The sequence below is a fragment of the Panthera pardus genome, unplaced genomic scaffold, assembly GCF_024362965.1.
Source record: "Panthera pardus isolate Hobbes unplaced genomic scaffold, ASM2436296v1 HiC_scaffold_6, whole genome shotgun sequence".
NCBI classification, from domain to species: domain Eukaryota; kingdom Metazoa; phylum Chordata; class Mammalia; order Carnivora; family Felidae; genus Panthera; species Panthera pardus.
The window spans coordinates 127,802,727-128,830,256 of NW_026526991.1; the positions used below are offsets into that span (position 1 = coordinate 127,802,727).

Consider the following 1,027,530-nt stretch of genomic DNA (forward strand, 5'->3'; position numbering starts at 1 on the left):
GTGTGTGTCAGTGTGAATGTGTATTTACACATTTGTATTGATTTTATTTTTGTATCTATGGTGATCAAAAATTATGAGTTCACATTGATAGTCTCAAATGTAACCCAGTAGTACATGCTGGCTTTTCCATTTCCGTACTTGTTGCTTCTTTCTCTAGCAGTGAAAGCCTTCTCCATGTACCTACTTATTTTCATAGCCCCCCCATATGTCACCCACCTCCTGCCTTCGCTCGGCCACCATCCCCACGCTGGCCCTGCTTAGTGGCTTTGTGACTCGATTTTTTTTTTTTAACTTTTCATTTGTTTATTTATTTTAAGAGAGAGCATTATTTTGGGAGGGGCAGAGAAAGGGGGGAGAGAGAGAACCCCAAGCAGGTTCCATGCTGTCAGTGCAGAGCCTGACTCGGGGCTTGATCACCCGAGTGATTGGGGCTTGGGCCACCCAGGCACCCCATTGGACATTTAAGTATGTATTGTAAATATAAACTAATTAAATTGTCTAAAACCTCTTAAAGTGTGATTACAGGTTTAGTATGCCTAATTATTTTGAAACCTTCAAGCTCTTGAAACAGGATGTGAACCATGCTTGATGTATCAAGGGTTTTTGGAGAAACAGAGCCAAGAGGAAATACCAAAGATTTAGTGCAAGATCTGATTGGTTGACTGATTGGCAGACAGGCAGGCAGACAGACTTATGAGGAATTAGCTCACGCAGTTGTGGAAGCTGAGAAGTTCCCCTGTCTGCTGTCTGCAACCTGGAGACCCAGGAGAGCCAATGGTGTGAGAAAGTTGGGTTTTGAAGGCCTGATGACCAGGGGGAGCTGATGGATGATGTGACTCCTAGTCTGAGAGCAGGAGAAGACTGATGTCCCAGCTCAGAAGTCAGGCAGAGAGAGAAAGGGAGTGAAACCTCCCTTCCTCTTTTCTTCTGTTCTGCCAGGACCTCAGTGCCCTCCGCGGATTGGACGAGGTCCCCCACCCTGGGGAGGCTAGCCTGCTGAGCCCACTGACCCAAATGCCACTCTCTTCTGGAAACACTCTCATGGACAAACCCAGAAATAATGTTCAATCTGGGTGCCCTGTGGCCCAGTCGAGTTGACACGCAAAATTGACCATCACACTTGAGTATAGTGATTAACACATTATTAAAAATAACTCCCATATTTCACAAATTAATTTGTGAGCTTTATGTCAAAAACCATTTACTTTGGAAATACTTTCCTACTATTAGGGCTGTATTTAGTTTCATATCCTCCTAGGGAATTCAGTCCTATCTCACTATGTTTCCTGGGGTTTTAATAATCTTACACACAGCCTAGGAGAACAGGAATTCCTCAGACTGACTGAGAGCGCCATCTAAGGACATGGAGCCTGGCTGCATAGTCCAAGCCAATTAAACCACGAGCCCCAGGCCTTGCGTTAAGTCTTTTTATAATTCTTACTTCCTTTGTCATGGGATTTTTAAATATCTTACCATGTATGTTACTTTAATTTTTTGGAACTTGATGTCTTTCCCAGAATTGAAGTTTGTTTATTGATGGATTGATTGATTGCACGAGTAGGGGAGAGGGACAGAGGGGGAGAGAGAGAATCGCAAGCCGGCTTCACACCCATCATAGAGCCCAACGTGGAGCTCCATCCCACAACCGTGAGATCATGACCTGAGCCGAAATCAAGAGTCGGATGCATAACCGACTGAGCCACCCAGGTGTCCCACCAGAAACAAAGTATTCTTTAATTTTGCATGGCCAGCATTGCCTAATTCATCCTGCTTGTATGAGACATTGATCTTGTCCATTAACATTATTGAAATTCAGATATGTCTTATCAATATCATGTAGGATCCGTGGGATATATTGAGGTTAATTAGTAGGATCATGTTGAGATTTTGTCTATAAAGAATCATCAAGTCTGTGATGAATTCTTTGAGACATCTGACTATTATCTTGGGCGTACTGTTATATCCATGTAAGTTTGTGACTATCTGATCAGTGACTCCTTTTCTTCTTGGTTATTATATGTGACATATGACCACTGATGATGATCAGTCTTAACTTCTTGTACTGCTTTTTCTAGTTTCTTAATCTTTCAGATTTCCTATATTTATTCTTTACTGTATGCATAGCTAGAAATAAGCACATGCCCATGCTTTATGAAAATATATATTCTTAAAACAAAATACTCTCATTGGGGATGTGGAGAAATAGTTACTGTTATATAGACACCTTTGGTGGGAGTGCAAATTGGTAAAGCCAGCTCTAAAACACACATGTCTTCACATCCTCTAGAAGATAGTCAAAAAGACAGGTGTTGACTAGGATACTGGTGAGAATATAACATGGTGCAGCCACTTTAGAAAAGTCCAGGAGTTTCATACAATGTCAAACATAGATCTATCATGACTCCACAGTTCTGCTCCTAAGTATATCCCCAGGGAAACAAAAACATACATCTGTGGGTGCAAAGTCTTGCACACAGATGTTCACGGCAATGTGATTCATAGTGGCTAAAAAGTGGAAACGTCCAAAATGTCTATCAGCCGGTGAGTGGATAGGCAAATTGGTATATCCCAATGGTGGGATATTATTGAGCAATGAAAAGGAATGAAGTATTGATACATGGATAAAGTACCACATGGATAAACCTCAAAAAAAGCAAGCTAAGTGAAAAAAGGCAAACACCAAGGACCACACAGTGTGTGGTTACATGTATGTGCCATGTCCAGAGTAGATACAGGAAGTGCTGTAGTGGTTGCCTAGGGCGGGGGATGAGCACGATGGGAATGGGGCTGCAAATGGGCATAAGGTTTCTTTTTGGGGGTGAAGGAAATGATTTAAAATAAAATTGTGATGGTCGTGTAACTCTTTAAATATACTAATAATCATATTAACATAAATATTCTAATACCCACCCCGAACTTTTAGGGTATGTGAGTAATCCATCAATAAAGCTTTTAAAAACACACATATCCTGTGACACACAATTACATTTCTAGGAATTTGGCCTTCAGGAATATTCATGTGCACAAGGGTGGTTGGCCATCTGCAGCAATTCTCAGGAAAACAACCCAACTATATAGTTGTAGCTTACTAGATTAAGTATAATACTTCCCTATTTGTGTCTATGGACTATTATTATATTATTGTACATATATGGAAATAAGACTTTGAAGCTATCTTGTTATATAAAAAAAAGCAAGCTGTAGAACAACACATAGTATAATTTCATTTACATGAAAATAATATATATTTAATATATATGTATATATAGCAATATGCCCATATATATATATATATATATATATATATATATATATGAATGCTTACAACTAGGACTGGAAGTCTATCGATCATGTCAACAATGGGACAGGGAAGGCAACTGGAATCAGAAGTAAAAGGGGGCATCCATGTTTCACCTGTATATTTTTATATTCAAAAAGTTTTATACAATAAGAATGTGTTCTTGAATCGCTAGTATTTAAAAGGGCATAAGAAGCAAAGAGTTGGAAAATATGTCTACTTCATACAAAATTATCTCTTAAAATTTAAATGCGATTCATTTCATGATTATTTGCATGGAGAGCGTATGTATGGTGAGAGATTACAACAGAATGATTTCAGTGTTCCAAAATAGCAGAGTAAAAGTGAATCCGTTTTAAGAAACTGTCAAGAATCCAATTATTTTAAGCACACAGGCCTATAATTGATGTAGAGGCAAAGAGAAAAGGAGTCCAGTGAAGGAAGAAAGAGAAGCGTAGGCTCCAGAATGGCAGTGACGAAGCTTTCAGCTCTATGTCGACCCCCAGTGATGGAACAGAGACCTGAGCCATGGCTCCTTGTAAGGGATCCACCTGCAGGCTTCACCATGAAAACAACTTTGCCCTTTAAAATATTTGCCCTGCCACTGGAGTTTTAAGGTACTGTGGTCATAGGATTAACTACATTTTTCCTCCTGTTATTTTTATTGGCCAAGGCCAAGGTGCTTGGGAACGTGAGGAAACGCAGTTCACTAATGAACTTTTAAGGCGCCCTGTGCGCACAGGACCTTCCTGGCCCCTATTCTCTCTTGGATGATGGCGAAACTTCTGTTCACCTCCTCCCTTGACTCCAAATGGGGCCTCCGTCATATTGCTAAGAATACTTCCATGTCTCTTTCTGCTCCTGAGTAATGCTCAAGATTTAAGCTTGGAAGAGGAGCTAGCCAAGGACTGAGGAATGGTGACTCTTGGCCTTTGATGGAGGCCTGGTAGAAGCTGGGCTAGAGGTGGGCTGAGGATGGAAGGCACCACAGAGAACACAGGTGGCAGCTGTTGCGACTTCGCCATCGAAACTGGAGGTGCACTCCCCTGGGTACCTCCTTGGGCATTTGCAGATGGTTATGTATTCATTCTAGAGATTCCAGGGGAATGACTGCACCTGTGTCAGGCAGGTGCCAACAAGGAGGGAAGAAGCATGATTAAACCATCACATAACCAGGCGGCCAGAACGTTACACAAGGAACCGGGAACCAGAATCAGGCTTCATAGGGAGCCTCTCTGGAGCTAACAGCCACACCAGGACGTTAACACAGAGAATATTCACTGTGTAACCTCAAATGAGCAAAGACTATTTTCTGACTACTATAAATTGGCTTCAGGGTGATGAGTTGGTGCCTTTGTTATCCAGAGATGGTTGTTTTCGGTGTGTGCTCGTTCTTTACATTCCCCTTTCCTTCCTTAATGATTTCAGTGTTTCCTAAAGATAAGCAGCCAGATCAACCAACTAAAATTACTTACCGGATATGTTTAGGAAATATCTTGCTGGGAGGTGATCCCAGCTCTTGAGGGGTTTATAATCTTGTTCAGAGATAAGGCATTGCATAAGACGTAATAAATAATAACAAGCATTAAATAAAATGCCACATCAACACCTACAAGGTAAGAACCATAGGAGCAAATTAAGAAAATATATACATTAAGTCAGATGGTTTTATTGCTGTGTAGATGATCACATAAATGTTCTCTGGAGGGAGGCAGTGGAAATGATCAGTTCAGATAATTTTTTTTTTTAATTTTTAGTTTTTTAAAATTTATTTTTGAGATAGAGAGTGTGAGTCGGGGAGAGGCAGAGAGTGAAGGAGACACAGAATCTGAAGCAGATCCCAGGCTCTGAGCTGTCAGCACAGAGCCCGACTTGCTCCAACCCACAAACCACAAGATCATGACCTGAACTGAAGCTGGAGGCTTAACCGACTGTGCCACCCAGGTGCCCCAGTTCAGATAATGTTTTAAATTAAATGTGAATCTTCTTTATCCTTGATCTTCCCTTCTGCTTCACAGACATTTCTTCCAAAAATAAGACCAGTTTGAAACCTCTGTTTCTTGTGAGTACCAGCAGCGGGAGGGAGATTGTGGAGGGGGGTGATGGCGATCAGCCCACAGTCTCCCCAGTGACAGTAGTATTGCCAGGTAACATCTTTCCTTGTTTCTTTCATTCTTTTTTAAAATTTAATTTATTTAATTAATTTACTTTTTTAAAATTTACATCCAAGTTAGCATATAGTGCGACAATGATTTCAGGAGTAGATTCCTTACCCATTTAGCCCCTCCTCCCTCCCACAACCCCTCCAGTAACCCTCTGTTCTCCAATTTAAGGGTCTCTTATGTTTTGTCTCTCTCCCTGTTTTTATATTATTTTTGTTTCCCTTCCCTTGTGTTCATCTGTTCTGTGTCTTAAAGTTCTCATATGAGTGTGAAGCCATATGTTATTTGTCTTTCTCTAATTTCACTTAGCATGGTAGCCTCCAGTTCCATCCATGTAGTTGCAAATGGCAAGATTTCATTCTTTTTGATTGATGAGTAATACTCCATTGTATGTATGTACACACACACACACACACACACACACACACACACACACACCACATATTCTTTATCCATTCATCTGTTGATGGACATTTGGGCTCTTTCCATACTTTGGCTATTGTTGATAGTGCTGCTGTAAACACTGGGGTGCATGTGCCCCTTTGAAACAGCATTGGATATTCATTCCTGCTTTGTCAAAGATTAGTTGGTCATACGTTCTGTGGGTCCGTTTCTGGGTTCTCTATTCTGTTCCATTGATCTGAGTGTCTGTTTCTGTGCCAGTGCCATACTGTCTTGATGATTACAGCTTTGTAATACAGCTTGAAGTCCGGGATTGTGATGCCTCCTGCCTTGTTTTTCTTTTTGAAGATTGCTTTGCTTTGGCTATTCGGGGTCTTTTATGGTTCCATACACATTTTAGGATTGTTTGTTCTAGCTATGTGAAGAATGCTGGTGTGATTTTGATAGGGATGGCATTGAATATGTAGATTGCTTTGGGTAGTATTGACATTTTAACAATATTTGTTCTTCTTACTCAGGAGCATGGAATATTTTTCCATTTTTTCGTGTCTTCCATTTCTTTCATAAACTTTCTATAGTTTTCAGTGTATAGATTTTTCACCTCTTTGGTTAGATTTATTCCTAGGTATTTTATGGGTTTTGGTGCAATTATAAATGGGATTGATTCCTTGATTTCTATTTCTGTTGCTTCATTGTTGGTGTATAGGAATGCAACGGATGTCTTTGCATTGATTTCATATCCTGCAACTTTGCTGAATTAATGAATCAGTTTTAGAAGTTTTTTGGTGGAATCCTTTGGGTTTTCCATATTGAATATCATGTCATCTGCAAAGAGTGAAACTTTGACCTCCTCCTGGCCGATTTGGATGCCTTTTATTTCTTCGTGTTGTTTGATTGCTGAGGCTAAGACTTCCAATACTGTGTTGAATAACAGTGGCAAGAGTGGACATCCTTGTCTTCTTCCTGGCCTTAGGGGGAATGTTCTCAGTTTTTCCCCATTGAGGATGATATTAGCGTTGGGTCGTTCATATATGGCTTTTATGATCTTGAGGTATGATCCTTCCATCCCTACTCTCTTGAGGGTTTTTGTCAAGAAAGGATGCTGTATTTTGTCAAATGCTTTCTCTGCATCTATTGAGAGGATCATGTGGTTCTTGTCCTTTCTTTTATTAATGTGACGAATCACCTTGATTGTTTTGTAGATATTGAACCAGCCCTGCATCCCAGGTATAAACCCCACTTGGTCGTGGTGAATAATTTTTTTAATGTATTGTTGAATCTGGTTTGCTAGTATTTTGTTGAGGATTTTTGCATCTTTGTTCATCAGGGAAAGTGGTGTGTAGTTCTCCTTTTTAGTAGGGTCTTTGTCTGGTTTTGGCATCAAGGTAATGCTGGCCTCATAGAAAGAGTTTGGAAGTTTTCCTTCCATTTCTATTTTTTGGAACAGCTTCAAGACAATAGGTGTTAACTCTTCTTGAAATGTTTGGTAGAATTCCCCTGGAAAGCCATCTGGCCCTGGACTCTTGTTTTTTGGGAGATTTTTGATTACTAATTCGATTTCTTTACTGGTTTTGGGTCTGTTCAAATTTTCTATTTGTTCCTGTTTCACTTTTGGTAGTTTATATGTTTCTAGGAATGTGTCCATTTCTTCCAGATTGCCCATTTTATTGGCGTATAATTGCTCATAATATTCTCTTATTATTGTTTGCATTTCTGCAGTGCTGGTTGTGATCTCTCCTCTTTCATTCTTGATTTTATTTATTTGGGTCCTTTTCTTTTTCTTTTTGATCAAACTGGCTATGGTTTATCAATTTTGTTAATTCTTTCAAAGAACCAGCTTCTGGTTTCATTGATCTGTTCTACTGTTTTTTGTGGGGGTTTGTTTGTTTGTTTGTTTTTGGTTTCTACAGCATTAATTTCTGCTCTAATCTATATTATTTCCTGTCTTCTGCTGGTTTTAGGTTATATTTGCTGTTCTTTTTCCAGCTCTTTAAGGTATAAGGTTAGGTTGTGTATCAGAGACCTTTTTTCCTTCTTTAGGAAGGCCTGGATTGCTATATACTTTCCTCTTATGACCACCTTTGCTGTGTCCCAGAGGTTTTGGGTTGTGGTGTTATCATTTTCATTGACTTCCATGTACTTTCAAATTTCCTCTTTAACTTCTTGGTTAGCCCATTCATTCTTTTTTTTTTTTTTTTTTTTTTTTTTTTAAATTTTTTTTTTCAACGTTTTTTATTTATTTTTGGGACAGAGAGAGACAGAGCATGAACGGGGGAGGGTCAGAGAGAGAGGGAGACACAGAATCGGAAACAGGCTCCAGGCTCCGAGCCATCAGCCCAGAGCCTGACGCGGGGCTTGAACTCATGGACCGCGAGATCGTCGCGGGGCTCGAACTCACGGACCGCGAGATCGTGACCTGGCTGAAGTCGGACGCTTAACCGACTGCGCCACCCAGGCGCCCCGCCCATTCATTCTTTACTAGGATGTTCTTTAGTCTCCAAGTATTTGTTACTTTTCCCAATTTTTTCTTGTGGTTGATTTCGAGTTTCATAGCGTTGTGGTCTGAAAATATGCTCAGTATGATATTGATCTTTTTGTACTTATTGAGGGCTGATTTGTGTCCTAGTATGTCGTCTATTCTGGAGAACGTTCCATGTGCACTGGAGAAGAATGTATATTCTGCTGCTTTAGGATGAAATGTTCATCCGGTCCAGTGTGTCATTCAAAGGCATTGTTTCCTAGTTGATTTTCTGATTAGATGATCTGTCCATTGTTGTAAGTGGGGTGTTGAAGTACCCTACTATTATGGTATTATTATCAGTGGGTCTCTTTATGTTTGTGATTGATTTATATACTTGGGTGCTGCCACATTTGGCACATAAATGTTTACAATTGTTAGGTCTTCTTGGTGGATAGACCCCTTAATTATGATATAATGCCCTTCTTCATCTCTTGTTACAGTCTTTATCTTAAAGTCTAGATTGTCTGATATAAGTATGGCTACTCTGGTTTTCTTTTGTCAACAATTAGCATGATAGATGGTTCTCCATCCCCTTACTTTGAATCTGAAGGTGTCTTTAGGTCTAAAGTGGGTCTCCTGCAAACAACATATAGATGGATCTTGTTTTCTTATCCATTCTCTTACCCTGTGTCTTTTGATTGGAGCATTTAGTCCATTGACATTTAGAGTGAGTACTGAAAGATATGTATTGCCATTATGTTGCTTGTAGAGTGAGCGTTTCTGGTGGTGTTCTCTGGTCCTTTCTAGTCTTTGTTGCTTTTGGCATCTATCTATCTATCTATCTATCTATGTATCTATTCATTTATTTATTCATCTTTTCTTCCCTCAAAGAGTACCCCTTAAAATTTCTTGCAGGGCTGGTTTAGTGGTTAAGAACTCCTTTAATTTTTGTTTGCCTGGGAAACTTCTAATCTCTCCTTCTATTTTGAATGACAGCTTTGCTGGATAAAGCATTCTTGGCTGCATATTTTTCTGATTCAGCACACTGAATATATCCCGCCACTCCTTTCTGGCCTGTCAAGTTTCTGTGGATAGGTCTGCTATGAACCTGATCTGTCTTCTCTTGTAGGTTAAGGACTTTTTTCTCCCTTGCTGCTTTCATGATTCTTTCCTTGCCTGAGTATTTTGTGAATTTGACTATGATATGCCTTGTTGATGGTCGGTTTTTGTTGAATCTAATGGGGGTCCTCTGTGCTTCCTGGATTTTGATGCCTGTGTCTTTCCCCAGGTTAGGAAAGTTTTCTGCTATGATTTGCTTACACAACCCTTCTACCCCTATTTCTCTCTCTTTCTCTTCTGGGACCCCTATGATTCTGATGTTGTTCCTTTTAATGAGTCACTGATTTCTCTAATTCTTAAATAATGCTCTTTTGCCTTAGACTCCCTCTTTTTTTCTGCTTCATTATTCTCTATAAGTCTGTCCTCTATATCGCTGATTCTCTGTTATGCCTCATCCATCCTTGCCACCACAGGATCCATCCGTGATTATAGCTCAGTTACAGCATTTTTTATTTCATCCTGACTACCTTTTACTTCTTTTATCTCCTCAGAAAGGTATTCTAATCTATTTTCGACTCCAGCTAGTATTCTTATTGTGATTCTAAATTCTGGTTCAGACATCTTGCTTGTATCTGTGTCGGTTAAGTCCCTGGCTGTCGTTTCTTCCTGCTTTTTCTTTTGGGGTAAATTCCTTTGTTTCATCATTTTGAGGGGAGAAGAAGAATCAATGAGGTAAAAAAAATTAAAATTAAAAAAGTCAAAATGAAAAAATTAAAATTAAAAAATTAAAAACAACACACACACACATACATACACAAATCAAATAAATGATGCTAGATCCTAGGTGTGTTTTGGTGGTGCTGAAAGGGGCTTGTTAGATTAGAGAAAAAAGGGGGGGGGAGGAAATCGTTTGAAAATTTGAAAAAATGAATACACTGAAATACAATAAGATGAAATGATGGAAGTAAAATAGAACTTGAAAATTTTACAAAAATAAAAAATATAGTAGAAAAATATTAACGAAAAATATTTTTAACAAAAATTGAAAATAAAAATAAATTTTTTTTCTGTATTCAAGAAAAAGAAAACAGAAAAGAAAAAAAAAGAAAGTTGAATAGATGGACCAGCGAACAGACTGAAATACGATTGAAATTACTTCGTTTTCCCCTAGAAGTCAAACTACGAAGCACTTTATAGTCCACAAACTAAGTAGGAGGAAAGACTTGTGTTCCTGAAGCGCGAGGTTGGCCTAGTCTGGCGGGGCTTAGTGTAATGGCTCCTTTCTCCACTAGATGGCGCTGCGAGCCTACTGGGGTGGATTGCTGTGGCGCTTGTTGGTGCGTATGCGCATGCGCGGAATTGGTGAAAATGGCTTCACCCAGCCAACCGGTCTGTAGTGTTGGAATCCTGTTCTCCCAGATCAGCAATCGCGCACCTGTCCTTTGTCTCCGGCTTCCATCCACTCCCCACTTTTACACCGTCCGTGACCAAGCCCCAGGCGGCACCTCCCTCTTGACTTTTCTCTCAGATGCGGCTGTTTTTCCCGACCCCTTATCTCTGAGGGACTGTGGCTTTGACCCTCTGTGGGAGGGTCTCACCGAGCCATGGCTGGTCCGGCTGCACCCAGGGATGTCCGCGGGACCGTGCTTCTGCCCACGCCCAGAGACTGGTGCCAGCCCGCCCCAGAAAAGGTTCACGCTATTGTGAGCAGCGGTGTTTCAGGGATTGGGGCAAATCACAACACACATCTGGCACCAGGCTTCACCCTTAAGGACCTTGCCCCAGAACCAGCGAATGTGGTTGTTCTCCCGGGTCCACTGGAGCCTTTGCCTTTGAGGGAGCTACACAGCCTCTTCCAGATGTCCTCCCAGCAGGGGAGCCACCTCTCCCCGGGTGGCCCGAAGCCTGGACGTCACGCTGCTCCTGGGGATTCGCCCTTCCCACCAGAGCACCGCCAGGTATCAGCTGCGGAGTTTCCGACTCTGCGCTCCCCCTGTTAATAGAGCCTTAATGGGATTTAAACCCTCTCCTTTCTCCCTTTTTAGTTCAGCCCCTGCGGCTGTTTCCACTCTTCTACTTTCTCTCCAGTTGCTTTGGGCGGGGGTGCTTTTCCCGTATTCTCCCCTCCTCCCCAGTCTCCGTCCTCTCTCCGCTTGCAAAAGCTGCTCCCTGCCTTCCGTGGCTTCTCTCTCCCCCAGTTCACGTCTCCGTGCTGCGTACCTGCTGGGTTCTGTGGTTCAGGTTGTGCAGGCTGTTGTGTTAATCCTCAGATCGGTTTTCTAGGTGTGCAGGATGGTTCGTTATTGATGTGGCTGTATTTCACGGACGCGAGACACACACAGAAAGTTCCATGCTGTTCTGCCATCTTGCCTCGTCCTCCTTATTTATTTCCGAAGACCTTCCCGGAGTGCTCGGGGTTAGGCTGTGGGTGCGTTTAGGTCTTCTTTCTTCATGAAATCTGAAGCACCGTGTGGGTCGCTGAGGCATGCTTAATACCCACCACCTGGCAGGCTGGGCCCCCCACCCACACCCCCCGTACCTGAAGTGGGTCCACAGCATCGAGTGGAGCTCGGGTGACAGGTGCATTTCCTGTCGGAGCTGTTGGTCCCTTTTATCACGAGGTTCTGTGTGGGGGATACAATGCTGAGCAAAATCATGTCCGGTCCCTGCCTTTCTGACAGCCGGGGTGAGTGCTCCGAAGGTCCAGCAGGGCTGCAGGAGCCCAGAAAGCGTGAGTGGGTCCACAGGGTGTGTCCAGCCAACAGATCTAGCCAACCGGAAGCTACCGGACAGTCAGGAAGGCCCGGAGGAGTCTGACTGGTGCGAGTGGGAGTGCAGTGATTGCCCTCGGGCTTCCACATATGTTTCGGAACAAGGGGGCTGAATCTATAATCAGGGCTTAGATAAACCCAAATGTAAGCTATTTATTTACACTTGTCGATAAGCTATTATTAGTCTTCAAAAATAAGTCTCTGTCCTCATCCCCAATACAACTCATTGTGTCTCCGCCCCCTCCTCCTCACTCTCCCTGCAATCTGTCCCTGCTTACTGCAAAGCAAGGCACAAGAGATATCTTGACTGCTGCTCATAAATTATTTAGCCAGGTGAAGTCTTTTTTTGCGAACCTGGAACCTTGAGGCTCTAATGAATCAACTTTCTGTGGTGACTACTTTCTTTACCTTATTTTCTATAATGGCCCACGTTTCTAATGTTTATTTATTTTTTGAGACAGAGAGAAAGAGCATGAACAGAGGAGGGTCAGAGAGAGAGGGAGACACAGAATCTGAAACAGGCTCCAGGCTCCGAGCTGTCAGCACAGAGCCCGATGCGGGGCTCGAACCCATGGACCTCGAGATCACGACCTGGGCCGAAGTCAGATGCTCAACCGGCTGAGCCACCCAGGCGCCCCTAATGGCCCACGTTTCTTATGCAGGATCTGGAGGCCTCTTGCCAATGTTGTATTTAGCCAAGCTGTGCTGGCCTTTTCTGCAGTGTTTAGTTTTCCTCCTATCTTACTCTGCACGTGGTAGCTTTTGCCAACATGTGTGTTCCAGAGAAGACTCATTCCTTCCCGAGGCCACTGTCTCCTCTCCCTAGTGTGTTCTCACACTTCATTTTGTGTCGACTCACATTTATTGAGCACCCACTGTGTGTGCCAGTCAGGATGAAGATCATACGGGACCAGAACACAGTCCCCATTCTTGAGCTTATATTCTTGGGAAGAAGACTCTACCAGTAAACAAGAGAGTCCCCCACATGCAAGGAGACTCCCCTGTGTTGACCTTGATGAGAGTGGCTATGGAAAGTGTAGGAGCCATGAAAATGCACATACATTTTTCTAAGTGTGAAGCAAGTTCAAATTCAGGTGTCACAAGGTAGTACCATGGCCTTGTCTGGGTCCCCATAGGAACACAATTATCTGCTTATGTAAGAGCAAAATGCCATGAGCCAAAAGCAACAGCCAACTCCCGGTTCTCTGTGACTTCCTTTCCCCAGCTTGCCACTAATTGTTGGACTAATTCTCACTGGCTGACAGCATGAACCAGGAGGTATTTGGGGCTGGCCGCCTTCACTAGAAGGGCTGTGTGTGTGTGTGTGTGTGTGTGTGTGTGTGTGCGCGTGCGCGTCCGTCCCAGGGGAGGGGCTGCTCTCCATAACCAGTGTTTGATGGAGTTTATATTGGGTGTTGCTTTGAAGTTTCGGAAAAATTGAATGGACTATAGAGTAAGGTTAGGTGTGCAGGCTCTGGTTTAAGTTTTAGCCCCACCACCTTCTAGCTCTGTGATCCTGGGAAAATTAATTCTCTGGCGTAGCACCTCATCTGAAAAATGGGGTAATGAATGTACTTGAGTCCGTGAGTTTCTGTAGCAGTTAAAGGAGATCATCCATGCAAAGTTAACATTAGCGATTGTTACTGTTGCCCTTCTTTGTTTATGTTTGTTATCTGTGTGTTGTGTTGCTGAGGTTTGAGTAAGTGGAGGCTCAGTCATCAGAGACCTATGTGGGGTAGAATTGCTGTGGGGCTGTGTTGCCTACAGAATCAAGATCTGCGGCCAAGGCGACGTTCCTTACAAGACCCTCCTAGGCATAGTAGGATTTCTAGCCATACCTACCTGTCCCGAGTTCCTCCTCTAAAAGCCTCTAGCATTAACCTTTAAAATGCCAAACAGTTTAGATCTGCAAAGTTCCAACATGTCAGTACCTGGGGAGACACAACACATTTAACTACTGCAGAGCAGAGGCCTCTTGGTGCATTCTCAAGCACGGGGAACAGTCAGGACAACCCCTCTTGGCCAGGCCATGAGCAGTCAGGCCTGGGGAGGCTGAGCAGGAGCCCTGAGGCGCCAGGAACAGGAGTGTGAACGGAAGTGGGTGGTGTGGATGTAAAGGCACTTGAGGGTTGGAGGCTGGTGTTTGGGGCATAATGCTTGGTGTAGAGTAGGTGCTCAATAAATACTCGCCATCAAACAACAGGACCTGGAGAGAGGCAGCTTGGGTACTGGCTGGCATCGGCTGTCTCTCGTGTGCCCTAGGTCAGCCCGGCTCAGCAGATGTCAGGGGCCAGGAAGGAAGGCGGCTAGTAGAATTGCTCGCAGCCACACCTTCTTAACTCAGATGAACCTCTAATTTAAAGGCTTGTAGGAGTTAAGGCTTCCTCTGAGGGGCTGCTTTAGTGATGAGGCAAGACAGCCAAATGAAACCTCTTTCCAGTAGGAAGGTCGGTGACGTCAGGCTTCTGCAACTCGGATTAACTCCTTTTTGCTAGTATATTTTAATGTACAGTATTGAGTGGTTGAGAGGCTTAAATAAAATAAATTCAAGCCCTTGCCTCTGTCTATACAGCCCCTCCAAATAGCAGTCAAGTTGCTCTTACTGTCCTGAAAACAATGCAAGATGCTGCCACCTAGTGTGCGTCAGCAGAACTTTAAAAAATTTTAAATTAGCATTGTACTTCATGAATTCCTTTGTTATTTTTATTATCATTTGCCCTGTTGGGCTCAGATTTTTTTTTTTTTTTTTCGGAACCTTAATCTGTTCTTGGTCTCAGATGAACCAAATGTAAACCACTCCCCCCCAGTTCGATATGCCGGGTTTTCCAGCTCCAGTGCTGGAGAGGCAGGGGGCGGGTCACGGAGCCTCCTGATGTTCAGTTTTCCTCATCCGGGAAATGGGCTGACCAGATGTGGCCCGTATTATGAGGCTCGCAGCTTCACCCCCTCGCTCCTCCCAGCCGGGGATCAGCCGTGCAAAAGGCTGCCTTCAGCACTGGATCCCCCGGTGGGCAAGGAAGGGAGGCGCTGCCCGCTGGGAGCTGGCGATGCGGGGAGGAAGTCGACGCGCACGGGAAGTGAGCAGCCACACCTTTCCCCACGTGGACTCATCCAAGGCTCTCTTACTCCATTCTCTGCTCACGTCTTCACCCTTTCATAGTAAGAGTTCTCTCCGGAAACCCGAACCTGAGCATATTACTGCCTTGCTCAGAAATCTCTCTGGCACTAAGAGCGGTCACCCCTTATCTGCGGGGACACGTTCCAGGATCCCCGGTGGGAGTCTGAGACCGCAGACCGTGCAGAGCCCAGTATAAATAGCCTCAGACAGTACCCGGCCTATATATAGGGCTCGGCACTGTCTGAGGCTGGTTCTGTTTTCTATTTCTATTTATGTTCAATGTTTTTTCCTACACACACCTACCTACGATAATGTTTAATTTATAAATTAAGCACAGGAAGAGATGAACAGCAATAATCAGTGATAAAATAGAACAATCATAACAACACGCGGTAATAACACTTCTGTGAATGGGTCTCTCTCCGAATATCGCATGGTGCCGTACTCCCCCTTCTTGTGACGATGGGAGATGGCTAAATGCCCACGTGATGAGATGAAGGCTGGAGAGCTGGGGGAGGGACGTAGGCACTGTGACAGCCCGAGGCTCCGCTCGGCCTTCCGACGATTCCGAAGGGAGGCGATCTGCTTTCGGACCTGGTTGACCTGGGGTAACTGAAGCTGCAGAAAGCGAAACCAGAGGTAAGGCGGGGCTGCCGTGCGATCAAAGTGCAATTTCCCTGTCGCGGAAGCTAGCGCTGCAGTCGCACCGGCGGGCTTCCTCCAGCTAGCGGCGGCCTTCTGAAGTAACGGCAGCTGATCTTCACCGTGTGTCCGCTCTTCTGCCTGGTGTGGCATCTGCTAACTTTCGCCGCAGCCCTGTTATTACCCTCCCGTTCGTCTATGGGGAAACTGAGGCAGAGAGAGGCGAAAGAACATGCCTGAGGTCATGCGGTCACGAAACAGCAGCCCCGCCAACTGAAACCCAGGTCCACCTGCCTGGAGAGCCCATGCCCTTAAGTCACTCCTATGTCACACACGCCGCCACATTACTTCCTGCCTCTGCAGGAATGGAAAGGTGCTTGCTTTTCCATTGCCACCTGGTTGAGTCTCACTCATTGCTCATGACCCGGCTCACATATCCTGGCCACCAGGCTGCTTCTAACATCTGTACTCTGCTCCTGCTCTGCCACCCCCAGCCCTGGAGGGGTCACTGCATGCGTCCTGCCCTCTCCTGCCAGGCAGAGGTCGTGCCTATATCTGCTTCCCTTGATGCAGTGCAAGTATCTTTTTTTTTTTAATTATTTATTTACTTATTTTGAGAGAGAGGCAGAGAGCGTGAGTGGAGGAGGGGCAGAGAGAGACACACACACACACACACACAGAATCCAAAGCAGGCTCCAGGATCTGAGCTGTCCGCACAGAGCTGGACGTGGGGATCGAACCCGTGAACTGTGAGATCGTGACCTCAACTGAAGTTGGATGCTTCACCCACTAAGCCACCCAGGCACCGTGGAGGTTTTGCTAAATTGGAGTAAAGGAACAAACAGCACAGGAGAAAGTGCTCTGAAAATGTAAAATGCCACAAGTCAGCACACACTTTGAAAATTTCTTTATAACATATAAACAGATTTAGAATATAAAATGTTCATTTGTTTCTGAGCACGTTCTTTTTGATTTTAGTCCATATTCTACACCAACTAAGGATTACTTCTACCCTTCTAACCAGGGGTCACTACATGGGGAATTATTCCCATTACTTACTGAGAAAGAGATTTGAAACTGTCCCTATGAAGACCTGGCAGAAAAGCAAGCCTGATCTTCCCTGCAGAGCTTCAAGAAACTTCAGTGAAGTGACTCCTTGGGGGGAAAACCTTGCCAGGAAATGGAAGGGACCTGGCTTGGAGTCAGGTACTTGGTTCTGGCTGGAGCCCTGCCTCTCACTGAGGCAGAATTTCATTAACCTTCTCAGCAGAACGAAGGAGTCTCAACATTATTTCTGAACTCTCTTGCAGTCCTCTGGTTCTTATGTTCAGGTCTTGGCTGTGCAGCCTCATTACTGAGAGTTACTTAATTGATTTTGAAAATCAATTTCCTTGCCTATAAATTAGAGCTGGTCTAACTTATAGTAAAATTGGAGGCATTGCAGAGAAATATGAATGTTAATTGCTCATGCAGTTTAAAATCTGATAAATGTAGAGAAGAATGGAGGAGCACAGTGTTGCCAGAGTTAAGTTAAAAGGGATGGCTCCCTAACCGTGGCCAGTTTGCTCTTTTTGGGAAGACGAATTAGGTAGATGAAACCTGAAATCTTCTTTCTTTAGGGTGACAAACAGATTTATATCCTCTGTGACATCAGAAACTATGTCTCTCATTCTCTAAAAAAGACTGTCTTCCTCTTCCTTTGGTAGCCACCCCCCTCATTTCTGGGCACATCTGTCTCATGGCTCTTCTGACCTTCCTGTGCAACAATTCCAGACTCAAAGTCTAGCAAGCCCAAGGTTTTCTTTTGCCTGTTCATTTGGTTGCTAATAAAAATTGCTTTATATGAAATAATTTGTAATTATAGGGGAAATATCACCTTAAAAAACCAAAATACTCTTCAATAATATGTGCTTTAAAATTTGTTGTTAAGGGGCGCCTGGGTGGCGCAGTCGGTTAAGCGTCCGACTTCAGCCAGGTCACGATCTCGCGGTCCGTGAGTTCGAGCCCCGCGTCAGGCTCTGGGCTGATGGCTCGGAGCCTGGAGCCTGTTTCCGATTCTGTGTCTCCCTCTCTCTCTGCCCCTCCCCCGTTCATGCTCTGTCTCTCTCTGTCCCAAAAATAAATAAAAAACGTTGAAAAAAAAATTAAAAAAAAAATAAATAAAATTTGTTGTTAAGTTTATTTATTTATTTTGAATGCCTTGCAGGCTCCACACTGTCAGCATGGAGCCCAATGTGGGGCTTGATCCCATGAACTCTGAGATGATGTGAGCCGAAATCAAGAGTCAGATGCCTAACTGATTCTCAACAAAGATCACTGTTGATCTTTGATCACTTTGATCACTGTTGAGTGATCTTTGATTCTCAAAGTAATCTCAATAGGTGTGTGTGTGTGTGTGTGTGTACACGCACGTGCACGTGTGTGTTTGTATAATTCAATAAGTAGACTCAATATTTATATGTAAGAATAAAGAGCCAACTGTAACCAAGGCGAAGAGGTCATCCTAGGATGGCTCTTACCAAGGCAGATACCGAGACAAAGTGTAAACTAGACAGCTGACCCCTGAACAACGCAGGTTTGAACTGCAGAGGTCCACTTATACATGGATTTTTTTGGATACAGTACAGAACTGTAAATGTATTTTCTCTTCCTTAAGATGTTCTTAATGACATTTTCTTTACTCTGGCTTGCTTTATTATAAGAATACAGTATATGATAGATATATCATGTAAAATATTAATCGACTGTTGATGTGACCGGTGAGGCTTCTAGCCAACAGTAGGTTATTAATCATTAAGTTTTTTGGGGAAAAAAAGTTATGCATGGATTTTCAATGATGCCCCTAATCCCTACATTGTTCAAAAGTCAAATGTAATAACTAAGATTGTGTGATTATGTGGTATGGATGTAGAAATTAAAAAAAAAAATAGAACAACGGAACAGAATGGGTTCCAAAAAACATATCTGCAACAGATATTGTCATTGGTCATACAAGATAGCTGATTTACAAACCTGGAGGGGGAAGGATTGACATTTTAATAAATGTTGCCGAAACAATTATTTATCCAGGTGGGAAAAATAAAATTGGATTCTACATCATACCATACACAAAAATCAATTCCTGGTGGATTAAAGAACCACAATATGAAAGCAAAAGTTTAAAGCATTTTTAAAAGAATATTTTCAGGACTCTAGAATGGTGACATGTTCCTTAAGACAAAAATTGTAAAAAACATATTTGGGAAATAATAATTGACCAAGGGCTCGCATTCAGAATATATAAGGCAATCTTATGAATCAATAAGAAGACATGTGGCGCCTAGGTGGCTCAGTCGGTTAAGCATCTGACTGGCTCAGGTCGTGATCTCATGGTTCGTGGGTTCGGGCCCCACGCTGGGCTCTGTGCTGACGGCTCAAAGACTGCTTCGGATTCTTTGTCTCCCTCTCTCTCTGCCCTTCCTCCACTTGCTCTTTGTCTCTCAAAAATATAAACGTTAAAAATAATTTTTTTTAAAAAAAGAAAAGACAAAGAACTCAGAAGAAAATTGCATTAAGGCTGTGAACAAATATTGCACAAATCAAGGAAAATTCAGCTGCCAGAAAACATGAAGGACAGCCAGCCTCCTTAGTAATTATAAATGCAGTTAAAACCATAGTGTAATGCCATTGCACGCATGCTAGGTTTGGAATTTTAAATGACTGACAACATCATGTTTGGCGAGACTGTGGAGCAACCAGAAAACTACTGTATACCAGAGTGGGAGTGAGTTTTGCTGCTGCAGTTTGGAAAACAGAGGCTATTGCTTTGTAACACCGTGCAGGTGCCCACTCTAGGACCTAAGAACTTCACTGGTGTGGACGTGTATTAGTTTTGCAGTGCTGCATAACAAAAACCACCACAAATAGATAGCAGCTTAAAATATCACACACTTAGTAGCTCACCGCTCTGTAGGTCAGGAGTCTGATGGGCCGGGCTGGTTTCTCTGCTTAAAGCTCTCGAGAGGCCAAAGCGAAGGTGTCAGCTGGGCTGGGCTGTTGTCTGGAGTCTCGGGGAAGAATCCACTTCCACGCTCATCGAGGTTGTTGGCAGGATTCAGTTCTCTGTGGTTGTAGCCCTGAGATCTCATTTCCTGTTTGCCGTCAGCGGTGGGAGGGTCCACTCGCAGGTTTTAGAGCCCTCTTAGAGCACACCATGTCCTGCTTTGAATTTCTCGGACTTTTCCTTCAGCAAGCAGCTGGAGAAAACTCTGCTTTAAACACTTGAAAGGTCCATTTGGTTAGGTTAGTCACCCTGGGGTGACTGCCTTTTGATTAATGCAGAGACAAGTCCTTAGGAACCTTAACTACATATGCAGAATCTCTTTTGTCATGTAACTTAACATAATCACGGGCGTACTATCTCCTGACAGTCCCAGTCTCAGGGAATAGGGTGGGAAATCTTGGGAGGGATTTTTTTTTTTTAATGTTTTATTTATTTATTTTGAGACAGATAGGCAGAGTGAGAGGGAGAGAGAGAGACAATCCCAAGCAGGCTGTGGGCTGCCAGCACAGAGCCCGAGCTGGGGCTCGATCTCACCAACCGCGAGATCATGACCTGAGCTGAGATCCAGAGTCTGGACGCTCAACCAACTGAGCGATGCAGGTGTGCCAAGAGGTATTTTAGACTTTTGCCGGCCCCATATGTATCTATGAGAAACTTTCCTGTACATGGGTACCAGGAGCCAAATACAAAAATGTTCATAATAGCCCCCAAATGAATACGTGCCCAATGTGTATTGCCATTGGATGAATAAATTGTGATACAATCATGGGGTGAAATTCTATACAGCAGTAAAAATAAGTGAACTACAAGTACATTCATCAACAGGGATGAGCCTCACCAACAATACTAGGCAAAAGAATTTTTCACAAAAGAATGCATACAGTGTGGCTCTTTTCATACAAAGTACAGGGGGAGGCAAAACGAGACTATTGTGTGGCAAAAGCTAGTGAATGGTGACGTGCTAAAAGGGAATAAAGGACTCTTAACAAAAATCAGGAAGCAGTCACTTCACATACCTCTCTGGTGGGGAAAAAGGATGCCTCAGGGAGAGGATGCTGGGAGTTTGTAAGTGTTTCTGATGTTCTGATTCGACTTCATAACCTGGGTCATGGTTGTATGAGTGTTTGCTTTATCATTATTTATTGCGTAGGCATGGGTTTTATACACTCTTCCATAGGAGGAAGTATTTCACATTGAATTTCTTTTAAAGGGTGAATTTTCAGTGAAGCCTTATGATTGGTGTTATAAGAAGAGCCTCAGCGATCTAGGAAGTGGACACTAACATGTCTGGGAAGGAGAAGGAGACCAGGGTAGCGCAAAGGAGCCAACCAGGAGGCTTTCCCCAAACGATGGCCTCAAAGGCAAGGATCTCGTTTCATCTCTGAGCAGGGCGTTGTCCGCTGCTCTGTAATCATGTCTCGCCTGTCACCCAGGACTCCCAGTGGGTTCTAGCCACTGCCCGCACACAGTGGCAGAAATGCAATTTTACTGTTCCAAGGAGAGAGGGGAGACAGTGTGGGCACACCAGTATTGCAGCAAAGGGATTCAGATTAGATTTGCTTCACCTTTTAGTTTTTAAAAATCGATAGCACTGGCAACGCTTGTAATAAATCTGTAGCAAATATACTGGCCTTTGATGTTTGTCATTGCAAACCTAAGACCCCTCATCCCCCTTTCACTGGCCCCCTGTTGTGAGGCTGAGAGAGCAGTGCAAGCACTTCCTTCTAGGAAAGTTCACTTGGAATTTTCTGGAAACACCAGATCCCTATAAAAATGAAACAAACAGAAGTGAAGGGGAGGAAGGCCATGCCTAACAATTGCTTATTACCCTCTCTTTATCCATTGTAATTTCTTTTCGCCCTAACATCTATTTCCATGTCTCAGTTAAGTGTTCAAGAGACTTTTCTGCCTACAAGAGCAATGAGGCACTGGACCATGTGGCCATTCAAAGTTGGAGCCTCCTTTGTTCTTTGAGGGTGAACTTTGGATGTTCCCAGTAGAAATGTGGCAAAGGGCCCTCAGTGTACATCATTTGGGGAGATAAAATCCATGTGGCAACGTCTTAATTCAGTCAGTTCCATGCATAAAGGAACTCAGGTCATGATCTCCAGGTTCATGGGATCGAGCCCCACGTTGGGTTCCATGCTGACAGTGCAGAGCCTGCTTGGGATTCTTTCTCTCTCTCTCTCTTTCTCTGTCTCTCCCCTGCTTACACTCTTTCTCTCTCAAAATAAGTAAATAAACCTTTTGTTTTTTTAAAAGAGAGACTTGTTTTCCAGCTTGCCATTCTGTGAATTTTGAATGAAAAAGAAAAAAAAAAGTAACAATTTTCTATTGCACCAAGCACGAAGGTTGTAAAAACCCTTCGCTTGAGTTTATGGTATTAAGATCTTCAGGGCTCAGGATTCTGAGTCATTTCTGTATCAGAAATGAAAAGTGGAGTTATGCTAGTTAATGCGGAGCAGCACAGCACATATCTTTTCCCCTAAAATGGGTTTATTAAATGAAATGCAAATATAATGGGTGAGTGGGGATGGCCTATGAAGGTAATGTAAAGACATATCCTGTACTGTTAGGCTCCAAAACCTTGCGTTAGGTCCGAAGAGTATTAAACCTCGAAACTTCCCCTTGATGGTTGTAAAAGCAGATTCCCGTGTCGTGAGGAAAAAACAAGCAAGCAAGCAAGCAAACAAACAAGCGCCTGCCTATAGAGGTCACTCATCACATTTCAACTATAGATTTCCTTAATAAACTCAGGAAAATCAGAATTTAAGCCAATGAATAGTCAGTGTGAAATATATATGTATTTCCTGCCTGGCTCCTGCCTCCCGCTGAGGGCTGTGGCTCCTCTTGGGCTGCCTGAGCACCTCTTTGGCCTCTCAAACATCCAAGTGCCCAGGAATCAATACCTGTGCTGCTCCACAGAGCCCACGGGACCAAGGTCCAATTGCATCAGTAAGTAAACTTCCTAGAATATATGGCAGGTGAGCCTTATCCCCTGCCCCCTCCCTCCCTCCTTTCCTTCCTTTCCTTCATTTCCTTCCTTCTCTCATGCTCTTGCTTTTTATTTTTTAATTTTTTTTAATGTTTATTTCTAAGAGAGAGATAGTACAAGCAGGGAAGGGGCAGAGAGAGAGGGAGACACAGAATCCAAAACAGGCTCCAGGTTCTGAGCTGCCAGCATGAAGCCCTATGAGGGGCTTGAACTCGTGCACTGCGAGATCATGACCTGATCCCAATTCAGACGCCCAACCGACTGAGCCACCCAGGCGTCCCATTTCATGCTCCTGTTTTGATTCATAAAGACAAGAGTGTTGTGGCCAAATCTTCTGAATCTTGATTCTACAAGCATTTGATAAAAACGCCACCTCAGCCTAGAAAATCACCTGTCATCTTTTGCATGACATGTGCCAGTCACAGCTTCCCCTTTTATTGGAAAATGGCTTCAAGCCAGCTAGCGGTTCAGGGAGCACGCCGCAGTGAATGTGACCATGCGAGGGCATTTCACGCCTGAGTGAAGTGCTGGGCAGCCCGGAGGCTGTGGGAGGTCATAGTTTTCCAAGTACGAAGATCTAGACTCAAATCCTGCTTCATTTCTGCATTCACTTCACAAACATTTGAGTGTCTGCTCTGGGCCAGGTTCTGATCAGAGAGGGAGGGAAGAAGGCTCACTGGCTGCATACTCTAGGAACTTTACTCACTGATGCAGTTGGATCTTGGTCCCATGGGCTCTGTGGAGCAGCACAGGTATTGACATATCGGTAGACAGACAAATTCTTTGTCTTTATGGAGCTTGCAAACTAGCAGAGGGAGCGTGTAATAGACAAAGCGAGTAAATTCCTGTACTTTGTTATTGTTGATTCTGGGAAATACAGAGTTTCCCTTAAGCAGTTCTGAAGTTGAGATGCCTTCTACAATCACTGGTACGCTGGAATTTCTGTTGGCCAGGCAGCTCTCCCTTTACGTATTTGTCATTGCCTGTGAATGTGCAAGCCCGTGGATAGCTGTTCATATGGTTGCTACTTCAGTTCAGGTGTGCATGTTGTTTGTATGTGTAGGACTTAATGCACCATTTAAAATGTCTTCAGGGGGTCACCTGGGTGGCTCAGTTGGTTAAGCATCAGACTTCAGCTCAGGTCATGATTTCACCATTCATGGGTTCGAGCCCCACGTCGGGCTCTGTGCTGACAGCTCAGAGCCTGGAGCCTGCTTCGGATTCTGTGTCTTTGTCTCTCTCTCCTCCTCCCACACTTGTACTCTGTCTCTCTCTCTCAATAAACAAACAAACAAACAAACAAACAAAGACATTAAAATGTCTTCAGGGGCACCTGGGTGGCCCGGTCAGAGTTAAGCGTCTGACTTCAGCTCAGGTCATGATCTCACGGTTTGTGGGTTCGAGCCCCATGTCGGGCTCGCTGCTGTCAGCCTGTCAGCATGGAGCCTACTTTGGATCTCCCCTCTTTTTCTGCCCCTCCCTTGCTTGCGCTCTCTCTCAAAAAATAAAACATTATAAAGATAAAATAAAAGTATAAAATAAATAAAGTAACATAAAATGTCTTCAAAAAAGATTCTATGATAATTGTGCATTAAAACAAAATGTTATCATGCACCCAGAGAGGTGTGAACACCAAGAAGCAAATACTCACTCTTGGAGAATGATCACAATTCCATATTTTCTTTTTTTTTTTTTTAAATTTTTTTTTTTCAACGTTTTTTATTTATTTTTGGGACAGAGAGAGACAGAGCATGAACGGGGGAGGGGCAGAGAGAGGGAGACACAGAATCGGAAACAGGCTCCAGGCTCCGAGCCATCAGCCCAGAGCCTGACGCGGGGCTCGAACTCACGGACCGCGAGATCGTGACCTGGCTGAAGTCGGACGCTTAACCGACTGCGCCACCCAGGCGCCCCACAATTCCATATTTTCTAATAAACAACCAGCAGTGTTTTGACACAATAAGAAAGTGGGGGGTACCCCCAAGTGGAAGAAGCTGTGTCCCATCTTATTAGTGAGCTATATTTGCAGAAGGATGGACTGTCACATGCCAAGGAATTCAACCAAAGGCAGGAAAAGTCTCGTAAAACCTCTAAATTGCTAAAGGAAACTTGAGAGTTTCGACCTCACGTTAAGGCCATGACTCACTGGCAAGTCTTAATGGCACACAACATATAGTGTGCCCTGAAATTCATGCTGCCTCAGCTGAAATAAGATATTTTGTGTGTCAGATGCGTCGTGCAGGAGAGGACAACAGGGGGTGATGCAGGGAGTGGTGTGCAGGTTTCAGTGGTGTGGATGTGCTCGCTGAGAAGGTGGCCTTTGAACCAAGACCTGGAGCTCAAAAGAGCCTTGCTTCCTTCCAGCGGAGGACTGTGCCGGGAAGAACAACTGAAAAAGCACACGTACTTAAGGCTATACTCCAGCCAAACTCGAAATAATTTAAGGCTCTCGGTGGCATGTAAGCTCTACGAAAGACAGAGACATTGTCCCCTTGTTATCACTAGATCTCCGTGTAGCGTGTGTCTGAGGCATTCAGTGTTTGTGGATTAAGTGAATAAACTCACCAAAGGGAAAGAAATGCTACCGTGACCAGTGAAACTATTAATACTTGACGTTACATTTAAATAATAGCTGTTAATGTAGTTGTGAGGTTTAACACTGTTGTAGTCTGAATATTTGTGTCTCCCCAGATTCATATATGGGAACCCCAATGCCCAAGGGGGATGGGATCAGCAGGTGGGGCCACGGGGAGCACTCATGGATGGGATTAGTGCCCTTGTAAGGAAACCCCACTCAGCTTTCTATGTTTTTCTGCCACGTGAGGCAGACAAAAGTGTGCAACCCAGAGGAGGGCCCTCACGTGGCTGTGCACACACTCTCCTCGGACTTTCAGTAGGTGAACGGGTAAATAAACTGTGGTGCATCCACACAGTGTAATATTATGCAGTGCTAAAGAGAAATGACCTATCGAGCCATGAGAAGACACAGAAGAAACTGAACATGCATGTTCCCAAGTGAAGGAAGCCATCTGAAAAGTCTACCTACCTTATCATTCCCACTATATCACATTCTGGGAAAGGCAGACTATGGAGAGAGTGAAGGATCGGTAGTTGCCGGAGGTTGGCACGGTGTCGGAAGGGATGAACAGGCAGAGCACAGAGGATATTTAGGCAGCGAAACTACTCGAAGGACACTGCAATGGTGGATTCATGTCATTTTACATTTGTCCAGACCCACAGAGCACAATATACCACGGGTGACCTTGAGGTAAACTAATAATGCGTCAATGTGGGTCCATCCGTTGTCACAAATGCCCCCACTCTGGTGGGTTACGCTGATGATGGGGGAGGCTGCGTATGTGTGGGGGCAGGGGGCATATGGGAACTCTCTGAACGTAACCCTCAATTTTCCTGTGACACTGAAACTGCTCTAAAAAAATAAAGTCTATTTGGGGCACCTGGGTGCCTCAGTCAGTTTGAGTGTGTGACTCTTGATCTCAGTTCAGGTCACGATCTCACAGTTCATGAGATTGAGCCCCACGTCGGGCTCCACACTAACAGCATGGAGCCTGCTTGGGATTCTCTCTCTCTCTCTCTCTCTCTGCCCCTCTCCTGCTCACGTGCGCTCTCTCTCTCAAAATAAAATAAACTTGAAAAAAAAGTCTATTAGAAATAAAGGAAAAAACAGTACAGAAAAGGCCTACCAATAATATTTATAATATTAAAACTAAAAGTCCACATGATTTCAACAAAGCTTAAGGGCCAGGGGCCAGTAAGACCAGGAGGATGTAGGGGTGCCCCAGTGGCTCAGTCGGTTGAGCTTCTGACTCTTGATTTGGGTTCCCCTCACGATCTCATGGTTCATGAGTTTGAACCAGGCCTTGGGCTCTGTGCTGACAGTGTGGAGCTTGCTTCTCTCTCCCTCTCTCTCTCTCCCCCTCCCCCATTTTCTTTTCTCTCAAAATAAATAAATAAACTTTAAAAAGAAGATGAGGGAGTATAAGCAGTTGTGAACATCTCATCTTGTTTGAGTAGAAGAGAGAGGTTATAAATACTATTCAATTATTGATGTTGCTAGAAAAATGCGTGTTGAGTTAGTTAAAAATTAAAGTAAAGCTAGTGGAATAGAAACAGAATGTAGAACTTCAAAGAAAAGTACAGAAAAGAATAAAGGAAAACTTAATGAATCCAGTGTATGTTAGGAAAGTAAAAGGAAAATACTGGGAAAATATAAATTGAAAACACAACCGGCAGGCAAGAATAGCATGACCCCTCCTAGCAGGGCAAAGGCGAATTCCCCCCTTAAGGGAGAGGGACAGGCCAGTCCTGGGTGTGGTGAGGGAAGAGGAGGGGACTGCAGGGGACATCCCTTAGGTCTCTTCCTCGGGAGTGGGTGCTGGCAGGGGGATGCTCTGGGGGCGAGACCCCTTCATCTGAGAAAGCTTGCAGGTAGCAAAGGAAGGGAGTTTGCAAAACCTGGTTCATCCCTTCCCAGCACCCGCCCCCCTCCCCCACTTCCCAACACCCACCTTGGGAGGTGTCCGGATGTTTCTAGTGGTGGGAAATCCGGAAGGCCTTAACTCACAGAAGCAAAGACATCATCACCTTTCCCTCCTGTGCACGTTGTAACGCACACGGCTCCCCCTTGGGGACCGCATACTCTGGCTCGCTGGTCCCCCATCGATGTTGGTATTCTGTCCAGCAAATCCTCCCTCGCCCGGCGAGCTGTGGGCCCTGCGTGAAGCTGACGGTGTGGACCCAGCACCCGTGCAATCACAGCAGTGTTTCTGTCTATCCCCCGCCAAATGTCCCTTTGGCACCGTCTTGTCCCAGGCAGCTCTGAGCTGGAGGACTTTGCGGGGCTGTGTTGGGGAAGGGCTTCTGCTTCTCAACCAGGCTTCGCTCTGCAGGTGCTGACTCACGGTCCCTCAGCCCGGATTTGTTTTTCCGTCGGTCCTGCCCCGTCTGCCCCACACCTCTCTACAGTGCTCCCAAAGTTTCTGGCCTGCTGATGGTCCGCTTGGCTATTTCCCAGCACTCTGTTCTTTGCTAATTTTTATGCCCTCTGGTCATTTCAGTGGGAGTTTGAGAGGAAGGGGATGTGAATGGCCGTCTGAAGATGTAAGTTACAGTTGCAAAACGGCAACCTTGTTATATGGAGTGTATTCTGCTTACTTTGAGGGTGGCAGCACTCAGTGGGGAGTACCAAGTCTGGTACAATATGTTTGTTAAGAAACAAAGCCCAGTCTTGTGAGCACACCAACCGTGCTTCCCCAGGGCCTTTGCATAACTCTTCCCTCTGCTGGGCTGACCTTTCCACCACGTGCTTGCATAGCTTATTTCCTCTTCATTCACTTCTCTGCTCAGATATGCCCTCCTTGGAGAGACAGTTTCTGAGTACTTTTATCCTCTCTCTCCTTCCTTGCTTTATTTTTACCCTCTGTCTCATTCCTTGCTTTATTTTTATTTCTTAGCACTTATCGCTCCTTGACATAGTATATATTTATCTGTTTGCTTTTGCCTTTCCTGTCAATAGGTATAAACTCCAAAAGGGCAGGGGCTTTGTTTACCAACTTCTCTATCCCTAGCATCCAGAACAGTACCTGGCACACGGACGTACTCCATCCACATTTGTGAATATAAGGATCTGTGATCGTGGAGGAGGGCGACTAGTCCATCTGGGTTGGCTGGACCGCAGTCCCCACTTCCCTTTCTGTAATATCACATTCACACAACAGCTTGCCTTATAGTTTTAGTAGTTTTTCATTTCTGGATAAAAAAAGTATCTTGCATTTCACTGCATAATAATACATCGACATTGTGGTTAACAAATCAGCCCTCTGTGACACTGAGTTACAGAGCCCAGAGATGTCACCATGTCAGAGGTCTAAACCCTGCCGCCAGTCTTCCTGGTGTCTGTGGTGTCCCTCTGAGTATAACCTTTTGTCTGTGAGCACGTAGCTCGGATCTGCCAGCTGGACAATCAGTCAGAGATAATAAGGCGATATAGCAGTTCCCAATGGCTATGTTTGGCTGGTTCTGTCCTCGGCCGACATGATTTTATTAATACCAGCCATCACTCTTTACCATTCTATTATTTTCCAGTGTGATTAATGGTGAGACTATGGATGAAAGGAGCTTTACAATAGTAAATGATTATTTAAGTTATGCTTTGACTACCTCCAGCTGCCTGTTCAAGTGGAAACCGACTGTTCAAGGTGGAAGGTAATTGCTAGATGTAGAATTTAAGTACCAAGAAGTGTTCAAGTAGGAAGGAAGGTCCTAAAGAGGGCTGTGCATTGCGGCACACGGCAGGCTGGCCTTCCAGGACAGCAGTCAGCCATCCTGCCAGCAACCTGCAGGCACCACAGTCCTCCAGGAGAGAGACATAAGCCAGGAACAATAATCGTTGTGAAGGAGGAAGGAGGGAGCAGAAGAGGCAGAGAGGAGGAATAAAGAAGAAATTGTTTTGGTTGGGAAGTAATAGAATATCATCACAGAATTTTGCTCTCTGACCTCAGTATAAGCACTTCTATCCAGAACGCTTATCGAGTAGGGCAAGAATCGGTCCTCACTTTTCTATTGACTTCTGGAGGTAATACAGAAATCAGTGGAAGTGCTCAGATGTTGTCAGAATTGCTCTGGACATCTTCAGCCTGGAAGCAGCATTTCAGGACACAGATAGCAGACATCGAGAGGCTTCCAGTTGTGACGGGAAGCTGGTACTGAGGGAGAGAAGTGATAAACATGCTGATGGCTTCTCCCAGAATTCCTCCTTTTTCCATTAGTAATTCAGAGTCTTGGGTTAATGTCAAGAAGCCAGAGTCTGCCCTGGCTCTCAGAATGACTTCCAGGATATGTTATTGATCTCTAATGATGCCATATTGGAGCCAAATAGGGCTATAGGTTAAGACTAGCTTAGGGGCAACTGGGTGGCTCAGTTGGTTAAGCATCTGACTTTGGCTCAGGTCATGGTCTCACAGTTTGTGTGCTGACAGCTCAGAGCCTGGAGCCTGCTTCAGATTCTGTGTCTCCCTCTCTCTCTGCCCCTCCTCCACTTGCACTTTGTTTCTCTCTCTCTTTCTCAAAAATAAATAAACATTAAAAAAAAAAAAAAGACTAGCTTAAAGGGTAGTTTTAATGAAAGCTCTGTTACAGGAAAATCCCACCTCTCATTGGAACAGTCCATAATTCCCTCTTGGTTGATCGCCCCCTGTTGGCACCAAAACCAGATGTGACGTTAACAGATGGGCTATCATCAGGGAGGATGGAAAGATTCCCACAATACAAGTTTTGCCTGCAGTTCAGCCTTAACGTTGCCTTCTTACATTCTTCTGGTTTGTGCTCAGCCTATTCAGACGGGTAACACTCCACCCCCAGCCCTTAACGCTTTCCAGACTCTGTTTAACATGTTGGCAACAAAGATACTGCTTGAATCCTCCCCCACCGTGTCTAGTGGCAATATCTGAGGAAAATAACACAATTACATAGATTTTAGCAAAAGGGGTACATCATCAACAAGGGGCCTTGATTAATGACTAAAAAAGGGGAAGACTGTATATGGTTAAAAACATGGACTTGGGAATCCCAAAAATCCAAGAGCTCCTACCTACTTGGTGGCATTGTGAATTTTAGCTAATTACCTGGTTTCAGCAAACTTCAGTTTCTTTATCTGTGAAATGGGAGCCTCTGTCATGTGGGTTCTCAGATAAAGGTTCTCAGTGCCAGGCCTTGCATATTCTAAATGCACAATAAATAATTGCATTTACAATCACTGCCATTGCCATTAATTCCAGAGAATAATGGGAAGAAATTTTAGCCTAAACAAAGTTGACTGGAAATCTTCTCTGGCCAGATTCCCCAAAATCGAATTGAAGAATCCCTGAACAGGTTGTAATTGTGATCAATGCAAACTGGGCGATCTTGTGTCCCCCCAATCCGTCTTTCATACAGTCTCCAGTTTTTATTTAAACAGTGAAAATCTTACCACGGAGACCTCTGGAAAAAGGTCTCCAGATCTCTCCATGGGGCCCTCTGTATTGGTCCCCCTGTAATTCTGTAGTTCTCACTTGCCTTTAAGAGAGACCGCAGACTCCTGAGCGGATTCTGATCACACGGAGCCATTTGTAGTGGTGCTTGTAGATGCCGGGCTTCCCCCAGAGTGGCCCCCTCTTCCTCCCTCCCTGCCTTTGTCCACTTCCGGCACCACCATTCATCATTCAGGTACAACCCATAGGTGACCCCCTCTGAATCCTTGGCTCAGACCCGGCCATTCGTTCCCTCCATTGTGCTGGAGCCCTGGGCGTAGCTCTCTGGTGGCATGTATTTCACGGGTTAGTGGGTGGTGGCCTTCCTGTCTCCTTCCCCCACAAGACTATGAGTTTCTGAGGCGTTCAGGCCATGTCTTGCTTGCCTTGGAGGCCTCTGTGCAGGACCTAGTGCCCAATAACAGAAGATGCTCAGCAAGGTAGTGGAGTGAAACAACGAATGACAACCAGTGGCAAGCGGGATGGGCTTCCCGTCCATCTTGACGCGCTAGCTAGAAACGCTGCCATTTTTTAATACGGTTCAGTCCTAGGTGCCATGTGCCCCCTTGCCCTGATTATCTGTTGGTCCCTGAGAACAGAGACTATATCTTCCCTCTCTGTAGTTTGGAGCCCGATCGAGTGCCTGGAACATGGGATTTATTCCATAAATGTTTTTTGAGCATATAAGTGAAAGATATGCACTTAATATTCATTTGGGACTTACTTGCTATTGGTATTTTTGTTGACTTCTTAGGTCTTAGACTTCTCGAAATCACTTTTAGTTTCAATCCCAGGCATGAAGATTTAATAGGCCCTTAATAAATAGCGTTTGGTTGCTTAAGGCTTTCCTTAATATTGTATGTTACCACTTATATTCTGTCACTATTACATTTCTTAAAATTATCCCGGAAGTGAAAGACAAACGCTTCTATTAAACCTTTAAAGCCAGGCTTGCTCCGAGAAACAGTATTGTGATAATCCTAGATAAATGGATAAATCCGCAAGTAGTCCTGCTGGGTAGCAGAAAAGTAGCTCAACACTAGAGGTCCCTCTCTGCATATGATCCAGTGGCCCTTCCCAGGATCCTTGCCAACTTCGGTGGCTTCTGGCTTGGAACAAAAAGTGAGGAGCAGAGGAAATTTGAACCAGTAAATTCTTTGTGGCATCGCAAATTAGATCTTACACATCAGGCCTGCGTTGCCGAGGCTCTGGCGGACCCACAAGAAAAGTACTATTTTCTGCCCCCAAATCCTAGGCCCAGTTTAATTTTATTCTATTTATATCTGGCTCTTGAATTAGCCATGTGACTTTATTCAGCTCTTTTTATCTCATCCCCATCTGGGAGGCAATCTGGGTTTGGTTGCTAGTTTTACACTGAATTATCACGGTGGCATATAAGGAAGGAACGGTGTTCCCCCGTCCCTCATAGTGGCAAATGACAAAACTAGGACAGTGTGATAACGACTTGGGCATCCTTACTCAAGGGAAAACATGGATGGAGGAGAATGGAACCTCACAAGCGGTAGCACACTCTTCCCGGTAACCGTATCCATTCTCCCCTTTGAGAGTATTGATCTTCCCGAGGGATTGTGGACAAGAGCAAGTTTTAGAGTCTTAGAAGAGGCAATGTGGAAACAGGGCATGATAGACTAGGAGGTCAGGGATTTCCTCTTAAGGCTCGCAGAAGGTGGCCAGCAGAAGGTGAGCTAGCTAAAGCTATGATAGAGGATTGTGATTGGTGTGCATCAGCTGTCCTTGACAGCTGTTTTCTGTAAGCCAGGCTCACTTGGGTTTAGATTTGCCATGTGGGCCAGGCCACTGGGGTGGCCTCCATTTTGTGGGGTCCAGTATATGAAATGAACTGTATCAATTCCCCCCTTTGAGAGTCTTGGTCAAAATTTAAGATATTAGTGCCGCTCTGAGCTATCACTTTTTGTTGATGTTGGAGTCGGGTTGGATCCCCAACTGGAAATCATGGGTTCGGATATCAAGGTCTCTGTCCTTTAAGTGACCATTTTCTTCATCTTGTTTTTGGCATTCTAGGTGAAGGGAGATCATTTGTCTGGTCACCAGTGGCTGCACATACGCATATAAAACTTTTGAGAGAACACAGCGTATCAGGGAGACTATTCGAATGACCATAAACAGGATAATAGCCAATGTTTGGAGGGTATTCTGAAGCCACAGTGCCTGTGACCCAAACTAACTTAGATCAAAGAAAGGCTCCTGTTGAAGGAGTCGCTTTTGGGTTTTTTGTTTTTTTTTTAAATTTTTTTTTTTTTTTAACATTTATTTATTTTTGAGACAGAGAGACAGAGAGAGACAGAGCATGAATGTGGAGGGTCAGAGAGAGGGAGACACAGAATCCGAAACAGGCTCCAGGCTCTGAGCTGTCAGCACAGAGCCCGACGCGGGGCTCGCACTCACGGACCACGAGATCATGACCCGAGCCGAAGTCGGCCGCTCAACCGACTGAGCCACCCAGGCGCCCCCGAAGGAGTCGCTTTTGTAAGCCAAACGGCCTGTCCAGTGATCTCATTTAGTGGACTCTCAACCTCCCCAGATGTGTCACTCCAAGTGCAGTCAGACGTGTTGGCCACAGCACAGACACCCCTTTGCTCAGCTACAAGACAGTCAAAGGCTATCCTATTGTCAAAGACAACTCTGGCCAGAGAGTTGAGGGATTTTTGTTGGACACCTATTACTGCAGCAAGAGATTCCACAAGACCTTCAAGAGTTAAGGAGAGGTTCCTACTCATAGCTTCATAGATACTTACTCTGAGCCAGGGTAGTAGGGATCTGCCAAAGGAAGTGATTTTGGAACCATGAATGCCTCCGGGCAGTTCCCATTTGAGTCTGTGAAATGGGTTGAGAAGTGTAAGCCCATCACGAAGGTTTGGTTGTGGACCAACCTTCCAACCATTTCCATCTATTTAAACATCGAGCTGCCCATCAATGGGAGGTAGGGGGGAGATAGTCCTCCACAGATAAAGGTAAGCCCAGGAGGAGCACAGTGCCTAAAAGTGTCCCATGGTGGAGGCTGTTGAAACAGCGGAGTGCATGGCAACCAGCCGACGCTCTGAACTGGAAAGATTACAGGCCCTGGAGGCAAGTCCGATCGAAGGGTCTATAGGCCACAAGACGGCATTGTACCAGTTTCTCTTTCTGTTACAGAGACGGGATGGGAAGTTTCTCAAGTTCGGAGTTTTTAACTGGAAGCAGGGGCATTCACTTACAGGGGACAGGGTTGGGGGGTCTGACACTATAGAGAGTGGGCTTGGTGTGGACCGGGAAAACAGCCATTGGAAATCAGGCAAAAGTGTGTAACAGGCAGAACAACAGGATCACCAGCATTATGGACTGACCGGGGTGTTTGGTGGCAAACCCATCAAACAGATAGGTTTCCCCCTCTCTGTGAGCTCCAGAAATGTGGATGACAGCATTAATTTTCCAGGTGGTAGAAGGAGAAAGAACAGCAGAGCAGATACCAAAAGGAGAAGGGGTTTTGTGATGAGAGGGGAAGGGACCAGGATTCTTGTTCTAATGTCTTGGGTGGAAGGAGGCTACTTTGTGATTCCAGTGGATTCTCATCCTAGTGAGCCTGATTTTGAGGTCCCCTCCAGTGTTTGCACCAGACCCGGTGTCACGTGGGGCTTCTTCAGCTGCGAAATATGTACCTAAGTTTCAACGTCTTGTAATTTGGCAGGGAGTCAGGGCTCAGGAGCTCTTGGTAGCGTTCTTTCCATGAATGTCACTTTTGCAAAAGCATTACAGTGAAACAGTAACTGTCTGTAAATGACAAATGACTTAAAAATGCCCATGGTTAAAAATCTGAGGGAGATGGGGCACATGGGTGTCTCGGTCGGTTAAGTGGCCAACTCTTGATTTAGGCTCAGGTCATGATCTCATGATTCATGAGATTGAGTCCTGCATCAGGCTCTAGGCTGACAGCATGGAGCCTGCTTGGGATTCTCTCTCTTCCTGTCTCTCTGCCCTTCCTACACACACACTCTCTCTCAAAAGAAATAAATACGCTTAAAAAAAGGTAAACTTTATTAAAAAAAAATCTGAGGGAATTCATTTGATAAGGAAGTGTAGTTATTTCTGTGGCATAAAATAATTTAGGGTAATAGTTGGACAGTAAGAATATTGACAAATTTCTAGACTTTAACCAATTTTTGGAATACCCATATTAGGAACATATATCCAAACGCATGTAACCTAAAGTTTATCATCACTTCTTATTTGGCAATGCTACCAATGAAATTTAACATACCAAATAAATTTAATTAGTTTGACATCTCTCCTTTACAAGGTGAGAGGCAAATCCTTTGACATTTTCCAGGGACTCTCTGGGATATCTCAAAGTTACTTTGAGGTCGAAAGACTCCATTCAGAATTTGGTTTGGCGAAGCTATCAAATGGCAGAAGGTTTGAACATTTGACTAAATAGGATCACAGATCATTAGAAAGTAATACTTAATTGCCTATTTAATCAAAGTGACAGTAGAAGATGTTAGAGGCAAATGCAGAAGGTTACGTAGTGATGAACAAAACTCAGCTCCTTTAATATTGAGAAGATTGGATTTTGTTAAGTAATCCCACCTAAGAAAGACAATATGAAGCCCAGTCAATTATTTTGCTAAGACACAAAATCTTTGTTGTCCAAGTAGATTACTCAAAAGGTTAAAAAAAAAAAAAAAACTTTCACAATCTCTTATGCAGAACAGACTAATAGTTCAATAGTTCAATAATTCAAGAACTTTGTCCTTTTAACAGAGAGAAAACCAAATTCTAATTTTGTTCCAGTGTACTTTTTATATTAAACTCGTTTTTAAAAACTTAAATAAATCCATTCCAACCTTAGCCAGCTTAGCCACACCTAGCATTCCTTTCCCAAGATTCCTTTCTCGTAAATACTTTACAGTTTATTTTTAATATCCATTCAAGTTTGTCTTCATTTTCCCCTCTTTTTCTCATTCTGGATCAGTAATTTTACTTTAGCACAAAATTACTCTCTTTTCCCCTTAACAAAAAACACACACCCATACCTCAGACATTTTCTTACCAAAAACACATCTTACTTTCCTTGCATAAAGTTGCTAACTTTATTTTTTCTAGTAGTTTTAATTACATATATTGATGAGAATTCTTAACCCTTAGAATCATTAATTTCTAGTGAAAACCAGAAAGTAAGCACTTATAGACTGTCAAACTACAATTCTGTTTATTGGCAAATTGATATATATATAATTTCTAGAAGTACATTCTTGTAGTAAATTTTTCAATGTGGCATAAAACATGTTTATGAATAGACTCAAATATCTTTAGTTCCTCTGTAAAAGGAAACCAAAAAGTGGATAAACCTATGTTTTGTAATTAATGTTTCAGTATTTTATCTTATGTGGAAATCATCTAGATATTCAATGAATATTCATTATTTAACTTATTTCAGTATAGAGGTGCCCGGGTGGCTCAGTCGGTTAAGCGTCCAACTTCAGCTCAGGTCACGATCTTGGTGTTCGTGAGTTTGAACCCCACATTGGGCTCTGTGCTGACAGCTCAGAGCCTGGAGCCTGCTTCAGATTCTGTGTCTCCCTCTCTTTCTGCCCCATCCCTGCTCAGGCTCTGTCTCTCTCTGTCTCTCTCAAAAATAAACAAACATTAAAAAAAATTTTTTAATGAATTCATTTCAGTATAACTTTAAGGTTTCAAGTTACCATATTTTTAAAGTAGACATCCCAAGAGCGTAATTATTGCTGAAAAGTTTATAAACTTTGTATCTTACTTATATCTATTTGATTTACTTGTTCTTAACAGTTATGTTTAGATTACTCATGAAAGACTCATGAGACATTAAACAGCTAAACACTTTAACTCATCTTTCTTGCTGACAAATTTTGTAACAGAGATAACATGAACTTATTTGATTGTTAGTTAACCTACAATAAAAGTATCATGCAGGATTATATTTAATATTGATAGCTCTAAAGACATGCCTGTTTTAATTAAACTAACAAACTAGCTCTTATTTACTGAAGATTATACTAGACCATGTGAACTTGAACATTGGCATTAGTTTCTACATTTCTAAGAGTATACTTGATTTTTTTTTTTTAAGTAGGCTTCATGCCCACCGTGGAGCCCAACGTGGGGCTTGAACTCATGACTCTGAGACCAAGACCTGAGCTTAACTGACTAAGCCACCCTGGTGCCCTGAGTGTATACTTAATTTATATAAATGTTTAATTTCTTTAAGCTAATCAAATAGAATTCTTTGCAAATTAACTTTGACGATAGCGGGTAGAAGAAAAATCACATGTTTATAACATACATACATAGACATACATAAGTAGGCAAATGAAAATAGATCTGATAGCCTTGTTTTAAATTTTTAACCCTGAGACAGGTACGATAATGTAAAACTCACTAATTTATAAAACAACGGTTGGATCCAAATTGTGTTCCTAGCAAATAGAATAAATTAAGCTTATTTGCTCAGATGGCTTCAACTTTATAAGGATTTTTCATTTGCCAAGTTTCCAAATTGCCTTTTCCTTTTCTTCTCTTTTTTCCTTCCCATAAGAATTACCTCCCTGAAGTTTGCATTTCAAAAAGATGGTCCTCAGTTCCTGAAGAAAACTGGGTAGAAGATTTACATCTCAAAGACACAGGGAAATAACACTAGCCCCTCCAAGAAGGATTTTGTTTCCTAAACTCAGAATTTTATAACATCTCCAAGCCTTTAGAGATGAATTGGGGAGGTTTTGGGATTGGTAAAAAGCATAGGTGGGCTTTGAATGAGCTGAATTTTAATCTTAAGGTGATGCAGTAAGATAAGGACAGTTATTTTTAATTTCTCAGGATTGAGTTGTCATCTGAGTGACATCACAGGTGGACCCACCGACTCCACATTTAATCTTTAGTTTGCTTCTTTATATCAGAGAGAAGATCTTCAAGTAAGATGGAGATCAAAACATTACTATGTTCTCGATTTAGAGCTGTTTGTCTTTGGAATGTTGTTTTCGTTTTGTTTTGTTTTTTGTTTTTTCTTTTTTTTTCCTTCTGGGTGAGTACATAGCTTAATTTAGCTTAGGGGAAGAAGATGTAAAAAAAGTTCCTATTAGGCTCTGATTATCAGCTTTCAATCTGGCCAATTTCTGACCATAGAGCTATTTAAAAATCCTTTCAAATATCTTGTCAGGTTTCACCCAAAACAAATGTCAATATTTCTGGCAGTATTGAACAACCCCTTGGATGCAAGAGGCATCCTCAGAGAGGGTGCACAAGTTCGTACCTTCTCGAGATCCAGAGACGCTGCCCAAGATCACCTGAAGAAAGAAAGATTTAGACAATTCCCCCAAGAACCAGAAAGAGTTGAGAGGACGCCAGCCACAAATGGAGAAAAATCCACATTTCTGTTTGGCCAAATCTAGCCGCAGGCGGGCTGTGACCCACATTTTTGTCTGGTCTTATATTTGGAGCCCCCAACGTGATGTTTGCCAAGCCAAGTTCTCAGGACACAACACGAGACAAACCAGAAGGCAACAGTGTTCCTGGGAGAGAAAGGATCAATAGCCAGTGGGTCTGAATTTGGAAGGGAAGGGATGTGAAATTTTACCTTCCTCTTCACTGGGTACAGCAGAGGTTTGAGAGAGCTGGCTCTCGTAAGCATTCTCACCCTTTGCCCACTTCTGCCAGTTTTCCCAGGATCTCGCCTATAGGGTCTGGAGCAAGTGGGGGATAGAGCGGAGAGTGTGGCCCTGGTATCTACCAGAATTTGGCAAGGTTTTCCATTAATTTTAATTTGAGTTTCCCCTTGGCTGTGTAAGGGAATAACTGGTAGCAGTTAAAAGAGAATCCCTTGGAGTCCTCTCAGTCTGAGAAGGGCTCTTATGGGGCCCCTCCATTGAGTGTAGATATGGGGTGCCTGTAAGACCACTAACTGGGCGGACTTCTAACTACAGTCATGTATCTCTGCAGAGTAGAAAGACAGTTGAGATAGAGGATTAGTAGTCTGTAAGTACTCAGGCAAAGGAGGATAAAGGGGGGTTGGGAGTCACATCGGCCCTATGGTCTTTGGTTTTAGATACCTCTTGTGTCTTTGATTTTTCATTAGCTTTTTGCAATGAGTTTTTCCATGAAGCTATTTTGGAATTTTGAAGCCTTTTGGAAACTTCTTCATGCCAATTAAAATAGGTACCCCATTCTGTTGTTGATTTGGGAACAATTTGTAATTTTTCCCCAGTACTTAAGGGGCCACTTCCCCCCATACAAAACTAATCACAGCAAAATTTTACATTCTTCCATCAAATTAAAAAGGTAATCAAGGTCATGTTTCAGGCCATGAAAAATAATGTAAAGACCTAATTTAGGATTTGACAACCTGAGAGGATTTTACTCTGTATCCAATGTCTCCTTTTATAGATAGGGAAATTGAGCCCCAGGGTGGTTCAACGGATTCTCTAAGTCCATATAGTCAACTGGGTTAGAAGGCTTCAAAGGATAGAACTAAGATCAAAATTAAGAACTAGGTCTCCTGATCTCTAGGAAATTGCTCTACACTGAGAAAGAATGACTTGACAGCTATTTGTGTGGATTCTTTTATAGATTCAGATTCTTTCTGAACCAAGTTTCTTTCTACTATTTTCAGCAAAAGATAAAGTTTTTTATTTTATTTTTTAATGTTTGTTTATTTATTTATTTATTTATAATGTTTATTTTTGGGAGATAGAGCAACAGAATGGGGGAGGGGCAGAGGGAAGGGAGACACAGAACCTGAAACAGGCTCCAGGCTCTGAGCCCATCAGCACGGAGCCCCACATGGGGCTCGAACCCACAAAGCGCAGGCTTATGACCCGGGCCGAAGTCGGATCCTCAATGGATAAGTTTTTTAAATCACTGGCCACTCTCTGATTCATTCTCTCTGTCTCAGCATCACTATTAAGAAAATTTTTATTTTAATTTGAAAACATCCCTAAGCTAAGTAGAATTATTTAAGAGAATAAGTTACATTAATTTCATTGGTATTCTTGAAAAAAGGTAGAAAACCTTTTTAGTGAATAAAGTGACGATGTAAACCGATGAGGCACTGGACAATGTCAGTGTCAAAATAAAAGACAAATATACAGATGGAAAGAGAAGAAAAGAGAGAAAAAAGAAAGCAGAATAGAAATCTCACAGAATATTTTATTTCTCATTTTTGAAAAATGTTTGGAGGAAAATTTTAAGAAAGTAGAGTGAAATGAATCAATCTATAAAGCAGGAAACAACCAAAAACCGAGCAGTATTTTGACTTCAACCCACTCAGACCAGCGGGGCCAGAATGTCTTTATTGCCAAAAAGCAGCTGGTGTCTGAGTATAACCACCACTGCCCTTTTTAAAAAATTGGGGTATAATTGACATATAATATTGTATTAATTTCGGGTGTACAACATAGTTATTCAGTATTTGGATACACAGCAAAATTATCACCACAATACATCTACTTAGCATCTGTCATCATACATAGTTACAAAAAATTTTTTTTCTAGTGGGAACTTTTAAGATCTCTTTTAGGAACTTTCGAACATGCGATACAGTATTATTAACTATAGTTGCCATGCTGTACATTACATGCCCATCACTTACTTATTTTATAACTGGGAAGTTTGTACCCTTCACCCATTCCATCCCTGATTCCTGCCTCTGGCAGCCAGTGATCTGTTCTCTGTGTTTATGAACTTGTTTTTTCTTTTTCTTTTTTTTAAGATTCTACTTATAAGGGAGATCATATGGTATTTGTCTGACTTATTTCATTTAGCATAATACCTTCAAGGTCCATTCATGTTGTTGCAAATGGCAAAATCTCATTCTCTTTTTATGGCTAAATAATATTCAATATATATTGAATAATATTTATATATTATGTAATATTCAAAATACTGTGTAAATATACCGCATTTTCTTTATCCACTTATCCACTGATGGACACTTAAGTTATTTCCATGTTTGGCTATCATAAATAATGCTGCAGTGAACATGGGGGTGCATATATCTTTTTGACTTGGTGTTTTTGTTTTCTTTGCATAAATACCCAGAAGTGAAATTGCTGGGTCGTATGGTAATTCTATTTTTAATTTGTTGAGGCACCTCCATACTGTTTCCATAGTGGCTGCACCAATTTACATCCCCACCAGCAGTGCATAAGGGTTTACCCTTCTCTACATCCTTGCCAACACTTATTTCTTGTCTTTTTGAGAACAGCCATTCTAACAGGTGTGAGGTGATACCTCATTGTGGTTTTGATTTGCATTTCCTTGATGGTCATCTTTTCAAATGCCTGATGGCCATCTGGATGTTTTGTTTTTGTTTCATTTTGTTCTTTTGAATAACATCTATTCAGATCTTCTCATTTAAAAAAATTTTTTTTAGTATTCGTTTGAGAGAGAGAGAAAGACAGAGTGCGACTGGGGGAGGTGCAGAGAGAGAGGGAGACACAGAATCCGAAGCAGGCTCCAGGCTCTGAGCTGTCAGCACAGAGCCCAATGTGGGGCTTGAACCCACGGACCATGAGATCATGACCTGAGCTGAAGTCAGATGCTTAACCAACTGAGCTTCCCAGGTGCCCCTCTTCTGCCCATTTTTATTGGGATTATTTATTTTTTTAATATTGAGTTGTATGGTTTCTTTATATATTTTAGATATTAACCCTTATCAGATGTATGATTTGCAAATATTTCCTCCCATTCAGTAGGTTTTAAATGTACTTCTGAAATGAACGTGTCTAATTAGAACATTCCCCATAATAGCCATTATAATTCTGCTAAGATTTTGCATTTTGTAGATCTGTACAACTTCCAGGACCACAGTTCTTAGACATAAAATAAGCAGTTGTGCTCAAAGGTGACACATTTAATTCTTTGAAACTTGGGGACCTCATTTCTTTAGCCAAGCCTTGGGTCTGTTGGAGCCAAATTAATACATAAGGGGATGTGCCCTTGAGTTAGGGATTTTGTGGTGTTTTAGAGTGTACCCTGTTGCACAAAGACTTTCTTGAGATTGGCGGGTAACCTACTGTCAATGTAACCCATTTCATGAGCAATTTATTCTAGCACAGAGACCTTAAAGTTAGGTGGCAAACACTCTAACAGCTTTTAAGTTGTTGACCCATGCCCACCAATTCTGCAGCTGTGGCTGTCAGACTCCCATGAGCAATAGATCTATTATTTCTTTCACAAGAAGATTTCTTTATAGTGGTGGATGCCCTCGTGGCTATTAATAGTCCTGACTTAGGCCTACTTAGATTTTGACATGGTCAAAAATGTCCAGATTTCTCCTCTAAATTTATTTCTCCAAGTCCCCCAACAGTTTATGCTGTGATCTTAGCCTCAAGTCTCTGTGAGTCCTCTGATGGCTGCCATCTTGTTTTCTTAGACCGAGGGGTATCCATGATTTTCCGTGTTGAAAGAATCCTCTCTAATTCAACTAGATTTACTGTTTGTGGCTGCCTGCGCACAGTTTCTGAGATCTGTGAGGACCTCTTGAAGGCATTTACCTGGTAGATGAGATTCAACACAAACCCAATGTTGTGAGTTCACTACATCTCACCTGGAAAATCTGGAGTTGGAAGGATTAAGACAAACTCAAGGAGCTCAGAATACAAATTAAACAGAGCTCGATCTGAGAGAAGCTTTTGGGAGATCCTGGAAAGCAGCCTAAAAGGCAGAGAATCAAAAGGGCTTTGTAGGTACCTTCACCTGTATCTAAGAGCGGTCCCTGGGAACTTCAGCAGCCGTTTCTGAGTCCCATCTTGTCACCAAAACTGTCCAGTGACAAGACTAAGACAATTAGTAATGAGTTTGATGTCCTTTATTCAAGGCAAAACAGTCCATGGATGGGGGAGTACAGTGCCTCACGAACAACAGAACATGCTTGCTGAGGGATTCGGGGCAAGAACAAGTCGTATGAAGTGTTAGGAAAGGGCGTGACAGGCTAGCAGGTCCTATCTTCTACAGCAAGGTGAGCTAGCCAAAAGCTGAGTCACAGGAGTGAGACTGGTGTATGTTAGCTTTCCTTGACAGGTGTTTCCCATAAGTGAAAGCTGACTTAGGTTTAGGTTTGTGATGTGAGCCAGCCCACTTGGGTGGCGGGTGAGGGAAGGAAAGCTCCATTTTGTGGGTCCCGACATACAAGTTAACTTTCTTAGACAGGAAGGATATAGGAATAAACTCAAGGGTTGCCAGGGTCTCATAGCTCAGGCTGTGCCTTATCCAGGGCTGGTTTCACACCTTAAGAGTCAGGGCTCCTCACAGCCATGGAACACTTCATTATTAAAAAAAAAAATGTTGTTTGAAATGTTTATTCATTTTTGAGAAGGGGGGGGATGGGTAGGGGCAGAGAGAGAGGGAGACACAGATTCTGAAGGAGGCTCCAGGCTCCGAGTTGTCAGCACAGAACCTGACAAGGGGCTCGAACCTACGAACCGTGAGATCGGGGCCTGAGCCGAAGTCAGACGCTTAACTGACTGAGCCACCCAACTGCCCCTGCACCTTCCTTACTGACATACAACTGTATGTGCTGCAGAGGAGAATCAAGGAAAGAATCCTTATTCTTTCCACCAAGGATCAATGACTCATAACAAGAAACCCGTAGAGGAGCACACGAAAAGGATAAACACTGCTTTGAAACGACGGACACGTTGGAACTTACGTTATAAAGACTAGAAAGACGACTTTCAAGGAAAGAAGAAAATTAAGTTTCAGGTTTTTGCCTCAGTGCTGATGGAGTCAGTAAGGAAGAGAAGGCAAAGGTGAAGAAGGAAGGGTTCCCTGGAGCCTCCTTGTTGCTAAAGCAAACACAGCTTTTTCGGGACTGACTTTGTATGATCTCCCAGTTGCACCACTGCAGGCCTGGGAAAGAGGCCGCCCCCTTCTCTATCTGTACCACAAGGGGCCTTCACCCCCCTTTCCCTGTGTGCACCTGCCCCTTGGCACTGTGTCCCCGGTGATGCACACGGGCAGCGCGGGCTACCCTGCAGAGCCCAGAACTGGGGAAGAAGTTAGTGGCAGCCCTTCATGTGGGCTCTGGGCAATCTGATCATGGAATTCTGGGGCCTAGAAGTTGCGAGGAGCTATGGTCGCTGATGGGGTGATATCCTCTCAGCCTTGTGGTCCCCTGTCTCAGGGCCTGGACCCTGACTGTCCAGGTCTAAAGGTGATCTCAAGGTCTCCATTCTTTTCTGGTTCTACGTTCAGTGCTCCCTGACCTCAAGCCTTCCCAACTCAGGGCCAGGGAATATCCCATGACTGATCTAACCACATCCGGTGGCTGAGTTCTTAAAGATTTTTGCCAAATCCGGTGGCTTTGGGCTTGGCATGATATGTGTCACTAACGAAATACAAACCAGCAAATATTTGGTCAAGGCGAGCTTTCTTCTGATGGAGAGTTGAGAAGGGGTGGGAAGTGTTAGAAAATTATACAACTTTTCAATGCAATTCTGTATCCAGGCAAAACTCATTTTACTGCACTTTGCAGATGTAGCGGCAAGGGAGGGTCACCCCAAGATGAGCCACTTTGGCATGAAGGTTATTTTGAGTTAAAAAGCAATCAAAACCCAACAGAGTCAGGAAAAACTCTTCCCCTCTTCCCCCACAACTGCCTAAAAACAATTTAGAGGACCTGCTCCGGGAAGAGAGCGATCACCATAGATAGCGACATTTTGATAGAAACCAGGTATGCTGGACAGGGAGAAGCCTAGCATGGCCGCTGATCTAAGTTCTCTCTTTGTCCCATGGGTTGTGAGTGGCCCAGCAAACATTCGTTTGCCAAACACTTGCTCTTTTTCAACTACCTATGAATTGCATTTCTTCCCTTTAAAGTCCCAGGCCCCTATTTCCTTCCCCTTAGATCAGAATAGCTTATATATCTCGTTTTACCTGTCTTTGAAATTTCCAGGTCTGTGTGGATTGTGGATTCCCTGAATGTATACTATTTTTTTTAAGTTTATTTATTTATTTTGAGGAGGGAGTGAAGGGCAGAGAAAGAGAGAGAGAGAGAGAGAGAGACAGACGGAGAAAGACAAGGGGACAGAGGATCCAGAAGGGGTTCTACATTGACAACAGCAAGCCCAATGCAGAATCCCAAGCAGGTTCCGTGCTGTCAGCGTGGATCCTGACACGGGGCTTGAACCCACCAATGGTGAGATCTGAGCCAAAATCAAGAGTTGGATGTTTCACCGACTGAGCCACCCAGGAGCTACCCACCCCACCCCCCAGCCCCGCACTCCTTTGTGCCTTATGTATGCTATTAAATTTGATTTTCTTCTGTTAATCTGTGCCAATTTGATTCTTAGTCCAGCTAGAAGGACCTTGAAGGGGGACAGGAATTTTTGCTCCCTGACACAGATTCTGTGTTCTTTCACAAACGGAAGTTTTGTGGCATTGTGCAACCCTGCATTGTGCAATTTTATTGGTGCCATTTTCCCAACAGTATTTGCTCTATTTGTGTCTCTGTGTCACATTTTAGTAATTCTCACAACATTTCAAACTTTTTCATGATTACACTTGTTATGGTGATCTGTGATTAGTGATTACTAATCCTTCACTGAAAGCTTGGATGATGGCTAACATTTTTTTAACAATATTTTGGACATTAAGGTACGTGCATTCTTTTTTTAGACACAGTGCTATCGCACAATTAATAAACTACAGTATAGTGTAAACATAAATTTTTTTATGCACTGGAAAAGCAAAAACTTCATTTGACTTTCTTTATTGCGACACTTGCTTTACTGGGGTGGTCTGGAACCGAACCCGCGGCGTCTCTGAGGTGTGCCAGTATATCACCAGTGCCCTGGCTTGTTCCAGAGGGATTCTTGACACTTTCAAACCAGGCTACATCAAGAGAATGCTGAGGGTCTGCAAGTGGAATTTAGAACCCCCTTGAAGCCAAACCCCTTTGCCTGGAGTGTGGCCAACCAAATTACAAATGGTCAGGGTGGGGGTGACGCCACAGACACAGCCTCTCATTGGGAATGACGTTACATTTCTGACGCCTTAGTTTCAAAGGCTGTGTGTCAGATTATAGACGTGTTAGTTTGCCACCCTGGAATTCTGCTTGGGGTCTTGGCAGAGTCTCTTAGCTGGCTGTGACCTGGCCACAAACTGGGAGGAAGTTAATGTGTTTCACATGTTATTGGCAACCCTGGGCCCTCCTACAGTAGTGAAATAACTCAGGAAATTCTTTTGCTGACTCCTTACTGTTTTTTTTTCCCTACAGAGACACAACTCAGGGGCCTCTGTGATTTCCAAATCAATGAGCAAGAACACCTGTGAATTGCTAATGGCTTGAAACTTTGGGGAAAGAAAGCTCCAAATGTGACAGTGGCATTCTGATTAATTTAGGGAGGGGAAAGGTGCAACCTTGGATCCAGAATGAGCTGGATTTTCCCAGCATCTTGTACCTTGTTTGGTTATGAACACGTACAACCTCCTATGAGGTGCGCAGATTCTGAAATGGAATCCAATTAACCTTTTGCAGAGTTTCAGCTAGGAGGCTGTAAAGCACATTTGTTTCCCCTAATTCTGCTGTTGTCATGATGCTAATCGATGATAGCACATTGAGGGACCTAACAGTCATTGCGTTTTTATAGTCTGGCAATTAACTTCTCCATTTTCCTGCAGGCTGGAAGGCTGGAATCCCAAGGCAGGGTTCTCCCTCACAGCTTCCCTTGCTTCTGAGCTGTGTGTTTGGCAGGTGCTGGAAAAGCCCACCATACTCTCCCCTCACTGGGATTATAGCAGAGCAACAATTAAGCCTCAGTAAGAAGAATGTTGGCTTCAAAACATTACAAACTCTTTTTATATGGAATGCTTATATTTTGGAATCATAGAGCCTCTACTGTGCCGGTAATTTGAAAATTAGTATTTCTAGGGCTCCTGGGTGGCTCAGTTGGTTGAGTGTCCGACTTTTGATTTTGGCTCACGTCATGATCTCAGAGTGGTAGGATCGAGCCCCACGTCTGGCTCAAGGTTGAACATGAAGGCTGCTTCGGGTTCTCTGTTTCCCTTTGCCCCTCCCCCACTCGTGCACACACTGTCTCTCTCTCTCTCTCTCTCTCTCTCTCTTTCTCTTTCTAAAATTAAAAAAAAAATCATTTCTGAGAGATTAGGGTATTCTGGTTATAAATTGCTATGTTGCAAATTACGCCAAAAACTTTAGTAGCTTAAAACAAAAATATTCATGTATCACCACTGTACTGGTGTGCTGGGCGGCCATAACAAAGTACTGCAGACTGGTGGGTGAAACGAAGACATTTTTTTTATGTGTGTGGTTCTTGAGGCTGGAAGTCAGAGATCAAGGCGTAGGCAGGGTTGGTTTCTTCTGAGGCTCCTCTCCCTGGCTCTTCAGTGGCCATCTTCTCCCTGTATCCTCACATGGCCAGTCTCCTCTCCACTTGTCAATGTCTTAATCTCCTCTCCTTATAAGGACACTAGTCATACTGGATTAGGGTCCACCACAATGGCCTCATGTTAACTTAATTACCTCTTTAAAGGCCCTGTCTCCAAATACAGGCATATTCTTTTTTTTTTTTTTAATGTTTATTTTTGAGAGGGAAAGAGAGAGAGAGAGAGAGAGACAGCATGAGCCGGGGAGAGGCAGAGAGAGAGGGAGACATAGAATCTGAAGCAGGCTTCAGGCTCTGAGCTGTCAGCACAGAGCCTGACATGGGGCTCAAACTCATGAACCGCAAGACCATGACCTGAGCCAAAGTTGGACACAACTGGCTGAGGCACCAGATGCCCCAAAATACAGGCATATTTTCAGGTACTGGGATTTGGGGATTCCACCTGTGAATTTGGGGAGAACACAATTTAGCCTGTAACAGTCATGCGTCTACCATTTGGACATAAGTCAGTAGAGACGACTCATTTGTGCTCCACAACATCTGGGGCATCAGCAGGGATGACTAGAACAGCTGAGGCCGTCCAGGATCTCTCTCTTCATTGGCTCTCTCCCTATGTGCCTTTCCATTACTGGCTGCTTCAGGATGGCTGACTCCTTACTTACTTGCTGGGTCTGGGATTCAAGAAATTGAGGGAGAAGATGCTGCGAGACCTTTTACAACCCGGTCTTAGAGGTCATTGTTAGTACTCCTTTAGTCAAGGGGGTCACACAGGGCCAGCTCCAATTCAGCATGAGAAGGGTTTGGTAAGCATGTGAATACTGGGAGGTCTGAATCATTGGGATGCCGTCTTGGAGGCTGGCTCCCACGGGAAAGAATATGGGTCTAACACACAGAGCTGAAAGGAGGGTAGACTCTTGGGACAGACAAGATGATCATGAGTCCGGTCATGGCAAAGGGAGAAGGGAGAGATTTGAGGAATGTTTTAGAATTAAAATTGAGGGGCGCCTGGGTGGCTCAGTTGGTTAAGTGTCCAACTCTTGATTTGGGGTCAGGTCATGATCTCAGGGTCATGAGATTGAGCCCTGTGTGCTTGGGATTCTTTCTCTCCTTCTCTCTCTGCCCCTCCCTTCCCCTCCCCTCCCTTGCTCTCTCTCTCTCTCAAAACAAATGACTAAACTTAAAAAAAAAAAGCATTTTTCAAAAAAAAATGTACAGGGCTTTGCCACTGGCTTGAGTATGAGTGTGTGTGTGTGTGTGTGTGTGTGTGTGTGTGTGTGTGTTGGGGGACATCATATCAACAAAATCTCCATGGAACACTTGGGGCCAGATTGGTCTCAATCTTTAAATTACCCTAGGACCCCAGAGATCTCTAGCTATGGAGAAAAGAACCTTAGTGCTGTGACAATGACCCCTTGGTAGGGTTTTCAGGAGGATTAAATGAGGCTTATTTCATTCCTATGAAGGGCCTGATAGCTGGTAAGTGATAAACTGAAGTTCATTTCTTTCCCTTTATGGTCTTATGATAATTTATGGTCTTAAAAATTTTTCTTAAAAAAATAAGGTTTTAAAAATAGTAATTCCACTTCCCTAGTAATTTCAGAAAGTTTATTTCTGGCTTAGGCAGTTTCTAACTCTGTGTAATAGATGAACCAAGGCACTATAGTTTAGCAGGGTGTCAAGCCAACAGTCACCCCAAAGGTATTTGAAAACCAACTTGTGAAAAATCTTTCCATGATTATAGCAACTGTATTTTTTTTTTTTTTTTTAGTTGGCTGGGAAACAAGTCCCAAGAAAGTGCATAAAATGGTTCCCAGAGAAACGATAAAATCCATAGGGAAAGACGTCAAGAGGCTATTCTTCCGACTTGCCCACAAAAAAGAATAAACACTATGGTCTGCCCTGAATCCAAAGCACAGCTTTTGGAAAATAAAGATTTATGATCTGGGTATAAATGGTGATGAATCACTTGGCGATACATGTTTTCTGGCACAACCTGTCAAAAGTAACGAGCCGTAGTCTGTTCCAGAGTTCATCTGTTTGTAAGTGTTCCCTGTAAAATATGGAAGAGAGTGGAACACAATTTGTCTGAGTCTTTGTGCGACTCTCGTCCAATTACTGCACTTCTGTCCCTGTCACCAGTGAAAATAAATGGGCTGATAATTACAGCCTCAGATAGTCTCATAGCCTGCATTTCCCTGAGCTTCGCCAGCCTGTGTGTCTAATGGGGTCACATTATAAGGCATAACTCAGATTTTATTATCTCCTACCGATGCCCCCTTGCCCCTCTGCTCCCCCTGCCCACACTGACCTCCATTTCAGTGCAAGGTTCTCCCCTTCTCCCTGGGGTGTGCCATACTTGCCCTTGGATTAAGTCTGCTCCTTGGATACCGTCTCTGTTCTGGGCATGCAGTGTCCTCCTGCGTGCATCTGAGGTCCTACTATTTTTGCTGGGCATTATGGTCTTCCTTTGTTACCATCACATCTTTTCCTGGGTACTGCCCCTAATTCCTGGGACCCTCCTGGTGCCAAAGCTGTGTGGTGGTCTGTGGCAAGACAGGCTAGAACCAACACCTCTCTCTTTGTTATTGTGTGGGGTGTATGTTTGTGTGTGTGTGTGTCTTTAATCTATAATGCTTGCAACATAAAGGTTTACAAAGATATTGATGAAAAAGGCTATCTGGTTTGACTTGTAGCCTTCTTTCTCCCTCAGACCCAAGTAAGAGCCAGTGTGCCCCTCCTAGAACCCTTGCTTTCCATGCCTGGCTCCTTCTCCCCCCCACCCCCCACTCCAGAATGAATTCTCTCCCGGGAAACGCTTCAGTACCCAGTGCAAATAGTGAGTCTGTCTTGCCAGGTCACCATATAGGTTCAACAAATATAAACCCCAGATCAAGCTGGGACCTGCATACATTTTCTTTTTAATGAAATATTTGTAGTTCTTTTGTGAAGGTTTTCATGGTTACCCATGAATCCCTTCTTGGGAGGTGGAGGAAGGAGCCATGTGAAAAGTGGGGCACTATAGCACTTCTCCAGGCTGGCTCCCAGGGCGTGCTTGACCATTTTGTTAGACCTTGACCCTGGCTACGTTGCTCTGTCTGTCCAATAGGTAGTGGACACCACTCGTTCTCTTTGATCTCTAACTGGCTCTGTTAGGAATGCTGTGTCCTAGGAAAGCCACTGTGAGCAATCACAGGTATGACATTCCTGCTGGCTGTTCGGAGGAACAATGAGGACAGAAGCATGCCTGTTTGGCATATTCTGATTTTTATTGCTTCTATTTTTTAAAGAATATTAGTGTTTATTACTTATTTTTGAGAGAGAGAGAGAGAGAGAGAGAGAGAGAGAGAGAGAGAACAAGCATGTGGCGCGAGTAGAGGAGGGGCAGGGAGCAAGGGAGACACAGAATCCGAAGCAGGCTCCAAGCTGTCAGCACAGAGCCTGACATGGGGCTTGAACTCAGGAACTGCAAGATCATGACCTGAGCCAAAGTTGGAGGCTTAACTGACTGAGCCACCCAGGCGCCCCTGATTGTTAATGCTTTTAAATCAATTTTGTTTACGTATCTAACTTCAGATAATGGTCTTTTTTTTTTTTTTTTTTTTTTTTAAATTATGGATAGGGAAATTGAGAAAAAAAAATCCAGGAAGTTAAGAAAAACCTCTGAGCCCTTCCAGGGCGTCTTTCTCCTAATCTTCAGTGACCTGCCCTGGAAATGAACTTGCAGCAGGGCTTGAAAATGGAGAAGACGTTAGTACCAAAGCAGACCGATGCTCCCTTCTAAAGTTTGGGCCCCATTCCAGGGTTTCAGCACACATGGTCTGTCTTCTTCCAGGATGACTTCATGACATACTGTTGATTTTCACGAGCCATGAAGGACACCAGTCCAGGTCACAGATGGCTGGTCCTAGTGAGTCACACTTGCAGTTCCAAAGATCTCTCTCTGAGAGCATGATTGATGGGAGCTTAGGGAAGACGGCACTTAACCTTTCCAGAGGTGACCATGGAGCCACTCAACTGAGCTGAGATTAAAAAAAAAAAATCTCATGAACCATGTTACAATAGCAGTAACAGGGATTTGAAAAAATAAGCACCCAGAATCCCAATATACCAATAAATAGCTATTTTATTTTTTCTGTGTTTACCTAAAGTATAAGAAGCAAAAAAAAAAAAAAAAGTATTAAAAAGAAGGGGGAGGCTTTGAGTGAATGTACAAAATTGACTAAATATACATGTAAAGAGAGCTACTTGGGTAAAAGCTATAGTTGCTATTGGATACCCCTAATTTATTAAAAAGGCTTTAAAAAGCCAAAATGGGAGAAAGCTGTATTATTTTCACATATCCTGCCTGAGTTCCCTTTTGTCTAAGAGGAAGAGGTATCTGAATGCCTTTTATTTTTAAAAGAAACCAATCAGTTTATTGCTTGTTAAGAACTTTTTACTAATGATAAAAGTAATATACACTATGGCAGAAAATCAGTAAAAATAATAAGAAAGTAAAAATCACTAGTGATTTCACCACTAGGGACAATAGCTGTATTTTGTTTATTATTTTTTTAATAGTGTCTTCTCTGTGCATGTATGTGTACTTTAGAAACTGAATTTGGTTGGTCATGCTCTCCTGACAATGTTTATTTCTGCTATTTTTACTTACTGTTATATGTACAGCGTCTTCAGTGCCATTAAATATTACTTGAGGGCATCATGTTAAATGGCTGTATCAGCATCCATCCCAGAGACTTCTATCACTGAACATTTGATCCAACGTTTTTCATAATCACTTCAGTGAACAAGTTTGTACATTGACCTTTGCTTGGATTTCAGGAAAATTCCTTAGGGAAGATGCTTAGAAAACATCCTGCCATTAGCATGAACAGTGACATTCTTTGTTTCATACTTTTTATTATCGTTTTGGTGGTTATTTTAGGTTTTACAACATAATCTTTGACTTCTCAAAGCCTAATTAATATTTGGTGATTTTACCTTTCTTTGGGTAAGACAAGGTCCTTATAACACTTTCCAGCTTATAGGTGATCATGGTATCCTAATTGAATTCTCTATTTTCTATCCCACAAAACTTTTTTTGGGTTTATAACTTGTCAAAAGTTACTCATATTTACTCACAGATTTACCCTTCTCTTAAAAAAAACTTTTTTTAATGTCTATTTTTGAAGGAGAGAGATACAGAGTGTGGCGGGGGGTTGGGGGGTGGTGGTTGGCAGAGAGAGAAGGAGACATAGAATCTGAAGCAGGCTCTGGGCTCCAAGCTGTCAGCACAGAACCCGATGCAGGGTTTGAACTCACAAACCATGAGATCATGACCTAAGCTGAAATCAGACGCTTAACCGACCAAGCCACCCAGGCGTCCCAGATTTACCCTTTTCAACCTGCCTCATTTCTTCCTACAACAGTGAACTTTATCTGGGATAACTTTTCTTCTGCCTGGAGAACACTCTCGGTGTCTCTCATAGTGCATGCCTGCTCGGGGTGAGTTCTCTGCTTTTTTTTGCAGGGAAATGTCTTTCTTCCCCTTATCAATGGATGCTTCCACTGGAAAGAGTCAGGAGCTCTTTCAGTTCTTTATTTTCTACCTTACTTTTCTTTTTCTTTCCCGTCTAATTATTGCTCCTTTAAAGATAATTTGCTCTTCTTTTCAGACTGATTTTAAGATTTTAATTTTTATATAGTGTTTTAAAGTAGTTTTACTAATATGTACCCAGGCAAGTGTTCCTTCCTTCCTTCCATCCTCTTGTTTGGAATTTGCAGGGCTTGAAATTTGTGGCCCCATATCTTTTATTCGTTTGAGACAGTTTTACCCAAGTATTTCTTCTCTCCATTTTCTTTCCAATCTCATTCTGAGACTCCACTTACATGGCTATAGACCATTACCCAGCAACCTGTATGTTTCCTACCTTTGTTTTTTTTTCTTCCTGTATTTTTTGTCCTTCTCTGTGTTTCATTCTGGAACTTTTGTTGTCAGCTACGTGTAATTTGTTAATTCTTGCTTCACCTACCCCATCTGCTGTTACATTCTTTGAGTTTTCAATTTAAGTTATTGCAGGTTTTAATTCTTTAATTTTAATTTTTTCCTTTTACATTTCAAACAGTTTTGCCTTCTCTGTTGAAATTCTCAGTCTTGTTTCTCCCCTTGAAAGGTTTTATCCTAAAGTCTGTGTCTGGTAACTCCAGTGTCTAGACTCCTGTAGGTCTGCTTCTCTTGTTTGTTGTTTCTGCTCATTTTTATTCATGTTGCCTCATCATTATCTGTGCTGGGTTATTTCTGATTGTGAATTTAGACTTGTTCGCAGAAATACTGTGAGGCCAAGAGGGATTGTATCTTTCTTTGCCACTAGGATGGGTGACATGAACCATCTGAGAGTTTCTCCATATGATTTCAGGGATTGGGATCATTCAGATGACTCAAAGGGCCTCCTGTGTCTCCACATTATTTTGCTCTGAAGCTGGAGCCTTTTACAGCCCTGACCCAAGAGAGGGCATTCACCAGGACATCCCTGTTGTCAGACTCTGGATCCCAGCCCTTTTTCTCCGTCAAAAGCAATGCTCAGTCTTTCAGCGATGGCCATAGAAGTTGGCAAATACTTCTAGGGGAAATCAGCCCTAAATACCAGCTGATGTCCCTGGACCTCTACCCTCTCCCAGGTCCTGTCCCAGTAATTCCTCACTCTCTTGTCACCTCCCTTTTCTCCCACAAGGCCAAGAGCAGAGTTGGGAGGGCCCCGATGGGTCCCTCTGCCTCCTTTGAAACCCAGAACAGCAGCTGGGGAGGACATTGCAGACAAATCGGTGACACCACCATCACCCCAGCGCCAAGACAGAAAATCCATTTCATTACCTACCTGAAATAACTTCCCTTCTTTCATTTTGAATTTCAAGTGTTATTGTTGGGGTTTTGTTTTCTGCCTTAAAATTAAACCCAGTGAAATGCCATTCTTGATGACAGTATCTTGATGCTTATGTCTTTGGCAGATCTGCTTTAAGTGGGAAGGGAAATTTCTGGTAGGGCTTGGGTCCTTTTTCATCCTCGTATTTCTTGAAGAAGGTGTATCAGATAACAACCCAGGATAGCAAAAACGGAAAGCGTGAGGCCAAAGCCAGCCATCTCCCTGGCTGATCCCAGTTCTGATGCATTCCAGATCCTCAAAATACCATGGCTTTATTTTCCCCCATGCCTATCAGCCAAGTCTGACCTTCAGATTGACAGAGAAAATAAGCATACTCTCAGGAAGGGAATGATGTCAGCTCGGTCTTTGTTGCTTTTCATCCCTGGGGGGCGGGATGCACAGCACATTTCCCAGGAAACCACCCTGGTGCTATCTTAGCCACAGTCTCACAAGCTTTACAAATGTTAGGGCCCGAGAGTGCAGGATTGCTCACGACTTCAGGGTAGGCACGACCTGACTTCTCTCACTCGTGCTTGACAAAATCTCAGGCTGTCAATGGGAATGAAAAGAAGAAAGTAAAAGTTAGAGCGACCGCATTTTGTACTCTGCTTCCTTTTCTTTAACGACATTTATCCAGCTAGAAATGACCAAGGGGGAGCGGGGAGCTTGCGGAGCTGGGCGGAGAGGCCTGGCCACACTGGGGGAGGCCTGTGTGATGACGTCTGAGGAGCCCCATTGCTCTGCTCAGAACTTTGCTTCCCATGCCACCTGGCACATTGGTTCCTGGCCTGTGGCGAGTGCCTGACAGGAGGGGAGTTGGCAGCGTGGGGTGCCCTGTGCAGGGTGGATTTTGTCCTCATCCTTTGGGGATGGAGACAGAGGGTCACAGCGGAGCTTTTCCAATGGTGCTCTTCATTCCTCTGCTTCTAGACCCAGGAGCCTTTCCCATGTTCTGGTTTCTATCTTGTTCTCCATTAGTCCCTAACTAATAGTTAGCTGACTTAAGTGTAATCCCAGATATACTATAAGCGTCATCTCCGTCCAGCCCCCAGCCTCTGGGATTTGCCCGCAGGAAGGTGCAGCCATGCGGCCTCTACGATGTGGCAGACACGTGCTATATGCTGGGGGTACGTGAGTGAGCAAGACGCTCCCTACTTGTACGTTCTAGTGGGAGAGATGGACGAGTGAGGGATATATGAAGGCTACAGGAAGTACTCTTAGGACACATAGTGTTCTCACGGGAGACGGAGTCATGGAAGACTGGCACTTTCTACAGGGAGCTCAGGCGGGGCTCTCTGACAAGGCCACGTGTGAGCAGAGACCTGAGGGGAATGGGGGAGCAGAGACCGTGGGCATATCTGCAGGGAGGGTGTTCTCAGTGAGGACCCGATGCCAGACCTTGCCTGGGGACCGGAGGCCCTACGGGGAAGCAGGTGGGGCTGGAGCAGGATGGGTGTGGTCGTGTGGGAGCCAGGCTTATGGGGGTCAGATGGCGCCGGGCCCTGAGGGCCTCGGTAAGGAATCTGAATTTTACCCTGCCAGATGGAGAGCCTTGGGAGGGCCTTCGGTAGGGCAGTGACAGGATCCAGGGTGTTAAGCCCGCTCACCACGTCTGATAGCTGGAGAAGGCACCAGTGGGCAAGAGGAGCAGCAGGGACACCGGTTGGGAGATTATCCCAGCAGTTCGGTGGCTCCAGCATTCTGGGGATCAGCATCCAGTGATCTGCCCTGCTAGTCCCCATGACTGTAATTTTTTCTTGTTCGAATCCTGCCTCTCTTTGATTCTCTGGGGACTGGCCCCTCCAGGTCTCTGTGCCTGGACACTGATTTCATACGTTACCTGGAGCCACAGGGCTTCCTTTTCTTACTGATCCCTCCTCCCCACCCCAGGGAGGGGGCCTGTCCTTGGAGCCCTGGCCTGTGGCATCAGGTTCTTCCTGCTTCTCTGTGCCAAGAACTGTGCAAGAACCTGGCGATTCCGAGCTGGACAGGACAGACATGAAGCCCGTCCACAGAGGGTTATAGTCTCACAGGGGAGACACAACATCAAAACATCAAGGAAACTAACAAATACACAGCTGAAACCAATGAACACCTTAATTATATGTTTATGAATATTTAAGTCCTGTGAAAAACCAAAGAGACATGAGAGGGTGAGTATATTAGTCAAGGTTCGCCCAAGAACATATATATATAATGTATTTCTGTAGTATAATATACTGTATTATTATCATAATATTATATCATATAAATATATTATATGAATGCCTTATATTATATAAACAATATATAATATATTATGTATAATATATAAATATTATATTATATATGATATTCTATTTAAAATTTTTTTTAATGTTTATTTACTTTTGAGAGACATAGAGAGACAGAGTGCCAGCAGGGGAGGGGCAGGGAGAGAGGGAGACACAGAATCCAAAGCAGGCTCCAGGCTCTGAGCTGTCAGCACAGAGCCCGATGCAGGGCTCGAATCCATAGACTGTGAGATCTTGACCTGAGCCACCCAGGTGCCCCTATGTATAATATTCTATATATATGTTATATATGAAGGGAAGGAGGAGAGAGGGAGAGAGAGAACGTATTTATGCCTTTCATATATATGTTAGATATAGATGTATAATATATACACTATTGAGAGAGAGATTGTCAGGAATTGGGTCATGGGATTATAGAGGCTAGCAAATCCAGAATCCACAGAGCAGGTCAGCATGCTGGAAACTCAGGCAGGATTCCTATGTTACAGTCTTGTGTCAGAATTCTTTCTTTTCTGGAGATCCTCAGTCTTTGCTCTTAAGGGCTTCAACTGATTAGATGAGGCTCACCACACCAGGGAGAGTAATTTGCTTTACTTAAAGTTAATTGATTGCTAATGTTACTCGTATCTAAAAAAAATACCGTCACAGCAACATCTAGACAGGCGATGGACCAAATAGCTAGGCACCATACCCTAGCCAAGCTGACACATAAAATGGACTTATGTGGGGGCTGACTTTAGTAAAGGAGACTTAATTTAGACAAGGTGAGTGTGGAAGCTTTCTGTGAGGAGAGGACATTTATATGTGGATTAAAAGAATGAGGAGGATGTAACCATGTGAAGGAACGGGAGAAAGTCCCCAGGGAGGGGAAGTCATGTGCACGGGTCTTGAGGCAGAGAACCTGGTGTGTGCAGAGCAGTGGAAGCAAATCTGGACAGTGATGAGAGGACGGAAGCAGAGTTGGAGAGAGAGATGGGGGCCAGGGGCTCACTTGTGCAGGCTCTTGTAGTCCTGGGTAAGGGGTCTAGATTTCATTCCAAGTACATAGGGAACCTAGTGTGAGGTTTTAAGCATAGGAATACTGTGCTCTTACTTAATTTTGAGAGATTCCATCTTTCTGCTCTTTGGAGAGTGGCGTGGGTGGGGAGGGCTGTGATTTGGGTGAGGTGAGTGAGGGGCCTGCCTCAGGTGCAAAACGTAAGGAGGTACAAAAAGCTCAGTCATCAGGATAAATGATATTTTGATCCAATAATTTCAAAACTCAAAATTAATGCCCCCCAAAACCCAGGATGTGCAATGTATACAAATTGTAATTTTTTTAATGTTTATTTTTGAAGAGAGAGAGTGCAAGCAGGGAAGGAGCAGACAGGGAGACAGAGGATCCAAAGCAGGTTCTGTGCTGACCGCAGAGAGCCTGATGTGGGGCTCATACTCACAAACCGTGAGATCGTGACCTAAGTCGGATGCTTAACCGACTGAGCCACCCAGGCGCCCCACAAATTTTAAGTAAAGATAGGATCCAACGGTGCCACCCTGAGCCATACTGAGGCCTGAGGCAAAAGGGAAAACGTTGCTCTGATATACATGTTTATATATATATTTTTTTTTTTTAATTTTTTAATATATTTTTTAATGATTAGGTTTTCAGGACATTATAGCAGTTGCAAAATGTTGAGAAGTGGGCAAGTGGGTGTGCTAAAACTCACATGATTATTTTAGATAGAAATATTTGGAAAATTTATTGATATCTTTTCTAAAATTTAACATTCACGGAACACTCTTTAAAAGTCACTTTCTCCCATTTGGTGTCGCTTACAACTCCCGACAGAAAAGAAAATGAACAAAGAAGTAGATTTGGAAAATACTACAGATGTGTTCACTTCCAATATATCTAGAAAGCTAAAACGATAATAAATTCTGTTTGGGACAGAAGTAAAATAGTTAAACTTTAAATAGCATTGCAAGTTTTAATTCCTCTAACTTTCCAGTGTTTCAATATTTTCAACTACATTAATGTTCTGATAAACATTACTATTGACACTTTTCCATAAAAACCTGTGGATAGAGGTGAACATTTTTCCTTCTGCCCTGACTTCCAGTATAACTTCGTGTGGCACTGTTATGTTATGTCTTTATTTATAATTCTTGTATTTTGTTCCTCATGAATACATGTGATTTTTAAAAAATGTTTATTTATTTTGAGAGAGAGAGAGAGAGAGCACGGGGGAGGGGCAGAGAGAGATAGAGGGAGAGAGAGAATCCCAAGTAGGCTTTACATTGTCAGCACACAGGCCGACACGGGGCTCGATCCCACGAACTGTGATCATGACCTAAGCCAAAATCAAGAGTCAGACTCTCAACTGACTAAGCCACCAGATTTTTAAAAACTGTTGCACTGAAATAGAATTTATCCTGATCCCTGCATTTTTCAGTATGTTTTGCATCCAAGGTGAGCACCTGCCTCACCTAATTTGGACCCTTATGGGGAGTGGGGTGGTCAGTGAGAGCCTCCTGTACAGCCCAGGTGAGGGGGGTGGTGGCTTGGGCCTGGTGGTGGAGGTGGAATTGGAGAACAATCTGAAAAGTGTAAATGAGTATAACCACGTGGACAGCAGGGTTATGGTTCCTTGTTGCTCTAAGGATAATCATTTGCTGGTTCTTACTCTGCCTTCCTTGGCCATGTGGAGTCAGGATGTAATTTTCCTCTAGCGGTATAGTTTTCCAAAGCCGTATTTCAACATCACATACTCCTAGGCCAACGTTTTACATCAGCAATTTTCTTTTAACACTTTGGACATTGGAGTAAGAAGGAAATATATTCTATAGGCAGTTCTGTTTCACAGTCAGGCTCTGCAGACTGAATAAATGTGGCACCAAAAGCAGCTGACCATAATCACATGAAGGAAATAGTACCTTCCCTTCAAGAGACCCGTGCGATGAATAAACCAATGTGGCCTCTGCGGCCTTACGGGACCGTCTCCCATCTGAGACTCACAGATGTGGATGGAAACTCAGCCCATGGTGACTGCTATGAGCATCTGATGAGTGATTTTTATTAAGTCTTCTAAATTTTAAATAGTGACAGGTGTAGGGGGTATAATAATGATACTCTGGGCATAGTTCCTATGGATATGATGATTCTGGCATGGATGGGGGAATCTTCCAGTGATGGTTTTTTTTTTTTCTGAATGTCTCATTAATTTTCTTTCTTTCATTTCCTTTTTAATTTTTTTTAAGGAAGCTTATTCTAGTTTAAACGATATTCTCCCAAGGAAAGAGCATGTGCAAATTATCTTTTGTTAGAAGTAAAAGGGCATGTCATGAATGCTTTTCCACTGTAGGGTTTCGAAGAATACATTCACTCTTCTGGACAGAGAAATAAGTGACTCTGAATTAATTATGCAATGAAGATTAAAATGTAATTTTCATAGCCGGGGTCCTCTGGGTACTTTACCTTTCCATCACAGGTGAGGCAAAACTGCTGGGTTTTCCTTCTCTCTGAGGTACCATGTATCGATATGGGCCATGTGTCAAATCTAAGAGGGGATCCCATTTGGGGGGCACAATGGCAGTCATCAAAGTGACAGTGACCGTATTTTTTTTATTTTTCTACACTCACTTGGGATCTAGTTTTGGAGCTAATGACCATAAACACCCCAACTGTTGTGTCTTAGGAGAACTGGTGACGTTAAACGCCTCTCTTTATTGCATTCATTCAATATGTGTCGTGTGCCCACATGTGCCCTCTGTGGTGCTAGAGCTGAAGGTGTAACACTGAAAGGAATGTTTTGTTAAACACCTGTGGATTTAAAGCCTTAAGGTGTATGTTTTGAGTGGTCAGTCAGACTGTGCCTTGTAGGGAGAATCCTTGGTTTCCAGATGGCAGAGAGGTCCCTGTCTTAGCTCAGGCTATTATAACAAAATACCACAGATTGGGAGGCTTCAGAAACAGACAGTTTTTCCTCATGGCTCTGGAGGCTAGACATCCAAGGTCAGTGTGTGGGCAGATGTAGTTGGCGAAGGCCTGCTTCTTGGCCTGTAGATGGTCGCCATCTTGTATGCCGCATGCTCACATGACCTCTTCTTTGTGTGTGAGGAGAGAGGGAAATCCTCTTCTCATAGGGACATTTACCCCATCATGGGGGCCTCACCCTTGTGACCACATCTAAACGTATTTTCTCCCAAAGACCCCAGTTCCAAATACCGCCACCCTGGGAGTTAGGGCTTCTACCTATGAATTTGATGGGACACAAGCATTCAGTTCACAACATTTCCCTTGAAGAAGGAACCAGCCCAGGAAGTGCTGCTCGAAGGGAGGTATGTCTGATCCCTGCCTGATCTCAGAGGAACCTGAGGAACGAATGGGGAATTGTGTGGGCAAACCCCTTCCTCCTTCTGTCCCTCAGATTCTCCACCCTGAGCAGGCCTGTTGACAATTCTCTCCACAAAGTGAGGAGATTTAGTCGCGGGCATGCTCCCCAGGCCCAGGCTTGCTGGTGGCTAGAGTTTTCTCCGCCCTCATTTAGTTGGGGTGCATTGGGCCACTCTGTGATCTGAGGTGCCCTGTCAGCTACTCACTAATTTCCCCCATACTTCCTTTCAATTCCAGCTTACCATGTCTTTGCTCATAAAGCCTTTTACTTTTTTAAGTTTATTTATTTTTTAAGTTTATTTATTTATTTTGAGAGACAGAGAGAGAGAGAGAGAGAGAGAGAGAGAGAGAGAAAGCAGGGGAGGGGCAGAGAGAGAGGGAGGGAGAATCCCAAGGGGGCTCCGCACTGTCAGTGAAGAAGCCAATGTGGGGCTTGAACCCACAAACTGCGAGATCACGACCTGAGCTGAAATCAAGAGTCAGACACTTAACTGACTGAGTCACCCAGGCTCCCCATGCCTCTCAGCCTCTTTCCTTAGTCTTCCTAAAACGGAAAGAGGCCATGCCATAGCCCACGTGACCAGCACCCTTTAGAAGAAGAGTGGGATCCTTGCTTTCTCTCAGGAGCCGTCCTGCTTGCTCCATCACCAGAGGCTTCCAAAGAGCATCTCAAGGCACCTGGGTGGCTCATTTGGTTAAGTGTTCAACTCTTGGTTTCAGCTCTGGTCATGATCTCATGGTTCATGACTTCGAGCCCTGAGTCAGGCTCCACTCTGACATCATGGAACCTACTTGGGATTCTCTTTCTCCCTCTCTCTCTCTGCCCCTCACCTGCTCACTCTCAAAATAAATCAATAAACGTTAAAAATAGCAACAGAAAACCAAAGAGTGTCTCTATTGTGAATGAGGAATGCCCGAAGGAGGAGTTTCAGATGTTGGAACTCCCGTGGATAGAATTCAAATCCCAGCTAATGGGATGGCCTCAGGCAAGTCATTTAACACTCTGAACCTCATTTTTCTCTTTTTGTAAAGCAGAGAAAATAGAATCTACCAGGATGAATTGTTTTTAGGATGTAAGATTATAATCTCTGTGAGATGTAGGTATAGACACACACATACTTCCCCTAGAGGCAATGAATTAGTATTCACTAATTCAGAGGTCAGGTGACTTTCTAGAGCATACCCACTCTGAATAACCAGTATTGACTGTAAACCAAAATGCTGAGCTGGCCTGGAGATTGGTTAGCTGACCTCTCTCAACCTGGAAGGGTGTGCCTTCCAGGCAAGGAAGCTAAGGCCACAAGTCCTCGACATGTGACTTTAAAAAGCTCCTTTGTCCTTGTCCTGCTGGGTGGGCTGGGCCCTCCATGTCTGAGGGGGAGACTCTGCTGGACGAGCCAGGCAGGACTGGTCCACTTGGAGGCTCACAAAGACTTGTTCCTTCCTGAAACAGATTTCCCACACAGCTCTTCCAGGGAGGTCTCAGCTGAATCAAAAGGACCCATTTCTATTCATGTGGTTGGGATATCAGATCCAGAAACTCCTCTGCATTTGGCTTTCTCTTCTGTTTCCTTTACTGGAACGAAGTGTGATTGAGCATTAAATATCACAGTATGTGCGTATGCACCTATTTGTGTATCTCTTTGTGTGTGTGTGTGTGTGTGTGTGTTCACGTATGTGGGTACGTGTATGTGCTTGAGGGATTATGTGTTTGTACATGCATGTACACATATTATGTGTATGTGCGTGTGCATGCATTAATGTGTGACCCACGTATGCATGTGTTTTCTCGCACTTATGCACGCATGTGTATTTGTGTGTTTATGTGTTTTTGTATGTCTCGTGTATGTGTGCATGTGTGAGTATGCGTGTGCCTGTGTGTACGTGTGTGCGCGTATGTGTACTGGAGGTAGAGTGTTAAGATTCAAGGCAGGGGAAGGCAACCAGCGCAAGTAGTGAATTTAAAGGTGGCAGAGAGACAAGTGACATGAATTTCTGCAGCGAGGCAGCTTCCGGGGCTGGAATGAACTTAAAAGATGTCAACATCCTTTCCTAGCTCAGCGTTTGAACCACAGCCCAGGTGGCGTCTTCAGCATGATCAAAGGGAGACAGACACCCCCCTCCCTTTTATCGTTCCTCTTCTCTCCTCCTCCTGAGCCTCTCCCTGTCCTGCCTGCTTCCTCCCCTGTCGTCCCCTCTCTCACCCAGCCCGTGACTAGATCTCTCTGTCAATTACTATGGCTTTAAAGCCAGCTCCTGTCACACGTCCCTGCACCCGTGCCCAGCCTCACTGACCTATTCCAGTTGAGAGCAGAACCTTCACTCACCCCCCGCAAGCTGGTGGGGGTCGTGGGCCAGCAGCACCAGCCTCCCTCGTCCCTCCCAAGGCTCTGGGAGCCGTCACTCAAAGCTCCGACACGGGAGGAGGTGGCGGCCATAAGGTACCACGAGCGAACGAACACATTCAGCATCCGTGAAGGAAAGCATCCTCCAATGCGGGGACACCTGCTTCCACACCCCAGTGTGAAAAGACATATGGGGCGTCCTGCTTTCACGTTCATTCACCCGGTGTAAACACTGCAGACTGGCTATGAGAGGGTCCAGGGCTTAGGTGCCACGTGGGGGAGGGGGGAAGGTAGCTCTGCTCCCTCAATACTCATTCATTCGCTGGTTTGTTTGTTCACGGTGGATAATCACGGAGTGCCCACTCTGCCAGGCACCGCCCCAGGTGGTCAGACCCTGGACTCTGCCCTGACTCAGCCACCCAGCCTTGAAGATAGTGACTGCGTGTTTGGGAACAACAGAACATCATAACATTTGGGACCCGATTGCCAGGAGATCCCCCGACTTAGGCCTCCCCCTCACTTTCAGCAACCTTCAAGGTCAGGAGGAGTCTCCAGGTGTGGCCATCGGTCCCCCTTTGTCAGGGCAGGGACGGAGCTAACAGTCCCCAAATCCTCTACATTCCAGCCAGGGTCGCTCAACTTCTATTGGACTTGTTAACACTTTGCAAGACTTTAATGCACAAAGAGTTCTGGGGCTTGCTTTATTTTGTTTTTAAAGATTACTTTTTCAGCTTCAGATCTGGAAGGAGACTTGTACATACGTTTCTAACCCTGAAGCAATGTCTAACCTATGGCAACTCACTTGCCTTGGTTTGGCCTCACTGTTTTACCCGGGGGATAGGGGGAACAATAATTGGGAATAGCTTACATAGCTATCCCTTTATATATTCAAAATAATTTATATACAGTATGCCATTACATATACATTTCCTTTTTCTCGTGGTTGTAGAAACAACGGACAAAATAGTTATTGCTGTTTCTGGAAGAAAGAGTTCAGAGCACGTCTAAATGGATGGTTTCTGTGTAATGACAGAGTAGGCTACAAGGATATATTTTTTTTTTCCATAGCACACATTATTGAAAAAGAAGTCTGTATACATTTGGGTCTTCAGCATATCAATAATTAAAGAGGATCATCAAATAAATATTGCAGCCATCTCCCCTTTCCCCTCTTTCTTTCCACATGGGCACCCTGACATTTGTGCTATAGGAATGGCTGAAAAATCTGTTTGCTGTTGAGAAATAAACTGCTTTTCCAACCCAAAGGGGCGCCCACACAGGGTCTGCTCTTATAAGGAGACGTAAAATATATATTTTGATTAAAAGAAAATGTCAACGAGGGGAAATATTGGGCTTTTCTCCTGCCTGCAGCCAAGAGCCCTAAAGCCAAGGTTGAGACTATGAGAAATTAAAAGTTGTCTACAGAAAAAGCCCCAAGCCCCATAGCACTTTGTAACAAAATGTTCTCAAGGTAGGCTTGGTACAGAAGTGAAACTTTTCTGATCCATCTAAATTCCATGGCTATTCATTTCCTCCTTCATTTCAAAAAATACTTTTGTTTGCTAATTTAAAAGTTATTGTGATGGGGCACCTGGGTGGCTCAGTCAGTTGAGTGTCCAACTTCAGCTCAGGTCATGATCTCATGGTTCACAAATTCGAGTCCCTCATCAGGCTCTGTGCTGACAACTCAGAGTCTGGAGCCTGCTTTGGATTCTGTCTTCCACTCTCTCCCCCTCCCTGCTGGTGCTCTGTCTCTCTTTCTCCCAAAAATAAATAAACGTTAAAAAAATAAAATAAAAAGTGTGATATAGTTTAAACATAAAAAAGATTTTCTGTATCCATGTTTAAGATATGAAGGATGATTAATAACTATATACCCATCGTCCGGTTTGAGAATATTATGAGAACTCGGGGTGCCTGGGTGGCTCAGTCAGTTAAGCATCTGATTTCAGCTCAGATCATGATCTCGTGCTTTGTGGGTTTGAACCCCACATCAGGCTCTGTGGTGACAGCTCAGAGTGTGGAGCCTGCTTTGGATTCTGTGTCTCCCTCTTTATGCCCCTCCCCTGATCACACTCTGTGCATCTCTCTCTCTTTCTGAAAAATATATAAACATAAAAAAAAATTTTTTTAAAGGAGCATTATGAGAACTCTATGATCATATTCCTCTGTGTTAGCCCCTAGCAATAAATACTATTTTAATGTTTGTGTTCACCATTCCCTTGCTTTTGATTACAGTTTTACTAAGTATGAATCCCTAGACTAAATGGCTTCATTTTTGTATTTTTGACCGTTTTATGAATAGTATCCTACTGCTTTCATTCTTTGGTGACTGCCTTTTTTGCATTTCATGTTTCATAGATGCATTCTTTAAAAAAACTTATTTATGTATGTAATTGTAATTAGTTAATTTTAACTGGTCTATATTCCATAGAATGAAGGGGCCACTATTTATTTACCCATTTTCCTTTGGAAGGACATTGATTCTAGTTTCTTTGTTTTGTTGTGTGCATTTGAATTACAAATAGCGCTATTAGGAGCATTCTTGACCAGGCTCCCTGGTGCTCCCGTGCCAGAGTTTCTCTAGAGTAGATTGTCTAGGAGTAGAATTAATCACAGGAGCATACAGCGTGTGCCTCTCCAGCTTTAGCGAATAATGTCAAATTGCCTCCCAAAATATAACAATTTACACCCTAGCAGGGTATAAAAGTTTCCATTGCTCTCCAAACCTGCCAACACTTGATATTCTGTAACTTTAAAAATGTTTGGTTGGGGTGTGTGTGTGTGTGTGTAATACATTGGTATTCATGTTGTTTCTATTTATATTTCCTAGGTTACTATTTAAGTTGAGTACTTTTGCATGCTCAAGCATTGATCGTTTCTGTTTTCATTACTGGGAAAATGTTCGTAATTTTGTCCATGTTTCTGTCCTCTCTTTGTTAATATTGTGTCACTTCTTTATAGATGCTGTTATATAGTTTACATAGTTCTTTTTTAAAATTTTTTTAATGTTTATTTTTGAGAGAGAGAGAGAGCGCGCGCGCAAGTGTGAGTGGGGGAGGGCAGAGAAAGAGAGGGAAACACAGAATCCAAAGCAGGCTCCAGGCTCTGAGCTGTCAGCACAGAGCCCGACGTGGGGCTCAAACCCGCCAGACATGAGATCATGACCTGAGTTGAAGTAGGACCCTTAACTGACTGAGCCACCCAGGTGCCCCTATATAGTTCTTTTATAGATGCTGAGCACTAATTGTCAGTTATACTGCATATCCTCTGGCTTGTGGTTTGATGTTTAATATCTTTAGACTGTTGTTTGATAAAGAGATCATCTTAATTAGAATGTCAGCATTGTCAGTGTTCATTTTATGGTTTGTCCTTTTTGCATATTGAGCCAGAATGCCTTCCCTGCCTAAAGCTATGGAACTGTGTTCATTACAGTTAATTCTCTATTCTACCTGGGATTAATTTTTGTGTATATTGTGAAGAATAGGTCAAATGTTATTCCCTAAATGGATAACAGATGTTCTACCACCATTTTTGAATAATCCGTTTTGTTTCCATGATCTGCAATAGCACGTCTAGGCTTTTATATATATGTACATACATATATATATATATATATATATATATATGTGTGTGTGTGTGTGTGTGTGTGTATGTGTACACACACATATATACACATATATATAATTTTTATATATTTAATTAATATATAATTAAATGATATATAATTATTACATATAATATAAATTAATATTTAATTAATAATATATATTATTGGTTCATGCAAACTCTTCTATTATCTACCTCTCTTCCCGCCACCCTTTCTGTTTTTCTGTTATTTTTACTTCTATTTCCCCACTCCCATTTGCCTCATTTTCTCATAGGCAACCTTTCTAAACAACATAATGTGTGTTCTTTTGCTTTTGTTTTGCACATGTACTTATCACATTGCGTGTGTGCACCATGGGCTTTATTGAGCTGTGATTTATATATAATAAAAATTCACCCATTTTAAGTGTATACTTAGATGAGTCTTCGCAAATGTATATAAGCATGAACTACCACCACATTCAAGATACAAAATGTTTCTAGCACTCCAAAAAGTTCCTCCATGGGTCTTTGTACTCAATTCCTCCCCTCCTCCCCAGCCTCTGGCAGCTGCTGATCTGCTGTCTCTATATTTTTTTCTAGAACTAAATATAAATGGAGTAATATTATAGTCTTGAGTATCTGAGCTTTTTGTACTTTGCATGATGCTCTCAGGATTTCCCCATGTTGTTGTATGGCTCAGTAGTTCATGCCTTTTCACTGCTGAGTAGGATTTCATTGCATGGATACATCACTATTTGTTCCTTAACACCATGACGGATGTCTGAGTTGTCTCCAATCTGGGAGGCTATTGTGAATGAAATAGCTATCAACATTGTATACGAGACTTTGTGTGGAATGCATTGTCATGTTTTAGGTGAATAGCTAGAAGGAGGTTTTCTAGGTTGTATGACAGGTGTATATTTACCTTAATTAAACCCTGTCAACCGTGTTTTCCAAAGTGGGTATGTAAAGTGATTTCTCAACAGCAAAGAATGAGAATTTCAGGTTGTCTGCATCCTCACCAGTAAAAATATTGTCAGTTTTTAAAGATTTTTGCCATTCTAATGGCCATGTTGTGGTACCTTCTTGTGTTTTAATTTGCATTTCCTCAATGACTTGAGATGTAGAACATTTTTCCCCCTCTTTGGGCTGTTGGCCATTCTTAAGGCTGTGAAGTATTTGTTCTCATCTTTTGCCTATATTGTTTTTTACTAGTTGATTTTTCTCATTGCATTGTAAAAGTTCATTATATATTCCATTAAAAGTCCTTTATCGGATATATTTTTTGCATATATTTATTTTCTCCAGGATATGACTTGCCTTTTTATTTTCTAATAGTGTCTTTTAAAGAGTAAAAATATTAAATTTTGATTTATTGGGGGACCTGGCTGGCTCAGTCAGTAGAATATGTGACTCTTGATCTCAGGGTTGTGAGTTTGAACCCAACACTGGGTGGGTTGGGGAACACTGGGGAAACCTACTTAAAATTAAAAAAAAAATTAACTTATTAAATCAAATTATCCTGTAGTTCTTTGATGGTTTATGTTTCTGTGCCCTACCTGAGAAATCTTTTCATTTTTTTTGACCAAAGTTCACAAATAGGTTTTTCCTATGTTTTCTTCAGTAAGTTTTATACTTGAGATTTTACATTTTGGTCTTTGATTCATTTTGAGTTGTTTTTTTAATGGTATGAAGTTGAGTTTTAGATTCAGCCTACTGGGATTTTGAGTAAGGTATGCTGAAGAATCTCCTGCAGGAGACTGGTACATGATTTTTGTGTTAATTGTAATCTAAATTCCCTCTTGCAGGGGAGACATTTCCTAGATCATTTTGCTTTTTCATTAAGGAGCTGATATTTCACTTCAACTTTCCAATCCTTAAAGTTCAAACAGTGCAAGTAATTTTCACTTTTGAAATGAAAATTTTTTATACTGTAAAGTGCATGGTGAAAGGCTATATAACGATCTTGCATTTTAAGACAAATATTCTTTTATTTCTGTTAAAGCAAATATATAATTATTGTTCCCTCGGCAACTAACTTTAATTTAATTTCACGTTAACCAAACACAGACAGTGAGAAGACAACTCTGTGAAGATCTAATTATAATAATAAATAAAATAATTTATGCAAGGAAAAAAAGAGGATACTTACATTTATTTATTTAGTTAGTTATTTAAATTGTTGTCAATATTTTTTTTTAGCTTTATTGAGGTATAGTTTACAAAATTGTAAGATTTTTTAGGTTAAGCCAGCTCTAGTTGGTTTCTCTCTTTACTCACTGAAAGTGTCCTAGAAATGGTCAAGGGAACATTAGTACTTTGTGGAAGGGTAAGGTTGATATTATGTTTCCAGGTAAGTCCAGATAATCGAAAAGGTCCAGGAGTCTGAGGATGATGGAAAAATATAGTAGAAGGCAGAAGCCAAGTGTTATGGGTTGAACGTGTCCCTCCCAATTTCATGCGTTGAAGCCTTAACCCCCAATGTAATGGTATTGGGAGGTGGGGCCTTTGGCAATAATTAAGGTTAGATGAGGTCATGAGGATGGGCACCCATGGTGGGTCAGCACTGAGAGAAGGCCACGTGCAGACAGGAGAAAGTTGCTGTCTGTAAGCCCAGATGAGAGCCCTCCCCAGGAACTGAATCAACTTGCACCTGACCTTGGACTTAACAGCCTCCAGAACTGTGAGAAATAAATGTGTATTTTTTAAGCCACCCCATCTGTGGGATTTGTTATGACAGCCTAACCCGACTAAGACGGCAAGTCATATGCTTTCTGCTCCATTCACTCTACTCAAGCCTGATCAGGGCAGACTCCACCCTGGGGGTTAAGCAAGGCCAGAGGAAGGATGTAGGAGAGACACTGAGCACGAAGGAATAGAACTAAACAGTCTGCACACTCACTTCCTTTCGACTTTGCCATCTTCTTAGCTTCCCTCTGTAGGTCTAGGCATCACTGCCCTCTCTCTCTCTCTCTCTGCCTACTTTTCTCCCTCCTTTCCCCAAGACACAGGTGTACCCCTCCACTCCCCCCACACCACCTACACACACCCATGTGCCCACACTCCCTACACCCCCACAGGCCCCCCCCATTGCCCTCGTCCCTCCTCCTACATCCCTCCTGCCTCCAACTTTGCCAACATGCCTTCAAATGCAGTAGATTCTGTGGTGATGAAGAAAGTCTCTATTTATGTCCCCTAACTTTATTAAAATATAAAGCAATGAAGATTAGCTCAGACACAGTGTTTACTTCCAACTTAAGTTTTTCTTTGTAGCAACTGATAGACATCCTCAACTTCCCTGACTCGGCTCTCACTTCGAACTTAGAGGGTTTAATGGGACGGTTTAAGTCTAAGGAAGATGTCCCCATGGTGCTCCCGGCCAAATTTGCCTAATTCATTGCCGTTGCTCTGAGGTCAGCCACCAGCTACCAAATCTTGCAAATTTGCAAAGAATTGAAAAAATCTCTGGAGAAGAAAGTCAAGGAAAATAAACATGTCCTCCCATGGCCCTTGCTCACTCGATCTGACAAGTGTAGATGATGTTGTTTGAAATACTTTCCAGTCTGCCAAGAAGTGTCCCCTAGTGGAGTCTATGGAGGGAATAAAGTCCTTGAATTGTTACACACTGCTTTGCTATTTATGAAATGGCATAGATTTGAAATGAAAGACTTATTAAGTCATTGGGTCCGCTATGGCAGCACAGGCCTCTTTCTTTCTAGTATTTCATTCAGCCTGCAGTGTTTGGCTATTTTATGTCTATAATTTAAAAAAAATTTTTTTTAATGTTTATTTATTTTTGAGAGAGACAGAGACAGAATGCAAGTGGGTTAGGGGCAGAGAGAGAGGGAGACACAGAATCCGAAGCAGGCTCCAGGCTCTGAGCTGTCAGCACAGAGCCTGACACGGGGCTCGAACTCACGAGCTGAGATCATGACCTGAGCCGAAGTCGGATGCTCAACCGACAGCCACCCAGGAGCCCCTATTTTATGCCTATAATTATAGCAAAGTAGCACAAGGCCTAGGTCAAATCAAATTCATCTTCGGATCTGCGGTACCTATGTTGGTAAAGGCAGCTCATAGGTATTTAATGAATGTTTGTTGAATAGAATTAAATCGACATTTTATTTAAAGCCCAGCCTTTGGCATATTGAATTTTTCTAGTTTGCTTATTGAATGAACATTTGTTATCTGAGATACCTGAAGCACTGGTTACTTATTTCTTGATAATTCTTTGATATACGCACAAAAACAGATTCATCCATCTTCACAAATAAATACAATGAAACACATGGTACAATGGAATTCTTAACAACCAACCTCATGCTGCCTAGCTAAAAAAAAAAATAGCATCAACTCTCTTTTAAAAATGAGCGAGAACTGTGTGTAAAGAATGTAAAACAGATTCTGTTTTGTTTCTTTTTTCGTTTGAAAGCAAGTCTTAATAGACACCACAGGCAAACAAAAAAGACTAATGAGAAACTGAAAACTACAGAACTTATAAAATGTTCTTTGTGATATGACCAATCTTACAGAAAAACAGGAAAGATATAAACGGCTCCTATAAATGGGGAGAGTGAAATAACTAAGGGGCTTACCTTTCGTGCTGTACATTACTGCTCAATTTTTCATCGACAGGATAAAAAAAATTTGTTTTTCAAAAACAAATACATAAACTTATGCTGTGTGCAGACTATTTTTAAAGACATGCTTATGGGTAATGCCTGCATTTACCTTCTATGATTCTCCAAAACCGTTCTTACAAGGGATTGTTATAAGGTGACTTCTCTGTGCCCAAGTTGTTACTTTGTGTATTTGTTGCTCTCTGGAAATGATGAGGGAAGAATAGAGAATAAGGAGTATGATAAAATTAAACATTGCAGAAGCAGGGCACCTGGGTGGTTCAGTCGGTTGAGTGTCCAACTCTTGATTTCAGCTCAGGTCATGATCCCACGGTCATGGGACTGAGCCCCATGTTATTGGGCTCTACTGAACGTGAAGCCTGCTTAAGATTCTCTTTCTCTCTCTCTCTGTCCCTCACCCCCACTCACACTCTCTCTCTCTCTAAAATTAAAGAAAACATTTTAAGAAATTGCAGAAGCAGAGATTTTCCCACATGTTAAGCATCCCAGAGCTATTTGGCATTCCTTGCTGTTGTCATAAAACGGTGCTATCAGTTTTAAAGAGAATTCCTTTCCTTGCGTCAATGGCTTTCCTCAGAGCCCCTGAAGGAAAAGCACAAGGTCCTGAAGAACCGTAAGCTTTCCCAGAACTGCTTTCCTTTTTGCTAATTCGAACCCGGTTGGTTTCACCTGCAACTTCAGTTCTTTTCACTCTTGCTATGCCGCCATTTGAAATCCTTGGTGATACCTGGTCCCATCACTTGATTATAGTTAACAGTGCTTGGGAAATTCAAATCCTTAAATCATCAGCTCATGTCATGCTTCATTATCAATCTGAGTTTGCACTGAATATTCTTCCGTCTTATTTTCATTTGCAATAAGAAATGTGAAGGGAGAAAACATCTCAGTGCATCACCACCCTGCAGGGCTGGCTTCACGGCCACGCTCCCCATAGTTCTTTTAATGCTCTCTTTCACCATCTTGAAACTCTTCATGCTTATTGAACAAGGGACTCGGGTGTTTATTTTACTCTGAGCTCCTCAAATGATGGAGCTGATCCTGTCACCAGCTGCCCTGATCTGTTTCTCAGAGAAGCAGAAAGCTGGAATTAAGTGAAACACTCTAAAATGCACTCCCTCAATGAGGCTGAGAACACAGTGGATTTTGCTCTGTTTGTTCATGTTTGCTGAACACAGCATCTTGGCGGGAATCCCAATTCTTCCAGGGAAATGGAAGTAGGGGTCCTCCAAGCCGTTGGCTATTATTCCTTAAAATGTACTTGAAGTCTAGCATGTGTTGCCAGCAGCATGAAAGGCAAAAACAGAGTTGCATATGAACACAGGGTGGTACAGGAGGAGACCGGTGTTGTTCATGCTGCCATACTTTTGCCAGACATTTGGCTACTCTAGAGCACAGAGTACGGCCAACTATTTTAATGCACTTTGTGTTAAACTGTGATATTAAAGTCAAGTCAATCCGTGTTTCTGAGTCATTTATTCCTAACTCATTGAAATATTATTCTTAAGGCCCTTTGAAGTCTAGAAAAACCTCAGAAGTTCACAGATGCATTCTCAACTCCTTTTTGCTAACATTAAAAATAGAAAATTGAGATTAGAGAAAAAGGCACACTTGGGTGCTGTTGGTGGAAATGCAAACCAGTGCAGCCACTGTGGAAAACAGTATGGAGGTTCTTCAAAAAGTTGAAAATAGAACTATCTTATGATGCAAGTATCACACTACTGGGCATTTATCCAAAGAATACAGGAGCCCTATTTCAAAGGGATGCATGCACCCCGATGTTCATATCAGCATTATTTACGAGAGCCAAGATATGGAAGCAGCCCAAGTGTCCATCGATCAATAAACAGATAACAAAGATGTGGTATACATACATATACAATGGAATATTATTCAGCCATAAAAAAATGAAATCTTGCCATTTGCAACAACATGGATGGAACTAGAGGGTATAACGCTAAGCAAAATCAGTCAGTCAAAGACAAATACCATATGATTTCACTCATATGTGGAATTTAAGAAACAAAACAAATGGAAAAAATAAAAGACAGAGAGAGAGAAAGAGAGGAGAGAGGACAGAGAGAGAGGGAGAGAGAAATCAAGAAACAGACTCCTAATTGGAGAGAACAAACTGAAGGTTACCAGAGGGGAGGGGAGGTGGGGGGGGGGAATGGGTGAAGTAGGTGATGGGGATTGGCGCACTTGTGATGAGCGCCAGGTAATGTGTGGAAGTGCTGAGTTATTATATTGTACATCTGAAGCGAATATAACACTGTATGTTAATAGACTGGAATTAAAACTTAGAAGAAATACAAAAATAAAAAATTGAAGATTATGCCATATAACTGAAAATAAGAAGTTGTGGAATGTGGTTTGGGACTCAAAAAGTGGCCAAGTGTTTTCAGTTAACCAGGGTATCTGACTTCATGCTCTCCTGCTTTCACCTCCAGCACAAACTCTGTCACTTCCTGCAAAAACATGGCCACTCTCTTTAGCTCTGGCTGATTTGCACTGCATGTAAACCAAGATAACCCAGTCACCTCCTCCAGGACTGCCTTTTGTCATAGAGCATAGTTCTCAATGATGGATCTAAATAGAATTATATCTGGTCTCAGATGATCAGATGCCACAGGAAGTATGCATTTCATTTCTGTCTCTGGATTTTTGGTGACCTTGGGTGGGTCTTCACTCTTGTAGGACCTTGAGTCTCAAGAGTAGACTTAAATGTTCCTCCATCCAAACTGCCACCAAGATTGCCATCTGCTCTTTGATTCCCATTTTGGTTCCCATCGTGCACACATCTGAACCACAAGCACCACTCTCTGCAATTCAGTGGAGGTGCTGTTGATGGTATGACGTGGCCCAGCTATTGTAACATAGAGATGACAATATTTTCCTTTGAAACCATGGTGTGGGTGTAAACGCCAAAGGGTACGTTTGCAGATGTCTTATACATGTTTATATCCCCTCACGCTTCTTAGCATAGTTCCTTACCACAGAAAACTCTCTCATTTTACATTTCTGGTACGAATACAATGCTTTTAATATCGTGAGTAGAAACTCAGATGAACTTCTAGTGGTGATTTCTAAGTACGTGCCAGAAAAAATTTGAAAACCCTTTTGCGATCCTCAACACTATGGCAAAATTTTCTGCTAAACAGAAGTAGGTCGAATAATCAAAAGGAGTCTAAAATAAAACTTTATAATTTCCTCCAGAATGGAAGCCCCCGGAGAACAGGGCTATTTGTCTGTTTTGATCGCTGATGTGATCTATCAGCTTGATGGGTACTCGAGAAAAATTTGTTGAATGACTGTCATTAGGAATGGATGGGGGACACTTAGAGAAGCCGTGACTTCTCCCCAAGGATGAAAGCTACGCTTCACTACCTACCTTAATCCCTTTTTGCCCTCATCCCAGTTAAAAAAAAGAAATCCTCAAAGGAAAAAATCTCCCTCTGCTGCAGATGACTAGAAGCAGGTCAAAGTGGTCTCTGGACCAAGCACATAATAGCTTTGGAAAATGTTACAATTATTAATGAAACATAACTATTTGAATCATAATTATTTATAGGAAAGTGCAGTAAAGAAGGGATTGAGGCTTTGGAAATATATTTTGTTTTTCACCAGGGCCCAGTTATGTTTTTCTGATACATGTCCACTCATGTCTGAATTAGCCTACTTCATACTTTGTACCAAGATGGACGCTGGTTCCTGAAGCAACATACAAACACTATCATGTAATTGACGTGGCTTTGGGAATGAGATTTCTTTCAATCTTTTGGTTGCAGCTCCATTCTCAGCCTTTTCATTTATTTTCCCAAATAGGAGGTTTTAAAATCCAGAAAAAATTACAGGACTGTTAAGAGCTTAACTGGAGCATAACTGGAAGCCTGGGTGACTCATTTGGTTAAGCATGAGCCTCTCGATCTCTGCTTAGGTCATGATTTCATGTTTTTGTGTTCAAGCTCTGCATCAAGCTCTGCACTGACAGTGCAGAGCCTGCTTGGGATTCTCTCTCCATCTCCCCCTCCCCTCTGCTCATGCTCACATTCTCTCTCTAAAAAAATTAAGGAAAAGGCTCTTCCCATTCATTTTCTCTTTTAATGGGTCTCTATGATGTAGTGATAATGAGCCAAGCCCAAGTACTTGTGGCCACCGCTTACTAATTACTTCATTATTCCTGTATGTTTCTTAGAACAGTTTGCAGTTAGGCTGGGCCGTATGACTAGTTCTGGCCAATGGACTGTGTCAGGGCTAGGACAGTCAGGATGATCCCTTTCTTTCCCTAGTACAGTGACCTTGTCCACTGTTGAGATGGCAGCACCATAAAATAGCAGAATCCTTAATCCCTGAGTCACCAGGTGAAAAAGAGTCCCTGGCAACCTGCAGTGGTCCTTTATTCTGTTAAATCGCCAAGGCTCTGGGCCTCATCTGTTAATGCAGCCAACATTTAAAAAAAGCTTTTTTTTTAATGATAAGTTAGATTTTATTAAAGTGTAAAACTGCTTTTGAAAAGACAATGTCAAAAGAATGAGAAGACAAAACACAGATTGGGAGAAAATATTTGCAAAAGGCTTATCTGATGAAGGAATGTTGCCCAAAATATGCAAAGAACTCAACAATAAGAAAACAAAACAAAACAAAAAGACAGTTAAAACATGGGTCAAAGACCTTAACAGACACCTCACCAAAGAAGATACACAGACAGCAAATAGGCATAGGAAAAGATGCTCCACATCACATGTCAGCAGGGAAATGCAAACATTTTTTTCTTATTTATTTATTTATTTATTTATTTATTGTTTAATTTCCATCTGAGTTAGTTAGCATATGGTGCAACAATGATTTCAGGAGTAGATTCCGTAATGCCCCTTACCCATTTAGCCCATCCCCCGTCCCCCAATCCCTCCAGTAACCCTCGTTTGTTCTCCATATTTAAGAGTCTCTTGTGTTTTGTCCCCCTCCCTGTTATATTATTTTTGCTTCCCTTCCCTTATGTTCATCTGTTTTGTCTCTTAAAGTCCTCCTATGAGTGAAGTCGTATGATATTTGTCTTTCTCTGACTAATTTCACTTAGCATAATAGCCTCCAGTTCCATCCACATAGTGGCAAATGGCAAGATTTCATTCTTTTTAATTGCCAAATAATACTCCATTGTATATATACCACATCTTCTTTATCCATTCATCCATTGATGAGTGGCCCCTTACATACTTTGGCTATTGTTGATCGTGCTGCTATAAACATGGGGGTGCATGTGTCCCTTCGAAACAGCACACATGTATCCCTTGGATATGCCTAGTAGTGCAATTGCTGGGTCGTAGGGTAGTTCTATTTTTAGTTTTTTTGAGGAACCTCCATACTGTTTTCCAGAGTGGCATCACCAGTTTGAATTCCCACCAACAATGCAAAAGAGATCCTCTTTCTCTGCATCCTCACCAACATCTCTTGTTGCCTGAGTTGTTAATGTTAGCTGTTGTGACAGGTATGAGGTGGTATCTCATTGTGGTTTTGATTTGTATTTGCCTGATGATGAGTGATGTGAGGCATTTTTTCATGTGTCGGTTGGCCATCTGGATGTCTTTGGAGAAATGTCTATTCATGTCTTTTGCACATTTCTTCACTATATTATTTGTTTTTTGGGTGTTGAGTTTGATAAGTTTTTATAGATTTTGGATACTAACCCTTTATCTGATATGTCATTTGCAAATGTCTTCTCCCATTCCGTTGGTTGCCTTTTAGTTTTGCTGATTGTTTCCTTCACTGTGCAGAAGCTTTTTATTTTGATGAGGTCCCAATAGTTCATTTTTGCTTTGGTTTCCCTTGCCTCCAGAGACGTGTTGAGTAAGAAGTTGCTGCAGCTGAGGTCAAAGAGGTTTTTGCCTGCTTTCTTCTCGAGGGTTTTGATGACCTTACATTTAGGTCTTTCATGCATTTTGAGTTTATTTTTGTGTATGGTGTAAGAAAGTGGTCCAGATTCATCATTCTGCAAGTCGTTGTCCAGTTTTCCCAACATCATTTGCTGAAGAGACTGTCTTTATTCCATTGGATATTCTTTCTTGCTTTGTCAAAGATTAGTTGGCCACACGTTTGTGGGTCCATTTCTGGATTCTCTATTCTGTTACATTGATCTGAGTGTCTGTTTTTGTGCCAGTACCATACTGTCTTGATGGTTACAGCTTTGTAATACATCTTGAAGTCTGTGAGTGTGATGCCTCCAACTTCAGTTTTCTTTTTCAAGATTGCTTTGGCTATTCTGGGTCTTTTCTGGTTCCATACAAATTTTAGGATTGTTTGTTCTGGCTCTGTGAAGAATGCTGGTGTGATTTTGATAGCTATTACATTGAATATGTAGATTGCTTTGGGTAATATCGACATTTTAACCATGTTTGTTCTTCCAGTCCAGGAACATGGAATATTTTCCCATTTTTTTGTCTCTTCAATTTCTTTCACTAGCCTTCTATAGTTTTCAGTGTATAGATTTTTCACCTCTTTGGTTATCCTAGGTGTTTTATGGTTTTTGGTGCAATTATAAATGGGATTGATTCCTTGATTTCTATTTCTGTTGCTTCATTGTTGGTGTATAGGAATGCAACAGATGTATTTGCATTGATTTTATATCCTGCAACTTTGCTGAATTAATGAGTCAGTTCTAGAAGTTTTTTGGTGGAATCTTTTGGGTTTTCCATATTGAGTGTCATGTCATCTGCAAAGAGTGAAAGTTTGACCTCCTTCTGGTCGATTTGGATGCCTTTTATTTCTTCGTGTTGTTTGATTGCTGAGGCTAAGACTTCCAATACTATGTTGAATAACAGTGGCGAGACTGGACATCCCTGTCTTCTTCCTGGCCTTAGGGGGAAAGCTCTCAGTTTTTCCCCATTGAGGATGATATTAGCGTTGGGTCATTCATATATGGCTTTTATGATCTTGAGGTATGATCCTTCCATCCCTACTCTCTTGAGGGTTTTTATCAAGAAAGGATGCTATATTTTGTCAAATGCTTTCTCTGCATCTATTGAGAGGATCATGTGGTTCTTGTCCTTTCTTTTATTAATGTGACAAATCACATTGATTATTTTGCAGATATTGAACCAGCCCTGCATCCCAGGTATCAACCCCACTTGGTCGTGGTGAATAACTTTTTTAATGTATTGTTGAATCTGGTTTGCTAGTATTTTGTTGAGGATTTTTGCATCCTTGTTCATCAGGGAAAGTGGTCTGTAGTTCTCCTTTTTAGTAGGGTCTTTGTCTGGTTTTGGCATCAAGGTAATGCTGGCCTCATAGAAAGAGTTTGGAAGTTTTCCTTCCATTTCTATTTTTTGGAACAGCTTCAAGACAATAGGTGTTAACTCTTCTTGAAATGTTTGGTAGAATTCCCCTGGAAAGCCATCTGGCCCTGGACTCTTGTTTTTTGGGAGATTTTTGATTACTAATTCGATTTCTTTACTGGTTTTGGGTCTGTTCAAATTTTCTATTTGTTCCTGTTTCACTTTTGGTAGTTTATATGTTTCTAGGAATGTGTCCATTTCTTCCAGATTGCCCATTTTATTGGCATATAATTGCTCATAATATTCTCTTATTGTTTGTATTTCTGCAGTGCTGGTTATGATCTCTCCTCTTTCATTCTTGATTTTATTTGTTTGGGTCCTTTCCTTTTTCCTTTTGATCAAACTGGCTATGGTTTATCAATTTTGTTAATTCTTTCAAAGAACCAGCTTCTGGTTTCATTGATCTGTTCTACTGGTTTTTGTTTTGTTTGTTTTGTTTTGTTTTGTTTTGGTTTGGTTTCGATAGCATTAATTTCTGTTCTAATGTTTATTATTTCCTGTCTTCTGCTGGTTTTAGGTTTTATTTGCTGTTCTTTTTCCAGTTCTTTAAGGTGTAAGGTTAGGTTGTGTATCGGAGAACTTCCTTCCTTCTTTAGGAAGGCCTGATTGCTATATACTTCACTCTTATTACCACCTTTGCTGCCTCTGAGAGTTTTTGGGTCGTGGTGTTATCATTTTCATTGGCTTCCATGTATTTTTCAATTTCCTCTTTAACTTCTTACTTGGCCCATTCATTCATTATAGGATGTTCTTTAGTCTCCAAGTATTTGTTATCTTTCCAAATTTTTTTCTTGTGGTTTATTTTGAGTTTCATAGTGTTGTAGTCTGAAAATATGCATGGTATGATCTCGATCTGTTTGTACTAGTTGAGGGCTGATTTGTGTCTTAGTATGTTATCTATTCTGGAGAATATTTCATGTGCACTCAAGAAGAATGTGTATTCTGCTGCTTTAGGATGAAATGTTTTGAATATATCTCTTATGTCCATCCAGTCCAGTGTGTCATTCAAAGGCATTGTTTCCTAGTTGATTTTCTGTTTAGATGATCCATCCATTGTTGTAAGTGGGGTGTTGAAGTTCCCTACTATTATGGTATCATTATCAATGAGTTTCTTTATGTTTGTGATTAATTGATTTATATACTTGGGTACTGCCACATTTGGATCATAAATGTTTACAACTGTTCGGTCTTCTTTGCTGATAGACCCCTTAATTATGATATAATGCCCTCTTTGTCTCTTGTTAGAGTCTTTATTGTAAACTCTAGATTGTCTGATATAAGTATGGTTACTCTGGCTTTCTTTTGGCGACCACTAGCATAATAGATGGTTCTCCATCCCCTTATTTTCAGTCTGAAGGTATCTTTAGGTCTAAAATGGGTCTCTTGTAAATAGTATATAGATGGATCTTGTTTTCTTATCCATTCTGTTACCCTGTGTCTTTTGATTGAAGTGTTTAGACCATTGATGTTTAGAGTGAGTACCAAAAGATATGAATTTATTACCATGATGTTGCCGGTGGAGTTGGAGTTTTCTGGTTCTTTCTGTTCTCTGGTCCTTTCTAGTCTTTGTTGTTTTTGGTATTTTTTTTCTTTTTTCTTTTCTCCCCTCAGAAGAGACCCCCATAAAATTTCTTGCAGGGCTGGTTTAGTGGTCATGAACGCCTTTAATTTTTGTTTGTGAAACTTTTTATCTCTCCTATTTTAATGACAGCCTTGCTGGATATGGCATTCTTGGCTGCATATTTTTCTGATTCAGCACATTGAATATATCCTGCCACTCCTTTCTGTCCTGCCAAGTTTCTGTGGGTAGGTCTGCTGTGAACCTGATCTGTCTTCCCTTGTAGGTTAAGGACTTTTTTCTCCCTTGCTGCTTTCACGATTCTTTCCTTGCCTGAGTATTTTGTGAATTTGACTATGATATGCCTCGTTGATGGCCAGGTTTTTTTTAATCTAATGGGAGTCCTCTGTGCTTCCTGGATTTTGATGCCTGTGTCTTTCCCCAGGTTAGGAAAGTTTTCTGCTGTGATTTGCTCACATAAATTTTTGTGCTCCTTTTCTCTCTCTTCATCTTCTGGGACCCCTATGATTCAGATGTTTTTTCCTTTTTAATGAGTCACTGAGTTCTTTAATTCTTAAATTGGTGCTCTTTTGCCTTAGTCTCCCTCTTTTTTTCTGCTTGATTATTCTCCATAATTTTGTCCTCAATATTGCTGAATCGTGCTCTGCCTCATCCATCCTTGCCACCGTGGCATCCATTTGAGATTGCAGCTCAGTTATAGCATTCTTTATTTCATCCTGACTACCTTTTACTTCTTACATCCACAAAAAGGGATTCTAATCTATTTTCAATTCTTATTTCAATTCTTATTATTGTGATTCTAAATTCTGGTTCAGACATCTTGCTTGTATCTGTGTTGATTAAGTCCCTAGCTGTCACTTCTTCTTGTTCTTTCTTTTGGGGTGAATTCCTTCATTTTATCATTTTGGAGGAAGAAAAGGAATTACTAAACTAAAAAAAAAATTAAAAAATTAAAAACAACACAAAGAAATAAAATAAAGGATGTTAGATCCTAGGTGTGTTTTGGTCTGGTTGTTGAAAAAAGCTGATAGATTAGAGATAAATGGAAAGATAAGAAAATTAAAAAAAAGAAAAAAGGAAAAAAGGAAACTGTTCGAAAAGTTAAAAAAATTAATACAATAAAATAGAATAAAATTAAATGATGAAAGTAAAATAGAATTTAAAAATTTACAAAAAAGGAAAAAATATAGTAGAAAAAAATTAAAGAAAAAGCTTTTTAATAAAAATGGAAAACAATAATAGTCTTTCTCTTTCTGTATTCAAGAGTAAGAAAAGAAATGAAAAAGAAAAAAAAGTTGAATAAAAGGAGCAGCAAACAGAATGAAGTACGATTGAAATTACATCTGGTTTTCTGGAGAAGTCAAACTATGAAGCACTTTATAATCTGTAAACTAAGTAGGAAGAGAGACTTGTATTTGTCAAGAGTGTTGTTGGCACAGTTGGGTGGGGCTTAGTGTAATGGCTCCGTTCTCCACTAGATGGCACTGCTCAGCTTACTGGGGTGGATTGCTGTGGTGCTTGTAGGCGTGTACACCTATGTGCGGGTGGGGTGAAAATGGTGTCACCCAGCTACCCAGTCTCTAGTATTGGAACTGTGTGCTCTCCACGACTGGCAGTTGAGTACCCTTACTTTGTCTCTGGCTTCTTCTCACTCTCTTCTTCTACACTGTCTGTGACCAAGCCATCAGGCTACCAGGTGACACCTCCCTCCAGAGTTTTATCTCAAACGCGGCTGTGTTTCCCGACCCCTCACTTCTGAGTGATTGTGGCTTTGACCCACTCAGACCTTCTGGGGGAGGGTCTTACCGAGCAATGGCCTGGTGCTTGCCTGCCCCCAGGAACATTCACAGGACCACGCTGCTGCCAATGCCAGAGACTGCAGCTGGGTGCTGGCCCAGCCCAGAAAAAGTGTAGCCATCTTGTAGCAGCAGTGTTTCAGGGTTTATGGAAAATCACAGCACATATCTGGTGCCAGGCTTCCCCCTTAAGGACCTTGTTCCAGTGCCAGAGAATGTGGTTGTTCTCCCAGGTCCGCTGAGAACTTTGCCTGTGGGGTGGCTGCACAGCCTCTACCAGATGTCCTCCCAACAGGGGAGCCTCCTCTCCCCGTGTGCCTTTCCCCATGTCCGGGCCCACCCGGACTTCACTCTGGTCCTGGGGATTCACCCTTCCCACCAGAGCACCACCGGGTATGGAACTGTGGAGTTGCAGACCCTGTGCTCCCCTGTTTATAGAGTCTTAATGGAATTTAAACCCTCTCCTTTCTCCTTTCTCCCTTTTTTATTCAGTCCCTGTGGCTGTTTCCACTTTTCCACTTTCTCTCGAGCTGCTTTTCCCGTACTCTCCCCCCATCTCCATCCTCTCTCCACAAGCAAAAACAGCTCCCTGCCCTCTGTGGCTTCTCTCTCCCCCAGTTCACCTCCCCGGGCCACGTACCTGCCGAGTTCTGTGGTTCAGGTTTTTCAGATTGTTGTGTTAATGCTCAAATTAGTTTTCTAGATGCGCAGGATGGTTTAGTGTGGATCTGGCTGCATTTAAAGGACAAGAGACGTAAAAACAACTTCCCTACTGTTCCGCCATCTTGGCCCCTCAAAAAGGATTTTTTTTAATGTTTATTTTTTTGAGAGAGAGAGACAGAGTGTGAGTGGGAGAGGGGCAATGCGAGAGGGAGACTGAATCTGAAGCAGGTTTCAGGCTCTGAGCTGTCAGCACAGAGCCTGATGTGGGGCTTGAACCCATGAACCGTGAGATCATAACTTGCGCTGGTCAGACACTCAACTGACTGAGCCACCCAGGCACTCTGATGCAGCCATTAACTCCCTACATGAGTGAAACATCACTACCATGTGAAAGGGGAAGGATTAACCGTAGGTTCAAAGTCTGATTGATCTTTTCCTGCCGGTAGAATTCATCACAAGTCTTGAATGTGAACCTATAGGCTTTAAAAACAAAAAACAGAGGGTAAATACCAAAAGAAGTTACAAATATTTGTTTACTCATGTTCACAGCAGCATTATGACAATAGCCAAAAGGTAGAAGCATCCAGGTGTCCACAGATGAATAGATAAACAAAATGTGGTGAATACATACAATCGAATATTATTCAGCCTGCAAAAGTGGTGGACTTGTGATACAGGCTGTGGTACAGATGAACCTTGTAGACCTTGTGAGACGTGAAATAAGCCAGTCCCAAAAGGAAAAATAGTGAGTCCACGTGTATGAAGTACCTAGAGTGGTCAGATTCACAGAGACAGAATGTAGAATGGGGGTGGCCAGTGGTTGAAGGAAGGAGTTGTTTAACGAGTACAGGGTTACACTTGGGAAGATTAAAAAAACGCTCTGGAGATGAATGGTGGTCATGGTTGTACAACCATTCGGATATGCCTAATGCCACTGACATGTACACCTAAAAAGGTGAAAATAGCACATTTCATGTTAGGTGTATTTACCACAGTTAAGAAAAAATTGAGAGAGGGAAAAAAGAAGAAAGGAGAAGATTATTTAACTTCTGTTCAGGGGAGAGGTCTCTGATTCTTTAACATCTCTGGGCCAGAAAATTCTCACATTTTCTCAACTCCCCTTCCTAGTTTCTCCATGCACTCTTCTCTTGTAATCCTCCTCTCCAAGCCGTCATCTCTGTGACTGAGAGGTTTAGGGCTAGCTCGTATCCCCAAGTCCCTGCCTCTCCCACTTGCTTCCATGTGGGAGTCACCCAGCTAGTCGCTGGGTTATTTTTCCGAGAAAATTGTTCTGCAGGCAGTTGTAGATTTGGTGTGTCTGTGAAACGAAGTGAGTTTGGGACCCTCCTAGTCACCACGTTGAAGGGCAGTTAAGTTCTGAGTGAAGGTGCCATTTTATTTTATTTTTAAGTAGTCTCTACACCCGATGTGGGGCTTGAACTCATGACCCCGAGGTCAAGAGTCCACAGTGTGCTACTGAGCCAGCCAGGTGCCACCTGAAGGTGCCATTTTAAATGGGCTGATCTGAGGGACCTCCAGAGAAGTGGAGTTTCCACACAGCATGATGAAGGTGAGTGAACCCCTGGTGCTCACCTGGGAGGAGAGCATCCTAGGTGGAAGCGGGAAGGACAAGTGCACAATTCTTTGTTTCTAAACTATATTTCTATTGGGACCACAGTTTTTATGGACATCGTGTTATGAAGCAGTACTTGCTTTTACTTGTCTATCATCTTCTTTTTTTTTTTTTAATTTATTTTTGAGAGAGAGAGAGACAGACAGACAGACAGACAGACAGGGAGGGGCAGAGAGAAAGGGAGACACATGATCTGAAGCAGGCTCCAGGCTCTGAGCTGTTAGCACAGAGTCCGATGAGGGGCTCGAACTCATGAACCGTGAGATCATGACCTGAGCTGAAGTCGGATCCTTAACTGACTGAGTCACCCAGGCATCCCTTGTATAACATCTTCTAACTAGAGCCTGGACCAGCCAGTGCTCACAGTGTCAGCTTTCAGTGATGCTCTGAGCCTTGGTATTCCAGGATGGGCTACAAAGCTTCATTCACCCTATGTTTCTGAGGTCATGAGCTTCCAGGACTGCTGTTCCTATCCCCCATCCTTAGGCCAAGGCCTGTTTTCTTCTTAGTGTCTCTTACTGTGCCCTTTATCAAAGGCTAACTTTACCACCTGCCTGTTGATTTCAGTTGTCATCACCCACGTTCAGTGCAGGATTTTGTACAAGACTAGGAGGATAATATCTTAGATTTCATTTCCAATCATCATGCCCGATGAAGCAAAGAGCATCAGGTTTGCTTTCTGAGATAGATAACTCATATTATTGAGTTGAGTGCTTTGGGGAGGAATTAAAATGATTCTGCTCTTCTTATATTTATTAGCCACCATCTTTATCAGGAATTGTTTCATTGCAATGAATGGGAGCCAATTTATCAAAGGTCAAGATCCATGGGCAGCCTTCTCCTGCCACCCTGGGGTCATTTGGAAATATGTAGAAGACATTTTTTGTTTGTTTGTTTTTAAAGTAGGCTCCACACCCAGTGTGGAGCCCAACAGGGAGCTTGAACTCACGACCCTGAGGTCAAGACCTGAGCTGAAATCAAGAGTTGGACATTTAATCTACTGAGCCACCCAGGCACCCTGGGGGCACTTTTAATCATCTAATCTCTGTATCTCCTATGGTCCCTGCTTTGTTAACCTTCTTTCTCAGCCAGCCTCCTAGTTTATGCCCTCCATAGCTGCAATAGACTGAATGGGTCCCCACAATATTCATGTGTTGAGACCTAACCTCCAATGCGATGGTATTAGGAGATGAGGTCTTGAGAGGTGATGATTAGGTATTGGGAGATGATGAGGTCATGTGGATGATACCCTTGCATGGAATTAGTGCCCTTGGAAAACAGATAGTAGAGAGCTCCCCTACCCCTTCCAGCACGTGATGTGAGAAGGCTGTCTATGAACCAGTGGCTCTCACCAGACACCGAATCTGCCAGCATCCCTGTCTTAGACTGCCAGCCTCCAGAACTGTGCGAAATGAGTTTCTGTTGTTTGTAAGCTACACAGCCTATAATGTTCTGTGGTAGAAGCCCAAGGCAACTAAGACAGTAACTTTGGTGGGTCTAACTTGACATGAATGTTAGTTCCAACACCATGTGACTGATTCAAGCTCTGTTTGTCAGTTGCACATGCCTTTGTGGTGTGGGAGGAGCTGATGGCCATAGATCAGGTTCTGCCTTTCCCAGTCCAAATGGTGGTGGTGAGTGGAGTGGCATCTTCCAAGCTGCAGTGAGGTAGATTCTTTAAGAAGGGGCTATTGATGGGGAATGAATGGTGGGTGTCTTTGGCTCAGCAACATAAGTCCATGTAGTTCATGGGGACACTTAGTCAATATTAGTAAATTCCAGCTTCAGGTTAAGACATTATCTTGAGCTCATTATTCTTCTAAAGCAACTAAACTAATCCTGCCAGCAGATTAGCATAGAAGTAGAGAAGCTTAACCTGATGTGCTTCCTTTATTTCTGGCCCTTTATGATCATAAAGCAGGTTCAAAGCTGAGTTTTAGTCTTCATTTTGAGTTTTTCTGGGTTTTCACCTAGCTTGGTCAGAATATTAATATTTAACTTATAATGTCAAAGGTAGTCAAATCGTAAACTTTAAGAAAATTTTAGAGATAGTGCAGAGTTTTAAAATGGAGATAAGCCACTTACTTTGTAGTGATGCATAAACTCTGGGGCACTGGAGATGTTAATTAATTTTAATAGCTCCAAGGACATTAATTAATATTTATTGAGATCCAGCGAGGTTTATTCAATTTGGTGCAATTTAAAAAACAGTAAAGTTCTTTGCCTCTAATATTTGTTGAATGTTAATCACATGAGACAACTATCATTGCCATCACTGAATTAGGAATAAAAGTAAAACCATTTTTACATAGACAAAAAGTTTTAAATGTCTGTTTTTCTAGTTATTATTCCCTTAAATCAAATTGAAGACTTCAGAAGTGCTTCTAATACAATTAAAATTCTTCTTTCATTGAAATATAGAAAGATAGAGTCAATTGTCACCTTATAGACTTAATGGTAGTCCCTGGTTGTTTTAAGAGAAAAATGAAACCTAATGAAGGGGCTAAGTGACGAGTTTTAAGTCACATGGCTAATGGGATATCTTTCCTGATTAGTTTATTCCCTTAATAACTATGCTGTGAGCTTGTTGGATGCTCTCTAGGAAGAGGGGAAAGTTGCTTGGAAAAAGGGCCCATCAGTATTGCAAACTGGAGACAAACAAACTGGTGTTTCCTTAATGAGATGTTTTATGATTCCAAAAACACTGAATGATGATCAACTTTATATATATATATATATATATATATATATATATATATATATATATATATATCTTGACGGGGAGGGGGCGAAGAGGCAGAGAGAGATGGAAAGAGAAAAGAGAGAGAAATCCCAAGCAGGCTCTAAGGAGCCTGACTTGGGGCTTGAACTCATGAACCTGTGAAATCATGACCTGAGCCAAAGTCAAGAGTTGGACATTTGACCGACTGAGCCATTCAGTTGACCCCAACTTTATACTGTTTTTAAGAAATCTGTTGTAACATATCTAAATGTGCTTGAAAATTTATGTACTGATGTTCTTTTAGGTTTTTATTTTGAATCTTCAAACTGTTTCCCCCCCTCCCCAGAAAAACAAAACAAATTCAGTTATCAGGGAATTATCAATCATGTTACGGAGGAACTAGTGGGAAATAGGACCAATATGTAAAAACTAATCAAATCGATAAATAGGTTCAAGAATAAAGGATCCCCCTGAAACAGTAGCAAAGAGTCTTCTGAATGGAGAACAAAGCAGATTTTCACAGAGATCAGAAGCATAATGCTGTAATCATTTACTTTTTTTTTTTTAAACTGAGGCTATTATAGATATACATAAAATGTAATACTAATCTGAAGCATTCATCTGGATGAATTTTCGTACATATAGTGTGTGTATTTCCATGTAACTACTACCCAGATCAATACCTCCAGCATCAACCAAGATGCCTGTTCCCAGTCTATACTTTATCCCTGCTAAGGAAACTACCATCTGACTGCCAGCATCATTGGAGCATTATATTTCTTAAAGTTTGAAACTAGGAAATTATCATAATTTATTTGCCATTCATTAATTTAATAAATATTTAACGACTATAATAAACTTTACACAGGCATTGGACATCACTGGTGAAAATGACAGACACCATTTCTCATTAGTGTAAATAATGCTGTGATCATTTTTACTGCATTTTGAAAGTCTTTTTTCCCTTAAATTTCATTCCAATTGTGTATCTTTAGGAAAGATATTACATATATCATTTTATATTATCTCTTATAGTTTTAATATGTGATTTGAACTTTTTAAAAAATTTTTTTGAGAGAGATAACTAGAATGAATGGGGAAGAGAGGGCAAGAGGATAAGAGAGAGAGAGTGAGAGAGAATCTTAAGCAGGCTCCAAGCTCAGTGTGGAGTCCGATGTGGGGCTTGATCCCACAATCTTGTGATCATGATCTGAGCCGAAATCAAGAGTCAGATTCTCAACCAACTGAACCACGAAGCACCCTTAAAACTTTTTTTTTTTTGAAGTGTAAAGAAGAGAATTATGAGAACAAGAGGATATAACTTTCTTAGTTGACCCACTGGGAACACTGGCTCTCAGGACCAAGCAGCTATAGCACTTTTACCAACTTGGGGCAGCACCTCTTAGTGAAGGTAAAGCGCCCAAACAGAATAAAATGCACGGACCTGTGCATTATGCCCTAAGTTGCTGTGATGCAGGAGAGGGGCCAAGGCCAGCTGTAGGAAGAGGAAGACAGAATGTCCCAGGGGAAATGCATGGGCTCCCGCTGTCTGTAGGTGGAACTAGGTCTCCACAGCTGATTTCACTTTTGAAATATATTAGTTGTACTCAAAGGGCAAAATGGGCAGGTGAAACTCTTTTTTAAAATTGAGTATAATTAACATGCAGTGTAATATTAGTTTTAGGTGTACAATAGAGTGATTCAACAATTCTATACATTATGCATCTAGTTAAGTGTGCTCTTTAATACCCTTTATCTATTTCACCTGTTCCCTGTCTACCTCTCCTCTGGCAACCGCCAGTTTGTTCTCTGTGTTTAAGAGTCTGTTTTTTTTCCCTTTTTTTATTTGTTCTGTTTCTTAAATTCCACATATGAGTGAAATTATATGGTATTTGTCTTTCTCTGACTGACTTACTTCACTTAGCGTTGTACACTCTAGGTCCATCCATGTTATTGCAAATGGCAATATCTCATTTTTTATAGTTGAGTAATATTCCATTGTGTATATATGCCACATCTTCTTTATTATACATCTATGGATGGACACTTGAGTTGTTTCCATATCTTGGCTGATGTAAATAATGCAGAAAGACATAGGGGTGCATATATCTTTTCAAATTAGTGCGTTCATTTTCTTTGGGTAAATACCCAACAGTGGAGTTACTTGTACACTGTTCGGAATGCTAATTAGTGAGTCTTGACTGTTCTATCAGAAGTCTCCCTGCAATCCCTATATCTAAATGATGACTAAAAGCTTGCTGAGTGTATTTCCCAGAAAGAAACACACTCCAAAGTTTACTTAATTATGTGTACTATTCTGTGCCAGTATTCTTGGATATTTCAGCCCTATCATAGGGAGTCAACTTATGACTTTCATACGTGAGAACTGAAGTTAGACACAGTTGTTTTTGGAAAGGGGAAACACACCTTTCAGTTTTTTAAAAACAATTTTGAAAGAGATGTCCACTTTCACTCTTTCTAATAAACAATTGGCACCAGTGAAAGCTAACCAATCTATCTCCATAGGAAATGGCTTGTAGAGAGTGGGGCTTGATCTATATAGATTTATGGGGTCTCCAAAGCAATCAACAGACAGCCATTTACCATTTACCAAAAAGGCTTGGGAAGGAAATAGTAGACAAGTTCACAGACTAATGTCCCAAAGAGCTGTTGAGTTTGCTCTTTTTTCCTTCCTGGAGGGAATGGGAGACTTCCCAGATGAACATTTATTTCAGACAATTAAATAGAAGGTCATGATTGACATGTTTTCATGTTTTCTTTCTTGGCTTGACATAGAAAATCTACTGGAATCAGGCTAATTTACAAATGAAGGGGTTGATTTTCCCTTTGGTTTGTGGGCATAATTGTCTCCATTAACTTTAATGGGAGTTTCGGGGCCTGGTCTGAAGGGAGAATGGATGGTTTATAGTGAGTGCCGGCTCTGTGCTATTAAATCCATGGGGAAGAAATGCAGTGTATGTTTCGACACCCAACTTCTATACCGTGAAGAAAATAGAAGCTGTTTGAAAGCATTCACATTTTTCTCTATCAATGCCTTACAAAGAAATGAAATGAAAGCCCAGCGTGCACAAGAGCGATTTTATGTGGCCATTGAAAAGATTAAGGATCATCTTAAAAACATTGCAAACATTTCGTCTGGAGTAATGGGGTTGTGTGCAGCAAATAAATGCACAGCAACAGAAAAGCCCAGCTTCTGCATCTTCTAACCAATGCAAGTTCAGGTTGGCCAATAGAAACTTCCATAAAATTCAGAGATTGGCAATCTAATCCTCTGAGAAATGAATGTAAGATATTATCAGGGAGGTATTTCACAAAGAGGGTCTCTGTTTCACTCTTTTAAGATTGTGTATCAAGAGTCCTCTAGGCATCTGGACAAGACACTGAATTCACAATTATGACGCCATTAGATTAATGGTATAACCATCACATGGCATTGTGTACTATGTGGAAATGACAAAAGGGCTCTGGGTGAGTGGAACTCTACTCTGGATTTAATTTATTTTCTGAAATGTTAATTGTCTTCTTCAGTGCCTGGCACATAATTGGCACCCAGTAGTATTTTTTGAATGAAGAATGAGTGATGGAGTGTTTACAATGCAGAATACAGTGTCTTAATCAAGAGAATCAGATATGGTCCTTGCTGTCAAGAAACCACTGTCTAATAGTTTCACATACACAACTAGCGTGTCCTTTTTTCAGCTCTTATGTGTAATCCAAACACAAGGCTTATTATCTTGACTGCAGTATTTTTTAAAAAGTATAATCCAGGTGTAATGGGAGAAAACAGAAGGAGTGGTGAATTTTGCCTGGGAAGTTTTCATGAAGGAAATACCAGTTGACTTAGGCTCCTGTGATAGGAAAAGGGATGAGCAGAGAATCAGAGATGTGAAGATGCACATCCTTTACAGGGAATAACAAACAATCTAGTATGGACAAAGCTAACTTGGTCTGTGTGGGAGGACAATGGATGGTAGAGGTGCAATTGTAAAGAATCTTGAATATTATAGGAAGGACTTTGGGTATTTGTCTTTTATTAAATGCTGGAATCGCTGGCTCATTTTTAAAATTTTGCTTTGTTTTTTCAGAGAGAGAGTGCATGTGATCGGGGGAAAGGGAAAGAGAGGAGAGGGGGAGAGAGAGGGAGAGAGAGAGAGAGAGAGAGAGGCAGGCAGAGAATTCCAAGCAGGCTCCATATTTAGCATGGAGTCTGATGGAGGGCTCGATCCCATGACCCCAGGATCAGGACCTGAGCCAACATCAAGAGTTGGACACTCAACTAACTGAGCCACCCAGGTGCCCCGGACTCATTTTTAAAAGAAAATTAGGGTGATGTCATGATTAAATCTGAATTTTAGAAGGACGACTCTGACGTCAATATAGAGAATATATTGAGAGGGAGAAAAAAAGATTGTAGACAGTGATGTTCATTACAGCGATCATTGTAATTTGATGATAATGAGCAAGAGTAGGGTCAAAGGCAATGGGGCTGGGTCTGCCTAACCATTCATTCACCCTTACACTCCCCCACCTGTCTACCCGCTCATCCTTTGAATCATTTACTCAATCAATAAGTATTTATGAAGGGCTGGAGTCAACACGGGTGCTTCCTTCACAGGCACTTTGTCTCCTTCACTCTCTTAACAAACCTTGATTTCTTTCTGATACTGAGTGGCCATGTGCTTTTGGAGAGACTGAGCTCTTCCTCAGTCCCACGCTATTGATCTTAATTAGTATAAATTATTCATTAATTTATTCAGTATTTATGGAGTACCTTCTAGGTTATAGGTACTGTTTTCAGAACTGGGCATATAACAGTGAGATGAAGAATTATGATTTCTCCAGTTAAGATGCTCACACTCTGTTGCTGGAGACATTTACCATGACTGGAGTACATAAAAATTAACGTTAGTCAGACTTGTTTTTTAAAATTATCTTTTAAATGTTTATTTATCTTTGAGAGACAGAGAGAGACAGCATGAGCAGGGGAGGGGCAGAGAGAGAGGGAGACATAGAACATGAAGCAGGCTCCAGTCCCCTAGCTGTCAGCACAGAGCCTGACGCAGGGCTCAAACTCACAAGCCATGAGATCATGACCTGAGCCGAAGTCGGACACTTAACCGGCTGAGCCACCCAGGCGCCCTACTCCAGTCAGACTTGTAATGCTTATCCATATCTTTTCCTGGGCATACCCACTCTCTTACAGTTAGGCAGGACCAAAGTGACTCATCATTTCTTAGCCAGGATCTCTGAGTTTGTGTGGTGGACCAGTATCCTGCTATTACCTGAGTAGGCTTTGCTTGAACGGTAGATAAGTTTCTGCTTCTACAATAACCAAGATTTTCAGAGTTCATTGTTAGTGTAGCATAACCTAGCCTAACCCCACTGATACAATGATTAATGCTAATATTCAGGTCTGAGTTAAGTGCTGTGGAAGCCCAGAGAAAGGAGAAAATGATTGGGAGTTAGCTGAGCAGGTAGGCAAGCAAGAGGCTTCAATGTAGCAGAACCGTCCTGGGCAAGGCTTCGGGGCTGAAATGGCCTGACAAGTGGGGAGATTACTTTGGCTGGAGGTAGAGTGTGTGGCCTAGAGAACGGCTTTTGTCAGTCCAGGAGTTCAGCTCATTACTGCAGAGTGCCTTCCCAGCATGCTGATTGTGAATGGTGGAAGACAGCAAGAGTCCCCAGTATACAGAGAAAATCAAATGTCAGAGCTTTTACTGAATCATAATAATTAGGGATAGAATTAAGGGTTTCCTTTCCACTTCAGACTTTCAGCTTTTGCTGCCACTAAATAGCATTGAATGAAGTGATACAACCTATTAGGGTCTTTCACACAGCTCCCTTTGGGCCCATGGAGATCCCTTTAGAGAGATTAAACTTTGGAACCAATGGTGTAAACAGGAATTATTCAGGCAGAATTAATAAGAGTGGGCGGATGCCATTTGAGTTGTACATATTTATAGTTTAAAAAAAAAAGGAGACCTAAAAATACCCTTAGAGCAGTGACATGTTTTGTGGCAGATGTAGTTTGATAGTGAGCGACAATTACACCATTCACCAGGCGTAATTATTTTTTAAATGTCTCCTCTATGGCTCATAAACTAATAAAGAAGTACATGCTGTCAGAGAACTTGTTAGACATCTCAAGAAAACGCATAGGCTAGAAAATACTCTTTAGTTACTTTGCAAAACTAAAGAGAATTTTGCTTTTCCCTCCGTAGTTCTTGACGTTAAAAAAAAAAAAAACAACCCGGTAAGTAATCAGTGATTTCTTAACACTCAAGACTATAAAGTCTTCTACTTGAAAGCAGGAACGTGCGAGTTGTTTTTATATTTCTCCCAAAGTGTAATGCAAGCCAATACAATAAGTGAGTTTATTCAGTTGCACAACAAATATTTGCCAAGTGCCTACTCAGAGTCGGGCAGTACCCTAAGTGCTAGAGGTACAGCGGTCAACAAGCTGGACTCATTGCTGCCTGAAGAAACTTGCATTTGAGTGGAGGAAGAGATTAGAAGCCAATAAATGAATAACTGTAAATGATGTCAGGTGGTGGTCAGGCTACAGAGAAAATAAAGAAGGGGTAGGACATATTGAGGGTTGTTTGCTATATCATGTAGAGTGGTCAGGGAGGGCCTCACCTTGGTAAAGTGACATTTGTTCAGAGACCTGGAGGAAATAAAGACCATGTGGATATCTGGGGAAAGATAGATCCTGGCAGGAGGGGCAGCCACGCAAAGACCTTGAGGTGGGGTGTGCTTGGCATGTCGTAGGAGCAACGAGAAGGCCGGTGTGGCAGGAGGGCAGTGAGCAAGGGGGAGACTGAGTTCAAAGGGATCTTGGGTCATATCCCATAGGACTTGTAGGTCGTGCTAGGGACTTTGGCTTTTGTGCCGAGTGGTCAGGGAAGCCACTGAAGACTCCAGAGGAGTGTGTAGTCTGGCTCTTAAGGGCTGAGTTGTGTCCTCCTGAAATTCATTTGTTAAAGTTCCTAGCCCTCCAGTCACAGAATGTGGCTGTATTTGGAGCTAGGGCCTTTAAAGAGTTAATTTACGTAAAATCACGTTATATGCATGGACCCCGGTTCAAGATGAGTGGTATCCTTACAAGAAGAAGAGATTAGGACACAGATACACACAGAGGAAAGGCGATGTGAAGACACAGGGAGGAGACGGCCATATGCAAGCCAAGGAGAGAGGCCTCAGGGGAAACCAATCCAGCCTGCACCTTGATCTTGGATGTTCTGCCTCCCGAACTTTGAGAAATAAATTCCTGTTGTTTAAGCTCTGTAGATGGTGGTACTTTGTTATGGCAGCCCTGGAAGACTAAAGCACTGACCTTCTTTTTAAAACAGATTATTCTGGGGGTGCCTGGGTGGCTCAGTCAGTAAAGTGTCCGACTTCTGCTCAGGTCATGATCTTGCAGTTTGTGAATTTGAACCTCGCATGGGGCTCTGTGCTGGCAGCTCAGAGCCTGGAGCCTGCTTCAGATTCTATGTCTCCCTCTCTCTCTACCCCTCCCCTGCTCTCTCATTCTCTCTCTCTCAAAAATAAATAAACATTAAAAAAAATAAAAATAAAACAGATCGTCCTGTCCTCTGTGTGAGTACAGAATGTGGGGGGCAAGGGTAAAATCTGGAAGAACAGGTAGATGTTATTTTAATAATCCAGGTGGGATTTGCTGGTGCTCAGTTCTGAGAGGTAGAAATGGAGGAGGTGTGAAATGGTTAGATTTGAAATATATTTTCAAGGCAGAAAGGAGGGAATTTGTTCTTGGCTTAAGTGCTGGGTGTGAGAAGAAGAGAGGAGTCAAGGCTGTGTCCTAGGTTTTGGCCTGAACAACTAGAAAAATGACATTGCTGTTTACTGAGATGGGAAAGACAGAAGAGGAGCAGTTTGGGAGGGCGGTGGGGTGATCAGGGAGTATGACTGGGGTGTGTGAGTCTGACAAGTCTATCAGAGAGCCGGTAAATGCATCTTCAGCCAGGTAATGGGAAAGAGAGTTTCAAGAGCCTTTGTCTACTGACCACTCGCTAGGTGATTATACAAGCTCATTGACTAAATGAGTGAATGAATTTGAAGATGAAGATTTTAGCTGTGCTTTTTCTGACTTTGGGAAAAGCATGTTACAACTCGGCATTTGAACAAAATGTCAATGCTACTGCAGAGACGTTTTGTTGTAAGCTATATTTTTACAAGTTATGTGAAGGCAGCTTAGGGATTCACATTGTAAAGATACGGGCTACATTATTGTCTTGAGGGTATTTTCCAAATGTATTTAAACGAGACATTTAATTTGAATAACAAGACGTTTGATATTCTATAACCTCTCTGGAACAGTTCTTTGTGCTTTCGTCTAGTAGGTGTTTAGTCCATCCTGTCCCCTTAGGTCTGTCCACATCGTGGCCTCTAGGAGAAGCCTGGAGAAGTGTTACCCTACACGGACATGGCTAAGAGTGCCCACTTAGTGATTCTACACATCTTTCAGATGATGTGTAGTGTCCTCTAAAGGAGATAGAGCACATTAGGGAAAATTTAAAATTTCATCCAGTGGGCATACTGTGACACCTATAAATATTTGTGGATGTAATTGGCTTTTAGCTGTGACTTCTTCCTTGACACTATTTTCATAACATTTCAAACTTAGAGATAAGTTTCAAGAATAGTGCATGGAGTTTCTGAATACCCTTTGCCTGAAATCACTAATTATTTCCAGTTTACCTATTCCCTCTTTGACTCTTTCTCTCTCCATGCATGCACATGTGCACATTTATTTATTTATATTATTTATTTTCTTTATTTAGTATTTATTTATTTTTTTAACTATATGAAATTTATTGTCAAGTTGGTTTCCATACAACACCCAGTGCTCATCCCAAAAGGTGCCCTCCTCAATACCCATCACCCACCCTCTCCTCCCTCCCACCCCCCATCAACCCTCAGTTTGTTCTCAGTTTTTAAGAGTCTCTTATGCTTTGGCTCTCTCCCACTCTAACCTCTTTTTTTCCTTCCCCTCCCCCATGGGTTTCTGTTAAGTTTCTCAGGATCCACATAAGAGTGAAAACATATGGTATCTGTCTTTCTCTGTATGGCTTATTTCACTTAGCATCACACTCTCCAGTTCCATCCATGTTGCTACAAAGGGCCATATTTCATTCTTTCTCATTGCCACGTAGTACTCCATTGTGTATACAAACCACAATTTCTTTATCCATTCATCAGTTGATGGACATTTAGGCTCTTTCCATAATTTGGCTATTGTTGAGAGTGCTGCTATAGACATTGGGGTACAAGTGCCCCTATGCCTCAGTACTCCTGTATCCCTTGGGTAAATTCCTAGCAGTGTGCACATTTTTTTAATTACACGAGAAAAAGTTGGAAACACCATCCTCTTTTATCCCTAAATACTTCAGTCTGCATTTCCTTAAAATGTGAATATTCTGTTACATAATCATACATTATCAATATCAGGAAATTTACCATTTATATAATGTTATTTAGTCCATAGTCCAAACATACTCAAATTTTTCATTAGTGGCAATAATGTCCTTTATAACCATTTTCTCCCCCTGGCATGGGATCTGACGATCCAAGGACAAAGATGGCCTTTATTTGTGCTAGCTTCTTTTTCTATAATCTAATAGTTTCTCAGCCTGTCTTTATCTTCTTGATTATGACATTTTTGAAAAATAGAGGTCATTTATTTGATAGAATGTCTATTTGGCTTGTTTCTATCTCTTCATGACTAGATTTGCGTTCTGCATTTTGGCAGGAATAGCACAGAAGTGATGTTGAGACCCTCTTGGTGCATTGTATCAGAAGGCACATGCCTTTTTGTCCCAATTTTGGTGATGGTCATTTTGCTCGCTTGTTAAGGTGAGGTTGCTCCCTTGAATGTTACTTTTGCTCCCTCTGTGGTGAATAAATAATTTCTGGGAGATACCATGAGACTTCTATAAATGTCATGTTTCTCATTAAGCTTTTGCCTACCACTTTTAGTATCTGATGATGAGTTTCTGTCTCCAGGTTGATTAAGCTATAGGACATCTATTGAACTAGACATTTACAGGGTTATTACTTTTTAGATCTGCCTGTGGAGTTCAGTGGATCATCACTGAGCATACATGTACTCATGGCTTTCTTTGGTCATAAAGGTCATGATTAATTAAAATGCTCTGGCAAGGTGTCACATCCTGGGAAGTCAAAGGGATCTGTTCTAGCACTCATTTAATGTTTGAAGACCGACCATCTTACAGAGTTGACAGTTCTGGATATGTGGAATGTGTATGACGTACATGTACTTCTGGGTAGTACAGAATAAATGTTATAAAGTAAGTCCCTGATATGAGCTTTGTTTTCATTTACCCTTCCATTCAGAAGTGGAATGAACAACATTCCGTTACTTGAAGGTTTCATTGATGTTTCAGTAAATTAAAGTATTGCATAGCTAAATGTAAAAAGACCATCTTCCAAGCACTTTCAGGAATCTGTATTTCTTATGACAACATGGGAAGTTTATAGATGTCATCACCCACACATGTCTGATACCGTCCTCCTCCTCTTCCTGTTATGTAAGTTTTGTGTTATAGGTCACATGCATTGCAATTTTTTCCTCAGTTTTTTCATGATTAGCAACCATGTAATACCTCAAAACCCAAATTAGGGTACAAATTATGTGTTTAACTGATAATCCATACAAAACAGTGAATATCATTGCCCCAAGAGTATTGGATCAATTCACAAACAATGTCACAAATAATAAAATTTGTAAATATTCAGCAAAAGGAAACAAAATACTCAGAGATTCTCAGTTTCCTGTGTATGTCAATGGCTTTCAGGTTACCAGGTTTTCTCAGGTGGCTGTGATACTTATATGTTAATTCTGCCTTGGCATGGAGCCCATCTTACTGGAGTGGTCCTGGCCTAGCCAGGATGTTCACCAAGATCTGGCCCCTTCCCAGCCTCTTTCTAGCCCTCCTAGGTACCCATACAGACTCAGGGGCTTGTGGGAGACATGTGAATAAAAAAAGAACAGAACAAGGATTTGCCACCACGAGTAGTGAGTGCAGTGTGACTGGACACTCTCACCCCGCCATTTGCTAGCGGCTTTCTTCAGGACCCTGTGCTGAGTGAGGCAGAACCGAGTTTCTGTTTGCGCGCTGTCGTGGGTTTCATAAACAAGTCTCAGGCATCACTTCCAGTGAAGAATGTTTTAGATTTTTTTAGAATTTTAGATGTGAATTTTTAGAATTTTAGAATTAGAAATTTAGAAACTTAGAATTTTTAATGTGCTCTTATATTGCAAGACCGAACTCGCAGTCTGTTCAGAGGCAGCAAGCGACAAGTTATTAAACTCTGATTTTTGTTGTATGTGCTTAAAGTGAGGACTCCTAGGTTTCAGTTTGATTTTAGTGGAAGGAATGGGAGTATAGAAACCTAACAGAGCAGGGGAGACTTTCATTATGATGATGGCCCAGAGTTACATCTTTTTGTAGGATGTGAGCCCAGTAAACTTTCAAAGGGAGAAAATACACGGACCTTGAGCTCATGCCGAGATGATCACTTAAGGAACCCCTAATCTCCTTCGTGGGGACTGAATACTCTTGCATCCCCAGCGGCTTTCTTTTCCTTGTGTCCTGTATTTACCATGCTTTATTTACAGGAGCAGGAAATCTAGCACCGCGTGAGTAGATTACTTCTATTGTAGTATTTGGCTTGGTGCTGGGACATTGAGTAGCTCATGAGATGAATATACTCTTTTTACATATGTGTATATAAACCTGGTAACATTTTCAGCAGTGTTCTTGAAGCTTTCAAATGTTCGCTGCTATTTAGAGGAACTAAGAGTTCAATCACACAGTCATTTCTTTATGTAAATTCAGATGAGGCACCTATAGATCCACAGTGAAATCTTCACCCTTTTGGGGAGATAGCTCATGCGGCCAGGGTAGTCTGGCTGCCTCATGTTAGTTGTGCCCACAGATACTGCTCCCCTTCAATGCTTGTTTATTGAACTAGAGCGGGCTAATAGCCCACTGTTTTATTAAGTGGAAGGGTTTATGGGCAGTTAGACGGTCAATAACATTGACCATTCATAAATCAAATAATTAAGTCAAATGAAGCCCACACAAGGTAAGCTGACACTTAGATAGAAAGTAACTTCCCAAGGGCACTTCACCTGGTACAATTTATTTTGCTAGACTTCAGGTTATTCTGGGTGTAGCTGGGAGTGGTAGTTTTGGTTTGGGGAATGCGTAGTAATACACAGAGCGCAGCCTGAACCTGGGTAGTTGTTTTGATTCTCCCACTACTGTGCAATGGCACTGTCGCATTTAGCGAGCTGTTCATTCCCCAAGGGTACTCTACAAGGCTCTTGTGAACCTGCCAGGACTCAGACCGGGAAACTAAAGTCACCACACACACCTCACCTTCCTACAGAGCTTTATCTGTTCCAAAGAGGAGTTCTCACTGGCTGCTTCCTCTAAGGAAGAGCAGAAAAGTTCTTAGAGCCTTCTCTCAAATGCCCTCCGTGCAAGATCAAGGGGAGGAAATCAGGGAAACAAAAGAACTCCCGTTAAACTAAGTGCCATCTTTAGCTTTAGAAATCGTAATGATAATAATGCTATCATTTGCCATTTACAAAGCACCTGTGAGATGCCAAGCATTGCACCGTAATCTTCGCACACATTGACTCACAAGCTCGAAACAGCCTTATGGGGCAGGTCCTGTCCTCCTTTAACAGATGAACTGGGCTCCGAATATGGAGCAAGAAGGCCGAAATTTAAACCCAGATCAGACTGCCTTCAATAAGCATTTAGTTGGAAGAATAAGCCAAGGCCAGATGACCCTGGGGGTGGAGTAAACCAACTTCTCTGTAATACAGATTTCTAGGGCTTATGCCTGAGCTGGGAGTGTGAGTAGGGGATACTGAGCTGTGGAGCTTTGTGGTTCCAACAAGACAATAACGACTACTCATGCAGTGCTTAGTAGGTGCTGGTCGTTATTCTGAGCTCTTGTGTGTATAATTACACAGTGATTGCTCCCCCGATCCTATGAGATAGGTACTGTTGTGATCCCTGATGCACTTCCATAGGTAACCAGCAGGCTCCTGAGTGCTCTGAATCTTTTTTTTTTTTAATGTTTATTTTATTTTTGAGAGAGAGAGAGAGACCGCATGAGCAAGCACGAGCAGGGGAGGGCAGAGAGAGAGAGAGAGACAGAGAACCCAAAGCAGCCTCTGTGCTGACAGCAGACAGCCTGATGTGGGGCTCGAACTTGCGAACCATGAGATCACGACCTGAGCCAAAGTCAGATGCTTAACTGACTGAGCAACCCCGGCGCCCCAGTGCTCTGAGTCTTAATGGCACAGTAGACACACACTGAGATCTGACAGGAGTAAAGACAACAGCTTTTTCTGTTAACAGTCCCTATAAATTCCATTTGTTGTAATATTTTGGGGTCAATGTGTGCATTGTCTGAGAAAATCTGAGACAACTGTCTGGTATATACATTTTGAGTTTAACATTTTTCTGTTTTGATTATAAGCACAGTTTTTTATTTTATTTTATTATTTTTTAATTTTTTTTAATGTTAATTTATTTTTGAGAGAGAGAGAAAAAAAGAGAGAAACAGAGCGCAAGTAGGAGAGGGGCAGAGAGAGAGGGAGACACAGAATCGGAAGCAGGCTCCAGTCTCTGAGCTGTCAGCACAGAGCCCAACACGAGACCCGAACTCACGAATCGCAAGATCGTGACTTGAGCCAAAGTTGGACGCTTAGCCAACTGAGCCACCCAGGTGCCCTCAAGCACAATTTTTAAAAAAATAAAGTAATTAAAAAAATTTCTAATCATAAGCTTTTCAACGGGAGGGCACAGAATCTGAGAAAATCCTCACTCTTTGAGTAAGTCAGGTCATTTGGGAGAAATCCGAAGGAAGACATGGCATCTCAAATGTCTGCTCAGCCCTGAAATTACCTGAACAGGGGGAATAATTGCTGTCAGTGGGGATTGTTCCCAGACCTTTAACTGTAGCAAAGGGAACAGATAGGCACTCCAAATGCTCTTGATTAAAAACTGTGTTTCTGGGGCACCTGGGTGGCTCAGTCGGTTAAGCGTCCGACTTCAGCTCAGGTCACAATCTCGCGGTCCGTGAGTTCGAGCCCCGCGTCGGGCTCTGGACTGATGGCTCAGAGCCTGGAGCCTGCTTCCGATTTTGTGTCTCTCTCTGTCTCTGCCCCTCCCCCGTTCATGCTCTGTCTCTCTCTGTCTCAAAAATAAATAAACGTTGAAAAAAATTAAAAAAAACAAACAAAAAAAACTGTGTTTCTGAGTTCTGCCGTAATCAGAACACACCCACAGGATGTCTGAGGGAGACTCAGAGGCCAGTAGCAGTTCACCTGTCATAGGTGTAATAACCAGGTTATTTATTTACTTAAAATGATGTATAGTTTAGAATAGAACTGTGATGACAAAAAAAAATCACAAACCTCCATTATCCGAAAACTTCAGATATTCTGAAATCTGTCATAAAATTATTTACAGTTTGTTTTGAATTAGAAAATTCAAATCCACAAGGAGAATACATATTTTTTCATGGTCCATCATCCCCTGACTGAAAAAACAAATCTCTGGTTGTTGTTTCGCCATGGTTTTATTTCCAAGGACATCTGTGTTTTTCGGACACAGGCTGGCACCTGTGTGATGGTGTGGCTGATGGCTCTTGCTGGTAAGGAGCCGTCCCGATTTGCTACTCACTCCCGGCGATCTCCCTGCTGAAGGTGGCTCAGCCGAAGGTAGGGTGGGATGGTTGTACCATTTTTGCCCGATGGCCGAAGGGAAACGGAGCGAGAATAACAAATGTGTTGGTACTAAAGATGATTTAATTCCGCGAGATAAGCTGCTGCCTGGACAAGTGACACTGCTTCAAGGACAAAGCTAGGACAAACCAGAGCCTGACACTCCACATCCTTCATGGCTGGTTCTCCACCCTCTTGGCTGACACCGGGAATTCTGGCAGTGACAAATTCTTCACCTTGGCTTAACCTCTTTTTGTCTTCATCTCAACTCAAAGCAGTAACTTTCTCGCTTTGTAGCGCAGAGAAGTGGGTTTTCTGGCTAGGAGCGTCTCCACTTAAAGTTTTAGTGTTTTTAGCAAAGAATTTTAGGTGAAAATGTAGCTACGGTTTATATTTTTGTTTTTAGTATCTGTTTATCTTAAATCTCGTGGGAATATGCTAGGGACATAGGGGTCACCAGAGGGGACGAGACCAAAGGGGCAGACAGAGAGAAGAGAGAGATAGTCACCCACAGGAAGTCAGATGGGTTGAAGACCTTGGATGGGGTGAAGGACAGGGAGGTGAGAAGCATTCACAAGAGTGGTGTAAAGGTAGAAATCAAGGAAATAAGCAACATATGGGAACAACGCGCAGCAAGAAGCCAAATGAGAGGGTCTGGGCTCCAGAAAATTTAGGTCAAGACATTTCTTCCATTTAGTTTTAGAATTTAAAAATAGCAGTAGGTTATTGGTTTTTATTGAAAAAAAAAACTGGGGGGGGGGGGTACTGTTTACACACACCTGTGACTATTGTCATCATCTCCCTTGCCAATTAACATAATGAACAAATCTAAATTTTCTGTGATATTTTTAGTCTACAAGCTTGTTCCCTGTGGTGTTGGCATGTTGAGTAACAAATATTTTTGTTTTATAAAGTTCAGCACGGCTATATGAAGAGTGGAAAATATGTTTCCAGTTAAGATGGAAAAGGAGTCCTTGGTCAAATGACTGTTAAAATATAAATAAGAATTGGAATGAAAAAAATCCAGAGAGTGTTGTAAAATGCACTGTGTTGGCTGTGACACTAGTTATGATTTTGATGGCCAGGAAAAAATTACAGTGTTTCCCATGCCATCGAAGGGCTAATATCACAATTTATGGACCATATAACATGTTTTATATAAACTCCTGGGAAATTTAAAAACTATATATAATACCAGGATGATACTTGAGAAAATAAAGCATCTTGTTTTAATTTTCTAAGATGGTTTAAATGTTATTAATGTGTGGGAGTTCACAACTCCCTGACCTTTTCCAACCCTGCTTTTCCGAGGAAGAAAAGGACACAAGCCACATGCAGAGGTTCCTGTGAAAATATTTCTTGGAGGTGGTGGGAATAGAGGCAATTTTTATGGAGGAACAAGGGAACTGGGGGCAGAAAAGGGAGCAGGAGGGGTGAATTCGGTCAGTGTGAAAGAAGAGTGAATCTTGGGAGATTTGGTAGCCTATTAAGAGTTGATGGACTAATTTTTTGACCTGCCTTAAATGTTTGAGAGAAAAACAAGGATAGAAATTCCTATCTGGTTATTCTTCTTTCATTGTGACCCTGATCCAAAGTTATACAGTGAGGGACAGGACTATGTAAGAATTGTTAAATCAAAGTGACAGGAGACTAGCTCTGCTGTAAGCTAGATCCATGTTGGAGGACAAAAGCCCATCGGTTCCATCCTTAATGTATTCAATCTTTATAACAACTGTCTAGTGATGATGCCATTTAATCTCATTTGCAGGCAAGGTACTCAAAACTTAGCAAGGCTGCTTAAGTTAACCAAGTGCTGACAGCTCGTATCCCATACCCCATGTCCAGTGGGCTGACCCCCAGACCTGACACCTTTCCTCCCATCCTAAACAGCCTTTGGGTTCAGGATCGCTTCTCAATTCCTTCCATCTGGGGCCCGATCACAAGTCTCTCCCATGAGATGTTCAGCAGAAAAGGTGAGGGACAAAATGCCAATTTAGGTGTAGCTTTGCTGCGACTGGCTTGTTTGAACTCAAGGGGCTTAAAAATCTCTTGGATCTCCCTAAGCAAAAAAAACCAGACATAAGAATGTTATTATTCTAAGTCTTGCAGGGAGTTTGTGAAGATTCAGAAGTCAAGGCCTGCTATAAAACTGCTCAGGAGAAAAGGACTTAGTAGAGTCACCCAGAATCAGAGTCCTTTCCGTGATCATCCTGAGGTCTTTCTCAGGACCTCAGTAAATGAGTGCCATGGCAAGTCTAGAGTTTACTGGGACCTGGGTTACACTGCTGAGATAGAACTCAAAATCTGAGCTGCACTTCTGCTGTGTGAGAATTGGAGGTGAGAAGCGATAGGGCCAGAAATGCTTTCCCAGGTGTCTACTTAGCAGGTAAGGTTCTTTGAGTTCGCATGATGATTTGTGGACTGGTGTATCAGACTCTGTAGAAGGCACCCTCTCTGAACACAGGTGCATGACTAGATGGAGGCTGGCCACGGACACCTTTGCTAACCTCCTTTCCCTGGGATAAGTGTCATTGGCAATAATATGGAATTAAATTCTAGACCTTTCGTCAAATACATTCAGAACGCACTCACTTGCCCATATTGATTTCAGAATAATTACACCTCCAGCAGAGGGTGAGCCTCCCAGTGATTCATGTATTGCTTGGAAGGTAGCGATTCTTTTGATGCCAGGAATTACTCAAAACACATCTTAAAATAAGGGAATTCAAAATACTGGACAGTGGGAAGGCCACTGGATCTTGTGTCTTTGTGCTCAGGCAGCTGTGTGGGGGGTAGATGGCCTGTCCTCCCCACAGCCATCTGAGCCTGAGAAACTGGGAAAGTAAAGCCATTCCATCAAGAGAATAATAACAATTTGAAAGAAGCTTCTTTGCTTTTTGTTAGATCCGAGCCATGGCAGATTGGATCCAAAAGAAGGGATGTATCGATTCGAGATTTTCTTCCGCAGTGCGGTGACACGACGAGGGTGACCTCATCTGCTAGACCAGATCCCGGTATCCTAGCAAAAGACAACAAGGCATAACAATAGAACAGCATCCAGGTTGACCCCAGGCCATCAGTGGGTAGTCCTGGGCATTCTGTCCAGGTGAGGGAAAGAGCTCATTTCAGACATAGCGTCCTTTCTTTAAGGCTCTAGAAACTCTCTAAAGGGATACTTCCTCTCCTAGCCCAGAACCTCTAATTCTCCTGCAGGCCGACTTTGTGCCAGATCCTAAGAAGAGAACGTTTGACAGGAAATTCAGTGTCTCCTTACATTACCCCTTTATTTAAACATTTAAATGTGTTTCATTTGTTATTGTTGTTGAGTAGTTATTTTTAAGCCAGAATGCGTCTCCATCCTTCCACCATCTATTTTGGGCACCCATGAGACAAGGAGCGCTGTTAGAAATCAGTGCTGTCTGTGGCTTTCTAAATTAGCTTAAGGGATCCAAGAATCCTTATGTGCCCTAAGCGTTGTGAGTTGCCTGGATAATAATGACTTACGTACATATGTGAGATTCATGGATTTTGTTGTAAGAAATCAGATACAAACTTGTTTATAAACATTATTAAATTTATCGTAGCTTTTTGCCTTATTCACTGTGTACTAAGAATATAGTGGTGACCATGTATTTTTTGGAGAACCACAAAGGGATTCTAACGTTGAAAAGGCTGGAAGTTAGTGGAGTAGCAGAGTGAGATTCAGAAGAGCACCCACCTCTCCAGACTTTCTACCACTTTGGTTTCTGAGACTAGAAGCTGTTTCCCTTACAGGAACCATCCAGGAAGGACCATGCCTGGAGTCAAATGACCTGTGTTTGAATTCCGGTTCTACTCTTCTATGCCTAGCTATGCAACCCTGGCAAAGTCTCACCTGTAATATGGGGACAATTATAGGGCTACTTAAAGTATTTATTATAAGGCTTGGAATATAGTTAATATTCAATAAACAATAGCTATTGCTTTTCTTTTTCTTTTGAATATAACAGCTGCAACTTTAAGAAACCAAGGCTGTGTAGTTTCTTTTTTTAAATGTTTGTTTTATTTTTCAGAGAGACAGAGAGAGCCAGACGCAGGGCTTGATCTCATGAACCGTGCAATCATGACCCAAGTCTAAATCAAGAGGTGGAATCTCAACCGACTGAGCCACCCAAGTGCCCCAAGAATGTGCAATTTCAATTTGATCAGACAGAACCCCTGTAGGTGGTCAAGTGCTCTCATGAGGAGGCTTTGATGAGCTCTGTAGTGGGGAGTTCCTTCTGTGGAAGAGGCTGCTTTCCTACAGAGGATAAGATACTAACATGATCCCCAGGAAACAAAGCTGATGGAAATGTTTAGTTTTGTTCTAATTGAACCAACTCAGCCCATATTTATGAGTTTCTTTATTTTTAGGGGCACCTGGGTGGCTCAGTCTGTTGACCATCCAACTTCAGCTCATGTCACGATCTCATGGTTTGTGGGTTCGAGCCCTGCGTCGGGCTCTGTGCTGACAGCTCAGAGCCTGGAGCCTGCTTTGGATTCTGTGTCTCCCTCTCTCTCTGCTCCTCCCCCACTCGCACTCTGTCTCTCTCTCAAAAATAAATAAACATTAAACATTTTTTGAAAAATTACAAAAAAGGGTTCTTTTGTTTTTCAAATAAAAAGAAGCCAAACTCTTCCGGATAGACATGCCTGACAGAGTGGGATGACCAAGCAAGGGTAGCATCCAGGCTCCCGTTGGGCTGTCTGCCTGTGTCCTTCGACATTGACGGCAGGTTCTGGAAGACAACCTGGCAGCCCTCGCAGTCCATTAAGACAGCAGATGCAAACACACTCAGAAGCCAACTGCTGCAATCAGGTTAATTTCAGCCTCATCCTGCGGCTGTCCCCTCACAGCCGATGCCAGCTCAACCCAGAACTGTGCAAGGTTAGGTCACGGTAAAGCTCCCGCTAATGGGCATTTCTCAGTAGGGTGTGTGCTAAATAAATGAAAAACTGGGTGTCTGTGTGGCTTCTGCTGGGAATCGAGCTTGCCAGCCCATCAGCAGGAGATGAAAGCAGGGTAGAGCACACATAATGGGAGACAAACGCACAGAAGTGGAGTCGGGTGACAGAAGTCTTCGGACTTGATCTGTGTTCATTTCCTAGAAGATCAGATTGTTTCAGGAACAGCGGACTTAATTGGGTTCTGTGACTGAACTTTTTATGAAGCAATAAGGTTTATTTGTATTTTGCCATGGTGACAGCAGTGTGGCCATGTGGAGAAACAGGCAGACAGAATCAAGTGATTCAGCGACCCAGTAACAACTCAAGTTGGAGTTTAGATCATCTGTCCTTACCTTTGCTCTCTGTACTCTCTTTTGCCTACTTGTGGACCCAAGTGTGTACTTAAGATTGAGAAAATTTGCTGTTAGCCATGCTGTGTGTGTGTGTGTGTGTGTGTGTGTGTGTGATTCAGAGTAAAAAATAAACTTTGGGAAAATGAAAGAATTGAAGGCTGCCATCGTTCTGGTAATAGCTTTTCTACTACTGGAAATGTGCTTTTTCTCTCTCACCATTAAATTTCTGATGATTGTGGTCCTCTGATAGGCAGGTCCTCCTGTTTACCGTGGTGGTGCCCCTCCTTCTCTTCCTTCTTTTCCTGGTGCCCAAGTCAGGGTAGCCCAACACTTAGCTGTGTGCACCTGCTCTTTGCCGGGCATGTGGCAGAGCTTTGGGCACGGGAGACAAATGTCTGGTCCTTGCCCATAAAGACTCCAAAGTCTAGGAGTGTAGGCTTGCCACCCCCAGAGGGAAATGGCACAGCAAACAGAGCGGGAGAATCTCAAGCCCATGTTCTTTGCTCTGCGGTTCTTACCTAGCCTGTACCCTAAGCTCATCTGGGCTCATGGATGGGTACGAAAGGTGAACAGAAGCTTGTTTAACTGCACATTTTTAGGAATGATGATTTAAATAGCAGTGCTGCCCGTGATGAAGAGCCTGGGCACTGAAATTAGCATAGACAGAACTGGAATGCTGATGTTGCCATTAAGCGCTGTGTGACCTTGCAGAATGCACCTTACGCTCTCTGAGCATCAATTTTTATATATGTCCAAACAAGTGAATAATACCTACTTTGTCGTGCTGTTGAATGACAAAGTGACTAGCACATAGTAGGCACTTAATAAATGGTAGCTGCTGTTATTTTCTAGTTATGTGTGCTTGTGGCCGAGTTCGTTAATGTCTGTGAAGGGTAGGACTGCAGTACTGGGGGGAGAGGATAGCACGGACAGGTGACACAGGAGCCATGGATGGCTGCCCAGGAATCACGGTGGGTGTGAGGAGGTGGGGGACACTGACAACATCTTTGCTTTGGCAGCAGCTGAGTTTTCTCCTATGGGAAGGAAATGGCATGTTCAGCCAGCCAGACAACCAAGCTGCTACCATCAGAGAGCCTTTGAAACAGAGCTTTGCAAATGTGTTCCATGCAGCCTGAAGTAATGAGATTCATGCTTCTTCAGTGGTAATCCTCTACTAGACAGCATTTTAAATCTTTTCCTATTTGGTGCATAGAACCGAGGCCCAGGATATACATATTTCCAAGTGTCATTTTTAATTTAATGCATGATTGAATGTATTACCACTGGCACAGCTAAATGGTTAAACTAGAATCCATCAATTTGTCCTGAACTGTTGACATGCAGGGTAATGCTACGGTTAAATTAAATTTAAATATAAGAATGAGAGGCAGCTTGGTTTCCTGGCAATCCTAGGGCTTTGTCAGTGAGGCCTGGCTGCAGCGGAAGAAGGACATTTTAAAATATGAGGTACATTTCTCCCCTCCCCTCCGTATGGCTTGGAAAATTGCTGATTCTTTTGCATTTCTGGTTATTTTCCCTGAGTGGCAAAGCAGACCAGGTGTCCAGATTCTGGCAGGAGGGCATTGTGCAAATGTAAAAGCAAATCACTGTTAATAGGAAAAACCTGGTTTGCAAATCATAACATTTCAGAACTAGAACAGATTTGGGAGACCCCTGAATGTCAGAATCAGGGAGATGGGCCAGAGTTTCAGCCTAGCTCAGAGAGGCTGGGAAGCCTGCCCAAGGACATCTGAGATGAGAACCAGGCCCTCCAACTCAGAGAGAATGTTCTCTCCCTGGCATTTCTTTATACTTGATGCAAAGATGTGGCCGAGTGTCCTCTGTTGCTCACTTCTGTGAGAACTTGGGCAAGTGAGTGAACCACTCTGAGCTCAGTTTGCTTGTCTGTATAATGGAGACAATATCACCAGCTACCTCATAGGATTGTCGAGAAGACTAAATGAATTCTAGGTGTGAAATGGTTCAATCAGTGACTGGTACTTGATAAGAGCTCAATAAATATAAACTATTCTGTTCTGTTGTACTAATAAAAATAACTTTTATTATTGACTCAACATTTTCTCTAATTGTTTTTCCAGGATTGGGGACTCCCTAGCCACCAAGGGTAGCCCGAAGTTCTGTAGCCTGGGTTCTCCCATGTTCTCTTTGAAATATTTAAGATAGCCTGTGCTATCTTTTTTTTTTTTAATTTTTAATGTTTATTTAATTTTGAAAGAGAGAGAGAGAGACAGAGACAGAGTGTGAGTGGGAGAGGGGCAGAGAAAGAGAGGGAGACGCGGAATTGGAAGCAGGCTCCAGGCTCTGAGCTGGCAGCACAGAGCCTGACACAGGTTAAAACCCACAGACTGCAAGATCATGATCTGAGCCGAAGTTGGACACTTAATCGACTGAGCCACCCAGGCGCCCCGGCCTGTGCCATCTTAAATTAGTCTCTTAGGGCTGTCCTAAGAAATTACAGCAAAGTTGGTGGGTTAAAACAACAGACATTTATTCACTGATAGTTCTGGAAGCTAGGAGTCCATAGTAATGGGGACAGTTGGGCTGTGCTCCCTCTGAAGGCTCCTTCCTTGCCTCTTCCATTTTCTGGTGGTTCCAAAATTCCTTGGTTTCTTCCCACATCACTCCAAACTCTCTTTCCATCTTCTCATGGCCTTCTGTTCTCCATGTGACTGTCCTGTGTATATCTCTTATAAAGACATTTGTCATTGGATTTAGGACCTACCTGGATAACCCAGGACTTATTTCCTCTGTGATTTTATTGTGACATGCTCAGCTTAATTATGTCTGCACAAACCCTTTTTCCCAAATAAGGTCATATTCACGTTCACAATTCTAGAACATGGACATAACCTTTTGGGGGCCACCATTCAACAGGTTGGGGTGATATCTGGGCACTGGAAATGGAACAAAGCTGGAAGAGATTCAACCCATAGACTTGACTTTGATTGAACTTTGTACTAACCCACCATAGTCTCTGGTACTTAAAGGGATGGAAAATGGTAGAAAGAGAGAGATGATGTGATTGGAAAAACTTCACTTGACTGATCAAAATGAAACATGTATTGTGACTGGTAAATAAGTTGGGCCCTCATTCATTCATTTATTCATTCAGCAAACATGAATTGATGACATACCTAGTCCCCAGCTTTATTGTGTGCCATATGCCAGAGATAGAGAGTTGAAAAAAGACAATGTTTCTGTCCTTGTGGAGACATTAGTCTGGAGAGGAATAGACATAAAATTTAAAAATTATAAAACAACATAATGAGTCCAAAGCTTGAGCTGTTTTCAAAGTATTATAAGTTTAGAGAGGGGTGGGGTGGGGGTAGAGAAAAGAGAAGGGTTGAGTGGTTATGTCCTTTCAGGCTTCCTGAGGGAAGTGACAGTGAGTCAAATCTCAATGAAGGAATCAAGTTGAACACAAAAGGTTCATGAGCAACCAACTGCATGAGCAAAGGCACAGGGGCAAGTCAACAAATATAGGGACCTAGAGTCAATACAGGCTCCTTGCAGTACAGAGAGGGAGACAGGGAGAGTTCACGGAGTCCCCAGAAGTAAGGAGGGCAGATTATGAAGAGCCTTGCTCTGCTAATTATAGAGCATGATGCTTATCCTATAGGATATCCTTAAGGGTTCTTGACTATTATAAGCAATGTAGAGTCAGACTTACTTTGTACAGGACGCTCTTGACTATTGCAGAAGAGACTGAATGGAGGGAGCAAGAATGGGGGCAGGAGATCAGACAAGGGGGATTTTGTAGAAACTCAGTCAAAAGATAATGAAGACCTGAATTTATCTACTAAATACTGTGAGGAAAAAGTATATTTAAAAATTGCCTTCCATATCTCCAGCCTGGGTGACAGGAATAATGGTGGTGGCACTGAATGGATGAGGGGTAGAGAGAAGAGCAGATTTTGACAGGAAGATCCTGATTTCTGCTGGGGATGTCCACATATAGACATTCAGGTTGAAGGAGCCAGGTGAAAACAAACATGAGTTGGAAACATGAGTTTGGGGCGTGGGGAGAGAACTAAGGTGGTGATAATAGCTTTGTGAGTTACTAACATCTATATTCCTTTCTGAGAACAGCTGTAACAAAGAACCATAACCTGGGTGACTTAAAACAACTCAAATTTATTCTTTCATGGTTCTGGAGGCTAGGACCCCCAAATCATCAGGATTGGTTCCTACCAAAAGCTCTAGAGAGAACTTGTTCTATGCTTCTATGCTAGCTTCTGGTGTTTACCTACAATCTGTGGTGTCCCCTGGCTTGTAGAATCATCCCTTCAATCTCCCTCTCATGGCCTTCTCCTCTACATCTGTATCTGTTTCTTATCCTTCCGTTATAAGGACACCAGTCATATAGGATTTAAGCCTCTCCCACCCCAACTCCCTATGATCTCATCTTAACTAATCACCGCTGCAAAGATGCTATTTCCAAATAAGCTCACACAATGGGAGTAGATTAAATCATTTGAAGATAAGAGCAAGTTGAAGACAAAACACCTACTTTTGTCATTGAAGTATAAAATATTATGTTAGTTTCAGGTATACAGCATATTGTTTTGACCTTTGTAGATGCTGCAAAATGATCAGACCAGTAAGTCTAGTTACCATCTGTCACCATACAAAGTCAATACAATATTATTGACTATTTTCTCTATTGTATACATTACATTCCCATGACGTCTTCATTTTATACCTGGAAATTTCTACTTCTTGATCCCCTTCACCCATTTCACACTTTACCTCCCACAACCTTTCTCCCTTCTGACAGCCACAATCTGTTTCCTGTACATCTGGGTTTTATTTTGTTTTGCTTGTTTTGTTTTTTAGGTCACGAGCATAACGAAAAACATGTGGTATGTGTCTTTCTGTCTGACTTATTTCAACTAGCATGGTACCCACAAGATCCATCCATATTGTCACAAATGGCAAGATTGCATTCTTTTTTATGGCTGAGTAGAATTCCATTGCATGTGAGTGTGTGTGTGTGTGTGTGTGTGTGTGTGTGTATTGCATCTTTTTATCCATTCATCTACTGATAGACACAGGTTGTGTCCATATTTTGGCTATTGCAAATAATGTAGCAGTGAACATGAGGGTGCATACATCTTGTCCAATAAGGGTTTTCATTTCCTTGGGGTAGATACCCAGAAGTGGAATAGCTGGATTATATGGTAGTTCTATTTTTAACTTGCTGAGAAATCTCCATACTGTTTTTCCCAGTGGCTGCACCAATTTACATTCCCACCAACAGTGACAACTGTTGAGTATGGAATATCTTTCAACTTATTTGTATTGTGTTCAATTTCTTTCATCAATATCTTGATAGTTTTCAGGGTACAGGTTTTTACCTTCTTGGCTAAATTTATTCCTAAGTATTTTATTCTTTTTGATGCAAATGTAGATGGCATTGTTTTCTTAATTTCTCTTTCTGATAATTCATTGTTAGCATATAGAAATGAAACAGATTTGTGTATATTAATTTTGTATCCTGAAACTTTACTGAATTCACTTATTCTAACAGTTTTGTGTGTGTGTGTAGAGTCTTTAGGGTTTTCTATATATAGTATCATACCATCTGCAAATAGTGAAAAGTTTTATCTCTTCCTTTCTAATTTGGATAGCTTTTATTTTTTTGTCTTGCTTAATTTCTGTGGCTAGGACTTCTAATAGTATACTGAATAAAAGTGGGGAGAGTGGGCATCGTTTTCTTATCTGATCTTAGAGAAAATACTTTTAGCTTTTCACCACTGAGTATGATATTAGCTATGTGTTATATATGGCCTTTATTATGTTGAGGTACATTCCTTCTCTATCCACTTTGTTAAGGGTTTTTTTTTTTTAAATCAAAAATCGATGTTGATTTTTGGCAAATGCTTTTTTTTCATGCATTGAGATAATTATATGACTTTCGTCTTTTATTTATTAATGTGGTATATCATGTTGATTGATTTGTGGCCATTGAACCATCATTGCATCCCTGGAATGAATCCCACTTAATCCTGGTGTATGATCTTTTTAAAGTACTGTTGAATTAAATTTGCTAATATTTGGTTGAGGATTTTTACATCTATGTTAATCAAGGACATTAACCTGTAATTTTCTTTTTCTGTAATATCTGTGTTTAGTTCTGGTGTTGGGTTAATTCTATCCTTGTAAAATTAGGTTAGAAGCAAGATCTCCCATCAGTTTTCGTTTTGTTGTTGTTGTTGTTTTTTTTTTTTTTGCAAGAGTTTGAGAAGAATAGGTATTAAATCTTTTTTGAATGTTTGGTAGAATTCACCAGTGAAGCCATCTGGTCCTTGACTTTTATTTGTTGGGAGTTTTTGATGACTGATTCAATCTCCTTACTAGTAATCGGTCCATTCAGATTTTCTACATTGTCTCCCTTAATCCATGGTTTTGCTGTCCACAGTTTTAGTTCCTGCAGTCAACCACATTCCAGAAGCAGATGATCCTCCCTCTGATGTCAAAAGGTCAGTAGTAGCTTAATGCTATGTCACAATGCCTGTGTCTTTCACCTCACTTCATCTCATCACATAGGCATTTTGTCTTCTCACATCATTACAAAAAGAAGAGTGAGTACAGTAAATAAGGTATTTTCAGACAGAGATCACATTCACATAACTTTTATAATCGTATGTTGTTATAATTGTCCTATTTTATTATTATTGTTGTTAATCTCTTACTGTGCCTAATATATCAGTTAAACTTTATCATAGGTTTGTATGTATAGGAAAAAAAATAGTACAGATAGGGTTCGGTACTACCTGTGGTTTTAGGCATCCACTGGGGGTCTTGGAACATATATTCCTGTTGTGCGGGCAGAGGAGCCTGCGAATGACAGAAATAGAGTCAGAGGACTGAACTGGGAGAAGATGTACAGTAAGAGTCAAAATGGAGAGTTCTGGAGGAGGAGGATGTGAGTGGGTATTGACAAGCTTCTTAGTGAACAGGGCTGTCCTTTGGAACTGTTAACTGAGGGGAAAGGAAGTGAGCCAACAAGTAAAGGACTGATTGGCTGAGCTAAGGACCTTCTTCAGGTGTAGATCATGAGAAGGTAGACACACTGTCCAATCTTCATTCTTCCTAACTGTTACCCTTTGTGCTTAGAAGCAGAGAAGGTAGAACATGGTACCTATGCAAGGATGAGGGTTTGGCGGGGAAGTAGGCAAGAGGCGCTGGGTGAAGAAGAACTGAGTGAAAGAGAGAAGAGCTCAGGTAACCAACCATAGAGTTGAGACCAGTAGAGAGGAAGTGAGACTCGGAGGCACTGATAGACTGGGGAGAGAAAGGCAGCAGTTGATTAGATTATGCAAGGTAGCACACAGTGCCTAAATATGGGTGCTAAATAGCTATTAACAGTAACTTTAATTTTCTCATTTCAACCAAGGTAACAGCATTTCACAAGTTCTCCATCAACCCCATGTTGATGAAAGCGAAACATGTAAGCTGAGTGAAGGTGTTGTGGGTCAAGAATTGTGGCTAAACGGAAATTTAGTGGGATAGGAAAATGCATGAGTCCACAGGATTATTGATGGCTCATAAAACCTTTCTTGACCTTATCCAAAGTCACACTGATAATCAGCGGTGGAGCAGGGGCTAGAACCAGGGCAACATTGATGTCAGTCACTTTGACTCCCATATGTAATCCATTACCAAAACCTGATGACTCTCACTTCTCAGTGCACCTTGTCACCCATCTTGTCTTTTCCTTTCTACCACCTCTACCTTACCTCACAACCTCATCATCTTGTGCTAGACTTGAGTGGGAAATGTCTAGGTGCTGTCCACAGCTCAGTCCCCTCTGTCCCTGATTTTGTTTCATAAGCCATAGAATCAAGGAGTTTCCAGACAATAATATGGGACTTCCAATGGGTCAGAATGTCTCTATAGACTCTATACCTTTCCCCTGTTGAAAATGCTTTGTGACTCCCCATTTTCTACAAGGCCTTTGCTATCTGACCCTCCTCACTTTATTCTCCTACAAATTGTTCTTTATGACTGGACTGGCCAAGTGGTTCCTTACCAGCTTGAAATCGCTCTCATTGCCTCCTTGCACACCAGAATTCTCTACTTGTCTCCAGCTCTACTTATTCTACACATTTTCAAGTCCCAACTTATGTTCTGTGTCCTTCGTGAATTCTTCTTGTGTGATTTCAGCCTTCCACTGGCTTTGTTTCTGCTGATGTCCTTTGACTTCTATTAACTGTGCTGTTCATGAGGCATATTTCAAAGATTTGTCTTATTATTATTATTATTATTATTATTATTATTGTTTTGCATTTCTTTTACATTCTGCCAGATTGAAAAATTCTTGGGGAAGCAGCTTGGTGTGGTGGATGGTTCTGGAGAGAGAGTGAGATAACCTGTGTTATAAATCTAGTTTTGTTAAGTTGGTAAGTTGGTAACTGTGATTTTGAGGTAACCATAGAGCATTTGTTGTTGTTTCTGTGTATTGTAGGACTTAAACTCATCTCTCCTGCCTTCATCACAAGCTTTCTGAGATCAGATGAGGTAGTGCGTGGGAATGTGCTGCCCTGGTAAAGTCCCTTCACTTGTTAGGACTGAATAAGTGACTGGAACTTCATTCAGAAATTCCCCTTTTGGTAATTATCCAGTAAGTGAGAGCCGGGGGTGGGAGGCCATTATTTCTGATGTGGCTCATAACACAATAGTTGGCCAAGTGAAGTTAAGCCCAGAATACATCCACAAGGATGGTCTGTTTTAAAGTTTTAAAAGAAAATGGACTCAGATGTGTTTATTACTAACTTTCTTTCACGTGTTTGCCTGGTACCAGCTGCTACAAACAAAGTAACCCCCACTTACATATCTTACATAAAGAAAGGAAGCTTCATGTTTTCATGAAAATGAACCAAACGTTTTTCATCGAACCTCCTTCAGGACTCTCCTACGAGAAAGTCCCCTCATTGCATGGGGCAAGACGTGGTGCTAAATCCTCTCGTTTTTGTACTGTTTGAATTTGTATCTTCATTTCTTTTGAAGCCCAGACTCGATGGGTGGAGGCAAAAGAAAGGTGGGCTCCATCCACAGCAGCGACATCAGATACAGCCGGCTGGCCGGCCTTGCCAGCCTCGCTCAGCCTGCTGTAGGCAGTGTTCCACAGCAGGGGAGGTGGCTGTCCAGCTCCTGGCATGACATCATCAGCTGTGCAGCTGTGAGCCTGGCACATCATCGCGTGAGCTTGGTGGTAGACCGCCAGCCACTGAATTAGAACAGCTGCTGATTGGGATGGAGAGCCCAGCAGATGGGTCAGTTAAGCCTGCTGCTTGTGGTCATAGCGTCATTTTTATCACTGTCTTGTTGATGCAGATTTAAGTACTCAAGTGATTCCTTCCTTCCTTCCTTCCTTCCTGACCCCTGGCCTTGAAGATGACAACCACATTTTGTAAGACCTCAACACTTTTCTTTTTACAGTCACTTTCCCCAGGCCCGTGCTTTCTTTCCACTCTTCTCCAGAAAGGGAGGGAACCATTGACGTCATCAGTTCTGCGACTGATTATGCCATGATTAGAATCCAGGAAACTTAGGAAGCTGATTTTTCTTGCTGTCCTTCTTCTATGATGCCAGAACTTGGAGTCTTCGGGATCTTAGAGGGAACTTCAAAGCTGATGTAACTAATAACACTGTGAGTTTGGCTGGTGAGGGAAATGGATACCAGACAAGTCAACATGAGGATGATAGAGTATGGGGCCTCCTGAAGTGTGGTGCCAGAGTCACCAGGATGTCCATTCCTGGCCACCATATATCAAGGACTCCTGAAATTTGACCAGCAGAGGATCATTCTTTTAACCTAAACCTGTTCTTTTATCAAAGAGCAAGGGTACCTGGTGGGGGGTGACCAGTTCATCTGCTTTCAGGCATGTCTACCTAAACGTGCATGAGTTTATCCGATCACTTCCTGAGATTAGATTTTGTTGGAAGGATGAAAGAGGGAAAACGATAGCATGAGACATCTGAGTCGTGTGAGGAATGAGGAGAAGGGACATCGATAAGAGAGGGTAAAGAGAAGGAGGCTAAGTTCATATACATTGCTAGGCTTGGCACTGTGAATGAACAGAATGATGGAAAATCAGGACATTTTGATGGAAAATGATCATCAGAATACTGCTCTCCTGGAGAGAGACAGGAAGCCATCCAGCCAACACAGCAGTATATTGATTGGGTTCCAGGGATCCTTTCTTACACAATTTTCTTCTGAGTGTAAAACGCAGCTTGATACTTTTCAATATATTTTCCTTTTCCCTACTATCCCTGCACTGCCCAACAAAGCATTCCCTAGATCATTGCTGGACACTTAGCCTCCTTCCTCAGCTCTCCTGATGCCACATGAAAGTCAAGCAAGACTTTTCCAGAAAGTCATGCTATGCAGGTTAATTAGTGGAAAATACAATGTTGCAGCTCTTTTTAAAATAGCAGGTACAAACTGTTCTAGAGCCCTTAGGGTGTAAATATCATGTCTCCATTGTTTCCTCAAATTAAATTAAAACTAGCCTGTGGAAAAAAAAGATCAACTTAAAATTGCATTATTTCAGTCTTGGTTAAAACTAGAAGATATAGAAATAAAGTTGTAAGAATAAGAAATAAGGTTGTGATGGCTTTGATGGGGTCAAAACTTGAAATGGAATGAACTTTATTGATAAAACTGGTTCAAGAATTCAGAGTGCAGGGCTAAGCAATTCCATTTCTCAGCAAGATAAGAAAGATTGAATCAAGCAATGCTTATATTTGGTGGTTCTTAAAATACAATGGACCAATGACCCTCAGTCAAGGGAAGAAATCTTGTCTTTTAGTTTAAATTTTCACATGCTCTGACTTTTGTAGATATAAAGATGATTCTTCCTAAATTTTGATGAATGAAGGGCATAGACTCCTTTAGGTGAGATCTGGCTTTTCCTTCAGAGATTATTTTTTTTTTGGATCATTATTATCCAAGGTTGAAACCTAAAATCATCAGCCTGCATAAACTTCAAAGTTGAAAGATAATTGTTAAAGGAAACTTGGTTTGTTCCTTTAAACTTATAAACTCTGTCATAGGAAATTTCACTTAATCACTAGTAACTAAACTTCTCTGGTTTTACCGGTCACAATAATATAAACTACGTAAGTTCTCTTGCTGGTCAGAAAAACATTTCAGGGGCTCCTGGGTGTCTCAGTTGGTTGGGTGTCTGACTTTGGCTCAGGTCATGATCTCACGGTTGGTGAGTTCGAGCCCCACATCGGGCTCTGTGCTGACAGCTCAGAGCCTGGAGCCTGCCTTGGATGTTGTGTCTCCCTATCTCTCTGTTCCTACTCCACTTGCACTCTGTCTTCCTCTCTCTCAAAAATAAATAAAGATTAAAAAAAAAAGGAAAACATTTCAGAATCGACCTCCTTGAATCCAGAATTTCCTCCTTGAGAGGCAACTGTATAAGTAAAATAATATCTTGTTTACGTCCACAATCATAAATGCTCATTATTTCACAGGTAGCCTGTCACCCCAAGACAGGTGGGAAGTCTAGACTTTCTTGGGGGTACTCCTCTCTCCTGGATGATAGGAGGATATAGGAGAGTTTACATGGTTTAAGATGAGGACTGTCAAACTTTGCTCTTAAGCTTACATGAGAGTACTGTATTTATAGGATGCATTCTACCAATCAGAACCCAGGACACTGATACCTGGTTTTATGACTGCCATAGAGCAGACGTGGGTGACTAAGGAGATGCATATACTTCCTGTTAAATCAGACACAACAGCCTCACTGAAACCCAGTGAGTTTAATATTTGCGGGTAGGTCAATTGTCTGTCTACATCCAACTGGAACTCTGATTGATTTTACCCAGAATACAGCAGGAAGTCAAGGTTACATGATGAATATAGGGCATTTGCTATAATCAGCTAACATCTTTAGGACTACCATGTTCTAGACCTTTTAGCATAAATATAGCCTAGTAAATAGTGTGTATGTGTGCTGGTGTGGAATGAATTCCTTCGAGGACTCCTGTGGTCCTCGGGACTCAATGTCATTTATACAGTGCGGTGTGCATCCTGAATTCTTGACCAATACCCATCAGGCTTACTAAACCCAAAAGTGATCATTGCTAGAAGCTGATATCTTAATTTCCCTGATGAATCCAGTTCAGCAAAACATATCAAGATAGCCTTTGCTTACCCTGAGCTGCGGAAGATACACTAAATTGGAGAAGTATGCATTTGACAAACATTGAAGTTGAGTTTTTGACTCACCACCTTCACCCGAGGCTTCTTATTGAAACATGTCAAGGTCAGTGACCTGAACCAACCAGCCCACCAAATTCTGTTAACATTTTTTGGATCCCATGGTCTAGGACTAGGGGTTTGTGCTCTATCTTTTCACACAAAGTGCTTCCCTATTTGAAGAAACCTCGTAAATCATCCCCCCTTTAATGAAATGCTATTGATTTATTCATTTATTCATTCAGTTCTTTATTTAAGAAATAATGCCTACACTATTCTTGGCTGTTAGTACAGAGTTGGTTGACATATATTTTTTAAGCTCTAGGGATACAGGATGAGAAAAATAGACATGTTTTACAGTCTCACGGAACTCACAGTCTAGTAGGAAGGACAGACATTAAGTACATAATGGCAGCTAATTAAATGCATGATTACTGGTAGGTAAAATGCCCTAAGGAAGAACCGGGGTGCTCTGGGATCATCTAGCAGGGAGACTGGAGTCAGGGAAAGTTTCCTTGAGGAAGTTTAACCTGAAATAGGATGGAACCCTCTGTATATCAGTATGTAGCCTGGATGCTGGTTTTACTGGGTGTAAAAGCAGACGTGCCTGGAACGCTGACTCTTGTTACTATGCCCTCGTGGCCTCACAGTCGGCCATAACACTGTTTCGCTTGGCATTTCGGGAGACAGTCATTCCAAGGGACATATGTGAAACTATGAGGCTAGAAGGAAATCTTACAGGCTTTCTTCAACTTTGAATCATGACCATTATGGATTTTTTTTATCCCCAAGTATCCTGAGTTTCCGAACAGGTCAATGAATTAACGAGGAACCTTCCTTTCTACCCTAAGGCAATTCAGGTTTCTGCTCCTATAGCCGTCTGAGGGGGGACATGAAACAAGAATGGGTTTTATTAACAACAGCTTCTGCTCAACAGCTCCCTCTGTGAACACAGTCCACACATCCTTCCTGTGCCAGCCAGGGATCCCTGGGGTCTCCTCCATCTACTTCTGAGTGCCTACCAGGGCTCTTTTCTGATGATCTTGGAGTGATCCCCTCGCTTTGCTTGCTGGGTGGTCTCTTAACTGTTAGAAGGTGGAGGAAGGTCAGTAATGTATCTCCCAGACTGAGAGGGCACTTTAATACTGAAAAACAAAACAAGCTACTCCATGCCATGTACATGGTTTTATTCAGGTTAACTTATTGACAGATATGGGCAGACAGACGATCCAGACTGTACTACACAGCTATTCTCTGCCCAGTCTGGACCTTAATCCCCAGCTTTTATGGAGTGAGGGGCATGGTTGGTGGGGCCACAGGATAGTTATCTAAAGTAACACCATCTATATGCTAGAGGGGAGAACACGATGGTGGACCAGAGATGGAGTCAGTGTTGCCAGCACTCCTACATTTAACCGTGTTGATGCTTTTGCTAGGTATAGTGCTAGGTGGTGCCTCAATATTTTGATGTCAACTTGGGTCTTTGTTTTCCTGTTTTGTTGAAATACAGCAACCATGTGCTTTGGGCTCCTGACGGCACCCATGCTTGTAGTATTCATTCCTTTGAGTCAGGTTCCAGTGTACCCCAATCAACCCGCCACGCCTCCAGAAATCGGATGACTCTCCTGGAAGAGAAAGAACAAAGAAGGAGAGTAAATGATGCCACCTGGTGCTGCCCACGGTGGGTCCCTTTCCCACCATTGTGCTCCTAACGTGTACTTCATGAGTGGCAACGTGAATTCTTTAGCTTGGAGAAAGGGGATCAACCCAAGTGAGGGAACATCATGTCTCTGAATTCAATGCAGACAATTTGGGGGAGGAGGGGCCCAGTCTATTACACCCAAGTTTAAAATTTCCAAAGCTCTGTGTGGGAGCTGCTGTTATAAATCCTGCTATCTGTTAATGGGATTTGAGCCTGAAACGCCCACATGCTGCTTTGAAATTTTCCTCCATCTGTTCATTTCTGCAAAGCTTATTTATTTATTTAGGACAAGAGAAGTGGCCTACTAATGCCGCCAGCAGAACAATTGGGATTGTAGATCTGAGGAGAAAATAAGCTGTTTGCTGAGGGTTTTTTGACATGTATCTTCTTATGCCCACTCCTCTGGTGTCTTTGGGCGAGAAGGTTCTGGTAGAAGTGGAGTAGATGAGTGGTAGACATCACTGTTGGTGCCTTGTCTGTCCTCAACGTGGCAATTCCTGGAGATTAGCTGTGTGGTGTCAACATGGTCACTGGGAAGTGTGGTAAATGGGTTTTAGATCACAACACTGCGTGGATTGAGAAGTTATGGGCAAGAGCTGTCCAAGCGGCCTTGGAAAAGAAGATCAAAGAAATACCTGAGAGTCTCATTTATGAATTGACCCAACTTAGACCTGGTGCGGGAAGGACTTTGTTTTTTAATTTGCCTTTGGGAAATTTCACCATCAGTGTTGGCTTTTCTTTTAAATTCAACTCCTGGAGTTTTTCTCTCCTCTCTTTTTTAGTTATGACTGCACCTAGGGTGCTTCCCTTCCCTTTCATGCCAGGTGGGATTTTGGCCCTGATTTCCACTCACAGCCTTTTTGGCCCACCTCTCAAGCTATTGCAGACAAAATGAGGCCAAAACTTCCATGATCTTGGCCCTTTCTCTCAGTTGTCTGCTCCTCTTGGCTGTCACACTTCTATAGACCCAGTGTTCTTTTCAGAAACAAGTGGATAACTAAGTCTTGTACCTATTTCATAATTATAACAATCTTCTTGGATGTGTTTTTCCTTTAGCAGATGTTTACTGAGTGCCCAATATGAACCAGGCACCTTGGGGATACAGAAGCAAAAATATGGACAAGGTTTTTGCTCCCAAAGAGCTATGGTTGGATAGGAGAAACCTATATTAAACAAGGAAATAGACAAACACACATAATTTACTATTGTGGACAGTATTGTTAAAAAAAGTGAAGAGAAGGATTAAGAGTAGGGGGCCTGATTGAAAGGGGCGGACTTCCCTGAAGAGGTGACTTTCTCTCATGGAAGGACTTCATTTCTCCGTTCGTGTTACATTGGGACTGCACTTCCATTCAGGACAGGATTGAGGATTAAAACAGGCCTCGTCTCTATTAAAACCCAATTTGGGCGGGTATTGCTTTCCATCCACATCACCTTTGGTGCTTGATTGCTGAGATCAGGATACTACAAAACATCCAGAGGAAATTTTTTTTTTTAACATCATGTTTTCAGTGTCCGAGCAACTCATTCGGAAAGCGTCAGATTCAGTTTTACGTGTCAGCGTTTGTGCGAAGGTAACAAGGTCCTGGGGGAGGCAGTAGGGTAGGTAGAAAGATGGGAGGAAGACATTGCTGGCAGTTAAGGCCCCAAGCAGCCAGCAGAGAATCTTCCTCCTCCATTTCTTCAGGAAATCCCAGCGGCCCCGTGGGGAGGTTGGGGAGGAGGACTGATGTAGAGGAGAACGTGTGGTAGTAACCGGCTGGCAGGTCTACCATGGAAAGCTTTGAGATCCACTCCTCAGAAACCCCGGGCTTAGATGAGCATTTCCCCAAGACTCTGCAAAGAGGGACAAGTGTCCATTAGGAGATAAAGTGCTGCCATATTGACCACTTGTATTTCCCTCAAGTTCCCAGGCGATGCTGATGCTGGTGATCCTGCGAGCCACCCCCATCTCTCTCCTTGTTTCTCTCCCTGGTCCCTGTCTGCTTCCCTCAAATTTCTCATTTCTCATATGAACACTTATTTTCACCCACACTTCTTATCACTGTTTCCTCTTTTCTGTAATTCTCCCTGGTCCCAGGCTTCAGCTCCGCTCAGACTTTGGTCCTTGCTGAAATCAGTGAAACACAAGGTCAATATTGTCCTCGCTTTCCCCTAACACAGATATGCCATCTGGGACTTGGGAGAGCAAGTAGGGCTACCCCCTATCTAGAAAAGGTATCCTTTTTTCTGGGATCATTCACGGTCCACATCAGGATTGTGTCAGCCTTACAGTTTTTCCATTGCTTAAGGTGTTTTCCTTTTCACTAATAGTTTTGACTTAGACTGGTTATGAAACAGAACTGGGTACTGTCTACATGGGCACACATTTCTAATGGAGTCCCATTACAGATACCTATACTTTGGTACACCTCTTTTGGATTTGTTTGACAATGAATCTGGGAAACTCAAGAAAGGATGTAGAAACAATGATCTATGCATTTAATTTGGATTGTGTAGCTGGATTACAGTATAAACGGTGGCACAGAATGGTGCGGTCTGCAACGCAAGTCGCATGTGTGATTCAAAAATTTCTAGTAATGACATTTACAGAAGTACAGGGGCACCTGGGTAGCTCAGTTGGTTAAGCATCTGACTTCGGCTCAGGTCATGATCCCACGGTTTGTGGGTTCAAGCCCCACATTGGGCTCTGTGCTGGCAGCTCGGAGCCTTGAGCCTGCTTCGGATTCTGTGTCTCCCTCTCTCTCTCTCTCTCTCTCTCTCTGCTCCTCCGCTCATGCTCTCTCTCCCTCTCTCTCAAAAATGAGTAAACATTAAAAAAAATTTAAAAAAACGAAGTACAAAGAAGTGTGTACAATTAGTCTTAAAGATATATTAAATTTACATCTAAAATATTATCATTTCTACCTGTAATCAATATAAAAATTATTGAGATATTTACTTTTTTTCCCCCTATACTAAATCTTTGAAATCCAGTGTGCATTTCATACTTACCACATATTTCATTCTGGACCAACCCCATTTCAAGCACCCCATCACCGCATGTGGTTAGTGGCTTCTGACTTTGCACAGAGCACTGTTCTCGATTTCTTCTTTGGCTTCCTGGATTTAAATAATGTCATTTTAAAATTAAAAGTCTTTCAATGCTGTTTAGCCCAAATCCCCCCTCCCCCTTTTTTTTCTTTTTTTTACAGATAAGAGATTGAGTCTGGGAGAGATAAGGTGAGTTGCCAGAGGGTGTACAGTGAGCTAGAGACTAAGTGGGCTCTGAGCCCATGTCTCCTGCTCCCCCCGCCGGGGCTCTTTCCAGACTACGCTCCATCCCTGGGGTGCGGTGACTCATGAAACTCGTCTAGACGAGGAATAGGCCAAACTTTGCAAATGCTGCATTCTGTGCTCTGCCTCTGCCATGAGATTAAATCAGTCTCACATCCTTTTGTTGACTGCCTCCTACATGCTAGGCACTGGGAATGCAGATACACGCGTGGACAAATTCAGTGTGAGGGGGACAGACAGCTGGGCCACGAGCTGCAGCATTATGAAACAGCGTGTTAAACGGTTTGCCGTTAAGGGATGACCATCAAGGAGAGGACTGGTGAAGACACGTTCTGTAAAATGGCATGAGTGCAGAGGAGAGTCTGACAGAAGGGACAAGTGCCACTGACATCTAGGCTGGAATTGAGACCTTTGTCCATTCGTGCAGGTTGTGCTATTGTGTCCTGCTGTATGAGGCAGCGGCAACTAGGGTAACAATCCAGACGCACAGTTTGCATATCTAGTGGGAGAGACATGCCAACATCACTGTGTTAAAATGAATAAATAAATTACAAAATGCAAAAAGAGGATGAGAAACAACACAGTGATCCAGAGAATGGTGGAGGGGTAAAGCTTTCTGTCGTTGGGACAGAGAATACCCCTGAGAATAAAGATTAGTGTTTTAACCATAAGAGGAATACTCCAGATTATGTAATGGCTCAGAGACTTTTTTTTTAATTCATTCACATAAAATCCAAATGATTTAATCGGCAGGTGACTCTTCCCTGCAGTGATTCAGGGACCCTGGCCCCTTCCATCTTGTGGCTCCTCAGTTTTCAACACACCTGTCAGAGGTCACCGTGCTCCTCTGCAGTGTGGTTTCCTCAGAGGGGCTGGTAAGCCCGTAAATGATGGCTGCTTTTTGTGCCCTCCATCATCTGACACATCTAACTGCAAGGGAGGCTGGGAGGTAAAGTCTCCCTCTGCCCCCCAGAGGAAGGTGAAGCAGCTTGCTGAACCTCTAGCAAGTTTCCACCATGGATTCAAAGGAATAGAAGAACTTATAGCTGCAAAGAATTGTGGGAAGAACATTCTTGACAGAAGAAAAGACACGTGCAAAGACTCTGAGGCGAGAAAGAGCTCGGTATGTTTGAGGAGCTGAAATAAGAATGGAGTGGCTGAAGCAAGGGAGAGAGTGGTGTGAGAGAGTGGTGAAGAAATGGGCAGAGGTCCAATTAGGAGAGGATGTCAGGTTTAAAACTTTTTATTGTGGTGAAATATTCATGATGTCAAATTTATCATTTTTACCATTTTTAAGTATACAGTTTGGTGGCATGAAGTACATTCACATTGTTGTGCAACCATCACCACCATCTATCTCTGGAACTTTCTCATCTTCCCACACCGAGACTATCCATTAAGCACTAGCTCCCCATTCCTCCTCCCAAGTTCTGGTAACCACTGGTTTACCTTCTTTATTTATGAATGTGACTACTTTAGGAAACTTGCATAAGAGGAATCATGCGGTATTTGTCCTTTTGTGTCTGGCTTGTTACACTCAGCATGATGTCTTCAGGGTTAATCTGTGTTGTACTGTGTATCAGGATTTCATTCCTTTTTACAAATGAGTAATATTCCATTACATGCATATACCACATTTTGTTTATCCATTTCTCATCTGTCAACGGATATTTGAGTTGTTTCCACCTTTTTGTTTGATGCTGCTTTGAACAGTGGTGTTACCAATATGTGTTTGCATCCCTGCTTTCAATTATTGTGGGTGTATATTATGAATAATTGGTGGGTCATATTGTAATCCCATGTGTAATTTTTTGAGGAACCACCATACTGTTTTCCATAATGGCTGGTACCATTTGATATTCTCACCAGCAATGTACAAACGGTCCAATTTCTCGCCAACATTTACAATGTGTTTTTTTTTTAAATAATAGTAACCATAGTAATGGGTGTGGAGTGGTATCGTACCATGGTTCTGATTTGCATTTCTCTAATGATTAGTGACATTGAGTATCTTTTCACATGCTTATTGACCATTTGTGTATATTCTCTGGAGAAATGTCTATTTATCTCCCTGGCTGATTTCTTTTTCTTTTTTAATGTTTATTTGTTTTTGAGAGACAGAGAGAGACTGAGCATGAGCAGGGCAGGGGCAAAGGGGGAGGGAGACACAGAATCTGAAGCAGGCTCCAGGCTCCGAGCCGTCAGCACAGAGCCCGACGCAGGGCTCGAACTCACGAACCGTGAGATCATGACCTGAGCCGGAGTCAGATGCTTAACCCACTGAGCCACCCAGGCGCCCCCTCCCCCCTTGCTGATTTTTGAACTGGGTTTTTTGTTATTGTTGAGGATTTGAGGATTTTATTCTAAGTGCAGTAGGAAGGCATTGTGGGTATCGAGCAAGGAGTGACATTTTAGGAAGAACCTACGCCTTACTCAGGGCGATCGTGTGACATTCTTCAGCAACATTGGCTCCTGGGTCCAGAAGCGGTGTGGGTGGATGCTGATGACATCATTAACCACAAAAGTCCCTGTTCACTATGAGCTAAAAATGTAGTGTGACTAGAGCAGAAGGCCTGGGTTCTGTCTTTCCTCCCACAAACTTCGGCAGTGGCCTATATTTTCATGCCGCTCCCGTGGTGTCCCATATTTCCCATATGCTGAGGCTGGAATGGGGTGGGGGTGGGTCTGAGACAGCTCTGAGCTTGTGAAAGGCGATTTAATTTCCAGGGCCCCTTTGGTCCCTGTGATTCTTAAAGGACCCGACAAGGGCAGGCCAATTAGTACAGGCAGTGATAAGTGGTTGCTGTGATATGGCAGAAATGCCGGTTCCTTGGGAAGCTGGTGACACTGTGAATTCATTGCACACCAGCCCGACAGGAACAGCTGGGTGGGGGTAAGAGATCAGTGAGGGGGAAGCAATAGGGTTTCTGCTCTCCTGAGAGCCAGTTCCCCTCACCTCCCGATGCTACTGCACTTTCATACAGCCTGATACATTCAAGTCAGAACGCGACATTAGACTTAACATGGCACTTGACAATTTTACATGCTTTTTACACGTTTTGGTCTTCTCATATGCTCCTGTTTACCCACTAAGGCAGCGGTTCTCAAACTTCAGTGCGTCAGAAGCACCTGGAGGGCCTGGTAAAATCTAGAGGGCCCGGCCCAATCCCCCAAAACTTCCGAGGCAGCGGGACCGAAGCGGGTGCAAGAATTCACATTTCCAGCAAGTTCCCAGGAGACGCGGCTCCTGCTGCTCATCTGGGCCTGTTCTTTGAGAGTCTCTGCACGAAGACACTAAGCGCAGCTCTTCAGGGTCATGGAGCAAGCTGATACAGAGTTCTTAAAATAGCATTAATTGTAGCTGCTGCTGGCTGTGGCCTGGGAATAGACTGCCTACCCCCTTTTGCGAGCTTTTTGCCTACAGACTATGGTATGGCAGGGTGTGTGTGCGTGTGAACCCAGACATGTGAGCCCATGACCTCTGGGGATTCGTTAAAGGCCACTGCTGTTTTGTGCAGAAGCAGCAGCTGAAAAGTCCCTGGTCCTGATGTGGCTGGGAGACAAATCATTCTTTCTATTGTTTTATGTGATCACAAAGAAAAAGAATATTGTCTCTGTTACTCAGGAGCACATGGCAATTCAATAACGCCCATAAACACCTTGATTTCCTGCATACAACTCATTAAAAGTATTAATTGAATGTCTATTTTATGTTCACTTTGTTTTATGTGCTGGAGATACAGCAGTGAACAAAACAAAGCCCCTGATGACGTGGGACCTTTTTTTCTAGTGGCAGGGATAAGAAATAAACAAAAAGAAAGTTAAATATGGTGTATGTCCAATGGCAATAGAGGCTATGAAGGAAAGAAGTAGACTGGAGATAGGGTGTAGTGGGGGTGGGAGAACTTGCCATTTGTGTGTGTGTGTGTGTGTGTGTGTGTGTGTGCACACTATGGTCAGGGAGACATCTCTGAGAAGGTGGCATTTGGGCATAGATTTGAAGGAAGTAAGGGAGTGAGCCATGTGGAAATCTGGAGGAAGAAGGAACAGCATGTGCAAAGGCCCTGAGGTAGAGCACCCATGGTATTTCAAAGAAGAGCTAAGAAGCCAGTGTGGCCGGTGTGAAGAGAGAGAAATTCAGAGAGGTAACCAGGGTCAGATTGTGTAGGACCGTGTAAGCCGTCATAAAGATTGTGGTGAGGGGCGTGTCATCGGAGGGTTTTGAGCAGACGAGGGGCGCAGTAGGATCTATACATTAAAAGGCTCTTCATGTCTGCTGAATGGAGCGTGCTCAGTAGTGGAATGGTGGGGGAAGCAGGAAGGCCAGTCAGGGTGCAGTTTCAGTAACTAAGGCAAGGGTGATGGTCAACTGCATCAGAATGCAGAGGTGAAGGTGGCGACGAATAGTGGTGTTCTGACGGAAGAGCCAACAGGATTTACTCATTTAGATGTGAGGCGGGAGAGACAGGACCACGCCTGACCGCAGGTGTTTTGGCTGGAGCCACACGGTTGCGTTCACTGTGACGGGACATCTGCAGAAGCAGCAGGCCTGTGGTTTAGCGGTGTGCCCAGGAGAAAGAGGAAACGGCAGAAGAAAAGGAAAACAAGATGGAATACGAAAGAAAACCACCCAAATCCTACGACCTAAGCAGAGCTGCTATTTTTATTTTTTCATGATTTTTTTTTTTCCATTTCACAGTCCATATCCATGTCTAGTTTACAAATAGGAATAGCTAACATTATCGGGTGGTTAATATAGGACAGGCACCGTAAGAGGCATTTCTGTGGCATTATCTCATTGAATCCCCACAACACCCCAGAATCAAGGTAACAGACACCTGACAACTTGAGCAACACCCTGCTTACTAGTAAGCCGGGGAACTGGACTTCCACGCAGACTCCAACCCCCCCGGTATATTACAATAAAATATTGTATATAATAAGTCTTGCATCCTGTCTCTTGTACCGAGGGAATGCTTCACCTTCTGCGATATTCCTGTGTACTTTCAGGGATTGCTTTCCCTGGAATGTCGGAAATAATTAAGCTAAAGATCACCAGGGAAAAATGTGTAGCTCACAGTGAGATTTGCTGACGATGAGGCCGGGGGGGGTTGCTCCGGGGGGGGGGGGGGGTCCAAGGAGGACCTCATCACACAAATGAAGTGGGGAGGCTATAATAAGACTTGGGGAAATGGTAGGATTCAGCTAAAATTCAAGCAACACGGGGTTTTGATGGGCTCAAAGCAAAGTAGAACTGTGGGTAAAGAAACTCACATCAGCCTGGGCTGAGGTGCAGACTCAGGCCTGTTTCCTCGGAAACTACAGGGTTAAGAGAACCGTAGAATGTTGTTGTATCCAAAAACCCCCATCAGAAGCTTGAGGGGAGCTCGAGGCTGTCTTCGGTGCGCTCATGGGGGAGTCCCCCTCCCCTAATGCCAGTCCTGCCACAGTGAGGGTCTCCCAGGATGCACACATGGGTGGAGCAGGTTTCTAGGGAACACACATGTTTTTCTTGCAGTTAAATAGCATCACGTTGGAAAGGTTCACCTGCTGTAGAATTGATGAGCCCAGCATGGGGATCCGGTGCCTTTCATCACTGAAGGCAGGCTTCCGAGTAGTGATTTGGAGAGCTTGAGCAGTGGTGTTTTCGACCCAAGCAGGGAGCGGGGGAGCTCTCCAGATGGGGCACATGCTTTAAGTAACTGAGGGGCTCCAGCCAGAGCTACGGGGCCGACCTAATAACCAAGGGGAGGAATCCCGTCCTCCTGCGCTCCGTAGTCCTGTGGCTCATTTACTGAGTACGCTTCTTACTGAGGCTTTCCTCCTGCCAGACCCTGTGGAAGCCCCCCGGGGAGACAGGGGATTCAAATACAGACTTGCCCTCCAGACCCATCACGGAGTGGGGCAGACAGGTAAGAAAACACACGATTTAAATAAAATGCACAATGGAAGCAACCAGAAAACACCTTCAGCAGCATTATGTTGAGGAACCACCGGACATCAGAGAAGGAAGGGGACTTAGCCCAGATTGAAAGGTTGGTACACCGGGGCGCCTGGGTGGCTGGGTCGGTTAAACGTCCGACTCTTGGTTTCGGCTCAGGTCATGAGCTTGCGGTTCGTGGGTTCGAGCCCCACATTGGGCTCTGTGCTGATGGCGCAGAACCTGCTTGGGATTCTCTCCCTCTCTGATGCTCCCCTGCTTGTGCCATGTCTCACTCAAATAAGTACACTTGCAAAAAAAAAAAAAAGGTTGGTAACAGTCACAAGATGGGGTTTGGATGGAGGCTTTAGGGACACAGGGAGTGAGGGGCAGAGCAAATGGAGTGGCTCAGGTGGGTTGTGTGGCCAGAAACCAGGCTGGATAATTGAGCAGGGGCTGCCTGAGAAAGACTGGGGCAGCCAGTAGCACTCGTCACACTGTCGTCCTTGAAGACAGGGCCGTCTCTGATTCCTCCTTGACATCCACTGCACCTCGCTCGACACATATTAAACTGACCGAGGTGAGGGAAGAGGTGTCCTTTGTCCTTTAGGAAGGTAATTCTGGATGCACATGGATGAGGTACGAGAGGCAGGGTGGACAGCCAGGTGAGGGCTAGGGAGAGCCTGCATCAGGGACGGGGCAGAAATGAGCGCGTCAGAAAGCACAGGTGAGGGGGGGAGAGGGCCGCTGGGAACCTTGTGAGGTAGGAGCCCCAAACCATAAGAGGGCAGCACATGCCGCGTCCCCGGGGAGCCACAAGGAGACGCTCCAGTCTGCCCAGGTCAAGGCCGGTTCAGGGAGATAGAGCCCATTTTAGGGGTGTTTTCTGTTTTGTGGGGCTTGTCCCTGTGACTTGGTAGGAGAGCTCATTTCACGTTGCCACTTTGGCTGTAAGTGGGGATGCCCATCTGGGGTGTGACGGATGCTCTCCTGGGGCCTCCCGGGGCCATGAAGGGGGGCCAAGTGGTATATAATTAATAACTGTTAATGGCTCTGTTATAATGTACCCTCAATAGTAAACTGTCCCATTTATCTTCACTGCGTGAATAAAACACCATTTAATGAGATACTAGGAGAATTTATTGAAAGAAATGCCCACCATGTAGTGTGAGGAGGAAGAACAAAAGACCTGGGTGGGTTTTTGTTTGTTTGTTTGTTTGTTTGTTTTAGGTGCCTGACATCACTCACTCAACAAATAATTATCGAGCACCTACTGTGAGCCAGGCACCGTGCTAGGCATGGATAGAGCAGTAAAGGAGGGAAACAGGACTCCCTCTGATGGAGTAGACACTGGGTACAGGAGGCAGGCCACCAATAAGTCACAAACAAGCCAGGTAATCCGTGAAGAGCACGGATTAACAGGGCAAAGTGACATAGCATGTCACCCGGGGTGGCCGGGACAGGCCTTTCTGATAAGGTGATGCTGTGCCCCAAACGGTGAGCCGTGGTCCATTGGCAAAGAACCAGTGGAAGAGGCGCTCAGAAAGAAGACACTGGAAATCTAGAGAGCCTGGGAGGATATGGGTTTGTGCTGGAGCAGGGCAGAAAGCGGGGACATCGGACAGGAGGCAGGCTCGGATCGCAGAGCCCTCAACACGCTCGTGAATGTTAGCTTTATTCTTGCAGCGCCTGGGGGCCACCGAAGGGGGAAAGCAGAAGAGAGAGCTGGTTTGCACTGTTAGAACATTGCTGTCTCACTGAGGGGAGAATGCACTTAAGGAAGGTGGGAATCAGAACAGGGGGCTCAGTGGGGAGGAAGAGGCCGTTGTTCAGAGCAGACGGGTTGGTGGCTTGCATTAGGCTGGTAGTCACGATGCCGGGGGGAATGGATGAGGCTGGGACATGTTCTCGAGGCAGAGTTGACCGGGCTTGTTGCTGAATTCAGTGTGCAGTTTGGGGTAAAGAGAGGCCCGGGAATAACCCCCCCACCCCACCCTGAGGTTGAGCTTAAGTAGGTTTGAGTGGAGGGTATGGCATTTCCTACAACGGGACATCTGGGTAAGGCTCAGATACTCATTGTGCCATGTAGAACGACTGAAGTCTGAGAGGCCCCTGGGCTGTCCAGGTGGAGACATCCAAGGGGCAAAGCTGGGCTGTGAGCCTGTTGCCCAGAAGCGAGGTGTGGGGTAGGAATTGGAGGGCCCCTGTCTGTAGATGGTTTCATTCAGACTATAGGACTGAACAGGAATGCGTCACGGGGAGAGGCTCGGAGAGGAGGATCCCTCCAAAGGACCACTCAGGTAGGAGGGGAATCCTGGGCAGACAGCACTCAAAAGGGCCTGAAAAGAAAGGACTTCCGGAAGGAGAGGATCGAACGTGCTGACACAGCCAGTCAGAGTGGGTGCTGAGACTGAGCCGGGGATTTGCAACCTGATGGTTGGGGACCCGGACTTAAGTGTGCAGAACTTTAGCTCTGGCATCCCTTGCTTGGAGAATGCAGGAAATGGCTGACCTTGGAGAACTTTTATTGCATTTCACATGGATAGTGGCACTTCAAGCTTCTCGGGGCCACGGATCAGATGAATGTAAATAGTTCGGTAACCATGACTGTGGTAGGAGCTGGGGAGTGGCTGGCTATCTATATTGTGAAACAGACCTAGGCTTTTACCATCAATTCCGTCCTTTCTCTAAACTTGGGTCAGAGCAGACAGCAAAATCTGAACTCAGACTGGGTTCCAGAGATCTAGTCCAAATAACCATTCAGATCGGACTATTAATTTGGCTCGTATCCCGGAACCTTCAGAGGAAGACAGTTGGGAAGTTCCCTGGTGTTCTAGGCTTCAGGCAACTTTGATCTGGAATATCATCAGAGCCCATAGAATCATCATCTTTTTATTTTAGTGTTTATTTTTGAGAGACAGTGAGTGGGGGCGGGTGTGGAGAGAGGGAGACAGAATCCCAAGGAGGCTCTGAGCTGTCAGCCCAGAGCCTGATGCAGGACTCGAGATCGTGAACCGTGAGATCACAACCTGAGCTGAAATCAACAGTCGGACGCTGAACCGACTGAGCCACCCAGGTGCCCCACATTTATTTATTTTTGAGACAGAGAGCATGAACAGGGGAGGGTCAGAGAAAGAGGGAGACACAGAATCTGAAACAGGCTCCAGGCTCTGAGCTGTCAGCACAGAGCCCAACGCAGGGCTCGAACCCACAGACGGTCCGCAAGATCATGACCTGAGCCAAAGTCGGACGCTTAACCGACTGAGCCACCCAGGTGCCCCCAGCCTTGCACTTTCTAGAAAAACCATGCAGTGATCAGCATCGAAGGCACACAAAATAATATATGTATGCATATTTTACATGAGCATGAGCGCATAGACCGTATGTATCTCTACCCCTGTGTGTGTATATAGAAGTATATTTATATATCTAAATGTATTTCATTATATAACGTGTATTGTTTGTGACAGTATCAGCAGTTAGGTCACCATGGAAATGAAATGTTTCATAAGTGACTGTCATCTGGGCCTTGATGCACATTACAAGCCAAGTAGGACAGAATGGTACAAGTAGCCGGAGAGGAAAATGTCCCCTGTGTTTGCTCACTAAGGCCACAGCACTCAAGTTTACGGGTTTAAGGCTTATTTGTGGCAGAGTTGGAGGCACTGACTCTCTTGACATCTTTTTTTTTTTTTTAATGTTTATTTTTGAGATAGTATGAGCAGGGGAGGGGCAGAGAGAGAGGGAGACATGGAATCCAAAGCAGGCTCCAGGCTCTGAGCTGTCAGCACAGAGCCCGACACGGAGCTCGAACTCACAGACAATGAGATCATGACTTGAGCCGAGGTTGGACACTCAACTGACTGAGCCACCCAGGCGCCCCTCTTCTTAGGTCCTTCTAGACCTCAAACACATGTTTGTCTTTGGTCTTTTTATGACCTTGGACACGCTACTAAATATATATATGCTCCCTGACGACCAGCTTTTGTCAGGAGGGTGTTTGAGCTGGGGTGTCTGTGCTCGTTCGAATGGGAGATGGGGGCTCTGGGCTCACAGATGGTATATGTTGGGCAAATGCTGGTGGACGTGGGCCACAGCCTCGCCCCAGCACATTTGCTGAGGTCCAGAGAGGCAGCTCCCGTCCCTTCGCACCCAGGGACCCCAATCCACGGATGGCCCAGCAATGTGACGTGCTGAGATGTGTTCAGAGCTCCCGGAGTGGCATGTGTGGCTGCATTGAACGTTTCTACAAAAGTGCCTCCAGTGTGGGGACTTTGTCATTTTGTCTGTAGCTCTGCTAAAAAGCTTTGTACTGGTACGAACCCCAGGCAGAAATGGCCTTTTTTTGTAAATGCCAAGAAAATCACTGGGTTCAGATGCACTGTGTTTGTAAAAAGAGCAAAGTCAGAGTGAGTTTTCACACCTGGTGCTTCCTGTGGTCCACTGTGAGTGTGACATATCATTCCACTGACAGTGATCTCATCTGCCCCGGCTGTCTTGATGGTCTGTTTCCTTAGAAAAGATGATTTTTCTCAGTGCACAGAAGATAACCTTCTTTAGGCTTGGCTTTCTTTCCTTTCTTTCTTTTCTTTCTTTCCTTTCTTTCCTTTCTTTCTTTCTTTCTTTCTTTCCTTTCCTTTCTTTCTTTTCTTTCTTTCTTTCCTTTCTTTCTTTCTTTCTTTCCTTCCTTTCTTTCCTTTCCTTTCCTTTCCTTTCTTTTCTTTCTTTTCTTTCCTTTCTTTCTTTCTTTCTTCCTTTCTTTCCTTTCTTTCTCTCTCTTTCCTTTCTTTCTTTCTTTTCTTTCTTTCTTTTCTTTCTTTTCTTTTCTTTTCTTTTTCTTTCTTTCTTTCTCTTTCTTTCTTTCTTTCTTTCTTCCTTTTCTTCCTTTTCTTCCTTTTCTTTCTTTTCTTTCTTTTCTTTCTCTTCTTTCTTTGACAGGCTTCCGACAATGGCCTTGGGAGGTGCAAAGAACACCAGTCTGTGGCTGTCAGGGGCTGGGACGGGGGGCTCCAGAGGGAGAGATGATCGGAGAGCTGCCCGGAAGTGTGTGTGCCTAGCGGAGGGGGCGGGTGAATGAACAGCTGGTGACAACACATTGTACTTGTAGCCACAGGAGGGGAAAGTACCGGATGTGTGGCGCTCAGAGGAGCGGCTGCTAGTTGTTGACGTGGGGTTGGTGGGATGTCAAAGACAGGAGAGGAGTGACCCGCGCTTAAAGGCCCTGATTGGTCATTCTGTGACAGACGGTGCTTAGCGTGCTACCAAAGTCTTTCTTCCTTTCTCCCGTCTCCCATCTTTGCTTAGCACATGGCCTCTTGGAATAAATGATATTACCCCTCCTCCTCTGAGAATGAATCCGTGTGAGTGAGTACTGGCTGATGGGATATAAGTGGAAGTGATGTGTGAAACTTCCAGGAAGTTTCCCTCCTTCAAGGGAGGGAGTGTGCCTTTTTCTTCCTTTCCTTCTTCCTGATGGCTGGGATGCAAATACAATGGCTAGACTCTGGCATCCATCTTGGACCCGATGGAAAACACATGTGTAAGTGAGCAGAGCAGTGAGACTTAAGTGCCTATGTTTATGTAAGGGAGAAATAAATTTATGACATAGTATAAGTCACAACAAGAGTTTTTGTTCTGGGGCCCCTGAGTGGCTCAATCGGTTAAGCATCTGACTCTCGGTTTCGGCTCAGGTCATGATCTCACCGTTGGTAAGTTTGAGCCCCGTTTCAGGCTCTGTACTGACAGTGCAGAGCCTGCTTGGGATTCTCTCTCTCTGCCCCCCTCCTGCTTATGTGCATTCCCTCTCTCTCTCTCTCTCTCAAAAATAAATAAATACTAGAAAAAAAAGAGGGTGTTTTGTTTTGTTGTTGTTGCTGTTCCACACAGGCAAATCCAATACCAGTTAATTTGGATTTTACGTTTTCACTGTGTGTTATCCTCAGTGGTTTGGGACTGTGTTTCTCAATATCTAACTTCTCTTGACCAGCCCTATCTCAAGCTAGGAATCCCGAGGTTAGCCTGTGAATATTTCCAGTCTGTGCAATGGTTTTGAGTGGATATCTCTGTATCCTTCCTGTCTGTTTGGTACAAGGTTTTGGTTTTGGAATCATCAAAAACCCACTCGTTCAGCCTTGGTATCATGTGTTTCAATCAAGCCCATATTACAGAATGGCTGAAAGTGACCAGCTCTGTGACATCAGATAAGCTATTGGTTCTCAGTAAGTCCCACTTTCCCATCTTTAAGATGAGGAAACTCGTAGTCCCTTCTTCACAGCCTGTTGAGAGGATCGCCCGACAAAATGTAGGAAGAGCAAATAGCATCCTTCTTGGCAGTTGTAACTGCCCACTAAGTATTGACTGCTCTTGTGTGTCTGGTCTTTCGTTCTTGAGAGTCTCCCAGCACATGTGAAACATCGGCTCATCAGTATGCACATCCTCCCCTCCAAAAGTCATGTGAGTGAATTATGTTTACCTTCTCTATTTATAGGTATGGAGAAGTAAAATTGTATTTGCCGCAGAGCACAGACAGAAGCAGAAATCAGATCTAGTTTTGTCCCCAGATTAAAGATAACACATGTGAAACGATTTTGCTAGTTGTGCAGAGATTTGTGAGGGAAAGACTTTGGTATGATTTCCTTTTCCTTGTTTGCCCTGAAGGCCAACAGGCCAGCGTCAAAGCACTTGCCTCTTACCTCTTATGTTAATGCTACTGCCTATCTTTTCCCCATCCTCGGATGATGGAAGCATTGTTCCCTCCCACCCCCCCTCCCACCACCTGGCTACTGTCACCTCCAGACACTGGGCTCCCATCCGGTGCCTCTCCTTACCTGCCGCCCCCAGAATTGGTGCCTCAAAAGGGGATTTGGCATTTACTCTCATCGGCAGGAAGAGTGAGATGAGTTTAAAGTATTCGTTATGTGATGACAGGGCGGCTCCTGGATGCACGTGTCTCACAGCTGACAGGCAGGCTACCAGAATGGCCTTGGAAGGTGCATGTGGGATTTTGCGTGCCTTGCCCTTGAATTTAGGGCAACTATGGATGCAGACTTTGGGTCCTGGAGTGAGGCTGCCTGGGGTTAAACTCTGACTCTGCGCTTTCCTCCTGTGCGAATTTGGGCGTTGCTTAACCTCATCTGCAAACGGGGGTGACAGCGCTGCCCTGACCTAGAAGATGTGGTGGCAGGACAGGGCTCCACACCACCTCAGGGCAGTGCCTGACCCTGTAAAACACACGGGCAATGTCGGCTGGGTTGACAAAGTGGCGAATCTTGAGGACAATTCAAGTTTCCCCTTCGCTGAGAGCTGCACCCTCGTTTGACTCTCGGCTGTAATCCAGTGTGCCTCTTGACCTGCACAGATCTTAACTCCCCAGCTGGATTACGGGCTCTGGAATTTCTTCTTTCTCTCATTTGTCCCAGGAGGTCCTCTGCAGAACCCACCATGTACCTGTCTCAGCTTTTGCTGCCTAACAAGCTACCCTAAAGCTTGTTGACTTAAAACAATAACTGCTTATTGAGTTCATCACTTTGCAGGCGGGCAACTCACGCTCAGCGAGTCGGGTGATTCTGGTCCAGGCTGGGCTGTGCTGAGCTCATTGGGGTTCACACAGAGCAGGTGCCTAAAGGCAGGGGGACAGGGAGGTTGCAACAGTCTATCACAGTCCCTCAGAGTAGAGTTTTCATAGTTGTTCACTAACTGGGTAGTTACAATGTGGCCCTTGCCTAGCTGAGTAGCTATCTGAAGCCACTCAATCTCTACTTTGTTTTTGGAGGCCAGCGTGTGAGTCAGCTCTCTGCAGCATCACACCTGGCTGCCAGTGTGAAGTATCTCTCCCTCTTGTTGGCTCTACCTAAGAAGAGAAGGTGTATCCCTCTCCTCTTGGAAAATTCTGGGGATCCATGGATCAAAATTCCAGAGGTACTATTCACCCAGAGATACTATTCACATAGTTTTTTGTATGAATGCCCTTCCTTAATTGTGCAGTGGACAGCCTGTGCAACCATATGTGGCAGACCTCAAGCAGAATCTTTCTGGTGGATGTGAAGGTTTCCAACTATAGTGGAGGAGCTAGGTCACCCTATAGTCAAGAGGGAGGGGGAGAGTTTGCATGGGCACAAATTCTTATGTTTTAGGAGGCGGTTGGTGTCTAGGCCTCATCTACATCACCGATTAACTAAGCAGCATGCACCAAGAGACTCAGTTTGAGTAAGAGTCTGACCCTTTCAGTCATATGTTAATGATACCAGTTAATGCCACTGTAGTTGAAGGGAAGGACTCCTGGAAAGGGAGATTTATCTAAGGCCTATTATGTGCCGGGCACTTTATATATAGGGCATCTCATTTCATCTTTATACCAAAAAGGCTGTGAGATGGATAGAGTTAGGTCAGTTTTTGCTGAAACGGAAACTGGAATTCAGAGAGGATTGCGTAGATTGCCTGAGGTCACACAGGTGGTCAACAACAGGCCTAGGATTTGAACTCTGGTCTGTCTGGCACCAAAGCCCGTTCCTCTCCGCGGTGCTGTAGCCGAAGCCTGGCAAGTAGCAGTCCGCCTGTCTATGACACCGTCCCTGCGTATTCCCCCCGGCACCTGCAGGGTGCCCACGGGGAACAGCAGTCGTGAACACCAAAACCGGCCAGCCGTGGGGGCCTCCACCATTGGCCAGGGGCTCCGACAGCGTTTCGTAGAAGGAGGAAGGAGCAGAGCTGACCAGCCAGGCTGGAGGGCAGACCACTGACTGGAAACGGATTCTGTTCAGAGGACACCGGCTGTTTCCTGGACGTGGTAAAACAGGAAATATTTCAACACTAAGGTGTAGGAGTTTGGGCAGGGAAAGATTTGATGACTTCAGAACGGCACTGGAGACTAATCTGAAAACAGCAGATACCTCCATCTGTCCCTAAAATAGTGGACTGAGCTGCATTAAAACGGACTGTGCCGACCGGCCTGGAGGCGGCATTATGTAGATCGGATGAGACCGAGAGTGCTCGGCACCAGATGATGGCTTTTATTTCTATTTATGACTGATGACGAGGGGCTTGGCCTGTTCAGCTCGGTGGCCTGGCTGTGTGGGTGCCACCTCCTGAGGGCTCAGTTGACGGGAAGCCGCTGTCAGTCCTGCCGGAAGGGTCCTCCCCCTTCAGGAAGGGAGGGGAGGAGCCGGAGCGATGAGCCGCCCCATGTGACCTCCGGACACCTGCAGGCCCCCTTTCCTAGTCTGCCCTGGGCTCCAGGAGCCAACTCCCAGCTCCCTACACGGAGGAGGAGAGCGTGGGCAGTCCACAGAGCTCAGGTTTTGACCAGTGCTGCTGAGGCACCAGGACGGCCTCAGGGCTGGGTTTGCAGATGGATTAAACCCCTTCCTGCAGTGTGGTTACAGGGACCTTAGGGGGTCGTACCTGGAGTCCTGAGGACATCTGGTTGCCTGTGTGCAAGAATTGTCACGAGGGCGGTCCCCTCCTTCACCACTCTCCAGCTAAGGAGCGTCGTGGGGAGAGGGAGCTTGGGGCGGCGAGGAGGGGGTACTTGGTGGGGCAGCAGCCCTTTACCAAGCAGACAACGTAGACACGTGTGATCTTTCCACTGTGTTTGAGCCTGGGCCTTCAGGGTCAGTGCCACACAGGAAGAGCACCCAGGGCACTGGGGAGAGAGAACACACACGGGAAAGGTGAGCTGAGCATTCTAAGAAGAGAGATTCATTACGAGAGCCATAGGGTCGGGTGGGGACTGTGATTGTGGCAGACGCAGACAGTGACGAGGCTGAGGACACAGGTGGGGCAGGCCTTGAATGCCATCCCAGGGAGCTCCAGGTACTTTCTGTTGGGATGGCCTGCTCTTGCAGGGTTTTAAGTAGCCAGTAATAATGATGGCCTTTTTTTTGAGTACTTAACTATGTGCTCTATAATGTACCATTTCTAGATTTAATTCTGGAAGTCACCTTGTGAGTTAGGAGTTACTCTTCGGTTTTATAACAGAGGAAACCAAAGTACTGGTGTGTTAGCTTTCTATGGTTTCTACAGTCAGTGACCAGAACGGGGATTTGTCTTTAAAACCCATCCACATAACCAGTTTCCTCTACTACCTCAGGCCAAAAAGGGCTTAGACTAGACCACGATGGATGTGACGTGAAAGAGGACAAGGGTGTAGGCTTTTGTTCCCTGAGCCTGTGCCTGTTCCTTCACAAGGACCTCGTTAAATAAGGACGTGATTGGAGGCAAGGGGCCGGTTAGAAGTCTACTGTGATGGTTCATGTGAGTGAGGAAGTCTTGAATTAGAAGATCATCCGGCCCTCTGGCCAGATTTGAAAGCTGTTGAAAAGGTAAAATTCTTTACCCCTTGATAACTGAGTGTTTAATGAGAGACGTGTTTTGGTCACAAGTAGGTGTGTGGAAGAACGGAGGAAAAATGTGCAGGTATTCTGCGGTCATGTGTCCAAAGCTCATGGGGCATTTGAGACTACAGATGGAGACTTGGGGTCATCAGACATATGGTTGAAATTCCATGGGTTTCCACGAAGAGGACTAGAAAGGAAAGATCAGCAAGGGAGACCAGGAGAGAGAGTGATGAAGACTGAAGGGGAGAACGTACCGTGAGGACAGGAGAAGCCACCCATGGCTGCCAGAGAGGCGAAGGTTTCCCTTGTGTGATGCTCTCCCGGCCCTGCAGGCTCAGTGGGGCTCTTGGTCGCTCCTTGGGCAACTACCAGGGGTTGAAGGAGAAGAAAATAAGTAGAGACCATGCGTAACTTATTTTAAGTATCTCATTTGGAAGCCATGCTTGGGGAAATCTGACGTAAGCAGCAGTTTCCATGGGTTTCCGCTGACTCATCTGTTTCATCAGGGGGTGGTGTTACATCAAAGATCTTCTAGTTTGAGCTTCGTAAGATTGATGTGTGATACCAGCCTTTGTGGGGAAGCACGTCTTCAGACTCATATTAATCCATTTGTCACTTAGTTACATTAGATAAGGTGCTAGCAATTCACCCTTCTCCGGGGTCCTTCTTTTGAAGAACATCCTCCCTCAGCTCCATTCTCTTGCCTTCACATTGGCATCTGATGGTGGGGGAAAAGAGCAGGGATGGAAAACACCTAGAACGCCCTGGAGTTAAGGCTTGGATTCAAATTCTGACGAAATTAGTTTGATACTTGCATTATGACCTACTTTCTATCATTATGACCCTTAGCAAACTGTTCAACCTCTCTGTCTCAGTTTCTTTATCTAGAAAACAGACATAATGATAATAACTAGCATTACTATGTAGAAGTCATGTTACACTAATTAGCTGGTGAGTCTTGGCAACAATCCAAGAATTTTTAGTATACGTCCTCTGGAAAAACTATTCTTTTTTTTTTTTTTTTTTTAAGACTTGTTAATTTTTGAGAGAGAGAGAGAGAGACAGAGCGCAAGCAGGGTAGGGCAGAGAAACAGGGAGACACAGAATCCGAAGCAGGCTCCAGCCTCCGAGCTGTCAGCACGGAGCCCGACGCGGGGCTCGGACTCACAAACTGTGAGATCACGACCTGAGCTGAAGTCAGACGCTTAACTGGACTGAGCCACCCAGGTGCCCCTATAGAAAACTATTCTTTACAGTGATACTAGGACATATTTGCCTTTTTCAGTATCTTTCTCTCATGAGTATATGGTGAAGTTTTCCAGAAAAGCTCCATGATGTGTGGTATGGCAACTGCCAGAATGCAGAAGCGGGTAGGAGAATTTAGCTGTCTCCTTTTAAGGCAGACATTTAAGAGGTTTTGTAAAAAATGTAAAGCTGTACCACTGTTCTCACTGAAATATATTTGCATTGAAAAATAGAGTCATTGGGATAATAGAAAATTTTCATTATTTTAAATAAATTAATAAGTAGCTATTTTTTAAAAACCGGTCTTAGTTTGAAGTTCTACTATGGAAAATATTATGGAAACTCAGTAGCCATTTAAAAAAATTTCTCTGTTTTCAGTTCTATTATGGAAACTCCACATAAACAAAAGCTCTCTGGGGCCCTCAGTTATTTTGAAGGTGTGCAGAGGGGTCCTGCCCTGAAATGAAATGAAAATGTTGGGGAACGTGGGTTGATAGCATAGAATTTGAATGGATGTGTTTGCAGAGTGCTCGGACATTGTCTGGGATATGGCAGCTCTCCAGCCATAGTAGTAACAGCAGTAATAGTAACAGTAGCAATAGTAGTAATAGTAGTAACAGTAGTAGTAACAGCAGTAACAGTAGCAATGGTAGTAACAGTAGTAATAGTAGCAGTAGTAACACTGGCAACAGTAGTAACACTAGTAACACTACCAACACTAGTAATAGTAGTAACAGTAGGAACACAAGCAACAGTAGTAACAGCAGTAACAGCAACAGCAGCAATGGTAGTAACAGTAGTAATAGTAGCAGTAGTAACACTAGCAACAGTAGTAACAGTAACACAAGCAACAGTAGTAACAGCAGTAACAGCAACAGCGGTAACAGTAGTGACAGTAGTAACACAAGCAACAGTAGTAACATCAGTAACAGTAGTAACAGTAGTAACACTAACAACAGCAGTAACAGCAATAACAGTAGCAATGGTAGTAACAGTAGCAATAGCAGTAACAACAGTAATAGTAACAGTAGCAATAGTAGTAATAGCAGTAACAGTAGTAATAGCAGTAGTAACAGTAGTAACACTAGCAACACGAGTAATGGTAGTGACAGTAGTAGCACAAGCAACAGTAGTAACAGCAGTAACACTAGCAACAGCAGTAACAGTAGTAACAGTAGCAATGGTAGTGATAGTAGTAATAGTAGCAGTAGTAACACTAGCAACAGTAGTAACACAAGTAACAGCAGTAACAATAGTAACACTAGCAACAGCAGTAACAGTAGTAACACTAGCAATGGTAGTAACAGTAGTAATAGTAGCAGTAGTAACACTAGTAACAGTAGTAACACAAGCAACACAAGCAACAGCAGTAACAGTAGCAACAGTAGCAACGGTAGTAACAGTAGTGGTAGTAGCAATAGTAGTAATCGTCGTTGTGGAACCAGGAGCCGCAGCTCTGTGACAGTCACTGTGGTGGGGACTGCTGTTGTGCCGCCATGCTTGTGGTCCGTCACAGCCTGGGTGGGTCCCGACAAAAGAGCAGCAGAGACCCAGCCGTTGCTGAAAGCAGAGCCTCCGACGCGCAATACTTGGGGCTGCCTGGGTCATTCGGGCTCTCCAGAGAAAGAACCGGGACAATATATAGAGATTTGTGCAGAGACACGTCTTATGGGAGCTCGCTCTCATGATTATGGAGGCTGGGCAGTCCCCCAGTCCGCATCTGCAAGCTGGAGGACAAAACATTTGGACAGTAGGAGAGAGTCACGATGTGTTGTACCAGATGGGGATGCTAGTGAACGTTATTTCTTTAAGAAAATGCAACAGGGGCACCTGGGCGGCTCAGTCAGTGAAGCAACAGACTTCGGTTCAGGTCACGGTCTCGCCGTTCCTGAGTTGGAGCCCCCATCGGGCTCTGTGCCGACAGCTCAGAGCCTGGAGCCTATTTCAAGTTCTGTGTCTCCCTCTTTCTCTGCCCCGCCCCTGCTCATGCTCTGTCTCTCTCTCTCTCTCTCTCTCAAAAATAAATAATAAAACATTTTAAAAAAATGAAAAAGAAAATGCAACACAGGACGATGGAGTCTGCAGAGTTCAGGCTTCGCTGGCAGTGATGAGCCCCTGTGAGCTCCAGATGGCTTTGAACCCAGCCTACAGGTGGGGAGGCCAGTCCTGAGGCTCACCTCTGCTGGAGGAAAAGGCTACTCTCCTGGTAGAGTAAACATGCTGTTTGCAAACTGAGTTACAACTTAACTTCTAGAGGGAAGCTCAGTGCCCACGACCTGACTGTGGCGAACCCCATTTTAAAGCAAACAATCCTTTCGGACAAGTGCCTGTTTCAGGTTTCACGCCCTGTCACGTCACTTGCTGCGAACCCATGGAGAGAAAGGCTTCGTTCTTGGAGGCCTGACAGGGGCATGAATTTCAGAGTTGGTTTGTAAAACACTGCTGTAAGTTGCGGGTGGAAGTTGCAAATCAGAACGTGTTGATTTATTCGGTTTCCAGGGACCTCTTGGTAATAACCGCAATAAAGACAAATCCAATTAGTCGGGTGTGGAAAGGTGGCCACGCGTAGTAAGTTGTGAGAGGGACGATTCAAGAGGAGGTCAGGCCAGTAAGAAGGAGCTGATAAGACGGGAGAGGGGTAATGTCCGTTGCTATGAATGAGGGAGAAATTTCGGTCCTAGATGAATGCAAGCTTCGCTGAGACAAACTCTCCCGAATCGGGGGCTGTTTCTCCCTCTGCGCTAGACTGAGAGGCTCCTGAAGGACAGTGGCCAGAACTTTGTCACACTTGTATTCCCCAGACATGGAGTGGAGAAAGTTCTCTGTGACGGTCTGTTTCCTAAACTCAAGTAGGGCTTAACCCATCTCTGAGTTGGTAATAATTTTGAACTTACACAGTAGATGCAAAAAAAAAAAAAAGTCCAGAAAACACCCGTATGTTCTGGACTCTGATTCACCTATTGGTTGGCACTTGCTTTGTCTGTGCCTCTCTCTGCCCCTCCCCTCCTCTCTGTGTTCATAATATTATTTTTTCCTGAATCATCTGAGAATAGGCTGTTTATGTCACTGCCATGGACCCTTAAATACTTGAGTATGTGTTTGCTAAGAATAAAAATCGTCTCCACAAAACTGTACAGTTGACCTCAGTAGATTTGACATTGATACAATCTTCGCATCTATCCTACCATCTGTATTCCAGTTTTCTCAATTATCCCAATATTGGCCTTTATAGTTCATGCCCCTTCCAATATAGGATCCTGTCTATGATCAAGTGTTGTGTTTATTGTCATGCCTCTTTAGTCTGTTGCATCTAGAACATTTCCACAGCCTTTTTTTTTTTTATCCTTTATAACACAGATATATTTTTCTAGAATACAGTCATCACTTCTTCTGGGTTGCTGTGGACATATATTCTAGATATGTGTTTGCCTTTTCTGCCTGTGGTGCCTCACACATTACATTTCTCCAAGGGCTTCCTCAGTGTCTGGTGAACTGTCTTGGGATCTCAAGTAACCTTAGAATGAAGGACCGATTTTATTGCAAAGGAAGTGACCCAGGATCCACTGGTCCTGCTGTCCTGAATCTGCCAGAGACTGCCAACCTGAATTTTGGTGTGGTCCTTTGAAGTGGCAGCTAAGGTACCAGCCTGGAGATCGCACCCTGCGGGTTTGGGGAGATTTCTTTCAAGATGTAATAAGTACTTTGAACCAATGGTTATTATATGATGCTCTGTCCTTGGAAGATAGAATCAGGACTGGATGTAGAATTAGCCCCTCTCTGTCAATCTCCGTGACCTACTGGGGAATTTCCTTCCTAGTCCCACAACTTCAGGCTCTTTTGAGGGTAAGGAGATTCTTCTAGAGCACGCCTGGAAAGGCTACCACTAAAACTAAAGGTATGGCTCCCTCCTGGTCATTTGGGGCTCCTCCTGCCAATTGTCCCGCAGGCAAAGGAGTTACTGTACGAGTGACCTTGACCCTGATTATCAAGAGGAGATAGGGTTGTTCTGACATAAGGGGGCAGGGAAGGGTGTGTCTGGAACCCAGGGGGTTCACCAGGTATCTCTCGGTGCCTCATAATTGGTGATTACTATAAACAGACAATTGTGACAAGCACAGCCTGACAAAGGCACTGTGCCCAGGGGCTCAGATCCCTGTAGGAATGAAGGCCGGGGCTTCCCCCCCCTCCCCACGCAAGCAGACTCGAGCAGCTGAAATGCTGCCCAAGGATGAGAGGAATCTAGAACAGGTGGTGGAACAGGGAGAAGATGAAAATTAATTTGCTTTGACACCAACTGCGATGATGTTGCCTCTTGTCCCGCTGACCCTCACGTCGAAACCCTCTTTTGTTGTTTTTAATTGTAGGTGGCCACCATCTTAAGGACACCGGCAACTTAACTTGTGGTTTGAGTGGATCTGAATGATGTAAATGCTAGACTGAAGCAGACACTCCTAGTGAAGCCCCCATATCCCTTGGCATTCCTTCATACAGCAAAGGCTGCCTACACGTTCTGTCTGAACTTCTTCCTGGTCTTGGGCACACACTCAGCCTCCTTTCAGGCCAAGGCAGAAATGTCCAAGAATTACTGGGCTGGGGGGGGGGGTGGGTATCTCTGAACCCATGACAAATGGGAGTTGGTGAGAAAACGCTGGCTCTCTTGCCCCTCACTGTCTCTCTTGAGTATTCTCTGGAACGAGCTTTGGTTGATCTTAGTGAGAACTTGTTTGATACTGGGTCCTTTATAGCCTTCCTTCCCTTCTCTGTCTCACTTCCCTATTCCTTTATCAGTGTTCCCTGAGCCCACTTGCTAAATATCCCTGACACAGGATCTGCTTCTTGGGACACCCAAATTGGGACACCTGGGATAATGTCTCTAGGCTCTGAAGTCCTCGTGACCATCCAGTTAGGTCCTTCAAGTTTAGGGGCTTTTGCTTGGCAGCATCCGAGAGGGCTATTGAGGGGAAAAAAAAAAACTTTTCGGAGGGAATATTTGTAAAGGAAAGTACACGTAGCAAAGTTATTCAGCTCATGAATTGTCCTGAAGTCGACACCTAGATCAAGGTCTAGAGTTATTACTAGCCTCCCAGGAGTGTTTGTTGTGTGTTCAACTTAGTAGATACTCTGAAATGGTTTTCCATATGGCTGTTTGAATTTACATCGTCTTCAGCAGGGTGCAAGGGATTCACTTGCTCAGAGTTGTTGTCACTTCTTAATATTGCCCGTTTTTCTTGCTTTAGCCATTTTGGTGGGTGTGTAATGACAGCACAATGTAGCTTTCATTTGCATTTCCTGGACATCTAGTGATAGTGAACACTTTCAGTACATTTCTAGCCATTTGGAATTTCTCTTTTGTGAAGCATTGGTATCTAGTCTTTGCCAGCTTTTCTACAAGGTCATCTTTTTCTTTTTTATTTATTTTTCAGAAAGAGAGAGATTGAGAGACAGAGACAGAGAGAGACAGACAGAGAATCCCATTCAGGCTCTGCACCACCAGCCAGAGCCCAATGCAGGGCTTGATCTCACAAACCACAAGGTCATGACCTAAGCCAAAAGAATTGGATGCTCAACCAACTGAGCCACCCAGGTGCTCCTTATCTGTCGTTTTCTTACTGATTAGTAAGAATCCTTTATATGTTCTGGAATGAATCATTTGACACAGACATGTATGGGAAATAACTTCTCTCTGTGAATTGTCTTTTACCTCTTTACAAAAACATTTTTTTAAAATTTTTTTTAATGTTTATTTATTTTTGAGACAGAGAGAGACAGAGCATGAATGGGGGAGGGTCAGAGAGAGAGGGAGGCACAGAATCTGAAGCAGGCTCCAGGCTCTGAGCTGTCAGCACAGAGCCCGACGCGGGGCTTGAACTCACGGACCGTGAGATCATGACCTGAGCCGAAGTCGGACACTTAACCGACTGAGCCACCCAGGCGCCCCTTTACAAAAATTTTTAAAATGTTTATTGTTGAGAGAGAGAGAGTGCGAGCGAGGGAGGGTCAGAGAGAGAGGGAGACACAGAATCCGAAGCAGGCTCCAGGCTCTGAGCTGTCAGCACAGAGCCAGACACGGGACTCGAACCCGTGAACTGTGAGATCATGACCTGAACCAAAGTCAGATGCTTAACCACCTGAGCCACCCAGGTGTTCTGTCTTTTTACTCTCTAGACAGTAAATTTGATGAGCAGAATTTCTTAATTTTACTACAGTCCAATTTATCAATTCTTCCTTTAGTTTCAGTTTCTTTTGTGTCTTATTTAAGAAATCTTTGCCTGTTCCAGGTCATGAGAATGTTTTCATGGGGCTGTCTATATAAGGCTCTGTCTCGACCTTCTGCCCCATTGGTTGGTTTTTCTATTCTTGGATTTCTTCTATTCTTATGTTATCTTCATTACCATAGCTTTAAATAGGTCTTAATGTCCAGGGGTGGAAGTTGTGAAGCTTTATCTACCTTCTTCAAGATGGCTTTTGCTCTTTTTGGCCTTTTGTATTTACATTAATAATTTTAGGATCAGCTTGTCAGATTCTGAAACAGAAAAGAAAATTCTGGGCTTTTGTTTGGAATTGCATTAAATCTATAGACTCGTTAGGGGAAAAAATGATGTTTATAATATCACATCCTATAGTTCAAGAACATAGCATGCTCCCTGATTCATTTTTCTTTATATTCTCTCAGTATTGTAGTTTTTAGTTTTGAGTGTAGAGTTCTTGCATACCATAGGGGCTTGGGAACGTCTGAGTTGTTTCAAAGGCAACAAAAGGATAAATTGAGACGCTGGACACATTCTACTGAGTGAAAGTTGAAATGTTTTTCAACTCAATTAACTCAGCGGCCACAGACTACACAGCCATTCCAGTAAAGCTTTGGAGTGGACCGTAATCCTCCCTTAAAAAGGAAAAAGGACCGACGTGGATTAAATTGTGTCCTCTAAAAAGATACGTTGAGGGTGCAGACCTCCTTTACCTGGATGCGGGAGGGTCTGAGAAATGCAGTTTTTGACATTTGAGTCTCTGTGATGCAGGAAGGCGCGAAAGGAAGCAGGACTGAGTGTCGAGCGAGCCAGCTTGTGGCATCTGCTGGGGGGAGGGCGCTTCTTGCCTGCCTCGGCTGGTGTCAGGAAGAGAAAACCTCCCAGGTCAATTGGGAGAGACCGCATCTCAGCACTTCTCTGGAGTTTCTTGTTTGGCCTATGGTTGAATCCTGCCTACCTCTTACTCCTCGCCCTCTGGTAGTCCTGGGTTTTGAGATTTAACTCTTTCATGCCCTTTGTGAAGGTGGCATTCGTACTCTGGTTTCAAAAGCTCTGAGCATGTAGAGTAGCTATTTTCCCGTCCACAGGGGAAACCACCAGACAGCCGCTTTGTCTGTCTTCCCAACACGTTAGAGGCAGACGGCGGCTCTCGGAACCTCCGGGCACCACTTCTCTTTGCCCTCGCTTTTGTTCTCCCGGTTCTGTTCCTGGGACTGGCTGCAGCTCTCAGGATAGCACCACACGCATGGCATTCTGCCTCTACATGTACCTCTGACGGGCGATACGTGTTCCGCTCCCCTGGTGCAGCCGACTGTCGGGCGCTTGTGAAATAGGATCAACAACACATGCTGCTAATTGGCACTGGTACGCACTCACACATCCGTCGTGTGTGTGGTCTGGCCACTCCCTCCCAGTATGGCGATCGGGGCCCACGCCTTCCAAGATTATCAGCACAGCCGCTGCCGCCAATGCTGTGTGCATGGCCTCTGGCAATGGGCATCCGTGTGATCTGGTGAGGACCAGGAGAAGGTGGTGGTAGGGCCCAGACCCCGCTGCCGTCTTTCCCCGGCTCTTCAGGTGGGAAAATGGCAGAGAAGCTGACCCTGTACTTGGGTTGCTTTGGTGTGAGGTACAGAGGTGGGTTTTCTCGGGCTCTTGTGACTCTTGGCCCCATGCTGTCCTGAAGAACAACGTGCTTCACCGAAAGCTTGCTCCGATCTTTTCTAAGCTCTCCGCGGGATATAAATTTGCTGCTGCAGCTGCTCAGACCATATTTAATCTTGGGAGAAGGAGGCCCTGGCCTTTGCATCGGACAACAGGGTATGATGGACTGAGTCACACTGGCTATTGCTTTCCTGATTCCTCAACCTGAATCGAGGTTACTGTTTGTATCAGTCAGGGTCCTGCAGGAAATAGATGGAATATTCCAGTGGAAAAATTGTAGAGAGTTAATTAAAGGGACTTTTTATCTTATTCAAATTTTTTTAAGTTTATTTATTTCTTTTAAGAGAGAGAGAGCGAGAGCAAGCGAGAGGGAGGCAGAGACAGTGAGAGAGAGAGGCAGAGAGAGAGAATCCCAAGCCGATTCTGCACGGTCAGCTCATGGAGCCCAGTGCAGGGCATGAACTCATGAACCGTGATGTTGTGAGCTGAGCTGAAATCAAGAGTCTGACGCTCAACCGACTGAGCCACCCGGGCGCCCCTTTTTATAAAGTGTATGTGGTACAGGGGTCACAAGAGATGGTGAAGCCCCCTTGGGTGAGTTGGAGCTATTTTGGCCTCTGAAGGGACAAGGGGAGGGAACCATCTGAGATCCTGGGAAGAACAGTCGTAAGGGGAGGGGTTGGTGCAGAGACGCGACCTTCAATTTGGAGACACAGCCGCTCCATGGCCACTGAGCAGGGAGGGACTGGGGAGCCATACCTTGACCTCATTCTTCCTGCCTTGCAACCTTTAACCGCTCATTGACCTAATGCAGCCAGAAACCAGAAGGCAAGGGAATCCATATGCAGCCCACATAGGTTAGCTTTCTGGGATGTCAGTGAAGGGTGCCAAGTGGAGGTGGAGAAATGGAAAGTCACCAGCAGCTATAGTGGAAGTGAATATAGCCCACTCTCTTGGATCTGAGAAATGTCTCATTGCTTTATTTTTCTAAATCAAGAGAAAACTGGCTCAGTATGCCGTTATTACAGTAGGTCACAAAGCAAACATCAGCCATTAGGAGGATCTCCATATGACAGTGGGTCATAGAAAAATCCTGGCTCTGGGATGCCTCGGTGGCTCATTCTGTTAAACATCCAGCTTCGGCTCGGGTCATGATCTTGGAGTTTGTAGGTTTGAGCCCCACGTAGGGCTCTGTGCTGACAGCTCACAGCCTGGAGCCTGCTTCGGATTCTGTGTCTCCCTCTCTGTCTGCCCCTCCCCCACTCATGCTCTGTCTCTCTCCATCACTCAAAAAGAAAGAAATGTTATTAATATATTTTTTTAAATCCTGGCTCTCTGTGACTATGGCAAAAACCGGAAGGGGCCTTTTCCTTGGATCACAGGGCCCCATCCGTAGTGGACACCTGTGGTTTTGCCAGCATGCCGCCTTGTTTTAGCAAATAGTCTATTGTGTTTATTTGGGAAATGACTCTCCATCAGAGAGATGGGTGGGATTGTCAACGAACTGTCCTGCTTTTCCTTGGCCAAAGAGCATAGGCATTGAACCCACTGAGCCAATCACGCTCCATGTTCTGGGAGTTTGAATGGGAGGTAAACACTCAACATCTGAACAGAAAATAGGTAGAACGAAAGAGTCCCAATAGCGGAGTCCCATGGAGAATGGATGTTGCTGGTTATCTGCGTACCCCGAACTGCCTTGATTTCTATCCTTCGAGAGACCTGGCTTTTCAGTTTTCTCTTTGATTGTGTGAGACACCCTTCATCTTTTTTTAAATCACCAGCGTTGCTTTTGTGGCTCGTGACCAAAGCACCCTGATAGCGACACCATTGTTGCCATGGTTATGTGTGCTACCCGGTGCCTTTGCTGCCCTTGTCTCCAGCCAGCGGCCCTGGGAGAGCTGCAGGGAGCTCCTCCCAGAGGTCTCCCCAGCCACCGCTGGCTTGTCCGTAGCTGCAGCTGGTAATGCTGTGGCTTTGACGTCCAGCCTCCCCGCCACCCTGTCTCCAGGGCGCTGCCTGGGGACACAGGGCACATTCCCATCACTTACGCAAGGTGACGTCTTTTGTGCTTTCTCTTCCCCGCCTTCCTTTCTTGGGAAATCAAGACTGAGTTGGGGACAGTTCCCTCTCTTCCAGTCTTTAGAGCTCTTTTCTTTCTGGACAAGTCTCCTCTATTACCTAGGCAACCTTACCCTACATTCTAAATGTACCTTAACCTACATTTAAAAACAAAACAAGTCTGCAGGGTGCCTGGGTGGCTCAGTCGGTCATGATCTTGTGGGTCGTGAGTTCGAGCCCTGCATTGGGCTCATTGCTGTCAACACAGAGTCTGCTTCTCTCTCTGCCCCTCCCCTGCTTGTGCCCACTCTCTCAATAATAAATAAACATTTTTTTTAATTAAAAAAAATAGGGGCACCTGGGTGTCTCAGTTGGCTAGGCATGTGACTTTGGCTCAAGTCATGATCTCACAGTTAGGGAATTTAAGCCCCGCTTCAGGCTCTGTGCTGACAGCTGGGAGCCTGAAGCCTGCTTCAGATTTGTGTCTTCCTTGCTCTCTGCCCCTCCCCCACTTGTGCTCTGTCTCTCTCTCTGTCTCTCAAAAATAAATGAACAATAAAAAAATTTTTTTTTTCAAAATTAAAAAAAAAATAAACAAGTTTGTTAACTCTTCCCAAATGATAAATCTTGATTTCTAGGGTTCAAACACCTTGGGACTGTGTTCCTAAATGATGGAGTGGTGAGAAAATTCATTATTTTATTGTGGGAAATTGTCAGTACAAAACCAAAAGAATATAAAAAATAGTTCATTTCTCTTTCCTGTAATATTTCTTTCTATATCTTCTGACAGAACGGATCTAAACCTACAGTGCATGTCTATGGGATCTCCTCCCTACCCTTACCCTTTCTTTCTCTCTCCCTCCCTCCCTCCCTCTCCATATTTAATTGTCATGAATATAATTTACTAAGCTATCAGGGGTTTCTCTGTATGCAAATGAACGATATTCATAATTGAGTACGTCGTTGTATATAAACTGTATTTCTCTTGAAACTGCTAGAAAAATGAATGACATAATATCTACAATAAATGGATTCCTACTAATTCACTGGCACTGAACTTTAATGATTTTAGTCAGCATAATTAAGACTACTACTCACTGTTTTTCTCTGACTTCCCTCTTAGTGCCTGTTTGTCATTACTCGTCATCTTACTACAGGGCTTATTACAGTTCCCTCCCCAACCCTTTTTTTTTAATGTTTTTATTATTATTACTATTATTATTGATTGAGAGAGTGAGAGAGAGACAGAGCACGAGCGGGGGAGGAGCAGAGCAAGAGAGGGGCACAGAATTGGAAGCAGGCTCCAGGCTCTGAGTTGTCAGCACAGAGCCCGACGTGGGGCTTGAACTCACAAGCATGAGATCATGACCTGAGCCGAAGTCAGATGCTTTGCCTACTGAGCCACCCAGATGCCCCACCCTCCCCAAATCTCTCTCTCTCTGACTAGGTAATCTCTCTGTAGTAAATGTGTGTTTCTTCTATTCTTTTTCATCCCTAAGTCCTATCTCACCACTTGTAAGAACATTTCCAAGCTTGATTGGAATTTTTTCCTTATGTAATATACAGTATACAATTTAATATATACAATATGATATATACAATATACAGTAATATATATATACTCTATAAAAATTTAAATACATGTGCACCCTCTCTTCCAATCATGTGTATTTGTTTGTCTATAATCTGTCAATCTCTGTTATGTCCGTGCTTAAGTAGAGAATATGTCCATATGTTAAAACTTCATTGTGAATAAGAACCCATTTATATGTAATCAGCAGAAGAAAATGGAAGACAAAACTTTTCTTTGCATTGATTATGCCAATTTGCATTTATTAAACTTCAGACAAATAGCAATAATTTTCTCTGATATGTTTTTTGAAGAAAAGGAATTGAAACCACCATCTATAATAACTTAATGGTAACAGGTTAGGACTCGACATTGACACAAGAATCATGAGAGTACAAAAGGGCGCAATGGCAGAGTAAGCAAAGTTGAGCTAAGAAGAGCTTATTGTCATAAGGAATTAGTAATAATTCTGGTAATCGGGAGACAGAATTGAGAAATTTCTTGAATTGCTGAAAGTTCAAGTTTGTATTGGGAGGAGACAAAGAATACTGTTTTGTGACTTATGGCTATGAATCATAAAATGTCAAATTTTAGTGTAAAAGAGAGAAAATTAGTTGCGTTTATGTTTTGTGTCCCAGGAAGCAAAGACTAACTAACGTAAGTTCCTTTGGGGTGTGTGTCCCTCGAGTACCTTTCAAAGGATGCTTATAAATTTATGCATGTCTGCAGAAGTTGATGAGGCCCCCCAGGAGAAGAATTCTAGGTTCAAAAAGTTCTTTTTCATTACACTCAGGCATCACAGAGATTGAAATTCTCTTAGAGGCGATTCTTCCGAATTTCGTGTTGCCCAGTTTTTCATGTGTTTATAAATTTTGCAAGCCTTTGTTGAGTATGAACGTCTTCAGGGAACGGCCGGGGAGCAAACGATGCAGAAGCCTTGGTTCTGCTAAAGATAAACAGCTTGGTGGGCTCCATAGGCCTGATAACAAATAACTATGGCAAAAGAGGACATGTGCTTCAAGAGGATATAAATGCAGTTGTGATGGAGGGCGGTCAGGGAAGGAGTGAGGAGTGCCCAGGGAGAGAACATCCTCAGGGGTCCTGTGGAGGGATCGCCTGTGGAGGGTTATGGCCAACGATGGAATATCGAAGGGTCAGAGGGTCACCAGAGCTCAGGGGACACAGTGTGCTCAGCAGACTTGGCTTAGGATTGATTTTACAGTCACAAATGGAATATAAACTTGTGAACACGCGCCTTGACATTTGAAAGCTGGCCTTCTTGGATGGAGTTTTGTGCGACCTCGCTGTGTTTTCTGGGCCTCTGAGTCCAGGCACAGAGGTGTCATTAGGCAGTCGGACATGTTGAGTTCTCAGCTTGACCCACTGCTTCCCTTTTGCTCTAGGGGCCCCGTCTCTTCCTTTCAGAACTTTTGTGAATTCCGTGTGAGGGTTCCTTCTTGCTGCCCTTGCCTCTTAAACTTGTCCTCATCCTAAAATGTCAGTGCACTGACCACCTAAGACCCTGGGGAAGTCATGCAGCCTTACAGATAGCTTTCATTTCAGGTCATTGGTTCTAATCCCATTAAAGACACTTCAGTCCCTTTTATTTCTGCCCACTGTATGTGCCCTTAGAACTTCCCTGTCACTACAGGAATCCATACCAACAAAAAGGGGTGAATCAAAAAAGAAAAATCAGTTATATTATTCCTTAGAAGCCCCTTGCCAAAAGTCCACCAGGCCATCAGTAGTTCTGGGCCTTCAGGCCAGTATTTCTTTTTATGTTTGGGTTAAGGAGTTGCATTTGGACCGTGGGAATAAGAAGGGGTCTGCAGCTCAGCACTGGTTACTGCAGCAGCAAAAAGAATGCTGTTTAAATGACCCCAGTACCACCAGGATTGATGACTCAGCAGTCCTGGCTCCTGCCTCCTGTTCAAAGCTGTGACAAGGGACTCCTCCCCGGGCAGTGAGCCAGGACCCCACCTGACTGACAGATGCCCCTTGCCCAGACCTCTCCGCTCCTCTCCCCAGGCAGAGGGGCTGCGGTGTTCCCAGGAAGAAGAAGTTGCACGACCCAGTATGTAAATGAAATTCTTGGAACAGATTTTGGAGACTTGGCAGTCCTGTCTCTTTGCTAAAAGAAACGCTCCTCTTCTTTAGAAAGTGTGTGAACCTGGGAGTGACCGTATAGGGCCCTGATGAGCAGATAATTGGGACATAATGAGACTTAACCTGGTCACTTTGATGGAAAATGAGAGAGGTGGATAGATACTATAAAAAATTCATCCAGGGGCGCCTGGGTGGCTTGTCGGTTAAGCGTCTGACTTCGGCTCAGGTCATGATCTCACGGTCTGTGAGTTCGAGCCCCGCGTCAGGCTCTGTGCTGACAGCTCAGAGCCTGGAGCCTGTTTCAGATTCTGTGTCTCCCTCTCTCTCTGCCCCTCCCCTGCTCATGCTCTGTCTCTCTGTCTCAAAAATAAATAAAAACGTTAAAAAAAAAAATTCATCCGTCTTCATCACATTCCATTCACATCCTCAACACCTACCCCCAACAGCTAACTAAATGGACAAAATTCTGGTAACTAAAGTGGAGCTCTCAACATTGATGTATTTTCTCTCATTCTGTGTGAACAAATGGTGTATAGGACCGTTAATATTTAACCTAACTGCATGATGAAGATCGTTTCACCATAATTGGCTGTAGGGGTCTGATATTTACTATCTAGATACTGACCTTTTGGGCATCTGGTAGTTAATGATTTCATGTTGGACATTCTCTGCATTTTTTAAGGGTCTAATTAGGTTGCATGCATGTTTCCATTTGGGAAACCTAACGGAGGAAGGGGGCATTTACTGGACATTGTTTAATTCATTCTCTTAAAGCTCTTCTTCTCGCAAAAGTAGGGTGTGAACCTACTTCCATCGCCTTCCTGTTGTCTCCTCAGCTGTCTTTTGTTCTGGCCTTGGGGCAGGTTCAAGGTCCCTGAGCCCCTTCTTGTGAACAACCGAGAGGAGGTGCTCAGCAGCTGGTTTCACTACTTCTCAACCAGAAACACAGTATTTAAATTCTATATTAATACTGGACCTGCCCATATGCAGCCATGGGAGAAATCACCAAGACAGGACTTAATGTGGGGAAAAGCAAGTGAGAATACACAGAAGTAATACACATAAAGGTAACCATTTCCTAAGACACTGTGACACTTTAGGAGAAAAGGAGGAGAGCTGCTTTGTACTCTTTCCCCTTGGATTATTTATATTTTTCGGTTAATTTCTGTATTACTTGAATGGTTTTGTTTAAAAAAATATTCTGCAATAGAAAATTTCCCTATATTGCACACAGTAATTTATTAACTAGTTCCCCCCCTAAGATTTTCAGTCTTCTTTTTTAAACACTTGTAAGTGTTTATTTATTTTGAGAGAGACCTAGAGAGCGGGGAGTGGGGGGGCAGAGACAGAGGGAGAGAGCGAATCCCAAGCAGGCTCCACACTGTCAGCACAGAGCCTGATGTGGGGCTTGAACTCAAAAGCTGTGAGATCGTGACATGAGCCGAAATCAAGAGTCGGATGCTTAACTGACTGAGCCACCCAGGCGCCCCAATATTTTCACTATTCTTAAGTAAACTTCTTCCTGAGAACTTTCATAGAAATATCATATTTAGTATATTCCTATGAAAATGTAATGTTGCTGTCTTTTTACATCGGTGAATATTCAAAATATGAAAACATTTAAAGAACAAGTCAGTGGTGGTTTGCTCATGGTCATGGAAGCTAGACCTTTGGAAATAACTCCCGAGACTCATTCCCAAACCCCCTTTGCTCCCTCTTTTATGTTAAAACACGTTGCTGGGGAATGTTTGGTTTCAGTTCTCCTGTGGAAAATCAGAAGTCGATCCTGAAAGATACAGACACAGAGAATTGCAGGTTAGGGTTTGTCTTAACTTCGTAGTAACGCTCACTTTATAAACTCAAAATTGTCTCTGCTTGCAGCTCTTGGCTTGACTTCTCTGTCTTGACATTAGCTCAGGGAGAAGGGACAGAGTGCCAAGTGCCTGCTGTGGTTCTGTTCTCAGCTTGTTGACCCGATAGGGCCCAGCCCTGTTAGTTCCCACGGGAAGGTGATGGATTGATCATTTGTTGTCAAGTCGCAGGGATTTTTCCTACTGGCTGATGCCCTGTTTGCAACTGTGCACTTAGGGCCAGAGCTCTGTGACCTTTGCAGTTATTACTAGCCTGGCTGACACCTGTTCCCGGTCATATATCTTACAAAGAGATCCTCACTTGTGAAAAAATATTTTTCATTCTGTTTTTTTTTTAAGTGGGATACATATCTGTTATTTATTTACCATCCCACTTACCAGTGAGAACCAGTGTTGCTATCTTCTTTGTTTGGATTTTTATGAAGGGAGGCTCCTTTCACAAATATAGCCATCGTGGAGTAGGAAGATCATCGTCTAAGTTATTCAAGCCAAAGATTACTTAGATATTTTCACAGAATACAGGAGGAAAAGAATACCTCAATCCACATTACCACGTATCTGTAAAATATCTTACTTGAATTTGAATTTTTACAGACAGGTTTGGAACTCTTTTCAGCATCAATTATGAAAACACATCACAATAATAATTAATATATTTGCCTATATTTTAGCCATGTTCACAAATCTCTTTTTTAAAATAAACCTTTTAGGGGAGCCTGGGTGGCTTAGCCGGTTGAGCTTCCGACTTCAGCTCAGGTCATGATCTCACGGTCCGTGAGTTCAAGCCCCGCATTGGGCTCTTTGCTGACAGCTCAGAGCCTGGAGCCTGCTTCGCATTCTGTGTCTCCTTCTCTCTCTGCCCCTCCCCTGCTCATGCTCTGTCTCTGTCTCTCTCAAAAATAAATAAAGATTAAAAAAAAAATCTTAAAATAAATAAATAAATAAAATAAAATTACAAGCCTGTAGGGGCACTGGGGTGGCTCAGTCGGTTAAGTGTCTGACTTTGGTTCAGGTCATGATCTCACGGTCCATGAGTTCAGGCTCCGTGATGGGCTCTTTGCTGACAGCTCAGAGCCTGGAGCCTGTTTCAGATTCTGTGTCTCTCTCTCTGACCCTCCCCCATTCATGCTCTGTCTCTCTGTCTCAAAAATAAATAAACATTTAAAAAAGATTAAAAAAAATGAACCTCTTATTTTTAGGAAAGTTTTAGATTTACAGACAAATGGAGAAGATAGTGCAGAGAATTCTCTTACTGTCCCACATGCAGTTTACCTGTATTATTAATGTCTTATGTTAGTATAGTGCAGTTGCCAAAGTCAATATTGATACATAGTTTTCTTTTTTTAAAAATTTTAACGTTTATTTTTGAGAGAGACAGAGCGAGAGAGCAAGCGAACGAGAGCACAAGCTGGAGAGGGGCAGAGAGAGAAGAAGACCCAGAATCCGAAGCAGGCTCCAGGCTCTGAGCTGTCAGCACAGAGCCCGATGCGGGGCTGGAACTCACAAACCCCGAGATCATGACCTGAGCAGACGTTGGACGCCACTCGGGTGCTTCGATATTGATACATAGTTTTAACTGAGATCCATACTTCATTCAGAGTCCCTCCATTTTTACCTAATGACCCTTTTCTGCTGCAGGCTCTCATTCAGGGAACCACATTACATTTGATTGTCACGTCTTAGGCTCCTTTTGGCTATGAAAAGAAATTTTTTTGGAGACTTCCCTTGTTTTCAATGACTTTAACAGTTTTGTTTTAAAGAGAGAGAGTATGCAAAGAGGGGAGAGGGGCAGAGGGAGAGAGGAACAATCTCTCAAGCAGGCTCCATGCTCAGTGTGGAGCCAGATGTGGGGCTCGATCCCACAACCCTGGGTTCAGAACCTGAGCCAAAATCCAGAGTTGGACGCTGAAGCGACTGAGCCACCCAGGTGCCCCGACTTGAGCAGTTTTAAGGAACACTGGTCAGGTGTTCTTTAGAATGTCCCTCGTGTGGGATTTGTGTAGTGCTTTTCTCATGAGTAGCCTTGAGTTATATAGGTTTTGGGGAGGAAGACCCTTTATTTCAAGCGTCATTTTCATCACATGGTATGAAGGGTGCATTGTATCAGTCTGACTTATCACTGTTGATATTAACCTTGCTCACATGGCTGAGATAGTGTTGGTTAGGCATAGAACTTTTTAAAAATTAATTAATTACTTAAAATCAATGTTATCTTGGTTTTAGGTGCACAACAATATAACGATTCAACAATTCTATACATTACTCAGTGCTCATACAGATAAATGTACTCTTAATCCCCTTCAGCTATTTCACACACCTCCCCCCGACCTCCCCTCTGGCAACCACCAGTTTGTTCTCTGTACTTATGAGTCTGTTTTTTTTTTTTTTTTTTTTGTCTTGTTTTTAATCTGTTCACTTATTTTGTTTCTTAAATTCTACATATGAGTGAACTCGTGGTATTTGTGTTTCTTTGACTTATTTTGCTTAGTATTATACTCTCCAAGTCCATCCATGTTGTTGCAAATGGCAAGATTTCATTCTTTTTTGTGGCTCAGTAATAGTCTTGTGTGTGTGTGTGTGTGTGTGTGTGTGTGTACATTTTCTTTATCCATTGATCTATGGATGGACCCTTGGGTTGCTTCTCTATCTTGGCTATTGTAAACAATGCTGCAATAAATATAGGGTGCTTGTATATTTTTGAATTTCTATTTTCATTTTCTTTGGGTTAATACCCAGTAATCAAACTACTGGGTCTTATGGTACTTTTATTTTTAATTTCTGAGGAACCCCCATACTGTTTTCCATAGTGGCTGCACCAGTTTGCATTTCTATCAACATTGCCCAAGAGCTGCTTTTTCGTTACATCCTTGCCAACACTTAATGTTTTATGTTTTTTCTTTTACCCATTTTGACAGCTGTAAGGTGATTGTAGTTTTGACTTGCATTTCCCTGATGAGGAGGGATGTTGAACATCTTTTCATGTGTCTGTTGGCCATATGCATTTCTTCTTTGGAGAAACATCTATTCAGGTCTTCTGCCCATTTTCAGTTGGACTACTTGGTTTTATTTGGTGTTGAGGGTTTTTTTTTTTTTTAACATATTTTAGATATTACCCCCTTACCAGATACATCATTTACAAATATCTTTTCCCATTCTGTGAGTTGCCTTTTTGTTTTGTTGATAGTTTCCTTTGCTGGGTAGAGTACTCTTTTAAATGGCAAATTTCCATTGCATATTTGAAAGATGATAAAGAAATTTATTTCTGTGTCCCATGTCAGGAACACTGCTTTTACCTGAAACAAATTATGGCCACCATATTAATCTTGTATAGTGAGAGATTGAATGGACATGGAATGAACCAAAACTACCTAAATTGATATAATATTTGAATTTCTAACCAGGTTAAGATTTCACTGAATTTTTTAATATTTGCAAGTATAAAAACAGCTCAAAAATATTTCTAAGTATTCTGAGTTCTATAGTATTTTATTCTGCAGTGAATGCCAGATTTTTACCAGTGAAAGACAAAGTTTAATGTAATTTATTCATTAAAATAGTTGAACACTTCTCTGTGCTGTCATTACAGATACATATGTTAGAATTGGAAGTTACATTCTGCTTCTTACTTGCGGGGCTATTTGTGGGAAATAGTGGGGAATAAGGAAACTGCCAGATGTTGATAAAAGAGTCAGGTAATCAAGGAGGTTAAACGAAATGATAACTCATGGGCTATGTAATATGACTGAACTAAACTGCATAAAACTAGTTGTTGATAACTGCAACTCCCATCAAGTAACCCAGACACATTCATTAATCAATGTTACGTACACAGACAATAAGACATATTCACAGGGGTCAATTTGAAATATGTCAGCAAAGCACTTTGTCCTCATCTTGGTTATTTTTCATGCTGGCTGAATCATTAGAATTTCCTGTTGCTCTCTGGTGGATGAACCATTGGTCTGCATCCATGAAAAGGCAATGAGTTCAGTTGAACAATATATTCGTTATTTTTAGGAATATCCCTAGAGATTAATTTCATTTAATCCTTCAAAGGAGAAATATTTACCAAAATGCATTAACCCTGTGTGGGATGGCATGCTATATAAAATTACACCTGTCTGATGAAGTCTTTAGTAAAATTCAGTACCGATTCCTAATCAAAGCTCTGAAAACAAAGGAATAAAATTATTCATCCAAACTGTGATTAAAAAAAAACTTCCACTTATTATCATAGGTAAAAATCATACTGAATTTAGATATTTTCGGAGTGATTTATCTTCAAATTGATGCAAAACATAGGTGTGCTTTCATTCAGTACAATTTTTTTTATTGAGCATCTCCTTCCTAATACTGGGGATACAGTAATGGGTAAAACATATAGGAATCTTTGCACTGTGAATCTTATATTTTAGTTTGGTGCTAAGCAGGGTGGAGTGGGAAGGATATGGGTAGGGAGATGAAAAATCAGCACACATAGGTAATGTCAGCTGGTGAAAAGTGCAATGGAGATAAATAAAGCAGGAAAAGTTTAGGGAGCACAGGAGAGGAGGATATGTTTTTAAATGAGGGAGTCAGGAGAGGCCTCCCTCAGGATCTGAAATTTAAGCAAACACCTGGAGGATATGAGGGGGTGAGAGGTGCAAATACCCAGGGAAGAGATTTCTAGGTATCCACAGCAGCAAGTGCAAAGGCCCTGAGGCAGAAGCATATCCGATATATTTAATGAATAGTAGAGTCTACTATAGCTGGGGAAAAGTTAATGAGCAGAGTAGGTTAGATGGGTAGAAGGGACAGACCATACAGGGCTTTGTGAGAAATACTGGGCCCTGGTAGAGTTTTGAGCAGAGGTGTTAGAATTTCTAACCTAAGTTCTGAGATCACTCTGGCTGCTCTTTGGGGTTGTGATTAGGAGGCCACTGTAATAACAATCCATGTGAGAGAGGATGGTGGAGCAGAGATGTTGAGAAGCAGTGGGATTCTGGAAGTATCTTGAAGGTAGAGTCAGCAGGTTGTGTTGACTGACCAGATGTGGTGTGAATTTCTTTTCATCATCAGCAGCAGGAAGGATGGAGTGGCTGTCACAAGGAGTATTTTGTAGAGATTTATATTGTCTTGTCCATGTAATAAAGTACAAAAAAGAAATGAGCTTTAAAGGGAACTCCATTAGGAAACTATGATTATACACCTAGAAGAGCTAAAATAATCAACCAGAAGCTATTAGAGATAATAGAACAGTGGAGAAAAACTGCTGGTCAAAAGATAGAATAACACAAATCAATCCCCTTCTCAAATGCCTTTATTATCTAGCTAAAAATATAATAGTCAAAAGCCTTTTAATTTATGACAGCCACAACATTGAATTATATGTTAATTAAACTTGTGTAAGGGCGTATAGCACCAATCAAAAAAAAAAAAAAAAACTACAAAATTTTAATGGTGGAAAAAGGCTTGAATATATAGAAAATCTGTCCTACTCCTGGGTAGGAACAATAAATGTAAGTGGAAATTGTTTCTGGTTTAATTTGCAGTTTTAACACAACTTCAGTTAAGATACCAGTGAGGTCATTGGCATTATACAGAATTCAAAATAATTGATTCTACAGAATACTTGGAAAGAAGACAATAATATTAAAGTGTTAACGAAGGAATAATAACTATCTTGCAAAACAGACTGTTTGAAAAAACAAACTGAGCCAGCGTAACATTGGATTAGAAGGAGATATGTAGACCATTGAAATAAAATAGAGCATGCATAAATAATTTTAAGTACACCTGAAAACATAATATATGGCAAATGAGTATAATAGAATTATAGAGAACCTAATTATTTTAGACAGGCTGCTAGAGTAATTTCATTTCAATGCAGCAAAAACCAAATTTACCTCAAAAAATCAAAACAGAAAATGAAACTATATACAAAGAGATAGTTTATTTATTTAACTGAAGAGGGAAACCATTTTAGATTTTTAAAGAAGTTATGAAGATGGGCAAAGGTATTTAAATAAAATTCAAGCATCTGTACAACTAAAATAAATTACAAATAAAATAGCAAAATAAAGAAAACATTTTTAAGTATTGGCAGAAATGTTCTTTAGAGTTACTGATATTTTTATTAATTAATTAATTAATTAATTTATTTATTTATTTTAAACATGTATTTATTTGAGAGAGCTCGAGCATGAGCAGTGGGAGAGGCAGAGAGACAGGGAGAGAATCCCATGGGGCTTGAACCCACAAGCCCTGATCCATGACGTGAGCCAAAATGAAGGGTGAGATGCTTAACTGAGTCACCCAGGCACCCCTTTTACTTATTTATTTAAATTCAAGTTAGTTAACATACAGTGTAGTCTTGGTTTCAGGAGTAGAACCCAGTGATTCGTCACTTACAACACCCAGTGCTCATCCCAACAAGTGCCTCCTTAATGCCCGTCACCCATTTAGCCGATCCCCCCACCCACCTCCCCTCCGGCAACCCCCAGTTTGTTCTCTCTATTTAAGAGTCTCTTAGGGTTTACCTCCTTTTCTGATTTTATCTTATTTTTCCTTCTCCTCCCCTATGTTCATCTGTTTTGTTTCTTAAACTCCACGTATGAGTGAAATCAGATATCTGTCTTTCTCTGACTGACTTATTGCACTTAGCATAATAACACTCTAGTTCCATCCACGTTGCTGCAAATGATAAGATTTCATTGTTTTTTCATCGCCGAGTTGTATTCCATTACGTATATAAACCACATCTTTACCCATTCATCAGTTGATGGACGTTTGAGCTCTTTCCATAATTTGGCTATTGTTGATAACACTACTATAAACATTGGGGTGCATGTGCCCCTTTGAATCAGCATTTTTGTATCCTTCGAATAAATACCTAGTAGTGCAGTTTCTGTGTCGTAGGGTAGTTCTATTGTTAATTTTTTGAGGCACCTCCATACTGTTTTCCAGAGTCGCTACACCAGTTTGCATTCCCACCAACAGTGCAAAAGGGTTCTCTTTTCTCTGTGACTGATAACTTACAACAACAGATAGAACTTTAATATAGACAATATATAAAGAGCTCGTAAAACAATATTTTTAAAAGTTTTTATTTATTTTTGAGAGAGGTGCGAGAGAGCTGGGGATGGGCAGAGAGAGAGGAAGAGAGAGAATCCCAAGCAGGCTCTGCACCATCAGCATGGAGCTTGATGCAGGGCTTGATCTCACAAACTGCAAGATCATGACCTGAGCTGAAATCCAGAGTCAGACACTTAACCGAATGAGCCACCCAGGCACCTAATAAAACAATATTTCACTGCAACAGATAGAAATTCAGTATGTGTAATATCTAAAGAGCTTCTACAATCTCTAAAATTAGCACCAAATCTCAAATAGGCATAGATTGTGTGTGTGTGTGTGTGTGTGTGTGTATCTATCTATATATATATATAAATATATATATATATATTTATATATAAATTAAATTAGTTCCAAAGTAAATTACACACACATTAAATGATCCCATATCAGAGGGACATGCCAATAAATCTTAAAGTGAAGGTACCTCATGCAGTAGATAAGACCCTGTCGATGGGTTCATTTCCTCATTGGGCAGTATTTTAGGCAGCATTCAAGTAAGCTTAATTCTAAGAATCTCATGATGAGGATGCTTTTGCATGAAAATAATCTAAGTATTATTATATTTAGTATAGTAGTATGGTAGTTATAGTGTATTACCTGTGATAATAACTGGAAACCAAATAAATGTTCGACACTTGGAGAGTGATGATGTAACCTATAGTTTAGTAATCTTCCGCGAGACTGTGGATTGAGTCTGAGATGGGAAATTAGAAACATATTATCAGAAAAAAAGATCATAGGGAAAAAGAGCCAGAACACAAAATTTTGACCCTGATCCAAATACTAGAAAGCATTTACCTGTGGTTAAAAGTGGAAGAGGCTATCGAGAAAGGTAGTTAAGCTAGGTGAAGGAATTTGGGATTTAATTTACGTAAAAGAAGAATGAGTATAAACACCTACATATATTAATGGATTAATTGGGAGTATTAGGAGGTTCCAGGAAATGTACCCATTGGCCCGTTTCCTGTGGTTTGACTTCCTTAAGCATGTTGCATGTTTCATTTGGGAACTGGGGTGGGCGGAATCACCTTTATTTTGAGGGTCCTTGGAGTAAAGGAATCCTGGGCATGGGTGAGGCTGGGAAAGGTGACCTAGGCTGCTCTTCTGCATGTGGTAGCATGTGACCTAGAGTTTGGGACAGGATTGGAATGTTGTGGAACTGGACTGCTCAGCAGAAGACAGAGAAACTAGCCAGTTCTATGGATTCAGCTACCCCAGCAAGGATGTGTCAGAGGAAGGCTGTGGGGACCAGGTCCCCTAGGGACAACACAGGATTGCAGTGGACTCAGCGCCCTGCTTTATAGCTGAGGGCAGTGTGTCTGCTAGTGAGAGACATCTGTAACCCTGGGCGGGGGGCCCCAGGGGAGGCAGCGGTGGATCTACTGTCCACAGGTCTGCTGTCGACGACCCAGCAGCTTCCAGGGCTTTGTGTTGTGTGGAGAAACACGGGAGAGGGACGGGAACATGAAGAGCATCTACTGAGATCAAGACCCTTGAAAGAAGGTGCTTTGCGCCCTCCTGAGCAGATTATAGTATCTGTTTCCGCTGCTCCACACTTGCGTGACATTTCTCTGCATTTTCCCCTTTCCTTCCTTCTCATCTCAAGGGAATAAGCTCCCCGCTTCCCTGTGAAAAATAACCCCTCCGCCTGGACCCCCTTCCCCACTCCTTTGGTGTTTGTAGAATCCTTCTGTCTTTTCATCTCCTTGCTGGTGTCTTGTTTTGTGCCTTAAGGTACACCCAGGCTCTTCTGCCCTCGCCAGCAACAAAAAAACAACATCTTCTCCCGACCCTAATGGCTCCTCAGGCTGTGCTTTCCTTCTTTAGGTAATAAAGGATTTCTACAAACATTGCTCTTTTAGTTATTGAAAATAGAATAGAAGGGGAAGTCAAAAATTTGAAATGGGGAAAAATCACTCAATTCCACCCGCTAATGGAATTTACTTTTTTGGTAAGTATCCTACCATCTGTGAGCCTTAAAAACCAGCTTTTTTGACACAAAGTTAACATAGAATAACCTGCACATATTTAAAGCACACCGTGTGATAAGTTTTGGCACATGTGCACATCCATGAAACCACGACCATAAGGAAGATGACGGATGTAGTCATCACCCCCAGGTCTCCTCGTGCCCCATGGTAAGCCCTTCTTTCTGACTCTTTGACTCACTTTAATGATTTTGAGATTCATCCATGTTGTTGCCTGTGTCGCTAGTTCATGCCTTCTCTTTCAAAAACCCCAGGTTTTTTTTTTTTCCATGCAGTAAGGTATAACTTACATACAATAAAATTCACCTATTTTTAGGTATACAGTTCAGTTAGTTTTAGTAATTACATTTATAGAATAGTGCACCTCATCATCATCACCATCCAGTTCTAGAATACGCTTTGTGCCCATTTGCAGCCACTGTCACACAGGCAGTCACTGATGTACGTTCTGTCTCTAGAGGTTTGCCCTTTTCGGATGTTTCTTATAAATGGAATACAAAATATATGGTCCTCGCATCTGCCCCCCCTCCCCCGCCACTTAGCGTAATGTCCCTGAGCTCATCCATGTTGTAATATGTGTCACCAATTCCTTCATTTTAATTGCTGAATAGGATTTCATCATAGGGCTCTACAATTTGTTCAGACATTCGCCCACTGATGGACATTTAAGTTTCCAGGTTTTGACTTATTACAAATAAATCTGCCGTGAACATCACGTTCAAGTCTTTATATGAACCTAGGCTTTCATTTCTCCTAGGACGGCTGGCTCAGGAGGTAGATGTGTGTTTAACTTTATAAGAAACTGCCAAACTGTTTTCCAAAGCACGTGTTCTATTTTATGTTACCGCCAGATCACCACATGCTGCCTAAAACTTGGTGGGGCCAGTCTTTTTAATTGTAGCCGTGTAATAGGTGTGTTGTCTCATTATGATGTTAACTTGAATCTTCCTAATGACTGATGCCAGGCACCTTTTCATATTATTTGCCATACATATATATTCTGTGAAGTGCTTATTCAAATCATTTGCACAGTTTTCATTGGGTTGTGTCCTTAGTATTAAGGATTAAGAAGCTTTTTTTTAAAAAAAGTTTTTAATGTTTATTTTTGAGAGAGAGAGGAAGACAGAGAATGAGTGGGGGAGGGACGAGAGAGAGGGAGACGCAGAATCCGAAGCAGGCTCCAGGCTCTGAGCTGTCAGCACAGAGCCTGACACAGGGCTCGAACTCCCAAACTGTGAGATCATGACCTGAGCTGAAGTTGGGTGCTTAACCGACAGAGCCACCCAGGTGCCCCTAAGAAGCTTTTTATATGTCCTGGCTATAGCACCTATACCGAACATGCTTTGCCAATATTTGCTGCTATTTAATGTTTTGCTTTTTTTTTTTTAACATTTATTCATTTTTGAGAGAGAGAGAGACAGAGTGCAAACAGGGGAAGGGGCAGAGAGAGAGGGGGACACAGAATCCAAAACAAGCTCCAGGCTCTAGGCTGTCAGCACAGAGCCCCACTCCGGGCTCAAACCCATGGACCATGAGATCATGACCTGAGTCGAAGTGGTATGTTCAACCAACTGAGCCACCCAGTCACCTCCAGTGGGTTGTGTTTTTACTCTCTTAATGGTATCTTCCAAATAGCAGAAGTTTTAATGAAGCCCAGTTTATTGATCTATTCTTCTATCAGTTGTGATGTGGGTGCCACATCTAAGACATTTTTGCTCTACCATAAGTCACAAGGATTTTTCTCTCCCATGTTTTCATCTACTGATCTTAGAGTTTTAGGTCTTGTGATTAGGTCTGTGATATATTTTGAGTTAAATATTGTGTATGTTGCAAGGAATGCACTGAAGTTAATTCTTTTGCGTGTGCATATTCTCTTATCCCACCATCATTTCTTAAAAAGACTATCCTCTCTCCAGCGAATTGCCTTTGCACCTTTGTCAAAAATTAGTTGTCCATCTATGTATGGCTCTCTTTCTGGATTCTCTGTTGGTTTTGTTGAACCACTTGCCTTTCTACTACACTGTTTTTACTACTGTAAGTTGCTAGTAAATCTCTAAGTTAGGCAGAGTTAGTTCTCCAAAGCTGTTTTTCTTTTTCAAAATTATTTTGGCTCTTCTGTGTCCTTTGCATTTCCATATCACTTTAGAATTAGCTTGCTGATTTCTGCAATAAAAGCCAGAAGGGACACGGGTTGGAATTCTGTTGAATCTATGAATCAGTTTGGTGAGAATGGACATCTGTCTTTTTTGTTTTTTTTTTTTTTTAAGTTTATTTGTTTTGGAGAGAGAGAACGCACACAGGAGGGGCAGAGAAGGAGGAAGAGAGAGTCTCAAGCAGGCTTTGCACTGTCAACATGGAGCCCAACGTGGGGCTTGAACCCGCGAACCATGAGATCATGACCTGAGTTGAAACCAAGAGTTGTACGCTTAACCGACTGAGCCATGCAGGTGCCACCCAGGCGCCCTGAGAATGGGTGTCTTAAGAACACTGAGTTTTCTGACCCATAAGCCCCATCTGTCTCTCCATTTAAGTCTTTCTCCTGGCAGTGCTTTGTCCTTTTCAGCATACAGTTCTTTTGCATCTTGGTCAGATTTTTCTCTAAGAATTTCATATGGTCTGATGCTATTGTTAGTTCAACTTTTAATTTAAATGTCTTACTGTTGTTGACATATAGGAATACCGTAGATTTTTGAATATTGGCCTTGTATCCTTCAACTTGACTCAACTTTCTTATCCTAGTAGCTTGTTCGTAGATTCCGTCAGATTTTCTACACGAAAAATCATGTTGGATGTGAAAAAACCACTTTTTCTTTTCCCATATGAGTAGACTTCCCCCCCCGCCTTGTCCTATTGGACTGTCTAGAATCTCCCTTACCATGTTGAAGAGAGGTCCTTAGAGTAGATAACTTTGTCTTGTTCCTGATCTTAGGGGGAAAGTGGTCAGTCTTCCACATTAAATATGGTAATAGCTGTAATTTGTTGTAGGTGATCTTTTTCAAAAATTAAAAAAAAAAAAATATATATATATATATGTATGTATTTTTTTTTTTTTTTTGAGAGAGAGAGAGCCCGAGCACAAGTGGGGGAGGGGCAGAGGGAGATGGAGACATAGAATCAGAAGCAGGCTCCAGGCTTTGGGCTGTCAGCACAGAGGCCGACAAGGGGCTTGAACTTAGGAACCGTGAGATCATGACATGAGCCAAAGTTGGACACTCAACCAACTGAGCCACCCAGGTGCCCCTGTAGATGCTCTTTATTAGACTGAGAAAGTTTTCTTCTATTCCTAGTTGCTTGAAAGTTTCTAAAAATCAGGAAGAGATGTTGAATTTTGACAACTGCTTTTTATGCGCCTTTTATGTTGATGGTGTGGTTTTTCTTTTTTTAGTTTGTTAATATGGTGAATTCCACTGGTTGTTTTTAGAATATTAAACCAACCATATATTCCTAAGGCCTGGCTGGTCATAGTGCATTACTTTTTTAATATATTGTTGGATTTTATTTTCTATAATTTTTTTGTTTAGAATTTTTGTATTTTCATTCATGGGGGATGATGATCTATAGTTTTCTTTTTTTAATATTCTCTTTGATATTTATGCTGGCTTCATGAAATGAGTTCAGAGACATTTCTTCCTCTTCAGTTTCTCAAAGAATTTATGGAGAATTGGTATGATTTCTTCCTTGAATATTTACTAGGACTCATCACTGAAGCCTCCTGGGGCTGGAGTTTTCTTCATGGGAAGTTTTTCTCCCTTTCCGATCTGTTTTCATTTTATTTACTTTGTATGTCCAAAAAAGTATTTATCTTGCTTTTATTTTTAGAAGATATTTTTGTTGAATGTGGAATCCGAAATGGATGATAGTTTTTCCTTTAAAATTTTGATTAAAAAAATTTTTTTAATGTTTATTTTTGAGAGAGAAAGCGATAGTGTGCACATGGGAGAGGGGCAGAGAGAGAGGGAGACACAGAATCTGAAGCAGGCTCCAGGCTCTGAGCTGTCAGCACAGGTCCCAACGCAGGGCTTGAACTCATGAACTGCGAGATCATGACCTGAGCTGAAGTCAGACGCTTAACCGACTGAGTCAACCAGATGCCCCATCCTTTAAGTTTTTTAAAGGATGTCGCTCCACTGTCTTCTGGCTTTCATTCATCCCAGCCAGAAATCTGTTGTCATCCTTATCTTTGTCCCTCTGTGCATGATAGATACATCTGTCTGCCTCTGATTGTTTTCAAATTATTCTCTTTATCACTGATACTGAGCAATTTGTATTTGACGTCCCTTGGTGTAGCTTTCTTCATGCTTAGAATTTGTTCACTATATTATTTGAGGAAATTTTGGTCTTTAATTCTTCCCATATATTTGTGTCTCTCTTCAGGGATACAAGTTACATGGACATTTGGAATAGTTTTTATGTTTTCAAGTTCACTAAGTTTTTCTTCTATAATGTCTAACCTCCATTAATTCCAACAAATGTGGCTTTTCTTTTTCTTTTCAATATTGTAATTTTTAATCTCTGGAAGCTCAGATTAGTTCCTTTTTATATCTTTCCTATCTCTACCTGACTTTTTGAATAATGTATAAAATTATAATAACTTTTAAATTTTTTTAAAAAGTTTTATTTATTTATTTTGAGAGAGAGCATGAGCAGGGGAGGGGTAGGGACAGGGAGAGAGAGAATCCCAAGGAGGCTCTGTACTTCTAGCTCAGAATTCATGAACCACAAGGTCGTGACCTGAGCCGAAATTAACAATTGGACACTTAACCAATTGAGCCACCTAGGTGCCCCTATAATAACTGTTTTAATGTGGTTTTTTCCCCCTGACTCTAAAATCTGTGTTAGTCCTGGGTGATTTTGATTGTTTTGTCACCGTCTTCTTCTTCTTTTCATGGAGCACAACACAGGGCTTGAACTCATGACCTTGAGATCAAGACCTGAGCTGAGATCGAGTCGGACACTCAAATGACTGAGCCACCCAGGCGCCCTGAGTGACTTGTCTTCTACTTAGTGGTCATATTTTCCTACTTCTTTCCATACCCAATAATATTTTTTAGGTGCCAGACATTGTAAATTTTACTGTCTTGCATTTTTGTGTTTTGATAAATGTTTTTTTAACATTGTTTTGGAACACAGTTAAGTTACTTGGAAACAGTTTGATCCTTTCGGGTCTTGATTTTCAAATTTGTTAGGCAGACTTATGGGAGTGATCAATCTAGGGCTAATTATTTCTCACTCCCAAGGCAAGAACCTTCTGAGCATCCCATCCGATGCACCGTGAATCTGTGAGGCTTTCCTGTCTGGCTGGTGTGATCAGGTGCTATTTCTAGCCTTGTGTGAGCCCCAATCACCAACCTTTCTAATTATTTTAGATGGTTCTTTCCCCAACTTTGGACAGTTTCCTCCTGTGCATATGGTGATTAGACCCAACAAAATGCTCAGAGGGGACCTTTTTACAGAGCTCTGATACTCTCTCTCTCTCTCTCTGTACCACTGTCCTCTCTGGTGTTCTGCCCTGTGAATTCTATCCATCTTTGTCTTCCCCTGACTCTCAGTTCTTCTTAATTTAGAGAATACACTTTTAAAAATGCTTTTAAATTAATTAACGAATTATTTTGAGAGAAAGAGCGAGCGAGCAGGGGAGGGGCAGAGAGAGAGGTAGAGAGAATCCCTAGCAGGCTCCAAGCTGTCAGTGCAGAGCCTGATGTGGGGCTCGAACCTACAACCTGCAAGATCCTGACCTAAAGTAAAACCAAGAGTCAGACACTTAACCTGCTGAGCCGCCCGGGCACCTCTGGGAATCTGCTTGATTCTACCTGGGTTTCCTTCTCTGTTCTGTGGCCTGGAAACACTCTGAATTCAATAACCTGGGATTATTGTAAGTCTTATCTTTGTCCTTTGTTGTCCTATGTCCTGTGTCTTGAAAAGTATTGGTTCAGATATTTTGCCCATTTTTTTGTTGTTGTTGTTGTTTTTTTCAGGGTAAACTTTACCCAGTTACTCCATCTTGGTGGAAAGCAAAAGTTCCTTCCTGTTCTCTTAAATACAAATATTTACATGGGTGCCATTAAAGTATATGTATCATTTTATGGTCAAACAAACATTGTAGCTCAGAAAGTTTCCATATTTCCTAAATGGTTTTCCTAATTGCCACTTTAGTAGCTGCGAAATATTTCACAGTGTGCCAAATTTATTTGAGAGCAGTTTATGCATTAAAGAATGATTTATGTTCTACCTCTTTCCAAAAAAGAATTTCAGATGGCTTACTGACAAAAAGGCCTACTAAATAAGACTAATACATTATGAATTAGAAGGGAAAACAAGGTTGAGAAAAACCAAGGAAGTAATAATGCCAACTATGATAATGTGCTGTGGGTATTCTGGCAGCCAAATGTGACAACTGTGATTAGTTCTGTTATTTTCATTATCAGAATGAAAAAGAGACTTCTAGGGAATAACAGTTACAGAATGCCTACTGTGTGCAACTTAACAGAAGGCGAGTTTGATTTTTACCTCACCCTCATGGTATTTGCAGAGTAAATCAATGACATAGTAGACATTCTGGTTCCTAAGAGTCAAATGCCTCAGCAGGGAGCCCGAGGATAACACCAGCCATCACACAGGCCACCTCAGGAGGGACAGACACTTTTCTTGTACTGAGTTCTGGTGGAAATTTTGAGTCATCTGGTGATCGTGTCTTCACAACAGCTTCATAGTAAATACAGAGGAAGTTTAATTTTCTTTCATTCATTCATTCATTCATTCGTTCATTCAGGTAATGGTTTTTGATAGCTGTGACACTGCACTGCCCCTTGGTTGAGCAAGGGATTACGTGTCTTGAGAGGTAACACCAGCCAAGGATGGAATTTCCTTCCTTGGAGGAAAGGACTGCTTGCTGTCCTGCATGCCTCCTTCTATGATCTGGATTGCTTTTGAACAAGGTTTTGAAAAGACCTAGGGAACTCCTATCTCACTTTTTTTTTTTTTTAATTAAGGTACGAGTCTATTTTATGCTAATTAACTCCTTTTCCTCACATGCTGCTCCGTAATCCTTTGCACTTGGACTTCCTTGTCTCTAACTCTACTGAAGGCTCCAGGCATCTTTGTGGAGACACCCTCGTCCCTGGAATCCTGGGGCTCCCTCGTTCTCTGTCAGACGCTTACTTCTCACCAACTCCCTGTGTTCTAGCTGCCTGCCCCCATCCCCGGGTTGCTGTCCTGGCCCCCTTGCTCTGTGTCCTTCACATTTCAGCACCTCCCCTCATGCCCATTGATAGGACTGAGTACCCACTGCTGTCTGAGCTCCGTGCTCAGAGCTGCACGGGTGCACAGAGGCAGCTGACAGTAGGTCTGATGTCGGGTTTCTCACTCTCTAGGACGGGGATAATAGAGCAAAGTGAATAGCTGTTATATATATATAAAAAAAAAGCAGCAACTTAGAAGTTGTCCAAACAAAACAAATAGAGTACTCAAGTGGAAAATCCAGGGAATATTTCATGGAGGGTATAACTTCAGACATTGGAAAGTGTGTAAGCCTACACACTTTGACCACACTCACTTCATCCACCCCCCAGATTCTCCTGTCCCCCCCCCCCCCACTCCTCCCCCGGATTTAGCTATTTGCTCGGTGGGGCCTACGGGCCGCCACTGAGTTTTCAGCTCCTAGCGCTGCCCGCCCCTGCAGACCTCTCCAGGGTGTGGGCTGGCTTTGGGACAGTCTCTAGAACAGCCGCCGAGGATGGAGCCTCAGAAGCTCCCGTGCCAGCGCCCTGTCTGACTGACCCACCGAGTCTGTGGTGCCTCCTTCCATTTCTGGTCCAGACCCCAGGCCTTTCTGAACTTCCCACGCTTCCGCGTAGTACCAGGCGTTTCTCTGAAGCGCGAGGGACTTCATGCCCGACGGGGTCAATCTGACCAACAAGACGGAGACAGGAACAGGCTAGCGAGGCCCTCTGTCCCTGACGGACTGTGCCAAGGCATGCAGCTCCGTGCCCGTCCGAAGCCTTTCCCCCTGACTGCGCAGCTCAGTGGGCAGCACTGTACCTCTGCTCGCCCCTCCGGGCCCTGCCTTCCCTGCTCCTTCTCTCGCCGCCCTGATAGAGCACCTCCCAGTCATGTCTAACTGAGGTTGGCTGCAGACTCTTTTTTCCTAAAGAAGCTGGGCAAAGGTTCAGCATGACGTTTTTTGTTTTTTTTTTCTTTTTAAATATAATTTATTGTCAAACTGGCTTCCCTACAACACCCAGTGCTCATCCCAACAAGTGCCCGCCTCCCTGCGCATCACCCACTTCCCCACCCCCCCATCCACCGTCAGTTTGGTCTCTGTATTCAGGAGTCTCTTGTGGTTTGCCTCCCCCACCCCTCTGTTTGTAACTGTTTTTCCCCCTTCCCTTCCCCCAGGGTCTTCTGTTCAGTTTCTCAAGATCCACATGAGCGAAAACATAGGATATCTGTCCTTCTCTGACTGACTTATTTCACTTAGCATAATACCTTCCAGTTCCATCCACGTTGCTTCATGTGGCAGGATTATATTCTTTCCAGCATGAGGTTTTCCAAGCAAAGTAGGGAGAAAGAAAGGCAGTTATGCTGACGCCTGGCACCAGCAGATGAGGTCAAGTCTCCCAGGCCTGCCTGTGCAACCCGGGCGAGTCCTGTACCCCTGGGCCTGCAAAGGCTCCTGCTGGGCCCTCGATGGGCACACCTTCCCCTTCCCACCACACCCACCAGCTGCAGTAGCACAGTATTAATTTCTCCCTGTGCTTTCTGTGTTTTACAAGCTCATGGTCCGTGTAGAATTATAAAACACAGGTCATAAGAAAGACATTCTGCTTATTCCTCAAGTTCCAGCTTAAAAACTGCCATGTTCTTGAAGCCAAAAGTAAACGCTCCCTACTCAGCATGGCCCAAACTATTTTTAAAACATTTTTAAAATTATTTTTTAAATGTTTTATTTCTTTTTGGAAAGAAATGGGGGAGGAGCAGAGAGAGAGAGAGAGAGAGAGAGAGGATCTGAAGCAGGCTCTGCACCGTCAGCAGTGAAGCCAGATGTCAGGCTCGAACTCATGAACTGTGAGATCATGACCTGAGCTGAAGTCAGATGCTCACCGACTGAGCCATCCAGGTGCCCCCCAAACTAATTGTTTTTAAGTCACTTTCCAGCATTTATCACATATTGTCATGTATCATAGATGATTGTTGGATATCATTGTATCTGTCAGATAAAAAGCTCCTTGAGGGCAGGGGCCATGACTTAGCTTTGCATCTTCTACAAAACTTATCATAGAGTACTGTATACAGTAGGCACTCAGCAGTCATCATTTGAATACATTTAGAAACATACCTGCAAGGTTAAGGGAATGCTATAGATATGTTCTTTAAATTATTGTAATCAAATAACGAATTATTGTAAAAATCAAAAATTCTTTTGTGAAACCCACCAGCAACTCTAGAATATTCCCACAGCTCAGTGCAAGGTCACGTTCACATGACTCCGGTCATGCTGTGAATCTCCAAGCACCTGACAGTACACAGATTCTCAGAGGTTCCTGAGGTCAAGGGCATTAGAATCCAATCAGACACCATGGAATAAAGCTTTAACCACATTGGGCCACAGGATAAACGATTAGAGAGGGATCTTCTAATTCATTCAATGAATATTGTTGAGCATTTTGTGATAATGAAATAAATGCTTTTAAAATATGAACGATATAGGGACCACAGATATAGTTGTCCATAGGAACATGTAAAGGTGATGAATTTCCTCCCCCCCCCCCCCCCCCCGGTTTCTTATTTACAAAGTTGGTTTCTCTTACATTTCACAGCGTCCAGTTAATTGCAAGGAATTTTTGGAGTCGTTACAGCAGGTGAGTGAAGGAAGAAATTGAAAGAGAACGTGAAAACTGTTACTAGAAGTATTAGTAATTGCCATGTGTAGATGAATAATTAGACTCCATAAGACATAGAAGCTTGACGTTGCTCATAAAAAAAAAGTGTTTTAATTTTCTCAAATCTTTGACTCTGAGAAGCCTTTTCAGCCTCTCATTATATAACAAGACTGGGCAGGCTTCCTTTTTTTTTTTTTTTTTTTTTTTTTTGCCATTGACATCTTCCAAGGAAAATGCTGCATGATATGATTTTCAAGGCTAATTTGCCTTATTGTCTTAAGCAGTGTCTCTTACTACAAATTAGCCTCCTGTACCTCTGTGAGCTAGAGAGGCTCCTTCAAAATTCCTAACAGGCAGCCTGGTGGAGAGATGGGAGGGAAAGGAAGGGAGGGAGGAAGGGCGGGAGGAAGGGAGGGAGAGAGGTAGAGGGTGCCTGTCTGCTTCGTACATGTGGTACAGCCTGGGAGATCAGAACGCTAACAGAACAGGCAGTGTAATTACATGTTCCTTGTAAGTATGTTAGCCCCACGGGGAACTAAGCTGGCCAGTCCACTTGGAGAGGGAAAGTAGATTTAAGGATGATGGAGGGGTCATTGCATAACTGACTTATTACTCGGTGGTGATGAGGGCATTTGCTGATCTCCAGTAACTGCCTGGTGCTTTTGGTCAGGCTCGGCTCTCTCACTCCCAGATACTTGATTTTTGCAAAAGGGACACACCTTTCTGCAGGAAGAGAAGATACTGACCAGATTGTAAGCGGTAGGTAGTGACATTCAGCATGTTTATGCAGCAGAATTGCTGAGAGATTGTGGGGTGGGAGTTTGGGGGGGGGGGGCTGGTGGTAGTGGTGGTGATCGGGTTGGTTGATTTATCTGCAATAGGGAATATGTTTTATTTTAATTATGAGTTAAGAGTTGCTGCTGCCTAGGCTAAGGTATCAGTTAAAAATTCTGTGTTCCCAGCTTTCATATTTGTGTTTGATGTGGTTTCTGTGCTCATGCAGCTTGGTGAAGCTAGGGAGGGCTCACCTTTAAATAACCTGCAGCTTCCTATTTTCGTTCTTGTTTTTTCTTTTTTTTAAATCCTTAAGCACTGTTCCCACCCTTTCTTCCCAATATCCGCCTGACCGCCCCCCCGCCCTCCGCCCCATATGAAATGTGGCCTGTCTTCATTCTGAGCCTTTTGCGCCCTGAGTCTGGATTTCTGGCTGGTTTGCTGTAGGTATTTGTGGATGCTTCGCAGTCACCCAGGGCCCAGGCAAACTGACTGTGCATGGGAATCGGAGACCATGGCTGTGCAGCTGGTGCCCGACTCTGCTCTCAGCCTGCTGATGGTGAGTGCTCCGGGAGGAGGTGGGGCCCGGGCAGCGCCCAGCTCCAGCCTTACCCTCCCGCACCGTGGGCTGCCGCTGCAGTGCTGCAGACATGCTAAAAATCGCTCCGCTTTATCCCGCAGGCTTGTTGCAAATGATTTCTTGGGTGAGAGCATCAGCCATGACAAAGCACTCTCAGGGAAGAGAAGCCCTAGATTTGCCATTTTAGAAACTTGTTGCTTAATGCTATTTTGAGAGAGATGCTTGCAAACAGGTGCTAAGAGCCCCTGGAAATAGATTCCCACCGACGCCTCCCCCTGGCTCCTCAGCATCCTTCCCCCTCCCTCCCCTCCCCTCCCCTCCCCCGCTGCCTTTTGCATCTAAGTTGAGGTGATCCTGTTTGTTGATTTGTTTTTCTGTCATCTCATAGCAACTGTGGAATTTTTTTTTGCCCGCGGAACAATTGAATAGGATCTTCTTTCTAGGTGCCCACGTGTTTACTCCGATTTCCCCGGGGAAGTGGCCAAGGAGGTTGTCTGTGGCCTTTTTAACATTGGGACTGCAGAGCCACCTCCCAACTGTGACTGCGGGGGAGACTCTGGCAGGCCTTGTCCAGGCCCTTGCCCGCGTGTAGACCACTGACCTCCTTTAAGCCTCTCTGTGATTTCCATCATGTTAAGAAGGCCTCCGCTCTTAGCCTGTCTAAGCAATACAGGGACAGTGGCGTCACCTTGTTTTAACCTGATTGACTTCGGGCTAGCTCTAGATTCAAGTTTGCTTTCGCTGTGTGTTGCCCCCCTTCTCCTCGCTGACTAGCTCACATGCCAGGGTAATGCTGACGGAAATAGCCCGCATCAGGCTCCGCGTGTGAATGTTTCTAATAGTTACACAGGAGATTTTTACGGACAAAGCATAAGTGCTTCTGCTGAGTATATTGATCTGTGTTTTCTGACTGAGAGGGGGAAATACAGCTTTGTGAGGCCTGATGAGTTTGTTAAGAGCACTTGGAAGAGGAGCCAGTGGGGAGCCTGCCTCTTGAGCAATGAGCTGGGTCAAGTTAAGAGGGACGGAGATCATGGTTCTTTTTCGCCTCAAATGTCGTATCGGCCCCAGAGCCATTTGAAACGCCTGGGATCTTCTGCTGACTTCCAATGCCACTGCAAGAGAAGTAGTCAAAAGAATTAAAGTTGTTTTCTGGAGAAATTACCCTGGTCTCCTCTCCCTTCCTTATACTTATATTGTCCAATGATGCTGTATCCAATGATACTGACCATTGATATGTCCAGTGGTCACATACGTGGATGGTTAGGGTCTGAGGATTTCTGACTGTGGCAGGTGACACAGTGGCAGTGTCTCTGAGGACCAAGAGACTCTGGGAAACCGGGGTCTGAGTCATGTGCAAAAAAATAAGGGCACATAGGCTCCTGTTCAGGTAGGCGTGTGCGTATAATCTTGTATTGCTTGACAGAAATAAATCTTGCATTATGTTAAAATAGGGAAGAAATGTGTTCTTAACAATCAGCTGTAGGGAGAGCTGGGCCTGTTTGCCTCCACATTTCTGTCCTGATTTCTTCTCCATGTTTCTGAGCGTACGGGAGTGCACCTGTTTTACTGGGAGCCCTAAGGAAAAATCCCCTCGGCATGCTGGTCCAGCTGCTTCTGAGACATACGCACTGAGGTTCCGTTCCTGGTGCTCCCAAATATTACGGTTGCTGTCCGGGAGGTCTCCGTGGCTCAGACTTTATCCTCTGTGTCAGCGGCCTCTGCCCTCAGATCTCTCCCTAGTGCTCACCTCCTGCCCAGATTAAAGGATTACATGTGTGTCTCCCTCAGAAGCCGGGGGAAGTGGCTCTTGACATCACAATGGGGCATTAGATTAGAGAACCTTGGAGCACCATGTGTAACCATAGTCAGGGTGTGTTTTCCTGTTCACAACCGGTTCAGGGGGAATTTTCCCCTATGGACTTTGTTCCTTTTTTCATTGTTAAGAAGAAACCTCAACATAATTGCTTCCCAACTATTGCAGGATGAGTCTCAAAATGTATATAAGCAAGTCACTGAGGAAGAGAGGAGGAAAGGAGGCCATTTAGCAGAGTTGCTTTGGCTGTGAGTTCTGGAAGGAAGCTGTAAACATTATTATTTGTTAGCTACTCAAGCAGCCAATCAATTCTCAGTATTTATGGAGTGCCTCTGCTAACTGAGGAGGGTAGCATAGTATAAAGGCCAGAGCTCATAAGCACCCCGTCTGGGGGGAGGTCAATATCAGATGGCTTGATGGGAGTTCTGCCCTTTCGTGGTATCGAGTCATTGGGCTGCAGGGAACCAGCGGGGAGGGGGGGGAGCGACTGGCCACACCCCTTGGTTTTGGATAAGGACACAGTCAGAGGTTATACTCGGTGTAGACTCGACATGATTCAGGGCAGAATACATTTATTTGGTTCTGCAAAGTGGCACCAGATCTGGAATTGGAGAGCCCTACGTTCTGTTCCCAGCTGTTCCCCACTCCCTGGGCGGTCCTGGATATGTCGCTTCCTTTTTCTGTGCCTTAGTTGCGTCATTTGCTTTCTGAGGGGGTCATGGTCCTCTGTAGGGTCCCTTTAAGCTCTGTTAAACATAACATAAGACCTCTAGGAATAGCGTCTAGAATAGAGGTCCTTGACGGGCAACTGTAACGCTTTATTCAGCATTATGTCTTAGTTGTACCCTAGGATATGGGCAGTGCTGCTTTTAGATGGTAGAATTTGTTCCCAACCATATGGCTTTTATGCCAGAAGTGTTTTGTGTTATTTACTGGAAGGGGTGATCATTTGCATTTGTTCACACTCTGTTGTCTGGAGACCTACCCCCCACGGGAGCCTGATTTATTCTGCCGGACTAGAGCAGGTGACCTTTGAAAAGTACCAAAGGTGACTTGTCCAAGCTGGTGCTGGGCTTAGAGCCTCTGGAAGGGGTCCTGGGTTGTAAGCATGTGCTGACTGCCTTGAGGTGAGTGCATTTCACTGATTCTTTCAATGAAGAGTTAGTATTGGGGGGGGGGGGTGGTGATGATCATCTATGCCACACGGAGGTCCTCAAACAACGAAGGGTGGACTCAGACAGAGGACAGATACTGGTGGTGAAGACACATGCCATTGAAAAGCCCACCTCCTTCATTTTTGCAGAAATTTTGGGAAGCAAGAAAAGACACTGTTGGGAGCCTCCAGCAGGATGTCACTAATTATAGAGCAGGAAGCTCTTGGCTATGTGTCATTTGCTGAAATCACATGAGTTTGGGGAACCCTTTAAAGGCTGGAATGCGCTAGGGCCAAAGATTTGTTGATCATTTCTCTAATGACAGCGTAGAGACGGATAGCCATGGGGCTACAGAGGTGGTATTAGGATATTTTGGCTCTTAGATTCTGAAAGCTCAGATTACAATATTTTAATGTAAGTTAGCTAGCGAGGCTATAGTGCAAATTACGATTTTCTGCAAAGCATCTTCACCTGTATTATCTCACTTAATCCCTTCAACAATCCTAGTTTTAAGACAAACTTATTTGGTAATCAGAATTTGAGAAACTGTCAATGGTCCCACGACTGAAAGTGATGGGGCAAAGTCTCACGATCAGGGTCCTCTGACTCTCAAGCCAGGGCTGACTTGGATGTCATGTCAAAGGTCGAGAACTTCACCACCAGGATCTTCTAACGCTTTGGATTTAGCCCATCAAGGGCACCTCGTATCTGAGCCATTCTGCGTTTTTCACATTTTAAGGCGAGTAGTTCTATCGTCTTGTTTATCTGCATTCTTTTCCATATTGCAATTTAAAATAAAAGGTGATACCATACATCTGGCTCAAGACATCTGCTTTGACTCTAGCACAAAAAAATATTTTTATATCCATAAGAGATTTTCCACGTTTTTGAGGTTCCATTTTCTTGCACATTGTTTGTAAGAAAATTGCCAAAAGTCAAGTTTTTGTAATAGGAAAATTAAATATGCAAAAACTTCAATTCGTAAGTCAGAGAAATTAGTGGGTGACTATTCTCAGTGAATGAAAGATGTGAATTAGATTATCTTGAAGAGTCTTTGTATTTCTAAAAATTTGATTTCAGATTTCTGGGATTCTCTTGAACAGACTAGCTCTCTGGTCTGTTTGAATAGATTCTAGCTGATAACCTGCTCTTGTAAAACTTCATCTCTCTAGTTCATTTCATTTTATTATGGATTCGTCTTTCCTCAGATAGTTTCCTCCTTTGGAAATTTTCTTTTTTAATTACCCAACCAATATTTGCTGAGTATCTACTCTGTACAGGGAGAATACAAGCCAGTCCGTGGCTTTAGTGAACTTAAAAATTAATTGAAAAGATGTACCACTGACTATTAGAACGGGAAAACTGGTTTAAGTTTAAGTAACATGTTGAAGAATAGAGGAGGGTAAATCTGAGGTGAGAAGACTGAATGAATTAGGGTAGAGTCCAGGCTGTTGGGAGATAGAAAGTAGACTGGTTAGGACAGAGTTCCTAGAGGTGACAAAGGCTTTGGTGGCCAGAAAGGCAGGTTAGGGGTATGACCAAGGTCCTAGTTCTATAACTATAACATAATTTTCCTCTGAATTTGACCTGTGACAAGTCTCTATTTGGAATCTCTAATAGACCATGGATTTTCTGGGGCACCTGGGTGGCTCAGTCGATTAAGTGTCAACTCTTGGTTTCGGCTCAGGTCAGGATCTCATGGTTTGTGAGAGTGAGCGCCGCATTGGGTTCTGTGTGGATAGCATGGAGCCTGCTGGGATTCCCACTCTCCCTCTCTCTCTCTCTGCACCTTCCCTGCTAGTGCCCCCTCTCTCAAAATAAATAAGTAAACTTAAAAAACAAAAAAAAGACCGTGGATTTTCTCCAGATTGCGAAAGGCAAAAAGCATAGGATAAAATTAAAGCCTGTCCTAAGAAATCTTGCTCTTGAGTAATAATAATAATCCTTTTAATTTTCTTTCTTTTTTTTTTTAATTTTTTTTAACCTTTATTTATTTTTGAGACAGAGAGAGACAGAGCATGAACAGGGGAGGGGCAGAGAGAGAGGGAGACACAGAATCTGAAACAGGCTCCAGGCTCTGAGCTGTCAGCACAGAGCCCGACGCGGGGCTCGAACTCACGGACTGTGAGATCCTGACCTGAGCCGAAGTTGGACGCTTAACCGACCAAGCCACCCGGCGCCCCTCCTGTTAATTTTCAAAGTGCTTTTGTGCCTGTTGTCAGGACAGGTACTGTATCTTTCTATTATATGGTAAAACTAAGATCCAGAGACGCTAAACAGCTTGCCCAAGAAGACTTGGCTAATTGTGATGGTTTCCATAACGTTTAACCAATACATTTGAAAAGGTAATTTGACCCCTTTATAGAAATTTAAAGAATAATAGTTACGTGGTAAGAGAGCATAGTCACCTGAAGCACTGTGCACAGAGTGGGGCCATGTAAGCTTGGGGCCCAGGGCAGGGGTCCTAGATATTCAGGTCTATAGTGGGTAGTGTTCTTAGTGTCATTTATCTTTCTGGTTTATTTAAAGTAGGCTGATTGTGGGGGAGCCTGGGTCGCTCAGTCAGTTAAGCGTCCGACGTCACCTCAGGTCATGATCTCACGGTTCGTGGGTTTGAACCCTGTGTCGGGCTTTGTCGAGCTGACAGCTCAGAGCCTGGAGCCTGCTTCAGATTCTGTGTCTCCCTCTCTCTGACCCTCCTCTGCTCACTCTGTCTCTCTCTGTCAAAAATAAATAAGCATTTAAAAAATGAAAATAAAATAGGATGATTATCAAAATATCCCTAGAAAATGTTTCTGTAACATTATATCTAAGTCAGTAGCTAAAATCCTTCTTAAACCCAATTATCCACCTTCTAAAATGGAATTTCCTAATGGGTATGTTTGAAATCTTGACACTAATAATTTTTGTAGTTAGTGTTTAGTGTACAGATTTCTCTCTCTCAGAGGGTGAAATTTAAAATCAATGAGTCATACTGCCTCTCTCAGATAAGTTTTTGCTGACCATATTTTTTATTTCATTTTATGTCTTTCTGGTTGTAAGGGACAGAGTTCACTCACACCAGCATTAAGAAAGAAGGGAAACGTATTGACTGATGAAACGTACTGACTCGTTCCAAGGAGTGAAGTGGTTCCAGGAAAAGCTGGACTGAGGACTTTGGGTGACAGAGTCCAGACCCTGTTTCTCTGTTTCTCTCTATGTCTTTCTAATCTAGCAAAGATTCTACTTTGCTCTGTGTTAACTTTAGGCTCTAGCAGATTCTTTCTCTCAGCAGCTCCGGGATAACTTGTTCACAGAGCTGGTGGGCCCAGATAAATAAGTGGGACTTTCCTTATGAGGTCATTTCTCAACATCCATTAGGCCCTGTTGGGTAATAGGTTTTGCCCCTGGCCAATCACTGGTTCTCTGACCAAGCGTGTTGGCGTCTGTGTCTAGACCTGTGGGGAGAAAGGAGTTGGGTCACTTGACTGATAAGTTCACCTGAATCACATGGAGTGAGAATGGCAGGTTCCAGAAGGAGAAGAGCTCTTTTACTAGGAAGGAGGAAGGGGTACTACCAAGGTAAAAACAATACGTACTCATTACAGTGGTCTTTGCAACGTGTGTATCATTATAAGACTCCTATAAAACCAGTCGGGGGTCGGGGAGGGCGTGGGTAAAGCATCAGTGAACCCTAAATCATTGGTTCAGTTTTCCTCAAAAATGAATATAAGTAGAAAAGCCCAATTGTCTAAATAGTTTATGCTTGTTTGAAAAGGTCTCACCATCTGTAAAATGGGATAATAGTAGCTACCATGTAATACTTGGGATAATTCAATGAGATATACAGGTAAAGTACTTAGCATTGTTCCTGGATCAAAGTAAATACACAGTAAGTATTAGCAGTTGTTTCTTTACATTAAAATGATATGGAACTACCATCCCCCCAAACTCATCTCACTGGACTCCTGCATGAGCCAGAGTCCATCTAAAAGAAGTTGCCCAAGCCTGTCTGCATTCCAGTTTCTGAAATCAGGGACCACGTTGGACAACCAGCCAGTTGTTTTGGAAAACAGATGGACCTAGGATCAGGTGAACTGCTCCTGTCATGAGCAAATTTAAATTTGCATTCCTGTCTTGAATAACTAACAAAATTTTCTTACCCTCTAAGGGAAGATGACTAAAATATGGGCTGCAATATGTTCTCTCTGGCAAATGCAAAATGCATGCCATCCAGGCTTGCTATACATGATTGGGTGGCTATTAGTGGATCTCTGCTAAAAATTAATTGTGTGGCTGCTTTGCAAAGTTTAATAGTCATTTGGAGACCATATGTTACTGGTGCAGGTAGCAGTATTTCACTGAATTCCATGCCAAAATGTGAAGTCACATGGAACATATGGTATTTTGGCCTGGTCATAATCAAAGGTCCTGGAAACGTGATTGACTGAAACCATGGGGTACATACAGAGTTAGAAGACTAAATTCCAGTGTCAAGGTAACATTGGCCTATAGTAATGAGTGCTTTTTATAACCCTGGATATTGAAATTTTAATCTCACTTTCCAGACCTGGAGAAGCACTTTCCTGAGCCATAGATCCAGTCCCACTCCCCAAGCAATGTCATGCATGCCCATGGTTTTAACTCTTGTCTGTACATTCATGACCTTCTAATCATGGCTTTGGCTCAGGCCTTGCTCCCAAGTTTCTCATGACTGCCAATCCAGATGCTTATCAGATTGACCCTCCTGTTTGTCCCATGGGTGCCTCAAATTCACTTCACCCTAAAGAGGAACGGTGACCTTCCTCCTGGTCTACATGTCTTACTTCCATTGGTGGTAGGACCATTTTGCCTGTCATCCCAGAATTCATTGTTGACTCCTCCTTCTCCCTCATCTACCTTGTTCAGTTATCTCCAGGTTCTTTTGCCTCTGCTCCCTCATTTCTCTGTGATCTGGCCCCTCCTCCCTTATCCCTCCCACTGACTGTCAAGTTTATAATCTCACCCACCTGGGTCTCTGTTTCTACTCTCTTTTCACTATGTCTAATCTTCTGTACATACATTTTCCGGAGTGATATTTATAAAATGATTCTGATTTCTCTAGTAATTAGACCTAGGATTTTCTTCTAAAATGAAGGTCTAAAATCCTCTGATTATACTTGATTATACCTGGAATAAAGCTCAAGCTTTTTATTTTTTAATTGAGGTAAAATTGGTATATAACAATATAGAAGTTTCAGATATACAACAATACAACTTGATGTCCGTATGCACTACAAAGTGGTCAAGCTTTATAACAAACCACATTAGTTACTTCAAGCTCCAACCTCTGCCTCCCTGTCCAATCTCACTCCCACTGTTCCCGCCACCACCCCTCAGAATTGGTGCCCTGGCCGTGTTGGGCTCTTCCTGCTCCCCATAAATAACATGCTGGCTCAAGCCTGTGCACCTGTGAGTGTGCTCTTTCCACTACTTGGACTATGGCTCTTTCTACCTTCCTCACTTTTTCTTGTACTTCATTTATATTTATATTTTCTATCATTTCACTTATTGATAACACTGCCATATGATATTTGACTTTTGTATCTGTTTTCCTTAACAGAGTAAGAGTACAATTTCTCATCCATTCATCCAACAAATATTTATTGAGTGCCTACTGTCTTTTGGACACTATTTTAACATGAGGGATACGGTGAAGTGAACAAGACAGACAAGGTTTTTGTTGTCCTTGAGCTTACCCAGGGAGAGGTTAAAAAAATAAATACATTGAAAATACATAGAAATATCAGGGAGTGATAATTGCTCTAGAGCACATTGAAAGTGATGGTGGGGAAACCGTGGTTGGGGGATAGCTTTAGAGTGGGTTATCAAGGGAGCCTTCTGAGGAAGCTAAAAGGTGATTGGCAAGAAGAAGGCAGTGGTGGAAAGTTGTGGGCAAGGCATTCCAATCAAGGTAAAAGCCATAGAACCTGAAGGAATTTATCTGGTCCCAACACCTTGCACTGTTCTCCATATATTCAGTGAATTAAAGTATTGATCCATCACTTCTGGCAGTTTAGCACAGGACCAGGCTTTGGGGAGGAAGTTGAGGTGAGGAAAACACACGAGTCTTGTTCCAGAGCTTCTATATCACAAAGAAATACAATTACAGAATACGTTGAGGTAACACCTCACAACCTCGTGAGAGGAAATGGTCCCACCTTATGGGCCACAGTACCAACAGTGCGTGGGAAGGAATTCAGAGAAGTGGTCTGGGAGGGGTAGGGGAGGGCGACCTAGAGATCTAGTTATGACAGGGTCTGTGGAGGAAGAGGACATCAGGCCATTTTGAAGGATGCAGTTTTTTTCCCCCTTTATTGAGATATGATTGACATATACATCGTGTAAATTTAAGGTGTACAGCATATTGATGTGTTACACTGATATATTGCATTATGATTACCACTTAGCATTAGCTAACACCTCCATCAAGCACATACTTATCATTTTTTTTGTTGTGCTAAGAAAATCTAAAATCTCTCTCAGCAACTTTCAAGTGTATAATACAGCGTCATTAGCTATAGTCACCATGCTGTATATTAGATCTCCAGAACTTACTCATCTTCCAACTATAAGTTTGTACTTTTACCAGTAATCTCCATTTACCCCACCCCCAGCCCCTGATAACTGATACTGTACTATTTTCTGTAGGTTTAGCTTTTAAGACTCCACATTTAAGTGATGCCATACTGTATTTGTCTTTCTCTGTCTGGCTTACTTCACTTAGGGTAATGCTCTCAAGATTCATCCCAGTTGTCATAAATGGCAGAAATTCCTTCTTCCTTGTGGCTGAATAATATTCCAGTGTGCGTGTGTGTGTGTGTGTGTGTGTGTGTATCACATCTGCTTTATCCATTCATCCATACACGGAAAGTTAGATTGCCTCGGTCAACCAATGTCTTAGGTAGGTTGTTGTGGTTAGCCAATGTCTTGGTTATTGTGACTAATGCAGCAACGAACATGAGGATATAGATACCTCTTAGAGATCCTGTTTTCATTTGCTTCAGATAAATTCTTAGAGGTGAGATTGGGGCGTGTTTCTTTTTGATGAGGGAGAGAAGGGACGGAGTATCTTTCTGGGAAAAGAAAAAAGGGATCAGGGAGATTCAGGAGGAGAGGATTATGAACCACTGTGGTAGATGATAGAGATCCCATGAGGGCTGAGGTAGGGGTGGGGAGGAGGGACTGGTAGGAGAGGATTTGCCTTGTGGAGGCGGAGGAGGAAAGCTTTTGGAGCACGTTGGGACCAGATGGGCGAAGACACTGCAGATGCTCCCATGAGCACCTGTATTGGAGCCACAGGCATTTAGGGGCCTGTCTGTGTTCTCGCATGGGGACTGACTTAGCCGGTGTAAGGGTTGGGAAGTTTAATTTGGTGGTGGTATGTAGGGGAGACAGGGGGGAGAACACCTATTTAGAATCACATGCTTGGGGGCGCCTGGGTGGCTCAGCTGGTTAAGCGTCCAACTTCAGCTCAAGTCATGATCTCACAGTTCATGAGTTTGAGTCCTGCATTGGGCTCTCTGCTCTCAGCACAGAGCCCACTTTGGATCCTCTGTCTCTCTCTCTCTCTCTCTCTCTCTCTCTCTCTCTCTCTCTCTCTCTCAAAAATAAATAAACATTAAAAATATCAAATGCATGAACTCTGGTGGAGAGTGAAGAGGCAGCATGGTGGTGGCTATGGGAAAAGTGGAACATGGATGAGTTCAAGGGACATTCTGAAGGCAGCATCATCAGGACCATAGGATAGATGGATGGTGGGACCCACGCACAGGGAGCAGTCAGCCAGGACTACAGAGTGTTGGATCTGGAGCTTCACGGAGTGGTGCCAGGAACAACTTCAGAGCCAGAAATACATTTGCAGAAGAAAAGGGCTGCACTTAGCTTAGGACCACCCAGTTGAAGGTGTGGAGGAAATAATGGGATTTCCCAGCAGAGATGGCTGATGGGCAGTTGGATATCGTAGGCACTTAGGTCAGTGATTCGATTCAGAGAGGCAGATCTGGGAATGAGACTAGAAGCACAGGAATCCAGAAGAAAGATCGTAGAGGGAAAAGATCAGAAAGCCACAGTTGGGCAGGGGGAGATTTAGAAGCCATGATCAGAAAAAGTTCATATTATCTTGTGATACAGGCCACATTTGTACCAGGTCAGTGTTACCTTGACTTTGGCATTAATTTTCCTCACATTAAATGTACCACGTGGTCTAATTGAAGCAACCTCAGAACTTTTTTAAGTTTGTGTATTTTGAGAGAAAGAGAGAAAGTATTAGCACCAGAGGGGCAGAGCGAGAATCCCAAGCAAGCCCCTCACTGCCAGTACAAAACCCGATGCAGGGCTTGAACTCACAAACCACGAGATTATGACCTGAGCCGAAATCAAGAGTCGGATGCTTAACTGACTGAGCCACCCAAGCGAAGCAGCCTCAGAATATACTAGATGCGGGTTAAATGCAGTACCATTAGATGACTGCTTCTCCCAGATTGCTGTAGGGCACAGGTGAGCTGAGATTGTGCACATGCCCACTGTCACCACCCCTATGATGCAACTAGACGTATCGCGCGTGTGTGTGTTCTGCTCACTACTTACTGCTACGTAGCAACTACTCCACATTCTGTGACTTAAAACAACCATTCTGTTATGCTCACCAATTCTGTGGGTCACGAGTTCCAACAGGTGGCCGTGGTAATGGCTTATTTTTGCTCTATAATGTCTGGAGCCTCACCTGGGATGAGTGAAAGTCTGGGGTGACTCAACAGCTAAAGTCTGAAATCTCCCGGAGGCATCTCCATTCACTTGTCTGGCACTGGGTGTTGCCATCCGCTGGACCGCAGCTGGTTTTTTGACCACAGCATTCTTGTAGGAAAACTCCACATGACCTGAGTTTCCTCACAACATGGCTGCTTCAAGGTCGCTGGACTGTTTATGTGTAGCTCAGGGCCTCAAATTGAGCATCTGAGCTCACAAGGCGGAAATGTATCACGTTTTGTGAGCTAGCCTCGGAAGTCACATGGACTCACTTCCGCTGCATTTTTTTGGTTACAAACAAGTCACTGAGGCTGCATTGGAAGGGAGAGGATATAGACTCCACCTCTTGGTGAAAGGGAGTTAACATGGTTTGTGACATGTTTAAAACGACCACAACGAGCATTCATTCTATGCAATTTAATTTCACGGTCTTTGAGGGTCTTAATTACTCACAACTTGGCTATGGAATTTTGCTCAGAGGGAGCATTCCATAACTATTGATGGAATATTACGTTGGTATCAGAAGTCCATTAAAAATTTTTTTTTCCTACTGGCAGAAAGTTACCTTTGAGTTTTTAGATGTTTATCCAAACTCTAAGCATTTAGAGAGTAACACACGTTTAGCATTTCTCTGTTATGCCTTCAAAGAATTCCCAGAGAAGGTATGAATCAGGAACATCTTCATCTGCCTTCTCTATGACCTCCAAAGTTCTCTGATTTTGTCCCCACTGATGATTGGGACTAATCATAGTAGTAGTTCCCATAGTGTTGCCTCTTTTCCATGCTTAGTGTTTGAACTCATAATTTGTTTTGTATCTTTATTGCCCATGTGTCAAAGCAAAAGGAGGGACATAGCTTGGTATTAGGACTGAAGTGCTTTCTTTTCTCATGAGGAGTGTGAACATAATTGAGCTGTAATGAACATAGCTGAGGCCATTTTATAGGGATTAATGACAAGGAGAATGTGTTCATGGCCCGAGGCTTAGTCTTCGGTCATTAACCTAGTTGGTCATTAATATTGTCTGGGAATGCTTTATGTTAGGCCATTACAACTACGCCATATGCTGCTGGAATTGGGAACATGAACATTACCTGTATCAAGTGTTATTTGTTTCCTCTCCATTCCCCACGATTACTGAACAAGGCAGCCTTTTTAATACACACTCTAAAGGCATGAAGTACCAAGGACAGAACAAATTTGAAGCTTCCCTTCCCTCCTCTCCCCTCTTCTTCTTTTTAAAAAAAAATCATTAACGGAGGACTACAATCAGAGAGACATTATGGTGAGCACTGAGGATCTGTGGGCATATGTGGAAATACCACCTGGTCATTGATCTCAAGAACTTTAGAGTGTAATTGGAAAGTCCATTAGAAAAACAATTCCAATGTAGTGAGATAAATGTTATGACAAAGAAATCATCAATGTGCTGTGGAGTTGAAGAGCATAGAACAAGAACCACCACGCGGCACTGATGTTTCAGGTGAGTTTTGAAGGATTAGAGGTGGATAGGTGGATGATGGTGGTGGGGAGTCCCAGGTCCGGGAAAGAGCCTACACAAAGGCAAATGGAAGAGTTGCATGTTCCAACAACTATGTAACATTTTTGAATGAGGAAGGCAAAAGGGAATGGAGGAGAAGAGGCAAAAATCCTGGCTAGGGGTAGACACAAACTATTTTCTGAATAAATGATAAGGAGTTTGGACTTGACCATAAATTTTACTAATAGGCATCGATGATTTGAAGCAAAAAATGACACATTCGGAGTTGAGATGTGGAAATACCACTCTAGAGGTAATACGGAGAATGGATTCAAAGAAGGGATGACCTGAGGAGAGGAAACCGGGTAGGAAGATACGGAGGTCGGCCAGGCCAGCAGTAACGTGGGCTTGAAGTAGTGGTGAGCCAATGGGAGTAGAGAAAAAGGCAGGGATGAGCAGTTCAAGTGGGAGACAGAGGTGGGTGGTTTGTAATGACTCCCATAATAAGTAAAATGCCTGCTCAAACAGGCTTTATTTAAGATAGGGAAATTCTTTAGTTCATACTGAGTCCAGAGAGGAAGCCAATTCTAGGATCTGCCTCTGGTCCCACATTCACCCTCAGTCCCCTTAAGTCTTTTGGCTCTGTTCTTATCTGTGGGCTATGTCTTCAGGATGGCTTCCCTCACGTGGTCACAAGTTCACTGCCATTGGCAACTTCCTTGTTCAAGCCTGGGGGGGAGAGAAGAGTCTTTCCTTAAAACAGGAACCATGATTTCTTCCTTTATTTTTGAATGGGTCAACTCAGGTCATCTCCATAGGAAAGTCAAGCACTTACTGGCTTAAGCATGAGATCTTGAACTAGTCATTAGCCAAGAGGCATGGAATCACCGTGCTTCGCTTGATGTATCTGCATCTACCACTGAAGCTTGAAATTGGGTCAATTCTTACTACCCCACATAAGAAGGAAGGAAGAAGGGAGTGTGGTTGCTGCACAGACAACCTACATTATCTACAACTGGAGCACAGAAGAGGGCACTCAACCCACTCAGGACAATGGGAAGATGAGGGAGGTCGTTATGTAGATGATAGGTTTCTTTAGAGCGGCAACTGTGTCTCATTCACCATTGATTCTTTAGCTCTTAGCTCAGTGCCTGGCACATAGCAAGTGCTCAGTAAGCATTTGTTGAATGAGTAAAGCCTCCAAGAAGTGGTATCTGAGCTTGAAGATGCAGATCAGGTGACAAAGTAGAGAAAGGGTTTCAGGCAGAGGTCAAAGTATCAGCAAACGTAAAGGACCATGCAATTGCATGATACATTTCAGAAAAGTCAACGAGTTGAGATGCAATAGCAACTAAAATCCAAGACAGGGACAGGCAGAGGCCAAGGTTGGAGAGGTTAGGAAGGACTATACTCTTGCTGAGGAGCTTGAGCCATATCCTATAGATACTGGAAGGTATCTGAACAGTTTTGGGCAAGAGAATGAAATAATCATGCTGTGTTTGTATAGATCACTCTGCCAATGATGTGTAGAAAATGGCTGTAGGAATATGAGTAAGAAATGATGAGGTGAGATCATCAGCTGATGAGATTTTAATTTGGCAGGTGACGCAGGGCAGGAGTCAAGGATGACCTCAGATCTTTATGTTGGGAAAGGAAGCAGGTGGCAGTCACAGGGGAAAAACAGATTTAAAAGCAATAATGATAACTTCATTTTGGACAGTTTCATCTCAGGGGCCTGTGAAAACTTCTAGTAGAGGTGTTTAGCCATGGTTGGATGTATGTATGTGAAGTTGGGGGAGATTTCTGGACTGGACATACATATTCAGAGTCATTAGTATGCAGACAACAGAATAAGGGTGAAGGCCACCAGGGGGAGTGTAGACCAGGTGAGGCCATGAGTCATGGATGAGGCAATGGAAGGATAGGGAATGGAAAGAAAGCCCATGAACGAGGCAAAGAAAGTCAGAGAGGTGGAAGGAGGTCCAGGAATGTATACTATCTTGAATGACAAGAGAGCAGAGAATTTCAAGAAAGAGGAACGATGATCCTGACTCCCAGAAAAATTAAAGGAGTGAAAAGCTGAAAAATCCTCATTAGATTTGCCAGTCAGGGGGGCAGCAGTGACCTTCTGGTGAGATGCCTCATAAATGTGGTAAAATCAGGAGCCAGGTTGCAGTGAACGAAGGCAGAATAGGAGGTGAGCAAGTAAAACAGAGAGGAGAACATAGGAAAGCAGGAAAGCAGACATCGGGTAGTAGCCGGAGGAGGGGTAGGGAGCAAGGAAGATGTCTGGGAGATGGGGAAAGCAGGAGCATTGTTAGAGACTCAAGGAAACACGCTCAGAGAGATCGGAAGGTGAGCACTAGGAGGGGGTGGGAGGGAATGTTGGCCATGCTTCCCCTGCTGGTTCCAAGATGGCTGCCCCAATTCTAAGCTTCACGTCCTTCACTCCTGTGTCCAAAAGCAGAAAGAAACGGAGCAGTAAAGAAAGCTCTCCTTTGTCTCTGTGTTTCTATCAAGGAGGAAAATTTCTCCCAGAAGCTCCCCAGAACACATCCCATTATTTTTAACTGGCCAGAACAGAGTGACTTACATGACATGTTACTGATAGGTTTACTCGGCACCCGCCCGCCCCCCCCCCCCCCCCCCCCCCGACAACCCCTCTCTAGAAAGTCTCCTAAACTGTAGAGGCGGGGGGGTCTCAGGACTGCGTTTCCCAACCTCGCTGCATGTGACTCAGCTCCTACCAAGCAAGCTCACCAGCACCAGATCGGGGAAGGAGAGGCGACTGATGTGAAGTGGCAGTTGTAGATCAAACGTGCTTGCAAGCAAGGTGACACAGTGTTGAGGTTCTCGGGGATGAGCTTTGGCGGAGCTGCTGGCGTTCAGGCTCCAGGGTCAGAGGCGGCGGCTCAGTGACGCCATAGGTTTCGGCTGTAATGGCCTCTGGGTGCACTTCAACATTCACCTTGGTCTGTGGGGAATGGAACCCCTTTCTACTTAGGCTGTATTCGGGTGGGTTTTGTTGTCTGCAACAAAGAACCCTGAAAAACACACGAGATCACCCCGGCTGTAAGGGAGGCTAGGGAAGAGAGCGGCTGTCGTTTTTAGGCTCTTGCAGTAGAGAAGGTGGCTCAGGGTTAATGGCTGCTGTGTAGTGACCCGAAAGAAATGTGCTAACAGTAAGCGTGGATGTAGATGAGTTTGTAAGGAATTCGATAGACTAGCTGAATGTTTGGTTTGGTACATGAGGTTTTTAGGGGCATACCAAAATATTTAAAATATAACTGTCATTCTCTCAAAGTGACCTATGTGAACGAGACATTAGTACAAAGGCTAAACCTTTTCACCCTCCTGTCGTTGCTGACAATAGCCTCTGAAACCCCAGTCAGGCTACCAGTCCAAATCCAACGATGACAGCTGGGACACAGAATCCGCGGAACAACAGGGAAGGGAGGAGGGAAGGAATAACCATTGTGTCTTTTTAATAAATACCAGAATCTCAATCATGGGTAATTTTTTTTAAGTTTATTTATTTTGAGAGACAGAGAATGCAGGAGGCGGGGAGAGAGAGACAGAGAGAGACAGAGAGAGAGAGAGAGAGGGAGAGAGAATCCCAGGCTGGCTCTGCATTGTAAATGCGGAGCCCAATGAGGGGCTTGAACTCACGGGCCATGGGAGAGTGACCTGAGCCAAAACCGAGAATCAGATGCTTAACTGACTGAGCCACCCAGGTGCCTCCCCAATCATGGTTGTTTGAACAAACCGGCAATATGGCGAAGATGTTTTTGAAGCTCTTGGTAGATACCTAGCCGTGCGATTTTTCATTCCCAATCCTTCCGACCACTAACACCATTTTATTTGCAAATTAATTTTTGTGGCTGGTTTTTAAAAATAGAGATACTTTTACATGTTATAAATGTATGTGCTACCCTAGTTCCTTACTCCTTCAGACTCTCGTGTATCCTTCCAGAAATTCTGTATGTATCTGCACCATCCTTCCTTGTCAATCCCTGTAGTGCTACCTCATCCTTTTTAAAGGTTGTACAATATTATATTGTCTGAACGACTCATAATTGGTTAATCAATCTTGCACTGATGAACATGAGGCTATTTTCAGTGTTCTGTATTTACAAACAGCCCTGCAGTGATCATCCACGTGCCTCCATCGTTTTGTAGATGGCTTGAGTATACCGTACATAGGATCTATCCCTAGGTAGAGAGTGCTCTATCAAGAGGATGCCATTTACGATTTTTACAGATACTGTTGTATTACTGTCTCCAAAAAGCCATGTTGTAAATTTGCTTTTAAAAATTCTTCTTCCTTTGGGGTGCCTGGGTGGCTCAGTCAGTTAAGCGTCCGACTTGGTCTCATGTCATGATCTCGCAGTTCGTGGGTTTGAGCCCCGCGTCGGGCTCTGTGCTGACGGCTCAGATCCTGGAGCCTGCTTCGGATTCTGTGTCTCCCTCTCTCTCTGCCCCTCCCCTGCTCATGCTCTGTCTCTCTCTGTCTCAAAAATACATAAAACATTAAAAAAAAATCTACTTCCGAAGCTCTAGGAATATAAGAACCAATTCTTATCTGCTGGTAGGGAATAGAAGGATTGGAGGCAAAGTAAACTATTCTCTAAAGGGTATTTAGAGTCTTACTGTATAAACAATTGCAGCATTAAATGTCTGCAAAATTCAAGTGGCAAATGAGCAGTGAATATCAATTACGCATCTGCTGCATTTCAAAGGCAGATGGCCTTTTAATTTTATATTCCAAGAATTATACCCAAATTTCATTCCCTTCTTCAGATTGCTCCCCCCTCTTTTATTTACTTGCAGTGAGAAAATGGTTTATTGCGCTTCTCACATATTACATTACTTTTGACGTAAAGCACAAAGAAACCAACTTGTGCGTTTACTAAGTAGACATCTGAGGTTGGGATTTAAACCCAGTTTGTATATATTGAGTCCTCATAATTGTCTAACGCTAAGGAGTGCCGTCTAAGAAAACCGTCCCTACTTTCAACGACCTTACAGTCAGATGGAGAAATCAACCTATAAAACTTGAATGGTTAAAGGCCAAATAAAAAAGGAGTATCTAAGTGCTCCGCTGTATAATTGACCTATTCTTTTATGGCAATACAAAACCCCCAGCATGAGAGCTGTCAGGGATTCTAAGAAACGTGGGTGTTGGCTTGGTTTTGAGGGGCAGGAGGGAGAAATAGAAAAGCAGGGGGCAGTTTAAGGTGCCACCATGAACAAATGGAAGTAGGTAAGAACTGGCAGAGGGAGAGCCTGTGGGGGAGACACCTGAAGCAAGGTTGGGTGGAGGGGGTGGGGCCACGTGACAAAGGGCCATGCCTGGTGGGAAGAGTATAGGAAATAGTGGAAAATGAGCGTGATGTACAGGAAGGAACATTTGCGGGGAGGAAGACAGGTAGTGAGTATACGCCGAAGAGCTCTGTAGAATTAAAAGGGCTCATGCTCCATGGGCTCTCACATTGGAGGTGAACCCTTCTCAGTGTCCCACATGTAAAACGCCATCTTTCTTATGTTCCCAAGTTTTGGGAATTTATTTAAGTTTGCCCAGTCTTGTGAGCATAAGACAGCTATTTTCCAGGACCTGGACAGATACTCAAGAAACATTTCTTCATGGGCAGTGATAGGAGGAAGGGATTGGAGTTGGAGCGTAGGTGGGGAGCCCAGACAGTATTTCAGGTGCCATTGTAGCAATGCACTGACGGGGACGGAGCTCAGAAATTTCAAAGCCAGTAAGCACCAGTCTTGGTGATCATGAAGAGGGTGAGGGATGAGTCTGTTAAACAGTGCAATAAATATTAGTGGGGGGTCTGCCGTGTTCACACCCCATGCTGGGTGCTATAGGGGAGGAAAAAGCTGATAAGAGATCTCCTTCATTCAGTACAGGGTGGGCAAGTTGAGTGCAAGAAAGGATGAGGCCACATAAGGTGAGAGGCCAGGACAGGTATGAACAAAATGCTGCAGAGGTTCAAAAAGGAAGCATCCTGGCTTGTCGGGGGACTCAGGTTGACATCCGAGGACATGTTGGAGTTCAGCTTGCAGGCTGGAGGAAGAGGGGCTGGGGAGGGGGTGTCCCACCGAGAGATGAGCCAGAGCAAAAGGAAGGATGTGGTCACATCACTGGCAAGAGGAATCTATCATTCGGGGACGCTAGATACATGGAGTACAGGGAAAGGTAGGAAATCAGGCCAGAAATCAGTCTTTGAATTCTGGGCTGGAGAGTTTGTTTCAGTAAGACATGAACATTTGAATTTGAGTGTCTGAATTTGTAACACATCACAATCTACTACAGATTCGTGAGCAAGGGAGTTTTACCAGGGTGAGAAGATGGTAGTGAGCCAGTCAGTGGGGAAATGATCACGACGGTTCTGAAAGATAGAAGTAACCTGCGTAGTGAAAGCAGGGTAACCTCTGTTGGGTATGGAACTGGAAAGAAAGGCCAGGGTGGTTGGACTTTTGAATGCCCACCCAGCAATACTCTAAGGACAGTAGATTGTACCCTGCTTTGGAGGTTCTCAGACCTTGAGACGACCTGAGAACCCCGTTGGGTGTTTGTTTAAAATTCAATTTTCAGGGCCTTAACCTCTGAGATTCTAATTCTCTGGATCTGGTGTGGCTCCAGAAATGTGAGATTTTTAGAAACCACTCCAGATGATTGTGTTTTGGGTAGCCCAAGAATCACATACATTGAGAAATTCTCTGTACCCTAACGTGCTTATCTGTGAACTGGCTGTGGTTTGAATATAGGTTGGCTAAAGCACTTTTTTTTTTAAGGAAGAAGGGAATGGAAGAAAAGGCAGGTGTCAGGGGGGAATAATACTGAGTCCTTGAATAGCTCCTCAGGTACATAAAAAGTGCGCATCGGCTGAATGCGTTTTTGCCATTCTTCCAGATGTTAGCTGTGAGAGGACGTCTTCTAGGATAATTGATCTAAGGTCATATTTTCAGTTTATGTGAAAACAATTTATCTGGTTTCTTGAATCCCACACTGATCTTGTCAGTATCCTCTAATTAAGGGGTGGTGGTCTCTTGTCCCTATCTACTGGAATGGCACCGATATTTCGTAACAGTGGTGGCAGTGGTCATGAACACACTTCCCATCAGCACTTGAACGTTTTCAAAGAGTCTGCTCGTTGTTCAACCTGAAAATCAACTTAAAAGAAGAACAGTCACTCCTCAAACATGAAAGATACGTGCAGAGAGAGAGAACCTTTGAATTTAAAAAAAGAGGTAGCAATTTCATATAAAAGCTGAGCTACATTTCCTCCTCAATCTGCTCCTGCATAATTTTATCCTACTTCCTAATTATGGTAACAGAACAAGAAACATCCAGACTGCTGTTCACATTCTCACTACTTTCCTCAAGGAAAAAAAAAAACAAAAAACAAAAAAAACCCACAGTATCTATGCCAGAGAAAGGGAAACAAAGACAGGATGTAAATTTTCTTTGTGTGAGTTATCCTTGGCACATTTCTCTCCTTTCTCTTCCTAAAGTCATTTAAAAGACTGACACTCACGTCCAATTAAAGGGATTTGGATGAGAAACTTGGAGTTTACAGTCGGTTCCAATCAATAGTTCAATTTGTCCATCAATAGACTTTGAAATGCTCTTCAAAAATAGTTGCATTTAACCGTGGCTGAATGATTAGAAAACGAAATTTCATTGAGCAAGATCTCTTTTGTTTGAAAGACTGAGCTTCAGAGCCCTGAAAAATCATTTTTTTCCCTTTATTATTTGTGTCCAAGTCTGTCGATTGGCCAAGGAGAAATTGTCGGATGCATCTTAGATACTCTCTAACACAGGTTTTGCCACTGACTTTCAGCATGTGTTTTGTAAAGAATCCTGTATAGAGAAGTGAGGAATAGGAGTCAGGACTCCCATGAAGAGCTAGGAACCAGAATTAGAGTTAGTTGTAAGATGCAGTTGTGGGCCAATATGTCTTTCTTACCCAGACAGTATGCTCCTAAGTTAAGGCTCCATGAGGACTAATTCTTTATGTTCTCTGGAGTTTGGGAAGGCAAATAAAAGTTGCTAAACAAAAAATGTCCGTGGGATTTCTCCCATATGATCTCCTCATTTTTGAAAGAACCTCTGTAAAGTCACTGGTCCCTGCCACACAAGTTGTCACTCTGGGAAGGGATCACTTTTGTTTGTTCCCTTTGGGTTTTCTTCTCAAGTTATCAATGTAGATGGAACAGGGCAGAGAGGTGTTTTCTCACCTCCACAGGAAGGACAAAGGGTGGGGTGTTTAGTTCTGGCTCTGGAAGGTATGGAGTTAGAAGGAGAAGAAACAGAGGATTAGCATTTGTTCTTGAAGGTAGATCTCAAAAGCACTGTGTAAATGACCCTAGTGACCACCTCAAGCCAGAACAAATGGAAGGTGTCTTATACTCATGTTCTTTTACTTTCCATGGCTCATTTTTGGGGAGAATGATTTCTCATTGGGGGCCATTTTCCTCGATGGGTATATTAGTTCAGGCTGTCATCATAAAGTATCACAGACTTTGGGGGCTTGGCCGACAGAAATTTATCATTCACACTTCTGGAAGCTCAAAGTCCAAGATCAAAGTGCCAGGCAGTTGGGTTTCTGGTGAGAACTTTGTTCCTGGCTTGCAGATGGTGACTTCTCACTGTGTTGTCCTCACATGGCCGGGAGAGAGTAAGAAGGCTCTTGGAGTCTCCTCTTCTTATACTAATCCCATCAGATTAGGGGCCCACCCTTCCAACCTCATTTCACCTTAATAACTTCCATGGAAGCCCCATCTTCAGAGATAGTCGCTTTGGGGGTTAGGGTCTTGACATATAAATTGGGGAGACATAAGCATTCCCTCCCTAACAACTGGTTAACATAGCCATGCAAGGCCCAACCCCTTTCTGATGTGTTGATTTTTCATCTTTGTAGAATTGTCTCTGATTCATTGTTGGATTCAAATTTGTAGTTTTTTTTTTTAAAGGACATTTTGTTTCTACTGACAAATGGATGCAACTGTGGTCTTTTTTTTTTTTTTTAATTTTTAATGTTTGTGTGTTTTTGAGAGACAGAGTATGAGTGGGGGAGGGGCAGAGAGAGAGGAAGACACAGAATCTGAAGCAGGCTCCAGGCTCCGAGCTGTCAGCACAGAGCCTGACGCGGAGCTCAAACTCACAAACCGTGAGATCATGTCCTGAGCTGAAGTCAGACAGTTAACTCACGGAGCCACCCAGGTGCTCTGCAAATGTGTTTTTTAAATGTTTATTTATTTATTTTTGAGAGACACTGTGTGTGAACGGGGGAGGGGCAGAGAGAGAGAGAGAGAGAGGGAGAGGGAGAGAAAGAGAGAATCCCAAGCAGGCTCTGTGATGTCAGCTCACAGCCCAACATGGGACTCAATCCCACAAACCTCGAGATGGTTGACCTGAGCTAAAATCAAGAGTCAGATGCTCAACAGACTGAGCCATCCAGGGACCTTATGGATGCACATATTTTATCAAAGTGAAATGTTAGAAGTCAGAAACTAACAAAGAAAATCAATAAACCATGTTAATGGCTAATAAGTGTTAATGAGTTTGTACCTAATAAAACCATTTTACCTCTTACCAACACAATCACATTTAAGCTGTTTTGTTTTTTCCTGGCTCCTGCCTTAGTCATAGGAGTAGGGTCTTATTAGAAGTTAAAAATGTTTTCTTCAAAGGGTTATGATTTTGCTAAATGTTGGCCACTCTCCCTGGTTCCCCTACCCTTCTCCATCCTATGCCCCCACCTACACACCCTGAAATTGCTTTGGGTTCAGAGTTTCACATGTATAATGTACATGACTTTTGAATTATGGATAAATCATTTTGCCTTTTCAAGAGCTGGAGAAATTGAAAATAAAAATTTTAACCAGTGGACCTTAAGCCAGGCAAGACTATTGAATGTTTACCGAGTTGTTACCTCTATATTGCTTGTTTTTTGTAACCTGTGCATTCCCCTGTAGGGGCTTAGGTTCAAGTTAGGGATTTATATTAAAAATACTAGAACAGACTCCCTTAACTCTTTTCCATGGAGAAAACGAGCAGATGCCTCTGATCCTGTGTACCCCCATTTTGAAATTCGGAATTGGTTGGGTATTAGCATTGCCTGCTATTATAATGGCCATAACCTTGAAAGGTAATGTTGGATCTTTCTGATTTCGTCTCCATTTACTCAACTGTTTGCTACATTAGAAGCATTAACTGATTACTATTTCTGTCTCCCAGTTAGAGCAGCCACTGGGTTTCACTTGGGTAAACGTTTGCTTTTTTCCCACAAGGATAGCTCAGTGTCGGGAGCAGATATTTTCCGCCTTCTTTCCCTCTTTTTCATTTTGAACTTGGCTCATTTTAATTTTCACTCTCCTGCTTTAAAACGTGCATTTAATTCCCATCAGGAAAAACCTTTATGTGTCTCATGTAACAGTTAACTTTCCACAGTCTCATTCTCTGTGTAACGGTTACAAACCAGATATTTATGAAGGTATAGCTAAGCACCAAAGGGAACCCAGCAGAGAGAACATCTGGCATTCAAGATTCCATGATTACTAAATGTATTACCTTATTACTAGGATTAAACTCTATGAAGACGTTTCCTTGGCATGAGGTGTATGTGAATTCTGATACATGCTACATTGTTATACTCGGGCCATAAATAGTTGTAATAGGTCAAGGTACAAACTTTATTACTTAAATATGCAAACTGCTTTGCTATTTTGCAGCAATTTCCAGGGTGCAGTGTGCTACCTTGGAGTATTTTACTATTAGAGGTAAGTGGGACATATGAATCTCCTTCAGACACATGCATATTTTGGGGAAATGTAAACAATGGAACCTGGTTGATTGATGAAAGAAAAAGAATAGACTCTTCTTCGCTTTTTTTCACACCAACCAAGACTAGCCAGGTGCTGTGTTTAAGTATTTGTAGCTGAAGGAGATACAATATTGCCTTCATTGATTTGAGTTCTCCCAGAAACAGCCCCTGAGGCAAGGTCGGGAGGGCAGGTTGTTTATTTAGGAGGCAATTTGAGGAAATGACTTGCAGGGAAGCTGGGAAAGAAGGCAGGGAAGGAAAGGCAGCCGGAAAGGGAGGCATCCTCAAACCAGTTTCCACAATAGGCATCTGCCACTCAGTGGGGAAACTCTTGGAGGCAGTGTGGAGGGCACTTTAGAATTATCCCAAGGCTGGGAGAGGCAGCTGGGGGTATTGATCTCCTAGCTCTCCATTTGTCAGTGGTGGGGGGCCGTTCTGGGGTCATTCATTCTTCTGCACTTGTAATATCCTCTGTGGGGAAAGAGCATTCTCCCGCTGCCGGGCACAAAATCCTTAGGCAGAGGTTTTAAGCAGGTAGCAGTGATGGAGGAGAGGACCTGGTGGGACACAGAGAGTGACTACCACAGTACCCACGAACAGAGCAGGCACTCTGGTAGCTGGACTCGACACGTTCTGAGGCCACAGGAGAAAAATGCCACGTCTCCTTCCTTGATGGCAGTCTTCGCCCAGCTGGAAGCTAGGATTCCCCCCCGTGAGTGGTAAATAATGAGAGGCTGCCTATAAATGCTGAGAGTGAGATTATCCATTTTTATTAAAGCCACTGCTGTCAACATCACTAATCGTTAAAGAAATGCAGGTCAAAACCACAAGGAGATAAGACCTCGCATTCATTGGAATGGCTACTATTAAAAAAGAAAGACAGAAAATAACAAGTGTTGGAAAGAAAGGAATAATCGGAAGCCTTGCGGGTGGGGGGTAAAATGGTGCACCTGCTGTGGGAAACAGTGTGGCGGTTCCCCTAAACACTGAAAACAGAATGACATGTAATCCAGCAATTCCGTTTGTGGGAATATGCCCCGAAGAGTTGAAAGCAGGGTCTCGAGGAGATGCTCTCACACTCACGTTCACAACAGCTTATTCACAACAGCCAGAAGGCGGGCGTAACATAAGTGTTACTGACGGAAGAATGGGCAAACGGAACGCGGTCTGAGCATACAGGGGGACACTAGTCCATTCCCTAAGGAAATTCTAGCATTTGCTCTGACACGGATAAGCCTTGAGGACATTGTGCTATGTGAAATGAGACGAGTATTGTAGTTTGCCACCTCTGTGCAAGGACCTCGAAGAGTCACATTCGTAGAATGATGGCTGCCAGGGGAGGGGGAGGGAAAATGGCTTCTGTTGGCCGCACACCTAGTCCCTCTACCTTTTTACTTTTAAGTCTTAGACCTTCGCATTCTGACTATAAACGCTGCCTGTGTCAGCCCCACACAGCTGAATTCGCTAACTGCCCACGTGTGCAACCTCAGACCTACCCCAGAGTCCTGACCATCCTGAGAAGCGCCTGACGGGTTTCAGTGCTTCTTCCTTCTTGCCCAGGAGGGCTTGGGATCGAGGCACCCTTCCCAGCCCAAGGACCCAGTAGTCAAGTCGCCGTTACTGTGCGCCCGCGTCGGGTTTCTCTCCGAGCGCTCCCCGTGTTGCCAGGCCCAAGCATCCACAGTCCACTGACCAACAGCAGCATCAGCACCTGCGAGCTTCCGAGAAATGCAGAATCTTGGGTCTCACCCTGACCTACCGCGTAGGAATCTGCGTTTCAACAAGAACCCCGGTGATTCCTGTGCCCGCTAACATGTGAGAAGCAGTTGGGTAGACTCTGAGAGCAGTGGTTCTCAACCCCGGTTTTGCGTGAGAATCACAGGGTTGGAGGAAGATTTTAAAACATTGCCGGTACCCTGAGATTCTAATTGTGTTGCCGCGGGGTATTGCGTAATCACGGCTTGACCATTTATTGACTAGTGAATATGTGCTAAGCGCTGTTCTAAGTAGACGTCCGTACGTGTTAAATAATTCAGGCCTCACGAAACCCTATTGTTTATCCGGTACATGCTGGAGGCACGAAGTAATGCAGTAATTTGTTCAAGGTGCCTGGTACAGTTGGGCCTAGAGTCTGACTCCAGAGCCCGTGTTCTTAACCATTATGCTGTTTTTGAATAAAGTCAAAATACAGAGAGGATCTCAGGGAATACATTACATACAGTCAGGTTTTACTCTGTGGCCCCTTTGCTCAATCCAGGTTGACTCTGCATAACATAGAAGTTTGGTTTTTTGATGGTTAAGACGTCCCCACCCCCACCCCCTAAGCCAGCTAGTTTGGCCTCTGGTGGCCAAGCCAGAGTAGGCTTCCAGCAAGAAGAAAAATTGGGAGACGATGAGAACCCATGAAGGGGCCTAAGAAGGATCATCAGAAGCCCTTGTTTGAAAGTCAAAGCTTTACCTCCTAGGCGAGCTCTCTTCTGTAGCCGCCTGGCCTCTGAAGCAGCCACCTGGCGGTCTTGTTTCCCTACTTTTGTTTGGAAAACACTCCTGCAAATTACTTTTCTCTCACAAGCCTTTCCTTACAGGCCTCCCTGGATCAGTTGATGCCCTGCTTTTGCTACTTGGTGAATTCTGCCAGCCGATACCCAATCATTCAGGGTTCTACCTCCTACCTCTGCAGGCAATTTCTAGTTGCCATTTTTAAATCATTGGCTCAGTTCCTCCCCCTTTTGAATTACCTCATTGATTTTACTGCCCATAAATCTTTTCTGATCCACTGTGAATTTAGCATTTCTAAAGCCCACCCTGATGTTGGAACACATGAAAATGATTTCTTACGGGAAAATAAGAACTATGCATTGAGCGTGGTTGTATCAATTAGTCTTAAGATTGTAGGAAGAAGAAGATATTTTCAAAAGATGATAGGATGCACTAGGCACTGGGTGTTTTTTATAGTAGTCAATATAGTTGAGTGAGAGTGAGGCCTGGGGGTATACACAGAAAACAATTACGGCTACTAAGAGGAGACCTCTGTCTCAAACTCTGCCCTCTGCCTAGGGGACTTTGCCTCTTTGGGCACTTGGGAGAGGGACAGTCCCCACCACAGGCCATCCCAATTCTGACAGGAATTGCAAGTTCAAAGTGTTCCCCAAACGGCACTCGGTTTTGAGAATTCTATAGTAGGACTTAGAGAACTCACTGCAAACTCTTACTTATAGTTCGGGTTTATTTCAGTGAGAGGATAAAGCTGAAGACCAGCCCAGAGAAGACACTCGTAGGGCAGAGGCCAGGAAAGGTACCAGAAGTGGAGCTTCCATTGTGGTCTCCCCTCCCCCCAGCCCCCAACTTTATTGAGCTTTAAAAAATTTTTTTTCACATTTATTTATTTTTGAGAGAGAGAGAGAGAGAGAGAGAGAGAGAGAGAGCAGGGGCAGGGGAGGGGCAGAGAGAGAGGGAGACACAGAATCTGAAGCAGGCTCCAGGCTCTGTGCTGTCAGCACAGAACTTGACACAGGGCTTGAACTCATGGACTGCGAGATCAAGACCAGAGCCCAAGGCAGACGCTTAACTGACTGAGCCACTCAGGTGCCCCACTTTATTGAGATTTAGTCGACAGGTAACATAGCGTAAGTTCAAGGTGTCGATTTGATACCTTTGTATTCATTGCAAAATGATTACCACCATAAAGTTTGCAAACACTAGGGGTGCCTGGGTGGCTCAGTCGGTTAAGCGTCCGACTTCGGCTCAGGTCACAATCTCGCGGTATGTGAGTTCGAGCCCCGCGTCGGGCTCTGTGCTGACTGCTCAGAGCCTGGAGCCTGTTTCAGATTCTGTGTCTCCCTCTCTCTCTGACCCTCCCCCATTCGTGCTCTGTCTCTCTCTGTCTCAAATAAACGTTAAAAAAAAAAAATTAAAAAAAAAAAAGTTTGCAAACACTTGCATCCTTTTGCACCATTACATTTCTTTTTTGTGAGGAGAACATTTAAGATCTAGTCTCTTAGCAACTTTCAAGTGTGTAATACAGTTTTATTAGCTATAAACCCCATGCTGTACATCAGCTCCCCAAAACTTGTTCATCTTGGGACTGGAAGTTTGTACCATTTAACCAACATCCCCCCATTTCTCCCACCTCCCAGCCCCTGGTAACCACCACTCAATTCTGTTTTTCTGAGGATGGTTTTTGTTGATTCCACAAAGTGTAAGTAATATCTTTGTCTGAGTTATCTCACTTAGCGTAATGCCCTCGAGGTTCATCCCCCTTGTCTTAAATGGCAAAATTTCCTTCTTTCTCATGGCTGAATAATATTCCTGTGGGTGTGCGTATGAAATATATCTCACACATTCTTTATCCATACGTTCATTAATGGACGTTTAGGTTGTTTTCATATCTTGGCCATTGTGATTAACGCTGCCATAAACACAGGAGTGCCAGTATCGCTGGGAGATCCTGACTTCAATTCTTTTGGCTGTATGTCCAGAAGTGTGATTGCTGGATCATGTTCTTTCGTCCTTTCCGTGGAGTTAGGACGGTGTTACTCTCTTGGTGTTGATGTTTGGTAATATGCACTGAGTATTGCCAGCTAGGGAAGATCACCTGAGCCGTTGGTCTTGAGAGGTTTTACTGGAGGAGTGCGGTCACATGCTTCCATTGGTTGACCTTTAGTCTCCAATGCTTCCAGAGGTAGAACTAAGAAAGGGTGGCCCATGGCTCCCATCATAATCATACTGCTGGACTGTCCATTGGTCAAAGCCCCCAGGCAAACAAAGGCACTTGTACCAAGCGTGACAGTCCAGGACCTGGAGATGACTTCCCAGGAGCCGAGGGCAAAGGCAAGACCGCTCTTTCGGTAAGGGTAATTCTTCACTACACGGCACCTCACCTCCTACCTAACATCCAGGCCTTAGTTTCCCCATCTTTTCTTCAGGGAAGACTTTCCTTCCCCTCAGATTGAGGTATCCTTTTGTTTGATGATCTCATAAACACCTTTTCCTTTATAGTATTTCACACCATGCTTGACGTGAGCAAGTGTCACGTGAGTACCTGTCTTTCTAATCAGATTATACATCCCATGAGGGCAGGAATCAAGCTTGCCTTGGTCCCCAGTACAGGGCCAGCCTTTAGCACAGTGCTGGGCTCTTAAAATGACATGAGAAACAATTAAGTATCGTTTGAGCCTGAGTTAAAAAGAAATGCTTTCAGACTGGCTAAGCACATAATGTGACATAAAGTAATTAAAGGGCTGAAGTTTTATGCAGTGCTTGGCATCGGGCCTGGCAAAGTGGGTGCTGATGTTAGCCCTCCATGCCCCCAAGCCTGCTTTCTCATGAGGAATTGAGAATTGATGGTAGATGGAATAAAGCCGTTCTATTCCAGTTGGGAAAGGCCCGGGAAGATCAGGAGGCTGGAGAGACACAGGAAAGACCTTGAATATAACTTGGCTAAGGAAATGCTTTCCATTTGGAAAGTCATACTTTCACTGACTCTGGTCAAGGAGGTCTTTCTGGACTAGATATGCAACATGGGTACTAGACCAGTTTCCTCTCTGGATTCTGGGGCAAAATTTGTTCCTCCGAAGATCACTCTAGAACCTTCCCCTTGGGCTTCCTGTTTCTCATGGCTTCCTCTCAGCTCTGCTTTCTAGGGCCGTCGAGTAGGAAGCCCATCTATTCTGTAATGACTTTGCTTTCTTGCTCCGCCCGCCCCCCAGCCTCTCCCTCCCTCAGTCTCCGCCAAACTATGCATATCGAATTCTTCTAATCTTTCCTGACAGATCAATCCTTCTCAGCCCTTAATTATTCATGTGGCTCTCCTCTTCATTCCCTTCAGGCCACTGGCTCTTTTCTGGTGGTTGACAATTCTCGTCTGAGATAGCTCATTTCATTCCCAGGGGGTGGGCATTATTGCTTATGGCCAGGACCCCCCTCAAAGGACAGAGGAGGTGACGACTAGGGTGTGGGAGGTAAGGCGTGCTGCAGGAGTAGGGGTTAGGATGACCCTCGACTTAAACTCTGGCTCCCACACTTAGTAGCTGTGTGACTTCAGGCAAGTCAGCTATTTGGCTTCCTCAGTTGCAAGGTGGGGTGAAAATAATACTTAGTTTGTGTGGGTTGTTATAAATATTAAGTGAAGTACTGAGCCACAGCAAATGCTTTCTCAGTGGGAGCCTTTATTATTAGCAACAGTGCAAATTTCCCTCCTCTTCCTTACAGGCCCCTGCCCAGTAGCTCCTCCGTTGGCCAGCCATCTGCCCACATTCCTGCCACTAAGTGGGTGTAGTCCTTCAGGATTAGAATTTCCTGCCAGAAGGTCCTGGTGAGAATGTACCCGGAACCAGGCATATGCAGAAAAGAGGAGGCCATTCCTTTCCATGGAAGCTGCCAAGAAGTCGTCTCTCACTATGTAACGGATTGAAGATTTCTTAGTTTAGGAGTCTGGTCACCTTGTGTTGGGACTACAGGCATAGCCTCCAGACAGGTCTCCTTACCTCTTCAAGACTGAGATGTCCATTTCCCCATTTCCCCTGTCCTAGTTTAACCACCGAAAGTCCTGTGACCCAGGAACTCCTTAGTCCTCAGCAAATGGAAACAGCAGGTTATCCCAGAGAGAACCCCCCTTTTCCCAAATACCTTTGATGATGCCACCATAGTATCGATCTCAGAACACCATTCGTCCTTTGAATAACTCAGAGGCTCCGCCTTGGTTAGTCTTGGAATTGCACACTTCCCAGTACAGTCCCACCTTGCCGCCATGCCTCGGCTGAATGTCCTCCCCTCCCACACTTTGCTCCCGACCATGGCTCCTCCATCCATATGCCTTTGTTGGGCGGGTCCTCCCGAATTTCTGAAGTGCTTTTCTCTATAAGGCTCACTAACACAAATCCAAGCGTTTGCAGTGATTTTCCTTAAATTTGGTGCATTTCACTGTTTATGTGATTTGTCTCATTCATGTAGGCATCTGAGCTTGGGTGTTATGATCTAGTACGGGGTTGGCCTGTATTCCCTTAACCTATCGGTCCCTGTCCACTGTCACCTGCAGGCAAGAGACACACAACAAGATGAAATCAGGAAAATGAGGCCTGAAATAAAACGTGAAGTTTAATGAAGAAATAGAAACCATAAAAATGAGCCGAACAGAAATACTACATCCCATGAAGCCTAAAGTGTTTATGGCTTTGTGGAACATCAATTTACTCTTGCAGCCGTTTCACTCTGTCCTGGGGGCGTGAAAACAATCAGATAATATTGTAAGCGACTGAACATGGCGCGTTCTGATAAAGCTTTACAAAAACAGGTGCTGGGCTGGATTTGGTCGTTGGGCTACCTCAGTTCCTGATCCTGTTTATTTCCCTTAGTTCACAGATGAGGAAACCAGACAGATAATGTCACTTGCTGGTTTATACAGCACTGATGCCAAGATCTTACCCTTTCAACTCTTAAGGGCCTGATACAAATACCTCCATTCCATGCTGGCGTTGGCCCCCTCCTGGGGCTGCCTCCCTCCCGGGCTTTAATCCTGTCCTGCTGGATGGAGTGATCTGATTAGAGCTTTAGGAATATGGATGGAAGATAGAGGTGATACGCTTTAGTACAGTGTATGGTAGAGGGATCTTTCTCCCCTGGGTACCCTGTAACACCCGACACCTCTTAGCGCCTTATTTTTTAAGTGTTTTTTTTTTTTTAAATAAATCTTTATTTATTTTTGAGAGAGAGACAGAGTGCAAGCAGGGAAGGATCACAGAAGGCACGGAATCTGAAGCAGGCTCCAGGCTCTGAGCTGCCAGCACAGAGCCTGATGTGGGGCTCGAACTCAAGGACTGCGAGATCACGACCCGAGCCGAAGTCACATGCCCAACCGACCGAGCCACCCAGGCGCCCCATGAGTATGATTTCTTAAAATGGAGGCCTGGGTGATATGCAGATTCTTTATGTCTTCTTTACCTTTCTAAAAAGAATTTAGAGAAAGAGCATCTGAAAAGCATATGGGGAGCTGGGGTTCTCTGTGTCTGGCAGAACTGTCGTTGGTGGAGTTAAGGGGGAGATGATAAGTAGGTTTTATCTTGTGGGCTGTTTCTGTTCACTGGTTCCTGGATGCCTGCAGCACTGTGATGGGAAGTGCTATGAAGTTGTCTAAGCAAGGAAAGAGGGAGCGAGGGAGGGAGGGGGAGAAGGAGAGAGGGAACTCTGTGATCGACCAGCGATGTCTGCCATGGCGCACAGAATGGAAGAAGGGGGTATGCGGGCTCCATGTGTCCACCACTAATTCGGGACAAGAAGATAAGTGGGGAGTGAGAAGTTTCATTAGCCATCTTCCCCCTTGCTGCTCCTCTCTGGGGCAGGAATGAAGACAACGCTGTAAGGAAGGAAGATGCCATGATGGAGAGATGTCCAACAGGGGGCCGAGGCAGGGACGAGAGTGCGTGTAATTAACGGTAACGCCTCTCCAGAAAGTAAACGAGAAAGTAAACAGAATTCATCATTCATCCTCTTTGGGCAGGAGGCACATGGTCTCCTTCTCATTTGGTTTCCACATGAGCATTTTGTATCAATAAGCCACCAGAGGTACCAACCCATTTCGTTGGTGTGCATCTGAGTGGTACAGACATGGCGGGGAGATGATCTTGCTGAAACCCGAGGGCAGATGGGGGCTGATGACGAAGGTGTGGGGATGAGAACCATGATCTCTGGGAGGACAGCGCCGTAGGCCTAACGAGGCAGGGACAGGAAAGCCTTTCTGAGCCGTTGGCAAGTGGGATGCAGGGGAGCAGTGAGTTCCTATTGTGGGTCACAGGGCACGTTGCACACCCCCTGCCCCCATCTTGGAGCAGGGGGTCAAGCATTAGCTCTTTCTCCCGAACACTGGCCCCTGTTTTTGCATCTGCGTGTTCCTGCCTGTGAGCAACCTTGTCAGGTGAGGGCAGGATTTTATTGCTTTGGCTCCAGGTCTCTATAGGAAATATTCTCATCTGCCAAGTGTTCATGACGTTGTATATTCATCACCCACTACTCCCTCTCGGCACCATTTTCCTGGCGGGAGCGGGAGGTGAGGTGTGACTGCAGCAGGTCCGCTGCCGTGCCAGGCGACTCAGTTTTGCATCTTCCCTTAGAAAGAGACTTCTTGTCAAGTACTTAAAAGTAGAAATAGTAATGGAAAAAAAAATTTTTAATGAAGTGCTTGGGCAAAGAGAACTGTTACCATGCCACCGCACTTCCAAAAGGATCATTTCCTTTTGTTTATATTTTGACCTAATTTAGACTGTTGTATCCCATTTTTTTCTACGTTTTAAGAAATGTTTATTTATTTTCAGAGAGAGAAAGAGAGAATGTGTGAGCAGAGGAGGGGCAGAGAGAGATGGAGAGAGAGAGAGAATCCCAAGCAGGCCCTGCGTTGTCAGCACAGAGCCCATTGTGGAGCTTGAACTCAGGACCGTGATATCATGACCTGAGCCGAAATCAAGAGTCAGATGTTTGAGCCACCTAGACACCCCAAAATTATTTTATCTCATTTTCCGAAATTATTTTTGAGATAGCTTTTTGAAAGCTATTGAATTTTTGTACATTTTAATATATGCAGAGGCTTTTCATACTGAGCAGTAAATTTTATTCTTTAAAACATGGGGGCGCCTGGGTGGCTCAGTCAGTGACGCGTCCGACTTCGGCTCAGGTCACGATCTCACAGTCCGTGAATTCGAGCCCCGCGTCGGGCTCTGTGCTGACAGCTCAGAGCCTGGAACCTGCTTCACATTCTGTGTCTCCCTCTCTTTCTGCCCCTTCCCTGCTCATGCTCTGTCTCTCTCTGTCTCAAAAATAAATAAACATTAAAAAAATAAAAAATAAAAAAAGAATAAAACATGAATTAAACTAGGGGTGCCTGGGTGGCTCAGTGGGTTAAGTGTCATGATTTCAGCTCAGGTCATGATCTTAAGGTTGGTGGGTTCAAGCCCTGTGTCGGGCTCTGTGCTGGCAGCACAGAGCCTGCTTGGGATTCTCTGTCCTTTCTCTGCTCGTCGCCACTCAAGCACGCACTCTCTCTCTCAAAATAAATAAATAAACGTAAAAAAACCCCAGGAATTAAATGAAGATGTCTGTATCCCTGCCCACCACCTTCCTCTCCCAGACTCCTAAGCGAGAGCTGTCCATTCGTGGCCTCTGTCGCAGCCACATTTTATATGCCCTTCCCGCTCCTCTCTCCCTGGCCCCACTGACAGGGGGAGCCGAGAGTCCAGACACTGCCCGTGACATGTGACTCTGATTGGTCCGCCACAAAAGGTGAGCTGGGTGCAGCACATTCCCTGGTCTGGGATTGGGAAGCACGAAGAGGCTGAGGCAGCAGGAGCCGAAACGGAAAGTTCGAGTAATATATGGGGTCAGAGGCACCACGAGGAGCCTCTTCTTTGCACCCAAAAAGCAAAGCAGAAACAAAATCAGCTTATACTTTCTTCTTCTGTTTTTTTTTTTTTAATCCCTGACTTTCTAGAAAAATCAGAGCTTCCCAGTGAGTGTGTGTGTGAGAGAGAGAGAGAGAGAGAGAGAGAGAGAGAGAGAGAGACAGCGCCTCAGTGGAAGTGAGGTGTTTCAGCAACGAGAATGAATCTTCCTCCTGGTAAACCAGGGCGTCGCTCGGAGGCAGGTGTGAAATCCCAGGGCAGATTTCGCACACCTCCTGCTCAGGGCTCGGTCCCTGGGGTATGTGGATGGGGCACGCCATGTTGATGCTGCCCTTTCTTCAACTGTTCCACCCATGTCATTTTGTCCCAGAGCCCGAGTTTATAGAGCCCGACCCTCGTTGGAATTACTGTCTTCAAGAGAGAGAGAATAATTTCATGACCAAAAGTACTTTGCGTGGGACTCTATTTCCCCATTTGCCAAAAGCAGGGAACCCGGCTCCCCCCACCCCCATGTTGCCAGGGTAGACAGAAGATGAATGTGACGCCCTGAATGATTCAGAGGGCAGATGCGATGCAAATGAAGGACACAATAATAGCCGGGCGCGGCACACCTGCGCCCACAGTAACCTTTAGATGGCCTTTTTGGAAATAAGATGAGAGCTGATATTTAATAAGGCTTATGTTTTTGAGAAGATTGTGGGGAGAATCTCGCCTGGCAGATTTAGGCTTTGGTGACCTTTCTATGCCATTACAAATCGTGTCAGCAGGTTAACGCAATGCAGAATGTGTTCACTGTTGTAGAGAAAAAGCCTTTACGTCTTTATTAGGCTTTCTTCTTCTTCTTTGAAAGATACTAAAGGCCTCAATTTCACTGGGTTTGTCCTTTTGAATCTGACTGAGTTTGGGGCCAGTGTGTGTTACGCATGAGGGAAGCATGGTAATCAGGCCTGTATCAAGGGTCAGTGAACTATGGATTGCAGTACTTTGCAGAGATATTGCATTTACCGCAGAACCAGCGGCACGGCCTTATTATTTTATCTAGCCGATGTAGAGGACACCTAATACATTTTTTTTTTTTTTATTAGTCCCCACCAGGCCATTTGGACATCTGGTTTTCAAAGCCCTGATTTTTAGCATGGCTGATGGCTTAAACCAAAGCATGCCTATTCCTTTTATTAAAAAGTAGAGGGGCGCCTGGGTGGTGCAGTCGGTTAAGCGTCCGACTTCAGCCAGGTCACGATCTCGCGGTCCGTGAGTTCGAGCCCCGCGTCAGGCTCTGGGCTGATGGCTCGGAGCCTGGAGCCTGTTTCCGATTCTGTGTCTCCCTCTCTCTCTGCCCCTCCCCCGTTCATGCTCTGTCTCTCTCTGTCCCAAAAATAAATTAAAAAAAAAACGTTGAAAAAAAAAAATTAAAAAAAAAAAAAAAAAAAAGTAGAAAGTAGGTATTAGATCATACATGTAAAAGACTACATAAAACACACGTCTAGAGGTGCCTGGGTGGCTCGGTTGGGTGTCTGACTTCGGCTCAGGTCATGATCTCATGGTCTGTGGGTTTGAGTCCCGCGTCGGGCTCTGTGCTGACAGCTCAGAGCCTGGAGCCTGCTTCAGATTCTGTGTCTCCCTCTCTCTCTGCCTCTCCCCAGTTTGTGTTCTCTCTCTCTCAATAATAAATAAATAAAAACGTAAAAAAACGTTTAAAAAACACGTGTCTAGCTTAAAGAAGAAGAATAAAATAAACATCAATGTGTCTACCAGTGCGAGTGGGAAACAAAATGGCAGCATTTAGAAGTCCTGGGTGCCTGTCCTTGACTGTCCTTGACTGGACCCTCTCCTGCCCCACCTGGAGGTATGAACCCGCCTGTACTTTTATGTTATTCACTCCATGGCTTTCCTTGGTAGTTGTTCTGTGTAGCTATTCCCAAGTATACGTTCATTTTTGCTTACGTTTGAATTTTCTTTAGATGGAATAATCCTGCATGTATTCCTCTCTGACTTTCCTCCTTTTATTAATGTTTGTTTATTTTTGAGGGCGAGAAGGGGCAGAGAGCAAGGGGGACAGAAGATCCAGAGCAGGCTTCGGGCTGACAGCAGAGAGCCCGACGCGGGGCTCGAACTCACAAACCACAAGATCGTGGCCTGAGCCAAAGTCGGAAACTTAACGGACTGGGTGACCCAGGTGCCCCTCTGACTTTCTTCTTTAATTTGAGTTTCCTTCACATTGATACAATGTTCAATTCCAAACCGGCCACAGTTGATTCATTGGACTGTTGCAGAACACCTCTGGGCCATTTCTGGACTTCAGCCTGTATGACACTGCTGGATGAATATTCTTGAGTATGTTTCCCGGTGCATGCTTGCAAGAGTTTCTGCAGGGAATATATCAAGGAATGGAATTGCTGGGGCTTGGGATAAACACAACATATGTAATGCAAAATGCTTCCCATGAGGTTACAGTAATTTAACCTCTAACCAGCAGTAGATAAGCATTACCTGGTTTTTTTTTTTTTGTTTTTGTTTGTTTGTTTGGTTGTTTTCTGTATCTTCCTCAACTCTTAGAATTACCAACCTGGTAGTGTGACATGATTTTTATTATTATGCCTTATTGTCAGTGAAATAGGGCATTTTTGTTCGTTGGCTTTTTGCATTTCCTCTTCTGTAAAATGCCTATTGTCTTTTGCACATTTTCTGTCGATTGGCTTTTGCTTCTTACCTTTTGTCAGTTTGTTACATACTCCTAATACTTATCCTTTGTCAGGGCTAAGTGTGATATCTCTTTGGCGGCTGATATTTTCCCTCTTCTTTAGATAATAGCTTTTAGTGAACAGAGATTCTTGATTCTAACGTACTCAAATTTATAAATCTGTTACGTATTCCCCATTGGTGTGCTATTTAAGAACCTAGATGTGCTGTTTCTTCTAAAGGTTTTATCATTTTTCCCTATGGAGTTTAATAAAATCTGTCCGGGGCTTATTTTTGTGTAGCGTGTGAGGAAGGTTTGCAGTTTACTTTCTTTTCATGTGGAATGATGATGTTCCTGCATCATTTATTGAATTGTGTATCCTTTCTCCACCTGTCCTTCAATGCCATTCTGTGATAAATCTCCATATATGCTCAGACATACTTCTGTGCATTCTGTTCCATTCTCTTGGCCTGTTTCACACCAGTGCCAATATCTTACTGTCTAATTACTATATCTTCATGGCAAGTATGATATCTGCAAGACCCGTCCTCCTTCCAAGTTGTTCTTCTGGAACATCCTGGTTGTTCCTGGCCCTTGATGTTTCCACATAACTTGCGGAATCGGCTCCTCTGGTTCCATAAAATATGCCTTTTGGTATTTTCAATAGTTCAATTACATTTTCAATATTCAATTACATTGAACACTTGGGTCAATTTGGGGAAGATTAACATTTTTACTACTCCAGTCTTCTTATCCATGAATTATTTAGAGCTCCATTTATTTAAGTCTCTGAAGTCTTTCATTAAAAATGTCTCATTTTCGGATGGACCCAGAGGGTATAATGCTAAGTGAGATAATCCAGACAGACAAAGACAAATACCATATGATTTCATTCATATATGGAATTTAGGAAAGAAAATAAAATGAACAAAGAAAAAGACAAATGTGAAGAACACTCTTAAATACAGAGAACAGGCTAGTGGTTGCCAAAGGAAAGGTACGTGGGAAGATGGTTGAAATAAAGAGGAAAAAAGTAAAAAGGAAAAAAAATCTAATTTTCTTTATAAAGCAGCCATACATATTTAGTTAGATTTATTCCTGAGAAATGTGTACATGTGTGTAACTTCTGAGATGGTAGCTTTAACAAATAGCATTTTAAAATTATTAAATTTAATACATTAAGTTCATCTTTTATTAATCTTTATTAGTCATCGATTAATCATTTATCTGTGGATTCTTTTGAGTTTTATATCAGTGGTAAATGATAGGTTTTTTAAAATTCCAACCTATGTGTGTGTGGGGGGGGCGTGTATAGTATATATATATGTGTGTGTGTGTGTATTTTTTATTCTTACTGTGTTAATTAACAATTCCAGTAGGAGTAGTTATAGTGGGAATTCGTAGTTTGTTCCTGCTCTTAACAGTGTAACAGAGTACTTTTAACAGTTCACCTTTAAATATATTATTTCCTAAAGATTTTTGTGTAGGTAAACTTTATTAGGGAAATGAAATTCTTTTTTATTCCAAATTTGCTAATATTATTCTTATCATGAATACATGTCAAATTTTGTAGAATTATTATTATTTTGCATCTATAGAGATGATCAGATAGTATTTATTCTTTAAGTTGTTAATGGTGTGAATTGCATTAGTCCTTCAAGCCAACCTTGCATTCCTGACATGCAACCAAGAAAACATGATGGGTATCCTTTTCAATGCATTGCAGGGTAGTAGAAAGATCTGAACCTTGAGTCAGGAAACTTACATTGAAGTCTCCATCTTGCTTGCTTTTTTTTTTTTTTTTTTTAATAATGAAGCCCAGGTCTCAATGTTGTTGGTGGCCACCAGATTTTAATTGAATAAACACTAGTTTCCTTCTCATTTTCAGTTTCCTCATTTGTAAAACACTAGAGACTTCATTAAAAATTGTAGATGGTATTACAAATACGTATAATTTGGGGGCGCCTGGGTGGCTCAGTCAGTTAAGCCTCCAACTTCGGCTCAGGTCATGAGCTCGCAGCTGTGAGTTTGAGCCCCACATTGGGCTCTGTGCTGATAGCTCAGAGCCTGGATCCTGCTTAAGATTCTGTGTCTGCCTTTCTCTCTGCCCCACCACTGCTCACAGTCTGTCTCTGTCTCTCTCAAAAATAAATAAACATTAAAAAAAATTAAAAAACCCAAATATGTGTAATTTGTATATCTTATGATTTGTTATATTTTTATTATTCTGAATATTATAATTGCAATATATAATTTATTATTATTATTATTATTATTATTATTATGAATCTATGTCCAGGAGAAAAGCATCTGTGTTCTTCATTCTTACTATCTTGATACAAGTTGAAAATAGCAAGAAACTCCGTGATTTAACTTGCATCTTCCTTTTCTTTAAGTCTCAGAGGAAGTAACAGTTGAGTGTAAAAGATCTCAATCTGGGTTTTCTCATTTATTTTTCTTCCCAACTTGCTGTGGATAAATCTCACATTCCTAAAGCATCAATTAATTGTTATGGAGTCAAAACTCAATTTCACTAGTAGTAATAGATACCTTTTATTGTGTTCCTGTGTGCCAGGCACCGCACTAGGAATTTTTCATGTATTTTACACGTTTGGAACCCAAGACCCCAGGGGTTATCATCATTCCCATTTTAAAGATGAGTAAATGAGTTTCAAAGAAGTTGAGTAACTTGCCCAAGATGCTACAAGATGGAACCATGCAAGACTATCCTCCTTCCACACCAACCCGCTATTTTTCTCCATTTATTGGGGTATAATTAAGACAAGGTGATGGCTTGCTTAGACTGTGGAAAGTCCAAGTTCCCAGTATAAAACTGTATTTATTCCTTCTTGTATGCAAAATTGCAATTTAGATAGAGCAAACCTATCCCCCACTCCTCCCTTCTCCCCCAAACTCTAGGAAAACCATACCAGTATATTCCAAGATGGCTGGAGTTTGACTTTAAGATAAAATTCTGTAATTTCTTTTTGGGAGTAATGGGATATCCTACTACTTCACTATTGGGGAGTTGGACTTTGAGCTTTGCTATGAATACCTCTGTACTTACGTACTTGTTTAAACACTTCAGGGCATACATTTCTTGAAAAAAGTAATAGTGAGTATGAAAAGTTTGATGAAGGGTGTGGTTTGGCATAAGTCTTCCTTCTTGGGAACAGCCTTATCATCCCGACTTCTTCACTGGTGAAAGTCATTTCATCTCGAGAATCAGCTACCTCTGAAAATGGAAGATAAACACTTGGCTTCTCCGTGGGAGTATAGGGAGAATTCCTGTGGTTAATTTTTATGGCACTTGGATAAGAGTTATTCTGTCATTTCTGACATTAAGCAATTATCACCTTACCCTGTTTCTCTCAAACCTGAAATTTACCATTCTTCCCAGTTGCCAGGTCTTTGCAAAGGAAACCCCAAGAACTGGCAGCATGGAAAGCCTTAAGAAGGTCGAGAACACTGCTTCATCAGGGTGGGCAGTATGTAGCAAGAGAGGGATAAGGGCATGTATGAAGAGGGACCTTGTTTCCTCATTAATGAAAGGACAAATACTTTGATGACAGTGACTGTCTTATTTATAAAAGTTGTTGGGATCTACCAATAGAATTGGGTCTAAGAAGGGTTCAGTGGGGGTATCCTGCCCCCGCTGACCAACAGCTCACTCTTGCGATCCCCGAGGTTGTGAACATTTTTAGTCTCTTTAAACATGCTTATATGTCTAAGAGGAAATATAGTGAAGGGGTTATCAACTAGTATCTTACCAGTTTATTCAATTGTTTTTAAAAGATACGTTCAGTAACTACTAAGTGCCATAACCAATGCTAAGATCAGGGGATATAAAAAGGAAGGAATCAGAGCCTTCCCCTTTTAAGACCTTGTAGGCTCGAGCAATACATATAAGAAAGCTGTAATTGTAGCAGTGGGATCACTGTCGATACAAACACACGCACTTTGCATAGAATCACAGAAGAGGGACATCATAATGACCAGGCTATCCCTCGGCAGGGGTGACCTGATGGCCATCTGGGGGCATGAATGGGTGGCAAAGGAGTCATGTCACAGAATAAGATGACAGCAAGAAGAAAGACTGGGATACTGGTAGGTGAAACTGGAAGATAAACTTTGCCTGCTTTGCAATTTTATCACGGAAGAGAACCCTACAGGCAACTTGAAATACAGTTTGTGAGACTGAAAACGTGCTGTTCCTATTGCTGTAACAGCAACAGTGGGACCTCCACCATTTCAATTCTTTCACTGTCCCCACCAGTGCCAGCAACCAGCTGTTTGTCCCTTTACGGCCCTTGGCAAACTTCCCATGTGGACTGGGTCACTCCCTCCACCTCCTTTGGCCTCGTCCCCACTTCCAAACCCAGCTGGGGTCTTGATGGGTTCATTTGTACTCTGAGCAGATTGAACGCTATCCGTGTTCTCTGTGCTGGGGATAGATTGTGGCCTCCATACAGCTCATTTGCAACAATGCAAGTGACTTGGTGGCGTTGAGGCAGGCATGCTCCTGATCTTGTGCTGGAAGATGCAGCTGCTTGACTTCCGGGTGCTGTTAGATGCACAGCGTCACTGGGGAGTGGAGAGTTGGGTTTCTCTTTGTGTAGCTCTTTCCCCATCATAAAAATTTTGGTTTTCCTGGCACCTTTTTTTCTCAAGCTGTTACTTAAGAGAGAGCATCATGAATATGAATAATGCAGTTTGAGCACGAATCCTATAATGGCAAGAATCTGAGTTTCTGTGGCTCGTTCAGCCTGGAGATTGGACGATATTGTTCAAGAGCATAGGGCTCCAGCCCGTGATTTCATTTAAGGGATAGTTAGGAAATAGTTGAATGAGGATAAGCCAAGGCTATGATATCCTTTCTTTCTCTTTTTGACTGTTTCACAATGCCGAGAGGAGGAGGGGAGAACTGAGCGTTTGCAATTCCTTTTCTCAGCCAGCCGCGTACAAGTCCATGTATCGAGTCCAGGGAGAGCCGGGGCTTTGAGGACAATGCCAACGCTTTGAAAAGCAAACTACGGAAGGGCAATTTCTGATCTTAAATTAGCACCCTCATGTGCGAGGAGAATTCTAATGATCCCCTTGCTGGGCTGCACGGTTTTATTTTAGGAACTCTGGAGTCCTTTCACGGATCCACCATTTTGCAGTTTTGATTAGATTTGTAGGAAACTGGTATTTCCAAACCCACACTATCCAGACCAAAACATCATCATCATTTGATTAGTTTACTGGTTCCTGAGGCAAATGGGGACTGTTTGACTGATTGCCAATCAGCTGGCACTGATCCGTGATCTTAAGCCACGAGATGAGAGTTAGATGACTTTAGAGGAGAAGTTGGTGTTGGAGACACAGAAAGGGAACTTGACTATTTATTGAGCGCACTCAGTGCTGTGACCTATAGTAGGTGCTTGATGTGAAGTGCTTTCTATTATAATCCTGACAGCCTGAAGGTGTATTATTACCCCATTTTACAGATGGCCAAAAAAGTTGAGTAAGTTGGTTAGCGTGTGGTAGAACTAGGGGACAGACCAGTGTCACTCTGTAACTACCCTTTTTCCACTATACCAAGGCAGAAATGGGACCAACGATATAACCTGGGATCCGCTTCCCATGTGCCACCATGCGTGGGCAGTGTTTCCCTAGTGAAACCTTGTAAAACTACCTTCAGGGTAAAGGGAGAGCCCACCTCAAGGCCTCCCATGTTCTCTGGAGGTGCCCCAGTTGGACCTGGCTGTTCAAACTAATGTTTACCACCCACGTCCTTTCTCACGTCTAGAAATGTGGCAGCAGCAAAAGTGCGGTGCTTGGAGCCCCAGTGCAACTCTGAACCCAGAAAGGGCTTTGGAAAGACAAGAACGGGGCTCAGGCCCAACAATGTGAATGTAGAAACTAGGCAGGTGAGGGGCGCCTGGGTGGTTCAGCCGGTTGAGCGTCCAACTTCAGCTCAGGTAATGATCTCCTGGCTTGTGAGTTCCAGCCCCACGTCGGACTCTGTGCTGACAGCTCAGAGCCTGGAGCCTGCTTCGGCCTCTGTGTCTCCCTCTCTCTCTGCCCCTCTCCTGCTCGTGCTCTGTCTCGCTCAAAATAATTAAACCTTTAAAAAATTTTAAAAAACATAAAGAAACTAGGCAGGTGAGGCGGGGAAGCCCCGGTGGGTGGATTCTCTCTGAGGGTCTGCAGTTTGCTTTGTTAACTACTCCAAGTCTGACCCTTGGCTGTAGATATCCTGTGAAATGGCATCTATTGTTCTAATGTGGAAAGTCTAATGAATACTAGATTTTGAAATACTTACATTTAAACCCCATTTTACACTACCTTAGATATTCAGGTTATTAGGAATTTAAAATCAGTACAACATGTTCCTTCAGCAAATAATTATTGTGCACCTTCTGTATATCAATCAGGTCCCGTGTTGGACCTTGGTAGCAAGATTTCCCAAGGTGTAGTCCCTGCTCTAGAGTACCATCTAGTGGGGTTCTGTAGTAGTACAGAGGAGAGATCCGTTCCCTCCTGTGGGTGGAAGAGAAGACTCCAGAAGAAAAAGCATTTGAGATGGGCTTTCAAGGATGAGTAGGAGTTTTCCAGGAAGAGAAGGGAGGAATGAGGACTGGAGATAAAGTACCATCACACAAGTACATAGAGTAAGTACCAAACAGGTACCTATAGCACCATACAAGTTTTGCAGTCACTACACATATTTTATTGCTGAGAGATCCTAACATATTTAACTCTGCAACAGTCTTTTATCATTGGTTTTTTGTTGCTATCTATCCAGTTACCACCATCACTATCTAAAAGTGTTATTTGGGGGATACCTGGGTAGCTCAGTCAGTTAAGCATCTGACTCTTGATTTTGGCTCGGGTCACGATCTCATGGTTCGTGAGATTGAGGCTGGTGTGAGGCTCCATGCTGACAGCACAGAGCCTGCTTGAGATTTTCCCTCTCTCTCTCTCTCTCTCTCTCTCTCTCTCAAAATAAACAAACAAAATTTTTTTAGAAATGGAATTGTTATTTGGCATGCCTACATTAGGTTCAAGTAAGTCGAAAGGTGTACAATATTAGCAACTTCATATTTATTGGGTACCTAATTTGTGCCAGCCTCTGTGGTATGGGTTATGTATACAATCTCTTTCAAAGTTTACAACAATTCTATGAGCTGAGTGATTTTTCTCGTATTTCACAGTTGAGATAGCTAAGATTCAGAGAGGTCAAGGAATATAGTTGGACTTTTCAGGTTTAGACGGGAGCTCCTCACTAGCTACTTGACCACGTGCAAGTTACTTAACCCCGCCAAGTATCAGTGTCGTCATCAGAGAATTGGGAGTAATAATTGTATACTTACCAAGGGTTGTGGAGGGATTAATTGACCTTGGCACAATGCTCAATGAAGTATAGCTATTTTGGGTTATTACTACAGAGGTTAAAAAATTTGCCCAGAACTGCTCACTCTTCTGATTCCAAAGCCTATACCTGCCTGTTTTAAAATTAGAGCTCAGATTCAGACCTATGAGGAAGATTCACAAAATAAAGTTGTTGAAACAACACACATCATAAATAAGTGCATGAAGGTCAACATTACATACAGCCAAAAGAATCCCAGTAGTAATGAGGTGGTGAGTAAATGAATGTGAACACAAGCGAAAAGAAATACTTAAGGTTTTGAATACCCATACAGGGGGCCAATCCAAAAAGTTTCTCTTCTTGGATGTTTTTTCTAGTCTATGTGTTTGGTTTTTAAAAAAAATTCAGTCCTTTTCATCTTTACCATGGTTACTATGGATATGTAGGCTAAAGCAATACCGTAAGTCTGTAATTAGGTGTACTATATAATTTCTTTTATATCTAGTCTTCCTTTCAACAATCAACTTTTTGGCTGTTATCAATTTGAGCTCTGCTGCTTTAACAGTCGCAGACTTTGGCAGAAGTCATCCCGATTTGAAGCCATTCGAATTATGAAATCTTTCTAAGTTAAAGTCAGCTCCTACTTGGAATCCAGATCTGAGGTTGGGAGATGAATCTGAGAACTTTAGTTGGAGGAGAAGCTTGTGAATGACGTTTAGCATGTTCTGCTCTTTGCTGATGATGCTGTTTGATAATCCCTTCAAATTTGTGAGTTTGGGCTGAAGGCTCCCAACTGAAACTCACAAGAGACAATAACATCTTTTGAAAACACAGCTGTAAGTGTCCAGTGGCGATGTTACTTGGACATGAACTTCCACATCGCCTTCTGAAGAGATGTGCTTTGATGTTAGCTCAAACCCCAAGAAACTGCTCTATCCGGTTGTGGCTAAGGCAAGCTGTGTCTCCTAAGGAAGGGAAGGAGGACCCACCAGTCTGTGTAACAGTTGCTCTTAGAGAGCAGTGGATGGAAGGGAGGAGACCACGTATACAAATTTTTGCTCTGAGGACCCTGATTCTCAGCACCACTGAGTGATCGATCAAAGGGTGAACCAACTTGTACATATCCCTTTTCAGATGTGTTCTCATCATGTACCTTTCCAGTTATAAATCTGTAAGTGACCTCCCATCGGAGCCCTTCAATTTCTCTATTTCTTTATATCGTTTATTTCTACACTTTGTTCTGGAAACTCCCCATACTTACTTGGATTCTGGTTGCTTCCATTCAACTCCATCTAACATTGGGAGTAACCAAAGAGGATTTGCCTGGAAGCCCATGACAGGGCTGTATTAGAATGCATTAGTTTCCCTGTCTCCCCTACCTTTATTTAATCTGCTGAGTTGTGCTTCCTTATGGCTAAAGCAAAGACGATTACTCATTTTATTAGAGTACTTGTCTGCAGACTACTGAGCCTTCTGGAAGGATAGATGAGTCACAATTGCTAGTTTATCTTGTCTGCAAGCAGGAGAGTTGACTGGGAAGGCCATGAGCTACTTGGGATCAGTGTCTGGATCAAGCCCCAATACCTTTCCAAAGGGCACTCGCCTGCTTCTGATAAATATCCTCACATATATTGCCTTTAATTTATTGACTAACCTGTCCCTACATGTCCCCATGTGAGTTTCCCATTGTAGGCGTGGGAAGAGGTTGTGCTGGCTTGGAACAGGCAGACGGTCGCATTGCATAAGGTTAAAAACGGATCAGAAAAGGAAGTTAGTGCTTCATGGATACAGAATTTCAGTTGGAAAGACGAAAAAGTTCTGGAGATGTCTACACAACAATGTGAATGCACTTAATGCCACTGAACTGTACACTTAAAAATGATTAAAATGACTGGGCACCTGGGTGGCTCAGTTGGCTGAGCATCCAACTCTTGATTTCAGCTCAGCTCCCCATCTCAGGGTCATGGGATGGAGCCCTGCTTTGGGCACCATGGTGAGCGTGGAGCCTGCTTGAGATTCTCTCTCTCTTCCTCTGTTCCCTCCCCTACTTGCGTGTGTGCTCTCTCTCTCTCAAAACTTTTTTTTTTAATGATTAAAATGGTAAATTTTTTGTTGTATTTTGCCATAGTTATATTTGGGCTCCCATAATAAGGTACCACAGACTGAGTGGTGCTTAAAGAACAGAAATTCCTTTTGTCACTGAACTGGAAGCTGGTGATCCAAGACCAAAGTGTGGCACGGTTGTTTCTCCTCAGGACTCTCTCCTTGGCATATAGATGACTCTCTCCCCCCTTGTTCCTTCTCCAGGTCTTCCCTCTATGTCTTAATCTCCTCTTCTTAAAAGGATGTCAGCCATACTGAAATAGGGCCCATCCTAATGATGTCGTTGCAATATAATTACCTCCTTAAAGACCTTATCTCCAAATACGGTCCCATTCTGAGGAAATGGAGAGTGGGTTAGGACAACATACGAATTTGAAGGGACGCAGGTGAGCCCATAAGAAAAATAAAATTTTTAAAAAGTAAATTGAACTTGGTTATTAGAAGGAATGCACGGGGTGGGTGGGGAAAGGGGGGGGGGGGGAGACAGTGGATCCAAAGCCGGTTCTACACTGACAGCACAGAGCCCAATGCGGTTTCAAACCCACAAACTGGGAGATCGTGACCTGAACCAAAGTCAGACGCTCAAGTGACTGAGCCAACCAGGTGCCCCAGGGAGTCCACAACTTTTAATTACTTACTCAGTGGTTCCCAAATGACACATGATTGCCTTTAATCTTTTTTCAAAATTCACATACCTGGGGACTTTCAGAAGCTTGACACATGGGCCTAGATATTTTTGAAATACCTCCCTGGGAGCAAAATCTGGCACGACAGAAAGGAAGGATGGATCTAGTTGCTTACTTTAATAGCTAAAACTAGAGCTCTTTGTCACTGGAGTCTGTTTAGGAATGATTATTGTATTTAATTTAAAAAAATTGATTTATGTAAATTTGGATCATGTTGTTATATGTGTAAATCACGTAGTGACCTTGGTAGGTCTGAGACACAAGGAATTTCATAATGTGTATGACCAAGTTCAGGGAGGAAAAAAACCGGCCCACCGGCAAGGGGTCTCCATGATCCTTCCCACCAAACGGAGGTGATAGGGAAGGTGGACAGCTCCCTCCTTACCCCTCCTTACCCCTCCCTACCCCTGTCCGCTTTGCCCCACCACCATGTTGCATTCTCAACTCCTGGCAGTATTGTCCTTAAAATATAAATGACCAATTATGTCCTGCATGGGTCAGATTCTACTCAAGATAGGCAAAGAATTGTCAGGAGCCCTGAGGTGGCATAGTCACTCTACCACTACTTAACATGGTGGTATGGAAAAATGGCACCTCTCTGGGCCTCACTGTCTTCATTTGTGAAGTGTGGGACGTGCACTAGATAGCAAGGGCATGTAGCGGTTATGAGTGTGGGCTTCAGTCAGGCAGACCTGGGTTGGAAGATGATGTCAACTTGAACAAATTACTTTGTTTTTTTACCCTCAATTTCTTCACAATGGGGAAAACAACAGACTTTCTATCTTGGTGGTGTTGTGAGACAAGGCATGTAAACTCTAGCATATCGTAAGCAGGCGCCCATTATTATCATCCACATCTGAGCTCCTGCTCCGAGTTTGGAATGTCCTGGTCTTGTGATTCTAACTCATGTTGGAGGGAATTCTGTCTGATCAGATGTGTAACTGTCCCTCTTGGAAGAAGTACGAGGAAATAACATTATAAGCAGTAAATTCAGATCCTTTGCCTAAGTTTTTTGAAAGTTGAAAAATCCCACTTCCTCAAGGGAATGGTTAACTTGGATGGTGAGTTTGGGTTGAACCTTCCCCCCACTTTCTAAATGCCCACAGACACATGCTGTGATGGGGCCCAGGTCAGGTGGTCAGCACACCCTGTAATGGCTCCAACCCTGCCAGGTGCCCCTGCCTCTGCCCCCCCCCCCCCCCCCCCCCCCCGCTGATGAACAAAGGAAACCAAAGACTATAGGGAAAAGGGAGAGTTATGGCAGCACAGCTGTGATTAGCTGGGGAAAAGAAACCCATACAATTCATCCCGAGAACACAAAATCAAATACAAAAGCAGAAAATAAAGATTCCCGCACCCCCCCCCCCCCAACTCCATCCCTCTAGCTATCAATGTCCTGTAACATCTATCAGACAGGATGGAATCAATGGCTTTATTTGGCCAACCACAAAGCTCCTTGAACAATAATGACTACACGGCCTCTTCCACATGGTCAGTCGGGAGAACCCCGAGGCCGGGGAGGGCAGGATTCTTTTCCCCTCTTATCCGGAGAAGCTCTTGATGTGTGCCACCACTTTGGGGTTTCATTTCTATTTCTAAGAAAATGGAGTCTGGCCCTACTTATTTCTTTCAAAAAAAGGTTGTAAGAATAAATGTTTTCGAAGCTGTTTGGAGGAATGGCTAACATTCTGTGTGTTCTCGAGTGTTCTGTGAATGTAGGGAGACTGTTGGGTTTTCATGTTGGATTATGGTGACCTTAGACAAGTGTTTTCAAAATATTTGCGGGGGTGGGGGTGGGGAATTACTTTGTGCGCTTGAAGCTGTATTCAGAGCTGAGCCTTAGCCGCCCACTGGGGATTATGGAGTCTCTTTGGGCGTTGGGGGGAGTAGTGTGGTGGAGAAATTAAATCTTGATTTGGGAGACTATTGGTAAGTTAGAGGAACAGGGGAAAGGGGAAAAGGAAATCTATAAATAAGTTAGTTTGGCCTTCTTTGGTTAAGTCCCTATAAAGAGCGCTTTTAATCTTCATCCCTTGAACTCAGTAACTAATGTGACCCGAGAATGGGGATCCAGCAGGGTAGACCTCTGCTCAGGGGATCCCCAATTTCAAACTCTGAGAGCCTCATGACTCATTTGAAATGTAGGGCCGCAGCCTGTCAAAGAGGTCTCTGCCGTGAGACTATCACAAAAGATGATTGGCATTATGGCAGAGGGCCCTGTTGGTGGAGGCCAGGTGGGCCGACGGGCCAGGTATTTGCTGAGGAACGTGCACTGGGGTGATTGGGTGCCATTGGGAAACTGGCAAGTCATGATATGCTCCCTTGGTGTTGAATTTAAACTGCCAAGTTTGCTACCAAATGGCAGTGTTCATAGAGTGGAACTCAGGCCGCTGTGAAGAAATGACCTTGACAAGTCAGAGAAAGCTTGAGCTTTCCTGTGCCTGGGCCCTGCTGGGCTGGAGCTCCCTTCCCCGCAGGCAGAGAATTTAAGACTCAGCCCAGAGTGTCCTCAGTAGGCAGTTTGGCGTGTGGGGAGGGGAGACCAGAAGGGGAACCAAATTGAGAAGATGGTAAGGGCATGCGGGTAGGACTTTCTTCCTCATCTGCCTCTTTTCTTTCTTCTTCCCGGCTCTCAGATTAGAGTCTGACCTTCATTCCTGACGACTGCCACGCCTTCTGAGGCCCTCAGCTGGTCCGGGCAGGCAGGGCATGGTGCCCCAGTGCAGATGAGGGAACTGTGGCAGGAAGAACGAAGGCGGCAGGCACCCTGCTGACTGCGTCGGAAGGGAAGGTTGAAGCTTAAAACCAGAGAGAAGCATACACACAAACAGAAAAAAAAAAAATAAAGCTCTCTCTGGCTCTGGGGATGTGCACATTCTCGCCTCGTCCTCCTGCCCAAGGGAGCCTGTGACGTGGGGGCCAGCATTCTTCACACGATTTTACACAACTTCAAACTTCGCTGGGCAGGAATGGGAGCCAGAGGCAGGGGGCCAAAGTGGCAAACTAGACCTTGAAAATGGGGCACAGAGTTCCTGAGCTGAAAGGCCAGAAGGCTGGGGCCTTCTCATTGAGCGGTTCTAAAGGGAGCTCTCCTTGAATGGGTTTCCCAAGGGATGGGGAGGAAAGCAAAAGAGGAGGTGAGGTTTGCGCCAAGTGGCTCTTTGTGGGGGTCTTGGGAAGGCTCCTCAGAGGAAGTGTCCAAGTTGAGTCCAACTGGGCCGGATTATAAAGCTGGTCACATTTTACTTCTGTCTCACTATTCTCCAGCTCTCAGGGTGCACAGCATCCTTGGATGGCCGCTGTTTCAGGCACCGTTGGAATACTCATGACACCGAGGCACGAACAGTAGAGCTCCAAGGGTCCTTGCAGGTTAACTAATATAAAATACTGGTTTCTGCTGGGGAAAAACTATCCCCTAGAGGTTATGTGACTTGGCTACATACGAGCCAGGGCCAAGGCCAGAGCCAGGGTCTCTTGATATACTCTGCCATTTTGTATTTTTGGAGACCAAGGATGGACTCCTGGTGGGAAAGACAACATTTTACTTAAATACTGAGGTATTAGCATTTAACCATTTATCAATTTATCATTGAATGGCAGTGTGCTTGTCTATAAGAAAAGGCAAAAGCTTCAGAATCCACTGAACCAATTTAAGAAATATCACCTGAGGAGCCCCTGGGTAGCTCAGTCAGTTAAGTGTCTTGACTCTTGATTTCGGCTTGGGTCATGATCTCCCACTTTGTGAGACTGAGCCCTGTGTTGGGCTCTGTAGTGACTGCATGGAGCTTGCTTGGGATTCTCTCTCCCTACCTCTCTCTCTGCCCCTCCCCTGCTCTTGCACGTGCATGTACACAGTCTCTCTCAAAATAGATAAATAAACATTAAAAAAAAAAATACCACCTGAAAAGATAAATTGGCTTGATTCTCAGCTCTTGGACATTTTCCTTTTTTCGTTTTGTCCTTTCTATATTCCTCATCTTTGCATCGCCTAACATCTTTGCATAGGCTCAGCATATTCAAATAGCCAACAACCATGTGGTTGCTTATGAAAATACAAGTTGTGTTTGCATATTTTGGCTAAAAAGAAAGGCAATATTGCTGTACACGCTTCCAATAAATTTTGTCCATTGATGCCATATAACATTGTGCATTTTGATACTTCCCTTGTTAAATTTAAGTGGATTTTATTATCCTTCAGTGGTCTTGAGATAGTCTCTCCTATTGGGAGAGACTGAGATTTTAGAATTAGTATTAACTAGTTTTCAGTCAGTCTGGTTGTCACGACCTGATGGTAAGTCTGGGAGGTCCATGATCCTCAAGAGGTTTCCTTGATAGTCTCCATGTGCCTGGGATGGGGCAGAGAGCCTGGCACCTGGGAAGTCAGACCCACCCTTCCTGGAGACAGGGTAGAATGACTTGGCATCACTTGCTTATCTGTGAAATGAATTCACCCATGTGAAGTGCTTAGAGCTGAGGTCAGTCCTCAAGAATAGTGGTGTTCATAATCTGAAAAGAGATGGGGCAGAAAGGTGGTCCTCAAGTTCCGTCATCCCCTCTAGAAGACTGCTCACCCTTGTGTCTGCTGTGGTCTGAGATGGTGGGCCAGCTGACACTTCCCCTGGCTCTGAATCTAGAGCAGGACACCAGCCCTCCGTCCATGCTATCTTCAGGGGCTGCTCCTCATTTATGCACAGGACTCCCCTCTGGTATTTTCTGCATTCGTACCCTGTTTCCTTTCTCTACGGCAATCAGAAGTATCCACAGTTATTTTATAGGAGTTTGTTTCTTCTTCATTTCCCTCACCTTTCTGTTCACTAGACCCTCATGCTGAAAAGCCAGGATGATGTCTTTCTTGTCCATTTTTGTATAACATATTTCAGTACAATGCAAGGGCAATAGTAAGGGCTCTACAACCTTTATTGGATAAGTGAATAAATCTCAGATTTTATAGGAGAGTCTGAATCTTGAATCTAGAGATTTTATCAAGGTACCTAGAGTCCCCATTCCCATTCATCCAGAGTACATGGCACCCTTTCTGGAGTTGACTCTCACCACCCTGAGACAAAGGTATATGGAGATTAGGTCACTCCATGACTCTTACCGTTTCTGTGTCTCGTGTTGGCATTTGGAAGAGACAATGAAAAGGCAGGAATTCCCTTTTGCCTTTCATGTAGGCTCTGTTTTAATTTAAAAGTGTGAGCAGGGAGGACCACTCAGTTCACTCACTCAAAGTCACAAGCTTATATGAGCTGATAAATTTTATATCACCTATTTTACGTTTTCATTTGCAAAAATAATTTTGTTCAATTTTCTGGGAAGCAAGTTTTATAACTAATAGGCCAAGATTGAAAACTTGAACATGGATCAAAAGGATAATAACAGGGAATGCTTAACCTGGAGAACTGGCATTTCTTCATCTGGCTGTGGAATGTCAAATCGTGGTTCTCTACTGTGGCAAAATTGGTGAGTCCATTGCCTGGGAGTCCACTGCCTGCTCTGAAAAAGCAATGGACGGGTGTCTCGGAGCCCAAGATGTCTTTTTGAGTAAAATATTTGCAAGTCACATCGATTAAAATATTAACTTCAAACACCTGGGAAAGTGGCATTCAGGCCCCTTTGTGATGTGTGAGCTTTGAGTGAGTCAACATTATTGACCATCCTAAAGGTAAATCATTCAGGGAAAGACAAATGTAGTGGATTTGAAGTGTCAGTCACTGCAGTTGCCATGACTTTAATAGAAATTAGTCGTAGTAGACAACCTTGAGGGACCCTGTCTTAGACGTACCTTCAAAAAACTCCAGAACTGCAAAATGGCAGAAGACTAGTAGAGGCGTTAGAACAGAGGGTGGCTTGGTTGTTCAACCACAGATCACATTCTCTTCTATTTCCAGCCTCCTCTGAGGTCCAGTCAGAGTCATATGACTCTTTCTGGCCAGTGGCTTAGGAGAGGAAGTGACATGTGTCGCTTTCTAGCTGAGATACTTGAGAGCAGGGATGCCTTATTCATGTCTTTCCTCCTGCCTATACCAACCTTGGCAACACTTTCCTGATGGCATAGCTACATGATGCGGTAAGGTTAACTGAGCTACACTGGGCTCTGCATGACAAAAAGATAAATCTTTATTTTATTCGTTGTGGGTTTGTTTTTGAGATACCAAGATTTATTAGTTGCCATAGCATAGCTCATCCTAACCTCATCATTATAATAGGACTCTTTATGACTTTTCTGCCAAGCAGGTTGGGTAAAATAACAAATAAAACATTTTAATTATTAATTACATTTCATTATTATTAAAATTAATTGTAAATGTACTAATTAAACGAATTACTACGTAATAACCATAAGAGTTCCACTGGTTAGTAATGCCATGATGTTGGCCACTCTGCAGTTTCCAGAGCATAACAGTTGAATTTTAGCCTAGTTAACCACTTATAAAGAACATTTTAAAGAATGCAGATCGTGTCAGAGAAAATCAGGAAAATGCCTCACTGCCCTCTCAGCTAAAAATTTTTACAGATGTTGATCATTAAATGAAACAATGCGTAAAGCAAAAATATCCCAAATCCATTATTGTAAGATGATGTGACTTTTAAGAATAAAGATGGGAGGCCTGTGTGGCTCAGTTGGTTAAGCGCCAACTTCAGCTCGGTTCATGATCTCGCAGTTTGTGAGTTTGAGCCCCGCATTGGGCTTTGTGTTGACAGCTTACATGGCAAAAAGGACTTTTCAAATATGATGCAGGTTAAGGACCTTGAGATGGAGAGAGTATTCTATATTATCTCCATGGACTCCATCTAACCTCTAATCCTTAGAAGTGGAAAACTTTTCCTGGGTCTGAAAAAGAGATGTGACAACAGAATTGGGTCAGAAAGATGCCTCTTTGCTGGCTGTGAAGGTGGAGGAAAGAAACAGGAGCCAAGAAACTGAAAGCCTCTAGAAACTGGAAAAATCAAGGAAACAGATTCTCACCTAGAGCCCCCAAAAAGGAACACAGCCCTGCCAACAGCTTGATTTTAGCCCCTTGAGACCCATGTCAGACTTCTGATCTATGGAACCATAAGGTAATAAACTTGGGCTTTTGAAGTTACTAAGTCTGTAATAATTTATTACAGCAGCAGTAGGAAAGTAATAAAACTGTGGAAGACTTTATTTAAAATAATTTTTTTAATGTTCATTTTTTTGAGAGAGAGAGAGGGAGGGGCAGAGAGCGAGGGAGACACAGAATCGGAAGCAGGCTCCAGGCTCTGAGCTGTCAGCACAAAGCCCGATGCGGGGCTTGAACCCATGAACTGTGAGATCATGACCTGAGCCAAAGTCAGCTGCTTAACCGACTGAGCCACCCAGGTGTCCCAACCATGAAAGACTTTAAATCTCATAAAGCAGCCAGTCTCTAGTCCCACCGAACTATGGTGCGGTTGGCTGCTTCAAACGTGTTCTTTGGTGAGCTTACAATTAATGTGGCGTTAGTGACACTGCCCACCCATTCTTCGGTCCTTCACGAAGAGCCATCACCCTGCCTCAGCCTGGCCCCACTAATGGCATCCACAGAGCCATCGTAGCTTGACTTCACAGCTCAGCATATAACCATCTAAACACAAAGAGAAAGGAGTTTATTTGACATTTCCCCTCTCTTGCTCCCTAATTCTTTTACTCAAACCTTAGTTTTGTTACTGACTACTTGTCCCTTTCTCGCAAGGGACACACTTAGTGGACAACTGTTTCCTCACGGTTGCTTCAAGGATGGGGCTATTTTTAAAGGCAATTGCTATTTCGTTTGGAACTTTTATAAACTGAGGATAAGCACACACTGTGTAGAAACTAAAAAATTAGCCTTGGCTCCCTGGGTGGTTTGACATCACAGGAAATGCTGACTGGCTTTTGTTGGCTGTTGGCTTAGCTTGGGCAGAAATTTCCTCTATCTTGTGCCTGCACATGAATTGCAAATGAAGAGCCACCAAGCTTTGCATTTCCATAGGGATGTCGTGTAGATTCCATAATGCATCAAGTATTTCAGACTTTAAGTGGTTTTCTCCAAATATTAGTTAATCTTCACTAGTTTGTTGAAGCCGTTGGCAGGTAGGTAGCGCATGAAGAACTATAGCAATTTCATCGCTGTATTTTTTTTTTATGAAGATGAATGAAAAAGTAAATGAATCGAGGGAGTCTTACAGTATATTACATTTGCAACGTTTTAGGCCTATTTGCAGAAAATAAATGGATCTAGGGCTGAAGCATTATGGATGAAGAGAGTCCAAAGGTGTCCGCTGATTAGATGAAGACTTCTGCAAAAAGAAATCATGTTCAGTGATCTGTTGTGTGTGGTATTGTGGGCAGTACAGGTGACCTATAACGTCACGAGCAACTGCCCTTTGCTGCGTGCCGTTTTGATTGACAAGTGTCATGTTTTCTTAATTTCCTGCTATGCCATAAATTGATAGTTATATTTTAGACTTAAAGCACAAAGCCAAACAAATCAAAACACATAGGTAACACAGTAATTATTTTTTCTGTTTTTAGCTGAAAACACACAAGCACATTTAAGCAACAACAATGGTAAAAATGGCACCTTTCTGATCATTTTCTGAAGCACTTTGACACGTGCTATCCCATTTGATGTTCCTTTCAGAATCGTGATAACGTAGGTGGAGTAGGTATCATTGTACAAATTACGAAACCCGGACATTATGCCACTGATGAATGGCTAGATATGAGTTGGATACTTAAAACACACACAAACACAAGGATCCTCTACTTCATGTGAGGTTGCATTCTAACATTTGTAAATCTGTTTTTTAGAATCCAGAAGGCATTATTTAGTATAAAATGATCCAATGTAGTGATTAGGTGTCTAGGCTAGGCCACAAATGACTATTATGTCATGAAGCATTTGAATCTCCATGAGGCTAAGTGACATTCGCCAAGATACACAGCTAATAAGCTGACGAGCCAGGATTAAATGTAAATTCTAAAAATGTGTTCATCGGCTCCTATTTATTTATGCCAACGCATACATGATTTATAAACATTGAACCTAAATTATTTGGAGTTTTAAAAGAGGTTATTTGTTAACTTAAATAAACTCCTCATTGGTGGAATTGCCAGACATTGAAAGAAAATGGAGAGAGTAGTCCATTCCCAAAATGAAAAGAGATATTTTGGCCAGAGAGGTTACTTTAAATTTTTTTTTTAACGTTTATTTATTTTTGAGACAGAGAGAGACAGAACATGAACGGGGGAGGGTCAGAGAGAGGGAGACACAGAATCTGAAACAGGCTCCAGCCTCTGAGCTGTCAGCACAGACCCCGACGCGGGGCTCAAACTCATGAACTGTGAGATCGTGACCTGAGCCGAAGTCGGCCGCTTAACCAACTGAGCCACCCAGGCGCCCCCAGAGAGGTTACTTTAAGCGGCTTATGAGGAAGAGGAGGACCTTAAAACTCGAAGGAGCTGAGCTTGGGCTATGGCATCTTTGTTTTGTCACTTGACATTGGACAAGTTACTTACTGAGCCTCTGTTTTCCTCATCTTGAAAATGGGCCAATAACATACACTTCCCAGGGATATTATAGGGATGAAATGAGACAATATATGAAGATATAACTTTGAGCTGTGTTTTTCCTTCTTCTCTTCCTTCTTTTGAACCTCCAAACATATTCACGAGAACCACAGTGCACACAGAGCTCCATTTGTGTGGAAGAGACATGTGTTACATAAAATAATAATTTAAAAAATCTTAAGGTCTTGACTTCTTACCTTTTTTAACCTCTCTTTCTCTCTTCAGCCGTAGACTTGCTTTGTAGAATTCTAGCCAATTATGTCTTCTCTGTGTGCTTTTGTTCTGACTCTGTTCACTACATCTATCTGCCTGCCCCAGGCATCGAGTGTCTCAAATAAAACTTGTTTTGTCAATGCACAGTGCTAGCAACACTAAAACTTAAAAGCTTCTTAGGAATTCCAAAGGAGAAGTAGTTCCGTTCTTGATTACTTCCATGGCACAGTGTGGGAATTCATTATATTTAATACTAGCCAGATGATATAAATTGTATATTGGCTACAACATGAACATTTATACACATCTATTCACCCTAAAATTCTTAGTGTTCCCCAGAGAGTAGTAAAAGGATATAATTTATAATAGTGTAATTAGCTTTTGACAATATTTGCAATTATATTTCTTGGAGTCTCTTCACGATAAGAAAGAAAATAAAGGCAGTTCAACTAATGTGTACCTTCAAGTACAGAAATGATTTTTTTCCTTCCCCATTTTTTCTCTTGTGTGAATGTATTCTATTTATGTCGTTAATCTTTTGAGGAACATAGCCTTAAACGCGTGTGCGCACGCACACACACACACACACACACATACACACACACACGGAGTTCTTCGCTTCAGATGAAGCCAAAATGGGATCGTTTCATTCAGTAGTCCAATGGCATTGTACCAGAAAATATTATTAATTCTCTTAAGGCCCCTCCCCAGTCTATCTGACTACAAGAGAAACTACTTTTGGGACATGATAAGCAGTGGTTTTCCATTTGGGGCTATTTTGTCCCCTACCGATCCCACCCCCCTGACCCCAACAGAGGACATTTGGCAATGTCTGGAGAGACTTTTGCTTGTCACAACTTGGGGGGAGTTGCTGCTGACATCCTCCCAGGAGACAAGGATGCTGCTAAAAATGCAATAATGCAGAGCTGCCCCTTTAGTGCAAAGAATCAACCTCCAATGTCAATAGTGCCAAGAACCCTGCTCAAAGCCTGCAGCTAATTCAAGTCCCTGGTTCCAGTGACCCAGCGGTATTTTTATCGGCCATCTGAAGTTTATCTTCTTTGCTTGCAAGTCTTAAGACTTTTGTTGCAGTAGACATGGGGTGAGATGTCCAGACACACTTGGGTTCTTCTGTATTTTCAGAGCATATCATAACCTCCCGTCCATGTCTCCCTCCCACAAACTGCGGCTGTCTTCCCATTGACATCTTGATCATTCATTCAATTACTGTATGTTATAAGGTCTGTTATTCATCATGGTTCACCTTTCTTGGGGGGTGAATGAATAACTTCTGTTGAGATAATAGGAGAAATAGACATAGGTCAACTCAACAAACTGTCATTATAATGGCTTTGGGGCCGTTAGAGACGACTTTGCCTCAACATGGGTAGAGGGTGCGGGGGGTGGGGGCAGCTTCAGGTGGGATTTATGATGAATGATTCTCTTTTTCTTCTTGGCTGCTCTGGCACACACATGTAAAGTGACATTCAGAATCTATCTGGCGGGGACTGTTTTGGGGTTTTGATAGGTAGATGTGAAATAAGCCTGCTTCTTAGAATTCCATAGCCATATCCTATCACTTAGAACGGTCACCAAATCCTTAGTGTCTTGCTAATGGGCACTCAGGGATTATCAGAAATCACTATCAGATAATCAGCTTTGCTTTTCTACCCCTAGACTGCACTGAGTGTTCAAAAAAATTTATATTCATATTTATTCTTTCTGGCTTCTCCTTTTCACATATTTGGGTCCTTGTTCCAAAGTTTGTATGATTTATTTAAAAATTTTTCAATGTAATAAGTGATGGGTTTTTCTGAATATAGCATAAATCCAAACCCCCCCGGAACCTTATCGTTAACAAAAGTTTGCCCTTGGAAACTTTAAAAAAAAGATTACTGTGGTCCTACAGCTACACCTAAGGATGAAATATCATCTGATCAGTCAGGCATAACCTTAAACTAAGGACACTGAACGAGAAATCTTTTTAAAGGAAAGTAACAATGAAGATTAATATATCTTGTTATAATTTTTAGCTCACTTTAAAGTTTAGAAATCATAATGGTTTATGGTTATTTTAGGAATATTAGGGATCAGGCGCACCGAACATTTTGTGTGGAGTATGTCATTTACTCCTCACCACCAGCCCATGAAATGTCATAGGGATGAAGAAACTGAAAGGCTGGGGATGTTAAGTGGTTAAGAGGTGATGGAGGGGGGACTGGAACCCAGACCCACCTGCCCAGAATCTGGATTCCTAGCCACATGCTTTCAGAAGCACCATCACACTGGATTACGGAAGGCCTGGCATCAGGAGCACCACCCCCGGCCCCCCAAGATGTATCTAGGTGGCCTCCCTCCTGTTTTCTTCCTGACGTATATCCAACTTATCTCTGCTACCCAGAGCCTTGACATCCATGGTTGAGGCCACGGGCAGTGATGTCTACACTAAGTGGCACCTTTGATCAATGGGCCTCTAACTGTAACCCTGAGCCTTCCCAAGATTCCCTCTAGTGCTGGCTCAGATCTCCTCACAGTTGGACATAGATGCGATGTGGTCCTTAGACCCACAGGGCACCCCTACCACTGTATCTCCCAAGCATCTCAAGGCACTGAGCCAGCTGAAGGTGGGCCACGAGCTTGATATTTGTTTAAGGTCTTGTGTTTGAGTGTACTCCATTATATGGCCTTGCTTATTTTATTAGAAAATCAATATTTTAAATTACTTACCAGGTAATTTACTTAGCTTCCACCTCCGAATCCTTGACAAGAATGGACACCCTGGGAAGTTGCACAGTGGTTCATCAGAGGTTTCCTACCACTTTAAGTTTTCCTACCCACTAAGGGATGCCTGCTATGCTCTGGGAATCAGGGGGCAGAACGCCCGTTTTCTCCAACAGAAGAATCGGCTACAGAGTAAGTTCAGAGCCATTAATGGGCAAAAGGCTCCTTTCTTTTCCAGGACTCAGGATAATGTTGGTGGATTACAGTATTAAGGGGTTAGTTCTTTCTTTGTGCCAATGAAGTTTAGAGGATGCAAAAGTTGGAGGTGGGGGAAATACGGAGCAACAGGTATTTCAATTTTACAGGAATTGCCTAAATTCAGGTTAAGTAATGTTACAACAAAATGGAAGGGGCATCCACGTTATTTTTTTAAAACTAAGTTAGCAATGAGTGCAGTGTGTGCTGTAATGTTTGAAATATAGAAGCATTCATCTGCTGATTCGATTAATAATTCATTGTTTTGAATGTGCATCGGTCATTTGCAAGAGTCTAGCAATATGTCAGCTATAAGAGAGTAACTTTTTTCTCCCTGGTAATGACTATTTTACGGGGAATTGATCAGTAATTGCATGATACGAAGATCCAGCTCATGTGTTTTCCACCCCGATTCAGGGAGCCTCCTGTCGGTGAGAGGCTGGGCTGAAAGGAAAGACAGGGACAATGCAGCTCGAAGACCTGTGCTCTGCTGTGCATAACAGGAACGACTGCGCTGTGCCCAGGGGCTCCAGGCAGTAGCTTCCTCTCTGCTCAGTTACCCCATCTCTGAACTGGGCATAATAATAATTACCAGCTTCACAGGAGGGCGATGTGGATTAATGAGCTCATCTTGTAAAGTGCTTGGCAGGTGAAAAGTTCCTGAGAGGTGCTGTGATTGTGCTCATTAGTTTCCGTAGATATTCCGGGAGTGAATCTTTAGCAAGGAGACCTGTAATTAATACAGCAGCTCTTTGTGGCTAGCATGATGCTCACTCAGGAGAGAAGAGCTTGGCGCTGTTTTGACCAGTTTCTTCCTGTTGACGTCTGCTGCCTGCTTTTTCCCCGGCTCCGGTCCACCTCCGTGTACCTTCTCTGGGTTGTCTTTCCTGACAGCCGACCTTGCTGCTGGAGTGTCTTAATTAGATTTGAGATTTGCTTATTGTCTCAGTCCGTACAGGCTGCTGTATAACAAAGTACCATAGAGCGGGTGGCTTATAAACAACACAGTTATTTCGCACAGTTCAGGAGGCCAGGAGGCCCAACATCAAGACACTGACAGGTTTGTCTGGTAAAGAAAGGTCTTCTAGATTCATAGACGATGTCTTCTCACGTGTCCTTACGTGGCAGAAGTGGTGAGGGAGCTGTCTGGGGTCTCTTTTATAAAGGCGCTGGTCCCATTCATGAAGGCGCCATCCACCTTCATTTCTCAAGCAGCTCCCCAAAGGCCACACCTCCTAATACCATCACTTTGGGGGTTAGGTCTCAAGCTGTGAGTTTTGCGGGGACCAAAAGGTTCAGTCTGTAGCCCTTTTCAAGGGTAGGCGTGAGTCACGGTGGACATTAAGTGTCATATAGATCTGCTGATGACCCTACGGGCCTCCTTGAACATTATCCCCATCCTGCCTACACACAACATAGGAACTCAGCCGCCTCTGGCATCCAAAGGTCCTACCATTGACATTGGTGCTTTCACGTCGGACCCAGCAGCCTCCTCCAGGGCAGTGGGCAGATGGCGTGTGGTACAAGAACAGATTCAGGAGACTCAGAAACCATTGAGGGCAGGGATGACGTTCTGGTGAAGGGTAAGGGGGATTTGCAGTGAACAACCTGGATATTTTGAGGTTCCAAAGCACGTGGAATGGATCCACTTATTTAATTTTTTGTTTGTTTGTGAAACAAAGGAAGAAGGTGGACATGTTGGGTGATTCTTAGCCAGCCTGTCCAGTGGCTTCATGAGTGATTTATGCGGCCTGCCCTCACCTCCTCCCGAACTGGCTAAGGTCAAGGCCGTGTGCTCTGTTTTTGTGCAGGGGCCTTAAATCTGCCAAGGAGCAGCTTTGCTCGGATGGGGCCAGAGTTGGGGTGGGGGAACCAAGCTGGGCCGTGGGGCTGTCAAGCCAACTCCTAAGAGTGGTATCATTGTTCTGCTTTCTCAGATCAAGTCGGCCCAAACTTTATGGCTCTCTGTCCTTTAACACTGCCATTAGAAATGAGCACACGGTCCCCTCCAGGCCATTTGTCCTGCAAGGAACTTTCTGAGCAAGGGTGAGACGGGGCTCCAGGCCAGAGGAACACTGTGCTGATTTATTTACCCCTCTCGCTGGCTCTGACTGACAGAATGAGCACAGCGTGGACTGGATTTGCAGCTTCCTTCTTCTATGGCTCGCCCTCTGGTTTTCCTGATGAATTGGAAAGCTATTCAGTATGCCGACTTGTTTAATTAACTAGTGAAGGAAAATGTTCTTTAGGGTAGGGGCTTCCTCACCACAGTGCTTATTAGCACACCTGAGATCCTTATTAAATAACACAGTGGTCTGTGGCCCCTCACGACCACCCCTGGGTTTGTGACGTTCTGTCTGTAATTTTTTCCCTGTCACTGGAGCATTACCGTTTGTCTCTCAACCCCTCAAAGAAAGAGAAAGGCTCGTTCCAAATTCTCTCTGCTGCTCACCACCCAGGAGCCTTTTGTGTAGTTTTAAATCCTGAGCTCTGGCGAGGGTCTGAGCAGAACGAGGTGAGGGCACTTTAGCTCTCTGAGGAAAAGCACTCTGCTCCCGCCCCTTTGTGCCTGTCTGGCCCTGCCGACAGCCCCCTACATACTGGCCTTCCAGAGCCTTCTGGATAAGCCTCATTATACTAAATATCATTACTAATATTTATACATAATAATTATTGAGAACTTACGCTGTGCCGGGCACTGAAATTTTAACACAACGATTGAATACAGTAGGTATTATTTTAATCCCATTTTACAGAACCAGAACTTGAAGAATGACACAATTTGCCCAGGGTTGCTTAGTGGTGGGGGCCAGGAGAAGAGATCAGCACAGTAGGTAGGGAGCAGAAAGCAATTTCCCAACCTACCTTTTCATAGTGAAGTTTGGAGAAAGCCACGGACTAAGATATGACATGTGTTTTGTGGCTCTGCCGTATAAAGGTAGATTTTCCCCCAAAGTCTTTCCACGTAGGAATCAAAGACTACTCTTGAAGTTTTGGAAGTGTGGGGAGATAGAGGAAGTATGCTGAGGAACGATAGAAAGAGGTGGCCAGAGAGAGAGAGAAGTAGAGTGGGAACGGCAGGTTGAGGGGGGAATGAAGGTGACGAGGGGAAGAGTGCGAGGGGCTGCCTTTCCCCAGCTGGATTGGAGCCTTTCGGTTACTTTGCTTTGGATACAAGTGGGCAAAAAGAACCCAGCAAACTGAGTTTTAAAAGTTCCTTAGTAACTACATGGATGTTGGGAACAAAGCTCCTTCCTGGCTCTTTCCCTCAGGTTAGAGATGGGAGGGACTAATGTGCAGAGGCGTTAAATGATTTACCCAAGGCCACACACCCAATGGTCAGCGGAGCTGGGACGAGAGATCAGGCCTCCCCTCACTGCACAGGGTGGCATTGCGATGGCATGCTCCTTGGAAGGGAAACCATCTAGAAAAGGCAGCTGGCAGGAGGCTGCTTCTCTGACAGCTGTTTCAATGATGGAAGTTGGCAGCTTCAATTTGAGCCCTCGAAAGGGAAGAGGTGAGCATCCCTTGCCCAGGAGGTCATTTTTTTTTCAGTTCAGGACTACCTGGATGGGGAGAGAAGAGGGACGCAGTGTGACAGTCAACTTTGCAGCAAAATCCACTCTGGGCACCTACCATAGCATTGTCTAATCACTCTCCAGGCCAGTGACTGGGGGATACGTAATCACCAGAAAAGGATTTGCTCTTAAGTGACTGGAATGTCAGACAGGCACTTCGTGGTGCCTTGGGGATGTCTGTTCCCTTCGAGCTTCCAGCCTGTTTTGTTTCTTTTTATTCTTCTACCAAATCTGGAGCTGCTAGATGGAGAATAATATTTACAAAGAAATACCTCCTCTCCATCCCCTGAGATGGGGAAGTCCATGGAGGCAGGGGCTAAGGATGTGGACTTGGAAGTCAGACTCTCTGGGTTTGAACCCTTGCTCTGTCTCTTACCCTGTATCTACTTAACTTCTTTACCTCACTTTTCCAGTCTATAAAAAGGGCATTGGAACAGTAGCACCCCCTGCGATTGTTTGTAAAGATTAAACAAGTCGACATTTCTAAAACATTTCAAATCACGTGACACACAGTCGGTGCTACACAGACACACGTATTTGTTAAGTAAACAAAAGTAATTAAGAACCACACTCCAAACAGAAATGCAGAGGTGGGGTCAGGAATCAAATATAGGTGACGACTTCATGTGGTTATGACATGGTCTCAGTTCCCTTAGAGAAACTGAGTGTGGCCTGTGTGTTGGTGCCTTAGCCATCAAGATAAATCCATGCTTTTTGACAGTTGGGGTGAGCGATGCAGATAGCGGGGCATATACCCGCCTCAGATTAGTGTGTACCAGTCACCCCTTTTTGATACCCACAGTATGAAGGCACGGGTTTCTACCAGCTTTGCACCTGGAGTTAGCTTCCCTTGATCATGCCTCTAAGACAGGCTGGGAGTTTCTCCAGGGAAGCGTCTCCCATGATCTTACAAACCTATCAGTCCCTCCCTGCTCCCACGTGCCCAAGGCTACTGACCTCAGAGCTGCTTGGAGCAGCCTCATCCCTGCCCCTGCCCCTCAAGGGAAAGTGAGTCTCCATGCTAAAATAAGTCAGTCCACATAACTCACATCAGTCCTGACAGGCAACAAGTGCTCAGAAACTGCATGCTATTATTAATAATACTAAGACTATGATTTCTGGATGCCTCCCAGGCTTCCACTTTTCAAGGTGCTGTAGCATGGTCAGTTTCTCTGCAGATCTGGAGACAATGGATGCCTCCTGCACAGAAACCATTTATCTTCTGGGCTTGCTATACCTAGCATTTTATGAAGTTTTTCTTGACTACTTGGGTCTGTTTCTGGCTCAACCCCTCACCCAGACTCTCATTAAGTCTCTGCTGAAAACCTCTATCTCTCTTTTTCCTGACCATATGGGTTCAGACTCAATCCAAGAGGCTGGCCATTGTAACAGCCCCCATTTACTGAGCTCTTACCCTACACCAGGCACTTAAAAAATTTTTTTTTAATGTTTATCCATTTACTTTTGAGACAGAGCACAAGCAGGGGAGGGACACAGAGAGAGAGGGAGACACAGAATCCGAAGCAGGCTCCAGGCTCTGAGATGTCAGCACAGAGCCCGACGTGGGGCTTGAACTCACAAACTATGAGATCATGCCCTGAGCTTAAGTCGGACACTTAACTGACTGAGCCACCCAGGTTCCCCTACATCAGGCAATTTTAAGTGCCTGGCAACTTGATATCATTTAATCTGTGCAGTAACCCTATAAGGTTGGATTATTAGCACCTGTTTTACATATGATGAAGCTGAAGCCCAGACAGCATCACTTTCCCATGGTTACCCAACTAACAGATGATGCGGTAAGAATTCAAACCAGCAATCTCCTTCCGGATCCTAGCTCCTCACTAGGACACACACTGATGGGCAACAGATGTCATGCTACCTTCATCAAACTCTGGCCCTCCTTTACCAAAAATCCTTTTTCGCTTTTTGGTTCCAAAATGAATCTTTCCCTGTATCTCAAATTGACATAAACATTTACTGGGTTGGGTTCTGTTGGAGGAGTTGGTTACACATTTGGAGCCCCAGCTAGCTATCAAAACTATCTGTTAATAGGGGCCAGTGTCATGAAACATAAACAGTTGATTCAAATGGCAGGGGTCTTTATCCCAGGATTGTGCGAATATCTCTTATATGTTAGCTTTAAAGACTCTGTCACTTGTTCCATATGTATCACTATGTTCTTTTAAGAATGGTCTGGTAATGCTCACTGGTAGTTACTACATGTCTATTAGTAAGGCTTACTAAAGATCTGTTGTTCACTTTTCAATATCTGTTCTCTCGTTTGTTTTCTGCTGATGCCCACATAGGCAAGAGCAATAAAGTTAGCTAAAAGGTGGTCCACAGAATTCTCGTTTCATATGTTCATTCATTAAGTCACTCACTAAATATGCATTTAGCCTGTCACATGTAAGGAATCCATAAACAAGCTTATGAGCAAAGGTAATTAGGATAATGTTTCCAAGTATTTAACCAATATGTTTTATGCCCCCTTAAATCATGATTCTGTGTAGCCTCTACTTCCAAGGCTGGGTCATAAGGTGCATTGCCCTAAGGAAGGAAAGGCTGTGGACACTATCTAGAACAAAGAGACCATGGACCACTTTTATGGCTCAAGACTAAGCTCTAGTCTTTCAGTGCCAGGTTTCTACTGACGAGCTGCCATCTTGTATGAGGATTCTCAGCAGATGGTTAAGCATAATGCTTTTAGAGGTCATCTACTTCAACACACTTCTTTTACCAGTGTGAAAACTGAGGCATAGAGAGATGAACGAGATGCCCTGAAAACTTAATGGCAGAACCAAACTTTATCCTACAGCTCTACTTGGAATCCAACATTCTGACTGATTTTCTTTGTTACTTGGGGAGATGTCTAGGTTTTCACCCATACTCATTTAAAAAAAAAAAATTGTAATGTATTTTTATGGTCCAGAAACGAGTTTGCTTTGACAAAATCCACGTTTCACTATTGCTGTGTATGTCTCTCAAGAACAAAGGGGAAGTTTGTGAGCATTGCTGCGAATGTTTTCATCGGTTCCACCAATTGATTGGAGGTAGCCTGGGGTGGCCAATTTGAAGCGGTTAAGACCAGCCTGCGCCTTGAATGGTAATCATTCTGGCTTTAGTGTTCTAATCTTAAAAAAATGATTCAACACGGTCATTAAGATGTCAGGCCATGAAAGAAAACCCTCCTTACTTATGATTTAATGAGTATTTAGGACAACCGATAATCCTCTGATTGGATCAGCGTGTGAACCGTGAGCCCAAGAGTACATTTCATGCCTTGTCTATGTTGTTGCAGCTGTTCTGCAGCTTGACCCCTTGACACAGTCACTGTTTGGTGTCAGTATTTGCAGACTGGACAGTCTCCTTCTGCTAGATGGTCTGCTTTGTGGGGACTTAAACTCCTTTATTAGTTTACTCAAAGATACATAGATCTCCATTCAACACTTGGATTGCTCTGAAAGCAAGTGGGAGTCCACATAGTATAGAAAGGAGAGAGAGCAGTAGTTGGAAGTTGGATCATGGCAGGCTGGAATTTAGGGCCTTCCGTGATCTGCTGAGGTCTGCTACATCTTAGACCCCCTTCATTCAGTCCCCTATGTTCCTCTTTCTGCGTGATGTCAGTGACAATCTGCCCTTTAAGTCTGGCTTAGCTGCCAAGAGGAAAAAGCATGGCTGCTTTTTTTTTCCCCCCATCCATGGACATAAAGATCCTTAGAGATTAATTTTTTCTTGAGAAGCTAGTATTAATTTCCTCAGAGATTTAAGACTGCAAAGAGGTTGATGCATATAGGAAGGAATAAGCTGAAGCCATGGGGCTGGGGCACCATGGTTGTCATTGTGGTGTCCATTTTATGAGCCATGTGAAAGAGGGATCCCGTGGTGACAGTGATCCCCTGGTGACAATGACCATGGGAAATAAGCAGTCAATAGGGAGTCAGTAGCTGGTCTTAACCGCTTCAAAAGGAAGGTACAATCTACCCTTTGTGCATGTGCATTCGCGCAATGAAGTTAATTCACATATTTTCCATCTTGTGAATATTTTCTCTGATTAAAAAAAATTGTGGTTTCTGTTAAAAATGTAAACAGAGGAAATTATAAAGGAAAAAATTAAAATGACTTCAGGTTGCAACACCCAGAGATATGAAGATTTTAATGATATTGGCAAATGGCTTCTCTGAAAAGTTTTTCCAATTATATTTCCATTGATTGCTGGAATATGAATGCTTATCTTAGTTTATCAATACCAGCATTAATCTTTAAATTAAAAAAATGCCATTTTATAAATGAGAATTGGCAGGTAAATTATTGTTTTAAACATTATTATTAATTATCAAAAAATTATATATTTTTCAGTTGTGAATGGTTTGTTTACACTTTTGACTTTTTAATTCATTTATCTGTTCTTATTTATTTGTAAGGCCGCTTTATACATTTGGTACATTAACAATTATATATCACTGTTATTGAAAATATTCCACCTTATTCTTTGCCTTTTACTTTTTTTTATGGTTCTGTTCTTTTCCAAAGGGTTACTGAAGTAAAATGAATGTACAGTAAGCTGCACATATTTAAAGTATACATCACCACAGTCAAGATCATGGACATATCCATCATTCCTAGCAGTTTCCTTGTGCCCCTCACAATTCCTCTCTCAATTCCCTCTCCCTGTCCCCAGTAACATCTGCTCTTCTCTCTATCACTACATCTCCATTTACACTGTCTAGAATTTTCTATAAATGGATTCATACAATATGTCTTTTTTCATACAGCTTCTTGGGCTCAACATAATTATTTGAAATTCATCTATGCTGTTGCATGTATCAATATTTCATCTCCTTTTATTGCTGAGTAGTATTTCACTGTATGATCGGTTATACCACAGTTTACTTGTTTTTTCACCCATGGATGGACCTGTGGGTTGTTTCATGTATTACCTGTATTACAAATATCTACAAAAGCTGCTGGGAACACTTCTGTTCAAGTCTTTGTGTGAACGTATGCTTTCATTTCTCTTAAGTAAATACCTTGGTACAGAATGACTGGGTCACATGCTGGGTGTAGGTGTAACTTTTTAAGAAACTGCCAAGCTTTTCCAAAGTGATTGCAACATTTTACATTGCCATCAGCAATGTAGGAGGGTTCCGGTTGTTCCTTACCACCAGCAGCACTTGGTATGGGCAACCTTTTAAATTTTAGCAATTCTAGTGGATGTGTGGTGATATTTCATTGGGATTTAATTTGACTTTTCCTAGTAAGTAAGGATACTGAACACCTTTTCATGTGTTTGTTGCCGTTCTTTTCTCTTCCTTGGTGAAATGTCGGTTACGATTATTTGTGGATTTTTTTGTTTGTTCTATTATTGAATTTTGAGAGTCCTTATGTATTTTAGATAAAATCTCTTTGTCATATGTGTTTTGAAAATATTTTCTCTCCAGCCTGTGGCTTGCTTTTTATTTTGTAACATGTTTTTTGAAGAGTATAACTTTTAAATTTTGGTGAAATCAAATTGATTGACTTCTTTTTTAACAATCTGTGCTTTTTGTGTCCTACTTTAGAAACCTTTTACAAACCCATGGTGACTACTATTTTCATCTTTGTTAAGTGGATTTTGAGTTAATTTTCATATATAGTTTAAAGTAAGGGTCAAGTTTTATTTCTTTTTCCACTTGGATATCCAGTATTTCTGGTACCATTTGTTGAAATGGTTTCCTTTTACCCACTGAAAAAGATTTCTTTTTTACCAACATATTAGGGCCCTAAGGCTGCCATTAACAAATTACCACAAAACGGTGGCTTAAAACAACACATTTTTTCCTTATGGTTCTAGAAGTTAGAAGTTCAAAATCAAGGTGTTGACAGTGCTATGCTCTCTCTGGAGACTCCAGGGGTGGATCCTTCATTCCTCTTCCTGGCCTCTTCTGGTTGCTGGAAACCCTTAGAGTTCCTTGGCTTGTGGTGGTCAATTTCTTTATCCATATTCACATGGCTGTCTTTCCTGTGTGTGTGTGTGTGTGTGTGTGTGTGTGTGTGTGTGTGTGTGTGTGTTTTCTCTTCTTATAAGGACACCAGTCATATTGGAGGAGCCACCTTATTCTATACGAACTCATCTTAACATAACTAATTGTGTCTTCAAAGGCCCTATTTCCAAATAAGGTTACTTTCTGAGGTTTTTGCTAGACTTGACTTTAACTCAGTACCAAATTACTTTGGTATTTTTGCTGAAAATCCATTGACCGTTTTTGTGATTGCACTATACTTTAAAACCCTTGCTCATCTTGAGATCAGTTTAAACATTAACCTCTGTTTTATTCCAGTTTGTTAAATCATTGAACCTTAAAATCTGGAGTAAATTTTCAAATATGGTAGTTGATTGCACTGTAAGTTTCCACCCCCCCCCCCCATAACCAGTTTCCTTCCTTCCCCTCTTAGTATTTATTTTGTGTTTTAAATTCTAAAGATACATACATAATGTCATGTAAATGCATATATATGATCACATATACTTAAAAATAGCCATTTTCCACTTGTGAGATAATTCATCTCATACCCTCTTTGATACTTCCTCTAAGTTTTTGTAAACATATATATGGGGCCACTTTGCTCTATTACTTTTTTTGAGATTTGGGCTAGGCTAATCGTAATGTTACAATTTGCTTTAGTGATTATTAAGGAAGGTCTCTCATTGCTTTAATTTTTCCTGCTTATTCTTCATGATAAACTTCAAAATAATTTGTTCAAAAAGTTTGAAGTCCATTGCAGTTTCTAGTGGCCTAGCATTGTACCAAAACATAATTTTGAGGCGAACTGTCACTTTTTCAATTTTGGTCATCTCATGGAGAAATATGCCTTCTTTTACCTAAGTCTTTGCTATCTTTCATTAAAGCTTTATAGTTTTCCTCATGTGGGTTTCTAGTACATGTTCTTATTAGCATCATTCCTAGATATTTTCCACTTACTGCTTCTTATTATTTGCAGAGCCTTTATTTTTCTTGTTTTATTTTCCTAACCAGTTTCTGCTGATATATAGGCACATAAATACTTTTGGTAAATTTATATTCAATATGGTTGCTTACGAAAACTACTTGTATTAATTCGGTAAATTAAAAAATTACTTTTATCCCCTTTTGGCATCCAAAATTTAAACCCTGTAGGTTTGTTTTTTTTATTTTTCCCTTTTGGCTCCTTCGATGATTGTTTTCTGATGGCTGGACTGAGCTCCTTTTCAGATCTGCAATTTGAGGACAGGTTTGTGTCTTCCGCTCATAACTAGATTCCTATTGTCGGGGGAGTGTTATTCTGCTAGTCTGATTGTCTCCTGCCTTTGCTGCTTTGCTCCCTGAAATTTTCAACATGGTGGTGCATTGAAATGTACAACTTCCTGTAAGCGATAGTACCTGGGCTCTTGTGTCCTCACCTGCATCTCCTTTTGGACATCCTACTTTGATGCAGTGTCCCAATACCAGTTTCGATGCCTGATTTGTTTTGCTGAGGATTGCTCTGGCCAGTCATGTGGAAGAGATCTGGTACAAGCACAATTATGCCTACTTTAGGAAGTAGCAATTAGGCAATAGAGAAGACTGCTCAGCTTTCAGCTTATCTCAGAATTATAAATAGAGGAAGCAGACAATGGGAGAAGCAGGAAGAGTCATCCTCCCAACTTTAGGAGGACGGCTTGGTTCGTTGGCTAACATTTTCATACTCTCTGCAGATAATGGAAATATTTCCTAGATTTTAGCACCAAATCAATGGCCACTTCTAATTTTGAAATGGTCGTAAGCTCTTTTTTTCTTTTCCTATACATAGGTTTCTCAGTAGAAAGCCAGGGAAGCTTGCTTCTTGGGCTCCAAGCCAGATGCCATTTTTAAAAAATTGTTTAATGTTATTTATTTTTCAGAGAGAGAGAGAGAGAGAGAGACAGAGCGTGAGTGGGGGAGGGGCAGAGAGAGAGGGAGACACAGAATCTGAAGCAGGATGCAGGCCCTGAGCTGTCAGCACAGACCCCAACGTGGGGCTCAAACCCACAAACCGTGAGATCATGACCTGAGCCGAAGTCAGACGCTCAACCCACTGAGCCACCCAGGTGCCCCCAGCTGCCATTCTTAATAGAAAGTTAAGAAGTTTGGAGGCAAATGAAGTGAGTCTTTGGAAACTAGTGTTCTATAGATTGGGATCCTCCATCAAGAGGCCTTCATAGAAAAAGGAAAGTTTCTTAAACATTTGTACAAGCCCTTCCTCACCCACCTGCCCTTCCTCCTTGAAACTTAGGCTCTACCATTCTTATAAAATGTATTTGGCACTGTGGAAAAACACAGTTCACAAAGCATTTATTTTATAGCATGTATCAGACAAATAAGGTGACAAGAGCCCTCATATCCTAAAAAAAGGTGCTTACTAAAACTGCTTGTATTCTGTAATCTTAAAAATTACGTTTATCCCCTTTTGGCATCCAGAATTTAAACTCTGTTTTTTGTTTGTTTATTTGTTTGTTTGTTTGTTTTGTTTTGTTTTCCTTTTGGCCCCTTTGATGATATTTACAGGAAAACAAGGGCCTGAAACTGGTCCTTCTACCCTAGCCAGATCCCACTTCAAGCCTGTATATGAGAAAGCAGGATTCAGATGGTAAAGGAGTCAGCATTTCTTTGAAGAGAGTTGTCAGGTTGTCCAGTGTTTTCCCTCCTGAGAGGGATGTCCTTCTTCCACCCCAGACCAAGTGAAGGGCACTTCCAAAGACTCATTTGTAGAGGGTGGGGTTATCTTCTGGGAGAAGAAGCTGACATATCATCCTCATTAAATGCATTCTGAACTGGAAACACCTGTAGGTGCACCCCAGGTCGTGTATGATGAGTTTCTGGAAGAAATTGACTTTGGTTCCCTGGAGTCAAGGTAGCAGAAAGGTACCATGTTGTTGCATGGATGTTCCTGGAAGAAGGTCTAATGGTGAAATTATGATTAGAGCTCAAAGAAGGGCTGACTGGTGGAAAGTGGTTTCACCAGCACTTAGGGGCAGAAACACTGAATCTTTTCTTGAGTCATTGTGTGCTACAGAAGTCAACAGAGGAGCCTCATCATGAGGGGTTAATGAGAAATTGCATTACCTGAGAAGGGAAACTGTAAGCTGGAGGTGCCTGAAATGGGCCCTCTCAAATGGACCCACAGAAGCATCTGGTGAGAGAGGGAGAAAAACAAAGAGCTGCCCCACTGAGGACACATAGCTAAATTACATTACCAGTCGAGTAAGATTTGGCTTACTTAATCCAGCTCCCCACTCTACCTCCCATCCCATCCTTGGTCCTGTGTGGGTTGAGGGAACAATGAGCAGAGTGATAAGGAAAAGACCACCATTCTCTCTCACCTCCTGCAGGTCAGGGATGTTCATGTGTTTATTCTGAGCTGGGAAGAAGCTTTTTTTTTAAGAGGCAGAGAGAGAGTGTGTGCGTGAGTGTGTGATTTGAGAAGGAGCAAAGGGAGAGGGACAGAGAGAATCTTAAGCAGGCTCCGCAGGGTATAGCTCGACCCCAACTTGGGGCTTGTCTCACAACCATGAGATCATGACCTAAGCCAAAATCAAGAGTCAGATGCTTAACAGACTGAGCCACCCAGGCGCCCTATGAAAGAAGCGTTAAATTGAATGAGAGATTCAAGTGCTTAATGAGGTTCTTCGGACACCAGAAAGAATGCGCAAAGCTTCAGATCTGTTCAGGGCTGGGAAAGAGAAATTAGAATTTTTTAAAGGTGGTAGTTTAAAAAATTACTTTCCCATTTTGCACCCTATAAATTCAGTCCATTCTCAATGTTGATTATACTTGTACAAAAATCTATATGAAAAGGTAAAGTTGCGTTGAGATTCTTTGCCTAATTGCTGAAAAAATATTGGGGTTGAACCTGGTTTCTTAAGTTCTTAGAAGAGATGCCCACTATTTATCTTGAATGTTCCTTGCTTTCATGTTTTGCAGGAATGATTAATAACAATGCCAACCCAGTTTCTCAGTCTTCAGTAGTAATAACGTTGACCAGAGCATAGGCAAAGACAATGAAAAAATTTTAACATGAGCTGAATCTCTGCTCTAATAAGAGAAAACATACCTGTGTCTTTTTTTTTTTAATTTTTTTTTAACGTTTATTTATTTTTGAGACAGAGAGAGACAGAGCATGAACAGGGGAGGGGCAGAGAGAGAGGGAGACACAGAATCTGAAACAGGCTCCAGGCTCTGAGCGGTCAGCACAGAGCCCGACGCGGGGCTCGAACTCACGGACCGCGAGATCATGACCTGAGCCAAAGTTGGACGCTTAACCGACCAAGCCACCCAGGCGCCCCTACCTGTGTCTTTTAGAGATGAGCATATCTTTTCCTGGCCCATAAGTGTTGTCATAGGAGTCTATTTGACTTAGAGCTCTTCAGATTTATATTTGGTTTTAATAAAAATTATGGATAGTAAAAGATTAATAAGGTAAGAACCCATGAGTCAACACAGATATAAATAAAGGAATAAACAAGTAAGTGAGGAAGCAGGGAATGGGTTTTCCTTATAGTAGGATGTTAACTAATAAATGTAAAATAAGTTAAGGAATTAGAAAAACGCCATCTGCCAACCAGGATAGTATTCATTGGTTTTAGCATCGTGGATCAAAGTTTGAGTAATGAAGGGATATTCATGTAGTCTCAGACTGTACTTTTTGTTACAAACAGTAAAATAGTAACATTAGAGTTACCTGGCAGGCATCGTATTAACCAATGATCAAAGCTAACATTGCCAGAAATGGCACTGGTCAACAGTAGGTCTGCCTGATATCATGCCCTGACATCTCAGCATCACTTATGGAATATTCTTGCCAGACGGTGTAACTTGAATCTCATTTTGAGGAAACAGTGGACAAACTCAAACTGAGGAATATTCTCTAAAATAACTAGCCTTTATTCTTCAAAAATATCAGTGTCATAAAATACAACAACAAAAAAAGAGTCAGAAACTGTTATAGATTATAGAGACTAAAGAGACATGACAACTGAATTCAGCACATGATCTGGGATCTTCTTTTGGTATAAAGGACGTTATTGGAACAATAGACAAAAGGGAAACGTCAAGATCTGTGGAGTAGATGATAATGTCGCTTCAATGTTCATTGCTCCATTTTGATGATTTCCTGTGGTTATGTAAGAAAATTCCTTGTTTCTTGAAGACACACTGGAGTATTTAGGGATGCATTTTTCTTTAAGTCAGTCTGAAAAAAATATGAAAGAGAAGGCTAAAGCAAATAGAACAAAATGCTAACATCTGAGGAATCTAGAAGAGTTTCTGATCATTCTTTTTTCCTATTCTTGACGCTTTTGTGTAAATCTGAAGTTTTGTCAAAATAAAATATAAAAGAAATAAAAATTAAAAATTACAGGGTATGATACTGATGTCTCATTTTTTTATTATATGTTTTAATAGTCATAATAATAAGCATGTATATATCACTTACTCTTTGCCAGTCACCATTGTAAGTGCCCCCCCCCCCCACACACAGTCACTTGATCTTTATCCTATGAACTAGGTGGTATTATTATTCCCATTTCACCAGGAAATTGAGGGACAGTGAGGTTAAATAATCTGCCTATAGTTACATGCCAGTAAATGGTGGAACTGGGGTATGAACTCCCAGGAATATTGATCCAGAGTCCACATAAGAACTCAGTGAATCATATTTCAAAGATCATTAATATCACCTGGAAGCTCTTTTTGGAAGTTCTATTTGGAGTCTGTATTAGTTATGTAGATAACTAATCCATGTAACACATTACCCCAGAATTGAATGGCTTAAAACACCAGACACTTAATATCTCTCAGTATCTGTTGGTTAGAGGTCTGGGAGAAGCTCACCTGGATGCCTGTGGTTCAGGATCTCTCAAGAGACTGTAGCTGTTGACTGGGGCTGTGCTCTCATCTGAAGGCTCGACTGGGGGGATGTTTGCTTTCAAGCTCCCTCACTTGGTTTTGGCAGGCCTGGATCCCTCACCACATGGCCTCAACAGATTTTCCTTGTGACATGACAGTTGGATTTCCCCAGAGTAAGGAAAGAGAGAGAGAGAGAGAGAGAGAGAGAGAGAGAGAGAGAAGATGCTTAAGATAGAAGCCACAATCTTAGAATTGAATCTCAGTTGTGATGTGCCATCACTTCCTCTGGATCCTATGTATTAGAAATAAATCAGTAAGTCCACCCCACTCTTACAGAGAGGGAATTATCCTAGGGAGTAAATACCAAGAGCTGAGAATCATTCAGGGCCATCTTAGATGCTGCCCACCACAGAGTTTACATATGAGTTGTGTACATGTTGTTTTTGTTGTTGTTGTTTGTTCTCGTTGGGAATTATGATCTCTTGAAAGAGGCCAGTTTTTAAACATGGCCAGAAATCATGTGGCAGGGGTGTAGAATGGTAACTTTCTAAAAGGCAGTCTTGTTTCTACCTGGCAATGAATACAAATTGGACCTCTATTACCTTTTTCAGTCATTACTCCATTAGCTCTCCAGGTACTGGACATTACTCCCAGATACCAGCAAGTGACCGGCTGTGACTTTTGGGCCTTCCCCAAAGAGTGCTCATTCCTGTTCTGCTCACTGTGTCCATGTCTTCATCAACATGTCTTTTGCTGGATTAGTGGACTCCCCAAGGCTAGAGAATGTGCCATTTTTGCTAAATCTGTTACTTCCCACCTAGTACATGCCTGAGCCAGGGGCTGAGTTAAAAGAGCACTGGCTAATTCTCTAGGAGAGCTCGCTTGATTTTTGGCCATGGCCGAGGGTCTGACATATGGCCAAGTCATTTGTACACTTAGTTGATTCTGTAAGACAGGCTTTTATACCTGTGCAGTTGTAATAGAGAGACCAAACAGATTTTGGACTTGATAACTTCCCAGGATTACAACCTTAATCTTTTCCCCTTAATTGGAAAATCCTTTGGCAGGGCAACACCTTTGTGAAAGTGGTGTAGGCAACAGTTTATGAACTAAGACACCATTTTCACCCGGGTTTTTCTCTTGTCATTCCATGTGGACACATTTCCTCTCTCTTTGCTGCCTAATTCTCACTGTTGGACTTCTTCTTTTGGAGGAGGCATAATGTTTTGGAGGAGAGGGTATAAAACAGAAAAATAGAAATAAAATAGCCATGAAAAAAAAAGAAATAAAATCGCCATCTCATTTGATTCCATCACCCACTAATTAACCAAGTTAACATGTTGTTCTTCCTTTCAGTCCTCTTTGATGTATATATACTGTTTAAAAAGATGAAACTAGAATCCTATTATACAACTTCTTATTTTTTCCACTATTTCATGAACAGTAAACAAGGCTGCTTAGCATTTCACTGTGAGCATCTAGTTAGACACATTGCTCATTGTGGATGTTCAGTGTGTTTCCAAGTTTTTTTCCCTTAAAAGTAATGCTATCACAATTTCCTTAGGCTGAATCATTGTGAATCTTTCTGATTATTTCCTTCAGATGATTTCCTGTAAGTGAAATGATGGGATCAGAGAAAGAAGTGAGAATTGGCATGGATTCTGAAAGCCGCTGGGAATTTCTGGAAGGGGAATTAGCTGCAGAAAGTGGACAGGAGGTCAGGGGCCATACTGGGGAGACCATGGGCAGTGTAGTCGGTGGTTCAACAGATGGCCCCCTAGCCTGCAGTCCCAGCTACATGTTATTCAGACACTAAGTCTTTGATCTTAGCAAAGTTACTTTCACTTCCGAACCTGTTTCCTGATCTATAAAATGGGATTAATGATGTTCTATAAAATGGACCAAAGGTACAGGGGCTTTTACCAAAATCACCCCTTAGAAAAGAAAGCATATCTGGGGTGCCTGGGTGTCTCAGTCGGTTGGGCATCCGAATTCAGCTCAGGTTATGATCTCCCGGTTTATGAGTTTGAGTTCTGCATCGGGCTCTGTGCTGACAGCTCAGAGCCTAGAGCCTGCTTCAGATTCTGTGTCTCCCTCCCTCTCTCTGCCCTTCCCCTGCTCACGCTCTGTCCCTCTCTCTCTCAAAAATAAATAAACATTAAAAAAAGAAAAAGAAAAGAAAGCATATGCACATATTGTAATCCTTACAGAGTGTCTCACATTTTGGGATACTGTCTTGTTTACTTTAACTGAAAAAAGCACGGTGTTGTCTAAAGAAAATACATTGGCCTGACATGAGTTCAGTCAGTGCTGGTTTAGGATGCTTACAGAAGCTTCACGACAGAATCAAGAACCAGAAAGAAGGCAAGTGAATCGAACACAGATTCAGCAATCGTTTCTGGGAAAATGACCTCCTGAATGCAAATACTGGATCCATTGTAAGCAAACCTTCTGAGGATTCCTGTAAAAGGCACGGAGGTGAATGACTACATTGCAGAGCTCGTGAATAGACACCTAAGGTTTGAATAACTGGAACAACTGTCCTAATGTTATATTAATGGGTATTTGTGGCTTGGGATAAAATTTCCAGTGACAGTGTGCTACATCTCATACAACTGAGATGGAAATGAAAGTGACCAGTCGGGAGAAAGATGAACTGAAGGACTCCAAATGTGGCTGTAGAGAAAAAGAACACGTTGGTGAATAAATTATGTAATGATTCGTAAGACCAGAAAAAAGCAATATTTCTACAGTAATGTATAATTCAAATAGGATGTGATTTTAAATAGGTATGCGCGACTGAATTAATAAATTAAATTTTATAAGTCATATTTATTTTAGCTCCTGTCCTAAGAGTTTATGTAGTTAACTGGATAACAAGTGGTATTCAGAGGGTCTTTTCGTTGGGTAAGATGGGTCTCCTTACATCTGGCCGGTCTTAATTGGTTATCTAACTCGTAACGTTGCGTGAGAATACAAACGTGACCTTGATGAGGTGCTCGGCCCTCTGCCTGGCCCATAGCGCATGCTCATTTAACACCAGCTCACGTTATGGGGGGGGGGGGGGGTCAGATAGCAGATGCCAACTCTGCACGAGCACCCATAGAGGGGGTGGGGGAGGGGAGACCAGGAAGCAAACTTGACTTACTTTTATCATTTGGTTTAGGGTAAGGTTTCACCATGTACCGTTGCCTGTTTCCAAAAGTAATTTTTTTTTTAAACTCATGAAAATGATGTTTCGTATGGGGACCCAAGAGAGCTTTCTGACTCCAGTGCCTAAGGTGTTGTCCCTGGGCTGATCAGCCTCCATACCTCAGCCCCCCACCCTCCTCCAACACCACTACTCCTGACCCTATGAGCCTAAGAAAGGCTCATGACTTAACTTCCTCCTCAGGACACAACCTAAGCTCTTGTGCATCGTCTTTGACAAACTTGTCATGAGAATGAGCACAGGGGTTATCATCGTCTTCATGTTACACCTTGGGTGCTACGATGCTGAACCTTTTGTGCAAGATCCTGTAAAAGGGTATAAGAGCTAGGAAGGTCTCTGCGTACCAAAGACTGTTCTTCTGGAAAGATAGTATGTATTTAGATGTTAATAAAGTGAGGCAGAGAAATCGTTTCTTTAATCTTTTTTTTTTTTCCTGAGAGAGAGAGAGAGACAGAGACAGAGACAGAGTGTGAGCGGGAGAGAGACAGACAGAGAGGGAGGCACAGAATCCGAAGGAGGCTCCAGGCTCTGAGCTGTCAGCACCGACTGAGCCACTCAGGCGTCCCTTGTTTCTTTAATCTTTTTTTTTTTTAAACGTTTATTTATTTTTGGGACAGAGAGAGACAGAGCATGAATGGGGGAGGGGCAGAGAGAAAGGGAGACACAGAATCGGAAGCAGGCTCCAGGCTCTGAGCCATCAGCCCAGAGCCTGACGTGGGGCTCGAACTCACGGACCGCGAGATCGTGACCTGGCTGAAGTCGGACGCTTAACCGACTGCGCCACCCAGGCGCCCCTCTTGTTTCTTTAATCTTAAGGAGAAAGAACATTAGAGCCGCTGAGGGGTTCCAGAAAATGACTCATAATGGTTCTTATTGGTCAAATGAGGCATGAATATTAAAGGAACATTATATTACAGTGAAAGAGAATCATAAGTCTGTGGTGTTTTAGCCTTAACTGCTTCACCTGAAAAATGGAGGCATAATATCTCCTTGCAGGGTCATTGTAGGATTAGAGATTATATATGTAAGGTGCTCAGTTCAGCATCAGGTTGTTTATTTGTTTTTATAGCAAAAATAGCCTAGGCTAAATAAACCACAGTAACAGTTTACTTTCCCTTTTAACGGTTTATGACTGCAAATATTTACACCTCATATAGTATGTCTGCCCATACTTCTCACTTTACGCGTGCGTGGAATTTTGTCAGTGTTTGTGTGTCGCGGGAATGGAGGTGAAGTTCAGAGATGGTCATTTTTTTATTTGAGATTTTACTTGAGATGGATGTTTGATGCTACTTTCGTCACTGACCTGATTATACTTAGATTGCAGTCTCAGTACCAACTTTTCCCTTTCCCCCATTAAAAAAGAAAAAACTGTGGTAAAGTGCTCAAAACATGAAATTTACCATCATAACCATTTTTAAGTAATTAGTTCAGTCACATTAATTACATTCACACTGCTGTGCAACCATCACCACCATCCATCTTGTAGGGAAGGAGAATTTTTCCCTTCTTCCATTCTAGGTTCTTTGGCTAGTCTAATAATCAAATTGACATAAGACAGATTAACAGTAGAAAAATACGTTTTTATACCTATGGGAGCCCAGTAAAAATACGAGAGCCAAAGGGCAGATAGGTGATTGAGGCTCATATAACACTCTGAGCCAAGGAAACAGATAGGGGGTCTGGGGATATAAAGAGGAGGAAGGCCATTCACAGGAAGCCAGAGGATATGCAGACACGGTTCTTAGGTAAAGCTATCTCTGCTAATAACTTTCTTCCCGGTACAGGACACCTTTCTAATGTAAATTTAGACATGTTAGGGGTAGGAAAAGAGCCTTTCCTGAATCTGCTGGGGTTTGATCGCCTTCAGCTCACAGTAATCCTCATGCCGAAGACGCACATTTCTAGGGCGACAAATTCTTCTCCCCTGCAGTCCCATTTCAGGAAGCAGTGTCTCATTTCAAGAAGCGGTGATGCAGCAGGACTCCCAAAGTTAGGCCTATATTGTGCAAGCGACCAAGTAATTAATAAGAGATGTTTCTATAGGAACAAAAGAAAAACAAAGTTTTGAGTCCCAGGAGCTGCCGGTCGAGATTTCTAGATGTCAGGCTCGAGGCATCTTTAGATGGCGTGGGGTCAGGCAGTGGCAATCTGACGGGTTTTCCTGGTTTGCAGTTTGAACGTCTCTGGTGATATTTTTGGGTACACCAGTAAAGTTCATGAGTAGCCCATCCAGGAGCAGGTGTGCAGAAGATTGGCTCAAGTGAGCGATTGTGGCTTCAGATTTTCTTTGAGGTTTGTATCACGTCATCTAGCTTCAGTTTACAGGGCTTCAGGAAAAAAAGGTAGTTTTAGTTGTCAGTGATTCCAAGTCAAAGGATTCCTAATCAAATTGGAAATAGTTTGGAGATTTGTAGCTAGATGAGGAAACCAAAAGAATTGAGGATCCAGTCCAGTCTATAGGTAAACAGTAAAGCCCCAAACACAATTAAGAGAACTTGAATCTAATATCCATACGTGGGTATTGTAGTTGCTGTTGAAACATTTTTTTCTCTCTATAATCGCCCTCATTCCTACCAGAGACAGCAGACTTAAAACTAATATGTTTACAAAGTAAGCCTAGTTTCTGTAAGTTTGGCCGGATTATTTCTAGAATAATAGAATAGTGATTGCAGCAAGAATAGTGATTGATCATATAGGCTCTTTTAAATCTGCTTTGCTGGAACTTTTCAGAAGGAATCACAAATTGAACTTTTAAAAATCTGTTGAGGGGTGCCTGGGTGGCTTAGTTGGTTAAACGTCTGACTCTTGATTTCTGCTCAGGTCGTGATCTCACGGTTTGTGAGATGAAGTCCTGCATTGAGCTCTGTGCTGGCAGCATGGAGAGAGGTTCTCTCTCTCTCTCTCTCTCTCTCTCTCTGCCCCCTCCCCTCAAAATTAACAAATGAACTTAAAAAGTCTCTCAAGTCTAGGAAGCCAAGCCAGGGAAAGTTGCAGACTTTCCCTGCAACACCTATAGATTTTGGTGAATTCCTCTTTTTTCCGAGACCCACAATATTCTGAGGTTCTTGCACCTGCCAGGAAGTCACCATTCTTACTCACCTTATTCACCTGGTTAGGCTGATAGGAATCCTATAAGCAAGTACTAGGATTTATTTTTTCTAAGAGGCTTTATTGGCTGTAAAAAGTCCATCTTAGTTCCTTAAGGTTGTCTGGCATATCTGATTTTATGTACATTACTGTCAGATATAACATACCAGTCATATTATATCAGTGGCAGTGTAACCAATCTTTCCAGTTGTGTCTTGTTACAAGGAGAACAGATTCTTCCTGAACTTATGCAAATAAATATATTGAACTAAGATTACACACTCACTAAGAGTTTCCAAATTCTGTAGGGATCAGGTAGGGAGAAAAATTATTTCATCTTTGTTCACATAAGTACACTTTAACAAATGGCTGTAAGTCATAATTAGCTTCAGAAAAAAAGAGAAAAGTGTTCTTTACATCTGGAAAAACAAAACATTAAAGAACCAGCAACGTTTTAAACAAAAAGTCATAAAAACTATAATCATCATAGTTCATTTGGTCCCATTTAATTAATTCTTGTTGATCTTTCGTTAACAGCTTTATGAATCCAGTTTTTTCATAGGAGCTTCATAAGTTTTTACAGAGTGCAATGGTATGATCTTAAAGTGATCAGAAACCTGTACTTGGAATTCTTTCTTTGAGTCTCACTAAAGATCAAACACTTTTGCAAAAACATCAGAGTAAAGCAATAACTAAATGCTAAAAGACTTAACAATGGCCATGATTAACGATCTGATGAGAATTCATTATAATATGGCTGACAAGGAAATTTGGTTATTTCTGTAATGTACAACATTTCAAGATAGTAACTAGAATTACAGGGGATAACATTCCAGGACATATCAGGTTTCTAGGCACTTTATACAATTTCTGGAACACTTTTATTAATAACGCTTACCCATACAATATAACCTAAGAATGTTTATCATCATTTATTTGACATTGCTTGCCACATGATTTAACATATCAAATAAGTCCAATTATTGTGTTGTTAGAAGGAGAAAGAACAAATATTTTGCAGTGTTCTAGGGACCCATCTGGCAAATCTCAAAGTTAGTTCCAGGTCAAACAGACTTCATTTAGAATTTGATTTGGGGATGTTTGTCGAATGTCAAAAGGCTTGGATACTTGGCTAAATAAGGATCACAGATGATTATGAGACAATCCTCAGTTATCTATTTAATCAAAGTGGCAATAAAATATTTCAAAGGCAAATACAAAAGGTTACATAGTCATAAGTAAAATCTAGCCCTTTTAATATTGAGAAGACTCAGTTCTTTTAAATAATCAAAGATCAGATGATGTCAACATGAAGCCCAGGAAATTACTTTGGTAAAACACAAAAGTTTTGTTTTCTAGACAGATTACTTAAGAAGTAAAGAAAAATATTTTATAATATATTATTATCAAGGGCAGACCAGTGGTACAAGGAAACTTTGTTCTTTTTGCAGGTGAAAGAAAATTATTATAGTTTTATGTAAGTACGCTACTGATTTTAAAGCCTAATTTTATAACCCTTGTAATACACTCAGTTTTAGCCAACTTGACCACACAGGGTAAGATGCTCTTTTTTCCCAACTTATTTGATTTTTTGCTTTATTTCTACCTTTCCCATTTTGAAATAACAAATTTTACTTTAGGACACATGTGCTTTCTTTTCTCTTAACAAAAATACATTTCCTTATTTCATATCTTTTCTTTGTCTAGAAACATACTTCTATCCCCTTTACATACACAATTCTTTCCCTTACTATTTTTGGTAGCTCTAATCACATATATTAATTGGAATACTTACCCCTTAGAACTGTTACACCAGCATTCTGTAGATTGAAGGTTTATGAATATATCTCATAATTTCTGGAAACACGTTTCTTCATAGCTCCATCCTTTAATGGATGCTTATGCATGCAAGACATGCTTACGAATAGACCCAAATTTATCTTTAGTTTTCTGCAATAAGAAGGCCCAAATCCATAAGGCTATGTTCAGTAATTAATGTTTCAGTGTCTTATTTGGAAATGATCTAGATATTCAATGAATTTTGATGGGGTTTGGGGGTGATGGTGAGGGGATTCGGAGCTGACAGCCAAGAAAGAAGTCTTGAAGATGTCTTTGGTGCAAAAAGGTGTTTTTATTAAAGCACTGGGACAGGACCCCCATGGGCAGAAAGAGCTTCACTGGGGTCATGACGGGTAACTGTTCATATATCTTCAGGTTGGGAGGGGGTTAGGGATAGAGTAAATTTCTAAGAAATTTTGGAAGCAAGGTTTCCAGGACCTTGAGGGGCTAGCTGCTGTTAGGAAAATGTCACTTATTACTGTTTAGTAAAACCTCAGTCATGAGACCCTTCACATGTACATCAGGGGCCCATAAGCTTGGGGCATGATTGCCAGCATATATCTTGGGGGAGTTGAGATAAAGGAAGTCTCCAAAGGAATTTTTATATGTTAAAGTAGACTTACAGGATCCTGGGGGGTGAGGATAATGTTAAGCCAAGATTCCCTTTTGCCCCTAGACAAGTGTCATCATCCAGGCCGCTGAGCTCCTAGAGGGAGGTCACTCTGCCGGTCTCAAGGATTTGCCCGTGGGCTGTAGGCAGTAAGGGAATTTAATGTTTCATTTGCCTTAGTTTCCCATATTACCGTGGCAAGCACTTAAACCCCTTTCCTTTGTTCTTGGGTGGCCAGGAGTGTCCAAGGAATATCACACATATTCCACCTCCTTCATCAAATTTTCTATCACTTTATTTAACTTAGCGAAACTTTAAGGTTTCAAGTTACCAAAAAGATTTGAGAAACTATTTTAAGTACACATTTCATAAAAACATAATTTGCTAAAAAAGTTTACCTAAAAATTCTTGTCCCACTTACATCTAAATCATGTGCTTGGAACAGTTATATTTCGATTACCCATGAAACTTCATGAGACACGAGACAAAGTCAGCCATCATCCCATTTTGCTGACGGATCCGTAAGAGAGATAACATGAAGTTTATTAGCAAACCCAGGTGCTTATGTATCTGAATTATAATCAGTGTTGATAACCCTGAAGGCATACCTATTTTAATTAAACTAACAAACTTCCACCAGCTTTTATGTACCAAAGATTATCCCAGATTGTGTGGATTTGAAAAACATTTGGGTTTATATTTCTGGAAATTTTGGAATATCCAATTCTTATATAAGTACTTATTTGTTTTTAAGCCAATTAAATAGAGCCCTTTTACAAATTAATTTTGGCAAACCGAGACCCCCATAGCCACTGCCTTAACATTTTAGCCATGAGTCAGACGCAACAACACAAAACTCACCAGTTTACAAGAGAATAGTCATATCCAAATTTTATCTTGGCAGTTGGAATAAGTTAAGTTTACCTGTTGAGATGGCTGAAACCCCATTTCCAAATACTACCCTCCCTCCTTGCTTTTCCCCCTGAAGGAAATAATGTCTCCAAAGTTTGCATTTCAATATTTGTTTTTTAATGTTCTACTTATTTTTGGGAGAGAAAGAGACAGAATACAGGTGGGGGAGGGGCAGAGAGAGAGAGGGAGACACAGAGTCCAAAGCAGGCTCCAGGCTCTGAGCTGTCAGCACAGAGCTCAATGCAGGGTTCAAACACGTGAACCATGAAATCATGACCTGAGCCGAAGTCAGGTGCTTAACCAACTGAGCCACCCGGGTGCCCCTCCAAAGTTTGTATTTCAAAGAATGGCTCCTTGGTCCTAGAAAAGGGGAGTTTGAAAATCTACATTAAAAAGGCACAGAGAAAGTATCCAAGTTTTCTCCAAGATGTTTTTATAAAGGGACTATTTTCCTTTTATCAGAGGTCTAGAGTGGTTTAAATGTTAGCTTTTTTCTTAGCTTCAGGACAATTCTGTTTTTAATATCCCAGTATCAACAAGCATGTTTAGATGCATACGTGAAGTTAAGGGGACTGGTAAGGATGGACGAGATCGAATTGCCTCTAGAGTCACATTTCTGGTTTTGTAGAAATTGGTTATTTCCAGTTCCCCCCCACACAAAATTGAGTTGTAGCCCGAATGATATCCAAAGGCTGACCGGCCCATCCAACTACATTTCCTTTAATTTGCTTCTGTATCCCAGGAAGATTTCCAACAAGTATGGAAATTAAAAGATGTGTGTGTGTGTGTGTTCTAGAACTGTGGGATTTAATGCATTATGTCTTTTTTTTTAAGTTTATTTATTTTTGAGAGAGACAGCAAGAGCATGACAGAGGAGGGGGCAGAGAGAGCGAAGCAGAGGATCTGAAGCAGAGCCCGACACGGGACTCAAACCCATAGACCATGAGATCATGGCCTGGGCCGAAGTCGGACACCTAACCGACTGAGCTACCCAGGCACCCCTAATGCGTATGTCTTTAAAGTATGTATAAAGTGTTTACCAAAAGTCTTCTGTTTGAATGTACATTCCAACCTTGGACTAGTTCAGCTTAGGGGGGAACCTCTGCCATGGCTTCTGTTTGCCCCTGAACATGAGCCTCCAGCTTAGAGATCTTTCCTGGTCATTTGTATGAGGGCCTGGGAGAGATTACGGCTCTCTGTTTTCTCTGTGAGAAAATAGGGTTTTTTCAAGGGGGCCGGCTGGCTTACCCGATAACTACCATATACTCATGGATGGGAACAATACCCCTTGATAGCCAATCTAGGTCCCTCTGAGTGGGGTTGTGAATGGCCACTAATCCTTTTAGCTCCTAACTTCGGTAGGATCTTCTGAAAGTGGAAGTAAAAAGACTTTATAATTTATAAGATGTGCTGCTGTCCAGGAGGCCTGAGTTCTTTGCAGTGGGGAATCTAAGTAAGATACATCTGCCAGGGACATTGTATAAGAAGGCCTGAAGCTGCCCGAGCCTGATTAGAGAGCCCTGGAAAGTTGGGAGAGTTACACAGAACAGCAAAATGAGCCCTACCCCCTGTCTGGGGTGTTTCTGCTAAATTCACTTCCCGACTTACAACATTTACATGAGCACACTGTATACTGTGACACTGGAGATTAGGCTGGAGTGTTCTGTGTAAATCTCACAGGGAAAGGGAAGTTGAAACAGGCAGATGGGGCCAGATTTTGAGAAGAGGAGTTTATCTTGGATTTTAATTTTTTGTTATAAGTCTGATTTCCGTCCTTTCATTTTGCTATCCCTAAGGCTAGCCATTATATTTCTTTGTGTCCACTTTTTAACTTGGTGTTTCCATAGGTACCAATAGGACAATTGTTCAGGATGGGACTGTCTGTTATTTTTTTTAAGTATAGCCAATTCAAAGGATCCATCATCTGGCCATTGATGAGTAACATATTAATCTCAATAGCAACTCAGTCCAATAAGCCTTTTACAGCTTAGCCACAGACATAAGAGTGTCCCAAAAGAAGGTGCAAAAGACACAGTCCCCGTAGGAACCAGAAAGTTGGCTCCCAAAGATAGTCTAAGAAAGTAAAGCCCTCCTTCTGCCTCCAGTCAGAGTTGCTAATCTGTGACCCTGGGAAGGCATGACTGGGATGGGGCTTTTCTCGTACTAATAAAACAACAAAGATCGAGATGACATAAGCCCCTTATGGACCAGGACCCCCTATGACAAGTTCCCCCGAGAGCTGGCATGGTGAACCAGAGAGAATTGTGCTTGGAACTTCATGTAGTTGAAGCCCAGGTGTACAAATACCTGATCGGGTCCTTGCTTTCGATTCTTTTGGGTGTATATATCCTTAAGGAGAATTGCTGGAGCCTATGGTCTATTTTTAATTTTTTGAGGAGGTGAAGTATTGTTTGCAATATTGCGTGCCACTTCACCTTCCCACCGACAATGTCCCTTTTACTCTTTGCTCCCTGGCTGGCCTCTCCATGAAGGGCTTGGGAACATTAGTTGCTTTTCTCACATTATCGTACAAAGGACAGGGTCCCCTCTTGCATCCCGTCTATCACGACTTAATTTGGCATTTATTGCCTCTTTATCTTTGTTTTACTTGGTAATTTTGTTCAGAGGTCATGGGCTAGAGGCTTAGGTGTAAATCCTTAAAAAGGACACGTGAACATGCAAGTTATCCTTTGTACATCTTTACTGGACTTTTGTCATTTTTTTATTACCGTTAATATACTACCTGTACCTATGGGCTATCTATCACTGAATTTCTCCAACATCCTTAGCAAGGACATGTCATAAATATTTGCAAAGCTAATATAGACATGCAGCCCCTTAGAGATTTGTGGGAGTAAAATTAATCTGGGGAATGTATTTGATGTTTGGTTAGTGTCTGATTCTCAGGTGTACTAGATGTGTCTGACTACATGCTGTTATACTGGAATAAAAACGCTTGGGCAGTATAGTGAAATCTACAGATGGTCTCCTCCACCCGGTCCGCTCCCCATGACTCCGAATGATAATAAATATCACCAGTGGAGTTCCTCCCCCGTTTTCTCAGTATGATCTGTCCCTTTTGCTTTTGAAACGGTGGCGGTTTTCTCCACATCTCTTAGGTCCCCAAACCTGAGGGGGTTTTAATTTCCTAAGATTGTGTGTTTAGCCTGTGAGGAGAGGTACAGATGCCTTAAGGAGTAAGAGAACAGATAAAGCAACAAGTTCTCCAGGGTTCTTTCTGATCGTCCCTTCTAGAGTCAGGCTCTTCTCCACCAGCATTGTCTTGGCATGTGGCAGCCCCCTCCTACCTGTGTGCTTACTAGCATTCCAAGACAAGCAGCGTGGTGTTGAAGCAAGCTTAGGGAGCCAAAGACTTTCCACCTATGGCCTTGCTTCCTAAGTCAGCCAGAATCCTACATGGGTGCTCCCGGAGTCCTCAGGAAGCCGTCTTCCCATCGAAACGGGCAGAGATGCACCTACAAGTGGCAGTAGCTCTGTGATTTTATTTTATTTTTACAATTTCTGTTCCTCATACCACCCCTGTTTAATTCTCCATTGATTTTTTTTTTTTTTGAAAGGAGAAACAAATCCCCTCCAGTACTCTGTAGAAGGCGATTACGATCACTGCTGAGGAATAAAGTAATTTTAATGTAAATCATATAAACTCTGAATGTAAGTATCTGAACTGATAGGGTCCTTCAAACCATTGCAATTTTTTTGTATTTCCACTCTTGGGAATGGAAGACTTTTTAAAAACCGAGACTTAAACTCATCATTGCAATCTCTCTTATGCTAAGTAGGAATCTTAATTATCGTTGAATAATCAGCCTCGCCTAAATCTAAAGGTTATCCTAAAACCGCTGACAGTAGCAGAAAGCCTAGTAGTTCTTTCGAATGACAGGTTCAGATAGTTCCAACTGAGTCGCTATGGAGTTGTTCAGTCCAAAGAGCTCAGGTCAAAGGAGAGTTTTGTTTGATATATTCTTTTTTCTCTGAATGGGGACTGACTGCCTATTTTATAAATATGGTGACATGGAATTAAAGTTTATATTATCTGGCCGTTTTATTATAGGCTGCTTTTAATATAGGCTCTTTTTTAGGGCTCTTTTATCATATACTTTGAAAGCACATCTTTTGGTGGGAGATATTCTGTGCTAATTAAACCAGCAGAAATCTATGTAGACTGAATTAATAGCCAATGAAACTGGGGTAACTGCTTCTTCGTTTGCAAAATGCTGAGCCATTAGGAGGATCAATCAGTAGGGGGTGGTGTAATCCACAAACACAGACATGCATCTGACTGCAGAGTTGTTCCTTTTTTTTTTTTTTTCCGTTTTGAAATGCATTAAGAGAAAAAAGCATCCCAGTGGGGGCTTAATAAAGGACTTTTTTCTTCTTTTTTTACCTTTTATTTTTATACCAGGCTTCACAGTTTGGACACCACTGTGAAGTCAACATTGTGAATATTAAGCAGGAAAGGGAATGAGGCCAAGCTGTTACCTGGTTGTAAGAATCAGATACGAACCTTTTTTCCATTGCCTGTGTGGAAGGTGTGATATGCTCAGAATGACCATTTTGATCTTGTTCAATCGGCAAATTTAGTAATAATGGTTAAGTCTTATGCAAGCACGAGGGGGGTTATAACTGGTATGGATTTATGATGGGGTTCTAATCTCCAGGGCATAAACTTGAACCTCCCTCAGGAGACCAAAGCTGTCCTGTTGCCCGGCATTAAACTAAACACGCTGGTGTTGCCCCTAACAACAGTTGCTAGGAGACCTTTGCCAGCATGTGGAGGGGAGGGAATCACTGCTGATCATGGCACTATTTATCATCATACACCAGCAGTCTTGTTTAGGGAAAGGCCTGACACACACTGACTGTGCCACATGATAGAAATATCATACACACGCTGGGAACGGAAAGCATCTGGAAAAGGTCTGAGAAATCAGACATAGTTGTCGTGCGACTGGTATCTCATCCTGTGTGGTTTCTGACTGTGACTGCCAACACGGCATCAGTTGTATGACAGTATTAGATTTACTGTGTGACCATCCCGCCTCTGCTGGGGGAGGCTTGGAAGGGATGGGGAGGGGGAGTGGGCAAGAAATCATGACGATATTGTTGCTCTGTCCGTATTAGGATTGTAACTCTGGTAAAAATCAACACCTACCCTATATTATCAGTGGACAGCCCAAGTAAGGATATATTTGGAGCCTTCTCTAAATCATGACATGATTTGATTTATAGATCGTCAAATATCTCATGATGTAACTCACTTTCTGAGGCGCAAAGGTCCCCTCCTCCAGACTAGTTCCTCGTGTGAAGGTATTACATGCATTCTAGCACGGCACCACTGTTCCTGGAACGGATGAGCTCGACCCAATCAGAGCCCGAGCGGGTGTTCCCAGGAAAGCACGCCACCGTTTGAGTTGAGCGACTGCTTGGAACATCATCTTTGTTTTCTGTTCTCTATCCCTGTGGCCAGTCTGTGCAATCACAGCTTGGGCTGGGATTCATGTGGTTGGAGTAGTTACACTGCAGACCAAGAGAAACCTGCCTGACCCCACCCACCCTACTTTTATCAGCTTTAAAGGAGCAATTCTCAACAAGACTTTTCCTTTTCCTTTTTTCCAATTAAAAAGCCATTTTTAATGATAGCACATTAAGGTGGTGCATACATTTATTAATGCCTGTAGTGTTCCACTACCAAATAGCATCCCTGCTCTCGAGGCTTCAACTCTTAAATGATCCAGCGATGTTACCACCAACGAAAAGAAAAAAAAGCATCTCCCGGAGATTTTTCTATGAATGTGCCAGATAATTAAAATGACAGTAGCTTCAGGGTGAAATGTTGTACCTGCCTTCCTGTGTTCTCAGTGTTAGAATCGCATTTTTGAAGACATTTTTATAGGTCACCAGCAGAGAAGAGTAGAAATAAATCAGTGAATAAAAAAAGTACATTTTGCTCAGAAAAGAAGAGGGGAAAAGCTATAGATATATAAAAGGTCCTTTGGCAAAGTGATGGGTGAGAGTATGTTATTATTTCCCCATGGAAGAAATAAAGTGGGTGATGATCTGACTTTGGGACAGACTATCACATAGTGTTCCAAGCCTCCGGCTCTCGCTCCAGGATCAGACCTGAATTCATTTACTGTCGCTCCTTCTTGTTGCTGAACCACTTTGGGCAAGTTGTATGTATGTATGTATGTATGTAAAAAAATTTTTTTGAAGCTTATTCATTTTTGAGAGAGAGAGAGAGATACAGAGTGTGAGTGGGGTAGGGGCAGAGAGAGAGGGAGGCACAGAATTCCAAGCGGGCTCCAGGCTCTGAGTGGTTAGCACAGAGCCTGACACAGGGCTTGACTTCACAAATTGCAAGATCGTGACCTGAGCCCAAGTCGGACACTTAACCGACTGAGCCACCCAGGCACCCTGGGCAAGTGTTTAAATTTAGATGAGCTCTCTTTTCTCCCATAAATTTAGGATAATAGTTATGTATTACATGCATACAATATACAAACACGATTAGATGGCACAAGGTATGTAAGGCCTTCAGTACAATGCCTGATGCATGGCAAATTTGCAATAGATGACAGCCTTATTTTCTGCTGTAAATTCCTGGGAAAGAAGATCTTAAGGCAGAACTCTAGAAGGAAGAATTGAGTGTTATTTGCATGCGGGGAGTGGTGATTCCTGCTCACCTGTCCCATTAAAGACACTCGGCTGAAAGGCAGGTGTCCACGGCACAGACCTACCCCAGGATGCTGGAACGACACGGCCGGAGAATGGAATGAATGCTCCTAAAGCAGATGAAACCAAGGCCACATCTGCCCCACTGCTAGGAGAAGCTCAGAGGGACCCTCACCAGTAACCTTAGCAGAGCCTCGTGGTGTCCGATGCTCACAGACCCAGAGCAGATAATGGATTCCCAGAAGGGACCGGCAGTGGTCAACATAATGAATAGCATTTGCCCAACACGGTATCCTTTTTGATCCCAGCAACAGCCCTCTGTCACACAGAGGGCTGAGACTCTTTCCTTCCTCTTTCTCTCCAGAGAGAAATTGATCCTCAAAATCTGTGACTTGTCCCTGATTAAATGGGTCAACCTAAAAACTATAAGGCACAGGGCCTCATGTGTGTCTTCTGCCCTCAAATCCCACATCCTAGAGTAGAGTCTTGACTTACTGGGGCAATGCTTGTGCCCATATCCCTGTGTCTCATCGGCCTTCAGTGCAGCTGTGGGGACAGTGCCTATATATGCCCATCAACTCACTTTAAGCACAAAACTTTGTTTTCTCTCTGTTTCAACCTGTAGGATTTCCCCCAGAAGCCTCCTGACCTTGACCTGAACTTGAAGTAGGAAAAGTAACACCCTTGGAGGCCACCCTCAAGGAATGGAGGTGGGAGTCAGTGGATAGATGCCCCAGGTTCTGGTCTCTAAGAGGACAGTTTTGGGAGACACTCTACTAGGCTCCTCAGAGGGTCCCCCATGAGCCTGAGCTGTTCTGTCCATAGTGGTAATCAGCTTAATCATAAACATTGGGGTTTTTTGTTGTTGTTGGTTTGTTTTGTTGCTTTTGTTTTTTGGTTGTTGTTTGGGTTTTTTTTTTTTTTGTTTTTTGCTTTTTACTTTCCTTCCTTCTGTTTCACTTGCCTGCCCTCTCACTGCTAATTCTTAAGATTTCCTCTCAGATAAATTGCTCATACCTTGTATTCAGGGAAAACCCAAGCTAAGAAAGCTTTGTAGTCCTATAACAAAAGAAGCTCTCACACCAACAGAAAGCTTTAAAAAATTGTTTTTAACTTAATTTATTCATTAAAAATAAATATTTTTGAGAGATAGAGTGTAAACAGGGGTGGGGGGGGGAGGGAGGGCAGAGAGAGAGGGAGACACAGAATCCCAAGCAGGCTCCAGGCTCTGAGCTGTCAGCACAGAGCCCAACGTGGGACTCGAACCCATGGACCATGAGATCATGACCTGAGCTGAAGTTGGACACTAAACTGACTGAGCCACCCAGGTGCCCCTCACCATAGAGCTTTTGTAACCAGGAAGGACAAAAGTCATATCCTTAGGAAGGTGCCAGTTTAACATTCAAAGCTGCTCATTTTGTAAATTTGAGGAAAATGAAAAAAATCTTATTAGAATTCAAAATTCCACTGGGCAAAAGGAAGACTGGTTTTTGCTGTGGTTGTTAAATGGGTTTGTCTTCCGTGGAACCAAGTGGCCTGGGTCCTCTTGGATTTGTTGTCCCCTAACTGCGGGCCTGTCCAAATGCAGGATGTCCTGGAACACTGCTCAGGGCCCTTTTGGCTTCCATACAGTCCATTCCTTTTCCTGGGTTCACGCAGAATGGAAAAGATCTTCACCCACCCACCCTACCCCACCCCTGAAATCCCACCACTGAACTCTGTGTGGAAGGCCAACAAGGGCCAGTGGAGGATCAGGGAAGGCTGAGCCCCCAGATCTGGGCACCTCCCCCTGGCTGGGCTCTCCATCATGACTCATATGGGATGTACATGGGATGTAGGCTTGGAACTTCCAGGTTTGAGGGGCACCTGGGTGGCTCAGTCGGCTGGGCGTCTGACGTCGGCTCAGGTCATGATCTCACGGTTCGTGAGTTCGAGCCCCACGCTGGGCTCTGCACTGACAGCTCAGAGCCTGGAGCCTGCTTCGGATTCTGTGTCTCCCTCTCTCTCTGCCCCTCCCCTGCTCACTCTGTCTCTCAAAAATAAATAAACATTAAAAACATTTAAAAAAAAAGAACTTCTGGGTTTGAGTTCAGGCTCTTTTTCCCATCTGCTGTGTGGATGTGAGCAAGCCTCTTATGTTCTCCGGGCCTCGGGTCCTCATTTGTGAAAAAGGAGCTATGGTCATAAAGATGGGTGTGTATACCCTCTGGGATTGTTGTAGGCGCAAAGCTGGATACGTACGTAGGAACGTGCACAGAAAACCAAAGGGAATGAAACAAGTGTTAGTTATTAATTTTTAGGAGGTGGGGAGGATGGATGGGAGAAACAGGGAAGAAAGGTACAAGAGTCCTGCTCGCTAAGTAACTTCCACCCCCTCAGGCTGCTGCTCCTTCCACCTGACCAATCCCATCCCCCCTCTGCCTCCAGCCCGCTTCTGCCTGGCACACTCTTTTCCTTCAGGTCTTGGCTTAAAGGTCACTTCCTCCAGGAAGCCTGCGCTGACTTCTCCTCCCCTAAGACTCAGACGGGTGCCTCTGTGCCCTTGTGCTGCCCTGCACTTGACCTGTCACAGCCCTTCCTTGAGTGTGGTTTGTCTGCGTTCTCTACAGAGTGCCATGACGACAGTGTCTCCAACCACAGCATCTCGGTACCTGCCCCAGTGCTCAGCACGCAGCATGCTCAAAACCGGGGATACACGACTAGCTTGAGAGTGGACGTGTTCTTTTCATCACACCCTAGCTGAGGTTTCGGAGACCCAAAATAGCTGGTCTGAGTCACCGTAACCTTGTTAGTAATTAAATACTACAGTTACCAAATTACCAGAAAGCAAAAACCACTGGGTGGAATATTTTTCTAGTAGAGGAACATGTCACTTATTTATGTGTGAGCATTAGAGTTCTTAACTAGTTAAGTTCAGGATGAGGAGCTCCAGCCTTTCTCAAAAGCTGAGGAAGCCCTAAATTGTGCATTCCTGGAGGTTTGACGTGCGGTGTAAACACTGCCTATCAAAAACATGTCAATATACGAAACAAATGCCATCAACAATTTATCAATGTGCTAAGTAGTAAACTTTAAAAAGTAAGTTCCCGCTCCCTCTAATTCACTAGGCGGAAGGAATATTTTTTCTTTATTTAGTGCAAAAGGCACAATTAGCATTATGAAAGTGAATGATGGAATCTTGAGGAATTTTGGTGGCTATGTCCTATGCATCTTCTAAAAATATCTGAAAATTTAAATTTGGAAATATTATGACTCTCTACTTAGCATCTCAATCTTTTCACGGATTCTCTTCAGGGCAAACCACACTGAGCGCAGTTATAGCACAGTAGCCAAGCTCTGCGGTGACTTAACACACACGGATGGTCTCTTGTCACTTTCACCGTAGCTCCTTTCACTGTGTGCATTTGATATGCACTGCTCCTAATGACGGAAGGACACCTCGTGGTCTTTGCCGCCCAGTGAAGTAACACGGAGTAAGAAAGGTGTGAGGTGAGTCATTGAGGCAGTTGATGTCACATTATGATCGGTAGGTATCGCTAAAGCCTGTGAAGGCTCCAAGTTTTAAATGGGTTAGGGCTCCACTCCTATGCTCATTGCAACACTGTTCACAATGGCGGAGATGTAGAAACAATCCAAATGTCCATTGACAGAAGACTGGATGAAGAAAATGTAGTATGTGTGTGTACATATGTACATGTGTACATACACACACACACACACACACACACACACACACAGTGGAGTATTATTCAGCCATAAAAAGGAAGGAAGTTCTGCAAGGTGCAACAACGTGGATGAGCTTTGAGGACATTATGCTAAGTGAAATAAGCCGGTCACAGAAAGACAAATACTGCATGATTCCACTTAAATAAGGTGTCTAACGTAGTCGAATCCATAGCCTCAGTGGTGGAATTGTGTTCCCCATTGCTGGGGGGATGGAGAAATGAGTTGCCAATCAACCAGTATGGTTTCAGTCAAGCAAGATAAAAAAAGCTCTAGAAATCTGTACAGGATTGTACCTGTTGTCAGCAATTATGTATCATACATTAAAAAGTTTGATTAGTGGGTAAATCTCATAGTAAGTGTTGTTCCAACAATAAAATAGAGTTTAAAAACAAACAATCCTACCTCATGGTAGGCTCCAGATACGAAGCATTGTAGTAATACTTGGGATTTGCAATTCCCTGTGGTCCTTCTTTATTTTCCTTACTAAGACAGAGAAGCAGGTTTAGAAGAGTAAGGAGGGTATCCGATCAAGAGCTCTGTGTTGGTTTAAGATGCCTGTTAGACTTCCAAGTGGCAATTATGCACGTAGTCAGATGTATGAGCCCAGCTTAGGAGAAAGGTCTGAAGTGGATAAAAATATTTGGGTGATCATCAGCACATCCATGCCATCCAGAGCATAGCCTGGGGGCAGTAATCTAGGGAAGGTAGCTCGTGAAGAAAGGAGGCTCAGCCAGGCACTCCAGCATTCAGCGTTAGCTAGGTATTTCTGGTGTGTCTGCCCCCTGAAACAACTCTGCGTATCAGGAGAGCCCCCCTCAGAACTCAGGGTTCCTCTTCAGTGTGGGAAGAGGCCAAGGTGTTCCCAAGCACAGTAACCTCAGTACCTAAAGGTTAGTCACCCACCACGAACCAGACACAATAATTCTGCTGCCGCGGGACACTTTGCTACAAAGATCACTCCCAGGCCCAGCAGGCATGGTGTTTCCTCAGTCCTCTCCTGAGTTTGCTCCTGGAAAGAGGAGCCTCTGAAGGATTGCTTCTACTTCACCTCTGTCAGAATACCGTGGCCACTGCAGGAGGTGGCCGGTGGCTGTCCTCTGCCTCTATCCCAGCCCCTGCCACTGCCTATTTGCTCTGCTTCCGCTTGGAATTTCCCTCAGAGATCCATGACAGCCGGGTGACCCCCTCATCCCAATTTGCCTGGAAATTCCCACCTTATAGGGAACCCCTTCAGTCCAGGACAAACTGGGACTGTTGGTCACCCTAACTGGAAGGAAACCCGGGAAATAATTACCATCCTCTAAGCAATTCTTAGGTAGCTACATCCCTGGCTAGGACCTAAGCCGTGGACTTCAGGGTTCCTCCCTGCTTTCCAGCCTCTCTTTGTAAGAGGTCTCTCCCCTCTGCCCCCAACCCCACTCACTCTCCCACCCCTCAGGACTCTGGAGCTCTCGCCTTGTCTGTCTCTTCGACAGCAGGCTGGCCCAGGGTGGGGAAGGTAGCTGAAGAAGTCTATCCTGGACCCCACTAGCTACTCCCTTATTCTTCTGCAGACTTTCCGATTGTTAAGTATCATCTGTTCTGAATGTCTGCCTCTTGGATTGTTCATCTCTTGGTTGGTTGGCTATCATCTGAGCTCCTGGCCCATTTAGTGGAATGTCCCACCTGGTGTGTAAGACAGGGTCCCACTGCCCAGGATGGAAGCAAAGTAGGGACCGATGTTTCCTCTCCTTGCTCTTTGGCAGCTAGGGGCAGGCGTGTGACCCAGACCTGGCCACCCGCTGTCCCTGCCTGCTTCTTTGCATCTGCAGAGTCAAGGCACCAACACAGGGACAGTCAGAGGTTGTCGGGGGTGCTTCGGGCTTTGGAGGCGGCATCAGGCATGCGGGGGTATGGGGCCGGCTGTCCTAACCGACTGTGGGAGACCTTGGCTGCCTCCTCTGCTACACCCGTAGCTCTTGCGCGTTCTCTGACTCTGGTCCTCCACGCCCCCCTCTCAGTTCAGCGCACTCCCCATATCTTTCCAATAATGCTTTTTTTTTTGGCTAGAATCACCCAGAATTGCTTCCTTGGGTGACAACCATGACCTCTCACTGATGCTTCTGAGAAACTGAGGCCACGTTTTACCGATGGGTGTTCTGCCCAGGAGAAAAAAAATGTTCTCCTGAAGATCTATCAACAGAGGGGGGAGGCTCAGAGTGGAATGGGACTAAAGAAAAGGGTTCTCCTTTGCTCCTCTCTACCATCAGATCGAAGGCAAGTAGAGCAGGAAGACCTTTCCTTTTAGAAAATCTAAAGAATATGAAAGAAAGATTCAGGGAGACCTTGTGGAAGATAGGCACACACGAGACTAGGTGGCCTTCTTTCTGTTTTACCTCCTTTCAGGCTCTACGGGATTCTGGGTGAGACTCACATACTCTCTCTTTTGTCCTGAGCTGTTGTGTCTTTAAGGGTGAAAGGTTAGCTTTGCAGCCTGATTCTCGGAAGAGACAGGGGTGACTATAGTTTGGAACAAGGACTACAATCTGTGCTCATGCTATAGAGTGCTTGCACATTCACCCAGAATCATTTCTTTTCCTACCAGATGGCAAACCCAGCACATGGTCCCAAGGGCAGAATATATCCTGCCGCACTCTGGGATTCCCCGTTCACTTCTGTGATCTTTGCCACAACACGGCAGTCCCAGGCAGACCAGACGGTGGTTGGGAGGAAGCTTCCCTATGGCACAGTGGCTGAGCCCATCACACACGTGTTTACAGGCGTAGGAAACATTCAGTAACAAAATCCCACGGAAGAAACAAACGTGCAGGTGTTGACGTTGGTGTGGAAGACGTGTTACGGTGTGGGACAGGAAGTAGCTGTAAAGTAAAGCACTTCCTAGCAATGCAGAGATGGGCGTGTATGGGAAGATGGGGTTGGTGCCAAAAGACAGCTTCTGCTGCCCAGAAATCCCTCCCACGGAAGCCGTGTAGACCCAGAAAATGGTACTGCGGCGAGCACGCCCTCAGGTGGACGGACTGCTGAGGGGAATACACCTCCCACTCCTGCGTGTGTTTCTACAGTAGCGAAGGGAGAAAGAGAAAACAGAGCTGCAAAAGGACAGTGGATGAAGGTAAATGCTTTAAAGCCTGAGCTTGGAGCTGGTTTGGCGAGATGCTGAATATTCCCTAAAATCCATGGGCTCTGCATGAAACACAGAAATTAAACCTAACGTGGAGCCGTGAGGGCCGTTAGCAAATGTGGGACCATGGAGGCTGCAAAATTTGATCGTGAAAGAAGATATGGGGCACCTGGGTGGCTCAGTCGGTTAAGCGTCCACCTTCGGCTCAGGTCATGATCTCACAGTTTGTGAGTCTGAGCCCTGCATCAGACTGTCTGCTGTCACCACAGAGCACATTTCAGATCCTCTGTCTCCCTCTCAGCCCTTCCCCCTCTCTCAAGCCCTCTCTCGTTCTCTCTCTCTCTCTCTCTCTCTCTCTCAAACATAAACATTAAAAAAAACAAAAAAGATGATGTAAATGCCCAGCGTGGAGACATTTCCCTGGCTGCTCTTGGCTGACAGTTCCAGCTGTCTTAATAAGAAAGTAGTAGTCTTAAGGGTGCCTGGGTGGCTCAGTCAGTTAAGTGTCAGACTTCAGCTCAGGTCATGATCTCCCCGCTGTGAGTTCGAGCCCCACTTTGGGCTCTGAGCTGTCAGCACAGAGCCTGGAGCCTGCTTCAGATCCTGTATCTCCCTCTCTCTCTCTGTCCCTCCCTCACTCGCACTCTGTCCCTCTCTCAAAAAAAAAATTTTTTTTTTAATTTCTTAAAAAATTAAAAAAACAAAGCAGTGGTCTTTAGCATCAAGGTTCAGTTACTGAGTTCTGTTTCTAGAACAAGATGAGGGCCCTTTTGACTGTGGTGCACATCCTACGCTCACAGTCTGTAGCCACACAGACCTGCCTTGGCATCAAAGGTGCCTCCAGAATGCCCGAGCCCAGCCCCCGGGGGCTCCTTTCCAGGCCAGTAGGTCTGAGACAGGCTCAGACACGGGCTCGTTGCCGCCTACGAGGGATTCCCTCGTGTCTAATTCGCATTAGCCCTGAGCTTGCTCCGAAAGCTCCAGAGGACCAGGCGACAGGAGGAAATCGCTGATAAGAATTTTATGTGAACACAGGTAAAACACAACCAGTCTCTGATGTTTTGATCAGGGGGACGAGCTGCCTCAGAACTTACAGACGTTTTACCAGGGACAGACACAAACCCACCCAGAAACCTAGGATTGCGGTGGTTTGCTCCAACCAGTGCTGAATTTTCCCCCCTCTCTGAAGTCCTAGCAAACAGGCAATCAATATACTAGACGCGTATCTTCAGAGATGCTGTGTCAAGGGCTCAGATGAGAAAGATGCATTTCATTTATCCGCTTGTCTGTTTCTGAGCACAGCGAGGGCACCAAGTGCTCCGTGCTTAGTCTCAGGAGGGAATCCTGTAGATTTCGCTGCCATGAGCTTGGGATTTCTTTCTCAAGACTTACTTTCAACAACATCTTTCCAGCCTTTAAATGTTGAACTAAAACCTGAAATGGGTTCTGATTCTGACTTGAGCTCTTCAAATTGCAAAACCAATCAACTGCCCGAGTGTGCGGCGATTTGCGGCTCCCTCTGCCTCTGCCTGTGTCAAGCTCCCTCTTTTGTAAGGAAAGCAAAGCCAGTGGGTCTCCTCCAGCTGTTTTCATTCCCCTCTAGTCTGTTCTTGTGAATTTGCAAAGCTCTTGCCTCCTGCCCTGAACTGACTAGGGTCACAAAAGTGCCCATGACAATCATGTGTTATGTGAGGGGAATGCCGTGAAATCAGATGGTTTTGAGGACGGATATTTTGAGGCTTTGTTGGACGTAGAAGACTCATACTAGCAGTAACAACCATTTCCTGAGTGCTTGCTCTCATTGTCCCAATCACCTTTCTTTAGATTACCTTTAATTCACAATTATCCTGTGAGGTAGGTATTATCCCCGTTTTACAGAGAAGGAAACTGAGTCTCAGAGAGGTTAAGAAAATGGCAGAGGATTGCCTGACTAGTACGTGTCAGAACTGGGTTGGATTGCCGATGTGGCTTATCACGAAGCCTGTATTTTTTTTTCCTCCTCTTCCAATCTATCCATACAACTCAAAATTATGACCTGGGTTTAGGAGTGCCAGTACTCACTCTTATAAATAGAAATAATAGTAGCCACAACAGAAACAACAGTAATAATAACTAATATTTATTGAGCACCAATGGATGCCAGGACCTTTGTGATTTATATCCAGGGTTTATTCCTGATTTATGAACAGGGAGACTAAGTCCTAGAACAGCTAAGGAAATTTGCTTGGGGACAGATTATCGTTGGTGGAACTGAGTGTTAGACCCCGGTCTACAGAACGCAGATTTGAAGTTCTTAACCATTTCTCGGCGAGGACAGCAGGCAAAAGAGTCCCTACATTCGGTGTTTGTGTCCCATGATGCCTGGAAGAAGAGGGCCCCGCGTTTCTAGTTTATCAAATGAGCAATGGTAATGGACTTTCTGTGGATTATACAGATCTCCTTGTCTTTGCTTGTGCTTATTCAGGGTTGGGTACACCCTGCTGCCATCAGAAAGTCGGACAGTGACTGTATTTACAAGAAACTCCCTGAGCACGTGGGATCTGAAACCTGTCTGACAATGAGATCAGCCTGTCTCTGTAGACGGCGGTAGAATGAAGCAAATTGGATTTTCCACCAATTCTCAAAGGGCACGAACTCAACTTTTATAGTTCATAGGACAATTCAAGTCTTGATAGGGGGCAGAATGACCCCATGTAGGGAGGACAGGCGAGCCAGATGGTAAGAGAGTTCAGTTCTGTTTCGACGTGGGAGCTCTGGGGAGTTGGAATCTTAGTTTTGTGCTTTAGATAGAACCCGCTGACATTCAGTCACTTGGTTTTTTGAAATAACAATGTGTGTGTTTGTGTATGTGTGTATTTAGCATTTACTAGGACAGCCCTATGTTGTTGGCCTGAGAAAAACAAGATATTTGAATTCAGTTTATAAGAATATATCAGTTTCTCTGGTTGCCATATTTCCATACCTGATTTTAATTTTGAAAATAGTACCACTTAGGGGCGCCTGGGTGGCTCAGTTGGTTAAGCATCCAACTCAGGTCCTGATCTAATGGTTCGTGGGATCGAGCCCCACGTCAGGCTTTGTGCTGACAACAGGGAGCCTGCTCGGGATTTTGTCTCTCCCTTTCTCTCTGCCGCTCCCACATGCATACTTTCTGTCTCTCTCTCTCAAAATATATAAATAAACTGTTTAAAAAATGGTAGCACCTAAAGAAGTGCAGTATTTCTAAAATTTTTTTAATGTTTATTTATTTTTGAGAGAGAGAGATACAGAGCATGAGCAGGGGATGGGCAGAGAGAGAGGGAGACAGAATCTGAAGCAGGCTCCAGGCTCCGAGCTGCCAGCACAGAGCCCGACATGGGGCTTGAACCCATGGACCGTGAGATCATGACCTGAGCCAAAGTCAGCTGCTTAACCCCTCAACAGATGGAGCCACCCAGGTTCCCCTACAGAAGTGCAATATTTCAAATAGCACAAGTTTAAACGGTGGTGTAGACACGTGCATGCAACCCCTCACCCCCACATCCACTGATGTAACCAACTTGGCTTTAATATGTTTAAAACCTGTGTTGATCCTTCTGCAGTGAGTCTTTATTACCTCTATTAGAACTCACCTTTCTGAATATGCACTTAAATTTGAGTCGTGTTCATCAAAAGATGACGAAGTAATTTTATCCTGGAAGTAAATCTAGTCTACCCTCCCCTCATTAAAAAGGTTCATTTTTATCATTAAGACATTTCCCCAACGTTGCTAATATGCAGGAGAACAAAGACAAGGAAAATCCACGTGAATAGTGCCTGTATCGGGCTGTGGGGTGTATTTTCATGCTTCTATTACATGCTTATGTTAAACTGTTGCTGTGGCATACTCAGCACTTGAAACTGAATCATAAAGCAATCTCAGGCAATCTGATAAGGGAGTTCTAGAAACCAGACCTGCGTTCCTCTCCAGATTTCTGCTTTTGAACCGTGAGGATTTGAGCATAATGTATCTTAATATAAGCAATTATTTGGATATATTTCTCAATGACTAAAACAACAACAACCCCCCCAAACTCAGACATTAGTGTTTCGTATTAATTAATCTAAGACCTAACCTGCTTTAACTTCATTACTCCCAACACCTGAAGTCCCTGTCAGCTTGATCACAGGTTGACTCAAACGTGTCTCATTGTTTGCTTTATGGCAAAAGTCTGTGTCTTACGAATCTGAGTGACTATCATCCCTTTGTTTTTAAACCCCATTTTCTCAAACAAATCTCATTCGTATTTTGGACCATAGCTGTTTATTTTCCCCTAAGAAAGCAGAGTTAGGAACACACTGTTTGTCATCTATAAAATGAAACGTTTGTAAACTGGTTTATGAGTAGGTGACCATATAATTAATCATCGGAAGCAGTGTGCTTGTAAGAATGACCAGGAATGTCAATAATAATTATGCTTGGAACAATAGGCTTAAACTGGGCAGTCCCAATCAAATGGGGACACATGGTCACTGCACCCATGTGAGCATATTGTCACGTATACTGTCTGTGAGGATATAAATGGGATTTGAATTACTAGGCCTGGAGTTTTGCAACTGAAACCACAGAAGTCTTCCAACCTTATTGTCTACTTTGAATCTAAATTGATTCAATTAAAATCTGATCTGACTAAAATTTTTGGTCAGAAAGCTTTGTTAGAAAAAAAGAGTTGTTATTTTCTTTTTAAAATATTTTTTAATCTTTGTTTTTGAGGGGGGGGTGGGGCAGAGAGAGAGGGAGACACAGAACCCGAAGCAGGCTCCAGGCTCTGAGCTGTCAGCACAGAGCCCGACGTGGGGCAAGTTAAAAGGGTGGAAGAGAGGAGCCAAGTGTTCTAGGCTGGGGGGAGAGCGTGTTCAAAGGCCAGGAGATGAGAGAAAAATAGAGGCAGAGATGGACCACTCTTGCTGGGTGCGCAGCCCCGGGTAGGGAGCAGTCTGGCAGTGAGGCTGGGTAAGAGGTCCCAGACCTTAAAAGTCCTTAAAAACTCCGATAGGGAATTTTAACTTTATACCGAGGGCAAGGGCAGCACCACTGAAGAGCCTTAAAGGCAATAATAGCGAGTGCTTTAGAGAAAGACCTCTCAGTCTAGGGGTGAGGAGTAGATTAGGGGTCTGGGTTGGGGGAGCAGGAGGGCAGGAAAGCAAACCGGGGGGCCTAGAAGAGAGCAGTGGCAGTGATGGAGAGTTGCTTAGGGTCCGCAGGACTGGGCAACAGCTTAGAGGTGGGGGCAGGGAATTAGGATTTTCTTATGGGTTGAATTATCTTCCCCTTAAATTCATATGTGAAATCCTAACCCATGATGTTCTTATACAGGGGGGAAGTTTGGACACAGGCATAGAGGAGGGACAGTGAAGACACAGGGAAAAGACTGTCCTTACGAGCCAGGGAGAGAGGCCTGAGACACACGCTTCCCTAGAAGCCCTCAGAAGGAGCCAACCCTGCCCACACCTTGGTCGTGGACTTAGAGCCTCCAGAACTTTGACACAATACGTTTCTGTTGTTTAAGCCACCTGGTTTGGGCTACTTTCTGTGTCGCAGCTGCCCTAGGCAGCCCATACAGATGGCTACTCGGGTTTTAAGCTTGAATACGTGGGTACTTCTCTCTAAGTGGTTTTAAGCAAGAACAAAGAGGCAGAAGCCCACCGTGGCGGATGGTAGTGACTCAGTGTTGACATGTTGGCTTTGGGGCAATTGTCAGATCTCCGTGCCGAGAGCTCCAGCTGGCCACTGAACGATCAAGGCTCAGGAGAGACAGCAGAAATGGAGTTCTAGGTTCAAGAGTCATTGCGTGTAGGCAGGAACTGGCACCTTGGGGGTGTATGTCAGGGAAAACCTGGGGGGGGGGGTGAACTGAAAGTAAGCCCTACCGTCACCTTGGTTCTGGACACTTCCCCACACATCAAGTAGATGAGAAAGGCTCTGTTATGTGTTGCTTTAAAATATTTGCTTGCAGGAGGGTGCCTGGGTAGCTCAGTCGGTTGAGCGTCTGACTTCGGCTCAGGTCATGATCTCACAGTTGGTGAGTTCGAGCCCCATGTTGGGCTCTGTGCTGACAGCTCAGATTCTGTGTCCCCCCACCCCGTCTCTGCCCCACCCCCACTCATGTTTTGTCTCTCTGTTTCTCAAAAAATGAATAAACATTAAAAAATTTACAATATTTGCTTGTGGGAATTACCACACATAGAGTTTGTAGCAAGATTGGGATATCAAGTAGGCTAGCCTTGGCTACCCCTCAGGTTAAGGAATTACCCCCTTTAGGACTGTCCCAGAACAGACCAGAAATTCTGACTCAAACTCACAAAGCTTAGAGAGACCACAGCTAGCCCTCAAATACCCAATGATTAACTTATAATAAATAGAATTGGCAGATGGAACAGATATGCCCTCTGCCTAACCAGTCTCTTCTATCATTTACAAAACCGCTACAGTGGGAAACAAATTCTCAGAAGGTTGTTTGGTAGCACGGACTCAGAACAAGGGGGTTAGTTTAATGATTTTAATTAATAATGAGGTCAGGTTCCAGTCGCCTGATGTGGGGCTCCCCATAATCAAGAAGGGATGGTCGGCTGGTCTGCAGCCCATGCACCCCCAGCCACATCCGCTGGCTGCCCTCCACCCTGGACAGTGCTTGGGGGGCCAACTTTCATTTCTACAACTTCCCCGGCTTCCATACATGATCCACCCCATTTTCATGAACACACGATTTGTCTTTGGAATATGAATATCTCCGATCAGATTAAACACCCTAGGACCGACTCACTTTCTTTGAAATAACCGTGCATCTCTTTGCTTTCATCCATCACATGTTAATTTTAAAGTTTCTTTCCCCTTGTTTCTACATGCTTGGCCATGGGGGGTGGGAGTAGGGGTTGGAGATGAGAACTTGCTGTGGCTCTCATTTAAAATTTGTTTAGGGACACCTGGGTGGCTCGGTTAAGCGTCCAACTTGAGCTCGGGTCATGATCTCATGGTTCGTGGGTTCCAGACCCGCATCCAGTCCCACGTCTGGCTCAGGCTGATAGCTGGAAGCTTGAAACCTGCTTCGGATTCTATGTCTCCCTCTCTCTCTCTGCCTCTCCCCTGCTTACGCTCTTTTTCTGTCTCTCAAAAATAAACATTGAAAACAAATTTTTTAAAAATTTTCTAACGGTTATTTATTTTTGAGAGAGAGAGAGAGAGAGAGAGAGAGAGAGAGAGAGAGAAATGTCCCACGCAGGCTCCACACTGTCAGCACAGAGCCCCATGTGAGGCCTGAACCCATGAACCATGAAATCATGACCTGAGCAGAAATCAAAAGTCGGACGCTTAACTGACTGGGCCCCCTGGGTGCCCCTCTCATTTAAATTTTTTAAGTAGGTATGGACATAATAGTTTCAGAACAATGATTTTGGTAATGATTATTTCAGGATAAATGTTTTTCAGCAAATTTTTGTAGGAGTCAATTTGTGAAGTATTATTAACTGTTTTGTATGTAATGGTTCACTCTTCTCTCTAATTCTAACAAGAAAGCCAAGCTTCTCTGGAGTCAGCTGACTCTCTTACTATGGGGGCACCTCTGCTTTTAGGATTTTTTATAATTCAGATGATATGGTATCATGATGGGGAGGGCAGCGCACATTTATTTGAGGTTTGTTGTTTGATTTCTTTGAGACCTTTTGAATACTTTCCCTTCACTTAAATATTTTTTTACATTTATTTATTTTTGAGAGACAGAGAGAGAGCACAGCTGTGGGAGGAGCAGAGTGAGAATGAGACACAGAATCTGAAGCAGGCTCCAGGCTCTGAGCTGTCGGCACAGAGCCTGATGTGGGGCTTGAACCCATGAACCGTGAGATCATGACCTGAGCCGAAGTCGGGTGCTAAACCGACTGAGCCACCCAGGCACCCCTCTGGTGTTCTTTTTAAATGTTTATTTATGTTTGAGAGAGAGAGAGAGAGATTAATCGGTTCTCTCCTGTTAACACAGTCTGTCATCCAAAGTCGTATGTTCTACAGAGATAAACACGAATCTCTTTTACGCATCCTCTCTTTCGTCTTTAGCTGCTTCTCGATGGTGATCTGGGTGGGGCCCTGGATGGGCGAACCTGAGAGTTGGGATTTATCCAGGCAGGTTTGCTTGCACGATGCAGCTCTTCGCAGGAAAAAAAGATTTCAAAATGTAGTCAGGGTGCAATTTTCAGTCAAAAATGTTTCCTCTGACATATATGAACCGGCATTTGCATTGGCTACACCCCCAAATCCTCCTTATTGGTCTGAGTAGGGGTGGAGGTGAGGGGAGAAAGACCAAGTGAAATGAAACACAGTCCTGTTCCCAAAGGGCCCCCGATCTGCTGGGGAGGCGGACACGTATGCAGCAGTCGCACGGTGGCGGGTGTTCTCAGAGAGCCGTAAGATGTTGCAGAAGAATGAGGGTGTGTTGAGAAGCCCATTGGATGATGGGGCAGTAGGCGTGGGCCACACATTCGGAAACCAGGACCTTGATTTCATAAGACATTGCTCTTTCTGTGGAGTTGGCTTTCTGCACACTTTGGGGGAGCCATGGATTCGAAAGAGAAGGGCGATCCCTTTCCATCAGAGGGACCAGAGCAGGAATGCGATGGCGACACTTCTTCTTGAGCAGAACAATGGATAGTGGATGTCACCTGAGTACAGTGCCAGCTTTCCACAGGGAGCAACCTGAGGGGGTGCGGGACCAAGCCCCCTGCTGTATGTGATCAGTCTTAGAGAAGAATCACCTAAAATCTTTTCAGCGAGCCCCTTAGCAGGAATGAGTTAATGGCGGGGAGGGAGTCCATGGCACAGGTGCCTGGGGGGTTGAAGAGGAGAGTTCAACAACGGGGAGTTAGACGGTTGCCACGGTGTCCCCTCCTGGCCACACCTGCCTCTGTCCATAGCTCACATTTGTCTCTTTTCAACATTTTTCCAAGAATCCCAAAGAAAATGCATTGGAACCAATGGCAGTGGAGTCTTGTCTTCCAGAGAGCAACTCCTCCCAGAGGCGAGCATGGATGTGGGCTCCAGCCTCAGTTTACAGGAAAGACAAAAGGGTCTCCTCACGCCTCACAGTGGGGGCCCAAGTATCTCTTCTACCCATGGAGAAAAGGAGGTGTTTAGGACAGGGTGTTATGCTGACCTTACTGAGCAGGTGGCTGGATCCCCTGGGAAATGTGAGGCATCACTTCATCTCAGAGGAAGTGAAAATCCCCAGACCAATGGTTCCCGCTAGTTTATTAACTTTGAAGCCCCATTGCAGTCCCCAACAGCCAGCGGTGCCACCTGGAAGCAATGCTGTTTATCTTCTCAAAATGCTTTCACCCCAGTGATGAACCTCTTCTACTCCCAGACGTACCTATTTCAATATCACGGTCTAATTCTGCAGTGGGGGCTGGAGGGTGGGTGGGGCATAGCACAAGCTGAATGGGAAGGGGTCACTTGTGATGAGCATCACATTTTGATGTCACTGTAAGAAAGCTCTTCTAATTTTCAAGTATCTGTTCTCTTTATTTAAAAAAATTTTTTGATGTTTATTTATTTTGGGGGGGGGGAGGGGCAGCAAGAAGGAGACACAGAATCCAAAGGAGGTTCCAGGCTCTGAGCTGTCAGCACAGAGTCCGACACGGAGCTCGAAGTCATGAACCGTGGGATCGTGACCTGAGCCGAAGTCGGATGCTTAACCGACTGAGCCACCCAGGCGCCCCTCTGTTCCCACTCTTGATTCAGAATATCTGCTGTTGCAGATGACTTAGTTTCTCTCTTCTCCCTCTACTCAAATCAGATTCTCCTATCTTCTCTCCAGAGATATTCCTGATTATTTGGCAACCGGACAACCATTGCATACCTTTTTAGGTGTGTAAGCTGAAGTAGGTATTTTGCATGCCAGGGAGCACCCAGCAAAGCTGTGCTCACGCTGAATAATGAGACCTTTGCTAAGTGCAGCTTACTGAGATTTGTTGATAATTATTCTACGCTGCTAGAAAAGAACCCAAACACACAGGAGTTTCGAATGATTTCACAGCTGATTTATATGCACAAAGAATAATTAGCATCATGTAATTTTCCTTGCCAGATTGATTCTCGTTTGAATATCGAAAGATACGTCATTTAAAAATAATTTCATACTTCACTGATGAACTAAAATTGAGACATTGGGCACACATGGTTTGGTATGTGTTAGGGGGCAAGGCAACAATCGTTCTCTCTCTCAGGAAGCAGGGACAGCAAAACCCACAAAAAGTAATTACCTACCTTGGAGAGAAACAGCCATCGTTTCCAAGCCTGTTGTCTTGCAACATAAGCCTGGGCCTCACTACTCAGGGGCTAACTGGGTCGCCTCCAGTATTACAGAGGAGTTCGGAAATAACACCATGACATCAAGACTCCACAAATTAAGGAAGACAGATACGGTGAGGGTTTTCCACTCATCTTTTTCAGGGTGAACAATTTTATTTTTAATTTTTTACGTTTATTTATTTTGAGAGAGAGGAAGAGAGAGAATCCCAAGCAGGATCCATGCTGTCTGTGCAGAGCCCCGTGCAGGGCTCCAACTCACCAACCTGGGGGTCATGACCTGAGCCAAAATCAGGAGTCGGATGCTTAACCGACTGAGCCACCCAGGTGCCCCAGGGGTGAATGACTTTAGGGCCACAGCCAACTGACTTGGTTTTGAAGAAAGGAGGGTGTTGGGAGTCAGGTGCACGGATCATGCTGTCCAGGGCCTGCCCTGTGCCCACACGGCGCTTTCTCTGTGGCATTCCGTTGAATTCCCCAGGCCTTCTCGTCCACAGTTCTCCAGACTTTGAAAGGCCTCCACTGCCACCAAAATACCCCACTTGGGTCCCGCTGGTGAGTTCCCCAATCCTATGCTTAAGCAGTTAGCCCTGACTGCCCAGGCCAGGCCCTGAGCCAAGCCCCCACAGCGGTGACGGTCTAGTCAAGAGTATAGAAGGCCCCACGGGTCGGCAGGGCCTCACCAGAACCACGGTCTGGGACCAGCTTCGCTTCGGCTCTGTTCCATCCGGGAACCTGGTCAGTACCTTGCTTCCACACTGCCTGAGTCTTGCCACCATTGGCTGCACGATCCCTTGTCTTTCAGGATGGCTGTCCTCAGCTTTCCTGCCCCTCGCTCCAGTCCGTGTCCAGGATTTTCAGGACCAGGTGGTCATCAAGGACAGCAGCTATGCCGGCTAGAAAAGCTGTCTCTTGCTTCACAGATGGTCTCTGTGGTGAGGTTCGTAACAGATCACATAAAAATTTATTCCAAGAATTCCTACATTTCACCTCCTGTCTTGAAATAAAGGGAAAAGTACTTTTATTGCTCTCAACTGCAGGCGCTTGCATATTAGGAAGGACCGCTGTGACTAATCTAAAAAATTCGGGCTCTGGCCCAAACTGGATTTCCTCCTCCTGCACTCAGGGGTTGCTCCTGAAAAGAGTGCTTGCCCACTTTCTGTCAGCACTTCAGAAGTTCTCAGAGCCCCTGTCCGAATATTCCATTTGGCTTAGCAGCTTGCTCCTTGGGTCTTAAAACACAAAACAGAATGGTTAGTGGAGGCAGTCAGGATTCCATGGGGTGGCACAAATCAGTAGAAGGAGCAAAAATTTGTAGCATGAGACTTGACAGAACCCTGGGTTGGCCATGACCTACTCCTGTGGTCTCAGATAGATGTCTTACCATCTTTGGGCCACAATTTCCTCAGTGACTAAGAAGAGTGATATCCAAATACAAATAGGACTAGTAATACCTACTTTGCAGATTTAGTGGAAGGATTAGAATGTGCCGGTGTGTAATATGTGCTCGGTAAATATTTGTAAAATATGGTGGATTAGCAAATTTCACACACATCCTTGGGGATATATGTTCCAGGACGTGCAGGGCCTCATCACAAGCATTGGGCAGAGAGGACAGAGAGGTGTCCTTGAACAGTGAAGAATGGTTCCTCCCACAAAGGGCATCCCCACCCTGTCCCAGCCCAAGGTGCCCCCGGTCACTAAGAGAACACACCTTAGTACCCAGACAATGCCAAACGGCCTTTGGGATGTCTTTATTATTCTGTTTCTCATTCTCTCTCTCTTTTAGAAGTAGTGTCTATGTGCATCATGGGACTTGAATTTATAACTCAGATCACGAGTCACATGCTCTACCAACTGAGCCAGCCAAGCACCCCTGTTTCTAGCTCTCTTGGTCACATGGTCTGAGCCCTATACGTCTGGCTTTCTCTTGCTTTCTCTTCCACTCCTTCTCACCTTCTATTTTCCTGCCCCCCTTTCTTATTCTCCTTTCCATCATGAGCAACTCCATAGCTAAGATTCATCTTAATCCAGCCCTATGACCTATCACAACTCAGGTCGATTGTGTGAGATGGTGTGAGATTCTGTATACAAAAGAAGTCTAAAATCTTATACAAATGTAAAGAATTATGATCTTGGTGGTGGGGATAATGCCTGTAATGATGACCAAAACCCAGGGGGTTAATCCTGAGGATGGTGACTCCGCAGTTTTGAGTTCTAATCTGGGACAGTTAATGAACTCTGAAAGCGACTCTGCCTACTGGGTGAAAGAAAAAATTAGCTCAATAATCAATTAAATTCTCTGTTGGTGTGAAAGAGCATGTGGAGAAAAAGAGGACCAGTGTACGTAATGTTTAGGAAAGTCTCCAATTGTATTTCACACCAGTTCAACAAGCGGAATCATCTTGGAGTTGGGAAATGATTGGATGTAGATTGCAGAAGAAAGAGAGACAGTAGGGATAAATGATCCTGATTTTGGAGGACTCCCTGTGTGTCCACAAAGCACCTTTTCGAGAATTTTCAAAAGGTGGTCCTTCCTGCAGGTGGAGGGAGTCTGTCCCAGGAGAGGGGGCCTGGCCCGCAGAGAGCAGTTGGAGTTCAGCCCCAAGGCCACTGGGACCAGGCACTCTCCTGCAGACCACCACCCGGCCGTCCTGCTGGGGGCTCCAGAGTGGGAGTCACGGGGTCCTCTACTGAGGGGCATTTGAGACGATTTTGTTTTAAATCTATTAAAATAATCTGAGCTCCTGTTGAAGGCCTGTTTCCTAGGCTACAGATGGGGGACTTGGGGCGCCTGGGTGGCTCACTCGGTTAAGCATCTGACTCTTGGTTTTGGCTCAGGTCATAATCTCACTCCCTGCATCAGGCTCTGCACTAACAGCACAGAGCCTCCTTGGGATTCTCTCTCTCCCTCTCTTTCTCTGCCCCTCCTGTGTGTTCTCTCTCTCTCTCTCTCAAAATAAATAAATAAACGTAAAAAAAAAATAAAATCGTCTGTTAAAGAGAGTGTATATTCCTTTTGAAAACTTATCCTGTATAGCAAAATGTTGAATCAGAAAAGAAGCATACACCCAGCATGATGACAGAAAAGTGAGGCAGTGAAGGAAACACTCGAGTAAATCATGTGGACCACATCTCAGGAAGAGATGAGCACACTCCGTGATCCTGGCAGCCAGTCATGTCTCAGACACACTACAGTCACCTAGGAAATTTATGGGAAAGAACTAAAGGGAGGATGGGAAGTTGGAAAAAGGGGAAAATTGGAGAATGGGGGTCACGACTAATTGTGAATGCCACTTCCTTGAAAGCCACACTCACCTTGTCCTCCCCATAGTGAAGTTAAGAGTTCATGTTGGCAACTGATTTTATTTTTTGGAGGTTCGGGTGTCAGCTGTTTAAGGATCTGATCCCTGTCTCCGGGATATCATAATCTCACCATAGAGTGGGACTTGTGGGCGAAGAGGTGACTGGTGCAAGACTGACAGTTTGCATCTTCTTTGAAAAACTTGAAGCATCCTCTTCCTATGACCAAAGATATTTATTTTTTTTATTAAATTTTTTTCAATGTTTATTTATCTTTGAAAGAGAGAGAGAGAGAGTGCTAGTGGAGGAGGGGCAGAGAGAGAGGGAGACACAGAATCCAAAGCAGACTCCAGGCTCCGAGCTGTCAGCACAGACCCCGACACGGGGCTCGAACCCACGAGCCATGAGATCATGACCTGAGCTGAAGTTGGACGTTTAACCACCTGAGCTGCCCAAACACCCCTGACCAAAGATACTTAAAAAGAAAAAAAAAAAAAAAAAGCCCATTCGACTTTTGAGCAAACCCAGGCAATATCCCTACTTGGAATTGGGAGTGAGATTCCTGTGGCATTGATCTTGAGAAGATTAAAGAAACAAGGAAAGAGCCCTAAAATGTTGGGGTGTTTAGGAAGAGAGGAGAGAAAATCGAACTGCATTTGATTATGTTTGGAATTGATTCCATCGCAAATGGTAGTAAGGACGGGATGAGTGCTTTTTCAGCAAATCTCACCATCCCGGAAGGAATTTTGAATAACCACATTGTATGGGAAGCTGGTGGGCTTTCCTAAACCCAAACCTAAGAGTTCAAGTCCAAAAGCGGCAAACATGGTCTCAGATGTTCACCGTCAGAAAGCATGGTTGAACTTCTTTTCCTGATGGGGATTGCAATGTTAGCAAAACAGGATTTTAAAAAGGAAAACAAATCAAAGCATTTTTTTTTTCTTCCAAGAAGAAAATGGAATGGCCTGCTCAGGAGCGTAAGGCTTTCTAGCAGAGGATACAAGGCAGCTGGGAGGCATGGAAAGTAGCAGCGAGGCTCCCATGACTAACTTCTTAAAAAAGTGTGAAATGGTTCATTTCACAGTAGGCTTTCCTCGTTCTTTGGTAAAACTTGGTGGATTTCCCGACTGATTTGTTAATACAGACTTTCACTCACATGTTTGTACTATTCTTTCAAGCTTTCCACCCCAGCTCTTCAAATAGAACCTCTAAGAAAAGCTTTCAACCTGAGTGGGAGAAACAGCTGAATACCTTGCCGTAGTATCCTGTGGGGAATTGTATTATTATACTCAATTTTATTAAATCTTCTTTTCTTTCCATGTAATGCTCATTTTCTCCAAAAGAGGGAAAGCAAAAGGAGAAACACTGACTGAAAGTCACTTTTGTACTTTTGGTTTACGAAGTTAAAAAAATTACCATAAAAAAAAGAGAATCGTTCTTTAATGCAGGGGCTAAGATTAGGCATTCTATAGTCTGAATAATTATATTCTGCTGTTAAATTAACTTTTGAACGATGCTCTGCAATTCAAGCAACAGAAGGCCAAGAAACCAAATTGCACATTATTTCATTTTTTATGAGTAAGAAATATAGGTCCCTTTCAAACCTGAGTAGCTCATATTGATGGCTTTAATTATTTTAGGGCCTGGCTTGTTTTTCCCTTAAGTGTACACATGGAATTTAAAATAACTTTTGAGTCCCCGAAGGTTATTTATTTTCCACGAATTTTTCCATTAACATTAAGACATTGGCTTTAGAGTTGATGGCATCTACCTTTTTCCAACCTGACTGGCTGCTATCATGACATGTCAACTGTCCAACTGTTGGCATTTTTAAACTTCACACAGTTTTGTCTTTAATCTAATTAAATGGCCCAGTTCACCATGCTTGCCCTAATTCAGCCACAATAACAAACTGCAAAAAATCGGGATAGTGTGCTTTTCATTACATGCCTGTTAACGTTACTGGTGTGATTCAATCGTACAAATTATGATATTAATGTGTAAATTAGCAAGGGGCTATTACTTAGGTAATTCTTTGTTTACACTTAGGCACAGTACAAGGAAGATTTTTAAAAATCACAGTTGGTTTCCTTCCTTTCTGTTTCTCCCAGAATGCTACAGTTTTGGTTCTATCCGGCTGGTACGATGACAATGGACTTGCAGACCAGGGGAAAGACGTCAAGTAGAAGGTTATCTGTGGGCCGTGGAACTCTGAACATCAAAAATCAATGAAATAGTGATTGAGAGTCTAGGGAGACCCTACCTCTAAGAAATGCACACTCTTTAGAGAAATATGATAGAAATGGGGATGTTGGAAATAATTGGAATAAATTATTAGTTGGAATAAATAAATATAAATAAATAGGAGATGGAGACATTAGAAATATGATAGAAATGGAGATAATGGAAATAATAATGCTGTATGAGATAATGTATATTAAGCACTAAGTTACAAATATTTTGAGTTCAAAAGTGACAAGTTATAAAATTTTGGAGCTAGCGGGAAATTTAGGCCTTCTGAGTCCCGCTCCCTTATTTTGCAGAGAAAAAACCGAGGTCCAGAAAGGGCAAATGATTTGTCTAGGGTCACTCAGCTTACACGTAGCAGAGTGGAAGCTAGATTCAGTGTCCACTAACTTCCCGCCCAGCCCCTTAGGTACCATCACTGCCCCCCCCGTCATCTCCAAAGGGCAATCAGGGAACACTTCATAGCAGACATGGGTTTGAATCACACTTTAAAAACCCCAATTCAGGGCCTCTCAGTAGGGTTGTGCAGGTTGGGCACTGCACATCTCTAGCAGGTGCCAGCCATTCCCATAGGCTCTGATGACCACCTCCCGGAGAGGAAGACATAAGGCAGGATTTATAGAGGCAGAGAACATGAAGTGGTGGTGGGTTGGGGTGCTTTGACTCCTTCTGGCTCTCCTGTTCCCTGGGTGTGTTTCTGTTTGAGTCGACCAGCTTAGCCCCAGGACACCCCTCAGGGAGGTCAGGCTGGATCTGTAAGGCATCACTTCAAGGATGGGCACTTCAGGAATCCTTGGCATCACTAAAACCTCCACTAGGGCTTGAGTACTGGTTCTATTGTCTGTGTGATCTTAGGGAAGTTACTTAACCTCTCTGAGCTCAAAGATAATGGTAGCACCTACCTAATAGGATTCTTGTGAACCTTAAATGAGAGCATGTTTATAAAGCAATTATCAGAGCACTTGGTCTGTAGAAAGTGACTTGGTTCATTCCAGCTGCCATAACAGAAATACCACTGGCTGGGGGGCGTAAACAGCAGTCACTTTTCACTAGTTCTGAAGGCTGGCGAGACCAAGATCAAGGCACCCGTAGATTCAGCTTCTGGTCCATGAACAGATGTCTTCTCCTGAGTCCTGATATAGCTGAAGGGAAGGGGGCGCTCTGTGCAGTCTCTTTTATAAGAGCACTAATCCCATCACTGAGGGCTCTATCTTCTTCACCTCCCAAAAGTTTCATCTCCTAACACCATCACCTTGGGGATGAGGTTTCAATGTGAATTTGGGGTGGAGGGTTGGGGTATACAAACACTGAGTCTGTAGCAGTGAGTATGAAATAACCGTTCACTATTTTAAACACTAGGGTTCTAATCCACCCTGAGATTGTACATCCAGCCCTTGTTTTGCCCTGAGCAATCCCTCTGAGGACGCTGAGGCTGTGGGGGAAATCAACTCCACTTTCTTCCTCGAGGCAACAAAGTCAAAGGCATGTATCTGGGCCATCTTGAAAAACACACTCATGAGCAAAGCCTTCTGGCATCTCTCCCTCGGTGACCATAAAGCACTGTGCCATTGATTCAAGGAGCATTAAGACCATTCCAGTTTTCAAATTTTGAAACACCTTCTCTAAAAACAGCTCACCGTGTTGCCCATGACAAGCGTCTGTCACAAAATTCCCAAGAATCATTCTGCTCTCCTACTCTGGTTTCAAAGCACCTGCATGTGCTGTAAGGGCACACAGATATATTTCTCTTCCTGGTCTCCAGCGTCCAGAGTAGAAGATCTGGCTGAGCTGGCAGCTTGGCATCACAGGGACTAAATGATTTTCAGTATCAGGAGTGCAGATCTGTGCTTCCATTAAGGGGGAAATACAATCGCTGGATGCTGGGATCTCAGAGCAGACATCTGATACAGCCCCGTCTTCTCTGATAAGGTGGCATTGTGGGTGTGGGGGGCATTTAGGCGAAGCTACAAGGACAGCTGGGGCCAGCCCATCTCTCACTAGAAGCAGGAGGGTCTAGAGACACTAAAGGGTAACAACGCACTGTCGCTTATAATTAATATTCTCCCAAAGGCGTTCTTTCCTGGGCTGCTAATTCAAAGACCTCTGCGCCTCTGAATTTTGGTGTGGGCACTGCTGAGCGCTCCTTGTTAGTGGGGGTCCCCTAGGGAAGGCGAGGGGGTGATATACTTCAGAGAAGGGCCCACCCCCTTTCTCCTCCTGCAGGAGAAGGGCCAATTTGGAGCTGTCCTGGGGCACTTCTTCAGCCCAGACAAAGACTTACTGTCTGGAAGCTTTCAAAGGGGATGTCTATTTATATCCTAGGTGTCATTTTGGAGCTTGATTCTGCTTACTTATACCACATGGGTTTCCACTAGAGATGAGGAAAATCCCACAGTCTGTTTCTCCGTGCTAAGGCATCACTGAGATACAGAAGTGAGGCTTTTAGGCACTTTAAATTTAAATCTCTCCCATGGCAGTCTGTCTACAACTTCCATTAGGAAATTGGATTATAATATGTCCTAATGTCTGACAGTTTTTCATTCACTTAATCTGACTCATTCTTGTGGTTCTTACTTAAGTGTTAAATCCCAGCTCTAAACACTTTGTGGTTTGGGGAACACCAAAATTCATTATGATCCAGCCTGGCCCATCCAGACACTAAGTTGTCATTTGCTCTCTCTAGGGGACAGTTGGTAAATCTTCAGGGGGACCCAAGATAAGTAAAATACAATCTTTGCCTCCACAGAACTTATCGTGGCAGGGGAGAGAAGGGGGATTTAAGAGAAAAAGTCAGTAATCCTTTATAAGTAATCTGCATAATTTGGTCTGGTTATTTCTGGAGCACTGTAGAAATATCTATGAACCTTGGTTTCCTTGTCTGTGAAATGGAGACTGATGACTTACGGGGCTATTGTAATAACACAGTAACTAAGAACATAGTGATTAAGAGGGGTAGCCCCCAACCAGACTGTGTCAGTTTGAATCCCAGATTTGCCACGTGGATCTAGCTGGTCTGAATACTAGTTCTCGAACTCCGAGTGAGTTATCTTACTTCTCCAAGCTTCTTTGTTCCCTCCCCTGTCCAGTAGGGTTTATGACAGTACCTGCCTCTGGGTTGTTTAAACAAAGGATTAAACGACCGAAGTACTCAGAGTAGATTTGGCACAATGTAAGCTGCTGCTGAAAATTAGCTATTGATATTATTCATGTTCTCACACATTACAAATTAATTTATTTCACGAGGACTGATGAGCCAGGGAAGTGTGGCTGGAATAGGAACCCAGTTGTTCTTTTTTTAAAAAAATAATTATTTATTTTTGAGAGAGAGAAAGAGAGAGAGAGAGAGAGTGTGTGTGTGTGTGTGTGTGTGTGTGTGTGTGTGTGTGTGTGCGCGCGCGCATGAGCAGGGCAGGGGCAGAGAGAGGGAGAGGGAGACACAGAATCTGAAGCAGGCTCCAGTCTCTGAGCTGTCAGTGCTGTGGGGCTCGAACCCACGCACTATGGCTCGAACCCCAGGCCAAAGTTGGATGCTTAAACAACTGAGCCACCAAGGCACCCCAGGAACCCAGTTCTTCCAAGATAAAATTCCCATTTTTCTCTCCCCTGTATAATAACACTTCCCTAGAATACGAATAACAATACTTCAAGACCCAACGTAAGTGCTCTCCATGCTGTTGGAGATCTACAGACTTGCTGAGGAGCTGGGACCCTGACTTCACCATCCGCATTTCTCTCGCACTTAAGTCAGCACGTGGTGAATGCTCAGTAAATGGTAGTTAAGGACACTGCTGCTGAATATGAGCACATAATAAGGAGGCAGGACATCCCCTGGCACGTTCAGGGGTGAAAATTCAGCATGTCTGGAGTTTAGGGGCTGTATTTGCTAAGACGAAAACAGATTTTCACAAGCTTGGTGTCTTAAATTTATTCTCTCATGGGTCTGGAGGCCAGAGTATGAAACTGTAGGGGAGGAAAAAGTTTTTACTCCACCCTGTTAGGTTTCCTCCACCCTGTAAATTAAAGTAGCAAAAGTCACATTAACATAACAATTTTATTCGATATTAACATTTTAACATTTATGTGTATGCCGGGGTCTCATAGAAAAGGAAATGAAAACCCATAGAAGGGGGTTAGGCCTGAAAGCTTGTATACTACTTTAACAAAGAATGATAAATTTGTGAAGAAATGACAGGACGAAGGAGAAGTGTTTAGGATCTTAAGGGGCAGTAATTGTGAGAAAGTAAATATATGGAGAGAAACTAATGGAAGATAAGGATTATTTATTTATAAGGTGTGTGTGAAGATTCAAGTTGGTGCTATCTTCAGTGATAAGAGTTGTCTCCTATTCCTGGTACAGGGGAGAGGAAGGAGGACACCTCCACAAAGGGAAATTTATACTCTACTCTTATGCAGAAGGAGGGGAAGAGTAGAGAGCTTTTCCTGCATTGCAATTTCTTGATTGCCTCCAGCTCAAAATAGTCTGTATGCCAAAGTGGTATATTTTGGAGGAACATAGTTTGATCCCATTCAGAACCAAGTTGTGTGCAAGCTTGGTTCCTCTTGGATGTTCAAGGGACACATCCTTCCTTGACTTTTCCAGCTTTTGGTGGCTCCGTGTTCTCCTTGGCCTGGGACCACATCAGTCCAGTCTCTGACTCTGTCTTCACATGGCTTCCTCCTCTGTGCGTCTTCTCCCTCACTCTTCTCTTACAAGGACACTTGTCATTGGATTCAGGGTCCACTCTAAGCCAGGATCATCTCCTCTGAAAATGTTGAACTTCATTATATCTGCAAAGACTCTTTTTCCAAATAAGGACACATTCACAGTTTCCAGGTAGACATACCTTTTGAGGGACCACCATTCAACCCACTGCAAGAGTGTTAAAAGGCACCAAGGAATCGGGGCACCTGGGTGGCTCAGTTGGTTAAGTGTCTGACTTCAGCTCAGGTCATAACCTCATGGTTTGTGGGTTCAAGCCCCATGTTGGGCTCTGTGCTGACAGCTCAGAGCATGGAGCCCGTTTTGGATTCTGTGTCTCCCTTTGTCTCTGCCCCTCCTTGGCTCACTCTCTCTCTCTTAAAAATGAATAAACATTAAAAAAATTTTTTAAACGCACCAAGGGATCAAATTATTATGGAAAATAATTTGCTTTCTTTTTTTATTGAAGTATAATTGACATACAATGTTATATTAGTTTCAGGTGTATGACATAGTGATTAAATGATTCTATACATCATTCTATACTCACCATGATAAGGGTAGTTACCATTTGTCAGTAAACAATGTTATTACAACATTATTGATTATATTCTCTATGCTGTACTTTTCATCCTTGTGATTTATTTATTTTATAACTGGAAGTTTGTACCTCTTAATTCCCTTCGCCTATGTCAGCCCCCCATCCCTCTGCCCCCACTGCTCTGGCAACCACCAGTTCTCTGTATTTATGATTCGGTTTCTGTTTTGTATTTGTTTTGTTTTTTAGATTCCACTTATAAGTGAAATCATATGGCATTTGTCTTTTTCTTTCTGACTTATTTTACTTAGTATAATACCCTCTACATCCATCATATTGTCACAAATGGCAAGATCTCACTCTTTTTTATGGCTGGGTAATATTCCATTGTGTATGTATGTATTATGTATGTATGTACACACACACACACACACACACACACACACACACTCCACATCTTTGTCCATTCATCTATCCATGGACATGGGTTGTTTCCATATAGTGGCTATCGTAAATAATGCTGCAATAAACATAGGGGTGTATACATATTTTTGATTTAGTGTTTTCATTTTCTTTGGGTAAATACCCAGTAGTAGAATAACTGGATTATATAGTATTTCTATTTTTAATTTTTTGAGGAATCTCCATACTGTTTTCCACAGTGACTGCACCAATTTACATTCCCACCAACAGTCCACGAGAGTTCCTTTTCCTCACCAAAGCTTTTTATTTCTTGTCTTTTTGATACTTGCCATTCTGACAGGTGTGGGGTGATTGTTAAGGTTTTGATTTGCATTTCCTTGATGAGTGATGTTGAGCATTTTTTCATGTATGTGTTGACCATCTGTATGTCTTCCTAAGAAAAATGTCTATTTAGGCCCTCTGGTTATTTTTTTAATTGGCTTATATTGTTGTTTTCTGTTGAATTGCAAAGTCCTTATATATTTTGGATATTAACTTCGTAGCAGATATATCATTTGCAAGTATCTTCTCCCATTCACTAGGCTGTCTTTTTGTTTTGTTGATAGTTTCCTTCGCTGTCCAAAGCTTTTTATTTTGGTGTAGTCCCAATTGTTTATTGTTGCTTTTGTTTCACTTGTCTAAGGAGACATATCTAGAAAAATATCACTAAGGCTGATGTCCATGAGGTTACTGCCTATGTTTTCAGTTAAGAGTCTTAGGATTTCAGGTCTCACATTTAGGTCCTTAATCCATTTTGAGTTTAATATTGTGTATGGTGTACAAAAGTGGTCCAGTTTCATTTTTTTACATGTAGCTGCCCAGTTTTCCCAGCACCATTTATTGAAGAGACTGTCTGTTCCCTGTTAAGCATTCTTGTCTTTGTTGTAGATTAATGGACTATAGAAGTGTGGGTTTATTTCTGGGTTCTCTATCCTGTTCCATTGATCTATGTTGTCTATTTTTGGACCAGTACTGTCCTGTTTGGATTACTATAGCTTTGTAGTATGTCTTGAGATATGAGATTGTGATACCTCCAGCTTTGTTCTTTCTCAAGATTGCTTTGGCTATTCAAAGTCATTTGAGCTTCTATACAAATTTTTGGATTATTTGTTCCAGTTTTGTAAAAAATAGTGCTGGTATTTTGGTAGAGATCATGATGAATCTGTAGATTGCTTTGAGTAGTATGGACATTTTAATAATTTTCGTTTTTCCAATCCATGAGCATGATATATTTTTCCATTTGTTGGTATTATCTTCAATTTCTCTTATCACTATTTTATAGTTTTCAGAGTACATGTCTTTCATCTCCTTGGTTAAATGTATTCCTAGGTAGTTTATTCTTTTTGATGCAATTATAAATGAGATAAATTTCTTAATTTCTCCTTCTGTTATTTTGTTATTACTATATATAAATACAACAAAGTTTTGTACATTAATTTTGTATCCTGAAGCTTTACTGAACTTTTTATTCTAATAGCTTTTAGGTGGAGTCTTTAGAGTTTTCTATATACTGTATCATGTCATCTGCAAATAGTGTCAGTTTTACTTTTTCCTTACCCATTTGCATGCCCTTTCTTTCTTCCTTTCCTTCCTTCCCCTCCCTCCATTGCCCCTTCCTTCCTTCTTTCCTTCCTTCCTTCCTTCCTTCCTTCCTTGTCTGAATGCAGTCGCTATGATTTCCATTATTATGTTGAATAAAAGTGGCAAGTGTAGACATCCTTGTCTTGTTCCTGATTGAGGATGATGTTAGGTGTGGGTTTGTCATATATACCCTTATGATGTTGAGGTACATTCCCTCTAAACCCATTTTGTTGAAAGTTTTTAAAATGAATGTATGTTGAATCTTGTCAAATGCTTTTTCTGCATCTGTTGAGATGATCATATGGTTTTTACCCTTCATTTTATTAATGTGATATATCACATTGATTGATTTGCAGATATTGACCTATCATTCTATCTCTGGAATAAATCCCACTTGGTCATGGTAAATGATCCCTTTAATGTAATGTCAAATTTTATTTACTAATATGTTGTTGAGGATTTTTGCATCTGTGTTTATCAGGGATATTAGCCTATAGTTTGCTTTGCTTGTAGTTTCTTTATCTGGTTTTGCTACCAGGCTAAAGCTGGCCTTGTAGAATGAAGTTCAAAAGATTTCCTTCATCTTATATTTTTTGGAATAATTTGAGGAGAATAGGTATTAAATCTTTAAATATTTGGTAGAATTTACTCGTGAATCCACCTGGTCCTGGTCTTCTGTTCATTGGGAGTTTTTTGATTACCAGTTCAATTTTGTTACTAGTAATTTGTCTGTACACATTTCTATTTCTTCCCAATTCAGTTTTGGAAGATTTTGTGTTTCTAGAAATGTATCCAGTTTTTCTAGGTTGTCCAGTTAGTTTGCATGTATTTTTAATAGTATTCTCTTACAATCTTTTGTATTTCTGTGGTGTCAGTTGTTACTTCTTTTCTTTCATTTCTGGTTGTATTTATTTGAGTCCTCTTTTTTCCTTGATGAGTCTGGCTAAAGGCTTATCAATTTTGGCTACCTTTCCAAATAACTATCTATTGGTTTCATTGATTTTTTTCTATTGTCTTTTTAGGCTCTGTTTTATTTATTTCTGCTCTGATCTTTATTATTTCCTTCCTTCTACTAACCTTGGGCTTTATTTCTTCTTCTTTTGTTAGTTACTTTAGGCAGGATATGAGATTGTTTATTTGAGACTTTTCTTGTTTCTGGAGGTGGGCCTATATTGCTATAATCTCCCTGTTTAGAACTGCTTTTGCTGTGTCCCAAAGATTTTGGACCACTATGTTTTCATTTTCATTTGTCTCCATATTTTTTTTTTTAATTTCTTCTTTGATTTCTTTATTGGCCCATTGTCTGTTTAGGACCATGTTATTTAGCATCCACATAGTTGTGATTTTCCAGCTTCCTTTTTGTATTTCTGTATTCTCTGTATATCATATCTAATAATAATTATATTAATGTATATTAATAAAACATGTATTATATAATATATATTACACACATATGTAATCCAACTCTTGTTGGATTGTTCTCTTTACCATTATGTAATGCCCTTCTTTGATTCATGTTACCTTCTTTGTCTTAACATCTGTTTTGTCTGATACAAGTACTGCCACCCCAGCTTTCTTTCTCTCTCTCTCTCTCTCTCTCTCTCTCTCTCTCTTTCTTTTTTGCTTCCTTTTGCATGGAATATCTTTTCCATCCTTCACCTTCAGTCTAAATGTGTCTTTAGGTCTGAAGTGAGTCTCTTGTAAGCAGCATATAGATGAGTCTTGTTTTTTAATCCATTCAGTCACCTGTGTATTTTGATTGGCACATGTAAACCATTTACATTTAAAGTAATTACTGAGGGAAGCCTAGGTGGCTCACGTTGGTTAAGCATCCAGCTCTTGACTTCAATTCCGGCCATGATCTCACAGTTGATGAGTTCAAGCCCCACACTGGGCTTTACATTGGCACTGTGGGACCTTCTTGGGATTCTCTCTCTCTCCCTCTCTCTCTCTGTCCCTCCCCTGCTCATGTGCTATCTTTCTCTCTCTCTCAAAATAAATAAACTTAAAAAAAATAATTACTGATAGGTTTTTGTATTCTTCTCTCTTCCTTTTTTCTTCTCTCTCTTTCCTTGTGATTGATGACTTTTAGTGTTATGCTTGGATCAAATAATTTGCCTTTAATGTAATTACCTGTGAGGTTAGCAAGTGACTACTTTGTACATGTACAAGAAGTGCCTCCTGCCTACCTTCTTCTCCCACCCACCCCTCACAGAACTTCCATGAGGGAATCCCCCACTCCAGAGTGTCAAGAATATTGAACATTGAACATTCTAAATATTGAAAACCTCAGGATGGGGAAGGTGGGAGAAATGCAACTTGTTGGTACACATTACCCTTTACTATCTCACTAACACGGATCTTCCAAAGATCTAGGAACAGGGGACAGGACAGAAGAATGTGAACAGAAAGAGGCCAGCGTCCCAATCTGTGCCTTTTCTGAGTAGGACATTTCACTGAATCAGAGATGAGCATTGTTACAGGAAAACATACGTTAATAATATTAAACATAGAAAATTTATCAGGTCCTTACTATGCCTGGGATTTCTTTTGAGCATTTAATCCTTTTCACAATCCTTTGATGTAGGTATTATTATTATCCCCGTTTTATACATAAAGAAATAGACCCAGAAATGTTAAGTCACTATACAAGGTCACACAGTCACAACTAGTAAAGGCAGAATCGAAGTCCAGAAGGTCTGGGTTCAGAGTCTGTGCTCTTACCCAAAATAACAAGTAATAACTTTAATAAAAGGTACACAATAGCCCCTTCTCCACCACCACCTGCAAACACAACCTTTAAGCCTGGGATCTGGGCATTGAGTCCATTTTTCCTATATTCACTCACTCAGGTCTTAATCCTGCATTCCGTGAAGTCCTACTATGGAAGTATCAACACAAAAGGTACAAGTGGGTCATTTGTAATCCTTTCTCGCATACTGGAGGATGACCAATGGAGATAAATAGCTTTGCTTTCTGTGGGCTCGCTAGGTAGGGACTGAATAAGAACTGCAACTTTAGTCTGACGTTTCACGCAGTTTTTTCAGCTAAAGAGATATTCATGTGGCCTCATATATTAAGTCATTTGTTTTTGCATCCTTTTTTTTTTTCCTTTAAGAAGATCTTAAATTTTTACCGTTGAGAGCTGGGAGGTCATAGGGCGGTGTCCCTATTTCTAAAGGGAGAGCCTGGGGCCACAAGTGGCAGCTGACCACAGTCACAGTACCGTTCCCTGCAGATGGCCCGGAATCTCCTGCCCCCATGATGGGGGAGAGAGGGCGAGGGTTCGGCCACCAGCACAGGCACTGGCTCGCAGAGCAATTGCTGCTGTTCATGGTGCTGATACAGGGTCCTGAGGTCTTCTCCTCAGCTTCCTAGTTCTTTGATTTAGGGGGATCTGGGGCTGCTGGGGAAGGTGCTGCAGCAGAGGGTGGGGCAGTCAAGCCACTAACTCTTTTTCCATCCACCCTGGGAGAACTTAGTATTTTAACCCCAATTTGGCAGATTCTCTATGTGCTGGCTGAATGTCAGCCCTACCCTGGGCCTCAGTTTTCTACTTGTAAGAGGAACATTCTGGATTCAGGGATGACCAGGGTTGTTCTGGCCCCTATATTCCAGCCTGTAGGCCTGATGGGCCCACTGGGAAAACAGAGGCTGGGGTAGGAGAAGGGGGAGAGGCAAGCGAGTATCACAGAGGCACCCCTTCTCCAGCCCCCCGGTAGGATGTATCAGAACGAGCTGTAGGCTGTCAGGCTGTTGGGATTAACTAGCATCCGTGCAGCAGGTAAAGTGACAGTGAACAAGCGTGAACACGAATGGGTGTGTGTGCGGGTCCGTGAGCATGTTAATGAAATTCTCTGGTATGGGGGTGACATCCCTGATCAGAGACCCAAGGTAGGCCAAGAGCCATGGGCAGCCTGATCAGATTTTCTTCCTTCAGCAGCTATGGCCAGAACCCTCACCTGTGACCTCCCCAATATAGCATGTGGTATTTCAACAAGTATTTTATTATATTACAGTGAGGTTCATACTATCTTCTTCAGACTACGAATGTAATATATGCTCATTTTGTAACCCTGGAAATGCAAACAGTTTAAAGAAGGAAATAAGAAAGGAAGGAAATAAAAATCACTAGTAATCTCATTGTCTACTGATACTCTATGTATTGCTAACTAGATTCTCGCTCGTGTGTGTGTGTGTGTGTGTGTGTTGTGTGTGAATGTGTGTTTTGTCACATATAATGACGATAGCTAACATACATGGCTCTCCTGCCTGTGTTAAACACTGTGCTAAGAATTTACAGGGTTGTTTCATTGAACCCTTATAGAAAACCTAAGGTGAAAAGGTACCATAATTAATAGCGGTTTACAGGTAAGGAGACTGGGGCCTCCAGTGATTTCACATTTCATATGCAGGTTTATATTATATTATATATTATACATGTTATTATGTTAATATAACATGTATATAATATATATTCTTTTCTATCCTGTTATGTTACCTACTATAATGTATATTCCATTATGTAACATAGTAACATGAGCAGCTTTCATGATATTAAGTTTTCTTTAAAAGCCTGATCTTTAATGGTTTCATAACATTCCAGAGTGTACATATATGGTTCATGTCACCAAATCTCTCTTGAACATTTTTGGTCCCCTCTCTAGCTTTCAGCATCAAAAGTAACACCGTCATGAACATCCCGGCACATAACTTTTGGTGGGATGTCTGACTGGTTCTTTAGTTCCCCCAGAATAAAACATAATAGGTCAAAGGTTGGGAGCCATTTTAAAACCACTGATTGGTCTGGGTGAAATTGCCTCCTAGAAATATTGGACCATTTTGCATTCCCATCAGTGGAACATGAATCTGTTGATCTTACCTCCAGTGTTTTATGCAATTTAAAGATTTTTATTTCTCCTTTTAATGATTGGGTTTCAAACTGAGGGTTGATGGGGGGTGGGGGCCCAGGGGTGGCAGGGAAAATGGGTGATGGGCACTGAGGAGGGCACTTGTTGGGATGAGCACTGGGTGTTGTATGTGAGCGATGAATCATGGGAATCTACTCCCAAAGCCAAGACTACACTGTATACACTGTATGTTAGCTAACTTGACAATAAATTATATTTAAAAAAATAATAAAATTAAAAACATTGATTTTTAAGAAAAAAAATAAAGATTGGGTCTTGAAATAGCGCTTTAATAAGAAACATTTGGGCTTACAAATAAGAGACAGAAAAAAGAAACAGGGATTAAGGGGGGGGGGCAACCAAGCATGCAGTTGTTGAAAATCTATTAAAATTCAAACCACAGGTCTCTAGTATGGAGGAAACAGCTGCAATCTTTTTCATTTTAAACATACATGGTGGGTTCTCCTTTTAATTCCTTTTTCCCCCAATTTAAATGCTGGATGGTTGTCAGTATGTTGCTGGGAGGGAAGAAAAAATGTGAACTTCCCTGTTGAGAAGGTTATGAGAACGTGTGTGTGTGTGTGTGTGTGTGTGCGCGCGCACAAGTCTGTTAGATTGTTCTGAATATTTCGCCTCGAGAATAGTTAAACAACCACTCAATTGCTGGGCTTCTGTTAGCAGTAGCTAGACATGCTGTACCTCAAATAGAGAAGCAGACTGATCACTGTCACAAGGGCTGCTCTCTGGGAAAACCAGCCGAGAGCCAGCTTTTATCTGTCTGAACCCACTCCCTCCAGATTACAGTATAAATCGTGGCAAGGGGCAGCTGGGTGGCTCAGTTGGTTAAGCTTCTGACTCTTGATTTTGGCTCAGGTCATGATCTCACGGTGCATTGAGTTTGAGCCCCGCATCGGGCTCTGCACTGACAGCACGGAGGCTGCTTGGGATTCTCTCTCTCTCTGCCCCTCCCCTGCTCACATGCACACACGCTCTCTCTCTCTCAAAAAAAAAAAAAATTGTGGCAAGAAATAAGATTCTGAAGGAGTGACAAGTTCTGGGGTTAGTCATTTGCATCGTTAATAATCTCAGAGTAGATCCAAGCCATGCAGACCAGACCAGATGTGACACACGGCTGTCTCCCAGGGAAGGGTGCTGGAGGCTCGGTGGCCCCCAGTACTCGCTCATTACTCTTACCCCGTGTATCCTTGGCATTATCTTTGTTGCACTTCCAAGACTGGAAGTGTGAACCCTCCAACCACTAAGCGTTAGCTGGTGCTTGTGCCTGGAGCCTGGGCCCTTTCCCGGAGGAGCGGTCTGCCTGTGTTTCATGTCTGGGGGGGTTGGAACTAGCTCACGTGATTAAGGAGTCTGCACACTCCCATGATCCGCGTCTGGATACCCAGGAAAGCCGGTGGTGCGATTCAGGTCGAGTCTAAGGGCCTGATGGGAGCTGATGGTGTAACTCCCTCTTCAAGGGCAGAAGGTGAGATGAGATGCCCCAGCTCATGCAGGGAGGCAGGGAAAAGAGGAGTGAATGCTTCCTTCTTCCACCTTCGGTTCTCTTCAGGCCCCGGATGGATTGGATGAAGCCCACTCACACTGGGGAGGGTCACCTGCTTGCCTGACTTCACCCATTCAAAGGCCAGTCTCATTTGCAGACGCCTTCACGGACACATCCCGCAGCAACGTGTAGTCAGGGCACCCCAAGACCTAGTCAGGTTGACGCACACTAGTAGCCATCACGGTGACTGTGGGAAGCCGCTACAAAGATCAGGAAGAGAGGTTTCCCTTTTGTGTCCCACAAAACAGAGGCCTCATAGCCTGCAGGACTGAACAGTTTCTACGTAACCTGAGTCACCTAAGCCCCGAGGCTCTTCTGGCATCTGAGCCCACATCGGTAGGAATATCAGGAACTCTACCAGGAAGCAGGTAGAGCCAATCCTCGGAGGGTCAGAAAGCTCATAGGAATCGAATAAATTGCATTCTGGAAGGGGAGCCCCATTTCCTGGAGGACTTTCTGCGGTGATGGGCACGTTGTCTCCACACTGGCTAGTCTGGTAGCCGCTCGTCACGTGTGGCTGTTGAGTACCTAAAATGTGGCTGGTGCATCTGAGCAGCTGAATCCTTGATTTTATTTCATCTTGACTAATTTTAATAGAAACGTTCACCCGTGGCTGTTGGCTGCCACGTTGGGTAGCACAGAGGTTGCAAACAATGAAAAAAGCTTTTTAGTTTTATGGCTAACCACGTTGAAAGCCCGAATCCTGTATTCAGAAAACTTTTGACTTATACAGTCGCAAGGAAGTAGGTGTTGCCATCTATTCAAAAAAGAAGAACCAGGGGAGCAGGACTGAAATAGAACGGCTGAGTCTGAGACACATCACAGGGGTGGAGAGACGGTCATGAGTTTGTTTGAAATGCAGCCGGGTCTGCGTCACTGTCTGTGCTTTGCTGGGGCATTTATTCCCTTCCTTCCTGGTTTTAAAGCAGTTATTTTGGTGGTTCAGTGCTTTCGTGTTCAATAGACTTGATTTTTCACACAGCTGGGTTATCTCGGGCATGAAAGCTCTCTGCTTAATCTTCTCGATTTCTCCCTGTTCATCCCAGCTGCACAGATGTGAGCGTGACGTTTTCATCTTTCTCTCCAGGCGCTGATCAAGTATGACAGTTTCTGTGATGTGCCCACACAAATATAAAAATGCAACTTTATGAAGGAAAAAGAAGGCTCCGTAAAAGGAACCCAAAGGCCCCGGATGTGGTTTATCTTCCCTGTTCCTTGGCCAAGTGAGGCCTCGTTGACTCATTTTACAGTTGGGGGGAAAAGGTTGAACCCTGACTCTGGCAGCTCGTCTTGATGTAAGATCATTTAGCATTTCCACTCTTACCTGAAGCCTCAGTTTCCTAATGAACCGTTATTTCTGGATGGACTTAGTGATGTCTTCCCAGGAACCTCCGTTTCCTCTTTCCAGTAATTTTTCAAAGCAAAGGCACCTGGTTACACGAGAGAGTTGACTATCTAAAGTGTAACACTCGTTTCCCCGTTGCCAACAAGAGATTTTCCATCCACTTCTCCTCCCGGTAAATGCAAACACAGAAGAAAGGGGAAAATTGCAAAGGTTTCTAACGATGGTGGAACAGAGCCAAATGGCAAGTTGATAGACGAGGCATGTGATGCCTGTGGGAAGCCCTTACTGGTTCACAATCCAAATGATCAAGACTGTAAGGAAATAGAAGTAAATGAGCTGAGTTAATATCTGTTCTTTATGTGACTGAAGAGTGGAAGGGACCACTTGGTGTTGTTACTGTTGATTCACTAATACCATCGCTTCTAGGGTCTAGATTCTTTCCAGAATCTGGTGTTATCTTGAGTCAGATGTTTATTGGGTGCCCCCTGTTGTGCGTGTGATATTGCAAAAACATTCTGTGCCAACCGCAGGAACACAGGCCTGTGTACTATAATTAGGCTCATTTTAGGAGAGCCCATCCCTACCAGATTTTGAGACAGAAAATGAGAAAATAGTGATGTCACTTGCCAGCTTCTTTTACATGACGTCACATATTCAAACCCCTGGTTGTTCGATTCGTTTTAAAAATGTTTACGTGCCGCAGCACAAACTTAAATTTTTAAAAAGGGAGGAAATGGCGTTAAAAGGAAAGCAAGGGATGTGACGCCTGGTGGTTCAGTCAGTTCAGCGTCTGACTCTTGTTTTCAGCTCAGGTCATGATCTCATGGAGATCTTGAGTTGGAGCCCTGCCTTCAGCATGGAGCCTGCTTGGGATTCTCTCTCTCCCTCTCTCTCTCTCTCTCTCTCTGCCCCTCCCCTGCTCACTCTCTCTCAAATAAATAAACTTTAAAAAATTAAAAAAAAAAAAAAAAAAGGAAAGCAAGGGAGATGACATGTGAATGTTTAGCATGCCACGACCCTTCCACAGGCTTGGAAGTGTCAGGCCCAGATTTGGCTCTAAACTATCCAGTGGCCACTGCAAAGTGAGACATACCCGGTCATAAGCTGCACAGTGAGTGTATGGTCAGAACCCACCGGGTGCTTGGGATGAGGACAGCTGTCATCACACAGACACGTCAGAGCACATTCCTCTGCCTTCGAGCGTCCGAGGGGCACCGCCGCCCTCTGCTTCCTCACCAAAGTCGGGCCCTGGACCGCCACGAAGTCCACTCCCGGCTGTCCGCTCCCGCCCACCACTGCCTTGTGTCCAGCCACTGACCTGGTTTCCAAAGTCCAGTGGCTCCCCCTGGATTTCAAAAACAGCAGGTCCCCCTATGCGGAGCAGTTAGGGTGAGGTGTCTGGAAACAAGCCTGTTGCAGTAATGCCCTGTGACACCCGTGTGGAGAGAATCGCAGCTCTGGGGGCGGGTGGGTCTTGATCAGGGGCCCCCTCGTTTCTCAGCGTGGTTTCAGGAGCAGCTGAAGAGAAAAACGGCAGCTTCCTCGCTTTGGTGAGAAGCTTCCCTCCTCTAGGACCACATTTTTTGCTGGACATTATGATAAATAAAAAAAACTTTTTTAAGGCTTATTCATTTTTCAGAGACAGAGAGAGACAGAGCAATAGCAGGGGAGGGGTAAAGGGAGGCAGACACAGGATCCGAAGCAGGCTCCAGGCTCTGAGCTGTCAGCACAGAGCCCCATGCGGGGCTTGGACCCCTGACCCGTGAGATCATGACAGAGTCAGATGCTTAACCGAATGGGCCATCCAGGCACCCCAAAAAATAAATTTTAAGGGAGTGGAAATGAAAGGTAATCGAAGGGGTGGGCACGATGAGGATAACTCAAACTGTCAGCCTCTGAGATGCCTGTACGATTTCCTCCCCCAAGCCCGATCCCAAAGCCTTCCCTCCAGAAGAAAATGTGCTTTTCATATGCTAAGAAATATATCAGTCCTGGTCCACTCAGAGGACAGAACCCAGGCCACTTATTCTACCAGTGAGAATTTGATATAAAGAATTAACTGGGTAGCTCAGAGGGCAAAGAGGGGAAATCAAGAGATCGAAGAGGACGCAGTTACCTCTCCCTGGGCAGGGGGCCAAGAGAGGAGCTGGGATCACTGAGTCTGAGAAGGTTGGAGGCAGAGCCCTATGGAGCTGAAACTTAGACCTCTAAGCGGGGGGGCCCTGTGGTGCCAGGACATCTGGGCGCCAGGACCTCCATCCCTGTGGAGTGGGCACTGGTGTCTCTGAGCTTGTCATCACAAGGCTCCTTCCGCCGGTGCTGGAAAGCCTGGAAAGCAGATTCAGCTACTCCTGTTGTTAGACCCAAACGCTGTGGCAGGTGGACCCAGCCGGGCTGCAGTGATGTAGACAGGACAAGAGGCAGACAGTAAGAAATGAGTCCTTCTCCCCCTCCCCCTTTGCAGGCTTTCTCTGGTGGCTGCTGCACTCAGAGCCCCACAGAGAAGTGGAGGGCCAGGCTGGACTGGGAACTAGCCCAAGCATCAGGAAGAAGTGTCTGGAAGGGTGGGTTTGAAACTGAGAAACAAGAGGTTAATTACTGGCCTGGTGAATCGTACAGATTTTTATTGAGGGGTCGGTCTGTGGTTCTGAGAGGGGACTTAGATTGTAGACTGGTCAGCACTGAGTGATTCCTTTCCACCAGGATCAATCCCCTGGAAATCTCTCTGTCCTTCCACCAGTCCTTCTCCCTGACCCCTTCTACAGCTGCCTCTTCTTTTTAGAGCGAGCCGCACCGAGTTACCTGCTCTCAGATCTTACCTCCCCCTCACCATTGCTCTGTAGATAAAAATGATCATTGGGGCGCCTGGGTGGCTCAGTCGGTTGAGCGTCCAACTTCAGCTCAGGTCATGATCTTGCGGTTTGTGAGTTTGAGCCCCGGGTCGGGCTCTGTGCTGACAGCTCAGAGCCTGGAGCCTGCTTCCGATTCTGTGTCTCCCTCTCTGTTCCTCCCCCGCTCATGCTCGCTCGCTCGCTCTCTCAGAAATAAATAAACATTATCCCCTAGAAGGTGGAAGAAGTTTACACAATATATTTTTTCTGTCAAAAATAGTGTCTTTTCTTCACATCATTGAAAGATAATAAAGAGTGAAAAGTTAAGGTTAAAATTTAAAAAAATTGGAATGAGATAAGAGTAAATTAAAAGAAACAAGACTACAAGAATAGAGAATTGTCTGAAATAAGAAAATTAGTGAAATAAGCCAGACAAGCGCAAATACTGGGTGGTCTCATTTACATGTGGGAGTAAAAAAAAGAAAAACACATAGGAGTCAAACTCAGAGAAACAGAGTAGAAAAGTGGTTGCCAGGGGGTGGGGGAGATAGAAGGAGTAAAAGGGGACACAGCCTTTCTGCTGTAAGATGAATTAGGTCTTGAGGAGCCCGTGTAAAGCAGGGTGACTGTCATTGGTAAGACTAGGTTAGGGGCCTCCGGGTGGTTCAGTCGGTAGCATCTTGATTTCAGGTCAGGTAATGATCTCATTGTTCGTGAGTTCGAGCCTCTCATCAGGCTCTCTGCTGTCAGCATGGAGCCCACTTCGGATCTGCTGTCCCCCTCTCTCTCTGTTCCTTCCTCATTCATATTCTCTCTCTGTCTCTCTCAAAAATAAGCTAAAAAAATAGTTTGGGACTATTTGTTTCTCAAAGCTTGTGTACCCGATATGCTCATTGTCTAGGATTAGTAAACTATAGACACTCAGGCATCAGCATGAAGTCGGCATTTTAGTTTACATGTATTACAAATACCTTTAAAGCAGGACCATGGCCCTAGACAGGTATGGGCCCTGGGGGGCACCCCTACTTTCTCTGTTCTACTCAGCATCACTTGCTGCTTCTCTCACTGCAAAATACTAAAAATATAAAAATAAAGCAATGTAATGCTATAAACTAATAATAATATAAACCTTGCCATAACTAGGCTGTGTATCCTACTTGCCCTGAATAGTGTTGGTTTATCTTTTGCTCCATTATTATAGTGTCTCCTTTCACCCTTAAAAATTATCATAACACAATAGCCATAACACAACAAATGGGGTCCCAATTTGTCCATTGTATAAAATACGAGGTTCCTTAGTTGTGAGGTTAACGAATCGAACAAGGGAGCGGCCAGACGGCAGGGAGCTTCTGAGTTGGGCTCTTGGGCCCAGTCTTGTTGTGGCGCCACCTGGTGGCAGATTTCTGAATTGACTTAAATGTCCATGGGGACCATTCTGGGTCTTGCTGAGACCATTAATGGCTGAGACCATTAATGACAGTAGCAGCCATGCTAGGATCCTCCCATTAGTTGGTTTCCAAGTCATGGCGACTGGGCTGGCAAACTGCTGAGATCGCATCAACTCACCCTCCACAGGATTGCCTGCCTTTGCTGTCTGGCCTTGTTGTCCCTCGACATCATGCCTCCCCTAGACAAGAACGTCGCCCACCCCATTTAGGCAATTAGAGCTGGACACGGAGGATGGGGGCGAATTGTCTCCCACTTGGTATTTGAGTTCAAGTTATCATAGTTAGTATTGCTAATCACAATAATAGTTCACATGTGTTGAGGGATTTCTCTGGGTCAGCAATTTACATTAAGAAAGGCATTTCTAATCAAACACCAAATAAAGACAGGCAGAAGTCACTGTAGGCTCTACTGTGCCACATATCTGCCAACTCCACTGAGGTCAATGTCTCTACGTATCTATGATGTATTTTATGAGATATTATTTTGGTTTGCACATGATTTCCTTTTGTTCTTTTATAAAAATAGAGCCTTCAGATTTTGGTTTAAATTGAATTTTAGCTTTTGATTCAAAACTTCCACGTTTGTCATGTGCCCCAGAGCACAAAATAGGCGCATTTTAGTGTTTGACAACTTATCTAGAACTCTGAAAGTTTGGGCTATTGGGTCCATGGCTGAAGGCCAGTCCGGTAGGTGACTCTGGGATCAGTCCTTGGAGGGTAGGTCATATTTGAATAGGTCAAGTCTGAGCTGATGTTAATTTCTGGTTGACCCCAGAATCTCAGTTGACCCCAGTTATCCCCGGTTTCTACTAATGAGACCCCTGCCATATTTCCCTTAGGTTTGTGCATGTGCCTCGTGTGTGTGTGTGTGTGTGTGTGTGTGTGTGTGTGTGTGTGTGTGTACCCACATGCGGGTGCATATGCTCGCTCGTTGGCATGCTGGAAGGGTTTTAACATTAGAGTCAGAACATGTTTTTGCAGTTTCTGCCATTTTGATTGACTTGTATTCCTTGGGAAAGTCTTCATTGAATCTCTGCCTCTCCACTGATCTTTCACACAAAGCTAATAAAGAAACAAAGTAGCTGCTCCCTGATTATGCTGAATGAAAAATTTTGGTGTTGCAAAGTGGAAAATAACAACTTGGTTCCGATTCTTGGTTTGTATGTGTTGAATGTGGGCACCAGAACCTATGACAGTGTAGACGATGGCTGCCTTCCTCTGGGTCACTTGTCCTGGGCTATACATGTGTTAGAGGGTGTACCTAATCCCAGGAGCTGCTACTTTATTTTTATAATTGGATACACCCTCAGAAAATACTACCAGCTCCCTCCCTGGCAGTTGTGTAAGGAATTGACTGGCCCCAGCTTGAATCTGCCTGCAACAGAGGAACCCCTGGAGATCACGCGGCCGGAAGAGTCAGATTCCATGTTTAAAACTGAGCAAGTTTATTTATTACCTGAGGAGAGAACAGAATAAATGGGGAACCTTAGGGAAATAATTTTTACAGGTAGTTTTCGGTCTGTAACTGCAGCCCTGAGCCCCTCTGCTATTTACTGATGGTAACTGATTTTTTATGCAAGGGAGCACAGGGGAGACGTTTTACTTTTGTGAGAAAGATTTACTATCTCACAAAGAGAGGCTTCTCTCCTAGGTATGTTTTTCTTTTCAAATCTCACTGAAATGCTGGGCCAGATTTTGAAGATTTGGTTTCCTGGTCTTGCTCTGTTTCTAATTTACTGGATTATAATAGGCAATATCCTTAACCCCTCTGGGTTTTTCCACTCAGGCAAAAATAAAAATTAGGACATCTAGCCTACATAAAAAGGGATGTCAAGGGAATATGGTAGATTATTTTTGATGTTTGGAAGAAATAAATAACAGATACTACTAATAATTCTCATCGCTCTATTTAAACCTGCCCTGAGAATAAGAATTGCTATTTCACTCTTAGGGAATGAAGGAAAAATAAAACTAGGCAGAGAGACGGCTGTTTAATGCTTTGGAAGCATCTAAAGAAGAGATGGGATACTCCTCTTCAAAACCAGATATGGTTGGGGCACCTGGGTGTCGTCTTAGTTGTTGAAGTGTCAGACTCTTGATTTTGGCTCAGGCCATGATCTCATGGCTGTGAGATCGAGCCTCATGTTGGGTTCTGTGCTCACAGTGTGGAGGCTGCTTGAGATTCTCTATCTCCCCCCCCCCCCGCCCCTCCCCAGTTTGCCCACCTGTGCACTCTCACTCAAAAAATAAAAATTAAAAAATAAGGGAAATAAAAAGTTCCTAAAAGTAAGAACCCTCCTTGTTTTTTTTCCACCATCCCTCCCACATTGCTCAGCCCAACTCTGTGGGGAGAAAAAGAGCTCAATATGTGGTCGATGAATGAATGAAGAAGGGTGGAGATGGATGAAACACTGAAGAAACAAGTGGATGTTAGGGAATCATCTCCGTGCTTTGTTGTTTGTTTGTTTTGTCATAGCATTTTGCATGGTAGGAAATCTGGAAAATGGAGATAAACATGAAAATGACAATCGTAATCACAGAGGATCCCATTGTAAATATTTTGGCACATTTCCTTCTGTTTTTCAGACACATATGGAGAGAGACACATACACTCATACACAGACACACACAAACACACACATATGTGTATATAAATCTATAGCATCATTTTTATAACTTGACATCATATTATGCAGTTGTGATTAACTGTTTCTTCAGTGAATAGCCTATCGTGAACACTTTCTCAGATAAAATGTTGTTTAAAAGTTGATTGCGTGTACCTTGATAGAATTACATTTTCTTACAGATTGGACCTTTAAATTTTCGCTATGAAAATAATTTCGTAATAATTTCTTTGAATATAAATATGCTATCTTGGGCGACTTTCTCAGGGTAATTTCTATACATCAAAGGGAAGGTCATTCTTGAAGCTTTGGTTGAGTTTGCCACACATTCATTGACCTCTTGTATTTCTCTTTTTACCTACTCGTGGCCTCTGCTTACAGGTGCCTGTGTTCCTGGAGGAGATGAAACCTGTCACTCTTGGGGCGCCTGGGTGGCGCAGTCGGTTAAGCGTCCGACTGCAGCCAGGTCACGATCTCACGGTCCGTGAGTTCGAGCCCCGCATCAGGCTCTGGGCTGATGGCTCAGAGCCTGGAGCCTGTTTCAGATTCTGTGTCTCCCTCTCTCTCTGCCCCTCCCCCGTTCATGCTCTGTCTCTCTCTGTCCCAAAAATAAATAAACGTTGAAAAAAAAAATTTTTTAAAAAAAAGGAACCTGTCACTCTTTTTTTTTAAATTTTTTTTAATGTTTATTTATTTTTGACACAGAGAGAGAGAGAGAGAGAGAGAGAGAGAGAGAGAGCGAGCATGACAGGGAGGGGCAGAGAGAGAGGGAGACACAGGATCCAAAGCAGGCTCCAGGCTCTGAGCTGTCAGCACAGAGCCCGACGCGGGGCTTGAACCCATGAACCGCGAGATCATGACCTGAGCCCAAGTCAGACACTCAGCTGACTGAGCCACCCAGGCGCCCCAAAACCTGTCACTCTTGTCAGGAAGCACACATAGCCAGTTCTGTCCCCCGGATACCTGCTAGGGGATAGGATGGGTCAGAGAGCAGCTTGAGAAATCTACGTAAGATTTTCCGGGGTTCTCAATATTTTCCAGCTTAAATGTGGCTGTTGGTTCAGTCTTGTTGAGAATAATTGGGGGGTTCCTCAAAAAGTGAAGCGTAGAATTACCCTAGCACCCTGCAATTCCACGCTCCAATATATACCCCCCAAAACTGAAAACAGGTATTCCAACAAATATATACACATGCATATTTATAGCAGCACTGTTTACCGTAGTCAAAAGCCAGAAACAACTCACATGTCAACTGCTGATTGGATAAACAAATTATGGTATATACATATCATGGATACCATTCATAAAAAGGAATAGAGTGCCAATGCATGCTGCAATGTGGATGAACATCAAAAACATTTTGTGGGGCGTCTGGGTGGCTCAGTCGGTTAAGCAACTGGCTCTTGATTTCAGCTCAGGTCATGATCTCACAGTTTTTGAGACTGAGCCCTGCATTGGGCTCTGGACTGACAGTGCAGAGCCTGCTTAGGATTCTTTCTCTCTCTTTCTCTCTCTGCCTCTCCCTTATTCATGCACATGCTCGCTCACTTGCTCTCTCTCTCTCTCTTTCAAAATAAATAAGCCTAAAAAAATAAAGATTGCTTTAAAAAATTTTTGTTATGACAAAGAAGCTAGATGGAAAAGGGTCACATGTCACATGGTCCCATTTATATGAAATGCCAGGGTGAGTGACCTTTTCGAGACAGAACGTAGAATGGTACTTGCCGGGGGCTAGAGGTATAGGGGAGCAGCTGCTTACTGGGTACAACATTTCCTTTTTTTTATTTTAATGGTTAGGAATCCCCTTTTTCTTTATGTCTAGGCTTAAAGGAAAAGAAATTAATAAGCGCTGATGAGGTCACAACTGTTATGCTGTGTTTTCCCATGACTGTAATTTTTCAATATAGGACTTGTTTTTTTATTGAGATATAATTGACGTATAACATTATGTTAGTTTCGGGTATGCAACGTAACGATTCGGTATTTTTATGTATTGCGAAATGATCACAATCAGTTCAGTTAACATTCCTCCCATGTAGTTACAACCTTTTTTCTCTTGGGATGAGAACTTTGAAGAGCTACTCTCTTGGCCACTTTCGAATATGCAGTGCGGTTTTATTGACCATGGTCACCATGCTGTACATGACATCCTCGTGACTTACTTATTTTATAGCTGGAAGTTAGTGCCTTTGACCCTTTTCATCCATTTCACTCACCTCTCCCCCCTCCCCCACCCCCCAACTCTAGCAGCCACCCATCTGTTGTCTGTATCTGTGAGTTTGGCTTTGTTTATTTGTTTGTGTAGAAGTAAGATCCTGCGGTATTTATCTTTCTCTGTCTGACTTATTTCACTTAGCATAATGCCCTCTAGGTCCATCCGTGTTGTCGCAAATAGCAAGATACCATGTTTTCTGTACCCCTTCATCCACCGATGGACACTTAGCTTGTTCCCATGGTGTCTCGGCTATTAGAAATGACGCTGCAGTGAATACGGGAGGGCAGATCCCTTTTCAAGTTAGTGTTTTCATTTTCCTTGGATACATATCCATAAGTGGAATTGCTACAGCACGTGGTGTTTCTATTTTTAATTTGGTGAGGAACCTCCGTACTGTTTTCCACGGTTAGTCGCCCTCATTTACATTCCCACAAGTGCACGAGGGTTTCTCTTTTTCCCAATTCTTGCCTTGCTATTTCTTGTCTTTTTAATAACAGCCATTCTAGTAGGTAGGAGGTGACATCTTGTTGTGGCTTTGATTTGCATTTTTGTGATGATTAGTGATGTTGAGCACCTTTTCACGTTATGTGTTGGCCATTTGTGTGTCTTCCTTGGGAAAAATGTCTACTTCGATCCTCTGCCCATTTCTTAATCAATTTTGGTTATTGAGTTGCACCATTTTCTTTTATGGTGACGACAGTTTTGGAACTAGAGAACAGTGGTGACTGCACAACATTATGAATGTACGAAACGTCACTGAACTGTTCCCTTTAAAATGGTTCATTTTATGTTATGTGAATTTCACCTCAATAAGAAGAAGAAAATCTAAATGGCGAGATGTGGCATTATGCACATACCTAAATGATCCTGGATCAGTCTAACAGCAAACTGTGAGGTTGGGGCACGTGGCAGGGGTGGAGGTGAGGGTTGAGCAGGAGGATGGACTCGTGTGTGAAATGGGAATAATCGTTCCTTTGTGAATAATGGGAAAGGATGTTTGTAAAGGTCCATATCCTGAAAGTAATTTTCTTCCTATAAAAATTCAGGGTCTTCAGTGTTTCCCCTTACCCACCCAACACACACACACACACACACACACACACACACACACACACACACCGTACCACACACGCACACACGCACACGTGTCTTTGCATGACCAGAGAGGGCAGGAGCCTTCCCTGGGCATCAGCAGATGATTTTACAGAGTGCGTGATGGAGGGCATGAACTTCCCCGGGGTCTGTTCATGTTTGTGCTTTACCAACGTGTATAGCTAGTCATATAAATCTAACTCATAAAAATTCTATTTCTTAGAGTGTCATCTTCAAGGCGTAGAGGAAGAGTGGGAATTTCCATAGCGTGTGCATATCCACCTTTACATGGGGGAAATTTCAGATAAGTATGGGACATGGGCAGGGGACATTCCACGTGTTCAACATCCACAACAGAAAAATTGGGGAACAGAACAAAGAGGCCCCGGAAAGCAGCAATACATTTCCCTCAGTCTCACCAAACTGAGAAATGTGCCAGTGGCTTCGTAAGAGGAGTCTGGGGTTGACAGCACAACTTCATAGCAATATTTCTAAGCATACATGTTTGTTCAAAAAACTATGCGGGGCGCCTGGGTGGCTCATTTGGTTGAGCGCTGGACTTCGGCTCAGGTCATGATCTCACAGTTCGTGAGTTCAAGACCACGTCCGGCTCTGTGCTGATAGCTCAGAGCCTGGAGCCGGCTTCAGATTCTGTGTCTCCCTCTCTCTCTGCCTCTCTCCTGCTCGTGCTCTCTCTCTCTCTCTCAAATAAATAAATAAACATTAAAAAAAACATGAATAGCAATCTAACTATGACTACATCAGTATGTCATTTCACATATGTCTATAGTATATATACATGTATGTGTACTTTTTAGTTTATTGCTTATGTGCTATACTTAAGAAAATTGATTAACAAGGTTTCTATTGTTCATTCCGTGGTATTCAGAGTTTTTTCCCCCATGAATCCTTATGCCTTTATAAAGCCTCAGGTTTAAAGAAGCTCTTGAATTATTGCTGACCAGGCAAACTAGATACACAGAGATCTAGGTGACAATTTCTGACGAGCAGTACCCATGCGCAATGGTATCTAAGCAAGAACTATCTTCTATCACTCTTGCCCTGCATAAATTACCCTGTGAGGTCACCCACTCTGTCTTTCACTGTTTGGTCTCTGCCCCTGTCTCTGATTCTGCCTATTTGGAAAATCCCAAGCCACATCTCTGGGGAGCCATAAGGTTTCCCCCCACGCATTCTCCTCTTTAACTTATGTGTCTCTGCATTCTTATAGCACTGCTGGTGTCTGCTACATCTTGTCCCATGTCATAGGCCATCTTCTACTTATTATGACTTCTCGTTTCTTCCCTGCCCAACAAATTTGTATGCTTTTTGAAGACTCACCTGGGTCTGGTTCTGCATGCATCCCTATGCATTCACTCCCTCAGTGGTTATGTCAAAGTTGGAACATGATAAGAGACCTATGCAAGTTAAATGGCAAGGCATGGTGCCATTTTTGTTTCTTGGGAGTTTGGTGTCTCATTGATAACAGAAGGTCTGCAGACCTGGAACAGTTAAGTAAAAGTACCAGTAAGGGCTCTCTCATTGCCCCACAGCATAGTTATCGATGCAAGGCACATCCCTTGGTGCATTATTCTTGATTGGCTGGTTGATTGACTGAGAGCCAACCTTTCAGGAAAAACCAAGGTAGAGTACAGTCCATTGGTTTGTAGACAATAGAAACATGTTTAAAAATCACCTGAAGCAAGAGCGTGTTCTTCACCAGGTAACGATTGCCAGAAATTGTATTCAAACGCCAAACAAAATTAGCCATGGTTGCCCCAGAGTAGAATTTCTGAACACAGTATTTAACTTGACCTAGATATTGACAAGGGCACAGTGCAGTCCGTGAAGTAGGAATCAACAAATCATGCTGTTACTCTTTCTCTCTTTTTGTGGCATTGCTCTCTGTGCAAGTATGTTTAGCTCACATTGCTCCATACAGCCCTGGCAAGTGCAGTGTTTTTTTTTTTGGGGGGGGGGGGGGGGACAGATTATAGATGTAGTAGTGAATAAATAAATCATCCTCTGGAAGAGTCTGGTGACCCCTGGAAGAAAAAGGTGACTCAAAAATGCTGAAACGCTCTTTCTAGGAATTCATTATGCTTTTAAATTCAGTAACACGATGGCAGAGACGTCAGTTCCTGGAAATTCACAGATGAAAGTCACACCTTGGTAGTGCCACGCTCACCAACGTGCTGGAGCTTATCTAATACTGTGGAGAAAACAAGAAGGCATTTCTATGGAGAGGTTTAAAGAAGGGAAGAAAATAAATAAGTCTAAGAGAGCCTGAAACTCTCTTAAGCAAAGGGGTTCAAAGGAGAAGGCTCTTAACAGAAACCCGAAGGTGTGAAGAGGCTGGTGCTGGGTGAACAAAATAGATGTGGAGGACACTTGTCACACAACAGTGTACTAACTTAACAGCTTTCCTTGAGCAGAATTTGTATTTCCCGACTCTATATTCACAATTTCCCTTTTTCTTTCTTCTAAGCTAACTAGGTTATAAGAGTCGTCTTTCACGGCCGATTAAGCTCTTTTAACCTCTTTAAACAAGATAAACAATGTATTAGTGAGCATGTGTGTGCGTGTAGACACATATATCCAAAATGTGGAGTATACAGAGTTAAACCAAATACTGTTAGCAATTCTCCTAGGGGAAAGTGGAAATGACATACCTACGATTCCAGATCCGGAAAAAGATTTTACACAAAGCCTGGAAAAGTCAGTAAATGGGGATCACCTTGAATGATAAGGGGATGGCAACCTGAGAGATAATCACCAGGGAAGCAGCCGTGCCCCTCTGGCTGGGACTCAGAACAGTTCATTATTAGCAGCTAAGGCTTAAAGTGTGATCGGTTAAAACCAGTGGGGATTAAGACCTAGATGACGTTTCCACTAGGGAAATGAAACATACAACTAGGGAGAGTCTGGTGGAAGAGGAGATAGGCAGCCAATGAGAATATAATTTTAATTATAGAGTCAAGAGAAAATAAGATACACGACTGAAGCGACATCTAGGAAATAATGTGTATAAAGAGCTGCACTCTCTCTTAAGGAGACGGCACATTTCCTAGAAGAAAAAAAAAATTCCCGTCAGTTGAACTGAAAAATCCCATCTAAATATGAAAGCGGGGAATGTATTCTGAAGCTGGAAATACTCATCAGTGTGTTAAATGTCACACATTCTAAAAATATGAGGTAGATTTCAACAGCCCTGTGGTTAAAGGCTGATGATTGGAATTTTGCTTTTATGATGCCATAGCAATTCAGATGGTCCTTAGGTTTCCATAGCAACAGCCTGATGCTACTTTTTGTTCTGTGTAGTCACATGATGCCTCATGTACTGCTGCATAGGAAGCATAGAGAAGCAGTTGGTTGTATTTTCTAATTAGTGACACAGAGACCAGGGGCCACGATGAAGGACTTCCATTCCCATTGGTTCTGAGCCTTACAAACAAGAGCCATCTTGTGACTGTTTTTTTCCTGCCAGTTGGCCCTTCTACTTGCCTTGAGGAGCCACAGCTCTATGTCAACAGTATTATTGTTTCAGGAATTGCATATCCATCTGGATAAAAGTCCCTTCTCCTACGTGTGATGCCCAATTGTCTTAGAAGTTGCCACCAATATATGAGTGGTGGTCATTAGCCATGAAAAGTGTACCATTTTCACCCTAGGTGAGTGGCAGCCTAGCCCACGAGAGCCAGGCCATAATAGTGTGTCATGAAAGGCTGTCACTGTAGTGATCTGTACCTCATTTTTACCATCTGTGAAAGCGGAGTGATGACCAAAGTGATGACCCTTTTCTTACTCAAAAGGTACTATCTATAAAACATTTAGACAAGTTTTGGGGCACTTGAGTGGATCAGTTGGTTGAGTTTCCGACTCTTGATTTTGGCTCAGGTCATGATCCCAGTGTTGTGGGATTGAGCCCCGCAATGGGCTCCATGCTAAGCATGAAGTCTGCTTAGGATATTCTCTCTCTCTCTCTCTCTCTCTCTCTCTCTCTCTCTCTCTCTCTCTCTCTCTTTCTTCTTCTTCTTCTCCTCCTTCTTCTTCTTCTTCTTCTTCTTCTTCTTCTTCTTCTTCTTCTTCTTCTTCTTTTCCCTCTCTCTCTCTCTCTCCATCCCTTCCCCCTAAAATAAAATTTTAAAAATTTAGACAAGTTTTTTCAAACCTGTTTGGAAGGTGTTGTCATGTCAAGAGAACCCCAGCTGCCCTGGGTTTATGTATGAGAAGTATCAAGGTGCTACGTGGCCTCACTTAGAATCAGAGAGAACACCACGAAGCTTGCAAGCATTAAGTAATACAGATAGAAATCTCTCCAGAGCTCTCATTAAACTTATAAGTGTTTTCTTACTGAGGCCGACTTAAGTTCCCAACATTTGTACTACCGTTCTCAGTACTGAGCATCAGGTTAAGATCCATCTAAACTAACCTTGATGTTGGCTGTTTTTCAGTGGGCATTGGAAATTTATGGGTTCTAGGCCTAAGTGATGACAGCAACATTTGTTATCCTGGCAGAATCAATTCATTCCTTTATATTATTTTTTCTTTATATGGGGGGACATTCATAAAAGAACCAAAAAAAATGGTACCTTGTATAAGAAGGTAGCCAATAAATACATGTTCACCTTCCTCCTCTTATCCCTTTCTTCATCTAAAATTCTTGCATTTCTGGAATTTTGCTACGTGGTGGTTAAAAGGTGAGCCAGTGATGTAAGCATGTTTGGAGCTAAGGACCACATTCTGGTGATGCCACAGTATCATCAATGTGAGGGATTAAGCTCTTACTATCTATGGGACAGGATGCTATACATACTGATGGAAACACAGAGCTCTGATAGCCTGTGTTTGAGGGTTACAATGAGGTGAAGGTTACAAGATAACAATAAAAGATAACCTAAACTAGATGTCCAATAGCCATTACAGAAGAGAAGCGGATTGGATTGAGGAGGAGAAGCTTCTTGTAGGAAGAGGAGTAGATGTGGACTTTGAAAGGAGCATTTAATATTTATGGAGTACTTACAAAGTTGTGGGTATTGGGCTCTTTATCACTTGATATCATTGATTAAAGGGGAAATTCTTGATATGGGAGTAAATGTGGGAAGGTGGGGGGCACCCGGGTGGCTCAGTCCATTAAGTGTCTGACTCTTGATTTAGGCTCAGGTCATGATCTCATGGTTTGTGAGATTGAGCCCTGCATTGGGCTCTGTGCTGACAGTGTAGAGCCTGCTTAGGATTCTCTCTCTCCCTCTCCCTCAACATAAATAAACATTTATAACAATGTGGGAAGGTGGGAATGGTAGCTTCCAAGTGGGAATAATTGAACAATGTGTTTGGCAGGAGGGGAGGTAAGTAGGAAAACGGGTGGTGGATGCCTCTGAAAGCCAAATTAAGGAGTTTGGACTTCACTGTCATGTAGTGGGGAGCCATCGTACATTTCTTAGTAGGGACTGGTATGCACGCAATTGTACAGTTTAAGAAAGAAACACTGGCCAAAGCAACCAAGAGACCACTGACACAGCCCAGGCATCAGGCGGTGGGAACTTGGCACATGAGGAGAGGCAGCAGACAAGGATGTGGATAACATTGGCCGTAAGAATTAGTACTGTTGATGACAGTGTTTGGAAAGTCTGGAGAGGGATCTCATTTGGGAGAAAGAAGGTGCTGGGATGTATAATATTTGAGGGAACTACAAGCATATGGGGGTATCTTTCCTGGAAGGTATTAGACATGAAAACTCGCATTATGGGATACATATCCCCTCACCTTCCTTGTGGGCAAATGGGGAGCCCGTGACCATACAGCCCATGAGGCCAATGGCACACATCATCCTCCCTCTTCAAGCAGTGAGAGATTGGCCACCACCAGAAACTACTTTCTGCCTCCTTACTGGACAGAATCATACCTGGCTTTCATTTTCCAGCCAGCGCCCTAGGGGAATGCATCATATGTTTCGATTTAGCTCCCTTTCTCTTTGTTTTATCTTTCTTTTTTCCTAGCAAATTATGGACTCAAATAAAAACCAAGTTGTCTATTGCTAACCCCCAAATAGGTCATTCAGCAAGTGTTCTTGACTACTTCCTAGTAATGGGCCCAAGTCCCCTCCAACTCTTCTGCCCACCACACTTGGCTGGTCTTTTCCCCACATACACTGAGGGTGAGCAGAGAAATGGTTGGATGCAGGTCAAAGCAGATGTCTACGGAGAGTTTCCAGGTCATTCTATCAGCATTTGTTAGCCTGGTCTAAACAAAATACCTTTATTTACAAAGGGCATATAATAGACAGTATGTTGGAGTAAGAGGAGTATCGGATTTTTTCTAAGGACTTGTGTAATCTAAAGAGATTCACTGAGCTCCCTGGGACTCAATACCCATCTGTGAAATGAGTGGATAAAACACTTGATATAGAATTCCATTCCAGTATCCTTTGCTTTTATATCATGGAGTTAGGCTTACCATGCCTTTGAGAAGTAGCATCATTGTATTAATAGAATATAAGCTGTTTCTTTTTTGTAAATTAGTCTTTGAGGGTAAAACTTTCATCCAGGGCCACCTTGACCAGGTGAAGGCCACAGCTCCCTTTCTGCATCCTCTGGTCAAAACTCCTGGACTCAACCCAACAGCTGCAGCCTCAGGCTGAATAACCCTTTCCTCTCTTAGGAGGCTATGAATATCATTAAGAGGAAAGAAGATGCACGGTCTATTCCTGTGGGTCACACGTGGGTGACGTTGAATAAAAGAGCAGCAGGGTTTTCAGACCATCGTGTTTCCTTACATGATCACGTGGGCCCAGCGCACACTCCTACCTACTCCACTGCTCCATTGACCATGGATTCTGTGCAGCCAGTGCTCTGACTGACCTCCTATCCTTACCATTGACCCAGGTAACTCTGCTCTGGCTTTACTTTTGCCCGTTGCTGTTTTGGAGCCACTGCTGAGGCTATCTGTGCCTCACTGCTGTTCCTATCCTGTCCCACTCCACACAGAACCTGGCCAGTCCTGCTGCTGCTGTGTCTAGCCCAGCTCAGCCCGTGACTTCCAAGACTAGGCTGGATTTCACCTCCCTGTTGTTTTGACTGGTACCAGCGTTCTCTCCTGTCAGCCACCACCACATCCCTCTAGAACTGCCTTGCTGTCATGTGGCCACTGGAGATACTCCATGTGGCTGCCAAGTCCTGGTTCTGCTGCCAGTCATACGCACGTCCAACTCTGGTTCCAGGGCCACCCTATCACTCTTCTGGCAAGCGTATTACGGATATGTGCTGCAACATCAATGCCATAGCTATGTGGCTATGATTACCTTCACCTATAATGCTGTTACCCTTGTACCTTCTTACGCATGAGGTACATTCCCTCTGCATACATGGAGCCTTTTTTTTTTTTTTTTTTTGTCCTGCCACAGTAGGTCCTTGAGGTTTTAGTGTTCTAGTTCTGTTTTGGTAGACTTAACCCTAAGTCCTCAGGAGGGTCAGGAAGGCTGCACATAGTGCTGGGGCTTGCCAGGGTTTTGGATTTTTGCTTTCGTTGTGGGGTTCTGATCTTTAGTACCTCTCCTTCTGGTGAGGTTGATCCCTCTTTCCCCAAGAACACCCTACAGATGTTGAGGTTAAGTCACAAGTCACAAGTCACATCTTTTTTTCTGCAGCTGTGTTTCATACCTCATCATTTCTCTTGGTTCGTGTGATTAATTGCCATTATGTTTAAAGTCAATACTGTTCGCATTCAGAATTTGGTTTGTCAGGTGCAGGCAGAGGTTCTGAATCAGAAAAATCATGTTTTATTAGAATTGAGGCAGAAATATTCCTCACGTCTGATTGATCCAAAAGTCAATGACTTTGTGACCTCGGGCACTGGTGCCTCTTTTTCCATTTGTGAGAAAAAAACAGTTCTGCTTCTAAGGCACATACTTGGATATCAAGGTTAAGATATCGTTTGCAAAACAGAGCATGCTTCCAGGTTTTTGGATAAAAGAGGCCCATCAGTATCTACCATTAACTTCATGATTTTAACACAGAAAGAAATTGAGGTGAGCAATTATTTTCCTTTGTGCCTCAGGTCAAAACTGGCCAATGAAATTTAAGATGCAGAATTGATCTGAAAAACCCCTCAGAGCTATGAAAATAATGCACGTGGAGGCACATTTATTGTTTGAAAGGTCACATTCTCAACATAATTCCACTATTAAGTAATCCCACTACTGTCAATTAAAGAGACAAGCAAGTACGGTTCAGGTAGGCGCACTTCAACTTGCGATATCAGATAACTTAAAAGAATGAGGCTTCGTAATAGAAAAGAACTTCCCGTGGAATTTTAATAAATTAACATGCAACTTTTCATAAGAACACTGACAGTATAAAGTGAATTATGCCTATTACTTGTGCATGTTGTGTAGATTTTTTTCAAAGGAGGAAAGGTATAAATTAAGTTTTAAATTAAGAAAAATAGCGTCAGAGATCATACAACCTGGAGATTGTTATCAGCACTCTGCACACCTCAGAGTTCTTACCTCTGCCCTCACATATCATGCTACTTTCAGCCCCCAGATTTCCTTGGCATGTGTTTCTTTCTTGGCCCGAAATCCACTCTTCAATCCCATACTTCAGCACGCCCATCCCGCCATCTTAATGGCCCCAACATAGTGATCTTCTCTAGATAGCCATGAAGCCACAAGAGTAGCCCCCTCTAGGAAGCCTTAATCCAGAATGCCGGGTGAATTGTACTTCCTCCCACCTTTGGTTCCACTTTGTGGTCCAGCCCTCTGTGCTAGTTCTCCCTCCCCAAATTGGGATTTTCATCTCCAATCCTTGGAATTTTTCAAGAGCCATCACCCACATTCATTACCTTTGTAACAACCTCAGGGCAGAGCCTCTGACTGGGCCTGACATCCAGTGGGTTCTTTCTATAGACTGAATGTTTGTGTCCCCCTAAATTCATATATTGAAACCTAATCCTCAGTGTGATAGTATTGGGAGGTGGGTCTTTGGAAGGTGATTAGGTCATGAGAGTGGAGTCTTCATGATGGGATTAGTGTCCTTAAAAAGGCCCCAAAGAGCTTCCTTTCCCTTTCTGCCATGTGAGGAGACCGGGAGAAGGTGGCTGTCTGTGGACCTGGAAACAGGTCTTCACCAGACACTGAATCTGTTGATGCCTTGATCTTGGACTTCCCGGCCTCCAGAACTGTAAGAAATAAATGTCTGTTGTTTATAAGCCCCCCAGCCTATGGCATTTCTGTTATAGCAGACTGAATGGACTGAGACATTTCTTAACACATATGTGTGGCTTGAAAGAACCCCACAGCACCCCAGTGCCAAGCCTAGATGAGCTCAGTGGTTAATGATGTGCTTTTAGGATATAAGATGGAGAGGGTTATACAAGATGGCCACAATCACACCCCCAGCTTGCAGGATTGGCCCTTTAGAGAAAAAAGTTCTCCTTCTGTTTACACAGCTTCAGGATTCCAGCAAGTCTCAGAAGCAGAAACTGCTTGGATTCCCATCTCTTTGGATCGCTGTCATTCTTATCCCATCCAAACGCACGCTTCGATAAACAATTGCAAGCCAGTTTTTGAAAGGGACTTGTCTGAGGCCTGACCTTCCTGAACATTTTGAGGGAGATCTCAAGAAAAAAATGTTCCCCGTTCATGACACCCTTTAGCGCCGTACTGCCTTATTTCCAGCAGAAACAGGAGACCTTATAAAATGCTAACTGAATGCCCTCTTTGAGGGAAGGTGGGTGGAGAGGATTAGAGGAGCATCCGAGTGATTCCGGCTCTACAGGGATGGGAAGGAAGGAAAGTGCCAGCAGCTTCCTCAGCGCTTCCGCCTGCATGCTCCTCTCAGCTTTTTCCTTATCTCTGCTCCCAGAGGTCTCCTAAGCAAACACTGGAGTAATGATCTGAGGCCAGGGCAGCTGTTGGTTGCCTCCCTCTTCACAAAAGCGCTTAAACCAGAAACCCTGAAAGCAAGCAAGCAATGGAAATACCTCTTTCCAAACCCTTTGCAGAGTAATGTCACTCTGTTCCTCATACTTCTTCATAAAACACAGGGGTAGGTAGAGACCCATTTCCAGCTCAAGCGTGCACAATAATGCAAAAAAAGAGGCAGGTTTGTCCTTCCCACCGTACAGCACTTTTTCAGAAAGACAAGAGCTGCTAAGGAAGTCTCCCAGGGCTAGAATCCAATTAACTGCTGTACTGATTGCTGATAACTTTAGGCAATCACTTGTGCTTTAGAAAATGGGACAGAGAATCTGAAAGATCATAAAGACAAGATGACTGATCAACCAAGACATAGAACCTAACACCACTCTTTCCCTTAGTCGTCCACCATTTTCGAATGAAAATAAGGGAAGAAGAAACATGGGGAATGAAATGCCGTAGGTCTTATACTTGGTGTTTTGTAACATGAAAGTGCCAGTCTGTATGTCTGGAAGCTCAGATTCTGATGTGGAGCTCTGGGAAATACTTGAATAACCATTAAGTATTTCCATCACTCTACATGACTTGCTCTCAGAGCTGCAGTAGAGTAGGAAATCTTGACATATGTGGAGTTCTAAGTCTTCCTGTGTCAGGTTCTGTTTCCTGTGTGACCACTTAGGAACTCTGGTCTTGGATTAGTTATGATATCCATTAGTTGCATAACAAACATACCGCCGGGTGCCACACAGTGGTAGATGTTGGGTGTTCAAAAGTTTGCAGTTTTACTGATCTATCCTGGGCTCAGCTGATGTTGGCTGAGCTTGCTCCCAAGTCTGTAGGTTGGATTTCTTTCATCCTCCTCCAGGAATCAGCAGGACATAATTCCTATGTCCTACCCAGGAACATCTTTAAGCTTCTGTTTGTACCATATTTGTTAACATCCACTCCATCAGTCAAGGGAAGTCACATAGCCATACCCAGAGAAAAGTGAGAAAAAGAGTGCATGACCAAGTCTGAATGGCAAGTGGACAGATGACAAAATGCATGAATAACTGAGGCTACATGATGCAACCTACCACAACACTAATTCTCTCAATCTCAGTTCTTGCATCTGTTAGATGGGAATAATAATATTATTATAATAACATATCATAACATACCTTTGAAAATGAAATGAGATGGTGCTTTAAAGGTCAAGGCTGGAACAAAGCTGGTGCTCAGCAAACATTATTTTATTCCTATTCATCTCCCTACTCTTGCAAAATGGAAATTAATACCTGCCACACACACCTAACAGAATTATTGTGAAGTTTTAAAAAGATAACACATGTGAGCGCCCTTTCAAAAATGCCAGTCACTGTAAAATCTCTGTTTTACAATAACGTATAGAATGCTTATCCTTACACAGGTAAAACATAAATTCAAGCGCTTAGAAATTAAATCACAACTTTCATTGAACACTTTAGTTTAGCGTGTAGTAAGCGAAAATTTTCTCCGTGATCTGTTTTGGCAGTTACAGTATGAAGCAAAACCAATACATGTGGCTCAAGGTGAGGGGCAGAGGCCAGGGGGGGTTGAAAGCAGGAGGAGATTTATAGCCTCAGCTAAATAACTCCCTTAGTGCTGCCCAAGATACCTGGAACCAATCCAGGAATAAGGTCTTTTCTATCCTTTATCACCCCAAAGCTTAAGTCTTAATGAAGATGTTTCCCAGTAGGAACTCAAGAGTGATGAGTCACAGAGGAAAAGACCTAAGTGGTTGTCAGGTCACAATCCTCTTACCTTAATGAATCGAAAACCATTTATGAAGCAAGGCAACCCAATCCTCAGATAATGAACCTTAATTGTGCAACTGGCTGTGGTCCCCAGAGACTACAAGGGGCCTAAAGAAATTAACCTTGAAGATGGTGAAGATGTGAGGAAGAAAGGGTCACTGTTTTCATGCAGGAGAGATGGGAAATCTGAGCCTCTGACCACGTCCTATCTAATGGCCTTTGTGACATTTCCAAGTGCTCCTGGTCTAGAGAGGTTTATTATAAAGGTCATCCATCCATCCATCCATTTCTCCTCTCCTTTTTTTGAACATCAGAATGGGGAAGAAGAATGGCTCAAATGCAAGGAGATTTGCTAAAAGAGGTTGCTTGGAACAGGGACACTCCCTCTGTAAGTCAGAAGCCCTCACCACCCAGTGGGAATTTGCTGAGTTGGATTGCAGCTAAGACTCCCTTTCCCTGTGGTACACACTTAATTGATATTTCACCAGTTTCTATATATTTGATATTCATTGACTTTTTCTTCCAAGGCTGAGTTAATCCCAGATTGTAAATTCTGCCCTTTTTGAAGCTGAAGGAACTCTCTTAAAACGTGAAGTTGCAAGCAGAGAGCACCCCTACATAAGGGAACCTGGGATGTAGAGCGGTGAATGGGGTTTCCTGTTTCTGACTGTTTTGGCAACAGTGATCATTCTCCATGGTGTTAGGACACCTAATGATCCGATGATTATTTTCATTGACACGGTACATCTGTTGCCTAAATTAGAGTATTTCATAAGCCCTCCTGCAACTACCACCTCTCCTCCTGCCCCCTCCCATCGCTAAATAAGTCTAACTACTTTAGGTGTAAGACATGGAGTGCTCAGTAGGTAAAGGACTTGGAGATGCTAGTAACAAATTGACTGGCACATTCCACTTTACAAATAGCTTTAATAAATACAAGACTTGTGCTTGATAAGTGTCTTCCATGGTACCTGGCTTGAGACGGGTGGCCAATGAATATTGGTTCTGTGAACAAGTCAATGAATGAGATACAGAAAGTTAACACGATGGCCTAAAATAATACACTTTCAAATGCTTAATTTGAAGCCCCTGACTAATAAAGAATAGATGATGAAATATGCATTTAAGTCTTTGTATGTTGGTGGAGATGAGAAGGAAATAGCATTCTCACTATGTGTGGCCTCATGGAGCTAAATACAGGTCCATTGTGTGCAAATTAACCAAAGCTTCTGCAAAATAGCCAGAAGAATGGTACCTCCTTCATAGGAGGAGCTAATCCATGAAAATCTCTGAGTGCAGTGCCTGGGACAAGGCACCTGTTGCCACCTTCATCTTGATCATCACCATCAGCATCATTTCAAGATCCTAATATGATTCTGAATCCTGTTGATTCCCAGGGGGTTCCTTTAGTCAGGGACCTTGCAGACCACTATAAAAACACGATGAACAAACCCAGACTCCAGGGGCTGGGGGACTGGAATGTAAACAACCAGAAAAGCTAAACCTTCCTTATATGGTGTGATGATATAGGATATTCGCAATTCCTTGCTCAAGGCCCTTCCCCTAGCTTCGGAAGGTAGTTTTGGTTCCGGAAGCTATGTTTAGAGTTTGTCAGAAAACAACCAGTCTTACACATGTAATTAGTCTGATTTTTTTTTTTAACCTTGACACCATCCCAGTCTGTTCTACCCCTATAACTAAACTTTAGGGTCAGACTGACAAGCAGCAGGGGGTGATCCGTTGTGCCACAGACAAAAAAGGTCAAGGAGAAAACTCTAGAGGAGTGATTCTGATTGATAATTCTGGTGAGAGGGTCTCTGGGACTAGGAAGGGACAAAGACCAGAATAGAATGGCTCAGGAAAGAGTTGCCAAAAGTAAAAAGCAAGTAACAGATATATCTTGTTCAAATCAGGACCAATCAAACAGGATGAAACCTGAACACGGTACGTGGGATCAGTGATGTCTCTACAACGGCCAGGGTAAAAAGCCTGTCCGAATATCTGGGGCTAGTAAGTCAGGCAGAGGAGGAATGATACCTTGAACATACAAAGAGTGATTTCCTCCCCCAACCCCAAAATAAAGCCTTTGAGAAGATGGAGGGAGGGCTGAGGAAGAGGAAAGGAAATAAAATTAAAGATGGCAGTGAAGGAATGTAATTCTTGTGAATAAATTAGTTTTTAGTCGCCTCAAAGAAAGTTGATAATGGGTACCCAGTTAGGAAGAGGGCCAAAAGAAAGCAAAGCTCTAGGGGAAGGGACAGTCTCCTAGTAGGGTTTGCAATCCTCTAGAGAAACACAATATCATGGGTAGAGGTCGAAGTAAAAAATGAGATGACAGATGAAAGGGCTTGGTGAGTTGGTTGAGTTTTGTAGCAAACAGAATATAAGGGCATGGGGGTAAGAGCTTTCTCTACCTTACTCTCCACTCTATAACCTGAAACTAAAACCTCCTGGCACACAGTAGGTGCATTATATCTCCTTATTGAATGATTGAATGAATAAAACAAAAGACTAAGGGACCCCACACGCTAGGATACTGTGTAAGAAAACGTCATGGTTAAGCCAATAGCAAGAGATAACGAGGTCCAGAGGCCCCCAGAAATGGCAAAGATATTTTATATAAAGACAGAGTATCACTTTCAGTAGGTTGGAGCCATTGAGGATTTGTCAGGACGTTAAGACTCTGGTCAGAGGAGGTAAGCGCCTGGTTAAGTGTGAATGAGGCTGTAGACATGCACCTAAGATAATAGGGGGAAAACGTTAAGAATAGAGAACTGGGGACTAACCAAGGAAATGAATCAGTGCAATGTAGTTGGTGTAGAAGCTGAAGTTCCTTAGATACAGATGAATGAACTGGAAAAAAACTTGAGGTAATCGAGGATTAAGAACTGGAGTCATGGACCATCCTAGGACACCATGTGGAGAACCAGCATAGATGGCCCCATCTTCAAGACGTCTTGGGAGTCGTGGCAGATAGAGAGAGGGACAAGTGCCATCCAAGGAACAAAGGACACAGGATGTCAGCCTTAAATATCATCGGTGAGTTCACGTATGGTCTGTGTGTGTCACATTATATAATGTGAAATCCCTTATAATGGTATAGATGTTCTTAGCTACAATTAAGGAGTCACCTGCTGAAGTAGAGATGTTGAATTATTTTCATATAGAAAACTCCTTAAACATAAGAAAGTTCAAAAAAAAATCTGTTTTCAACTTCATTATGCCCTGACCCAAGTCTTTGCAGTATTTTCTCACTGGCTACTTTTTACAAGTGACTGGCAATGCCGAATGAGAGAGTCAATCCTGGTTTATCTGGAGTCCTGGAGAGCTACACGTGCTTATTATTTTATGTTCCGCTGTTAGGCACTGAGTCTATAAATCAGTGTTGAAACTTTTCCTAAGAAGAGGCTTTGCTTATATGCTCTTAAACATCTGGTCAGACGGGAAAAAAAAATCCAGTTAACTATCCAGATGCTGTGTCAACAACTGGGCTAAACAAATGAGCATTTGGAAATATCCGAGAGGTGAGATTTCTTTTTCAGCTTTCAGAAAAACAGCTGAGTAATGGTGACACCTGGATCCACTGCTCTCAGGGTCCTGTTCCTTAAAAGAGAAATGAATGGAGAACCAAAGCAGTGCCTTCAGCTGTCCGCTCTAGAGAGAGCGACTGCACAGCTGAGCTCGGGAGCCCAGGATGCCCGGGCAGAGCTCAGCCCCCCTCGCCTCCTTTCCTGGGTGAGCCGCCCCTGTGGTTTGGTTCAGATCACTTTTCTTGGCTCAAATGCGGTACCTAAGACAGGGATCATTTGTCAAGTGAGCACGGTACACAGAGAGCTCTAGGCAGATTATGGAAAGAGAGGGAGGAAAGGGAGGGAGGAGAGAGCTCGGGAGAGAGAGAAGCAAGAGAGGGAAGAGGGCGAGGAAGCGAGTGGGCTGCTCTAGGAACAGCGCTTTCCAGGCACTGGAGATTCAAGTTAGACAGGGTGACGGTGCAGAGGCACCGCCCGGGAGAGGGGAGAGACCAGGACTCCCCGCATGGCTCTTTTCGTGTGGGATGCTTAAGGACAGCACACACACAGAGTAACTTGGAGAGGACAGCAACTGGCATGAGAATTCCGCCAAAATGGAAGGGCTCCTGTCTCCGATGAGGACCAAGGTAAGGAGAGTGAATCTCGATTTCTTTTGATTCTGCTTGGATGTTGGAAAAAAAAAAAAAAAAAAAAAGGCAGCTGAGGTGCCCGGAGCCTCTGTGAATGGGAGGCTCACTGAGCTTTTGTCTTCTTTCACAACTAGGCTGGATCTCTGAAAGAATAGGCTAGCCTCAAAGGCAGTGGGAAGGGGAAAGCAGGGGGGAGAGAACCATCTGTCAGTGCGGACAATGGGAATCCTGGTAAATGAGTTCCCCTCTCGCTTGATTAGACAGCCATATTTTAGCAGGATTTCCAATCACTCTTCTTGGAGGCTGTGCAGCCCCGGGAGCTGTTCGTTGCAGGAAGTACCAATTTCTCTGGCGGCATTGCTGTGTGTAGCAGGAGGAGTAACACGTTTAAAGCAGAGCGTGCCCAGCTCTTACTGGAAATACCCTCTTTCCTCCTCCTCTTCTTCAGAGCAAGAGGGTCAGGGAATCCTCTGTGGAAAGTAGGTTAATGCATTCTGGAAGCCAGTGTGTTCTCGGAGAGCTCCCAGACCTGCAGAAAAGAGCCCAGAGCACCGGACTCGCCTGACATCTTGGTCAGAACTTGGTACTGTAACATTTAAGGGTGCACCCAGGGAGCTGCTTACAATCTCCTGGAGGCTCTGGGAACTTGTTCTCCTTGGCTGGAGTTTGCTTTTTCAGTCGAGATGCCTTGGAGCTGGGGCTTTCCATTAAAAGCTCAGATGATGGGGAGTCTGTGTGGTATTTGCTGCATCCACAGAGAACTCTACATGGGTGGGCCAAAAGTTCTAAATAACGCTAAAAATAGTACTTTCTTTATTCAGAAATTTCCAAAAATATCAGGGGGAAATTGGCTATATAACCACACAGAATAGTTACAGCCAATAGAGTAAGGCTTTGATTTACCTCATCTCTTTGATGCGCCGTTCAGTGGTTCCAACACAAATAGACTCTTTTGTTGAGCAGGTTTTTTTTCCTGCTAGTTAATGAGCACGACCACGATGTCATAAGGGAATGTTAAAACTAGGGTCTCAAGCATGAAAGCATCCCATCCTTTGGGAGAATTCGTGATCTCCCAGTTGTCTGATAGTCACTCATTAGAAGGATCACCCCAAGAGAGTTTGTTACCAGAGGTTCTAATTCCAGCCCTCCGGCTGGCTGGCTGGCTGTCTGATCTCTGGTGAGATCCCCTCAGTGACCTGTTTGCACTCCCTGAGCATGTAGCCGAGTCGTGATGGGTGCAGGCAGCATGTCTCAATCCAAGGGGCCGTGGAAACGGCGGGTACCAGTTCATTTATCTTCTACCGCTGCAAAGAGAATGGCAAATGGCGCCCTTTATTGACAGGGTAGGGTATGGGTGCCTTAGGGGATGGCGTGATAATCTGTTTATTCGGCTAGCTTTTGAAATTGCTGCCTCAGACCTTCTGTCCTGGTATCGTGCAGTTTCATGCTCCCATCAGATCAGTGGATCTGAGCTCATAACCTTAGGTGAGTACAACTCTGCTAGACTTGGAAGGCAGTTCCCTATGCAAATGAATCAGGACCCAGACGCTGTATAAATCACACTGTGGGCCCATGAAAATGGCATGCTGTGATAGCGGAAAAATAGATATCAGGGGTCAGACTGCTCGTATGTTATATTTATCATTTAATTCACATCGCAGCTTGTTCCTTAACCGTCACGTCACCCAATGAACAATGAAACTATGGGGGTTTGGGTCCCACCAAACTTCAAACATAAAATCTCTCCATAGCAAACTGAGTCTCATTCAAACCCTTTAATTTTTAGACTTCAAGCTGTGTGTGTGTGTGTGTGTGTGTTAAATTGTTTCTGTGGATTCTTCTTTAATCTCCTTATTTCTGACGCTGGAAATTTATATTTCCATATTGAAGATTCAAGTTACACTTGAATTTGGTCACCTACAGAATCATCATACTTAGGAAACAAGACCTGACTGTGAAATAAGATCCCTCGGTGAGACTCGGCTTTAGTTTCTAAATTGTTATGTCCTGTGTTGTTGAAGTTACCCAACGTTTCTCAAAAATTTACCCAAAGACTTATATCAGTGGCAATGTGTTGTCATTTTTAAACCTTATCCCACATTATGCCTCATTAAGCCTATTCTGGAATATTCTCCCCCTTTCGTAAGGCTTCAGCTTGAAGTTTCTGATTTCAGGGTATCATGATGGGCTGGACAAAGAAAGCCTCCCAGAGCTAAATTTTGCCGTGTTGTGGGGACTTAATAACTTACTGACAGTTTAAAGCAAGTGTTGAGGTAAATTGGACATCATGCAGTAATTTCATTATGCCATGTAATAGACTTAACCAGTCTAAATCATGGGTGCTTAATGCATTTTTATCTGGGGATTTGCATAATTGGTACATAAATATGCATGAGATTAACTGGAAGTGGCAAAACGGGGTGGAAAAATGTTCACGAGTGTGAAAATTAAGGCAGTTGCAGAGGGGGCACCTGGGCACACGCCGTCTCCTGGGTGGTGGCCACACTTGACGTACCTAGAGACAGACAGGACAGCAGCTGGCCTCCGCGTGGCCCAGGCCGTGTGTTGTCAGTGATACACGGGCTGAGCGTAGCTTTTGGCTCTCGGCTGGATTCGCTTGGGCACACTACTTATTCTTTCTTTTATATAGAATGCAATGTAGAGAGTCTCTAGGCTGATGGATATACTTCTGACTGGCCTCCTGGCAGGCCGTGACACAGGCCTCAGGATTCTAACCATAACAAATGATGTTTGCAGAGGCAGGGGGAAAGAAAAAGAAAAAAAGAGAGAGAGAGAGAGAGAGAGAGTCGCTGATTGAGTCATTTCTCCTAGGAGGGTAAAGGAAAGAATTTGATAATTGATCATTCTTTGGGCACGTTTTAAAACGTGTCCTTTTCTGATTCGAGTTTTAATCCTCCAACCTTCATGATTCTCTTTAATCCTCCGTGCATTGCCTCCAAGTGCACGAGGCCGCCAAAAACCATTGCCCTCATTTTCGGCCCCTCGCGAATCCTGCTTGCCAGTGCCTGCTGGGGCATCGGCAGTGAGCGCCCAGCTTGGGCCACGTGCGGTCAAGACGAGTCTGTACTTTGCACGGAGTAGGTTCTGGGTCAGCCGCAGCATCAGGTGCGAATTTATCCTTCTCCACCACACTGCAAGAAGAGAGGGAGGGGGGGGGGGGCTGAGGACGTCTCGGTTGGACGTCCATCTTTTTATCTTTCCGTTTTCTTGAGATATGATTGACATGCACCACTGTACCAGGTTAAGGTATACAACGCCACATGAGTTTATTTAACATCCATCTCCTCCTGTAGTTACCAAAAAAAAAAAAAAAAAAGTCTCTTTCCTTGTGGTGAGAACTTTTAGGATTTACGCTCTTAGCAGCTTTCAAATATGCCACATGGGAGAGTTAGCTGCGGTCACCACGCATACCTTCCGTCGTAGGACCACCTGATGTTACAGCCGGAAGTTTGCACCTTTTGACCACCTGTCTCCAGTTCCCTCACCCTCGCCCCCATCCTCGCCTCTGGCAACCGCAAACGTGATCCCTTTCATTAGGAGTGTGGTTTTTTGGTTCGTTTTTAACTTTTTAGACTCTGCGTGTAAATGAGATCATGCAGGATTTGTCTTTCTCTTTCTGACTTCTTTTCACTTAGCATAATGCCCTCCAAGTCCATCCATGTTGTTGTAAATGCTAGGATCTTCTTGGTTTTTAATCAAATGCTTCCACAAGAAATGGGGAGTGGACCTGAAGTAACCTCTCTAGCAAGACTGCAGTGTTAAATTTACCAAGTTTAACTTGACAACTCAGTAACCATTGTGTGTGCTGACTAGGCTTTTTAGTATACTGTGATACTATTGTCTTTAATATCTGCTGTCCATTTACGATTAGCTAACTCTCCAGAGAAGATGCTTTTCTTTAAATTGTTAAAAAAATTTTTTTTGCTGTTTATTTTTATTTTTGAGAGAGAGAGAGAGAGACGGCGAGCATGAATAGGGGAGGGGCAGAGAGAATCCAAAGCAGGCTCCAGGCTCTGAGCTGTCAGCACAGAGCCAGATGCGGGGCTTGAACTCACGAACCGCGAGATTATGACCTGATCTCGGCAAAGTTGAATGTCCAACTGACTGAGCCACCCAGGCGCCCCCGGATAAGATGCTTTTTATCTGTCCAAGCTTCCCTTATTTCTGCTGCAAAGACATTGTGTCATTAATTGCATGGCAGTGACCTTTTCTGAAGGAATGACTTCAGATTTGTGGCATAAAGTAGTTTTTCTAAAGGAAGTCTTTCTAAAAGGATCATCCCTTAAAAAAAATTTTTTTTTAATGTTTATTTTTGAAAGAGAGAGAGACAGAGACTGTGCATGAGAGGAGGAGGGGCAGAGAGCGAGGGAGACACAGACTCTGAAGCAGCTTCTAGGCTCTGGGCCGTGAGCACAGAGCCCGATGTGGGGCTCGAACCCATGAAACGTGAAACCATGACTGGAGCCAAAGTCGGATGCTTAACCAACTGAGCCATCCAGGCACCCCAGGATCATCCTTTGTTCATGAAAGGGACATTTTCAGGGAAATGAAAGCCGAGAGAATAAAGGATGAGCATTTGGCATGAACATCAGAATAGTGTCCTGTGGGTCCAGCTCTCATGTACTCACAGTAAGTGCCACACGTAGCTACAATCAGTTTGAGATTTATCCTTCTTCACCCTACTGCAATTTTGGAAGTACATTCGATATAGATGTAAGAAGTAAAAATTCTAAAATTACAGGCAATATAGATAGCAAAAGAAAGAATCAAAAGAGTATAATCATTGGTTCTCTGGTTCCTTAAGCCAATTATCAGACAGTACCTGAAACCCTTAAAGTCGCTTAGAATTATGCTAAATCTGCTTGAAATTTTGCCAGGACTCCATGGAGAGTACTGCCTGAAATGATCCACTGGGTTCTATCTACTTGATACGTGGATTCTGATAAAATATTGGACTCTCCCTTTCACAGAGCTCTGTGAACTAGAAATCATTAAGGCCTCCAGAATGGTAGCACCTGAGCAGGGAAGACTAAGGAGGGCTTGACAATTACTTTCAAACACATTAAATATCCACAAGATTATTCACGGGCTAATGACAGGCTATCCTTTATCTTAATGGAGGCTTAAATAAGAGGAAACCTTCAGGAGCTGGTGCATGACAGGTTTAGATTAAATTCAATGCACCGTTTCTTGACATCAAAATGTTTTCCTGAGGAAGGTTGATATGGTTTCTAATCTGGAGACCTCTGAGACGGCTAAGGATGATCCAACTTCAGAAGCCAGAAGCCTTTAAGACATCCCATGTTTTTATGGCGCCATGAATTTTTACCATAAAGCCAATAACCAGAAATAGGTTTATGAGACACGCATCAGATTACTTTACAAAGAGCTACTGTAATGCATTTATTGAACCACTGACTTCAGTTGCATACAAACAGGAAACAACTTGATTCATTTTCAAACAACCCCTTGCAAGGCATCTGTGAACCGTGCCAAGGAAGGTAGGGACTATAGGACCATTTGTTTGGTGAGTCTGGAAAAGGAGATGTGCGAGGCACCATAGCCTTGTTTGAATCAGACTACAGACTGCGCAGGTTCAAACCCTAGCTCTGTCACTTCCTAGGGTATAACTTTTCTGGGCCTCAGTTTCTTCATGTGTAAAATGGCATACAATAATAGGATTTCTATTAAGTGTTGTTGCAAGAAGTAAGTGTGTTAATGCCTGTGAGGTCTTGGCACACCACAATAAAAGTTAGCTATTACTAGTATGAATGTATGAGCAAATACATAAATGGATATATGCAGAAATATAAGTTGAATGACAAATGTTTGGAATGAATTGTCATAGTCATGAGTCCAAGTAGGGAAGGCAGGCCATCTGTCTTCAAGATGATGCTGTTAGCTGAGACACAGAGAGAGAGCTCCTCCTCCTGCAAGACCCCTGTGAAGTTGGGTCCTCACCTGTCCAGGTGCAGACTCAGCTCAGAATAAAACAGATGCCTCTGTAGCATGAATCAGCTCTCATTATAATAAAGCCTTTCATGACAAATAATTATGGTAGGTAGAAGGTTTAGAAGAAAGGATTATAGACTCAGCCTAAGCCAAAGATTTCCTCTCCAGGACCTTAAGAAAATTACTTTTCTCTTTTGGTCCTTGGTTTGGCCATCTCTTAACTGACATCTTAGTAAAAGAACAATCTTCCTTTGGTGCTTTGGGTCTTGCAAAGTTGAATATACATCATCTCATGTGATCTTCACTATCATAGTTATAATCTACCTGGGAGAAGAGGACCTGGAAAAGGCACAGGCACCAGGGTGCCTCTTCTTGGCTTCTCCAGATGGAACAGCTCATACATTGTCCAACAATGAAAGTTTGGGCCTCTAAGACTAGGCCTGGGTAAATTCAGGATGCAAGGCTTGTTCCACACCCCAGCAAATAGATAAAAGAACCGGGAACAGACCACAAGTGCCAGCCTGGCCACTGTTGGGCTTTCAAAGCCATGGTTGGTTCAAAGCCCTTTCTGTCATGTGTCAAGAAAAAATTCTGTTGACCTAGAAGATTTTATGAAGTCATGTTGAAAGCCGTCTGGATGGCCCTGTGGAATGAGAAGATACATGGGCCACTGGCTTCATCAAAGGGACCCCAGGTGGCCACTCCCAGGGGCTGGGAGGCCAAGCTGTACTTACAGGGGGAGATACTCAGTTAGTGAAAAGAAGATGGATGAGAGTCCCTAAGCCACCGACCTCATGTTGTATAATTAAAAAGGGATAGGAGTGTGGTGAGTGAAGCATAACATGACTGAGGGAGGGGAGGGAAGGACGTGAGGATTTTCGAGGATTTCCGATGGCTAAAAAAATTGAGTTGATTAATTCGTGGTAATTCCCTTCATGCTCTGGTCAGATCTGTTTGCTACATCCCAAGCAGGGGAGGAAGAGAACTCTGAGCAGCCAAGCTGTTGGGAAGGGAAAAGTCATCACAGCAGTTCTTCTATCTCATTTACTTTTTCATCCAGTGGGGATTTATTAACTGCTCATATCGAGTGTCAGGCAATAAATGCTTCCTTCTGTCACCGTTGTACAAACACAAGGAAAAGTGTTGAAGGGTCCACAAATAAGACAAAGCAACCCAATCACTTTCTCTTGAAAACAAGGTGGGAGTGCACACTCTAGAAGCTACAAGCAGGAGAAAATGATTTTTCCAAAGGCCACATTCCTTTTCACTAAATGTGATGCTTTTAATACAGGAAGATGATAGCAATTGGGTAAATTAACTCTGCATTGATATTCAGAGGGAATTACCTTAATGGTAATAACTGAGTGTCTTCAAAGGGATAAAAATGCCTGAAGGAGGACCCTATTTAGTCTTGGAAGGTCTACTTTATCTTAAACAAAGAGCATGAACTTGGACATATTTCCTAAATGGGAAACCAAAGTGTAGTCATTTCTCCTCAGATTTCAAAATAAAACACTGTACTTAAGACTAGGGAAGCCAGTTTAGGAAACTATAGGAAACTATGAAATTATATAAAGACCAAAGTCCTTATTCCGACAATTAACTTTGAGAACTAAAATAACCCCAAGGACTTTCTACGATTCTGTAGTCTCTACAAATTTTTGGTGAAAGATTCGTATTTAGTGCACATGCATGTGCACACTCACACATGGAGTGTGTGTGTGTGTGTGTGTGTGTGTGTGTGTGTGTGCATGTTTGTGTAGCTGTCATTCACTTCCAAAATCGATGCTTCTGAAGTTGATTCCAATACGAGTGTATGTGATAGGAACAGCACAGGATTTAGATATTACCCTACAACCTATAAAGCAAGTCTTTACTTTATAGGTTGAGTAAAGCATGAATACTTCTCAGACAGAGCTCTTGGGCAGGTTTCTCATTGGTAGATTGGAAAGAGATGAACATTTACTCTGAATTGCTTTGTTTTCAATTTGGGGAATAAGTAAAACAATGAAGCCTGGTATGTGCCTACGACATGCCTAGAATATGCTAAGGAGTGAAGGTTATTTAGGTTCTAGAACTCAGTGTTGGCCAGTCGAAATAGAATTCAAATCACAATGGGAGCCACATGTGTAATTTTACTTTTTCTAGTAGCCACATTGAAAAAGTTAAAAGACACTGGCATATGTAATTTTAATAATATATTTTATGTAGCCAAATGTATCCATTATTATCATCTCCTCACGCAATCAATATAAAAAATGTGAGATATTCTATGTTCTTTTTTTTTTCAGACTGTCTTCAAAGTCTGGTGTGCATGTTGCCCTTACAGCATGTCTCAATTCAGACTGGCCACATTTCAAGTGCTCAGTAGAAACACATGGTTAAAAAATTAAAAAAATAAAAAATAAAAAAATAAAGGGGTGCCTGGGTGGCTCAGTTGGTTAGGCATCCGGCTTCGGCTCAGGTCATGATCTCAAGGTCCGTGAGTTCGAGCCCCGCGTCGGGCTCTGTGCTGACAGCTCAGAGCCTGGAGCCTGTTTCAGATTCTGTGTCTCCCTCTCTCTCTGCCCCTCCCCTGTTCATGCTCTGTCTCTCTCTGTCTCAAAAATAAATAAAGGTTAAAAAAAATTAAAAAAAAAAAAAAGAAACACATGGTTAGTTGGCTGCCATGTTAGATAGGCCAGCTCTACCTGACTTATTGGTACAACCAAAGAAGCCATAAAGCTGGGATTTGTCTAATACTGGTAAATTGCCATCACTCTCCTAATAGCTTATTTTGACCATGTAGTCTCTCCCCAGTGCTATTTTGTAGTTGGATTTTGGCACAGCCCGGGACCTCTGGTACAAGCACATTTGGTCAGATGAATACCCCGAGCGCTTTGACCTCTGCAGTGAAAGCTGATGATCACACACAAAGAATGAATTAGCTCAGTGCTTCCATTGTGCAGGAGAGACACAAGGTCAGGTCAGAGGGCACATGTGGATACAGGGGAACGGAGCAGTTCTAAGCAGTTAACTTGGTTGTTTTCCACACTTTCTTCCCAGTCAATTTAACACTGGTTTTGAGTGTTTCTCAATCTCTCTCTCTCTTCCATTCCACGTATTGTTTCAGAGCTTTTTCTCCTTTAGTTGCATTCCCGTAGGGATTTTCTGAACCAGTTGCTGCAGATACCAAGGCGCTCTGTGTAAAGGTATTGTGAGCTGAGGGAGCATTTCCTTCCACTCTCCTCGGGTAACAAGGTCCAAGTTCTTGGCCTTGCTGACCACTGTTATGTGAGGCCTCCACACTCTCCACCCCTGGCCTACACCTCTCTCAAGTTTCATGGCTACACACCCGAGTCCCTGTTGGCTTTTGTTGTTGTGTTCAACAGCCCCTGTTATAAGAGGAGATATATCCCTCTGGGATATATCCCAGAGACGTATTTAACTTACTCTAAGCCTGGACTCCTTGTTATGCCCCAGAAGCTACTCCTCTTTCTGGATCCATTAACTCACTGAGTGACAGACCCCTCTCTCCAGGCCCACGTCAGACACCTGGGTCTCTGCACCCCTCCCCTTGTCCCTGACTCTTCATATGTCTTCAGTTTCCATGTCATGTTATTTCCTCTCTTCACCCTATCTTGTGCCTTCCCCTTCCCCTTCCCCTTCCCCTTCCCCTTCCCCTTCATCCGCATGATCACAGTGTTGGTGCAAGTGGCCATCTTCTGACTGGATTCTTCCCATAATCTCCTGGCTGGGCCTCTGGTCTCCCAGCAAGACTCACCCCCTCCAATCCATCAACTCATGGCTGATAGAGCCCCTGTTCCAAAACACAAACCTAGTCATGTAATTTTGCTTTGCAGAATTCTCCCCTAGCTGCTCCCATTGCCAGAGAAGAAAGTTCTACCCTTAGTATGACGCTCAGGTCCTTCTTGATTGGTCCCTGCCTCCCAATTCCATCTCTGCTGCTACCACCACCTTCTGGGATGTTATGCTCTAGCGTTACTGATGCTTCATCAACAACCCATGGCTTGCCTGGCCTCTGTGCCTTTGGATGTCCTGCGTATTGCGTCTGGATTCTGCTCTCCTCCTTCTCTGCCTGGAAATTCCATAGTCTCTAAGAGCTGATTGTCTCTTCTTCCATGAATCCTTCCCTGACCTGAGGGGCAGACTCATGTCTCTTTTTCCTGTGTCTCCACTGCCACGTCCATTACCTCCTGTACACACGTTGCACCTGCTACAACAGATCATTCACACAGCGTTCACTGGATGACTGTTCAAAAGGCAAAACCATCATCTAAGGATTAAGCCCTTAGGCTTGTCCCATGTAAATGACAAGTTTGGCTTAATGCAGAGTTAACATTTCATTCATTAAATATTGGCCTCATGTCCTGTGCGTGCCACGCCATAGAAGACTAATATTCATCTACAGATGTGTGGGTTCCGGTTGCATAGGATCAAGTGGCCTTCACCTCAGCCAGAGCACCAGGGCTCACCTGTAGCAGGAGTTGTGTGTAGATGCTGGTGTTGGCTGGGCTTCAGAATGATGGGGACGATGATGTCATCTGCTGAGTTCCAGCCACTGTGATTAGTGCACTGATTAAGTGTTTTCATCTCCATTGTAATGCTGAGAAAACTGAGGGTCAAAAAAAGTCAGGTAACTTTCCCAAGGAAGATCCGCGGCCACAAAGGGGATAAAGGCAGGGTCTGAACCCTTGTTTGGCCAAATATCTCACACTCCCTCCTTTTACTACACCAAATGCCTCCCAAATTTATCTTGTGGTTTTGGTATTGTGATTATGATATACAGATGCCAAAGTTCCTCTGGAAGAGGAATGAAGGATGGGCCAGATGGCAGTAGGTTTTAGGTTCCACTGGGATGCAGAGGTAGACAAGGAGCCATGGAGAAGGCCCAAAGACTCTACGCAAGACCCATGTCCCACAGTGTTGGAACAGTTGTCATATGCTCCCTTATGACATGAGTGTGATGTATGGAAACTCTTTCAAGAACCCCAGGGGAGTTTTTTTTTCCAACTTGGTTTTAGATTCAGTTTAGACTTTGCTATAGCTTTCAGACCTGAACCCCAAGGCTCCCAAAGGGTGGTAAGTTCTGTCAGATGAAAATATACATGTTCCTTCGCTCTGCTCCTGGGAGCCTTTTCTCTATCAAACAAATGAACCGCCGAGAACAATCAAAGCAACTCCTTTAACATGGGCACATTTGCTTCAAGAAAAACACTTATCCAGATTGCTGCAAAGTTTCTTTTACTTTCCAGACTAATGTTTTCACATAGAGAGCCTTGATAGAATAACAAGAGGGTAAATAAGCCTTTTTGATGGAGAAAGCCAATGAGGTCATCAGGCAAGGCTTGAGCTCAGGTTTACAAGCTTTGTTCCAGGCATGTCTAGGAGTCTATGGAAGCTTCAAAGTTTCCATTAAAGTTTTTTCCAAGCAGAGTTGTGTTTTATGTGAGATGACTGATTCATTAAGATGTTTTCTTTATCATGACTTATTTCACGTACACAAAAACACATAAAGAATACAGACCGATATATATATATGTGTGTGTGTATATATATATGTGTGTATATATATATGTGTGTGTGTGTGTGTGTGTGTGTGTGTGTGTATATGTGTGTGTATATATGTGTGTGTGGGTATATATGTATATATGTTATATGTGTTTGTGTGTGTATATATATATGTATATATGTTTTATGTGTGTATATATGTATATATGTATATGTGTGTATATATATGTATATGTGTATATACATATATATATATATATATATATATACACACATCAGTCAGTGTAAGAAATAAAACTGCTGATGGAGTTGAAGCCCCTGTGTACCTTCCACAATCACACCCCCCACTTCCCTCCCAGAGGTAGTATCTATCCTGAATTTATCATCTCATACTCTTCTTTATATTTTTATTACAAATATTTTGTGCCTGTGTGTTTGTATTCTAAGTGTATGAATCTTCTGCAACTAGTTCTTCTCACTCATCAGTTTGTGTGGGGTGGGGGAGGGGGGAGCATCACCAGCATGAATGTACATAGTTGTAGTTCATGCATTTTCCTCCCAGGGGAATTGCTTGAGCACAACAGAGCATTAATATACTGTCAGTCATATATCTGTCCTCTTGTGGGTAAACATCTCTCTCTCTCTCTCTCTCTTCAATCATTACAAACAATATTGCCGTGTCCATTCTTATACGTGTCTCCTCTTAGACGTGTTTCCCCAGAGTCTCCACCTGGGAGGGGGACAGCTGGACTGTGAGGTGTGAGCCTCCTGACATTGACCAAATTGCCCTCCAGGGACCATGACTATTAAAACTTGTCTTACTTCCCTGTGCTACAATTCTGTTTTCTGTGGTATATGTATCTGTGCACAATTAAGGATGCCAGAAAATGAGCAGTGTGAGTGTCCTGTCTACACACAGAGCATTTATTACACTTGTATCGCATCCTGAGAATGAAAGTAAGAGTGAATTTGGTCACTTCCTTCCAAAACCTCTATTCACTATCGTTCCACTCAAACGTGTACTTACTTTTTTTTTTTCAGTTTATTTTGAGAGAGGGCACCCAAGTGGAGGAAGGGCAGAGAGAGAGAGAGAGAGAGAGAGAGAGAGAGAAAGGGAGAGAGAGAATCCCAAGCTGGCTCCGTGCTGTAAGCACAGAGTCCAATACAGAACTTGATCTCACAACCATGAGATCATGCCCTGAGCTGAGACCAAGAGTCTGACGTTTAACCGACTAGGCCACCCAGGTGCCACAAACACATACTTTCAGTATCATTCCAATGTCTCAGCGTCTTCCCTGATGCTCACTGCATTATCGAGATGCTCATGACATCGATATATGTCATTAATTGATGTATTAATTAATGGATGGCATCCATCAATATGGCTGGATCAGGGATCACCTGATTTTATTTTCCTCATGCAAACTTCATAAAACCATAAGAAAGCCTCTTAGACTATTACGAAAACCAAGCCCACATCTTTTAAGACTGTCACACAAAGGAGAATATCCACGTGGAAAGGGACGGCAGCTAATTCCTCGAGCTTCCCTTCCCTTCCCTTCCCTTGTGGTCTTTCTTCCGTGGGATCATTCATGATTATTGCTACCACTACTAGGCTGGCCTCAGGGACAATATTCCTAGTACTGTTTCTCAGGGGGCCTTTATAAGAATTTTTATTTTGTGGTTTTAACACAATAATCTTCAAAACACAAAGGGTAGGAGAGAAGTGTGCAGCATCTGATGACCACCTCACAGCTGGGCACTGGCCCCTGATTGTACTGTCCACCATATTTCTTTCAGGCTAATGAGGGAAGAGCAGAGATTTACTTTGTAATAAATGATGTGGTTCTGACAAATGTAGGCCAAGGGCATCACCCTGGATTATTAAAGTTTGTGCAGAGGTTTGAGCCGGAAGAAAACGATAGGAGAATTGACTCCTTATCCAGCACGTGATAATAAAGGCATGCCACACTCAAAAGAACCTACTGTATGGGAGTCAGAAACATATTCAGTTTAGTGTCAGTAAAAAAAAAAGAGAAGACGTATATATCTATATATACACGTACATACATATCATCAGATTACACACACACACACACACATCAGGTTAAATCAATTGTGTTCATTTTGATTTTTCACATATGTATATATTTAATTTACAAATTTGATTTAATAGTTATGTAACAACTTGAGCACAAATGGATTTTTTTTTTCTGGCTGTACACATTTAAGTAAGTAAAATTACAGTAAAAATAAGTTAAGCCAGCACTCGAAGCCTGGGAGTAGGCTGCCCTCGAAAGAGGTCCACACATTTCTGAAGTGAAATCAAGCCTCGCGGTACAGCTGAGACCCAGCTGGCATCGTCCCATCTGACTTTCTGAAGTCTCAGTGACGGCAAAGGGAGGCAGACAGAATTGCAATGGTGATCTCTATTAGGAGGGGTGATTTTTCCATCTCCAGCTTCCGGCCCTCCTGCGGTCTACTCTTTGCCCCTCTCTTTCTCAGAGGCCCTCCTTCTTCACCGCCCTGCCCTTCTTCCAGAGCTGATAGAAGCTCTTGACATCCGTACCCTAGTGCTTGAAGTCAAGAGAGAACGTGTCGGCCCTGCCTATCTGGGGTCATTTCCTGTTTCAGTCAGGCTCCAGTCAAGAATTTCAAACACAGATCATTTCAGACAGGGAATCGGTGACCCAGGTGCTGGGAGAGCTAAGAGACCCAGCAGGGGGGTTGGTGAAGTGACAGCAGGAACTCACTGTCCCCCAGAAGGCTGTAGGGACACAGGAGGGAGTGGGGGTTACCTGCCATCTGTCAGGAGTCAGCCTCACAGCAGGGACTTCCTGGCAGGGGCTGAGCTCCTGGAGGAAGTGACAGCCCCCAAGGGAGGCAGCACTACAGGAAGCAGAGAGAAAGGTGTCTTCCTCCAGCCTTTCCTCACCACTTCCCACTGGGAAAGCAAACAAGCCTGGGAATGTACTTCCCTATGACACGGAGCTAGTGGAAGGGGAGAGAAACTCGAACGTGAAGTCATGCCCCCCAAACTCTGTTTTCATGTCTAATGACCCTCCACTCCTCTCAGATGACTAACGCTGGGAACCACCTTTATGAATGACCACCTTCTACACGCTGACGTGGCCTCACCCTGTGGAAGGAAAGGCAAATGGGATTCCTGTTCTGTATCAGTTCCGAGTGGTTGCTGTGGCTGCCTGAAGCCCTGTGTTGAAGTTCCCGTGACTCCATCTGTGTGTGTGTAAGGTTAATTTTATTGAATGTGTGTGTGTGTGTGTGTGTGTGTACTTAATTTACAATGAAAAGTATGATGATTTGATTAAGAATGTCTGCCATGAGTGCAGAAGGTGAGGACCAACACTCACATGTGGTCCATACCATCCCTGTCTTCTGGCTTCATCAGAAAAGTCTTTCAGGAGACACATACAAGGGGCACCTGGGTGGCTCAGTCAGCTAGGCATCCGACTTCGGCTCAGGTCATGATCTCGCGGTTCGTGGGTTCAAGTCCCACGTCAGGCTCTGTGCTGACAGCTCAGAGCCTGAAGCCTGCTTCGGATTCTGTGTCTCCCTCTCTCTCTCTCTGCTCCTCCCCCACTTGTACTCTGTCTCTTTCTTTCTCTCTCTCTCTCTCTCAAAAATAAACATTTTAAAAAAAGGACACGCATACAAACATTAGCATCTTTGTAGCACATGCAAATCTCAGTCTATCTACAAACAGGTGTGAGAGAATGTCTATTTCTCTATTCCTTAAATGGAGTTAATTTGAGCCTAAGTCTTCACCCCTCTGGATGGGTGGGGATTTCAGTCTCGATCTCATTACTCTTCTCATGCAGTGCCTGGAAAATGGGTACAGACCTTGCCATTCCCATCCATCGTGACACCACTGACTGCTCACTGTCAAGCCTGCATGGGAGAAGTGGAATCTGTCTGCTTTCCTTCCTTCCTGTCAAGCCTGCATGGGAGAAGTGGAATCTATCTGATTTCCTTCCAGAAATCTTTGCCATGGTCTGGACCCTTAGTGCTCAAGGTCCAGCATTCCCAGCAGGCCCTTGCTAACATTTTTCCCTTGGATCACGTCTCCTTCCTGGGGCTCTGCCAGAGAGTAGGGTAAAGATCTCTATTGCTCATGGAGCATGGAACCACCTGACCTTTACCCCTTCCCAGACTGGATTCCCTCTTCTCTCCATTCTCAAATGCAGATGATGCTTAATAAAGGGGGTCCAGAAGGAGAACCTTTGTCCTCAGGTGTCCCCTTGATAGACACAACCCAGATGCTAGCCAGATACTATCTTTAGACTTCTCTAATGAGAGTACATGAATATATCCTGGTTTAGCTACATATTGATTTATTTTCTGGCAAGTCCTAGTGCATTGAGAGACAGCATAAATGATTGAAGGTTCTGTTCCTTCAATCAGATATTGGTTCTCCTGCAGTGGACACAAGATGTATGCTACCAAATAAACTACCAGAGCCACCCCTGGAGCTTAGGACTGGGAAGCCAAGGTATTTCAGTAACCTCAGTCTTAGTGCTCTGAGCAGCCTGTAAAATCCCCACGCCTGTGACAAATCCTATACTTAGGATACTAGGTATGATTCTACACTGAGACTTGTCTAAAAAAAGCCCATAGTCTGCAATTACATTTTTTTCCCCCATGAATGAGTATGAAATCAGTGGAGTAATTTGTAGAGTAATTTTTAAAAGTGCTGATGTAGTTTCACCTTGTTTCACTAGCTCAAGCTTATTAGGAGAGGAGGTGGGGAGGAAAATGGAAATGCGTAGTGTGGGGTCCTGGCTGTGAGCACATCTCCTAGGAAACCACCTGTGATAGAGTGCCATAGCTCTCCGAGGCATGAGATGTAAGAGGGTGAATATGTGCGGGGAAAGGAAAAAAGAAATCGTTGGCTGAGCCCCCCAGTCTTTAATTAATAAAGAAAATGTTCTTGGCGAAAGCTTTTGGAGCTGTCGATGAGGCCAAAGCAGGGGTAGGGTGGAAGGAGTAAAAACAGGTCTGCTGGCTGGACATGAATACAGTCTTGCCCCATTCACATGCAATAAATTAAGCAAGTATACAAATGAACTAGGAATGTGTCTACTTCAGCTTTGCAGTGTAAATGAAAATCCCAGCCTAGTTATCCTCTGACAATAAAGCTGATACTACTCTCTGTCATTAGGTCACAGGTGTTGGTTTTTACCAGTGGAGGCCATGTATTAAATGTTTTGGGAGCCTCTGCTCCTTCATCTACTTCTTTTTATGGTCAACGGTATGGACCTAGGACCTCAATGAAAGAGAGCTGGCTAGGATAGGATGTCGCTTGGGGACTGGAAGCATGTAAGCTAACCATCTGCACATGCCTTCTTCTTCTGCCATTCCTGAGGGTAGGAAACGGAGCTGACTCCATATTTAAGGTGATGAGGGGGAATATTTAAAAGACACGTAGATTAAACCCACTGGATATTTTTGTGCCTCTGGCATAATTAATATTGAAATACTACGCATCTTATGGGAGGCATCCAGTTGCCTGATGAATATTCTGCCTTATTTTTCAATTAAAATTCTTCTGGGATGTGAGTTTTCTGTGAAAGCAATGGTCTGTGAAAGAGCACATTTAAGCTATAAACACGTGCAGCTTGGTAAGTTTTAAGAACTTAGCTTTTGACCTGCTCATGATGTTTATGGGTTTCTAGAATCATCCTTATCCATATTTTGTCTTTCTGTGCTTTGGTGTGTGATTTAGGTTTATTTTCAGTGATATGTATGTAATCCCATATTATAGCTTGGTTGTAATTACAAGCATGTGAGCATTTGCGTATGTCTGGCTATGTATGTGAGAAGTAAACTCTTAGTGTAAAACTCTAATAATGTAGGAAACACATTAACACTGTAAGATCTTGACCCAGATCTTAGTCAAACATTCCCGGATCTATAAGTCCTCACAGAAACAGGGGAGCGCAGGGTTATTTTCCTTATTTCTTAAATTTTTTTTCTTTTTTTTCCCCCCTTACTTCTTAAAAAAAAAAAAAGAAAAAGGTTTCCTCTTGATTCTTAACCTCTCTGAGCATGTCTCCTTTGTCCATTCATTGTTTGTAAAGGAAAATTCCCGGTTGAGGCCATGGTTAACTCTTGACCGTGAGCTTTGGTCAACTATGTTGAAAGATGGTAATTTCTATAAAACAATCATGACGTGTAAACTTGCGGAGCTCATTGAGGAAGGGAAGTTACAATATTTTATTTTCTTCAATTATCTGACTACATCTCCCGGACTCCAGAATGGTAAACATTGCATGTATGCTCATCAAATGCATGGTGGTCTGAGTTTCTTCAACACCTTCTCTATAACATTGTGCCACTAGCATAATACACATTTATATAAGGTGTACTTCTTAAGGGAATGATAATACCCAATGTGATTGAGAGCATGCACTGTTCCAGATAGGGTTTCTGAGAACTTATTAGAATTAAATTTTATATAAACACCTTGAGGAAGGAATTATTTAGGCCATCAGCTCCTTTACAGACCAGAAAACAGACACAGAAAAATTAAGTAACTGTCCCAAGATTACATGGGAGGAGCCAGAATGTGAACCCAGACAATGTGTGTAAAGAGCCCACAATGTTAGCACTGAGCTCTGGCTCTCTGGTCTGGACATGTGGTTTGGCCCCAACATCTCCAAATGGCCAAATGACTTACTTCTGGAACACAATGACACCCCCACCCCCCATCCCCCACTCCAGAAGTTGGCCCTAGACTGTCTCACCCCCTACCTGTCCTATAGACTCTCACCTACCCTGGCTCATAAGTCATCCTTCAGCCACAGGTTGGCATGAGGAAAGACAAATTTGTATCTTTTCCAAAGATAGTAAGTCCCAGGGCTCCCGAATGTGCAAAATCCAGGCCATCTTTCAATGAAATGGCCTATTTGGCATTTTGTTTATTTATTTATAATTTATACCTGTGTCCAAAAAGGTGTTGAAGCCACTTACAATAAAGACGTGCACACGTGCTTATGAAATAAAAACAGAAATTGCAAACCTGAAAAGGTTCTGAAGCAAATAAGTGATTATATTTACTGTGATTTAGCATTACCTTTAGCTCTTACCCTCTGATTTGCCCTAACGGATCACCGAACCACATATTTATTTTCAACTCATCAATCTACTCATTTTTTCCTGGCCATGTGCCTGGCCAGTGTGAGGTGTTCCAGGTGATTCAAAAATGTTTAAGACATGGCCGGATGCTGACGTTCAGCCTCAGGGAAAGTCGGGCACGCAGGCAGGTAGCTGGCGACTGGATTACATCTAACAGTGTCTTACTGTGTCATAAATGGTATCAGTAAGCGTTCTGCGAGGTTAAGGACCAGTCAATGTGGGCCAGCTACTCCCTAGATTTTTAGGATTCTCAGGTATAGTGACCCCATCATCATATGTGGATAATGGCCATGATAGGAGTCAACAGCGGTACTGAATAGGGCGCTGATCATATGTAAGACATTGTTTTGCTGTGTGTTGCATTGAATTGCAATGTATCCTGAGGTTACTGGACTCACAGATCTTAAGAAGAAATGCGCACCCTGACTCCTTTCCACACTTTGTAGGAATCTTTCTCTCCCTGTATCATTGCTGTCACGTGATTGTCTAGCCGCCACAGTCAACATAGTACCTTTACACCCTCCTTATTATCAACTCGGTCCTTACAACAGCTCTCAGACATAGGTCCCACGCCTAGCCACATTCCTGAGAGGAGGCAACTGAGGCACAAAAGCTGAGGGGCTAGGTCACGCCACCAGATAGCAGAGCTCTTAACCACCACACCTGTTGAGATGATTGTCTTGTTTCTACATCTTATTGTTGGGAAAATATTCTCAGTTTTGTCTGAAATCTGCTTTCAAGTGCCCCAAAGCCACTGATCCTATTTTATTAGACTCCGTACAGAATAAGCCCACTCTTATTCCAAAATGAAAATGCTACTAATCCCGTGTCAGAGACCTTAAGTCCTTGCCTCTACGGAAGGTGAACACAATCCCCAGTGTTTTGGATCAGTTTTTGTCTCTCAGGGCAGCATAGTGACAGACGGAGAGCCTGTGTTCTGGGCCCAGGCAGCAGAAGTTCAAATCCCAGTTCTGCCAACCATCAGCTTTGTGACCCTGGGTATGTTACCTGACCTCTCTGTGCTTCAGTTTCCACACATGGTAGGAGTAAAGACACATTTTGCAGATACAATTGCTAAACTAATAAACTACTAAACTAGTAACTGGATCTGAAAAATAGCCTTGTCATAACGTACTAATCACTTGTGTACGTAAAAGAGGGCCTAACACAAGACAAGTGGGTGTCATTATTGCTGGCACCCTCCCCCTGAACCTGGGGGACAATGTCTCAGAGCAGTGCTCAGAACTGGACACAGTCCCTCCGTGACCTGTAAATAGAATTCATTTTTTAACTCCAGGAACATTAGTTAATTGTATACATTATCTTGATCTAAAGAAGAGAATGATGAGTTGGATCTGGGGGAGGTTAATTAAGTGACTCTTCCGAAGCAACTCAGTAAATCAGTGATAGAATTAGATTCGAATCCTAGTTCCCCATGGCTTTCTTGCTTACTGAGAATTTCGGTTCTATGGTTGCCGTCCTCTTCCAAAGCATGATCTTTATGCTTCTTCCTGTTGTTTTTGGACACACGTATTTGCTGTCTTTCTGTTTCAGTGTAAGCTTATATCTGTCCACGGTGAACACCATTCCCCAAGTCACCCCAGAAATGAACCTTGCGGGGACCTTGGGTTCCCTCCCCTTCTCTGCCACCAAAATCCAACCAACCACCAGCAGTTTCTCCAGGACTCAGTAAAATGAAGGAACAACCCTGCATGGTTCAAAGAAACTTTTAGGGTCAGACGGTAGTTAAAACAGTAAATACATGTTTTTATTAAGACCTAAGGCAATAGGGGAAAAGAGACTCAGGGAAAATGGAACTGGGCTCCATTCTGAATATGGTGGGGGCAAGTGAGGATCGAGAGCCAAGGGGCAGGGTGGGGGTCAGTGGGTGGGAAATTACTAAGAGAAGGTACAGGCATGGGAGGCCAGGGTTATCAGACATCACCTGGGGGTGGAGAGGGATGAGAAATTTGATCAGATATGGAGGGTGGGGATTCTGTCTAAACCAGCTTGACCGGATTCTTGCTCCCTCCAACTGGGCGATGCAGACACCATGCAGGGTGATGTCCTCCACAGAGGGCATGAAGACCCACCCTGGATGTCAAGGCCTAGAGGAGGGTGACTGCAGTTTAGTCAAGTACAACGTCTATGTTAGTTTCCATGTCTGAGTCTTCATCCGGCCATTCCTGCCTCTTGTACCCGTCTCCTCTGCCATTTCACCAGCTCATTCTGTGTTCTTCACTACTTAGCCCCGGAGCCAAACACAAGAGGAAACAGTCTGCAGGTTTTTCTCTTTCTGAAGCCACAACCTGTTCCACCCATGGCTTGGGAAACCGACCTCCCTTTTTCAGGCTCATAGGTGGCCATTCTATCCACTGGAACAAATTCCCACATGGCACCCCAGCATGATGATACCCTTTGAGTGACACACATGCACTGATGATATTACCAAACTTATGATAATGCCGCCGACAGCAGAGAGAAAAAATGCTGTAAAGACACATTTATTGCCACTGGGGTGGTTTAGAGCAGAAACCCATCAGGGTTTTGTGCTTTTCAATTTGGAGAATGTAAATTGTGTATGATGCGGAGCAAAGATAATTGTCTGTGCTGTTTAAAAGATTCACCTGAACACACAATAAATTTAAAAAAAAAAACACAGACAGGAACAAGAGAAATAAGAAAGAATTCATGGGGTTATTAGACACCTGCTTCCCCTCTTCCCTCCTCCCCTCCCTGCCTCAGAACCAGCTCACAGGGGAGACCCCGACCCTTCTCTCCAAAGGAAGTCACTGGTGACCATGACTGATTGTGCTGTAGCTCCCAGGAGCAGTGCTGGTTTGCATCTTAACACAACCTCAAGTCAAATGAATGAACTTCCAAGGAGGAAGTTTTGAGTATCAGCCAGCACATGGGGAGGACTAGATGGGGGGCGGGAGGACTTGAGTCCTCCCCAGGGGCATGTAGGGACCTCCTCTTCCACTCAGTTATGTTGTTCCACACTTCAGCATCTTTTTAATGTGGGGCCTTTTATTCCAGCTCTTTTAAACCCTCACTCTTTGTCCTCATTTACCAAAAGTGATACATATGTTCCATCTTCGTGCACCATTTCTATTACACCAACAACAAGACCTTGGCAGTTAGATACAGCAGGCAGACCCATGGTCAGATATCTATAATGCTTGGGCTGTTATTCTACCCACTGAAATACTCTCTGGCTTGAAGAGCTTCTGACCCTGTTCTCAGTTTCCCTCATCTGTAAAGGTGGCTGTTGGATTACATCATCTCTCAAAGTCTCTGGCAGGTTTGGAAAGTCCCGGATGCTAGTTACGATTCAAACATTAGTTTGGGGGAGGGGAACATATTGTATGCAAACTCTTCAAACCCGTATCCTAGAATCAGATTTCCAGTGAAGGATGCATTTTCTCCTTTTGCTTCTTTCAATTCTCTTAGGGTATATGATGGGTTTTTGACAGTATTTGTACTCTGAGAAGCAGTCACCATGAGATGACAGCTTCTGAAGGGTCAGCATTTTACGAGGTCACATTTTCTGCTTAAATTGCCTGACAGTTTCCCTTAATAGCAGAGAGTATACTCCACTTAGGAAACCTGTGCTCAACAATTTAGAGAATGTCACCAGAACATGTATATAAATGATGCACACACTTGAATAACCAGTATTGCATGACAGAGAGGAAGCCTCCTCCAGGGGTTAAAGATGAGAAAGTTGGAAGTTTCTGACAAAAAAAAAAAATCTTTTCTGTTAGTTGCACCTTTGTTTAAAAAAATATTTTTTCGGTTTCTAGTACTCTCTTCATCTATAATAGGGCTTTTATCACATATTAGCGATGCTAGTAAAAGCATTCACTTGAACCCTGCTTTAAAAAAAAGTTTATTTATTTTGACAGAGAGAGAGCACGAGGGGAGGGGAGGGGCAGAGAGAGAGGGAGAGAGAAGATCCCAAGCAGGCTCTGTGCTGTCAGCATGGAGCCTGATGTAGAGATCGAATGCACGAACCCTGAGATCATGACCTGAGCTGAGATCAAGAGTCAGAGGCTTAACCATCTGAGTCACCCAGGCGCCCCTCGAACCCTGCTTTTTGCCTGGACCTTCCTTTGTGACGATAGAGCCTATTACTGCCAATACGTATTTTGTGATGTTTCAAGGGAAGTGAGATTTTTCACTCAACCAATCTTTATTCAATTCAGTCACTATGTCAGGCATCAGAGGGTCCAGAGACACAAGAAGCTGGAAATATTGTGGGTCCACACACCCACCAAACTCTAAAGCACAAAGACCACATGGTGAGAAAAAGGTAGAGAGAGAAGAAAGTAGAAGCAAGCAAACTCAGTGTGAAAGTGGAGAGGAGGGAAGGAATTAATCTTGCCTGTGGGTGAGAGGAGTAGGAGGAGGGCTGGGAGGATCACAGGTGAGGCTTCACAGGAAAGGTAACCTCAGAGGTGTTCCTTCATGGAGAAAGGGCATTTCACTAAGTAGATGGGACAAGGATAGAGGTGTGGAGGAAAGGATTATGAGTAAGAGGAGCAGCTCACGTGTTAGGGTTCTCCAAGGAAACAGAACCAGTAGGATGTGTGTGTGTATGTGTGTGTGTGTGTGTGTGTGTGTGTGTGTGTGTGTGTGTACTATATATATGCATATATATATATACTTTTATACATATATATACTTTTTTATACACATATATACTTTTATAGATAGATAGATAGATAGATAGATAGATAGATAGATAGATAGATAGATAAAGGGATTTATTATAAGGAATTGGCTTGTCCAATTATGGAGGCTGACAAGTCCCAAGATCTGTAAGGCGAGTCAGCAAGCTGGAGACCCAGGAGAGCCAATGGTGTAGTTCTAGCTCAAGTCTGAAGGTCTGAGAACCAGGAGAATCAGTGCTGTAAGTTCTAGGCCAAAGGCTGGCAGGCTTGGGACTCAGGAATTGCCACTGTTCCAGTTGCAGGGGAAAAAGCTGATGTCCCAATCGTAAGGGAGTCAACCAGGAAGAATTTCCTCTCCTTCCAGGGAATGTCAGCCCTTTGTTCTAGTCAGGTTTTCAACTGATTGGATAAGGCCCACCCACATTCAGGAGAGCAATCTGCCTTACTCAGTCTACCAATTTTAATGTTCATTTCATCCAAAAACACTCTCGCAGACACACTCAGGATAATATTTGACCAAATATCTGGGCACCCCATGGACCAGTCAAGTTGACACATAAAATTAACCATCACAGACTGGGCAAAGGCAGAGCAGTGAGTAAATGTTCAGCATGTTTCGGGATGAGTCCCTCGAGGGAGAACACTGGGTGATGGTTGGTTTTACAGGAAGAAATGGGAGATAAAGTTGATAGCACAGGGTCCTATGGTAAAAGGGCTTGGGTGCCCTGCCCTCTGGGCCTCTTTTTCTTACTTATAACATGATGATAAAAATGCTTACCTCACAGCCGCGGTGAGAATGCATGCGTTACCTGAAGTGGTTTGTGCGACAGTTGGCACCTACTTGGTGGTCACTAGATATTCATACCTTCCCTTGTGTCTTCTAAGGGAGACTGTTAAAGGCTCCTCTTCTGCCCATCCCTAGGCCTCCAGGCTCCTGATCAAATATCAGATGACCACTGCCTCTTAAGCTCAGAAAACATGTCCAGACTCCGTCTCTTTGACATTTTCCATCTCCCTGGAGCATGTCTTCTTGCCAGTGCCCGCTCCCTTTCGGACGGATGCTTCTTTGGGACAGTCACGGCTTCTCCCATTGCCCTTTGTAAGTTGTGGCTCTGTTGTCATTGGGCAAGTGCCGGCCAGTGTCATTTTGCCCGATCCTGGCCCCAGGAAAACCACACCCCAAGCCAGACCTACCACTGGGCCTCTGCTCTCTCTGAGAGGGATCGTGACGAACTACCTACCTCACTGAGGAGCTCAGGCCTTCCTCTATGGAAAATGGGAGAACTGAAGGATGATGAGTAGCTCCATGGCATGATTATATATTTATATTTAATGAGGGTGAGGTTTCCCATAAATGTTTGAGGAATGGGAGAGAGATGAACCCACAGCAAGGTAAGGTCTAAGGAGAAAACTCTGGGGCCACCGGCACTTTTTCCTTCAGAAAAGGAACCCAGAATAAATGCACAGAGAGAAGAGGAACCAGGGGTGGTACTGAAGAAGGAAGGGAAGAAAGAGTTTTAAGGCGAGGGGGGTGATGCCCGGCTTCAGAGGTCAAGTATAAAGGAGACATAAAATTTTCATCTCTCAGGTCCCCCTAAAAGATAATGGGGAAGTTAATGCCCATCTCAGCAGGTTGTGGTGGGTATTAAATAACATTTACAAAGCACTCCGAACACACCCTGACACAGGGTAGCTTCTTATATCCTTGTTGAAAAGTTCTTGATGCTATTCTGGAGCTTTGGATGTAGGTATCCTTCAAAATATAGAGGCATACAATTTAATATGAATAATAAGGAAAATAAATAATATATTTGTAAAAAGCTATCTTTCCATCATAGGGTGTCATAGTTTTTTCAGCAGTGTGTGAGCACATACAAGGAGTGAAGCACATACAGCCTGTGTAGGAAAGTCACAGAGATTAGTATTTGAGGGGTTTCCGGAAGGGCTGAATCAACACCGATGGCCAAGAACAAGAATGACAATGTGCCTTGTGAGAAACATATGTTTGATAGAATTTATTAACTTTCTTGGTCAGTAGAGGTAAGAGTAATGCCTAGTCCATAGCTTCAGCGACCTTTAATATGTACCATTTAAGAAACAGAATGATAGTTGACTTGGACACATACTCTGGGGAGCAAGTGATGCTTTTACGGTGCTGCTTATTTCATGACCATGTATCTCCAACTTCCTAGTATTGTTACCTTTGCACTTTGCCAATTTTCAAACAACCATTGTCTTTATTTGACGTAACTATCTATTCCTGTTTCTGCTATTTGTGTATAATAATATATAAACAGGGTGATTATAAAAATGTCTAACAACCAATAGGATATAGGTATTTGCTACTCAGAATGATTGCTGGTTTTCTTTTAAATGTTTAACTCTTTATTTGAGAGAAAGAGAGAGAGAGAGAGCTGGGGAGGGGCAGAGAGAGAGGGGAGAGAGAGAATACCAAGCAGGCTCCACACTGCTGGTGCAGAGCCTGATGTGGGCCTCGAACTCATGAACCGTGAGATCATGACCTGAGCTGAAATGAAGAGTCGGATGCTTACCAACTGAGCCACTCAGGTGCCCCAGAATGATTGCTGTTCATAGCATTGGAGCAGATCCCAGAGGCCCCAGGCATCTGGATCACAGGAAGGTTCAGAGGTCCCAGAGCAGAGGCAGAGTGGTTCCACAGTCCAGGCTAAGAACACAAGGACACTATGGCAGTTCAGGCTCTGGGGCTCAAGGTCATGGCTTGGGAAGTGTGTCAGTATTTTAACAACCAGTATAGCCGTGGTGGTTGTACTAGCTGAATATCATGGATGCTAGTAGGTATGTTGAAATTACTAGGTCTCCAATTTTCTACTGGTTGATCCTCTCAGTAGCATTGGGAATTTAGGAAAGCAAGCTGAATTTATTTATTTTGCTAGTATTGCCATCAAACATTGACTGCATTACTGGAAATAGACCATTACGTTAGGGAGAAGATGAGCCCCTTAAAAAACTATAGAGATTCTTTTCTACTGGACATAGTTGTATTCAGCTGCTTTGTCCTACCCGCCATATTATGAAATCTTGGAGATCAAAGGCGCATACATCTTGGTCACCTCAGTGTTTTAAACATCTAACATGCAGCTAGGCACATAGACAGTGATCAACAAAAGTTTGGGAATGAATGAACAAGCTTGGTTTTGATTCCTTCAGGCTCCAGAGCTAGTTGAAAACTTGATGAGCCGTTTTCCATTCCCTTCAAGTAAGTATGTTTGACCCCTTTTAGTCTTTTGGCTTCCCTGCCAGGATGCTGAGGTGGCCTTTGTGCATAACAACTAGCTTCTTCTTGGGAAGAGCTTGCCCACACTTGCTTACCAGTGCAGAGTGCAGAGTGGCTTTCTTCAAAGTATTTTGGAGTGTGCCCAGCCCCAAAGTGCGTCCCAGAGAAAAAGCACTTGGGGCTTAAATAATTCCATCTCATAAGAGAAGGAAAAGAGACAGGTATGCAAATGTGATCAGACAGAATTAAAATTAAATTAAAGAATGGAGAGAGGGGCAGCAGGGCATCCTTGCATATTCAGAGGTGAGAAAAAAATACATAAGCAGTTGGCAGCTAATGAGAAGAGAGATGATCAAGGCTAGGCAAGGAAGCCGGGGGTAAGGAGGTGCAGGGAACAGGGAACCGCATCTCAGAGGTGTTTATCTTCAGTGGAAGCAGATTTTCCTGGGCTACGCAGCATGAATTTTTATCACGCCTCTCTACTCATCTCTCCTCAACTTCAATCAGTTCACTCCTATTAGGCAAACAACTTCTTGATGTCGAAATCAGCGTGCGCTGCTAGCTCTCCAGTCGCGAGGCAAAATTCAAAGGGTGGCAGTTTCACTGGGAGAGGAAGAAAGAGAGAAAGACACCAGACCAACTCAAAGCTTCCGTTCAGCCAAACCCAACATCTTTTTGTCACTTTTCATCGCTTTAAAACCCACACATTCCCAGACAGAATCAAAAACCCGGCTCGAACGGCTCACCGTTCCTGCATGTAGACTGTGAATCTCATTTCAGAGTTGGAATGCATCCTTCCACCGGGGAGGGGGAGATGTTCCTGCAGCAGAAGATGATTGATTTTTAATGACTTAGGGTCCAAATTATACCTGTTCTCTTCCCGTGAAAGGGAAACAAAACTGAAGTAGTGAGACCCTCCCTGTAGGAGGCACCTGATGAAAATTCGCCCATGTCTGCTGGCTTTCGGGAGCTCAGGATAGCAAGGCCCTCCGTGACTTCACCTGATGACGCAGCTCTTGTTGCGCTGCCATAATGGGCAAGTGCGGATAGTTGAGGGGGCAGGAGAGTGACACCAATCACGACCTATTGCCTGGCAGGGAGGTGGACGAGACATGCGTCCCCCTGGAATTTTGCTGTGATTCAGCATTGTTTCACTTAGCGGTGCCTCATTGTCTCTCAATCTCACGCTCCTGCAAAATGCCTGGTGCTAATTATGAATGCTAGAAACCCACCATTTCCTAGGGATTAATTAACAATGAGATGATAGGGAAGTCTTGAGTAGCCTGGCTAGAGAGGGCAGCGAGAGGGTCAGGGCCGACCTTGATAACTAAGGAATCAGAGTTGAGGGAAGGGGTGCAGGGACCCAGGGTATAGTCATAATGACTTACCATTTGGAATTTATCCCTTGGCCCCATACCTCTGAGAACTTGAAAAGGTGAATCTGAAAGCCAAATTTTCAGTTTAATACTGATATACAGAGTGCTTGTTTTCTTATTTTGCAAAAACAAATTTCCATGGAAATAGAGTGGCAGATTACCTTTATAGCCTCTAGTTAAAAAAAAAAAAAAAAAAAAAAAAGCCCCTCCTGTGCTGACAGCATAGAGCCTGCTTGGGATTCTCTCTCTCCCTCCCTCTCTGGCCCTCCCCCGCTCCCTCCCTCTCTCTCTCTCTCCCTCTCTTTCAAAATAAATAATAATTTTAAATAATAGCACCTCAAATCTTCTCTATTTCCTTTTTACACAATTGTCAAAGGTAACGTGTTCTGGGCGTTGCCACCACAGGGTTTGTGACCGTTTTCTCTACCCTTAGTTGAGTCCTCAGCCTCAGTTGGCCTCCTAGTTTTTCTTTGATCTCCCTCGTCAGCAGCCAGACAGCGTGCACTCTTTCCCTCGCCGCCTAAATCTCCAGCATTATCTCCAACCCGTTCATCTTTCCATCCATGTGATGGTCCATCCGCCCATCTCTTCATGCTTTCCAAGTGTCATCCCAAAGACATGTCAAGACATCTTATGAAACACGTGTCTTATAACAGAAAAGGAACAAAGAAAGACAAAGAGAAAATGCCAAAAGGAAGCCCAACATGAAGTGGCCCAGCCATGGCCATCAGACTCTCCCTACGTGACCCATGGTCCTATTTCTTGTTGAGATGGCCGAGCATCTAGAGACTGCTGCCCCGATGTGAGAGGCACAAATGCTTTGAAAACATATGGCCAGATGCCCTCGCCCTTTGTACATTCTCAAACATTGCTTTGTCACCTAGAATTAAACTGTTCCATTATTGACTTATTTTCATACACTGGCTTTATACTTAAAAGCCTATGGACTCTCAGAAAGTGGCATTTGCTTGGCCCCAAATAACATCGTCCCCAGGACCCCTTGGCAAGACCTCCTCTTTTCCTGCTAACTTGACATCGGTTGACTCTGCAGTAGGTATACTGAATCGAAATCACTTATATCAGCAGCGCCGTTCCTTCCACGGCCAGAATCTTGAACCACATCTTCTCAAGTTTGGTAAGAATGAACTTACTCAAATTTCAGTGACTTTTTCACCCATTTACTCTGTTCTCACCGATCAAGGCATGAGGATTAAAGAGGCTCTTTATAAATTAGCTAACCAGGGTGGTTGCCCTGTCTTTAGAGGTCTAATGGTACAAGAAAATACTTGTACATTGTTGAATCTTCTTGAGACGAGGATCAGAGCTCAACTCCTGTTCAGTAGGTCACATCAGGGCGAGACTGTGCCTGGGGCAGAATAAAGCCAGTTTCCCTCCATCCATAAGGAAGACTCACAGAGAGCAGGACCGGGCTGGTGGTCGGTGCGCCTCACTTGGGGCTTCCCACAATGGGGCACCATGCGACTGAGCCCCACGACGGCTGTGACGGCTCTGGTGTGTCCTTCTCGGCTCACCAGGCAGCCACTGCCCGCCTACCTGCCAGGTGCAGAGAAAATTCCCCACATCAAATGGAAGGTTTTAGAAGAGAGGAATGGCGGGTGGTGGGAAAGACTCAAAACCCGGCTGCCTGCGATCAGGCTGCTACGACACAATGATCACAGAAGGGGAAGTTTGAACAACACACATTTATTTCTCACAGTTCTTGACACTGGGAGGACTCCAGTCAAGGTGCGGGCAGAGTCAGTGTCATGGTGAGTCAACTGCCTTCTCATGTCCTCGCATGGCCTCTCCTTAGCTCCTGCATGCAAAGGAGGAAGGAGGGAGGAAGGCAGAGGAATGAGGTGGAATTTTGTGTCTCTTCCTCTTTTTATAAGGACATCGATTCCCGTCACAGGGGTCCTAGCCTCGTGACCTCACCTCACCTTACCCTAACTATCTCCCCAAAGGCCCATCTCCAAATACCATTCAACATAGGAATTTGAGGGAGATGCAAACATTCAGCCCAGCGCACCAGCTTTGTCCTCCCTCCTTTCTGTGACGAGAGCCTCAGAAACTTCCCGAGCGCCCGTGGGGAGGCTCGTAGCAAACAGGGTCCAGAGTGGCCGGCCACAACCACAGCACGGTCAAAGACATTATGAGGGGAACGCTGCCTGCTGGCAGTTCCCGTGAACCCTTGACAACCTCCGCTAGCCACAGCACACTTGCTCCGTCCTCCTTTTCCCTCAATATTTCTCGGTCTATTTGGTTGACAACTTGAAATGCGTGGCTCTCTGGGAGCCCTCCCCCGCCCCGACTGTGTGTTTGAGTTTTATGCCCCATTGGTCAGGGATACGAAATTGGAAATTGCCTGTGTGCCTGCAGACCAGAGGGTCACTGCCAGAGAAGCGGGGGGGTCTTCCGCCGGGAGAATGGAGGCGGGGTGTTTTGATCGAGAGTGAAGGGGTCATTTCAGGGGAGAAAGTGATAGGACAGAGGTCTGTGGTTTCAATGGCCCTGCTCCCAGCCCTCACGGCATTTTGCAGACCTTGCTGAGGAGGAAGAATGAGCCCTCCTGGCTCAGTAAAGTGCAGAAAAGGATCCCATCCATCTCGTGGTGCTGCGTCTTGTTTGCCTCTATCTCCTGAGCCAAGATTTTCCAGTGCATTCTTATCGGCGCCCAGATTTCTTGTAATGGACTGACAATGGATCAGGAACTTCAGATGAAAGTCTTAGACATCTGTTACGGGAGCCAAAGCAGCCACACAGCTGAGCCACAGACACTTAACTAAGTGACACTGTCTGTTCACTTGATGCTTTGGATCCGTGTCCTTTCAAACAGTCACACTTAACTGGATTGCATCCCCAAGGCCGAGTTGTGAGCCAGCGTGACCCAGGAAAGACACCAGACAGAGGAGGCAGCGGGGCGTCTGGGGGACGGTACTTTGGGCTAATTGGCCCAACAGCCAGAGGTCAGCTCTCCTTCTCGGCTTTCAACTTCGACCGGCTCTGGAAGTCCCTCGGTGCCTCCACGTCACCTGAGCCTCTCGTCTCTCTGGTGGTTTTGTCAGTTCTGGTGTTCCGGGTGTGGCACAATTAGAGGAGAAATTTGTGAACTCTGCAATTCACTGTTTCCTTTGTTCTAGCAAAAGTGTAATTTGGGGATGTGCGTGGGCAACTTGCACAGTACAGCCGCGGGTAGGTGCTTATGGTGTAACAGGGCCAATTAGAGGAGAGCCGTGGACCTGGTACGCAAGAATTTAAGGCTCCCTGGCACGGGTGACCTTTTCTAAAGGAGCCAGTGCTGCCCTTTCATCAGGTGCCAGGCGTACAGACCGAGGCGAGATTCCAGCACGGTGAATCACACCTGGATGGGAGCTGCAGCCCCAGCCTGGGTCACAAGTTGAATGGCCCACTGGGGAATTTAGAAATCAGAATTTAAAATTTAGAATTAATCCCAGGCCACACAGGCTTCAGGACCTAGCAGGAGCTGGAAGTTAGGGGTTTCGAGATAAATGTATAGAAAGCCTTATTTCCGATGTCAAATAAATACACACATATTAACAAACGTGTGTGTGCGGATAGGTAGCAATGCCTCTGTCTAAGCTGTGCAGCTCATATTCAATATTCAGATGTGTGATCGTCGCACCGCTTTTCCAGTGTGAATGAGAAACAAGAGTCGTGTGTTAGTCGTGCATCTGATAGTATCACCTGCAAGCGTTCACAGACCAAACATTGCAGCAAACCCCAAGGAGGAAACGTGGAACTATTGACTGTGGCACGTGTCACAGAGAGAGGACTCAGGTTTAATGGAGCAAAGAAGGCCTCTGAATATAGCAAAGACACAAATGGGAGGTATCTGGGGGGGGCAGGGCAGAAAGAAATGTTAGCGACAGCAAAACGTCATGTGCATCTGTGGCCGTCGCCCGGGGCACGGGGGAGAAGACGACTAAGGCTTGAGAGCAAGCAGGGCAGGTCCACGAGCCCCGAAGCAGCCTGAATGCAGTGGTTGGAGCCCAGCCCAGGGAGGTTGGCAGTGAGGACAAAGCACACCCCCCCCCCAACCCCGGGAGCCACGAGAACCGAGAAGGCGAGCTGCAACATGGAAGGAGCTAGACGGAAAGTCTCTCCAAAGCTTCAGCCACAGAAAAGCCAGCTTCCAGGTGCCCGCAAGATGGAAAATCTGGCAGCATTGTTGCAAAGACGTTTGCCAACTTCAAATATCAACCACTGACTTCCTGTTGTTTAATGTTAATTAAAGCTGTTAATATCACCCACCGGTAGAGACTTCCTGTCTTCTATTTCAGATATTTGCCAGGAGGGCTGACAGAAGAGGTAACAGGAAGAGGGCAGTCGGGCAGCACTACACAGGGTCGACTATACAGGGAGATCCACACGTGGCTCCACCCGCAGACGTGTTAGAAGTGGCCCCCCCTCCCAGGCTGGTAGTGTGCCGATGCCTCTGTTTCCAGGGGCCTGGCCTCCTGCCCAGCAGATGGGTCGCCTGGGAACCTCCTTCCTAGCAGGGCGCTGTCTACAGTCAGCCTTTTGTCCTGAGTGCTGATTCCACTCTGGTATTGACCCTCTCTGTGCCCTCAAGCTAGCTTTTAAATTTCTGGTTCTAAATTGTGTTCTACAGTTCACACACATGGAGGAATAATAATGGCATTGTCGGAAACCAGCCGTGATTTTTAATCAGGGAGCAACCCAGAGGTTCTCGGAGGAACTGTTTTCGTTTGTTGGTTTTCTCCCGATTGAAATCAAATGATCAAAGAAAAAAAATATGCCTCTATACTTTGGTTTCCTTTGAGTCATTAACTGGATATACCATGATAAGATGCTTCACCAACCATTCGCAGTGGTGGCAAAAGAGAGAGTGGGATGGGGCTGCTATCGGTGGAAAGTCCAGCCCCATCAGGCACGGCCCGGGTTTGCAGAGGCCAGGCCAAGGGGGGAGGGAGCTTGGTGTCGTGGGGGGTGGGGAGCAGGGGGCGCGGTGCACCTTCGGACGAAGCTTACTTTTCTCAGCTAGAAAATGAGCAGTGTAGCTTCCATTCATGTACCACTTTTCACATCTGATCTTTATCCACTGCTCACGGTCCAGTGACGAGGAATGCAGGGCAGGTGAGAAATGAGGCCAAGAGGGCGTTGGGTCACACTGGAGATGGGGTCAGGCCAGGAGTGGTGGAGACCGTGCCAGCCACGGACGCAGGGATGATGATGATGATGACGGTAGTAATTAACATGCATGTAGTCCTTGACCGTCCCCAGAGCCACTGCCTGCCTTTTTCTCATCACAAACTGGGGGAATCATCTGCAGTAATGTTTGGGACACTGAGTTGGGGGGCAGAATACCTTAGGGGCTGGATTGGCTCAGCTACGATATGCAGAGCCGGGTACAAACCAGCAAATTTATTTTATTTTCACAGGGAAAACATACCACAATTGGCATCAGATTCGAGCGCCTGGGATCTGGGGGGAGACGATGATGATGCACATGGCCCTTGCCTTCCATAACATCACATTTAAGCAGAGGGAAGAATCACACATGCCTATAACCCCCAAGAAAGCGAGAGATGAGAAATGACAGGAAACCTGACCCAGTGCATAGTAGGGAGGCCGGAGGGAGCAGATATGGCTAGGGGTAATTGAGGAAGGCTTTCGGAGGTGGAATTTGAATCAGTTTGGGGATGGATGGGTTGGATTTCAATAGGAAGTGGACGACAGTTATTCTGGGGAGAGAAAATGCCTTGAGCAAAGGCAGAGAAGAGAAAAACATGAGCCAGTGGAGGGAATCATGGGTGACCCAGGTAGGAGCTGGCAGAGGGCACGGGAAAGTGGGTTCGGAGTAAAGGCTGAAAAGGGAGGCAGTTGGTCCAATTGCGAAGGGTCTTGGAGACGGAGGCAGATGCTATTATTATCCTATTTTACAGATGAGAAAACTGAGGCAGAGAGAGGACACCGTCCCAAAGCCAGGAAATGAATCTGCGTGGCCTGGCTGTGGAAGCCATCCTCAAACGCACATGCTAGGGCTCTTATCCGGGTGCTGGAAAACCCTTCCTTGTCGTTAGCTTCCCCAGAGCGTGGTGAGGTCTCCTCTTTACCTCACAGGGTGGTGAGCTCAGTATCTGCTTTTGGCTGCAGCAGACCCCAACCCAAGTGGGCTTAAACAAAGAGGAAAGTATAACCTCACAAAACAAGAAGCCCAAAAGTTAGACAAGAGCCGTCACTGGTAAATGCAGCAGCTCAACAGTAATTTGGAGACCTAGGGTTTCCCTTCACTCCACTCATGGGCCACCCTCTCGGGCCAGCTTTACCCCCTGCCTTGTTACCTTCTCAGTCTCAGCTCAAGTGCCCCCTATTCAGGGCAGCCTTTCTGACGCTCTCCCTGCCGAGGCAACCCTGCTTCCCTAGGCTCCTCCTATGTGTGCACATGGGTCTCCTCCCGGTCGCCCAGCTGCCCTTTCCCTTATTATCGGATCCTTTCAGCCCTCCTGGTTCAACCCCAGGCTCTGTGAGGGAAGGAGCTCTGTGGATTTTTGTTCACTCTTGTGTCCCTAGTGCCCGCCACTTAAATACTTGTCAGGTGAACAAATGATAGCTTTGTGTAGTGCTTCGGAACTCACGAACTACAGTAAATATATAATATGGCAAATGACGAATTACGAGTTATTCTCCTATGGTGCCTTTTCCCTGAGGCAAATTGCTATTGGTTTCTTCCCCAAGAAAGCTTTCTCCTTGGGGCGCCTGGGTGGCTCAGTCAGATAAGCGCCTGACTCCAGATTTTGGTTCAGGTTACGATCTCATGTTTCGTGAGTTCGGGCCTCGCGTAAGGCTCTGTGCTCCCAGTGCAGAGCCCACTTGGGATCTTCTGTCTCCCTCTCTCTCTGCCCCTCCCCGGCTGTCTCCCTCTCTCTCTCAAAAATAAATAAACATAAAAAAAAGAAGAAAGCTTTCTCCTCTTTCCCCTTCCTGTAAAACCCACATTTTGTTCAGACATCTGAGCAACCCCCCGTTCTAGAGAGAGATTGTGATTATTCCACCACCGTGTGGCAATTGCTGTTGGCCCAGGGGTGGCCCATGGCCTCAGCTGCCCAAGCAGACCAAAGGAGAGGATATATTCTCATAGGTGAACAAGGCTATTGGTTGCCCCAGCAGCTGGTGACCATCTTGTAGCCAATGTCGTGCTAGCAGGTTTGGAAAAAATAGGGAGATATTTTGTGGATAAAAGTGAACAGGATTCATTGATGTTTAGGGACATCGGATGAGGAAGAAGACAGTCTTAGGGAAGAATTCTCACTTCCCAGCTCGGACCTCTGGCTGGCGGCCCCAGTCATCGTGATGGAAAACGTTGGACAAACCGAGAACCGTTCAGACCAGACTTTCACGCAATGCATGAAAGTGTGCCTGGTTGTGCGTGTGTGAGATTGCATTCCCCGTGGCAAGTGATTGTTGTGTCCCTAATAAGTGGTGGATAAATAATTCGGTGGATTTAACTGGCCTGCAGCATTTGTGAAGATCAGATAGTCTCACTTTGGTGGGAAAGTTGCCTTCTACCCTCGGAGCCCACAAAGCCTGCCTCGCCAGTAACCCTTGCTCCTGATCATGCCTCCGGTGGCTGCCTGTTTAAAGAGTTCATCCAGCAAGCTTCTTCAAAATGCATTTGAATCTTTGCAAGCCTCGGGCTGTTGGGCAGGGTGATGGCATCTCTGAGTGTCCTGGAAGGAGGGGACTTGTTACCCTTTTGTCTTTGAAAGGTAGGGGCATCTGCTCCCGCCATCCTGGTTAATAGGTTTCCAATTATTTGGGCAGATCTAAAATAATATTCCAGAGGCAGTGAAGAAGCAGCTGGGCGACATTACTTGTAATTGTTTAATATTGTTATCACATGTGCTTACAAGAAAAGCGAGGCAACCGGCCATCAATCAAGGGAGGGAATATTCATAGATGGTGATCACGGTGCCCGCGTTGGAATGTCATGGCAACCGTCCCGCGGTCCCGGGCTTGATTACTTCCTGCTGCAGCCCTGGTCGGAGCTGCGTTGCTTCATTAACTTTACTTTCTTCAACCTCATTTGTAAAAGGAAAGCTGGAAACAGCCCCACATCGGGCTTCATGCTCCCCTGCCCTGAAAAATCTGATGTTACAAAACAAGCCGCGTTTCTTCTCTTCCTCTCTCTCCTTCTAATATGGTCTCTAATTGTATTCAGAGTCTCACAGGTCCTACTGTGACCACCAGGGAAGGACTCACCCAGAGGCGACAGAGAATTATACCCTCTCCACACCTGCCGTTTCACGGGTGGGGAAAAAGGGAGCCAGGACAGGAACATGCTGGTACTGGATAGAGTCCTGTTGGTGATCAGGTACCCCTGGGTTCAATCCTGCTCAGGTTGCTTACTGCCTCTTAGGACGTTTCACTCCACCTGAGACTCCGTGTTCTCCTCTGCGAAATGGGGATGTTACCGCCCACCTTGCTGGGCTGTGGTGGGACCATAGATCAAGCGACCGTCACGGTACCTGGCACAGAGCAGGTGTTCAGCACCTATACATTGTAATAATTACCATATCTAAAGTCACAAAAGGAGTTTTCAGAGAAGTTGGAACTTAGATTCTGTCTCTCCGGAGTCTGATCTGACTAGACCACACTGCTCTGCTTGAGTAAAGAGGCCTTGGAGTCTCTTGGGTGAGGGCATTTGTAATATCTGCTCAGGACACAGTTTTACCATGAAACTCCAGAGACTGGCTTTTTCCGGGTCGCTGGGGGATACTGGTGTGGGTTGGTGGTCTTTGGGTCAAATATTTGCCCGATACCCCGCCCCCGCCGTGGCATTTGATAAAACCTCCATGCCCTCCTAAGGCACACTGGCAGAGTAAATGGGTTGTATGGCAAGTTGCAAATCAAATGGCCAGTCTGAAAGTCAACAGGGCCACCTAACACAAGCAAACGTCAGTGAGCGCTGAGCATGAGGAGGAGAAAACATGCCACACGAGGTGTAGGAACAACAACAGATACTTAAACTTCAGCTCCCAACAGCCTAGTGGCCTCTTCTGGAGCAGAGCTGGGGGCCCGGGGCAAGCCTACGCTCGTGGCGGCGCCCACGAACAGGGTGCCACAAACCCACCGCTGCTCTGCAGACCAGAGACGCTGCAGCCCCAGCTGCCTGCCTGCTGCGGGGGACAGGGCAAGAGCAATGCTGAAATCTGCCCCAGGTCAAAGGTGCTTTTACTCGATTTTAGCATTAGCTACCGTTGAATCGTGCAATGCTTTCTCTGCATTTTCTCATTGAATGCCGCGGCCTCCCTATGAAGCAGGAATGGTTATTTCCATTCGGCAAATGGAGACCACGAAGGTTAGAGACTAGGTCAAGTAATCTGCCCAGGAACAGAGCTGGTAGGTAGATGAGTGAGGATCGGAACCCGGTCTCTCTCCCTCTGAAGTCCATACGCGCACGTGCTAATCATGTAACAGCAGCAGCTACCCCTGACAGAGACCCATCCTGTGCCAGGAACACACTTTGCACGCATTAACGTAGTGCTTATGACCACCTTATAAGGCAGATACCATTACGAGCATCGGCTCCATTTAGCGGATGAGGAAACGGAGGCACCAGGAAGTCAATTTGCTCAAGTTTGGGCAGCGAATGAACGGCAGAGCCAGGCTTCAAAGTCGGCGGAAATGGCTCCCAAGTGCACAGTTAGCCGTGGAGCTAGTGGCTGTCACCACGTGGTCCCTGGAACTGCGGCATGAACCTCCCCTCGGAACTTGTTGGAAATGCCGAGTCCCGTCGTCCCCCCAGAATACCCGGAATGAAGGCACCGAGCGGGCTAGCCTTGCCCTGTCACATCTGCAGGTGGTATTCTCTCTGGGGAGCGTGAGACGGTAGCTGAACCAAATTCTTGCTCTTCAGAGTGTGGTCTGTGAACAGACCCCTTGCGGGCTTGTTAGAGCTGCAGACTCTCCCAGACCTCCTGAGTCTGAATCCATGCTTTCCTCAGATCCCCACATGATGTGTGGGATGTCATCATGGGGATGTCCCACGGCTTCCAAGATAGGGGGAGGGAGGAAAGTGACCTTCCCCAGTGTCAGATGAAGGGGCATCAGCCAGGAGACACAGTCCTGGGAGAAGAGGTGTGGATCCACTAAGGTACCAGTAGCTGCTGTGACAGATAAACTAAGTTTCCATGACATGACGTCCTGGGCACTTACTTCTGGTTCGTGTAAAATCAGATGAGTGGGGAGGGCTCTGCGCCCCCGGCGAACCAGAAGTGATGTCTGTTACTTCCCCCTCACCCTCCACGGCCACCTCTACCTGCAAGGGAAGGTGGAAAACGTGGCCTCGCTGTGGGCTCAGGAAAACCGTTCGGTGACTCCACCACCTCTCGCCGGACACTTTTAGCTCTCAGCCGTTCGTTTATCCACTCAACATAATACTGAATAACGAATTAGAGTCATGTATTCACCCATTCATTCTTTTCTTCACTCAACAAGCATTTGTTAATGCCTGATATGTGGAGGAACTTGGAACAAAAGGGGGAGTAAAATTGTTCCTCTTCACAAAGGAGCCCCATGTCCAGAGGGGAGGATGAGCAGGGTGGTGACTAGAGACTGTGGGTTATTAATATGCAGCAGGGCTCTGAGAACGTAGGAGAGGGAATGAGCATCAGGTAGGGACATCAGGGAAGGCTTCCTGGAGGAAGTAACCCTGACCTGAGCTTAGACAGACAGGAGGAATAAAGCAGGCAGAGTGCAGTTGGAAACCTCGAGCCTGCAGAGCAAGCCTTTGCGTGAGGTGGCAGGGGTGTTCGTTCGGGAGGTGAAGATATCATCCGGCTGAGGGCTGGGATCAGAGCACGATAAGGGATAGGCAGGAATACAATTCAAAGTGGCTCAGTGGCCCGTCTCCTGGGACATGGGGGAAAAGTGGACCCATGGTCTGGCCCGTGCTTGGAAAGAAAGGATGCAGATAGTTCTGTCCACACACGTGCATGGTGCCCAGGCGCCTAGAAGACAATACACACCTTCCCGTGAGTTCCTCACTGAGATGCCCGTCATAACCCTGCAAGAATGGAGGCGCAAGCTGCTTTAAATTACCCCGCATTTTATATTCCTGGAACAGCTGTCACCTGCCTTGCCCCGGGGACCTCATTACCTAAAGAGGGATATGCAGATTTCACGCTTCCTCCGAACCTTGGGTAGTGCTGGGCTTTCTGAAAAGCCGGAAGCTATACCCTCCACCAAACTGTCAGCCCAAAATATGTCCCTTAGAAGGGCCGTGGGACAGGGGACAAAGTTCTGTCCTTCATAATTAAGGCGTGATTAATAACTTAATCAGAACAGAGAGCGGCCCACGCGATGTCGCCTCCCCTCATTTGTTGGGCGACGAACCCCCATTAATCACAGGACGTGCCGAATGTAAAAGAGACAGGTTGATTTGAAGCCTAGCGTTGGGGTAACCTCGCCACCGCTCCCTGATCTGCTTCAGAAGCGCTGCCGATATATCGCAACAAGCATCACTGTCACTGGCCCAGCCTCTTCCTGAAGAGCATTTTGGGCAAGGGAATGCAAAATCTGCGTGTCAGGGAAGCGTGCTCCGCCCCACCTCCTCCCCCTGTGGGTCCTGAAAACTGCTTCACAGCAAATGCACCAGCGAGGAAGTTCCCCGGGGTGTAGTCCCACCCAAGGGACCCGGAGCCCTGCCCTCGCTGACAAGTGTCCCCCGCAGAGTGCAGGTGCTACCACTGCAGGATCAAGTCTTGTTGCAAAGGATCTTCCCTTCCTCTCCGAAAGACGGTCCTGCAGAGAAGCCTGTAACCCTGGTGTCAGCGGGGGTGAGAATGAGCCCTCCTCTGCCACGTCTGTCACAGCCCTCACGGCCTTGCCCTGGCTGCTGGCAGTCAGCACCTGTGTCCCTGAGCCCTCTCACGGCCACCTCCCTGAGCAGCACGCCCAACTGGAAACCAAGACCTCCTGCAACAAAAGACCACTCAGTCGGCTGGGGTACTTAGTTCCTTGCTACAGAAACACATCCGCAAGAAGGAAGTTTGTTAAAAGCGAGGTCACTCAGGAGGTTGGAGAATTTCCAGAGAACCCAGCCAGAGGATCGCTGGGTTTCAGGGTTACGGGAAAGAAGCCCCAAATCCCACCACCAGACGAGTCCCTTGAGGAGACCGCTGCCTTCGCACCAAGCCCGGATCCTGCAGCTTGCACCCCAGAGGTGCTAACCCTGGGTACCACACATCCTCCCTAGGTTTCCCCAGGGCCACACGCTCTGCCACTGTGGTGCCCCTAGGGATGCCTCTTGGTGCCCAGGACTCCTCGACCCCAGCGCCTGACTCCAGGTCGGAGGTCCCTGCACATGCCCAGGTCCGGGGCCCACACCCGACAACAGGAGGCTGGGAAGGCCAGTGAGTGCCATGGATTTTCAGCTTTTGTAGTGGGAAATTACCTCTGGCCCACCAAGACTCATCTGGTGGGCTTGCCCCAAACAGGAAGGAAGTTAGTTGTTGGGCTTTTTCTCTTTCATGCTTCTGTGGGGTGAAATGAGGCTTAAACATATCAACGCTGGGGTGGCTTATAACATTATCCACAACAGGCAGTTAACGCTGTCAGATTCTGACAATGGGCCCATTGTCCAACCCTCCAGCCACCTCCCCAAAGTCTTAGCTTGTACACATCTGCGGTCCTTCCTCCTGCCTCCCTGCTAACAGGCGCTGGTGGCCTCCAACGCTCTGGGCGTTCCGAGGAAGAAGGACCTAGGAGTTTTGATTCTATTTGACTCACGGTGCAAGTTCTTTTGGTTCCTTTTCTCTTTGCAGTCTCTCTACTTTTTTGGTTTGCTGCCCCAAAGGGGCCTTATCTCTCTCAAGATCACCACCTATAGCATCACGTAGGCTATATCGAGGGCCAATAATTTCTTGGATGCGTGTTAAAATTCACGTTCCTGGGTCCTAGATCCAGAGATTGTGGTGTAGCAGGTGCTCAAAGTTTAAGTGCTTAGAGAATTCGCTAGCTCTCCTTATGCTGTCATCTCACAAGGAACTGCACTCACCACTAACTGCTTGAGTATTTGGGGCACCTGTCCTCACCCCAGATTCTAGACAGATCACACATCCGCAGCCAAGGAAACGCATCGCAGCTGTCCTAGACTTCCGGGTTACCCTCATGTGCTCCCGTGAGTCACAAGGATGTTGGGGATGAGTCAAGGTCTCCACGGCATCCATAGGTGTTCACACGATTCTCAGATAGCCGCTACCTCCTCAAACTCTCCCGTATTTCCTTCCATCCTCCCCTTCTCCAGGATGACCAGCGTGTCTTGCTTTCCATTAAGTTCAGCCTTTAGTTGGCAATGCTGGCTTCTTGACTGGATCTCCTTTCTCTGGCCCCACTGGGTAGAAGGGAGGTGCTCATTGCCTGATGCCCTGAGAACATAGAGCTCAACCAAGTAGGCTGCTTAAATTCTAAGTTAGAGTCTCAGACACCCAGAGTCACTGCAGCCCCCATGGGCATGAGAAGAAGCTCCCATCACCTTCAGAAAATGGGACTTCTGCTTCCTCAGGTGTGGGGGCAGTGGCCCCCACGATAAGGAAGCCAGCAGACTGTCACTGGGACAATGTCATAAAAAGATTCATCTTCATAGCTAGGGCTACCTCCTTTGAGCGTAAGCGTCTTTCATTCATTCGTTCAGCCAATATGGCTTACGGGCCTTCTGTGTGCAAGGCCCTGTTCAGGCCCTGCCTTATAATGGACTCATGACTTCTCTTGGGGTGCCGGAAAGGAGCCCACGTGAGTCTAGGCCTTGTAAGAAGCAGATACCAAGACCGGGTTACACGGCAAGGATTTTATTAGGGGAATTACCCGCATGAAAGGAGATAGGGAGAAACTGCGAGAGACTGAGAGAGCCCTTCTCCAAAGGCCAAGTAAGTCTGACCTTGAGTGAAGGGGAGGGCACGCGGTGGTCTGAATGTTTGTGTCCCCCCTCCTCCTGTTCAAAACTCATATGCTAAAATTCCCTGTGTAAGGATAGTAGAAGGTGGAGCCTTTGGGAGGTAATTGAGTCAAGAGGGTAGAGCCCTCATGTATGGGATTAGTACCTTATAAATGAGGCTCCTGAGTGACCCCCAGCCCCGTCCACCATGTGGGACTACAAGGAGAAGTCCGTGACCCAGAAGAGGCTCCTCACCCGGCCAGGCTGGCATCCTGATCTCAGGCTTTCAGCCCCCAAAACCGTGAGACGAAAACGTCTGCCGTTCAGTTTGGGTGGAAGCATCCTGAACTGTTTTGCAGACATGCAGTGCCTAAGCCACGGTGAGCACTGGCGCCCAGACTGGCCGTAAGAGAGTACAGCGTCACCCAGCAACGGGTCCCTGTTACTGTCTGCACTGCACTCGGTCACTGGCGGGGAACAGCCTGCACGAGGTGAGGCCTCAGCGCATGCGCAGCAAGGGACTTCGACGGCCCAGCAGACGGCCCCCCATCATCTGTGCTCTTGGCTGTAGGGGGTCTGCCGGGCGCACTCTCCTGACGGCCCCAGGGCCATGCTTTTAACCAAAACCAGAATGAGGAAGGGAGCCCGAGGAAACTTTGGCATGAAGTCAGATCTAATGTGAGAGCAATTGCATCCACGTTCCTGAGGTGGCTTAGGTCGGCTTGGCCAATAGCCACTACCTACCTTCTAAAGACCGGGAATAATTTACGGCAGGTGGCTATAAATCGTGCCAGGCGCTGGTCTGAGTTCACCCTCATATTTATGGGGGAAGGGTGAGCTGGACGAATGTTTTTAGGAGATGGCCTTTGTTTACTGCTTGTTTACAAGGCTGCAGCAAATGGGGCTTTTGCACGGTGAGGAAGCTGGGTTCGAGGACCCCCAGGCTTCCTTCTGTCTCAGGATCCCGCCATCTGAGGCTCCCTTTTACCCATCTGCCACTGGGGCTTCTCACAGCATCACAGCGGTGTGGATCCCGTTGTTGGGGTAATTCTCAACACGAGCTTTCAGCGGAGATAGAACACACAGGGGGTGTGACTCCTGATGAAGTGTGTTCAGCCCGCCGGTTCCAGCGGGTCCAATTTGCTCTTGACAGAGACACGGACATGCAAAAACCACCCACGATGTGCATCCTTACCTTGAATCTGAGGCGAAAAGCAAGCTGTCGCGGCAGTGTTTTGGGTCTTCCTAATGGATGCCGCACACGTTTCTGGGGTGAAACATGTCCCTGCTTTCCTGTGTCGGCTCTGCTTCCTAATAGGACAGAGCAATGAGGCAGGGCATGAAATTTTCATAACCAACCCCTGCATTTACATGCACGAAAGCGGTGCTCGCCTGGGGAGACAAACAGCCAAGTCTCCGAGATCTAAAGTGATTCTGAATACTGGTGCCGTTTTCCTGGTGCTTTGAAATCAATAAGTGCGGATAACATTCACAAAATAATTTCTTCAGTCTTTCATTCGAAGATATTTATTGAGTGTCTGTTGTGGGCAAGGTATTTCCTTTTTTTTTTTTTTTTTTTTTAAGAGACTATGGTATAGCCAGAGATGCCGATAGACAGTGGGCTGGGGTTCGGGGGAATTTTATATCGATTTCTGTGGGTGTGGTAGAGGAGAGAAAAGTCATAGAAGCAACACCTTAGTCTGCGGTAGGAGGACTGGAAGGTTCATCACAGTACATCTAACTAAGTAAAATAGTAATTATTTGTGATTTTTCCTACGTAGTTTGTGGCTTTATGAGGGCTGCGAGGTAAGCTACAAACAGACCAATCAAAAACGGGTTGGGACCTTTGTATATGCAGCGATCAAGGCGCAGCCAGCTACGCCCAGGCCTGCGTGTGCCGTTCGGCACAGCGGCCACTCACACGCGCGGCTGAGGTACACTGCAAAGTGCTTCATCTGAACTAAGGGGCTTTAAGTAAAAACTGCACCCTGGATTTCCAGACGGAGCTGCTGTAGACTATAAGCCTCCCGGAGACAGGTTCTCATACTGTAGCCCCAGAACCCAGCACGATTCCTGGGACGTACAAGGTGGTCTAAGATGTTTGCCGGGTGGGTGAGTGCATGAGTCAAGTACACGTCAAGACTGTCACAGGCAGGTAGGTAGGTGATTATTTATCATCTCCCTCTGCACCCACTCGTTCTCCTTCCGTAGTTCCTTCGTGCCTTCTGACCAGTGCTCTCAGAGGTCTTCCTAAGGCATCAGTGTGCAGATGACATCACGGGTCCTGTGCTAATCGTGGCAGCTTCCAGGGGGCGCTGGTAAGCCCAGACGGCGGCCAGTGGATCTGTGGCATTCAGAGACTCTCTGAAGGGGGCTTGACTCTGTACATTCAGATTTCCCTCCCCACTTTCTTACCTCTTATATTTCTCAAAAATTTTAGTCGACGCAAAGAAGTATGTGGTTATCCTTTCTTCCAGCTGATAGTTCTATGACCGTTGTTCCCGCTTGGAAACATTCCTCTGGCTGCTCCCTCGTTGTCCGTGGTCATTCCTTCTGCTCTTTGTGGGTCTGTTTCCCTAAATAACAGGTTATAAATAGATAAGGACTAAGGAAACAAAAATGGGCTGTTTAGAATTGCATCTAAAAATAAGAATAAACCAGTTCCAAGCGAGGGCTTGAGGAGTCCCCCTGTAGACACAGTCTTTGGAGCACGGATTTAGGCTACTTCTGTTGGTTCTTATCACTAGTCCCCGGCTGTGTTTGAGGTGTGTGTGTTTCCAGAGAAGTGAGCTCTGAAAAGTGAGGTTAAGGAGTATCTAGGATAATGCCATATGTGGAAAGTTACAAGCAACTGGGGCAAGGTCAAGATAGTACTTGGCCGGGGAGCTCAGATTTACCCAACCACACCTCCAAATGAGCATCTCTAGGAAAAGATATGCACAGAGAGCCAAGGACAAAGAAGGAATATGTCACTGCCAGTGGGGCTGTGCTCTCCTGTCCCACTGCAGAGCTCTAGTAAGCCGAGTCACCTGCCTCAGAGGACTCTTGTACTCAAGCCAGGCTGCTGTGAGTGGTGTCGGACGGAAGCCAGTCCGGAAAATGCTCTCAAAATCTGACCTCCATCTCGGAGAGCGGGACCCGCCTTGTGGCAGCCCAGAGCTCACGCACAGAGAGAAGAGCCGAAGCAAAGAAAGAGGGAGAAAGGGGAGCAAATCTCCCCAAGGCTGAGGGGAGCTGAATCTTTGTTAGGACACACAGTAGGCAATGGGCAGGGGTTAACTTTCAGAGAAGCCACGGGGACAAGACAACATGTCCCAAGGACACCATGCCCAAGCATGCTGTACCTTTGAAGGCACCACCTGCTGAGACTGTAGCCCAGTCCACACTCTGGAGTCTGGCTAACCCATAGTAGCCTTCAGCATCCTTGGAGATAGGATGAGTTGGGGGCTATGTGGGATACAGAAGAACAGACCTTCTTGACCCCAGAGGTCAAGGACGTCTGACTCCCAGACTATTCAGCTAAGAAAGAAGGGTGATTTCTTCAATTATAGAAACCTGCTGAAAAAGAAGAAAAACTAGCATATATATATTTATATATATTTATATATATTATATATATATTTATATATATTATATATATATTTATATATATTTATATATATTATATATATATTAGAAATATATATTAGAATATATATTCAAATAATATATATTAGAATATATATTAGAAATTAGAATTTCTAATGAGGGCTTTACTAATTAGTCTTTGATTTGGATCATTTGAAGGAAAGGCAACAAATGATTTCTGAAAATGGGTTTCTTATGTATAGTTGTATTTTTTTTTAAAAAGGCACATATTTTTAAAGAAACATTTTATTCAATAATGATGGCAAATGGGATGAAAATCAATGCACCTCCCTCACAGCACCCTTTGAGCTGGTTTTCCCTGAACGTATCGCCGAACATAAGTGTCATTAAAAGGGCTAAGTACAAATCTATACGGATATGCGAGCTCCTCTCCCCCTCCGCCTCCCCTCCGCCACGACAGGCCATCCATGGCCGCCCTCTTGGTGTGTATTTCACAATTAGCACGCACTTACACAGACCCACTACTTAATAACCCCTTTGTATGTCTCCCTAGTTACAATAATTACACCCATTGAATGAAGGTGGAGAAAGAAGGTGCAAAATAGGATGTCCTTTTGGATTTGGAAAGAAGTAAAGTTTAATCATTTCCTTCCTGTAAGCCTAACCCAAAGTATAGCGATGGTGCAGTCCCAGGACAGTCACAGTTATCTCTTCAAGGCCATCTCATTCGTTTGACGTTGACTGAGAAGAAACGCAGACATGGCCACAACTAGACCACGGCAAAGGTTCTTAACGTCCCTGTCTTCCACCCTTTTCCCTGCACTAATCCATCACAAACACCTGACAGATTAATTCTGCTAAAATGCCACATTAATCATGTTATTCCTGTTCGCCGATCTTCCTAGCTCCTAATTACTTAGATAATTAAATTCAAGAACAGATTTGGCTTGCCCCAAGCCCTCCCCCACAGGGCCCACATCCTCCTATCCGGCCTTGGTCTCAGGCACCTCCATGGCTGTCCCCTTCCTTCTGACAAAACCCGTCTGCTTAGCGTTTCTCAGATAATTCATGAGCTTTCCCACACAGAGCATTTGCTCACGCCGGTCCCCAGGCCACAAACCTCTTACATCATTCTCTCTGCCTTTTCAAATCCTAACCTTCCTTCCTGCCTTCAGTAATCGTTGAACACCTACAGTGTGTCAGGGGCTTCGTGGCAGCCCTGGTCTCAGCTCTGCCTGCCTGCAGGACGTCCTCCTTCCCCAGAGCACAGAGCGATTCATTTTTAGCCATCAACCTGCCAATTAGCTGTAGAACCCTGAGACAATCTCTTATGCCACTACTATAAACCGTCCGTGTCCATTTAGGCTGTGTAACAGAACACAAGCACCTGGGCAGCTTATAAACAACAGAAAGTTACTCCTCACAGTCCTGGAGGCTGGGAGTCCAAGATCAAAATGCAGGCAGATTTGGTATCTGGTGAGGACCCTCTTCCTGGCTCATACACAGCCGTCTTTCTGCTGTGTCCCCAAGTGGCCGGAGTGCGGGCAGGGGAGCTCTCAGGGGTCTCTTTTACAAGGTCACTCATCTCATTCATGAGGGTTCCACCTGTATGACTTAATCACCTCCAGAGGCCCACCTCCGCGTGCCATCACCGTAAGGTTAGGATCTAATGTGTGAATTTGGGGGGGAAGCAAATATTCACTCTACAACATACACCTGATTTTTTTTATTGTGTTTACCTCTCTCTCAATGAGATTTCCATTTTCTCAGTGCAAGGATCATGCCTTATTCTTTTTGGTACCTGACGTAATGGCTTTGCCTGTGGTAGATACCTACCATGCTCAGTAAAGATGTCTTCTACGGATGACCTAATTAATTAATAGATCGATTTTATTAGTGATCTCTATACTCTGATATTTCCTATAGTAGACCCAAACATAGCCTTTCAAGCTTAGGGATCCATTCAGGGAAGGGGCAGCCATGCTTTGTAAGTAACCCTTGTCTTGGAGGAAAGGCTATGTAAACCAGAGCAGTCCCTGAGCTGGACATCGGACATGTGTGCATTTCCTAACTATCCCGTGGCAACAACAAAATCACGAGCCAGATCACGGCATGGTATATCCTATCATCATTCTCAATGGATCCACGCCTCAGGGAACCCCACAGCCTAGAGGCCTGTGATCTTGTTAAAACAGAAGTAAATAAGAGTTAAAATATTGCTTCTGCACCTGGAGGATATTATGCTCAGTGAAATAACGCAGTCGCCAAAAGACAAATACTATACGATTTCTCGTACCTGAGGTTTCCAGAATAGTCAAACTCAGAGACAGAAAGTAGAATGGTGGCTGCCAGGGAGGCCGTGGGACAGAGAAATGGGGAGTTGGTGTTTAACGTGTATGGAGTTTCAGGTTTGCAAGATAAAAATAGTTCTAGGGATTGGTTGCACAACAATGTGAATGTACTTAACACTACTGAACTGTATATTTAAAAACAGGATGGCAAATTTTATGGTATGTGTATTTTACCACAATTTTTTTTTTAATTAACCATCAAACAGAAAAAAGTAACTGCTTATGAGAATTCTAAGATGTATGTTTGGCAGATTAAAATCATTGCAACAATGGCAAAAAAAATTTTTTTCCTATGTATTGATTTTCAGAATAACAGAGATTCATAGGTGTTTTTCAAAATAACTGAGAAATCTGCTTCGGTGTAGTTCAGGTAACTGATGAGCCCTTCCTTGGAAGGTCTTCCAACCTTGCCTTAAAAAAAAAATAGATGCACATTTCAGTTGTCCAGAATGTATATTTCTGTTTTCTCTTCTTGAATAATAAAAAAGAGGGGAACCTTACAGATCACTTTACAGTTTATAAAATCTCTCACATTTGCTGTTCTCAAAGATAAGAATGTCACTGACATCTTCACCACCTCGTTTCCATGTTTGATCATGGGCAAAGGACATTTTTCTCTTCCTTTCAAGTGAATTACTTCCATTCTTTTTATAAAGCCATTTCTTCTTATTTGGCCTTTTAAGCTAGATTGAAAAATCTTAGCAGCCTTCTCATAAAATCCTTCTTATACATTTGAAAGCAATGTTTGTGCATAGTTGTTTTTATTTTTCTTTACCACGTCTACTTTCTTTTTAATGTTTATTTATTTATTTTGAGACAGAGTGGGGGGGCGGGGGGAGGGGCGGGGAGGAGGGGCAGAGAGAGAGGAGAGAGAGAGAATCCCAACCAGGCTCCATGCTGACAGCCCCACCACATCTACCTTTGATGAGACTTTCAGTGGCTCATGGGTTGAACACTTAAGCATAGAAGAGAGGCCATTTGTAAGAATTTACAATAGTGAAGGGGCACCCGGGTGGCTCAGTCGTTGAGCATCCAACTCTCGATTTCAGCTCGGGTCATGATCTCGCGGTTTGTGGGTTCAAGCCTTGCCTTGGACTCTGTGCCGTCAGTGTGGAGCCTGCCTGAGATTCTCCCTCTCCCTCTCTTTCTGCTCCTCCCCTGCTCAAGCTGTCTCTCTCTCTCTCCTTCTGAAAATGAGTGAATAAACACTGAAAACTTTTAAAGAGAAAGAATTAAAAACAGTGAAGACCTCTATGTACCTCCATGAGCAATTTACACCACTTGTCGAGGAATCTTGCTACAAGTTTTTCTGGCGGCTTAGACACAAGAGGAAACACACTTGGTTATGTGTTCTGTTTTCCAGCAACAGAACGTGTTCAATTTTAAGTGAACTTGAAAACAGTAACGGGACACCTCCTGGTTTTACTTTCTCTAGAAGAGTCGAGTATAATTCCATTTGCCTTTCCTTATAAATACTAATTTCCCATCCTTTTGTTAAGTCCTTCTCCTCATTTACAGATCTTCCACTTTGTTTGCAACTTCCATAACACAGTGAGCCAAACTAGACATTATGCCCTTATGCCCTGCTAATGAGTTGACTGGATAAAAGAATCAATGAATGAATCCTTCCCGGCCTGTGCAGGGTGTAATATCTTACCCATTGTTATGGCCTCCAAGGTGTTTTCTAAGATGCTTTTACTGAGCCAGCGTTTTCTCAGCCCGTATTTCCTATTCAATTCAGAAAGGACATGAATACCTACTAGTCTGGAGGCTGTGAAGCTTGAAGCATCTTGCACTTGGTAGAAATATAAATTGGTGCCACCACTATAGAAACGGTATGGAATTCCTTCAAAAAATAAACATAGAACTACCTACCTTTGACCCAGCAATCCCCCTTCTGGGTACGCATCCGAAAAAGATGAATTCACTTTCTCGAGAAGTTATCTGCACCCCCCATGTTCATTGCATTAATCACAGTAGCCAAGACGCGGAAACAACCTAGTGTCCACTGAGGGGCGAATGGATAAAGAAGTCGTGGTGTAGACACACGACGGAATACTATTCAGCAGTGACAAAAAGGAGAGCCTGCCATTTGTAACAACACGAACGGAACTTCAGGGAGCTATGCCAAGTGAAATAAGCCGGAGAAAGGCAAATCCTGTATGATTTCCCTCTTACGTAGATTCTAAAAATGTCGAATTCATAGCAACAGAGAAGAATGGCGGTTCCCAGAGGCTTGGGGTGGGGTAAGGGGATGTTACAGGGAACAAATTTCCAGTTATAAGATGACTAAGTCCTGGGGATTCCATGTATAGCATGGTGACTATGGTTAACAATATATATTATATACTTGACACTTGCAATGAGAGTAGGGCATCCATGTTGTTACCATAACTACAAAACAGGAACTACATGATGTAAAGGGTAGGCTATATATATGTGTGTGTGTGTGTGTGTATTTAGTGGTAAACATTTTGCAGTACATAAGTGTATCAAATCATCCCACTGTACATCTTAAACTTACATGATGTTATATGTCAGCTATATCTCAATAGAGCTGGAAAAAAAATTGTTTTAAAAGACCCAAGGTGGGGCACCTGGGTGGCTCAGTCAGTTAAGCGTCTGACTCTCGATTTCGGCTCAGGTCATGATGTTGCAGTTTGTGAGATCGAGCCCCACATCAGGCTCTGCACTGGCAGCACAGAACCTGCTTGGGATTCTCTCTCTGCCCCTCCCCTGCTTGCATGCATGAGCTCGCTCTCTCTCTCTCTCTCTCTCAAAAATAAATACACATTTTTAAAAAGGAGGCCCAAGGAAAAGAGGTAACTGTAAAAACGCTCTTAAGAACACTCTTAGCTCTTAGTATGCCCCATTTCTCACGGGCCAGGCTCAGTGGGGGGTAAGTGGGACATTCAAGCTGAGACTGTGAAGATGAGAGGGAGTGAGCCATGTGAAGATCCGGAACGATGGGAGGAACACCCCACGGGGAGGGCGCCAGAAGTTATGGGGAAGGGCTTGGTATCACCGAGGTCAGGTCCGTTAAACCCTAAGAATGCTTGGTCGTCCTCCCTCGAGATGTAATCTAAGGACACCTTTCTCAGCCCTGCTCCTACAGCATATGCAACTTGGAGAATTTTTAAAGATCGCTGTTCTGATAGGATGGTGTGAGATTATTTTGTTTTACTGTTCACAGGAGAGAAGCAGACAGTGAGAGCCAGAGTAGTAAGCTGAACCACATGGAGTTGCCAGCTTCATGGGTCAGCAGAGGTTGGCTAAAGGCAGTTTCAAATGCTCCGACCTCATCATTCTCAGTATTGAGACCGGCCCGTGGCCCAAGAGTGGTCAGAGAAAGTCTCTTGGCTTTATATCTCCTTTCACTCTTCTGCACATGCCAGATTGGGGTACCTGCACAGACTTGGGCCCTGGGCCGGGAGAAGAAGGAAAGGAAGAAGGAAGAAAGGAAGGATGGGAGGGAGGAAGGAAGGAAGGAAAATAAATAGCTGTTTACCTGTTAACCATTCCAATGAAAATCCTGGCCCAAAGAGTGGTCAGACATGGTAAGCCTCCCCCCTCCCCACCCCTGCCCAGAGGTGATGCCTTAATTTATCAATTGTGTACTAACTGGAACCTGACATTGGAAAGACACTAATTATAGCAGTTAGGTTGGCATTCAGCTGCCTATAATAGAAAAGTAAGGTCTGCCAGGGCTACTAATAGTGGCTTAAACGGGACAGATCTTTATTTCTCTTTCGTGAAACATCCATCTGCACATGGGCAATCCAGGACTGGCTCGCAAGCTCCGTGGTCAGCAGGGACCCAGGCCTCTTGTATTTCACTGTCCCATCATCCTCACCGCATCACACTAATGACCCAAAAAGCGTCCTTGAGATTGAAGCATCCCCTCTGTATTCCCAACTGCTGTAAGGGAGAAGAGGGAGAAGGCCGTCGGAGAAGACTGTCCTTGGCATCCCACTAGGTGGCAAAGCATAGTCACAGAACATACCTGCATGAGAATGCCTTTGCCTGCCCTTTTGGATGGGCTCCTTTGCTGGTCTGACTAAAATGCACCTTTGTCAGAAAGGCAGAAAGCATGTTGGGGTCAACACTGCATTTTCCAACCCTTCTGGGGTGGATCCCGCTGTTGGCCAAATCACCTGCATAAAGGAGAAGCGGATGTTATAAATGCAGATATACAAGACACCTGAAGAGAACAAAGAGTAAATCCTAGCATGCCCCACACCCTAACTTTTTTTAAAAAGCTCTTGATTTTCTCAAGGCTGGGTTTGGAATTTTAGAAAATAAGGCTTCAGGAAAATAAGGACAAGTTGCCCTGTGTGAAACCTCCGTGCACATAATCATTGTACCGGCTATAATTGGGAGCTAATTTCATATTTCCCGCATATCATATTGGAAAATTGAGCTGTCAGATCTATTTAAGGGCTACATGCTGAATGGGAACACCCAAGCCCCGCTCTCTCCAAGAATTCAATTCTGCAAAACCTTTTCTGTCTCTTTCTAAGACTTAACAATATTGTACTAGAAGCCAAATCCAATTGAGTAAGCTTTTGAAGTTCAGGTATCTGGTGTGTATAAAATTTAGAAAACTTACAGAAGACAGTGTAGCTGAGGGAAATCTTCTCTGAGGCATCCTTTTCCATGTAAGTCTCTTAATTTCCAAGGTTTTTAAAGCTGTGGATTGTAATACGGTAGGCTGATGTCTTAAGCATTATGTGAGGTTCAACTGGGTCTTGATAATCCTTGGTCAGGGTGCCCTGACATACCCATGGAATCAAAAGCTTGGTTAATAAGAAATGAGTAGGGAATGATTCAGCCTTTCTCTCGAGAGAGATTAAACAACATGCTGTGAATGTTTATTACTGAAGCCTAGTGCAGGACCTTCGGTCTGTCACTCATCAAAGCATCTTCCACTTGGTGGACTGCCCCACCTGTGTTCTTTCCCCATTGCTTTTTCTGAGCTCTTTTGCATTTTTCCCCCCCCAAATATGCTTAACTGGGGGAAACCTGCATCTTCTGTTCCCTAAAAACGTGTGAGTAGATGGATTGGTCCATCCAGTAAAAGCAGCTTGATTTTCTCATTCATTCTAGAAATAGTTGAGAGATGATGGTCATCCAGTATCTGGTGGGAGATATGCTTTAAATGAGATAAAATGACCTTGATGAAGAAGGGAAGAGGAAGAGAACATACTTCTGTGATTTGCTCTGTGAATAGTTTGTGGGCATTATTCTCAGGGAGAGTGTGCTGTGCTGTGTTCGCCTTAGAGGTCAGGCTTAAGTCTTGCAAGTAGAAATTCTCAAGCAAGGGGATTGCAGCCATGCTGAGCAGGTGCAGATATGAATAGGACATCAAGTGGGAAAAATGCCTCCCTGGTGTCCCCTGACCCCTTCACCTGAAGTCCTTTCCCTTTCAATCCCTGGTCACTATTTCCTGTCTTAACCTGTCTCAAAATGATCTGCTGAAACCAATTCACACCTCACTTGGAATCAAGTGTGAATGGATTTCATTGGAGTTTCAGTCACCGGTAAGGATCTGAGGAAGGATCTTTTGAGTAGCTGATTGCATAGGCCTTTATTTTTACCTTCTCATAAGACTAACTGTGTGGCAAGTGACTTTGAAGAAAAAAACCTGGGAAGCGTTTCAGCAAGATTAATGATTGCGGGCCCATTCCCCTGATTTCATTGCCCCCAAGAAGTATCAAGGTGGGAAGTTCTGGGCGAGCCTATAGCCTGCCAGAGATCTCGCGCGGCCAACAGGATTATAAAATCCTGAGTGAGAAGCAATCTAGCTTCCCCAAGCTGTCACCTAGCCCAGAGGTTTTCGAACATTTTGGCTTTTAAGTGGAATATTTTTTAACAGTAACGTTACGGGGATTCTTACTATGTGAAACATTAAGCAGATCTGGCAGAGCGGTGTTTAAATTTTTTTAATGTATATTTATTTTTGAGAGAGAGAGAGAAAGAGAGAGAGGGCATGAGTGGGGGAGGGGAAGAGAGAGAGACCAATATGTAAAATCTGAAGCAGCCTCCAGGCTGTAAGTTGTCAGCACAGAGCCTGGCGCTGGGCTCGAACTCAAAAACCATAAGATCGTGAACTGAGCCGAAGTCGGAAGCTTGACCGACTAAGCCACCCCAGCAACCCTAGCAGAGCTGTTTTAGTAGAAACCTGGGTGGATATCAGGGGGGTGGGGGAGGGAGAAGGAAAGTCAGAAGCTCTTGCAGGAACCCCTAGAATTTGGGGTCAAGAGTCTAAACCCCACTGCCCTGTCCAGATCACATAATGAAGATCCAGAAACTTGAGCTCTGAGATGCTTAAAGACTTGCCCAAAGTTACACGGCCCACAGGGTATCTAGGTGGCTCAGTCGGTCCAACATCCAACTCTTAATTTCGGCTCAAGTCATGGTCCCAGGGTCAGGGGACTGAGACCTGTGTGGGGGCGCCATGCTGATTATGGAGCCTGCTTAAGATTTTCTCTGTCCCTCTGCCCCTTCCCCGCTATCGCATGCACATTTCATCTGTCTCTCTCTCTCTCTCTCTCTCTAAAATAAAAAAAATTAATTAAAAAATAAAAGTTATATAGCCCAGAGTTAAAAAACCAGATCCAACACCCACACTTGTACTTCAGAGTTCTATAATAATGTACAAATGACTGATTCTCCCTTAGAAATGTATTTTTTTCTGATTTTTAGAAAGTCTGTAAAGTGTAGGACCAATCAAAGAAAAAAAAATATGCTCTATTTCCAGCAAAAGAAAAATCTTCAATAATTTCAACTTCAAAATCTTAGAGAGATTTAGATTTTTCTCATGTTGATTCAAAACTGTGGCAGATCATGAGACCCAGTAAGTATTTGAAATCAAACATCCCAGATCTTAGGTGGTCACTGCATATAGAAAAAGTGAGTTATTTCATTTATTCTGATTTTTAGGGAGGCAAAATATATGGTAGGGCAGTCTTCTTAAAATATCTTGTCCTGAAACCTCCCCATCTCAGGTTCCCCAAACCCAGACCCAGCCTGTCCTTGCAGATAATGACAGAACGATCTGGAAATACGTGCAGCAGGGAATTTTGGTCAGCATTTCTCCCCAAGTGTCCAGCATTTCTCACAAGCTCTGGCCACACCTGAAGGTTTCTAATGAATTTTCGGAAGCTCCAATACGGATGTTACTTCAAAGAAAAAAGTGATGGCAAATGAAGTGTTTCCCTTGCCACATGCATTAAGTGGTTTTAAATTCATGAGGTCAGATGAAAGGCTGAGCTGACTGTAAAACAAGGACCCAAGGCTGGCACCTGTGGGGTGATAACCTGAGAGTCTGCGTAAATGGCAGCGATGGGGAATTGAAGGGAGAGCCAGACAATGGATGGAGGAGAAGCCGGGTTGCCTTGGCTCAAATCAGGCTCTGTCACTTAAAAGTTACATACTTTCTCTGACCTTGACCATGCCCTATCTACAAAAGAGGGCTAATAAAAAGTATACCAATCTTTTGAAGATTTTTGAAGTACATACATCTACATCACCTAAAGCAGGGCCTGACGCATCGTGTAATATTAGCTATTTTGATCATAATTGTTATGCAACTTTCTGATTTTTACCCTCTTTTGCCTCTGACGTCTCTACTGGCCCTGCCCTGTAAATTTAGACTATACAGACTGTTTTACTGGATGCCATTTGGAAGACCAAGGGAAAGCTGAACCATCGATGTGGGTTTGGGGCTTAAGCCAAAAGTCAGGTCACGAATCTGACATGAATGGAGCATGACACTTCATGGAGCCAGAGCGAGGTACCCCCTGAAACACGGATCTAAGTAAGAAAGGGCAGAGAACTTCCCAAGGAGGAAAAAATGGCTTCCATCTACCAGATAGAGTGTGCTGGATACTGGGTATTTAACTCTGCTGAGTACAATGCATCTGTTCTTTCATGTGATGCTTCAACAATGCAGGTTTTCAGATGAAGGAAGCAAGGTTTAGAGATGTTACACAACTAGTCCGAGGTCACACAGCTGGTGGGAGGCAGAGTTCAACTCCAGGGCTCGTATTCATGCCCACTGTGCCCTACTGCCCAGCAGAAGACAAGCCACACTGGGGGCCAGAACATGCGCAGAAGTCTTAGACGTTTTGTACATTGAACAAAAGTGTTCAGGTGGATATGAGAGATGCAAATAGGGCGTGGGGCTGGATCAGGGAGATCAAATTCAGAAGCTTCAGATTCTTGAAGACCAAATTCAGAAGTTTTTACTTTATTAGTCAAGCGAAGGGAGCCATGGAGATCTTTTGGATATTGGAGAGAGTGATATGATTTGCATTTTTAAGAACATTACTAGTGGCAGCTTTGGGCGATAGATTTATTGGAGCAGAGATAGAAGTCAGGAGCCAAAGGTAACCAGTTTAAAGACTATCCATTGTGGGTTTCCTGCACTAGGAAAATGGGAATAGAAAAGAAATTTTATATACGTAATGAAATATCTAAAATGTAATATATCCATAGCTTTTTCAATCAAGGGCACTGACTTTGAGATTGTATAGTTCAAAGTTGGAATCTCTGTTCTGTTGTGTATTAATTGGTTAGCCTTGGACATTAACCTTCTTCCTTTGTAAAGCAGAGATAATGATTGCCTTAGCTAGTTCGAGCTGCTGTAACAAAATACCATAGACTGAGTGGCTTATAAACAACAGAGATTTCCCCCAGTTCTGGAGCCTGGAGGTCTAAGATCAGAATGTCAGCACAGTTGGGTTCTAGTGAGAAGCCCCCTCCATGATACAGACTGCCAACTTCTCGTTCATCCTTTCATGGCAGAGAGAGGGCGTGCGAGCTCTCTGGGATCCCTTCGATAACATCACAAATCCCACTCATAAAGATTCTACCCTTGTGATCTAATTACTTCCCAAAGGTCCCACCTCCTATTACCATCTGTTTGGGGGTTAGGATTTCAAATACATGAATTTGGGGGGAATACAAACATTCAATTCATTGCAGTGGTATTATCTTAAAGGATATTATAAAAATGAGGACTAATTATAGAGATGAATCACAAAGAGATGAATCACAAAGGAATTATAATAGAGTTGCCTAGCCCATAGTTAGTGCTCAATAAATAGTAGCTGCTTCATTGTCTTTATAATAATTAATGTTCCTTACTGCCTTAGTCCTTCCTGTCAACCAGAGAACAGAAGACTGCAGAGAATCAGAATGGAGGAGTTTTTGAAATTTCATTAGGCTCTCTTTTAAACAATTAAGATTTTTCCAAAGTTGCATTCCTAACATTTCTTCTAACCCATAAAGAATCTGTGGTAGGTACCATGATATGTTGCTAATGACCTCCACTGGATGAGTGGTAAATTGTGTGTTGCTGTTATGTTTCTGTTTCACTACCTATTTGGCTCAGACCAATGTGTCCCCCCTGGGTCCCCAATCCCTGGGCAGCAGAATCCAGACCTGCCTCTTTTCATGGGCAGAGTGAGTCCCACACAAAATGAGTTGCTTAAAACTTATTCTCTTTAAGTGAATTATCTTTTGTTACTTTGGAGGGAAATGCCTACTATTTAAGAGCTTATTTGAAAAGTTGGGTTAAAAAGTAATTTTTCCCAAAGTGCCCAGAAGATTTCTAAGTCAACTCCCTACATACATCTAGTGGGATTTGGAGATCACAGAGGCCCTCTACGTAATTGCTGCTAGGAAAAGAACTAATTAAGGATTGGCACTATTTTTTCCCCAAGAACAGGATGGTGTGGCTTATTTTTACAGCGACTCTCAATTGGACACAGATGATCCAAATTCACGGCAGTGCTAGAGTGTTCTAGTTTGTCATTTTTACTCCTCAAATCTTCCTGTTCTCTTGGTTTTATTGATCCATGGAGAACCGGTGCTCTGGCCATTGCATGCGTGTACTTTGATCTTGCCCTGCGATGGGACCACCAACCTCTGGAAGAGGTCCAGTGTCATTAAGCTCTAGAAAAGTTGGTTATTGTTTGGAAAGCAGGTTAGCTATGCTTAATTATGTGCCACACCATGTATGGGCTAACACCTACAGATGTGGTCTTCGTTTCATTCCTTCGTATTAAATAAGGATTTGATCCACCAGGTGGGATAGGACCGATGAAATGGAGAAATGGATCCAGTGAACAACACTGGCCCATAGACTGCAAAGTACTAACATTGAGATTATGTTTACAAGGGCATATGTAAGATAACTCAACCTGAGTGCCTCCTGCAATACATTTAGGCTCTTTAGACATCGCTCTGTTAATAGCTTATGTCCCCACGGACAGTGTAAGCATTCCATTTCAATTGACCGTTGTAATTACAATACAAATATCATCAAATCAGTGAATGGCCCCATGCCAAATGATCTCGCCATTTTTTTCAGTGGGGCAAATCCCTTTAAGTGTGAAGTGGTGGCTGCCAGGAAGCACTCAGTTACAGGTGGAATCTTTAAAATGTGAACCAGTTCCTAGGGAGACAAGATTTTTTCTGGAGGACGCCTGGGGAACGGATGTCATGAGCTGCATGGTCAACGATCACCTAAGTGAACACATAAATCTGGAAGTTTCATGTTGGTCTCATTTAATTCTTAAACCCATTGGGTTCTTTTTCTTAGTTTCTGAGCCAAACAGCCTTACTCTCTTGTCAACTATCATAGTCATTAAAACTCACCCTTCAGGGGCACCTGAGTGGCTCCGTTGGTTAAGCATCCGGCTCTTGGTTTCAGCTCAGGTCATGATCTCACAGTTTGTGGGTTTGAGCCCTGCTCCGGGCTCTGTGCTGACAGTGACAATGTGTAGCCTGCTTGAGATTCTCTCTCTCTCTCTCTCTCTCTCTCTCTGCCCCTCCCCTGCTCATTCTCTCTCTCTGTCTCAAAATAAACATTTTTTAATAAAAAAATAAAACTCGCCCTTGTACAAGACAATAAATGACTCAGTGTCATTATCCCATTAGTGTTCACATACATACATGCATGCACATGCACGCACAAGCACACATATACAACCATGCACACCCACGTGCACGTACACACACACACACACACGCACGCGCGCACACACACACACACTCCAATGGCAGTATCCACTGCAGTTCTTTAGTGTTTCTTTCCAGGGACCAGCACAGGTGTTACTCCCTGAACCTGAGCAACCCACTTCTCCTGCGTGTACGCAGACACTGGGCAGGGCTGAAGGCTCCCACATAGAGAGCAACCAGGTAGATTCAGGAAGAGGAGGCATATTTCCAGGATGGCCAGATGGGGCCATGCGGCGCTCAGTACGTCAGCCCCGTGCCCGCCTCTCTCCTGCCGTCTTGTGTGTGGAGTGATGGAGGAAGAAGCGCCGACTGAGTCTGGGTTTGGGGCGTAGGAGGTTACCCTGGCCTGCTCTCGATTCACGAGATCACAGCCTCCGTGTTCCCAGTGAGGGAAGGCTGGCCGAAGACAGAGTTGAGGATGGGGGGAAGCTGCACATGATGACATTTCCATTCTCATTACATCTCCTTCACTTCTGTGATCGTCCCCCCAGGGGGCCTCGTTCACATAGTTTCAATGCCTCATTTGCCCACTGGAGCTTCTGCACAGACGTCCAAAACCCCTTTTCCTACACCCAGCACCTAACATCTGCACGGGGTGGGCAGCGCCACATGCCCTGCATTTGGGGTCAACCAAGGGGCAATCGAAGGAACAGATTGATTCTGTCCGAGCCAGACTGTCCTGATCAGAAGCCCTGTGTTGTCATGGCTTGCTGACTTCAACCCGCACTTTTCAGAAGCCTCCGCCGGACCGTTCATTTATGTGTTCTCCTCTGGTGGGTTGACTTCATTACCTCAGCCGTGGCCACTTGGCAAGAGCCTTCACCTTCGTACTCCAATACGCATTAAAACCTGCACTAGAAGGCCCCCCATAAAGCCGTTTCCTTTCCAGCCTTGGTTTCTTTCCCTTGTAAATTCACTAGGTGGCAGTGAGCAGGAGGGAAAAGAGGACAGCTCTTGAAAGGCATTCAGAGGCAAGTGCAGTTGAACATTCCAGGATATCGAACAGCGAATTAATCCCTCCTCGATCTGTGGGCTCAGATGCGCCTTCCTAATAACTAACTGCAGCTTAAGGAAACATCTTGTTTTCACTAAATGATGAAATGCAAGATTTATTGTCATACCTCCTCCGAACGCTCTGCCGATCACTTCTATCCTGGTTGTATTCGTCATATTGTCGAAACCAGAGACATTTTATTATTGCCTATAAACATATTTCCTCTGCAGAAAATAGTGGTTACAACCAGGTCCTACTCATTCAGACCCAACTTTGTGTGTGTGTGTGTGTGTGTGTGTGTGTGTGTGTAAGTGTGAGTGGGTGCATGAGTGGATCCGTCTCATGATGACTTCAAAGAGTAACTGTCATTGTTTTTGATTAATTTCTCTCTATAAATGTCATCTCCCTTTCTCAATCAAGAAGGACCCTCCTTCCACCCTTTTAAACCCAGGGTCACTTTTCTAAGCAGGTAAAGCCTGGGGTCTACACGGCCTCTGCTTTGGGAAGACTCTAAAACTTCAAATTTATGAAAGGACACTAAAATCTGAGTGCCTATGCTGTCAATTAGTTTATTTATATGCTGCCTGGTTTTTAACCTAAATGCACTTTGTTCAGAGGGGAGGAAAACAGTTGTAGTAGTCAAGTGAAAAAGGTAAATCAAGTTCTATAAACTGCTGAGTCTTGCCTGCAGCTGAGAGTTGACCTCGCGGGGATCAGGAGTGCAGACGCTGTCACATCGTCAGGTTGCCCGCCCCCCTTCCCCACTTCTCCCCGTCCACGGCGCGTCCCGGGCCCCGGCCCCAGGACCTTAATGGACGTGGTGCCAGGAGCTCTGTTTCCAGCAAACACTCTTGGACACAGCGACAACGTGTCCGTCACGTTGCGCTTCGAACGCTGATCTCATACTCCAGCTCTCAGGGCTGGAGTCTCTCAGAGCTGGAAGGCTCCAGCTCTCAGTCTCTCCTGACTTCTGGCTTCCTCTCCAAACAGGGGTCTCTGCCATTCCCTAGACCTGAGCCCCCGTCCTGGTAACCGGTTGACACCCTCTGGTCCCACCTTGCTCTTGCCAGATACCCTCCAAGGTAAAGTGCTGCCGTTGTAGCCCAGCTGGTCCCAGGACCCCACTGTCTGATAACAGACTCCCTCCCCCATGCCAGCTGCACACCTCTGATTGCTCAATATTGTTCGTGGACCCCAGTAGCGTCCTCCACTGAGCTGTTGAGGAACCACACGATTCCACATTGAACTAGGAACAGTGAGGGTCATCATTAAAAACTCCAGCTTTGCTGAGGTTTGCACTCAACGACACATACCGTGAGCTAGGCTCCAAGCTGGGTGGAAGAGAGACAGTGGACGTAAGACACGGTCCCTGTCATCGGAGAGCTAGAGCCGGCCTGCCGAGTCTGTTCCCATCCTGCCCATGTTTGCAGGAAGATGCTTTCCTGGGCCTCAGTCCCTCCCAGTCCCGTTGGAGAAAACTGGACTGTGACTGGCTGTGCCTGAGGTCATCAAACTGTCCTGTGTCACCTGCAGGTAAAACTCTCTCAGCAGCTGTCCACGGGCAGGTTGGAGCCACCTTGATTCAACGCGATCAAGAATCACAGTGCTGAATATTCAGCTAGCCTCTGTCTTCCTGGGTCTGCACAGACTACTGCCCCAATAGCAAATACAACACGGAACACACATGAGGGACCTGTGTGTCTTGGGGTGTGAAACTGTGGGCCAAGTTCTGCCTGATTAACTTGCTGTAAGACAGATGAATGTGTCAGTATAAAATCACCCTGCCTTAGCTTTTAATTGTGGAGGAGATCAAGAGATCCCGACGTGGTGGCGAGCAGAAGACAGGCTCTCCCCTGCTAGAAAAGGAAATCGTCTGAGGGTGAGTTTACTGGTGCAGGGGACAGCTGTCCCTCCTAGAAGAGCTGTGCTCCCGATCCTGTGTTAATTATCTTGTAAGTGAGTGTGAATAACAATGGCGATTCCAGATGGGGACTTAAAGACACGCCTTGAATATCTTAGCGATACGGTAGCTGGAAAGCAAATAAGTAGAGGCCAAGTTCCTCTTCAGCTACTGAGAGAGTTTGATCTGAAACCGAGACGGGACACTTTGATGACCTCATTGGAATGAGGTAGACATAGAAAAATCTCCCAATAGGGGAACTACGGCTGGAAAAATCAGCTCAGGAAAAGATGCTCTTCAGAAAAAAAAAAAAAAAAAAAGAAAAAATCTTAACATGCACAGTGCGATGTTTTCATGCAGCTGTTTTCTCTTTCAAGTTATGGTAGCATTTTTTTTGAACGCCATATGCAAGATACCTTTTCTAGTGGATACTATGTATGTACATACATACACATCAGCTGATTGGTTTTTTTTTTAATTTTTTTTAATATTTATTTTTGAGAGAGAGACAGACCGAATGTGAGCAGGGGAGGGGCAGAGAGAGAGGGAGACACAGAATCTGAAGCAGGCTCCAGGCTCTGAGCTGTCAGCACAGAGCCCGACCCGGGACTCGAACTCATGAACCGGAAGACCATGACCTGAGCCAAACTCGGATGCTTAACCGACTGAGCCCCTCGGGAGCCCCTGACTGCTTTTGAATGCATTTTTAAAAGATGAAATTACTTAAGAAATTAAGTATGTAAGGATATCCTTTTAAGAAGACTTTTAGGAGTCCAAACTTCTTCCCTCATTTTCTGGAAGTCTCATGCCTCGAAATTCTGATACATTTGGTGTCATTTCATGTTTTGCTAATCTATGGGGTCAGAACCCAAGGGTGGTGATTTCCTTGTTACTTAATTTGGGTACTTCTCTTTAGTAAAACCGGGAACTCAAGGATTTAAAACAATGACAAAATGATTTATTGCAAAGGTACCGAACCCATGCTATAAAGAAGCACTTGGCATAGTTCATAAAGTTACAAATACAGAAAAAAACAAAAAACCCAATACCCAAGCCTGATTGAAGTATGACTCCGGCATTAACTAATAACCTACTTTCTGGGCAGTTGGTGAAGACTTTAGCACAGAGTGGCTGGGTTGGCGCATCCTGATTTGGGCCCTGACCCCCTCTCCTTGGCCTGATTCTACATTTCCTGCCCAGGTCTTGCTCCTCGCAAAGTAGCCCCTTGCTGATGCCCGTTATCATGCTGATTGTGGCGTCCTCAGGCTCTCTCTCTGCAAGTCTGCAGTGCCCAGCACAAAATTCCCTAATTAGGCTCCTGATAATCTCACCACTTCCTTTGCTGTTTCCACTTCCTGTCATATCTGTGCGGCACAGAGTACCCGAGGTATGAATTTTGTGCGCTCTGTGAACATAGCGCATTTTCTCTCCTGGGTGACGGTGGGCCCTCAGGCCTCCGGGACTTCAGACAGGAGCAAGAATACCTCCTCGATGGCGTGCCCCCTGGAAGAGCTGTCTGTTACTACTCGAGAGGCTTCTCCTTTATAGTTATTTCTGGGCCCCTGCTATAAACACGCCCCCAGCAGCCATCTGTGCCCGCAGCCGAGTTTTACTATTTATGCTCGCTGTTTGGGTTTTACAATCACAGTTCTGCCATCCATTCTAGAGCCATTTCGACTGTTCCCCTCTCGCCTAGAGAATGGCAGCCCTCCTCTGTCAGGACAGAGCAAGATTTATTCCAGTTCCATGAAAAATCTGTGCAATTTATACCAAGCAGTCAGGAGCTTGTTGGCTCATGAGGTTTAATCCTGGGCTCCTAAAGAGGACGGATGGAACAAAACAAGGTCTGGAAATTACCTGAACATCTGCGCCGTCTGTGAGCTCCGGACCCGTGGAGCTGGGCCAGTCCCCTCCCAGAAATCCAAACTGTGCGCGATGGCACCTCTCAAGAGGCCAAGTAGATATTTTCCCACAAGTGAAAAATTTCCAGTAAAACTATCGCCTGGTTTTTCTTTGTTTTGTTTTTTACTTTTTAAAGCTGCAGAGGATAAACTCTTTTCAATCCATCATAAAAAAAGTGTTGTGAGGCCAAGACCCTAATGAGATAATCACCACAAAAGCTGCTGCCGAAATGAACGTGTTTGGAAACTTATGGAAAACATAAAATGGGGCTGGCCCTGTTCCCAGCTTACCGGCTGGAAGGTTGGGGGGAGAGGGTCTTTGTTTTCTCTGTAAGAGGTGACAGTTCAGCGTTGGAGCAGCCATGCTTTCCGGGAACCGGGCTGATACGTGCGCGCATGGGGCTGTCCGGCCGGTCCGATGGGGAGAAAAACGAGTAACAGGTGGGGAGTCGGCCCGTGGCAGTCACACCGCTCCTCTTCTCTCCCCGTGGACACAGAGCCTCCAGAGAGCCATTGCCAAGGGCCTGTGGGAAAAATAGGTAGAGTTGGGAACAACCTTTGTGACAGTAAAACCAGCTGGGGAAGTAAATGGACTTCAAATGCTGGGGACTTTCCAAGAAAGAGGCTTTGAAGTTGCTGGTCGAGAGCCACCGGCTCCCTCATAAATGAGCTTTATCTTATAGGCTTTTCCCAACACCTCCCAGCTTCACCCCTGCCCTCCCTTTTTGCCCTTTCCAGACAAGCGAGGAGACTCATCATCAGAGCCCGGCCCCCCCTCCTCACTCCTGGACCCACGTCCCCTGCTTTCCCGCATCCCCGCTGTGCGAACCGGCACTGTGACCCACCCTCCCTCTGCCTCCATTTCCTCGTGTACAAAACTGAGTTCCCGGTTGGGCTTCCCAGAAGCAGACCCTGAACCAAGGATCCTAGTGAGAGTGATTAATTAAGGAAGTGCTCCCAGGAAAACCTAGCAAGGAGTAGGTAAGCAGGATGGGTAGGCGTAGAAGACGATTGAGGGTTAGACTTCACGTGGAGTCCCCGCTTCAGCCTGACCCTCCGGGGAGCTCTGGAGTATAAATTGCATCTCTGAGCTCACCCTCTCTTGAGGAAAGGGATCCAGGCCTGCGTACCCTGGCAGCATTCGGATCATTGCAACGGTGGCAGGGTGGACTTAAATTTCTGCACACCTCTGGCTCTCTCTCTCTTTGGCAAAACAACTCTGGCAGCCCGAGGGCAACCCTCTGAAGCAGACAGCGGGTGCCAGCTGTTAGCAGCAAAGCCCACAGACGCTGGGTGTGGGCACCAGCAGAGGGGTCTGCTACGCTGGGGACGATAGTACCTATTTCATAGCGTTGATGTGAGGATTGAGTGAGTGGATTCCTATAAAGTGCCGACCTGGAACTTTCCACATAGCAAATGCTCGGTAACTGTTTCCTTTTTGGCCAATGAGCATCATGTCTGTTATTCCTCGGCTTCCCACCCAGCGTGTTGGGAACGGGGTCACTCCTCTCTGTGGTTTTACACGTGCTGGTTTCAGTGGCAGCTTTCACAGTGATTAGCTCACACGCTCATAGGACCACTCCTCAGTGGGGCAATACCAGTGGGTAGATGAGTCAAAGCCTGGACAATGGGGAATCTCTTGATGACAGAATGAGCAACCAGAAGGACCAGAGGAGCTGGAGCAGTGGGTGAGCCCAAGAGAGAAAAGCTAACCACCCGGGTGTGTAGGAAACTGGGGAAAAGGCACAGAGACTTAGCCAAAAATACACTCCCCTTGAGCCAACACACAGCTCAAACTATCAAGAACATGATACAGACTTTAGCTCCCCTCCTGGAACTATAATTTTTTGAACTCTATAAGCAGCAGTGCTGTCTGAGTCCAAGCTCACTCAGCCATCTCTGGAGTCATGAGCAGTTCCTGTCACTGGCCTCCAGGAGAAGCATGGGCAATCTGGAATGTGTACTTAGATCAGAGGGCATTGAAGGGACCAGCAGTGGTTAGCCAGGCAAGAAAAGTCGAGGCAGGAAAACATCTTCAAATATTCAGAAAACCGTCGTATGAAAGAAGACGTAAAGCTAAGAAGAGAAGGGCTAATGAGAGGAAATTACGTGGACATTCTTTGTGAACTTTCCTTCCGTCACTGTGTTCCAAAGACCACCTGAACTCCTGGAGGGCTTGTCAGGACAGGGCTCTTCCCATCACACAGGATACTGGTGCCAATGCAAATGATCGATAGAGGGGACTCCAATGTGCAAGGCAGACCCCATCCTTCCCCTGACTTTCAAGAGCCATCATGCTTATCAAGGGTCAACAAGGAATAGATATATAGATGATAGGTAGTCAGACTGATACGTATATGGATAAACATATAGATAGGCAGGCAGATAGATGATGATAGATACATACATATGTACATAGATAATAAAGAGACAGATGGATAGATGCACAGACAGAAAGATGGATGGATGGATGGATGGATGGACGGATGGATGGATGTAGGACACAGGGTCCAATACATGGAAATAAATACCAAAAAAAGTTCTACTGGAATTAGCCTTGCTTTGGGAAGACAAATGAGTGGAAACTTAGCTATACGTTTCATAAGCTTTAGAGCTAGTCATGGCATGCTTCCTTGAGGCAGAATAGATGGGTCTGAGCTCTGGGCTTAGAGAGATGTATGAGCAGGTGGGAGGCAATGTCCTGAATGTCAAGGCCATGTTTGGTTTACACATGTTTGTTTTGGGTTCTACTTTACAATTATCCTTCCAGATACCATGAAAGTAAAGGAATCCACTTCTGTCTCTTGTGAGTGACAGGCAGCCCCTACCAGCATTTACTGTTTACCATCCAACAGAAGCCACTGTATCACGAGCCTTCGATGGGAATTTGCTTAGTCTCCTTTCTGTTTCCTCTTCTGTTTAACAACGTAGCACACACAGCACTGTGGTTTAGATTAATTATCGATTGCGAATTACTTTGAAATCTATGCTGCATATAGGCTGTTTAAATCACAGTCATCTTCCAAGTTAGAAGGTTTGCTTCAACTCAGAAGGTTTGCTTTTCTCTCTGGATTCCACCAGGACCTACAGCACCGACAAAGTCATTACGCCTTCTCGAGTCGAAGAGCTTCTGCCTCACACACAGAATTGCTGTGAAAATGAGAAAGAAATTGTGGAAATGCTTGAGAAAGATAGTGATAATGAGTAACGTCACATGACAGGTCATATGCTGACACTTTACCCGTATCTCTTTTCTTCCGCACCTCAGCCCCCCAAGTCAAAGGCCATCAATAGCACATTGTATAAATCAGTGCCTGTGCTCTCACACAGCACATGCCACACACCCACTCCCCACTAAGTGGCCACCTTGTCCCAGTTGGGATGAGAACTTTCCCAACGGTCCCACTAAAAGTCCCAAGTCCTGGGAATGCTTCGCAGTTCTGGGCAAACCGGGATGTTTGGTCATCGCCCGTGCACGTGTATGCACACACATACACACATCCTACTAGCATAATGTGCCATGCAATTCCAGCATTCTGTAGTTGGGGGGACCTCAAGATGACCCAAGAAAGCAGGAAGCCGGGGTGGAGGGCCGTGGAATCGTTTCTCCTGCTGGGTAGTGCTGGATGCAGGCCCAGGGAGCTTCTAAAGTCAGAAGACCAAGAATCAGTCCACTCAGGGGTGTTTCTTTACACCATGGTGACCACTCATAATTCTAAGAAAATATACATCATATAAATAAACTCATAGGGGTTTTACACATAAAAGATTGTCAAGATAGGCTTTCGCTGCAACTGTTGGCTGGTTATGGAGGGCCACAAACTGTGCCCACAATAGGACCTGAAAAAATGGCAAATCCGTTAGGTCAGGGTTGGAAGCAGCCATTTCCCCTTCGGCTGAAGGGGAAGGGGAGGCAGTTTATGATAAAATACTTTTTAGCCCAAACAGATTCTCGCAAATTTCCATCAGTGGGAAATAGCCCTATTTTCCATTTGTAGAAAGTATGATGAAAATCATTAAAAAGTAAACTATGAAGAGGGACGCCTGGGTGGCTCAGTAGGTTGAGCAGCCAATTCTTGGTTTCTGCTCAGGTCATGATCTCACGGTTCGAAAGTTTGAGCCCCGTGTCAGGCTCCGTCCTGACAATGCTGAGCATGCTTGGGATTCTGTCTCTCCCTCTCTCTGCCCCTCCACTGCTCGCTCTGTCTCTCCCTCAAAAATAAATAAACCAATTTTTTAAAAAAAAGGTAAATTATGAAGAATTTTTTAAAATAATTTTTTCTAAACTTTGTTTAGAATACATAAAAATTGATTTAAATATTTTGTACTGGCAAAGTTGAGGTTTATATTAGTGAATCTGAAGCACCATCAGAAGCTGAATTATCAAAGATTCATCAAATGTTCAGTCCACCAAGGCAGGAAAAGCAGCCTGGCACATTTGAAAGATTTTTTTTTTTTTTTTTTCTAGCATGGTGGAAACGAAAATGAGCCTTCTGTCTAACCTTCAGTTAAACAGATAATTAAATTAACCAGTATACTATAATCCCCAAGCTACCTAATTAGTTTTATATCTAAGGAGTTAAATAGAAACGTGTATCACTTTCATTTATTTTATATGTATACTGAATTATACATTTACTAGAGAAATATATATCTAGAGTGAAAATACATGCCTTTAAATATGACAGAGGTTTCTTAAAAGACATAGATATGCAAGGATTATTGCCAATCACATTAAAGTTGAAAGCAGAGGATTTTGAAAAAAAAAAAAAAAAAAAAAAAAAAAAGGTTTCAATGCTAATCCAAAAAAAAAAAAAAAAAAAAAAGCCAGAGTCCACGCATGCCTGCTACAGTATGAAAAAGATTCAGATCCTCACAGCTGTGAATTGAATTGATAATTCCTCCTGCTGAAAGAAACGGTTAATGCAAATCCCTCCAAGTTCATGAATCACGTTGGGGACCAGGCAGATGGTCCATCCCCAAAATCACGACCGCACCAATCTCACCGAGAGGAGGTTTTCACAGGACAGGGAGCGCAAACGAACAGATGGGAAGATAGCCACCCCCAAGTTCCCACCCTGTTCTGCAGGCTGAGCTCTCTGGCTGGCGAGGGGCGGTGCCCAATGTGTGAGATGGTCTTCCTTTCCCAGCATACCCGTGGGCATTGGGTTGCAAGGCAAGCTCACCAAATATGAGCTGCTGAGACGTCTGTGATCTTCCGCGGCAGAAAGAATTTATGATAAGGGAGCATATATTCCCTGTGGCGTCAGAGCCTCACCCAGGGGAGGTCAGGAAATTGTACCAGGACCATTGGTTGGAGAAAAGAAGAACTGTTAAAAGCCACGCTTCATATAGAACTAACTGGAATCCAAAGAGCCTCCTGGGTTGTCCGTATACCCCATCTCTGGTAACCCCACCCCCTACGAGACGGAGGTTCACACCAGAATTTACGGTGAGAAGACAGAGACTTAGAGGTAATAACTCGCACAAAGTTGCACAGCTAATAAGTAGTTTGAATTCAACCACTTTTCCATCTCCATACACTTAACCACTGTCCTATAATGGCGTGAGGTAACCTATGATGTGAGGAGGTTTTCGGAGCACGCGACCAATGCTTTTGTACAAACAGATGGGGGAGTGATTCCCTTAAGACAAAGGAGGAGGATTGATTCTGCTTTTTAGTTTAAGGAGGCATTTCGAAATGTACCTGGGATCTTGTTTTCATTCAGGTTCAGGGAGGCCAACTTTGGGAGATCATTGCCATTGAAAAGGAACTTTGTGACTCACAGTTCCCCAGAGGAGGGGGCATTGGGCACCATGCAGGGCCACCCAGGGCACCATGCAGGGCCACCCAAGGTTGGCCAGGAGGCAGAAGGAGCCAGGAGAAAGCATGAGCCAAAGCCTTTATTGTGGTTTTTCACAGAAAACAACAGACAAGTCAGGGTTAGCAGCTGAACAGGTTTAGGATTGAACACTAACTAATTTGGGGCGGATTCTGGGCAATGGAGGTGACCCCCAGTTGTCCTCTGCCTGGCCCTGGGCTGATTTAGGGTAGGGGGAGAGTGTGCTCACCAACAAGGACCTGATAAAAGGAGGCGGCTAGGGGTGTGGACTCTGAACTGATCTGTTTACCTACCGAGGTGTACCCGCAGGCCAATCGCTTGCTATCTCTAGGAATTAGCTCATCCTGGGAGAAGCAGTCTGTCCTCATAGCCACAAGGCACCAAGACGTCAAAACTTCATCAGAGGGGCGCCTGAGTGGCTCAGTTAGTTGAGCGTCCAACTCTTGGTTTCAGCTCAGGTCACGATCGCACAGTTCATGAGCTCAAGCCCCATGTCGGGCTCTGTGCTGACAGCACGGAGCCTGCTTGGGATTCTCTCTCTGTCTCTGTGTCTCTCAAATTAAATATTAAAAAATCGTAAGACGTACGAAATAAAAAATACGACTATTACGAGGGAACACCTAAAAAACCTTCTGTGCCTGTACCTTTTTTCTTTTCCCGCATGACAGCAGAAGCAGCAGTTATGGCTACAGACATTTTACGGGACAGTTTTAACGTTGTCAACGCACACTGTGTATGCACTGTCTATCAGTCCATGAGGTCTGAAACATGGGCCCCCGGACTGCTTTTCTCTGGGCGTAACCTCTCGTAAATGAGGCTTTATTAGCTCCAAGGCTTGACTCATGGAAATATTTCTTTAGCAACATGGTGATCTGCTTCTTTACCGGTAAAGTTTTCTTTACCTTCCATTTCAGCTGGGCAAAGTGGGGGGGGGGGGGGGGGGAGGAGATACTTAACACAGTTATTGATGTCATAGTGTGGGCTTATACTGAGTTTTCGTTTTATTGATGTCTTTTGCAATTACCTGCCTGCTTTGCTGCCTCAAGCAAAGAAATTGTGGCTAAGAAAGGAATCTCCTCGAAATGTCTCCTCGTCCACTGGTGAGCACAAAATGGTAGCAGTAATGCGGGCAATCAGAGACACTGTGCTACTCCTCTGTGACTTCCTAGCTTAGCTCTCCCCGCCTGGTTTGTCCCCAGACGGAAGCCATGTCTGGAGGGGCCGCTTTGTCGGCCTTCTCCTCATGTGGAGGTGCCCGGGGACCCAGTTCCTTTTATGCAAAGACAGAACCCCATGGACGCCATCGCAGCCCGTCACACTCCACTCTCGCTCCTTATTCGCCCTTTTGTAGAGGCTGATGGCTGAACACAAGCGCTCTGTAGCATAACAGTTGGCTCCATACCTTACCAACTCAGGGACCAGAGCTGGTCACCTAATCTCTCTGTGCTTCCAAGAGATTTTTTCCTCATCTCTGGAATGCAATGACCTACTAGATAAGTTGGTAAGAGGAAAGAATTAAATAACTATTCCAGGGACAGAGTAAGGGCTCAAAATGTCAGCTGCTATTAACGATCTTTCAAACAGCCTTGTGTATATAGTGGGCTGTATATTCAGCCCACTAATGTGTGAGAGCCCCACCCTAGAATGTAGGGTTGCACGGTGGTTGGGATAGGGACTTTGCAGACAGACACATGTAACTTCAAATTTTCGCCTTATGTCTTAGACAGATATGATGCAGAACAAGTTACTGGCTTTAGCTTCTGAGAACCAAGTAAATTGAAATATTAATATCTCTCTTGTTCAACAAATATTTATCAGTCATGCTATATGCAAGATATCCTGCTAGGCTCTGGGATATAATAGTGAATATTCTTGACAAATCTATTTGTTTCCATCTTTGTCAGAACTTTGCAGGTGGCTGTAGTAAATTCACAACCAAACCGACGCAAATTAGTGACTACCTGTCATGATCATTGGTAGGTCTGAAAATGCCCTGGGAGAGAAGACTTGAAGAGTTAGCTTTTGGGCTGCTAAGCTACTCCATCTGTATTTTAACAGTGCCCATAAAGACCAAGTCAAATGCACTTGAGTTGCAGATGCCTCTGCCTCACCCAGCCTTAGCCCCACCTCTCTGCAGCTTGGGTCACAGTGAAATAAATGCCAGAGCAGTGAGCCATAGGCTGTACCTCTTAGCCCAAGAGATAGTGCGGCATGGAGGAAGGAGCATTGTGGGTTAGAGTAACTAACCCAGCTCTGCCACCAACTAGTCAATAACAGTGGACATGGTACTCAAACTCCTTAAGCTATAGAACCCCATTCTGTACGGTAAGGATGTTGGATTCAAAGGACTCTATAATCTTTTCCAATTTGAGTGGCTCATGAGAAATCTATTCCAAATGCCATTAGGAGTTCTAGTCCCTCCTTGAACAAGCAGTTTCCAGGATCCCCCACTGCCTCCCCACCCTTTATCTCCCACCCTCCAAGTCTATAGGGCTTCTATAATCACTCTTGGGAAAGAAAGGCTAACTTCTGTAGGAAACCTCTTAAACACTGGCTATCAGTAGAGATTGCACATCTTTTGGATGTGCCTGGAAGATTAATAAAAATATGCTGGATTGCATCTGTGTTTTTAACAATTAGTAGAAAATCTTTCCAACGTGTGGTCGGAAATAAGACGGATATGCCTTAGTGAAAATTACGTGTTGAATGGTCTAGGGCAGTTGCACCAACATGAGCGGAGCCAGGTGACCAGCCCTGGAAGTCTGAGCCTGCCACACTAAGCTAGTTGTGTCACCCCAAACAAGTTACCCGTCCTCTCTAAGCCCGAGGAGAATGATGTTTGCCTCCTAAGAGTACGGTAGGGATTGAAATCAATAAAGAATGTCTAGCATGTGGCACACTGCCTTGCATGGTAGAAAACACCCTTTATACAGTAGTCACTTACTGTGATTATTATCGCATTATTGCATTTATAGTCTCCATGACATAGAGCTTGCTATTGAACGTTTGCTCCTTTTATCCTCAGTCAGCCCCCATAGGGTCTGCAGAGCTGGTATTAGCATTTTTAGATGAGAAATCACTTGCTGGTCAGCCATGGTTCCCACCCAATTCTGCTTCAGAGGCCCTCAAAAGCTTTGCTGTCTGTTCTTCACCCGAGCTATCCAGCTGGGCGAGCACCCGGGCCCCAGGGGAGGCACATCGGCCTTCATCCAGGTGCCTACCACAGTAAGCTGGCAAATGTCTCGTGGCCTAATTTCTGTCTTGTTATTGGCCCTTTCACCTTCCGCGAACACACACGTACAGAAGGAAGTCGATATCAGAAATGGCCCTTCAGGGGCACCTGGGTGGCCCAGTCCGTTAAGCATCTGACTTTGGCTCAGGTCATGATCTCATGGTTCGTGGCTTCGAGCCCCGCATCAGGCTCTGTGCTGAGCGCTCAGAGCCTGGAGCCTGCTTCTGCTTCTGTGTCTCCCTCTTTCTGCCCCTCTCCCACTCACCCTTGTCTCTCTCTATCGCTCAGAAATAAACATTAAAAAAAAAATTTAATAAAAAAAAAAAAAGGAATGGCAGTTCAGCACAGACCAAAAATTGACTACTGTGGTTTTACGAGTCATGGAGAGTTTATTAAAAATTTAATTGACAGCTAAAAAGAACTCTGACTAGGAGAAGCCCATAAACTTAATGGCATTTATTAATTTATGGGCTATTATTATAAAATGAGTGATCATGCTATAAAAGCAGCGAAGTGCTGTGATTTTGTTAGGATGACGCTGCCTGTCTCCCCTTCCAGAGATAACGACTCACCCTCACCCGCGTCTGAGCCTTAGGCTCCACACTTCAGATGAAGTGCCTCTTTCTCCAAGCCTCTCTTTGACTCGTCGCATCTATCTCCTTGAGATCAGCCCCTCATGCTGATGACTAAGCCTGGCAAATGATCAGAAAGACCACATAAGGGGCTGAAGGGGTCCCGACTAAGGATCCTCAGGTCCTTTTCCAAACTCAGCCTCTTGACGACAGGACGTGCCCTCTCCAGGCTTCGGTTTCTTCACTTGCAAAATGAGGGCCTTGCACACGTTGCTTCCTGTGGCCTTTAATCATCGCAAGCCATGCCCCCCGGTCCAAAAGGTCTCTGGTCCAGCAGAGCGTTGGCTAACAACCCGCAGCCCAGGGGGGGGACTCATCGCCTTGGCCCTGGTGCCAACATGGCGGGAGGAAAGGGCGAGGCACTAACACAGGACACCCCCTGCTTGTCCAATTTCTGTTCCCATGAGGCCCAAGAGGCTGTGAACTATTGGAGGGCTTAGAACATTGTCGGCGGGGGGGGGGGGGGGGGGGGGGTGCCTTTCTAGACTACTCCATGCATAGGAACTAGTTCCCGTGTCCACAGGCTGGGAAAATATGGAGGAAAAGAGAGGGGAACGCAGAACATCATAAAAGCCTCAGTTGGTATGTAAGGACCAAATTAAAGAATGTGAAAGTGGCAACAAAAGGGGATTATTTGGAAATAAATGTCTCTCCCTGGGACGGTGCAGGGGAAGGAGGCAATATTCAAGTTGCAACACGAATATCACAGAGTATCACACCATCTCGCTGAGTGTCATAGGTGTTCAAGGGACCAAAGGATGCACAGAAGCAAGCTTGTTGCTCTCTGGCCAGTAAATATGTTGTCTCAAGGCTCTGTGTATTTCACCCACTTCATTACATAGCATTACTATTTCGCCTTGGTTACCTGAAAAGTAGTGCCGGATGTTAAAAAAAAAAAAAAAAAAAAAGGTGATGGAACCGGGAACCATAATTTTCATTAATGGAAATACTAGAAACCACTTTCATTTTTACCTCATTTACTTTCCTTGCATTTTTGAATTATAAATATGCCTCACGCGGTCGGAATGCTTCCTGGACTCTGACCCCCATTTTAAGTGCTTCCGAGGCACTGGGTGTGCAGTCTTCATGTTGACCTCATAGGGTGTTTGCTCTCATCATCACCAGTGTGCAGACGGGGCAGGTGAAACACAGGAAGTTTACCTCCATAGGTGGCGAGGGGCAGAGTTGGAACTTGAACCACCTATGAGGATCCACCCTTAACCTCTGTGCCACATGAGGGCTGTAGTGCTTGATTGCTGGGGTCAATGAGAAGGAAACTGAGGGGTCTTTTCCTGGCCCTCCAGGATGACGAAATTCTTCAAGACCTAGAGGCAGTCTTCCTTCCTCGTTCCTGGGAAGCCTTCTTAGGACTCAGCCAGAATACGGAGCTTTAAGAAGCAGCCAGCCGGAAGAGGCTGAATGCCGACCCGCCCATCTCCACGGAGGGGGATGACAGCTCAGAGTCGCAAGAGGTTGATGTGGTGGAACAGGAGACGCGGGTTGGGAGGCAGAAGACCTGAGTTTGACTTCTACTGTCTTTGGACTTTGAGTAACTCACGTAACTTGTTCGAGCATCAGTTTCTTCATCCATCAGTTAGGGGTCACAACCCCCACCGCGCCCTAACACAGAACGTGGCTGTGAGGGTCCTGTGAGAAAACACGTCAAACACCGTAAAATGCAGCATGTCTCAAAGAGCACTTTGCGCATAATAGGTGCTCAATGAATGATGAGTGAGGCAGTTTCCACTCAGGCCTTAGGTCACCCAAGGCATTGCCTGTATGTCCTCTGCAGGGGGAGAAAAGGCAGCTTTCTAAAGTGTGCCACTGTAAATGAGCCCCATTGCCCCTGACTAAATGTAAGACACATGTAAGATTCCACATACAGTAGGAAGACTTCTCAGAGCCCGGGTTTTAAAGCCTTGAACTTGTTCTCACAGCCTATCAAGGTCATTCCCACACCATTTGGTTTGGTTTGGGGGCTGTCTTGCCTGAAGACAAGGGACAAAGCAGAGTGACCCTCTGGCTCCTTTCTATCCTCGGGATTCCAAAAAAAGACCCCGAGAATGCTACAAACAGGGCTGTTATTTCCTCAGGGTCCTGCGAAGCAAACAAGATGAACCTCTGGCTCCTGTTTATTGGAATTATTCACTCAAGGAAGTGGTCCCCTGCAATGAGAATGCTGTCTGCCTCTGAAATCTAATGACAAGGGTCATTAATCCTCGAAGCCAGAGTGATTGTCAGGTAGATTGGGGCTGTCACCATCGTGTTATATTTTGCACAACTGGGTTCATTCTATACGCCCTTCCACCCCTTCCCCCTTCCCTACCCTACTCCCTGATCACACGTGGGCGAGGGCACAGGTGCACACTCAGCCACGTGACACGTGTATCGCCTCCAACCAGCGACAGGACTATGTGAGATATTGTCCCTCGATGAGAACGGACTATTTCTGGGCACTTCAGGAGATAAAATCTATTATGTAATTTTAAAATCCTCTGACCAGTAGACGTAAACCTCAACTCAAACAGGTCTGCTTCGCCTTGTGTTTGCTTCTAAAACTTCAGGCGCTCATCAAACCTTCAGAAGCGCTTGCTCCAAATGGATCGCTCCCCGCGAGGTGCGCACCAAACTCCCGTGTTGCAAAGAACCTCTCCGAATTGACCTGCGTGACCTCCTAATAGCAGGGAGAGGAAAAGGCTCCCCATTCAGGTGGAAGGGGTTGCAGAAATTGACATTTTGCCAATACGAATCATCATCACTGCAAATCCTTCGGGCGCGGCTTGGAGTTTACAAAGCACCTTCACATGCATTATCCCCTCCGAGCCTCATAACAACCGGGAGAGGTCAGTGGACGAGGCATGAATATCACGATTACGGTTACTATCCTCACGTGACAAATGAGGAAGTCAAAGCTCAGAGGTCACAGCCATCCAGAGGCGGAGGAAAAGCCTGCCTTCCAGCCGACCAGGGTCACGTCTTCTGCCCCAGTAAGTGAGAAGAGTCTGGAATAGGAACAACAGTTTGGGGCCCGGAGTACAGCTCGTGCAGCAAATGTTTCAAGTCTCATGGACCGTCCTCGGGCGCAGCACAATTTTCGGTCCGTTGCAGTGCCGACCTAAGCGCATGGCAGAACCTGGGATTCCCGGCGTCTCCTCGCTTCTCTCCGTGTTTGAGTGACACTGGGCGGGCCCTCGTGGGAGCTGCGAAGTGCTCCTAGACCCAGGCTGCCCGGTAAGAGGGTCGAACGTGGAACTGCCTTTTCCGCAAGCCCGGGGTTGCTTCCCGCCCCCTGCGCAGGGCATACCTCCTCGCTCAGCCCCTGCATCTCGCCGTCACTCTTGGTGCCCCCTCTGCTCCCTTACCTGAGCGCACAGGGAGGACAGGGCCCGCATGGTCTTCAGCTGTGCATTCCAGGGCGAGTTGTCACGTTCCGGGAATGTGTGTGGAATGGACGCGCGGAGAAATGAATGAAGTGATTAATTCTGAAGGGGAAAGTACAGACAAGTGTGGGCAAAGGCAAGCTGGTGGATTTTAGCCATGTTGATGCTTTATCTCCCCCCGGACAAACAGTGATGTGTTTCCAGCCCTCCACCTTTTGGCTTAAGAAGCCTGGCGATAACAAAGCAAACCCCAGCACGTTTCTTTCCTTGGCCGTGCTCAAGACGTCCCAGGTCCTTAGTAAGCATGCGGGTAGACTGGGAGGGAGTGGCAGGGATTCATAGGCAGCTTTCCATGACACAGCTGCTGGGTTAGACCCACACTGGGTGGATGGCTGTGCCTGGTGGGCTGGCCTCACAGTCATCGGCTCAGCAGTGGCAGATGGTCTCAAGACCAGGGAGCCGCGCAGCTAAAGTCAGATTCTTCTAATAAGTATTAGTGCCCTCCTGTGGTTAGAGATAGGTGGTGTATGAAAAGGAAAACAAGTCTGAGGCCAAATCCTGCCCAACGTGCATTTATCAGCAAACAGACACAAACACACAGACACACAGCCTTTCCCTGTAAGTTGGGGGAGTCCCACTCTCTGTCTTTATGACAATACAAGAGCATCGCTAATGCAGGGCTTGTTATCTAATAAAATATAAATATATATCTAACGGCATCTGTGTGTATTAATTTATTTACCGGAATATATATATCCGATATATATTCCATTAAACATTAATATATATGTGCACACATACTACCTACACGCACATGCACACACACAAATGTATATAGACGATATTTAAGAATTCGCATCACACAGGGGCGCCTGGGTGGCTCCGTCGGTCGAACGTCCGACTTCGGCTCAGGTCATGATCTCACAGTTCGTGGGTTCGAGCCCCGCATGGGGCTCTGTGCTGACAGCTCGGAGCCCGGAGCCTGTTTCAGAGTCTGCGTCTCCCTCTCTCTCTGCCCCTCCCCCGCTCACGCTCTCTGTTTCAAAGATAAATAAACATTAAAAAAAAAATTTTTTTAATTAGAAAAATAAAAAAAAGAATTTGCATCATACATACCCGGTGAAGCTTCACTCATTCCTAGAGAAAATATTTCAGCCCACGTTGGGCTAAAATCTACTTTTTCACTGTTGGTTTAGAGAAGCAACGCGCTGTACCAGGAGGAGCGATGGCATTGGAAGCAGTAGACACGGGTTCCGATTCTGTCTCTGTTCTTTGTTTTTGTTTTTTGTGTGTGTGTGTGGTGGGGGGGGGTTGTTTGTTGGTTTCTCTGTGGTTTTTGTTTCTTGGGTGTTTTTGTTTTTGAGAGGGGGGAGGGGCAGAGAGAGAGGGAGAGAGAGACTCCCAAGCAGGCTCTGCACCCAGCAGGGAGCCGGACACCGGATTCCATCTCACAACCATGAGATGGTGACCTGGGCTGAAGTCAAGAGATGGTGGCCTGACTGAGCCACCCAGGCCCTCCCCTCCACCCCCATCTCTGTGCTTAGTGGCTCGGGAAAACTACATAAACTCTTTAGGCCTTTCTTAACTTGAAAAATAGAATTAATAATAAGTAACGCATGGTGTTGTTCAATCTGATAATGGACGTAAAAGTATTTAATATGTGCCTCGATTGATTAGGTGCAAGGGAAATAACGTTTCTTCCCCTTCTTGCCTCCCCTCTTCCCAGTATGGTAAAATAATCACACGAGCAAGATTTCATGAGGACATAAAGTACTTACTGGAGAGGAGAAAACATTTTTGAGAGTTGTAGACCATTTATTGTTTGCTTGCAAATGCGAGCGTGGTTTAAATAAGCCACATCTAGTCCCTGCTGATGACCTTGCAGAACCTTTTCTTGGCCGTGTTATAGTAGCTAGAAGTCGGCTCTGGTTACTGTAGCTTTTTTGCCTTTTATTAAGGGCACCTTTCTCTGACTATCTTCTATGGAATATGCAGACTGTCACCTAATTCTGGAGACTCTCCTCTACCTGTCTGCAGGATTTGTTATAGTATAAGCTTCTATAGGATCCAGAGTAAGCCAGCTAAGTCCCTAGAAGTCAAGACCTGCAAGCTTTTCTCTTACACAGCCTTCCATTCCCTGTCCCAGGTGGTTACCCAGAGCCTACCAGTGTTTCCTCCATAAAACCCCCTCCTGCCTGCCCTGGGTGGGTCTCCTCCGCTCCCCCGATGCGGTCCCTCCAAACCAGCTGTGTGTAACTGCATGTAAGCGGATGGACTCATTCTCGGGTGCTTCCCCAGAATCTGTAGGGACTGAATACATTTCTAAGGGGAAGGAACTGGTTTTATAACCAAACATGTATGCAGATCAATCCAACCCCTTGCTGGCTGAGCATTTCCTCTCCTGTGTGTTCATTAGGCATGGACTCAGAAAGCATTACTTTCCAGGGGCAGTGTATCGGGACACAGAAATGCTGTCTCTCCACACAGCACTTTATAGCTCTTGCAATGGCTGTGATGTCTTCTCAGCTATTGGTTTTGGTTGCCTTTGCTTTTTCTCATCTGTTTATATCTAACATTCCAGCCATGAGACAGCTGATGATTCGTTTTGTTGAAGACCCAGGTCTTACACATTTGCGCTGCCTGGATCTGATCCTCAGTTCCTGGACAAATGGAAGATTGGAGCACAGAAACTAGGTCAAAGGGCAGTTGGCACACCCTTGAGACATACGCCCTCCCTACCCCCTTTCACTGCTCCCTGTTTTGCTCTTTCCACTGAGGCCCTGTTCTGTGACCTGTACCCTCGTGATTCACCTTGACCGCATTCTGCTAATCACCTAAGTATGATGATGCCATGGTACTAACTACCCAAAATGTAAAAGGGACTTTTTCATGACCCAACTTGTACAGGGCAGCTTTCAGTCTTCCAGAATCTGAGTTTTCCGGGACTGCAACTTGCCCAGTTGGGTGGTTCTAACAGCATCATGAAGCACCCAAGAAGATGGCTTACTCCTTTCCCTGAACTTCCCCTTGCTCCACCTCCTCCTCCAATGGCCCTTGGGCAAGCCAAGACACCACCAACCTCATTCGCCTTCATGCAAGATCTTTCCCATCATGGATACCAGCCATGGAATATCTGACCTCAGGCCCCAGTTATATACTGACTTGGAGAGAATACTCAAGGTCCTTTGTGTTTAGTTTGAGTCACACAACCTCAAAACCAACCATGCAAAGATGGTGGGCAAGTCAAGTGAATCGCCCGGGAACTTGAAGAATGTTACATTTCTTGCAAAGAACCCAATGGGTTTAGTTTCTTCGTTCTTAGAACACCTCCTTTTATACCAAGATGCTTTCAGACTTTATCCCATCAATCTTCTGACAGCCCTTCCCTCAGTTCCAGTAGGCATATCACCCCCATTCCCAGTCTATTAAATGAAATGTAAGAAGTATACCAATCAGCAAGATCCCCAAGCAAGGCAAATAAATAGAAGGTACTGCCTAGTACCAACATCTGAGCCAAGAAATGGGGGCACCCTTGAGTGGCCTGGGCAGCTGGTGTGGGTGCAGATAACAGAGTGTCCTCAAAGAGCAGGCATCGTCCTTGTTTCTTTTCTCTTTGTCTAATACTATGCTATTTTTCTTTAGTCGTTTTTCCCTTTGGCGCTTTCTTTCTTTCCCTTCACATAAATTATAAACATATGTATATATTTTCCTAGTAATCCGTATCCCTAGCTATACTTTCCCAAGACTTGCACTGAAGAAACAACTCTCATAAGTGGGAGGTGCAGGGTTGGGGAAGGGTGGAAAAGCTATTTTCCAGAAGCATGTTTTATTACTTTCATGACTCAAATATCTCCATCTCACCTCATTTTCCTTTAAGGGTAAATATGTAACAAACTGAGACACACTGATACGGGGTCTCAGTGAGGAATGAGTACAGACAAAAAGCTTATTAGCATAGTTTCCTCTCTTCTAAAAAAAAAATAAAATAAAATCCTCCCCTTTCCCAAAATAACTGATAAGTGATCCTTTGTGATGATGGCTGTGGGGTTGCTTCTCGTGCTGTCGAACGCCTACTTCTTGCCGAAAATTAGAGCTTCGCAGATCTGGGACAGCAAATGTGGATGATTGCAGGATGGGGTAACAGTACTGAGGCTCAGAGTATACTCGGCTTTAGAAAGCCAGAGGTGACTTCAACTCACAGAATTTAAATCTTAAAAATATTTGAGAGTTTTCATTTTCCAAAGAATGCTTACAACTTAGAAGAGTTAGGGTTATGTGAATTCTACAAGATGCCAAAAATTACATAGCCACAGTTATTATATTTGGCTCGTTCTTCCTAGTGCCTCCCTCACTGGGCACTCTGTGGACATTACCCTGTACGTCTGACTTCCCAAGGCCCAGTATCTCCTTAACCCAAATTGCCTTGCCTCTTCTTATCTACTTGACCATCATACTCTTGTTGTTCAGCTGATCTCAACTAGATATCCCAAAGAAATTTGTCTTATTAAACATTCATTGTAGAGAATGAATGGTCAGTTGACTCAGAACTTCCCAAGAGAATTTTCATTTTGTGGAGGAAGTTGTTGGCATAAGCCAGTGTCTGATGGGTAGAATTTCAGGTGTAAACATCCGCTTTTATTTAGAAGTTATTAGATGTTGGTCACAGTCTTTTGTGCTTTGTGGCAAAGCCACAAAACTAAGAGAAGCAGCCTTGCTTGGGAGAGGAGTTCTTCCCGGCACCCTTTTTCCCCCTTCTTCCTCTCACCCCAGCCACCAGCTCCCAGTGGACCCATCCAGTGTCCACCCCAGTGTCCATCATCTCCTGGTACTCTCCCTGGACCTGGTACCCCAGTGTCCCCATCTCTCGGTGCTCTCACCCAGTCTTACCCTCCTTCACTCAGTGCTTGAAGAAGTGCTAATCTCCCCACACATGTGTTTGGTCATCTTCTCCGCCCCATTACCACCCATATCCTAAGGCACCAAGGGCACCCAAGTTCCAGTCATCTTACCCCCTAACAACAGAGTTTAGGGGCAGTAATAACTTGGGTGTTACATTTTGTTTCCTCTGATAATAGAAAACTACTGGATCATTTACAAAGAAAATTTTTCCACTGAAATATGTTTCATGTAATTTGTCCTAAACCAAAGTTTTCTTCTGTGTTTTGGTAACACGGGCGTGATGTATGAAGGGTGAACTTAACTTTCAGCTAAAAAAGCAGGATTTACACAGTGGCCAGTGTTAATATGAGCTTTGTTTAAAGGTCATCTGCATTAAATAGACTTCCTCCCCAGCCAACTCAGATGTCAGCTTGATGTAATTTTGGTCTCTTAGAGAGTTGGTTTCCTTTCTGAATGTGGCATGGAGTACACATGTTTCAGGGGGCACTAAATCAGCCCTGGATTTATATTTGCCCTTGACTGGCTTCTGAGAACCTGAGGTCTAAATGTTCTCACCTGTGGAATGGCCACAGGGAGCAGCAGAAAGGCACATCAAGAAACTGAGGAAGACACAAATGTCCGGGGATCCTTTCCTTAGAAAGGAGTATTTGCTCTCGTATATCGGTGACCTTAGCCTATGCCTTTTTTTCTAGAGAATAATTACTAAAGATTCGCTGGTATGGATCTTGTCTTGCAACTCTTCAGTTGCCTTTGATTAGATGCATCACTCTTGGTCTGGAATCCTGGCGCTTCCTTTTAAGAAGTGGAGGAAACTTCCTTGGGCAGCGCATCTAACTCATTGATCTTAAAGCGTACCCTGCTCCCTAATCCTGCGGATTCAGTATCAGTACGAGCTGCCCGTGTTTGCAGAAACCATATCTGCATTTGTTCATTGTGGCATCCTCAGTGCCTCGCAGTGTCTAGTACACAGCAGGCATTCAATAGACAGTTGTTGAATAAGTGAATGAACCCAGATCCAGCACTACAACAGGGATAGCAGTTCAAAGGCACTTCAGAGCCCTGGGGTAGACGAGTCATCCGGTGCCTCGGAAGCCTCACGTGAATAGCACTCTGTTACCAGGTCCATTCTTGCTTATACTGAAGACCGGATCTTCACTTCTCTGCCTCTCTTCAAGACGTTCCCTCTTTGACCACATGTTGTACTTCCATCCCATTCTTCTCCAATGAGCCGCTCTTCTATAATGCTAACAAAATGTTGGCAGAAGATAGAGACTGGAGGTGGGGGGGGGGGCAGGGAACAAATAAAATGAGAGATTAAGAATGAGGAATGTAGTTTATAGCTGTCATTTTCAAGTCTCACTTCTTTGAACTGGAACTTCTGTTGCAAGATGGATTTTATCTTCCAAAATTCCAGAAAGGTTGCTTGGGGGAGGAGGTGATGGAAAGGAGGTGGATGCTGGCTCGCCCATCCTGGGGGTCTGGCCAAGGTGGAGGGTCCCCAGGGAGAAGCAAGGCGTGGGACACGTCCCATGCTCAGAAGCAGGTGGGGAATGCCGAGGGGAGTTCCCAGAGCTGAGGGAAAGAAACTGAGCAGTTCAGCTCGACATGAGAAGTGAGGGGAAGAAAAGTCCAGATGAACTGTGTTGTGCGTGAGAGTCACCCTTCAATAACACCTAAGATGAAGACCTGTTTGTCCCGCAAGGCTGATGACTGTCGATTGGTATTGAACAGTCTCGCCCTAGAGGCAGTCCTGTGATACTTGATTAAGATTATTCTCAAAGGAGCCAAAGATAGACAGCAAAAGTTAGAAGGGAAAACAAAGGGCCAGGACAATCCTCTCTAAAATCTGTAATTCCTAAATATTCGGTTTCATGGGCCATGAAAATATTAAAAAGTTTTTTGAAGCTAACTTAAATTTTGCCAAGGGAAGTCACTGGGGCACAGGTGGCGGTGGGGGCGGGGGGGGGGGGCTACCCTACATTAACACGACCATAACAATAGTGTTAAACACCAACAAATTAGAAAATACATGTCTTTAAGATGAAAGGCAATTTTTAACATCGAATACATTTTTAGCTATGTGGAAACTCCCTTACACCTGTTCTTATTTTTCACATTTCATCACGGGCCAATGAAAATTCTTCATGGCTCCCAAGACCAGTGTTTTTGAACAGCTGCCCCAAGGTTCCAAGGCATACAGGCTCTCCTGAACCCTGAGGAAATTTAAGAACTCTCTCCCAAGAAAACACATATATGCACACGAGCTTTTGCAGAGAACTTCAGGGAGTCGTCTCTAAACTAAGCACTTGTGCCCCAGAGAACCCATTACACTAATAGAGATCAGTCATTTGAATTACACATACCACGGCCAATGGTTTTTGCAATCTTATCTTAATTTCATAGCAGCACATACCAAGGCATGGCAGTTCAATAACTTACAGTCTCTTACCGTGTGAATTAGTAGCAGACCAAGGAATAAAACTCACATGACCTCAGTTCAACATTGACTTAGCCAAACTACCTCACACTCTGAGAATACAACAGAGTGAGCAAATGACATTTCCCCAACAGTACTGAAAAGCAAATCAGCAAATCTACTTCCCTACTACCCTGGAGGCAGGAATAGGGAGTGGGAGTAGAGGTTGGGGGGGAAGAAGGTAATTGGAAACAGCGACAATAGAGAGAACAAAAGCCTAGCGCATTGACATGAGAGACTAATATACCCACAGATCATTCGGGATATTTTTAAGAGGGAGAACAGAGTAAATAAGACAGCTTCCTTCGTCTCGCTTAGCCTGGGAGGGGGGGCGGAATCCAGGAAATAATTTCAATTAGCCCTAATAAAATTAACATTCTAATATGTAAAAATCCTGAGTTCAGCTGCTACCCAGCAGGCTATGATAATGTGTGCGTGAGAATTTTGAACTCACACATATGGAAGTGATATCAAATGTAAGGTATTTTTGTTTCTGTACCATGTAATTCTTTTCAGTTTTCAATGGTAAAGAAAGGACAAGCCCCCTCCCACCCTCCGTAACCATTTTTAGATCCCAAGATTAAGAACTCCAAGTACAGCTACTTAGCACAGCTCAAAGTCAGCTCTCAATATATACATAATGAATAAGATACAGTAATACAGAAATGTACTAGATTATATATAAATGTATGGATATGTAAAACTATAAACGTACTCGAATTAACCAAATTTTTGCCGAACTACATTTTTCTGTATCACACTTGAATGATAAAGTCACAGGAAAACAAATAAATATTGGAGATCTGATATGTATTATTTGTTCTTGATCATAACCGGTTCGCTCTCTCAAACATTTCGCTCAGATAGTTGGCCTACAATCAACCGGGAAAAACCATCAGGGAAATGACACGCGGTTCCTTCCACTGACACCAGCAGAAACTTCACTCCTCCCTGGGGCCCGAACGTGGAAAAAGTACACTTTATAATACCTGAAACTCCTGCTGGGGTGTTCATGACTACATTCAGTACCTCCTCTCTGAAAGACGATCCTAGAAAGCACATTGCTTAATGTATTAGAGTGAGTTTCTAATGGTAGAATTTCAGATGACATGACACCTGGTCGGGGCATATTTGTAGTGGAAGGAAACTGTCCCAGTACAAGTTAAATCTTGCTTTGTTAGTTATGAGTTTTGATACCTAGAATTGGCCCCAGCCCCGCTACCACTATGACTAGTAGTGAGTTGACTCTGTGTCTATACACGTGGGCGTGTGTTCATGCCGATGTTACTAATAAGGCAGCGGGCCAGGGAGCTGATACATTTGTGTTACTTCCTATTTCTGCTTTCGTAAACAGGCTGATTTTCCCATGGTTAGCTTTTGTTCTTTCTGTCTTGTTTTATAGAGTTTTAGTTTCTCTTTTTCTACCCTCTCCTGGTGATTATTGTTTAAAAATGTACGAACTTCCATGAGAGATGTACTGAGATTTTCTATGTGATTTACTATATCACACGTTTTTGTATGGGCTCCTGAAAAGAATTAATCCCCTGGTTGATTAATTAATTAGTTAATTCCCAGGTTAATTCCCTGAAGGATAGGAGGTTAGATGTACATCTGTTTGTACCGCTCTATGATCGTCAACATCCTTCCATGGTATTATTTGGTTTTGCCTATTTGATCATAGGCTGAAAGATGTACATTTAAGTGTCTTATAACAACAACAATCCTGTTTCTCCCAATTTCTCTTCGTATTTTCAATGGTTTTTGCTTTATGTATTTTTATGCTGGGTTATTTACTACATAAACTTTCTTCACACTAGTTGTCATTATGGATTCTGTGTCATTCGCCAATATACTTTGTTCTTCTTAGTCTTTTGTGAGCTTTTTTGCCATGACTTCAGCGTGCAGCACACAGACACCGGCTGTACCTCTGAATCCCTCAGATGGTGGTTGCTCCCTATTGTACTTCTGTGCGCTTTTCGTATCGTTCTTTCTACACTTCTGACACACATACGTGTCATTTTTATCCTCTTTACTCATCCTCTATCTCCAGATCCAGAGCCTTCTCCTGTTTCTTTACCAGATACCAAGTGCCTACCTGAGCTGCAATCAGCCAGTTTCCTGATCTTAAGGCGCTCAGGAAATAGACACGCACTTACCCATACCCTGAGCACACAGGTGGGTTCCCCAGTTGCCTTCAGTGGAGGAGGTATGTGGCTTTGGCTCAACTGTCCTTGCAGGGAGGCCAGTCCCCCATTCTGATCTCCAATAAGAGCAACAGTTTGAGGTGCAAGAAATCCCACCCAATTCCTAATGGAGCTCTCCTGTACCAAGTTGGGTCTCCTCCTCAGTTGCCCGGGTCTCTGCAACTCTGAATCGGTACGGTATTTCTGAACATTCTCTTCTTATGTATGTCTACCAGTCTCCACCCATCATGCTTCGTGTCCAAAGGCGACACCTCCCAGAAGGCACTGAACCGTCACCAGTCTCTGTCCCAGTCCCAACCTCCCTCAACACGTACACACGTGTCCCACATTCCTTCCACTTCACATTTCTGCCTTTGTTATTTCCTAGAAGTCCTAGGATGCTTATGCCAGTATAATTATGTTAGGGACAATTAAGGGCTAGGACTCTGGTCACCTTTAAATTATTCCATGTAGAAGAGAGTACTCTAGTCCTTTTCATGCTCTATCCAGGCCCTGAGTCTGAGCCAGGCGGACATACAAATAAGGAGGAATGATGTGTTCCTATCTTTTTTTCATGGGGGTAGGGCCTCTTCGTTTCATAAAAGTAAGCGTGGCTAGGCTACTGTTTAGTTTTTCTTAATTCCAACAGCCTTTCTGATAGTGGAAATTTCTTCCAGATTCTGTTTCTTCATGTTTCTGCTTGGGGTACTTGAGGGCGTTCTTATTTTCTGTGACTTACATATTTCAGTGGGAAATGGAGATAGAGGCTGCACAGAGGTCTCCACTCAGACAGTACTTCAAATGTGAACTAGAAAAATGAAGTTCAACTGAATGAGGCAAGGCCACTATTCTCCATGTGCCTCCTTCTGTTATTGGTAGAACATCAATAAAAAAAATAAACAATGAATCAGTGATGCATGTGAACAAGGACCCTATGAGCCAAAATCATGGGTCTAGGGCTGAGCACACTCTCTCTACCACTGAAATTAGGCAGTGCTATGAAAATGCTTAGAAATGGTGTGGCTAAGCATCTGACTCTTGGTTTCGGCTCATGATCTCACGGTTTGGTGGGTTCGAGTCCCGCCGAGGGATTCTCTCTCTTTCTTTCTCCCTCTCTCTACACCCCTCCCCCACATGCATTGTCTTTGTCTCTCTCAAAATAAATAAACAAACCTAAAAAAAAAAAACGGTATGGTATCAGGCAAATGTTGGTGGCTTCATTACCATATGTTATTATCAACACAGTTTTGCCATCTAAAATTGCCTCAGCCGCTCCGTCCATGAATGATCCATTTCTTTGGTGTGCAAAAAAAAAGCGTAATATCCTGATCCCCGAAGTTCATCAGAGCACCACAGTGACGGGCACCAGGAAAGTGCCTTTAAAAGTTCATGCAGAAGCAATCATAGTTTCCCCGAGAAGAAGCATTTATTGTTTTCCAAAGGCTAAAAGCAAAGCCTTCCCCTCCGGTGGCCATGGCAATGTCGGGTGCAGGAATCAGGCACTCAGAAGGCAGCCTTCACAGGACGCTGTTTTACAATAAGGATTTCTGGGAAGGCTGGAAGTGGCCGACACGGCATGTAATTTACAAGCACTATGAAAGGGAAAGTGGAACTGTGAACACTTGCATTCTTTCCTGGAGGCTGTAGTGAGGGAAAACACCAATATAAAAATAAGCTATTTTTAGGGCCTCAATATCTCAGCTCTGTGAATGCTTCTGAGTCATATTTTATGAGGAAGACACACTCAGTACTGTTGGGCCACCGCTCCCATCCAGCTGGAGGGATTAAGTGGCATTCCATTGTTGAACACTTCCCAGCAAAATTGCCAGTGAGCCTCTGATTGCAAAATCTTTACCCCTCGTATTGACTTAAGCAGCGGAAAGAACATGACTTGATTTTTTCAAATCCCTGGTTGATACACTGCTGATCTTAAGCTTTTGAATCAGTCGTTTCCCCCCAAAGTCCTGTGGAAGCTGTACAATTTCTATTTCTGATTCTTAATGATTCTTAATTGTTTTAGTGAGCTAAAAACCTGTGGGGCAATTTTTCAATGACACATATATAGCAAGTAGACTTACTTCTCGTGTTTTGACTATAGTGTCTTTTGTACTGAGACAGATAGGAAATTCTAAGTCGTTTGGAATGCACCGGCAGGAGAATGCATCCCAGCTGGGAGTCAGCTCAATTCACACACAAGATTGTATGGTTTAAAGCGGTGATCCCCTGTTTACCCTAGTTCGATTGGATAATGGCCAGGTAATTATTAAGATATAACTACCTGCTCAGCATTTGGTTGAAGCCTGGTAAGTTTCAAAAGAACAGTTAAGGAGTTTACTGCTAAATTAAGGATATGCAATTAAAGCATATAACATAAGCCTTTTTTTTTTTTTTTTTAGAGAAAAAGGAGCCTAGCGGAAAGAATTTTGGCTTTTGTTATCTTTAATTTTGGATATGTTACTAGAACTTTCTGAGCCTCAGTTGCCATATCTATAAAATCTCCCAAGATAATGTAATCAACCTAACAGTGTCATTGAAAGAATAACTTTATAAATTACATAGTGAATCTCTGACTCAGTTTTATGAGGCAAATCAGGACTAAAGCCAGAAGAAGCATCTGGATCTTGCCTCTGCTTTGAAGAGCCAGAGATTGACTTTTGTCAATTCCCAGAGTAAATGAGGCTGGAGACATAAGCACACGATAATCACAGCACCCAGGAGACTGAGGTGGGCACCAAGGTGCTGTTAATTTTAATGCATTTTTATAATTTTATTTATTTTAATTTTTTTAACATTCATTTTTGAGAGAGAGACAGACAGAGCATGAGTGGGGGGAGGGGCAGAGAGAGGGAGACACAGAATCCGAAACAGGCTCCAGGCTCTGAGCTGCCAGCCCAGTGCCTGTTGCCGGGCTCGAGCTCATGAACTGCAAGCTCATGCATGACCTGAGCCGAGGTCAGATGCTTAACCGACTGAGCCACCCAGACGCCCCTGCATTTTTATAATTTTAGATTGATTACTTGGAATGGAAAAATAAGTTCAAAAACAAGTACATCTGCCAAATAAGTGTACGTTGTCTCCTTCGTATGTGTGAAGCTCTTAAAATCGTGTCTGGCATGTGGTAAGTGCTTCGTTAAATAATAACTAAGACGTAAGTTATCAAAAGAAGTTATATGTAATTAATTAAAGTTATCATAAGAAGCACTTTATAATTAAAGTTATCGTAAGAAGCACTTTCCAAGAAACAGGAAACATACGATGCCTGAAAGATCAGCACATTATGCCCCTGTAGACAAAACCACTGGGGATTAAAACAAGGAAGCTGGAGTAAGAAACTAAGGACCACGGCAGTGAGTTAGTGGACACTGTAGAGTGCCCACCCATAACCCAAATACCTGCCCTACATTTTTCTTAACATCCTGTTCAGGTACCCGCCACCCAGGAAAAGCCAAACCAGCCTCAGTTCTGATGGAAGATGTAGTTGGGCTAGAGCAACATTACCCTTATCGTAAGCAGCTTAGTCCCAGTGCAGCGGAGGGAATGTGGCTAATGGGATAAGAGGGGACTCTACTGGGATGCTGGAGGAGGACTTGCCTCCCTTCTTCCTCTGGATGGTGTCTTTCTTGCCTCCACGCTGAGCAGGAAGCCCGCACTGCGGACAGCAGAGAAGAAAGATGAAGAACGCTGGGTCTCTGATGAGTCAGTCACACCGCAAGTCCACTCTGACGCAGGACTTGAGTTAGGCGAGATAATCATTGCCTCACTACTTAGAGATGAGGATTCTGTAACTTGCGGCTGAAGGCACCCGCACAGAAACAGAGGACACCTGCTTTGATGGACGCACCATCTCACAAGAGGAAGCCTTGCCAGTGAGACCAGAAGTATTTGAAGTTCCTTGGCCGCAATTACAATGCCTTATCCTTATCCCCCGCCCCCCGCCGCGCCCCCCATCTTAGGGACAGCCTTGCCATTGGTAAAAAATACTTGAAGTCCAAGGGCTGACACTCACTTTCCCAGCAGCATTGGTCTATCAGACTCTGCCTGTGTTTGCTCTGGGAGAGTCATTTTCTATGCCTCCATGGCTTAACAACCCTACCCTCACCCTCAGTTTGGTGAATATCCTTCTACACATCTCCTTAATCAGACACACATTACCTTAAATCAATGATATCTTCCCTATATATGCTCTTTCGTAACCTGATTTTCCCCCTGAATAATATGTCTCGAATAACATTTTTTGTATGTAAATATAGATCCGCATCATCTCTTTTTGGCTGTGTAAAAGTGAGCTATTTAATTGTGTATTTAACTAGCTTCTCTTTGAAGGGCATTTAAGTGGTTTCTGAGTTTCTCATTGCTTATAGAATGTTGTATGTACATCTCTTTGTACTTGTCTAGTGATGCTTTGGGATGAAGATCTAGAAATTACAGTTTGGGTTCAAAGCATATAGACAGGATTCATTTTATCAGGATTCTTTCAGTTACAAAATGTAGGAGAGCCAATTAAAGAAGTAAAAACATAAGGAATTGAGTAAGTTACCTGACACCAAGTTTGGCAGTTGGGACATTCTAGGGGTAAGAGAATAACTCGGCAATGTCACCACAATACGAATTTTTCCGTCTTGTTCATCTGGTACCTTCAATGTATTGGCCCAGTTCTCAAGCTTATCCCTCATGGTTACAAAATGGCATCAGGGTTCCAGGCATCACACGACAATACCGGTACGAAAAAGCGGGGTATTTCCTCCCGTACATCCCTTTTTATCACAAGGACACTGTTTCCCAGCAGCTCCGAGCAAATCCCCTCTTGTATCCCATAGCCAGAATTGGCTGGACACCTAATGTGTTAGCTAAGAAAAGTCTAGGGATAAGGAGGATACTGACAACATAGTCTCTGGAAAGATTGTATCCACTATATTGTCACCAACAGTGCCTGTTTTCCGCCTTTTGTCAATCTGATAATACATAAAAAAAAGATACTTTGTTTTTATATTAACTTATCTGCTTATTGAACGTCTCCTCGTATATTTACTGGCTGTTTTGGGCTCTTTTATGAAACTGCCTGATTATATCCTCTGCCTTTTGTTCAGATGTTTTTTCCTATTGGTTTGTAGTGCTCTGGGTACATTAGGAAAAGTAAGTCCTGTGCATTAGAATCTTCGATGCTCCTAATTGTTCTACTAATTGGCTATCTGCCTATTAACATTATTTCCAGTGAATTTGGCCATACAGAATTTTTAATTTTTACGTAGTCAAATTTATCGAGTTTTCCTTTATGGTTTCTGGCTTTGTTATTAAGCTTGGAAGTCCATGCCGACTCAAAGATCAAAACACATTCACCTGTGTTTTCTTTTACTATTTCTTCTTTTAAGTGGCTAGCCATCTGTCCCAGCAAACACTGAGTAAGTAATTCATCTTCTCCCCGCTAACTGGAGAATGCCATCTTTATAACATGCTAATTCTCACACGAAAACTATTTGTATACACCAGTATTTAAAATGAAGCATTCGGGGACGCCTGGGTGGCTCAGTCCCTTGAGCGTCCGACTTCGGCTCAGCTCATGATCTCATGGTTCATGAGTTCGAGCCCCGCGTCGTACTGTGCTCACAGCTCAGAGCCAGGAGCCTGCTTCCGATTCTGTGTCGCCCTCTCTCTCTGTTCCTACCCCGCTCGCACTCTGTCTCTCGCTCTCAAAAATAAAGATTAAAAAAAAATTTTTAATGAAGCATTCAACCAACATTTACTGGTTTTTTTCACAACCAGTAAAAGCACCTTGCTTGTGGTTGAAAGTAGAAACAGATGAATTAGACCCAGTGTTTGTCTATAATCATGCACATGCCTATTACTGAAAAGTACAGGTACTAGACCAAGAGTGATTGGTTTGATTCCCAAGTTGTCCACTTATAAAAAGCTGTGACCTCATAGGACCTTGAGCACAAGACTTGGGTAAGCCCCATTGCCTCAGTTTTCTCTTGTGCAAAATAGGATAATAATAATAGTACCTATTCTCATAGAATTGATGTCATAGTTGAGTGAATTCATGTAAAATGCTCGGAGTCTGGCACAGAGGGAGGGCATAATAATGCTTAAACTTGGAGGGAGGGTATCATAGGGTTAAAGGTATAGACTTTGGAACCACACTGCATAGGTTAGAATCCTTCTCCCAACACTTACCAACTGGGTAAACTTGGGCTACTAACTTAACCTCGCCATGCCTAGAGTTGCTGTAACTATTAAACAGATTGATACATATAAAGTCTTTAGGGTGGTGCCTGACTCATAGTAAGTGCAAAATATGTTAAAGCTATTTTTAGCATCCATGGGATATCCTCACTGGATCTCAGACCGTTTCAGATCCTGACAATAGACAAAGGACAGAAAACAATTTTGGGGTGCTCGCGGGGACCTTCCATTCTTGACCCACCCAACTGAATAAAGAGAGGGATAGCTTCCAAGAAATTCCGCCTCTAGCTTCTCCATTGTTGTTTTGGAGCAGTGCATTGGAACTCTAGACGAAACAATAGCCACATGGTTTCATCTACACACAAACATTAGACTCTGCAATGACTTTCAGAAAACATAATTATATTTCGACCAGGTTTGCTCTTTCTGTCCTGATATGATTTGAAATAAGCTCTTCGCTTTTTCATTGTTTTTTTAACCATAATGATCGGAAAGTTGATATGCATTGCATTTTGGTTTTTGCTTCCTCCTCAATTATATCCAAATCCATCATTATTGCCTTGACTACAAGAAATATTTTTAGTTTGACCGGGGCATTTTTTCCGCTGCTCCCACCCACCTTCTAAAGCAAGGGTAGGCATTATACATGATGATGGCAATCTCAAACTCCACATGTGGCCTCTGAGTGCTGCACGTTGCGTTTGGATCTGTGGCTTAGCTGGTGGGCGGGTATAAATGTGCGCCGCCAGGCCGGTCCCTGGAGACTCTGCATTTGCAGAGAGCTCTGTGGCATGTGGCTTCACCAAAAGGCTGCATGCTGTCCTTGAAGACCGTCATGCTGAGAGGTCTGCCGTTTTCCAGCCAGACTGTACCCTTCTGGTCATGTGGGGTGTAGAGAAAGGACCAAGAGAATCTATGCGATGCTCACCTAGATTGGGTTCTCAGTCAACACTGGATGTCTATATTTATCCTTTTGAGGAAATGTAATCATTTTTTCCCTCCAGTTTCAACTATGCTATAGGAAATGGAAAGTCCTGGATACGAATAGCAACATAGAATGTCAAAAAAAAATTACTGTTCGCATGTTTTCTCACTCAGACTCTTCTTTTTCTGCCAATGTTTTATCGATCCAGTTCGACAATGGAACGTAAATGATAAATGGGGAAAAGATTCTTAAGATGAGAAATGAAGATTTCAAAGTGTGCATTTCAAACTGCATTCATCTATGTGCAATTTGTCCTTTAAAAAAGAGCAAAATGTATGTTAAGTTCACACTTCAGATTGACCCTAAGCCAGTGAATTCTATGTGATGGGTGAATTCAGTATGAACATAGCCAAATCTGTCTTTCTCATCCCTGGGGCTTGAGAAAAGAAGAAGAAGCAGCTAGCATTTGGGGACAGGGTGTGTTTGGAAAGAGGAACCTACCCTACCTCTCCCTTCAACCAAGCTCATTTGTCTTCTCTTCCATCCATCAATGGAACCAGAAAATACACCCATTTACGCTGAGCTTAACTTAAGACCTAAACAAAGGTGAACGGATAGTTTCATTTGTAACTAGATAGTACTTCCGTGATCAAATACTCTTTTATTTCTGGGTGAGTTTATTTTTTTAATAAACTATCAAGCAAACCGACACAGTCAAGGGAACTTGACTTTAATTCTAAAAACTTTAATGCGTCAAATGAGAGCAAGAGTATAAATAAACACAGTGGGAAAGGGGTCCTTTGGTTTCAAACTTGCCTTGTTTCAGACAAGACCACATACCTTGTCTTTTGTCTTGTTAGATTCATGCCTCCCTTTCCTTGAAATTTCTCAAATTAAAGAAATCGTACCAAACAGCCCCAGAGCCTGACATTTATTATTTTCTCGTGCTTGTCAACATGACATAGTCTCATAAATCCAGCTTGAAGGTGGAGATGACATGTGAGGGAGATACTATATTCAGATGATGCCGAGGACGAAAAAAACAAAAGCAAAAACCAAACTCTCTTTCATTGCTTTCATTTAATTAAGAACTTCACTGTACTCCTTGGAATCTGAAAAGTAAAGCACCAGTATGTTTTCTGCTTATGTTGCCTCATGTGAGAAGCAAATACCCTAAGAGTCTAGGGTCCGTATGGATAATAGTACATTGTGTAACTTCCATGGACTCCAAAGCAAAATGCATTAATTGCCAAGAGCTTTGAGGCCTCTTCCCCTAAGCCTGACTGAAGAAGATTCTTAGGTTTCTATTGTCTGCTGCTTCTCCAATATGGCAAGCCCAAAGAGAGGCAGAACGTGTCAGTCTACCTATGGCTTCCAGGTTTTGTGACGAAACGTCAACTGCCAGACCTGGCAGGGCTACGTAGAACCATAAAAAACTCACTTGCTACTGGGGGAAAGGTTGGGAACTGTTGACTGTTTTCCCAAATATCCCCTACACGACACCTTTTCTTTCTCTGTTGAGTGCATGAGGGGCAGAAAGCAAGGGCTCAGGAAGGCAAGAACACAAGTTCTTTTCTCTCCCTAGAGGAGACAAAGAAGCAGCAGCAAAGAGCTTAGCTTGCATGTGAAATGCATGAGTATTTGTGGCTGAATGAACGGGGCGCAGATGGTGGGGAGGTCTCCCACGGAATGTGGGTTTGGATAGGGTGTATGATGTGTGAGTAGCAGCTTAGAAAGCCAATCCTGAATTAGTGACGCCATGCACACGGCGGGGGGTGGGGGGGCTGGGGGGGGGAGGTCTGGGGAATTGGTAATTGGGACAGAGACTGGTACTGCAGAAATGCTGGGATAAAATATTTTTGATTTTTATTTTTTCCATTTAAAAGAAACTAATGAGTTTGGTATGTAAAAGCTGAAAGGAACAAGTCTCTTCAGAATGAAAGCAGGCATTATTTACAGTCTTTTTAATCCTTCAGTTGTTGTATCAGAAGCTTTGTGACAAAGCGAATAATCTGGGGATCATTGAGTGCCTGCTGTGTATACACAATTCAGGATTTTAGGTCTTTGGTGTGGGTGTGGGTGTGGCTGGAACAGCATAGGGATGGAGGGGGTAGGAAAGTCAGGAGAAAGGGAATACAGCCCTTTCTCTCTATTAGAGAATCTCTAAGATCCTTAGAAAATCTTATTGTCTAGATGGGAACACAGATCATACAGACCTCAAGATAAACGTTGCGTCTGCCAAGAACAGGGCCACTAATGCCTATTCATGATGCAACCTGATAACTTGAGTTTCTCGCATCTTCCTTGGAAGGAAATGGAGCACTGATGTATTAATTCATTTATTAGCAAAGTGAGCGTGGTTGACTTGCTGGGGACAGAGGATCAGATGGTACTTTTGTGGCCGGAGGTGAGTTTTTCTCCGGAGTCAATCAGTCCTCTTGTTCCTTACCTTCCTGGGAAGAGGCAGAAATTGAAGACGCAGCCAAGTGGACTTTGAGATGACGGTTAGAGGGAAATACTCCCTCTCATGGGATCCAAGAAGGTTGTTTTTCCGGACAATGAAGGCTGGAGAGAACTGGGCAGCCTCCCTCACGCGTTGAAGACTATCCAGACACTGGGTGGGATGCTGGCTGTGTAGCCGACTCCAGGATGGGTCTACACTTGTAGAGCAATTTTAAGTCTTTCTTTGGGCTGTTGCTGAATCTTCAACAAGACCTTACAGGAGTTTAAGCTTTGCCTCAGTTGTGGTTTGGGAAATTAGGGCAAAGTGTGTCTCCGTTCTTAGGACAGAGTTATATGGGCAAGAGAGAGCAGCGTCCCCTGTCTCAAAGCTAGAATTAGGGTAGCAGTGGCTAGACCAGGAGAGACCATTTCTCCACGGCCACCAGGAACAGAGGAGATGGCAGGAGCATAGCAGTTGATAGAAGGGCCAAAGCCTAGGGACCAGAGCCGTTTGCCCCAGAGCGAACTGAAGACCTGTGCTTCAGGAAGTGCTCACAAACAGCAGCGGTCTTTTTGATGGAGGCAGGCTGATTGCATAATAATTTGGGTATCAAAAGCAAATGTAACCTTGCTTAGAATTCAAAGGTGGTGAATCCTAGGCTGTGGGGGTGGAAAACCAACAACTTAAAAGTAAGCACTCAAAGACTGAATGCTATGTCCCCCCCACCCCCCCGAATTCATATGCTGAAACTCTACCCCCCAATATGATGGGATTAGGAGGTAGGGCCTTTGGGAGGGAATTGGGGCTAAATGAGGTTATGAGGGTATCTCCCTTATGAAGGGGATTGGTGCCCTCATGAGTCACAAGAGCACTGGCTTCCCCCGTCTTCTCTCTGCCATGCAAAGATCTAAGGAGAAGGCTGCATCTGGATGAGAGCCCTCGCTGGAACTGTCATCCTGGCACCCTGATCTCAGACTTCCCTGCCTCCAGAGCTGTGCAATAATTTTCTCTTGTTTTAAGCCACCCAGTCTATTGTATTTGTGTTATAACAACCGAAAGAGACTAAGACTAAGACTGGAAGAGACTAAGACACTAAGACTAACTAGAAGAAAGGAGTTGCCTGTGTTGGATGAGGATAGTAAGCTGAGGATCATGGGAAAGGTACACTTGAAGTAGAATTTTAGGGACATAAGGGACATGGAAAAGAAGAGCATTCCAATTTCCAGCCAGGGGGAGATTTTCAGGGCTGAGCTCTGCTGATAACAAAGCCATATGATTTACATGATTTCCAGGCTGTGCAAGGTGCTTCCTGCATAGTCTTGGCCCCAAGATCCTCACATTTCACAGGGTGTCACTCAGGCAGGTCCAGAATTACTCACAGTGATCTGGTCCTCCTTGAATACAGCTCCTCAGCCGTACTCTGCTATCAGTGGCCGTGGGTCTCTGTTTGCCACCGTGGAGAGAGATAGAGTTCCGTGACCTCCTTTCCCTCATAGCTGTTATTAGCCTGAGAGAGAAACCAAAAAGCAAAGAATCCAAAAACAGTCTTCATGTGGTTCCTGCTCCACAGTCTCTACAGGAATCCTTCAAAACGTTTCCCCCATGTACTTTGGGAGTGGCCAAGGGAGAGGTTTAAGTTGCGCGTATTAGTTTCCGAAAGCTGTCGTGACAAATCCCCACGGGGTGGGTGGCTTAAAACAGCAGAACTGTCTCTCTCATGGTTCTGAAGCCTGGAAGTCCAAACCCAAGGTGTCATCAGGGTTCTTTCCGGTGGCTCTGAGGGAGAGTCTGTCCCGTGCCTCCCTCCCTCCGAGCCCCTGATGGTGACCAGAAATGCTCGGTGCTCCTTGGTTTGTAGATCTCTCCAGTCTCAACCGCCATCATCACGTGGCCTGTTCCCCTCTGCGTGTCTGTCTCTGAGCCTTTCTTCTCTTCTTACAGGGACACCAGCCATGTTGGATTAAGGGCTCACCCTAGCGTGACCTCATCTTAACTAAATACATCTGTAACAACTCTATTTCCAAATAAGCTCTTATTCTGAAGTCCCAAGGACATGACTCGGGTGGGAGGCACTAGTCAATGTGCAAGTGAAATGTTTCTCTCGGCAACTACCTGGTGACTCTTTCCTTCCTGCCCTGCTCTGGGCCCTCTCCCTGGAGAAATTGGATTGCCAAGGCCGCCGAGGCTTCACCAAGCTGCCGCTGCCCTGTGCCAACCCACACCCCCCCGTGCCTCCACTGAAAGTTTTGGTGCCACTCCCCTCCCACAGTGCCAAGCCCCGCTGTGAGAAAGCCTCTCTGGCTGATTCCCAGGCTGGTGTCAACCAAGGAAGTTTGAGGAAAACTGCCTTTTGAGTTCTGACTCCCTTTCATTCCCAGCTTCCCACTCTGGGACCCAAGCAGGAGTCTTTGGGATAGAGGCACCAGGGCAGGCTGAGCAGCAGACTTGCTATCCTCACTCTTGGCCCACCCTCCCAATGCTAGACCTCAATCTTGTGTAGCACTTGACTCTCTCCTTCTCTAGAGCTGGTGGCAAGAGGTACCCACTCAGGGACACCGGGCAGGGCTACGCTGTGGATCCTCCCAAACGTGTTCAGATAGGGCTGAGTCCTCACAGGGACACACAAGACACAGTTGAGATAATACGGCCACCGAGTAGGCACATATGACCTCGTCATGGGACTGCAGAGATAAGGATGGGTGTGTGATGTTCAGCAAGGAGAATCCTTCCAGAGTGGGACAGATGAAGGTTCAGGTCAAAAAGAGAACAAGAGGGGCGCCTGGGTGGCTCAGTCGGTTGAGCATCCGACTTCGGCTCAGGCCACGATCTCGCAGTCTGTGAGTTCGAGCCCCGCGTCGGGCTCTGTGCTGACGGCTCAGAGTCTAGAGCCTGCTTCAGATGGATTCTGTGTCTCCTTCTCTCTCTACCCCTCCCCGGCTTGTGCTCTCTCTCTCTCTCTCAAAAATAAATAAACAGTAAAAAAAATAAATAAAAAGAGAGAAAGAGAGGACACCTGGACACAAGAGCTTTGAGTCAGACCAATACTTCTCAACTCTTGATTCTCAAACACCAGCTAGGTGTCCAAAAACTCAATTCAATTCTGCCACTAACTACCTGGAGTTAGTGTCAGATCCCACAAGTTAAAGTCCTCAGTCCCATAGACGGCCCTCACCGCAGGTACCAGTCACGGGCCCCAAGCCTTCCATATTTCTGCCCAACTGGCTATAAACCAAGGGGTCATATGATGCCCTCCTCAAGTTCGATAATTTGCTACAACAACTCATAGAACTCAGAAAAACACTTTGCCATGTCTACTGGTTTACTACAAAGGATGTAACTCAAGAACAGCCAAATGGAAGAGGTGCATAGTGTAAGGCTTGGGAGAGAGAGAATACAGGTCGGTACCCACCCAGCACCTGGAGGTGTTGGCCAGCCCAGAAGCTCACTGAACCCCACTGTTGAACTGTTTAGCAAGGTTTCATTATGTAGCCATGATTGCAACTAAATCACTCGCCTTTGTGACTGAACTCAATCTTCAGCCCGTCTCCCCTCCCCAGAGGTCAGGGTGCGGGGCTTAAAGTTCCATCCCTTCTAGTGGGGCTTGAACTTTTGGGAGATCAGCCCCTTCCTTTAGCTGCAGGGTCCTCAGACCCTCCTCCCCAGTGAATCATTTCGTCTGCATACAAAATAGTACAAAGGTCGTAGAAGCTCTGTGTCAGGAAGCAAGGACTAAAACCAAATATTTATCTTTTTATTATACCACAATACTAATTTATATTTTCTTATGTCCCTGACGATACTTCGATCATTTCTGTTAGTGTGTCAAACGTCTGAGCCTTAGTTTCATCATCCATAAAAGAGTAGGATAGTACCCGCCTCACAGGGCTCTTGGAGGAATTAAATAAGTTAATTCATAACTTATGAATAAGTTAAGTGCTCAGGACAGCAGCGCCTGGCACAAGGGCACATCAGTCCATGACAGCACTTTCTGCTGAATGTGCCTTTCATACATGTTCTGAGTGTTTTACGTGCATTAATTCATCTCATCTTCACCGCAACTCGGTGGGATGCATACCCTTAATTCCACTTTACGGGTGAGAAAACTGAGGCAGAGAGGAGTTGTAAAGTGGTTCCTGACACTAGGCAGTTTGTAAGTGGTGAAGACAAAGCCTGTGCTCAAAACCAGGACTCTTTGGTGGCACCTGCATGGCTCAGTTGGTTAAGCCTCAGACTTTGGCTCAGGTCATGATCTCAGGGCTCATGAGTTCAAGCCCCATATCAGGCTCTGTGCTGACAGCTCAGAGCCTGGAGCCTGCTTCGGATTCTGTGTCTCCCTCTCTGTCTGCCCCTTCTCTGCTCATTCTCTCTCTCTCTCTGAAAAAATAAATAGACATTAATAAATAGACATTAAAAAAAATAAAACCAGGACTCTTTTGTCTCCATATAGTAGGTGCTCAGTAAACCCTTGTTGGCATGAGAGTCTGGGCTACACAGAGGTGTGCTGAGCATATGGAAGGACAACTGTGAAACCGTGGCCAACGCACAAGAGCAAAATACGTCCTTGTGTTTGACAAAATCGTTGGCCCAACTTAATTTATTTTTTTAAGTTTATTTTATTTTTTTGAGAGAGTGCATGTGTGCACACATGCAGATTGGGGAGGAGCAGAGAGAGAGAGAGAGAGAGAGAGAGAGAGAGAATCACAAGCAGGCTCCATGCTATCAGCACCCAGCTGGATGCAGGACTCTATCCCATGAACCGTGAGACCATGACCTGAGCCAAAATCAAGAGTTGGATGCCTAGCCGACAGAGCCATACAGATGCTCCAACAAGGCCCAACTTAAAAAAAAAAAAAAAAAAAAAGGAAAAAGATAAATCCAACAACCTCGAAGGAAACCTGAGAGGAAAAAAGATTTAGACCACTACGAATTATGAGGAGTGGAAGGAAATAGTTTGACCTCTTTCGGAATGCTCCAACAACCGCACTGGGGGATCTAGTTGTAAAAAGTCCACCTTTGGTTCTTAAAGTTCTAGAATGCTTGCCAGCATGTTTCTTCCACTTCCTGTCCTCAACTTAGTTTGAAGACTCTGTCCCGTGTGAAACTACACACTTCACCATAAACTGCTTACTTATAAGGACAGTTATCTCCTCACCCCAAACTCTCCAGTGCACATCTGTGATTCTAAACAGCTTAACTGCTCCATTTACTATCTTTGAACTTCTGTACTTGAAAGAAGTACGAGAAAGGTCTCAGGTACAAATTAAACCAGCACATCAGTCCATCAGGAATGCAGCCCTGGGCAAGACAAACACTTCTTTCTCAGAGAGACCAGCTTCTTTTCACAGGATTCTGTGAGCCCCAGGTCGTTCCCCCCATGTAAACCCTAGGAGCCATGGTCGTCTGCCTTTTGAAGCAGAAGGGGGGTTTCCACATTCTTGGAGGAAAGGATTTTGTTGTTCAGGTCAGCTCCTGTCACCTGTCTGGAGTAGTTGAAAAAGTGGAGGTACACTGAATGGAAATATGCAGGTGTAACCGAACTAATGTGAGTTTGCTCCTTTAGTGAATCAAAGATAGAAACTCTACGAGGTGAGTTGTGACACAAAGGAAACTTTATTTGCAGCAAATATGGAAATCACGGGGAATAACTTCCAAAGCTGTGACTCCTTGAGCAAGGGTGAATGGATTCCTTCTCTTCAGAGTCAGGAGGACTATTCAAATAGGGAAGATTTGCATCGTATGTACAGGCAGGTCTAAGATCATGCGTGTGCCTTGTGGAAACATGCCTATACATACGTTGTATGTTATGTAAATGAGGTTTGTGCTCTTCCTTGGGTGGAGATTTTAGTGTCTAATGAGGTAAAGGTAATTGTCAGTCATTCCAGAGGTCACTCCATGGTCCATCATGCAGGTGTGAGTCAGGGGGTTAGCTCAAGCTGGTCTGGGGTGGTCTGGGCCATGAGAGTTGGGCAGTTTTTATTGCTCGAGGGGTAGTTTCAATTTCCATCATGGGATATTATACCCATAGGGTCCTTTGCCCGAGTTAGGAGACAAGCTGGAAAAGAGAGCTTAAGGGAGATTGTGGGACAAAGGTTGGTGGGTCCAAGCAGGTGAGCAGTAAAACTCAGGTCTTGGGGTCTAGCTGGTGACACAGGGCCAGAAGGAGAGAAATATTTTTGTCTTCATAACAACCAGAGAGTCCCATTCTGTTAACAAAAATTACTCTTGTTTTTATCACTGTAAAACTCTGCCATAATGTAATAAGTGGGGAGTTCCCCAAAAAGCCAGTCATGCAAAATGAGAGGATTGTGCTATTAAGAGGCAAACGCCAGGAATAAGGCGGTCTCAAAACTCACCAGCCACACTGTCCCAAGTTCGTGCTTCACCATCCAAATCCATTCCAGTCCCAGCCATGCTGACTCTGGCTTGAATGTCTACAGGGAGCTTTCCAGTCCTGTAGCTGGCTGGGACTTTCAGGAAAGCGGCAGCCATCCTAGTCATATCTTGGTAGGCAGGTTCATTCTTTATGCTGATCCAAGGCCATGGGCTACTGACTCGTGTCCAGCCATACCCTCTTCCTCAGTTTCCCCTAACTTCCTCCTCTTCTGTGAAATCTCTACTTCCCTCCTTCCCATTATCTCAGGATCTTAGTGAGAAAGAAAACAGAAATAATGTCTATCGTTTATAGAGTGACTATGTGGTAAACTGTGTGCTAAATGCCTTATACATTTTTCATTAAGTGGTCAACACAGCTCTATGTGGTGTCTACTGTTGTCCCCACTGGTGGAGAAGGAAGCTGAGGGTTGACTTCAGGGGTCTGTCACGGGCCCCACAGTGGGGAGGCAGCAATGCCCCATTTCTAACTGTTTTGCATCACTCTAGAGCCTCTTTCAAGTTCATGCAGCTACCTTGCCACTCACTGGTATTAAAAGCCCAGAACCACATTCCCCTGTACTTCTTGGACTTGGAAATTCCTCAAAGGGGACATTTCTAAGACGGAAAGTACTTTTCATCCCTAAAGTTTCACGTTTCATGTTATAGTCAGTTTTGCTTTCTGTGTTGTTGGGCACTAACACAGCAGGGTTCTTCTTTAGGTTTTCAGGGCACAGCCAGGAGAGGAGTAGACAAGAGTGTTTAAATTCACTTCCCCACTGGGGCACCTGGGTGGCTCAGTTGGTTGAACATCCGACTTTGGCTCAGGTCATGCTCTCCCAGTTCGGGAGTTCAAGCCCCACATCAGGCTCTGAGCTATCAGCTCAGAGCCTGGAGCCTGCTTCAGATTCTCTGTCTCCCTCTCTCTCTCTGCCCCTCTCCCACTCGTGCTCTGTATCTCTATCTCTCTCAAAATTAAATAAACATTAAAAAATTTAAAAAAATTCGCTTCCCCATGAACTGATAATCAGCTGATTAAAGACTGAGTCTGAAAGATGATGCAGAGTTCACATCAACCCCCTTGACTGTCTGGCGTCTGAAATGACTGAAGCTGACCACACTCCAGTTTGAAAGGCTGAAATTCAAACTCTTTCTTTCCTGTACATATATTGACCCACATTTTATTTACAGTCTTTGAGGCTTCCCAGTCCTCTTGAAGCCAAGGCTTCTCAAGGGAAAGATCCCTGAAAGATGACCAACATTGAATCAACAACCTTTAAAGGGAGATGCTCCAAAAGCCTTCAAGTGGTCAATCTTAGACCCAGGCAGTGGTTACAGTGTGACTCTAGCTTTAAGATCCTCTTTCCTTCCCAACCATTTGCGAAGCCAGTGCCATGTGAGTCACCTCGGGCTTGGGCTCCAGAAGACAACTTGCCCCTTTGTCCTAGATGGATGGGATGTCTAGCTGTGGACCAACTTCTGGTGTGGTCTGCAGTGTGCCAAGTCTGGACCTTTTGCATCCTGCAGACCCATTTAGCTGCCACTCCAGAAATCTCCACAAAGGCCAATTCTTATGGAGCTCCTTGAGGGTAAACGTTACATCCCCATCAAACGACAAGAAAAATAGCCAGTAGATGAGCATATAAAGAACTTCTTTTACCTCCAAGACAGTGATACCGCTTGGGGACTTGGCTGTGAGATGCTGGTCTACCACAGCCAAAGCGCATCAGCATCTGTGGGCAACCTGCCCTCCCAAGGAACTAAGGAGCTCTTCTTCCCATTGTTTCCACGAGGCAAGGGCAACAATAAAAACAAGATTGCAAAGGATGAAGAAGCCGAAACAAAACAATTTGCGATGACACAGTTCCACCATGAAGAATCTATTCCCTACTCAATGGATCCTATTTAATGGAATTAAAATGTTAATGTAAGTCATCAAAATTCTGTTCATATCAAGACATCACTATGCCTCACAGATGGTTGTCCCACAATATTCTGAGAGTGACGTTGGAGATGGAAGTCCAACCACTACATCTCTTGACAAATTGGAAGGAATATGGATAGCCTAGTCCCAGGATGTAACTCCACAGTCTATGAAGACATCGCTCTTTCCCTTCTCCAGATAATCTCCAGCAGGCAACCCTGATGAACGTGCTTCACGACAGTGGCAGTTACCACTTTGTGGGATTTCCCTCATTAGGGCAGCCACAAAATCACCCCCTTCCCCAGTGTTCAGGCTGCTCTGGGGCAAAAGCAGGCAGGATACTGAAATTCCGTTCATTAAAGCATTCTAGCTGTGAGCACGAAGGTCAGGGCCTGATCGTGGCCCTGAGCAAAGGGAAATGATTACCTCTCTCAAGTCAGGAATCAGAAAGGCCGGGGGGGCCAGGAATAAGATCACCAGAGAAACCAGTAAGGCTGAAAATGACCTCCACCTTGGCATTAACGAGTAGTAGAATAGTTCTGCCTTGTGTTTTCTTAAAAATTAAGCCCTATGGACTCCATTGATGTGGGAAAACACTTTTTTCAAAAAAAGTTACAAAACAGCTCTGTATGTTGCCCTGTGTCTTTTCATTTTTATTTTTTGTTGTTACTTTTATTTTATTTTTTTTAATATGAAATTTATTGTCAAATTGGTTTCCATACAACACTCAACGCTCATCCCAACAGGTGCCCTGTGTCTTTTTAATAGTATGTTAAGGAGCGCCTGGGTGGCACAGTTGGTTAAGAGTCTGACTTTGGCTCAGGTCATGATCTCACTGTCTGTGAGTTCAAGCCCCACATTGGGCTCTGTGCTGACAGCTCAGAGCCTGGAGCCCGCTTCGGATTCTGGGTCTCCCTGTCTCTCTGCCCCTCCCCTACTCATGCTCTGTCTCTCTCTCAAAAATAAAGAGACATTAAAAAAAAATAATAGGCTCAAAACATTCCTTTAGCCAAACAGAGAAGAAGAAACTAGTGCCTCTGTAGTCCATTCACAAGCTTTCACCCCACAGTTTTATGCGGAGGAAAGTGTTACAACTCCCAATCAGTGCAATGACTATAGAGCAGTAGAGATCGTAAAGTCTGATTGTGTCTTAAGCAAATATTGTAATTATTTCAACAAATGTGTCAAGGAAAGTGAATCATAATTTGTGTGCATGCCAGGATATGTCAGAGCTAGTGATCCAAAAGATGTACAGTATTCGGTTAGTGAACTTGAAAGTATGCTTCAGCGATCCAATTAGCTAAATAGCATTTTTTTATATTTATGCCATAAACATTTCATAATACATTTGTTTGAAATACAGGAATCACCATAAGACAAGAAAAATGCAATCTGTATATAACAGAGGTGCTAACTGTGGATGTTAACAAAGGGAACAGGGGCCCCTGGGTGGCTCAGTCGGTTAAGTGTCTGACTCTTGGTTTCAGCTCAGGTTATGATCTCATGGTTTGTGGGATCGAGCCCCATATCGGGCTCTGCACTGATAGCATGGAGCCTGCTTGGGATTCTCTCTCTCCCTCTCTCTCTGCCTCGCCCCTGCTCACACTCATGCATATTCTCTCTCTCTCTCTCTCAAAATAAATAAAATTTTTAAAAAGAGGGAATACACACACCTCGCTGAGCAATGCTTTATGAAGATAGTGGCATTTGAACGCCTTGAAAAAGTAGCACAATTTCTACAGGAGGAAGTCAAAGGGAGAAGTCCCATCAGATGTTGTGCACATGGCTTGGAAAAGGCAGGTGGATGCTGGGAAGAGAGGAAGCTACCAGATTCTGTAGCAGAACTCACATGAAGTTATAACGGCAGGACTGACTGGTAAAGGCATCACTTAAATTAACCTAGATTAATCACTTAAATTAACCTAGTACACACGAGGGAGGCATTGAAAATCTGGGAACAGAGATGTATCGTGGTTAAAAGCAGTATTTTATGAAGGCTGCGGTGGCGGCTTTATTTCTTTACTAAGACCGTCATAACAAAGTACATAACTGGGTGGCTTCAGACAACACAAATTTATCCTCCGACACTTGTGGAGGCTGGAGGTCTCTGAAATCCGGGTGTCGGCAAGGCCGTGCTCCCTCTGAAGGCTCTTGGGGGAAATCTGTCGTGTGGCTCTCTTGTGGCTGCTGTTTGTTGGCAAATGTTCAGTATTCCTGAGCTTGGACACACCACTCCAATCTCTGTCTCTGCCTTCTCAAGTGTGACAATGTCTCCCTGTCAAATTTGCTTCTTCTAATAAGGACACCAATGGTATTGGATTTAGGTCTCGCCCTACTACGGGATGATTTTGACTTGACTCACGTCTGTAATGACTCTGTCTCCAAATGAGGTCACATTCACGGGAACCTGGTGGACATGAACTTGAGGGGGGACATGACTCGACACAGTCAAGTAGCCAAAAGTAGGAAGAATTAGCATGGGAAGAGACTTGTGATAGTGAGATCAGTGAGGAGCCCAACGCAGCCGATGAAACCACGAAGGCCCAAGATGGTAACAACACTGGAGACGGAGACTGGAGATGGTTTGGTTGGGTGACCTATTGGAAACGGGGGGGAGGGAAGTTCGAGGCGACCCAGAGATGGGGGACTGGGGACCTGAGTGAGTGGTGGTACCATCAACCCAAATAACCAGGCAGAAAGCCGCAGGCAGTTGAGTGAGAAATTAGTTAGATGTTATGTTTTATTGGGTAATTCTGGCAAAAGATGTAGCCATCTGTGGCTGTCCAGGCAGCTGGGTGTTCGAGGCTGGAGGGCTGGACAGGAGTTCGAGTGAGGAGTGGGGATTTAGGAACGAAGCAGCAGAAAGAGGTAGAGAAACTGTCATCAGAGTGGGTAAAATCCCAGGTGGTGAGGGGACGTGTAGGGAAGGCAGATGACGGAACTGGGAGAACAGCTCGACTGCACCTCAGACAGGAAGACAGGGATGCAGGAGACAATGGGAGACTTCAGGAAGCCAGTGGGCAGGAACTGAGGTGGAAGAGGGAAGGAAAAAATAGTTGTGTGGATAAAGCTCATGATTTAAGCCTTTGCTAAAATATAAACGTATGTTCTAGAGCAATTCCTTTGAATATTAACTTTTATCCCCACAGCAGAGCAAATTTTAGAATTTCTTCGCAAAATAACATGGAATGGGGTGCCTGGATGGCTCAGTTGGTTGGGCGTCTGACTCTTGACTTTGGCTCAGGTTATGATCTCACCTTGAGTTTGAGCCCCGCATCAGGCTCTGTGATGACAGCTCAGAGCCTGGAGCCCGCTTGGGATTCTGTCTCCCTCTCTCTCTGCCCCTCCCCTCTGCGCACACTCTCTCTCTCTCTCTCAAAAATAAGTAAACATTAAAAAAAATTTTTTTAAGAAAACATTCTTTTTAATACATAGATAACATGGTAACACGTTCAAGTAGAAGTATCCTTTTTCAAAAACTTTTCTGGGGCACCTGGGTGGCTCGTCAGCCAAGCCTCTGACACTTGATTTCAGCTCAGGTTGTGAGCTCACAGTTCATGGGGTTGAGCCTCACATGGGGCTCTGCACCAACAGTGTGGAGACTGCTTAGGATTCTCTCTCTCCTTCTCTCTCTCTCTCTGCCCCTCTGCTCTCTCAAAATAAATAAATAAACTTTTAAAAAATAAATAAAAAGGGGTGCCTGGGTGGTTCATTCAGTTGAGCATCCGACTCTTGGTTTCGGCTCAGATCATGATCTCGGTCTCATGAGCCAAAGCCCCACATTGGGCTCTGTGTTAACAGTGCAGATCCTACCTGGAATTCTCTCTCTCTCCCCCTCTCTCTCTACCTCATGCTCACACTGTCTCTGTGTGTCTCTCTCAAAATTAATAAATAAACATAATAATAAATAAATACATATATAAATACAAAAATCAATCAATCAATCAATCAATAAAGGTTTTCCGAGTCTTATCCTGTCTCTATACATTTAAGATTTTCAGTGCTTTCGAACTCTATGTAAATATAACCACACTATGCGTACCATTTTGTGTCTAGCTTCCGTCACTCAAAAATAAAAGATTTACCCATGTTCTTAAATGCAACGGAGGTTAATTCATTTTTATTGATATATTTTATTCCAGTATACGATTCTTCGACGTGAATAAACTATGTATTTTTCTCTTCGGCCTCTGATGGGCATCTGGATTGTTTTCACTCTGGAGCGATTATGGATAACACTGTTGTGAAAATCCCCGGGCATATCTTTTGGTGCCCACGTGGACATGTTTCTTTTGCGTGCATGCCTAGATATGGAACTTATTTGCAAATGTTCCTAATTTTACGTCTTGTTTAACAAAATAACTCAGGTGTGAACACTATGCTGTGTTTCCCTTGGGGTGCAGAAAACTAATTGATAAACGGACAGAAGGACTTTGAATTAGTCCAAATTGTAAGGATGCAACTTTGATCTGTAAATAAAATGTTGGAATTTTGGAAGTGCTACAACACAGCAGGGCTTCTCGAAGAATGTCATAAGAAGAAAGGCTTTTTGGAAACCGTCGTAAGGAAGCTGTTAGGCTCTGAAGAATTTGAAGGACAGAAAGAGCTCTGTTTCATTTGGAGAAAGAAGAAGTGTTCTAATTGCCCAATTTCAGCATGAAAACAAAACAAAACAAAAAAAGGAATCGAGTGTAACTCCACAGACGCCATGACTTTTTCAAAGCACTGCAAGTTGCTGTTCGAAAAGCTTAATTATGATAAAATAAGTCATTTTGCTTCTTCGCAAGGGAGTCATATAATTCTTTTAATTAAGAGGAAGCAAAACAGTGATTCCACTCTGAATGCCTGGTGCATGCTTCTTCGAAGCCCAGAGAAGTGTGTTTCTACCGGCTTGTTGGTAAGACACCTTGCCATTCCCGCCCCCTCAACTCTGGGCATTTCTGTGTCAGCCACCTTCCCGTCAGCACCTCGTTACAGGAAACACCTGCGCGAGGAAGATGGAATGCTGTGGCCACCGCAGGGCTGAACTCCGTCTCCCGCTGACCTCAGTCAGTGCCTGGGAAGACGCACATTTGCGGAGAGCGAAAGGTGATGCCTGAGTTCATGTGTGGTGTCTGAGGAGTCCGCAGTCCTCTTAACCAAGGATGAAAGCAAGATCAGGGACCTGGAGATAGAATTTCTGGACCCGGGGCCACTGGATCTGCGCTGGCCTTAGGCAGACAGGCCAACAGAGGCCAAGGCCCGGAGGCTGTTCCCTTGACCCCAGTCTCACATGAATGTTACACTCCTCCCCCAACTTCAAGAATTACATCACTGTATGTTCTTTGCTGCAACACTCACTTCAACTAAATTCCTTTGGTACCATTATTGAATCTCTCCATGACACAATGGAGAAGCTCTTAAGAGCATCTTGTAAATGGGAACCAGATATTTTCCAGTAAACCCGCCCCCCACCACACACACTTTTTAACCAGCTCTGCTTCCTCACGAGAGCTCTCTCTGTTTCGTTCAATAGAAGAATGATTTTCCCTCAGTGACAGGGGACACGTGATTGCTCACAAATCTAGAATATCGTACACACACAGGCCCAGTGTCTGGTCGTATCATGGATTCTGGGGCCAGGAGACTTGAGCTCGCGTCCAGACTGCACCACTGAACTGCTGTGTGACTGTGACTGAGTGACTTAACCGCTCTGTTCCTGATTTTCCCCATCTGTGAAATGGGACGGAAAAATGATAGCTACCTGGTGAGGCTACTGTAGGAATTAAATAAGTTCATATCTGTAAGGCGTTTGAAATAGTGCCTGGTGCAGAGACTAGATGAGTGATAGGGAGGGAAAGAGATAATAGAGATAATAGGAGATAATAGATAATAGATAATAGATAATAGATGATAGATAAGCAAGGGAGCAAGCAGTAACATCTTCCTTAGAAATTAGAAATGCGGGGGCGCCTGGGTGGCTCAGTCAGTTAAGCATCCAACTTCAGCTCAGGTCATGATCTTGCGGTTTGTGAGTTCAAGCCCTGCGTCGGGCTCTGTGCTCATGGCTCAGAGCCTGAAGCCTGCTTCGGATTCTGTGTCACCTTTTCTCTCTGCCCCTCCCCTGTTCACGCTCTGTCTCTCAACAGACATTTAAAAAAACTTAAAAAAAAAAAAAAAGAAATTAGAAATGCAAATTCTTAATTGTGAAAGACCTGCTTCACCTGTCATATATACAATCTCGACCCCCTTGTGAGAAAAAGGATATTATTAAACAACAAGAGCAGTAAGTGGTCTAAATGCAGGTCATATTCTATAAACGAGCCTCACGATTCACGAGTCTACACATTTCCAGCCACAGGATTAACAGCTCAGTGCTTGCAGTATTATGACAAAAATCACAACAGCCTCAATGCGAATTCAATAGAAAACAAGGTTGGTAGATATTGAATGTGCTTAAATGAAGTTAAATGAATTAAATTAACCATTTTGTTTGTTGGCCTCTATTCTCAAATGATTTCTTTCATATCCAAGAAATCAGCGGTGTCGACACTGCCCCTTTCAAAAATGCTCAAGAAATGGTATCCTGAAGGTCAGTATTATTATCGTTTTGTCCAAACACAGCTCATAACCTTGAGAGTAGGTGGAAACCTAAGCAGAGATTAGTGACGGAGTAAAATAGAGGCCCATCATAAATTTAGTGAGGCAGTAGGATGAGCCTTGCCAATAAAAGTCACGGGTAACAAGTCTGCGCAACAAAGTCACGGGCAACCTGCAGCCGTGCTTCGAGGTGTTGACGCTCGTATATCTTGGCACACAGTGGAAATTCTGAGGACCTTTATTGCCTACACTGCTGATCCTCTATGAGATTAGCTTCAGAGTTTGGTAGATTTGAAATTGAGTGGCTGACAACTGATATCAATTTTGAACAGTCCACATCTGATCAGGTGTCATGGTCCAAAGTCTGTCAAGATTCAACCTTTCCACTGCTTTGATATCCCTTCTCAAGGCCGAAGAGGACTATTTGGATGAATTACCCTTTGTTCTTGCTTAGTGTGGTTTTAATTTTCATTCATCCTAACAGGTGTGTTTTGGCGTATGTAATCCAGAGATGCATAAGGGAACCATTAATAGAGATTCTCTTAAATTGCCTTTGAATGTGGACTTCAGTGGGTAGATGGGTCGAACATCTTGTTGGTAATCATTAGTGTATGCCCATTACTGGAATGTTTATGAGACACAGCTGGACCCATTTGGATCAATGAAGCCTGGGTTTAAAACAGGGAATTAGTATTAGGGCATTGGTGTGAACAATATTTTCACTTACTAACAGAGATTTTAAGTTGAAATAAAATGTGATGCCGTTTTTCACATTATAAGATTCACGTCACCCCTGTGGCTGAGGGTGTCAGGAATCAGGCACTCTCTATTTTGTGGGAATATAAATTGGTACAAACTCTATAGAGAATAAAATTTACGGTATCGGTTTTATAAAAAATGTATATGACCTTCGAGCCAGCAATTCCACTTCTAGGAGTCTATCTTACAAATATGTTGGCATGTGGGCAAACTGCATGTTCGCGTTGCCTTAGCAACCATTCAAATACCCATCAATAGGGAATAGGTTAAATGAAACTTTCCAGACAATGAAGTACTATTTACAGTTGTGAATATTTGTGGGTATTTATTACATATATACATATCACTTACCCCAATGGTAATATTTTGTGCCTGAATCTGATTGGAACATCTGCAGAAATAATAAAGGTGGTTGCCTCTAGTAGGAACTGAGTGGCCATAAGTCAGAGGTATAAAAGAGACTATTTATCGGTACTCTCCTGTTAGTTTGTAATGTTGTATCATCTGCGTATACTACCTATTCAAAACCACTAACAAAACGAGTTTCCAAAAAGAGGGTCTCGTTCTGTAGACAGAAACCAGGGTGCTCCTTCTCAGGCGCTTGCTTAGAGAAAAGTCTTCATCAAGGTGAGGCTTGTAGCTCCCAGAGAACCTTGCTGGTTCCAGAATAAGCCTGCAAGGATGTGTGTTGATCAAGAAGTGAAATAAGCATTACTCTCCTCTCCCTTGGTCTGGCTTCATCCCTTCTCCACGCCTCTCAGAGTGAAGGCAGAGTGTTCATTTAGGCTTTCCCGTCTGCCTCCCCGGTGTTATTTTCAATGGTAAGAGAGTTGGGGAGGGGTAAGTCACATGGTTCTGCCTTCCATGATTCGCCATCAGCTCACTCCTGAGTGTCTTCGGTCTGTTTTAGTGGCAAGTATTAGTGAGAATACCCTGAAAACTAGGGATAAAATGACAGGCATAGAGCTGAATTGCAGCTGAGGACCCTCCCCTTCTGTGGTTCCAGGCTCCAGTCCCTGATCTGCACAGGCCTGAAATAAAGTCCCTGTGGCACAGCAGAAAATACACACAGACAACAGACATCCAGCTGACTTCCATTTTAAAATTTGAGATGATATCTCTTCCGTTTTTGCTGTGTGTTGAAATGTCTTTTCTTTAATATAATCATGTTGACAGCAGATGATAATTGGCTTGGGATTTTTTTAACATTTATTTATTTTGAGAGAGAGAAAGAGAGCCTGTGCACGTGCACATGCGGGCATGTGCACGAGTGGGGGGAGGGGCAGAGAGAGTGGGAGAGAGAGAATCCCAAGCAGGCTCCGCATTGACAACGCAGAGCCCGGTGTGGGGCTCAAACTCATGATCCATGAGATCATGACCTGAGCCGAAATCAAGAGTCAACACTTAACCCACTAAGTTAATTGGCTTGTTTTTGTTACTTTTTTTATTTTTTAATGCCCCAACTTAGTATATTGACAACCCTAGCTTGGTCCTCCCAATATTTAACTTGATGTGCAAATTGTACTGTTCCATAATGCCCAACATCTAGAAACCTTTGTCTAGTCTCTGCCTGGAATTGGACCCATGTGGAAACTGAGCCAAAGAGGCTGAGATCTTAAAGTATAGAGACTGGGGACCCCAGTGTCACTCCTGCCTCAGCTGTGCTGGGACAGCCTCCCTGTGCAGGAAGAAGTATAGACTTGACATTGAGAATACCTCCCTGTCCTCACTGTGCCTCTTACTTCCAGTTCCAACCAGCCAGCCCGCTGGTCGCCACATGGAAACCTAGTTACAGCAAATCCTGGCTTATCCAATGGGATAAGCTCTTAGGTCATTCACTCTCCATCTTAAGCCAAAGGTCCTCATGTAAAAAGTGAGAGAAGCAATATTAATTATGGAGGCAGCCCTACTAACTTGGGATAAGTCGTGTAGCAAGTGGAAATTTTCATATTTATGTATCATAGTTAATACACAGTTTACTCAACAGAGCAACTGCTACTCAAGTTTCCATACTTTAATGCCTTGTTGTCTTGATGTGACCCGTGGGCTTTTCCCCATACCATTTTTAGGAAAAGAGTTCACTCCACTCTTATCAGTGCACAGTGTAGCATGAAATGGGATTCAGAAGAGAAGTAGACTCTAAGACACCTGGATGTTTTGGACTCCTTTCTGAGGCTCAGGAAGAACGGTGAAGAGTTCCTCCATCCACCTGCCTTAGCCAGCTCATCTCCCTATTACGAAATCACCCCAGGAACTTTAGTTTTTGCAGAAATGTCAGAGAACCCGTGAAGAAACAAACCCTCTTCTCTTCAAGGGTGTCTGAGTGAGGATGTCAGAGCCTGGTCTCTGGAGCGGTCCTGCCACTGAGAGATAAATTCAGGTCATTTTACCTCCTTCTCTTGTCTGGGTCAGCACTCTAGCTAACCTTGATTAGAGCTGTGAGGTGTGGGTAGAGGCCACCCAAAGCCCAGCATACATCCCCTTCCGAGTACCTCTAACAAAAATATATGTCTTGTTTTGTGGAAGCTTCGTTTTTCTCCATGATGGGACTATATTAATCGCATGAGAGTACAAGGTCAACGGCCATCCTGTCATTGCCATTCCTTGGCCAGCTGTACCAGGAACGCTCTTCCAAGTTCTGGAGATGATGTGTGGAAAACACAGCATCCTGCCAAAGGACGGATGGAGTCCAGCCAGGAGCCAGCCTCTCCGGATTCTGATGACCTATGAACTCCCAGAGAGCCTCACTTGCGTGATGCTAGCCTGCCACAGCTGGCTGAGTGCCCATTTCCTCTGTGGCTTGAGTAAGGCCAGGACATGCACAATACAGCAGGTGGATTCTGATGAGCACCTGGGAAAAGTAAAAATGCAAAGTCAAGCCCAAGTGCCATAGACCCCTGGCCTGTCCGCAGTGGAGAGCCCTAGGGTCCAAATGGAAAAATGTTCAAGTTACACTAGATAGCTCCTGCTAATCAGGGACATAATATCTCAAGAATATGCTGGAGATGAGGAGACATGCAGTTCCATCCCAGGCCTGTCTGGTAGCAATTACAGCCGCTCAAATCACTCTTGAGTTGGTCTGGAACGAGAGGCTGCTAAGTTACTAAGACTGATCAGAATGTGCATGAATCCCAGACACTATTCTCTTCTGCTCAAACACACACAGCTGCGTTTCCTTACTTCCAGATTTCTCCTCTCTCCTGTTATCACTGTCAAGCCCAGGGAGGCTGTCCTCCAACAACAGACGAGGGCAGGGAGGTGGTGGGAGGCAGACCACCACACCGACATCTTGGGGAGCAGGCTGATGTCAGTTTGGGTTTGGTCTGTTGAATCTCCAGTGAGTACGTTCACCACGTTTCCTGGAGTAGTGGCATCATACAAAGACATTTACGTGTAGTGCTCTGTGTTATTTCTTTATCGATTACTTTCATCCTATTGCTTGTTTACATAGCAGAGTTGCGTTGGTATTTTTTAAATAACGTGTAGGTAGGTTATAGTATCCATGATTTCACTCGAGGGCAGTAAGGGACATTATACAAGAGTCATAACAAAAGACCATTGACTGAAAGCATTAAGAGTCATTCATCATTCTAGGGCAACACAAGAAAGGCTTTTGGGGAGAGAAAACCCAGTCCAAGTCAGAGTTACTTAAAATGGACAGTGGTTCTCCCTGGGATATTCTCTTACCACCAGCAGACTCACTTGTTTGGGCAATGACATAACCGAGTCAACTTCTCATTCATGTAATATCTGTAACGGTAGTGTCTTCGTGTGTTCAGGCGGCTTTAACAATATACCACAGACTGGTAGCTTCTGAGCAACAGAAATTTACTTCTCATGGTTCTAGAGGCTTCTAGAGGATGTCCGAGGTCAAGGCGCTGGCCAGTTCAGCCTCTAGTGAGGACCCATTTCCTGCTTCATAGTCTTCTCCCTTCTTGGTTTATAGACAACCTTCTTCTAGCTCTGACCTCATATGGCGGAAGGAACGGGCGAGGGAGCTCTCTGGGGAGAGAGCTGTGAGTTTGGGGAGGACATAAACACTCAGTCCCTAGCAACTAGTATCTCATGGTCCCTGTGCTCACAGCTTCTCATTCCAGACAAGGAATGCATGGCAGGCATGGAAGTCTTTAAATCCTGTGCAACTTTCACAGAGGAGAAAGGGTCATTGAAAACATCCATAAAAGATTTGGGAGAATGTGGTAAAGATCTGTGTCTCCAAAACTGCCTCTGAACTCCAGAAAGTGAGGTGGCTGAGAGAACACAGATGGAGGAGCTGAGGGGGTTGCTTTGGCGTCTCCCCGATGTGCCCCACTGGTGCTGATTTCCGAACCTCCTCAAGCTTCTGTTACTCCAAGTTGTAGAGCAAGAGCAAGTGACAGGTGGCAAGACTGAGCGATCAAGCGAGTCATTATGTGTTTCTCTGCATCATAAACCCAAGGCACTCCTGCATGTGCCTGACACGAATTTCACTGCCTGTTCGTTTTGAAAGTCTTCAAATTCATCGTTGTGACCAGGCAGGGGATGCGGGTGGGGGGAGACGGGCAGATTGGGGTTGGGGGGGGGAGGGGGAGACAGATGTAGAGGAATAGAGCCTTTGTACTTGTCAGGCTGTCAAAATCGAAAATGCATTGTGAACGGGGAAGACAAGGTTGGTTGTGTTAACCGTCTGGCGCCAACACGGGAAGGATGAACAGACCCTGAGAGCGTGGTCTGCTGATACCATTGCCCTGAGCCACTGCTGTGCCAGCCTGCCAGGGGCCCTATAGAGACAAACCTTTAAATTAACACGTCTGTCCTCCGAGAGACAGCTCGAGGAGACAGGCGAGCCTTTATAACTAGACCCAGACAGGCAGCTGTCTGTAGGGCCATCAAGAGAGTCTCGTTTACTTAAACAAGCACAATCTCTTTAAAAATCCTCTTTTTCTGGTTTTAAGGTGAGGCAGAAGCTTGACAGAGAAGTACATCGATAAAGACATTGATATGAGTCACATTTACACATATTGTCGGGGGTTTTTTGCCCTAGAAACTGGGTGTGTGGGACATAATTGAGTGATCAAAATAAAAGCCCGTGATTTTGCTTTTAAGAAAATCTTAGTAATTAATTCATTGTTGGACCAAATTTCTGCTTAGATTCACCAGTCGAGGCACTAAAATAGTGTCTAGGTTGTCTCAGTGACCAATTCTGATCAACCGGATGGGGGTCTGATCTACTCCTTTGTGCCTGACCTTTAAATGAAATGGTTTTACTGAATAGAAAATCATTGCTCTAGGGTGGAGAGAGGGACCTTCCCGGAAAAACATTTTTGCCTATTCAATTACCTATTGCCTTGGGCTTGCTCGTCATTGTATGTAATAGATTGTTTGATATGAATTGGACTGTGATCTGGTTGAACCACAGCGCTCGCCTCCATAGACTCATGCTTTTGAAGTAGACAATTTGTTTTCAGGGCTGCAGAAAACACGGTACTCTCTAGAAAGATGGTTTGCCCACAGCTCCCCTGGGGAGTCTGAGGGGTGCCTATCTACATGACTGTACAAGGAATTCGGCCAAATTCCCACTTTCCAAAAACGTTCCCTTTATTGACTTCTATCACCAAAATGTTGAGCCCTGCTGGGGGGGGGTTTTCATAGACAGGGGGGAAGGAGATGGTCACTGAAGATTCAAACTGAAAGAAACTCGAAATTTACAACCCTGTGCACCAATGTTTTTATTCAAGTGGCAGAACAAATTCTAGCATTTGCCTCCCATATCAGGTGTATTGCTGACTCCTTGTTCTTACTTGGGGAGCCCCAGGACAGTGGTGCATGTCAGGTCCTTCTCAGGTGGCCAAGAAGCTTTGATCAACTGCTCAAGGTATTTTTTTTTTCCAAATGAGATTTGTACCATCCAAGGCAAGTCTGTGGGATGGTGTCATAATCCTGTGTTGAGAATCTTGAGATCTTGGTTGCCACCTTGTCAAATGCAATTCGGTCTTTGGGCTCAGACCCCTAGCATCCATCACTGCCCCTGGCCGTGCCCCTGCCACTTATTGCTATAAATCCATCTGAAGGGGTACTCTATACCTCACTTATTCTTGCCCTTGCCTTTCCCATAGGGTGGGGGTGACACTCTTTTTTCTCCCTTTATCACCGAGCTTTCCTGCACATTCAAGTCCCAGAATAAGTGCACCTGACAAGGAAGTATACTCTTCTCTCATAGCCTCAGAAAAGAATAGTATAGAATTACGCCAGCACATCTCGCCGTGTCTTCTCAAGACTCTAAGGTCTTGAAGAGAGAACTGTGTCTTTATCTTCCTACCAGCACTAACACTCATCACCCCACTCTCTGGCCCTGGTGCTGATTAAGTGTTCGTAGAAAGGATGCATGAATAAATGAACACATAAATGTTCAGAGTTGATATTAGCATCAGTAAAACTCCATCATTAACAAAAATACATCTTATATAGAGAGACTATAGTTGCTTCAAAAAATCTCCCCTTCAGGTACCAAAGCCATCCTTCACCAGCTTCTCATAAGCATTGACACTAGTGAACTTGCCTTATAAGCACCGTATGAACAGTCCCCCGGCCCACCCACCTGAAGAGTGGTGTGGTCCTCTGTGTCTAGAGTACCCACCTACCCCACATGGCTGATATCATCCACTAACGCTGGAACTCATAATAATTGTCTCTTACGGGTGATATCCACAACCCGATACCGATTTCCTTATTCCCTTCATGCTAACTCCCTTTTGGTCAATTTCTCCTCTTTGAAACTGTGAAAGTGATTTGTTCCTAAAATCAGGGTATTCTCAACAAATCCTCCTCAGAGCTCTCGTTCAAGAATACTAACCACTCACATGGCTCAAATTAAGTACAGCTTCTTGTCCCTGAAGTCTGCTGTTTATATTCTTGAGAAGCCACTGCCTGCTCCTTAAAAAACATGTAAACTCATCACTGGGGCTGGGAGACTGCCTGCCTTGAGTGAAAAACATTAACTGCTCTCCATTGGTAGATCCCTTGTCCATGTCAGGAAGAAAATTAATGAAAGAAGCAAGTATACCTTTTACAAAATTCCAGATATTCGAAACACTTTGCCCAAATTCCATTCATAAAGAGGGGGGCTACAGAAAACCTGACCTTGAAAGCTCTCCTGTGATTGCTGGGAGACCAGACCGTACTGCATGTATGTCTACACCTGTCTTCCCCAATGGTCTCCTGGTCATATAGCTGATTGTTTGCCCAGTGCTCTCACCTGGTGAGAGAAGGCACCTAGCCTTTTTTAGTATTTTCTGGACGGCCATAGTTTTAACAAAAGATGGCAGCTCCATGGCAAGAAGTCAGCTTGTGCTGAGTCTTTGTTGCTGACATTGGTTGCTCTACTCACTGTACCAGTTGCAAACATGGTAAACACATTAGCTGATAGGAAGTTCTGTGAATACGAGTTCACCCATCCGGGAAATATATTTTCTGTACATTCTTGGCTATTGGAGCCATTCATCACAGCATTGCCTCCCCCTCCCTGGTGCTGTTGCCTAAACAGAGATGCCGGTCATGAAGTCACTCGAATTCCTCCATGAAAGACCCCAAAACAGAATTGAAACCATAACTCAGAGAACATTTACGTACAATTTATGACCAACTGTCAAGCTAAACTACTGACAGATTCCAAATCCGCTTTAGAAATAGTATGATGCTTTTTATCAACTTTTTTCCTTTGTCCTTTACTTTGTGGTTGCTTTGTTTAAATGTTAAATGCTGACTCAAGGGGGTCTGCATCTCCTTTGGGAAAATGGAAATTCATGGAAAGATACTAAATTGGAGAGTTTCGGTTGTTCCCACTTGAGACCAGAGCTCTGCCAACAGAAAGTGGGGAAAGTTTTATTGTAGAGCAGAGACTTCTTGTAATTCCTCAACTTCACCCGGGGCACCCTCTTCTCTGCCGTCGGTATTGACTGCTAAGTGGTCACATTCTGTGTGGAGTCAGAGACTAGACTCGCCATGGATCATTCGGCTTGTTTAGGGAACAGGACAGAACTCACTCGCAGACCAAGGCTGTCTGGGTTAGGACGTCACAGCAGGAATGGCCACTAAAGAGTTGACAGCCAAGTGTTCCTGAGAGATTTTCCCAGGCCTGAAAAATTGTCCAAACCAGGAGTCTTTCTTAGGATATAAGATTTCAGCCTTATAAGGGAAAGAAATTCTTACATAGGCTACAACATAGATGAACCTTGAAGACATGCTAAGTGAAAGAAGCCAGACAAAAAGGACTGGGTACAAACTACGTACTGTATAATCTCACTTATATGAGGTACTGAGAGTAGTCAAATCCATAGAGACGGAAAATGGAATGGTGGGTGCCAGGGGCTGGGAAGAAGGGGGGTGACGGCGATTTGTCTAATGGGCACAGAGTTTCAGTTTTGTAAGATGAGATCGGAGATTGGTCCTACAGCAATGTGAATGCACTTAACTGTACTAAACTTTACACACGAATGCAGTGAAGATGGTGAATTTTACGTTATGTGTGTTTTACCACAATGTTAAAATCTTTTAGGCAAGAAAAAAAAAAATGTCAGACTTTGAAGGCCAAAATGGAGAAATGACATTTGCAAGATATAGTGGATGTTCTTTACTGGCAGAAGCTTGAGGAGTTGACACAAGAGATTAAATTTTTTTCCTTGATGTTTATCTACTCTTGCAAGAGAGGGGGTGGGGAGGACAGAGGACGGGGGAGAGTGTAAGGATCTAATAATATTCTGAGGAAAAATTTAGTACCCCCACAACTTTCGTTTCCTTGTTTTTCACAAGACTATGTGCTTTTCTGTCGTCGTGTACAGAACAAGGTCTGATGGGTTTTTCACAAAGAACTATTGATGGCGTGTCTGTGTGAATTGCCCCAGCATTGGTCACAGCCAACTTCTGTGGGACCCACTGCCCCCGCTCTACAATACACTCCAGTGTGCTTGGCCATTTATGAAAGGTCAGAAATGAACTGAGAAATGGGCTAGAGTCAAAAACATGTGGCCCTATAAATATCAGAGTCAGACGGCTTCCTCCATTCTCCCGCTGCTGCCTGGCATCATCCCCCCGGCGGCTTCTCTTTCACCCATTTTTGGGGTTTCACGCAGCACCTCAGACCAGGAAGCTTGCGAAGAGCAGGCGGTGGCTGGATTCTTTACCTGGTGACATCACTTTGCACCCAGGGTGGTCCCCTCGTGCCATTAGTGCAGCCTTTTTCTTTTTAACCCTTAAAGATCTCTGGCTACGGAGCTCCATCGGCGCGGTCTGCGATGCTCTGTTCCGCGTCCCACTAGTGCCCATTCCGCCTGTGCCTAAATTTGACACCGGCCGTGTTTTCTGAGCTGAGGAGTGTGCAGGTTGGGGCCACCCCCGAGGCCTGAGCGCAAATCGGAGCGTTCGTTATGACTCTAGCCGCCAAACTGGAAGACTTTGAAGTGACGCTGGAGCACCTGCTCATGGATGTGTTTGTAAGTAAAGGCTTCCATTTATTCCGCACAATGGGTCCTCCTCTGCCACCCCCAGCGTCTTTACGACTCTGTCCCTGCTGCTGAATAGGATTCTATTCCACAGTTGTCCAGTTCTCACACAGCGTCTTTATTTCTCGCTCGTGTGCCTCGGGGGAAGAAAACCATAAAGTGGCTAAATGCCTGAGTGGCGCGGAATGGTCTGTATGGATGACATAGCGGAGAAATGGCTTCTCAGGACAAGTAATGTCCAGACGTCTGAATGAATGGGTTGAAGGAATAGAAAACACCTGCCCAAAGACACAGAAGCAGCCACAGTGGGTACTCCCGGGGAGACTTAGATGTGTTTGTGAAGTGAAGTGATCATTCCCGAAAACAAAGGAGAGGGTGGGCTCAACATACTGTATTTTTCCCATGGAGCGTGCAGAGGGTGGGAGAGAGAGAAAACATCACTCTGTACAGAGCACCGGTGTCTCAATCTTGTCCACTCTCCTAGGGATTAGGTTACTAAGACTTCCTCAGGAATTGATTTTATGGGATAAGGCTGTTTGAGTGACTGGTTTTTTTAAAGCAGCAGCAGCTGACAAGGATACTTCTATTCCTGTGATGGTTTTAGAAACACAATCTTTGAAAGCCCCCATCATCCGTAGCAACCTAAACATCATTTCTACCCCAAACCAACCACGGTCATTCTTACTCTTTTCTCGGGGTTTTCTGTTGGTGATAGGTCTGTTTTGTATTACTGATGGGGGCGTAGGGAGCTACAGACTGTGTGAAGCATGCAGGGGGTAATACAGCTGAAAGAAAAGTGTTCTCCTTCCAAGAACAACACTGGCGCTCCCCTGGGAAAGGCGGTGGTGGTACATTTTGAGGACCAGCCAGTCTGTGTCTCGAATCTGGAAAAGGCTGTGGGGGGTTGGCCCTTTCACTATACATCACTAAGTCCCTTTCAGGAACCTCACAGGGAATGGTGTGTTTTGGCAGACGTGAGAGTCTGGGGTTTCTTTTCTTTATTAATTTATAATCTGTCATCTAATTGAGGCAACATTATACTGGCAGGATTCCCGAAGGGAATCACCCTTTGCAGGCTGGATACTGGGGTCCCAATACCTCGCATTCATTCTGACTAGAGGATCAGGAAGTTATGCCTTCAGGAGGAATGGGTCAAGAAATGAGAGCGACCTTCTGGATTTCCAGTGACGGGAGGTTCATGGCCAGCATCGCTATTTTCTGAAGTATACATAGAGACTGAGCCGCAGGATGGGAAGTTTCTTTGACAGCTGATACCCTCTGCCCAACCACCATGGTCTGCCATGGTCAGGTGGCTGTAGGGTCTTGTCTGGGGGGTGGTCTGTGTGTGGCGTACCAAAGGGTGAGTGTGAGCTTGGTCACCTCAGGGAAAAATTAAGCAAGAAGTTGTTTTATTTAAATACCACCAAGTCGTTAATGTAGTCCCTTTCTGTCCTTAGCTGCCCCTCCCCCCAACACACACACACTTTTCCAATTACTTCCAATAATCTTGTTTGCGCGTTCCTAGATATACTCTCCCCTAGAAGGGAACGGGATCACATACTCCACCCTTTTCTGTAAATACAACCCTTAATTTCATGGGCCCAGTTTAGGTCCTTAGTACCTCTCGCTTGGACTAACCATCTAATTGTTCTCCTATATCTATTATTTCCCTCCAGTTCATCCTATCACTATCATCTCCAGATCAGCCTCTGTATACTCTATTTTATTAATTGCTGAAAAATATTGTTCAGACTAATTTGAGGTTCACAGCAAAATTGAGCAGAAGGTAAAGAGATTTCCCCTGTACTCCGGTTCCCGAACATTCACGACATCCCACACTACAGCGATATGTTTATCACCATCAAGGAACCTATACTGACACATCATTGTCACTCAGTAGGTTACATTGTGGTTCACTATTGGTGCTATACATTCTATGGGTTGACTATGGGTGACTAACATATGACATGTATCCACCATTGCAGAATCAGGTAAGATGGCTTCACTGCCCTAGAAATCCACTTTGCTCCATCGATCCCTCCCCCCTCCCTCCTGCCTGGCAACCACTGATCTCTTTACTGTCTCCTTTCCTATTTTGCCTTTTCCAGAATTCCATATAATTAGGCTCATACAGTATGTGGCCTTTTCAGATTGGTTTCTTTCATTTAACGATACGCATGTAAGTTTCCTCCGAGCCTTCTCGTGGCTTGATAGCTCACTTCTTTTTAGTGCTTAATAATAGGCTGTTGTTTGGATGTGCCAACATTTATTTATTCAGTAACCTACTGAAGATATCTTGGTTGCTTCCAAGTTTTAGCAATTAGGAATAAATGGCTATAAACATCTGTGTGTAGGTTTTTGTGTGGACATAGGTTTCAATTCATTTGAGTAAACACCAAGGAGTTCAATTCCTGGATTGTATGGTAAGTGTTTAGTTTTGCAAGAAATGACCAAAGTATCTTCCAAAGTGGTTATGCTATTTTGCCTTCCCATCGGCAATTAACAAGCGCTCCCGTTGCTCCGTATCCTTGCCAACATTTGGTGTCATCAGTGTTTTGGATTTGGGCCATTCTAATAGATGTGTAGTGGTATTTCATTGTTGTCTTAACTTGCCATCACTCAATGACATATCACATGAACATCTTTTTCATACGCTTACTTTCCATCTGTATATCTTCTTTGGTGATGTGTGTTAAGGTCTTTGGTCCACTTTTTAAACCGGTTGTTTGTTTCCTCATAGCTGAGTTTTAAGAGTTCTTTGTCTCTCTGGGATATCAGTCACCTGTCAGATACATCTTTTAAAAATATTTTCTCCCAGTCTATGGCTCTTCTCATTCTCCTGGCAGTTCTTTGCAGAGTAGTTTTTCATTTTCATGAAGTCCAGCTCATCAATTATGTCTTTCATGGATCTTGCCTTGGTGTTATGTCTAAAAAGGTATCACCACGTCCAAGGTCATCTAGATCTTGTAGGAGTTTTATTGTTTTGTGTTTTACATTTAAGTCTGAAATCCATTTTGAGTTAATTTTTGTAAACGCTATCAAGTCTGATGTCTAGATTCTTTTTTTTTTTTTTTTGGCATGTGAATGTTCAGTTGTTCCAGAACTGATTGTTTGAAAGATTGTTTTTCTCCATTGTACTACCTTTTCTCCTTTGCCAAAGATCAGTTTATTTTATTTATGTAGGTTTGTTTCTGGGCTCTCTATTCTGTTTCATTGATCTATTTATCTATTCTTGCACCAGTACCATACTGTCTTAATTAAAGTAGCTTTATAGTAAGTCTTGGAAGTTGAGTGGTATCAGCTTTCTCCAACTTTTTTACCATCAATATTGAATTAATTAATCTGGATCTTTTGCCTCTCCATATAAGCTTCAGAATCAGTTTGTTCATATCTACAAAATAACTTGCTGGGATTTTGACTGAGATTGTGTTAATCTATAGACAAATTTGAGAAAAACTGACATTTAGATAATATCAAGTCTTCCCATCCATGGACGTGGAATTTTTCTCCAATTATTTAGATCTTTTTTGATATCTTTCATCAAAGTTTTCTCATGTTCCTCATATAGATTTTGTGCATATTTTGTTAGAACTTTCTATACCTAAATAGTTCACTTTGGGAGTGCTAATGTAAATGGTAACATATTTTTAATTTCAAATTGCACTTGTTCATTGCCGTATATAGGAAAGCAACTGACTTTTGTATATTAACCTTGTATTATATAACCTTTCTATAATCACTTATTAGTTCCAGGAGTATTTTTGTTAATTTTTTCAGATTTTCTATATTAACAATCATGTCATCTGTGAACCAAGACAGCTTTATATGTTGTATGTTCTTTCTCAATCTGTATACATTTTATTTCTTTTTCTTGTCTTATTGCACTAACTAGGATCCCAATATGGTATCGGAAAGCAATGATGAGAAAGACATCGTTGCCTTGTTCCTGATCTTAATGGGGAAACTCCCAAGTTTCTCACCATTAAGTATGGTGTTTAGCTGAAGGCTTTTTGAGGATATCCTTAAGTTGGGAAAGTTCTCTATTTCCTAGATTATTGAGAGCTTTTATCATGAAGGGGTGTTGGATTTTGTCAAATATTTTCTCTACATCTATTGATATGATTGTGTGAGTTTTCTTCTTTAGGATTTTTTTCATTGCATTTTTGTTTCATTAGTTGATTTTTAATGTTGAAACAACCTTGTATACCTGGAACAAATCTCACTTTTTATCCTTTTTATACATTGTTGTACTCAATTTGCTAATATTTTGTTGAGAATTTTTGCATCTGTGTTCATGACATATATCAGTCTGTAGTTTTCTAGTAATGTGTTTGTCTGGTTTTGATATTAGAGCAATGCTGACCTCATAAAATGAATTAGGAAGTATTTACTTCTGTCTTCTGGAAAATATTGTGGAAGATTAGTATAATTTCTTCCATAAATGTTTCACAGAGTTTAGCATTGTACCTATCTGGGCCTAGGGCTTTCTGTTTTGCAAAGTTACTGATTATTGGTTCTGTTTCTTCTTATGTGAGTTTTGGCAGATTGTCTTTCAAGGAATGGATCCGTTTCATTTGGGTTATCAAATTTGTGGGCACAGAGTTGTTCATAGTGTTCATTTATTATCTTTTTAATGTCCAAAGGATGTCGCCTCTCTCACATCTGATAGTAGTAATTTGTGTCTTCTCTCTTTTTTTAAATTATCCTAGCTAAACATTTATTGCTTTTATTGGTCTTTTCAAAGGATCAGCTTTTGATTTTATTGACTTTTGCTATTAATATCCTGTTTTTACTTTCATTGATTTTTTGCTCTAATTTTTATTTTTTTTCCTTCTGCTTACTTTAGATTCAATTTGCTCTTCTTTTTCCTACATTCCTTAATGGGAAGCTTGTATTACTGATTTTTAGATTTCTCTTCTAATTTATGCATTTAATGCTATAAATTTCCCACTGAGAACTTCTTTCACTGCACTCCACAAATTTTGATAAGCTGTGTTTTCAGTTTCATTTAGTTCAAAAAACTTTTAAAAATTTCTTTCTAGATTTCTTATGCGATCCATGTGTTATTTAGAACTATGGTGTTTAATATTCAAGTATAATCTATCTTTTTTGTTATTGATTTCTAGTTTAATTCCATTGTGGTCGGAGAGAAGACATCATATGACTTTTAATCTTTTAAATTTGTTAAGATGTGTTTTATGTCCCAGGAAATGGTTTATCTTGGTGAAAGGTCCATGTGAGCTTGAGAAGAATATGTATTCTGCTTTTGTTGGATGAAATAGTCTATAGATGTCCATCATATTCAGTTGTTTGATGGTGTTGTTGAGTTCAACTTTGTCCTTACTGAATTTGGGCCTGCCGGATCTGTCCATTTCTGACAGGACAATATTGACATGTCCAACTATACTAATAGCTTTATCTTTTTCTTCTTGCAGTTCTATCAGTTTTTGTCTCACATATTGTGACACTCTGTTATTAGGAGCATATATGTTAAGAATTGTTATGTCTTCTTGGAGAATTGACCCATTTATCATTATGTAATACCCCCTTTATTCCTGATAGTTTTACTTGAAGTCTGCTGAGTCTGAAATTAATATAGCTATTCCTACTTTCTTTTGATTAGTATTGGCATAGTATACCTTTCTCCATCCCTTTGCTTTCTATCTATATGTGTCTTTGGGTTTCTATATGTGTCTTTGGGAAAACATATAGTTTGGTCCTGTGTTTTGATCCACTCTGATAATATCTGTCTTTTAAGCTGTATATTTGGACTATTGACATTTAAAGTGATCATTGATATTGTTAGATTAACATTTAATTCTATTCATTACTATGTTCTTATCATCAAGCTCAGAGATTCTTTCTTCATCTGTGTCCAGTATACTAGTAAACCTATCAAGTCACTCTTCTTTTCTCTCACAGTTCCTGATCTCTAGAATTTCTTTTGAATCCTTAGAATTCCCATCTCTCTGTTTTCATTTCCATCTGTTCTTCCATATTGCCAACTTTTTCCATTAAAGCCCTTAGGATATAAATTTTAGTTGATTTTTTTTTAATTTTTTTTTTTAATGTTTATTTATTTTTGAGACAGAGAGAGACAGAGCATGAACGGGGGAGGGTCAGAGAGAGGGAGACACAGAATCTGAAGCAGGCTCCAGGCTCTGAGCTGTCAGCACAGAGCCTGACGCGGGGCTCGAACTCACGGACCGTGAGATCATGACCTGAGCCGAAGTCGGATGCTTAACCGACTGAGCCACCCAGGCGCCCCTAGTTGATTTTTTTTTTTTAGTTCCTGGTCTAATAATTCAAATTCCTGCCATATCTCACTCTGTTTTTCATGCCTGTTCAGTCTCTTCAAATTGTTTTTTTTTTTTTTTGCCTTTTAGTATGCCTTGTAATTTCAAGGTGGACATGATGTATTGTATGAAAGGAACTATGGGAAATAGGCCTTTAGTAATGTGGTGGTAAGGTATGGGAGGAGAGGCATTGTATAGTCCTTTGCTGGTTCTCAGTCTTTTAGTGAGCCTTTGGGACTTCATCTTCACCATTGTTTTTCAAGTTTTTTTTCCTCCCCTAGGTGAGACAGGATAGGTGGCGGGGCTAAAGTTGGGCTTTTTCCTTCCCTCACTTGGAAACCTAGCGCCAGCTGCAGTTGTGTATTTCCCTTCCCCATTGTTTAGGCTTTCATAAAAAAGTTTCTCCTGAGGGCAAGCCTTGTTAAGAAGGACAGGATCCTCTGATGTATTTCCATTTATACATCCCTAGAGAATACTGAAAATGAGCTTTAAAGTTGCATGAGCTTGGGTCTCAGTCCCAGCTCAGCGCCACTTCCTACTTGTGTGACTGTCAGCAGGCCGGCAAGCATTTAATCTTTCTGAGCTTTGATTTCCTTATCAATAAAATGTAGCTAATTCTACCCAGCTTACAGGATCGTAGTGAAGGTCTCAAAGAGGTAATTTAGAGCAAGTGCCCAGGGCCATGCCTGATGCAAAGGAGGTGCTCATGGGTTAATCCGCATCTTCCCTTTGCCTTCCCCTATAAAGGCATCTGTTTCAATCCCCAAAGTGCAATAAGTCATTTTCTGTTTCTTTACTCCTATGTTCACTCTTACCACTCCCACCCAACACTCTCCCTGGAATTATCAGGGGTTTTGGTTCTGTGGAAGCACAGCATTTACTCCTGGCCTTGACTTCATCAATCTGTGGCCATTTCTCCTGACGTCTCCCAAAATGGCAAGAGGTACCCGGTCCTGAGCTCTGCAGCCAACAGGGGCGTGGAGCCCTGGGGACAGGCTTCTTCTGCTTTCCAGCAGGGTTTTCCTGGGTAGGGCCTCTGAGCAAGGTGACTCTGGGCTGCCTTTCCAGAACCACCTCCCAGGAGAGAACCAGAGAAATGTGTCCAGCATCCCATAGGGCTTGAGGACTTGTCATTCATAGGTCACTGACTCTCCTCTCAGCACTGCTAAGGAATATAGGCTTTCTCATGTGAGTCTAATTGTCTAGAAAAAATATTTGCATCACAGTCCCATCAGCCTTAGGTTTCCTCTGTTGCTCATAGTATGCTCATCAGGATGTCATCCCACTATCTGAAGAACAGCTGTTTCCAGATTGACACTTCCTTTCCAGGATTACAAAGGGCCACTAGGGGATTTTGTGGGAATGCAAGACTTCTGCAAGATACGATAAAAGGGACATATCAGACCTGGTGTTTCATAATTAGTTGTCACCACTCTGGGGCTCCTGTAGCCGCTACAGTGCTGTTGGGTTCACGAGAGGAAATAACATACATGAGTGTGTACAGGAGTGTATTCATGCAAACACACACACACAATATCACAGCAAAGTGAAGAACACAGAAGGTCCAGTCAAAGTGCATGAATGCCTCTCCAGGAGAATCTCCAGAATTGGTGGCAATGCCCTTACTGATGTATTTGTCTTCCTTCCTTTCGTCCATGTGTCCTCATCTTGTTTCAAAGGATTTAAGGTTCTTTTCAAGGTGGTTTGGAGGCTTCTCATTCAGTAGCCATTTCCATAGCAGATCCATAGACCAAGAGCTCTGAAACGTACACCGAAGGAAAGGAAAACGGAGGAAATCAAGCAGGTCTCCTGAAACATTACTTGTCAGATCGAATAACCCAGTATCAAGACTCGAATCTGTCCATCCAGAAGGAGGCCAGGCGGCTCCAGCTCTCCCTTCTGCTGCCAGAGAGCTGCACACACTTTCTCAAGGCCATCAGTGACCCCATAATGCCACCCACTGCTCCCAGTCCTTATCTGTTCACACTGCCCGGAACGTTGCTCCTCTGTTTACAATTCAGTTCTCATTTTTATCAAAATGATGCATGTGCAGGGCAATGTTCATAACATTTTAAAGGTGAAGAGGGACTAGAAGGCTTATAAAGAAAAACACCAGGCTTCAGACCCTTTCTCCCCATCTCCGGGTCCTCTCCCCAGGGACATCCTTTGTAAGATGAGGCTTCCTCCACATCCCTACAAATACTTATCTCTCTCCGTCCACCTTTACCAATATATCTATACCACGGTTTAAATCAAAATTCAGTTTTATTACGATGGCTAATGTATTGTTTTCACTGGAGAAATGGTGTGTATTATGATCACATCTCCTGGATTTTACAACTTTCTGTTTTTCCAGGTGGCAGTAATTGCCTTGTTTCATTGTTTGCTTGATTTTCTGTGCACCTATTAGTCACTTTTCTCTAAGATCTTTAATCTTTAAGGAGCTTTGTATCTGCTCTCAATTTGGTGCACTCATCAGATACTCAATCCATGCGTTGTTTTTTGTTTTTTTTTTTGAGACCTCCTTCCGGGGCTCCTCCGTGCTCCTGCACCTCTTGGGCGAGCTCCTCTCTGAGTCCCTAGCACGACTGTGTTCTTGGGGCTCCTCTTTTCATTATTCTGAGAAACCCCTCTGTCAGCTCTCCTAGGATTCATTCTCCTTTACTTGGAATTCAAATCCCACCCCCCCGCCTTGTAGGCTTAACTTTCTTTTACTGGAGACTATCTTCCAGTAAACTCTTGAGAAGAGGTGTGTGAGAAGAAGTAAATTTTGTGTTCTTGAATGCCTGCCCTCACACTTAACTAATAACTTGACTAGTGGTTACTTGTCTGCAGTTGAAATCCGAAGCAACATTTCTAGGTTCGACTCCCCTCTTACGTTCCAGGTCAAAATGTTCGGTCACCAGGAGCTCTGTGTGTCCAGAACTACTCATTATCATCTCCCCAAACCTGGTCCTCCTTCTGGGTACTTGGCTAATAGGACCATCCTTCCTCTACTCCATCATGATAGAGGATCACTGTATGCCTCCCTCTACCATTTATTTTTCCCCAGTATCTTGTATTCAGCCTCGCACTGCTGTCCTGGTTCTGGGCTCCATCCCCTCTCACTTGGATGATGGCAATAACCTTGCAACTGTTCTCTTGGCTTCTGATACACCTGGGCTCTCCATCCTACCACTCAGCCTTTACCACTCAAGCTCAAGAAGTTCAGGCTAGATGGTGTCACTTCCTTGCAAGAAGTAGCTTGTAATGACTCCTGTTGCTCATGGATAAGTTCTAAAATATATTTTTCTATAATCTGCATGTCAAAATCCGGCTCTACTGTCATTTCTTACCACCTTTATTCCCACACGTGATTCCACTATGTCACTTAATTTTCACACGTCTATTATCTGCATTCGTGCTATCAAGGTTTAGAATTCAAAGAGAATGGAGTACGCCAAGTACAGTAACAGTGAGAGTCCCCTATGCATCTTCGTTCACATCTTAGCACGTGTCCGTGGTAGGTATTTTGCCCATTCTGGCCTTGATCGTCTACTGTGTATCCCTTTTGCATTTTGACCTATGGGATGTTAGGAACCATCTAGGACACACTCAAGATAAACCCTATGCTTATGATGGGAGGTTTCTCAGCACCCATCTTTAAACAGATCAAGTGCTTTCCTTTCCCACGTTGGTAAAATACAGACCAGGTGGGTTATCCCAGAGAACCATGGGCAATTGGGCACCTGCCCTTGGGAGTGACACTGTCCTGGGCACAGGACAGAAAGCAATCTGACGGCCCCAAAGAAAGCCACCGTCCTTTGCAACACCAGAGGGATTACTTAAAACAAGGTAACCATTCTCCTATTAAAGAAAATCATGTTAAACTTCTCCTGGAAAAAAAGGTAGCATGGAAATTAGTAGCAGATTTAAAAGTTGATCATTTGCCACCCAATGCTTATCTAAGACACCTGAAATTTGAGAGCTGCGCCTCATAAAAGTCAAAAGCCAACATCCATTGACTCTGTTTAGAGGTGTACTATATATATTCAGCTAATCCTGGGTCGTCAATACCATAGATAAGAACATTATTTATTTTGCCATTCTGGGTGCAATTACACAGTTTACCCTGTGCAAACGGCACTTCATAAAAATGGCAAATCAATGCTAGTTATCAAAATCCATCCACATGGATGGATAGCCCATGAAAAAGAGCTTTGCAAGACGGTCTCACAAGCCAATCCACACAGCCAGCCCCACACGGGTCAGCTTATTACCCGATTAATCACACAGGCATCCTGGCAATCTTATCGATTCTTCAGGACCTGGACATGACATCACTTCGAATAGCACATGCAATAAGCCATTACCACCATGCAGAATAGCCATTATCCCAGGCTACAGCCATTGATTGCCTGACTTAGCCTCATGCTGGGAAGGGCAAGTGGAGCTCTGATGGGGGCAAATCATATCCAGGGCAGATGTGAAGGACTTTTATGTGGAGGAATGAAATTCGTCTGCTGCTTGCAAGCTGGATCTCTGCCTGCTCCCTCCTTCTCTGGGTGAAGAGTTGAATAATCCCGCCAGCAGGCTGATGAGCTGGCATTTGGTGCCCATGAAGCAAAGGGCGCTAAGACAGAATCTAGACTAATCCTCCGCACAGGCCGTTCGTATTTTCTACTTGACATTCCCTACAGCTTGATCGTTGCCATCAAGATTGAGTGAGATTCTCGGATCCCTGATTAGCACATGAAGTTTCCAAGCAGCAAATGCTGTATTTTCTCCCCTACCCTGGAAGAATGTAAGGTCTGGGTTCCTTTGTGACCAGATGTGTATTTTTGAGTTGATGGGGAATGGGGTTGGAGGGGGGTCTTCTTCTGGGCAAATTAATTCTCTACTCCTAGTTACCCCAATGAAACCTACCGAACAGGGCATTCTCAAAGGAGCCTCTTTACCACCCAGTGTATGTGGCTAAACTGTGTGACCTTTAAGGAATTCAGATGGATGAAACATGTATGTCCTAGGAAAATATGTATGAAGAGGCAGAGAGGTAGATGGTGAGATCCAGGGAGGCTGTTATGTTGAAGCAACAGGAAACAGTGTACCAAAGTGAGAGTGGAAATTGTGTGTGTGTGTGTGTGTGTGTGTGTGTGTGTGTGTGTATGTGTGTACCATTTCCAAAGAACTTGGACAGATCGCATTTTATCCTATTGGGTAGCTCTTCAGCAAACTTCCAGGTTTCACTATGAATACCTCATCACAGGGGGGAACTAAGCATGAGGAACAAAAACAAATGCTTCCAGAAAGCAGAAGTTCCCTTGTGTCCTCCCTTCTTGGAGCAGCACCTGATCCATAGCAGGCATCTAGCAGAGTCCAGCAGTTAACGAACCCCGAAGCCTCTTTCGGTGTGACCTGGGCCAGGTGACTTCATGTCTCTGGGCCTCAGTGTCCTCATCTTCATGTAGGGAAAAGGCAAAGTGCCCATTTGACAAGACGTTACGAGAATTAAAGAATGAATACATCTAAAAGCTTTTAGAATGGTGCCTGCGGCAGACTGTGCCTTGAAACGGGGTTGCCATTATTCTATTCGACCCTCAGTAAAATAAGTGCTAAATGAATGATGCAGTGTAAGCAATAGAAGGATGTTTTAAAAATTGGTTTAGACGGGGGCAAAGCCAATATCGTAGAGCTTGGCGTGGAATACAAGGAGAGCACAGACAATGTCATATCAGAAGCAATTAGTAGACTCGTCCCGGCCCACCAGACCTCTACCAGCAACAGTAATTAGGAGCCAAACTGAACAATTCGGTTCAAATTCCTTTTATTTTCTTTGCCTGGCTGGTCATGGAGGCAGACTATTCAATAAAGCCCAGAATGTAGCCTAAATAGGCAAGGGAAGTTAGAGACAGACAGAGGGGAAGGAAGGAGGGAGGGAAGGAAAGAAGGAAGGAGGGAGGGAGGGAGGAAGGAAGGAAGGGAGGGAGGGAGGGAGGGAGGGAGGTGGGAAGGAAGGAAGGAAGGAAGAGAGAGGGAGGAAGGAAGGAAGGAAGGAAGGAAGGAAGGAAGGAAGGAAGAGAGAGAGGGAGGAAGGAAGAGAGGAAGGAAGAGAGAGGGAGGAAGGAAGGAAGGAAGGAAGGAAGGAAGGAAGGAAGGAAGGGAGAGAGAGAGGGAGGAAGGAAGGAAGAGAGGAAGGAAGAGAGAGGGAGGAAGGAAGGAAGGAAGGAAGGAAGGAAGGAAGGAAGGAAGGAAGGAAGGGGGAAGGAAGGAAGAAGGGAGGGAAGGAGGGAAAGGCAAGAAGCAAAGAAAATTTTATCTGCCCACCCCCCTGGCTACAATTGTCCCTACAGTTTCCTCCAGATGCCACACGAGGAAGAAGAGACCGTCCAAAAATGGACACTGCCAATAGTGTCCTGCATCAGGCCAAACCTGCATTAAAACCAAGAGGCCCCTCAACCATCCTCCCTGTGTGACCTGTGAATAGTCTCACCGGCCTTGGCCCTTTGAGGTCTGGTGATAACTGTGTTGCTTGATATCTTCCTCCTGCTCTTGGGGTATTAGGTTTCATATTTGGCCTAAATTCCGGCCTCTTTTCAAACAGAAAATTATGGATGTGGGTAGCACTTCTGTTCGCGTCACCTCAGCCATAGCTTATTCTAATAAGACGTGACATGAATGACCCAGGTTGGCTGAGTCAGGAGCTAACGGGAATGGTGACGGAACATTGAAGAAAGACAGGGCTTCCCTCCCAAACTCCTCTCACCCCGGCTCCAGGAATGTTCCAGATTGCTGAGGAATTCTTCGTGTGTGTCTTTGGCTCAGTCTCATCCCGGTTATCCTCCCACCTGGTTTGCATGACAGCAATTAACCCCAAACTTCGTTCAAAGCCAGTGTTCCCTCTCCCGGCTCAGGGCTACCGTGGGTTCCTCGTCCCTGTCCCTCCGCACGAGCCCTGCTCACCGAGCTGCCTCTACTGCATCCGTAGTCTCTCTGTGGGACTGGCCTGGCCTCTAAACCCAGCTCTTGTCCTGTGGACGGAGTCCCTGGTGGGGTCTTTGAAGACCCTGCCTCCTTCACGCTGCGGTTCCCTGGTGTAAGTGACGTGTTTCTTCCACTTAGTCGTTTAAGATCTCCTCTTTCCCTGGCCTCCCTCTTGTTCTCTGCCCCTCCCCCATGGCCGCTGGGCTGATCCGTGAGTGGCCATGGCGCCCACACGCACACCCAGCCGGTGGAGTCTCCCCCTCTTCCACGGCTGCCTCCCACTATCTCCGTGTTGTCGAATGCTTTCTCTCCGACAGGCCGTTATCCCCAAGTCCCCCACCCCCCGTTCACCCCCCTGCTATCGGTGACCAAGAACACCCATTTGATCTGATACATCTTACGTTGGTATGTCAAGACCATTGATTTTCCGGAAATATGGTCCAATCGATCCCCATGCATTTTCATTCCAAAGTTTGAATGTAAACAATTCTCACTGAGATGAGGAGGAAGTGTTCAAAATAAACAAACAAAACCCCACTCCACCCGCCTTCAGTGCTCTGCTCCAAGAGGCATCCAAAGCAGGGGCTTCAGAGGCTCTGGAACAGAAGTGTGTCTTCTCCACCCCACGTCCCCGGGGTCACTGACACCGCACCCCCATGGCATCCTCCCCATCTGTCCCGTGGGCCATCACCCTGAGCCCCGGATGTGCGGGGAATCTCCGTGCCCGCCATCCTGGCAAAAACGTGCTTTCTCCAAGTCGTGTGCTATTCGAAACGTTCTCCCCTTGCTTTTCTGTTTTCTTTTAGTTACTCCTTATTCACCATGTCCCAGTCCTTTGGTCCTCCGTCTCTGGTCTCAGTGCCGATCCTGGTTTACCCTCAGATCTCTTCCTTCTCTTTCCGTCCCCCACCCCCATGGCTGTTTCCAAGGCTCCCTGTCAACTGTCATCAGCGCATGGAGGCTGGGGAGGGTAGGCTGGAACGGAGGAGGGAAGGACCAGGGCCTTCCCTACTCCACCTTGGCCCGTGGCTCCAGCAGTGATCAGGTCTCACCCAGTGGGTCCACAGGGTTCCAGCCTCCGCAAGGTGACCCTGGCCCTGGTGCTGGTAATCTGGCTCGTCCCTTTACCCCCAGGCCGGGGACTGTGTTGGCTCCCACTGGGCTACCTGCACAGCCCCTGTGAGCTTCTGTGCTGCTCCTTGCTGCTCACCAAGGGACCAGAGACTCGAGAACTGTTCCTTCAAATGCCATTTCCTGTACTTAAATTCTCTCTCTTTCTTTTTTTAATGTTTATTTACTTTTGAGGGAGAGGGAGAGAGAGCATGCATGCATGGGAGGGGCAGAGAGGGGAACAGAGGATCTGAAGCAGGTTCTGCTCTAACTACAGCGAGCCCAATGCGGGGCTCGAACCCACGAACCGCGAGATCATGACCTGAGCCGAAGTCAGAGGCTTCACCAACTGATCCACCCAGGTGCCCCTAAGTTCTCTCTTTTTCAAAGACAGGGAATTTTCCCTTATCTCTCTTGGGTCCCGTGGATATATCTCCTTTTTGAATTTCTAATCTGCTATAATCTAATAGAGTCCTCGTGTTATGTGAGAGTGTAATGGATCAAGTCAGGCCCTGATACGAAACAGCTTGACTCTGGTTTCATCTTCGGTCTGACAGTTCTAGCTGTGTTACGTTGGTTAAGTTATCAAACCTCTCTGAGCCCCAGTTTCATCACCTGTGAAATATGGACCGTGAAACTCATTTCTGCCATCGAGATAGCCTTGGGTAACCTAGGCTAGGCACTCAGTAAATGTGAGTTCCCCTCACCCCTCCTAAAGTGGTCCTATCTGCAAAGGTACGAGTGCACATCCCTTCCTGGGAAACATATTTGTGTTTTAACAATGGCTTTCTGAAATTAAATGCTTTCGTCTCAGCAGTTAGTTCTAAATGTATAAATCTTAACTCCCCACAGCAAAACTATCAGCTTGTATTTTTGGACAAGCTGATCTTTGAGAGCCTTCAGATCTGTCTGTGAAGGTGGCTAGTTACTCTGTGGGGGCTGGGGAAAGCTCCAGAGACACCTCCTCGTCCCCATTAGCTGGGAGAAGGCCCTGGGGCTGATATGGGAAAGGATCCTGCACCTCGCCCCCCTGGGGGGTAGAGCGTATGGGGCTCAAATGTGTGGGAGTCTGGCTCAGGGTTATTTTTGTTTCCATTAACATTCTCTTCTATATGTATTTTAACCTTAATCAAAGGCATATGTTTTTGTTTTATTTGCACTTAGCTCATCAAAGTGTCCTTTATGATCTGAACTATGCCATGAGGCCTTAACTCGTCAGCGAAACACTCATTAATACCCCTGGGAAACAGGAAGTTGCATTTAGTCAAATATAAATAAATTCAGCTCCCAGGGGCTTCACCCGGCCTGGGTCAGGAGAGAGACTGACTTCTCTCTCAGCTGTTCTGATCCAGCGCCCCCCCCCTTCCCTGGCCCCCCACTCAAACTGTGCTGGAAGGAAGACATCCCAGGACTCTGGACAGATAAGTGTTTTTGAAAATGTGCCTGTCCTTCATTCAAAACCCTTACGTCGTCCAGTGTGGTTTTATCAAGGAAACCGATGCCTTTGGCCAAATAATTGGATACCATTCCGGATTTATTTCCATCCCCAGATAGTTTGAAGCCAGGTTTGAAACCAGGCAGTGCAGGAAGGAGGTGAGAAAGAGGGAAAAAGGTAAATCTAAACCACCTCCTTGCAGGAGCCGCTCCGCAAGCCGGGCTGAGTAACTTCCTTCCCGTCTCTCCTCCTCGCTCGCCTTCTCTCTCACCCTTTCCCTGGCTCTCCGATGCACATATGGAACCCATTACGAACAAAGCCCGATTGTTGTATATTTGGAATTTCCCACATCAACTTGATGCTTTCTTTAACTGCCTCTTAATGCGTGTCTGCGCTGGGTGACCAGGCCCTGCTTCCGTCGGTCCCACCCCGCCCCCACCAGCACCCACCTCGGAGAGGCTTTCCTGGTTCATTTTCCAGCCGTGTAAACCTTTGCTCCTTCGCCTTGCACCCCACCCTACTTCCTATTAGAGTCTTTGAATAAACAGAACTTTCTTTTCCATGGTTTGCAATAAACTGGCCCGCAGAGAATAAATAAAAGCCAGATCCCAAAGCACGTAAGTGATATCAGGCTAACACCAAAAAGCATGGATTACTACAAAGGAAATGGCATCCCTTTCTGAAAACCCAGCACAGAGAGGACCAGTGGATGTAGAAATACATTAACAACAAGAAAACAAAAAGACCTCCAATTCAGGAAGCCCCTGACTTGTTTTTATTTATCGTTAATTTTTCTGCTGGAGAAATAAGCAGATTTGGGGGGGGGGGGGCAGGGAGCAGAGAGAGGTAGCCATAGATGAAGAATATATCAATTACAAAATATTACAGAAAAGTTAACATTTTAGATCACGTGTACCGTCCTTCATAGGGTTGTCTGATCTGGAATCATATGCTGTTATCAGAAAAGAATAGGAAATATGAGGGATGAATCTGAATCTAGTCCTTTTCAGAGCCTTGTAAAATCGAACCTAACTGCTTCATGTTAACTGGCATGCGTAAAAATAAATGTCCTCTGACACAAACATTTAAACGAAGACGTGCCAAATGCGAGTCTGTCTGGTGTATTTGATTTGATTCATCAGAACCATATGATACCAACATTTTTTCCTTCACTCACACTCTATCTTTGCGGACTACATCCACATATATAATTAATTGCACTCCCACGTTTATTTTCTATGCATTGGAAAGCGAGAGAGAAAAACCAGATATGCACATCTGATGCTCAGGGTCATATGTGTAATTTATGACTGTGAAGAGGGATTCCCCAAGTCCCCAGTGCGTTATGTCACTGGTCTGCAAACATTTTTTCTGTGCTCGGAAAAGAGTGAAATCAGAATGCAGGATTTCACATTAATCTCCGCACCAGATGGTGATATTCCAAATAGTCTTTTTAAGGGGAGCATGTGACCTACTGTACGGCCGAGGGGCTTTGGAGTCACGTGATGGAATGAATACTACGTCTGATGGAGCTTTGATTAGACCACTGACCTGGTTACCGTCCGTAGCCACGAGAAGCAAAGTTGACATTTCTGGATCACTCTCCCCAGAGGCATCGCTTGCCAACTTCTGGGACATGCAGTCTCACCGAGGGGACTGACAGGCAGGGACAGACAAGAGGCAGCTAAATCCGCGCTGCTGAAGTCAGGCTGAAGTTACAGAACTTGGGCTATTTTTCTGCTCCCCCATCCCCCCGCCTCCCTACGAACCACATCTTGACTCATACAGTCAAAAGAAAAAGCTCTTTTGGTTATTTGATATTTGGGAAACCTCCAGGAGACCATAACTTAGTTTTGAGGAAGCCTTGTCTCTCACTTTGCTGGGAGCACACACACTCACACACACACACACACACACACACACACACACACACACACACACTTGCTCACACGGCTCCAACACCATGGTGGTTCAGGCTGCAGTGGCTCCGAATAGATCTCAAAGACTTTTACTGAAAATTCCGTATGGATCTCTGAGAAGACGCAGCGTGGAGAGGGTAAGCAACGTGGCGGGCGGCTTGTTTTGCATCGAGCAATTGCTCCAAAGAAAGGGAGATGTTTGTTTGCATTGTACACAACATCCCTTCTGGTAGCCCTGTTTTCCTGAAAATTCTGAATTCCTGGGAAGGTAGAACACTCTATGATGTGTAAATTTTTTTCTTAACAGGTAACTGATGAGAAATTTGCAGTAAATCTGTGCTGTGCATGGGGGGAGGTGCTGTCAGAGATGAGATAGGAGGGAAAGAGATGGGGTGGGGACTGACTGCCCTTTGGGATGGGGAGAGAAGAAGTGAGCTCCTGGGGAGAAGAGCAGGGGCTACAAACAGATCCATTAGTCGCACAGCTGCAAATTTCCTCTGTGGGGTGACGGAGTCTTCAAAGGAGGCGCTGATGATGTTAAGGAGCTTTGATGCCTGGAGGGTTTGAATTATGCCCCCCACCCCCATTGATGCAAACCGTCCTCTGTCGTGTTGTTGTTGTTTCAAATACCTCGCCATCATTTTGGATTTTTTTTTAATACTACAGATTTCGGCTCAAAACTACTCTGTTAATTTTCTGAAGCATGCTTACTTTATGGTAGCCCCTGGCAGAGATGATCCTGTAAAATAATAAGGATTTGTCCTTCTTTGGAGTGACTAATGCAGTGTGGGGGATGACTAAGGTTAACGCAAAGCTAGCTGTCCTCGGGATGTTGGGCTCGGTGCAGGGACAAAATGCCTACATCCCTGCAGAGGGTGGAATGCTTTGTGGGTTTTGGAAACCCAGAAGTTCCTGTTGGAATCATGGCATTCCTCTCCATGAGCTGTGGAGTCTATTTAGATGTCCTAGACTAAAGTGCAGTGGAAAAGCCATAAGGCAAATAGCATCACAAAAGCTCTCTTGAGAGATAAGCAACCTGCTGTATCTTACGAAGAGGAACAGGGTTGAATTCGAGGAACTTGTTCTGGCTGGAATGCTTACAACTCAGTGATTTTCTTTTTTCGTTTAAGGGAAACGCAGTTGAAGCGTTAAAAAAATATATGAGGGTCTATCTAGACTTTCAGGTGGACTTGATTTCCTGACTCGTGATGAGTTGCATTCTTTCTGCCATTTGAGTACTGATGAAAAAAACCCTTCACTTCCTATTCTGGTTGTGTGTAGGTCTTTATTTTGAGACATATCTCTTGTGTCACTCTTGTGTCAATAACAGAGTCACCAGCTAATATACAGTCAGTGCCTCCTGTATGCTCCCTTCTATCCCAATAGCTCTAGAACCTAAGATTAATAGTTACGGCTTATACTGAATATGATTTTAGGTTCTGTGGAAAATATTTTGACTTTTACGATAAGTCGATGTAAGATGTTCTGTTCACAACCAATCATTTAGAAATGCGAATTGTGCACCCTGGAGTTGTAGAACCTGGTCACAGTAAGGAGAGAGTTATCTGGGCATGGGCACAAAAAAAAAATCCATAGTAACCTGGAAACTTCTATTTAACCGTTTAACCATTAGAATCTCCAGATGGATGCTTGATAGATCATGGGTGGTTAATAAATCCGAACGTATGTAGTTACCACTTCTGTTATTCACTGTTTACCAATTTAAGAAAAACCGACAGACTATGAACATAGCATCATACATAAAACATGGTCGTATGTGTCGGTACGTACTTACATTCAAAACACACAGACCTATTTTCCACTTGTGGGCCCATACCAGTGACGCGATCTTAGATCTGCAAGCTGCTGGGCCTGCAGGAGAAGCAGACACCTCACCGGACCATCAGGTAGCCTATTCGTCTTGGTTGCTAGATGTGAAGAAACGGGGCCGTCACCATGGCTCACAGGAAGAGAGCCCTTGCACTCCTTATGAGCCCCCCCCGTGTCACCCTCCCCTGTAAGGGAGAATGACACCGATTGCAACGTAGGGCGAATGTGTGAATTCCAACCGGACGTTTTACCCTGTTGTCGACTTTACGACCGTTTTCAGAATCGGAGTCAAACATTTATGTAAAAGGAGGGCGGGAAGAGTGAGAAATGGCATCTGCTGTTAAGGGCAGACACTGGGGACCAGCACTCTTTTCAGGGGACGCCTTGACTTAAAAGCAACAGCACCTTTCCCAGGTCTACCAGCCGCCTAGAGGGTGACAGGCATTCAGGTGGGTTTCCATTGCCTTGTGATGCGCAATGATCTTAAGGCCTCGCAAGCCTGTTCCGTCTTTACTCCAGTGCATTTTTATATTCTTTACTTCGTAGTGTGATCCTGAGTTGCTGGGGAGGCACAGAGAATGGGGGTCATTGCCCTTGTCCTGTAGGAGCAGGGAAGCCGTGACGTAGAGAGGTTTAATCTTCTGCCCAGGAACATACAGTCAACCACAGAGTAGGTCCCATGTCTAGGGACGCAGTATCTTCTTTCCCTGCCATTGGGTTCTCGTCCCTTTACCTTTGCTCTCTGGGGGAGCCTCAACATTGCAGCCTGGCCCTGAGCAAAGGGTGATCACCAACCTGTCACCAGTACTTTGCATGAAAGGGAATATAGTAGACTCATAGGCAGGGAGAATAGTTCGTGATCCCCGGGGCCGGCTGTATGCACAATTACACAGTTGCTTCTGTTTTCCAACAGGAAGCATTTTTTTGGAAAACAAAATGCACCTTTGAACTGTGCTATCTAGACATGCATCAAATCCTGATTTCCAAAGCACTCACTCGGGCCAGGAGCCCATCACCGTGCTAGGCAGGGCAGGAAAAACATCAGAAATATAAGATGCTTTGCTTGGTAAGACAGGGGAGATTTGGGATCCGGGTTTATATAAACAAAAGAGTTACAAGCTTTGACGTCACAGGGCACTCATTTAGCTACAAAACAAGATATGAAGACAAATTAGGTGCTACAGGAAGCAGCCAGGTGGGGTGAAAGGGCAGGGCTGGCAGTCACACGGTCCCCAAAACTGAGAGCCTCATCTGTTGCTAATTGTGTGACCTTGGCCGTGTGACCAGGCTTTCTCCACATTCTTAGTTTCTACATCCGCAGTATCCACCCTTGAGGGCAGTTATTAAGGATTACAGATAATTGCCTTATGTAAGGACCTAACACAATAACCTCACATATAGAAATCCATCATTAATGATAGGGTATTTTTTGTTAAGTTTATTTATTTTGAGAGCGAGCGAACCAGAGGGGGAGGGGCAGAGAGAGAGGGAGACAGAGGATCCCAAGCAGGCTCTAAGCTGACAGCAGATGGGGCGCCTGGGTGGCTCAGTCGGTTAAGTGTCCGACTTCAGCTCAGGTCATGATCTCATAGTCCGTGAGTTCGAGCCCCTCGTCGGGCTCTGTGCAGACAGCTCAGAGCCTGGAGCCTGCTTCGGATTCTGTGTCTCCCCCTCTCTCTGACCCTCCCCCGTTCATGCTCTGTCTCTCTCTGTCTCAAAAATAAACAAACATTAAAAAAAAAATTTTAAGCTGACAGCAGAGAACCCGATGTGGGGCTCCAACTCACAAACCATGAAGTCATGACCTGAGCCAAAGTCAGACGCTTAACCGACTGAGCCGCCCAGACACCCCAATGATAGGGTATTTTTAAAGTTTGCTTATCTTTGAGTGGAGGAACAGTGGCTTGTATTTTTAATAACTGGTGGCCTTTACACACACACACAGTCTTGGGCACACCTCGCTATTATCTGGAGAAGTCCTTTAATAGTCCTTTTATAGTCACTCAATAAAGCCAAGACAGACAGTATTTCCTGGTGATAACTTGCCCTGGACTCCCAATTTTATGCAAGACACATAGAAAACAGAATGTTTCCAATTCGCTGCATGCAAACACCAAGTACCTAAACTTGTACAAGCCCGTATCCCTCTATAGGGTCTCTTCCTTCCAGGGCCGGATGTTGTGACTCCAGAGGTAAAAATGATCTTCATGGAAAATTCTAATGAGTGTTAAGAGTGTCGCATGTAAATGAGTGAAGGGAACAGCAGATGTGGACCTTTCTCCTGGGAGTTTGCCTTGGAGAGGGGACAATGTTTTTATGAACCTACTATGACCCTACACTATGAGAAAATGGTTTCATGTCAGAGATTACCTTTCCTTCTAGTTCCAAACCCCAAGAATAAGTTGGCTAAAGCTTTCTGTGGCCGGGCCCGAGCTGTCTCAGGGTGTGCATTTATTACGGATGCTCACCTTCCCATTGATTTATCTTCTCTACCGCTCAGCCCCACATATCCTGAGAAGGAGGGACACCTCTGTTCTCCTGGGTGTCTCAACACCTCAAATTCAACATGTCCAAAATGCAATTGGTCATCTTACAATCCTGCTCCCCCTCCAGTCCACCGGCTACCAAGACACCCGGAGCAGAATCCAGGCACCCTCCCTGCCACTTCCCTTCCCTGGGCTCAGGCCACTGTCATCTTTCACTTTCAAACAGTTGCCGTTCTTATGCCCCCCAAGTCCGCGTTCTGTGTTACAGCAGTGTGATCTTTCTAAAACATAGGCTTGGTCAAGTCACTGGTTTACTTAAAACCCTTAAGTGGTTCCCTACTTCAAGATAAGTACTTAGATAAATGCCTCAATGTAATGACAAGGCTTTCATGGTTAGGACCCCACCGCCCTCCCCAGCCTCAGCTCTTCCCCTAATTGACCCTGAGCAAGTTAGACTCCAACCACACTGAACATATCTGTGGTCCCCCCAACTACCATGAGCTCCCTTGCCTCAGGGCCTTTGCACATGCTTTGGTCTGCCTGACACACACTGCCTCCTCCCTCTACCTCCTTAACTTCCAAGTCATATCCTTCGGTCTAAAAGTAACACACTTAGGAAGGCTTTTCAGAAACCCTGCCCCTTCCCCAAGTCTGAATAAGTACTCTTGGCTTTGGGCTCCCCCAGCCCTCTGCATTTTCCTCATAGCACCCCAGATCACACTGCATTGGATGCCCCTGTTTCCATCTTATTTCCATGATGTCAAATCTCCACACGATGATGAGCTCCCTGACGCAGGGAGCACATCTTGGCCTCTGGTTCACAAAACAAGTGTGATATTCACTAGATGAGCAAATAAATGAAATCTGAAAGCTCTTACAAACTTCCCTCAGTGAGAGAATTTGGGAGGAAGAGAAGAATTAAGATGTAAACAGAAACAGCCTCCTTTTTCACATGACGTTACCCCAAGCCCAATCATTGCTGATGGGAAGTGTGTTCACTCTTACACATTGACAGAAACTAAGGAGACAAATGCTCTAAACTCTAAGAGTAGAACAAAGCGTGTGTGTAAACAACTGACCAGACTCATCTCGCATGTCTCTTCGCAGAGTAATGTAAATTTGACATTTTTATTGGTGAGGGGGGAAAAAAAAGAAACAAGAAAGCATTCTCTTCTACCACAATTATTTGAATATTTAAGTAAAAGGATTTTTTTTTTTTTTTTTTTTGGCTCGGAAAGACTGAAATGGTGTGATATTTCTGGAGCAGGATTTTTAACACGGTATAAATTAAACCTCTTCGCACCCACATTATTCATTATTTGATGTGTTATTTCAGGTTGACGTATTGCCAGTCTATTATTTTGCAAACCATTACATTATCGCAGCTGCTAAGCTGCATAACTTAAGAATTCAGAATACAACAGAGTGTCTATAGTCCAGCGTGTGGTGCTTACGTTCTGAATGTATTCATGCAGGGAAGTGCGAGACTCTACCAGAAACACATATAGCAGACGGCTTTTAGTGGATATTTATTACCATTGAAAGCAGACAGCCAAGAAACTGTTCAGACACATCAGTGTATTCACACATATTATTATCCAACCCCTTATCCTGCATAAAGGTTTTGTTCTTTCTATAAATATACGCCTCTTTGGAGAAGAACACGGCCTCTGGGGGACTCCAATGCCCTGGTTCACAGGTGGCGTTAAAGGCCATTTTCCCCATATTGGCTAGTCCCGTGCCATTTTAAGTGACCCCCAACTTGGTGAACTGACGTGTGTTTTATTTCTTACAGTAGCTTATGTCCAGTTAAACCCATGACTTCACGTCTTGGCCAGGATGAGCTCGCACCGTGGAAAGGCTGTCCTTCCTGGTACCAATCTGGAGGTTTTATTCCTTGGGCTAGTGTGGAAAACAGGACAGGAAACCTCGATACAAATGGTCGGGACCCCCTGGAGCTTCATCTTACACCAAATGGCATTATCCAGCTGAACGTGAAACCAAGCGATGGTATCTCTCTCTAGACCGCGTGCCTCCAAGTCCTGACTCTTTCTCAGGACTCTCTCTCCCCGACGTCGTGGGTCAAATGCCATGACTCATCCTAAAACGGCACTTTTCAACCTTGGTTTCACATGGGAAGCTTCCGAGGAGCTTTAAAAAGTCCCAGTGCCCAGGCTGTCCCCCAGATCAGCGCTTATCAGAATCTCTAGAGAGGGGTCCCGGCATCGGTATTTAAGCCCCAGGAAATTCTAATGTACAGCCACATTGAAGTAAGATTATGGACAACATGGGTCGTCCGAGTAAGGTGGAGCTTAAGGAAGTTAGCTAGTTTCTATGCTCTCTGGTGTCTTCATGTGAAAAAAATAATAGAGTTGATTGTGTTGGACTTTTACTCAAAAGTGCTATTCTCAACGGGGAAAAAAAATCATTTAAACCCTTTGCGAGTTGGGTCCATATTGCTGGGACATCTTGGGCAGCGCTCAGCACTTTGAGGCCGCTTTCTGGGTAATTAAACACAACCTTCTGAAGTCACAGTGGCTAGTTTCATGCAGGACTTCCAGACAATTTAGAGATCAGAAACACCCCATCCAGCTAGCCCTGCAGAACTCCCCCCTCCACCGGAGCACAGACAAAGCCCCCTCCGAGTTTTCCAACCTGCTGTATTGCAGCTATGTCCACAAAATCAGTCATGTAATCTCAGAACACTTTCTGTAGGTGTTTTGAAAACAGATCTCTTACAAATTGCACTAGCAAAGCGAATACTATCCACCTGTGTGACAGAAGAGCTTCTTGGAACACACAGTTACAAACAGTGAGCTTTTATTTGTATTGATTCATCAATGCACCTCTGAGAACACTGTTATCTTATGTGTATAAAACAATGTGGAAGACGTTATGGCCCTGGGTCTTTGTTTTCTTACCTGGGAGTGGAGAAGCCACATCAGTGGATTTTTCTTTCTTTCTTTCTTTCTTTCTTTCTTTTTTTTCTTTTCCTTTCTGGTGGCTCAATAGCTAACTGCTTCAAAGGACTTGGTCAGTTTTTCTACTAAGCTCCAGAACCTAGAACGGTGCCTGGCGTGTATATTGGACAAATAAACATTAATTGAATGCCTGTGACATAAAAAGAATGTCTTCATGGTCAGACACTCAGACCTTGAATCAAATAGAATTGTCACCCAAAGGATAGGGTTGCAAAGTGCCTGCCTTTGTTATGCAGATGAACATTTGTGTCATTGTTAGCCCTAATAGGTGACTTATTTTAGGATGCTAGTTCTTCTTGGGAGAGAACTTGCTCAGGAAAAACTTACTGAAATTCTACTACATGATTAACCCTTTTGAGTGTGTGGGCAGGCCCTTTCCCTTCCCAATCAGAATCTGTAGATGAGTATTTTGAGATAGTCCATAAATACGCCTCCGATCATTTTCCTCTAGTGCTTGCTGACTTTTCTAAAAAATGCCAAGGTCACATTTCCACATGGATAATGCTTCCAAAGGGTCCCTCTCTATTACCTCTATTGGAACATGAATCAGGAAAACCAATAAGTCTTAAAAGTATATTGATTGTTTCTGGAAAATTCGGTCCGAGGTCAATCAAATCAGTCTCAAAATCCAAACACCCCAAGGAATGAATGCCTAGGATCTGACCCACTGTTTATTAATTCCACAGATTTTTATTTAGTACCTACTACGTGCCAGGCAGAGGTCTAGACCCAGGGGATATAGCAAAGTCTCGTAAGTGATGTGAAGTCTTCTAAGAGAAAATAGAGCAGTATAAAAAGTGAGGGGAGATGGGGGTGCTGCATTTTTATGGCTGTGGCTCTCGGTAAAGATGTTTGAGAAGAGACATGCGGGAGAGAGAGGGGAGCCATAGAGCCCTCTGGGGAAGGAATGTGCCTGGTGAGAGAAACCACCAGTAACACAAGACGTGCAATGCCAGGACATCCTTGATGGGCTGGGAAACTGGTAAGGCTGGGGGTCAGGGGACAGCAGGAGCCGGAGCAGAGTGAGGGGAGAGGGTACCTGGAACAGAGCCGTGGTCAGGAAGTGTTAGGAGCCCCCGTGACAGAGGGCCGTGTGGGCCATGATAAGGACTTGGGGGTTTTACTCTGAGTGTAGCAGAAGAAGACCAGTGGTTTGGGGACCAAAGAATGACACTAGCTGGTATGTTTTGAAGGAATAGTAGGCTGATAGAGAACTGGGTGGCTCATTAGGGCAGTAGTGCAATAATCCTGACAAGAGATGGTGATGGTTTGGACCAGAAGATACTCTGCCGGTGATGAGCAATAAGAGATGAACGGATTCTGGATTTACCTGGAAGATAGGGCTGTCAGGATTGGCTGATGGATCAGGGAGAGAGTGAGGAAGGAAGACAGGGGTCAAGACTGACCCCTGAGCAGCTGTAGCCTGGAGTTGACCCTAATGTTGGAGACATTGCCAGGGGGCTGAATGGGAGTGACAGCGGAGGTGAGGGAGACCCGAGAGCTCCCTTTGGATGAGGTGAACTTGAGATGATTCACATTCAAATGGAAGACATTAAGAATATAAGTTTCGTGGGCAAGTGAGAGCTCCGGGCTACAGAGGTAAACCAGGCGCCCTGAGGCTGGCTTGTCCAGGCTCGTGAGTGCTGGTTGTGCACACGTCTCTTCCCACCTCTCCAGGCAGTGGTGACATGTGGCAGCTTGAGAGGAGTCCCTAGTGGGAGAACTGCACCAGGAAAATCAGCAAACGCTACACATCTGGGCTTCTTTTTCTTCTAGAAAAACATCCACTGGTGGATGGTGTCTCAAGTCACAGAACCAGTAGCTAAAACCTGGGAAACGTCCAAGGACTGGACCCGTGGCCACTCTGAAGTTTAGAAGTCAGTTCCAAGCAAAGAAGACTAGGAAGGAGCAGCCAGTGAGGTAGAAAGAGAATTGAAGAGAAATTCTCAGAGGGGAAAGTGGGGCTGCCCACTGCTGCTGATAGCCAAGGAAGATAAGGGCTAGGACGTCATCTGACTGCCCTGTTATCAAAAATCTTGGGTGCAAATAGCCCGCATCAGAATTGCTGGGTGTTCTCTAAATCACAGATGCGCGGTCTCCACCCCAGACATACTGAATCTGAACCTCTGGGGCACATAATTACGGACTACAGTGTGAGAAACTGCAGATCGTTTTCCAGAAATATAGGCGCCAGTGAGGAAGACAGGAGAACGCAGCCTAGGAAAGGGGAAAATAATGCAGACAGGAAAAAGAGAGATTCTTAGGACAATTTTTGCTCAACCAAAGGTCAATCCTGGACACAGCAGGTAGAGACCATGATGGGGAAATAATGAGGTGAAAATTATGACAGCCAAGGCCAGTAGTGAATCTTCCTCCTGGTGGCACCCTAGAAACACAGTGTTCCTACTTGACGTCCCCTCCCCCCGCTTAAACCACTATATCAGGAAAGGGGAGCTGTGCTTGTCCCTTACAACTTGTCCCGCCAAAAAAAAAAAAAAAGAAGGTGAAAAATTTCAATTTCTTTTGTTGGTCACCTGTGTCAAAAGCTTGCCCCTCTACCTCAAAGCTTTAGCTTCCCTGGGATCTAGCCGAAGAAAACTTCTTTTCTGTTGTTTTGCTTTGCCTCGGAAATTTTTTTTTTTTACAAGCCATGGATTGATGTAATCATGTGTCAGGGCCTCATAACACAGCCAAGTCCCAGAATATATTTAGAAAGTATAGTTTAGGGTCGAGCCAGCCACCAAATGGCCGGAATGAGCAAGTTCTCATATGAACTCTGAATTTAGGGCCTCCGACCTGGTCTGTATAAAGCAGATGGATCTGAACTGAACTGGCAGAAATCATGTCTCTGACACCAGGGTTCTATTTCACTGAGTTTTCGCGGTGTCCTCGTAGAAGAAAATCGTACTCTTATCTCCCGGTTGGCTCGAAGGAAAGTAACAGCCACTAGCCATCTGCACATAGTCCTTCATGCAGATCCCACGAGTGTTCACCCGGTCCCCACATAGAGTCCCCTTCCCCATCCCTCCCATTCTCCCCTTCTAGGAGGCACATCCAATTTGAACGAGTGAAAGAACGGTTTTTACAGCAGACGTGTGGTGGGTCCCTCCCACTGTTCTCGGCTGACGGTGGTGAATAAGGCTGTTTTGTTTCTGGAGCGGAACTGGTGGGCCTGGGTGTGGATAAACTCAGTTGCCAGGGGCCCTGAGCATGCTTTCCCCGGACACGTGCAGTAACACCCCTGCTTTCACAGGGCTGCATTGCGTGGCCAAGTCCCTCCATGTAGGCAGCAATGTGGGTACCAGGTCCTAGTACCCCTGTTGTTAAGATGTCAACCTAGTACTGAAGGAGAGCGAGCCCTTCATCCTGCTGGGCCCCAGCTCTGAGTTTTCAAATAGCGGAGCGTTCGGGGAGAGGAGCTACAAAGGAAAAAAAAAAAATCTCCTGAAAACACTCAGTGATTGGAACCCAGCAGCACAGAGCGATATACTCACACGATTGCCTTCAACAGCAGCTGTGCAATCTCTTCCAGGGACCAGTGCCCACAGGGCAGAAGCCAGGCTCCCCAGGCCATGTGCAATCCCATTCAACTTCACCTCCAGGGGACGATACCAATGTCCTGTGGCATTTGGTTCAATCACAGAGTCCATTCTCAGAGCATCTTAACTGCCCTTTACTTCTAAAACCGTCCTTTTAGATGCGTGTTCTGCGGTCCCCTCTGGACAGTACTGAACCAACATGCCGAACAGCAAATGGAAGTATCTTTGAGACCTTGTGGCTTCCTTTTTTTCCTTCAATGAAATGGCCTTAAGGTGGCATGAGAGAAACATGTGTAATGCACAGGCCAAGACTTTTCCTGTCCATTCTGAGACTCACCAATCAGAGAGTGGTTATTTTCAACAGCCAGTGTCTATTTCTGATGGTACCCTTGGGACGTAATCCTTCCGTTAATCCTGGAATGCCTCTTTCACATCCACTGTCCTCTAAAATAAGGCCCCATCCAGGCAACTGCAGATACAAGCCGGGCAGGCGAATAAATGTAGCACAACGAGGAAAGTTGTGCCCTAGCAAATGGGGCCAGTATTACGTAGCTCTGCTCGGGGAGACTGGGGTTGCTGGTCCTGTATTTTCTGACCTTTCCATAAAAATCTTTGTGCAGTTTTCTTCTAAGCAAGGGAGAGTGTGTGTGTGTGTGAGTGAGAGAGAGAGAGAGAGAGAGAGATAAAATATCTCAATTTTTAAAGAAAGTTTATTTATTTATTTTGAGACAGAGAGGGAGAACAGGGGAAGGGCAGAGAGAGAGAGAGAGAGAGAGAGAGAGAGAGAGAGAGAGAGAGAGAGAATCCCAAGCAGGCTCCACACTGTCAGTGCAGAACGGACATGGGGCTGAGTTTCATGAACGGAAAGATCATGACCTGAGCCGAGATCAAGAGTCAGAGGCTTAACCAACTGAGCCACCCACACGCCCCTGAAATATCTCAATTTTTATATGCTGGCAACGAAGCCAAGCTTAAAGAAAAACAATGCATGCCAAACGAAGCACATTTGTGGCCTACATTTGGCCCACAAGATGCCAGTTTTCGATTTCTCCAATAAGATGAGTGCCACCCCAACCTACATATCTATGCATTCTCTCTCCCCAGTCTTCAATTTCATAAAAAGGAGACATCTCAATACAAAAAAAAAAAAAAATTAATCTTGGAATAGATCGTCAGGCCTTCCAGCTGGCATCATAGTCCTACTGCTAAATCGGAATTCCTTTAAAAAAGAAAAAAGAAAAAAGAAAAGAAACTCTTGACAGGTTAAATGCAAATTCTAAAAAGCATTTTAATAAACCGAATGCCTGTCTCCAGCTACAGGAAGTAGGAAGACAGCCTCCTCTTTGCTGAGAGCAATAATTTTAGTACCCGGCACGGGGAACAGAACTTGAAAACAACGGAAGCTATAGTTCAGTTATTGCCTGAGAGGCCAGCTGAGCATCAGCCACGTTCTTCTGCTTTTGGCAGATGTTCCCCCACGTTAAAGTGAACCAGGTCGAACAATTTCATCCAACGAAGCAATCACTCCACCACCGAGAGGCACAGTTTGCTGCTAACTCCTATTTACAGACCAGCGGTCTATGGTCCCGCTCAGAACCAGCCACATGAGAACCAAAGTGAGCTTCTTTTATGATCAAGGTGGTTGACTGGGAACAGCCCAACTCAAACCTTTTCGTTCTAAATCACCTCTTTCATGCTCGATGGAAGGGAATTCTGGGGTCTCGGCCAAGTCCTCGAGCAAGAGCCTGAACGGAGTCACAGCCCCTTTCCTGATGAAAGCATTGGCTCTTTCCATTGGAAGCCTTGATCTTCCCAGGTGGAAGAGGGCTCCAGCTGGGGGAGGATACAGGTCACACCTTGTCCCTGTCCCTTCTGAAGAGCGCCCTCCCTTGTCCTGTTTGCAGCAGAGATGTGTCTCTTTCATTTTAATCTCAGAATATCTGTATTTCTGCCTCTTCCCTGAAATGGCAAGGGAACTGACTGCCTTCTAGCACCAGGCCAAAGGCTTCCCAGGGACATCCGATGCGCAGGAGACACAGATCAATGTACATGTTAGCTATTCATTACTTGAATTCCTTTATGCTATATCTTTAGGAAGTTAAGTAATCAAAGATCAATATACCCAGACCACATTGTCTCAACTGCCTGCAGAGAGTATTTTTTGAGAGACAGAGAATGTGTACGTGTGAGAGTGAGTTAGGGAGGGTCAGAGGGAGAGAGAGAGAATCCCAAGCAGGCTCCACATTCAGCACAGAGCCCGACACGGGGGCTCGATCCCACGACCCTGGGATCATGGCCTCAGCTGAAATCAAGAGTTGGACGTTCAACCGACTGAGCCACCAGGTATCCCTGCAGAGAATATTTTGAGTTCAGATTTAATTCCTCTTTACTGAGGACTGATGTTTGCATCCTCTTTTTTAGATCAGCAGCAACCCATTCTGGGCCTGAACCCGGGCCAAGCGATGACGTGGGTCTCAGGCAGGAGATGGAGTAGAGTGGCCAGGAGTTACAGAATATACAGTCAGAGCCAGATAATAGAGTTTGCTGGTGGCCGTGGTCTCTGAAACGAGCCCCACAGACAGGTTAATGGGGCACGCGTCTGAAAGTGTTTGAGCTGGGAAATGTTGGAATGAAGCCGTCAGATGGAGACCAGAGAAATTAGAGATGTAGATTGAAAGCAGAAGCTAGCTAAGCAGGAGCTGCAGGTAGCCCTTCTATAGCTGTGGTGTGCCTGGGCCCAGGGCGATGGGGCCAAGGGACCACCTCGATCAGAAAGCCAACAGCGTGCCTGGGCCCAGGGCGATGGGGCCAAGAGACCACCTCGATCAGAAAGCCAACAGCGTGCCTGGGCCCAGGGCGACGGGGCCAAGGGACCACCTCGATCAGAAAGCCAACATCACGCCTGGGCACAGGGCAACGGGGCCAAGGAACCACCCTGATCAGAAAGCCAACAAAAGAAACATGGGGGATAATGCTTCTAAGCCTTTTTCAAAATGACAGTTAAAGATACTGTTCCTGGGGCACCTGGGTGGCTCAGTCAGTGGGGCGGCTGACTTTGGCTCAGGTCGTGATCTCACAGCTCATGAGTTCGAGCCCCACGTCGGGCTCGGAGCCTGGAGCCTGCTTCAGATCCTGTGTCTCCCTCTCTGCACCTCCCTCTCTCTCTCTCAAAAATAAGTAAACATTAAAAAAATTTTGTTTTAAATGAAGATACCGTTCCTTATGTTTTTCAGGATCCCCCATATAAATTCTACCCTATTCATTCCTCTTAGGAGATGACAAGTATTATGTGTATGATTCACTGTGCTTACCTTTTTCACTTTTGCTGCCAGGTAACCCAATGGGGTAGCTCATTCCAGATGCCTTCTCCCCTTGACCGCATCCTTTTAAGCAGTTCTTTGGGGTCTTTTTCCTATTCTATATTATTCTTCATTTCCTAGTTTACCCCTACGTTCCGTGTCTTTATTTACATGCCTCTATTGTTCGCCCCCGCCAAGCAGCATAGAATCCTGGAAGTTTCCCTCCTGTTTGTGTTCCTTTCTCAAAGGGAAACCAACACAATGGAAACACAGTCCACTGAGAGTGAAAAAATAGAACAAAGTCTGCTACTCCCCTTCCCTTGGCAAAACTAATGATCCCGACAGGTGTATGAGAAATGCTTTAAAGGTAAGCTGAGACATGGGAACATCGTGCTCTGAACAAGGCAGCTCTTTTTCCCAGAAGGGAGCGAATTCACTCGGAACGTTCAGCCCTGACAAAACAGAGCTGATCCATTTCACCCCATTGTGTGTTGTGTGTACACGGTGACTTCACGCACCCCCTTGGTGGCAGTTGAAGGGGTGTTCTTGGGGAGAACAGAGAATACGCTATAGATGGCTATCCCCCGTGGAGGGTCAGAAGGTGCGAGTTCCCACTGGGAATCTCCGTGTCTGATGCCCACCCTTCCCTACGAGCCACGACTGCGCCTGACAATGACTTTTCTCTGGAGTGCTAACTCCCTGCGCGAAGGGCCAAAAAAGAGGCAGTTTCTGCTTTGCCGTTCCCACCAGGATGTTGGAAGCCTCTGTGTTTGTCCTTTTCACCCTACACCTCTTTTTTCTTTCTCTTTCTAAATTTTGCTGTCAGTGCACTCCACTGTAAACTATCAGATGCACAAATAACAATAGCTTCCTGGGAAAGATTCGTTGCTACAGGCGATGGGTCGGTGCCAGGAAGAATAGTAAAGCCAAGAACGCTGCTTTAGGGAAACCACAGCATTCGGATAGCAGTTTCGGGATAATTGTTCGATTCCATTAGGGATTCAGAGTCCTAATCTACCGCAGAACCTGGCTCCAGGATCTCCTCCGGGGGAATGTTGAGCCCCATGCATTTCCACGTACCTTGGCTTTCTTGTTTTGTTTCACGTTTAAGGACAGTTAATTACCAGAACCTAGTCTCGGATCTTGCAGTTCATGGGAAGAAAGATGGTAATAAAAGCTGAGAGACAACCAGGTTTCACTGGTGGGTCAGGTTCACTCTGAGAGGAAGAAAGAACACATGCCCAAATGCTGGGATCCTGAGAATCTCTGCCCTTGAGATAGAAGATGTCCCTGCTCTGGGGGTTGTCCGCTTTGCCAGGCTGCCGGATCTCCTGTTGCTCAGCTAAGTGTCGAGGAAGAAAGGTCTCGCTCCCTGATTGCTCAGATTTAAGGCCAAGTGTCCTTCCTTCCATTCTGCAGTGAATTAAGCGGGTCAGCCGGGGTCAAGGAGCAAATATCAAGTGACACATTCTCCTCCCTCCTTCCCCAGCACATCCCCAGACACGGCCCTCTGGGAACCAGAGGAAGGAAATGCACTGACCAGATAGACGCACCGGCCAGGCCCCTGGGGAAGGAGGGGAGAGCGCCTCCTTCTATGGGTTTCCAGGCACTACGTACATGATCCTCACCCTCACCCACCTCTCCACCTCGATCTCAGGTCTCCAAGAAAATGACTAGGAGCAAAGTCAGACAGAAAGTTGCTGAGACCCAGGAGACTTTGACCTCATAGACAACGATGTAAAGGGTATTTCTGCAATGAGCAGGTGTTCATGTGAACCCCCATTTCACAGAAGAGGAGAACAGAACAGAGACATGAAAACATTGGCCCAGGGTCACACAGCCAGCAGTAGCAGATCCGGGATTCGAATCCAGAAATCTCTGATGAGGAAATCCGACTGGGGGGGCCTAAACTAGATGGAGACTCTTGGGGACCAAGCCGCTGAGAAAAGAGCCCTTGAGGGAGGAACCAGGATTACCAGATTTCGGCAAATGAAAATACAGGATGCTCTGTTCAGTCTGAATTTCAACCCATTGTTCTTTAAGTATGTCTCATGTTGTTTGCCTGAAATTCAAATGTAACTGGGTGTCCTGTATTTTCATGTGGCAGTCCTAACTATAGAAGACACTTCCATTTTTCTGTCCTTTTCTTTCTTGTCTCCCTCTCATATTAGATTTGTTCATCCCCCTGCTTTCCTTGATTTCTCCTCCTGGGTCCTTCTGTGGAATTTTTGGAGCTCAACTTCTGCACATAATCTTGCTTTAAAATCAGTTGTTGGGGCGCCTGGGTGGCTTAGTCGGTTGAGCGTCCAACTTTGGCTCAGGTCATGATCTCGGGGTTCATGAGTTCGAGCCCCGCATCGGGCTCTGTGCTTGACAGCTCGGAGCCTGGAGCCTACTTCGGATTCTGCATCTCCCTCTCTCTCTCTCTCTCTGCCCCTCCCCTGCTCACACTCTATCAATCTCTCTCTCTAAAAAGTAAATAAACATTTAAAAACATTTTAAATCAGTTGTCTATGATCCTCTGATATGGCTTAAGCACCCATAATATGCCAGGGCTCACATGTCCAGAAGACTCCAAGTGGGGGTCTGTGCTCTCTAAGCCAGTAGGGGTTAGGGTAACCACCCTGGGAGTCTTTGCCGCCCCCAGAGAGGCAGAAGCAGCCTCCGCCCAGAGGTGGGGTGGGGGGAGGTGCCACCAGGGCACGGGGGGAGACTTAGATCCCTCACCCCTGCCTCACCAGAGCAATGTTAACCTATTTCCGACGTTTCTACCCACTGTGCTCAGTTCTAGGCTCTTGTGTTCTAAGGCAGGGCTTCTCACACTTCAGCGTATGAGGGATTACCTGGGAATCTTGCCACACGCAGAGTCCCATCCTGCAGGTCTGGGGCAGGGCCTGAGAATCTGCATTTCTAACACACTCCATGCAGGACACTTTGAGTAACAAGATTCTCAAGTGTCTTGATGCGCACGGACATAGATTATTCTCCTTTCTCTTCTTTATTTCAGGTGTCATCTATCACCTATCTGTCTCCTTAACTGTTCCCATGCCTATCTATTACCTTTGCCGTGACCATTTGGTACAAACACGTGGGCAAGACCAGCGAGTGTCCAGCCTGCTCAACAGGAAATGAAATTCTCCCGGTGCAGGAGGTTGTAAGAGACAAAGGAAGGAACATAGCGCGTTGAGATGTCCCTTGCCAAAAAGCATTCCTTCCTCGTACATGGTGGACACTTAAAACACAATCCCCTCTGAAATAGTCTCTCCTTCCTTAACATCCTCCCAAGGTCAAAGAGTCCGCAATGAGAATCTCACATTTGCCAAATTTGGAAGCCCTACAGACCTGAGACGGTCTTAGGTCTTAAAAAATCTGTAACCCTCGCATGACCAAAAGGGAACGTTTCTGGGTTGTGCGTGATCCCAAAAAAGCCCTCTGCACAGATGGAAGGCAGATCATGGCCTTTAGGTCGGAAAGAGAGTAATTCACTCCCCTCTCTGTTTTGTACAAGTAGTAAATAAAAGTAAGTAGGCCTGAGACACCAGCCTTTATCTATTGTCTGATTGGATATTTTTCATTTTCTATCATATCTCAATGTTTGCTTTCTATTAAATTTAGAGCTCCTTAAAAAAAAAATCAAGTGTTTCTTTTTCAGCCACAGATGATATCGAGTGTTCCTGCCTTGGAGTGATTTAATTATTTTCCCTCTTCCTTTACAGCTGTAGCCTCGTTAATTGTAGGTGGGAAGCAAACTCTGAAATCGTTTGACTTTCTGCTTTGCTTAGAAATCTTGCTCGATTAAATTGTAGGATATCCTCCTTCACAGGAAGTCGGGTTCCGAGATCAGCAACATTTGTGTTGTTTGTGCTTTGAGATAGAGAAGATCAGGCATGTCGCCTGCGGTTTCCTCGCGGGCAGGGGAGGGTGGAGAGAGAGGGCAGATGGACAAGAAATAGACAAGAAAATGACCCGAATATGACTCACTCATTTCTAAAACAAGAGTCGAAATGCTCTTTGTTGACTGCAGATCGTAACCTCTGAACGTTCTGGCCTCCCAGCCACAAGGACAAAGGAGCGAGTGATTCAGGGTCTCAGTATGGCTGCTTCATCCCTGCCTTTGGGGAACCCAAGTACTGAAAAGATCACATCGCTAAGAAATCCTTTTAATTTAGAAACAAACACGCGTTCCTAATACCCCGGCTTTTCGAGTCAGTACGCGGTCCTCGGGATGGGAGGAAAAATTCTTTTACCAAAACATTTCTTTTAACTATTTCATTATTCTTTCAGGGAAGGATGGGAGAGGAGTAGTTGGGTGGACGGTCCTTAAGTGTTGATTTTCCATCGTGTGTGGGGAAAAGGTCATTTATGAGCCCCTGCCAGGGACCGGCTGCTCCACGGGAATGTTCCTTCCCGCGAGGGTCGGAGGCGAGTACAGGGCTTTTGAAGAGGCTGTGGGAGAATGCAGACGTAAACAGTCGACACAGTGACTTGCACACCTACCCTCCGTTTCGCTCAAGCACCGTAAATGTGAGAATTGAGGGCCGTGGCGGGCCTAGATGAGTGGCTCTCAAAGTGTGGCCGCAGCCTTACCAGCGACTCTGTTAGAAATGCAGGCGCCCAGGGGAACCTGGGGGGCTTCGTCGGTTAAGCGTCCGACTTCGGGTCAGGGCATGATCTCCCGGTTCAGGGGTTCAAGCCCCCCGTGGGGCCCTGGGCTGACAGCTCAGAGCCTGAAGCCTGCTTTCCATTCTGTGTCTCCCTCTCTCTGCCCCTCCCCTGCTCATGCTCTGTCTCTCAAAAATAAACAAACATTTAAAAAGTTAAAAAAAGAAAAGAAGGAAAGAAACAAAGAAACAAACAGAGATGCCCAGGCCTTAACCCCATCTACTGAAGTCAAAAACTGGGGTGAGGCCCTGAGATCTGTGTTTTAACAAACCCTCCGGGTCATTCTGATGCGGGCTAACATGTGAGAGCCAGTAACTGCATGACAAAGGCACTCGTGTCTGCAGGACAGAGACCTCAGAGCCGCGCTGGGAGTTAGAACCCCTGGCATGCTTTTTTAAAAATAGCAATACCAAGTCCCTCCCCCAGACCGCTAAAAATGGAATCCTTAAGGGTGGGGCCCCAGTAAAAAACATTGCCTAAAAGCTTCCCTGGTGACTCTTAATGAGCATCCAGGGTTGACCACCGTTGTTAGCTAGTGGGAAAGGAGGGACCGGGTAGGAGAGGACGCTAACTCAGCTGAAATGCTGATTCCCCGGGAAGGGGTGCCTGCAGTCTATAGGATCTCCAAAGTCGCCATGCCAGGCAACGGAGATGTCCAAAGCCCCCGGTGGCTTCGCTGTCATCCATGGGCACCATGGGGCTGGGGAGGGGCTTCACTGAGAGCCGGTGGGCAGCATCCCGTCACATGCCTCCTCTCAAACCCCCCACCCCAGCTACAGGTGTGAAAACTGCCACCCTTCGCTCCTCAAGCGGCACTGATGGTGACTGGCGGAGTGCCAGGAGCCGACCTGCCCCGGGGGCAGAGTCTACTGGCTCTGAAGCCTGGCTCCCGAGGGCTTAGGGGGTGCCAGGGACCCACACGTACCCGGGTCGGGGTTATTTCTTCCTAACCCCCGGGGCCAAACCCGTGGGTTCATGCCCTTGACCCTGACTTGCGTCTGCTTTCCCACAAACGCTGGAAGCTGCTAGCGCTGGGGTCCTAACGCCCTGCCTTGCCCGTCCTAACCCTGCTCCCAGTTGGGGGCCCTTCTTCAACTCAGGAAGGGCCCCGATGGCTCACTATCTGGTAGCTTTCCACGCCCTAACGCCTGACCCTACCTCACACCCACTAACCTAGGTTCAGGGTAATTTATATGTGGCCACAGCCTCAAGCAGCCTGTAGCCACTCACCCCCAAACACCCGAGACCAGTGTGGTTTGCTCAGCACGTACCAGCCATTCCTGATCTCCTTCCCTGCCCCCAGCCGTCAGCAGAGGAACCTGCCTGCCTGTCCACGTAAGGCCCCATGGGCCACGACAGGAAGAGTGGCCAGAGCTGTGTGTCCAGGAGGGGAGAACTGTGAGGGCCATGCAAGGTGCCTTAGCACCAAATGACACGGGCTAGACTTCAGAGCTGGGCCCTAGGTCCAGCCCAGGAATGAGGATACAAGCCCAGCGGACGCTGTAAATGTCAGGGCTAGGCGAGGCTCCCGCGTGCAGAGAAGCGTAGGTTTACCGCAGGGCTACCTAACGAGCAGGATTCACCGGGACAAACAAACCCTACATGTCAGCAGCTGGGCGTCTGTCTGTGGGCAAACTCCTGGCCTGCCTCAGGAAAGTTCCTGCCTAGGAACTGGACAGGGCAGAAGCAGTAAGTGGAAAAGATTAAATAGGGGGGCGGCACCCGGGTGGCCCGGTCGGTTAAGCATCCGACTCTTGATTTCCACCCAGGTCATGGTCTTGCGGTCGTGAGATCGAGCCCCACGTCAGGCTCTGCGCTGAGCGTGGAGCCTGCTTGGGATTCTCTCTCTCCCTCTGCCCGTCTCCCCTACTCGCACTCGCTCGCTCGCTCTCTCTCAAATTAAAAAAAGGAGAGAAAAAGAAAAAGGAAAAAGGGTAACAGCATGGAATGGAATGACAGTTCCTCAAAAAATGAAACATAGAATCACCACATGACCCAGCCATTCCACTTCTGGGTAAACACCCAAAAGAAACGAAAGCAGAAACTCAGTCACGGGTTTGCACACCCGTGTTCACAGAAGCACTATTTCAGAACAACCAAAAGGTGGAAACAGCCATCATGTCCATTGACGGATGAACGGATAAACAAAACGTGGCGTGTCCATACAGTGAAATATTATTCAGCCTTAAAAAGGAGGCAAATTCTGGGGCACGTGGGTGGCTCAGGGCGTTCAGCATCCAACTCTTAATCTCTGCTCAGGTCTTGATCCCACAGTTTGTGAGTTGGAGCCCCACAGGGTGGGGTGGGGTGGGTGGTGCTGACAGTGTAGAGCCTGCTTGGGATACTCTCTCTCCTTCTCTCTCTGCCCCTCCCCTGCTCACTGTCTCTCTCTCTCTCTCTCTCTCAAAATAAATAAACTTTAAAAAAAAGAAAAAGGAAGCAAGTTCTGACACTTGCTACAACAGGAGTGAACCTTGAAGACACTAGGCTAAGCGAAATCAGCCCAACATGAAAAGGCAAATACTGTGTCTCTGCTCATACGAGGCACCCAGAGCAAATTCAGGGAGAGCAAATAGAATGGTGGGTGCCAGGAGCTGGGGGTGGGAAGAAGGGAGAGTCGGCATTTAAAGGGTTCAGGGGGTTAGTTTTGCAAAATGGAAGGAGCCCCGTTTGACCATAATAATACGATACCATAATAAAACGACCAATAAATGTCTGAGATGTGGAGGCTGGGCGGTGTGCAACCCCACAGGTAAATGCTTCCATGCATCACACCGGAAGTGAGGAGGGGGTTATCAGCCGGGGCCTGCGCTCTGAACACATGTTCAGTTTCACAAAACCTCTGCCCCGCCGGCTGCTCTGGTCTTGGCGTTTTGAGCTCCGTGCTGAGTTCTGGTGGAGGACGCGGAGTGCTCCCCAGAGAGAGTGCCTCAGGCCCCTTAATTGTGGTCAGACTCACCAAGGAGAGCTCAGCCCTGCCTGTTACCGGTGCTTAATTAACGAGAAGCCCGGTCCCAGCTGCCGTACAATGAGGCTGTTGTCTTGGGTTTATTAAGAGACACTAACAGAAGGCGCTGAGCTCTCGCACGTCCCCTCCCAGCTGAATCTTAAATGATCACCTCTGTTTTATGCATTGGGGGGGGGGGGGGGGGGAATAACCAATACCCGGATCCAATTCCCTTCTTCTCTAGTGGAAATTTACCCCAAATTCTAACGCACCAAGAGTTTTTCTTTTTGAAAAGGAGGAAAAAAAAAATTCATCGTGTTATGGTGTTCATGACAAACCAAACAATGAAGTCTACGCTAGTTTTCCTTACAGATTTTCAGATGCTTTCATGGCCTGCGTGGGTGTAGTTACAGTTCTTCTCTTGAATCGTTAAAAGGCGTTACGTTTCTTTTCGCCGGCGGCTTCCCTGGTTCACCAATTGGAGGCTTGCTGAGGGAGGAAAAGGAACTCTTACGCAAAATTCAGGGTCACCCCGAGCTCTGGGTTCAGTAAATATTGCCCTTAGACGGTCCAAGGTTGCGGGACGTCAAAGAGATCCAAACAGAGCATTTTAAATGGTTGATACAAGTACCTGGCAGCCTCTCCCTCCTTCCTCACCTGTACACCTGCACTTTGGGTCCGGCCTGCTTTGCTCTCCTTCAGTGTTCCATTCAGCCATGAGCCATGCCCCCCCCCCCCCCACCCGCCGGCTTGCCTTGCTGCGTATCTTTTGGTTTGCTCTCTCTCCGTGTAGTTTCTGGCCTCCTGGTCCCCTCCAACTCTGGATTCATTATTCACAGACATTTTGATTAAATCCTGGATGACTCTATCTGTGACCACTGTCCTGATTTCCTAGCCATGATTAGACTAGACCTCAAACATCCCCAGTGTAGCTCTTAGTTTTTCCCAAGCTCTGTTGCTAATTCCTAACCCACCTCTACTCTCCTTGGTCAGCCACGGGGGCAGAAAAGATCGTGCTACCTATAGTCAGGCTGCTTTAAATGGTTCCAGAAAGTAGCCCTCCATGTGAACACTTTTATCTCTAAGAGATCTTAACGAGAAAAGTAGACTATTAAATTCTTCCATGGTAGTGGAGGCAACTTACCACGTCGATAAGTTTATTATCCTAAAACAGACCTAACTTTGAATATATATCAAAGGATTTGCCTTTTGGCTCCCTTGGAATGTGTAATACCAAAGTCGAATGGATGGATTAATCCAGTCCCCACTGACCAACTCAAGTAAAGAACTCATGGTTGCTTTTTGCTTTGTTTTACGCATTTTGGGATTTTCTGTCATTGTTATGGATGCTTTTCCGTGAGAGAACTTTTCTTAACTGTAGCAAATGGGATGGACTGGTATAAAAGGGATTTTCTGCCACCGTCGTGTTAGAATATGGTCTCTAGAATCAGGCGTAGCTCTAGGCTTGTTGAAGTCCTGACCTCCGGACTCAGTGATACTGATGACACAGAGCACTGGGGTTGGGACAATGTGGTGGTCAGCAGACAGTCTCCCAGCTGGGTTCTTGGCATTGCCAGACATCTTTTGCATCTCTGCTTTCTTGTCCCCACTCCCCTCCCCGCCCCCCACCGGAGAAAAGCATTCTAAGGAAGTGAGAGAAAAATGTAGCTTTCAAAATGGCTTCCCAAAGTCGTTAGCTCACCAAAATTGCCTCTGACCCACAAGAGCTGCATTGACCCCACCTACATTAGGAAGACCATTTCATTCCCATTCATCAAGCCTCCCGCATTGTCTTTGTCATAGTGTGTCATGTCTTCATTACTGAGTAAGAAAGGGGACGGAGGCGTGCCCCTATATGCCTGCTCCTTGAGAAGCCACGACAAGCATAACAGAACTTCCTGTCAGGGAAATTCATCTACCGGGTAGACTTTAGGAAGGCATGTCACCCAAGAGCAGCAGGAAAAGCCACAAGCCCACGCTTTTCTCTAAAATACACGTTTTCATTCATTCCATAGTCATTACATTTGTATTAAGTTCAAGTGCTAAGGACTTTCTAAAAAGATTGCCAAATGAGAAGGAATTTTAGAGAGGAAATGGACTTTACTGGAAATGAACAACACATTTTCTTAAAAAGCTCCTAATATAAGTAACGCAGTATTATAAACAATGCAATAGCCACAATTGTGTCAAGGGCTAGGATGAATGTAAGCCCTAGGTAAAAACTAAGTGTTCTTACCCCGGTTTACCTCTTAATTGGTTTTACTTGCCTTCCTTTGTGTCTAGTTAACTTCCTCCCTGCTCGCTCATCCTCCAACCTCTTCACACCTCTAGACACAAGTTTTCTAGTGTCTTCCCTGTTCCCACGTGGAGGGATAGTGTTGATGATCTGTCAACAAATGTCCTATGAGAATTAACATGTCTTCCTCTGTGAGAGGACACAGAAGTGGTTCTCAAGCAGGCACACCCTCCTTTTGGTGGGACCAGGATCCCCAACCTTATAACTTCACCCCCGACCGGCCCCAAACCTGTGTTCTTCCGAGTGGTTCTTGACTCCTAAGCAAAGCAAAGCATCTGTTGTCTCGTTTGGTTTTGTTTTGTTCCCAGAAAGCCATGATCTCATAAACACATGCTTGCAAAATATATGCTCAAAAATCATCCTTGGCCACTAAGTTCATGGAAACCAAATAATAAGAGATCAAGAAAAGAGGAGCTGAGAGCATTTCATTTCTCATTCAGGGCCTGGACTGATGGAATTCAGACGGCCCTGATTGTATTTCTGTTGGGGGCCTGGCATGTACATGAGAACTTGCTTTCGTGACCACAGTAATTGATGGGATGACATCACTTTTCGAGCCTCAGGACCACTTGTAGAATGGTTGGTGGAGCGTGAAGGGGAGTATTCTAAACATAGCTCTTGGCATACTGCTCTGGAAGTGCCTGAGCCAGAGGGCAGCTCCTGTCTCTCGTCTACTTTCCCAGGGACGCAAAATATTTTTATACACACGGCCAAGAGTTTTTTTAAAAAAATTATTCTCCCAAATGAACGGGGTGAGCTCCCTCGCTTTTATATAAATGGGCCTCTTGGGTTCTCAGGTTGAGGAATGATGCAGCGATGACTCTTTGTCAGAGCTGGGACATCTTCCAGACCCAAATATGGGATCAAATATGTTAGCGAGCGGCCCTGAAACGCCCCTCGATTTCAAAACACTGTTTGGGTTTGGGTTTAGCACATCACCCACTCGCTTAACCATACAAGTGCTATTTCTAAATATCCTTTTCCCAAAGAGCTGGCGCTGGGATGAGAGAGAGACAAATGGGAACATCCAATAGGGCTTGGACTTTTGCCCCGATGGTGGGCGTGAGAGGGTCAGGATCGGAAGGAAGGCAAGGTGGAGGGAGCGGTCTCAGGAGGAGGAGGGAATTCTGGGCTTTCTGGTGCCTTCCGCCCCCGTTTCCCCAGAGTCTCTCTGCGGGCTCGGTCAGGGGGGCTGGCAGCCAGCCCCTGAGAGACACCCTTCCCACGTGCTCCTGCCCTACCTGCACTCAAAGTCATGTCACAGAATGTGATTAGGAAAGCAAGAGCATGACCACCTCATACCCACTAGGTTGGATCTAGTCACAAAGACAGGCAGCAAGATGGCTGGTGAGGATGTGGAAAAACTAGAGCCTTCCAGCACCGCTGGAGGGAACGCAAGACGGTGGGGCCACTGTTGAAAACAGCTTGGCGGTTCCTCGGAAGGTTACGCACAGAGTTGCCATATGATCCCGCAATTCCACGCCTAGGGTGTCTGCCCGAGAGAACCGAAAAACATACATCTCCACGGACACATGTGCGTGAGTGTCCACGGTGCTCTGTGTGCCCAATAGCACACAAGTGGGAACGACCGAAATGCCCCCCCCACCGCCGTGGGTGAATGGACGAATAATATGTGTGTGAGCTGTCTGTACAATGGAACTGTATTCACCAAGAGAAAGAAGGGAACTGTGGAACGTGCTTCAGCGTGAATGAACCTTGAATGCATTATGCTAAGTGAAAGAAGCCGGTCGTAGAGATCGCGCTTCTAGAACATTTTCGGGAAGAGGCTGGGGATGGGAGGGAGGAGTGAGGAGTGGTAGTGCTAGCTCATGGGTACCGGCTTTCGTTTTGGGGTGATGAGAAATTTCTAAAATTCGAGGGTGGCAATGGTTGCACGGCCCTGGGAATACACTAAAAAAAACCATTGAGTTGTACAGCTTACATGGGTGGCGAGTGTGGACATACATTATATCTTAACGAAGTGTCGTGTTTTTTAAGAATACCAACAAAGAAGTAGGGGCCGCCTTCGTTTACAGAATAAAGCTCTGCCCCAGACCAGTTTTTCGGTTCACGCATGGGGATTTAATAACAAAAGCATTCGGTGGAAGGAAAGAACAAAATGTGCAACAAATTTAAGCCTAAGTTTGAGTGCCGTGTTGGAAGCCAGGAGGCGAACGGAGAATTAAAATGCCAGCTAGTAGCGGAGAACTGAAATGGCCCACACATGGCACAGAGATGTTAATTGCAAAACCCAAAAGAAAATCGGCTTTCTGTGCAACCTGGAAGTATGGTGGATGAGTGTGTCTGAACATCCCCCAGCTTCCCCCTCACTGTTGCAGACTCGTTTATTTTCCAACACCTCCTGGGGCACCTGGGTGGCTCTGTCGGTCAAGCGTCTGACTCACGGTTCTGGCTCAGGTCGTGATCTCGCGGCTTCCTGGGTCCAAGCCCCACGGCAGGCTCCACGCTCTCTCTCTCTCCCTCCCTCTCTGCCCCTCCCCCAGTCACGCCGTCTCTGTCTCTTTCAAAATAAATAAAGAAACTTAAGAATAAATTAAATTACAAAAAACCTTATTTTCTAGCACCTTCTCAGGTTCACTTTGGAGTCCGTTGTCCATTGATCCTTGCTCTTCCAAGAGAACGGATCTGCTCAGAGTAAGGCCTTAATTCTGGTTGAAATGTCTTGGTATTGGAGCTCCACTGGACCGGGCTTTGATGTGGGAGAAACTACCCTTGACCTTCAAATTCTGTCAGTAAGATACAACAAAACGCTTCCAAGATAATCTTTTTAAAAAGCGGTGTCTGGGGGCGCCTGGGTGGCTCAGTCGGTTGAGTGTCCGACTTCGGCTCAGGTCACGATCTTGCGGTCCATGAGTTCGAGCCCCGCGTCAGGCTCTGGGCTGATGGCCCAGAGCCTGGAGCCTTCTTCCGATTCTGTGTCTCCCTCTCTCTCTGCCCCTCCCCCGTTCATGCTCTGTCTCTCTCTGTCTCAAAAATAAAATTAAAAAATGTTAAAAAAAAATTTAAAAAAAAAAAAAGCGGTGTCTGTGCCTCCCAGCAGCTGACTTTGACCTGACACAGAGCGTTGGACTTCTCCGGTCAATCCGACGGGTGACATTTTCTAAAATAGGTGGCAGCAAATAATCACTGAATAATTAAGACGGGTTCCATTGGAATTCATTTCTGAATACATTTCTTGGGCTGCTATAGATATGTTTCTTCGTGTGCACGCAAGTTCCCGTATCTCTAATGTGTTTGCGGATTTTGTTCCTAATTGTGCCGCGTATTACTTTCAACTTAGAGTTTTTGCGAGTTCTTCTCAAGGCGGTAATTGTGTCCGAAAATATCTCTAGAGTCAGGCAAAGGCATTTATGGCTTTGCAAAGAATTCCTCTGTCTTTGCGAATACAGCGAACGAGAGTCTGAAAGCAGGGACGGAAACTCCTGGACGCAGGGATGGTGATGAACGGCTGAACCAGGTGGGAGCAGCTGGGAGGGATGGGGGAGACATCGAGGTCAGTGCCCTGCGGTGGCCCCGTGTGTGGTGCAAGGGCCCCACCTGCCCCTCCTGCCTTCGCCCTGGACGGGAACTCCCGGCTTCGCCACGCCCGCCTCCTTCCCACGGTCAGCACCTGATTTAGAGCTTCCAGCCTCGGTCCCTTCCCAAATATGGAACCACAGGACCAAGGCTTTGGCTTTCGCTTGTGATGTCCCCCAAGGGCGTACAAGAGGCCAACGCTCAGCAGCTAACCCAATCCTGCCAACTGACTCAATCCTCAGACTCTCTCCACCCCAAACATTAGCAAAAAGTCTCCTGAAAGGAGGGGTGATTCTGTAGTCGCTCTTAATGACATCTTCCTGGGATCTCAGATGCTGTTCCTCACCCCGTAGACACACACCCACGACGACACTGACCGATCATTCTTTAAAGTTCTGTGAGTAACTGTCTAAGTGGTAAACTGCCCAGGAAACCCCCACTTTCTATTATTTTCAAAGAAAGAATAAAGAACGTGGTTAAAAAGAGGTGGAGTCAGCAGAACAAACGCAGTTTCCTCTTTTGACTGGTGAGCCCTGAGGTCAGGTCCCTGGCCGGTCATGATATTCACGTGGTCTGGGCAGGTGACTGCCACCCTCTGCACTATAATTTTCTGCTACAGATGCACACGCAGACACACAAACAGAAGGACACACAGATATACATACACACGTGGACACACAGACATGCACACAGAGGCAGACACATTTGTATCTAATTGCTCTGAGCATTCGTTCGAGATCCTTTTAAAAGCACTGGGCTCCGCGGTCAATGGCAACGGTGCTATTTGCCCGCGCAGCCTCTCAGAGGCCGTTGGGGAAGCTGCCTGGCAAAGTCTGAATTATCGACCTCAAATCTAGGGCAGAAGCAGAAACAGCTGAAGACACCAGGCCAGCGACAGGGGTCAGCGTCCCCCACCAGCACATCTGCTGAAATTACCAGGCTCCACAGAGGACATCTCCGTCCTCTGAGTGAGAAAGATTTCAGGCCAGTTTAAGTCTCGCCGTTCTCAGGCATTAATATGTTTTTATCCAGGCATGTTTTTAAAAGCTCATTATGGCACCTTTGTACTTCAAAGATTCCCAGACCATAAGCTAAATATATATTTAACTTGAAAAAAATGTTTAAAGTCGCATTGTTTAATCACAGAGCAAAACAGTGCCTTTAAAACTGTCCCTATCTATTCCATAATTACATGCTTTGGATAAGAGCCTGGTTCACAGCCAAAACCCCCAGAGGATGGAGAGTATGAGCTTAGGGACAGGCAAACGCTAACTATGATGTCGTTTGCCTTTGTTTTTTCTTGAGAATTCCAAGGTGGTTAACTAATGTTAATGGAGCAATCATTTTCCACATACTATTTGATTTTTAGTTTTGCTTTTTTCTCTTTCTTTTTCTTTCCTCCTCCCTTTCTCTCTCTCTCCCTCTCTCTCTCAATAAAACAATCTCTGCTGATGGACTGTTGGTAGAAAAACAAGATTCCTTAGTCAGTATCCCCTCACCTTTGACGACGGGGTACGTGAAAATGAAGGAATAATACACAGGAATGAGGGGCGCCTGGGTGGCTCAGTCGGTTAAGCGTCTGACTTCAGGTCAGGTCATGATCTCACAGTCCGCGAGTTCGAGCCCCACATCGGGCTCTGTGCTGACAGCTCGGAGCCTGGAGCCTGCTTCGGATACTGGGTCTCCCTCTCTCTCTCTGCCCCTCCCCCACTCATGCTCTGTTTCTCCCTGTCTCAACAATAGATAGGCCTAAAAAATTTTCTTAAAAATACAGGAATCAAATCATGCATAATGTTTTACCCTAGAACCATTACTCATAGGAAGATGATGAAACTCATCAAAGAAGAGTTTAAATGAAAATGCTCTTCACGTATTAATTAAACGAATGAATGCATCTATCCCCAACCAAAGGAAAAGGGATTAAGAGAAGATGATTTAGACAAACACCAACTTTGCAATGATCACAAGAGGTTCGTATGATCAGGGCTAGGTGTGTCCTTGATTTACGTGATCATGGTAAGTGCTAAAAAAAAAAAAAAATTAAAACCAGCTTCATGACACAGCCTGTGTTATCCACTCTAAGTATATCATCTCATTTAATCCTCACAACAACCCCGTGGGCTCAGTATGATGCTCATCTTACAGATAAAGAAATAAGTCAGAGAAGTTAATTAACTTGTCTAAGGTCACACAGTAAGCAGTAGGGCCAAATTCAAACTCAAGTACATCCGACTCCAGGATGGTCCAGTAGGTTAGTGAGCTGAGCTTGACTACTTTTCTGATGACATTTAAGTTTTGAATTAAAGAGACAAGATAATCAATCAGTTAATCAATGGAAAGAATGTACAGGAGGAAAATGTGCCTTGGTGGCCACCACGGTTCTTCGGGGCCATGCAATCAAAATTGTGTCAAGACTAAACATGCCTCTTTTCTTGTGTTGTGACTCAGTCTTCCCCTACACCTTGTCTGCCCTCCCCACTTTGGATCTCACCTTTTGGCCTATAACCTATTGAATTAGGGTACAGATGCCCTTCTGAAACAAGGCTAAAAATGATCCAAACTCAAAAAACTTAATCAACATGGCAAGTAGCTGTACCCTGTTTAAGTGGATGCCTTTCCTCCGGCTAAGGTCTTCGTAGGGCTTATCTAACGCGTGGTAGTGTCGCAGGAACGTTGGCAGAAAATGACCCGTTACGGGGAGAAATGAGATATGTTGACTTTGCCTCCTTTATCTACTTTCCTCCAAAATCACAGATGTTGATATTAAATCTGATAGATAAGTTTTCTTACAGCCCTTTTAATCCTAATGTAAACTTGGGAAATTGCCAAAGAAAATGCCTGGGTTTTTGCCAAGTGCCCACAGAAGGCGCAATCTCTCCAGTGTTGATGTAAAACTGGACATTTTGCTTCGCCAACGCAGACGCTCTTTGGTTCTCTGAGTTTTAAAGAGTTAAGAGAATAGATGGAATGCCTTGGGAATGTTGGCAGGGGAGACCCGAGCTCTTTCTCCTTTGCTTCTCTGCTTCTCACCCTGGACGGAATCTCGAAACCACGAGAGCACGGGGATGACTCTGGGCTTACGCCGTTCCCTACTTTCTGGTTCGACCTGCCCCCAAACCTGGCTCTACGTCCCCAGCGGCCCACGGACAGGGAGGGATGGCGTGCGATTATCTGCAGGGTGAGGCCTATTTTTACCTTGTCCCTGGTGAGTTCCCAGAGCCAGGGAGAAAACGTTTCGATTTATGAGCCATTTGCTAATCCTTGAGGGAAAACAGTCCCTGCAGATTAGTGAGAGTAGAGGGAAGGTAGGAGGAGAGGAGATTGGGGCAGAGGAAGCAAGAGTTATTTTGACTGCATTTTTCCCTTGCCTGATTAAATCTCGGTGACATTTGAACTTTGCTTCGCTAAAAGAACACAGCCCTGGATGTGGGGGCCTGGGACCAGAGGGGTAAAGGCGGGGCCTGGGGCTGGCATGGCTGGAGGGCCGCTTGGCTCAGAGGACCTGCTATGTAGCCGGGGCCGTCTGGTTCGGGGCCTGACTTCTCAAGCGCTGAGGACGTGTCGAGGGGGACACCTTCGGGTCCTGCAGCTGATGCTGAAGCCATGGTGCATCTCCAGGGCCGTCTACCAGGTGGGACCGGAAGCTCCTCTCACGTTTCTTTGCAGCCGAAGAAATCAGTGGGGGATGGTGGGGAAGGGGTATAAGCTGCTGTCACGTTTTTAGGACCGTAAAGTGTGTTGTAATAATGGGGGCTCGGCTAACATTAATGGAACACTGTCTTCCAGAAGCCAGGCACCGTGAGGTGCTTTGTAAGCGGTTCAGTTTTCCAAACAGCCTGATGTAGTAGGTACTTCGGTCACCATTTTGAGATGAGGTTATTGAAATTCAGAGGTTACTGTTAGTAGATGACAGAGTCCTGTGATTTTTTTTAAGTTTATTTTAAAGTTTATTGATGTATTTCTTTTGAGAGAGAGAGAGAGAGAGAGAGAGCAAGAGAGAGAGAGAAAGGAAGGGGCAGAGAGAATCCCAAGCAGGCCCTGCACGGTCAGCACAGAGCCCGACCTGGGGCTCAATCTCATGATCCGTGAGACAACGATCTGAGCCGAAACCAAGAGTCGGATGTTTAACCAACTGAGCCGCCCAGGCACCCCCAGAATCCTGTGATTTAAAGCAAGGTTTTTCCGGCTGTAAAGACAAGAATGCCCTTTCTATGAGTTCATGTTCCTCTTACCCAAGAGATGCTGTTTTTTTCAAAAGATGTGTATCTCTGTGTGTGTGTCTGTGTGTATGTCTGTGTGTGTGTGTGTATGTGTGTGCATCTGGGTGTTGGGGGTGGTGACCAGCTGGTAGGGAGCATGTGGCCGTGGGACAGGAGGCAAGGAGGGAAGAACACCGAGGAACGGTACTGAGTCTCTCTCCTCACCTCCCCGCCCTGTGGTGGCTTCCCCGGTGGCTTCCCCAGCAGCTTCCAAAGCCAGACATCCATAAACAGCCTCTTTTTCTCAAGACAGAGTGTCTTCTGCAGGAGGGTGGCCCTCTGAGTCCACTGGCCAGAGATGCAGAGCCCTTCACAGGGAGATGACAGGGTCTGCTTTCCTCATCTGTCCAACCAGACTGGTGCCATTAAGCCAAAGTCCCCACTTGCTACGGGGACTTCCTCAGCCCAGACTGGGAGGAAGGACGCAGACCCACTGGCGGGGGGGGGGGGGGGGGCGCAAAGGCAGAGTGGCAAGGGGGAGCTTTTCCCCTGACTGTTTCTCGAAAAGGCAATGATACACGAGCTTTTCCTCCGTTGACGGTTTTCACAACCTAGTTTCCCTCACTGAGCCGACTTGAGTGGTTTTGCCGTCTCCGTCAGCTGGCTCATCACACCCCTCGGCACCAAGGACACACAGCTGGCCTTTGTATTTTTAGGTGTCACTTGGTGGCATATAATCCCTTAATGAGCTGCAATGGCCAAGCAGTGCAGGGCCGGGTGGCCACCCCTCCCCTCCCCCTCATGGAATGTCTGGACCCACTGAAGGGACGACTCCTTGCAAGACGTGCCCAGGAGCCCTGTGTTGACTTCACAGAGGGGACACAGCCCTCCAGGATTCTCACCCTTGGTTCTTCGTCACCCCATTGGCCAACGGTCTGAAGACGGTTCAGGCGGAAATGAGGTCTCTTTCCAGAATGCTAGTGTTTGAAGGGCCCATACCCGGAGTTTTACTACAGGCGGCAAATCTATCTGTATAGATCATGAAAGAAACTTGAGAGCGAATCTGCGAATCTGACAGCAATCTGAGAAATGTACGCGGCATTTCCAAATGATGAGTTGTGAATCTGAAAGAAGGCTGGGAAAAGGACGCAGTCACGTGGGTGGTTTGTCCGTTTGAAGCTTTTCCTGAACCCCCGGTTGGCGTTTGGTAGAATTCCCGAGTCAGGAAAGTTCCGTCTTCTTAGTTGTTGCTCTGATTGCACGTGAGTTTGGGGGTCCTGGTTCCCCACCTCCATCTCCCACTTTACCTCTTGTCTGTCTTCTCTTGTGTCTCATCGAGTTACATAAAAACTAAGACTCTCGGGGCGCCTGGGTGGCTCAGTCAGTAAAGCGTCCAACTTCGGCTCAGGTCGTGATCTCGTAGTTTGTGGGTTCGAGCCCCACCTCGAGCTCTGTGCTGACAGCTCAGAGCCCGGAGCCTGCTTCGGCTTCTCTGTCTCCCTCTCTCTCTGGCCCTCCCCTGCTCGCGCTCTGTCTCTCTCTGTCTCTCGATAAGAAATAAACGTTAAAAAAACATTTTTTTAAAAAACCAAGACTCTAAATCAAGTAAGTAAGCTAGCTCCCCTTCAGGGGGCTTCTCCAGGACTTGCCTTAACATTGTAAGTGGCCTGAAGGGAACATTGCATTATTGGCCACCAGGCCCGGAAAAGCAAATTGCCCCCCGCTCCACCTCAGTTCCGTTCACCAGATACTTCGTGTTTATGTGCCCGCCCCCTGTCTCTGGCTGAGCCGGGCTGGTCGGCCCAGGGGCAGACGCCTGTAGCCCACACGGCCTTGTCCACGGCCGGCAGGTAGTGCCCACAGGTGCAGCCGGGAAGCCGCCGCTGAGGGGAGAGCCAGGAATGCCGGCCTAAATCAGTTCACTGACCCCAGGGGCCAAGTTGGCCAGTTCGCAGCCTGCGGGGCCAAGGTGAGGGGGAGGGCTGCCCAAAGCCAAAAGCGGCTGGCCGGACCAGGGATGGTCTGAGTAGTTCCAGAGCGGACTTGCCGTCCCCTGGCGGCTTTACCTGCTCCCAACCCCCACTCACGCTGGCAAGCAGGATTGGCTTGAAGGGACATTTAACACCAAAGACTGGCATGTCCTCGAGAGCTCACAGTCTCCTGGGGAAGAGTTGAGAAAGCAAATAATTGCATTTCGACTAGTAGAGTCTTCAAGGGAAGAGAAGGGAGAAACTAACTTTGGTCAGGGAAGACGTTACCAGAAAACCTTGTCTCTGTCCTAGCCTTTGCTTCCCACCGTATAGAGAGGGGGTGGCAGTTCAAAGCGGTGCCCGGATTGAGTGAGAGCACGTTTGCGGAAGGGAGGGGTACACACGAAAGCATGTACGAGGGGGACAGACTGTTTTTCAATATACTGTATTCCTTCTGGTCTTTATCTTGGGAAAAATTCATCACGAGTGCCTTTATGTATTAGGGATAAGGGGTGACTAATGGCCATTCCTGTATGTTTTGTTTAGTTAACCGGGGAAAACTACGTGTTCTCCTCTATTCACACACTGCTTCCACACTCAGGGCACTTCAGGCATCAGGTGTGGGGTTTTCCACACCAAGCAACTGGGGTGCAGACTGGAGCACAGGTGCCCCAGGTTAGGAGCTCAGACCCACAAGAGCTCCCCCCCATGAGACACCAGTCGCAAGTAGTAGGTCCCCCGTTACCCACGACTTCTGTCCCACTCGGCTACAAATCAGAGGTTCCCCTGACCCCATTCTTGGACGCCATCATTGCTAGAACAGCTCACAGAACTCAGAGAAACACTTCTTACATTTACCAGTTTATTATATGAGAAAAGACGTGACAAAGGATATAGATGGACAGCCAGATGAAGAGATAACGCAGGGCGGGATCTGGGAGGATCCTGGGCTCCTGTCCCCTTGGAGTTTGGGTTGTACCACCTTCCCGGCAGCTAGCTGTGTTCGCCAGCCTGGAAGCTCTCTGAACCCAGTACTTTGGGGACGTTTATGGAGGCTTCATCATGAAGGCATGATCAAGTATCAACGCCATTTCCAGCCCCTCTCCCCTTCCTGGAGGACGGAGGGTGGGGCCGAAAATTCCAAGCTTCTATTTATGGCTTGGTCTTTCTGGTGACCAGCCCCCATCCGGGAGCCCACCCAGAGGCGCCTCATTAAAACAAAAGACGGCCGCTACCACCCAGGAAATTCCAACGGATTTAGGAGCTCTGTGTCAGGAACCAGGGTCAAAGACCAACTATTAGATCAGAAGATGTTCCTTGCACTCTAATCACTTAGGAAAATTACAAGGGTTTTAGGAGGTCTGTGGCAGGAACCGGGCGCGGAGACCAATATATATATATATATTTTTCTATTGTTTCATGGCCATGGTTTCATGGCTCACAGTCTCCCCATTGGCTAAAGTGATGGCTTTCAATCTCTGAGTGACCTTTAGATTCAACTGGGAAGATTTTCGTTTCTTTTCTTTTCTTTTTTACTAAAAAAAATTTTTTTTAAGTTTATTCATTTTGAGAGAGACAGAGAGAGTGAGCGGGGAAGGGGCAGAGAGCGAGGGAGAGAGAGCTCCCAAGCAGGCTCCACACTGTCAGCGGCGAGCCAGATGTGAGGCTTGAACCCACACACCGTGAGAGGGTGACCCGAGCCAAAGAAAGGAAAATCACAGCACATGACAAATGTCGGAGAGCTGGCAAATACTGTCAGCATCACGAAATCCAGAGAAATGGCACGTCCACTAACGAACTGCCTGATACCTCTCTGTCTTCCTTCTTTGCCCTGCACCTTCGGACTGCCCAGTCTTTGCTCTCTTTTTCACAAGGCAGTAAGTCTGTCTTCCTCCAGCACGGCTGATCACAATGGGTCCCTTCATCACTGCTGGGTTACAAAGGTTTCTTTCTGGGCCATAACTCATTGTTGGAAAGAGTGTGCAAGTTTTTCGGACGGCCGTCAAATTTGGAAAGCCTTCTGCCAAGCTTCCTTTCCATAGGATCTGTTACCAAACATACTTGTTGCTTATAGTAAAAGCACACGCGTGTGCCCTCGAAACACAGGAATGGTGGGAAAATTCGATTATCTTCTACTTCTTCTGATAAGGAAAAAAAATTATAGGATGCTTTTGTAATCGTGTATATTGTATAGTATGGACATACTCCTGCCGGGGGGGACATCTTCCACTTTTATTAGGGGTTATGAGAAACTAACTCTTCACTTATAATATTACCGGTCTGAGGGTCGGAAGGTTTCTCCACAGACTAGCTTCTGTCTCCTAGCATTTTTTGTTTGTGTGCTGTTGTTTTGTTTTTTGAGAAAGAGAGCACCCATGGGGAGAGGGAGAGACACAATCTTAAGCAGGCTCCACACTCAGTGAGGAGCCCCGCACGGGGCTTCATCTCATGACCCTAGGATCATGACTTGAGAGGAAATCAAGCGTTGGACGCTCAACCGACTGAGCCACCCAGCCACTCCTGACTTCTAGCATTTTAAATATTATTTCTCCCGTGTGGACGGAGTTCACGTACCTCATAGCCAAGTGCTGTAACATGTAGTAACATCCACATAAGGTCTCTCTCTGGACTGATGTGGACAACGCAAGGCGTCGACACCCAGGGGTCAGGAACCTGGCCGGAATCCTTTTCTACACCGGTACCTCTCACCTCTATCTTTTCATAGCTAGAAATGAGTGTGGAAAGAGCCATGAGTCATAGCTGATGACGATGAAAATAGCTTGCTTGTGCAAAGACGGGTGTGTGCACATATTGCTAGGAATAGTCCTGGTGACCTGGGAGAGACCCCAGGAAGTGAAGAGCCCTGGAGTCTAAGCTTCACGACGAATGCCCTTCTGTGCCCTCCCAGCCACCTCCCATTCCCCCCTGGTCATGCAGTATGAATTATAGGAAAAATAAAATAAATAAGACCAACAACCTGAATTATTACCATGCCATAAATTGCTTCTGGCCCCAGAGATGTGGATCACATATGCAAGGCATATGTGAGCCTGTTTCAGATTGTGATTTGATTTTTCTAAGTTGGATGTCATCGGTTTTTAGAAATGTTTTTATCTTTTTATTTTTGGTCTATTTGCAGAAACTGCACCCTTCATGACGGCTGTCAGCTCTGTTTCTGCTTTTTATTTTCTAAGGCCCGCTGAACAAAGCACAAAAGCAGCAACATACCTGGTCCTCCTGATTTGGGGATAGAAGCTGCGTCAGAGAAAGCAGGACTAGGAAAATGGCCCAGGGCACATTCCCACCTTCCTGCGAGAAGTGTGGTCTGTTCCATGGTTTTCACATCATCCGTGTTCACCCATCACCACTGCTTCTGGGAGGAAATAGGGACCAGTGGCCCTAGTGACCACCCAAGTGCCAGGAATCGGGGAAGAGTCCTTTTTAAATTACGTGTTCCAGTTCCATCTCCCCACCCCCCACCGCCCCCCAGCTCTTTGTGGCTGAGAGCCGGGGCCACGAGGCTCCGGACACACACACACACACACACACACACACACACCCTGGTTAGCGAGCTAATCCATGCGAGGGCCCTACCATCCTGGGATAGCACTAGTGGTCAGAGAGAGAGGTTCCTGTGTTTTCTTCCCGGTACAGATTGTGTTTCTGAAGCTGAGAGGTTCTAGAAATTGAACAGTTTGAAGGTTCTACTTTGTCATCTGTCTGCATGATTAGTTATGGTGATGTCAGTGCTACATTCTCCTAATGACGAGCAAGTCCTCCAAAATGAGATTGGGGTTCCAGTGATTCATTCGTATCTTCTGAAACAACTAATACAACCAATCTGGGGCCAGTGGATCTTGCCATGATTCCGGCAAACGTTTCCACATGTGGAAAGTGAGGCTTTGATTCTCAATTTGCTATTTTTGCTTTTCCCCTTTCATCATTGTGTTATGGCAATGTATGTTTTCAAAGGGCTGTGCCCTTTGTATTATTTAATGCCTACATATGGCGTGGGGCTTAGCCTTTCCTCCAGTGATCTATAACATGTGTTATGGGTAAAGGAGGAAAAAAAAAAAAGGCTCGCACCAAGAAGAACAATTAGCTAATTTATCATATGCCTTTCTAACTTCTGTCAGATCTGCACATTTGTGTGTTTTAACCTTTTCTGCCACTCTTTGGCTGGTGTCTTGTCAGTAAAGGATGACGTGTTTGCATTTCCACCGGTGCCTGAATGTCACGCACCCCGTCTTTTGCAACGGTTCGTTCTTATATGGACACGGAAGCACGTCTTCGCAATCAGACCAGGAGCAAAACTCCCTTTCTTGCGTTTTCCAATGCTTCTTTGATGTGGACAGTGTTTGCAAAGAATGTAAGAGCTCAGTTTTCACTTTGTTCTTAAAATATTTTTTGAGTCTGACACGGGGTGTGTTTTCATCGTCCTGGAAGGCATTTTCTTTGGTTCCAGTAAGAAAGTATTACTTTGGAGGTTTAAAAAGCTGTCGGTTACAACATCAAGCATGTCTCCCTTTGGGTCAGTTCCTTCTAACACATGCGAACCTACTTTCAAAGCTCTGTGGAAATCAACTCAGAATTTCAGCTTTGGACCAATCTCAGACTCCCTTTGGAGGAGCTCCTAAATCCTACTTAGGTAAGGCCTGCAGATAGTAATCCCACTGAATGGGGAATAGCCTGTTTTCCCTTGAATCGTACATTTGTTTGGGTGTCTCTTGCGTTTGGGGCTGATGGGGTCCATGGGGGATCCAATTTCTCTGCCATTGCCATGAAAAAAAAATGACATTGAACTATATGGAGAGTTTTTGCCTAACATCCTCACAATGTCCTATTCTTCCCAAACTGGTATCTTTGCAAGATCTCATCAATTGAGAGAGAATTGCTCACACTTCTTAACTTCAAGAAAACTACACATGCTTATCTTTTTATAGTTTACCCAGTACTTTCAAAAAAAATTGTTTTAATGTTTTTATTTATTTTTGAAGGAGAGGGAGAGAGACAGAGCATGAGCAGAGGAGGAGCAGAGAGAGAGGGAGACATAGAATTTGAAGCAGGCTCCAGGCTCTGAGCTGTCCGATGCGGGGCTCGAACTCACGAACCATGAGATCATGACCTGAGCCGAAGTCGGACGCTTAACCGACTGAGCCACCTGGGTGCCCCTTACCCAGTATTTTCAAATGCTCTCCCTTCTTTTTGATTCTCCACACCACTGGGAGGTGTCATAAGTAAGGCTTATAAGTAAGGCCCAGGGAAGCTTGTGGCTGGCCTCCTGTAGGGAAGGATCTCAGAAGCGATGCTAGATGTTTGCTCTGGGGCGATGCCCCGCTATACAAATTTGGGTTGATTCTGAATAGTCTCTTCAACAGAGTCGGTTGGTATTCCGAGTTACATTTCTAGCTTTTACAGCGATTCTGGGTATGGCGTATGTCTGCCTCAGCTTCCCTAATAATTAAGTACAGATTCGCTCATTCACTGATGTGTCTGCTCATTCCTCTAACAAATAATGAGCGAGCACCTACTATGCGTTAAGCATTGGCTGTGTTCTGGAGACGGGACGGTGAAAAAAACCAAACATGACTCCATATTCTTATAAAGGTTACGTTCCAACGGTGGAGATCTGACATTCGCTCCTCCACTAGTGCTAATACAATAATTATACAAACTCACGTGAATTTGCAATCGTGGGTCAACGCTGTGAGGACAAGGTACCTGGTGGTCTAAGAGGGTACACCACAGGGGAACTTGGCTGTTCTCAGTTGTTCAGGAAGTGTTCTTGAAGAGGCAACACGGGAGCAGAGATCTTAGAGACAAGTGGGGTTAACAAGGCAAAGGGGTAAGAGGGGGAAATCACACTAGGCATGTGCAGGAATCACATTACCTACTGACCCAGAGTTGCTGCAGCAGACAGGAGGGCAAGGATACTGGATTCGTGATGCTTAACGATCACGTGCCCTTATTTAATAAGTGCAACGTGTTCTGTTATCATTTGCAATCGGGGTGACTGTGCTGCTGGACCAGTGTGGTCACTGGATGCTTTTCACTAAGCGTTGTCCTACCCCACCCCTGGACCTTCTGAAAACCAGCTGGCCTATTTGGGGAGCCTCACCAACCAGCCTCAGCTGGAAATTTGCTTCTGTCTCAAGGGTATGAGCTCATTCCCACACCAGATGGGTTCCCAGTAAATGATTGTGCAATCTGATCATTTTCATGTCATGCCGACTCCCTTTGGAAGATGGAAACAGGGTACGTGGTCCCTATCATGTAAGTTAGAGGAGAATTTCCTCGATACGATAGCACACCCTGCAGATTGAGAGAAAACATACCCTTTAGAACTATGTGGCCGTTCTTCCATTAATAATAACTTATAACTGTGAACAACCGATTCGTTTTTATCATAGGGCACATCAGTGAAAGTAACTTGGGCTTCTGCAACAGATGCCTTGGAAATCTAAGGGACTTAACATGACAGAAATTTATTTCTCCCTCACAGTTAAGTCCGACAATGTTCCGGTTGGTAGACAGCCTTCCATGGGATCACTCAGGGTCATCTTGTGACTTTGACCTCCTCTAGCAGCCCAGTGGTCTATTCATTTGCCAGAAGAAGACGGAGAAGGGAAACTCCCATCACGCTTTTTTGTACGTCAGATGTGGCAATGGTGGTCCTCCCTTGTGTTCGCATCCCGTTGGCCGGAACAGTCACATGACCTCCCAACAGGGATACTGGCAAGAACAGGTGGGTGGGCAGCTGGCCCACCTATCACAGAGGGTCAGCTTAGCCTGGGTGAAGGCCGTGTCCCCTGGAGTCAGTGAATTAGGCTTTAAGTCCCAATTTTCAGACCAAGTCCCCTCTATAAAACAGAAATAAAAACTCCTGAATGAGACATTATATATAAAATACTTAGACCCTGCCTGCTACATTGTAAGAGCTCAATAAATATTCAACCATTATTATCAGTGCATTCGTCTCCTACACAATAAAAGCAAAATTAAAGATATCCCATCATTTCGTATCATCTCGTCTGAGAAGCGAGTAGGGATGTAAAACAATCTTTCTTAATTTTTCGAAGAAGGAAAACAAAATCCTCGATTTCCGAAGTATGTTTAGGATAGTTGTTCGTGAGTTTCCTTTAAGTTTCTAGGGGAAGTTAAAGGAAGTCTTTTGACAGACAGTTCTGTTAGGAAATAAGCTGATGCAACCCAAGCTTATAAGGAGGCAGTTTGGTGTTTTAGGTTAGCAGATGCTGCTGGGAACTCGGAGCTGAATGGAAGTCACAGGGTAGTGGTTCCTAGGAATCTGAAGGGGCCTCTGTTCTCTCCTCCCTGGGGAGCCTGGATCGAAGCTCAGGGGCTGCCGTCTCCCACCCCACTCGGCTTTGTTTGTGTTTCCCTAAGGGAGCATTATGGTTGTGATTTCCCTGTTCTGGGGCAGCCGCTGTGGCTTTTCCACAGCGTCTACTGGTCTGGGCCAAATAACCTGCTGTTTGTTTTCTCTCTTGGCCAAGAGCTCAGGGCACCCCCAAGCATTTTCTGAGCAAGAGGAAATGCTTGTTGTATTCCACCCAGGGGGAAAATTGTAGCTAATACCTCTTTTGAGGGCTCTGATCCAGGCATGCCAGCACACAGGGCACAAAATGCCAGCTCTCGCTGTGTGCCGGGAGGGGGGGGGGGGTGGGTTCGGAATGGGGACGTGGATGAGGTTGGTGTGGCCTCCTTGAAGCAACTGATGTTATATTTGGTTGGCCTCCCACGCCCATGAAGCCTTAGGTAAAGCCTTGGAAAAATGGGCTCAGCTATTGCCACGCAAGCCGGCCTTCCTCTAAAATGTCTCTCTCTGCAGGATGTTCAGAGCATATCACCTGGTCACATCAGATCTTAAAAGAAAAAAAAAAGTCACAGCTTCTGAATTTTGATAGACCTCATTAGACCATTGCAGGGAGGAAGTTGCCGAGAGGGGATTCTGAGAATTCCAGCCAAAGCTGTCTAATAAAATTCCCATATTTAATCCACTCTAGGGAGTAAAATACCTGGAATGCTAGGGAATCTTGTTAAGGTAGTCTAGAGCAAGCCCTTCGGCTCTGCCAAGGCTATATCTTAACCACCCGAGGGAACTACTTGTCTAGACTGGTTACAACTATAAAAAGTAAACTAAATTAAAGGCGTTTCTTTGGTTCTAAGTCCTTTATGTACACATTAATTCTCCCAAGAATCCCGTGAGGTGGCCACTCTGATGACCGCATTTCACAGATAAGAAATGGAGCTTAGGTCACCCAGTGCAAGGTCACCTAGCTCGTGACCAGATTTGCACCGGCTCTCTCTCCATCACTGGGTTTAGTAATTACAAAATACACCAGTTCACATACACAGTGTCAACCACGTTCCAGCAGGAGGTCCTTCCTCGTGCCCACCTTTGTCCCTCGCCGCCGTTTCAGTGTCGACTCTGACCTCCGTCGTGACGAATTTCTGGTCGGCATGGCAGCGGCATATTTGGTAATCCTTAAGACCCAGTTTTTTGGAGTTGCCTTTCTCTCTCTTCTAAAAGTACCTGTCTGCAGTTTCTTTGTGGTGTTAGGGGTTGAAGGATAAAAACAGTTCTTTCCCACCACCCCCGCCCCCAAAAATCCCTGTGAAATACCCAACTTCCACCTTTACGCTTAGATTCTATTGCTTGGTCTAAGAGGTTCTTGGTGATGATAGTTGACATTGATTTAGAGCTGCACGTCTCACGTATCTATGTCGAATCCTCAAGGCAACCAAGCGAGGGAGGTACCATTATTGTCCAATGAGATGCACGAGGAAGCTTCAAGCCAGGATCAAGATCAAGCAGCTGGGGAGTTGTGGGGCCAAGATTTAAACCCAGGCAGTTTGAGTTCAGAGCTCGGGGTGTGAAGCACTCGGCAGTGTGGTCTACACGTGGATCCGGTATGAGAGTCTGCTGCCTGTAGCGCTCTTTGCAGGGAACCTCACATTGTCTCTTTCTTCCTTCTGTTTTAGTTGCGGGCTTACTATTTCCAGGGCCCTGTGAATCACAGATTCACATTGTATCATTGTTTCAGTCAATCAAGTATTTCTTGTCGGGGCTGGCGGCAAGGTAGTGGACCGCTAATGGGACCCTACAGCTCCAGGGCTGAATCTCAGTTCAGCCACCAGTTAGTTCTGTGGTCATTAACTAGTTAATGAACTTCAGTTCCCTCCCCTGTAAAGTAAGCATACACAAGACCCCAAAAATGTTGTAATGAGGGACAATTGCATCGGACAGCTCTTAGCCTTGTTCTGGTGGACAATTAAGCATTCAATAAAAGGTGCTGTTAACATTGCTGTTTTACGTTTCAATCCACAAACGTGCATTGAGTCCCATGCCCTCGGTGTGCTGAGATTGAGGGAGAGACACAAAAGAGTAGGAGAAGATATTTGCTGCAACTTGCAACTGGGTAAATCGGTTGGGCAAGCGGGGAAGAGGTAACTGGCAATGCGTGGCAGGAGGCGAAAGAGGCCACGAGAAGGTCAGAGGGCACACATTGTTGGATTTCAGAGGGGCTCAGAGCAGGATTCAAGGAGGAAGGTGAAGAAAAGACAGGATGTATCTGGCTGCAGTTTAGGGGAGGGTTTCCAAACAGGAAAACGGTGCAAGCAGAGGGAAGGAAATATACAATGTATCCACAGTTACCATATATGATCAACCTTCTCAGTGGCTTGTAGTAGGGGTGGGGGTGGGAAGGGGGGCAAATAGGAATGAATGGAATGTGGAACTGAAAGCAGAGAAAAGCTCATGCTTTTCTCAACCCTATGAATTAATGTTGCAGCCAGAAATAACACCAGGGTTTCCCAATTCTCAGCTAGATTCTCCAAAGGAGACACTGTGCGTTCCCAGCAAAGGAGGGCTTGCACAACCTCCTTTTTCTTTGGACTCTGCTTGTGAGAAAGTAGAAACCGAAAAGCAGCGGTGGGATCCATAACCATCAATAGTGGGGCAGTAGAGCCTGTCACAGTTACCTGCTTCTTTGTTTGATCTTTCAGCTTCAAGACAGACTGGCCTTTGCACACACACACCTGCACAGAGTCAGAGCCCTCCGCTCAAGAGGGCTGGTCTTGTCGTTTACAAACTGTCTGGGTTACCCTCTGGTTCAGGGTCTGCTGACTCTTTTCACAACTTTCCAAGCCAGCGATTGAACAAGAATGTTCTGGACACGAACTCAGTTCTCAGGCCCAGAGGAGGTGCCCAGTGTGGAGGCGGGAGGGAGGATCACAACCGAATGTAGAACTCTTGGTGAATCTCAGTTTCCAAAAATGCTCAAGATCTCCTGTTTTCTGCCCCTCCCAGGCATGTGCCGAGGGCCAAGACTCGGGAGGAGTTCGCTTGTTTTTTTTTTTTGTCATCCGACCCTGTGCTGTTCTCCAAGTTGCTCAGACTCGTCACAAATTCATGTCCATTCATTTGCGTCTTAAAACTCACTGCCAAATCAGTTCACAATTTTCTGCACCGCTGGGAAAAGTACAGAGTCGTACATTCACAATTATTTTCTTTTTCCTAGCCAGTAATTTTATTTTTTCCCCGTTTTATTGAGATATAATTAACATACAGCACTATATCAGTTGAAGATGTATACCATCGTGATTTGACTTCTATATATTGTGAGAGGATTCCCACAGTAAGTTTGGTTAATAGCCATCATCTCACAGATACGAAAGAAGGAAGGAAGCACAAAGCAGGCAGGCAGGCAGGAAGGAAGGAAGGAAGGAAGGAAAAAGAAGGAGAAGAAAGGGAGAGGAGAGGGGAGGGCAAGGGAGGGGAGGAGAGATGAGGTGAGGCGAGGCGAGGTGAGAGAAGGGAGGAAGGAAGGGAAGAGAGGGGAAGGAAGGAAAAAAATGTTTTTTTCCTTCTTGGGATTTATTCTCTTAACCACTTTTCTATATACCATATAGCAGTGTTAGCTGTAGTCCCCAGGTTGTACACTAAATCTCCAGGACTGATTCATCTTATAACTGGAAGTTTGTACCTTTTGACCATCTTCCTCCAATTCCCCCGCCCCCTACCCGCTGCCTCTGGTAACCGCAAGTCTGAACTGTTTTTCTATGAGTTTGCTTTTTGTGTGGTTTGGTTTTGATTCCTCATATAAGCGAGATCATAAAGCACGTGTCTTTCTCTGTCTGACCTATGTCACTTAGCATGATGCTCTCGGCGTCCATCCGCGTTGTCAAAAGAGGCAAGATTTCCTTCTTTTTTATGGTTGCATAATATTCCATTGTGTGTGTATGCTAGGACTTCTTTATTCGTTTATCCATTGATGGCCAATCAGATTGTTTTCATGCCTTGACTGTTGTAAATAACACTGCAAGGAACATGGGGCGTGCGGCTGGTAATTTTTTTTTTTAATTTTTTTTTTTAACGTTTATTTATTTTTGAGACAGAGAGAGACAGAGCATGAACAGGGGAGGGGCAGAGAGAGAGGGAGACACAGAATCTGAAACAGGCCCCAGGCTCTGATCTGTCAGCACAGAGCCCGACGCGGGGCTCGAACTCACGGACCATGAGATCATGACCTGAGCCGAAGTCGGACGCTTAACTGACCAAGCCACCCAGGCGCCCTGCGGCTGGTAATTTTAGATCAGCATCACGGCGCATCTGAGATGAGCAGGGACTTTGGGATCAGACTGATCCAGGGTCACATTACCTGTCTCCACCAAATACAGGTGCACCATGCACCTGTTGCATGAATCTGGCAAGCTATTTAGTCGTCCTGAGCCTCAGTTTCCTCTCCTATAAAATGGAAGCAGGTTGAAAATCACTGTCTGATACGATTGTTTTGAGAATAAGATAGCCTACCCAAAGCACTCGGCACAGTGCAGAGGACATACAAGGTGCTCAGTAAACGGTAGCAGGTTCATCACCAGTTCTTCCTTCATCATTTAAGCACGCCCGAAAATGTGGCCTTGCTTGGAAGGCCCTGTGCAGCAGCTTTGGACAGAAATTTGAAAGCAATTAACTACAAACCACCTTGATATGTTTCACACGCATTACCAATTTCAAACCAAGAGTGGGGGGAGCCTGGCAAAGAGAGAAACGTTCTGCGCGCATGTGTGAGAACAATGTCCTTCTCCCCCACCTGGCACTGACTACTGGCCAATCCACGACCACACCGCCATCCCCTGAGCTGCCGTCGTGACCCAACCCCCTCCTTCCCCTCCCCTGCGTTTTTCCAGAGGGCTGGGTATCTCCACATATGGAACCCAGTTTCTCTATGGACCCTTTAATACGCTAGAAATTCCAGAACAACGTAGACCCCGGCAGGGCACGGGCTCCACGTTGGCAAATCGGGCACCACCTCTGGCACTGCAATGTGTTTCGAACCAAGGAAGGAGCTGCAACCCCAGATTTCAAGGGTTAGCTCCTCGCCCTGCGCAAACACCCGCGGGCTGGTAACAGCACTCCTCTGCAGAACGCAGAGAAGTTGAGCCGGAGAGAACCTTCTCCACCCCGGCTGTAATGTCAGCCTCACCAGCCTCCAGATCCTTCTCTGTGCATTTATACCTCCGTAACTTGGGTTAAGAGTACGATGGATCGATCCCCCGTTAAATGGCATTTAAGAGCAGAATTATTAAAACAGGGTTGGAGGACTACCTCACACGATTGAATATGATGTACGCTTTGTTACGATCCTGTGGCACTTGATAAATGGGGTCTGTCCAAGAAAGAAAATTGTGTCCGTGGCTCAAAGAATTAAAGTCCATGTCCTTTATTAGAAGAACATTCAAATCGCTTTCAAAGACAATTGGCTGATTCTTTCTAGCCTACCAATGGCCCGAAGGATCGCGAATTAAAAGGGGTACGACGGGGTCAGGTTTGTATGCAGACCCTGCATTTCACGCAGGCACTCTGAGAGGGGTCAGCGCAGGGTTTAGACGGAAGCCTGCAGGTCTGTGATGTATCCTCCAGGTGCTACCGTGGAGGGGCTTTGCTGGTGACCCCAACAGTCCCGTCGGCTGCCAGCAGGTGGGGCTGAGGAAATGTCGCCCTGAGACGGCGAAGCCAGCGTCCCGAAGGGCTGCGGTAGTTCTGGGGCCATATCGCTCGTGCCACGTCCCTTCCCCGTGACTTGAACCGCCAACACCACTGAGCCCTGTCGGAAACTCGGATTAGAAAGGGGACTCTCCTTTTATTGTTTGCTGTGCAAACACAGCCCAAAGCAAAAAAGAAGCGGCAGACCTGGGTGGAGAACTGTACACGGGGCACAACTGGGGCTGTCTCTTCCATGACATCCTGGCACGGTGCCGGGTCATTCGTTCTGCTTCTCTTTTGTTTATGTGTAGAAAGCATGAGGGCTGGCCGCTGCCCTGTGATGATTCTCTGTAAAGTGAGCCTGTGTGATCATGATGGGCAGAGTTCTTCAATTTTACAAAGGGTGGAAACAGTTGATACGGCCAGGTCATGAGAGCAAGCAGGTCTTTAGATCCCGGGGGGGCATCGTGCCGTGGGTCCCCTTAGGATAACAGAGGAAATGTTGGAAATGTTACGGGAGGGTGTTCACGAGGTAACGGCATGCGGGAACAAAAGCAGGATACGTAAGTACTCAGATAAAGCAACCCCCCTCCACGAGGGACAGAACATCTGCATGTTCAAAGAGTCAGGTGGAAGGTGCCATTATCACCCACGTGGACACTTTGGAGGTACAAATGTCTCCACTTTGTTCTGGAGACATTATATATAATCTTCACAAGAGCCCTACTGGGCAGGGACTGTTACCACCATTTCTATCTTCTGCGGGAAGGCACTGAAGCTTTACAGTTCATGTAATTTGCAACTGTCCCTCAGCAGAAAGTGATAGAGCCAGATTTGAGCCATGCGTGGCAGGTGCTTCTGGAACTCATGCCCTTCGCCACCACGCTGTATTAGAGCAGTTATTTCTGGGCAGTAGAAATACAGGTACATTTTTTTTAATGTTTATTTACTTTTGAGAGAGAGTGACAGAGCACGAGTGGGGGAGGAGCGGAGAAAGGGGGAGACACAGAACCCAAAGCAGGCTCCAGGCTCCGAGCTGTCAGCACAGAGCCCGACGCGGGGCTCGAACTCACGAACCGTGAGATCGTGACCTGAGCCGAAGTTGGACGCTCAACCGACTGAGCCCCCCAGGTGCCCCAAAACACAGATACATTTTAAGATCCTTTCACTTTTATGTGTTTTCCAATTTTGCTCTTTTTTTTGAGAGAGAGAGAGAGAGAGAGTGCAGGTGGGCACATACATGCCAGCAGGGGAGGGGGAGCGGGAGAGACAGAGAGAGAGAGAGAGAGAGAGAGAGAGAGAGACAGAGAATCCGAAGCAGATTCCATGCCCGACCCAGAGCCGGATGCGGGGCTTGATCCCACAACCCTGTGATCATGACCTGAGCTGAAGTCAAGAGTCAGGCGCTCAACCAACTGAGCCACCCAAGTGCCCTCCAATTTTACGTTTGACAATGAGCATATGATACCTGCAAAATAAAAGAAATAAAAAATAAAAAGAAAGAGGGGGTGAAAAGCCATATATGTTGTGGGGGAAAATCATGTTTCCTTCATCTTGGAGATGTCCATTAAACCAGATTTAATTGGCCCTGAAACAAGGCACTTCTAATTCAAGGTGAAAAATCTTAAAGAACATCTTAAGAAAAGAATTCCCACACTTGGAAACTCAAAGGGAACAGTCTCACCTACCACTTCTCTGCAAGATTTTAGGTCACAATTCCTGGCCATCTTCAGCGTTCTTGTTGACCAGTCCCCCCCCCCCCCCCAGCCTGGCCCTGACCCTTCCTCCGGGCCCTCCGCCCCTCCTTCTCCCACATCTCCCGGCAGTTTTCTCTGTAAAAACTCCCGCTGCTCTCTTCGTTGTGTTTCCCCTCTGAGGTTTCCTCTGGGCCTGCCCTCAAGCTCCAACCTTCCCATCTATCCCCAAAGCAAGCTGTCACAAGCTGCTGCGGCCCCGAGGTGGTACACTAACTCTCTCCCTCCTTGCCCACCAATGGGCGGGTGTAATGTCTATCCCTGGAGCATCCGCACCGCCCCCTTCCGTAAGTCCTCGCGATCTTGGCCTCTGCCCTTACTGCCCCGCTTCCCTCAGAAGCCACCAGTGGCCACTCACCTGTCACAGCCGATCCCGGTTTCCCAACCTCCTCCATGTCTCTCTAGCTTTGATCAGCCTCCCACTCAGAGGCGCCCAGCACCCTTGGCCTCTCTCTCCCTGTGCTGTCCTACTCTTCTCCCTTCTCAGCTTCCCTTGCTGGTTTCTTTTGCTCCTCATTCCACCCTAAATGGATAAACCCCAAGTTCCACTCTCAGTCTTGTTCTCTTCTCTCTGTATCCAGTTAACCCTTGAATAACATGAATTTGAACTGCAGGTGTCAGTTTACGTGTGGATTTTTCTTTTTCAAGGAATACAGTACTCTCAATGTATTTTCTCTGTCTTATGATTTTCTTAACATTTTCTTTTCTGTAGCTTTATTTCATTGTAAGAATACAGTAGATAATACAAATTCCTACATCCTTCGGCAATTCTCTTATCGTTATTATTCTGTCTTGGAATGGCATTATTTACATAATGTCTTATAGCTCCTACTGTAGCCCTCTCAAGTGGAAAGATCAGATCTTACCTGTTCTCCTATCCCCCCCGGCACTAGGTAAACCCAGCACTGAATTAGCTGAATTGTAGCGAAGGAGGTAAGAGAAGACAGAAATGCAATGTGTTAAGCAACAGTCTCTCCCCAAGTTAAAAACCAGTCTTTGAGTCACTAATCAAAATGATGCCAGAAATAACATCACACTGAAACATCAGTCAAAGTTAGCCAGAACCACGACGGCAAGTGTCCCTTTCTCTTCTGTCTCCGCCTGCCTGGGAATTCAGCATTCCCCCAAAGCCGCTCATTGGGGACAAGATTTTAGGGCGTGTGCATGTTTTCCACCTCCACAGGACCAGCTGTGGGTGGAGGAGAATTCCTCACACAGGATAAGGTCACACGGCGTCCACCCCGAAGATTTTCCTGGGGAAATGGTCTGCACGTTGCAAAGTCAACACCACCACTCATTAAAGGAACGTTGTCTGAGAGGCCGCGATCTATCACGGGGAGGGTTGACTCTTGATCTTATTTCACACATGCCACCGAGAAAAACACCCAGATGTGGATGTCAGCGCTCTGTAGCCGTCGCTTCTGAAACAAAACGCCAAGAAACCTCAGTGGTTTAGAGGGTGCAGCCTGGACTCGGAAAATCTGGTGTGAAAGGAAAGCTCTCGGGTTTCTCCTCTGCCCTCAGTGGGTCCACACTGCTGCCCTTCCGATACCAGGTGTGTGACACGCGAAGCAAATCTGTGCCACCAGCTGAGTGACAGTTTAGCTGGTTCTGAGTTGTCTGCCTGGAGATAGTGTCAGATCCCACAGGTTGAAGGCTCAGTCCTACGAGACCACCCCTCACCCCTGCTTCAGAAGTCAGCTTCCAGTCGCGGCAGTCACCTCTGCTTCTGACCAACCGGCTGCAGATCAGAGGTTCCCGGCAGCCCCTCCTCAGGTTCCATTAATCTGCTAGAGCAGCTCACAGAACTCAGAGAAACGTTTCACTTCGTAGATCACTGGCTTTCTATAAACGGATGTGACTCAGGGCGCCTGGGTGGCTCAGTCGGTTGAGCGTCCAGCTTCGGCTCAGGTCATGATCTCACCATTCCCAAGTTTGAGCCCCGCGTCGGGCTCTGTGCTGACAGCTCGGGGCCTGGAGCCTGCTTTGGATTCTGTGTCTCCCTCTCTGTCTCTGCCCCTCCCCCACTCGTGCTCTGTCTCTTTCTCTCCCAAAAATAAATAAACATTAAAAAAAAATTTTTTTTATAAAAGGATATAACTCAGGGACGACAGCTGGATAGAAGAGATGCATAGGGCGAGGCGTGGGGAAAGGGGAGAGGGTGTCCCTACTCTCTGGGTACACCATTCTCCCCGAATCCCCACGTGTTCACCAACCCGAAGCTCTCAAAACCTTTTGGGTGTTTTCAGGGAGGTTTCATTACGGAGGCGTGTTGATTAAATCACTGGCCATCGGAGACTGATTTCAACCTCCAGCTTCTCTTCTGGCCCTGGAGGGATGGGGGCGAGCCTGGGAAGTTTCTCCCCCGTAATCACATGGTTGGTGCTCTTGGCTACTGCCCCCAACCTTAGGGACTTTCCAAAAGTCACTCCATTAACGTAAAGTCAGATGTGATTGGAAAAGGTTTGTTATGAAGAACGAGAGACACCTTTTCCCACTTTTTCCACTTAGGAAATGCCTACGGTTTTAGGAGCCCTGTGCCAGGAACAGGGACGAAAGCCAAATATACATTTCTTATTATAAATCACAGTATCGCACCTCGGTTTAGTTATCAGCTTGGTAACATTTGTTAGCTGTCACTTACCCAACGCTGGGCCTCAGCGTCCTTATCTACAAAATAGAGATTTGTGCAATCTATCTAATAGGGTTGGTGTGAGAATCGCAAGTTTGTGAAATTGCTTTGTATATCCTAAAAGGCCTTAGAAAATTGAAGTATGTTTGAAGTTTTGAGAAATCTTGGCAGCATCGATTCTGGTCCTCATTTTGCAAAGCAGCAACCACAAAATATTCCCAGAGTTCCTTTTGATTGAGTCTAGCCCCTAGATGTGAGCTCCTAGGACCCATGCTGCATTTTCCAAACCAGACGGATGAGCACACAAAGAAAACTCAACTTGAGGTCATATGCTAATTCCCATGTGAGCAGAATTGCTGCGTAAGTAAGCAAACCCGCACCTAAAAAAATTAAGTTTTAGAAAATACAAGCAGAAAGCCTCTCATTTAGAGCATATAATAGCTCTTCTCATAACCTGCCCCGTACCAGGGCCAACAGCTTTTACCCTGGGCCCCGTGGCAGACCTGCCTTTCCTGAGTTAATCGATCTGGAACTCGAAAGGCCTTTGAGAGTGGCTACATAGTGATGAGAGATCATTTGATTCCAGGTTTGGGATTGTATTTCTTCAATGTAAGATTGAACTAGTCCTAAAAATGAGCAAATTCCAGTTCCCAATGCCCAGCAAATAGCCATACTTAAGGGTATGCATCTATGGCAAATGTCCTAAGGTGTTTGATCAAATAAATTCTTTGTATTTCAACTTTTTTTTTTAAGTTTGTTTATTTTGGAAGAGAGAGTAAGAGCACGAGCAGGGAAGGGGCAGAGAGAGGGGGAGAGAGAGAGAGAATCTCAAGCAGGCTCCTCTCTGTCAGTACAGAGCCCCACGTGGGGCTCAAACCCATGAACCATGAGACCATGATCTGAGCCAAAACCAGGAGTTGGACGCTTAACCAACCGAGCCACCAGATGCCCTGTGTTTTAACTTTTAAAAATCGTCTCTTTCCATAGGCTTATCAATTCTGCTGGTACCTTCTCCCCATCTCCACCGCCTGCCATCTTGTTCAGACCTTTTTCCCTCAGCCTGTACCTTTGAACTACCTGCTCATTTTGCCCCAAACTCCTTCTCCCACATTCATCCTACTGCTCTCACCTTCAGTTTGTCTCACCCATCACTGGTTATGGCCCTTGTCTGCTCAAGTATTAGTACCTTTAGTGATTCCTGTCTGCCTATTTCAGGGCCAAGCATTTTAGCAGCCAAACACTCTTATTTTTTTTTTTTTAATGTGGAATCATATGCTAAACTCCCAATGTATAAAACAGGTTTGAAGAATGACATTTCAACTGCATCACCAGACAGCGTTGGTCTGTGACAAGGCCATTCAATGGGAATGATATTTGGTTGCACGCTAACGAGAAAGCCCCGGAACATTCTCATAAGTACCTTGCACCTGAGTGCATGTGCACAGGCCTGACTACTTGAAAAGGCCAGTCCAGAGTTACCCTTGTTGACCCTCGATGGCATGAAGAATAATCTACCCAGGGAGGCGTTTCTGAAAATCCTGAACAGACCCAAAGTGCCAAGATGGACACAATGACTGACTAAACACACCGCTCATTTGGCAGATCATCTACTTGGCCGGTCCTTCCATATGCAATTTTTGGAAGGCTTTATCTTTTTAGAGCACTTTTGGGTTTACCAGAAAATTGAGAGGAAGCTACAGAGATAGCCCATATACCTCTGCCCTTCTCGTCATTGACATCCCCACCAGATGGTACATCTGTTCCCAAAGGTCAAGGCACGCGGCACATCACGATCCCCCAAAGTCCACAGTTCACCTTAGGGTTCCCCCTCGGCGTTGTACGTTGTGTTTATTATCTCCAGAGTCTTGCTTGCCGTAGCCCTTTACCTATGACCACGACAGGCTGTCCCTGCTGATTTTTAACCCACTGATTACTTTTACTGCCTGACTGGGAGGAGGGTATAAGAGAAGAGAAGTGGAAGTTGGAGGGTGTGAAAGAAAAGACGAGAAAAAAGAAAGGTCGGATCCAATTCCCGCAGTAAAGCGCCACTCAGAAGTGAATCATCGGCCGCTAGAGTTTGTAGACTGACACGACAGACCTGAAAATGCGTTCGGTGAGTGACAGACACATCTAGACACATCTGTGTGATTAGGACAATTGCATGAGGTACATAAACAAGTGACCATTACACAGGAGCACCCTGAAATCTTTGCTGTGGTTAGAAAACCACTTTCCTCTCCTGAGAACCACCCCAACCCCTGACTCCTGACAAGAGAGAGCAGGGGATTCTGGGTAACCAGCACATGTCAGCTGCCCGGTTCCAGGCTCAGACCTTCAGCGCATCAGATACGGTCTTCTGCGTTCAGGGAAGGGCCCACCTAGAAAGTTTGTTCTTATACCTCTGAGGTTCAGGAAGGATTTGTGGGCCTGTGATTTCCCTGGCTGCCCCTCCTCCATTCTCCCCACCCTGCCCCCCCCCCCCCCCCACCTCCATGGTCAGGCATGCTGGCTTAGGCAGGGTTAGAAGCAAACAGAGTTAGGAGTACATCGGATCCTTTCTCTGGCCCTGTTCCGTCCCAACTCACAGTTGTGGGGCCCAAAATGATCTGCACCCAGCAGTCCTACTTTTCACCCCCTTTAATCACTTAGCACTGTTGCTCTGAGAGAGGAGAAGGTAAATCCTAGAGGCTGTGTGATTTATGGCTTTGGTTTCAGCCAGATAAAGGGGAACCTGGAATGTCTGACCCTGGCCTGGTCTGGCTTCTTTCTCAAAACCTGGAGTAATGAGCAAGGAAATAATGAGCAAAGAAATAATGAGCAAGGAAAGATCTAGTTACTGATGATAGAACTGGATAAGGGGGGGTGGGGTGGGAAACGACAGCCAAATGCACAGTTCCCCTCCCTGTTTAAATGTTGGGGGGAGGGGCGAGACTTCCAGGGGCGACCCTGGCTATGGAGTCGGGAGACCTTCATGAAATGACGTGTCACACGAGGCACGTCGAGTCTCCCGGCTCAGTGTATATAACGCACTGTCGGAGAGGCGGAAACCGGTTCAAATTTGAACCTCCGCAGAGCCCTGCCTGGAAGATTTGCAGACAGCGGTGCCCGTGAGACAGCTCAAACTTTACGACTACATATTTAAGCATTTATGAGACTTGAACTGGGTTCCATTAAAATGAAAGGGGAGGGGCAATGAAAAAAAAAAAAATCCTGAGACTTCCAGCAAGGGTAATTAGCCCCAAATGTTTCGTAAAGGATTTGATAGCATTCTGGTTTTAAGCGCCTTTCCCAGGTCTGCTGTAGGAGGGAAAGGGAAGAAAGAAACCTATTAAAAATTCACCAGTGCTTTTAAAAAACAAACAAAACAATGGCCTGACCAAATCAAGCAGCCGGATCTACGTTTGAGAGGAAACTAACCACACAGACCTCATCATCCCAAGGCAACAGATAAACATTTTACTGAAGAGAAAGTATTTAAGAGATGGGCTTGTCAGTTTTCACCAGACCCACCTGAGAAGTGGCTTTCTTTTACTCCCTTATCTACCTCACTCCGCACCTTGCCTGTTGGTTCTAAGTTTGGTGTTAGCACACACAGCCTGGGGCCTCCCCAGCCCCCCTCACGAGGCATATGGGGATACCCATATCTCAGTAGGGGTTTTCTGTCTAATGCTGGGGAAAACACCTTGAACATTAAGCAGACCAAATAGCGTCACGCTCTGTCAGACCCTAAGGGGTGTGTGGTCCCATCCCATAAAAGATCCCCAAGAATAAACAGACCACCCTGGTGGTTTCAACGCTCACCTGACTGAAGGGAGGTCCTGGACGGATGGCCTCTTCTGGTCTCTCCAGCCCTTTAGTCCTCTTTCGTTTTATTGTCTTTAGGTGAGTTCTCACGTATGGCCCAAGTCATTTATGACCAGACCCCCTCACTGCCAGAGGGAATGTGCTTTCTTCCCACCTTAGCAGGACCCCCTGCTCCAGCCCATTCTGAGGCAGACTTCCAATGGTGGTTTAACCCAGAAATGCCAACCTCCTTCCGTATCAGGCATTTTTAAACACAGATGGTCGGCTTTTGTATTCTCCAAAAAGAATGCAAATAATTGGATTTATGGTTATGCATAAAACATTACTTTTGACGTAGGTCCATTTCCCACCAAATGAACTATATTGATCAAGAGCGATGGTTGGCTTTTGTGCCCTTCTTCCGTACGTTTTGCCATGTGAAAAAAAGCGCAGTTATTAACAAGTATTAGAGAAAGTTTCCATATGAAACATATAACCCATAGTTTTAGAATGACTGAACAGCCTTTTACAATTCATGAAATTCACCACCCCCCCTCCCGGTATGATCAGATATTTTATGACATAAACCACAACACATCTTGTTTCTTTCAAGGAAGAGAAGAGCAGGAGACATAGCTTTCTTAACCACTTCTTTGCCATCTGGGAAGAAGGTAGTTTTTGCACAAAATTTAGAGATCTTCGTAAAATTGGTGTGAAACTATTCATTCACACCTTTTCTAGGCATCTTGGTCAGAAACATTCAAACCATATGTCTTGGTCCGTTTGAGCTGCTATAACCAAATACCATAGCCTAAGTAGCTTACTAACAACAGAAATTTACTTCTCACACTTCTGGAGGCCGGGAAGTCCAAGATCAAGATGTCTGCGGATTTGATTTAGTGTCTGGTGAGAGCCACCTTCCTGGCTCATAGAACACTTCTGTCCTGTTCTGTTCCGTAGAACACTGTGTCCTCACACAGTGGAAGGCCCAAGGAGGCTCTCTGGGATCTCTTCCAGAACAGTCCTAATCCCATTCTGGAGGATTCCACCCTCATGACCTAATCAGCCCCCAAAGGCCCCACCTCCAACACCATGATCACCTTAGGGATTAGGTTTTAATGTATGAATTTGGGGGACGGGGGACACAGGCACTGTCCACTGTCCACTCTTCTAATAACAGAAATCCAGGCCAGCTTTCAGCCATCCCTGCGAAGTCTCGGTAGCCTTAGCTACAAGATCTTTTTTCAGGTGCCTTTGGGATGGACTTGCCCTTCAGACTAGAAGGCTACCTTTGTTCACAGAGTTCGTAGAATGAGTCTGCTTTCCCGCGAGGAGCGCAGGGCTCCAGCTTTGCAACAACGGTGTCAGAGGAGTCAAGAGAGCCCCGGGAACGAAAGGGACAACTCATTAGTGCCTTTAATGAGCCTTCCCCAGTTTCATTTGTGGCCACATCAGAAACTTTCTGAATCATTTCCCCTGTCACGGAGCAGTTTTCAAAGAGGGCCACACACACACATCAGAAAGGATAGGGTTCCTCCATCACAGAGATGTCATGATGAAAATTTACCACCACCCAGAACGGAGGTCACACTGTTGGCCTGGAGATCCCAGGCCCCTGCCTTTTGCTCTGCAGGCTCCACGGACAGCTCACCTGAGCAGCGAGCTAAGGGTGCGTACTGGGCAAGCTGGGCCCCCACCTGGCCTTCCTGTGACCTCTCTGGTCTCTATCTTGAGTACAGGGTTTCTGGTGGGCCTGAAACAGGGTCTGGTGTCTACAGGGGACCCCCTTGAGCGGCAAGCTAGAGTCATGGCTCTGGAAGACTTCAACCCTTTATTGGCATCACCATTGGTCTGCCTCATGTGGGAACCTCTCAGAAACAGGGAGATTCCAGGCCAGGGAAAAACTGATCCTACCAGTATATTAGAAGAGGGCGCACTCTATTCCGGAAGCCATGAGGAGGTTGTGGACACCTTCCCTCAAAGGACAAATCTTTGCTACAGTTCTACCAACTTGAGCTTCTAGGTAACAGAGAAGCTCCTCTAGGTAACCTGTCAAGAGTCCATCACCTGAAATTCTTCCCTCATCCTATAGTTTAATTTTGTTTTGGTTTTTGAGCCTTCATATTCTTAATATGCCATTTTTTTTTTTTGAGAAAGCAAGGCTATATGTTTCCTTTTCCACCCATACTCTGTATTCAATAAAATTGGGCTCCTTCGAATCCCACGGTTCTTGGACACTGGAATTTCAAGTCTTTGGTCTCCTTCCCCATCGTACCCGTGGGTCCATCTTGCTCCCTCATTTTGTAGTCAGTGGCGGTGTAGAATAGAGGACCGGTCACAACTTGGCCACTGGCTGGCTGTGTAATCATTGACACACTTAACCACTGTGGCCCACAGCTGCCCTGAGCTATAACCTTCCATGAGTCTGTGGATAAGGTACCCAGGTCAGGCTCTTGGGGAGGCAAAATGGATAGTCCCCCTCAGGACTCTCTTCTCCCATGGCACCTGTCGGACCCTTCCCCTGTCTGCATTCTGTTCCCATCACTGCTCACGTCACCCTCCATCCCTCAGTCCCTCTTATCCACCGGATCAGAGAGTTAATACGGTGTGAAGAGGCAGAGATTGAGCCCTTCCTCCTCCAGACCCACGGCATCAAGACTGAGAAAGAGAAATGTTCCCAGGCCAATAAATGGACGTTTCACAGAAATCTAATTTTAACACAAGGACATAATTTTTTTTAAGGAACAAGACATGATGACATATATGGCACCATATTAAATTTAAAGACTCCTATCTTTTGACTGTGAAATCAATGTTACCCTGAAGGACGCCCTTTCTTGGAAATGGACCAGTAGGAGCGATCCCACATTCTTCCCCCTTCCAACTACAGCAGTTTGCAATATTCTTAAATGGACATCTAGGGAAGGCTGGGAGGGCTGGCTTTGGTCACAGGACTTGAAGAAGCTGGCTGCCCATGGGAAGAGTCCACCCATGACCTTGGCCTCAATTGACACAGCTCTGAGTGAAACAGTGTCAGACTCTCCAGGGAAGGAAGGCTATTGCACAAACTCCTTTAGTTTCATCAAGCAAACAGGAGTGGTAGTAACATCTCTCTCTTTCTAACTCATCGGGCCGAATGGCTTGCAGTGGACAGGACTTCAGCAGGGATCAGGTTGCTTTCCCATATTTATTTCAGTCAAAGAGCTGCCTTGTTTGCTTTTTATTTAACGCTTTGGAAATTAACACGTTGATGAATCGCAACAAGCGTGTCACCCTCTACAATTTACAAAGTACTTCAACTCACTGTCAGGGACATTGGACCTTCTTTCCCAACCAAGATGATGAGACGGCAGAAGCTTTTTGCTGCCCAGATGGGAAATCTGATTGAACATGGGCTCTATATCAGCTTCCCTCGTGGCCATCCTGTTGCAAAGACATGTGCACATTTGGAAGTTGTCAGGCAAGACAGTCACTTTGCAGCCCCCATAGATTATTCTTGTTGTTCTTGACTCCACAAAGCCCTCGGAGTTGTGTTCCATTCTGTATTTAGTCATGCCTGCTATGAAATTAGGAATACTTTTATACTGTTGGCATTTGACACATAGGCATTTTTCTGGAGAGGAAAAAAAAACGTTCACGCTCTCCCACATTCATGTTGGGAAAGTACAACTCGCCCCAAATGTGGCCATTTCTAAAGTCAGAGCCAGGGACTAACCAGCCAGAAGTTTGTATTAGAGATAAATCACACTCATTATGCCGGGGAAACCTATCAAAAGGCTGACAGTTAAGCTGGCCAAGCCAAAATGGTTCCCGAAAAATTCGAATTCCCAGATAATGAATTACAGCTTTTACCTGATGAAAAATAGAGACGAATCAGGTTGGTAATCTCATGATAAAATAGAAAATAAGTCCAAAATGTAACTCAAATCATGTGGTTAATAATTGTCAAAACCTCCAGTGATCTCCAGGGCGGTTGCTCTCCCTAATCTCACTCTACGTTGATTAATCCCACGAGACTCTGAACAATTGGAACCATACAGTCCACACTGGGGTTGAATTCCCCACAGCTGTTCCAGGGGGCTTGCCTTCTCGCACGGGCGACCACCTACTCCTAATCCGCGGTTTCTCAATCCTGGCACTATGGGCATTTTGGTCCGGATCATTCCTTGTGGCAGAGGCTGTTAGGAGCAAACAGGGCCTCTGGCCCTTACCCGCCAGATGCCATAGCCCCTGTCAAGTTGTAGAAATTAGAAATGTCTCCAGAGGGGCGCCTGGGTGGCTCAGTCAGTTGAGCTTCCGACCTCGGCTCGGGTCGTGATCTCACGGTTCGCGGGTTCGAGCCCCACGTTGGGCTCTGTGCTGACAGCTCAGAGCCTGGAGCCTGCTTCGGATTCTGTGTGTGTGTCTCTCTCTCTCTCTGTCTCTCTCCAAAATAAGTAAATATTTAAAAAAGTGTTTTTAAGTCTCTAGATTTTGCCAGATGTCCCCTGGAGGGGAAGGGCAATATCTTGCCCCTCCCCCCACATACTCCCTGTTGAGAGTCACTGTTAACTCCTCTGCAGCCAGTACAAAACTTGGCCAAGACTTAACCTAAACTCGTGCCGTCTGAATATGTTATCATGATTTATTGAGACTTTCTTTTTTTTGTTAGTTTTTCTTAAAGTTTATTTATTTTGAGAGACAGCGCGCACGAGCAGGGGAGGAACAGCTAGAAAGGGAGAGAGAGAGAGAGAGAGAGAGAAAATCCCAAGAAGCTCTGTATTGTCAGCACAATGCCCAATAAGGGGCTTGACTTGAGATCATGGCTTGAGCTGAAATCATGAGTCAGATGCTTCACCAACTGAGCCACCCAGGCGCCCCTCATTTGTTGAGACTTTCTAAGAACAGAGCAAAAAGTGGTACCTTAAAACCACAACAGGGGTGATTTTTGAACACAAGGAAAACTTGCTAATACGGAGGGTAGTTGCTAACGACATATATTCAGTGCTGCTCTGAAAATCTTTAAAAATTAGATTAGAAGGCCTTCTGAAGTGGGTGGCTGAGGCAGGGACAGGTAAACAGAATGGAATTTCCTTAAAAGCCTGTTTTCAAACTTTTTGTTCGGTTTCTTTCTCATTTAATAGAAACTCGTGTGAGTAGACAAGACTATGAAGGAAAAGGAAATTAGTTCACAAGAGGCTTTTTTTCCCTTCTTTAACTGACAAACGAGGCATACAAGGGGAAAAAAAGAATGTGCTTCAATGGACAACAGTGGAGAATAAAATTGAGAGATTAGTGGATTGTTCATAACATAATATAATGGTTACAATTAAGAGATTTGCCTACTGATAAATGTTCCAGAACACGCGTGGCCCTAACTGTTTGCGCAAGAAGCAGTTCCTTAGACTCTCCTTTGTTCAAGCCTTCCCTTTCACTGGAAATGGATTCACAGATTGAAGAGCTTTTTAAATTTTAATTTTGAGTCCCCTTTTTTCCCATCCCGTTTTATTAATCTTCATCATAAATATTAATTTACGAACACCGATGCCCACAGGGCCTTGGGATATGGCTCACACGAGATAATGAATATCGCTACCACACTTAACCAAAAAGCAGCATTGAGTGTAAAAGAGCCTGACAGTTTGCTGGTCAACTCCAAGCAGGTCTAAACCTCAAAGCCACCGCCTTGTCCGTGACCACAAGTAAAGGAACAACACCCTAAATACAAGCAGGACATTGAAAGGCTCGGCACTGGATTGTGGGGGAGGGGTCGTAGTGTTGGCTTTCGTTGTTGAAAGCGTGAACGTGACGTTGTCCTTCAGTGTATCGGCCAACTATTGTTTTACCTCTTCCCTTTCTGCTTCACTTCGTGCATTCTCCACGGGGTCAATTATTTCAGATCTTGCTGGAAGCTCCTCTGTGATCAGAGGAGGAACTCCTTTACAACCCGCCTGAGGTCTGCTGTTAGCAAAATGAGTGTTATTCTTTCCTCTCTCCAAAGACCGTGTCGCTTCTGGGAATGGCAGGCATTTGATGCTTTCCAAAGAGTGAGGGGGGGTTAGTCGCCAAAAGGTTTGCAAACGTATCACCCCTGGAGGGCTTTCTCAGCTTCTCTTTTGCTGGCAGGAGTCTTCCCCTCTCACTGAGAACCAAGGCCTCTTTCAGCTGGTCCCGCCAAAAATGCTGTCGGTGGCTGTCTCGTCACTGGCGACAGGGACCTCGGCAGTGTTTATTAAACGGATCAGATACAGCACAAAGCAACGTCAAAACAATTCATTTCAGCGAAAAAGCTTCGTTAACACGCGAGCGTGCTGCTTAAGTGATGAAAGCATAGCAACATGAGAAAGGTTCTTTTTTGTTATTCAAAGTAGAACGTAGACTCTTAGATCTTTGGGACTCAAAGCAACTTGTGTGTCTTGGGCTCATCCCCTCACTTGCAAGGGAGAGCCAGCCCAGTCTACCCAATGAACCCCAGTGGGGCCTCAGACTCTAGCTCTGGGCCCTTCTTGCCATCCCACCACCCCTTGGTGATTTCAAACGGTGACTACCGTCCTGCCTGAACTAAGGAATCCCGAAACTCTTGACTTTCCACTAGGCTCGTACGCTGATCCCTCCATGACGCTTTCCTGGATGGATGTGTGCACCTGCCTTATGGTTACTTGTGTGTAGCACCTTCAGGAAAGGAATTACAGCCATCTCCTTATGTTTTGTTCACAACGTCTGACCCAGTGGCTTGAACAAAGGAGAATCTAAGGAACTACTTCTTGTGCGAACACATTTCCCCTCATTCGCACAAATCTTCCATGGTGGGTCACAGGGGCAGAGAAGAGGGAAACGTTTTTGTCAGAACAACCTGGTGCCAGGGGAAGCACGTGGATCCCAGCGGCAGACAGACTTGGGCTCGAGTCATGTTTTTTCCACTGAAAAGATGCATACCTTTAGGGACTTCGTGGTCCTTCCTGAGCCTCGGTTTCTGGTCTGTAAGAAGGACAGCAGTAGCTAAGCAGCTGTGGCTGGTGTGAGAATCACCAACCAGGAGATCCGTGGCAGGATGGCAATATAGCTCCTGGCGGGACAGGGAGCTGCCGGAAGGGTAGCTGGGAGGGCTCCCAGTCACTCGTGTCCACTGACTGGACCATGCTCTGCCTCAGCACTGGAAAATAAATATCAGAGATGATAAACGGCTTCTACCCATTCTGTACAAAATATGGCACCCTTTTTTTTTTTTTAATGTTTATTTTGTTTATTTTTGAGAGAGAGAGTGCAAGCAGGGGAGGGGCAGAGGCAGAGGGAGACAGAGAATCCAAAGCAGGCCCCACACTGCGAGGGCAGACCCCCACACAGGACTCGAACTCACTAACCGTGAGATCGTGAGCGAAGCCTAACCAACTGAGCCACCCAGGCGACCCCAAAATATGGCACACTTTATATAAAACTATTCTACTTAGCACCCTGTTTGTGGATCGCCCTGGGATTTTCTTGAATATCATCAATTGCCAGGCATCCCTCCTGGTCTTCAATTTCCTCAGAATCTGATAGTAAATTTCTTACAAGTTAACTGTCCCGTGGTCCACTTTTGGTTTACCCGGAAGGAAACAGAACTACTATTTAACATTCTAAGCTGATGTGATGTAAAAATGTTCTGTAAGTATAGAGGCACCTGGGTGGCTCAGTCGGGTAAGCGTCTTAACTTCGGCTCAGGTCATGATCTCACGGTTTGTGGGTTCAAGCCCCGCGTCGGCTCAGGTCATGATCTCACGGTCTGTGAGTTCGAGCCCCACGTCAGGCTCTGTGCTGACGGCTCAGAGCCTGGAGCCTGCTTCAGATTCTCTGCGTCTCCCTCTCTCTCTGCTCCTCCCCCACTCACGCTCTGTCTCTCTCTCTCTGTTCTCCAAGTGGTGACAGCAAAGCGGCTGACCATTTTATTTCAGCAAGAGTGTAGTGGGAAGCATTTACTCCAAGGAAGCATCAGTATTTACTGACACAGATGCAAGTGGGATTGCCCACAAAGTGTGTTTCCCTCTGTCATTGGTCAATGCACATTAAAGAACAGTCAATGTCTCCAATTAAAAAAAAAAAGTTTTAAAGCGGCTGGCAGGGACACTTTTAAAACCCTGTTCTTCCAGCTTTAAAATCAATCCTGATTATCCAGCAATTAAATGAATAAAGTGGCCCCCTGCATCTTTGTGGAGGGAAAGAATGCAGACTTTTCTCCAAATTCTGATGTCCTCATGTTGAAACAAATAAGTTCTCTCTGTTCTTTCTGCTGGCTAACACGATTAGAAACTAGATCGCTACACCCTGCTAGAATCTGTTCCTTGTTGTAGCAGTCATTAGATTTAGATATACTAAAATAAAATAAATGCATCCCTCAAACTAAGCTCTTCCCAGCCTTCCTCGGGCCCCCTTTGACATTTCTCACCTCCCTCGATTTTGTCATCGTCAATGGTTTTCAGGCATAAAACTCCTATATTTTTTCCAAAGTGTGAAAATTTAATTAACCTCACATACAGGTGCTTGCCAAATCCTGTAGTGCTTTTTTTGATCACGTCTTTTTAGATCTTCATTCATAACGGTTTTTAATGTCTCTTTACAACCCTGGATGATTCTGGCTGTTGCTATTTTCTGCATAATAGTTATCGAGCTGTCAAGGATGCAGTATTTCCCCACACAGTTGCACTGGTGATGTTTCTAGATTTTGCTCAGTTACTCCCAGGGTTGGGCTTGCCTGATGGTCCACAGAAATGAGCTTCTCCTCCCCATCTGCTTCTCCACCTGCCTCTGCCTCCTTCACCACCTCATCTGTTGCCCAGGTCCTTGGGGATGCCAGATCCTTTCTACCCGGGCCCCAAGTGCCACCAGGGAAACAGACACAGGAGACGGGCAACACACATTGGCCGTGATAAATGAAAATATCAGCCAACAACAAAACTTCTCCTTACATTGAAAACCTGGAAGGGTTTAAAAATTTAAATGTGGACCAATCAGACTTTCAGAAATAATCTGACTTTAAAAAATAGGGGAACATCTGGTTCCTGTGCTCTGCATTAGTGCCTCCCAGTTATGTCTGGAGTATGACTTGTAGGATGTGTATAATTTAGAAGCCCCTCGCTCTTCTAAATGTAGTCAAAATGGTTTTTTAATTACAGCAAATAAAATCAATTACTTTTTTTTTGAGTATTGCAATCTGTATGCCACTACCATTTTATGTGTGGTTCTTACTTTCTTCAGATAGGCTGTAAGTTCTTTAGAGCAGTCCTTTCTAAAAATACATGGTGGGCTTGGATGAATATATGTTCAGATGAGCCAAAAGTGATACCCAACAGTTAAGGGAGCCAATGCAATCTTAAGCCTTGTTCCTAGAAACACGGGGACCAACCAGCTCACAGGAGGGATGAATCAGACAGAGCCACCAGTTCAGCAAAGCTTTAAGAACCTGTAGTTTGCCTGGAAGAGGCTTTCAGGTGATGAAGTTTCTGGAAACCACGAGAATCAGAAAAAACAGAGATGTTTAACTTGAAGAAGAGAAGATATAAGGAGGACGGGATCGATTCTTATTAGTTGCAATGAATGTCTTCATTCAACTTGCAGTGAACAAACATGTATTAAGCACCTTCTGTGTGCCCAGGAAAAGAACCAAAGGCAACAGGAGAGGGACCAGGTTGGTGCTTTTACCAAACTCAGAGTTTGTTGGGGGAAACCCACCAAAAAGGTTTTCCAAAGGGGCAATCTAGTTTGAGTTAGGGACCACATGTCTACAGTTCTACGGGGAGAAGAGGCCATTTGCCTCATTTTTTAAGCCGAGATAGAATTGACATACAGCATGTCAGTTTCAGGTATACAGCGTAATGATTCCAATCTGTATATATCGCAGAATAACCACCACAATGAGTCTGGCGAACACCCCTCACCACATATACCACATTTTCTTTATCCTTTCATATGTCAGTGGACATTCAAGTAGTTTCCATATCTTGGCTGTTGCAAATAACGCTTCGGTGAATCAGGGGGGTGCGGACACCTATTTTAGTCAGCGTTTTCCTTTTCTTTGAATAAATACCTAGAAGTGGAATCGCCGGATCTACAAATAGGTCTATTTATAATTTTTTGAAGACTCTCCATACCGTTTTCCACAGTGGCTGTGCCAATTTGCATCCCTACCAACGGTGCACAAGGGTTTGCCTCGTGGTTTCTTGACTCTGGGTCTTTATGTTTCTGTGTCACTGCTTTTTTTTTTTTTTTTTTTCTCCCTCAAGCACAGGCAGTTATATCAGGTGAGAGATGTGTGGTGATGGAGGCATGATGGGGGCTTTAGAAGCACAGGAAAAGGAGCGTCCCCACCAACACCCCCAGGGAACCATGTGGCAAAGTCTAGGCTCTGAAATGTGAGGGGGGGGGCGGAGGAATTAATCAGTAAGCAAGGTCATCGTCAAGGATCCTAAGGGTGCAACGATGCACAGAAGTGGGGAGGGAGAATGGATTTGGTCAGTCCTGGGATGAGGCTCGCAGTTGGCTGGAGCCATCCTGGTCCTGAAGGGCCACGTGGAGACAAGAGGTTGTATGAAAGTCCCGGAGTGTGAGGTCAAGTGCTCCGGATTCTGGTCCTGCCTTGGCTGTGATTGAGCTGTGGGGCCGGAGCCACTCCCCAGCCTGCCCAGAGTCAGCCCCCTTTGCTGGCAACACGTCGATGAACTGAATTCTCTCCAACCCCCTCTCCCCGCTGACCTCTGCAAGGCCCCATCACACCTTGGGTCCAAGGTAAAAATTTTAGAAGGGTTTCCCAGGACAGTATTATTCAGGTGAGGACTACAGCTCTGGGGTTCTGTGGCAATCAAAGGGCCCATTTTCCTTATTATTAACTCTGCACTGTGACGTCTCTAGTTAAGTGTTCTTTCGCTCAAACAGCATTATCCCCTAAAGCTGCAGTCCCCTTAGCTGCCTCTTTCCCCCCCCCCCCCCAGCCCTTTTGGAAATGTCTGGCAGTGCATCTCTTTGCTCGTGACTGGATTGTAGAGTAGATTAGGGAGAATCGTCTTGTACCCCGTAGGAACACACCATCCCTCGCTGAAAAACAGTCCACAGGCAGCTTCACCAGCCTCCACAGGCACCAGCTGGCTTCCTCTTCTCATTCTTTGGAAGGCTCACATCGGACAAGTGACCCCTGTGGCTTATCTAGCAGAGACCAGCATTATCCGACACTTAACGGAACAGTCGGATCGTGGCAGAAGCCTACGCTCTTGTCACTCAGCACCTCTTTATTACGGTTCTCAGCCAGCGCTGCCCAAGCCTCCAGATCCGGCGGCCTGTCTTTGATTGAGGCAGGCTAGAACGAGTACCGGAGGTGGCCCCTTGGCCACCCGACTTAGCCTCCTGGAATTTCAGCTGGAAGGCCTCCATCAACACGTAGTTCTGTGCCTGATGTCTCAAGTCCTCCCCGTCTTCTTACTAGGTCTGAGATACTTCACTGTCTTCCGAAACTCTTCTTCCCAGGTATTCAAAATGTTCGTCTTGGGGTAAAAGAAAACCAAAACGGATTAATTCCCCCTGTACGTCCTGGCGTGGAATAGTAGTAATTATAGTCATTATGGCTAATATGCATTGCAGGCTTATTAGGTACCAGGCCCTGGTCTGTGTGGTTTTCATGGAATATCTCATGGAATCCTCACGACAGCCTCATGAGGTAGATGTTGTCCCCATTTAATAGATGAGAAAACCAAGGCACAGAGTATTTAACTTAATTTGCCCCATCATACAGCCAGTATGTAGCATGGCCAAGACTCAAACCCGCAAAGGCTGACCCCGGATCTTGCCACTGTCCTAAACCTTACTGCCAATTTATTTATTTAAAAAAAATTTTTCTTTATTGTTTCTTTATTTTTGAGAGAGACAGAGAGACAGAGCACGAGCAGGGGAGGGGCGGGGAGAGAGGGAGACACAGAATCCGAAGCAGGCTCCAGGCTCCGAGCCGTCCGCACAGAGCCCGACTCGGGGCTGGAACCCACGAACCGTGAAATCGTGACCTGAGTCGAAGTCGGACGCTTAACCGCCTGAGTCACCCAGGCGCCCGAACCTTACAGCCAATTTAAATATTAAAGGTTTGTGTAAATTCCCACTTGGGAGTGAACGCCGTAGTGCCCATATCCTCCAGCTTGGGGGAGCTCTGCTCTTCTCCCCTCTCTTTGTTGAGGCGACAGAAGCAGGCTAAGTGCCAGCTGTTATGTCACCTGTCCCAGGCCCCCTTTCCAAAGGAGACTGCAGTTTTCACGTTCCTCAAGTGCTCTTCACTCTGGAAGTGGCACTTCTTCCCTCCAGACTTGGCCTCTGCAAACCTTGAAGGGGCATCGCTCCTGTGACCCGGGCGACTGCAGACGTGGGCGGGCTCCCCCCGAGGGCCTCCAGGGTGGACGCCTGTCCCCGGAGCTAGGGATGGTCTTCGGCAAGCGCCCGTCATGGAGAACGCGTGAGGAAGTCCGTCAGACCGGCTGCTGATCCTTCCAAATGGAAGAGAACAAAACTGGACAAACCGTAAAGCGTGGGCTGTCACTGTCACTGTCTGATCACGGCCAATCTACATGTTGTACGTCAAGCAGCAAAAGGAAGAGAAGGAGCCCAGGCAGGGCCAGCTGCTCTCGGACCAATCTCTAACCTGCCACCGAGTGCTCGATCACGTTTGGAACAAACCAGAGGCTCGATTAAAACTTCCGTGCGCCGTTCCTGCGAGTGGCCCTCCGGCCTCTCGTCATTTTGTGGCACGTGTCTGAAGAGGCAGGAGGAAGGGAAAGTGGACAAAGTCCTTCATGACTTGTACCCCCTCGGTGCCGGCTGAGTGTCCAGTTGGCTCTTCATGCCTGGGTGGACTGAACGGTGATGGTGCGTCCTCCCCAGAAGTCCCCCCTCTGAGGACTCCAACATGGCCTCAGGGTGGCCTTGGCCAGCCTCAGCGCTGGGGAAATCACAGAACAGCCTATTCAGGGGAATATACAATCCCCATTTATCACTGAACGTAAAAACAAATGAATTGGAGCCACTAAAAAAAAAACAAAAACAAAAGCAAAACCAAAAAACAAAAAACAAACAAAAACACTGCTAATGTTCTAGGAACAGTCTTCATTTTTTTAATTCCACGAGTTAAAAAATAAAAGGGGGGGGGCATCTAGATCATCTGCCTCGACCCAAGATAGAAACGCCAATTCCAATACATGGACAAATAGTTTGATTTTCATTGATTAGAATTCACAGTTCAAGATTTTTTTTCCCCTCTAAGTAGAAGAGAAAAACTCAGTTGTGAAAGCAGCTTACTTGTGAAAGCCGTACTTGTATATGTTAAGTATAACCCTCCTTCTCCTTCCAGCTGAACTTCTACTTTTTAAAATAGATCACTGAGCGATAATTTTAAATCCCGAATAAAATTCAGTCGAATTCTTAAAATGGACTCTAAAAACGATGCCAGGCAAAAAAAAAAAAAAAAAGAATTTCATCTCTTAGGATCTCCGCCTTAACGCACATGTTCCCAAAGGACTTAAGTTTCTTGAATTTCAAGCACTGCCAACTACTTTAAAATTTAAAGATCAAATGGTGTTCACTTTCCATATGTTGTTATGAAATTACAGGCTTCTTTTTTGTACTGACAATCTGGCCACATGGATAGAATTTATAGTCTCTGCATTATGATCGTGTTACCTTCACTTTTAAAAGAAGACCGCCAAATGGAAATAACTACACTCTCTCTTCCTGATCCTTTCCTGCTGCGGAGGACATTTCTTGGCTGTGTTTAAATTATGTCGCTGCTCCCCGTAGAGGAGATAAAAAGAAGAACCCAACTGAACCCCACCGAAATTCAAAGTTTTTACTTTTTGAGTGATAGGAGAAAACTCAGATACCAGCATATGATTCGGTATGCTGTAAAAATTCAAGCGGAAAGTCACGGGCAGACACAAATTTAGGGTAAGGTTAGTGTTATGGTCTGAATGTTCGAGTTTCCCTCAAAATTCTTTCATGGAAACCTAGGTTCCCAGAGTGATGGTACTAGAACGCGGGGTTTGGGGGAGGTGTTAGGTCATCAGGGGGGAAACCCTTGTGAACAGGATTAGTGCCCTCATCAAAGGGACCCCAGGAAGTTCCCAGCCCCTTCTGCCATGTGAGGGCGCAGCGAGAAGTTGGCTGCCCGCAGCCCGGAAGATGGGTCTCACCAGGACCCAACTATGTGGGCAGCCTGATCTTGGACTTCTGGTCTCCAGAACTGTGAGAAGTAAGTTTCTGTTGTTTGTAAGCCACTCAGTCTGTGATATCCTGTTATTATCCTGTGTTAGTCCTGAATGGGCTAAGATGTCCAAGTTCTAGGAAAATTTTCCACTTGGTCTTTCTGAGTAGACGGTTTTTATACGCTGGGAGGAAAACATTGACATTGGGCTTAAATCTAAATAGAAATCTTCGAGATGTATGTTGCACTCTGGACTTGGGATAATTTTACCAAGTTACCTTCTTTGGAAAGGCGGAAGACCCAGTAAGTGGGAATCAAGATAGAAATTCCCGGAGTGACCCTGGGGCAGCTATTTATTTCTCTGCTCCAAAAGCATCAGTGGTGGTGCCTCTGGGCGTCTTTATTCCCTTCATTCTGTGTGTCCTTGTACATTCTGACACTGAGCACATTTTTCCCATTTGCCCATGTAAGGAAACTGCCCAAGTAGATGAGGACACTCATTGGGCTCTGAGCGAGATAGTCCTCCCCTCTTCCTGCTGCAGTCAAAACTGTGTCAACAGCGATCGGTGGGCCACAGAGGAAATACCGTGCTTTATGATGGTGTTTGGAAGAGATACACTAAGAAACCTACAAATATTCAGGCTTCTGATCTTTACCTTTCACTTCGGGATTGCTGGCTGATTTTTGCCACTGCCATTGTGTTGTCTTTTTTTGTTTTTTTAATTTCCTGTGGACTAAAAGTGCTTTGGGTATTGCCTTGGCATTAATGAAGACCCATCACGAAAAGGAGCCGCCTATTAGATCACATTCACCCCACCCTTTCCCTGCGTCCTAAGCGGTCCACACAGCATTATTCCCTACAGTAAAATCTCAAGTATCTGGACCAGTCTGGCTGCACGTGACCTCAAGAAGGGGGTTTTCCCTGGCTCCCTGGGGATCTGTGTTCACAATGTGCCCGTGCAGGTTCAACATTTCCCAATATACAGCCTCACTTTCTCCTCTGGTCTTTTCTTCGCATAATTCACAGTTAATGTCCAATACCAAAAGCAGAAACAGATCAAAACTGAATATATTCCATTACCATGGTTTTCAGATCTCTGTAGCATGAGGTAAAGGAAACCTTTCTATGAACAAACAAACACGCACACACAAACGTTTCATGACAATGGACCATTTCATTATACCGCACTGAAAATGTGTTTGAATAAAGACAGAGAAGCTATAAGCTAAAAAAAAAAAAAACAAAAAAAAACAAAACATTGACATTCTTCCTCTTGTTCAAATTAAATTTCCAGGAAAATGGTCTGAATAAACAAGAGTGGGAAGCGATCAGATCAATGAGATTGAGTTATGAACAAAAATAAACATATAACTGCTTCTGACTGACTGTAAAAATTGCCATTAGAAGAAATTCTTCATGTGGTGTCTGTACTTCTCTCTCTCTCTCTTAGCCCAGTGGTCCCATCCAAGCCCCATCACTGGCTCAGTGGCTGACTCTAAATCCTGACCAGTGATGAGGTCGGTCCCAGCCACCCCAGCCATCTCTCCAAGTGGCCACAGAGCCTTGCCAGTTGCTCACCAGGCAGCCCGTGTCCCATGAAGAAATACTCCCACTGCGTTCCCTATTAAGTCATTCTCATTCTCTTAATAAATGGCTCTTGACAACCCAGTCTGTTCTGGATGCTCCTCGAACACTGGGGATAAAGCAGCGAACAAAACATGCCTGTACTCTCTCCTGAAGTTCCATTTGGAAAGGGCCCCAGGTAGATAGAAAATAAATCAATATTGTGTCAGATGATGGGTAATGCCATAAAGAAAACGAAGGCAGTCTAGGGGGATAGAGAGTAAAGGCTGGGGAAGGAATTTTATTTACACTGGGTCATCAAGAATCTCTCCTCTGAGAGAAGTCCTATGTTACCCAAGAGCTATGTTTGGGGAAGAGAGTTCCAGGCAGAGGTAATGGAAGGCGATGGCCTGGAGATGGGAGCATAGCTAGTCCAGTGCCTGCAAGGAAGGGACGGAGAGAGAGGAAAGTGGGGAGAGAGGCACCAGAGCCCAGAGAAGGTATTCCGAATGCTGGTATTTGTATTTAGGCTGGTGTATGCACTTCGGATTTCCCTCTTCATTAGCTGGGAAGTCAAGGAGGGATTTGAACTGTGGCATAATATGATCTGATTATGGTTTTAATGTTTATTTATTTTTATTCATTTATTTGATTTTTTTTAATGTTTATTTATTTTTGAGAGAGAGAGAGAGAGAGAGAGAAAGCATGAGTGGGGAGGGGCAGAGAGAGAGGGAGACACAAAATCTGAAGCAGTCTCCAGGCTCCTAGCTGTCAGCACAGAGCCCAAAGTGGGGGTCAAACTCACGGACCGCGAGATCATGACCTGAGCCAAAGTCAGATGCTTAACCGACTGAGCCACCCAGGCGCCCCTGATCTGGTCATGATTTTATAGGGTTGCTGTGATGGCTGCCTGGACGAGAATCCCAAGTTGTTTTCAGTCATTTCCTGACTGGCCCAAACAGAAAGCATGTTCCTTAGATTTGCGAAGAATACAAAGCAGGGAAAATAATAGAATCCAGATCTAAAAGCATTTCTTCTTGGGGCGCCTGGGTGGCTCAGTCAGTTGAGCGTCCGACTTCGGCTCAGGTCATGATCTCATGGTTCATGGGTTCGAGCCCCGCATCGGGCTCTGTGCTGACAGCTCAGAGCCTGGAGCCTGCTTCAGATTCTGTGTCTGTCTCTCTTTGCCCCTCCCCTGCTCGTGCACCATCTCTCTTAAATATAAACAAACATTTTTAAAAAATAAATGAATAAAAACATTTCTTCTCTCTGACAGCCCAGCTAAATGGCAGTGCCCACTGCAAAGCCTTCCTTGTGAATACAATTTCTTTAAAATCAATGAATTCTGGAGAACTCTTTCAGGACCAATTAGTGCCCATAAGATGAAACAAATTCAAAATCAGCTGCTTATGCATAAGATGGACAAGATCTACCTGTACAGCAGTTCAGATGGCAAAAAAAAATCTGATTTTTAGCAGACCTTGAACTCAGTATGAGGTGTGATATACTTGCTTTAGCGAAAAAAAAATACATTCTTACAGTCTAAGCAGGTTGGGACGTTGGCTGATGAGATCCAAAGCACGCCATGGGGTGTGTGATGTGGAAGTAACACACCTGGTCTGGATTTGCATGCATGTGTGTGTGTCTGCGTTTGTGTGTGTGCATGAGTGTGCGCGTGCGAGCATCTTCTCTTTCCTCAGAATTAGGGCCTGGCCAGCCCGCAGAGCCCAAATCTGTAGCCATGGCGCCGATAGTTTGGAAGCAGAACGTCCACATTCAGGAACACCTGTCTGGCGGCTGGGTGCATTGAGTTCCTTCAGATTTTAACTTGGCCTTGGGCTTTGCTAATGCCCGAGGAAGAAAGCCATGTATTTACATGTGCACCGTATTTATGTCTATTTCCATCTGTTAACATGTACATCTCGTCTCCCCCGAGGTGAAAGCAAAGCCCTGATTTGGTTAAATATCACCTTCAAGGAAACGTGTGTGGATGCTTCCGAAATTCAAACAGGTGGACATTTTTCATAAAACTGCCCCTGGAAATCTTCACTCCAGTTGACCTCCCACTCTAGGGCCTTACACCAGGCTATTTATTTTGTGCCCAAGGCATTTATTCCCTGTTATTTCTCTCGAGAAAATACGTGGTTACCCTAGGTCGCCATTATAGATGGAGTGCATTTCTTTCCTCCCATTTTCTCACTTTTTACGAGCATAATTTAACCAAAGAATGAACTACTCACAGTTGGTTCTAATACTGAATAGCAAATCAGTCCTGCTGTTTGAATACAGTCTATTTATTGCTGACAAATACTGTAGTTTGAAGAAGTCATAAATAGACAGACATGGCAGAAATAGTCAACGTTTCTGTCACATGTCTCATTGTAATGATTCAGGTTGACTATGTCCCAGAGAGAGGAGAAAAAAATTACAAAGCACTGACCTTGTTGGTTTCTAAATAATTTTTACCTGGCCTCGTGTGATTCTAATTGTATCTCATACTTTGGCGATTTGGTGGGAACTTGTCATTAGAGTAATAAAACAGGAATCGTCCTCACTTCTTTGAGTCTATGTAGGAGGAAAATGAGGGCTTTCTATTTTCCAAGCAGAGCATTCTTACCTTATGGATAGAAAGTGATCTTCTCTCATCCCACAAAATAGGCAACCGTCTCCATACCCCTTGTACTAACTTGTGTGTGACACAATGCAAGTCACTTACACTCTCTGGGATTTATTTTCTTCTATTAAATAAAAGGGTTAGACCACATAGACACAAACACATTTTCTGGCTTTGTAAGATTCTTTAATATTCGTTATAATACACGGGTGACATCGATCTTTTTTGTTGTTGTTTTAAGTTTATTTATTTTTGAGAGACATAGAGCCAGCTCAGGTCGGGGAGGGACAGAGATAGAGAGAGGGAGACAGAGAATCCCAAGCAGGCTCCACACCGTCAGCACAGAGCCTGATGCGGGGCTCGAACTCACGAAACTGTGAGATCACGACCTGAGCAGAAACCAACAGACACGTAACTGACTGAGCCACACCCAGGAGCCCCTGTACTGACCTTGATCTTAAAGACCCACCTGCTTGCTTTCGTGGTACCTTAGTTGTGTGTTCTATGCATACCACCAGCATCAGAGGTAGACAGATGAATTGCCACTGTCTCATCAGTGGTAGACAGATGAATTGTCACTGTCTTACGCAGTGGGAGCCTACTACAACAAAATGCCACAGAATCGGTGGATTAAACACTGGACATTTATTCTCACAGGTCTGGAGGTGGGGAAGTCAGAGATCAAGGTGCTGGCAGATTTTGTTGGTCTCCTGGCTTACAGGTGGCTGATAAGGCAGAGACAGCTCTGGTGTCTCATCTTATAAGGACGCTAATCCCATCATGGGGGTCCTGCCTTCATGACCTCACCTAAACCTAATCTCCTCCCAAAGGCGCCACCTCCTGAAACTGACACCTTGAGGGCTCGAGCTTCAGTACACGAATGGGGTGAGGGGCGGAGGGAGGGGGGATACACAGTTCAGCCCATATAAGAACTTATCAAACGTTCTTTACTGCTCTGCTATTAAAGCACCTGTACTTACCTGGTCCCATTCTCAAAGCTCCAGGGGGATTAAAAAGATAAGAAGAGAGCTATGCATTGAATATAAAAGTGGGCTCCCAGGCCCCAGCAAAAAAAAAAAAAAATGTGCAAAAAAAAAAACCAGACCAAAACAAAACAAAACAAAACTTTGGAATAATAATGAAGGGCACTTGGCTGAAACAGATGCTCTCATGGGAGAACCCAAGGTTGAATTTCTGACTTCCCCCCCGAATGTGAGGGAAATACTTAGGTATGGTGGTTTTTTCACTACACATCTACGCTATTAAAATTCATGTTCTGAGAATGTGTTCAAATGTGATGCAACCAGAGGATATATCGTATTGTAGATTCCTCTGTCCTGTAAAGAAATCCTATAATCACCTTGAAGGTCTGCATTCTGGATGAAAGAGTTCAATGCTCTCTAAAGAGTCAGGCAGGAGTGGGTTGGGGGGGGCGGGCAGGGTATGAGGGAGGTTTTGCAGGCGTGAAACCTCACCTTAGCCTTGAGGACAAGCATTGCAGGGATTGTCCTAACAATGCCTGAACGTTTGGACGGAAAGGATCGCATTCTGGCAATGGCTACAGTTTTGCTTCTGTCACAAAAATCCCTGAGTGTTAGAGAAATGCTAACAGGCCTGATTGTCTTTTGTCTCCATCTAAGTGGTTTCATAAAGATTTGGTAAAATTGTGTAGTTGCTTTAAGTCTTGAAGGCTTTCTTCAGTTGGTGCGGACTCTTTACTGCTTCACAAGTCCTGCTCCCTCTCAGAGAGAGAGAGGACAGAGGTGGGACAGTGGTGGGAAGTTTCTAGAGTCTTCATTGGCTTCTTTCATGGTCCCTATCGTGTTTTATAAGTCAGGCCGGATGTTCATGTAGGAGCAGAGTTTCGATCCAAAGTTTTAAAAAATTACTTGGGATTTCAAAACAGGTATTCTTCCGCTGAATTGTGACTTTTTTTTAACGTCTTTGGCGCTTTTTTTCGTGCGTCTATGGGTCGTTGTGAGCATTTTCCATACTCTAAATCCAGTGGTAATGTGTTATTCTTTGAAATATGTGTACCACAAACATGTTTCTAAAAGTTCTGAGCTGTTTCTAAGTTTTCTTTCCGTCTTGGACCCTGCCTTTCAAACCGTTCGTTCCGTCACTGCCCAGAAATAAAATGGGGCATACAGTTGGAAAATACAGGCGTCTAGTTACTTATTAAGTCATTAGTACAATGATGAATGAACATCTTCCCACACCCAGCTGCAGGATACACAAAGTCACAGACAACTGGTCCACTTAAAAGGCAGCACATTAGGGGCGCCTGGGTGGCTCAGTTGGTTAAGTGTCCGACTTCTATTGGGCTCAGGTCATGATCTCACCGTGTGTGAGATGGAACCCCATGTCCGGCTCTTGCAGACAGCACGGAACCTGCTTGGGATTCTCTCTCTGCCCCTCCCCTTCGTGCATGCATGCACACGCTCTCTGTCTTGAAATAAATAAACAAAAAAAAAGTCATCACATTAGACCAGGGATTTTCTTTTTAACGCTTTCTGCTGAGGGTCTTTCTTGCACCTCAACCACACTCACTAGGGTTATCTTTTAAACCATATAGCTACAGTAATTGCCCTATTTTAGAAGCGAGTACAGAAAAGACCAGAGAATATAGTATCTTCCCCTCAGCATCCAACCAGCTGTCACTCTGGGAATTAAAACCTCTCAAATCTACAAAGAAGCCACTAAATGCAAAGATGTCTGTAAATGGGCTGTAAAGACATCATATAGAATGATCCCTGGGAATTAGGGGGAAAATGTCATCTCAACATGTATTTGAAATCTTTTTTTTTTTTTCTACAAAACCCATTTTGCTTTCTTTTACAGTATTCTTGATTATTATTCATGACCCGCACTTAGCATGGTTCCTTCATTGTCTACCCCCAGATCAGTTAAGTAGGGGCACCTGGCTGACTCAATCAGACTCTTGATCTCAGGGTTGTCGGTCTGAGCCCCACGTTGGGTATAGAGATTACTTAAAAAACTAATAAAATATTTTTTTAAAGCGATTAAGTGAGTAAAAAAAGAGATGACTAAACCACTCTTTTTTTTTTTTTAACGTTTATTTATTTTTGAGACAGAGAGAGACAGAGCATGAACGGGGTAGGGTCAGAGAGAGAGGGAGACACAGAATCGAAAGCAGGCTCCAGGCTCTGAGCCATCAGCCCAGAGCCCGACGCGGGGCTCGAACCCACGGACCGCGAGATCGTGACCTGAGCCGAAGTCGGACGCTTAACCGACTGAGCCACCCAGGCGCCCCTAACCACTCTTAAATCCTACTTCCAAAGCTCAAGTTCCTAAAACTATCATCTTGTGACAGCTTATTCATGATATCAGAGCTGGGGGATGGCGTAGGGGTTATTTAGACTAGAAATATAATCTGACCTTCATTCATTCAACAAGAATGTATTGAGCCTCATACGTGCCAGGCATTGTTCAAGGCTCTGGGTTACAACAGAGAACAAAGCAGACGAAAACCATGTCTTCGTGGAAATCACCTAATGTGGGGAAACAGCCAATGGGCGAATAAGGAAAATACACGTCGTGTTAGGAAGTGAGAAGTACAAAGGAGAGAAACCCGTGATGGGTAAAAGAACATGTTGTGGGCAATTTTACACAAGAGATCTCCTTTTTAAGAGCATGGCAGTTGAATTCCTCCCCATTTGAAAGGCTCTGTTGACTAGAGTCATAGGAACCACTTTTTGCGATGTGTTAGAGTTCACTATGGACTCCCACACACAGACCTGATTTGAACGTGTCTGCAGCCCTGTGAGATCTCCCGAGTGCCCACTTCATTGATGATAAAACTGAGGGATGGAAGAACTTAACCGTCTGCGCAGTGAGCAGCGTTGTCTGGCACTGGCTGGGATCGCTCGTCCTCTCCGCCCGGCCATGTGGACAGAGTGTCTGTCCCCGTTACTCCTGGACGGGAGAGGGATAAGGAAGTTTGCGACGGGGTGTTTGTGTACTCCTCAGAGATGCTGTTTCACAGAATTTGACATTTACAGTTTCTGGGTTCGGTTTGTTTTCTCCCTAGGGGGAATATCATTAAAGGAAATCTGTAAAGAGTATTAATATACAACAAGAGAACAGAGTTGGGTAAAACTGAAAACTCTCCCCACAATCTGGGCATAACCCTCCTCCCCCGTCCTGTACTTATAAATCTTCAGGGGCACCTGGGTGGCTCAGATGGCTGAGCCTCCGACTCTTACTTGCAACTTGGGTCATGATCCCAGGGTCATGGGATCGAGCCCCGTGTTGGGTTCCATGCTGAGCACTGAGCCTACTTGGGATTCTCTCCCTCTCCCTCTGCCACCCTCCCTTGCTTGTGCGCTCTCTCTCTCTCTCTCTGAAATAAAACATTCGATTAAATTTTAAAATAGAATAAAATCAATAAATCTCGCACGACACACTAGCTGGGAGCTGCTGTCCCTGCCGTGTCTGGTGCTGTATACGCTTGTCAACTGGGCCATCGCCCGACGTGTTAGTCGTCACGCTGAAGCTGCATCCTGACGATCCAAGTCCGCGTCAGGAAGTACGAGCCACCCCTGCTAATCCCAGAAACTTTTTTAGTTTCGTTCATAAATTAAGTTCTGAGAGCCAAAATGCCAGTAAGCCCACAGAGACCTTTTTTTTTTCCCCCTACCTAGAGTTTATCCAAGTATAAAACCTCCGAGTAAATCTGTCAAGCACAGAGCTTTCAGGTTAAACGTGCTCATCCACTGTTTACGTAAAAGCCGTGAGATCACGGCCTGGTTTTTGTTGTTGTTGTTGTTACCGTTGTTTGAAAATGAGGGGAATAGGTTTTTCTTCGTCTCCTAAAGACAAGCAAGTGGACAGAAAAGAAAGAATAGTCAACAAACATTTACTGAAAATCTGGTATCGTTTTCGTAAGGTGCTGACTCAAAACTGGAGAAAAGTGGGGATTTGGGAGGCAGATGGAGGATAGGATTCTAGTCCTCTGCTCATGGAAGGAGTGAGCAAGTTACTTAGCCTTTGAACCTCAGGTTCCTCTTCTGTAAAATGGGCATAAGACCTGCTCAGAAATGTCATTATCGGGACTAAATGAGCTATAAACCGTTTTATGTCTGGCACTTAGTGTCCATAGATGACACTATTATGGGGCTAGTAGGGGCCAAATGCACCTCCGCTGGCCCTTCCCTCGGGGGCATAAAGGCCTTGACTTGGGCCACGAGCCACAAAACCCAGAGTGGGGTGGGCAGAGCTGCCCCCCAGGAGCCCGTGTGAAGCCACAGGAGCAGTGAGGCAGAGGGGCTGGATGGAGGCAGTGAGGCACCGTCCGGAAACCCAAGAGAGAAGGCAGAAAAGAAAACCAGAGCGAACGGTCACCGGCGGTGACCAGGCAGATTGGAGTAGGCAGTTCAGAGGGCAGAGCGGGGACGGGCTTCCCGAAAGAGTCCACAGGAGGAGGGGGACGGGATAAAGCTTCATCAGGGAGCCCGGGGCTCACGTATGAATGGGTCAAGCCGGTCAGGCAGCCACAGAGGGTGGGCACACGCTTCTGTTTTGGAGAGATTTGCGTTTCTAGTTTACTTGCAGCCCGCACCATTCCAGATACGGGTTACCTCTTAAAGTCCATGCTTCAGCGGTGCTCAGGTTCGGACAATGTTGAATACAAATTCCTAGTGCTGGGAACCCCCAGTGTCCGAGCCAGCCGCCTAACTGGAGCTCTTGGTTGCTGGGGTCTTACTCCCAGACTCCGAGGTCCAGAGGGATGGCAGGAGTCCAGCGACCCCCGTCCAGGGGCAGGGGGTCCTACCACTCCTGTTCACAGAGGGTGCCCAGCCTCTGCAGGGACCCTTCTGGTAACGGGACACTGGCCCACCACTCATGAGGAAGCCATCCCCTGGATTAGCAACGCTGAGTCGTCCCTAGGGTCACTGTAAAGTCTGTCCCCTCCTCAGCCCTCAACACACAGGACCTCCCCGAGAACTGCCCTCCAGGAAGCTGCCTCCCACCCACCTTCCTTCTCCTGGAGCTGTCCCTTCTGGGACCAAACGTCACCACCCCTTCAACCAGTGAAGTTGACCCTGAGGGCTTCTCCGTCCTGATGGCTCTCCTCTTGACATGGTGAAATTTGCAAACATTCATCTTAAAACGTAGCCCGTGGAACTGAACACAGCAATTCATTTATGTTCTGAATGTATCAGTCCCGTGAACACCCTTGTCAAGAACACTGTGATTTATTTTGAATGCTAATATCGCACAGCTTTGGGGTCTACCACATGACATTTTAGGCTCCCGCTAAGCCTGTTGTCAAAATTCAGGTGCACGCATACAGAGAATTTGGGGGGATCTGTTTTGTTCACTAACTCTATCCATAGTCCTAAAAATAGTGTCTGTCCCCTGGTGGCTCAGTCGGTTGAGCATCGGACTTCGGCTCAGGTCATGATCTCGTGGTTTGTGGGTTCGAGCCCCGTGTCGGGCTCCGGGCTGACGGCTCAGAGCCTGGAGCCTGCTTCGGGTTCTGTGTCTCCCTCTCTCTCTGCCCCTCTCCCGCTCATGCCCTGTCTCTCCCTCTTTCAGAAATAAACATTAAAGAAATTAAAATTAAATTAAAATAAAAATAGTGTCTGACTGGTAAGATCTCAGTAAATGTTTGTTAGGTGAAGCAACGGGGATCGTGTACTTGAGAAGATTGTATCCAGACTTTTTGTTAGGATAATAGAATCCTCCAGTACCAATGATCCTAAAGGCAGAAAAGACCAAAGACGTGAACCAGAGCCTGGGAACAGTCGGGATGTTTTGGGGTTGTTGTTTTTTTAAAGTTTATTTATTTATTTTTGAGAGGGGGCAGGGGATGAGCTGGGGAGGTACAGACAGAGAGAGGGAAATACAGAATCAAAAGCAGGCTCCAGGCTCTGAGCTGTCAGCACAGAGCCCAACGTGGGGCTCGAACTCGCAAACCATGAGATCATGACCTGAGCCGAAGTTGGGCACTGAACCAACTGAGCCACTCAGGAGCCCCCAGAATGCTTATTATTCACACACCTTGTGATTCACCCACGAAGGTGTGCAATTCAGTGATTTTTAGTATACTCAAGGAATAATGCAACTCTTACCATCATCAGTTTTAGAACATTTTTGTCGTTCCCAAAAAGAAACCCTGTAGCCTTTAAGTATCACCCTCCCCACCCCACGATAGCCCCATCACCTTAACCCTCAGCGACCACTAGCTTATTTTCTTTATAGGTAGATTTATCTATTTCAGACATTTCGCATAAATGGAATCCTACAATATGTCATCTTTTGTAACCAATTTCTTTCATTCAGCATAATGTGTTCAAGGCTCATCCGTGCTGTATCATAGATCAGTCCTTAATTCCTTTTTTTTTTTTTTTGCCCTTTTGTCCTTACTTTATTTTTTTATTGAAATAAAATTAACATACAATGTTATATTAGTTTCAGGTGTACAACGCGCTGATTCGACAATTTTTTATATTATTCAGTGATCGCCGTTAAGTGTAGTCGCTCTCACCATATGATGTTATTACAATAGTGTTGACTCTGCCCATTGCTGTACTTTTCATCTCTGTCACTTATTTTATAACTGAAAGTATGTACTCCTTAATCCTTTTATCTATTTTGGCCATCCTCCCTACCCACTTCCCCTCTGGCAACTACCAGGTTTTTTCTCTGTATTTAAGAGTATGCTTAGTTTTGGGGAAAAAAGTTTAGAAAAAAAATGGGGGGCTCCTGGGAGGCTCAGTTAGTTAAGTGTCTGACTCTTGGTTTCAGTTCAGGTCATGATCTTATGGTTTGTGGTACCGAGTTCCACATCAGGCCTTGTGATGATAGCATAGAGCCTGCTTGGGATTCTCTCCCTCCCTCTCTCTGTCCCCTTCCCTGTTGACCCACATGCTCTCTCTTTCTCTCTCTTTCCAAATAAACTTAAACAAAAATTTAAGAGTCTGCTTATTTTGGGGGGTGTGTATCTGTCTATTTGTTCACTTGCTTTTTAGATTCAACATATAAGTGAAATCAGATGGTATTTATCTTTCTCTGACTGGCCTATTTCATTTAGCATAATACCCTCTAGGTCCATCCATGTTGTTGCAAATAGCAAGATTTCATTCTCTTTTGTGGCTAATATTCCAGTGTGTGTGTGTGTGTGTGTGTGTGCGCGCGTGCCACATCTTCGGTAGCCATTCGTCAATTGACCGACACTTGGGCTGCTTCTGCATCTTGGCTCTTGTAAATAATGCTGCCATAAACACAAGGAGGTATGTATCTTTTTGAATTAGTGCTTTCCTTTTCTTTGGATAAACACCCAGTATTGGAATTACTAGATACTATTGTATCTCTCTTTTTAGTTTTTTAAGTAACCTGTTTCCTGAAGTGGCTACACCAATCTACAATGGTGGACAGAGTTTCCATATTCGCCACATCCTTGCCAACCCTAGTTATTTCTTGTCTTTCTTATAGGAGCCATTCTGACAGGTGTGAGGTGACATCTCATTGTGGTTTTGATTTGCATTTCCCTGATAATTTAGTGATGTCGGGCATTGTTTCCTGTGTCTGTTGGCCATCTTTATGTCTTCGAAAAAACATCGATTCAGATAGTCTGCCCATCTTATAATCAGATTTTTTTTTTGGTGTTGAGTTGTGTCAGTTTATATACATACATACGCACATGCATATGCTAACCCCTTATCAGATCTATCATTTGCAAATGTCTTTTCCCATTCGGTAGGTTGCCTTTTTGTTTTGCTGATTGTTTCCTTCATTGTGCAACAACTTTCATTTCCCTTGTCTGAGGCCATAGATCTGTAAATATGTTGCAAAGGCTGATGTCCGAGAGATTACTGCCTATGTTTTCTTTTAGGAGTTTTATGGTTTCAGGTGTCACATTGGGTCTTTAAACCATTTTGAGTTATTTTGTGTACGGTGTGAGAAGGTGGTCCAGTTTTCATTCTTTCACGTGTAGCTGTCCAGTCCTTAATTCCTTCCAATGGCTGAATAATATTCCACAGTATGGGTGGACCACATTTTGTTTATCCATCCATTCACCAGTTGAGGGACATTTAGGTTATTTCCACTTTTGCCTATTATGACTAATGTTGCTGTGAACGTTCACAGGCAAGTTTTTGTGTGATGTATGTTTTCATTTCTCTTGGATATACACCTAAGAGTGAGTCATATGGTCACTCTTTGATTCACACTGGGGATATATCAGACTGTTTTCCAAAGTAGCCACACCATTTTACGTTCCCATCAGCAACGTGCGAGGGTTCCAATTTCTCCCCGTTCTCAACAACACTGGTTGTTGAAGGATGCTTCTTTCTAGTCTCATTGCTTGTCTCACATTCCTTAAAAATGTTGCATTCCTTTCCAGGATATAAAGCCTCTATTTGCTGAATTTAAATTATTTACCATCAGGAAAAAAATACAGGAAAATCGAAAATGGAAAGTATTTAAATTGTGCCTATCCATCTTGGAAAAATGAACTGTGTTAAAGAAAAGTGAAGAAAACTAAAGCTGTCAGTTTCCGGGTCCAGAGAGTTTCCCTTCTTTGTTTTGGTGCCTTAGCATTTTGAGGACACAGATGTGCATACATATGCGGGTATAGAAAGAGCAACAATTTCTCACCTGCTTTACGTGCTACGCCAGCATAATCCCTAACGATTCCCTGGGATGCTACCAAACTATGGAGCGATTTTTAGCCTTCGGCATATGGAGGTGTCAAAAAAAATGCATCTTCTTGCAGATGGGAGTGTCTCTGGTCCAGTAGTCAATCTCTTAAATTCTTGGCTACTTAAGGCTTTCAGTGAAGATGAGTGTATTCTTCTTTATTTTACCCTCATCTTGATGGCTTTCATAACAGGAAACGAATTTAGGATTACAAAAGGCTTATTGTTCCCCATCAACTCTTTGCATTCATTTGTAGAACTTCCTTTTTGTAGAAGGAATCTTACCATGTGCAGGAAAAAACATTCATAGCTTTGCTTAGTACTGGCCAAGACTTCCTCCTTTTTAGTTGAAAAATAATAACCTTAAGGTGGTTTTCCTTCAAAATTTGTATGATGGCCTTTTCAATGTCACTGCAGTAGTGATGGGTTTGTGCAATTTTTGTTTTCCTTACACGAGAGATACCAGGGTTTAGGAGTGTTTTCACATCCACAATAAGTAACCCATCTTGAAAAAAATTTTTTAAATGTTTATTTATTTTCGAAGGAGAGAGACACAGAGTAAGAGTGGGAGAGGGGCAGAGAGAGAGGGAGACACAGAATCCAAAGCAGGCTCCAGGCTCTGAGCTGTCAGGACAGAGCCCTACGCAGGGCTCAAACCCACAAACCATGAGATCATGACCTGAGTTGAAGTCAGACACCCAACCGACCGGGCCATTCAGCCGCCCCGCAACTAACCCATCTTTTAAATAAGGACATCTGACACCTTTCAGATGAACGATTACTGTTATGAACTCAACTAGCTATAATTCACTGGTGGGTATTTTATGTTTCCACACTGGTTTTTAATTATTGCTACAAAATTAAAAATACTGGGTTTTCAAAGAGAAAGGGAGAGGGAGAGAGAGGTAGCAAGCAAGAGAACACAGGGGAAATGGGGATTTTGATACATTGGTGACGGGAATGAAAATTAGTTCCATCGTTTTGAAGAGAAGTTTGGCAATACCTGGTAAAGACCCCTCCCCTACAAAAGCAATACCATTCCCAAGTGTTTACCCTAAAGAAGTTCTCAGACAGGTGCTAAGGTGATGTACGTGATCTTTAGATTCTTTCATTTATCCATCATCCAGCAGATATTCACTGAGCATATACTGGGTCCTATGTACTATTCTAGGGATGACAGATACAACAGAGGACAAAACAAACAAAAATTCTACCTTCAGGGGGGCTTCTGTTCTAGAGGAGGAGGATGTGAAATAAGCCAAGTAAGTGAGGAAAACACATGGCAGGAAAATTGGTGATAAGTGCTATGGGGAAAAATAAAACAAAGAGATTAGGAAGCACTGGGAGGGGATTAAAAACATTAATGGGACGGACAGAGACAGCCTCATGACAATTGGGGCTGCTTGATTCAGCAAATAAAAATACAAGACACACACACACACACACCCCCTCCTTAAACTTGAATTTCAGATAATGAGTGAATTTTCTTTAAGAATAATAAGCATGTCCCACACAATATTCGGGACATTTCTTATATCACACACACTTACTCACTGTTTACCTGAAGTTCAAATTTAACTGGATGTCCCGTATTTTCTCTGGCAATCCCAGTGACCGTTGGATAAAACTCTGAAGGAATGAGGGAGTTAATTGTGAGGATGTTGTTGAATGAGTAACTGGGAAGCAACCGTGTGAGGCAGAAGAAACAGCAAGAGTGAAGGTCCTGGCCCACTGTAACAGTGAGCTCTTAGTAGTTTGCTCCTCAGGAAGAGAGAGAGAAGTAATTTGGGGTCTATATTTGTACAATAGAGTCAAATGGATGCACTAAATCTAAATGTGTCAATGTTGATAAATCTCAACAACATTATGTTGCATGGAAAATAAGCTGTGAAAGAATAAATCTGTTTGGTTGCATTTCTGTAAGGTTTGAAGACACACAGACTAGTATATACTGTTCATGGCTGCATTCATTTCACCATCAAAGGACAAACCAATCGCGGAATGATATACGGCAGCTTTAGGAGAGCCTCAGCCTCTGGGGAGGGAAAGAGAAAAATTGAGAGGTGTGGCTTTCTGTCTCTCTCTCTCCTTCCCTTCCTCCCTCCCCCCTTCTCTCCTTCCCTCTCTTTCAGTAGGAAAGTCAGTCTGCATTTGGAACAACGTGGGTGGACCTTGAGGGCATTATGCTAAGTGAGATAAATCGGATAAGGACAAATACTGTATGATATCTCTTATACCTGGAATCTAAAGAACCCAAACTCATAAAAACCGAGTGGACGGGTGATTATCAGAGTCTGGAAGGTAGGAGAAGAGGGCACCAACTTGCAATTCGTAAGCAAGTAAGTTCTGGAGATCTAAGACACGGCGTAGTGATTACAGTCAACAATATCGTATTATAAATTTCAAAGTTGCTAAGAGACTAGATCTCAACTATTTTCACCACAAAAAAGAATAATAATAATTATGTGACACGATAGAGGAGTTACGGTGGTAATCCAATTGCAAAAATATAAAAATATATAAATACAAATATAAAAAAATACAAAAATATATAAAATGATTTGTTGTATCAAATCAACACATTGTACACCCCCAACCTACACAATGTTACACATCAATTATATCTCAATAAAAAAATAGAAAGGCTAAAGCACAGAGGGCCAAATGTTCAGTCTTACTGGTAGTTATTCAGTACTCTGATACATTTTCTGTACTTTCCTGAATGCTCCTGTGTTTTATTAGTTAACATACTTTCTGAAGAAGGGCAGCAAAATCCAAAGAAAAAGAATTCCAGGTACCTTTGTATTATGAGGAACCCAGTAGAGTAGGAAGTAACTTATGAGCGTTTCAATATATGATCTAGCAACAACCTTGTGCAGGTGCCGGTAGGTGAGAAATACTGATGTGCTGTGCTCATTATCTAGTGTGAGAAGCTAGATGTCCCACAAATTCATTGGGAGCCCTGAGGCTGGCCAGGAGCTCCTGAGCACCTGTTTCCTCACCCGTGCAGCCAAAGTGCTTCCAGAAGCCTAGGACCCTCAGAGCGTTACTGTGAATAACGAGTAAGACCACAGCCAGACAGGCACGGAAAGTGTTCCAGGAGGGACCGGGCAGGGCATTTTGTTTCGGTCTAATCTGGAACCCCCACCGGACTTGCCATTGAAGTGGAGATCGAACAAGCTTACGAAATTCTTCTTATATAAAATCAAATTGAATTTAGATTCCTAAGACGCAAATAAAATTGGGGAGGCTCTGTGTCACTTCAGCGTTGCTGGGTGACCTGGGGCTTCAAGGGTCTGAGCAGGCAGAAGGAGCCAGAAGTTCACATGTGGGTGTTGATATGCTATTCCCCACATCTGAGGACGAAATGGAGGGACGCTCCAGGAGTAAATGCTGTGACCGGTCATCATTCCTACGGGCATCCATTTAAAGCAAACCATACACCCTCAGTAGGTGACCAAAGTTGCGGGCCACTGAAATGAACTTGAATCCTTCTTAGGTTAGTCACAGATGAGCAAGGTGAACATTCTACCAGGAGAGGGCACGCAGGGTACCCAGAGGAAAGGAATGGAATTCAGGACACAGTTATTTAGGGCAAGAACATTTCCTCTGATTTATTTACAGGGCTTAGCTCACCTGGGATCTCATTAAAGCTCACCACACTTAGGTAGAGGGCTCAAACCAAGAATCAACATCTAATGTGGTGGGCAAAGGGGCGTTATACAGACACGAAAGCTGCCAGATTTCATGCTCTTAGATGACGCAGAGAAAGCAAGTAAGAATACTAATAGCATATGTTTTATTAAACACATGCTCTGTGCCGAAAATTTCACATACATTATGCAGTGCGACCTTCGTAGCAGACCTATGAGGGGGAACCTGAGAGTTTAGAACTCGTTAGCCTAAGGCCACACAACTAGTAAGTTGTCGATTTGCGGTTCAAATCCACGCCGTGTAGTGCCACCGTCTACACTCCTAACCCCAACCCTGATGCTCTCAGCATCTTTGGGTGGGAAAGTGGATCATAACTCCAGTCCCAACTTGCTAGGTGGACAGATAAGGAAGCCCCTGCCCAAAGACTCAGACTGACCTGTTCCAAGCCCTACCGGGATGGGGAGCAGAATCGGAGACCTGATTGTATGAACCGCAAGGATCATGGTGAAAATAGATTCCTTACGTAGCTGTTGTAAAAGTACATACCAAGAGTCATGTCGGGTTGGCAAACTGGGAGCCGACAGTGACTCAGTTATGCCCCATCATTGGACTTGGTCCCACTGGAGAACGAATACCTCCATGCGTCTGCAGAGCTCTGCTTGGGTGCGGACGATTTTGATGGCCAGGGTCAGTGCGGCGTGGCGATCAGCAAAATGTCACATTGCTGAATGTTGTCGTCGGTGCTTCCTGCTTCCCTTTCCTTCCTCCCCTCCATCCATCCACCCCTCCAGAAAGCAGTCCCGAGACGCTTCTTCCTGGGAGCCCTTCAATGAGCAATTTCTGCTTTTGCTCGAAATTAAGCCTCAGTGGACAGAATACACTGGAGGCCTTGGAGACAGACTCAGATTCACATCTGCCTCTTTCTGGGTGTGGACTTCTGGCAAGTTACTCAATGTATCCGAGCCTCGAGTTCTGGCTCTGTACAATGGGATTTAACAATACCCACTGTGCCGTGTTACTGCAAGGACTGTAGAGGATGTGTGTGACGTGCCCGGCACCACTCAGTAAACGAGAGCGGTGATGACAGTAATGGCGAGGATGGGCACCTGGTCCCAGGTGAGGTGATAACCGTGTGCGAGGGAATTTTCTTTTTTTTTTTTTTTTTAATTTTTTATGTTTATTTTTGAGAGAGAGAGAGCACAAGTGGGGGGGGGGGGGAGTAGAGAGAGAGGGAGACACAGGATCCGAAGCAGGCTCCAGGCTCTGAGCGGTCAGCACAGAGCCCGACGCGGGGCTCGAACCCGCGCATCGTGAGATCATGACCTGAGCCGAAGTCGGACGCTTAACCCACTGAGCCACCCAGGCGCCACAAGGGAATTTTCTGGGTAAAGGGTCCAGGGGGGCATTCTCTGAAGATCCGAACGATACTTTCCTTTCTCTCCACCGTGTCTCCTCGCTTGTACCCCCCTTAAGACCAAAATCGTCCTTAGACATCCTGGCTCCTCCTCAGGATCAGCTGTTCAGACCATAATGTTTATTTGCTTTGTTTTGGAATTTTGAGTGGCAGAAAGCAGTAGGAATGGGGCAAAGACCTGGGAGATCTTCTGAAGAACACAGCCCCCCACCTCCCCCCCCCCCACCCCCCAGAGGGTCAAAGAGTATGAAGGAAGAGCGTTGGGCTTCCACCAGCCAAAACCAGAGCAATTTAGACCGAGTGGACACTCAAAGGAGAGATGGAAGGACAACCATCGTAAGAGAGAAATGACATGTGCTGGGTTAGTGTTTTTATTAGGCCTCCACAGACACAGGGATCTTTAGAACATACCACAGGTGTTCCACAAAAGCTGGGCTTGGGTGTTGGCCCCGGGCTCACGTGTGGGAGGCCGAGCCTACTTACGGTTTCAGACTGGCCATCATTTAGGCCGCCTTGAGGAAGACAACGGTATGGAATCGCTGATCCACACCGGTCAAACGCTGTTTTCTACCATCACAGGCTCTTCTCCTGTTTTTTAGATTAGCAGGGTGGATTTAATTATAAAAACCTATTGGGCAATTATCACAATGCTTGGCCAAAGGAAAGCGATAAAGCAAAATTAAACACACCCTGTTCAGATTAATACATGTAGGCAACCCGGAGTGAAATACAGTTCGTGAAACAAAAACAGAGACAGCATTGCCGTGATGTCTGCCTGTGAAGAATCCCCAGCAGGGTGACAAACACAGGCATGTGCGGAAATGTAGATGATAAAGTGTTATGTACGCGCAGATACAAGTAGGCTCTCCTGGGGCAAGGGAGCGGGGCCTCGGCGAAGGCTCCCTGCAAAGCGAGTGTGGAAGACTGAGGGGTGGCAGGTGAAGGGAGGGGAGGGAGGCCTTCTGTGCACAGGTGCAGCAGGACCAAAACGGGGACCTGAGCAAGTGCTTCTCAGGGGTGGGACGTGGCGAGCAGGGGAGAGTGAGTGGGGGGGCTGCACAGGCAGGAGGGGGTGGTCAGCGAAAGGAAGACAGGGAGGTGGCCTCCCGCGTCCCAGCCCCAACCGGTGCCTACGATGAAGACATACCAAGTCAGGAGCTGTACCCCTGGTGTTTTACCCCTGGTGGGAAAGCAGATTTTTTCACAATGGAACAATTCCAGTTTGATTAGGGAGGTAACCAGTTAGGAAGGGTATCCGTCAGAACTAAATTCTTACATCCACAATTCCACGTCTGACAATGTTCATTCATTCATTTTATTCGTTCCTTCAATGAATGTTTATTGAGCATTTAATACGGGCCAGGGACTGTTCTGGGCTCAGAAGAGTCAGCAATAAACAAAACAGATGTAAATCCCTGGTCTCCTGGGAGGGTCAGGTAATAAACAAAGCATGTAGGTGAATAAGTTGTATATAGTCTTGTTAGAAGGTGATAAGGACAATAGAGAAAAATATAACAGGGAAGGGATCAGGGGGAGGGGCAGGAGCAGGAGAGCCAATGGGAGGAGTGGTTGTTTTTAAGGAAGATGGGCATACATCACCGTCATTTGGAGCATTTAAAGAATTGAGTGAGGGGCTCCTGGGTGGCTCCGTCAGGTAACCGTCAGACTTCGGCTCAGGTCATGATCTCATGGTTCGTGGGTTCCAGACCCACACCAGACTCCGTGCTGACAGCTCAGAGCCTGGAGCCGCCTTCAGATTCTGTGTCTCCCTCTCTCTGCCCTCCCCTGCTCATGCTTTATCTCTCTTTCTCCAAAATAAATAAACATTAAAATATAAATTAGAAAATAAAGAAGTGAGTGACACAGTTATAAAAAACAAAAACTTCTATTCCTCTCTACTGAAAAGAAAAGATGGTCAGGAAAGATCTCACTAATAAGGTAACATTTGAGCAAGGATCTGAAAAAGATGCTGGTTTAATTCCTCCTGATATCTGGGGAAGTGCATTCCAGGCAGAGGGAAGTGCAAAGACCCTGGGGCTAGAGAGCCTGAAGAGTAGGGACTACAGCCTGGAGGCTAGGATGCCTGGAGCAAAGTCAAGGCCCAAATGGAATAGTGGTATCCATTCAGTTTACCAGCAGAATTAACAACCCGGGAATTCATTAGAAATGCAAATACTTACATCCCCCCCCCCCCCCCCCCCACAGGCGTATAAATCCGAAACTCTGGGGGGAAACTGAGACCAAGCATCCAGGTGATCCTGATGCCGGTGTAAGTCTGAGAACCACTATCTCAGAGCTGGGTCCAGAGCCCTCTTCTTTCCCCACTTTCCTGGACAATCTTCCTAGATGATCCCATCAATTTCCATAGCTTTCAATGCTCTCTATGTATAGGCATTGTCAGCTTTCTTTGTTTTCCAGACGCATTTCTCTCTTTATGTGTATCAAATCTAGTTGCGTGTGTCCAATCCTCATTTCAACAAATAGCCTAACCAGCTTCTACTTGGTTTCTATTTGGTGAGCCAGAACTCTAGAAACTTGCTACACTGAACTCCCCAAATTCATAACGTGAATTCTGACGATTCTCTGCCCTGCTAATGTGGGGGCAGGTCAGATTTGGTTTCGGTGGCAGAAGAAATCATCATATCACCAGCATGACCGCCTCCAGCCCCATCCCAACTCTAAGAAACCGACTTGCCTTCTTCTCCCTGGGACACGGGGGCCTGTGTTCTCATAAATCCCGGGCCTCTTCCTCCCACACCAACTCATCATTTCAATACGTTCTTATTGCTTGCCTGAGAGATTGATTGATTGATGTCACCCGCACAGAAGCCGCCACACTATTAGAAGTTACGGCTGAACACACAACGCGTGCTGAACTTTTTTCCCATTCAATCTCACAAATATTTCTGTCCAGACTACCTTTTGTGATGAGGCAATGGGCCTCGTTATTATGACAATAGATTACAAGGATTGAGTTCCTGCTGATGGACACTGGCTTCGGGCACCATAAGGAATCCTATGTCTCCAAGGACCTGACCATTAGCAGGTTAAGATGGGTGAGCGTTAAATACGCCAACTGTGAAGTCAGGAGACTGTGTCCTACTTGTCAGGTGCGGGACCTGAGGTGGGTTTCACAATTACAATTAGCTTGTGATGTTTTGATTGATTCTCATCCGTGTTTCAGAGAGAATTGCCCTGGGTTTTTGTTGCCGTGAGTTAAGGTAGTCAAAACCGTGTTTCCCAACCAGGAAAAAAAATAATAAGCAATAATCTAATGTAACGAGAACATAACAAGATTATAAAACATAGCTATTAAAAATGATATCGCTATTTAAAAAAAAATAACGAAATAAAACACAGCCAGTAAATGATGTCTTCGTGTCCCCCAGGGAAACATGGTTTTCAGTACTTGTTGTCAAAGCCATGAGAGGAGATGGAATTCCTTTGGGTTGAAGTGGTTCAGAATTGGCCTTTAATTGACCTGGGATGGAGGAGAAAAGAGGATTGGGTATAAAAATAAAACAGGGTTCCCTTAAAATCAGTCAAGCATTTTGGGGTGCCTGGGTGGCTCAGTTGGTTAAGTGTCCAACTTCGGCTCAGGTCATGATCTCATGGTTCACGGGTTCGAGCCCAGCGTCGGGCTCTGTGCTGACAGCTCGGAGCCCGGAGCCTGCTTCAGATTCTGTCTGCCTCTCTCTCTCTGTCCCTCCCCCATTTTTACTCTGTCTCTCTCAAAAATAAGTAAGCAGTAAAAAAATTTTTTTAATCAGTCAAGCACTTTAACCTGCCCCAGAGGGGTCTTGCTCTATCCTTAAAGTCTGGTTGGAGTATGAAAGGAAAAGACACCAGTGCTATTCTCTGGAAATATACAAATGAAATGTAAGTCTTTGTCCATATGGGGCAGGTTAGGAACTAATGTAGAGGTACATACTACCCTCATTTCCAGGTGCCATCCAGCTCTGACTGTGATTCAATCCATAATTAATAGTGTATGTAAAGTAAGCTGGCTGCCTTGTTCATTGCGATCTCCAATATATAGGTGGGAGTTAAACATGAAAGATAAGGGCTCTGAGCCACAAAAGAGTGACTTTGGGTTCAAATCTGATTAACAGAGCTGCTTCAGCAAGTTACTCAACCTTTTTAACCCCCCAGGTGCCTCATCTGTAGAAGGGGAATAAAAATAACTTTCACCTCATAGGAATCTTGGGATGATCAAATTTATGAATGCTTGGAAAGTTCATGGCACTGTGCCTGGCACAGAGTACGTATTTGTAATAATGTAAGATATCGTTATCAGTTGTATGGTTTTGAAAATCCTCAGCATGTGTCGAACCCATACTCTTCATAAGGCTGGAGATAGATATCGTGAGGCCTGTTGTAAAGGTGAAGAAATGGGCACCAAAGAGTTAAGAGACTCATTCAAGGTCCCAATGGGCCTTTGAAGCTGGAGCCCAGGGCTATCCATGTTCCTGGAAGGGATTACGTAACCCAGGCTGAGACCCACTCTCGGACTCAGACACTTGGTATTTGTCCCCAGCGAGGCAGTTACACAAAGGTAGGGGTGGGGGCCATCTTTCTTCGCCAGCAGTGGTACTCCGGCCAAGATGCTAGCTGAAGAACCTTCTGCTAATGGCCTGCATACTGCCCAGAACTTGTTTAGGAAAGCTGTGACTTCAGATCCCAGAGTTAAGAACCTGGTACTTTTCACTCATGTAGCAGCTTTAATTTTTGCTCTGCAACGTTGGGCATAAAAAACATCACATTAATTTACTTCTCTAAACCCGATGAAATCTGACTACATCCCCCACTCACGTCGGTGGCAGGAATTCACTCCTTTCCTCTCCCCAGCTCACGTTGTACCTTAAACCAGGAAAGGGTCTCTTGTTTATCAATCCAACATAGTTGCCACAGATCCATTTTAAAGGTCCATTTTAAAACCAAAGGCTCCATCCCTCCGGCGGGGCAAACCCCAAGACCCTTTACTGTGCCAAAGATTCACCTCTTAGAACTTAGTACCCCCACCCATTGTCCACATGCTGCCCCGTCAGATGTCTGGCGCCCTCTTGAGGCACTACATAGACATTGCACGGGCCTCTCCATACATACAGATGTCACTCCTTTCCCTCTTCTGGGGGTAATACCACCCATCTCCACCCCCCATTTCCAAGCCTCGGAGCACCTCTCCGCTCTTTGAGAAGTTGGCTCTTTTCAAAATGAGCCTCCCTAACTCTGTTTAAGAGGCAAGGGGAACCCCAGATATTCAAGTCGCAAAATCCTGTTTGCCCTCCGGAGGGACAAAAGGAAATGTATTTCTCCTTCTTTCTGAATCTTCTCCAGCAGTGAAAGGAAACACAAAAGCAAATGTCCAGAAACCAGCCAGCCACGTTTCTTTTTCTTCTTTTCAAATTAGACTCTTCAAAAAGTATTAAACTCAGGCTGAAAATGGAAACACTGTATTCTTTCATCAAGACTGCATGTTAGGGCTGGCTGATGCCTCAACACTTTGCAAAGATCCTTTGATTCTTTATGCCTTTGCAAGTAACTGCCTGAATTCTTGGTGGCGGCATCAGCTGTGCTTTGGAAAACAAACCATTACGGAATTCTGACTGGCAAAGCTGGTCATCCATCAACTCCAAGGATCACCACTGGTGAAACAGAGGATACATTACCTTCACATTGCCATTAACTTCCAGATGATTTAAGTTTGAATTTTATCTCATTCATCAAGTTTTACCATGGCCTGTTTCTCTCGGGACTTAAATTCTTCAAATAAAAGTTTTCTTCCTTAAATGTGTATCCATTCTTAGTCTGGACCCCAAACATATAAGGCATGGTGGGTAAAGAGATCCAGAGTGAGAATAAAACACACCAAGACCGTCCCGGGACTTATGCTTAAACAGACCCTGTCCTAGGTGTTTTACAGACATTGATTCATTTGGTGCTCAGAACAACCTTTATTATCCTCATTTCATAGATGAGAAAATAGGCACAGAGAGGTTATGAAACTTGCCTGAGGCTACACAGCTAGCAGGTGGCCAAGGCAAGATCCAAGCCCAGGCAGTCTGAGCTCTTAACACAGGGCTCTCTCTCTACACATTGTGGTTAAGTGCTAAGAAGAAAATAAACAGAATAATGATACAAAGGCTACCTGGTGGGTCCGGTGCGGGCGGACGGGGCGGTGGGGTGGGTGGTGATCAGAAAAGGTTATCTAGGAGGCAGCAGCGTTTGAACTAAAACCTAAAGGATGGCAAGGAGCCAGCTATGCAAAGAGTGGGGCTGGGAGAGTGGATGAGTATTTCCAGCAGAAGGAACAAGAAATGCAAAAGCCAAGGGAAGAAAGAATCTTCCAGGAGTAGGGGCACTTGAGTGCGCTTGTTTGGTTAAGCATCCCACTCTTGGTTTCGGCTCAGGCCGTGATCTCCCGGTTCATGGGTTCAAGCCCCATGTCCAGATCCACGCTAACAGCATAGAGCCTGCTTGGGATTCTCTCTTCCCCCTCTCTCTGGCCCTCCCCCACTCGCACACTCTCTCTCTTTCAAAATAAATAAATAAACTTAAAAGAGGAGAATCTTTCAAGGGCAGAAATGTGGCCGTGTGGCAAAGCACAGGGTGGGGCGGGGGCAGGAGAATAACGTGATAACGTGATGGTTTCAGTAGCAATGAGAAGCCACCGACATGCTTATTCACAGAGATTATGACCTGATCTGAGATGTTTTGGAGGTCACTGGTTGCCAGGTAACAAAGGGAGAATCTGAAACAGAGGGTATGTGCAGGAGGGTTATATAGCTGAGGGTAGAGGGTGAGATGGCCCCTGGTGGGGTCTGGTGGTGAGAGATACGGCCGGATGGATCAGGAGGGCCCGGTGCTCGCGACATTCTGGCCATGTGAAGAAGTGTAGACTCTATCCCTAAGAACCAGGGAAGCCCTGAACGGGCTGAAGCAAAGAAGTCCTGTGATCAGATCCGAGTTCTAGGGGGAGTTGAGCTGGTGTGGAGAACCCATTTGAGGGACAAGAGGGCAGGCCAGTCAGGAGGCTGCAGAGACCTCCCAGTGAAAGGCGACGGGGACCGATGAGGCTGGGCCCGGGGTTATTCATTTGGCAAAGATTAACATCACCAGGCATTGTTGGAACAAGTCAGACAAGGGCTGCTCTCAAGGACCTTTCCAGAGCCATTTATGAGGGCAGGCTTAGTGATAACTTGAAGGTAAGGAAGGAGAGAAAGAAAGGAGTTAAAGACCCCTCTCTCCCTGTTTCTGGCTTGTGCTGGGAGGAGGGAAGCTCTGTAGTTAAGACGGGGAATTCGGAAAGAGGATTTGCCAGAGACGAGTGCAGTTCAGGATATATTAACAACTCCCCTGGCCAAGGTGGAAAAGCATCAGGTAGATAGTAGAAACAATCCAACGACTCTTTCTAAGTATGGGAACTAAATACCCCAAGAGAAGGGTCTGAACACCTCCTCTGTCATCCGTTCACTAGCCGGTGCAGTCAAAACAGATCAGCACTGGAAATACTCTTCCAAAGAAATAGCTTTCCCTCTGAGAGTGCCAACTGCATTATGAAAGAATTGGGCTTTGCATTAAAACCGTCTTCAAGGACTCCCAAAGTACAGAAACATCCCATTCAAATATGGCCTCCCCTGACTCAGATTCAGAAAATCAAGTCAAGTCCCGCGGTCAGGAGATGTGACCACAACAGGCTGAAACAAGTTAGGTATTCTTTATCACCGGCTCACCTTTTTCTCCAATGCTACCTGTATACAGAGATTCCCTTCTGTTGACCGAAGCCAACACCTCCCAAACTGCCAGAAATTTTCGCCTGAGATCTTTAGAGAATCTATAACTGTGTCTGGAAAGACTTAACTTTCAATTATTGGGATGATGGAATATGCAATGTTTCTTTTTATTTCGAATGTTTAAGTCTTTGCTCCTGCTGCTATCATGGAAATAATGGTGCCAGATCTAATAGGTCCTTCAGTGATGGTGGAAAGGGAAGCAATCTCTCCCTTGAAGGAGGGAGGGATGGATGGATAGAGGCTGGGGGTGGATGGATGGAGGGAAGGAGGGAGGGAGGGAGGGATGGAGGGAGGGAAGGAGGGATGGATGGAAGGATGGATGGAGGGAGGGAGGCAGGGAGAGATGTTGGGATTTCAAGCGATGACTGAGTTCTAGAGAAAGATTTTACCCCTGAGACAAGCGGGCTTTCCCACCCACAATAAGCGGGTGCTCTTGTCTGCCTCTCCCTTTATTTTATAATCAAACCATGTTTTGACAATTCGTGAAAAAAATGTGTCTAGGGCAAATTGAGCTGCTGAAGCGGTAAACATTTAGACATATAATGTGAATTGAGTTATTGTTCTCGGTAGGGATATTCCCTGAGTTTGTTTCTCTTTTTTTGGAAAGACAACGCGCCAGCCCGTTGCCCTCCCCCAGGTCTCTTGAAATGCAGGTCTCCCTTTCCCTGGTAATTGTTGCGAATCCTTGACAATAGCCCCCAAGACGAGGTTATCTCGCAGCAACTTCCATTTCCAAAGAGTTGAGGGAGATAACAATTGGACGACGCGGAGGGCTAAGCGCCGCACCTTCAGCCCAGTGCGGCCCAGGTGGCCTCCGCCGGCGGCTCCCAGGGTAGGAGGGGGCTTCCCGCGGTGGATCTGCTGGGGTTTGTCGGCGAGGCGGGGGGCCCTCCGTTTCGGCATCCCTGCGCTGCCTCTCGCACGCCTGGCTCCGCACGGCCTCTCCCGGGTTGCGGCCGCATTCGGGACCTAACTTCGTCCCGGCCGCGCGCGCAGCGGCGAGGGGACGCGGGGCTCGGCCAGCTCCCGGGGCGAGCGCAGGGGCGCGGGCGCTCATTGTTGTCCGGACGCGGGCGGCGCGGGACTCGCCCGGGCCCGCCCTCCGCACCTCCCCGCGGCCCGCCTGCCCTCGCCGGCCGCGCCGGGGCGGGGGGCCGGGGTGGGGGTGGGGGGTGCAGCGCGCAGGGGTGGGGGTGGGGGCCGTGGGGGGCGTGGCGCGGGGCGTGGAGGCGGGCAGGGCGCCCCGCAGCATGCGGCGGGCCGGGCGCGGGCGGGGGGCGGGCCGGCGGCGGTGCGCCCTGGCGCGCGGCCAGGCTCGGCGCGAGAGGCGCGAGCGGGCGATGGGCTGACGGCGGACCCGCGGCGGGGGCGGGGCGGCGGGGGCCGGGGCGGAGGCGGCGGCGGCGGCGGGGGCGGCGGGGGCGCGCCGGGACCCGGCGGGGCGGCTGCGGGCGCCGCGGAGGAGGCGGAGGCGCCGGGCGCGGATGCCGCCGGCTAGGCCACGGGCCTGCGCACCCGGGGCGAATGGGACGCCGGTTCCGGTGGATCCGCCGCTGCAAACCTCGAGTTCCTGGGCTCCGGGCGAAGCGCAGCAAATAAAAGGTAACGTGTCTTTGTTTCCCAGCCGCGACTGCCGGGAGGGATTCTGCAGCGCCTCGGTGTCCGTTTTTAAATGCTGGGGCCGGTGAAAGGGACATGACACTTCTTCCCTGGGAGCGTGGAGTCTCTGAGGTCGCGGATGTGACATTTTTTTCAATGCACACCCCACGTGCGGCACCTACCACACTCCCTTCTGCTGCCGGCCCCCTCCCCCCATACACTTTCTCCGGCATCTCCACCTTACGCTGTCTGAATTTACCCGGGGAGAAAGGAAAGGACGTTGCTGTAAGCAGACCTGGGTGGGATTTTTTTTTTTTTTTTTTTTTTAAAGAAAACCCGTTTTCATGGAAGTGACAGGGGAGTCCTGTGCTTGGGGTGCCCGAGGGTGGCAGGAGGCGGGCAGATGAGCGTGCTGAAATTGACTGCCCTTTTCCATTCCAAATGGCTGCAGCAAGTTTGATGCATAGAGAAAGGGGGAGGAGAACTGGAGGAAACCTTCTTTAGGACGCGGTCGTTTATAAACGACCAAACGGCATTGCCTCGGTAGTGCAGACAGATGCCCGGACGTCGGTCCCTGTCGCGTTTGGGAGAGGTGAACCAGTCCTGCGCTTTGAAAGCGGTGTGGGCAGGAACTCGGTGCCTTTCTCCAGTAGCTCGTTAGCAGAGTAACCGCTCAGCAGATTCAAGCAAATTCTGCAAAATTTCCGAGGGATGGCCCTTCTAATAATAGCTCTGGCGGTGGTTTCCTAATAGACACTCATTCTGAATGATGCGGCCATGCCAGGCTGCCGGAAGCTCAGCTTGCTGAGAACGGCGACCCGACGCCGGTGAAGGACTCCCTGACCCCACCATGAATGGATGAGGCGCTTTCTCCCCTATGAATGGAACATCCCAACAGAGGCCACTACCGCTGCTCTGGCTTCTTTCCCTTTGAGTCCTCGCAGCTTCTCATGAAAGGGATTCTCAGAGCACCTCAGACAGGCACGTTTCTAAACCTGAGCTCTTCCGTGGTGACGGCCTCTTCGGTGTTGGAGGGTCACCGAGGTATTTTTAGACACCTGGTCAGGCCGACTTGATCTGCGTTCACCTGATTGGGCTTTAGGCAGCCGCTTGCACAGCCCTGCCTGCTCAGCATCCAAGTCTTGTGCTTTCCCAGCCGGAGAGCCAGGAGCGAACTTCTGACTTCATCCAGGGAAGCCACGGCCGGCCCCGGGGAAGTACCTCGGGGATGGGATGCAAAAAAATACCTCATATTCACTGGCACTTAGCTCTGTGTGCCATCTTGAAAACGTGCGACAAAGTGGGCGTTAGGGAGACAGGGAGGACCCACGCGTCACTGTTTTGTTTCTGGTCTTTGCATCACTTCGTGTTCCTTCGTAGCATTTGACCCCATTTCTGTGGAGTCTGATTTGGCCCCGGCCAGTAGCCCAAACCTTCGGATCAGCAGAAATCCGATTTTGAGTCTCCAGGTGCCGCGCATCTCCTGCAACCCAGAGTGATCAGGGGATGAGCCACTTCTGTTGGCCGATGGAACCATTCCGCCGCAAATGAAATCTGGATTTATTTAAGGCACAACGGAAATGAGGGTCATGCAACAAATAGATTGGAATCCATTTGGTCCTGAGAGGTTAAAGCGCTACAGTCAATTTAATTGGAAGCGATATTTGGACATGCTTTGAAATCAATAGTATACTGTCCTGCCCGTGAACAGAATGTTGCACCCTGAGAACTTGGAAAGAAGTTTCACCTGACGGGCAAAAAGTTGTGTGGGCGGGAGTAACCCTTTAGAAAAGAAAGAGAAAGACGGTTTCAGTTCCTCTTGTGTCAAAGGGAAGCACAAAAGGAAGTTTGTAGAAGTGAGGATCAGAAAATCCCTGCACCCTCTTTTGTTCTGGCCAAGCGTGTGTTATCAGCCGCTGCTGTTGCCGTCTTCTCTTTGGCGCTCGTCTTGAACTAATTTTATTAATAAGGCTTGTTATTTATGGTGCGGGGCCTCTCTGTCATGTGTAGGTGCTATTGCCGAGTCCCCCGATGGCCTGGCAGGTGGCTGGTGCCATTAGCATTATCCTGTGGTTGGGGAAACTGAGACCCCTTGAGGTTCAGGGAGTCGCTGATTTCATAACCCGCGAGGCATGCATGGCAGGCATGTACAGTGCTCGGTGTGGGGGGAACAGCAAGGTTACAGCCTCAGGTCGAAGAAAAAGCCAAAAGGAATGAGTCCTTGCCTGGGTTCTGGAACTTGGGAAAAGGCTGGATAGACTAGTGGGTGTGCCTGCGTTTGTGCGGGAAGGGGCTCTCTCGGCAGCCTGGCTGAGTGGAGGGAAAGGTGTGGCTGGTCTGTGATGAGATAGATGAAGGGTCCAGGAAACCTTGCACTTGAGGGGACCTGTCGGGGACCCGTGGCTTTAGTAAGTGTGGGGCGGGTGAGACCTCCTTCACGGGAGATCACTCTGGACTTCCCTGCATCTGCGTTCCAACTTGGGTTCTCGTTCTTGACGCACGCGTGTGGGTGAGTAGATAGAACACTTACTTACACTTCTGCTCACGTGCTGTGTGCTTATCTGTTCTAAGGGTTGCGTTTAGCCTGACACACGGAATGACTGAAAAAGCGAGGGGGCACTTTCCAGCCTAAAGCTTTGTTCTTAGATAATTTTGCGTACGTAAATACTTACCATTTATTTTAAAAGAAGGATCAGTACAGGGGCGCCTGGGGTGGCTCAGTCAGTGGAGCATCCGACTCTCGATTTCGGCTCAGGTCATGATCTCACAGTTTGTGGGTTCGAGCCCTGCGTTGGGCTCTGCTCGGACAGTGTGGAGCCTGCTTGGGGTTGTCTCTCTCCCTTTCTCTCTGCCCCTCCCCTGCTCGTGCTCTCTATAAACAAATAAATCAGAAGGAACAGTGCGGCTTCTGGAGCATTTCTAGTTTAATAGGTCAAAATGAGAAATAGACCTGATCGTAGTTAAATAGCTCTTGAAGTTATTTTAATTCACTCTGTGTACAGTATCAGAATGGATAAGTCTGGATTCAGGGATGGCTTTCATTTCCATCTTTTATCTCTTAGAGGTCACCCAATGTGTCAATAAAAGTTGTGGCAGAAATTCTCTCTTTAGGTTTATGCATAGCGAAAGATCCCAGCACCTCGATGAGCAGTGGTTTCTGAGACCTTACGGGGACATAAGCCCTTGGGATAAAGATCTTCCAATGGTTATTCAGCCTGACTTCCAAAAACTGGATTCCCCTTGAGCCAGAGATGCTGCAGGCTCCCATTCCCTCGCGACCTCCCCGGGACGCTGTGGGTATCTGTTTACTCCACCCTCCTGCTTCGATTCTTTGCCGCCCATTTCCATTTCCCTCTGAAATGTGACGAATGGAACAAAAGAGGACATTGGAGTTGAAGGGAGAAAAAGTCACCGCATCATTCCACTGCTTGCACAGGATACAGAGGTACTTGAACTTGTCCTACAATAAGCACAAGCAGAGACTTGAATCGGGGAAACCTGGCCACTGTCGGGGAATGGTGGGATTTGAGTCTTTTACCTGGTGGTGTTCTCTTGAGCCCTAATCAGACCCCAGTACCCTGCTGGTATTTTCTGTTTTTGTTTTTCCCAAGACCTCTGATCTCAGAGGCTGGTTCAGTAGCTGTTGGAGCTCTGGGCTTCAGGCTCCCCTGCTGCACATGCAGACTTGCTGGTTTCAGTACTCTGTCCTGCAAGAAGTTTTTGAATCAGCATAAATCCGGCTTATCAAACATTCTCTCCCCAGCAGTTTCCTTCTGGTTCCCTAAATCCATCATTTCCCACCCTTTCCTCTGTCCCGAGAGATCAGCGTGTCTTTCTCTTATAAGGAGTGATTCAACCACACCCTTACATTTATGGCAGTCGGTTCCACCACTAAAAGCACCATCTTAAAAATACCCATCATTATGCCTCTCGTCCTCTCACATGAGCAGAGCGGTGGCCTCTTTGAATGAACTGCACTAATGCCTATTTGGGGTGCTAGAGAGGGAGTATGTCTGTGTGTGTGTGTGTGTGTGTGTGTCTGTGTGTGTGTTCAGTTCTTAATTGTATCAGTGGAAATTAGGTATTTTCCCCCAAAGAGAAATGCTCTTCTCTTTGAAGATGGAAATGACTACCAAGAATAAAGACCATGGTTATTGGAAAGAATGTGAAGAATATAAAGGAATAGGGGATCTGGTTCAGCTCAGTGGCCTCGTTAACTACCAAATAATAATCAAGGAAAATAACCAAATAAAAATCAAGGTGGTAGCCCCGTTGGGAACTGCGTGAGTACATACAGGCAGAGCTAAGTCTCATTTGGACGTGCGTTATCTAGGATCTAGCATGTTAGGCAGGCAGGTCTCTATCTGTGGTGGTTTCTGGTTTTTTGTTTTAAACTCTGGCCATTCCATGATGCAGTACAAGAAGAAACTAGTCCGCGGTCGAGATTATCTGTCCATGCACACTCGTCCCCCTGAACTCTGACGACATTCACACGTGTTTTCCGGTTTCCCTCTTATTAGCAGTCATTTGCCTGTCCATGGTTACTGTATACTTTATGTTCACGTATGCTCATGGTGTTTAAGTCCCTGATCATCATGGGCACTCAGTGGGTCCTCCTGGAGTAAGTAAATCACTGAGGGAATTTATCATACTGTGCTCCCACACGGAGACAGTTAGGCATCCTTAGAAACCTAGAAAGCCTGCTGGTCTAAAGTGAAATGTACCCTGTTGGGTCATCCTGTGTCTAACCGTGTCTTAGTCTGCACCGTGGTGTGGCCCCTCTTTCACAGTTGGTAATGCCTTGCCAACCTTAGGGCTAGAAGTCTTGGTACTGATGCAAAACCCTAAACTTTTTAATGATAATTTTCACTTCAAATGAGCCAGAAGCTCTCCCCCTCAAACCTCAGGCTATAACTCCCTAGTTTCCATCAAAACTAGCCTGTTCTGGTGACTCAGTCTCCTTTACACGGCTTTCGCCTTTCTTTGTCCTTGCTGTATGAGGAATGCATGAAAAAAAAAAGCGTGTAATGGGGAATTAGATTGATAATGCATGACAGCGAATGGAAATGATGGTCGGAGCCTTGCCAGGCTGTGCCATTCATAACCATAAAATGCACAATTATGCTCTCACCACATGCCTGTGAACAAGTATATAGATGCAACAAACCCAAACTAGGAAACCAAATAGTGTGGAACCATCTGGAGCTGGGCAGTCTACCTACAGACCGAGCTGGGGAATGCAGTGCTCACTTACCCATCTCTCCGCTCCCACTGGATGCCCCCTCCCCCCCAAGTATCAGATACTCATTTCTCTGTGGCTCAGAGACAGAGAGAGCACGCATGCGCAGAAGAGAGGGGAGGGTAAGGACAAGAACCAGAGTGGAACTGAACACAGTGGAGAGCAGTGTTCTGCATTCTCAATCCCCTTTTATTGGGATGGTTGAGTGTTTTGTAACAGAGTAACTACAGAGTGACCAGTACCACAGATGTAGCCTGGAGGTCCCGGCCTGAGGGCAGAGGCCTCGAACCTTGCAACCCAGCAGGGGCTGACGTCACCCTGAATGTGCAGGGCAGGCTGTGAACCAGGCACGTGTGAGATTTGGGGCTTATCAGTCAGGTCAAAGATTTCAGAGAGATGGAGTTCTAGGAATGAGAAGGGGCATATCGATTCCTTGAACAGATGAGGAGATGTTTCCAGATACTCAGGGACCCTGCGAAGGCCTCAGTTACAGTGCTAAGACTAGAGGCCCCGTCGCCTGACAAGGATTTAGACGATGCACGATGCACGGAGGCATGGTGGCCAGAGAGAGGAACCGTGGCGTTATCCAGCGTGGCTGTGACTTCTGGTTCTGCCACCTGCTAGCCATGAGGCCTTGGGTGAATGACTGAATCTCTCTGAGCTGCAGTTTTCTTACTGACGAGAAAAGTTACATTCAGAGGAACCCGTGAAACAGTATCTATGAAACGACCAGCACAAAAATATGACTCTCTTAAGAGAAGTGATTTTGTCTTTGTATCCTTCCCCCTGCTCGCCCCGCCCCCGCCCCAGTTTGACTTGCTTGTATCACTGGAAGGTCCTAGAACAGTTAATATGGTGAGGGTTGGTTGGGGGAGGGGAAGGAAGAGAAGAGGGATGATTCTTCCTTTACACCAAAAAGCAGAAAGCGGATTTGAATTCTTCAGTTTTCAAAAATGATCGGAAAGGGCTTTTATCTTGAGAAAGAAAACTAGGAGAATCAAAACAAGAATTACAAAGGTTATGTCAGTCGGTGGTACTGCCTTCTTTTTCTACACAACAAAGGCAAAAATCCGGATCACTGTGTGACGTTCTTTGATTACTTCCCATTCATTGCCATTAATTAGGAAGATTTTCAGCTGCTGTTTACTTATTGATGTAGCACTCAGGTAATTAATGCAGGGCGTTAATGGCAGAAAGAAGCCTAGAACCTGAGGTGTACTAGATGCTGGTGGGAGTTTTTCTCTCGGCACCCACAACCCCAGGACTCTGCAAATACGGGGAGTTCCTCCGTAGCCTGAGAAATCAACATACCGATTTGCATAATACCCATCAGAAATTATTTAAGCACTTAATAACCTTCTTGGTGTTACATAAAATAAATCAGAATGAGAGATGGTCCATCTTCTGGAGACAGATTAAACAGGCAGCAGAATAAGAGCATTAAATAAATATAGAAACAAGGGAGGTATTATTTATAGAACATTATAGCCAGATCCAGGACAAGGATATATTTTAGGTGAACCCTCAGGGGCAGCTTATGGGAATAGTTTGCCTGGACAAGGTGGAGTGAGCCAGAAAACAGGCTGGCATTTGTTTGTGGTTCCTTCTTTCTTTGTGGTGGAAAATAGGGATTCTGTAACCCACCACAATTTAGTGTGTCGCCATCCTGTTCCTAAGGTTGTAACTTAGTCGATAGAGGTTTTGTGCCTCTTTAGACACAGAGATCTAGAACTTCAAACTTGGGAGAGATATGCAAATACTCAAAGAACAATATCCAAAACCATAGTGTTTTGTTTTGTTTCTTCTACAGCTAGACTCTTCTTTTCTTCTTGCCACCATAACTGACCACATTCTTAGGGAACTGACAAAACCCGACTGAAAAATCCTGTAAGCTGTAAGGTTTTTTTAAAAAATTGTTTTTAATGTTTGTTTAATTTTCAGAGGGAGAGAGAGAGAGGTAGCAAGTAGGGGAGGGCCAGAGAGAGAGGGAGACAGAGAATCCGAAGCAGGCTCCAGGCTCCGAGCTGTCGGCACAGAGCCTGACATGGGGCTTGAACTCATGAACCGCGAGATCATGACCTGAGCCGAAGTTGGATGCTTAACCGACTGAGCCACCCAGGCGCCCCTAAACTGTCAGTTTTATACTATTGTTTTCATTTGTTGAACGGAGATAGAGAAAAGTCGGTGTTTGAGCCCACGTGCTTATTTGCATGTAGCACAGGTGGACGCGAGCGAGGACACTTATGTCCCTGCCGTTTCCCTGCTGATGAGTAAGCGAGGAGGCAGACAGCACACGGCACTTGCTCCTGCCCTTGTCCTGAGACCCTCACTGAGACGCTGATTCTCCCTTTGGCTGTTGATCAATTTCCCCTAAATCTGACTCCTTAAAGGAGCTTCCAGAGTTCACAAAGGCCTTCTTGCTCAGTTTCCCCTCTTACCGGTGGTTGTTGGACCACCAGTCTCTGCCTCCTCCTCCGAGGCTCGGCAACCATTGTCCTGTGATAGATGAGTCACTAGTCTGCCTCACTCTTCCTCTTTGATGCATTACTAGTATTAAGCTCTTCAAGCCTTTACAGTAAATTTGTCCAGCGCCTTGCTCAGCTGTTTCCTCCCCAGATTCTTTTGGGGTGAGGTGCCCACTTGTAGTTCAGCGTCTCCCCTTTTGTTCCTGGGTTATCACAAGATCGTCACAGCATACCCCTTCCCCACCTTCCTAGCTTGGTGCATGTGTGCCTGTGTCTGCAGCACCCACACATCACCTCCCCACCCTTGTTGCCCCCTCCCGCCTGCATTTCCTTTAAACCACAGGGCTTCGCATGGACCAGAAGGACCCGCCACAGCCTGGAAGCTCCTTGTTTCTTAAACTTCTGTTCTTTTTTTTTTTTTAATGCGTATTTTTTTTTAATTTTTTTTTTCTTAATGTTTTTATTTATTTTTGAGACAGAGAGAGACAGAGCATGAGCAGGGAAGGGGCAGAGAGAGAGGGAGACACAGAATCGGAAGCAGGCTCCAGGCTCTGAGCCATCAGCACAGAGCCCGACGCGGGGCTCGAACTCACGAACCGTGAGATCATGACCTGAGCCGAAGTCAGACGCTCAACCGACTGAGCCACCCGGGTGCCCCAATGCGTATTTATTTTTGAGAAAGAGAGCGTGAGCTGAGGAGGGGCAGAGAGAGAGGGAGACACAGAATCCGAAGCAGGCTCCAGGCTCCGAGCTGTCAGCACAGAGCCCGACGCGGGGCTCGAACTCACGAACCGTGAGATCACGACCTGAGCCGAAGCCGAATGCTCAACCGACTGGGCCACCCAGGCACCCCTCTTAAACTTCTGTTCTTACGCTAACTCTCACGCACTGTGTCAGTCTGGTTGGGCTGCCAGAAAAATACCGTAGACTGGGTGGCTTATAAACTACAGACATTTATTTCCTATAGTTCTGGAGCCACAGGAGTGTCTGAGGGAGGCATTCTAGGCAGGTGTGGGAGCTCGTCAAAGGCCCCGGGAGGAAAGAGTGACATGGAGGGAACAGTAAGGAGATGACTGTTGAAGAGCAGACTGAGTGAAGGAGACACAGAGTCGGAATCACGTGGGGCCTCGAAAGCTTGCGACCAGGGGCGGGGGGCATCGGAGAGTGCAGATCTGGGGAGCACCACGGCCCCACCTGGGCTGCACAGGGATAGTTTTATGGTGCTGTGTGGGGACCAGACTGCGAGGCCAAGCAGAGGTGACACAGGAGGTGCCAGATGAGTGGCAGTTACAAGAATCAGGCAGGTGATAAATGATGATGAAGTGTTCAGTGTCTGGGTATTTTAGAGAGAACCAACGACATTTTCTGGTGGGTTGGGGGTAGGATGTGGGATGCAAGACAGAAGTCCACTACTGGGGCCCAAGGAGCAGAGCTTGGTGCTGGAGTTGCTGGTACATGACAGGGGAAAGCCGTGGATGGGGGTGGGTTGGGGAGGAGGATAGGTTAGCAGTCCTGTTTGGCACACGCGGAGTTTGAGGTGCCTTCCAGATCGCCACACGGCGACGTTGAGTGGGCAGGTTTATACAGAATCCTAGATAAGCCTGCGGAAGGAGGAAGCCCGGTGACTTGGGGCTCAGCCACCTAGAGATGAGGTGAGATGATGCCAGGCCTCAGTCCTGAATAAGACGAGATCTGAGGAAAAACCATAAGCACCAAACTTCAAAAGAAAAGAATATAAGTTCTAAAAAATGAAGTAATTCCTTAAGGTGTGAAGAACTCTGTTATGGTGTGTTGCTTCAGCTGGAATTCTCCACATCCTCCTGAGGGTCTGTCTCTTTTTTGATGTGTGAGAGGAGTATCTCTAACCCTCACACTATAATCACATTTATTGATGGGCCACGGGCATGCAATAAACACACATTTAAAGGGTCCTATTGGATAAGGTTTTGTTTTTGTTTTTTGTTTTTGTTCTGTTTTTTAACTTTTTTAATGTTTATTTACTTTTGGAAGAGAGAGACAGAGACAGAGCATGAGCAAGGGAGAGGCAGAGAGCGAGGGAGACACAGAATCCGAAGCAGGCTCCAGGCTCCGAGCGGTCAGCACAGAGCCCGACGCGGGGCTCGAACTCACGAACCGCGGTATCATGACCTGAGCCGAAGTCAGATGCTTAACCGACTGAGCCACGCAGGTGCCCCATCTTTTTTAACTTTTTAAATTTATTTTGACAGAGAGAGAGTGTGTGTATGCACAAGCGGAGAAGGGGCAGAGAGAGAGAGAATCCCAAGCAGGCTCTGTGCTGTCAGCTTGGAGCCCAATGTGGGGCTGGATCCCATGATCCATGAGATCCTGGTCTGAACCGAAATCAAGAGTCGGGTGCTTAACCGACTGTACCCCCCCTTGTTTGATAAGTTTTGTCATATGAAGCCATCACCATGATCCAGAATTGTAATTCCCTGCTTCCAGTCAGTCACGTTTACTGAGACTCTTGTGTGTTTAAAGCTCCATGCTAGGAAGTGTGAAGGATCTAAGATGTAATCGCTCCCCCTGCCTCCTGTATTTGTTCTGTTGTAGCATCCAGACTCCCTACACAGTTCTCCAATCACAAACTCATTTCAAGGCCTTTTCTAAAGTGTTTGCTGAAAGTACACTCAAGTTTGGTGTCCAGAGGGTTTGAAATGACGTATGTAGGCCACTTGACCTACCGGGACTGCTGGTTAAATCAGGAAAGAGGAACGATCAGGAGCCCTGCATCTTTTAATCCGTTGTGATACAGGCAAAAAACATGTCCCTCGTTCCTTCTTTCGTGGAAGCCGCCCAAACAGCAGGCTCGGCTCCATCCTTATTTTCTGTGCGTAGTCAACACAATAATTACCTCCTGCCGAAAGCCTTGAGAAATTGTTTCTGTGTCCAATTAGAACTTTTGATTTGACTAGCAGATACACATAACGTCTTTACTTCTGTAACTACTCACTAATGATATGCACCCTGGATATTTTTAGATCTACCATTTGCCAAACGGCCATTGCATTTTAAGGCATTGCATTTCCTGTGACAGCTTTTCCACTGAGAGACTTGTGGGACCGTGGGTGAAAAGGAAGGGGGGGGTGCGGAATTCCTCTTTGGTTTTGGAATCCTCTCCCTCCCTCCCCCGCCCCCCCTTCCCTTCCTTTCCCGGCCTTACGCCCACCCCCAGTTTTAAATGGGGAAGAAGTGCAGTGGTTCTGGAAACTTGTCCTGTGCATGGTGCTGGGGCAGCAGAATGAGGAGCCCCACGAGCAGGTCTCCAGCGGGGTCTGGGGTGGTTCGTGGGGCAGCCAGGCAGTGTTGAAACCTCTGACAAGATGAACAGAGGAAGGGAGCCGCCAGTGCAGCTGGAGCGAGTGCGAGGAGTCTCTGCCAGGCGTCTCCAGCACAGTCCTTTCCAGACAAGTCCGTTATGTAAATATCCAGGCCGCAGCCTCCAGCCCGGATCGCCTGCCCGGTCGAGATGTCAAAGGTAGCTGCAAAAACTTCCCTGAATGCAAGCAGAGCTCCTCAGCTCTCCCCTCATTCAGCTCTTTATTGGGGCATCTGGGCAGGCAGGGGGGTGTGGGGGGGGGGGGTGGTGGTGGTGAAGGCTTGCTGTTATCTCCGGGAGCTGGGACCCTCCCCCCCCCCCCCCGCCTGCGGGACTGTGGCTTTCCAGACGGGGTCATCCACGGCCTTTCAATGTGCTCTGCTGTGATGCTCCTGCAATTTTGGTCTGATCTAAGCATGAATCTCAAAAGGGCCGGCTGTTGGGCTGGAATGCTTCCTTCCAAGCCCGGAGGACTTGACGTCTGAGCCCTGGGCCCCTGGACTCAAGCACGACAGGCGCTCAAGTGGCTGCTTCGTGTCCCCTGCAGGTTCTGTGAAAGCAGGTGGCCATGTCCCTTTCTTAGGTGGCCTTCTCCCCCTGTGCTGCAAGAGTCCCCTAAGAGGGGAATTCCAAAGACCTAAGAATAGAATTGCAGTGTCTTACAGGTGGTCTCCAAATCGTGCTTCCGTCCCCTACATCCCCGGGGATAACGGAGAGCTTGCGTGTCTTTAACAAAGGGCATTGTTTAAGCGAAGGAAAACCCGCCTCCAAATTGTGTGGCAAGACGCCCCAGCTACCGGTGATGGCCACGGTCATTTGACACGTGGCCCTATAGCTCATACGTGCTACAAAGAGTGCGTGTATTCCGCAGCCTGGGTTCTGGGCTATGTGTCTACAGAACAGGCAAATCAAAACTGGTCTCACTGAAGGCAGATAGTACCTGTATTTGGGGGTTGCCCTTGAAATACGTAAGGATATATGTTGTGTGAATATATGTTTAGGAATTCGTGTAAAAATAGGTGCTGAGCGCCTGTTCGGACAGTCTTGTCATTCTGTGTCAGTCACACGGGTAATATCATTTTAATGTCAACAGAATGCGTACGGTAAAAATGTGATTCGTAAGACCCATAGTCGTAAATCGTGTTGTCTCATCCCGCTAATCACAGTATAATCACAATAAGGAAAAATTGGGGAAAAAAAAATCTGTAATTTAAAATGACAGATTGAATTAGACGTTAGAGCATGTAGGCAAATTCATCATGTTACCAAGAAAACGTCGTTGAAGTTCTTGGTCACCAAGTGCATGGATACAAAACCAGGCGTGTAGCCCCTGCACACAGCCTTGTATTTTAAACACAGGACATTGGCCTGCACGTTTGCACGAAGGAAATGGGTAGGAAAAAAAGCAGAGTGTGTTTGTGCCTGCCAGTCGGTAGCGTGGTTTTTCAGAAAACTCGTGAAGCAGGGAGTAGATGTTGCCAATATTTGGTTCATCGAATGTAATATTGTGGCAGGAAGTGTTATAATACATGAGTTATCGGAACAAATTTTCTTTTTAAATTCTTGTCTGTAGGTGTGCACAGATACTCATGACATACCTTAGGGTGTTTCTGTCCCACCTCCCCCCCCCCCCCCCCCCCCCAGGTCAGTAATCCTTTCTACAACGTCCCTGGCTAAAGGTCTTCTGGCCCCTTCCTGATCACATGCGGTGATGACGGGGCCACCCATTCCATTTTGAGCAATGACGGTCTGTTTGAAAGTTCTCCTTCTGTTGAATTCACATGTGTCTTCTGGAACTTTTCTGCTCATTGATTCCATTTCTGGCCACCCAAGCAAAGTTCTTCAGCCTCCTCACTAAATCATTAAATTGAATCATCATATTAGCATGAAATCATTAATTAGCAAGTCCCTACATCCAGGCATGCCCCGTTGAATTTATACCTGGTTTTGTGTGTGTGTGTTTTTTTTTAGGGTTTGTTCATTTTTCAGAGAGAGAGAGAGAGAGAGAGAGAGAGACAAAGCGTGAGTGGGGGAGGGGCAGAGAGAGCGGGAGACAGAATCTGAAGCAGGCTCCAGGCTCTGAGCTGTCTGCACAGGGCCCAGTGTGGGGCTCAAACTTATGAACCAGGAGATCATGACCTGAGCCGAAGTCGGACACTTAACCGACGGAGCCCCCCAGGCGCCCCGAATTTATACCTGTTGTCTCCATGGAATCGACACCCTCCCTCTTCCCTCACTACCATGTCTTGGCCTGGACCATAGATTATAGTGCAGCCTTTCCACTAGAATCTTTGTCGTGTAGGCTGGCATTTAGTTTTCCTGAGAAGACCTCATTTCCAGATCTTTACCCAATCTGGTTACTATTCTTTGCCTTGCTCTGCTTTCCTTCGTTTCCCATGTAAAATATGGCGCCCACAATGAACGTAGGTTCCCAGAAATGGCTTAACCGTGGTGGCGTGTGGGAGGGTCTAATTCCATTACTCGGGATGCTGTGCTTCTAGCATGTGAACTGAGAAATCAGACCCCCAAGCTGTGAATGATGCGATCCCAGCTGTTTTAGATCTTGAAGGTACCATCTACACCTCCCTGTCAGCTGTAAATTTGGTCAGCACACTTTCTTTGTCCGGTTGTAAGTCATGGGGGGGTGATGCAGATATTGAGAAAGACAGCCGATACCTAGGATTTGCTTACCGTTTTCCAAGCGCATGTGTATCTTCTGCGGCACTGAGCCTCAACACTGCAGATTCCCTCATTTCTGCGTCAGTTAGGGTTAAATCGATTTGAACACGATGTTCAGTGGCTCCTTACTATTTCATCAGTGATGGAGCCACCCTCAGGCCATTGAGGATATGGTTGCTCCTCCCTTTTGTCAGCATAAATAAATGGCTTTCTCCTCTCTCCCTGTGCACCCACCACTCTCTGCTTTCACCTCTTCTGCACGGTCCACGTTTCCAGAATGCACCCCCTTCTCTCCCATTCCGGGCCTCCTGACATCAGGCTGCCTCTGCCAGACGTCCCGTTGCTCACATGTTACTTGCTCACCTGAGTATTGCCCAGTCCCCCCCCCCCAGATGGGAGTGACGGTCCCTCCCAACCTGTGCCCAGAACATCTGACGCCCACCCCTGTTTGTCACACAGATTACACCGTACTCACCGGTGAACTGTGGTATTTCCTCGTGGGACAGAGAAGCTCAGTAAACATAGGAACAAAATCGTGTGCATCGTCATATATCTAATAAGATGCCCTGCACATAATTCTGTACCATAAACACTGGCTGAATGAACACAAGCTGTGGTAGACATTATCCCACATCACCCTTTAACCCTGCCTCTCTTATCTCATGAGCATGGGTCACTAGATTACTCTCCAGCTTCCTGGAGAAGGAGACACATCCCTTCTCTAGAAGAGAAATTACCCAGCCATAGCATATGAACTCTTTAGCCGTGGGCAGCTTAATTTTCTTTCCCATAGGGGTACTAGTAACCTTCCCGTTACGTTGTAATTATCTACTAATGAAATAATTTTATCTTTAATATATTAACCCCTCATTATAGTTGCCATCACCCTCTCCCCAAAGTTTGCAGTTGCTTTTTCTTTCTTTCTCTCTCTCTCTCTTTCTTTCTTGCTTTCTTTTACATTTATTTATTAAAAAAAAATTTTTTTTAACGTTTATTTATTTTTGAGACAGAGAGAGACAGAGCATGAACGGGGGAGGGGCAGAGAGAGAGGGAGACACAGAATCGGAAGCAGGCTCCAGGCTCTGAGCCATCAGCCCAGAGCCCGAAGCGGGGCTCGAACCCACGGACTGCGAGATTGTGACCCGAGCTGAAGTCGGACGCTCAACCGACTGAGCCACCCAGGCGCCCCTACATTTATTTATTTTTGAGAGACAGAGAGAGACAGCGTGAGCAGGGTTGGGGCAGAGAGAGGGGCAGACACAGAATCCGAAGCAGGCTCCAGGCTCTGAGCTGTCAGCACAGAGCCCGACGTGGGGCTCGAACCCACGAACTGTGAGATCATGACCTGAGCCGAAGTCGGACACTTAACCAACTGAGTCACCCAGGTGCCCCATTGCGGTTGCTTTTTCTTTTGCTCAGGGTGTTTGCGAAGTAAAATTACTTCTCTTTTTTTAAATGACGTGTTTTAGTCTAATATATACATTTTTCCCTTGGAGCTCACGCATTGCTTTCATGCTCAGAAAGCCCTCGTAAATAAATCACCTATTTTTAACATTACCTTTATGAACCACGTAGAATTTATTTCAGGGCCAGAGGTGCAGTTAGTTTATGTTGTATTAGCTAGCCCCACCATTTCCCTCCTTGCTTGAGAAGGTTGAAACGAACCCAGAACTGGGTAGTAAGTCGTTGAGCGGCTCGTCTTGGCACAAAAATCCATTGGCTGCAGACCATGAAAACACTACTTTCCCCCCCTCGTCTTGCTTTCAACGTATCTTTGAAGGCTCTTGATTGTTCTTAGGCTTTCCTTCTTTCGCATGTCAACTTGGGTTCCCCACCTCTGTCCGTTTGTGACACACTGAAAATATTCCTCCTGTTTGTACAGGATATAAAGTCGCCCTGCGCCCCCCTTGACACATTGTATATGTTGTACCCAAATCTCGGGAGTTCTCTTTGTGGATACGTTGTGTTCTTTGGATGTCTCCATCTTCACGCTTTCCTCCAATTTCATTTTTATGTCATGAAAATTGTTACTTGTTAAGTCTCCATTCTACATCCTTTTAGCTCCACAGAGTCAACCTTTTCGTTGTTGTTTTTCTGAACTTTCAAAAACTGTTTTCCCTCGTGTCCCGGGGTCCCTGTCTGATTCCTTGGCCCTCCTTTTCTACTGTAAAGATTCTAAGTACAGTCATCCAAGTGAAAGAAGTATAGTTATTTGACTCTTGCTTTGGGAGAAGCATCTCCATTCTACCCCAAGACTCCACCACTAAGATACAAGAGCCAAATGCAACACGATACAGAACACCTGTGATTTTCTTGGCGTCTGTCCTTAACTTACGGTGGGATGTTAGCTGGGTAGGTAGGTTCTTACTGCTTCTTTGCATCTTTTGTTTCTTCGGGGTTAATACCTTGCTCGGCCGCATAGAGAGGACGTCTGCATGGACACCTGTGCTGGGGAATGGTGCGTAAGAGTAACACCCCACACCTGCCCAGAGAACAGGTGCAAGAACCTTCGTCTCCTCCGTGAACGCTGCAGACTGCGGCCTGGCGGTGTGTGTTGTCCAGCCAGTATTGAAGCACGTGTCGTGGGCTGACTTTCCCAGCCAGTATGAAGCACGTGTCGTGGGCTGACTTTCCCGAACGTCCTTTTTTAGGCCAACTCCAGAGTTCCTCATGTCAGCTCTCCCGTTGGCGATTGTCAGCTAGCCCAGGATGGCTGTGGGAGACGCTTCCGCTGGGGAGAAGGACTGGCCATCCAGGGCCCCTGTCTGGATGAAGTGCCCCCTCCACATATAGCCAGGGCCGCCACAGAGCTCTGCTCAGCTCGGGACAGCTGTCCACGCCAGTATCCTAACCCACCCTGCCGAGTATCAAACTTCTTAATGTGAGTGGACAGAAAGCCTCAGCCTCACCTGGGCCATCCTGGAGTTGGGTGGGGAGGTTCACTGTGTCCTGCTCAGAGAGGCCTCGCATTTCCCTACTGGAAACTTCTAAAGGCCATACTGATGGAGAGTCTCCTACGCCCCAAGCGTTAGGAATGACCTGCATTAACTTAGTTATTCCTCACAGCAGCCCCTCGGGGTGGCCTCATGACTGTCTCGGTCACGTCGAGGGAATGAGACACGGCTGGTTCAGTGACACGCAGCGGGTTGCCCCCGACTCGCCTGTGGTGAAGCCGGCATAAAACACAAACCCACTCAGTCAGGCTCCGAGCCAGCCTCCCGTCCTCCGTGAGCCCCGGGGAGCAGACCGGGCAGGGCGACGGGGGGGGGGGGGGGGGGGGGGGGGGGGGGACACGGTGCCTCAGGCTTGGGGCAGTGGCCAGACGGGGCGGGCAAGGGGAAAGCACGAGCGTCCGCAGAGCTGGGTCTGGAAGAATGAGCAAAAGCCAATGTCCGTCTCTCCCTCCAGCCAGGGGTCACTGGTAAGAAGTGTGACCGTGGCTCTTTGTCATCGCGGTGTCTTGGCAGCTGGCTCAGCCCGGGACCCCCAGCTCCTTTCCTCTGTCGGGAGTAGGCTCTGGACCCTTCCCGCCCCCTCTGCAAATACTAACAGGAATGGCAGTAATCTCACAGCCCAGGGCGGGTAGGATCAAGTCTCCGTGTGTGCGCGGGGCGTCCGGGACCCTGGGTCTGGCAGAAAGCACCAGCCTGCAGACAGTCCGCTTACCGCTCTCGAGGCATCGGTGGGAGGGGAACGCAGAAAGGCCTGCTGCCCTCTGGGACGCCGGACGCCTCCCCTGCGCCGAAGGTAACCGAAGCCAGCTTTCCGCCCTGCTCGCCAGCTGGGGACCTGCAGTGCAGGGCCTAACCGTGGGGCCCGTGCATTCCGGGCTCCCGGTGTCCGTCTCCTCCTGACCGTCTATCAGAGGGGTTGGCCTCAGACAGACGAGGGGGGTGGTCTGTCCCGCTCTGGCCCGTCGGTCGTGCCTATGGGACCTTGTCTTTCCAAGTCTGCGACGTACCGGCCTCCACGTCAGTAGCTTGTCCTCCAATTGCAGTGTTTTGTTGGAAGGTGGAAAGAGTACCCTTCCCTCTTCCCTTGCTTCCCTCCTCCCTCCCTCCCCCTTCCCTCCTCCCTCTTTTCCTCCTCCCCCTTCCCTCCCTCCTCCCCTCCCCCCTCCTTCCCTCCCCCTTCCCTCCTCCCTCCTTCCCTCCTCTCTTTCCCTCCCCCCTCCTTCCCTCCCTCCTTCCCTCCTTCCTCTTTCCCTCCCTCCTCCCCTCCTCCCCTTTCCCTCCCTCCTTCCCTCCTCCCTCTTTCCCTCCCCCCTCCTTCCCTCCCTCCTCCCCTCCTCCCTCTTTCCCTCCCTTCTTCCTTCCTCCCTCTCTCCCTCCCCCCTCCTTTCCTCCCCCTTCCCTCCTCCCTCCTTCCCTCCTCTCTCCTTCCCTCCCCCCTCCTTCCCTCCCTCCTTCCCTCCTTCCTCTTTCCTCCCTCCTTTCCTCCTCCCTCTCTCCCTCCCCCCTCCTTCCCTCCCCTTCCCTCCTCCATCTTTCTCTCCTCCCTCCTTCCCTCCCCCCTCCTTCCCTCCCTCCTTCCCTCCTCCTTCTTCCTTCCCTCCTTCCCTCCTCCCTCCCTCCTTCTCCACAGCCCACAGCTTCACTCTGGGTCAGAGTTCCTCTTCACCGGGATCACCAAGCCCAGCAGTGGAGCTTCCTGGCTGCCCTCACTGCTTAACTCTCTGGGTCCACTTCCTCGTCTTCTAAACGTCAGACCCAGAGAACATTAGTGCTTCCTGAGCCTCTGCCCTGCAGCACCACCTGGGGAGAATGGGGATGGCTTGTCCTGTAGGACTTGTGGCTCCATCACACGCGACGCTGGTCCTCTGGGTGGCAGAGTCCGGGTTAGGACTGTCTACGCCAGAGCAGCGAGCAGTTAGCACCGTCTACCCCAGAGCAGCGAGCGGCTGCCCTCAAGCCCTAAGCGCACCCACAGCACTATGACTTGTTTTCCCGCGGAGAAAACCCCATTCCTTTTGCTGAAGGCAGAAGCAGGATCTGAGCAACTGTGGCCTTAAAACAGGCTTTACAGGGACGCCTGGGGGCTCAGTCGGTTAAGTGTCTGACTTCAGCTCAGGTCATGATCTCACGGTTCATGAGTTCGAGCCCCACGTCAGGCTCTGTGCTGTCAACTTAGAGCCTGCTTCAGACCCTCTCTGCTCTCCCTCTGCCCCTGCCCCACTCGTGCTTGCTCTCTCTCTCAAAATAAATAAACATTAAAAAAAAAAAAGACTCTTAAAAAACATGCTTTACAGATGACCTCTGGTAAAGCATTGGACCAGCTTGTGCCCTCATCAAATGCAAACGTGTGGGAGGTTGAGCTTTGAAGAATGCAAGGCTAGTGCAGCTTTCATAATCTGTCGCATTGCCATGTGAATTTGTTTGTAATAGAGCCCCTCGCTAATCACTTTCATCTGGGTTTTAGAGGTTACAACTGGATTCTGCAGCCAAGAGTCTCAAGGACACGCCTGTGTGTGTCTTTCTCTTCAGTCCACCTTGTGGTCAAGGCGGAGGGGAAACAGTTTGCCAGAGGACAGGGGGCAAAACAGGGACGAGGTCATTCTCTCTGAATCAGACTTCTGGTGTTTGTCACCTTGTGTCTCCTTCCACTGCTGTGTTATTTTAATATGATGTCACTTAAAGACACAAAAGGTAGGTTTGAGATGGGGGAGAGGAGATTATGGATGATAAAACTGGGCAAAATACCCTTAATCTTTAAAGATTATGGGCAGAGGCTCCCCAGGCCTGTTATATTATAATATTACATTATAATGATTAATTGTCTCTGGCATTTCCATGCTACAGGTTAAGTGTGAGCATCAGCAAATGTATGCATATTTTCCACAAATTTTAGTTTGCCTGAAGTCCTTTCTGTCTGCGTGTTCGCGGTGAGCTGCGTTTCTTGAGGCCGCCGTGAAAGTATCGCCTTCGTTCGTCTCTTGGAGGTGACAGTGTTGGGATCGTTGAGATTTTGTGATCCTGTGACTTTCTGGCACCTGAGCCGGGTCGCTGGGGCTCCGTCAGTCCGAGAGGAAGCTCTCAGAGGAACGAGGGAGGGATGTGACGTGTGGAGCTGACCCCAAGAGCAGACGCTCCAACAGTGAGTTGTGCTGGGACATTGTAGTCATGTCTCTGGAATTTCCTTCTGAGCCACAGACGGGCCCAGGTCAAAGGGCGGATTGTGAGGTGTTGGGTAGCACACCCCGCCATGTGGCAGCCTTGGGATGCTCTGTGGTCTAACGGACCAGGCTAGGACAGGAGGCTTGTCTCTGTGTTGGGGCCTTGGCTTGCATGCTTTTGAAATCCGAATTTTCTACATGATGATAAAAATTTAAAGGATAGGATTTCAGGATTTTGGAGGGGGGAGGAGTATTGATAACTTTCCTAAATGAAGATGTTTTGGAAATGTGAATTCTTCACTTTATACAATCCTAGTCTTTAATATTTCTTTTTTTTTTTAAATGTTTATTCATTTTGAGAAAGAGCGAGAGAGAGCATGAGCAGGGGAGGACCAGAGAGCGAGGGAGACACAGAATCCGAAGCAGGCTCCAACCTCTGAGCTGTCAGTACAGAGCCCAACATGGGGCTCGAACCCACGGACCGTGAGATCATGACCTGAGCCGAAGTCGGAGGCTTAACTGACTGAGCCACCCAGGCGCCCTGAGTCTTTAATATTTCTCATTTTATTGTCTGAGAAAGTCACTGTCTCTAAAACGAATAGGAGTCGCAACACGATAACTTACTGGGCCCAGAGACCAACCAAGTGGGCGTGTGGAAGCAAGATTCAAAGGTATTTTTGCTGGCTGTGAATGCTGCCTCCCCTCCCCTGTGCCCACCCACCCCTCACCCCGGGTGCCTCAGGATCAGTCTCGCTATAAATGTGCCTCAGGAAATGTAAAGGTCACACGTGCTAATGAAATGCTTTTTAGTTTTTATTTTTGAAAGCCACGTGCGTTTCCAAGCTCAGAATCAGTGACCCCTGTAACCATTTGTACACCTGCATTAGGTTTCTATGAAAATGTCATAAACAGTGGAACTCGGGTTATTTCTTTAATTTTTTTTTTAATGTTTATTTTTGAGACATTAAGAGAGCATGAGCGGGGGAGAGGTAGAGAGAGAGGGAGACACAGAATCGGAAACAGGCTCCAGGCTCCGAGCGCTCAGCACAGAGCCCGACGCGGGGCTCGAACTCAAAGACCGCGAGATCATGACCTGAGCCCAAGTCCGACGCTCAACCGACCGAGCCACCCAGGCGCCCCGAACTCGGGTTATTTCTTCAGAGCGCTTCCTCCATTCGTGTGTACCATAGTGCGTAAATTATTTGGCAAGGGACAAAAACAGGAGAGGGAGGAGGGAGAGCAGGAGGGAGTGAGAGGGAAAGGTGATGTGTAGAGAAAAGAGTCATAATGCGAAGCCTAGTAACTTCTGGTCCGCCATTTTTTTTTAATTCCACCTGCAGAGAGAGGATGTATTGGGTTGTTCGTCTTCAGTATTCCGACCCACCCGTGTGACAATTACAATTCTCATTTGTAAACTCATGGATCTGATTCGATACGTTAAAAAACACAGGCAATCTAAAACCGATTCGTTGAGAAAGAAGCTTCTCAGGATCCATTTCCTCTGGCTGACCTCAAACACCGTGATTTTGTTTTTCTAGATAAAGTTTCTTGTTTTTACATTTGTTTTAACTGAAAAAAAAAATGTCAGTCATATTTGGATGGTTTGGGAGGGAACTTCCCATAAGCCTGTTACCCTAGCACACCAACTATTTTTATCTTGGCCTCCCGATTCCTGTCCACATGCGCGATGATTTTATAGGCTGCCTTTAAACTACACATATTGTTTCATTTTCGGCTCTGCTCACCTAAGCTGGCGTCGTAAATGCACGTCTCTGTTTATGCACAGTCTTCCTGATTCCGTGTGTGTCTTAACCGCAGAGTTGGATCAACCGCGTGGACACCGGCTTCCAAAGTAACGCTTTTCTATATATCCTTGAGCATCACGGTGCATTTGGCAGGCCTCTGCTTGGTGTAGAATTGTATTGTGGCAAGACGATTTATGTTGGGGTAACGGCCCGCTGACATCTACAAGAAGCCGTGTTCTCCGAAAGGATTTCCTCGGAGAGGGACGCCAAGGCTCCCAATTGTGTCTGAGCAGCTGAAAATGAAAACAAGCAAAGCACTATTATTTTACAATTGTTCGGTTTCAAAAGAAAACTTGAGTAGGCCTGGCAAGGCAGACAAAGCTGCAGATGTCCACTCTTTCCCGCACACGCCCAGGATGGTGAACCTTTTCTGAACTGATGAGAGCAGGACGGGCCCGTCTTCCTTCAGTCCGGAACAACAAACCGTCCCCCTTTTGAGGGGAAAAAAAAAAAAAAAAAAAGCCCCATCAGTGCCATCAAAAGGCAGGCATACTTTCAAAACCATGATGATTCAAAGTTGGGTTTCTGTTTGGACTCAGTTCTCTGGGCTGCATTCCCCACCTGCCCCTACCGCCCAGGGACATTTTGCCTTCCCAAAGGGAGGCAGCGTGTAAATTCCCTGGTAACACAGGGTGCGTGGTCATAAATTCCGCAGGCCTGAAAATGGAGGCTCTTTGGAAGAGAAGAATGAATTTGGAAAAATTCAGTAGAGCGTCACCTCTTCAGGGGTAGTTAATGCCTTCAACTGCTGAGCCGATAAGGTGAGATTCTTTAACGGAATGAGGATTTTATCTTTCAGATGAAAATGAGAGCCGCACAGTAAAACTTTTATGTGTGGGTGTGAGCTCAGTGTCGCGTCACATTTTGCGTGCTTCGAAATAATTATGAGAAAATGATATATGGCCTCTTTGGTGTTGCAATTAAACCTTCATTTGAGGGGAGCCTGGGTGGCTCAGTCAGTTGAGCATCTGAGTCTTGATTTCTTTTCAGGTCATGATCCCAGGGTTGTGGGATCGAGCCCCTCGTGGGGCTCCGTGCTGTGCGTGGAGCCCAGTGAAGATTCTCTCCCTCCCTTTCCCTTTGCACCTCTCCCATGCTTGTGCTTTCTCTCTCTCTCTAAAAAACAAGAAAGAAAACAAACAAAAAAAACACCTTTATTTGATATCTTGGCAATTCCAATTTCCCTCTGTTTGTATCAGTTTTGTTGAAATGTGGATAAGTAAGTCAAGAACGTGTTTATGTCCTTAGCTTTTATGATAAAACAAAGCTCCAAACGTTGTGTTTTAGGGACACCTGGCTAGCTCAGTTGGCTGAGCATCTGACTGACTCTTGGTTTCAGCTCAAGTCATGATCTCACAGTTTATGAGTTCGAGCCCCCACATCGGGCTCGGTGTTGACAGCAAGGGGCCTGCTTGGGATTCTCTGTCTCCCTATCCCTCTGCCCCTCCCCTGCTCTCTTTCTCTCTCTGAAAAATAAATAACCATTAAAAAAACACTTTGTGTTCTGAAGGTTCTATAGGGACAGGCAGGTTTCCTTTATAAAAATTCTCCTGTGTCCCCCACCCTTCAGAGAATTTTCTGAAACCTATAATGTCTTTAAAGGAATTTCAAAATAATGTGCTGGATGGTTGTGCACTTTTTCTTCCTTGAACTTCCTCTGTGCTAACCTTGGGTTCTTTCTATTAAGAACTGAATTGCTGGGACTTTGTACCTTTTGACATTTGGACCCACTTCACCAATTCCCCCCAACCTCCTGACACCCCTCCCCCCCAGCTCTACAACTACCAGTAGGTTCTCTGTGTTCATGAATTTGGTTTTTTCTTTCTTTTTTGTTTGTTTGTGTAAATTCCATATATAAGTGAGGTCATTTGTCTTTCTCCGACTTATTTCACTTAGCCTGATGCCCTCAATGTCCATGCGTATTGTCACAAATGGCAAGATTTCCTTCTTTCTTCTAGCTGAACGATACTCCGCTGAATATACGTACCACATGTTCTTTATCCATTTATCCACCAGTGGACACATAGGTTGCTTCTGTGTCTTCTCTGCTGTAAATAATGATGCAGGGAGCAGGGGGATACATTTATCTTCTCAAATTCGTGTTCTCATCTTCTCTGGATAAATACCCAGAAGTGGAATGACTGTATCGTGGGGTAGCTCTATTTTTAATTTTTTGAGGAACCTCCATACCGTTTTCCACAGGGGCTGCACCAGCCTGCGTTCCCACCAGCCATCCACGAAGGTTCCCTCTTCTCTACATCGTCATCAACCCTTGTTGTTCCTTGTCTTTTTGATACTAGTCACTCTAACAGGTGTGAAGGGTATCTCACTGTGGTTGTGATTTGTATTTCCCTGACGATGAGTGATGTTGGGCATCTTACCATGTGTCTGCTGGCCATGTGTAGGTCTTCTTTGGAAAAATGCCCCTTCAGACCCTCTGCCCATTTTATAATAGGATTGTTTGCAGTTTTGCTGCTGAGTCCTAAGAGTTCTTTATATATTAACACCTTGCCAGATATGTAACTGGCAAGTAATTGTCTTCCATTCAGCAGGTTGACTTTTCATTTGGTTGATGGTTTCCTTTGCTGGGCAGAGGCTTTTTATTACGATGTAGTCCCATTTGTCTATTTTTTGAAGCTAATGGGTTTTTAAAAATGAAGTCAGCCAGCTGGGATGCCTACTGTGTGCAGTTAGTGGTTTCTAATGGGATTGGAGCCCATCCTCCTTTTAAGGCGATTCACACCTAACGTTAAGAGTTCCAAGAACGAATAAGGACTTTTCACAGAGCCACCTCATGCCCATAGCTGCCTGCTTTGGCTTTTATGTGCAAAATGGCAAACCTCCGGACTGAAGTTCTCCTCCGTTTGTACCGTCCTTTAACCTCTGTTGGAGTGCTTATGGGCGTGTGAAATTTCTCATGATGATTTTTCTAAGAGCTGGGGACTGCTGAGGCATTACTGTAACTCCCATTCAAGAGACTTTATTTGGGCCCCATGCAGGCAGAGCCTGTTGTTTTGGTTAAGATCCCATAACTAAGGAAATCTGACTTGATGGTAGCTTGGTGGGTGAGGAAGTCACCCTCCTTCTGGCGAAGGAGACTTTTCTCATGGGAGTACAAACCAGTTTGGGACATGCTGATGGTTAGAGAATAATCCCTGTTGAGCCAGAAGATGCTATCTCTCCCATCTTTCCTGGAGAAAGCACTCTTGAGAAGGGACCACGATAGCTGTGCAGGGAGATAAGGCCAGGCCTGCCCTTGGGTCTGCATGAAACGGCTGCTCACTGGGCAAAAAGAAGGTGGCTTCAGCGGGGGCTGCAGAGTCCTATACAAATACGAGGGCTTGGAAGGACCCTGCTGGGTCTTCTGGTCCAGACAATGGTGTTGGAACTTGCTCTTACCCATTGTAACAGCCAGTAGGTATGTTTCCGGGAATTCTGCGTGCCAGGGCCATTATTGACATTAAATTATATAAATTTAGAGTCAAGTATGTTATATTAAAAACAAAGGTAATAAATACTCAAAACCCGTCACTAATGGATGGGAAATTTCCTGTTATTTGACCAGACTTCACTACCATCCGTGCTCCTGGAATTATTTAAGTCTACTGTGGGTGTGGGAAATACCATCCGTGTTGTGTGGACAGTAACTGGAGATCAAACACCGTGAAGATATCTGGAGTGCAGAGAGATAAGTTTTGGTTAGAGCGGTGGCCCGCTGACATCTAGAAGGAGCCTCATTCTTCAAAGGATTTCCTTTGAGAGGGATGCCAGGGCTCTAGCAGATGCTACAAATTAAGGCTTCTTCCTTCCAGAAAGCCAGTTATTAAAGCTCTGGTGGCACTCCATTGGTATCAGCCCAGTCGCTTTTGTATAGGAGACGGGCTGCAGAGACGAATGGACCCGGGGGGCCAGGACCCGGCGTGGGTCTCCTCTTGCTTGCCTGGATGCTCTTTCTGTTACAGGGCCGGTGGTGATAGTTGTGAAAGGCACAAGGGTCGGGGGTCAGGCTTAGCTGTGAGCATTTAGCCTCCCACGTTCTTCTATCACAGGTGAAAGCAGTGTAGGGACTAGGATACTAAATGATTATCCTGTGGAGAAAGGAGCTTCACAGACATCAAAGCCAGTTGCGTGTGGGGTGGTCGTCTGCTCCCGTGTGCTCGGTAAGGGGGACTGTCAGGGGGACAGGAGAGGTGGCAGAGACGGGATACTGAAATCTGCCCCTGATGCGTGGTGATACGATTACTGAACGGAAGAATGATTAAAGCGCGGAACACTTCTCACCACCTGGTATCAGGTTGTGAATGTATTTGCTAATTTATTTTATATCTCCCCCGTAAGAACGTAAGCTCCATGAGGGCAGGGACCTTGTCTTGGGTGCTCTTGGACACCCAGCTCCCAGGATAGTGCCTGGCACATAGAAAGTGCTCCCTGAGTGGTTTTAAAGGAAGGAAGGAACCCCTCCTGCCACTTCTGCAAGATTTGCCCAGAGCGCTGTGCCTGGTGTGGTCCAGCATAGGGCGCCTATTAACCATCTGTCAGGCTGTTAGACTCTCAGTGACCATCGTTTGTCTTTCTTCGTAGATGACGGAGGGCCGTCGATGTCAAGTACATCTTCTGGATGACAGGAAGCTGGAACTCTTAGTACAGGTAAGTGGCTCTTGGCCAACGTTCTGAACTTCTTCCGGGGCTGATGTGGTTCAGTCTCCGATTCAGCCGATGGGTGGGGGAATATGTAAACGGGTTTTATTTTAGTTTTTAACACAATTTATTGTCACGTTAGCTAACACACAGCATGTACAGTGTGCTCTTGGCTTCGGGACGAGATTCCTGTGGTTCGTCCCTTATATGCGACACCCAGTGCTCATCCTAACGAGTGCCCTCCTCGATGCTCGTCACCCATTTGTTTTTTTAAAAAAAAATTTTTTTAACGTTTATTTATTTTTGAGACAGAGAGAGACAGAGCATGAACGGGGGAGGGTCAGAGAGAGGGAGACACAGAATCGGAAACAGGCTCCAGGCTCTGAGCCATCAGCCCAGAGCCCGACGCGGGGCTTGAACTCACGAACCGCGAGATCATGACCTGAGCCGAAGTCGGACGCTCAACCGACTGAGCCACCCAGGCGCCCCAGATGCCCGTCATCCATTTATAAACGGGTTTTAAATCGGTATCTCAGAGCGTCTGAGAGAGGGATGGCGCACCGTGGTATTTTTGTGTGTGAGTGCTATTTTCGTTCGTTCTATTTCTTTGTACACCACGCCTCAGGCATTCAAGGCCAGATGTATATCTGACCTCCTGTTGCACGTCTCTAGAAAAGGAAATTCCACAACTGCCATTAGCTGTTTGTACTTGAAGGAGTTCGCTGTAATATAACACAAATAAGTCTCGCGGCTGCTAAAACAGATTTGGTCGTCTTCCCGGCTCAGAGAGGGATAGGGAACCATTGGCTGTTTTCAAGTTAAGCTTTTGTAGGTGTGGGGGAAGAGAAGCATTCTCCTGGCTCTGTCTTCCCTCCAAGGGCCAAGTCACCTCCCTCCCGTGGGTCAACATCACATCACCCTGGAACATCTATGTGTCCCTTGACCCGCAGGAAATCAATCACTCCATCTCCAAACTGAGCACACATCAGGGTCCGAGAAGTCAGAGCAGTATTAGAATCAGAGACCCCGGTCTTGTTAAGCTTACTGTTGAAAAAAAAAAAAATCACTGTTTCACTGAGAACCCTAAAGACTCGTGAAGCTGCCCAACTTGATTTAAAGAACTTACATCTGTTGTTCGACTCCCAACTTTTGTCACTGTATGCACTCGACATTCTCAGATGTCTGTCAGACTCTCAGGGCAGCGCTCCTCATTACCCAGAACGTTTTGCCAAATAAGCTGTAGTTCGTCAGTACGTTGAAATGGTACCTGCATGCCCATCCACTGTGGAAACTGGTTCTGTTGCAATGGAAGATTCACGTACAAATACCCTTACCTCATGCTCCCCCGTACGTCCCGCTTGGATTTGGAAATGTTCCAGTTGCTAACTTAAAGGAATTAATGCTTTAAAAAAATTTTTTTTTTTTATATTTATTTATTTTTGAGAGAAAGAGAGAGACAGAATGTGAACAGGGGAGGGGCAGAGAGAGAGGGAGACACAGAATCCGAAGCAGGCTCCAGGCTCTGAGCTGGCAGCACAGAGCCCCATGCGGGGCTGGAACCCGTGAACTATGAGATCATGACCTGAGCTGAAGTCGGACACTTAACCGACTGAGCCACTCGGGTGCCCCTAATACTGTTTTTTTTTTTTAATGTTTATTCAATTTTGAGAGACTGAGACAGAGCGCGACTGGGGGAGGGGCAGAGAGAGGGAGACAGAATCTGAAGCAGGCTCCAGGCTCTGAGCTGTCAGCACAGAGCCCGATGTGGGGCTCGAACCCACAAGCTGTGAGATCATGACCTGAGCCGAAGTAGGACACTCAACCAACTGAGCCACTCTGACGCCCCAAGGAACTAATACTTTTAATTAGATTTAAATTATAAAGGCATTACAAACGCAATGTAGGAAACATAGAAAATAGGAAAAAGCTCATAATCACTGCACACTAATTCCCCTATTAAGTCTCATTTCAGCAAATTCCTTTCCAGCATTTTTTGTAGTTCTATTTCTTGCAAAGTTGTCATCATAGTGTGTGTAGTTCTGTATATTTTATTTTTCCACCTAACGTCTTTCACTGGCATTTTCCAGGTTGCTATAAGTTTTCATCTTTGTTAATATTAACAGAAATTCCAGAAATGGATATACCATCATTACCTAACCGTTCACTCATTTGGGTACGTTTAAGGTTTTCTGTTTGTTTGTTTTATGGTTTTTCCGCTGTTACCGGCAAATGCCGTCATTAATTTACCCGTGCGTATAGAGCTGTCCCGTGTTTGGGATTATGTCCTAGGCTAGATTCCAAGATTTATGGCCTTATTAAGAGTCAGACTTGTGGTTTGGATGTGGGGGGTGAGGTGAGCCAGCATACGGGAAGTGTAAAGTGAGTTAGATCTCCTCCGTTAGCAAAATCACTAACAAAGTATTTGGAGCTTTCAACTATTAAGAATCAGCAGGAAGAATTTGTAGGGGAGTGGCCTTGTGTTTTTTAGATGCTTTTTTTTTTTTTAAATCAGCGTTTAGAGGTGTGGAAAACAGCCACTGTCTGAAACAGGAAATGAGGCCTCAAGTGGCAGTGAAGTTATGATCTGTTGGCCAGCCTGCCCTGGGAGGATGTAAACCAGGGCACTGGAAGTGAACTTGAGTCACAGAAAAGGTATTTAGTTACTGCTGTGCACAGTTTAGGATGGGCCATCCTGAGCCCTTCACAATCCAGATGGTGAGAAGTTACACTCTGCCCGTCCCCTTGGGAGCACAACGTCACATGTTACTTCCTCTGGCTAGAACTCTCCCTCCCACGCCCGCACCCCTGTGCCCTGCTGGTTTCTGTTAAGCCTCCAGTTCACGGCTTAGAAGATACTTTTCCCCCAACCTCTTGGCCCTACCCCCTGCCCCCCTCCAAGTCTTGTTCTTGGCTGTGCCTCCTCCCCTGTGGGTCCCCTCTTCGAGCACTGCCACAATTCATTGTTACAGCTCGCGGTCATGGCCTGTTTACTCTGTTGCCCAGAGCCGCCCACAGTTTGAGGGCTGAGTCCGTGTCAAGATCGCTGTGTATCCCCAGCACCCAGCAGAAATGCCACCGAACAGATCCTTGTGGAATGAAAGAATGGGCTAATCCTAAAATGCCCTGGTATTATTTCTCCAAGGGACTTTTTGGCATGGAACCAATGGCTTGGCAGAGGATTTAGTTTAGCACACACACAAAAAAACTATACATAAAAAAAAAAAAAAAAAAAAGGAAGTGGGCAAACACCAAGTTAAATATGACTTTTCTTTCTCTTCCACAAAGTTCTCTTGCTCAGGGTTATGTTCTTTTGACAAAATCCTTTCTAAAGGGAATCCTGTATTGTTGAGTTCGTTTGGACCCACGCTAAGTTTTTGGTAGAATAAAACGCTTGGATCCCATAATTCTCTTTTTGATATTGCTAACTCCACAGAGTGATGCCCTTGCAGACTCCTTTATACTTCAGTCACCCAAGTACATTGAGGGCCGAAGGGTTTGGTGTTGTTGGTTTGAAGACCAGTTTCAGAGTGTTTGTGACAAGGCTCAGATGAGGAAATGGCCCTTCTCAGTCTTGTGACCTGGAGTTGCGGGGCTGGGGAGGGGCGAGTGTTGCCGACGATGTGTACCCTCCAGGGTCTGTTAGATGGAGAGGAGGTGTGGGGGAAATGTTTATCCCCCACGGGGAAGCATGTGCAGGTTTACACAAGAGCGGCTGGTCGAATAAAATCAGTAGGTAGCGGCAGAGATGGGAGGTCTGGTTTTTCAGCCGCTGTTAGAGTTAGAGACGCACGAAGGCTACATCTCACAGAACTTCGACGGCACGAGAGAAGCGTTAAACGACGTGGAACCAACAACGAACAAGACCTGCGTCCGACCAGAAGGATTCTGATAATCGGGCACCCTCACAGATCATTTCCTGCAGCGCTGAGGACCTGGCCCCTGTGACGATAGCATTTCCCTTCTTTGGGTTATAACAAAATGGCCATAATCCCAACATTTAATGCTTCTTCTAAAGCCCTTTTGGGGGGCGCCTGTGTGGCTCAGTCGGTTGAGCGTCCAACTTTGGCTCAGGTCATGATCTCACAGTCTGTGAGTTTGAGCCCCGCATCGGGCTCTGTGCTGATGGCTCAGAGCCTGGAGCCTGCTTCCGATTCTGTGTCTTCCTCTCTCTCTGCCCCTCCCCCATTCATGCTCTGTCTCTCTCTGTCTCAAAAATAAATAAAACGTTTAAAAAAAAAAATAAAGCCCTTTTGGGATTACTGAGCAGAATCTGTGCTGCCAAATCCCTGATTGCCCTGAGTAAATCCCTCAGTACCCGTACAGGCGAAAGGGCAAAGGTCCAGAGTGCACACGCTCGGATTTAATGTTTGAAAGGTGCATCTTGAAATCCACAGCCAGCGGCCCCCACAGCATTACCGTGTGACTCCATAAGTCCTTAAATTCCACTTAAGGACAGCCGGAACGATGATGTGGGCTTTCAAGAGACAAAGCCAAGCCTCCAACCTTGGTCGTCGTTGTGTGACAGGTTTCCAGCCAGATCACTCTCCCGTCCAACCTGGAGACCCTGTCCTTTGCTCTGTCAGCCAAAATTGTTTCAACCAGTTAGAAATGTAGTCGGAAAAGCCTGCGTCAGAATGAGGGAGGCCGCCCTCAAATATGTCTCTCTATCAGCCTCTTCCTGATCCTTCTGTAGCCAGATAAGAGGGTGTCACGAGTGTTTTGTATTAAAGTAACATTCTCAAATCCTATCTCCAGGTGATTATTCCTTTAAAACTACTTTCTTCATTTTTTTATTCTGCCTAGGTAGGGGAGCATTTTGAAAGCAAAGAAAGGGAACTGTGCTTTAGCCTTAGCGAGAATCATTTAAATAAGACCCAGGAGAATTTCCTGACAGTGAGGGTCAATAGATGGGGGACTGGAAGCGGTTAATAAGGAAGATTCCGGATTCTTTCTCTTGCGTTTCTTAAAAATAGAATAGATTTTCACTAGATTGGAATGGCTGAGGTGTGGCCGTGCCTTATTAGGTTCTCCTGAGGCTTAGGACATGATGCGGCCGCCTGTCCTACAGGAAGGCAGGCCGGGACAAGAACAACAGACACGTGCCTCGTACTTGTCTCTGGGCTGTGCCCGGCGCTGTAGATGAGTCGAAGTTATGCTCTGTTGGCTGCAATTCTTCCCTCGGATGGTAGAGCTTTACGAATCGGATTCCTCTCCAGCCCCACGACCCTGCCGCCGTGAACCCCTCTTTGTGTTCTGTTCAGGAAGCTGCCCCGGGATGTCAGGCGACATTCCAGGATTGCCGTGTCTCTCCCTCTGACCCAGTCTCTCGGGAGCCTTGGGCGGCACTTTGCTGACCATCCACTTCTGTTAAAATAGAGGAACAGAGTGTCCTGTGACTCTGAGAAGTGGAGCCCGTTGTTGTTTTTCTTTTTTTTTTTCCAGGAGAATGAAAGATAGTAGCTGGGTTCTGGTTGTACATTACACGGTGTCCCCAGTTCTGAGAAAGCTGGTGGGACAGAAACATCAGGAAGGATCTAAAGCTGTGCTGTGTAGTGAAATGCAGTGTTCAAAATGTGGGCGGCCCAAACCGAGATGTGGTGTAAAATACACACCAGATTTGGAAGGCTTCGTGTGGAAACCAAAGGAGAAAAGTGAAAAAATCTTATTAATGGTTTTTATATTGATGATTCCATGTTGAAAATGAACTATTTGGGGGGCGCCTGGGTGGCTCATTCGGTTAAGCATCAGACTTCAGCTCAGGTCACGATCTCACGGTTCACGGGTTTGAGCCCTGGGTCAGGCTCTGTGCTGACAGCTCGGAGCCTGGAGTCTGCTTCCGATTCTGTGTCTCCCTCTCTCTCTGCCCCTCCCCCACTTGCTCTTTCTCTCTCTCTCTCAAAAATAAATAAACATTAAAAAAAAATGAACTACTTGGGGGTATCTTAATTAGGTTAGAGAAAATATGTAATTAAAGTTAATCAAACCTTGTTTAATAGGACTCCTAAAAAAATCTTATTTCATACTGGCTTCACATTTGTGGCTGACATGGTATTTCTGTTGGACAGGGTACCGCTAAAGGATAGAGAGAAGATCATTAGAGAGAAGATTGTGGGCACAATCAAATTGTTTAGGGCTGCCCAGATTTCATACTGGATGTCCTCCCCAGGAATGAGCACATTTTACAGTTCCTTTTGGGGTATCACTGGGGCACATCTCATTTAATTTTTATATTGACTGTGTATTGATTTTTTTAATGTTTATTTTCGAGAGAGAGAGATAGAGTGTCAGTGGGGGAGAGGCAGAGAGAGAGGGAGACATCGGGCTCGAACTCACGAACGGCGAGATCGTGACCTGAGCTGAAGTCAGACGCTTAACCGACCAAGCCACCCAGGGGCCCCTATGCTGACTGTGTGAAGCCGGCACTAACTCAGCTAATAAGGAAACAGAAATTCAGGAAGGTTAATTAATTCACTTGAGGTCATGTAGTCATGCATACAGCTTGAGCACAGCTCTTCTGATGCTACATCCTGTTTTCGTTTCATTGCGCTGTGAGAAGTCTACATAATACAGACCTGGGACACGGTATAGTTCACCTGTAACGTGGCCGCTATGCTGGCCCCCAGCACCAGCATCAGAAACAACTGGAATTATCGCTTCTCGGCCTTTTGCCTAAGATCAAGTGTAGAAACAACTGGAATTAAAGGCTTCAGCCCCCATCCCAAGTCTAGAACCGAAGATGGGCTTCCCCGGGTCGTTTCATTTCTGTGAGCTAAGTTCCTAATCTGTCTGGTGGAGATCTGAGCATGTGACACATGTAGTCCAGGATTTCCACATCAGGCATCAGCCTCGGGGTATCAGGTGTGGAAGGGACAAGCAGCAGTGGATTAAACCTTCTCATCATTTTTCTCCTGACAAGTCACGCTCGTGATATTCCCGCTTAGAAGTTGAGTAAGTTAATATGGGCCCTGAGTAAATTAACAGCACAGAGGGTAAAGGAAATATCCCGGCCGATAATAAGCTTAAAAAAAAAACCATACAACGTCTGGTACCCTACTAGTGCTGCAAAGAACAGACAAACAGACTTGGGTTCTCTATGTGTGTGCACACCCCCACGTACACACCCTCACACTGCATTCTCAGCCCCGTCTGTGGTTAAGGATGTTCTTCTGTTAAAAAAAAAAAAAATGCAAGGGACAGTTTTCTACCAAGCAAACCAGGAATTCCCCCAAAGCACGTGTTGCCAAGAGAAGGGAGAAAAAAATAGAGAGTTGAATCCATATCTGCTCAGCTGAGAAGGGTGGTCCGATTTGCTTGCTGGCCCGTGCACTGAAGCTTGAAGCGGCATGCCATCTGCTCCTGTCTGGGCCGAATTCACCAGGAGGTATGGTCTCAGCCAGGAGTGGGAAGCCATGTGCAGGAGCTGCAAGCCGACTGAGGGCCTCAGTGTTAGAAACCTTCTGTCCGGGACCTCCCAGACCACCAGGCCACCTCAAAAAAAAAAAAAAAAAAAAAAAAAAAAAGAGCCAGAAGGGTGTCGATCAGCACAGCTTCGGCTGACCTCACACTTCACCACGATTGCCATCCTCATTTATTAGTCTCGTCTTTGCAGAACCGGGTACTCTACCAAATGAGCCAAACAGATGTGTTTCCAGCCCCCGGGGGGTGGCTGGTAATAGGTAACATTTTAAAGGCACATGATGAAGCAAATTGATGTTAAGGTATAGACGAGAGGCAGAGACCGCAAGGCTGAGTCTGCATGTAATCAGAAGTTCATTTCATTGCACGGAGGAAGAAATAGCCCGTAAAACATACCCTTGGGGGACACACCCAGCTAAGAGTCTCCCTCTGGGCAATAACTGAGAAACTGGTGAGCTGGGCTCCGGTTGAGAACAAAAGAGACTCTCCCGTCTCCCTGAGGGGCAGTGATGGAGGGAGGAGTGTCAGGATCGGGCAGATTGATGCAATCATCCGGGGACCCCGCCCCCAACACACAGGCGCACGCGGCTCCTGGACCAGACAGCTCAGCCAGGCACAGGGTAAGAAGAGGTCGTCTGGGGCTGTCGGGGTCCAGGCTCTGGTTGCCAGGCAACAACCCCTTTGCTCCCCTCCCCCACTTCCTCCAACACCCCCACCCCCATTCTCCCTTGATGCTAATTTCAAACAGTTTTAAAAAGTGTTCGAGGGAACCCTTTGAAATGGCCGATTTGGGGCCGACTTTGTTCTACACAAAGGACAGTTTCCTGTGGTTCACCCCAAATGGGATGGAGAATAAGGAAAGGGACAGGAAGGCAGTGCTTCTCCATGCCTTCCAGGAATGACCCTCCAGAAAGTTGATTTTATGTTTTTGCTTTGGTGTCACTGCCGAGGTATTTTCTTTGTTTTCCTCAATCCCTTTACAAAATCATTTTCCACGTATTCTCCAAAGTAGCCCAGTTGGAGTGTAGGCAGATAAGGAACCTCAGGAGATAGCTTGTCCACCCTGGGCTCCTACTTTCGCCTCTCTGCTCCCGAGGGATAAGAAGGGTGGGGCTGAGGTTGGGGGGGATTGAAACTTACCACACAACCCAGCTCAGCAAAATGGGAGTGGTTTTGTTTGCAGGGGGTGGGGAAGACACGCATAAAAACACGCATATGTGCACACACCCCTCAGAACAGTGTGGCCAACGAGAAAACCAGCCATCTGGAAGCGATGGTGTCACAGGAATCTGGGAATTAGCAAATCTGGGTGTTTTTTGTTTTTCATCCATAACTCACAGATTGGTGTTTGGCACATTGCTCAGTTCAAATACTTGCTCATTTGGTAAACCTCAGTTGTTCATCTGCTACTGTGCTGTGGAGATCCGAGCGCCTCCCTTTGGGGCACGAGGTCAAGTCTAGAGGCAAGACATTATTCAGGCCGTAGGACTTTTTACAAACCCGGGGTTGGGGGTTCCTCTTCCCGAAAGGGGCTACCTCCTGTACTGGGGACAGCCGCCTCCTGGTGCACCTGTACCAGCCGCACCCTGTCCTCCCTCGTTGAGGAGCCCAGATCTGCTCTTTCTGGTGGCTCAAAAAGCCATCCGTTCATTCTGTTTGAATTCCTCTTTTGTCGCCTGCCAGCCTTCTGTAATCAGACGTGTCCTTCCTACAAGGGCAGTATATTAAAGTCGTGGAGAGTGTGGTTCTGCCCCTCGCTGCCCCCTCTCTGGGTGTGCCCGAGGGGGTCATAGTTGCGAGTCTCCGCCCAGCAGAACGGGCGTCCTGAATTTTACAGTTGTGTGGAATTAGAACTATGGACGTAGACAGAACCAACCACATGACCCCACAGTAGTCCTTAAAACCGGTGGTTCGCAAACATCTCTTACTTGCAGAATCCTCGTCTAGTCCGTATAGGTGGAAAAGGTCTGGATCCCACCTGCTGTCCATCATCTCTTATAGTTAGACTGACCCAAGGGGTGTCCATAGACCCTTCAGGGCTTGGAAATCACTCTTCTAGGTAGAAAGCAGATGACGGAAAATAGAACTCTTCTTTGGGCTTTATGCAAATGAATGCATTCCTGAACAGTTAAGTGTAAATCAAATTTTAATTACATAAACATCTTTCGAATGCTAGGAGAAACTTCATAGCTTAGTGATTAATCATCACATTAGCTAGTTGAGTACTTTCTTTCTATACCAGACTCTGTTCTCAGTGCTTTATGTATGCTGAGTCATCAGCTCGTAGTCCCCTTCACGACTCAAGGAGGTGGGTGACTGTCACCGTTCTCATTTTGCAGATGAAGAAATGTAGGCACAGAGAAGTTAAGTAACTTGTTCAAAGTGGCACAGCTAGTGAACAGTAGAGATCTGACTCAAAGTCAGGCCCTGTGACTCCAAGGAAGAGCCGGTTCAGTGCTTTGGGAGCACAGGCTTTGGAGCCGGACGGCCTGGCTTCACATCCTGACCAAAATTCAAACTCGGCCCAGGCCGTGAGGTTCCTGACTCCACATCTCAGGAGCTCCATAACCTTGGCCAATTGCACAACCTCTGTGAACTTCGGTTTCTTCATCTGTGACCTGGGAAGGATAATGGCCTTCAGTCTTCCTGCTGTAAATTGATCCTGTTGGTATCATAGCGTTGTGGTTGGGAATCAAAGATTAGAACATGGAAAATGCTTAGAAGACTTCCTGGCACCTCATAGGCACTGTGTGAGCCTGGCAACAGGTGCCCAGGCTAGACCACTTAGTCGCTATGGTCACCTGGACAAGCCACGTGCCTCTGCTAGCTCATCGGTAAAATGGGAACATTGACCACCTCAGCCTTTTGGGGAAATCGCTGCAGAATTTCCTGTGTTGTTATTCCTAATACTTTGGTGTTCATTACGACGCTGTGCAGGGCTCTGCGGTGTATTTGTAGAGTTCAGTGCAAGTTTATGTGACCGCGATGGGCTGACTGTCTATCAGATGTCTTAGCTGCTCCATCTTCCAGGCTCCCCTGCACATCATCCCCTGATGTTTTTCATAAACACTGGTTAGCAGTGTTGATCCTTCCAATGTCACACGTAACTCACGACAAGGTCAGATGAGGGCAGGCAGGATGTAAATGGACGTGCATTCATGCAGAGTACAGATAACCATCTAGCTCCGTGAATGCGGTTTGGACCTCCGATTATGTCAAAGCATGCTCATCACTTACCGTTCTTGGACAGAAGATAGAAAAAAATGTTTTTGATGGTTGCAGCCCAGTATCGTAGAAGTGACCCTATCCTTAGAGCTTTACGTTAAAATGACACTGAAGCACAATTATATACGGATGGATCATATTGGCCGTGATATGTGGGAAGGTAAAACCAGAGGGCAAATTCTTTCCTTTGTAAACAAGTTAGTGATTGGTTTCCCAGCGCATTACTCACAAACTCAGCTACTCACAAGTTCACATATTAATTCTTGCTTCCCCGTTAGGGGTTGTATCCTTTACAGAGATTGTGGCCTGCTAGCCAGATTTTGGAGTGCACAGTGAGACGGATGCTTTGGGACATTTAGATGTATTCGGGGCGACTCTGTGAGGCTCAGAAGAACACGTCCCCTCCCCATTGCTGGATCCGAGCAGTCTTTGATGATACTTGGGCGAACCTTATGGCTCCGGAAATGCCTGACTCAGTTCAAAATGGGTCAGCATTTTCTTCTATAAGGGAAGAAGATTTCAAAATCCCAGGCAGAGTCCTTTGAGGGAGGCAATAGATCAGGACAATGATTCTTTCAATTTTAAATTGTTGATAGAGCCTAAGATATATTACAACATTAAAGTGAGCCATGTGTCGGTATTATAAAAATCTTTTGTTAGCCTTCTTTTACTGTAGCCTTCCTTCCTTACAATAGCGTTTGTGATTTATAAAATAACAGAAAATATCATTGCACTTACACAAAGGTATGTTAGAACTGCCCGGATCCTGCAGATTACCTCGATTTTCCATATCATTTCACCACATGTCTGCAAGAGCCAGAGAGATATGGGGAAACCACTGCCTTCTCACCTGCCTTTTTTTTTAACGTTTATTTATTTTGAGAGAGAGAGAGGGAGAGAGAGAGAAGAGGCACAAGCGGGGAAGAGGCAGGGAGAGAGGGTGAGAGAATCCCAAGCAAGCTCCACACTGTCAGCACAGAGTCCAATGCAGGGTCTGGACTCACACTCACGAACCCTGAGATCACGACCTGAGCCAAAACCAAGAATCTGATGCTCAACCCAATGAGCCACCCAGGCGCCCCATCATCCCCCTTTTGATGATTAATAAAACGGTTTCTGTACTAGTGAACACTGTCATCAGAATGCCTTCAGCATTTGGTTGGCTCTGTCAGATACATATGCACCTACACACTTGCGTGTGCACACACACAGTGTGTAAATATTAGGGAATAGCACTGCCATGTAACCCTGGGTCAGCAGCAGTGTCCTCTCCAAATTGTACCCCTAAGCATGAAGAGGGGCGCCTGGATGGCTCAGTCAATTAAGGGTTCGACTTTGGCTCAGGTCATGATCTCGCGGTCTGTGAGTTCGAGCCCCGCGTTGGGCTCTGTGCTGACAGCTCAGAGCCTGGAGCCTGCTTCCGATTCTGTGTCTCCCTCTCTCTCTGCCCCTCCCCTGCTCATGCTCTGGCTCTCAAAAATAAATAAACATTAAAAAAAAAAGCATGAAGAAAAATCCTAATCATCCCATTCATCTTCACTTTGGGTGAGTGCAGTAAAGTTACATGCAGTCACTTCTGGGGAAAATCTGCAGGCTCCTTGATTTGCGTCCCGCCCAGCCATGGTTACACGGGTCACAGACTGGCTGCCGCATCTTTAGACAACAGTGTTGGAAAGCAGGAAAGGGTGTTGCTCTTCTCATTAACTCTTTTTCTCATGGGCGAAGAACCTTCCCAGATGGCCTTCCCTGTCCCTCACTTCTGTGTTTCACCCCAGACCACAGTTGGTTCATTCTGCTGCCTGGACCAGTCACTGATGGCAGGGGTAGGATTCATGTGATTGGCTTAATTAACTCAGTGACTCTCCCAGTGTGGTCCCAGATTGGCAGCATCAGCGTCCGTCAAGAACATGTTAGAAAGACAACTTCTCAGGCTCCACCGCGAACAGAGCCAGAATCTGATCCACTGTGGTCAGCCCCTGGAGCTTTCCCAGCACACTGTATTTTGAGGCAGTATTTTTTTCTTTTTTAGCTTTTTTTTTTTAACATTTATTCATTTTGGAGAGACAGAGACAGAGCACAAGGTGGGGAGGGGCACAGGCAGAAAGGGAGACACAGGATCTGAACCCAAGTTCCAGGCTCTGAGCCGTCAGCACAGAGCCTGACACGGGGCTTGAACTCACGAACCGCGGGATCGTGACCTGAGCCGAAGTCAGATGCTCAACCAACTGAGCCACTCAGGTGCCCCTGAGGCAGTAATATTGAGACTCATTTTTCTGGAGCTTTCCTCTGTGGCTCACAGCTAGGGCCCCTGTGATGCAGTAGTTCCCTGACTTTGGCATTTAAGGGATCAGAAACTTTAAAGATAAAGGAAAAGTAGGGCTGGAAGGTTGTTTTTTTTTTGCCAAATAAGGGTATTAAAAAATATCACACACTGCTTTTACCTTCACTGGTATAGATTAAAACACACACACACACACACACACACACACACACACACACACACCAAAAAGAATGGGAGGGGCACCTGGGTGGCTCAGTCGGTTAAGCGTCCGACTTCGGCTCAAGTCATGATCTCATGGTCCGTGAGTTCGAGCCCCGCATCGGGCTCTGTGCTGACAGCTCAGAGCCTGAAACCTGTTTCAGATTCTGTGTCTCCCTCTCTCTGACCCTCCCCGTTCATGCTCTATCTCTCTCTCTCTCAAAAATAAATAAATGTTTAAAAAAAAAAAAAAAAGAATGGGAAAGCAGAATTTAAAAAAACAGTCTTTTAGATAGGATACATTTAAATTTATGAAAAGTTTACATGTATGAATCTTATGTTTTGTGTTGTGCCACTGACTTATGGACAGGATGTGCAGGGGCTTAGGAGGCAGCGATGTGATAAAGCTCATACTTTGGATAAAATCAGATCCAGGTTGAAATCCTGGCTCTCTTTTCTCATATGGATGGTATGTGGCTTGGAAAATATTTACCTGTATCAATTTCAGCTTTCTCATTGCTAAAATGGGAATTATAATAACTACCTAGCAGGACTGTAATGAGAAATGTGGATAATAGCAAGTACCCTCGTCATGGGTGCTCCATAAGTGGTAGCTGCTTTCGTCGGAAAGTTGACCAACGTTGAACAGAGGAACAAATGAATGAATAGCTATCAAATTAAAACTTCTTTCTTCCATTTACAGCCTCTGTCCTCACTTACTTGTGACCGAAGGAACAACCAAATTATTTTTCAGTGAATCCAATGGTATTCAACTAGCTGATACTCAGAAAAAGAGGAGGAGGAACATAGGAATGAGGCATAGGCTCACTGAGGATTCTTCTTGGAGTAGTTATTTGAATTCCTGAAATTCAGCCGACCTTTGGGTTCGTTGCCCATTGGCCTCCAAACACCCCTGTCTACATATGTTCAACTGCACAATGATAGCCAAAGCCTTTGGTTGTGAAATCGCAAGGCGACATAGCACCACATGCCAAGGGAATGGATATGAGTGGATGGGGTGCAGCTTTAGCACAGACCGCACATTCCCAACGAGATGCCCTCTCTCCAGGGGCCAGCTGCAAGTTCAAGGATCCCCACACTCCCTGCACTTCTGACCAGCTGGCTGCAAGTTTGGGAGTTCTCGTGACCCCCCCCCCCATTTTGATAATTCACTAGACTGACTCACAAAACTCAGGAAAGCATGATCGTCATGGTTATGCAGTTTTGGCATAAAGAGTACAAACCCAGACCCACCACTGAAGAGACACGAAGGGTGAGTGAGGTCTGGAAGGGTCCCAAATGCACAGCATCCGTGCTCTCTCCCCATGGATGCACCACCCTCCTGGCACATCGATGTGCTTACCAACCAGGAAGCTCCACTGAGCCTCAATATACAGAGTTTTAAATTAGTGTTTCATTACTAGACATTTTTTTTTTTACTGAAATATACTTGGCATACAATACTGTGTAAGTCTAAGGTATACAAGGTATTGATTTGATAGACTTACATAATTGCAGTACGATGACCACTGTAGTGTTACCTAACACCTCTGTCACATCACAGACTTACCATGTCCTTTTTGTGTGTCTGATGAGAATATTTAGGGTCCCTGCACTTAGCAGTAGATTTTTGAAGTATATAATACAATATTATTTATTCTAGTCATCATGCTGTATATTAGATGCCCGGAACTTACTCATCTTCTGGTTGTAAGTTGTTATCTTTTAACAACGTCTTCCCCAGGACCCCTACTCTGCAGCTTCTGTTAACCACTGTTTTGTCTGTTTCTATGAATTTGGCTTCTTTTAGACTCTCCATGAAAGTGAGAACATACAATATTTGTCTTTGTCTGGCTTTTCTTACTTAGCATAATGCCCTCAAGATCTACCCACACTATTGCAAATGGCCGGATTTCCTACTTATTCACAACTGAGTCCTATTTTATTGCATATATAAACATCTTCTTTATCCGTTCATCCATTGACCAACACTTAGGTTGTTTCCATGTCTTAGTTATTGTGAATACTGCTGTCATAAACATGGTAGTGCAGATACTTCTTTAATACCCTGTTTTCATTTCCTTTGGATATGTACTCAGGAATGGGATTGCTGGATCAGACAGGAGTTCAATTTTTAATTTTTGGAGGCACCTCCATGCTGTTTTCCACAGTGGCTTTACGGTCCCACCAACAGTTACATAAACATAGTTGGCTGAATCATTGGCCATGTGATTGAACCCAGTGTCTAGGGGGTGACTAGCCCCAGTCTGAGTCATCTCACTAGCATAGTCAGGTGTGATCCAGGGGCTTGTGAGTATCAAAGACACTCCCAGTACTCGGGGAAATTCCAAGGATATAGAGTCTACCTCCCAGGAATCAGGAATAAAATAGTTAACACAGCTGGCATCCACAATCTGAAGGCTTGTTCTGAGACCGTCGAAACAAGACAAAGTTAAGGTATGAAGTCTCTACTGCCCCCACCCATGAACTTTGGCATCAGAACACTTTTTCACTGTGTAACTCTGTTAGTTGCTGAGGCTGCCATAATGAAATACCCATAGGTTGGGTGCCTTAAATGATAGGAATTTATTTTTTCCCAGCTCTGGAGGCAGGATTGGTTTTTCCGAAGATCTCTCTCCTTGGCTTGCAGATGGCCATCTTTGTTTTTCCTCACATGGCGTTTTCTCTGTGTGAGTGCCTCCTTGCTGTCTCTTCCTCTTCTTTTTTTAATGTTTATTTATTTTTGAGAGAGAAAGACAGTCAGACAGTCTGTGAGCAGGGGCGGGACAGAGAGAGAGAGAGAGAGAGAGAGAGAGAGAGAGAGACACAGAATGTGAAGCAGGCTCCAGGCTCTGAGCTGTCAGGGCAGAGCCTGACGCAGGGCTCAAACCCATGAACCGTAAGATCATGACCTGAGCCGAAGTCGGACTCTGAACCCACTGAGCAACCCAGGCGTCCCATGTTACTTCCTCTTCTTATAAGGACCCCATTCCTGCTGGATTAGGGCCCCACCCTTACGATTTCATTTAAATGTAATTCACCTCTTTAAAGACAATCAACGTTGAGGATGAGGGCTTCAACATAGAAATCTGGGAGACAGAATTCAGTTCAAAACGGTGATTTTTACCTCTTTAAGCCTTGGAATCCAAAATTTTTTTTTTAGGGAAATAAGTGAAAAGAAAATAGAAGGTGATGATTCTTTCTTCGAAGGGCAGTTGTGAGGCATGAACGCCGTGGAGTGTGGACAGCTGCCCACCACAGCCGTCCTGAGGGGCTACAGCAGGCCTGATGTCATCGTTCCTACAGGGACACCCTGGTGTGGTGCCTGGGACGAAACCCTGGTTTGTCCCCTGCGAAGGGAATGTTTCATGAGGCTGGTTCTCTCTTGCTGGTTCTTGTTCTCAGGCTGGGCGTTTCCCAGAGGGAGTCGGAGCTGGCTCAGCCCATGCCAGCTGGGACCTGACCCATTGCTCTGGTGACTGTGTCTGCTACTTCCTGATCTCAGTCACTGTAAAACATGTGCGATTGCTCCTGCACCTCCCTTCCGGTCCTTCCCCTTGCGGGCCGGGGCACCGTATGCCGGGAGCCGTGATGGCCTGGGTTTGATGAACGTTGAGCCAGCTGCTTTGACACTGCCATCTGGGAAAGCACACGTACCTTAATCTTGACCCCCGTGTTCTATTCGCTTAAAGGACAAAGAAAAGAGAAGACTGCTAACCGTGCCCAAAGCCAGATTATCTGGGACCTCACTGCAAACCTTAGAGCTTTTCGCCTACATCTACAGACTTCCTCAGATTCATCTCAGTGGGCATTTTAGGACAGGAAGCCTGGTGGCTGAGATTACCATGGAGGAGGGTCATTTAAAAGGTATTTCCTCAGAACTATAATTTCCTTAGTCTCCTGTCCAGATGGATAACTATATAACGTGGTGACCTCTCCTCAAAATGCCTTTAGGACTGTTTTCTTGCAGTCGGGCCCTAAAGTTACCTACGTTAATCGTTGTTTATGTGTTACGTCGGTAGATGGCTTCATTCGGTGTCATGGGCAGGGTCAGTATTTTGGATGGTGTGGTAAGGAAAATAGACACTGTCTCCATCCCCCGGGAGACATGAAGACTATAACGTAGAGAATATCATCCCAGTACCATCAGATATGCAGAAAACAATTCAGAGAGGAAACAGCACGACAAACCAGGAAGCGAAGCAGGAAGAGAGGGGTTTAGGAGAGCAGACCACAATGGTACCCTGCAGTTCAGAGAGGTTTCCCCTGATGGTTTCAAGAGTGGGGTGAGCAGACAGGTCCTGCCCTGTCTTTCACAGAAAGGATGAGTTCCGGCGGCCTGCAGCCTGCTTTCCTCGTCCACCCCTCTTTAAAGGTGCTCCCTCAGTGGGTTATTGTGGAGGCTGGAGACAAATTCGTGACCGCTCCGGTGTTGTCATACCATGAGGCAGAGTGGAGAGTGAGGAAGCGGACGGAAGACGCCCGGCGGCTCTGTGACCAGAGTCCCATCGAGTGCCGCGGACACCTTGCGGAAGAGGGTAGGGTGCGGATTTGAAGGGAAGACGGCAGGAAGTCACGGTCGCGCCACACTCATCGCGTCTTACTGGCAAACGCAGGGTTACAGTGTCGGAGCGGGAGCACCAGGTAGGTAAACGTGTATGTTATGCCATCGTCGGGGGTGACGCTGAAGAACATTGCCCAAGAAGATAAAAAATCAGAAGCTGCCCGTTTTGACCTACTGTTGGACAAAGCCCTGTGGCTGAAAACGTGACCCTCTGATCCTTTGTAACTGTCCACATTCCCCACTGCTGGCATTCTGATCTGTGGAAATCTCTGAACAGTGTCATTACACAAGGTCAAGAATCTTGGCTGGGATTCTTGGATTCTTGGTGTGAGACATGGGGAAGCAGTGATTCAGAGCCCAGTCGGGACTCCAGAATCCGAGCGTCAGGGCCCTTGGTCCCTGCTGGGCTCAACCCAGTGTGCTTCCAGAGAAGTTTCTTTCTAGCTCAGTGGCCATATTAAGGGAGAGAGAAAGGAGGCAGGTTGGTTGGTCTAAACTTGTATTTCTGACTTTGGATGGCCCTTTCAAAAGCCCACCCTCATGAGGAAACCATTCCCTGAACTGGCATTCCCAAAGATGGGCTCCATGGAACACGAGGCCCAGAAGTTCTGTGAGGAGAGGGTTCTGTGTCTGTAAGTATGAGAAATGCCTTACAGTGCCTTCCCGTCTGAGATATGGGCACATTTGCCTGTGGAGGCTGGTGGTTAGCTGGTCTTCCCAGGACTTTGTGTCTAACGTGCTGGGAAATGCTACATCTGTCCTGTCTCAGCGTCAGCAGGTGCTGATGTGATGCTCTGAACAAGACCCTTGGGGGGCGCCTGGGTGGCTCAGTCGGTTGAGCGTCCAACTTCGGCTCAGGTCATGATCTCACGGTCTGTGAGTTCAAGCCCCGCATCGGGCTCTGTGCTGATGGCTCAGAGCCTGGAGCCTGCTTCCGATTCTGTGTCTCCCTCTCTCTCTGCCCCTTCCCTGCTCATGCTCTGTCTCTCTCTGTCTCAAAAATAAATAAAAAAACATTAAGAAAAAAAAAAATTTGAACAAGACCCTTGGCCTTTCCCTGCCTCAGTTTTCCCCACCAAAAAAAAAAAAAAAAAAAAAAAAAAAAAAATGTTGACTTCTCTACTACCTTTTTTCCCTTCCCCAGAAGCTATCAAGATCAAGGAAATAACAAAAAGCTGTTTTGAACCCTTTAGGAAGACAGGGCCACGAAAATGTCAGGTGAATGTCATAAGCGTTTCCCTCCAAGAAATATAAAATATAAGGCCTTATATATAAGAAATACAAGACCCGTTCCTTAAAGAAAAATTCTTAATTTTCCACTGAGCTGTGTAGTGCCAGCCCGTCGTTGAATCAATAAATAAAAATAATGACAATACATAGAGTATGTAACTGTATATAACATTGTGCGTATTTATATGCCAGGCACACTACTAGATACACTTGCGTGTTTTTAATGATTCTTTATGACAACTCTGGGAACAACTGTTCTTTTTTTTTTCTTTCTTTAAGTTTTTACTTGTTTATTTGAGAGAGAGAGAACGAGCAGGGGAGGGGCAGAGAGAGTGAGAGGGGGGGAACAGAGGATCCAAAGCGGGCTCCACCCTGACAGCAGAGAGCCCGATGTGGGGCTCAGACTCACGAACCGTGAGATCATGACCGGAGCCAAGGTCGGACGCTCAACCGACCGCGCCACCCAGGCGCCCCGGGGACAGCTGTTCTGATCTCTGTTCCAGTGTTGGGGAAACTGAGTCACAAAGAGTTAAGCAAATTGCTGAAAGTCACACAGCTTCAGGAAGGGAGGAACGGCTTGTCTGGCACCAGAGCCCTGCTCTCACTCATTATATTTGCTGCCGTGCCGAGCGAGTGCCTTTGGACAAGAGAGAGACCGTGTGTTTCTTTTGAGTGCGTTCCGATGACCTCCACCTCAGGCCTCCTTGCAGCCTGACTCTTTGGTCTGAGACAGACCATGCTGTGACTGTCGGTGCTCTGTGCACACGGCCATCACAGAAAAAGATCTGATTGCCTGTGGGTCCCTTTGCCAAAGCGGGACTAAGGAAAAAAGCTGAGCAGACAAGAATTTGAGAGGTAAGAGTGAGGTCTGTGTAGTCGAGAGGAGAAATGTTAACCCTGTCGGTTTAAAAAGCCATTTGGCTCTCCCTGGAGCTCATTTAAACCCCCCCTCCTCCCCTTAATAGCCTTCCTGCAAGTATGTCGTGCGTTAACTTGGGCCCGTCTCTAGTCCCCGTTCACCTCCTGTGGCCCCGTTCCTTTCTCTGGTGATGTTCTTTGTAACCCTGAAGACTGTTCTCCGGACCAGAAATTTCAGGCCCATCAATTCAGTCTTCTGTATGCCCTGGGGGATGAAGTCCGTCTTTTCAGAAGTTTTCTTTTCCATGTCGAGCTTTCAAATTCTGGTACCCTCTGACTCCTCAAAACTGAATGCTTGGAGGAGCTGAAAGGAGCCTCAGGGGCAAGGGGTTTGATGGCTCCCCATTTTTCTTGCTGGAGACGAGAACGAGATTGAGCTCACGTCTGCAGGCAGAGTTATATTTTAAGGAAGACTAAACTAATTTGCGTCCGGAGACTGGTTTCTTCAGACAGTTGGCTCTGTGACCTCAACGCTTGGTGTTTTTCAGTCCAGCTTCCACATCCTCAGTGAGGAGAACTTCCTCCTGATGTGCGTCCACTTTGGGTTTGACGTGTAAGCACCCAGGGCCCGTGTTTGGGTCCGAGCATCTGGCCAAAAAATCCCCGGAACCGGGGGCCTGGAGGTTGGGGCTGGGGGAGGGACTGTTCACCGTGGTTAACTTTTGCCATGAATCGTGTACCATCTTTCTGTTTAAAAGTGAGGTCTGTAAGTATCTTTAACGGCTTTATTGAGGCATAAGGGAACATGTATCAAAATGCACATACATAAAGTGCATAATCTGATTATTTTGACATACGTATACATTCTTGGAACCACAGCCAACAGTATGTCTCCCTTGGGCCCACCCAACACCCACAGGCACTCAGTAGCCCTTCTTTTTTTTTTTTTAATTTTTTTTCATGTTCATTTATTTTTGAGAGAGAGAGAGAGAGAGAGAATGGGAGCAGGAGAGGGGCAGAGAGAGAGGGAGACACAGAATTCGAGGCAGGCTCCAGGCTCTGAGCTGGCAGTCCAGAGCCCGACGTGGGGCTCGAACTCACCGTGAGATCATGACCCAAGCCGAAGCCGGCTGCTTAACCGCTGAGCCCCCCCGGGTGGCCCAGTAGCCCTTCCTGATGTAGCTGTTGGCCCCCAGCCCCCACAGTGCAGTCCCTGGATGGCTGGGCCAGCAGTCTGTCACAGGCTGCTTGTGAGCTCTTTGGAAACCACGTTAGGAATTTTTAGGGGCTCTGTGAAGGAAAGGGAAACCTTTTTTTTTTTTTTTTTCTTTTCGTTCACACCTTTACCCGCAGACTCTGAGCCAGGGTGTTCTGGGTCATGAATGCGACACGGGGCACTGGCTTGGTCTTGAGAAGTGTGTGGGGACTCGGAGGTGAGGAGTGAACCATTGCTCACTTGGAATCTGGGTTCTAGAACACACTCAGCACAGGGGAGGGTTTCACTTCTTCCTTGGCGCTGAGCCAGGAAGACGGGCAGGAAGAGTCCTAGGATTGGGGCATTTCAGCAGGAACCAAACCTAAAATAAAGGCTGAAGGAGAGCACAGACAGTGAGGGGCGGGGGTGGGGGGTAGGGGGGTGTTGGGGGGTGGACATGAGAGCAAATGTCAGTGTAAGAATCTGAGCTGCTGTTTACTGGATCCCTCCACCTGTCCCCACTCGTGCCGTCCAGGTGTACAGACAAGAAAAAAAATAAAAATTACCAAGGTTCTGTTAGTTGGGGTTTTTTTTGAGGAGGGGGGAGGGGCAGAGCGAGAGGGAGAGAATCCCAAGCAGGCCCCACATTCAGCACAGAGCCGAACGCAGGGCTCAATCCCAGAAGCCTGAGATGATGACCTGAGCAGAAATCAAGAGTTGGACGCGTGACCGACTGAGCCACCCAGGCACCCCACCAAGGTTCTGTTACTTTTAAAATGTTGAGTTATGAAACTTTTATTCCAGACAGACCCACCTTATTCGTGCCTCTGACACACAAAGGCCGTTGTCTGAAATCCAATCCTAAAAGGTTATGCCCCGCGTTGGAGAGCTTGAACATCCTTCTTCATGAATTGAGTGCGATGCACGAAAAGTCCTTAGAGCTTTGTTCACGTTCTGTGGTTTTGTTGACAGACGTCAGCCAAGTCATGTATATAACCTTAGCCTCGTGCCACGTACCCTTTCTGTTACGGGCCCTGGCATCTCACTCTGTGCAGATTCTCTAAATTTGCTCCTGTGGCTTGCCGTTCGATTGTCAGGGTTGTGATCTATTCACAGAGAAATGGGTAAAAAGTAAACTGAGAGTCAGATCTTCTGCCCAGGTCTGTGTCAATTAAAATTGAAAGACAGGGGCACCTGGGTGGCTCAGTCTGTCAAGTGTCCAACTCTTGGTTTTGACTCAGGTCATGACCTCATGGTTCATGAGTTCAAGCCCCACATCAGGCTCTGTGCTGACAGCTCAGAGCCTGGAGCCTGCTTCAGATTTTGTGTCTCCCTCTCTCTCTGCCCCTCCCGTGCTCATGCTCTGTCTCTCTCTGTCTCAAAAATAAACATTAAAAAAAAAAATTAAAATTGAAAGACAAACAGGGCCCGTGGGTGGCTCAGTTGGTTGAGTGTCCGACTTCGGCTCAGGTCATGATCTCGTGGTTCATGAGTTCAAGCCCCACATCGGGCTCTGTGCTGACAGCTCAGAGCCTGGAGCCTGCTTCAGATTCTGTGTCTCCCTCTCTCTCTCTGCCCCTCCCGTGCTCATGCTCTGTCTCTCTCTGTCTCAAAAATAAACATTAAAAAAAAAATTAAAATTGAAAGACAAATAGGGCCCGTGGGTGGCTCAGTTGGTTGAGTGCCCGACTTCAGCTCAGGTCATGATCTCGCGGTTCATGAGTTCAAGCCCCACATCGAGCTCTCAGCTGTCAGCGCAGAGCCCGCTTCAGATCCTCCGTCCCCCCCCCCCTCTGCCCCTCCCCCACTTGCACTCTCTCAAAAATAAATTTTAAAAAACATTGAAAGAGTCTGGTATGCACAAAGAACTAGCAAGGTATGCTTCTTCGAGTGACACCAGTTCAGGCCAGGAGGAAATGGGATTTTCATTTTCAGATTCAGTTTCAACAGCATAAGATAAGGGAATCCGTTGTTCTTAACGTATCACGGGCTACAAAGAAAGTCAGACCCTGAAGGTCAGATTCTTGGTGGGAATTAGTGTGTTTTCTGCACAACTGGACTTTCATGTTTATTGAGAATCTTTCTTTCTTACGTTTTTACTACGTTGTGGCTGTGAAATGTTGGCGTGAAGGATGAGGCAGTAGAAAAGGAATAACTGATAGAATTCTGAATTAACGGTATGGAAAACGACCTCCGGGTGTGCCTGCTTCACCCCCCCTTCTTTAGACCTTACCACCACCACCCCCCCCCAGTTTTAAAACAACGCAGGTTTAATTTTCCTTCCAATATACTTGACCGCTTGTCTAACACGTACAGAGTTTCGTTGTCACTGAATGAAAAGAGTTCTGGAGATCGGGTGCATGACATTGTGAATGTACCCGACACTTAAAAACGGGCGAGATTGTAGATTTTGTGGTGTGTGTTACCGCAGTAAAAACGGAAAGAGTTCACGGGCTTCTTGGAAAGCATTTGGGTAGTCCCAGCCTTCCCGGTGAGGGAATTCTTAGGGCGTGTGTTAATTCTCTCCGCAGAATTTCATATCACCGCCTCTTCAGGGGAAAGAAGAAAGAAAGAGGAGCTTAATACCACCTGTGAAACACGCTTTCCTAAGCACTAATAATAGGCTTAAAGAGCGACCCCGAGTCACATTCTCTGGCCCTCTTGATACTCAAAAACAGAACAGGAGGTGGTGGTTCCCCAGAGGCTCTGAGGCCCTATGGTTGGTGTTCGGACCATCTTTCCTCCAGACCTGCCCCCTGAGAGTGGCCAGATCAGCCGACTGCCCTGAGGGTGCTCCCTGGAGAAAGACCGGAGATCCACAGGAGAGCTCTGCCTCTCCTGTGGTTGAACCAACTCCCAGGAAAGCAGAGTGGCCAGGAGGAGCTTCTAGAACAGGGGAGGTCAGGAAAGTTGGGGTCAGAAGCTTCTCCCTTCTCTGCTTCCTCTGTTCATGCTTCCTCTCCCTCCAGAAAGCACAACGGATTCTTCGTGGGTTCTGCTTAGGGTAGTGCCCTCTGGCTTTCTGGAATGTTCTACCAGCCGGAACCTCAGACCTTGGCCATGGCATACCACCCGGCCTACTGGTCACCGAGATAGATTGCTAGGGCATTTAGGGTACCCCCCAGGGCATTAAATTACAGCTTCTCATTGGAATGGAAGTAAAGATGTCTTAAACATTCCCCACCGACAGGAAGCGGTATCATACTGTGCTTGAGACGGCTCAGCAGTATTTCTGCCGGGTTTGAACTTGGACTCTGCCCTTTGCTGGCTCTGTGATCTGGGGTGATCCGTCTAGCTGTGGTGCCTCAGTCTCTGGGACAGTTCTGTTTTTCTTCAGTTCCTCATAATTGTAGTGATCACATCTGATCGTGTCGTGCCCCTAAACCTGTAGAATCAAATCCCAACCTGTGATAGGGCTCAGGGGTCCATTTTCTTCCCTTGTAGGCCCCTCCTGTGTGGGCCCTACACACCTACAGTACATTATCGTTCACCCAACCAGCCTTTGTGGAATTATGTCAGGCCTGCCTCTGCGATAGCCCTAACACATTGTGTTACGCGTAGTGGGTGGTTCTTCGGGTTTTGCTTAATTACGTCTTCCCCACAAACAGCACCAGAAGTGCAGAGCTCTGGCCTCATGGTTAGATGTGTGAGATCTAGACTTTGCCTGCCTGGGTTTGAAGCCCCAGGTACCACGTGATGGCCATGTGACCTTTGCTATAGGAATAACAGTAACCATAGCGCTTGTCTCTTGGGGTTGTTGAGATTAACTGCAATAATGTGTTTATCACCGAGCACTTCTGATGACCGTATTAGATGCCAGATGCCCTTCTAAGGCTTTACCCGTTATCAGGCTCTTGACCGTCATGACAGGAGGATGAATAGTGCTGTTATTTATCAGTGAGGTTCATTGAACTTGCCCGAGGCCCCAAAGCTCCGGAATCGGGGCTCTCAATCACGCAGCCTGTGGCGGGGGCCCCACAAGTGTTGGGAGCTGGGTTCTGCTTGCCTGTGAGCTCCTGTCGCAAACTGCCCAGCACACAGCAGGTGCTCCATGGACACTACCACCGCATCAGGGGAGCATATATGTGAAGGCAGCCTATAACCTGAAAGGTGTCAGAATTCGGATAACACCACAGATCAGCTCCCGCCCCCGACTCAGTGTTTCTGCCCTGAGAATCACAATCCCAGTTGCACATAAGAATCAGCTGGTTCCTGGGCTCCTCCTAGACCCAGTCAGCCTGCCTCTCGGGTGGGGCTCAGGTGGCTCTGGCTTTTCAGGCTTCCCCGGAGGGCCTCATGTGCAGCCGGGGCTGGAAATGTCTAATTTAGAACAACATCCCAGGTGACATTTCTGCCCACACCTCCTGCTTCCCGTTCTGGAGCCTCCAACTGTGAACAAAGCACCAGGTTCTGTTGGGGGGACAGATTTGGGGAGTACGATGGAGAGCCCTTGAGGGCATTTTAATCAAGTAGTTTGAAAGGCCTGCCTGGGATGTATCCCCAAAGGGAGCCGTCGAAAGTGTGCAGGGAGGGAGTGCAGGCAGCCGAGTGGGAGAACTGGTTCCCCTCACCTGCACTAGATGTAAATCAGGGCAAGGCTTTGTTTTTGCTTTTGCTCTGTTTTATTTTTCCTTCCACTCTCCGAGGAAGTGAAAGTCTTGAAGATTATGAACCAAGAGGAGACTTCTCTCGGGCTCAGCCAGGAAGGTCCTGATAGCGGGCTTGGTGAATTCTGTGCATCCATGCAGACGCGGGGACCCTCCCGTGTACCTCAGCCCCGGTGAACACCCGTGTGTTTCCTGGGCATGACAGCTCCTACCCAAAGGAGGCTAACCTGAGATGAGATGTTGACAGAAGTTGGGGTGTGGCAGGAGAACTGCAGAGAGAAGTTAGCAGGCATTCTGTCATAACCACGTGTCGAGGACTGACTGACCTTTGGCACATACTGTCTTCTTCTAACTTTACAACATTCATAAGACCAGTGGTGTTAAACCCATTCTACAGAAAGGAAGCTAAAAGCTCTGAGAAATTAAGCCACTTGGCCGCGATCCCACAACCGTTCACAAGCCACAATTCCAATCCAGGTGTCTGACCCCAGTCCCCTCCTGTGTATTAACCTGGGTGATCCTGGGTCCGTAAGGCGCCGGTTGATGCCCAGGACTCCAGCTGGCAGCTCGTGGGGCCAGTGTCGTCCAGGGGGGCTCTACTGAGGGGCAGAGAAATCATGTCTGTCTAAAAACCCGGCAGAGACTGAACACGATGGTCTCACCTTTCTCCTGCGTTTGTGTCCAGCTGAGACATGTCATGTGAAAGGATGTAGGTCTGGATTAATTTTTAAAAATGAAAAGTCATGATACCGAGGTCAAGTGTGCATGCACATGTGCGCATACGCACACACTCATACTCCGTACGACCCTGAACATGAACTCACGGGGTGAGACGCTCCTTCTGGTCTCTTATAAGGCGTTAGATGGAACAGCTGGGGTTGTGTTCATGCAGAGCCTCATGCTGGTCCTGCGGGGACAGGAATAGGTGAAATGCAGAAGTGGGAAGCCACCTGCATATCCCAAACCCTCTGCTCTTCGAACCACGGAATTACGTGGCCAGCAGAGTCGGGACAAGCTCCTGAAACCCTGCTCTCAACCCAGGACTCATTCTACTACAGCATAACTTTAGAGAGGCTCTGGGAGGAAGATATGTTATATTTGCATTCTCTTTTTTTCCACCTCCTACTGCTGCCAAGTTGAATCCTTGATTTCTTCGGTGGAGACTTTCAGGGAGGCTTTGAAAGGCAGCAGCACAGACAACAAAACCTCCTTTGTGCTGGTGACCTGGGCTGTCGTCTGACCCTTCCCTCCTACAAGTGAAGGAAAGGGGGTCCAGGAGTGACAGCTCCCTGCCCAGAGGGCACCCTGCCTAGCAACCAGTGACACTTGTCGCTACGGGGTCACAGCCCGTGATGATTTCTCTCTCTCCGGACTGACAAGCTATTATGAACGTAAAGCGTATTGACTGTGCTCTGGGAAGGAGAACGTGAGGACGAGCTGGAGGGGCGCACGGGCAGAACCCCAGATGAGCCAGTGCTGGGCCCAGACACCAGCGATGGGAGGGGTCGGAGGGTCCCCCGCCCCACACGTGCATTATCTCACAGCAGTCTTCAAGTGAGACGTTGCAGATGGCCCTGCCAGGCCGCTGATTTACTTTGATGAAACGATTTTGACATGACGAGACAGGCAGGTGACAAAATCAGGCTGGGATGTGCGCCTTCGTCCTGGCTTTCTTCATTCCCTCTGCCAGACCTCCCCCATTTGCTGAGCTCTACTTAGAAAGGGTGCTTGGTGCTGACAGGTCCCTAAGCTGGACCTTCTCTGGAAGAGCCCTCATGAACTAGTAGAGACCCCAGCAATTGTTGGTGCCCCTGACTTTGGCATGCACTTGAATTTGGTGGGCATTAGAACCAGGAGAAGAGATGAGCTCACCCAAGCCCCTGTGGCGATTGAGGGGGCGTTGACCTGGGAATAGAGCCCAAGGGAATGCTGGTTTTTTATCAGTCTGAAGACTTCTGTCGTTGGAACCCTGTATCCCTGCCTCACTGTTCACTCATTCATGGGTTCTTTTTTCTTTTTGAAAAAAAAAAATTTTTAACGTTTATTTTTGAGACAGAGAGAGACAGAGCATGAACAGGGGAGGGGCAGAGAGAGAGGGAGACACAGAATCTGAAGCAGGCTCCAGGCTCTGAGCTGTCAGCACAGAGCCTGACGCGGGGCTTGAACTCATGGACCACGAGATCATGACCTGAGCCGAAGTCGGACGCTTAACCGATCAAGCCACCCAGGCGCCCCAATGGATTCTTGAATCCATCCATGGATGGATGAACCACATGAACTCCGTCCACTGCCCACTTGGGCCAAACGTAATAGAAATGAACATATGACACCGTTCTTGCTCCCAAGGTGTGGTCATTCTTGGAAAGAAAGAGACTGTGAACAACAATAAGAATGTCGTGGGGCAAGTGCGTCACGAGAGGCGTGTGTACCTCCGCGAGTTGCACCAGCCATGGAGATGCCAGGGCACCAGACAGGCACCAGACAGGGGGGTGAGCTGATGGCAGCTGTCTGCACAGGGGTCACTGCACAGGGTCCCGAATGAGAAGCGGTTTGGGTCGTGGAGAAGGCACAAGAGGCATGGAGGCTGTGGGAGCAGATGTGCAGGGGTGAGCCCGGACGTAAAGAGCAGAAAGCTGCTGGGGGCAAAGAGACCCCCTTCTCCCTCCCGCTCTCCCACCTACCCTTCCGGTGGTGGGGCCTCCCCTGGGCCATCTCCTCGGGGCGTGCCTATAGACCTGCCCAAGAGGAAGGGTGGACCCAGGCCATTCCCTGCCTCCTGGCCGACTGCCAGCCCCTCCAGTCCATCCCGCTCAGATCCAAGGGCACTTGGCTCTGTTCACCTGCTTTCACTTTTTTGAATGTGATTTTTTGAACATGATTCCTTCCTCTCGTCTTATCGGTCTGCAGGAGGCTGTTTTGCTTTGCCTGAATTGGGACTGACTTCACCGTTCTTATGTGGCTTGGCTGTAGAACCGAGACAGAATGTCCATGCCAGACTGCTCACGTCTGACATAAGCGTGGGTTTAAAACCTAATAAAATATGGCCTCCAAAATTTCTGGCCACGTTCTCTTAGGAAAATGCCTAAGACCGCTCCCCAGAATATACCATCCGGTTTCGAGAAACGGTCTTAACGTCTGCTCCAAGCAGCAAAAATGGTGCCTAGCGTCTGCGTCCTGGGCTTTGTCAGGGGCTAGCGTATGAAACATCTCACATGAGCTACGTCTCTTTCGTTCCTGGAAACTAGGTAGAGGACACGTTATCTCCTGGCCCTCATGCATGGAATCGTACGACAGGTTCCTTCTCTGATGCACCTTCCAGGAAAGGGAGTGTGCGTGCACTTAGCCTGTCCCCTCAGCCTGCTAACGAACTTACCTGTGTAGCCTGGTACGTACAGTCTGTGATGGTGGCAGGAATTAGTTTATCTCCCGTGTCCGACCCTCCCGTGGCCTCTGTCTTACAATATGTTCTTAATCCCCCTATTTTAGGCCATTTAAAATGTTATAAGCCTCCTCCAAATCTGGAAGTGGTCGGGGGCGGGAATGGCAAATCATAAGATAATATTTTTGATCCGAGAAGGAGGATATTACGAACGCACACTTTTTCTCTGGACCCTGCGGCACATCATCTGTTCTCATCCGCTTAATTAGCATGATGAGGGGAGGGGGGGCGGGGCCTTTGGCATCGTTGCCGTCCGACTTTAATGAAACCGCTCTTCGGGAATAAATATTTTTCAGCAAAGTTGATCTTCCCTCCTTCGCCTCCCGGGACACCGGTACCTGCATGTCTCCGTCACTCCTACCCCACCCAGGGAGAGTGCCTTTCTAATCATACTGGAAATGACGTCCCCAGCAGAGCGCGGTGTATCTCCCCAGCATGTACCTGCCAGCAGTTTGCAGGAGAAACGGGGGAAGGATCCACAGGGAAGAGGCTCGGGGAACTTCCAAATTAAAATGCTGACAAACATTGGCAGGCCAGTGACATGTCTCCGGGCATCTCCCTGGAGCCGGAGCGAGGCTCCTGTCTCTTGTAGCTGGTAACTGAAGGGGCGGGAGGCAGGGACAGGTGTGAACAGGTAAGGTCCTCCAGGACATGGAGGCGGGGGCTGTTACTGAGCAGACCCCCCTGAGTGGAGAAGGCATGCTGTTGAGGGCAAGTCTGCCCAAACAAGTTGAATTCCAAGGGAGGTCGTCTGCTTTCTGTTCTACTCACTGCGTAGTGATGATGGTCCAGTCATGGCTCCTGAGATAGAGGATATGACGGCTCAATCCAGAGAGGGTTGAGATTCTGATCAGAGTGGGTCCTTGGCAAAGCAGTGAGAGGCTCTGTGATTTTTATGGGGACTCAGTTACTGATCAAAGGAGAAAAGGGGAGCCTACTTGTATCGAGCACCTTCCACGCACCAGGCACTGTATGAGTGATCCGGTATTGATTCTCACAACAACTCCAAGCCTCGATATTGTTGTCCCAGGGTCTCAAAGCAACAGTAAAGGTTGAGCAGCATACACACCGGGTAGAATTGTCTTTCCGAGCCCTGTGGCCTGACTCTAAGTCCACGGCTCAGATTTCACAAAGGAACACGTGAACCTTACATCCTCACGAACTCCCCACTCCCACCACTGTCACACTAGAAGGCAGGCCACATCGTTTGAACACCACCCACGCTCCAAGCAGAGGACGCCTCTTCTCTGCATTACACTGGAAAGGTTAGCAGATCAACCTACCGATCCGTGCAAATGGCTCCACCTTTACTACTGCTCTCTGCTCTGTGGCCACACGGTGCCTTCGCAAGGATGCTCCTAAGAGCTCCTAGCTGCCGCTGACCATAAAATTGACGGAGGGAATGACTGAGGCTGGCCTGAAGCATCGTGGCCCCCGTACGTTCCACACAGAGCCCGTTTCAAAGATGCAGTTTCAAGATGCTCTTGAACAGTGTTCTTCTCCACTCTTCCCTGAGCACCAAGCAAAGAGAATGGGTCAGCGTGCCATGCCTCGAAGACCTCCAGTTTGAGTGGGTCCTGGGGCCATTTCACCGACTGGAAAAGGAACTAATCTTCCGGTTTGATCCTGGAGAACACACTTCAGCTCCCAGTGAGTGTATGAGCAGTTCACATCCGAAATCGTGATGTATTACTCACTGGAGGACGAGACAGGGTTATAATGGGGTTGCAGAGCAGGGTTTTTTTTGTTTGTTTGTTTTTTTGGGTTTTTTTTACAGGAGCAAATTAGAAGTGGTAGACGTGATGCCTGTGGAAGGGGAAGCTTGAATCCCGGGAACCTCAGCGTCCCCATCTTTGCTAGAAATATCTCAGAATTGACTTGGCAGCCTTATCCGATGGAACCACGTTGACTGTTGTGTGTCTGTGCTTTCGCCTCAGCGAAACAGTTATTATTTCATTAATGCAAAGAGGCTGCCGAGGAGAGCCACCCTGCAAGGGTGGCAGTGTCCTTGTGACATTGCCGTGAGCGGGCTAGCGTCTGGGGGCTACTGTGTTAATCAGCAGGCTCTCCCTAATGAACACCTGCCCGCCCGCCCAGGGTCCCGGGGGGGCAGATCCTGAATAAAGCAGGCTCCCCAGCCGGCTGGCGAAAGCACTTTGCATTTCTGGAGGAGCAGTAATTATGTACGCCTGTCAAAGCCTTCCCATTGGGCATCATTCAAATGCACGGATGAGAAAACCTCTGCGTCCCAGGCTGATACCAACCCCAACTTTTCTGAACCTGAGATCAAGCTGTATCTTAGCAAAATGTGGGAAGAAGCCATGTGGAAATAAGAGGAAGAGAACAAGGGGCTCCAATAGCATAGTAGAAAGAATAGTCTTCAGGAATTGCACAGGAACCCAGAAGGGCTGTCCCCGGGAGTCCCCGTCTCTAGGCTAAATGGCAAAGTCTGTCTGTCGGCAGGAGAGAGGACGGGGAGGAGGGGGAGGGAAGCCATTCAAGGAGCCGGTTGTGAGATTGTGACCGTAGCTGGTGTCAGGGAGTAAGTCCGTAGGAGGAAGAGGTGCACTGAAATAGGGGTGAGGAGTACAGACACGACACATCTCTTCTTGGGCTTACGAGTCACGTTGCCAAAGTACGCATCGTGGCATCCTGTCGAAACCGGGCGACTCTGTCGCATCCGAGCACGTGGCATCTGGCCCCACGTCACCCAGCACAGCCACACACAGTCTCTGCCCGGCAGTCCTGTGCTTGAGAGAGCTGGTGGGTGTCATCCTGTCCTGTGGTCTGCTTCCCTGCGAGGCTGCCGTAACACTCAACTACGGGACCCTTTTGTGTATCCCAGTCTGCCGGTGAGAAACCTTTATTAGGCACCTGCTGAGTGTCAGGCACTGTGCTAGGTTGCAGGGCTGTGATATTTCCTAAAACCTGATCCCTGCCCTCCAGGAACTTACGGTCAGGCAAAATCCTATTGCATCTAGAAAAAGCAGCTTCAGGCCCCTCCTGATTGCACTGTTTATGTTACTTGCTGGATCTGTACCCAGTCTTTAAAGCCAAAGCTTTGGAGTCACTCCCAGACTCACGCCTTTCCTATGCCCTGTCGCCCTTGGGGGGGTTATGACCTTGGGCATGCTAACACTCATAAGCCCCCCGTGTCCTCATTCAGAAACCACTGCAGGATTGTTTTGCAGATTGAATTGGACGATATAAGTGCAGCTTGCAGCCCAGAACCCAGCAGGAGGAGGCCTGCAGAAAATGATGGTGCTGACGAACAGGGTAGGGGGTGGGGAGCAGCAGGAGGGAGAGCCGGGGAGAGGCCAGGAAACCTGGACCTTAGCAGAATGCTTGCAAATGACCGCCTTCTGCCTGCCGGGACAGCCCTTGTCACTTTTGTGCTTCCTGCTCCAGAACTTTGTGGCCCTTTCTCAAACAACCCGCATGGTCCCTGCTTACACAGAACCAGAGAAGGGCCCAGGGGCTGCGGTGGGTGCTCGGACCCCAGCCCTACCTGCGCTGGCAGTTAAGGGACCTCCCTCGTCCTTGCAGGTCCGCACCCGCTGCGCCTTCGTTTCCTCCCCTGGAAGTTAAGTGGGTGCTTGGTCTGCCCGGCTCTTTATAGGATCGAGCATTCCAGGGTGATCTTGCTGTTCGGCTAAGATCTGCCAGTCACTAGTGTGTGTTTGCCAGTTACTTCTGCAACCCCCTCCCCCCCCCCCAGCTCCCTCCTGCATCAGGCATGCTCTCCCCAGGCTTCTGGTGAGAGTTGACCCATCAGTTTGTGTAAAGCACCTAGTACAGCTGTGGGACAGGGGCCACACCCGTAAACAGAAGCGCCTCATGGTGGCCGTGGCCGCTGTCGGCCATCCCTCAGCTGCAAATGCAGCGGTTTGTCTCGGGTCCTCTGGCCGGATGGGGACCTCTCCATAGAGATGCTCTCTCTGGCAGGACCGACTTAACTTCGGGACCCCTGCTACCTATCCCATGGGCCTGGAAAGCCCCAGAACCCATGCTTCTTCACATCAGCCTGCAGAGAGGAGGTGGCCTCCATTTGCCCCCGTCACAGACCCCAGGGCCATGCTCAGAGGGCAGGAAGGAAGCCGGCCTCCCCAGCTAATCAGCCGGAGCATCTAGAGGGTGGCCGGGAAGGGGAGGGCCGCCAGACCCTTGTCCCCGTGCAGAATGACCTCATTCTTTCTCTCCATCACCGGTGCCCCCTCCCCAGGAATAATGGGCAGCCGATGAGCACTGGCCCTGCTTATTACAGAGCCCCCAGGGGCAGGGGGAGGGCAAGAGACAGGCTCCCAGCTGCTGGGGAAACACAGTAACAGGCAGGGCTTCAAAGAGGCTGCAGACTCAGACGTCTGTGTTTGGAGCTGCCCTTCTGCACCCCTCCCTCCCTCTAGGTTTCCAGAGAACTTGGAAAGAAAGGGCAGAGTGACTGCATTTCTTCCCGCACCTTCTGCCGCCTGCCCAGCCATGGCCACTGCCGGGCAGGGAATCGCTGTTTCATGGGGGCCCGGCCAGCAATGCTGCCGGCCACCCAGTGGTCCCTGTGCACACAGCACGAGAAGCGGATTGTCCTAAATGGCCTTGGGGAGGAAAGCAAGGGAGGGGTCAGTCTTGGGGCCCTACAGCCTTGGTTGCCCCCCAAGCACAGATGGGAGCCGTGTGATGTTTTCATTCTTCTTAATGCAATTAATTCAGAAGTGGCAATTCCCTTGATTTAGGATCTATGCGATGCCCCCATGACAGGCAAGGGCTTGAGGGGAGAGTCCCCTGAGTTGAAACCCACTGTGCCATTGACTGACCCAGGGGCGGCTCTGAGACAGAGGCTTCCCCACCTGGACTTGTGGGTATGGCTTCCTTGCCTGGAAAGTCAACACTATTATAAAGAGAGAACTCAGATACTAATCAAAGATCCCTTTTACTCAAGCCTCAACCAGCCACCCGGGGTAGAGTTTCCTGCTGTCGCGAACTGTATGTCAGGCACTATGGGGGATACCAGATTTTTGGGGTTTCAGTCTGAGCATGTGTGTTAGTTTCTTAAGGCTGCCATCACAAACCACCCACAGACTCGGTGGCTTAAAATCGGAGAAGCAGGCATCTGGGTGGCTCGGTCGGTTGAGAGTCCAACTCCTGATTTTGCCTCAGGTCATGATCTCACTGTTCTGGAGTTCGAGCCCTGTGCTGGGCTCGACAGCACAGTGCCTGCTTGGGATTCTCCCTCTCAAAATAAACAAACTCGAAAACAAATTACGGAAACACACTCTCCCTCCCTCTCTGCGTGTCCCTCCCCCACCCGTGCGCGCTTGCTCAAAATAAACAAACCGCAGGGAAGAAATTACAGGGACATGTTCTCTTGCAGTTCTGGAAGGCAGAGCTGAAGTCAGTCTGTTGGCCAGGCTGTGCCTTCCTTCAGAGGCTTGAGGGGAAAACCCGTTCCTTGCGTCTCCAACCTGCTGGTGGTTTCCAGCCTTCCTTGACACGTGGCTTTGTCACTCCAGTCTTGCCTTCTCCACGTGACCGTCTATGGTGTGTGTGTCCCTGTGTCAAAACTCCCTCTGCCTCTGCCCTAGAAGGATCCATGTCATTCATTCAGGGTCACCTGGATAATCCAGGATAAACTTTCCCTCTCGGGAGTCTTACATCTTTTGGGATGTAGGGTAATACGTGTTCCCAGAGATTAGGGGGCGGGCGTACCTTTTGCGGGCCACCCTTCTGCCCGTTGTAGGGTGCAACAAATCCCGTCACACAAAATCCACTGCGTTCACACGGGGTTATTGACAACAGCCAAAACATGGAGGCAGCCCAAGTGTCCATCAACACGTGAATGGACAAGCAAAACGTGGCCTCTCCGTACAGTGGAATGTTACTTCGCCTTGAGAAGGAAGGATATTCTGCCACCTGCTATAACAGGGATGAACCTTGAGGATATTATGCTAAGGAAGAAAAGCCAGGCACAAAAGGATAAATACCGTATAATCACCCCTATATGAGGAACCTAGAGGAGTCAGACGGGAGCGATGGAAAACAGAATGGTGGTTGCAAGGGGCTAGGGGAGGAGGGGTGGGGAGTTGTTGTTTAATGGGAACAGAGTTTCTGTTTGCTAGAGGAAGATGTTGTGGAGATGGGTTGTGTAACAGTATGCCTGATATATTGTACGTGTCCGATACGTTCACCTACTCATTATGCTTCACAGTGTTGAACTGGATACCTACAAGCTGTGAAGATGGTCGGTTTTATGAGTATTCTCCCACAATTGGAAAGTTTTCAAATTACATTAAATTCACCGCAGCACGAGAGCCTGCGTGCCAAGGGTGATTGAGGTACGCCTGGCAAATGTTACAGAAATCCGGAGGGAAAAGAGACCGTTTGGCGGTGGTGTGGTCAGGGAGGGCCTCCTGGAAGAAGCGGGCCTTGAACAGGATAAATTTACATGGGGAGGGGGAGGAGAGAGGATGGTGTGGGCAAAAGTTTAGGAAGTCAAAATGAGCTTGGCGTTTCCCTTACACCAATACAAAAAGATTGAACAGAAGTGAGTTCTTTTGTAGGGAACTGGGTAGAGTGAGTTTGCATAGATAAATTGGATCTAGAGTCAAAGGGTGGCCTGAAATACCAGGCTGGCATTCAGCAACTGACACCATTTAGAAGGTTATTATAATAATTCACAGGTGAGGTAATGAGGGTCTGAAATAATAATGAACATATAGGACACTCACTTGGTGCCAGGCACTGCCTACGCATGTTGTGTAGATCGAAGTGAACTCATTTAATCCTCAGAACAGTCCTGGGACGTGGGTACAGTCACCATCCCCATTTTGCAGCTGAGGAAACTGAGGCACAGAGAGGTTAGGTAACTTAGAGACTGACTGGATTTGAGAGATCAAGGTGGGGGTACAGAATGGCTGTAAAGCTTTGCAGAATAGGTGGATAGACCTTGAGAAGGTTGGGTGGTTTTTTTAGAGAAGAAAGAAACTACTTTTAATAATGACATCAAGGTGAATGTTTTGGGGCAGGAATTCAGTTCCTGGATCTTGCTGGTGATTTTATTTTATTTTTTTTTATTTTTTTATTTTTTTATTTAAAAAAAATTTTTTTTATGTTTTATTTATTTTTGAGACAGAGAGAGACAGAGCATGAACAGGGGAGGGTCAAAGAGAGAGGGAGACACAGAATCTGAAGCAGGCTCCAGGCTCTGAGCTGTCAGCATAGAGCCGGACGCGGGGCTCGAACTCACGGACCGTGAGATCATGACCTGAGCCCAAGTCGGACGCTCAACCGACTGAGCCACCCAGGCGCCCCTTGCTGGTGATTTTAGAGATGAAGATACGCTCAGAGAGATTGTAGTTTGTCCGCGAGCATCTGTCTGGGATGTAGTCGAGCATCTGTCTGGGATGTAGTCGTGTTGAGTTTAAAGAGACAGTATGATATGTGAGCGATGGTGAAATATTGTGGGGAAAATCGGAGAGGAGACAGGGTACCACCGATCATCCACTTCCTCTCTCTGGGTTGTGCCAGGGTGGCTCACAGAGGTCACCTGGAAGGATCATCGTCTTGGGGACATGCCTACAGCACTTCAGAGCCCTGCGTCCGCAGGAAGTGTTCTTTGATCGTGTCCCACGTTGGAAGGCGGACCAGTCATTAGGCAGGGCTCGTTCTGGAAGCCCCCGTGTGCCGGGTCTGAGCACATTTGCCACCGGAATAGTCCAGAGCCCTGCGGAACTCAGATCGGGGTGGCAGAGTGAGACCACAATGCCAAAGAGCTACCCTGCCCTTTCCCCTGAAGAATGTGACCGAAACCCAGGCTTCTAAGCCCCAGAAAGGAAGGCCATCTTGCTAACATCATGAGCAGCTCCATCAGGCAGCACATTTTGAGAGGGACATTTACAAAGAGGTTCCATTTGTCATGCATAAGGAGGAATAAAAACGTAGAAGGACAAATGAAAAAAGAACCTGAGGAAAAAAAGAAAATGCAAAGGGGGAAGCTCTCGAGTGAGCATAGTTAATTACAGACTGGGAGGAAGCCAGACTTAAATGCACTGACCTCATCAGGCCAGGACAGCCCAGTGACCCAGAGCGGCCGGCTTCTGACCTGACATGCGCACAGCTTGCCTGGTATGTCCTGTAGGGCTCGACTGGGCCACCGGCTGTCTTTCTGTCTTTGCTCCCCGCCTGGCCCCTGCAAAGCCCCACGAATGTTTACAGCGCAAGTAACCAGCAAAGTGCAATCAGCAAGGCTTCTGTAAACATCCCTTCCAAGTACATCATGGCCCAAAGCTTTGTGCTTACCCAGCAACTTTCTCTAAACGAGTTTAAGAAATGTTCGGAACCATGTAGCACATTAATCATCATGGTGTCGAGGTGGGATATTGTCTCAGGTTGCAAGATCAGGAAATCACAGAGCTGAAGCCTTAAGTGGTTTTTAAACCAACCATACAGAGAATTAGAGAGTAATTGATACGCTGCCTGAATCAATCAGGGTAGGCCGGGTTATGCTGGGATGACACACAGCCCCAGACGTCACAGGGGCTTAACGGTGCGGTTTGTTTCCCGCTCACACTACACATCCATCAGGCCCGTGGGGCCGGAGTCTTCCTTCTCACCGATGCGGCACCTTCCCTCGGCCGTGTCGCCGGTCACCGTGACAGCGGAGGAAGAGAGTGTGGCTTCCACAGGAGCCTCAGATTCAGGAGCTGTCCCCTCCGCATCTTCTGGGATCTGTTATCCTCCCCTTCAGTGCCTTTATTTCCCTCTTCGTAAACTGCGGCTAATAAATTTAGGCTTTTCACGGAGCATGGCACATAGGACCTCTGATAGCCTTTGTATGAAAGTAACGGGACTCACCCTTTTCACTTTTTAAACAAGATACGCATACGGTTCTTTAAAAGAGGTAGTTGGAGGCAATAGAGGTTATCCTGGTGGTGCGGCTAGAGCTCAGAGCCTTGTGGTTGCCTTCAGTTTACGACTCGCCGAGAAAATTCGCTTTCTTACTGCGGACAGGGTTGTGGTTACAGGGTAAATCACAGGGCTGTGTCACCACAGAGCAGCCACAAGTCCGTCACGAGGCTCCTAGGATGGCATCCATTACTCTGGTGATTTCTTCAGCATGTCAAGTCCGTTCTTAAGCTCTGCCGACTCAGAAACATGATGGTTCATCCTCGGGGGAAGATTCCCATTACCCGAGTTCAAAGTACCGACGTGTAAATCCATAGTGTGAGTGTACTGGCTTCAGGTGAGTGATATCACCCTCACCCACACAGGGCCCTCAGGGCACAGGGGCCTTCGACTTCTCACCCAAGAACTGAGTCAGCAGAGGCAAGATGGCAGAGACGTGATGCACGTGGCCCTTGGGTCTGGCCCGACTTTGTCTGGAATCCTGGCTTTGCTGTGAGACGCAGGACGGCCTGCCTGATCTCTCCAAGTCTCAGGATCTCCATTGGCAAAAGGAACGATAGACTCTTATGCTAGATGGTTAGGCGGTCATATGGGAGAGTTACTCAGCACCATATCTAGGACTCAGCATTGCCTCAGTGAATTCTTCAGAAGGAGTGGCGTTAGAAGGAGAGTTACATGGATGAGCATTTCATATGGTCAGCTAGAGTTCCAGGCCTCCACGTCCGCCGTGTAAACGGCCTTACTTCCGGGGCCTCAATATTCAAGGCCTGTTGGCTAAGACCACGTTTCCTTCCCCCTGCATTCCCCTCCCCACGCACACCTTCCACTCACCCCGCCCCTACCATAGAACGATTACTATGCTTAATCACGTTCTAGAAAAAACTATACCAGCCCTGAGAGTAATTCTTTCGCTTCCTGGGTAAGTTTCCGTGTCTCTGATCAGTTCCGTTGAGATGTTGGCTTTAACGTTTAACTCTCAAAGGGAAGGAACTACTACTCCTGTCATTTCCAAGTTTGGGCCAGAAACCTCCCCATAACCCCCAAGAACCCACAGTAATCACCCCATATTGTAAGACCAGTGTGACCCAGCGTGCTCACCTCCCCCACCTCTGTCCCACTCACAACACTTGACTTTAAGTGACTTTTGCCACTTAGAAAAAACTCGGATCCATTCTGAGTGCAAAGAGATTTCTCACCAGTCAGGATGCTTTTCCATATGTGACACGGGCTTCACAGGCATCCCGAAAGATTATCAAAAATGTTGTGAGCATTAGCAGGCGTCATAGAAATCCCGTGACTGCTTTGAAAGGAATGGCAGTCATTTGGACAGATAAAGTATGGCGCCCAGCAATTTAAAAATCTGCCGTAGTATCTTCCAAATTCAGGCATGGCCTGTGCATCACATGCTCCGTATCTGGGTGGCCGGGGACCCCCTGGTGCTGGCAACGGCCTGTACCTTCACGAGCCCTGTCATTCCCAGGCGCTTTCGTCGGTAAATTGATGGTCACTGAGGCCCAGAGGCTGCCACCCTGTGAGCCCAGGAGGGAGACAGCAAAGGGAAACCATCTGCTTTGGCTCTTTGAAATGCACAGCAGCTCATACTCTGTGCCCCTGATAAGCACCCCTTATCGGCAGGTGCTGCGTGCTACTCATTTCTCTGTGCCCTGCAGGATTGGTTAGTGCCCGGCTCATGTGAGATGGTCAGTACGTTTGCCGAATTAAAGGAAGTGTACCTGTATTAGTCAGTTTGGGCTGCCGTAACAAAACACCACAGACTGGGGGAGCTTGAACAACAGAAATTTATTTTCTCACACTCTGGAGGCTGGAAGTTCGAGACCAGGGTGCCAACCTGGTTGAGTTCTCATGAGGGCTCTCTTTGTGGCTTGTAGACAGCCGCCTTGGCCGCCTTGGCCCTGTGTCCTCACGTGGTGGGGAGGGAGAGCGAGAGCAGTCTCTCTGATGTCTCTTCTCATGAGGTCTCTGATCCCATTCATGACCGTCCCACCCTCATGACTTCATCTAACCCTAGTTACCCTCCCAGAGGGGCCACCCCCAAATACCACCACAGTGGGAATTAGAACTTCCACATATGAATTCGGTACAGTTCATAGCAACACTCAAAAAGTGAAACAAGAAGGCGCTTGGGTGGCTCAGTCGGTTAGGTGTCCGACTCTTGATTTTGGCTCAGGTCATGATCTCGCTGTTTGTGGGATTAGGGTCCATGTCAGGCTGTGCACTGATGCAGCCTGCTTGGGATTCTCTCTGTCATTCTCTCTCTGCCCCACCCTCCCCCTTCCCCCTCTCTCTTTCAAAATAAACTTTCTTTAAAAAGTGAAATAAGAGCTGAAACTGTCATGTGACTCTTGATTGACACGTCCCTTGTGCACTCTCCTAACAGAGAAACTCAGCCGAGTAACCAGTAGAGTGGGAAATACACTCGGGAAGCTGTATCGATGGGCATAAATGCCCACACGTGTATACACACAAAGAAAAAAACACAAGGTTTTCTCTTCTGGAATCTTTGGTTTCACTCTGATTGGAGACCCAGCCTGTATGGTTGGAGTGCAGTAATTGTCAGAAGGACCATGGCTTTGCAGATACCTGATCTGGAAGCTGATTTAGAAGTAACTACTCCCATTAGCCACGTGTCTCCTTCAGACGGCCTTTCCCTCCTCTGCCCCCACCTCACAGCCTGGCGCTCTGAGGTCATCTCGACCCCAGTTGACCAAGGGGAACGATGTATTGACCATACGGCGTCTACAGTATTTTCATGCCGAAAGTTCTGGCATGCTCTTTTGGATTGGCAGAGATGTTTATTTATTTGAGAGAGAGGTACAAAGCAGGGGAAGGGGCAGAGATGGGGGGAGAGAGAACCCCAAGCAGGCTCCGTGCTGTCAGCGCAGAGCCGGATGCAAAGCTCGAACTCAGAAACTGTGAGGTCATGACCTGAACTGAAACCAAGAGTCGGTGCTTAATCGACTGAATCACCCAGGAGCCCCAGTTGACAGAGATGTTTAAAAAAGAGTTTATGATAAATAACACTCTCATCTAAAGACTTCTCCTTTGGAAAGGCAGCTGGAGGGTGAGTTTGTAATTTTTCTTCAATTCTACTCCCCAGGTTCTTTGACCTTAATTTTAACATTCCTGGAGGGAGGGTACTTTTATTGTTCGGATTTAAAATTGTGGAGCATAGGAGCGCCTGGGTGGCTCAGTCGGTTGAGCGTCCGACTTCGGCTCAGGTCATGATCTCGCAGTCCATGAGTTCGAGCCCCACGTTGGGCTCTGTGCAGACAGCTCAGAGCCTGGAGCCTGCTTCGGATTCTGGGTCTCCCTCTCTCTCTCTGCCCCTTCCCCGCTCATGCTCTGTCTCTCTCTGTCTCTCAAAAATGAATAAACATTTAAAAATTTTTTTAAATAAAAAATAAATAAAATCGTGGAGCATAGGGGCGCCTGGATGGCTCAGTCAGTTGAGCGTCCGACTTCAGCTCAGGTCATGATCTCACGGTCTGTGAGTTTGAGCCCTGCATCCAGCTCTGTGCTGACAGCTTGGAGCCTGGAGCCTGCTTCAGGTTCAGTCTCCTTCTCCCCCTGCCCCTTCCCATGCTCTGTCTCTCTCTTTCTCTCTCTCAAAAATAAATAAAACCTTTAAAAAATCACTTGCATTGATGTCCTTGAGCTTTGAGACATTCCATTTAAAAAATTACGTCAACCTGAGATTGTGTGTCTGAGGATGAGTCACCTCTACTCACTCGTCCCTTTTCCGTTTCATTCTCCCTCCAGCCCAAGCTTTTGGCCAAGGAGCTCCTGGACCTCGTGGCATCGCACTTCAACCTGAAGGAAAAGGAATACTTCGGAATAGCCTTCACAGATGAGACGTAAGTGCTACCCCAAGCCCTCGGATCCTACAGGGAAAGTCCCAGCTGTCAACAGTGGAATCTGCTTGCAGGCCGCTTGGGTCCCGCGGTATGGGGTCAGTCCAAGTTCATCATCCAAATTTCAAAGACCTTGTGATCATGCCTGGAACGGCCAAAGGATATAATTAGGGTGATGCTAATATAAAATTATTAGGTAAACTAGTTCTCACAGTCAAGCAGGTTCGTGTTCAGAACTGAATTGTGTATTTTTCCTAAAGTGGATTCGAATGGGTTTGTTTCCTATTAAAGTTAAATGAAAACTTCTGGAAATTAAATATTTTCTCTCCAGTGTTAGAGTAACAATAACAGGAAATGAATTTGATGATAAATTCAAATGAAAAGTATCTGTGCGTTTCACTGTCTCAGCTGAAGTCGAATATAAAAATCGAAAATTCGTATCATCCCTCTGGTGAAAAGTACATTTGTTTTCAGTGGTTTTCAATTTGGCTCTGTAAAGTGGCATTTTGCAACACAAGTAAGAAATATCTTTACTAAAATTTCAATTTCCTTCTTTTTTTTTTTTTAATTTTTTTTTTAACGTTTATTTATTTTTGGGACAGAGAGAGACAGAGCATGAATGGGGGAGGGTCACAGAGAGAGGGAGACACAGAATCTGAAACAGGCTCCAGGCTCTGAGCTGTCAGCACAGAGCCCGACGCGGGGCTCGAACTCACGGACCGCGAGATCATGACCTGAGCCGAAGTCGGACGCTTAACCGACCGAGCCACCCAGGCGCCCCTCAATTTCCTTCTTAATGTACTCTTTGCAAAAGAGAGTACCGGCACAGATTCCTAGAGAAGATGCAAAAAAGGAAATGGTTCATGATCTTCTTCCCCTTTGTGTACACACACACACACACACACACACACACTCTCTCTCCTCCGAATATTTGGAATTACAGAGATGATTTCCTAGAATACTGGCAGATAAGGGTTAGGTGAGTCACTGGACAAGACAGTACAGGGAAGGCCAGGCCCCACCAATCAAGATGGTGCCATCAAGGCCAGACAAGTTCAGAAGCCGGGACAGGAGGCGCCCGCATTGGGATGAGCATAGGTCGTCAGCTGTATCTGCACATGGGTACATTTAGCCTCAGGAGCTGGCCATCTGATCTATTACCTGAATCGGACAGCGTGAGTCAAAGGGCACATAAACTAGGACCATCTTGGACTGAACTGGAACATTTGCCTTCCACACTGGCAGCATTTCAGGCAGAGGTGTGAGCAGGTTGCAGGCGTGGGGAGCAGAGCCACACGGTCCTCAGGAAAGCCGGGCGGAGCCAGGTCAGCCTGTCTCCTGGAGCCCGTAGGGAACTGAGCAGGAAGGAAAGCCGGAGTGTTAGTCCTGGTCTAGAATGATCACTGGGCCTGGAAGTAGGACCAGTAAGCACGGCTGGGAGCTGGAGGGTTCTGGTGGGAAGGAGCCAGCCCGGTAAGAAAACAAATCCTTTAAAACAAATACACACCGAGAGCGCCCACTTTCACATATGCAGATGTTTTCTGCCCCTTTTCCTGAGAATCACTGTGAAACCCTCTAAATTGCTTTTCACGCATTTCACTAATTAGAAGGAAACCAGAAGTTCCAATTAATCATATCCCATTGTTCACGTTGCCCGAGTATGTTTACTCTTGTTAAAACATCCGTGAACTCTCCATGAGTCCCAATTAGACTTCCCTTTTGAATAAACAAGAATCATAGAATGAGCATGTCGTGCCAGGCCAACGAGGAGGAAATACTCCTGTTGAATGTTGCACATCACTGCCTGAACAGCCCGGGCTGGAAGGAAGGTAGAAAGTCACCCTCCTCCCGAGAGAGAGGACAGCACGAAGCCGCGCGGTGCCGAAAGGACAGTGGGATCAAACAGGGCAGTGCACTTGGCCTATCAAACGGCCCGTCTGTTGTGGGACTTCGCGTTCCTGGTTCTCTGGGCTGCCCAGGAAAGCGTGAGTGTGCCCCTGCGTGTGTAAGTGTGAGGCCAGGCTGGCAGAAAGCGTCCTGCTCCCCTTGAGTGATGGGATCGGAGGCAGTCCTGGGGAGGATGTGAGCCATCCTCTGGCATGGGCAAGGGAGAGCGTAGCTGTCACCATCCCCTTCACCCGAGGCCGGGTAGGAGGGCCCATCCAGCGAGTGTAGGAGTGGGAGGCAGCTGGCAGGAGCTCGGTGGGCGAGGACCGCGGCTGCCAGGTGGGCCTGACTCACTGGGAGTCGGCCAGTGCCAGGGGCCCCATGAAAATCAAGAACAGGGGCCCCCAAGGGACCGGGACAAGGAGACAGAAACAAAAGAATAGCCATGACTCAGGGCATAGTCAGCTGTGGCCTGGCAACACCTGGGGCCAACAGATGGCAGCTGATGTCCTCATTCATTATCGGAACTTTTGTCCTTTTTCCTGGTAGGAAAGAGGTCAGCTACCACCAGAACGTAGTGCCTGTGGCTGAGACCCGGCCTCGTTGGTGGTCATATGAGGTCATATGCCTCACTCTGGGTGCTTCCAGACTAACACAGGCTCTTTAATAAAGTGTGTGTCTGAATTGTGGGTGTGTACTCTGATGTGGAGTGTGTGTGTGTGCGCACACGCGCGCGTGTGTGTGTGTGTGTATGTGTGTGTGTGTGTGAGAGAGAGAAAGATTTATGCAGGTGCACACTGTGTCTCTTATAACAAAATGAAATTGAAGTTTTATCTTTTATTACAGCCCATGGTATACTCCGTGGGTTTGCATATTTCCTAATGCAAACCCAGCAAGACTAACATTTGGAAAGCGCTTATGAGCCATAAAGTTCTGTACCCAGTGCAAGGTACCACGGGCCCTATCATGATTCCTTACGGTAGAATATATGACTTGTAGGTCGTATGTTGCCCCTGAGCCCTTTAAATTTTTTTTTTAACGTTTTTTATTTATTTTTGAGACAGAGAGAGACAGAGCATGAAGGGGGGAGGGGCAGAGAGAGAAGGAGACACAGAATCGGAAGCAGGTTCCAGGCTCTGAGCCATCAGCCCAGAGCCCGACGCGGGGCTCGAACTCATGGACCGCGAGATCGTGACCTGAGCTGAATTCGGACGCTTAACCAACTGAGCCACCCAGGCGCCCCAAGCCCTTTAATATTAACTGCCGTTGATGACATTTTGTAGGATCTGGATGGGGCTGGAGAAGAGCTACATAAAAGCAAAATGAAGACAGGAGATTGGAAGTTTCTCTAAGCTTTTCTCACACCATAAGTTGTATCCTTTAATAAGGTGCCTAAGTCCACAGGGCACGACTTTGTGCCAACAGATATTTAATATTGTCAGCTAATCCGCACTTGTGCAGTGTTAGCACTAGCTTCGCCTTGTCCTCTTCTAATCCAACTCCAACTTTTTTATTTTGAAAGAATTAGGCTCACAAGAGTTGGCAAAGTTAGCACCGAGTTCCCGTATGCCCCTCACCCAGCTTCCCCAAATGTTAATAGCTTACCAACTGTGTTACATTTCTCAAAACAAAGAGATTACCATTGGTGCTAGTTTACTATTGTTATTGGTACTAAACTATAGACTTCATTTAAATTTTACCAGTTTGCACCAATGCCCTTTTTTCTTTCTGTTCCAGGACCCAGTCGCATTTAGTCCCCTTTTATTTTATTTTACTATTTGTTTGTTTGTACCTAGGCACCTAGGATGGAGCCTAATGTGGGGCTTGAACTCACGACCCCGAGATCAAGACCTGAGATCAAGAGTCAGATGCTTAACCGACTGAGCCACCCAGGCGCGCCTCCCCCGCCCCCAACACACCTTTTATTTTTTAATGACTATCACAAAGAGTTATCCATGGTCACCTGTAAATGGCCTGAATGCTGGTGATCCAAACAATGACATTTTGGCAGCCTTTAAAACATTCTGAAACAACCTAAGAGCCCAGCCTCAATTTGGTCTTAAAATAATTATGTTTTGCTAGAGTCACAGTTCTCAGCTTTAACTGCACACTGGCGCCTAACAGGACATTTTATAAAATCCCGGTGCCTGGCCCCCACCCCACCCCCATATTCTGATTTAATTGGTCCGGCCGAGGCCTAAGCATCAAGATCTTTCAAAGCTCTGCCATTGATTATTTAAAGTTGCCAAGTTTGAAAACCCCTGTTCTAGAAAGACAGGAAAGTTGGTGTGAATTTTCTCTGCTTCCTCCTATTATCCAAGAAGAGAAGCCAAGTTCACTCACGCTTTGAATATCTGGGGCCACATATGACCAATTATGTCATGAAACACGCCAGGGACCTACACAATTACAGGCTCCCTCCGTCCCGGGGAGACTCGGGAAACCTAACGTTTAAGAATAAACTCATTCAGATGTAGTGTTTCCATGAGCACGTATGGTATAACTGAAATGTTCATTTATCAGTCATTGGCGCCATCATTTCAGGAATGTTCTTTATACATTTTATTTTTGACTTATTTCCTTGCTGTTTTAACACCCCAGTTTTGTTTGGTGTTTTGTTTTTGCTTTCAGAGCCCGTGGTTCTGGGTTACATAATTTAAATCAGTAAAGCCGTGTTTTTTAGTTATCTGATCTGTTTTCCATCAGCATTTTGTTTCCTCTGTTTGGGTTCCTTTTTATAGAAAAATAGTCTTGTATAATTGGTATACAAAGAACTATACATATTTCACGCGTGCAATTCTGTGATTTTGGACTTATGCCAACATCCTTACCACCCAAGTGTTTAATTTTTTTGGTTAACTTTTACATTGTAAATTGGTGACAGAGGATCCCATCATCAAAAGCTCCAAATAACTTTTATCCTAGGGATGCCTGGCTGGCTCGGTAGTTAGAGCCTGTGACTCATGATCTCGGGTTCGTGAGTTCAAGCCCCACAGTGAGCACAGTGCATACTTACAAAAACAATGATACTATATTTTAAAAAACAACTTTTAGCCTCTTTCACAGAAATGGTCAAGCATACCCCAAGCTGAAGGAATGATTTTCAGAGTATATTTAAATTTTAATTTGAATCTCCTCTGATAAATATTAAGAATGGTGTGTCAGATGCAGTAAATGAGTGTTCGTGTCCTGAAAACCTTGAGGTAGTATTTAGGAAGCTGAGGGGGAAGGAAACGTGTTTTTAGTCATCATTGCACATTTTAAGAGCCAGGTACGGCTAGAACGTATTTTCACATACCAATTAAGAAAATGACTAGTTCTCAGCCTCTTATTTAATCACAGACCCCCTTTGAAATTTGTTAACAAGTTACATTCCATTGCCTCCACCAAAGTTTATACACATAATAATTTATGCTTAAATTTTAGAGGGTTCACAGACACCATGAAGCCAGAATCCTAGCATAAGAACCAATTAAGGATTTTTTTTAACAACATGCTGTGTTTCAATTGATCACATCATTGATTGGTACTGTTTGCAGAGTCTGATTTGCCCAAATAATTTAGGTCTAAAGCGTCCGACTGGAAATGCATCGGTGGTCTCAGTGCTGGGACAGTGGGGAGACTCCTGTGCTCTGCGGTGTCCTTGAGTTCTTACTGTTGTTACTGACATTGGCGGAGGCATCTGAGAAGGGTCTAGCTGATGAGCATTCGCTCTCAAGCTTATCTACAATTTTAAAATAGAGGGGACGCCTGGGTGGCTCAGTCGGTTAGGCGTCCAACTTCAGCTCGGGTCATGATCTCGCGGTTCACGAGTTCGAGCCCCACGTCAGGGTCTGTGCTGATAGCCCAGAGCCTGGAGCCTGCTTCGGATTCTGTGTCTCCCTCTCTTACTCTCTCTCTCTCTCTCTGCCCCTCCCCAACTTGTTCTCTGTCTCTGTCTCTCTCTTTCTAAGTAAAATAATCATAAAAATAAAGCAGGAAAGCAGCTTTCCAATTGCAGGAAGATACAGCTCTGGGAAAGTAATTTTAGAAATCGGTTTGCAAATTCCCATTCATTAAATGCTCTGTCCCAGGAGACTGGGGAGAAAAATCAGTGCCAGGACTTCTGGGCTTGGGTCGTAACTGCTCCTCCTGGGAACCTGCATTCAGCGCTCATCACTACCTTGGCGATAGCCCGTGTAGATATCAGACATATGGCAAACCACACTACCTTCTATTTAGTGACCAGAGAAGGGCTTTAGGACTCTTGCTGTGTGCAGCTGAGTTAAATAAAAAAGAATGGGGCGATCTGAGGAGGACTTAGGGATCCATGCTTCCTCCTGACCTTTTCATTCCCAGTGTGAGCTCTATGGTGGAGCTCAGATCCTGGAGGTAGGCGAACAGTAAATTCAACTGTGGAGACTGTTTAGGGCAGGAGCAATAGTCTATACGTGGATGACAGTCTCACACCGACAACCATATTGATCGATGGGGCATATGTGACGCTGACGTAGTCGTTCTTTAACCGGTGTTTGTTTAGCATCCACTGTTAAGCACTGGAAATACAGAAATGACTAGCCTTGACCTCTTGTAGGGCTTGTATTTTTAGTTTAGGAGGTAAATAATCACATATAACGTAGGAGGTGTTATAAAAGAAAATTTGGAACAGACTTAAGAGAACATATTCCTCCGTAAAATAAAAAAAAAAAATCGAAGCCATAAAGTCAGGGACTGAACAGCTCATTATTTACTCATCTGTTTTTCTTGATGTGCATCTTAATTTCCCTCTCTCTCTCTCTCTCTCTCTCTCTCACACACACACACACACACACACACTCACTCACACACTTGAAGGCCACTGCTTGAGAGTTTCTAGCTAAACCACTCGCCCTGAGCTGTCCTCAATGAGAACACATATTTCCGACAAAGGATACGAACTAGCTCAACATTCTTCCGTTTGAAGAGAGCTCTGCCCACTCCCCCCCATCCAGTGAGGTCTGTAAGAATTTCATGCTCTTGCCGTTGGCCTTCTTTGGAAGCTCATCCCATGGGAGATGACCTGTCTACAATAAAGACCTCCCAAAGGCACAGCATATTGTTCTTCCTGGGGGTCCAAAAAGCCATCAGCTCAGAGGGACTTTTCACACACCTCCACCCTCCGGTAGCACTGTATAAACAAAGCCCTCCTTAGGGCCTTCTCTGTTGAAGGTGTCAACCCTCCTACCAAAAATCCATTTGTATTATATGTAGAAGCTAAGAGCAGTGTGTTAAATGAATGCGCCCAATTTCCGTTGCCTGGAAGCCGTTGCATATTTATTACTGACCCAACGTTTGACCTTCTGCCACCGTAAACCAAATGAGTGTCATCTTGCTCAGCTTTAAAGATAGTTATCAGCCAAGCAGTAACATAAATACTCTGAGTGTCTGCTGGGCATTTTATTTTTTTATTTTTTTGCTTTGTTATTGGTAAATGCTCTGATGCGCATTCCCAAATGAAAAATCAATGGGAATAATGAAAACCAAGCTATCAGACATCTCTTAATTAAACTGAATAGAGAAAATGGTCCTGTGACCTATTTGTTCCCCATCCCACCCTGACTTCAAGAGAAAAGAAATATTTGAGGAAGGGACTTGGTGCCGAGACGGTGGGGTGTCACCTAGGCAGTGAAACGTCCTGCACGGTGAGGAGTCCTCGGTACTGGTGGCTGTAGCAGATGTGACTTTGAACCAAATACGAGAGCAGAAGATATGTTCACAAACCCAAAATGGCGGCCTGGAGTTTCCAGTTTACGTTTTAATCCGTCTTTTAGCTTCTGCCCAGATATCAGGCAGTTATCATAAGGGACCTTGGATGAGTCACCTGTCCCTTTAGTCTTGCCTTTGTAAGCAGCTTGCAGCGAGGAGATTTTTGCAGGCCCTTAGAATGGAGTGGGCCGGCTTTCTTCCACCTAGGGTCCCAGGGCTCCGGGTGCGGGGACCTCCACCTGTCCGTGGTTATCAGAACTCCGCATGTGTGTGCGTCAGGCCACACATCCCTCAGTTGTGGGCTGAGGAGTTCAAGTAGAAGAAGTGGAGAAAAGGAGTTCGTTTTTCCTCAGAGGCTGGCTATTCAATTTGGGTGGATTCTGGCCTTCTTGTTCTCTCTGCTTCCTGACCGTTTTCTTACTTTCTAGCTATTCAGTTGCTTGGTAACTGCGAAATCAATATATGGCTGCAAAGAAAGGAATTTCCAATTAAATAAACCGCCATTCTTTAAAAAAATATTTAAGGGGCGCCTGGGTGGCTCAGTCGGTTAAGCGTCCGACTTCAGCTCAGGTCACGATCTCGCGGTCCGTGAGTTCGAGCCCCGCGTCGGGCTCTGGGCTGATGGCTCAGAGCCTGGAGCCTGCTTCCGATTCTGTGTCTCCCTCTCTCTGCCCCTCCCCCGTTCATGCTCTGTCTCTCTCTGTCTCAAAAATAAAACGTTAAAAAAAAAAATTAAAAAAAATATTTAATGTGAGGCCACCTGGGTGGCTCAGTCAGTTAAGTGTCTTGACTCTTGGTTTGGGCTCAGGTCATGATCTCATGGTTTGTGGGTTCAAGCCCCCTATCGGGGGCCCCATGCTCTCAGCACAGAGCCTGCTTGGGATTCTCTCTCTCTCCCTCTCCCCCCTGCCCCCCGCCTTGTGCACTTGCTCTCTTGTTCAAAATAAATAAACTTAAAAAAATGTAATGGGAGGAATGAAATTAGAGAGGGAATCTCTTCCTCGGTTGTCTTCTCTTAACACAGATGAAGAAGGGCAGGTAGCAGCCTCAAGAGTCGTGTCCAAGTAACACCCGCGTCTGTGTCTCCTCGTGGACGGCGTCCCCACTTGGGGGCTCTTCACCGGGTGAATCCCTCATTCCCCCTGAGACCCGAGTCGAATCCCCGGCAGCCCGTGTGGTCAGTAATGTTAAGCCATTGGGCTGGACTGTGGATTGGTCTTGTGAGGGTCCTTGTTTAAAAAGATGGCTCCTGGGGCGCCTGGGTGGCGCAGTCGGTTAAGCGTCCGACTTCAGCCAGGTCACGATCTCGCGGTCCGTGAGTTCGAACCCTGCGTCGGGCTCTGGGCTGATGGCTCGGAGCCTGGAGCCTGTTTCCGATTCTGTGTCTCCCTCTCTCTCTGCCCCTTCCCCGTTCATGCTCTGTCTCTCTCTGTCCCAGAAATAAATAAAAAACGTTGAAAAAATTTTTTAAAAAGATGGCTCCTGCCAGACTCTCGATCACAGATTGTTGTCAGGCAAGAGATTAAAATTTAACTCTGCCTGGGCGGCGGGTGGATCGCTCTTCTCATTTTTCTCAGATTCTCTGGTAGTTTGGCATCCATACGTTCCAGAGCCAAACAGCCAAAGCTGTTGGCACCTCCCCTGTGACCCAGAGCCCAGCCCTGTGAACCAGCTTCTTTATAGAACTCTCGCACGCCGAGCCAGGACTGCCCCTGCCCTTAATTAGTTCAGGGCCCGGGACCAGACGGCTGGGGACAGCCCCGATGCCTCAGAGCCTGCCAGGATCATTGAAACCAGCCAACCCGAAGCCATTCCCCCTGCCCTGTCTTGCCTTTCCCATGGAAACCCCACTAAGGCTCTGAGTTCTCCTTATTCCTTGTCTGCCTCGTAACCAACACGGGGGCCTTCCCCACCGTGGGCCTGCGTGGCCTGGTGTGCCTCTCATTGCCAGGGGAGCTCTGGATAACATTCAGCTTGGTTTTCAGCGGCGTTGACCTCTGCGTTGCCTCTAGGTCACCTTCGTAAACTGAGTTGCAGGCACAAACCCATTTCGGTGGCAGTCATCCCATCGGGGAGCACCTGCCTTTGAGCACCTAATACTTGTCAGACACTGTGCTAGGTGGTGGGGATGACTTTTTTTTTTAAGGGTTGAAAACTTACCCCTTAGAGGTAAGGTTTATATATTTTACATGATTGCATAAGAGTGTGCTGAATGCTTTGTAGATGACATGAACAGAACCCTGGAGAAGTTTGAAAGAAACCCCAGATTGAAGCAACGAAGGGAGACTTCTCTGAAAGACTGGAACTCAGCCTTGAACAGTGGCTAGTGTTTGGATAATGAGGATGGAGAGACTATTCCATTGAGGAGAAACAGCATGATGAGAGTCATAGTATAGAGCATGCATATAGCATGTGTTTGCAGGAGACTGAGCCTAAAGAGAAGATTCTGGGAGATTTTAGACACTTTCAGAGGCAGGAAGAGAGTGGCTGGAACTTATGAACCAATTATTAGGGGTAATATTTGTGTTAATACCTTCTACTGATCACACACACGCTTCTACCTTATGAGGTAGGTCTCTGTTTTTCAGATTTAAAAGGCCTATTGGGAGACAGTATACTCAGAGAAAGTTCCATGGGGTGAGGAAAATACAGCAGCTTGTATGCCCGGGATGGGTGCTCCAGAGGGGAGCTCAGCTCAGGCTGGTGTGTGGTGTGGGAAGGTGGGTCAAGGAAGGTTTTCGGGGGGAGGACACAGGAAGGCTGGGTCTTGAAGGGTGGGTCAGCCTTCACTTGGTGAGGAAGGAGGGGAAGGACATTCTACAGAGGAAGCAATATGAGCTAAGGCACAGAGGTTTGAAACAACATGACCCCGTGGGGCATTGTCTGCATCTCAGGTATGACCTCGGCACCCAGGCCCTCTGTTTCCAGATCCCATGTTCTAGTCGGATGGGAATTTATTCCACCTTTCTGGAAGAAGTCGATCCAGTCATTTGGTTTCGGAAACTTCCCCCCCGCCCCCGTTATTTTCTGTCCTTACTCAGAGAAGAGTAACCAAAACCGAAAGGTAAAGGTAATGGGAAAAAAAGAAAATGTTTTTCTAGGTGGAGATCCTTAGGAGGGAAAAGAGCCAGAGTTCCCCAGGTGGACGCTCTTCAGAAGCAGATTCCAATGCCCTCTCTCGAGCCACGGCCATGGGCTTCATTGAGAGAGGGATTTTGTGCAAAAGGTGCAGCCTGAATGAAGTCTTCAAATGGAGGTGGAAACCTCTGGCGTGTTGCCCGCCTTGCATTTGTTGGAAGCAAGCAGAAGCTTGGAAGAGCGAGCCTTTTAATACCCTGAGTCAGGCAACGTTTGTCTCACTTTATGCACGTAGTGAGTCCAGCCTTTCACACATGGGCGTGTATCATAAACGTGTTCCACAGCATCAGGCACCTTGAGGAGGTTTTGTGTATCAGTTGGGTCTATTCAACACGAGCTTCCTGAGTAACTGTGATTATAGGGCGCTGTCCTGCAGGCTGGTACACTGAGATTGGGTCATGAGAGGGGAGGAGAAGGTGGACCCCTCTGCTCATACGTGCTCTGTGGCTTTGCCTCACTCTGCAAAGCCCACTGTCCTCAGCGGGGCCTCCCAGGCCCTTCCCTCATCCCTTTCGACTCACAGGACCCCAACACGTCAGATTTCCTCCCACCTCAGGGCCTTTGCACGTGCTGGCCGCACTGCTTGGAACATGATTCCTCTTCTCTTCACTAAGTTGAGTCTTACTGTTTTTCAAATCTCACTGAAACGCCAGGCAGTGCTTCTAAGATCCCAGACTCCATCAGGTCCTTACATGTTCTCATTACTCATGATCCTTGTACCGTAGGTGTTGGGTCCTAATACCATCCCGATTAGTAATTCTGCAATTAATCGGAACAGCGGTTGTCTGTCTCCCTACGAGAATATAATCGTGAGGGGAATAGGGATCATGTCTATTTGGTTCACTGCTGCATCTGCAGTCCCTTTTTCAGAGAAGGTGATTAATTAATATTTACAAAAAGGAAGAAGAAAGGGAGAGAGAGAGAGAAGGAAGAAGCGCACAAGCGACTCCATTTGTGTGTCATCAGATGTCTCTGTGGTTCGCTGTTTAAAATGGCTTTAACGAGGTATAATTGACATGCAATAAACACACGTTAAAGAGTACAGTTTGATAAGTTTTGACATGTGGCTGCGCCCATGAAACCATCACATCAAGATAGTGAACATGTCCGTCATTCCCAAAAGTTTCCTCTTGCCCCCCTAAGAGCCCTCCCTCCCACCTCCCGGGCAACCAGCGATGTACCGTCTGTCACTGGAGATCGGTTTGCACCTCCTGGAGTTTTATAAAGACATAAAATCCTTTTATGTGGCTTCTTCCACCCAGCGTCATTATTTTGAGATTCATCCATGCTGCTGTATGTCAATAGCTCACTGTCTTTTTTGGGGCAGAGTATTCCGTTCTGTAACTATGTGATGCTCATTCCCCTGTTGGTTTACATTTGGGTTATTCCCAGTTTTGAGCTGTTGCACGTAAAGTGTCTGTGCATCTGTCTGTGAAGGTCTTGGCGTGGGTATAGCTTTCCTTTTTCTCAGGTAAATACCTAGGATCAGAATGTCATATGGTGGGTGTAAGTTTCATTTCTTTTTAAAGCTTATTTAATAATTTTTGGAGAGACAGAGACAGCGTGAGCAGGGGAGAGGCAGAGAGAGAGGGAAAGAGAATCCCAAGCAGGCTCCGTGCTGTCAGCACAGAGCCCGACGTGGGGCTTGAACGTGAAACCACTAGATCATGACCTGCACCGAAACCGAGAGTCAGAGGCTTAACTCACTGAGCCACCCAGGCGCGCCCTCATTTTTAAAGAAATGGTCTGTGATTCACTTCTCACCCCGTTCTACTTCTAGCAAGATATTGTGAAGTTTGCTCACGTTTTCTAAAGTGGGTTTTGAGTCCTTCGGGAAAGGAAGCACTGAGGAGTGTGGTGGTGTTACATAAGGGAATTCAGAATGAAAGAGGGAGAGACAGAGAGAGAGAGAGAATGATTACATCTTCATTTCAGCACGAGCGAGGAAATGGATAGCCGGTCGCGAACCCCGACTTTCTGATTGCCATTCCCCTCCTTCATGTCACACAGTATCTGCCGCTGACTCAGTACTTCCCAGATAATTCCTGAAGGTTCTCCAAATATTGAAAACTTGGGAGGGAGGTGAAGGTCTGCATTGATCTGTGATCCGGCCATTCTAAGGCACACACACCTGTGTCACAAGAAGTTTCTGCAGACTCCAAAGTCCTAACCAATTTGTCTCTCTCCTCCTCAGGGGACACTTAAACTGGCTTCAACTAGATCGAAGAGTATTGGAACACGACTTCCCCAAAAAGTCGGGACCAGTGGTTTTGTACTTCTGTGTCAGGTAGGTGTTCATCCCCAACCTTTTGCTTCTTTTTTTCTTTGTCCAGAAAAGTCTGGGAGGGCAACATGGTTGCAAGAAAGGGGAATCAAGTCCTGGTCCATTGCCAACGACAGAGGTCCCAGTATAGCTGCATTCCCAGGAGACGTGACCACAGGGCATGAGTGTCCAAGGCATGTCAGTGTCTGTGCACGAACACACATGTTTGTGCTCTTGTGCTAAGATGCTTGTGTGGAATGAAGATAAGAGCCTTTTTTTTTTTTTTGCTTTTTTTTGTGGGGGAGGGGGCATATATCTTAAAACTGAGCCTCCTATAAGAACACACCCTTAGATTATTATTGTTTTTGGCGGTAGTCATTTGGAGCGACATCACAAATGTCTGTCTTTTCTTTCCTTTTATCACATGTGGCACCTGGCCTCTTAAAACTTGCCTAGTTTATCCCAAGTAGGAATAGTTGAAATGCAGCTGCTCAGTGCCTTCCCCGGGAAGGGAAGATATGGCCTGATAAATTACCAGAAACAATGGGCATTTTCTGTTCGCTAATCTATTGTAAGTTTTATTTGGGGACTGCAGAGAATATAATTTGCTTCTCATGGTTAACATTTGCAAACATCTTTTTTTGAGACAGACAGAGAAGGCACAAGTGAGCAAGGCCGAAGAGAGAGAGGGAAAGAGAATCCCACGAGGGGCAGAGAGAGCAGAGAGAGAGAGAGAGAGAGAGAGAGAGAGAGAGAGAGAAGCAGGGCTCATGCTCCCCCGAAGTGGGACTTGAGCTCACCTGATGCGGACTTGAACCCACGAACAGTGAGATCATGACCTGAGCTGAAGTAGGACGCTTAACTGACCAAGCCTTCTGGGCACCCCAACGTTTGCAAATGTCTTAGGAGGTCAGCTGGACTTCTCACCTTCATTTGCAGAAGGTTTTGGCAAGTCAGAGAGGGGGCCTTGTCACAGGTTCAAGGGCAGAGCCGGGATCTAAGCGTCCAAATCCAGCAGGAGCACCCAGTCCTTGGAGCCACCAGGCAGTTTCTGTGCAGAACCTTCATTGCGTATAACTGCAGAGGCATTTGATCTCGAATGTCTCCATCTTCCAGTGAATACTTAACCGTACTGCCCAGTACATCTACCCCGTTCTTGTAAGATACGTTCACAGAAGTTCAAGAGCAGGACACAAACGGTTCGCGGTTCAGTTCTTCCTCAAGAGCATGGTCAGGGATGCCCTTTCAGACATAGGTCTCCCGATACTGCAGAAGACATCGGAGAGCCTAAAGAAGAGTTAAAGGGCCCGTTTAACAGGCGGTATTATGTATCTTTACCTCAGCGGGGGGAGCACGTTTAAACTTGGGTTTAATGCCCTTTTCATTCGCTTAATAGCTGCAAACATACCACAGCTGATCTTGGCCGTTTCCATTACTGATGGGCGTGCTCTTGATGTCACAGTCTATTTGATGGTGGCCCACATTTTCTCAGATAAATGGAAGAGTAACAGTAACAGTGCCACCAAAAGGGGAGGCAGCATCAGGCAAAGCTCAGTTGAATTTAAGCGTTTCATTCACCTGTAATCGAAGGTGGGTGAGTACCCTGGCCATATATCAGGATCTCTCCTCCTTTCCGCCGCTTTTCCCCAACATTAACCAGGAAGAGAGAATCCTGGGCTGGTTGCATATAGCTCTTTTTTGGAAGGGTCTGTCATGAGCTGAGTTATCGGTGGGTTTGGGGAACTGATCCTTGGAGGAGAGCTTGGGGCGCCATGAGATTGCCCAGGTGACACGTTTGTCACTGAGGATACCTGGGCTCTCCAGGCTGACTTCTGTCTGTGAAACCAGCTGCACACAGGAGAGCCACGGAGGTAGATTCCGTGCTAACCCTACGGAGAACCAAGAATGGACCCATCTTCCTACTTGACCGCAGCAGGCACCTCGCAGAACACTCCCAGGAAAAAGCTCTCCAAGTCCCCATTTAGGGACAGACCCCCAGCAGGATGCTGCCCACAAGCTGAGCTCCTTCTACGGCTCATCACAAAAGCTTCTCTTTGTGGAGAGCCTCCACTGTCTATGTCCAGGTACTTCTTGGCCACCCGAGGGCTTCAAACTCAGCAGGTCCAAAGCCAAACTCCTCATCTTGATCTCCCCAGGCCTTCCGTGGTGCCTCGCAGCTGTGACATCATCTTCCATTCAGTTAAAGCCTATAGGCTTTAACCTTGAAGTCTTTCCTGTTCCTCAAATTCTTCGGTGCGTTAATCCCCCACTGCTGCTTCTGTCCCCCATCCTGTCCTCTCCTCTTTATTACCCGAACTCAGGCCCCCATTGCCTGTCGCTCAAACTATTGCAGCCACCTCCCGGGGTGGCTGTCACCTTGGCACCAGTCCCAGAAGATCCTGGCTCCCCGACCCCGCCATCCGGAGGCCCCACTTTTCCGCTAGCTCAGCAACATAGCAGCAAAACACCAACAGTCTGTTTCCTCCAAGAGAGGAGGCGGGGTTCCCTCCTGCAGGTGAATTGCGCATTTATACTTGGATGCCTGGGAAGAATTCCCAGCTTAGGACTCGGTGCCTTTCCAGGGGTGCCCACAGGCTATCTTCTCCAAAGGAGTGATATGAAAAATTATCCTCATAAAAGACTCAGACCTTGGACTATGCCGGAGTCCATAAAGGGGCTCATGTCCAGCTGGGCGATTTCCCTGTGTGCTCGCACTGACCTTTCTCAACAAGAGTGCGCCCGCCGGAGCCCCAACCGTCAGTACACGTCAGTACGCGTGCATGCCTGCGAGCGATCTCTCCAGCCACTCCTGGCCTTTCTCCTTTTGTTTAAACATCTATTGATTACATCTCTAGAATACGTCTTCCGTCAGCCTTCATGGAAAAGAATAAAAGCACCCAATAAAAGACCACGGAAAAGTAAGCCAAGATTTAGGAATTCATCCAGTGGAAATATTAACCCTGCACCACTGGGGATCTCAGTTTGGGCCGCCATCCCAGCATGGCTTATTATTTGGCAATTATATGTTCTTTTGCTGTAATGCATATTTAAAACATCTGTGAGAGAAAGGGCGGAATTACCACCTCCGTTCAACCGATTGTGAAAACTGAGACCCAAATGGATTAAATAACGTGAATTTGAACTCCAAGGATTCTGCTTCATCCTCTGAGCATGTCCTCCTGGCAGGGCCTGAAGCTGGTGTCCTGCTGCTATAGGGTCTCAGAATGGCAGGACAGAGGACTAAGAATCCGCCTTCATTGACCCGCGATTTAGCCTAGAAAGGACCTCGACCCTTGTCCTCCTCCGTCAGATCGCCGGGAGTGCTGATCACCGGGGCTTCTGAGCCTTAATAATTACCTAAGAAGGAAAAAGGTCAGAGGGAGGGGAAGTGTCCATTATTAAACACCCATGCGTTATTCCGGACGACGGTACATCTTCACAGCCCATGAGTGTTATTACTCCTAAAGACGGGGAGGTAGGGTTCAACGTGCTGATTCTCCCTCCCAACATGGCTGGTCAGTTATCAGCTCTGTGCACTTAGGTCTGACTCCAAACCTGGGCCCCTCCCCCCCACGCCACGCTGCCTCTCTCTCCACACGGGAGAAGCAACTCCGTGATTGCTTATCAGAGAGTCTATCAGGGCCACAGGCCCCGGGGTCAGGATCAATGACCTTGGTCCACCTCGCGTTCCACACTTGGCTGGGGCTTCAGAACCAGGGTCCATCTGCACAGATGGCGTCCGAGCTGGACGCACCCCCACGGGGTGAGAGGGCGCAGGGAGCAGCCCTGACATTGCGGATCTAGCCCTGCTGAACTCCCGAGTGTCCGTGGCAAGGTGACGGGAGGACGTCGGCCAGTAGCGGGTCGGTGGTGGGCTGGAATCTCCACATTGACGGAGGAAGGGGCATCGTAGACGGTAAAACAGGAGTTTGCCGAAGCTGAGATGTGTACCCTTTGTCCCGCTTGAGAAACTCCTGCCATTTGCTCACCAGGGCGAGCCCCCCGGGGGAAGGCATTCTGTCCTGCACTGTGCTCTTTCCTTCCCTGTAAAGAGGACGCCACAGTCCCAGTGGCACCCTGAGCCGCATCGCTATGGGGCCAGGAGGGCCAAAACCCACTCTCATTCCAGCTGCGGGGAGGGAGTGAGCTTCCCCCCTTGGGGACGCCGTGCCGCACGCCGACCGTTGGCAGTGGGTTCAGTTACTGGGGCACGGATGCCCACCCGGCACTTAACTCTGTCGTGGGCGCTGTCTTAGGAGCTGAGGGTAGAGTGATGAGCGAAGCAGACAAGCCCCTCCCCTCGTGCACCTGCACGGCGATTTCCCCACATGCCCAGGCCCTCGCCGCCCTGCCTGTCCTCATCCCTGCCAGTTCAGCCCAAACCCTGTTATGCACCACTGCAACCTCTCCTTCGCCCGGGACCTCCCTTTGCTGCTGGTCACGTGCGCGCACACACACACACACACACACGCACGCACGCACGCCCTCGTGTGCACACGCACATACACACGCACGGAGCGGGGGGATCGGTTCAGTCCCGTATGTCTTTTATCTCTACCCCTGAGCTGCTGAGTGTGGTCTGGGGAGGGGGACCACACACCTGCAAGTTGGTGCAAGATTGCTTGTGACCAGCCTCACACAGACCGGCGCTGTTTCTGTCACTTGTGCCTGCGCAGGGCCCTCTACGTTGCCCTCTATGGCTTTTCCTCTTGCCACAGACTCCAACCCAGAAGCTCGCCCCTTGGCTCCAAGAAGGCGACTTGGCCTGTGATTTTGTGGAGGAAACGAAAGCCGGCCCAAGGGAGCTTCGTCGGCTTCCTGCCCCTTACTTGTACCCGCCATCTTTGCGGCCTCCTTCCTCACCCACTGCGGACGTGCTCCCGCACGTGCACCCCCTCGGAGGAAGACGGACCCTTATCCCAGCATCCGAGGCCGGCAGGTCCGCATGTGCTCCAGTTCTGGCCCCTTCCCATGACCTTGACTCTCGCCCTTGACAAAATACCCTCCCCGACTTGCATCCTCCGTCAGCGACGGCCCCCTTACTTCCACTCCTGTCCACAGCAGAGGTCTGGAAGGATAGGTCTGCCCTTGTCTGCTGTGTCCACGTCCACTGGCTTCTCGGCTGGTGGCTCCCACCGCCATGGTCACTGGGAGGTGTCTAGGCCCCCAGATTCCATGGGTGCTCCTCTGCCTGAATCGATGACGTCTTCATCTGTGTGACCCCAAACTCACTCCTCTTTCCGTGGCACCTCCTCATCTGCGTAATGGGCTTCACTGACACCTGGCGGGAAACTCCTCACTCTCACCGGCGTCCTTGCCTTCCTTTATTCACAAATTCCTCTCACTTCTGTGTCTTAAATAGGTCTCATACCCACCACTAAACCTCTCCTGGTGGCAGCCCCTTCCAGTCTCCTATGCATTACCACTGAATATCTTTCCAGAATTCTCATCTGACTCCCTACTCAGAATTTTCCTGGCCTCCCGTTATCATGCTGCTGTCATTCACCAATGTCAACAATGTCATATTCAACATTCAACTACAGACCAGTGGTTAGGACCGTGAGACAAGCTCCGCAGATTTGAGAACAATGAGCCTCTGACCGTATTCACCAGGCAAGCTTAAGAAATAGGCCAAGAAAGGTTATAGGAAAAATATCCCTACACATCCAGGGAAATCTCCCTGTATTTTTGTGGGAACACGTTTGTGCTCAGAATGATTACTCCGTGTTTGGGCTGTTTTTTTTTAATTGTGTATTCTTCACCCGAGCGTCCCTGCAACTCCGATCATCCACGCTGTTTGTAGGAAAATAAACCGAGGTTAGGTTTGTCTCCTCAAACCGAGTTTCACAAACAATAAACTGAACTGAGCACAAAAAGAGAGAGAGAGAGAGAGAGAGAGAGATGATCCCAGGAAGCTTGAATCTGGGAGAGGGGATTTTACAGCCAAGTTTATGGCCTGATGGTTGGTGTCTTTCCTGGCTGGTTGAGGCAAGCAACTCCTGTTTCTTGTCACCATAGTAACAATGACGGTATGGATCTAAAATGAGGTGCCTGCTAAGCAGAACTTGCTAGATCAGGTCTTTAAGGAAGCGCCCCCCTCCCTCCCCGCCCCAGTTGAGATTTTAGACCTGTTCAGATCCTAAATATCAGAGATATTTGGCCCCAGAAACTCACAACAGTATCAATTATCCTTTTCATTATGATCGCTCCTTTTTGCCACTAAAAGTCAGCATTCCAAATGTGACATTTGTGTGTGCGTTAGGAAGTGAAATGAGTGGTCCATTTAACTAACACTTGCTGTAAATGTTCGGTGATTCCCAAGTGCCAAAGGGAGGATGTGAGAGGGAAGAGGAGGAGCTGGGGGTGGGGGGGCAGGCAGAGGAGGAAACCTGACTGAGATCCTGTGGTTGGACCCCATTCAAGCCGCCACGGTCTGAGGCGTCCACACGTTACAGGGGACAAGACTCCCCAAGGCTTCAGAACCTCTTGATTATTGTGTATGCCCAAACACAGAATAGCATAGCACACATTTATCCTAGTTCAGACCCTCTGATGAAACAGCTCAGGTCGGCATCTTCTGGGCCAGGTTGGGTGTGATGTTGCTTATGGAATTCGGGGAACAGACTCATCAAAGGTTGGCCCTTTGACTCAAAAAAAAAAGACCTAAGATTCAGTACTGCTAAATGTGCTGAAGAACATGTTTTCATGTGTAAGTTTTATTATTACTCAGATACAGTGAGGCCAGCACATCAGGGGTAGAGGAAGGAAGACGGCCATTGGAAAGATAGTTTGCTGTTCACAGTTCCCAAGAGGGGGGAGCAGGCCACACCAGACAGGGCTGCAGGGCCGCACAGGGAGACCTAGCGCTGGTCAGGAGGCAGATGGAGTGGGGGGGGGGGGGGGTGTGGGCAAGAGCCTTTGTTTTGTGGTTTCTCCAGGAAGGAATGGGTGAGGCAGGGTAGGCAGGTTTAGCACTGGCTACTTGGAATAATTTCAGTGGGCTTTGGGGCCTGAGGGCTGTCCAGAGTTGTCTGGCCCTGGCCCTGGGGTGATTAGGGCAGGAACTTAGTGCCCTGGGGTGTGAGCACCCCACAGAGGAGCAGGAAGGGTGTGTGAGCTCGGATTGGTCTGAAAGGTGAGCTCACATCTCTAGGAACCGGTCAACCCCGGGAGGGGCTGTCCCTCCAGAGCCACCAAGGTCCCAGAAGTCTGAGCACCAAAAACCCATGGTTAATACAGAGCCAGGCTTGGAATTGTCTGCGGAGACCCTGTCAAATCTACAAGAAAGCCTTCAGTTCCCTGGGTTTACCCAGAGACCCGGAATTTTCTTTGTGAACCAGGTCTTGAAGGAAGCACCCCCCCACCCCCAACTTCCCGCACTGGTAGTTAAAGAAATGCAACATCGCCACCTACTGCCAGAAAGGAGGCTCTCTCCTGAAAATCAAAAGGAACAGAACTGGTTTAAAAAAAAAAAAAAATCCCTACTTTGTACCCAAACCATCAGTGTTTCCTGCTTCCCCAGAAGTTTCTTCTCCCTGTGCTCCCGCAGTTTGCCCTGAGCCTGGATTAAGATGTCCGAGGTCTGTTTTTCTCTGGGCATTTTGACTCGCAAGGCTTCCCTAGCACAGATGGCAAGTTCAGGATGAGTCAAATATCCAGGGTTACGGAATAATAATATGACAGGCCCGGGGCTCACAGTGCTTTCCAGGCTGTTTCTCGGTGATAAAGGTTAACAGGAAGCTGCTTTCCAGTTTCTGTCAAGAGGAGGTGGTTTATTTTCCTCATCTCAGAGTATATCGTTATTTCCTCTGCCTTCCTGCCCCTTGTACAGCCAGACAGCGGAGAACTCCGCGCAAACGAATGCTGTCGCAGAGAACAGGATTGGCCCTCTCTCCACTTTCCGTTGCTAGAGAGAGCGGGGTGGGGGGGAGCATTGTGTTTTTCTCATACACTCTTGAGAAAATTGTCGGAGTTGGGGGGGGCAGTTAGTGAATGTCTTCACTCCTTAGTTCTCAAGAATTAAAACAAAAGCAATAAAGACATAAGGCATTTTGTCGGAAATTACGTTCTTTCAGACCCCATAGATTTAGAGTCACAATTGTTACGGCCGGTCTAAGGTCACTCACTGTCAGACTCAAGACACCTCTGCTATTGTTCTGACTTTAAGATTCAAGGTGATCAGCAGCTTGCTTGTACAACTTCCCATGTTGTCAGTGAGCAAAGGGCAGAGGGGCAAGGCCTGGGGTGGAATGTCAGTGCCCCCCGGGGGCGGGGGGTGGATTTCCGGACGCCCAGGAATTGGTTATTTCTGAGGGCCTTCATTGTTCATTGCCCAGCTCACTGTCCCGTCCTGGAAACTCCACTCATCTGCGAGTGGGGAGAAGTGAACTTGAAGGCAGGGTCTTTGGCCCACACTTACTTACTAAGCCCCTGTGTGTGTGCCAGGCGCTGTATTAGTGCTGGAGATGCAAAAAAGCTCTCCAGGAGGCAGTAGTAGCCTAGAAAGAAGACGCCCCAGGGAACAGAAAAGTATGGCCTGCGGCAGCACCACGAGCAGAGGTGGAGCCCTTCCCCGAGGGCGTCTGCGGAGTCCCTGAAAACAAGGTGTTCTGGAGTGAGGGCAGAAGGGAGCAGGGGTGGTTGGGGTGTGGAGGGCGGTGCTTTCTGGGGTGAGAGCGGGTAGCTTGAACAAAACAAGATTCTTCTGTAACGTGCCATGCCTGCAAATTGGCCTCCCTCCCTTCCTCCCCTCTCCCTTTCCTTCCTTCCTTCCTTCCTTTCTTCTAATTTTGCTGTTGACCCTTCACAACAAATGTAGATTTTTTTTTTTTTATTAAATCAAATTTAACTTATTTTGCTTTAAGACTTAGAGTTTGTGGGACGCCTGAGTGGCTCAATCAGTTGAACGCCCAGACTCTTGATGTTGGCTCCGGTCATGATCCGGGGGTCGTGGGATTGAGCCCCCACATCGGGCTCTGTGCTCAGTGTGGAGCCTGCTTGGGATTCTATCTGTCTCTCCCTCTGCCCCTCTCCCCTGCTTGCACGCATGTGCTCTCTCTCTGAAATAAAAATAAAATAAAATAAAATAAAATAAAATAAAATAAAATAAAATAAATAAAATTTAAGAAAGACTTAGAGTTTGCTGCTTCAAGTCTCTGCTAGTGGAGAAGCAAAAGTTTTCCTTCCTCCCAGGCCGCAGCAGACCCTTTGCCGAGACCTCCATGACCTCAAATACCTGCTCCAAAAGCAGGAGGCAAGGTGCTTTCTCTTTTTTTTTTTCTTTTTTTCCCTCTTCTTCTTTTTTTTTTCTTTCAGGGAGAGAGCAGGTGGTAGAGACCCACCAGCCTCCTCATTCCCAGGCTTTGCAAGAATGGGGGCCATACTGTCATCTCCAAACATTTTATAGACTCTCACTTGGTGGTCATCGTGTTAATACTGATTGAACGTATCCGCTAATATCAGGAGTTACTCTGGAATCACTCACAAACCAAAGCGATCGGCCTGGTGTTAATCATGGCAGCCTCTGCACGTGTTGGAAAAACGGTAGAAGGCATTATTAGTCTACAGACAAGAGGGTTGCCAACTGGTGGGCTGTGAGCTCGTCCTTGCCTAGGGATGGGTTTTGTTTGCCTCGTACGGTGTTGGTTTGTTCTTTTGGCTGTTGTGGGAATCTGGAGGAGTTTCCAGCATCTGACCGCGGTAGACTTCTTGGGTGGAGAACCACTGACTGGGCCCTGCTATCTTCCATCACAGTCTGGAACACAGAAGCCCGGAGAGATTATGGGATCTGCCCTAAATCCTACAGTGCTGGGCCCAGGCCACTGGTCTCTTGATTTCCTCCCCAGGTTTCTTTCCATCACATTGTAACGCTGTTCTCGAACGTAGCACTTGTCTCCTCCTTTTGCCTTCTGCCATCTCGGGGTAGCCCCTGTTTCCAGGAGGCAAGGATCCAGTGCCCCACAGGAGTGGTCACCCCCACGCGGGTCACCCCCACGCGGGGCCTGTGCCCCTGCAAGGCTCTGCATTTTGTCCCCCGCCTCCGTGACCACAACAGCTATTCCCTGCACGCAGCTGGTCCTGAGACAGATACAAGTGCCTTATCTAATTAAGTAATTTAATGCACTCCAAAGTCGATGTGTAAAGGTGTAGTAAATGTATAAATAATTTCAGCATGTTTCATCGTGAAAAAAATCTATAAGCTTCATCTGGATAAAAATTCAATCTCATTTGGCTTAATGTGCATTAATATCAGAGCGTTCCCAACCCTTGCCTCAGCTCTCGGGATACGCAGAAATCAAAACACACCTCACCGCCTTTGGGGAGACATAGTGTAACCATTTCAAAGAGAAGTAGGGCCCCCCTTCTTCAACTGAGCAGAAGAAATTATCTTTAATAAATCCAACTCAACAATGATTGGCACAAAAAAAATAATATATTGAAAACAAATAATATTTTTTAATTGATTTTTAAAAATTAGAGAGAGAGAGAGATCGCATGGAGGGGAGAGGGGCAGGCGGGTAGAGGGAGAGAGAGAGAATTGTAAGCAGATTCTGCGCTCAGTGTGGAGCCCGATGCAGAGCTCAGTCCCATGACCCTGGGATCGTGACCCGAACCGAAATCAAGAGTCAGATGCTCAACCGACTGAGCCACCCAGGTGCCCTGAAAACAAACAATATTATTTAAAAAATTGGAAAGCAGGTCAGGAAAAAGAAAGTAGATGGTCAGATTTAATCTGTACTCTCGGAAGCTGATGGCTGTCCCAGGTCCTTGAACCATGGTGAAGGTTGGCAGACATAGCTGTCCTAATGTGCCAGAAGGGGGCTTGAAACACTCTGCTTTCTTTCAGAAAGGAACCATGGGAAAACTGATCACACCTTTTTCTTTTCCATAGGGATTGGGAGTTTTGGTCCTCACATCCAATCCTGTAGCTCAGAAAACAGTCGATCTCAGTTGCTGCTTCTGTGGTTCACTTGCAGTCTTGTCTTTCAGGTTCTACATAGAAAGCATCTCGTACCTAAAGGATAATGCCACCATTGAGCTCTTCTTCCTGAATGCTAAGTCCTGTATCTACAAGGTAAGAACTTTTTCTTCCCGTTCAGCTTCCCCCTGAAATCCGAGAGTAGCATTTGGAGCTGGCAATCCCAAGTTGCTGCCCCGATGTGATTGTATTGATTAGTAGATGTAATTTATAAGTGACTTAGTGTAAATAAATGAGAACGTCATGGAAGTAATACTGTCTGTTTAATAACGGGACTCCTCCGGATCCTGTCACTCTTTGGCTCCTTGGAGGTGTGCCTTCGTCCCTCAACCTGGCAACTGAGACAAAGGGGAGACGTGGACGGGGAGGGCAGATGTACAGGGTCCATGCGGATCGGTCTCCGAAGGATGAGTGGGCTGCTTATAACCAAATGCATGCGTATTGACCGTTTTTAGATGTTCTGGCAACATCTCTCAGTGATGCAATTTGCATCAATCGGCACTTTAGGCTGCACAGATTTTCTTTTAAGGATGCTAAAATACACATAAAATTCATCGTTGTAATTACTGGTAAGTATACAGTTCAGTGCTATTAAGTCCACTTACAGTGCCGTGCAACCATCGCCTCCATCCGTCTCCAGAACTCTTTGCATCTTGCAAAACTGAAACGCCGTCCCCACTAAACGCTCACTCCCCGATCTACCCATCCCCCCAGCCCCTGGCCATCACCATACTACTTTCTGCCTCTATGAATTGGACTACTCTAGGGACGTCACGTAAGAGGATCCTATAGAGTTTGTTCTTCTGTGACTGGTGCATTTCACTCAGCAGTAGGACCTCAAGGTTTATCCACGTTATAGTACAGGTCAGAATTCCCTTTCTTTCTAAGGCTGAATGATATTCCGTTGTACGTATAGACCACATATTGTTTATCCATTCATCCGTCAATGGACACTTGGGTCGCTTACACACCTTTGGGCTATTGTGTTTAATGCTGCTGTGAACGTGGGCCTGTAAATATCTCTTCAAGTCCCTGCTTTTAGTTTTTTCGGGTGTGTACCCAAAAGTGGAACTGCCGGATCACATGGTCTTTGTACGTTTCATTTTTTGAGGAGCTGCCATATTGTTTTCCACAGTGACGGCACCATTTGTACTCCCACCGACAGTGCATAAAGGTCCCAGTATCTCCACATCCTCACCAACACTTGTTATTTTGTGGGGGGGGTTTAATAATAGCCACCCTGCTGGGTGTTAGCCAGTATCTCATTGCGATTTTGATTTGCATTTCCCTAATGATTCCCTAAAGATGCTGAGCATCTTTTCAGATGCTTGTTGGCCATTTGTACATCTTCTTTAGAAACATGGCTATTCAAGGGACAATTCTTTCTTTGTAATATTGTTTTCTAATTTTTTTTTAAGTTTATTTGTTCTTGAGAGAGACAGAGCATGAGCGGGGGAGGGGCAGAGAGAGAGGGGGAGACACAGAATCCGAAGCGGGCTCCGAGCTGTCAGCACGGAGCCCAATGCAGGTGAGATCATGACTTGAGCCGAAGTCGGATGCTTAACCAACTGAGCCACCCAGGCGCCAGTCAGGAGACAGTTCTTAACTGGGTAGGACAGTCCCTCGCCCTGCATCAAGTTCACATGCTTGTAGTGTTTCCTTTCATTGGATAACCCAAAATGCCCACACACATTTCTAGCTCACACCCCCTCCCTCGGGAAGGAGGCTTGCAGAACACCTTGAGAGCCTCTCCTGGGAGAACGTATTTGAACACCCACACTGGTGCTCATGAAGGAAGCCTTCAGGGCACCACCTCAGGCCAGCTCATTAACCACCACAGAGAAAGCTGATATTTAAGAATATCACACCGTGGCATGCTGGGTGCTGAGGGCTTTCTGTAAGTTGTGCGGCTGAACCTTCACAACACTTTGAGGTGAATACTACTTTCTATCCAGGTTTTCCCTGTGAGGAAGGTGAGGCACAGGGAAGTTAGGAGATTCGCCCGAGGTCGCGTATCTGCCAAATGGCAACATTGGCTGGGGGGCCCGAAGCTGGCAGCCTGACTCCAGATCGTGGGGCTCAACCGCTGGGCTGCCCTGAGCCCCAGAGGGCAGGCTCTCCCGAGAGTGGAGAATGCCCTGGAAGCCACAGAGAACTTCAAAGCTAAGTGCACTCATCGTAAAGTGCTCAGTGGCCGTCCTCAGAGAAGTCTGAGGAGATCCCACCGCCTGTGTTTTCATGTCTAACCAAACCCTATCTGGGGGGATTGCAACAACTCGCTGAACATTAAAACACACACACACAGACACACACACACACACACAAGTTGGATTGGTATATCAGCCATCCGTTTTTCTTCTAGAAATACGTCAGCATGTTCATTGCACAGAATAGTCCCTCTAAATGCAGGTGTCCACAGTGATGGAGGGCCTGGTAAGGATCAAATTCAGTCGTGTGAAAGGACCTCACTTGGTGACAGTTGCTGAGCCAGGACTTAAACTGGCTCAAGCCCAGACCGCTCGGACTACAGTATTTGGGGGTTTCGCTGAATGGAGGAAAAAGACACTAACCGCAGGTCCAGGAACTTGCAAATTCCTTCCTTTCTCTAAGCCCGTTTTCTCATTAAAGCGTGGAAATAATAATACCGGCCTCAGGTAGCTTACAGACTGAGAGAGTCTCTGAGGGTTTTTGTTGAAAGAACGGGAAGGCCCTTGGAGAAAGTTCAGGAATACAAAGTTGAGCATTGTCCACCAGGTGGCACCCTGGGGCAGTGAATGTCTGGACGCGCCAGTCCCCCGAACTGATTTCCTCAGTTCAACCCGGCGGGAAAATTGGCCCCAGACCGTGCTTGTACAGACACCTGGGTAAAGGTGAGAAAGTTTCTCTCTCGCAGGTGTTCGATTCAGTCCAGATACAGATGCTTAGCTGGAACGGAAGGCTGCATTGCTTATGAATACCATGCTGCTCAAAGACTCTGGGATCAATGGAAAAATAGAACAGGAAACCAAATCCCCAGTTTCTCCAGGTGGGGGTTAACAGTGCAGCCACGTTTGGGGCCAAGGCACCCACAGCGTCCCCCAGCCTATCACCTGGGCGGCTCTCTGCCATCCAGAACCCCAGCTGTCTCTTCTCAGGATCCGGACTGGAGCCTGGCTTCCCTGAAGTTTCTATCAGAGACCAAGTAGGGTCACAAGACCGCCTGTCTCCCTCCCGTCCATCAGAAATAACATTTTCGTTTGCAGAAATTGGCACTTCGGGCTTATTTATTTGATCTTTTTTAAATGTTTATTTATTCTTGAGACAGAGACAGAGCGTGAACAGGGGAGGGGCAGAGAGAGAGGGAGACACAGAATCCGAGGCAGGTTCCAGGCTCCAAGCTGTCAGCACAGCGCCCGTCACGGGGCTCGAACCCACGAACCGTGAGATCATGACCTGAGCCGAAGTCAGACGCTCAACCGACTGAACCACCCAGGCACCCCCCACTTGGGGCTTATTTGAAATGTTCACACGTATCATCTTACATGATGATCTCGCCTCCTGGGTGAGATAGACCCAGAATCTTTAGCTTTCCGGAGAAAGAAACTGATGTCCGGGAGGTTAAGCGACTTACTCAAGGACCAAGGACCGGAAGTGGTGGAACAGACAGGGCGGCCAGTTTTGCACACTTGTAACTATGCAAACGCGGGGGGAAGGCCCCGCACAGAGTGTCATTGGGAGTTGCGATCTGGAGCCCCGCACGCCTGGGTTCCCGTCCTAGCTGCGCCCCGCAGTGAATGCAGTGAACGTGCGCGCCTTCTGTGGCGTCCCCAGGCTGAATTCTCCTCTCTGGTTGAACAAGGACATTAAAGGCCCCGACCCACCCCCTTGTTGGGAAGCCGAAGCGAGACGAAGCGGGAGTGTAGTTGGTTAGCACTGGGCCAGGCACGTGATGAGCTAGCTAGCTCCCGCTGTGGTAGCACTGTTCGCTTGAACCCAGACGCGGGTTGTTCATCTTGGCTGAGAGTTTCTGTGTGCCCCTCGACACCGCCCCTGGCACTTTGGAGGCCTGGAGGAGCCCGGAGGGCAGTGCCAGATGCTGATAGACATAGTGCGGTGCTGATAGACGGGGGCTTCGGTTTACCCAGCGCAAGATTGGTATTACCTCCCTCCCTGTTTCTTAGGGAATGATCCCTGCAGGGTACCAGAAATCTCAGTTGTTCAGATAAATAAACCTGGAGCCTGCCTTGGATTCTGTCCTCTCTCTCTCTCTCTCTCTGCCCCTCCCCGACTCGCATTCTGTCTCTGTCTCTCAAGAAATAAAAAATGTTAAAAAAAAATTTAAAGTCAAGTGGCTTTAAATTTTTTTTTAACGTTTATTTATTTTTGAGAGACAGAGACAGATAGAGCACGAGCAGGGGAGGGGCAGAGAGAGAGAGGGAGACACAGAATCTGAAACAGGCTCCAGGCTCTGAGCTGTCAGCACAGAGCCCCGACGTGGGGCTCGAACCCACAAACCATGAGATCATGACCTGAGCTGAAGTCGGACGCCCAACCGACTGGCTTTGAATGGCTTTAAATAAGAGACTTATTATGAAAAAAAGCCCACCACCTTCAACAATTTTAGCCGTTCCTTCTGTTTTTGTGCCTATGTCTAAGTAAGTTGGCACGAGGCATTATTCCTTGATTTATCCATTTTGGATTTATTGAATTCCAATTGGGACAGGTGAAGATTAAGGTGTCGTATACAACCACCCACACTTTCCCATTCCCCATTTTCCCAAAATGGCGGTAAGCACAGTTCTGGGTAAAAGCTACAGCCGTTAGCATTACATTATTATGACTAATCCAGGTAGCGTTCTATGGTTGTGATTCCCTTTTTTAGACAACCACTTGTCTTACCTAAAGGTAATAACTGCCTTGCTATTACTTGTTTAGTTTCTATGTACCCATCATTTTTTTTCCCAAGAGCTCCTCCGGATTCCCGATGCATGCCCACATTAATTTCCAAGCGCTTCGGGTGATTCATCCATTCCTCTCTTGAGTTGGGTTTTTGCTGTTGCTTCCTGGGACCTCCCTGTCACCTTCCATCCTCTGACTCCAGTCTGGACCTGGCCTCATCCACAGCCCCCAGCACAGGACCCCCTTACTCATCCTGTCTGTTCGCCACTCAGCTCTGGAGTGGGTCCTCTGTTTCCTGGATCCCAAGTCTTCTGTGTTTTCTTTTATGCCACTGTTTCACTGGAGAACATCCTCCAGTAAATCCAGGGAAAGTGCATATAGGAAGTACAATGTTTGGGTCCTTGCGTATCTGGGAAAGTCTCTCTTCTAATGTTATATCTGACTGATAGTTTGAGTGGATATGGAAATGAACACATCTCTCAGAATATCAAAGGTGTTGCTTCAGAGTTTGCTCTGGGGAAGTCTGCTGTGCTATACGTTGTATGTGGACCCTCTCCCTCTCCCACCATCACCAATGGTATCTTTTAGGATTGCCTCTTTATTCCTCTTCTTCCGAAATTTTAGGATGTCATGCCCTGAAATGGGTCCTTGTAAATCCACGATGCTGTGTATTCGATGGGCACTTTTAGTCTGGAGACTGGCATTCTTTAATTCTGGGAGATTTTTCTGTGTTATTTTTTTGATGGTGTCTCCTCTTTTCTCTGTGCTCTCCTTGTGGAACTCTTGCTCATTAGATGCTGGGCAAAGCCTCCTGCTTTGATACCTTGCAGCTCTCATTTTCCATCTCTGTCTTTTTATTCTACTTTCTAGAAGATTTGATCAGTATTATCTTGAACCTCTATTGGCTTTTCAACTTTTGATACTATGTTTCTAATTTTTAAGACTTCATATTATCTGATCTTTATGTATATATATATTTTAATTATATTATCCTTTACTATTTTTGAACTCCTTTTGTTTCAACGTCAATTATGCATATTCTGTGACGTTTCTGTTTCTTTTTAGTTCTTCCCCCACCCCCACCCCCCCATGTATTTATTTTGGTCTCTGTCTTTCATATTGGAGACTTTTTTCAGTTGACTGTTGGTCGTGGTCCGTCCATCTGTAGGTAAGAGTGAGGCACCCAGGTGGAAGTGGTCCGCTGGTGGATGTCCCTGTGGAGTGATCCAGTGGCAGACTGGTTCTTTGAGTAGGAAGCCTGAATGGCAGCGTTTGGATGACCTTTCTCGTGGCTCCTTATTCTCTCCAGGGGAGAATCTTCCCACTTCCTGTCTGAGTGCTCATCCTCTACTTCCTGTCTGGTCTCTACTTCCTGTCTCATCCTCTACTTCCTGTCTGGTCCTCCACTTCCTGCCTGGGTGGGTCCCCCACCTCCAGGATCGGGGAGAAAACACCTCCAGTTGGGGTACAGATTCCCTTCTGATCCTGGCACTTTGGGTGGACCTCATTCCAGCTTCCTGTGCATCTTCTCCAGAGAACAAACCTCTGATCTCTTTAATAGCAGAAAAGTGAGGAAAGGTGTTTTGTTTTGTTTTGTTCTGTTTGTCATTTTCCCCAAATTAGGAGCCCCACCTTCCTGCCTTCCACTCTTTCTTCACCGGGAGGCCGACGGCCTGACCCTGTGGGTTTCTCTCTCACTTCCTTTTGCTTTGCACTTTACGGTCCCCCTATTTTCTACAAAAATAGCAGGAAAATACAGTCAGAATCAATCCAAGTAGCAGAGGATTAAAATATGGTCATGAGAGAGCAGGGTTCTAATTGTGAACTTTAAGGGGAACAGGAGGAGGTACAGAGCGGGGGTCCCTGACACCCCACATAGCCACATGCTTCAACAGCATTTCTCATGTGTTTTAAGTCGCCACGATTACAGGTGGATGATGGAAAGGAAATTTATGACCAGGGGATAGATAAAACTCACTTACAAATGTGTGCCTTTTTTTGTGGAAAACTCCCATGGGAAGTCTACCCTTGATGTTGTGTGGAAAATCACACAGGAAAGCAGAGCTCTCCTGCCAAGCTTTCTTTCCAGTCTTCTCTCTCTTTGGATGTGGCTTCCTCTGCCGAACCGAAGAGGCCCATCGACCAGCCCCACGGGAGACAGTGGACTTGTCATACCCAATGGGAGTGATGGGGTAGATGTGGATTCTGATCTCAGCTTTTGCCCCGCCTTCGGGCTGCAGGATAGAATCCTGCCTTCTCTCCACTGCTGAAGGGAAATTGCTGTCAAGAGGTCATCACCACAATAATTTTTGAAAGTCTTGCTGGCCACAAGTGCTAGGACACAAAACGTCAGCGTCTTTTTTAATTTTTAAAAAAGGATTCCGATTGATAATACGGGATTGACTACCCACTCTTAAATATGATTGTCACAACAAAGTGCTTGTTCTCAACCCTTATCTTGTCCGCCAGTGATCGCTAAAGAAGCAACCCATCGTCTGTATCTAAAGGTGGGCTGCAGTGGGACTCTTTGGGCTGGAGGACAAATTGGCACGAGCATTCTTCAGAGTGAATTTTTATGGTCACCTTCCATGACTGTCACTAAACTAGGCACATACACAATGCTCAGTAAATTGTTTTTCATCAGTTACGTTCCAATCCCAGGGAGCAAGGATTTGCATAGCTCCTGTGAAATGGTCAAGTCTGGTGCCTACGTGTACCCACTGAGAGCGGATCATGTCTAAAGAAACTTAAAATTCCTGCTCTATGTGGGCTGCCGGTCTTGCCCCGCCTTCTTCCCTGAGCTGTCCACATAGGTTTGGGAGGTTCACAAGTTATTAAAATTTAAATAATCATCCTTGGGGTGCCTTTGCTATGTAGGGCTAAACACCATCACTCTTGTTGAAATTGAAGTAAGTGGTCTTTATCCAAGATCTTCAAAGAGCTTTGCTAATGAACAGATCGTATCATCTTGTCTGAAGATGAGAGAAACAAAGCCCGCAGTCAGGCCCCACAGGACAAAGGAAGCAACATAAATATTAGTCTCAGACTTACAGAATCCCAGCCCCTCCTTGTCTTTTCACTTGATGATTGTAGGTTTAGTGTGTATATTCCTATGACAGGGGGTGGAAGGAAAGAAGGACAGAGAGGGACTTTTCGTTTTCAATTCTAGTGACAAATTTCACTCTGGCTCACCATCTTGGTGGTTCTCATGACCTCTAAGAGAGAGACTCCCCGGGGTCACGATACGGGCCAGAAGCAGAAGGAATCACTGTGCCACAGAGTCAGAGCACGGTGGCCCAGCATGAATGGCCCATACGCCAGTGGGTCATTAGCCAAACAGGAGGGAACTTGACTGATGAAAAACTGGCAAAGGGCTAAGGAAGACGGTTGTGCAAGACCACGTCAGTCCCTTCCTGCACCCCAGCCCCTGTTTGCCTGGGGCGTCATCATGCAGCCATTATGAGTTGTGCAATGAGCCGGGGTGCTTACACAGGCACAGGGAGGCCGGATGTGGCATCGGGTCGGGACCACTTGGGTGATAGACACACACATGGAGACACATTTGCATAATGTTCTCTCCTCGTTAGAAAAATACGTCTTACTAAAGATTCCCGTGAATGCCGAACAACGCTGAAGGACAGAGGCAGCGTTGTGGGGGTCAGATTGTAAGCACCAGTGAGCCCCAATAAATCCTACAGACAGGATATTTGTAGTGTGTCTAAATCACCCTCCATTTCCTCACCAAACTCAGTAAAATAATTGGAAAAGAAGTCATTAGCCCCCTTCTACGGAGGAAAACGAAACGGGAGGAGACCCAGTGATTTATTCAGTGTCCCGGAGCTGATGGGGGTGGGGGGTTGGAACTAGAACCTGGAACTTTCTAGTGAGAGTAGAAGTGATCTTAAGGAGGGTGGCAAGAACCAAAATCCCCAGCCATTTTGTGGTGAGGAGAGAGGTGTGCAGATTGTTCTGGATGGACCTGGCATGGATCGTCCTCCCTGAAATCTTATCAGCCTCCCATATGGTTGTTAGCCACGTTTTCTGTTATATTGAGCGTATTAATCTCACGCGAAAGTTGGAATTTCTGTCATTGCCGACGACGGAGGAATGCTTTTCGTTAAGATCCGGGTTGTGTAAAGACCGCCACCAAGTCCCTTGGAGCACGGGGGTCGTGAAGAGGTCCTCCAGTTCTCGGCACTTTTGGAGAACCTCACACCTGCCGCCCGGGGTTCTCGTGGGGCTATTTACTTGGAACTCTTGGAGACCCACAGATGGAAATCTTTCTGAGAATATTGTTAACCGTGACGCTGCTGATACATGACCCCGGGCCTCTTCCTTGAGCTCCTGAGTCACCTGGGGTAAAACAATGCGGAGTGGGAGGAAGCGGGCCATCCTCCCCAACCCTGCTCTGAGCACACACGCGCACACCTGCGGGCGGTCACGTTTTGTCTTTCCGGGGCATTCTTCAAAAGATCAGAGAAAGCCGAACACGTTATTCAGTAGTAGGTGAAGCAGGTGCCCTCCTCCTTTCCCCTGTCATCCTCTTCTAGGGAAAACCCTGCACCCCAGGAGAGTGTGTGGTTTTCGCCTGCCCTCTCTGTGGTCTCATTCAGTTTATTTTCTCTGCCTGAGCAGAAAGATCCCACCTCTGGAGTGCCAAAGAAAGACCTTCCTCTGCCTTCTCTACCCTTCTTCCCTCTACAGGTACATTTTCATTTAGCGGATGAGTCACATCATGAACTAAAAGCTTGTGTTCACACTTAAAAGGGCTGTTCCTGATGGCTGGTTTTGAGTCGCACGCTAGACAAGCCTCTCCTCGAATGTTAACGATTAGCCCACCATCGACCATTAGCTGCAACACGGGTGTAAATGTTTGACAGGAGAGCACACAGAGCGTGCGGGGGCCAGCGCCCGTGAGCGTGCAGGAAGTCAGTCGGTGGGAATGGAAAGGAACGTAGCGCATGTGGAAGCGGTCCACTGTGGAAACCCTGGACAGTGTTTCTGTTAAATCATTTGTACATTGTTAAATGATTTACATTCTGATGGGATCTGGTAATCCCAGAACGGCAATTCCACACATTCCTCTGTATCCCGACCCTGACAGTCTATATCAATTACAGCGGCCGTAAAGCTCTCTCAGCTGGTTAAGCATAAAGAATTATTGTGCCCGATCCTTCCATATGGTCTCCTTGGTTCTCTTAGCCCACACTTGTAAGGTCGTTCGGTGGCAAATATTATTATCCGTCTTTGAAATCACTAAGCCTTTTGAAAGAGCCCAAATGAAATCCCTCCCTCGAAAGATACAGGCTTGCTTGAGCGCATTGTTTTGAATTCCAGGGTCCAGTTGTGGACCACAAAAGAAACTCATTAGAAAATCCATGAATCAGAGTTCGGTTTATAATTCAAGTGAAAAATAAGTCTAGTTTTGGCTAACTTCAGTGATAGATATGGTTCCAAGAATATGTTGGCTGACACCAAGTCCTTACTTTTTTTCAGTCGAAATGTAATTGACACATAATATTGTATTAGTTTCACGTGTACAACATAATGGCCCGATATTTGTACATTACCATCCGTCCACATAGACATTTATTTCCTTGTGTTGAGAGGTTCCAAGATCTGCTTCTCTTAGCAACCTTCAAATATACAGTAACTATACCTCTTAGCAACCTTCAAATCTACAATGACTATAGTCACAATGCTGTACATTATATCCTCAGGACTTATTCTATAAACTGAAAGCTTTTACTTTTTGGCCCCTTTCACCCTTCCCCCCCCCCCCCCCCGCCCCCACCGCCCGCAACAACCAGTCTGTTCTCTGTATCTATGAATTTGAATTTTCTTTCTTTCTTTTACATTCTGTGTATCAGCACTATCATTCCGTACTTGTCTTTCTCTGTCTGACTTACCTCACTTAGCATAATGCCCTCAAGATCTATCTATATTGTGACAAATGGCAAGATTTCATTCTTTTTTATAGCTGAGTAATATTCCATTACACACACACACACACACACACACACACACACACACATATACATACCACACTTTTTTTTTTCCAAATTTTATTTAAATTCTAGTTAGTAAATAAATAAAATAAATTTCTAGTTAGTTAACATATAGTGTAACACTGGTTTCAAGGGCAGAACTGAGTGATTCGTCACTTACATACAATGCCCAGTGCTTATACAACGTTTTCTTTATCCATTCACCCATTGATGGACACAGGCTGTGTCCATGTTTACAACTGGCTGGTGTAAATAGCACGGCAGCGAACAAGGCGTGCAGACATCTTTTTGCCTTGGTTTCATTTCCCTTGGACCAGTCGCCAGAAGTGGAATTTCTGGATCACATGATCTGCGATAGTTCTATTTTTAAATTTTTGAGGAACCTTCATTCTGTTTTCCACAGTGGCTGTACCAGTTTATGCTCACCCCCCCCCCCCCCCCCAGTGCACGAGGGTTCCCTCTTCTCCACCTGCTCTCCAACACGTGCTATTTCTTGTCTTTTTAATGGTAGCCATTCTGACAAGCACCAGCTGATACCTCCCAAGTCCCTGTTGACTCGGGGGCACTCACGCACTCAGGGAGGTCCCTTGCCGGACAAGAGGTTGGGGGATTGTTTCTGGTCTCTTCACGGCCACTAAGGCCTTGTGACTTGGGGAGAGTCCCTTGACATTTCTGGATTTCTGTTCTCAGTGAAAGCAGAGGACTGGGCTTGGAGACGACGGATGTTTATTACCTTGACCGTAGTGATGGGGTCACAATGTTTGCATACGTCCAACGTCATCAAATTGTGTGCATTAAATGTGCAATTTTTTCTGTGTATCAGTTACACCTCAAAAAGCTGCTTAGAAAATGGATATGAACTATATGCATATTGAAAAATACATATATGAGATTTTTTTCAAAAACCAAGGACAGGTTTATACGCTTTTAAGACCATATCCTTAGATCATGATTAAATATTTAGGGGAAGAAGTAATAGGAAAGAAGCGTTTTTAAACTTACACTCTGTGGCAGTGCTGACCAGTAGAACTTTCTACAAGGAGAAAAGTGGTCCGTACCTGCTCTGACCCCATGGTAGCCAGCCGCTGCATCGAACTGTTGAGTGCATAAAAGCAATGAAGGCATTGCAATGAGAAACTGTATTTTTAATTTTTATTTAACTTTAATTTAAAGAGTCACAATCCCATTATGACTTTTTTCTTTTCCATAAAGCCTTACTCCTGGTCCCAAAGTCAAGTTCACCAAGAAATCACCATTGGTTATCAAGTAACCTTACGCCACTGATGAATCAGATTCACAGATTTGTAACATTTCCCTAATTTCTCATCAAGATGTAAAGCTTTAAGGTGACTGGGGAGATCCAGGACCACTGGGGTCTGCCTCTGGCTAAAAGCTGCGAATAGAATGTCGGGAATCATTTAGGGCCAAGTAATTCGGCACAGAGATATTCTCTGAGCGTTTGAGATTCTGGGAAACAGCTGAGAAAAAGGAGAGTGGGTCTTTTTTTAGGAGATGTCCTAAAGAAATCCTGTTAAAGGACCAAACTTACCTTTCTTTTTGGTTTGTCCCTCTAGGAGCTGATCGATGTTGACAGTGAAGTGGTGTTTGAATTAGCCTCCTATATTTTACAGGTGAGTTGTCCTGTCCTCATCTGGCTGTCCCAGAGCCATACGCAGTAGAGACGGGAGTAAGATTGAGCACACCCAGCAGGCTGCCATATTCACTACCTATTTGTCATCTTAATTATTTATGACACTAATAGGAAGGAGCTACACCATGGCAGTCAATAGAGGCTTCTGGCATTCCAGAATTTTAAGACAGGGTCTCTCTGCAAAGGAAAATTGTGTGTATCACTTGAGCCTGGGGGAAACAAGGATCGTTCAGTAACTCCCTTTTCTTCAGGGTTAGTGCCCTCCCCCACTCTGGAGAAAGCCCAGTAAATAGCAAGATTTAACTGCCAAGAGAATCATTGCACATCCTATGGAAAGACAAGGAAAGGACAGGCCTTTCACTTATGGGTGAAAGAGGTATTAATGAAAATCGGCAGCAATGACAGTTTTAGTAACGCTGGCAAGATGAATTAGAAGAACGGCACTCATTTATTTCCTCCACAAAGATTTCTTAAACAACTGTTATATTCAAGATTCCATGAAGGTTCCATGGCCCCTCCTTAGGATGACCGGGAAAGAGCCCACAATACAAAACAAGTAACATAAGACACTAAGCAGTTCTACCCAGACACATGTTCAGATCCGGAATCCTTAATCCAGAAAAAGGTAGACCAGGGTTCAGAGGTAGAAACTTGCATTTTGTTGTTATGAATCACTTTCTTTGTGTATAACTCTCTAAAGTTTAATTTTGTGTCTCATATTCATGTGGCAAATGCATGGTCCTTTCCCCATTGTCTTCCTATAGCAGATAGGATAGCAGCAGTAGTAAGCTGAGCTTACTCAGTAGAGGAGTGGTCATGACTGTGGAATGTATTTAAAAGTCTGGAACACTGTACAGGAATGTTTCATTGACGTTGAATTTTTTCTTCTACAGGAGGCAAAGGGAGATTTTTCTAGGTGAGTTTACAAAAGGGTTTGTTTTCTTAATGTGCTCTGTTAATCTTTATTAAAAGAAACTATTCTTTCTATACTTTGTAGGAGGGCAGTGCTTTAATGTTAGATATTAACGAGGAGTGCCTGGATGGCTAAGTCGGTTGAGTGTCCGACTTCGGCTCAGGTCATGATTTTGCGGTTCGTGAGTTCGAGCCCGGTGTCGGGCTCTGTGCTGACAGCTCAGAGCCTGGAGCCTGCTTCGGATTCTGTGTCTCCCTCTCTCTCTGCCCCTCCCCTGCTCACGCTCTGTCTCTCTCTCAAAAGTAAATAAATGTTAAACAAAATTATTTAAAAAATTAAAATATATATATATATATATATATATATATATATATATATATATTAATGATGAGAGCCACCTCTCAACTTGTCAATTGAAACAGACATATTGGGCAGAGGAAACATAGTAACAGCAAGGAGGATATTCTGTACTAAATGAAAAGCCTAGAGATCACTAAAGCAGAGATCAGCACCCACTGTCACACATGGCCACTAGTGAGGTCTGTCTGCTGGAACGTAGAGCCTGAAGTCACCACTCTGGTGTGAACAGGGCTTTAGATTATCCCGCAATGTGGACATTTTTTTTCTGTCTCCGTTTTAGTCTCCTGCTCCTCCAAAGGACGAGATGCTATCCCATAGGGAGATTTCCTTCATGAAAGTATCTCGGTTCCCCACTTCTACTTTTCTTCCCTCTCTAGATATTCCATTGGAGAGAATGTAAACACTTAACCACCGGGGACACTGTGCACTGGTTATTAACTTGTGGAACTGCCAGCTTCTCAGTGCCGTTCATTTCCTGAAGCTTTGCGCATTGACCAGCGTGGTTGAATCGCCTCTCATTTTCTCATGATCGTTAGTGGAGCCCTCAGAGTAGGGAGGTGTGGACATCCACCAACGGGACTGTCTGCTCAAAGACAGACATTATTCCAGGCAGTCTGCTTTCTTGAACTCCCCGAGAGACGTCTGGGATAGCCCATATTTTAGAATCAAGGTCTAAATGTACAAGAAAACAGAGTGTCTGGGCATAGCATTCTGACTCATCAATAGGAAATAAGCAAAATTGGTATTAAAATTAAGAAACACTGGGGCGCCTGGGTGGCTCAGTCAGTTGAGCGTCCGACTTCGGCTCAGGTCATGATCTCACAGTTTGTGAGTTCGAGCTCCACGTCGGGCTCTATGCTGACAGCTCAGAGCCTGGAGCCTGCTTTGGATTCTGTATCTCCCCCTCTGTTTGCCCCTCCCCTGCTTGCACTCTCTCTCTCTCTCTCTTTCAAAAATAAATAAACATTAAATTTTTTTTTGTTTTTAAATCTTTATTGGAAGATTTTAACATCTGGGTTGTCTGAGTGGCTCAGTTGGTTGAGTATCCATCCACCTTCGGCTCAGGTCATGATTTCACGGTCCGTGAGTTCGAGCCCCACGCTGGGCTCTGTGCTGACAGCTCAGAGCCTGAGCCTGCTTCACATTCCGTGTCTCCCTCTCTATGCCCCTCCCCTGCTCCCCCCTGCCTCTCTCTCTCAAATATAGATAAACATTTAAAAAATTTTTTTAAAGAAACACAAATCCTGACTCTACTCCATGATGGGACTCGTATGTTTTCTCATGCTTTGGCGGATTTGATCTAAACTACTTCAGTTGGTGGCTTACCTGTACTTGTCTAGATTTGTCAAGTTCATGCGGCCTGGTTTGTGAAGCCTTCGCTGTTTTCTCTTTGGTCTCCATGTGCATCTCTAAAGCTTTCTAACAAAGCCTGAGGTGTATGTTCTCGTTCCGATATCTCAGCAAAAGCAAAAAACCTAGTTTATGATTTAAAACAAGGGTCAGTTTGGGGTGCCTGGGTGGCTCAGTCAGTTAAGCGTCTGACTTCAGCTCAGGTCACGATCTCGCAGTCCGTGGGTTCAAGCCCCACGTCGGGCTCTGTGCTGGCAGCTCAGAGCCTGGAGCCTGCTTCTGATTCTGTGTCTCCCTCTCTCTCTGCCCCTCCCCTGTTCGTGCTTTTTCTCTCTCTGTCTCTTAAAAATAAGTAAATGTTAAAAAAAAGGTGGGGGGCGGTAAGCCAACATTTCTGTAAAGGGCCAGATGGTAACTAATCTTGGGTTTTGCAGGCCATAGAGTATCTGCTATAATTACTCAGCTCTCCCTTTGTAAGTGCAAAAGAAGCCGTAGACAGCAGGTAAATAAAGGAGTATAGCAGTGTTCCAATAAAACTTTATTTATAGACTTAGAAATTTGAATTTTGTATACATTTTCTTGTATCCTGAAATACTGTTCTTTTGAATTGTTTGTTTTCTAACCATTTAAAGAATATAAAAGCCATTCTTAGCTCATGGGCCATACAAAAACCAGCAGAGGGCTGGTGGGTTGCAGTGTGCTTACCCCTGATTCTAAAATTAGTCCCTTCAGCCCAGTTTGAATATTTGCATAAGGAGACTTCCAGGCCCCTTGTGTTTAGGCTTCCCAAGTTCTTGCTATAAAGCAGAGGTAGTCAATTTTTTTTTTTTTTTAACTAAGGCTTTTTTACAGCCTTAGCAGGAGACCTTAAACATTATAGGTGGCCAGTAACCATTCAGTGAATTTGTTGAATGAAACATTTTGAGGATATAGAAACTATGTTTGGTGGTTTTTTTGTTGTTGTTGTTGTTTTGGGGGTTTTTTGGTTTGTTGTTTTTTTTTTTTTGTTTTTTTTTTTGTTTTTTTTTTTTGCAGTTATTACTTTTTTATGCCCTTCATTTGGTATTGGAATTTGGGGGTTTTGATAAATGCAGCTTTATATCTTACAAAGACTTCTGATCCCTTGAAAAATAGTTTAACAACCCCAGGTGCAATCGATTCTCCAAAGATACTCTTCCCCCCTTTTCTTTGACCAGCCCCGAACTCCGCTGTAGATATTATTTATTTTTGAGAGTACCCTGACAGGATGGAACGTGAACTGTGAAGTCGTCTGACCCCACAGATCCTGGGAACGTTTGGCCTCAGGGATTGCCAGGGAGGAGGAAGTTGTAGGCCTGGCCTCCCAGTAATTCATGGTCCCTTAATGAGCCTGTGGAATGCTACCTCGTGGGGCTCAGAGAAACAAAGGATCCTGGTTTAGCTTCATTTGTCAAAGTGCTGCCTCTTGGTTTGTTTGTCCCCAGCTGTCTGGGGAGAGAAACAGCCTTCACGGGAGGGAGAGGTCAGACACCTTATCCCAAAGGTCACTCTATGTGCCAGGGTAGACCTCCCGTCGCGGAAGGTGGAGGTGATCTGTTCCGTGCGGTGCCCTAATCAACACCTGTCATCTGCAGCAGGCCCACGGTCTGTGTGCAAGAGTGACCTGGCGTTTTGGAATAAGAGAAGGTCATTCTAAATTCCTTGTTGGTGCCTTTTCCCATCTATACCCAGGGAAATCCCCAAAGCATTAACGTTGAGCACATTTAGTTTGGTGGCTGAACATTAGGCGTTTTAGGTGTCCTAGTCTGAGAAGTTTAGTATTGTAGAGTTACGTTCGGCCTATTAATAATAATTCATGCAGGACTGTGCATTAAGTTCTGTGCATTATATTTAACTGAAAGGCTTTGACTTGTATACATACCCGTCAATAGAATCTGTTTTCCTGAACAGCATCAATAAAATGAGAGGTCTGCTTCGATCGCACAGAACACTGCGGCATGGTCCAGGGCTTAAGTCTAGGATATTCTAGAATCTAGAGGATTAAAGAACCTTTTTAACTAACGGTCGCCCACAAAAGACAAAGTAACCTTTTCATAGTCAGAGGGTACCGAATCGAACTTCCTGAAAGGCTGTTTTGCTCCAGATGTGACTATTCTGTAGATTTACATGTCAGGGAACATACACAACTACATTTGAGTGGAATGAATATTACACATCTAAAAATTATGGGAGCAGTTTCCTTGAAGTATAAGGACAAGGGAGAAGTCAAAAGTACTAAGGTACTTTACCAGAAGGAGAACTATATACGGACAACAGGGAATCATAATTCTTCTTCCTCCTGCCCCTCCCAGGCTCTTCTGTTTCTGCTTTTGGACTCAGTCTTGCCCAGCAGACCCCTGAAGGCTTATTCTTCCCAAGCTCCCTTTTCTTTCCCGCGAATGGAAATGCTCACTTTATCTTCTTGGACTTTACCATGAGATGTCGGGTTGAGCGTTGCTGAGAAGAAATGGCTGGGGTACATAGAGATCGATAAGAAGTATTGTCCGGGGCAGGAAGAAATCTATGTCATAGTCTAACATATTGTGGACAGATTTGTGAGCCCTCATTAAAGGTTTGGGAAATAGCCTTATCGAAAAATAATATTTTCTCACTTGTATTATTTTCCTTAGCACAGCACGATAATCATTCTTCACTTCCTGGTATCTGTGTGTGTACAAAAATGGATGTCCTTCCACAATCAGGAAATGTAGAGTTGGCATTTCTGCTTAAAAACAATCGAATAGCCTAAGACCTGCTATCCTTGCCAGCTCTAGAGGCAAATATTAGGTTGAAAAGGATCAACACAGTTTAAAAACAAAAAGTTCTCATTTGATCGTCCCTCCTGGACACTCGTCAGCTAACACGCATTTTCCGTGATTTATCCATACTTTATGCATCAGAAACACTGCAGGGGCTTGAGTGCTGAACACTGACATTTCCTATTTTAAAAATTTAAAGGGAAAAGCCTTGGGTTATTATAGAAAAAAATAATATTCTCTTCCTCGAAAAGGTCAGTGCAGGAACACCTCGTTTAATCAACTGAACAGGATATCCAAATTGTATGGTTACATTGTAATTCAATTTTTTTTAATGTGTTATTTAGTTTTGAGAGAGAGAGAGAGACAGAGTACACGTGGGGGAGGGGCAGAGAGAGAGGGAGACGCAGAATCCGAAGCAGGCTCTGGGCTCGGAGCTGTCGGCACAGAGCCCGACGCGGGACTCGAACTCACAAGCTGTTGAGATCATGACCTGAGTCAAAGTTGGACGCTTCGCCGACTGAGCCTCCCAGGCGCCCCAGTTACATATTAATGTCACAGAAGACTTATTGCTACATTGCACACAAGAACTTGATTTTTCGTGTTTTTCGCTAAGGGGACCTTAACTGAAAACCCTCATAGCCAGTCTCTCTTCCTGATGTTGAGAATCACTTCACACTTTACTTTCTGTCAACCCTTTTGATACTCTCAAGAAGGGTGCCACCAAAAGAGGGGGAAAAAATCATTTTAAACTTTTTGCCAAATCAGTGAACTGATTTAAAAAAAAAATGTTTTATGCCAAACAGCACACATAAATGCCTGAGTCACACTACCTTTGGTATAAAGAACCACCCAAACATTAACAGGGACCAGTAAAAAACATCTGTTCTATAGAATTTTTTCGTTAACAGGATTTAATTGAAACCAGATCAGTAAAGCTCTGTTACTCTGGGCCGTCCCTTGGGCCCTGGAAATATCTTTGTTATAGAGGACCGGATGCACTGACGCTAATCATTAAAACAGGATTCTACCAGCAAAACATTCTCAGGACCAGTAAGCAAACAGCACCTGAAAAAGACTGATGTTAAGAGCATTTCATGTAAAGGTCCATGGGCCACGTGGTGCTTACCTATTCAGAGACTGTCATGTGCCTGAGAGGCAGGGGAAGGAAAACCTACATCTGCAGGCTCTGTCTGTTCCAAAATAAACACAGCGGCCACGGAAAAAGAAGTGACGCTGTGATTGAGTACTTAGGGTTCAGTTTATATGACATCTGCACAAACTTAAACACAGGTCCAAGTGAGAGACTATTAGCCCAGCGGAGTTCAGTGGTATGTAAGAAATTTTGCTGTGTCCTGATTTATCAACCTGCAGGTTTCTAATTCTATCTCTTAAAATAATAATAATTATTATTATTTAATGCTTTTTGAAATGGAGTGAGGGAGGGAGGGGCAGAGAGTGAGGGGGAGAGAGAGAATCTCAAGCAGGCTCCGTACTGCCCAGTGCAGAGCCCGATGTGGGGCTCGAACTCATGAAACTGTGAGATCATGACCTGAGCCGAAACCAAGAGTCAGACACTTAACCGACTGAGCCACCCAGGGTGCCCCGTTTCCTACAACTTTTTAATTGGTGTCTTGAAAGAAACTAGTTGGCAGTGATCGTATAGTAAGCAAAATAGATTTGCTGAGAGTTTTAGGTAGACTAAGAAATACTCAGACAGTGGGGTTTGGAATAGTGAACATTTAGAATAGAACTGATATCTTTACCAGTTTGAATTGTATCTTTAATACCCCAAATTGCGAATGTCCCTGTTGGAAACTTAGTAGAAAAGTTCTCTGTTAAGCTTAAAACACATCTGTCAGCCCAAAGGAGAGTTTTTGTGGGAATAATTTAAATGTATGTAATTCTCGTATGTTATTTCACACACAAAAAGAGAGAGGGAGAGAGAGAGAGAGAGAAGGGGTATGTGATGGTTTTCCCATGATTTAAGAAAGGACTTTGAGCGAGAAGCAGCTGGAATATTTCACGCCCGCAAGACCTTTTGAAAAGGAACAAAATCTGTGAAAATTTGAAACAAAATGTTCAAGTGGAAAAGTTATAAATTGTTACATAAATCGTTGTTTTATGCACAAAATTCCATTTTCCTGAGCTTTTCAAGTGTGTAAATCACATTTTCTGAGCATAGGAAAATATTCAGACGGGGGATTTTGTAGGACGATATCCTTCAAGTCCTATGGGAATCGTTTAGCTATAAAGTAAGGAGGAGATTTTGTATTATGACAGCTGCCTCTCTTGTGAAGCATTTATTTAATAGCAATATGGTATTTCGAGTTGACCTTGTGAATAGCGGAAAGGCTCGTGGCTATAACACTATGTCAGTTTTTCAAAATTAAGATTCCCAGTCTAAGGGAGATGTAGAAAGTTAATCAGTTGCTGCTGCTTGTTTCATTTGCGTGTAATTACTGTCTCGATTGTAGACTTCTAAAATGTTTAAAAACTTGTTTCGAATTTTGCAAGTTCCCAACTATGTTAGAAACTCACAAAACGTTTTGCATCACCCTAGGAAGCCAAACTCACTCGTCAAGGAAGAAGTCTGTACTCAGATAAATTGGTAGTTAGCATCAGAAAATAAAGGCACCCAATTCATAAATGTTGGCAATTTTCCCCCTCCATGGAGGGTAGCCAGTTTATCCATGATCCAAACCCAGAATCCAGAATCCCATGCTGGAGAAGTCTCAGCGGGTCCTCAGGTTGCCAGTGTCTGCGAATGTTCACACAACGATAGGAGAAGCGTTACAGGCAACATCCCAGCTACTAGCTTTTCCAGCCCTCCCTACGCACTTTAAAAAAAAGCATGTGATTGGGAGAAAATAGGCAAGCACCTCATTTTCTTTGTTGTAACCAGAACTTGAACTTGGTTCAAACAAACAAACAAACAAACAAACGGGAGGAAGGAAAAGGAAAGAAATTGTTTCCTGCGTGGTTTTTAAAGATCAGCAAAGAAGAAAAAAATATACAACTTGCCTTATTAATCTTAGAGTTTTCTAGATTCATTGTACCATTGAATAAAGTCGTACAGATCCACAGGGTAGGTCTGAAGCTTTAGGGTGTCGGTGATGTTTCTGAATTCTGAAATTTGTAGATTTTAGACAGGGGCAATTCAGGGTGTTCCTGAACACCGTGATAGTGTCTGGGGCACTATCCTGGAACCTAACCTCTTACTGTGCCTGCACCAGAACATGGATATTTGCACCAAGTGGGGCAGAGAAAGGTCCAATGTTGCCTCCTATAAAAAGGTTAGGATTGCCACCAAGGGTGTTACAGAGATGTCTGTTTCTTAGAGCTTTTTGGATTTGGGAATTACGGATAATGAGGACCTGTAGGGCTCTTTTACTTAGGAAATCCCTCTCCCTGGGGAACTTGACCTTCACGATAGCCTTATAAAACACGGAGGCATTAGTGTTAGTGAAAAGGCATCACGTTGCCTCGCCTGAATTGCAGGACAATGCTCCTTGCTGGTTTGACTTTCTGGGCTTAGCGCTCTTTTGTGTTTTAGTGCCGTGTGCATCGAAACCACTGGGTTCAGGAAGAATTCTGCCGCACTAAGCATTTTCTCTGTGTCCCAGATTTGTCCTGCAAATTATGGACATCTCATTGAACCTAAGGAGAATCTTCTGAAAAAGTATTTCCTCGTTTTTTTAAAGGGAAACAAACCCATGTGGATTTTGCTAATCCTCTGATCAGATTTGATTTTTGCTTCCTTCGCTTTATGGTGTCTTGGTTAAATCTGTTGTTGCTGTTATTTGCAGCAAATTCCTTGTTTGATATATTGCTAGAAATCTTAGAATGTGTTCTTAGTAGATCATTTGAACGTCCCAGATATAAGCAGTGTAGGTGGTAGGAAAGAAACACATCATCTCAAAAATCCCCCTAAATCAAAGACCAGAGCAACACTGAGAGTCCACTTCCCAAAAGTTTGGAATAAAATCTGGTGAATGTTAAAAATGAGAAGACTTCGGGTTGATTCGCAGTGTAGCAAATGACTCTCCAAGGGGCCTTTTTTCTTTTTCTAAAAATGGAACATGAACCATTTTAGGCTGTCTTATACATCGGCATTTATCAAGTGCACTGAAGTCTGGGGGGAAAATGTCTGAGTCGATGACCCTGAAAGAGGAAACTGGGGACTTCTAGGACGTTCATTAGGTCGTAGCTTCCCACGCCTCTGGAGATGCAGCGACCGGGTCTGCCATCAGGGCAGCCGTCCGATACGTGGCCACAGAGTGGGGCCAGATCATTTCACTGGGCTGACCACCTCTAAGTTAGCACAGATGTTTACAGACAGCAGAAAGGCAAATAAAACATTTCTACATAGCTGTCCTGTGGGAAGGATTAAGAGCCATGGATCCCTTCCAGAATGTAATGGATTTGGATGGGCTTCACGCCTTCGTGATTTCTTGTTGTATTTGTCCGTGTGACCTTGCCCTGGGGGAGAGCTGGAGAAGCCACGGCAGGCTCCCGCCAGGAAATCGAGCCTGCGATGGTCATCGGGGAAACTTGTTTGCCAACAAACTAGTGTTTGGTGCTTAAGACGATCCCTTCCTCCTTTACCTTCCTCCTTCCCCAAATATACTCTAAATGTGATGAGTGTGAGAAAACCCAAACTCCAGCTTCAGCTGAATTTGCTCCCCCCGCGGCTTCGGCCAGCACAAGTTCATCCCACAAGAGTGAGTAGCTTTTGATAGGTAAGGTGCCGCTGATGATCAGTGAATCGAAGCCCTGTTCTCAGGGTGCCTGTGGTGAAACAGGGGAGGCGAGATCCAGAAATTCATCCCCGCGGGCTCTCAGGTGTTCGGTGAACTGAGTATTTGCTTGAACGATGCCTTAATAGGATGCGAGTAAAAATTCCAAACCCTGCTTGGGAACTGAATTTTCCCAAACACAGGGGGCTCACCCATTTGAAAACCCCCAGTGGCTGGCCGTTGCCTACTGGGTACGTGTGAACTCCATGAAAATGATACTCCTATTTTTTTTCTCCACCCAGGCCCTGCCCCAAAGCTGCTGCTTCCACCAGAGCTCACAGGGGCTCTCTTTCCTCTGAGCTATCGAATGCGTTGTTTGAATCAACGTGATCGACTACTGCCCTTAATCAGTAATCTTTCTGTTTGTGCTCATGCCGCCCTGCTAACTCGCGAGCACCTTTTGGATAAAGACTGTGCCTTATCTTTTTTGGAGCCCCCTACACTGTTTTCTCATCTAGCAGGGGCTCCCCAAATACCTTAAACTTTTTAACGATTAATTGATAAATCCTTGCCTTACCACGTAGGTGACATCAGCTGTAGTGCTTGGTTTTGTTGAATCATATGGTAACACGTTGAGCTGTTCTTCTGGTCGGCTGTTCAGAAACACCACTGACACCATTTCTCAGACCACTTGGAAAGCACCCTGAGAGCAGCTGTGTCCCCACCCAGTCCCCCCCCCCCCCCAGTGTGTTTCTCTGTCACCACATAAATGAACCGAGCTGAAAGTCCTGGAATGGTTTGCCCACTGGCACTTGGTATGCAAAGGGTAGCCGCTGTGATCCGTTGCCCGGGGCAGCATTTCTGGGAGGGTGGGTTCTCCCAAAGGGCACATCCTCCAGTCTGCAGCGTGGATGTCAGGGTGTCTGCTGTCCAGCTGCCTCAGGAGCTCCCCATCTGTGACTGTGCTGCCCTTCTGTCCTTCCTTCACATGTACTTCCTGAGCTCCTGTCTCCTTGCTGTCTTGGTGTTATCGCTCAGCCTCCCAGGGGCCAGCATCTGCCTTGCTCTGTGCGAGGAGCACAGAAGCTGCTACTGTGGCCTTGGTTAGAACTGTGGACCAAGGCAGGCTCCACGGGGTGAGCCCTTGCCAGCGGGGCAGGGGCCGTGAGCCGCTCTAAAGGCCAAAGCCATCCCAAGGAGGAGGCCAGTAATTGCCTCTGGAGGTGAAGAGTGCGTGCGGACCCCAGTGCCCTGGCCCAGCGGGGATGCAGGTCTGTTGAGGGTGCAGAGAGGAGTCAAGCCTCTGAAGAAGCCTGGTTACAACTAGGGGAGTTTTAAGTGTCCTTCTAACCTGACAGCATGGGAGCTGGGGGGGGGGGGGGGGGGGGACAGAATTTCTGGTGCCGGAACCTGCGTCTAGGATCAGATAATCCACTTCCCACTCTTGGAGTCATTTCCAGGTTTTGTCAAAAGCAAGACCTTCTTTTCTTTCTTTCTTTCTTTCTTTCTTTCTTTCTTTCTTTCTTTCTTTCTTTCTTTCTTTCTTTTATCTTTATTTATTTTGGAGAGAGGGAGAGAGAAACGAGCAGGGGAGGGGCACAGAGAGAGGGAGACAGGGGATCTGAAGCCGACTCCACACTGACAGCAGCGAGCCGATGCTGGGGCTCGAACTCAAGAACTGTGCAATCGTGACCCGAGCCAAAGCCTGATGCTTAACCAACTGAGCCACCCAGGTGGCCCAAAAGCAGAAGGTTTTTTCTTTTTCTCATATTTTGGACAACAGTCTCCAGTGTGCAGACGATCCGAGCAGAGAAAACCAGCATTGTGTGTTCTTGAGGGAAACAGCTCTCAAGGAGAAGCAGTCAGGTTGCCCGTTGGGGCCCCCAGAGCCCGTGATGGGACCCCAGGAGCTTCCCCCACGGACACTGGCGACCCTTCTCTTCCCAGATTCGTGCTGCTCAGGGGTCCTGGGCGTGTGCCCCGCTCCACGTACGGGCCATCTGTGAGCACGATGCCCTGTCCTGTTCTGTGCCCCAGAGGAGAGGCCTGCTGGGCTCTGCACCTCGTGTGTTCTCTTTCCTCTATATTAAACCAATTAAAAGGGAGCACCCCTTCCTACCCCCCTCCCCCGTCCAGTTTTCATTAAAAGGGAACAGATGTGGGGTCTCGGCTGAGGCCCCCGGGGCGGGGCGGGGTGGATCACACAGTGCGGTGGTTTTCTCGGAGGGTGAACCATTCCTTGGCATTGCCTGTGTGCCCTCCTTGTCTTCCAGCAATGAGGTGGTGAGGAGTGACTTAAAGAAGCTGCCGGCGCTCCCCACTCAAGCCCTGAAGGAGCACCCCTCCCTGGCCTACTGGTAAGCTGCACCCCCTCGGCGCACCCATCAGGAGCGAGCCCTCCCGGGGCACTAGGGGCCGGGGCACCAGGACCCCAGCCGGCCCCACTCCAACTTGTAGAAGCGGCTTAGGTCTTGGCCAGACCATTTTCAGCATGTATTTAAGTGGCATGGTTTGCCATTTTCTATTTTCTTTCTCTTAAAAAAAAAACCGTCTAAAATTTCACTTTGGATGCTTTGCCTCCTTGGAGACCCTTTCATGTGCTGCTCGAGTTTCATTCTGGAATCCCTGTCATTTGATGACAGGATGTGTGAGGTTTGGAGATGTGGGAGAACTGCGGGTTTTTTTGTTTTTTTTTTTTTTCATTTGCAGAAGAGAGAGATTGATTCTTTGATTTTCCCACAATGTTTCTTATCTCCTGATTTGGCCGCCGTGGAACATTACACCCTAGTTCATCCGTCAGGCCCCGGATCACTGATTCCGAACAAAACAGGGGCGCGAAAGGGTCCTGGATTGTGGTTCTGGTCACGATCGGGTGGGGCCTGTGTCCCCGGGTGGCCCTCACCACCGACCCAGGAGGAGTGCACTGCCATGGCCCTCGTGTTCCTTCTGAGTCCTTTTCAACAAGCAATGAGTGCTTTTATTAACAACAACAACAAAAGCAGTAATAATAAAACAAAAGTCGCAGGTCAGTCCTGATAAACTGTAACATGCGACGCTTGTAAACACCTCTTGAATCTGCTTTGTGCGACGTCTGGATTGCTAACATTTTGTCTCGTCTGGACCCTTTTGCAGGCAGCACAGTAGTGGCTCAGTTATTCAGGTGGCTCCCAGAGATTCCAATGGCTGGGTTAGGGCGGGTGGTGATGCACACGGCATTAGCGGGTTCCACTCTGGGCCACAGGTCGTTTCTCCTCAAGAGACCAAGTGATGGGGCAGCGGGAGCAGAAATGAGACGCTGAGTCCCAGGGGCAGAGAGTCCCCCTGCCCCCCGGGGCGCTGGCACGCCCCGTCCCCCACCATCTCGTCTCTCTGAGCTGGTTTTTTGCCGCTCGTCCTGCACAAACATAGAGGTGGATACATAGTGGCTTTATAGAATCCTAACCTGCCCCCCCAGGGACAGAATCTGTCACACCTGCAGACTCACCCGTTCGCGTGTCCGCTCCCACGCTGCCAGCTTGGTGGCCTGCACCTGTGCACACCAACAGACGACGCTCCTGTCCCCTCGCTCATGGAGCCGTGCCACCCTCTCCCCGGTCCCCTGTGTCCCCTGGGCCTCATCGTCCGTGTCCCCCTCCCCCACCAGCTGTTCATATTGGGGAAACCAATGGTGAAAGAGTTAGAGACACGAGAATATAGTTCTGGAGATCAGTAGTTCCTGCACGAAGGGGATGAATTTGCCAGGTGGGGGCTGGGTTTTCTGGGGTCAGAGTTGCTTTTAATCTAAACCGTCCCTCAGCGACCTCCTCATTCATTTGTTTCCCGGCATGTCCACCCTATGCTTACCAGCTCCTTCTCAGTCTCTGTGTGTGTGTCTCTCTCTCGTGATCTCCACAGTCTGTTCCACGCCCACATGTTACTTCCAATACAGAAATGTCTTCCTTCATGTCGCGCTCGTCTTTTGTGTTCATATGAACAGCTTCGTCTTTACCGACACCCCTCCAATCTCTGGGGCCCGGCCAGCGCTTTCCCTGGGCCTCACTTGGACCCAGTGGCACCCGTGCCCCTGTGTGTACTCACGGGGAAGGCACGGAACGGAGGAAGTGAGATTTTTGAAACAGGTGCCCTCAGGGAGCACAGCCCAGCCTATGCACAGACACGCCAGCCGCATGGCCCATCTTGTTGCATTGCCGAAAAAATGTCTTATTCACTGCAGTTGGCTGGTTGAAGTCGGTCTCTATATTCCAACCTACTCATTTGGATTTCTAAAAAGCAAAGACTTCAGGAAGGGATAAATGCTATTCGTGCTTCGTAGACCAGAGACAGACTTGCGTGTCCATAGACTTTCCTCGGCCACAGCATCATCACGCGTCCCTACGATTAACCATGACCCCTTGTCGGTGGAAGAGACTTTCACTCGCTCTGACACCACAGTCTGTCGGGTCGCCCACAGCCTCACGTTGCCCTGATCGTCCCTGAAGGGCGACGGATATTTGCCCTTCTTCCAGGCTCTCCCGCTCTCGCTAGACTTCACGGATGCGGCAGACAACCCTTAGGCTGGACTAAGCCATAGGGAGCCCGTCCACACTAGTCAGGAAAGGCATCACAGCTTAGAGAGCAAAGCCGTGGGGTTTAGAATCCCAGCCATGTCTCTGAATAGCACGGGAAGCTTCAGTTACTTCTCTGCCGCCTCAATTTCCCACCCATAAAGCAGAATTAACCATACCTACTGGATCCAGACTGTAAGCAAGAGCAGAAGTAAGAAGTCACATAATGCAATTAGCATGTAGTGAAAGGTACATCATAATGCTGAGTAATCGTGCAGTAATGCTTTCTGCTAATTTTCCCCAAGCGTGTAACCGGCTTGGACTTCTATTCCATGGAATTTCCCTATCGGGGGACAGGTGACGCAGACGGTTAGAATTACGCGCCCAGGGCCATAGAACAGAGCAGTAGCAGGGCCCTGACCTGGATTCTCTCAAGGGCCTGGCTTGCAAATGCTGGACAACACCCCCCCGGCCGAACCACCCCTACAGGGTATGCAGGGGCATCTATCTTTACTCCAAAATCACTGACCAGTGCAGGCGATGGCTCCTGCAAGACAGGGAACCATATCTCCATCCCCGTGGGTTTTCTGGGCTGCTGCCTGCAGAGAGATGATCTCCCAGAATGACGTGGCTAGGCACAGTCGGCCGGAATCATCTGTCTTCCTCCTCTATGTAACACAGTGTCCTCCAAATAGTGTTTTGGGATTCTGTGGCTGGTGCCTTTTTTACGGTTATCCCACTGATAACTCCATACCAGAGATCCAGGGTAGCTGGGAAACTGTCCACAGAGCCAGTGCACTTGGGCTATCTGTAAATTCCAGAGGAAGGAGGAGGGGGGCAGGGAGCTGAGTGGGTTCTCAGTCAGCATGGCGCGTGCTGGGTCCATGGTGTTTCAGAGCGGGGAGAGCTGGGGAAGGAGAAGCTGCATACCGTGGTCTCACAGATGGCCTGGGTCATCAGGAGGTACAGAGAAACGAGGGGTGGCAGATTCCTGCAGCTGTCAAGCCCCGAGAAGCCATTTAGTTGGCAAACAGCTGAACAGCTGCCTGACGGCGTTTCTGACTTTAACCAGTGTTTGTCTAAGCCTCAACTGTGTTCGCAGCTACAGCCCTACGTTGATTTTTATCTCGCCTTCGCCGCCCGGGGACCTTCTCTCCCCAAACTGGGAAGGAAATTGGCTCCTGTCGCCCCTGAGTTGCTTACCCCTGGATCCACAGGTTGACCTCACAGAATTCGAAACCCTGTGCTAGGAAACACGCCCAACCCAGCCGCTGATTGAGGGGGTGGGCAGGGAGAGAGAAGAGCAGACCCTGAAGGTCTCGCTCTGAAGGTCTGGTGAGGTGGGGGGGCCAGCCCGAACACGACGCTGCTGGAGACTTCGCTCAGGAGAAGGGCTCTGTCACACTCAAAGAGGAGGGGTTGTCTGGGAGCCAAGGAGAAAGGGGCATCTGCCCCTCTCTGAACAGGTGTCCCGGAACCACCGAAACGACTCTCCAGCCAAAGGAAGCCTCCTTGGAGCTAGCCAGTTCCTATTTGGGGTGTTTAGAAAAGTGCTTTCTTGTCAAGTCAGGTAATCTTCACGTACACCAGATTTCGGAATACTAAAATGAAGAGAGACCCGTTGAAGATTCAGAGAGCGATCAGAAAGTCAATAAATTACCCCCACTTGGTAGTTAGTGAACATACAGAACACATGGCCCTCAGAAATGGCCTTTCTTTTTTTCCTAAAGAAAAAAAAACCAAAAAGTTGGCAAATAAGGCTTTAGATCAACTCTGGAATACCAAATTCATAATAAATAATGAAGGCCAACCAAGGAGGTCTTGAGGGTTCATCCCTCCTTCATTGCCTCCTGTCATGAAGCCCATGGGCCTGAGGTGAGAAAGGGGTGGGGAGAAGCAGGAGGAATGAGGCTCCTGGCAGTGTGGCCAGGTCACAGAGGCCGGGTCTTTTGGACTTGACTCCTGCAGGTGGGATGTGCTTTCCCTGTGACTCCCCAGGTTGGCTCTGTGCTTCAGCCGCCATGGCTGTCTGGGCACCAGAGTCCCTTCTCAGAGAGTCCCTTCGTGCCCCCCACCCTGTCAAAGAGGGGTTTGGCTAGAGGGTGTCTCCCAAGGCACAAGCCAGTCTCTTGCTGTTTTAGAGCTGAGATTTCAGGACATCGTGGCATTCCCATCTCACTTCTGGTAGCTGCCTCATTGTTTCCCAGGGCTTCTCTGGGCCTTGGATTGCCTCATGGATTGTGTTAGCCAGGCCCAAATTCCAGAACTTTCCATCCTCCTTGGGAGCCCTCAACGCTGACCACTAATTCATGATAGGGAAGACGTGGGCATTCTATTGAGGTCAGCGCCTGCCCTCCCCTGTGAGGCCGTGTGCAGACAGGATCCAGGGGATGCAGAGGACAAGGAAGATGTGGGCATTCTGCCACAGCGTCCCCCCTGATCCCCAGCCAGCCGGCCTCTTCTTGTCCCCGGCTCTGTGTCCCTCTCCAGGGAGACACATGCTCACTGCTTCTTCCTCATGTGCCATGGTAGCATTTCTTGCAGGGAGCTGACCCCAAGTAAAGCTGTAGCCCAAAACACCTCACTTAGGCTGAGTTCAGAAATGCCACTTCAGGACAAATCCTTTCTCCAGGAGCTGTTGGCTCCTTGGAACTTCTCAGGACGTTGCTCAGGTTCGGAAGAAGGTTCTCCGTCAGCAGGGTGCTGACCGTTGACCTAGGGACCGTATGTAACACCGTCTTTGTGTTGCAATTCTAGTGAGGACCGAGTCATTGAGCACTACAAGAAACTGAACGGCCAGACCAGAGGTCAAGCAATTGTAAAGTAAGTGGCCTCTCCCAGTGCCCACGAGGCTGTGTTTGTGTGTGTTCATACAGCATGTGGCAGGGTTGTTCAGTTCTGTTCGCAAAGACACATAACTCCCGGGGGGGCGACGAGGGTTCAGTTTCAATTTTCAGGTAAATAATCACTCTGAGAGCTTTGTCACGCGCACACATAAATATGTCTCTGATTCCAGACCTGCCGAATAACCACCTGTGTGTGTGTGTGTGTGTGTGTGTGTGTGTGTGTGTGTTCTCTCTTCCCAGCTACATGAGCATCGTGGAGTCTCTCCCAACCTACGGGGTTCACTATTATGCAGTGAAAGTAAGTACCAAGCCTGCCCTAAAAAAAACCAGAAACACTTCTCAGTTTTCCCTTTTTAATCTTACTGAAGATTTTGGGGGGTGGGGACGGATAGGCATGATAGAGGACTTGCTCGAGATGATTGTGTGCTGAGGAGGGTTGGGGCGCTGGAACATTCACCCCACGTCGGAAGACTTGATGCAGTCACTTTCCAAAACTCACGTTCTCTTAGGTAAAGTGGGTATAATGAATCCCTTCTTCCTTTGATTCTCAGAAGAATCCTGGGACGTCAGGGCCGCAGAGCCTCTCAGTAGGACGATTCCCTCTGAAGGCAGTGAACTGTGGAGAACAAAAACCTAAAGCAGAATCAGCAATGTTTTTCTTGGTGGTCAAATGCCACACAGGCAATTTTGGAGGAGGAGGGCCGGCATTAGAGGCTGACAAATTAAGCTCATGGCTGTTTAAGAAGACAAGATGTGTCTTCTTAAATGTTGTGATGGCAAGTCCCATGGAACATGAACCCTGTGCTCAATTTTTCTTGATTTTACCGTAATGCTCCAGACTGGGATCCCTTCCTTGAAATAATAGATAGTGACATGCCCGTGTGCCCTTATCTGTGATGAGACAGGATAATTTCCCTTCTTTAATTGACCCCAACATGGAAAGATTAAGTCCTTGCCCAAAGTCCAGCTGAAATGAAAACATTTCTGAATGCTAGACAGTTCAACCAGCCAACCTGAGATTCGCTTGCCCGTTTACCAGTTTCTCTCCCCGTGTTTCCATCCAGCTGTATTTTTAATTCCCTTGGACTAGAACGTACTCTCTGCTACATTTATCTTTGTGTCACTCATTGCGGCTCGCACAGCACTTTGTATGTTTCGTTGCCTGTATCTTCCGCTAAAGTGCAGCCTTCCAATGGCCAGGACAGTGTGTTGCATTCCTTTTTTCATTCCTGGAGCCCTGTAAGTGCCTGGCACATAGTAGATACTCGGTAAATATTGACTAAATAAGTGTTTATTGAGAATTGAATTGGGTAGTCGCATGTCCCCCTTCCGTGATGGGAATGAATGTTGGAACTGTATTTGTGGAGCCCGGTTATGAGGCACACGCGGGAACCCCAGTCCTACCCAGCAGCTCAGCTGAGGTCTTTTTTTTAATGTTTATTTATGTTTAAGAGACACAGAGAGAGCACGGGGGAGGAGCAGAGAGAGAGGGGGACACAGAATCCGAAGCAGGCTCCAGGCTCCGAGCTGTCAGCACAGAGCCCGACGCGGGGCTCCCACTCACGAACTGTGAGATTATGATGTGGGCCCAAGTCAGATGCTTCACCGACTGTCAGCTCAGGATCTTTTAAAGCCTGAAATGGTTAAATTCTTCCTGATGTCCTACCAAAGCTCTCCCCACCGAGGGAAGCCTTAATCCCTCTTCTCCATCATTCATGGAACTCTTAGAACTGTCCCAGCCATTCCTGCCCAGAAGTTCTCAAGCCTGAGCTGTAAGTCTGTCATGAGGAGTATCCCCTGGCCTTTTTAGCGTCTCCTGTCCCACTCGAGGAAGGTGAATCCACTGTGGAGACCAGCTCTCTATGAGGTGGCACCTTGAGATGTGCCCATTGAAGTCAGCGGGCAGTCGGCTCCCCCAAGGGAAATTGGACACTTTATGATATGACCTGAGGCTCAAAATTCCCCGCGCTGGCTGCCAGCGTTCCACACACAGCCAGTGAGGGTTGTAGAGTCTTCATCCCCTTCACCATCTGGTTACCATAAAGGAAATCTTGGGATCCAACAATAGTTGTTACAAGACGCATTTCATAGAAACTCCTCTCCGTTGTGGGAATATTCTGTGGGGACGTGCAGCAAAGGGGGCTGTGCCCAAGAATAGGGATAAGAAATCCCCTGGACTAGGCTCTCTCATCTGCTGTGTGTTCATAATTTGAGCTCACCTCCATCGCTCATACTGAAAATAGAGATTCTGAAATTCACCCCTCCGGCCCCCCCCGACGAAAGTCTGTTGGAAGACTGTCTGTTGGACAGACAGACATCTGTTGGAAGACAGATGTTAGACTGCCGAGAGAGATTGTCATGGATAGAGTGGATGTCTCTGCGCAGGGACGTCATCCAGTCTTTTACTTGCGTAAACACGTGTCCCATCTCTTCGTCAGCCCTGGAGTTTGACAGTAAGGGAGCCCGTGATACATATATGCTTTCTGCCTTACAATAAAACTTCGGGAACGTGCTTTTCTGCAGTTTGCGAGAGACCAGAAACAGACCTTGTGATTTCCAGAGTGCCGGAAGTGCTTGTGTGTTGGCCTCTTGGGACCTCCAGGCTGAAGCCAGGGCTCTCCTCCTCAGGTGGAGACAGAGCACACGTATCCACGCAAGCCCAAACGACTGTATCGAGCCCCACCAGTCGGTGGCCTCCCGATTTCACAGCTGCCGTATTCTCTGGTGTGGTGACACCCAAAGCTGTGGTGGCACTGAGTCCCCTCCTGTGTCGCTCTCAGAGACTGATGTAGGACACAGAGACACTTTCCAGGGACAGAGCTTTTTTTTATACCTTTAAAGGACTATCTTAGGAAATTACATACCTTGAAACTTCTAAAAATTCAAAACATGTTTCTCTGCCCTTTTATCTTTGTGCTTACCTTCAAATAACTCATGAGGATTTAAAAACCATGAAGCCAATTTCGAGTTGTCGAGACAATGGGGTCCGCGGTTATTCGCAGGTGCAGCAGTTAGGACAAATCTAGGGGAAGGCTGCTGGGGATGCCCTGTGTCAGCTCCTAGCTTTCAGGACCTTTAGTTAACAGCTCAGACCCCTCCTCCTTGGATGTAGGATCACACTTTACAATCCGGTGGCAAGGGATCTCTATTAAAGGAGTGAGCAGAGGGGCTTGGTGTTTCTGATTCGGTTCCCAGAAGGTCTGGGCCTTGATTTTGCTACTTTGTCCAAGATGGCACGAGTCACACAATCCAGCTGATCTCTTAAGGGGAGCAGGACTGCAGGGTGGCCCCCGCCCACCCTTCACTGCCATTGGTCTGCTGGAGGGCTGGGGGGTGGGCCCTGAGTAGAGCAGGACCAACCGTTTGCTTTGATTTCTTGGTCGTTAAAATTGGAGGAATCTTGGGGTGCCTGGATGGCTCAGTCGGTTGAGCATCCGACTTCGGCTCAGGTCATGATCTCACGGTCCGTGGGTTTGAGCCCCATTTCAGGCTCTGTGCTGACAGCTCAGAGCCTGGAGCCCCCTTCGGATTCTGTGTCTCCTTCTCTCTCTGCCCCCACTCCCCACTGTCTCTCTCTTTCACTCTCTCTCTCTCTCAAAAATAAACATTAATTTTTTTTTTTTTTAATTGGAGGAATCTTAAATGCGTGCTACTGAGTGCAAGAAACCAAGTCGAAGGCTGCATACTGTATGATTCCAACTAGATGACATTCTGGAAGAGGCAAAACTGGCTTCCAGAACCTGGGAGGGGGGAGAAGAAGGGGTGAAGAGGCAGTACAGAGGATTTTGGGGGCAGTGAGGCTACCACTCTGTATATTATCATCATGGTAGATACACATCATTATGCATTCGTCCAAACTCACAGAGTTCACCACCAAGAATGAACTCTAATGTAAACTCTGGACTTTGGGTAACCATGATGTATCCGTGTAGGTTCGTCAAGGTGTAATGAATGTTCCCCTCCGGTGGGGGAGGTTGATAGTGGGGGAGGTTCTGCATGTGGGGGGGTGGGAGGGTATGGGGAACCTCTGTACTTACCTCTCCATTTTGCTGTGAACCTCAAATTTCTCTAAAAACAATTAAATCTTAAAAAAAAAAAAAAGTTTTTTAGAGGAGTCCCCTTCTGTGGTGTTCATGGTCCCTTCTAGCTGTGACAGTCCATGACCGTTTCTCTGCTCAGAAGGTCGTTTTATGAGAATGCTCAGCATCTCTCGGATTCTCTTGAAACCCAAAGCCTTACAAGAAGGACGAAGAACAAGCCTTCGCTACCTACTCATAAAGGGGGAAGCACCTCAGCATGCTGCTGGCTGGGAACAGAGCTGGGTCCCCACCCCAGGGCATTCTCCAGGGCACTGGTTCACATAACTGAGCACAGTCTGATGAGGGGGCACATCTGTTAAGTGAAAAGTAGGAGGTGGGCTCCATCCATCTCAAGGGATTTACGTTTTCCTTTGTCATCGGACGAGCCCGGAGGCCTTCTCTCCATCCCTGTGTGTGTTCTCTGGCCCTGTATTTACCCATACTCCTTTCGATGTCCTAGGACAAGCAGGGGATACCGTGGTGGCTGGGACTGAGCTACAAAGGAATCTTCCAGTATGACTACCACGATAAAGTGAAGCCGAGGAAGGTAAGCATGGTCTCCTCTGTGGGTGTCCGGCTCTCAGAGAGAAGTGAGTAAAAATATTACACGATGCAGCCTCAGGGCCTCCAGGTTTACCAATCCCCAGCTAATTGGAGTGTATAAAATTACTCCACAGTAATCCAATCTGAGTTCCCGGGTAAATATTTTTTTTCCCGGTCACTAGGGAAACCTGAACTGTTATAATTATTTAAGGTAAGGAGACTGGCCCAGCTCTCCCAAAGCAGATTGGCAAAAGGGCTTTGAAGGACTGTCCTATTTGTTAATTTCCTAGTTGGGAGGGGGCGGGGGCTTCATGTACTTGGGAAAGGGAGAGAACATCTCTCTTTAATCTTGAGGCCAATTGGAGCTTTTACAAAGCTGCTTTATGTGTTTCTTTGTGTTTTTTGTTTTGTTTTGTTTGTTTTAAACATTTTAATGTTTATTTTTGAGAAAGAAAGAGCATGAGCAGGGGAGGGGCAGAGAGAGAGGGAGACACAGAATGTGAAGCAGGCTCCAGGCTCTGAGCTGTCAGCACAGAGCCTGACACAGGGCTCAAGCTCACGAACCGTGGGATCATGACCTGAGCCGAAGTCGGACACTTAACCGACTGAGCTACCCAGACGCCCCTTGTTTTGTTTTGTTTTGTTTTGTTTTGTTTTGTTTTGTTTTGTTTTGTTTTGGATGCTGGGGAGCTAAAAGAAGAAATTGTAAGTCAAAACAGGGTGAAAAATAAAGAAGAGTTAGAGGCATTCCTGCAAATCCAGTAAATATTTTATGGCATATTAGAAGTGATCAGAATCTGGAAAAAATAAGGTCATCTGCCAAAAAACAAGGGAAGCAGGACAGGGTCTGCAGAGTCATTGTAAATACAAAACAGAGTGTTTGAAAGGGGCACAGTGCTTGAATTTTCTCTGTTTTCATTTACACACATTTTTCAGACCAGAACAAATTGAAAAATTATAATGGAAAAATATCTCTGGGCCAGAGCTGTCATTCAGATCCTCTGGCAGAGGATAATGGAGAGACGGTTTGCAGTTCAAACCCCGAAATACATATTAAAAGTCTATCAAAACCACACTTGCTTTAGGAGGGAGAAAGCAGTATTCGTCCATTATGTCATTCCAGATTGCTTTCCAAGCTTCTTTATCCACGAATAGGACTGAAATCCATACTGTGTATCCAAGCTTATCATAGACTATCCGCTGAACATCTGCCCTTAGCCAGCTTCTTTATTAAAATGATAGGGAAAAAAAAAAAATGGCCCCATGGTGGGGAGGATTTTCACTCAATTGATCAGTAAGTCAGTCAAGTTCAAAGAAAAGATCGAGAGCCAGTGAGGGGGGACTTCTCCCTCGGGGACAATTCAGTAGGAACCTGCCTGTCCAGGGGCACACTGTTTCGTGGCTAAATCCAAAACCTCTTGGGTTTCTCCTTAAACCCTGCAAGGCATGAATTAGACCCCGAGTTATTTTTACTCTGTGTTTTCCTCGGTCACGGGGTCTATGCTTCTTCCACACTGTCTGTTTCTTCCTGTTTTCCCTCTGCCCCTTTTCCACATGGCCTTTTGTAAGCTTCTTTGTTTTTTTTTCTTCTTGCATTCACTTTTCCCTCCCTCTCTCTTTTGACATCCCTCGTCCTCTCCTTTCAACCTGCCTGGCCTTTTTTTCCTGCTCACAAGAGCCATGAACCCTCCTAGATCCTTGGACAAAACCCTGGTCACGATCCCTCGGGCCTTTGATCACCCACACTGGTGGAAGATCCAAGCCAATGTGCACCGCAGAGAGTGACCAGGGTTTGTCAAAATGCAGCAGTTGAATTCTGCTTTCCCTGTGCGCATCGGAAAGACAGGCTCACAAGCATTCATCGGCGTTCAGGTTTTAATTTATTAATATGCTTACGCCTGCTTTATTTCTCTAATTGAGATACTCATGAAGATTGCGGAATTAATGGGATAGCACTTGACAGATCGGGGCACCGTGTCCCTGGTGCACCCACCATGTCCCAGACGCTCCATAAATTGTAACTATCCCTGTCGGACTGTGCAGCAGGCTTCAGGATCAGGAGAAGTACATGCCACGGGGGCGGGGGGGTGGGGTTGGGGGAGGGTGGGTGGTGATCAGCCATTGAATGAGAGAATTTACTCTCATGTGTTATGCAGGTCAGCCAAAGAAAAATGTTAAAGGGTCGGTAAATTTATTCAGGGTATTGGCTGTACTCAGACTGAGTTGTTTTGGGAAACGACTGATGCTTCCGTGGCCTCTGAGGACAGAGTTGGGATTCTTGAGTCTCCTGCTAATTGAAGGGCAAGCCGAGCCATCGGAATCCCCGTGCACCATTCATTCGCTCAGAAAAACGTTTGTTGCGTACTTGCTCTGTGCCCAGCAGAGGGGACGGTGCTGAGGTTTGTCATGCGTCCAAGTCCTGGCCGGGCCCCTCGGGGAGCAAGGCGGGTGATAATTGCGCCGTTGGTGTTCCCAAGTGCTCGAAGAGAGGGTCGGTGAGGGCATTAAAGGAGTCAGGCCGTATAGGAGTCTCGCTGTCTTAGAATCATCGCTCTGGTAGCGTGTGCACGAGGGGCTGGAGAAAATCAGGACCGGAGTCGCAAACCTGGGGTATCCTCACAGGAGCCTGGGCCAGAGCTGGCGGGGGGGCTCAGGCTTGGCTTCAGTCATAGGGGTGGAGAGGGGGACACAGAAGAGATGGTGAGAAGGTAGGTGGGACTGACCAGTTGTAGGAGGCGCGAGGGTGGCGGTCGGAACAGGGGAATCCGAGATGTGTCCCAGCCAGAGTGGGGCGTGTGAGAGGACGTAAGGAGGGCAGTGTGGGACGTGCAGAGTTGGAGGCGTGATGGCACATCTGGGGTGCTGCTGGGGGCTCGGTTGGAGCTCCAGAGTGTCAGGAATTTCCCAAGCATAACTGACCCAGAAACCGAACGGGCAGAGGAAAGGGACAGACCCTTGGCACGCTGTGAGCAGACCTCCGTTCCCCAACCATGCGTGACCTTCCCTGTGAGACGGAGGTGGGACCCGAACCTTACGTGATTTGGGGAGCCCTCTCTAAGATGTTAATGTGCAGTCTGAACGTGAAATAAGAACGGGCCTCTGCAAGGCCCGTTGACAGGAAGAGAGGCCCGCGTTTCGTTAGCCTGACGAGCGTCCGTATCTGCAAAGACGTGGGGTGAGGTCTGCAGGGAAACCTGACCCAAGCCGGAGCCGTGGTTGGGGCCCGGCAGCAGGGGCAGGCATCAAGTGCCCAGAGTCTGTCTCCAGGGCTCCAGGCCCGTGATTCTTGGTCTCAGTCGAATACTGGAAACTGACACGAAACTGTCTGAACATGCATGGGCCACAGTCACCCTGTTGCACTGCCCCCCGCCTCTGACCCTCCCGTTGCCCATCTAGAAGGCCTCGCAGACCGGTCCTACATGCAGCTGGAGTTGAGGACCAGCACGGCCATCTGGGCTTCCTTTCCGAGCTTGGGGACGGTCGGCCCGGCCCCGCAGGTGTATCTGGCAGTGAGGCAGTGAGCTGCGGTGCCCCGAGGCACAGGTGCCAGGCTGGGCCAGCTCCCCGCGAGGGCGGCCCTCCAGCAGCACCGCTACTCTTGTTCAGGGGCCAGGCGCAGCACCGCCGCGGTGGGCCCCCAACACCACTCAGGAACCCCTCCTTCTCACCTGGAGGCCCTTCTGCAACACCGGCTGTAGCTTCAGCCCAGGCAGGGGCCCTGCCTGACACTCTGACCCAGTTCCAGCAGCCGTGTCACATGGAACCAGCGTTCTGGAAGCCAACATTCAAGTAGAGGCAGTGACGGGGTGAGCCTGCTGCCTTTCCCCTGGAGGGCCTGGAGGCATCCTGGGCTCTGCATCAGCACAGCCAGCGGCGCTCAGCAGCCGTCCTGCGAGAATCCACTCAAGCGTTTCCGTATGATCCACCAAAAAAAAAAAAAATTAAAAGGCCGGGAGCCCTAGCTGATTGCTGCCCAGAAATGGGCAGGACCCTAGCTTGTTCCAGGGTGTGCCTGGTTGGGTGCACTTTGCCATTCTGGTTGGCACTCTGAAGCCCCAGTGGCTTTGGGGGATGTGAAGCACGGGTTACCTCCCAGGTGGAGTAGAGAGAACGTTTTGGTCCTTGCCTAGTCACACGCTCCTACCTGCTCCCCGCACTTTCTAAACAGATGGGCTCCAGCTTGCAGAAAAAGCTGCTGCTGTTTGTCAGAAGAAAACCAGCTTCTTTGTCCTCTGGGCACACGTGTCGGGAAGAGGTAGACACATGGGGACACCCGAAAACCGTGTTTTGGCTTTTGTCTACGTTCAGAAGCTCAAGGCCAACTTCAGAAATGTTTTAGAACTACATGTGCAGAAAAATAGCGCGCACTCCCCCAAAAAAGCTCAAAAAAATCAAAATGGAACTAAATCAAAATAGAAATTTATAATTCATTCATGTGCCCCAGAACATGGACCCTTGCTTGCATATATGAGTTTGGTTTTTTTTAATTTTTTTTTTAAAGTTTATTTATTTTTGAGACAGAGAGAGACAAAGCATGAACGGGGGAGGGGCAGAGAGAGAGGGAGACACAGAATCGGAAGCAGGCTCCAGGCTCTGAGCCATCAGCCCAGAGCCCGACACGGGGCTCGAACTCACAGACCGCGAGATCGTGACCTGAGCTGAAGTCGGACGCTTCACCGACTGAGCCACCCAGGCGCCCCATTTTTTTAATGTTTATTTTTGAAAAAGAGAGCATGAGTAGGGAAGGCAGAGAGAGAGAGGGAGGCTCTGCGGTGTCAGCACGAGCCCAGTGCAGGGCTTGAACCCACAAACCTTGAGATCGTGACCTGAGCCAAAATCATGAGTCGGACATTTAACAGTCTGAGCCACTCAGGCGCCCCTGTTATAAGCTCTTAAATATCCTGCCACCAGCTCTCATCAAATCCTTCCGTTCCTCCCGTTCACCCATGGACGAGTTCCCTCTCACCCTGGGTCTGCCTCCCCACTCCTGAACCCCGAGATGTTTTTACTAAAATACCGTGTCACACTTTGCAACCTCCCTCTCGGCTCCCTCAGCTCACCTGTCTTGCTTCCACCGCTGTGGTTGGACAGCTTGTGCGCACAGTTGAGAACGTAGCCCGCGAGTTCGGGAGCAGCAGCGTCCACGCGTCTGACTTTGTGGGTTTGGCACTGGTGAGAAGAGGGGAAGGAGGGTCACGGCAGTCGGAAAATAAAATCTTGCAGCTGCCGAGATGATGCTATCCCATTTTCTCCTAGCTACCACATCCCATGGTAGCGTGCGTGTGCTTGTGTGCGAGGGGAGACCTGCCTGGCCTAAGTAAGAGGTTCTCGATTTCCGAAGTGGCCGTCCTGCCGGCCTCAGGGAATAATGCAACCTTGTCGGCTCGGCACTGGGGCACCCGGGGTGAATCTCGAGCTTCATCTTAGTTTGCGTTTATGGCCAAAGAGACGTGAGCTGAGTTCCAGCGGCGCAAAGGAACTGTGGGTGGTGATGTGCCACGCCGCGGATCAGCTGCCCCGTGGCTTTTAGACACCTGCACCGGCACAGGCAAGAGGTTTTCCTCTTTCCTCCTTGGGAACGTTGGAATGAAAATTAAACGACAGATTTGAGGAGGCATTGGTTATGAACACTGGCAGAAGCAGCATCACGCCGGGCAGAGATGCTCAGGCTGGATGAAACCTGTCACGTAGGCTTCTCTCTTTTAGAGGAGGACCTTGCATTCCTTAGAGCAAAGCCGAGAAAGTCCGAAAGCTGGAGCTCTGGGACAACGTGTCCCTTCCCTGAAGCGTGAGGACCAGAGGTGTTGGGACGTGATCCCACGCTCAGGACTCTGCTCCCACCAGGGCCACACTGAGCCACTCAGGAACTGCCACACCGCTGCAGTTTGCACTCTGAAGACCTGTGGACGCTCTGGCCCCGTGGAAGCATCAGAAGCCATCGTAAATTACAGGAGAAAAGGCTTTCCGAATGGGGCACCAAGAAGGTGCAAGTGATCCCTCTTGAGGGCTGAGGCTGTAAGCGTTAGGGGACAAAGAGTACGAAACACGTGACTCCAAAAACCTCCCTAGAGAGAGTCTGCAATATCTGTTAATCGTCCTGTATGGCTGCAGCCCACTGGCCAGCCCCCATCTACTGAAATCCACCCCCCGGGGAGGAATGCCAGTGAGCTCCTTATTACATACTCAGCAGACAGCATTTACTTATTTATTTGATATGCAATTAGGGGCGCCTTTATGTACACTTAGGCGCACAATTAGGAGCACTGCAGGGTCCCCTCTGAGACATTAGGAGAAGGAACCAGAGTCAGTGGTCTGCCCCCTGTCCCCCTGGGCAGGCGTGTAGCTTCCTGTGGTTCCCGAGAGCATTTCGGAAGCAGGGGCTTTAGCTCAGGGAATTGATGCATTACTGTCACCTTCCCAGATTAGTAAAGATTTTTGATGATGAGACAGGAAGAGAAAATAATATTTACAGGAAATATTCCATTAACTATGAACTGCGTCCCAGCGGAGTCAGCCGGCTTCAATTATTCAGTACTAAGCACTCCATTAAGTGCCCTGCCGACTTACTGTTCCGCTTCTGTTTGGACGCACTTGACTCGTTGTCGGGCTGCTGAGCCCTCTGCCTTGGCAGGCCCTGGGTGGGCACCTCCCTCATTCCACTGTCAGGATCCCTCTTGGAAACCACACCCTGTGCACCGCCCCCGGGGCAGGGCGGGTGGAGGGAGAACCCCACTTGATGCACTGAGCGTTCTTAGCATTTTGCCGCCTTTGCTCTTTCACACCGTTGGGTCAGAGGGCCCCCGCCGGTTGCCCCTCTCCAGTCCACAGATCTCCCTCCATGCAGACCCAGAAGGGTGCAGGGGCTGTGGGTGACAGACGCCGGCCACGGGTCAGCAAGAGGGGCCTGCGAGGGGAAATGGGGGTGGGGGTGAGTTAGCATCTTTAAGTCCCCAAGAAAAAGGGGGAAAGAAAGCAATTACAGTGTAAGAAAGTTGAGATGCCCTTCCCAGAACATCCGTACGAGACGTCCTGTTCCCAAAGCACCATTACTGGGTGTGGCTGAATTCTCTGTCTGGAATGGGAATCCCAGGCTCTCCTCCTGTACAAGAATTGCAGTCACCAGAAAGCACCGCGCTTTAGAACGTCAGTAGAGGGTGTGAAGTCTGAAATCCTCCCCCAAAAATGGTCCCCCCTTGAGAAGTGCCTCTTGCGGGCCTGGCACTGCTCTGGGCCCTACACATGTCACAGCGAACCAAAGAGGCCTTGCTCTCACGGAGCTTACAGCCCAGCGGGGAAGAGGGTGAGGAGATGGTGTTAAGTCCATCTACAATATACGGCATCAGAGTATTCAGTTCTAGGAAGACAAGAAGTCAGAGCAAGGAAGAGTGGAGGAATGGATGGTCAGGAGTGGTCTCTCCAAGGAGGCGACGTTCCCTGTAGGAGGTGGCACATCAAACCCCTGGGAAGCAGGGGAGAATCCGCAGGAAGTACTTCCAGGATTAAGGCCAGTGGGGAAGGGGAAGGAGCACGCAGAGAGGGGAGCTGAGCTAGGAGGCAGTGGGAGGAAGCTCTGTAGCTTGGGGAGGAGCCCTCAGAGGCCTCACCAGGGGACCGGGGGCGGAGGCTAAGCCCCAGCATCCACCAATCACTAGATGTAAGTGACCCACAGAGAAGGGGTCCTGGACTTGGGCGAGGTGGCTCCCCACAGCGGAGGGCGATTCCGGGAGAGGGGGTAAGTTCTACAGTCCCAGAGGGAGAGGCCGCTCCGTATGGCACTGTGGCTTTTTTTGTTTTTAATATTTATTTTTGAGAGAGAGTGTGTATGAACGGGAGAGGGGCAGAGAGAGAGGAGAGAGCCAGAATCCCAAGCAGGCTCTGCACGGTCAGCACAGAGCCCGACAAGGGGCTCGAACTCATGAACTGCGAGATCATGACCTGAGCCGAAGTCGGACGCTTAACCCACTGAGCTCCAGGCACCCCAGCCCTGTAGCTTTTACGGCATGGTTCTCAGAGCGTGGCCGTGGACCAGCAGCATCCACATCACCTGGGGACATGATCAAAATGCACACTCCACGTCTCCACTGGAGACGTGGGGACTCAGACCCTCAGAGGCTGGGACTCGCGTTGTTTTCACAAGCCCTCAAGAGGTTCGGATGCCGCACGTGGTTTGCAGACCACTGCTCTACAGACAGGTCACAGGGAACTTTCTTTGTGATTCTACCTCGTGGTTAGTTGTGAAGATAGTCTCGTCAGAGTTAAAGTCAAACTCCGCCCTGGGGCAGCTCTACTTAAAAAAAAAAAAAAAAAAAAAAAAAAAATCTTTGTAAGCCAGTGGTCCACAGCAAATCTCAAAATCTCCACCAACAAAGAATGTGGATGCTATTAATTCACTCACGCCCAGCATTTTCAGGGAAGTTGTGTGGCCACCCATTCGCCGTGTGCCTCTCTTTTTATGTCCGTGAGATGGAGACTTGGAACCAGGAGCCCTCGTCTGATTTTCTCCATCTTGAACGTTTCCATCTCAGAGTTTTATTTTCTGTCTCAAAACGCTGTTGCCCTTGACGTAGCGAATATCGTTCGTCTCTTTTATGCTGAGCAGGAGAGCCAGAATCGCCGGGAAGAGAAAACAGTATCTCTTTGTTAAGAGGACGGATTTTTTTTTCTTGGTCGTTGGATCTGGGAACCCAAGGTCCTTCCGTTCCCACGAGTGCCGTGAAGGCCGTTCTGGAACCTCGTCCTGAGTTACCCAAAACGCCAAGGACACCAATCTGTATCTTGTGGCATTCTTGTTAAAACGGTCCCCACAATATTCACGCTGCCGTCAGACTGTCACTTTTGGAGAAGAGGAGGTCTGGGAGCGGAAGATGAAAGCACTGTGCCGTCCAGGTGGATAATCCTCAGAAGCTGTCACGGGAGAGCAGTTTCTCTGCAGAGGGGCAGAAGGAGAGAAATGTAGTCATTCCTTGAGGAGACGCAGGTGCAAATCCCTCCTGGGGCGATCTGCTCGGAGGTACCTCTTGGAGGGGGGTGCACTTGGCCCCGAAGGTCCCACCCGAAGGGCCCTGGGGTACTGGTTTCAGGGATTAGCCTCCAGGCCTGGCCTAACCCTTTGGTGCCACGTTCCTGTGCCCACCTCCTACCCTCATCTGTAGTGGTAAGATATCTGGTCTGATGGTCATGACCCCTCAGTCCCAATTCCAGCACTGCACCACAAGTCATTTCCCTGGGCCTACGCTGCCTCAGCAGCAAGGCGGTTGATACAGACGATCAGGACTCTTGAGGTGGAGACAACCTAGAAACAGTTAAGGAGAGTGAAACAAGAGGCACCCTCATTGTAAAGCCCCAAAGGAGCAACTAATAAAAGGAGAAATGAAAAAGAACATTGGCTCAAAAAAGTGGTAGAGGGAGAAAATGTCCATTTAAAAAAAAAATTTTTTTTTAATGTTTATTTATTTTTGAGAGAGAAAGAGACAGAGAGAGAGAGACACCGAACATGAGCACGGGAGGGGCAGACAGAGGAGACACAGAATCGGAAGCAGGATCCAGGCTCTGAGCTGTCAGCACAGAGGCTGACATGGGGCTTGAACCCACAAACTGCGAGATCATGACCTGAGCCAAAGTCTGACGCCCAGCGGACTGAGCCACCCAAGTGCCCCTAAAAAAATTTTTTCAATGTTTATTTTTGAGAGAGAGAGAGAGAGAGACAGAGACAGAGCACGAGCAGGGGAGGGGCAGAGAGAGAGAAGGAGACACAGAATCGGAAGCAGGCTCCAGGCTCGGAGCTGTCAGCACAGAGCCTAACCTGGGGCTTGAACCAACAAGCTGTGAGATCATGACCTGAGCCGAAGTCGGACGCTAAGCGGACTGAGCTACCGAGGCGCTGAAAGTGCCCATTTCTAAGCAGGTGAACCCCTAGCTGTCTTTGACTGTTGTCCGGTTTGGACAGAGCCTGAGGTGGACCTGATGAGATGAGCTGTTCTCCCTCCGTGGCACGCCCGTCCCTTTTGTGATGCGTGAGTTCTCCTAGGGCTCAGTTACTTCCCACAGCAGTGCCTGGTCTCAGGCTTCTTGTCCTCCTGAAGCGGGCGGGCACGTGTGACAGCACAAAGGAGGCCATATCAACCGCCAGGTTGATGGCATGGAGAGTAGGGTCAAACACAACCATTAGGTATTTAAAACACGCAAATAAACGCCCAGCTAGACAGGCCAGAGTCCCCTTGAGGCTGACCGGCTTCTAAATAAGTCACAGATTCCCATTATTCAGGGAGCCCCACTGACCTTGGATGCAACTTGAAGAAACAAATTAAAACCAAACACTGTTGTCAGACCCCAGACCTCTGCAGAGGGACATCCGGTAACCCCACCCACCCCAAAAGGAGCCATGATCCAGTAGTGACTTGGGAACAGATTTGGTTTCTCTGGCTTCAAACCCAAAGACTTTGCTAGTCTAACAAGAATATTGACCACCTGGGTCCCAAAAGGCCGATCTCTGTTATCTCACACGGTTTTCTAAAAACGGGTCCTTCCCGGGGCGCCTGCCTGGCTGGCTCAGTCGGTTAAGAATTCGACTTCAGTTGGGGCACCTGGGTGGCTCGGTCGGTTAAGCATCCGACGTCGGCTCAGGTCATGATCTCATGGTCCGTGAGTTCGAGCCCCGCGTCGGGCTCTGTGCTGACAGCTCAGAGCCTGGAGCCTGTTTCGGATTCTGTGTCTCCCTCTCTCTCTGCCCCTCCCCTGTTCATGCTCTGTCTCTCTCTGTCTCAAAAATAAATAAACGTTAAAAAAAAAAAAATTAAAAAAAAAAAATTCGACTTCAGTTCAGGTCATGATCTCGTAGTTGACGAGTTTGAGCCCTGCATCGGGCTCTGTGCTGACAGCTCAGAGCCTGAAGCCTGCTTCAGATTCTGTGTCTTCCTCTGTGTCTGCCCCTCCCCAACTCACGTTCTGTCTCTCTCTCTGTTAAAAATAAATAGACATTAAAAAAATTTTAATAAAAATAATAAATAAATAAATAAATAAATAAATAAGGGTTCCTTCCCTAGATAAAAACTGGGACAGTCCTGTAACTTGTCTGATCACTCCCAAGAAATAAATAAATACAAAGTCTCACGGTCACGTTGAATAGCAAAATTAACTCTATGAAGTAATTAGAGTCCTAATACCCAAAGCTCCAAACCTGACTTCAAGTTAAATCTCCTCCCCTCTCCCGCTCACCTGGCCATCCTGCTCCTCGTCATCTTGATTTCTTGAGCAGGAAGGAGCCAGTCAGCAGTTTGGGGTTCCCCCAACTTGAGGGGGCTCCCGTCAAGTTCTCCCGGCGACCCTAGTGAGCACGGTCTCCAGTAAGTTTGCTGCAGGCACCCTCCACTTCCCTCCCCAGGTAGGGGGGAGGCTCACAACACCTCTCTCTCCCCCTAAATTCCTCCCTCAGTTTCCACCTTGCCAGACATTTTATACCCCAATTGAGGGTGAGGGGTTTGGGGGTTATCTCAACTAGAGGCTTAAAAATTTTTTAATTGTTTTAACTGCGATAAAATACACATAGAATTTACCACCGGAACCATTCGTACGTGTCCAGTTTGTTGGTATTAAGTATATCCACATGGTTGTACAGCCAATCTCCAGAACTTTTTCACGCCTGAAACTCTGTCCCCCCCGCCCAAACAACCACCTGCACGTGCACACGCTCCCCCCTCACCCCCAGCCCCTGGGACCCAGGGTTCTGCTTCGTGTTTCTGTGAGTTGGACGGCTCTGGGAACTTTGTGGAAGTAGAATCATCGAGTATTTGTATTTCTGTGACCATGGGGTTTTAGTATCAAAACCAGGACACTTCAGACAGTGGAAGACGCCCTCGTGAGCAGTCACACCATGACATCAGACCGACCAGGTCTGTCGCAGCAAAGCAAGGCGTGTGCTGGCCCGTCGAGTTTGTTCTTTACCCGTTTTTTGGCCTCTATTCCTGGGTGGTCTGCTTACTACCCATTGGTCTCAGCCAATGTTTCCACTTTCATATTCCATACATGGTTCTGCCCACAGAGCACAGGTCATCACAAACTTGTGTTGAGCCAAGTTGGGGAGACTCCAGAGAGCCCTGGCCAGTGAAATCCTGGACCATTTAACCACCCAGTTCTTTCCAGCATCACCAGCAGGTGTTTCTGACGGCTACATGAGGCTTTACGAGTCTCCTCACCAATTCCTGTAATCGTTCTAGGAAGTATTTCCTGCCATCAGATGTGGCCCATGGACTCCCCCCAGACGACAGCAGACTTAGCCTCCTTGTGCTGAATGTTCCTGTTTCGGCCTTTTATTAGGAGGGCAAAGAGCCAAAGGGGCTGTGGATGCCCATCTCTCCAGGCCTCTTGTTCGCCTGGAAACCAAAACCCAGCCCTTCGCGGTGATAGGCATTAGGGGCCCCAGCTGAGAGAATTGCCCCTACGTGCGTGCACACATGTAGATCTTTAAGTACAGCCTTGACTTTATGCTTGCAGCTGTGGGGTGTGAAAACCCATAAAAAAAACAGATCACTAACCAGATTTCTCACCAGCCTGCTCCGGGAAAGACTACAGGTCACCCAGCAGCGGAGGAGAACATTCCCCCGGAGATGCCTCCACCCAGAGCTGTCAGGCAAGGGGAGATCAGGTATCATCCTTAGAGGCCAACACAGCAGATCCGAGGGGAGGGGCCTGGTCAGAGGACCTTCCAACGGGTGAGGGATGCGTTATAGGGTGAAGGAACACCACTAGGGGGGCGTGTTGAGGGGGCTTTTATCCTGGATTCCTGGCTCCTTTCAAGCAGTGGCTCCTTTCAAGTAGTTAGTTGTAACTAAAGAGCATCTTGTGATTCACGGTTAACCCACGCGAAGATTTGCCAGTCAGGAGCACGGGCGAACCCCCGGGGAGCTCTCGGTGGCTGCCCATCTCTTCCCCCAAGCCCTGGGCACCCTCAGCCTGCTTTCGGTCTCTGGATTTGCCTCTTCCAGACATTTCATGTGAGTAGAATCCTAGAATCTGTGTTCTTGGAGTCTGGCTTCATCCACTTAGAAGGTTGGCCAAGGCCATTCCTGTTGTCGCCTGAATCGGGACTTTGTTCCTCTTTGGCTGAAGACTATCCCATTGTCTTCTGAGGCTTCCTTCAACATTTCCTGCATTCATTTAGCAAACCCACACCCACAAGTGGTGCCTTTGGGTCTTTGCATCTGCTCTATTCCCTCATAAGGCGTATGGCTTTGCCCCCAGTTTCCTCCTGAAAAGACTCAGCTGTCCCTTCAGCGATGCTTTCCCCAACCACCATATCGACGGTGGCAACCCATGTCCTATCTTCTGTTTGTCCTTGGAACCTGTTTTCCTTTGACTTCCTAACTGCATGGTTTTCTTAGGTAGTTGCCTGCCCGCCCCCCGTCCCACAAAAATGTATGGATTCTCTTATATACCTACATACCTAGATCTGCTGCTTAGCACAGTGCCTGGCACACAGTAGATATTCCATAAGTAGCTGCGACACGAATAAAAACAGCTGAATATTGGCTTGTGTGGCACCACCAGTTGTGAGGCTGTCTCCACGTGGACGTGTGCAGTGGCCACAAGGATAAGTACGTCACTCCTGTAAGGAAGGGTTTGAGCGTTCCGGTGAGAGTGAGCCCTTTATAAGCAAGGGGAAGGGAGGCAGGAGGCCCCGGCGCTTTTCACAGCGCAGGTTTGTTGTTGGGAAGATGAAAAGCATAAAAAGTTCTTTCCATCTGGACCGTCCTTTGATTTATTTATTTTTATTTTTATTTTTATTTTTGTCTCTTGGACCAAAAAGAGCCACAAAGCTAACAGTCACTGGACATCAGAAGTGCCGTCGCTGGGGTGCTGCGGGCCGTGGTACAGCACTGGCTAGTCTGGACACCTTTTCTTTCTCCGAAGCAGGAAGCGTTAGGCTGGGAAACCCTGCTTGTCGGCTCCAGTCACCGTGTTTTTGTCTTGGGAAACGTATCAGGTGGTTTGTGCTGAGCCAGGCACAAATGAGGGAGCTCGGGGAGATTTTGTCTTTGTGAACGAGCATGATTCTAAGGGGAAACCCAGGTTAGCCTCACCTTCCTGAAACTGTGAGCCTGTGGAACACCCGATGCCGGCACAGCCGGAAAGAACCGCGTGGCGAGGCCCTCACCCCCAGCTCCCTGGGGCTCCGTGTGAGCCCTGCCCCGCGTGAAGCCTCCCGAAGAGCCTGAAGCCAGTTGAGGCACTTTGTAGGCAGAAGGAGCTGTGGGAGTCCCTCCAGGTCTGGAGAATTCCAGCTTGGGACCATAGACTTCCCCCCACCCCCAACCCCGTTCCCTGTGGGATAGAGTTTAGTTCAGACCATGGCTGCCAGAAGGCTGTGGTTCCTGGGCTGTGGCTCTTGGGCTGGCCCCCAGTACCACTTCCCTGTTGCCATATCCCTTGCAGCTGAGAGATTTACTCGTTAACCCCCGCCGGGGTTCTTCATGATGTGGACGTTGACTGAATTTTGTGCGGTGGATAAGCATTCAGATACCAGCTCCCATCATTGATCACCTGTGTGACTTCAAGAAAGTGACTTAACCTCTCTGAACCTTGCTGCCATAATGCCTACTTCCTAAGCTCTTTTCTCAGCAGATCATTGTTGAGTGCCTAGTACCCCCTGGGAATTGCTGTAGGTGCCAGGAAAGTAACTTCAGGAGGTTCCTAGTCTGGTAGGGAGGACCTTTAAGCGAAAAAAAAAAAACAGTTGAAGTACAGGATGGTCATTGCCTTGGCAGAAGTACATATGTGGATGTCCGGGGGAACTAGCCCAAGCTGGGGGTGGGGAGAGCTCTGGGAAGAAAGCCTGGATTACAGCAGGCTGCTGAGTCCAAGTATGGGTTTCCTCCTCTGCTCCCCACCCTTACTCCCCCAAATTTACAGTTGTCCAAACTGACCTGTCCAATCCAAGGAAGAGGGTAGAAAAGCAGAGTTGTAAATAGGACCAGTCCTTCTGGAAACATCCTCTCTTCCCCCTTCTTTCTGGGAAGGAACAGCGTGGCACGGAAACAAAACCTCTCCAGCAAGAAGATCCAGAGGGAGAGGTCCCCAAAGTCCAGCAGGGCCCCAGCTGCAGGGATGGCCGCCCAGGGGAGGGGCCGGACCCCCCAGCAGACAGTCTGAAGTGGGGCAGTCCCGGCCTCCCCACCTCTGCTGGCTGCCGTCCCCCCTGCAAGGGCAGCCAGCAAGACCACAAGCATTCTCTGCTGCAGCCTGGCTTGAGAAGCAGGCTGCCAGCCCCCTGGTCCGGTGTCCATCGGCCGAAGCTCTAAGACCCTTCGAGCTGGGAGCGCCCGGAGCTCACACCTGAGGTCCTAGCAGCAGGCGGCCAGCCTCTCCCATGGCACCCACAGAAACCACAGGTCTGCGAGACCTTGCTCCCAGGGGACCGGCCAATTCTTGAGGCACTAGGTGTTTTAAAGTCTACACAAGCTGCTCTTAAGTAATTATTCCCAAAGAACCCTTGCTGCCTTACTAATTTCTTTTGTTTTTTACGGTAGAGGATTGTCCTGTTAGGTTTTTTTGTTTTGTTTTAAGCTTGATTAAACCAGGTTTTAGCGAGGAGTCTATACCTGTTTTTCTATGGAGAGCTGCTTGCCAACCTGTTCACCATCCTGTCCTCGTCTTCCTCGGAGTCCGGATGGCCTCCACCAGAGAAACGAGGTATTACGGTGATGCTTTGCCCCTGGACAGAGCCACCAGCCATAAAGGATGGATAACTGCCACCCTTCCCCTCCCCCCCCCCCCCCCCCCCCCCGCAAAATGAAAAATACAGGTTTTCCCCCAAAGTCTGCTCTCCAAGGTAATCCAAACAAAAACCCTTCACAGCGGTCCAAAGAGGGAAATCCTTGCCATTCCGGGTGAAAACGGCCCATCATAATTTTCCCTCCAGATGTGCTGAATGTCTCCAATTAGTTCCCTCTGTGAAGCATCCCATGGACGTAAGTCATGGCAGGTGTGAGGAGCCTTGAAGGTTGTTTCACTTTTTTTGAGTTTTCATTTTAATTGCAGGTAGCACAATGGAGTATTAGTTTCGGGTATGCAGTATGGTAATTCAGCACTTCGACAGATCACCCTGGGCTCACTGGGACAGATGTGCTCCTGAATCTCCACCTCCTATTTAATCCAACCTCCCATCCGACCCCCACCCTCAGCCTTGAAGGTTTCTGTAAAGGAAAGCCTGGAGCTCGCAAGGTCGAGCTGCACAAAACTGGACCCCAGTGTTCACTACTTTAAAAAAAAGAAAAAGAAAAAGGCAAAGCTAGACCCAGATAGCTGGCCTGGCCAGCTTCTCCATTCAGGACTAACCTTTGTGCATTCCCCAGAGGCACTCTGAGGAGGGAGGAGCTTACCTCAGGAGGTCAAGGACAAGGGAAAGACCCTTTCAGCTTCTCTTTAAAAGTTCCTACATTTGCCATACTTCGTGGTAAGATCTTTCTGTAAGGAAGACCAAAGTCCCCGCAAAAAAATAGAGATGCCCTCCAGGGAGAACAATAAAAGGAAATGAAGTCCAGTGGGGGTGGGGGGAGGGAGGGAGGGAGGGAGGGAGTAAAAGTGACCTGTTTTCTCTGGGCCTGTGAAGTACTTCTTGACCCTCTATCTCTTTTGCCCAAGTGATGATTCTGAAGCCAAAGGAAGCTAAGAGGTTTCTGATGGGTTAAAGAGAGGTCATCCATTAAAGGGTCAAGGCCTGGTGCTCTGAGCATCTGTCGCTGAATTAACCAAATCAATTTAGAGCTTGTGTAGTCTGACAGCAAGGAGTAGGCAGCCAGCCTGAGCAACATCTTGATTCCATTAGGTCTGGCTGCTGAGAAAAATTAGCCATTGTTTTCCTTGCTGGGTATGTGGCCCTTTGGGGAGAAAATAGATGCCAGGGAGCCCTCCTTCGGTGCAGGTAACAAAGGACATACTCCTCTTCACTTGGTAAGCTAATTATCTGTGAACGTGGCTTGCCTATTTTGGGGGGGTCTGATTTGCTTCCCAGCATAGCCCATTCAGTGTTATACTGAGCGGTATTATAGTAGGATGCTTTCTTCCCAGGGTTAATGTTGGGAGATGAGAGGTTGTAGTAGGTGAACGGTCAACGCTGACTCTGGTCAGAATTGCAGTGGACCTGGGTGGGAATTGGCTGGTTGATAATTGGAGCCAAGGAGCCCTAAGGGAACAGCCAACATCAACTGAAATGCAATGAACAAGAGCCCAGGTTAGGCTTATGCTTGCATTGGGGAAAATCCAAGTAAGACAAACATCGTTAAGAATGCCCATGGTACCATAGTAGCCATATTTTTTGAAAAACTATGTAACCTGTACTTGGGGCTAATAGGTGTCCTGGTGTGTAAATGGTGGAGGGGAGAGAACATCATGATAGCTGCTATTTTTTGAGTGCCATGTGCTGGGCACCATTTTAAGCACTTTATATCTATTAATACAACAGCTCTATGGGGAAAAAAAAAAAAGCTTGTTAGTCATAGTATTTGAAAGATGAGAAAACTAAGACCCAAAGAAATTACATTAGCGGAATGTGCAACCAGTAAGTGGTGGACCGTGTGGTTTTGAAAACCATTCTTTTAATCAGTATTATTCTGGATGGTCTCCTAGAAGTAGGAAGTGTTTAAGACCAGCAATTTTATTTTTAAGCTCCAACAAGGGGCAGGATGAGTGACGCTCCTTGGATTTCCAGTGCTGGCCTTCAACACATGCCTAAGGATGTAGGAATGCCCATGCGTGCGCATACACGCCTCCTTTTACGGAAAAGGAGCCTAAGATGCAGGGGTGTATATAGAGTCAAGATGATCACCGAGGCCTCTTGACTTCCAGGCCAGAGTCCCTGCCCCTAAAAGTGATGAACTGAAACAAAGTAGACCCCACTATTTCAAAGATTGGAAAGGGGGTAGGGATTAGATGTGACCTACAGCCCCAGGGACTTGCTTCTTTCTTCTTTATCAAGTAAAATATATTGAATGCTTATGCAACTGCTGGTAGAAAAAAAATAAATCCTGGCATATGGTGTCAACCCACGAAGTTGGGAGTGACAGCCCTGTTTCTAGAAGGTGAACACTGCAGAAATGAAACAAGGAAGTGAGTTTTCTAATTCGTATGTTTCATTCTGAGCTTGGAGATTATTCCTGGCTATGAGTCTAATTCTTTTTATAAGAGCACTCTTTGCTGGTGTTTGGAAAGCATACAGGATCTTGAGGTTGCCAGGGGCCTTTGAAGAAGCAGTCCTTCCCTTACCCATTGGCTTTGCAACAATTTGTTCTCGCTCATCGTCAGGCCTTCGTGGTAGGTTAGAAAGACCCTAGGACAGCCCAGTCACGGGATGGGTCCCAACATCAGTTACTTATTTAACCTCTGCCAATTCCCTGACCTTCCTCCACGGGGTTTGCTCTATCTGTGGAAGGAGGAGCCTGGACCAGATGGCTGCTGGGATTCTGTATATTACCCCACCCCCCGCCCCCCAGAAGCAGCAGGAAGTTACTCAGAGGTCATGATGAGGCTTGGTGACTCAGCCTCAGGGACAGGAGGAAGATAGGCTCCCTGAAGTCCTCGTCAAGAATCAGAGCCACTAAAGCGAGCTTCCTGTTCGGCCTTTATTTCCGCATCATTCCAAGAGCTTGCCCCACCACCCCGTGTGCTGTTCCGGCACTCAGTGAACACGTGTCCCCCACCGTACCTTCCCCCACTCACAAGGAACATGGCATGGGGGCGGACATTAGCCCTTTTCTGCCTTGACCTTCAGTGATACACAGGATGTGGGAATCCCTCAGACCAGCTAATAGGATCCAGCTACCCAGGTCGGCTCATTAAGTGTGTATAGTGCAACCTCTTGCTCAAACACGGTTATTTATTAGCCACTCGTGTTTGCTCTCCGTTAATGTGTCCCATCTCCTGTTTCCCCCCATTACAATAGCGGGGTCCAGAAAGTGGACGTGGAGGACCCATGGTCCCTTGGGAATCCCATGTCTGGCTCAAAATCGACCAGTCGACATGTAGTACCAGCCACGTTTCCCCACCGTGGTGACAGATCCTGTCTCCGACCACTTCTGGACCGTTTTTCTAAGTTCTGGTTTTCAGGACAAGCCCCGTTATTGCTGCTGTTCTTAATCATGCTTCTTGTCGTTGGTTAGTCCTTACTTGGAAGCCTCAAAGCACTGAGGCATCTCTGTACAGAAAACCAGAAGAATCCAGGTCTCTAAGAGGAGAAAGTAATACTTGTTGTCGTTTACAGCAGAAAAGGGAACGAAAAGCCATTGTGTAGAACTAGAAAGATTTGGTCTTGTACTTTCTCCTTACAGTGCCGTCGCTGCTCATTTGTAAAAATAATTCTCATAAAGTTAACCAGCCATTAGTGAGTAAAAGCTCTTCCCGCTAATTGGTGGGCCCGTGTGGAAAGGAGCACAGAGTAATGGGCCAGGTGCCCTTGACTCGGGTTTCTGGTTCCCTCACTGACTTGCTGTGTGGCCTGAGGCAGTTCCCCTAATTTCTCTGGGCCTCCCTTTCCCCAAGAAGTAAATCTCGGGCTCATTCTTCTTGGGGAATGCTAAAAGATCAAAGAAGGCATGTTTGTAGAACTTGAAAGATGTCCAGATGAGGTACCTTAGAGAGGCCTTGATTTAATATGTATTAATTTATAAATCCTTTGATTATTGATAAACCAGCATGCTAGCTTTTAATTAGCTGCGTGGTCCTAATTGGCCGTAGAAGTCCTGCAAAACCCTAAGGGAACTAGCTAAGCCGTAATGATCGTCCCGTGTGTGTGACGCGTCTGTATGTGGATTTGCAAAGCACATTGACGGCTGTAACTGGTAGCTGGGTTATGATGGCTGCACCAAGCCAGAGAGGCTCTCCTCCTGAAGTGACACGGACGATCTGGGGCTGCCTCCAAAACCAGCACATTGGAGTCCGGTGCACCCTGTTGACAAAGAGGAGGCAAGGTCGAGCATCTTCTGTCTGCTTGCTGCTGGTACTGCGGGAGCCTTAGCGTAGAGGGTTTAGCAGGCTGGCCTCGAAGCTGCGGGGCACAGGGGCCTGGGGCCAGAAACGCCCAGCCCTCCCTGAAGGGACGGTGCATTTACAGCAAGCGATGTTGGCCTTAGTGGCCAGCATCTGCCTGAATGCACAGGGGAGACGTTTAGCTGCCCTCATACCCTGGCCCCCAACCCTTCCCATGTGCCGTGCATGAGATGAAAAAGTCCGGGCTCGTCTTTCCACACGAGCACCTCCTTTTCGGTTCCCGGGACCCTGCTAGTGTCCCAGTGCTATTCGGTCCTAAAAAAAAGCTGCATTCATTCAACTCCCTCTCACCCTCCCTTCCCAGAGTTTCGTTTGCAAACACACTCTCTGCTTAGAGCCGACCTGAGGGAAAACTTCTGCTCTGCCCCGTTAGGAGATGTCTACAAATGTCCAGCATCCTAGAGAGATGCTGGGGCCAGGCTACCAGGGTCAGCAGGGGGACAGAGGGACCCCATCCAAGCCCGGAGGGTTACATTTGGGCCAGTTGGCAGCATGGACAGAGGCAAGGCCCTCCGCAACAGCAGCGTCTGGAAGCATCTCTGGGGAGGCTCTGTTTGCCTTCTGCTTCTCAAGGAGTGGGAGCGAGGAGGGAACCAGAGCCTCCAAGCATCGGCTCTGGGGTTTGCCACCCAGTGGAAAGGGGCTTCAACTGAAAGGGCTGGGTAGGGTGTTCAAAAGCACCAAGTTTGCTTTCTTTTCTCTTGACCATGAGGAGAAAGCCCCTGGAGGTCTGCCCGTCCGATGCACGGTGGGCACGTTTCCCCCAAGGGCTGTCCAGGACAGAGCCTGTGGCTCGAGCACCAGCCAGGACTCAAGACTGGGACCAGCGATACGATCTGCAGGGCCCCTTGATCAAAATCTAGTGAGACTGAGCAGAACGTCACATCAAGCACAGGGCCCTTATACGCGCGTATCACGCTCGCATGAAGCCAGCCGTGGCCAAGGTGGGTGCAGTGCAGGGGTCGGGGGTCCCCCCTTAGCGAACCGCCCTCTGTCCTCCGCCCCAGTTTTCAGAGGAGAGGGATGAGAGAAGGGGACAGGGGAGAATTCTGTACACTTCCTCAAAGCTTTCCAGCACGTGAATAACCACATTTTATTTCCTGACGCCCCCGTGTCAGCTCTGGAGTTAGGAAATTTAAGAAGAAAATTATTTTGGTTATTCTCTGTTACTTGCCAGGAGTCGAGAGAAGTAAGAGCACTGAGGGACTCTCACTAAGGTCTAAGTTCTCGGAGCACTTTGTGCCCACACCGTGCCAAGGATCTGTTGTCTCTACCTTAGAGGGGGATTATGGCCATTTTACAGACGGGGAAACTGAGGCTAAAGGAAATGCTGTCATTTGTGTAGGGTCAGACAGCTTGGACGTAGGGGCCCCGTATTCATACAGATGCACTCAGACCCCAGGCGTGTATGCCTGGCCACTTTGTCCTGTGTCCTAGCTCCAGATCAGGAGGTCCGTGTCCGGGATCTGTGAGTTCTGGTGCTTTTGAATCCTCTGGCTAAGTTCAGGCAGTGTGTCTATAAATGTCGAACAACGGGAAGGCAGGGGGAGGGTGGGCAGAGAAGAACTTCAGGTGTTTCGCCGAGCTTGTTAGCAGAGCATCCAATAGCAGAGTGAGACTCAGATCTGTGACTTGAATAATGGGCTCTACTCAGGTGCCTTTTCCTCTGTGACCTCACGCAAAGCGGTCTGAGCTAAGGTAGGGCTCTGGGTCACTTGCTTTCCTTGAAATGTCTCTCTACTCGCTTGAACTGACACTAAAGGAAAAAGAAGTACGGTTTTCCTTGGGCTTCAGAGTGAAATGTTCTTTGAGCTGTGGACCAAAGAGTAGTAAGAGGAGAGGCCCTCCTCCCTATTGTGCACACAAAATAATGGTACAGTTCGGCAGTGCAGGTCGTGGAGAGAAAAGAATGCGGCCATTCTAGAAACCTTTTTTTTTTTTTTCCCCAGCCCAGTCTGACAAAGGGGTGGAGTCCTTTGGCCAAGCCCTGACTAGCTGGCATGTCTGGGGAGGCAGGGCTGAGGGAGCACTGGGAAATTGCTGTCACATTTTTAAGGAGGAGAAAATGTGAGCAGGTCAGGGAGCATCAGGAGCCCCGGCTCAGACTCAGAGGACGCTAGGTGGAGGATGAGACCCTAAAAAACCTAGGCCTCCATGCATTGGGCAAAGGGACGACCCCAGGGAGGAATCAGCCACTCCCAGGATTCCTGATCTACCCTTCTGTGGGCAAAATCCACTCAACTTCTAAGTGTATAGAAGCAGCTGCAGTAGAGGCATCGAATGTAAGCATAATGTAAATATAAATGCGTGTGCGCGTAACTTTAACCTCTTGTGACACGGTCCACTGTTCACTTTTTCTCCTGATGAAAGGAACGCCTTCCAGAACAGTGCTGCCCTAATTACTCCCAGACCCTGTAGTCCGCTGCTTAGTTAACAGGGCCCCCTCCTCTCCGGTGGAAGGAGTCGGAGTCGTGCCCGCCAGGGCCTGAGGGCAGCGGCGGGCGCTCTCTCCCTCCCACTTTTCAAAACTGCCCTAACTGTACTTGGCCTCTCCCTTGGCCGTGGCCGAGGGCCGCTGGCTGCAAGCCTCCCGCCGGCAGCGGGACTCTGGAGTTTCTTTGTGCCGCGGGAAGAAGCAGGGGCTTGACAGGCTCGTCTCCTTATCTCGAGTCGAGTCGCCTACCCCTGAAATAAGGTTCCAGCGGCCCCCGCCCTTCGCAGAGAAGCTTCCCGGAGCCGACTCACCAGGGCGAGTCCGAGCTCTTACACATTAGTGGGCAGGAAGTGGAGTCCCGATGGGAGGCTGGGAATTTGACCGCCTTCCCATTTCAGCACTGGAGGGAGAAGGCTCAGCTCGGCGCCGCGTGCAGATGGCCCCCGCTCCCCTGTGAGAGCTCCCCTGCTCTCCCTCCGCAGCCCTCCCTCCCAGCGCTCACGCTCGGCCCCCCTCCCCGTGGAGGGAAAAGTCTGCGGGCGCCGGAAGGGTCGCGGATCCCGCAACAAAGGGCAAAGCAGAGGGGAACAACTTGAAAAGAACTTGTTTTGTTCCTGTTAAGAAACCTGCAGGAAAATCCACACCCACGTTAACCGCTTTTGAATTGGAGAGCAGCCTCTGTGTGTGTGTGTGCGCGTGCGTGCGAGCGTGCGGGGGTGTGTAGCAAGAGACGGAGGAGGTGCAAACTGTGTGGTCTCAGCGTTGATAAGGAAGCTGCCAGCTGTAGAAGTTCAGCAAAGAGAGGACTACCGCCCGCCCAGAGCCAACTGCTTCTGAACGTAAACCGCATTGTTTTCTGTCCAGATCTTCCAATGGAGGCAGTTGGAAAACCTGTATTTCAGAGAAAAGAAGTTTTCCGTGGAAGTTCATGACCCCCGCAGGTAAGCTAGAAAAGTCCTTTCCTTCCGGGAGCGCGTGGTGCACCCGGTGTGTTATTGACCTGACGATTTTTGTGCTGTCATTGTTCATTTGGGGGAGGGGGGGAGGGGACGGTTGACCGCGGGGAGTATCGTCACAGCTGACAGTGAAGCTTTGTTTTGTGCTCAACGTGTTGATAGATGCGGTGCATTCGAGTGTGCGTTGGGTGTGCGTGCGCACGCGTGAGAGAAATTGGCAGTTGCGTGATCGTGGCAGCTGGCTGCACGTGTGCGGTGTGCATACGTGTGGAGTTGTCTGTGCTCGTGCCGGGGCGTTTTAGGGAAGGTGGGTGACACTCGGTAACACGCACCACATTAAACGGGGCAGTGGGCTGGGTCCTTCTAGAGAGGTCTTGCCGAAGGAAGAGGGGCTAGATGGCTCATTCAGAGCTTCTGAGAGTGTTTCTGGGAAGATAGCACCAAAAGGGATTTGTACCCAAGGGAGCTGTGTTCATTGACTCCACGAGCTGTGGTTTCAGGGTGTCACTGTGGTGGGGGGATGTGAAAGAAACACAGTTCTGTTTCTCCCCACCCCACATTGTGTCCCATGGAGCACCAGTGGAGAAAAATCAGTGCTCTCAAAGTCAGATGCCAAACAATAGGGTCCCCGTTTGGAATGCAGCAAGCCCCTGCGTGGAAGGTTCTCGGGCAGCATGTACCGGCCGCTCTTCCTCTCTTTGTCTGCTGGCAGTGCTGGGCTTCGAGGCAGCCCAGAATTCCCCAAAAACAGGCCTGACACCCAAGGATAAATTGCTTTTAATAGGTCCCAAGATGGGTTTACAAGAAGGGGTCTCCAGGAAGACGGTGGAAAGGTCAGACTCTGTAAAGGTGCAAACTGGGCTTTTGGGCACCAGCGATAGCTACCCCAGCCTTGGCCAGCCAAAGAGGGGTTGGCCCCGGCTCCACTCGCACATGGCTTCTGAGCACCCAAAACAGGCCACTTTGCGCCCAGACGGCTCTCAGAACGAGACGCTGCCACCCCCCCCCCCCCCCCACACACACACACCACACACCCACACCCAAGTCAGAGGGCTGAGCTTGTGCTGTGTCTCAGCCCCTGCCACCAGCGATAACCCAGCAGGGGGAACATGCCTCTCCGCCCCCACCGTGTAATCTGCCTGAAGCAGCCACTCCCTCGGAGGGAAGCAGCTCAGCCCATGCCCCCACCTTCTCCATGAGACCGGCAGATGGAGAACATCTTAGCCAGTCTGCACAGTCAGGTGATGCGAAGTGTCCCCCAGACCCTGCCTCTGCCGAGCAGGCCACGTGGGGGAGGGACAGATGCTGAGAACAGGCCTCCCCCCCCAAGAAGGAACTCGCTGCTGCTTTTCCGGGCGAACTGTATCAGACCAGTCTTAGGTTCTCTCCCCCCTCACCCTTCTGTGTCTGAAAAGAGTGAACCGAATGTTGCCACAATGGGTCCCATGCAGAGAGGGGCTGTCCGACAGGACGAAAACTAGGGACTGGGTCATCTAAGGGGCTGTGCACACTGTCCGTGCCTGTCCTCTGTTGGGAATTTTGCTAACTCACGCACCTCGGACACATCTGTGCGTGTGTGTTCTCCCTGCCTGTCACCCTGTCCGTGATACAATACTAAATTCCCCTCCCTTTCCTAAGGCCCAAGATAGAGCAAAGGGTCCAAACCTCACACATAATTATCATGGGCTTTTAGCCTGTTTCAGACATTCTGGGCTACAGAAAGAGGTCCTTGGCCCTGAGACAGTGTCCAGAGAGGTTAGCACGGCTGGGGAGAAAGGCAAGAGAACTGGGTATTTCTTATGGGCAGGCACTGTTCTAAAGACTTGGACACATTATCTCGTAGTGTCCTCACTGTAAACCCAGGAAATGGGTATTGCTAGTTTCCTGTTGTGCCTGTGGTAAACTGAGGCACAAAAGAAACAAAATATAACCTGGTCTAGGTTACAAAAAGCCGGTAAGTGGTGGAGGAAGGACTTGAACCCGGGGAGTCTGGCTCTAAGACTCCCAGGCGTTACCACTCCGCTCTATACAAAATACTGGCAATTGAGTGCTGAATGGCACAGGCCGTAAATACTGAGAGTGGAGAAGCCAGCCTGGTCAGGAGAGGTTCTGAGCTGAACCTCTCAGGTTCTTAAGAGAGAGGAGGGAAGGGAGGCATTGGAAGCAGGAGTGTGATCACCTCTCCCGGAGAGAAACAGCCGTCCTCCACCCTAGAGGCAGGTAGGGAGGGAGTGGCTAGGGAGGTGTCTACGCTGATGTCAGAGTTGGAAACCCAAGCTGACTGCAGCTTTAAGGACCCCTTTTCCAGATGGACACCAGTGCAAACGTAGGGGATTGCCATGGGTTGTTAGCTACTGGGTTTCATGGCAGAGCAAAGGCTCTCAGCCGCCTCCTGCCTCCTAGGACAGCAAATGGTCTTCCCAGGGCCCACAGGGCGCTCCTTATCTTAAATGCCTCACCCACTGCTGTTGCCACAGGTATTTGGAGCAGGGAACAGGAGTCTGATGCACTCTGCATTGAGGCGGTCGCAGCCAGGAAGGGAGCCAGAGGTGAAGGGTTGGGATGGCAAGTAAGGAAAAGAATCCTGCGGTGAAGAGGGTGGGACCCAGACAGGGACCGGGGATCACCCCAGGCAGAGGGCGCGTCCTGAGTCGATGGGCCCAGCGTGGACCACAGAAGGGGACGCACGACGTGTGCTCCAGGACACGCACCCCCAGCTCGATACCCACATTGGTTCTCTGGTTCTTGGCAAATATTCCGTTTCTAAGGTTTAGGCAAAACAGAAAAGTCAGTGTGGTGGGAAGAGCCTGAAGGGAGAGATGCGGAGAAGAGATATGTTAATGATGGAGCAGGAGAAAACTCCGGGTCTGATGTGCTGTTTGTACAGCACCTCCCAGACCTGGCGAGCCTCCTGGACCCTTCCTCCCCTGCCTTCCCTGAAACACACGCGCATTTGGCCCCTGCCACTCTCGTGCTTGCACTCAGACGTGCCTCCAGCCCCTCATCCTTTCTAACTCCGCTTTTCTGGGAGAAAGGATCGTACCGGGTTCCAGGAGCAGCCATTGGCATAGAAGCCGAAGTGGAAGCTTCCCATCATGGTTTCTTCTTATTTCTACAGGGATCTGTGGGGCATTCCTCCCCACTCTGTCACCGGCTCCTTTTCCGTGATAGGAGCAGCTCTAAATTGTCTTGCAGGGAAAATCTTCCAAATTAGACACCTTAAGCTTGAGAACACGCTTTTTTCTTATGTGCACGTGGGGAACCCCAGGCCCCACCCCAGCACCTTGCCTTGCACACACCCACACACACACGTGCATGCAAACACATGTTCTCAGATTTCATTTGCCAAACCATCTGCCTAAGGGACACACTTCACTGAAAGCATCCTATAACCCTTTTTTTTTTCCTCCCTACACCATTGATGTGAATTCCTTTGGGACCCATGTTTCCCACTCTTGTTTTGTTTTGGTTTGGTTTTTTTAGTGTTTGAGAGAGAAAGAGAGCGCAGGGGAGGGGCAGGGAGAGAGAGGGACAGAGGATCCAAAACTGGCTCTGTGTTGACAGCAGAGAGCCTGGTGGGGGGACTCGAACTTATGAACCGTGAGATCATGACCTGAGCCCAAATTGGACGCTTAACCGACTAAGCCATCCATGCGCCCCTCGTGTTTTATTTTTAAAGTGTAATTGCCTCTGTCTACTCCATACACAGATAGGCCCTATGTCCTACGTAAACGTGTATGGAGGGGGGTAGTGGAGAAGATTGGCTCGACTCCATTCTGCCTTCTCTCTCCTGATTCTGTATACCCTGTCTGCCCTGTGAATAAATTTGAGATTGATAACCACTCTCTCAAGGAACACGGAGTTAGAGCAGTGTAAGAAGTCTGGACTCCTTCGGGACTTCCCACAGGCTGTGGCCTGTGGTGGTGGTGATTAGAACAGGATTGACTTATCCTTCACCATAGGCAGCATTGCCTGCTGTTTACTAAAGGACATTGTCAAAGGCTCTTCCTGTTCCTGAAGTTTGTCTTGGCCCAATGCCAAGAGCTGAAGCTCAAAAAGGACCATCCAGTGACCTAGAATGACCCATCTTATCCCAGACAAGACAGAAGCTTGAATGGATTCTGAACCCTAAGGAGCCAGTAAATCAAAAGATTAGCATTATTCGTGATAGCCAAAATATGGACATAACCTAAGTGTTCATTGAGGGATGAAAGGATACAGAAATTGTGGTGTGTGTATAAATACAACGGAATATTATTCAGCCACGGGAAAGAATGGAGCCCTGCCATTTGCAACAATGTGGATATACCTGGAGGACATTATGTTCAAGTGAAATAAGCCAGACACAGAAAGGAAAGAACTGGGTGATCTCACGAATATGTGGAATCCCAAAAGTCAAATAGTAGGGGCTCCTGGGTGGCTCAGTGGGTTGAATGTCCCACTGAGCTCAGGTCCTGATCTCACGGTTCGTGAGTTCGAGCCCCGTGTCAGGCTTGCTGCTGTCAGTGCAGAGCCCGCTTCAGATCCTCTGTCCTCTCTCTTCTCTGCTTTACCCCTGCTCATGCTCTCTCTCTCAAACATGAATAAACATTAAAAAAAAAAAAGTGGAAGCATAGACTGGAAGGGTGGTTACCTGGGCCAGGGAAGAGAGGAAGTAGGGAGTGTCGGTCAGAGGTACAAAGCTGCAGTTGGGTAGGACAAATAAGCCTACAGATCTAAGGTAGAGCACGAGGACTGTAGTTAATGATGTGCACTGAATATTGGACGCGAGCTAAGAGTAGATCTCCAGTGCTCTTGTGACACAACTATGTGAAGAACGATCATTAGCTTGACCGTAGGAATCATTTCACTGTGTATATCAAATCCTGTTGTACACCTTATATATATACAATTTTGATTACATTGAAAAGCTGGACTTTGCTATCTAGTTTCCTAAGTGTGTGTGTGTGTGTGTGTGTGTGTGTGTGTACATGCTGGCATGTGTGTTCATATGTCCCCTTTATGCCAGGGCGTTTAGTTCCCACGGGGTTCTTGGTAAAAGCTGTCAACGGATCAGTGGAGTCCCTCATCATAAACATGCCTGAACCTTCTGATTCTTGCTGTCACAGGGCTTCAGTGACCAGGAGGACGTTTGGACACAGTGGCATTGCGGTACATACATGGTACGCATGTCCAGCATTGATCAAGTCCATCTGGGCTATGGCCATTAGCCAGCACCAGTTCTATCTGGACAGAAAGCAGAGTAAGGTAAGTCAGGGACTGGGAGGCACTTTGCAAAGACCAGACCTTTCTACCAAGAGGGAAGCTTGCCTGAGGGTTGCACTAGGGCCTGAGTCTGGGTCTCCTAATTTAGGGCTCAAGAATTCGACGGGTGGGGGCGGCACCGTGTCCCCCGCCCCGAGAGGTGCACAGGTACAGACCTGCCTTGCAGAGTTACAGGAGGGAGGAAGGAGACAGGCTCTTCCAGAGGGTACGTCCCGTGCCGTGGTCAGGGGCTCTGGCCCTTTACTGCAGCCAGGTAGGGCCCTTTTGAGGAATTCCAAGCGTGCTTTCGAACTTCAGAAACCTCTCCTAGGAACGAGCTGTCAAGCCCTTTATGGTGTTTCAACAGTGGCATATTGTTTCCTTTTTGAGAGAGAGAGAGAGAAAAAAAAACAACAACAACCCGTTTGCAATTAATAGACACCATCTAACTGTTTAGGATAATTGCTGTGAAAACCCTCCAGGCTTTTCCAACTGCCAGTTCCTTTTTAAAAAAAAAAAAAAAAAAAAGAACTGGAAACATGAAAAAAAAAACCACCCAGCCATTTCCCTAAAGTAGACCTAGAGCCTCAGGCCTTGGTAAACAGCCATCCTCCGAGGGAGGTTTGACCCAGCCCCAGTGCGGACACACAGGTGCATTTTCTGGCGGGTGGGAGAGTGACGTCTCCTTGGTTCACACACAGCTTCTGTCAACACTCGGCCCCCTCTTCCTCTACCGCCTCTGCCTGTCGTGCTGCCTTGCCTTCCCTCCACAAGCCATTCTCCTTCATTAGCCCTCTGGTCAAGAGCCCCATCTAGGTCTTGCCCCTTTCCAGAATCCTGCTGGCTTGGCAGAGGCGATGCAGAACTATCGAGGGAGATCCAGCCTTGGCCCCTGGGACGTTTTGTCCCATCATGTGGGTCCTCAGTGGGTGTGGAGGTGGCCGGACTCTGGCCTTACTGGGCCCAAGATTCAGCAGATCGGAGCCCTCTTGGATCCTGACGGCTTCCTCTTCTGTCTTACTTCCTGTCTGGGTGGCGTTGTTCTTTCCCTGGCGTGGGCTGAGGAGTAGCCAGAGAGACCTGGGGCCAAGTGGGAGGGAGGAGAAAGATAGTAAGAAAATAGGAGAAAAGGAAACAATCTCTCAGCTCATAAATCAGTTTCAAATCAGGGCCCTTCCTGCCAGGCTGTCACTTTGTCCTTCATAACACGTTTTTCTCCTCTGCGAAGTCTTCCTGGCCCCTTTTTTGGTCATTTTCTGGGGTGAATGGGCACAGAGTAGAGTGTTTTTTGTTGTTGTTAGGCATAATGGGAGCATTCCACAGCTTTCCTGGTGATGATGGACATTGGCACAGGGATTTGAAGCCCAATTAGATCAAAAGAAACCGGGCCAAAGCATTTTGACTCATGCTTTAGCTTGAGACAGTGGGTGGGTGTCCGCATTATGCCCTCTGGTTGCAAGAGTTAGAGGTCAGAACCTTAAAACATTGATTCCATCCTCTGCGTTGTTCGGGAATGGGTGGTGAGGGGTGGAGACCTTGGCAACCCTCCTGAACCCCACCACTGATGCCTCTTGGGGGCAGACCCCCCACACACACCAGTAGCACAATTTTGAAAGGAGAAAGGACAAAGTGTATTTCACCCTGAGGTTAGTACATTAGCTGTTTGAGTTGTTCTACCCTGTGCTGGTTTTTTGCATTGAGGGTCTCTTGAGTAACTCAAGAAGCAGGTTCTTTTTTTTTTCTTTTTTCTTTTTTTAATGTTTATTTATTTTGAGAGAGAGGGAGTGCACACCTGAGCAGGGAAGGGGCAGAGAGAGAATCCCAAGCAGGCTCTGCACAGTCAGTACAGAGCCCAGCACGGGGCTCGATCCCCCGAATGGAGAGATCATGACCTGAGCTGAAATCAAGAGTCAGACGCTTATACAACTGAACCCCCCCCACGAGGTGCCCCAAGAGGCTGGTTCTTAGGGTTCTTCATCCCCCCCTGTCAAAGATGGTCTTCCTCTGCAGTTGGAGAAGGCTTCTTTGCAGGCTAACAGGTCAGCCCTCTGAAGCAACAAGTAAACTGGAAAAAGTTAGTCTCAAAGTTCATTTATCAGCAGCAAGTATCCTTTAAAAGGCCAAACCAGGTGCCCACGCAATAGGGGAATTTCAGCTGTCCATCTCAGTGACCCCTGGGGGACGGAAGGAAGTACATGTTGGCCCGGGAGCGGGAGAACTTTCCCCCCAGTCAGCTCTGCTTGTTCACAGATGCTCCAGAGCCCTCCCGTTTCTCGTAGGAACCAAGTCCTCAACCCACAGTGGCAGGTGAGGAATAAACTCCACAAGGAGGTCCAGGGACTCCATTTCCAGATCTCTGACCCTAGGCAAGTGTCTCACTGTACCTGCTTTGCCTCCCCGATGAGAGAACAAGGAAGGAAATTACTCACGGAGATTATTGATTGGCCCCATGACACAATGTGTGTGAAACCACTTTTGGAGATCGGTATTTTTATCATTATCATCGTTAATCCAACACAGTATCCCTTGGCCAACACTTGTGTAAAGGTTAAATTCTCTAAAAGTTTCCCAGATTAAATCAGAGATGATAAAATTCCCCTCCGGAATTACACCACCTTTCATTTCTGGGATGCCGTTCTCTGTACAAGGGTGATGTGATCCGTCTCCGGTGGGCAGAACGATCTCCAGTGAGTGACGGCTGACACGCCTGGGACGAGTTTCCAAATATTTCTGAGCAGCCCGTGTTGGCTGGCACACTGGCCATTGCTTCACACCCTAGTGAGTCGGGCCAGGCCAGCCAATCCTTTCTCCGAAGTGCTTCTGCAAAGCCCAGGCCTCCCAAGTGATGCTTATCAGCCCCGGAGACAAGCGTGGTCTAGTGGTTTGAGTCAGCAGGGGAGGGTGGCCAAGAAGTCTCCGGTTCTTCCCTGGTGCTGGTATTTTCTTCTTTCAGGATCCTTCTGCAAATCATGTAAGAACATCTCTCGCACGTGCACACACACACATGCTCCCTCTATCTCCAGAGACGGAGCAGAAAGAGCCCATGTTGCTTGGTTTCGTACGGCTCATTCAGAATGAGAGGCTGTACAGGGACCAGTCACACCTGGTAACTTCTGTGTGCCGACCCCCAAGATGAGGAATGTTGTCCTTTCTGGATCCTGGCAACCTCTGAAGCCCAGAGCTGAGGACTGTCCTGTAGATATCAGAGGAAGATACTTGAAAGTTCAGATTGTGGAGCGTAAACATTAGACCCTATGCCTCTGAACTCCAAGCAGGGACTCGTCAAGTTGCCCTCTAGTCCAGACATGGTTCCTCCTCCTCAGTCGTTGGGTTTTGTTTTTTTCTTTTTTTTTTTAATTTTTTTTTAAAATTTATTTAAAAAAAAAGTTTTTTTAATGTTTATTTATTTTTGAGACAGAGAGAGACAGAGCATGAACAGGGGAGGGGCAGAGAGAGAGGGAGACACAGAATCCGAAACAGGCTCCAGGCTCTGAGCGGTCAGCACAGAGCCTGACGTGGGGCTCGAACTCACGGACCATGAGATCATGACCCGAACCAAAGTCGGACGCTTAACCGACCGAGCACCCAGGCGCCCCAACATTTATTTATTTTTGAGACAGGGAGAGACAGCATGAACGGGGGAGGGTCAGAGAGACAGGGAGACACAGAATCTGAAACAGGCTCCAGGCTCTGAGCGGTCAGCACAGAGCCTGACACGGGGCTTGAACTCACGGACCGAGATCATGACCTGAGCCGAAGTCGGATGCTTAACCGACTGAGCCACCCAGGTGCCCCAAGAGTTTTGTTTTTTTCTAATGTGTCCTCTGTTCTTCATTCCATCTAGATCAAAAGCAGGGTGAAAGCTTGGTAGGGGACCATTAAACCTTGCTCGTGGGATATCAGTAATAAAACTTGGTGGGGCAAGGCCCCCAAAGTAGGATGTCCAGAATTTTGGAGGCTCTTCCGGGATGTCCCAAAGACTTGACTTTGCTGGAATACAATCTCCCAATCCGTACTCCTTCCTCTTAGTGTGTGCTCTCTCCACTGGGTCTGTTTAGTCATTGTGATATTTCCATTCAGAGAGAAGCCAATAATTTGCTAAAGCTTCTAAGAATCTGATCTCCCTTGGGAAAGGATATCTGTTGCTCCCTTTTCCATATTTTGGTTTTTGCCTCTAACACTGATCAGTGGCAGGATTGGAAGTGGGTGGGGATAGGTCTGGCGTGTGGTTAATGAGATCCCCCAAATCCCAGGTTGAGCCATCAATCTCCCCTCATTTAGCAAATTGCCTCCAGGTCATGATTTGTATCCCATTCCTATTTCCATTCCAGTGGCCTTTATGTGTATTATCTAATTGAGTCCTTATCACAACTCCACCGCATGGGTTTTAAGAGCTTCATTTTATAAACAGGGATCTGAGCCTCAGCCAGGTTGAAGATCATGGTCAAACAATGGTTACCTGGCCAGGGCCAAGATTCCAGTCCAGATCTTTCTGACTTGAGACTCTGGGCCCCTTCGCATCATGCTGAGTTGGTCCGCGTCTCCGTGAGTCATTACATAACTGGAAGCGTCCTCGGCTCTTTTTATTAAAGCGTGGGCGTTCGTGGAGGGGGCTGCTAAAGACGGTGATGTGTGTGCTTCCTCGGCTTGCTCAGAGGGTGAAGCTCAACCAAATACACCCTGTGGGCATGCCTGCCTTGTCCATGTGAAGTGAAAGGTGCTTCCTGCTTCTGCTGCAAGCCGGAGCACTGCGGGGGCCTGGTGGCCGCGATTAGGTCATCAGCAAGGAGGCCCTGACCTGAGAGAGGTGGCCTGGTTCTGAATGCGGGGACAAGAGTTGAGGTCAGAAAGGAGACCTCAGTCAAGGAAGGACTGATGGGATGATGCTTCATACCTGGCAAACAGCAAGACTCCTGCGTTTCCTTGGTCCCTCAGACTCTCCTCTCCTAACAAGAGGAAAGCGCTCGGCTCTCGGAAGGCATGGACGTCTGTGTCCGCATCAGTGTGGAGGCCAGAGGAAGGGCGAAGGCACGGGGTGATAGCCTTTGCTGGACAGCGCAGGGGACTCGGGTAGAGAATGTCAATAAGGAAGAATGGACGATGTCTACCGACCCCTCCACGGCCCCCACATCTGCCTCTGCTGGCTTCTCCTGTTGGGGGACAGACTTGGTCTCACACGGAGGGGGTGGTTGGGCAAATGCACGTTAAATGACTGAAAAACCAAGTTCCAAACCGAGTTCGAAAACCATCGGCTTATGTGCTATAGCCGACGCCGTGGAAAGAAACCTCAGCACACGTATGGGTTCTCCCAGCATTGATAGTGTTTTTGTTAGGCTCGTGCTGTGAGCAAAGCATGTTGCTTGAGGTACTATCACAACAAGTGATTTCCTGAAGAAGGAAAAAAAAAGGTCAAACACGTGTAGAAAATGCACACCCCATTTTCACTGACCGCAGGCAGTAGCTAAAAAAGGCAGTTTAAATGAAAAACAGTTACTTTTAGGAATGTAATTATGATTACAGACTTCTCTTCTAATTATTCCAACCTGTTACGTTTAGCCAAGTCGGGCCAATTAATAAGCACAGTGGAGTGTTAACTAAAATCTAGACTTTGGAGAGGAGAGTTAGGTATCTCGTGGTTCGTGGGTTCGAGCCCCATGTCGGGCTCTGTGCTGACAGCTCGGAGCCCGGAGCTTGCTTCCGATTCTGTGTCTCCCTCTCTCTCTGCCCCTCCCCTGCTCACGCTTTGTCTCACTCTGTTTCTCAAAAATAAATGTAAAAAAGAATTTTTTTTTTTAAATAAACACAGAATGAAGTCAGTACTCTTTTATTGAGAGCTGGGTTCCAGGGCACGGCCTCAGGCAGCCTTCACGTGCCTGCCGTCCTTTGTCCCTAACAGAACCTGCAAAGGCGGGCGGTGTTCGTCCCATTGTATAAGCTGGGAATAAAGAGGTTTGGTGAGATTAAGGAACGTTCCCCGCACAGGACTCTGACCGGGTCTGTGTGGCGTCAAAGCCCCTGCACTAGGCACTGCACGGCACAGCCCGTGGAAGACAGAGCTTGGGAAACGTCATCCCTCGTGTCCGCTCTAGAGCCACCTCACGCGGGGAGCGTCAGTGGTCGGGGATGGGGCCGAGGAACACAAACGTTAAGAATGCTGGAAGCCAGGAAACGAGTCCCTGTGCTACCTTTCGGGACCCCAAGCCGGCGAGCGGTAGCCGTTCTCCACCAGAGGTGAACGCCTCTTCACGGCCCGGTTGTCTTTTCCATTCTAGTCTAAAATCCATGCCGCGCGCAGCCTGAGCGAGATCGCCATCGACCTGACCGAGACCGGCACGCTGAAGACCTCCAAGCTGGCCAACATGGGGAGCAAAGGGAAGATCATCAGCGGCAGCAGCGGGAGCCTCCTGTCATCAGGTACGGCAGGGCCTCTCGGGGAGCGTGGAGGAGGCTCGCCCAAGCGCGGCGCCCGGCCCAGCGAGGCTCCGGGCAAGGCCGGCCAGTGGCAGCCGCGGAGGAGGCAGCTTGGCAGGCTCCCCGGGAGCTGGCTCCGGTTGTGAGACCGAGGTTTTGAGCCAAACGGGAATCTGAGAAAACCGCCCAGAGTGCCAGAGGGTGGGGGGGAGATCCGAAGCAGCAGAACCAGGCAGCGTGGGAAGGACCGTCGGCCTCAGAAGCCTCTTGAGCACCCTCCAGAGCCTTCTGAATGCCGATGGCCGAGGGTCAGGAGCGTCAAGTCCAAGGACGGGGTGGGGCGTGCTTGTGTGCCCTTAAAGGAGAATTCTACCAAGGAGGGGGGGCTGAAGGCAGGCTGTGGTGCTGAGCGACCCTCCGCCCTGCTCTCAGGCGAACTCCTCAGGACTCTGGAAGGCCAGAAACTCCAGGCCTTCGGAGAGTCTTGCTGTCACAGAATGCCACGTAGTGTCGAGCACCTTTTGCAAGTGGGAGTCCCAGGGTCTGATTCCAAGTGTGCTTCTAAGAGCCCTGGGCAAGTCATTTTGTCATTGGATGCAAGAGGGACAGACTGGCTCTGTGCGTGAATTCAGAGCGGCTGATGGCCAGAGTAGGGACGCCATTGGCCGCGGTGACAGGAAGAGGCGGAGGTTTGCGGAGCACAGGAAGCGGGAGGGAGGGGGTCATTGTTCGGAGACGTTGAATGCAGGTCACTCCCCAGGCCACAGGATCAAAGCCTGATTGTTCTTGGGGACAGCGTTCTCTTGCCTCCGAGCCTCGAAGGAAAGCAACAAGTCTTTCCCCTCCCTCATCTTCCAGAGTCATTTTTTCTTTCTTTCTTCCTTCCTTTTTTTTTTTCCTTTAAGATTTCTTCCTGCCCTAACATTCTAGGAGTTGTCTGTAAATATTGCGTCCCTAGTGTCACCTCTGTTCTAGTGCATCCCTCTCTCTTTGATGCCCACCCCCTGATTCTGTTTACCGAGCCGGCCCCCTGCCCCCCACCCCCCCACCGTTCCCAGTACTGCTGTCCCTCCGTCACACTCAGCCATAACTTCTCTGCTGCTCTTGCTTCCTCGGAACCCTGCTGATGGGGACGCCAGCCGGAGCTCATGGGTTCACAGAGGCATCCTGCCTGCCCACATCTCGGCTCCTCCCTCCATCAGCTTTGTCTAGATTCTTCTCCCCCTCGCCACAGTTCCCCTTTGCTATACCTTCCCCTGTCGTTATTTCGTTGTTTGTCTTTGCACCTGGTGCTTCCAGGGTTGTAAAAGACTGGAAGTGAAGATAGTCTCAAAGAGAAACAAATAAGAATGAGCCATGAAAAGCGATGTCCTTCTAAGAACCAACTCCTTGGTTCACCAGGGTCTTTCCACAGCCCCGTCTAAGGACTGCACACAACAGCAGTAAGAGGAAACGGAGAAGGGCAAGAAGCTGAAGGGGTCTGGGCAGCCTCCAGGCCGGCAGAGTCCAGTCAGAGCCTTGACCCGGAGGACCAGGGGGAGGATGTGCCCCTCCCGGACTGAGAGGCCCGTTTACTGAGGGGCTGATGGAGCTTCAGCTCAGGGGCCCGCGCTGGCCAGGCCTTTCAGAGGGTTTGGGAGGGCCCAGCCACGTGTCCTCATGGCATGTGGTTTTGTGAACATAGAACGTTTTGCATTCTTTTTTTTTTTTTTTTATCTTGAAGTGCAGTCCACGTAGGTGTTATGTTAGTTTCAGGTATGTAACGTGGCGATTTCACCATCTCTCGTGCTCACCTCAAGTGTAGCTACCAGCTGTCACCATGCAGCTCTGTTAAGGTGTCACTGACTGTATTCTCTAAGCTGTACCTTTCTTCCCTGTGACTTACTCATTCCATCCCTGGGAGCCTGTGTCTCCCACCCTCCTTCTCCCATTTTGCCCTTCCCCCTCCCCTCTGATAATCACCAGTTCTCTGTGTTAATGGGTCTGTTTCTTTCTTTCTTTCTTTTTCTTTCTTTCTTTCTTTCTTTCTTTCTTTCTTTCTTTCTTTCTTTCTTTTTTTGTAATGTTCATTTATTTTTGAGAGAGAGACAGAGCATGAGCAGGGGAGGGGCAGAGAGAGAGGGAGACACAGAATCCGAAGCAGGTTCCAGGCTCTGAGCTGTCAGCCCAGAGCCAGACGAGGGGCTCAGACTCACAGACATGAGATCATGACCTGAGCTGAAGTCAGAGGCTTAACTGCCTGAGCCACCCAGGGGCCCCTCAGTCTGTTTCTGCTTGTTGTTTGTTTATTCATTTGTTTGGTAGATTCCACGAAGAAGTGAAATCATACGGTATTTGTCTTTCTCTGTCTGATTTCTTTCACTTACCATAATACCCAGGTCCATCCATGTTGTAAAGGGCAAGATCTCATTCTTTTTTATGGCTGAGTAATATTCCATTGTGTGTGTGTATGTTGTGTGATGTACACACACACACACACACACACACACCCCCCACATCTTCTGTATCCGTCTTATCAATCCTAAATGTCTTCTATTAGTGGGCACCTAGGTTCTTCCATATCTCGGCTGTTGTAAATAATTGCATTATTTTCCGTAAATCCACTAAAATTATATAAGCTTCATGCCCCACAAAGCCTGGCTCTACTTCTGCCACCATAGGTTTACCATAAACCCCTCCCTGCCTCAGATTCTTCTAAATGTTTTCAGCAGTACAGCGAGGCAAATGACGATAATTTCTGAGGCCTTCAGCTTTACAGTGAAAGCTGTAGAAAATGCTGCTGTCTTGTATCTAAGAGAAGGTCCTACAAAACCTGAGACCCACATCTCAAATTATGGCCACTCTCAATCCCCTGCTGAGTGGCAAAGGGCAGAGCCATAGTCAGCTCCTGTGTTTGTGCTCTAGACCCTTCTAACCCCTGGTAAAATCCAGAGTCTCTGCTTTGAGCCTGGATTTATCTGCCCACGGTCGTCCTCATCCAGCCACAGATGAGCCCCACCCATCCCTCAGGCTTCGTGAGGTGTGCATCCCTGTGTGGTTTCTTAGCCATTTGGAAAGCCGGGTACTGTGCGAATTTGGCACGGTTCTATCCAGAAGGACAGTGGATTCTTCCAGCTCAGTTCTCAAACTTCGACGTGCATCAGAACCACGTGGAGGGCAGTTCAAACACAGATAGCTGAGCTCCCGTCCCAGGGTGTCTGATTCTGTAGGTCGGGGGTGAGCCTGAGAATTTGTATTTATAACAAATCCCTAAGAGATGCCGATGCGGCTGGTCTGGGGACCACACGTTGAGAGCCACTCTTCCTGCTGAAGAAGAGATAGAAGCCTGAGGTGACGGTGTGGCTTTGGAACACAGAACCCAGGTATCCCCGCTTTCCGACCTGTGTCTTGGGCCGTCTTCTCTGGCCGCTCATATCTGTGAGCCTGTGGGGGCACCACGGCAGTAACGTAATCGCAGCCACAGATCAGGTTGCGTCCGGGAGCCCCAAATCTCCTGACGTAGTACTGACATCACTCCGTTATCAGCAGATGAGATCCAGATTTTGCAGATGAGAAAGCAATTCAGCTGTGTCCCTGCCACCAGCATAATAGAACAAAATAGTACAGTAGCAAATAAAGCATCTTTACCCCAAGATACAAAAGTGACTTTCAAATGTATGATAACTTCATGTCAGGGAGTCTACTTGGGAGCTCCTGACGCAAAGACCTCGCCCTCCCCACTTGCAGAGGGACTCCGTTCCTGGGCACTGACTCCTCTGCCCTTTCCCTGCCCGCCCTCTGCCACACCGCTGTGCAAGGGGAAGGTGGGAGAGGAAGAGACCGGGAGGTATGAGCCGTGCCCCAGGACCAGATCAGGCAGCGCGTCAAACTCTGCCCAGCCCTGCCAGCTGGAGCCTGAAGAAGTGTGCTTGATGTCATGCTGAGGCTGAGGGTCCGTGGGGACACCTCCCTCCCGTGACTTAAGAAGACAGTGGAGGGAGAGACTCCAAAAAGGAAAGAATATAGGCCATGAGTTAACAAAGGGAATTTCTGGTGTCCACAGATCTGGTCATCGTTTCCCCCTGGGGGTGCTGATCGCTGCCCCTTTGTCTTGTGCGGGAAGAGATGCCCTCAAGCTGAGACCAGCCCTCAGCAGCCCCACCTGGAAGGGGGTGTTTCCCGTCACCCACAGTGAGGGCGTCCAGCCCTTGGCTTAAAAAACTCCACAGCCGGGGGGCGCCTGGGTGGCTCAGTCGGTTAAGTATCTGAGCCTTGGTCTCAACTCAGGTCATGATCTCATGGTTCATGGGTTCGAGCCCCGGGTCAGGCTCTGCACTGACAGTGCAGAGCCTGCTTGGGATTCTGTCTCTGCCCCTCCCCGACTTGGATTCCCGCCTGCTCTCTCTTTGTCTTCCAAAAACTCCCGGCTGGCTAGTTTCCCACTAGTTTCTTTTTGTCCTTCAGTGACCTCTTGCCTGTTTCTCGAGAACTCCTTAGAAATGTGTTCCCCCAGATGGATGGGGCCTTGCTCCTGTAGGACAGCCCTGATTTTAAACACTCTTTTTATTACACTTGCCAGACACTACATTCTACTTCTCATTTAGAAAATACGATGTGTCTAATCCAGTATCCCATTTGATCAATTAGTTTCCCTCCTTCACCTATTGCCTCCTGCTTTAAAAAAAAAAGGGGGGGGGGCTCTAATAAATATTCCTTAAAAACATTTTGAGAACTGAGTCCTCATTTGAAAATCCTTTTTTCTACTTCTAGCTCAGGGCCTGACATCCAGTAGGTACTCCAAACACGATTCAAAAAAAAATGTTTGTAACATTACATTTCCATGACTTATAACTAGAAACACGTACCTTCTGAACCCCAGCCTCTGGCAACCACCAATCTGCTCTCTGTATCTATGAGATTCAGTTCTGGGTTTTTTGTGGTGTTGTTTTTTTTTTAAGTTCCACATATAAGTGAGATTATACGATACTTGTTTCTGTGACATACTCCACCTAACTCAGTGCCCTCAAGGTCCATCTGGGTTATCCCAAAAAAGTGAGATTTCGTTCTTTAAGGCTGAATAATATTCCATTGTACGGATATGCCACATCTTCTTGATCCCTTCATGGATGGGTTGTTGCCATATTTTGTTGCAAATAATGCTGCCGTGGATATAGGGATATGTCTATCTTTTTGAGTTAGTGTTTTCATTCTCTCCAGATAAATACCCAGTACTGGGATTACCGGATCATATGGTAGCTCTATTTTTAAATTTTGGAAGAACCTCCATACTGTTCCCCACAGTGACTGCACCCGTTGGCATTGCCACCAACAGTGCACGAGAGTTCCTTTTTTTCCACAGTTGCCAACACTGGTTGTTTCTTGTCCTTTTGACTCTGGCCGTTGTGACAGGTGCGAGGTGGTATCTCACTGTGGTTTTGATTTGCGTTCCCTGGCGACGAGTGACGTTGAGTATCTTTTCATGTGTTTGTCGGCCGTTTGCATGTCTTTGGGAAAATGTCTGTTCGGATCCTCTGCCCATTTGTGAATTGGGTTGTGTGGGTTCTTTGCTGGTGAGTTGTAGGAGTTCTTTATGTATTTTGGATATTAATCCCTTATCAGTTATATGACTTGCAAATATCTTCCCCCATTCAGGAGGTTGCCTTTTTGTTGTGTTGATGGTTTCCTTTACTGTGCAAAAGCTTTTTAGTTTGCTGTAATCCCCCTTGTTCATTTTTACTTCGGGTACCTTTGATTTTGGCATTAGGTCCAAAAAATCACTGCCAAAACCAGTGTCAGTGGTATAGGATTATTGAAATTAAAATCTGAAAAATAGTAGTAAAAATCTTGCATGTGGTCCATTTTAAGGATCATCTATGTTCCTTTTTTAAAAAGTTTTTTAATGTTTATTCATTTTGGGGAGACCGCACGTGAGCGGGGGAGGGGCAGAGAGCGAGGGAGACACAGAATCCGAAGCAGGCTCCGGGCTCTGAGCTGTCAGCACAGAGCCTGACGCGGGGCTCAAACCCATGAACTTCGAGATCGTGACCTGTGCCAAAGTCAGATGTTTAACCGACTGAGCCACCCAGGCGCCCCTGAGGATCATCTGTGTTCCTGGAGCTCATGGTTTCTTGGGCCTTGCCTAGAACTGTCACATACCCGCCACTGATACTCTCCTTCGGAATGTACTGTATCACTTTTATCTACTGGCCTCAGACCTTGAAAATTAAATTTGTCAAATATTGTTCATCCTTGCTGTCTTCTATCCACTGTTTCACTCTTATCTATGCCCAAATTGTGGTGTAGCTGACCTTTGTAACACTGTAATATTGTTGTGGGATGAGCTCTTTCTTTAGCTCCCAAACCTTGCTTGGTGCAATGCACAACACTTAGAAAGCTAGAGCCCCTCTCCTCAAAGTGTTTCATACTGTTTATTGATGTTAACAGAGAAAATATTTCCAAGCTGTTGGTAACTTTGAAGGCTGTTTTCCTATTTAAAGGCATGTAAATACCTTTAAAATTACTGACGTCCAGTACTTGGCATCTGAGGTATGAGTTGCTAAAGAAACAAAGCCGTGTCGTTGCTATTTATTAAAGAAGTTGGAAGTCTACATTTGCTAATGCCCTGAGCCACAGGGCTAGCATTTAAAAAAAAAGGTCCACGTAGTTGAAATTATTTATTAAGGCTTAGTGCTAAGCCCCCCACCCCAAATTCTTCAGTGATGATACATAGGACTCTCTCACATAAGACCTATAGGCCCCTGTCCCCAGGAGAGACCCTTAGAGGTAGTGAACCATCCAAGCCCAGGAGGCAAGACCTGTGTTGGAATAAAAGGAATATACGTGTTAGGACACCGAATGCAGTTCACGCTGTAGGAAGGTTATAGAACCCATATCCCAAATTCATTTGCGGAAAGGCCCCAGGGACCAGGCTCAAAAAGGATGTGAGGACCCTTGTCCCCAGAATACATCAGCTGAGAGATGGTGAGGTCTTCGCAGAGTCCCCCTGCAAGAAGGGATGTCGAGGCAGCTCAGGCTGCCAAGCCAGGCCGACAGACCCGCTCCCCCTGCCCTCCACGAGCCGGGTGCCATCTTGGCCTCGTCACATGCCGTGCGTGGCTGGACGCTGCGTAAACCCCCTGCCTGACTGCTGCGGGCACTCTTCACTCCGTCCTGGGGGAGCCTGCGGGTTCCCTCCAGATTCGCCAACACCTCTCCTCCATTGCTTTGGCTCATTGGTGCTTCAGGTAACTCGTGTGCAGAGGCTCAGACAGAGTTACAGAGGACAACTATGAATTCAAACCACTCGGTTATGATGTTTTCAGAGTTCAAAAAAAAAAAAAAAAAAACACCTGGCATCTTTTTTGCGGGACTTCAAAGGGGTTTGTTCCTCTCTTCCCTTCCCCCATTTCTTGGTATCTCAGAAAAGATTGGAGAGGGACAGAACATGTAGTAACCAAACAAAAAACCAAGAAAACAACAGCTGTACTTGTCCTGGTAGCTGAACACGCACAGCCTTTCCATAGCTCGTCCAAAAGTGGGAGAGCGCGTAGGCTTGTCCTAAGCATTGTTCGGACGACTTGCCAGCACGGAACAATTCTGATGTCAGTGGGGCATGTAGGGGCTAAGGGAGACCTGGTTTTGCCCTCAACCTTTTCTTTTTTTTTTGAGAAAGAGAGAGGGTATGCTGCGCACAAGGTGGGGGAGGGGCAGAGTGAGAAGGAGACCCAGAATCCAAAGCAGGTTCCAGGCTCTGAGCTGTCACCACGGATCCCAACATGGGGCTCGAACTCACAAACCTTGAGCTCATGACCTGAGATGAAGTCAGACGTTCAACCACTTGAGCCACCCAGGCACCCCGTGCTCTCAGCCTTTAAAAAAAGGGTTTTTTAAAATATTGATTTATTTTTGAGAGGGACAGAGTGTGAGTGGGGGAGACACAGAGAGAGAGAGAGGAAGACACAGCATCCCAAACAGGCTCCAGGTTCTGAGCTGTCAGCACAGAGCCTAACGTGGGGCTTGAACTCATGAACCGTGAGATCATGACCTGATCGGAAGTCAGATGCTTAACTGACAGAGCCGCTTGGGCGACGCTCAGCCTTTTCAAAGAAAATGGTGCACAGCTTGCTTGGGAAATACCTTGTGTTCTGCAGGCCCACGTGGCTTGTCTCATTAACCACCCGGACAAAAAGATGGTACTGGGTGTCCCCTCTGAGATGAAACAAGGAGACTGGCACTGGCTTCTTGACTGAAAATCCAGGGGCATAAGCCGCGCGTTTGCTACAAAAGGATGTGCTGTGTCTATAAATAGGAGCCGGGCTGGGTGACTAATGAGTTGGCGGTTGAGTCCTCTTTGTCGTTGTGATCAGCAGGATTGCGAAGCATGTGGTGAGGGATCTTTGGTTTAAACAAACAGCACCGGGGCAAACCCTGCCGCCTGCGATCATGCCCCAGCTCTGACACTCGCCGTTCTGGGGGAAAACATGTGCGAAGCGCGGGGCCCTCGCTTTGCCTGGGATCCGTCCACAGGCATTACTCACCCGTTCTCACATTCTCATTCTCTGAGTGCTGGCACTTCCTTCCATTGTCAGGAAGTTTATTAATAACTAATGTAACAATGAGGATGCCAGCTATCTGACATCTCTCCCTACAGAGAGCTGATCTGATAGGCGTCAGCCAGCTTTACGGTCACGGCTGTATTCAGGTCAACACACATTGCCTCGCGCCGGTACAAATCACATTGTCTTTTGGTTTGTGTGGGGTTTTTTTTTTTCTTGTTTGTTTTCTTCCTTTCTTTCTTGCTCTCACTCTGTCTCTTCCCTGTGTCTCTCTCCAGCCTCTTAAAGTTCTCTGGTAGCAGCTCCCTGCCTCCTTTTGGAGGATTCCAGGGGCTTTAATTTGGGTCATAACCTCCGTGCTCTGCAGGCGGGCACAGCCACACAGGCCCTGCCAGAGGATTGGGGTTCTGCCAGGGTGTGCCCACGCTGGACAGGGCAACCAGTGAGGGGTGACACCTGTCCTGTGGGATGGCTGTGTCTGGGCTTTGCTTGAGCGGGATGGGCCGGAGTCAAAGCTGAGAAAGGAGGGAGACCGGTTGTCCCTTTCTGCCCGCCTGTTAGGGGAAAAGAGCCTGAGTAAGTCATTTACAGTGATCTCTTTCTGCCCTCGGGTATTAGTACCAAAAGAATAGTAAAGAGTAAAGAGACCCAGAGCAGAGTAAGCACGTATAACCTAAGCAAGCTCCTCTCCAGCGCTGAAATTTTAAACATTGGAAAATAAATATCCCTGTGGTCCCTCATAGACATCACTGCGTTCCCATTGAGCCCAGCGCTTTCGATGCCGCCGCGGAATTAGAGTCTGGGAGCTGGAAAGATCAAGCCCCTCATTTCACAATAGAAGAGAAAGGGGGAACCATGTGAGTTACCCATAAACAGTAGTTTGAAATGGATATCGAACTTAATATTTTTATTAGATACTGCTGCTAATTTTTATAGTCAACTATTCAGCACCCCCCCCCCATTATATTTGTCCTCTCTACCCATTGTCGAAAGTGCCACTGAGCAGTGAAACGGCCACACGGTAAAACTCTCGAAGAGATCCCTACCGGCCACCCAGGTGCTTCCATTTCACTACTCGTTCAGGTGGACTATAATTGCTGAGCCCGATGAGAAGTTGTCCAGGCATATGTTTTTCACATTAAACATCCCATTTAATTCTTGGAGATGGTCTCCAGAGATCACACGTTTAACCCGAAAAATCTGCAGTGCGACAGCATTTCCCATGGCCTCTCAGGACATCTTTTGTGTCAGGAACTCCTAACTGAGGACTCAAAAGGAAAATGCCTGTCTGTTCATCACGAGGAAGAGTTGAGACCTCTCCCTCATATTTGTTCCCGAGGTGTCAGCCAAAACTTTGCCTTGCGGCTTTTAACAGATCGGCTGGGAATACGCTTCTTCGTTTTCTTTTTCCTTGAAGACTGAAACAAGACAGATTGTCCTTTCCTTCCCTTCCTTTTAGGATAACAGATTTCTTTCTTCCTGGGGGGACTGTTTCAAATTTCCCCTCTTTTCAAAGAGGAAAGCACCCCTTCTGTCTCCCGAGATCAGGGGGCTCTTAGTCAGGATCCCATCTGTGTAAAAAAGAGATGAGCCACAGTTCCTGACAATGTGTTCTTCAGGGGATGGTTACTCACATCCGGTGCCGAGTGGCCCAGGGTCTTTGGAAAGATTGGAGCAAATTCTCCATCGCAGCTGAACGAGGATATCCGTGCATGTGTTTGCCGGCTGGAGGGGAGCTGGCGTTCCCCGCCCCCACATCCTGCCCCAGGCAACTGGCTGCCCACCGGGTGAGGTGTCCCCCGGCTGGAAAGTAAGAAAGTGATGGAGGCTGTTCCTCCAGAGCCGTGGGACAGGTTTTTACCACATCTCTGCCGGGAACGTCTGCGGCACTGGTCCCATGGTATCAGTAAGGCCCTCAGAAGATTCCCAGATAGGCACCAAAAGCGACTTTCTGGCCTTGAACGCATCAGGCAGGTTCTCTGGCTGTGGCTGGATGGATAGGAATGGTCCTCTGTGAGGTCCGGTTTTTCCCTCTTCCCCCACCTAAATTAATCCCTAAATTATTAGTGACCTGTTTCTATCAAAATTCTTTGGATTCAGGTTGAAACATAATAGTAAAAGAGCCAAGGGGCGCCTGGGTGGCTCAGTCGGTTAAGCGTCTGGCTTGGGCTCAGGTCATGATCTCGCGGTTTTGGAGTTCGAGCGCCGCGTCGGGCTCTGGGCTGACAGCTCGGAGCCTGGAGCCTGCTTCGGATTCTGGGTCTCCTTCTCTCTCTGCCCCTCCCCCACTTGTGCTCTGTCTCTATCAAAAGTAAACAAACATAAAAAAAAGTAAAATAAAAAATAATAAATAGCCCAACCCAAAAGATTGTGTTTTCAGTCTAGTCTCCTGCAACCATACAGTTGACAGCAATAACCAGGAAGGCTCCCTGGGGTGCTGATCTGATTCGCTGGCAGTGGAGCACAGAGAACATTTCCGCTGATTAGACTGGAGGTGATAGCTTCCTGGGTGGATTACCCAGTTGGCCCTGAGGTGAGGGCTCCCTCCCCATATGCTGTTCCCTCTCTCCTTCAGGTGGCCTTGCTGATCTCCGGCCTCTTCCTCGTAGGCAGCTTTTCACCACCCACCCCACCCCGTGCTCTCTGAGGGTCGGGCCTCAGGTGACATCGAATCACCTGTCTCCTCCACCACCACCCCCGCCTTGCTCACCGATGCTTGCTCTCCGGTGGCTCATCCGAAGAACCCCTCGGCTCCTTCTCCCCCTTCCTGCGGCCTGCGTTTTAATCCGTGCGGGACGTGGAAAGAGTCTAGGGGTGAAAGGCAGATATGATTGCACACCACATGGTTCTCCTACTGCAGCAGCCCAGCAGTGACCGAGACAGAAAGTTCCTGCGCCCCTACCGTTTCCTTCCGGGTGTGAGGCGGACCAAACAGAGCCACCCAGCTGGAATCCCAGCCCTGCCTCCCTACGTCCTAGTGACCTCTTCTGCGAAAACGGGGATGATGTTTTGGTGAGGGTTGTGTGAACTGTAGCACAGGGGAAACTTCTGTCAGGAGTCTGTGAAAAGCCACTCCCTCCCTGGTTCCCTCCCCACCCCTCACCCTCACCCCCCAGTGTCCTGATGGACAGGGCAGTGGTAGTACCTGCCTCCCACCAGCCTTGCCCGCCTCTTGCCTACCCGCTAACTAGCCTTCCTCTTGTCCAATTGGCGTGCCAACTCCCCGTGAAGGCCAGGAACACTGTTGAGTACAAAAACTAATGCTCTTGTAGCATCTGTTGTGTTCTAAGCTCTCTCAGCATGTCTGAGGCATTCTCTCCTTGGTTCCCCCCAACTTGTGAAGAAGGTCCCCTTACCGTTCCTGTATCTTAGGGGAGGAATCGGAGGCTGAGAGGCCTTGTGTCACGTTGCCAAGGCCCGGCAGCTAGTGCGTCGCAGAGCTGGGACACAAGCCCAGACCTGCTGACTCACCCACTGGTTTGTAGACTTGCGTCTTCTTCTACTTCTGTCTTCTGAGTGTGTTTTCTGAAGAATATTCACCTCACCCCTTCCAGAAGCGTGGTGCTGCTTCAAACTTTGGACAACCGGGTGTTAACGAATTACTGGTCTCTTTCAAAACACACTCCCATCGCCGCCGCTTTCTTTTTTGCTCCCGTACGGATTCATCATGTGTGTGGACAGCCCTTTCCAAGTAGCACTTGGCTACTGTTTTGTCGACCCATAAAGTTTGAAACCTTGCTCTTCTCGGATGGTTCCAACCACCCTCCTGCTTCATTGATCCCAAAGATGGCTCTGAGTAACTGCTTTTTTAGCATCCAAACTTATACACGTGTGCTGTGGTCTGTTGATGAGATGGAGAGGTAACCGGGCCCTTTCAGCGCTGGTTGATAATTAGACGTTCCCTTCCAGTAACTGAGCGTGGGACCAGAGTTGGCCTAGTGTTTGTCTTATCCGGAGGTGGGGCTGGTCAAGAGGAGGGAGGTTGACACTGTGTGTAAGGTTACTTTTGTAACAGTTGAGGAAAGGACTGAAGGAGACAAGAGGGAGGTACTTAAGTAAGCTGTTTGTTAAGTAATAAATTCCCCGTGTTTGGAGCCATCTTGGAGGTTGGTTAGTTGGCCATCTTCTGGATGGGGACATGATGGCTCCAAGAAGTTAGTGACCCCGAGGTCTGACACCATTTCATAGCAGACACGTGATGGAAACCCAGGTCCTTCCTTGTCCATCACTGCTCTTCTGAAAGATAGCAGCTTTACTTCTTTATAGCTTCCAAAAGGCGAAACTAGCAACCTCAGAGTGATCCATGTGCAAGGGCGCATAGGTGTTCAGATAACCAGCAAAGGGTAAATCATAGCAACAGAGAACTTCTGTATCTTTCATCAGGTCAATGATTTCTCCATCTAGAATCATTCTTTATTCATGAACCTTTCTGTTGTAAGACTCCCATTGACCTCCCGAGGCCCTTCCCTGATTGAATTTCTTCCTTTCTTCCAGAGTCATTCTCTGTCACTTGAGGAGAGTAAGAGTGAATCCGTGAATCCCTCCCCATTCGAGGCTCTCTTGCTGGCCTCCCTCGTATGTGTCCCCCATGACAGGGAATGCCCAAGGGCACCTGTGGAGGGGGTAAGAAGCCCCTCGGCATCACAGAGACCTGGGGCTTCTTCTCCTGATGCCCCTGAGCTTTCCTCTGTGGTACTGTTACTTGGGTACCCTTGCCGCCGGGCACTTGGCCACTTCTTCTTGTGGTGGCCATGTTTGCCTGGTTCCGGGTAACAGCCCCACAGGCTCAGAACCCTTCCCGAAGGGTTTCCTTTAAAGAAACATGCCCTGGGAGCCTCTTTTCAAATGCATAAAACAGACAAATACAGAACTCCCTGGCCCAAGGAGCCTCGAGTGGGGCCTCTGAACCCCGGAATCTCCTTGATCTTGTTCCCACCCCCATGTGCGATGGCTCCAGAAGCATAATTTGCAGACTCAGGGGCTCAAGACACAGTTTGAAAATACTGCCTTTGTATGCTGAATTGCAGAGTGAGGTCTTTTCTTGAGCAAGAAGGAGGAGGTAGTTTCAATGGTCTCTTTCTTTCTAGTTCTACTGTGTGTTTCACTCCTGTTAAATCTACCCGAGATCTTGAGGACTTACCTTTTCCAGGCAGTGATAAGTGCTGTATGTGCGTGGTCTCGGTTAGTCTTTACAACAGATTAAGGAGGGCGGGTCATTTGCCCAAGGTCGCACAACTCATGAGTGGTTTAGAGCCCATCAAAGCCAGATCTGTTTTACTGTCTACTCACCATCCAGTTACTGCTTAAAAAAAAAAAAATCTGCATGGCCAGTCCAGGGCCAGCTCAGTTACTTTGTAAAACTTTTACTTGGTATGGTCCTCATAAGGCAGTTTTCAGAAAAAAGGCAGGAAACAGAGCCAGCCAGTGTTGGTGGTTTCAGATAAAGATAAGGGCCTCTTGAGCCATCCACTCTGTCTTATGTGGGTTTGGTATTTGGACTAATTATAATAAATAATAATAATTTAAGTGGCCCTAATGAGCCCTGTAATTCAGCACCAAAGCTGAGAGACCAGATCATCCAAACATGTTGTACTTTGTCTCCCAGAGTCCAACGTTCCTGTGATTTCTGCCATCCTTGGACACACTGAATCCTCAGACTTAATAAATCATCATTTCCTATTGAGGGGTTAGGCAGGGGTGAAAGGGAAAACAGTGAATTTTTCACTGGAGCTAGAAATCCTTTAATCTCATTGGGTCCAGGTTTCCCCAGGCCTGTTTTTTTAATTTATTTTTTACATTTATTTATTCTTGAGAGACAGAGACAGAGCGTGAGCCGGGGAGGGGCAGAGAGAGGGAGACACAGAATCCGAGGCAGGCTCCAGGCTCTGAGCTGTCAGCACAGAGCCTGACGCGGGGCTCAAACCCATGAACCGTGAGATCACGACCTGAGCCCAAGCCGGACGCTTAACCGACTGAGCCACCCAGGCGCCCCAGGCCTGTTTTTTTTTAAATCTGAAGTCTGACTTCTTCCCAACCTTTACTTCACATCGTTACTAACGCTTTAGATGATGGAGCAGAGGGAAGCCCATTAGGTGTCCGTCCCTGTGTCTTCCATTTTGATTGGTGACTGTCGCCACGAGAACCAGATTAAGATGCCGGGCGACTGAGCTGTGCTTCCTTGGATGGGTGTACCCTAGAGGTAGCTGAGTACTGACGAGCGCAGGGTAATTGACCTACAGAGGAAAGAAAACCTGAGCCGTATCAGAAGGGGAGACTGCGGTATTGTCCCAGCGATGTGTTGCGTGAGTGTAACAGCTTAATGTCTGACAACCATGAGGAAATGGGAGCCTTAGTAAGATTCAAGGCTCTTTGTTTGGGTTTCCGATCGAACTTGGAGTCGTGCAACTGAGCATGACGAAACCTGGGGAAGAGCTGCAAAAATTACTGAAAGTTTGGAAGGCAGGTTCTATAACTTGTAGGTGCTCACAGGTACGAGTTCTCTTTACCAGGCTGAACTGCACGTTAATTATAGCGTCCAAGTTTATGGCTGATGACATTTATGTGTGTGTTTGTTCCAGCTCAGATGTATTAGCTACTGTGGAGGCATAAAGGTGGTACATTCCTGCCGTGAGAGATCGTCTCTATTTCAAGCTACGATGGGGTGGGGGAGAAAAGTAAAAAGCCCAAGTTAGAGTCAAAATGTACTTAGCCATAAGACTTTTCGAGTATTAGGGTTATGGGAATCTACCTGCATGGTAACTGAGGGGTAACCGAGGGGGTAAAAATGGGGTTTCTTGCTGAAAGACTAAGTAAGAAGAAAGTAGAATAGTCTCTTTAGAGGGATGATGTGAGTATAGCAGAGCTTTGTGACACAAAGGCATGAAAGACCTTTCTAGACTCAGGATTCTGAGACGCTTTCTTTACCCTTGGAAGAGAACAGTTGAGTCTAGCGATAGCAGTTGCGTTGTTCTCACATCTGTCATCTGATCGCTGAATTATCCCAAAATGTTCCATATGGAAATACAATCCCTACCCACCTCTCCCCAGAAAATCCCGCTGGAACTTTTACTGGGATTGCAAAGATTGTCTTGTTTAATTCCTGGAGCACTGACATCTGTACATCAGGCTTCCAATCCATGACCATGGTAGACCTCTTCATCGTTCCTCCGCAGGGTAGAGTTTCGCTGTAGAGATCTCGCACATCTTTCACTAGACTTACCCCTAGGTATTCGGCGTTGTTTGATGCTCTCGCAAATGGCGTCGTCATCCAAGCCCCTGGAGCGCGTACCTGATAACACCTGTCCGTCTCTGTGAGCATGAGAAGCAAAGTAATTATGAGCTTCTCCGTTCCCAGGGCGTCGGTGGGCCTTGTTGGAACCCACCAAGGTAGAAATGCAGAATAGCTTCACTGCTGGAAACCCGCTTCAGAATGCAAAGACTGTGGCCCGGAAAGTGTTTTTTTGGTCCAACCTACATTCCTCCGGTTGGCATGCTAGCTTATTTTCCTTTCGAGTTTGGTTCACAGTTTGCCTTCCACCAAGATTTCATATCTAGCTGTCTGCTGCTTGAATCGTCACGCAGATACTTCCACCCTGCGTGGTAAAATACGTATAACTTTCATCAGGAGGGATTGTGCTCGTGATCCAGTGTTACGTTAAAAAATATATAATGAAAATCAAATTTTATTCCTAAAACCTATGCACTGAGATAAAAAAGGTCAAAAGAAAAAAAGCGTAACGGTGGTTATCTCTGGGGGACTTACTTACAGACTACTTTTGTACGTGTCTCGATTTTCAAGTTTTTTATGACCAACATGCAACCTCTTTGAACTTTTTAAAGGGAAAAAAGGAAATTAAAGGTGTGTATTCAAATGACTGGCTTGGACCGAACGTCCCCCTTCACTGTGTAAAGGCTATCAGAACACACTAGTGAATTAAGACAGGTATATACCACGTATCTTGAGATAATCAAGAAAGAGAAACTTCTTTTTCAGGGGTGTAAATTTCCCTGCCAGTCCTCTGGGCAGCTGTAAACTCCACTGAGGGCCAAGAATTGGCTCCTCGCACCTGGGACTCGGCAACACCTGTTTTATGTCCCCCTCCCATGATTCCTGGGCGAGACCCGCCTCCCCAGTATGGGCTCCAGGGAGGTTCTCCGCGGTCCAGATGTGTCTCCCCCTTCCGCCGCTCTACTAACCCCGCTGTTTATTGACAGGTTCTCAGGAATCCGATAGCTCTCAGTCGGCCAAGAAAGACATGCTGGCCGCCTTGAAGTCCAGGCAGGAAGCTCTGGAAGAAACTCTCCGCCAGCGGCTGGAGGAACTGAAAAAGCTCTGCCTTCGAGAAGCTGTAAGCAGTTCACGTTTTGTGCGTGTGTGTCCTCCTCTGTCCTCACAGAGTTAGAAAAAGCAAAGCTGGGGATCACACGGACAGCATAAGAGGGAGGCGGGACCTCTCCTGGACCCCAGATGGGGGACACTCACAGCCCCGCCAGTGCTCTGTGACGAACAGGAGTGGGCCTTAATGAACCACTAGGACAGCAATTAAAGTGGCTCTGCCCGAATCCTAAAGGGGACCCCACTGGAACCCAAATGACCGTAACGGCAGTCCCGTGTAAGTACTCACTGCACCATAGTGTATAAGGCGTCTCTTCCTGTGATACTCCCTCAATGGAGAGACTGGCTTGCCACCATGTAACTAAAATTTTTGTGCCTGAGTTTATGGCCATGGTGACGCTTGTTTGTCTTGATTATATTTCACATTTATCTTGGGAAATCCTATTGAGAGACCTCGGTGGAGATCAGCAAGGAAACCAAGGTTTCACTTGATAGACGATCCCCTTTAAAACTCACGATCTGGTGTTTCTTTCACTTTTTCTTTAAATGAAGTCTTAGCCTGGTGAGATTTTTAAATTGTACGGAAAGCAATGCTTCCTCAAGCCTCTATACACCAGGCTCGAGTTTCCTTGGGATTTTGGCCCTGTGCCCCCCCCCCCCCACTGTCTGTATTTGTTTAACATTTATTTATTTTTGAGAGAGAGAGACCACGGGTCGGGGAGGGGGCAGAGAGAGGGAGACCCAGGATTCGAAGCAGGCTCCGGGCTTCGAGCTGTCAGCACAGAGCCTGACACGGAGCTCGAATCCACGAACCGTGAGATCATGACCTGAGCCGAAGTCAAACGATTACCCAACTGAGCCACCCGGGCATCCCAGAAAAGTTGGTTGTTTAACTCATTACTGTGCGGGGCGGGGGGCGGGGGGGCGTACGCACACACATGGATGCGGGCACCCTGGGGAGGGCGACCGTGCTCGGCTTAACCTTATACAAAGAGCTCTGTTGGTGAAACAGTTCGGAATGGGAAGCAAAAGAGGTTCCTGAGCTGACGAGTGTCCTCCCCTCCCCTCCCCTCCCAGCCCCAGTGCCTTGTCGCAGGAAGAGTGAAACAAGGGGCTATAGAATGAGATCGCATTACTTTTCATCTTGGCTTAATTGCGCGCTGGCTTGATTTAAACCCGAGCCTGCTCGAAGCCGACCCACATGAGCACAAATCCACTGCAAAGCTTTGGAAAGCAGCCGGCCCGGCCAGGGGATCTGCTCCCTGATAGTCTTAGCATTAGCAACCTTTTTATAGAGACTGTGCTGAAAGCAATGAAAAAATATGGGCTTGGGTGTCTGTCTGCATTTAATAATTTGTAAAGCCTTGTTTTGTTTTTAGTAAAGGAAACGTCCCTAAACCCAGCAGGGAATCAGCATCCGAAAATTGGAGAAGCCTGTCAGGGCAAGGTTAGCATGCATTATAAAGGTCTCCCTGTCTCTCTTAAAATAAAAGCAAAATAAGGGAAACCGAGCTCCCGCTTCTTAGAGTGTCGACACCAGCAAACAAGTTGGGTGGAAGAAATAACCTCTCAGGAAACAGATTGCTTCTGTGCTTGCTCAGCCAGTCTCCCGACTCCCCCGCAGCGAAGGGGAGGGAGAACTTTCTCAGTAACTGCCCCGCTCTTTGTCTGTGTCACACACATCACACACCCTCAGCTCCATCTCGAGGAGCCCCGTTTGTCCGCTGGGGCGCCAGGCGGCCCGAATGCCGTGCGGTGCGGCAGGATGTAAGCAACGTAAGAGCAGAAGGAACCAGGCCGACCCCTCCACGAGAGCTCAGCTCGTTAAAGCGCCCCTGCCCCGTGCGGGTCTGGTTCCATGTGAAATCAGACGAGTCATGGAGAATGGAGGGCTTGACTCAAACGCCTTCGAGGGGATGGTGGGAAATCAGTAGCCTCATTTTTGAATCCAGTTTGGTGCAAAACCACAGACACTTCGGGGTTCTAAGTCAAATGGCCAGGTTAAATCACGTTCCCCTCCTTTTTCTAAGTTTCGAGGTAAAAAAACGAAAGTCCTAAGAATATAAAACCCCCAGTGTATTGTGTTATTTATAGACAGGCTTTTAGGGAAGCAGATAAAAATGTTGCAGAATAAACACAAAACTACTTTGGAGACATTTGAACTACGTTCCCTGTTTTAGAAAACAGGGAAGAAAATCACAGAGCATTTCATACTCAGTATTTGGCCATTATGTTGTGAAACGCGTACAGTGAGGAGTTAAAAGTCCAAGAGTTCATTTCCTGGTCGCCTGAACACAGAAGGAAAGAGACCCAGGAGAGGGGGCTGCCTGTGCTTATACATTCACACACACACACACACCCTAGTCGCACACACACCCCAGTGCATCCACATCCACAGCCTAGTGCACACACACACCAGTACACACACACCCAGTGCACACACATACACTCCAAAGTATGCACACACACATATAGCAGTGGGGAAAGGCCAGATCAGTCCTCCTATAGAAAGTGGGTCCAGACGCCTGGGAGGCTCAGTCGGTTGAGCGTCCGACTTCGGCTCAGGTCATGATCTCGCGGTCCGTGAGTTCGAGCCCCGCGTCGGGCTCTGGGCTGACAGCTCAGAGCCTGGAGCCTCTTTCAGATTCTGTGTCTCCCTCTCTCTCTGCCCGTCCCCTGCTCGTGGTCCCTCTCTCAAAAGAAACATTATTTAAAAATTAAAAAAAAAAAAAGGTGGGTCAACACCTGGGGTCCCACGTCTGGGGCTGTCCCACCCGCCGGCCACTCGTACTGGGCTGCTTGCACAAAAGCTCTTTGTGCAGACGGACCGCCGAGCTCTTCTTATCAGAGCGGCCCCTGGAGTCTCTGTGCCCTGTAGACATGGACAGACGACTGGCAACCCGGGGCTGGGCTCTGCCTGGAAGCTGACCCTGTGCAGTGGAGATGCACAGCGGCCGTCCCGCGTTCCCCTGGTCCCTGGAAGTGACCCCGTGCTGTTGATACCCTGGCACTACCAGTGGAGTAGCCACTGACTCAAATCTGGTCTTTATTCCCAGACGTCATCCCTACAATGGAGCCTAGTTCTAATCCTGAATCATCCACAGACCTCAGCGTCAGCCAGGATCACTGTCACTGTGGTGACCTGTCAACTAAATTCAGTGTCCTCATACTCACACAATTAGATTTCTAGAGCTGAGAACACACAACAGATCTCTTTTAATGCCCTTGACAGTAACATAGATTAAAGTTTCAGTTTCTATTGAAACTCTGGAAATCCGTTTCTATTGATTTTTTGGTTTTGGTTTTGGTTTGTTTGGGTTTGTTTTGGGGTTTTTTGTTTTTTGGTTTTTTTCTTTTTTTAGAGAAAGTGCGAGCGGGGGAGGGCCAGAGGTGGGGGGTGGGAGGGAGAGAGAGAATCCCAATGCAGAGCCCGAAGCTGGTCTTGAGCCCATGGCGCTGGGATCATGACCTGAGCCAAAATCAAGAGTTGGATGCTCAACCGACTGAGCCGCCCAGGCGCCCCAAAGCACATCGGTTCTGTAAAGAAAGGACTGTTCTTACGCTTCTTCTGAGACATAAAATTGCGTTTCAGGAGCTCTTAGGTGCGTCACTAAAGGCGACTGTTTCGAATCTGTGCACGGAATCTGTGCACCACAGTGTGCGTGTGTGTGCACACGTGCATCCTGGAACTCAAGCGCGTGCCTTCCTCTGATTTCTCTTCTCTCTCCTGCTCTTGCACGTACGCAGGAGTTGACAGGCAAACTGCCCATTGAGTATCCCTTGGACCCGGGGGAGGAACCACCCATCGTTCGCAGAAGAATCGGGACGGCCTTCAAACTGGATGAACAGAAAATCCTGCCCAAAGGAGAGGTGTGTCCTTTATGTTGTTGGATTCTGCTACGTCAGCCATATTTGTCCCACGTGTTAGGGCTTCCAGACTTTCTGTCACCGTTTCTTCATTCTCCCTGATGCCAGATGCCTTTTCCCTTTTGCTCCGGGGTGTCTCACCTTTTAAGCTAGCTGGTTAGTCAGTGAGGGGCTCCCCTCCCTAGGATTAGTTACCTTGCTCCTCTGAACGGGGAGCCAAGTGCGTGGCTGCCTGCTGCGTGAACAGGGAAGCCAGGTGTGCTCCCAGGGGAGACAGAGGCAGGACGGAGCTGGGGACGGGAGAGCTCTTCCTTCCTAGAATAACTCTGTGCATGTTCGTGCCAACTTGGGGGTACTTCCTTTTACTGATTCTGGACTGATCTATGCAGGGACAGGTAAGGAAGACAGGGCACCACGCGGACTTCTCAGTAAGCATTTTGATTTCTGTGGAAGTTGTGTGTGGAACATGATAGGCCTGTCACAAGTGGCTACGTTAAGCTTGGGAGAACATCCCAGCAGCACACACGTGGGCCTGTCTTTTTAAGGACTTCCCGACCCTTTGTTACTGGGAGCCCAGCACAGTGTGGAAGAAAACCAGCAGAGAAGCAAACGGGTGCAGGCACCCCGTTGTCGGGGGGAAAGACAGTAGGGTCTGCCCTTGGTGGCCTTAACTTCACCTTGCTGCGAAAAGTGCTACCAGACTTTCAGCAAGATGCTGGGCCCTCCTAATGTCACTCGTCTGCTTTTAGGGGACCCACTGAAGCTTTGCTTTTTCATCCTCTTTGGCACTAAACGTTGGTGGGGGGCTGGGGCTGGAGAGGTCAGGACTGGGGAGGGGGGCGGGGGGAGGGTCTTGGGTCTCCCTCCGGTTAATAAGCTATCCAGCCTCAGACCAAGAGAGATTCAAGGCCAGGCAAACCTTTAGGCCTCAAGGCCATGTCCAGGAAATGTCTTCCCAGATTTATTCTGAATGAAGCTACTGATGAAAATGCTCTTGAACAGAGGGCTTAAAAGAACAGGCATCAAATCCAATGGAGGAGGGAATGCCACGTATGTGTTTAAATGCACAGACTCTAAAAAGTGATTGGGGGGAGCTCACATTCTTGTGTCACACCCGCGGTGGGTGAGTGTGAGGGTGAATCCCGAGGGGACGCGAGTGCCCTGCAGCCGCCAGCAGGGGATCAGTCTGAGATTGGCACTGGCGGCTCCCCGGGGGGACTGGTGGACACATCAGAAGCTTCATCCACATCACAAGCTGCTCTTCCAGAAGATGAACTTCCCAATCCTTACATCTCTGAGCCTGAGAAACACTTAACTTGCTACTTAACCCCTGCTTAATCGTGCTCAGCGACCAAGAGTTGCTGAGCAGAGAGGAAACAGCGGAGGTGCATGGCTGTGGGTGGGCCCTGGATTTTATCGGGGTCAGGACGGGGGTGAGGGTGGGTGGGATTCAGGACACCACCTGGTTGGGCATTTTTCAAATACGGCTGTCGGCAGGATTGCCTGAGGAACTGCCATGCCCTTAGGCCGGACAGACGCCTGGCACTAAACTTACAAGAGCAGACCCCACCTTAGCGAGCGCACCGTTGTTCTTCCCGCAGCCCCGAGGGCCTTCTCACCAGTGGCTCCCTCACACTGTCCAGGAAGAGAGGACTGTCCTTTCCTGAGAAGCTCATGTGCAGCCCTGTCTTCCTTACCTGTCCCTGCATAGATCAGTCCAGAATCAGTGAAAGGAAGTACCCCCAAGTTGGCACGAACATGCACAGAGCTATTCTAGGAAGCGAAGAGCTCTCCCACCCCCAGCTCCGTCCTGCCTCTGTCTCTCCTGGGAACATATTTGGCTTCCCTGTTCACGCAGCAGGCAGCCACGCACTTGGCTCCCCGTTCACACAGCAGGCTGCCATCTGGACAGGCAGCGCCGCGGCTCTGTGCTCGTCTCTGCTGAAGGGGCGAGAGCGCGTCCTGGGCTCCCACACTGGGGCGGGTCTGGGGCCAGGGCTCTCCTAACCACCGGGGAGCAGCTGCTAGCAGGAGTTACCCGCACAGAACAGCCTTTGTCCTCGGCGACTTGTTTGTTTCAAGACCCCGGGCGGGAATCCATTTCCATATTCTTCTCCCTCCGGGGAACAAGTGCAGCCAGCCTTGGAAGGAACCGGAAGGAGTTTATCAATCTCCTGAACAGCTCTGTGTAATCTTCACCTCCTCCTCCCTCCTGGGCCCCACTCCCCTCAACAGGAAATGAATCCGGCTAAGAGTTCTGTGTTGGATGGAGGCTGTCGGCCCGGTGCGTGCCTCCCACAGGCGAGCCTTTTTTATCCGGCCCTGAGCTGGAGAGATCTGTCCATCCCGACAGACGTGGTGATGGGTTCCCACGTGATTAGGTCGCTTCCTGTCACGTTTTTGCAAGGGTGGGGATCGCCTGGGGCCTCCCTGGGCCTCGCGGGCAGGTACTTGAACACCCCTCTGCCGAGCAGCGGAGAGGCGGCGGGGAGCACGCCATCCCCGTTCAGCTGCTGCGTCCGACAGGCTGTTTTCTGGCAGCCACAGCCGGCAGGCCAGAGGGAGGTGCTCCAGGGGAGGAAGGAGAGCGCCCTGAAGCAGGGCTGCTGCGCCCCCCTGTCCGCGCCTCCGAGCCCAGAGCTGCTGAGAACAAGCAGGTGTGGGCACGGCCGGAGCTGGCACGAAGGGCTTCCGAGAGAGATCCCGGTGAGCGGGGTACGTCCCAGCACAGAGGGCTCAAAATACGAGAGACAGAGGGCACGAGTGCGAGGATGGGGAGTCACACACATGTGAGCTCCTGTTGGTGAACCCACTGCACCCCCAGCCCGGGATGGTGAGAAGCACCAACCAGACTCCGAATTTCCACGAGGGCTTGGTGTCCGCGAACCTTGCAGTGGGGATGGTGGTAACCAAGGCAGGTGGCCCCCCGCCTGCGGCCGGGGAATCTGCTTCTCAATGATGCCACCAGTATGGAGACCGACACTTGTCTCCTAAATGTAACGGGAGCCAAGAGTCTCGAAAGTGGGGGTGCCCCAGGCACTAGCTGCCAGAGGTTTTAGGAGAGGGGCCATTGCAGGGTCAGGCGAGGTTGGGGCTAGGCCCCGGGCCTTGCTGATTTCCTAGGATGCGTGTCTCCCAAAGAGTAGGGCTCGCTGGCCCTGGGGCAGGGGTGGGGAGGCGGGGTCCCCCTGCCCCGCGTCCCACTGAGTGTAAGCCCGTGTCTCCCTCCCACAGGAGGCCGAGCTGGAACGCCTGGAACGGGAATTTGCCATTCAATCCCAGATTACAGAGGCCGCCCGCCGCCTCGCCAGTGACCCCAACGTCAGCAAAAAACTGAAGAAACAAAGGAAAACCTCTTATCTGAACGCACTGAGGAAGCTGCAGGAGATCGAGAACGCCATCAACGAGAACCGCATCAAGTCTGGGAAGAAACCCACGCAGAGGGCTTCGCTGATCATCGCCGGTCAGTGCTAACTAAGCCCGCTCCCCACAGGGGCCCCTGGCACCAGCACCAGCCCCGAGAGCGGGTCCACAGCTGGCTCCCTGCATGACCTGCGCAAGCTGTTTAACCCCCCGTGCCTTATTTTTGGTCCATAAAGTGAAGCTCATAAGGCCCGGTAACCAGATAGGAACAACACAGCGTGTTCAGGTCCACACAAGAGGATCCCACAAACCGAGCCGTCCGGATCCCTGTCCGCTGTGCCCTGGGAGAGCCAGCGGCTGTGAGCTACATGCTCTCATCGGCCCTCACCGGGAGCTAGGCTCAGCTAACCGTGCCTGCCCAGGTTCTGATGTCCTCAGGCACCTGATCACCCTGCCCGTGTCTGGAAGGAAAGAGGGTGGCTGGGGTCCGCTGCGAGCCAGCACCCCCGCCGAGCCTGTGTCCTCCACAGACGGGCTGTCTCCAAGGGCCCCCCTGTCCCAAAGCCGAACCCCGGGAGGACTGGGCCACCCCACTCTGATTGTCTAGAGTCCTGAGGTCACGACTCCTGGTCAGGAGGGTTTAGAAGCTCGGGTGATTACATTTGGCAAATGCTAGAAAGAACCCCCCCCCCCGAATCCACCCACGGCCGTCGAGTCCCCCAAACTGTTTTAATCCTTCTTTCCTGTGTCAGCAAACTCTTTGAAACCTACGTCAGATACTCCTTCATGGTTTACGCATGTTGAAAACACTTCTTCGGGAAGATAGAAAGTGGGATAGAGGTGACCAGGGGCTGGAGGGGGAGGCGGAATGGGGAGTTAGTGTTTCATGGGTACAGGTTTTGTTAGGAAAAATGAAAAAGTTCAAGGGATGTTGATGGTTGCACAGTAGTGTAAGTATACTTAACGGCACTGACCTGTTCAGCTAAAAACGGTTAAAACAGTACATTTTACGGCGTGTATGTTTTACCACAATTACATACGTATAAATCATATGTACTTATAACATACGTAGAGCACAATTGTGTAACCTTAAAATGTGGGCAAACGAGGGAAGCAAGGCTCTACCAGGGCCTCTGCCCCCCAGTTGCCCCCATCCCACCAAACAATACAAATAAAATAACTTCGTAGTTTAGAAAAACAAGAGACTGTAAAAAAAAAAAAAAAAAAAAAAAAAAACCTTTCTTCTAGGAAATTTGGAATAACCATCTTTCCCCATCCTGCCCTGTTGGCCTTGGCCAAGACTTTGTCACTTGCTTGCCCATGTCTTAACAGAGCTGCAGTCAGCAGTCAGCCAGCCTTTCTCCGTCTGAGGCCTCTGGGAGACCTCCTTGGGGAGGCCCAGCTCTGCGGAAACCTCCAGCACGGTCACCAGAGCCAAGTTTGGGAGGGGTACCACAGGGACAGACCTGTCACTGGTCGGCCCCAGAAGAGCCTGGTTTCCCGGCCTGCCCGGCCCCGGGCGGTTCTGTGAGCGCTGACAACAGAATTCACATTTAAACAAGTATCTGTCCCAGCGGCACATGGTCCCATGCAAATTTGCAGCCATTGTTTTTAAGTGCTCAAGAATATACTTTATTTTGCCACCGCCTCAGAATGTTTCTGCCACACTTGAATTAGAGGAATAATTACAGTTCTTCTTAGTTCCTTAGTCTGGTGTTTTATTTCTTTTCTTTCTGTTTTTTTTTTTTTTTTTTAAACATTTTCCGAGAGCAAGAGAGGCAGAGCATGAGTGGGGGAGGGGCAGGGAAAGGGGGAGACACAGAATCGGAAGCAGGCTCAGGCTCCGAGCTGTCAGCACAGAGCTTGACCCGGGGCTCAAACCCACGAACCGTGAGATCATGACCTGAGCCAAACTCGGACGTTTAATTGACTGAGCCACACAGGCACCCCTGGTGTTTTATTTCAAGAGCTAAAACACTAAACTTGGAACTTCAGACTGGGGCCTTTGCTCGTTTTGAACAGAGCAACTCCAGACAAACCACTCCCCCTCACTGGCCTCAGTTTCCCCAGATGTTAAGAGGGGAGGACTATTTTACTGGCTCCCTCTTGGGCACGTTCTCATGGTTAACTAGCACCTATAAAAATAAGCTTTGGAGAGATACAAGCCATAGTTAGCAGCCTGCGTTCACCACTAACGACTTAAGAAGTTTACGGAGAAGACATTTATTGCCACAAGACCAAAGCCAAGTCCTTACCTAGTTTCGCGTGTACCAAATACATAGCAGTTCACTGCCTTTGGTTGGGTTGGAACACGCCCTGAGATCGGGCCGGGAAAACGATGTGGCTTAACCAGGCCGGGCAGCCTTTATCCTGGATATTAAGCTGCTCGGCACGGCAGGGTCCAGTGAAACAAGAGTGCAGATGCGCAAAGACTGGCACATCGCGGTGTCAGGAGCGAGGGATGAGCTAATGACCCACCCCAGGGACTGTCAAAGGAAATGCCAAACAGCATTTTGATTGTACTCCGTGTGTTCTCTCTGATTAGAAAGAGGAGGATGTGGCACGGTCCCAAACGTATGATTTTTACAAGGAGGTCTTTGTCTAAGGGATGGGCTGAACTCATAGACTCTTGCTCTCTCTCTTCTCAGATGGAAATATTGCCAGTGAAGACAGCTCCCTCTCGGATGCCCTTGTGCTAGAGGATGGTAGGTTGTCCGTTTCCTGCTTCAGAACTCGGACACAGATTAACGGGGATTAGGCTGTATGCAGTCTGGCACAGCCCAGTGGGAAGACCAGAGCCAGGCTGAGGTGACAGCAGGGTGCCCCGCCAGTCCCTGGTTCGCAGCACTCACCCATTTGGGGGTAGGTGGGCGCCGCGTCAGCTCGGGTCTGTAGGAACTTCGGTATTTCCCATGGCCCAGAGGTAGGAGGTGAGGTCCATGAACGGTGTTCTCTGTTTTATAGTTGACAAAACCGCGTTTAAAAAAAATTTTTTTAGTGTCTATTTTTGAGAGCGAACACACGTGCACGAGGTAGGGAAGCGCAGAGAGAGGGAGACAGCATCCGAAGCGGGCTCCACCCTGACAGCAGAGAGCCTGATGCGGGGCTGGAACTCACAGAACCGTGAGATGATGACTGAGCCGAAGTTGAATGCTTGACCAACAGAGCCACCCAGGCGCCCCACAGTTTTAACTGAACACCATGTGCAGTTTCCTTTTGAGTATTCATAGTTTCTGGAGGAAAGACATGGTCTTTGGTTGGATCACAAGTCTAAGATTGAAGCCCACTAGGAAAGCCTGGGAGTAGCAGGAAGAAAAACCTTCCATACCTTCCTGAGAAATCTTGAAAACCAAAGAGAAGATGTCCCTTTAGATTCCTGGTCAGGCCTTGAAATTGTCTTCCTGTTTGCCATTGACCTCTGAAAACCCAGCGGTTATCAGGATATTTTCTTGGGAAATTCTTAGAAAAACAGAACTGATCCCCCACGCCCACACCACCACCACACACAGGGGTAGAAAGAATTCGAGGCATGGGACCATCTCTGAGAACGTTCCCGTGGGTTTAAATCAAAACTTGGGAGGCGAGGACATTGATGATATGGAAATCTATTAAAGTGCCAGTTAATTTTTCTGCCCTTTAGGAGAACCTCTGGTGGGCAGTGCTGAGTGGCTGTTGAGACAGAAAACCTTAAAAGGTCTGCCCGACACATAGTCATGATGGGAATTGCAAGGATGAAAATAATTGCTATTGATGTGGGGAAAGGCTGGCGTTATTTACCCAATGGTCTTGGCCCTGCTGTTAGCAATCAGGTCATAATATTTTTATCATCAGCATCGTTCTGCGGGTGGGGAGGAAGCCAGGCTGCGGGGGAGCAGGGACAGGGGCTTTGAGTACGAGCGATCCGGCCCTGGTTTTGGCCTCTGTGGACTTCAGTCTCTCCAGGCGAGGGAACAACAATTGAGTGAGATTCCTTTGTAAGAGAAGAGTTGGGGGAGGTACGTGTTGTTGTTGGCTAACGTGGGTGCATGGATGGCGACTAGTTTCCTCCTGTGTTCCGGACCCCCTAAGGGGCATCATCGCCTCAGTTGGACCATTGCAGGCTTGCCCCTCCTAGGGGCTCTTTGCTTTACTGATTTGAGGGGCGGGCGCATAATAGATGCTGGGTTTCAAGGTTGGGGGATGGAGAATTAGGCTTTGGATAAGAATACGAATTGTAAATGGACTGCGGGGCCAAGTGAAAGGTGGTTGGAGCTTTTGGGGTTTGCTTCTGTGTATTTTTTCCCTTCAGACCCGGCCCTCTGCCTTCACAATGAGCACTGAGTTTCCCCCCCCTCCCCCCCTGCTCACTGCTGTTCCCTCACCCCCCGAGTTGTCCACCCTGATTATCTTCCTTAACTCCTGCCTCGTCTCTCTCCCAGCCTTGCCCACTCAGAACCCTGACAGTTGACTAGCTCTCACACAGGATTTTCATCCTGACCCCTCCGTGCTTAGGAAGTTCCAGAGTCTTCCTAGGGCTTTCAGACCACATTCCCCACTCAGCCTGGAATCAAAGAAAAGCAGAGAGAGTAGATCCCTAGAACCGCCAACAGATAATGATGCGCAAAATACATAACTTTCTTTCATTTTTTTTTTCCTAACAAGTATTTATTGAGCATCATTCCAGGCACTGAGGTGATAGAAGCAAACACAACAGAACCCTCCTGGAGCTGAAACTCCCCCAGACCAAATTAGACGCTTAAGGTCTATTGAATGAAAACTTTACAACATGTTAATGACTATGTTTTGCTCTTTGGTATGAAGCAATCATTTGCTGTTGGGATTTATTGGCACTCAGGCTTCACTCCATCTGTAGCTAATCAAAAGTGAAACTTCTCTCCCCATTGAAGGCTGCTGCTTGAAGTTTAGGTTTGGTTCATTCTGGTTTGACTTGTCTCGGCAACTGGGGAAGCCATGGGGTGCGCTCGTTGCCTGTCTGGATTGTGGGGGGCGGGGGTGGAATGTGGTCATTGAGCAGACGCCTGTCTGGATTGCAGAGGGGGGGGGCAGCTGTGGGTGGGGGTGGGGGGATCTGTCTGGGTCGGTGGGAGGGACCCTTGCTCAGTTCGTCTCTCTCCATCTCTGTGCAGAAGACTCTCAGGTCACCAGCACACTGTCCCCCTTACAGTCTCCTCACAAGGGACTCCCTCCTCGACCACCGTCACACAACAGGCCCCCTCCTCCCCAGTCCCTGGAGGGACTCCGGCAGATGCACTATCACGGCAGCGACTACGACAAATCCCCCATAAAGCCCAAAATGTGGAGTGAGTCCTCTTTAGATGAGCCTTACGAGAAGGTCAAGAAACGTTCCTCCCACGGCCATTCCAGGTGAGCTGGGTCGGGGAGATCACATGAGCTCACGGGAAAAAACAAAGGGCTGTCCCAAATAGCACCCACAAGTTTCAGAATCCACACCAGCTTATTCCCTCCCTCCTGGGGCGGCCTTAAAACAGTGCTGCGCTCACAGCGCCCTCTGCTGCTGACCCTGTCAAGGTGCAGATCGGTCGTGCAAAAGGGAATGGGCGTTTGGGGCTCACAGTGTCTTGGCAGATGGTCTTAATGTTGTGAAATGACCCGGAAATTAACAAGGGAGGTTTAGGCAGCGTCCTTCTGAAAAGGCAAGAGAGAGTCTACTCCCAGGAATCCCAAAGTGGTTCAGAACCCTACAGCATCATCCAACAGGATTCCAGGGCCAGACAGCTGTAATCTTAGCCGTGCATTATCAGCTCATTACTCAGCTGATACTGCAGAGAGATTTTTGGAAGGCATTTTGGTCTGTTTCTCTGTTTTTCTCATTTCCTTTAATTACACCCTTTAAAGCTCCCAGTGGCTGTCCAGACAGGTAAATATTTGTCCGCTGGAAAACAGAAACTGTGGTTGAGGGCAGGGACTTCACAGAACAGTCCACTGCCTGTTATGCACAAGGCTGATGAGGGTTTCTTTCTTTCTTTCTTTCTTTCTTTCTTTTTTTCTTTCTTTCTTTCTTTCTTTCTTTCTTTCTTTCTTTTTTTTTTTTTTTTTTGAAGATTTTTATTTTCTAAGTAATCTCTCCATCCACCCGGGGGGCTTGAACTCACAACACTGAGATCAAGAGTCGCATGCTCTTCTGACTGAGCCAGCCAGGCGCCCCCACTAGGGTCTTGGTTTCACACTGTGGTGCAGGTCGGGGCCGAGGACCCCCACCCACAACTGGGGCGAAGGCTGAGAGCCAGAATAGGAATCGGGGGGGGGGGGGCGGGCAGACCCGGGCGAGCTTTCCCGACACCCACGCTGGGGTCTGCGGCCGGGCAGCTCCCCGGGAAGAGGTGCGGTCGTGTGTGGCCGTGACCAGCCTGGTATCCTCTGGTTTGCAGCAGTCACAAGCGATTCCCCAGCACGGGCAGCTGTGCAGAAGCAGGCGGGGGCAGTAGCTCCCTCCAGAACAGCCCCATCCGCAGCCTCCCTCACTGGAACTCCCAGTCCAGCATGCCGTCCACACCAGACCTGCGGGTCCGGAGTCCCCACTATGTTCATTCCACGAGGTGAGTGTACCAGGCCTTTGGGCCACCTCCGTCCCTAGACCAGACCTCCCTTTGTTAACCTGGGCGATTCCCCCCCCAAAATGGCCCAAAGAACCGGTAAACTGGGGTCAGGCCAGAACCAGTGAGGCAGGTTCTCGTTAATGCAAAGCGGGATGAAAAATCCGGGACGGCAGCAGTGAGCCCCCGTTAGCTACGAGACCCATTTGTATCCCCGGGTCTACGTCCGGGAGTCACCTGGGAAATCTCCAGGCTTCTGGAAACAGTGGGCATGGAGGGAGTTTCCTCTTTTTTTTAATTTTTTAAAAGTTTGTTTATTTAAGCAATCTCTACACCGAAAGTGGGGCTCGAACTCACGACCCCGAGATGGAGAGCCACATGCTCTACCGACTGAGGCATCCAGATGCCTCACGGAGGGAGCTTTCCTAATCAAAATGGAGGCAGGAGAGGCTATCCAGATCAGCAGGGAACATGCTGGAAACGGAACGACCTTGCACTGATAGGGGGTGATATTTATTCTCTAGTCTTCATGTGTCTTCCCGCTGAGGCCTGGACTTTTTAATGTCTCAGGGTGTAAATTCATTGAAGAGGAAAAGGAACTGGCAGAAGTGAAGCGTGACTCACTCCTGCATTTTCTGAAAAGAGGCACAACCAAAGCCATCATTTGATTTGATCAAATTGCGTAGGGATTTGCCTACGCACTGATTGCGTAGGGACTGTGGCTCCAAGGATGGATTTATATAGGATAAGATGGAGCTCGCCAGGCAAGACTGATTCATTCTTTCAGGCAGCATACTTGTCACTTGCCTGTATGCACCAGGTATCACCGTAGGGACAGAGCAGTGAACGAAACAGACCACACTCCAGCTCTCAATGGACTGACGTTTTAGTAGGGGAGAGTGGCAAGAAAGAAAAAGGTCTGTCCCGCGGTGATACGCACTAAGAAAAATGGACAGGGGGCTACATAGTGAAAGGCAAGAGTGACCATTAAGTGAAAGCATCAGGGCAGTTCTCTCTAATAAGGTGACATTTGCGTAGAGACCTGAATGGATGGGGTAGCCAGTTCTGAGGATACATCCGAGAAGAGCAAGGTCGGAGCCCCAGGGCCAGGCCTGCACTTAGCATGTCCCCCGGGGGCTAGAACGGCCGGAGCAGATGACCGAGACCGTGGAGAGGAAAGTGAGGCCTGAGCCCCAAAGAGCCGCTCGGTGGGGACTTCACGTTCTACCCTGAGTGGCAGAACAGGAACTCACCTCCTCCTGTACTTGGCCAGTGGGGCCGCCCTGAATGTCACATGTGTCCTAGCATCGTCCGCCCCTGTGACACTGATGGGTGTTTACAGTGTGGACTCATAAGCAGAGTGGATCATAGACAAAGTAGTGGCAAGAGGAGTGTGTGCAGCCGTCAGGTTTAAGTGTTAGCTGCTCCCGCCGCCCAGTTGAGGGTTCCGGGTGAATGGGAACCTACGTGGGTTTCCTAACAGTATCTGGTTGAACCCTGTGAAGTGCGCTAAGTCCGCCTTTCTCTTGCTCTTCAAAGACAGGGCATTTCATCTGATGGCACGGATTCTCCTGGTTCTCTTTGCATCTATAGAATCCTATTGCGCCATTAAAAAAAAAAAAAAAAAGCCAGGCTATTAGGGTGCCTTTCTAGAGGCCACCTTTCTGTGGGCGCCGTCCGCTGTCCCGGCCCCGCGCATACTCGAGCATCCAGTCGGGGGGATCTGCGGTCCCTCCGGCCCCTTGGCTTCGCCCGGCGGGACTCCCAGGGCCACCCTGCTCCCGCCCAGCGCTCCTAGGTGCGGTTCGCTGGCGGCTCTGGACGGCGGGTTCTGTCCTTGCCTGCGCCCACCCCGTCCCCCCAGGCGCCCCTCCCCGGGGCACCCCCACCCACCCGCCCGCCCGCCCGCCCGCCATCTCCCCGCAGGTCGGTGGACCTCAGCCCCACGCGGCTGCACAGCCTCGCCCTGCACTTTAGGCACCGGAGCTCCAGCTTGGAGTCCCAGGGCAAGCTCCTGGGCTCGGAGAACGACACGGGGAGCCCCGACTTCTACACCCCGCGGACTCGTAGCAGCAACGGCTCCGACCCCATGGACGACTGCTCCTCCTGCACCAGCCACTCGAGCTCGGAGCACTACTACCCGGCGCAGATGAACGCCAACTACTCCACGCTGGCCGAGGACTCGCCGTCGAAGGCGCGCGCGCGGCAGCGGCAGCGGCAGCGGGCGGCGGGCGCGCTGGGCGCCGCGAACTCGGGCAGCATGCCCAACCTGGCAGCGCGCGGCGGCGGCGCGCATGGCGTCTACCTGCACAGCCAGAGCCAGCCCAGCTCGCAGTACCGCATCAAGGAGTACCCGCTGTACATCGAGGGCGGCGCCACGCCCGTGGTGGTGCGCAGCCTGGAGAGCGACCAGGAGGGCCACTACAGCGTCAAGGCGCAGTTCAAGACGTCCAACTCGTACACGGCGGGCGGCCTGTTCCGGGAGAGCTGGCGCGGCGGCGACGAGGGCGACGCGGGCCGCCTGACGCCGTCGCGCTCGCAGATCCTGCGGACTCCGTCGCTGGGCCGCGAGGGCGCCCACGACAAGGGCGCGGGCCGCGCCGCCGTCTCGGACGAGCTGCGCCTGTGGTACCAGCGCTCCACGGCCTCGCACAAGGAGCACAGCCGCCTGTCGCACACCAGCTCCACCTCCTCGGACAGCGGCTCCCAGTACAGCACCTCCTCCCAGAGCACCTTCGTGGCGCACAGCAGGGTCACCAGGATGCCCCAGATGTGCAAGGCCACGTCAGGTGAGCGGGGCGGGGGTGGGGGGGACCTCCGGACGTTCTGAGATCGTTCGTTCCAGAAACCTGGGCTGTCAGACGGCTGAGACTGGGGGCCTCCGGGTCCCCTCTCCTTCACGCGCTCCCGCCCCAGCCCTGGCTTTGGGGGACGGAGATCTCAGAGCCGGTGGGGGGGAGGGGGCAGCGCCTCCGACCCTCCCCAGCGGGCTGGGCCAAGTCGCCCTCGGTTCAGCATCCTAGGTAAAGATGCGAACCCTGCCTCCTGCCGCTTCTTGTAAGGACAGACATCAGAGAAGCCCCGTGCTGACGTGGCTCGGGGTTTGTTCCAGTCAAAGGTGCATCTTTACCCTGGTGAAGAGACACTAGTACGTTGCAGACCCGAGTGGCCCCTTCCAGGGGGACACTTGTTCCAGGCAGGGCCTTGCGTCCTGGAGCCTTGGAACTGGGCCGTGTCCCCTGGGTGGGACCGACTGGTGGGGGGAGGGGGGAAGAGGGGGTTAAAGTCCCAACTGCTCCTGGGTTCCCATGTCAGGGATGTTAGGAGGTGACCAAAAGAATTTTTATAAAGTGCTTTCAGTACCTCGATACTACACCTTTAAAGCTTTCATAATTAGGCTTTTTTCCTTGTACTCAGAGCATTGAGCAGTGCCAGACCATAAAAAAGTAAAAACGGAAAACACCACCCTTTGCTTCAGAAGCTAGTAGCTTCTCTGGGAAAGAACAGCGGTGACAGCCACCCCCAGTGCTCAGCAGTGACCTCACGGCTCGCAGCACGCTCGGGCTGGGGCGGGGGGGGAGCAGGCAGGAGGCTCTGCTTAGACAGACTACAGGGAAAGAAAAGGGAGGCAGCTGAGACATAATAAAATGATTTTTTTAAATAGAAGAATAAAATGAGAGTGATCAGCACACAGAAGGGATTCCAAGTCAGGATCTGACTTGTGATGGGAAAGAGTTAAGTAAGGATAAAGATCGGGAAGGACAGAAAATGGGGTTCACCTTTGGGGAACAGGGGGGATTCTTGGGCCTTGGAATGAATGGGACAAAGAGGAGGACCGGCCGGCTGCCTGGGTGCACCAGGCCTCACGGCTCCCGCATTCTATGCCCCGTGTCCCCAGTGACTCATTCGTTTATTATGGCGGCACATTGGCCAAATGACAGGTTCCAGAGAGGAGAACAAAAGTGATTCAGGCAATCATGAAAGAAACCATGGGCTTGGAGGTCCTAGAACCTTCTCCGTGTTCCTCCTTCATCTATTAAAAAAGCCCAGTGAAACTCGCCCGGGACTTCGCAGGAGGGTTTGGAGAAAGAACGAATGAGTGCGTTGCTCGCATCATTTAAAAAACATGAGCCTCTGTAACTGTTCAGAGCACTAGCGGTCTGCCAGGAACAAGGAACCAGGAGTGTTTCCCTTCTGTCAAAACTGTAGCACTTGCCTGGTGATGAGGTAACTCTTTGAGAACATATTTTAGAAGTTCTAAACGTATTTCGAAGGTCTAAGAAGCTGTATCTGAAGTTTAATGAGAAAGATACTTTGGAGAAGACCGAATTGGCCAAAAGTCAGGGGGGGAAGGGGATCGCCCCCACTGTGACCCTGCCACGGGGTCATACCCAGCATCTCTGGAAAGAAGCTCCTTCACTGGACCTGTCTGACCCCCCCCTTTTCTGCATCACCCCTCCGCAGCTGCCTTACCTCAAAGCCAGAGAAGCTCAACGCCGTCGAGTGAAATTGGAGTGACTCCCCCAAGCAGTCCCCACCACATCCTAACCTGGCAGACTGGGTGAGTCTCCTGTTCAGACCTTCTGCCCCCTTCTTCCAGCCTCTAGAATGATCAGCTTTCCTCATCAGTTAGGAAGGATGTCCTAAACACAAGATCCTCGTTGACGGAAGGGTGTACCCACCAAAAACGTGAGCGTTTGTTCCTGGGAAACCCCTTCCTTCCCAAAGCAGCTGCGTGGACGCTGTTACCTCCCACCTGGCTCCTTTCCGTCCCTGTCCATGTAGATGGGCCAGTTCTCTGGGCTCTCTTTTCACCCTGGCGGTGGTCCCAGGAACGTGGGGAAGGTGGGTGCAGGAAGTCAAACAGCACTCCTTTGGGCAGAATTCCACGCGGCGTTTGATTTGTGTTCAGATTCTATCAGGCGGACTTCAGGGGGCGGGGCAGGAAGGGGAGAGGGGACTTGAGCTACTCTTGCTTCTCGCCCTGCCCCCACCTTAGAATCAGGCCACATCTGAAGGAAAAGGGCCTGAGGCTCCGAGCCCTTCTCTGTCCTGGCTCCAGCTGCTTGCTCTTAACCCACAAACCAAGGGGATCAGGTGTAGGTTCCCTGAGATCTTTAAGAAGTGACGCACAGCAAAGTAATGAAACCAAAATTCCGTTCCTTTTATAGCTGCCAGCGTAGGCATAGAGCATTCTAGTCTCGTGGACGGTTAGACGTTCTGACCCCTGACGTCCAGCAGATACATGTAAATCGCTTTCCTCACGATCCCTGCCTCTTCTGTTGGTCCTCACACGACCCCTCGGACTGGCTGTTAGGTTCTGTCCGCGCCCGCTGGGTCAAGGGGTGAGGGATCCCTCGATCGAGCTCTATTCAGTTTCTAGTTTGCTGGAGGGCCCATGGGGAAGCCTGGAAAAAGTTGACGGCCGTCTGGGAGTTGAATCATAGGACAACAGGACCAGAACGGGCTCCACTGGCTGCATTCGGGCTCCCGTGCCTGGCAGACGTTTTTGTCTCTGTAAATTTCTCCGGGGTGACTTTAAACCAGGCTTTACGGGGCCTTAGTATTTGACAGAAGGGAAAGGGGAACTGATGTGTGTTGAGTGCCTGCGGTGTACTCAAAGGCTGGGAGCTTTTTCCGACATTTATAAGTTTGATATATTCTTCACTGCAACCTTGCGAGGGAAAGAGCCGATCTCTTAGTTGTACTGATGAGGCTTAGAGAGAGTAGGTGCTCTGCCCGGAGTCCCACAGCTGAACGAAGCTGCGTTCTCTGGCCTCTGGAATCCTGTCCTCTTCCACCGGCCAGGGGTCCTGAGAGTGCTGCCCTCGGACCGGCAGCTCGAGCATGTGTGGTTTGGGATCTTGTTACAAATGCAGACGCTCCGGCCCATCCATGACTTACTAAATGAGACAAGGGGGGGTGGGGTGGGGTGGGCAGGGCATTGTGTTTTAACAAGGCCTCCAGGGGATTCTGATGTCTGCTCAAGTCTGACAGTCCCTCAACTATAGCCCATGATGCCTCTTCCTCCTTTTGAGTCAGGAGAACCCATAGTCCCAACCACATTGATCTGTGTCCACTCCCATTTCTTGGTCTTCGGGGTGGCAGCTACCCTCTCCGTCCTTATTACAGGTCGTTATGACCCTCCCTCCCATGCCATCCACAGGTCAGGTCCATCACACGTGGTCGGGCAGCTACTGCAAGGCCTCAGGCCCGAGAGTGGCACGGAGATTAATTCATAGGAGAAAGTACATCAGACCTTGTGTTATCTTGGTATCTCCAGTGGCCAAGCCATTTCACCCAAATAAGGAACTTCCCATTTCAGGGTCTTTGTCGGGATGGTCCACATTTTCTGAATCCCGCCCAGTCTCCTCTAATCTGATTATATGACTGTTATTTGCGGGAGGGCAGGCCTGAAAGGAGTGAACGCCCTTGAGCTGGCCTCGAACCCCGCCTGTGTTCCACCACAAAGAGCTAGTGAGGAGGCTGGACAAATTGGAAACCAAGCTGTTTGGGTCCTTGAAGTAAACGTTTATCAGATTGAGGAGGTGGACGGTCGTAAACAACCAGCAACTGTTCTCTGTGATGTGATAGGAAAATGAGAAATGGGTACAAAGTGCCAAAGCCCGCCTTCTGAACAAAACCAAAGAGGAGGCCTTTGAGTCACTCTTGGGGCTTGAAAGTTCTGCGTGAATTCTGTTATTTGTCACTAACGCTTGGGTGTATAGTCGACTGATCTTTGCAATGTATTAATAAGCTACTAATCATGTCTGTGTCAGTTCCTCTCTTTAACATGACCTCTCTTCTCTTCCTTCTTCTGCTTTCCTTTGTTCAGAGAAGCAACAGAAAACTCACCCATTATGGATGGGTCTGAGTCTCCAACTCACCAAAGCACTGATGACTAGAGGTATTGTAAGGGGGTGTTCGGTTCTCCCCGCCCTCCCCCCCTCCCCCCCGCTGCTCACGAGTGTGTGATCTCACATGTGCTGCATGTATCGCCCTTGTCCGCATCGTAATTTCCAGAAGCAGCTTCTGAATGGTGTGGAAGGCGTTATTCTTATGTGGAAGGCGTTATTCTTATGTCTTATTTCTAGATACCTGGGGAACTCTATATGTTTTGACATGAGATGTTAGACATTCCCACTGCTACTTCCCAGAAAAGACCCCACTGTGTGTCGTAGCCCTTCCCAGACTCTGTGTACGCAGATACTTGCAGAAGCTTTTACTGGTGTCATGGTCAATGTCCAGGAAAAGAGGAGCGCCCTACAGTTTACACGGCAAAGCACCAAAACCAGACTGAGTTGATCCAGTCACCTGCACATCACCCCTGCTTTCATCCTGCATTCCTGAGGGACAGATGTATACTCGGCCACATGGCCTGCTGTCCAAAATGTCCCTAGATAAGCATCACCGTCCTCACTACTTGGGAGCTCGTTGGAAATCTGGACTCCTGGGCCTACTGAATTTGAGTCTGCATTTCAACGAGACCCCTGGGTCAATCCAAGGCACATTCCAATTTGCACAGCACTGCCATGGTGGCCATAAAACCCGTGCTACCTTGTCTGGGTCCGGTTACCAGGGACCAGAATCTAACTGGCAGACAAGGCGTTGAAATTTAAATAGCATTGCAAGGGTCAACTAAAAAGATAAGGATACCATTCAGAAGTGGATAAAAAGTTGTAAGCTTATGTAACCAGAAAATTAAAATCCTATGTTCCAGGAACCATGCTGGAGGCCAGAGTTCCAAGGGGAGGGGAAGACCCTGGCTCCAGGGCCATACCTCTTGAACCTAGCCTCCACCTCCACGGCCTGGGGTGGAGGGACCTGGAGAAGGGCCATTGCAGGGGCAAAAACACAGATGCATGAACAAGCAGGGCGTTTGTTTGGTAAACACCATGTTGCTGTAGATAAGGAGCCAGACTTCCACCTAAAAGGTAAGGTAGGATGAGGTAAGGAACAGTTCCGAGGTGGCAGATAGGGGATTAGGAAAACAGGGGCTTAGCCTTGGAGAGGGAGATGGTGTTAAGAAAGCAAACAACATTCTGCTGAGGCAATCTGAAAGATGCTGTTGGCTTTATTCATCAATTTATGAATGAAGCAGCCTCTTGTCTAGCAGAAGAAAGGAGCTCAGAGGAACTAGGCAAAATGAGACTTTTATAGCCAGGAGGGAGAGGGAACAAGGAGGCTACACTAGACAAAAATCGGTTGGATATGGCCAAGTCACTTTCCTTTAGGGAATGGCAGGGGTCTGTCAGGCAGATGCCCTGACTGGTTTAAGATTCCATTTCTGAGAGAGCCGAAGTTCGGTGACGTGGACCTTAGCGTGAGTGACTCCATTTGGGGCCTATTTTCTTGTTTTCAACATGTCCCTCCTTTTGATCCGATTCTCAGCCTGAGAGATGGGATCCCAACTTAAGGCATTAGGGCCGCTTCCCTCTAAAGCTCGGCAGTTCTCGTGGTCTTTTGCCAAATGTCTGTGTGGTATTCGCGGGTCATGACATCAGGTTTGTTCTTTCTGTTGGTCATTCTCTTTGTTCCTTTTCTGAAGTTCTGTTCTTAGGGGGATTATTTGCTAGGTGGTTAATGGCTGCGAACATGGATTGAAACCTTTTGAGGAAAAAAAAAAAAAGGTAGAGAGAGGACTGTCATTATAGCAGGATCGTGCCCACTGTCTAGAGTGCGCATTTAAAAAAATTTTTTTAACGTTTATTTTTTGAGAGAGAGTGCACGTGAGTGGGGGAGAGAGAGAGCAGGACACAGAATCCGAAGCAGGCTCCAGGCTCTGAGCTGTCAGCACAGAGCCCGACGCAGGGCTCGAACTCACAAACTGTGAGATCATGACCCCAGCAGAAGTCGGACGCTTAACCAACGGAGCCCCCCCAGGCGCCCCTCGAGTGCACTTTGGAGCCGTGGTCCCCAAGACCCAAACCAAAGGAAGACCCCACTGAAGGAGTCGCTTTCTTAAGTCAGCTGGCTTGTGTAGTGATCTGGTGTAGCCGCGTGTCAGCTCCCCCAGAAGCATCTATCCCAGTGCAGCAAGTGCTGGTGGCCATGGGGCCACCCTCACGTTGCTCAGCTAAACGATAATCAGGGGCTACCTTAGCGTCAAGAACGACCTCGGCAGAGAGCATAGGAATTACTGGTAGGCAGCTCTTGCTTTAGCGACGGATTCTGCAACATCTTCAGGAGTGCAGGAGAGGTTCCTGATTGTAGCCTCATTTGCTCTTACTCCTGTCTAGGGGGGTTTCTGTCAAGGGAAGCAAACTTTGAATATGAATCCTTCATGCTAATTCCTATTTAAGTCTAAGGCTTGGGACTCCCAAGAGCACCACCACGGAGGCCAGTAAAACTTGAGGGGCTGTAGACCCCACAGGTGGTTTTATCTGGTTACCCTTCCCTTGTGTCCCTGTCTTTGGATAGAGCCTGGATGCAAAGTCCCCTGGGTCAGAGGTTCTTAACCGGGGACTGTGACGTGACGGAGAAGGGGCTGGGTTTGGCCCAGAGAAACCGAAGCAGTGGGAGTGAGGCAGAAGTCTGTGACGGGCAGAACTATGGGATCACAAGCACCATGGGAAATCCAGTCTTTTGGAGGTTAGATGACCTTTCTCTCTGCAGTGGCCTGAGCTATGTGAACAAGCGCATTACCTTTTCAGGGCAGGGCAAGGAAAATGGTGGACAAAATCTTGAAGACCCTTCAGGGTGTAAGACTTAGGTAAAAGATGATCAGAAAGCAAACGAGGAAAGAAACTTTCTTACCCCCCATCTTGGGAAGAAGCAGTCGACATCTCTTGCTGGTCCATTTGAGTTTGAGGTCTCCGGCTTTTGTACCAGACCCAAAGTCAGATGGAGCCTTCCTCAGTTGTGACATAGGCACCCCAGGTTCAACACCTTCTAATTTGGCAGGAATGTCAGCAGTCCAGAGTTCTTGGTAGGGTTCTTTCCATGCGTTTCAGTTTTGCAGAATCATCAGAGTAAAACAATCAAGGGTCTGTAAATGACAAAATGCTAAAGTTCCGATTGTAGTTCACTATAACGGAATTGATGAGGAAATCTGGTTACTTCTGTGATACACACAATTTAAAGATAATAACTAGATGTCTGAATAATATTATACCAGGCCATATCAGATTTCTAGACACTTCATACAATTTTAGACTGTTTATACTAATAATATGATCCATACAAATAATAAGGTTTTTATCACGTATTTGACAATGCTTCCCATGTAGTTTAACACAGCAAATAAACCTAATTAGTATAGCATCTTTTTTTAAGGTGAGAGACAATCCTTTGGGATTTCCCAGGGACACTCTAGGAAAATCTCAAATTTCTAGGGAAATCTCAAAGTTACCTTAAGGTCAGGAAGACACCCTTGAGAATCTGGTTACGGGAAACTGTCTAAATATCAACAGGTTTGAACACAGGACTAAATAGGATCACAGATCATTATGAAAGAATACTTCATTAACATCCTGTCACTTTGGTTAGGTAGATGAAGGCAAATAGACAAAGTAACAGAGTTGTGAACAAAACTTAGCTCTTTTACTAGTGAGAAGACTGGGTTTTCTTATGTAATGGACGCCTTCATAAAGACCACATGAAGCACGATAAATTATTTTGCTACAACACAAAATCTTGGCTGTCCAGGCCGATTACTTGAAAGGTAAATCTTTTACAGTAGCTTATCAAAATCAGACCACATGTCCAAGAAGACTTAGTCCTTTCAAGAGAAAACCAAATTCTATTTTTGCACCCGTGTGCTTTGGATGATAAAACGCATTGGGGCACGGGGGTGGCTGGGTCAGGTAAGTGTCTGACTTCAGCTCAGGTCATGATCTCGCGGTTCAGGAGTTCAAGCCCCACATCACACTGTGTGCTGACAGCTTGGAGCCTGCTGCAGATTCTGTGTGTGTGTGTCTCGCTCTCTGCCCCTCCCCCACTTGCACTCTGTCTCTCTCCCTCTCAAAAATTAACATTTAAAAAAAAACCCTCATTAAAAAACTTAAATCCATTCCCATCTTAGCCAACTTGACCACATATCAAATTCCCTTCGCAAGATTCCTTTTCCACAAACCACCTACCAATTTTTTAGATCCGTTCAGATTTTGTTCCATGGAACAAAAAATTGGTAGATGGTTTGTAGAAAAAAGAATCTTGGGAAGTAATTTGAGAATGTGGTCAAGTTGGCTAAGAGCAACCAGTCATTTTGCTTCACTTGCCTACTTTTCATCCACACTTGTTTCTTTTTATTATTTATAAGTAATTTTAATTACATGTATTGATGAGAATTCTTAACCCTTAGAATTCTTCATTTCTAGTAAAAACTATTAGCAATCGTGAATGGTCTCTTACACTAACGTTCTGTAGATTTGCAAACTTACAAATACACTTCATGATTTCTAGAAGTAAATTCTTCTTCATAGTAAACTTTTCCATATGGCCTGAAACAGGTGTACTAATAGGCCCAAATATCTTTATGGCCTCTGTAAAAGGAAGTGAAAAGTGGATAAATCTGTGTCCAGTAATGAACACTTTAGTATTTTATTTGGAAATGAGTCAGTGAAAGTCCATCCTTAACTTAGCTCACTATAAACTTTCAGGCTTCAAGTGATCAAAAAGATTTTGCAAACTTAAGAGAGAGAGCACAGGGGAGAGGGACAGGAGGAGAAAGCGAGAATCTCCAGCAGGATCTGTGCCTGGAACAGAGCCCGACACAGGACTCTATCTCATGACAGTGAGGTCACGACCTGAGCCAAAATCATGTGTCACACGCTCAAGCAACTGAGCCACCTGGTGACCCCTGGAGACTATTTCTTAAGCAGACTGACCCATAAGCATAACTATTGTTGAAAAGTTCATTTATGAACCTTTATCATCCTTCTGTTTAATTTTCTTGTTCTTAATTTTTAGATTACTCCTAACGTCTCATGAGCATTAGACAGCTGACTGTCATCTTAAATGATCTTTTTGTGGCCAATTCCGTAATAGACAACATGAGCTTATTTGACTTTTAGTTAACCTAGGAAGTAAAGGAGTATTGTATTTCACACTGGTAATTCTAAAGACATGCCTATTGTAATGAAACTAAGCAACTGAAATTAGCTTTCATTTCCCGAAGATTACCCTAGACCACGTGAACTTGAGAAACATTTGGGCTAGCATTTATTCTTCTTAGAGTGTACCTCATCTGTATAGCCCTTGTTTGTCTTTGAGCCAAATAAATAGAGCTCTTGACCAATTCATTTTGTCAGTACCATCCAGAGGCAGAGAAGATCCCACGTGTATCACAGGCACACATACACTTACAAGATCATGGACACAGATACAAAGATCTTAGAACTTGTGTGTGAAATTTTTAGCCACGAGACAGGTGAAATACTGTAAAACTCACCCATTTATAAGAGGATCACATTCACATCATGCTTCTGGTAAAAGGGTGAGTCAAGGGGACTTCAACTTTTCACTGATACTTGTGAAGACAACATTTTCCACCTTGGAGAACACCACTCTCCCACAGTTTTTCCCTTCTGATGAGAACAACCTTGATTCCTAGAGAAAACCAAACACAACACTTCCATCTCTACGGCACAGAGAAAGAACACAAGTTCGGTGAAGAAGGAATATTGTTACCCTAAGGCCAGAATTTTACAACACCCACAAGCCTTTTGAGATGGATAAGGGGAGGTTTGGGGATTGGTAAAAATGATAGGTGGGCTTTGAATTGCTTCCATTTGAATTGCTACATTTCTGTTCTTGCAAAGACTTGAGTTGCAAGACAACAGGTGTTTGTTTTTAACATTTATTTTTGAGGGACAGCACGAGTAGGGAGGGGCAGAGACAGAGAATCCCAGCCAGGCTCCATGCCGTCAGCACAGAGTCCAATGTGGGGCTTGAACTCACGAACTGTGAGATCGTGACCTGCGCCAAAATCAATAGTCAGACACTTAACAATCTGAGCCACCCAGGCACCCCAAGACAACAGTTTTTAATTTCTCAGAATTGGGTTGCAGCCTGAGTGACATCACAGTCTCACCCACCCATCCTGTTATGTTATATTCAGCTTCTTTATCTCAGGGAGATCTTTCTCTAAGATGGAAATCATTAGGTTTCTACTAATTTAGAGCTGCTGATCTTTGTGATGATCTTCTTTCCCTCTGGGTACGTAGTTCCATTTAGTCTAGGGGGGAAGATCTAAAAGAAAGTTTCTGTCAGGCTCTGAATGTCAGCTTCCAATGTAACCAACCTGACCACAGAGCTATTTTACAAGTCCTTTCCTATGTCCTGTCCAGTTTCAGGTGGGACACTCAATATTCCTGGCAGTATGAACCCATGGATGCAAAGGCATCCTCAAAGAGGGTGCAAAGCATACTCCCCTCCTGAGAGATGCACAGCCATTCCCAAAGACGGCCAAAAGGAATACAGGTGTCCCTGGGGAGTAATAGGTCTAGATAAGGCAAGGAAGGGAATATGAAATTTCACAGTCGTCTCTCAAATGGGCACAGCAGAGACTGAGGAAAGGTGCCTCTGGTGAGGATCCCCACCCTTTGCCCGCTTCTGCCACTTCACCAGGACCGCCCCTGCAGGGTCCTCCTAAGCAAGTGGAGCGTACAGCCCTGGTGGCTACCAGAACAGGGCAAGGCTTTCCATAAATTTCAATTTTAGTTTCCCATTGGCTGTTTAATAGGTAGCAGGTTCCCAGAAAAGCCCTGAGTTCTGTCAGCTCTGAGAAGGACTTGTACAGAGGCCCACGTTTGAGGCCAGTAACTGGGCAGACTTTTGGCTATGGTCATGTAGTCCCTTCCGAGCAGAAAGGCAGTTCAGAGGTTTAGCGGACCACGAGTCCTCCAAGGCACAGGAGGGTGGGGGGAAGCATTAAGAGTCACATCAATCTTTAGACTCAGAAGGACCAGTGACTGCACCTTGGTCCAGGAAAATTCCCAAGTGGCACAGAATTTTCCTAATGGGGTTTGAGTGATGCTGTTAGTCTTTTCTACTAGTCCCGGAGGTTGAGGACGATACGGCAAAGCCGCCTCTGAGGTGGAGAAAGGACTACGTGGCCAGGGAAAGGACTTCCAAGGTCACTGTGCAAAACAGGGGGAGGCGCCACATGTAGGGATGATGTCTGCATATAATTTTTTTGCTACAAAACTGGCAGTTTGTTGACAAAAAAAGCTTCTACCCAGTGAAAAACATCTAGACTGTGACCAATATGTATCTGTTCACTTGTTCTTAATGATTATGTTTATGTTAGTCATGAAAATTTCTCAAGACCTTAAACAGCTGGCCAACATCTCAAGCTATCTTTCTGGCTAACAAATTTTGTAACAGAGATGACACGAATTTAAATAACTAGTAAACACGGGTAGAATAAAAGTTGTTTCCTACATTATATTTAATGCTGATAACTCTGAAGACATTACTATTTTAATTAAACCTACAAACCTGAGCCTTTATTTACTGAGGATTTATCCTAGGTCACATGAACTTGGAAAATATGTGTGTTGTTTTTCTATTTGTGACAGTTTTAGAATACGTCATTTAATAAGTACTTCTCTTTAAGCAAATTAATTAAAACTCTTTTACAAATTAAGTTTAGCAATACCGCCCAGAGCCAGAAAAATGTCACGCATTTACAACATCGATCCCTAGACACATAGATGGATAGAGATCCTAATCGCTTTTGTTTTAAATTTTAGCCACGAGACGAGTATGATCATGCAAAAGTCATTCGTTACTAACAGAACAGTTGGAATAATTTCAGGTTACCTGCTCAGACAGCCAAAGCATCTGTAGCAAAGACATTTCAGATGTTCATTGGCCTAAGTTCCAAATAGCTTTCCGCCCCCCACCCCAACCCCTGTCTGATACAAATGACCTCCCTGAAGTTTGCATTTCAAAGAGAGGACCTATCAGCGAAGTTCCTGCAAGTAGAACATTCCCAAGAAGAGCTTTGTTTCTTAAATCCAGATCTCTTAAAATACCTGCAGGCCTTTTGAAATGAATAGAGAAGGTGTGGAAATTGGTAAAAATGGTAAGTGGGATTTGCATTGCTACTACAGCTACCTTTGTTCTGATCAAGACTTGATTTGTTCTAAGACAGGGACCCCTGTTTTTAATTCCTCAGGAAAGTGGGTTGCAACACAGGCCAACCCACCCATCCAGCTACATTATCTTTGGTTTGCTTCTTTATATCAAGGAGATCTTCAACTAGCATGGAAATTAAATGATTCATAATGTTCTACATTTACACCTTTGTCTCTGGTTGTTCTAGTAATGCTTCAGAATGTTTTTCTTTACCTCTGGGTACATAGTTTAATTTTGGCCTAGAGGGGAAAGTTCCCAAAGAAATCGGCATTAGGCTCTGATGGCGACTATGCGCTTTCAGTTTGGCCAACTTCTGACCATAGAGCTACTTAAAATCGTATCTTGTCAGGTTTGAGCTCAAACCATAAATATTCCTGGTAGTATGGAACAACACCGTGGACACACAAGGTGTCCTCAGAGAGGGCACAAAGAACACTACTCTCGAGATCTGGAGCCACTCCCAAAGATGACCAGAACAAAGACCGCCCATTCCCAAGCACTGGCAGTAAGCATTGGAACCCCAACCGGAAATGGAGTTCAACCGGCATTTCTGCCTGACCACACACTGGGGTTCCCAACGCGGTGGTTGCCAAGCCAAGCCCCCAGGACACAGGAAGGCAACAGCTGCCCCTGGGAGGGAAAGGGTCAGTAAGCTGTGGGTCTGGAATTGGGAAGGAAGGGATGTGAAATCTTACCTTCCTCTCTTGAGTGGGCCACGGTAACTTGGGAGAGCAAACTCAGGTCAGGATTCTCACCCTTCTTTTTCCAGGATTCCCATCTGTGGGCTCTGGAGCAAGTGGGGTTCAAAGTACAGAGTGTAACTTGTGCATCTGCCAGAACTTGACAAGGGGTCCCTTTAATTTTAGTTTCCCCTTAGCTGTTCCAGGAATGACTGGTAGTGGTTACAAGAGAATCCCTCAGAATCCCGTCAATCCTGTGAGGGGCCTGTGTGGGGGCCCTCCTCTGACACACTGGTGTGAGTGTGGTCATGTAGTCTCTTCCGGGTGGAAAGACCATTCAGACAGAGGATTAATACTCTGAGGATTCGGGTGTAGAGGTGGAGAAAGGGGAGTCCCAGGAGTCCCGGCAGTCATATGGTCTCATTTTAGGTACCTCTTGGGTCTTTAACTTTCCATTACCCTTTTGCAATCAATCTTCCAATGAAGCAGTTTGGGGATCTTGAAGCCTTCTGGAGGCTTCTGCATGCTGACTGAAATAGGTAACCCGTTCTGTCTGTTTCATTTGGGAACCCTTGCGTTCAAGTGCACTTCTTAAATGAGGGAACTTGTCTAACTGGAACATTCCTTGTAATGACCACTGCAACTCCAAGTTGTCTCCAATACTGCCAGTCCGTGTGCATGAGAGACCGTAACTTTTTTTTTTAGCATAAAACCACTGGGGTTTTGGGGTGAGGGTCACCCTTAGAGCATTGAGATGCCTGGGATCCCATCTTTAGAGTCTTCCCAAGAGCGCCGAATACTTAGGGCGCGGACTTGGGTTTTGTTTGACAGTGTGCCTTTCGTGGGAAACGTCCTCTTCACGGAGGACAGCCTTTGCCCTACTTGTCTGACCTATGACCTGGTGTCCCTTGTTGCACGGAATCGTCTCGTGGGTGGCAAGCGAGCTGCTGTGAAACTTGCTCGTCTGTCCGCGCCTTATCCTTACACAGTGGTCTTGTACTTTGGAGAAGGCGGTCTCTCCTGGCAGCGTCCGTGGTCCAACAGTAAGTTCACTGGCTTGAGGACAGGAGCCATTCCAGGCAGACGTTCACTATGCCGGAGAGAAGTCTCAGTCTCCCGTAAATCGGGCCAGTGTTCAGTTCCCTTCTCCTGAGGACACAGGCATGAGCTTCTCCGTGTCATTTCCTCCGGTTTCATTTTAGGCAGTCCTTTCACACAACAGCCCTGGTGATTCTGGCTTGCTTTATGAACATCCTGCCATCTTTGTAGTCACGTACAGCTTCTGGGACCCACTTCTTAGACATAAAAGCAGTTGTGCCGGGAGGGGGCACACTCAATTCTTTGGAACCGGAGGATCTCATTTCGTTGCCTGAGCCTTAGGTTTGTCAGAGACAAGTTGACAGTTAAGAGGGACGTACCGCTGGGCTGGGAATCTCGGGGTGTTCCACCGTGTACCTCACTGGGTGGAAATTTTCTTGAGGTTGGCGGGTGACCTAGTGTCCATCTAGCCCATTCCGTAACCAGCTTATAATGGTCGAGTTGGGTGGCCACGCGCTCTAACAGCTTTTAGGTGCCCACCGACTTTCCAGCTCTGGTTTCTGAGCTGCCCATTAACAACAGATTTATTATTCCTTTACCTCATGTGCACGCTCACAGACCCGCAGTGAGCAAGGAGAGGATACTGCGGACTGGCCGTGACAAGGCTTTACGTGCGCACCACCCGTGGTTCCCAGCGCACAACTGTGGACTGGACGAGCGCACGTCAGCGGTGGGCGCCGTGGACTAGCCGAGGGCTGGGGACTCAGGTTCCAGGTGGAACCACCTGCCAGCTCAGGCTGAGCGGCTAGGCCCTGGACTGGGGTTACAGAGTAAGCAAGGGCTGAGGACTCGCCCGGCGCCTCCTGGGAGTCCAAACCGAATGTTACCGCTGGACCGGGCAGCCGATTCGATGGGGAGCTTAAGGCCAAGAGGGCAGAGCTCGAAACCGAGAGGTACTTACCCAGGGCCCTCAGAGATGGTGACAAAGAGAACTCAAGGGGTTTGCAGGTACCACGGTCTCTGTTTCTTGTCCCCGAAGCTGGCTGAAGTCCTCTTTGGATCCCACGGCCGCCACCAAACTGTCAAACAAAATTCAACTGAGTAAATTTTACATTTTAAAGTTTAAAGCTTGTTGACTTTACTCAGTCAAGTTGCAACCACACTCCTTGAGGAACTAAAGACAAGCGTCCCCCGTCTTACAAACCCAGGCTCTACAGGAACAGTAACACAGCTCTGGAAACAGTTCACAGCCCACCCCATCGTTTCTTACCAATCCCCAAACCCCCCTATTCATCTCCAAAAGCTTTGCAGATATTTCAAAAGATCAGGATTTAAGAAACAAAATCCTTCTTGGAGAAACTTGCCTTCTTCCCCTGTGTCTTTGAGATGGAAATGCTCTGTCTGGTCTCCTCCTGGAACTATCCCGAAGCCCAGTTCTTTGACGTGCAAACTTCAGGGAGGTCATTCTTGCCAGGAGCAAAGAGCTAGGGGGGAGGCTCCTTAGGATTAAGGCAAATGTCTTCTCTCTGGCTGGCTGAGCAGGTAACCTGAATTTATTCCAACTTCCAGAAACACAGCTTGGATCCAGCTGTTCTTTTAGAAACGGATGCGTTTTACAGGCTCATGCTGGTCTCGTGCTTCTGGGCAACAGGGAGCTGGAGCTTTCTGGTTCTCTAGCTCCCCTTCTGCTTCCTGCTCCCACCAAGAACTGCCTTCTCAGGAGGAAACCCATCCTCCGGGTGTGAGGGCCACGTGGCCTGGCTTGGGCCTCTGCCCTGCTTTGAACCATGACATTGGTGGGTAGATTCGACTTGGCCCGCTTGCCCACCCTGGGGAGAGTGGAGGGCACCACCAGGACGAATGTTAGGGAGGGACCGTCCCCCAAAAAACACTATATGCCCCCTGTGGGCCACCGTATGCCACCTTTTCCCGGAAACACTTTCTCAGTCCCTCAGGCACCATGGCAAGAGTCAGTGTTGTCAGCTTGGGGAGGGAGTTTGCAGGATGGGTGCGATCGAGTTAGCCCTTTACCACTTAAATATCGGAACAGATCTCCGTGGCCAGCATCTTATGGGCCTGGATGGCACTTTTGCTTCTGAAAGCAGCATTAACCCCACTGTATTTCAGGCTTTCCAGGCCCAGGACTCCCATTAAAGGCCACAGTGAGCCACAGATGCTTTGAGTTTTTCCAACTTTCATGGTATGTTTGTTTTTTTTAAGTTGGTTTCTTTTGAGAGAGAGAGCAGAGGAGAGGCAAAGAGAGGGAGGGAGAGAATCCCAAGCAGGCTCCCCACAGCCCTCCTCAAGACTCTTTCTCTCAAACCATGAGATCACGACCTGAGCCGAAATCAAGTGTCGAATGCTTAACCCACTGAGCCACCCAGGTGCCCCTTTCAGTGTTTCAAAAGCCCGATGACAAACATTTACAAAATCCGCAATGCCTTCAGCTCTTTGTTCCTAGAGAGGTCAGCGAATTGAACAGAAAAATGGGTTCAACTGTTGATTCTTACAAACTGGCTCATGGGGCTGCTCTTTAAACTCACTGTTCCCTGTACCATGTTGGATTAGGGTCTCTTCACACATCCCCACCCATAAAGCAGCACCAGCAACAGGGGAGGAAATCAGCTTCCGCCACATATGCAGAATCCTCGTGGTGTTTCCAAAGAGAGATTTCTACCCCAAGATGGGGTGTCAGCCTCGAAAATCCAGCAGTAAAAACACAGAGCTACTAACCGGGTATCACAGACCAACATCATTCACAGGAATGTGGCTTCAGCAGCTGGAGGGTCAAGGCCCACAGTTCCATCCCTGTAGGAGTCCGTACAAACATCTCAGAAGGTACTACGAGTTACGCTAAGAAAAAGGAAAGAGCACACAGGCGACACCAGGCCGCTTTGTGTCATTTCTGAACAGAGTACAGAGTTGAGCCGTGCCAGCCAGCACTGGGCGGGTGGGTGGGGGTTGAGTAGAGGCCTTCACCTTCTCAGGCTGCAGGGGCTGTTCCCAGTCGCTGAGCCAGCCTCTGGGCACCTGCCTAGCAATGCTACCCCTTGGCCATGTTCATGGACATGAAGTTTGACCTTTATCTTGCCCCGAAGGAGCCAGTTTGGGATGAGACAGGGGCTATTTTTCCCAGAAATGATTATTGGCTTTAGTACATCTGTGTAACTATATGTAAAAATTACTTCTCAATGTACATGACAACTTTTTAGGAAGTGTTTTGTTTTCAGTTTAGTTGCCTGTATGTTTTCCAAGCATTTTGATAATCAGAAAACAATGCATGTTACTTAAACAGCACCGACGGGGAACACCTGGGTGGCTCAGTCGGTCAGGCGTCCAGTGCTTGGTTCCAGCTCAGGTCATGATCTCCCCGTTGGTAGGACAGGATCGAGCCCAGCGTCGGGCCCTGCGCTGGCAGGACGGAGCCTGTTTGGGATTCTCTGTCTCTGCCCTTCCCCCGCTTGCACGGTCTCTCTCTGAAAATAAAAAGTAAAGAGCACTGATTCAAAGACTAAACCACTTTCAAAATACCACGTGTTTCACGATCGGGAAGCCTGACATTTTGAACATGCTTCTCCGATAGAATAAAAACCCATGGTCACTCCTGAGGCCTCCTGGAGCAGAACCGAAGCAGCTGTGCTGCGGGAGGAAGAATCCCGTGGAATCCAGCTCTGGGGAGCTTTGGAAGCTCCCACGGCGCAGGCTCACCCCTAGACCCGCTAAACCGGCATCTTGAGGGCAGGACCCGAACAGGAGTACCCTTGAGAGTTCCCAGGTGATTCTGGCACGCAGCCCAGTTTCAGAACCACTGCTTCCATTTTGCCCCATCACGGGCGTTCAAGGCTTTGGTCTCCTCGGTGTGCATTTTTTCCCCCATTTGTGAGCACCTCGTCCATACTCGGCACCGAATTAGGCCCAGTTCCTCGTGCACAGGGAGGACTACCCATCAGGATCAGCCCCCGCCGAACTGAGCATGAACTCCTGAACCCCTAAACCTCGCTCTCCCCTAACCACCCCCTCTCCTTGCCTTCCCTGCAGGAGCTACGCTGATAGCTGTTTCCTGGATTCCTCCCTCTATCCAGAACTAGCCGACGTCCAGTGGTACGGGCAGGAAAAAGCCAAGCCCGGGACCCTCGTGTGAGCCAGCCGGCCTCAATCTGACCGCCTCAACGCCATTCAGAGATCACCTCACTGCCTCTCATTTGCCTTACCCAGACGCACTGTCACCCTGCACCAGCTTCGGCCCTCAGCACTTTTTTTCTCCCGTCTCCGCATTCCCTTCACCCTCAAAAACCTGACTGAGGAGACATTCTGGAAGGTTCCGGTCCCACTGTGTGTCCTCTGGCTCTCTTGCCCACGGAGAGCCAGGCGCCAATCCTCAACGGCACCTTGGTGGCTTCCCCCTGCCGTGACAGCCCCCAGGCCGGGAGCCATCAGGGAAGGTAGCGGACATCAAACTCCTGTGGACAGGTGGCATTGGAAGAGAACAGGAAAGGGGACTCGAGTACAGGGTGATCCAGAAAGACGAAGCTACGGTCGGCCTGCACTCGGTGAAGAGGATGCCTCGCTCGCTCGCGCGGGGGAATATGGGACTCCGTTGACACTTGAAATAGTCCCGGGGTGGGAGGGGGGGAGGGGGGAGTGGCTGTCGGGGGAGGGGGAGAATGAAAAAGGAAGCTTAACATGTCAGAGATGCATCCGAGGATCACAATCAGTTCTATGCTGCCAAAGATTAAAAAAAAAAAAAAAAAAAAAAAAAAAAAAAAATTAAAAATAAAAAAACAAAAAAGAGGGGCCAAGGGGAAGACATTCTTTCTGCAGTGAAACCTTTTAAATTCTCAACGGCTCCTACTCATCACAAGTGCAAGCCCACCACACGTCAATGGTTTCCCCCTCTCTATCCCTCTCTCCCACGTCCCACCCACTGTCTCAGGCCAGAGCCCGGAGAGCTAACCCAGCTGCTGCCCCAGATCCCTGGGAGTGTGGACGGGGAGGAGCAGGTCCGCCTGGTCTGTGCAGGGGCAGGGGGCGGGGGCGGGGCTTCCCGTCCGAGCCCACCACACAAAGCTGCTTTTCTTTTGGGATCTGTAGGAAAGGGAAGGTGGTGATCGCCAAGCGCTTCTCTCTCATTAAAACCACCAGTAAAAGCGTGTCCTGTTTTGCACAAGGTGTTTCGTTTTTCTTTTTTACGGGAAACCAAGGGAAAAGCACATGGCCATCCATTCGAGTGTTCTAACCCTTGTGGCTCATTTTCTATTTGTTAGCACTTGTGTGACAAAGAGCTCAGATCCGACTTCGACTTCTCTCGGCACCCGGCTACCAACGTGTCACTTATTCAAAGAACCCAACTATGCCCTTAGATTTTTATCCCGTGTCTCTCAGCTCAGGCGGAGCAGGGGTGGGGGGGGGGGGGAGAAGGGGGAGAAAGTCCCTGCTCCCAGAGGGCCCGTACGCCTACAGCCTCGTCAGCTACCTTGATGTACCCACATTCGTCTGCAGACACCAAGAGAGGAAGAAAGAAGAGAGAAAAAAGGTGTGTGGGAGCTGCACGTTTACATGTGTTTTGAGCTCTGCTTAATACACAACCGGAAAGCCATCTATCTTCAAAGGCCTCAAAAATACTTTTATAATAATGAGCGCACACTCTTCGTTGGGTTATTCCAAATGGCACAAACACGGTCTCCACAGAGGGGGTACGCTGTGCTTACTGGCACAGGTGGGGGGGGGGGGGCGGGGGAGGGGACGCTTTTTCTCACTTGTAATGACTTCCTATTGCAAAGGCATTTTGACAGCCAGGGACAGGAGCCGGGGTGGGGTAATTTTGTGGGCAAACAGAACCACAGTTAGCTTTAGCGTAAAAAGAAAAATCTTTGGTTTTTTTTTATGTATGTGTAATCCGAGAGTAACGAGGCTCTACCAGACCAGGAGGGTAGGATGGACACTACAATGAATTCAGTGGCAGTGCTCTCCTTCTGCTGTAGCTTGGAAAGCACTGTGGGGTCCCACTGAGGCTGGGACCGCTCTGGGCAACTGAGGGCCCGGTGTCCCCTCTCCGTGCACACCAGCTCTGTGGTGATAACAGCTGGAGAAAGGGACATCCTCACAAAACCTCTGGGGAAACCCTGCAGGAGAAACAAAATTGGTTCCAATGCCATGAAGTGATCGTGGGGAGGGAGGGGATGGGGTTTTCGTTGCCCTTATTTTGATGATCAATCAGAGCTACAGCCCGCAGGTTTTCTTCCTTCCCCATTCAGAATATTCTGCACCGGGCCATCTTTCTTTCTCTCCAGTGACACACAGATAATCAAACTGAACCGTGTGCAGCAGGGCAAGTCAAGAGAGAAACCGAGGAGGTGACAGGGTTACGTGGCTGCGGGGTGACCACGTACCGTAGTTTCAAATCTGGTCTGACGTCCATCGGATCACGCTTTGAGCCCAGTTGGGTTTACGAGGAATGAGAGACGAAAATTCTTCCTCAACGCTTGGGTTTTGGATTCAGGAGGCAGCGAGGAATGGGGTGGGAGGGAAATCCAGGTCAAACAAACACCATTATAGTCTGGTAGTAAAGACGGAGATTAAGTCAAACAGGTTTTACTGTTGAGCTGCGTTCAGTTACTACAAAATGTACATACTGTTAGTCCTTTGAGACCGACATGATTCATGACCAGTGTGGTGGGAAACAATAGCTATTTTGTCCAAGCACTTGCAAGCTCTTCCCAGATCCCGATTTCTTTAAAACAAAGTAAGATGGAGTATAAAGCCCCTGGTCTGATACAAGCCCCTACTGGATTCTTGGGACACGTGTAAGAAATTGCCTGTTTAGCCTGAAGACTGTTGGGTACACCTACATCAGACTTTGTTGTGAGACAGGTGGATTTTTTTTGTTTTGTTTTATTATATGCAGGTGAGTGTTGAAACTGTTAAAATCCCGATTTGTTTTCATTCAGTGTTAGTTCTAAATATAGCAAACCCCCCTCCAGGTGCTATCAGATGACCAGTTACTGCTTAGTTAACTAGGTGTAAAGTTTTACATATACATTAATGTCAATAGTTTATTACACGTTGTGTAAAATGGACTCTAGTTTAATAATGGGGAGAAAGGATTAGGTTGCTCCTGAAACTGACTGTAGAGCATGTAAAATGATTTTACTGGATTCTGTTCAACTGTAATCAATGAAAAGGATGTATGTTGTAGACAAAGTTGCAGAATTAAAAAGAAATCTGCTTTTAATTTATTCTTTTTGTATTAAGAATTTGTATAGTACCTTTACATTTTGCAGAACAGTGTTGTCAACACTTATTAAAGCATTTTCAAAATGAAAAGATCTTGGCTGCCTCTCGGAGATTTTGTTTCTAACCGGTCCGTGCTTCAACAGGCTCCGGGAATCTGTAATTCAGGTGCCTTTGTCCTCCTCGGATTTTTTTTTTCTTTTAAGTCAATCTAAAGCTGATAGATACCCTCACGGTCTTGCTAGATACAGAAGAGCTCAGTTTGTGTCGTAGAGGCTAAGTCTCCCTTTCTCTAATTGCCTTGTTAATTATACAAAGACGACATATTCTCAGTGATGTGCTCCTACCACCAAAAAGGATTAGACGTTAGAGGTCAGTCTCTGGCAGGATGCTTGCTACGTTAGCATGTGTCTCACTGTTCCTTACAAGTAGTTACCCACACGCAGCATGTGCCGGGCCTGGGTCCTGTCCCCACAGAATGGCGGAACCAACGCTGAGGCAATCCGGGGTTTGGGCCATCCTTAGTCTCTCTGTGGTCCCTGGGTCTGTGGAGGAGGCACAGGACCCATCGGGGAGGCAGGCAGGATGCTCAGGCTCTTCACCAGCACTGCTGTTGGACCTGCACTCACACCACAGCTCTCGCTCTGTCACCACCATCTACATCACGTCACCGATGCAGCAGCCAGTTGGGCCCGCAGGCGCAAAGAGCCAGCCCCCTGCTGAAGGACAAAATGGCAACTGGCCGACTTTCGTAGAGACCGCACTGCCCTTGCATCCCTGGTCCCCTGACCCGATGTGCGTCTCTTCACCAGCAGGAGACGCTAAGCCCGGAGGCCAAGAACACCCCCTGGACGGAAAGCTCTTGCTGAAGCATTTGCCACCAGAGCGAGCTAACGCCTGCCAGAAATGAAAACAATCCCCAGAGGAGGCGAGTGAAGCACGTCAGAGGCGAGCCCATGAGGACATTTTACACTTCCTAAGCCTTTCCTTGGGAAAGCAACCAGGGCCTGTATATCTCAAGATAATCATCACTAACGTCAAACAAACAAACGGAGGTATTCTGTAAGTCTTTTACATGTACACAGGTCACGGCTCGGGAAATAAATTCAGCATCTCGTCATTCAGCTCTGACCATCCCACAAAAGCAACTGGCACGCAGGAAGACAGGACTTGAACATTTCTTTTCCTGCTTCTCCCCACCTTTTACGCCACACACGCGCACACTCCCCTTTCACAGTGCTAACAAAGCAATTCCAAACAGCTATTATGTTGGTTACTAGAACACAAACATCCACAAATCCCAGTAGAAAGCATTAAAAATAGCCAGGGCTGCGGCCGCTTCCTCCCAAAATACTAGTTCAAAAAAGCTCACGCCTAAGATTCTCTCTAAAGCGAGCGTCGGAGAACCACCGGTGAAGGCGAGCAGAGGCCCTTCACTGCACGTCGGGGAGGAATCCAGCTCTTCTCCAGCTCACACGCACACAGATGAGACACAGGCACACAAGCACTGCGCGAGGGGAAACGAGGTAGCCCAGCAGTAAGCAGACGGAAGGAAGAGTTGAAAAGGAGTCCAGAGGAGGAGAAATCGAGGTGTGTCTAACGGGATCTCCCTGCCGGCCTGGTCCGAGGGGCCGGCCGGTGGAAGACGCGGCAGAGAAGGGGGGAAACCCTGCTCCCCCTCTCGGCCTTGCGCGAAGCCTCCCCCAGCCCAGCCACTGCCTCTTCAGATAGGACCTGAAAGGCCTGGCTTGCAACGCAGGAGACTAACCAGTGAGTTGACAGAACTCATACATTTACAGTTGCACCAAGATTTTTTTTTTTTTTTTTAATCAGAAACCCATTTTTTTCTCCATCAACTATTATCCCTACAACCAAGTGAGTTCCTTTGGACTTTCATTCATTCATCCGTTTTCTATGAAACCCGCTGCCATCAACCTGCTGTTTCCCCCACTCAACCAAAACCACTCCTGTCGAGGTCAAGGACAACTCCCTACAGTCCCAAATGCAGCAGTTAATTCCTGTCGAGGTCAAGGACGGCTCCCACAGTGCCAAATACAACGGTTAATTCTCAGTTCTCATCTTACATGACTTACCGGCTACACGACACAGTGGGTCCCCTCGCATCCTTCTCTGGAATGCCAGCACACGGCGTCCTCCCGGGTTTTCCTGCTCACGACAGTCAGTCGGGGCTCCTGTTTCCAACCTCCTCGGTAGTTTTCATCTCCCTGGCGCCCCGGCATCGGCCCATCGCGGCTCTGTTCTCTCCCCTTCACCGTCCCCCACTCTTCCGGTAGCTGGCCTCTGCTCTCACGGTTTTAAGTGTCGTGTAGGGGCTGACGACACCTGTGTTTATCGCCGTGTCCCCGAGCTCGGACATCTTCCTGTCAACGTCTCCACCTGGAGATGATCTAACATGCTAGCATGGCCAGAGCTCACGCTCTGATCTTCCCCCTCCAAACCTGCTCCACCGTCTCCTTCCTCGGCTCAGCCACGGGCAACTCCAACCGTCCAGGGCTCAGGCAAAAATCTTGGGATCATCCAAAAGTCTTGCAATCACCCCTGGAGGACCATCCGCTCATTCCTTCTCACCTCACGTCTGCAGCAAACCAGAGGTGTGGAATCCCTGGCCCGCAGAGATTTCTATTCTATGGTGAGTGGAGGGAGGGAGAAAATAAAAAGTACATTCTAGAACACACCAGAAGGTGCTAACAAGAAAGCAGGCTCGGTCAGTGGTAGCTACCACTCAGGGCAGGGAAACAAAGGTGGGGGAAGGTTAAGACCTAGAAGCATGAAGGAGGTGCTCTGTGGAGCAGGGAGTCAACCCTTCAAGGAGAGGACCCAGTGGGCACCCCAGGCACCTGGCGGGACCCGCAGAACCGGGATTCAGGCCCCAGAAGAGGCGGCACAAGCCTACCTCTCCGAGTGATCTCCGAGTGCTGGTTCTCCAAGTGTGGAAAACTGCCAAACGGAACCATTCCTCCTTCAGCAATTAGGTGGCCCTGCTCATGCTCTGTCTCTCTCTCTCAAAAATAAACATTAAAAAAAATTATTAAAAAACTGGATAAAGGACAAAAAGCCACAAGTACCTTTTAGGCCCACGTGGGCACAATGTGAGTCCCAGACTCATAATGGGAATCAAAGCTGATTTTGCCCCAAATAACGAAGTCACAAGCCTGTACCTTCTCAAGTATCTTTCACATCAGTAACAAGTATTTAGGACTTTTCCCTCTCAAAGCCGTTTGTTACTCTAACAAAGACCTGGGGATAAACACCAGAGAGAGACAAGAGCTAGATGCTTCCGTCTAATAAGCCGGGTGACAGAATTGTCCCTCTGGGCCAGAAGCACTCCTCTGGGTCTCCAGCACCCGGTGGTCTCTGAACTGCCTTTAACATCAGTTGGATTAAGGACTTTTCTGCAGCTGAGATGACCCGGGCCCATATCCACAGACTCACGCACAGGAACACGGGTGCATTTCTGTCTTACCAGGATGTGGCAAAGCCTCACCTTACCGCAGCTCAGGCAGGCACACCCCTAGAGCACCGTCACATACCTGCCACAAGTCTTGATTTTGTAAGCCAAGAAATCTGAGTAATGTCTGTATTTCTTAGGGGCTGAATTCAGCAACATATGTGGGAACACCCTAAACCGGGAAATTACCCCATACTCCTCTCATAAAACAAGAGGCCACAAGGAAGACCGCTGTGATGCATAACTGTGTCAACGTGGCCAGTACACAGGGTGCCCAGATGTCTGGTTCAACATTATTCTGGATGCAGGCACCTGGGTGGCTCAGTCAGTTAAGTGTCTGACTCTTGGTTTCAGCTCAGGTCATTATCTCATGGTTTCGTGACTTTGAGCCCCTCCTCAGGCTCCACACTCGACTTGGGATTCTGTCTCCCTCTCTCTCTGCCCCTCTAGCACGCGCGCTGTCTCTCAAAATAAATAAACTTGGGGGGGAAAAAAAACACATTATTCTGGAGGAGATTAATGTCTGAATCACTGGACTGAGTAAAGCAGATGGCTCCTCGCAGTGTGGGTGGGCCTTGTCCAATCAGTTGAAGGCATGGGGAGCACGCTCACACATGCTCCCTCTCTCAGCCCCACTTGTTGAACTAGGGTATTGGTCTTCTCCTTTCGTCAGACTAGAACTTACACCATTGGCTTTCCAGGGTCTCAAGCATCTGGACTCAGACTGGAATTTCTACCATCAGCTCTCCCAGGTCTCTAGCTGCAGACAGCCAATCATGGAACTTTTCAGCCTGCGTAAATATAAATAGATCTCCATCTCCTATCGGTCTTTCTCTGGACAACCTAAGAAAGCAGCCCAAGGCTTATACATTGACCCCACGACACCACCCACGACCAACTCTGCCATTTTTAGCACCTATCTCTCATCGTCATGATTGCAGGACAGTGAAAAGCCTCTGAGACTCAGGAGCACTTTCCAGAAAGGAATACAGGATGGGCAGAAGATGTCTGCCGGCTAAGTCTGTTTCTTTCTCTTAGAAAAGCAACAGCTTTCCTGGAATTCCCACCCAACAGACCTCTCCTACATGGGCTACTGGCAGAACATATCACATAACCAACCCTAATTTCAAAGAGTCATAAATCAGCAAGTAGCTTTAATTATGCACACTGCAGCTCTCAACAAATGAAGCTTCTATTAGCAGAGAGAGGAGAATGAGAGCAGGCTAAGCAACCCGCAGTGTCTACACCACACATAGACGCATCTTAACTTGCACAGCAAAGGAAAAGAACAATAGCCAAGTCTTAAATAATAATCTAATAAAACTAAAGTTTAACAAAAATACAAAAACTCGCTAGATTTCCTCTCTCTCAAATCCTATACTCTTCAGGCACACCAATATGATGACATCATCCATCAAGAGAAAAAATTACAAGATGACTGACACATATGATTTATATAAAATCTGGCAAAGACAGCCAACAAAGATTATGTTAACATCTGAGCTAGTTATAAAATTATTTCCCCTTCGCATAAAAAGTAACCTAGCACAGAGGCAAGCCACAGAGTGGGAGAAGTATTTGTAATACATATATCTAACAAAGGACTCATAGCCAGAACAAAGAAATGGAAATCAGTAAGAAAACGGCAGGCAATAGAAGAAATGGACAAAAGTAAAATCTGGAAAGAAAACTTCACAAAAGAGAATATCCAAATGGCCAGTAAGCACGTAAAAATGATGCTCAGCTTTATCTGTCATCAGGGAAATGCAAATTAAAGCCACAATACAATACCATTTTAATCCACCAGAAGGGCTAAAACAAGCATGACAGGATATATCATGTGTAGCCAGGATGTGGAGGACCTGGAACTTTCAAATCCTGCTCGTGGGAGTGTCAAGGGTACAAGTCCTTTGGAAAATTCCTTGACAGTATCCTGTACAACTGAGTATGTACAAAGTCCCAGACATTTCACACCGTGGTGTATAACCATATTCACCAAAAGATGCATACCCAACATTCATACAACAATTAGAACCAACTCAAATGTCTAACAACAGTAAAATAGATAAATCATGGGATGTAGCAATGAGAATGAACAAACCAGAACCATACACAATGAGAATGAGGATTAGAAACTGTAAGAAACAGGGGCACCTGGGTGGCTCAGTTGGTTAAGCATCCAACTCTTTTTTCAATTTATTTTTGAGAGAGAGAGAGAGAGTGCGCACACGAGAGAGGGAGACACAGAATCCAAAGCAGGCTCCAGGCTCTGAGCTGTCAGCACTGAACCCGACACAGGGCTCGAACCCACGAACCACAAAATCATGACCAAAGTGAAAGTCGGACACTTAACCCACTGAGCCACCCCGGCGCCCCAAGCATCAAAAGATTTCAGCTCAGGTCCTGATCTCACGGTCTGTGGGATCAAGCCCCACATCAGATTGAACACTGACATCACAGAGACTGCTTGGGATCCTCTCTCACCCTCTCTCTCTTCCCCTCCTCAGCTCACACACATGCTGCATCTCTCAAATATTAAAAAAAAAAAGAGAGAGATAGAGAAATCAAACATAAAGTAAGTCAAATATACTGAGTCCATTTATAGATGAGCAAATTAACAAACAGGCAAAACTAACCAATGTGGGGAATGACTGCTAATGGGTATAGAGTTTCTTCTGGGGGTGACGGAATGTTCTGAACTTAGATTAGTGATGGCCCCACATCTCTGAACATTCTAAATCCACCATATACTTTAAATTTTAAGGTATGTATATTATGTAGCAGTAGAGGTTTTGTTTTGTTTTGCTGTAATGATGTTAGACGCTAGGACCATGGTAGGACTAGACGGGGGCATGAGATTTCTGGGGTGTTAATAACATAATCTTTCCTGACTTAGGTGCTAATTACTTTGGGAGATGCTCACATTGAAAGACTTACCATGATATGGTACTCTCTTGATTTGTACCTTTTTCTCTGTGTTATACTTTGCTTAAAATTTTACATTAAAAGAAATGCAATCTAGCCCTACCTGAGCCTAGGGAAATAATCTTCAAAGGGCTGAGCAGCAACGGAAACAATCAATAAAACTAAAAGGCAACCAACGGATTGGGAGAAGATATTTGCAAATGACATATCAGTTAAAGGGTTAGTATCCAAAATCTATCAAGAACTTATCAAACTCAACACCCAAAAAACAAATAATCCAGTGAAGAAAGGGACAGAAGATATGAACAGACACTTTTCCAAAGAAGACATCCAGATGGCCAACAGGCACATGAAAAGATGCTCAATGTCACTCCTCATCAGGGAAATACAAATCAAAACCACACTGAGATACCACCTCACACCTGTCACAATGGCTAAAATTAACGATCGAGGAAACAACAGATGTTGGTGGGGATGTGGAGAAAGGGGAACCCTTTTGCACTATTGGTGGGAATGCAAACTGGTGCAGCCTCTCTGGAAAGCTGTATGGAGGTTCCTCAAGAAGTTAAAAATACACCTACCCTACAACCCAGCAACTGCACTACTAGGAATTTATCCAAGGGATACAAAAATGCTAATTTGAAGGGGCACATGCACCCCAATGTTTAGAGCAGTGCTATCAGCAATAGCCAAGGGGCACCTGGGTGGCTCAGTGAAGCATCTGACTCTTGGTTTCAGCTCAGTTCATGATCCTACTTTCCTGCGTTCAAGCCCCAAGTCAGGCTCCATGCTGAGGTGCAGAGCCTGCTGGAGATTCTCTCCCTCTCTCTCTCCCTCTCTCTTCCCCTCCCCCACTCACACTGTCTCTCTCAAAATAAACTTAAATAAATAAAATAACCAAAATATGGAAAGAGCTCAAATGTCCATTGACTGGTGAATGGAAAAAAATGTGTTCTATACACACACACACACACACACACACACACACATACATGTATATACGTACACACACACACACACACACTGGAATATTACTCAGTGATCAAAAAGAATGAAATCTCGCCATTTGCAATGTGGATGGAACTAGATGGTATTACACTAAGCGAAAGTAGTCAGAGAAAGACAAATCATCATATGATTTCACTCACATGTGGAATTTAAGAAACAAAAAGATAAACGCAGGGGAAGGGAAGGAAAAATAAGATAAAAACAGAGAAGAGGGAGGCAAACCCTAAGAGACTCTTAAATAGAGAGAACAACCTGAGGGTTGCTGGAGGGGAGGTGGGTGGATGGGCTAAATGGGTGATGGGGATTAAGAGGAGGGCACTTGTCGGGATGAGCACTGGGTTTTATAGGTAAGTGATGAATCACTGGGTTCTATTCCAGAAACCAATACTACACTGTACGTTAACTAACTTGAATTTAAATTAAAAATAAAGGGCTAAGCAAACCCTCAACAGATATTTGATGCATACTAGACTCCGCATCTTTCTCTACCCCGACCCCACCTCTGGGTTCTCAGTTATTTTATACCTTGTTTAATCTTGCTTTACACAACTGACAGCCAGCATAAGGTGGTCATCTATCCACACTGCAATCATATGCAGTGTTGTGGTTTTTCTCCCCTTGGTGGACAGACTCTTCATTTGAAATCTAAGAATTACCGCTTCAGAAGGATTTAGCATTTAAAAGGTTCTAAATTCTATGCTTCACATTAACCTTGAACGCAGAGTGTGATCTCTACACCTCCATATTTAAAAACTTTTAAATTTTCCTAAATATGTTTAATAATGTATTGTTATTATGTTAAACTAGGATAACTATGCTCTTAAATCCAAATTATCTATACATGAGCAGTTCTGGGTTAAAACACTTTTTAAAATTAGAGTCCCTTTGCTCTGAATTCATCTGCCAGCTCATTTTCTTCCTTAACTGATACTTCCTTTTAATCGGTGGTTTTCAAACTGCCAGTCACAAGGCATTATTAATGGGTTTGTCAACCAGTTTAGGGTCACCACCACCATGTTTTTAAAAGAAATACAAGAGAAGACTCTGTAAGCGCTTTTGTTTCAATTATTTATGCATTTAGGTACCTATGTGCTTGTACGGTTTACTCTGAGTGGTGGTCGGGAAAGTTCCAAGTTTTAACTGTCCTACCTCACAGGACAACAGAAACTCTAAGGCAGGCTCAGACTGCAACGCTCATGGTTGGCAATTTCTCCCAAGCGCTTAAGGAAGAGCAGTTGGAGAAGAAAGGTACTTTGGTTTAGGCGAGCTGTCAACCTGGGAGTTCAGAAAGGCACGGGGGCGGGGACGGGGGAGGGGGGGAGGGGGAGGGGAGGCGGAGGGGGGCGGGCTGTGCGAATGACACTCGCCCACTGCCGGCACAAGCTTGGTGAACGCTTCTGATCAGGGTCACTGACAATACTCAAAAAGGAGCTCCAAACTTCTTAGCTGCTCTCCACGGTGAAAGTTCGTGCCAAGCCTGAATGCTGTGAGGAAAAGCCGAGAAGGCTATTATTTCAAAGCTGGTGCCTGAAAGTGGGGAGGAGAGACTCCACAAAACCAAGCGGCCTGCTTCAATAGAGTAATCACGATGGATTATTAGTTCAAGCAAGTTGTACAAAGGACCCTGGAGTTCACAATGGGGAAAAATAAGTAAGTCATCAAAGCTTTTATAGTAGACTGTTTTTGGTAAATGTAAAAAACATTTTTTTTTTTAATGAGCATGGCTCCGAAATCTTGAATGGGTCAGCTCACACCGCATGGCTGCCGCCAGCCGCACTGCAGTCCCCCTGGATATTCCCCACCACCAGAACTTATTTTTAAATTTCAAAAGACTTTAAGGACACCGTTAACCACCGAAGTACTGGCGTGTGGTTATAATTCAGCCAATCGAGCTGCGGAGTCTGTGATGAAAACCAGTTGCCATAACAGTGTTCCCATAGCGACCCTCGGGGACCGGCGCTGGCTCCTGACGCTCTGGACAGCTGGAAACTCTTACATAAATATGCCGTGAGAAAGTGCTTATAGTTCAAGACTCGCGGTATGATTCCATACCGTGCATTTCTAGTCCGCGAGGGGCTTCATGGGAGTATCCCAGGGGAGGCACATCTTCAAGATTCAAAGGAAAGAGCCGCACTGAAACTTAACGCTCCCCTTTCACTCGAACTGCCCCCCAAAGTTCTCCCACCTTCCACCTTCTATGTTAAGAAGCATTAAAAGGGGTGACTGTGTGGCTGAAAAGGAGCCAGTGATTGGAATCCCCGAATTCAAATCTACCAAAGACTCCGAAACACTTTGCTGTGGTCTTTTCTAAGCTGCTTCCTCTCAGAATAAATTATTCCTTTCTTTCAAATAAAAAGACAGTTGTATTTCTAAAGTATTTACTGAGGTCAAAACCCAAGGCAACCTGAAGTGTGAGAGCAGGTCCAGAAGCCACCAGAAGGAAGCACTTAACGCTAAGAAGCCCTGCCATCAATCCTGTTTCCTGTTCCTCCAAATTCCCACTGAGTTCAGAGCCTGCAGCAAATCCCTAAGCTCTGTGACCAGGGACAGCTGCCTTCGTGGCCCTGGTCTCTTGGGGCCTCCCCCTTCTTCTTTGGAGATCTGGACCATCCTCATTCTCTCTCAATCATGTTTGGCCTCAACTTTATTTTCCTAACTTTCCCCAAAGACCGAAAGCAGAGCCCTGCCACAGGCTCTGTGTTGCAATGCTGAAAAACACCGCTTGGTCTTTACAGTTGGCAAGAACATTCCCAAGAAACGCAGTAATACTTCTGAGAGAAAGCCAGCATTTTATTAAATTTGAATCCAGGGAGACAGAACTCCTTTGACAGGAATCTAGGCCGGCAATAATGAGGAAAGGGAAAGAACAGTTACTTCAGGACTGTGATTGATTTTTAAAGGATGCCTTTATCGTTTTAAAAACAGCTAAAACCAGAATATGTAGTATCTGAACTAAAACTTTCATGATTTGGAGAATGCGGGAGGTCACTGTTCTATAGAGCCACATGATTATTTGCACTTACCAGAAGACCTTCAATTTCAGGGAAATGGAAAACTTTTCTATGAACCTGCTTCCCTCTACCCAAGCCCAAAATGGTTAACATTCACGGGACTGTAGAATGTCACCATTTTTTTTTTCAAGCCTTCTACCCATACTGATCAATTTTAGAAGGTACTGGTGTCACATAATAGTTTCTTCCTTATGAGGAAATATTAGCAGCAAATGGGAAGACAACGTGAAATTAACGAACTACCGTGCTGTGGCCTGACGTGAATAAAGCAAAGTAATCTGGGGAGTGTTCATGCAACACTATTTATCAACAGGCCCTACCCAACACGATACAACTGAAGTCTAGACTAGCGTCCTATGTTTTGAGAGTCTGTCTCTCATCTGCTCTAGAGTAAGCTCCCGTAAGTTCTAATTAATCTGATCATAAGAAATGGTTTCCAAAGTGGGGAGTGGGGTAGGGAGTAAGCCTGATTCAGTCAGGGCAGTGGGCTTCAGCCCCCCGTGCAAAAATCCAGCAGACACGATCAGATAGGCACGGCTATACGCCGGCGACCAGGAGTGACTTTCAAGCCTTCCCAAAGGGGCCAGAGGAGGGACGGCGCATCTGTGTGCATCTACACGCTTCTACTGCTCCGCCGACCCTGGCTCCTACCGCATGCTCCCACCTTTTCAACTGAGCACCCGCGGAAGGTGGGCGCGGTCCCAGAGCCCGGACGGAGGCCTGAGCCACAGAACCTTAACGAACGTGTCCGCTACGAAGGCTGCCGCTGCCACCACCACCGCTATGCCGCCACCCTTCTGTGAGCGCACGCGGCCTCTCAACGCAGGCCTCGCGAAAGCTACTCTGGCTACACGCTAACGACCAGGACGCAACGACCAATATTCACGAAGGTCTCATTCGCCAGGCAGTGCGCTAAGCATTTTATTTCACTTGAACACAACGGCGCTCCGAGGTATATACTACGCTTACTAACTACCACTGCAGACAGGGAAAATGAGGCTGAGAACATGAAGTTACTCGCCCACGGTGGCGCGCTCGGGGGGTGGAGCGCTGGAATCTCCAGCTTGGAAGTTGTGGCTTGGGAGCCCCCACCTGGCTGCCGTCCGATGGCGCCACTCCACCAAGTCAGGTGTGTTCCCCTCACCCACCTTCCTCCGGGAACGGAGTCCTCTCGACTGCCCGGGCATAGCCATTCATCACCATGATCTGGGTAGGACACCGTGAGCTTCAGAAGTCCTCATCTGAGGAAAGTCAGACCCGTGACCTAGGACTCGGGCAGTAACAAGGGTCCCGGAATCCCGCTCCTCTGCCGGGCAGCTGGCAGCTGGGAGCCGCAGTCCACCGTGGGCCCGGGGACGGCGACACGGGCAGGCAGGCCTATTCTGGGAAGAACCAGGGGCATCAAAATGTCCCCATCCTTGGCTGGCTTGACAATCCATTTCCCCACCTTGAACCTTGATGCACTGGGTTTATGTAATTTAAACTCCTGTTGGGATACCATCTTTTTCAAACTTCTATTTCCTATTAATTCTATCTGTCCCAAGTGATGACGAACATTAAGATTTACACTCCTTACGAGGCAAAAGCCTTGAATGCCAGAAAACAACACTCCACAGTGATAACATTTACATTCAAATTCTACTGCAAGATGGCAAAAGTTCAGCAACATTTAAGGACTATAAAGTTTCATTAAATGGTTCCATATTTTCATTGAAATATATAAAAATATCTTTTATAAATACTACATAAAAGACAATGTGAAAATTACCATATTTTACAGAAATAATTAAGTCCATCCTCAAATGTTCCTTTATAATCACCTGCCAACTCTCAGGTTTAGAGGGGAAAAGTCATTTTAAACCCCCTTCTGTGACAGTTGTCTACACATTTAAATTACGAGGAAAAGTCTTTAGAACTTAATTTTTTGATTAAAGTAAATGACACAAAAATCAGTTTGCAGCCAGATATGATATGAGAGCCAACGCTGTTTCTTAAAACCAAGAGGACTGCATTAGGTAGAACTCAAACTCAAGAAACTCCTTTTTTTTCTTCTTCCCTCATTCCTGTTGGTAATTCCAGAAGTCCGTCCCACGTTCACTTCAGTTTCTCGTCACTTATACGCCACACACAGATTTCACAGCGCATTGTACTCCACACATTTTGATGGATCTGTAGGGAAGTGCTTCTGGCAGATGGTCATTAACCTCTTCAACCCCTAAGCAAATAAGGAAAATAAGGACTGGTTATGAACTAGTATTCTTAATTGCCCTTCTCAGTACCCACTGGTTTACCAGTGTCTCCACTCCAGTGTAGCAGCCCCCAGCAAGACCACTCAGATGCACACGCAGAGAAATGTTTGCTCACGTGCACCCAAGAGAGGCACAACACCTTCACAACAGACCTGCTCGTAGTAACAACAGAGCGCTGGAAACCCAAATGTCCGCAAGAGGAGAATGTGTGAATACGGTCTAGTATGGCCACCAAAGGAACATGTGACAACGTAAAAATGAGCTAGCTAGAACTCCAGCAGGTTCCACCGCAGAGGTAAGCCCAGCTCAAGCATCCACTGTACGTACTGAGACAGCAGCTCTCCTTTGTATCTAACAAGTCCTGCGTGTATGTACATTCCTTGTGACAAATGAGAAAAGAGTCACAAATCATCTTCTGTGCTGCCTGAGGGAACTGTGTCGATGAGGGATTCTGATTGAGAACAACTGATACACATACACCTTAGAAACAACGCTGAATATGAAAAGCAAGCGGCAAATCTACGTAAGTATAATGTCATTTTAATGAAACTGAAAAACTGTTAAACAAAAGGTACTGCTTATAAATATACACAGAGCGTGGTGGAATTACTTTTGAAAAAGCAAGGCAACAACAAACAAATTCAGGGTAACAATTACTTCTGGGGTAGAGGAGGGAAGCAGAGTCAACGATCTAGTTCTTAAGCTAGGAATAAGGCCTTTAGATATTATTTATTTCATAACTTATGTATTACATGTATTCTTTTGTGTATACCAAATATTACATGATAAAAGCATTTAAGATTTTTTTTTTAGAGAGAGAGTGAGAAGTGGGGGAGAAGAGAGGGAGAGGGAGAAAGGGAGAGGGAGAGAGAATCTTAAGCAGTCTCCACACACAGCATGGAGCCCAACATGGGGCTCAATCCCATGACCCTGAGGTCATGACCCGAGCTGAAACCAAGAGTCAGACACTCAACCAACTGAGCTATGCAGGCACGCCGATAAAAACATTCTAATATCATCAAAAAAACAGAATACAAATCCCACACATGACTCGGCCGACAGAATACAAATCCCACACATGACTCGGCCGATCCTTAGGAATTCAGCAGAGGTACTCCTGCACTGACCCTGTTCTGGCATCGGCTACCATGCTTTGATTCTCTTCAGGCCACTATGATACACAGAATTGTCAGGACCTCACAAATGTCAAGTGCCTTCTATCTCTTCTGCAGTTAGGCCAGTTCTCAACCAGCCAGTAACTCTGCAGTGACTTTAAATGGATGACAAGAACTGTCACTATTAAAATTGATTTGGTCTCTTTCAGCTCATCTTTCAATCTGTGATCTTTCAACATCCTTGGCTGGCATCTGGTTTTTAGTCATTCTTCTTACCTTTCTCATCCTCCACTGAGCAATCACTAAGTCATGACCCAAGTTCACACACAGCAGAGGGACAAGAACAGAAACCTGCAACATGCCACGATAGACCTCTCCAGTGTCCAGAACAATTCCGGGAAGAGCTTTGCAAACCAGCAATGAATCCTATTAACTCTTTCACTTACCAGTCTATAAACTTCCTTGCTTACAAGGAGGTGCTCTGTCCAATGTTTTATTGAATTCTATATATAAACCACCACCACCAAGAATAGCAGTGCTTAATTTTAATGACTCACAAGGCAACTTTGGGCACAAATTATGTTAAGGTTTCTCACCCTGGGTTCACAAGAACTGAAACCACCCAGTTCCTACCACACTGACAAGAACAATGAGATCCTATCACAGGCCAAAGGCAGACTATGGTCAGAGCTCTATCGATACTGAATATGGAAGTGTATACAGCACACTGCCTGATACTTAACTAGTTTTCTCTCAGGATTCATTTTCTTTCCTCAAAATGATATGATGAAATATCATCAGCTCTCACAACGAGACAGGGCTTCACGGCTAGCAGGAAAAGCCATGTGTGGCTATCATCACACAACACAATCACAACAGGGCGTCCCTGGCAGTCTGAGGAGAAGGGCAAAACAGTGCCTAGAAACGTACGGTGATGTAAGAGGGCTCTAAAACATCAAGCATTTAGAACTCTTACTCTGTAATCACGTAAGTATGCAAACGAAGTTCAAGCCCAGGGACATCACCAAAAGCAGAGCGAAACAAGCAATAACAACAAAAAGTCCCTGCAAAATCTCTTCAGGGCCACAGTAACTAGACAACACCAATCAATAGAACTCCCTTCTATGAACTGAACTATAATCGATCAGATGCAACATCAGAGACTCATGACTTTCAAACATTTTACTCAAGGTCCTTCTGTAGATTCAAAGAGCGTCCACATTCTGGGACTTAAAAATCAGGAGTCTGGAAGGTTATCTTTCAGCCAATATCCAAGACGGCACCTGCAGGCGGTGCACAGACAGACCATGTGATTCGCTCTGTTCCGCGTTTACGTCTTCTCATTGTTGTCCCCTGTGCTAACCAGGTATTTGCTTTAGGCTAAAGACCATTCCCTCTCACAGTCCAGCTTCTCCTGCTGGGAATTCTCATCATGTGTGTGCAGAATTGTGATTTGTAGCTATGGAAATAGATGTGATAGCACTAATCTGGCATCTTAACTTTTCCGAACAAATAGGTGAGAAGAGAGAAGGCTAAGAAAGAACACCCTGATGAAATCCAAATAGTCTCAGTCAGCCACGAAACATGGCAAGAATTATTATGAGCAAATGAAAGGCAGACTGGTGTCAGGACTGCTGGAGGTAGTTTTTCTTGTCAGAAATGGAAACTTGGCTGTTTGCTCCTTATAGAAGATATTTGTGATGCTTATTTAACCCCACTAAACAGATTCTAGGATTTAAAAATAAATACCAGTATCCTGTCTGAAATCTTAGCTGCCACAAGGTTGTGAAATTCAACAGTGTGAGTCATAAATAGTTACCACGAAACATTACAATATATTTTTGCAATAGGGATTGATAGGATGCAGCACAAATTTTTAAAGGGGTGTAATGTCAGGACAGCATATGGTTATTTTCCAAATGGAAACAAATCTTTTCAACCAGATCCCTCAGGATTTCAGTTTCAAATTACCTGAGGATGCTTAAGCCAGTAAGACAATGAGCTGCTTACTTTAGCTTACTGCAAAGAGCTTCTTAAAAACTGGTGCTATTAAATATCATTTTTATTTCCATGTAAGCAATACATATATTTAATAAATCTTTTTTCAGTACCGACAGGGTGCCAAGCACTGTTCCAGGCTGAGAGAACACAGGGAACAAAGCAGAAAAAAATCCCACACATTGAGATTATATTCCAATGAGGGAACGCAGACAAGAAATGAAACGAATATGTAAACCACCTCATGTGAGATTATGATAAATGCTCTGGAGAAAAACAAAGCAGGGAAGAGGTGTGTGTGCATATGGGGCGTGGCCAGAAGGACTCTGGCTTTAACTCCATATGAACTGGGGAACCACCGCAGAGCTATGAGCAAGACAGCGCCATAATCCGATTCATACTTTAATGGATCACTCTGGGTGCTGTGCAGATACTGAAGAGGGGCAAAGATACGGGGCGCCTGGCTGGCTCAGTCAGTGGAGCATGCAGCTCTTGATCTCAGGGTCGTGAGTTCGAGCCTTGTGTTGGGTGTAGAGGTTACTTAAAAATAAAATCTTAAAAGGAAAAAAAGGGGAAGGGCAAGGGTAGGAGCTCCGAGCCCAGGCAGGAGACGCTGCAATGATCCAAACAAGAGACGTCGGTGGCCGACCCCAGGTGGCAGCAGTGACGGTGGTGAGAAGGGAACAGACTGCAGATACACTGTGAATGTAGAACCATCAAGGTTTGCCAGCACACAGGATATGGACTAAGCAATAATTCCTTGTTTTGTATATATATCATTAGTTTCTTAAAGTCACATATTACTTAAATAATGGCAGTCCTCTGCCTCACCCTTTCCAATCCCCCCATTCCAGCACCCCAGAGATAATCATTTCAAATCTCTTAAGTGTTTCTTTCGGTATTTACTGCCATCTTTCTAAACACTATACTGACAGTGCTTGACTTTTTCTGTCTGTACGGTTAATCCTTAAACCACACCCACTGGCCCCTCACAGACAGACACACACACACACTTTCTCTTTCCTATCTTCCCCAAATACAATTACTAGTGAATGCAATATTCAGGATTTACTGCAGATGTCTACCCAAATGTTGTTCAAAGCAGAGCCACAGAGTATACTATGACAGTATGTCCTTTCCTATCTTTCCCTATCTTTTTGCTTGTTTATGTAGGTATCACCATTTCACTCTTCCACAGTGAAACTACACTCAAAATGGCTGAACACAACAGGTAATACATCTGTTCCATTTTTCTCCTGGAGCCCTCTAGGTGTTCCAACCTAGAACAAATGAATTCCAGATCTCTTTGCACCGTGACCATCCTAGAGCATGCCTTCCCCTTCACCCGGGCAGTTCCTTCCACCCCAATCCTGTGCTGGATCTGGTTTCCTGGATCTTTTTTATCTCCCTCCCTCATCTTGGTGGAGCACATCCTCAAGCAGAGGCAATCCAACACAGTGGAGTGAGGATTACCCACGTTCCAACCCGAACTCCAACACTTACTAGCTGTGTGGCCTTGGGAACTAACTTCTCCATGGCCCCGTTTCCCCACTTGTAAAACAGAAATTATCCCATCAACCTCATATTATTGCTCTCAAGTGAAGTGAAGCACACAGGAGGTACTAAATAAATGTTAGTTATAATGATTCCAAGGAAGGGTATTTGAGAGGTCACATTTTTAAAACATTCTGAGACTCGTCTGAAAATTTCTTCAGCCCATCTTCACACTTAATTGCCAGTTTAGACAGGAATACGACTGAGTTGAAAACTATTTTCCTTCTGTTACCCAGGTATTATTTCACGGTCTCGCAGCTTCCAGTACTGCTAATGAGAAGGGCAACAGCTTTTTAATTCCCGAATCTTTGTAAACCACCTGTTTCTTTTCTCCAGAAGCGTTTAAAGTCTTTTCTTTATCGTTAGCCTTCCAGGGTTCTACTGTGTTAGGCCTTGATGGGAGATCTTTCCTATTCATTTGCTATTATTCAGATTTCTCTGAATTTCTCTGTTCACTTTTTCCTGGAACCTGAATAGTGTGATCCTCTAGACTGATTCCCTTGTTCTCTTATCCTTCTCTTTTAACTTTTACATTTCTCCTGTAATGTTTGATTTCTAAGAGGTCATTCTGATTCTGACTTTTCTTTGTGGCATAATCTTACTTCATGGTTACAGCCTTGCCTAAAGATATTAATTAAGCTTTTAATTGAAGGGTTTTTGTTTTTGTTTTCTCCTGTTCTTTATACTATAGCTCTATCTCTGAATTCCTTTTTTTCTATGTGTTTCTATGTGTTTTCTAATTTGGTCTCTTTCACACTGTAAACTTTCTCTAAAGGTCTGAAGGTCCTTGATAAACATTTGTATTTATGAACAAGGCACTGGAGAGCTAAGGGAAAGTCCCTGAATGGGCAGGGCTGGTCAAGAACAGAACTTCATGTGGGTACAATACGGCAGCAATCTCGTTTTGTCACTGGAGAAATACTAAATGTTAGTGTTTTCTCTGTTCTCTTGAGTCAGTTCACAGAGAAGAATCCTCTAAATTCCTGAGCAGGCTTCCAGCATCACAGGAACCCAGGGAGAGGAGGAACTGCAGGTCTCATCTGTTAATACAGAGGCTTTCACTTCAGCATTCTGTTTTCACCATGGCAGGTCAACCTTCCTGAATAGTACAAATCCCTCAGAAGGTTAACTTGTCTTCTGCTAGAGGAGAAGGGCAGTAGGGCCCACGTGGGTAAGGCAGAAGGAACCTCTGGATTACATATCCTAATTCTCAGCCACTATTCCTCATTTTTAGCCCCATCCCATAGACTGGACTTTTAGAAGTGCCAAAGAGCCCCACATCTTGACCTTTCCAGATTCTACAGTTTGTATTAATGGCTCTTTAATAACTCCCCCCCCCGCAAAAAAATTCAACCAAACTGTTTTTTTTTTTAAATCAGTATGTTTCTAGGAAAATATCTACACAAATTAATGGACTGTACACTTATAAATGATTAATATAGTAAATTTTATGTATATTTCACAATGTTTAAAAAATCTAATTAAAGCATTATAGAATATTATAGATAAAGTATAAAAATACCAAATATAGAGGCATCTGGGAGGCTCAGTCTGTTGTGGGTCCAACTCCAGCTCGGGTCAAGATCTCACAGTTTGTGAGTTCGAGCCCCATATCAGGCTTGCTGCTGTCAACACAGAGCCCGCTTCAGATTCTCTGTCCCCTCTCTCTCTGCCCCTCCCCCGCTCATTCATACTCTCTCTCTCTCTCAAAACGAAATAAAACATTAAATATATATATATATATACACACACACACACATATATATACATATATACACACACACACACACACACCCAATATAGGTACAGTGTGGAGTACCTGCATGTGATACAGGATATGAATCCTGCAAAATGAAAGTTTACACCCAGATAAATCAATGAACGATTATTATATCAATGTGCATCCACTAAAAAATTAGCAATTTTTTTATCGCAGAAAATAATAATTTTCTAAAACCAAACCAAACTACAATCACAATTCATAGCTGGATTTGCCTTTTCTTTTACAAACTCTCATTAGTTACTAGGACTTAATGTCGCTGCTTTTAAGTAATCTTTGTACGATGTACAGAGAAGACACTTCATGAAATTATTCTGTCCCTGTCACTATTCTACGCTATAAGAACAAAGCCTTGAAAATGAAAGCACAGAGCCACTTCGTGATACAGCCCGAGAATGTCAAGAGTAAGGGATGAGTGCCATTTTCCACCTAGCTACTTAAAATTCTAGCAACGAACTGCCCAAGTTCTAATAAAGGAAAGAATTTACATGAGAAAATTAAGTTAAAAACGAATCCTGACTTCGGACTGAAGGAATACTCATTTGACCTCAAGTGTGATGTTCAAAGAAATGTGTACTTAATGATTAAAAGTTAATCTCTACAATTTCAAGTAACACCCATAGTTAAGCATAAAAAAACCAATCCTTCAAAAACTGTTTACCGGAATTCTTTTCACACGAGAACACCATTAAAATTGCATTCATCTAAATAACTCATGCTAGCCTTTTAAGTAACTCATCTGGATCTCACTACTTGGGATGATGAAAAGTCCCACTGCAAGTGCTGAAAGTATAAAAATTTCCAGTATCTGCAGAACTCAATGGAACTTTAGAGACAAGTGGTAACCTGGGACTGACTCACTGTGCCTTTATAGTTTACAGTAAGAACAGAGCTGCTCTCATTCTCACCTGTCTGGATGCTTCTTTTCTGGAAGAGAACGTATTTCCAGTTCACAGGCTCATTCATCATTTCACAGAAAGTGACAACGAAGTACAATGACCAGTGATAATCCCATTCTGAAAACAGCATTTGCCCGCTTAGCTAAGTTAGGTGAAAATTTATACCAAAGGACCGATTTGGGCAAAGATTTCCTTTATTTGATTACCAGGCTTTCAGGGGACGAGGCAACCTGACTTTTTTTCATGCATGTAGTTAAGAAACAGACGATGTAATACCCCAAGTTAAATATTTGTTATCAGTGAAGCTGCCAGTTGAAACGAAACACACACAGCTTAGATCAGCATTCCCCAAAATGTGTTTCTACTGAACACTGGCATTCTATGATATTAAAAGGTGATGTGTATGATTGATAAATGCTAGCCATATTTTTCTCTAAAAATGTAATACAGCAGAGAGTACTACATGGATAAACAGTTTGTTATCATGAGGTAACTTGCCTTTAAGAAACGGTTTAGCACAGCCAAGAACACCAGGAGGTAGCATGAAGCCACACGGCCCACAAGTGTGACGTATAATTTGCACAGGGACGCATAGGGAATGTTTAGCAGCTAACCGTGATACTGTATATTCGACATACAGATCAAGTTGTGCCACTCAGTGCAGTAATGCAAGTTTCTGCTATACCATTTTCAGCAACACATGATTATAAATTCACAAATATTCCATGAACAAATAAATCTGGCAAATCCTAGCGTAGGCGAAACATACCCAGAACCTGAAATATAGATTGGACTAATTGACAGAAAATGTTGACATGATGTCTTTACTAGGGAATTTACTAATCTGGATTACTGACAACAACTCACCAGAGAAGATTACAGGACATTTGCCTTTCATAACAGTGAAACCTCATGAAAAGTATTTGGAAGGAGTATTATTCCTGCATCATCTAATCACCAAAGAAATCTGTGTTATAATATAGTACACAGATCAATTAATCTACATGTATTCGGGACACTATCATCAGGAAACAAAGAGCACGATCAAACTTGAACATGTGATGGCAGTAATTCCAACAATTTTGCAAAGGCATGGGCAGGACTTGGGCCCAACAAGAGACAGCAGAGTGTCCCCGAACTAGCACTACTGGGAAGCTGTAGCCAGCCTGCGCTCTGAAGGGGCAAGAAGGACTGTAGTTACCGAAACCCAGAAGTAACTGTATGGAGATGGCCTCCTGAGAGAAGACCTGGCCTTGGGGAGGGGGTGCCATCAGCCCTCACTGACCCCACAGGGAGGAAGCCAGGGACATCAATACTTCTGACCTGTTCTTCTCCCACCTACAAAATGCCTTCAAGCCTCTCTCACTACCAACCCAACAGAAGCCAAAAAGCAAGGGAGACTGTCAATGTCACTGACAAAAGCCAGGTTTCTGGGCCACAGGCCAAGGCGAGGAAACACGGCAAGTGAGCCTGCAGAGCAGAGCCGCCTGATGACAATTTCAGCCTTTCTTCCTTCTCTTCTTTACGGACAAGCATGCCCAAGATATGAACCTTTTCAAGAGAGGTTTTTAAATGACTGAATTATAAGGTCTCTAAATAACCAAGAGCCTCCTATAATCTGTATACAAGAAGCTTTACTCAAATCTGGGCCAAAGGTTACATCTGCATTTGGCAGAACAAAGTTCTTAAAGTTACTACCACCAATTTGAATCTAACCTCAGATTTGAGACCAGCTAATAAACTATACAACTTTTCTTTGATCTGCACGATGAAAACACCCTCCCTGTGGTGCGTTTAATTTTTGTGAGCAAGAGAACACTTCGAACAACTTTCGCAGTTTAAATTCTATAGAGGTTTGCAGAAAACCCAAAGATGAAATCCCGGTACTATAAAATAGCCTCCTGAATTGTTTTCAGCCATACTTCCTAACACATATATTTCTCACCAGGATGTCTAAATACAAAAATAATTTTTCCATACATCCAAGATTCCATTACATGATGTCCAAAAACAGGCAAAGTTAACCGATAGTAACACAAGTCCGAAAAATGGTCACTTCTGATGGGAAGAGAATTTGGGCTGGGAAAAGGCATGAACAAACTTTTGGGGTCCCACTAGAAACATTCTGTATCTCCACCTTTTTCTCCTGTCTAGATAAAAAATTACATATATCAGGAATCACTGGACTGTACAATTAAGTTTGGTACACCTCACGCATTTAGGTTTATCATAGCTCAGTTTAAAAAGAAATACTGACCCTATTAAATGACTTCCACAATTACCTACTCAGCAAATACCTTAACATAGAATATGTCTGGGCTAGGTAGTCACCAGAGGTCGGCAAACTACGGTCCGCAGGCCACCCGTTTCTTTCCCACTACAGCCTGCAGGGTTCAACAGTTCCAATGGAGACCTAGGAAATGCAAAGCCTAAAATATTTACTATCTTTTAAGATGAAGTTTGTCAACCCCTGACTTTAATATACTTAATGTATCCCTTTTTTAAGGATAGTCCATTAAAAAAACAAAAAAGATATTCTAAATCAACCCCACCTCAACACCAAAGTAACAAGGAGGGAGATTCAAAAGACAGCTTAGCAAACCAGTCAGCTCATCACAATCAAGAATTTCATAAAACTCCGCCACTGGGGGTTGGGGGGGACGGGCAGCATTCTTTGGCCTCGAGCTGTTTAGCACCATAGGTTTATTTTAAGACATCAAAAATCAGCATTTTTGTTTGTCCAAACACAATGCTAACTTTTTAAATTTGGTGCCAATATTTTAAAAAATAGAAGCACACAATATCTTGGAAAAAAAATAAGATCTTTGGCACATATAAAAAATTAATTAAAAAGAGAGGAAGATGGAACACTGACCCATATTCCTACAAGGGAACCGTGAGTTGAAGGGACTCCAGCGGCACCGGGGGCGAGCATCGGCTGACACCTCACACTAGCTTGCACCGTCCCCTGCCATGTCAGAGTCGAGACAAAATGAAACAATGCTTCTATCTGTGTCCGTATGAAAAGTAGGAGAACAAATGTCAGAGGGTCAGGTGTTTAACACTCAGCTCACTTACTACCTGTCATGGGCATGTGGGTTTGCAACCTTAGGTTTAAGCAGTGGCCTCAAGGGAAATGACAGAGAAGAATCAAAGACATCAAAGGGCCAAAAGGGCAAGAGCTGGGGCACCTGGGTGGCTCAGTCGAGTGTCCAACGTCAGCTCAGGTCACAACCTCATGGTCTGTGAATTCAAGCCCTGCATCGGGCTCACTGCTATCAGGGCAGAGCCCGCGTCGAATGCTCTATCCCCCTCTCTCTTTGCCCCTCCCCCACTTATTCTCTCTCTCGAAAATAAACATTTGGGACACCTGGGTGGCTCAGTCCATTAAGCATCTGACTCCTGGTTTCAGCTCAGGTCATGATCTCAGGGTTCATGGTCCCAAGCCCCACACTGGGCTCTGCGCTGACAGTGTGGAGCCTGCTTGGGATTCTCTCTCTCTCTCTCTCTCTCTCTCTCTGCTCCTCCCCTGCTTGCTTGCTCTCTCTTAAAGTAAATAAACTTTAAAAAAAATGAATAAACATTAGGGAAAAAAGAGCAAAAGTTAACTTGATGCTTGTAAACATCAAGTGGTAGGGATCTCCCTCACATCTTCCCACTGGCTCTACTCCTGTCTCAGGGCAATTGTGCCTGTTAAAAAGCTTCTCTGTACTATTTTTTGCAACTTCTTGTGAGTCTATCTGTAATTATTTCAAAATAAAAGTTCAATAAAAAGAGAACTATTGTTTCCTTACACTCATTAGAAAGGTCCTCCTTCCTTCCTATACCTTACCCGGTCCTAAACTACAGGCCAAGTTTACTCCCCATCCCACCAGAGAGCTCCTCTATTATCCACAGCTCTTGTGCTCAGATCCCCTCCAACGGTCTCCTTCAAGGAGTAAAAAAGGAACATTTTCACATCTCTTGTCCCATATGGTATTCATTCAGGCAGCAGATATTTATTGAGCACCCATGAATGAGGTACTGTTCTAGATCGGGTATATAACAGAGAACTATGTTCTTGACTTCTGGAACCTATGCTACATTACGTCTAATGATGAAATACAAGCTATCATTACACTTTGTAGCAGTCATATTATACTACTCGTTCAATTGCACGTACAGCCTACTAAATTCCCCAATCCTTTCTCGTATACATTGCTCAGATTGTATACTCAAGCAACTAGGTCATTGGATCCAGATTTTTTTATGGTCATCCTTGTTCAACATTATTTTTTTACAATCTGTTCTTTTCTTCAGTCTTTCAAGAACTTCTGGAATGCCAACATCTTCTCCACCTTAACACACACCCTACTCTTTCTTGTTTCTTGCTGTCCATAAATCCAATAAATAAACCTCTCAGTATAGTCAACCAAACCAGTCATTAAAATGTTTAACAGGACAGTCTGAGGTGACTAAGACCCCATGACATCTCACCAGCATCCACCCGACAGACATGGATCTATTCAGTACTCCACGGCTTCCCACACTCAACCAGCTAGGTAGGAATGCACCTGACTGTATTACCATATTTACATCTGTCCACAACAATATTATCGGGTTTAAGTCAGACACCTTCCTGAAGTTCTCAGTATGTTTACCAATTTTCCCTAATCATCTTGGGGAAAAAAAGAAGGATTTTTTAAATGGGAAGGGAACAATTAAAAACGAAGACCAAAGGAAGGGGAAAAGGTCATTATATAGCTTCCAAAAATAAATCAGAAATCTTAAAAACTACTAGATGGATTTTAGGGAGAAAATCAGTTTGTGGGGAAGTAGAAATGACACCACTGCTGAAAAACAAAATACTGCCTTTGAGACAATTTATGTAGTTATACACACTATGGCTCTGGCTATGGTACAGTTGAACACAATTAACACATTTAACAACTGGAAATTTTTTTATTGTTAAAGCCAAATGACTTTTTCTCCCCCAAATAAAAGCTTTTTGCCTTCAATACAGTCACTGGTTATTATTAAAAAATGGAAAGGTCTTTGAATTTCAACAAGTATTTTTGGACTCTATAAATTCTACAATTCATATTAGGGAGTCAGGTTGAACTCCTATCTGAAAATGCTAATATATATGAATAAGGCATAAAGCATGACACACAAGTTAATCTTTAGCACTTGGAACTGAAATCACATAGCAAGATAATTCATGAATATGGTAATAATTGTTCCCTGGCACAAAATCTGAAAGCACGTTATGCATTTTAAGTGGATTTTACATTTTAAGTGAACTTCCCCAGTATCATCTTCAAGCTTCAGAAGTAACATCCGGCATAAGTCATTATACAGACACAATCTGGGACTTTTGACAATTTGGCAAAAGCTGCGTAACAGTTGACTTTTTTCCCCACTAAGAAAAAAAGTTTTGCCCAACAATAATGCAAACAAGTTTATATGAGGCATATAGGACTTTACGAAAATAAACTATCAACATTTGAGACCTGTTTCTGTCTAAATGTTACTGAAAAATAATTACATTCATTAGGCCCAAATTTTTACTATTCATTCCTTCTTTTTAACCCTGTAGATGTTAAATCTAGCTGGGAAGTGACAAAATGAGATTTACTGCTAAACAGTCTAAATTTGTCCTTCTTCACTAAACTCCCAAAACCAAATGAAGCAGCATTATTTCAGTGCTATGGTAATTAAAGTACAACCCCTCACCCTGTCTTGCGTTATGTATGAAACTTACAAGGGCTCCATTTTATGCAGTGAAGAGGTCTTAAATACAAGTACTTAGGAAAAGCGGCCTTGTGTCCTATTGTGCTATGTCCAATTTGCTACAATTCTTCTCCTGCTCTCAAAATTTACGATTTGGGAATCGGAGCATGTTAACCTCCAGAGCAATTTCATTCCCTCCCAACTGCTTACCTGAATATATTTCCGCTGTGTTTCATCGTTTAAAACATGTGCAACGTGCTTAGAAAAGATCTTTTCTCTACCAGTTCTGGCATGGATACCAACCATAGTGACCCCTATGGGCCAAGGGGCATTTCCAATGGCCATCTGAAGATAAGCATCATTAGCCTAAAAAGAAAGAGATCAGAAAAGCAAAAATACTGGGTTGGTCCATATTTTTAAAGTATTTCACAGCCCTTTATGACATAATCTTCATCCATCTCCTGAGCATGTTGAAAGTATTACCATTCCCATTATTCAAACAAAAGAAATTCAAATATGAGGTGACCGATTGCCCTTCCCAGGACCACAAATGTCCTGGAAAAACAGAAACCAAAGCTAATCCTGTGAGTAAAAAGACAAACATGCCTTTGCAACCTTTGTGCACTGGAAATTAATACATTTCAGAACTGGAACTACCAGGTAGGTTTTTTGATGCACTGACACCAACTCCAGTTTGAGTCACCTTTAGACCCAGTCTTCTCCACAGGTGGTCACAAAGAAGACAGAGGTTAAGTGGTTTTTCATAATCGAACCCGCAACTGTATCCACTCCCTGCACAGCAGCACAGACCTCTGAAAGCAGCGGGGGGCTCCGTGAGCTGGGACTATCACACAGGGTCCACAGCAGATGGATAAACAGAGATTAAATACTAACCCTCGAGTCGAATAGTTTAAGGATGAGATCGTTTCACTTTGGCCCCTCAGAACCTCCCACCTGCCAAGAACCTTAAAATAAAAGCTACAAAACGTAAAGACAGAAACCAATGAAGACAAATGGCTCTTTTTCTAAACCAAGCCCAGCTACCTGTGAGGGGAAAAAAAGGAGAAAACCAAAAGAGAAATCAAGTAAATTCTACAAGACCCCGAGGGTTTCAGAGACACTTACCGTCAGGTCTCAAAGATATTCTAATTTTATAAATCCAATACCTATGTGTATGATATGTAGAGCTGATTAAAAAAAAAAAAAATTAGCCTACCAACAGACTAACTAGAAGTTCATTTTCTACCCTAAATTTGAATTTGCTCTACTCAGTAGTTTTAGAAAGCTTAATTTTTAAAAGCCCATTACATACTTATATCACTGATTCTGAATTGTACAAATTTTAACACTGGGTATTAACTGATAGAATTTCCAATATTTGATTACCCCAAATTTCTAAAGAAAATTGTCCAAATAGGTTATTCAAGTTTCTTGGTTCTTCTGCGCTCTACGCAAAATGAACTTTCACCTGATTCGCAAATATGCAAATGCAAAAAGTAACAAGAGGGAAGGCACGCTCACTAGTAGACAAGTGATTTCTTCCCGAAGGGATGGTGACCTCATCTACCCACTCCAAGGCAACTGTCCTTAGTAAGCACCATGCAACTAACAGAAACTATCCAAGAATAAAATTGATAGACATAAAACACAAAAACATTTCCTTCGATGAAACTAGCCAGCTCTCCAACAGAAGGAGTAAAATCACTACTGGAGCCTCATCAGCATGAGGCTGCAGCACCCACAGGTGCCAGCCGGCCCTGTGTTTGGGAAGAGATGGTCAGAGCACAGGGGTATGCCCGGTCGTTGCCACTTGTCTGGCAGAGCCCCACCTACTGCTCTGGAACAGCCGCTGGAACCGTCACGCTGAAATTCCCTACTCCCACACTCAGGAGGCACCGCCATGAGAAGCTTCCGCTTCAGACTCTGCTTATGGCCCAGATGCAGGGGCACTCATCCAATCCCCACTACCGGTACAGCAGGCCGCTCTCTTTGTGCTCCCCTCCGCCAGCTGACAGCCTTCCACTTGCCTTTCTGAAGTCGGCTCCAGGAACTCCGGGCCACAAGAGCGCTTTCTCCCTGTCGCCACCTCCTAGAGCCCATTCAGGAGGAAAGACACCGGGACAAGGGGTAAAGTCGTCCCTAACAAGGGGTCTGCTATTGTTGCTGTTCTGAAATGGGAGAGATGAATTCTGGCGGCCTTACTTGGAACGTTTTCTCATAGAAGTATAAAGGGTGGTTAAATTCCATTGTATCATTAGTACAATACTTTAGCTATATTACGGATTAAGTAGGCTTTTATAGCTGGCCTGGGAAACTAATCTACATAACATTGTTTCTATGGGAAAATTTGTTCCAAGCCATAATCTTGAACAATCTTTGAAATCCAATCCCATTCATGAAATGAACACTGCCTATATCCAGTTCATGCTCCGAAGAATCTTTACACCTACCTTAAAAATGACTAAAAAACCAGTGTAGTCAGAAAGTTTATTATCAATGTCTAAAAATAAAGCTGACAATACATTAGAGAATAAAAGATTTTGTCACTATTAATTCATTTCACGTTTACTCACATTTACTCTTAAAGCTCCTATGTAAAATACTCCCACGCTAAATAAACATAATCCACACACACAACCTAGACAGGCTCATACCGTGATTTTGATGCACAGCATGGTAACGTACCTTTACATATTCTCTCTGCAACATGAACTTAATAATATCTGTTATGGATTCTTTAATATCAGCAGGAAGATTCTGGAAAAGAAAAAACATCATCACTATTTTTGGAAGCTACTGTGTATAGTTCAAGATTGCATTTACTCTTTACGGATTGTTTTTTTAAAAATCAGTTAATAGAAGCATTTTCCAAGGAACCTTACCCTTTTCCGAAGCTTTCTGAAAAGGGGTCTGAGATAGGACTCAGTCTGTTTTTGAGTGGCACTGTTCAGTTTACCCTGCACACTGCGCTTCACGTAATCTTCTCTGGCATTCAGTTCTTTAGCCCAGACACCAAGGAGAAACTGTAGAAAGAATGGGCAAATTTAGACTACAATGCCACCCAGTGGTTCAAAAAGTTTAAATGTTCTCTAAAATACGGAACATTTTACCATCTTTAGAGTATATTTCTTGACTAATTAAAATATCCTCAATTACCGTTTAATTAATGAATTATTTCTGTGTATTGTGTCAGGTATGTTTTGCAGTGCCTCTGGCAAGTCACAAACTTCCCTGTTCTCTGTGTGTGTGTGTGTGTGTGTATTATATATATTCCTAATTCAACGATAATTTCTCTCAAAAAAAAAAAAAAACAACTATCATATCTCACAGAAATATCTCGACAGAAATAAACTTTTACTCGTATTTCTATTATATAAAATTGAACCCACCGAGACTTATTTGCCATAATGGCATATGTGCTATGATACTTAATCAATCTTCCAAATATGTTGGCGCAGCACAGGCACATCCCAGAGATACCGCGGGTTTGGTTGCAGACCATCGCATTAATAAAGCAAATATCGCAAGAGCCCAATGAATTTTTTTAGTTTTCTAGTGCATATAGAAGTTCTGTTTACACTATAATGTAGTCTCTTAAGCGTACAACAGCATTATGTCTAAAAAACAATGTATGTGGCTTCATTTAAACATACTTTATTGCTAAAACATGCTAACCATCATCTGTGCTTTCACATCCTAATCACTGATCATGATTCACCATCACAAATGTAATAATGATGAAAAGGTTTGAAATATTGCAAGCATCACCAAAATGTGACACAGTGACACAAAGTAAACAAACGCTCCTGGGAAAAAATGATGCCAGTACACTGGCTCGAAGCACAGCTGTCACAGACCCATCAATTTGTAAAATAAACCAACAAGCCAAAACGCATTATCTGCAAAGCACAATAAAGCCAAGCACTATAACATGGGGTATGCCTCTGTTTGGACTTTCTACTTTTGCAGGAAAGAGGAGATTCAATTAAATATTCCCACTAAACCACCTGACTGAAGGAGAAGGAAGGAAAAAGAAAATAAATCAACTATGACTCATCCCCCCTCCCCTCTCCCAGCCCTGGAAAGCAGGCCTAGTGCCCCTTGGGTTTAAATGCAAAGAGCACCCTTTCTAGAGGTAGATAACCAGGGAAGGTGGAGGAAGACGTACCACCCCAGGGGCATCACCTATGCTCAACCTCTGTCCGGAGAGGAGAGGTGGTCACTCCAGAGGAAATTCCAGCTCACGCCAGCTCCCAAGCCCTATCTAATTCCATGCCATCTCAACAGACTGAGAATCCCGATGACTAATACACTGTATTTAAACAGTAAACACAAGTAAAAGCACTTCTCGTGTTTAAATCTCTTGGCACGAACATGGTTTGTGAATAAGTGCTAAAATGAATCTGACATTTGCACACACTCTACCTACCCCAGGAAAGCAAGAAATCCCACGGCCAGAGACGGATGGAGCTAACCATAGCGGGAATACGCAGCTATCTGCAGAACTGAGAAAACCAGCAGTCTCTGAAAGGTTGCTGATGTGTTTGCTTTTTTGTCCACTGCCAAGGTCTTCCCACCTCCTTCCTCTCCTTACTGCCATCACCACTCGTAAGAGCTTCTGGAACAAGCCCCTCACTGCACTCCCTCCTGGAGTATTTTAAAAAATTTTAAACTCCCCGAACTTCTCGTTCGTTCCACCGCTGTGATTCTTTTCTGTGTGTTTATGCTAAGTCAGTTTTAAAGTGCCACAGTGAAAGTACACGTACATCCCCTCAGACTAACCTCTCTACCCAAGTGCACGGCAGTGTTGGAAACCAGGTACCTACAAAACACGTTTAACGAGGGATTCCCTCTCCAGTCCTTGACCCTTGAATACGGTCCAAAAATTAAAGAACAGTTCGTAACCAACCCACACGTCCTTCTTTCGTAGCCCAAAAACACGTACCTTAAGGAATTTGGTAATGATGTCCATGTCTTTATGATCATCCCCTTTTCCTAAAGACTCTCCCAATGCCTGCAGAAAACAGAATGCTTCCGGTCATTCGTAAAGAGCAACGACGGAATACGTGTTATCAACGTGAGTTGAACACGGATCTTTATTACAGAAACTAACTGCTGTTTAAAAAAAAAAAAAACAACTAAGGAATTTCTAGATAAAAAACAAAACTTGCTTTCGGCTCAGATCATGATCTCATGGTTCGTGAGATCGAGCCCTGTGTCAGGCTCTGTGCCGCTTGGGATTCTCTCTCTCCGCCCCTCTCGTGCACACACACACTCTCTCAAAATAAACTTAAAAAAACGAAAAAGAAAATACACCTTGCCATTTAAATTTAGAGAGTAGGCCATCTTTTATGAACCGAAAGACAAAAGATGGGGCTTTGAGGACTGACTACTAATGGAACGGAGATTTCTTTTTAGGAAAACAATGTTCTAGAATTAGATCGTGATGATGGTTCCATCAACCTGCAAATATACTAAAAATCAGTGAACTGAATATTTTAGATGGGTAAGCTGTATAATAAGTGATTATCATAATAAAGCTATTTCAGAAAAAAAAAACAAGCTCAGAACTGGTTCCTCACACTAATTTTTTCTGTCAGATTTAGGGTGCATAGATAAGTGAGGGGGAGAAAGATAGGACACAATTACCAGAACTATGATCTTACTCATGCAGAGTGCAGCCAAGAATGAAAGGAAACAGAAAAATAATAGAAAAAAACAGTTCGTGTTTTATTAAGCAGTTAAAGCTTTAAACTAAGCCATAATTTTAGCTTGAGCTAGATATTTAGATAGTACGACACTGCTTTTTAATTAAGATTACACGTATCACACCATATTCATCACAGTGGCAAAAATGAGAAAGCAAGATACTGCCAAGTGCTGGCAGGGATGTGGGAACAAAGGGCACGCACACACTGCTGATGCGGGTGTAGACCGGTATGGGCGTTCTAGGGAGCAGCCTGACAGTACTAGACAAGTGAAACATTTCTAACCCAGCAACCCTGCCTCTGAGTTCACAGGGGTATGTGCAAGACTGCTCCTCACAAAGCTGTCTGTGGTACTAGGGAGCCGGAGCAAGCCAGCTCTCAGGAGGAAGCAAAAAGTACAAGGCAGTGAATGCCACCGAGTACGAAATGCTACGCAGCAGTTAATTCAAAGGTTTAGATATACGTGCAACATCAAGGATGGATCTTAAAAACACTTCTAAGTGGGAAAAGAAGAGTAAAAAAAAAATTAGTTTCACAGTATAGTATCATTTATAAGTATTCAAAACACAGGCATACACAACACTACTGGCTTTACAAGACCATCAACAGATACAAGGATGCGTGTCAAACATAGCCAAATGATTACTTTTGGAGGCAGGAAGTAGGATAATGTGAGTGGACGTTGAGGAAAAAGGGAGTGATAAGTAAAAGCATGAAATTTCAAACGGGCCTTTGTGCCCCGAAGTGAGCAACGCGATGACCTCAGGAATCTTCTCCAGGGAATGGAAGGTATGCCAGGGAATGAAGACAGGTGGGCGTAGAGATTACCTCTAACTCCTCGATTGTGGTGTTTTCTTCATGAACTTTCAAGTCATTCTGTGTGTCTTCCTCTCCAGGTTCCTGGCCACCAACAAGCTCATTGAGGTACTGCTGGTCGATCTTATCCAAAGCTGCTTTCAGATCATTTCTCAATCCCTGAGAAGGGTGAAAAATTACACCTCCTATGAAATCTCACTGGTATTTCACTTTTGATTCTTCACTAAGTCCAAGTCATTTTCTTCCTCCACAAGTAGTTAAGAGCTTAGTAAAATTAGGGACTCAAGTAAGATTTCAATTTATTACACAGCTATCATCGGTGTCCAAAGTTAATGATCATGAACATATTTAAATGTGAAAGAATGTATGCACAACAGCTCCTCTGGTCAGAAAAATAAAGTGTATGTGTGACAAATGCAAATGAGAATACTCACAAATGCTTTAACTTTCTAGTGAGGTCTAGTGAAAGTGAGCCCTCAACCCATTTTTCCAGTTGACTTAAAATGTCTAGCCTTACCACAACTATTCTGAATTCCTGTAACATTCAGCAATGTCAACTAGTATCTCATCTATATCCTGGGCTTTTACTAGGTTTCCAATAAATCAGCAAATTCCACATTCTATTCACATCCAGTTTGTGACCACTTGATAAAAACAGAAGCCTTAAAGCTGGACCCAATACCTTACACCACACATAAAAATTCAAAACAGGAGTGCCCGGGGTGGCTCAGTAAGTTAAGCGTCTCACTTCAGCTCAGGTCACAATCCCATGGTTCGTGAGTTCGAGCCCTGTGTTGGGCTCTGTGCTGACAGCGCAGAGCCTGGAGCCTGCTTCAGATTCTGTGTCTCCTTTTCTCTCTGTCTTCCCCCATTCACACTCTGTCTCTCTCAAAAGTAAACATTAAAAAAAAAATTAACTCGAAACGGATCAAAGATGGGAATGCAAGCTGGTGCAGCCACTCTGGAAAACAGCATGGAGGTTCCTCAGAAAACTAAAAATAGCACTACCCTACGACCCAGCAATTGCACTACTAGGCATTTATCCAAGGGATACAGGTGTGCTGTTTCAAAGGGACACATGCACCCCAATTTTATAGTAGCACTATCGACAACAGCCAAAGTATGGAAAGAGGCAAATGTCCATCGATGGATGAATGGATAAAGATGTGGTGTGTGTGTGTGTGTGTGTGTGTGTATTTATATATATGTACAATGGAGTATTACTCGGCAACCAAAAAGAATGAAATCTTGCCATTTACAACTACATGGACGGAACTGGAGGGTATTATACTAAGTGATATTAGTCAGAGAAAGACAAAAATCATGACTTCACTCCTATGAGGACTTTAAGAGACAAAACAGAGGAACATAAGGGAAGGGAAACAAAAATAATATAAAAACAGGGAGGGGGACAAAACAGAAGAGACTCATAAATATGGAGAACAAACTAAGGGTTATGGGAGGGGTTTGGGGGGGGGGGGTTGCTAAACGGGTAAGGGGCACTAAGGAATCTACTCCTGAAATCATTGTTGCAGTATATGCTAACTAATTTGGATGCAAATTTAAAAAAATAAAACAAGTTAAAATTTAAAAAAAAAATGATAAAACTCTTAAAACACACACACAAATGGATCCAAGACATAAATGTTATAGTTAAAACTGTAAAACTCTTATAAGACAACACATGGGAAAAGCTTCATGATACTGGATTTGGCAATCATCCCTTGGATACAACACCAAAAGCACAGGCCAAAAAAAAAAAAAAATAGGTACACTGGACTTCATCAAACATGAAAACTTTTCTGCAAAGATACTATCACCAGAGTGAAAAGATAACCCATGGAATGGGAGAAGTACTTGTAAATTACTAATATGATAATGACTAATATCCAAAATATATCAAGAACTCCTACAAATTAACAACAACAAACCCTACCTCATTAAAAATGGGCAAAGGTCTTAAATAGAAGACTACATCCAAAAAAATAAAAATAAATTAAAAAAGAAGACCACACACAAAAGGCCAATAAGCAAACAAGAAGATGTTTAACATTACTACTCATTAGGGAAATGCGAATCAAAACCACAGTAAAATAACACTTCAACCCGACAGAATGGCTATGATCAAAAATAACAGTAAGCATTAAGTACTGGCCAGGATGTGGAACGATGGAACCCTTCGTTGCTGGAAATGTGAAATGGTGCAGCTGCTGTGGAAAATGGTATGGCGAGAACCTCAGAAAGTGACACATACCCACGCCAAGACACATTCTAATTAAAATGTCTAAAGGTAAAGAAAGGCAAGGAGAGAATGTTAAAAGCAGCAAAAGAAAAACCACTTGCTGTGTATAAAGGAACCCCCATAAGACTATTGGCAGACTTTTTAGCAGGTTTGCAGAACAAAGGGGGTGGCACGATATATTCGATATATTCGAAGTGCCAGAAGGAAAAACTTCCAAACAAGAATACTCTACCAGGAAGTTATCATTCAGAATTGCAGAAAGAGTCTTGCAGACAAGCAAAACTAAAGAAGTTCATCACCTCTGGACCAGCCTTACAAGGAATGTTAAGGGGCCTTCTTTAAGCAGGAAAGAGTGCTAATTAGTAACACCGTACGAAAGTATAAATCTCACTGAAATAGGTAAACATATGTATTATAAAGGTAGTAGATCACTTTACAAAGCTAGTAGGAAGATTTCAAGACAAAAGCAGTAAAACTGTAACTACAAGAATTAAAGGATTTACAAGGTAAGAACATGTAAAATATGACATCAAAAAACCTAAGACGTGGCAGACAGTAGTAAAAATGTAAAGCTTTAAAATTCAATCACACTTAAGTTGTTATCAGCTTAAAATAGTCTTGTAGTTAGTGCACAAGGATGTGGTGCCACAGCACAGGGACTACAGTTAATACCACACTGCATATTTAAATGATTTACTTATGTTTGAGAGAGAAAGAGCATGAGCAGGAGAAGGGCAGAGAGAAAGGAAGACAGAGGATCCAAAGTAGGCTCCGAGATGTCAGCACAGAGTTCGATATGGGTATCGAACTCAAGAACTGTGAGCCCATGACCTGAGCCAAAGTCGGATGCTTAACCGACTGAGCCACCCAGGGGCCCCTGGTATTGCATATTTAAAAGTTGTCAAGAGTAGAGCTTGAAAGTCCTCAACACAAGAAAAACATTTTTAACTATGTATGGTGACAGATATTAACCAGACTTACTGCGGTGATCATTTTACAATATACACAAATATCAAATCACTAAGCTGTATACCTGAAACTAATACATCCATTATACCTCAATTTGTTTTAAAAAAATGTACTAATAGACTCTGTAGCATCTGGGACAAGCTTGAGCAAGATTAAAATACAACAGGTTGGGGACACCCTGTGTGGCTCAGAGAGTTAAGCGTCCAACTCTTGTTTTTGGCTCAGGTCATAATCTCATGGTTTGTGAATTCAAGCCCCGCTGTCATCACAGAGCATGCTTGGGATTCTCTCTCCCTTCCTCTCTCTCTCTGCCCCTCCCCTCCCCTTCCCTGCTCGTGCTCACTCTCTCAGAATAAACATTTAAAAAAAATTTTTTTAAATACAGCAGGTTGTAATAAATACTAATAACTAGAAAAATTTTCAAGTAATTAAGTATGACTAGTAGAAAAATTAAATCACATAATAATTTCATAGTTCACATTAATATTTTAATACTATCTTCAAACAAGGAAGGAGACTCTGGATGTAGAAGAGAAATAAATATTGGTGAAATGAAGCATCACAAAAACCAGTCTAAGACTTTAAGGTTTTGTTTTAGAGACAGAAGGTGCACATACAGACAAGAAGAGGGGAGAGGGACAGAGGGATAGAGAATGTCAAGCCAGCTCCACACTCAGCATGGAGCCTGATGCGGGGCTCGATCCCACGACCCTGGGATCATGACCTGAGCCAGAATCAAGAGTTGGATGCTCAGCCAACTGAGCCACCCAGGTGCCCCTGAGTTAAGGTTTTCAAAAGGACTGAAAATTTTAAAAAGATTGTTGTGAACATTAAACAAAACTGAAGAAAATTTTTAAATTCATTTATGCTTGAAAAGAAAAAAGTTAAACACAGAATCGCTACATAATCCACCAATCCCACATCTGGGTATGTACACAGAAGTGAAAGCAGGAACCTGAACAGATATTTGTAAACCTATGTTCAAAGCCAGCGGCAGTATTCACTGCCAAAAGTGAGAAACAACTCAAAAGGTAGAAACAACTCAAATGTCCACTGTAGCCGAATGGATAAAAACAATGGGATCCATACACGCAACACAGTATTACTCAGCCTTAAAAAGGAAGGAAATTTGGACACATCCTACCACATGGAAGGACCTTTAAGATACCATGTAGTTGGGAGGTCAGTCCAGGGATCCTTCACATGACCACAGTCGACCCTCATCTGACTGCAACCCCATGCAAGAACACAAGCAAATAACTGCCCAGTGTACCCCCAAACTACGGAATTGTGAGATATCATTAATTAAGTTACTAAGTTTCAGGATGGTTTGTTAGTCATATAGGACCAAGAAAGATTTTACAATAATAAACTGTCGGAAGCTACTAAGTTTTGGGGTGATCTGTTACACAGCCATAGGTCACCCCAGCTATCCCTCAGTAACTGACAGAGCAGATTAGTTAGTAAGGCCACAGAAGAGCTGAACAATACTACCATTGGGTAACTGACATTTACCCAGCGTATAAAATGCACTCTTTTCAAAAGTCCATGGAATATTCACCAAGACAACCCATATGCTTATCAGAGCCCTATGTGTAAGAGCTAACAACACTATTAACCTTTTAGACAAAATACAGAAGCGTATCTCTCCAAAACCGTGGGATAGGCAAATATTTCTTAAGCAAAACACCAAAAGCAGCAACCATAAAAAAGAAGTGGATTCCATCCAAATTTGAAACTTCTGCCCATCAAAAGACACCATGAAGAGAATAGGTAAGCCAAAAACTAGCAGAAAAGAGTCATAAAACATGTATCTGTATATCTGACAAAGGACTTGTATTCAGGAATATATAAAGAACTCCTAGAATTCAAAAGTAAGAAGGCCAGCAACCTAATTAAAACATGAACAAAAGATTTTTACACATACTGCACAGAGAAATATACGGGCTGTAAGTCTATGAAAAGATGTTCATTACCTTTAGTTACCAGGGAGCTATAAATAGAACCACAATTAAATACTGAAATACTACTACACCTACAAGAGAATGGTTACAATTTAAAACACTTACAATAAAAAAGGCTGAGGACATTTGGAAATACTTGGCATTTCTAAAGAACTTAATCATACATTTACTCTTACTATTCAGCCCTTCTACTTCAGGTATTTACCAAGAGATGTAACCTTTATTTACTCAGGAGAAATAACACAGACCCAAAAAAGACTTGTGCAGGTGCCTGGGTGGCTCAGTTGAGTAAGTGTCCGACTTTTGATCTCAGCTCAGGTCATGATGTCAGTTCATGGGACTGAGCCCCACACTGCTCAGCGCTGAGCCTGCCTGGGATGCTCTCTTTTTCTGTCTGTGCCCCTCCCCCACTTGGGCGCGCAAGCGTGCTCTCTCAAAAAAAACGAAAAAAAGACTAGTCAGAGCAGTTTTATTCTTAATAGCCCAAATTTGGACACAAACGGTGGCATATTCAGACAAATGAAGATCATCACCAATGACAACTACTGATTTCTGCAGTAACAACGACGAATCTAAAAACTATGCTCAGAATAAGAAGCCAGACATGCTCTCATGACTCCATCTACATGACATACTCGAACAAGCAAAATTAACCTACTGCGATAGAATTTTCAAAGGTGGTTGTGCACACATGGAGGAGATGGAATAGGAGGACTGGCTAAGAAGGGGCACTAGGTGACTTTCCTATGTGAGAAATACACTGTGCATCTTCATAAGGGTGGTGGTCACATGCTTATATGAATTCGTCAAAATGCACTGAACTGTATGCTTAAGATAGGTGACGTTAATTAAGACAGGTGCTTTTAATTAAATTAGACGGGTGCTTTTTAAAAAATTAAACGTTAAAGATTTACTTCAGCAGCAGTAATCTGGCAACTTCATTGTTCCATTTTTGCCTAGAACAACGCAAGTGCTCAAACCCCATACTGTTCTAGTTTATGTGGTACAGTGATATTCTCCGAGTTTTGTCCTGACTTCTTACCTTGTTAACTTCCGGTGTGAGGATCTCTATTTTTCTTAAACGCTGAAATGCATCATAATCAGTTTCTCCAAATAGTCTGATTGGTTCTCCTCTTTCTCTCAATCTTCTGATAACCTAGTAAAAAAATCAGTAATAATAGTAATCCCTATGTTTTTAGTAATAATAATTCCTCCTTTAGGTTACCAAATACATTATTTCAAAATTGAAATAGAAAAAGTCAGTTGTCCTTATTTTTTCTTCAATTTTCCGTGAACAGATCTAGTGAGTTACTGTCACATCTGAAAATCTCTAACGTGTTTTGCGTACTTTGGCTGTTTCGGCAAAGGCTCCATCTGGATAACAGAATACATAAGAAAAGCATGAAGATGGGAGGGAGTGGTAACTTTTAAATACAGAAGGAAAATAAAGTCTAGAGTCATCCAAGAACTCACTGACCAGAGCCTGGAGTCAGCACTGTAATGCTCCATTAAAAACCAAAAACTTACCCTCAGAAGAGATGGGAGTTAGGATCAGGGCGGGGCACCAGTAAGGCTTTTGAGGGGCTGGAAATACTCTTTCTTGACCTGCGTGATCGTTACCTGGGGTTTTTTTGTCATTACCCATTATATTGCACACGCATGTTTTATACACTCTTTGTATCCATGTTGCATCTCATAAGAAAAAAATAAATTTTAATTGTGAAAAATAAAGGTTGATTCAAAATTGTTCTCAAGTAACAAGAAAGAATTTTATCTGGAAACATAAATAGTGGCACAGAAACCATTGGTAGGGCTCCCACTGAATTAACCAAAGCTTCGTATTAAAAAGATGCTTAAGAGGCCATCCAATGCTATCTCCAATCAAGGCAGACATGACTTCCAAAACACCTCTGCCAGGCCTGTCGGGCAAATGCCAGGGATCACACCTCGTCATGAAACAGGCCGTCCCAATTTTGGACACATACTTTCACATATGTTTTACTTCTCAAAATAAACTAAAACCTCCCTCCCTCAGAATTCTACCAATATGCCTTAGTTCTACTTTATGCAACCACAAGAACACTAAATTCTTTTCCAAAATTACAGCTACTGTCAATGGATTTTTTTTTTCTTTTGTGTCCCCAATATTCTTCTCTTGGGGCTAGGTATTCCAAGTTCCTTTCACCTAATTTTCACATGACAGCTTTTAGAGTCAGATCATCCTTTCCTCTGTAAGTTTCCTTTCGTTCAAAGTTCATTTTTGTTTTGTATCGCTCTATATAGTTTGAATTCTTTATGTCACATGACTTTCTTGAGATGTTTTTGTTGTTGTTTTTGGCTTTTTAAGAAAAAGAACAGTTGGTCCTGACTAGAGTCTAAAAAGCACTGTAGCTGAGAGCACAAAGTAGCATAACCTGTCTACAGAGCCTGGCGGTCCTATGTACCCCAAGTCGTAGAAACATTCAGTCTTTACTCAACAGACTGCAGAAACCATGCTTCTCACAAATCTTCCAAAAGAAATAACCATACGTTAGCATGCACGCAATGCCATCTGTAGAAGGATGCTCATCTTAGTATGATTTCTAAGAGGGATCTAAAGGACCATTACTATTTGGTTTTTATTTATTTATTTATTTTTTATTTAAAAAAAAAAATTTTTTTTTTTTTTTACATTTATTTTTAAGACAGAGAGAGACAGAGCATGAATGAGGGAGGGGCAGACAGAGAGGGAGACACAGAATCGGAAGCAGGCTCTAGGCTCTGAGCCATCAGCCCAGAGCCTGACGCGGGGATCGAACTCACGGTCTGTGAGATCATGACCTGAGCTGAAGTCAGACGCTTAACCGACAGTGCCACCCAGGCGCCCCACTATTTGGTTTTTAAAAGAATAACTGGCTTTAAAAATATTATGGGAAATTATGTAGTCATAAAAAATTATACAGATCTCTGTGTTTTGACCTATTAAGACATATTCAGAGAAAGTTATAAAACAGTATTTTTAAAACAATTTAGGGGTGCCTGGGTGGCTTAGTCGGTGAAGTACCTGACTCCTGATTTCGGCTCAGGTCATGATCTCATGGTTCATGAGATCGAGCCCCACGTCAGGCTCTGCACCATTAGCGCAGGCTGGGAGTCTCTCTCTCCCTTTCTCTCTGTTCCTCTCCTGCTTGCACTCTCCTCCCCTCTCTCCAAATAAATAAACATTTAAAAAACTAAAAATAAATAAAGTAAAATAATTTAGACAAGTAACTTAAGGATAATTACTTAGAATGTATACACTTATTTAGAACAATGTGTTTAGTTTCTAAAGTTTAGAAACATATTCTTTTAAAAGTTCAAGAATAACAAGAAAAGCAAAGATTTAGAACTTCATGAATACTGCACAGTATTTTAATCCAGTAGGTCACGTTATGTAGGCAATGACGACATAAAACTTACTGGAAAGAAATGGAAATAAATGCAAATGCTGTGGAGGTTTTTCTTTTTTTTCATGAAACACTCATACATAAACTTACCTCTTGCCTAGAAAGAGTCATGGGTAACTTTTCCTCTGCAAGTTCAAGTTCTAACACAGGATTCGAAGAAGTTAATGGTTTCTGGTTCTCCTCTTTTGGCTGTATCTATATTAATAGCCAAAAGAAATCAAATTCAGCTTTTACAGTATAATACAGCTAGTACTGATCATTCTATGCATTAACTGCTCATGGAAATTAAACAGGTTTTAAATATTGGAGGTTTCCTAAATGTTCCACTGAGGAACTCCTAATAAATGTGCCTGCATTTGAGAACTCATCAAACTTCACCGTCTCAGGGACACAGCCAGCAAGCACACACACAAGGAGATAGCACCCTTGCTACTGAAAAGCGACAAATGTATAATGATTTCTAAAATCTAAAACCTACAAAGGCTAAAATTTAGGCTCGTTTCTCCCTAGACTCGAAACAAGTTAAACTCTTTTCTTAAAAACCATCAACTTGCTTCTCCTCTTTGAGAAAATCACCTCATAGGGTTGTTTGATCCTTGTTCTGGGTTTTAATGAAATAAACAAACAAAAAAAAAGTGTTTTCTAAGAAATCTGTGAAGCCTCAAGCTCCTGCTTTTTCCTACCCCCCTTTTTGAAAGGGGGGATTCCAAGAGCACCGAGACCACTGCTGGACATGTGGAAATACTCCCAAAGCTACACACAACGTGCCAACAGACCGAGCTCTGAACCTTGGGGGGAAATAACAGCACAACAGCACCAACCAGAGAGACAGCACCTTTCTCCTCATACCCCACCCCGCACCCCCGCTCCCAAGAATGGACATTCTTGTATGTATGAACCTGCGGGGTGGGGCGGGAGGGATCTTTTCACGTACTGAGTCTGCTGTCCAGCTCACAGTTTAGGAAAATTAAGTTCAACAATTCGTAAGCCCCAAGGTGTAGTCTGTAAAAAGATACTGAAACATGGTTTCCCACCTGATCATAGGACTAATTTCAAATGCCAAAAGATTAAAAAAAAAAAAAAAAAATAGAAGGCCAACATTAAAGAAATACTCCCATTCCGTTAAGAAGGCTATAATGGTTAAAAATGATATCATTTCTGATTCTATGGTTCATGGCTAACTGTTAGGTTAATGTTAACAGTGCTGACAGAAAACTGAGGTACAAAAATCAACTCCTGTATTTTCACAAACGAAATCGGCATCAAGCCTTAAAAATGGAACCTAGTTTTCCTAAGAGAATGGAAGTGAGACATGCTGCATTTTCATTACTACCAAAAAGGAAATATTAAACACGATTTAGAAAGAAAAGCCTGCGCTTTCTCTTTAAGCATAAAAACAGGCATTTCTCCAAAACTCTCGGGATGACAAGCACTCTTAATTACAGAACGCCAGTTACGTTCTGTCCGCTGGACCCAATGCCACCAGCAGTGTCTCTACGGTAGTTCCTCTGCTTTAGTGCTTTTCTCTACAGAAGCAAAAAGTACTGACCTATAACTGAAGCAATGTAAGCAAAGCAAAACCGCCTGGTTTTAATTCTTTTCCTACTTGACCAAAACGTTGAAAAGGTTCAAATTTAGGCATCTGGGAAAGCAACAAGTCAGCAGACTAAATCCATGGTAAACGATTCTCATTCCAGACCAAGTGTGAGTTAGACAACAATGGACAAGAAAAGATGAGAATTCTTCTGTCCTGGTATCCATTCGCTGGCTATTTACATAAAATGTATTTTATTTTTCCTAAGCTAGAAGCGAGTGAAATCCATACATTTATGGAAAATATCAAAATAAAAATGCAAACTTCTGTATTTTAGACATCCATGAGAAACATAAAACTACATTTCCAATACCTGCCCCCTGCCCACACTACAAAATAAAACCAAATGCATATACATACCATTCGCATTCCTCATGCTTCCTTTCAGAAATGCTATGCCAGATAAATTGATCTCCAGACTTTCCCCATTACATGCACAAGAGTATTATATTATACACATGGTTCACAAGCAAAAAGTTACTGTCAAATTTAGGATTTGGCACAAGTATTTCAACTCAATTTCTCGGTCTCATTTAAGAAAGTATTAAACTAGATACAGTCTTCTTTTAAAATGATTTAAACCTCAACTTCACCTCATAACATTTAACCCCTCCCAATAAAAACCCCAATATGTTATCCAACTAGGAGAAGAGTTGGATAGGATGATAATAGGGTAACCTCAAGGACACTTTGAGTCATGCCTCTAAAATAGACAGTCTTCCAGGCCACTCATTCGTTTCTAATATTTCTATACATTCTCTACACACTAGACCTTATCACACAAAAGCACAGTGTTACATGGCATTCTGCCTCAGGCAGAGGTACTTGGGGCCAAAAGGAACTATTAACAATGCAAACATAAAAACAATGGCTTAAAATATTCCAGTGAAAGTGGGGAAACACCACAAGGTGCTACCACCTCGGTTGTGGTCGAATGAGTAAAATGTTTTGAAACCCTTTAAAATGGACTTTTATTGGGAGAGGTGGGGGGAGGAGCTGGTGGTTGGTGGAGATGAAGATGAGGCGGAATCAGACCCAAAAAATTCAAAGAAACAAAATTCAAGCTTTGATCTCAAGCCACTTCATGCTGTCCACAAAAGCCAAACCATTCCAAGCCAGAAGGCATGCATGTATTTGCCTGAATTCAAGATTTAAAAAAAAAGAAAGAAAAAAGAAAAAAAACTCCTACCTCTCCCGATGGCTTCTCATTTATAGGCTAACGTATAACATTGATAAATTGAACAGAGATCAATAATTTTGTCACTTTAACAACAGCTATATAAATTTAAACTCAGAAATATACGACTTAACACAAAAGCAGAGCGCCCTACCTTGTAGCCACATCTTTCAAAATACGCTTCCTCTTCTTTTTTGGCAAGTTCACTACGCTTGAAATACTTTTTATTTTCCTATTGAAGAAAGAAGTACGTTAATAGGTCCCTGGGTAAAATTTCATGTTCCGTAGGCAACCTACCAACACTTGAGTTTATCAAGAGCATGGTAAAGCCGGGTATAGTATACTGAATCCCTCAACATGCCATCTGTCTTCTATCTGCTCTAAGTATGAAGTCTTTTTCTTGCAGTATCATTTTAACAGGCATATCCAGCAAAGAGAAGAAACCAACAATATTTTCCAAATGTTCACGTTGTTTTCATTTAATTCCCCAATGTTTAGGTTCAATGATAATTTCTACAAATGAATTCATTAGGAACTACAAAAAATAGGATGCTTTAATTATTTTCTTCCAACAGAAACAATCAAAGATTATGGTTAACTGTTATCTGACATCTTAACTGCCATTACCCAGAGAGCTCCTAGGGTGTGTCCAAAATCTTTTTGTCACTTGGAATCTTTCTGTACCAATTAATTATATTTGTACTGATCAACTCTTAAAATCATATTAATTCTTAATCTAGACATAAAATGGTGTGAGTCTTTATTAGCAATTAGCAAGATCGTTTAAAGTTATTTGTTTTATATGATTCAATGTTATGAGACCAGCTCTAAGTCTGTAGGAGAAAAAAAAAAGTTAGTTCTTTCTATACTATATACAAAATCATTCTTGCTGTTAAATCTACATTCCCTAATTTGGACGTTGTTCCGTCTACAGTTGTGCCATTTGGATATTATTCCAGTAACGATTTAGCTCAAATAAAGATACTGCCCTACTTTATTAGTAGTAATTATAAGGGTACCTCAATGGTACCTCCATACATGTATTTCAGTACCTCATAGTTCCCAAGCTCATTCACTCCGGCCATGATCATGGATGCCAGGACCATGACAAGAAAGGTTGATGGTGAACAACGGGCAGATTAGACTGCTACACTTGAATGCCCTGATCAAGCCTGGCATCAGGAAAACATTGTGTGTCTCCCCTGTGATACACACAGGAAGTATACAGCACATCTACTAAGTATTCCTGCCAAAAAGCTGCAAGTGAATCTAACCATTTAGGTCTAATTTATAGTTTATTAGAAACGTAGGGAATAGGGAAATAAGCGAAACACCATCACTGGGAAGCAAATACTGGGACGTTTATCAAGGTAGCCAGGTTTTCTAACAAGTTACTGGCATAAAAAATGGGGAAGAATGAAAATGTTCTTGATTAAAAGAAACCAAGAGTCGTAGTTAACAAAGTTAACAAGCAAGTGGATTCTGTGTGGATCTGATTTGAACAAACCAACTGTAAAAATGTCTATGTACATATTTTAATTCAACTGGGAACATTTGAACGTGAGAGGATATTAATAGTATTAAGGACCCAAATGTAATTTTGTTGGGTGTGATCCTATCTTGTTTATAAAAGAACGCGAGACAAGGATAGATGGAGGTTCATCCTATAATTCTATTTTTGTGTATGTTTAGAATCCTCAGGATCAACAGTTTTGTTAAAGTTCATTAGCTCAACATTTACTGACTCATCCACCACAAACGAACAGCTTTACAGATGCAAAGCTGAAGGTTATGACCTGGGGTAAGGAACTGATTGCATCATCCAAACATCAAAGCTACCCTGAGAAAGGTGGGAGCAAAATAATACTAATCCCAGTTTAGAGGTGAGAGAGCAGAGAGTTGGAAAGGGCAGGTGACATCCCCACAACTTACTGAGCCTTGTAAGTAACACGCACAACTAGAACTCAGGTCCTTCAAGTCTCTGAACGGATCCAGTATTGCAAGCTACAGTTCTTCACTCCCCAAATCTGATCTCAGCATCAATTGTTTCTTATGACCACGTAGCATGAACTGTCATATGTCACGTAAACAAGTTGACAAGCACAGACTCGTATCCTCTCAGAAGAAGTAAAGGACTCTCCAAGCCTCGGTCTGTGGTCCAATCTTTACAGTATCTTTTACTACCACATCTCAATTCCTGTTGACTATACCCAACAAAATCTTAGCCTAGAGTATCAATTGTCCAAAGGTAGTTCATGGACCTCTAGGGGTCCTAAAGACCTTGTCAGGGGTTCTAAAAGGTCAAACACATTATCGTAATAATACTAAGAGGTTATGTGCTCCATTTTCACTGTGCTCACACTTTCACTTTCACTGATGGTACAAAAGCCAAGGTGAGGAAAGCCACTGGAACCTCAGCATAAATAAAAATTATTTTTATTCACATCTCAGAGTTCACCGTCTTCTTCCCAGCAAGCACATGCAGAAAAAATAAAAACACCACTGTCTATTCAGAAACTTTTTTAAAAAAAGATTTTATTTTTAAGTAAGCTCTCCACCCAACATGGGGCTCGAACTCACAACCCCAAAAGTTCCATGCTCCACCGACTGAGCCAGCCAGGCACTCCTCTTCAATATCACGATACAGTACAATTCCACTAAATCTCAACCCCTGAGTATTAACATCTTTTTACATTTGGTAGGATGAAATCAAACATACAAGCAGTTCTGCTACATAATGAACTATGATAGCTGTCTCCTATTTGGCAGACATTTTCTCAAAACCGAACAAAGCAAGCCCATTACTGAAAGGAAAAGAGTAATATTTGTTGCCAATGATGAAATTCCATCCTTCAAGCAAAGATCAGAATGGTGGTAAACTTGCAGCCACCACTGTGAACTTGATGGTTTCCCAATGCTAAAAGGTTTTTCTGGTCAATCAGTGGTGATATGTATCATTTCAAGAACATAACATGTAGAAGACCTATGTAGCTCAGCAAACCATGACAGTACAAAATCAACAAGTTTCAAGATTATGCATAGGCAAAAGATCTACAAGCAGAATAGTTCAGAAAAGATCTGGAAAATAGATCAATAGACTGTAATATACAAAAAAGTTCATTGATGGGCACCTGGCTGGCTCATTGGTGGAGTGTGCACCTCTTGATCTCAGGGTTCTAACTTCAAGCCCCAACTTGGGTATAGAGATTATTTATAAATAAAATCTTAAAAAAAAAAAAAAAAGTTCACTGATATGGGTCAGAATCCAAACTCTAATCTTTAAGAAACTTACCATTTGTGTAGTTTTGGTACAGCATCAAAGAATATCCACAATTATCTGAAAGGCTATTAAAATACTACACCTTTTCCAAATACCTGTTTGAGGATGAAGTTTCTTCATATACTTGAACAAAAACAACACGTCACAACAGGCTGAATGGAGAAACGGGACAACTCACCTGCCTTCTAATATGCCAGGGATTAAAGAGAATTGCAAAACTTTAAAATGACATCAATCTTCTCGCTAAATTTCTTTGTTTCGCAATACAGTTTTCACACAAACATTTATGTTAACACACATGGGCTAATTATCGTATAAAATACAAGTAAATATAGAATATATTTTTAAATTTCCCAGTTTTAATTTCTAAGAGAGTAATTATCAATAAACATACCCTACGTAAACAAAAAGCTCTCCAGAGCCAACGGTTAAGCACACAAAGGGGTCCTGATATCAAGAAGTGACAATCCGGGGCCTAGTAGAACCCCCTTGCTGGCCTTCTCCATGCCTGCACCCAGGGTGCTGGGCAACGTTGGGAAACCACTTGGGCCTCAATGCCACCCACGGATCTATTTAGTTTTTTTCTCCAATATATTCTCTACACTGACCAGTACATATTCTCCCCTCGCTTAAACCTCTTCTCCCATCCTCTCTCCCCTTATTTTCAGCAAATGACTAAGCCACTCCATTACAGAGAAGACGGAAGCCATGGAACAGGAAGTCCGCCCAGCACCAAGCCTTTCTCCCCTTCGGAAGCAAAGAGGAAGTCTTCCTCCTGCCTAAGGCCAGTCCCTTCCAGCTGCACCCCGCTTCTCAATTCCTCCCGCCTTCCTCAGGGACTTCTCATCACCCATTACTATTTTCTCTTCAGCATCTGCACCTTTTCCCTCTGCCATTACCACTTAAATACGCTCAAGACTCCAACTGTAAATATTCCCTGCTCTGCACGAGGTAGGATGCTAAGCGTCATTTACAACAGAACTACACAAACATGTTTTCTCTCCTCTGTATCCACGTCCTCACTTCCAGTTCTCTTTGCAGCCCTGCCACAACTTGGCCTCTGTTCTTACTGCTCCAGTGAAAAATCCTGAGGTCATCAACAGTGTCCACAGTGCAAATGCAAAGAATCTTCTGCGACTGATCTTAGGCAGTCTTCAGTTCAACTGCTAGCTCCTCCTTCAATAGCTACCCTCTGGGTTGTCAGATGACTTTTCTTATTTCTTCCTCATTTACTCATTTGTTCAGATTTTCTAATTCTTGTGTTTTTAATATTATCTTTTAGTCACTTCACTTAGATTTTTCAATTTATTAAAACATATTAAGGCATTACTCTCCCTAATGATTTTATTTCCAGCATCTTCCATTTTAGTAACGGCAGTTTCTCCCTTTACCATTTCAAAATTTTGTCCAGTTCTGTTAAACAAGTTTTAAACGTTAAGTTGATTTTATATTGTGATAAATGAAAAAAATCAAGTGCAGAAGAGTAGATCTACTATGCTACATTATATTTAAGAAGAGGAAGAAAGACTATACACCCACTTGGATCCTTTTCCACGTGTGTTTCACATGCATGAATGTTAGCTGCTGCGGAGGAGGGGAATTGGGCGGCCTGGAGACAAGGGTTAGAAGGAAACTTTATTGTACTCTTCAGTAGGTCTGGAATTTTGAATCATCTGAATGAATTATTAATGATAAAATTGTTAAATTTGCTTTTCATTTTAGAATTATAATGAGAAAAATAAAAATATTTTGCTTGGTACTACATGACCCTTTATTTCATGACATCAAAGGGTGTCTAAAACAAAAGGTTCCCTACCATGTTTCAAATGTCATCTTTAGATACCTTATATTTAGTAAAACAGAAGAGTTTAAAAGAGCAACTAAAACTTCTCTAATTGTAAAACATTGTTTTATAAAGCACACTGAAAATACACTTTGAAATACAAAGTGCTGGGGACACACTGATGACAATTAAAATTGTACAGCATTAAAACTTGAGAATCAGTGATTCAGCCCCTTTACAGGTAACTCAGGCGGGTTAGACGACTTGCCCAAAGTTACAGAGCTATCGAGAAACGTGGCCACGATCAGATTTTAGGGCTTGTTCACTCATTTCACAAATCTGCTTTCCTTTCTAACTGTAGTCACAATTCTCAAGCTCTAAGTTTGTTGAATTCACTACAGAATGAATAAAGACCTACAAACACAAAAGTCTAAATAAAAGTGGGTGGTACACATTTTAAGACAGCATATGGACTGATGGTTAAATTTCTTTAGATTCTCTCCTACAGCACCTTTTTTTTTTTTTCCAGCACCTAACCTTTCTCCCTGATTTTAAAGACAACCTGCAAAGGGTATACAAAAGTACTTCTCCTTTTTAAGTCAGAACCTAATTCCTACATGCTGCTTGACAAATGTTATTCTTGGACTCTACGTTGTACTTTCTGTATGATAAAACTGAGGTCCATAGGTCTAAAGTGCAGAAGTGTATCTACTGTACCACCTGAAATGTCTGCCAACACTAATAAAGGAAAATCAAGATTTAAAACATTCACCCATGACTGTCAGCATTTCATTAATTTAGAATCATCATTCCTCAGTCACGTTAAGGTTTTTAGTGTTTAGATAAATGAGACAGAAACATCATCAAGAGTTGTAAAAAAAACACACTGGAAAGCCAACAAATATAAATATACAGCCTGAATATGCAAAGATACTATACATGAGATCAAAGTATGTGGCAAGGTTAACACCTTGCTGAATTATGAAAATAAGCCTTAAAATCCCTCAAGTAATATACCATATGGGAGGATACACACACACACACAATTTAAAGAGACACAATGCTACATCAATGGATAGATCATCCAGACAGAAAAAAATAATAAGGAAACAATGCCTTAAATGACATGTTAGAATAGACAGACTTAACAGATGTATGCAGAATATTCCATCCAAAGGCAGCAGAAGGGGGTTGCTTGGGTGGCTCAGTCGGTTAAGTGTCAGACTTAGGCTCAGGTCAGGATCTCACAGTTTGTGGGTTCAAGCCCCATGTCGGGCTCTGTGCTGACAGCCCAGAGCCTGGAGCCTGCTTGGGATGCTGTGTCTCCCTCTCTCTGCCCCTCCCCTGCTCATGCTCTGTCTCTCTCTCTTTTTCACCTTCAAAAATATATAAACATTAAAAAAGGAATGAAAAAAGCAGCAGAACAGACATTCTTCTCAAGTGCACATGGAACATTCTCCAGGACAAAGCATGAATGGGGCCACAAATCAAGTCTTGATAAATTTAAGAATGAAATCGCATCAACCATCTCTTCCAACCACTATGATATGAAACTAGACATCAATTACAAAAGGAAAACATGTTACTGAACAAACAATGAGTCAATGAAACCAAAGGAGAAATCAAAAAACACCTTCAAATAAATAAAAATCGAAGCACAACTTACCAAAATGTATGGGACGCAGCAAAAGTAGTTCTAAGAGGGGAACTCCTATCAATAAATGCTTACCTCAGAAAACAAGAAAAATCTCAAAACCTAACTTCACACCTCCAGGACTGAGAAAAAGAACAAATGAAGCCCAAAGTTTGTAGGGGGAAGGAATTAACGAACACCAGAGCAAAAATAAATGAAATCAATTAAAAAGAGATCAATTAAACTCAGAGCTGTTTTGGGTTTTGGGTTTTTGTTTTGTTTTGTTTTGGGTTTTTTTGTTTTTTGTTTTCTGGAAATTGACAAACCTTCAGCTACATTTATCAAGTAAAAAAAAAAGTGCTCAAATAAAATCATAAATGAAAGAAGAGACATTACAATGATACCACAGAAACACAAAATATCCTAAGAGACTACTATGAATAATTATACACCAACAAACTGGACAACCTAGAAGAAATGGGTAAATTCCTAGAAATCTACAACTTTCCAAGTCTGAATTATGAAGGAATAGAAAATTTCAAATTACTAGTAAGGAGACTGAATCAGTAATCCAAGTCCTCCCAAAAAACAAAACTCCAGGACAAGATGGCTTCACTGGTGAATCCTACCAAACAGTCAAAGAACTGAACTCATCCTTCACAAACACTTCCAAAAAAAAAAAAAAAAAAAAAATAGAGCAGGAAACATTTCCAAACTCATTTTAAGGCCAACATTACCCTGATACCAAAATCACACAATGATCCCACAAGGAAAGAAAACTACTGGCTAGTATTCCTGATGCATATAGATGAAAAAAATCTCAACAAAGTATTAATGAACGGAATTCAACAATTTATTAAAAGAATCACACACCATGACAAGTGGGATTTATTTCAGGGATGCAAGGCTCATTCAATGCCCACAAATCAATGTGATATACCACATTAACAAAATGGAGGGAAAAAATCTTATGACCATCTCAATAGATGCAGAAAAAGCATTTGACAAAACTCAACATCCATTTATGATAAAAACTGTCCAAGTGGTATAGCGGGAACATACCAACATAAAAAGGGCAAATATGACAAGCCCACACATAACATCATATTCAGTGGTAAAAAGTTGAAAGCTTTTCCTTTAAGGTCAGGAACAAGACGAGGATGTCAACTCTCACCGCTTTCATTCAACATAGTATTAGAAGTCGTAGCCACAGCAACCCATCCAAGCAAATTCCAAAATGAAGAGGTAAAACCGTCAATATTTGCTGATGACATATTATTCATAGAAAACCCCTAAAGACTGCACCAAAAAGATGTCGGAAGTGAATTCAGTATAAATTCAGTAAACCTGCAGGATACAAAAATCAATGTACAAAAATTGCCGTTTCTATGCACTAATAACAAAGTATGAGAAAGAGGAATTAAGAAAACAATCCCATTTACAACAACATCAAAATGAATAAACTACCTAAGAATAAATTTAACCAAGGAGGTAAATAAAAGGGCTGTACACTGAAAACTCTTAAGACAGTGATGAAAGAAACTGAAGACACAAATAAATGCAAAGATGGTCCGTGCCCCTGGACTGCAGGAACTAGTGACAGGTATATGTCGTTTCATTGACCTTCACTTTATTGCATTTCACGAATACTCCATCTTTTACAAACTGAAGATCTGTGGCAACCCTCCATTGAGCAAGTCCATTGGCACCATTTGTTCAACGGCATTTGTGTACTTTGTGTCTGTGCCCTATTTTGCTAATTCTAGCAATATTTCAAACTTTTTCATTTTTATTATTTTTGCTATGGTATCTGAGATCAGTGATTACAACTCACCAAAAGTGTAGATGCTGGTTAGCATATTTTACCAATAAAATATTTTTAAGTTAAGTTTTATTTTCATAGACCTAATACTACTGCACACTTAATAGTACAGTGCAAACATAATTTTGATATGCACTGGGAAACCAAAAACCTCATCTGACTCACTTTATTCCAATATTTGCTTTATTGCAGTGGTCTGGAACAAAACCCGCAAAAGCTCCAAGGTATGCCTGTACTGTGAATATGTCCCTACTATTCAAAGCAATCTATAAATTCAATCCAATCCCTATCAAAATTCCAACGGCATTTTTCACAAAAATAGAACAATCCTAAACTTTGTATGGAACCCCAAAAGACCCCAACAGCTAACATAATTTTGATAAAGAACAAAGCAGGAGGCATCAAGCACCTGCATCTAGAACTATGATACAAAGCTATAGTAATCCAGACAGTATGGGAGTAGCATAAAAACAGACACATAGATGAATGCAAAATAGAGAGCCCTGAAATAAATCCATGCATGTAAAACTCACTAATGTACAAGGGAGCCAAACATTTACAGGAAAAGGTTGTCTGTTCAAAAAATGGTGCTGGGAAAACTGGAGTGCCACATGCCAAAGAATTTACACTACAATCTTAAACCATACACAAAAAGTAATTCAAAGTAGATTAAAGAGTTGAATTTATGACCTAGAAAACTCCTAGAAGAAAACACCAGCAGTAAACTCTTTGACATCGGTCTTGACGAGTTTTTCAGTCCGACTCCAAAACCAAAGACAACAAAAGCGAAACTAGCAAGCGAGACTACAAAGCTTCTCAAAGCTACAAAGACTACAAAGACGACAAAGCTTCTGCCAAGTAACAAAACCATCAACAAAAAGACAATCCACAAAATAAAAGGTATTTGCAAATCACATACATGATAAAGGGTTAATATCCAAAATATACAACGAACCCATACAACTAAATAGCATAAAAATAATCCAACTTTAAAAATGAGCAGAGGGTCTGAATAGACATTCTTCCAAAGAAGATGTACAGATGGCCAACAGATACATGAAAAAGATGCTAATCAACATCACTCATCATCAGGGAAATGCAAACCAAAGCCAGGAGATAGCACCTCACACCTGTCAGAATGCTATTATCAAAAAAAGACAAGAAATAACAAGTGCTGGTGAGGATGTGGGGAAAAAGGAACCCTTGTGCACTATTGGCGGGAACGTATACTGGCACAGCCACTGTGGAAAATGGTGTGGAGGCTCCTCCAAAACTTACAAAGAGAAGCACCATATCATTCAGCAACTGCACTTCTGGGTATTTATCCCAGAAAATGAAAACACTATTTTGAAAAGATATATGCACCCTCATATTCATTTTAGCAATATTTTCGATAGCCAAGGTATGGAAAAAACTTGTCCATCGATAAATGAATAGATTAAAAAATCTCTCTCTCTCTCTCTCTCTCTCTCTCTCTCACACACACACACACACACAAAATGGAGTATTATTCAGCCATAAAAAATAAAATCCTGACTTTTACAACAACATGGATGGATCCCAAGGGTATTACACTAAGTGAAGTAAGTTAGAAGAAAGATAACGTATGATCTCACTTATATGAGGAATTTTAACAATAAACCAAACTCATAGGTACACAGAGGCAGAGGTTGAGGGGTTAGGGGGCTTGGGTGACAATCAAAAGGTACAAACTTCCAGTTATAAAATAATCAACTCAAAGAGATATAATGTACAGCATAGTGACTAGAGTTAATAATACCGTATTATAGGGGTACCTGGGTGGCTCAGTCAGTTAAGCACCCGACACTTGATTTTGGCTTAGGTCATGATCTCACAGTTCGTGGGTTCAAGCCTGCATCAGGCTCCACATCAGTGGCATGGAGCTTGCTTGGGATTCTCTCCCTCTCTCGCTGGCCCTCCCCCACTTGTACACTCACACACTCACTCTCTCTCTCTCTCTCTCTCTCTCAAAATAAATAAATAAAAATGCTGTATTATGTATTTGAAAACTGGTGAAAGTAAATCTTAGAAGTCCTCATCAAAAGGGGAAAAAAAAAAAGACACAACACTTTTCAAAATGAAAGAACTATGAAGTGGTAACGAATCCCTGTTGGCTGTATTTTACCACTGATAACATCCCAAGCAGAAATCTACACAAAAATATGCTTTGCACAGATGAAATGTTTCATAATTATATATACTATAAAACATTAAATTTTATAAAACTGTATGCAAGAAATAACACCCAATCTAACAGAACCTCTTTAAAAAACAAAAGTTAAACATCCTACTCCATGACCCAATCATCCCACTCCTTGGCCTTTTCTTAAGAGAAATGAAAGCATATGTCCATATAGAAGCCCATATAGCAGTGTTCACAGTAGCTCTATTTTAACAGCCCAAAACTGCCAACAACCCTAAGGTCTTCCAATAGTTTAATGAATAAACAAACTGGGTATACCCATTCAATGGTGGAATGTTGTTCAGTGTAAAAAATAATTAAGTACCAATACACAGAACCACAAGAATGAATCTCAAGATTAGGCTGAATGAAAGAAGATAAACAAGACCGAAAACATACTGAATGATTGCATTCACGCAAGACTCTAGAAAATGGCAACTAATTTAAAGTAAGAGAAAGCAGATCAGCGGGTGCCTGTGAGCAGGGTGGTTTTGGGGTGCAGGGAGGGGCAGGAAGGCAGGATGACCAGGAGGCAAAAAGAAACTCTGGGGTGAGATGGGCATGTTTACTATCTTCACTGGGGTGAAAGTTTCACAGGTGTATACTCATGTCAAAATGCACCCAACTATATACTCTGGTTTACTGTATGTCAATTACACCTCAATAAAGCTGCTCCAAAATAAGGTATCACAGCCAGAGACTAAGAAGAGGAGGAGGAAGGGGAAGAGGAGGAGGAAAAAAGGAAAAAGAAAAACTAGTAGTACTGATGGTAGTTTTTACCTTGCCAGACCTTAAAACTCACCATAAAGCTATAGGAATCAAAAGACTGTGGGGGCGCCTGGGTGGCTCGGTCGGTTGAGCGTCCGACTTCAGCTCAGGTCATGATCTCACAGTCCGTGAGTTGGAGCCCTGCGTCAGGCTCTCCGATGACAGCTCAGTGCCTGGAGCCTGCTTCGCATTCTGTGTCTCCCCCTCTCTCTGCCCCTTCCCTGCTCATGCTCAGTGTCTCTGTCTCTCAATAATAAATAAATGTTAAAAAAAAAAAAAAAAAAAAAGACTGTGTGGCACTGGCCTAAGGATCAACAGAGAGTTTACATGAACAGAAGTGAGCACCCAGAATGGAGCCACACAACACAATTATTTGACTTTTGAAGACACTAAAACCATCCAAAGGGAAACTTATTTTCAGTAAATGGTGTGGGACTGGATACCCACAGGGAATGCAGCAAACCACACCTCTATCTCACACACAAAAAAACGGATTCAGAATTGTTTAGAACTCTGTTTATTAAATAAAAACAAAGCTTTTAAAACCTAGGAGAATACCTTACGCTCTTGAGTAAAAGCCTAGGGTGACTGGAGCGTACAATGGAAGTACGCTGAACTTTTAAGAAACTGCCCAGCTTTTTTCCACGTGACTGTACTCGTTTACATTCCCAAGCAGAACAACACAGACCACGACACACATGCAAAAAAACTGATAAATTGGGCTTTATCAAAATTAAAAGCCCCTGCTCATCAAAAACACTGTTAAGAAAATGAATAAAAAGCCCATAGTCTTGGAGAAAATATTCACAAAACATATCTGACAAAGGCCTGGCATCCATGATATATGAAGAATTCCTTCAACAAAGAAAAAAAAAAAAAAAAGCCCATCAACCCAATTAAAAAATATGCAAGCAATTCTAACACTTTAGAAAAGGGATAGAAATGGTCAAAAAACACACGAGAAGTACTTAAAATCATTATCAGACAGATGCAAATTAAAGCCACCCTGCGGTGTCTAGACACATCCTCCAGAATTGCTGGACGTAAGAAGATGGGTAACACAAACTGCTGACCAGAACAGAGGGCATCTGAACGGTCTTTGCTGGTGGATGGAAAACATGGTCCAAGCACTTTGGAAAAACGACTGGCGGCTTTTCAGAAAAACACAGACTTACTCTACGACCTAGCAATCCCACTCCCCGGCATCTTCCTAAGAGGAATGAAAACCCATGACTTCTACATGAAGTTTCGCAGCTGCTTTCATCCTAAGAGCAAAATCGTGGAAACAGCTCCAGTGCCAACATCAGAGGAACTGGGTCTATTTATACAACGGAATACTATTCAGCAGAAAGAGGCAAACAACTCAAAACGTTATGGTTAAAGACAGTGGAACACAGAAGAGCACACAGTATGATTCCACTTACGTGAAGTTCTAAAGCAGGAAGGACTACCCAATGGTGGAAAGAAATCTGAACGGTGGTGGCTTCTGTGGGCCCAGGGCATGACGGGAAGATGCAACAAGGTAGTATTCTGTGTCTTGATACAGAGGGCATTACACAGGCATGGGCACGTGTCAAAATGCATTGATTCGTGTATTTCTTAATATATGAATTTGTGCATACACACAAAAAGAATAAATAATGAACTCTGGTTAATGATAAGCACACCAAATTGTTTAGGGGTAAAGCGTACCAATGTCTGCAACTTAACGTGAAATATATTAAGATCTTAATATAAATATATTAAGAAATATATTAAATTGTTTTCATTGCCCCATCTGCAGCTGAAAAACGCGTGTCTATATAGTTCCAGAAGAGCTACCTCATCTTTGGTCGCTTCACGCGGTGTCCCAACTTTTCAGGGTTAATCTGTGATGGCTGAAATAATAAATACTTAGCTTCTGAGTGCCCCTTCATCAAACTGTGGACACACTACTAAAATAGCCGATCACTGAATCTAAAAAGCTGACTGCTACAAGCCCTCTAAAGTAGTTTCTGAAATGTCAGATGAATTAATGAATGGACAATTACATGATAAAGCAAATACAGTAAAATGTTAATGCAGGTTTCACTGTGGAATCTAGGTGGTAGCCATGAGTGTTTACTGTGCAATTATTTTTGAGTTTTCTGTCCATTTGAAAATTTTCATAGTGAAATGTTGGAAAAAGAATCTACTCTAAAGATGTCAAAATATGGATGCTATCAACGTGACAGCAAAATCCCTACCGCACTGTTTTTGAGCTACACTTTAAATAAATAAAAAAAAAACAAAAAAAAAAAACACCTTCAAAGGTTACTCACTGACCATTAAATAGAAGCTGAAGAGAATTATAGAAAACTACTACAAAGAAAAGGATAAGTAACCATAAAGCCAAGTTCAAAGCAGTGAAAAAATGCAGAAAGGTTCAGTAGGGCCGAAACGACCTGGGGCTGGGCTGTAATGGGCACAGATTTTCACCAGCACAGAAATTACTAGGTTTTTTTTTGGGGGGGGGGGGGCGGGTTGTTTGTTTTTTAAGATTTTATTGTTAAGTAATCTCTACACCCAACCTAAGACTCAAATCCACATCCCCGAGACCAAGATCCGCATGCCTCACCCACCAAGCCAGCCGGGCGCCCCACTAATTTGTAACCTTTTTAAGTCCAAGATCCTTCGAGTACTATCATCAACAGGAGGAGAGGCAGAGGGGCTTATGTAGAAAGGAGCCGGGTCAAAAGTGTCACGTGCTGTTGAGGTCAGGAAAACGTGGAGGGCACTACAGTCCCTGATTAGAATAGATTCAGTATAGTTGTGGGGGCAGGAACCAGTCTGCATCATGTCAAGGAGAGTGTAGGAATTACAATTCATTTTAAGAAGCTTGGTTATAAAAAAAAAAAAAAAAAAAAAAAAACCCAAAAACAAAAAAAACCTTTTTCTTAAAGATGGAAGAGACATCAGGATGTTTCAGTGCTGGTGGGAATAAGTCAGCAGACTAAAGGCACAGGAAGAAACGGGACGTGACATTAAGGTCCACGATGCTAAAAAACAGGACCTGGGATCCAGTGTGCAGGTGGGAGGTCGGACCCAAGTCTTAAATGGTGATGCATCCATTTTAACAGGAGAAAAGGTGAGGAATATCTTGCCTGGTGGCTTATTTTCTGTGAAATTGAATGTATGTTCGTTACAGAAACAAGCATTACTTTTTCTTTAATTCTCTGTGGCAGAGTATAATGTCACACATAGAGAAAACATTCATATATATGGGGGGGGGGGGTGGGGAACAAAGCCAGAAGTCTACACAAAGCCCATGTTCATAACTACAACTAAAACTGCTGCAAAGTGTTTTCCACATAAATGAAGCTCTGTGTTAAATCAAGATGCACCAGAGGCACCTGGGTCAGTTAAGCATCCACCTTCAGCTCAGGTCGTGATGTCGCGGTTCATGAGTTCAAGCCCTGAGTCAGGCTCTGTGCTGACAGCTCAGAGCCTAGAGCCTGGAGCCTGTTTCGGATTCTTTGTCTTCCTCTCTCTCTCTGCACTACGCCTCCCCTGCTCACACTCTGTCTCCCTCAAAAGTAAATAAATACTAAAAAAAAAAAAAAAAAAAAAAAAATTTAATCAAGACTCACCAACACCAGGACTCCAAAGCACGGGCATTAGAGCCACGCAGGGCCTACGCTTACCTCTGAGTAGTCACAGCAGGCAGAACATGTAGGACAGGTAATAGGAGGCTGTTTTTTGGAGTTTCTCTAACCTAACAAAGAGGCACTCACAGGAAGCATTTACTATTTCAACTATCAGACTAACAATAAAAACCTGCAACATCACTTGAAATGACCAAACTGAGACGCCTCTTCTGGAAGAACAATGTAGCACAGACAGGTGTTTTCCAGCTACAGATAAGGTAATGGAAACAATTCACTGATCCCCAACCAGTATTTTTTTTTTTAAATCAAACAGAACGAATTAAAATAAAACACATGATAGAATCACACCTAGGGGCACCTGGGTGGCTCAGTCAGTTAAGTGTCTGACTCTTGGTTTTAGCTCAAGTCATGATCTCACGGTTTGTGAGTTTGAGCCCCACGTTGGGCTCTGTGCGGACAGCCTGGCGCCTGCTTGGGACTTTCTCTCTCTCAAAATAAAAAAAATAAACTTTAAAAAAAATTTAAAAAATAAATCACATGCAGTTAAGGTAAGAAGCGTTTTCATGAAACTTTTTCCAAATACGTATCACAGCAAAATACAAAAATGTCTTACTGTGACTGGGGCCGTGAAAAATGTGAAAACTACTGTGGGACACTAGGATGCAGAAAGATAACGACTATAAATCAACAGGTTCTATATAAAATTATATAGCTGCATATCAAAAAAGAATGCAATCTTGCCATTTGTGACAACACGGATAGATCTAGAAGGTACTACACTAGTTGAAGTCAGAGAAAGACAAATACCATATAATCTCACTTGTATGTGGAACCTAAAAAAATAAAAGCAACAGACAAAACAGAGACTAATAAATACAGAGAACTGGTGATTGCGGAGGCGGTGAGGATGAGCAGAGAAGGAGACTAAGAGATACAAACGTCCGGTTATAAGACTGATAAGAAATGGAGATAAAAAGTACAGCACTGGGAATATAGTCAATCGTATTTCCTAATGTATATTTTTGAGAGAGAGAGATAAAACACCAGCGGGGAAGGGGCAGAGAGGGAGACAGAGAATGCGAAGCAAGGTCCAGGCTGTCCGCACAGAGCGGGATGCGGGGCTTGAACTCACGAACTGTGAGATCATAACCTGAGCCAAGGCCAGAGGCTCAACCGACTGAGCCACCCAGGCGCCCCGGGGTCAGTAATATTTGAACACCTTTGTATGGTGACAGATGTTAACTACACTTACTGCGATGGCATTTCCTAACGTTTGTCATTGCCGAATCTGTTATACACCTGAAACTAATATAATTTTGTACGTCAACTAAACTTCAGTAAAAAAGAAAAACTTCTCAGCTTTGACTTCTAATGCGGTAAACATCGATAAACACGTAACCAAAAGCCCTTCGTGATCCTCAACAATTTGGAAACGTGTAAAGGGTTCTCGAGGCCCACGGCTTTGAGAACAGCTGGTCTAGTTAGTTACGCAACAAAGCAACGAAGATCAAGTTAAGGAAGTAATTTTCCTCGTTCTCCCTTTATTCCACTGTCTCGCCCACATCGCTTTTAGCCGTCCCATCGGCGAAGAGCTGGCCAACAGACTTTTGTTATGCGTTGGGAGGAGGAGGCTGGGGAAGGTAATAAAAACCCAGGTTTTAGTAGCAAGACGGAGTCAAAGATTTTTATTAAATAATTCTGGACCTGCCCTTTCTCTGTTCCAGCTGGGCACAAGAACGGGGGCACGTTCGCAGAACTCGGACAGATCAGAGTGGACAGAAGGGGCAGATACGGAAGCTTTGAGGAATAAGGGGCAGCTGGGGGGAAATTTGCCAAAATGTGGGGGGTGTGCTGCAACTCCCCACTTCCTCAGTCACCCCAGGGAGGTGTCGAGGGGTGGGTCTAAAGGGGCCGCTCCGGGGTACTGACGGGCTCTCGTTAAGCTCCATCCCCACCAGGACCCCTTTACCGCCCCGCCCCCCTCCCCCCCCCCCCCCCCCCCCGCGTCTTCGATCGCCAAAGCCCCACGACCCCCGAGGATCCTCACCACCAGCAGGTTCCTGTCCTCCACCAGCTGCCGCTTCCGGAGGATCTCCGATTTCAGAACGTCCATCTCGCTGCCCGGGTTTACGCTCGAGCTTCCCTCTCCAGCTCCTCCGTCCGAGCCTCGCTCGGCCAGGCGCCGCGAACCAACACAAACAAGCTCAAACGCCGGAGGACGACTGACAGGAACCGCTTCCGGCGGAAGCTGAGGTGAGCGAGAGGACGGAAGGAAGCGCTCCAGGGCCCCTGTTGTTGATGAAGCCGCTTGGATTTGCACCCCCTGGCGGCGCCCTCCGGAAGCGCGCCTGCCTTTTATGCTAGTAGATAGAATTGAAAGCGGGCTGAAACCGGAGTCGTGGCGCATTTTTAATGAGAAGTTATCACACCTGCTTGTACCTGCTAGTTCAGGTGCAAAAGCCTCCTCGTAGAACACTTCAATTAAGTTAACTAGGGCCAGATCTCACTCATTATACCAGAAGTTCACATCAGAGTTCCAAGTTACCTGCTCACCAATATGAATGCACTAGAGTGGGAAAAACCTGAACAATGCAATTAGCTCATAAGTACAGAATAAAGGGGCAGGGTTCATTGCCAGCCCGTTAAATTTCCTGTAAAGTTAAGCAACTACATCCATTTAAGTCGTTTTGGAAGTAAATGTCTCTTCTTCCTCAGTTCTAGATTGCTTACGTACCTTGGTCATAATTGAACATTTACCCTAAGCTAACTCAGATCATTTTTATGGTCATGTGTTCAGCAATCAAGATTTTCAGTGATATGATTGGAGATGTAATCAGAAATAGTTGCGTGTTTTTTAAGTCCAACCCAAGAAGAAAAATTAAATTGTGGAAAAAAATTATATCTAAGAGTTTAATTTTATGTTTATAATTTTTTGATGTTTTATTTTTATTTTTGAGACCTGAACCAAAGTTGGATGCTTAACCGACTTCGCCACCCAGGCACCCATAAGGTTTTAATTTAAAAAGACCCTAAGAATTGTTTACAAAGCATTTATCTTTGGTTCTACGCCATTGAAGTTGTTTTTGAAATTCTAGTTAAGTCATAACTGAAAATATTTGACATGTTAGTTTTTCCTACTCAAAAAGGAAAGAAATATCATTCAGTTCCATCAATCGATACTAGGTAAGATGATTTATCAAAAAAAAAGATGGTAAAGAATTGTTCAATCAGTTTACAAAGTTTTGTATACGTTTATGTTGGTTTTACCAGAAATAGATCGACAATAGGAAGTTAACTGACTCTCTGACCTAAGAGGCTTTGCTAATTTTTAGGGCTTTTAAAAGCTTAAAATATTTTACAGAAAAAGGGTCCTTGAACTAATAAACATGACAACACTCTTATATGGATATCTATTTCCTGAGTCACTTTTAATTCACTAAGCAAATAATTTGTTAGCACTTTCCTGTTTTAGGGATTATTATACAAAAATCTGAATGAAGGACAGAGATGACCGTAACAGTAACGGAAGTTGACAGCAAAGGGTTAGCTGGCCAATAGGAGACAGTTAAGTGTTAAACCAGAGAAAAAACTAGCTACCATAAACAGGCTTTTACATTTCAGACTTTCACTGATTTTGATGTTTCTGTAAACATGTGCACTACATCCTGATAAAAGCTTGAGATGGAACAGTGAGAGATGTGTACTTGAACAAGCAAACTGACAAGTAAGCTTTTTGGGGCGCCCTGTTGGCTCAGTTAAGTGTCTGACTTTGGCTTAGGTCATGATCGCACAGCTTGTGGGTTTGAGCCCCACGGGGGGCTCTGTGCTGACAGCTCAGAGCCTACAGCCTGCTTCAGATTCTGTGTCTCCCTCTCTCTCTGCCCCTCCCCTGCTAACGCTCTGTCTCTCTTTCTCTCAACAATAAATAAATAAACATGAAAAAAAAATTAAAAACCTGACAAGTAAGATTTTCGATAGAGAAGGGAAAAAAAGACTCTAAGGGAGAACATGTCCATTTTCAGAACATGCATCCCGTTCCATAACGGCAGTTATTTAAAAAGTGACATATTAGAAGCAACCCAAATATCTTAAACAGGGGAATGGTTAAATAAGTTGTAGTTCACACATACAATGCAATAATATGGAACATTAAAAACCAGGTTTCACAAAACATTCATTTATATGAGAATGCTTGTGATATAATGCTTTGTAAAAAAAAAAAAGTAAACTAATAAAACTAGAAATATAGCATATGGTCTCTTTTTGGATAGAAAAGCATATAAACCCAGAAAAAAATGACTGGAAGGAAACATATCAAAATGTCAGGTTGTTATGAGTCAAGAGTAACCTCTGGTGATTCTTCTTTTCTTCTTCATGCCATAATTTGACACAAATTCCATAATGTGGAGAAAATATCCAGAGAGCAGTCATATTTTAATTATTGACATTCATTACACGTTTTTCTAGCGTATCTACTTTAGAAATTACGTATGATAAATGGTAAATAATGCCATTAAAAGAAAGCAAAGGACTGGACAAAAAAACATTTGTGTAAATCTTCATAATTGTGTAAATCTTATAAATCTTCATAAGTGTCTTCTGTGAGCTCTGCACTGCAATCTCGAGGTCGTGAATTCAAGCCCTATGTTGTGTGTAGGTATTACTAAAAAAATAAATAAAATAAAACTTAGAAAAGGAAGAAAGGAAACACTGGTCATTGTCTATGGGAAGAGATAGTCAAAACCAACATAAGATGGATGAGACTATTGCTCTGGTGGAATAACTCTTCCAAAAAAAAGATTATTTGTCATTTCTGAAGTGTGGAAGAAATACCAAAGTAATCAGAATGACCTGGGGTTTTTTGTTGCTGTCCTAACGGATAGAATGTAACTTTTTAAAAAGCTACTTAATCTAGGGGTGCCTGGGTGGCTCAGTTGGTTGCGCATCCAACTTTGGCCCAGGTCATGATCTCACGGTTTGTGGGTTCGAGCCCCGCATCGGGCTCTGTGTTGACAGCTCAGAGCCTGGGGCCTGCTTCGGGTTCTGTGTCTCCCTCTCTCTCTGCCCCTCCCCTGCTCATGCTCTGTCCTCTGTCACTCAGAAACAAAAAACAAACAAACAACAACAAAAAAGCATTAAAATATTTAAAAATAAATAAATAAAATATCAACCAGCATTCATGTCAGAGCTAGACTCGCTCATCCTTTATACCCACAGACTGGCTGGGGAGACAAGAGTTCTACAGAAATCAATGAAAGCATTCGGTGAGATTCAACGGGCTATATGGGCTTTACAATAAGAGTGCTGTATAGCTCATCATTACCTAAAATTGTGTCCTCCGCATCCCCTAGATCAGTAAAAATTACATGAATACATGTGCACACTTCTTTTCCTCCAGAGAGACAATTTTGAAGCATTCACCAGCACAGTACGGGCCATCATCCACATCCTACAGGGGCGTGGCTAAACTGTTTAGCAAAGAAATCTGTGATATCAAGAAGGAAGAGTAAAATAGATTTGCAAAAAGACCCGTGAATGACAGATAGTGGAAAACAGTCCCTGAGACCCTCTGGAGTTCCAATTCTCTACTAGAATTCTTCCACAAGTCCAGCTTGCTCCTCCATACCAAAACAAACAAACACTACTGAATCCTTATACCGTATTTCTACCCTGCAAAGGTGCACTTTCTTCACATTTCACGTTTCTGAATTCAGGATGTATCTTACAAGCAATGTGTTTGTAGTGAGTGCTGTGGTGCTCTACCCAGAAACTCTCTTCAGGGCCAAGGCACCTGTCGCCCATCTGCTGGAAATAGGGGGCGCACAGCTACAGCCCACCCCCCCACCCCCGTGCACAGCCCGGGGCTATGGGGCTCAGCCAAGGCTCCAGGCCCTCCCAGCAGGGCGTCCATACCCAAAGACCGAGCAACCCACGGACACGGAGATTCCAAGGCCCAGCTCGGTTGCCTCGCTTTAGAGTATCTCAAAGGGTCCTTCTCACTGCAGAGCTCTCGATGGGGTCACAGGAGATCTGCCAAACGCTGCTCGTTCCCTCCCAGCTGCATCTCCAAGAACAGTCTCTAGGAAACCACGAACACTTGTATGCGGAAGAAAGAAATGCGTTGATCCGTAGGCACAGGTATTTTGGTTCATTTGTTAGGAGACTATTAACCCAGCATTCCAGTTTTTACAGGAGTCATTTTCATAAATATGGTTAGCCAGCCACTGCAGAGCCTGACCCAAACCTGGCAACACAAGCAAACCTGAATTTCAGGATGCTAAAGTTTAGGAGGAAGGGCTGAGATCCTGACTGGGCTACGAATACCCACGGCGCTGTGAAGCCCAGGCTGGGAGACCCGCTGGCAGTGCCCACGGATGTCTCTGTCTCGAATTCGTGCCGAGATCACACCAGAGGGCACAGTCCATACACCCCGTCAGCCCCCTTCCCTTCTTCTTGGTTGCTTCTCGTCCGCTGTGCTCTCCCGGCTATTCTCTTTGTACTGTTTCCTTAGTGGGATGCGGGCAACAAATGAAATAGAGAGAGGGCTGAGGAGAAAAAAAATTCAAGACCAGGAATAAGTAAGGAGAATTAACCTAGGATACAAAAAGCACTGAAGGAAATATGAGAAATTCCACCTGCGGCACAATGGTAATAAATCCAAAAACCCAAAAGATACGATTTCTCAACAAAAACTTAAGCTACCAAATTTGTTCTGCCCAAAGTAGAAAACAGAAATAAGCAATTGCAGCGGAGAGAAAGAAAAGGGGATTATAGATTCCCCATTCAAAAAGCACTAGAACCAGGGCGCCGGGGCGGCTCAGTCGGTTAAGCGTCCGACTTTGGCTCAGGTCATGATCTCACATTTGTGGGTTCGAGCCCCGCATCGGGCTCTGTGCCGACAGCTCAGGGCCCGGAGCCCATTTCAGATTCTGTGTCTCCCTTTCTCTCTGCCCCTCCCCCACTCGTGCTCTGTCTCTCTCTCTCTCTCTCTCTCTCTCTCTCAAAAATAAAAACATTTTGAGGAGGGCACTTGTTGGGATGAGCACTGGGTGTTGTATGTAAGGGATGAACCACAGGAATCTACCCCCAAAACCAAGAGCACACTGCATACACTGTATGTTAGCCGATTTGACAATAAATTATATTTAAAAAATAATAAAAACATTAAAAAAATTTTTTTTAATTTAAAAAGCACCAAATCCTGATGTGTCCGTTGCATATGATCTTTAAAGAACAGAAATTCAAATTTTCTGGCTCAGAGCCCCTCTCTATTCTTAAAAATTCTTGAGGACCTCAGAAAGGCTTTGTTTACATAAGTTAGAACTATCGATACCATACTAGAGATTAAAACAGGAAAAAAAACTCATTGAAAAGGTGACATATTCATATAAATCATTTTGTGAAAAATATTTTCAACAAATTTAAAGTGAAGAATGGTATCTTTTACATTATTGTACATCCCCTTTTTTTTTAGAGACAGAGAGAGCAGGGGAGAGGCAGCGGGAGAGAGAGAGAAAGAGAGAGAGAGAGAGAGAGAGAGAGAGAATCCCAAGCAGGCTTCACACCGGCATGGAGCCCGCCAGGGAGGAGCCCAAAGCAGGGCATGATCCCACGACCGTGACATCACAACCTGAGCCAAAACCAAGAGTCAGACTGTCAATCAACTGAGCCACCTGGCGCCCCTCCTTTTTTTTTTTTTTTTTTTTTTTTTTTTTTTGGTGTGTCAGCCTCTTTGATGTCAGGCCTAAGTAAAAAAAGAAATCCAGATTCTCCTATCTGCTTCTGCATTCAATCTGTTATAATATCTTATTTTATTCGAACTACATGAAGAAAGTCTGTTCTCACACAGATATGTAGGTGGAAACGTGAATATCTTTATTATTTTTTTTTAAGTAAGCTCTACACCCAACGTGGGGTTTGAACTCACGACCTCCGGATCAAGAGACACATGCTCTACTGACTGAGCCAGCCAGGTACCCCAAGAAGACTGTATTTATCAGATAATTGTGGACATTCTTCTTTGATGGTACACCCAAACACGACAAGTGGTAGTTTTCTTTTTTTTTTTTTTTTAATGTTTATCCATTTTTGTGACAGAGAGAGAGAGAGAGAGAGAGCACAAGCAGGGGAGGGGAGGAGAGAGGGAGAGGGAAACACAGAATGTGAAGCAGGCTCCAGGCTCTGAGCTGTGGGTACAGAGTGCGCTCACGAACCCCGAGTCATAACCTGAGCCAAAATCAGATGCTCAACCGACTGAGCCACCCAGACACCCTGACAGGTGGTAGTTTTCCAAAAGTTAGTTGCAGTGTGGAATTCATCAAAAACCATATTGGTAAACTTTTCATACTCCTTTACATTAAAATCCATTGGCCCATCTTGAAGTTTGAATGTATCTTTTAGTTGCACATAATTTTGTAACATCATGCATTGGTCATTTGGAAAATATTAGTTCACTGATTCATGTGAATCTTCCAAATGTTGACACTCTTTACTACACAATATTTTTAAAACCACATCCATTAATATCACCCCTCCATCTCATCAGAAAAGCCTTTTAATTATTGGGAAGCTATTAAGCTCATGGTGGCAGACACAATTTACTAATTGCAAAATGCTAATTTTTACTGAAAGCTCATATTTTATCACTAGCAACAAATATTGCCCTTTGTTTTCTCTAGGCGACAGGCTCACTTTGTTGATTTGCAAGAAAACATCTGCCAAATATCCAAATCTGAATTCCCAAATCTGAATAACTGTATTTGACCATTGGTTATTCTTTTTTTTTAAATTTTTTCAATCTTTATTTATTTTTGAGAGAAAGAGACAGAGTGAGAGTGGGGGAGGGGCAGAGAGAGAGAGGGAGACACAGAATCTGAAGCAGACTCCAGGCTCTGAGCTGTTAGCACAGAGCCCGATGCGGGCCTCGAACCCACAAACGGCGAGATCACGACCTGAGCTGAAATCAAGTCAGACACTTAACCAACTGAGCCACCCAGGTGCCCCTTTTTAAGAACATTTTTAAGTGAAACTGACTTCTGTGTGTGTGACCACATGGGGATGTAGAATATGACTCCCTGTGCAATTTAATGACCTCGTTCGATTCCTACCAACACACCAGCAAACTCGCTATTGCCTTTGTAAATTCAGCGCCAATGTCCACTTTTGAAAGGTAATATATAAATTCCATGTTTCACTTATAATTTTCACAGAGCAGGGTTTCATAATGGGAGATAATTATCTTAAAGATCACGTGGAAATAGACGTTTCCAATAATGGTCATGAAAATGGTGAAAAAGTGTAGGAGATCGTTGCTTTGGGTCTGAAGAACTTACTGCTCCAGGGACTGCTGTCCCACCATAAACAACTAGAAAAGCAGTTGTAAACTAAACTGTTTTTCAGACATTGGACAACAGACTACAATCAGGCTCTGATTCCTAAGAGAAGGAAAACAAATGAGGTGAGCCCAGCCCTGGATTATTACCTGGAGACAGTTTCCAGGATACAGCACAGGTACAGGAAACCTAAACAGGGCCAAGTTGTCTCACCGACATCAGGAAAAAGTGCGGGCAGATTGAGGAAGCTACATTTGTGGGGCAGAGCACCAGAGACGAGAGAGGTGTCCAGGGGGAGAGCTCGAGAGATCTGCAGAGGGGACCCTTCAAATCATTGGCAGATCAAATCCTGATCTGCGTATGTTTGGATTTAAAAAAAGATTTTTTTTAATGTTTACTTTTAGAGAGAGAGAGTGTGTGAGTGGGGGAGCCGAGAGAAAGGGAGACACAGAATCCAAAGCAGCCTCCAGGCTCTGAGCCGTCAGCCCAAATCCCAATGTGGGGCTCGAACTCACAGAGTAGGAGATCATGACCTAATCCGCAGTCAGACGCTTAACCAACCGAGCCACCCAGGTGCCCCTGCTCTGCATATGTTTGGATGAAACTCCCAAGACTGAGTAAGAACCACCATAAAGCAGTGGGCCATGCAACGCCCAGAGTCTACACAGGAATGGACATTTTCCAGACACAGAATAAAATCTTCAGAAAGGAATCACCCAAGTTGTGTGCCTAAATTATCCTAGACTGAAGACTGCTTTGATTCACCCTAACACAGCAGAAAAGCAAGCCTCAAAAGGATCGCACTAATTCTAAGTAACTTAACTGCCCGTCAGATCACAGGCTTGTATTTTTGAAGGAATACAACAAAATCCCACACCCAACAGCATAAAAATCCAGCGTCCTGAGATCCAAACACAATTGCCAGACATGCAGAAAACATAATCCATATCCAGGACAAAAACCAATCAATATAAAATCACCTAGAAATGACAGAGATGATGAAATGGGAGAGCTTCTAAACCAGCAATTATAAATATCTTCTAGATACTCAAGAATCCAGAGGAAAACATAAACATAATAAAAAGAGAAATGGAAGAAAACAAGACCCAAATGGAACTTCTAGAGATGAAAAACACAATATCTTAAATTAACAAAAAAGTATACACAGCATGAGTGACCAGTAGAACAATATCAAGCAGTCTAGCGTATCTGTAATTGGGGCCTCAGGAAGTCATAGGTGGGGGGGGGGGGGGCTGGATATTTCAAGAAACAATGGGCAGAATGTTTCTAAATTTGATGAAGACTAGAAATCACACAGATCCAAGAAGCTCATGAACCCAGGAGAAAACCACACCAAAGCCCAATATAATCAAGTGAGACACAGCGATAAAGGAATATTTTAAAGCTGCCCTCCCAGAAGTCATTACATAAAGAGCAAAGAAAAGAATGACTGCAGAGTTCCTGTTAGAAATCACACAAGCTAGAAGACAAAGGAACAACATTTTTCAAGTATTGAAGGAAAAAACTGCCAGCCTAGAATTCTACACTCAGCAACAGTATCCATTAAAAATGGAAATGAACTAAAGATTATTTTTCGACCAAAAAAAAATGTTGAAAAGATTTATCAGCAAGCCTGCACTACAAGAAATGCTGAAGTTCTTCAAATGGAAGAAAAATAAAGCAAAAGAACTAAGAATAGTACAGAAATGCTGAACATGTGGATAAAATATAAAAGATGTTTCCTAATTTTTTAACATCTCTAAAAAAAAAAAGGCAACAGAGAAACAAAAGCAAAAATGAACTACGGGGACCTCATCAAGATAAAAAAAGTTTCTGCACAGTGAAGGAAACAATCAACAAACCTAAAAGGCAACTGACAGAATGGGAGAAGATATTTGCAAATGACATATCTGATAAAGGATTAATATCCAAAATCTATAAAGAACTCATCATACTCAACACCCCAAAAATAAATTATCCAGTTAAGAAATGGGCAGAAGACATGAAGAGACATTTTTCCAAAGAAGACATCCCGAAGGCTAACAGACACATGAAAAGATGCTCAACTCATCATCAGGAAAATATAAATCAAAACCATGTTGAGATACCACCTCCCACCTGTCAGAATGGCTAAAATGAACAACACAATAAATAGCAAGTGTTGGCGAGGATGCAGAAAAAGGGGAACCTTCTTGCTCTGTTGGTGGGAATGCAAACTGGTGCAGCCACTCTGGAGAACAGTATGGAAGTTTGTCAGAAAGTTAAAAATAGAGCTACCCTACGATCCAGCAATTGCACTACTAGGTACTTATCCAACGGACACAAAAATGCTGATTCAAAGAGGTACATGCACCCCAATGTTTACAGTAGCATTATCAACAATGGCCAAACTGTGGAAAGAGCCCAAATGTCCATTGACTGATGAATGGATAAAGAGGATGTGGTATATATATATATATATATATATACAATGGAATATTACTCAGCCACCAAAAAGAATGAATGCTTGCCATTTGCAATGACATGGATGGAGCTAGAGTGTATTATGCTAAACAAAACAAGTCAGTCAGAGAAAGACAAATACCATACGATTTCACTCGTACACGGAATTTAAGAAACAAAACAGATGAACATATGGGAGGGGGGGAAGAAAAAGAAAAAAGAAAGAGGGAAACAAACCACAAGAGACTCTTAAAGGTAGAGAACAAACGGAGGGTTGCTGGAGGGAGGGAGGTGGGGAATGGTCTAGGTGGGTGATGGGTATTAGGAGGACACTTGTTATCATGAGCACTGGGTACTGTATGTAAGTGATGAATCACTGAATTCTACTCCAGAAACCAATGTTGCATTGTATGTTATCTACCGAGAATATAAATGAAAATCTGAAAAGAAAATAAATAAGTAAAAGAAAGGCAACAGACTATTTACATCAATAATTGCATTAAATATAAATTGCCTAAACAGCATACTTGAAAAGTAGAGATTTTCAGGTGGACTTAAAAAAAAACCCCAAGGCCCAATTATAAGATGTCCACAAGAATCCTAGTTTAAGTATAAAAACACAAATAAGTTAAAGGTGAAAGGATACATGCATGCCACCACTAATAAAAAGAAATTGGGAATGGCTATATTAACATCAGACAAAGTGAACTTTGGAATAGGGAATATTATTAAGGAGAAAGAGGGATATTTTATAATGATAAAGATGTTGAAGTATTGAGACGACATGCAATCCTAAATGTACATGTATCTAATAACATAGCATCAAAATACATAAGCAAAAACTGTTAGAATTGAAAAGTAAACAAGTCAACAATTATAGGTAGAGATTTCCCTATATTACTATCAGTAATTGATAGAATAAGTGGACAGAAAATCAGTACGAATACAAGAGGCTTGAACATTACCCAACTAACATGAGCCAATCAAAATTTAGAGAATGCTGTAGCCTGAACTTCAGAATGCATACATGCTCTTTTACTTAATTTTTCACGTGAGCTCTACACCCAACATGGGGCTTGAACTCATGGCCCTGAGATCAAGAGTCACACGCTCTACCAAGAGAGCCAGATAGATACCCCTATACACGTGCTCTTTTAAAGTCCAATTGGAATATGCACTAAGACAGATCATATTCTGGGACGTTAAACATGTCTCAATAAATTCAAAACAATTAAAACCATACAGTGTATATTTTCTGATAACAAACTAAAGTAGGAATCAGGAACAGAAAAATAACTAGCAAAATCCCCAAATAACGGAAATTAAATACACTTATAAATAACTCATAGAGTCAGAGAAGAAATCACAAGTGAAATTAGAAAGTATTTCAGGGGCGCTGGGGAGGCTCAGTTGGTTAAGCATCCGACTTCGCCTCAGGTCACAATCTCACAGTCTGTGAGCTCGAGCCCCACATCAGGCTCCGCGCCAACAGCTCAGAGCCTGGAGCCCACTTCAGATTCTATGTCTCCCTCTCTCTCTGCCCCTCCCCACTCACTCTCTGTCTCTCTCTCAAAAATAAAATGAAAACATACAAAAAAATTTTTTTAAAGTATTTCAAACTGAATGAAAATGAAAACACAAGACATAAAAATGCAGAAATCTGCAGGCCTTGATAGATTCACTGGAGAAGTTACCAAATATTTAAAGAAGCATTATCACAAATTTGGGACAGTTTCTGCCAGAAATGGAAAAGGAAGGAACGCTTCCCACCTCATTTTATGAGGCCAGCATTCCCCTGATACCAAAACCAAAGACAGTACAGAAAAAGAAAATAATAAACCAGTATCTCTCATAAACTTCAGACACAAAATTCCTTAACAAAATGTCGGTAAATGGAACTCAACAATGTGTAAAAAGAATCACGTACCTTAATGAAGTGCTATGTAAGGCTGTGTTTCAACATCCAGGAATCAATCAATGTAATCCACCATACCAATCAGCTAAAGAAGAAAAAGCATGTGACTTAATTGACAAAGAGAAAAAAAGCATTTGACAAAATCCAACACCCAAAGCCAAAAGACAGCAAACTTGGAAAAAGAGCATTTACCAAAAAACTACAGCTAATATCATATTAAATGGCGAAAGACTGAATGGTTCCCCATTCGGTTGGAGAAAGAACCCAAATGTATGCCAACTAATAAACGGATAAATAAATTGTGGTACAATCCATTCAAAGGAGTACTATTCTGCAATAAAAAAGGAACAAATAGCTAAGACAAGCAACAACATGCAAAAGTTATAAAACATTGTGCTAGGTGAAATATCCTGGACACAAAATACCATAATACTGCATGATTCCATCCACATGAATTTTTAAAGTTTTTTTTTAATGTTTACTTATTTTTGAGAGGGAGAGAGACAGAGCATGAGTGTGGGAGGGGCAGAGAGAGAGGGAGACGCAGAATCGGAAGCAGGCTCCAGGCTCTGACTCCAGGCTCTGAGCTGTCAACACAGAGCTGGATGCGGGGCTCAAACTCACCAACTGTGAGATCATGACCTGAGCCGACGTTGGACGCTTAACAGGCTGAGCCACCCAGGTGCCCATGCACATGAATTCTTAAACAGTTAAAACAATAGTGATAGAAAGCAGATCAGTGATTGCCAGGAGCTGGGGTTTGGGCTGACAATTGAATACAAAGGGGCAGGAAGAAATTTCTGGAGGCGGGGGCGGCGGGGGGGGGGAGGATGGAAATATTACATATCATGAAAAGGTAGAAGAGACACTTCTAGAACCTCCCTAAACTCCCTATCATCTGATATATTCCACACTCCGACCGCACTTAACAAGCACTACCATTCTTTTCTCTTGTCTGAATCACCACACCCAAAAGTATACACACTTCACCAGTATTTGGAGGAAGGCCCTATTTGTGACAATAGCTGCTACAGTCCACAGCACCCAAAAGGAGGGACAAACATTGCGAGTTGGCAATGGCAGTGGTCATGAGAAAAGCTGGCTACAAACAGCCCCCAAGTGTTAGAAAAATCTATCAAGACACATTTATATGCTGTATTTCACCAATTTTAAGATGCTCTTTTTTTTAATATACATACACATTTTAACTTCTCTGAAACAGGGACGCATCACCTTTCAGTTCCTGACACCATGCCATTAAAATTGGGTGTGCTTCTTTTTCTTAGTGGTAGATTTCTTGTAATGGTGAACCTGAGAGTTGACGGCTTCCACAGTGTCCATAACTGCAGAATGGCTGGGCAGCGGACGCACAGGGTTCTGCTGTGGCTGACAAGGGTAAGATAGCAGAGATGGGAGCCACGGCAGAATCAAGACTGGAAGCCACGTCCTGGGCCGGAGTCTCCATGTCACGTATGGAATCATCAGCCCTGTCGCCGCCTATTTCTGTCCCCGGTTAAGGCCAAGGGGGATACCCTGGCAGACGGTGCCAACAGACTTCGGAACAGGAAGTCGCTACTAGGAGTGGCTGGAAGAGATAGTGGTCGGGCAAGGTAACAAGAGCAGGTCGCCTCTCCAGCAGGTGGCATCACAAACAGAAAAGACAGATATAACGGACTTGGGCCTGGCTTACTCAAGGAAGAGCGGGGTCAGCTAAGTGCACTGTGAAATTCAGTTAACTAAGGACCTTGTTACTGTGCTGCTAGTGGACTAGGGAACAGAGGCTCAGTACTTTAATTACTGAATCCTTCTGGACTTCAATTTCTTCATCTGGAAAATGGGGAATAATAGTAATACCTACCTGAAAGAATTAGTGTGTTGGTTCAAAAGAGTTAAAGGCTAAAAACAGGGCCAGGCATATGTAAGTACTCAATGCTTTTACGTTACCATTATGGTCATTTTCGTAAATATTTTATTTTTTTTGAAAGAGAGAGAGAGAGTAAGGTAGGGGCAGAAAGAGAAGGAGAGAGAGAATCCCAAACAGGCTCCTCACTGCCAAGGCAGCGCCCGATGTGGGGCTCAAACTCACAAACTGTGAAATCATGACCTGAGCTGAAATCAAGAGTCAGATACTTAACTGATTGAGACACCCAGGTGCCCCTCCATAACTATCTGAAAATGCATCCATTCACTTATTCATTCTTTCAACATTTGTTTAGCAGTTAGGATGCTAAAATCTGAAGAGTGTCTTGTTCGCTACTGTTCGTTATGTCTTATTAATTCATTTAGCGATGGCCGGTAGCAAATGCCAATTCCTCTTGATTCTTACCGATCTTCCTCAATATATTTATTTCTGTTTCGTCCTCCTGCCAGTCAGGCAACTGATCGAACACAGGGCCAGAGGTTTTTACTCTTTACATTAAAACCAATACTACTGACTCATCATAAAATATACAGTGTCAACAATGACTTAGAAAGATACTTAAGACTGAAGAAAGAAAAATCGAAAATGGCTTTGTCACATAAGGAGGTGTGCCTGTAGGTCAGTCAGTTGCAAAATAAAAATAATACTTCACTGGCAAAGATTTGGAGAGAAACAAATGAGATGATGGATGTCAAAAGGCATAAACTTATTATGATGAATAGACTCTTAATCATAATAGGTTTTTGTTATCCAAAGTAACATATACTCCTGAAACTGATGTTATTTGTCAATTATATCTCATTTTAAAATTCTATTTATTTATTCAAATTTAAATCCAAGTTAGTTAACATATAGTATAACACTGATTTCAGGAATAGAAATCATTTAGTGATTCATTACTTACATATAACACCCAATGCTCACCTCCTTAATGCCTCTCACCCATTTAGCCCATCTCCCTGGATAAAATGTAGTGATTAAATGTATTTACTTAGTAACTTCCTACTAAAAAGTCCCCATGTTTAATTTTCCAAATTCCTGAGAGAAACAAGGGACAGAAACGATATATTACCCTGAGTTTATATACGAGTTGTTACTGTATTGATGACATTGTCCAAGATGTATAAATGGGCACTCATGCTAAATCTAGAATCTGTACTTCCTATTTCCCAAATTTGTGTTTCTCCCCTTGGATACTATGCCTCTCAACCTTTCAGAAGAAAAAGACATACACAAATACTAGAGGTTTCTCAATCCTGGCTGCTCATTAGAATCATCTGGAAGCTTCAGAAAAACACTAATGCCCAGGCTTGACCCCAGACCCATTACATCAGAATCTCTGAATGTGGGGCCCAGACATCGGTCATTCTAAGAGTTTCCCAAGGGATTCTTACGTGTATCCAATGTTGAGAATCACTAGTAAAGAATTAAATATCAGCTATGCAATTTGAAAAGCACATGTGTACCCTTTCCAATGTCAGCTTTTCTCCTGAAACGGTTCTGTTGAGTACGTATTCCATACAAGGCATAGCACTAAGTGTTGACTGTCATGGCATCCTTTTTTCTGGATCCCCATACCCTTTATTTGTACTTTTCTTGTGGCTAATAGTCGGCCTTGGTGTAGTTATTTTTGTACTTATTTAAACCATCTTTTAGAATATCCCTTTCTTGGGGTGCCTGCCTGGTTCTGTTGGAAGAGCATGTGGCTCTTGGTCTTGGGGTCATGAGTTCGAGCCCCACGTTGGGTATAGAGATTACTAAAAAAACTAATAAACTTTAGAATATCCCTTTCTTGAAGAGAAGAACTATGACAGTGCCCTTTAATGGGAGTCCTCTGCTAGGTGTTTTAGTTGCCCACTCTTATCATTTCACCTTGGAATGGCCCTGTATCTCACCATCGCAGCCCTCACTCCTGCCATGTACCTCCTCTCTGACTATCACACCTATTTTCTTTTCCTGTATTCGGCTCTCACCTCTACATACTTTACTTTTGTTCTCATGCAATTCAAGTTTATGTATTTATTTTGAGAGAGAACACAAGCAGACAGGGGCAGAGAGAGAGAGAGAGAGAGAGAGAGAGAGAGAGAGAGAGAACCCCAAGCAGGCTCCATGCTGTCAGCACAGAGGCTAACATGGGCTCAATCCCACAAATGATGACATCATGACCTGAACTGAAATCAAGAGTTGGACACTTAAGCAACTGAGCCACCCAGGCACCCCCATTTGTCTTCATTCTTTCAAATGTTTTATCCCCCAAATATTACTTGAACAGCCCTACTATTCTTCCTCTCCCTCCATAGCTCTTCCCTGGCATTTTTGCCCTTTCCCACTTCCTCATCCCCTCTCCCTATCACTTAACCACCTGTCTTCTAAATTCCCTCTAGGGGGTATTAACCCTATTCAAAGGTATATGTTGCCCATGGGATGGATTTGGGGTGTTCAGGAGCATTGCTTCTGGTCATTTCTGGTGAGGTGCTCAATTAACACTAGACCCCAAAACAATGAAAAGTATAGCAGCTGGCGGAGGAGAACCTAATCATTCCATACTGGGCAGGCGGGGTGGAGGACAGGTGGAATGTTAAGTAGAAGAGGTAAGCCAAGAGCTTATTCATGGATCCAGCAAATTCATGGATCCAGCCAAGAGGAAACCGGTTAGAGTCAGGGACAGATAGAGAAGTAACATAGGTAACAAAGTGCAGAGATCAGAGTCCATGAGCAAGACAGTCAGATGAATATATTATTTACAGCTTCCTAGTTGCTCTTCACACTTCTTTTTGCTGTACTGTCTTAAAGTGTTCACACTTGAATGGTTTCTGACTCTGCTCTCTATAAACCTTGCCCATGAGGGTTACTAGATTGGGGCTTTGCAGGGTAAAAGGGGTGAAAATGGCTATAAAACTATAGTCCTTACAGTAGGGTGGTAGACTGATATGTTAATTTCTTACGTGCGGTTCCTATTAACAGGGCTAGGGTGAAAATACCTGCCATGAGACGGTAATGTCAGGTGTTATGGGGGGAGGACTGAGCCAGGCAAAAGTGTTGACTCAGAGAGGTAGAAGCAGAGGTAATCCTAAGGGTAAGCGAAAGTTGTTGTAAAGAGAAACAAGAAGTTCATGCCCATAAGCCAAGCATGAGTTCAGAGGGACAAGTATATGCCTATAAACAGGAGGTAGGGCAAGGGATCAAGAGCCAAAGGCATTAGAAATATTTTCCTCAAGCAGACTGCAATCATGAAATAATATTTGGCATTCTAAGCTGTGCACAATGCGTCAGAGTAGAAATTCATTTACATTGAGAATTGGACTCATGTGTTAGGGGTGCCTGGCCAGTTTAAGGACACAAAGTCAGGTTAACCTCTTCCAAAAGGTCCCTTCCATCAAACAGGATAGGCCCAGAGCTGCCCATCTGGGTATTCTTGATGGAAATGGAGTTGCTCTCTGGGGTGTGTAGGAATATCCTTTGAGCATCCTTCAATCTGAGCCCTTCCTACTGGGCCAAAGTTGGAACTATTCTTGGAATAGTTCTTGAACTATTCTACATCATCCTCACTAATCACTTCTTTGGGGGTCCATGTACAATTGCTGGGATGAGTCTTTCGGAGTATGGAATAGAGAACAGGTGCTAAAATTGGAGGCAGAAATGTATAAATAGGGGAACTGAATATGGGAGGCAACCAGAGTTATGAACTTTGTCGTTACAAAGGGGTCTAGACTCTATGACAAGGACAGATGAGGAGGGCAGTAGAAGGACAGGCAGGACATCTCCCATCTGAATCATTCACCTTGCTATTTGGTAGTTATTGACTATGGCCTTTATTATAATGTCCCTTGTGATGCTAGAGGGTGTCCTGTAGGCTGAGCAGCCTGAGCTGCTACATAGATTTGACCAGTAGCTGGGCTCACAGAGGTTCAGGATAATAGCCGGAAGAGGTGGTGGTAAAGCAATAAATACCACCAAAGGGGGCATTCAGGGGAGATGTGTTCAGAGAGCTATTATATATAAATTCAGAGGTTATTTGTGGACTACTCACTTATCTGTTCATCTTTGCCACCACTAAGGTGTACAAAGAGTGCCACCTCCACAGCCTCCTCTGGAAATTATTATCCTCAATAAATTCTGTAGCTGCCTAAGAATATCTGGGCACTAGAGCATGGTGACTTCCAAACAGTCCCAGGAGAGTCATTAATGCAGATGGTATTTTAGAGCCCATTGTGTCAAAAGACATAAGGTTTTTGAGCACAGTCCTGCCCTGACCTCCCCTGAATGGAGGATGTGGGGGTTACAGGATCCATTCAGGGGCCAAGGCCCTTCTCCCTCAGCAGCAACTTGGTAAAGTTGAGTGATGGCTCAACTTGGCCTTGCTTCAACAACCCTCCCATCTCCAAAGGTCAGTAACATCACCCTCTGAGCAAACGAAGACATGGCACGATTATGTAACTTGCCCACAGTCCCACAGCTATGAGCAGAGGACCTAGAATTTGAACCCATTTCTGCCTTACGTCAAAGTGCATGATCTTACCAACTAAGTTAGCACCGCCTCAAGGTAGAAAGCCCAGCTATGCTAGAAATCAATATAAATCCAATTATTTCCAGTAAACAGGTATTTCTTGAAGTGCCTGGAAAAAGATGCTTTTGTTGTTGTTGCTTCTTTGTTTTTATTTTTCATCAATGGCCAAACCTGCTTTTGGTAACGAAACGATGACTTTCTCAAAGTGGCTGGCTTTATCCTCACTCAAGGCTCATTCCAGGACGTAGGAGACAGGAGAACACCAATAAATGTGTCAAAATAATCATTTAAATCAGAGAAAGAATTAGTCTCAGTAGGAGGCTGGAATCCCAGAATCTTTAAAACTAATATAACCATGTTATAGAAATTTGGAAAACAGAGAAAATGAAAGCATACATAAATCCACCTCTACCACAATCATTGTTACCATTTCATACAACTTTTACACATATTTTATATGCATATTCAGATTTTGTAATAATTGTGTGCATATTTTATACCCTGCATAATTAACATACAACGTTATATTAGTTTCAGGTGTACGATAGACTGATTCAACAATTCTATACATTACTCAGTCCTCGTAAAGGGAGCTCTTAACCCCCTTCACTTTTTTCACCCATCCCTCCACCCACCTCCCCTCTGGTAACCCTCAGTTTGTTCTACTACATTCTCTGGTTTGTCTCTTTTTTGCTGTTCATTTGTTTGGTTTCTTAAATTCCACGTGAGTGGAATCATATGGTATTTGTCTTTCTCGGACTGACTTCTTTCACTTAGCATCATACCTTCTAGCTCCATCCATGCTGCTGCAAATGGCAAGATCTCATTCTTTTTTTATAGCTGAGTAGTATTTATTGTGTATATGTACCACATCTTCTTTATCCATTCACCTATTGATGGATGCGTGGGTTGCTTCTATAATTTGGCTATTGTAAATAATGCAATAAACATAGAGGTACAAATACCTTTTCAAATTAGTGTTTTGTGATTCTTAGGGGAAGTACCTGGTAGTGGAATTGCTGGATCACATGGTAATTTTCTTTTTTTCTTTTTTTATATTTTATTTATTTTTGAGACAGAGAGAGCATCAGCAGGGGAGGGGCAGAGAGAGAGAGAAGGGGAGAGAGAGTCTAAAGTGGGCTCTGTGCTGACAGCAGTGAGCCTGATGGAGGGCTCAAACTCATGAACCATGAGATCATGACCTACGCCAAAGTCAGATGCTCAACCAACTGAGCCACCCAGGTGCCCTGGTAATTCTATTTTTCATTTTTTGAGGAACCTCCATATTGTTTTCCACAGTGGCTCTACCCTGCATTTCCAGGATCCTGCCTTTTTTTCTTTAATATTTCATCATATGCACTTTTCCATTTTGATTAATAACCTTCCTAACAATTTAGTTAGTTAGCTTTGTAACATTTCATTAAGCGGGCTATAACAAAATTTCCCCAAATCATTTCCTATTGTTGGATATTTAGGTCACTGCAAGTTTTTGCTATTATAAATTATTCTGCAGTGAACATCTTTATGCAAATAAAATTTTATTGGCATAGAGTGTTTAGATTCTTTACTTCTTCTTATATTCACTACCACTCTATGCCACTTAAGCCTCACATTCCTCAATTAATAGGTTAACATGTTAGCCAGTTTCCCCTTCTTCCAATCTATCCTGAGTAACGCTAAGAGATTAAATTCCCTAAAATACCATTTTCATCATGTCACTTTCTTACTTAAGAATCTGTATTTGCCTGTCTTCCATGTGGTGTGATTGGATTACTGTATTAGAACCCCTTACAGACCAAAATGTGAGGCGTGTTGGGCCCCCAAAGGCTAACCAGAAGAAACCAGGAAATTAACTGGAGACGATGGGACTAGATTCACGATGTATCAACACAGGAACAATACTGGGTCCCTAAACGCATGTCAGTGTCCACTGCAGCGAGGAAAACTTGGGTCCAGTTAAAGTTGGACCCACTCAGAAGATCTTACTCAGTAAGGACACGGCACTGATGGTCACCGAGGGGTGGTAACACACACAGTCAAGTGGAACCAGAAATCAAAGTTCAAAAGAGGTTTATCCAGGTTGAACCAGACTTAGTGGAGTGAGCAGCGTCAGACACCCTGGGGCATAGGAACCAGCATACATTGGGCAGGGGATCAGAGCCCAGCCAAACAGGTCTTGGTTTGTGGCATGGTTCCAGAAGTACCAGATTACTAGAGTGCAAACAAGGAACCAGGGGAGAATCCCAGTTGTATAAACCGGGCCCTTGTAAGGGATGGCAGGGAAGGCTGTGCAAGAAGCAGGCAGGCTTGTGGGCAATCAGGTTTGGGGGAGGCGGGGGGAGATCACCGCATTAGATGTCTGGTTGACAGCAGCAGACTGCGTCTGGAACTAGGGGACCTGGGTTCTTAACGTACCACCCGTGGACTGAGAAAATCTATTACCAGACTGTGAAGACTTAGCCTGCCGTTGCAAGCGCCGACCATCCACAGCTGGCAGAGACTGACCTCCAGAAAGCGACTCCAACCAAAACCCAAATAAGTAAAAACACATACCTGTGTACAGATAACCGATGCATATGTATGGTACAATCCGCTAACCTTTTAGCACTCCTCTCTTTTGGCCTGAAGGCATTATCGTTGTTTAAGAGGCACTACAATGCCCTATCCACTTCACGTCAACAACACCTTAACATAAATTGCCTATTTTTCCACACATTAAGAATTAGCTGGAAGCCGATTTGGGTTGCGGGCAAGAAGGAGGCAAGAGGAATTCAGAGCTGGCACTGGACTATTAGCCATTGTATTGGCCAGAGCGGTTCTCCAAAGAAGCAGAACAGCAGCCTAAATAAATACACAGAGAGATTTACTTTCAGGAAATGGCTCATGGAGGCTGGCAAGTCCAAAAGCTGCAGGCAGGCCAACAGGCTGGACCCCGGGAAGACCTGATGCTCCAGTCGATGCAAAGGCAGCCTGGAGGTAGAATCTGGGGAACCTCAGCCAGTCTCTCTTAAGGCCCCCATGTGATTGGATGAGGCCCAAACATTACGGAGGGCACCTGCTTTACTCAAAACTCTGCTGACTTAAATGCTAGTCTCACGGAACAAACCACCTCTAAACTGGTGCTGGACCAAACGACTGGGTGCCATGGCCCGGCCGATCTAAAATGAATTGTTACAGCCCCTGAAACAAATCCAGGCCACTCAACTCCTGAGTATGGGAGAAAGATAAATGCATCTTCTCCCAATTATTCCAAGATTATGTGACCAGCCCCCAATTTCTCATTCTTACGTTTAAGTACTTATTTGTCATGGATCCTAAATACAACCCTCCTCTTGCGGAGTCCGGTCAGCTCTGCCTCTTTCTTGCTCGCTGGCACTCATCCCTAGATCACGGCCACTCCTGCTGCCACGAATCCCAATTTCTCGGCCTATGCAGACCCCTCACTTCCTTCAAGAACAAGTTCACGACGGTGCTTCTCTCCCAGGATTTCTGTCACATGTGCGCTCAGACCTCAGGTGGCATTTCCCCTCTGACTAAATCTGAAAGAAAAGATATAATCAGGCATCAAAAAAAAAAAAAAAAGCCATGGAAGAATGAAATATGGAGCTAGGATTGTTCCCTCTACATATTAGCTAATCTGAAAGGCTAGCTGCACAAGGAAATGCATTTGAGAGAGCCATTCTCCGCCCCTTCACGACACGGCAGCATCTTTCCAAGGTCAACGACACTCACGTACAGCTGAGTCCTGCTTCCTTTAAACTCTTCAGTGTTGTATCAGCCAAATTAAGAACAGGTGATAATATAGAGTTGATTTTTTTACCGAGGTAAAATTTACTTGCCGTTGAACGTATAGATCTTAAGTGCGTGATGAAATGAGCTCCCATGAATCCACACACGTGTGTAAACACCCCTTCTGTCACTACAGCTCTTTCCTCATGGACTTGGCTTTTTAAATAGCCTCTCTTTTCTTTCTCTTTCTTTTTTGTAAATAATAGACTGGGGCACCTGGCTGGTTCATGAAGTAGAGCATGTGACTCTTGATCTGGCAGTCGGGACTCCATGTTGGGTGTAGTTTACTTAAACGGACAAAACAAAACTATATTTTATATATATAAATATACATGACGTATACATAAAACTATATTTGGACAATATTTTATGACATATATATGAAAGTATATTATATATATAAATACATGTGATATATATTTATATTTATATATTTGTTATATTTATATTTATTTATATGTATATATTTATATTTATTATATTTATTTATACGTATATATTATATTGTTTATTATATTTATATATATACCTATAAATATATGACATTCTTTTTTTTGATCTGCAGTCAAGGCTCCATGTTGAGTGTAATTTACTTAAAAAAAACAAAACTCTCTCTCTCTCTCTCTCTCTCTATATATATACATATATATATATATATATATATATATATATATATATATATGAGACATTCTTTCTTGGAGCAGTTTTAGGTTTACAGAAAAATGAGCGGAAAGCACACAATTCCTAGATACCTTCTCTTCCCCACCCGGTTTCCCCCCATTATTAACATCCTGCATTGGTAGAGTGCATTCGCCAGAACTGATGAGCCAATATTGATACATTATGATTATCTGAAGTCCAAATGTACAGTCGGGCTCACACTTTGTGTTGTATATTCTGTGGGTTTTGACAAATGTATGATGGCATGTATCCACCGTTACAGTATCATAGTTTCACTGTCCTAAGAATCCCTTGTGTTCCACCTCTTCCTCCCTCCCTCCCACCTTCTGGTCCCTGGAAACAACTGGTATTGCTCTCTCCATAGTTTTGCCTTTCCAAGACTGTTGCATGTTTGGAATCACTCACTGTGAAGCTTTTTCAGACTGGCTTCTTTCAGTTTTCAGTCTTTCAGTCTTTCAGATTGGCAACATACAGTTACATTTCCTCCATGTCTTTTCATGGCTTGATAGCTCATGAGTTTTTCATCGCTGACTAATATTCCATTGTCTGGACGTACCACAGTCTATTTATCCATTCCCTCAGTGAAGGACATCTTGTTTGCCTCCAAGTTTTGGCAATTTTGAATAAACCTTCTATAAACATTTGCGTGCAGATTTTTGTGTGAATGGTAAATTTTCAACTCACTTGAGAAAATACCAAGGAACATGACTTGCTGAATCATATGGTAAGGTTTTGTAAAAAATACAAACCAAGCAAGCAAACAAAAATAAAAAGCAAAAAAGAGCTGCTAAATTGTCTTCCAAACTCACTGTATCGTTTTGTTTTCCCACCAACAATGAATGAGTTCCCCTTGCTCCACATACTCAGTAGCATTTGGTGTTGTCAGTGTTTTGGATTTTGGCCATTCTAACAGATGTATAGTAGTATCTCGTTGTTGTCTTAATTTGCAGTACTTTGCTATATATGATGTTCAACACCTCTTCATATAATCATTGGCCATTTCTATATCTTCTTTGGTAACGTGACTGTTCAGATCTTTTGTTCATTAAAAAAAAATTGAGTTGTTTTCTTATTGTTGACTTTTAAGAGTTTTTTATATATTGTGGATATCAGTCCATTATCAGATATACACTCTGCAAAGATTTTCCTCGCAATTTCTGGATTATTTCATTCTCTGAACAGTGTCCTTTGCAGAGCAGAAGTTTTTAAAATTTTAATGAAGTCCCACTTATCAGTTTTTTCTTTCATGGATCATGCTTTTGATGCTTTATCTGAAAAGTCATCACCAAAACCAAAGTCACTTAGATTTTCTATTTTATCTTCTAGGAGTTTTGTATATTCAGGCTTATGTTTATTTTGAGTTACTTTTTGTGAAAGCTGTATAGATTCATTTTTTTGCATGTGGATATCCAGCTGTTCCAGCACCATTTGGTGAAAAGACTATTATTTTTCCATTAAGTTGCCTTTTGCTCCTTTATGGAAGAGGACTTGACTATTTTTGTGTGGGTCTATTTCTGGGCTCTCTATTCTTGGATTAGGATTGCATTCGATCTATAAATCAAGTTAGAAAGAATTGACCTCTTGACATATTGAGCCTTCCTACCCATGTGCATGGAATATCTCTCCATAACTTAGATCGGCTTTGGTCTCTATCTCAATGTTGGTGTTAATGTAAATGGTATTAAGTTTTTAATTTTAAATTCCACTTGCTTGTTGCTGGTACATAAAGAGGCAATTGGCTTCTGTCGGGCAACCTTGCATCCTGCAACCTTGCTATGACCAATTGCAGGTATCTTTTTGTTGTTGTTGATTCTTTGGGATTTTCTACAAAGATGGTCATGTCATCTGCAAACAAAGACTATTTCATTTCTTCCTTCTTAGTCTGTTTATGTTTTCCCCCTTTTCTTGTCTTATTTCATTAGATATGACTTCAAGCATGACGTTGAATAGGAGTGTTGAGACAGTACATTCCAGTCACGTTCCCAATCAAGTGGGAAAGTACTTTGTTTCTCATCATTAAGTATGATGTTAACTGTAGGTTTTTTTTAAATAGACATTTCTTTATCAACTTAAGGAAATTCCCCCCCATTCCTAGTTTTTTGAGAGTTTATACCATGAATAAGGGTCAGATTTTGTCAATTTATTTTTCCGAAACTATTGATATGATCATATGATTTTTCTTCTTTAGCCTATTGATGTGATGGATTACATTAATTGATTTCAAATGTTTAACTAGCCTTGTATAATTGGAACAAATCCCACTTGGTTGTGGTGTATAATTTTTTATGCATTGTTTGATTTGATTTGCTAATATTTTGTCAAGGAGGAATTGATTTTTGAGCAGCAGTAAAACACATTATTTTATAAAAATCCACACGGGTTTGTGCAGAAAAAAAAATTTTTTTTACATCCTTTGCATAGCAGAATGATTAAATAGTCACGCTAATTGGGACTATAGATTCAAGAATATAAAGTAACAGGACTGGGTTAAAAAATGACATCTAGGTATCTTTTGTATTTGTCCCCATCTGCGGTGTCTCTCTCTCCAGTTGTGATACCCTACCCTGCACTTTCTACAGCTCCAAATCACACTGCCTTTTAGGAAAGCACGGGAGGATTTCCAGTTGTTCACGGTAGATTAAACTAAAGATCAAACTAAAGTATTTCTACCTGCTGACTCCTGAAACCAAACAAAAGTGATAGTAAAGAATTTAAAAATGCAAAACCACAAAAAGGGACAAAGAGAGACAGAGAGAGAGAAAGAGATTGGGAAAAGGAAGGAAACAACAGATAAGTATTATCAATGAAATTTTGGAAAATGGAAAACAGATGGTGGAGTGGAGATTTTCCTAGCAGACAGGAGAAAGCTTAAGAAAACCCAACCAGGCTTGTCGGCAATAGCATGCCAACAGGAAGCAATCTGATTCACCTAAAAGAACCCTGGGAAGGCCTGGACAGTAGAGGCACCAAATAAGACAGAAAGTGGATGTGACAATGGGATTAAAGTGTCTATAGACAGTCTCTCCCATACTTCAAAAAGTTGGGTACTCTTTACCAGCCCACAGAAAGGGTGAGAAGTTGAACCCTACACTCTGGACACGGACACTAAACATTGTAGAGGAAGGCGGTGAAGAACTGTCCCTGAAACATTTTTGCAATAAAGTCTGCACGGTAAATGGTATCATCCAAGGTCCCCTTTCCCACTGTCATCTCCCAAGCTTCTGCCACCAACCACCACTGCACCACACCAGCACCCCTCACCCACCCCTATTCTCCTGGAGAAACGTGCAGAAACATTTGCATTTGGTGGTTGTCCAATAAAACAACTTTGTGCCTGTCAATTATCCTACTGTGAAGCCCGCCAGACAACAAGCCCTATTCATACACATTAAACTTTTAATTATTTTTTTAATCTCTTATTTCTATAGGTAAAAGGACAGCCCATGATCACTAGTTGAGGATCTCCTCTAATGTTCTTTTCCAAGATTGCTTTGAATATCTTAGGTCCTTTGCAATTCTACCTAAATATAATTGGCTACTCAATTTCTACAGACAGACACACACACACACACACACACACACACACACACACACAGCCTGGTGGGACTGAAATCAATTTGGGGAAGAGTAATATATTGGCAATATTGGGTCTTCCAATTCTTCAGCATGGTATCTGCCTGCATTTCTTGAGATATTTTCGTTTGTTTTTGTTTTTTTTTCCTCAAAGGTATTTTGTAGTTTCCAGGATAGGCGTCTTGGATATCTTTTGCTAAATTCTTCCTAAATGTTGTAAATTTGACATTACTGTAAATGGAATTTAAAATTTTCATTTCCGGGGCAACTGGGTGGCTGAGTCGGTTGAGTGTCCGACTCTTGATTTCGGCTCGGGTCATGATCTCACATTCCGAAAGTTTGAGCCCCGCTTTTGGCTCTGCGCTGACAGTGTGGAGCCTGCTTGGGATTCTCTCTCTCCCTCTCTCTCTATCTCTCTCTGCCTCTCTCCTGATCACTCTCTCCTCTCTCTCAAAAATAAATAAACCTTAAAAAAATTTGTTTTAATTTCATTTCCAATTGTTTGCTGCTAGTATATAAAATTAAAATTGATTTTTGTATATTAAATTTATATATATAGTATATATATATATATAAATTATATTGTAACCTTGCTAAATTCTTATCTTTTTTTGTGGATTCCTTAGGATTGTCTACGTAAACAGTCTACAGTTTAGACTGATAGACCTGTGTAACCCACACTCCATCAAGACGTAGAACATCTACGTACCCCAGAAATATCCCCAGTATCCCTTACCAGTTAATCCCAGCACTGTCAGAGGCAGTAACTGTTCTGAGTTTTTTCCATCATAGATTAGTTCTCCCTCCTCTAAAACTTCATATAAATGGAATCATGCATTATGTACTCTAATTTTGTTCACTCAGCATAATGTTCTATGTAATTGACCCATACTGTTACATGTATAAATAGTACATTTTGGGGCACCCATGTTGCTAAGTCAGTTAAGCATCCAACCTCAGCTCAGGTCAAGATCTCCTAGTTCATGAGTTCGAGCCTCACATTGGGCTTTCTGCTCTCAGTGCAGAGCCCACTTCAGATCCTCTGGTTCTCCCCCCCGCCCCCCCCCCCCCGCCTCTCCCCTGCTTGCACTCTCTCTCAAAAGTAGACATAAAATTTTTTTTATTTTTTTTTCAACGTTTTTTTTTGTTTTGTTTTGTTTTTGGGACAGAGAGAGACAGAGCATGAACGGGGGAGGGGCAGAGAGAGCGGGAGACACAGAATCGGAAACAGGCTCCAGGCTCCGAGCCATCAGCCCAGAGCCCAACACGGGGCTCGAACTCATGGACCGTGAGATCGTGACCTGGCTGAAGTCGGACGCTTAACCGACTGCGCCACCCAGGCGCCCCACATAAAATTTTTTTTAAATAGTACATTTTGATTACTGAGTAACACTACGTTATATGATTATATAAAAAAATTTTTAATTTATTTATTTATTTTGAGAGCGAGAGTACAAGTGGGGAAGGGGCAGAGAGAGAGAGGCAGAGAGAAAGAATCGTAAGCAGGCTGAGCACTGTCAGCACAGAGCCCAATGCGGGGCTCGAACTCACTTGAACTGTGAGATCATGACCTGAGCCAAAGTCAGATGCTTAACTGACTGAGCCACCCAGGGGCCCCTAAATCAAAATTTTTAAATCCATTTTCCTACTGATAGATATTTTGTTCCTGATTTTGGCTATTAGGAAGACAGCTGCTGTAAGTATTCCCATCCAAGTATCCACGTGGGCATACATTTTCATTTCTCTTGGGTACATACCTAGGAGAGGGACTGCTAGCTCCAAGGAAGGGTAAGTTTATAAGAAACTACCAAAGCTTTCCCAAAGTGATTTTGTAATTTTACATTACACTAGCAATTTATGAGCATTCTGGTGGCTTCGTATCCTGCTCTCGACATTTCTATCATCCTTTTGTATTTATTTTAGCCATTCTAACGATATCTTGTGGGTTTTCTTCCTCAGTGGGTATTTGTTTATTTTGGAAACAATCTCAAACTTACAGAACAGTTGTGGGTACAGTGCGAAGTACTTCCACCCCCCCCCCAAACCAGCTGAGAGAAGTTGCTAACATCCTGTTAATACATTAGTGTCTATTTCCTAAAGATAAGGATATTCTCCTGCATAATCACAACACCATCATCAAAGTGAGGAAATTAACATTAACACCTTACTACCATTTAATCCTTCTACCTCATTTAAGTTTCACCAATTGCTCTAGTAACAATCTTAATAGCAAAAGGAGCCGGACCAGGCTAATACATTGCATTTATTTGTCACTTTTCTTTTGTTTCCTTCCATCTGGAATAGTTTTTGGTCTTTTCGTGACCTTCACAATTCTAAAGATTAACAGAACAGTTATTTTGTACTATGTCCTTCAATTTGTCTGATGTTTCTTTGTGATTAGAGTCAGCTTACGAATCTTTGGCAGGAGTTCTCACAGAAGCGATGTTTTGTGTGTTCTTCTCATTGTGTTCTAGAACGTGGTTCTGATTTCAATTTGTCCTGTTACTAGTGATGTTGTTTTGGCTCATTTGATTAAGAGGGTGTTTGCCAGGCTTCTCCACTATCAAGTTACTTTTTCCCTTTGTAATCAATAAGTGCTTTACAAGGGGGTAATTTAAGACTAGGTAGGTGTGTTTATCATCTAACTTGCAATTTATTCACATATTTACTTAGAGTGGATGTGGACTCATGGATTCTTGTTTTATTCAGCGGCTTACAGTTTGTTACCATTATTTACTTTGAAGTCATATTCTTCCAGATTTCACCAGTGAGAGCCCAGTCAAACCAGATTCTGCAGCCTTTGACAGATCCCCATCATTCCTTGGGGACTTCCTTACTTTGGGGCACAAAATGTTCCAGGCTTATCCTGTACATTCCCTACCCCAGTCCTCAAGTCAGTCACTTCTCCAAAAAGCCATTCAGACATTTACATTGAGAAGGGTTTTCAGAAATCAAGATTGGACCTCGAAATATGCTCTTGGTTGATGCTTTCAAACCTTGTCGGTGGTCACAGCTAGAAATCATATGGTTGTGTGCATCTACGGATATCTATGGATATCCACATAAATAGAGAGATTCACGGACATAAACACAGGTATGTATGTATATACAAACATACGCATATTACATCCATATTTATGTACTTGCTTATATGAGTAATTCCAACACCACTGGTTCATTCTTGCTTCTACCTTTGTAACTCCCTTCTCTGACAATAAGAAAACGAGCCGCCATTATCACTAATATACATTTTTCCCGTTTGTTTTCTATTTGTCCACTTCATTCTTTTTTCCTCCCTTCTTGCCTTCTTTCGGGTGATCTGAATACTTTATAGCATTCCATTTTGATTTCTCTGTTGGCTTTTTAACTGTATATCTTTCATAATTTTGGTGGTTACTCCAAAGCCTTCGATATGCCTCTTTAACTTATCCCAAGCTACTTAGAGTTTATATTGTTCTACTTCACACAAAATACAGTAACCTTCTAATATTATAGTTTTATTTACCCTTCTCCCAACTTTGGGAGATTTTTGCCGTATCTATTACATCTACTTATGTTACAAACCCAATACAGTGTTATAGGTTGTATTGTACAATCACATGATTTTTTCAAGAAATTAAGAAAATGTGTACGTGGCACAGCTGGCTGCTGGCTCAGTTGGTGGAGCACGCGACTCTTGATCTCAGGGTTTTGTGTTCGAGCCCCACTTTGGGTATAGAGATTACTTAAAAATAAAATCTAAAAAATAAAGGGAAGAAACTGTGTACCTTCCCTTATATTCATCCAAATATTTACTACTTCCCGTGCTTTTCATTCTTCCCCTTGCGCCCCAGTTATTGTCTGGTGTGATTCATCTCCCACTGGAAGAATTTCTTCAGTCCTTCTTATAGCACAACATACACATTCTTAGCGTTCGTCCGCCTGAAAATATCTTTATTTTTCTTCATTTTTGAAAGACAATTTTGCGGCATATAGAATGCTGGGTTGACTGTTCCTACTTATTTCGGCACTTAAAGGTATTATTCAGTTGTTGTCATGGGTTGGGTTTCCGAGGAGGTAGGCTCTGAGCTGAAATTTAGCCAGCAGAATGCTTACTAAGGAGTCCCCTGGGTATCAAAACCTGTAAGAAGGAGAAGGAAGCGAGAGTAGTCAGAAGGAAAAACTGAGCTGTGATGCACATCCTCTGACAGCCTCGACCGATGCCCCGGGGGAGCTAGAACAGGAATGGCCCTTCAGATTTGTCTTGCACTGGGCCAAGATGGTCAGCTCGGGCACTGATCGATCAATCGCTGGCTATAGGTCTCCCAGGAAAAAGCAAGATCTTAAGTGAGTCAGGGCTCTACAGTTGAGGCAACCTTGAAAGGGGCTGAAAACTGAAGGTACTCCGCTGACGCCACTCCTCTCAACTGGGGCAATCCTTCCACTGATGTGATCTGGGTGTGCTGCTTCTGATGAGAAGTCTGCCATCACTTGTCTTATTGTTTCTCTTCAAGTGATACACAGGCTTTTTTTTTTCTCCAGGCTCTTGTCTCTTTATCTTTGGATTCCAACAGCCTGTCATGTGCCTAATGTTATTTGTTGTTTTTTGTTTGGTTGGTTTTGTATTTATTCTGCTTGCGGTTCACGCACCTTGGACCCATTAGTGTTTTTACTAAATCGGTAAGTTTTCAGCCATTATTTCTTCCAAATTTTTTCTTCAAAATTTTTTCCTCCCTATTCTCTTGGTTCCTTCTAGTATTCCAAATCACCTGTATTAGATTGCTTATATTATCAGAAACTATAGCTCTCTAAGAATCTACTCGCATTTCTTCTTTTCTCCCTTTTCTTGAATTTGGATAATTCCCATTTACCTGCTTTCAAATTCATGGACTCTTGTGCAATCTCCAATATGCCATTAAGCAAAGCTAGTAAATGTTTCATTTTAGTTGCCGTTTTTTTCCACCTAGAATTTTCATTTGAGTTGGCTATAGACTGAATGTTTGTGTCTCTCCCCCCACTCACATGTTGAAAACTTAACCCCAAATGTGACAGTGTTAGGAGGTGGTGCCTCTGGGAGTTAATGAGGTCATGAGGTGGAGTCTCTGTGAATGGGATTAGTGCCCCCCCCATTAGTGCCCCTCTTGTAAAAGAGGCCCTGGAGAGTGCCCTTATTCCTTCTGCCATGCGAGTACACAGTGAGAAGATGGCCACCTAGGAACCAGTTAGCAGAACGTCACCAGAGACCAAATCTGTTGGTGCCTTGATCTTGGACTTCCCAGACTTCCAAAACTGTGAGCAATCAATGTTTACTGAAGCCACTCAGTCTATGGTGTTTTTGTTACAGCAGCCTAAACAGAGTAAAATGGGAGCTTTTCATTCCTTCTATTTTGCTGCTGTTTCTCCATCTGTTCATTCATTAAGACTATGTTTTCCTATAAGTCCTTGAGCATATCTATAATAGCTGCTTTAAAGTTTCTGTCTACTAAGGACCACTGAAGGTTCGGTTTTCTCTGATTGTTTTTTCCTTCTTCTTGCATATGGGTCATATTTTCCTATCTCTTTGTACATTTGGGCATTTTTGCTGTACACTAGACATTAAGAATTATACATTGTAGACATCTGTGATTCTGTTATATTGCTCAGAAGAGTGTGATTTTTCTTCTAGTAAGGAATTAAATTGGCTAGACTCAAACTCCTAGGTCTGTCTCCTCTGTTTTGGGTGTAAGCTGAAATCTTTGCTCAATTCTTCCCGTTCCTAATGGTCACTTTTTCTCTGTACTCTATGTGGTCTCTCCCACTGATGCATATTTCAGTGGCTGGACATGAATTTGAGAAGAGTTTATATGCAAATTTGGGGTGTACCACCTCCATGACCTCCTCTTTTCTAGGATTCCCCTTCTAGCTGCCCAGCTGCTCTTCCAGTCCTGAATTCTATACTCTGACACTAGTATTCAGTAATTCAGCTGAATTATTCAGTAATACAACTTCATTCTGAGCCACCTAATGGATTGGTGAACAACTCTGAACATAAACTGTAAAGCCAAAAGTCACATTTGTGTAGTTCCCATATTTTAAGGGCAGACTCCTCTCCAATATCCACCTGCTTTTAGTTCCTGCGGAATGTCTTCAGATAGTTGGTTTTTAATATTCCCATCCAGACTCTATCATGCTCGCCTGTAGGAAGATTATCCTGACCAAGCTACCCTGCCATTACTAGAAGTCAAATTTCCTCCATATTACCATTGTGCTCCATACTGAAATCATATCTAAATCCTGATTTGTCTTATGTCAGTGCTGTAATTCATTTCCCTTGCATCAGTGCTATGCTTAGGAAGGGTCACATATCAGTCCAGAAAACAGAAGTTCCTCTTTGCAGTCTAGCTATAAATGACTTTAATACAGAGAACTGGTGGCTTATCCCCACAACCACCCCCCACAAAAAAAAATGTCTCTAGGAGTATCACACCTGTTCACAATTCTGGCTGCAACTGACTGAAGAATAATGATTTCTCCATCATTTTGTCTCAAGGATGCCTCTCATGAATACGCTCTAGGCTGGAACCATACAATAAAGAGGAATGTAGCACCTGGCTTCTCTCCCAAGCAAAGGAGACCATAGAAGGGGTGGCGGTAATGCCAAGCTGACCAAAGATAATCCAACACGGGGCATATGACCCAAATTATCCAAAAGCACGGGAGGGGCAGAGAGCTTTGGAGCTTCTGGAAAAAAATTTATTTGCTGATAAACAAAAACGAAAACAAGAACACCACACACACACACACACACACACACACACACACACACACACACAAAGACTCACCAGAAGAATAGTGCCTCTTCTTACACTGGATTTTCTTTCATGTGACTGTTGTAATAGAAGCATTGATCTCGTGATCATGATGAGAAGCCAACTGAGATGGAAGCATAGATGGTGTCTGAAGCCTGTCGAGTCTGGATTTCCTGTTGTGAGAATCAGTGGTATTATTTAAGTCATTTTCAATTGGTTTATTTTGTTACTTTCCACAGACACAGTACCTTATTTAGAACATACAAGTAAATCCCAGAAGAAACCATTTAAAGGGGGGAAAGTGGTAGCCTTTAAGGAGTAAGACTGGAGGTAATGAGATGTGGTACCGTGCACATTGGTTTTTATTCTATGCCTTGTGCTATTTTACATCGTAAAGAAGATATATACACTACTTGGATAAAAAATTAATTAGAAAAGAGTCAATCTGACAACTCCTCTCCATCTCCACATCACAGTTTTCTTGATTAACTCTGGTCCTAGCACAAAAGGAAATGGCGGCTAAATTCAACAGTTCTCCCTTGCTCCTTTTTTTAAAGTTTTTTTTTTTTTTCCTTTTGAGAGAAAGAGAGAGAGAGAGAGAGAGCTGGAGAGGGACAGAGACAGAGGGAGAGAGAGAATCTTAAGCAGGGCTTAAGAGGGTCTCACAACTGGGATTACATGACCTGAGCCGAAATCAAGAGTCAGATGCTTGGGGCGCCTGGGTGGCTCAGTCAGTTAAGCCTCCGACTCTTGATCTTGGCTCAGGTCATGATCTCACAGTTGTGGGATGAAACCCCGTGTTGGGCTCTACACTGATAGCATAGTGCCTGCTTGGAATTCTCTCTCTCCTCTCTCTCTGCCCCTCCCCTGCAAACATGTGCTCTCTCTGTCTCTGTCTCTCTCAGAATAAATTTAAACAAAAAAGAAAAAAGAAGAGTTGGATGCTCAACCTACTGAGCCACCCAAGCACCCCTCTTCCTTGCTCTCATTTCAGGCAATCATAAATTCTAGCTGCCTACTGAAGAGCGTCCTGAGTGAACAAGATCCTCATACCCCTCAATCTACTATTTGTCACCAAAATAATTGTTCTGAAGGACAAATATGATCACGTACCTCTCCTGCTTACAATCCTTAACTGGCTTCATAGTGTCTCTACAGGCTAAAATCCAAATTCCGTAATATGGCATCCAAGACTCTTGCTGATCTGGCCCCGAAAACTCCCTCATGTATATATTCTAGCTATTTTTAAATCTTGCTTTTCTCCACACTCAGATCTCCATTCTGTTGGCATTTCTTCGATTTGGAACACCCTTCCTAAAGAATCCACTTTCAGTTACCTGTTCTGTACAGATCTCTTACTCCTCTAGTTCTCCTACAGTCTCTTCTTCAACATGTGTTGTAAATGCCTATCGCCTCCATCAGCACAAATTATATTACAACTCAAAAACCACTTACTAGAAAGTCTAAAATCCAGAAATCTCTTAAAAGGGAAATATTTTTTGGAAACCCATTTGGTGACAGAACCTGAATTGAACTATTTATATTTATAATCTCAATTTAGGGGTGCCTGGGTGGCTCAGTCAGTTGGGCGTCCGACTTCGGCCCAGGTCATGATCTCACGGTTCGTGGGTTTGAGCCCCACGTCAGGCTCTGTGCTGACAGCTCAGAGCCTGGAGCCTGCTGTGAATTCTGTGTCTCCCTCTCTCTCTGCCCCTTCCCTACTCACACTCTGTCACTCTCTGTCTCTCAAAAATAAATAAACATTGAAAAAAATTTTTAAATAATCTTTTAGTCCACTTTAATATTCATTCATTTTGTTGCAGAACTATTCATGGGTTTCATCGCACAGTGAAGCCTCAGACAGCACTGATAATGGTCTGGAACACAGGGTACACACACCTAGAGTATATGCACCATTCCAAAAATGGCTACTGCAGCATTTCTCATCCCAGAAGTTATTCTAGAACTTTTACTACTTATCAAGAGGGGAAGTCTATTTCCTCTCCCCCTTGAAAATGGGAGTGCTTTTATGAATAAAAGTGGTGGAAGTGACATGGCTTGACTTCCAAGGCTAGGTCATCAAAGGTGATATGGCTTCTGCCTATTTTCCCTTCTCCCCCAAAATGCTTGCCCTTTGAACTCAGCCACCATGTTGTGAGGAAGCTCAGCCACAGTGAAGCCAACCGAAACTGTTCTAGCCCACAACCCCAGCCAGGGTCTCAACCACCAGCCATTATTAACCACCAACCAGCATCAACTATCAGACATGAGGGGGTAGTTGACGCCTGTCCTCAGCACTCAAGTGCCCCCCACTGTTGGCTGAATGGAGCAAAGATCAGCTGATGCCAAGCCTTGAATGCCAAGGATTGATTCATGCCAAGCCATGAATGCCAAGGCTTGATTCATGCCAAGCCATGAATCTAAACGTAGATTCATGAGAAAGACAAACGTTTTTGTTGTTTTAAGGCACAAAATTTTGGGTAATGTTCTACAGCTATAGTGACTGGCCTCTTATCCTATTTACTTTGTGAAAATGTGAAATATTCTGAATTCTAAAACCCATCAAAGGTTTCAGATAAGATCTGCATACTAAAATCATGCTTGTATATCTTTTTCTCTATAGAAATAGAAGTTCTTTGAGGACAAGAACAAAGTTTTCTTCTCGGAGCTACCATTTAAGATAGGGTAGGTCCTCATGGCGTGTCTACTGAACTAATGTTGAATGAATAGATGAATGAACAAATAAAGTAACACAGTTGCAAACAAATGATTATTTTGAGATAGTTTTTCAGTAGACTACTCTTTTATTCAACACAATCCATTGCTCAAAAATAACTTAGAATACCTTATTTTTTATAATTATTTTCAGTTTATGAGCTAAACGAAAAGCGCCATCAATTTTCCTATCTTGTTTTTATCCAGAAGTGTTATCTATTATCATTACATGTTTTATCCATCAAGGCATGTTCCAAATAATCCTTGGCTGTTTCCAGAAGTCAAATACATCGTTAAGGATGAAGATTTTCCATCACTGAAGATATTCGAAGTAACTTGACAAAACTCTGAAGGTTATGCCGCAACAGGAGATCCCAATGGTTTTGAACAATGCAATGTTCAAATGTAATGCAATCTGAGACAACGACGCACAGATGCAAAGACTGTAGCATCCGTATCGACAACTTTGGGAGGAAAAAAAAACATTAATTTGGAATGTAACTTCTACCCTGCATGACAAAAATAAAAGTGTATTTATCTCACGATCCTGTGTCACATGTATGTCATGTCACACATGTAACTATGTGAGGGAAAGGGAGGAAGGTAGAGAGAAAATCCATAACGTCATAAACACATGAATAGACAACGTCAATTTGTGTTTTAGTGTTCCTGTTGGGAATAACCATTTTAGCTCTTCCCGGGGAATGTTGTAATGATGAAATAAGTGAGGTACTAGTTTTACAGTTTTGCTGCCAAAATAGGTGTCTGATTGGAATTTAATGGATCCTTACTGCCCTGCTTTTTCCTTCTGCCTCATGTTGTGTAAATTGCGTAAGCTAGGTTGCATGTAGGTATATTTCAGGATAATTCCCACCCAGAGGAAATCTCTGAGAAAGTAAGAGTCATTAGATAAATATAATATTAACCACGGTCTCTCAAAAAATGCCAAGAGGGTGACGAATCCTACAACACACAGCACAGCTTCCTGAAAATCTTTTCTTTCTCCTCTCTGGTATCTCACAGAGCCGGGCAAGAACACTGCCTCCAGACCTCCTTTCCACCTAAAATCCCCCCTTTTCGCTCTTTCCCCTATGACCCCTTCCACACACATACCCCTCTGTTCTTTCTCTGCCTACCACTCTTATCTTCTCTATCTGTTCTTTTCTCACCGTACTGCTTCCTGAGATCAAATGAACTGGCCTTGGCTGCATTTGATTCCCTTTCTCATGCATTAACCTGGTCCTGTGCAATCCTAGGACCAGGGACACAGCACAGGTAAAAAGAAAACTCTCTTTTTCAAGGTGAGGAAGGGGAGAAGAGGCTGTGAATCCTGAAATATGAATTTTTTCCTTGTCATACCAATGTCTTACAAGCAGAATTCCATTTCACTAAATAGCAGTCGTGTGATGAGTGATCTCAACCAGATAAACTGTCAGGACAGCATAAAGTACAACATGACCTGACTATAGACTCTAGATGAACAGTTCAAGGACCACATATTCACTGGTATATACTGCTGCAGGCCCGCTGGGGTCTGGATAACTCGGTATTGATTTAAATGGATGCGTAAACAGTGTCATAAGAAACTACCTCATCCCTGGAGCTACATTATTCCTGGGGTCCCTCCCCTTTTACCTGATACCTAAGTACCACTTTTCTAGGTTTAAAAGGGAGATGAAAGCCCCAGAAACTGCCAAAGACCTGACAATGAAAGTCAAGTATCCATTCCTATATCCCTACTCCCTCTCCCTCTCTTTGGACTCTGAACCCCAGAAGAAACACTGGGGATTGGAGGGTAGAGAAACTGCAAAGCAGAAATTCTCATGTATGATAAGGTGGCCAAATAAAATACAGTACACTGGGGGCACCTGGGTGGCTCAGTCGGTTAAGCATCCGATTTCGGCTCGGGTCATGATCTCACGGTTTGTGAGTCTGAGCCCCACGTCAGGCTCTGTACTGACAGCTCAAAGCCTGGAGCCTGTTTCAGATTCTGTGTCTCCCTTTCTCTGCCCCTCCCCTACTCACACTGTCTCTCTCTCTCTCTCTCTCTCTCAAAAATAAGTAAGTTAAAAAAAATTTTAATACGGTACACTGAATTAAGTCTGAATTTCACATAAAGAACAAATAATTACTTAGTATAAATATGTCCCAAATATTGCATGGGGTATACTTACACTTGAAAAAAAAAGTATTCATTCTTTATGTGAAGTTCAAATTTAACTGGGTGGTCCTGTTTGACTTTTCTCTGGAGATCTGGTAACCCTAATTTAGGACAATCAGTGAGGAGAATATCAACCACAAGTGAATATCTTAGGCTTAAAAATGAGAATTCTTAGATATACGCTTTCTCTTGAATTGCCCACTAAAAATGTACCTAAAACATCAGAACATTAAAAAAGGTGGGGGGGTAGGAAGAAAGGCAGTCTCTGAAAACAGCAGGATCAGGCAGAGGCAATCTGGAGTAGTAAGATGCTTAAGTAGCTGGAAATGTTTTGTTGATGTACTAGACATAGAAACCAAGTCAGCTTGTCCTCACAGCATACACGACGCTGTAGCCAGGTAACAATTTATTTGTCAGCTCAGCTTGCACAGAGGAGTGCACAGCCTTTTCTCCGTTTCTGGAAGGGAGATGGGAATTTCAAGGCAAATTGCTTGCGGGAATATTTTCGTTTAAAAATCTGAAAGAAATCTGCATTACCGAACTGAGAAGACAAATAGATCAAAGACACTATGGTAAAAGAGAACCATGCTGACCTGGAAAACTGAGGGGTGAAGGGTAGGCGTCAACCAAAGTGCTCAAAAGCTCATGATGTTTTTGTCTTGAAAAACGCTAATGTAGACCGAGTCGAAAAGCGAAGACTTTCAGTGATAAACACTGTCTAAACTGGCTTATTCTCACGTGCCTACCTTCAGTCCTGCTCATCCTCTTAAGAAAAGGAAAAGGAGTCTCAGACTAATTCTTCAGAGACTGAAACTATTGCAGCATGGGGGTGGGTCATTACTTTCAAAGCAAACATGGAATATATTTACATCTTATTTAAAAGGTAATTAAAAACAACTTCAATCAAATTAGTAAAAATTACTAGAATTGTATCCATAGCTTTACATCTTATTTAAAATGTCATTATCAATGACTTCAATGAAATTAGTAAAAATTACTAGAGTTGTATAATGTATTTACATGGATTATTAATTACTAACAATCAAATTATGAAACCAGAAGATGTACCAGATCACTTAAGTTTTATAGCTGACATCAAATTTTACTTGTCTTGCTTTGCTTTTTTAAAAACTACATTTCCCCCAAAAGACAGATCTCATTCAGGCATTCTTCTTTTTTTTTTTTTTTACACAATGTTTTAAAATGTTTATGTATTTATTTATTTATTTATTTGAGAGAGAGCAAGAGGGAGGGAGAGGCAGAGAGACACAGACAGAGAGAATCCCGAGCAGATTCCGCACTGTTATAAATTTTTTTTTAATGTTTATTCAGTTTTGAGAGACAGAGAGAGACAGAGCATGAGCAGGGAAGGGGCAGAGACAGAGGGAGACACAGAATCCAAAGCAGGCTCCAGGCTCTGAGCTGTCAGCACAGAGCCCGACATGGGGCTCGAACTCACAAACTGTGAGATCGTGACCCGAGCCAAAGTCAGATGCTCAACCAACTGAGCCACCCAGGCGCCCCGATTCCACACTGTTAGTGCAGAGACCCACACAGGGCTCAAACTCACAAAACATGAGATCATGACCTGAGCCAAAACCAAGAGTCAGATACTTAACCAACTGAGCCACCTAGGCACCCCTCACACAAGCATTCTTAACAAAGTTTTAACAATCCAGAATTCTGCAGAGGCAATGAAAGACCCTTGGTTGGCCCCATCAGGCTGAACTGGGTCTGTGCTAGTTCAAGACAGCAGCAGCCCAGGAGGTGGGGAGTACAGAACCTCTTCCTGTGCCTGTACAGTGGGGGACTCATGGGGGATGGGGTCAAGGAGATTCAGCCCATGTGACAGCAGAGCTTCCGGGAGAACAGAGCAGGAGAACAAGGAGAGAGAAGCCCTTCAGTGTGTGAAACAGGATGAGGCTCAAGTGAAGGCTTAGACAGCAACAGGTGTCTCCTCTAAGGAAGCCTAAAACATGCTATTCACGACTGAAAACTTACGCTGAAATACGACTTAAGAGTTGTGATGGTTAATTTTATGTGTCAACCTGACTGGGACATGGGGAGCTCAAAGTAAATGTTATTTCTGGGTGCATCTGTGAGGGTGTTTGCAACGAGATTAGCAGGTGAGTTGGTGGCCCCAGTAAAGCAGATCGCCCTCCCCAATATGGGTGAGCATTACCCCAACCATTCAAGGTCCAAAGAAAACAAAAAGGCAGAGGAAGGAGGAATTCTCCCCTTTTGCTTCCTCCCTGCCTGCCTGAGCTGGGACATCAGTGCCCTCCTGCCCTTGGACTGAAATGGACACCATTAGCCCATCTGGTTCTCCAGCCTTCAGACTCGGACTGAACTACACCACTGGCCTTCCTGGGTGTCAACCTTGCAGAATCAGATTTTGGGACTCTTTACCACCTGCAATCATGTGAGCCAATTCCCTAAAGGAATCTCTTTATCTATCTATATCTATATCTATATCTATATCTATATCTATATCTAATCTATATCTATATCTATATCTATTATTTATATCTATTATTTATATCTATATCTATCTCCCATCGATTCTGTTTCTCTGGAGAACCTTGATTAATGGGAGAGTAAAAACAAGGCCATTAAATAATCACAGGGGGAAATAAACTTATTCCCACTCAACCTGGTGATCTCTTCCTGCATACCCCTTCTCCCCAGCCCCTCATCACTCACCTGTCTGAATTCCATTTCCCATTGAGCATTCACTGTTTTAGAAGTGATGGCCCATGTAAAGACAGCAGCTCTTTTGAGGAGCCTGGGTGGCTCAGTCGGTTACGCTTCTGACTCCGGCTCAGGTCATGATCTCGTGGTTCATGAGTTCAAGCCCCACGTCCGGTTCTGCGCTGACAGCTCGGAGCCTGGAGCCTGCTTCGGATTCTGTATCTCCCTCTCTCTCTGCCCCTCCCCTGCTCATGCTCTGTCTCTGTTTCTGTCTCTCTCTCTCTCTCTCTCTCTCTCAAAGACAAATAAACATTAAAAAATGAAAAAGACAGCAGCTGTTTCTCATTTTAGCAGCTTACCAAACTGTACTCTCACTAAAGGCAGGAGCAGTCTCCCAGAGATCTTGATTTCCTATGGAGCCTAAAACCCAGAAGGGCTTTGCACATAAGGAGGAGTTTCAGGGAATTAACGAATGCAGTCTCCAAACTGCTAACATTCAAAAATGCTCATTAGTATTGTATTATTAACCTCAAAAACAAAACACCACCAAATCACAGAGAGAGCATCCTGCCTTTCTGGTTCTCTCCCTCAGAGAATGAGGCTGAGCACAAGGTCAGGGGAGTGTAGGGCAAATGGCGGCCTCCCGAGCTATGGGCCTGGCACCCTTTACCAGCCTTAAATTAGCCATAAAAAAATGGATGACAGTCCTGTCAGCATGCCATACACTTTGGTGAAAAGAACAAATGAAATAATATTGAAAAAATACATCTCCCTCTTCTCTACAATTGTTCATTTGATCTTTATCCCAAACCTACTTTGACAAGATTAACCAAACACTGAAAGCTGAAGGTACGAGACACGCAAAAGCCTATTAGGTTATCTAGTCCATTTTTTAGGCCACATGTACAGTTACGTGTTCCCTATAGAAATATTTTCGAGAACTTTGTCTGCCCCTTTCCCAGTAGACTTCTCTGGATGTTTTAAAGTCTTTCCCGAGGAGCGTGTTCTAGTTAGGCACATCTTAAGACACCTGACAGTTTTTCTGAAGCTTCTATTTCAATTTGTCTTATTTAAATTTTGCCCCATTGCTCCTACTTAGGCCCTTTTCCCGTCACCATATTGTAGATAGTTTTCATATTCCTTTTTAGGCGTAATTTAACCATGCTTCACACATTAACTTGAGTAGACAGTATATGGTATAAATTACACAAAACAGCGATGTGTGAAGACATTCTGTGGTGAATAAATTAAAGCATTAATTTCAGACATATCAAACTAACACTTTTTAAATTTGTGGTTCCTATAATTTTCAGACCTGTTTCTGAAGTCTCTGCGGCAGGGGAATTAAATGGAAGAGATTAGTCCAAAACTTTTACTTTCAATTCATAGGTTGGAGAGCAGCCATTCCCATGAATATTCAAAAGAGAAAAGATTTTTTTTTAAAGGATTTAACACAGAGCGGCGCCTGGGTGGCTCTGTCGGTTAAGCGTCCGACTCTTGATTTTGGCTCAGGTCATGATCTCACAGTTGGTGAGTTCGAGCCCCGCAGCAGGCTCTATGCTGCCTTGGCCTCTCTCTCCCTCCCTGTCTGCCCCTCCCCTACTCGTGCTCTCTCTCTCTCTCTCTCAAAATAAGTAAATAAACTTTAAAAAAATGTGTTAAAATTTTCTAAAAAAAAAAAAAAAAAAGAACCTAACACAGAGGGCTTACTCAGATTTAAGGAGATGTTGCCATTCAGACATAAAGTGAAAAAGACGGGGTTCAGCAACTCACCAGACATCATCACCACCAGTCTGGCAGGTAAGAGAGAACTGAGGGAGAGGGCTTCGTTGCCCACAGAGTGTTTGTGAAACTTGGTACGACGAGCCTGAATGGACTGAAGAAGGGCGCCTGTCTTCGGTATGGAGAGAAGATTGGCACAAAGAACCCAACTCACATTTAACCCAAAACTGTCCCGGCACAGGCTTTCCTGGGCTCCTCGGGTTTCTAGTTTCTACAAATGATACGGAACCGAAGAATGGACCAGGGACTGGCACCAAACCACATACGCACACAATTCCTCTCGAGGAGTGAGACTCGAGAAGAATAAGCGAGTTGGTCCCTGTTCCCGGTTTTAATTTTCACCAGAGTGTTTAACACTTGGACCGTAGTTTTATTTAGTTTGCTTACTGCCTGTCGCCTCCAGCCCCCACCTAGCAATCTAAGCTCCACGCGGACAGAAACCTTTGGTTGTGCCTTGTCTGCATCTATATCCCCAGTGCCTAGGACACTGCCTGACCCACGGCAGGCAGTTAAGTATCGGATCAAGGAAGTCGCTGATTTGGCACCGATATCTTCATTCACAGAGTCAGACAGAAAAATAGCACGCATATGTCCCTGCTGAAAAAGCTCCAGCAAAAAAAAAAAAAAAAAAAAAAATTGTTCTACTATGGGAAGAAGTTTTTAAAATTCTTGGAGGTAGGCTTTGAGACAGTGTTATTCCTTAAAACATAAACTAGGAAGTATCTCAAATCTGACCAGCCTCAAACTAAAGGGGAGGCCCTGTGAGGGCAGGGGTCGCGTCGTCTTTGTCCCTCCGTGTGAGCTCATGACTCGGACCTGAGAAATAAGATCCAGTAGGAACAACTGACCGAGGCTGTGCCAGCCGCTCGTCTGAGCGCTCGCCCGCGTGAATTCACTACTTTCTACGATAATTCTATGCGGGGGGCACAACGATTCCCCCCAGCTCCCAGGTGAAGAACATACATTGTAAGGGAGTAAATAACCGCCCGTTATCAATGTTTGGTTTCTCAGCTCCAGACCCACCCTCCTTTGCCCGGCTTTGTGAGCTGGGACTGGCCGAATGTTAGGCAGCAGCCCCAGGATGGTCCTTCCTGACAGGCCCTGGCCCTCCGTGTTTGTTGGGCAGCAAGGGAAACCAGAAGCCAGCTTTGGGCGAGTCCCCAGCTGTACCCCGGGGCCACACCGTCCTCACAGAGAGCTGCTTCTGCAGAATGGCGCTACCTTCTGGAAAGTCCTTTCCCACCAGCGGGCTGCATGTTCCCGAGGTCCCCGCGGCTTCTCTGGAGAGGACTGACTCCCGGCCGGGTCCTCAGTTCCTTTATTGTCCCCTCTCCTCAGCCAAGGTGTGGTGGGTGCACCTTGTGGATCCCTTGCACGCCTTTTACTCCTTTAAGTAGCTAACCTCCTTCCACTACTTAACAATTCTTTAGGTTCAGTTGTGCCTGGATAGAGCGCTGGGACGGTACTCTATTATTTCAGACCCCAAAGAGCTCCAGATTGTACCACGGGGAAGCGATCAGGCTGGGCTTCAAACGCAGCAAGTCTGAAACCAGAGGACACACTCCAAACTCTGATACTACACTGTCTCCAATTTGGGGAGAGAATCCAGGTTAACTCCGCCCACAGCCCAGACACCTCTGAGGATGCAGATATGAGAACCGCAGTTACAAGGGCCAGACACTGAATCACGTCTCCTCTGGTACGACACGGATTAACAGTACACGACCCTAAATCTTAATAGCTCAAAACCCTTTTACGTGCAGAATTCCACGACTAGACAACTCTGTAGAGTTGAAAAGGCATATGTTATTGTTCTCATAGGTAAAGAAACTGAGGCCCACAGACAGTAAAATTTTGCACAAGCGGTCACACTCAAGTCTTCCAGCTCCCAGCCAGAACTTTGCCTATAATGTCACTATCTTACCTTGGGGTTTCGTTACACTGGAGTCGGTTTGACTGTGAGACTGAATGGTGGATCTCCAAAAGATCCGTGTCCAAACCCTTGAGGCCTGTGAACATGACCTTATATGAAAAAGGGATCTTTGCAGATATGATTACATTAAGGGGAGATAGGGAGTTATCCTGGAAAATCAGGGTGGCCCCTAAATGCCATCATAAGAGTCCTTAGAAAAGAGAGGTAGAGAGAGACTTCACACACACAGAGGAAAAAAGGTTGTGAAGCCAAAGGCAGAGATGGGAATGATGTGGCCACAAGTCAACGAATGCAAGTAGCCTCCAGAAGCTGGAAGAGGAAAGGCACAGAAAGCGGCAATGAACAGATTCTCCTCTAGAGACTCTGTAGGGAACACAGCCCTGATGACACCTTGACCATAGCCCAGAATTACTGATGCCCAACTCCTGGCCTCCAGAGAGACCAAATTCTACTGTGTTAAGTCACCAAGTTTGTTGTAATGTCTTACAGCAGCCTCAGGAAATTAATATACTGACAAATTCAAGTTTAAAAAAAGTTTATACAGATAGAAAATATCTAAACATGACATAAAGTTTTATGAAATTAGCTTCATTAAAAATGAAGGATGTTAAGACCATTGAGAATGAAAACACGAGCTACATAGAAACATAAGATCTTCCAAAACTGAATAAGGGAGAAATAGAAAAATCTGAATAGCTCAATTACTAGTAATGAAATTGAACTGGTAACCACAAAACTCTCAAGAGACAAAAGTCCAGGACCAGCTGTTTTCACAGATAAATTTAAAGATGACTGAATTCCTATGCTCTTCAAACTATTCCAAAAAAATAGGAGGGGAAGGAAAGCTTCCAAATACATTCTACAAGGCCAGCATTACCCTGATACCCAAACCCAAAGACACTAGAAAAAAGAAAACCATAGGCCAATATCCCTGATGAACATAGATGCAAAAATCTTCAACAAAATATTACCAAACTACATTCAACAATACTTTAAGAGGATTATTCACCATGTTCAAGTGGAATTTATTCTGGGGATGCAAGGATGGTTAAGTGCGTGTAAGTCAATCAACCTGACATCCTACATTTTAAAAAGTGAAGGACAAAAATCATATGATCATCATGATGGATGTGGAAAAGCAATTTGACAAAATTCAACATCCATTTATGATGAAAATGCTCAAAAAAGTGGATTCCAAGGGAACGTTGAATCATTATGCTGAGGCCGTATTTGAAAAACTCACAGCTAACATCATACTCAACGTTAAAACCTTTAAGATAAAGAACAAGACAAGAATGTCCATTCCCTTCACTTTTATTCGACATAGTACTGGAGGTCCTAACCACAGCAATTAAACAAGAAAAATAAAAAGACATCGGAATTGGTAAAGAAGAAGTTAAACAGCACTATTTGCAGATGACGTTATACTGTACATATAAAACCCTAAAGACTCCACCAAAAAACTATTCAAAACAATAAATAAATTCCATAGTTGCAGGATACAAAACCGATATACAAAAATAGGTTGTGTTTCTATACACTAATAACAAAGTAGCAGAAAGAGAAATTACGAAAATAATTCCATTTATAATTATATCAAACAGAATAAAATACCTAGGGACAAACTTAATGAAGGAAAAATGAGGAAAGATTTGTATTTTGAAAACTACAAAACACTGATGAAAGAAACTACAGACGACACAAACAAATGGAAAGATAGTCCATGCTCATGGATGGGAAGAATTAATATAGTTCAAATGTCCCTAAGCAATCTACAGATTCAATGCAATCCCTATCAAAATACCAATAGCATTTTTTCACAGAATTAGAACAAATAATACTAAAACTCGTGTGGAACCACAAAAGATTCCAAATGGCCAAAGCAATCTTAACGACAAAGCTGGGTTATCACAATCCCAGATTTTAAGAAATACTACAAAGCTGTCATAATCAAAGCTGTAAGGTACTGGCATGAAAACAGACACATAGATCAAGAGAACAGAACAGAGAGCCCAGAAACAAACCCATGCTTTTATGGTCAATTAATCTATGACAAAGAAGGAAGAATATATAACAAGGAAAAGACAGTCTCTGCACAAAATGGTGTTGGGAAAACCGGACAGCTACATACAAAAGATTGAAACTGGACCACTTTCTTGCACCATATGCAAAATAAACTCAAAATGGATTAAAGACCTAAATGTGAGACCTGAGACCAGAGACTCCTAGAAGAAAACATAGGCAGTAATCTTTTTGGCATTGGCCTTAGCAATGTTTTTCTAGATAGATCTCCCCAGGCAAGGAAAACAAAAGCAAAATTAAATTATTGGTACTATACTAAAATAAAAAGTTTTTGCACAGCAAAGGAAACCATCTCTCAAACGGTCTGTAACATACTGAATGGGAGAAAATATCTGCAAATGATATATCTAATAAGGGGTTAATATCCAAAATACATGAAGAATTTATACAACTCAACACCAAATAATAATAATAGTAATAATAATAGTAATAATCCAATTTAAAAATAGGCACAGGAACTGAATAGACATTTTTCCAAAGAAGTCATCCAGATGGCCAACAGACACATGAAAAGATGCCCATCATCACTCACCATCAGGGAAATGCAAATCAAAACCACAACATGGTATCACTTAACACCGGTCAGAATGGTCAGAATCAAAAACAGAAGTGGGACGCTTGGGTGGCTCAGTGGGTTGAGCACCCAACTCTTGATTTTGGTTCCAGTTATGATCCCAGGGTTGTGGGACAGAGCCCCGCATCAGGTTCATGCTGAACATGGAGTCTGCTTGAGATTCTCTCTCTCTCTCTCTCTCTCTCGAAGAAGAAGAAGAAGAAGAAGAAGAAGAAGAAGAAGAAGAAAGAAAGAGAGAGAGAGAGAAGAAATAACAAGTGTTGGCGAGGATGTGGAAAAAAAGGAACCCTCATGAACCATTGATGGGAATGTAAATTGGTGCAGTGTGGAAAATGGCATGGAGGTTCCTAAGAACATTAAAAATAGAATTACCATATAATCCAATAATTCCACTACTGGGGTATTCACCCAAAGAAAATGAAAGTAATAATTTGAAAGGACATATGCACCCCTACGCCTATTGCAGCATTTACAACAGCCAAGATACAGAGGCAACCCAGGTGTCCATCCACAGACGAAAGGATAAAGAAGATGTGGTATAGATATACAATGGAGTATTACTCGGCCATAAAAAACTGAGATCTTGCCATTTACAATAACATAGACGGATCTAGATGGTATAATGCTAAGTGAAATAAGTCAGTCAGAGAAAGACAAATAGCATATAATTTCACTCATATATGGAATTTAAAAAACAAAACAAACAGGGGCACCTGGGTGGCTCAGCCGGTTAAGCATGGACTCTTGATTTAGACTCAAGTCATGATCTCACAGGTCATGGGATTAAGCTCCACGTCAGGCTCTGTGCTGACAGCGTGGAGCCTGCTTGGGATTCTCTCTCTCCCTCTCTCTCTCTGCACCCCACCTCTCTCTCCCAAAATAAGTACACTTAAAAAAAACTATTTTAAAACAAAACAGAGGGGGGAAAAGCGACAAATAAAAGAACAGAATCTTAAAAACAGAACAAATTGGTGGCTGCCAGAGGAGGGATGGGTCGGGGAAAAGATGAAACAGATAAAAGGGATTAAGAGCCCACTTATCTTGACGCACAGTGAGTAATGTACAGAATTGTTAAATCATCATACTGTACACCGGAAACTGATGGAACACTGCACGTCAATATACTTCAGTTAAAAAAAGAAAAAAAATGTACAAGAATATCCATTAACAGAATGGGTGAAAAATATTCTGGTAGGTTTATACACGGCAATGGAAGACAGAATGCCACTATACCCAATATGAATGAATCTCGCAGATATAAAGTTGACCAAAAGAAACCTGAGCCAAGATAGCATACACTACGATTCCATCTATATGAAGTTCAAGAACAGGTACAAATTGAGCTGTGGTTTTGGAACTGTGGTTTCCCGGGGGGCGGGGGTTATCTGCAGGGAGGGACCACAGGGAGCATGCTGGTGGGCTGGAAATGTTCTGTATCTTAATCTGGGGCAGGGAATTTACATGGATGTATATCAAAATAAAAGAAACTGATTGAGGTGTATGTTTCAGATTTATATTCTTTACTGCATATAAGTTAGATCTCAAAAAAAAAGAACATTAAATATTTATTTTAAAGAAATGACAGAAATGTAGCAAGGTTAATGCACCACATTCAAGATTGTCAGAAAACCAGTATACCATCCCCAAGTTGCACTAAAAATTAGTCTTAGGATTTTCCTCATTTGCAAAATTGGAATAGCAGTATCTACCAACCTCATATAGCAATTCAGAGAATTAGACAATGTATAAATATCTTTGCACTCCTATAAGAGAAGTCCTATATAAATATAAGGTAGTATTTGTGGAGTGTTCTAAGATCTCATTTTCACTTAAGTAATCTCTTAGAGATACTTCTTCCTTTCCTTTAAAATACAATAACTAGGGGTGCCTGGATGGCTCAGTCGGTTAAGCGTCTGACTTCAGGTCATGATCTCGCGGTTCACGAGTTCAAGCCCCACATCGGGCTCGGTGCTGACAGCTCAGAGTCTGGAGCCTGCATTGGATTCTCTGTCTCTCTGTCTCTCTGTCTCTCTCTCAAAAATAAAGCACTAAAAAAAAAATAAATAAGTAAAAGAATAAAATAAAATGTAATAACTAAAACCCATAAAGTAAATGAAAGATGAACTATGAGTTAGGCCAAAAACAAATTGATAAATTGGGACCAAAGCAGGGTTGCCCATTCTTTCCATGACCTTTCTGATGGGGAATTGTCATGAAACTGAAAAGTCAATATTTATCTTTATTAAAGCTTCCTGAAAGATTCCAGAATCTACCTAGGACAGGATTTTCAATTCCAGACACTCCAAGCAAAGATTTATAAAGTTTTAAATCCAATAATACCATCCTGCTTATCTCCTTTTTTGAAAGTTATTAATAAAACAAACAATGTTTGGATATAATCATCATCTGTATGGATATAAATAGCATGGTTCAAATCATAGTTCCTCTAAATCAGAGCTGTCCAGTGAGGTAGCCACTAGCCACATGTGGCTATTGAGCACTTGAAATTTGGCTAATTTGAATTAATCTGCCCTCCAAGTATAATATACACACCATTTTCAAAATTTTGTACCAAAAAAAGAACATAAAATATCTCATTAATGTTTATATTGATTACATGTCAAAATGGTATTATTTTTAATGCACTGGGTTAAAGAAAATATATTACAATGAATTTAACCTGTTTATTTTTAGTATTTTTAATATGGCTAATAGAAAACTTTAAATTCGGGGTGCCTGGGTGGCTCAGTCGGTTAAGCGTCCGACTTCAGCTCAGGTCACGATCTCACGGTCCGTGAGTTCGAGCCCCGCATCGGGCTCTGTGCTGATGGCTCAGAGCTTGGAGCCTGCTTCCGATTCTGTGTCTCCCTCTCTCTCTGCCCCTCCCCCATTCATGCTCTGTCTCTCTCTGTCTCAAAAATAAATAAAAACATTAAAAAAAAAAAAAAAAGAAAACTTTAAATTCTATGTAAGGCTTGCATTATATTTCTATTGGACAGCAGGGATCTAAAGAAAGATGGAAATTTTCATCTCAACACAGAGTTTTCAAAAGGGTTTTAAGAATTAGGATTAAGACTGCTTAAATGTTTTCCGGCCAAACTACCTGTCTTTGTCAAAGATTATAATCTATGTTTAATCTTTATAATCAACTGAGTTTTAGGATGGTTTTATGAGGTTTGGCCTCCATGAAGTCACAGAACATTTACTGGTTTTCCGTGAACCTTAAATAATACATAAACCTGCAGTTCTAAAACGTTTGGGGGCTTTGTACCGTTGAGGCAGAGAAAGGACCTTAACAGATCTCCAACATGACTTTCCAGGATACCCTAACCCAAAAGCTATATTCAATCAAGCAAAAATGATACTGCTATGAATTGAATTGTGTTCTCCCAAATTCACAGGCCGAAGCCCTACCCCCCAATATGATGGTACTTAGAGGGCAGGACTTTGGGAGGTAATTAGGTTTAGATGAGGTCATGAGGACAGGGTACCGATGATGGGAGTAGAGTCCTTATAAGAAGAAGAAGAGGGGCCCCCGGGCGGCTCAGTTGGTTGGGTGATCAACTCTGGATTTCGGCTCAGGTCGTGATCTCACAGTTCATGAGCTGGAGGCAGAGTCCGGCTCCATGCTGGTGGCGTGGAGCCTGCCTGGGATTCTCTGTCTCCCTCTCTCTCTGCCTCTCCCCTGCTTGCACTCTCTCTCTTCCTCTCAAAAAAAATAAACATAAAAAAAAAAGAAGAGGAAGAGATCAGAATTCTCTCTCTCTCTCTCTCTCTGCAACAGGGAGGACACTGTGAGAAGGCAGCCATGTACAAGCCAGGAAGAGAGCTCCCACCAGGAACCGAGCCTGCCAGACCTTCATCTGGGACTTGTAATCTTCAGAACAGTGAGAAAATAAATTGTGATTCACAGTCAACTGTATTTTGTTATGGAAGCTCAAGCAAACTAACACAGACCTACTGCTTAAAGCAATCTTTTTTATTAAATGTCATCATTAAGCTTTACCTATATACATTTTGCTATGTAAAGCATGGTGATTTGCACCCTGTGATGAATAAGAATAAAAAAATATTGATTTTCTCTAGACATTAACAGGACAGGTCTGACCTCTGGCCTCTGTAGACCACTCACTCACAGACCATCTTTGTTGAGCCAGGAGAAAGGGGTCAAGGAAAATGATTGTTATTTAAAAACATTATTACTTTAAAAAATTTCATCCTTGATTATATTGAAAATATTTTCTTCAGTAAACGGAATTTATATTTCCATTCTAACCGAAAATGCAAAGTTGTTCATCTCTCCCCTAGGGATTGGCTTCTTGGTGGCACTTTCAATGGTCTCACCACAGTCTGAGCATAATAAAATCTCATTTTATGCTCCAAGGCAGGAAGCATCCTAAAAGCTCCTCAACCAGTATAGTACACAACCTTGTGGCTTTTGGACTAACAGTTAGACTTCACAGGGGCGCCTGTGTGGCTCAGTTGTTTAAGTGTTCGACTTTAGCTCAGGTCATGATCTCACAGTTCGCAGGCTCAAGTCCCTCATCGGGCTCTGCACTGACAGCAGGGAGCCTGCTTCAGATCTCCTTCACTCTGTGCTTGCACTCTGGCTCTCTTTCTCTCAAAAATAAATGAACATAAACATTTTTTTAATAATTTATAAATAATAGACATCACAAAAAAGAAAGGAAACAAAATGGTGTGCTTGTTTCCTTAGAAACATTCAAAACATCTTCAGATGTTTTCTTTTTACTTTTTCTGTTTTACTTTTTTACTGTTTTCTTTTAACTTTTTTTTTAATGTTTAACTTTGAGAGTGAGAGACAAAGCGTGAGTGGGGGAGGGGCAGAGAGCGAGGGAGACATAGAATCCGAAGCAGGCTCCAGGCTCCTAGCTGTCAGCACAGAGCCTGCTGTGGGGCTCGAACCCACGGCCCATGAGATCATGACCTGAGCCAAAGTCAGACACTTAACAGACTCAGCCACCCAGGTGCTCCTACTGCCTGTTGTAAAGAAAGAAAGAGGAGGGGGGAAGTGGAAGAGAACCAAATAGCACAGTTGATTTAATCCCTGTTATCACTTTAACCTCTTTTGCCACCTTTTGGAGCTCCAATGGGTCCAAGTACTCCAAGAAAACTCCACAAAATTTTGTTTGTCCTACACATATTCTCTGGGAAAAGGACCCTGAGCTTTGAACATAAGCTCCAAGGAGGCAGTGACCAAAATAGGTTAAGAACTTCTGTTTAAGAGTTTACTTTGGTGAACTGCATGAACATTTCTCCTTGAACCTGGCCAGGTATAACCAGCCGCCTCACTTGATGCATACCACCTAAGACCTCAGAATGTGTACCAGGCCCTGCTTCCACTATTTAATAATGACCTTGTGCCTTGGTTTTGTTTCCTGGTGTGTGTATGCTAGCTGCCTCCAACTTCTCCCTTCCTCCAAGTTGTCCTATTCTGTGTATCCCAGCTAAATAAGAGTGGACCCAGATGGCTGTCTCCTTATCTGAGAGAGACCCCAGGGTGAAACTTGTCATATTTAGCAACATACCCTTTTCTCATACTCCTCTCCACTCTTTTGGGGCCATCTGAATTTGCCACGGTGCTGGATGGGTCGTCCGTTTCTCTATTCTCTTTTTATTTAGGTCTAGGAACCATCAGTTTGGTGAGGCACCTTCAAGGACGTCAGATCGCAGTCCTGTACCGCCATTCCCACGTGGTGTAAAATTCTCTTGCATTCCCACCCTAAGGATGTTGTGAGAAAGAAATGGCGTGCTCTTAGCTCCCCAGAGAAGATTATATAAAAGTAATAAAAGCATTCTGTTGCTGTCGATTCTTTTGGCACGATTACACCAAGTCGCAGAGTCCCCTGCACCTGCCTTGACCATTCCTTGCCTAAGAGTCAGCAGAGACACAAGCACCCACTGACGTTGCGCCCCTCACTCCGTCCACCCTCTCCAAGCCCCACATTCCAAGTTGTCTCCTTGAATATAACTCCGGATCTTCCTACAAACCCCTTTGTACTGATGTAAAGAATTGAAGCTCACTCTCTCCTGTACTCTTCTCACCGGTAAATTCTCAGATCTCTCCGTTTCCTTGCAGAGCGCAGAGGGGTAAGTTGTGTATGTGTGTGTGTGTGTGTGTGTATGTGTGTGTGTGTGTGTGTGTGTGTACGCGCGCGCGCGCGTGTGTGTGTGTGTGTGTGTGTGTGTATGTGTGTGTGTGTGTTTCCTAAAACTTGCATAGAGCCCATGAGTGTGGCTCTCCGACCTCCTGGATCTCAAGGCAAGGAGTGGGCTCGCCGGAGGGTCCCCGACACCCCGCACAGCAAGCTCGGCCCCGGGGGGGCGGCGGCGGCGAGAGGCAGACGAGCTCGGGGCCGAGAGCCGGGCCCCGAACAGCGGCGCCCCGACCCCCCGACCCCCCGTGCCAGGCAGGGCCCGCCGTCCCCGCGGGAAGGCCGGCCGGCCGGGCCGAGGGCGCTGCGCCGCGGCCTCCGGCTCCTCCTCGGGGCGCCGCGCGGCCAGGCCGGTGGGTGGCGGCGGCCGGGGCCCCCGGGGATGGCGGCGGCCGCGCTCCACCAGCAGGTGGCCCCGGGGTCCCGGCGGCGCCGCCTCCTCCCCGGCGCCCCTCCTCCCGCGGGGGCGGTCAGCGCCCCGACCCGGCTCGCACCCCGCCGCCGCCGCCGCCGCCGCCGCCCTCGGCCCGCCCGCCGCGTCCCCGGGGCCGCGCTCGCCGCCGCCGCCGCCGCCGCCGCGTCCGGAGCAGCGCCCAGGCCGGCCCGCGGCCAGCGCGCAGGGCGCCGGCAGCACCCGGCCCGCCGCGCCGCGCCCTCCCCGCCCCCAACTCGCTCCCCAACGGAAAGTTCGGCTCCGGCTGCGCGAGGCACAGAGCCCGAGAATGAGAAGGGGTCGGGGGGCGTGCTGAGGGGACCGGGCGGCGGCGGCGGCCAGGCGGGGGCAACTTCTCCCGGGAAAGCGCCTCCTGCCGACCCCGCGAGCCGCAGCCCCCGAGTGGGCTCGAGGTGGTTTTTCCCTTGCCTCTGCCTCCCCCTGCGGATTCAAGACGCGGACCTTGGTCCTGGCGCTCCCGCTGCCGGGTGACAAGAGCCAGCGCCGCCGCCGCCGCCGCCGCCGCTGCCTCGGCCGCCGCTCCCTCCGCCCGCCGGCCGCCCCCCGGCCGCAGCCCCTGCCTCCTGCCTCCTGCCAGCACCATGGAGTTCTCCGAGAGGAAGAGGAGCAGGAAATCCCAGAGCTTCAAACTGGTGAGCCGAGGTAAGCGGCGGGCCGCGCCGGGCCGGGCGGGGGGCGTGCGGGCGGCGGAGGGAGGACTTGGCGCCGCGTAAACAGCCCCGCGCCCGGCCCGCCGCCCCGCGCCGCGGCCGCGCGTCCCACTCCGGGGGTCCGGGCTTCCGGGACCCCCGAGTCCCCTCCCGCGGTGGAGGGGGGGCCGCGGCCGCACACGCCGCGCGGCGGGCAAAGTTGTGCGGGGGGGAGGCAGGATGCTATTCAGCGTAAACAAGTCGGAGGGCACATCAGGAAATTAGCAAACAATGACACTTGGGGAGCCGAGAGCCTTCTTTGGTATTCCACTCCTGTGGCTAGGTTGGGGGGTGGGGGAGAGCTGCCGCTCCGTCAGGCCGTGCACACACGAATCCCGACCAATGGTTGTGGGTTTGCTTTTTTTCCCCCCAAACAGAAGCAAAAAAGGTGGTGGTTCTGTTAAGAACCAGAAAGAAGCTCATGAGGTGCACGAGCCCAAAATGAGAATTGCTGACCTCCGGCGTCTTTTCCAGAGACGTTATTTGGGTTGGAAAGGTGTTTTGGAATAGATCACTTATCGGTCAGAAAAGTATCCTTAAAAAAAAAAAAACAACCAGCCGGTTCCTGGCGATTTAACAGGTGTACATCACGGTCTTCGGGCTTAGGAATGTTTTATGGGGGAAGGGGAAAGTTGAGTCGTCTTGTCTGTGTTCAGTTACTTGTCAGAGCCTTCATTTTCCTGATAGGACTTTTTAAAAAACGCTGAGAACTTAAGAGCGGACATAAAAATATGTCTATCCAAATGCATTGTGTCGCCTTAAATTAGAGTCAGGTGACTTTTTTCGTCCTAATGTCCCGGGTCCCGATATTGAGTTGAGAACCACCTTGCTTAAATAATCGTCTTTGAATCAACTTGAGGTCAAAATCAAACCACAGAACCTGTCCCCTTTTTCCTCTGTTGTTTTATCTAACACTGGCATCAGAGTAGAGAGAGCACTGGCATCAGAGTAGAGAGAGCAAGGCGACCAACCTGGGGAAGTCACATGTGAGCTGATGAACATTAGAGGGCAATTCCAAGTAACAGAGCTTTTCAAGCTAAGCTGAGCTACCTGTGATGTAGATTCAATAAAGCCTGTTTTCCACAAGCCTGAAAATGGTTTGATTGTAGACATTTTGAAGATCGCCTCATACCTGTTTTCCCTGATTTAGTTTGGACACTGCTTCATGAAAGAGGCCTGGCATAGTTTTACGTATTCAAAATATTTGGCTCGTCCCTCTGTTTCCGTGTTGATTACTCAGTCATTTGTACTTTAAAAATCTCCATATGTGACCGGCCTGTTGGTCTATTGATTCATTCGGGAAGGTAGGCTGCTTTCCTTATTTATGACCTCAGGGAACTTAACTACTCTATCTGAAAAGTGAGAGTGGTTTTGTAGACCTTGTCCTGTCAGGTCTCAAGCCACCAAAGAAAACAAAACAAAAAAGGAATAGCTTTTAAGAAGGAACCTCTATTTTCTTACCTAGACGATCCTACTTTTCAGAAATAGACCATTGGCAAGTACAGGAGCCTCTGTAGAAAAGAAAGAAGCTCTTAACGTACGGTATTTTAAAGTTTGCCTGACGAAGCAAGTTTTTCTTTTTCCTTTTTTTTTCTTTCTTTAAATTATGGGTCTGATTCTTCTCTCTGCTCTGCAGGTGCATTTTTAGAAAATAAACTATTGCATATTAAAGTGCCATAGCTGAATGCAAAAGATTCACTTGTGTGAAAGATGAGAATCTTGCTTTCTTATCTAAGCTATACTATGTTTGAAATAACAAATCAGTTTTTTCGTGTGTGCTTTCCTGTAAGCTGCTTAAAGGCTGGTATTTTTCTGGGTAAACTGAGAAAACAGAGTGTCGGGTTACCCTGAAGCATGCTGTTGATATACTGTACTCATGGAAATGGGTTGTGGAGATAATTTTGGAATCACCCCCGCCCTCCCGGCCTATGATTGGGCAAGGTTTTTCTTTTCCTTATAAACATGCTTGTCATTTGAAAGAAAAGAGGCCTAGTAATTGGCATCTGTGGGCCAAATTTACTGGGAAAACTATGTGATCAGCAAAGCCGTTTTCTAAAGTCAAAGTAATAGGTCAAGTTTGCGTACTTTTCAGAGTAAGCAAAGTTTTAGAGATTACTAAAGACTATGAATTCCGTGACTAACCGAGTTCTTGGAAATTATGTTTATAAATTAAAGTATAGATTATACATCTTCTCTATAACGAGAGTCTAGTCTTTATTGCTTATTCATATCTTGCTCGTCATTAGAATTGTAATTTTTGGTTGTTTTCTCATCCCAGATTATCACCATGAGGTATATAAGATCTCAGAATTCAGCAACGATGTTAATGGGGAGGCCAAAGAGACACAACCCATTTATTTAGGTAGGTTCCTATGTCAATTAATTTCTCAGCAAAACAGTGTGGCCATTTGCAATTAGGGGGAAGGGAAAAAAAAAAAAAAAAGAAAAAAAGATTGTGCCAGAACGGGAAATGTCTGCCATTGCTTAATGTATGACATTCTTTTCAAGACCTTTTATTTTACAGATTGCCAATATATCCCTTATTAACATTGCTAAAAGTTGTAATTTCAGACATAAATGTTTATTAGTGTCTACACACAGTGCTAATTATCGCTCACTCCCAGAGCCAGATGCTGACTGAGCAGTTTTGTCGCTCTGTGCTCACCCCATTTCCATTGCATATTCGCTGGCATGCTTCACTGGCAATAGTTTGTGTAATTGGGGTATTACATCTTTGACATCTGGATAACAGAAATTCAATTTCCAGGAAGCCGCTATTTGTTTGGTTTTGCTTCTGCCTTGGGTGGGATAGAGGATTAATATGCTGTCTTATTATAATGTCCCTTCACCTCTGTGGCCTGGTTGCTAATCCTGCCATGACAAAATTAAATTAAATCTACAGTCAAAAAAGCGGAAGGAACATCAAAGTGCGATTGTCCGCCCAACCACCTCTTGAGAGCTCCAGCTCTCCCCTTCCTGGATTTGTGGGCATTTCACACCAATGTTTTTGGTCAGAGAGACTAGCCATGCTTTGTCTTTGCCATCCTCATTGCCAGCTCACCTCAGGGTCAAACGGAGCCAAAGCAGCGCCTGTGAGACCCATCGGACGAGTGTAGCCGCCTGGTGAATGAGCAGGTAGTCCAAAACATTGCCACTCTTTCCAAGTGCAGCGTTTGCTACAGATACCATACGTGAAGGACCTGGCATGTGCGGCTTGTCAGTTGCAGACCACGAACCAAAAATTAAACAACTTCAGATTTTGCCACTAAGAGTGCAGTCCCCCTTAAGTAAGAGCGGAGAGCAAATGGTGGCTTGTGGCTTCAGCCTTGCCCATCGCGAACACCTTCACCACCCCAGAAGTAGGTTGAGAGCGGGTGCCGCACAAGAAGGGAGCAGAAAGTGGGAGACCGTCGGGGCGAGAGTGATGAAAAGCCGAGGCCAGACTTGCCAGACCTCTGGTGAGAATTGAGAGCAGAAGGAAGTAGGATTGCTGTTCAGACCCAGTGTGAGGGGTACTGAAAAGCCGAACAACGTGAAAGCCAGATGGCGTAGTATTCTGTCACTGAGATCTCTCTTTTTTTGCTTTGAGGAAGAGAAAGGGTGGGTTGCCAAAGGACTGAGAGATCAAATGGATACTTGATGGAGGTAAAATAGGAGGGGAGTATCAGCACGTCTTACATATGCAACCACTGAAGGTGCCTAGATCTTTCCATCCTAGGGGAGAATATTACTGAGGCCAGCAACTACACTCACCACCTGTTCACTGTTAAGAGGACTAAAAACCAAAAAGTTAATAGTCAAGTGAAATGCTGTGACCCAGAAGGAGAATATTCTTGGGTTGTACTCTCTTTAGTTCCTTAAACTTAATGAGTTGGAATTCTGTACTTTCCATTCCCTAACCTTATTGGTTGGAATTCTGTGTCTAAGTACCACTCGACTTAGCCATTTGAAATGAGGAGTTTGCCTATTAGTAGAAAATCTACATTTATCGTCAAAATGTAACATCATGTCCTTGGTTCAGTTAACGTCCAACAAAGCAGGCCTTTTTCCCCCTTTGTGCTGTGTATTTGGAAAACAGTAATTCTGGGTGTGAGAAAGTGGGGGATGAAGAAGAGGAAGATGCGAGTGGTCAGAATTCGGTAAACTGTACACTCTTGAAGGGGGCAGGCATCGCTGCTTTCATTTTTCCCAGCTCGAGTCCAGGAAGATAAGAGAACATCAGCGAAAGACCAGGGTGGGGATCAGCTTTCCAAGTTACCGGGCAAGAAGGCCTCAGACATCAAGAGACAAAAGTTTGAACAGTGGAAACGTGTGCCTGGGTGACTTCTCAATCTTTCGCTCATCCTGTGAAAAGTGTGATATGGTTCCCAAAGACCAATTTTATTTTGTGATCTCTGGGTCCATTTTTTTTTTTAAAGTGGAAAAGCAAATGAGAGCGATTGGAAATAGTTGCCGACAGCTTATGAACTTAAGAATTTGGTTGTTGATGATGTTATAAGACATAGGCATTAGGAGTTTGTAGGTACTCCTCTCAAAACATAGCTTTATATCATGTTTGTTTTTGTAAATTGCTAGAGTCTACCCATAACACTACTCGCTAGGGTGCAGATTTCTGTGTGAAGTTTCTGACGCCCAAGGGAGTTTGTTAGCAGGACAGCAGAAGAACTGTTTCACCTATAATGCAGTCCTAAAACGTGGCCCTGAGATGCTGTGTAGGATTTTCTGTGTTCAGACGTAGGTATAATCCCTAGGGCTATCTGCACCTATAAGATTAAAGTTCATATCTCCGGGAAGGGGAGCGCTCCAAGTTTTGGCAGAGTTCCCACATGAAATCTATTTCCCTGGAATATATTCAGGCTGTTGACTAAGGAAGCCCACGAGTGAGGCAGGGTAGCTCACTGGTGTGAATGGCTTGGCTGAGTGCTTTGCGACTCATACAGTATCAATGTGATAATAGGGCCAGACGAGGGTATTTTGCCCTGTGGACATTGATGTGGCCCAGCTGGCTGCGGTGGGCCTACAATAAAAATTTGAGCACCTGTTTGGAGAGGAACAGCAACTCGTTTTAATCAGTCCAACAGATGTCTTTTTTAAGAAAATACTGCGCACTCAGCACTTTTCTGGAACAGGGGTGGGAAATGGATAGGACCAAGACATTTGGGGAGATAGGACAAATTGAGAACACCATCAAGGAGCAGTATTCAATAATAATAACAGTTTGGACGCTTTGTGCGTGCACCAGTGTTGTGTTGAGTACCTCACATGAATTTTCTCATTTACTTCTCACGGCAAATCTGCCAGAGTCGTGATCATCCCTGTTTTGTACAGGAGACTTAGGTGTTTGATAGCCTGTCAGAGGCCTCTCAAGTAGCAAGTGCCATAGCCGGGATCCCAGTGCACATCTCCGTGTGCTGGGATCACACCCACCGCATGCCTCTCTGTGTGAACGATGATTCATTGACAAATGTGATCCGTTAGGGCAACGAGCAAAAGCAGCGTTGGAAGGGAGGGATCAAACGCGAGGTCAAGCGGAGAGCTCTGGAAGGGCTGGACCTTGAACTTGGGGAAGATTTGGATAGGCAGAGGGGAGGTGAAGAAGGGGCTAAGTGTCACAAGACCCAGACGTTAAGTGAAGGTCACACATGTAGTTTAAAAAGTGTTTTCACATCTGTCATCCTGTGGTTTTTACAGTAGTCCTGTGAGGTCACTGGGGCACATGTTCTTAACTCCCATTACCTAGAGGAGGGAACTGAGGCCCAGAGTGAAGTGACTTGCTCATAAATAGTGGAACCTGGCAGAAACCCACGTCTTCTGTCCAAAGATCTTTTCCCTCTGTCGTGTTGGGCCAGACAATTCAAGGATTATCAGGAGACCTTAGCTGGTAGCAAAGCACTTTTAGCAAGTATTTTAATGAGACAGTGAGTTTATTACTCATAGCTTTAAATGAAACATTTAATGAAATCTCTTTTTATACATTGGATTTTCTTTTGGATTTACCATTATAATATATAAATTTGAAACATGTCTGTTTTTCAGGTGTTCACTCTCTTTCATTTAGTCATTCAACAAATATTTATTGAGCTCCAATTGTGGGGTCACATTGTGGAGTGCCCTGGCCCTCTTGGTCCTCTTCTGGTTCTTTCCTTTGTTTTTTTTTTTTTTTTTTTTTTTTTTTTTTGTTGTTGTTGTTGTTGTTGTTGTTCCTTTTGACACTAAGTTATACAGCTTTCAGAAGATGAACCACAGGGTATAGTAGCCATGCCAGATGAGCACGGTCAAGATCTCTGAATTTTTTAAATGTTTATTTTATTTATTTTGAGAGAGAGAGAGAGTGAGCAAGCAGGGGAGGGGCAGAGAGAGAGGGACAGAATTCCAAGCTCACAGCACAGAGCCCGACACGGGGCTCAAACTCATGAACTGTGAGATCATGACCTGAGCCAAAATCAAGTCAGACACTTAACCGACCGAGCCACCCAGGTGCCCCTGAGATCTCTGAATTTTTAAATCTTTTTTTCAGTGACTTTGTTGATAACGGCTGCCCCCACCAGGGTCCCCAGTCTTTTCAAAGGTGACACACTCGAACAATCCCTACCCACTTTTCCAGGTTAGGGAGTTAGCCTCTAATGACAATGGGAGTCGTTAGAGCCCTGGAGAAGTGAGCAGGTGCATGTGTGAAATGGGGGGGGGGGGGAGCCGGCCTGGGTCCCACCTGGGTCCTGTTTCTTTCCAACAGGGAGGGGGGCCCCGATGTTTACCTCACCTGTGGCTAGAGTTGCATGAGTGAGAAACAACCTCAAATGAAATGAAGGGCCCAGCGGACCTGAGTGTTTCTTGGGGTTAGAAATAGAGCCGATAACAGCAGGTATCATTTTCGGAGAGGCTGCTGCGTGCAGGACACTATGCTAAGAACTTGGCGTGTAATCGCAGGGCGCCATGCAACATGCCCCACGTCTGCGGGACTCCACACAGCTTTTAGGGTGCCCTTGCCACCACGTGTAAGTGGTTTCTAAGGCTTCCTACAGCACTAAGAGTAGATCTGCTTATCCTTATCCTGTAGGTGCACAAACGGCTTCACAAATCCAAGCAAAGTCAAAGCCGAGAGAGCCTCTGAGGCTCTTGACCACCGACGGCTCCCTTGAATATGAGCGCACGTGTGAGTGTGCTTCTGTACCCATAGGCGCAGCGGTAGACCGCTTCGATTCTACTCGCTGCCTAAAGATCGGGAGGCGTCTGCAGTCAGGCCCGTCACACTCTTGGATTGGTCATTTAGCCAACATCACAACCACAGTGTGAGGCAGGTGTTCCATCCGTCATTCAGACAGGAAGCCGAGCTCGGAGGTGAAAGTGACTCACGCGAGGTTATACCGTAGTGAGTAGTTGAGCGTGCTTTAAAACCCGGGTTCCTGATGTCCAGCTCTGCCCTCTCTCGCCACGTGGGGGCTGCCTGCGGTTCTGCCTACCTGTGCCGTTCTGCCCACACGGGCTCATCTTAGTGTGTGACTGCTCATCCTCTCCCCGCCACCCCCCCGCCACCGACAGAGTGGGGCTCAAGACATGAGAGGGGGCACCGTCGGTAGAAAGGAGGGGTGGGCAGAGCCTGGGACCCGCTTGGGAAGAAAGGAAGTAAACTTGGTTGAACATCTGCTGTACGCTGGGCACTTTCCCAAACTGGAGAAGTATTGTTATTTCCATTTTTAAATGAAAAATACAGGCCTTTGGAAATGTCAGTTTGCTCAAGGTCAGAGAGTTCGCAGACGAGAGCTTGGCCGTGGACCCGGCTCCCGCGGTATTTCTGCTCTGCGGTGTGGTCTCTGAGAAAGCCGGGGCCCCTCGCCTCCTCCTTCTGCTGTTCGCTCTCTGCTTCTAGCTCACCTTTCCAGTCTTTTCTCCCTCTTCTTCCTACTGAAAACTTTGGCCTGCGTCAGACTGGTCTCTTAGCATTAACTTCCTGGGGCGCCTTTCCCTGTCTGTGTGTGGGCTCTTCACCATCCCTTCCCTTCCAGGCCCTCCCACGTGTTAGCCCGTTTCCAGACCCCATCTATCACCAGCCTATCGCCTATCGGTTTCTGAAGCCCAATTCCAACATTACCTAGGCCTGGAGGCCTTCTCAGTTCGTATAGCACAATAGAGAGAACTCAGGTTTGAAGTCAGAAAACCTTGGTTTGAATCTCAGGCTAACGGTTAATAGCACCTTGCACGAAACTCTTGAGAGGCTTTCTTTCTCTTCCATAGTTGAATAGGAATGTTGGCCCTGGCTTCCCCAGCAGGCTCCCCTTCAGCATCTTGGAAATCCTATATGATAAAACACTTTTTCAGAGTAGAAAATGGTGTATTCTTATTTTTATTATCCCCTTCTCCTGAAATAGAAGTTCTGTTCTTCTGAACACCTTAGCACTAAATAATAACGTCATCTAGCATTTGCCACGTACTGCCTAATACTCGTTTTGTACACAGCTTTATGGCGCTCCAGGTCAACCTGCAGACACCCCTGTCGCCCCCAAACCTGAACAGTTAACCACACTGGATTGTGGTTGTTTATTCGCACTGTCTCTCCTCATGTAAGTTGTAAGATGACAGAGCAAGGGTGACCTGGATTCTTTTTTGTATCCTTCGAAGCACCCAGCACGGTGTTGTGTTCATAATAGGAACCCAGATGACAGGTACTCAAGTATCTAAACGTGTGAGTATGTTGGACAATGTCGTACAGAACTCTGAAGACTTGCTTTAAAATATATCACTGTGGGGGCGCCAAGAGTCGGTTAAGCATCCGACTCTTGATATTGGCTCAGGTCGTGATCTCATGGTTTGTGAGATCGAGCCCTGAGTCGAGCTCTGTGCTGACAGCAGGGAGCCTGCTTGGGATTCTCTCTTTCCCTCTCTCTGCCCCTCCTCCGCTCATGTTTGCTCATGCTCTCTTTCTCTCTCTTATTTATTCAAAAGAAATAAGTAAACTTTAAAATATATATACACACACCACACTGTTGAGATTTTGGAGACATTTAGCGAGCCAAACTAAAATATTCCTCATTTAACCAGAAGAATCTTTTATCATACATTAAAGCAGCAGGGAAACTTGGGACTTCTGATGTTGATGTGTGAGATAGAACTTGAAATCTTTTTGTTTTCCTTCACATCTAGAAAAGACCAAAAAGGAGAGGACCTCACCTAGGAAAGCCAGCGACATGTTAAAAACCAAAACTGAAAAATAGTATATGCTCTGCTGGCTCGGTATTGTGCCGTAACGTGGGCACAGCTTTCTAGAGGCGCTTGAGATAGTATTGACCTGCTTATCAACTGACTTTGGCAGGTCTGGTTGTCCAGCTCTGTGGGAAGCAAGTTTACCGACCTAAGTTTCAGAAAAATAGCAAGCTGTGCATTCAGCAACAGGCTTGTCCCGCTATGAGGGAACACTCAAGCCGGGCCTGCTCCCCTAGGCCCGTGTCTTGAGAAAAAGTTGCCTCTTTCCGTTTCCCATCAAGACTTGGTGTGGTTCAGGAGTGAGCGAAATGCGTGATACGTTTTGATGGTTTGCTGTTCCTACTCTGATCATGACCAAATCATTAAAAAAAAAAAAAAAGACACACAAAACAAAAAACCCTCCACGAAGGACAGACTCTAAGGAGATGTATTAACAATTTAGCCTCTCTGGTTCCCATGGGAATATGGATTTTTACTTTTGGAAGAGAATAACATGGCTATCTATAAGATAAAATAAAGATTTTGGAACAGTGTGTTTTGCATCTCCAAGTTAAAAATAGACCTAGGACATTTACAAAGCAACTCTGTTATTCTTACAAGTCACAGATTACTGGAGAGAACGCCACCTAGACTGGAATGTGCGTGCAGAAGCAGGGGGTGGTGGGCCAGGAGGGAGCAGACGCCCACGCCGGCAGGGATTCGCCCAGGGGCCCCGTGCGGCTCCAGGGCCTGCCTGCCTGAACCTCTTCACCGTCCGTGGCTTCCTAGTTAGGACTGAGACTCCTAGGCCTGACGGATGAGACTTTGCACGAACTGCCACCTGCCTCCTCGGGGCTCACGGCTGAGGCTTTCCTTCCACCTCCCAGGCTTCAGCCACGCCACACCACTTTCGTCCGTGCAGCAGGATTCTGTCCTTGCCTTTGAGGCCAGGCACTTAGTCACCCGGGTGGCTGCACATACCACCTCCTCTGCTTGGAATTTCACACTTGGACCATCCTCCCTCTTCTGTCCGTGGCTCTCTCTTATCCCTGAAGACTCCCAAGTTGATGCAGCTTCCTCCAGGCAGCCTTCCCTGATTCCCCTCACCTCTCCTTCCACAGCATCCAGGGCTGGGTGCTATCACAGCAAAGCCAGTTTGCTTTTCTGTCTCTCTCTCTCTCTCTCTCTCTCTCTCTCTCTCTTTCTCTCTTTCTCTCTCTTTCTCTCTTTCTCTCTTTCTCTCTCTCTCTCCCCGCACTGGGGTGTAAACTCCCTGAGAATAATCTCTGTGTCCCCACTGCCCAGCCCCACGATGGTCACATAAGTACATGCTCAGGGAGTGAATAAGATGTCCACTTTAAATTCAAAATAAAGTGGGGGCGCCTGGGTGGCTCACTCGGTTGAGTGTCCGACTTCGGCTCAGGTCATGATCTTGTAGTCTCTGAGTTTGAGCCCCACGTCGGGCTCTGTGCTGACAGCTCAGAGCCTGGAGCCTGCTTCGGATTCTGTGTCTCCCTCTCTCTCTGCCTCTCTTCCACTCATGCTCTGTCTCTCTCTCTCTCTCTCTCAAAAATAAACACTAAAAAAAATTTTTTTTTAAAGAAATAAATAAAGTGGTGGAATCAGCCATTTTGAAACTTTATTACCCAACTCTTTTACCTCTGAGTCCTGCCCTGGCTTCAAAGGGTGAACATTTACACAATCTTCTTTGTACCTAACTGGACCTCACATACCAGGCGTAAAATTTGTCAGCACTGACTATCGAAGCTATATTTTTCATTTGTTTTTTTTTCTTTTTTATTAGGTTAATGGCAGGTCCCCCTCTTCAAGTTTAACCCCAAAAGAGGATGCACCACTGTGCCTTTGTGTGTATTCCAGCCCCTGGCCTCCAGGGCCTTGCATATAACACCACGCTGTGCGGGCATCTCTGGATACGGCCGCACATGGGCCTGGCGTCTGCCCTTCTGGGCTCTGCCGGGAACAGTGTTTGCCACCCGGGCTGTTTGAGCCTTCATTGCTCAAGTCTCATCTTGAATTCCTGCAGGCAAGGCTCCATTCACCGTGTTCCTGGTGCCCGGTACCTGACACGGAGTAGATTCACAACAACTATTTCTGAATAAATGAAGGAGTCCCATGTTTGGAACATGTTAAAAGTGTAGTTATCATCTGATGTGAGCGGGACAGTCTGTTGAGGGGAGACCGTCTTCTTGTGCAGGACTGTCCCACATGTACTAGAGGTCTGAGTGTGGGCGGCACAAATGTACATGGATGTCAGGAGCAACCCCCCCCCCCCAGCCATTGTGACCATCAGAAATGCCCCCTACACATGTGAGTTACAGCATCGTCTTCTGCAGTCTACAGTTGTGGAGTCAGTTAGCTTTGAGCCGAGAAAAACGATTGCATTGCTATAGGCTGGACGCCCTTCCCTCCCCAGCTGTCTCCCAGATGCCCTTGTGAAGGGGCAGAAACGAGGGGCTGGGGTGGACCCAGCCAGCCACATCACCATACCCAGAGCGAGCACATCCATTCACGGCCAGGTTCCTGAGCCTCCTTTCTATGCAAAGGACAGCTTCTTACATGCATACTCGATCATATATTTTAAAATCATTAAGAAGTTTGGACAGATTTCCTTTCAGCATTGCAGACAATGAGTATCCTTGTAAATAAGAATCCATAAAATTGTTTTCTTAGTTTTGCATTTTTTTTCAAGCACGTACAAATATACTATACCATTTGAACTACAAGGGTTTTACAATGTTTTTTTTTACTCAGAAATCAAATTTTATATCTGAAAGGTTAATGGAGAAAACTAATTATGCGATCTGGTAACCAAATGTGTGATGAGACATTTGTCTCTGTAATTAACAGCAAGGAACTTTTATAGTTTCATAAAATCGAATGGTACATGGAGTGTTCTGTGAGCATTTGTTTGGATGAGGTGTCCAACACAGAGATGTTTATGGATGATATAAAGTTGAACTGAAATGTAATGCAGGTGTCTGTACATCTCACGGCATTTCTCATTGTTGAAATGGAAGCCGGAAGATTAATAACTTTACTTTGTCATGATAAAATAAGTAATGTGTTCTTGGAACAGTGGTACGGTACATAAGTTACTCAGTAATTCCAAGAATTTATTCTGTTCCAGGAATAATATCCTTAACAATTTATTTTTACAGAAAAAGTTGATGCCACATAATAGCCTCTGAAGTTGCTTGTATGGCTAATGGAATTATATCTCAAATATGACTTTACACCTCCAGAGAAAATGTAAAGAACCCCACAAAAATGCAAGGTTAAGGTACAAGCTAAAAGTTAAAAAGTCAGGAGATGCAAAAGTTAAGGTTCTTCTGTTAACGTTAACTCATTCTCATTGCACATATATAATTTTTTCAATTACTAGCAAGACTTTAATGGGTCCCTTAATAAGCCTTGTGTGAAATACGGTTGGAAAGGGGTTGTTGCAGGTGTGTTTGCCTTAACCACTCTACAGGAGAGATCCTGGGGCCTTAAGCAACACAGACGGGCCCAGAGCTGATTCGTCTTCCTCTGGTCTACTTTGGTCATGTGGGCAAGCAACTTACTCTCATCCTTTGCTAAATGGGGGAAATGAGTCGCTGTCTGTCATCTCTGGTGAGCTAGGAAGACGACGAGGATGAGATATGTGCCTTTGGGAAAGCTTTCAGAAGAAGGCACGATTGAATTTAGGCACCAAGTGTTTGCCTCTGTTTGCCAGCCCTACACCATGGAAACGAGAATCTCTTTCCAGGATGTCACAGATTTGGTTTACGTCTTACCCATCGTCAATAGTGTTTTTTCAGCCTTCCTCAACTGTAGTGTTTTTTCAGCCTATCCCAACTTCTTGGCATAACTGATGCTTAGAATTTACTGAATTCTTGTATTTGTTTTGTAGGTCTTTATCGAGTAGCCATTAGGGCCAGGCTAAGAGATTTTAAAGCTCAGGAGGTAGCGACCAGGGGGATGAAGGGTTCTATGGGCCTCACCAGGCCCGGGGGGGTTAGAGACTATGATCCTTGAGGAGATGACATTTCAGTAGGAGATGGGGCTGAGGAGGTATGAAGGCCAGGAAGTGAGTGCTTCCAGACTTTCCTTCCAGCTAAAGCAGAGGGCCTCTGGCTTTCCATTACACCCACCAGCTGGGTTGGTATTTAATTGTCCTGAAGTGAGGCCTGGGCACTGGTCCTTTTAGAAAGTTGTCTAATGTGCATGCAGCCACACCCAAGAGCCACCAGTTTAGAATAAGGGGGGTGGGGGGAGTAGGGAACATGGCAAGGGATAAGGTGGAGAAGTGGGCAAGGAAGGCCAGATGCAGAGCCGGGCTGCATCGGAGGTGGTTGGCATTCCACGGAGCTGTGTCACGTGATGAGGTTTGTGTGTTTGGAGATCGCCCTGGCTTCGGGGTGAAGAGGGTTTGGAGGGAGGGGCGCAACACTGGAGGCTTTTGGCAGTAGCCCCATCAAGTGATAATGGAAGCGGGGGGCGGGCGGTGGGTGTGGAGAGAAATGAGAGGGTTCAGAAGTAATTTGGAAGTCACAATAATCAGGACTGTATGATTAATTGGCTTTGGGAGGGCGAGGAGAGAGAGGAGCCCCAACTTTCTGGCTTGTACAGCAGGGTGGATGCTGTTAGTGAGGCTCAGGGATGGTCATCATTAAATACAGTTTGGGGGCATGATACTAAGGTTGCTTTTGAAATGCGCAAGTGGGGCTATTGGGTATGTGGGTCTGGAGCCCTGAAGTGGGATCAGGGCTGGAGTCCTCACATACAGATGGTCACTGGGGCCAGGAGAGAGGATCGGGGGACCCAGAAGGTGTGTGGGGAGTGAGAAGGCTGTTCGGGCAGCATCCTGAAAACGTTCGACATTTAAGGCAGTGCTTTTCACACCAGTGGTTGTGACCTGTAAATGGGTCAGGAGATCAATTTAGCAGATTGTCACCCGCATGAGCAATAGTGGTAATAATAATAATAACAAAGACAGAGTGGAAAAGAAAATGTCAGAATGCATTGCATGCAGGAAGGATAAATTCGTGAAACTTTTTAGTTATATATGTAGTATACGTGTGTGTGTGTGTGTGTGTGTGTGTGTGTGTGTGTGTGTGTGTGTGAAATCGTCATGAAAAATATATTTCTTGCTGTGAACTATGGTCAAAAAAGTTTGGAACCCATTGACCTAAGCTGCGTTTGTCTTACCCCTAGAGAGTTGTCTTTAGTCTGACTCAGGAAAGACTGCCAGTCTCTAAGTGCTTTTGGACCCAGAGTTATCAGAGTTCCCTGAAATCCTTGGAAGAAAAAGGTGCTATGAATGTGACCCATTCTTCATTGTCAGTAACACTATTTACATTGAAGATGAAACCGTACAATGGCATGTATATTTAACTTGGAATATATTTTTAAATGTATTTATTTTGAGAGAGAGAGAGCACGAATAGGGGAGGGGCAGAGAGAGAGAGAGACAGAGAGAATCCCAATCCCTGACATGGGGCTCGATCCCACGAACCATGAGATCATGACCTGAGCCGAAATCAAGAGTCGACGCTCAACCACCTGAGCCACCCAGGCGCCCTTAACTTGGAATATTTAAAAATTTTAAATGGCTGAAGAAATGTAATACAGCGAGTACTTAATCAAGTTCATACTTAGCTGATCCAAGATGTAGATATGCAAATTAACAGCTCAGTTAGGGGAGATTTGCACCTCTGTATAGCATTCTTCTAGAAGTTTTCTGTGCAGGAGAGCAGAGGGTCAGCATTTCAAGTTATAACGAGAAGGATCGTCTCTTTCCAGGCAATGAGTTATGAACATTTTCTCTCTTACTGAATGAAGGCAAGATGTTGGTTATACTACCAGAGGCATATGGGAGCTGCTCTTAACCTACAGTCTTGTATTTTACCTATGTGAATTACCGGCATTCGAAGACTTTTGCTATGTGTTTCACAGAATCATGAACGTAAATAAATTCTTACTTCATGTCTTCTAAGTGTTGATATGTGGCTTTGCTAGAACTAACAGGATTCACGTGAACCATGCTGCCAAAGTAAAAAGTAATATCTGAGCCTTATTAGTTAGAAACAGCGCAACTAAGTTGGAATCCGCGGATCGTTTGGGGCCGTGATTTCACTGTTTCTACCACGTGTGTTAACATAGCTGGGTGGTTAAGATGCCAGCTGGTTCAGACAGCACGGAGTGTGTGTCCTGACCGCTTCCTGGATACCACGCAGCTGGACTGTTGTGTGAATGGCCTCCGTCCTGCCCGTCAGCCCGTTCCTTGAGCGCCTCCGGAGAGTAGCTCGAGGACCTTGGAGCCTGACCCACCTGGTGTAACTCTCCAGTCTCAAAGTCCCTGTTTCCTCCTGGGGGGAATGTGTTCAGCAGCATTTGAACCTCTTAGTTTGTTATCAGGATTAAAAATTGGCAGAGCGTTTGCCAGAGGGCCTGGTACATAGTGAGTGCTCTGTAAATGGTGGCTGTAACACTTTTACCCCTGCCTGCTGCCAAATTACTTTTTAAAAAAAACACACGGCTTGGGGTGCCTGGCTGGCTCAGTCGGAAGAGCACGGGACTGTTGATCTCGGGGCTCATGAGCTGGAACCCCGCGTCAGGTATAGAGATTACTTAAATAAATAAATAAACTTAAAGAATAAAAACATAAAAAATAAATAAAATAATAAAAACAAAAAATACACGGCTTCTATGAGCTTCAACAGAAGGTAATCTTAGGCCTGTACACCAAGGGTTGCAAAACAGACCACACCCAGCACCGTCTTTCCTTTGACTTGCTGTCACTGCTCTCCCTAGCCACCTATCTATCACTCGTTCCCGTCCAACTTCGTCTTTCCTGGGTGACATTACAGAAGATGTTTTTGCGTCCAGTGCCACAGGGAGAACATTGTACATAATTCTTTTAGGTCATCTTTTTCTTCCAAAAAAAAAATAATTTTTTTTTTTAAGTTTTATTTATTTATTTTTTGAGAGAGAGAGAGAGAGCACGAGCGAACGCAGGGGAGGGGCAGAGAGAGGGAGGGAGGGAGGGAGAGAGAGAGAGAGAGAGAGAGAGAGAGGGAGAGAGAATTCCAAGCAGGCTCCACCCCCAGCACAGAACCCAGCGAGGGGCTCCATCTCACAATCGTGAGACCGTGTCCTGAGCTGAAATCAAGAGGCAGACGCTTAACGGACTGCGCCGCCCAGTTGCCCCTCAGAACCACTCTTAAAGTTAAAATTTATAAAGGTGCAAATGAGGTATAAAGTAAAAAGGAAAGCATCCTGTCCCTTTCATACTCTCCAGTAACAACCATTGTTAACAATAGAGGGGTGTGTGTGTGTGTGTATTACAATGAAAGAAATATGGGATCGTGCTATGTAATATAAGGCTTTGTAACTTTTTTACATAACTGAGTCCCCATTTATTCCACAAGAATCGAGTGGCTAGTTTGAGGCAGGCAGTAGACCCTAGTTGTAAAGTAGTGAAGGAAGTCACTGTGATGTCAGCCATCATGAGTTTACAGTTTGTCTGGCAAGTAACCTCTAAATGACTATAAAAGGGTCATTTCATTCTTTATAGATACGTAAACATACACCATAATTTCATTATACCAACATGCCATGATTCATTTATCTAGTACTCCATTGATAAATGTTTGGACTGTTCCCAGCGTTTCACCAGTAGGATGCTGCTGCAGTGAATAGCCTTGTACTTGTGTCCTTGGTACTTGTTGGGATGTCTCTGTAGGATAAATTCCTGGAAGCTGAATTGCTGAACTTCCCTCCAGAAAAAGGTCCCTACCAACAGCATATGAGAGTGACTGTAACTCTATCCCTTCACCAAAAAAAATGGGTTTTATGAATCTATAGCCTTTGCCAAATTAATAGACAAATAATTTCGCAGTATTTAATTTCCATTATACTAATAATTATGGAGATAAAGGAATTTAATCTATTTCTCTTGTGAATTACATGTTTGTGTCCTTTGCCTTGTTTTTTATTCTTAGTATTTGTCTTCCTCGTTGATTCACAAGACTCTCCCTTGTATTTGGGATTTTAACTCTTTGGCTCAGTTACTCTTGAACATTGCTTAGAGTGGTGGCTTCTGACCTACTCACTTCATGATGGCTAGAATTACTTATCCAAGGAATATTCAGTTGGGCAGCCACGTTATATTTATTATAAAATTTTATTTTCCGTGATATAGGAACATTCGGGGAGAAAGAAGCAGGCCCACTCTTTGAATTGGTCGAGGAACTTCAGCTTTGTTACATATCACTGTTTCATGGAAAACCTTTGTTGACTTCCTGTCATTTGCAGGATAAAGTAAAAGCATCCAAGGCCCTTCTGTTGTTCACTCTACCCACTCAGTGCCTTAGCTCCAAGTTAGCTTATTTACCATTGCCCATTGTGTTTTTCTCTGCCTTTAGACTTGGTTCAATGCTTTTCCAACTCTTTTCTCTTCCCAAAAGTGCCCGTGGAAGTGCTGGTCATCTTTAACTGACCACCTCACATCTCACCGTCTTCGTGAAACTGGCCATAATCCTCTCAGTTTAAAATGATCTCTTCCTTTCAGGGCACCTGGGTGGCTCAGTCAGCTAAGTGTCTGACTCTTGATTTTGGCTCAGGTCATGATTTTGCAGTCTGTGAGTTCAAGCCCCACATAGGGCTCTGGGATGATGTTGTGGAACCTGCTTGAGATTCATATTCTCTCTCTCTCTCTCTCTCTCTCTCTGAAAGAAATAAACATTAAAAAAATCTCTTCCTCCCAATTCCTGAACACTTGTCATTTACACAACGTCCAAGGCATTTATCACACATCCTCTTGATTTTGTCTGTTTTGTCAGTTCAGTCACAGACACTATAGATGTACTCCTAGAAAGTGTAGCTGGGACCATTCAAAAGCCTGACTGAAAAAGCTAAGCCCTTTGCCTTCTGTAATGGGCCAGCTGCTCCTCCCGCTGGCCTGTGCATTTTCAACTTCAGACCGTAACTGGGACCCGGTGGTGTTCCACGGGCTGCGGGAATCTGCACATCTTGGTGGGTGGAGAGCAAAGTATAACACTGGCATTTATTTTTTAAGGTAAAACATGAAGACATCAAAGAAGATTGTTCCCTTGGGGACTTTGCCCTCAAACTGCTTGTAGGTGTTTATTCTCCTTGTAGGTGTTCTCTGAGGACACCTTTGAGAAGCAGCTTGACAGCCCATTTTTTACAGCTTTCCAATGGATTCTGTTTTTTTGAAGTATGGTTGACATACAACATTATGTTAGTTTCAGGTGTACCACCATAGCGAGCTGACAACTGGGTACGTGACTCAGGGTTCACCCTGGTAAGCGTAGTCCCCATCTGTCACCCGACAGTATTATTGACTCTATTCCCTAGGCTGTACTTTCATGACCGGACGTTTGTACCTCTTTTGTTATGTTGATTTATTTTTGAGAGAGAGACAAAGACAGAGAGAGTGGGGGAGGGGCAGAGAGAGGAGGCTCCAAAGCGGGCTCTGCGATGCAGGGCTCGAACTCGCCAGCGGAGGGATCATGACCTGAGCCAAAGTCCAGACGCTTAACTGACTGAGCCACCCAGGTGCCCCTGGATGTTTGTACCTCTTAATCCCCTTTACCTGTGTCTCCCAACTCCCCTCCTCTCTGGCAACCACCAGTTCTGTGTGTTTAAGAGTGTGTTTCAGTTTTGTTTGTATTATATGTGTCCCACATAGAAGTGAAATCATGTGCTATCTATCTTTCTCTGACTTCTTTCACTTAACATGATACCCTCTGGGTCCATCCGTGTTGATGCCAACAGCACGATCTCATTCTTTTTTATGGCCCATTTTGAATCTCGAGTCCTTGATTCATTTCCTGGTGTGTCTTTGCTCGTTTGGCCTTTAATAGGCGTCTCGAGCTCTTTTTGCTTTGAAGGCCTATTTTCCGGCTCAGATCCATGGCATTCTCTCTTGGTGCTTGTCCTGGCCTCACATGCTCAGCCTTGGACAGAAAGAGCTCCAGCCTCCCACCCTGGCAGCAGGTGTTTGCACTGGGTAAGCCTGCCATTCATCAGCAGAGGGACATCATACCCTTAGAACTGCCCGTACAGTCCTATGTCTCCACTGCTGGACTGTGCACTCCTCAAGGGGAGAGACTGTAGCTTATACTTCTCTTCCTCTTTTTACGCACACAGTGTCTCATATTCAGTAGTACAATAAATATTTATTGAATGGATGAATGAACCTGATGTTATCTAAACAGACTTGAAAGGAACTCAGTTGCCCTTTAAATGAGAATGCTGTGTATACACTGAGCTGCTAAATTATTTTCCACCTGTAACTTCCAGTTTGACAGGGTCCTCGAACCTGTGCCAACATGTGCACAGTTGAGATACTTCTTATCATAGTATTTGATTCAACCAGTTACATGATTCCGTAGCCACTCTTTGCCTCTTTCCATCTCGGTGGCATTTAGAATATGTTGTGTGCTGCCCTTGGAGTTCCTGAATGCACTCCAGGGACTGGCTCAGGAATGTGGGTTCTGGCACACTCTCCTACACACGCTTTGCCCTGCTTTATTTATTGGGGTTTCGCTGAAGGTTGCATTAGAGAAAAGGACGCCCTTGGAAACCAGTGCTCTGTTCTATAAACTAATGCATTTTCAGACCATTTTTGCTGAGTTAGAATCTCAGCCTTGCGTGTCCCTTGTAAACATGGCTCTTGTCCCTGAGGGTGGCCAGGTGGGACCTTGATAGCATCTGCACGTCAGTATGGCCTTGGGAGGAGGGTGCCAACCTCAGGCCTCAGAGCACAGAGTCTGCTTCACATTCCTTCACTCTGAGCCCCGTTCGTCGAGAGCTGTAGTGCTGGCGGGAAGGACCCTGTCCCCACTTCCTGCTCTTTTCTTTCTGTCACCGCCGTCATCTTGCCGGCGGTGGGCGCGTCTTTTCTACCACATGGCTGCGTGCTGCTTCTACTAGGATTTGAGAGGAGATGTTTAGACTGTCTAGTACAAAGCCTGACCCCCTTAGTATTTCTCAACCGATGCCCTCAACTTTTTCCTACTTTAACATGTCGTTACCTGAAAAACGCAAAGCATTGCTTGAAAGCATTCTTCTTTGTAAGTATATTCAATGCCGTGCAACCACCACCACTGTTTCCAGAACTTTTTCGTCATCCCAGAGAGAAAAGTATTCTTGTCACTGCTGGGGCACGTGTTCTCGGACGCTGCTCTGCTGTGTTGTTGGTGTTTACGGACTGACTGCGGGGGTCCTTTAAGACCATGTGTTGCCCAGTCTCCTGGGATGAAGAACTGTGTCCCTCCCCCACACCGACCCATAGTAGAGGTGAAGACCAGTCACCCAGTAACCATAAACTTATTTCTCGGTGAAACACCCAACTTGTGTAGCCTGTCCTCGTCCCTTGAATCTTTCCTGTTGGCTTTTCACGATCTCCTAAAGATTCTCGACGGCCTCTTTAAAACAGTACAGAACTGGACACGATACTGTAATGAAAGGCGACCGGTACTGAATACGGTGGGAAGAGTGCCCCTCGGTTCGGTTCGTGAAGATTCTGTCCTGTTGCGGCACGTGACCGGGTGTGGCACCTTGGCGGTGGACTGGATGTTGGGGGGGGTGGCGGGGTGGGTTGGAGGTGACTCAGTTCTGACCAAGGCGACTGCCACTTGCCCCATGGTAGGGAGCCCAGGAGGGATGGGGTGACCCACTTTGCTGGCTCAGAAACAAATGAGCTCAGGGTTCTTTTAATGTTGAAAGGGGACGGTGGGGGGGGGGGGTGGGTTGCACCCTTCGCACACTAGGTTGATAGGAAATCTGGCATCTGTGTATAGGGTGTCCTTCTAGCCCCTGACTTGTTAGTGATCCCCAGGGGCTTACCCAGTCCAGAGGGCCAACTACTGCCAGTAGTAGAACGGTTCTGGGGTCAGCTTCATGTACCACGGGGCTGCAGCCCCGCTTGCCTGCTTATTATCTGGATCTTCTTTGTCAGAACTAGGCTCATTATAACCTGACTCCGCAGCGACCTTTTTCTCTAACTCTGCCCGGCGTTAGTATCCATCAGTCACCCAAGCCAGAAACCGTGGCTTTATCTTTCACGCACCCTTCTTGTTCACCACCCTCGCCCCTGGCCCCACATCCAGTCCCTCACCAGGTCTGTCTGGTGAAGTTCCGTAAGTGTCTCTCTCCAGCCGCACCCCCTCAGTCCTTCCCCCAGCCTTTAGCAACGACACTGTTACTGGTTTTCTCTCCCCACACCACAGCTCACCACAGTTTTGCCAGAATTGTTTTTCTAATAGATAGCTCTGTGTTGAAAGAGATAATGAATCTAAAATTGCCCAGAGTAATAGCCCAGTATCTCCAGTGTAAAATTATTCTTCCTTCGCCTGGCACGTGTGGCCCATAATGGGATGACCTCAGTGTCCATTTCAGCTCCATCACCTGTCCTTCCCCACAGAGAACTTGAACTCCTGGCACACAGAACTGCTGTTCAGGAAGAAGGGGGAAGATGCCAGAGCTCTGTGACATCAACCCAAACAACAGTGAGCTTTCTCCTGGGGCCGGAAGCGTGACATTTTGGGGAGCCACCATCCCCAGCCCCAAGGGAATGGGGAATGACCAGCTTTCACCCGGGGGCTACAGGGAAAGCAGGACCCTCAGGGAAGGTCTTTAGCTATAGGAGGAAGCAGGGTCATCGAATAGTAGGGCACTTTGCGCCCTGGCATCCCGGGGTGCACAGTTAACAGTTTGGAGTCAGCCAACAGTCCAAGAAAAATCAGGATCATTTTTCAGTACAGCCAATCGATCTAAAGGGATTTGGGTAAAAAATGTTGACACATTTGGACAGGGGCTACCTTTACCTTTGAATTTGTACCGGATGATCTTTATACCTCTTGGGCCCATAAGGTGTTTGCTAAATGCTTGTTGAGCAATTTTATTCTACTTTTTCACTCCGCTCTATTAACACGCTGTTTGCTTATAACCTTAATATTACATTTAATTCTACCGGATTCATTCTGGTTTGGATAAGCCATTTCTTGCATTCACTTAAGAGAGTTTTATGGAGGGGCGCCGGCCGGGGTGGCTCAGTCAGTTGAGTGTCCTACTCTTGATCTTGGCTCAGGTCATGATCTCATGGTTTGTGAGATCAAGCCCCACACCAGGTTCTGCACTGACAGCATGGAGCTTGCTTGGGATTCTCTCTCTCCTGCTCTCTCTCTCCCTCTCTGCCCCTCTGCAGTGCACTTACTCTTTCAAAATAAATAAACTTAAAAAAACAGTTTTATGGAATACCTACTCTACATCGACACCAGTACATTTGTAGGGCAAAGATACGATTGTTTCATGAATCTTCGTAGTAAGACATTTCTAGATAGACCTGACATGTTCACGTACAGTCTCTCGCTATATGTTTATATATTACCATCTTTTTCTTTTATCATCCCAGACCGTGATGGTCTGTGTTATATATCCTTAGTTAAGAGGATGTACAAGTTAAGAGAGTTCTGGCCAAGTTAAGAGAGTTCATGTATGAGGACTTACTCTGTATGTATTATTGTGCATATTGTGCATGTATCTGTATGTGTTATGTAAAGACACATGATCTGGTAGAGTCTTGAAATTTAGCCAAAGATAGAATTCAGCCTGCAGTTGTAGACCTGTCCAGACTCAAAAGAATTTCAGTTAAGGTTGTTTTACCTTTTAGTAAGATTTCTTTTTGTTTGTCTTTCCTAAAAACGTTCAGCCTCTTGGAGTTGAGTGTAAGTAAAGACATAGATTTGGAAAGAAATCAGGAAATGGCACACAGTTCCTTATAGAATCGTGCTCTGGAACTAGCCTGTGGCTCCTGGGAGCTTCCTTTCCCCGGCATTATACATGGAAAAGATGCTGACTGATTCCAACTGGAAGGACAAGTAGACGTCAACTAACACTTCCAATCTCAATCTTATACACTTCCCACCATTTCAAGTCAAAGAACTGCATGCACCCCCTCAATTAAAAAAAAAGAACAAAAAACAGTGGGCCCCATGTGAGGACAGAAGAAGCCCGCCGGTTCTGAGAAGGCTATTTGTGACCTCAGAGGCATCAGATACTCTGTGAACATCCCACATCGCCCCTCGGCGCTGCTGTGCATCCCCCTTCAGACCTTCCTTTTGTGATTCAGGAGGCCAAAGTCGGGGGGCCCGTGGGTGACTTGTCTCCTGTTAAGCAGCAGGTCAGTCCAGCTGAGGGGAGTCCAGCCCGGGCCTGTCCGCTGGACCACACCAGCATCCACTGCTTGAGCCTCCACCGGCTCGTCCCGCTTGCCCGTGTTGGGCACCTGCTCCATCCCAGTGTAGGCGCGCTCACCCAGCTTCTTATGCCATCCCTGCGTTTGGCCTTCAGGTCTCATTTCTGACCCTCTGCTCCATCCGCCCCCAACGTGCAAGGCAGCGTTTCCCCTCTCTCTGCCGAAGCCCATCGTCGCCTGCAGGTGCAATGAGGCTTCAGGACTCTTCCCCAGGGGGGATGGTCAGGGCTGCTCCCTGCTTCATTGGCCAAAGGAGGGACAGTTCCCAGTGGTTACCCTGAGACCGTTTGTACACGTCAGGTTGTCCTCTAGGGATGCCCAGCCCGTCTCCTCTGAAAGCCTCTTAGGTCACCCCTTCCTCCACCTTCCCCAGTCTCTCCACTGTCCTCTCGTTGACTTTTACAGCTCTGACTTCTGCACCTGACTGTCTTCTGTGCTTTAGAAGGACACCGTGCACCGTGTCCTGAGTGAGGTCAGTCGGGTCTGCCTTGGCCTCCTTCGCAGCACCGTGATTTCCTCCTTGGGCCCTGCCAGCTCCTGATTTGTCATTTGGTCGGGTTTTGTTTTGACTTTGGAAGACATGTTTCTAAACGTTTGCTGGGACAGCCCACACCCAGAGGCACCCTTTAAAGTCTCACCTCTTCCCCTGGACTCACCCTGCGGCATAAGCTTCTGGTCCTCCACACAAACATAGAACATATGTGAAACTCAAAATCGAATGTTCATTCTGGTAATTTTCAGAACCGAGAAACTAAGGTTGCAACAAAGCAGATTTGCTTTTAGAAACTTCCAGAATCCTGTGACTTTCTTTCTCCCCCTAAAGACAGCACTTGATCGTCATAGAGCTCCGTCTCCAGAGCAGAGTGGAAGCTTTGAAAAGACAGCATCCCTTTTGCTTCAAGTGTCAGGGTCTGTGTGGAGAAGTAAGCTGGCACCGACTCAAGACCCAGGCAGAACGCGGCCGAGTCGGCGCGGCTCTTGCCCGGGCGCCAGGAGGGAGGGGAGTGGCAGCCACCAGCATTGCCAGCTACGATCAGTGTGCTGCAGCCTGTGATGCGTGCACGACTTCCCTGCTCTAGAAAATGGAGGATAAAAACCCCACAGGAAAGAAGCTTCTTGCCCAGATGGTGCTGTTCACTGGCCAGGAAAGTTACGTGTTTGGGTGCTGACACTGACACCAGTTTGCCTGTACGTTTCCTTCCGAATTCCTCCGGGAGCCCTTCAGACACACCCTGCTCCCTGCACATCCTGAGGAGGTCACAAGTTTTGCTGGCTCTGCATTATTTAAATTGTGCTTAGTCATCCATTCCCATAAAATCTGGAGTATCACTTAGTGTTTCGGTATTGTAATTTTCACAGGTGTTTGATGTGAAAAGAGTCTTATTACAAATGAAAATATTTCTCCTCTCCTCTCCTCAAGCATATACCAACACATAACAATACTGTAAATTTGGAAATCTGTGTCATTTCTGTGTTCACCCATGTTGGATATCAAAGGCAGAATTAATATTTTTATTACCTTTTTGAAAATTGGGGATTATTTCAAAACAGTATATAAAAGTTTCTTTATAGTCAGTAATGTATCCATACATTAATTAGCTAAATACCTAACCGGGCAACACAAAAATACCTAGATTCATTGTGTAGTTACTAATTCTACAGAGAAACCTGGCTTATACGATGCTAAGTGCATTAAAACATCATTTATATTAAATGTGCTGTATTTATTTGCAGGAGCTATGTAGAAAAAGCCTTTTCTTTTTATCATAGTTTAAATTTCAAGCATTTAATAGAGTGACTGTGAGAGGCTTTTAACACCCAGATTAGAGGGGGGAAAAAAATCCTGGTATAAGACTTTTATTTTAACACCCAGATTAGAGGTAAAAAAAAAATCCCCTTTTCTCAGTCTTTGTGAAGATACCAGCTGATGCACAGTTTAGTAAGATAAGATGTTCAAAAAAGCTCCTAATAACATCCCGTAATGTCATTATTTACAGAAAATATTTTAGGTCTGTATAATTTGAGAGTTATCTTTAAATAATATTTATTAAGTACCCCTAGTGCAGTACAGAGATACCTTAGTTCAAAAAAAAAAAAATCCCCTTATGGAAAAGGAATCTTACTTAATGTAAAGGTTCTGGAGGTCTGTTGCACAACAGTGCAAATAGAGTTAACTGAATGGTGCCCTTAAAAACAGTTAAGATGGTAAATTTTATGTTACGTGTTTTTTAACCACAGTGAAAAAAACAACAACAACAAAGGTGAGGTGGGGTTCTCTTGTGCACGTAGTTACAAAGTGGAGGTGGCAGTGGTCTGGGCAGGTCCGTCCAGGGAGACATAGTTCCAGGGGCGTCTCCCCACCGTGAGTCGGAGCCAGAGAAAGACAAAGCCCTCCTCCCATGTCTTGGATGTGTCTGTGCTCCTGCATTGTCATGTCTGAAGGTGATGCCCCCACTGACAGTGTCTTACTGGAGTGTGACCTCTGCCAATGGTGCTAGCCATTTTCTTGCCTTTAATTTTTATAGATTAAGTTTCTAGAAGCTTGCATCTGGACTCAGTAATCATTCCCATTTCCAAAGAAGGGGCGTGGTTTTTTTTAGTAGTGGATTATTTTTTCTGCTCATGCACAGTGATCTCTTTGGCCCTGTTTCCATTAGGAAACGAAAGCATGGAAATTAAAAAACAAATTACAGGAATGAGAAGATTACTGAATGACAGCACTGGGAGGATCTATCAGCGTGTCGGCAAGGAAGGAGAAAAATTAAAAGAAGAACCCCAGGATTTGGATTCAGTCTGGCCTCCGCGTTTGAACTCCACTGCTGAGGCCCCCCAGAGCCTCCACCCTTCTTCACGTGGTGCGTGGAATGAGTTACCACCCTCCAGCGGGCAGTTCTCAGGGCAGTATGGCACCCGCTCTAGAACCTTCCAGAGTCAGCCCCACACCACCGGGAGCTCCAACGGTATGGTTTATCAGACATTGAGAATGCTCGGGGCCAGGGGCGGGGAGAGGGCTGTCCAAATGTTTTATATTTCTAAATATTCATCGTGGGTTTTTTTTTTTTAAGTGTATTTATTTTGAGAGAGAGCGTGTGCGCATGCGTGCAGAAGCAGAAGAGGAATAGAGAGAATCCCAAGCAGGCTCCATGCTGTCAGCACAGAAATAGCTGGACACAGGGCTTGATCTCATGAACCGTGGGATCTTGACCTGAGCCAAAATCAAGAGTAAGATGCTTAACCAACTGAGCCACCCAGGTGCCCCAACATATTCAGCATGGTTTTTGAGTTCAGTACATTAAAGCCTCCCCTAGTCACCTGCCTTAGCTGAGTTACACTAAGAGAGTAAAAACTGGAATTGAGAAATAAGAGAGACTGAGGCTTTATATTAGAAGTGACGGTTTCTTCGTAGAGATTTTAGCTCCTCGAGAGGTGAAAGCTATCATTTGCCAACATACAGATATTATTGCCATGAAAGACAAACATTAGGGCAGAAGGCGCTCACTTTGTCATCAAAAGAAGCTTCTGTTCGTATGGTATGTCATTAATACATCCTCTTGCTTTATTCGCTTTTCTGCATTGTCAGAAGAAGGGGGTGGGAGACACCTGTCCCAGCATCCTAGTGACTAGTGATACCTTTGCTTTAACCTCACATCCCAGTAACTGAACCGGATGATCCATGTCGTAAGACTTGCTTCAATTAGGGCTGAAAATTACCCTTTTAGAGTTACATTTCCTTAATTTAAGTTCCTAATTGTTCAGGGGAAAAAAATGGCAATTTTTCCCTTAAGGGAAAAGAATTGATATTTTTCTGGACGTGTTAACTTTCCATCCGGTTACTTGCTCCATAAATTACGTACGGATGCGCAGATCTGTAGTCTTCGCAAAGAGAACAAGGAAAAAGCAAGACTGCATTTTCAGTTTCCTTGAAAAGTTAAGGATTTTTCTCCCACGTTCACTATTCCTTCAAGAAGAAGAGAATTGTTTTGATTTTTTTTAACACAATTTGCAGTAACCAGTTCAGGCATAAAAAGCCATCCCGAGACACTGCCGATGAGGGACCCCAAGAGATGTATGGCGTCTTCTCTTTCTCTCAATATTGCATAAGCCAGGATCAGGTTCACCTGCTGGCACGCTTCCAGGTTAGGGGACATGGCTCTTGAAAGACTCCTCCATGAAAATGAAAAGTCAGTTCTCCTTAAAATTAGAAAATGATTTATAACAAGCTGGAAACGGTTGGTTTTGTCCTCTAAAAATGATAAAGACAGCACTGAGAATAGTGACTAGGAATATTCTCTAAGGCCCTCCTAATTTGACTGCCGTGGAAGAAACAGTAAGAGAAACAGAACACCCCTAGGTGTGTATGAGGCTAAATAAACGCCACATCAGTAAGTTGTGGGTGAACGGCGTTCTGTTTTCCAGTCCACAGCAGGCATGGTGGATTCACTCTGGAAAATGTTATTAACGTTAAAAGTTACAAACCTAAGTTCCCCCAGGTTGGTTTGAAAATAGATTTTTGCGTTTGTCGTTGGCATTATTTCCAGTAGAAACCCATCACATAGAACTGTGACTACTTAGAATTCCATTGAAATTATTTGCAGTTTTAAAGCTGTAACGTCTCAGTTTGCTACAACTTTGGATGTAAATAATTGCATTCCTCCAGGCATTAAGTTATCCGTATGTATGTCATGGTTTTGCCGTGAAATTTTTTTTACAGCGTCCACAAATAATGCATACAGTGGGACTAAAATTACCTGTAGTGTATGATAACAGGTATAATTGGATCAGTGCCTTAGAACTTTCCCCCTGCACCTCCGACAGCAGTCACAGTGGTCGGATTGGACACAGATGCTGGAGGGCACGCTGCGGAAAGAGCAACTTTCCAAATGTTCCATCGTGTTCCAAGGACAATGGGACAATCTGTGTTTACCTAAATAGGATCGTTTTATTAAGGAAAAGATAACTAAATTTAAACAGAGATAAAGAGAGTAAAGTGAGGGAAATGTAGGATAGGGGAATGGAAAAAAAGGTGCATGAAGATTGAGCTGGAGAACAGCCAGCAGCCCAACACCCTATAACCCACCAAGTTCAAATACGTCCTCCCATAGCCACCCTGCTCCCCTGGCTTTTCCCCGCCCCACGCATACCACCCCCAGAGAGTACTCTCACAGTTTTAATGTGGTGACAGTTCCTAACGTGGGAAAACGTGCTTAATACTACAAAACTATTTTTAATAGTTTGACACATTTAATTTTTTTTTAATGTTTATTCATTTTTGAGAGAGAGAGCACGAGCGGGGAGGGGCAGAGAGAGGGGGAGACACAGAATCAGAAGCAGGCTCCAGGCTCCCAGCTGTCAGCACAGAGCCCGACGCGGGGCTCGAACCCGTGAACCGTGAGATCATGAAATGAGCTAAAGTTGGCCGCTCAACCCCAGGCACCCCATAGACACATTTAATTTTTAAGGTGAACGTTTATAACATGCAGCGACCAGGGTTTTTTCTGGAAGGCTTGTTCTCAGAGCTGGTGTTTCTGTGCAACATAGTGTGTGTTTCTAGTGAATTTTTATGGGGGTGTGACCTGAGATGCACTGGTTTGGCACTAGGGAGGCCTGCCCACAGCGCATCGTGGGCGCACAGTCAGGCAGACTCCACCTCCCGCCCCATGAGCCGCCAGGCACCTTACAGTGCAGAAGCCTGGATAATTTAGGTAAAGTCAGACCCCAGCATTTAGGTGGTAACAGTTATTGGATACGTTTTCCTTACATGCTTCAAAATGCTGTCAATATGCCTTCTTTTTTTCTTCTTTTTTTTTTTAATAATTTATTTTCAAATTGGTTTCCATACAACACCCAGCGCTCATCCCAGCAGGTGCCCTCCTCCATGCCCATCACCCCCTTTCCCCTCCCTCCCACCCCCCCCCCCCCCGCATCAACCCTCAGTATGTTCTCAGTATTTTTTCCTCTTTATAATTTTGGTGTTGACATTCGGAGTATGCCCTTCTTTTCTTTGATGCTCAGGAGAACTTCCAGCAGTGAATTCGTCAGGTGGATCAAACTGCTGTACTTGTAACTGCCAGTCAACGTTGCAGGCCATCCTCCAAGAACTCAGGACCATGCGGAAATTAATGCAAATCCAAGCAGGTACGGAGACCGGGCCTCGGGTGGAACCCCCGGATTTGTCGTGCGTATCTGACATCTTCCGTCAGGACGTTTGTTTTGTTTTTGGCGGTCAGCGCTTCCCGCCTCGCTGTCTCGCCATGATTTTCCAAGTGTCCCTCTTCTCGGCTTTTTCTACAATGCATTTTTCCTTTAGCAAATCTAGCAGATTTGTTACTGCTGACCGTGCTACTCACGTGCCGATGGACGTGTGCTCCACATCGTTCATGCCCTCGTCTCCTAGGACTCCACAAGTGTCAGTTATTTGAATTTTCAAACAGTCGTACTTGAAGAGGGGCATCATTCTCCAGCTCCCTTCCCTACTGTGAGTCGACAAGGAAGTTCACATCAGGAAAGAAAGTGAGGCTGACTCACCTTCACCTCCTGAAGTGCTCTGTGTGGGGGCTGTGTGCTGGCCGGCAACCCCCACGCCCGTCCCGCCCCTTCTGGGGCCGCTGTGTGACAGTAGGGAAGCCACGCACTGTTGTCTAAGGGCCGGGGGCGGGGGTGGGGGCCCTCTCGGGAGCGAGGGCTCTCCTGGCGGAGACATTTAGGAGCATGAGCCCTCCGAGCTCCCGCCTGTGGCTTGTCTCCTGGATAAATATTCAGGATGTGGAAGCTCAGGGACCCCTCACGTCTCGTCTTCTTTATTTACGTGACGCCTCTCTTGTTGTCACAGTGAGTCCGCAGGGTGGGGTCCGAGTCCCAGCTCTCCTCGGGAAGCTGTGTAACCTCTCTGCGCTCCGATTTCTCATGTGTAGCTGGAGCATTAATACCTAACTCACAGGATTGTTTTCCAAATAGAAGGGGTTGGTAAATGCAATGAGCTCTGTAAGGGACCATCCAGGCTCTGGTGTTGTTCTAGAGACCAGGAGCCGTTCATCTCGAAGGCTGGGGCATCATGACAGCGGCTGCCGTTTCTAATCTCCACACATGGGGGCGGGGGGCACGGAACTTTTTTGTCACAGGTACAGAAAATAATAAATCATTTCACGAAGGCCTCCTCTGGTGAGGGAAAACTCCTTGAGCAGGTAATAGCACAGTCGTATGTGACCAGCATCCCCACCCCTCCCCTGTAAAGAGATTCGGGAAGGTCATCGCTCAGAAATCGTACCTGGTGCCATTTAGTGAATTCTAGTAAAATTTGAATATTCAATGATGTGGTTTTGATATAAAAAGCTTAATACTTAAACACACCCATCACCCAAGAGCACATGAAAGTAAGGTTTGCAAAAGGCCGTCTGAAAAGCAACATCTAATTTCATGTGCTGAATTTGGTTTTAGCCCAAGGAAAGAATAAGCATTTTGGTCAGGCCAGTGAGCATGCAACTCCCCCTGTTCTTCCACGGTAACCCGTCTTCTCCTTGACCCGGCAGAAGGTACCATCTCCCAAGTAAGGAGCTCAGAAAGAAAGGTTCCTTCATGATGGACAGGTTCTTTTCTCAGAGGAAGAGTGTGTTAGCACTTAAGAAAATATGCATATGAAACCGTAATGATTTATTTTGTTACTTAAGCTCCTTACTACTGAGATGGCAAACTGCAAATTGCAACCATCTAAATCCTCGACGGAAGCCCTTTTGGAATCTATTAGGTAAATGCCACTTTGTCACTGTGTTTCCCTTTCTGAGCGTCTGTAGGTGAGGGAGGTAAGCAATGCCAGAGCTGTAGGATAGCAGAAAGGATAAACTATTACTCTTTAATTTCCGTAAACTTAAGAATTTGTGTAGTGTGGGTAGATTTACTTAAGATTTATTGCCTATAAAACTTAGACTTAAATTATATTTAGAAAGTTTTGCCTTTACTTTAGGGAGAAAGGGCAAGGAATAAGATGAAGCGATACGATCTGGATGCAAGAGACTGTGTCTAGACTTGCAAACGGAGAAGAAAAACTCAGATAGTGCCTGTGTTAAACCAAAAGCACTTTCACTTTTAATGTAGAATAGTGAGTCTTCTTCTTACTATTATTATTATTTTGCTTCCATTGTCCATTTAACCTTGGGCATGGAGGCCTAGCCTTGGGTGAAAATCTGGAGAACAGAGAAAAGTTCTCTACTCAGGCTTGCACAGTGGATCACTTGAGAAGCTCAAAAAAAAAAACAAACAAAAAAAAAACAACAACAACTCAGTGCCGGGGAACCACCCCTGCAAATTCCAATTCACTTAGTCTGGGGTGAGGCTGCGAGGCACTGACTTTTTTTAAAAGCTCCCGGCTAACTCTAACATGCAGCCAAGGTCAAGTGCCAATGAATTAGACTAATTACTATACAGGTGGTTAAAAGCCTTTTCAGTGCTCCTATGCAAGGCAAGTATTTTGTTTCTTGTTATTTTATTTTTTTAAGTAATCTCTACACCCAACGTGGGGCTTGAATTTACAACCCCGGGTTTAGAAGTGGCACCCTCCACCGACTCAGCCAGCCAGGCACCCCAAGTAGTTAGTTTCTGATGCTAATAAATTTCTTGCCAGTCTGGGAAATGCAAATACCAAGTTCAAAGTATAAATATCCTTTATTTGCAAACTGATAGGAGATGATCCATATTTATGCGCATTTAAAGATCTTTAGTTTTCATTCAGCTTATTTCTGTAAAAAGGCAGGCGTATCCTATGATCGTATTTAGTAAGCCATATTGATACATGAAGATTTAAATAATGATGCCGTATTTTTCTATTACACTTCCCATCAGAATATTCTTAAGTGGTTCACGAACACCACTTGCCAAAGTACATCTGTGAAAACTGGAATTCTCATCCTTGGTTTCCTTAAGTGTATGTTCAGTACTAGTACTTGGTCCTTGCTCAGTGCTCTTCATCTCCAGAACTCCACCTGGATTTTCTGGATTTTACTAGTCTTCTTGACTTGCGCAGAATTGTATCATTCCTATTTTGTAGCTACCTGAAACCCAGGTATGGCGTGGAGCCCGGTCAGAAGCCAGTGGTGTGGTGCCGTGGAGGTAGCCGCGTGCGGACGGCACTGGTTCGTGAGGAAGGGGCAACTGGCCCCGATAAATGACCAGCGGGCTTTTGCCCGCGTGCTTCCTGGTCATCCCAGACTGATTCTTTGATAAGTGATCATCATCGCTCAGCCCTGGTCAGTTGCGGTGCCTGTAGACTGCTCACAGCTGAGGAGCTTTCCCTCGGAGGACGATCGGAATATTCCTGAGTTGGGCTTACCTCAAGTTCTGAATTCCCGCTTATATAAAAATGTCCTGCGACCGGTCAAATCACGCTCAAGTGTTTTGCTACAGCTCAGAATGCCCTTTCTTCCACAGAAACAGGGGCAGCAGTCACTGTGGCCCACCAGCGGCAGGGACACAGTTTTATCTGAGCTGCTTTTCCGCGTGTCGAACTTTAAAGTGCTCCAGAGACATCATTTGGTGACCTACAGGCCCCACGGGGGATGGACTTTGGTCTGCCTTCTGGACTGAACTCCATTTCAGTCTCAGTGTTCTGGGCCGTGTAGACAGAGGGGTGATCACTTTTCCTCAGTGAGACTGAGGTGTCTGAAGCCCATTTCTTGTTTGTTCTTCACAGCTGGAGCCCAAAACAGACAACAACCCCCCATTTCCCTCATGTGCTCCCAGCGAACCGCTGCCTCGCGCAAGAGAAATAAAAAGAAAAAAGTGCCCCCGAAGACTGTCGAGCCTCTGCCCGTGAAACAGAAGGCCGGCGTGTTGGGAACCGAGAAGCCAGCCGTGGCCTCTGAGCAGTCTGGTCCCCCGGCGGCCGAGCACCCGTCCCCCGGGGACAGCCGCGTCCTCGGATTCGGCATTGTCCTGGAATCGCCGGCCTCAGATGTAAGTCGATGTTTTCTGGCTGCTGACACGAATGTGACATAACTTTCAGGATTTTGCCGTATGAATACACTTTCCCCTCAACTCATCCGGGCCCAGAAAACTAGAGAAACTTGCAAAAAGACGCGTGGGAAAGAGGAAAGGACGACTGTTAATCATTTCCTCGCCTAGAATTTCCTCTCCCGAAAATCTTCTACCTTATTTATTTGAACAGGTTTCCGTTCTTTGTCGCTGAGAGAAGGAGGGTGATGGAGTAAATAACCTGCTCACTAATTTCTTTACCAGTTTTAATTCTGAAGTGGCCGTTTTCAATTTCCTCAGTGCAGAGAGCTACAAGAACATAATTAAATCCTTTGTAAATGGGCATACGTGAACAGAACCTTACAGATAAGGTCACACCTTTCTAGAAACACAAACTAATAATAAAAAAAGAGCAGGAGTGCTAATTCTATTTTATAGAGGCAAACCACACTGCTAATTAGGTGGTAACCGCCATGCCATTTACTCCGTGTAATGATAGGTTAATGCTCTGCAAAGGTTTTTCTATTTTAATACCCTAGCCAGAAAGTTGTTGTGGTCCCAGATGTTGGATGACATCTAAGATACCCATCTTGCTGTGGCTTGCCATTTCGTATCCACGTGACCATAAACGAATTTCTTTAAGAACGTGCCGTCTTTGCAACCGCAAACTCTCCTCACAGTATCTTTATCTACGTACGTTGATGCGAACCCCATCTCGTTGGGGGAGTTCTTAAAATAAACAAGAGGGAGTGATCTATCATTATCAGATTGCATAGGATGAGAATCCTGCCGAGAACACCCACAGGCCTATATGGGATTGGAGTTTGGCCCTACCTTTTAAACTTTAAATAAAAAATAACTGCTATTTTCTTTTTTAAAAAGCCCTCCCTTTCAAATCGCAGAAAGACAGTTTGCTAGCACGTTTCCACACTGGGTCTTTAATAAATGGAGGAGACTTTTTTAGACTAGAAAACCATTTGAACTTATCCAATCCTTGGTGTTAAAGGGGTTTTCACTTTTTATCTTTGAACACATGTTGAAATGTTCTTCTAGACTCGAAACTTAGCTTTAAAAAAGTCATTAATGATGATAACGTTCTACCCCAGGCGAGTCAGCTGATTTGTTTATATCAAATGATTATTGCCACGAAGGCCCTGGTGTCAGAACCCAGGTAAATCATATATTTGGAAACAGGTAAATTATTCTAAAACACAAAGTACATTGAACCTTAAGCAGTGTTCATAATACTTATATATATATTTTTTTTTTGTATTTTGTAAGCATTCTTTTCAGATAGACATTAATATATCAGCAGCAATCATTTGGGTTGTATAAATCATCTCCTAAATGGGTCAATTTAATGCTAATAACTAAACTTTCTCCTTTATTTTTAAGCTCCAAATACACTTCAGAGATAAGTTTAAGAAGATCTGATTAAGGCCTTATGTACATTAATGAAGTAGAATAGAATTGTTCTTATCTTTACCAATATCAGCATAATTTTGTTTACACGCCCAATAAAAATAATTCGCTTTTCATTCATGATTATTTTTGCTAACAAGAGCTGTTCAGTTTAACAAAGCACATTTGGAATTGTCCCTGAAAACTCAGTTAGGTGCTGATTATCTTTGATTGAAGAATAACATGCTTCTAAAAGCAAAAAATACAGAGAGATAATGATCTTTGCATTATCCAACTGATAGGCCATTTGATTCATCTGTTCAACGGAAAGTGTAACCACAACTAGAGGACCGTGCAGTGAATCCCATCATTGGATAAGGAAGTTTTGTCCACAGATTGTGTTCACCAGCATTAGTGAGTCTAGCTTCTGAAGTCCCTGGGCAGGGCAGGGCAGGCCAGGGGGGTTGTGGGGGGGTAAGGGTGTGTGGATCGACTCCCTCAGGTGATGGAACCATCGATTTAAAGGCCTCCAAATTTAGGTGCCCTTCTAGTGTTTTATTATTTCTTAGCCAGGTTAAATTTTGGCAGAAGTCCAGAGGAGAAAACAGAAAATACATAATAATCTTGTAGGAATTACTGTCTAAAATGGACTTGAGAAAATGTACTACCACAGGATATATATGAGCAGATGGAAACTCTGTATTTGTGCATTTGAAGATGGGCCCTGGGAAATACCCAGCATTGGGAGTGGGAAGATTAGGTCCAAAACTGTAGGACTGGGCAAGTGGTCCAGTGCTGCTAGAACAGCTGTCTGGCCAGCATCGGTTGCCAACGATGATGATAAAAAGGTAGGATGGGGCCAGGTAGTGAAAGCCCTAAATATGCCATGCCAGTGCCCTTGACCTACCTTCATCTTGTGGGTGCTAGGGAGCCACGGCAAGTTTCAGGTAGAGGACTAATCACACTTGTGTCTTTAAAGAGTGGAAAGGGGAACTGCCTTGTGGGTGATAGATAGATGGAGAGAAGGTAGTAGAGACAGAGAGACCAGAAGGAAGACAAGTACCAGCAGTCAGGCATGGGAGGGTCTACATGAGCCGTGAGCCTGAAGAAAGAGAAATGGGGCACTTAGGAAGTCCCCACACAGAGGACGTGGTGGCTCAGAAGACACCCCCCACATTTCTCTCTTGGAAAACCAGGTGCGTTGCTGGGTGGCGGCAGCTTCTTTAACTGAGGCAGGGAGAGCAAGGGCAGAAGCAGCCTTCAGTTCTGGATGGGAAGTACAAGTTTGCTACCGCAAAGCGGTCAGTAGATGTTTGGAGCACAGGAGAAAGATTAGAGCTAGAAGCACCGAGAAAAGGACACGTAAAACCTAGGCTCCCGTTGCTTTGTAACGTGTAAACATTCACATTAATTCTAATTCACGGTGTAGTAAGTTATCTGCCTTGCACCGTGACTTTTAGCGTCGCTGCCACACAAATTCACGGAGGGCCCGTGCAGGGCCTTGCGGGCAGACCACCCGCCACCCGAGCCATCATGGCCGCCCCTACTCAGATGTGGAAAAACACTGAGCTCCCATCACAACCAGCTGCACCATCGCCTGCGAAGCGTTCACACTAGACAATGGAGGGCACTCGAGAAACCCCTCCCACAGAGCCTGGCACGTAGCGGGGACTCAATACACGAGAGCTAGTCCGCCACTGACAAAACGTCTTCATTTGCATTGAGCACAATATTCACAATAAACTTTCAGAACTTAAGGCCTAGGACTCCGTTTTCGTCAGAAGCCTCCCTTCAGTTTAACCCCCGTTTCCCCTCCCACAGCCCCCAGGCCCCAACATAATTTGGGCAGTTCTCTTTCATAGAACCTTCTAAACTAGTTTGTAACTATTCACGTGATTCCCCCTCCATCTACCCCGGTCTCTCCAGGGCAGGGACCATATGATAATAGTATTTCTGTGCCACCCTGTGCTAAATAATGTGCCTCTGAGGCAGCGTTACTGTCCTCGTGCTGTCGACGAGGACCCTGTGGCCTAAAGTGCTTGCGTAGCCTGCTCAGGGTCACAGCCAGAAAGGTGAGCTGGTCCTCACACCCTCGTGTGTAGTTGCCCTTACCCACCGTGTGACAGACTCGGGTGCCCGCTCTAGCTCAGTTCCTGCACGTGACCCACACTCAGGAACCAGTCATGGGATGATGGCTGTATGAGGAGAACTGAAAGGTTGGAGCATGGCAGTTTACTCTGTTTACTTGGAAGGTTCTGGAGGAGAAGTTAATGGTGAAGAATGCAAACTCTGACGTCAGGCTGCCTGAGCCAGAAGCTTAGCCGTGTAACCCCTCACCTCAGTTTTTCTCTCCATAAAATGAGAATAATGATAAGAAAGAAAGAACCTCCTAGAACTGGTCTGCTGGAGGAGTTAACTGAAGTAATCTGTGTGAAGCAGTTAGAATAGATCCTGGTCCACATAAACCCTCAATAAATATTGGTTCTTTTTTTAGACTTCAGCAGTCCTAGCTAAGTACCTTATAGGGACAAACATAAATGTTAAATAAAACTTAAGTGTACATATGAATGAACAAATACCCATGGGTAACTAGGGAGTATAAAAAAGAGAGTGGCCAGAAATGTTTCCACTTTGGGCAGTATTGTTTGACCCATTTAAAACTAGCACATTAAATTAAATAAAACCCAGGCCTCAGTGACACGGAAGCAAAAGCGGGAACCCCAAACCCAGAACCATATTTCACATTTAAATCCGGTATTCCCTTCTTTCTCCATATGCTCACAACCCGAGTAGTCTACCGGCACTCGGACGAGGCGGCTGGGGAGTTTTTGCCATCACCGTTCTTTCTGACCTGGTTGGAAATAGTGATTTGGTTTTTTCTGGGTAGATACACCCGGCCCACGCTTGTTTCATTGTCATTGCTTTTTTGTTTGGCTTGTTTCTTGGCTTTAGTGAAACACTCTGATCAGTTTTTAAAGATAGATTTATGACAATTTTTAAGAATAGAAAACCTTTTTCTCTTTGTTAGGATTACTGTGAATATTTCCCAGTAATCCTAGATGACACAAATTTAGAAGTTATCAGAAGATAAATCTATGGTGACCCATCAACTGAAGATTAGTTCACTGATGTTTGTAGTATGTCATTTTTCTTCCTTTTTCTTTTTCAATGTTTATTTATTTTTGAGAGAGGACGAGCAGGGGCAGGGAAGACAGAGAGGGGATAGAGGATCTGAAGCAGACGCTGTGCTGACAGCAGCCAGCCCAATGCGGGGCTCAAACTCACGAACTGGGAGATTATGACCTGAACTAAAGTTGGACGCTCAACCGACTGAGCCACCCAGGTTCCCGAGTATGTCATTCTTAAAATAACTAATATTAAATGTACTGCTGCTTTCCACAGAAGTAGCTTCTGAAATCAGAACCTGTTCTCTTAACACCTTCTTAGCCCAATAAATACGTAATCCACTGGGAAACAGTAAAGCGGGCAATCAGTCAAGCAAGCATCTGTTTATTCCTTCATTGACTCATTGAACTTCAAGCAGCATATGCTTCAGAGTGTAGGTTCTGGTACAGACTGCTTGGGGTCAGATCCTTGCTTCATCACTAGTTGGCTGGATAACCTTAAACAAGTTACCTAACCTCGTAACCTCTCCAAGCGTTGGTTTTTGCATCTGCAAATAGTAATAATAGTCATACGGGGACTCTCCTGTCCCCTCCTCATGGAGGAGAAATTTCAAGGGTCCAAATCGTGTTGTATTTTCTAAAATTAAACCCTTAGGGGTGCCTGAGTGGCTCAGTCAGTTAAGCATCTGACTTCGGCTCTGGTCATGATCTCGCGGTTCATGAATTTGAGCCCCGCGTCGGGCTCTGTGCTGATAGCACAGAACCCACTTCAGATCCTCTGTCCCCCTCTCTCTCTGCCCCTCCCCTGCTCTCTCTCTCTTTCAGAAATAAACATTAAAAAGAGAGAGAGAGAGATGGGCGCCTGGGTGGCTCAGTTGGTTAAGCGTCCGACTGTGGCTCAGGTCATGATCTCACGGTTCATGAGTTTGAACCCCACGTCGGGCTCTGTGCTGACAGTTCAGAGCCTGGAGCCTGCTTCCGATTCTGTGTCTGCCTCTCTCTCTGCCTCTCCCCTGCTACTGTTCTGTCTCTCTTTCTCGCAAAAATAAATAAACATGAAAAAAAAAAAAGTCTTTTAAAATTAAACACTTAGTTCTACCAAAATTTTATCAAATAAAAAATCTACAAAGGATTGGCCCTTTAATGACTTCCTCTAATTTTTATCTGATTCACCCTTAAATATGTGCCAGTATGTAGCTTACACATACTTTGTGATAGAACTTCTGCCCGAGCATTTTTTACTTAATACAGAGCATCTACCTTACAGTACAGTTCTGTTCATAGTACATCCAATGTAGAGCCTCATCAACACGGATTCTCAGCTCCAGGTAGACCAACTAGACCAAGCCTGCCCTCCCATCCAGGGTATTCTCATGGGTTCCCAGCTCACTGGCCGTGCTCTGGGCATTGCATTTAATAAAGAGTAACAGTGTTTCCTGCCAAATCTACCTGGAGCAGACCTGTGTTCTAGGAAATGTTTTCAGTTTTTCTCAAATAGAAGCAGATCGTGTTTGTAAGCACAATAAAATCACTTAGGAGGGGGTTTTGGTGGCTTTTTTAAATTTCGTCTCGTGAACTAAAGCTCATTTTCCTAGAAATACATCTGACGTGCTGCAAAGTAAATAGCAAACAATAATAAAGGATCATTGTACACGAAAGTATTACGAGCAGAAAGACTTAACCTCACGATCTTTCAGCCATCTTATAAATTCCGTTATGTGCATTGAGCCCCAAATCAGTTAGGATTCCACAGAATCCTGACTCTTCATCCACGTTTTTTTTTCCTTGAGCCAGTCATAAACTTAACTAGTTAGCCAGTTGAGTATACAAACTACTGTATGTAATTTATTACTTTTCAGTTGAAAACCTGAGACTAATGTCCAATATGAATACTCATACAGTTCTTTTTACTTCTTTAACCGATGACCACATGTAGCTAGCTATAAACATGTTTTACTGTCATTGGGCATTGTTAATACCTGATGTAAAATAGCCTATATCAGAAATGTTGCCTCTGTGATTACTTGACATGATCTCTTTAAAATTGTTTTACATATTTTCCTTTAGATTATACAGGGGAATCACATGATATCCTCATAGGGACTGAGGGGGAAATCTCTTGATTTACCTGGTTAGGGGATTCCCCCACTCAAACTAGACCTTGACCCCAACTTCTACTAAGCAAAGGGAGGCCACAACTGAAATGCAAAGAGAAACAAGAGAGTTAACGTCCACAGGCCCGGGTCCATGAACATTTTCAAGAGTCATTATGACTACATGTAGTTTTTGCCTTCAGAACTTTACCCAGTGCAAGATATGACGCCACTAGATAAGGAAAATGCAACATTTGATAGGCTATTGTGCTAAGTAGCTGCGGTCCTGAAAATAAGCAAGACGTCCACGAAAATCCAAATTTACAGTGCGAATTCAGACTCCTAACTCTTAAAGTGATGCCTCCAAGTGTCATAAATTCTGCCCCATCCTTTGGATGTCATCATTTAAAGATCATATGACTTCAGGAATCAACAGAATCTGTAAATTAGCGTATTAGCCATCTGTCTTCGCTGGAGTCAAATAGCGATTCTGTCAGAGGATGCCTAGTTTGTAAAATGATAATTCATTTGGAAGAGTGTGGCTCCTAGCATAGCCATCATTAGTAAGCAGAGAGGTCTCGTTTAAAGTAGCGCCAGTCAACAAAAAGAAGGGGTTCGATGATACAATGGAGTTTTAACCTGTTCTTAAAATTTTTTTTTTTTTAACGTTTTATTTATTTTTGAGACAGAGAGAGACAGAGCATGAACAGGGGAGGGGCAGAGAGAGAGGGAGACACAGAATCGGAAGCAGGCTCCAGGCTCTGAGCCATCAGCCCAGAGCCCGACGCGGGGCTCGAACTCACGGACCGCGAGATCGTGACCTGAGCCGAAGTCGGCCGCTTAACCGACTGAGCCACCCAGGCGCCCCTTTAACCTGTTTTTAAAAATATATGCACAACGTTGTCGATCGTTACGTGGTAGTAAGACACTGTCACTGTATTTATAAAATGGAGATCAAAAAATTTCATAGTGAAAGTTTGAGATTAGTTTTCTTCATGTCTCAGAAAATAAAGCTACCCTCTCTTTTTAAGCAATCAGTTTGCTGCTTTGCGGCACCTTGTAAGACATAGCATTAGCACCCGTTACTACGAAATCTGCATATGAGAAAGGACAGAACAGGGGCACCTGGGTGGCATATGAGAAAGGACTGGACAGGCAGGAAGGGGGCAAAGGTTAGTCACCTCTGCTCCTGCCACTGCTCTTACTGCCTCAACTGGTAAAACTGACTCCTTTGTAAGAGGCTCATAACTGGGTGAGCTCACGTTCCTTGATCTGGAGAGAACACTTCAAAATAACAATGTTTGTCTGTCAGTAGAAAGCGGACCAGGACATGCTGACAGCTTCTGCATTAGGACAGCCTCTCAGAAATCAAGATACTATTATCCGTTAGTGAATCTCTGGGCTCCACAGAAACCTCCAGATACTTAGTTTTAGGAGTCGCAGCAAATGCTAGAAACAGTAACTGCGTCTCATAAAATGCTATCCCGTCCCTTCCTTGATGATGCCCATCCCTCATCCCTCACCCCGAGGCAGACGTTCACCCACACTTCCTGTGTTTTGGGATAAAAGGTCTCTAAATCAGTATTATTTTCAAATGGATGAATTTTGAGTGAATTCTTACACAGTGTTTTGTTTACTCTGTATTCTGACAAATAGCTATTGGGCAGTGACTGGGCGTTTGGCACCGTGAATACAAACAAGCACACATTCTGATGAGAAGCACAAACTGCCAAGCAAATAAATGCAGTGTGGAAAGTGCCAGAAACACAGTTCATAGACAAGGCTGAGTATGTGAAGGAAGGAGGGCTCATTTCGCTTGATGGCTAGTTCAGGTCACTATTCCTCAACCCGGGTCAAGTCCTCCAGGGTGAGTCCAAGGGCAAGTTCTGGGAGTCTCAGGTCAGGTGGCTGAGCTTTAAGCACCTGTTGAATGGTTTCCCAAGTTCAACAGAGATAGATGAACGAGTTCAGTTGGTGTTTCCCCCTTTTGACTCCTGAAAATTTGAAAGCTTCAATACCACCCTAGCCCCTCAGATAGCTGCTTCTGCAAAGGAAATTGGGACTCTTTTTTTTTTTTTTAAATGGCTTGTAAATGATACATAGGAGCACGGAGCAAAAATCTGAGATCAATTCATTTAGAATAAGGTCTAAATGCAGCCAGCCATAGGATATGCAGAGCAAAACTCTGGTTATGAATAAAAACTTCCCCTTAGATTATGATGATAAAAGTCTCTCAATGTGATATTTCCACATTGAATCATTCAACAAACCTGCATTGAGCATCAGGTGGTGCGACAGCTTCTTTTCTAGGAGTTGGCGGTGTAGCCTCTGGCTCCCAGCCACACACCCCCCCCACACACACACACACACTTTTACCAGCTGCAAGACCCAAAACTCAGCAATCAGTCTAACGCCACTGCCCTTACGGTGATATTTACCAAGCATCCAGGGACTAAAAGTTGAAAGGCAAAGTGAGGCAGAGAAATGAGACAACCTTGTGGATAATCCAGTCGAGAATTGCATTTGGAAAAGGCAGGACCCAAACTTCCCACGTCATCAGAATCATTTGCAGCCTCCTCTGGACCCTCTTTACTCCGACTGTAGTGTGTTAGGCATTCTGGGAAGCACGAGGCCAAACAAAAGTGATAATTCCTATTCTCCAGGAGAAAAACTAATCCCGGATCCTCGTGTTTGTAATATGGTTTTAAAAATCCAAAGGAGTGCCGGGCTTGCAAAGTGATTAAGTATGGTTATTCAAGAACAAGCTTTTGTAACACATCTTAGAACCAATGAGATGTTCTTCTGACTTTTTTCCTAATCAAAGTTTACCAAGTGCATCTCATCATGTTACTGTTTTAGAGTTATCATTATAATCAACAGCAGATGACTTAATAGCTTAGATTATGACTAATGAACTTCTGCCCATTCGACAAGAACTTATTGAATATTTACGATGTGCCAGGCCTGAGCGATACAGAGTCTGACTTACAGGCATCAGGAAGGGCCACAGTCTGATACCTAATTATATGGTATAATAAATACACCCATAAATAGCAGTGACAAAGAGTGGATGGCCACCTCCACGGGAAGGCATTTATTCTAAATGTTCACTGGGCTGCCGAATGAAAAGACAAGCTATCCGCGTCCTCGAGTGCTGACAGACAAGATATTATTACTGTCTGAGCGTATTTCACACTACTTAAAGTCCAAGTTGAAAGGCGCCTTCCAAGTCTCCTGCTTCAACATCCCAATCGGAAAATCCCTGATGGGGAAGCAATGTGACCAGAGCATCGGTTTTCCAGTGGCGCTCTGAGACATAGCTTCAGATTCTCCTCCCAAAAGTAGCGGCGAGAGGTGGAATTGAATTACCTTGGGCACCTGCTCGTTGTTTTTATTTATTTTATGGGTTAGTTTACATAAGGTTTCACTGGAGGAAAAAAAAAATACAGTTCCACAGCTGGAAACCACCGGCATGGGCCTGTGGGGCAGTCCGATGTTTGTGTCCGTACGCAAATGAGATGATTTAATGTTGGGGAAAGTAATCTGGAAAGTGTAATGCACTGAGCACGTTTAAATTATTTTTAAGTCATTTGGTTACCATCTCTTGGGACCGTAGTGCCTTCACTTAAAAAAGGAGGGTGTTCCACCCAGAAATTTCCCATCCCGTGTAGCTTTACAATTACAGGAGTTTGTGATTATCCTCTTTCTCTTGACTGTTTTCGGAGACAAGAATGCATTTTCAGCGTGCTCTTCTCCGTTGCTTTCGAAGAGACTTAATGCTGGAATTAGAGCATCGTATTTTGTAATAACTAGTCACTGGTTTTATAAGTCGCAACTACTGGCACACAAAAGCCAAAACCATATCGTACGCAGGGTATGGACACTTCAGTAGCTAGTGATGTTCTTCTGTTGCACATATGCCCAAAGGCGCATGCTTCAAATGTTGCTTTTAATGAAATATTTATGTTCTTTTTGGTAGCCAGAAGTGCAACTTGCTGAAGGCTTTGATGTGTTCATGCCTAAATCACAGCTGGACTCTATATTGTCAAACTACACTCGCTCAGGAAGCCTTCTGTTTAGAAAGCTGGTGTGTGCGTTTTTCGACGACAAGACTTTGGCTAACTCCTTACCCAACGGGAAGAGGAAAAGAGGACTCAACGACAACCGGAAAGGACTAGACCAAAATATTGTGGGTGCAATAAAAGGTTGGTCTGCATCATTTCATTTTATGGGTTCTTGGTTGAGCTTTGCCTTCTTTTCATAAAGACGCAGCTGAAATTGTACTCAGCTAACTGGAAGCGAATTGAATTTGCCCTTGGCAGTTTTCACCCACTGGTGTGGCTTTCCGGTATGACCTCTGACACTCACCACCCCAAGTATCACTAGAATTTGGTATTTCAAGGGTGATGTTGGCTTGTTAAAAATCATTTCAGAGCCAGTTTGATTTGCTGCAGAACCAAAAAGAAGTGTTTTTCTTGATTGTCTCTTAACATGAAAGTATCTTTCTTCGTGGTAGTTTCTAACTAAGAACTTCACCAGAATATGATTTTGACCTAAATTGTTAGTTATAAATAAGAATAAGGCTCTGATGCTTTTTTGAAAACAGTTCTCTCCAAAGTTTGGAAGTTGCTTTATGAGGTCATTGCTTGTAAAGACTATTTATTTATTTATTTATTTATTTCATTTTTTTTTTTCCAATAAGGCTCAGTGAGGAAGTTTAACAAACATTAACATTTTTTTAATGTTTTATTTATTTTTGAGAGACAGAGCATGAGCAGGGGAGGGTAGGAGGGGCGGACAGAGGATCCGAAGTGGACTCTGCACGGACAGGAGCGAGCCGACGTTGGGCTCGAACTCACGAACCGCAAGACCATGACCTGAGTTGAAGCTGGATGCTCAACCGACTAGGCCACCCAGGCGCCCTTCTAAAGATACTTTAAATGTCAGTGACCCCACTCTGAAGGCAGATCCCGTGTACCTCCACACATCCCTGGCCTGCTCTGCTCCCTCTGGTTGTGTATGCAGTCATGCCAGCTACATGCAGAGAAAACCATGAGTCTCCCCGCCCCCCCCCTTAGCGCTCATGAACAGGTGCCTGAATTCCACTGCGTCACAGCAGCCAGGCAGGTGCAAGTATGAGTTCATTTACATCCAGTTCCACATCATAGACCTATTTCTTAACTTTCAAATGTCCGTGGATAGGACTCTGATAAATGTAATTTCAGGTAATAGAAATATTTAAATATTTTTTTTAATGTAAATGAATTCTCAAATATGAACACAGCTACCATGAAAGTGGAATTTGAGGATCAGGCCTTAATTTACACTGGAATCACTGATAAGGATTCTTCACTGCTCGGTCCCGGCCTCACGTGGCTTGTGGGCCGGGACTGGACCCAGAGAGCCTTCCTGCCTCACTTCTGCTTCCTGTTATCTTGCAAAATGAGTAAATGAATTTAATAGCGCTTTAAGGATACTTGGAAACCCACAATTAACTTTACAAAATATTGTGATTTTTTTCTAAACAGTTAGCAAGTACCAAACAGCCTTTGTTGGTGGCCAGAAGGACGTAAGCCTTCAGTAACAGAAAATTTATCATCCTCCAACAGAGTTTTTTCACTTAAAGTGACAGTTGAGTTGTATGACATAAGAAAAGCTACAGAGACATTACAATCCCTGTCATTTCTGAAAAGGATGATTCAGCCTGAAGTGACACTAAAAACAAGATTACTGAATTTGAAGAATGGTCAGTGACGTAACTGAGACCAGCTAAAGTTGAGAAGGGTCTCATTTCCATTTAATATGTTTGGAGCCTTCTAGAAACACGAGGGTCAGGCTGATGACGCTTTTTAGGCTGAAGCTTTTAAACACGTTGAAATGTAGCTAGGAATTGTTTTAATTTCCTTCTTTTCAGGACAGTGTATTAACAGTATGCAAGTATTTGGAAATGAGGGAACTGTAAATGACCGTGTCCCATTTGAAATGACAGTAGAGGAGTTACCTTTATACTAGATGGTAATGAAACATGTCATTACAAGTAGAGTGATAGGGGTTGCTTCTGCCATTTTCAGTGGAGACTGGACATCATACAATAGTTTGAAAAAGTGTATTGCACAGAGAAATAGAGAACATGCCTTAATTTTCTTCACAGCCCTACTCTTTAGCTAGAAGTAAAAATGGTACCAAGGTGGGCCATCTGGGTGGCTCAGTCGGTTAAGCGACCGACTTCGGCTCAGGTCATGATCTCGAGGTTTGTGAGTTCGAGACCTGCATCGGGCTCCGTGCTGACAGCTCAGAGCCTGGAGCCCGCTTCGGATTCTGTGCCTCCCTCTCTCTCTGCCCCTTCCCTGCTCATGCTCATTCCTCCCCTCTCTCTTTTTCTCTTTCTCTCAAAAATAAATAAACATTTTTAAAAAAGGATAATAAGGCTTCTGCTCCTCATACTCAATAAAGCAGATTATTCAAATCAAAGACCTTAGGTTTTCCATACACTGTTTTGTTGAATTAAATCTGGCATTAAAATTCTATTAAAACAACAAAAACACTTTAAAATGGACAGAAACCCAACCATAAGCCACCAACTTAAGTCAACAAATACTGTATATTCACTTGTTTCCTTGTAGGATTTACTCATAAACATATGTTTTGATCTAGACTTTCCCCCTGGGTACAAAAATAGTACATGCTTGTAAAAAATCCAAACCATAAAAACGTATAGAAAGCTAAAAGGCCTCCATAGTCCCACTCTTCAGAACTTACTGCATACATTCCTACACTCTTTTTTTTTTTTTCCTAAAATCTTTATTCACAATATGGGTATGGTATCCGATTTGTCTTTCTTAACAAGGACATTCTGTTTATACTGGTCAGCCAACATCTTTACCTGATTTATTCTGATAATTTCTTGTAAGCATCTTGAGGACAAGCTGTAATCTTAAATATGTTTGATTACCTTTTGTGCTTCACTGAGAGCTTTACATATAGTAGGGTTTCCATCAGTACATGTTGGGTGAGTTTTTATTTTTTATCTTGACTTTGGCCCTAATTCATTGACCTAATAGTTCTGGTACTAAATACCCATCCTTATGTCTTCTCCCAACCAATCTGAAATGATAGATATCAAAAATGTTATAAATTTCTCCCAGTTTTAATAAAATGCCAATGAAAGCAAAAAAAAAAGGGGGGGGGAACCAAAGTTCAGTATAAATTTGGGTACAACTCTCTTGATTCTTTGATACTTTTTTCCTTAATTTCCTTAATTCCTTTGATATTTTTTTCCTTTAGCTGCAAGTTTATTAACCCACATATTACGATATAAAGTGGTTTTTGAAAGCAGCTAGTAATTGAAGGTTACTCTACCCGGTTTTTCTTGCTACTTATTGGTAGAGATAAAAGGGGAAATTTACTTCCCCCAGCCCAAGTCTTTTGAATCTGAGTAATCTGGGCAAGTGATAAAATGGTTTCTTTGTACACAATAGCAGCAAAGCTACTCATGTTACCGTTGGTGTCTGCCACTTAATTTAAAAAAAAATTTTTTTTTAATGTTTATTTTTTAGAGAGAGAGTCAGAGCGTGAGCAGGGGAGGGGCAGAGAGAGAGGGAGACACAGAATCCGAAGCAGGCTCCAGGCTCCGAGCTGTCAGCACAGAGCCTGATGAGGGACTCGAGCTCACAAACGATGAGATCACGACCTGAGTCGGACACCCAACTGACTGAGCCACCCAGGTGCCCCTACCACATACTTTAACAAAATTTTATAGATATGAAGTATTGTCTTTCTTCCTCTATCCTTTAGGGGATAGTGCACCAATACTGTATTAGTTTCAAAAGTCCTGCAACTCGCAATATACAAGACTGGTCAATTTTATAAAATATTAGAACTAAAAATAACAGCAGATGCTGACTTTGTTTCAAATGAAGTGACTATGTTGGTTAAAACAGCAGTGGAGGGGGGGGAGACAAACAAAAATCTGTAAAACGCTTATAATAAGAACAGAAATGGACTGAAGAAGAATCTATTGTGGGATTATTAACAAAGCTCTTTGTAGTGATAATTAATATTCCCCCTGACAGTATCTTGAAAATAAAACATAAGCCTCTTTGTAGAGATCACATTTTTGACATATTTTCCTCTGTTTTATGGTAGTTAACACTTTCTGGTAATTCATTAGAAATTCATTTATAAATATGATGCAAGGTATTGATGATGAAAGGGTCTTTAATGAGAAACAGTCACCTGAGCACTTTGAGTCTAACTCTGGAAAGAAGCAACTTAAGATCTGATTAAGTGGAGCCTTAGATTTTAGTGCCAAGGATGGTTTAGTATCTTGAATTTAATTCAGAAGTGATTTCATGACCAGGATGTAGAATGGAGGTCAGTACCCCGGTATGCTGTCCTCACTTCGTGCTACACCTGCTCAAGACCAGCTAATTCTTGATATCAGATGTCAGGAAACCACGCAGTGTGCCTTAGTGAGAGTTATTTGAATACTGATACAATCCTCGGATCTGGTGCTCTTCAGAAGACATAGTTGCAGTGAAGCAATTTGTAATAATTTTTTAAATGTTTACCTATTTTTGAAAGAGAGAGAGACACAGTGAAAGCGGGGGGTGGGGGTGGGGGCGCAGAAAGAGAGGGAGACACAGAATCCCAAGCAGGCTCCAGGCTCCGAGTTGTCATCCCAGAGCCCGACGTGGGGCTCGAACCCATGAACCGCGAGATCATGACCCGGGCCCAAGTTGGACACTTAACTGACTGAGCCACCCAGGTACCCCGCAGTGGAGAGGTTTTTAGAACCCGGGTTAGGGTTTTTAATTCAGCTTCATAGTGATTAGTTGAGAAAGTTTTATTACTATCAAACTCTGCTAGATTCTTGAATCTTCTTGCATTCAAAGGAAATGATGTGCACCTGTCAAGTGAAAGATCTGGTCGACTGCTTACTTAGTTTACTTTGTTTACTCCGTGCAACCCCCGTGTGCAGCCCAAACTGTGGCTCCCCTGGAGGGTAGTCAGTGCCGATGGTCCGCTGGGGTCAGAACCTCCCTGCGAAGGAAGGGAGCTCTTGGTTGGTGCTCCTCCAGAAACTGAACTGTGCCTCTAACAGGGTTAGAGAGCCCGACCACAGTCGGCATCACCCCCTCAGAGGCTCTGCCCAGCCGACCACCAAAAGCTCGCGTCTTATTCCAGCAACTCTGGGGACCTGTGGGGTCTGTGTGAGTCCTGTCACAATACTTTCACCTTCCGTTTTTATTGTACGTCGTCACCATTCTGCTTTCAGTTTGACCTCACAGGGATGTAAATTAATATGGTTGGGGTAGAATTTACGTCCACTCTATCATTCATTTCTTGACAGTAAGTTGTGTGTATCCTGAGAACTTTCTGTAAGACCAGGGAGGGAACGTCGGCTTGGGCTTGAATATCCTAACAGCGCTGGTGATGTGCTCTTCATTTACACGAGAGGAAACTGAGGCTGTGAGAAGTCAAGTCAGCTTCCTTAACTTAAAGATACACAGGAAGTGGTAGGGCCGAGATTTAACCCCAGGCCTGTCTGGCTCCAAAGCCACTGTTTAGCACAGCTCATTGCTTTGGAGTATCTGGGAGGAAAAAAGAAAAGGTATCCCAACTTTAAATTTCCATCTCAAAATGCATCATTTTGAATTCTTTATAAATTCCCCTAGGAAAGTCACCATACTAATCATCTAAAACAACTCAGTCACTGTGTACGCAAAGCACATTCAGAGTGAATTTCTGGGTAAAAGGGTAGCTTTACCTCAATTTACTCTCTAGCTTCTAGGCAGGTCTTCCCCGGAAGCTAGTGATCGTCGGTCCCATCATGCTAGGGAGGAGAACAGAAGTGTGATCCCTTCCCCAAGGAAAAGAGTCACGGCTCAGACTCTTGCAGCATACAGGACCACAAAGAAAGAGCTTGAAAGTCACGCTGCACGTAAGTAATTTCTCAAAGTTGCCTGTAAATTAAATTTGAGCTGCACTGTTTGGCAGTTGAAACCAACTGATGAATGCTTTAATTCAGGAATCCTTTTGGAAGATAAATCATCGTTTGTTAATTTATCTGTTCGTATTTTGACATATCAGATCAGCTTAAAACAGGATACGCTGCATAATGTATAACAGCAAAATAATACGTAACAAGTCTATAATTCTCTCACACACACAGCCCGTCTCTCAGCTTTGTGACTCTTACACAGTTGTTGATTATTTTTCCCCACTCTTTATGGAGGCCCCGTGACAAGTAGGTGGTATTGAATCTTAGCCATTCTATGTGTAGAGCCCTGTACGTTCAACCCCTTCCATGGCGGGTCTCGTATTTTAGCGTGCATCAGGATTACCTGAAGTGTCGGTTCAAAATTCAGATTTCTGGGTCCCATCCTCGGAGACTGATTCAGTAGGTGTAGGGTAGTCCCAGGAATCTGCCTTTGAACAAGGCAGATGGTTTGACACGACCCTTGGAGGATCCGAGCCATCGAGCTCCTGATGCTGATGGCCGATTCTAACATACGACAGCCCTCCTGGGAAACCGTCTCCTTCCTCTGTTCCTTAAGAACAGCCCTTTTTCTGAAGGCTGCCCCGCTCGTCTCCTGGAACAAGCGAGACGACAGTGCGTGTCGACGCCTCTCATCCTTTTAAACCTCTGGGGTTCGACGTTATTCGTGCCGGCTGTGTTGTGCAAGGTCCTCGTTTCAGACATGCCTGTGGTACCTCACCAGGACTTCCCTGAAAAACTGCCTAGTTTACCAAGGCGGGCGAAAGGCCTTTCCAGACTTCAGCACGACTCGAACATCTGGGTCCCAGAACAAATGCTGTATAGTTTTCCCTATTAAAGGCTTGAAGAAAGCGCGGCTTCCCTTGTGGGCAAATTCCCGGCCAGTCTCCTGGGCCGCAAGTTCAGAGCACTTACTTCGCCAGCTTCTTCACCAAACATTGTGACACCAAAAAACATTGTCCTTGCTGCTTCTCCACGCCTGGATAAGTCATGAGAACAACCAAAACCTTCTCAGTATCATTGACCTCGCACACGCAGAAATCATCAGCAGGCGTGAAAGCTCTGTTAACGGCCCCCACCTTGGTGCCCACCCGCTGCGAGCCAGGAACATGTGATTTACGGCTGAGTAAGGCATGGCCTCTGACCTTCAGACGCGTCAGCAGTGAGCCACGCACACAGAACTGTCCCCCAAGGCAGAATAAAATGAGCGTCAGAGTGCCCGTTCCTGAATGGAGGGAGAAAGCACAGAGGACGGACAGCCATGGAAGAGAAGGCCTCACACAATAGGTGACTCTGAACCAGACTTTACAGGATGGGAAGTGTGTCCCGTGCAAAGGGATGAAAAAGTTGACTACAGAATAGGTTTAATGAAGTTTACGTTAAATAAAACATGGGTGAAAGCCTTCCGCCTCCAGAACTGTTTGAAGTCTGTTCAAGTTGATGGGCCTTGAGTCCTCACCAACCTGTTTGTTTACCTGGAAGCATTTAACTGCGTGAATATAAATATAAACGCCAGTGAAATGGGCCCGGGATGAAAGCCAGTTTACCCCCCGGTGGGGGGGGGGGGGCGATTTCAAGCAGAAGCTGCTTTTTAAAGCTTCTTCCTGAGCTTCCGAAGGCAACATCCCAGACCTGATGAAGCAGAATTTGGGGGGTTGGGGCCACAGCAAGTCAAAAGTCTGTTCCTACTTTGTCCCTGGACTTCCATAAGCTCAAAAAGGAATCTCACCCTCCTCAAAATTACACATCCTTTTGCTTGCCACGTGAGGCACAAATAGAGGTGTGGGGAGATCTGTTAAGAAGGTCACGGCTTTTGGAGTCTTTATCCAGCCTCTCACGTAATGGGCAGGAACCAGTTGTAGGTTAACTTGCAGGGATTCAGCTCTGACTCCCAGTCACCGAATTCTTACAAAACCTGCGTTTTAACACCCCTGCTGGGGTTGACAAAGACAGCCTCCTGTCAAGAGAGGTCAGTTTCTGTAGCACAAACGGGGCCACTCCAGTGTCATTGTGGGTTGCACAGGGTTACAGGTACCCCCTTCCCGTTGTTGACGTTGTCGACTTGCGTACTTATTATGACAGTTTTCTGGCAGATTCAAGTAAGAATGTCGCAAGGAAGGGGTGCCTTCCCGGTTTGCACAGTGGCACCATATGGGCCAGCCAGGGCCCCGGAAATAGAAAGCAGTGTTTTCTGTATAGCCCGTCTCCTTTTTCCGTGGATCCCGCAACAGATTGGCTGATCTCAAACGCCTCCCCACCCCTCCCACCAGCGTCACAATGTAATGCCACATCTCTGTTTTCTTTCCCATCGTGGGGAAGCAGAATTGCATAAGAAGTCCAGAATTGGTGAAATTATGGTCCTCATCACTTTTCTCCTGGACCTATAGTTGGTGCCCATAATCTGGCAAATGTTTCAGTTCAGTTCCATGAATGGTCATTGACGATCTCATATGAGATATGCCTCAAAAATCTGAGAGATGCAGGAATTGATACTCACTTGAATTCCCGCCGTAGAAGTGCGTATGCAAATGATCATGGAATGCATACAGTCCCTGCAGTATTGTGGACTGATGGTAAGCCCACCCAAAAAACAAACCAACAAAGGAAAAGAAAAAAACTAAGAATAAGTCAGCTTCCATTAAGAAAACCCCTTGAAAATCCATCGACCTTCACTTAAAATTGAACCGAGCGCTGTCATCGATTTTGCCTGCCTTTAAGACATCTTTGTATAAAAGCAAGCGTGGCTGTGTCTATCCCGTTAAAAGCGCCCTTAGAAGAGAGAGGTGTTGCCTCTTGGAAGCAGCCCAGTCTTCCCAGGGGCTGCACCCCTACACTCAAGTCTCCCGTTACACTGTGTTTCCAGGCTCTGTCTTTCCTGCATCTGGCTCTTGGTTCGATTCTGATGCTTCTCTATGGCCGGCTCCTGGTATTTCTCAGAACCTTAGCCTCCCCTCCTCAACCCCTTCCTTTGATCACCGAGTAAATCCAGTATTCCGTAAGTACCTCCCACCGCACCTCTTCCTCACCACCCACACCATCAGCCTAGCCATGTGCAGCTCAGTGAGGGCCGCTCCTCATTAGAAATGTGCACAGAAGTCAGGAGCGAGTGAGGCCAGAGACGGTGGGGACTAAGACACACAGAACATTCCAGCTCAATCGCAGGGCTTGGGGCCCGGCCTGGTCTTTTTTTGAAAGAGTCACGTGTGCCCCTCCTACCCCCACAGCCTGAACGGCAGCACAGGGCTTCTAACAGAACTCCCCGGAGGTGCCTACATTCTGCTTGCTACCTCTGAAAGCTCGGAATCCTCATCAGTGCCTTTTTGCCTTTGCCGCTAATCCCCCTCCTAACCCAGCCCTGCCGGTTCTTTTTGTCCTTGCTCCCTCGCCCCTGGTCTTCCGCTTCTCTGACGCCCTCCTAATCCAGCTGGGCATCGCCTAGTCCTTGACACTCTGCAAAAACCTCTGTAAATATCCTTCCCCCCCTGCGTTTCCCCCTCGAGTGCATGCTGTATTAGGATGTGACCAAGTAACACCTTGTAAAACAAAATTTCCTGACGTTTCCCCACCCAGCCCCTCTTTGCCCATGACGTCAAGTGCAAACTCCGGCCATTTCCAGACTCGCCATCACTGGGTTTCTCTCTCCTTGCAACTACATGTCTGAGTGCTCCCTCCCACCAGGTGACCAGCCCAGTGCTGGCGCTGTTTCTCACGCATCCCGTCCTCCTTGTGGACCGTGAGTTACGCTGTGTTCCCAGGTCTGCGATGCTCTGCTCCTTCTCTCTGAACGAATCCAGCTCTTCACGGTCTAGCCACCTCGCATGACCTCTACCACGAGATTTTCTCCAGGTCCCAGCCTGCACTGATTTCTGTTTTCCCTGCATTCCTAGAGCACACGTTACCAAGGCTTAACCCTTCACTTTGCTACTCGTGGCTTATGTGGAAGATGACAGGGTCATTTGTTCCCCAAACCATGACACTTTGGAGAGTGAAAATGGTCCTCTTAACCATTTCACCGGGAAAACAGGCATTTTGAACCGTCCTGAACAAATCAGGATACGCGGTCATCCTATTTATGTTTGGGCATCTTGTCTCCTCAACAAGACCACAAGCCCCTGTGGGGCAGAGACCATGTTCTGTATTTGCTCTGCATATGCCTTGTCACATGAAACAGTGCCACTCACATAATTAACGATGAATGAATATAGGAAGAAAGGAAAGAGAGATGGAAGGAATGAGGCGGTCAATTTCTCTTCACTGAAAAACGTGGCTTCTTAAAAATGTAAATACAACTCCACTACATCGGATGGACACAGGGCACGAATGATGGGATAACGACACAGCTTCTCCATGACGACTCGGAGGAGGGCAGCTGAAATCAAAGAAGGCAGAATATAAGTCTGAAGGTGCGAAGAAACACCAACAGACAAATCGAGTGGTACCCAGCAGTCGGCCAGATTGCATCAAGGTGATCCCGGATATTACACCCAGTTTGGACAGGGGAGGCTCTGAAAACTCTTGATTGTTGCTGAATGTCCTAGAGCAGCCTCCACGGGAGGTAATGTGGAGAGACTAGTGGGTCACGCTTCCATTCACACCGGAGAGTAATTCTCTTCCAAACGTTAAGTATAATAATGGTATTACGGGACCATGATTTGAATAAACCCAATAATGGAAGCCATAAGCAGGCCTGGTAAGCCATTTCCTGCTTTGGCCATCTCAAGACTTCTTGATACCTAAGGATGCTTATCCATCCATGTGGTTTTTTGGCCCTCAGCATCATGGCACCGTGGCGCCTCAAGGACAGTATCAGAGAGAACTCTGAGAACTTTTATTTCGACAGCCTCAAAATATGAGCTCCCAACTCTCCTATGACTGACCTCAATGAGGAGGGAGTTGTCACCATTAAAACACAACAGAAAACAAAAGCCTCGCTCTGAGGCATCGGGCCAGTCCTGACACCCAGTGTCGTCACCCTGAGGTCACACCGCCACACGACAGCCATGGGGGGAGGGGCAGGGATGGTGGCAAGTGGGTTGACCTGGTGACCGAATCCTCATAGGCGAGACCCTGTCGCTGCCACTGCCCTCCTGGCTCCTTGCTCTTGTCTTCATACCTCGGCCGTCCCTGAGTGGTAGTGAGGGACAGAATGGTACCTGAACTTCTGGAACGTGCCCTAACAGACTCTAGGACTGTGAGTGCAGCTTCCAGCCTTACTGCTCAGGGCGTGAACTCTGGACTTCATGGAGTGACTTTGAAAGTTCCTACTGCAGGGAACCCAAGCTTTAAAAACAGAGAGGCGAACTCAGTACTTTCTCCCCATCGTGGACAAAGATGTCTACACAGAGCGGACAGACACAGAGGCGCTGTGAGCGGCCGAGCTCAGGCAGAGGGAGCACTGGTGTCCGTGTGGCCCTTCTGCCACTTGCCTGACTCTTTGAACGGATGATCCTCTCGGCTCTGATCTGTAAAATAAGTGACTTCTATATTTCCAAGATGCCTTCCAAGTAGCATTTCTATAAATCTGTGATTCTGAAACATTCTTCTTTGCCCAGAAAAGGGAGTAAATAGTAAAACACCATGACATCAGAACTTGTTATTATCCAGACCTTAATATCTCGCAGATATAATTTATTCCGTTGAAATATAGCAAACATGTTAAACAAACATGTGCTGTAGCAGCAAGCCAGGGGAAAGTGTTAATCATATTTCCCACCAAGCCGTATTATAAATGAGCCCTGCTGAGGGCTCTCTTAAGTCGAAGTAAATTTAAAATTAACTTTGTTTAATTTGAGAAACCACTCAAGGCACTTTCTTGTAGACAGAGATGCCATTGTAGCAAAAGGAAGACAAGAGTATTGTTCTTTTCCGCCAGACCGCCGTGGCCTCAAATCTTTGAGAACCGCTGTGATTAAACAAGATTGCTCAGACCTCAAAGTCCCACCAGTTGGGGGGTACTGAAAAGGAGCCTTGTGGGTGTAGATTTACTCCTGATTCTGCCATGAAGGTCTTGAAACATGACCTCTCGGAAAAAAAAGGTGGGGATTGGCTAATTTTTAAAGTTTCTCCCAGTTCAGAAATTCCATGCTTCTGTAATCTTAGTCCAGATTCTCAGAAGCAAACCTAGAGAATTAAATAAATATAACTGGGAATCAATTTTCTGGATAGGTAGGGCCCTTTCCATTACAACAACCAACTGAAAATCACGGCCCCGCACAGGGATCCGCGCTAGGGGACCAACAATTTGACGGTCAGCATGGTCAGGTTTCGCTCTCCTCGACCAGCTGACTGCCCTACAGTCTCTGGCATAGATAATTCGGTAGGATATTCTCATTTCATCAATAAACACGTTATTGTTGGCCTCACTGTATTTTCTTCACGTGTGAGTTAAAGATTTCGTTTTTAGGCACTTTAGTTGATGGACTGTGCTAAATCTCATTGTTAACTGAAATCCTAAATGAACTTTGAGGGCTCAGGGTCATCTCAAGACCTGTGGCCGTTTACCGAAGGAATTCTTGACTTCTTTCAAGTTAAGTCACAGACCAGAGCAAAATGATTCTCAGGTTTATTCTGTCACCAACTGCTGCCTGACCTGTGCCGGCCACGCACGAGACAGCCGTGATCTCTGCCCCTGCCGAGCGCGGCGTCTCGGTGATCGCTAAGCGTTGTTATTTTGAAAACCACGGGTTAACGAACTCGGGGCGGTGTGGGGGGGGGGGGGTGGCTTGCCTGGGAAGGTCACATCTCAGCCGAGACCTGGGGGGTGATGGACTGATGCTTTTAGGCAGGCAAGCCGAAGCCTTCTCCCGGCTGACCCTGAGGGAGAGCGGATGGAAGCAGTGGATTGAGGTCCGGTCAGGATCGATGTCACGGCATTGTCCTGGGAGAAACTTTCTGATTCCTTCATAGGCTGGCATTTGTCCCCGTTAGCAGAAGTGGGAATAATAGTATTCCTCTTCATCGTGACTGTGTTGAAGACATTTTCCAAGATTCATTTTCTCTCCACCTTCCCACCGAGATTAAAAACAGATGTTATATTTAGTTCGCACCCACCTTCTTTATTTTTTTAAAAAATCAAAACGTTCTGCCTTCTATATCCTGTCTGTCTTCCTCCCGCTCCAAGTAACCTGAAGTTGGTGTGAATCTGTCCCATTTATGTTTTTCTATGTTATTGCCTAGGTGTGTGTCCGGAAATCCCATTGACTATGGTCTTATGAATTTATGAACCTACATACACAGCCTCATACTGTACTTTTGCAAATTTGTGTCCTTTTTCCCCCCAAGATTTATCCATCTCGGTATATTATGAATCTCATTTTTTCATCTTAACTGCAAAACCATACAAAGAAAGCAATTTTTTTCTCCAGTTTTCTATGCTACTAAAGGACAGTTAGGGTGGTTCTTGTGCACAGTTGCCTATGGCAACAGTCACCTTTGTGTTTCCTGTGGCTCATGTAGGAGTTTCTCCAGGGGACACGCAGGGAGCGGAATGGAGTCACAGCGTATGAGCAACTTCAGCCTCATTAAGTGTTGTCAGATGGCTCTCTGACGTGACATATCATTTATATATCCACCAGCAACGTAAAAGAGATCCTATTTTTCCTCGTTCTTGCCCACACGTGGTGTTAACAAACTTGAATTTGTCCCAGTCTCAAATGGCGCCTCAGTGGTGGATTCCCTGATTATTAATAAGGTTGACCATCATTTCATATTTACTACCGTTTGGTTATTTGCCTCTGTGAATGTCCATCCTTTGCCTGTTTTTTCCATTAGGCTGTTGTATTCTTATTGACTTCTGTGAATTCTTTTGTCGGTTGCCTGTGTTACAGGTTTGTTTTCTCTTACTTCCTAGCCTGTGAAAACTTTGCGTGTGACCTCTTCAGTCACACCAAAGTTTCGATTTAACAGCCAGATGGACTGCTTTGTGCTTTGTGGTTTCTTCTGTGCCCGTTTTAAGAAACTCTCCCGACCATAATAGAATGGTATTCTCTGCTGCTTTGTCCCAGCCCAAGTTTTATCTTTTATATTCAGATCTTTTTCATCCACTTGGAATTTACTTTTGCCTAAAACGTGAGGGAAGGATTTAATTTGCTTTTCTCCCTGGGCAGTCAGTCATTTTAACCTCATCCTCTTCGTTCACACGAATTGTCAACCCCTCTCAGTCGTACACTGAGCTCACGCTTTACCTGTTTGCACTGGGTCTTTTGTCTGCCTCTGAGCCTGCGCTACCCAGCTTTCATTCATCGAGCACTGCGCGAGCTCTTAGTATCTTACAGCTCCTGGCCTCCCTCCCTGTGTCCCCTCCCGCCCTTCCCCTCTGCTTCCGGTGGGTGTTTGGAGCTCTTCCTCCTCGGCTACAGCCTGTAGCAATTCTTTGAATGAGGGTCTCTGTGGTGTATCATTTCAGTTTCTGTTCTGGATGTTTCTTTGTGGCACCCTCAGTATCGAAGGACGTGGAGTCTAGGGGGATAATCTGTTCTGGACTGAGGGTTGTTTCTGCAGGGCAACTTGAAAACCTGCCACCGTCTTCCAGATTTTGTTGCTGTTGTGGGTCTGCTCTGAGTCCGTTGTTCTTTTATAGATAAACCGTCCTATCTGCCTGGCTGCTTTCAAGACCTCTTTGCTTTCTGTATTCTCTGTTTTCTTTCTAGCTGTATATTTTTACTAATTTGCTGGGTTGTCTAATTTGTCATCGTAAGAGCAGGGTTCGGTGGTCATTTACGTGTAATCGACGGTGGGCTAAGAATCAGGCTCTACTCCAGGGGGTAAAAAATGCTCTCTTTGGGAAGGCTCTTTTGGTCTCAAAACACAGTGTTACCATCGCTGCCTTAGGAAGAAGCTGTTTTGTGAGCCTGCAGGATAGAAACAGCCTGCCTGCACGCTGCCTGCCTTCCTCCCAGGTGACACTCACTCTCTCTGACTCCTTTCTGCAGTCTGCTTCGTCCTCCTCCTTACTGGCTTCCTCTGCCCGGTTTCTGTCGCCTCCCCACTGCCACAGTTCCGGTTTGCAAGGTGTGTCAGGGCCACTCAATACCAGGAGGTCTCGGCTTTGCCTACTATTGTAAAGCCCTCATCCTCTCATTGTTTGCTGTTCTGAGGAGCTCAGCCTTTTGTGCAGTCTGCAGCTTAGCCTTAGGTCAGGTGCCCATCGCTGCTGTGGTCAGGCTGTGCTGCGGAGGGCACAGGTACGAAACATCCCTGCCCAGTTCGGCAGCGGGGGCTGGGGTGGGCCATTTCCCACAGGCGTCCTTGAGCTTGGCCAGCCCCACACCATCCAGCTGCCTTTGGTTCAACTCAGACCTTCTGCATAGTTTTTCGTTCCAACATCTTGATTCCAAGAAGTGAGAGTACTGGGTTGTGACATCAAATGCTTCAGATACTGGAAAGACAACCCCTCCCCCCTTTACACATTAATTAGCTGCATCATAGCTTATCCATCAGGCCCTTGTAGGTCTGGTTATCGTGAGCTGGTTTCTCGGGCGTGAACTCCTGGGTGGTCAGGTTCAAATCAGAGTTTGAACCTGCACGGCGGAGAGCCAGTCCCTAGGCCAGGAACACCTGCCCCAAGATATGGAGCATCGGCCCACCCCACACCATCAGCCAGCCCTTCTTCTAGCTCTTTCCCTTTCCCTCCTAGTACCTGAACTTCTACACTTCTTGTGACTTTAATAAATCACAATGGGTTTGGAATGGGTAGCAAGCCCATGACTTGTGGATTTCAGCTGTCCCATGAATTTGGTAACTGAAGCACCATAATATCATCAAAGGAAAGATACTCTATTAGAGTCCTAGTGGGCCAGAGTCATCAGTCTCCAAGCCAAAAATACCTATAGACCCATCCTACCCAAGGCCCAGTCTCCTTCTCCCTTCCTTGCTTCAGGCCAGCCGGCCCCTTTGGTCTAGAAGGGAGGTGATCTCACAACCCACCTGGCCCTCTGCCCTGCTGTCCACTGTGCTTCTGTTTTGGGCAAATGAAAGTGAGACAGCGTTCGCAGGGAAGCCTGAACTTAGCTATTGATTTGCTTATATTTAGAATTCAGTCGTTACTCTCTTACAAGATCTGTGTGCTCATATATAACTTTAAAGTAAAAATTAAATAATTCAGGGTGCCTGGGTGGCTCAGTCGGTTAAGCATCCAACTTCTGCTCAGGCCATGATCTCACGGGTCGTGGGTTCGAGCCCCACATCAGGCTCTGTGCCAACAACCCAGAGCCTGGAGCCTGCTTCGAGTTCTGTGTCTCCCCCTCTCTCTCTGCCCCTCCCCTGCTGATGCTCTGTGTGTGTGTCTCTCTCTCTCAAAAATGAATAAACATTAAAAAATTAAAAAAAAAAAAAAGAGCAAAAACAAAATTTTAATTTATGCACAAAACAATCCCTATGAGCCGTGCGGTCTGGGGCCGGTTTTTTAACCTGCCTGTACCTTGATTGTGTCTATAATGCAGGACTGAAAATACCTGCACCATCAGGTTACAGCAAACATTAGATGAGATAGATGTGTAAAGTGCTTAGCTCGTGGGAAGCTTCACAGAATAAAGAATAAAGGAAAGAGGACTGTGCCGGAAGGTGCCGGTGGCCTTCCAGCGGCTCCCAGGTGAGCAGGGGGAATGTGCACAGCCTGCAGGGAAACCTAGTCTCCTCCGCCTGAGGGCTGGTCCCAGCGCTCCCACTCCTCGGCCCGGCCCCGGGACCCTCCTGCAGGGAGCTCTCTTTCTCACCCTTGTCCCCGGCCCCTCTCACGCTCTGGGAGATTGGCGGCGCCCGCGAGGCCCCGGCCTTCAGTTTTGCTTGACGTCCACCTTGATTTCCACTTGTCCGTTTGACCATAACTTAGAACTGCGTCATCAGAGCAGAGGTTGGGCTCTCACTGCCGGCCAGGTGTAGCCTGGGTAGAAGGCTCCACAGCGACATTAAAGCTCCGTAGGTCCCCTCTTGCTTCTCAAAGTGTGCGATCCAGTGACTTCCTTCAAAAAGCCACACCATATTCTGTTTCTCCCAGCAAAGGGAGCCAGAAGAATCCAAATTAAGGGTCCTCTAGGAACCATTGTGTGAACAGATAGCTGTTTGGGGAACGCGGCCAATCCCCTCTGTTCTCAGCATGTCACATTCAGACACACTATATACCGCCTGTTCATTGATGATTGCATTAAATGCCGCGTTCCCAGGGAAGGATCTGCTCAGCCACCACTAGCTTATTCATTATTTATATACAATTAAAGGGCACGCTTCGAATGAACACGAGCCTATGAGAAAAGCCATTCTTCATGTACACATCAGACTGAACATTTGTCATTTCCCTAGTGACTTAACGTACTCTTTGTACCTTGGGACCTCAAATTATATTAAGCACCGGAGATGCTTTAACTTTTTTATTTAGTTTAATTGTTGGCCTTAGTCCGCTTGTTGGGATTATTTGGACTTGTTTAAAATTAGCCCTTGCTTCTCCTTAATATATTAGAATGGAAGAAGAGGGAAATTTCTTTTTAGTACCTATTGCATTCTAAGGATGAATGCAAATTGTTCTATGATTCTTAATGACCCACTATTAACATAGTAGGAAACCCAGTGCATTAATGCAATGCCTCTTTTCACATCATTACTCCTAATGGAACTGTTACCAGGATAATAGCTTGACCTTTCGCTACAGATTCAGACAGCAAAATATATTCTGCTTACTCGATACCTCTATTCACATAGCATATTGAGCATTTTCGGATCAATACAATGACAATCTTTTGGCCTTGTTCTAAGGTCTCATCTGCACAAGTTACACAGTATAGGATTGTATCTTCGGTAGACAGATTCAAGTTAAAAGTCTCTTTTAAGTTTGAATGTAATCCATAAAACAGAATGTCAGTAATACTCACAGTGGAAATATTTGTTTATATAGGTATTTTTCGAGAAGCCTAGTGCTGTGCCTTCAAAGGTCTCAGACACAGACCTGGGAGACAGAGACCTCTCTGGCTTCTTTTTATTGTACCCAGATAAATTTTGATTTTTTTAATGTTTATTTATTTTTGAGAGAGAGAGAGACAGACAGACAGACAGAGCTCTAGTGGGGGAGGGACAGAGAAAGAGGGACACACAGAATCCGAAGCAGGCTCCGGGCTCTGAGCTATCAGCACAGAGCCCAACGCGGGGCTTGAACCCATGAACCGCGAGATCACAACCTGAGCCAAAGTCGGACACCTAACCGACTGAGCCACCCAGGCACCCCTGTACCTGGATAAATTTTAACTGGAAAAAGAAAAAAAAAAATAGCCAGAAATTGTTGCCATTTTAGCGGGTGACGGTATTTGGGCCCAAGATTAGACTGGAAAGATCTGCTGAGAAGCCCCTCACGGAATGGGAGAAAACATTCCAGAGCCTTCCCTTTGGTTCTCCTAAACTTGGTTGTTGACATTGACATATGTGGTTGCTGGGAGTCATTGTGCATAATCCACATCAACTTTGCAATTTGGAACCACTGCTTTCTAGTGTGTGCTAATTTGGATGCATGGATCTCGCAATCTAAGAAAAGAGGGGTTACTATGGAAATGAATTGTACAAATAATATTACAGGGAGGGAGATGTTTACCTGGTAAGATGATATGTAAGACCATTTTTGTGGTACACATTTTCATATAAACTAATAGCATGCTCAGTGCAATTAATTATTCTCTTCTGTTTGTTAAAATAGGACTTCGAGAACCTTTTGGCAACTCTCTGGTTAGGAAATGTTACTGTGGGCATCTGAATGTGATACAACCTCGTTTCTTTAACTGTATTCTATGAATTTAAAACTTCCTACTAATGCAGATAGGCGTTTCTTCCCCAATTAGTCTAAATTCATGAGCTCTTGTAATCGCTGCCATTAGAAACCAAACTGGAAAATATGCTTGTTCATCAAATATTTATTGACTTCTTGCTCAGTACGGGACACTGTGGTCAGTGCTCTGAGGGAGACCAGATTAATGAAGACCTTTGAAGTGGTCTACAGTCTGGCAGAGGAGATTCAAGATCACACCTACCTCGGGGATATCGCGTCCCCTGCATCCCTCCCGAGGGGAGACCGCCTGCTCGCCCACGTTCACATGCCATGTACTGGGGAGCCTGGGGGATACTTCCCCCGACCCCTGACCCTTAGTTATACTTCCCAGTCATCACCCTTCCTCCGCACAGCTGGGGCTGGGGTGGACCCTGTCCATCAAGGCTCTTATCACAGCTACGTGCCTTCCTCTGGCTCTCAAGTCCCGCTGGCACCTTGAGTGGCTTCACTGTGCCCATGAAAGATCCGCCTGGCCTTCCAGCCACATCATGCCCGGCCCTCATCCACGGTGACCACACCTTAGCGCTCTCCTACAGAGCTCTGCTGCTGATGCTTTCTACTCCAGCCTGACACTCTCAATTGCCCTTACTCTGTCACCTCCTTGCCAACCCCACTGCTAGGCCATTCCCCGATCCCCAGAGATTTCTCCAAGTGTGTGAGCCTCTTTCTGGCTTTCCTTCCTTCCCAGATTTGTGTAGGGAGGCAGGGAGCGAAGAAAGCAGAGGTAATTAATTGCAGCTGACCTCTTCCAGCGCTTTGTATCCTTGTCCTTCTGCCAGAACTGTCCAGCAGAGTCCTACCCTGGGCCGGTCCTGCCATCCGGTGGTACCACACCCAGCTCGGAGCTGCGAGGTGCCACGGGATCATAGCCTGCTCTTGTGCTTGGCGTCCTGACATCCTCAGTCGGCTGCCTTCCTATTCTTCTTATTATCAGAGGCAATTCTGGACCTTCCCCACGCTCTCCGTACCCCTCACTGTGGAGCCACTGAGTCTCGGGAGTGATTGGCCCAGCCTGTGCCACTTCTAAATCTACCCCATTCCCCATCCCGTCCGGGCTCAGAGGGGGCATCTTCTTCCTGTTCAAGGACAGCCTCCACTTCTGGACCCCACCACCTCAGCCGTGGTTCCCGTGACTGCCTCCTGCCTTCCCCAGATTGCTGGCTGCTTCCCTCAGCCTGTAAACCAGGCCCGTGTCTCCCCAGCCTGCAGCCCTTCCCCAGCTTCCCCTCCAACCCCTCATCTCTTCCTTCCCCCACGGAACCTGGGTTTTTCTGGAATGCCATCTGTGGCCACCCTGCCGCTCCCTCGAGGGCCTCCCGTGACACTGTGAGAACCGCCCTGCCCAAGCTTCTCTTGCACTTCAGACGGTTGTCTGTTGTCCTCTTTAGCACCATTCACCCTTCTTTACGAGACCTCACTTCCGGTTCCCCCAACTTGGCCCTCAGAAGCCAAGCTTGTGCGTTCATCTCCTTCCAGCTGGGGTTCCCTCTGGCCCTGTACTCGGCCCACCCAGTGCTGTTCCGTCGCTGTGTTCTCACTGGCCAACGTTCTTTCTTGTTGCCTCAATCACCACATAGAAATATGTGCCTCCCGGGGCGCCTGGGTGGCTCAGTTGGCTGAGTGTCCGACTTCAGCTCAGGTCATGATCTCATGGTCTGTGGGTTCGAGCCCCGCGCTGGGCTCTGTGCTGACAGCTCGGAGCCTGGAGCCTGCTTCGGATTCTGTGTCTCCCTCTCTCTCTGCCCCTCCCCAGCTCATGCTCTCTGTCTCAAAATGAATAAAAAATTTAAAAAAGAAAAAGAATCATGTGCCTCCCAGGCCCGTATCTTCTGCCTGGACCCCTTCCCCGAATCCTGTCCCCCCCATGGGTGCTCCGCCAACACCCCAAATCAGCATGGCCCAAACCAAACCCAGTCCAGCCCGCCTTGCCCCTCAGACATTCCCTTGCTCCCATATTCACCAGGTCATAGGATTCCCCAGAAACGCCAGTTCTAGATACCATTCCAGTCACCTGCCACCTTCATTCACGCTGCCCTAACACAGAGGACAGCAGTGGCTTCCTGCAGGGAGCCCCTGCCTGCTTCCACTCCCAGACCTAGACCCCCCACTGCCCCTCTTCACCACGTCCTCCACGACTGGATGGACTACCCTTGTGTATGGGCTTCTTCCTTCTTTCAAATGATTTCCTGATGCTAAGTTCCTAGGAGCAAGATTCTCAGGTATCAAGCCCCTCGTTCTGTATTGACCACCTCATTTCCCAGAAGGGTTCTGCCATTTATGCCAACAGTAATGTTTGAATGTGCCGGGTCCCCACCATTTTAGCAGTGTTATTAGCTTAACATTCATTGTGTTTCTAATTTAGTAGAGACAAAGTGTGTTTTGCAGTCCTTTGGTTTATATGTTTTCTGAACATCTTTCCTAGATACACTTTGTTCATCTGTAGAGACTTTTGAAGTTGCTCTTTTATTTGAACAAACTCTTTTGGGGCGGGGGGTAGATATTGAACCTTTTTGGTCGTATTTAGCACAACGAGCTTTTCTCGTTCTAAGGAAATGTTTCTTTTTCATTCAATAGAAATGTTACAGTTTTGGGGCACCTGGGTGGCTCACTCAGTTGAGCATCTGACTTGGGCTCAGGTCATGATCTCATAGTTCATGAGTTTGAGCCCCGCGTCGGGCTCTGTGCTGACAGCTCAGAGCCTGGAGCCTGCCTCGGATTCTATGTCTCCCTCTCTCTGCCCCTCCCCTGCTCGCACACTCTCTCTCTCTCTCTCTCAAAAATAAATAAACTTAAAAAAAATTAGCTTTATATAATTGAATCTGTCAACATTTTCCTTGGTCATTTCTTTTTTAAAAAGAAACCTTTAAAGCTTTAAAACTACCAGTACTTTAAATACCAAGAAGGCAATGTGAGTGTAGGTCTTGTCCTTACAGACAGCAGGTAGCAAAGATGGGGTGTGAAGGCGCTCAGAAGTAGAGGGAGTCAGAAAGGTCCACAGCAGCTCTGAGATGGGCAACCGCACACGGTGTAGCTTTCATAAAGCCATTGTCCTGTCTCCCTCTCGTCCTGTCACACGATTCTCTCCATAGTTCCCTCTGTGCTTACCAGGCAGCTCTCCTAGGTGCTGGCACAGCATGCAAGAGGCTGATTCAAAGTACAAATGGGGACTTTCATTAAGACACACCTGCACAGGGGCATCTGGGTGGCTCAGTCGATTAAACTCCCGACTCCTGGTTTGGGCTCAGGTCATGATCTCACTGTGAGTTCAAACCCCGTGCTGGGCTCTACACCTGCTTGGGATTCTCCCTCCCTCTCTCTCTCTGTCTCAAAATAAATAAATTTAAGAAGACACAACTGCATTATTATTGAGTACTGATTTAGTAGGAATCACCACGAGAACACCATCTTTCTGTGTAATCTTGCATGAGATTAGATTTAACAACAGTAATAATACATTTGCTGAATTTTTTCATGGGGCCAGTGGACCCATAGGAAGCATTTTCTTCTCTGCCCATAAGACACATATATGCAAGTGGAAAGAGCAGTACCATAGAACTGCTTCTATTTTATAGCCGGTTTCGTTCCGAAGCACAGTTCACTGTATATGAGCAGGGCCCCTGCCAACCTCCGTCTTTACCAAAGGAATGTAATGTGGGGATTGAAGCCACGCACTACGGAACTGACGTCTTCTAGAAATACGTTTTGTTTTTTTTTTTTTTTTTTATTCTTGGGATATATTCCCATTTCAGATCTGCATGTTTTTTTATCTGCTGAAGTATTTAACACTATTTCACATTTTCTTTCAGTCTTCACAGAAAAATACTGTACCGCTAATCATGTGGATAAACTTCCTGGCCCGAGAGACTGGGTACAGATTCTACAGGATCAAATTAAACTGGCCAGAAGAAGGTTAAAAAGAGGCTCAGGTATGAATAAGCCGTGAGAAAATAATTGCCAAAGCCCTCAATTGAAATCTTGGACGTTGTAAAATACAACTCTTTGCTCTAGGGTATTTTCACCGTCTTTTTGTCTTTTGAAGGAAAAGCTCTACCTAATGTGCTGTGGTTTCTATTTTAAAGTCTTAGGCAAATGAATTTGGAAATTCACCTGAAGATTAAATAGTAAAAATTCTGTCAGACCATTTAATTTTAACAGTATAAACGAAGAAGATGGCTAATCTTACTTTGTGGCTTTATGTGTCTTATCTGTGAAACTGGGTCTCTCTTGTGTGACTTCCTTCTGTTTGCTATTGACTTTTGTTTGTTTGGATCTGCATGACTTTCATAAAAAATACCAGTTGCTTAAGGTAACAAAAATAACAATAACCCTCCTATCAGAAACACCACAGGAAACAGATTAAGTCAAGTGTGTATTTTTCAAATCTGGCTTTGGGGATTCTGAGATTATTTTAGTTGAATTATGACTATTTGGATTTGGTCATTTGAGGCCTCAAATGACAGCCAATTTACCAGTGAAGAATCCCCTTGAGGCCAGTTTTTTGCCATCATGTAAGAATAATCATCTCTAGGAGGCCACAAACCTCTAGATACTATTTTTAAAATAAGCAATAGGCACCTGGGTGGCTCAGTCAGTTAAGCGTCTGACTCTTGATTTCGGCTCAGGTCATTATCACAGTTTGTGAGTTCGAGTGCGGAGTCGGCTTGAGATTCTCTCTCTCTCTCTCTGCCTCTCTCTGCACTCCCTCCCTCCCCTGTCTCAAAATACTTCTCTCGGAATAAAAAATAAATACAGCAAACAATTCTGATCAAACCTCAGGACACCCGGCCTGCTTAGAGCCTCCGTGTTTCTGTAGCTGGAGAACGCCCAGTTTCGGAGACGGGCTCCAGACAGGGACTGTCATACATCTGGCTGGTACAGAGGCCCGGAGAACAGCAGCACAGATGCGTGGGCCTGTGTCTCTACCAGATCCTTTATGTGAACTCACAGTGTACTAGAGCAGTGAGCAGGCTGAGTCAGCGAGCGCCCTGGGGGAGAGCTCCCGGCACAGGCTGGGAGCGCCCTCGAGGCTGCAAGACTTGGCCACAAGGGACCAAGTGCATCTTCACTGTGAAAAACCTTACAGCTCGCTTCTGTAAAGTAGCCATCAGGACTTCACATATTTAGCTGTAGAGGATTTTTTTTTTAATCTTCCCTTCCTCTTTTTTTTTTTTTTAACCGTTTGCTTCCTTTTGTACTAATTGATGCTCTTTATAAAGAGCAGTGGACTACTGCTCCTTGTCATTGGTGGAAACGTATTGGGTAGCCTGCGGGCAGCAAGGTGAAGCGGAGTCCAGAGACCTGGCTCTGCAGTCTCTCTGCTCTTTACCAGCCCCAGACCTCCACCGGACCTTGCCCGGAGGCAAGTCACGCCACCCATCCAGTCCTCTGTGTCCCTCTCACGCCACAGACAGAAAAATAAAGTCTGCTTCACAGTTGTCATGAGGTTCCAGATCTGTCATACGTGAATGTCTTCATAAACAAAACGAGCATGCCCTCTGAAAACGTCTGTATTGGTGCTCGGCGGCACCGGGAGCCTCCCCGTGTCCCAGGTCAGAGGGCCGAGCGCCCCCTCTGTGCCCGGCGGGGGCCCCCCCTCTGCTCCTGTTGTCCCAGCATAACTGCTACTGATGCCCTCTTCACCCACAGAGGTTTTGGGGCTTGGGTGATAAATCATCCCCTCACCCTCCCCCCAGCTCTCTCCATTTCTCTGCCTTCTTTTTTGTAATCTACAAATCATCGCAAATAAATGCAGTGAGGTACACTGGGGAGAACAGGTCTGAATTCCCAGCTCCCGTCTGCCATTTACAAATTCCTGGGACCTTCTCTGAGCCTCAGGCTTTCCATATATATAACAAGGCTAATACCTACCCTCTTGGGTGTTTTTAGTGTCAGAATCAGACAATGTAAGTTTTGCCACTAATATAGAGCTGACGCGGAATGCTCAAAAAGTGTTCATGCCCTCCCCTCCTTCCCTCTGCCGCCCAAAACAAAGCAGAACTATTCCTTCAACCCTACCATTTCTTTTTTTTAAATATGTTTTAAATGTTTATTTATTTAAGAGACAGCACGTGTGTGGGAGGGGTAGAGAGAGAGAGGGAGACAGAGAATCCCAGGCAGGCTCCTTGCTGTCAGCTCAGGCCCCGATGTGGGGCTTGACCCCACAAACCATGAGATCATGACCTGAGCTGAAATCAAGGGTCAGTGTCTTAACCAACTGAGCCACCCAGGAGCCCCTATCCCTGCCATTTCTTAAAACCACTACCGTCTCTTTCTCTGGAAGGTGTCGGTCAAATTTCCTCCCAAAGGGTTTGCATTCCCTGAGTTGGCTTCCCCTACCTGTTTGGAACCCATTGCATTTTGTCCTCTGGCCCCGCACCTCTACAGACGCTCTTCCTGCAGTCACCACGGAGATCAGATTCCCCTTCTGTTACACCAACACTCTGTTTGACCTGCATGTTGATTTTGACTCCGTCGGATCTCATCCTTCTTAAAAGTCTCTTCCCTTGGGTTCTGGGGTTTCCCTGTCTTTGCCTCTCCTCCCGGTTCTCCCGCACTGCCTTCCGTCTAATCCACGGCCTCCTCCTCCTTCGGTCTAATCCACGGTCTAAACCACATGGTTCGCTTTCCATTCCTGGTGCTGTTCTCATTCTAAAGCCTCATCCGGGACTTGAACCGTCCCACCATCGCTGACTCACCAGTGTGCAGCTCTAGATGTGGCCATGTCCCAAGACCCTAGACTTCATTCTTTGAGAATTACATCTGTTTCGTGCCCCAACCCTGATTAGACACTTCTAGCTTCCTGTCTTCCCCAAAACAACCCCTTCTACAGACCCCTCCAGCACGGCATGCAGGGTCCTTGACAGGCTAGCCCCACCCTCCTCCCCCACTTCTCTTGCCAGAGGCCTGTGCCTGCCCGCCTCACCAGCGCCTCCTTACTCTGAGAAATGCTGGGCTCTCACACTCATGCTTTCCCTCTGTCCAGAAAACAGCACCTCCTCTTGTCACAGATCTTAAAGGCGACTTCCTCCTGGAGCCTTCATTGGTGGCCCCAGCGCTTTGGTCTTCTGCCAGGGTGACACTCCGGGCTCCTCCAGTGACCACGAGACCCTCAGGAGGAGAGTCTGCATCGGGGTCGCGTTTCTATCCCCAATGTCTAGAACAGCGTGTGGCACATTGCAGACACACAAGAGTGTTTGTTGAATGAGCCAACGAATCAGTCGATGAAAAAGAAGAGACGATAATCCACAACAAAAAGGTCTTATCGTTTAGCTCAATCTGGTTGCATGAGATCCTGGATAATATTCCATATGTACCTTACCTGACATTCAAATATTCAAATATTTATTCCACAGGGTGGCAACATCCCCGAGCTCTGTCCCCAGGGACATGGTCCCTAGGACTCCTGGGGATGCCTGTGACCACTTACATGGTGTCCCTTAGTCCTTGGCGTCCCTTCCTTCCCCCTTCTCAAGCCCGTTTTCTCATTTCCTTGTGCACACCCCACCTCCTTAGTCCCCTCCCACTTTCCTCTCTTCCCCCTTCTTCTCCCAAAGGTTCAGAGCCATGTGTCATGGCGGCCTGACCTCACTCAGGGTAGATTAACTGAATAACACACGTAGGAAGAGTAACTTCCTGCTACTGGGTCCCTCCTCCCTTCCTATTCCAGATGTCTGCTGCCTCAGCCTTACTTGCCTTACAAAGGCCCCCTTTTATTATGTAAGCCTCCTTAGACTTCAGTCTCCAGGAAAGGGTTGGGGGGTGAAAGCCTTGTTTTACAGTTGAATGACAGGTGTTACAAAGATAACTGCCCAGTAGATACACAGCAACTAACCCCTTACTGAGCCCTGATGTCATGTTGGGTGCTGTGTTCTCCTCAGTTTTATATCCCAAATCAAATGTCATTTGTTAAGCCTGAATGGTGTCTTTGCTAGTAAGTATTAAGTTGGTGTTGTGTTGCCTAAAATCTGCCTTGGCGATCTTGCCTGTTTGGGTACGGAAGAGCTTTGTTTACCTGTTGATTTGCCAGGGGAAATGGTTGAAGCCCAAGACACAAAGACGCTAAATAGGCAGGCCTGAAAGAAATCAAAAATTTGCCATAGTGATGAGACCTGAATTTAATACTCCATGAGCCCAAAAGAGAGGAAAAGGGCCAAAGGACCCCAAGAACCAGCCACTCGACTTCCTTTGGGTTCTTCCACACACCGGTCCCAGTGATGCCGCAAACTTGTAGCCGGAGGTCGGCTCGCATATTCCTGCACCCCTGCCTAGGGTCCACAGCAGCTGCCTGGTGTCGGCCTGCTCCACAGGGTGGAATGTGAAACATGCCTGGAACAACTTGGGAGCTTGAGGGAAAAGAAGTGTACAAATCCAGAGTACGGAGTCTACTGGTTCAGGTACCGCAGGGTCAGCTCGGAGAAAGGAAGAGGGCTTTGGGCTCCAGAACACGTGCCTCTCGCTGAGGAGATGATTACAAGTCCCTAGGGGACCTGAAAAGTCTAAGTTTGAAGAGAAACCTCTGAAGGGAGAAGACATGAAAAGTAGAGAGAATACTGAGTATATATGGAGTGCGCCGCGGAAGGCTGGTCTCAGACACACAGAAACAGCCTTCCTGGTGTTAAAAGGAAAACCAGAGGCCCAAAATGGAGACTCTTGTGCTAGGTCACATCACCAGACTGCACTTTCAACCTCCTCCCGAAATGTAGTTTGAACTGGTCATTGAGGAATCTTCTGTTTGTCCCAGAGGAAGGTGGCCTTAGCCGAAATAATCGTTTTTTCTCTTGATGACTTCCTTGTCCCATCTTCTAAAACCTTTCAGTCTGCTGGAGCTCCCTTCTGCTTGCCGGAGGGGACGCTGCCTGATTCATGAATCACTTGGTAAAGCTAACTCGATCTTCACATTTACCCAGTTGAATTGTTTTTAACGCTGGAAATGGGCCACATGACTAAAATGGGAAGTTTGGCTTAAATTTTGTTTCCTCTTTGTGAGGTATTCTGGAAACCTCTTTGACGTATAGTTTCTATACCATACTTTTTTTTTTTGAAGTTTATTTATTTTGAGACGGAGAGAATGAGAACAAGCAAGGGAGGGCAGAGAGAGGGGGACAGAGGATCTGAAGTGGGCTCTGTGCTGACAGCAGAGAGCCCGATACGAGGCTTGAACTCATGAACCGTGAGGTCGTGACCTGAGCCAAAGTCAGGAGTTGGATTCTTAACGGACTGAGCCACCCAGGTGCCCCTATACCATTCATTTTTTAACAAAGAGAGGGAAAGATCCATGTATAAAAGCTGGTTGGAAAAAAAGTTAATCCTGATATAAATTTGTGTTTAATAAATTAACAACAACTGTGTTTCCTCATACTCTTATCTTTTATACATAACCACACCTTTTTTTTGTTTTTCCTACTGCTAGATGCAGAGACCAATTACTGTGAGCTCTGGAATCCATTCCCTTCCATGCTTCCCCCCAGTGAACACACGTGCACACAGTGGGGACGTCCCTCCACATTCCTGGTTCTCTTTCCCACCGACTGGCCACTGAACACATTTCTTAACCATCCAGCATTTGTATTAGTAATTCACATGACACACACATCTCACACACACGTGCCTGTCTGTGCCCAGCGGGATCCCAACTGTAGACCCTTCCCTTCCTGCGGGAGCGCCCTGGTCTTTGGTCATCATCGTATTCGATTCGGGACATTTTCACATCTGACCCCTGATCTGCCTAGATATTTGTGATTGGTGCCTTGGCACTTCTCCTCTGCCTTTTCAGCGGGTTCCTTGTGCATCTGAGAAGGCGGAGGTGGCTGGAGGAGAAAAGTAGCCCTGAAGTACAGACCCAGCTAGACCAGATGTCAGCCTATCAGCAGTGACCGGCCACATAGGCTCTATCGCCTGATTTTGTCAAATTCTATTACACTAAAGTCTCCTCAAGCCGCTTCAAAGTGGGACCCTTGCAGATTGAGACTAGAGGCACTCGCCTTTCCTTCCTGAGGCTGATAGGAACGGAGAGGCCGACATCAATGACGTTGCTCCCTCTCGTGTTTTTTGTCTTGATTACTCAGTCCAAACGATAACAACAAACAGTGTCTCATAGATGTTCCCACAGCTTCAACCTTATTTATCATATTTGGCTCAATTCCTGGAATTAGGGACAGACGCTAACTGGGCAAGCTAATCAACTCAGTGCTCGAGGAAGCCCACACTGCCTCTAGGAAGAAGTGCTCCATACAGATTTGAGAGGTTGTTGTGCAAACCCAAAGAGAAATTCATTTGGGGCTCCCATCACATGTAATAATTTTTTTCTGTAACTGGAATGATTCCTTTCCCGGTGTGGATTTTTATCATTTTCATTACATTATTTCCTCAGAGCTGAAATCACAATTTTTTATTTGTGTTAGATCTAAGAGTAAAACTGTCACTGCTATTAAATTTTTATTGGACTTGCTCAATCTTTTCTAAATTTCACAACTTGACTGTCACTGGGGAAGAAAGACCGTGAGCTTGTGGTTACAGACAGATGTTATAATTAAATTTCAGTAACACAGCCACGTTCTTCATCCGTGACACTTGGCCCCGTGCGTGCAGCTAACATACACTAATTTACATATAATAATTTGTCTGTTTTTCGGACGCATATGTTCTGTTTTTGCTAAAGCCCAGAATTGCATAGGCCTGGGTTATGAAAGTGGGGATAACGGAGTTACAAAGGGAAGGGCTTTGTTATAACTACATAAAAAGTCATTTTATGTGTAAAGTAGAGAAAGTTACTGAAGTAGAAAATAAACTAGAAGTTGAAGATTTAAAAAAAAAAAAAAAAAGCTCATAGGGATGCATAGGGACGTACATTTGGATTATTAACAGCAAAGAGGGAGATTAAGAGCCCAGGCGTGGACCTGACTCACAGCCGGGACGGTGTCACTCGCTGTATTCCCTTAGTCTCTCTCTCTCTCTTTTTTTTTTTTTAAGTTTATTTATTGTTTTTCATAATCTCTATACCCAGCGTGGGGCTCGAACCCACAACCCCGAGAAGCAGAGTCGCACGCCCCACCAAGCCAGCCGGGTGCTCCAGATTACCTTAGCCTCTTAGCCTCTCTGTCCCAGTTCCGTTTGCTCAAATGGGCATAAAAACAACTCCCCCCCCCCACCCCTTTGTAGGGTTTTCTAAGAGTTAAATGACTCGATGTACGTAAATTGCTCAGTAAACGGTAAACATCTAATAAACGGTGGTGGCAGTCGTTGCTATTATTATTACTGAAGACTTTTTAAAATCCTAGACAACTCATCCAGAGAGGAACGCTGTTAACATTTTAGTATGTCCTGTACTTCATCGATAAGCCTATTTTAAAGTGTTTAATCTTTTCCATCTGTCCTAGCGCTTGAGTCAAATGTCTTACGTTATTAAATATTCACCTACAACATCATTTTAGAGGGGAAGAGTAGACACGCTTCTCCAGCCCAAGCTGGTCTCGACTGTGGTGTCTCCGCTGGGCATTTTCTTTGCGGTGGACGTAGCAGGTCAGCAGACAATCGTGTGCAGCAATCTGAGGACAAGGTGTTAGAGAACGAACTGGAGTCGAAATCTTTGAACGTCTCTGACCCCCTGATTGTGTTCAAAGCCACAGCGATAAAAACAGGGGCATGGTATTCGCTTCCCACCAACTCAGCATTACAGCCCGGTGGCACAGGGCAGCCCCACGTGGCTGGCCCCACGCGCGCGTGTGCCGCGGCGGGAAGGTGGCCGGGAGAGGAAGCCAGACCCGGGATGGAGGGAGCAGTCGCCGAAATTCTCCACTTGGCCGTAACGAAATGTTCTGACCTGTCCACAGCATCTGCCCAGAGAGACTGACGGGCCCCATCGGTTATCAGGAGACAAACGAGCGCTTTCTTTTTTACATGTAGCGGAAGGTTTTCTCTGACTGAGGATCTGCCTTTGGAAAACCCTTAAGGAGATTAAAACACAGCAGACGTGAGCAAAGGTTTGCATTTTGAAACAGAGACGTGACAAAGCTTTTGAAGATACACTTATTCCTTCTGACTTTCTCTATGACTAAATTGATGCCAATTTCCAGTCATCTCCGAAGGGCTGATTCTCAGGATTTCCTGAGCCTCGCTCGCGGGGATGGTTAGGGTGGTTCTGGGGATGACCGGGGAAAATTCTGCCACAGCGATTCACCGACCTCTGTGCCTTTGATGATCATATTTGAACAATTCACCCCGGATTCTGGGCGAAGATTTTAAGTCCACGCAAACAAGTGAAAATGAATTGAAATCGTCAATGATTGATAGAATAAGGTCACAAGATAGCAAAAAAAAAAAAAAAAAAAAAAAGTAATGCAGGAGCAAACCTCCTATCATTATCTTAAAAAAATGTTTGATTTAAATAATGGTACTAAAATCTGTAACGCGAACCAACAGATGCTGAAAAGGGGAAAAAAAGTTGAGCGTATGCATACTGGAATTCTTTAATTGTATTACTGTATTCCGTAAAATCAACGCGCTCCCCGAAACTGACGAGATTTGTGTTTTCTGTTTGCCACCAGCAGAGGCAGCGGACGGTGATGAGAGACTGGACGGCATCTCTCTACCGCCAACAGGTAAAACACATTTCCATTTCCAACACCCGCTGGAAAATACAGCCCCTGAAAACACTGGCATTGAAAATGTGCGTAACGTCAGAGGTGCAGAGGCTTGAGCAGACTGCTCCTGGCCCCGGCCCTAGGAATCAGAGCTTCTCAGTGCCTTGTGCTCAGAGATATTTTTACATTGAGTATGAAAAGCTCTTTTGCCTCACGCCCTGTCTCCTAGTCTCAAAAACCTCAGAACAGCAAGCCCTAAGACCTTGGTGTCACAACACGTGCCTCCCCAAACCTGCTGCCGTTGAAAGTACTTTAACAGGAAATGATATTTCTTTTTAGAACAAGGATCACCAGTTCTGTGGTGAAATTCATGTCCGTTCTGTCCCCGTCCACTGCCCCCACCCCAAAAGGGTTTTGAGAGGCAGTCAGTCATTGCTCTTCTTATAACGGACACCTGACGAATACGGGTGTTTTAAGCGAGTGACTGAAGAAGCCAGTCCGTCTAGCACGGGTGCACGTTCCTAGAACCCGAACCAGATCAGCCGCATAGAACATGGTAAGCGATAGACATAATTCCAGGTTCCCATCCTTTGTGACCCTGGCTGGCCTCCTGCCTCTGTGTTGGTTCCTCCCCGAGAGCCCAAGAGACGGGATCTGATCAGTTTGCCAGATGATAATTTATTCCCTCAGTAGTTGTGGGGGCTCTTTATTGACTGCCCTCACGAGACTACCTGGAGATTCTCTGCCCACCAAACCCAGACACCCCCAAAAAACCCTCTAAGTGAAAATGCTCAATTCCAGATGTGGGGTGGCAAGTTTTAAATAAAATTCGGCAAAACTCAGTAGAGTAGCCAGTCTGTGTAGGAACTCGGCTAGGTCACCTGTTCCTTGATGGCACTTGTCCCGGGATGGCAAGGAAAGCAGAGCTCGCAGGTAGGACAGACACGGGTGAGCGAGCCTCAGAACGATGAGAAAGCTCAACCGTGCAAACGATGCAGAACCTTCTCGGTCACCGCGTAGCTAAGCAACAGATCGATGGACAAACAAATGAAATGAGCCGCCTGGTGCAAAAAGGACCTGCTTATATCAAGTTCTTCCCATATACCGCCATCTCCTTGTTGGGCCCTGTTTCCACATTTATGAATTAAGATAATTGAATTGCATGATCTCTATTGTTCCTTCCCATCGTGTCCTCGTCTGTCAGGACAACTCGGGTTAGCCTTGTTCTTATCACACCTGGCCCCCTCCCAGCAGATGCAGGAAATATTACTACCAGTAACGAAATTGTGCATTTCGGGAGGCAGACTTCCTCCCCCGGCTGCCCCAGCCCCACTGGCCCCGGGGCATTTGGGCTGCCCGTCCTCACTGTCTTCTGACACCCTGGACTTTTGCTGTTATTGAAAGTACTACTATAACCACTTGAAAACCATTCCCCTTGAAATAATACCTTTGCATTTTCCTGTCCGAAGATGGAGGCAGAGAGATGTTTCAGATGAGGAAATTGAACACGGGATGGTAGAACCACCTCATGGAACTGAAAAGAATGTCAAGGAATCTGAGAAAGAAGGAACGTTAGAGATCATCTAGTCCCATCCCTTCTTTTTATCCAGTCCTTTTATTTTACAGGTAAAAAAGCCTGAGGCCCAGAAACACTAAATGACTTTCTCAAGGTCTCACAGCTGGTTGGTGGCTGGGCCGGAGCCCAGGCCTCTCGACTTCCAGCCATTACACCGCATAGCTTTCTCATACCTAAGCCAAAGCCAGCTTTTCTCCGCATGTTTCTTAAAGACCCTAAGAGCTGATGGATGTACTAATCCCTTTAGGATTCCATTCCAGTGTCTGTCTTCACCGTTAGAATGTCCGCCGTTAAGTCTGCCCGAAAACCTCCTGCAGTTTAAACTCAATGAATGACTGGAGTCAGTGATGAGACTAGCGTGTCTTGATGGGCCCTAAAGTAAAACCCCGGGTCTGGGCAGCGTCTTTGAACACAGCGCCACTCCGGACCCTTCCCTTGCGTGTGCCCTAACGCGGCTGCCCCAGAGGTGAAGTCCACCCTTCTTGCACGTGTGAGACTCCCCGGCCAGACTTTCCTGATCTGCTCGATCTGAGCTGGCAGCGGTCGGTCCTGTTTCTAAAGATCTAACAACGCCTTTATTACCTTCTTAAGGTCTTTTTCCTCTTCCCAAACCCACGTGTGTTGGGGAGGGGCGGGGAGAGGGGCGTAAATCCTTAAGCGTTTGCAAGAAGCGGGATCGAGCAGGTCAGGGGGACAGTCAGGCGGTCCAGGGACATTCGCATCCATCCATTACAGGCAAGCAGCCTTCCGTCTGTCTAGCTTCCACAAGAGCGCCTACGGCTTTTGCAGCGGAAAAACGTAGTTTCTTCGTTTCTTTGCCCTCACGCCCCTGCCGGTAAGTGCGTGTGGGCAGCTCGCAGGAACCCACGCTGTTGGGTCCTGGGCACAAACGCCCGCCCTCGGGGAGCACCCCCCCGTCCCGGGCGGCAGGCCGGGTGTTGGAGGGCACTCTGGCAACCGCGAGAAAGCTCCCGGGACGGGCGAACACTTTGTGTTGGGGGAAAAAAAAAATCAGCAAAGAGCAAGTGAAATCGAGCAGTGCTTTCTAAAATTTACAAAGGGGGCTTCTCATTTGGAAATAGGGTAGAGCAAGCCCCCCACCCCCCCAGCCCGAGCCCAGCGGTGTTTGTCACGAATTGGCAGTCTTTTACATACTTTCAAAGAAGTAACAAAAGTACAAGGAAGAAAACAGAAATTAACTTTACCACTCAGAGACGACCATTACTGGGTGTTTTCCCCCAGACTTTTCTCTGAATTTATTTATTTACACAGTTGGAGATCAAATAGATAAAATTTTGTTTTCTGGGTTTTTTTTTTTTTTTTTAACCTAACGAGCATTTTCCATTTTTCACAAATCTTCATACACGGTACCTTAATAGCTGCATCATGATCTCTGTTACAGGTAAACTGTATTTTGTGTAGCCATTGTCTCTTCCTGGACAATATGTGGACATACTCCAGTAGTAACACACATTCACGGACTTCCCTGTAAAAGTTATCATTACAAATTTCTAAAACGGCTCGCGTAGCACAACTAACTAAAGCCTTGGCTGAGAACTTAGGGATTTAAATATGAAACAGAGGCTTCCTCGGGGCGCCTGGGTGGCTCCGTCAGTTAAGCCTCCGACTTCGGCTCAGGTCACGATCTCACGGTTCCCGAGTTCCAGCCCCGCGTCGGGCTCTGTGCTGACCGCTCCGAGCCTGGAGCCTGGAGCCTGGAGCCTGCTTCGGATGCTGTGTCTCCCTCTCTGCCTCTCCCCTGCTCGCGCTCTGTCTCTGTCTCTCAAAAAGCGACTAAACATTAAAAACAGAAAAAGAAACCGAGGCTTCCTCGGCCAGGTTCTCTCCCCACCTGGCGCCCTCGCCTCTAGCCCTGTCACAGAAAACTGTGCAGCTCTTCTTTGGAGAAGTGCCCCCCCCCCCCCCCGTTGTCTTGTCTGTGTCGTAGGTAGTGTATTTGACACCAGGAGAGAAAACACGGAAGACACAGAGCCAGATGTCACTGCCCAGACTTCCCTTTTAGTGACAGTGTCCGTGAGCACACGTGACTCTTCCGTTTGAGTCCCCTCAAAGATCCACGTAGCATTTCAGGTTACTTCCTGCCGAGTGTGGGTGTTCTGTGAATCTTTCCCGTCATACCTGAAAAGTCATCACCTACTTGCTTTGTAGTATGTGATCATCAAGCCTCCAATTTGCCCTAAGAGTTTTAGAAATCGTTTTTGAGAGTTGACTCACGCATTCCCTCTTAGAAGCCCAGCGTATGATCCAGTCAGTTCATTGTTCACTAAAAAGCAGTCCTCTCTTCTCTGTTCTTTTCCTCATAAGCTCCAGGTGAATACATAGAGTTCTGACGCATATTTATTTTAATGTGCACTGCGTAGACGCAGCCTACGGGAGAAGAGCTCTTCTCGGCACTGAGGGAGCAGTTGGGAAGGCCAACGTCAGTTAGGCCTTCAGCGGCCCGGAAGATGAAACCGTTGATTGGGGAGATAAGCTAGCTCTGCCCTATTAGGCAAAATCATCTGTGACATCAGTTCCTCCAAAAATAGCCACTTGTAACTGAATAAGCGCAAATGAGCTATGAATTCCTAGGGAAGAAAAACCTTTCGCGTGGGTCGTATCAACACAGTGACAAAATGACTAGTTAAAAGGCGAGACGCTCGGGGCACCTGAGTGGCCCAGTCGGTTAAGTGTCCGACTTGGGCTCAGGTCACGATCTCACGGTTCGTGGGTTCGAGCCCCGCGTCGGGCTCTGGGCTGACAGCTCGGAGCCTGGAGCCTGCTTTGGATTCTGGGTCTCCCTCTCTCTCTCTCTCTGCCCCTCCCCCGCTCGTGCTCTGTCTCTCAAAAATAAACATTAAAAAAAAAAAAATGAAAAGGCAAGAAACTCAAAGTAACCGGTGACTGACATGATACGTAACAACTGTTTTCACAGATGGCCTAAACTGAGCCGTCGGTGTCTTGGCGTGGCGTGGCAGCCAGCCACAAATGTCCTTGAAATTACATACTTCATTTTCCCGGTACACTTGCCTTCCGCGTCACACGAAACCGACATACGAAAATATGGGTTTATACTAAAGCGCTGTCTTGCCATGTGGGTATCTGTGGTACAGAAATATTTACCTCCAGGTTCCCTTCTCCAAAAAGATGGTGACTCTAAGCCGTTTTCCTCACAAACACTGCGTGTAGACCTCATTCACTGTATAAAGCCAACTCCCGTGAAATCTTTAGCACCTGACCCGGAGGCCAAATAGTTGGCTGGAAAGAAACTTGGACGGTAGAAATGCCAAAGCCGAGGGGGAGAAATCGTTGTGCTGACCGTTACCTACCTTTGCCTAGCACTGGAACCAAGTCAGAGGGGGAGAGCTCAGAGTTACTGTAGAGGCGCCCTGTCCGAGGCACTTGCGCCCCATCGCGCTGAACCTGAGCCAGGAGGGGGCCCCGGGCCGAGTCGGTGGTCCACTGACAACCAGCTCATCAACCGGAGGGAGATGGTTGGAGGCGTCCCTGAAATGTGATGACACTGCTTCTCGGTGCTGCGGCTTGTGGACTCAGCCCAACCGCTAGACAGCTCCCTCTCCCGTCTGTGCGTCTCCTGTCTTATTCCTGAGGCGGGGAGGAAGGTCCCGAGAAACCGTTGCCACCACATCCTAGGGTTATTAGCCTTTTACGTTTAGGCCGGTGAGCAGCCCCTTCCCTGAGACCAGTCCTAATGGAACACGGCACACCAGGGCTCTTGTTTTCCTGCAGCTTAGGTTTGGGAATTTGTCCTCTGCCCCTCGGAAGGAAATACTGCTCAAGGGAACTGGAAAGATTAATTAGTGACCTTTCCACTCTATTACAGTTAGATGAGTGCGTTGCTAATGCAGGTAGAAACATTTACCTTACAACTGTGGGATCTGTTAATTATACACCGTGAACCTTCCAAAGCCCTTCCTTCCAAGACGGGGCGACAGCTTGGAGTTTTCGATACTTGAGGAGGAGTAGGGATTGTTCAGCTCACAGATACGTGCAGTGCGTCCACAGATTGGAGCCACGCACTCACAAAACCGCACCAGTGAAATCCCATTTTGTGCACTCGAATTGTGTTTGTGTTTACTTACTGTGACTACTGTTCAGACTTTATTCAGAAATCCTTTTTATAGGCTTTCTTAGTAAAAAGAAAAATTCCATATCTACGGATAATGTCTCAATCTTCTGTATATATGTTTTATTAATATGTAAATATTTAGATTTTTTTAAAATTACTATGTTCTTTAAAAAAAAATTCAACACAAGGCTAGTTGTGAAAATGGTGTATAATGTTGTGTTGTGATATCAATTCCCAAGATGCTCTTTATGTCCGTTCCAGAAGAATACAATAAATTACTTTAATCGAACATGCCTGTGTTCCGTGCCTGTGTGCCAGTCCTGTGTTTATGGAGTCAGTGCTAACCACTAATTAAAAGGTATTTATTAATACTCTGGTGGTCTTACACAGAAAGTTGTATCTCCTTAGGAAGTTAATTTTTTAAAAATAAAGAAACAAACTAGATAGCCATCAGGAAGAGCGGCTTCAAATCGAGAAAGTCGCAGGCGCCCCCTGGGAGTCAGATCACTGTCTGCCTCAAGTCCCACAGTAACCACTTGAGCATTAAGCGCTGATAGAATTGAAGCCTAATTTTAAATGAATTAGGTAGCTTTATAATCTTCACTTAAAAGGTTAAGCCCCGCTTCTATGGAAACAACACATCAGAAGGACAAATCAATCTTCTTCAATGCAAAGTGGCTGGTAAAACCTAATTGCCTTAGTCCCCTCTCTGAACACGGGAGGGCGCTGCTCCTCACTGGGCGCCCGCCCCACCCCCACCCCGCAGGCATTCCCAGCACTGACCCTTCCCCCCCTGCCTGGAGCACCCCTGGCCTGGAACACCTTCGGCTGGTCGGCCGGTTCTCTGGGGGCCTCGCTTGGGAAGGCCTGAGCTGTTCCCGCTTCAGGAGAAAGCCGCGGGACGGCTGGGGAGGAGGCCGCGCGGTGAGGTGCTCCCAAAAGGCCAGGACGCCCTCGATCCCACGTTCGGGCGTCATCCAACTGACCGCCCTAAAGGGCTCCCTCCAGTGCAGCGTGAGGGGGCCCGGGGCACCACAGGAGGCTGCACCGGAAGGGGGCTGTCCTGTCCCCGGAGACCAGAGCCGTGTCCCCTCCCGCAGGCCCAGCCTCAGCCGTTTCTTGAACACCCACTGCGGCAGGTGCCGTGTCGGGTCAGTCTGGCAGGAAAGAGAGGAAAAGAGTGAAGAGGTTGTGTAGACCATCCCAAGAAACTGGGAGGGCCGGGGGTTGGGGGACCACTGAGGCACCCTCAGAGGTCTTGATCTCTGAATGGTCATCATATGAATGATTCATCATATGATCATCATCGTATGATGATTCATCATGTGAATGTACTGACCTGTCTGGCAGAAGCAGGGGCATTACTGGACAGGGGCGAGCCTGAAGCAAGGCGTCCCATCAAGAAGCTGTTGGAATAGCCAAGGCTACTTACTTCTTTAGAGGACGGAACCCCAAATGCCCAAGCATGAGAAAGGGAACCAAGGGGACTTGGTGACTCTCTGGCTTGGGCTGCAGAGGAGAGTGCAGCTGTAAGAAGGGGAGGGGGCTCGGGCTGGGGAGCCCCAGGGTGTTGTGTGCGCCCAGGGAGGGAGCACAGGGAGGGGCCGCTCAAAGAATGGCAGTCGAGTTCAGGTACAGATGTTACTCCGTTCGTTCATTCACGTGTCTCTTGGACACTGAGGGTGTGACTGGTGCTGTTCTAGGGGCCGGTAGAGCAGTGAGCCACGGGCCCTGGGGCATGGGGCTCGCCAGGACCGTCACAAGGTGTGAGCCCGGAGAAAACGGCCGCGCAGAAGGTGCAGAGTGTTCCAGAGCTGTAGAAGGGAACTTAATCTCAGACCAGGGGCTTTGCCCCAGGCGAGAGGCAATCAAGATTTGAAGCACCATCCGTTCAGCAGAATTCGAGTCTCAGCTCAGCACGTACCACCCTCTGACATTGTCTTGCTTAATGACATGGCTGTTTACTGTCTACTTTCCACTGGCATCTAAGCCTCGTGAGGCCAGGGGTCTTATCTGTAAGGCCATTAAAGATTTCAGACCCTGGTGAAAACACCGTCAGGACATCCCTGTCCCCGAGCAAGAGTGGACTGTGACAGGCGAGGGGTGTCAGGTACTGCCCTCTCCCTTCTTCTGTCCCTTAGTCTTAGATCATGAGCCCTTCCTCCGTCCCGGTATCGACACTCTTCATAAACGGTGGAGAAATTGCATCAACAGGTCCGCACAAGACATGTTGCGCGGGGGCCCGTGCGAATTTGGTAGCTCTAATGATGCGGAACAACACTTTGAATTTACACAAATCAACAGTGTCTGTACTTTGTAACCTCCGAAGTACGACACTGATCATCCCCCTAAATTATATATACACGCATTTATACATCTATGTGTGTATTTATTCTCTATTTCTATTTTGTAATCAGTGAGGTTAAAAGAACATAAAGGAATCATTATGAAAAAGCCAAACAACAGTCTAGGAATGAGGCCCGGGCGGGATAGTACGCTGATGTCACAAACAGATTTGATACTTAAGGGCCTTTTCAATTGCGCTTTTTTTTTTTTTTTCTTTTTGGCCATTTTTATCTGCTAATGCTGAGAAATTGAGGGACATTTTAAACCTAAATTCTGAAACTCAGCTACTTCAGATAATTCCTTTAAAATACTTTCCGGGGCACCTGGGTGGCTCAGTCGGTAAAGCGGCCGACTTCGGCTCAGGTCATGATCTCGCGGTCCATGAGTTCGAGCCCCACGTCGGGCTCTGTGCTGACAGCTCAGAGCCTGGAGCCTGTTTCAGATTCTGTGTCTCCCTCTCTCTCTGACCCTCCCCTGTTCATGCTTTGTCTCTCTCTGTCTCAAAAATAAATAAATGTTTAAAAAAATAAAATAAAATAAAATAAAATACTTTCCAAACATGAAGCTGATGGGAGCACGCGCAGTGGAGAAACTGCTCAGACACTAGCTGTCTCGACTTCTGGTTGTTCCTACTCCCCACCACGATGCCGTAACAGATTCAGAAAGTGGAGGGCCCTCGATGTGAATATGGAGTGAAAATCAATTTTACAAAGGAAATTGAGCGTCCTAAATTGGTTCAATGAAGTGGTGGACCAAATGCATATTCTGGTAGAAAAACTACTTGCTGCTGTACTCTCGCAATGCAGAGAAAGAGAGAATACGTTACAGCGGACGGCACTTTCTCCATCTGTTACTGAATTAAACGTCCTCCAAAAGAGATGTGTTTCTAACCACCGGATAAGGGAAATCAGGAGCGACTCAATTAACAACTCCCGCGCTGACCCCGTCCCCCCTTGCAATGAACGCTGTGACACTGCGTGGTCCCCGAGGGAGGTATTTCACTGTGTGAAGCTATGCCGCCTCCTTCCCCTCCTCTCCCCGACTCTCCCTGTAACACAGACCTACAGCTGTGGGCAGCCTTGACCCTCGTGGCGAAGGTTTTGTATCTATGGTTCGCGTCAAATGCTGTTCGCGCATGTTTGTCCTACCCCCTCCGTTGTGTGGGTGTTCCTTGGGGGGAGACACCCACAGCTGGTCTTTCCCTCACCATGTCCTCATGAGACCGGCTCCCAGTGGAGGTGAAGTGGGCGTATTTTAACATCGGGCTGACCCCCTAGACACTGGCTGCTGCCCGTATTAAGTGACAAGAGCCTTGGTCACACCTTGGCTACTGTAACAACACACAACTTTCGAAAACGAACAAACTCTCAAAGACCAAGAAACGACTTTTGATTGGAAAGTACCCAGTGACTTTGGAGGTGGGAAGGAGGAGGTGGTGAAAGTTGACAAAATTAGTCTGAATTCATTGGACAGATTGAACGCAGGAGAGCCAAGAAATGCTTTGGAAACTGAGAGAGATTTACTCCCTTCCCCTCGTTCCCTCATTTAAACATATAAAACTTCAGAAATTGCAGCTGTAGTTTAGATCAATAAAATATTATGGGAATTTAAGGAAAATCTCGCCTAGATCGACATACAGCATATATTAAGGGTAGTAACAAAAAGGCCTAAATATAAAGTGGTTCAAATGACATGCAGATGTTTTTCTCTAACTCATCACAGCCCAGAAGCGGGTGGGTGGTCCACAGTGTTGGTTGGTAGCTCTGCTCCATGAGGTCATCCAGAAACCCAGTCCTATCCTTCTGCACCCCCTAGGAGACATCCACATCCATGAGGTCAACCATGTTAATGTGGTTCACCAGCATAGGTTTCTATTGGAGCCTATGGAATGGTGGGGAAAAGTTGGTGGAGGGAAACGATGTCCTGAAGAAAATGTGATCTTGGGCGTGTATCTCTTCTACTACTGCAGAGAATTACTGGGGGCAATTAGCTGTTGGTTCTACCAGTGCCATTTTACTTGGTGGGAAAGGAAAAATGATCCAGTAAATCGTGTCGAGGACAACTGGCCAGCCATTTGTAAAAACAAAATTGACAAAATGCATCATAGCCCTAAATGTAAAAGCTAACACTATGCAACTCCAAGAAGAAAACAGAGAAGTAGATCTTCATATTCTTGGGTCAAGCAATGGTTTCTTGGATAGGACACCAAAAGCACAAGCGACAGAAGTGGATAAGTGGAACATCGTGGAATGAAGCGCTTTCTTTTAAAGTTTCTATTTACTTATTTAGAGAGAGAGAGCATGCATGGTGGAGTGGGGGTTGGTGGGGGTGGGGGAGAGAATCCCAAGCAGGTTCCACACGGACAGTGCAGAGCCCAACATGGAGCTCAATCTCACAAACCGTGAGATCATGACCTGAGTCAAAATCAAGTCAGATACTCAACTGACTGAGCCACCCAGGAGCCCCGAGATGAAACATTTTTGTGCTGCAAAGAAAACCAAAAGACAACTCACAGAAGGGACGAACAGATTTGCAAAACATAGATCTGATAAAGAATTGGTATCTAGAATATATAAAAAGTTTCACAACTCAAAAATAAAAAGATAACCCAATTTAAAAATGGGCAAAAGATTTGAACAGACTTCTCGAAAGATATATAAATGGCCAATAGGCTGATAAGCATATGAAAAGATGCTCAACATCACAGTCATTAGGGAAATGCAAATCAAAACCACTTCACACCCACAGAGAAGGCTGTAATCAAATGACAGACAACAGAAGTGTTGTATGAATGTGGAGAAATTGGACCCCTGAAACATTGCTCGTGGGAATGTAAAATGGTGCAGGCTCCTTGGAAAACAGATTGGCAATTCCTCCACAAGTTAAACATAGAGTTACTGTAAGACCTAGAATATACCCAAGAGAACTGAAAACATGTGCACACAAAGACTTCTACATGAACATTCAGTATATAGCACATGAATTTTATGTAGGTGAATTCTATCCCAATAAAGATGTTGTTAACAACTAGTAATAAAATTAGACCCTCCTACCTTACCCTGTATGTGGCAATTGATTCCAGATACTTCAAGGATTTAAGCAAAACAAATAATAAAAATACTAGGCAATTTTAAGTTAATAGTTATCTAAGCCTGAGGAAAGGATTTCCCAAACATGAAGATCATAGTAAAATCATAGTTTCAAAGTTTTGCAAAATTTAATAGCAAATGACAAACATGAGAAAAATATTTGCAGAATAAATGGTTTTTAAGAAAGACGATACTTACCGCATGCCCAACTCTTATAAATCAAATAGCCAATAAATATTAAAATGCTGAAATTGGGGCGCCTGGGTGGCCCAGTCAGTTAAGCGTCTGACTCTTGATTTCTGCTCCGGTCATGATCTCCTGGTTCATGGGATCAAGCCCCATGCTGAGCTGACAGCATGGATCCAGCCTGAGATTCTCTCTCTCCCTCTCTCTGCCCCCACCCCTGCTCGTGCTTATGTGCTTGCTGTCTCTCTCTCAAAATAAATTTCTTAAATGCTAAAATTAGACCAAGAAAAAAAAAAAATAAACCAGGAAAGGCATATTACAAGAGTAGTCTGAAATATTGTAGTTATTCATACAGTTGAGAGAATTTGAAAGAAAAGTAGCAGGAGTGTTTCTGGTATTGAAAGGAACTTAGACACCACTAATAGACATGTTAATTAGTACAGTATTTCTGAGGGCGGTTGGCAACATAAATGAAATTGGTTTAAAACCTTTGACCCAGCAATTCTGCTTGAAGGAACTGTTCTGAAAGCAATAAAGATTCGCCCAAAGATCGAGCCACAGAGCCACAGGGTGTTCATCACACATAGTTAAAATAAACCAACCAACAGAAACAATTTACAGTGTCCGACAGGAGTTTAAATTCCAATACACCCTCAAGACGGAATACTACGCAGCCAGTTTAAATGTTGTGCCTGGAGATCCACAATCAATCAGTGGAAAGAGTGCAGGTCCCAGAACAATAGGTACCGTAGGAGCTCCCTTTCTCTTTTTGAATACACAAACTCATAGGAAAAAAGTCTAAGAGAACACACATCGAAGTGCTGGTGACAGTTGGCTCTGGACGGTGAGATTACAGGTGCTTCAAAATGTTCTTCCTGTTGTTTACCTAAAATAATTTTCCTTTAGGGAACGTGCTGCTTTTGCGACGAGAAGGGAGATTATTTTAAAGATTTTTTTTTTTTTTTTTAGTAGTGTAGAATAGTTAAGGCCCCAGGGGAATGTTAGTGGCGAATCACCGTCAAACAGTACGTTCGGCCTGATCATACGTCTTAATTTCAGAGACACAGTTATAAGGTTAGAACTAACAGTAGCTGTGAGTAACTACAAACACAGACAAGTTGCAGCATTTCCAAAATATGTATGTCTACAGCTACCAACAGCTTTAAAAAGATGCAGACGAGGGCGCCTGGGCGGCTCAGTCGGTTGAGCGTCTGACTCTTGGTTTCTGCTCAGGTCATGATCTCGCAGTCGTGAGACTAAGCCCCGTGTCGGGCTCTGTGCTGCCAGCGTGGAGCTTGCTTGGGATTCTCTCTCTGTCTGCCCCTCCCTTGCGTGCGCTCTCTCTCTCTCTCTCTCTCTCAAAATAAATACAAAAGATCAAAAGGTACAGATGATGTGTTATTGTCAGCCTACTCACATTTTGAAAAAGAAGTATTTATACACATGGAAAGGAAAGAGAAGTTTTTACAGTGGTTATCTCTGGGTGATAGAATTGTATGCGATTTTAAGAAATTATTTGTGTATGTTTTCCAAAGTACACGGGTATCTTTTTCTAAAAGGAAAATAAAGGTAAAGAAAGAAAAGGCCCAGTGGTCTATGTATCTGTGAATATGTCCTGCCTGCCCCTCGGATACTGTTAGGAATACCTGAAATATCACTGTAGCCTCTTGGAATACAGGCCTCTGAAATGTCACCTAAGCTCCAGTGAAAACTTCAACTCGTTACTCCAACAATATGTACGTTGAACCTACTTTCTGGACTCTGGACGTTAATGCTCTCCTTTGAAAGGAAAAAGAGAAAAACCCCGCTCAACGGCGTAACAGGAAAAGGTATCCTCTCGGTAGCTTGAGAGGAAACTGGAGACGATGCTTTATAAAAAATGTATTAGCTGCCAGACAACGAGAAGCCCATCTGAGGTGTAAGTGCATCTGACACATCAGTTCAAAAACAATACCATGCGGGCCATTGGGATTTGGAGAATGGCTACCTAAGAAAAATGAAACACGGGGTGCGTTGCCGTAGCAATCGAGGCCAAGAACTTCAGCGGTTGAGGCCATGAGAGTCTGTTGTCTCGTAGGGCTCTTACTCGTCTGTGCAGTTTTGCGCTCACCTAACAGATTTGTGGCTGTCAAGTCCCCGTGTAGCACCGGCTAATACCTCCCGCACACGGTGCGTGCTGGGCACTGTTGTGATGCTTTGCAAGAACAGCTTCACTCGTGTAATCCACAAAACCGTCCTACGAAGTAGATACTATCATTATCCCCACTTAACAGATGAAAAAAAGTGAGATCATTTGTTTCAGCTCACAGAACTAAGGACTAGGTTTGGTCAAGATCTGAAACACAGTGAGGTGCCTGGGTGGCTCAGTCGGTTCAGCATCTGACCCGATGACGTTCAGGTCATGATCTCGCGGTTCCTGCGCTCGAGCCCCGCGTCGGGCCCTGTGCTGACGGTGCGGAGCCCGGAGCCCGCTTCGGATTCTGTGTCTCCTTCTCTCTCTGCCACTCCCCCACTCACGCTCTGTCTCTCTGTCTCTCAAAAATAAATAAACTTAAAAAAAAAGTAACACAGGACTGTGACTCTGACTCCCACACTCAGGTGCAGGAAGCATTCAGAATAACCCCGATGAGATGGGCTTATATGATGTGCCTTTCCAATGCTTTTTTTTTTTTAACATTTATTTATTTTGAGAGAGAAAGAGAATGCACACACGAGTGGGGTGGGGTGCGGGGGGAGGGAGAGAGAGAGGGAGAGAAAGAGAGAGAGCATGAGCAGGAGAGAGGGCAGAGAGAGGAGAGAGAGAGAGAATCCTAAGCAGGCTCTGCACTGTCAGCACAGAGCCTGATGTGAGGCTCAGACCCACGAATCGTTCAATCACGACCGGAGTCAAAACCCAGAGTTGGACGCTTAACCGACCCAGGCGCCCCTAGCGCCCGTGCTTCTAAGCCCTTTGCTTTAAGATGAGCTTCCATGTGAAGGTGTTGGATATTTGTTATGTGTCAGGCCTTAAGTGTTTCACTTGAATCGTTTCGTCTGAAATATCCCCGACATCCTGCCAGCAAAGAGGCTGAGAAGTGGCCGGTGCCTCCAGCCGCCAACAGGTTCTTTATTAAAGTTTCCAAGAGAACACAGCAGACAGAGTGGCTCAAAGAAAGAGGTTTGCGACCAGAGCGACCAGGGTCTCAATACTGAATCTGCCATTTACTCAGCTCTGGTATCTTTCTGTCCCTCGTTTCCTCCCTCTCTCCACTGTCCATCCGTCCACACGGGGATTAGCGGAGACTAAATGGAAGTCAAACCATCTCCAGAACGAGGGAAGTCACTGGAGTCGCGGAGATCCCCCTACTCTGGCAGGGAGAGGTTTCCCGCAGGTGACAGGGCTGGGGGAGCCAGAAGGAGGTGATGCCTAAACACCGTCCTCAACACGCGAACTCCCCAGGCCGGCGGCACGGATGGCGCCTGGGAACCTGTCAGACACGCAGCATCTCCCAGAGCGGCCCCGGGCCCCGGGTGGGGCCCAGGTGCGCTTTACGAAGTCCTGCAGACCCTCCTGCCGCACGCTGGAGGCTGGGAGCCCCCGGAGCCCCCGGGACACACGGTAGGCCCCCACCCTCAGAGCTGAGGTGGATTACCCGCAACTTGTGAGCCACGAGACCCATGTGTGAACTCGCTCCCCTGACGGATCGGAGCCGATTCGAAGCTTCCCCTGCGAGAGCGTCACATCCTGACTGGAGACGAGTGGGTGGCGTTACGGAAGCGACTAGAAGTGCCAAGTCTCCAAGAGGCCGCGGAGGGGGTGCGAGGTGGGAACACGGACAGTGGGGTGCCGCGAGGGGGCAAGGCTGAAACCCAGCCCCTTCTCTTTGGGCTGTTGAGACCGTGGCCCCCAGATGGCTACAGGGGGGACTGACACACCAGAACTCACCTCCTTGGGCCACACGCTCGGCCTGTCCCTCGCTTCCCTGGGTCCCTGTCAGCCAGCAGGTTCCCCCCCTTCCCTCCCCTCTCACGGCCGCCCTGGCACTCTGCCCGCCAGAATGACCGACGTCATGTCCCAGGAGGTCCGGCAGCACCAGCCTGAGAAAATCCGAAAACCACGAGTCCCAAGAGACCCGAAGCCAGCCAACAACTGCGCACTGGGCACCTACTGTACAGAGGGCCCCGCACCAGGAAGAGAGACAAAAAGAACCTCCGCGTGGTCACTGCCTGCAAAGGGTCGGTAACGAGACAAAACATAAACCCCCACAACTACAGAGGTAATTCAAGCTCCGGACTGTAGATCCCAAGACACCACGTGGCGTTTGGGCCACAAGGCGGTACCAGTCAACCAAATTAGCGGTTCCGAGGGTGGAGATGGGGTTGGACGTCTTTGTGGAGGAAGAGGGACCTGAGCTGAGGCCAGGGGAGGAGTACGTGCACGGGCAGGGAGCGGGGACGGCAGTCACACCAGCAAAGCCGCCGGTCGGAGAAGGTTCGGCGGGACAAAGGGCAGCATTCAGGGAGCTTAGCAGTCTGTTACGTTGGGGCGCCCGGGTGCCTCCATCGATTGAGCGTCCGACTCTTGATTTCAGCTCGGGTCGTGATCCCAGGGTTGTGGGATCGAGCCCTGAGCCAGGCTCCTCCACGCTGAGTGTGGAGCCTGCTTAGGATTCCCTCTCTTTCCCTCTCTCTCCCTCTGACCCTCCTTCCCTGCTTGTTTGCACGCTCTCTCAAAAAAGGAGAAGGAGGAGGAGGAGGAGAAGTCTGTTCTGTCGGAGGGCAGAGAGTCTGGCAACAGTTGGAAGTGTATGTAGAGGCACGGAAGATAAAGCTTGGAGCCAAATGGTCAAAAACCTTGGCAAATTTATTCTATAGGCCACGGTTTCCCAATGTATGTGTTTCTCAGAATATTCTCCTTGCAGAATTTTAATAGACGTCATGGGACTAAACGGGTTCCACTGGGGGGAGTGTCGCCACACCAACAAGCAATTCTTGGGACACGAGCTGCAGGCCCTACAACTCATCAGTTCTGACACTTTCTATCCCGATAGCATCGGAGCCGGAGTAAGAGCTCAGTCCTACAAGACTGCTCCCCACACCCCCCACTCACCCCTCCTTCCGACGACAGTCACAAGCCCAGGTTGTCACCCACACTTCTGACTGCCTGCTGTAATTGAGGGTCCCATGACCCCCCTCCTCAGGTTTGGTTAATTTGCTTGAGGGGCTCACAGAACTCAGCATCATTTTACTTACTAGATGACCAATTTATTATAAAAGGATAGGACTCAGGACGGGCCAGAGGGAGGAGACGCACAGGCCAGGAGCCTCCGCGCTCTCTGAGCGCACCACTCTCCCCCAGCCTCCATTTGTTCACCAACCCGGGAGCCCTCTGTATCACCCCCTTTTGGGTTTTCATGGAGGCCTCATTGCACAGGCACAGCTGATTAACTCATTGGCCATTGGTGATTGAACTCAATCTCCAGCTCCTGGCCCTTCACCCAAAGTGGTGGTGGCCGGGGGTGGGGGTGGAGTGGGGGTGGGGGTAAGGGTGGGTTCTCCTGCCAACCAGCCCTAACTTTAGGTGGGGTCCGAAAGTCACCTCCTTAACATAACAAACGACACCTTTGTTGCTCTCATCATTTAGGAAATTCCAAGGGCTGGGGAACTTCTGTGCCAGAAACAAGACCAAATCTGTATCTCTTAGTATAAATCACAGGATCACAGGACGAGACAGCTTCGCAACCTCGTAGTCTTAGACATTTGCACTGTTTCACAGGTATCTTACCTGCAGGACATCTTGAATTGTGACTCTTTTAGAAGGAGACGGCGTTTTCCAAACTTGCTTCAATTCGGAACCCTCTTCTGGGGGCTAGCACTCTGGGCGAGAAACTCGGTTTGTAGATTCCTGGGGGCGGGCCCGTTCCTGCCGTGCTCTCCCGAGAAGCTTGTGTGAGAACAAGGCCTGGGAGGTCTGCCCCAGGCGAGCCCAATGTGTAATCAAGCTTGGGAGATGCTGGTTTCCTTTGTTGCCCCTGAATTCTAAGGTGCCAATGGTGAGGGGAAGAGAAAGGTGGGAGAAAGGTGAAGGAAGGATGAAGAAACCCCGGGGCTTGGATCTGGAGGTGCTGGTGGGAAAAGGGGCGCTGAGGGGGAGGGGGCACCCACGGACGGAGGGGGTGGGAGGAGGGACACTGAGTGGGCACAGAGGTGAAAGGGTCAGGAACAGAACAGAGATGGGAAGGAAAAACCTCACTTGGTAGTATAAACAACCTTAACACCTGTGGAGGGGCTCATGGTCTACAAAGAATCTTCCGGAATACCAGCTCCATCTTCCTTACAATCCCAGGAGGTGGGCGGTCAAATTATCCCCATTTTTCTTGGCTTAAGGAAATCGAGGCTAGGCAGAGTGGACAGGGGCTGTCCCGTATCCAGCTCCTGTTCGCATCCCTAAGACCTGCTAGCTCCTGGAACGCCACACTGCCTGCTTGCTGCCTTTCCCAGGCTGGCTCCTCCTTCCGGCTTGTTGGGAAAGCTGCCACATGTCTCTCCTCACATCCCTTTTCTGTCTGAATCAGCCAAAGTACATTTTCCGTAACTTCCAGGAAGCCTGACTTGAATCAGAAAGGTTAAGTGTGGGCATGAACTCGTCTCTCAAGATTCAGAGCTTCGCCCATCTTCTGCTGTTCCAGGCTGTGGCATCGAAAGTTTAATGAGTTCGATTTTAGTCCTACGATAACGTCGCTGATGAATATCCAGTGGGAATTTCCAGTAGGCATTTGGAGACGCAGGACGAGTACATGGGATAAAAGTCAAGGTAGAAATATGGATTTCGGAATCAGTGCCATTGAAATCACAGGTGTCAATGGCGCATCTCATAACACAGGGCAGGTTGTGACGGCAAGCATTCAAAGTACCCTGATGATCCGAGGAACAGTTTGAAAGTCCTCCTGAAGAAGAGCTTTGGAAAGAGAAGGAACATGACGAGAAATGTGGAAATGCCAGGCATTGGGGGACACTGAGAGGTAGAAGCCGCCGATGGTTCGAGGCAGTTTCCTAAGAGGATAGTAATATAAAACGTTCACTCGGCAGCATGCGCTGTATGATCCCATTTTATTATTTTTTTAAATGTTTATTTATTTTTGAGAGAGAGAACATGAGTGGGGAAGGAGCAGAGAGAGAGAGCGAGAGAGAGAGAGAGACACAGAATCCAAAGCAGGCTCCAGGCTCTGAGCGGTCAGTGCAGAGCCCGATGCAGGGCTCGAACCCACGAACCGTGAGATCATGACCTGAACTGAAGTCGGATGCCCAACAGATTGAGCCGCTCAGGTGCCCCCCATTTTATTTTTTATGTATATTTGCATAAGTCTGATGGATCTACATCAAAATATTTGCAGTGATTATCTCTGGATGCTGCAATTTTTGTTACCTTCTGACACATTAAGCATTCATCAGTTTTTTTCCCAGATAAAATTCATATACCATAGGGGTGCCTGGGTGGCTCGGTTGGTTGAACATCTGACTTTGACTCGGGTCATGATCTTGAGGTCTGTGAGTTTGAGCCCCGTGTCGGGCTCTCTGCTGACAGCTCAGAGCCTGGAGCCTGCTTCCCATTCTGTGTTTCCCTCTCTCTCTCTCTGCACCTCCCCTGCTTGCATTCTCTCTCTCAAAAATAAACATTAACAAAAATTCATATACTATAAAACTAACCATTTTAAAGCGTACAATTCAGTGAGTGTTAGTATATTCACGAAATCATACAACCATCACTACCTGATTCCAGAAAATTTTCATCACTCCAAAAAGACACCCTGTACCCAATAGCAGTCACACCCGTTACTGCTCCCTGACCCAACCTAGGTAACCACTAATACCTCTGTCTCCACGCATTCGCCTGTTCTGGATATTTCAAATAAACGGAGTCATCCATGGTGACTAGACTTACTGGGGTAGTCATTTCAGAACATATGCAAAGAGTGTGTCACTCACTATGTTATATACCTGAAATGAACAACATTGTATAAAAAATCAGAAGAGGGGCACCTGGCTGGCTCAGTCAGAAGAGCATAAGGCTCTTGATCTCTGGGTCGTGAGTTTGAGCCCCACACTGGGTGCAGAGATAACTTAAAAAACAAATAACTTTTTAAAAAGAAAAGAAAATGCAATTTGTAAGTCATAAATGCTTTTCAATCAATTTTTTTTTAATGGAATTATCCAAGAGGTAGCCTTCGTGACACATGGCTTCTTTCACTTGGTATAGTGTTTTGATGGTTTATCCACATTGTAGCGTGTATCAGTGTTATTGCTGCTTCTTGCCAAATAACATTCCATTGCCTGGCCGTGCCACATTTTGTTTATCCATTCATTAGCCAATGGTGTACATAAGCTGTTTCCATCTTTTGGCTGTCGTGACTAAATCGGCAACGAACACTGGTATACACGTTTTGTACAGATGCGTGTTGTTAATTCCCTGGGTGTATATGCAATCAGGAGTGGAACTGCTGGGCCAGATAGTAACTCCGTGTTTAACTTTCAAGGAACCACCAGTTTTCCAAGGGGTCCGCACCCTTTAACCTCCCCGCCAGCAGCACACGAGGGCTCTGGGTTCTCCACAGGCTTGCTAACCCGTGTTAACACCCCTTCTTAAAACTGACACGGCACGGGTGTTAAGGAGGCCCGAGACCTACTTGTATTTTTTTTTCAACATACTTAATCCTTTTTGTAATTTTTCTGCAGATGAAATATAAATAAGAGATTCTCTGTAATAATAAGGATACAAAAGCTGACATTTATTAGATTCTTAACTCTGGACGGACTCCTGTAGTACTGTGTGTTTTATTGCTTTGAATATTTGCAGAAAACCCTGAGTTTCCAACCTACTGTACAGATGCAGACGAGGTACAGAAGTTACCTGATGAGCATTATTACAACACTGCCCCAAAGCCAAAATTCTTAATCATCCACTGTGACATCTAAGACCCCGCCTCTCCTTGGGGCGCCTGGGGGGCTCGGTCAGTTGAGCGTCTGACTCCTGGTTTCGGCTCAGGTCATGATCTCATGGTTCGTGAGTTCGAGCCCTGCATCGGGTTCTGTCCTGACGGTGTGGAGCCTGCTTGGGATTCTCTCTCTGCCTGTCTCTCTGCCCCTCCCCTGCTCATTCTCTCTCTCAAAAAATAAAAAATAATAATTTGTAAATCCGCCTCTCCCTTCTGCTGAATTGTTCTGGCTGTTCACCCAAAGAACAGTTTCAATAAGCCACCGTGTGTCATCCATATATTTTCCCACTGGAAAAAAAAAAAAATCTTTCTCGAGATGATTTTTCACAAGTCAGCCAGGTACAATTTATCATACTCTGAATGCTAACAAATTCTGGAGATGCAAAACCTATAGCATACATATAAATAATTTGACTCAGCAGTGTAAACATTAATTCAATGTTTTGTTTTTTTTTTTTAAATGAACAACCTTGTTTCTCTGAGTTGTTGTGATACTTCTCTCCTTCTGGGTTTTTTATTAGCTCACTGGTGCCAATAGGAATGGGTTCGAAAACTGATTAGCCCCGAGGAAGATTCTGTAATCAAATAAATCTGAAGTAAGGCATGCTTTCAATTTTGTTTAGAGGGGAGATATTTTTCCCCACTATGCTTTGTTTCCCAAAGAAAGCTTCGTATCTTTTGTGTTCGAAAACACGTCCGCTTCTGTGATTTCAAAGGACAGGAGAACAAATTCTGTTTGTAACTGGCCAATTTCAGCTCCTGAGAAAGACTGTGGAGGAAGTGTATGTGAATAAGATCTGAATAGAGCATATTATTAGATCTCAAAGAGAATCAATAGAATCTAATGTAGTTTTCCTTGCATTGCATCAATAAAGCAAGGTTGTTAGGAAGGCATTACAATCTTGTCTTCTCTCGTTGGTTTGAAAGCTTGTCTTTTCTGTTGTGGTGGTTGATTTGCCCCCGGGTCGTCTGTCCCGAGGACTAATTTGTTTGGTTTTGTAATGCATCATCGCTGCCAGCGTCACTGAAGGCTCAGAACACCTAGGGAGATAAATAGATGTTATTTTTATTATCTGTGCTTTATAAATACATTTTAACTTGGAAAGATTACACGGTCGAAGTCCCACATTCAGCCGTGTCAGAAGGCCGCACCACAAGAGTTCTACGCTGAGCCTTAATCTGCTTACAATCAGGCTGAACCTGGGGGGATCGCAGGCTCACCCCCCATTTCACTGCAGGTGAAATTTCTTTCCTCACGGCTGTGGCGGCTAGAAATCTGCAGTCAAGGTGTGGGCAGAGCTGGTTCCTTCTGAGGCAGGGAGGGAAGGGTCGGTGAGGAAGGAAAATTCTGTTGTTTACACCACTCATCCTGTGGGGTCTTGTAAGGGCCTCCCCAGCAAACGACCACGACTGCAGGGCTGTCGCCGCCGCGTTACTGATGATGAATCAGAGACCCCTGGTCTCCCGACAGCCCAGTGCCCCCAGGGTCGGGCCTGCGAGGCTTACGGAGCTACAGCCCAGAGAGCACAGACATCCCAGCTGTCTGGTGCTCCCGAGCCCCATGCTGAGCTTGGACACCATGGAGGAACAGAGGGAACCTGCGTCCCTCTCCTCTTTGGTCAGCAAATCTTAATGAAAGACTTGACACTTGGTCAACTGGTCGGAGGCTGAGGTGAGCTTTCTCTCTTCAGCGGCCTTGCCAGGAGAGTTTCTCCTGGGAAACCTTCACTCGTGTTCAGATTCCCAGCCCCTCTGTTCTGACATCCAGTGCTTTTGGGAAAGAGGGCCCCTTGGCTCTCGTAAAGCAGTCTGCTCTGTCCCCTTGGGAGGAGTCCCGCCTCTTCACTGGGATCCCATCTCGGGTCTCTGTCTCTGGAAGTGGCAGAGTCCCACTGACGTGGGGGCTGACAGACTATCCCACGGGGCTCCCGACGGTACCGTTCAAAGGGCGGTCTGTGCAGGAGGCCCCGACAGGCTGGGTTACTGCTCCCCAAGATGAATACAGAAAGTGACAGTGAGCATTCAGCAGCATCCACACCAACTCAACAGCAATGCTCTGTCAGTGGGATCTAATAAAAACAAAAAAGAAAGAAAGAAATGAGCTTGTATTTCATGTCTTTTTTATACAATAATTTCATTTTTCTCATCACACATCATCCCCCATTGCGAATAAGAAAACTTCGCCACGGATAGTTTAAGAAGCTCAGCCCAGAGGTCAGCGTAAGCGACTGAGGAGGCATAAAGGTAATGGTGAGGCACAGAGAGTAGTTAAAGACTGAAGCCCTGACCTTCAACTTGATGGTGCTTGGAGGTGGGGCCTTTGGGAGGGAATCAGGTTTAGATGAGGTCATGAGGGTGGGGCACCCACGATGGGATTAGTGTCCCTGTCAGAGGAAAAGCCACCAGATCTCTTGCTCTCTCTGCCAAGTGAGGACACAGTAAGGTGTCTGTCTGCAAGCCAGAAAAACCCTCACCAGGAACTGCATGGGCCAGCACCTTGACTGATCTGAGGCTTCCGGCCTCCACAACTGTGAGAAGGAAGTGGCTTCTTCTGTCACAGTGTGTGTTGTGACAGCCCCAACCGACCGAGACCCAGGCTCTGCTACTGACAGCCCAAGTCGCTGGGGCTCAGGCCGGCTCCTGCTGTCTGGGGCCACCTCCAGCGGTAGCGTGTCTTCTCTCGGGTCTTTATCAGAAATGGCCTGGGTTCCCAGGCCACGGCACGACAAAGCCACGTCCGAAGGACACAACCCCGCCCATACAGGTGCTGTGTGTGAAGGCAGGTCCCAGGGCACATCACACCCCAGTCCCTCCCTGCTGCCTGATGGGGAGGCCACACCTCACCCTCATGCCCCCTCGTGTGAGGCCACACGACAGATTTCTGTCTCCAGAAGGAAGGGCTGGCGGCTCAGGATCCCATAAAGCTGGTCCCACCTCAAGGTAAGGCTTCCTCCAGGAAGCTCATCGACTCCTTCCTTGGCAACTAAAAGCTTCCTTTAAGCTCCATACTGCAATAGTTTCCTCCTCTTTGACAGAAATGGTAAGTTCCATTTTTCTACATTTGTAAAAAAAAACTTGTATCAAGAAAAAGGCGATCTTGATATAACGCAATCTGCACAAGACTTATTTTTCTTGTTTTAGAAAAAAAGGTCCAGATGTTTTAACGTTGATGAACAGCCATCCCAACCTTTCACAACAGGCCTGAGCCTGTAGCTTTAGTCATTCGTTTCTCAATTATCTTGGGAGAAGTAGGTCAGGGAAGAAAGCAGGCCCAGGAGGCCGGGGGGTGCAGGAAAGGAAGACAGGAGATGGCCCTGCCATGAACTGAAGTGACCTTGGGCAGGTGCATGCACCCCACAAGGGCTGGGAGCACTGGGACCCCATACTTCTGGATGCAGTTGCTTTCGACAGCGCCCCCGCCCTGTCCTTTAGGTGACCAGACGAGCAGCCACGCGGTCTGGACGGAGCCTCCCCTCCGCCCCCTTCACTCTCCAGGCCGGCCTGGTGGAAGGAAAGCAGCCAGAAGATAAGCTGCAGAGAGAAAGCCAGGGGAGCAGTGGCTTCGGGCCCCTGCAGTTCTCTCAACAGGGTCTCTGTAGCGGCTCGGTGCACACAGCTGACACCCCGACCACTTCTCCTTCCTGCCCAGCAAGTAACTGTGTCAGCCTCCTGCTCCTCCCACCCTTCTTCCTTCCTGCCCTGTGCTGGCTCCTGCTGCCTCGGTCCCCTCCCCTGCATCCCTGCACACTCCCCTGCCTCAGGCCCCCCCCGCCCAACGTTCTCCTGCCACCCACCCCCGATCCCGTGACAAAGCCTCGATATTTCCACAGCATTCACAGTGGACAGAGCATGTTCATCCGATCCTAACAGATTCACTGGCTTCTGAACAAAAGTCACCGGATCTGGGGTGCTGTGATTCTTACCCCCGCCTCCCCTACCTGCCCGGTGCCGCTGTAAGCAGAAAGCCTGCCCGCGGACAGTGGCTGGGGATGTCAGGACTTGATGTGCACACATGACCTCCTGTGAGCCCAGCAAACCCTGAGAGGCAGGTGGTAGTTCCTTTTTTTTTTTTTTTTTAAATTTGAGAGAGAAAGAGGGAGAGAGGGACAGAGGGATGGGGGGAGAGAGAGAGAAACAGAGAGAGAGAGAGAGGCAGAATCCCAAGCAGACTCCATGCTCAGTACAGGAGCCCGACACAGGGCTCAATCCCCCGACCCTGGAATCACGACCTGAGCTGAAACCAAGAGTTCGACGAGCAACCGATTGAGCCACCCAGACGCCCCTATAGCTCCTTTTTCATAAACATGAAAAGTGAGGCTCACTTAGATACCTGGAGGCACAGTGGGTGCCCTGGTGTGGCAACTGGTCTTGAAAAGAAACTTGGTCACGTGCTGACTCTGGGGCGGTGCAGAGCCGGTAAAAGGCAGAGGTGGGCTCAGCCGTGCCCCCGTGCTGCGCTAAAGCCCCTCTCCTCCACTAGGCACCCCTGCTCTGGCCTGTGACCTTCCCCTGCAGTGGTGTGGGCTCGAGGATGCCCAAGCAGTTAGGGGACCTGGAATCTCGTCGGGGGGGGGGGAGGGAGCAGACTCAGAGCCTCTGCAATGGCCCAGCGGAAGGGGAGAGGACAGACCTGGACGCGGCTGCTGGGTACCTGGGGTGGTTCTGCCCCTGGGAACTGTGGGGGCTGTTAGTTTGGACTGGGTTGGGTTAGGCCAGTAATTTGGGTCTGGATGCTTGGCGGGGTCAAGGACGCTGGAGGTCAGCCCTGCCCCAAATGCCAACAGGGTCCCGTGAAGAATCACTGAGCCCCTTCAGCTGGCTGCTTCTTTCGCATTCGCTCCCTCACTGCTGTCTTGACACTGGCCCGGAGGACAATATCCAGTGCTTCTGGGGTCCACTGGCTGCTTTTAGGCTGCGGGAAGAGCAGGGCATTCAGAAACCCGTGACCGGGCCTCTCTGTGCTCGGGGCTTTTAATCTCCTTAATTGAAATTGATTGGTCTCTTGGGAGGTAGCTCTGCATTGGCCCTGAGCTTCAGCATGTGATCAACTTTTGCTTCTTTCTTTTAAAGACCAGTTGACACACCAGGGCATCTAATCTTATCCCAGAATCCCGGGCCCCTTTCCAGACGAGGAGCAAAACCAGAAACAAGCACACTTACAAAAACAGCTCAGGAAATAAAAGCGCCTGATAAAAATAAGGGGAGAATATTCTTGTCCCATTGTGGCTGAGCGTTATACAAAAGGCCAGTCAAAACCCCATTACCAAGGAAAGATGTAATCACACGGGGAAGGAGCCATGGCTGGCGGGGGCGGCTTGCCTTCTGAAGCTCACGAGATAAACAGGCCGGGCTGGAGCGTATCTAAGAACCAGCTGCAAAATAGATAAATGGGAAGAAAAGTGAAAGCCCTTCTTAAGTTAAAAGAAAACCAAACATTGAGAGAATTGTTTGAGCATCCAGACTTGCATTCATCCCGACGTGCAACAGTCACCCCAAAGTGGCTGGGGCTGGTTTACAAACTGGTTTGGCAGGTCATAGCTCTTGGCGAAGCCTTCGATAGGGCCCCTTACTGACCAGGCTGATCGCATAGCCTGGAAATATCCCCCTGGGGGCTCTCCTGTGCCTCCTGTGGGTCATTTCACCAACTGGACGCTAGGCTTGAAAGAGGCCCTGTTGAGGAGGCTCGGGCCACTTCATGGCTCGCAAGCCCTCGGCTCTGTCCCTGCAATAGCGGCATGGAGTGGCAGCAGACACAAGAAGTACCTCAGAGGTAAGGGAACCCAGCAGTGACAAGTAATCATTACGAGTAACAAACTCATTCTAAGAACATCTTGCTGCCTGGCCTTGTGAAGATAAGGTTTAAGGGGATCAGGATATGCCAGCCCAAAACATACTACCTTGGCAGAAGGATTATTTTAAGCTGAAGGCATCTGAGACTCAACAAAACGCAGAAAGAATTCTCTTCCCTCTTTTCCGCCTAAAAGCAGGACATCAACTTCCCTTTGTCAAAGTGTCTCCATCTCCCACACTAGGAAGAAAGTGACTCTTGCCACCAAGAGAGTCCTCACTGAGATGAGTCTGTGTAAACAGACCTTACTAAAAAAAACCTTCATCTTCCCCTACGTAGCCTAGTCATTTCGTAGCGTGTGGTTCCTTAAAGCACAAACCTCCTTTCCTTTGAAAGAGATGGTATACAAGCCCCCAAGTCAAGTCTAACGACCCGAGTTTCACTTCTTTTTCTGTGAGCTCCTGTCCAAGTAAGATATGAATACAATTTGTATTCCTTTTCTCCTGTTTGTCTGTTTTTTGTTGGCCAAATTTGCAGGCCTCCAGGCACTGAACCTAAGAGGGTAGAAGAAAAGTTTTTCCTCCCCGACAATGTCAAGACATCCCGATTTAAAAAGCAGAGATCTAGCTTGTTTGCTGGAGAAGCTCCATTTTCAAATAAATTCAAGTTGAAAGTGGCCCTTTGTCTCCACTTTCCCTAGCTGCAGGAATGGGACTTAAGGATCAAGGAGGGGTGAGCTCTATAAAAATGAAAGCCGAGTCTGTCCCAGTCGTCATGGAACTAGTGTCTACGGGTGCCTAGCACATAGCAGGCCCTCAACCCATCAGTGGAAGAATGGATACTGGCTGAAATTTCCAAAAATGGGATTGGAGCAAATGCATAGTGTGGAAGGTAAAACTGTAGTTTATTGAATATGGGCTCCCATATTCAATAGAAGAATTGGCAATAGGAGAGGTCACTTCTTGCAGTCGTGACGGTGTCTTCGAGTGGGGCAGGTGAAGTCAGGATATTCCCCACTTAAGGTGAGCGTTTCAGTGTCCAGTGGATTAGGATTGAATAAGGCTCACGACAGAAAAGTTCAGGATTGTGGGCACGGCAAGGTGTGTTCACAGTCATTCACTGCTATCTTTCCAAGCGAAGCCGGTTTAAGCGGGTTTGGGGAAGTTCCTCAAACAATAGTTGGTTGCAACTTTTATCTTCCTGGGCGAGCGTTTCTAGAACAGTAAAATGATATTGGCGAAGACAGTGGAATCAAGTCTTTAGTGAAGACTGCATAGTAGTCTACGTCGTAGGCACATTGATGTAGATGTAAGCAAACTATGTGGGAGTTGGTCTCAGTCCTCAAGCTGAAGACGTAGATAAACCATTCTCCTTCCATAGTATGACATAAACAGACAAGTAAGCCCTGTTTGTTCAGAGGCTCTGAGATAGGTGTGGTGGCTAATTTCTGGCTATAGAGGGCTGACCCACCCAAGGGAGAGGTAATTCCGTGTGTCTTCTTCGACCTTGATACCCGATGAAATAGCCCTGAGACAGGACCAGCTACAGGACTGGAAGAGCCCAGAGCAAAACGCAAATGCAGGGCCCCTTGTTCAAAAACGACGAATGTCAAAGAGTTTGACAGCTCCTCACAAAGCTAAACGTAGAATTCCCGCACGACCCAGCAATACTACCCAAAGAACTGAAAATGGGGACTCGAACACGTATCTGCACACCCACGCTCAAGGCAGCATTATTCGCAAAAGCCGAAAAGTGGAAACAAGCCAAGTGTCCATCAAGAGAGGAATGGATCAACAAAACGTGGTGTGCATACATACAATGGAATATGACTCATCCATAAATAGGAATAAAGTTCGGGGTGCCAGTCAGTTAAGTGTCAACTCTTGATTTCGGCTCAGATCAGGATCTCACAGTTTGAGAGTTTGAGAACTGAGTCAGCCTCTGTGAGGACAGCATGGAGTCTGCTTGAGATTCCCACCCCCCCCCACCGCCCCCCTCTAGCCCATCTCCCTCTCTCAAAAATAAATAATTTTTTTTAAAAAGGAGTAAAGTTTTGACACAGACTACAACATGGATGAACCCTTAAAACATTATATTAAGAGAAATAACCTGACACAAAAGAACAAATATTGTATGATTCCACTTACATGAAATATCCACAACAGGCAAATTCACAGAGACAGAAATCACATGAGAGGTAATCAGGGGCTGAAGGGAGAAGGGAATGAAGGGTTATTACTTAATGGTTTTAGAGTTTATCTGGGGTGAAAAAAAACCTTTGGAAATAGATAGTGGGGGTAGTTGCACAATATTGTGAATGTAATTAATGCCACTGGATTGCACACTTTAAAATAGCCAATGTGTGGGTACACACACACACACACACACACACACACACACACACAGGAATATTACTCAGCCATGAAAAAGAACAAAATCCTGACATTTGCAACATGGTTGGATCTAGAAAGTATGATGCTGAGGCACCTGGGTGACTCAGTGACTTAGGTGTCCGACTTCAGATCAGGTTATGATATCACAGTTCATGGGTTCAAGCCCCGTGTTGGACTCTGTGCTGATAGCTCGGAGCCTGGAGCCTGGTTCAGATTCTGTGCCTCCCTCTCTTTCTCTGCCCCTCCCCTGCTCACGCTCTCTCTTAAAAATAAACATTAAAAAAAAAAAAAGGAAGAGGGTATGATGCTAAGTTAAATAAGTCAGTCAGAGAAGACAAATACCATATGATTTCACTCATATGTGGAATTTAAGAAACGAAACAAACGGGGGCGCCTGGGTGGCTCAGTCAGTTAAGCGTGGACTCTTGATTTCAACTCAGGTCATGGTCTCATAGTTGTGAGTATCTGCACAGTGTAGGATTCTCTCTCTCTCTGCTCCTCCCCTGCTTGCACTCCCTCTCAAAGTAAATAAACATATAAAAAAAAGACACAAAGAAAAAACGACACAAACAAATAGTGCGCCTATTAAATATAGAGAACAGACTGGTGGTTACCAGTGGAGATACGTGTGGCGGGGGGGGGGGGGGGGGGGGGGGCGATGGGTGAAACAGATGAAGGGGATTAAGAGTACACTTTCCACGATGAGCACTGGGTAATGTATGGAAGTGTTGAATCACTATATTGCACACCTGAAACTAACATAACACTGTATGTTAACTCTACTGGAATTTTTTTAAATGGCAAATTTTATGGTACGTTTCATTTTTAACTATGGCATAATGCTATGTTATATACATTTTACAAGAGAAAATTTATTGGGGCACCCGGCCGGCTCAGTTGGAGGAACATGCAAGTCTTGATCTTGGGCTGGTTGAGTTCAAGCCCCAAGTTGGGCGTAGAGATAACGTAAAAATTAAATCTTAAAACAAAACTGATTAAATGAGAAAAATTAAGAAATTCAACAAGGCAGCAACAGAGCATTAATCAAGGGCAGGACCCCTCCGTGCACAGGGTTCTGTGTGAAGCCAGGCCTGCTTGCGAGGACAGAGACCGTCCAGTTTAGGTGGCGTGCCCCATTCTAGAGACCAGGAGTGCTACATCTGGGTCACAGAAGACTTACTGAAACTGCCCGGTGTCCAGAATCCACTCAGTGTTCAACACGGCTGGTAAAAATCGAGAGCCCTCCCTTCCCCACTGCTACCCGTGCTCTCCCTGGCCTTCTAAAGGTTAAGTACAAGATCTAGGTTCAAAGCTCAGGAGACTTTGCAATGTCAGCCCCGGAGGTGACAATGTTTATGGGATGTTTTTCTCCCCATCAGTTGCGTTACTTTAACCGGCTGGTACTGTTTGCGGGGCAGACATACGTAGCCGGGGGGCAGAGGGAGCAGGAATCTGAGTCCCTTGGCTGATAATTAGGGGAGCAGTCAGTACCCACACTTCCTCACCTGGCATTCACTGAGCACGCTCCCTCCCATTTCTTCTGTTCTTCCCTTGCTACGAACTGTCTCCCTTACCTCTCCGGGACTTCCTTTCACTCCCTAGTGTGCTTGGCGACTGGTAGGTGGGGCTTACTGGAGTCCTCAAGCAGGGCACAGAGGGGATGGAGATGGGAGGTTACAGACCAACCCATGTAGCCAAGAAGGATCTCGAGCCTTGTTGTCCAATCCAAGCCGAGGCTACAAACCGCATACGTGAGCGGCGACAGAAAGGTGAGCCAGGCGTGGCTCTGCCCCAAGAAACCTAATGAAAGACAGATGGCTCGCCACCTTTGCCACACATGCCTTAGATATCGAGCCCTTGATCTGGGGTTTACTGAGCAGAAAGAACGCCCTTCTTTTGAGCCAAGCCAAACATGGGCACTCACAAGGTGAGCTTTCTGAACCCTGAAGCCATCTTTTGTAATACCTGCTCACTGGTGGCCTTAAGCTCTTCTGCCTCTGAGTGGCCACTCGCCAGGAGGCTGGGGACTCTGCCTCCTGGCAAAGGACAGGCCCCAAACAAGACATTTCACTTTCAAGTCATAAATAGTTGTCTGGCTCTGGCCCTGCCTGCCACTGTAGGATAGCCCAGCCACCACAAAGGCCTCTCATCCTTTCTGGGACATCTCGTGGGTATCTGTGTGTCCTCTCACAGCCAGATGGCATGCACTACCTTCTCCAACCCGAACTCTGCTTCCCTATAAGGATAGGTGCTACCCCAACCTCTGAAGGCCTGAAGGCCCCAGCAAGGTGCCTCACCCTGGTCCTGTCTCCTGGCCACATGTCTACAGTCAAGCAGGAGCTGCTTTGTAACACCCAGGACATTGACACGGCCCACCTGTCTCTCTTCGCATTCTCCCTCAAGAAGAGAGAGCCCGATGTCATCATCACCTACCCCCGTCAGTGCTGGGCCGCCGTGTGGGTTTCCAAGCACCCTAAATTCTCTGAGGAGTGTCCAGGAGGATGATGTGAGGCCCTGCTGTGCTGAAAATTGCCCTTCAGGGTTGGTGCCAGGCCTAGGACCCGCCCCACCAGCCCCACAGGCAGATCCACACGAGGCCTGAATCCTGGAGACTTTGGAGTTTGGTCTGCAGTTCTTGACACATAGTGTAGGGTCAGGAGCGTCACAGCAGGGGAAGAGCAATGCACTTCAAGTCTCCCTTGCCTTCTCCTCTGAGAGAATACCTAAGTTTTAGCATCAGAGGGATGAACCTGGTTTGGGAGATTAGAGCATAAAACTACACAATGTTCTAGTACCTTCGTTGGGGGTTTTAGGGCCAAACCACTATTCTCTCCATCATATATTGAACAGACCTGCTTTTTCTAATATTTGTTCTTAAATCAAAAGACACTAACTGCCTTTGGAAAACGTTCTGAAACAGCCCCTCCAATAGAGGGGGACCTCCACCGCCATACCCTGCTTTCACAACCCCAGCACTACCATTCACAAGAGCCTTCCTTTACAAAAAACGTACCCTTAATAAATAGTAAGCGTTAACATTTACTGAACATGTTCTATGTGCCAGGCATGGTCACGTGATCTCATCTGATCCTTACAACAACCCTAATAGAGAAGTATTACTATTATCTCCTCCACTTTACAAATGAGGTACATGTTCAGGGATATTAAGCGACTTCCCCAATTATCACAGAGCTTGTTTGTCGAGGGGCCAAGATGTTTATTTCTCTACATGCTGTCAGGGTCCACACCCCAGTTGCAATCAGAGGAACCGTTCGGCAGGCTTCAAACATGGTAACAATGACAGCCAATATCTAAGTATCTATTACCTGCCAGATTCTTTATATATTCTCTTTCATTTGACCACTTGGCATGATACGTATTTATCCCCATTTTACAGATGAGGATCTTGTGGCTCAGAGACTGAGCAATATTGTGACCCTCTGGGGGAGTCACTGACAAGCTGGGCTCTGGAGTCTCACTGCCGGGCTCTATTCTTTAACTCCCCCTACTTACTAGCTGTGTGACCTCGGGCAAGTTGATTTTTTTTTTTTTTTAAGTAGGCTCCATGCCCTGTATGGGTTCAAACTCATGTCTCTGAGATCAAGACCTGAGCTGAGATTAAGAGTCAGGTGCTGACCCAACCGAGTCACCCAGGCACCCCTGACTTCAGTCGAGTTATCTGATCTCTCTAAACCCTCATTTTGCCATCTGTACAATAAAACATTGGTAGCACTTATAGGATTCCTACAAGTTAGTACACGTCAACTGTCCTTACTACATAGTCAGAAGTCAGCAAAGGCAATCTACTATTATTACTCCAAAGCCCATAGTTTTGTCTTTTTTCCCACTAGACCGTTCTGTCTCCCAATTTGACTGAGAGATAGGAACACATCACGCATTAAAATAAACAAGATTCTTGGGGTGCCTGGGTGGCTCAGATAGTTAAGGGTCCAACTATTGATTTCGGCTCAGGTCAAGATCTCAGGGTCATGAGATAAAGCCCCAAATTGGGCTCTCTCTCTCTCTCTGCCCCTCCCCTGCTCACACTCATGGGAGCATTCTCGCTCAAAATAAATAAACATTTAAAAAGGATAAACAAGATTCTTTTACAGCAGAGATGCAAAATGCTTAGATCAAGGAAGAGAACAAAGACCCAAACACACCTATTTGACAGCTCTCCCCGAATATTCTCAGAGCAGTGGAGCCAATGAAATGAAGGCCCAGGAAAAGCAAGGCTCATTTAAACCTCTCCTTTTTCCACCGCATCTTCTTCCTTTCCTTCCTCACCAGGTTCTGAAGGGTAAATTCATCTTTTTTGGTCTTGGAAGGGCAAATTTGCTGTAAATACCCACACTCATTGCAGCTTTATAGGTTAGTTCCTTGTTTGGTATAGGGAGAAGGATCTAGAAGTCAAAGTCTGAAGATGTGGAGATTTCTCACCCAGCTTTCATCTACGTGACCAGGCACAAGTGAGCTAATCCCGGAGTTTCAATTTCATCACCCGTGGAGAATAATAAATGTAAGGATCAAATTAATAATGTGTGTGAAGATGTAAGATGTATTGCAAACTGTAAATCCCTCTGCATGGGACAAATTGTGTGCCTTTCCCCAGCTGACAGGACTCTTGGGTCTTGGCTTTTCGAGCGATCGCGCTCAGGAGAGGTGACTGCAAGCTTCCTGAACCTATTCGCTAAAAAGCTATCCAGAATGCCGCCTTCCTTGGGCAGGCTGGGGTTAGGGGAAGGCGGCAGTGAGACGCTCCCTGCTGACTAAGTGTTTAGCAGCAGCAGAGTGTGGGAAGGAGAGAACTAAATGGGGCATCGCAGAGGATGGGGGTGGGGGGAAGAACCCTACTAAATAATTCGTTTAGAACAGGGGCACCTGGATGGTTCAGGTCATCGCGCGGTTCGTGAATTCCAGCCCCATGTCGGGCTCTGTACTGACAGCTCAGAGCCTGGACCCTGCTTGGGATTCAGTGTCTCCCTCTATCCGCTCCTCCCGAGCTCACACACACACACACACACACACACTCTCTCTCTCAAAAAAATAAATAAATAAAAACAACCTCAAAACACAGCCCATTGTGCTCTGGGGTTAGATTCCAGAACAAGTTGGGTACCACACTGAGTCTGAAACAAACTTCTCAGGCTTAGGAACTAGATCCTACTTTGGGGAGACTGGAGAGCTCGTGGAGAATGGATTCAGTGACATTTGTTTTTTGACACATTATCTCCGATCTCAGGTGAAGGGTGAGGGCCAAAGACACATATGGCTGTGAAAATGCCCCAATAAGCCTCCTCCGGAGCTGCAAGCAGGGGCTTCGGAGCAGAAAAACCTGGCACTTAGCACCTCCTCCCGGGAGCCACAGCCTCAGCCAACAGAGCTACCGCCAATGGCGGATCAGCCGGGTTGTTTGAGCCCTCGGTTCACACCGCGTGCCTACACGGCAGTGGAGCCGTGGGCGGAGAAGCGTGTATGCGAGAGCCGCTCTTGCCGCCACGGCCGGAGGGACAGTGCTGGCAGGACAGGCCCAAGGACGCAAAAGAGGACAGGACGACCCGGGGGGGGGGGGGGGGGGGGGCGAAAGAGGACGCGATGCTCCAGGACCCCGAAAGGGTCAACCTCAGGCCCGCTTGCGGCCGCGCGTTCGGCCGCCGGCGTCTTTGCGACGAGCATCTTTGCAGCCGGCTCGGCCGTAAAGCAAACGTGCCGTGAAAGACAGAGTCACCGAAAATCGAACGGGTCTTTCGTTCAAAAGAACTTCATGAAACATGAACCTGTGTAACAAAATTAAGAAGACTTCATTGCAAAATACAAAATATTTGAACACATTTAACATGTGTAGATTCACGCCAATCCTGGGCAAATAACGGATTTTATTTTGTGGACTGTACCTAAGCACTTGCCTTCGAAGTCTTTCCTTCAAACTATTATATTTGGGGTTTTTTTGTTTGTTTTCTTTTTTCTCTTTTCTTTTCGTTTTCTTTCTCTCCTTCCTTCTTTTCTTGCTTGCTTTCTTCTCTCTCTCTCTCGGTTTTTTTTTTTTTCTTTTTTTTGGTATGTTGATTCATTTCCCAGTTTGTCGGCACACTGTTTTCTTCTTTTGCTAAAATGTCTTTCTTCATTAAGAGCAGTATCGGTTTCCAAATACTAGAATGCATGTTTGTACCTGAGCTTTGGATTGCATTGTGAAAGCCTCTACGCTGGTGTTTGTTCTTGGCATATTGTCACACGTCCACTGATAACTGGTCCAAAGTTCAATGGGAAATGTGGGTTCAAAACTTCACAGCATTGTGTAGACCCTTATGAGGGCCAAGATTTATATACCATAAAAATGGGAGTACTGTGTCAATGAAGAAATAAAACTAGTTGATGAAACCAACAAACTATAAAACCAGTTGTTGTTTTTTTTGTCTTTTACAGAAAAACTGACTTACAGTCAATTAGTTATACAGCAAAAATGTTTGCAACAAAGATGCTTATGGGGAAACTACCTAGAACCACCAAAGGCCTCCCACACCATACCTTTCCACAAAGTCACCATCATGCTCCTCTCAAAAACTCAGGAACACAAACAGTCCATGGAAATGGTCACCAACCCAGCTGTCAGACTGGTTAAGTACATTAGACTCTGCACCTGGAACACTGATCTACTCTCCCTCTGAAAGGCACCGAAGAGGAAAAGGAAGCCTGTACAATCCCTTAAGTTACACATGTCAGCCAGTCATACAGAGCAAACACACTCCTGGCCTGAATCATAAAGGCAAAACCAGGCGTGCAATTCTTACCAGCCTATCCGTGTAAATGGCCACTAGCCAGCCAAAGTTTTCAGGCACCATGGACTAGCTCTCATAGCCTGCTGTTACTACATTATCATTGCCATAGCCTTGAGCACCTACAGAGAACTGCATACAGTTAAGGCTTGGGATGCTACCCCAAGCCGTACTTAGGGAAGGTGCAAAAACCAGAAAGCTACAGAGCCCTTCTTAAATAAGCAGGTGATCAATATCTTTCAACGTCCAGAATTGAACTCCATGGAATAGGTCCCAACTTCCAGGATTTCTGATCTCTGGGTAACAATACCTTCCACCTTTTTGCTCTCCCAGCCCTTCCAACAGCTTTAAGACTTAATTCTCTGTGTTAAATCCCTCTTTGTTTGAAATACCTAAAGTGATTTCTGGTTTTTCTGGCCATACGTACTGGTGAATCTTCGATATTTTTTTTTTCTTTTGTACATTTTTTCTTTCGGATATTTGTGTCCATACCCAAGTTTTCGTGTTTGGGTCCCTGTCTTTTGTCCATGGAGTGATTCTTCAACAAGATCTTTGCGTGTTTACTTTGTTGGCTGTCAATATTTCTACGACCTTCTCAACGCTGGCAAAATTTGATGATGGTCCCTAATCGGGCGTCTATGCTACAGCAAAACAACCTTAAAACCCTGAGCGGACCCAATCCCTTCCTCTGGGAACACCTCCAGGTTCCAGGGAACCTTTTGTTCCACTGGGTCATTAACAAAAAGGTCTGCCACAGCAGGACTCTGCCCCTGTTGATGGGAGCTATGCATAACTAATGAAGAGGAAAATTGCTAGCAAAACAGGCTGATCAGTCTCAACATGTTTCTAATAACTTCTACATTTTCTGATCCTCATTTCCCTATATATCTTCTTTCCTTCCTAAATGAATACTACAAATCCTCTTCGGCTCACTAATATTTTCCAGTCTGTATTTTCTCTTCCTTTCTTTCCCATCTTATGGTACTTTGTTTTGTAGAGGATTTTCCCAGGTTCTTGGTCACATTGTACACATTTTAAACGCCAGTCTCCCTGGTCTCTAGTTGTGGACGTTAAGATGTCATAGATACCCAGTAACCTGGAAGATTAAAGAGCAGACTTTATCGGGGCACCTAGGTGGCTCAGTCGGTTGAGCATCTGACTCTTGATTTCAGCTCAGGTCATGACCCCACGGTCATGGGATCGAGCCCCATGTTGGGCTCTGTGCTGAGCATGAAGCCTGCTTAAGATTCTCTCTCTCTCTCTCTCTCTCTCTCTCTCTCTCTCACCCTCTCCTCCTCCCACACCTCTCTCTCAAATTAAAAAATAAATAAATAAATAAAAATTTTTTAAAAAGAGTAGACTTTGTCTTGTAGTACTGAAAATACCCCAAGTGATAGGTACTAGATTTGTTTCACATCCTTCCGTAACGTTTGGAGGAGTTTATTACTTGTCCAAAGTCACAGAGATTGTAGGAGACAGACTCAGGATTTGAACCCAGATCTTTCTGATGGCACAGCGACTAGCATCATTCAGAGGTGGAGCCTCTAATAGTGACAAGGGGAGCCCGCAAAGTCTTCCCAGAGGCAGGAGTAAATGCCAAAGAACTGTAGAAAGCCAAGACAAACATAAACAAAAGCACTCAATTTTAAAATCCAGCAATCACTTCTTGGCCTTTTGGCTAAGATCAACTGTGGTCTCTGTTGTCATCAGTGTAAAATCCAGCAAAATTCTATCTCTACTCTGTCAGTATGAGGTACCTCTTGGATGAAGATTTCATTAAGTGTTTCTTAGCAACTCTAGAAGCACTATCATGAAACCAGCCGGTTCAGAAGTGCCTCTCAGAGTTCATGTCTCCTGCATCACACATACATGTGGGATACAGTCATATGAACAAGGAAAAGGTGTGACAGGACCCAAAGAGAAGTGAGAGCCAATAGGATGATAGGACACTGGGAGATAATTAGTTCCACTTTTATATACCCCTTGCTATAACAAGCATGTATTACTTTAGCATTTGAAAGGCATCAAATAAAAAAAAGTTTAAGGTCACTTGGGTGGCTCAGCTTCCGACTCTTGACTTTGGCTCAGGTCGTGATCTCACGGTTGGGGAGTTCAAACCCCGCATCGGGCTCTGCGCTGTCAGCGCAAGCCTGCTTGGGATTCTGTCTCCCTCTCTCTCTCTCTGCCCCTTCCCTGCTTGCTTTCTATCTCTCTCTCAAAATAAGTAAAAAAATAAACTTAAAAATTTAAGAGCTTGTGTCAAATACTATGCATTTCTCAAAACCCACTTAATTTTCTCCTTCCTGTATACACGAGAGAACTACATTTCCCAGCCTCCCGGGCACTTAGGGTGGGGTGATGTAACTGGGTTCTGCCTGAACGGATGTGGGCAGAAGTGATATATACCACTTCCATATCATAATATTCCCTAGGTCATCAACCACACTCACATTTCCTCTTCCATGGCAAACTTGGAGGACATATGTTTAAGATGACATCATGGCAAGATAAATGAAGCCTAGATCCCTGAGTCAATTATTGGAGGAGAGCCATTTGACTTCCATTAAACAACGACCTATTCTATTAAACCACTAAGATCTGTGGTCTGCTTGTTACTGCACCACTCCCTGCCTATCCTGACTAATAACATGCTCCTCCACGCCAGGAATTTTCAGTGACCCGTGAAGTTCTGAGAGAGCCTCTTAGCTACTTCACACATAGAAAGAGGCTTTCTGTGCTTTTGCTAACTGGATTTTTTCAGATTCTAAGTCTGTGTGGGGACATATTTCTGAATATAGTCCCTTTCTCTTCTTCAACCTCTGAATTACCTCCTCATTCTCACTTTGTTGTGGTGTGTTTGTTCCAAAGGGAAATAAATCAAGGGCTTATCGGAAAGGAAATAGTACACGCACTTTACATTCTTGTTTAAACAAGACCTGAAAGGGAAGGAAATTTTATGACATTTTCTTCTCCCTGGGGACCAGTCTGCATTTTACTACCCTAATATTTACTTATTGTTATAGTAAAACCTTAGATAAACCATCAGGGGCTGAGCTCTTCTAGACAGACAAATGTTTCAAAGAACTAAAGTTTATACATTTAGGCAATAAAGTGCTGTTGACTTTTAGATGTTTTGAAGAAAATATTTATGAAGCATATTAAATGAAGGATGGTGACATGTTCTACCTTTTCCAGGAGGTTCAGGATTAACCCAAGCTCTGTGACTGTTCCACAGTTCCTTGAGGAACTTGTATATGTAGTTACCTCCGCCCAGAACAGTCCTTCCCTTCCTTTGTTTACTTAAATTCTCCTCATCTTTTGGATGTCAGCTCAAAGACCATTCCCCTCAGGCACAATTATATAAATTTACCAAAATTCATCCAACTATTCACTTAAAACAGCTGAATTTGTGGTGTGTAAATTATACCTCACTATAGCTATGTTTAAAAAGCCAACAATGCTGTCAAGGAGGTAAAGCATAAACCTCCCCTTTAACTGTGGGCTACAGAGTGACTTCCTTCCAAAGACTCCAGTATGGAAAGAGAAAGAGGGAAGAGAAGTACCCCAATGCTGGAGAAATCTGACAAGAACTACGTTGGCCAAGTGATCAAGGTCAACATCAACAATTATCAGTCATGTCGACAGTATATACCCTTGATATGATGTGGTGAATATAGCACCTTACCTCTGTGGTCTTCCTCCCAGACACCATAACCCCGGTCTAACCATGAGAAAAATCCCATGCATCCATGGAACTAGCTAGAACTCCTCAAAACTGTCAAGGTTATCAAAAACAAGAAAAGTCTAAGGAACTTTTATAACCAAGAGGAGCCTAAGCGAGATATGACATAGGAACATGATGTGATATCCTGGATGGGATCCTGAGACAGAAAAAGAGCATTAGGTACAAATTAAGGAAATGTCAATACAGCGTGGACTTTAGTTAATAACAATATATCAATATTGGTTCATGACATGTGACAAATGTACCACAGTCATGGAAGATGTTAATAACAGGGGAAACTGGATGCGGAACAGCTGAGAACTGTCTGTACTATCTTCACGATTTCTCTGTAAATCTAAAACTGTTCTGAAAAATAAAGTTAACTTAATTCACATTAAAAAAAATTCCCCAGCCCCCCAACCAGTTCAAGTCCCCCTACTGTACATTCATATAGCAATCTAGAAAATTAACTAAATGAATGAATGAATTTATCACCGTATGTGATTAGGTTTGTGCATTTTGCTCACTGTTGTATCCTGGGAACAAGGTTAGGGGCTGGTTCTTGATAGGTGTCTAGTAATAAACATAAAGTAAGGAATATAAAAATGTAAGTTCTGGGGCGTCTGGGTGGCTCAGGTGGTTAAGCATCCGACTTCGGGTCAGGTCATGATCTCACAGTTCATGAGCTCGAGCCCTGCGTTGGGCTCTGTGCTGACAGCTCAGAGCCTGGAGCCTGCTTCTGATTCTGTGTCTCCCCCTCTCTCTGCCCTTCCCCTGTTCATGCTCTGTCTCTCTCTCTCTTAAAAATAAATAAACATTTTAAAAAAAGAGTAAGTTCCGTGGCAATAGGATTTGTCTGTTTTGTTGTCTCCTGGATCCTCATCACCTGGAGAGGACCTGGCCCACTGTAGACACTCAGCAAGGACAACTCCCACCCCAGGGTGAGCCAAGGAATCTTCTCCCCAGTGGTTTGAGTTCGGGATAAAGATGCTTTAGTTCAGACTAATACAGTCTATTACGTGCCGATGGCAGTAACATTTGTCACCAGATGAACAGAGGCTTAGGGGATTGGTCTATAAAGAACCAAGCCAAGCACTTGGGAGGCTCAGTTGGTTAAGCATCTGTGTTTTGGTTTTTTAATTTACATCCAAGTTAGTCAGCATATAGTGTAATGATGATCTCAGGAGTAGAATCCAATGATTCATCCCCTACATATAACACCCAGTGCTCATCCCAAGTGTCCTCCTTAATGCCTCTTCCCCATTTAGCCCATCCTCCTCCCACAATCCCTCCAGCAACCCTCAGTTTGTTCTCTATATCTAAGAGTCTCTTATGTTTTGTCTCCCCCTTGTTTTTATTTGCTTCCCTTCCCTTCTGTTCATTTGTTTTGTACCTCAAATTCCACATATGAGTGAAGTCATATATTTGTCTCTCTCTGCTGACTTATTTCACTTAGCATAACACGCTCTAGTTCCACCCACATAGTTGCAAATGGCAAGATTTCATCCTTTTTGATTGCCGAGTAATACTCCATTGTGTGTGTATGTGTGTGTGTGTGTGTGTGTGTGTGTGTGTATGTATATCTCACATCTTCTTTATCCATTCATCCGTCGATAGACATTTGGGTTCTTTCCATACTTTGGCTATTGTCAATAGTGCTGCTATAAACATGGGGGTGCATGTGTCCCTTCGAAACAGCACACCTGCATGCCTTGGATAAATACCTTGTAGTGCAATGGCTGGGTCGTTGGGTAGTTCTATTTTTAATTTTTTGAGGAACCTCCATACTGTTTTCCAGAGCGGCGGCACCAGTCTGCATTCCCACCAGCAAAGGCATCTGACCCTTGATTTTGGGTCGGGTCATGATCTTTAGGTTCCTGCATCTAGGTGGGCGCTGCACTGCCAGATAGGAGCTTGCTTGGGATTCTCTCTCTCCCTCTTTCTCTGCTCCTCCCCCACTCACGCTCTCTCTCAAAATAAATTAATTCATTAAAAAAAAAAAAAGAATTGGGGCACTTGGGTGGTTCAGTCTGTTAAGCGACCGACTTTGGCTCAGGTCATGATCTCATGGTTCATGAGTTCAAGCCCACATTGGGTTCTCTGCTGTCAGCACAGAGCCCATTTCAAGTCCTCTATCCCACCCCCCTCTTGCTGCCCCTCCCCTGCTCACACTCTCTCTCTCAAAAATAAATAAACATTAAAAAAAAAAAAGAATCAAGCCAAGACTCAGCATGAAGGAGAAGGAAAGACAAGAAAGAGAGCAAGAGGGCCACCAAGGTTCCTACCAGGGCTGTCCTTTCCAATTCCAGTAAATTCCTGGGCCACGGTGTCCCGGGAGACCCTCCTGTCACGTATAGTCCAATAAGCCCTTACCATCAGATCTTGCTCCTTAGGGATAACTTCACCAAAACCTTATCTGTGTCCTATTTTTCTAGCCTGTGTTTCTGTGGTGAAAGATGTTGAATCAAAGTAACGGAGGGAAATATCACCTGTCGTACGATGAAGAGAGAGAAAAAGATAACAGGAAGCAGACACGGGGATAAGAAAGGGAAAGTGGAGGCTGTAAAAAGGAAAGCAGATCGATCACAACAGCCAAGATACAGAAGCGGCCCGAGTGTCCACGAATAGATGCATGGATAAAGGTGTGGCGTATGTCTGTGATGGAATATTACTCAGCCAGAAACAAGAAATGAGATCTTGCCATTTGCAACAACATGGAGGGAGCTAGAGTGTATCAGGCTAAGTGAAATAAGTCAGAGAAAGACAAATACCATATGATTTCACTTACATGCAGAATTTAATAAAAAAAATATATAAACAAAGGAAACTAAAGACAAACTGATGGCTGCCAGAGGGGAGGTGGGTGGAGGGGTGGGCGAAATAGGTGAAGGGGGTTGAGAGTGTTGAAACTACACACCTGAAACTAACAGAACACTGTATGTTGATGCTACTTCAAGTTAACAAAAAAGGAAAGCAGAGGGAGACCTAGAACTACTTGGAAAGGACCTAACAAGTACTTGCCTAACAAGTAAGACAGTGGATTCAAAGTGTAGTGGATTCATTCATTCATTCAGCAAATAGGTACTGAGCACCCACTAGGGGTTAGGAACACAGCACTCAACAAAACTACGGGACTTGCTGCCCAAAAGAGCTATTAGAGACTGTTGAGTGCTTACACAACAACTTAAACCAGAAAGAGACAGAGACAGAGAGAGAGATAAAGTCACTTCATATTGGTTGGTCAGGGGAGGCTTCCTTTAGAAGGTGACATTAGGGGCGCCTGGGGGGGTCCAGCTGGTTAAGCGTCAGACTTCAGCTCAGGACTCACGGTTCACCGGTTCAAGCCCCGAGTGGGGCTCTGTGCTGACAGCTCGGAGCCTGGAGCCTGTTTCAGATTCTGTGACTCCCTCTCTCTCTGCCCCTCCCCCTCCTTCCCTCCCTCCCTCTCTCTCTGTCAAAAAAAAAGAAACATTTTTTTTAATGTATAAAAAGGGTGACATTAAATTGATATCTGAAGGACAAGAAAGCTCTAGAAGCAGGAAGGTAGTGTAGCGTGTGGGGGCGTGTGGGGGCAATGATCTAGACAGAAGGAAGAACCAGTGCGCCAAGGCTGAAGGGAAGTGTTCTCAAGAATATGACGTTTGCCCTCCAGGGAATGTTTGGCCACGTCTAGACTTTTTGGTAGTCACAACGCGATGGCAGGGAGCAGTCCTACTGGCATCTGATGGGTTAGAAGCCAGGGATGCAAATTAACATCCTACAGTTTGCACAGGACAAACCCTTAGGCAAAGAACTATCCAAAATGTCAATAGTGCCGAGGTTGAGAAACCCTGCCCTGAGGCCATCAAAGGCTTGGCACCTTCCTCAAGTAGAAAGCAGGACATGGTGCCTGGAGAAACAACAGAAGAGGGGGCAGGGCTGTGAAGAAGTTCGGGAAGCAGGGGGAGGCTGTCAGCACGCACCCTTGCACGCCAAGGCGAGGAGCTGCCATCTTGTTCTAACTGTGGCAAGGAGCCCATGGGTGTTCTGAAACCGGGCAGTTCACGTGGACTTATTTGTTGGTGGAAACAACCACTCTGGCTCTTATGTGGAATGTGGTGGACGGAGCAAATGTGAGTAAAGGAGACCACCTGGGGGGTTTGACAGTAGAGAGAGGAGGTGGCAGGTTGGACGTGGGTCATGGCAGTAGAGATAGAGAAGCAGCGAACTGAGCCTTATTTTAGAGGTGGGACCTGTGGGTCCCGGTGACAAAGTGAATGTGGAAGGTGAGGGAAACAGGAATCAAGGATCCATCGAAGGCAGGGCCAGCAACACAGGTGCATGACTGGTGCAATGCCCGTCCCCACGTTGGGCTGGCAGTGACCTCGGTGGAGGGCTCTCGGCCACCCTGGATCCGGGTACTGAGCACATCCCAGCCTAGAGGGTGCCAGCCCTTCCAGGCAGCAGGGGATGGGGCGACAGACCCAGGGGAAGCTGGGGCTCCATGCCTTCATTTTGCACTGGGTCTGGCAAATTATGAAGCCGGCCCTGCTTGAAGGTTTCCAGCTTGAGTAACTACATGCTTCATTACTGCCATCTACCAAAACGGGGTGGGGTAAAAAGTTTAGTCTGGGGCTTGTTTAATCTCAAGATGCCTGTGAGACATCTCACTGACAAGATCACGTAGGCAATTGTGTCTCTACAGCTCGGAAAAGATAAAGCTGTAGACATGAAGCCGGAATTTGTCAGCCTGTAGTATATAAAACCATGAGAATGATGTTGCAGCCGGTATGAAAAACAGTATGGCGGTTCCTCAGAAAAATTGCACATAGAATTACTACATGATTCAGCAGTTCCGTTTCTGGATATACACCCAAAAGTGAAAGCAGGAACTCAAACAGACATTTGTACACGCGTGTTCACAGCAGCAGTATTCACAATAGCCAAAAGGTGGACACAACCCAAGGGTCCATTGATAGATGAATGCATAAACAAAGTGTGGTGCGTGTGCGTGTGTGTGTGTGTGTGTGTGTGTGTGTGTGTGTGTGTATAAGGGAATATTACTTGGCCTTAAAAAGGAAGGAAAACTCTGACACCTGCTACAACACGACTGAACTTTGAAGACATTATGTTAAGTGAAAAAAGCCAGTCACAAAAGGACAAACATTGTATGACTCCACTTACACGAAGAAACAAGAGTAGTCAAACTCTCAAACTCATAGGATGGTAGTTACCAGAGGCTGGGAGAAGAAGAGGGTGGGGAGCTAGTATTTAATGGAGACAGAGTTTCCATTTGGGAAGGATCAAAACTTCTGTGATGGTGGTGGTGATGGCTGTGTAACAATGTGAATATACTTAATGTCATTGAAACGTACACTTAAAAATGTTTAAAATGGTAAATCGTAGGGGCGCCTGGGTGGCTCAGTCGGTTAAGCGTCCGACTTCGGCTCAGGTCACGATCTCGCGGTCCGTGAGTTCGAGCCCCGCATCGGGCTCTGTGCTGACTGCTCAGAGCCTCGAGCCTGTTTCGGATTCTGTGTCTCCCTCTCTCTCTGACCCTCCCCCGTTCATGCTCTGTCTCTCTCTGTCTTAAAGAGAAATAAACGTTAAAAAAAATTCTTAAAAAAAATAAATAAATACACTTGATCTTAGCCAAAAGGCCGAGAAGCGATAAAAAAAATAAATAAATAAAATAAAATGGTAAATCGTGTTATGTATAGTTCATCACAATAAAAAAAGAACTTGATTATTATTATTTATTGAGTGTTTCCTATACACCCAGCACTAATCTAGGTCTTTTCATTGTTTAAAACTCATATAACCCTCATAACAATCTTTAAAGTAGATGCAATAGGTAGGCAGTAATCTCTTGGACATCGGCCTTACCAAAATATTTATGGGTCTGTCTCCTCAGGCAAGGGAAACAAAAGCAAAAAATAAAGTTCTGGGACTACACTGAAATAAAAAGCTTTTGCACAGCAAAGGACATCATCAACGAAACAAAAAGGCAACCTGGTGAATGGGCGAAGGTACTTGCGAATGACATATCCGATAAGGAGTTAACATCCAAAACATATAAAGAACTTACACAACTCAACACCAAAACAAAACAAAACAAAACAAAACAACCAATGAAAAAATGGGCAGTGGAGGGGCGCCTGGGTGGCTCAATTGGTTGATCCGTCCTGACTCTTGATTTCGGCTCAGCTCATGATCTCACAGTTTCGTGGGTTCGAGCTCCGTGTCCGGCTCTGTGCTGACAGCGCAGAGCCTGCTTAAGATTCTCCCTCTCTCTCTGCCCCTCCCCTTCTTGCAATCTCTGTCTCTCATAATAAATAAACATAAAGAAAAGGGGGGGGAGTGGATTTGAATAGACATTTTTCCAAAGAAGACATCCAGACGGCCAGCAGATGCATGAAAAGATGCTCAACATCCCTCATCATCAGGAAAATGCAAATCAAATCCACACTGAGATATCACCTCACACCTGTCAGAATGGCTAATATCAAAAAGACAAGAAATAGGGGCACCTGGGCAGCTTAGTCAGTTAAGCGTCTGGCTTTGGCTCCAGTCACCATCCCATGGTTTGTGAGTTAGAGCCCCACGTCAGGTCCTCCTCTGTCATCACAGAGCCCACTTCGGATCCTCTGTCTTCCTCTCTCTCTGCCCCTCCCATTCCCTTGCTCGTGCGTGCACTCTCTCTCTCTCAAAAATAAAATATATTTTTTTAAAAGACAAGAAATAACAAGTACCGGTAAGGATGTGGAGAAAAGGGAATGCTAGTGCGCTGTCGGTGGGAATGTAATTGTTGCAGCATCATTTACAAATTTACAACAGGCAAGATCTGGCAGCCACCCAAGTGTCCACCAATAGATAAATGGATAAGGAAGATGCGGTATATCACCGCAATGGAATATTACTCGGCCGCAGAAAAGAATCTTGCCATGTGTGACAACAAGGATGAACCTGGAGGGTGTCATGCTAAGTGAAATATGTCAGATAAAGAAAGCCACCTCTGGGACGCAGCAAAAGCGGTCATAACAGGAAAGTATATAGCAATCCAGGCCTTCCTAGAGAAGGAAGAAAGATCTCAGATACACAACCTAACCTTACGCCTTAAGGAGCTGGAAAAAGAACATCAAATAAACCCCAAATCAGCAGAAGACACGAAATAATAAAGATTAGAGCAGAAATTAATGCTATCGAAACCAAAAAAAAACCAGTAGAACAGATCCATGAAACCAGAAACTGGTCCTTTGAAAGAATTAACAAAATTGATAAACCACTAACCAGTCTGATCAAAAAGAAAAAGGAAAGGACCCAAATAAATAAAATCAAAAATGAAAGAGGAGAGATCACAACCAACACAGCAGAAATAAAAACAATAATAAGAGAATATTGTGAGCAATTATATGCCAATAAAATGGGCAATCTGGAAGAAATGGACAAATTCCTAGAAACATATACACTACCAAAACTCAAACAGGAAGAAATAAAAATTTGAACAGACCCATAACCAGTAAGGGAATCGAATTAGTCATCAAAAATCTGCCAAAAAACAAGAGTCCAGGACCAGATAGCTTTCCAGGGGAATTCTACCAAACATTTAAGGAAGACTTAACACCTATTCTCTTGAAGCTGTTCCAAAATATAGAAATGGAAGGAAAACTTCCAAACTCTTTCTATGAAGCCAGAATTACCTTGATTCCAAAACCAGACAGAGACCCTACTAAAAAGGAGAACTATAGACCAATTTCCCTGATGAACATGGATGCAAAAATCCTCAACAAGATATTAGCCAACCGGATCCAGCAATACATTAAAAAAATTATTCACCATGACCAAGCGGGATTTATACCTGGGATGCACAGTTGATTCAATATCCGCAAAACAATTAATGTGATTCATCACATCAATAAAAGAAAGGACAAGAACCATATGATCCTCTCAATAGATGCAGAGAAAGCATTTGACAAAATACAGCATCCTTTCTTGATAAAAACCCTCAAGAAAGTAGGGATAGAAGGAGCATACCTTGAGATCATAAAAGCCATATATGAACGACCCCGCACTAATATCATCCTCAATGGGGAAAAACTGAGAGCTTTCCCCCTAAGGTCAGGAACGAGACAGGGATGTCCACTCTCGCCACTGTTATTCAACAGTATTGGAAGCCTTAGCCTCTGCAATCAGACAACACAAAGAAATAAAAGGCATCCAAATCGGCCAGGAGGAGGTCAAACTTTCACTCTTTGCAGATGACATGATATTCTATATGGAAAGTCCAAAAGATTCCACCAAAAAACTGCTAGAATTGATTCATGAATTCAGCAAAGTTGAAGGATATAAAATCAACGCACAAATATCAGTTGCATTCCTATACACCAACAATGAAGCGACAGAGAAATCGAGGAATCTATCCCATTTACAGTTGCACAAAAAACCATATAATACCTAGGAATAAATCTAACCAAAGAGGTGAAAAATCTATACACTGAAAACTATAGAAAGCTGATGAAAGAAATTGAAGAAGACACAAAAAATGGAAGAATATTCCATGCTCCTGGATAGGAAGAACAAATATTGTTAAAATGTCGATAGTACCCAAAGCAATCTACATATTCAATGCAATCCCTATCAAAGTAACACCAGCATTCTTCACATTCTATTCTTCACAGAGCTAGAACAAATAATCCTAAAATTTGTATGGAACCAGAAAAGAGCCTGAATAGCCAAAGCAATCCTGAAAAAGAAAACCAAAGTAGGAGGCATCACAATCCTGGACTTTAAGCTGTATTACAAAGCTGTAATCATCAAGACAGTATGGTACTGGCACAAGAACAGACACTCAGATCAATGGAACAGAATAGAGAACCCAGAAATGGACCCACAAACATATGGCCAACTAATCTTTGACAAAGCAGGAAAGAATATCCAATGGAATAAAGACAGTCTCTACAGCAAGTGGTGCTGGGAAAACTGGACAGTGACAGGCAGAAGAATGAACCTGGACCACTTTCTTACACCACACACAAAAATAAACTCAAAATGGATGAAAGACCTCAATGTAAGACAGGAAGCCATCAAAATCCTCGAGAAGAAAGCAGGCAAAAATCTCTTTGATCTTTGCCACAGCAACTTCTTACTCAACATGTCTCCAGAGGCAAGGGAAACAGAAGCAAAAATGAACTACTGGGACCTCATCAAAATAAAAAGCTTCTGCACAGCAAAGGAAACAATCAGCAAAACTAAAAGGCAACCGACAGAATGGAAGAAGATATTTGCAAATGTCATATCAGATAAAGGGTTAGTATCCAAAATCTATAAAGAACTTATCAAACTCAACACCCAAAAAACAAATAATCCAGTGAAAAAATGGGCAAAAGACATGAATAGACTCTTCTCCAAAGAAGCCATCCAGATGGCCAACCGACACATGAAAAAATGCTCAACATCACTCATCATCAGGGAAATACAAATCAAAACCACAATGAAATACCACCTTCCACCTGTCAGAATGGCTCACATTAACAACTCAGGCAACAACAGAGGTTGCCGAGGATGCGGAGAAGAGGAGCTCTTTTGCACTGCTGGTGGGAATGCAAGCTGGTGCAGCCACTCTGGAAAAGAGTATGGAGGTTCCTCAAAAAACTAAAAATAGAACTACCCTATGACCCAGCAATTGCACTACTAGGCATTTATCCACGGGATACAGGTGTGCTGTTTCAAAGGGACACATGCACCCCCTTGTTTATAGCAGCACTATCAACAATAGCCAAAGTATGGAAACAGCTCTAATGTCCATCAACAGATGAATGGATAAAGAAGATGTGGTATATACACACACACACACACACACACACACACACAATGGAGTATTACTCGGCAATCAAAAAGAATAAAATCTTGCCATTTGCAGCGTGGATGGAATTGGAGGATATAATGCTAAGTGAAATTAGTCAGTCAGAGAAAGACAAAAATCATATGACTTCACTCATATGAGGACTTTAAGAGACAAAACAGATGAGCATAAGGGAAGGGAAACAAAAATAATATCAAAACAGGGAGGGGGACAAAACAGAAGAGACTCATGAATATGGAGAACAAACTGAGGGTTACAGGACAGATTGTGGGAGGGGGGATGGGCTAAATGGTTAAGGGGCACTAAGGAATCTACTCCTGAAATCATTGTTGCACTATAAGCTAACTAATTTGGATGTGAATTTAAAAAAATAAAAAATTAAATTAAAAAATATATATTTAAAAAAATAATAATTTTTCTCTCTAAAAAAATTAAATAAAATAAAGTCAAATACTGGGGCGCCTGGCTGCCTTAATCGGTTGAGCGTCCGACTTCAGCTCAGGTCATGATTTCGCGGTCCGGGAGTTCAAGCCCAGCGTTGGGCTCTGTGCTGACAGCTCAGAGCCTGGAGCCTGCTTTGGATTCTGTGTCTCCCTCTCTCTCTGATCCTCCCCTGCTCACACTCTGTCTCTCTCTCAAAAACAAATAAAGATTAAAAAAAATTTTTTTTTAAAAGAAAGCCAAATACCATTTGATTTCACTCATCTGTGGAATCTAAAAACAAAACAAATGAACAACAACAAACCAGAAGCAGAGTCAAAACTACAGAGAACAGTTAAAAAAAAAAAAAAAGAAAGAAAGAAAGTAGGTACAATATTACCAGCCCCACTCTACAAGCAAGAAAACTTATGACCAGAGTAGTTAAGTAACAGGCCTAAGCTCACACAGCTTCCAACCTGCCAGGTTCGGATTTGGATTCAGGCAGTCTGCTAGCAGAACCGAAAAAAAATTTTTTTTTTAACCTACTGTACTACCTATCAATGGAGATCATGTCATATACTACAAAAAACACATTTCACAATTTAAAAAAAAAAAGAAATTTTTAAAATTTAAGGTTGAATTAATAGCTCACGGGCGGCTAGGTCCTGGCCTTCCAGCACAGTCCAATCTGGCTGCCCAGTGCAGAGTCAACCAGCAAAGGAAGGGAGGGGGACAATTACGAGTGACAAATCATCTCATCACCTTTGAAAAAACTGCTCTGTGACCAGAGACATCCCCTGGAAATACTGACAGGAGGGTGTCCTGCTGTGTGTGAAAAGGTCAGGATGGCCCAGAGCCAGCCCACAAGGCCGGGGGTGGGGGGGCAGTGCCCCAATCCCAGGACAAGTAGACCCGGGGGGGTAGGTTTGCAATTCCTTGGTGTTCACGGAAAGCGGTCACTGTGCTATTTTTAGGTTGCTCTATTAAGTTATCAATGACATTTCTCAGACAGAAGCCATGCCAAAGCCACGGACATTCCAGGCCTGCAGCTGGGAAAACGCAGGGGTTGGACCAAGGTGGTCAGAAGTTCTAATTTACCAAGTGACGTTAGAGCCGGCTGGCAGAGGGGAAGGTGCAAACCACAACGTGGATTCCATTTAGACCTCAGAATTCCCACACTCAGAATCCCATCCCAATCTTGGCTCAGGTCAGGATCTCAGAGTTTGTGAGCTCGAGCCCCGGGTCCGGCTCTGTGCTGACAAGTGTGGAGCCGCTTGGGATTCTATATCTCCCCCTCTCTCTCTCAAAATAAATAAATAAACTTAAAAGAAAGGAAGGAAGGAAGAGAGAGGGAAGAAAGAAGGAAGGAAGGAGGAAGGAAGAGAGAGGGAGGAAGGAAGGAAGGAAGGAAGGAAGGAAGGAAGGAAGGAAAGAAGGAAGGAAAGAAGGAAGGAAGGAAGGAAGGAAGGAAGGAAGGAAGGAAGGGGGAGGAAGGAAGGAAGGAAGGAGGAAGGAAGGAAGGGGGAGGAAGGAAGGAAGGAAGGAAGGAGGAAGGAAGAGAGAGGGAGGGAGGAAGGAAGGAAGGGGGAGGAAGGAAGGAAGGAAGGAGGAAGGAAGAGAGAGGGAGGGAGGAAGGAAGGAAGGAAGGAAGGAAGGAAGGAAGGAAGGAAGGAAAGAAGGAAGGAAGGAAGAAAGGAAGGTAAGGAGGGAGGGAGGGAGGAAGGAAGGAAGGAAGGAAAGAAGGAAGGAAGGAAAGAAGGAAGGAAGGAAGGAAGGAAGGAAGGAAGGAAGGAAGGAAAGAAGGAAGGAAAGAAGGAAGGAAAGAAGGAAGGAAGGAAGGAAGGAAAGAAGGAAG

At 45.4% G+C, this 1,027,530-nt stretch overlaps 3 protein-coding genes, 4 long non-coding RNA genes and 2 pseudogenes across 34 annotated transcripts; 3 read left to right on the forward strand and 6 right to left on the reverse strand.

The window, feature by feature from the left end:
• Positions 1 to 177,049: 177,049 nt before the first annotated feature.
• Positions 177,050 to 784,074, forward strand: FRMD4A (FERM domain containing 4A). Of its 13 annotated transcripts, none has more exons than XM_053895512.1 (24): positions 177,050 to 177,064; positions 177,776 to 177,887; positions 595,862 to 595,927; positions 637,607 to 637,701; positions 650,642 to 650,734; positions 661,700 to 661,784; positions 674,149 to 674,205; positions 675,119 to 675,141; positions 686,635 to 686,718; positions 691,663 to 691,728; positions 691,992 to 692,049; positions 696,291 to 696,377; positions 719,706 to 719,782; positions 724,906 to 725,044; positions 731,314 to 731,455; positions 748,201 to 748,334; positions 752,069 to 752,191; positions 755,423 to 755,651; positions 758,200 to 758,256; positions 760,678 to 760,915; positions 761,941 to 762,108; positions 764,032 to 764,894; positions 766,570 to 766,666; positions 782,946 to 784,074. In XM_053895512.1, the coding sequence occupies exons 2-24, from the start codon at positions 177,786 to 177,788 to the stop codon at positions 783,046 to 783,048; spliced, it is 3,186 nt and encodes a 1,061-aa protein (XP_053751487.1). In that variant the 5' UTR covers positions 177,050 to 177,064; positions 177,776 to 177,785; the 3' UTR covers positions 783,049 to 784,074. The 13 variants fall into 13 exon arrangements, with proteins under 13 accessions (XP_053751487.1, XP_053751488.1, XP_053751492.1 ...); XM_053895513.1 differs by having other exon boundaries at positions 177,053 to 177,313; XM_053895516.1 differs by lacking the exons at positions 177,050 to 177,064; positions 177,776 to 177,887 and adding exons at positions 471,869 to 472,377; positions 768,941 to 769,012.
• LOC109273705 (uncharacterized) lies at positions 178,780 to 179,693 on the reverse strand. Its single transcript, XR_002083204.2, has 2 exons — positions 179,138 to 179,693; positions 178,780 to 179,023 (listed from the first exon to the last, which is right to left on the reverse strand). It is a non-coding gene; the product is annotated as an uncharacterized LOC109273705 (long non-coding RNA).
• On the reverse strand, positions 258,150 to 267,751 carry LOC109273707 (uncharacterized). Its single transcript, XR_002083206.2, has 3 exons — positions 267,539 to 267,751; positions 259,964 to 260,096; positions 258,150 to 258,917 (listed from the first exon to the last, which is right to left on the reverse strand). It is a non-coding gene; the product is annotated as an uncharacterized LOC109273707 (long non-coding RNA).
• LOC109273704 (uncharacterized) lies at positions 770,156 to 778,993 on the reverse strand. Its single transcript, XR_002083202.2, has 4 exons — positions 777,885 to 778,993; positions 774,497 to 774,654; positions 771,862 to 772,093; positions 770,156 to 770,712 (listed from the first exon to the last, which is right to left on the reverse strand). It is a non-coding gene; the product is annotated as an uncharacterized LOC109273704 (long non-coding RNA).
• Positions 784,075 to 797,441: 13,367 nt separating the features above from the next.
• On the reverse strand, positions 797,442 to 900,918 carry PRPF18 (pre-mRNA processing factor 18). Of its 5 annotated transcripts, XM_053895441.1 has the most exons (14): positions 900,804 to 900,918; positions 899,282 to 899,475; positions 882,739 to 882,973; positions 879,828 to 879,967; positions 858,569 to 858,641; positions 829,907 to 829,984; positions 827,072 to 827,176; positions 824,599 to 824,712; positions 818,394 to 818,540; positions 816,803 to 816,871; positions 814,740 to 814,880; positions 814,543 to 814,614; positions 812,068 to 812,223; positions 797,442 to 798,765 (listed from the first exon to the last, which is right to left on the reverse strand). In XM_053895441.1, exons 7-14 carry the CDS (start codon positions 827,090 to 827,092, stop codon positions 798,685 to 798,687), a joined length of 801 nt encoding a protein of 266 aa, XP_053751416.1. In that variant the 5' UTR covers positions 827,093 to 827,176; positions 829,907 to 829,984; positions 858,569 to 858,641; positions 879,828 to 879,967; positions 882,739 to 882,973; positions 899,282 to 899,475; positions 900,804 to 900,918; the 3' UTR covers positions 797,442 to 798,684. The 5 variants fall into 5 exon arrangements, with proteins under 5 accessions (XP_053751416.1, XP_053751415.1, XP_053751417.1 ...); XM_053895440.1 differs by lacking the exon at positions 882,739 to 882,973; XM_053895442.1 differs by lacking the exons at positions 882,739 to 882,973; positions 900,804 to 900,918 and adding an exon at positions 899,778 to 899,794.
• BEND7 (BEN domain containing 7) lies at positions 900,474 to 982,432 on the forward strand. Of its 11 annotated transcripts, none has more exons than XM_019460742.2 (10): positions 900,896 to 901,004; positions 903,330 to 903,413; positions 927,176 to 927,478; positions 930,531 to 930,653; positions 934,198 to 934,460; positions 945,077 to 945,302; positions 967,706 to 967,825; positions 976,442 to 976,495; positions 978,789 to 978,888; positions 981,393 to 981,549. In XM_019460742.2, exons 1-10 carry the CDS (start codon positions 900,944 to 900,946, stop codon positions 981,433 to 981,435), a joined length of 1,377 nt encoding a protein of 458 aa, XP_019316287.2. In that variant the 5' UTR covers positions 900,896 to 900,943; the 3' UTR covers positions 981,436 to 981,549. The 11 variants fall into 11 exon arrangements, with proteins under 11 accessions (XP_019316294.2, XP_019316287.2, XP_019316288.2 ...); XM_019460743.2 differs by having other exon boundaries at positions 976,445 to 976,495; XM_019460749.2 differs by lacking the exon at positions 978,789 to 978,888 and having other exon boundaries at positions 900,474 to 900,994; positions 981,393 to 982,432.
• Positions 982,433 to 996,508: 14,076 nt separating this feature from the next.
• On the reverse strand, positions 996,509 to 1,007,523 carry LOC109273712 (uncharacterized). Of its 2 annotated transcripts, none has more exons than XR_002083210.2 (4): positions 1,007,351 to 1,007,523; positions 1,002,001 to 1,002,108; positions 998,675 to 998,805; positions 996,509 to 997,777 (listed from the first exon to the last, which is right to left on the reverse strand). It is a non-coding gene; the product is annotated as an uncharacterized LOC109273712 (long non-coding RNA). The 2 variants fall into 2 exon arrangements; XR_002083212.2 differs by lacking the exon at positions 1,007,351 to 1,007,523 and adding an exon at positions 1,006,423 to 1,006,724.
• Positions 1,007,524 to 1,013,348: 5,825 nt separating this feature from the next.
• On the forward strand, positions 1,013,349 to 1,013,512 carry LOC128775238 (U2 spliceosomal RNA; annotated as a pseudogene).
• A 7,383-nt stretch (positions 1,013,513 to 1,020,895) lies between these two features.
• Positions 1,020,896 to 1,021,065, reverse strand: LOC128775241 (U2 spliceosomal RNA; annotated as a pseudogene).
• Between the last annotated feature and the right edge of the window lie 6,465 nt (positions 1,021,066 to 1,027,530).

Coding starts and splice junctions, on each gene's coding strand:
- PRPF18 (XM_019460752.2), bottom strand. CDS start 846,980: ATGGACGTTCTGAAATCGGAGATCCTCCGGAAGCGGCAGCTGGTGGAG. Junction 827,177..829,764: donor ATGAGAAGCCATCGGGAGAG/GTAGGAGTTTTT, acceptor CTATTAATATAG/ATACAGCCAAAAGAGGAGAA. Junction 814,881..816,802: donor TCATTACCAAATTCCTTAAG/GTACGTGTTTTT, acceptor TTCTTTCTACAG/TTTCTCCTTGGTGTCTGGGC.
- FRMD4A (XM_053895508.1), top strand. CDS start 502,780: ATGGAATGCCTTGGGAATGTTGGCAGGGGAGACCCGAGCTCTTTCTCC. Junction 691,729..691,991: donor AGAGGTCAAGCAATTGTAAA/GTAAGTGGCCTC, acceptor CTCTCTTCCCAG/CTACATGAGCATCGTGGAGT. Junction 766,667..782,945: donor ATCCTAACCTGGCAGACTGG/GTGAGTCTCCTG, acceptor CCTTCCCTGCAG/GAGCTACGCTGATAGCTGTT.
- BEND7 (XM_019460740.2), top strand. CDS start 900,944: ATGGAGTTCTCCGAGAGGAAGAGGAGCAGGAAATCCCAGAGCTTCAAA. Junction 930,654..934,197: donor ATTAATGCAAATCCAAGCAG/GTACGGAGACCG, acceptor TGTTCTTCACAG/CTGGAGCCCAAAACAGACAA. Junction 934,461..945,076: donor TGGAATCGCCGGCCTCAGAT/GTAAGTCGATGT, acceptor TCTTTTTGGTAG/CCAGAAGTGCAACTTGCTGA.